Source organism: Macaca fascicularis, chromosome 9 (genome assembly GCF_037993035.2).
Source record: "Macaca fascicularis isolate 582-1 chromosome 9, T2T-MFA8v1.1".
NCBI lineage: Eukaryota > Metazoa > Chordata > Mammalia > Primates > Cercopithecidae > Macaca > Macaca fascicularis.
Window position 1 is genome coordinate 25,877,288 of NC_088383.1, and position 1,153,433 is coordinate 27,030,720.

Here is a 1,153,433-nt window from a genome sequence, read left to right on the forward strand (position 1 = left end):
TTTTTCAATGTGTCTTTTTTTTGGTTTTGATATCAGGCTAATACTGGCCTCATAGAATGAGTTTGGAGGTATTCTCTCCTCCTCTATTTTGCGGAATAGTTTGAATAGGATTGGTATGAGTTCTTTAAATGTTCTGTAGGATTCAGCAGTGAAACAGTCAGGCCCCAGGTGTTCTTTCCTGGGAGACTTTTTATTACAGATTTGCTCTCGTTATTTGTTATTGGTCTGTACAGATTTTGGATTTCTTCATGGTTCAATCTTGGTAGATTGTTTGTGTCTATGGAATTTTCCATTTCTTCTAGATTTTCCAGTTTATTGACATATAGTTGCTCATAGTAGCCACAAATGGTACTTTGAATTTCTGTAGTATCAGCTGTAATGTCTCCATTTTCATCTCTGATTTTATTTATTTGGATATTCTCTCTTTTTTTCTTAGTCTGTCTACCGTTTTGTCAATTTTGTTTAACTTTTCATAAAAGCAACTTTTTGTTTCATTGATCTTTTGTATTGTTTCTTTATTTCAATTTCATTATCTCTGCTCTGATCTTTATTATATATTTTCTTCTATTAATTTTAGTTTTGCTTTGCTCTTGCTTTTTTAGTTCTTTAAGATGCATCATCAGGTTGTTTATTTGAAGTTTTTCTACTTTTTGATGTAGGCACTTACAGCTATAAACTATCCTCTTAGTAGTGCATTTGCTGTATCCCATAGGTTTTATTATGTTGTGTTTCTATTATCATTTGTTTCAAGAAATTTTTCTATTTTCTTCTTAATTTTTTCATTAACCCACGAGTCATTCAGGAGCATATTGTTTAATTTCCATGTGTTTGTGTAGTTTCCAAATTTCTTTTTTATTGATTTCTAGTTTTATTCCATTATGATCAGAGAAGATGCTTGATATTATTTTAATTTTTTTGAATGTTTTCAGGCTTGTTTTGTGACCTAACATATGGTTTATCTTTGAAAATGGTCCATGTACTGAAGAAACAAATGTGTATTCTGCAGCCATTGGATGAAATGTTCTGTAAATATCTATTAGGTCCTTTTGACCTAGAATGCAAATGAAGTTTGATTTTTTTTGTTGATTTTATGCCTGGAAGTTATGTCCAATGCTGAAAATGGGGTGTTGAAGTCTCCAGCTGTTATTGTTTTGGGGCCTATTTCTCTATTTACCTCTAATAATATTTGCTTTATGTGTCTGGGTGCTACGGTGTTGGGTGCATATATGTTTAAAATTGTTATATCCTCTTGCCAAATTGACCCCTTTACCTTTATCATTTTATAGTGACCTTCTTTGTCTCTCTTTTTTTTTTTTTTTTTTTTGAACCAGGGTCTTTGTCCGTCACCAGGCTGGAGGGCAGTGGCACAATCTCGGCTCACTGCAACCTCAACCTCCTAGGCTCAAGGCATCCTTCCTCCTCAGCCTCCTGAGTAGCTGGGACTACAGACATGCACCACTGTGCTTGGCTAATGTTTGTATTTTGTGTAGAAATTAGGTTTTACCATGTTGCTTAGGCTAGTCTCAAACCCCTGGGCTCAAGAAATCCATCTGTCTCAGCCTCCTAAAGTGCTGAGATTACAGGCATAAGCTTCTGCACTCAGCCCTTTATATCTATTTATAGCTATTCCTGCTCTTCTTTTGGCTTCATTTGGCACAGAATATCTTTTCCTATCCCTTTATTTTCAATCTCTACATGTCCTTATAGGTGAAGTGTGTTTCTGGTAGGCAATAGATCAATGGCTCTTGTTTTATCCAATCGGCCACTCTACATCTTTTGATTAGAGAGTTTAGTCCATTTATATTCAGTGTTATTATTGGTAAGTAAGAACTTACTCCTGCCATTTTGTTATTTGTGTTTTGGTTGTTTTGTGGTCTTAATTCTTTCTTTTCTTCCTGTTTTCCTTTTAGTGAAGGTGATTTTCTATGGTGATATGATTTAGTTTCTTGCTTTTCATTTTTTGTGTGTCCATTGTATCCATGAGGCTTGCAAATACTATCTTATAGCCCATTATTTTAAGCTGATAAGAAGTTAAAATTTTTTGCATAAACAAACAAACAAGCAAAAAAAAAGAAAAATAGTAACGATTCTCTAACTTAACTTTGTCCCCTGCTTTTAAACTTTTTGTTGTTTCTATTTATATCTTATTGTACTGCTGTCTTAAAAAGTTGTTGTATTTTTTTATTGCTTTATTGTTTAGTCTTTCTACCTAAGATAAGAGTAGTTTACACACCACAATCACAGTGTTACAATATCCTGTGGTTTTCTGTGTACTTATATTACTAGTGAGTTTTGTATCTTCAGGTAATTTCTTATTGCTCATTAGTATCCTTGTCTTCTTTCAGATTGAATACTCAACTCCCTTTAGCATTTCTTGCAGGACAGATCTGGTGTTGATGAAATCCCTCAGCTTTTGTTTGTCTGGAAAGTCTTTATTTCTCCTTCATGTTTAAAGGATATTTTTTCCAGATATGCTATTCTAGGGTAAATTTTTTTTTTTCTCCAGCACTTTAAATATGTCTTGCTACTCTCTCTTGACCTGTAAGGTTTCCACTGAAAGGCCTGCTGTCAGATGTATTGAAGCTCCATTGTATGTTATTTGTTTATTTTCTCTTGCTGCTTTTGAATCCTTTCTTTATCCTTGACATTTGGAAGTTTAATTATTGAATGCCTTGAGGTAGTCTTCTTTGGTTTAAATCTGCTTGGTGTTCTATAACCTTCTTGTACTTAAATATTGATACCTTTCTCTAGGTTGGGGATGTTCATTGTTATTATCTCTGTGAATAAATTTTCTACCCCTATCTCTTTGTATACATTCTCTTTAAGGTCAATAACTTTTAGATTTTCCCTTTTGAGGCTATTTTCTAGATCCCATGGGTGTGCTTTGTCATTTTTTATTCTTTTTCTTTTGTCTCCTTTGACTGTGTATTTTCAAATGGCCTGTAATCAAGCTCCCTAATTCTTCTTCTTGATCGCTTCTGCTGTTAAAAGACTCTGATGCATTTTTTAATATGTCAATTGCATTTTTCAACTCCAGAATTTCTGCTTGATTCTTTTTTACTATTTAAATCTCTTTGTTAAGTTTATCTGATAGAATTCGGTATTCCTTCTCTGTCTTATCTTGAATTTCTTTGGGTTTCCTCAAAGCAACTATTTTGAATTCTCTGTCTGAAAGTTCACATATCTCAGTTTCTCCAACATTGGTCCCTGGCACCTTATTTAGTTCATTTGGTGAGGTCATGTTTTCCTGGATCATCTTGATACTTGTAAATGCTCATCTGTATCTGAGTATTGAAGAGTTAGCTTCTTATTATAGTATTTGAAGCCTGGGTTTTTTTGTAGCCATTCTTCTTGGGAAGACTTTCCATATATTTGAAAGGACTAGGGTGTTGTGATCTAAGCTGTGTCTGTTTTAGGGGGCACCCCAAGCCCAGTAATGCTGTGGTTCTTGCAGACTCATAGAGGTATCACCTTGATGGTCTTGGACAAGATCCAGGAGAATTCTCTGAATGACTGGGCAGAGACTCTTGCCTCTTTCCTTCCTTTCTCCCTGAAAATTGGAGTCTCTTTCTCTGTTCTGAGCCACGTGGAACTGGGGGTGGAGTGACGCAAGCACCTCTATGGCTGCCACCACTAGGACTGTGCTGGGTCAGACCTGAAGCTAGCACAGCATTGGGTTTGACTCCAGGCATGCTGTAACTACTCCCTGGATATGGCCTGTATTTGCTCAAGGCCCTGGGGCTCTACAATCAGCAGATGGAAAAGCCAGCCAGGCCCATGTTCCCCAGGACACAGGTGATGCATTCGCCCAGGCCCCCAGTGAGTCCAGAGGTGCTGTCGAGCAGCCAGGGACTAGAGTCAAAAACCTTAGAAATCCACCTGGTGTTCTATTATACTGTCGCTAGGCTGGTGCTCAAACCACAAGATGCGGTCCATTCCACTCTTCCCTCTCCTTTCCAAAGGAAGAGGAGCCTCACCTCATGGCCACCACCACCACAGGCCCATGGGTGTGCTGCCAGACTACTGCTGATGTTCTCTTAATACCCAAGGTCTCTTCAGTCAAACTGCGGTGAATGCTGCCTGGCCTGGGACTCACCCTTTGGGGCAGTGGGTTCCCCTCTGGCCCAGGGCAGGTCCAGGAATGCCATTTAGGAGTCAAGTCTTGGAACTAGGGATTCCAAGAGCCTGCTTGGTGCTCTACCCCTCTGTGGCCAAGCTGGTACCTAAGGTGCCAGGAAAGTAAAGACAAAATATCCTTTACTTTACCCTCTGCTTTTCTCAAGTTGAAAGAGTCTTGCCCTATAGCCACCATAGCTGGGAATGTGCTAGTGTCACCTAAAGCCAGCAAGTCTCAGAGGCTCATCCAAGGCCTTCGATATAGTATCTGAGTATTGCTACCAGTAATTCAGGGCCCAAGAGTGGGTCTTCAGTTAGCAAGTAATAAATCCTGCCAGGACCAGATCTTCCATTGAAGGCAGCAGGGTCTGTTTTGGCTCAGAGTGTGTCTAGACATGTCCTTCAGGAGCTAGGGTCTAGAAAGGGGGCCTCATGCCTTTAACCGGGGCCTTATACTACCAATTGGTATACAAGGTGGAAGACAAAGTCCTTCCCACTCTTCCCTGTCCTCTCCTCAAGTGGAAGGAAAGGGTCTCTTTTGGAGTCACAAGCTGTGCAGTCTGGGTTTAGGGGAGGGGTGATGCCACCACTCCCAAAACCATGCCAGCCTATGTCGCAGGTGGTCACATGCCCGCCACCCTCCCCCCAACCAACTCGCTGCCAGCCCCAGTCTACTGTATTTAGGCCTAGTTCAGCACTAGGACTAACCTGGGAGTTGTAGTCCTCGTAGCCTAGACTGTCTTTCAAGTTTATTTATGGCCCCAGAGCACTTTAGCCTATGGTGGCGAGGATTGTGGGAACTCACGTTTTGATCACAAGGATCCGCAACTCCCCCTGGCCAGGGCTGATTTCAATACTCCCTCCATGCGCTGGTGTCAGCTGAGTTCGGTCCTGTTTTGTTTTCTGTAACCACAGGGCAACACGGAGTTCAGTGCCTCACAATTGCTCTGCTCTCCCTCTCCCCGGGGCACAGAAAGGCTCTCTGTACCATGCTGTCCCTGCCAGGGGTTGGGGGAGGGGTGGTGTCAGCAATTCAAGACTGTTTTTCCTACCACTTCAGTTCCTTTTTAGGTTATATGAAGTTAAAACCAGGTACTGTGAGTGCTTACCTGATTTTTGGTTCTTTCAGTGTGTGGATAGCTGTTATATTGATGTCCTTGCCAGGGGACAATTCAGTGAAGCCTTCTATTCTGCCATGTTGCTCTGCCTCCTTCTCCACATTCTTGGAATTCTTTTTAATTTCTTCATGTCTTGAAGATTCTTCCTCTTTTTTCCCCCTCAAATCCTATGATAAAATGTAAAAGTTACTAAGAAGCAAATACCTTTAAAACCTGTGATGGTGTTAGCCGAAAGAATTTTTTAAATTGTTGAGCTAAGATGTTCGTGGTTTATGACTAGATTATGTTAGTGTATAGTTTGGGGGCATTTTTCTTCCTCTGGGGACTTTTATCACCTGAGCCTTAAAAAAAATATTTTTGTACTTTTTTTCTGAAGGGAGTAGAAGAAGTGGAAAAAGCAAAGGTATGTTGCCCTTAGCAACTTGACTTGAGCTATCATAGCGCCACTAAGCAAAAATAGCAACTTAATTAAAGGATATGGCTCTATGGAACTTTGCCAGCCTACAGGGGAAAGTCAACCCACCCTGGCTCCAAGTGCCATACAGAGGGCCAACATCTCCAGATTGGAATAGAAATTTATCTTTGGTATGAGTGGTTTAATTTATTCAATGAATGTTCTTTAAGCACCTTCTGTGGACAGCACAAAGACAAACACACTGTCCTCTGGAGAAGAGAGAGAGACAGAAGGAGGAAATGGAGGAGCAGGAAGAGACAGAATTTTAGACAGTTAAGATATGCTATGTAGAAAGTGAAACAGAGTAAAGAAGCAGAGAGTGATCAATGGGGCAGGTGTGGCCTGGAGTAGGGGCGTAGATCATACAGTAAGATATGAGTGCCCCAGATTTTCCATTGTCATTGCTGCCGTGTTTGACACCTGAAGTGAATGAATCATAATTTAACAACCACCTCCCGTACACAGCAAAAGTATTGCTCTCAATAGGAATTGTAATAGGAAAAGAAGAATGACCAGGAAAGGGCTGGGCGTGGTGGCTCATTCCTGTAATCCCAGCACTTTGGGAGGCTGAGGCAGGAGGACAGCTTGAGCCCAGGAGTTTGAGACCAGTCTGGGCAATATAGGGAGATTCTGCCTCTACAAAAATATATTTAAAAAATTAGCTGGGCATAGTAGTGCATGCCTGTAGTCCCAGCTACTTGGGAGGCCAAGGCAGGAGGATCAGTTAAGTCTGGGAGGTTGAGGCTGTAGTAAGTTATGATTGTGCCACTGCACTCCAGCCTGGGCAATAGAGTGAGACCTTGTCTAAAAAAAAAAAAAAAAAAAGACCAGAAAAGAAACAGTAAGATTTTTCTTTTCTTGAACTTTGTTTATATATTTAGGCCAATAAAAATAATTTTTTAAAAATAAAGCCTAAGATAAACATTATAACACATAAAAGAGAAAATGTACAGCACTTCAACAGATCTTGTATCTATACAGCAATTTGAACTAACATATAATTAGTCTGATATAATATCTCATGAATAATTTTTAGTAATTATTAGATAAATATTAATAAAATAGAAAGATCTGCAAAAAGTATAATTTAGGTAACTATGAAATCATACCATAAATATTTTTTTCTCAACTCATTCTCTACTTTTAAGGCAATTATCTGTAGTCCCAGCTACTTGGGAGGCTGAGGCAGGAGACTCGCTTGAACCTGGGAGGCGGAGGTTACAGTGAGCCGAGATCGCGCCACTTCACTCCAGCCTGGTGACAGAGCGAGACTCTGTCTTGAAAAAAATAAATAAAATAAAATAAAATAAAATAAAATGAATACACTTCAAGTTAAAAGATATTATGAAAATTCAGTAAAATATTTAATATATGAAATAAAGTTTGCACCTAACCCCCCACCCAAAAAAATAAATAAATTATAACTCACCTCACAGTTCTCATTACTTCACTGTTTTGAAATTTATTTTCATTTTGTTTTTTAAACTTTATTTCAATAGCTTTAGGGGTACAAATGGTTTCTGGTTACATAGATGAACTATACAGTGGTGAAGTCAGGGCTTTTAGTATACCCATCACCTGAATAGTGTATGTTGTGCCGAATAGGTAATTTTTCATCCCTCCCTCACCCTCCTCCTTTTCTCCTCTCTTCTGAGTCTCCAATGTCCATTACACTGCTCTGTATGCCCCTGCACACCCATAGCTTAGCTCTCTCATAAGTGAGAACATGTGGTATTTGGTTTTACGTTCCTGAGTTATTTCACATTGGATAATGGCCTCCTGTCCAAGTTGCTGCAAAAGACATGATTTTATTCTTTTTTATGGCTGAGTAATATTTCACGGTATATATAATACCACATTCTCTTTATTCTCTCATTGGTTGATGGGCAAGTAGGTCGATCCCATATCTTTGCAATTGTGAATTGTGCTATGATACACACACACATGCAGCTGTCTTTTTCGTAGGACTTCGTTTCCTTTGGGTGGATACCAAGTAGTGGGATTGCTGGATCAAATGGTAGATCTGCTTTTAGTTCTTTGATAAATCTCCATACTGTTTTCCATAGAAGTTGCACTAATTTATATTCCTAGCAACAGCATATAGGCGTTCCCTTTTCACTGCATTGGCACCATCATGTGTTGTTTTTTGACTTTTTAGTAATGGCCATTCCAGCTGGGGTAAGGTGGTATCTCATTGTGGTTTTAATATGGATTTCCCTGATGATTAGTGATGATGAACATTTTTTCATATGTTTGTTGGTCATTTGTATATCTTCTTTTGAGAAATACCTTTTCATGTCATTTGCCCACTTTTTAATGGGATTATTTGTTTGCTTTTTCCTGCTGATTTGTTTGAGTTCCTTGTAGATTCTCGATATTAGTCCTTTGTGTTTTAACATTTAAATATTAAATAACAAAAAACTGGTAGTCATACCCATAATCTCAGCACTTTTGGGAGCCTGAGGTGGGAGGATCACTTGAAGCAAAGAATTTGAGACCAGCCTGGGCACCAAAGCAAGATCCCTGTCTCCACAGAACATTTAAAAAATTACCCAGGTGTGGTGGCATACACCTGTAGTCCCAGCTACTCAGGAAGAAGAGGCAGAAGAATTGCTTGAGCCCCAGAATCAGAAGCTGCAGTGAGATATTTTGGCTCCACTGTACTCCAGCCTGGGAGACAGAGTGAGACCCTGTCCCTAAAAAAACCAAATATACAAAAACAAAAAAACTCTATTAGTGGTCACGCTGAATGCCAAAATTGAGACTCAAATCCACCTTTATAATCATTGAGCTATCGTTGTTTATTTAGAATCCACTGTTTAAACGCAAGGGCATATGGTACCATAGGGATTGCAGACATGAACTTCACCCAAAGCAAGCTCAAAAGATTCTGAATGGGGAAAAACTTACTCTTCAAAGGAACATGTATAGCTGTGTCTGTGTTGGAGGCCAATTGTGTAACTGGGATTTCTCCAAATTAAATTCTGTATAGAATACAATGTGTATTCTAGAATAAGTTATTAAAATGAGGTCATTTGACATTTACATATATTATTAATATTGAACAATAAACTGCAGCAATTGCTCAGAATTTAAACCAGCTAAAGATTTTTTAGTGGGGAGGGATACTTTATCATTGACATTGTTTCAAACTGCTTACAAAGATGATAATAAAATGCAAACTGGTTTTGGTCAGATGTTATTGCTTTGAAATTCTCTGCAGACAATGTTCCCTTTTATCACCTGGGTCTGAGGGCTTCAGTTGCTCTTCTGCCCTTGAAAGGCTATTGGATTTCCCCTAAACTCTCCTTCCCAACTACCTGTGCCTAAAATTCTCCTGTTTTCACCATTTAGGTGAAAAGCTTTTAGAATGCACATACCCTGGAGTCATATTGCTTGGCCCTAATGATAATGTTCACTTTAATCTGAAAGAGTTCATAATAGCTTATCCTGAGAGTTTAGCCATTCATTCTTCCATTGATATATCAAACATGTTTAACAATCCCGTAATATAGGCCAATGAATGTGGCAGGGTTGTGGTCCTAAGGGAATGTACAATCTTGTGGGGGAAACAGGCACATGGAGCAGCCATTGACAGCAATTGACCTCTGGCATGGTAAGGACGGGTGCCTGGTTGGATGTCCGGAGACCCCACTGCTCTGTATGAGGCTGGGGGAGGGGAGCTAATGGGAAGAAACACCCAGGGGGAAGCCGAGGCCACTGATTACCATCTTAGAGCCTGCATGTTTCCAGCCAAAGGCAGTACATCTGTTGGCTGTGCACCATCGCAGAGGTGGGTTCTGCTGGTGCCAAATACTCTGCAAAGACTCATTTCCACTGCTGTTGGAGACAATAAAGAGGAAAGTGTCTCACCAGCGGGGACAGGAGGAATGGGAAGATTGAGTGATTCCCTAGAGGAAAGGCAGGACCACTTCTTCCTTAACAAACACCCCGACCTGCCTGATGCAGTGACTCCCTTTAGAGTTCCACTTCCTGAGAGGGGCTTTGATATGAAATGCAGCATGAACCTCCTTTGCATGAATTTCCTATTAATTAATACACTGCTTCCTCTCTGCCTAGACATTGGTGTAAGAGTTTCCATGATACGAGGTAACTGAACTCCTGCCAAACTGTCTATCTTGTGCCTGCTTTGCATAACACAGCTTGTCTGAGGTTGAATTTGGAGTACAGCGACTGGTTCTGGGACACCCTCCCGCCAGGAGCTGAGTTTGTAAGCTGCGGTAGGTGAATGGTTGCTGTCAGGGAGCCAGAATGAACTCCAATAGGGGAAGGCTGGAAGCTGGATACAGCCAACTTGCCTTGTTTTAGGCATCCTGGAGCTGTTTTCTTTAGGGGTAGAGGAGAGGAAGGGAGATGCAGAGAAAAAGGGTTTAAATGAGAAAAGTCTTGGGAAGCCCTGTGTCCAGTCATTTCGGGTCAGGGCTGAGCTGGACTCTGCCCAGGAGCATGGCTAATTAGCATCTGAAGGCAGGAACAGGAGACGGACCTGAAGGCAGGCTCCCCGTAGCTCCAGGAGTTGCAAAAGTAGAGGAAGGGTAAAGAGCAGGCTTTGCTTCCACCTCCACCTCCTCCTCCTCCTTTAAAGCCCAGGGAACCATCTATTTGATACATGCAATAGAACTGGATAGTGCCACTCACTAGCTATATGATGTAGAGAAAGTTAACTTTTATGGGCCTTGGTTTTCTCTTCTGAAATATAGATTGGTCTTTTTGTTCTGTAAGCTCTATCTCCCTGTGCTGAGAATCTGGCCTTGAAGTTCAGTCCTGCCCTGGGGTGGAGGTTAGGAGGGGCTCACGGGCAAAAAATGGCCCAGCTGATGTGTGGAGATCCCTTTCATCTCCAGGGTGGTGTGCTGATGAGCTGGTGAGCCCGGAGGGCACTCAGATGTCATTGGTCATGAAGGGCGTATTTTCATATTCTTGCATTAAAGTGATCACATATTAAGTGTTTAAAAAAAACAATTTCATGGCCCTTGTTCTCAAGGAGTTTCTATAGAAACAAGACATAGACATACAGACAATAAATGAAAAACAACTCAAGATGAAAAAGCTGCTTTAGGGGCCTCTCCTGAAAGCATCATGGGAAGGGGTGTCAGCTGAGTGTTGGAAAGAACAGGTTCTTAGAATTCGCAGAGGGACTGATTAGAGCCTGCTGATTCATGGCTCAGGAAGCATCTCCCCGGTAACATTTTGCAGAGTTCTTTTGGGGAGAAAAGAAGTGGCAGTCATTTGAAAGCTGGAACGAATGAGGCCAAGGTCACAGGGGCTCTGTCTTATACCAAGGATTAAAAAAATTGTTCCGGGTGGGGTGGGAGAAGGGAGAGTATTAGGAAAAATAGCTAATGTATGTTGGGCTTAAGACCTGGGTGATGGGTTGATAGGAGCAGCAAACCACCATGCCACATATTTACCTATGTAACAAACCTGCACATCCTGCACACGTACCCCAGAACTTCAAAAATCAAAAATAAATGTTCCTTAGCCACACATTGTGCCTTCTGTGCCAGGCAGCAAAGAGGACCTCAGTGCCCAAGTCGGGGAATGCCAGCAGGTCCATGTAGCAGCCCCTCCAGGACTGTCTCAATGAAGGAAATTAAACTGCAGGGGCTGCCAGATCAGCACTCCCCAAACCCTGGTTCTGCAAATCCCCTTGCAAGATCGGCCCTGCCAGCTCTCTTCTCTCCCAAACTCCCCAGCAGTGTTGGCATTGGCTTAGTAAGGGGCCTCAGGTCAACATAGCTGGGTCCCACTAGGGCTGAACAGGTGCCAGCCAGTCAGAACCTGAAGTTGCTTCCCCATCCTTGCAGGGACACCGAGGTAATCTCATACCTCTGGGTAGCTGCTTCTTTCTGCCCTGTCTCCACAGCCAGCCCTTCTCTGCCTGCCTATCAAGATCCATTAGCTGTTGCAGCCCTGGCTGTCTTGGATCTCTCAGTTCCAGTGTAACCCAAAGACAATCTTCTTTGGGTTACAATTCTACTTCTTGAGACAAAGAATCTGTTAGCCCATGTTGAGTCAGGTATTGTCATGCCGATGCCTATCGACTTCAATAGGGATGGTACCGCGGCCAAGAGGCTGAAGAAGGGATCCAAAGCCAGTCAACAAGACCTAGGGCTTCTTCAGGAGACTTACATACAGGGATGGTCCACTGGCAATGAGCTGGATGGGAAGACTACTGCTATTTGTGAAAAGCATGCGGTTTGTATAGCATTTTCACTTAGCACCCTCCACCTAGCAACCTCCATTTAACCTGAAACAAAGGGTCTCAGTCCCCTCTACAGCCTGTGTTCAAGGAATAGGCCAGCCTTTTCTCCAAGAAGTCTCTATGCATTCCTACTGCCATCAGAGCATGTCTCATTTCTTTTTTTTTTTTTTTTTTTTTTGAGGCGGAGTCTCGCTCTGTCGCCCAGGCTGGAGTGCAGTGGCGCGATCTCGGCTCACTGCAAGCTCCGCCTCCCGGGTTCCCGCCATTCTCCTGCCTCAGCCTCCCGAGTAGCTGGGACTACAGGCGCCGCCACCACGCCCGGCTAATTTTTTCGTATTTTTAGTGGAGACGGGGTTTCATTGTGTTAGCCAGAATGGTCTCGATCTCCTGACCTCGTGATCCGCCCGTCTCGGCCTCCCAAAGTGCTGGGATTACAGGCTTGAGCCACCGCGCCCGGCCCATGTCTCATTTCTTTAATTACTCATATGCAGAGCAGTCCTCCTCCTGCTAAACTGCGATGGATGGTGACTTTCTGAGATAAGAACTGGGTTTTGCTTGGGCCCAGTGGTTCACTCTTATAATCCCAGCACTTTGGGAGGTCGCGGAGGGTGGATCAACCTGAGGTCAGGAGTTCAAGACCAGCCTGGGCAACACAGTGAAACACCGTCTCTACAAAAAATACAAAATTAGCTGGGCATGATGGTGGGTGCCTGTAATCCCAGCTGCTCAGGAGGTTGAGGTGGGAGAATTGTTTGAACCAGGGAGGTGGAGGTTGCAGTGAGCCAAGATCGTACCATTACACTCTAGCCTGGGTAACGGAGCGAGACTTAGTCTCAAAAAATAAATAAAATAAAATAAAATAAAATAACCGGATTCTAGAGTCATTTCCACATCCCCAGAGCCTAGGACCAGGCCTGAAACATGAACCATGGAAGATTCTAGATACTCAATAAACTCTGTAGACAGAGGCAGTGAGTGATTGGGTCACTTCAGGGTTATCTGGCCAACGAAGGGGTGGCAGAGGGCAAGGAAGTTGGCATTGCGAGGAATGCATAGGATAAAGACTTCATTCAAGATGTTCTCTGTCTGCAGCCCAACAGAAGACCCAAATCTGCTGGTGTGGGAGCAGACTGTTGCAATTGCCATGTGATATTCGTTTTCTTCACACTCATTTCCTATTAATTAACACAATTTTTCCTTAGCAGATGAATTGGCTGGGACCTGCAGAATCAGAGCCGATGGGATATCTGCCAGCCTGTCCATCTTGTGCCTGCTTTGCATAATGTTCCTTGTGTGAGTGCTGGCTGGATCTGGCCTTGCCACCTGAGAAATGACACTTGGCTTCTGCTTTGACAGGAAGATCTCCACCTTTGCTGTTCTTTCCACATCATGGATTTTACTTTCTTGACCCTTCCCGAATTTCAGTTTCAGGACCAGTTTGCGCTCATGAACCAGCTTGTCATATCTGGGAGGAGTTATCTTTTCAAAGGAGGGTCCTGTCACATTCAGAAGTGTTAAGCACTAACCATTCCACATCCATCTCTGCAAGTTTATTGGAGCTTCCATTTACAGAAAGCTGTCTTGTCCTCATAATGAAACAGACCTTGATGCTTGGCAACAGGCTAAGGTTAAGCACCTTGATTCCTGTCTCCCATCCTTTCTGGAGGTTGCTCTCTCCAGTTTCACAGAGTTCTTTTTGCTGTAAGTGAAAACTCATTTCTGTTCCCTGAAAGCTACTTTTTAGCTCATTGCCTGAAGCATAATGCTATGGTTCACATTACAGAGGTTTGGATAACAACTTCGCATCTTTTTTTTTTTTTTTTTTTTTTTTACAAAACATTATTTTAAAGGAGGGGAGTGACTGAGTAATTTACAATCCCCAAATTATTCTTCTTTTAAAAACCCAATGAATCAAAATTTATAGACATCGTTCTCATTGCCATTCATTTAAAAATGAAGCGAAGTGTTTATATGGCACAATGTCTATTCTCCTGAAGAATGTCCTGGTTTGGGCACTTAAGGATGATGAGATCATTGTCAGGTGCTGAAATTCACACTGGGTAACTTAGGGACTCATCCTGTGACTCTTTATTTGGCTCTGATTGCAAATGCATTTTAAAAGTCTCCTTAAAGAAAAACAAAGCTTTTCATATTTATGATGAGTCTCTGGAAATTATGAAACACAATAGTCTTCTTCTGAATGTGTTGTGAATGTCTTAAAATTGTCAAAGTTTTCCTAATTGTTGGCTATAAAAATCTGCATGGACATGTGTTTTTTATTAAGACATATCGTCACACATCATCCATTCATAACACATTACTGACTCTACTCCCTCTATTAGCAGCTGGAAGGAGAAATGGAAAGTTGAATTGAAAAAATGAATTTATATATTCATTTAGCTTGGTTAATTAGCTGCTGAAATAATGTCCCCATTTTTTAATGGGTGCTCCACTCGATGGATAAGACAGATGCCCATGAGGAGGTGACAGCTCAAAAAGGCACCTGGTTTATGATAATGTTTGTCAAATACATGACAGGAAAAAGCAGGTTGCGATGTTCTATCTGCCAACAAACTAGATGCTGGCAAGCCTGGAGGCAGTTGACTGACAGCTCGTTTGAAGTGAGGCTGCTTACATAATAATAGTACCATTTTGTATTCTTGGTAATGCTAATGTATGCAGATTCATGGGTAATACATTCCATTGGACTACTGTGTACTTGAGCTCTGATGCTGACCATCTGAATACAAGGAACCCCGGGATGCAATCTGATGCTTGACTGTACATGATGCTTACCCATGATTTGTTTTTTTTAAGAGGGGTAAATGATTCACGTTGTGCTTTCACTTCTATTAATTGGCATCACCACCATCAACCTTCTGAGGCCACCTCTAGATTGCAATGGCAATTTTTTTGAAAATTGAAGATCTCATTGGAAGGGGAGATAACCTTTCTGGTCTTCAAAAGCCTGACTGGAGTTGACTCAGAGCATCTCCATTTTTCTTTTCCTTGGATATTCTAAAGTTCCCAAAGTTCATTTTATCAGGTTGAAATCATTTACCTTCTCTACATTGCTGAAAGTATGTTGAAGGTAGATATTGTCATTTTTATTTTGTAGAGGGGAAATTGAGATGCAGAGAAGTTGTGGCCTCCACTCAGTTGGTTCCTCTGATTTCTAGTTAATGCATTTTTTATATCCTCCTAACTAGGTCACTAGTGAGGGATGCCTGATAATTGGACCAGAAAAATGCTAGGTGTACAGATCTACTGGAGCTGGAAGAGGGGTGTGCACTTCTATTTCAGATATGGTTAGGAGAGGGCTGAGTGTGGTTTATGAACCAAGCCTCCCAGAGTTGACTCCTACTCTGTCTCCTCAGTTCTTCCTGTCAGTCACAGACAACAGTATTCACTATGTATCTCCTAAGACTTTTATTTTCAGCTTGTTGCTACTTTTTAAATACAACAGGATGTTAAAAATAAAAGTTACTGCAGAGAACATCTATCTCAAACCTTTCTTTTCTTTTCTTTCTTTCCTTTTCATTTTTCTTTTCTTTCCTTTTTTTTTTTTTTTTTGAGACAGAGTCTTTCTTTGTTGCCCAGGCTGGAGTGCAGTGGCGCAGTCTTGGCTCACTGCAGCCTCTGCTTCCTGGATTCAAGCTATTCTCATGCCTCAGCCTCTCGAGTAGCTGGGATTATAGGTGTGCACCACCACACCCGGCTAATTTTTGTATTTTTAGTAGAAACGTAGTTTCACCAAGTTGGCCAGGCTGGTCTCGAACTCCTGACCTTAGGTGGTCTGCCCGCCTTGGCCTCCAAAAGTGTTAGGATTACGGGCTTGAGCCGCCGCACCTGGCCTATCTCAAGCTTTTCAATTTGTGGACATTTTATGAGGGAATAGACCCAGAGCGTTTAAACAATTTGCCTGGTGAAGTTGCAACTTTCATCTCTAGTTAGTAGCAGTGTCTGGTTCACTATACATGTCTTGACTTTTCATTATTCTTTATCTTTTAGTGATGGTTACTATTACAGCTAGTTTTAGTTGACCTTCTACTGTGTCAAGCACTACATCTTCCAAACGGGTTACATTATCCTCATTTTGCAAATGGAGAAGCCAGAAGTCTATATAGTTGAGTAACTCATCCACACAACTGCTAAGTGAAAGACAAGTGGCTTGAGTTTAAAGAGCTGGCTTAAAAGCCCTGGCCTTCCTGCTTGTTCTTCCCATTTCACCTCTTTCCTGAAGGGAATGATACTGTTGCTTATTATCAGGATGGCCTAGAAATGGTATCACATATTTGCCATTAATTTATAAAGGAATATTTTGTAATAATGATTTTTTATAAAAATACTGCAGCCCAGGCCTCTCCTGCAGACATTCTGGGTTGGTACCCAGGGAAAGTTTTTAAAGCTCGCCAGGTAATTCTAACCTTCAACTAGGATTTAGAGGTATCGTAGGATGTCAGAGACAGGAGAAATCTCATTACTAATGGCTATCCTAGAATCCCAGATGAACTTGGATTCCCAGAATGTGTTTTCATCATTACTGTAATCACCACTGCTGTCAATCATACTCACACAATGCATTAGAATCAGGTCAAGGAAAGGGTTAGCCCTATTCTGGTACTTCACACTGTAGCCATGATTTAGTTCCTATTTATATTTACCTTGATATGGATGTTCACTTTGTGGAGAAATGCAATGATGCCTGTACCTGTTAACCTCCCTGGCTAGTCATAAAGCCTTGCCATTTGATGTGGTGTGCAGGGCTCAGTCTGGATATCGTGCCTCTATCGTTTGTACCTCTATTATTTTGCTGGTAACCAGTGGGCTCAGTTGAGGAAAGTCTATCTGGTGCTCAGGTCTCTTTTGAAGATTACGTAAAACAAAAATAAACTCCTAAGCCCCCCAACCAAATGAATGGACCCCCTCTTGGCTAAGGGGATCACAGAGAAATCTGAAAAACTGAATTCCTGGCCATAACAGGAAGGGAAGTTGAACACACCTCATTATACCCTGTGGAGTTCAGGCACAACTGACAAGCATTAACATTAAAATACAGATCATAAGTCTAACCAGACAGACTCTTTGTGGCAATAAGATACCAAATCCCAACCTGACTTCAGTACAGCATCACATGATAGATAGCAGACCCGGAAGGAAATCAAATATAGTTTTTATCTGACCCAAAATATATTTCTTTGATGTAATTTGGAATGACCCTGCAATGCTATCTTTTGTGGTAGAAATTTGCATCTGCAGAGAATCTCCATTAATGCAGCCAGGCCTTCCCAGGATCTAAAAGAGAGCAACTAAGAGTCTCACACCTGTTTAAGATCCCAAAAAAGATATTTACCATCTGTTCTCTGGAGGCTTCATCTACATAACAAGAACCTTGGTTTCTGTAATCCCCCTTATATTAATTCAAGCATTTCTTTTTCACTGGTTTCAAGTCTTTAGATACAATGTAACTCTTTCAACTAATTGTCAATCAGAAAACCTTTGAATCCATTTTTGACCCACTTTGAGAAGTCTACCTTTTTAGGCTGAACCAATGTATATCTTACACGTATTGAGTTATGTCTTTGTAATTTCTGTCTCCCTAAAATATATAAAACCAAACCATAACCCAACCACCTTGGGCACACTTTCTCATGACCTGTTGTGACTGTTCCCTGGGCCATGGACACTCTTGTTGGCTCAGGATAAAACTCTGAATACTTTACAGAGTTTAGTTTTTCCATTAATAGTTTCTAGGGGAAGCGCTCTTCCTTAGGATGATAGCATGCTGAGTTTCAGTGGAGCGATAGATAGCCCAGTCTCTTCTATTCCCAATTTTGACTTTGACTGTTTAGCTTGTAAACTCCTTAAGGACAGATTCCTTGACCTAGATCTCCAATTGTAACAATGAATGGGTTAGGTTGCAATAGTGTTAAGCAGAAAACATAAGAGGCCACAGCCTGGTGAGGTAGCTCACAGCTGTAATCCCAGTACTTTGGGAGGCCGAGCTGGGAAGACCACTTGAGCCCTGGAGTTCAAGACCAGCCTGGGCAACATGGTAATGTTACTGGGAAAAAGTCCCAATCCACAAGAGGGTTCTTGGATCTCATGCATGAAAGAATTTGGGGTGAGTCCATAGAGTAAAGTGAAAGCAAGTTTATTAGGAAAATAAAGCAATAAAAGAATGGCGACTCTATAGGCAGAGCAGCGGCTTGAGCTGTTGGCCGAAAGATTCTTACTGTTACTTCTTGATTACATGTTAAACAAGGGGTGGATTATTCATGAGTTTTCTGGGAAAGGGGTGGGCAATTCCTGGAACTGAGGGTTCCTCCCCTTTTTCTGGTAAGTTCCTGACATTGCCATGCCATCTGTAAACTGTCTTGGCCCTGGTGGGAGTGTCTTGTGGCATGCTAATATATTATAATTAGCATATAATGTGCCGTGAGGATGAGCAGAGGTCACTTTCATCGCCATCTTGGTTTTGGTGGGTTTTAGTCAGCTTCTTTACTGCAAACTGTTTTATCAGCAAGGTCTTTATGACCTGTATCTTGTGCTGACCTCCTATCTCATCCTGTGATTTAGAATGCCTGATCTCCTGGGAATGCAGTCCAGCAGGTCTCAGCCTTATTTTCCCCAGCCCCTATTCAAGATGGAGTTGCTCTGGTTCAAACGCCTCTGACAGTGAGACCCTGTCCTTACCAAAAATTAAAAAAATTAGCCATCCACATGCTGGGTGTGGTGGCTTACGCCTGTAATCCCAGCATTTTGGGAGGCGGAGGTGGGTGGATCATGAGGTCAGAAGTTTGAGACCAGCCTGGCCAACATGGTGAAACACCATCTCTGCTAAAAGATACAAAAAATTAGCCAGGCATGGTGGTGGGCACCTGTAATCCCAGCTACTTGGGAGGCTGAGGCAGGAGAATCGCTTGAATCTGAGAGGCAGAGGTTGCAGTGAGCCAAGATCACGCCATTGCACTCCAGCCTGGAGACAGAGAGAGTGTGTCTCAAAAAAAAAAAAAAAAAAAAAAAAAATTAGCCATCTGTGGTGGAATGCACCTGTAGTGCCAGCTATGGGAAGCTGGGGGGCTGAGGTGGGAGGATTGCTTGAGCCCAAGAGGTCAAGGCTGCAGTGAGCTGAGATTGCGCCACTGCACTCCAGCCTGGGTGACAGAGCAAGAGCCTGTCTCAAAAAAAAAAAAAAAAAAAAGAGAAAAAGAAAAAAGAAATGCCAGAAGCCATTATTAGTGTGGAACCATTAGTAACTTTAATGGGATATTTGCATTATGCAGCTGTCATTCAGGCTGATGGGAGAAGGTGTAGAGAGGAGGCAATAATTTGGTGGGGTTTTTTTTTTTTTTGAAACAGAGTCCCTCTCTGTAGCCCAGGCTGGAGTGCAGTGATGTGATCTCAGCTCATTGCAACCTCCGCCTCCTGGGCTCCAGCGATTCTCCTGCCTCAGCCTCCCACGTAGCTGGGACTGTAGGCGTGTGCCACCACGCCTGGCTAATTTTTGTATTTTTAGTAGAGATGGGTTTTTGCTATGTTGGCCAGGCTGGTCTCAAACTCCTGACCTCAAGTGATCCTGCTTTGGCCTCTCAAAGTCCTGGGATTACTGGTGTGAGCCACTGTGCCCAGCCTGGTTGTTCTTTTTAAATTTTGTTTCCATTTTCATCTACAGTCAGGTTAGAACTGGTAAGAACCAACTAGAAAAATGGCCAGTGGAGCAGAGATGCTGACCACCAATACTTCTAAATCTCAGGGCCAGTGTGGTCTAAAAAAATTCAGGCAGGGTGTGGTGGCTCACGCCTGTAATCCAAGCAATTTGGAGGCCAAGGTGTTTGGATCATTTGAGGTCAGGAGTTCAAGACTAGCCTGACCAACATGGTGAAACCCTGTCTCTACTAAAACACAAATATTAGCCAGGCGTGGTGGTGGGCTTCTGTAATCCTGGCTTCTCGGGAGGCAGAGGCAGGAGAATGGCTTGAACCCAGGAGGTGGAAGTTGCAGAGAGCCAAGATCGCCCCACTGCTCTCCAGCCTAGGCAACAGAGCAAGACTCTGTCTCAAAAAAATTAAAAAAAATTTCAAAACTATTACTCCACATCAGGAATTTTATCAGTTATTGTAAAAGACAAGTGGATTTTCTGACTCTCTCATGTCACTTACCTATTTCAGAGTCTTTGCCCATGGCCTTCTAGTCCAACAGTGCAGCCCAGCCTGCAAGGGCTGATCCGACTCCTTCTCTCCTCTCAATCCCATCTCATCCTGCTTCTCTCTCTCTCTCTCTCTTTTTTTTTTTTTTTTGAGACACAGACTTGCTCTGTCCCTCAGGCTGGAGGACAGTAGCACAATCATAGCTCACTGTCCTCAAACTCCCAGACTCAAGCGATCCTCCCACCTTACCCTCCCAAGCAGCTGGGACTACAAATGCGAGCCAACATGACCAGCTAATTTTAAAAAAAATTTTGGAGACAGGGATCTTGCTACATTGCCCAGGCTAGTCTTGAACTCCTGGGCTCGAGTGATCCTCCTGCCTTGGCCTCCCAAAGTGCTGGGATTCCAGGCATGAGTCACTGTACCCAGCTCATCCTGTTTCTCACTGCAACCAACACTCGCCATGCTTATAGAGCATCCCTTGCTGCCTCCCACATCTTTGCCTTTGCTCACAATGTTTCTTCTGTTCACCCTTCTCTTCCCTTTTCTGTCCAAGGATTTCCTGACCCTTCCTTCCCCTCTTGGTCTCCCTATTTTATCTACCACACAATAACCTCTTCAGATTTCTGTCTGAGGACAGATAACACTTCCTCACGCATGTTTATTTAGATCATGAGCTTACCCTGTGACTCTCTGAACTCCTATGATGGACTGCATGAACTTCTCAGTGCTGGACCCGTTTGACACAGTCTTTCGGAAAGATACTTAACAACTTTCTGCCTTGGTTTCCTCATCTGTGAAATGGGGATAACAAAAGGATTGTGGAAGAGATAAAGGAAGTGATATGTATAATAATGCATAATAATACTAAACATAAGAGTTACTGATATCCATGACATATAACAACAACTTTCCTAATAACTAACACAGCATTCACAATGTGTCAGATTCTGCTCCAGGGGCTTTACACATTTAACTCATTTAGTCCTCTGGGTAACCCTATCAGGTAATTACTCTTATTACCCCTGTTTACAGATTAGAAATCGGAGGCACAGAGAAGTTAAGGAGTTTTCCCAAGGTCACACAACTTGTAAGTGATAAAGATGAGGGTTGATTCTGGGTAGTCTGGGCACCAGAGCCTATGCCCTTAGTCACCAAGCAACATTCCTTCAAATGATCGGTGTTTGTTAATTACCATTAAGTATGAATATGTCTAAAATCTATGATCAAGCTTAGCCTGGAAGTTAAAGACCAGTGAGCCAATCCACAGGGAATACTATTCAGGGGCTGCCTTAAAGACATGAGCCAGCCCTGAGAGTTTCCCTCCTGTCCCCTTACTGACAGGTGGACCAAGAAAAAGGGAAAGAAAACCGTATTCCATCTTCACAGAGGTTCCAGTTAGTTCCTAGGCAAAGAAGCAAGAAATCAAAAGCATCCACAGATGTTGTGTCTACCACTCTGAGGCAGAAAGAGCTTAAGGAGAAGGTCTGACAAGGGACAGACAGTTTACTTATGGAAACAAGCAGAAAATTAAATTTGGTCTCTGCCCAGCAAGCATCTCACCTCCCACCATAGTGTCTGGCAGAGAAATGAGCCAAGGTGGCCTCTGGTGCAGCAAATGTTTGGCACGTCCATTTGCACAGGGGAGGGAAGAAGGCGCCTTCCCAAACCCTTCCCATCACCTTTCAGGATCTTAGGTGCCTTCTCCACAGCCACGGCACAAACCTTTACCACTAGGGGGCGCCTAGACATTTCGGTTGGCTACCAGAAAAGCGGCCCGCTCAGGACAGCAGCAGTGCTCTGTGAAAGAATGGATTCCTGCTTTGTTCTAAGTACAAACAAGGAGGAAATGCTTCTGCAGAGTTAAATGAGGTTGACGCGCTCCCCGCGGCTGACGCGACAGTCCCTCCTAACTCTCACCCGCCCTGGGCAGCTCTCTCAGCTGGGTGTGGGGTGGGAGTGGGAGCTGATGGAGGGTGTTCTCTATTCAGACTCTACTTGTTCTAGACTGAGTCACTGGTGGGGGCAGCGGTGTTTGAAAGTGGGCATCACTCGGGCTTCCACATTGACTGTAGTTTTACAGAATGTTTGGTGAGTAACTAGTTTTCTAACTTTATTTCTCTCATGCATTTGTCCATGTTCTTTCCTATCTCATCAAAGAGGATGCCAGGTAAACCCAAAGAAAGGCCCTAGGAAGAAACGAGGACGAGTGCCAAGATGAGCCAGATCCAGGGTGGGGCTGAGAGGCGCCCAGGCAGCTGCTTTCACTGTGCGCCTTCCCCCGAGTCCCAGCCCCAAATCACCATGGTGACAGATACCCAGCGGCACTGAGAAACAGCTTTTTGTTTTCTGCTACTCTTTTAACTCCTCACTCCACTTCTCTCCACCTCCACCCTCTTAAACCTATGTATCTTCTTGCTCATTCCTGTGAAGGTATTGGCTGATAAGGAATAATAAGGACTTCCTAAACAAAGGCCTTTAAAATAAAAGTAGCTAACATTTATTCAGCGCTTACTATATGTCAGACACTCTTCTCAATGCTTTGCAAGTATTGGCTCACTTAATTTTCTCAACAATGTGGCAAAGAAGGTATTTACTTTACAGAATAGGTAACTGAGGCACAGAGAGGTTATGTAACTTGCCCAAGGTCACATGGTAGATGGGGTAGTCACGATTTGAATCTAGGGAGTTCTTACTTTTAAGCTCACACCTTGCTTGAGATACCAGAGAACCTTCAGAGATGTGAAACACTGGACTGTGGGCTACCAGGCCTTCAGAGATGTGAAACACTGGACTGTGGGCTACCAGGGGCCAAAAAGGGATTGTGATTTGGTGTTCTTAGTTGGCAACCCCCAAAATCACAAACGATGTCTACGTGGCAGGCTGGCCAGGGCTGAGAGCTACTGCCTTTGGCTTACATTTGAGCAGATTGCTGTTCTTCTCCTGAATACATGGTTTGGCATCCTTAGGGTTGGTTTATTATGATCCTAAAGACTGGATTTACTTTGTTTTCTTTTTGTTTTTTTGAGGTGGAGACTCACTTTGTCACTCAGGCTGGAGTGCAGCGGCACAATCTTGGCTCACGGCAACCTCCACCTCCCGGGTTCCGGTGATTCTCCTGCCTCAGTCTCCCAAGTAGCTGGGATTACAGGCGCCCACCACTATACCCAGTTAATTTTTGTATTTTTAGTAGAGATGAGGTTTCGCCATGTAGGCCAGGCTGGTCTCAAACTCCTGATCTCAGGTGATCTGCCCACCTCAGCCTCCCAAAGTGCTGGGAATACAGGCGTGAGCTACTATATCCAGCCTGGATTTCCTTCTTATTCTTATTCTGGCCTGGTTCCCTCTAGATGATTGCAAACCCGGGATCAAGGAGCCATACCCTACCCATCTTTGTATTTCCCACAGCCTCCAGATCTTGGGCTTAGTAGGTGCTCATTGCATGTTGACTTATTTAGTCTGTATCAGCCACCTTGAATTATGGGCTATGGCAAAGCTGCCCTTCTGGGACAGGCAAGTGTCATGTCCCATGGCTACTGATCCTTCCTTCCTTCCATCCCTCCCTCCCTCCCTCCTTCTTCCTCATCTCTGCAAAGGGGCAGCATTTTTTTTTTTTTCTCGATTCAGATCTAACATGAGGGGGCAGCTATCTCTGATAACTATGGGAAAGAACCTGTCCTGTGTTTCCCACCGCTCAACATGGTTTTTTTTTTTTTGCTTTTTTTTTTTTTTTTTGGTTTTATATGAGTAGAAAGGGCTAGAAAAATCTACCTGTTGTTTCTAATTACTTACCTTCCGTATAAAGAGTAAACTAAGCTGTATTATCTTATCTCAACCTGTCTTTTTTTTTTTTTTTTTGAGATGGAGTCTCGCTCTGTTGCCAAGGCTGGAGTGCAGGGGCAAGATCTCAGCTCACTGCAAGCTCTGCCTCTTGGGTTCATGCCATTCTCCTGCCTCAGCCTCCCAAGTAGCTGGGACTACAGGCACCTGCCACCATGCTTGGCTACTTTTTTGTATTTTTATTAAGGACGGGGTTTCACCGTGTTAGCCAGGATGGTCTTGATCTCCTGACCTCGTGATCCACCCGCCTCGGCCTCCCAAAGTGCTGGGATTACAGGCGTGAGCCACCGCGCCCAGCCGACCCATCTTGTATCTACCATTTCCTGTGCTTTTCTCTGCCACATGCTTCCTTTCCCCGTGTATTTTATGAGCATTGCAAATCATTTTGTTCTTCATCCTCCTTTTCTTTTTTAGAAACAGGTCTCTCGTTCTGTTGCCCAGGCTGTATTGTAGTGGCATGACTGTAGCTCACCGCAGTCTCGAACTCCTGGGCTTCAACTTCTGATCCCCAGCTTTTTGACTAACTGAACTCATCCAAATATGAATTTAGATACTGAAGCCCGTTGACCAGAGGCTTGGATCCCAGGAGTCTCCAGGATGCAATTATCTTTCCTGAGTAACAGGATCTCTGGGAGACCCTAGATTCCTAGAGTAGGGCAGACTTTGCTTTAGAAAGAAAATTGGGGAGTATGCAGAACATTCTGGAACCCCCTAATCTGACCCAGAGCAGACAAGGGTATCTTTACCAAGGCTGACTGTAAGCCAGAATTGCTCCTTTCGAGGTGCTAGGGTTAAGCAGCCTCACTTGGCATGTGTGGTTATTCCAGTCCATGCCTTACTGTAGACATTCCTGAGATCTTTCATCTTCCTCTGCCATTATGTTCCCAACACATTGGAAATAAAGTTCCCCAAATCGCTTCCTCCATATGGCCACACCTGATCAACCCTAAAGATCTCTGAGTCTTTCTTTATTCTACATCCTGTCATCATCTAAATTCCAAAATTTAATTATGGATTTTTTTCCAGACTTCTTCCATAGACCTGGAATATTTTTAGCATCTTTTCTGCAATAAATAGATTGGTGAGGATCTTGAGGTTATATGGAAGGTTTCCTACAGTTGTGTGTTTTAAATGAAACTTGGCTTTTATATTATTTTGGTAACCTGTGAATCTTTTGCTTAATAAAAATCCTCCAGGCTCTCTGCGTGATGTTTTTCTTACCAAAGACACAGACCTGGGCTTCCTGGGGTCCCCCTTCTGCAGCTGTGATAATCAGCAGTCTTCCTGGGGTGAGAGTCTCCTTAAAAGGGCCCTCGGTAATTTATCCAAATCTTAAAAAGTTCTGTCAGCATCCAGAAACAATATACACTACCACGTAAGGTACGAGTTCTGTTACTCAGCAAAGGCATATTTTCCGGGCCTGGGTTTGGGGGCATGGGTCCTGAAATTCTCTCTGTGCCATACTTATGTAACTTTTCTCGTTGTGCACCTGCACCACAGCCCAGCAACCTCCTTTCCCCTGCTCTGGGATTACAGGATCTAGGAATTTTCCACTAAGTCCTGCCTTTTCAGGAGCAGACCTGGGCTGGCCTAGCATACAAGTCTACCTTCTTCAGCTCATTCCCTCTCTGTATCTCACAGGCTTTGCTTGTGGTGCTCCACACATGCTACACCAGGCTACATTGAATCTGGCCAGTGGGAATCCCGGAGGGAGGATTGCCTGCATAGAAGCATTTAATCCACACTGCATTTGAAGCTGATAGATTGCTGATCTTCTCATGGCAATGATGAACCTCCTTGGCTATTTCTTTATGCCTATAAAGAGATTATCAAAACGAATTGAGCATACTTTAATTAATATTTTGGTTTTTTAGACGCAATCAGGCTCTGTCACCCAGGCTGGAGTGCAGTGGCGTGGTCTCGGCTCACTGCAACCTCTGCCTCCGAGGTTCAAACGATTCTCCTGCCTCAGCATCCTGAGTAGCTGGGAGTACAGGTGTGTACCACTATGCTTGGCTAATTGTTGTATTTTTAGTAGAGATGGGGTTTCACCATGTTGGTCGGGCTGGTCTGGAACTCCTGACCTAAAGTGATCTGCCTGCCTCAGCCTCCCGAAGTGCTGGGATAAGAGGCGTGAGCCACTGTGCCAACCCAGCTTTTTAAAAAAGGTTAAAAACAACAACAACAAAACCCAGGACCACTAATCAACACATAATCAATTGCAAAAGAATTTGAATAAATTTTCTTATTTTTCTCCTGAGAGAAATAGAGAGTAACGGGAAAGGGGAAATGGGGAGGGCCACTCATTAAAACATATTTTAATAAATTTGCTGTCTATTTCAGGAAGGTTTACTTTGAAACTTATAACATAGACAAATGAAAGAAACGAAAAGGTGCCTCATTAGTTGGTATTTTTCTGGAAGGCTGATTGATAATGTTTTCACGTATTTGAGATAATCGAGTTCAGAGAGCAAAGTCATGGATATGAGTGATGCCCCGTGACCATGGGGACCGCTGTTGATATTCGGATGTCTATTTTCTGTCTGTTGGGCAGTGTGTCTGCAATGCCCCTCCCACACACTTGTCTTGCTCTTTCTTCCCCTGACCCTTTCACATGACTGACTCCCTCTTGGTAGTGACTTTTCCTAAGATTCTTTTGTTGTAACCTAGTCATGCTATCTTTATACAAAGGAAAGTGCTAGAAATAGGTACTCAGAGTATGACACAGCTTTCCTTCTCCTCTGAAAAGGCCATGACCTTATTCAACACAGCTTCTACTAGGTATTTGAAACAATTATTATTTATATATATACAGATTTAATTGATATATGAGTTGTACATATTTTGGGGGTACCTGTGATAGTTTGATATCTGTATACAATGTTACTATATCTTAATGTAGTAAGTGACCTGTGTCTTGTGCTGACCTCCTATCTCATCCTGTGACTTAGAATGCCTAACCTAATGTTTCTATGCAAGTTACCAATGGTCTTCCTTTTACAGACACTAACGGCAAAAATCTATGTCACCAAGCCCACGTAGAAAAGTCATTGTATTTCACAGGATTAATGGTGGCAATCCCAGTTTGGATTGTTCTTCCATGCCCTAGTTAGCCCCTTTTGTGGGAATGAGGAGAGGCAGGAAATGCTGGCAATAAATGGTTGTGGCCAGGCTCATTTACTATTTTGCTTTTTTGTTACTGTTGTTGTTAAAATGGAGTCCCTACTATCAAACTAGTCTTTAAGAAGAAGAAGAAGAAAAGAGGTCTTGCTCTGTCGTCCAGGCTAGAGTGGAGTGGTGTGATGATAGCTCACTATAGCCTCAAACTGCTGAGTTCAAGGGATCCTCCTGCTTCAGCCTCCTGAGTAGCTGGGACTACAGGCATGTACCACTATGCCTGGATTGTTTTTTTTTAAAAGTAGCATCATTATTTTTTTCTGGCTATAGAAGTAGTCATTCTGACCATTTAAAAAGTACAGAAAAATATGAAGAATATAATTAATAGCCCACAAAATACAAGTGCTATTAAATTTCAGTGTCCTTTCTGTCCACGTTTTCTAAAAAGAAAAATGTATTTGATAATGTTTTAGTATAATGACACATCTATCTATCTATCATCTATCTATCTATCTAATTTCTATTACAAGATTGGAATCATATTCTACATAAGTTTTGTATCCTGTTTTCACTTAACTGTATAAGGTGGCCATTTCTTGAGGTCTTTAAATATTTCTCAAAAACATAATTTCAATAGCTTCACAATAGTCCACCTCATATGACTGTACCAGGATTTATTTAACTGGTCTCCCTCTTGCCAACATCTCAGTTGTTTTTATAGTTTTTACTACTATAAAGCAATGATAAATAGCGTTTAGGTAAATCTTGTATTCTCAGTTTCATTCCTTAGGGTAGATATCTACAAAGTGAATCACTGGGCCAAGTGGTAGAAACACTTCTGGAGCACATATATACGTGTGCGTGTGTGTGTGTGCGTGTGCGTGTGCGTGTGGGTGTGTATCTATCTATCTATCTATCTATCTATCTATCTATCTATCTATCTATCTATTCATCTTGCCCAGTGGCCCTTGAGAAAGACAGATGCAAACTAAAATCCTATCAGCAATAGATGAGAGGCCCACTCCCACTGCAATTTTATTAGCACTATTTGTTTGTGTGTGTGTTTGTATGCATTTAAACATACCTCTGCAAATAAATAGAATGAGATAGATAAGAAGAGATGGCGTCTGATTTTAACTTGCATATTTGACAATTAGTGAGACTGAGTAATTTTACATAGATACTTGGATATAACATGCTGATCAACTATTGGCTTGAAATATATTCATTTTTCCAGTGGATTTGTAAGGTTTTTAAGAGATTTGTATGTTTCTTTTTCTTTTTTTCATTCATCTTCCTTCTTCTTATAGCATCTGAAATAAAACTAGCTTTGCACATTTGGAAGTAGGGACTCTGTATGCATTGACATGAAATATAAATTGTAGAATTATTGTGGCATTTGAGAGCTAATCAGACCACACAAGCAAAGCTCATAGCGGCGGAAGGGAAGGCATAGGAGAGACAGCCTGAAGTTGATAGAGCAAACAGTGGTATTGTTGGAGGATTTGAGTTTAAATGAAAAATGTGAGGAGGAAATTGTTAATCATTCCCTCGATTTTATTTGTATTATCCTATTCCAATAAATCCAGATGCCACTGGCGAGGTAGGCAGCTTCTATGTACAGAACCACCCAGAAAGCTTAGGCTATAGGAGTCAAGGGCACCTGCTTTGCACCAGAACTGGGTTTGGGCATTGCCTGGGCATTTTATATTTACTTTCCAAGTGCCCTTAGGCAAAAACTGCTTAACCTCTCTTAGCCTCAGTTCCATCAATTGTGCTTTGGGAATAATAATACCTCCTCCCCTGTGTTGTTGTGAGGATGAAAAGAAAGAATTTACGTAAGCCTGGAGCACAGTGTGTGACACAGAATAGGAACCCGATATATGGTCGCTGTCATTGTGGTCACATGGGAGTGTGACACGTTACCTGCAGCCAGCATCTTGCGCCGAGGTCACTGTGCCATGCCTCTGTGTAGTCCTCGGATGGTAAAATGATGGTAACATAAATTCAGTTCGTTCTTCTTATTAATGCAAGTTTAGCCATGTGGCCTTAATTTACCTCCCACCCCCGTCACGTGTCAAGGGATGCTGATTTTCTGAACTCAAATGGAAATGAAAATGACCCAGTTAGAGGAAATGAAATAAAAAGACCAACCAAATATAAATCAGTGTGTTTTATTCATCCTCCACTCATGTGAGTCTCTGGATTTGACAAGCAGAATATGGTGGTGCACGGGAATGCAGACCCTGAGGTCTCCGTGCTTTAATTGAGTAACACGCTTCTTCATATCGACAGTCTTAGGACTATTGAAGTCATGCCTTTTGGCTCTTTGAATGGCTCTATTTCCATTTATTTTCCATTTCTTTTAAATTTTAATCACATTAATCATACACACATAATTTGGATATTAAAATTTGAACCTCATGCAAGCAGCCGATATACATAAAAAATGCTCAATATCACTAACCATCAGTGAAGTGCCGATTAAAGTCTCAGTGAGATACCACCTTATACCGTCAGAATGGCTATTACTAAGCAGTCAAAAAACAACAGATGTGGAGAAAAGGAAGCACTTATACACTGTTGGTGGGAATGTAAATTAGTGCAATTTCTATGGAAAACAGCATGGAGGTTCCTCAAAGAACTAAAAATGGAACTACCATTTGGCCTAGCTCTCCCACTCCCGGGTATCTACCTCCCCAGAAAAGAAATCATTACACAGAAAAGACACCTGCACTCATGTTTATCACAGCATTGTTCATAATAGCAAAGTCATAAAATCAACCTAAATATCCTTCAATGGATGATTGGATGAAGAAAATGACGATTGATACATATACACCATGGAATACTACTCAGCCACCAAAAAGAATGAAATCATGTCTTTTGCAGCAACATGGGTGGAGCGGGAGGCCATTATCTTAGGTGAAATAACTCAGAAACAGAAAATCAAATCCTGTGCGTTTTCATTTATAAGTGGGAGTTAAACAATGGCCACACATGGACATAGAGATGGAAACAATAGACACTGTGGATTCCAAAACGGGGAAAGGAAGTGTCAGAGGTGTGTGAACCAGAGCAACTCCATCTTGAATAGGGGCTGGGTAAAATGAGGCTGAGACCTACTGCGCTGCATTCTAAGATGCTTAAGGCTTTCTAGTCACAGGATGAGATAGGAGGTCGACACAAAATGCAGGTCATAAAGACTTTGCTGATAAAACAGGTTGCAGTAAAGAAGGTGACCAAAACCCATCAAAACCAAGATGGCGACGAGAGTGACCTCTGGTCGTCCTCACTGCTACACTCCCACCAGTGCCATGACAGTTTACAAATGCCATGGCAACGTCAGAAAGTTACCCCATATGGTCTAAAAAGGGGAGGCATGAATAATCCACCTCTCATTTATCATCAAGAAATAACCATAAAAATGAGCAACCAGCAGCCCTCGGAGCTGCTCTGCTTATGGAATAGCCATTCTTTTATATATCTACTTTCTTATTAAACTTGCTTTCACTTTACAGACTCACCCTGGATTCTTTCTTGCATGAGACCCAAGAACCCTCTCTTGGGGTCTGAATTGGGACCCCTTTCCTGTACCATCTTTCTGTTGACCAGAGAAGGGACTATAGTGCAGAAACCCCTGACCCAAAGGTTAACTTTGGGTAAGTTTGGGGTCCTGTAATATCTTTCTGGTGACCACAGATGGGACGATAGTGTGGAAACCCCCGGTAAGTGGTGGGGTCTGGTAACATCTTTCTGGTAAACCCCCCAAAAAGTTGATACTGAGGAGACCCCCCAATCCAAAGGAAATAGACTGCAGCACTGATTAGACAACTTTGGGTAAGTGGTGGGGTTCCCGGGTAGAGGATGGGAGTAGGTTAGAGGTCCAACTCAAGGGAGTTAGAGTCTCTCCTAAGACAGTGGCTTAGAGGCCCCTCTTAATAAAAGTCAAGGACACTTGACCAACCTTGGGTTAGAGGCCCAATTTAGGAGTGGTTAGAGCCCCTTCTAAGATTTAGGGGGTGAGTGCCCCTCTCAGTAAAGTCCTTCTCACAAAGTCCCTCTCAGTTAAGAACAGGTTTGGCACTATGGGATATTAACTGTTATTCTCTTTGGATTAATCTGCCTTGCACTCTTTGCTGACAGCTGTGGGTGACAGGATTAGGCATGTACAGGATCGTGGGACATGGGGAGCTTTCTTCTCCCTAAAAGGGGAAACTTGAGAGCTGATGGGACTGCTGGAAAAGATCCCTTCACTACCGAGAAGCGGCTGCCTGAATTTCTCAGGGTTGCTGTGCCTCGCCTTCCCCACCCTGCTTCAGGCAATGCTTTTGTCTCTCTCTCTTTCTCTGTCTGTGCAAACTGGTTGAATGGTAAAAATGATTGTTTATCTCCTGTAAAGTTTTGATTAATGGGAAAAAGGATTTGTGAGGCTCGCCTTTAACTGTAGTGAATTTGGGGTGCTTTGTATGTCTTTCTGTACTGTTCTGTCATAAGAGGGGTACCTTAGGATAGAACACAGGCTTAGGACACATGTAAGCCTGCTGTTCAAGAAGGCCCAAAAAACTGGTCACTCATTTCCTTGGGAGCTTGACCTCGTAACCATGTGGCCATACTTTCTCTTTTCGCAATGATGGCCCCAGTTTTGGGTCCAATTCCTGGCTTAGGGAACGAATGGGTCCTTTATCTTCTGTCGGTCTATGTATTTATATGTATTATGTGTGTGTAATATAAAAGAGCTTTGATTAATTGATTTAATAATAAGAAGAACCTAAATCAAATGTCAGAAAAGTAAAAAGTGTAATGCCTTTTATTTAGTTCATGTGACTTTAGCAATCTTTAGGAAATAAAAACAGCTTTAAAGATTATTGGTAAAATAAAAACATTTGGTCTAAGTTATGCAGGTCAGATATTAAATTTGCTAAATGCTTTAAGGTCATAAACTGCTTCTTTGACTTTTAAAAATTGTTCAATGTATCTCCTTTGGAGCATTAGATTCTAGATAAGGCCTGGGGACATGTGGAGTTAGCCATGCCTCTAGCTGTGCTGGAAAAAGTCAGCCCTTATCTGCACTTACTTTTGCCTGGTGTGTCCTGGGCTAGGCTCCACACCTAGCACATAATTAAAATCCTGAACTTACCAAGGTTTTCATCACAAATAAGCATCACTCAGAGCTAACATTGTAATATGTAATTGTGACCACTGAAGAAAAAGTTAGATACACTAGACATGTAAGGAAAGTAGAATGTACTTTTGGTAAAAGATTATAAGAAGGCATAGAAATGTGGATTTCTTGCCTAACTTTAGAGGGTAAAAGGATGGTTTTAAGTGAGATGGGAAAAATCTGAAGGTCTGAACAGTTGTGGAAGAGATTCTGTGTGCAAACATATTGGCTAAAGTCAAAGGGGTATTCAGTTTTTCTGTAAATTAAACATTGTAATAAATGCATACTTTTTTTCAAGCAAAAACCTGCTTATGATCTGGTCTTTGACAAAAATTATAAAGCGTTATAAAAGGTTTATGAGAATCTTACCTTATGGTCAAATTGATTAAGATTAAATACACTTGTCTGTAAGGTTTTATTAAGAATTGGGTTTGACATCAATAATGCACTAATGCAACAGTAACATTTGGCTTATTTGGTATAAAGGTCATACAGGGAGCATTATCAAATGTGAAATAGTGTTTGTTTTTTTTTTTGGCTGTATTTGTATAAATGTGTTATTGGTACATGATCCAAAATTATGGGAAACTCCTATAAATCTGGTATGACCTAGTGTATGTTATTAATCATTTTTATGTTAAAATCATTGTATGCCATAGAGGTAACCAAATTTCTTTGTCAATCGAGTTTTTGACTGTGGCTGTCTTAAGATGTTTTGTCATCCACAGATAATTGTTGTCATGTTTTAATCCTCTTTAGGAGATGGTTTATAATCAGCTATAGGACTTTTTTTTTTTTTGAGATGGAGTCTTACTCTGTTACCGAGGCTGAAGTGCAGTGTTGTGATCTCGGCTCATTGCAACATCTGCCTTCCAGGTTCAAGTGATTCTCCTGCCTCAGCCTTCCTAGTAGCTGGGATAATAAGCATGTGCCACCACGGCTGGCTAATTTTTGTATTTTTAGTAAAGATGGGGTTTCACCATGTTGGCCAGGCTGGTCTCGAACTCCTGGCCTCAGGTGATCCACTTGCCTTGGCCCCCAAAGTGCTGTGATTATAGGCGTAAGCCACCATGCCCGGCCAGGACTTTGACAGAAGTTCTTAAATGCAAGTTTCTGATAACTTTGGAGATTGTGACATTATAATAGAGGAAAAAAGTTTCAGGACACATGGAGAACTGGAATGTTCATACATATCAAGCAGAACAGGAGTTAAATGAATTGACTGCACCAACAACAGTCTAAAAAAATCTTTTTCACTTTTTGCTTAAAACATTGCTGATCCTTTGTTTTGCTTTCCAGAGTCCAGAAAACTTTTCTTTTCAGTTATTTACAGCTTTTAACAATTGAGCAAAGTGTACTCCTTTGAACAAAATCTGGAGCATATTTGTTTCTCTCTACCTGATTGCTCTAGAATTTGGAAACTATTTGTAAGATCTTAATTTATGGCAATATAGTTATTTTCATAAGTGCAATAAGAACCTGTTTTCTTTTGCCACAGGACAACATTGGAGAAATTGGTTATTCTACCAAGGCTTTGACTGGAATGGATGCTTTCCTTTAAGGAATCAAACTTGACTCATAAAGTCAATAAAAGCCGTTTGAGGAGCTGGCCTCATACCTTGCCTAAAGAGTCCCTGTACAGGGTTTCTGACCTGTGGTAAGTAAAGAATGTCACTTTCTAACAGGTCCAGGAACCCCAAGTTATCTTTGGATTCCAAGAAAAGAAGAATTTACTCAACTCATAGGTATTTGAGGGTACAAACCCATGGCAGGGTTGGGCTCTAAAAAAGTCTTATCTAAGATTCCTTCTATGCAATAGAGTTCCATCAAAGCCAATTTAAAAAGAGCTTATGTGAAAAACAATTATTCTTGCTGCACTTTATACACATAATTAGGCCAAGTATAATAAAGCAAATCAGTCTTACCGTGATTTGTCTTTAATAAAAATGGGAAACTGGAGAGAGAAGTTACGTTTCAGAAACTATGGTACGCTTGTATTAAATTTTTCTCATCAGTTGTTTTTAAGTTTGTTTCTACAATTTAGGCTAACCCTGCTTATTCCTGTGAACCAACTAGTGATCTCTGACTGCTGTTCAGAAAAAACAAGAAGGATACGTAATACAAAAATCTAAATCAATATTCTAATTCTGGGCAAATTGCAATCAGCTGGCAACCGCATCTCAGCTTGGTTCCAACAGTTGCCCAGTTCATGGAAAGCCTTCTAATTTAGTTTACTTGGAATAATTTTACTTATTTTGCTTTACTGTTGTGGAATATATTGCTGTTTTACTCTGTATAGGAATGCAGGATAAGCTTACTCAACATTGTCTTAAACTGAACTCTTACTATTTTTTCAGAGAGCACCTTTTGTCAGAACTTAAGAGTTATGAATGGCCCTTACCACACTGATGCTTTCTGATAGATCTCCCCTCTACCCCTAACACAAGAGACTCTAATAGGCAGGAATCATCACCCCTATTCAGCCTGAAGAAGTTACAGAAGATGAATCTTTGTCCCTCTACAACCCTTAGGATTAAGGGTTCTTTTATAAAAGGGAGAGCGGAAATGTAAGAGGTGTGTGAACCAGTGCAACTCTATCTTGAATAGGAGCTGGGTAAAATGAGGCTGAGACCTACTGGGCTGCATTCCCAGATGGTTAAGGCATTCTAAGTCACAGGATGAGATAGGAGGTTGGCACAAAATATAGGTCATAAAGACCTTGCTAATAAAACAGTTTGCAGTAAAGAAGCTGGCCAAGACTCACCAAAACCAAGATGATGACAAGAGTGACCTCTGGTCGTCCTCACTGCTATACACCATAACAGTTTACGAATGTCATGGCAATGTCAGGAAGTTACCCTATATGGTCTAAAAAGGGGAGGCATGAATAATCCGCCCTTTGTTTAGCACATCGTTAAGAAATAACCATAAAAATGGGCAACCAGCAACCCTTGGGGCTGCTCTGTCTATGGCATAGCCATTCTTTTATTTCTCTACTTTCTTAGTAAACTTGCTTTGACTTTACTCTAGCGACTCGCCCTGAATTCTTTCTTATGTGAGATCTAAGAACCCTCTTAAGGGGTCTGGATCAGGACCCCTTTCCCTCTTACGGGGTCTGGATCAGTAGGAAAAGGGTACGTGTTAAAAAGAGACCTATTGGGTACAATGTTTACTATTTGGGTGATGGGTACATGAGAAGCCCTAATTCACCATTATGCAATATATCCATATGACAAACTTGCACATGTACCTCCTGAATGTAAAATTTTTTTAAAAATTAACTTATTAGAAGTTTTCTCCCACAGAGATTCCCACCTCCCCTTTCTACTTCTTTTGCCCTCAAGAGACAAAACCCACCTATTTGAATATTAGCTACATTAGTATTAGTTAAAGGATTTGCCCAAGAGAACTCAAGAACAGAGACAGGGCCTGCTTGGTGGCTCATGCCTGTAATCCCAGCACTTTGGGAGGCCAAGGCGGGAGGATGGCTTGAACCCAGGAGTTTGAGATCAACCTGGGCAACATAGCAAGACCTCATCTGTATAAATAAAAAAATAAATAAACAAACAAATAATTAGCTAGGGGTTGTGGTGCGTGCCTGTAGTCCCAGCTACTTGGGAGGCTGAGGCAGGAGGATTGCTTGAGGCCAGGAGTTCAAGGCTGCAGTGATCTATGATCGCAGCACTGCCCTCTAGTCTGGGTGCCAGAGTGAGACCCTGTCTCAAAAAGACAGACAAAACAGACAAACAAAAAACAGAGACAAAAATAAAGCTTAGTATGACACATGCAATTCAAAGGCTTCCCAATGACAAAACCACTGTTGAGATTGACAGCAACCATCCATGCATCTTCCTTAGACATGCCTTTTGTTCTCCTGGACGGCATTGGCATGTCCTTCCATGGAAGGAGCTAAGAGTCAGTCCTTCCAGGCACCACAGGAAACGTCTGGACTCCCAGGGATGCCTCTCACCTAAGGTGCACCCTCGCTAGAGCTCGCCAGATTGGGGGCCCGGGAGTTGTGCTGGCACAGACGGGCTCCTGCAGCTGAAGCTGATCTCCCTCCTTCATGGTTTGGTGGGCAAGGAATCCGGTTGCCATGGCAACTCCAGCAGCCATTCAGGCTAGAGGGAACATTCCCTAAGGCTCATCTCCATCTGTGTGTCCTTGGCGATTTCCCTGCCTTGGTGAAGGAGGTGGGGATCCACTTCCTCCAGGGATCTCCCCCAGCTCACCGATGGTATAAATGGGCAGGGGAAATGCGTTGCCATGGCAGCAACTCCTCTAGTTCTTCCATTCTGAGAAAGTCTGGCTCAAGGGTTCTGCCTGGTGTTCCCAACGGCAAAGCTGGCAAGGAACTGCATTATCATAATGATTTCCACACTGTCTTTCCAAGAGAGGGTTGACTTTGTTGGGTGGCTGCTGGGGGCTGGGTCCTTATTCCCACTGCCATGGTAATATCCCCAGTGGCACGGACCAGGTAGGTTTCTCACCAGCCAAGCCCCAATGCCGCCTTTCAAGTCTGTTCTTGTTTCCCTATGCCCCTTTTCTTCTGTTTCCCAAACCCCAGACATTCTGCTGGCGTCACCTCTCTTAATCCTGGAGATCACTGTGATCAAGCCTTTCTTCTTGCTCAAGACTAGTTTTAGGGTAGGATGCTGTCTTTGACTGTGCTCACCTTCCCTGCTGTCCACCAGAGTTACCCCCAACCAAAACAAAATTCCATTTTGGAAAAAGGAGGGTTTTGTATGCAAGATAATGGGATACAGTGAAATCAAAAGAGTAATCATGGGAATGTCCACCAATCCTGTAAGTCATACTGTGTTCATCCATGTGAGGGCGTCTTTTCCCTTCAGCCCTCACACTGTCTTCCTATTCCTGGACTTGGAGCCGTTGGTGGGAGCAGAGGGGGCTTTGGTGTTGGAACATCTGGGTTTGAATCTTGTTTCAGTCATTTTTGTTTTTATCAGAGAGGAAACCTTGCTATATCACTTGGGCTGTTGCAGCTCACGGCAGGCTCACTGCAGCCTCGAACCCCTGGGCTCAAATGGTCCTCTCACCTCACCTTCCCAAGTAGCTAGGACTATAGGCCCTGCCAGTGTGCCCAGTCTCAATCTGCTCTTACGAGCTGAGAGATCATGGGAGAGTCACATTTTTCTGGGAAGGAGAATTAGAAGGAGGAAGTAAGTGTCTTCCTTGCCGAATTGTGGTAAGAGAGAGGCAATACGTAAGAAAGTTCTTTGTCAGTACTCTAGGCACTTAACAAACCTTGATAATTTTGGTAGTTTTTATTCCTATGGGACATTTGTAATTGATGTATTCATTCAGGTAGTCCTTCAGTGGATGAATTATGGGGTTCATTCCAATACTTCCCTTCAGGCAAGCTCTTTAACCTTCCAGGAGCATCACTTTTCTCATCTGTACAATGGGACAGTACCAGTCTCAGTGGAGGATTTTGAAGATTAAATGAGGTACTGAATAGAAATGCATACAGCAGGCCCAGGCAGACAGTTCCTGCCCGATTAATGGTTATTATTATTATCAGTTGCCTATTATGTGCTCTTACAGGATTCCCCTCTGAAGTCTTGAGTCAGTTTGCTGCTGCTGTGGCTCAGGCCTTTCCCACACGTACTCTAGTGCATTATTTATTTATTTAGAGATGGAGTCTCCCTCTGTTGCCCAGGCTGGAGTGCAGTGGCACAATCTCAGCTCACTGTAACCTCCACCTCCCGGGTACAAGCAATTCTCCCACCTTAGCCTCCCGAATAGCTGGGATTACAGGTGTGCACCACCACACCTGGCTAGTTTTTGTATTTTTAGTAGAGATGAGGTTTCATCATGTTGGCCAGGCTCGTCTTGAATTCCTGACCTCAAATGATTTGCCTGCCTTGGCCTCCCAAAGTGCTGGGATTACAGGAGTGAACCACCACGCTTGGCCCTATTTTTCAATTGACAAATAGTAATTGTATATTCATGGAGTACATAGTGTTGTTTCAATTACAGATAATGTACAGTGATCAGGATAATTAACATATCCATCTTCAGAAACATTTATTATTTCTTTGTATTGTGAACATTGTATATACTCTTTTTAGCTATTTGAAACTATGTAATATATAATAATAATTATTATTATTATTATTATTATTTTGTTTTGAGATGGAGTCTCCCTCTGTTGCCCAGGCTGGAGTGCAGTGGTGCAATCTCAGCTCACTGCAACCTCTATCTCCTGGGTTCAAGCAATTCTCCTGCTTCAGCCTTGCCAGTAGCTGGGATTACAGGCATGCGCTACCACACCCAGCTAATTTTTATACTTTTAGTAGAGACAGGCTTTCACCATGTTGGCCAGGCCGGTCTCAAACTCCTGACCTCAGGTGATCTGCCTGCCTCAGCCCCTCAAAGTGCTGGGATGACAGTCGTGAACCACTGTGCCTGGCCAGAAACTATGTAATATATTATTGTTAACTGTAGTCATCCTGCAGCGCTATAAAGTACTGGCATTTATTCCTTCTATCTAGCTATAATTTTGTATCCTTTAAATCTCTCCCTACCCCTCTCTTTGAAGGCTGAGAATAAGCAAAAAGGGATGGGACCATACAAGACCCCCTGCAGACAGTGACTGTGCCCCAGGACCAGGGGTTATTTGAAATGACCAGAGGGGCCAAAATACTTCCCCCTCTTTTAATACTCAATGGTGGGTGCTATAGTTTCAATGTTTGTCTCCTCCATACCTCATCTTGAAATTCAGTCCCCAGGGTTGGAGGTGGAACCTGGTGGGAGGTGTTTGGATGATGGAGCTGGTCATGGATAGGTTAATAACCTTCCTGTGGGGGCGAATGAGTTCTCACTCTATTACTTCTTGCCGGAGCTGACTGTTTAGAAGATCCTGGAACCTCCCCACTTGCTATCTGATCTCTGCACCATTTGCAGCTCCCCTCCACCTTCCACCATGAGTGGAAGCAGCCTGAGGCCCACCCTCACCAGATGCAGATGTCCAATCTTGAACTTTCCAACCATCAGAACTGTGAGCCACAGAAACCTTTTTTTCTTTAGAAATTATCCAGCTTCAGGTATTACTTTAGCAACACAAAACAGACTAATGCAGTGGGTCAGCAAGCGTGGTCCTGAATTTTAGAGCAGGGACAAATTGTTTTGGGGAAACTTCCTCTCCTGGTTGCCTCTTTTCTTCCTTGTGTCTCTTTATCCACCTTGACTGTCAATATCCTCTTGCAGACACTGGGACTCTTACCCAGGCCTACCCTCCCGCAAGTGGTGCCAACCAGCTCTCAGACCTTCCCCGAGTCCTCCTTCTCCACACTCACCTGACTATTGCTTTCAAGTACAGCTCAGCGTTCAGCAGTCTAATCAATAATTTATAGATAAGACATGAAAAAGTAATGAGCACTTAAAACACTGCCCCTCCCAGAAAATATTTCTGCAGTTCAACTGGGACTTTCAAAGGCTTTGCTCCTAACCCCTTGTGAAAGCTTTTCATATCTACATCAGCCTGCAGTGGTGGAGCCCTCCCCTCCCCGAACTACCACTAAACTTCCAGGACTTCAGATTTAATTGTGCTTTAATTATTTCATGTGCTAGTCTGTTCTCCCCAGTGAGACTGTAAATTTCAGAATTTTTTTTTTTATGCCAGCATTATTGGGCATAAAATGAACTTTCAGTAAATTTTTTTACAATTGATTTTAATAAGAGTGAGCATTTTTTTTTCAACCAGGAAAATGTCTTCTATCATGGAGTTATATTTTGAAAGTTGGGTTCTCCTAAACCCCTGATGGATTCTAGCAACAATTATTTTTGAGGTTCTGTGCTATTTGCTTCTTCCTGAATAACCACAATAGGATGATTCTATTTCAATGAGGATGTCATCTCAGGTGGGCTAGCTTTAAGAGAGTTCCTAGGATGGCTGTGTATAAATTTGCATCCAAAGAGGTAGCTGTGGACCTATAAATGTACTATATTCGAAATGTCTGATTGTTTCTGATAAACCACTGGATATCTTAGTTCCAGGAAGTCCAAGTTTAAAATAGATTCTATTAAAGGAAGTGATGCATAATGGGGTTGCATCTTCCTTATTGATTAGATATTTTTAAGATGTACCTTTTACTCAAAACCAAAGGACAGAAATATAAGAAAAGCATACTCTAAGATAATTAATTAAGTCAGAGGAAAACAGTAGGTAAAAGAAAATAAATGTTTAAGCCAGCTAGGTTATTTCCATTTGTAAAGAATGTTTCTTTCTCACTAGAGTTTTTCAAACATAGGACCCCTTCAGAAAAAGGTTTCTGGTCTTTAGCTCCCACGAGTATAAATTAAGGAAATGCTAATAATATCTCACTAGGTGTTACTAACTGTTATGAAGATATTTCAGGGTAGAGTTGTTCACAAAGATAACATTCAATGCATCAAATTCCTTTTTCAGGCAGATAAATTAAAATGCCCTTTAAAAGGGAGTGCATTAGCTCAGTGGGGTCAACGTAACATCCTCTGTAATGCCAAGGAGCCTGGCTTTCCTCTGAGGACTGTTTGCAGAATTGACTTATGCTCACTCACACCATCAGAGGAAAGCTAAGTGAGGAGGACTCCAGGGATAGTTTTTCCTTCAGTAAGTCCCCAGATGAAAAACGGGATACCTTGGGTCATGATATGGGGACAGAAACTGGAAAGGGAAGAGATGTGGCTCTGGTTGCCTCGGTCCCCCATCCAGAGGATTTAGGGGTAGGACACGCAGTGGGTGCTGTGCTCCAACACCCAGATCCCCAAATCTCCCATCAGGATAGAGACATTCATATGCCCTGATTTATGGGGGTGTTGGCTATTGAAAGTTTGCCACTGAATCCTTTCCAGGCAGTTGTCAATAGTTGAAGAAAAACTCTTTGCCCAGGGTTAGGTCCCTGTCACTGGAGGAAGCCGAGTCTGGGGACTTGATGGTGGAGAATGGGATAAAACACAGGCTCCTTGCCTCAAGTCGGACTCTGAACGGTCGTCCAAGCTCTCCTGCCGTCTGTGTGATGATGACTGAGGCCTTCATTAAGATTACACTGCAACGTAACCCCTCCCTTTCCCAATCCTGTTTCTTTCTCTTCTGCATGAGCGTTGATTCGAAGAGTGCTTCCCACAAACTTCCTCATATAAATCTCCATCTCAGGGTCTGTTTCTTGGAGGGCACCCGACTAAGACAGAATGTCTTAAATTTTGAACTAAGATTGAGACTTTTCTACTGGGGAAGTTTCACTTGGCTCAGGAAACCTAGAACCTTAAGACATGAGAGGGCAACATTAACCAATTTTGCAGAGAAGGAACTGACACTCAGAAAGATGAGGACTAAGATCACACAGTAGACACTGCAGAATGGCCCTGCGTAGAACTCAGTTGGGTTAATGTCCAAACCAGTGGTCTGATCCATATCAAGTGTCCTCCCTGACATCTTCGTGATGAGAAGCAGGCAGCTGATAGGCAGGTAGATATGAACTTGCTCCCTTCCAAGAAAGGAGTGATGAGAGATACTGAACCAGTGAAGGGTCTAGCCCATTCCTGCAAAGGTGTTTAGATTTGTGCTGAGAAGGGGCTGCAAGGAGGTGTCCAGGTTCCATGACTGCTCAGCTTCCTCCTATTTCCTTTCTTTTAATGTTGAGGGGACTATGAAATAGGTAATAAGCATCATAGAGAAGAACGAGGAGCTGAAGAACCCTGTAGGCTCAGCTGGTCCCATCATAACAATCTCGGTGAGAAGGACGGCTGCCAGAGTAACAGTAGCAGAGTCATCCTGAGCTCAGGCAGGCTGCAGAGTTAGTGCGGTTATGAAGCATTCCAGTGATCACAGTCTTACTGTTTAGTAGGTCATTCTTACAAAATGCTTTACAGGCACTGATTCATCTCTCCAGAAATCTCTCACCATATTATTGCCTTCCTTTAGTGAATGAGTCTGAAGCTTTCCAGTGTCAGAGGAAACTGAAAAGTCTGAAAAGAGGTCTATAAAATTGCCTGTTTCACAGCCCCCTTCAGACCTTTTCTGTGGTGTATGTTGTTACTTTCCTTTCTGGTAAAATCTTCCCCTTCCTGCTTCCTAACCCGGATATTTATGGGTAAGATTGACTCCTGACACCCCTACCCTCAGCCAAAAGTGGGGAGGGGTGGGTCCTCAATTCTTAAACCAATCAGCGCAATCCCATCCATGTTTCCTTGGTGACTGTCTTAGAGAGTCCCTTCCTAGTTCTAAACCAATGAAAGTCAGCCCCTTACAGTGTCCTGGTCTCACCGGTTAGTTCCAAGAGGATATGAGAGCTAACTTTGGCCAATTAAAGTGTAAGAATTGATGGTTAGAGAATTAAAGTTTCTTGTCCTCCTAGATGGAATGATGTGGAGCTTCTTTTCCTCCTAAATGGAACGAGGTGGAAATAGGAGGCCTGGGACTGATGCCTCCATGTATACCTGTCTTGTCTCAAAGATGTCTAGCTTGAGGATGAAGGTAACACACCCTTGAAGGTGACATAGGTAAGAAATGTCACAGAGAAATGGAGATAACTGCCAAGATTGTGCTGGAGTCCTGATCAAATACCATTTGATTTTTACTCTGTCTCTGGATTTTTTAATTATTGTTTTTCTTTTTACAGCCTTTAGAAAGCATGGCTTCTCAGGACTTTTTTTTTTTTTTTTTTTCCTTTTTCTTTTTTGTTTTTGAGTTGGAGTCTCGCTCTGTCACCCAGGCTGGAGTGCAGTGGCGTGATCTTATCTCACTGCAAGCTCCGCCTCCCGGGTTCACGCCATTCTCCTGCCTCAGCCTCCCGAGTAGCTGGGACTACAGGTGCTCGCCACCATGCCCGGCTAATTTTTTTTGTATTTTTAGTAGAGACTGGGTTTCACTGTGTTTGCCAGGATGGTCTTGATCTCCTGACCTCGTGATCCACCCGCCTCAGCCTCCTGAAGTGCTGGGAGCCACCACACCCGGCCATCTCTGGACTTTTTAATTGCACATGCAGTTTGTGTTGAGTTTTCTATTTCTTACAACGAAACACATGCCACTCAACGTGCTTCCTACAGAGGCCACATCCTCTGCACGCTCCTTTCCTGTGTAGTCCTAATCAGAGCCTGGGGAAGAGCAATTTCAAATAGAAAATAAAACTCTCGCCAAAAGGAAGTCAAAAGACTAGTTCTATGAATATCCACAGATGGATTTTACCCAATAGTCTTAGCTCAATTTACCCTGGTGTTCAAGGACTCAAGTTGGAGGTCATGCAGATTGGCTTATCTAAATATTTGGCTTCCCTAAGTAGTTTGTAGTATAATATCCACAAGGACAGTGGCGTGTATTACATGGTATAATTATACTAATCGTAGAGTGCTGAATACATGTTTTGCATCTTATAGGTAATTTGAAAATGAGAGTTGAACTCAAGTAAACTCAACTCCTGTTGCTGCTGTTGTCATATTTTCTAGGTGTCGGGGAGAAAGGACACTCCCCGTGACATGGTCAAGTTTGGTGATATAAAGTCAAGTCCTTTGGGTAGACTCCTCTCTTGTTAAATCACTAGCAGAGCACAGACCCGGAGCAGGCACTCAAATATTTGCTGAATAAATTCACTTTGAATTTGGAACCACAAAACTCAAGTGGTGACTTAATTTCACACAATCCTACTTTTCCATTCTTCACTTTCCTCCCTTGTAATGTACCTCTCTTAAAAACTAATTCTCTGCTGTAGAATGGTGATTTTGGAGGTTGTGGGGGTGGGGGGAACGGGAAGGTGATGGGTACAAAATCTCAGCTAGACAGGAGAAATACGGGTGTTTTTTAAGATCTATTGCAGAGAGTGGTAAATATAGTTAACAATAGTGCATTGTAAATTTCAAAATTGTCAAGACAGTAAATTTCAAATGTTCTCACCACAAAATGCGATAAGTATTTGAGGTGATGGATATGTTAATTAGCTTGATTTAATTCTTCCGTATGGTATTCATGAATTATAACATCATTTTGTTCTCCATAAATATGTACAGTTATAAATTGTTAATTTACAATTAGAAAAACCCCCAAACAAACAAATTCTCAGCCAATAACTTGGGGTGAAAAATGATCAAGGAAAGAGTGGGCCTCCTTTGTATTTCTACCAGCAAATTCTTAGATCTCCCTTCAACTGCATTTATGTATTCATTCACCAAACATGTTTATTGAGCATTTACTACAGCTAGGCCCTGTTGATGCATAGTGAAGAAGACAAAGTCCCTTCCTTTGTGTATTCTAGTGGGGTGAGTAAACACAAATAATCATGAAAAACAAACAACCAGAGTATCCTTTCAGGTAGTGATGATGTGCTATGGGGAGAATATATGGGGGCTGGGGACTAGAGAGGGATTGGGGGTGTAGTGGGGAGTGATTAGGGTAGTCAAGGAAGTCTGTTTTGAAGCAGCCATGTTTAAGCAAGGACTTAAATAATAGAGAAAAAGCCATATTAACATTTGTGAGAAAGACCTGGCACCGTGGCTCACACCTGTAATCCCAGCACTTTGGAAGGCCAAGGCGGGTGGATCACTTGAGCCCAGGAGTTCAAGACCACCCTGGTCAACATGGTGAAATTCCATCTGTACAAAAAATACAAAAATTAGCTGGTTGTGGTGGTGCATGCTTGTAGTCCCAGCTACTCGGGAGGCTGAGGCAGGAGAACCACTTGAAACAGAGAGACAGAGGTTGCAGTGAACTGAGATCATACCACTGCACTCCAGCCTTGGCAACAGAACAAGACTCTATCATTAAAAAGTCCAAGATTTGTGAGACAGACATCCAGGCAGAGGAAATAGCAAACATACCTGGCTAGAGTCTCCTATCTTTTTCTTTTTTCTTTCTCTCTCTCTTTTTTTTTTTTTTTTTTTTTTGAGACAGAGTCTTACTCTGTCACCCAGGCTGGAGTGCAGTGGCGTGATCTCACCTCACTGCAACCTCTGCATCCCAGGTTCAAGCGATTCTCCTGCATCAGCCCCCTGAGTAGCTGGGATTACAGGCACCTACCGCCATGCCTAGCTAATTTTTGTATTTTTAGTAGAGACAGGATTTCACTGTGTTAGCCAGGATGGTCTCGATCTCCTGACCTTGTGATCCACCCTCCTCGGTCTCCCAAAATGCTGGAGCTACAGATGTGAGCCACCAGGCCTGGTTCTCTCCTGTCTTTTTAATGGTGTCACTCAATTGCTCCAGCAAAGAACCTGAGTGTCATTCTTGTTTCATTCTTTTACTTACACCCCACTTCGGGTCCATCCTCTAGCTTTGTAGCTCTACCTCCAAAATCTCAAATCTGGCCGTTTGACTCCATGTGCACTCTGCACTGTCACTAACCCTTCATTTCTCACATGGAACAGCTTGTTCTTCTGTTTCTAACTTGTTTCTCCACCTGTGAAAAAAATCTATCCTTCATAAAACAAATTATCTTTAAAAAGGTAAGCCAGCTTATGAAAATTCCCTTTTTAAAACTTTTCAATATCTTCCAATAACTTTTTTATTGTACCAAAATACACATAAGATAAAATTTATCATCTTTAATAAAACTTTTTTTGGAGACAGGGTCTTGTTACATTGCCCAAGGCTGAATTTGAACTCATGCGCTCAAGCAATCCTCCTACTTCAACCTCCTAAATAGCTGGGACTACAGGCATGTGCCACCACGCCTCGCTTAAAATATCGAATTTTTAAGTGTGTGATTCAGTGGCATTAAAGTACATTTACGTTATTGTGCAACCATCAGCACCATCCATCTCCAGAACTTTCTTGTCACACCAAACTGAAACTCAATACCCAATAAACAACTTCTACTTTTCCCCTTTCTGTAGCCCCTGGCAGCCACCATTCTACTTTCTGTCTCTATAAATTTGCCTATTCTAGGTAACTAAAATAGGTAGATTATACTGTTGTCCTTTTGAATTTGCCTTGTTACACTTAGCATAATGTTTCTAGGTTCATCCATGCGGTAGCATGTGTCAAAATTTCATTCTTTTTAGCTTTGAGTAATTTTCCATTGTACATGTACACATTTTGTTTATCCATTTATCTGTTGACGCACATTTGGGTTGTTTCCACCTCTTGGCTCTGGTGGGTAACGCTGCCAGAATACTGGTGTACAAGTATCTGTTTGAGCCCTTGCTTTCAGTTCTTTTTGGTGCCTACCAGGAAGCGAAATGCTGGATCAACCCCATGTTTAATTTTTTGAGGAACCACCATACATTTGTCCACAGTGGCTGTACCACTTTTTTATTCCTGCCCAGCAGTGGCACAAGGGCTCCAATTTCTCCACATCCTCACCAACACTCGTTATTTTCTGTTTGTTTTGAAACAGTAGCCATGCTAATGGGTGAAGTGTTACCTCGTTGTGGTCTTCATTTGCATTTCCATAGTGATTAGTGATGTTGAGGACCTTTTGTTGTGCTTATTGCCCATTTGTATATCTTCTTTGGAGAAGTATTTATTCAAGTCCTTTGCCTATTTAGGAATTGGACTTTTTTTCTTGTTGAGTTTTAGGAGTTCTTTCTGTATTGTGGATATTAACTGCTTATCAGATATATGATTCACAAATATTTTCTCCCATTCCATGGGTTGCCTTTTTACTCTCTTGATAGTGTGCCTTGGATGCATAAAACCTTCAAATTTGATGAAGTTCAATTTATCTACTCTTTCTTTTGGTGCCAGTGCTTTGGGTTCATATCCAAGAAACCACTGCCAAATCTAATGTCATGAAGCTTTCCCCCAATGTTTTCTTCTAAGAGTTTTATAGTTTTGGTTGCTATGTTTAGGTCTTTGACCCATTTTGAGACAACTTTTATATGTGGTGTTTCAATAATTTAAAAAATAAAATCCAAACTCAATGTAGCATATCTTACGACTTTATCTCAGCACTCCAACTTCCTCACCCTACTACATGACATTGTTAGAGTCCCCTTTCTGTTTGATTAACACATTAAGCTTTTGTCCATATCTGAACTTTTGAATTTGTTCCCTCTGTGTAGGTCACTCTGCATGGTTCATGCTGAAACATCATGTTCTTACAGAGGCCTTAACTGGCTACTCTCTCTTTTCTAGCTTCCCCATCTATTTCCCTTACCTCCCTTTTCAGGTTATTCTTGTTATTCCATCCCACTTATTTCTTGATAACACTTAGAAAGTCTGCAAGTGCCATGTGTATTTGCTTGCTTGTTTCTGGCCCATCTGCCTTTCTATAAGTGAGGAAATGTGTCTGCCTGGATCTCTGCTGTATCCCCTGCCTCTAAACACTAACCAGCACAAGCAGGTCCTCAGTACAATTTTGATAAATGAATGACTGCCTACAAGAATGAGTCATTTAATGCATGGAAGTTAGTTCATGAAAGGCCTTAGGCAAGAATTCTCAATTTTATTTTTTTAAAAATACATGCATTCTATTTAACCTCAGAACTGTGGAAAAGCACCCCAAGTCTCCCATTAAAGTGGTTTAAGTCTATCAGTCAGGGAAGTTGTGGATCTCAAAGACTGCTTATTTTCCTTTATGCTTGTTTAAGATACTATGAATAAGTGTATTAAAGTCTAAATGGTGCTGTGTTTGGATTTGATCTACTTTCCTTTCTGTCCACCATTTGACACATGCTGCTTTGTTGTTCTACTCTGAGAACTGAAGTGTGGTAAACTTTTTGAGGGCCTGGATAAACAGGTCTTTCACAATGAGGGAAGAAAGTTGTTGGGGGGAGGTGGAGGTGAGGATGATGATGGTGGTAGTGGATATTTCAGAGAAAGCCCTGATGGGGCTAATCTGTCTATAAACAATGTTCTAGGACAACGGCCCTTTGATGGTTGTTGATAATTATTATGCTGAAAGACAAAATGTATACACAGACTTCTACTGGGGTGAAGGAAGTGATACTTCTCTAAGTGGTTCATAAAATTACTCAGTCATGATAAATGTTGCATTGCAAAAGATGTTTTATTAGGGAATAATCATGTTCTCTGGTGTGATCTTATTCTGCCAGATAATTGCTGCTTCCAAATGAGATAAAGAGTCATCCCTCATTTCTATCAGGCTGAATAGCAGAATACTACGGGTATAGGGAATAGGACTGTCCAGAGTCTGATGTTTATGTTCCTTGGCCAGCTTTTGGGAGAAGTTGCATGGAGATTGTCTCTACTTTGTGGGAATCCTTCCAAAATGTGAACAGAGCTGTGGCTTCCTCTTGCTGTGACTACAGCAAAAATGAGTTAGACTGGTTAACCAGGTTGGTGGGGAATTTGTCTAATTTGGTTAAAAGCATCTGTCTGAGGTGATTGAAATGTAAACAAGATATATCTTGCTGTTTAAATCATATTGGAGTTATTTATTTATTTATTTATTGAGACAAAATCTTACTCTGTTGCCCAGGCTAGAGTGCAGTGGCGTGATCATAGTTCACCGCAGCCTCGAGGGAGCTTGTCTTTTTGATCTGATGCCCACAGAAGATTCAACCCTGGGTGGACTTTAGTCCCTCCTCTAAATTCTCCTAGCACTCTTGTTTCATCTATACTGTATATATATATATATTTCATCTGTGTGTGTGTATATATGTATATATATACACACACACACGCACACACACATATATATAATATACATACACATATATATTTCTTATGAGGAACTGGTTTATGTAATTATGGAGGCCACGAAGTCCCACGATCTACCATCCACAAGCTGTAGACCCAGGAAAGCCAACTGTGCGATCAGTTCAAGTCAAAAGGCCTGCGAACCAGGAGAACCGATGGTGTGAATCTCAGTCTAAGGGCAATAGAAGATGAGATGAAACGTTTCACCTCCAACAGTGAGACAGAAAAAAAGCAGGCAAAAGGAGGCAAATTCCTCCTTCTTCCACCTTTTCTTCCGTTCAAGCCTTCAAAGACTGGATACTGCCCCACCCGTATTAGGGAGGGTGATGTACATTATTAAGCCCATGGATTTAAATGTTTTGTTTTGCTTTTTTTAGACAAGGTCTTGCTCTGTCGTCGAGGCGGCAGTGCAGTGACGTGACCATGGCTCACTGCAACCTCAACCTCTCAGGCTCCAGTGATCCTCCCTCTTCAGCCTCCCTTCAGCTGGGACTACAGTTGTGAGCCATCACATCCAGCTAATTTTTTAAATTCATTTTTTGTTGAGATGGAGATCTTAATATCTTGTCCAGGCTGGTCTTGAACTCTTGGGCTCAAGTTATCCTTTCACCTCGACCTCTCAAAGTGCTGGGATTAATGTGGCTCTTATCTGGAAAAACTTTCACAGACACATTCAGAAGGAATATTTAATTTGTGGCCCAGTCAAGTTGATACATAAAATTAACCATCACACTTACCCATTCACCTACTTAACAAGCTCTTGAAGGGCAATATCTTGCCTGATTTATCACTGCATCCTACATATCCTACAGTACCAAGGATTCTATACACAAAAATTAATAGTAATAATAACAATAATTAACATGTATTTATCCCACACACTGTGGCCATGTGCCAAGCTTTGTGATTTATTCGTATTAACTTAATTCTCCCAACAACCTCTTGAGACATGTACTATTAAAAGTCCTATTATCTGATGGGGAACCAGAGCTGCTCATTAACTTGCCAATGGTCACACAGTAAATATTTGACCAGGCCACTGACTCTAGAAACTGTGATCTTAACCTCTACACTATGTTCACAGATGGTGAATAAATGTATGCAGCATGTTGGGTATCTATACCCTTGGGTAACGAAGGTTATTTGACTCCAAACCACAACAAGCCTGGAGGATTCATATTGGTTTCTACCAGTTTTAAGCACTATTTTTTACAGAAGATTTCCGGATTATCAAATTAGGATGAACCTTGATGTTCATTCATTCATTCAAATATGAATATTCAAATATTAATGGATCCTTTCAACAAATATTTATTGAACAAAAAAAATATGTGCTAGGCACTGGCTAGGCATGAGGATACAATAGTGAACAAAACAACTATGGTCTGGGCTCTGGTATAGTTTACTTTCAAGTGGGAATGACAGACATTGAAAAAATAATTATGCTAATGAGCATGTGAATTACTGCTAACTGAGGGGTTCTGAAGAAACAGGAGGCTAGTCTAAGACAGCGCATAATGGAGGAATCAGGTCAGGGCCAGATATCAGGGAAGGCTTCCATGAAGAACATATCCTTCAGCTGTCTTCTGAAAAATGATTAGAGCTTTACCAGGTGATGTGATTTGGCTGTGTCGCCATTCAAATCTCTTCATGAATTGTAGCTCCCATAATGCTCATGTGTCATGGGAGGGATGGGGTGGGAGGTAATTGAATCATGAGGGCAGGTTTTCCTGTGCTATTCTCATGATAGTGAATAAGTCTTAAAAGATTTGATCGTTTTATAAAGGGGAGCTCCCCTGCACATTCTCTCTTGCCTGCCACCATGTAAGATGTGACTTTGCTCCTCTTTCTTCTTTTGCCATGATTGTGAGGCCTCCCCAGCCATGTGGAACTGTGAGTTCATTAAACCTCTTTCCTTTATAAATCACCCAGTCTCAGGAATATCTTTATTAGCAGCAAGAGAACAGATGAAGACACCAGGGGTGGAGGATGAGATGGTGGGAGAACAGTCTACGTAGCTAGGCAGAGGAACAGCATGTGCCAAGTCCTAGACCAACAGGGACCTTGGCACATCAAGATCTATATCAGAACTTTGGCCATAGTGGTGAGCTCAGTTTAAAGCAAAACAAAGATCTTTATCTATATATCTGTATATGTACCTATCTATCTACATATAGGTATGTGTAATCATATATTGTGTATATTATATATATATACATGTGTATCTATATACTGTATAAAAAACCATCTCACTGTTTTTTGTTGTTGGTTGTTGTTGTTGTTGCTTTTTGTTTATTTGTTTTTGAGACAGGGTCTGGCTTTGTCACACAGGCTGGAGTATAGTGGTGTGATCATAGCAGCCTTGAACTCTTGAGCTCAAGCAATCCTGCCACCTCAGCCTCCCAAGTAGCCAGGACTAAAGACACATGCCGCCATGGCTAATTTTTTATTTTATTTTATTTTTGTAGAGATGGAGGTCTTGCTTTGTTGCCCAGGCTGATCTCGAATTCCTGGCCTCAAGTGATCCTCCCATTTCAGCCTCCCAAAGTGTTGGGATTACAGGCATCAGCCACCTTGCCCAGCCGTTTCTCAGTTTTTATTATACATATATAATATGATAAAAATTGAAATTCATATGTAATACTTTTCTATAATTTTTATTTTTAAATATAATATGAATATTCTTCATGCTTATATTTCTTATGACCTTTAATAATACAGTATTTTATTATATGCCTCATAATTTATTTAATAAATCCTTTAATATTGCATATTTATTTTTTCTAATTTTTTCATGATTATAAGTAACATCTCAATAAATATCTTTATATAAAACTATTTTTGCGTTTTTTTTTTTGAGACAGAGTCTCATTCTGTTGCTCAGGCTGGAGTGCAGTGGTACAATCTTGGATCATTGCAGCCTCTGCCTCTTAGGTTCAAGTGATTCTCTTGCTTCAGCCTCCCAAGTAGCTGGAATTACAGACATGCACAACTATGCCTGGCTAATTTTTTTTTTTTTTTTTGTATATTTAGTAGAAACGAGGTTATGCCATGTTAGCCAGGCTGGTCTCAAACTCCTGACCTCAAGTGATCTGCCTGCATTGCCCCCCAAAATGCTGGGATTACAGGCATGAGCCATCACACCCTGCTGATTTTTGCATATTTTTGATTGCTTTCTTTATGTAAACTTTTGTAAGCTTTTGATACATATTGCCTAATCTTGTCCCTATTTGTAATCTTACATTTGTATATGATTACCTATTTTACTCCTTCCTCACAAACCTTGGTATTTTTTCTTTATGATTTTAAGTCTTCCCTAATACAAAATGCAAAAATGCTTTATTTTGCTCTCTTAATGACAAATGAGATTCTCCTGCCCCTTTGAAGGAAGTGATCCCATCCTTATGTAATTGCTTCCTGGATGTCGTTCCATTGCCACCGTAAGGTTCTCCTGTTCAACCCAGATTCTGAAACATCTCTCAGTCCCAAGCAGAGATGGGGAGCGTGGGAGCCCCAGATAGCCAGGTCCCTTGCTGTCCCATCCCATGCACCCTAACCTGTGCCTGCCTGGCTTGGCTTGGCTGGAATACTTCTGGTTCTTTGTAGTAGCCTGCATATTCTCTACCTCTCTTGACAATTTCCTTCACATGTTTGCTTTCCAAATACATACCCAGAGTTCCCCGCTGCAATTTTTCTGAATGTTTCTTTTCTTTAATTTTCACCTTGCTCATAGTCTCCAGGGTCATCCATTAAAAACATGCTTCCCCTAGCGCCCCCCACCTCCATGTCTCTCTCTCCCTTATTCTGCTCCTGTTGGTCAGAGTGTGAGCAATGGCTCACGTCATCCCTGGTCCCTCACGCCATCCCTGGCCTCTGATACATCACTTTAATGACACTGCTGACACCTACACAGCTCTCCTAAAATCCCTCCATTAGTCATTCCTTTGGTCAGGGCTCTTAAGGTCTTTTTAAAATTCATGCATGCTCTGTGGGAAGGTGGCATATCTAGCTAATTCTTAGCTATTAGTTTGTCTAATCAACTAGGTTCAGAGAACAGGGCCGTGAAGCATTTTTTAATAAAGGAGTTGAGAAAATATGAGGCAATACCTTAAAAGATGTTTCAGCAAGGACTAAGCAGGCTTGAAGAGGTTCCAAAGGGAAGTAGGAGGAGATGCTGACAGAAAAGGAGAGTGACTTCCAGAGCCAACTGGGTGGGAAGAATAGGAACGATCATTCTGGGACTGCCCTTCACGTCTTCAGATTGATTTATTTTGGCAAGGGGGAGTTCTAGGCAACCATGTAACGTACTGCCCAAAGCAGAGCACTTTTGAGAATGAAAAATGGGGTGTTCCACGAAAAGACTATATATACAAAGCAACCCCTAAATGCCAAAGGAGCTGAGAAACCAAAGAAGGAGGTAGATCAGTCCAGTGTGTTCTTAAAGGTGTTTTATCGGGGAACTGACAGACGGAGGTGTGGTCTTGGGTGGCCACAGGACAGGTGGCCCTCTGCACTGTTATTCCCCAGACTCAGGACTTATATCCCACAGGGAAAGGGTATCTGTGCTCCAGCAAGACAAGGCAAAGCAACTCTTCAGTACAGGCAAGAGTGCTATCCTGTGTGCCATAGCTTATAATTTGTGTGATAACATTAAGGTAGATTTGTTCTTACAGTAGGGACAGCAAATAAAGGAGGAGTCAGGAGGCGTTCATGTAGCCAGGGAATAATCGGAAGTCAACATGGCAGATTAGCCTCTAAGATGGAGTCACGGCTGGGTGCGGTGGCTCATGCCTGTAATTCCGGCACTTTGGGAGGCTGAGGTGGGTGGATCACCTGAGGTTGGGAGTTTGAGACCAGTCTGACCAACATGGTGAAACCCTGTTTCTACTACAAATACAAAAATTGGCCAGGTGTGGTGGTGTGTACCTGTAATCCCAGATACTCGGGAGGCTGAGGCAGGAGAATAGCTTGAACCTAGGAGGAGGAGGTTGCAATGAGCCGAGATTGCGCCACTGAACTCAACCTGGCAACAGAGTGAGACTCTGCCTCAAAAAAAAAACAAAAACAGCCAAAAAAAAAAATTACATCTGTCTTGGGATCCCCCTGCTTACAGGAAGTATTCAGGAGGAAACTGTCTGATTTTTTTTTTTTTTTTTGAGACAGAATCTTGTTCTGTCACCCAGGCTGGAGTGCAGTGGCATGATCTCGGCTCACTGCAACCTTCACCTCCTGGGTTAAAGAGATTCTCCTGCCTCAGCCTCCCAAGTAGCTGGGATTACAGGCGTGTGCCACCATGCCCAGCTAATTTTTGTATTTTTAGTAGAGACAGGGTTTTACCATGTTGGCCAGGCTGGTCTTGAACTCCTGACCTTAGGTGATCCACCCTCCTTGCTCTCCCAAAGTGCTGGGATTATAGGCATGAGTCACTGCACCCAGCCTCTCTATGAAAGGTTTAATAAAGAATTGTGCATTTTCCCCTATGGAGGCAAATAAAAAGTCTGCTTCCATCTATCAGGTCCATACGCAGTCATAAGAGAATTATTCATATGAAATTTTTAAGTGTCTTGATTCCTATTTAGGTATTATTGGTTCAAAGTAAAAGGTGAAATATAAAAACAGACTCCAAATGGAGATATAGGCTGGGGCCAGGTTGTGAAGGGCCTTGAATGCCATGTTGAGGGGTCTCCACTTAATCCTGTCTGTAAAAAGAAACTGCCAGAAGGGGACGGATGCAAAATGACCTGTGGCTTATGCATACCACCCTGGAGATGATGTTGAGAATGGGTGAGTGTAGCAAACACATTGGGAGTGGCGACGCTTTTGGCGGGAAGTACATCGTGACCATGGTCCAAGTGACCGTGCTGGGAAGCTGAGTGAGAGCAGCAGTGGAGGTCACAGGGAGAAGTGATTGTATCTGAAAGACAGTGTGGAGCTAGAATCAATAACACTCAGTGAATTACTGTGTACGGGGAATGAAGAAGAAGAAGGAATCAAAGATGGACTCAAGGTTCTCAAAAGATTGACTAGGTGAAGGGCAATGCTATTATTCCCCATCAGGGACACAGGTAGACAAATGAGATTAAGGACAAGGTAACTCCTGTATTTTAAATAAAGTTTAAAGAATGTAACTGGGTGTGGTGGCTCACGCCTGTAATCCCAGCACTTTGGGAGATTGAGACAGAAAGATCGCTTGAAGTCAGGAGTTCAAGACCAGCCTGGACAACATAAGGAGACCTCGTCTCTATTTTAACAACAATAGAAAACAAAAACAAAAAGAAAGAAAGAAAAAGAAACGAAAAGAAAAAATAAAGAATGTATATGATACACCAGGGTTTTGCTGGCATTTTATGTATTATCTCAATCTTAACAGTTTTCCAAAGTAGACCTTGTCATTATCTCCATTTAAAAAATCCTAACACATTTTAAATTGACAAATAATAATTGTCCGTATTGAGGGGTACATAGTGATTCTTTGTGTTGGGAGCATTCAACAGCCTCCTTCTAGCTATTTGAAACTGCATAATATTTTGCTGTTAACCATAGTCATCCTACAATGGAATAGAACACTAGAACTTATTCCTTCTTTCTAGTGGTAATTTTGTATCCTTTAATAAATCTTTCCCCATCTCTTTCTTTCCCCTACCCTTCCCAGCCTCTGGTATTCTTTTTTTGCTTCTATGAGATCAACATTTTTAGCTTCCACTATGAGGGAGTATGAGTGAGTACATGCAGTATTTACCTTTCTGCTGCTGCCTTATTTCACTTAACATGAGTCCTCCAGTTTTATCCATACTGTAGCAACTGACAGGACCTCATTCTTTTTTATGGCCGAGTAGTATTCCACTGTGTATACACCACATTTCCTTTATTCTATCATTTCTCGTTGGACACCTGGGTTGATTCCATGTCTTGGCTGTTGTGACTACTACTGCAATAGACACGGGGGTGTAGATGTCTTGTAGGCATAAGAAAATCACAGAGAGGTTGTGTGCTTCACTCTGGCCACTCAGCTAATAGATGGTAAACATGGAACGTGAAGCCAGCAAAGGCTCTCACTCTTTATCATTGTGCCTTTCACTCAGAGATGAATTTAAAAGTGTGAGGTGGTGGCAACTCTGGAGCTATCTGATTATTGGTATACATGTGGCAGAGGCAAAGTCTGTTCCTTTTCTGTTTTTTAAAAATAATTTTCTCTATTTTATTTATTTTATTCTATTTTTTTTAGATGGAGTCTTTCTCTGTTTCCCAGGCTGGAGTACAGGCATGATCACAGCTCCCTGCAACCTCTCTCTCCCGGGTTCAAGCAATTCTCCTGCCTCAGCTTTCTAAGTAGCTGGGATTACGGGCACTCACCACCATGCCCAGCTAATTTTTGTATTTTTAGTAGAGACGAGGTTTCACCATATTGATGAGGCTGGTCTTGAACTCCTGACCTCAAGCAATCCACCCACCTCGACCTCCCAAAGTGTTGGGATTACAGGCGTGAGCCACCGCGCCTGGTCTGATTTGCTTTTGTTTTCCTTCGATGTAGGTGTGAGTATCTTTTAAGACTTGATGCAGAGCCCCATGCTTTTCTCTTCCTAGGTTATACCTACTTTCGTGGCTACAACCATGACTCCATCCACAGGATGACTCCAGCGCATTTACCTCTGTCCTTGACAATTTCTCTAAATGCTTGTGGCACATCTTCAGCTGCCTGCAAAACAGTCCCAATCGCAAGGCCGCTGCCATGAATTGATGCAATCTTGGCTCACTGCAACTTCCACCTCCAGGTTCAAGCAATTCTCCTGCCCCAGCCTCCTGAGTAGCTGGAATTATAGGCATCTGCCACCATGCCCGGCTAATTTTTGTATTTTTAGTAGAGATGGGGTTTCATCATGTTGGCCAGGCTGATCTTGAACTCCTAACCTCCAGTGATCTGCCAGCCTTGGCCTCCCAAAGTACTGGTATTACAGGCATGAGCCACTGCACCTGATCCCCATTCACTCAATTCTATTCTCCCTGTATCTCATAGTAGCATGTAACATTATTGTTATGGACTGAAATGTGTCACCCTCAAATTCATATGTGGAAGCCTTAACTTCCAATGTAACTGTATTTGAAGATAGGGCCTTTAAGGAAGTTTTAACCTATAGATTAAAAGAGAATTGGTCCCTAATCCGATAGGTTGTTCCTCAGCAGGCTCCTGTGGCTGAGAATATCCCTATGCAGAGAAATGCTGGAACCCATTAGGGCATACTGGAACTCTCTGTCGTGACCTCTGTCAGGGCCAGGATTTGGGGGAGACAATTAAGTCACCCTAGGCACAATTTAAGGATTGTGGACTTACTGAGCTGCACTTGCACAAATCTGAGAGCAAGTTTTGACCTTGACATCTGGGACGGGCCTTGGGGATAATCTTGGGGCACCAACAGTGTTCCTCATTGTTCCATGGCCTTTTTAACACTTATTACAATATATTCTCCTTTATATTACAGTTATCTCTGTGCAGGCCTTTCCCCTTAATAAATCTTAAGTTTCTCGAGAGCAGAAACTTATTGTTCTTTCTAATCTTTCCTCTCCAAGTGCTTAGTCACTCAAAAGAAATGGTTGTGATGTTGAATTCCCTCTAACGTTGGCCTGTCTCTGTAGTGGAAAGCTTCCAGTCCATTTCCCCATTCTGAGTTTCATCCTAAACCAGCAGAAATAATATCTCTAAAAGATTTGGAAGGACTAGGTGTGGTGGTTCATGCCTCTACTCCCAGTGTTTTGGAGGCCAAGATGGGAGGATCACTTGAGGCCAGGAGTTTGAGACCAGCCAGCCTGGGCAACACAGAAGACCCTGCCCCTGCGAAAAAATACAAAAATTAGCCAGGCATGATGGCCTGCTTCTGTAGTCCCAGCTACTTGGGAGGCTGAGGTAGGAGGATTGCTTGAGCCCAGGAGATGGAGGCTGCAGTGAGTTATGATCACACCACTGCACTTCAGCCTGGGTAACAGAGTGAGATCTTGTCTCTTAAAAAAGTATTTGAAGATGAAAGAGAGTCAATGCAGGAACAGGGTCAGAGATAGTAATTCAGAAGAGCTAGAGCAGTGGTTCTCAAAGTGTGGCCTCTGGATCCACTGCATCATCTTCCCCTTGGATGGCCTCCCAGGCCTCACCTGAGACCTCCTGACTCAAACTCTGGGAGTGGGGCCTGGCAATTTGTGTTTTTATAAGCCCTTCAGGTAATTCTGAGCTAGAGAATCATAAGGTAGTGAATCAACCTTAGGGCTGGAAAGGATTTCTTGGAGTTAGCCAGAGGGAAGATTCTGTAACCTTAGGATATCAGTCTTTTTCAGTAGCAGAGCTGAGCAAGACTGACCTTGGGGAATGTGGTTCTATTAAAAAAAAAAAAAAAAAAAAAAAAAAAAAAAAAAAAACCAAAAAAAAAACAACGAAATCTGAAATGCTTTCACATTAAAGAGAAGGGTTTAGTTTGTGGATATTTCAATCTGTTGAATAAAGACTAATAGAATGAAATAGATCCTGAAAGAACTGAAGCATGTCAGAGGACGCTTGAGCTGGGACAGGCCTGCCCAGAGGAGATCCAAATGTCAGAGCAGACACAAAAGCACAGCAAAGGACCAGAACTTGACACAGGTACCCATTTCTTGCAAAAAATGTATATTTATTTATACAGGAAAAAAATACAGTCTATTCCCTGTAAAGACACAGAAAAAATCGTGGCATTTGAGAGACTGAGACAGTGGTCACATTTAAGACTATGAGCATCAGAGAGATTACAGAAATGTACATGGCAGTCTTCACATAGAACTAGGAATACAAGGAAGCCAGGAAAATTCATGCCAGGCTTATCCAGGTGGGGAAATGGACTTTTCCTAGGTATTAAGCTTTGTATTAGCCAGAGTTTTCCAGAAAAACAGAATTAAGAGGATGTGTATAGATGTGTGTGTGTGTGTGTGTGTGTGTGTGTGTGTGAGAGAGAGAGAGAGAGAGAGAGAGAGAGAGATGATAGAGAGAGACTGAAATTTATTTTAAGGAATTGGCTGATATAATTGTGGAAGCTTGGTGAGTCCAAAATCTGCAGGTAGGTTGGCAGGCTGGAGACTCAGGGAGGAGTTGCAATTTGAGCTCCAGGGCAGTCTAGAGAATTCCTTCTTGCTTGGGGAAAGTCAGTCTTCGTTCTATAGAGGCCGTCAACTGATTGGATGCGGCCCACCTACATTTAACAAAGCAATCTGCTTTACTCAAAGTCTACCAATTTTAATGTTAGTCTCATCCAAAAAACCACCTCCTCCCCAAGAATAATGCTTGACCAAATATCTGGGCACCATGGCCCAGCCAAGTTGACACATAAAATTAATCATCACAGGCTTGTACACAGGAAAGCTGCCTGCTACCAGACTGGGGGAAGTGGTGCCAGTGACGTGGTGTGCTGCTACTGCACTGAATAAGTAAGAGGAGTAGAGATCTGATGGGGAGCTGCCTCCTAAAGGATATACTACTTTATTTACTTTCAGCTTATTTTAACTCATAAACTAATATTCTTGTTAGAGGAAAGGGACGAATGATATGAATTTTGACTATAAACAAAGTAATAATTATCTCTCTCTCTTTTTCCTCTCTCTCTCTCTCTCTCTCTCTCTGTCTCCCCCTTTGTTTTTTTTTTTTTTTTTTTTTTTTTTTTTTTGAGACAGGGTCTCGCTCTGTTTCCCAGGTGGGAGTGCAGTGGTTCCAACATGGCTTACTTCAGTCTTGACCTCCTGGGCTCAAGCAATCCTCCTGCCTCATCCTCCTGGGTAACTGGGACCACAGGCACACATCACCATACCTGGTTAACTTTTTTTTTTTTGTAGAGATGGGGTCTTGCCATGTTGCCCAGGCTGGTCTCAAACTCCTGGCCTCAAGCAATCCTCCCACCTTGGCCTCCCAAAGCACTGGAATTACAGGCATGAGCTGCTATGCCTGGCCTAATTATTTCTTTTAAAAAACTTATTTATTATTTTTGTATTTCTAAAAGTTGATATTAGATCCTAAGGGAAAAGAATAAATATAAAAACAAAATAAAACAAAAAAGATATATCATACTCGTACATATTTTTGGGCTACATGTAATATTTTCATACATGTATACAATGTGGAATGATCAAATCAGGGTAATTGGGATATCTATTATTTTAAACATTTATCTTTTCTTTGTAGTGGGAACATTACACTTCTCTTCTAGTTATTTTGAAATATACAATAAATTATTGTTAACTATAATTTCCTTACTGTGCTGTTAAATACTAGAATTTATTCCTTCTATCTAATTATATTTTTGTACCCATTAACCAGTTTTTTGTTTGAGACACCATGTCTACAATTTTAATTTAATTTCTACCACCATTCTCTCACTTAGGGCTGTTCCAATTTCTAGGCCCTCTGCTTCAGCATAATCTGATTGCTTTTTAGGTGTTTCTTCATTCCTCTTTATATATTTTGACTCTATTTCTTTTTTTTTTTTTGAGACATAGTCTCGCTGTCACCCAGGCTGAAGTGCAGCGGCATGATCTTGGTTGACTCACTGCAAACCCTGCCTCCCAGGTTCAAGCAATTCTCCTGCCTCAGCCTCCTGAGTAGTTGGGATTGTAGGCACCCACCAACACACCTTGCTAATTTTTGTATTTTTAGTAGAGATGGGGTTTTGCCACGTTGGCCAACTGGTTTTGAACTCCTGACCTCAAGTGATCCAACTGCCTCAGCCTCCCAAACTGCTGGAATTACAGGCATGACCCACTGTGCCCGGTCATCTATTTGCTATAAAAATTAACAGGAATTTAGACTATTTCATTTTTTTGTTATTACGAATAATACTAGTACAATATTACAAAAACTAGGACATTGACAATATTTTACATCTCGCTTTATGGTACTTTTCTATCCCATCCTCATACCTTACCCCACCCAAGGAGCTCAGCCACCTCCCTGAATCCTGTGTTTATAATTTCCTTGCTTTTGTTTTTATAAGTGTGAGTATCCCTTATTTAACTGTTCTCTTGATGAGTCTTTAGGTTGTTTTTAGGTTTTTGCTATTTAAATAGTAATGTTATTAACATTCTTGCACATATCACAGGGTATACATGTGCAAGAATTTCTTTGGGGCATATATCAAGAATGAAAGTACTCAATCATAGAGCTCAGCTTTGCATGGGAGATGAACATTTTTATGCAAGTGTTTTGGTATATACATATACTCATTTCTGTTGAGAACATTCCTAAAACTGACATACATGCATGCCTTAGTTCATTTAGGCTGCTATACCAGAATACCATAGATGAGTTGGTTTATTGATGCAACAACAGAAATTTCTTTCTCACTGTTCTGAAGGCTGTGAAGTCCAAGCTCAAGGCATGAACAGATTTAGTGTCTGCTGAGAGCCTACTTCTTTGTTCATAGACAGGGTCTTTTGACAGTAACTTCGCTTGCTGGAAGGGGCAAGAGAACTCTCTGGGGTGTCTTTTACAAGGGCATTAATCCCATTCATGAGGGCTGTGCACTCATGACCAATAACCTCCCAAAGTCTTCATCTCCTAATACCATCATATTGGGGATTAGGATTTCAACATAAGGATTTTACAGGGACACAAACATTCCATGTATGGCAATGCACACACTCAATTTTAATAGATTATGTCAAACAAGTCTCCACAAACTGTGTCAGAGCATTCCAGTTGCTCTACATTCTCATCAACACTTGGTACTGTCAGTCTTGAGATTCTGGTGGGTTTGAGTATTTTACTGTGGTTTTAATTTGCTTTTTCCCTAAGTACTAATATGTTTGGATTCCCTTTCACATGGCCATTATGATATCCTTTTGGGAGAAGTGCCTGTTCCCTGTTCAAGTCTCTCGCTGTTTTCTCTATTGGGTTGTCAACCTTCTTCTTCTTCTTCTTTTTTTTTTTTTGTCTTTCTTTTTATATTTGGGATACAGGTCCATTGTAGATTATAGATATCGTGCATATCTTCCCCTATTCCATGGCTAGTCTTTTCACTCTTAGTGATATCCTTTGATAAAATTTGTTAAGTTTTAATGTAGTTGCATTTATCAGTCTCTTCTTTCATGGTTAGTGTTTCTGTGTCCTGTTTAAGAATATTTTTTTTCTACTCCAAAGTAATAAAGATTTTATGTCAGAAGCTCTCTTAGAAACTTTATGGTTTTATCATTTACTTTTAGATAACCTCTGGACTAGAAGTGGTTGTATGTTAGGTATGCGCTAGGGTCAAGGCTAATTTTTTCCAACGTGTTTCAGGTCAAGATCCCTGGGAAACAGAATCTGGGACACTGAGATTTGTGTGAAGTTTTACTTGGGTAAAACTCTCAGGCAGAACGTAAAAGGGAGTGAAGGAAGCAGAACTGACACTTCCCCCAGAACGATGGAGGGAGAACTTAAGCTGTAATGGTACTGTTGCAATAGTGACCTAAACTATTCCCAAGGGGAGATTTGAGCCAGAAGTATCCTTCAGAGACCAATCTAGGCAAGGGGCCAGGACTTTGAACCTATGCATCAAACAGTTCTTGAATATGGGCTACTCTCAGGGAGAGAATGTCATGCTGGATGAAGCAGTTTTCTTCAACTAAGAAAAGTTCCAGAGAAGGATGCGGCTCCAAGCCATCTGCAGCCCACTTTCCCAGCAACTGGGAGAATGAGTGCCTCAGTGCTGAAGGTGGATCTGTGTAATCCAGTGGACTAAGAATCACGTATTGAGAAGTGTCCTATTCCCACTGTTCTGCAGAGCCGCCGTTGTCACAGATCAAGTGACCACATACATGGGTCTGATTTTGAACTCTATTCTGTTTTATTTGTCTCTTTGACAACCCTTGAGCCAATACCACAATGTCTTAACTACTGAAGCTTTACCGAAAGTGTCAATATCTGGGAGTTTAAGGACATTTTGTTTTTCGAGATTGTCTTGGCTCTGTGCAGCTCTTTGCATTTCCATTTAAGTCCCAAAATCATCAGGCATAAAAACATCTGCTGGGTTTTTAGTTGGGCTTACATTAAATTTATAGATTCAACCAGAAGAAAATGGACACTTTTGCAGTATTAAGTCTTGTATTTAATCAACATCATCTATTCTTCCCTTATTTTGGTCTCCTTTAATTTCACTAAATAGTATTTTATAGTTTTCTGTGCAGAGTATTTGCAAATCTTCCCTTTTTTGAAGCCACTGTAAGCTTTTCTTTTCTTTTCTTTTTCTTTTTTTTTTGAGATGGAGTCTTGCTGTGTTACCCAGGCTGGAGTGCAGTGGTGCATTCTTGGCTCATTACAACCTCTGCCTCCCGGGTTCAAGTGATGCTTCTGTCTCAGCCTCCCAAGTAGCTGGGACTACAGGGATGCACCACCACGCCCAGCAAATTTTTTGTGTTTTTAGTAGAGATGGGGTCTCACCATGTTGGCTAGGCTGGTCTCAAACTCCTGGCCTCCAGTGATCCGCCCTCTTCAGCCTCCCAAAGTGCTGGGATTAGAGATGTGAGCCACTGCACCTAGCCTAACTTTTTAAAACAAATATTTCAACTTTAAACTACATTGGTGTAATATATATATATATAGATACATATGATCCAATATCCATATTGATGTAACTAATATTTGTATATTGCACATGCATCTAGCAACCTTGTTAAACTCACTTATTAATTCACATAATTAATATGCAGATTATTTTAGATTTTATGCAAACACAGTTATGTTGCCATTGGATAATTGCAATTTTATAACTTCTTTTCAACTCTTTATATCTTTTAATTTCATTTTCTTTAGAAACTCTGAAACAATGATAAATAAAATATCCAGCTTAATAGCTGTAGTCGGTAATTATAACAAAATTTATTTAGCCAATGTTAGATTGAAGGACATTTAAATTGGTCCACACTTTTGTCATAAACAATGCTGCAGTGAGCATCTTTTTCACATATATCTTGTGCAGCTGCGTCATTCATTCCTCAGAATGAATTCCTGAGTTTGTTGGAACAATCTAGTCAATGAAACATATATAAAATAAATAAAACACATTTTAAAAACAAGCATGTGTAGCTGTCAGACAACAATGTATTTTCTTAGTACTTCTCTTTTCAGTTATAATGGGATCACACTTATACAGAGAAAGTCTTCCATCTTGAAATATAAATCTAAAAAAAAATGATTTGGGGAGATGTGAATATATTTGCCCCTTCGTATTTCTGCTCTAAGGTGCCTATGGCTTCCTGGGATTCTAACATCTTATTGTATTTAAACAAATCTCTTTCATAATTTCAGAACTGGCCTAATCTCTTGATAAGAAGAAAAATGCTTTTTTCCAATATTTTCTTTTGATATTGTGAAAAGGAAGCAGAAAGAAGTGGGAGGAGCGGTGGGGGGGGGAAGAGAGAAGGAGACAGAGAGAGAGAAGGAGACAGAGAGAGAGAGAGAGAGAAGGAGACAGAGAGAGAGAGAACTAAAGGGAAAAAACAAAGTATAGGCAAACCTTTTGAGACTTTAATTTCTCCACTCTTTCAAGTTTGTAGACGGTAATTCATGGTCTCAGGGCAGGTATGTGGCAGGTAGAAAGCAGAACCATCTGCAAGATGTTCCTGGCTTTGTTTCAAAAAGTCTATTCCAAATGAGAATAAATTCCCCAGGAAATTCCCCTGGTAACTGGTATTAGAAGTGGTTCACAATCAGCCAGGTGCAGTGGCTCACACCTATAATCCTAGCACTTTGAAAGGCCCAGGTGGGAGGATCATTTGAGCTCAGGTGTTTAAGACCAGCCTGAGCAACACAGGGAGATCCCATCTCTACCAAAAATTTTAAAAAAATTAACTAGGCATGGTGGTGTGTACCTGTGGTCCCAGCTACTCGGGAGGTTGCGGTGGAAGGGTCCCCTGAACCCAGGAGGTTGAGGCTGCAGTGAGCTATAATCATACCATTGGATTCCAGCCTGAACAATAGAATGAGAACCTGTCTCAAAAGAAAAAAAAAAAAAGAGAAGAGTTTCATAATTTCAGAGCAACAGTGACCCAGGCCTTGATTACTGATGGTGTCTCAGGGAGGCAGCAAGATTTAGAGAAGAATATTGGTAGGTAGGGATCATAGTAGGGCTGTCAGATGAAGGGCAGGATGTCTAGTTAAAATTAAAATTTATATAAATACTGAATACTTTGTTTAATTTATAGTTTTTGAGACGGAGTTTCTCTCTGTCACTAGGCTGGAGCACAGTGTCATGATCTCGGCTCACATCTGACTCCCTGGTTCAAGCAATTCTCCTGCCTCAGCCTCCCAAGTAGCTGGGATTACAGGCACGTGCCACGATACCCAGTTAATTTTTGTATTTTTAGTAGCGATGGGGTTTCACCATGTTGGCCAGGATGATCTTGATCTCCTGACCTCGTGATCCACCCACCTTAGCCTCCCAAAGTACTGGGATTACAGGAGTGAGCCACCACGCCCGGCCATTTGTTTAATTTTTTAAATTCATATATTTATTTTTTCACTCTGTCAAGTTTCTGGAAAAGACTTTATTAAACATTTTTTTTCCAGTTTTTAAAATTATTTGTAGAGATGATGGGATCTCACTATGTTGTCCAGACCAGTCTCAAACTTCTGGCCTCAAGTGATACTCCTACCTCTCCGAAGTGTTGGGATTATAGGCATGAGCCACCACACCTGGCTAATAATGAATAATTGTGTAGTATGTCTAAAATATTTCATGCAACGTACTTATGCTAAAGTATTATTTGTCTGAATAATTTCAAATTTCCAAATTTTTCCAAATAATTTCAAATAATCCAAATTTAATTGGACATCCTGGGTGTTTGGTTGTTTGGTTTTTGCTAAATCTGGCAATCCTAGGTTACACGCACCTCAGAGTTCAGTATGGCATGAGACAGATATGCCCGTGGCCCATGCACAGTCTGGCATGCATCAAAAAACTACTGGGTCTGGGTCTATACAATCAAGGGCAGTTTATATCTTAGTGGTAAACAGCACGGCTAGATCCCGACGACTATGCCCCAATGCCTTGCCACCATGTGAGGCCCAAGAACTGGGTCCAGTCTGGTATAGGACAGGCAGATCTTTCCAGAATGGTTGAGGCTGAATTTCAGATTTGCTCCTTTAGATGAAGTATTAGAGTAAAAATTTAGCTTCTAGAATATTTAAAGCCACAATCCATATACATCTGAGTTTGTTAACCGAAATTTTTGCTTATGATGATTAGAAAGCAAAAAACTAAAACAAAAACAAATTTGGAGTTTCAAAATCTTGGTGACTTGCACTTGACTCTTGTTGTACAATGGTCAGACCTCAAGAAAAAGTATTGTTTGCATTAAAAAGGAACAGAACGGGCACAGAGGCTCATGCCTGTAATCCCAGCACTTTGGGAAGCTGAGGTGGGTGGATCACCTGAGGTCAGGAGTTCAAGACCAGCTTGGCCCACATGGTGAAACCCCATCTCTACTAAAAATACAAAAATTAGCCGGGCGTGGTGACAGGTGCCTGAAGTCCCAGCTACTTAGGAGGCTGAGGGAGGAGAATCACTTGAACCCGGTAAGTGGAGGTTGTGGTGAGCTTAGATTGGGCCACTGCACTCCAGCCTGGGCAACAGAGTGAGACTCCATCTCAAAAAAAAAAAAAAGATTCAGGATGGATGCATGCTCTTGGTCCCCTACTCCTGTGTCTGACTGTGTTCTCACATGGTTCTTCTGTGTTCCCTGTGGTCCTTCTGAGTTGCAGAGTACCTGGTATGAGAGATTTGCCCAGCCCAGGTCAGAGGGCATGTTCCTAGCCTACCCTTCCTGGTCACAGGCAGTACTCCTGTATGCCACCTCAGAGCCATCCAATGGCAGTGGGAGGTATGAATCAGGCTTGGTCATAAAGAATGTGCCCAGCCTGACTGAATGGGGTCTTCATTCAGCTTTATATGTAGGAGGTGAAAACCACCCCCCAAGTCACACATACTGTTAATTGTTAGAATTTCTACTCCAACCTGGACATGGCCCCTCTGTCTAGTGCATTCAGCTAGGAGCAGTTGCAAGAACTTTTTCTTTTTTTTTTTGTCCCTATGACATAGAAGCCTATCTGGAAGGCAACCAAGTGGTTTTCTTGGCTATTTTTCCCCCAGGCTCACACTCTAAACTTGGAATTTCATGCCTTATCACTTCTATGGCAAGGAAAAAACCACAAAAGCCAAGCCAAACCAGGAAGAGATAGTTTATGAATTAAAACTTAGCGCTCTTAGAAAGAAGATCTAAATGACCAGGCTGAACTGCCCACTTAATGGTACATTTTCCCTTAGCTCCCCCTGGTTTCTTTTGACCTTTGATTGGAGGCTGTTTTTATCGATTTGTTTTAGTGACGATGTTGTTGGGGTGAGGGTAGGAAGTGATTTTCTCACTAAGAAGGGGGTCCTGGGCCCATATTTTTACTTCAGCTGCTCAAATGGCAAGTTTAAATAAGGAAAACGATTCTGAAAAAGGAATTCAGGTGGGTATACTATACAGAGATAAGATGTTTTATTGATTAAAATGGATTGATTTTTAAATTTTATCTTCTGAACTCTTTTTTTTGAGATGGAGTCTCACTCTGTTGCTCAAGCTGGAGTGCAGTGGCAAGATCTCGGCTCGCTGCAAGCTCTGCCTCCCGGGTTCATGCCATTCTCCTGCCTCAGCCTCCCGAGTAGCTGGGACTAGAGGCGCCCGCCACCACGCCCGGCTAATTTTTTGTATTTTTAGTGGAGACAGGGTTTCACCGTGTTAGCCAGGATGGTCTCGATCTCCTGGCCTCGTGATCCACCTGCCTCGGCCTCCCAAAGTGATGGGATTACAGGTGTGAGCCACCGTGCCTGGCCTATCTTCTGCACTCTTAATTCCTAAAAGCCTACCCCTTAGTGCTATGGTCCGGTACTGTCCTGGTCCTTGTCCTACATCTGCCTTCTTCATAGGCGGGAGTAGATGTGAGTGTGGGGAAACCTAGCTTCCTTCCTAGACAGTGTAACACAAAGCCAATAAACTGGAGGAGAAAATAACTTTCTCTGTCCTGGCTTTTAGGAATTCACTAATTCACAAGTCATTTGGCTATGTTGACACCTATTCCTGGACACTTTTTGTCTGAGAACTACTCTTTTCCTCAGCTTTGGGTCAATATTAGAGACAAACTTATTAGTGATCAAGGAATTACTGTATAAAATATAAAATCCTTTGCCTATATTTAAGAGGCATTCTGTGATCTGGCCTTTCCGACTTCAATTCTTAATTTACTTGAAGTGAGTAGTAAAACGTATGAGTACTAAAAAGCAAAAGTCTTAGGCAAATATTTGAACTAAATTTTATTGATATGGATTATTGAAAGTACGGCTGTTTTTCTAGATTACTTACATATCTAGTTGTCCTTCCTACCAGCTCCCACTGAAGGGCTGCTCAGTTTCACAGTTTCTTGATGTCTAGATAAGTAAATAAGCACAAAAACAAAACCCACAGTAATAATTTCTCTTGCTGCTAATCTATTATGAGACCAAGGTCTGACCTGAAGCCTTTGACTTCTAAATGAACACTGAAATCAGCCTCTCTAGGGTATCTAACTATTTCTTCTTCCAAAAGAACTTCAAGAAAGTACTGTGGGAAGTCATCCTTCCCTGAACTCATACCTTTAATCCTTTTTAGGGGATGACGACCAGAAGAGTGGCCTGTGACCTCCTTCTGTCAAAGGAGAAGCTCATTAACTTTATCTTTTCTCTTTCCCATCATTGGTCCGAGGGAATGTCAGAAATAACTATTATTGCCAATGAATTGCAAAGGAATGAGTTTTTATGTCTAGCTTTCAGGTGCCATAATTATCATAATGTATTATTAAATGTGCCAGATTAAATTTGGTAAATGATACGTCTTCTCTAATTTCTGCATTACTGTTTATTTGTGTTTTAAAATCCAGGGACATTTCATGTAGGACCAGGCTGTGCTGCCGTTGATCACAACTGGGCTTTCTGGAGAATTCCGCTGTGCTTCTGTGATCTCGCTGTGGGCCCCATGCTGGAAGCTCTGCTCCTCTCCCAGTGGGGACTCCACTTCTCATTTCCTGGGCCTTCTGTTCATGATTTACGGATGAGACAGAGGATGATGTTGGCTCCATCTGGAAAGTGGGTCAGCCAGTCTTCGAGGAGACACCTTGGAGGCCTATGAATAGTGCTCTGGATACAGATGACATAAGCTTAGAGACAGATAGGAGAGGGAAGAAAGGACTTGACCCTCAGAAAGTGAAATTCAAGTTCAGCCTGAAGTGGAGCATTGTTCAAGATAAAGGCTCTGCAAAATGTACTGTAAATGATTCACAACTGTTATTAATGCAAAGATCCAGTTGAAGAAATTCCCTGAAGAAAAATCCATCCTGATCTCAAATGCTACCCCCACAGGCCTGCCAGAGCGCCGAACTTTCCACAGGCAAATTGCTGGACCACTGGGCTAAGGACAGTAAGAAGGGCTGGCCGTGTTATTCAGGAGGCAAAGTGTGTTGGCACCTATGGAGACATTTGTTCCGTTGGCTTATCAGATGTGTCAGCCCAGTGACTTGCAAAGGGTGAGGGTGGTCATGTAGCCCATGAAGCTCATTCATTTGGAGCGAAGACCATAGAAGAAATGGAATTTGATAATGATTTATTTCCTTCCTTTCCCTTCCCTTTCTGTTCCTTTCTTTCGTTTCTTTAATTGACCTCAGGACCCCTGATTAACCATAATTCTTGGTTCTATATACTTTAATCATTGGTCCACTTATGATCTCATTTATTTAATTATTTTAAATAGGCACCCATGAGTCCACCACTTAGTACAAAAACTAGGACATTGACAATATTTTGCATTTAAATCTATAGTCCTTCCCTTTCTCATCCTCATATCTCACTCCATCCAAGGGGCTCAGCTACCTCCTGGAATCCTGTGTTCACAATGTCCTTGCTTTTGTTTTTAAAAGTGTGAGTATCCCACAGTTTATGTAACTGTTTACCTGTTGATGAGCCCTTAGGTTGTTTTTAGGTTTTTTATATTTAAATAGTGATATAGTAATGTTATTGTACATATCACAGGGTATACATGTGTGAGAACTTCTTTTGGGTATATATTGAGATGGAAATTGCTCATAGAGTAGGTGAATACTTGGCATCACAAGATAGTGCAAATTATCTTTCAAAACATACTAATTTTACATTTCTACCAGCAGTGTCCTAGACAATTTGTAGATCCACATCCCCTGCATTTTCTCCATGTCTGATGCCAATAACTTGGGTTTTATTGGACTTTTAACTTTTTGTCAGGCATGTAAGTTTCACTTGTATCTCACTGTGTTTTGATTTGCATTTCCACACTTAGTAATGAGGTTGAACAACCCTTTCATGTTTACTGGTCATATATGTTTCTTTTGTTTTGAAATTTCTATTCATGTCTTCTGATCATTTTTCAATTGGGATAGAAGTACTTTTATACTGATATGCAGGAACAGTGATTTTTCTAAAGAATAAAAATCTTTCAAAATTTAAATTTAGGATTCTACTCCCAGAATGGATTTACAGAAATGATTTTCTATATTAATATTATTTCTACATGAGGAAAATCATATTTGCATGTAATATACAGGGAGTATTATTGGAAAACATTCATGACCTCCTGAAAATTATAATCTTTTTAAACATTAATTAAAAAATTTTAAAATTATGAGTACAAAATCGTTGCTTATATTTATCAAAATATGATGTTTTGAAACAGATGTACAATGTATAATGATACATCAGGGTAGTTGGGGTATCCATAATCATAAGTATTTATCATTTTTTGTGTTAGGAACATTCCAATTCTACTCTTTCAGTTATTTAAAAACATATAATAAATTATTATTAACTGTAGTCATTCTATTGTGCTATCAAATGTTAGTTCTTACTCATTCTATCTCATTGCACTTTTGCACCCATTAACCATCTCCACTTTATCCCTGACTCCCTGCTATCCTTCTCGGCCTCTGGTAACCATCATTCTACTCTATCTCTATGAGTTCAAATTTGAAATTTCAGCTCCCACATATGAGTGAGAACATGTAATATTTGTCTTTCTGTGCCTGGCTTATTTCACATAACAAAATGACCTCCAGTTCTATCCATGTTGTTGCAAATGACAAGATTTCCTTCTTTTTTATGGCTGAATAATATTCCACTACGTATGTTTACCATGCTTTCTTTACCCATCGAAAATTACAATCTTAAATTCAACAATTTTCAACCGCTATGACCATTATCATCCTGCCTTCCCCACTTGTCTTTAGTGCAAACCACCATCACCTCTTACTTTGGCTACTTCAACAGCTTCCTAACTGGTTCTTCTGTTTCTTCTCCTACCCTCCCTCTTAAGTCTAGATGGCAGCCCCTATGATTTTGTCACTCCTGGAAAAATCTCCCTATGACTTCCCATAAAGCCTTACATGATTTGATCTTTGCCTCCTCTTTCCATCCCTAATTCCCTGGCCTCCATCCATGCAGTTGTTGATGCTATTCCTGGGATAGACTGAGCTTGATCCTGTTGATACACCGAGCTTGATCAGGGCCTTTATGTTTGTTATTTTTTGCCAGGAAAGTTGTTCTCCTGGGTGTTCCTGTCCATTACTCTTCCACATCATTCACTTGTCTGCTCAGTGCTTCCTAATCAGAGGTGCCTTCCCTGACCTCCAATCCCTTATATATTCTTATTCTACTGTATTTTTTTCAAAGCATTTATTACATCTTAAAATTATGTCATATTGTGTTTTCATTTGTTTATTGTTGTTCTCCTCCGTGGACTGCAAGCACCATGATAGCAGAAACATGACTGTTCGCTGCTATATCATTTCCATCTAGAACAATTGGATATCTTTTACATAGAACATCAAATATATTGTCTAGACTAGGACTATGTCTGGCACATAGTTGATGCCCAACAGATATTTGCTAAATAAAATAAAATAATAGATTATATAGATGAGGAGGCAACCAGAAGTTTCTTGAATTGTTTACATAGATGTTCACAGATAACATCAAATCAGGAAATATAAAACACATTATACGAAATGAGTTTATAAGAACTGAGATGATTCTAGAAAATCAAGTGAATTTTTGATTGAATTGTGAATTGTTGTGGGACTACTTAGAGTGGTAGTTCTGATTTTAAAATAAAATTATTGGCCAGATGTGGTGGCTCATGCCTGTAATCCCAGAAATTTGGGAGGCCAAGGTGGGCATATCTCCTAAGGCCAGGAGCTCAAGACCAGCCTGACCAACATGGCAAAACCCTGTCTCTACTAAAAATACAAAATTAGCCAGGTGTGGTGGCGTGTGCCTGTAATCTCACCTACTCAGGAGGCTGAGGCAGAAGGACCGTCTGAGTCCAGAAGGCGGAGGTTGCAGTGTGACAAGATTACGCCACTGCACTCCAACATGGGTGACAGAGCATGACTCTGTCTCAAAAAAAAAAAAAAAAAAAAGTAAATAGAAGAAAATAAAATTATTGAGGTACATTTTACATATCACCACTTTCTTTTTTTTTTTTTTGAGACAGAGTCTCGCTATGTCGCCCAGGGTGGAGTGCAGTGGGCGGATCTCAGCTCACTGCAAGCTCCGCCTCCCGGGTTTTTACGCCATTCTCCTGCCTCAGCCTCCCGAGTAGCCGGGACTACAGGCGCCCACCACCTCGCCCGGCTAGTTTTTTGTATTTTTTTTTTAGTAGAGACGGGGATTCACCGTGTTAGCCAGGATGGTCTCGAACTCCTGACCTCGTGATCCGCCTGTCTCGGCCTCCCAAAGTGCTGGGATTACAGGCTTGAGCCACGGCGCCCGGCCGACCACTTTCAAGTGAAATGAATTTTAGTAATTTCACTGAGTGGTACAGCTATCACCATTACTTAGTATTAGAACATCTTTTATCCCACCAATAAGATCCTTTGTGCCTATTTACAGTTGATTCTTGTTCTCAGTTTTAGGCTTGGGTTGTTACTAATCCACCTTCTGTCTCTATAAATTTGCTTGTTCTGGATTTTTTTTTTTTTTTTTTTTTTTTTTTTTTTTTTTTTGAGACAGAGTCTAGCTCTGTCTCCCAGGCTGCAGTGCAGTGGTATGATCTGGGCTCACTGCAACCTCCACCTGCTGGGTTCAAGTGATTCTTCTGCTCAGCCTCCTGAGTAGCTGGTATTGCAGGCATGTGCCACCACGCTTGGCTAATTTTTGTATTTTTAGTAGAGACAGGTTTCATCATATTCACCAGGCTGGTCTCGAACTCCTGACCTCCTGACCTGCCTGCCTTGGCCTTCCAAAGTGCTGGGATTACAGGTGCGAGCCCCTGTGCCTGGCCTGTTCTGGGTATATTTTTATTTTTATTTTTTATTTTTTTTGAGATGGAGTCTCACTCTGTCGCCCAGGCTGGAGTGCAATGGCGCAATCTCGGCTCACTGAAAGTTCCGCCTCTCTGGTTCGTGCCATTCTCCTGCCTCAGCCTCCTGAGTAGCTGGGACTACAGGTGCCCGCCACCACGCCCGGCTAATTTGTTTTTTGTATTTTTAGTAGAGACGGGGTTTCACGTGTTAGCCAGGATGATCTCGGTCTCCTGACCTCGTGATCCAGCCCCCTCGTCCTCCCAAAGTGCTGGGATTACAGGCGTGAGCCACCATGCCTGACCTGTTCTGGATGTTTGTTATAAGTGCATGGTCTCTTGTGTCTAGCTTCTTTCACTTAGCATAATGTTTTTGGGCTGTGCCCGTGATGCTGCACGGGTTAGTGGTTTGTTCATTTTTACTGCCGAATAGCATTTTGTTACATGGCTGCACCACATTTTCTTTATCCATTCACCGGTTGACGGACCTTTAGGCTGTTTCCAGGTTTTGGCTGTTATGATCAATGCTGCTGTGAACATTCACATCCACACCTTTGTGTGGACATTTCTCTCGGGTAAGTGCCTAAGAGTGGAATTGCTTGGTCATTTGTCAGTTACTGTTTAACTTTTGAGAAACTGCCAAATTGTTTTCAAATTGTTTTCTTTTTTTTTGAGACGGAGTCTCACTCTGTCGCCCAGGCTGGAGTGCAGTGGCGCGATCTCGGCTCACTGCAAGCTCCGCCTCCCGGGTTCACGCCATTCTCCTGCCTCAGCCTCCCGAGTAGCTGGGAGAAACTGCCAAATTGTTTTCTAAAGTGGATATGCACTTTACATTCCCATCTGCTCTATGAAGGTTCCTGTTTCTCCACACCCCTACCAACATTTGTTATTGCCTATCTTATTTATTATAGTCCTTCTAGAAAATGTGTGATGGTATCTCATTATTGTTTTGACTTTCTTTTTTTGTTGTTTTTTTCAAATACCAACTTGAACCCGATGTTTTGATTTTCACTTTTCTAATCACTAATGAGGCTGAATATCTTTTCATACACTTATTAGCCATTTATATATTGTCTTTGGATATATGTCTATTCAGAGAGTTGGCAGTTGTTAAAGGTTTTAAGAAGAGGAAACACGTATTTGTGAAAGTTTTCTCAATAGGATTAGTTTCCACAAAGGCAGATATAGGCCTAGAGTGTGCAAATAACTTATAATGGGAGAGTGTAAACAGGTTAACTTCGTTGGAATGGAGAATCTCCAAAAGGTAGGGAAGAACTGGTGGGATAAGTAAAAAAAAAAAAAAAAAAAAATCAGTAAATGGTCTTAAATGTCAGGTTGAAAAATGTGGCATGAGAGAAGTGGTGACAAAGATAGATTGGATTCTGATGCTTAAAACAAGTATTAGGGTTGAATATATCTTTACTAGTTTTTCTGTTTGTGTGGACATAATAGGATGTATTCCTTAGTCTATCATAGAACAGTAGGAAAGGGATGGCTTCCCATGGTTATTTGGTTCACCCGTCAATCTAGTCAGAATTAAATAATGCTCATTTCTGATACGTGGATATTGTTTTACTGGAGACCACAATTGATTCTTTAAGAAATGAGATTCTCTTCATTTCTTGGTTAATCCATTTCAGTGAAAACAACCTTGACATTCAGAGAGCTTTCGTATCACTTTTTTTGTCTTCCTTAAATTTTATTTTATTTTTTAAGAAACAGAGTTTCACTATGTTGCAGAGACCAGCCTCAAACTCCTGGGCTCAAGTGATCCTCCCCTGTCAGCCTCTTGAGTCGCTGGGAATACAGGCACATATCATTGTGCCTGGCAAATTTTAATTCTTTACTTAAAAAAAATCTGATTTGGGATATAAAAACAACCAGTTGAAACAGTTACATTTTAATCACATTTGGTACTCATGACACTGTGGATTCTTGAAAATTGTTTCTCTTTTTTGCCTTCTCTCCTCTAGCTTATGTTTTTCGACACAATATATAAGAACTTGTTATTTCTATATAGTGCTCTAAAAGAACTCATTCCTTCCCAGATATTGTGATGAGTGATGGTCATGTATTCTTGAAGTCAGTCCTATTATTGAAGAACCTTCTTTGACACAGAGAACAAAGGGAGCCAAAAGCTTGTACCAAAACTCTAAAATTCTTGTGTGTCTGAATAGAGAGCTGTTGGTAAACAGCACGCAAAAATCTTGCCTGATACTCTTCATTCCAAAGTGTACATCAAAGTGACAAGTAGAAATGATTTATATAGGCCACAGCAGTTAGGCTTCTGCATCAGACCTACTTTAATGGTAATACCCAAAGCAATCAAAACAAGCCACTTTTTAGTACATTTTAATAAGTACCTCACAGGTATGAAGTTCCCTCTCTTCCCTTCCCTTGGGGACAATTCACACTTACAGCTAATTTCTCATTGAGCACCTGATGCTTGTCAGAGAAAAAGGAAGAAAAAGAATAGAGGGAGATGGAGGAGGAGAAGGAAGAGGAGAAGAAGGAGGAGAAGGAGAGGAAGGAGAAGGAGGAGAGACCAACTGACTAGAGGTTAGATTAAAAAAAAAAAACCTGAAAGTAAATTTGTCACTATTATTTTTTCTTTAGGGACAGCAGGGGTCTGGAGGAAACATTTTTAGGCATACATAATATTACAGTTAAAATACAACTATAGATCTACAAAACAGTTTTCTATTTTGACTCATACTTCAGTAATAGTCCATTTTCTTGGCATGAAGATATTTCCATCGGGACACATGCAATAATTTTCTTTTTTCACAACATTTTGTTAGAACATATTTCTGTGACATGTTTGTTTCTTTGTTTTGTTATTTCATACAGTCCTAACTTTAAGATGATACCTGCGCTAGGTGCAGTGGCTCATGCCTGTAGCTGCAGCATTTTGGGGGGCCGAAGTGGGAGATTTGCTTGAGGCCAGAAGTTCGAGATCAGCCTGGGCAACATAGTGAGACCTTGTCTCTATAAGAAAAAATAAGATAAAATAAAATCTATTAAAAAAAGATAAAATAAAATCAAGATAATATCTGAAATTTGAACAAAATCAACACTACTGGATTATTTTCCCTCAATTTTTTAAAAATAGTAAACATTTTACAAGTAGCTTCATATTATTTTAAACTGATCTTTGTAAGTTTGGATTTATAATTTCTGCTTTTTTTTTTTTAAATTGACAAAAATTGTATATATTTATAGTATATACAACGTGATGTGTTGAGATATGTATGTATTGTAGAATGGCTAAATTGAATTATTCAACTTTGTTTTTTTTGAGAGGGCGTCTCGGTCTGTTGCCCAGGCTGGAGTGCAGTGGCCTGATCGTGGCTCACTGTAACTTCCACCTCCTAGACTCAAATGATTCTCTTGCCTCAGCCTCCTGAGTAGTTTGCGATTACAGGCACCTGCCACAATGCCTGGTTAATTTTTGTAATTTTGGTAGAGACAAGATTTCATCATGTTAGCCAGGATGGCCTCAAACTCCTGGAATAAAGTGATCTGCCCGCCTCAGCCTCCCAAAGTGCTAGGATTACAGGTGTGAGCCACCACCTTAATTATTCAATATTTGCATTACCTTACATATTTAGCATTTATTTGTGGTAAGAACACTTAAAATCTACTCTCTTAGCAATTTTGAAGTGTGCGATACATTACTATTAGCTATGGTCACCATGTTGTGTAACAGATCTCTTGAACTTATTCCTCCCGTCTAACTGACATTTTGTATCTTTTCACTATCTCCCCAATTCCCTGCCCCTGCCCTAGGCCCTGGTAACAATCACTCTACTTTCTGCTTCTGTGAGACTTTTTTAGATTCCACATATAAGTGAGATCATGTGGTGTTTGTCTTTCTGTGCCTGGCATATGTCATGTGAGCATAATGTTCTCCGGGTTTATCCATGTCGTCACACACGTTTCTCTCTTTATCAATGAAGAATTGCCATGAATTAGTGTGTCCTGTGTGTGTGTGACATGTGCACACATCATATAGGTGTGGTCCTGAGGCAGGAGAATAGGGTCTGGAGGCAGGGAACTTAAGGCCAGTTGGTACTGACTTCCTAAAGCTGAACCAAGGGAAAACACCAAAGTCTGGGGGCAGGGAATCTAAGGCCAATTCATGATAATTTCCTAATGTTAACTCAAAGGGAAAACACCTAGGTCTGCAGGCGGGGAACCTAAGACCAATTAACACAAACTTCCTAAAGCTAAACCAAAAGGAAAAACTCCATCTCCCCACACCTGAGTAGCAAAGGATCAAAGGCTACTCTCCCTACAGCCCTCCCCCATCCACCAGGGCTCAGATGGAAAGGAAAGTGTCCTGGATTGGTGTGGGCCAAGTATGGACCATCCCGTCATCTGCATAGGGTGCCAATTCACCTCAGCCTTTAGCCACGGACCAAATCCGTCATCCAGATAAGGGGAAGCCAATAGGGACCTCAAAAGAAGTACTTAAAACCCAGAAAACTTTGTAACTGGGCCCTCGAACTGCTTGCTGGGGCCCACTCCCACCCTATGGAATGCTTCCTTGCTTTAATAAATCCCCGCTTTTGTTGTTTCATTCCTGTGGTTCATTCCTTTGTTATTAAGGCTTTGTGTGTTTTGTTCAATTGTTTGTTCCAAATGCCAAGGACCTCATGGCCATCCTTCCGGTAACAGTCCCAAATACTTGAAGTTCCCAACTTTCAAAAGCTCCTGTGTTCAGATGGAAAGCGAAGTCCTACATTGATTATGAAATAAACCCCCATGACACCCAAGGTAATATGCTGATGGAAACAATGTTATGAGCTCTGACAACATACATATACATAAGGTATGATGTGCTTCCCTCCGGTAAGGGGAGCAGGCAAAATTGAGCAAAGAAAAAGTAATCCATTTCTCATCTCTTCCTATCCACAAAATCAATTTTTTTCCAGTATATTTTGTTTCAAAGTTTTGGTTGCTTTTATTTCTTGATGAGAGAGGGAGTCAATCTTTGGATTCAATGGAGTTGGGCTGTCCATAATTTGCTATAATTTTTAGTAAACGGTATATTGGCCCTTAACTGTCCCGTCAATGACATGGAAAGTCATTTAGGTAAATGTTTTGCCTTAGCACATTCAGGATTTTCCTACATAAATACCATCTCTTAGTGTTTTCTTCCCTTGTGGTTGGAAAGTTCTTGAGATGTCTTTGGGTTTACCAATCAATTTTGTGTGATGGGGAGAAGATGGAGGAAACTAGCAATTTGGGTCAAAGCCCCAGTGACTATGGAGATGATACTGTGTTTAGTAGTACTTAAAAAAAACAACAAAACCAAAACATTTCATTGAGAATTCAGGGACAGCCCAAGTCATGTCTTCATAGTGAAAAGCAGAGGAGATAACTGTAGAAAGAGTTGGAGTGTTGTTAGAAGTGATGCTGACAGGGAGTAAGAGTTTAAGGGTAAACTGGAGGCAGATGAGAATAAATTGCTAAGTGAAAAACATAAATATCTTGGGTAAGCCTTCTAAGTTGGAAATAGACTGAGAGATTTTTTTTCTTAGCAGATTTTAGGCATCTTTGCACTCATTCATGTTGACTTACTCCTTTTTTCCATGTAAAATACATGGAAACGTGTAAGCATATATAGGCAACAGATTATAATGGTAAAAAGCATGGTACAGGGCAGTGGTTCTCAAAGTGTGATCCCTGGGCCAGCAGTATTAGCATCACTGGAAATGTGTTAAGAATGTGGATTCTTAGGCCCTATTCCAGACTACTGAATCAGCAATCTGGGGAGTAGGGGCACTAATCTGTGCGTTGACTAAACCTCTCCAGATGAATCCAATATATAAACATTTGAGAGTTACTGGTCTAATGATTGTGAGCATGACATCTGGAGACAGATGGGTGAATTAGGGCAATTTATGTTTTTGGTTGTTTGATTCCCATCTGTAAAATGGAAGCAGTACCAAACTCACAGTGTTATAATGAAGATTAAATGAGCTAAAGTATGTCAAATCCTTAGCATAATGCCTGGCCACTGTAAGTGCTATATAAATATAATAATAGTAATACTTTTTACTGGTTTTATTTTTTCACAGGCTACATTTCACAATTGATAGTAAGACTTTGTGTTTACCAAAAAAAAAAAAAAAAAAAAAACCCAAAAACAAAACAAAACAAAAAACAAAAACAAACAATGAAACAACTTTTCTCCTAATATCTTAGAGTTATTTTCCTTGGCTCAAGGCAGGGCGGTATTTCTTAGCATGTGTTCCACGGATCATTTGTATCAGAATCACCTGAGAATGCAGATTCTAAAGTCTCACCCAGATCACAAATTTGAATTCTTTGGTGATAGTTCTGCATCCTGAAATTTCAAAACCATTACTCTTGGATAGCAAAGACGATGATCTTCATTTTGCAAATGAGCACATGAGACACAGGGATAACATATGCTTGGGGAGAGCCAATCTCAGTCGACTCAAGAATAAGAACTGGATTTCTGATTTTGTGTTATATTAAAAAACTATATTGTCTGTAGTTTTATTTACCTTATCAGAAGTTTGACTGGAGTTGTGCTACCTTGTTTACTGAGATCCATTATTATTTAATCTAAAAATAACCTTTACTGGCTGGGCGCGCTGGCTCACGCCTGTAATCCCAGCACTCTGGAAGGTTGAGGGGCTCAGATCACAAGGTCAGAAGATCGAGACCATCCTGGCTAACACGGTGAAAACTGGTCCCTACTAAAAATACAAAAAATTAGCTGGGAGTGGTGGCGGGCACCTGTAGTCCCAGCTACTCGGGAGGCTGAGGCAGAAGAATGGTGTGAATCTGGGAGGTGGAGCTTGCAGTGAGCCGAGATCATGCCACTGCACTCCAGACTGGGTGACAGAGTGAGACTCCATCTCAAAAAAAAAAAAAAAAAAAAAAAGAAAAAGAAAGAAAGAAAGATAACTTTTACCTTATAAATCTGGGAGGACCAGGAACAATGAGTTCCTGGTAAATGTACATAGAGCATGATTCACACTTAGTTGTAATTATTCCAGTTGTGGATTGTGTATCTGAACAGAACTCCTATTTTATAGATGCAGAAAAAGGGCTCAGGGAGGTTGAAAGAATTGTCAAAAGTCACATGATTAGAAAATGGTAGAACCAATTAGAGCTGAGTCTCTCAATGGCCAATCCAGTGCCCTTTCACTACGTCCTATAGTCTTAATCTTTGCTTATTTAAGTGATTTAAAGCTGCATTTAAATATTTTTTAAAACTCAACCTATGCTGCTCACTTAAAATATGATCTCAGTAGTTTGTGACCTTTTTCTTTTATTTAAAGATATGTTAATGTCACATGTTCCTTTTTATAATAGTGATAAATCAATCATATAAAGACAACTAATAACCTATGTGTCTATTACATACTACTTTCTCATCAGTGCAAATTTGGTTGTTCTAAAGCAATTAGATTGACTTTTCAGGCTGTGTTGAAAAACTCCTTGGGCTTTTCCACCCAGGGTCACAGGTCATGTACCAATAGTTCCATTAAAATACAATAAAGCTCCTACGCAGTATACATGTTCATTTAGACGACTTAGCTCTTAATTTTGAAGCAGCATGCATAGGGATATTTATCTCTATCTACAAAGTATGCTTCTATAATTGGGGGAAGGAGATAATCATCCCCTCCCCACTTCCTGTTTTATCTTATGAAATGATTTTCCTTTGTGTCAATTGTTTGTTCTATTCTTATTACATATGACCTTTAGCATATTGCATTTATTTTTTTCCACTTGTCTTTCCTGCCAAGGATAGAGTATTTGTATTCTTAGTGCATCCATTCACTACTCCCTCAACTTAAGGTAAGTTTCTTACCATCTTACATTTATCTGGTTCACTATTACATACTACCTAGGCAGTTACTCCTCATTTTTAGGGTTTCAGCTCAATTGTTACCTCCTCGTAGTCTCTTTCCTTTATCTCTTTATATATGTTCTCTGCTCTCATACCATGCATGCTTTACCACTTTGCAGTGTTTATTTCTTCATGGTATTTATCACAACATGCTATTGTCTTATTTATTTGTTTGCCTTTTTATCTCTAGCTCTGTCTCTACCCACTTGGCTGTAAGAGCCACATAGCCAAAAGATGTGCCTATTTTGTCCCAGTACCAAGCACAATGCCTGATACATAGTAGAGGCTCAATGAACATTGGTTGAATGAATGAATATGTCTTATGCAAGATGGTGTAGAATTTTGTAGTCTGCTTTGGGGAGTGTGTGTGTGTGTGTGTATGTGCTAAACCTTGATCCCTTAAAAGAACCTCTTTTGGATTATTTTATTTATTGATAGACACTAACATAGACGTAGGATTGTCTACCTACTCAGTCACCTTGATTCCAGACCTATTAAATGGACCAGAACCCTTAGAGCATTTGGAACTTTGTGCCTTACCTTGCATGGACCTAGGTTTCTTAGCACTCTGGACTGTAATGGACTGTCTTCTAGAGCTTGCACTCTAGGGTAGCCTCTGGCCACGGGTGGCTAGTGAGCACTTGAAATGTGGCTAGTGTGAAGTGCCTTGTGCTGTGAGTGTAAAATAAACATCAGATTTTGAAGACTTAGTGTAAAAAGTGTAAAATATATCATTAACACTTTTACATTGTTTACTTATTGAAATGATAACAATTTGGATATATTGGGTTACATAAAATATATTATTAAAATTAATTTCACTCTTTATTTTTACTATCTTAATGTGCTATTTGAACATTTAAAATTATTTATAAGGATCCTACTTCTGGTTCACATTGTATTTCTATTGTGCAGTGCTCTTCTAGATACAACTAGCTCATCCCAGCTGTTTGGCAATGTAGGTTGAAGGGGATCCATTGAAGGGAATACTAGAATTGCAAAAGTCTCTCATAGTCTGCATCTTTCTCATTAGATGTGCACTTGTGAAAGGATTGGTACCCTGGGAGAGTAGCTCAGGTGCCTCTCCAGTACAAACTCAATGCGAAATCCCGAGGCCGACACACAGTTTGTGTCCCAAGACACAGAAATGTTAAATGTCTTGCCAGTGGTCACATATCTTCCTTTAAAATAAAGCTAGAACCAGAATCCAGGTCTTTTGATTGTGCTTAGTTCATTGGATTACTTATAGAAGGATATACTAATATAAGTATGTCTTCTTTTTTAAGTTAGATACTAGAGAATTTTAAAGAATTGTTAATAAGTTATGTAGGTTTTCTAAAAAGATCAATGAATGAGGAAATTATACTTTGGCCTTTAGATGGTTAAGTAAATGGAAAACCATAGTGTATACTTTGATACATTAGACAAGCAGAAACTCTTCCTGTTATTATTGCCACCCATACTGTGGCAGAGCACTAAAATGGGATGACCTTTACTTAGCATAGGAGCATACATTGCAAAGCAAAATTTAAACAAAAAGTCGGATATGAACATGAGATCTACTTGTAAGTAAATACAAATCTAATAACCACTCTTTGCATAACTATAAAAACTCATTTGGAGACCAACCACTGCAGTCTGAAAAACTGGTTGCTGTGTCTTCTTCCAAAAACCCTCATCACTGGCTGTCAGGCAGACTTCTCTTCTTGGGTGAGGAGATTGATTTTTAAGTGAGCTTCATCATCATGATCTTCCTGTTCATTCACTAACTTAGCCACTATTTAGTGAAAGCCTACTATGTGCCAGGTAGTGTTCTGGGTGCTCAAGGTACCTCACTGACCAATGCAGATAAAGATTTTTGCTCTTTTGGGGCTTACATTCCAGTCCCTAAGTATTTTCTCAATAGGAAGGATGACATAAAATAGTACAGTGAATCTAAGCAGTGCCTGCTTAGAATGCCACGAGGGACATTTTTATTAGTTGGGAATTAAAGTAAGTTGGAGATTTTCTATTTGTGTCTTTCTTGGGTAATTTGAAAATAGAGGTGCATATGGAAAGTGGAGCTAGCTGTGCAAAACACTACATATCTGCTATCAGTCTACTTTTGGAGTGTCAGAAGACACTTAAATTCTCTAATAAGCGTCAAAACATCAGTTAGATTGTGGTAAGAAATTTACCAATAATTTGGAGGGCTTGGCATACTTGCTCAGTTCTTCTTTCTTCTGCTGGGATATCCCAACCTTTAGCTAACTAGAAGTCTTAGTTCTTATCTCTCAGTTCCAGGAACTCCCAGTCAGGACGATTTCACTTCTCACTCTACACAGGTTCCTTCTCATTCTCCCACAGCTCATGAGTCCTGCCCCTTGCTCTCTCCCTTACACATCTTTACTTGCATACAGTTTTACAGGTTTCCCTCCATTCTGGCCCCCAGACAGAGATTCCTTAAATATGACTTTTTTTTTTTTTCTCTCCTTAAAACACAGCTGGTAGATTTCTCCATTACTCCCTCAGCTAAGATGAGCCTAGACAAGTATATTTAAATCATTTCTTTAACTGACAACAAGGAAGATGATTTGATAATTTGCCTAAAATGAGCAGATGCTCAGGAGGACAAGTCACCATCCTATGTCCCTTCTGTCCGATTTCACCTAGAAATGAAAACTACTCCCTTCTCCCTCTTTTCCAGGCAAAAGGCTGATATTAACTAAGCATGCAAGACGCCAACACCCTCCTCCTCAGTACGTCCAAGTTTCCTTCGCTCTGAGCCACGGAATCTCAGCTTCTCCCCCCTCTCCCGCCCACCCTACGCCACCCCCGCAGGTTTCCGAGTCATCCGGAACGCGAGTGGGTGCGAGGACTCGGCAGGCTGCCTCCCGCGCCCCCGCCGCCCGCGGGCCGCCTCGGGTTCAGCACTGGACAGCTCCCGCCCCGGCCCCACAAATGGCAGTCGGCTGATTGACAGAGGAGCCGACCAAACAGGGGACAAGACGACTTGCAGCCGCCCTACAAGGGTTTGGTTGCGGCCAAGCTGCCTCTTTAAACTGGCTTTCCTCCCCCGAGCCGGGAGCAAGGAGAGAGGCTGGAGTGTGGTTTGCGGCCAAACCTAGAGGCTGCAATTAACCAGCCGCCCGGCCTTCCCGACTCCGGAGAGACAAACGTCTTAAAGGACGTCTTTGCTCCTCGGAACTCGCGGCTGCGCTCGCGGTGCGGGTCTGGGCGCGCGCCCCGCGCCTCCGGGCAAAGCGGTCGAGGAGGAGCCAGAGCCGGGAGGCGGGAACGACCTGCGGCGGGTGAGACTATGGAGCAGCGTCTTCGGCGGCTGCGGCGGCAGCAGCAGCAGCAGCAACAGCAGCTTCTGAACGCGCCTCAATGAGAGCAGCGGTGGCGGCAGCCGGGCCGAGAGACGGACGCGGGCTGACTCCAGCCGCTGGGAGCGCGAGGCCATGTAACCCGCTCGGCTTCAGGCTGCGAGGTGCGTAATCCCCAGCCGGCCCCTCTCGCAGCGGGCACGGCCAGCGCTGCCACAGGTGACTTGATTTCTGCGACGGTAGCTTAGCCACCCGGGACCAATCTCGAAACATTCTTATTTTCAAGTCCTTTGGACTGGGTGCCATCTGGAGAAGGTGGGAAGACTCCTGGAAAAAGTCTGACTGTTGAAAATTGACTATCCAAATTTAAAAAGTGATTCCCCCCGTTCCCTCCTCTTCTCTCTGCGAGGGAGATGGGAGCCATGGCTTACCCCTTACTCCTCTGCCTCCTGCTCGCTCAGCTGGGATTGGGAGCTGTTGGCGCCAGCCGCGACCCCCAAGGACGGCCGGACTCCCCTCGAGAGAGGACCCCGAGGGGGAAGCCGCACGCCCAGCAGCCGGCTCGAGCCTCTGCCTCGGACTCCTCGGCTCCCTGGAGCCGCTCCACCGATGGCACCATCTTGGCGCAGAAACTCGCCGAGGAGGTGCCCATGGACGTGGCCTCTTACCTCTACACCGGGGACTCCCACCAGCTGAAGCGAGCCAACTGCTCCGGCCGCTACGAGTTGGCGGGCCTGCCGGGGAAGTGGCCAGCCCTGGCCAGTGCGCATCCCTCCTTGCACGGGGCGCTGGACACACTGACACACGCCACCAACTTCCTCAACATGATGCTGCAGAGCAATAAGTCGCGGGAGCAGAACTTGCAGGACGACCTGGAGTGGTACCAGGCGCTGGTGCGGAGCCTCCTGGAGGGCGAGCCCAGCATCTCCCGGGCGGCCATCACCTTCAGCACCGAGTCGCTGTCCGCGCCGGCCCCACAGGTCTTCCTCCAGGCCACGCGCGAGGAGAGCCGCATCCTGCTCCAAGACCTTTCCTCCTCTGCACCCCACCTGGCCAACGCCACCCTGGAGACGGAGTGGTTTCACGGCCTCCGGCGCAAGTGGAGGCCCCACTTACACCGCCGCGGCCCCAATCAGGGGCCCCGGAGCCTAGGCCACAGCTGGAGGCGCAAGGACGGGCTCGGCGGGGACAAGAGCCACGTCAAGTGGTCTCCGCCTTATCTGGAGTGCGAGAACGGGAGTTACAAGCCCGGGTGGCTGGTTACTCTTTCCTCTGCCTTCTACGGGTTGCAGCCTAACCTGGTCCCGGAATTCAGGTAGGGATGGCCGGGGGGCACGAGGGAAGGCAAAAGCTTTCCTTCCGGTCTTGCGGGGGGGGGATGCACGTGTGGGGAAGGAACCCTTGGCTGTGACACGAACGCTTCTCACCCTCAGAGCAGAGACCCGGGCTGAGAGACACCCCACGCGGGCGCGGGGTATTGGGGGCGAGAAGCGCCCCCCGCCCGTCAGCTTCCGGCGCTCGGCAAAAGCCATTCATTCTCTGGGACCAGTTTCCCCGCACGGGGCGAGGGACGGGCAGCCCTCGGCAGGACGGAGACACCCCCGCTGCTCTGTGCTTCCCTCAAACTGTCGGGAGAGCAGGGAGGGGCGTTCCTCACGGGGGCGATGCGACAACTTGGCGAGCGCCGGGTGTGTCCGCGGAGTGGCAAGCCTCAGATGAGAGGCGAAAAGGGAGCAGGAGGAACAGAGAGTTCCTTGTTTCTGCCACTTTGGGGTAGCCTCTGCCTGCTTCCTACGTGTGCAGTTGGGGGCACCGGTTTGTTGTTAGTCAGAGCTTATAATTAAAACTGTGCCATCTCTTCGCAGTTCCGGCACCTCAGCAGTGAGTCAGTCCCAGCAGCTAGCTGTCTCTGGGATCCAGAGTTTGCAATTTGGTCAGGGTGCTCCTTCTACTGGTCTCCCCTCTCCCCGCAATTGATCTTTCCTTCCTTGGTGGCCTTTTCCTCCTCTTCCCAGTGTTAGGCATACCTAAGGGTTCTCCAGCCCTTCACACACTCACATGATTTACAAATGGACCTAGTTATATTCGAGAGGGAGGCATCAGTTGTGACTGAATTCATTCAAGGAAACTGGAGGAAACTTAAGGGAGTCTGTATTTCCTGTCTCAAACTATAGCATTTGAGGGAAGCAGAGAATTTGCAAATTAACAGGTTTTAACTTCTGCCTGGGGAAGTGCCTGACCTTTGAGGCAGGTAATTTCTGGAAGCAACCTTTAAGAGTGGATGTGAGGAAGGAACTGAAAGAGTAGATACACCCAAGAGGGCTTAGGAGAGGGCCCAAGATGGACTGAGATCATCCCTTAGTCCCATGACGGAAGGCTCTGGAAAGAGGGCCTCAGGGGCTGAGATTGCTTTTGTACTTTTTGGGAACTTGGACAGGAGTGAGAAACCTTTGTGTGTGGATTATCTATTTATTTTTTAAATACCCTGGCACAGCGAGGACAGGATGCTGACCTGCTGAAAGATGCCAGATCAAGTACTGGGTGGGCAAGTGGGAAAGGTCAGAACGCTTGTTTGTCTTGGTACTGCCATTCACTGCTGAATGACCTCACGCAAGTTGCGTAACCTCTCTGGGTCTCAGCTACTTATCTGTCCAGTGAGGGAGTTGAACTAGACAGTCTGTAGGGAGCCATCCAGTTATCAAGTTCTGTAGCTTTTAATGTTGGCAATACTTGTGAAGGCATAAAGGATAATAACCCCCTTTGTCTGATTCCGTATGACCATATTAAATATATGTGTGTGTGTGTCTTTGTATGTGTTTCTATCTCTTTTAAAGGTCTTGTCTTAAACCAGACTAACTCTTTTCTACTTTCAAGATAATCTCATTTCCTCCTAATTCTTGCAGGATCCTATTAGTAAGAGCTGAGCCCAGCTTTGAATCTTTGCCATGCTGTTTGCTCAGAAGAGGAAAGACCAGCAGATGCCATTCACTGCCAGCAAACTGTTTGTAGCCTTTAAACGAGTCTTTTTAGGGAGCCTGAAGTTTCAGGATTTATCTATCTTTTTCATCTAACATTTACTTTATGTCAGGCTCTGTGCTAACTGCTTTGCATGCACTGTCTTGATTAGGCCTTACAGCAACCTTTTGAGTTAAGTTTTATTATTTTCTCTATTTTACAGAAAAGGAATCTGAAGCCCAGAGGGGTTAAGCTTCTTGCCCAAGATTGCACAGCAGTAAAATAGCAGATCCAGGATTTAAGCCCACTTCATACTTCATATCATATGTACCACCATTCCAAATTCTGTTCTATGAAGGTGTCCTAGGGGTTGCTATAAACAATGTAGTTACTGTGTAAAATATATGTATTTTCGAGGGCCACTGTGGAACTGAGGATGAAAACCATTCATTTTCAGAATTATCTCTCTTAATCATATGGATCAGAAAGCATAGTTTGCCTAAATGAACTCAGTGCCTTCTGGCAGCCAAGTTGAAAGGCTGAGGACACAAAGGGTCTCAGGTTGACAGGGCTCAGACATTCCCTGTTTTTTCACTCTGTTTAGAAAATAGTTTATTTCTTTAAGTGTCTTCCTACACAAAGGATATAAAGATGGTATTCTTCAGCCAAGGCACAAAGCCAGCCATTTAGTGTCTGGCTCTCTACTGCAGCTGGCTGGTCTCAGTAGAATCACAAGGTAAATGCTCTCCTGTGAGTGCTTTGGCCCCATATCCTGTGCCCTTCAAATGCTGTATTGAGGGTCCACACAGTAGAAACCAGAAGAAAATCTTACAGGCATCAGATAGTTCCACCTGTTGTCTCCTAGATGAAGAAACAGAGCTATAAAGTGACTTGTCCAAAAATCACGTATCAAGTTTGTAGCAACAACAGAAATGGGATCCAGGCCTTCTGCCTCTAGTTTATCCTATACTTGATAAATATATACCTAAAGCAGGTATCTGTGACTCTCTGGACCTCTGTATACAACCTGTGTTGGGGACATACTTTATTCTCTATCATCATTTATCACAACCAAAAAAATTAAGCCATAGAAAACAGCTATCACTTAAAAAAGAGATTATATTGTTAATTTCACATATTGAGATAATATTTAAATGGGTCATTTCTGTATATCTTTATACTCATAAAAGGAAAAGGTTTTTTGTTGATGATATTTTATTATATAAAATACGCATTCTAAAATTCTACAGTATAGGTGGATAGTATTTGACAGGTATGGTAACAAGGTAAACCTCAAATGAATTTTTGGGAAACCAGATAAGGAGCCCTGATCATGATTTTAAATAGTCTTTTAAACATGTGAAATGTTATTTGCAAAAAGCTTTATGTATAACAGAAAATCCACGGATAATGGTTTACTTATGAAAGGGAAAAGGAGAAATAACTTTTAGTTAAGGTTAGTTACTATTTTCCCAGGTCTTACTTACAAGATTCAGACGTTTAAATTAAAGTAAATTAAATTGTATTTTATTTTTAGGTAATATAAATCCAAAGCATGAACTTTAAAAGTAATATGTAGAATTTCTTATAAGAAGTTCAATATAAAAATATCTTCTCATATTACCGTTTATCACTGTAAAACAATCTCTCAGAATAAATTCTATTCCCCTGTGTTTCAGAATGACACAAGTATCTTAAAATTTAAGATGTAGCATAATGCACATATGGAAATAGAAGTTTGCTGCTCATTTTTTGTCTTTGAAAAAATGGCACTCATTTCTCTTAAGTATTTCTTGAGTCTTTTGTTACATATCTATAGTGTATGAACACTTGGTTCTCATTTTCCATCCTAGTAAAAAACAGAGAGTAATAATTTAAGATATACCCTGAAAATATTTTTACTTTTACCATTAGGTTTGTAATATCCTCGTAGCATTTTCCTTAAAGCTAGGGTTCTTTTGTTTGCATAATGATTTTTCTTCGTGGAACTTAAAGTACTATGGAGTTGGATCCCATTCTGTTGAATGCATAGATACCTCTCTGGCAGTGGTTGGAATCTTTCAGTGCCTAGGATGGTTAGCAGGTACTTAAGTGTCTGTTGAATTTAAAAGAAGATGAATTTCTTTAAAATTCCTTTAAAGAATTAATTCTTGATGAACTTGAGAGGGAATTTGGAATTCCTTTGGTTTCTTCTCATTTTATAGTTGAGGAAGCTGAGACCCAAATAGCTAAAGGAATTTGCTAGAAGTGGAATAGCTCTTTTGGGGCAAGTGAGAATTAAGGGAAACCAATACTTACTGAGTATCTACTATACATTAGATATTTTATATATTTCAGTGCATTTAATTCTTAGAAATCTCAGGTCGCAACCAGTTCAGAAAAGTTGAGCAACCTGCCCAAGCTAATGTAGCTAGTAAATGAAGGACCTAAAATCAAATTTAGATCTGTCTAGCTACGAAGCCTGCGTAGTCTTTCCACCATCCTGTGCTGATTTCTATCTCTTGATTCCCTAATTTTGTCATTAAAAATGTATAAGATGATATTGGTTTGAATTAAGTAATATACTTGGCCCAAACCAGTGATACACACTTATTCTTTTTGGGCCAACGATGCAACCAAGTATGTTGTACAGTGAGAAGAGTATTCAATTTGAAGCAGAACTTTGCCTCAAGTCCCAATTTTGTCTCTGACTGACTGTATTACCTGTCTGGAAATCAGTTTCTGCATAATAAAAATGTGGAAATAGACTTGATGATTTCCATATACCTCTTAATTGGCCTATCCACATAGTCAACAAATACTTTTTGGAAACAGGGCTGATACACATAAATCTAGTACCTTGTGGAAATGATATGGGAGAGTCACATGCAAAGGAAGAGGAAACCAAGTGAATATTAGACTTGGTATTTGGTTAAAAAAAAAAAGAAAGAAAAGTCAATAGGGAGATAAAGGAAAGATCACAATAGTGTGGAAATCTCTTTTTAGAAACTAATAAACATTAGTGTCACTGATTCACTGACTGCCTGAGTGCTCACTCCACTTTCTCTCCTTCACACAAGACACCCACACACCTCCTTCAGTGATTCTATTACAGATTTCTGCTTTCAACAAAAGAGGGCAATTCACATAGTGTAAGAGAAATGACCACATAGGATAGGCCAAACGTATCCTATGTCTTTCTTATAGGAGCTGAAAATGATGTGTAGGCTTACCTACAGAAATAGCCCAGAGGTGTTTGCCTGGGTTATAGATTAAAAGGTTTTCAGATGAATTTCTGCTGTGGAGGCTTTTAAGCCTCAGTTACATCATCTTTAAGCTATGAAGAGTAATGTGTATCTCCTTTGAAATTCTGTAAAGGCTAAATGAAGAACTGTCATCACATAGGAAGTTTAGTAAATATTTTTGTATTGTAGCTTCTGTCTTCCCGAATACTATCCTCAGCTGGCCATAACTGTCTTCATTTACTTGTATTAGAGTCATTTGACTTAGAGTAATTTGTAACTTATATAGCAGTTTAGTTTTGTTTCTAATCATTATGAAGGCTTGTAATGGCAATGGGTCATGGTAGAAATACTGGCCTTAGAGACAGATGTCGGTACCAGCCTAGACCATATCGTTGACTGAGGGTGTTACCAGAGGCAGGAGTTGCCTCTTTAATTTTCAGTTTCTTCAACTGTAAATTGAGGATGTTGGACGAGATAACTCCTTATAACCCTAAAAAATCAATGATTATGCACATCATTCAATATGTCACTTTATTTTATTTATTTCTTTTTTTGAGACAGGATCTCACACTGTTGCCCAGGCTGGAGTGCAGTGGCGTGATCTTGGCTCACTGCATCCTCAACCTCCCAGGCTCAAGTGATTCTCCCATGTCAGCTTTCTGTGCAGCTAAGACTACAGGCCCGAGCCACCATGCCCGGCTATTTTTTTCAGTTTTTGTAGAGATAGGGTTTTGCTACGTTGCCCAGGCCGGTCTTGAACTCCTGGGCTCAGGCGATCCACCTGCTTCAGCTTCCCAAAGCATTGGGATTACAGGCATGAGCCACACCTAGCCTGATGCATTGCTTCAACTTGTAAAGTTTTATTTGATTTGCTGCTGAAATCAGTTAATGAATGCTATATAAATGCAGAAAATGCTCATGTGTTCCATGTTTGACTTTATAATGATCATTTACTCACAGAATATTTACAGAAAGTCCTATCAATGTACAATGAGTTAAGTACATAAACTAATAATGGAAATGAGAACTCCATTTCAAAATAAGAATAAGCACGATCTAATTTACAGGACTTAAGACTTCCTGATTTACTTGGAGTCAACATGAAGTTGCTTCATAGATTTCTAGACCAAGGGTCTCAGAATACCTCTATAATTTCTCTCAAGAGAATAAATGTTCAGACATTTGGAAGCTCCCTACTTACTTTTTAAAAACAATCTGTTTTCAATTTGCCTCTGTAGTTGGCTTTGAAATTTCAAAGAAGGGCTATATGTTGTGGTGTAGCAATGGTACAGGATTATCTTCCCATTTTCTAGGATATGCATTTGGAAGTAGAAATGGGATTTCCAGAACTGCAAAATAAATTACAAGAATTATGCTTACTGTCTGGAGAGATAACTGAGGCTCTCACTAGACTGTTTTTCCAGCCTCAACTTCTGGATAAGCCAAATGTTGCTTTCAACTTCAGAAAAGCAGCAGTTTGTTGCAAATGGTTCAGATTTTACGGCTACCCTTTTTCAGTCTTAAGAGTGCTGTTGAATTCAACATACACTGCATTTTATGATTATATTGTAATATACTGTGATGCCAAGGCGTATGTTGTTGATGCTATTTTGCACTTGGTTGGTACAGAAGCATTAGGCCCTGGCTGTTTTCTCTGTTCAGTTCTGATTTGGTGTTCAAAGAGTTATTTATGCAGAATTACTAAGATAGCACATTGGGATTTTGATAACTTTGGCAGCTTGATGGCTGTTATGTGCAAATAGGCAGTTCACTAGTACTGGGGCTATGCTTGGGAGAGTCTGCAGCCAGCAGCGTTGTGAAGCTTTTCCCAGCACAGCAATGTCATGTGCATCAGTGGGGCTTGTTTTGCTTGCCTTATCTGCCTTTCCGCTTTTGGTAATAAACTGAAATTTGTTTAGTAACAAACTAAAATTACACATAGCGTAATTTCCACTTTGGCTGGCCAATTACTCTCCCAAGTCTTTCTTCCTACAGGAAGAAAAACTTGACCTACACAAATATTTGGGTAGATGACTGCTCCGTGAAATACTTCTTCAGTTTAGGAGAGGATTAATCCTCTTGGGTAAGTCTTTCACAGCTGCCCCCCTCCACACCCTCCTCTTTCCTGCAGTGCCAAATCTAGTATAGAAACCATGAGTGCATTTCTTTTTTATACCCAAGGATATTATCGAGTGCCTCAAAGCAATTATAGGATACATCTAGTTTTATTACTTTCATTATAGGTAGAGCTCATAGGACACACAAATTAGCTTAAATATAATCTGATCCCAAGGTAGTAAAGTTTATTTTTCCAAACAAAAATCCTGTTACCTATCTCTTTGTACAAGGAGGCAGTTTCTGTCTCTTTTCTCTTCCCTCATACAAAGTTGCTAATACTTCTGTTTAATTGAGATCCAATTAATTTTTATTCATTTTAATACCTGTTATAATCTTCCCCATTTAATAAATATGACTAAAACAAAACAATGTAGGATTTTAAAAAACCTGTCCAATTGGCAAAGTACCCACTGCACCTATAGCTTAAAAGGAATCTTTTAAGATTATGTAAGTTATGTAAGATTTTGGTTTGTTTAGCTTTCTCACCATTTATGTGTCTTGTCCAATGTGTATGCCTTGTTACATTATTATAGAAGAACTTGACACATGGCTTTTATCTGAGAAAGAAGGAATGGTGTGATAGTAAAGAATAATATTCTATCGATTCTAACATGCACCATTTTCACATTTTGATGTCTTTCAAATTGAGATGTGTCTTAATAATTGAGGGCATGTCATATTCAGTTGGCACTTCGTTTCTTTCTGTGGTACACAACATAACAAGGCATCTTACAATTAATGCCATCTTATATTTGATGAAATGTGATATCAGGAAATAGGAAAACAAACAAACTCCAGGGTCTCTTCAACTACAAAGTTCTTTTTTTATTGGTTGTATATATTTATGGGACACATGATGTTTTCAAACAGGCATACAATGTATAACAGTTGAATCGGGTAATTGTCAACTACAAAGTTCTATTATCATCTATAAGCTATCAACTTGTAGCAAAATATTCATATATGGAAGCAAAATGTAGACCTTACTGCTATATGTAAATTTTTAATTTAATTTTATTTTTTTAAAAAAGAGACAGGGTCCCACTCTGTTTCTCAGGCAGGAGTGTAGTGTTGAGATTATAGCTCACTGCATTCCTAGGCTCAGGTGATCCTCCCGCCTTAGCCTCCTAAGTAGCTGGGAGAACAGGAACATGCCACCATGCCTGGTTTTTTTAATTTTAATTTTTGTAGAGACAAGGTCTTGCCTTGCCTTCCCAAAGTGCTGGGATTGCAGGCCTGAGCCAGCATACTCAGCTCCTGCTGTATATAAATTAGATTGCTATTTGTCTTCATAATAGTTTTATTTAAAATAGACAAGCTATACTAAAACATGTAGCCACATTTTCTTTTTATATTGTGCTAGAAACTACAGCAACTTTTATTTTCCGAATAGGTAAAATCAGAATTATCATAATTTTTCTCATATCCTCTGGCAGTTTTTCCCTTACACTGTGGGAAAATGCCTAGGATCGTGAAAATGAAATACCACTGACAGACTAAGAATAGGAGGGAATAGATATGGTCTCTCCTTTCTGAACTGTGTAAAAGTTTCACAAGGGAAGTTACTTCTTATGTAGCAGTGTAACCAGATTTGACCTGTGAGATTTAAATGAAATTGTGAAGATAAGCATTTTTTTTTCTTTTTATCCCATCAATTGCTTGGAATAAAATGAAGAGTTTGATTTTCCTCGTATTTGATGCCTCAGACCACTATGCCGAACAAGGTTTCTCAACCTTGCAACTACAGACATTTGGGACCACATAGGCCTTTGCTGTGGGGGCTGTCTTATTAATTGTAAGATGTTCAGCAGCACCTCTGGCTTCTATCCATTAGATGCCAGTGGCAACACGCCCTGCCAGTGTGAAAACCAAATGTGTCTGCCAAAAATACCAAATATCCCCTGTGGGGCAAAACTGCCTCTGGTTGAAAGGCAGTGGTGTAGAGGAGCACATATGATACATAATGTATAAAATGCTGCTCTGGGATTATCCCTATTTCAAGGGTTCTGTATGTATGTGTACACATATGTGTGTACATATATCTGTGCGTGTGCATATAGATATGCTCATATATGCATTTGTCAGATTACATATCTATTTATTTATTTAAAATATAAGATCATTGTATATATAGAACCTGACACAAGTGAGAACTGAAACATTTTGACAGATCCATGAAATATGAATTCATTTACATTTGTATGTCGTCAGGGCTCAAAAAGAACATCTGACTAGATTTGTAGACTCTGTTGCTAAGCGTGGTTTTGCTACCTATATGGTTAAATGTTTAATATTTAAGGTTTCCCATAAAAGATGAATTTTGAAAGGAAAGCACTTGGCCGGGCGCGGTGGCTCACGCTTGTAATCCCAGCACTTTGGGAGACCGAGGCGGGCGGATCACGAGGTCAGGAAATCGAGACCATCCTCGCTAACACGGTGAAACCCCATCTCTACTAAAAATACAAAAAATTAGCCAGGAGTAGTGGCGGGCGCCTGTAGTCCCAGCTACTCGGGAGGCTGAGGCAGGAGAATGGCGTGAACCCAGGAGGCGGAGCTTGCAGTGAGCCGAGATTGCGCCACTGCACTCCAGTCTGGGCGGCAGAGAGAGACTCCGTCTCAAAAAAAAAAAAAGAGGAAAGCACTTGTGTGTGTGTACGTGGAAGAATAGAAAAAGGGAAGGGGGGTACAGCTGGGTGTAAAGGAGTGGGGAAAGGGAACAAAGGAAGATGAATGAACTGATAGAAAACAATTATCTATCTCTGATGCTGTGGAATATTGCCTTACTGTTACGTGAAGCTCCATTTACCATTGAGCAATTTTACAGTTCTGATGAAACTGAACTATTTTTCCCTAGTAAGTAGTTGAGGAGTTAAGTTCTTGATGATTTAATCATTATAAAGATAAGTTGACTGTGCTTGCATTTCAGAACTTTATTTCAGCTTTTCCCATTAAAGGAATATTAGTACCTTAAAATATATATTTTAAATATTCCATTTGCCATTTTAACTTATTGATTCAACTAGAAGTTGTTCAGAATTTGAACTTATTAGAAATGAATTTCCTAGAAGAAATGATTGAAATGCTATATTACATAGACATTATTATTATTATTATTGAGACAGGGTTTTACTCTGTCACCCAGGCTGGAGTGCAATGGCATAAATACGGCTCACTGCAGCCTCAACCTCCCAGGCTCAAGCGATCCTCCCACCTCAGTCCCCCAAGTAGCTGAGACTACAGGTGTGCACCACCACACCCAGCTAATTTTTCTATTTTTTGTAGAGGCAGGATTTTATCATGTTGCCCAGGCTGGTCTTGAACTCCTGGGCCCAAGCAATCCACCCATATCAGCCACCCAAGTGCTGGGATTACAGGCGTGAGCCACCGCTGCTGGCCCTACATATACATTATTTAAAGCTTTAATAAGCATATGTTTAAAGATGCAGTTTTAAATATTAATAATGCTTAGAATTCTGTTAAGTCAGAAGCAAGCCTAAGAAAACAAAAACAATGACCACATGATTAAAAAAAAATGTTTAGGCTTCATGGTGCCAATTACCTTAGCACAAACTGAACAGTGACCAATTCTTTACTCCCTATCCATAAACACAATCCATGCACGACCTACTGTGATAAGGGAGGAGCTTGCTGTTGTACATTATGTTAATTATAGAGAAATAAGAGACAATGTCGTGAATATTAGAGATGAATCCAAGGCTCCTGAAAAGAAAGATGAAGACTATGATTTTTCTGGATAAGGCAGACTTTTAGGATGATTGTTTTGGGTACTGACTTAATAATTAGTTCTTTGGAAAGCCTCTCACAATACATTCCCCTGAAAATTATTTAGCAACGCGTCTGTCTTTCCATGTTTAAGAAAAAGAGGCAAATAACAAATGATATTGAGGCATTCTTTAAAGAAGCAATGTTTTTAGTAAACATCTTGTGAAAAGCTCCTTTGTGAGTTGGAATTTTAGAAGTAAAGGGGATTTTAGAGATCACGTAATCCAATTTATTTTTATGGGTGAGGAGAATGAGAGCAAGGGAATTGGTGACCATCACTTGCATTAGCGATGGCTGCAGCGAACTTGCAGTTTAATAACAGACACAAAGAAAAAGATGCTGAGTCATCAAGTAAAGGTTAATTTATGTTCATTATTCACTGATCCCAAACATGACTGGGCATAAGGATCACCTGAAGAGCCTGATAATATGTTCCCAGGCCCTCCCCAGACCTTGTGAACAAGACAATCTGCAATAGGATCCGAAGTCTATATTAAACACAAAGTCTTAGTAATTCAGAAGTAGTTAGTCCTTAAACACAAACTTGGGAAAAAGTAAACAGTATTTGATAAAATTGAAACACATATAACTTATATAAACAACTTCATATAAACAGCTGATATAAACAACTGCAGCTTTAGTCACTGAAAAAATTTGGTTACGGACCATTCTGGGTACCTGAAATATTCCAATATTGTGAATGAGCCTATCAGTATTGCAAATTTACAATGTCCAGCAGGTTCTTTATGAAGGCAGGGAGCTCACAGGTTCTGAGCCTTGGAATGATAAATCACTTGATTGTATACTCCTATTTCTCCCTCACTTTAGTTTGGGTTTTTTGTTTTCTCAACTTTAAAATAGGGGCTATCATAGGAGCAACCTGCCTCCTGTTATTATCCGTCTCTTTATGTAAACGTCCTGTTTCCCAAAGAGTTCTACAGGTTTTTAAAGTACAAGGACCATATTTTATGACTTCCTGTATTCAGTGCTTGATATGGTTTGGCTGTGTTTGCACCCAAACTCTCATCTTGAATTGTAATCTCCATAATCCCCACGTGTCAAGGGAGAGACCAGGTGGAGGTAATTGGATGCTGGGGGCAGTTTCCCAGGTGCTGTTCTCATGATAGTGAGGGAGTTCTCACGAGATCTGATGGTTTTATAAGTATGTGGTAGTTCCTCCTGTGTTCATGCTCTCCACTGCCACCTTGTGAAGAAGGTACCTTGCTTCTCCTTCATCTTCCGCCACGATTGTAAGTTTCCTGAGGCCTCCCCAGTCAAATGGAACTGTGAGTCAATTAAATGTCTTTCCTTTATAAATTACCCAGTCTCGAGCAGTTCTTTGTAGCAGTGTAAGAATGGACTAATACAGTGCCTCTTGAAAGTACCTTCCCTATTTCAGAAAAACAGCATGGGAATGGTGTCTAGGAGGAGGGGTTTTGGGATCATAAACCTAGGTTTGAATCCAAAAATTTCCATTTTCACTTACAGTGTGACACTGGAAAGTTACGTAACTTTGTGGCTCAATTCCCTCATTGCAAAAGGTATAGAATACCTCTTACTGTTGTAAAGAGTAAACAATCTTATATATGCAAAGAGGCTAACATAATTTCTGAAACGTACTAACCTTTTTAAAAAGTTATAATGTATAGTCTCTAATTTATGATGGTTCTCCCTACAAATTTTCAAACTTTTGAGGTGCAAAAGTGATACACATTCAGTAAAATCTATACTTGGGTACAGCATTTATTCACATAAAGTATTCAACATTTTAGTAAAACATAGGCTTTACTTTAGATGATTTTGCCCAACTATGGGCTAATGTAAGTGTTCTGAGCATGTTTATGGTAGGCTAGGTTAAACAATTATGTTTAATAGGTTAGATGTATTAAACACATTTTCGACTTACACATTTTCAACTTAAGATAGGTTTACTGGGATGAGTTTATCAGAATGTAACCCCGTATAAGTTGAGGAGCACCTGTATATTACATGCACCTGGCTATGGCTACAGGTGCTAGGGATAGACTAGTGAAGACAACAGACAAAATCCTTGTCCTCATGGACTCTTTTGTGGGAATGGGGGAGATGCATAATAAACAGGCAAAATAAAAATAAGTAATTTTTGATAGTAACAAGTGCTATAAGGAAAAAAATAGGGGAATGATAGGGGAATGTGGCAGAGAATAGCTGAGAGGTAGGGTAGAATGCATTCAATAGGATGGTCAGGAAAGACCTATTTGGAGACGTGACTCCGAACTGAGAAAGGAAGGATGAGAAGACATTCATGGAGCAAGCTGAAGTCATCACATTCCAGACAGGAAGCCACAAGAACAAAGACCTCGAGATGGAATGAACTTAAAGTGAGCTAAGAACAGAAAGAAAGCCAATGTTTCTGGAATGTAGTGAGAGATGGGTAATGTGGTAGAAGATGAGAGGAAGGCATGCAGAAGGTGCTCAATAAATGGTTAAAATGCTGTGGTAACATAGAAACATGTGAAGTTCTTTACAGATTTCCACCCCTCTAGGAATATGTAAACTGAATGCATCTTCATCTTTTTCCCCTTTGGGTGTCTTTATTGTAGCATTCTGGTTTTACTTTGTCTTGCTTTTTCCTCTTCCTTTCAGTCTTGGCCTTCCTGTCCACTTCCTCCCTTAGCTCTAGGAGCTTGGGTTTTCCAGTTTCTGTGATGAGACTTCAGTCAAAGAATAAGCTATTCATAGTTGCTCCATTCTCAAATTTAAATGAACAAACTGAAATATGTGAAAGGTAAAGGGATACAAAAAAAGAAAATCCAGAATTCCTTGTAAAAATCAGTTTGGTGCTTTTCTTCCTCTTAGGCTTAAGCCTGTAAAATGAAATGTTTTCAAGACACACATAGCAGTAGCAGAATAAGGAAAGAGGCACATTGGGTTCGTTCATGGCTCAGCATTTCTTTTCCTCACCAGCCCACCTGGGATGACATCCAGCAGGTCCCTGACCTCTTTCAAGCTGGAGGCTGGCAAGTCTGGTTTTCTGGCATTTCTTGACCCACACGTTGCTGCTTTCTATGGTGGGGTCTAAAATGTTGAAGTCAGGGCTGCTGAAAGAACTACCAGTAAGAGACTCAAGGCACAGGAGTCAGATTGAAAGGGCCAGGCTGGGTCCAGTGGCTCATGCCTGTAATCGCAGCACTTTGTGAGGCCGAGGCAGGTGGATAACCTGAGGTCAGGAGTTCAAGATCAGCCTGGCCAACAAGGTGACACCCCATCTTTACTAAAAATACAAAAATTAGCCAAGTATGGTGGTGCATGCCTGTAGTCCCAGCTGCTCAGGAGGCTGAGGCTGGACGATTGCTTCAACCTAGGAGGCAGAGGTTGCAGTGAGCCAAGATCACACCACTGCACTCTAGCCTGGGTGACAGAGCGAGACTTCATCTCAAAAAATATATAAAGAATGGAAGAGCCAGAAGTGAGACGACTTGGAGGAGTTAGAGGAGGTCAATTCTGCATGACGGGAAAAGGAAGTATAGGCAGACTTATCCCTGGTGAAGAGTAGTCACAATCGAAAACTGGCATTATGAGTTTTAGGAAATAAAGTGATCATTAGCTTCTCCAATAAGAAAAATGTGGAATTTGGTCTTGTTATGGTCTTTTCTTTCTTTACCCTCTCCATTGTTTTATTATAACTTTTCTATCGGTTATTTTGATTTTTACATCTGTAAATTTTAGATATCTTTTATTCTCTACTTTTCTTCTTTTGCTCTCCTACCTCTGTTGACTATTCTAATATTTTTGGATAATTAAAGACAATAACATTTGTATTCTGTTACCAGAGTAAAAGAATTTTCTGCTTTGTCCATTAATTTCCTCTAAGAATTGACAAATAATTGAATCCTGCCATTTTAAGAATCTTCCAAATTTCAAGGTAGGTCCAGTGGATCTCTCTTTTTCTAGATCACTTGTTCAAAACCATGCTACGTTTTGTTTGTGTGTATCTCCATCAAGATTCTTTTCCCACCCCTTGGAGTTGCTAATTGCCTTTTCTTCATGTTAAAACAAAAACAAAACAAAACAAACAACAACAACAAAAAAAACAAGGAATCACATTTATTTCTAAGATCAACTTTTTTTTTTTTTTTTTTTTTTTTTTTTTTGAGACAGAATCTCACTCTGTCACCCAGGCTGGAGTGCAGTTGCATGATCTTGGTTCACTGCAACCTCCTCCTCTTGGGTTCAAGCAATTCTCATGCCTCAGTCTCCCAAGTAGATGGGACTACAGGCATGCACCACCACACTGGGCTACATTTTTGTATTTTTGTAGAGTCAGGGTTTCACCATATTGCCCAAAGTGCTGGGATTACAGCCATGAGCCACCACACCCCGCCAGCCCAACTTCTTAATCATTCCATCTGTTAAAGAAAATTCGTATTTTTCTTGAAGACTTTTCTGGAGTCCCATAATTTGTAGAAGTTTCTTTAGGTCTTTTTGAAGAACAACTATGGACATCTTTTCAAATTATGGACCTTTTGGATTAGTTCAACAATTGTGTGTTGGATGCAAGGCTTCCTATTTCTAGAATTCTTCCTCTTCTTTTTCTTTTTTTCACCCTATGGAACACTCAAACACATTTTTCAGACAAGATATGTGGAATATATAATTTCTAAGTCTTCCCATGTCAGAAAATGTCTTCTAATTGTTAGAATACAGAAGTATAGGTTCAAAGTCATTTTGCCCTCAGAATTTTAACCATGTTATATTGTTTTTAGCATTCATTGTTGCTTATGAAAACTTTGATGTAACCTGATTTTTTATACCTTTGTAGGTAATATTTTCTCCTTATGGAAACTTTTAAGATCTTTTCTTTTTCCTTGGCGTTCTGAATATTCATGATGATGTGCTTCGATGTGATTCATTTTATTGATTATACTTGCTACTTAGTGGACCCTGTCAGATTTTTTCACTCAGAAACTTTCTTTTATGATGACATAAATTATTTTCTACTATCCAGTTTCTCTTTCTGTAACTCCTACAGTTGAATATTTGACTTTCTGGATAGATTTCTATATTTCTTAAATTTTCTTTCATTTTCTCCTTTAAAAAAAAAAAAGCTTTACCTTCTGGGAGATTTTATTGTTTCTTTCTTTTTGTGTTATTTTGAAATAGTTTTCCTTTGGCAATTTCTCTTAAAGTTCATGAACCCTTTTTTTGCTCTCGGATTATTTTTCACAGTTGTCTGTTCATTTTCTTAAATTTCTTTGAGGATCTTAATTTAAATACCTATAAATTCTCGTTTGTTCTCTGAATTATTTTTGTGTCAATTTCAGTTGTTTTGCTTGTTTATATCTGTTCTCCTTTATGCCACCAGTTCTGCTAAATGTGATCCTTAGTTGGTCATTATTCTTATGATTGAAGGACTAGGTTAGATTGTAAAGTGAGATGGCATGTATCTTGTGACAGATGTGCAGGCCTCATTTCTCAACAGATTAGCCTTGACTATTGGTCTTCTTTCCCCTTAGGAAGCTAGAGAAAGAAGCGGGCAGTTTCTGCCCCACCCTGGACCTTTACTCTAGGAGAACTAATAACCATTCTAGAAACTTTTCACTCTTCCCAGAATTCTTTCAATCTCTGCAGAAGAGTTCTTGATTTTTTGCTTGGGAAAAAAATGCCATCACTGCGCTCTAGGGAGGGGATGTGCCAACTCATGTATCTGTTTAGAAGTAAGTCCTTCATTTAATCACCTTGATGCCTGCTTTAGTTTCCACTCACGCTCCTGATGCCTGCCAACTATGGTCTTAACACAAGCTGTCCTGGATGAGCATTTTCCACCTGTGCTCCAGGCTTCTGCTAAGCATGTCCTTAGCTGCCACCCCTCCCTGGCTTACCATCATGATCCTGGAGAATTCGTTCGAATCTCTGGTCAGCTACTTCTCCTCACTGTACTTATTCCCTCTTGTATGTGCTTCCTGTCATTACAGTTGGATATGGAGGGAGGAGGTAGAGAAACATGATCAGTTCACTATTTTAAACAAGAACATGAACCTAGGTCTTCTGACCAGTCTTCTGACCCTTATACCTAGGATATGAACATCACATTCCACCCTTTTACTTATTGCCTATGTCTTTAGGTACAAGCCATTTCACCTCTTTGTGTCCCAAATTTCTTACTATTATTTACGGAGAATAATACTGACCATATGTGATGGTAATATAAATTGAGGAGAATAGTATCAGTCACAAACAGTTTCAACGAGGATGTTTTAAGGGTGTCTAGCATAATGTCTATTAGGATCTAGAAAAAAAATCTAAAATTTAAAAGCCTGTGTAAATTGTCAGTTTTGTAATTTGACTTTCAGAGCCGTATGAATAAGATCCAACATAAAAAAAGAGTATTTAAATTTAAGAAGTTATTAAGTTTTAAAGAGTATTTACAATTAAGAAGTTATATATTAAAAAGATATATCTTTGTTTGAAAATTAAAGTAAAATCTTAACACAAATGGCGCGTTTAATGAAATCACTAGATCTCAAGGTATGAGACAGCTATTGTGTATTTTAAGGCAGATTACAGTGTTCACATACATTTTCTTTCTCTGACAGAACATGCTTTGTTCTTATTTCTTCTTCCCTGGCAATGCAAAATAATATAACTTTGGACATGTTATGAAACTTTTATGAATCTAATTTTCTTCATCTATAAAGTGAGAAAAGTATTTCCTCCTCTCTCTCTCTCCTAGGACTCTTTGAATTAAACAAGTCAATAATAGAAGTGACCTCCTTGCACTGGGTTCCCTTACAAGAAATTGTCTCATCCCGTTCAGAAATGGTCACATCCAAAGAGGTTCTTTAAAGAATACTGTGGATGTGTTTGATAAAATTGTAGCTAAACATGATTACAGTGAAGGAAAATCACAAAAATGAGATGTTAGTCCGCTACCTTTGCAAAAACAGCAGGCTCAAGATATATTTTTCAGGGGAACAGTCACCTATTATTGGATTTGAAACCTTAGCAATTTTAAAAGATGTGCTGTATTTAACCTGCAGAAGCCCCAAAACACAAGAATTGTATTTGTGGATAGAGGATAGATGTTCCATGCTGATTGACCTTACTTCATTATATATTTGTTGACTTTCTTTTTATCAAACTTATATTTTGCCGCATAAAACATACAGAACTTCCCAAAGAAGCCTTGACCTGATTGCCAAAAAGACTTCCAAGAACAAGAAGCCAGACAGATGGGAGACGTGAATACTATGTAAAGTTTTGGCAAGCTTCTCTGGATGTGTCTGCTGCAAAGCGGTGTGGGGGATGAGAACATTTCCTTGCTTTCAGACTTGCTGCAGAATTCTCTGACATGCTTTAGAGGGTATCAGGTCTTAAAATTTATATTATCACAGGAATATCAGGTCATGGTTGAAATTATGGATAGTTACATGGTTGGAAAATAGATTTCAATTTTTTTCTGGCAATATGTTGGGAAGATTATTATTATTTAATGGCACTAGAGAAAAAAGATGGCTACAAATGCCTCTTAAATTTGGCCTTCTAAATAAGCAGAAAGCTATTTGATAGTAGTATTCTTGTATAACTAATGCTAATTGTTTTGTAGAATTTAAGAGGCAAAAATAAGGGGAAAATGCTGTGACATTGTGTTCAGTCATCAATGGACCAAGTATATTTAGTTGTCGGATGGTCTACGATTGGTATTAATATAACTAACAACTTAGTGCTCTGGCTATAAGTGGGGATGAGGGTTTGGTTGAAGTCTGACATCATTATGACAAGGCAGCTTCGATTATGCCACTGACATTTTCATCCTTGTTATTTGCTATAAGAGAGCATGTTAAAATAGTTCTAATCAGGCTGCCAATATTTAGAGAATTTGCTTTAAGTTTTAGAAATAATCATTTGCTTTCCTCCCCTGACTGTATCAAACATGCTTGGTTGAATAGATGGAAGAGGTCCACTTTGGGCTCAAATATAGCTATTTTTTTAGCTTTTATTATAGGTTCAGGAGTATATGTACAGGTCTGTTATATAAGTAAATTGCATGCCACAGGAGTTTGGTGTATAGATTGTTACCCAAGTAATAAGCAGATTATTTTTGTTACCCAAGTAATAAGCATAGTACCTGATAGGTAGTTTTTCATTCCTCTTCCTTCTTCTACCCATCACTCTCAAGTAGCCCTGGTATCTGTTGTTCCCTTCTTTGCATCTATGTCTTCTCAATGTTTAGTTCCCATTTATAAGCGAGAACATGCATTATTTGGTTTTCCGTTCTTGCATTAGTTAATGGCCTCCAGCTTTATCCATGTTGCTGCCAAGAACATAGCCTCATTCTTTTTTTATGGCTGCTGATATGGTTGGGCTCTGTTTCCCAACCCAAATCTCATCTCAAATTGTAATCTCCAGCATCCAGGGAGGGACCTGGTAAGAGATGATTGGATCGTGGGGACAGTTCCTTCATGCTGTTCTCATGATAGTGAGTTCTCATGAGATCTGATGGTTTAACAGTGTTTGGCAGTTTCTTCACTTTCTCTTTTGCTGCCATGGAAGACCCGCCTTGTTTCCCTTTCTGCATGGCCTTCTGCCATGATTGTAAGTTTCCTGAGGCTTCCTCAGCCATGCAGAACAATGAGTCAATTAAGCCTCTTAAAATTACCCAGTCTCGGGTATTTCTTTGTAACAGTGTTAAAACAGACTAATATAGCTGCATAGTATTCCATGGCATATATGTATGACATTTTGTTTATCCAGTCTACTGTTGATGGTCACTTAGGTTGATTCTCTGTCTTTGCTATTGTGAATAGTGCTGCAATGAACATAAATAGGCATGTGTCTTTATGGTACAATGATTTATATTTCTTTGGGTATAGTCCCAATAATGGGACTGCTTGGTCAAGTGGCATTTTTGTTTTAAGTGTTTTTGAGAAATCACCATACTGCTTTCTACAATGACTGGACTAATTTACATTCCCACCAATAGTGTATAAGTGTTCTTTTCTCTCTGCAACCTTGCCAGTATCTGTTGTTTTTTGACTTTTTAATAACAGCCTTTCTGACTGGTGTGAGATGGTATCTCATTGTGGTTTTGATTTGTATTTCTCTAATGATTAGTGATATTGAGCATTTTTTCACATGCTTGTTAGCCATGTATATACTTTCTTTTGAAAAGTGTCTGTTCATGTCCTTTGGCCACTTTTTAATAAGGTTGTTTGTTTTTTGCTTGTAAATGTGCTTAAGTTCCTTATAAATTCTGGATATTAGACCTTTGTCAGATGCATAGTTTGCAAATATTTTCTCCCATTCTATAGGGTGTCTGTTTGCTCTGTGGATAGTTTCTTTTGCTGTGCAGAAGCTCTTTAATTAGGTTCCATTTGTCTAATTTTGTTTTTGTTGCAATTACTCTTGTCTTCATCATGAAATCCTTGCCTATATCCAGAATGGTATTTCCTAGGTCATCTTGCAGGGTTTTTATAGTCTTAGGTTTTACAAGTCTTTACTGATCTTGAATTGATTTTTGTATATGGTGTAAGAAAGGTGTCCAGTGTCAAAATCTTCTGCATGTGGCTAGCCAGTTACTCAGCAGTTTATTAAATAGGATGTCATTTCCCCATTGCTAATCTTTTATCAAAGATTAGATGGTTGTAGGTATGTGGCATTATTTCTGGGTTCCCTATTCTGTTCCATTGATCTATGTATCTGTTTTTTTTTTTCCCCCCAGTACGATGCTGTTTTGGTTACTGTAGCCTAGTATTGTTTGAAGTTAGGTAATGTGATATCTCCAGCTTTGTTCTTTTGCTTAGGATTGCCTTGGATATTTGGGTTCTTTTTTGGTTCCATATGAATTTTAAAACATTGTAATTCTATAAATAATGTCATTGGTAGTTTGATAGAACTAGCACTGAATCTGTAAATTGCTTTGGGCAGTATGACCATTTTAACAATATTGATTTTCATGAGTATGGAATATTTTTCCATTTTTTGTGTCATCTCATTTCTTTGAGCCATGATTTGTAATTCTCATTGTAGAGACCATTTACCTCCCTGGTCGGTGTATTCCTAGGTATTTTATTCTTTTTGTGGGAATTGTGAATGGGATAGTGTTTCTGATTTGGGCCTTTGCTTAGATGTTATTAGTGTATAGGAATGCTAGATTTTGTGCATTGATTTTGTATATTGAAACTTTGGTGAAGTTGTTTCTCAGATCTAGGAGCTTTTGGGCAGAGACTACAGAGTTTTCTAGCTATAAAATCATACCATCTATAAGCAGAGATAGTTTCACTTCCTCTCTTCCTATTTGATTGTCTTTTATTTCTTTCTCTTGCCTGATTGCTCTGGCTAGCACTTCTAGGAGTATTGTGAGTGGGCATCTCTGTCTTATTCTCAAGGGGAATTCTGCCAGTTTTTGCCCATTCAGTATGTTGGCTGTGTCATACATAGCACTTATTATTTTGAGGTATGTTCCTTCAATGCCTAGTTTGTTGAGGGTTTTTAACATAAAGGAATGTTGAATTTTAATGAAAGCTTTTTCTGCCTCTATTGAGATGATCATGTGTTTTTGTTTTTAATTCTGTTTATGTGGTGAATCACATTTATTGATTTGTGTGTGCTGAACTAACCTTGAATCCCATGGAGAAAGCCTCCTTGATCATGGTAGATTAGCTTTTTGATACGCTGCTGGATTTGGTTTGCTAGTATTTTGCTAGCATATATGTTCATCAAATATATTGGCCTGAAGAGTTTTTTATGTGTGCCTCTGCTAGGTTTTGGTATCAGGATGATGCTGGCCTTATAGAATCACTTATGGAGGAGTCCTTCCTTCTCAATTTTCTGGAATAGTTTTAGTAGGAAAGGTATTAGCTCTTCATTTTATACATTTGATAGAATATGACTGTGAATCTTTCTGGTCCTGGGCTTTTTCTGGTTGGTAGGCTTTTTATTACTGATTTAACTTCAGAATTTGTTATTGGTCTGTTTCAGAATTTGTTATTGGTCTGTTCAGGGATTCAATTTCTTCCTGGTTCAATACTGGGAGGCTGTATGTCTTCAGGAATTTATTCGTTTTTTTAAATAAGTTTCCTAGTTTGTGTGCACAGAGGTGTTCCACAGTAGTCTCTGAGGGTTTTTTTTTTGGCATTTCTGTAGGGTCGGTAGTAATGTCCCTGATATGGTTTGGGTGTGTCCCCAACCAAATCTCGTCTTGAATTGTAGCTCCTATAATTCCCACGTGTTGTGGGATGGACCCTGTGGGAAATAATTGAATCATGAGGATGACTTCCCCCATACTGTTCTTGTGGTAGTGAATACATCTCATGAGATCTGATGATTTTATATGGGGAAACCCCTTTCACTTAGTTCTCATTCTCTCTCTTGCCTGCCACCAATATAAGATTTGCCTTTCATCTTCCAGTAAGATTGTGAGACCTCCCAGCCATGTGGAACTGTGAGCCCATTAAACCTCTTATTCTTTATAAATTACCCAATTTCAGGTATGGATTTATCAGCAGCATGAAAATGGACTAATACAGTCCCTTTTGTCATTTCTAATTGTGTTTATTTGGTTTTTCTATTTTTCTTTATTAGTCTAACTAGTGGTCTATTTTGTTATTTTTTTTTTTTAAACCTACTCCTGGATTCATTGATCCTTTGAATAGTTTTTCATGTCTCAATTTCCTTCAGTTCAGCTCTGATTTTGGTTATTTCTTGTCTTTTAACTTTGGGGTTTGTTTGTTCTTGTTTCCCTAGTGCTTTTTTCTTTTTCCTTTTTTCTTGTTATGCCATCTCTAGTTCCTTTATGTGTGATGTTAGGTTGTAAATTTGAGATCTTTCTTTTTTTATGTGGGCAGTTAGCACTATAAACGTTCCTTTTAACACTGCTTTAGCTGTATCCCAGAGATCCTGGTATGTTGCATCTTTGTTCTCATTAGTTTTAAAGAATTTCTTGATTTCTGCGTTAATTTCATTTTTTACCCAAAAGTTATTCAGAAATTCAGAAGCAGGTTGTTGTTTGCTTTCCATATAATTCTATCAGCTTTAGTAATTTTCTTAGTATTAATTTCTATTTTTTTATTGCACTGTGGTCTGAGAGTGTGTTTGGTATCACTTTAGTTTTTTTTTTTTTTTTTAATTTGCTGAGGGTTGTTTTATGGCTGATTCTTTGGATGATTTTAGAGTATATGCCTTGTGCATATGAGAAGAATGTATATTCTGCTGTTTTTGGGTGGAGAGTTCTATAGATATTTGTTCAGTCCATTTGATCAAACGTTGAGTTCACATCCAAATATGGGTTCTTAAATATTCAGAGTTTTAAGAAATAGTTGATTAAATATAAGAACAAGCCATTTAATTGGTACAAGAGAAAAAGTCTGGAAGACTGTGAAATCTGTTACTTTAAAGGACTTTCAAGGAGTGAAATAATTATTTTCTAGTTTTAAAGTTTAACTATTTTTCCTATTATAAAATTACCTATTCACTTGGAAATTATAGAAAATAATGATCAACCAAAAGAAAAACATTCTAATCACCCACAATCTTAATGCTCAGAGTTAATAACTGATAACATTTTGGTATATATCTTTGCTGTAAAACATATATGTTAAAATAATTTTCCTGTTTTCCAAAAATGTATACCAAATATCCTACACTGTGTTTTGACTTATATTTCAAAATTCATTAAGTATCCTTTTGTAGAACTATTCTTACTGGCTGCCTATTATGTACATGTATTCAAGGTTTACTAGAAATGCAGCTTTGATTTCTGATGGTTAAATAATTTACTTGCTAGAAGGTAGGGTGATTGACAGGTGATTTGTAAAGGTGCTGTGTAGATCCTACCTAGATTTTACTTGTGAGCTAACAAGCTAATTCTTCACTATTTTATGGATGCTGCCAGAAGACATGAGGCTCCTAGATCAGGGAGAAAGGACTTAATTATTCTAGAGCTTCAAGTCTGTCTGTGTCAGTTCCCACTTTTGCCCAAGTCCCACTGGGGAAATGCAAAGAGCCCATAATGGATACTTGCACATGAATAGGTTGCATTATAGTAGGAGAATTATGAACTCAGAGATTCACTGCCTTTACATTAAGCAGAAAGAAACCTGCTCTTTGTCTGGGGGGAGACATTAACTCATCACTCAAGGTTGATCACTGCAAAACACAAGCCTAGAAATGATCCAAGTGGCTAAGTCAGGACTTGACATTCTTGGCATATTCAGCAAGACCATGATGGGAAGCTCAGGGCCCATGGTAGATTGCTTCTCCCAACAGGTCGCTTTTGCTATATGACTCATTCCTTGGTGCTTCTGGACAGATTTCTTGTCTTGCTGTGACTCTAGTAGTCTATTCACCCCCCCACCTTTTTAGACTGAATCATAAGATAGAATATTGGTCCCCAATGTTTTTGGCACCAGGGACTAAGTTTTGAGGAAGACAATTTTTCCATCAACGGTGGGGGAAGGGAGATGGTTTCAGGATGAAACTGTTCCACCTCAGATCATCAGGAATTAGGGTCTTTTAAGGAGCATGCAACATAGATCCCTTCCATATGCAGTTCACAATAGTGTTTGTGCTCCTATGAGGATCGAATGCCACTGCTGATCTGGCAGGAAGTGAAGCTCAGGTGGTAATGCTTACTCACCTGCTGCTCACCTCCTGCTGTGCTGCCTGTTCCTAAGAGGCCATGGACTGGTACCGGTCCATGACCCAGGGGTTGAGGGACTCCTGGGATAGAGCATAAGGTTATATTTACTACTAGGTTGAGTTTATGATTCTACTTAAAGAATCATAAAGGATAGCTTCAGAACAAGTAAGTTTTGGGGTCAATTAGTGGGCTTTGTGTTTTCATCTAAAAGATCTTTAAGGACTCAGATAACAATGTAAATGCTACCTTTCCTAATTGATATTCTTTGTATGTTGGTTAGCTGTTTTTATATTATTTTGCTCTTATGCTATCATTAAGACAACTATGTATTTTATGCCTAGTGGTTTGGTAAAGATAAAATGAGGTAATATATGTCAAAAGTTCCTTGAAAACTAGAAAGAGCTAAACACTTGTAGGAGTTTAAAATATAATGTTTACCATGTGGTATATTCAACTGTACAGAGCAGGGTTTATAGAATATGTTTGCTTTGTTCATTAGTCACGTAGCTTATTATTGGTTAGGGTTAGTAACCATTGTTATTTCACTTGGTTTTTCACATTTTAACAATTTTGCGTCTCTAGCAAACATACAAAGATTATTTTTTCCTGCTTTTACTTTAATTTTGCAGAGGTTGCATTTAGAAATGGAAAGTTTTGAAAAAAGAAAACTTTATCTCAATTACCTACAGCGCTATAATTGAAATAGGAGGAAAACACGTTTTAAAAGTTGATTGACAACTAAAGAAATGATGGTATTCAAGAGGCTTTTGTAAAAGAATAAACAAAATCTGCATTCTGTACATCTGATATTGGTATATATGTTATTCTTCTACCAGCCATCTCATCACCAGAACCACTGTTCTCAGTATGAGACTCTGGTCCTATGTGAATGTGTGTGTGTGTGTGTGTGTGTGTGTGTATGTGTGCGTGTGTGTGTATTAGAATTGAGAAGTAAAAGAACGGAGAGAAGCATTGGAACTGTGTCACATGGTGCTGGCAGCAAGAACATCTCAACATTTCCTGACCACATGGTGGCTTCTACAAACTGTCAAATTAGGTAGGTCCTGAACCTGCTTTCACATGAATTAACCTGCAAACCCACTAGAGTATGGGTTTGGGATTACTTGGAGACTGTATAGGAGAGCAGCTCACTTCCTGTTTTTCTTTTTTTTTGAGATGGAGTCTCACTCTGTCACCCAGGCCGGAGTGCAGTGGTACGATCTCGGCTCATTGCAACCTCCACCTCCTGGGTTCAAGCGGTTCTTCTGCCTCAGCCTCCCATGTAGCTGGGACTACAGGTGTGTGCCACCACACCCAGCTATTCTTTTTTTTTTGCATTTTTAGTAGAGATGGGGTTTCACCGTATTGGCCAGGCTAGTCTCGAACTCCTGACCTCGTGATCAGCCTGCCTTGGCCTCCCAAAGTGCTGGGATTACAGGTGAGAGCCACTGCGCCCAGCCACTTTGTGTTTTCTTTAGGCAGTTCTCTTTTATGTGTAATATGTAAATTGTATGGAGTATAGCTTTCTCCTTTATTCTTCTTGTTGACTACTATTAGATCTGTGTACCGCTCTCTCTTTGTCTTATAAGACAAACCTTTAAATGATCTGTGTCTGGTTACTGGATTGCCTGTTCTTGAAAACCCTCATCATGGCACAATGCCACATCAGAGGGCTGAAAAGAATGCAGAACAACACTAGTAATTCAGTGCTCAATGCATTTTGTGTAAATGAATGAATAGATTGTATCTTTACTTCTGTTTTTTTTTTTCTTCCCACTAAACCATTTTAAAGAATGACATCCTATGCTTTGCATCTGCACTACCACCTAGCAAAGAGCCTTACATGTAGTAGGGACACACACGCACAATCTACTTTATAATCTACTTTATAACCAAAAAGTGTTACAGATAAAGAAACATTAACTGTTGATATTATATTTCTATTTTAGTCTTTGGCTCCAAATCCTATCTAGTTTCTGGTGTCTTGACCCTTGGCTGTGTTTGCTCAATGGCTGGTGACTTAAGTTTTAGTTGTGTTAGAGGAAAAGTTAGCCTTATCCTCAAATAACCTAGATTATCTGCTTATATTTGCTAAGTAAGCAGCCACCAAGTACTTTGGTACTGAGGTCATGCCTAATTGCGGTAGATTTGCCAAATATTTTCTCTGTCATTAAAGCCCTGGGAGAACTGTGTTCTTGGTGCTCTTGTACTTTTTGTAGTTATGGGCATGAACTAAATGATAGACATGCAGGGTGTTTTGTGAGCAATGTTTTCTTAGTATGAGAGGCCCCAGATAAGGAAGACACCCAAAGATGACTTCAGCTAAACTTAAAAGTCATGAAATTATGAATCTAGAATCTTCAGTTACACAGTAACAGAAAAGAAATCACTCTTCTTCCATTTACAAAAAAGTATCTTGTTTCCGTTGAACCCATCCCATTTACAACTATCCTGTGCGGTGTATTCTCTTATTCACATGCTATTTTTTTTTTTGTAAATAATTTTGATTAAATAGTTGCTAGATACCTCATTATTTTGCATTTTATTCACACAAATCTGCTTTGACAATCTCTTAATGTTGCTGCATATACAACCAATGCATTTCTCTACTGTTGCATAGTGTGTGTTCCGTGCCCCTTTAGGAATGAGTGTGGATTTCTTTGAAAGAGAAACACAAAAGCAGGATTTCTGAGTCATAGGGAGGGGTAAACTCAATTTTACTAAATATTGTAAAATTACTTTCTAGACAGTGTGCTTCAGTTTCCAGACCCACCAGCAGGGTTCCTATAGCCTCACATTCCTGCCAACACTTGGCATTATACAGCTTTCTAAATTTTTTTTTTTTTTTGCCAGTCTAACAAATGTGAAGTGATATCTCATTATTGTTTCAATTTGCATTCCTGATTACCAATGTGCTCAAGCATCTCTTCATATGCTTGTGGGCCTGTTGGGTTTACTTTTTTTTGTAAACTGTTTATATCCTTTGCCCACTTCCTATTATAATTCCTGTATTTTTGTTGACTTGCAATAAATCTTGGTGTATTCATGACATTATATCCTTGTAAATTTTAGACATTGCAAATCATCCAATATGTCATCTTTCAGTTAACTTTGTCCATAATGTTCTTCCTTGAAAACCAGAATTTTGGCCAGGCACGGTGGCTCACGCCTGTAATCCCAGCACTTCGGGAGGCCGAGGCGGGCGGATCATAAGGTCAGGAGATTGAGACCATCCTGGTCAACATGGTGAAACCTTGTCTCTACTGAAAATACAAAAATTAGCGGGGCAGGGTGGCGGGTGCCTGTAATCCCAGCTACTCGGGAGGCTGACGCAGGAGAATCACTTGAACCAGGGAGTTGGAGGTTGTAGTGAACCAAGATCGTGCCACTGCACTCCAGCCTGGCAAAAGAGGGAGACTCCGTCTCAAAAAAACAAAAACAAAAAAAGCAACCAACCAAACAAACAAAAAACCCCAGAATTTTAAAAAATTTCTGATGTTTTTTACTTAATCAAAATTTTGCCTTGTGGTTTATGCTTTTGGGTTTTCTTTTTGGTCTCATTCTATTTTCTACCACTATAACAGTACTTGAGACTGGGTAATTTATAGTGATTAAAATCATTAGACATTTATTTGGCTCACAATAAATGATTAGGAATTTATTTGACTCCCAATTCTGGAGGCCAGGAAATCCATTGTTGGGCGGCCCCACCTGGTGAGGGTCTTGTTGTTGTGTCATCTTGTGGCAGGAGGGGAAAGGGCAAGACAGCTTACTCATGCACAAGAAAAAGGGAGCACGTGCACCAGAGGAGGCCAAGTTTGCTTTTATAGCAAACCCACTCCCTTAATAACCACATTAATCCATTCCTGAGGGTAGAGCCCTTATGACCAATCACCTCTTAATGTCCTATCTCTCAACACCGTTGCACTGGGGATGAAGTTTCTAACACATGAACTCTGGGGGACACATTCAAGCCATAGCATTTATGAAGTCTTTTAATATCTTGTCAAAAAATTATCTTATGTTGTCAGCTACTAACTTTATAGTTTTACCTTTTGCAGTCGAGTTGTTAACATTTGGAATATACTTGTGTACATGGTATTGGGTAGTGATCCAGTTATTATATTTATCCATTAGTGGCCCAAGTTCCTAATACTACCTTCCTTTATCATAAACATAAATGCCTCATATCCCTGTGTCTGTCTCTGAGCTCTCTATTTGGTTCCATGGCTTCCCAAGTCTGCCACAATTGGGTAGTATGTCCTAATATTTGGTTGAGCAAGTCCTCTTTTTCTTTTTCACAACTGGCTTTTATTATTCTACTTAAGCTTAAGCTATTTCTCAAAAATTCATACAGAATTTTGGTAGGTTGTGCTTAATTTTATACTTTCATTTGATGAGAATTCACATGTTTATTACAATGAATTATCCCCTGTCAGAGAAGGGCATGGGTGTCAGTCCATTTTGCACTACTATAAAGAAATACCTGAGACTGGGTAATTTATAAAGAAAAGAGGTTTAATTGGCTCGCAGTTCTGCAGGCTGTACAGGAAGCAAGGCAGCATCTGCTTCTGGGGAGGCTTCAGGGAGCTTTTACTCATGGCAGAAGGCAAAGTGTAAGCAGGCATCTTACATGGGAGGAGCAAGGGGGGGTGTGCTACATACTTTTGGACAATCAGAACTTACTAGAACATACTCACCATCACAAGAACAGCACTGAGAGGATGGTGCCAAGCCATTCATGAAGGATCCACCCCCATGATCCAATCACCTCCTACCAGGTCCCACCTCCAACAATGGGGATTACAATTTGACATGAGATTTGGGCGAGGACACAGATACAAACCATATCAGTATGTTTCTCCATTTATTCAGATCATTCATTATTCTTCATTAAGAGTTTTCAAAAATTTTCCGTAGAGGTTTTGTGTATTCTTACTTAACTACTAGAGAATTTATAGTTTTTTTTTTTTTTTTTTTATTGGAGATGGAGTCTTGCTCTGTCACCTGGGCTAGAGTGCAGTGGCGCCATCTCGGCTCACTGCAACTTCTGCCTCCTGGGTTCAAGTGATTCTCGTGCCTCAGTCTCCTGAGTAGCTGGGAGTACAGGCGCCTGCCACCATGTCCAGCTAATTTTTGTATTGTTAGTAGAGACAGAGTTTCACCATATTGGCCAGGCTGGTCTCGAACTCCTGACCTTGTGATCCACCTGCCTTGGCCTCCCAAAGTGCTGGGATTACAGGTGTGAGCCACCATGCCTGGCCTGTAGGTTTTGTTACTATTTTAAATGTTGTCTTTTTAGTTATAATTTTTTTACTGGAGATCGTTGGTGTAGAGAAATGCTAATGCTTTTTGTTCTTTGATCTGGTATCCAGCAATCTTGCTGAACTTTCTTATTGTTCTCATGTATCTACTGATTTTAAATGATCATATCATGTACAAATAATGACAATTTAATATCTTCACTTCTGATCTTTACATCTCATTTTTCTTTTTCGGTATTTTTGGTTCTTATAGTATTAGTCAAGATTTCAGTACTGTGTTACATAGCATCAGTGATACAGTAAGCATTCTTGCCTTAAAGGGAACATCTTAAAAAAATTTCTCCCTTAAGAGTAATGTTGCTAGAGGCAAGCCTTGCCAATTTAAGAAAGTTTCCTTCTATTTGTAGCTTGCCTTTAAAAATAACTAAGTTGTTGAACTTTGTAAAACGCCTTTTTAGTTTGATTAAAATAATTTTTTCTCATTTCTTCTATTTTGAATTTTTTGGGCATATTTTTCTAGTGCTAAAATAACCTTTCATTCTGATATATATTCCACTATATCATGACATATAATTATTTTAATATATTTAAACATTTGTTTAGCCCATATTTCCTTTGAGACTCTTAAATCTACATGCATAGATAAAATGTGGCTGCAATTTTTTTTTTATTGCCCTCATGTGGTTTGGAATAAAAATCATGTAAAGTGAACTGGGTGGGGTTTTCTTTTTCTTTTTTGTTTGTGAAAACATAAAACCAGAACTGTTCCTTAAAAGTTTGGTAGAATTTGTATATAAAGCCATCTAGGCCTGAAGTTTTCAGGGAAGTGAATGATTTAAATTTTTTATGCTTATTGCACTATTAAACTTTTTTCTTCCTTTTGGGGCAAACTGGCGTTTTATATGGTCTATCAACTTATCCTTTTAATCCTTCTCTTTTAGTTTTTCAGTTTGAGAACAATGTATCCTAATACTGCTTTTTAAACATTCCTTTTTATCTCTTCATTCTGCATATGATTTGCATATTTTCTGTTTATTTGCATATTTTCTCTTTAATTCTTGAGTATCCCTTACTATTATTTTTTTTCTTTTGAGACAGAGTCTCGCTCTGTTGCCCAGGCTGGAGTGTAGTGGCGCGATCTCGGCTCACTGCAAGCTCCGCCTCCCAGGTTCACGCCATTCTCCTGCCTCAGCCTCCCAAGTAGCTGGGACTATAGGTGCCCGCCACCATGTCCGGTTAATTTTTTGTATCCTTAGTAGAGATAGGGTTTCACCGTGTTAGCCAGGATGGTCTCCATCTCCTGACCTCATGATCCGCCTGCCTCGGCCTCACAAAGTGCTGGGATTACAGGTGTGAGCTACCGTGCCAGGCCGAGTCTCCCTTATTTATTTTATTTTATTTTTTTAAAACTAGTTTTCTATAACTAGGAAGTTTTTAAAAGTATTTTAAAATACTTTTAGACTTTCAGAAGATTAGTAAAGATAGAAAAGAAAGTTTCTATATACTCTTTATACAGCTTCCTGTAGTAATACATCTTACATAACCATGGTAAAATTATCAAAAGTAAGGAGCTAATATTAACTACAGGCTTCATTCAGGTTTCCTGTTTTTCCACTAATGCCCCTTTTCTGTTCCAGGATATAAATCAGGATACCATATATTGTGGTATGAATTGTGTTCTCCAAAAATTGATATGTTGCAGTCCTAACCTCTAATATCTCACATTGTGATTGTATTTGGTGACAGAATCTTTAAAGAAGTAAGTTAAAATGAGGTCATTTAGGGTGGGTCCTAATCCAGTATGACTGATGTCCTCCTAAGAAATGAGGAGACAGACATGCACAGAGGGAAGACCATGTGAAGACACAAGAAGATGGCCATTTACAAGTCAAGGAGAGAGCTCAGAAGAGAGCAACTCTGCCGACTCCTTTATGTTAAACTTCTAGCTTAAAGAATTGTGAGAAAATAAAATTCTGTTGTTCAAATCACCCAGTCTGAGATGCTTAGTTATGGCAGCCTTAACAAACTAATACACCATATTTTATTTGCTTGTTGTGTTTCTGGAGAAAGTTTTATTTCAAATTCAGCAGTCCTGGCTTTTTCTATTTCTTCTAAATTTTGTTAAAAATCTAAGCAGCTCCATACCAACATTATTTACAATAGCCAAAAGGGGAAGGAACTCAAGGGGCCCACCACAGATGAATGGCTAAACAAAATGTGGTGTATATTAAAAATGGAATCTTGTTAAGCCTTAAAAAGGAAGGAAATTCTGACACATGCTACAACATGGATGAACCTTGGGGACATTATACTAAGTGAAATGAGCCAGTCATGAAAAGACAAATAATGTATGATTCCACATATATGAGGAACCTAGAGTAGTTAAATTCATAGAGAGAGAAAGGTAGTTTTAATCCAAGAGCTTGGCAGAGTTGGGGAATAGGGATTTGTCATTTAAAGGGAACAGAGTTTCAGTTTTGCAAGATGAAAAGAGTTCCCAAGATTGGTTGCACAATAATATGTATGTACTCAATACTATAAAAGCATATGTTACAAATGGTTAAGATGGTAAATTCTGTTGTGTATATTTTACCACAATTAAAAAGCCAAAACATGGCTGGGCACAGTGGCTCAAGCCTGTAATCCTAGCACTTTGGGAGGCTGAGGCGGGTGGATCACCTGAGGTCAGGAGTTCAAGACCACCCTGGTCAACATAGTGAAACCCCATCTCTCCTAAATATAGAAAAATTAGCAGGGCATGGTGGTGCGTACCTGTAATCCCAGCTATTCCGGAGGCTTAGGCAGGAGAATCACTTCAACCGGGGAGGTGGAGGTTGCAGTGAGCTGAGATCGTGCCATTGTACTCCAGCCTGGGTGACAGAGACTCTGTCTCAAAAAGCCAAAACATAAAACCATGAACCAGCCCCTTCTTTAGTCCATGTCTTTTTATATTTATCAGAGGCAGCTAGAAAGAGCCAGGTGTAGCATTTCTGCATTTGTCTAGAAACTTCCTCAGCCGGATCTACAAATTTACTTGTTCACAGGGGATGGTGCTGTCAAACTTTCTACTTACTATATAACAAAAGTCCCTTTTGTTCCTGCCTCCAATAACATTGTCTTCATTGTCCTTCAAAACTCACCAACAGATTCCCACTTTCATTAACCATCACTGAGGCCCTTTCAGCGTTTGCTTGGTCCCAAAGTCACTGGCATAGGTTTAGAGTTTTCATTATGGCAATAATCCATTTCTAGGCACTGGATTCTGTTCTGGCTGTCTATTGTTAGAAGTGAGTGACTAATGGCAGCTGATCTACAGGCACCTGTTTTCATCAATCTATTTCAGCAGAACTTCTACCTTGATATCCCATCAATATTGACCACATAGGCTGTTACTGTCCATTTTTTTTGCAGTGACGGAGCAGAAAAATTATTGTCCAAGGTAACATGGGGAGGGAGAAAAGCAGAATTTCAAGTCTTTCCATCAGCCTATCCAGTCTTTCTCTCTATCCATTCCTCCATAGCAGTTTATGATATTTTCAATTTGCTGGGGTATTTTTTTTTCTGGAGGGGTGGGATGTTGATTTAGCTACTCCTTGCTTCTCTTGTGTCTGCAATTCCTCCAAAGTTAATTTTTGGCTGTGGGCTGATTTAGGAGCTGAGGAAAAATGTTAAAAAAAGATACAGACCATGTAAACTTCAGTGGGGAAAACATATCATTGAAAATCAAATATTATAATATAGCGTGCTAATTGATATGAGGAAGGTAAGCACAGTGTATTATGGGAGAATAAGGGACTGTCTTCCATATCAGACTTGGAGTTCATGGGAGGCTTTATAAAGTGGCCAGGTAGAAGGTATAATGTAAAGCATACTTTAGGCAAAAGGACTTCATGTATAAAGGCATCTATGAAAGAATGGTTTGAGATAGCACGAATTTTTTAGGACTCTAAATGTAGTTCTGAATTGTCTGGAACAAGGAATATATGCATGAGAGTGGTTGGAGAAGTTGGAAGTAGCAGGGCCCTGCTTATGTCATTCCAGGGAACTTGGATTTTAAGCTTTAGGAAAGTGAGCAATACTGATTTCAAATAGGGAATTGTCAGGATTGGGTTTATATGTTTCAAATATTACATAGAAAGTAGTATATGATTCTTCGGCTTCAGCAACCCTTACTTGCATGGGAACTTTCTAAAATCCTGGAATGGGTACTAGAAATGAGTTTTGTGGTCAACTGTTTTTGTAAAATTTGCAAAAATAAGATATTTTGAATGCAATGGTCTCTTTCTGGTATAATGTGCCTCCATTACACTTTTCCTAGGCTGTGGGCAGTTTTGCAAACTGGTTAAGAGGAAGTTTAGGATTTTTGTTTTAGTCTGGGTTTAGAAATATATATTAAAGTTGTTTGTGGTCACTTCTGTGTATAGTGAAGTTACTGGCCATTCTGGAATAGAAATGGCTTCCGGTAATACTCTTAATGCCCATGGTGCCTACCCATCCAACAGCTATCACCCAAAGACCTAGGGCCAAAGGTCGTCTTGTCACTTAAATGTGTATTCATGATTTTGTTTTTCTTAAAGAAGGTCCCTACACCATACAAACGTCAAGAGCTACAAACCAGGATCTTTACTTGGAGCAATGTCAAACAGGACCCAAGAGTATGCTATTATTAAACATTTTTAACCCGGGAAAGATGAGGGCCTAGAGCAAGGCAGTGGCCATGCATATGGAAGAGAAGGGTCAAGATACAAGAAGCACAAAGGGAATCCAACCTCTGGCACTTGGCCATTGCTTTGACTTGGAGGTCCATTCACAGAGAAAGACCAGTAGGGAAATGGTGTTTGATGGGCTGAATCCTGCTTTGGGCTTGTTGTTCTATTGATGGACAAATAGAGGAAAATGCTGGTCTGCAGTGTAGCTGAGCACCCAGGTGTTTGGGGGATCCTATTTGCTATATTTTCCATTCTCTGGAGGCCACTTACAGGCTATTTTTTGACCCTCACTTTCGTGTCCTGAGGCCATGAAACAGCAGCCAGCTTTCTCACCGTCAGAATTTCCCAGGAACACTTCCGCCCCTGAGATGCCCACTCAGGGGATGCAGGGCGCAGGCCCAATGGGGCTCTCGCCGGGCCTGGTCTGTGATGGGACACATGGGTCCTTGGGTGTTGGATCTTCGCGTCCCTTTCGGCAGGATGCTCTTCCCCACGAAGAGAGGGTTTTCTTTCTGTTATATTCCCCAAACCTCCGCTTCCCCCGGACAGGAAGTCTACAGCAGCTTCCCCCAGGGTTTTATAAGTCTCTAGGCGCCCAGGCTTAGGCTCTAATGAAGAAGCCTCAGTGTTGATTTCCCAGCTGGGAAACATAGCTCATTATCTTCCATGGTTTTGCACAATCTGGAATGCTTCACAAGCTGGGCTTGAGGTCTGCGGTGACTTTTTAGTTTCCATGTATGAACTTGGAATGAAGGGCAAAAGCTTTCAGTCAGTTGAGTTGCCTTTTTCTGAAGTCAGTTTTCCCCAGGGAAGGAAACCACCACAGTAATTGCAGCTTTTTATTTTCCAAGTTAGCCGATGTCTGAGTAAACTGGAATTCCACTGTCTGGGAACTGAACTGCCATGGCAAGATTGTTGAGAAAAACTTGACCTCATTATTACCAGCAATTGTGGAACCAGTAGAAATGCATATTGATTAGTTTGCCAATTGCAAGTATTTTCTAAATAAGATAGTCAAGAAAGAAAACCAAAATGTATTGGACAACAGTAGTCCGGTGAGAAGCTTTATGATACTGATGATTTAGAGTGTTTTTATAAACCTGTTCTAATTATACCTTGAACTGTGTTGAGTCAGAATAGAGACTTAAGTGTTAGACCTAATACCATAAAAACCCTAGAAGAAAACCTAGGTAATACCATTCAGGACATAGGCATGGGCAAGGACTTCATGTTTAAAACACCAAAAGCAACGGCAACAAAAGCCAAAATTGACAAATGGGATCTCATTAAACTAAAGAGCTTCTGCACAGCAAAAGAAACTACCATCAGAGTGAACAGGCAACTTACAGAATGGGAGACAATTTTTGCAATCTACTCATCTGACAAAGGGCTAATATCCAGAACCTACAAAGACCTCAAACAAATTTACAAGAAAAAAACAAACAACCCCATCAAAAAGTGGGCAAAGGATATGAACAGACATTTCTCAAAAGAAGACATGCATACAGCCAACAGACACATGAAAAAATGCTCATCATCACTGGCCATCAGAGAAATGCAAATCAAAACCACAATGAGATACCATCTCACACCAGTTAGAATGGCAATCATTAAAAAGTCAGGAAACAACAGGTGCTGGAGAGGATGTGGAGAAATAGGAACACTTTTACACTGTTGGTGGGATTGTAAACTAGTTCAACCATTATGGAAAACAGTATGGCGATTCCTCAAGGATCTAGATCTAGAAGTACCATATGACTCAGCCATCCCATTACTGGGTATATACCCAAAGGATTATAAATCATGCTGCTATAAAGACACATGCACACGTATGTTCATTGCAGCACTATTCACAATAGCAAAGACTTGGAATCAACCCAAATGTTCATCAGTGACAGACTGGATTAAGAAAATGTGGCACATATACACCATGGAATACTATGCAGCCATAAAAAAGGATGAGTATGTGTCCTTTGTAGGGACATGGATGCAGCTGGAAACCATCATTCTCAGCAAACTATTGCAAGAATAGAAAACCAAACACCGCATGTTCTCACTCATAGGTGGGAACTGAACAATAAGATCACTTGGACTCGGGAAGGGGAACATCACACACCAGGGCCTATTGGGGGGAGGGGGGAGGGATTGCATTGGAAGTTATACCTGATGTAAAGGACGAGTTGATGGGTGCTGACGAGTTGATGGGTGCAGCACACCAACATGGCACAAGTATACATATGTAACAAACCTGCACGTTATGCACATGTACCGTAGAACTTAAAGTATAATAATAATAAAAAAAAAAAGAAATTTCACCTCAGTGAGACTTATCCTGACCACCCTTTAAAATTTTTTTTAAAGTTTTCTATTTCATCCCCTTTATCTGCTTGAAATTGTTTTCCCCATGGAACTTATTTTTTTTTTTTTTGTAAAATATAGTATAATTTAGTCATTTATTTTACCTATTTCTCTATCCCACACTAGAATTAAGCTCTATGAAGGCAGGATTTTATGTTCCTACTTACTGATGCATTTCAAAAACCAAGAAAAATTCTGGCACATAGTAAGCACTCACTGAGTATCTACTGAATGAATGAAAGAATGTTATTTCCAAAGAGCATAAAGTAGAATGAGAAGCGGGCTTAGATGATTGGATTAACTTTTATGGAACATAGTTCGATGGAAGGTTCTAGTGGTGAAAGCAGTCAGTATGTCAATGAATGGTGATTGAAGCCCTACTTTACTCCAAATGATAGTTCCCAAATCCTCCAGAATTTAGTATCTACTGTCCATTAAATACTTTTGTCATTTTCAAAATGTCTTATGTCTTTTAGTGTTCCTTGGGGGTAGGTTTGCCTTTCTGTCGTACATAGTGTGTCTTACAGTGATATGCACATACCAAGCAAATATTTGTTGAAAGAGGAAAGGAGTGAACTGGGTTAAGGCATTAGGTTACTTGGAAATCCATTCATTTATCACATAAACATGTGTTTTATTGCCTTATGGCCCACAACAGTAATATTTTGCAAGATGGGGTCTATATTTCTGAATGATCAGCTTGTTTTCTGCAATCTTTGGGTTTTCATTTCTCCGATCATCTGGAAAATCAACTCAAACATATTCTGGATTATCTGGATAAACCAAATACTGGCAGGAAGTCTTAGCGTCCCTATTTGTTTCTGTGTATCTTTTGAGCATGTAGGCACTAGGTAATGTAGTACTTTACTCACAGGTTAAAGAAAAGAACACAGGCAGACTGAAAAAAGAAATGATTTATTCACCCCAAAGGAAGCCCAAATGGCATTAAGCCATTCTGTTAGAATGCTTCACAGTAGTTTAAAAGGAGAAAAGAGATGAGAGGAATGAGTCATAAGATGTGTGGCAAAATAAGATTGCTGAACTAGCAGTCAGTGCTACATTCCTGTTTTGAGAGGTGACTTTGTTTTGGCAAAGCATAAGGTTTGGTTTTCTTAAATGAATATTTTAAATTTGGTTTTTGTTGGTTTTATAGTTTTGTTTGCATTTATTTTGTAATTCTGTGGGATTCCTTGTTGCTACAGGAGCTATAAAATCAGGAATTTGAGCCTACTTTTTGTTTTATATATATGAGTGATCTCATAATGAAAAATTGTTTAAATTAGGGGTGTGGGACCTTGAAAATGTGTTTTCATTTGAGTAGTTTTTAGTGGGGTATATATACTTAAGTTTGTGAAAAACGACATTATAAAGCTTCAGGGCCCAGGATGCAGAATATTTATTTCAATAAAGTCCATGTGTGATAGTTCAGTGTTGGACAGCTATTTCTGCAGCAACTGCTGCTAGTGGTGCTGCTGGTGGTGAAAAATAGAAAGGAGGGAATCTTAGGAAAGTATAGAGAGAAAGTTGGTTGGAGGAAGTGGAGGAATTTTAGACCAACTTGGAGCTTTCTTTGCAATTTAGCTTTTGACTGGCTCTGAATTTGTGAGTTGTCTTTCTTAGTGACACTTCTCAAATGGCTAAGCGAAATGCAGTCTCTTCGTTTCCAGATTTAAAAGAAAAAAATTGTAGTCAGCATTTCTGTAGTGAGGCAAATCTCTATGTGTAATGCGGAACACTGGGAGACATAAAGAGCTGTTTCGAGTTATTAGGATGGGAGATCAGAGGAATGAGATGCTTATTTGCTGATACTGTCCTCCCTACTCCCCAATCTTCCTAGCCCTGCAATGGGAAATAGGAGTAGAAAGAAATAAACCGAAGGCTTTATTTCAATTTACTTTACTAGAAGAGGTTCTGAGAGCAAGTGTTATTTTACAGTCACATTTTCTGCCATGTCTAGAGCAATATCGTCCTGGAGTTCAGGCAATCAACACATATTTATTGAGCACCTATCATGTACTGGCCATTATATAAGGAAGTGAAGACAGCTCCCTGCCTTTGGACTTACATAAAGCCAATACTTAATGATTTTCTTCTACTGTGTGTCTTCTCTTGGTACACTTTGGTTGAATATGAGTGGGCAATTTGACAATTTTTGGCATATTCTTTATGATAATTTTATAATTTCAAGGATAAAGTACAGAGAAATCATAAATGCCCAGATTAATTTGTTCTTTTTATCCTTTTCTGTTTCTAGGGGTGTCATGAAAGTTGACATAAATCTTCAGAAAGTGGACATTGACCAATGCTCAAGTGATGGCTGGTTTTCAGGAACTCATAAATGCCACCTCAATAATTCAGAGGTAAGAAGACGAAAATAAAATCCTTTTTAAGCTCAGAAATATGTTATTTTGAATATGTTATATTTGTGGGGGTAAATGAACAAGAGGCATCTTACTGGGAACAAAATCTTTGTAGGTCTCAGTGCCGCCAAATGAACTGAACTAGGAGTAGAAAATAAAATTTGTGTAGAATAACTGTTCATTTGGGGACTGAAAGAAGGCCAAACTACAATTACATCTGAAGTTTGACTTCAGTCAAAGCCTGGCCCTATTCTTCAAAATGGGCTGGAAATTTAAAATAGTCCTGAGATGAGAAATCAGTCCCAGGAAGGGTCAAATTATGCCTGTTTTTATGGAATATGATGTTTATTGAAATATTGGTGGTATTCATTCAGACACACTGCTATCTGCTAGAAGAGCACTAGACAAGGTATGGTGGGGCAATTTTGAAAACAAGGAGAAAACACTGTACAGGGTCCTGGAAAGGAATTGTGTATATGTGTGTGTATTTGTTCAGTTTTTAGTCCCTATTCATGCTGAATTTGATGATAACTCTGGTTGATAGGAAACAGGCATAGAGATCATGCTTCTGGAAATAAGACTATCACGTGTCTTTTGTAGTTTCAGAGAAGAAATATGACGACATAATAGTGATTTCATTTTTAGTAGTCCATTTTCAAGGTCCTCAAACTGTGAAATAAACATACAATAAAGTTCTTGATCTTAAATACTTGGGCTATTTCAACATTGATTCCATGACTTTGTGAGGAAAGTCAGCTTGCTTTATTTAAAACAGAGGGGATATTTCCACAAATGTAGTAATTTACATCTTTAATTTGAATTTTTGCCATTTGTGAAAGGTGATTGTACATAGCGTAATTTTTAAGGAAGGAATTTTAAATCAGAAGGAAATTTAGGAATAAGCACTTATTTGTACCATTACACACAAAAAAATGCACAGACACGTGTACAGGTATATATGCATGCATATACACGTATATATGCCCATTGATTATTTACCATGTATACACCCACCATGCATACTCCTGCCACACACAACCCACATACCCCTGTACTCCCACACTCCTAAATATCTTTTCACTGTTTACCACATCCACCATGCATTCAATACATACTTCCACCCTGCCACCACACTCTCCACAGCATCCCTCAATCCTCTTGCCCCCAAACCGTAAGAAGCCCCCATAATGCCCCATATCCCTCTAAATCTATCACATGTCTCCACCATATCCTGATGATCCCCCACTTCGTCAATACATTCCCACAGCCCCCCCATTCCCTCATATCCACACCCCTCCTCCCACATCTCCATACACCTCCACAGAGATTGCCATCCACAGTTAATGTTTCCGCCTTGCTAACTCACAAAATTGAGCTCTTCTTTTGGTCTCCTTTAAATGTTCTTAGGGTTTTGAACATTTCTGAGCCTCCACTTAAGATGATTCGGGCATTTCTAAGATATGAATTTCAATTGCTTGGCTTGGTGAATATCTTCAGCCTGATTATTATCTCCATGCCAATGTCTACAGCAATATTCTTCTGTTAAGAGCAGATAGCCACTTAGTGTTGTCTTTTAGCCAGAGTGGACTTTTTTCTGCATGGGTGTCATATTGTGGATATTGATCTGTGTGTGTTCATTTCTATATAGCCTTGTGTTAGTGGTGCTCCTGGGTGGTTCAACAAGCAGTCTGCCTAGAAATAAGGAGATACTTACTTTTCAGTTTGTTACAGTGGCTGCTTGCCTCTAATAATCATGGTGTGGTTTTGTGTCCTTACAGTGCATCTGTTTATTTGACTAGATGGTCATACTACAAGAACCTCTTTTTCCTTTTGGAAGATTGATTTATTTTCATTGCATCAGGATGATTAATTTTCTGGGTTTTGTGTCTTTTTAAAGCTTTGAGATAAACTAGGTTATTTCAAGATAAAATATTATCCTCTCTTCTGATTAACAAAGATTAGGTTGAAATGTATAACTTTTGGGATTATATATGGGAGCATTATATTTATTAAATTCCTACTGAAAAAGGTGGAAAAATATTCTACAATTTCATTAGAAAATATTGTAGAAAGAGGCTAAGTGATCGAAAAGCAATATCAAAACAATGGATCTACAGAGTGTATGTTCAGCTTGCAGTCTGTGTCCCTCTTGCCACCTTTTGTTGCCCAGGTACTGGAGTTGGGAGTAAAGAATCTTTGTGTCTTGGCTATGCTCAGGAGGCCCTCATGGGGCAGCCTTCCCTGCACAGGTCTGTCCTGGAACTCTTCACACATTTTATTGGGCTTCTCTAAGGTTGTATAGTTTGTGCTGATCGCTCTAGGCACCTGCAACAGTTCTGGGCCACATCCTCAGTGTAGTTACTGGGAATAATTTTTCAGTCCCTTTCTCATACAAATGTGAGTTAGAGATTAGAAACTGGCTTCTCTGGAGGTTTTTACTGCTTGGGAAAACAGAAAGAAACATCTCTCGCTTGTGGCATTTTTCATGTGTTCTGGCTCTACTTTATTCTTTGTAACAACCCCCCCATTACCACCCCAAGGATTGCTGTGTAAGCTGGCTTATTTGGGGAAGCACTTACCATGATCCACATTTGTGGGATGTAGGGTCCTGTCTTTATGAATGTCCATTCGTTAGAAATAAAGACACTCGTCTTGGTTTACAGTGGGTTTTATCTTGCTGATGTTTGACATTCTTCTCTTGTAAACAATAGACAAAGTTACAAATTTCAAAGTTATAAATGAGGCAGACTTTTCACTGTAAAAATTTTTCTAGCGATGTTGGAAAACTTTTCAGCCTCTAGGGTATGTACAACCAGAATATCAGGTCTGATGTTGGAAACAGATAAGTGACATGGAAGCAATGACAAAAGCCTCAGGAGCATTTTAGAAAGGCATGGAATGGTTTGTGAAGAAAATAATCTCTCGGGTTTAGGTCTTCATAAGGTCTAAGAGGCCAGTAAGCATTTTTCGAAGGACATGTCTTCATAACTAATCTAGATTACTGCAAAATGGACTTGGTCAGTTTTCACATCCTCTCCTACAGAATAGTTTAAACATAAAATTAATTGATATTAATTTTTGTTTTAAATATTTTCTTTTGCTTTGTTTCCACTATAAGAAGTTTTAAAAAAAGTTGTTTGAAATAGAAAATATTAGGAGAGTATCCTGGAAACTCTTTGGTTATATTCCATTAGTAAATACCTTCTAAATATCAGTCCATGGTATATACATATTTTAAATTTAGAGCATATATACATTTTTTGTTATATTTTTGTGTTAAGTATATTCTAAATCAGAAAGTTTTACAAGGTTGAGATGAAGATGAAATAACATTTTAATGTAAATTACATTACTTTGTTAAAATACTTGTATTTTTATAGCAATAGAATTGATTCATAATTTTAATAAAATTTTTAGTGAGACTTAAGATTATGTCATAATTTTTGAAAATCTTTGTTTAATACTTAGTAATGCAGTGATTCAGAGGTCTCTAAGTTCACTTTATTTATTTATTTATTTATTTATTTTTTTGAGACGGAGTCTCGCTGTGTCGCCCAGGCTGGAGTGCAGTGGCCGGATCTCAGCTCACTGCAAGCTCTGCCTCCCGGGTTTTTACGCCATTCTCCTGCCTCAGCCTCCCGAGTAGCCAGGACTACAGGCGCCCGCCACCTCGCCCGGCTAGTTTTTTGTATTTTTTAGTAGAGACGGGGTTTCACCGTGTTAGCCAGGATGGTCTCGAACTCCTGACCTCGTGATCCGCCCGTCTCGGCCTCCCAAAGTGCTGGGATTACAGGCTTGAGCCACCGCGCCCGGCCCTCACTTTATTTTTATACTTAGTTTTAATACTGTCATGGTTGAAAAAGATTCCTCACAAGGATAAATCAGTCCAAATTGAAGTAATAAATTGTCAACTGTGTTTGCTACGAATTTTTGCAGAGGTTTTCTTTGCAGAGATACAGCTGGCAATTCTTCATCTTACTTGGTCCTTGCAAACTAATTCGAAAGCTGGTCATTTTAATATTTTAAAGGAATAGGTTAAAAACCCACTGAATCTCTTTGTGTTAAATATATTAAAGCCGACTAGGACATTTTATTTCCAAGTTTAAACTGTAGAGGTATGTGAATATTTATAGGTTTTGGCAACAAAAACCACTTAACACTGAAAATATTTTCAAATATCCATTTTCAAAATGCTCACTTGAAAAGACTTTCTCATGGATTGTTAAAACGGCTTTGAAGGAATTTTTTTTTTTTTTAAATACCTGTTTCACAGACGTTATTGACAACCAACCACTTGCCATCCCAGAACAGATCAGCAAATTTGGAACATTTGTCTTTTTTTGTAAAAAGCAATATATAACCCATCTTTAAGCTCGGAAGTGAGCAGTTCATTTTGAGATAATCAGAGAATCTTTATGGGGGAAGATTTTCTGGGTCACACACCATCTTAAGAAGAATCGTGAATATTTTACACTTTAAAATAATACACTCTGAAAATTCATCTAAATGGCCAAATGTAGAGGCAATAAATGGAAAATTGAAGCAAATGAAGGAACCTAGTGACCAGTGTCAGTGTTTTTCTGTCTTGAAACTCCCAGTTTTCCTTCAGGATGTCTCAAGTGCCTTCTCAGATTTGTGATCATGTGAAGGGTAGATTGAGTGAGGGCATTAATATTAATTCAAGTCCTAAATAAGACAAGGCTTAACAGCTTATGTTTCTTTTATTAAAACGTTAAATGTAAACAGATTCCAGTATTTTCCTTATGCATGCCAATTAAAGTTGTGTTTGCTCTGCTTCGGAGACCACTTTTTGAAGATAGCAGATTCGCTGGAGTGGTTGTGTTATCACCCCAGTCATTGGTCTTATATTGCTCTAAGACAGTTTCCCCTGTCTCCTCTTTTCTATGGAATGTATTGGGTGAAAATCTATTTGTAACTCTTTACTACTCTATCAAATGTAAGTTTAATGAATCTCTAAAGATAAATTTTAAAGAAGCCTGAAAAGGTAAGAAAGCACATCATTTGGTATATGAGAAGACGAACAGAATACAAAGATTCAAAGACAGCAGAAAAACCCTCTTACATACAAAATGTAACTTACTCATTTGGCTACAGCAGGTTTAGAGTACTTTTCTAGAGATCTTTCATTTGACTTTTCATTTAGTGACTCACTTAGAAATAGCTACGTGTCAGTTCCATCTCATGGTTGCTATCTCACCATTGTTCTTCTTTTCTCCAGAAAGTTTCTGTTTAACAAACACTATTGTTCACCTATCTCTAGAGCCATGCTGTCTAGTATGATAGCCACTAGCCACATGTTGCTTTTGAAGTTTAAACCAATTAAAATTAAACAAAATCAAAACAGGAAGTTTCTAGCCTCACTAACCTGATTTCAAGCATTTAAGAGCCCATAACTAGTGGCTACCATGCTGAAAAATACAGTGGACAGCTCTGCTCTAGGATGTAGTCTAGCTTATAGCGTAGTCAAGCCGCACAGGTTTTTTAAAACTTTCAAATCCCTGGCTTTCCTTGTACACTTGAGTCAGTAACATTGCCTTAAAATTCACTGAGGGACATTTAAGGACAAAGTTAAAATGAATTTTGGCTTATGCAATCTTCTTATGATCTGTGTTAGTGCAATTGAAACTAAGTAATGAGAATGTTGCAAGCTATTTTTAATGCCATTATTTCACACTGGAAACTGTAACAGTCTTACAGTAAGTGAGGAGTAAACACTGGTAATCATTGTGGATATTTACATTTTAATTGTATTTGTAGCACAACTTCTCTTTTCCCCTATTACTAGGGTGAAATGTGGTTATTTAATATAAAGTCACAGTCTTCTTTTGGAATGTAGGACAATGATCAGGTGTTCATTTGTGCCTAGAACATTACCTGACACTGTGGAATTAATGGAGATAATCTGCTGTTGTTAGATGGCCTCCCTCTAATATATGGCCATCATTTTTGATCAATTGCCCAAAATAAATTTAAACAAAATACTTTTTTTTTTGTAGCGGTTGCCTTTCAGGTATTTGAAGACTGCTGTTAGCTACCTTCTAAGTCTTCTTTCTTCTAGGCTAATCTTCTGTTTCAGTCACATATCACTGGTTTACCAGGCTTAGCCAAAGGAGGCCATATCACCACTGTATGGATCCTCATTTGTTTTTGGAGTGCTAAAGCCTATCTTGTTTGATTTTGTTACAGTCTTTCTTTTTAAAGTTATAAGAAACCGACGGTATTTTTCTGAGTTTTCCACTATGCTCTCGAGAGTTATTTGGAATAGAGATTCTCAGATCGTTTCAAAGCTAGGGTTAGAAATCACTGTGCTAAAACCACTGAGCCGGGAGCCTAATAAGTCAGTTAAGGGCAAACTGCTTGTTTCCGATGTTTCCAGCAACTGAGCCAAGAGTTCACCAGTGGCTATCGCCATCTTGTGGTTGGGGGAAAGAGAGAGAGAAAATCTGTAGTAGGAAATTAAATGACATTAAACTATTTGTTTGTTGTCTAGATGTCTCTTTTACTATTAAAATGCAATACATCTTTCCCTGTGTACAGTTGCAAGCTATTTGTGTGTTGTATTCTGGTTAAATACTAAACCACCGTTTCCATCACTGTCTCATGTAACCCAGTTCTGACTTTGGTCTCTTCACATACAATTAGGTGTACTAGGCTTCTCTCTTTGAGGACACTTTAAAAGTTTGCTGAACTATTATTCTTAGTAATTCTTCTTCTTATTATTATGGTTAATAACATATAAGCTATCTTTTCCATGCCATACCTTTTATAACATTATTTAAAATTCATTATTTTAGGTCCTAGTGGTGAATAAGACAGAGGAAATTTATAATTTAAAAGAAATTATTGCATTCTAGAGGGAACCAGAGAACTTAGAAATATACCAATTGACTTTAACTTTTTTATGTACTAAATTTTCTAGGTGATACATACTAAAATATATTAATTTCTGAGACATAAGACTTGTCATAAAAGAGAAGTCTTCACATGTATTTTAGAAGTGCAGGAATTTATTGAATTGGCAAGCAGTAAAAAAGAATTATACTCAATGTTGGTGAGGATATTCTCATGTGATATTGGTAGGATGCAAATTGTTATAAATTTTTCGACAATATGGTAAAAATGTATCATTAAAAATGCATACTTTTTTGTTCTACCTGTGTTTTCTCTACTTCTACATTAAATAATTTATCTAAGCCTGGGGAACATAGCGAGACCCTGTCTCTACGAAAAAATGGTAAAAATTAGCAAGGTTTAGTGGCACATGCCTGTAGTTCCAGTTACTCAGGAGGCTAAGGGGGGAAGATCTTTCGAGCCCAGAAGTTTGAGGCTGCGGTGACCTATGATTGTGCCCTTGCACTTCAGCCTGGACAACAGAGTGAGACCTCATTTCTAAAAAATAATAATTTATCTAAGAAAACATTAGAACATTCTAAAATATATAAATATAATTCTAAAATATAATTCATAAATATATATGTACTCGACTGCTTATCACAGTATTACATATTATCGTAAAAATTTAGAAACAAATGCATAATAAAGAATTGGGTAAGTAAATTATAGTGGACCCAAATAATATCATACCATTGTGCTACTTAAAATGAGTACTATTCATTCATTGATGTAGAATGATGTTCGTTACATATATTAAAGAAAATAAACAGGTTCTCCAGTATGGTTTAAGGATTAGTAAGCATTTGGAGATATAGAGAAAAGTGATGTTTGTAAGAAAGGCTTTCTGGCATGTATTGAGTGGAGTAGATAAGTAGAGGCTTGGTAAGAAGGAGCCAATGTTTCCGCCCCCCCCACCCCGAATGTGAACCCCTTTAGTTTTTGTTTGTTTTGTTTTTTGTTTCTATTTATTTATTTATTTATTTTATTATACTTTAAGTTCTAGGGTACATGTGCATAATGTGCAGGTTTGTTACATATGTATACTTGTGCCGTGTTGGTGTGCTGCACCCATCAACTTGTCAGCACCCATCAACTCATCCTTTACATCAGGTATAACTTCCAATGCAATCCCTCCCCCCTCCCCCAAATAGGCCCTGGTGTGTGATGTTCCCCTTCCCGAGTCCAAGTGATCTTATTGTTCAGTTCCCACCTATGAGTGAGAACATGCGGTGTTTGGTTTTCTATTCTTGCGATAGTTTGCTGAGAATGATGGTTTCCAGCTGCATCCATGTCCCTACAAAGGACACAAATTCATCCTTTTGTATGGCTGCATAGTATTCCATGGTGTATATGTGCCACATTTTCTTAATCCAATCTGTCACTGATGAACATTTGGGTTGATTCCAAGTCTTTGCTATTGTGAATAGTGCTGCAATGAACATACATGTGCATGTGTCTTTATAGCAGCATGATTTATAATCCTTTGGGTATATACCCAGTAATGGGATGGCTGGGTCATATGGTACTTCTAGTTCTAGATCCTTGAGGAATCGCCATACTGTTTTCCACAATGGTTGAACTAGTTTACAATCCCACCAACAGTGTAAAAGTGTTCCTATTTCTCCACATCCTCTCCAGCACCTGTTGTTTCCTGACTTTTTAATGATCGCCATTCTAACTGGTGTGAGATGGTATCTCATTGTGGTTTTGATTTGCATTTCTCTGATGGCCAGTGATGATGAGCATTTTTTCATGTGTCTGTTGGCTGTATGAATGTCCTCTTTTGAGAAATGTGTGTTCATATCCTTTGCCCACTTTTTGATGGGGTTGTTTGTTTTTTTCTTGTAAATTTGTTTGAGTTCTTTGTAGGTTCTGGATATTAGCCCTTTGTCCGATGAGTAGATTGCAAAAATTTTCTCCAATTCTGTAGGTTGCCTGTTCACTCTCATGGTAGTTTCTTTTGCTGTGCAGAAGCTCTTTAGTTTAATGAGATGCCATTTGTCAATTTTGGCTTTTGTTGCCATTGCTTTTGGTGTTTTAAACATGAAGTCCTTGCCCATGCCTATGTCCTGAATGGTATTACCTAGGTTTTCTTCTAGGGTTTTTATGGTATTAGGTCTAACATTTAAGTCTCTAATCCATCTTGAATTAATTTTCGTATAAGGAGTAAGGAAAGGATCCAGTTTCAGCTTTCTACTTATGGCTAGCCAATTTTCCCAGCACCATTTATTAAATAGGGAATCCTTTCCCCATTTCTTGTTTTTCTCAGGTTTGTCAAAGATCAGATGGCTGTAGATGTGTGGTATTATTTCTGAGGACTCTGTTCTGTTCCATTGGTCTGTATCTCTGTTTTGATACCAGTACCATGCTGTTTTGGTTACTGTAGCCTTGTAGCATAGTTTGAAGTCAGGTAGCGTGATGCCTCCAGCTTTGTTCTTTTGACTTAGGATTGTCTTGGAGATGTGGGGTCTTTTTTGGTTCCATATGAACTTTAAAGCAGTTTTTTCCAATTCTGTGAAGAAACTCATTGGTAACTTGATGGGGATGGCATTGAATCTATAAATTACCTTGGGCAGTATGGCCATTTTCACGATATTGATTCTTCCTATCCATGAGCATGGTATGTTCTTCCATTTGTTTGTGTCCTCTTTTATTTCCCTGAGCAGTGGTTTGTAGTTCTCCTTCAAGAGGTCCTTTACATCCCTTGTAAGTTGGATTCCTAGGTATTTTATTCTCTTTGAAGCAATTGTGAATGGAATTTCATTCATGATTTGGCTCTCTGTTTGTCTGTTACTGCTGTATAAGAATGCTTGTGATTTTTGCACATTAATTTTGTATCCTGAGATTTTGCTGAAGTTTCTTATCAGCCTAAGTAGATTTTGGGCTGAAACAATGGGGTTTTCTAAATATACAATCATGTCATCTGCAAGCAGGGACAATTTGACTTCTTCTTTTCCTAACTGGATACCCTTGATTTCTTTCTCTTGCCTGATTGCCCTAGCCAGAACTTCCAACACTATGTTGAATAGGAGTGGTGAGAGAGGGCATCCCTGTCTTGTGCCAGTTTTCAAAGGCAATTTTTCCAGTTTTCGACCATTCAGTATGATATTGGCTGTGGGTTTGTCGTAAATAGCTCTTATGATTTTGAGGTACGTTCCATCAATACTGAATTTATTGAGAGTTTTTAGCATGAAGAGCTGTTGAATTTTTCCAAAGGCCTTTTCTGCATCTATTGAGATAATCATGTGGTTTTTGTCTTTGGTTCTGTTTATATGCTGGATTACGTTTATTGATTTGCGTATGTTGAACCAGCCTTGCATCCCAGGGATGAAGCCCACTTGATCATGGTGGATAAGCTTTTTGATGTGCTGCTGGATCTGGTTTGCCAGTATTTTATTGAGGATTTTTGCATCGACGTTCATCAGGGATATTGGTCTAAAATCCTCTTTTTTTTGTTGTGTCTCTGCCAGGCTTTGGTATCAGGATGATGTTGGCCTCATAAAATGAGTTAGGGAGGATTCCCTCTTTTTCTATTGATTGGAATAGTTTCAGAAGGAATGGTACCAGCTCCTCCTTGTACCTCTGGTAGAATTCAGCTATGAATCCATCTCGTCCTGGACTTTTTTTGGTTGGTAGGCTATTAATTATTGCCTCAATTTCAGAGCCTGCTATTGGTCTATTCAGAGATTCAGCTTCTTCCTGGTTTAGTCTTGGGAGAGTGCAAGTGTCCAGGAAATTATCCGTTTCTTCTAGATTTTCTAGTTTATTTGCGTAGAGGTGTTTATAGTATTCTCTGATGGTAGTTTGTATTTCTGTGGGGTCGGTGGTGATATCCCCTTTATCATTTTTTATTACATCCATTTGATTCTTTTCTATTTTCTTCTTTAATAGTCTTGCTAGTGGTCTATCAATTTTGTTGATCTTTTCAAAAAACCAACTCCTGGATTCATTGATTTTTTGGAGGGTTTTTTGTGTTTCTATCTCCTTCAGTTCTGCTCTGATCTCAGTTATTTCTTGCCTTCTGCTAGCTTTTGAATGCGTTTGCTCTTGCTTCTCTAGTTCTTTTAATTGTGATGTTAGAGTGTCAATTTTAGATCTTTCCTGCTTTCTCTTGTGGGCATTTAGTGCTATAAATTTCCCTCTACACACTGTTTTAAATGTGTCACAAACATTCTGGTATGTTGTATCTTTGTTCTCATTGGTTTCAAAGAACATCTTTATTTCTGCCTTCATTTCGTTATGTACCCAGTAGTCATTCAGGAGCAGGTTATTCAGTTTTCATGTAGTTGAGCAGTTTTGATTGAGTTTCTGAGTCCTGAGTTCTTCTTTGATTGCACTGTGGTCTGAGAGACAGTTTGTTAGAATTTCTGTTCTTGTACATTTGCTGAGGAGTGCTTTACTTCCAATTTTGTGGTCAATTTTGGAATAAGTGCAACGTGGTGCTGAGAATAATGTATATTCTGTTGATTTGGGGTGGAGAGTTCTGTAGATGTCTATTAGGTCTGCTTGCTGCAGAGATGAGTTCAATTCCTGGATATCCTTGTTAACTTTCTGTCTCGTTGATCTGTCTAATGTTGACAGTGGGGTGTTGAAGTCTCCCATTATTATTGTATGGGAGTCTAAGTCTCTTTGTAAGTCTCTAAGGACTTGCTTTATGAATCTGGGTGCTGCTGTATTGCGTGCATATATATTTAGGATAGTTAGCTCTTCTTGTTGAATTGATCCCTTTACCATTATGTAATGGCCTTCTTTGTCTCTTTTGATCTTTGATGGTTTAAGGTCTCTTTTATCAGAGACTGGTATTGCAACCCCTGCTTTTTTTTGTTCTCCATTTGCTTGGTAAATCTTCCTCCATCCCTTTATTTTGAGCCTATGTATGTCTCTGCGTTTGAGATGGGTCTCCTGAATACAGCAGACTGATGGGTCTTGACTCTATCCAATTTGCCAGTCTGTGTCTTTTAATTGGACCATTTAGTCCATTTACATTTAAGGTTAATATTGTTATGTGTGAACTTGATCCCGTCATTATGATATTAACTGGTTATTTTGCTCATTAGTTGATGCAGTTTCTTCCTGGCCTCGATGGTCTTTACATTTTGGCATGTTTTTGCAATGGCTGGTACCGGTTGTTCCTTTCCATATTTAGTGCTTTCTTCAGGGTCTCTTGTAAGGCAGGCCTGGTGGTGACAAAATCTCTAAGCATTTGCTTATCTGTAAAGGATTTTATTTCTCCTTCACTTATGAAACTTAGTTTGGCTGGATATGAAATTCTGGGTTTAAAGTTCTTTTGTTTAAGAATGTTGAATATTGGCCCCCACTCTCTTCTGGCTTGTAGAGTTTCTGCCGAGAGATCTGCTGTTAGTCTGATGGGCTTCCCTTCGTGGGTAACCCGACCTTTCTCTCTGGCTGCCCTTAAGATTTTTTCCTTCATTTCAACTTTGGTGAATCTGGCAATTATGTGTCTCGGAGTTGCTCTTCTCGAGGAGTATCTTTGTGGCATTCTCTGTATTTCCTGGATTTGAATGTTGGCCTGCCCTACTAGGTTGGGGAAGTTCTCCTGTGTGATATCCTGAAGAGTGTTTTCCAACTTGGTTCCATCTTCCCCCTCACTTTCAGGCACCCCAATCAGACGTAGATTTGGTCTTTTTACATAATCCCATACTTCTTGCAGGCTTTGTTCATTTCTTTTTCTTCTTTTTTCTTTTGGTTTCTCTTCTCGCTTCATTTCATTCATTTGATCCTCAGTCACTGATACTCTTTCTTCCAGTTGATCGAGTCGGTTACTGAAGCTTGTGCATTTGTCACGTATTTCTCGTGTCATGGTTTTCATCTCTGTCTGTTCGTTTATGGCCTTCTCTGCATTAATTATTCTGGTTATCAATTCTTCCACTCTTTTTTCAAGATTTTTATTTTCTTTGCACTGGGTACGTAATTCCTCCTGTAGCTCTGAGAAGTTTGATGGACTGAAGCCTTCTTCTCTCATCTCGTCAAAGTCATTCTCCATCCAGCTTTGATCTGTTGCTGGCAGTGAGTTGCGTTCCTTTGGAGGGGGAGATGTGCTCTTATTTTTTGAATTTTCAGCTTTTCTGCCCTGCTTTTTCCCCATCTTTGTGGTTTTATCTGCCTCTGGTCTTTGATGATGGTGACGTACTGATGGGGTTTTGGTGTGGGTGTCCTTCCTGTTTGTTAGTTTTCCTTCTAACAGTTAGGACCCTCAGCTGTAGGTCTGTTGGAGATTGCTTGAGGTCCACTCCAGACCCTGTTTGCCTGGGTGTTAGCAGCAGAGGCTGCAAAAGATAGAATACTGCTGAACAGCGAGTGTACCTGTCTGATTCTTGATTTGGAAGCTTCCTCTCAGGGGTGTACTCCACCGTGTGAGGTGTGGGGTGTCGGTCTGGTCCTAGTGGAGGATGTCTCCCAGTTAGGCTACTCAGGGGTCAGGGACCCACTTGAGCAGGCAGTCTGTCCCTTCTCAGATCTCAACCTCCGTGTTGGGAGATCCACCGCTCTCTTCAAAGCTGTCAGACAGAGTCGCTTGCCTCTGCAGAGGTTTCTGCTGCTTTTGTTGTTGTTGTTGTTGTTGATGTTGTTGTTTAGCTGTGCCCTGTCCCCAGAGGTGGAGTCTACAGAGACTGGCAGGCCTCCTTGAGCTGCTGTGAGCTCCACCCAGTTGGATCTTCCCAGGGCTTTGTTTACCTACTTAAGCCTCAGCAATGGCGGGCGCCCCTCCCCCAGCCTCGCTGCTGCCTTGCCGTTAGATGGCAGACTGCTGTGCTAGCAATGAGGAAGGCTCCGTGGGCGTGGGACCTTCCTGGCCAGGTGTGGGATATAATCTCCTGGTGTGCCCGTTTGCTTAAAGCACAGTATTGGGGTGGGAGTTACCCAATTTTCCAGGTGTTGTGTGTCTCAGTTCCCCTGGCTAGGAAAAGGGATTCCCTTCCCCCTTGTGCTTCCCAGGTGAGGTGATGCCTCGCCCTGCTTCAGCTCTCGCTGGTTGGGCTACAACAGCTGACCAGCACCGATTGTCCAGCACTCCCCAGTGAGATGAACCGAGTACCTCAGTTGATAATGCAGAAATCACCTGTCATCTGTGTCACTCGCGCTGGGAGCTGGAGACTGGAGCTGCTCCTATTCGGCCATCTTGCTCCGCCCCCCTGTTTTTTGTTTTTAGACAGAGTCTCACTCTGTCGCCCAGGCTGGAGTTCAGTGGTGTGATCTCGGCTCACTGCAAGCTCCGCCTCCCGGGTTCATGCCATTCTCCTGCCTCAGCCTCCTGAGTAGCTGGGACTACCAGTGCCCACCACCATGCCCAGCTAATTTTTTGTATTTTTTAAATAGAGACAGGGTTTCACCGTGTTAGTCAGGATGGTCTCGATCTCCTGACTTCATGATCCGCCCGCCTCGGCCTCCCAAAGTACTGGGATTACAGAGCTCCTTTAGTTTTGAGAAGTGAAATTTATCACTTTGGAAATGTGTACAAGGTGATTTGTATAAGTTAGCTGGGGGGGTAGATTGAAGGCAAGAGGGCATATGCAACCTCAAAAGAAAAATCTGTCTATCTTGTAAATGTTGGTGGTGTCTCTATCTAGAACTTGTATGGAGTTGTGAAGATGATGGAGAAACACAGCTTGAAGAACCTTGAGCATATCTGTGAGGAGGTGGTAGATTCATCGCTATATTTAGAGACTTCCTTTTCCTTTGTGGATCATAGCGAGGACTGCTGATGCAAATAACCCCAAAATTGAAGGTTAAGTAGGAGGTGGATGAATTCACAGTAAAGACTCTGGATAAATTTTACTTTTTCTATTGTTTCAATTCAGTAGATTTTTATCAAAATCTAAAAATAAAGCTTCTTCTTAATTTTAACACTAATAATGGCTGCAATGACTTGGTGGTGCTTGGTTTGGGTCAAGAATTGGTGTTTGTGTTTTATACGCATTTCTTTAATCTTTAAAGCCTCTATTTTACTGATGAGAAAGCTAGATTAAATAACTTATTTATAATCATACAGATAGTAGTTGGTAAGACTGGGATTGGAATCCAGATTTATCTGATTCTAGACCTATTTTTGTTTTACTACAGTCATATACTTCTGGTTATTTTCTAGGAAACATGTAACCAGATGAATTTATTTAGGATTAGATATGAGGATATATGGGGTATTTTAGATTACAAACTACATTTAACCTTCAAAATTGGGTAGGAGAGATGATGGGATATTATCCTATACCAGGCATCACTTTAGACATGGTGCTTTAGCATTTCATAAAGTAATTGCTGTGAAAATCCAGCATCATTCTTAGTAGGAGAGGGATTAAAGTCCCATAGGCCCTGGATTTGTGTTTGTCTAAGGCTATATATTAGGAAGTGATTGAATGGACTATTAACTTTCAGTGAAGGTTATGGTCCTTTGTTACAGGGTTTTATGTAGGACTTTGTGTTTGCCAGAATGTTCATCTATTCTTTGAATAATGATATAGGAGACACATAGTTAAAAATAACAAATTCATTCAAAGTTAAAATCAGAGACTAAAAAGATATTGCTGGGTTAGAGAAATGGACAACTCCATCACAATGAAAGTTAATCAGAACAAAGATAAGATCTTGAATGTGAATCAAAATCCCTATCTTTCTGAGCACAGGAAGAATGATGTGGTTTGGTTTGATCACATGTGAATGATATTTGGGAGGATAATTGAAAGTTGAAAATAAGTCAACTCTATGGTGTGGCTGCAAAACCATAGCAAAAGCCAACATAGTCTGAGGTTGTTCTCGAGATCTGGAGAGGCTTGTATCTCAGCTGTATTCAGACCTTAGCAGAAAATACCTAAAATAGTATGACAGGTTTCAGTTCTTGTACATTAAAATGTGTGTAGATAAAGCAGAAGCACTCCAGAAGAGAAAATTTGTATTATCAAGGACTTTGAAACCTTACTTTTTGAAGATTCAAAGACATTGAGAATGTTTTTCCAGGAAATAGAAAACTTGTGTGTGATCTGGTAACTGTCTTCAAATATCAAAATAGCTATTATATGGCTATTTATACTTTTTCTTAAGGAATATAGGGGCTAGTCTGTGACTTACTGGTGAAACAACAGGAACTGCAGAAGGCTCTGTTTACCTCAGTGTAAGTGGAACTTTTTAATAATCAGAATTGTTAAAAAATGAAATATACACATTTTAAAATAGTGGATTATAAATTTGAATGTCACAGTTATTCAATCACACCTTGCAGGGATGACCACTTGGAGAGGATGCTGTAGACCTTGGTATTTTCAACAGTGAAAGGTAGCACATGACAATTTTGTGGGGCTCATTAAAACTGCATGCGATATTGGCTATATGTTTGGACTAGATACCTCTAAATTTTTCTGTAGCATTAAGATTTTATACCTAGTATACTCTAAATGGAACCACTAAAAGATGTTTCCATCCAAAAGAATACTCTCATTGTCCTTATACCGGTAATACTTTAAATTCTCACTTTAATGTGCTTGTACTTGCCAAACGTGAGATTTTCTGATTTTTCTCTGTGATAATGATAAAGCAAACCATTATTCAGCATTGCCACATTCATTCAAGCTAGCTTATAGGAATTAATGTCCAGTTACCCCTTAAGCACGGTTGGGATGTTAATGCAAGACTGATAAATTTTGATGAAAGTGAGATGAAAAAGCCAAAAAATGTTTAACTGACCTTCTATTGCAAATCTGGGATAATCTGAGCCAGAAAGGAGGCAATATTATAGGAAGCACCACTGATTTTTAAAAATAATCTAATTTGCCTCTTCTGCTTATCAAGGAATCAGATAACTTAGAGAAGGAGATAAATCAATTTTCCAGCTAGAATAGGGTCATGGTGTTTGGAGTCTGCTCCTGAATGACACCCCTTTTATACATTCTATGTCACTGGATTGTATCACCAACCTTCTTGAATCTGTTGCTCTAATGTTAGGACCTTTGAAGTATTTGAATTAGAATATACAAAGGAGACAGCTACCTGACTATTCAAGGTGAATAGACTGCCTCTCTGTCTGTGCATGTTGTCTGGGCATCAGTTAAAAGGCTGGTGTTAAGGGAAGGGACCTACTCCTAGTAGAGAATTAGAACACGAATCGGAATGCAGGAATAAAACAAAGGTGAACATGGAGGACGGCAGCTTACCATGTACAGGGATGACGAGGATTCACTACATTTATGATAATATATTATCATAAATTGTAATGTGACAATATATAAGTTATGAACTCTAACCATTGCTAAATAGAAATGTGTAAAATGCTTTGAAGCTTCTCTGTGGCCTCGGGATCAGGGTGAGGCTGAGTTCGCAGGTGGTGATCTACAGCATATGCAGGGCATGGCAAGAGTAGGCTGGGGCGAGAGAATTGACTTGCACACACCAAAGGATGTGAACTCGAAGTACCAGACTGTCTTGATCTTTTCAGTTCAGTGAGAGAACATCTGATGAAATATGAAGTTAGTGAACAGATTTGGAATATGTAGCTAAATTTATAATGGAGCCAATCGGGGGGGGGAAAAAACTACCTATTAAACCTTTGCTTTTGTCATATTCAGTAGCAGAAAAATTGCTACTTGTCCAATTCTAGATATGAGAGGCAATCAGAATATACAGTGACTGCCGGAGGGTGACTTTTTTGGGGTTAAATATAGCTTTGCATCATTAGCGTATGTGGGAAAAAATCCCATTATGACAGCAAATCAGATCTAATCTGGCACTCCCTCTGCTACAATTACATAAAATATGGTGGAAACTTGTCAAAGCTTTCAGTGAGAAATGAGGCTCCTGATGCTTGGCAGTCCCCTTTTTGAGCAAGTGAAGAATCATGTTGCTTAGCTACAGCCCTTGGCTGATTCAGAGAGCTTTAACTGACTGTATTATACAAGAGTTAAACTCTGTTCCTTGATATCTTCTTTTTCTAAGATGAAAGGCCTTATTTACCACCTTCTTATTTTGTTGTATCTTTACCAAGTCGTTTCTGTGTATTCTTCCAGGACAGGTTTCTATTTATCATTGTTTTTCCCTCCCCAAGGGCCTATAGATTGAGAGAGAACAAGTGGGTGTGGATGACACAAGCAGAGCATAAAGTATTGAGATCAGTTGAAAATGCTTTTGTCCTCAAAGTAATGTACAAGTGTTTATTTCAAATTATTTTTGTCATTTGAAGCCATTGTTTTTTGCCCTCATCTTCTTTTAGCTTATTCATAGTTTGGGTTACTATTGTCTCTAAAATGCACAAGATTTTTGTATTTAAAATATAAGGTCACACGTAGGTGTATGGAAAGGGGTAGGGAACAGTGAATGTAATTGATGAAACAAATAAGAGTAAGGCTGGAAATGGAACAAAGGACCATTGAAAACAGAAGGATTCAGGAGAAAAAACAAAAACAAAAACAAATTGCAAGTGGAGAATATTTAGAGCAGTTATTGTGCATGAAGTAGAAAAGTGTGTAAAGGGGGAATCGTTAGATTATTGGAGCCCATTTAGTGGGATAAACACGCTCAGAGGGACTTGTAAGTCTGGGGGAGGATTTTGGTCCATGCTCTGTCTCCAGAAAAGAATATCTTTATTGTAAATATGTGCGTATCCACTTTATTTTTATAGCTCTTCAGGAAAGAGAGCTATCCCTCAGCAGTGCTTTCTATTATCTTACCATAATGATTGTAATGAAGCGAAGCCATGACCTAATCTTGATTGTGTAATTATTTCCGTAGATTTTATTATTGACTTGTCAGTACAATCTTTGTTTTATGCATGCAAAAGCAGTTTCTTTTTTTTCCCTGCTGGTGGTTACAATTTCATGATCACCTGGAGGAGATTCTATTGAGTTGATTCTATATTTACACTTGGAAATAGGATAATGGATAATTGTCTCTGTAGGCTTGGCCCCATTGCAATTCTAGATCTGTTGAATATAAGAATTTATAGGTGTACAAACTGAGCAACCCTGCTTAGGAGCCATGTTTTTACGCTTGTCTGCAAATCATCTTTGTCTGCCACTTTTTAAAATATGTATGTGTAATGCAGTCATTTTCAAAGTGTGGTCCTGGGACCCCTGGGGTTCCTCAAGACCCTTTCAAGGGAGTCTGTGAAGTTAAAAGTATTTTCATAGTAATTCAGAGCCATTATTTGCCTTTGGAACTCTCCATTCTCTTATGAGTATCCAGAGATTATACAAGATGTGATATAGAAACAGATTAAATGCAGAAAGAGAGGAGAATCCAGTTGTCTTGTAATAAGTCTGATATTAAAGAGATTTGCAGAAATGTAAAACAATGACACTCTTCTTGCTAAATATTTTTCATTTTAGAAAATACAGTTTTTTCATAAATATGTTACTTATGTTAATATATTTTATTGTTTTTAAATGAATACATATTTTGGAATTTTATCAATTATAATATATAAGATGGTAAATATCAATGGACATAACCCCCATAAATCATAGCTCTTTGGGATACATAGTAATTTTCAAGAGTGTAAAGGGGTCCCGAGACTGAAATGTTTGAGAGGTGCACTCATCAGCTGCTGCATGATTTCTGACCTTAATTCCACTTCCTGGTTTCTGCACTTTCTCTCTCTTCCTTGCTTTTGTGATTCGACTGGCAGACCTTTATAACTCACTTTTTCCCCTCTGCCTTCCCTCCTGATCATTTCAGCCTTAGACCCCACTGAATTCTTGGCCCAGTGTCATCAGAATTGGTGATGACACAAGCACAGTAATCACATTAATTAAAAGAGCAATCTATCCAAATTAACATTTCACATATAAATTTGATACGTATTTCTAACTATAGTGAATGCATTGTAGGTAAGAACATTCCTTTATTATTTCACTTATATAGCTTGAGTGAAAACCACACTTTTAGGATTTTTATTTTGACTTCATTTTCTTAAACAATTTTGAACGAAACGCCAAAGGATGGAATATTCTGTATTTTACTCTTCAAATTTTTCATATTGGGATTTTAAATGTAAATTGAAAATCATTTACATGCCAAGGTATTAGAAGTACATAGAATTCTGCAGCCCTAAGTATATGTAAAGACCAATTTGTCTGTCTGAGTAGTGCTGATTGTTAATAATTTTAGTATTTTGTTACCAGTTAGATGGCTTATTCAAGTGATACCTCAAAAGTTTTTTTCTGAAGATTGGACTGAAATTTTACACTGATCATTTGGTAAGCCGGCCATCTGCTAATTAATTTAATTTTTAAGCAGCAGATTGTGAATTCAGTAAGCGTCATTTTTTTGTGTAAATCGTCAAGATACTCTTAGGACCAAATGAATACCATATATATGCAAAATAAAAAATCAATTTGACGTTTTGTTCCTTTGTTGGAATAGTTCAGAGATTCCAGAATCCTTTTTTATCCAAGTTTTTCACAGAGTTCTCTTTAAATAGGTAAAATACTTAATTGCCCCCTGTGTAATGATATTTTGTTACCCTTGGCACAAGAAGGTATGTGTTGAAGCTGAGCTTGGGTTAGGGAGTGGCGATGAGCAGCAATGAAATCCTCCATCTTTTCTCTGTGATCAGAGTTGAATAGATCTTAAATTACACAAGTGCTTGGTAGTCTGGTCTCTTTGATGGCAATATGTTAGGTGCTCCCTTTCATTCTACTTTAGCCACTTGGGATATAAATCTGACTTTACTATCTCATGAATCTATTTTGTTCTTTTATTCTTACTACGATTTAGTTCTATTCCTAATCACTACTTGCTTGGTTTTTTTTTCTTTTATAACTTTAATGTTATTTTTAAGTGTATATACTTAATGTATACAACATGATGTTTTGATATGCTTAGGAAAGTGATTACGAGAATCAAGTAAAGTAACATATCCATCTTCTCACATGGTTATTTGTCTTTTTTTTTTTTTTTAAATGGCAAGAGCACCTGAAATCTGCTCTTAGCTTGCTCTTAGCTTGCTTGTACTTTTGCAATACTATCTGTCTACAGTTTTCTTCCTCTCCAGTTCATCATTCATCAGGCAGTATATTTTTCTAGAGACAGTATTGCATAGTAGTTAAAAGTGCTTGTTTTTGATTCAGACCACCCATATTTCTTAACTATTTTATGCCTCAAATTTCTGTAAAATTAGGACAGTTGTTTTTAGCCTATGTAAAGTGCTTTGCACAGTACATTCTTTTATTTTTATTTATTTTTATTTATTTATTTATTATTATTATTATACTTTAAGTTCTAGGGTACATGTGCATAACGTGCAGGTTTGTTACATATGTATACTTGTGCCATGTTGCTGTGCTGCACCCATCAACTCGTCAGCACTCAGCAACTCGTCATTTACATCAGGTATAAGTCCCAATGCAATCCCTCCCCCCTCCTCCCTCCCCCCTCCCCATGATAGGCCCCGGTGTGTGATGTTCCCCTTCCCGAATCCAAGTGATCTTATTGTTCAGTTCCCACCTATGAGTGAGAACATGCGGTGTTTGGTTTTCTGTTCTTGTGATAGTTTGCTAAGAATGATGGTTTCCAGCTGCATCCATGTCCCTACAAAGGACACAAACTCATCCTTTTTTATGGCTGCATAGTATTCCATGGTGTATATGTGCCACATTTTCTTCATCCAGTCTGTCACTGATGAACATTTGGGTTGATTCCAAGTCTTTGCTATTGTGAATAGTGCCGTAATAAACATACGTGTGCATGTGTCTTTATAGCAGCATGATTTATAATCCTTTGGGTATATACCCAGTAATGGGATGGCTGGGTCATATGGTACTTCTAGTTCTAGATCCTTGAGGAATCGCCATACTGTTTTCCATAATAGTTGAACTAGTTTACAATCCCACCAGCAGTGTAAAAGTGTTCCTATTTCTCCACATCCTCTCCAGCACCTGTTGTTTCCTGACTTTTTAATGATCGCCATTCTAACTGGTGTGAGATGGTATCTCATTGTGGTTTTGATTTGCATTTCTCTGATGGCCAGTGATGCTGAGCATTTTTTCATGTGTCTGTTGGCTGTATGAATGTCTTCTTTTGAGAAATGTCTGTTCATATCCTTTGCCCACTTTTTGATGGGGTTGTTTGTTTTTTTCTTGTAAATTTGTTTGAGTTCTTTGTAGGTTCTGGATATTAGCCCTTTGTCAGATGAGTAGATTGCAAAAATTTTCTCCCATTCTGTAGGTTGCCTGTTCACTCTGATGGTAGTTTCTTTTGCTGTGCAGAAGCTCTTTAGTTTAATGAGATCCCACGAGCAAAATAACCAGTTAATATCATAATGGCAGGATCAAGTTCACACATAACAATATTAACCTTCAATGTAAATGGACTAAATGCTCCAATTAAAAGACACAGACTGGCAAACTGGATAAAGACTCAAGACCCATCAGTCTGCTGTATTCAGGAGACCCATCTCACACGCAGAGACATACATAGGCTCAAAATAAAGGGATGGAGGAAGATTTACCAAGCAAATGGAGAACAAAAAAAAGCAGGGTTTGCAATACTAGTCTCTGATAAAACAGACTTTAAACCATCAAAGATCAAAAGAGACAAAGAAGGCCATTACATAATGGTAAAGGATCAATTCAACAAGAAGAGCTAACTATCCTAAATATATATGCACCCAATACAGGAACACCCAGATTCATAAAGCAAGTCCTTAGAGACTTACAAAGAGACTTAGACTCCCATACCATAATAATGGGAGAATTCAACACTCCACTGTCAACATTAGACAGATCAACGAGACAGAAAGTTAACAAGGATATCCAGGAATTGAACTCATCTCTGCAGCAAGCAGACCTAATAGACATCTACAGAACTCTCCACCCCAAATCAACAGAATATACATTCTTCTCAGCACCACGTTGCACTTATTCCAAAATTGACCACATAATTGGAAGTAAAGCACTCCTCAGCAAATGTACAAGAACAGAAATTATAACAAACAGTCTCTCAGACCACAGTGCAATCAAAGAAGAACTCAGGACTAAGAAACTCAATCAAAACCGCTCAACTACATGGAAACTGAACAACCTGCTCCTGAATGACTACTGGGTACATAACAAAATGAGGGCAGAAATAAAGATGTTCTTTGAAACCAATGAGAACAAAGATACAACATACCAGAATCTCTGGGACACATTTAAAACAGTGTGTAGAGGGAAATTTATAGCACTAAATGCCCACAAGAGAAAGCTGGAAAGATCTAAAATTGACACTCTAACATCACAATTAAAAGAACTAGAGAAGCAAGAGCAAATGCATTCAAAAGCTAGCAGAAGGCAAGAAATAACTAAGATCAGAGCAGAACTGAAGGAGATAGAGACACAAAAAACCCTCCAAAAAATCAATGAATCCAGGAGTTGGTTTTTTGAAAAGATCAACAAAATTGATAGACCACTAGCAAGACTATTAAAGAAGAAAATAGAAAAGAATCAAATAGATGTAATAAAAAATGATAAAGGGGATATCACCACTGACCCCACAGAAATACAAACTACCATCAGAGAATACTATAAACACCTCTACGCAAATAAACTAGAAAATCTAGAAGAAATGGATAATTTCCTGGACACTTGCACTCTCCCAAGACTAAACCAGGAAGAAGCTGAATCCCTGAATAGACCAATAGCAGGCTCTGAAATTGAGGCAATAATTAATAGCCTACCAACCAAAAAAAGTCCAGGACCAGATGGATTCACAGCTGAATTCTACCAGAGGTACAAGGAGGAGCTGGTACCATTCCTTCTGAAACTATTCCAATCAATAGAAAAAGAGGGAATCCGGCCGGGCGCGGTGGCTCAAGCCTGTAATCCCAGCACTTTGGGAGGCCGAGGCGGGCGGATCACAAGGTCAGGAGATCGAGACCACTGTGAAACCCCGTCTCTACTAAAAATACAAAAAATTAGCCGGGCGCGGTGGCGGGCGCCTGTAGTCCCAGCTACTCAGGAGGCTGAGGCAGGAGAATGGCGGGAACCCGGGAGGCGGAGCTTGCAGTGAGCCGAGATCGCGCCACTGCACTCCAGCCTGGGCAACAGCGTGAGACTCCGTCTCAAAAAAAAAAAAAAAAAAAAAAAAAAAAAAAAAAAAAAAAAAAAAAAAAAAAAAAGAAAAAGAGGGAATCCTCCCTAACTCATTTTATGAGGCCAACATCATCCTGATACCAAAGCCTGGCAGAGACACAACAAAAAAAGAGGATTTTAGACCAATATCCCTGATGAACATCGATGCAAAAATCCTCAATAAAATACTGGCAAACCGGATCCAGCAGCACATCAAAAAGCTTATCCACCATGATCAAGTGGGCTTCATCCCTGGGATGCAAGGCTGGTTCAACATTCGCAAATCAATAAACATAATCCAGCATATAAACAGAACCAAAGACAAAAACCACATGATTATCTCAATAGATGCAGAAAAGGCCTTTGACAAAATTCAACAGCCCTTCATGCTAAAAATGCTCAACAAATTCGGTATTGATGGAACGTATCTCAAAATCATAAGAGCTATTTATGACAAACCCACAGCCAATATCATACTGAATGGGCAAAAACTGGAAAAATTCCCTTTGAAAACTGGCACAAGACAGGGATGCCCTCTCTCACCACTCCTATTTAACATAGTGTTGGAAGTTCTGGCTAGGGCAATCAGGCAAGAGAAAGAAATCACGGGTATTCAGTTAGGAAAAGAAGAAGTCAAATTGTCCCTCTTTGCAGATGACATGATTGTATATTTAGAAAACCCCATTGTCTCAGCCCAAAATCTCCTTAAGCTGATAAGCAACTTCAGCAAAGTCTCAGGATACAAAATTAATGTGCAAAAATCACAAGCATTCTTATACAGCAGTAACAGACAAACAGAGAGCCAAATCATGAATGAACTTCCATTCACAATTGCTTCAAAGAGAATAAAATCCAACTTACAAGGGATGTAAAGGACCTCTTCAAGGAGAACTACAAACCACTGCTCAGTGAAATAAAAGAGGACACAAACAAATGGAAGAATATACCATGCTCATGGATAGGAAGAATCAATATCGTGAAAATGGCCATACTGCCCAAGGTAATTTATAGATTCAATGCCATCCCCATCAAGTTACCAATGAGTTTCTTCACAGAATTGGAAAAAACTGGTTTAAAGTTCATATGGAACCACAAAAGAGCCCACATCTCCAAGACAATCCTAAGTCAAAAGAACAAAGCTGGAGGCATCACGCTACCTGACTTCAAACTATACTACAAGGCTACAGTAACCAAAACAGCATGGTACTGGTACCAAAACAGAGATATAGACCAATGGAACAGAACAGAGTCCTCAGAAATAATACCACACATCTACAGCCATCTGATCTTTGACAAACCTGAGAAAAACAAGAAATGGGGAAAGGATTCCCTATTTAATAAATGGTGCTGGGAAAATTGGCTAGCCATAAGTAGAAAGCTGAAACTGGATCCTTTCCTTACTCCTTATACGAAAATTAATTCAAGATGGATTAGAGACTTAAATGTTAGACCTAATACCATAAAAACCCTAGAAGAAAACCTAGGTAGTACCATTCAGGACATAGGCATGGGCAAAGACTTCATGTCTAAAACACCAAAAGCAACAGCTGCACAGTACATTCTTTATAAATGTTAGCCAACCTCCATAGCACTTTGTATGCTTGCAATTATTATTTATGATTGTTTGTTTGTATGGATCTTCTATGCTAGACTGTAAGTTCCATGAGGGCAGAAATCAAATTAGTGTCGTTCACCACTGTCTCAAGTGCCATAACAATGTTTATAATAAAGGCATTTAAAAAGTATTCGTAGTTTGCTTTCAAAATCTAAATTTCGGCTGGGCATGGTGGCTCATGCCTGTAATCCCAGCACTTTGGGAGGCCAAGGCGGGCGGATCACGAGGTCAGAAGATAGAGATCATCCTGGCTAACACGGTGAAACCTCGTATCTACTAAAAATACAAAAAGAAATTAGCCAGGCGTGGTGGCAGGCACCTGTAGTCCCAGCTACTCTGGAGGCTGAGACAGGAGAATGGTGTGAGCCCAGGAAGCCGGGCTTGCAGTGAGCGGAGATCGTGCCACCGCCCTCCAGCCTGGGAGATAGAGCGATATTCCGTCTCAAAAAAAAAAAAAAAAAGAAAAGAAAAAAAAAAAAAGAAAAAAAATCTAAATTTCTTCTCATTCTACAATACCCAAGCACTTGCCTTCCATGATTCTACCATGATTTTTCATGTTTCCATGGATTTCTTTGCACATGTTCTTCCTTTGGAATAACATAGTATTTCCCACTTTGGCCACCTGATGGATTCATGCTCATCCTTTGATTCCTAGGGTTGCTCTCGGTGAGCCTTTGGCAGCCTATTCTCCACTTCAGGCAGAAGATTGTTTTCTCCTATGTGCCACTGTAGTACATTGTACATGTTTTTACTGTAACACCTGGAATGCTGTACTAAAGTTATTTGGTTGCTATTAATTACAATAACTAAATTTATTGGATGTCTTTCCTTTCACTTTGTCAAATATGTATGTATGAGTACACATACAAATGTATATAAACGTATATGAAGTTGTATTTAATCTCCAAAGTCTTCCTAGAATATGTATTATTCTAATTTTACAGCTGAGGAAACTGAGACTCAGAAATTTTAAGAAATTAATATAGATTACCTATGAATTAATAATTTGGAGTGATCAATTACTAATGCGAGAGCACCCTGAGGCAAGGGCTGTGACCTACTTGTGCATCTCATTGGTAAGGCTGTTTTGGTGGTTCAAGTTCATGGTTGCTGGTTTCATCACTAACTTATCTTAACACCCTTAAGAAAGATTTAGATGAATTCTATAGTTTGCCAGGCAATCTCATCTTCCTTCAGGAATGGAAAATTCCAGATAGAACCTGGTTACTCATGAAACTCTTCATAGTATCTGAAAACGTTCTTGGATGTTTAGATTCTAAGTCTAACTTTAATTTGTTTTATGTTTTACTTCATTAACTCATTTCATTGCAAGCAGTCCTAATTAAAAAATGAATAGAGGTTGAATTAAAATGAATACTTTTAATTCTTATTAGGGAATGTCTATTATCATACATACTATAATCAACTTATTTTTAGAATCAAATAAAAACTGCATATGCCATAATGACTCAGTTATGTGCTTTAGTTTCTTTTGTTTTTCATTTGTGACAGATGAATTTTATAAAAAGGGGGTACAGAATTTAAAGTAGGTGGCACTACAAATTGACTAGTGATTATTCTCAATTCACCATTCTCATGTATTTTTGTCATTTATCTAGATTTGAAAGAATGAACAGACACATGATACTTTTTAAAGCTGCATCTTTCTCTCTCTTTGACAAATAGTGAGTTTTACAAATGCTCTCAGCTAAATCCATATAAATCCTTCTCCACACCAAACCACTAAATTAAAAATTAGATTATGTTCTCGACATGAAGTTTTACAGTATATCTACATGTAAATGTAATTGAAAAACTTATCGTAATCAATTTTCAGCTTTGCATTTCTTCCTTTCCTCTCTATCCCCTCCTTTTCCACCTCCCTCTTTCCCTCCCTTTCTCACTCCCTCCCTCCCTTTCCTTTCTTTGCCCTTCCTTCACTTACTTCACTCTCCTCTGTTTTCTTCTTTTCTCTCTTCTCTGCTCTCTTCCTTTAAAAAAAAATTATTGTCTTCTCTTTTCTTTTCTTTTTTTTTTTTTTTAATAATCTCTACTTCCCAGAAGGAAAGGTGAAAGCTAGATGCTCTGATTCCAAAAAGAAATGGCTCAATTTGGGTCAAGGCTGTGGGATTCCACTTCAGAGGCAGGCTTTCCCTTCCAGTTTCTTCACTCCATACACACTCCATATCCTCCCTCCACACTCACTCCCACCTCCCCAAGTAGATGAAACTGTGTTTTCTCAGAAGGTAATCTTTCCAGTTCTGATTATAATGTGTGATTGACAGGCATCATTAGACTGCATAATACCTGGGAGTCCTGAAGTATCGGTTGCATATCTTTTACAGTATGCTTGTAATGTTAATATCTGTTAATAAATAAAATAATAAATTCATAATTTAATGTATCCTGAATCACAATGTCTTTTATATACATCTGAAAAATGAGACATAAATGGTCAAGATATGTTTTTAATTTAAACTAGAATGATTGCTTGGTGTGGTTTCTTGAGCGTTTTTAACTGCTTATGATAACCCTGTGACTCCACAGAGATTGATGAGCTGCAGGTTATACACTGCTTCCAGAGAGTTTGGGGATTTACTGCCTAGCTCATCTAGTTCTGCTTTTTAAAAGGCATGTAGGACTTAAACCATCAAACAAAATCAAGAATGGATTAGAAAATGGGATTTGTTTGCATGCAAGCTGTATCAAATGCCAATCCAGCGGATCTTCCCTAAGCTTTGCAATATACCTGCAGAACATGATCACATTTAGGGTTCTTGTTCAGGACCCTATGATTAGAATATGTTCTGTTGAACTGCTGCACATACTTAGTTTCACACTTTATACAGGTATAGCTGTGAAGATTAAGGACGTGTGATCCTTCCTCAACTTGGTAACTGAAAAAGATCTCAAGGGTGGTATTGTATGATCTGTCAATCATACACTATAATTCAGAACTGGAAAGATTATCTTCTGAGAAAAGAGCTTCATCTACTTGGGGAGGTGGGAGTGAGTATGGAGGGAGGGTGTGGAGGGTACAGGGAGTGAAGAAACTGGAAGGGTAGGTCTGCCTCTGAAGTGGACTTACTTTTACTTTGTCTAACTCTTGCTAATGAAAAGCTAATTTTGACTTGTCTTTAAATTGGATGAGCTGCTGGGGAAGCTTCTTTTGTGAAATTCAGGAGGTATGGAGTGGGAGAAATGGGTGAGAGGACCCCCAGCTGCAACCAACCTCAAGATTGACCAGCTATGATTAAAACAATCGGGACCAGGTGTGGTGGCTCATGCCTGTAATCCCAGCACTTTGGGGGCCCGAGGCAGGCAGATTTCCTGAGTTCGAGACCAGCCTGGCCAACATGGTGAAACCCGGTCTCTACTAAAAATACAAAAAATGAGCCAGGCATGGTGGCGGGCACCTGTAATCCCAGATACATGGGAGGTTGAGGCAGGAGAATCATTTAAACGTGGGAGGCAGAAGTTGCAGTGAACCAAGACGACACCACAGAACTTCAGCCTGGGTGATTGACCAAGACTCTGTCTCAAAAAAAAAAAACAAATACATATATATACACACACACGCGCACGTGCGCGCACACACATATATGCACACATATATATATGTGTATCACATATATATACGTGTGTGTGTATATATATGTCACCAAGTTTTCCTGGTTGGTGCACACTACCCTGTATTTTCTCTACTAGATAAGATATGCCTGACAGTAAAATTTAAAATTTGACTATTTCCTTCATTGCAGAAAGTTCTGTTGGATTGGCTGGTCTATTGGTATCTACTATTTGGTTTGTCTGGTTTTAGGTATTGAAGATATTGTAGTAAGCAAAAGAAAGCCAATAACATACCAGGCACTGAAAATACTAATAATGAGTATTTAATAGATCTTAGTTTTAGTTACCATCATCGTCTACTGAATACCAACTCTAAGTAGTGTACTGTACCAGGAACTGTGGAGATTTTATAAAGTAGTTTAGTATGCAATTTGTGTCCTCTAAGGTTTACAATCTTTGTGGGAAGATAGAACATCTGTCTTAATATTATAAGACAAACAGCAAAACAAGTCAATTACTCTACTACATATTTCCAAAGACATTGATTAATCTAGTCATTTCAGGCGCGAACTCATGATAGGTCACCCTATATTGTAATGGGGACAAAATTATTCTGTTCAAATGAATTGGCACCATAAGTATCAAATAAGTGCTCTGAAAGTTCAGAAAGAGGTCACTTTTGGCCAGGCACAGTGGCTCATGCCTGTAATCACAGCACTTTGGGAGGCTGAGGCGGGAAGATCACCAGAGGTCAGGAGTTCGAGACCAGCCTGGCCAACATGGCAAAACCCTGTCTCTGCTAAAAATACAAAAATTAGCCAGGCATGGTGGCGCACGCCTGTAATCCCAGCTACTTGGGAGGCTGAGGCAGGAGAATCGCTTGAACCCAGGAGGCAGAGGTTGCAATGAGCCTAGATCACACTACTGTACTTCAGCCTGGGAGATAGACTCCATCTCAAAGAGGTCACTTTGATGAAATGGTCAGGACAGGCATCAGGATGTATGCCTTTAAGAATAGGAAGAATTTTGATTAGAAATAATAAGGAAAGGTCAGCTTCCTGCTGATAGAATGAATGGATGGTACTAAATGTAGGGAAATGGAATAAGCGAAGTTTGTATCATGTACTTTGTGTTGGATTCTTATGTAATAAGATATAAAAACTTTTATTTCAAATATGCATATCATAATTTACTATCAACAATTGATCAATCAGTAAAACTCTCTTAATTTGGAGTAGAGCTACATTTCAGAAGAAATTCCTTAAAATTCTTTACTCTTGAATCAATATGTACCTATGTACCTTCAGGAAGATGCCCAATTGATTTGGACCAACTTTCTCAATAGCGTATTTACCTGTCATTGGCTGCTAAGGTGTTGATTCAGAGAATACCTTCCTTAAGATGGATTCCTCTTGTTTTCATTAAGAGGGTGAGGAAAGTGGTGATTTCTGAACATAATTGAATTATGACTACTTTTGGTTCTAAGGAAATTTCCTAAAGAGCTTTTATTTTTCTATACAATTTTTAATTCAATTATGACCAAATGTTGAATTTTTACTTTGATTTTCTTTTCTTTTCTTTTGAGACAGAGTCTTGCTCCGTCTCCCAGGCTGGAGTGCAGTGGTGCAATCTCTGCTTTACTGCAACCTCTGCTTCCCAGGTTCAAATGATTCTCCTGCCTCAGTCTCCTGAGTAGATGGGATTACAGGCATAAGCCACTGTGCCCGGCTAATATTTTATATTTTTAGTAGAGATGGGGTTTCACCATGTTGGCCTGGCTGGTCTCGAACTCCTGACCTCAGGTGATCTGCCCGCCTCAACCTCCCAAAGTGCTGGGATTACAGGTGTGAGCCACCGTGCCTGGCCCTTTTACTTTGATACTGAATAAGAGAACTCTGTTCTACTTCTTTATATTGTTATGTGGTTTGCTGGACCTCAGTAAACTTAAGTTATACAACTAACTTCTGAATTTGGTACAACTGAATTCTCACAGCACTAGGATAGTTGCTGGACAATTTAAATACATTTTTCTATATCTAGACCCATTAGTTGAGACACTCCAATGAGGCATTTTAAAAAGTCTCTTGTAGTTTTAGTTGGGCACCTATTCCCCGTATCTACTTAACAAATATTGGCTGAGTGAGTAAATGAATGGCTTAAATGAGTAATATGTTTCTATAAACTAAATATGGCAATTTAATGAGAAAATTACCAATTCAAATGACCTCTCAGTAGCCATGTAGTTTTGTGAAATCTGCAGGAAAACCCAAAAGAGGAGGTAGCAGCTTTTAATAGCATAAAATGACCTAGGCCACGCTTCGGGTAATTAATTCACAGATGTAGACAAACATTGGCAGTAGACCTGGTGAATCGTCATTTCATTAAGCAGTATCAGAAGCTAGATGGAAGGCACCAGATGCTGAAATAAATTTTCAAAATCTAGGTGGTGTAAAAACTGGTTATTTATTTCATGGAAAATATGTGCCATGAATTAGAATAATAGGCTTAAAAAACTTTAGAAATTATACAGTAAAACAAATCTCATTATTTTCTGAGTGATTGAATTCCTTAGAGAAAACTGGATTGAAAGTAAGATTTGGCCATATAATTTTTTTTATATGGACAAATAAGAGACAAAAGGCATCTCCTTTGTCTATGCTAACAGGAAAGTGATGTGGAAAACATTAATGTTAGGAAATTTGTTTATTAGAACTGTTAACAGAAACTTTGAGGATGACTTTTGGATAATCCCTTGGCCATTGTCTCTCTTCAAAAAATGCTTTCCTTTACTTGATTTGAAACATTTTACATTTAGACTGGATTTTCCTTTATTTAAGATTAATATCAGAATAATGTGTGGAATAAAAATTATTTATTTTAGTTCAATAACTTAAGTGTGCTTTTTTTTCCCCCATTTTATCAGAATATGTAGAGTCCTCCAGTTATATTCAGGGAATCTCAGAGAACATATATCATGTGATCAGTTTTAAGGTTCATCCAAATAGAAATAAATGTTTTAGGTCTGCATATTTTCCTTATTGCCTCTTTCAGAAATGAGTTTATTACCTAACTTATTGCTAAAATACTCAGTTCCTGACCATATCCCTTTACATGCCAGATTTGGAATTCGCAGGCCTGGTAACATGGCAGGCTCTAGGCATAGTTCACAAAACTGAAATAAAGACAGAAGCATACAGCACCAGACAATGGTTCCTCCAGCTACTACATCAGGTGCAATCTTGTCACCGTGGCCCTTAATGCCATCTGCACGGATTCTAGCTAATTTAACCAACGAATCTCCCTGTCTTTACAAGGTATTCTGTCGTTCACTTACGTCATATCAATCCCTTTTTCCAGCTCTTTACTTGTGTTCACCTGGCCTAGAATGTTTCTTTACTCTTGTAAAATTTACCTGTTTTTCAAAGCCCAATTCAAGACCTGTCACCTCACTGGTCATCAACAGAACCAAGCTGTAATTGGCTATAAAATGGAAGGAGTTTTCTGTATTATGTTATTCAGCTTGGTCTTTAATCATGCATTCTGCTTGTAAATTACTGCGTATGTTTCAAAGCCCATCACAAGTGAATCTTGGCCGGGCGCGGTGGCTCAAGCCTGTAATCCCAGCACTTTGGGAGGCCGAGACGGGCGGATCACGAGGTCAGGAGATCGAGACCATCCTGGCTAACATGGTGAAACCCCGTCTCTACTAAAAAAATACAAAAAAACTAGCCGGGCGAGATGGCGGGCGCCTATAGTCCCAGCTACTCGGGAGGCTGAGGCAGGAGAATGGCGTAAACCCGGGAGGTGGAGCTTGCAGTGAGCTGAGATCCGGCCACTGTGCTCCAGCCTGGGCGGCAGAGCGAGACTCCGTCTCAAAAAAAAAAAAAAAAAGTGAATCTTTTTGGAAGGCCTTTCCCACAATGCTATCCCTCATATGAAGTTCTTTAGCAAAAGAGTCTATTAAAGTTAGTTGAATGCCTGTGATCTGTCATTCTGTACTTGACTTTCAAGCATTTTTCCAAACTCGATTAGATATTAACTGCCCTGGAAAGACATGTTTTTATCCCAAAGGAACATTCCCTTAATATAAGTTCTTATAGCATGCAGTATGTTTTCACAGCACATATACTTTTATTTAATTGTGTCTCCAATCTTTTATATTGTGCTCTTTTAGCTGCACTGTGTTACTTGTTCATTACTGTGTCCCTAATACCAGCCACAGATATGATGCCTGAACTAAAATGGGTAATCAATAAAATTGCAAGTTTGTTGGATGTTTCAAACTGCGAGTCCTCCATCTCCAGTAAGATTAGGCTACTAGAGAGTTTCCTTTATGTGTCCTTTGTGTTTAGCATAGAGGCTTATACACAGAAGACATAATAATTATGTATTTCCTTTTTCTAAGAGACTCTAGCTAAGTAGGAAAAGAGACAGGAAATGCTAATAATATTAGAGGAGATTTAATGGACAGTAGATATTTCCAGGCTTTTGGGGGTCTATTTTTTTTCTGGGTCCCAACAATTTTAGCCTTGCCTCATCCACTTAGAAAAAGAGTCATCCTTTCTATCCACATGTTTATAGGCATTTCATTATTTAATTGTCTAGGTTTGCAAAAGTAAATAAACCCCCTTGCTTGGTTAATAATCAGAAGACGAGTGGATGACCCCACTCTGCTGTTACCACTGCTCTCTCATCCTTCATGTATTCAGTAGCTATTTTATCTCATCATGTATTTCTCAGTCATTTCCTGAGACTGCTCCAATTCTCAAGTAATACCAGTGATAGCCTAGGGCAGGAGCCACCTTAGGAACCATTGCCTTTTCTTTTTCTTTTTTTTTTCTTTATTCTTTATAGGGTCCTTTTCTCTCCATCAGATTTTAAGGTAGGAGTATCACACTTAATGCTAGAAGTTAACAACTCTATAGTGCTACCTATGTGGATATACTTAATATCTTAGAATGCAGAAGGTGAAATCCAACAAGATCAGGGAAGGAGTATAGAAATCTAGAGGAATCTGGAAGTATCCACTGTCACTTGCTTTCTCATTTTCTGTCTTCAGCCCTTTATAGTGGCCAAAGTGCAGACCCCAAAGCAGGTCTGAGTCCTTACTCTGTACCTCAGGTTTAGCCTCAGGTATGCCAGACAGTCCAGTCCCCAGCTCTGAAATAGAGCTCGAGGACTTGGGGTACTCTTGACCCTAAACACTATCCTGATACATATTGGAGGGTTATGACAACAATGATCAGTGAAAAAGGTTTGATACTCCTTACAATGGAAACAGTAATTATCTTGGGGTTCTTATCTCTTTGTATCCTAGACATTTTTTTTAATTCTTGAAACCAGTGGCTTGGTACTTAACCTCCTTTCTCCTGGATTTCTGGTTTATTTAACCAGAGGTGCATGTTTCTTTTGGCAGGCACAGATGATGCTGGTCACTTGGTTGGATTAATGCTACAGTTCTCAGTAAAGCTTTCAATAACATGCTGTGCTGAACGGCTCCTTGGGCATTACTTATCCCAGTCATTGCTTCAGAATTCTTCTTATTCCCAAGTTGGACTTTCTCCCAACTACTAAATTTGTCCATTGCTCCTGGAGAACATTGAAAACGTCTTTGTCTATCACGATGCTCAAAGGAATGACAGTTCACCTGAAGGGGAAGTAAAGGAGGAGCCCAACAGGGGGATTAGTGTGCATTTGTTAACAAATAACCTGTTCTTCTATGGAGAAGAGGCCCATGATAGGTCAGGTCTTTAAGGGTGGGCCTGGCCCAGGCCACGTCTTCTGTCAGTGAATCCTATGGTGAGTCATAGGATCATGGGATTTGATTATTTCTTTGTATTAACATATGATAGCATGTTCAGAGAAGAGGAAGAGAGGATTAAAAAAAACCCAACTCCTAAATAGTAACCTAGAAACTGTTTATCTATTTTTGGAATATGACCTATTCTTCACATGAAACTGAATTCTAGTTCTGTTGTGTATGTGTGTGTGTGTGGTGGGGGGGTGGGTGTAAGACTGTGCTTCTCAACCTTGATTTGTGATGTCATTGACAATCTCCAGGGTTGTGGTAAAGTTCCTTTAAAAAATATCATAAAAGTTTAAACATTTTCCTTATTAAACTCCTGCCATGGAACTTTTTAAAGAGAAGATAAAGGTGCAGTTTAATTAATCTCAACATAGAGTAACTTCTCTCCTGAGACTTTGGAAATCACGTTTTCAACATAATCTAACTTCTATTAAAAATACTGAAAAGGATGGGAAATAATGCTATTTGTGCAATCAATACTTAATCTTGAAAACACTGAAGAACTATTTCAGATATAGGTAAAAATTATGAAATCTTTTATAATAGTTATTTTGTTATTAAATTAGGCATTATTTGTTATTATTGAAAGATACTCCAAAGCTAATTTGAATCTTTGCTATAAAATAGAATTTTGCTTCTGTTTCCTCCAGTTTTTCCCATTAGAAGCAGGAAGGGCTACTATTGGCACATAGCCATGTCACCCCTTATGACAAATCTATTCTAAGTTGATACAAGTTTTGAGGATCAGTCCTTTAATAAAGATGGTGAATGAGTTTCCTAAACCCATATAAAGTTTTTAACCTACTCTGTCCTTGGGAAAAGCTCATTTACAGTGATTTTAAAAATAGCTGTGAGGGCTTGTTCTTTCTGAGCAAGTAGTGATGCCAAATTTGATAGTCATTGTAGAATACAAATCATAGAAATATAAATATTATCCTTGAAAGCCGTGACACCTGTGCAAAGAGAGAGACTTAACTATATAAAGTGATTTCTGCATTTTTTTTGTGTGTATCAGCCAATAATAAATCATCACTGTTTCTTGGTTTGTGTTACATGCTTTTTCCCCCTAAAAACTGGACTCAGTTTTAATTTTGAAAATGATTTTTCAAATCTCCAATCAGAACTTTTGAGACCGAGGCACCACCAATTGGGAAATTAAGTGTTAAAGCTTTAATATTTACTGTTAGATCAATTAAGTATGTAAAAGCTGATGAGCTGAGCATGATCAGGGAATAGAATGATGAGAGACATGGCACCTGACTGCAAGGAGCTTGACGTTTCATTGGTGGTGGGGATAGGAAGCATATATGGAGCAAACGATGCTTAAGCAATGAGTGATCAGTAAAGAAACTCCTAAATACTAGATCTAGCTTTTAAAGCAATTAATAGTGACTCCTTCAGAAACAAGATTGTTCTTGCAAGTTAAACAGTCACTGCTTTATGCAGTTGATTGATAAGAAGGATTTTTGGGTGTGGCACTAGCAAGCATGAGATCCTTTTCATAGTGCTTTTATTATGGTCTAATATGTTCAGGATAGGCACTCCAGTCAATTAATGAGGGAATTGTGTATGCTTATTAACAGGTATTGAAGAGATTAATAGGTATTAATCTAAATTAACAGATTCTTCTGAAATCATTCCATTGGAAGCCTCAGATGCTTTGGTGAAAGTCAACGGTGCCTTTTTAGCTAACTTGGAGGTTTTGAGGAATGTGTAACAACAGTTGTACCAGAAAAGATCCAATTTGTTTTCCCACCATTCATTTCAGCACTGGCTGGAGCCATGCTTCTCTTCCTGAGAAGGTCATTTGTACTCTGACATCCCATTGAGATGACAGTCTATTTTTTATGATTTTAAAATTGATGTTGCATCAACTATCTTATCAAATATCTTGGAATCCTGAACTGAGTCTTGTGCACAATAATTTCTTCAACAACCTATCATGGTTTTAAAATTCAATTTATTCTTTAGAATAATGGGGCAGGGGTCTCTCTGAGGAATTACTTGTTGGAGCTAATACTAGGAGATACTATATTCGTGCTTAAAAGAGCTATGAAATGTCACTCTCAGATTCATGAAAAGCTTAAATAAGGGGAATCCTAACTGGGATTCCACCTTTGACTCCGAGATCGGGAGGAGATTGGAAGGAATAGTTAATTATTATTGGTAATGTCATTCAGAGTCTTCTTTGACATAGGCAGAATATAATTATCTAAAGTATGCTTTATTTTACAAGCCTGCTGTAAAAAAAAAAAAAAGCTATTGTTAAGATGTGACAATTTTTTCCAATGAATTATGCTCTATAAACATACGAGCCATGCTGAAACCATAATATATAGATATATATGTATATATAGAGAGCACTTTGACAGTTTCTGAGCTGTGTTGCAATTAATGATGTATAAAGTGGTTCTGACTTGTTGATGGGAAAATTCTTTGAAAGAGAAGTTTTCCCTTTGGAAGAAAATTGTAAAATTTGCTTTGGGACAAAACCAGCAAACCGAATATTGTCCACTGCTCTTTGCCAATTTTGTAATTTAAAAACTAGTACATCAGAGTAATAAAATTGTAGGAACCATAGAAAAGATTCCATTCCTGGTATTTCAAAACAGCTGTCTCAGTCTAACATAATTAGCATTGTTTATTCTGCTCCTTCAAATGGAAGGATATATGTGTATGAATTCAAGAGCTTTGGCTATTGTATAAAATTCACTTATGGATCATTAAAGATAACTTCTGTGGCTAAGACCTAAGAAACGTTGTGATTGGTTTTTAAGGTTTATTCTACCACTTGTACTTGGGGCTTTGGCTCTTTGTTTGTGGTTTATAAAATACCGTCCAAGAAAATCAACGCTGTCTTTACAAATTAGTTATTTCATTTCTCTTTCTTTTCTTATTTTAATTGAAACATCCATGGAGCTACCTTGATAAAAGTGTTTTTTCTCCATGGCAAAACAGGACAAATAGATTTGCAAAAGTACATGAGCTGATATACTCTAAAAAAGAGTTTATAAAAATACTGTACGATATAGCAGATCCTGAAGAACAAAGCTTATCACCTGAAAAAAACACAACTGCTTTAGTTTAAAATATTAATTTCTCTGAAGAATTCTGGTTTGTTTTTAAAAGGAGTAGACAATTTTCTTGAATAATTTCAGTGTAGTCACTGATCTAGAAAATTCTAAAAGGCTCATAAATAAATGAGATAGGGGATCGCTAAATTATGAAATTAGTAGTGAAAAAATAAATTCTATTTCTAATAATATAGCATTTATATGACTGCATTTAATTATATACAGTAAAATGAAGTTCAGGAAGAGAAATGGGAAGGGAATTTTTAAATATCTACATCCAGAATATCTTCTTGTTTTTGTTAGAAAACAGTTGAGTGTGGGATTGGAGACTGAAAATCCTTTTCGAAAGGATATTAGTGTAATGTTTTTGTTGATTACTGTTTATTTCTAAAAGTTTTAGCAAATTTCTCACCTTGGAAACATCTAATGACTAGACACATTCTAAAACTACTTTTTCAAGAGAGTTGATTTGGAGGCTCAGCTTAGTTAATTTCAATACTCAGACCTTGAAATCAACATAGAAAGTCTTCGAGTAGTCCTTCTGGGTCTATTACTTCCTGGAAATTCTTTCTGCAGGTTTTGTAATGACATCAAGTATTCCATGGGTCTGGACTCCCTGCTAGTCCTGGATGCTATTTTCATCAGTCTCTCCAGTTATGTAAATAACTTATATTGATTCTCTCTCAGTCTCTCTGTTTTTCTCTCTTTGCAAATAGCTCTTTTACTGAGAGCAACACAAACACAATACTGCCCCAAATAGAAAACCTTGACAATGATAGCTGAATTTTGCTTTTCTGTTAGGTTCCCTTACAGCTTTCAGTGTAGCTCAGTTCAGCTTTGTCCATCAAATCACTAGGTATTTTGATGAATGGCAGGGTTAGAATGGTTGCGTCTTATTTCTTGTATGCTGTATTAGTTTTGTATTGCTGCATAACAGACTACAACAAAGTTCATCATTCAAACAACAAACATTTATTATATCACAGTTTCTGTAGGTCAGAAGCCTAGGCATGGATGACCTAACTGTGTCCTCCGCTCAGGGTCTCTCTAGGTCTCTAGGCTTCAGCTGGGGCTGTGGTCTTATCAGAAGTTTGGAGTCCCCTTCCAAGTTCATTCTGGTCCTTGGCAGAATTAACTCCCTTGAGGCTGTAGGATAGAGATCCCTGTTTTGTTTTTTTTTTTTTTCTGGCCTCAGCTCCCAGAGGCTGTCCTCAGGAAATGGCCACGTATTTCTCTCCCAGCCTGGATGGCTTGCTTCTTCAGAACAACCAGGAGAGTGTCTTTCATTTCAAATTTCTTTCTCTTTTGAATAACTCACCTGATTAAGGTAGGTCATCCAGGATAATTTTCATTTTGACTCAAAATCAACTGATTTGAGATTACATCTGCAACATTCCTTCATCTTTGTCAGGTAATATCACTTAATCATGGCAGTAAAATCCATCATGTTTATATACCTGTCCGTACTCAATGGGAGGGGATGATAAATGGTGTGTGCGAAAGGGAGGAATCTCAGGGACCATCTTAGAATCCTACCTTCTGCATATGCCGTATCTTTTCAGAATGAGTTTCTATTTTTAGCATTGGTTCAGAATTGAAGTGTTGAGTTGCAGGTGTATCAGTGAGTGCTGTGACTAAAGACCTTTTGGGTCCATAGCTACCACAGCCTGTGACTGCCATCGGCCATCATTGTCTGGTAGCGCTTGCCATACTATTAATTAGTACTTTAGACTAAAAAAAAAAATCCCTTATGCTTAGCAGCAAAAACACCAAACAGCATTTAAAATTACTATAATAATCCAAAAATATAAAAATATTTATAAAATGCTGTGTGTTTAGAGATAATTTCCAGAAATCTGAAATTCAGTGTACCTTATCATGAATTCCACATGGTAGAAACTGATCTTTAAAAATAGTGTGCTTGGCTGGGTGCAGTGGCTGATGCCTATAAACTCGACACTTTGGGAGACTGAGGTTAGGAGGATCATGCGAGGCCAGGAGTTCAAGACCAGCCTAGGTAACATAGTGAGGCCCTGTCTCTACAATCTACAATTGTTTTTTAATTAGCTGAGTGTGGTGGCACATGTTTATGCACATGTCCTGTGGTCCTAGGAACTCAGGAGGCTGAGGCAGAAGGCTGAGGCAGTGGGATTGCTGGAGCCCAGGAGGTTGAGACTGCAGTGAGCCATAATGGCTCCACTGCACTACAGCTTAGGTGTCAGAGTGAGACTCTATCCCCCAAAATAAAAATAAATAAATAGAAACAATAGTGTGCTTTAGTTGTCCTCCTTGGTTGTCCTGTTCCGTCCCTAATTAAACATATAGATATGCTCAGCAAATCTGCAGATGAAACAAAGCTGACAGCATTAGTAAATGAATTACAGTTATAAAATGGAGTTCCAAAAAGTATTCTAGTGGAATAAAAATAATAGGCTGAGATTAACAGGATACCTTTTGATAGAGATAAACCTAAAGCCCTGTACTGTTGTTTTCCCTAAAAGAAAAACATTGTTTCAGGTACAGATTAGTGGATAGATTTCTTAGCATGTATGTCTTAGTTCATTTTCTGCTGCTGTAATAGAATACCACAGACTGAGTAATTTATAAGGAAACGAAGTTTATTTGGCTCATGGTTTTGAAGACTGGGAAGTCCAAGAGCATAGGACTGGTATCTGGTGAGGGTCATCCCACAGCAGAAGGGGAGAAGATGGAAGCAAGTACATGAGACAGAAATGGGTTGAACTCAACCTTTTCATCAAGAGCCCACCCTAGAAATAACTAACTCACTCCTGTAATAGGAGCATTAATCCATTCCTGCAGGCTGAGCCCTCACGATCTAATCTTATAAAGGCCCCCTCTTTACTATTACAATAGCAGTTACATTTCCAACACATGAACTTTGGGGGACATATTCAAACCATAGGAATACCTCTTAATACATTTGGAAAAGGCTTAAAATTCTGATTAGCATTGAGTTTCATGTGAACGAACAGTGGTATGGGCTGCCAGAAAAAGCTGATGGGCTATTTTGAAAAGGAAAGTAATAATTCTGCTCTATTTTCTGCACTTGATCTTAGCCAAAAGACTGAGAAGCAATCTGCTCTATTTTCTAATCATCAGAATAAGTAAAGTATATCTGCTGTCTTTTCCTTTTCTAATTTATTCAAAATAATTTCTCAAAGCTTGCAAACATTTTTCTTCCCTATTTATGTATTCTCATTTTGTCCATTCTGCTTATTAAATATAAATCACTTTGTATTCATATTATATCATAAATTTGTGTCAACATTTATTTTGAATGGCCCTTAAGTTTTGGCTATAGTTTGCAAGTTACATGGGTCCATTTTCATATGGATATATCACTTATGCAATTAGACTTGTTTTGCAAGTTTCTTGGCCTTGCAACAGTCCTCTCTCTTCTGTCCAGGAGGGTTAGGAAAAATGAAGAGATGAAAAATCCTCCACATTCTTGCTCATCCTTCCTTTCTTATGTGCCTCCTGACTCTTCGAGATGGGAATGCTTTTTTTCTACAAAAGAGAAGTGAAATGTGGCTTTACCAGTTGATTCCAAGGCTATACACTGAAGAAATAAAAATAATCCCCTAGTCTCTAGGGAACTAATTCTATGAGATACTTTTCACTATCAGAAAACTTCACTTTGTGCCCAGAGTCAAAAGGAAATGTGTAAGCCTTTTAAAATGAAATACCTCAAGCAAAATCTTAAACCAAGTGTAAGAAACTGCTTATTCAGGGTGCTTAATCACCCCTACATAAAGCATGCATGCATACCTTCTCTCATTCACTTATTCATTTGTTTGTGCATTTAATATACACTGAATATAGAACTTAACTGTGTTGTAGGCACTATCGTAATTTTTATAGCTGAATTATCCTAGCTTAAAAATAGGAATCAATATCCAATACGCCAGTGGCCTTTTTTAGCCTTTAAACTTGGCTGCTAGGCTGGCTTCTTTCTTCCTTCCGTTTTTATCATGAAATATAGCATGCATACAAATGAATGTGTGTGTATATATGTATATATGTTAATAGGGCAGACAACAATAACACGAAGGCCCATGTAAATACCATTAAGCTTCTAAAACAAATGTTTGAAACTTCCTGCGAGTTTATCTCAAAATACATCTTCCTGTCTCTACCTACCAACAAAACAACTCTGTCTCTCTCACTTTTAAAAATAAATTTAGGGCAGATAATCTTCATTTCATCTTAATTCATACTGTTAAATGTTTTTCTTCCTGGTTGCTCCCTGATCTTTCCTAGATATACTGGATTTCTTTTTTTAAAATTGTTATATATTTGGGGGGTCAAGTGTAGGTTTCTTACATACATCTATTTCGTAGAGGTGAAGTCTGGATTTTTGGCGTAGCCATCGCCCAAGCAGTGAGCACTGTACCCAATAGGTTATATTTCAACCCTCACCCTCCTACCACTCTCTTACCTTTTGGAGTCTCCAATATCTATTATTTTACTCTTTATGTCTGTGTGTACCCACTGTTTAGCTCCCACTTATAAGTGAGAACATGTGGTGGTTGACTTTCTGTTTCTGAGTTATTTCAGTTAGCATAATGGACTGCAGTTTCATCCATGTTGCTGCAAAAAACTAGATTTCATTCTTTTTTATGGCTGAGTAGTATTCCATGGTATATAAATACCACATTTTCCTTATTGACTCCTCTACAAATCTTTTTTAAGAGTTTTTAAAAAATCTTAAAAAATGACTTCTTTGTTGTTCATGGTTTTACTATATATGTATCTCTGAACAATAAAATTTTTAATTTTTGAAATGTTTTATAAATCAATTTATGCCTATTTAGCTTAATGTAAATTTTTTGATATTCTTCCTTATGGATGTGTGAACCTGTATTCATTCATTCTGTTTCAGTGTTGCATTCTATTCTATTGTATTAATATACTACAATGTATTTATCAGTTGTATGGTCATTGAACATTTATGGTTTTTTTTTTTGTTTGTTTTTTTTTTTTTTTTTTTTTTTTACAGTTTTCCTTTTCAGTTTTTTTGTTGGAAACAATTTCAATAAACATTCTTGGCCATATCTTCTGGTGCATGTACACAAGAATTCCTCTAGGGAATAGAATTTCTGGGTCATAGACTGTCTACCTGCTTCATGTTATCATGTACTACTGAATTGCTTCCTAAAGGGCTGTACCATTTGTACTCCCACCAGTGTTGTATGAGATTTCCAGTGCTTTGCTGTACTTGTAGCCCTTGGTGTTGTCTAACTCTTTGATTTTGGTTTACTTAGATATCTTAGTTTGGGCTACTGTAACAAATTACCATAAATTTGGTAACTTATAAACAAGAGAAATTTATTTCTTGCAGTTCTAGAGGCAGGGAAGTCCTAGATCAAGGTACTAACAGGTTCAGTGTCTGGTGAAGGCTCCCTCTTCTGGTTCATAAATGGCACTGTTTCTCTGTGTCCCCACATGGTAGAAGGACAAACAAGCTCCCTTGGGTCTTTTTTATAAGGGCACTAATCCCATTTGTGAGGGCTGTACTCTTGTGACCCAGTCATTTTCCAAAGGCCCTGCCTCTTGATACCAGTGCATTAATGATTAAGTTTCAACATAGGAATTTTAGGGAGACACTCTCAGGTCATAACATCAGAGGATGTGAAATGGGCATCTTATTGCAGTTTTAATTTCATTTGCTTGCCTACTAATGAGATCAATTTTTTCTTTGTATGTTTATTGATCCTTCATGTTTCTGTTACATGAAATAGATTTTTTTCCTTTTTGGTCTTTTAGGTTGCTCATCTAATTAATTTGTAGATTTAATTATATAGCATGTATATTAATACTTCGGTGATTTAATCTGACATAAATATCTTACCCCTGATTGTGGCTTATCTTGTTTTAATTCTTTTTGTAGTTTTTCTCGATGAACTAAAGTTCTTAATTTTAACTTACTCAATTTTTATAAACCTTTTCCTTTACAGTTGTGCTTTTTATCTTATTTAACAAATCCTTCCTTTCTTCCAAATCATAGACATATTTTCTATAATCTCTTCTATGAGTTTTAAAATTTTGGCTTTCACATTTAAATTATGCATCTATTTAGAATTGATTTTTGTTATGTAGGAGGTAGGAATTCATTCTAAATTTTTTTTTTCCGTATGAACCGAGGGTCAGCAAGCTTTCTGTGACAAACAGGATAATAAATATTTTAGGCTTTTAAAGTCATATGGTCTCTGTTGCAACTATAGTTGACTATTGAACAATGCAGGGATTAGGGGCCTCAACCGCCTGTACAGTGGAAAATTTACATATAACTGTCAATTCCCAAAAAGTTAACTACTAATAGCCTACTATTGACTGGAAGCCTTGCCTGTAACATAAACAGTCAATTAAGATATTTTGTATGTTCTATGTATTACATACTGTATGCACATAATAAAGTAAGCTAGAGAAAAGAAAATGTTACTAGGCAAATCATAGGAAAGAGAAAATATATTTTTTATTCATTAAGTGGGAGTGGATCATCATGAAGTTCTTTTTGATGATCCGTGACCTTTATGACAATCCACTTCCACCTGTCATCTTCGTGTTGAATAGGCTGAGGAGGAGGAGGAAGAGAAGGGGTAGGTCTTGTCTCAAAAGTTGCAGAGGCAGAGGAAAATCCACATATAAGCAGTTCAAACCTGTGTTGTTCAAGGGTCAACTGTACTTTACTCTGCCATTGTAGCATAAAAGCAGCCAAGGACAAAATATAAATGGATGGGCATTGCTAGTTCCAACAAGACTTTATTTACAAAATCAGGAGTCTCTTTGGAGTTAGCCTGTGGACTATAGTTTGCCAGTGCCTTGTGTAGATAACTAATTGTCTCAGACAATTTCTTTGGTCTTTCTTTTCCCACTGATGTCCAGTGCCTGCTCTTTTGTATAGTGTTTCCATATATGTGTTTCTGAGTTCTTTGTGTGTGTGTGTTTTAAATTGTTTTAGTTGTTGTCTATCACCGTTCCAATATCTCACTTTTCTAAGTACTATAGCTTTATTATAAGATTTGCTATTTGGCAGAGAAAAAAACTTCTTTGTGATTCTTCCTTAGATGTGTCTTGGCCTTTCTTGATCATCCCTCTTCTAAATATATCTTAAAAATCATATTGTCAAGTTCCATAAAAACTCCACTCCACTTTGAATTTGGTAGAATTGTGTTATATTCATATAGAGAGAACTAACATTAAAATATCATATTCCTGTTTTTGAACATATCGTATCTCTGCTTTTATTTGGGTCATCTTTAATGTCTTAACTAAAGTTTATAATATTCTTCAATGCCTTGCACATCACTTTTTAGACTTATTCCTATCTATTTTTGTGTTGCTATTATAAATAGTATGTTCTTTAAAATTGCTTTTTCTGACTCTCTTTGCTGATGTGTATAATTTTGATCAAATTGTATATGCTGCTTATGTGCATTACCTAGCTAAACTCTCTAAATAATTCTAATAACACTTTTCTTTGGAGTTTATTCTATTGTCTGTGTATAATGACACAGACACAAATTCTTTATTTCCATGGCTATTTTTAAAAAAATGTATCTTATTTTATTCCACTGAGTACAACCTCTAGTACAATGTTGAATACAAATAATAAGAGCAGGAATTTCTATATTTTCCCTGCTTTTTAAAGAACACAGTAACTGACTACTGCACATAACATTTGTGATAGATTTTTTGTTTGTTTGTCAGGCATACTTTACAAGGTCAAGGAATTTGCTTTGTTTTCTATTTTGAACCCGATAATTACAGTACTTGGTGTGACTCCTTGTCTTTTTCCCCTTATAACTCTCCTTCAAGGAGGCTTATTTTGAATATATTATGAGGCCACGTTTCTTAGAATTTCATCTCCGGAAATCTTTTAGGCCTGGATCAAAGTGAGCGTGTTCTTCCAGAGACAAATTGTGTTTGCTTTTGTTAGCATGATCACTATCAATTCAGGACCCCTTCAGTTAAATTTTTGTCCTGAGACTTTTTAGGACATAAAGTTAATATGAATTTTTACATATGTTAGACTTTTTTTTTTTTTAACTTTTCTTCCAAAGAATCCAGAGTTCAGGGCTAAGACTGATCAGTATTATTCTTTTGGTGGGACAGTTGCTTCTGTTTTGTTTTTATTCCTTCCTCATTTTATGTTCTTAGAATATCACCCTTCGAAGGCACTGGGTTTAAGGGAGCATCTCTAATCTGACCTTCTACCAAAAGTGCCTTAGGTTTTGTCTTGTTTTCCATATGTAGCTGATTAATACTCAGGCTCTAGGTTAGCAAGAATTGCTGTGGATATCAAAGCAACTGCCAGCTCCCATGCTACTTATTTCTCTGGATTTTTGCTTTCTTTTCATCTCTGGCCTCTGAGAAGGATTTCCGGCCTCTTAATTTCTTGTTAGATGAGGAAGGCATAAAAAAATGTTTTAAAAGCTTTAAATTGGCATTTTTAGTTGTGCTATACCAGAAGCAGATTGAACGTTTATTCTGCTATCTTGCTAAAACCAGTATTTCCCATTGGACTTTACCCAAGATCACAGACTCTTGTCCTGAGTTATCCTACCTGACCATGACTAAACTTTAAATCAATGGTTCTCAAACCTCCCTGCACATTAAAACCATCTGGGAAGCTTTTAAAAATCCTGATGCTCAGGCCACACTCCAGAATTTAATAAATTAGAATATCTGAGGGATCAGTAATTTTCAAAGTTTTTCACAGGATTCCATTTTCAGCTAAGGTTAAGAAAAACTGCTTGAAATCTAGCTGCCCATTTGATTCATGTCTGTTTGAGTTCACCTGCCTTTTCACTGTCCTCAGCCAAATAGTTTATTTCTGAGGCCAGATGTCCACATTCCCATAAAACACCAAGTTTATAGTACTCCTGACCTACTTCTTCAAACCAATATACTTTCTGTGAAACTAAGTCTACTATACTTGTGGTCAATTAATAGCAAAATGTTCAGCTTGTTTTTATTTTATTTTTTTACATCATTCTCTTTTTTTATGTCTTTTGCACTAGGCTGATACAATTTTGTTTTCCTCCGCTGAGAAATTTTTAGTGCAAAGTCTCTTAATTTGCTAATTAATTCTGATAGACTAGTTTCATAGTCTCAGCAAATCAGCGTGTGATACACTTGGATTATGAATAGCTTAGCACAGAAAATGATGTAATTTCAATGGAATAAATTAGAGCCAATTAACACGGCGGAGTCAGTTGTCTTTTTGAATAATGCATATTTGCTCAGAGAAGCACTCTGTTTTATTTGTAAAATGATCCACACTTCTAACCATTATGACTGCCATGGCCCTTTTCCCTTTGGAGCTAATAGAAACGGGGAAGATAAATGACAAGAGCAGCTAGGCCAGATGTCGCAAATGGTAAAGTTTTGCCATCATACTTTGTTCAAGGTCACAGTATGTTAATTGACCATAACATGTTACTAATCTGCTGTTTTATGACCGTCTTTAATGTAGTGCTCAGAGCATCTGAAAATATATGACACAATTATACATTAATAATTATTTATCCTTGGGAAGTAATAATGACTTGTCTCTTGCAAGTAAAACAAGTTGTTACATGTTCTGAAGCTTAGGGTTTGGGACCAAGTAGAGTAAGTAGAGATCTAGCTGCAATATTAGCAAATGATTTGTTTAACACATTAATTTCAGTGTCTATGAGATAAAATATATTTCCCAAAGTGAACAGATGGCTTAACTAGGCACGGTAGACTTCCCGTGACTTAGTGGGGAGAGTGGAGGTCTGGAATGCTTTAGAGAAAACTCACATTCTTTGGGTATACACTTGGGCAAGTTGGTCTTTAGAAGTCTGCTATTGCTTTCTATAATAATGGATAATTATCATTATTTTCCTCAGGGGAACATTGTGTGGAATAACTAATTAATGATTGCAATAGACTTTGGAACACATTCTGTAACTTCTTAGTATCTAAGAGAGAATGAATATGGATAAAGGAAACCTGGGAGAAAGCTTTTATTTCCAAATTTTGTAATATATTATTTTTCTTTAAAAATTATTTTAATAAACACCCACAAATTTCTAGGTTTTTTTGTTTTACAATTTTGCAAAATTAATAAACATTTTTCAATTCCAGGTTCACACCAAAATGAATGGAAAGCATAGAGTTCCTATATACCCTCTATCCCTCACATGTGGAACCTCCCCCACTGTCTACATTCTGCACCACAGCGGTTCACTTGCTACAGTCAAACCTATGTTGATACATCCTTATCATCCGGAGTTCATAGCTTATATATAGGTTCACACTTGGCATTGTACATTCTACTATAGATTTTGGCAAATGTACAATGATATGTATCTACCATTGTAGGATCATACAGAAAAGTTTCAATGTCCTTAAAATCCTCTGTGTATTCCTTGCCTATTTTTAAATTAGGTTGTTTGCTGTCCTGTTGTTGAATGTTAACAGTTCTTTGCATACTTTGCATGGCAGTCCTTTATCAGATGTGTATTGCAAATATCTTTTCCCAGTGTGTAGCTTCTCTTTTTATTTTCTTGATGTTGTCTTTTGCAGAGCAAAAGTTTTTAATTTTAATGAAGACCAGCTTACCAATTATTTCTTCCATGGATTGTGTCTTTGATACTGTATCTAAAAAGTACTTGCCATACCCAAGGTTGTTTAGGTTTTATCCTATGTTATCCTCAAGGAGTCTTATACTTTTTTTACATTGAGATCTCTGATCCATTTTCAGTTATTTTTTATGAAAGGTTTGTAAGGTCTGTGACTAAATAATTATTATTTTTGCATGTGGATGTCCAGTTGTTCCCAGCACCATTTTTAAAAAAGCCTGCTTCTCCTTGTTGTATTGATTTTGCTTCTTTGTCAAAGTTCAGTTGACTGTATTTAGGGGGTCTATTTAGGTGGGCTGTCTATTCCATGACATTTATATATGTCTGTTCTTTTCCTAATACCACACTGCCTTGATTAACATAGCTTTATAGTAAGTCTTGAAGTCGAGTAATGTCAGTCCTCCAACTTTGTTCTCCTTCTGATGTAATTTTTTGACATTTTATTTTGTTAATAGGTTTAGTTTCTTTTCAAAATGCTATTTTATTTCATGTTTAAAGATGCTGCTTCTCACTATTTAAAAAAAAATCTGCTGTGTGATCACATGCATGCCTAGAATTGGCTGTAGGGGCCATTATATGCTATAATAAATTTTAAGGGCTGGTGCTGTGGCTCATGCCTGTAATCCCAGCACTTTGGGAGGCTGAGGTGGGTGGATCACCTGAGGTCAGGAGTTCAAGACCAGCCTGGCCAACATGGTGAAACCCCGTCTCTACTGAAAATATAGAAACTAGCCGGGCGTGGTGGTGGGTGCCTGTAATCCCATCTACTCAGGAGACTGAGGCAGGAGAATTGCTTGAACCCAGGAGATGGAGATTGCAGTGAGCTGATATGGTGCCGCTGCACTCCAGCCTCAGTGACAGAGTGAGACTCTGTCTTTAAAAAAATGAAATACATTTCACTTTTTGGTTAATGCCATCTTTTGGTATTATCTTTTGGATACTTTTTTTTGTTGGATCTATAGGGGTTTGTCTTCAATAAAATCATTCCTAATTGATGAATATCAGGTGTTTTTGAGTATGGTTCTTATTACCCAAATCAGCATTGTGGTAACTAGTTTCCAAAGATTCCTTCCTTCTAATGAATCACACCTCCTGGTTTTTATGCCAGTATCCAGTCCTTTGTATGCTGAAACTGGACTGACTCTTTGCAACCAATAGAATATGACCAGATTGATGCTGCACATCTTCCAAGGCAAGGTGATAAGAAGCTCTGCAGTTTCCACTATGATTTCTTGGAATGCTTGCTCTTGGGGAAGCCAGTTGCCATGTAAGAAGTACAGCTAACATGACGTTTCCAAGCTGCAAGGATGCTCAAGGCATGTGGAGAGGTCAGGTGGAGAGAGGGAGACTTGATCAGTCCACAGCTGTTCCAGCTATCCCAGCTGAAATGCCAAATATTTGAGTGAAAAAACATTTTGGGTGTCTGGATCAGTCAAGCCATAATATGACTCCCAACCCAATTATCATCTAAATGCAACTGCATAAAAGAACCCAAGCAAGAGCTGCCCAGCTAAACCTAATCCACACACAGAACTATGAGAGATAATAAGAAATTGTCATTCAAAGTCACTAACCTTTGAGATGGTTTGTTACACAGCAGGGAGAACCAGAATAAGGGCCAATGAAGACTTGGACACTGATTGCTAAGCTATTACCGTGGTAATTCTTATACTTTGATTACTGTTGTCGATAGTATCTTGCAGATCCTTCATATGCCAATATGATGTTCTTGAAATTTGTCACAGTGATACCTAAAAGTACCTTTTCCAGTTTCCAGTGCTATCTGTGGGGTTCATGCTTGCTTGGAAGTAGAATTGATACTCTGTGAACTATTTTTAATATTTCTAGAAGCCTAACTTACATGGTCCATTTACCCAAGGTAAGGCTGTACAGTTAACACATTTCCTTGCTTTTGGCTACGTGTATATCACCCTCTCATTGTATCTCGTTAAAATGAATTATACTGAAATACAGAGATTTTGATTCTTTTTTGTAGACAGAATTTTTAAAAATATGGGATCCTCATGAGAAGAACAAAATGGCTTTCTTGGTGTCTTAGACTGTATTAATGTTTCCCAATGTTTAGTACTCCTTCCCTTCTAAGCCCACAGAAGTCTGCACATTTTAACTCATTTACTTTTGGGTTGGGCTCTGTGGTTGGTTCTGAACAATAGACAATTGGCTGTGAACAGAAATGCTGTGTGTCATTTCTGAACTGAAGCATTTATTACTGGCATAAAACATCACATTCTCTCTCTTCTCTTGCTGCAGTAAGCAAGAAAATCATATGTTCCAGACAGTGCAGTTTCAAGAAGGAGGAAAGTCTGACATCTTGAGTCCCTAAGTGGCCATGTAGAGCAGAGTTCCCTGTAGAGTTGAGTTGGGCATGTAATAGAAAGGAGACATTTTTTTCTTGTGAAATCCCATCATGGGATTTCATGATGAATTTTTATAATGCAGCCTAAGTCAACCTACCTTAATATGGTAAGATACTAGTAAAGGTACTTCTACTCTTAAAGTAAGAGCAAGAATGGGAGACATGGCATTCTTCATTGATCTATTAGCACCTAGTTCTGATTAGTGAAGGTAGGAAGCACAAAGCAGGTTATTGGGAGAATGAAAGACCTTTCAGTTGGCTTCAAGGCAGAGGGAACAGGTAGGAAACTGGGATTCTGCCGAAAGTGTGATCCTACATGGAGTATTTTGCCAGAAGAACCAGGCATGCCAGCCTCTGAAAACAACTTTCCTTCTTGGTTTTGTTCAGAACTGCTCCTGATCTTTTGTTTTTTTTTCTTGAACAATCCAGTCTCACATGGATGCTTGAGTGTTATTTTCAAAACAAAACCATGAAGTTACCACCCGCCTGCTTAAAACATTCTAATGGCTTTACATTGCCAACTGGGTTCAGATCCACATTCTTGGATTGGTGTGACTGCTGTCTCCCTCTTCAGTTTGTTCGCTTCAGTCTTACTGGATTTCTGAGGGCAGGTTCCTTCTTTATCTGAAACCTTTTCTTCCTTTACCATCCTTCCAACCTCCAGTCTTCTCCTAGTTAATTCCCGCAGCCTTCAGATCTCAGCTCAGTCTTCATGTTCAGGAATCTTGCTCTGACCTTAAGTTTCTTTGTTAGAGGTTTTCATAGAACTGGGTTTCTTTCTTTCAGAGAGGTTGTCTCCATCTGGAATTTACATGTTTAAGTGCAGTTGTTTGATTGCTTGTCATTCAGTTCATGAGGGAATTCCTTTGTGTTTCCTCATCACTTTATGCCTAGTGTTCAGGACATAATCAGTACATGGAAGGTAGAATGCCTTTGTGGCATCCCATTAGAAAGAAAATCCGGTGATCTGATTATGGGATGGCCAACAATACACTAGATTACTTCTTCCCTCCAGCTCTTCAGATCCATTTGGACTTCTCTGATCCTTGACAGTAAAGGGCCCACAAAATTACATATGCCAATTTTTGGAATACTCTCTCTATAAAATCAAATGAATACTCAATAAAGTGAGCTCAAAGAATACTCGTTATCCTATTGATAGGATGAGGGGTAAACTGTTTAACCTGAAAAGAATTTTTACTTGAATATGACTCCCTTAGGTGCTTTGCTATTTCTTGATCAAAGGTTCTTAGGATCTATCTGTGAGGGTGCCTGGAGAAACTCTAGTATATCTGTGAAGTCTTTGTGATTTTAAATAAAATATTGGCCATATGTGCATTTTTAAAAGGGAGAGTCTTCCTGGATTAGATCAAATTCATAAATGAGATCTTTGACCCTAAGACTCATTGAGTTATACATGTGAAATTTTGTTGTACATAAATTGTACCTCAGGGCAACTAGACCTCCCCCAAAAGCTCTGAATCAGTATTCTCAATGAACAGCTTAAAAAATACTAGCAGCAGACAGTGAGAGACTTGGGGAGGTATCTTCTCTGAGGAACTTTTTTCAGGTCTGCCTTTCATTCTAGAATACCACGAAAATAGTTTCTATTTTTGTGTGCACACTTCTATAGTCCACATGGAAGTGGAGTCAGAGAATGGGATAGAATATAGAAGAGTAGAATAGTCCTGCAGTAACCATGCTGCCAACCTTGGCCTTCACAATGAACGCCACATAAGGTCAACGAAATGTCATTGCTATCCAGCAAATTCTTTTCAAATAAACCAATACTATATAAAAGCTGTGTTAGGAACTTCCTAACTATTTCATAGTGTTGCTTACATCCTTTTGTTATTTAGTTTTTTATGTTCTTTAAGGTGTGAGTAAAACACCTAGGCTTTAGTCTTTTGTCAATAACCTGTTTAAGCAATTACTTGTACCTTTAAAGCAAATTACAAATTCTTCTCGTCTCATTTTTTTTACCTATGCAATGGAGATAATGTTACTTTATATACATTAATATCTCAATACTCTGACAAAGAAGTGGGCACATGGTTAACCCTTCATTCAGTTAAAAAAATAAACCAAAGAATTTCTGATAATCATATTAGTTAATTAATTGACTAATTTTAGCTTGAATAGAGCAGATGGTTTATGTAGGAAAATGGGAGAACGTGAAGTTGGATTCCGAATAGTTTAGATTTTAAACTTATTTTCAAAATCCCCAAGAGTAAGTTTGCATATGATAACACAGCAATATGCTAGTGAGCAGAGTGTGTGAAGAAGTTCTACTTTATATCCTTTGTCTACGTTTTTATCATAATGGAACCAGAATGGTAAAATGAATTTGAAAAGTATCAATCCTATGTTATTTGACTCCGTGGCTGAAGAGCCTGTGATTTTTCAGTTATATCCCTCCCCCAATCCCTGACCTCATTTTAGTTTTATATTTTAGCATGGAAGGAAAGAGCAGGGATTAAATTCTAGTTTTACTTTCACTAGCTGTGGGACCTTTAGCAAATCAATCATTTTGACTCATTTTCCTTAAAGCAATAGCAACTTCAGCTAACATTATTGAACACAGTATAGACCAGACATTCACGTAAACTTTACATGAGTTAAACTATTTAGTTCTCACTGCAGCCATGTGATGAAATTGCAGCTGTTTTCCCCATTTCATGAATGAGAAAACAGAGGAACTGAGCTGATGTTGCCAGGCTCTGTCACAAGTTGTTGCATATATTGTTACCAATGCAGTGAGATCCTGATATCCTCAAGTGTTCATCCTGTAACATTTGTATTATACCCATGGTACCACTCAGTTTGTTTCATTTTAGTATGCTTACTGAAGCTGTCAATTCTTATTGAATATCCTAAGCTAGAGTCTCAGATTCTATAATCTTAAAGCCTGGACTTTTGGCCTTTATATTAGGAATTCAAGCTCTTTTACCACCTATAATGCAGAAAGAAGTTCTACTGGTTCAAGGACAAAGATTTTGGGGGAGATCTAGGGGTTGATGGTTGCTGTAGACCTTGAGGACACACAGAATCTTCATCAAAGTATAAAGTAAAATACTTCAGGTGTACTCCATTGTAGCTTCAGAAAGGTTAATTCTTTTTTGCATTATTACATATTTAGTATAAAAGGGAAAAATTGCTATTTAAAACCATATGAGCCTTTCAAGAAAGATGATTCTGCTAGAATTGTATAGATTCTTTGGTTACTGAAGAATAGATGGTCTTCTGTTTCACCTAAACAGTTTGATTTTTTTTCCTTCTATGTGCAGGCGAACTGAATATGGAAGTAGAACTGGTACAGTTGAAATTGTAAAATAGAGTGAGATGAATTTGGAATTCCTAGAAGGCATGCTTAAAGTATAAGAGAAGAAGGACATATGAGAAAAGCCAGGCAACAAGGCAAATGGTTTGCACCTACAAACCATCTACTTTTGGCTGTCCCAAAGGCACCTCAGACCCAGCACACCCCAAACTGATCTCACTAATGCCACTCTGCTCCAACCTAGTCCTCCTCCATGCTCCCTATCCCAGTCAGTGACACCATCTGTCAACCAGAAATGTACCAACCAGAAATCTACAGGCCAGAAGTCTACAAGTCTTCTTTTAAATCTCCTTCTTCTTCATCACCTTATCAAAGTCCCATTGATTTTATCTCATACATATTTTTGTCTACTTGATATCTATCCAGCAACACCTCAGTTTCAGCTATCGAAAACTCAGTCTTTCTAATAGATCTCTTCACATCCATTATTGTCTCCTCTGCTGTCATTTTTATTGCAGTTAAGAGACTGAGATGCTTAGTTTTTGATGCTTATCACCGCTTTTAGGATAAAGTCTAAATCCTTATCAAGACCTATAAAGTCCCGCATACTCTGGCCTGACCACTTTTTAAAAATCTTCATCTCACACTTCATAGATATTCTTGCCCTAGTGACAATGGCTTGACATTCTTTTAGCTCCTCCAATGTTCTGAGCTGCTTCCCACCTCAGGCACCTATGTGCCCAGGTCACTGTGCTTGGATCTCTCTTTCTCCCATTTTAATCTAGTTAGTTCATTCTTTCCCTTAGTAATCTGCTCAAGTAGCATTTTTTTTATGTTTTTTTTTTTTAAATTTATTTATTATTATTGTACTTTAAGTTGTAGGGTACATGTGCATAACGTGCAGGTTTGTTACATATGTATACTTGTGCCATGCTGGTGTGCTGCACCCATCAACTCATCATTTACATCAGGTATAACTCCCAATGCAATCCCTCCCCCCTCCCCCCTCCCCATGATAGGCCCCTGTGTGTGATGTTCCAAATAGCATTTTCTTAGAGAAGCTTCTTCTAACTTCAGACTAGGTTTGTTTTCCCTGTTACTTGCTTTAATGGCATCCTGTCCTGTTTCTTCATAGTGTTTATAAAAATTTTTAATTATGCATTTATTTATGTAATGATTTTTACTTATGTCTGTCTCTCTCACTAAACTTCAAGCTACATGTGTCTGTTCTACCCCCAATTTTATCTTTAGTTTTTAGCATAATGCTAAACATTAACAGCAACTCAAATATTAAATGAGTCCAATAGTTGACATTACAGGAGGCTCTCTTATTGACATACCGTCTGATTTTCAGAGTTGTCTGTTTCCAGTTGTGCTCCTGGAAGAGGTAATGGACATACTCTCTTCCATTCACTCTGATCACACATGTCGTATGGCAGTTCGAAGTTAAGGGTTTAGAACGTGGCAACAGATACCAAGGACTTTTGAATGCTACCTATATACAGTTCTATGCCAATGCATATAATGTAGAAACATTTTTGAGATGGAGTTTCCCTCTTGTTGCCCAAGCTGGAGTTCTATGGCATGATCTCGGCTCACTGCAACCTCCACTTCATGGGTTCAAGTGATTCTCCTGCCTCAGCTTCCCGTGTACCACACCTGGCTAATTTTTTTAATTTTATTTTTATTTTTAGTAGAAATGGGGTTTCACCATGTTAGCCAGGCTGGTCTTGAACTCCTGACCTCAGGTGATCAGCCCACCTCGGCCTCCAAAATGCTGGGATTACAGGCATAAGCCACTGCCTCTGGCCACAATATCATATTATTACGATTTCTTTGAGGGCAAAAATGCCCAGAAGTACCTTTGATTGGTTCTTTGTTAATAATGAATTCTTCCTGAGTCATCTTAAACCATCTCATATCCTATTTGCCATCAGAGGACTCAGAGGGTTGCTGTCTGAAATCTAGATCAACAGTAGTGAGAGCCTCTGATCCTCAGAGGTTAAAGGAACGTTTCTGATTAATATTATAATGTAGCCACTTAGTCCAAAGGTACTAACGTAATTCAGTAATGTCCCCAAACAGTTAAAATAATTTGACTTGAGTTTTCCAAGTTCTTCCTAAGCTTTTTCAAAAAATATTATTTTTAGGAATGTATTGTTTTCTTATTTGCTTTTTGATTCTCTTGTCTCACATTTTCCTAATGAGAGAAAATTTTGATATGGTGCTTTTTCAGATAACAGAAATAGTGTAATGTGCTCACTTCTCTGGTAGATGATTTATTTTATACTTCCTTTATTTTCTATCTCCTCTGCTTCCCTCTCCTTCTTCACCTTCCTCTCTGTAGCTCTTTTTTCTTTACCTTTTCACAAGACCCCACCTCTTGTTTACACGCCTTTATGCTTAAGTCAATCCATAAATATAGACAGAAAGACAGAGAAATGTCAGCTTTCTATTTTGAGCAGGAAATTACCTTGTGAGAATGTTTATAAAAATGGATTGCTTCTCCCAGGAGATTCATTCATCAAGACAGAAGTTGGTCCTCCTGTACAAAATGGAATGGAAATAGAAACAGTCAAGATACACTAGGATAAACACGGCAATCAGAGATTGGGTGGGGAGGGGAAGCCTAATTTGGAGGAAAAACGTTGGCTGCTTGTGTGAGGCAAAGAAATAGAACAGCAAATGTTCCTTCAAATTGCAGCAAGAAAGGAAGGTTATCCAGGGATGTACTAGACTTCTAAAATTTTATTCATAACTCCTTTGAACCAAGGCTGAGCTCCTAGAATTATAAGTGATCCCCATGCATATGTCAACATCATAATTTCATGGGATTCTAGATCATAAAAGCTGGAGGACAACCTAAATAAATAAAGGCTGTATCTTACCAAAAGTCACACAATTAATTCACGGCATCTGGGACTATAATCCAGATATTCTGATACCCAAGTCAATTTTTATAAGTCACTGCTTACAAGGACTGTAATTGATTTCTGGTTCCTGAAAATGCACCTTCCATATCAGCTATGTCCTTCCATATCCTCTCTAGTTTGCTCTATGGGATGTGATCATCAGGTATAATTCTAGTCACGTCTCCCAAACTGGCAACCTCATTGTCAATATCACTACCTCTTAAAGAAGAGTGACATGTTAGATTATGCAGTCTAACAGGGTATCCTTACTTTTACCCAAGGAGAAGAAGTTTGACAAATGGTCTATAGTTGAACATCCATCCTAAGAATATTCAAGGATTTTCTTAACACATTGGCATCTTTACTTTTTTTTTTTTTTTTTTTTTTTGCACATATATCATGAAGTAAAGATTTTTGGTTGTTTTCCCATTATGTGTAGAAAATAGCTCTTGCCATACTTTAAACATATTTTTCAGATACAAAGACTTATGAGGTAATTTGCACCTACTACAACTAATGTACTACCAGAAGTCTGGGTAGGCAGTCTACTATGACATTAACTTCTTAGGGAGAACGCCTTTGTTTGCTTCCCAAATCTCTCTGCCTTTTCTATAACTTGTTTATTCATTGAAGAAAATGGTTTTTTTGTTTGTTTTATTTTTTTTGAGAGAGGGTCTCTATCTGTTGTCCAGGCTGGAGTGCAATGGTGTGATCTCTGCTCACTGAAGCCTCGACCTCCCAGGCTCAAGCAATCCTCCCATCTCAGCCTCCTGACTAGCTGGGACTACAGGTGCGCACCACCACACTGGGCTAATTTTTTGTATTTTCTTAGAGACAGGGTTTCGTCATGTTGCCCCGGCTGGTCTCAAACTCCTGGGCTAGTGATCTGCCTGCCTCAGCCTCCCAAAGTACTAGGATTACAGGCATGAGCCACTGTGCCTAGCCTCAAAGAAAATGTTTTTTTGCTAGACATAGTTTTTCTCTGCTCCGTGTGGTTCAGAAGGAGACAAGTGGGCAGTGCACAGCTTCCTTTGTGATTGTCCTTTCGCAGTGGGGATATTTTTCTTTCCCCCTGGAGTTATTTATTCTGCCTTTGAAGTCAATATTTTTATTACGTTTATTTACACAACACCAAAGATTGTTTTGATTTTGTTGCTCAACTCTTTCTAAACATTTTTCTTTAGGTGATATTCATTTTCTTCCTATCTACAGAAAACATGTACATGCACACAATTTATTGAAATAGTCTATTACTTTAGGTGATCTTATCACATCCTATATAACATGAATAATAGGTTTGATTCTAAAGTAAGCTAGTTATAATGTCTTCAAATAGAAATAATATAAAAAGAACATAAAAGTGTTCTATTGAAGAGATAGTTTTACGTGAAGATTAATTTATATGTACTCCCCTATCCCTCACTTGGTATTCATTAGTTTGCAATATAGGTGATTTAATGTGACTTGTAAAACAACTTAATCCTCAGTGCTAAACACATACAGACTCTCATGAGGAAATGGGTGACAGTTGAAAAACAAATGATCAACTTCCAAGGTATATTCTTTGGAGGTCAGAATGTGACCCGCACTCATATCTAAAAGCCCACTAGTGCAGATGGTTTAAAAATTAATTTTACTTGATGCCTTGTAACAACCAAAGCCATATAACTATTAGGTGGGCACAGAAGAGATATTATGAAGTATTAATTCTAACAAATGTTAAAAAAAAGTTAACTATTTTTGTTGTGTTCTTTGGTGTATTGTAGTGAATTAAGTCCCAGTTGTAAATATAACTTTGTCTTCATCATCTGTATTCTAAATTCTGACTTTTTTGTGTGCTAAGAAGCTCTATAAATGCTGAGTTATGGTGACAAAGACGAATTACTCTCCGGAAAACAATACTGCTGGAATTAATAGAAATGTTTCCTTATTTGAAAATGTAGTTGGGGAGAAATATGTTAAATTATGCTACTTTAATGATATTTTCAGTTCTAGAATTCTGATTATATAGCCTGTTGCTATTAAAAGATCATGTGCTGGGATTTTGGTTAAATCTCCTTAAAAAGTTTCCAGAAAGTTCAGTTCTGTAGGCACTGTTCCACAATTTCATAGGCAATTTTGTAATTTGAACTCTGTTTAGAGATGTGTTTTTAAAAGTGCGGTCCAGGACTACCTTTATCACAATAATCTGGGGAACCTGTCAGGAGCAAGATTTTTGAAGCCCACCCCAAATCTTCTGAATTTCGAACTTAATAAAAGCCCCAGGTGACTCTGATACACCCTAAACACTGGGAACCACTGGTTTATTAAGTAGTAACGCTTTTCCTTTTATAAATGTCTTCCCATGGAACTCTTTGAACTCTTGTTCTCTCCCTTAGCCCCTCGTTAACTACTACAATAGCAGAAGAGATAAATTACTTTCCTATCAGTAACAACCTTTTCCAACACCCTTTCTTCATGTGCTGCCAGCAAGAGAGATTTGGGGTGGTTTTCAAAGGAAAAACATTGAGAAGTGGATGCTTGATATTTATTTATTGCCACTCTTCCTTATTCATCTTTTCTTGCTCCAACTCTGACACAGTGTCAAGGAATGATCATGTTAAGGACTTTCATTTATACAGCCCTCTGCCATGATAAAGCACTTACATGTTGTTTTTAAAAATTCATATAACTTGCTCCTAGAAGGACATTTAGGTCATTTTGCCCAATTCTGTCATTTGACATATGGAGAAAGTGATGCTTAGATAGGTTTTGTGGTTTGTTCGAGATCACAGTCCTAATTATTGAAGGAACTAGAACAGGGACCCAGGTATCTCGACTCCCAGAGCACTGATGTCTTCTGGCATGTTATTTAAAAAATCTTGTATGTTGCAGTTATTTATGTCAAGAGAAAATTGTTTTGTAGTTTGTTCATCATCTTTGATTTGTTATCCTTAATGGTCTCGCTGCTTCCCAGGTCTGTTTCTATTTATTGTTATGTTGTGGGAAAACAGCTGAAAAACACATTTCTCATTGAGTGAGCTTTTGTGCAAATTGTAGCTTTCAGAGGAATTTGATCCCTGCGGCTTGAGGTTGAATTTGGTAACACTTTATTTTAGGTGTCAAGGCATGGTACATTTAATTAGCATTCGCTATAATAACACTGATCAATGTGAATTCTGCTGATTAAAATGTGGATGGTAGTATTACTGTACCGTGAGCAGAATCCACCCACATGCTGTTAGGTTCACTGGACTCGCTTTCTCTCTCTTGCCCAGTTTTAATTTAGAAAAACCAAAAAACAAAAACTACTTTCTCTTTCTTCCTTTGGAGTGTTTAATTAATGGTTGTTGGATATGCTCAAAGTATCCAGTGGAATGGGTATAAGAATAAAGTTCTTTGCCCTCCCAATTATGTGATTGCTCACTTGAGGAGTTAATTAAATTTCAAATGTAGGCCACCTTGTATAACATACTATGGTGATAAAGTCATAATGCTCTAAAACAGAATCTAGACAGAGAGCTAAGAAACGCAGAACATTCCATTAATAAAGAACCTTGTAATTGGACCTCATCTGGAAAGAGATAAGGCAAGAGGAGCATTGTAACTGGAATGAGAGGAGTGTCACATTCTGTGCATGAAAAATGGCGGTCCTGGAGAACAGAATCTGCTGAGCACAGGGACCATTTTTAATCAATAAAAATGCTTTTTCTGAAGGAAACCTAAGCAAAAAACTCACCTGAACCAATTCCAGAGATTTTAAGTCAAGAAAAGTGAAGGCAAGTAGAATGATTTGGGAATAGATTTGTCACAGAAGCAGTACGGACATTAAAAGAACAGTGAAAGATCCTAGAGACATTTTCCCCCACATCCAGAGTATTACAAAAGTATCCAACTATTTTTTTTTTTTTTAATAGACAGAGTCTCACTCTGTCACCCAGGCTGGAGTGCAGTGGCATGATCATAGCTCACTGCAGCCTTGAACTCCTGGGCTCAAGGAATCCTCCTGCCTCAGCCTCTTGAGTAGCTGGAACTACAGGCGCATGCTACCATGCCCATCCAATTTAAAAATTTTGAAAAGAAAATAGAGCCTTACCATGTTGCCCAGGCTGGTCTTAAACTCTTTTCTTAAAGGGATCCTCCCATCTTCACCTTTCCAAGTAGCTGGGACCACAGGCGTGTTCCACAATGCTCAGCTCACCTATTAATTTATTTTAATCTTTGTAAGGAAAACTAAAACAGTAATGTAAATTTTCGGGTAAAGTTATAATGAGTAGGATAGCACTATAAGCTCGTATAGGAAAAAAATGAATAAAAAACTACTTCTGGCAAAGTGATAAATATGATATTCTGAAAAGCTGAATAAAATAAACACAATTTTAATTGAGTAGCTGACTTTGGGGAAAAAAAGCAAGAGAGAGAGAGAGACAGAGCTGATCCCCAAACAAACAAACAAGAAAGAAAACCAAAACAAAATCCAAACTTGAAGTAAATAAGAAGTTGAAACCAAGGACATAACCAAGTGTGGGAACTGAGGCTGCTGTGGGAGCGAATGCTGGTATGAGAGCACTTGTCATGTGAATTAATGGCTTCCTGGTGGAGAATCCTGTGGAGACTATACCTAGGACTTCTCAGAATGGGGCTAAACCTGAACCCTCAAACAGGTAGCACTCTTCAGAGGAAAGTAGCCTAGAAAAAACTTCACTTGGCTGCAAACTGAACAAAGAAACCAGTCCGACGCCTTAGTAGCTCTGGTTTTAGGGAAGAGACAGGAACTTCCTTGAGAATTTGCAACTATAGATCTCAGGCCTCCCCTCATCCAGATGTGGAGTTTGAATTTAAGTGGCCAGTTTATCGAAATACGAGCCCAGACATTATTTTAAAGTAATCCTAGTTTGGAGACTTCCCTATAGTATCTAATTGAGGCAAGTATAAAACTTCCTTAAAAAAAACCACCTGTAACTCAAAACCTCAAAATTCCTAGGTACTGAGTTTAGCCAAATTATAATTGATGAAAAATAATGACCATGTTGGTAAATCACGAGCAAGTTAATGAAAATGGCAACAGGTTTAGATTTTCAAACACTTCAGATATTAAGATTATTAATAAAAATAGCATACACAAAAAATAAAGATGACAAGAAAAAAATGAGCAATAAGTGAGATATTGTCAAATATGCCATGCAGATTTAAAGACAAATGAACATGTAGAAATAAAAATAAAATTGATAAAATTAACTCATAAATTAAATATATTAGAGTCAGGTGAAGAAAGAATTAATAAACTGGAAGATTAATCCAAGGTAGCTATTCAGAATGCAAAATATAGAGGAATAGATGAAAAATATGAGAGATTAAGATATTTGGAGTATTAAATAATAAGTACTAACATATAGCTACCCAGATTAGTAGATTGAAAAAATAGAATGAGGAAGAATCAATATTTGAAGAAGTAATGCCTTAGTATTTTCCAGCATGGATGAAACATGGAAAATTCTTAGATGAAAAAGTGCTGAGTGTATTTCACTAACAATAAATAGAAACTCATACTGAGACATATTATGAAAAACTGTAAAATAATAAAAACAAAGAGAAAATATTAAAAGTAGACTGAGTAAAAAACATATACAAAGCAGTAACAGACTTAATATCTTCAAAAGGCTGACAAAATGATTGAAATTAATTTAATAATTAAATTATTTAAATAATTAGTAAAATTAAATTTATCTGAAGTCAGGTGCCTAGAAGAGTTTTATATCAAGAATGAGGAATAACTAAATAAAAAGGTGAGAGCACTTACTATTACCAGACCTTCATTAAAGGTGGTTCATAAAGATAATAGAATACATAAGAAATAGATAAAAGAAAATAATCCCGGAAAGATGTTCTGATAATGCTTTTAAAATATGTGCAAAGAAAATAGTATGTATGTGTGCAATTACAAATTTTAAATATAAAGTATTAATAATGCATAATATGTGATGGTAGAAGAAGTTCTAAGATCCTAAGACATAAATAAAATATTGTACAAAAACAACACATAAGACAGGAGGGAGTTGATTAGGCCTGAGCTCAGAAGGTACATGACAATACTGCTGCTGCTGCTGCTACTACTACTACTACTACTACTACTACTACTTTACATGAATTTCATGAGAGTGATATGCCAGCTATGTTCTGATTGCTGTATGTATATTAATGGAAATTAACGGCCATAATAACCTTATGAGGTCAGTGATATTATCTCCATTTTTCAGATGAGAAACCTGACAATGAGAAGCCACAGAAGTGGCAGTGCCGCGGGATAATTAAGGAATCAGAGAGACCAAGGGGCTGAGGAGGAATTATTTAATTATTTAGGTGCACCGACCCAGTTGGATTAACATCCAAAGAACTGAGCCCTGAACAAAGAGTCAAGCTACCTTTTAAGCATTTCGTCAGGTGGAGGGAGATTTGTACAGGGGGAAGCATATTACAGAAGTGAGAAACAAAGACAGTTATTTAATTAAGACATGCATTACATTATTTCTTACTTTTCAAGGAACAACATGTTTTATGACTCTTGCAGCTGCACAGCTAGAGAAACAGAGTCTTCACAATGCCTGCGAAAGGGAGAGAGAAGGCTCACTAGCCACGGAAAAACAGGCAGTTAATTTTTAAAGGACTGCAGCTCTTTGTTTTCCTCAGGGGAATTGGGTTTTCTTACATACAACTGAGTTTTTGCTCACACATTCTTTAATTTCTTTTAATTCCTGTTCCAACACAGGATTTGAGTCCAGATGATCTGGTTTGGATCTATGATCCTAACCACTGGGCTGTACCACTAGTGATTAATTTTAGACTTTTGTGCCTGGCAAGGTTTAAAAGGTAACCACTAAAACAAAAAAATAAAATATTATAACTACTTATGAATAAGAGGAGAAAAATGGAATAAGGGAGGGATCTTGTTAGCAATAAAAAAATTCCAAAAAAGCACAGAGAAATCGGGTCAAATAAAAAGCACAAGATAAGATGGTATAAATGGATCAAAAGAATTCACTAATAAACAACGGTAAAAATGAAGTTGCTTGTTAAAAGATAGGTTGACAGATTGCATTAAAAATACAAGATCTAGCTATATTCTGTTTAGAGAAAACACACTCAAAGCATAAGGACATAGATAGTTTGAAAGAATAAGGATGAAAAAAGATATGCCAGGAGAATATTAATTAAAAGAAGGCTGAGATAGCTATCTTATGTCATTAATAATAGACTTGAAGGCAAAAAGTAGTGTTGGTCATAGTCACTATATAATAGATTTTTTGCACTAAGGAATAGATAACAATTCTAAACTTGTATGCACCTAATAAGATAGCTTTAAGTTATGTAAAGCAAAAATTGATAGAACTTCTTGGAGAAAGTGACAAACTTACCACAAAAGCAGAAGCTATGAAAAATTGTTGGGTCAAGCAGACAATAAGGAAACAGAAGATTAACCACATAGTTAAGAACTTTGACTTAACGTACATACATTGAACTCTGCCGTCTCAAATTACAGAATGCATTTTTTTCTCAAAGAAAACATTCACAAAAGTTGACCATGAAGCCATAAATCACATATCAACACATTTTATGTATGTATATATACATGTATGTATGTATGTATGTACATGCATATTCTCTTACCAAGAAACTTGAATCTGAATCAACACATTTTAAAGAGCTAGTCTACTGACCACATGCTCTGCCTCAGCAGTTAAATTACTCATCAGGCCGGACGTGGTGGCTAGCACCTGTAAACCCAGCACTTTGGGAGGCTGAGGTGGGTGGATCACTTGAGGCCAGGAGTTGGAGATCAGCCTGGCCAACATGGCAAAACCCTGTCTCTACTAAAAATGCAAAAATTACCTGGGCATGGCAGCGTGTGCCTGTAATCTCAGATACTGGAGAGGCTGAGGTACAAGAATCGCTTGAACCTCGGAGGTGGAGGTTGCAGTGAGCCAAGATTATGCCACATTCCAACCTGGGCAACAAGAGTGAAACTCAATCTCAAAAAAATATATATATATATTACTCATCAGTTAAAACAAAAAAGAATCTCTTCTCCATCTTTTCATAGGTTAAATTAAATGACCTCTAAGTAACTCATTGGTTAAAAAAAAAATCAAAATTAAAATGAAAAAATACAGTTAGGCTGGATGGGGTAGCTCACACCTGTAATCCCAACACCTTGGGAGACCAAGGCAGGTAGATCACTTAAGCCCAAGAGTTTGAGACCAGCCTCGGCAACATGGTGAAACCACATCTCTACCAAAAATACACATATACACACACAAAAAATAGCTGGGCATGGTGGCACGGGACTGTAGTCCCAGCTACTTGGGAAGCTTAAGCGAGAGGACTGCTTGAACCTGGGAGGTCAAGGCTGTAGTAAGCCAAGATGGCACCACTCCACTCCAGCCTGTGCGACAGATTGAGACTCTGTCTCAAAACAAACAACAACAAAAACAACTAAAAATAATGAAAATAATAAATATTGAAAATTTGATGGCATTTGGAAACCACTCCATAACCACTTAAGGAGGAAAAAAAGGCTGGAAAATCAATGAAGTATGTAATTAACTTAAGAAGTTTAGGAAAGAGTAGAATAAACCAAAGAAAGTAAAAGGAAGGAAGTAGTAAAGAGAAGAATTAGTGAAACAGAAGACATGCCATATACAATATCAACAAAATCTCAAGTTAGATTTAAAAATCATAATTTCCAATGACATTTTTTTCACTGAGTATAAAATGTGAAGATCCATTACAAGGATACCAGTGTAGATACAGAAATATAATCTGAATAGAAAGAATGATTTGAATTTTTTTCTTTTACCAATTTTACATTTACTTTTTAAATTTGCATAAACTAAAATTAACTTTTTGGTATACATATCTATTAGGAGTTTTGATGAATTCAAAGATTTGAGTATTTATCCATCATCATAATCGAGCAACAAAACAGGTCAATCATTCCCCAAACTTCTTGGTGATGCCCCTTTAAAATCAACCACTAGCCTTCACCCTAGACCCCTGGTAACCACTAATTTTGTTCTCTTCCCCTAAAGTTTTGCCTTTTCCAGAAAATCATATAAATAAATTATACAGTATTTGACTCTTTTGGTCTGGCTTCTTTTATTCATCATAATTCATGAGATATTCATTCATATTTTTGTATGTTTTAATAGTTTGTTTCTTTTTATTGCTAAGTAGTATTCCATTGTAGGGATTGTAACATATCCATTCACCGGTTGAAGTACATTCCATGTATCAAATTTACAGTTTCTTAACAATTATGCTTACAGCTTATAAATATTCATGTGCAGGTTTTTGTGTCAACGTAAGTGTTTTCTTGATATATACCTAGGTGTGGGACTGGCATATAGTAAATGAGTGCTAAACCTTCTAAGAAGGAGACACACTGTTTTCCAAAGTAGCTCTATCATTCTGTATTCTCGCTAGCAGTTTCTGAGAGTTCCGTTTGTTTTGCATCCTTGCCATCACTTAAAATTTTCAGTTTTTTTTTTTATTTCTACTATTTAATTGTTATTTTGTACGTGTTGACAAACTTCTTCCCATTCTCTATCCCTCTCCCCTTTCCTCTCCCCAGTTTGTGGAAATTTTTTTTTTTTGCATTCTTTTTTTTTTTTAAATTTCTTTTTTTTTAATTATTATTATACTTTAAGTTCTAGGGTACATGTGCATAACGTGCAGGTTTGTTACATATGTATACTTGTGCCTTGTTGCTGTGCTGCACCGATCAACTCGTCAGCACCCAACTACTCGTCATTTACATCAGGTATAACTCCCAATGCAATCCCTCCCCCCTCCCCCCTCCCCATAATAGGCCCCGGTGTGTGATGTCCCCCTTCCCGAATCCAAGTGATCTCATTGTTCAGTTCCCACCTATGAGTGAGAACATGCGGTGTTTGGTTTTCTGTTCTTGTGATAGTTTGCTAAGAATGATGGTTTCCAGCTGCATCCATGTCCCTACAAAGGACACAAACTCATCCTTTTTTATGGCTGCATAGTATTCCATGGTGTATATGTGCCACATTTTCTTAATCCAGCCACCACAATGAGATACCATCTCACACCAGTTAGAATGGCAATCATTAAAAAGTCAGGAAACAACAGGTGCTGGAGAGGATGTGGAGAAATAGGAACACTTTTACACTGTTGGTGGGATTGTAAACTAGTTCAACCATTATGGAAAACAGTATGGCAATTCCTCAAGGATCTAGAACTAGATGTACCATATGACCCAGCCATGCCATTACTGGGGATATACCCAAAGGATTATAAATCATGCTGCTATAAAGACACATGCACACGTATGTTCATTGTGGCACTATTCACAATAGCAAAGACTTGGAATCAACCCAAGTGTCCATCAGTGACAGACTGAATTAAGAAAATTTTCAGTTTTAAAATAATGTTAGTCCATCTCATAGATACGTATGTACTTCTGGTTTTAATTTGTATTTCCCTTATGACTAATAATGTTGAGCATATTTTCTTATGCATGTTTGCCATTCATACATCTTCTTGGTGAAGTTTCTGCTTAATTTTTGAGTATGTGTGCTCATTTTCATTGTGTTGTTTGCTTTCTTATGAATTATCTGAGTTTTTTGTATATGCTAAATATTGTTACTTATGATGTCTTATTATATATTGCTCGATGTTGTTTGCTAATATTTTGTTATAGATTTTTGTGTCTATGGTAATGAGTGGTATCAGTCTCTAGTTTTCTTTTTTTGTAATGTCTATCTGGTTTTGGCATTAGAATAATGCTGGCCTCATAAAATCACTGGGGAAGGGTTTTATCCCTTTTATTCTGTGGAAGAGATTTTGTAGAGTTCAGAGTACACATTTCTTAAATATTTAGCAGAATTCCAGAGTGAAATCATTTAGATCTGAAGTTTACTTTGTGGAAGATTTTAAACTACAAATTCAATTCCCTTATCTATTTCTTCTGGAATAGTTTGTGGCTTTCAAGGAACTGGTAATTTTATTTAAGTTGTCACATTTATGGGTATAGAATTTTTCATAGTATTTTATTCTTTTAATGTTTGTAGGGTTTTTAATAACGTTCTCTCTTTAATTCATAATGTTGATAACTCATGTCTTCTCTCTTTTAGTCACACTAGAAATTTATTAACCCATTTATGCCAGAGATTGCAAATTCTTTTTTTGTGAAAAATCAGACATTGGTGATGTCTTGAGCAGTAGAACATAAATAACTCCCAGAAGTTTAGTGTTCAAATAATGGAACACTAGGCATAAATGGGTTAATGTTGTTAATCTTTTAAAATAACTCACTTTTGGTTTTATTGATTTTCTGTATTTTTTGTCTTTCGAATTTCATTGATTTTCGCTCATATTTTCACTCTTTCTCCTTACTTGGGACTTAATTTGTTCTTTTTCTATTTTATAGTCAGAAGCTTAGATTACTGAGTGGAGACCATTTTTCTTTTCTAATATAAATGATCTAAAACAATTAATTTTTCTCATAAGCATTGCTTTTGCTGAATTCAGTCAGTTTTGATATATTGTATTTTTATTTTAATTTAGTTCAAAATATATTTAAATTTCTCTTGAATCTTCCCATTTGGCCCACAGTTATTTTATAATTGTATTAATTTTAAATATTTTGGGATTTCCATGCTATTTTTCTGTTATTGATTGCTAGTTGAATTACTGTATGGTCACAAAACATACTTCGTATGATGTATATTCTTTGTAATTTGTTAAGGACATTTGTGGCACAGAGTATTGTCTGTCCTGGTAAGTATTCCATGTATACTTGAAAGTAAGATATATTCTGCTCTTCTTGGGTAGAGTGTTCTATGAATGACAAGTGGATCAAATTGGTTAATAGTTTTGTTCAGGGCTTTGATAGTCTTCCTGATTTTCAGTGTACTTATTCTGTCAGCTTCTGTGGGAGGAGTCTTGAAGTCTCCAGCTACGATTGTGGGTTTATCTATTTTTCTTTAAATTTGATTAGTTTTTGCTTCACATATTAATGTTTTGAAGTTCTGGTGTTAGTTGCATGTATATAGAGAATTTTTTATGTCTTTTTTGGGAATGTCATCTTTACCATTAATTATGTAATGTCTCCCTTTATGTATGATATTGTTCCTGTTCTGAAGTCTGCTTTTTCTGATGTTAATGTGCCTATTCTAGTTTTGTTTTAATTCATGTTGGAATAATATATCTTTTTCTGTGTCTTTATCTTTAACCCATCTTTATTTTTATGTTTAGGATAAATTTTCTTTTATATAGCATATATTTAGGTTTTGAGTTTTATTCAGTCTGATAATCTTTTAATTTGCATATTTTAATTATTTACATGTAAGGTAATTAATGATATGCTTGGATTAAAAGACAATGTCTTGCTATGTATTTTTTATTCTTTTTCTTTATTTTTGCTCTTTTTCTTTCTTCTTTTTGAAAAGTTGGGTATTATTCCATTTTACCTCCAATATTGTCATTTTATTTATACTCCATTCTTTAAAATATTTTAGTGGCTACTCTATGGTTTACAATACCTATCTTATTTACTCCCAAGTCTACCTTAAAATAATATTACACTGTTTCAGTGTAGTATAAATACTTTATAGCATTTTTTTCTAATTACTTTTTCCTATTCTATGTGCTATTTTATGCTATTTTACTTTCCTCTATACTATACACACAATGCATTGCTATCATTTTTTATTTAGGCTGTTAGTTATCTTTAAGATAATTTACAAATAAAAGTTAATTTTGTATTTTTTTGCTTTACTGCATTTCCAGTTCTATTCATTATGTGTGTGTGTGTGTGTATGCATGTGCATAGATCTAAATTTCTGTCTAGTATGATATTATTTCTACCTGAAGAACTCTTTTAATATTGTTTTTAGTGTAGGTATTGTATTAGCCAGGGTTCTCCAGAGAAATAGAATCAATGAGATATAGATACCGATCTCTTCCCCCCTTTCTTTCTCTCTCAACAAACGTATACACACACACACACACGTATTGATATGTATGTATGTATGTGTCTGTCTATCATCTAGCATCTGAGAAAAGATTTAGTAGGGGATTGGCTCATGTGATTATGGAGGCTGAGCAGTCTCATAACAGGCTGTTCTCTAAGCTGGACACCCTTGGATGTTGGCTGAATGGTTCAGTCTAAGTGCAAAGGCCTCAGAACCAGGGAAACCAGTGGCCTGAGACCCTCAGGAGGCACTAGTGTAAGTCCTGGCATCAAAAGGCTGGGGAACCTGAAGTTATCCAAGGACAGGATAAGAAAAGTATATTCCAGTTTCTGCAGATAGATCAACACATTTGCCCTTTGTTTCTGCCCACCTCCCCCCCACTCCCAGATCCCCAGTGGATTGGATGGTACTCACCCACATTGAGGGTGGATCTTCTCCAACCCCATCAGACTCACATGCCAATCTTCTTTGAATAAAACCTTCACAGACATCTCAAATATAATGCTTTATCAGGTTTCTAGGTATTCCTTAATCCAGTCAAGTTGACCCCTAAAATTAAACATTTACAGGTATGCTGGCAAAAGATTCGCCTTTGGTTTACCTGAGAAAAGTATTCATTTCTCCTTTATTCTTGAAAGGTAATTTCAGTGGCTATAAAATTCTGGGTTGACTTTTCCTTTTCTTTCAGCACTTTAAAGGTGGCATTCCATTGTCTTCTGACATGCAGTGCTTCTTATTAGAAGTCTACTGTAATTCTTACCATTGTTTCTATGTAGTATTTCCTTTTTCTCTGGTGACCTTCAAGACTTTTTCTTTATTTTTAATTCACAACTGTTTGAATATGATATGCCTAGGGGTGTGTGTGTGTGTGTTTGTGTGCAGTTTTTTCCTCTTGTGGTTTAGTATATATTTTACTTGGAGTTATCTGAGCCTCTTGGATTTGTGGTTTTGTCTTTTTTAATAAATGAAACATTCCTTCATATATCTTGGATGCTTTGTTTTGATCCTTCCCCCTGCCTCCCACTCTGTTTTTCTCTTGTATTAGTTTGGGCACTTTCTATTGACTTGTCTCTAAGTTCATGATTTCCTTATTTGGCTCTGTCAAGTCTACTGATTAGACTGTCAAAGGCATTCTTCATCTTTCTTACTGTGCTTTTCAGTATAACATTTGCATTAGATTTTTTTTTCTTATAGTTTTTATCACTTTACTGAAATTACTCATCTGTTCTTGCATGCGGTCTACCTTTTTCTTTAGCACCATATCATATCAATAATAGTATTTTAGGCACCTATCAATAGTAGTATTTTAGACTCTCTGTCTAATAGTTATTATGGGTGTGATATTTGTATCTGGCTCCTTAGATCACTTTGTGTCTTGACATTGTTTTTTTTTTTTAATGTTTTGATGGCTCATACTTTTTTGTAGAAGTTTATGCATTTGGTGTAGGACAGTAGGCACAGAAGTAGATAGCTTTTATTTTTTTATTTTTTGCCCGTAAATGGGTATGCCTTTCCTTATGTTAAGCTTTCAGTGTGGCATTTCATTTAATATGGACAGGAATTGATCTAGTTTTGGAATTGTTGCTATGATTACCCTCATTGTACCCCCAGCTTACCATTTCTGTAGTTGTTACCTTGTGTTTAGGGTAATGGTAGTTTGCCCCAATTTTTTTCTCAGTGTCTGCTCTGCACCAAGCTTCAGATCTTCCCTTTGTGCTGTGCCTTAGAGAGAATTTCTCTCCACTTTCTCGGTTCATCTCCCTGCAGTATACCATTGTTACTTGATGCCTACTATCCTTCTGGTGAGGGTTGGGGGATTTTTATTATAGTTCTAATTAAGCTTCTATTTTAGGCACATACTGTGCCCCCTAAGACTCATTTCTTAGGGTTATGAGTTTCTCAGTGCTCCTACTCCACTCCTAGTGGCATTCCTGTTCTTCCCCAAGATGTGGAGAGATTTTTCCCTTTTCTTTTTGCCTAGTTTCAGTTGATTTTCCACTGCTCTTCACCAAGATATAGGGAGTTTTCTTTCCTTTTCTTTTCTCCTAGCTTCAGATGATTTTCACTAGTACCCTAAGGGTGAGCATCTTTCTTGAACCCTACCAGTAGTTGAAGGCATTTGCTTTGTAGGGGAGAAAAAAAAAGGTGGATTTAGGTGGGTTTTCATGTCTTTTTTATTACCCTCCTTCATTTCATGCCCAAAGCCATGAAGGGTCCTATCTTAGGACCCTCGCCAATCTTTTTTTGTTTGTTTGTATTGGTGAGCAGCAAGTCAGGACTGTGAAGAAGTGAAGAAGAGCATGAAGGTGGTATGAATCTCCCTTTTATATGTGGCTCCTTATGTGTGGTTCTCTAACATTTTATCCTCTTGACTAGCCCACATTTAACTTTTACCAATTTACTTAAAATTTTAGCTGAATTGTTACTGATGTCTGACAGTGTCTGTAAGCAAATGCATACATCTTGTCTGTCCTTGCAAGTACCTGCCTTTCCTTAGATTTGGGGTTAGAGGTTGTTGCTCTTCCACCTCAGCTCTCTAATGATTTCAAGAAAAGTTAGAGGTTATCATATTGTTTGCCATTTTATTGGCTATTTTTATTGTATTGAGGTTGGAAGCAATGCCCTTTCCAACCTTCTGCATCCCAAGTAGGAGATGGCAGCACCAATCAATTATGTTTTAGTGGGAGAATATGAAAATGTAGAATATATATGCATGGAATACATCTTCAAATCACCAAGTCCTTGGGTTTGGATTAGCTCATGTGGAGGTCCCATTGTAACATAATTTTTACATTCTTATATTCACATTTCCATTACTGAAAGTTAGAGGGGTAAAACAATAATAACTAAAACATGCATAATGCATACTATGTGTGAAACACTGTTTTAACCTTGCTTCACATATTAACTTGTTTAATCCTCACAACTTTTATGTTACTGATAAACTCAGGCACTGTCAGGTCAAGTCACAAGGCATCCGTGATAAACTCAGGCACTGTCAGGTCAAGTCACAAGGCATCCTACCTCCTAACTAGTTGATTCTGTGTTTGAACACAAGTGTTTTTAATCAGCTTTATCACTTCTCAAATAAAAGTATAAAAGGACGATTAATCAGGGTAATTCAGAATTCTGAAGAGCATCTAGTCCTGCTCTTTTATTTTACAAATGAGAAATTTTAAACATGTGAGTTAAATGACTCATCAGGACCAACCACATAGTTTGAGGCTGATTCCATATAGAACCAAGGTTTCCATTTCCCATGCTATTTTTATTTAATCACAGCATTCGATTACAAATGGGAGTTCAGTTCCAGTGCTCCAAATCTAGAGATTCATTTTTAAACGATTTCTTATTTGGGCTAAGGTTTATTTATTTATAGGTTCAGCTCAGATGATGGAGAGGAATGTAACTTTCAGATTGCCATTTAATTTTATCACATTAACTTATAAATGTCCAAGAACAGAACACATCCAAAGTTAAAATATCCATCTTTATTCAGGCAAGGAACAAAGTGAGTATCTGTAGTTGGGAATTTTTCTATCAAAAGGCTTTTTCCTCCAGTGTTTATTAATGAGTACATTTGATTGTAGAAGCCATTTGTTCTGCTAAGCTTTAAATATAATAACTCTTGTTAGTCCTCTGAAAGACTGTATCTTAAATATACAGTTCATTCATTATCATAGCTCTGTTTTCTAACTCTTCTCTTTTATTTAATACAGTGCCTGTGGAAATTTATATGCTGCTTAAGGAAGACTTTCCATCTTCTTCCTTTCTCTTCATTCACCTTTCTATGATGGTTACATATACATAGTAGCATGTAGTGGGACAGAAGTCAGAAAACTTGAATTGTTTATCATGTTTTGTGACTTACAAGCAACTTGGCCTCTGGCAAATGTTTTGATATCTTTTAGCCTTTGTTTTCTCACCTGCACTGCATGGTGTATGAGGATCATTCGTTTACCTGCCAACATTTATTGAACTTCTGTTATAAGCCTGGCACAGTGGTGGGCACTGGGGACACAAAGTTGAATAGGACATAGCTACTACCTTCCAATGAACTTATGGTGGATCCAGTATAGGTATTGATGTGTAAATAATTATGACATGCAATAAAATGTATACAAGTTTAATATAGGAGAGGCAGATTGGACAGACTCAGAATATTCACAGAGGGTATATTTAAAAGTAAGAGTTCAGCAAGCAAGTGAGGAGAAAGCCTTTCAGGCAAAGGAAGAGCATTTAAATGTTTTCTAACTGCACATCAAAAACTGGTTGAAGTCCACAAACATGAGGGACTGTCATTGCTTTTAAGAAATAATGTATCAAGGGATTATGAAAACCATGATTTGAATTTTGAAAACCATCATGTTATAGTTACAGATAATAACCTTAGAGAAATCCTAGTTTAAATTCATTAATAAGATACAGAGATAGAATGACAAATCAAGACTGTAATTAATTGTAAGAAATTGGATCCTGCAAGTCTTCATTATCATGAGTCATGTTAATTAACATTTTCACTAATTAGCTTGACAATAAAATCATCACACAGTTAGTGACCCTGTGAGGTCACAAACACAAAGTAGTATTGCTTACAAGGTCAGGGTTAAATAATTGATAGTAGGATTGACTAGCGCTATAGTTAAAACCCATACAACACAGGCAGACCAAGAGATAGGAAAATTTACTCAGATTAAATATGGCTCTTTTTATCAGATATATCAAAGACATTTCATAACATTGGCATTTTAAAAAGAATTTCATATACTATCTCTGATTTTTTTCACATGATTAAATTACTGTTACTACTAGCCTCTTGTATAATGCCATTTGTAATAAACTAGGCAAAAGTTGCTTTCAGAGGTTAGTATTTAAGAAGAAAAATATCACAAAAATCTATTAATGACATGAAATATAATGCTTAAGGATGTACTGACAGTCCACAGAATCCACTGAAAAAGCTTAAGAGCAAAAGAGGACAATTCATATGATGGTTAAACCTTAAAATAGTTTATCAGTGAGGAAAAAATAAAATGTGATTTTGAAAGGAAAGGCAAGGACAGTAGAAAATGTCTGAGGAAGAAATATATCAATACTCAGATAAAGTAATGATCAGAAAATGTAGGCCTTTGTCATTAGCAATGGAAAAATGTTAGATAATCAGGTGATAAACGACTTTGTGGGATGGAGGTGTTCATATGTATCAGGCAAATGATTTCATGGAGTAGTTTCTTATATTTATCTGTATTACTATGTATCCTCCCTCTTTGAACCTAAATAGAATAATTTGTTTATTTCAGTTCTTTTAGATCACTAAATGTTATATTACTTTTTCAAATATTTAGTTAAAACCTAAGCTTAACCAAATCAAATGTACTCTTTTCCTTTGATCGCACAAGGGGCCCTAAAGTACTGTACATTAAAAACAAAATTCTATTGTAATAAAAATTTAACCAAATTATTTAAAAATTTAATGAAAGTAATGTCATAATTACACAAAAGTAAAAATAATACAATCTCATGCAATAATCTTAATATTTGCACATTGTCTTCTGCATGCAGCTATATTTTTAATATACTTACAGTCATAATATGCATTTCTATATTATAATTTTTGTATTGTGAATAGCCATTTCTCCCCATCTTGTTGAAAATTTAAATAGCTTACAAAGAAATGTACAATAAAACAAAGTAACGTTAAATAAAATCAATAGGAAAAGAAAGAATTCAGGAGAAAGAAAGGGAAGGGTGGGATAAAATAAGAAATATATGAGGTAATATAAAAAACATTTGTCATTAGCTATTAGACACAGGCCATGGATTTATCTTTGAGCAGGCACTTAAAGAGGGAAATGGGATCAATTTCTGATTTATCGTGTCTAGTAGATTAAAACAGATCAGTTGTTTAGGAGAAGTAACAAATATTTTTAATCCTGAAACCATAGATACATTTCTTTTGTTTTTCTTCATAAAGAGGATACAATGGCTTAAACATCACTCTAATGTCAAATATAGCCATGAGTTTCATAAGGCTGCTTCTTGTAACACACGTTTTAATAGTCTCAGTGTTGGCAAATACTATAGAAGTAAAGTTAGCATACCATAACGCATTTAAAGAAAACCCAATAGAACGAGATTATATTTCAATATAATCCTTTTGTATAACCAAAAAACAAAACACCACAGTAAAATGATGACAAAAAACATATTTGCGATTCTAGACAAAATGTTAAAATCTTTAATCATAAATGAACTCTTTAGAAATCAGTACAAAGAGACTAAAACTACAAGGGAAGTGAAAATAAAAGGAACAGGAAAATGGAATAGCACAAATGAGTTATAAGGCTATATGAAGATGATATAGTTAACATTAATAGTTGAGAAAGAAATTTCATTATAAATTCCATTATTGATCCTTACAGATATTGATATCTGATGTTTGTGCAGCTTTAGGAAATGAAGAATTCTCAAATTCTGGGGAAACTTACTGTAGTCATAGGGAGTTTACTCAAAAATTGTAGATTTTTGCATAAACTTGGCCCTGGCAGTTCCAAACCACAGGAATTACTCCAACAAAGTAATTAGATACACACCCGCACACATACACATACATGTTTACTACATAGAAAATGTGTAAGTAATATATCATCCCCCAAGAAACTACTTATGTATCAACTGGTTTATAAAATAATAGATTTTGTGGGGGTAGAAATAGAAAAAAGGCACTTAAGCAAAATTACTACATTTCTCAAAATTCTATGTCCTTTGAATTCTTATGAAACATTTTTAATGAATCAGTTTTATATGATGCATTTTTAAAAAACATTTAGATTAATATTTCTGTTTACTTTAGAACTTAGAAAGTCTCTTTGGAATGAGCTGGTTGCTCCTTTTCTCTTAAAAATAATCTTTCAGGTTTACTTTGAATGGATAAGTTTTTTTCTTTCCTTTTTGATGACTTTTCCATGATGAGTAGACAATTTAAAGCATTTCACTGATGTAGTTATGCTGTTCGATGCAACCTTCCAGCAATCTTTTTATCATTAGATTATTCGCTCTATATAGCAGAATCATTGAATGGGGGAGTACAGAGTTTGAGAATGGGAAGTAGATAGAGCTAAATTTAGTATAATGACCTATGAGAAGAGCAAAAAAAACACAACTGAGATCTTTTTAAAGATTAAAGATTTTAAAGATAGAAGCCTAAATTGTACAAAGTTGAGCCAAATTTCATGCACAGAAAGTTGCTTTTAACTTCCTCTCCCCACATACACACATTTAGAAAGATAGACATTTCTTAGAAAAATAATATTTTCCTGGTTAGACATTTATTTTCTACAAGAATTATTTATTATTTGCTACCAAAGACACTCATTTGTCTAGAACTATGTGGTTCAATAAGAAAGCAAACAATGCCTGACTATGATAAAAGCAACAAGAGTTGTAAGACAATGGAAGGAGAGATCAGTCACAGTGAGTTGGATGTGATTGTTCCCATCATGAAATGGATGAGAGATCTGATCAGTTGAAGACAGCACACAAAAATTATCTCTTGCTGTTAGTAGAAAATTGTCTTGTACTGTCACTGACCAAGTACATTGACCTCTAAATGAAGCTTTGAGATTTTGCAGCTTTTTCTTTGTGGATTAACTGCAAAAGATACATCCTTTATATGCTGCTGCCTTGAGTTGAGAATTGCTTTCCTAGTAGAGAATAGAGGAATTTGCATTGTTACTTATTCTCACTTTTATCTGTAGGTGGAAAAACCTTCGTTGTAACATGGTTACTTACTCTGTGGAGTCAAGGGAAGATAGCTGACCATGAAACTGAACCTGGTTTCTGACTCTCCCACTTACTTAGTAGGTATGGTCTGCCTTAGGCTAAGCATGTTTTAAATAAATGGGGATCATCTTCACAATAAGGTGAATCCTTGTTTAGAAGATTAAATGAGAATTATATACCTAACACATGGATATCAAATACTTGTCTCTCAAAAAGAGTTAGCCGTTATATTATTATTGCTGGTGGTGGTATTTTTGGAGGCAAATTGGCAAAAATAATGACCAAATTTTCTGCCAGGTTTTTGTAGACCCACTACTTTACTAGGTAAGTATTTAGGACTGGAGAGAGAAAATACCAGATAATTAGATGCAGAATTGTTTTCTCCATAGCAAATTATTTTCTTCCTCATATGGATCATCTTGTCTCCTTGATTCTGGATTGGGTATTTTAATAAAGTAGTTTTTTAAACTTATAATTTTTTGGGGTTTTTTTGTGTGTTTTTCGGAGATGGAGTTTCACACTGTTGCCTGAGCTGGAGTGCAGTGGCGTGATCTTGGTTCACTGAAACCTCCGCCTCCTGGGTTCAAGTGATTCTCATGCCTTGGCCTCCTGAGTAGTTGGGATTATAGGCGCCCGCCACCATGCCCAGCTAATTTTTTGTATTTTTAACAGAGGTGGGGTTTCACCATGTTGGCCAGGCTGGTCTTGGACTCCTGACCTCGTGATTCGCCCACCTCAGCCTCCGAAAGTGTGGGATTACAGGCCTGAACCACTGCGCCTCGCCTAAACCTGTAATCTTATATTTTAAATGATATAGGTTTACTTACAAATAAATTAATTTTCTTTCATCTTGCCATTGTTGCATCAACTACATTTATATTGCTATTGTATAATCAATCAACTAATAAAAGTTGAATGAGATTCCAGTTATCTGAACCAAGAAAGGGATTGCTGACCAAGAGTAAGCAAATAAAACATCTTTTTTTTTTTTTTCCAAATAAAACATCTTTAGTAGGAGGATAGTGGGAGAAACTTTGTGAGTCATAACCATGTAACAGAATTTCTAACGAATATTAAAATCGTGTCTTAATTTTAATACTTTATTATAATTAAAAATAAAAGGAGTAGAAATCCCTCTCTAAGTCAACTTAGTTTGCTCAGCCAGATAATTTCAGTTCATAAAGGCATCTTTTTGCTGAATTTTCTGAGTCGTGCTTGTGACTCACTGAGCTGGCTTTGCTGATCATGAGTCATTTCAGATTTTCTTGAAAAAGGCTACTATCACTACCTTGTCTTTGGTTTGCAATGAACAGGAAATACAGCATTACAGGTGATAGTACGGATAGCAAGAGGAATATGGAAAAAAATGGCAACCTCTATAATTTGGATATAATCATTTCTGTCTGGTAAAGGGCCAATGATTTGTGCAGTTAAAGAGACACTGCTCTAGCAAGTGTTCTAATATAGTCAAGAACCTCCTTCTTTCCCTCCTAAGAGCATGGAAGCAAAATTCTCCATAGGCATTGACATTCTCTTTGCCTTTTAAAACATAAGGTTAGACTGGGGCAAGACACTGGTCCTGTCTGTGATTTCATGTGATGTCAAATTGCTGGTCAGAATGTCTGCTTCTCAGGTAAACATCTAGGTGTATGGGATGCATAGAAACTAAAAATAAAAATGAGAAGAATCGTTAACACCTGATAATAACTGTAACCTCTACTAATTTAACACTTGGAAAGAAGAGGACATGGAAGTTGACTGCTTTGCCAGTGTTTCATTTGAAGATTTTCTTTACCTAGCCCTGTCCCAATCTGTCCCTTTCCCTAGTCTGGCCCATATGCAGACCTCCCTGTGTTACCCACTTCTATGAATCCCGGCAGTGATTCATAACTCTTGTTTCTGATTACTGACATCAATTCTATTATTTCTATATCTATCTCTTCAAAGTACATCCAACATCCATGCACTTCTCATCAATTTCACTGTGATATCCATAGTCCAAACCATCATGTTGTCTGATGTGGTCTCCTAGCTGGCAGCTCTACATGTATGCTTGCACGCTGTAAAGTCTGTTCACCCATCAGCCAGAGTAACTGACTTAAAAAACAAATGAGATCATGTCTCTCTCGCTCAAAACGGGGAAAAAATGACTTCCCTTTCTTTTATACTTCAAATAAAACCTAAACAAACTTTTTGTGGTCTACTGGGATCTTTTTCTTCCTTAAATGTGCCAAATTCTCTCCAGACTGAGAGCATTCTGTTTGCCTGAAATACTTGTCCCCATATCTTTACAAAGCTCTATTATTTAGATTCCTGTCAAATATCAATTCTTCAAGGAGGCCTTCCCCGAATCCCCCGTTAAAAAATAACGCCTTAGGTCAGAGATCTCAGAAGCCAAGACTGCTATAGGTATTCTTGTGAAAGTCATTTATTGAAGCAGTGCTCTTAGTGAAAGGGAAATGAGAAAAACATTGCAGAGGCAGGGAGGGGAAAAAAAAAAAAAACCCTAAGCAAGGACGTCAGCTGAGCTGGGGACGTGCTTCGGCCTGGTTGCAGGGGATGCCCTGGAACACAAATAACGTCAGAGACTTATTCCCACCTCGAGGCAAGGAAACTGGCTGTTGGTACACAATATCAGTCAATTGTTGGCTGCCCCTGGGATAGTGATAATGGGACACAGTCTCCTGGGTGAGGCAACTCTCCTTCAGTTGAGGTCAGTTTTCCAGAGAAGCGGGTAGCTGTGAGCCCGTAACAGCCAACAGTCACAGGTACTGCTAAGGCCAGGCACATCACCTAGTGAAGAGGAATCTGGTAGGGGTATTAACAACGTCTGCTACAGGTAGCCACCCCTATTAGATACCCTGTTTAACTTTTCATTGTAACATTATATCATTATATATTATCTACTTGTTGGCCTATCATCTGTCTATCTATCTATCTAATCTATCTACCGATTGATTGATTGACTTTCCTTGTCCAAGATTACAATGAAGAGGGTAGGGATTTTGCCTTGCTTATTGCTATATTCCTAGTACCCAAATGAGTACCCAATACATTAAAAGTATCAAAAATAATCATAACTAACATGTATTAAGTGTTTACAACATGCCAGATGTGATTCTAAGTGCTTTACAAGTATTAATTCATTTACTTCTCATAATGATATTATAAAATAGATACTATTATTATCTTCATTTTACAGTTGAGGAAAGTGACACAGAGGGGCCAAGTAACTTACCCACAGTTACACATTTAGGGAGTGGTGAGTCTAGGGTTTTATTCCAGGCCGAATTCACTGCCTCTCTATAAATATGCGTTGAGTGTTGAAGGAGTAAGTCAATGGAGTTAGATTCATGAAGCATTTTCTAGGTAGTTTAATCATCTTTTCATTTCAGCACAGTAATGAAATGGGAGTTCAGTAAAATTCTTCCTTTGGCATATTCTTGTGTCTGTGTCCTGCAACATGGACTTAGGTAGCAAAAGGCTGGTACTCTCCCACTCTACCCATCACTTGTGACCTTGGCCTGTATTTTAATTAGCTCTCCATCACTCAGGCATTTGTTTATTGTATGATATATTCCATATCAGAAGAACTTTACCAAGAGTTCAAAGATATAAATTCTGCTCGTCGGTTTGACATTGCTATCTTTACACACTGGGATATTCTGTCTCAGTTTCTCTGAGCCTCAGTGTCTTGATTTGTAAAGTGAGAGGTTTGGTCCAGATGAATAAACTTGTAGCCTGAGGCATTGTATGACATCAGTCATACAAGGTTTGACATTGGTCTTAAATGAGTATTTTATGAGTGAATCAATACATAAGCTAATGAAGGAATCAGATGTGTAAGTATCATTTGAGATTCCAAAGAATTGTTTTGTGTTGCTTTAACTGTTTGGACCAAGAAGCCAGAAGCATAAGAAGGTACGGATCTAACCAGAAGCATAAATGTTTATTTAACATTGTCCTCAGTACATGGCAGAAGGTCTATCATCTGAGGATCTTCATTTCAGAAGCTGGAAGTATGTTCTGTTTCATCTCTTAACCCCCATCTCCCATGTAGATTGAATTTATCAAAGTTCAGATGGAGGTTAAAGACTCAGGTGAATCAGTTTAGTTACCAGGCAACATACTTATCAGTGGCTTGTGAACCATAACCTATAGAAAGAAAACTAGATTTGGGGCCAACAGACGCAGAGTTGAATTTCTACTTGTGTCAGTAGCTGTGTAATTGTGTTTTAAAACCACTTTAGATAAGCAAGGACGCCTCCTACAAGAACAGTGACATCTCAGAATTGTGTATATAATGTTTGTTGTGCTGTGCTGTACATTGGAAAGAGCATGCATGGATTTGGGAGCCAGTCACATCTGGGTTCAAATCCCATCTTTGCCCCTTAATAGCTGAGTGCTTGGGCAAGGAATTTAGCATCTCTGAACCTCAGGTTCCATCTGTATAAAATGAGTAAATGTGGCATATTGTGGGGACTCTGTGTGTCTCAGAGTGCCTATTGAAACATTTAAACAATAAGTGCTAGCTAATAATAATAATTTAGATTATTCTGTATACTTATAGGTTACTTCCACTTTGAGATGTTCCTATAATTACTATGCTGTGTTGTAAGGCTTAATTCTAGGGTTCTAGATATTAGAATCTCTGCTTGAACTTTGCCACTTTAATTCTAGTCTTCATATTTTATTACTAAATACTGTTTGTTTTGTTAACTTAGCAAACTTTTGACTTTAAATAGTATTACCGAACAAAATAATTGTCAAAGCAATCTTTTAAAACAGGTCTTTTCTTAAAAAAAATGTAAAGTTGTTTTATTGTTTTATTACCAATGGGTTTTGCCTTTGAACTAACAAAGTACCTTTTAGAAAATTTGCCTTATTAAAAGAGAACTATTGCAAATTAAAATATTAATGCATATTTTAAATCTAAAAATGGTGCTTTTGATTCTCTTTAAGGGTGGAATACAAGTTTGTTCTCTTAAGCAGCTTAAGGCACATTTTTATCTTTCTCATTAATTTTTATTTTTTCCTTTATCAGCTCAGCCAGAATCCTGGCTTTGAATTAAAAGGTGGGTTGTTCAAATTTTTGTGTGAATCATAATCATAAACATCATGGCCTGTGTATTTCTCAGCAGTTTGACTCTTTTTTATGTTATCTAAAAATTATTTTTTATTCTCTCAGTTTCAAGTCTTCTGTATTTCCCTGCCTAGGTGTTTGAGCTTAAAAATAATGCTTTAGTGTGTTTTTATTTCTCATCTATTAGAGCCCTCAATAAAGTTGCTAAAAAGACAGAAATCTCCATGTTTATTTATTTACCACAATCAGAAGGAGCTTTTTCACTTTACCTTTAAGTTTCATTCTTGTACTTCATTTCTTTAGCTGAAGCTGAGTATAACAATATACACACAGTGCTTGTTAATTTTGTAGACTTTGGTGAGCAAAGATTGAACATTTAGCATAATTGAACATTTCTCTTAAATTTGTTTTAAATTTGAAAGAGCTATATTCTTCACTTAGAATAGTTTGAATAGGTTATCATTATATATTTTGTTTATTTTTGTATATGTTTAAGGTATATAACATGATGTTTTGACATAATATAGATAGTAAAATGATTACTGTAGTCAAGTCAGTTAACATATTTGCCATCTCACACTTAAGTGGGTGTGTGTGTGGTAAAGGCACCTAAAATGTGCTCACTTAGCAAATTTTTGATATACAGTACAATATTATTAGCTATAGTCATTGTAGTGTATCTTGGATCCCTAGACTCATTCATTGGAGAAAAACTGTATCTTTGTACACTTTGAACAATATTGTCCCATTTTCCCTATTCTCCCATCTCAATAACTACCTTTCCACTCTATACGTATTTGATCTTGTTTTAGATTCCACATATAAGTGAGATCGTACAATTCTTTTTTTTTCTCTGTCTGGCTTATTTCACTTAGCATGATATCCTCTAGTTTCCTCCATGTTGCAAATGACAGGCTCTCCTTTTTAAAGACTGAATAGTAATCCATGTTGCATATATACCACATTTTCTTCATTCATCTTCTGACACTTAGATAATTTTTGTATCGTAGCTATTGTGAATAATGCTCAATGAACATGGGAGTGCAGATATGTTTACACTCGTGTCTTTCTTCAAATCCTACTAATTTTTGACTTAGTAGTACAAATTTTGCATGCCAAGCTTAACTTACCTTTTTACATGTTAGAAGCATTCTGTATCAGCTTTCTTTTTTTTTTTTTTTTTTTTGAGTCAGAATCTCACTCTGGCGTCCAGGCTGGAGTGCAGTAGTGTGATCTTGGCTCACTGCAACCTCCATCTCCAGGGTTCAAGTGATTCTCTTGCTTCAGCCTCTGGAGTAGCTGGGATTACAAGTGCATGCCACCATGCCCGGCTAGGTGATCTGCCCACCTCGGCCTACCCAAGCGCTGGGATTATAGGTGTGAGCCACCATGCCCAGTCCTGTATCAGTTTTCTATTGCTGCTGCAACGAATTACCCACATTTTAGTGGCTTAAAACAATGCAAATGTACATCTTCTCTAGATTAGAAGTCTGACACAGCTCTCGTTGTGCTAGAATCAAGATGTCAGCAGGGCTACATTCGTTTCTGGAGGCTGTCGGAAGAATGTTTCCCCTGTCTTTCCCAGTTTTCTGTGGCCACTTACGTTCCATGGCTTGTGGCTCCCTTTTTCCAGTTTCAAAGGCAGAAATTTGCATCTCTGTGCATTCTTCCATAGTCATCTCCAGTTGACTCTCTTCTGCCTCCCTCTTTCACTTTCAAGAACACTTGTGATTATATTGTACCCACCTGGATAATCCGGTTACTCTCTCTATTTTAAGGTAAGTGACCTTAGCTGAATTCCATCTGCAGCCTAATTCTTTGCCAAGTAAAGTAACATTTACAGATTCTGGGTATTAGGGTGTGGGCATCTTTGGGGCTGGAAGGTTAGGGCATTATTCTGCCTACCACGTATTCTTAAATAAACTCTTTTTCTTCCAGTCGAGTATGAATAAACTGGGAAAATATTGCCTGGTAGACGTCCTCATGAAACTTGCTTTGCTAAAGAGATAAGAATAATTTTAACTAGTCCATTAATGTTTATATACAAATTTATCTTTTTATCATGAGTGAGGGTATAAGAAACCAGTTTATTGACCTCAATTGTTTAAATCACCAGGTAACCCCTTGTGATGCAAAGAAAGAGAAACATGGAAATAAAATAAAGGGAGGAGGGAGCAGGAGAGAGAGGGAAAGAGGAGGAGAGAGTAACCTTATTAGACAAGCGGAAGTAAAACTGATTGAATTCATTTGGCTTTGTCTAAATGAGGCAGTATCAGATAGGACACAGTGGAAACATCACTACTTCATTGATTGATGTTTTTTCATGTGGAGGCTGAGACTAATGTGATATCTTATTGCTCCTGAGTTTATCTCATTCAGCTATTCTTTCCTCAAGTTTTAACCATTTTGTGTAATATCAACATAAGCTTTATATGATAACTATATATGGTTATACTTGCCATTCTTAATCCCTTCAAAATATATTGAGAGAATTTGTCCAAATGTTTATATATCTATGAAATGGAGAGTTGGCAAGGGGAAGAATTGTTCAGAAATAATGTTCTTCTGTAAGGTTTTTCAATTAATAGACTGCCACAGCTTAGTTTCCCCTTCTCTAAAATAAGATGTTCTGACTAGAAGACCTTTTAAGATCGTAGCTTCTAGCTTTAAAAGTCTAGTCCCAAAGGATAGTCCAGTTCTCAACTCTGGCTATTAGTTAGAAATGAAATAGAGAATATCATTGCCCAGTCCCTACCCCCAGAGATACTGGCTTAATTCCTTATTACAATTCAATGTTCTCTTCCAAAATAAAGATTTTCAGGAGAAAAGGGATAGGGTAAGTTAAAGTGAATGTTATAAGCTAATAAGTGGATACTTATTAGCTTTGAATTACTTCGTGGCCTAGATAAATTATATTCTGTGTGTTGGGATTGTGAGGAATTTGTGAAAAAGTAGAAAGATATTGAAAAACTGGAGGAGGATAATATTCTGATTTTCAAAAGAAAGAAAATAGTTGAGTACCATGAACTGCAAATTGATACCTTTGACACAGATTTTTTTTGAGATTCTAGAATAAACTTTTAAAATCAACTTTGTTGAGGAATAGTTTATGTATAATGAAATACGTATTAAGGTCAACTACTTTGGACAAAGATATATGCCTGTGTTAGCACTTGCCAATTAAGATGTGTGGGGTTTTCCTCCCTTAAGAAAGTTTTCTGGTGTTTCTCTGCAATCAGTCTCCTCCTACCTCCTCTGCCAGGAAACTACTGGTCTGATTTCTATCACTATGGATTTGGCTGTTTTAGAATTTCATGTAAGTAGAATCATACAGTATGTATTCTTTTGTGTCTGGCTTGCTTTGTTCAGTGTAATGTTTGTGAGATCTGTTTATTGCATCTATCAGTAATTTGTTCCTTTTTATTGCTGAATGGTAATCTGTTGGAAAGTCCAAGATGTTTCCTAAGTCATTCTAGTTTGGCAGGACTCAGCCTTGAAACTATCTCCCCTGAAGATCTTTTTGGGGACTTGTTTTTAGGCTTTTCTAGGTAGGGTCTAGAATACATCCTCCCTTTGGACAGGGGACAACATACTTTTTCTATAAATATCCAGGTAGTAAATATTTTGGGATTTGTGAGCCACATATGGTCTCTGTCACATATTGTTCTTACTTTTTTTTAGATAACTTATAAAATATGTAAAAACAATTCTAGCTTGCGAGCCATACAAAAACAGACTGCAGATCAAAAACAGTTTGGCAGTCCCTGTTCTAAATCAATGCTGTCTAATAGAACTTTCTGTGATGAGTGTATATCTGAGCTGTCTCTTATGGTTAGCTGCTAGCCAAATGTGGTTATCGAGCAGGGAATCTAGAATGGATTTTTAAAAACAATTTATGAATGATGTGAAGAAGAAACAGCAATCAGATGATACCAATGTAGGTTCTGAACAAATCACATGATTTACTATGATTTATTTCTCTGACTCTATTATTAGTCTGGTAGGTGAATAGAATGCAGTAATCATAATACGTGACATTAGACAAAGACTCTCATGGTGCCCCATGTCAAGATGGAGAAATTAGATATGAAGACAGTTAAGGATTCTTACTTGGTAAATGGTGATAGTAATTTAGGTCAAAGCTGGCTGCTCTGAATACTAACTCTTGGTGTGTTAATTGCTCTGCTAGCTAATAAGTAACCAGTAGCCACGTGTAGCTATATAAATTTACATTTTAATTAATTAAAATTAAGTTTAAAATTCTGTTCTTTAGCTGCACTAGCCACATTTCAAACACTCAATAGCTACAGTGGCTTTTGGCTACTGTATCGGACAGCCCAGGTTTAGGACATTTCCATTAGGAAGCTCTATTGGACGTCACTGCCAGAGAGAAGTTTCTAGGGGCATGACAAAGAACTCTGTCCTTAACTTTGTATTATCCAGCATTTTTACTGTAATTTAGAGGAATATGATACAGATCAAGAGTGTGATTATCCAATTTGTAGGTAAAGCTGGGAAGGAAAATAAATACATTAAAATGACTCATCTTCTCGAAATACCTCGAGAGCATCTTAGGAATAATAGTAGCCCAAACCGTTAATAAGTTAATATATGTTATATGAACATTGTGTTTCTTGGCAATCAATCTCCGCCTTTATCAAAATAAATTCGATAGTAATCCCTTCTTTGTAAGTCAAAATGCATCTCAGCATATTGAAGTTTCTGAGAAATCCTGGAGTAAGCAATATGTTTTATTTTGTTTATTAACCTAGAGACATGGATTAGATCTAACACGGTAAGATGTAAGAAAAATAAAATGTAAACCCTGTCTTTTGGTCTCCATATTATTTGCACAGTCGCAAGAACGAGTGAGATCTGGCCTACACACAGCATGTGTATAAAAGGCTTGGAGGTTTTCTCCAGTTAGAGACTCAATGCAGTCAAGAATGTAAATTCCTACCTCCATCCCTGGTGAGATGTGATTGTGATTTAGGCTACATCTTTATGTGTGTGGTGCCTATCTATGAAGAGGTGATTCAGTTGTGAATGTTATCTTGGAATTTTGTAAGTAGATTTATGTTTATTCTTTAGAAACATAAAGTTTGTAAGTTTTCCTCAAAAGAAAGTGCATTCGTGTTTGTTTGTTTGTTTGTTTTGCTGTTTGTTTTGTTTTTCTCCAAAAGCTACTATATGGCAGACAGAGCTTGAATTTGGAAATATCTGGGTTTGAATCTAAAATTCACGGTTTGCTAAAATTACATCACCTTAGCAAGTGTCCTTATAATGACATTAGATACTATCTTATAGTATTATCTGCATGAATATCTAAACTCAAGATTGCTGACAGGGCTATATGAGATATAAGTGTTTCTTACACAAAACCGAGGTAGCTATGATGGGAAAGTTGAAGAGATGTAAGATATATCACCTCTTTTATAACGCAGTGTTTCACAATTCTGGTTCCAGAAGAAGACAGCCTAGGTTCAACTCGCCACTCTCCCACTTTCATCTTGAGGATGCCACCTAATCTATCAGTGCCTGTTTTCTTATTTGTAAAAGAAAGATGACAGTAGAACTTCATAGAGTTGCTGTGAGGTTTTTATATATGTATTATATATATATGGAACATATATAAGTATATATATAGAGAGAGATTTATGCTGGATTTTACCTCATGTATTTCTACAAATCTTCAGAACAATTCTGCAAACGAGTTTCCACATTTTACATATGAGGATCGACAAACTTAAGCAGTTTGTCCAAAGTCATACTGGCTAGTAGTCTAGTAAATAGTACAGCGAATTGTAGCGGCACCTCTCTTTGATGTTGCTTCTGAGAATATGAGTCACAGGACTATATATAGCCTCATAAGCCTCAAGCCTATAAAGGATGATACTGGTAATATAATCCAGTTATTCTCGGATTCTTGCATAGCCTTTGTAGCAATTCAACAAATAGTTATCTAACCTGTATTTGACGAGTACATTCTTTTGGAGGTGAGAAGTTCTGCCTTTCTATAGCCCCTGACTCTCAGCTCTTGAAAGATCTTCTAGGGCTCTACCTGTTCAGATATTCCCACACCCTTGGTGGTGGCTTCTGAAAACATTGAATGAAGCACAGTTTGAAAACAATCATCCTATACTTTGTTTGCCTCTATGACCCACTGTAGAACTTGGCAAGGTCACCTAAGATGGAGAGAACTGGTTATCAGAAATCAGATTGTTATATGTCAGAAGCAGTGTGATGGCAAATCCGTTCCAGTTTGGTGGGATGCGCTCTTTTCCCAAAGGATTCCTTCCCAGACACTTAGCATTACATGCTTTGTTTATGTACATTCAGTAGTTCATTCATCAGTCATATTTTAAGCCTTTACTATGTGCCAGGGTGTGTTAAGTGCTAGAGATACTGACAAGAGTAAGATTAAATCACGGTTTTCAGGAAAACTCGAAGTATGGATGGGGACCATACATAGGCCAACAGATAATGACAATAGTTGTAAGTTGCAATGATTCTATATTATATGTGAGTCCAGAATCCTATGTGGATGGATACAAAGATTTCATCCCAGTTTGGAAGTATCAGCAAATGTGTCTCAGTGAAGGAGATGCCTGTGTTGTGCTAAGGATGATTCGGAGGTAAAAAAGAAGGAGAAGAGGGGTCCTTTGGCAGTCGAGGACTGTGTGCCTCTGCAAGCTTCCCTTAACTGTGGTCTTTAACTTTCCCTTGGCTGGGTGCTTTTGCACAGAGATTAAGGGGCACACAGTAACAATTTACAAGGTGCCCTATGACATCATGGAATTAAATCATAAATATGGCTTAGAGTGGCTCAGATCTCCTCACGTGTTAATGTACTAGAGGTAGAAGTAGAGGCAAATTAACCATGAAGCAGAAGAGGTATTTTAGGAATTGTATCCTTAGTTTTAGTTTAAGTTTGTGGCTCAGTCGCCAAAAAGCGAATGTAACTTATTACAAGCAATTTAAAAAATGGCATTAATGATTCCTATGTTTTCATTTTTTTATTTGAAATCCCTCTTTGGATTTTTCCTCCCTCTCTACTCCCATTATTATCACACTAAATTAGGCTCTTATCACTTCACATTTAGTGTACAGTTGTTGGCTCCCAACTTACTTTGTTGTTCCCTGTTTTTCTCTTCTCTTGCTAATCTGTTATATACCTACCATTTCCCTAAAATTCCATTTTTACAAGATCATTTCCCTGATCAAGGATGTACAGTGGCTCCCTACTGTCCAATTTATTCATCACTTTTATTTACCTTTTGATTGACTTTTAGATCATCCATAATTTGGCTATACTGGGCTTCTCCAGCCTTAGTTTTTACTCAGTACTAAATATCTCTTACTAAGTTTCAGCTACAGTCAAACTAGTCTCCCTGGCTTCATTCGTTATTCCATAAATACTTGCTAAAGTATTGTGGATGAAACTGTGACCGAAAGAGACATGAAACCTCTCATCGTGGTACACAGAGTCAATTGGAGAATACACGTGTTAATAGAATAACTCATTAAGAAAAAGTACAGGGACATAAATTAGTCTTTTACTACCTTTTCACAATACATGTAGGCATGCATGTATGTGTATGCATGTGCAGACACACACACATACACACACACTTCTGTTGTTTTCGTATCTTTCCATATGCTAAATCTGTTACAACGGATTACTTCCTTCTTTTACTACCTTATAAGTAGAGCTTCTCCCGAACTCCCTTTATATATTAGTAATGTGTCATGCATGCCAGAATAGTGGGAGACATCATGTCCTTTTTCCTCTTTATCCCTCAGATATAATCAAACGTATAATCCTCCTCGTTTTAAAAATATTTATTTCTGTAGATAGTCATTATTTTTCACCTGGTCTAATGACTTCTAGTGTCTTCTTGCTTACACTCTTCACAGTTAGTCTTCCAAAATTTTTCCACAATACAGCAAAATCACATAACATACTTGTTAAATTTACAAATTCAGCAATTATTTTTTAGGGAAAGGGTCTGGGGAGACACACACACACACCCCCCCCCCCACACACACAGAGAGAGAGAGAGAGAGAGAGAGAGAGAAAGAACTATTTAAATATTTCTGATGATTTCACCTACCATTCGTTAAATGTGTGCCCTGAAGTAAGTTTAAGATGATGAAGGTTGATCTGCTCCTTTCAGGTAGTCTTATAGTTTGAGCATTAGCCAATATAAGCATAATTCTATTTAAAGATAGTTTTTTTTTTTTTTTGCATTACAAGACTCCAAATGCAATTAAGCTACTTCGTCACGTGGTTTTTCATGAAATGCTGACACACACAGATATATACTCAGACTGCCTTTTCCTTCAAGTCCCCCAAAGTGCCGTCCTCTCAGCACTCTCTTGTATTTTAATCCTTTTTTTTTTTTCTTTTAAGGCAAGGTCTTACTCTGTATTTCAGGTTGGAATGTGGTGGTACCATCATAGCTCACTGCAGCCTTGCCCTCCTAGGGTCAAGTGATCCTCCTGCCTCAGTCTCCCAAGTAGCTGGGACTATAGGCACATGCCACAATGCCTGGCTAATTAAAAAAATTTTTTTGTTTTCCTATGTTGCCCAGGCTTATCTCGAACTTTTGGGCTCAAACAATCTTCCTGTCTTGGCCTCCCAGAGTGCTGGGATTATAGGCATGAGCCACCATACCTGGCCTATTTTAATATTCTATTCAATAATATATTCTGAAAATAATTTTCTGTCAGTTCTTAGAGTTCTTTATACTTGTCTACAGCCGTAGTGCTGCATCGTGTAGATGTTCTGTAGTTTATTTAATTACTCTTCTGTTTCGGCTTTTATTTTTTTTTTTTAATATGGTGTAGTTTCTTGCATTGTTCTCCTAAATAACCTTGTGCTTATGTGTATTTATATTTTGAAGGTGTATCTTCAGGAAAAATTCCCCAAAGTGGGATTACTATATCAAAACATGTTTTTTTCTTACATATTATCAGATTCCTCGCTAGATTGTTATGTGATTTTACATTCATACCAGCAAGATATTAATTCCTGTCTTCCCATAGCCTCAACGACATGTGTTGTCAAACGTTTTAATTTAGCCATTATGATAACTACAAAATGTCTCACTCTAGTATTTACATGTATTTTTTAATATTGGTAAAGGCGACTATCTTTTATTTATTTATTTTATTTTATTTTAAGTTCCGGGGTACTTGTGTAGGTTTGTTATATAGGTAAACATGTGCCATGGTGGTTTGCTGCACCTATCAACCCATCACCTAGGTATTAAGCCCAGCATGCATTAGCTATTTTTCCTAATGCTCTCTCTCTAGCCTACCACCTGACAGGCCCCAGTGTGTCTTGTTCCCCTCCCTGTGTCCATGTGTTCTCATTGTTCTGCTCCCACTTGTGAGAACATGTGGTATTTGGTTTTCTGTTCCTGCATGAGTTTGCTAAGGTGACTGTCTTTTTACGTGGTTACGAGCCATTATTCTATTGCCTGTTCAGGATTTTTACCCATTTTAGTACCCGATTTTTTTCGTCATTTTCCCCTTTAAGTTTTTTTTTTTTTTTTTAACATTGTAAACTACACACAACATAAAATTTACCATCTTAATCATTTTCAAGTACACAGTTCAGTGATACTAAGCACATTCATCTTGTCATGCAACAATCACCACTATTCATTTCCAGAACTCTTTTCATCTTGCATAACTCAAACTCTGCACCTGTTAAACAATAACTCCTTTTTCTTCACCTCATCCATCTCCTAAAACCACCATTCTACTTTTTGTCTCTACGATTTTGACTGCTTTACATACCTCATATAAGTGAATTGTATAGTATTTTTTATGACTGGCTTATTTCAGTTAGTACAATGTCCTCGAGATTCATCTAGATTGTAGCATATGTCAGAGTTTCCTTCCTTTTAAAGGCTGCATAATATTTTGTTATATGTATATGCCACATTTTGCTCATTTGTTATCTGTTGATGGACACTTGGGTGATGTCCATGTTCTAGCTATTGTAAATAATGCTGGTATAAATACAGGTGTACAGATATCTCTTTATGAGACTGCTTTTAATTTTTGGGGGATATATACCCAGAAATGAAGTATCTGTGTCATATAGTAAGCCTATTTTTAGGCTTTTGAGGAGCTGATATCCTGTTTTCTGTACTGGCTCTACAATTTTACATTCTCACCAGTGGTGTGTAAGAGTTCCAACCTTGCCACTTCGTTGTTATTTTCTGTGTGTGTGTGTGTGTGTGTGTGTGTGTGTGTGTGTGTGTTTTCAATAGCCATCCTAATGGTGTAAGGTGGTATCTCCTTGTGGTTTTTATTTGCACTTTCCTAATGATTAGTGATGTTGAGCATCTTTTCATACACTTATTGGCCATTTGTATATCTTATTTAGCACAAAGTATCTATTCAAGTCCTTTGCCTATTTTTGAATTCATTTGTTTTTTTTTTTTTCATTGTTATTGAGTTTTAAGAGTTTTCTATATATTCTGGATATAATGCTTTATTAGATATATGATTTGCAAATCTTTCTATTATTCAGTGGGTTAACTTTTCATTCTGTTGATAGTGTCCTTTGCTGCAGAATTTTTATAAAGTTCAGTTTGTCTATTTTTTCTATTTTTACCTTTTGCAGGTTTTGATATGATTTGGCTGTGTCCCCACCCAAATCTAATCTTGAATTGTAGCTCCCATAATCCCCATGTGTCATGGGAGGGACATGGTGGGAGATAATTGAATCGTGGGGGTGAGTCTTTCCTGTGCTTTTCTCAGGGTAGTGAATAAGTCTTACGAGATCTGATGGTTTTATAAAGAGGAGTTCCTATGCACACACTCTTTCTTGCCTGCCACCATGTAAGACATGCCTTTGCTTCTCCTTTGCCTTCTGCCATGATTGTGAGGCCTCCCCAGCCATGTGGAGCTGTGACTCCATTAAATTTGTTTTCTTTATAAATTACCCCATCTTGAGTATGTCTTTATTAGCCATGTGAGAACAGACTAATATACCTTTGCTGTCATATTCATGAAATCATTACTGAATCAAATGTCATGAAGCTTTTGCCCTCTGTTTTATAGTTTTCACACTTATGTTTGAGTCTTTGATCCATTTTAAGTTATTTTAATATATTGTGTTAGGTAAGGGTCCAGTTTCATTCTTTTGCCTGTGGATATTCAGTTTTCCCAACAGTATTTGTTGAAAAGACTGTCCTTTCCCTTTTTTTTGAGTAGCATTGGCACCTTGTTGAACATCATTTGACTGTGTACTTGAGGGTTTGTATCTGGGCTCTCTGTTGAATTCCATCAATCTATGTATTTGTCTTTGTGCTATTACAAAACTGTTTTATTCCCATACATTTGCAGTAAGTTTTTGGATCAGGGAGCGTTAGTCCTCCAAGTTTGTTCTTCTTTTTCAGGATTGCTTTGGATATTTATGTTCCCTTGAGATTACCTATGAATTTTAGGGTGGATGTTTGTGCTTTTGAAAAAATATTGTGATTTTGATAGGGATTGTGTTGCATCTGTAGATCACTTTGGGAAATATTGACATTATAATGTTAAGTCTTCTGATTCATGAATATGGGATGTTTTTCCATTTCTTTATGTTTTCTTTAATGTCTTTCAGCAATGTTTTGTGGTTTTTATTACATCAGTTTTAATTTTTAAGAGCACTTTATTTATTAGGGATGTTAGTATTTTATCTGTGAGAAAGTTGCAAATCGTTTCTCCCAGTTAAATATATATTTCAACTTGGCTTATTGCATTTTTTTGGATATGTATAAGTTTAGTTTTTGAAGTGAAATTTATTTTTTCTTTCTTCTGGATTTTGAGTCATAGTTAGAAATCTTTTTCTACATCCAGTTTATGCTAGAATTTACCAATAATTTTTCTATAACTTGTAGTAGTTTTGTTTTTTGTGTCTGGATTTTTTATATGCTTAGAATTTTATATGTTTGAGGTATGGATCTGATTTTATCTTTCCTCAAATATCTATCCAGGAGTCCCAGCACCATTTATTATTATGTCTCTTCTTTTAGCCCCAGTAATGCGAGTGGTCACCTTTATCATTTACTTAAAATGTATATTGGGTTTACTTCTCTTTTGTTCCCCAGTCTCTTATTCATATGTCAGTATCACACTATTTGAAATACAGAGATTTTTTTAATTTAATATTTGTTTGGGCTAATTCCCTAATAGTTTCTTTTCTTTCTCAGTTTTTCTTAATTTAGTTTGCATGTTCATTTTTCCATATGAACTTTAATAAGCCCATACAAACTTTTTATTATATTTTTTGGAATAACATCAAATTTATAAACTGACTCAGAGAAAATGAGATCTTTATGATGTTGAGCTTTTCTATAGAAGATAAAAGAACATCTTCCTATTTATTCAAGATTATTCGGTATCTCTCAGATATGTTTTAAAGTTTTTCTCACCTAGGCTTTGCATTTTTGTCGTATTTATATGAAATGTTCTATTTTCTATTTTTCTATTGTAAATGCCTTTATTGTAACATTATATTCAGTCTACCATGTTGTTTATTGTGTATATGAAAGTTATTTCTGTATGTTGAGTCTGTGTTCTGATAGTTTATTGGCTACTTTTATTACTTTATTTCATCACTGACATTCTGTGATTTTTCAGAAATTGCAAATTGAGATAGTTTTACTTATTTTTCCATTCCAATGCTCGAATTCAGCATTTCTCATTTGTTTTGGTCTTAAGACTTCCTTTACATGCTTAAATATTTTTGAATGTCCCCAAGACTTTTTGATTATGTGAGGTATACCTATTAATGTTTAGCTTATTAGAAATTAAACTCAGAATATTCCAAAAGTTCATTAATTTTTTAAAAGGACAATGGTAATCCATTGCGTGTTTGCACAGATCTTTAGTTAAAAAACCCTATGTTTTGTGAAACATGCAAAGCTAGTGAGATGATTGATGTGGTTGTACATTTTTATAGATATCGTTGACATCTGGCCTAATAGAAGACAGATGGATACTTATATCCATTTATGAATTTAGTCTTTTGCGATATTTATTATGGTCAAACTATATGAAGATTATCTGGCCTTATCCAAATTTGTAGTTGGAAAAAGAAGATATTTTTGTAATATTTTTCAGAGAGTTGTGGATATTTTCCTTTACACTCCCAAACTTGACATGTGGGAATTTCTTTTTTTTTTTTTTTTTGAGACAGAGTCTTGCTCTGTCGCCCAGGCTGGGGTGCAGTGGCCGGAATTTCTTAAATGTTATTTGCAATCTGAAACCATTTCGGTGGACTTGTTGGACTACGTTACTTAAAATTCATTAGTATATATAGCAATTTGAATGGATCTTTTACCCATGCATGGCTTTGTTATATATGTCAGAGAAATGGTTTCGCCGAATTATGTAGATATTTCAAATGTTGATACATTTAATCCAAAATGTAAGACATCACATTTGTTAAAATTACCACTGATCTCATCAGAAGCTTTTAATATTGGGAAGCTGTCAAGCCATGGTGGTAGATACAAGTTTTCTTAAACTTGAATTTTGTTATTGTCAGAAAATTCTGCCAGTTGTTTTCCTTGAAGTAGAGTTCACTTTGTGCATTTTCTAGAAAATGTCTGCCAGATATCTTTAATCTGAATAACCATAATTTATCTGTCAATTTTTCTTGGAAGGAAAATGGTGTTCCATGAAATAAATGCTAATTCAGCACACAACTAAAACAATTGTACAAGTGATTTTCCTTGAGATAAACATTATAATTTGGTATGCAGCATAAGTGCGTTCTGCATATTCTCCTATTTATTGCACTGAATATTAAAAAGAAATGTATGCAAATCCTTAGATTTAGTAATATTCATAATTTTTACTTTTTGATCAAAAGATTTCTTAAGTGAAATTGAATTATTTTCTTCTAGTGGCTACAGTGAAGAACTCAATCATTATTAATCAAATTTGATGCCATTGCCTTGATTAGTGCTAAGACGCCAGCAAAATTTTAACCCCCATGTTTTTGCATTATCAGTACAAGTAGTACAGTAGAAAAAGCAATAATATTATTGCTCCAATAGTATTATTGGAGGAAAAGTTTTGACATTGAGGACCTCTTGAAAGAGTCTGGGGGATCCCTTGGGATTTGCAGACCATACTTTAAGAACCACAGATATAATAATAGATTTTTCGTTTCCATTTGCATTAACTGTTGCTTCCAGTACAGTCTTAAACAACAGTGCAGGACATGGGTGACCTTACCTTGTTTCTAATATTAAGTGAAATATATTATATATTTGCCCACTAGATAGGATGCTGTCTCTAAGACTAGGTATAAACTTTATTATGTTTAAAAAGTATATTTTAATTCTTGCTTTCATGAGGGCTTTTAAATCAGAAATTGATGTTACATTTTCCCAGAGATTTTTGGCTGTTTATGGCCATAATGATGTTATTTTTCCCCTTAGATGTTTTGCTGTAGTGTGTTATACTAATGGACTCCTTAACCCATTACTATAATTCTTGGAATAAATCTTACTTGGTCATGATGTATACATATCTTTATATAGAATTATATTCAGTTTGTTAATATTTTACTGTGTAGTTTTTGCTGATATTGATAAATTATATTGATTGGTAATTTTCTTGTGCTCTCATTACTGATTTGCACTTTATTGTTATGCTTGCTTTATAAAAACAGTTTGGAAGACTTCCTTCATTTTCTGTACTCTAGAATAATTTAGGTAGCATTGGGATGATCTGGTCTCTAAAGGTTTGGTGTAATTATCCAATGAAACCATCAGGGCCTGGCACTTTTTGGTTTGACAATTTCTTTAAAACTTTCTCTATTTAGTATATAAATCAGTATTTTAAAACATTTTATTATTGAGTAAATTTTATAAGCTGTATTTTTCTTGGAAATTATTTATTTTAGCTAGGTTTTCAAATTTATTTATTTATGTATTTATTTATTTATTTATTTATTTAGAGACGGAGTCTCGCTCTGTTACCAGGCTGGAGTGCAGTGGTACAATCTTGGCTCACCGCAACCTCCACTTCCTGGGTTCAAGCAATTCTCCTCCCTCAGCCTCCCAAGTAGCTGGGACTACAGGTGTGCACCACTGTGCCCAGCTAATTTTTGTATTTTTAGTAGAGACGGGGTTTCACCATGTTGGCCAGGATGGTCTCAATCTCTTGACCTCATAATCCGCCCACCTTGGCCTCCCAAAATTCTGGGATTACAGGCGTAAGCCACTGCGCCCAGTTGATTTTCAAATTTTTTGGCATAAAGATTTGCATCTATGCCTTTTTAATTTCAATCGTTTTTCTTCCTTATCATTTTATGTGTGATATTTGCTTTCTCTTTCCCTCCTCTTAAAAAAACAAGCATGTTTTTTATTTTTTCAAGAAATGAGGACTTTGATTTATTAATTAGATCAATGTTTTTCTTCACCTCATTGATTTTTGTGCTTACTTATATTATTTCCTTCACTTTGTTTCTTTTTTAGCTTTTGATTAGCTTTACCAGCACATTTATTCTTCTGTTTTTATCAACAAACATGTTTAAGACTATAAATTTTCCTCTGATTATGTATATACACACACACACAATGCACAGTAAAGGGGAAAGAAGTCTTTAGTCATGCACACACACGCACGTATATACATATCAGGCACACACACACGTATATACATATGTACACCGTCATATATATATATGACTAATGACTTTACACATACACACACACACATACACTGTTCAGGAGGAAGGATATTTTGTATAATTTATTTGATTAATTTTTAGTTTTTCTGAATTTTTGTCACTATTGTTTTTTATACCTCTATTTTATAAAACTTACTCATGCTTTTATTGTGACCTAAATATGATGAACTTTTGTGAATGTTTCGTATGCACTTGAGATGATAGTGTGTTATGTAACTCATGAGGATAAAAAGTTTGATATACATCCATAATTTGCAGCTTAATTGATTGTGTAGTTTTGGTCTGCTCTTTCTTTACTTTGTTTTACTCTCTTACTGAAAGTGATGCGTTAAACTACATTTTTATTATGTTTTTATTTCTTCTTGCATGTCTTGTCATTTCTGCTTAGTAAAGGTGGTTGCTGTGTTAATTGGTGCATGAGTATTCACGAATGTAATATTTTATTGCGAGTTGTGGCTTTTAGTCTTAAAAATATCTTTGTTATGTTTAATGCCTTTCTTTTTAGATTCTACTTTGATAGCAAGATCACAACCCCTGCTTTCTTATTAGTTTCATTCACTTTGGATGCTTCAGCCTTCCTTAATCACTTTGTTTTAAGTGTGTTTTTGATTATTTAGCATGTAGTGGAGTCTTATTCTTGAACTAAATTGAAAAATTCAGTCATATAATGAGTTTGTTAAGCCTATCCACATTTATTGATATGACTATTGTATTTGATCTCAACTCTGTAATATTATATTGTTATAATTTCTATGTGTTTTATAATATGTTTTATTTGCTGGGTTTTTTTCACTCTGTGATTTGTTTTCTTTGCTCTTTAATTTTTATAAAGTTTCTTTTGGGATTAGAAAGGCTTAATTTTTGTTCCAGCAGTTGCCTTTGTACTTAAAATACCTTTTGAAATGCCTTTAGACCCTGTTGTTAAAATTTCACCCTTTGCTATCTCATCAGTCAGATTTTAATTTTATCCTTTGATGTATTGTTTGTAGGTTGCTAAAGAAGGGCTCATGGTGGACTGTATTCCATGGTTCTTTCATGTTTCAAACTGTTTTCCTACATGCTTGATACTTGAAGAACAGTTTAACTGAATGTAAATCTTGTATTTTATATTTTCTTTGCTTGAGTTCTTGAAAACATTTTTCTATTGTAGTCTTGCTTTATATGTTGCTTTTCAGAATTGTGATGTCAGTCTAATTCTCTTGCGCTAGTAACTTAATTTGCTCTTTTTCCTTGAGGCCTGGAAGATTTTTCTTTATCTTTAAAGCCTAATAGTTCCCATAGGATATGTTTCAGAGTTGATCATTGAAGATCAATTTACCCAGGTATCTGGTAGGCTCTTCCTATACGTAGATTAAAGCAGATATTCTAAACTTTCTCAGTTCATAGTGCCTATAAAATCTCAGAAATATTTTCATGGAGTTCCTAGACCAATAAATAAGTATAAAAGTTCTATTTATTAAGTAGTTTGGTCCAAATAACTTAATAAATATTTATGTTCTAACAACTTGGTGGCCATTCGCAAATGGTTGCAAGAAAAAACGATAGTGTTTTTGTTTGTTTGTAACTATTGCATTGTGTGAGCTTATTGAGCACTGTACAATTTCTCACACCTTAGAATCAAATTGGACACTGTCCGTTCCACACTGATTTTCATGTTGTGTTTGCTTTTTCTAAAATCACAACTATTAACAATTTAACTTCAGAAATATTTGATGTCATGAGATATAGTGCTATCTAATGTTCTGTGAAATATTTTGAACTAGTGCAATTTTCAACAGATGTTATCTATTGGTGTGTTTTTCTCTAAAATTTAAAATGTATTAAAAAAATCACATACCATGCTTGTGAGTTCACTTAGCATACTGATATGTCTCAGCACACAGTTTGGGAATCATTGGATTAAGGTCATTTAATTCTAGAATGTTCTTTTGGTACATATTTATATATATGTGTATGTATTAGTGTGTGTGTATATATGTATATATACATATATAGTACATATATACACACATATGTATATATATGTACATATATACACACACAAATGTATATATACACATATATACACACACTAATACATGCATATTATATACACATATATATATTATATATATACTATATATACACACACACACACACAAAGCAAAAGAATATACCACAATAATCCAACTGAATTAAATATTCTCAAACAAGTATATGGGGGATATTAAAACATATATTGCATTGTATGTGTGTGTGTATATATATACATATATATGTGTGTATATATGTGTGTGTATATATATATACACACACACACACACACACTTTTCCACTGTTTCATTTTCTTTCCTTAAGGACTTCAATTATACCTATACATTATTTGCCTATTTTTTTTTTAATTTATTTATTATTATTATACTTTAAGTTGTAGGGTACATGTGCATAACGTGCAGGTTTGTTACATATGTATACTTGTGCCATGTTGGTGTGCTGCACCCATCAACTCGTCATTTACATCAGGTATAACTCCCAATGCAATCCCTCCCCCCTCCCCCCTCCCCATGATAGGCCCCGGTGTGTGATGTTCCCCTTCCTGAGCCCAAGTGATCTCATTGTTCAGTTCCCACCTATGAGTGAGAATATGCGGTGTTTGGTTTTCTGTTCTTGTGATAGTTTGCTAAGAATGATGGTTTCCAGCTGCATCCATGTCCCTACAAAGGACACAAACTCATCCTTTTTTATGGCTGCATAGTATTCCATGGTGTATATGTGCCACATTTTCTTAATCCAGTCTGTCACTGATGGACCTTTGGGTTGATTCCAAGTCTTTGCTATTGTGAATAGTGCTGCAATAAACATATGTGTGCATGTGTCTTTATAGCAGCATGATTTATAATCCTTTGGGTATATACCCAGTAATGGGATGGCTGGGTCATATGGTACATCTAGTTCTAGATCCTTGAGGAATCGCCATACTGTTTTCCATAATGGTTGAACTAGTTTACAATCCCACCAACAGTGTAAAAGTGTTCCTATTTCTCCACATCCTCTCCAGCACCTGTTGTTTCCTGACTTTTTAATGATCGCCATTCTAACTGGTGTGAGATGGTATCTCATTGTGGTTTTGATTTGCATTTCTCTGATGGCCAGTGATGCTGAGCATTTTTTCATGTGTCTGTTGGCTGTATGAATGTCTTCTTTTGAGAAATGTCTGTTCATATCCTTTGCCCACTTTTTGATGGGGTTGTTTGTTTTTTTCTTGTAAATTTGTTTGAGTTCTTTGTAGGTTCTGGATATTAGCCCTTGGTCCGATGAGTAGATTGCAAAAATTTTCTCCCATTCTGTAGGTTGCCTGTTCACTCTCATGGTAGTTTCTTTTGCTGTGCAGAAGCTCTTTAGTTTAATTAGATCCCATTTGTCAATTTTGGCTTTTGCTGCTGTTGCTTTTGGTGTTTTAGACATGAAGTCTTTGCCCATGCCTATGTCCTGAATGGTACTACCTAGGTTTTCCTCTAGGATTTTTATGGTATTAGGTCTAACATTTAAGTCTCTAATCCATCTTGAATTAATTTTCGTATAAGGAGTAAGGAAAGGATCCAGTTTCAGCTTTCTACTTATGGCTAGCCAATTTTCCCAGCACCATTTATTAAATAGGGAATCCTTTCCCCATTTCTTGTTTCTCTCAGGTTTGTCAAAGATCAGATGGCTGTAGATGTGTGGTATTATTTCTGAGGACTCTGTTCTGTTCCATTGGTCTATATCTCTGTTTTGGTACCAGTACCATGCTGTTTTGGTTACTGTAGCCTTGTAGTATAGTTTGAAGTCAGGTAGCGTGATGCCTCCAGCTTTGTTCTTTTGACGTAGGATTGTCTTGGAGATGTGGGCTCTTTTTTGGTTCCATATGAACTTTAAAGCAGTTTTTTCCAATTCTGTGAAGAAACTCATTGGTAGCTTGATGGGGATGGCATTGAATCTATAAATAACCTTGGGCAGTATGGCCATTTTCACGATATTGATTCTTCCTGTCCATGAGCATGGTATATTCTTCCATTTGTTTGTGTCCTCTTTTATTTCACTGAGCAGTGGTTTGTAGTTCTCCTTGAAGAGGTCCTTTACATCCCTTGTAAGTTGGATTTTATTCTCTTTGAAGCAATTGTGAATGGAAGTTCATTCCTGATTTGGCTCTCTGTTTGTCTGTTACTGGTGTATAAGAATGCTTGTGATTTTTGCACATTAATTTTGTATCCTGAGACTTTGCTGAAGTTGCTTATCAGCTTAAGGAGATTTTGGGCTGAGACAATGTGGTTTTCTAAATATACAATCATGTCATCTGCAAAGAGGGACAATTTGACTTCTTCTTTTCCTAACTGAATACCCTTGATTTCTTTCTCTTGCCTAATTGCCCTAGCCAGAACTTCCAACACTATGTTGAATAGGAGTGGTGAGAGAGGGCATCCCTGTCTTGTGCCAGTTTTCAAAGGGAATTTTTCCAGCTTTTGCCCATTCAGTATGATATTGGCTGTGGGTTTGTCATAAATAGCTCTTATGATTTTGAGGTACGTTCCATCAATACCGAATTTATTGAGCATTTTTAGCATGAAGGGCTGTTGAATTATGTCAAAAGCGTTTTCTGCATCAATTGAGATAATCATGTGGTTCTTGTCTTTGGTTCTGTTTATATGCTGGATTATGTTTATTGATTTGTGAATGTTGAACCAGCCTTGCATCCCAGGGATGAAGCCCACTTGATCATGGTGGATAAGCTTTTTGATGTGTTGCTGAATCCGGTTTGCCAGCATTTTATCGAGGATTTTTGCATCGATGTTCATCAGGGATATTGGTCTAAAATTCTCTTTTTTTGTTGTGTCTCTGCCAGGCTTTGGTATCAGGATGATGTTGGCCTCATAAAATGAGTTAGGGAGGATTCCCTCTTTTTCTATTGATTGGAATAGTTTCAGAAGGAATGGTACCAACTCCTCCTTATACCTCTGGTAGAATTCGGCTGTGAATCCATCTGGTCCTGGACTTTTTTTGGTTGGTAGGCTATTAATTATTGCCTCAATTTCAGAGCCTGCTATTGGTCTATTCAGGGATTCAACTTCTTCCTGGTTTAGTCTTGGAAGAGTGTAAGTGTCCAGGAAATTATCCATTTCTTCTAGATTTTCCAGTTTATTTGCGTAGAGGTGTTTATAGTATTCTCTGATGGTAGTTTGTATTTCTGTGGGGTCGGTGGTGATATCCCCTTTATCATTTTTAATTGCATCGATTTGATTCTTCTCTCTTTTCTTCTTTATTAGTCTTGCTAGTGGTCTATCAATTTTGTTGATCTTTTCAAAAAACCAACTCCTGGATTCATTGATTTTTTGGAGGGTTTTTTGTGTCTCTATCTCCTTCAGTTCTGCTCTGATCTTAGTTATTTCTTGCCTTCTGCTAGCTTTCGAATGTGTTTGTTCTTGCTTCTCTAGTTCTTTTAATTGCGATGTTAGAGTGTCAATTTTAGATCTTTCCAGCTTTCTCTTGTGGGCATTTAGTGCTATAAATTTCCCTCTACACACTGCTTTAAATGTGTCCCAGAGATTCTGGTATGTTGTATCTTTGTTCTCATTGGTTTCAAAGAACATCTTTATTTCTGCCTTCATTTCGTTATGTACCCATTAGTCATTCAGGAGCAGGTTATTCAGTTTCCATGTAGTCGAGCGGTTTTGATTGAGTTTCTTAGTCCTGAGTTCTAGTTTGATTGCACTGTGGTCTGAGAGACAGTTTGTTATAATTTCTGTTCTTGTACATTTGCTTTACTTCCAATTACGTGGTCAATTTTGGAGTAAGTACGATGTGGTGCTGAGAAGAATGTATATTCTGTTGATTTGGGGTGGAGAGTTCTATAGATGTCTATTAGGTCTGCTTGCTGCAGAGATGAGTTCAATTCCTGGATATCCTTGTTAACTTTCTGTCTCGTTGATCTGTCTAATGTTGACAGTGGAGTGTTGAAGTCTCCCATTATTATTGTATGGGAGTCTACGTCTCTTTGTAAGTCTCTAAGGACTTGCTTGATGAATCTGGGTGCTCCTGTATTGGGTGCATATATATTTAGGATAGTTAGCTCTTCCTGTTGAATTGATCCCTTTACCATTATGTAATGGCCTTCTTTGTCTCTTTTGATCTTTGATGGTTTAAAGTCTGTTTTATCAGAGACTAGTATTGCAACCCCCGCTTTTTTTTGTTCTCCATTTGCTTGGTAAATCTTCCTCCATCCCTTTATTTTGAGCCTATGTATGTCTCTGCGTGTGAGATGGGTCTCCTGAATACAGCAGACTGATGGGTCTTGACTCTTTATCCAGTTTGCCAGTCTGTGTCTTTTAATTGGAGCATTTAGTCCATTTACATTTAAGGTTAAGATTGTTATGTGTGAACTTGATCCTGCCATTATGATATTAACTGGTTATTTTGCTCGTTAGTTGATGCAGTTTCTTCCTAGCCTCGATGGTCTTTACATTTTGGCATGTTTTTGCAATGGCTGGTACCGGTTGTTCCTTTCCATGTTTAGTGCTTCCTTCAGGGTCTCTTGTAAGGCAGGCCTAGTGGTGACAAAATCTCTAAGCATTTGCTTATCTGTAAAGGATTTTACTTCTCCTTCACTTATGAAACTTAGTTTGGCTGGATATGAAATTCTGGGTTTAAAATTCTTTTCTTTAAGAATGTTGAATATTGGCCCCCACTCTCTTCTGGCTTGTAGAGTTTCTGCCGAGAGATCTGCTGTTAGTCTGATGGGCTTCCCTTTGTGGGTAACCCGACCTTTCTCTCTGACTGCCCTTAAGATTTTTTCCTTCATTTCAACTTTGGTGAATCTGGCAATTATGTGTCTTGGAGTTGCTCTTCTCGAGGAGTATCTTTGTGGCGTTCTCTGTATTTCCTGGATTTGAATGTTGGCCTGCCCTACTAGGTTGGGGAAGTTCTCCTGGATGATATCCTGAAGAGTGTTTTCCAACTTGGTTCCATTTTCCCCCTCACTTTCAGGCATCCCAATCAGACGTAGATTTGGTCTTTTTACATAATCCCATACTTCTTGCAGGCTTTGTTCATTTCTTTTTCTTCTTTTTTCTTTTGGTTTCTCTTCTCGCTTCATTTCATTCATTTGATCCTCAATCGCTGATACTCTTTCTTCCAGTTGATCGAGTCGGTTACTGAAGCTTGTGCATTTGTCACGTATTTCTCGTGTCATGGTTTTCATCTCTTTCATTTTGTTTAGGACCTTCTCTGCATTAATTACTCTAGCCATCAATTCTTCCACTTTTTTTTCAAGATTTTTAGTTTCTTTACGCTGGGTACATAATTCCTCCTTTAGCTCTGAGAAATTTGATGGACTGAAGCCTTCTTCTCTCATCTCGTCAAAGTCATTCTCCGTCCAGCTTTGATCCGTTGCTGGCGATGAGCTGCGCTCCTTTGCCGGGGGAGATGCACTCTTATTTTTGGAATTTCCAGCTTTTCTGCCCTGCTTTTTCCCCATCTTTGTGGTTTTATCTGCCTCTGGTCTTTGATGATGGTGACGTACTGATGGGGTTTTGGTATAGGTGTCCTTCCTGTTTGATAGTTTTCCTTCTAACAGTCAGGACCCTCAGCTGTAGGTCTGCTGGAGATTGCTTGAGGTCCACTCCAGACCCTGTTTGCCTGGGTATCAGCAGCAGAGGCTGCAGAAGATAGAATATTTCTGAACAGCGAGTGTACCTGTCTGATTCTTGCTTTGGAAGCTTCCTCTCAGGGGTATACTCCACCCTGTGAGGTGTGGGGTGTCAGATTGCCCCTAGTGGGGGATGTCTCCCAGTTAGGCTACTCAGGGGTCCCTCCACTTGAGCAGGGAGTCTGTCCCTTCTCAGATCTCAACCTCCGTGTTGGGAGATCCACTGCTCTCTTCAAAGCTGTCAGAGTCATTTGCGTCTGCAGAGGCTTCTGCTGCGTTTGTTATTGTTTACTGTACCCTGTCCCCTGAGGTGGAGTCTACAGAGACAGGCAGGTTTCCTTGAGCTGCTGTGAGCTCCACCCAGTTCGAGCTTCCCAGCAGCTTTGTTTACCTACTTAAGCCTCAGCAATGGCGGGCGCCCCTCCCCCAGCCTCACTGCTGCCTTGCCGGTAGATCACAGACTGCTGTGCTAGCAATGAGGGAGGCTTCATGGGTGTGGGACCCTCCCGGCCAGGTATGGGATGTGATCTCCTGGTGTGCCTGTTTGCTTAAAGCGCTGTATTGGGGTAGGAGTTACCCGCTTTTCCAGGTGTTGTGTGTCTCAGTTCCCCTGGCTAGGAAAAGGGATTCCCTTCCCCCTTGCGCTTCCCAGGTGAGGCAATGCCTCGCCCTGCTTCAGCTCTCGCTGGTCGGGCTGCAGCAGCTGACCAGCACCAATCGTCCGGCACTCCCCAGTGAGATGAACCCAGTACCTCAGTTGAAAATGCAGAAATCACCGGTCTTCTGTGTGGCTCGTGCTGGGAGTTGGAGACTGGAGCTGTTCCTATTCGGCCATCTTGCTCCGCCCCCTATTTGCCTATTTTAACTACTTTCTTTGTGATTGTAAAATTTTTAAAATGTAATTTTTTTTTTTTTTTTTGAGACAGGGTCTCACTTTGTCTCACCCAGGGTGGAGTGCACTTGGCGTGATCTTGGCTCACTGCAACCTTCACCTCCTGGGTTCAAGTGATTCTCCTGCCTCAGTCTCCTGAGTAGCTGGGATTACAGGCAGGCACCACCACACCCAGCTAATTTTTTTTGTATTTTTAGTAGAGATGGGGTTTCACCATGTTTGTCAGGCTGGTCTCAAACTCCTGACCTCAGATGATCCGCCCACCTCAGCCTCCTAAAGTGCTGGGAGTAAAGGCATGAGCCACTATACCTGGCCTGTTATTTTTTTAATGTCTTTTAAAGCTTACTTTCATTTTCTTCAGTACCTCTTGTTAAATTTTAATTCAAATCCATTCTTCCTTGGGCATTTGGTAATTTAATCTTTATTTCTGATATGATGTTTATTTTTTTCTTCTATTTTGTGAGTTCAAAAAAATTCTGAGTTCCATCATTTCTTACTCCTTCCTAATTAGTTTTCTTCTTAGTTTTGGGATTTCTTTTGCAATATTTGTTTTAATATCCCCCATATACTTGTTTGAGAATATTTAATTCAGTTGGATTATTGTGGTATAGTCTTCTTTTGCTTTGTTTAGGTTTAAATCAGTTGAATTGTTTCGATTCTTAAATTCTGTTTTCTTCATAACAGTTTTTTTTGTTTTGTTTTGTTTTGAGACAGAGTCTCGCTTCTTCACCCAGGCTGGAGTGCAATGGTGCAATCTGAGCTCACTGCAACCTCTGCCTCCTAGGTTCAAGTGATTCTCCTGCCTCAGCCTCCCCAGTAGCTGGGATTACAGGCAGGTGCCACCACACCCAGCTAATTTTTGTATTTGTAGTAGAGATGGGGTTTCACCATTTTGGTCAGGATGGTCTCAACTTCCTGACCTCAAGTGATCATCCTGCCTCCCAAAGTGCTGGGATTACAGGCATGAGCCACCTCACCTGGCCCATAAAGTACTTTTGATTGTTCTTGTACTTCCTTATATAGGGCTGGCAGTTTTGATGTGAGCTGTGAGATTTCTAGTTCAAGAGCTACCCACTCTTGTCAGTGAAGTGAAATATAGTTTATTTAATGGATGGCTCCTTTGGAGCATAGCGATAGGAGGGGAGGGAGTATGTGTCTTCCAGCTTTTTAAAAAATGATGTGTCTTGCAGCATCCTTAATGTACCCTTTTGGCTTATTTTTCCCCTTTACTGTGCAATTTCCAACAGTTGCCTCTCTCTCACTCATCTTTCTCTGTGAGCACTGCCTTTTCTAGAATGCTTTCTGGAGTCCCTGGTGTACTTTTAAGTCATTTCCATATAATTACACTTTGATCTATTAGGACTTCTTTCTGCAGTACTTTCACACCTAGGATAGATGCTCTCTTTCTGAGGGTGGCTGAGTTTAATCATAAACCCTTCATTCCGTTCTCCTTTCTTCTGCGAGGTTTTTGTGGATCCTGGCTTCTTGTCTGTCAAAGCTTAGGGCAGGGTGTTAAGAAATGATTCTACTGAAAAATGTCACTTATTTGCTCTCTATAGAGCTAATTTGATGTTTGTAGTGTTCTCTCTTCTAGTTATACTGCAAGTGTGTTTTGTATGGCTTCATTTATTCTTACTGTTTATATAGTTTTTGAAGGCTATTTTGCAATTTTTGTTCATATGATCACTATTATTTTAGCTATACTCACTGTATTTTATTAAAAATGAAAATCTGACATGTTATATCTCTGCTTTAAATCCATCAGTTGCTTGTAAGCCTCAATCAGGTGCAGTAACTGTAAAAATGGCTATATTTAATACAATGAAGAATGTTATTCTCTGTGGAACACAGGAGATTGCATATCCTGTCTTTAAAATGTTCTACAAAGTCTCAGCTGATGAAATGAGACAGTTCTTCTGAGTCTTTAGGTACATTAAGTTTGCTATACACTTTGCAATCCCTGAACTAAAGGGGTAGGCCTCAATTGTTTGATGTAATATGGAAGATTTTTCTCCTACTTGACTTGTCCAGACTTCTTGCTCCAAGGGAACGAAGCTGTACATAGTTCTCTTTGTTCACCAGGGTCTTTCAGTCTGTTTTTTTTTAATGGAATAGCCTTTGCTTTCCTTGTTCCTTTACTCATTTTTCAAGACTCTTCTGAGGTGTGATATCCACCAGAATTCTTTTCTGCCTGACCTCTAATCTAGAGCAGTTACCTCCCAGTGTCCATCCTTAGAAGCCTGTGGACACTTCTGTCATCACACTTGTCACTGTATATTGACATTTACTGTGTACAGAGACCTGACCCACTAGACTGACCGTTCTGAGAGCAGAGCCATGTCTTTTGTTTTTAATTCCCATTGTGTTAATCTAACACAATGCCTTGTACATGATGGGTATTCCATAGGATTTGTTGAACGGGGTACTAAAAGTAAAGTCGCAGAATTTCTAAGAGAATCTCTCATATTTGATACCCTGGGTTGCTAGAATGAAACCTAATGTGAACAGGTAAAATTCTGAGAATAAATTCAAAGCTATAATATATTTTTCTAGTTAATGAGGAGCCTTATATTTGCTGCCAACTGGGTCAATTTTGTCTAAAACATAAAAGAATATTATAATTAAGATAAATAGTTGCTGGCTGAGAAATGTTTTCTTCTAAGCTAATCACATCGGCGACATCATTCTTTATGTAAAACACTGAGAGTTTTTACTTACTGTTAGCTCAAGTCCTGAAGTTATTAGTCTGTTTACATTCATGGATGGTGACAGTTGATATTGCTAAACACCTCACCCTCCAAAAAAAGCCTGACCTGATTTTCTGTGTACTGTGGTAAATGAAAAATAACTTTTCAAAATCCAACCAGGGCCCCTTGCCTCATTGTGATGGGGGTAGGAAAAAGGTGGGCCTAACCTGAACTTTGTGATTGTTCATCCAAATACCTTATTCTTTTTACCTCTAGTATATCTCTCTTCGACGTCCAACCCCCTCAAGTCACACTGCTTTATGATCCACCCTAATCCAACCCAGTCAATTCACACTGTTTTATAAACATGTTTCTTCATTACAGTTAATCATGGTACAGCACAGCTGCCTTTAAGCATAGTTTCCTGAGATATCTTTATATGTCTCTGAGGCCTTCTTTTCTCGTAGCTGCTCCACATGGTGTATCTCACCCTTCACACGCTACACTTGTGACCGTCCTCCTTTTTCTACTTCTGTAGTCCTTAGTAGTGAACTTTTCGTGGTCTATTTATGTTTCGTGCTTCTTGTGACTCAGAGGACAAAATGGTGTTAAAATCTTTTAAATTGCATCTTCTTCATTAAAGAGCCAGGCACATGAAGTCTGTGGTCACGGAAGAGAGAGAAGCTGCCTGAACCATCTGTGGGTCTGCTCTTCACGCTACCATGGTGTTTTAGCCAACGGGGCTGTTTGCTTGTTAAAAATGGCACCAGAAATCACATTGAGATGGCCTTTCCAGTGGTATAATAGTTTTAGCAATTGCTGTGCCTAATATAGAGATACCTTTAATGGGTTTTCTGTGTTTAAGTTGATGGCCTACTATGGGATACCTGTATATGAGTATGGCCTTAATCTAAAATGTGAGTCACAAATTTCTTGCTGTTTCTCTCTACATATGAATATTCTATTTTCCTGCTGATTTGTATTATCGAACTGTCATTTTTGTATTATTCCTAGAATGGATCAGCATTTTGAGGGGAAATTAAAATATTCTGAAAAATAATACAGTCAGCCTAGCAGGAATTTTTATTCTAATCAACTAATCTGAACTGTAGGAAAGGTAACTACTGTTTTGTAGATCTCAGGTGGAGGTAAGTGAATTTTATCTAATTTTCCCCTTAATGTATCTAACTTAGGAGAAAATAATGAATTTGCATGTATAATTTATACAATGGCTTTCATATGTAACATACACATAGTGGATTCCATGAAAGTTTGCATAGCACAAAATAATATAAATGTTTCTGGATGGTCTAAGTGGACTTGTTTTTAATCCCTGCTTGGCACCAATGAACTGTTTGAATTCAGTCAGAATACTTAACCTTTCTAGGACTCAGTTTCCTCACCTGCAAAATTAGAAAGTCATAGCAGACAATCTCTGTATAATATATTCTCCTGTTCTGCAGGGAGATATACAACTTAATGCTAAATATGTATTTCTATTGTTGTGAAACTGGACAGTACTGAGTTGAATGTTGTTGTCATTCAACTGAACATTACAATAAGAAAGAATCTCTAGATACATTGGAATTTATATTTCCAGAGAATTGTAATAATGCTTAATAAAAATGCTTAAAAAATAAATTTATACCTGAGAATCTTAAGTAACAAATTAATGTCTCTTTGAGTAAACATGAAGACCTCTACTAGTTTTAGATCTAGCACATCTATATGAAAGTAATTAAAGAAGGGAAGCTGTTTGGAATGATATTTAGGGAATTGGTCTGCAAGCTGTGTTTATACAGAAAGCACACTGCTTTTACTTAGATGTTTTTGGTATAATTTTGGTGATTTAAAGGAGATAGGGATGATTGGAACCACCCTGGACCTGTCACAAAGAACTCTTTTAATAAAGAATGTTTATATAACCCTTCTTTAAAACAAACAAACAAACAAACAACAAAAACCAAATAGACCAGCAGGCAAAGAGATGCTTATGTACCCTTTGGTCATCCAGTTTTTTTGTTTTTTGTTTTTTTTTTTTCACTGAGCTTGCCTAGAATTGAGTTGTATATAGGTGTCCTCAAAGCCAGGCAGGGCTATAAACCTCTGAAACTTTACAATAAGGAAGATGTAACTTATGTGTATCAACTTGTTCATTATCTTACATATTTTGTAGTTCTAGCATTTCATATTTTTATTTTACTTGTAGTAAGGATATTTAGAGAATGTGGAGAAGAGAGTGAATATGTTTAAATCATATTTTTCTCTCTTTTATTCTGAAAAACAATGACTAAAAATAACTGAAATCTTTTTAATAGGTCTTCTAATAGATTGTTCAAATTTGACTATATTCAGACCACTGTGTAGTTATATATTACTGGAAATTTCTTAGAAAATCACAGACACTTGTGGACCCATCCTTAGATGAATTATTTTATATCCAAAGATTCCTCTTTAGCTAGAAAAGTCTTTGTATCTTTACAAAATTTTGCCTGTAACTCCTGTTACTGATGATATTTTGACTTTCTAGCATGAATCATGAATGTTCATAATGGCATTTAGAATGGTGAATCCTTTCCAGAAGGTTTATAATTTACTTTGCTCAGATTCATCAGAGGAATCATTATCTATGGCAGCTATAGCCATATGAAATGTATTCCTTAAATAATAAGACTTGAAAGTCAAAATCACTCCTTGATCCCTGGGCTGCAGAATGGATGTTGTGTTAGCATTTAGACCACTTAGACCACTAAATCCATTTAGACCACTAAAACTTTCTGCATATCAGTGATAAGATTGTTTTGCCTTATTATTTGTTTGTTTCCTGCTGTAACACTTTTAATTTCCTTCAGTAACTTTTGTTTTGCATTTACAACTTGGCTAACTGTTTCACACAAGGGGCCTGGCTTTCAGCCTATCTTGGCTTATGACCTGCTTTCCTCACTAAGTAATCATGAAACCAACATCAATCTTCTTGTATATCTCCATCAGAGCTCTTGGGTGACTATGTCCATTGTCAGTGAGCAGTAGTATTTTGAAAGGAATCTTTTTTTCTGATTGGCAAGTCTTAACAGTGGCCTTAAAATATTCAGTAAGACATGCTATATACAATGCTGTCATTTAGGCTTTGTTGTTACATTTATAGAACAGGCAGAGTCAATTTATTATAATTCTTAATGGCCTTAGGGTTTTCAGAATGGTAAATGAGCATTTGCTTCAACTCAAGGTCACCAGCTGCATTAGATCCTAGCAAGAGACTCAGCCTGCCCTTGGAAGTTTTGAAGCCAGGCATTGACTTCTCCTCTTTAGCTATGAAAGGCCCAGATGACATCTTCTTTCAAAGAAAGACTGCTTTGTTTACATGGAAGAGCTGTTGTTTAGTGTAGCTACTTTTATCAATTATCTTAGGTAGTTTTTTTTTTTTTGAGAGACATGGTCTTGCTCTATTACCCAGGCTGGAGTACAGTGGTGCAATCGTAGGTCACTGAAGTCTTGATCTCCTGGGCTCAAGTGGTTCACCCAAGCAGCTAGTACTGTAGGTGAGCACCACCACGCCCAGCTATTAATTTTTTTTTTTTTGGTAGAGACAGGGTCTTTCTATGTTGCCCATGCTGGTCTCAAACTCTTGGCCTCAAGTGATCCTCAAGTGAGCCTCCCGATGTGTTTGGATTGTAGGCTTGAGCCACTGTACCTGGCCTATCTTTGCTAGATGTTTTTGATAACTTGCTACAGCTTCTACATCAGCACTTGCTGCTTCACCTTGCACTTTTATGTTATAGACATAATTGCTTTTCTTCAACCTCATGAACCAACTTCTGCTATCCTCCAACTTTTCTTCTGCGGCTACCTCACTTCTCTCAGATTTCACAGAATTGAAGAGAGTTAGGGCTTTGCTTTGGATTAGGTTACAGATCAAGGGAATGTCTTGTCTGGCTTGATTTTCTATTTAGACCACTAAAACTTTCTGCATATCAGTGATAAGATTGTTTTGCCTTATTATTTGTTTGTTTCCTGCTGTAACACTTTTAATTTCCTTCAGTAACTTTTGTTTTGCATTTACAACTTGGCTAACTGTTTCACACAAGGGGCCTGGCTTTCAGCCTATCTTGGCTTATGACCTGCTTTCCTCACTAAGTAATCATTTCTTGATTTTGATTTAAAATGAGAGACATGCAACTCTTCCTTTCACTTGAACACTTAGAGTCCATTGTAGGTTTATTAATTGGCCTTATTTCAATATTGTTGTGTCTCAGGGAACAGAGAGGCCCCAGAAGTGAGGAGTGGAAGAGATATGGGAGAACAGCTGGTTTGTGGAGCAGTCAGAACAATATACAACATTTATTGATTAAGTTTGCTGTCTTATATGGGCATGGTTCATGGCACCCCAAACAATTATAATAATTTCAAAGATCACTGATCACAGATCACCATAACAGATATAATAATAATAAAAGCATTTGAAATGTTTCAAGAATTGTCAAAATGTAACACAGAGACACAAAGTGATCACCTGCTGTTGGAAAAATGGTGCCCATAGACTTGCTCAATGCATGGTTGCCACAAATCTTCAAATTTGTAAAACATGCAGTATCTGTGAAGCACAGTAAAGCAGTATCTGTGAAGCACAGTAAAGCAAAGTGTAATAAAATAAGGTATGCCTATGCCTGGGTGTCTTCTTCTAGAGGAAGATGACGAATAAACAATAAGTAAAATTTATATTAGGTAATTGTATTTTCTTTTTTTTTCTCTTCTTCTTTCTTCTTTCTTTCTTTCTTTCTTTTCTTTCTTTCTTTCTTTCTTTCTTTCTTTCTTTCTTCTTCTTCTTCTTCTTCGTTCTTCTTTCTTCTTCTTTCTTCTTTCTTCTTTCTTCTTCTTCTTTCTTCTTTCTTCTTTCTTCTTCCATTGAGACAAGGCATTGTTCTGTTTCTCAGGCTAGAGTGTAGTGGCATGATCATAGCTCACTCCAGAATTGAACTCTTGGGCTCAGGCAATCCTCCTGCCTCAACTTCCTGAGTAGCTGGGACTATAGGTACTCATTACAATATCTGACAACTTTAAAATTTTTATTTCTGTGGAGACAGGGTCTTGCTATATTACCCAGGCTGGTCTCAAACTCCTGGGCTCAAGTGATCCTCCCGCCTTGACCTCCCAAAGCGTTAGGATTACAGGCATGAGCCACTGTGCCTGGACCATTCTTCCCTATAATTTTCACAGATTAAATCTCCACATCAGAGGAAAACGTGAATATGGAAGAGATGGGGAGAAAGGGGAGAATTAGAGTGTAAAAACTGTGATTGACATTTAATATTTGTTTTATTCTTTCAGAAAGTATGGAATACAGTGTTTGTCTTTCTGGGCCTGACTTATTTCACTTAGCATAATGTCCTCCAGGTCCATTCATATTCGTGTAAATGACAAGGTTTCCTTTTTTTTTTTTTAAGACCAAGCTGAATAGTATTCATATATATGTGTGTGTCTAAATATACATATATATGTATGTCTAAGTATATATATAATTACACACACACACACACACACACTCACACTCACCACATTTGCTTTATCCATTAATCTATTCATGGATACTTAGGTTGATTCCATTTATTGGCTACTGTGAATAATGCTGAACATGGAAGTGCAGATATCTCTTTGACATACTGATTTAATTTTCTTTGGCTATGTCCCAGAAGTGAGATTACTGGATCATATGCTAGTTATGTTTTTAATTTTTTGAGGAGCTTTCATACCATTTTTTATAATGGCTATACTAATTTACATTCCCACCAACAGTGCATAAGGGTTCTCTTTTCTCCGCATCCTCACCAGCCCTTGTTTTCTTTTCTTTTTTTTTTTTTTTTTTTGAGACGGAGTCTCGCTCTGTCGCCCAGGCTGGAGTGCAGTGGCCGGGTCTCAGCTCACTGCAAGCTCCACCTCCCGGGTTCACGCCATTCTCCTGCCTCAGCCTCCGGAGTAGCTGGGACTACAGGCGCCCGCCACCTCGCCCGGCTAGTTTTTTGTATTTTTAGTAGACACGGGGTTTCACCATGTTAGCCAGGATGGTCTCAATCTCCTGACCTTGTGATCCGCCCGTCTCGGCCTCCCAAAGTGCTGGGGCCCTTGTTTTCTTTTGTCTTTTTGATAACAGCCATTCTAACAAGTGTAAGATGATATCTCATTGTGGTTTTGATTGCATTTCCCTGATGGTTAGTGATGTTGAACATTTTTTAATACATCTATTGGCCATTTGTATGTTTTCCTTTGAGAAATGTCTATTCAGGTTCTTTGCCCATTTTGTTTTCTTCAACTTTCATTTTAAGTTCCAGGATACACGTGCAGGATGTACAGGTTTGTTACATAGGTTAATGTGTACCATGATGGTTTGCTGCATAGATCATCCCATCACCTAGATATTTAAGGCCAGCATCCATTAGCTATTTTTCCTGATGTTCTCCCTACCCCCAACAGGCCTCAGTGTGAGTTGTTCCTGCCTGCATGTTCATGTGCTTTCATTGTTCAGCTACCATTTATAAGTGAATAAGTGAGAACATGTGGTGTGTGGTTTTCTGTTCCTGCATTAGTTTGCTGAGGATAATGGCTTCTAGCTCCATCCATGTCCCTGCAAAGGACATTATATTATTCTTTTTTATGGCTGCATAGGTATTCCATGGTGTATATGTACCACATTTTCTTTATCCAGTCTATCATTGTTGCTTTACCCATTTTTTAAAATTATTTGTTTTCTTGCTATCAGGTTTTTTTTTTTTTTTTTTGAGTTTTTAAGTATATTTTGGATATTTTTCCTTGTCAGATGTAGGGTTTGCAAATGTTTTCTCCCATTCTGTAGATATTCTCTTTACTCTGTTGGTAGTTTCCTTTGCTGTGCACGATCTCATTTACATGTAGAATCTTTAAATACTTGAATTCATAGAAGCAGAGACTAGAACAGAGGTTGCCAAGAAATAGGGGTTTGGGAGAAATGTTGGCCAAAAAGTAAAAAGTTTCCCTTAGACAGGATAAATAAATTCTGGAGATCTATCATACAGCATGGTGACTATAGTTAGTAATAACATATTGTATACTTGAATATTGTTAAGAGAGTAGATCTTCAGTGTTTTTACTATAAATAAGTATATAAGGTGATGGATATGTTAATTAGCTTGACTAATTTCACAACGTATACATATATCGGAACATCACATTGTAGACTGTAAATACAGATGGTCACTGATGATTATTTGACTTAGGACTTTTTCACTTTATGATGGTGCAAAAGTGATACACGCTCAGTAAACTCTTCATCTTATGATTGTGCTATGTCTTGATAAAGCCATTTTAAGTTAAAAATGCTGTGTAAGCCGAAAATGCATATGTGACTTACTGTATTTCTAATTTACAGTGGGTTTATCAGCATGTAACCCCATCTTAAGCCAAGGAATGTCTGTATCTACAATTCTTAATTGTCAATTATACCTTAATAAAGTTGGAGGGAATTTCTGCTAAGAAAAATAAACAAAGGAAATAAAGCACACACACATGCACACGCACATCCACAAGAAGTGTGAAATGAAGAAAAACCACCCTAAATACCTGCAATATCTTGCTGCCTTATGCACACGACACTTAGACACACACACACACACACACACACACACACACACACAGAGTAACCTGAAGCCTTGATTCAGTCACCTGACAACCTAGTTCCATTGACTTCTCCTGGTTTTCTGTGGCCTTAACAGTTTGCTACCACAATACCTCACAGATGGCAAATCTATTGCTATGCTAAGCTGCATTTCTGCTGTCCGCAGTACAGCAGCAAATGAAGCACCTCACAAGGGAACCATTGAATTAAATGGTGCACACTGGACTGGCTGTGTTCTCTCCCATTTGGAATGACTTCACCTTCTCAGTTACCAAGTGAAACAAAAGCTCCCTTCATCTGTGACTAGACTTTTGAAGAGGTTTTTGGGATTTATGATTCTTAGAGAGGGAAGACAGGAACAATGAAACACTACCAAATTTAAATTGCCACACTCGCTTGTATAACTGCTACTATTGATAGGATGGTTAATTGCCTGTGTGCTTCATTTTTAACTATTGGGCATAAGTGGAAACTGAAAAGTTGACAAAATTATAAAAAGGTTGAAAGAGAGCAAAAGGAAAGAATGAAGAAGAGACTGAAATTCAGCATGAATTGGTTTGAAATATCAAACTTTTTTGGTAAAACGATTGGAATATTTTTAAAATTTGTATTTTTTGAAAGTTTGTATACATTAAGTCGTTATAGAAAATCTATCTGTAGACATTCATTGTTGACCCTATTCCTCTAGCTTAGCTTAATGGTTTGGTAGCTAGGGAAGCCATTTTCCAGAACTGAAGAAAAAGATTTAAAGAGTGACAGTGTTAACAGTATATCTATAGATAACTCTAAAACATACACAGTTCATCTGTATAATTTGATTAGTGCATTGGGTTTGTGAGTTAATTTACTTGGAATGTACTTGAATAAGAAAGCACTAATTCCTGTCTTCCTAATGGAGAAAGAGAAATACATAGATATATATAAATATAGACAGAAATACATAGATGCCAAGGAATCCTCACGATTTTCTATCCTAGAACCCATCTGTGGCAACAATAGAACAACAGAACTGTGATTGAAGTGAAGGTCTCAGAGAGATCAGAAAGACTGAAGCCTATTGATAAACTTTATTTAGTATCCAAAAACACATTTCATATTTGTAGGAAATTGTTAAGTGTCAATAATAGTACATAAATATATGTACTAATATTTGTTAGTTCTAATATAACATATATGTACTAACATAAATATGTACTCTATTATGTAAATTTTTAATACCTAATGTTTATTTTGTTGGAATATTTCCTTAGTCACTAGAAATCCTAAAGAACATATTCATAGCATATTTTAATCTTTAATGACTTAAAAGTCAATGTGTCCAGTAAACAGATGAAAGCTATTATAAATACTTATTTTTATCTATAGAAATGAATCAATTGGCCAGGTGTGGTACCTCATGCCTGTAATCCCAGCACTTTGGGAGGCCGAGGCAGGTGGATCACCTGAGCTCAGGGGTTCAAGACCAGCCTGGTCAACATGATGAAACCCCGTCTCTACTAAAAATACAAAAATTAGCCAGGCATCATGGCAGGTACCTGTAATCCCAGATATTTGGGAGGCTGAGGCAGGAGATTTGCTTGAACCCAGGAGAGCTGCAGTGAGCAGAGATCGTGCTATTGTGTTCAGCCTGGGCAACAAGAGTGAAACTTCATCTCAGAAAACGATAAAATAAAATAACACATTAAAAAAAAAGAAATGAAAGAATTAAGGTAGCATACTAAAGAAAAATAATATGAATGACATTTTATACATCTCAGTTTAGTAATATTTCTGTATATGATTACTTTCCATATACTATTCCTAGCTAACTGGAAATGTTCTAGGATTGTTCTTCCTGGCAGTTTGGGAGTTGGATTGAAATGCTTATAAATTTGTTTTGCTCTATTGTAGACAATATGCATACTAAGATGCATTTTATTTTCATTGCTTGGCCTGCCATACAAATATTCAATGGTTTTAAACTTTTATGATTTGGATTTATTAAACCTGCCCTTGGATCTCACTGTGTCTTTCCTGAGACACAATCCCAAAGGGCAAACTCTTACCTCTCACGTATTATCTCACCCCCTCTTTCCTCACAGATGTAGGATTGTGTAACATCTGTGTTTATTTCCTTTAACTTTTTAGAACCTTCCTCTTCTAGCTAAGATATTCTTTCATTTCTCTTTTCTATTCCAAACACAGCCCCTCTTTTTATAATTGTCTCCAATGGTGATGACTCACATTTATTGAAACTAGAATTTTTTATGGTTGCTGAAAGAGTGCAGAAGCAAAGTCACATGTACTAAAATTTAGTACAAAAGAACTCAAGTTTGGCGAGGCATTGGAGTACCTGCAAGGAGCATTTCTGCTCTTTGGACAGTTTATTAAGTAGTGTTATAAAGAGCCCAAAATCAAAGAAAACCAGGCTACCCTCGGGATGCCATATAGGATTTGCAGCTTAGTGAGATTGATCCTGTTATCACTCTGATTTGATTATGTTTAGAAGGTAAAACCTGGGAATGTTTAGGAAACAGTTTATGGTCTGTGATATTGGGGTTGAATTATACTGTCCTCCACCCTTCATTAAGAAAAGCTTTTTTTTTTTTTTCCTTCATGGATGAAAACAAGTTAAAGCAATGTTAAATTGTTGAAATTTGACTCATTGACGTTTGAATGGTTAAAGCCTTGAGGATTTTAGAACAAAACACCATTCTTTTAACTACCTAACAGAATCCAGTAGAGAAGAATGGAATGTTTTTCCGTAGTAGAAGGACTTCACAACTGCAGAATACAATGTTTGTTCCTACATATTGAATGCCCGAATTATAATAAATAGTAATAGAATAGGAAATGCCTATTTTTCCTTTTTAAAATACTTTATTTTGGAGAAAGGGTGTTGCTCTCTCCCAGACTGGAGTGCCAGCGGTGCCATCAGAGCTCACAGCAGCCTACTCCTGGGCTCAAGCAATGCTCCTGGCTCAGCCTCCCAAGTAGCTGGGATTACAGGTGCATGCCACTGTGCCTAGCTAATTTTTTATATATTTTTTGTAGAGACAGTCTCACTATGTTGCCCAGGCAGGTGTCAAACTCCTGGCCTCAACTGATCCTCCAGCCTCAGCCTTCCAAAGTGCCGGGATTACAGGTGTGAACCACTGTGCTCAGTCTAATAAATGCCTCTTTTTATTTTTAAGACAATACTTTCTATCTACTGAGTAGAATACTGCTTTCATATCTGCCACTGGAAAGAGAAAGGGAGGACTATTCTTCTTTAGGGGACAGTATACCACATTTAGGAATATCTCCAGCATTTTTTTCTTTGCTGACATAATTTTAGTACTCAGATGAATATCTCTCTTTTCTATAATTTAATGTTGTTTGGATGTGATCAGCTGGTTTTGATCTGTCTAGCATTTATTGTGATTAGAAGTAAAGATGAACAAGGGAATTCTGTCTGTGAACCTGCAGCAGAAAAAGATTCTGACTTAAACATTACTCCAGGAGGTATGAAAGCACATTACAGTGTGTAGAGAATAACTTAACCTTAAGAAAGGCTAACATCAACGGCTCTGTAAAGATGTGGTTACCACTGCCTATGGCTTTCATCGGTATATCTGTCCTCTCTCACCCCAGTCTCTGCACTCCAAGGTTAGAGGCTTGGGTCCTCATGCCTTGTTCTCTACATCAGGGCATGACATATTTGAGAAGAACCCATTTTATAATGATTTAAGAAATATCCTTTGCTTTCTCTGGGATCTGATTCAAAATAATATATGAGAGTGACAATGGCAGTATAGATAAAGTAAGACTGGTAATGAATGGATAATTTTAAATGGGGAATGACTATTTGCCTTATTGGTGTATGTTTGAAAAAAATCTGCAATAAAAAGTTAAAACAAAAGAATATATAAACAAAAAATTGAGTCCAAAAAGTGAAAAAAAAAGTTAAAAGTCCTTTGTCTATATGTGGCATCCAATAAAGTATCTGTCATATGGCTCTGTGATGTTAAACCTGGAGATTCCTAGAATGCATTGATTAGAATCACCTGGGAGAGCAAATACATTTCTGGTTTCCCATACCTAGAGATTCTGATTCAGTAGATGGGAGGAGGGCAGCAGTTTCCCAGTGATTCTGACGTGCTGACAAGCTTGGGGGCCCCTGCCATTGTTAGTTGGCTGGATTATGTTATGAAACTAATTTTGGCAAAAGATTTTGATGAAGATAGAAAATGGTAAAATTGATGGAATTCACCAATTTGGTGATATTGACAATGTTTCTTAAGCTAGGACTTTCTTTTTCTTTTTGGTTTGTAGCCTATGATGTTGGTTTACTCGGAATGAGATTTAGTAAGAATTCACAGAATATTGAAGCTAAAATTTTACTTAGACATCCCTATCCTAGCTCTTTATTTTATGATAAAGAAGTTGAGACATAGAGAGAACATGGCACACAACTCAACATCTAAGTTTAGCAAATGTTTACTGGAAACCTGTAAGGAGCCAGGTACTGTATTTGGAGAGGCACTTGGGACACAGACAGAGCTGTAGCTCCTGACCTGGAAAAACTTAGCCATACTTTCTGATTTTCATTTCATTGTTTTTCCCATCATGCTGTGCTGCCTCCCTTCTCCTTTTCCCTCTAACTTTAAATAATAAGCTGATTTAACTTCAAAGAGAACATTTCAATTTTAATTCCTAGTATTTAGGATCTCTCTTCATAACTTAAAAAAATTGACACTAATCCTAGAAATAACTTCTGTTTACCACTAAGGAAAGATAGTTATTCTCCATTATATGAATGGCTTCAACATATTTTAGGGTTCTGGGGTTCCCCCAGCATCAGCATCTGAAAAAGAAAGATGTCTTAGAGTAGCAGGAGAAATATGGAATACATGAGCTATTCATTCCTGCCTGACATGAACTGGCCTCTAGAGGATGAGCTGGGCATTTGGTATCAAGTTTAGAGAAATCTGACAGCAAAATTTCACTTCCTTGGGATTCACAGGACCATAGAGTATTACCAACGAGAGAGGCACTCAAAGAAGGTGAAGGTTCAGTTGATTATTTTTTAACTTAGGCTTGGCTGTAGAACATAACTCTTTTTCATATGACGTTTTCATTTCCTGAAATTCTCCTAACAACAAAACCAGAGGCTTAGTATCCAAAGGGAATGGAGTAAACACTGCAGGCAAGCAGGAGCACGTTAGAAATTTCTACCTATTCTTTATTAGGTAGGGATTTAGTAGTCATCTTAAATGGCATTAATGGTTTGAATACCCACACTTCTGCATGTGGTCTTTCTCTTGGTTCATTTTTTAGGTATCCCAGTGGTTCTTAACATGTAAAGGAATTACTGTAATGCAAGGTTGTATATACATATCTGTATATGAACTTTAGAAGAGTTTAAAAGGATTTTCTTTTTTTTTTTTTTTTTTTTTTTTTTTAATTTATTTATTATTATTATACTTTAAGTTGTAGGGTACATGTGCATAACATGCAGGTTTGTTACATATGTATACTTGTGCCATGTTGCTGTGCTGCACCCATCAACTCGTCATTTACATCAGGTATAACTCCCAATGCAATCCCTCCCCCCTCCCCCCTCCCCATGATAGGCCCCGGTGTGTGATGTTCCCCTTCCTGAGTCCGAGTGAACAGGCAACCTACAGAATGGGAGAAAATTTTTGCAATCTACTCATCTGACAAAGGGCTAATATCCAGAACCTACAAAGAACTCAAACAAATTTACAAGAAAAAAACAAACAACCCCATCAAAAAGTGGGCAAAGGACATGAACAGACATTTCTCAAAAGAAGACATTCATACAGCCAACAGACACATGAAAAAATGCTCATCATCACTGGCCATCAGAGAAATGCAAATCAAAACCACAATGAGATATCATCTCACGCCAGTTAGAATGGCAATCATTAAAAAGTCAGGATTTTCTTAATGTTAATTCTGTAGCATTTGGCTACAGGTGATGTTACAACCCATTCTCAATGTAAGATGTGAGTACTGTAATAGTGCACTTGTCCCACTGTAACTAAGTAGCTGGATATGTTATATTGGAAAAGGGAGAATGAATGATTGAAAATAGATTTTTCTTCAAGAGGAAAATAATCATTGTTTACTAGTTTCTAAATATCCTTCAAAATGAGAAGACGCTAAAGACATATTAGCTAAGTGTATAAACAGAAGTTGTCTACCAATATTCTTTATTTTCAAAGGACATAGTGGTTCTTTTTTCTAAGAGTAGATAGTGCAAACTATTTAAATGTAGACAATTTCCTGGAACTTTGAAAAAAAGAAAATGACTGGGCAGAGCTTCTTATTTGACATCATTTGGGTTTAATTTCAAGTGTACTGGCCCAAGTATAGACAACCCACAGACACACTCCTCCATATACTCTTGACAGAGTTCCTCAGATATTGCTTTATTTTGTTAACCTATACATTATAGTTCAAATATACTGTGGTTCTTTTAGAGAAAATGCATTAGTTCTATTTATAAAAACAGTAAAAGGAGAGTGATATCCTACTGGAAATCAAAGAGAATATTTTATTTATGAAAAGCTAAAATGGAATTCTTAAAAAGACAATAGGCAACTTTTATAAAATGACAATTAGAAGTTAAGGTAGATGTATTTTAAGTTTTGGCATATGTAATAACAATAAAACCCCAAAAGTTAGACATTAAACTATTCACTTTGTAGCTAACAAAACATTTTTATGAATGTAAATAAAGAGTAAAATTTGGAACAATTATTAAAATAACTCCAAATGGAATGCACTGAGAGCTTATACTGTTATCGCTATTTTCTCAAAATCTATAATTATCAATTTTGTCCTGCTGGAAATATAGCCTACCCCCCTTTGCTTAATCTCCTGTCATTGTGAAGCTTCAATGCATATGACAACAGAATTGACATCAGGAGTCCCAAGAAGTCCAGAACTGCTGTGACAGGTCAGTTTCAGTTTTCAATAAGGAATGCAATTTCTTTCACACTGTGCAAGCAGAGCTAGAATGTACAATATCTGAAGGAACCAAGGTCTGAATGGGCAAAACTTGAGAACCGGATTCTAGTTATGATTGTTACAGAATAGCTGGGTCACTTCAGGCATTTAATGTCTATGTGACCCAGTTCTCCTTGTAAGACATTATCAATATTACCTCCTTTACTACCTCATAAAGTTCTTGTGAGAATAAAATGTGATACTAGATGTGAAAAGGGAAGTACAAGACAAATATAAATTGAGATTTTTTTTCTCAACTCACTGCTTTATTTGATATTTCCATCCTACTTGTTTCCATATTTTTCAAATCAAAGTCCTTTCAGTTGTATCTTCATTGCTAATACGCAGGTCAGGGAATGTATGGAAATCAATGTGATGCTAAAGAAAGGTCAGGACAGAAGGATCTCATGTGAACAGCTGGCTAGATAGAAAAGGTCAATGCAAATCTTTAATTTTTTTAAAAAATATTTTTCCTCTGCATTTATTTTTAGAGAGAATATTGCACAGATCTCTAGGCTACTGGGAGAACCCCAAGTGTTGCAGATACTTATTCAGGATATAAGTACAGTCAACAGATTCTTGTGATGTTACATTTCTAGAATAATCCAACAAACTTTTGAGTTAGTACTTAACAGAGAGAGAGCAAATGAGCGAATGAGTGCTATCCTTGGATTTTTTTTTTTGGCATAAATACAAATGGATTTACTAATGGCTTAAATTTTGTCAGATGCCAAAGATGCAACTACATTCTTGCTATTAATATTTCATTACTCACTAACAGCTTTTTGCATATGAATAGAAATATCTAGGCTTATGAAGTGATGCAAAAACAGTTCCTTTTGTTGATGTTAGGATGATGTTAGGATGGAATATTGTTTTTATTAATAACTTGTTGACTTTTATATGTTGAATCTGCACTAAAATACCTCAACATGCTAATTCCAATAGTCCATGGCTTCATGGTATGAAAAACGTTCTTCTGCTATTGCTTTATGGTTCCATGGAATTTTCCTAAATTCAGGAGTTCACTTTTGTGTTTTGTCCAGTAAGTAAGACCTTCTCTCTGGATCATTCCTTCCCCTCCCTACGGAGAGATTTGCATAGTCTGAAGGAATAGCTATTCTGATAAACTCTTCTTGAAGTTTGTTAAACAATTTTAGCATTTTGCTATAGTTTATGGTAAATAAGTACCTTAGTTGTATCATATTTGCTTCTCTGAGACTACACCATTTTATAGTAAAAAACAAATCCTTGATATGTACCATATTATATTAGGTGTGTTCTTAATAATCTTTCAAAATTGCCAATCAGAAAATGACTAAATGACTCCAGGGAGTACTAGTTGTGTGTCCTTGGGAAATAAAACAATCCTTTCTGTGATTCTGTTCCATTATGGGTAAAAGGGGGATAACAGTAGTACCTCAAAGATTTACTATGAAGATTCAAGAAGTTCTTTATATTGTACATGCTGAAAATAGTGGCTGCGTGTGTAAGCACCTGGTAACAATTAGCTGTCATTGTTATTATTATCAACTGTGAAGATAGAGCATTGTCATACTATTATTGTAAAAAAAAATATGGATGATGGAGCTGTATGTGTATTTACTTAAAAATACTTAAACTGGTGAGTATTTTGTAAAGTGAATCCTTGTATTTAACCTGTCTACCTATCATAAAAAAAGACACAAAATATGGATAGATCAATTCTTTACTTGAATGTTTACATTATTTGAAGTCTGTATAATTCTTGCAAGATACATAATGGAAACAAAAGACTATTTAATAATTAATAGCGTGACAAATATTATGAATAATACTAAAGAATCATTTATATTCTTCTTCCTTTATTGTGATTGAGTTGGCTGTCATAGCAGATGTTTTTGGTTGCCTCTCTGACAACCATCTTTCTGCTGCTGTTACTTGGTAACAGACTTCTAATTCTATTCAGGTAGCTGCTTTCCCACCATTGCCTCAGGGTTAGATTCTGATAGATCTTATCCTGTTTAGTGCAATCTCCTATTCTCTGGGTCCATAATTGGTTTAACCAAGGGCATGTTATACATCTCTAACTAATGAGACCTGAGGGAAAGTCTGCTGAAGGGATTCAGATAAATGGTTGATTGGTTCAAAATGGAAAAGGCCTCATTTTCTGCTCCTGGACACTTGCAAGGATAGGATGCTGGGAACTGTTGCAGACATCTTGTGATCACTAAGTCTCAAACTTCAAGGCAAAATTGATACATGAAGTTGGTAAAAGAGTGAGATGAAGGAAAGATTCTCCTGGAAGATGGTGCTTAGGCAATCAATTAACCAACCTTGGAACTGTCAACCTCTTGGACTATTTTATAAGACAATAAATTCCTACTGGTGTAATTCAGTTGTGTCAGGGTTTTCTGATACAGCTAAAATAGACATCTTCAATGATAATGTTATTGTATATTTTTGTTTTCTTATATCCTTCAGAGAATTATGCAAATGGAAAAATAAGTAATTTATAACTGCAGGATTCTGTAGATATGTAACATTTTATACAGAATATTTTTCAAAACATAGCAGCATTTGACATCTCTTTCTCAAAGAGAAATAGAACCACTTCACACAGTGTTAGTAATACTTTGAAAATATTTTTTAACTTTCGAAATTTAAGAAAGACATACATAGAGTAAACTGCATCAATCTTAGTTGACACTCAATGAGTTTTTATAAAGAGAACACATCAATGTAAATCACCATCCAGATCAACATAGAGAACATTACTAGCTTCCCAGATGTCTTCCTTGTGCTTCATGCAGTCAACACCATTCCCTCAAGGGTAACCACATTTCTAACACCATAGATAAATATTTCTGTTTTTGAATGTTATGTTTGGATCATGTAACATGCACCCTTTTGTGTCTGTTTTTTTTTTTTTGCTTAACAGTTTGAAATATGAGATTCATGTATATCTTGCATAGCAATAGTAGTTTATTTCATTTCTCTATAGTATTGTTTTATATGAATATTCCAGTTTATCCACTTTATTATGATGAACATTTAGATTTTTGGCTACTACAAATGATGCAGGTATGAACATTTTGATACATGTCTTCGATTGTATACATATTTATACATTTCTGTTGAGTAAATGCATAGGTGTGGGATCAATGAATCATAGGGTGGGCAAATACTACTTTTTAGTAGATATTGTCAGAATTTTCTAAACTGATTGTGTTGATATAAACTTCTACCAGTCGTATATGAGTGCGAAATTTGCTCCACACGCTTGCCAACCATGAAATTGTCAATTTTAATTTTAGCCTACCTGATGTGCAGTGCTATCTCATTTTAGTGTCTATTTTCATTTCTCTGATAACTAATGAGGGTGAACACCATTTTATATGTTTACTGGTCATTTGGGCATCCTTTTTTTGAAATTAATATTTAAGTCTTTTGACTGTTTTTTAAAATGACTTTTTTCTTATTGACTTATAGGAATTCATTATATATTGGGGATGTAAGTTATTTATCAAACGTAGGTATTGAAATATCTTTTCCTCTATGCAGCTTGCCTTTTCACTCTGTTAATGATATCTGTAGAAGAAAAGGTTTTGGTTTAGTGAAGTCCAATTTATTGGCCTTTTCCTTTATAATTATAGTTTTTGTGTTGTGACTAAGAAATCTTTGCCTACTCTAAGGTTATAAATAAAGTCTTCTCTATTACCTTTAGAAGATTTATTATTTCTTTCATTCATTTGGAATTGATTTTTAAATTAGGTGTGAGGTAGGGGTAAAAGCACATTTATTTCTGTATAAATTCTGTTGATTCCAGTGTTTTATGAAGCAGCTTTCCCATAAATCTGATGACTATATACATCTCTCTATATATAGATTTATTATTGTATATTATTGTATATAATAAAAATCATATAAATATATGAGCTGTGCTGTTTCATTTGTCTATTTTTCATCCTTGTATCAATACATCACAGTAGTAGTCATATGTTCTGTAAATTCTGCAACTTTGTTCTTTCTTCAAAATTGTTTTTATTATTCTTTGAACTTTGCATTTCTATACATAGTTTTAAAGGAGTTTGTTAATTTATTCCAGAAATAAGCCTGCTGGAATTTTGATTGGATTTAATTGCATTTAATCTGTAGAATAATATGGAGAGAATTGACATCTTTACAATATAAAATCTCCTAAGCCATCAACATTTATTTTGATTTCCTTTATTTTCTCTCAGTGATGTCCTCAGATTTTCTGTTAAAGGTCCTACACATATTTTATCATGTTAAATTTATTCCTAAGTTAGCTTGCCTGCCTGCCTGCCTGCCTGCCTGCCTTCCTTTCTTCCTTCCTTTCTTTCTTTCTTTCTTTCTTTCTTTCTTTCTTTCTTTCTTTCTTTCTTTCTTTCTTTCTTTCTTTCTTTCTTTCTTTCTCTCTTTCTTTCTCTCTTTCTTTCTTTCTCTCTTTCTCTCTCTCTCCCTTTCTCGCCTTCTCTCCTTCTCTCCTCTCTTTCTCTCTTTCTTTCTTTCTTTTCTTTCTTTCTTTTCTTTCTACAGGGTCTTGCTCTTTGCCCAGCCTGGAGTGCAGTGCTGCAGCTGTAGCTTACTATAACCTCAAACTCTTGGCCTCAAGTGATTCTCCTGCCTCAGGCTTCCAAGTACCTGAGACTACAGGCTTGCACCACCATGCCTGGCCAGTTTCAAAATTTATTTTATACAGATGGAGTCTTACTATGTTGCCCAGGCTGGTTTCAAACTTCTAGCCTCAAGCAATCCTCCCACCTTGGCCTCCCAAAGTGCTAGAATTATAGGTATCAGCCACCATGCCTAGCTATTTCTAATTTTTTAAATGTTTTAATGCTATAGTAATATCTTTAAAATTTTAATATTCTACCTGCCTGTGGTTAGTATACAAAAATAAAATTGATTAGTAGTTCTAATAGTTTCTTTGTGATTCTCTTAGGGTTTCTATTTGCAGATGTTTGTCATCACTGAATAATAACATGTTTATTTCTTCCTTTCCAATTCTCACACCTTCAATTTGTTTTTCTTTCTGATTGCATTGGTTACGAATTTCAGTACAATATGAATAGAAGTGTTGATACAAAGATAACAGGCATTTTTGTTCCTATTTCAGTGGGAAAGCTTTCAATATTTCAACATTAATTATGATGCTTGCTGAAGGTTTTTGTAGATAATCCTTATTATATTAAGAAATGTCCCTTTTCTTCCTCATTTGCTAAGCTTTTGTCATGAAGTGGTTGAATTTTATCAAATGCATTTTCTATATTTGGTGCACTGCTAGGATGATCATATACTTTTTCTAATATATTCTGTTAATGTGCTGAACTAGACCGAATGGTTTCTTAATGTTAAACTGACTTTGTATTTCTGGAATGAACCCAAGTTTATTATAATAGATTATCATTTTATATGCGGCTGGGTTCATTTTTCTTCACATACGTGCAGCTTAGAAATCAGAAATGCCTTTGGGAAAAGTTCTTGCATAATGTTAGCTTACTTCTTTTTAGTTTTTGTGCTTTTAGATATTAGTCTCTCAAGTTTTGCCTGCCTTAGTGTCACCAAACTCCAGATTTTGTCTTCCCAGGTCAGTCACACTGATGTAAGCTCTAGGCCAGCCCTATGTCCTCAAGGGAAAAAAAATCTGTGGTGAGTAGAGTGCTCACCTCAGTGAGGTTTTCTTCTTTCAGGATCTTGGATCCTCAAGTCCTGGTTGCTTTGGTTGCTCTCCAAAGCCTTCAAACAATTAGAGGTTTTGTTTGTTTGTTTTATTTTGTACAGATCTTTGAGTTAGTTTCAGCAAGACGGTTGATTTGAAACAAGTTATACCTGTTAAAGGCCATTAATGACCAGAAGTGGGGGTTCCAAAATATGTAAAAACGCTCATAAGCAGGTGCATACATTTTGGGAGGATACTCACGAAATAAATATTCCTGTACTCTATCAAATGTATATGTTAAACAGAAACATTCCAGTCAGAGGAAGACTTTAGATAACTATGTCTAGTATGTTCATGAAGTTAAATACAGCTTAAAATTTCAACGGAGAACTAGAAACCAGTAAAAGAATCAAATGGGTAGTGTAGAAGAGAAAAATACAATAACTCAATTATCGAGAACCCCATGTTTAGATGTAAGAGCAGATGAACTAGCTGGAGGAAGAAAGTTAGTGAATTGGAATTTAGGTCAGAAGAAACTATTGACTAGGAAGTTTAGAGAAACAAAAAGATAGACTATGTAGAAAAGAGCTTAGAAAACAGAACAGAGTGAGAAGTTACAACCTATGTGTTACCGAGGTCCTAGAGGAATAGAGGAGAATGAAACAAAAATATTTGAAGAAATGATGGCTGATAATACTGGTGAGAGAAATCAAGCCACAGATGTAGGAAGTACTATCAACTCCAAGGAGGATAAAAATGAAAACCAAAACTATACATATAATAGTATAATGGGTGAAAACCAAATACAAAGTTTTTAAAAACAGACAAATGTTATAGGGGCTACAATAAGACTGAAAGCTGACTTTCTATTAGATAGGATGGAAGAAGGCAGAAGACAGTGTAATGACATCTTCAAAATCCCAAAAGAAAATAAGTGCTAGCTTTTAATGTTATATCTTTCATAAATGAATTTGAAATAAACTCATTTTCAGACAGTTAAAGACAAATGTATCATCCTCAGAGCAGCACTAAAGAAAATATTAATGGGTATTCTTCAAGCAGAGGAAAATATTTCTAAATGACAGTCTGGAGATACAGGAAAGAATGAAGGGGAATACAAATATTGAATGTGGGTAAATGTAAATGAACATTGTACAAATCAGTAAGAATAGTACGTTAAAATATGCTAGAACGTAAATTGGAAGGGAAGTTGACTGTGTATTTTAATGCCTATGCATTATCTGGGAAGATAATTTATATTAGATTTTGGTAAGCCAAAGATGTATATTGTACTCTCTTGGGACACATCTAAAGTAATAGTAAAAGAATAAATAACTATGAATCTAATAGATAAGAAAAATGAAATAATAAATAATGGATCCAAAAAAGGGAATCCAGGAGAGAAAAAGAACAAATATATATGTTTTAAAAGATCTACTTTTATTGCAGTGGGAGTGCCCATCACAGTATCTGGGTCACTTTATTGCCAGCAGTGGAAAATCCTTTATTATCTTTTTTTGGTATAAGCAAATCATTCATCTCTCCTTCACCTTCATAAACTATTATTTTTTAAGGATTTTTACACTCTTATTTATTCTGCATTTTAGCCTGATGTCTGTCACTCTTAAAGGTCTGTGCCAATCTTTTTCAGCGTTTATTTAAAGTTAAGTCTATCCTTCATATGTATTCTGGAAAAAAAAAAAACAGGAGCAAATGAAAATCTAAGAATATGAAAGACTCACTTTCTGGTTCCACCTCACCACCCCCTTCCCCGCCCCAGCAAATGCCTCCATTTTTCTCTCTCTATAACTGGCTGGGATTAATTGAGAGAGTTCCTGGTAATCCTTGCTCTTATTTTCTGTTCTTGCATCTTTAGTGGTACAAATATACTATACCTATACCTTCATATCTTCTTAAAATCTAACATACACATTTGCCTGGTAATTATTTATTTTGTTCCTTGGTTATTTAACCCTCTAAAAGAGCACGCTGAATTAATCACCAAGTTCTTATTTCTTCCACTTCAATTTAATCATTAAGACCTGAAGTATGTGTGCTATCTCTGGCTCTTTAAATACTGAAAGGAACGGTTTTCTTTTTTTTTCAGTCCTAGATGCTAGCACTGACTCTCCATGTCTGTTGATAATTCCTGCTGCCTTACATCATCCCCCCTTCAAGCCTTGTTCCGCATTCTTGTTTCTGCAGCTCTGTAGGCTCTTGCCTTCTTACCTTGGATCCTAATACCTGTTATGCTTGTTCTTTAATAACCCACAGAGATGTGTGTTTCTGACTGAGCATCTTTTCAATTCTTATTTTTAACAACTCTATTATTGTTTTTATAAGAAAAGCAATTTAGCCTTATTGTACAATTTTGGAAGACACAGAAAATCACAACAAAGAAAATAAAAATCACATGAAGCTTACCATCCTGAGAGAATCACTTAAAATATTGGTATATATGCTTGGGAAAAAATGTAATCCTTCCTGTTATTTCAGACAATTATTTTCATTGTCTCTGGAATCTGTCCTTTTTTACTGATGGCATACAGGAACAGAGATTAGTACCTTTTTTCCTCAGGCTTTGATACATATAAATTATAATGCAAGAATGAGGACTAAGTTCTTTTTTTTTTTTTAAATAACTCATATTCTCTGTCCCAGGCTCATGATTTTGCGTACTTCTTGGTTTTAATTCTGTCACAGAAGCTTAACGTTTATGGTTAGGAGATGTTCCTATTGGCATTGTCAGCAGGTGGGGAGTGTGCTGGTGATAAGTGGGTCTCCAGCTTTTTTCACCTAAGGAAAGAGTTGCATCTTCTTAGGTTTTCTGAAAGATAAGACACTCATCAAGTAAAATATCAGTGAAAATCTCTGATTTGAGTAAAATGAGACTGATTAGATTACTAGCAAACTTCCTAGTGAGATTTAGATCTTGGTCATATGAAGATGTGCTTAAAATGTCTTTGTAGCCCCTTGTAGTCTGCTCAAGTATTAGAAATGAATGTCGTTTGCCTCTTTAAGCAATTGCTAAATATCCAGAATTTCCCAAATTAAATGTTCAGGGATTTTCAGAGCTAAAGGAAACTAGGACTCTCTTGCTTCTAAGTTTTGACTTAATAGGAGGAGGAAGAAAGTTAGCAGATAACTGAAATCTGATAAGTTTCCTGATTCATTTAATTTTGTTCAACCCATTTAAAACAGAATATAAAAGATCTTGGATCTCCTACACTAACTGGAAGCCACTGGTCACTTTTTGCTTTCATTAGTGTCTGAATTTCCATTATTGCTCTGTGCTTAGCATTCTTCTCAGAAGAGACGTTCCTCAGGACTCACTGCTTTAAAGGTTCAACCAGCTGAAAACATTTTTCATATTGTACAGCATTGAATTCAAAATGGATCTCACAATATTAAGATTGAAATAATTCACTGGCAGTATTTTGCTGGCGGTTTATTTTGCTATGGGGCTAAAGATTATAGTTAGAAATCATTATCTTGATTTTAAAATTTAATTTTTTAATTTATAAAATACGTATTTATGGTGTACAATATGATGTTTTGATATATTTATACATTGTGAAATGGCTAAATCTAGCTCATTAGCATATATATTACCTCACATAACCATTTTTTGTGGTGAGAACACTTAAAATCTACTCTCTTAGCAATGTTCAAGTATATGGTATGCTATTAACTACAGTCACCATGATATATAATAGATCTCTTGAATTTATTTATCTTGAGTTTTTTTTAAAAAGAGATTTTAGAATCTAAGGCCCTATCTGCATTAGAGCTAATTCATTCATGGATAAAACATTCTAAATGTTTGATATTAAAAACACGGAAGTCTAAACATGATGCATTTGCACCATCATGAAGCATAGAAATGTGAGCCTTATTCACAGTTATTATATTCAAGTAATGCAGCTGTATTTTCTGAAATGAATGCTATTTGCTGTACTTGGCCCTGACTTGAGATGGAAGCTAGTGTTCTATATGTTAGTTTGGGCTGCTGTGATAAAATACCATAGACTGGGTAGCTTAGAAACAACAGAAATTTATTTCTCACGGTTCTGGAGCCTGGAAGTCCAATATCAAGGTGCCAGCAGATTTTCTGGTGAGGGCCTGCTTTTCATAAAAAGTGACTTCTCACTCCATCTTCAAATGGTGGAGGAAGCAAGGCCACTCTCTGGGATCTCTTTTATAAGGGCACTAATACCATTAATGAGGGCTCTGCCTTTATGACTTAATCACCTCCCGAAGAGCTCACCTCCTAATACTATCACCATGGGGGCCAGAATCTTAATATATGAATTTGAAGGGCCACAGGCATTCAGACCATAGCAGTTTATTTGCCAAGTAACTAAAGTGAACAGATTCCATCTGTTCCATATTGCCCAGCAGAACATCTAATCTGTTCCCTCAGTGGTCCTGTCCGGCAACATTTGGCAACTAGAGACAAAGGGACCCTCCTGCTGGTTCACCAGTGGGAGATCTACTAAGCCTCTCTCGACAGAGGCTCTTCTGTTGCCCATCTTACCCCTTGGCAAGGCTCTTGGCAAGGCTCTTGACAAGATATCTGACTTCTATCATAGAACAAAAGTTAACAGTCTTTGCAGTACTTGGATCTCTTGTGAAATCAGTCAATAAGAGTACCCCATAGGGATTCTAAACCTAAGTCTGAAAGATACCCATATTTCTATCAATCTTATAAGGTACTCATTTATATTTTTATAAATTTAAACATAATCCAGATTAATATTAAAATATTGCAAGGAAAGAAGTAAAGGATTTGCCGATTAAGCATGGAGAGATACCAGCTCTATTCTCATATCCTAGTAGTTTGTGGTTATTAATGATGCAAATGTACTGTTGATGCTATAAATCAGCTTGTTTTCTGATGTTTTTTATTAGTTATAGTTCTCTGGCAAAAATTGTAATTTGCTGGCTAATATTGACTTTCACCATAGTTTTCACATCAGCTGTAGAAGATGTCTTAATAAGGGCTTTTCTGATTTTATAGGAAGGTAAACCGAGGAAGAAATTGCCCAAATAACTGATATAACTGATCCTATCCCGGAAAGCCTCCAGATGAGGTCCAGGATCATAATCCATTTTAGTGATGCTTCAGCATTAGGCAGAAGACGTTTGGATTGAAGGTAGGGAAGAGCAAGTGATAAGAGCTCTAGAAAAATGTTGGATTACAATCTCTGTGAGCAGTATATCCTGCTTCTTGAGCATAAGGAGCAGAAGGCACCAAAGATAATAGGAAACTATTTTAAATATATAATAGCATATCTAGACCTAAAGCCTGGAGCTGAACCACTGATCTAAGTCACTCCTCAATGGACTTAGCAAGGCTGCTCTTATGTATCTCATATATAATGAGAATTTCCTTTCTACTAAATTATCTGTAATAAAGGAGTACCAAATAGCCACATGTTAGGTTCTTATTGAAGTTCTCGTGTTTCTGGGTGCTCTCAATTATTTTGAACAAAGAAATATTTTGCTGGGAAGACAAAAACAACTGGACATTACTTCATTCGATTCTAGTTTTAATGTGCATTAAGTCATCTGACAATAAAACTCACCTCCTTTACCCTCGCAAAAGGGGAAACACTGTAACATACTTAGGAATTACTCCTAGTGCCTCAAAAGTACAAGTGTCTATTAACAAACATTTTTATCTTATACCTGAATGAATTCATAATTTAAAAAATATTTTTAAAAAGATGGAAGCAAGCAGACAGGACAACATATTGAGCATCCTTAGGTGCACATTAAACTTCACCAACTCTTCCCAGGCGCATATATTCCTTATAGATCTCCTGGGTGTTTTTCTAAGGTATTCTTCCCATAGGACATTTAGGTAAGAGATTAAATTGAAGTACCATTTATGATATAAGTTATTGTGTTTATGAAGGCAAGATTGAGTTCATTTTTGTTTTGTTTCCTACAAAGAGTTCTCATTGAGAAAACTTTTGCAAAAATGAAGAAAATATGTCAACATTTTGAGTTTAGAACCTGAACCTAGTTACTTCAACAATTGATGAAAGATCTAAATTTTGCTTTCTGCTATCCTCCAATATACCTGACACAGAAATGAAAAGCCCCGAAGCATTGGGTTAAGACAACAAAAGTGGAGTCAGATGTATCCAAGTTCATATCCTGGCTTGATTTTTTCTTTTTTTTTTAACCAGTTGTGTAACCTTGGAAAAGTTACCTTACCTCCATGAGTACCAGTGGCCTCATCTTTAAAATAGTAATTTTTATAATTTCCACTTCATGGGATTGCATTGAGGATTAATTGAGGTGTTTGCAAAGTACCAAGCATAGTGCCTGCATTAGTTCTCTTATGATGTTACAGTTCTGTAGGTTAGAAGTTGGATACAAGTCTCACTGAGCTGGGGTTCAGCCAGGCTGCATTCCTAGTTTGGAGACTCTAGGGGATAAGTGGTTTCCCTGTCTAATCTAACTTCTGGAGACCTCCCATATTCTCTGGCTCATGTCCCCTTTCTCTGTCTTCAAAGTCAGCAAGTGCCATCTCTCTGATCCATCTTTTGTACTCTCATCTCTTTCTGACCACAGCCACAAGAAGTTCTCTACTTCTAAGGACACATGTGATTAGCTCAGAATCCAGGATAATCTCTACATCTCGAGGCCCTTAATTTAGTTATATCTGTCAAGTCTTTTTTACCATGTAAGGCAGCATATTCACAGGTTCCAGAGATTAGGATGTGGCCATCTCTGGGGGGCCTACCACCATGCCTAATGCTTTATGGTAAGTCTAACATCATCATTATACAAGCTATTTTCATCATCACCATTCTATTTGACATATGTTTGGAGCTCAAAAATACTTGGTGTGTAGTTTTTAAATAAATGACTACCTAGAAAATTGGAAGATACTCTTTGTAGGGTATATAGATAATGGCATAGGCCATTTATTTTAATAATTAATTCATTCCTATGATATTTTCCCAATATTTTAATGTATCTTTACATAGAATTTTGAACTTTTCAGAAGAATTACAGCATTTTGAAACTTAAAGTAAGTTGATCCAGTTATGATTTTATAGTTGGAGAAGCTACAGAATAAGCAAGTTGAATTACCTGATCACAGCCATACAATCTGTTAAGAGATCATGTCAGTGTAAGAAGCTGATCATTATTCTACTCCATCATGTTGCCTCCACCATCACCAATATTAATACCCAGCGTTTCTGTGGGCCCTACTAGGCTAAAGTCTTTGGTGAAAATGTCTGTTGGAAGACCTTCGTTCCTCCTGTGTTATGTGCATGGCCTCTTCCTCCACATTTCTGGGCTATCATGTAGGGATCTGGGCCTGTGCTCACCTGAAACCTGCCAAAGAGTTAATGCAGCTCTCTGAATTATCCTATCTCTGACTGCTTTGTTCTTCAAAATTGTGATGTATGATCGGTAGGTTATATAGGTTTTCATGTTTCAGTGATTTCAGACAGAGGTTTTAAGCCAACTCCTCAAATTTTTGGGTAGGAGGCCTTTAGGGGTATATCTGTTGCTTTTCTGAATACTTTTTAATGTCTAAGACACAAATGCATACAGACAATAGAAAACTTTAAAGGCTATTCATACTGTTACTACAAGCATTACCCAGAAATGAAATTTTAGGAAGACCATTTTATACACACACACACACACACACACACACACACAACTGGGGAAAAACCCACAAATTTATATCTCCATCAATAAGTATTATAATTTTGCATAAACAAGTTACAATATTAATAGCACTAAGAAGCTACAAATAGTACACTGGTGTCAAAAGTTAACGGGATAAGGAGAAGTAATACTAACAGCCCTACCTGGCATTCTACAATGTCAGGAAATAGAAACTGAACACTTATCTCCCCCAGTGAAGCCAAAAGCAGATTGTTCGTGAAATACACAAATAATGAATTTGTAGTATCCTCCAAAAGATTCCTCTTTCTTAATCCACGATAAATTTTTCCCTATCAGTAGGATTATTCTACATTTCAAGTTATAGAATTGGGAAACTAGCATGTGGTATGTGAAAAAGAGGAAGCTTCAATAACAGCGCTCTTCAGGCCACCTGAAACTTGCTTTGAAGATTCACTGTAGTCAAGCAGCTGTTAATTCACAAAGTGTTCAGTTCTACTTTGGAGCCTAAAGAAAAGAAACCACCTGAACTCTGATGTTCATTGTTATTTCACCATTAATAACCAATTCTGATGGTCTGTGAAGAGGTGAGTTCATTTCCTATTGCTGTTTTACAGATTATGCAAACTTAGTGTCTTAAAACAGTATAAATGTATCTTACAGTTCTGAAGGCCAGATTTCTGAAATGAGTCTCACTGGACTAAAGTCAGGTCATCAGCAGGGCTGATTCCTTCTGGAAGGCTCTGGGGCATAATCTATTTCTTGGTTGTTTCCAGCTTTTAGAGGCTTTCTGTATTCCTTGGCTCATGGACTTTTCCTGGCATCACTGTGACCTTTGCTTCTGTTGTCTCATCTCCTTTCCTGACTCTGACCTTCCTGCCTTCCTCTCATAAGGACACCTGTAATCACATTGGGCCCAGGTAGACAATGTAGGCTCAACTCCTCATCTGAAGATCCTTAACTTAAGCACATCTGCAAAGTTTCTTTTCCCATATGATATGGTTTGGCTCTGCGTCCCCACCAAAATCTCATTTTGAGTTCCCAATGTTGGACGAGGGACCTGGTGGGAGGTGACTGGATCATGGGGCAGATTTCCCTCTTGCTGTTCTCATAATAGTGAGTTCTCACAAGATCTGATTGTTTAAAAGTGTGTAGTACTTCCCGTTAGCTCTCTCTTTCCTGCTTCGCCATGGTAAGATATGCTTGCTTCCCCTTCACCTTGTTCCATGATTGTAAGTTTCCTGAGGCCTCCCAGCCATGCTTTCTGTACAACCTGTGGAACTATGAGTCAATCCAACCTCCTTTCTTCATATATTACCCAATTTCAGGTAGGTTTTATAGCAGTGTGACAATGGATTAATTCACCATGTAAGGGAACATATTCACAAGTTTCAGGGATTAGGATGCAGATGTCTTTGGATAGGGGCATGATTCAGCCTACAGCAGGTAGAGCTACCATAGCATCCCATGAAATCACACTGGTGACCTTTTCTGGTGAGACTAATGGAAAGCTGTATTTGACAGCTTCATCTGGAAATTCTGCTGGTGGAATAACATTATGGAAATGTATCTTGTGTGCCTTCTGGAAGTAGTTTGATTCTTCTTGTAAAGATGACCTTGGTGGTAATAAATGTTGAATAAAGTTAAACTATGAGTGTTATGGGATCGATAGGGGCTGAATTTTCACCTTTAGCTAGTGAAGTGCATCCAGGCCTGGCTGATTTAAAAAAATATATGAATTAAAATAGATTATCTTAATTGGGTTGACCCTAACTTATTAATATCAGTAAGGCATGAGGGTGGGGGGCAATCCCATTCATTAGTGACTTTGTATTATGAATATTCAGAAATTTATACTTTTAAATAAAATTCAATATTTTTAAATAAAATAGACTAATGGTCATAAAATTTTTTTGGCAGGGTTACGGTCAGAAGAGGGCTATTGGAGAAATGGATTAAACTGACCCTTAGGCCTCTTTCTCTAACATACATTGTCAATATTCTTTATGTAAATCAAAATTCTTAATTGCTATCTTTCTTTCACTTCTTTCTCACCTGCCCCTTACATGTGAACGTAGTATTGAATGTCATATTTGTGGAGCAACAACACTACTTTCTTGACTTAGCCCTGTTGGTCAATTTTATCCTAATTTTAAAAGGACTGTCTGGACAAGAAGTCAAGATGGTAAGGAAGATAAGGGTATTGAAATTTTCTCCATAATCATTCTCCAGGTAGAGGTGTATTGGCAGGGAAGCCATACTTTCTTATTTTCTAAATGCTTTTCTGAGTTTTGGTTGCCTTGGAGACAGGACAGTTGTTTCAGGATTAGACCTGAAAGCTGGAGAGTATCAATTGGTGACCCCTCCTCCTTTTGCTAGGATTCATCTGCCTTTCTTTCCTCGACCTCCTGTATATCAAGAATATATGTTGTATATACATGTGCTCATCATAGCATTTTTATTTCGTGGACTTGAATTATTCATTCACTAATTCATTCAACAAATATTTGGTTACCAGTTATTTCCAGTCCACTTGACATAGATAAATCATTTTAAAACAAGTTTTATAAGGGGTTATAATAAAAATGCAACCAAAATGCTAGGAGAAAATGGTCCACTCTCTCTAGGTGAAATGGAGATTCCTTCGCAGAAGAGGTGACACCTATGCAGTCTGTGAGCCTGAACACATGATGTCATGGTTTCTTTGATTTCTTTGTTTCAAATATTAATTTCTTGAACACATGATTTCTTTGTTTCAAATAGGATATCTAACATTTGAAATAAAAATGTTACCCCTTTAAGAAGTCTCCAACTAAGACAGACTTAGGGAGTGAGGGTTAAGTGGGGCTGTGTGACAGCTTCAGCAGAAGGCAGTGGGTGGTGCTAATGGTAGCAAGTAAACAACTTTATTTTCATGTTAAACTATCCTGGGGAGCTGGAGTGGGGGGTGGGAGGGCTGGCAAGGCCTATCCTGGGATATATGGTGTAACACATCAAAATCAGACAACGTAGGATAAAATGTAGATATGAGAGGTTTTCAGGCTTCCTGGTTGGACCACATGATATCATATAAACCAAGGACAACAGATAAAGGAGTAAAGGTAGTTACTTTCTCCTGCAGTAGCTTTGAAATGGAAATTGAATTTTTCATTTTTCATTTGAATCAGTTACCTGCTTCTTTTAAGGGTGACACCCTGGTCTGGTGTACAAGTGCTATCATACCAATAGTGTTTTTCTTTATTTAAAAAATTTTTTTTCTTTTTTCCAACTTTTATTTTAAGTTCAGGGGTATGTGTGCATGATGTACAGGTTTGTTTCATAGGTAAATGTGTGCCATGGTGGTTTGCTGCACAGATCATCCCATCACCTAGGTATCAAGCCCATCATCCATTAGCTGTTCTTCCTGAGGCTCTCCCTCCTCCCACCCCAACCCTCAGACAGCCCCCAGTGTGTGGTGTTCCTTCCTGTGTGTCTATATGTTCTCACCATTCAGCTCCCACTTATAAGTGAGTACTGTTTTTCTTTAATAGTGCATAGCCACTACCCAGAACCACTCAAATACATACTTTATCCCCTGCCGGTCCTGACCCTTCCATCAGAAACCCCTGCAACCTCCGAAACTGAAAAAGGACCTCTGGATCTGCAGAGATTGTTTGATATTCATGCCATACTAGTCATTAAATACTGTGAATATCACTCTAGTGAAACTGGTAGTGATAAAGGTAAGCCCATTAGTTTAGTTAATTAAAAACTAACACCATGAGCTTCACAGCAAGCTCAGCAATTACTACTACTGTGTAGGGCACTCCTCAAATTCAGATAAAAATGGGAATCTTTGAGGGAGCAATGAAAAATAAGCAGAGAAATAAATATATGCAAAATTTTAAGATATTTCTTGGCATTCATCCTTGCATTAAAATAATATCTTAGTTTTTAGAACCTTCCACGTAAGTTTTTCACGTTTATATTAATATTAAATAATAAATTTATAATGTTAAGAATAAAGGCAGATATGACTTTGCTGATTGGTTACTTTTGCCTTTTTAACCATCAGAGCCTATATGAATATCAAGGCTCAAATTATAGATGTTTTATAAGCCTACCCTGGCATTAGTGATGCTTGTGCCAGATTAAAGGCACAGATTCTAGAGATACCTTCCTGTTCTAAGAGGATAAAGGTGGCTAATGATATAATTTCACAGTGTGTTTATAAGCCATTTAATTTTGTTTGTTGGAATCTACATCTGACTCATGTTTTAGATATTTATGGAATTAGGATAGGCATTGAACAGTTACTCTGTATGTTATTTTGCTAATTCTTCCTGAATTTCTCAGTATTGAGCATGGTCATTTTAACCATGTAACAGAATTAAATATATGCTCAGAAAAATACATAAAAATATAAAGTAAATGACATATGCAGTGCTAGAAAGGAGATAAAAGACAATCTGAAGTAGTTATTTCTAAGATTATATTCTACAGCTTTGCTTATATTCCTTGGCATCCTTAATATTACAGTATTGCTGTGATAATGGCATTACTACTATAGTTATAAACCTTATTAAAATTCTGCAAGGGCAGTAATGACTACAACTATCTACAAATTAGGGGAAATAGATTTCTGCTGTTGGGTACTTTGTTCTCTTTGAAAATCCAATTTTTAATTTAATAGTTAATTTTTGTAGCACTTAAGCTTCTTATTTAACATTTCTGTAGCACTTGGTATTTAAAAAGTCCTTTACAATGATTAATTATTTCCTACATCTCGGTTTCATAAGGTAAATTTAGCCTAATTAGAATTGTTGAATCTAGCATAAAATGGAGGCCAAGTTTTTTGCTTTAAATTGCAAAGATTTCCATAACTGTTTTTTTTAAATAATAAAAATTGGGATCAAAGCCTAAAAATGAAATGTAGAATTCAGAGCTCTGAACGTCTACCTCTTGTTCACATGTGTGTTTGTTATATTTTATGGTGGGATTAGAGGAGGATCTTCTCCCCTGCTACTAAATCACATAATTTTCCTCTGCAGAGAGGCTAAAAAATGTTACAACAGTGATTTACCAGTGTTCACTTTTTAGGTTTCAAATTTTATGGAATATCTTTTTCAACCTCTTTACTTTTCAGTCTATGTATCTTTATAGAATTGGGTTTTCTGAAGGCAGCATGTAATTGGCTCTTGTTTCTTTATCCATTCAGCCACTGTAAACCTTGTAATTGGAGAATTGAGACCATTCACATTTGTATTATTGAGTAAGAACTTAGCTCTGCCATTTTGTTGTTTGTTCTGTAAATTCTCTCTTGCTTTTTATTGTCTTCCTTTGTGGTTAAGTGATTTTCTCAGGTAGTATGTTTTCATTTATTTTTAGTGAATTGCATTTGGTGAATCTATTATAGGGTTTTGCATTGTGGTTACCGTGACACTTACAAAAATCATGTTAGACTTAAAAAGTTGTTAAAGCCTGGGCACAGTGGCTTATGCCTGTAATCCCAGCATATTGGGAGACCGAGGTGGGTGAATCACCTAAGGTCAGGAGTTCGAGACCAGCTTGACCAACATGGTGAAACCCTCTCTCTACTAAAAGTACAAAAAATTAGCTGGGCATGGTAGCTCATGCCTATAATCCCAGCTGCTTGGGAGGCTGAGGCAGGAGAATCACTTGAACCTGGGAGGCAGAGGTTGCAGTGAGCCGAAATTGCACCACTGCACTCCAGCCTGGGCAACAAGAGTGAAACTCAGTCTCAAAAAAAAAAAAGTTATTAAGGAAGAGACAACTTACCTTAGATCACAAAGAAAAGCAAACCAAGAAAAAAATGAAAAAAACTCTCTACACTTTAACTCCATTCCCCCCCACATTTAGACTATCTCAATTTACATATTTTTATTTTGCCTCTTAATAGGTTGCTGTAGGTATTATTGTTTTTAATAGATTTACCTTTTAGGCTTTATATATTTGGGTTATGAGTAGGTTGCATACCACAGTTCCAATATTAGAGTGTTCTTGGCTTATACATGTACTTAATTTTGCCAGTGGGTTTTATACTTCAATTGTTTTCTTTTTGCACATTAGCATCTTTTCTTTCAGATTGAAGAGCTCCCTTTAGCATTTTCTGAAAGACAGTTCTTGTGATGGTGAATTCTCTCAGCTTTTGTTTGTCTGGGAAATACTTTATTTGAAGGACATTTGAAGGACAGCTTTGCAAAATACAGTATTCTTGCATGGCAGTTGTTTTCTTTCATCACTTTGAAAATGTTGCCCCACTCCCTCCTGTCCTGTATGGTTTCGATTGAGAGGTCTGTTGCCAGACACATTGGAACTCCTTTATATGTTATTTGCTTCTTTTCTCTAGATGCTTTAGGATCCTCTCTTTGTCTTGACCTATGAGCTTGATTATTAGATGCCTTGGGGTAGTCTTATTTGGATTGAATCTGTTTGATGTTTTCTTACTGTCCTGTACCTGGATACTTATAACTTTCCCAAGTTTTGGAAAGTTTTCTATTATTATTTTTTTAAATAAGCTTCCTACTTCTAGATCTTGCTTAACTCCCTCTTGAACACCAGTAATTCTTAGAATTGATCTTTGAAGATAAATTTTTAATATCTTGTAGGTAATCTTTTTACTTTTAACTTTTTTCTTCTTTTTTCTCCTCTTTATTTTCAAATAGCCTGTCTTTGAGTTTGCTGAAGCTTTCATCTACATGAACTATTCTGCTGTTGAGAGCCTTTAATAAATTTTTCAGTTCAGCAAATGTATTTCTCAGTTTGAAGGTATCAGTTTGATTTTTTAAAATTATTTAAATCTCATTGTTAAATTTATCTGATAAATTTTGGAATTGCTTTTCTACATTATACTGGAGATCAGAGAGTTTCTTTAAAAGTGCTATTTTGAATTCTTAGTCAGAGAATTCATATATCACCATCTTGTTACTGGTTCCTTTATCTGTTTGAGGAAGTCATGGTTCCCTGTTGGCTATTTGTTTCTTGCGGATGTATGTCTATGACTTTGCATTGAAGGATTATTCATTCCAGTTTTCTGTGTCTGGCATATTTTTTTTTATTGGATCTGTTTGCTTAGAGATTCTTTATAATTTACCTCTTGATTTTCTTTCTTTTGTATTTTCATTTTCTGCCAGGTTACTGTATTCTTTTGGCATGTTTGCATTGCTTCTGGTAAACGATCAGAGTGCTGTTTATTTTAAATAGGGTAGGTTTCAAAGGCAATATCCTAGTCATGTGGGAAGGCTGGCTATGGGTTTGTGCCCAGGGAACCTAAAGAATATCCAGGGCTAAATATGGTGGTTTCACCTCCCCACTTTGTGTCCAGCTGTCTTCAGTGATGTTTCTTCCTCAGGAACTCCCAATGCTTCTCATGGGTTGAGGCAGAGACAGGTCTCCTGCTAGGGAACAGAAGATAGTGGGGCTGATTGTCTACCTCAATCTGTTTTTCTTTTCCAGTGTAGAAACTACGAGTCAGGGGAAAACTTTCTTCACATTTTGTGCCAGGCAGAGTGGGGAGAGGGGCATCATGGATATAGAAATGATTTTCTTACCATGTACTCAGAGTTTTTTCACTTGTGTGTGGCCCAGGAACCTGCCTATCCACATATTTGAGTTCTGGGGTATTGCTGATAATAACCTCAGTGCTGTATATTTGTTTTTGATTACAGAGGGAGAGCCTTGGGGAGTGAAGCTAGCCTGCTTCTACACTGCCATTTTGGAATCTGAAGTCCTCCTTTTGTGATTTTTTTTTGACTCATTGGTTGTTTAAGAGTATTGATTTGGTTTTGCTCTGTGTCCCCACCCAAATCTCATCTTGAAGCTCCCATAATTTCCACATGTTGTGGGAGGGACCTGGTGGGAGGTGATTGAATCATGGGGGAGAGCTTTTCCCATGCTGTTCATGTGATAGTAAATGGGTCTCACAAGATTTAATGGTTTTTAAAAATGGGAGTTTCTCTGCACAAGCTCTTTTTAACTGCTGCCATCCACATAAGATGTGACTTGCTCCTCCTTGCCTTCCACCGTGATTTTGAGGCCTACGCAGTCATGTGGAACTGCAAGTCCAATAAACTTCTTTCTTTTGTAAACTGTCCAGTCTCTGGTACATCTTAATCAGCAGCGTGAAAATGGAATTATACGGTAAATTGGTACAGGAGTAGGGTGCTACTATTAAGATACCTGAAAATATGGAAGTGACTTTGGAATTTGGTAACAGGCAGAGGTTGGATCAGTTTGGAGGGCTCAGAAGAAGACAGGAAAATGTGGGAGAGTTTGGAATTCCCTAGAGACTTGTTGAATGGCTTTGACCAAAATGCTAATAATGATATGAACAATAAGGTCCAGGCTGAGGTGGTCACAGATGGAGATGAGGAACTTGTTGGGAACTGGAGCAAAGATGGTGCTTGTTATATTTTAGCAAAGAAACTGGTGACATTTTGGCCCTGCCCTAGAGATTTGTGGAACTTTGAACCAGAGAGAGATGATTTAGGGTATCTGGCAGAAGAAATTTCTAAGCCAAGCATTCAAGAGGTGACTTAAATCTGGGGAAGAAGTGCATAAAAGTTCTGAAAATTTGCAGCCTGACAAAATGATATAAAAGAAAATCCATTTTCTGAGGAGAAATTCAAGCTGGCTGTAGAAATTTGCATAGTAAAGAGGAGCCAAATGTTAATCCCCAAGACAATGGGCACAGTGTCTCCAGGGCATGTCAGAGGTCTTCATGGCAGCCTTTCGCATCACAGGCCCAGAAGCCTAGGAGGAAAAAATGGTTCTGTGGGCCAAGCCCAAGGCCCCCATGCTTTGTACAGTCTAGGGACTTGGTGCCCTGTATCCCAGCTGCTCTAGTCATGACCAAAATGGGCCAAGGTACAGCTCAGGCTGTGGCTTCAGAGGGTGCAAGCCCCAAGCCTTGGCAGTTTCCACATGATGTTGAACCTGTGGGTGCACAGAATTCAAGAATTGAGGTATGGGAACTTCTGCCTAGATTTCAGAGGATGTATGGAAATGCCTGGATGTCCAGGCAAAATTTTGCTACAGGGGTGGGGCCCTCAAGGAGAACGTCTGCTAGGGCAGTGTGAAAGGCAAAGATGTGGTCGGAGCTCCCACACAGAGTCTCTACTGAGGCACTGCCTAGTGGAGCTGTGAGAAGAGGGCCACCGTAGTCCAGATATCAGAATGGTAGATCCACTGAGAGTTTGAAATGTGTGCCTGGAAAAGCTGCAGACACTCAACAGCAGCCTGTGAAAGCAACCAGGAGGGAGGCTATACCCTGCAAAGCCACAGGGGTGGAGCTTCTGAAGACCATGGGAACCCAGCTCTTGCATCAACGTGACCTGAATGTGAGACATGGAGTCAAAGGAGGTTATTATAGAGCTTTAAGATTTGACTGTCCTGCTGCATTTTGGACTTGCATGGGGCCTGTAACCCCTTTGTTTTGGCCAATGTCTCCCATTTACTATGGCTGTATTTACCCAATTCCTGTACCCCCATCGTTTCTAGCAAGTAACTAACTTGCTTGTGATTTCACAGGTTTATAGGTGGAAGGGACTTGACTTGTCTTGGATGAGACTTTGGACTGTGGACTTTTGAGTTAATGCTGAAAATGATTTGAGACTTTGGGGGACTGTTGGGAAGGAATGATTGGTTTAGAAATGTGAATATATGAGATTTGGGAGGGGCCAGGGGTGGAATGATATGGTTTGGCTCTGTGTCCCCACCTAAGTCTCATTTTGTAGCTCCCATAATTCCAATGTGTTGTGGGAGGGACCCAGTGGTAGATGATTGAATCATGGGGGCAGGTCTTTCCTGTGCTATTCATGTGCTAGTGAATATGTCTCATGAGACCTGATGCTTTTTAAAAATGGGAGTTTCTCTGCACAAGCTCTTTTTACCTGCTTTCATCCACGTAAGATGTGACTTGCTCCTCCTTGCCTTCCACCGTGATTGTGAGGCCTCCCTAGCCATGTGGAACTGTAAGTCCAATAAATATCTTTCTTTTGTAAATTGCTCAGTCTCGGGTATGTCTTTATCAGCAGCATGAAAACAGACTAATACAAGTACGTTGTTCATTTCCACATGTCTATGAACCCCCAGATTTTTCTGGAATTAGAAATTTATTTCTAATTTCATTCCATTTTAGTCAGAGAATATACTTATATCACTTTAATTCTTTTTAGTTGTTTGAGACTTGTTTTATGGCATAAATTAAGGCCTATACTGAAGAATGTTTCATGTGCACTTAAGAAGAATATGTGTTCTGCTATTGTCAAATGAAGATTTTTTCTGGGTATCTGCTAGATCTGGTTGGTTTGTAATGGTCAAGTATTCTATTATTTTTTTTTATTGATTTTCTGTCTACTTATTCTATCCATTATTGAGAGGGCAGTCTTGAAGCCTCTTATTATCATTGATAAATTTTGTATTTCTCTGCAATTTTGTCATTTTTGTTTTATGTCTTCTGGGGCTTTGCTTTTAAGTAGATACATGTTAATTTTGTTATATCTTCTTGAGGGATTGATTGTACCATTCTGTGACACATACACACACATATATCACTATAGTAAAAATACATTACATAAAAGTTACGTTCCTAACTTTTTTTTTATACTTTAAGTTCTGGGATACATGTGCAGGTTTGTTACATAGGTGTACATGTGCCATGGTGGTTTGCTATCCCCCTCCACCCATCATCTACATTAGGTATTTCTCCTAATACTATCCCTCCCCTAGCCCCCAACCCCTGACAAGCCTGAATATGTGATGTTCCACTCCCTGTGTCCATGTGTTCTCATTGTTCACCTCCCACTTATGAGTGAGAACATGTGGTGGTTGTTTTTCTGTTCCTGTGTTAGTTTGCTGAGAATGATGGTTTCCAGCTTCATTCATTTCTCTGCAAAGGGCATGAACTCATCCTTTTTTGTGGCTGTGCACTATTTTGTGGTGTATATGTGCCACATTTTCTTTATCCAGTCTATCACTGATGGGCATTTGGGTTGGTTCCAAGTCTTCGCTATTGTGAATAGTGCTGCAATAAATGTATGTGCACGTGTCTTTATAGTAGAATGATTATTATAATCCTTTGGTCATATACCCAGTAATGGGATTGCTGTGTCAAGTGGTATTTCTGGTTCTAGATCCTTGAGGAATCGCCAGACTGTCTTTCACAATGGTGTAACTAATTTACACTCCCACCAACAGTATAAAAGAATTCCTATTTCTCCACATCCACTCCAGCATCTGTTGTTTCCTGACTTTTTAATGATTGCTGTTCTAACTGGCATGAGATGGAATCTCATGGTGGTTTTGATTTGCATTTCTCTAATGACCAGCAATGAGGAGCTTTTTTTCATGTTTGTTGGCTATATGAATGTCTTCTTTTGAGAAGTCTCTTCATATCCTTCACCCACTTTTTGATGAGGTTGTGTGTGTGTGTTTTGTTTTTGTTTTTGTTTTTGTTTTTGTTTTGTATAAAAAAGTTCTTTGTAGATTGTGGATATTAGCCCTTTGTCAGATGGATAGATTGCAAAAATTTTCTTCCATTCTGTAGGTTGCCTGTTCACTCTGATGATAGTTTCTTTTGCTGTGTAGAAGTTCTTTAGTTTAATTAGATCCCATTTGTCAATTTTGGCTTTTGCTGCCATTGCTTTTGGTGTTTTAGTCCTGAAGCCTTTGCCCATGCCTATGTCCTGAATGGTATTGCCTAGGTTTTCTTCTAGGGATTTTATGGTTTTAAGTCTTATGTTTAAGTTTTTAATCCATCTTGAGTTAATTTTTGTATAAGGTGTAAGGAAGGTTGTCCAGTTTCAGTTTTCTACATATGGCTAGCCAGTTTTCCCAACACCATTTATTAAATAGGGAATCCTTTCCCCATTTCTTGTTTTTGTCATTGTCAAAGATCAGATGGTTGTAGATGTGTGGCATTATTTCTGAGGCCTCTGTTCTGTTCCATTGGTCTATATCTCTGTTTTGGTACTAGTACCATGCAGTTTTCATTACTGTAGCATTGCAGTATAGATTGAAGTCAGGTAGCATGATGCCTCCAGCTTTGTTCTTTTTGCTTAGGATTGTCTTGGCTATATGGGCTCTTTTTTGTTGCCATATGAAATTTAAAGTAGTTTTTCTAATTCTGCAAAGAAAGTTATTGGTAGCTTGATGAAGATAGCATTGAATCAATACATTACTTTGGGCAGTATGGCCATTTTCTTTTTTTTTTTTAATTTATTTATTATTATTATACTTTAAGTTGTAGGGTACATGTGCATAACGTGCAGGTTTGTTACATATGTATACTTGTGCCATGTTGGTGTGCTGCACCCATCAACTCGTCATTTACATCAGGTATAACTCCCAATGCAATCCCTCCCCCCTCCCCCCTCCCCATGATAGGCCCCTGTGTGTGATGTTCCCCTTCCTGAGTCCAAGTGATCTCATTGTTCAGTTCCCACCTATGAGTGAGAACATGCGGTGTTTGGTTTTCTGTTCTTGTGATAGTTTGCTAAGAATGATGGTTTCCAGCTGCATCCATGTCCCTACAAAGGACGCAAACTCATCCTTTTTGATGGCTGCATAGTATTCCATGGTGTATATGTGCCACATTTTCTTAATCCAATCTGTCACTGATGGACATTTAGGTTGATTCCAAGTCTTTGCTATTGTGAATAGTGCTGCAATAAACATACGTGTGCATGTGTCTTTATAGCAGCATAATTTATAATCCTTTGGGTATATACCCAGTAATGGGATGGCTGGGTCATATGGTACATCTAGTTCTAGATCCTTGAGGAATCGCCATACTGTTTTCCATAATGGTTGAACTAGTTTACAATCCCACCAACAGTGTAAAAGTGTTCCTATTTCTCCACATCCTCTCCAGCACCTGTTGTTTCCTGACTTTTTAATGATCGCCATTCTAACTGGTGTGAGATGGTATCTCATTGTGGTTTTGATTTGCATTTCTCTGATGGCCAGTGATGCTGAGCATTTTTTCATGTGTCTGTTGGCTGTATGAATGTCTTCTTTTGAGAAATGTCTGTTCATATCCTTTGCCCACTTTTTGATGGGGTTGTTTGTTTTTTTCTTGTAAATTTGTTTGAGTTCTTTGTAGGTTCTGGATATTAGCCCTTTGTCAGATGAGTAGATTGCAATGATATTGATTCTTCCTGTCCATGAGCATGGAAAGTTTTTTCATTTGTTTGTGTCCTCTCTTATTTCATTGAGCAGTGTTTTGTAGTTCTCCTTGAAGAGATCCTTCACATCCCTTGTAAGCAGTGTTAATTATATTCACATTGTTGTGAAACAGATCTTCAGAACATTTTCATCTTGCAGATTTGAAAATCTATACCCATTAAACAACAACTCTCTTTTTCCCCTTTCTCCTTACCCCTAGTAATAACCATTCTACTCTCTGTTTCCATGAATTTATCTACTTTAGGTACCACACATAAGTAAAATCATACAGTATTTGGCTTTTTGTGAGTGGCTTATTTCACATAGCATAATCTCCTCAATGTTCAACCATGTTGTAGCATATGATGGGATTTCTTCCTTTTTTATGTCTGAATAGTATTTTATTGTTTCTATATACCACATTTTGTTTATTGTTTCATTTGTTGATGGGTGTTTGGGTTACTTAACACCCCTTGGCTATTGTATATAGTGCCACTATGAACATGGGTTTGCAAATATCTCTTAGAGATCCTGCTTTCAATTATTTTGGATACATACTCAGAAGTAGAATTGCAGGACCATATGATAATTACATTTTTGAGTTTTTGAGGAACCTTCATACTGTTTTCCATAGTGCCCGCACTATTTAATATTCCTACCAACAATGCACAAGGGTACCAATTTTTGCACATTCTCACAAACATTTGTTATTTTCTGTTCTTTTGATAGTAGCTATACCAATGGATGTGAGGTTACATCTCATTGTGGTTTTGATTTGCATTTCCCTGATGATTAGTGCTGTTAAGCAAGCATCTCTTTGGGTACTTCTTAGCCGTTTGTATATCATCTTTGGAGAAATGTCTATTCAATTCCTTTGCCTATTTTTTAACTGGGATTATTTGATATTTTGTTGTTGAGTTGTAGGACTTCTTTATATATTTTGGATATTAACCCTTTTTCATAGATATGATTTGCAAATATTTTGTCTCATTACATAGGTTGCCTTGTCACTCTGTTGTGTTCTTCAGTACGCACAAGTTTTTAAGTTTGATTTAGTCTCATTTGTATATTTTTGGTTGTGTTGCCTGAGCTTTTGGTTTCATGTTAAATTATTCGCAAGTCTCATATCCTGAAACTTTTCCTGTATGTTTTCTTTTAGAAGTTTCATGGCTTTAGATCTTAAATTATTTTGAGTTAACATATTTGGCACAAGGATCCAGCTTCACTATTTTGCATTTGGATATCCAAATTTTTTTGGCATTGTTTGTTGTAGAAAGTGTCCTTCCTCCATGTTGTGGTCTTAGCATTCATGTGGAAGGTCATTACATCGTTACATGAGGATTTATTTCTGGGCTGTCATTCTATTCCATTGGCCTATATGTCTGTCTTTATGTCAGTACTACACTGTTTTTGTTATTGTGGTTTTATAATTTGTTTTGAAATCAGGAAGTATGAATTCTCTAAATTTTTTTTTCTTCAAAATTTTCTTAGCTATTTGGGCTGCCCTGATATTCCATATGAATTTTAAGATGAACTCTCCTATTTATGCAAAAATGTTGGGCTTTAAATAGGAATTGTGTTGAATACAAGATTGTTTTTTATAGTATGTACATCTTCACAATGTTAAGTTTTCAATCCATGAACATGGGATGGTTTTTCATTTATCTGTATCTTCTTTAACTTCTTTCAGCAAAGTTTTGTAGTTTTCAATGTACAAATCTTCAACTTCCTTGATTGGGTTTATTCCTAAATATCATAACTCTTTTTCATACTAGTATATAGAATTGTTTTCTTAACTTTTAAAATGTTAATGTTAGTGTATAGAAATGTAACTGATAGTTGTGTGTTGATTTATATTTTGTAACTTTACTGAATTCGTTTATTCTAACACATTTGCCTCATCCTTGTTAATTGACTTTCTTTGTCTCTAATAACTGCTTTTTATATATTGTTTAATATTAATATAACTGCACAAGTTCTCTTTCGTTTGCTGATTTTATGGTATATCTTTTTTTGTGCTTTTGCTTTCACCTAAGGTGTGTCTCTTGTTCACAATATATGGTTGAATCGTGGTTTTTTTAAATCATTTTTTTTCTGTCACCTCTTCTATTTGATTATAGTCTCTTTAAGCAGGTTCTGAAAATTGATACCAATAATCCATCTGTGATTATTTTTTCTAGATTACTTTATTATAATTAATGCCACCAAAAGTTGTTTTAGCATTTTTTTTTTTTTTTTTTTGGCAGCCATACCATAACTTTGCACTGATGTGGCTGGTTTTTATAGATCCAATCACAGCATTCCACATTTTTATGTTAAATCGTATTTTGTTATTACTAGCTGACTGATGTCTTTTCACATTCTGTTTTTGTCATCCAGTATATTCATTATCATTCCAATGATGATGATAATAATGAATGCTAATATTTAGTTCATATGACTGAACATTCTGTTGATTAAACCCCACTCTGCCACTTGTTAGATGTGTGACCTAAGATGAATTGTTACTGATCAATCCATGGGCTCGCTGCCCAGTGTGCACAGAGGCCAATACCATGGCACTGGCTTTTGAGAAAAGAAAAGCTTTATTGCAAGTCATTTGGCAAGGAGGCAGGAGGAAATGCTCAAATCTGTCTCCTTGAGCTGGTGGCTGGGAAAGGTTTTATAATCATAGAGTAATGAGATGTGATCTGATTAGATTTTACAAGGAGATGATGCCTGGGGACATGATCTGACTGGATCCTTTCATGGGGTGATGCCAGAGCTCAATCTGGTTGAATCCTGGATCCTGCTATGTTGTGCCTGCTCCATAATGCTGTCCCTGATCCTCAGTTCAAGCCCCTAGGTTCCCCCTGTGGTTGCATGCTTGATTCATCTAAGCATGCTCAGGTTACATGACCCTGAGGGTCCATGACAACTGAAAAATGACTGACAACTTTATTACATAAAAGTTGAACCAGATTGGTCTGGTGTGGTGACAAAGTGACTTAAGCCCTCTACCCTTGTCTTCTCATCTACAAAATGAAAATAATTATAATTAATCACATCTACTCCCTGAGTTGCTATGAGAATTACATGAATTAATGTTTGTAAAGTGCTTAAAATAATGCCTAGCATATAATAAGCACCATATATGTAGTTGTATAGTGAAATAATCAGTTCTATGGAATAAGAAGTATTATTCTTCACATTTTATCAGTAAGGAAAATAATATTTAAAGATACTAAGTAACTTGCCCAGAGTTCCATTGCTATTAAATGGTATTACTGGGACTTTAATTAAAGTATGTCTTACTCCGAAATCCGTGCTCTTAACCACAAATTCACCAGCATCATCTTCTCAATGGTTCATCCAAATCCTTGTTAAACACGTTAAAGAATGTCATGACCAGGGCCTTAGAATACACTGCCAGAAATCTCCCCCTATTAATCAGAGCTGTTTGTTAAATGATCGTTCAACAATATCCTCAAATCTTTTTTCCATTTCTCCATAAATTTGAAAAATTTTAAACAATCCATGAACAATGATTTGAAGTACACACATATGCCTTCTATGTATATCCCTAATTCGCCATTGCAACAGATCATCTCAAAAAGGAAACGAGGGTACTTACTAATCTTTGACTCTTTAGTGCTAATGCTGATTACTCCTTGTGTTCCTTCAAAGGATATTATTTCTGATTCTGTATTCAGAATGGTACTTTTAAGAGTTTCTCAGTGTTCCTGAATACCTTTCCTGTCTGAATTTTATGTATATTTTACTGAATAATTTTTCTTTTCTGCATTTAAAAATCTGTCTTTTTAAAGTCTAGGAGAGCTGTCAATTATAGTTGACCTTCCTACTGACAGATATTAGGAATGTTAAGAAGATATAGCTACTTTCTTTAGAATTTATATTTCCGGCCAAACATGTTTGTTTTGGTGGTTAGAATTAGATTTAGAGTAGCAGACAAGGCAAGGCATACTAAAGTTCTATTACTTGAAAGAGTGTGTGCAGGACTATGAATGTGTTATGCCATAGAGAGTATTTAGAAGGACTTGCTTTAATAATAAATAATAAATAGAGAAATAATCAACATTTCAACTATGTAAAACTATATTTTCCTAAAGTACTTGAAGACATTTTTGTACGTTAAATATTTATTTAAAATTTTTCCTATTTTGGAAAACATTATTTTAGTAGTTTAATAGTTAACTAAGGACATATAAGCATCCTGTAAATTTTTCTGGAATAACAAGATAAATTGTTAAAAAATTTTTCATGTTTGTAGATGAAAAGATAGCAATTACATCAATTAAAATAATTTTCCTTGTGAGTGATACACAATATTTAATTTTCTCCCCATAATAAAAGCTCAGTGTAATTTGGGAATATAGCATTTAGTTTTGATTTAGCATTTAGTAGGCAGTATAGTTCCTGCTTTTTGATTTGGCCCTGTGCCCTTTATTCTTTACTTGATTAGCTAATTAGTATTGAAAAACCCTGCAAAATTTCAGTGGGGAACTGCATATGTATATTCAGATTCTCAATACTTGAGAAGCAGCCAAGTATTTGATGCATGCAAACACATTCTGAGTTTTGCATAATTCTTATATAATTACTTTTAATATCCAGAGGCTTCTTCCTTCAATATCATTACATAGATCCTATGTCTATCAGCAAGAATGGAGTAGACAAAATATTCTGATTCTATCAAATAAGTCATAATAAAAAATACAATTTCTTTGACAGGTGAAGGAGAAAGGAACTAAAAGATTCTTTGAAGGGATAGTATGGCTTAGTGTAAATTTTATGTTTTTATTGACATACAAATATTTCATAAAAGCACATAAGTATACAGCACAATGAATCGTCACAAAGAGAACATACTTTGAGAGAAAACATTCCAAAACTCCAGAAGGTCTTCTTGTGTCCCCTACCCAATCACATCCTCCTCACTGTTTCCCCAAATTAGCAGAAATTCTGGTTTTTAACACTGTATACTACATTTTTCTTTTTAAAAACCTTACATAAATAGTATTATATAATCCAGCATATATGACTTATTCAACAGTGAGTGATTAACAGATACATCCATCTTGTATATAACACTAATATATTTACTTTTATTGTTGTAGTGTATGTTATTATTTGAATACAGCACAATTTATTTCTTCATTCTACTGTAGACAAACTTTATTTTATGTAATTTGGGACTGTTACAAATAGTCCATTTATTTTTGCATTTATGTTGGGGCATGTCCACCTATCTTTCAGTTGGGTATTTACCTAGGATTGAAATAGTTGGATATTAGGATATGTTATTTTCAAATTTAATAGATAATTCCAAACGTATATACAGATTATATCAATTTATACATTCACCAGCTCTTTGTGAGAGCTGAAAGTTTTATTCTCACTAAAACTTTGTCAGTTTGAGTTTTATCCATTTTGATGGGTGAGCACTGGCTATTTTATTTTAGTTTTTAAACTTTAACAAATAAAAGTTATATGTATTTATGGTTTACAACATGGTGTTTTGATCTGTGCACACATTGTGGAATGACTGAATCAAACTAACTAAAATATTAATTACCTCACATATATATGTGTGTATATATATATATATCATTTCTGTGATGAGAACATATAAAATCTACTCTCAGCAATTTTCAAGTATATAATGATTAATTAATGATGTGTGTTAACACCATGTACTACAATGGATCTCCTGAACTTATTCCTCCTGTCTAGATGAAATTTTGTATTCTTTGACCAGTGTCTCCCCAATTCACCCTGTCCTTGCCCCCAGCCATTGGTAACCACCATCCTACTCTCTGCTTCTATGAATTTGACACTTTTAGATTGTGTATTGGTTACATTTCTTTGATGATTAATGAGGTTGAAACCTTTCTATATGTTTATTAACCATTGTAATGTTCTGTTTAAGACTTGCTCCATTTCACATTGGCATGTCTGTCTTTTTCTTATTCAGATGCAAGAGTCCTTTTATAGTGTAGCTATAGACTTTCTTTATTTGAGATACTTTTTCCTATTCTGTAGCTTGACATTTTACTTTATAAATTGTGACCATTGGTCAAAAGTTTTTAATTTTAATGTATTTCTTTCTATTCACTAATACCCCAAATCATGAAGTTTTTCTTCTTTGTTATATGTTAGAAACTTAATTACTTTCTACTCCACATTTCATCTATAATCAAAACCAGAATTTATTTTTATATGTGCTGGGAAGTAGGGGAAAATTTTGTATTTCTACATATAGCTACCCAAGGGACCCAGCGTCGTATAGACTATGAAAAGACTATGTTTTTTCCCTACTACCTGTGTCATACATCGTCAGGCCTTGGGTACATGGATTTTTTTCCCCTAGACTGTCTATTCTGAATCATTGTGCAATTTTTCTTGACTTATGTCAATATTACATTATAATAATTACTGTTGTTTTACAAAAAGTTTCAATAACCTATACGATAAGCCCTCCAGTTTTCTTTTGTTCTTTTTCAAGATTTCATTTTGGCTCTTCTTGATCTTTTGCATTTATATACACATTTCTATATAAAAGTTGGACTTGGTTTGTCAATTTGAAAGTTTATTATAGCCATAGATGAATTCTGACAAATGCACGTCTTGATAATAGTCTTTCAGTCCATAAACATGAGGATTTAATTTATTTATTTATCTCAGTAGGTAGGGTTTTTGTTTGTCTCTTTGACCTCTTCATTTATCGCTTTATATATTTCAAAGGTACATGTATAGATACAGAACAATTTGTGTTGTGACACCTTCCTGCTAGATTGGCATTTTTATTTCCTTGGATGTCCCTTTTAAACTCTGGTAATGTTTTTTTGCCTTAAGATATACTTTGTTTGATATTAAGATAGTTGCACAAACTCTCTTCAGTATATGTTTGCAGGGAATTCTCTTTGGATATATGCCAGTGCCCCATCCATATACTGTCAGATTTTCCAGTGATTGTAAACAGGCTGGATTTCCAATTGCCTGAGTGCTGCCCCTGTTGCCTGGATCATAGAAACTTCAAGTACTGGAGAATTAATATTTTTGAGAATAGCTTTCAACCTTACTCAGATGTGGTGGCTCTGAAGTTCTTCATTTAAGCTGACTTCTAGAATTCCCTAGAGGAATTAGCCCCACTTGCCAGAATGGCAGCTCTCTTGATCTGCCGTTGTCTATTTGATCCTGCCCTCCTTTTCCTTTCTACCTTACTTCCCTTCTCCAGTTTTGTGGAGTTACCTCCTAAATAAACTACTGTTATTTTAATCCTTGTTTCAGGATCTACTTCTGATGGTCCCAAGTAAGACAATATGTTTTTTAGAGTAAACAGACAACCTACAGAATGGGAGAAAATACTTGCAAATTATGCATTTGACAAAGATCTTATATTTAGCATCTATAAGAAACTTAAATTTGTAAGAAAAAAGCAAATAACCTCATTAAACAGTGTGCCAAAGACATGAATAAACACTTTTCAAAAGAAGACATACATATGGCCAATGATCATATGGAAAAAATCTCAGTATCACTGATAATTACAGAAATGCCAGTCAAAACCACAATGAGATACCATCTGAACCAGTCAGAATGGCTATTATTAAAAGTCAAAAAATAACAGTTACTGGTGAGGTTGCAGAGAAAAAGGAATGCTTATACTCTGTTGGTGGGAGTGTACATTTGTTCGACCATTGTGGACAGCAGTGTGGTGATTCCTTAAAGACCTAAAAACGGAACTAACATTTGAGTCAGCAGTCTTATCACTGGCTATGTACCCAAAGGAATGTAAATCGTCTGTCATAAAGACACATGGATGCCTATGCTCATTGCAGCACTATTCACAATAGCAAAGGCATGGAATCAACCTAAATGCCCATCAACAGCAGATTGGATAAAGGAAATGTGGTGCATATGTACCATGGAATACTGTGCAGCCATAAAATACGAAATCATATCCTCTGTAGCAGCATGGATTGAACTGGAGGCCATTATCCTTAGCAAAATGACACAGGAACAAAATATTGCATATTCTTGTTTATAAGTGGGAGCTGAATGATAACACATGGACACAAATTGGGAAGCAACAGATACTGGGACCCATTGGAGGGTGGAGAGCGGGAAGATGGACAGGATCAGAGAAAAAAACTGTTGGGTACTAGGCTTAATACCTGGGTAGTGAAATAATTTGTACAACAAACCCCCATGACATGAATTTACCTATATAACAAACCTGCACATGTCCCCCTGAACCTAAAATAAAAGTTTTAAATCTCTGCATGATTAAAAAGAAGAGACAACATGTTTTTTTAGGGTTTTATTTAGAATATTGTTATGTCCTTGTATTTAAAACACGTCTCTTTAAACTGTATGCTATTTGCCAAAAAAAAAAAGTAAAATAAATCTCTTGTTAGCAGCTTTTTTACTTCGTTTAATCCAGTTTGACAATGTTAATATTTTATTTTATTTATTTATTTTTACTTCTATCTCCCTTTCCTGGCAGACAATAATAATACTTTAAGTATTTCAAATATGTGTCTGTAATAATTATTGCTATAGATGAGATTTAAATCTACCATCTGCTTTACATTTCTTTTTCTTATTTATGTATCTTCTTATGAGTTTATGCATGTTTTTTCAGTCTTCCTTTCTAATATATGAATTTAGGGTGATAAATTTCTTATGAGCATAGATTTAGGTGTACTCAACAGCTTTTTATATGTCATATTTACATTATCATTTGGTTCAAAATGTTTTTAATTTCCATTTTGATTTTTGAGTTTCTTGACCCAAGGAAATATAGAAGTAAATATGTTACTTAGTTTTCAAGTATACTAGAATTCTTTAGTTATATTTTTGTGACTTATTTCTATATGACTTCTAATGTGGCCAGGGAATATACCCTCTATTGTTTTAGTACTTTGAAATCTGTGGAGAGTCCCTTTTAGTCCACTGTATATTCAAATTTTATAAATCCAATTTATACACTTGAAAAGAATGACATTTATGCAGTGCTTTTTAATATAATGGATATATCATTTAGGTCAAATTTGTTGATTAGGTTGTTCAAATCCTCATACTTAATGAATTTTTGTTTATTTTTCTACCATTACTGCAAAAAATGTGTTAAAATTCCACACTGTAATTGTGGATTTGTTCACTCCTTTTTAGATTTCTGTTAGTATTTTCCTTTTTAAATTTAAATTTACATTATTGGTGTATATATATTTAGAATTTTTGTTACTCATAAATGTATCATTGTGAAATGCCACTCTATTTCTTAGATTTATTTGGCTTAAATCCTTCCTTGTAAATGAATATAGAGGCTTTCTTTTTGTTAATTTATATATAATATGTAGTTGTTCTTTCATAATAACTATCAATTCTCAGAAAGTTGCAGAAAATATAGAGGGAGGTCTTCTATATTCTTCATTCTGTATTCCCTGATGGTAACATCATATGTAACTGTGGTATAGTATCAAAACTAAGAAACTGACATTGGTAACAGTCCATAGAGCTTATTCAGATTTCATCAGTGTTACATGCATTTATGTATATGTATGTACTTCTATGCAATTTTATCACAAATGTAGTTTTGTATAACCATTACCACAATTACAATACAGAACTTCATTATGAAGCTTTCTATTCATAATTGCCATACCCACCTGCTTTCCTCCTAACAACCATTAATTTCTTCTCTGCTTCTAAAATTTTTAAATTTAAAGAGTGCTGTCTCAATGGAATCATGTAATATGCAACCTTTTGAGATTGACTTTTTTCTCAGCATAATTTTTGAGATCTGTCCAAGTTGTTGTGTATATCAGTCATGTGTTCCTTTTTTATTACTATGTAGTATTCCATAATATGGATGTACTATGTTAGTTTAACCTTTACTCAACTGAAGCGCACTTGATTTTTTTGCAGTTTTGGCTATTACAAATAAAGCCAAATACTCATGTACGGGTTTTTATGTGAACAAAATTAACCTTTTTTTCTGGTTTAAATGCCTAAGAATGCAATTGTTATATCACATGGAAAGTGCAAGTTTGATTTTTTAAACAATATCCAAAACATTTTCAGAGTGATTGTACCATTTTACATCCCTATGATCAGTATCTGAGAGATTTAGTTTCTCTGTGTTCTTGCCAGTAGTCGGTGTGATCACTTTTACTCCTTTTCATAGATGTGTGATAATATCTTTTTGTGGTTTTAATTTACATTTCCCTAATTGTGAAGGATGATGAACATTTTTTCTTTTTTTTTCTCTTTTTTAAAATTATACTTTAAGTTCTAGGGTACATGTGCACAACATGCAGATTTGTTACACATGTATACATGTACCATGTTCGTTTGCTGCAACCATTAACTTGTCATTTACATTAGGTATTTCTCCTAGTGCTATCCCTCCCCCAACCCTCCCACCCCATGACAGTCTCCGGTGTGTGATATTCCCCACCCTGTGTCCAAGTGTTCTCATTGATGAACATCTTTTAATGTACTTGTTTTGCATAAGTATATCCTCTTTGGTGAATATCTATTTATGTCCTCTGTGCTTTTTCTAATTGCAGTGCTTGTATTTTTACTCTTGAATTTTAAGAGTTTTGGAAATATTCTAGATTCTTGTTGGATAAGTTGCTTGCCATCATTTCTCCCAACCCATAGCTCTTGTTTTCATCATAGGGTTTTGAAGAACAAAAGATTTTAATTTTGATGAAGTCCAATTTTTAATTTTTTTCTTTCTGAATTGTGCTTCTGATGTCAAGTCTAAAAATGTTCCACCTCGGCCTGACTTGTAATGTTTTTCTCTTATTTTTTCTACAATTCTTATAGTTTTACATTTTAAATTTTAGCCCATGATCCATTTTGAGTTAGTATTTACATAGTATCACATAAGATGCGAATTTTAGGTCAGTTTTTTTGTTTTCTTTTGTTTTGTTGTTTGTTTTTGCCTATCAATATCAAATAGCTCCAGTACCGTTTGTTGAAAAGGTACTCCTTTTTGCATTTAATTGTATTTGTGCATCTGTCAAAAATTAGTTGGGCATATTTTCATGAGTCTAGGTTTTCTATTTTTAAAAATTGATTATTTTGCCTATTCCTTTGCTAATATCATAGTGTCTTAATTACTGTAACTTTATAATGAATTATAATATTGAGTAGATTGATTTCTCCCATTTAATTCTTCCTTGTCACAATTGTTTTAGTTATTCTAGGAGCTACAAGTTTTAATGTAAATTAATAAGGTTCCTTACGTATACAAAATCTATAGTGGGATTTGATAGGAATTGCACTAAATCTATACATTACTTTAGGAAGAATTGACATCTTTATTATAGTGAGTCTTCCAATCCATGAACATAGTATGCCTCTTCATTGATATAGGTCTTTATATGTTTCTTTCAGCAGCATTTTGTAATTTTCAGCATACAGATTCCATACACTCCTTGTTAGATTTATGCCTAAGTATTACATTTTCTTTTGGGTGATTATAAATGGTATTGTGCTTTTAATTTTAGTTTCCATTTGTTTATTGTTAGTGTTTATAGATACAGTTGATTTTCATAAGTCTCTTGTGTATTTTTTTCCAATTAAAGATACATACATATATATAGCTTTTAGGTATGTTTCTTTTTACTTAAACAATCTTAAAATATTTTCAATTATAGGGTTTTTTTGTTTGATATAGTTAATGATGTATTTGACTTTGTATATACAGTTTTACAAATTGACTTCTAATTATCTTTCCTCTTTTATTCTTTCTATGATTTCTTCTCACCACTATCAATTTCTGTGTTTCACATGAGTCTTCTCTGAGGGGTATCCTTACTATACATAATTGTCAGTGATTTAAACCATACATATTAATTTGGATTAATCCACATATTTATCCATTCCATTGCTTTAGATTCCCTTTTGCAATTTCAAACTTTTATCTGGGATCATTTTCTCTCTGCTTAATAGACACTTCTTAGTACTTCCTGTAGTATTGATCTGCTGCTAAAAAGTTATTTCAGATTCTAGATTTCTGAAAATATCTTTATTTAATTATTGTTATTGATGAGTATTTTTATAGTGTATAAATCCTGGGTTAGCAGTTATTTTCTTTCTGCACTTTCAGTCGCTAATTTATTGTCACCTTATTTTTATTATTTGTGTTAAGAAGTCAGCTGTATATTTTTATGCTGCTCCTTTGAATTATGTATGTAACATATATATACATATAATTATATATGTATAATAATTGTAAGTGTATATTTTTTAAACTACCAGTTTTAAATGTTTCTTTGTTTTTGATTTTAAGAGGTTTTATTATGATATGTGTAGGTGTTATTCTCTTTGTATCCAGTTTAGGGTTTGTAGTGCCTCTTGAATACAAGCTTAATGTATCTTTGAACATTTTTAGCCATTATCTTTTAAAATTGTTCTTTTTGCTTCATTATTTCTCTCACCTCTGCTCTGGCTCTCCAATTATAGGTATGTTAGATATTTTTACTGTTTTCTATTGTTCCCATGTTCTTTTCTATATTGTGTACTTTTTTGTTTTTCTGTGTTTAATTCCAGACTTTTAAAAATAATCAGTGTTCTAGTTTAATAATTTTTTCTTTGTCTGTGTCTGATGCATGTCTAGTCTCGATTTAATTCTTAAAGTTACTTTTTCAGTAACTGAAAATCCATTTGGTTCTTTCACTTCTTTGAGGATCTCTGCCAATACTATCAGTCTTGTCTTTTATTTTCTTAGATACGTTAAGCATTACCCCAAGAGCCTGAATTTTATAACTCTGTTACCTGTATGCCATCATGTATGTTTGTTTCTGCAGTCTGTATGTTTTTTTAGTGTTCAAGGAAATGCCTTCTTGTATTTACTTGATTTTTTTTAAAACAGTTCTATTAAAATGTAATTCACATACTATAAAATTAATCCTTCTAAAGTGTACAATTCAGTGATTTTAGTATATTCATAGAGTCATGTAACTATTATCACTATCTAATTTTAGAATATTTTTGTCACTCCAAACAGAAACCCTGTACCCATTAGGTTCATTCTCACCACCAGCCAACACTTGGCAACTACTATTGTACTTTCTGTCTTGATGGATTTGCCTATTCTGGACACTTTATATAAGTGAAATCATATAATATGTGGTCTTTTGTGACTGACTTCTTTCACCTAGCATACTTTTTTGAGATTTATTTATGTTTAGCATGTATTAGTACTACATTCCTTTTTATTGCTGAATAATATTCCATTATATGGATAAACAGCTTTTTATTTATCCATTCATCAACTGATGGACATATGGCTTACTTTCATTTTGGGCTATTATGAATAACGCTACTATGAAAATTTTTGTGCATATTTTTATGTAGACATATGTTTTCAATTGTCTTGGATATATATGTAGGAGGGGAATCTGGATCATATAGTAACTCTGTGTTTAACATTTACAGTGACTACTAAACTGTTCCAAAATAGCTGCCCCATTTTACAATCCCACCACAATGTATAAGCATTCCAGTTTCTCTGTATCCTTGCCAATACTTGTTTGCCTTTTATTGTTTAGCCATCCTTGTAGGTGTGAAGTAGTATCTCATAGTGGTTCCCGGTTATTGTTTAAAACTCTTATTGATATACAAAATAAATGCAGAATAGTGCACAAACTTAACTTGTCTAACCAGCATTCAGATGGGAACAGAGAATAATACGAGCAAAATTCATTTTTGTTCTTTCAATCACCAACTTATCCCTTTAGAAAGGTAACAACTATCCTGATTTCTAAGAGCATCTATTAATTGTGCTTGTTTTGTCCTTTGTATAAATGTAATCATACTTCATATAAACTGAACGGCTTCAAATGCAAATGAAGTTGCTTTCTAATCAACACTGGAAAAACTACATAACAATGATAGGCAATTTTTTTTTTAAATCATTGTTAGAAACCTGACAGCCTGCTTGCCCTCCTACTTTCCTTCTTTCTTGTTTATTTTATTCATATATACCATCTTAATTTATGTTTTTCCATTTGTCCCACTATGCTCCTTTTTTGTCTTTCCTTATGTTATTTGGTATTCATATAGTATCTCTTTTTTATTATTTAACTTTTCCTTCTCTTTGCCTGTTAGGCATATATATATATATATATATATATATATATATATACACACACACATATTGCTTATATTACTTTTTTAATACTTTTAATAGTTATTCTATGGATTTCAGCATGCATCCTTAGCTCACTAAAGACTGATGTAAGTTATTCCTTTTACCTTTCTTATACAAAGTTAGATATCAGCACCATTTAACTGGATTTACTTCCCACCTGCCTTTTTTTTTTTTCTTTTTTTTTTTTTTGAGACAGGGTTTCACTTTTGTCACCCAGGCTGGAGTACAGTGGCACAATCATAGCTTGCTGCAGCCTCAAACTTCCAGGGTCAAATGATCCTCCTACTTCAGCGCCCTGAGTAGCTGGAACTATAGACATGTACCACTACACCCTGCTAATTAAAAATAAATTCTTTTGAGATGGGGTCTCACTGTGTTGCCCAGGCTGGTCTCAAAGTCCAGAGCTCAAGTGATCCTCCAGCCTTGGACTACCAAAGTGATGGGGTTACAGGCGTGAGCCGCTGTGCCCAACCCCACCTGCCTTTTATATTGCATTTAATTTCAATATATGTCTTAAATCCATGAGATATTATTATTACTATTACCATCTTGTATAATCAATATTAATTTAGATTTACTCACATATTTATTTTCTATTGCTATTCATTCCCTCCTGTATCTTTGGGCTTCTGTGTGGTATAATTTGAGATTGAATATCAGGCATCGTGTTGTTACAGTGGTTCTGGATGCATTATCTTTTTCCAGAGAGGCTTTAACCTATCTCTGATAAGTAACTTGATATAGACATATCACCTTAATCCAAGCAAGACTTGAGCTGTCTCAGTGATGGATAGTAGTCCATGAAAGACTCAGACTGGTTTTTATTCACTCTTACTTATAGCGGGTCTCATTGAGAAAGCCAGGATTGTTTACTAGGGCCCTTTATCCATAGAGCACCCTAAATTCCAAGGTAGTCTCCTTAACATCGTGATATGGCAAAAGACTTCTTTTTCACTTCAGCTTCTGCTTAGCTTCTTAGAGTTTCACCCGAGGCAGATTAAGAATTCACCAACATTTTTTGAGGATTAGCTTATTTTTTATTTTTTTCTGTACTTCCTTTCTCTCTGAGATTTTGTCCTCCTGAATATTTTTGTAGCCCCAAACTTGATTTTTTCTTTTCTTCTCATGCCTGTGAGAGTGCCAAAATTTAGCTGGCATCTCTTCTTCTTATCAGCTTACATCTGTCTGGATTCTCAGTCTTCCCCCACTGCTTCATATCGTGAAATACTCAGTTTAATACAGAAATGCAGAACACAGGACTTTTATTTACCTCCTTTTTTTCCTTGGATCTTGGTCCCTCCATTTTGGCTTCGCATAAGCTTTCTTATGCTTCTACATAGGTTTTTATTTTTGTTTTTTCTTTTGTATTTTATCCAGATGTTCTAATTGTTTTGATAGACACTACAGCTTGCTAACAAACTATTGTTTCGTAGAAAAAAACTGAGTTCAGGTTTCTTCTTTTTTTCCCTCATTTCACTAATATTTATTGAGCACCTACTATGTGCCATGCTTCTGCTAGGATTTGGGAACATTGCAGTGAAGAAGACAACCAACTATCCAGCTTAAGAAATAGATTGTTACAAATCTCTTAGAAATCCCATGTGCTCTACCCTCATCCTATACCTGTCTCCCTCACCAAAAGGTAATCATTATCCTGAATTTTATGTTGATCACTGTTGTTCCTTATAGTTTCAAATGTGTACATATCCTAAAGTGTACTTTATAAAGTTCTACATGTTTCTGAGCTTTATAAAACTGAAATCATATTATATGTACTCTCACACAATTTGCATTCGCTTCTTGATGTTTTAATTAGATCTATCTGTATGCATATAATGCAGTTCATTCATTTTCCTTGTTTTTTTTTAATATTACAGTTATTAATATATTAAATTTTATGTGTTTTTTGAATAAACACACATTTTGAATGTTTTGGAGTACAATTACTTGGTTGTAAGGTACATTCGTCTTCAACAGCATAAACAATGCCAAATCATTTTCCAATGTGTGTATATTAGATACTTTAATTTTTATTATTTTAACTTTTATATTAAGAACTTATTCATGTAATCTATATGGAATTAAGAGTAATAATTAAAAATAATGGTAAGATCACTCTGTATAATACATAAGAAATGGATTCAAGGAATGCAAATTTGAGAAACCACATATGAAGCAGTTACACTAATTCTATTGAGTGATTATAGAGGCTTTGATTAGTATTGTGACAATAGGGATGAGAAAGGCATTGATTTTACATATAGCTAGAAGGTAGAAGTGATGGAACTTGGAGAGTAAGGAAAAGTAAGTTTCTTATCTGGGTTTCTGCAGTTTGCAAGTATGCAGATAACCTTAACATTTGCTTGGAAGTTATAAAATGACACAGAGATCAAATTTATAGTAAGAATAAGTATAGAACAGAGCCCTAGAAACCTCAGTTGGTAAGTTCAGTAAGAGGAAGAATATCAGTTCAGGGCTGAAAGGGAGTGGCAAAAGAAGTAGGAGGAGAATTGAATATTTGAGAATGGGAAGCCAAGGAAAGACGTGTTTCATGAAAGAGGGAATAGTCAGCAATGTCTCATTCTGCAGAAAAGTTAAAAAATTATGACCTGAAAATAGCTAATAGATTTAATGATGTGAACATCACTTGCGAATGTGACAAGATCAGATCAATGGAGCAAGGGTGGTGAGAGCCAAATTGCTCTGGTTTGAGGACGGAGGTAAGTAAATGGAGATAATGAGCATAGATAAATCCTTCAAGATGTTTGGGTAGTAACTGGAAGTGAATTTAGGGTTGAGAGAAGGTTTGATTTTGTTACTATGGTTTTAATATGGCTGAGATTTGTGTATAGTTAATAGTGAGGAAAGTTGCTAGTAAAGAGGAAAAGGTTGAACAAGAAAGGGAACATTCTTGCTAGAGGAAGTCACTGGGAACGTGTATGGCGAGAGTGGACAAGTATGGGAATTAATCAGCTTTAAACAGTGGGAGGGACGTGGTTTCCATTTTACTAGGAGAGTATGGGTGGAGATTTAGGTTGACTTGTTGGTTTGCTCAAAGGCAGTTGAGGGAGTTTCTGCTCATGGCTTTTATTCACATTTAAAAGTATTTTTAATTCATCTTGAATTCAAAGATATTCATATTAACTTATTTTGTTTAACATTTTTTATTTTAAACAATTTATTTTAGCAAAATATTTAAAGAAGGACTACTCAAAAACAAACAAATCAAGCACACATGAAGTTTTTTTTTAATAGTAAATAGGGTAAAGCACATTTATAACAGGTCCAATTTTTCTTTTTGCTTGCGGGTTGTAAGCTGCCTGAGAGCCAGACCATGACTTTGTTCTTTGTTGCCTCAGCAAATAATGCACAACAGGGTTTGGTAAGCAAGAGTTAAATTCTGCCAAGAGTGAAAAAAAAGAGTCCCCAGTGATGTGAACTGTGACCGCAGGGAGCATGGGGTGTCAAAGTTAGAGCATAGATGCATCATAGTGAGTTTGCGATTTAGTGGAGGGGAGTGTTTCATTATCTGAAAGTGTCGAACATATAAAGAATTTACGTTTGTCAAGCCTTCGGGCTGTTTCTGTAGGAGGGCCTAGAAAATTGGCCTTGCTCACTCAGCAAGATGAATTCTGACATTTTCCTGAGTCAGTCTCAGCCCCCACAAAGCATCTTGCTGTGTGTCAGTGTGAAGTCTACAGACTTGTAATGTGTCTGAACCAGATGCTGTATTGCCATCCCTTAGCCCTGTTTTGTGGAGCTGGCTCCATAGAACATAAGAACATTTCCAAAATTAACAATAGAAAAGTTTCTTTTTTAATTTTAACGATGTCATAAAACAAAACATCCTCTCTTCTGCCCCCCAACCCTGCCCCAGTTTATCATTCTTTTAAAACTGGGTTTTGACAGCTGCTGAATAATAGAGATAAGATGTAGTTCTTTTTCTCCCTGCTGAAACACTGCATTATTTGTTATTCATGGGTTCTTGTTTTCCTGGAAGATGGTTTGGTAAAATATGTGGGTGATGTGTACCCTATAATTGCCTGGAGGCCTTTTAGATTTCCTGTTTGAGTGTTTTCCTTTGGCTTTAATAAACTTGCAAATAGTTGTGGGAAAGAGGCTACTGAATGTTAATATAATTGACCTGTTTTAGTACAAGGTCTCCCCAAACCCACTCCCAGATGAGCAGATTCATTTATTTTATTTTATTTTATTTTATTTATTTTTTTGAGATGGAGTCTCACGCTGTCACCTGGGTTGGAGTGTAGTGGCACAATCTCAGCTCACTGCAACCTCCTTCTCCCAGATTCAGGTGATGCTCCTCCCTCAGCCCCCTGAGTAGCTGGGATTACAGGTGCCCACCACCACACCCAGCTTATTTTTGGTACTTTTAGTAGAGATGGGGTTTTACCATGTTGGCCAGGCTGGTCTTGAACACCTGACCTCATGATCCACCTGCCTCTGTCTCCCAAAGTGCTGGGATTACAGGTGTGAGCCACCGCACCCAGCCCAGATGAACAGATTCAGCATTTTAAAGTATTTCTTCGTAAGTTACAAAGAAGAAGTAAAAAAATATTAAAAGCTGCTGCCTTTTTAAAATCTAGAAGGCTCTATTTCTACTCCATCTTGCCAGTGTCAAGCTTTTAATCTTTCTTTATGCCTCTATGGTGTTGCCATCTGCTTTTTGAATAAGGCTCAGTAATCAATACAGCAGGAAACTTGCTGGGGTTAGATAAGTCTCCTGTCAAAACAAAGGAGAGCCATGCATTTGCCACTAAAGCAAAAAAGAAGTGACAGACCAGTCTGCCGTAGAAACACCTTTGTTTCCATTGCGGAGACTTACCTAAGGCACAAGGGGAGTTTCATTTTCAGGAAATTTAGGCAGAGAAGAGGCATTTCACCTGGATGCCCTGAAATGAAGATTTGTTTCCTAAGATTTGAGTTGAGGAATTCTGCATTGGGAAGAGAGAGATTCATTTTTAAAAATTGTAACAGGTGTGGGACTTAATTGCATTTCTTAAAATACGTTTCATATGTACATTTTAAAATTAATAATCTTCCCTTATTTGAAGCTTAATGATCCAGCAAACTGGTCCATCTGGAATACTGCCTGAAACCAATAAGAATAGGGAAAAAAAAAAGTTGAAACAATCAAAATAGACTCTAAAGTGACCATATCCCAGCATCTGCTCCTCATTTATGGAATCCTTCTGTGAGCCTGTATTTCCTAGGCAGTAGTTGATACTCTTTGGAGCCAGACCCTTGGGATTGAATCCTGGCTCTGCCAGTTGCTAGCTGTGTCGTTTTGGGCAAGTTACTTTAGCTGTTTGTTCCTCAATCTTCTCATCTCTAAAATGGAAATAATAATAGAGTTGCTATAGAATTGAGTTAATACCCATGCAGCAGTGCCTGGTATGTGGTAAACAGTAAATATTAACTATTTCTTATCTTATTTGCTGTTACTTTATTATCTCATATACCCTGCATGCTTGGTGATCTAGTTTCCAGATATACAGGCAATTATAACTATGATTTAAAAGGGAGAAAAGACATTTATAGAGTTAAGTCTATATTTTAGGATTAAAATAGCCTATATTTTAGGATTTGAGCTGATAGCTCAAAATAAAGAATAAGAAAACTTGAAAACTAAGCATAAGAACTTAAAAAGTACAGCATTCTGGGCTGTTTAAGAAAATGGTCATAAACTTTCAATGACTCCAGAGGGCATTAGTGAATTTCAACACAATTCAGTACCTATTGTTCAGAGTAATGATTCTGATTCATGAAGAAGATGTTAAATTCTGTTCATAGTGTTCAGTTTAGAGAAATCAGAAAGAATTTTATGTTTTAGGAAAATTCCAAAACAAACATTTAAAAAAGGCATTTAAAGGTCCATTTCTAGAAGATTTGGAATTACATAAACTTCATTTATTTGAATTTTTTTCTGCCTCTTCTTTTCAGTCCAAGTTAGTTTTTTTCAGAATTATTTATAAATGTGGTTTTCAGACACAAGTATTATTTCTGTTAAATGCCAAACACGTCTTCCCTGTACACACCTCATCTTAGCTTTCATTTTAGCCATTCCACTGCTCAGTAATATCTCCATACAAATCTCCTTGATTGTCAGGCTGACCAGGTTTTGCTCTGCAAATTATGTTTACCAGGAATTGGCAGTCTGAGGTATGTGAGATGAGATATACATCATGCCAGTTGCAATACAACCTTTAATGTTTACATACACATCTTTGAATTAGAAAGGTCATTTTGCTCGAAAACGATTTTTTTAAAAAAATTTAATTGTGGTAAAAATACATAACATAAAAATCTAACTATCATTCTATTTAAGTGTACAATTCGGTAATATTCACATTTTTGTGTGACAGAGCTCTAAAAATTTTTCATGTTGCAAAATGGAAACTCTACACCCATTGAACAACTCCTCATACTCCCTTGCCCCTAACCCTTGGAAAACACCATTCCACTTTCTATTTCTATGAGTTTATCTACTTTAGGTACCACATATATGTGGTATCATAGAGTATTTGGCCTTTTGTGAGTGGCTTATTTCACTTAGCATAATGTCCTCTATGTTCAACCATGTTGAAACAGATGATAGAGTTTCCTTCTCTTTTCAATCCTGGATAATATTCTATTATTTTTATATATCACATTTTGTTTATCCATTTATTTATTGATGGGTATTAGGTTTACTTACAACTCTTGGCTATTTTAAATAGTGCCACTCTGAATATGGGTATGCAAATATCTCTTCAAATTACTGCTTTCACTTATTTTGGATATATACCAAAAAGAGATTGCAAGATCACATAGTAATTCTATTTTTAATTCTTTCAAGAACCTTCATATTGTTTCCTGTAGTGGCTACACCATTTCATATTTTCACCAACAGTCCACAAGGGTTCCAATTTTTTCCACATCCTCAGAAATGTTTATTATAATTATAATTTTTTGATTGTGGCCATATTAATGGAGGTGGGATGATATCTCATTGTGGTTTTGATTTGCATTTCTCTAAGTATGTAGTGATGTTTAGCATCTTTTCATTTGCTTATTGGCCGTTTGTATATTTTCTTTGCAGAAATTTGCCCATTTAAAATCAGACTATTTGTTTTTCTGTGTCATTGAGTTGCAGAAGTTCTTTATGTGCTCTGGATATTAGCCCTTTATCAGAAACATGGTTTGCAAATATTTTCTCATATTCTGTAGGCTGACTTTTCATTCTGTTGATTGTATTGCATTCTTTGATGCAAATACATTTTTAAATTTGATGTAGTCCCATTTGTCTATTTTTGGTTTTGTTGGTTGTGGATTTGATGTCATATCCAAGAAACCATTCCCAAATCTAATGTCATAAGGCTTTTCCCATTTTTCTTCTTGAGTTTAATAGTTTCAAGTGTTTAGGTCTTAAATCATTTTGATTAAGTTTTATATTTGGTGTTAGATAAGAATCTGACTTTATTCTTTTGCATGTGCATATTCCATTTTCCAAATACCACCTGTTTGAAGAGAATGTCCTGTCCTCACTGAGTTGTTGAAGATAATTTGAACATTATATGTAAGGGTTTATTTCTGGGCTCTCTATTCCATTTGTCTGTATGTCTGTCTTTATGCCGGTACCACACTGTTTTGATTACGATAGCTTTGTAATGTGTTTTGAAATCAGAAAGTGTGATGCCTCCAACTATGTTCTTTTTCAAGATTGTTTTGATGATTTGGGGTCCTTTGGGATTCCATATAAGTTTAGGAAATTTTTTCTATTTCTGAAAAAAATGTCATTAGGATTTTGATATGGATTACATTGAATCTGTAGTTTTCCTTTGCTTTGAATAGTATGGATATTTTAACAATATTAAATTTTTCAATTCAGTGTTGCAATGAACACTGGATGTCACTTATTTATATCTTTTAACATTTCTTTTAGCAATATTTTACAGTTTTCAGTGTATACCTCTTTCACCTTCTTGGTTAATCCTAATCATTTTGTTCTTTTTGATATTGTCATTTAATTCTTTTTGATATTATTATAAATGAGATTGTTTCTAAATTTACTTTTGGATTATTCATTGTTAGTATATAGAAACAACCAATTTTGCCTTGTTGATTTTGTATCCTACATGTTTGCTGGATATGTTTATCAGGTCTAGTAGTTTTTTCGTGTGTGGAATTTCAGGGTTTTCTACCCTCAAATTATGTAAGATCTTGTCATCTGTGAACAAAGATAATTTTACTTTTTAATTTCCTTTTTGGATGCCCTTTAGTTTTTTTCTTGACTAATTTTCCTGGCTAGGACTTGCAGTACCATGTTGAGTGAAAGTGGAGGGAGAAGGCTTTCACACTTTGTACCTGAGCTTAGAGGAAAATTTTTCAGTTTTTTACCATTGAGTATGATGTTATCTGTGGTTTTTCATATACGATCTTTAATATGTTGAGGTATTTTCCTTCTATTTCTTGTCTGTTGGGGGTTTTTATCATAAAAGGGTGTTGCATTGCATCAGATGCTTCCTCTGCATCACTTGAGATAATCGTTTGGTTTTGTCCTTCATTCTGTTGATGTAAGTAACTACACTGATTGATTTTTGCATGTTGAACCATCCTTGCATTCTAGGAATGAATCCCACTTGTTCGTGGTGTATGTGATGTCCTGTTGAATTTGGTTTTTGAATATGTGGTTGAGATTTTTGAATCAATATTCATCAGAAATATTTGTCTATTGTTTTCTTTTCCAATGGTATACTTATCTGGCTTTGGTATAGTGTAATGCTGACATCATAAAATGAATTTGGAACGTTCCTTTCTCTTCAATTTTTTTTTTTTGTTTGTTTGTTTTTTGAGACAGGGTTTCACTCTGTCACCCAGGCTGGAGTGCAGTGGTGTGATCTCAGCTCACTGCAACCTCTGCCTCCCGGGTTCAAGTGATTCTTGTGCCTCAGCCTCCTGAGTAGCTGGGACTATAGGCATGTGCCACTACACCTGGCTAATTTTTCTATTTTTAGCAGCGATGGGGTTTCACCATGTTGGCCTGGATGGTCTCAATCTCCTGACCTCATGATCCACCTGCCTCAGCCTCCCAAAGTGCTGGGATTATAGGTGTGAGCCACCGTGCCCGGGCTTCTCTTCAATTTTTTGCAAGAGTTTGAGGAAGATTGTTGTTAATTGTTTTATACATCTTTAGTAGAATTCTCCAAGGAAGACATCTGGTTATGGGCACCTTTTTATTGGGAAGTTTTTTTGATTACTAAATTTAATCATCTTACCAGTTATATATCTGTTCTTTTTAATTATTATTTATGATTCAATCTTGATAGTGTGTATGTTTCTAGGAATTTATCCACTTTACTCTAAACTCTTGACCACCATATCTTATGCAATTGGATCTGTTCTACTCCTAGGAACCTGGATTTGATTGTGAGTTCTTAAGAGCTGTCTTTTGTAAATCTCAGCTGGTGGTTCATCAGAGTAGGCTTCCAATATTGTAAGCAGCTTCCTCATTCACAGGGGTACAATAATGATGGCAACGGTAGACCACCCAGAGCAACTGCTGTCATTATGCCAGCAGCATTAGGGAGGTGAGAGCAGTGGCAGCAGGAGTGGTTGCAGGAGCAGCAGTGGCAGCAGTGGGTTCTCTGTGCCCTGTATCCATGAGGCAATCAACTGCACCACCCCCACCCTTGCATGGCCAGGCAGAACCTCTTCCCAGGCCCAGAGCCTCTGCTGTGGCCTCAACCTTGCTCCCTGCCACATCCCATGGGCCCATAAGCACCGGGCCAAAGGTGCAGCCAGAACTCACAGGGCCAGCCCCAGAAACATCAGAGTCATTTGTGTGGGGTTGGCCGGGTCCACTGTACCACGTGCATCTCACCCATTGCCCTGAGAGCCATAGCAATGGGACCAGGCCGGGTCACCTGCTGGTGGGGGAGCAGCATGGTCAGGCACGAAGGGCGGGCAGAGGTGGAGCTGGGTTCCAGGGCAGTGCTGTGCTGCATGGAGCCAGTGGGAGCTGGGAGCAGGCAAGACCCCCCCCCCTCCCATGTGTGGCTGCAGCTGCCCAAGTTGTGGCTGTGGACTCAGGCATTTTGCACTCTTGGGGGGCCTGGGACGGCCTCCTCCTTTGCCCACACAGGCTTGAAGGTGTCTGCTCCCATTACCTGGCCTCTTCTTGCTTTCATTGCCCACTCCAATCACGGAACCCAGGTGCTGTTGCAACCTGACAGGGTGTGTGCATGCTTGGGGCAGTGCTGACAGACCAGCCCCCTGCCACATTGGCCCCCTCTAGACTTTGGGCACCAACAAGCATGGAAGGGAGGCCCAGCAGGTGCTGAGGGCAGCTTGGCACTAGCCTGCAGGCACCCCTGGGCACAAACAGCCTGGGTGCCATGAATGGTGGCAGGCATCAGACAAGATCCTGGGAAGAAGAGGGGAGGGTCCCCAGTGAAACCCCACCTTCAGACTGGGGAGGGCCTGAAGCCTGGGGGCTGGGCTACTGATCCCCTGGACTGAAGTGGGAACTTGTGGTGCCTTTTCCGGACCTGCCCATGGCCACCCATGGACCAATGGACGTGTACTTCCTCTCCCCTGAGACCCATAAAAGCCCTGGACTCAGCCAAACTCAAGGAGATGATGGGACAACCAACTGCAGAGAGAAGCTGCCCACCCCAGGATCTCCTCTTTGCTGAGGGCTGAGGAGATGATGAAACATCCAGTTGCAGAAAGAAATTAACCTCTCTGCTGAGAGCTGGACAATTATCAGGATGACCTGCCCCACAGAAAGGAGCTACTCTCTCTGCTGAGAGCTGAACACTCATTGGAACACTCTGGCTATAGAGAGGAGTTCCCCTCTGAGCTGTTCTATTGCTCAATAAAGCTCCTCTTTATCTTGTTGGCCCTCCACTTGTCTGTGTACCTCATTCTTCCTGGATGGAGTACAAGAACTCAGGACCCACTGAATGGTGGGGCTAAAAAAGCTGTAACACAAACAGGGCTGAAACACCTCCCTTGCATGCCATGTTGTGGGGGACAAGAAGGAAAAACTAGAGAAGGAAAGAAGAGCTGTGTCCCTTTGGGGAGCCCAGACCTAGAAGCTCCCTGAGCCAGAGCTGTGACACCCTTTTTAGGTCTCTGTGGTTCCTGGCATCTCCAAGCTTCTGAGCACCACACCATGTTTCTTGGTGTTAGCTGTTGATATGGTTTGGCTGTATTCCCACCCAAATCTCATCCTGAGTTTTAGCTCCCATAATCCCCATGTATTGTTGGAGGGACCTGGTGGGAGGTAATTGAATCATGGAGGCAGTTTTTTTCCATGCTGTTCTCATGATAGTGAATAAGTCTCATGAGATTTGATGGTTTTATAAAGGGCAGTTCCCCTTCACATGCTCTCTTGCCTGCCACCATGTAAGACATGCTTTTGCTCCTCTTTTGCCCTCCATCATGTTTATGAGACTTCCCCATCCATGTGGAACTGTGAGTCTTTTAAATCTCTTTCCTCTATAAGTCCTGGGTATATCTTTATAGCAACTTGAGAACAGACTAATACAGTAAATTGGTACTGATAGAGTGGGATACTGCTATTAAGATAACCTTAAATGTGGAATTTACTTTAGAACTGGGTAACAGGTAGAGGCTGGAACAGTTTGGAGGGCTCAGAAGAAGACAGGAGGCTGTGGGAAAGTATGGAGCTTTCTAGAGACTTGTTGAATGATTTTGACCAAAATGCTGATAGTAATATAGACAATGAAGTCCAGGCTGAGGTGTTCCAGATAGAGATGAGGAACTTGTTGGGAACTGGAGCAAAGGTGATTCTTACTGTGTTTTTAGCAAAGAGACTGGTGGCATTTTGCCCCTGACCTAGATATCTGTGGAACTTTGTACTTGAGAGAGATGATTCAGGGTATCTAGCAGAAGAAATTTCTAAGCAGCAAGGTAGCAAGAGGTGACTTGGGTTCTTTTAAAAGCATTTAGTTTTATTCATTCACAAAGATATGATTTGTAATTCGAACTTATGTTTAAAAGAGAAGCAGAGCATAAAATTTTGGAAAATTTGCAGCCTGGCAATGCAATAAAAAAGAAAAATCCATTTTCTGAGGAGAAATTCCAGCCAGCTGCAGAAATTTGCATAAGTAACAAGGAAATGCAGAAACTTGCACAATCACCAAGACAATGGTGAAAAATGTTTCTGGGGCATATCAGAGGTCTTCATGGCAGTCCCTCCCATCATAGGCCTGGAGGCCCAGGAGGAGAATTGGTTTCGTGGACTGGCTCCAGGGCTCCCTTGCTTTGTGCGGTCTTAGGACTTGGTGTCCCGTGTCTCAGCTGTGGCTAAACGGGGCCAAGGTACAGCTCAGACCATTGCTTCAGAGGGTGCAAGCCCCAAAACTTGGCAGCTTCTGTGTGTTTTTGGGCCTGCTGGTGCACAGAAGTCAAGAATTGAGGTTTGGGAACCTCTGCCTAAATTTCAGAGGATGCATAGAAACACCTGGATGTCCAGGCAGAGGTGTGTTGCAGGGGCGAGTCCTTCATGAACAACCTCTTCTAGGGCAGTGCAGAAGGAAAATGTGTGATGGGAGCCCTGACACAGAGTCCCCACTGGGGCACTGCCTAGTGGAGCTGTGAGAAGAGGACCACCATCCTCCAGATCCCGGAATGGTAGATCCACCAACAGCTAGCACTGTGTGCCTGGAAAAGCCACAGATACTCAACACTAGCCCATGAAAGCAGCCGGGAGGTGGACTGTACCCTGCAAAGCCACAGAGGCAGAGCTGCCCAAGACCATGGGAACCCACTTATTGCATCAGCATGACCTGGATGTGAGATGTGGAATTAAAGGAGATCATTTTGGAGTTTTAAGATTTGACTACCCTGCTGGATTTTAGACTTTAATGAGGCCTGTAGTCCCTTTGTGTTGGCCAATTTATCCCATTTGGAATGGGTGTATTTACCCAATGCCTGTACTCCCATTGTATCCAGGAAGTAACTGACCTGCTTTTGATCTTATATGTTCATAGGCGGAGGGGACTTGCCTTGACCCAGATTATACTTTGGACTGTGGACTTTTGAGTTAATGCTGAGATGAATTAAGACTTTGGGGAACAGTTGGGAAGGCATGATTTGTTTTGAAATGTGAGGACATGAGATTTGGGAGGGCCTGGGGTGGAATGATATGGTGTGGCTGTGTCCCCACCCAAATCTCATCTTGAATTGTAGCTATCATAATCCCCATATATCATGGGAGGGAACTGGTAGGAAGTAATTGAATCCTGGGAGTGAGTTTTTCCCATGCTGTTATCTTGAAAGTGAATAAGTCTCATGAGATCTGATGGTTTTATAAAGGACAGTTCCCCTGCACGTGCTCTCCTGCCTACTGCCATGTGAGATTTGCCTTTGCTTCTCTTTTGCCATCTGCCATGATTGTGAGGCCTCCCCAACCATGTGGAACTGTGAGTCAATTAAGACTCTTTCCTTTATAAATTACCCAGTCTCGGGTATGTTCTTATAACAGCATGAGAATGGACTAATACAGCCATCGAAGCTGCTTATGGTATACCTGGTTCAGCTGCAGCCTTGCAGGGAGCCAGTGCCCTTGCCAGTGCCTAGAGCTGTCCTCTCTTCTGCAGCTGGTGTGCCTTGCTGCACAGTGTGTGGACCCCACACTCACTCACACCCCCCTTACTGCTCCACACCTGGCTTGCCCTTGGCAGGTGTGGGATCCAGGTCAGTAGCAGGAGCCAAGGACAGCCTTCCAGGCTGAGTGGGCATAATGCGCCTAGCAGGCCAGAGCAAAACTCAGGCCTAGGCGCCACTGGCCACTGAGGTTTCTGGCTGGCAAAATGACACTCCAAGGATCCCATAACAATAACTCTTAATTTTTATATTTTTTATTAATTTTTATCACAGGCTACTCATAGAGCAGTGAGGGGAAAGAAGTGCTACTTAACAAGCAGCCCCTCAGTCCAAATGGGGTAAACATTAGTTGAGCATCACTATATTTACAGTTTTTTTTTATTATAATTTAAGTTCTAGGGTACATGTGCATAACGTGCAGGTTTGTTACATATGTATACTTGTGCCATGTTGCTGTGCTGCACCCATCAACTCGTCAGCACCCATCAACTCGTCATTTACATCAGGTATAACTCCCAATGCAATCCCTCTTCCCTCCCCCTTCCCCCCTCCCCATGATAGGCCCCGGTGTGTGATGTTCCCCTTCCCGAGTCCAAGTGATCTCATTGTTCAGTTCCCACCTATGAGTGAGAACATGCGGTGTTTGGTTTTCTGTTCTTGTGATAGTTTGCTAAACTAGGTTAACTAATTTTCTAATGTTAAAAATGTATAATTTTGTTTAGGAGGTAACAGGGATGAAGTAGCAAGGGAATCATGGTGGTGGATACAGCAAGAAAATATGCCTTCCAAGTTTATTGAAAACTGTAAATTTTCGATTTACAATTCTTCATTAAAAAATAAGCCGAGACCACTTGTATACTTCAAGGCAAAAGTATGAAAACAGTAGCACATTTGATTCCGTGCAGGTGCTGCTGTCTTGGAGGTGGAGTCAGTGTAGCAGGATAGTCTACTTTTATTGATTTTAATTGACTTAAGTTTTTTTCTTTCCTTTGAGATCATAAAATTATGTATTAATAGAACAACAAGTTTGAGGTGGCTAATAATTCATGTTTCTGTGTTTTATGTAATGAAATTAGGAGGCATTTCTTTCAAGTTCAAGGAATATTTTATTTGGCAATATGTACCAGATCTAATCAGTTCAATTTTTAAACATTCATTTTTTTAAGTTGGCTGTAGAGTTTGTTTATAGCAGAGAGATACTTTAATTCCAATAAACTTTCAAATCTTCCATAAGAATTTAAAATTCTCAGCTGAGTCACTGTTGCAGTGTTGAGTCATATCATCATGAAATCAGTGATGTTCTAGGTTCTAATGAATAGCATTAACCTCTGAATTTCAGCAAGTTAAAATATTTCAAGAATTCTAATGTAGTCTTAGTATCTAAGACTTAGTTTACCTGGTTTACCTTAGTTTACAAATCCTTGCTGGATGAATATTTAGTAATTGTAACTTACAACAAACTCCACATGCTACATTCATAGTATCGTGATGTCATAATAGAAATAATGATACCCCCACTGAATTGCTCTTCTCAGGATCCTTTGATTCTTTCTTTCTGCCTAACTTTTTAGCTCTGAAGTGTTCTGAATCTCACCACTTGGACCTATTTCCTTGATAGTATGTTTAGAGGTTCTGGCAGGGAAATACAGCTGCTTGTGTACCCTTGAGTGAAGAATGGTTCTCCTCCATTTGGGAAGGTCATCCTCTTTGACCTAGCAAGTAGCTTCAGGAAGGACACACATGGAGTAGTGAGGAAGAAAAAAGACACCTGCCAAGTCAGCCAGATTAGCTGAATCAATCCTGGCAATCAATGAGGTGGCAGATGTTGCAGCAGGGTTACTCTTATATTTTTGGATCTATTTCCTTCACTGACTGAAGGCATTGCTTAGTGATTTAATCTTATCTAATCTCATGGATTTATCTGTGATCTTTATGCAAATGATTCTCAAATTATACAGCCCAGACATCTCTTCTAAACTTTATAATAGTTTATCAAACTACCTATTTGAGATCTAGATCTAAATTTTTGAATAATCACTTCACTGTGATTTCTAAAACGTGGTTTCCAAAACTGATTTCCAAAACGTGATGTCCAAAACTGAACCTCTGATCTTTTCCCTAAATCTATAGCCTTTCTCAGATCAGTTGAATGACAACTCCATACTTAAGTTTGCTCAGGCCAAAAACCCCGGAGTCATCCTTTATTTTTCTCTTCCTCTTATACCCTGTATTTAACCCATTAGGCCATCATGGTGGCTCTACCCTTTTCAGACTATGTCTGTGTCTGGTGGAATAGTTATTCTCATTACTTAAAGACAATAAGGCTCAGAGACATTAAGAGAACAGCCCAAATCCACATGGTTGGGAAGTGATGAAGTCAGATTTCAAATTTATCTTTTCCGACCGACCACAACTAACATGCTCTTTCCATAATACTAATGCTTCTCCTAAATAAATGTTATAATTACTTTTTTATTTACATAGTTTAGAAATATGATTTGACCTATTGTATACCTGGAGATTTATAAAACAGTACATGGTTATTTTGATTAGTTTCTGTAGGAATTCTCTATGCATGCTGCGGTTATTTCGTAAATACTTGCTAACTCAGTTGAATTGACTGGTACTCTTGCTATTTTATGTTGCTCTGGGTTAGGAAATGTGTTTTCAATTGCAACATATAATTGGATATGTGTGTGTTAGATAGAAAAGAAGAGGTTATTAATGAAATTAAAATATTCGAGAAGGTCCTTTGGAAACCTCTTTTTCGGAGATTTCTTGCTATGTCTCTGACTTTAGAATATGTATTAGCTTTTTTTTTTAATCTTACATGAAAATACTTGTCTAATTGCTAGAGTTTTGTGACATGTAATATTGATCTTAATGCTAATCATTTAAGCTTAGATTATGGAATAATTTAAATTCTTTAAAATTTTATGTCAAGGGCCTCTGAAAAGAGGGACATTTTATAATTCTTAAATTCACTCGATTCTAAGTTCCTCTAATAGATTATAGTGTCAAAAAGGCAATGTGCTGGAATCATGGTAGAGCAATATCATAAAAGAAATTTCAGTGTTGGTTAGATTATTTAAATACTCCAGTTTTACTGATGTAGTTTTTGTAGTTTAGTAGAAGTTATCCCTTGCTATGTAATTAAATGTAGCAAAAATGAATTATGTTAAGCTAGATTTTGCTTGGTTAAAATTATATATATATAATATATATTAAAAATATCTATATATAAAATATATATATATATTTTGACACAGAGTGTCACTCTGTCGCCCAGTCTGGAGTGCAGTGATGCGATCTCGGCTCACTGCAAGCCCCACCTCCCGGGTCACACCATTCACCTGCCTCAGCCTCCCAAGTGGCTGGGACTACAGGCGCCCGCCACCATGCCTGGCTAATTTTTTGTATTTTTAGTAGAGACGGGGTTTGACCATGTTGGCCAGGATGGTCTCTATCTCCTGACCTCGTGAACCGCCCACCTCGGCCTCCCAAAGTGCTGGGATTACAGGCATGAGTCACTGCACCCAGCCTAAAATTGCACCTTTTGCTTGCTAGGTTATATCTTTGACCCTTGAAAGAAGTCAAGTTTAAATTTTTGGGAGATTTCCATTGTTTGTGATTGTGACATATTTTGAAAGCTATTTTTCTTCTTTATATGTATATGTAAAACATTTATCTGTTAAACAGATTTTAGGTAAACAGCCCTGGGATAATTGATTTTCATTTTTGTCTTCTAAATTTGCATTTTTAAATTTACTTGTTTTATTATTTTATCAATTTGTGTTATTTTGATTGATTCCAGGATAAAATTTGATGACTATTTAATTCATAAAAGCAATTTTCACATCTTAAATTTTATATATCTGTTTACCTACCTACCTGCCTATCTACCCACCTACCTACCTTTGCTTTGATAGAAACATTCAGTATGGAATCACTTTTGAAATATTCTTATAGGCTTTGGAACAATTTCTTAAAGCAATAAAATGATATGTGAGGCACTAAAAAGAAAAACTGTGTCTAGTAATTAACTCATTCCGTTGCCACAGGAAGTAAAGATGTGTGCAACTGCAGCTGTAATGGCATAAATTTAGAAAGCAAACTTAATTTACTGCTTCTAAAAAAATATCTGTTGGCACAACAAAACTAAAAAGTTCAAAAAAGAGCTATTTTATTTCTGGAAAATGTGTTAGTTTTCTGTTACCATTTGCAAGGATGGGTGTCTGTGAGCCTTTATACCATGAGATAAGCCATGATCAACTATGTTGCTGTCTTTTCTTCTTCATAGTGTATGCCAATTAAAGGCCTAGGATTCGTTCTTGGAGCCTATGAGTGCATTTGCAAAGCAGGATTCTATCATCCTGGAGTCTTACCAGTGAACAACTTTCGGAGTAAGTGTCCTTTGTTTCTATGCATATATATGTATATACATCATATATACTATTATTACGAAGATTTTCTTTTATCCTTGTTAGAGTTATATGGTTGAATAATCATTGGTTTGGCATTCTTTCATCACTTAAGGAGTTTTAGTTTTAGTTTGCCATCTACAATGCTCTGGAGAACCACTAAAATATACCAAAAATATCCTTAGGTATATATTAGTTTTTAATACATTTTAAAAGTCTGAAGATATTGTAGCTATCTGGTAAGACCAATGGAGGTTTAGTTATTGAAAGATGCTATTACAGAAAGTTCCTAAAACTAATTTTGTCAGTTTGTTTATTTTACTTACCAATGTGTTTATATGTTTTTAATGCTGCATAAAAGTTACCGTAAAGTGAGAGGCTTAAAGCAGCACAAATTGGTTATCATACAGTTTCCATTGGTTAGGTTCCTAGTCCTGGGTTAGCTAGATCCTAAGCTCAAGGTCTCATCACTCTAAAATCAAGTTGTTGGCTGGGTATAGTGGCTCACGCTTGTAGTCCCAGCAATTTGGGAGGCTGAGGTGGGAGGATTTCTTGAGCTCAGGAGTTCAAAACCAGCCTGGACAACATAGTGAGACCTTGTCTCAATAATAATAATGATAATAATAATACAATGCAGAGATCATCTTCAAAAAAATATAAGTCTACTTGCTGTTATTTGCATTATCTGACCTCTATAAACAATCATGACCAGAGCCATGTCTTCATAAATTTAATAAAATATTACATGCAGAAATTTATAGTTTCAAAAAATAAAAATAAAAGAAACTCAAGGTGTCACTTGGGTGTGATCTTCTCAGAGGCTCAGGGTCCCCTTCAAAGCTCTTTAGGATTGTTGGAAGAATTCAGTTCCTTGCAATTGTAGGCCTGAGGCCCTTATTTTCTGGCTGGATGTCAGCCCAGGGTCAGTCTTAGTTCCTAAAAGTTGCCTCAAGGCCTAGCTATGTCACCCTCTCACAATATGGCTGATTCCTTTTTCAAGGCTACCAGGAGAATCTCCCTAGCCTGCTAAGACAGAGTCTTAAATGACAGAGTGTAATAATGGGAGTGACTCTCCCATCACTTCAGCATATAACGTAGCCCAACCAAAAGAGAGAATGTCCCATCATTTTTATGGATCTACCCACATTCAAATGGAAATGATTATATAGGGCTTCTATTCCAGAATTGAAATTTGGTCATCTGGTTATTTTATTCCTACTCCGGAAAATGTCAGTGTTACAATTCAAGTATTGAGTATTATTGTATCTCTGGAGAATGAACTTTTGCCACATCACCTTATAGCGATTGGATATAGTACCTAAGAAGAAAGACTGTAGTGGTTAACGGGGTGGTTTCATGAAAGTTAGGGTTTGGGAGTTGCTAAAACTAGAGTACAGATCTTTTTTAAATAGTTACCCATAAATCTTTGCCAGCCCTATTATCTGTGTAGGAATTTGGATTTCTCTGAGGCATACTTCAAAGGGTTCATTGAGATTGAGACCTGAATGTCTTCCTCTGGGAATTTTGGTAGACATTTATAGATTTATATATAGTGCTTTTTCTCTCTCTTAGAAGGCACTATTCTTGGTCCTGAGACTGTTCACATTTAACTTGTAGGTTCTGGAGGTGAGAAACATTTTGCTGTCTCCTCCGCCACATATTTCAGAGTTTAGTCCTTGTTCTGAGTGAGTTGTTGTAGGCAGAATTCTAAGGTGGCCTCTCAGGTTCTGCTTCCACATCTTCTTAAGTGTGGGTGTGAGCTATGAATTTGCTGGGATGCTCACTCCCTTGCTTAGGTTCTGTTATTTAGCAACATAAGAGAGTAAGGATGTAGTCACTTTTGTGATTACATTGTTTTATCTAAGACTCCATCATAGCAGACTGGAAGGAGAGAGAGAATCTTCTACTGGCTTTGAGGAAGTAAACTACCTTGTTGGGGAGACAGCCATGTGGTTGGGGCTTGAGAGCAGCCTGTAAGAACTGAGAGCAAACCCCACTAATAGCCTACGAGAAAACAGGGACTTCTAGTACTACAGTTGCAGGGAAGTAAATTCTTCCAACAGCCTGAATACTCTCAGAAGAGGACCGTGAGCTCCAGATGAGAATGCAGCCTAGCCAAAACCTTGATTTCAGCCTGGTGAGGCCCTAAGCAGAGAACCCAGTTACACTGTGCCAAGACTTCTATTCAACAGAAACAGGGAAATAATAAACAGACATCTTAAGTCCCTAAACTTTTGATCATTTATAATGCGGCAATTGCAAATATACAATAGCAATCCTGGTAATATATTTTAAGGATGATTATGCTTTTTGGTGTGTGTGTGCCAGACCATGGCGACACCGGAGCTACTTCGGCATTTTTCACGTTTATGGTCCAGACATAACATATGATTCAACACTGAAGGATTAAGGGAAAAGGTTTTAGCTTATGTTCTGTGAAGGTATTTTGTATCTGGTTTACCCACATTTGTTCTCAGCTCCCACTATGTGACTGAAATAAAACATCTAAATATTGTAGAATCAGAGAGTGACTATGCCATTTGCTTATAACACTACCAGGAGAAACTGGTTAACCTTTAACAACTTATCTTTATTTAATTTGCACACTCCTACTTTCTTCCTTATTTTAAAAGCCAGTGTTTTCTTACTGGACCTACACTCTAAGAAAAGGCTGCCTCTCTGTGTGAGTCTAACTCCCATGTTATACACATTGCAGCCATGGAAGAGAGGCCACTCTTTCCAGGAAGATGATCTATGATTGAATTTAGATTTGATTCAGCTTTGACCTCAGCACATACTTAGCCAGGACCAACATTCCTCAGTGACAGAGCCGAACAGTCACTGCCTGTTGTAATTTGAAGCCAGTAAGGCAGGGGTCCCCAACCCTTGGGCTGCAGACTGGTGCCAGTTAATGGCCTGTTAGGAACCTGGCCGCACAGCAGGAGATGGGCAGTGGGTGAGTGAATTAGTCCATTCTCATGCTGCTATGAAGAAATATTCAAGACTGGGTAATTTATAAAGAAAAGAGATTTAATTGACTCACAGTTTCACATGGCTAGAGAAGCCTCAGGAAACTTACAATTGTGGAAGGCACCTCTTCACAGGGTGGCAGGAGAGAGAATGAGTGTTGAGCGAATGGGGAAGACCCTTATAAAACCATCAGATCTCATGAGAACTCACTATCACGAGAACAGCATAGTGAAAACTGCTCTCATGATTTAGTTATCTCCACCTGTTCCTGTCCTTGACACATGGGGGATTATTACAATTCAAGGTAAGATTTGGGTGGGGACACAGAGCCAAACCATATCAGTGAGATAGTATTAATGCCCAAACTCTGCCTCCTATCAAATCAGTGGTGGCATTAGATTCTCATAGAAGTGCAAACTCTAATGTGAACTGCACATGTGAGGGATCTAGGTTGCACGCTCCTCATGAGAATCTAATGCCTGATGATCTGAGGTGGAGCAGTTTCATCCCCAAACTGTCATCCTGCATGCCCTCCACCTCAGTCCATGGAAAAATTGCCTTTCATGAAACCAGTCTCTGGTGCCAAAAAAGGTTGGGGACCACTGCCGTAAAGTACTCTTTAACCAGAAATAGCTTAATCACTTCTTGTCCTAAAGAGAGAGTACAACAACCTGACTAGGAATATGAGCTGTGTAACTCACCAGTGTCATCATCCAAGAACTACTCAATATTTTTTATATTTTGGGCTTATATGAGAATATATTGCATGTCTCTGTGTTTTAATTTATTAGGTCTCTTCATTATAGTATCCAGGCAAGTTATAGGGAAAGTTATTTTTATACTTTCTTGATGAGGTATCTGTGAGATAAGGAATGACCACATGTAGCCCTTGAGCCAAAGGTAAGAAAGGCATTAAGGACCCAACATATAAGATAACATGGAAAACTGCTAGCACAGTACATGGCATATAATAAGTGGTCAATACACAGTTAAATAATTAAATACACATATACCCACATATAAAAACAAAATATTAATCATGCATGTAAAGAGATATCTCCTAAGCACCACTGGTCATTAGCACCTTATCTCAAATATTTTATTATATTAGGATAACTAGTGACTTTAGCTGGGACCTTTGGAGAATTAATTCTACAATAGGAGGAAGTTAGTTGAGAAACAAAGGATATACAGCAAAGACAAAATTCACTTGATTTATAATTGTAAATACAGAAAAAAGACCCCAAATTCCTAAATCTCTTGTAGTCTTGTGTCCCCTTTGGAGAGAGGAGCTAAGATGTGGTGCTGATCTCTTAGAGAAAATATATATATGACTTAAAAATTCTGTTAAAATGTGAAGTGATTTAAAAATCTTTATTTAGACCTAGGCCCACAGTAAACAAATGGCTCATGAAGACCAAGAGAATGTATTCAAATAACATGATATGAAATTGTGCTGACAGTCCAGAGACCTTGTTCCTGGCATCTCTCTTGAAATTAGTAATCATATGCGAGTTAATGGGATCTGACATCTGGATAGTAGCAGGATTTCAGAATAACCAAGTACTGATGTTTCGCTGTCTTTTCAAATCCAGGTTGTTCCCTTCCAGGTTGATGAAATACAAGCTTGTGACTAGCTCATCTTCCTCAAATTCATCTCTCCTAGTATGGATTCTGTCTTCAGTGAAACTGCTTTTATCTTTTGTATGGATATAGTGCCAGTCTTTCAGTCTTATTTCTTTCACCTTTTGGATTGACTTCAGCCTGTATACATTTCCAAATCTCAATTTACAAGTGACCCATATCCAAAAATGATAATCCCTACTTACGCAGCTCTAGTGGTATTGATATGAGAAGATACGATGGGAGGAAAAAGATAACAAAGTAATTAGAGACATAAAGAGTATGCAGTTCTGGAAGAAAAAGAAGGGAAGCTCTTTGAAAGTGGTACAGTTTAGGGATTCTGGCTGAGCTCTACAGCAAATGTTAAGCAAGGCTGACTTGTCTCTGGGATGAGTCTTGGTTTTCTTGCCTTGCTTGAGTCTCACATTCTCTTCCTATTCTCTTTCATGGCTGGGGAGTTGGGACATGTGCCTTTCCAAAAATCTCAAAGTTGAAAAGAACAAAGACATTCTGAGAAAATATTTCAGATCAGAGGCTAAGAAACATGGCAAGTAAATTCAATGCATGATCCTAGATTTCACCCTAGATGGAGAAAAGTAGCCACAAAGGACATTATTCTGGCAATTGATGAAATTTGAATGTGGGCTATGTATTAGATGATAATATTATATCAGAATTAAATTTCCAACTTTTATAATTGTAATGTGGTTTTGTGTGAGGATGCCCTTTTCATAGGATATGCTAGCTGAAGTGTCTATGGGTAAAGGGATATAGAATCTCCATCCTATACTTACATGGTTCAGGAAGAATAGTGTACGTTAAATTTATATAAACATCTATCAAGACAATAGACATTTGCTTTCTGAAGACTAAGCTCAGTATCAGTCTCTAGTATCTATTCCAAACTTAGACGGAATAGATTAAAAGAGCTTGAACACCACAATCTCATAAATAGCATCGTCACTTTCACCACTGGTCTGACTTCAACCTTGTAGTCTCGTTCTGAAGCTAGGCTTTTACTGTATTATAGGAACCTAGTCCTAATCAGTTTTACTCTAGTTATAGAAGAAAGCTTCTCCATCCAGTTGCCGATCTTATGGTTTTGCCTCAGTAATTTGCTCAATTTTCATATATTTTTCATTAGTCTTATTTGTAGGGACTAAGGAAAAATGCAAATCGAACATATTTCCAGATCTCAGATTCTTTCAGTTCACTTGTCCTAAAAATGGGCTGTGGACTGAGAAATAATACTTCAGTCCTCTGAAAATCTTCCTTTTCCTCCACTAGCTGAAGTACTACTTTATTAGACTTTTCCCCTCATTTAATATAATTGTATATTTTTGCATTATTTTACTTTACTAGACTGCTAATTAGAGACTTATTTATATTAACAATCATCTTTCCCCAAATATTAAAGAAAGACCTCTGGAAGGGAAATATGACTATTAATTAGCTCACTGTGGTAGGAAGAATGTCTGAAACTTCATTTACCAACATAATAGTGACAATTTTCTTTACATGGTAGAATTATTTGTAATTTTTGTCTTCTTTTTGCTTCTGTGTTTTCTTTTCTCCTAAGTAAAAATACATTTCTTACACAAAATCATAATGTTTTAAAAATAAAATATAACATTCAGAACATATTCCTACCTGACTTAGCAAATTTAGAAACTTTGAAAAGATACAAGGTATTTATTTACATTGCCTCTAAGTATCTCTCCACAAATTACTATTTACAAAGAAAAAAGTAACCTACAGTGAACAGACTTGTGGCATACCACCTTCCCAAGTAATCAAAGTAGCATACTCAATTATTGGGAGAAACTGACTCCTTGTGCCTCCTGGTATGTTACACTGAGGATACAGCATTATTTTTACGGTGTTCCTACCAAAAGTTAATAATCTGAATCTAATCATGAGGAAATATCAGGCACATCAAAACTGAGGGACATTCTATAAAATAACTGGTCTGTGCTTTCCCAAAATCTCAAAGTTGAAAAGAATAAAGAAATGCTGAGAAACTGTTTCAAATCAGAGGCTAAGATACATGGCAAGTAAATTCAATGCATGATCCTAGATTTCACCCTAGATGGAGAAAAGTAGCCGCAAAGGACATGATTCTGGCAACTGATGAAATTTGAATATGGGCTACGTATTAGGTGATAATATAGTATCAGTATTAAATCTCCAACTTTGATAATTGTAATGTGGTTTTGTGTGAGGATGCCCTTTTCATAGGACATGCTAGCTGAGGTGTCTATTGGTAAAGGGATATAGAATCTCCATCCTATACTTACATGGTTCAGGAAGAATAGCATACGTTTAAATTTATAAACATCTATCAAGACAATATGAACGGTAAAGTAAATACAGCAGAATGTAAATAATTGATGAATCTGGGTAAAGAATATATTGGATTTATTTCTACTATTCTTGTAGATTCTCTATAAAATTTAAGTGATATCACAGTTAAAAGTTACAAAATCTAACTTTCAGAATATCTGTTTTAATTCAAAGGACTTAAATATTTCAATAATTGTAGCTTTGGTGAGTTAATTAGACATTTGTGATTTGGAGCAAAAATTCACTTATCAAAGGGAATTTATTGCTATCAAAAGCGACATGACTTTAAATTATTTTTATTATAAAAATGTTATATACTCATTAAATAAACTTTGGAATGTATACAAAGGTAGAATTTTAAAGGCCATTCAAAGTCTATTTTTCATTTAATTCTTTTCAGTTTATAGTTTGTACACAAATGTCTGTATATATCATCTTTCTAAAAATTTGGAATTATATTTATTTAAAATATCATACATAGTTTCCTTGAATATAATTTTAATAGTTACATAGAATTCCATTGAATAAACACACTGTGGTTTGCTTAATCATTCTAAGGTTTATACTTTTACTAGTTTCTATAAATGTAAGACTATATTTATATAAAAATATCTAGAAGTTTTATGGGTTTTTTTCTTGTCAATGAAAATAAGGCAAGGAAATAAGTTAACATACTGTTCACAAATTGTCACAATTTATTTTGGCAGGCTTATGATATAGGTGAACATTTTAGATTCCTCAGATGGCCTGTAAATGCTACTGTAACCTTCTCCCAATGTCCTTCTCTGTATTTTTTCTCAAGGCAACACTCATATAGGAAACAGAAGAACTGCTACTGCCAAAGCTATATAGCTTTATACATTTGCCATTTGTCTTCAGGACGTATTTGTTTTGTCTGAAAGTTCTAAGTCTCATCTTCAAGGGTTTTTAGATTTCAGCAAGGCAGATCAGCATTCTGTGCACGGAGGATGCGTTTCCAGTTGCTCAGTCAAATTTTGATACAACATGGTTTCTAAACAGATTTGCCCATAGGTGCCAAAGTCAGCAGTGCTAACTCATATTCTTAATGTGTTTTTCTAGTTTGTTTCCAGCAACTTGAAAAATACTACTTTGATTAAATTTCTTAAGCATACAGGGTTTGAGAGCATAAACAATGAAGTAGTGAGTTGAATATTATTTTCAACTAAGCATCTGTATTATAGATCAGTTAATTTATTCTTTTGAGAGAGCACTTTCATCAGTAACAATTGTTTATTGAGTATCCAATATGTATAAACTACTAAGGTGCTAAGTGTATAAAGAGATACATCTATAAATCATGGCCCCATCTCAAATAATGTAAAATTTTAAAGAATCATAAGCTTAAGAAGAGAGCTTATTTATTTATTTATTTATTTATTTATTTTATTTATTTGAGATGGAGTCTCACTCTGTTGCCCAGGCTGGAGCGCAGTGGCTCGATCTCGGCTCACTGCAAGCTCCACTTCCTGGGTTCACGCCATTCTCCTGCCTCAGCCTCCCGAGTAGCTGGGACTACAGGCGCCCACCACCATGCCCAGGTAATTTTTTATGTTTTTAGTAGAGACAGGGTTTCACCGTGTTAGCCAGGATGGTCTCGATCTCCTGGCCTCGTGATCCGCCTGTCTTGGCCTCCCAAAGTGCTGGGATTACAGGCGTGAGCCACTACGCCCGGCCTAGAGCTTATTATTATTATTACGTAGTAGTATGATTTCTACTAGCGGCATATATTCTCTTTTCCTAGATAGGGAACTTTAGCATAAATCAGCAAAATGTTTTTAGAACTGGAAGATTATTAAATTGTGCTTTGAGTCCTAAAGGAAACACTGAATATCACAAGCTCTGTCTTTAATTTTAGTTGCTTTTTGAGCTTTAGAAATCAGATCTCTTGACTTTTGGTTTTGCTTTCTCTCTCTTACAACTTTGTGTTCCTTATAGAACTTCATGAATTTTGACAGTCAAATGAAGTTAAATACATTGTTAAAGAGGAAGTTTTTTATGATGGCATGTTACTGTTTGCCATTTGTGAATTGATCTCATGGTATTTGTGAGCACAAATAATAAAATGTCCTCATAATTTATTTTCCAACAAGTTGCCTTTTATACATGAATATTGAAATACTTATCTAACCAACAATTTATTTCCCATATCAGGAAATACAGAATTGTTTGGAGTTACATTCATTTTTCAACCTTATACCTAGTTGCTACTAATTCAGTAGATGGAATACCTGTTAACTATGATTTCTCTCCTACTTGAGGAAGATAATAAAGTGTATAGGCTTTTTCTATGTCCTGTACTCATGACTGTATTTCATGGCCCAGTATTTTAAGTCTTTTGTAATTTTAATATAGGTGGGAAAATAAAGATACAAAACCATTGTTCTATTCTTAGAGAGCTCACAGTTTCTTTTCACATACCGTTTAGATCTGTGGAACTCTACCAGTAAGCAGAGTAGAATAATACAGTCAAGTAAAGAAAATCACAATGGCATGTAGCCTCAGGAAAAGAACTGAGCAGAGACAGAGTATATCAGTCATGGAAAGCTCTCCATGTTGATGTGGATCTCTGGACAATGATGGGGCAAAGGAAGTACATTGAAGTGCACCTTTGGACAGCAAATGTGGACTATTCAGCATACTGTCTACAATTCACATGTTTCAAAATTCTACCCCCGATTCTCCATTTCAAAAGGTTGAACATAGACAAGTAATTCAGTCTTCCCAGTGAATCAAAATTGGAGAACATTGCAATCACTATGCAAGAACCTTAATTTATGTGAATAATGAATTACATCAATGTAGAGGAGATCATAATTAGGAAAGGTAGATGAACAATAACATTGAATTAGTGACAAGATATATATCTTTGTATTATAATGCAGAAATGAGATCAAAGTCCGATTTAGAAATAACATTTTCTAGTAAGAGAAGAAAAGGACACTAATTTTTCTTTAATTATATAAATTTAACCCACACAAATACATTTCTAAAAGAATGTACTGCATTTTTAATTGCAAAAGATACTTTTTTTAACTAGGGTATATCTTATGAAAAAGAAATAAATAGCTGATCCTAAGCCCAACTGTTTAGAATGTTTCATAATGGCTTAGTTTATTTGACAATACTCTATACTTATTAGTTGAATTTGGCAAAATCTGACAAGAGAAACTATTTTCTTTTTGCTAACCTGACATTAAGGTTGTTCCTTTGGTGATGATGTCAGCTTATTGGGCCTCCAGATGTTAAAAGCCCTGCTTGGGTAGTTTGATTAGCCCAGATATTAGAGTATCTCACCATACAGCAGTTGAGTTATAATCAGAGGGTTCTACTCTTTAAGTGCAGTGGTTTAACTGGAAGCAATTTATTTTGTTCTCTACTGTATTTAACAAATTGATTTAGATGTAGTATTATCAAGGAGCAAAAATGACCACAGGCAAGAATAAACTACTTCCAGGAAGTAAATTGTTTTGTGAATGTAAAGGAAAGCCTTTAACATCATGATTAGAGTTACCTTTGCGATCTACAAGATCCCAAGTTAGTTCACTTTTCCATGTACATCACATGATTACCATGTTGTTCAAATCTAGGGGCACCATTCAAATTCTATTCTGTATGAATGCTGCCAGAGACAGCTCACTTTGGAATGTGGAAGCTATGATACAAGCTTTTCTTGCCCTGCATCACATACTGTTGACTCACCTTAGATTTTAGCTACAGTAGACAGCTAATATTACTGAACATGCTGCCAGTATCCAACTTCAAGTGCCCATAGAATTTCTTTTCTTTTCTGCCTCAGGGCTGTCTCTGAAGCCCCCTAAGCTTGCTCAGCCCTTGCCCAGAAGTGTGGTGAAATGGAAGTTTCCTGGGATAACTGTCAAACAAAGGGATTGGTAGTTGCTGCATAAATATTCCAGCCTTCCATCCTCTGGAAAGTCAAATCTGAAGGGCATTGTATACAGTTTTAGAGGGATCCCAGCAGGATTGATCCCCCGTTTTCCCACAGTAATATCCAACTCAGTAATCTACTTTTATTATGTTTTCTTTCTTCCTTGTCTTACTATATCTGATTTCCTTCTATCACTCTATCTTTGGTCAACCTGAAATCGTTGAAAGGATCAGATTTCAGTTTAAAAGAGTTTATTCAAGCAAAAAGGTGGGAATAGCCAGCTGGGAAACACGGACACCGGAGAACTGTGGTCAGTGCTACTAAGTTAAAAGTTAAATGTCTTGCTTATTGGAAGAAAACAAATAAATTTAATAGGATTGCAGTATTTTCTATAAAAAGCTGGTTTATGAGTTACAACAATTTAATTAGTTATAATTTGCTTTCTTTTCCATCTGGCTTAATTTCTTTTCTTTATAGCTGGTTTTCATTTTCTTTCCAGTTTACAAAACTGTATTTAACATTCCATCTTATGACAATGTGATAGCCATGAAGTCTTTGTGTGAGAAACAGTAGGAGGGAAGTTAATCTATAATAAAGATCATTAAGATCAACAATGAAGAGGAAGGCGATCTTTTCTGGTGCCTTTTAGTTACTTGCAACATTTTACAAAACAATGTAGGTAAGGAATAAGGCTAATCTATAATCAAAGATACAAAGGTTATAGCTGCCGGTTATGTGACTTGAGCACCATAATCAAATTCCTTTTAGGCTCAAAATAATTTAGAGTTCCAACAGCTTAGATTTTGAATTAGTTATTTTTATATTTTACACCTTCTTTTAGGAGTCATCTCCTAAATCAGACATCTGTGTCCAAGTTCGTATCTCAGGTTCTGCTTTCTGGGGACCAAGACGAAAATAGCAGCTTTAGCTGTTTGGTAGTGGCAACTTGCACATAAATTCAGGAAAAAAATATTATTTTCTGTTAAAGCTTTCTGCATTTGCAGTTACAGAAAGAAATAATTCTTTGCCTCTTGTAAAATAGGAGGCAGAGTGAGAGATAGTTTGGGGATAATTAAGAATTTTGTTTGGCATTAATATTGGGGGAGCCTAGGCATCTTTGCTATTTTTATTCATTCTTTGGGCAATGTTATCTAGTCTCATGGCTCTAAATACTCCCTAAGTACCCATTGTTTTCAAATATTTATCTTCAGTGCAGGCCTTTTTCACATATATCAGGATGCCTTTTAGACATCATCACTTGGCTCTCAAGTAGACATCCTTAACCTGACATGTCAAGATTGGACTTAGGATTTCTTCCAAAGCCTTCTCCACATGTGTGCTTTCCCTTCTTGGTTAATGGTAACTTTTTTCTTCCACTCATTCATACTAAACACCTTGGAGACAGCTTTGACACTTTTCTTTCTGTCTCACGTGATAACCAAGCCATCTAAAATTATGTCAACTCCACCTTCAAACTCTGCATGCAACCATTTTTACTGCAATACTGTGACCCCAGCCTTTATCAAGTCTCACCTGGATTATTACAGTAGCTTCTCATCACTATTCTTGCTCTTTCCCTTGTCCTCTAGAGTATGTTTTCTATACAATCAAAGCAATCCTTTAATTACATAAACCATATCATGTTACTCCTTTACCCAAAACCCTAACCCTAACCCTGCAAAAACTAAGCTTAAATATACTGAGCACTTAACATACTGCAATATTTTTCAAGTTTAAGTGATTCGAGGTGCTAAATAGTCTCTACTTATCCCATCTCAGAGAATTAAACCTTAGCTGATGTGGGTGAAGTTTCAAGTTTCATTTGTATTGAAAGTAAATAATTTATACTGTTTGCTTTAAATGTAGCTAATATCTTCCTAAGCCAATGAAAAAAGATCAGCCTATTTAGTTGAAGCAAGAAAGCAAAGATTTGTGTAAGAAGGACTATTTTGTAAAACAAACAATACCTCCACAGATAATTTTTTGATTAATTTAACTTCTATTGTACTTCTTTTTATGGTATTTTGGTTTGTGTGGTGATTGCTTGCACCTGTTAGGATTCACTGTCCTTTGTTGCTAATGTCCAGTGCCTGGTAAAGCCATTAGGTTTCAATTTGTCCATTGTTTTTGGTTGTTTCTGATGGGAAGATAAATTTAATCCCTGTTCTTCCATCTCATCCAGAAGGGGGAAATCCTAACCTCTGTGTCTCAAATCTGAATCTTAGAGCTCATACTTTATCATCTCCTATTCTACAGTGCTCTATGATTCTTCACATTGTAGTCACCATCATTAGACCTTCTGAATCCTTGACACTTTTATCTTAGTGAAATGACTCTGGCTTCACTTACGTAACTATCCAGTTCATACTCGAGTTAATGCATTGTTTTCTCAGTATCCTGGCTTCTCATACTTCTCAGTTTTTGACTTGACTATGATTCTTCAAGTTTTTATATGCATTGGATACCTTTTTTTAATCATCTCAAATTGCTTTTCGCCTTATCTCTTTCTCTACCCATTGCGATCACCATTTCCTGAAGGTTTTGAATGGCTTTGTGTAAGTGCCATTGTGGTGTGCCTTTCCTCATATGCTTCTCACTTTCTGTTCTGCTATGAGGTACCTCTGTGGTCGTGACACAAGATGTGAGAACCTGCTTTGGATCAAGTGTGCATAATGCAGGCACGTGGGGGCAGTTGATGATTCTGGAAACCCTTTATCAATTAGTAAGGTTGATAATGGAGACATGTTTTCCCCTTTATCTCTACGATTGACTCAGATTCAAGAAGTCCCTGGAGGATTGAGCACAAACTGCTCCAAGGGAGTGAAGGCTGCAGATCCATTATACAGCCTTGTGTTGGCTTTCCTCCTTTGCCTTTTTACCCCTCCTCTCACACTCTTGCTGTCTGGGAGCACGTTTTGTAGTTACATGAAAAGAAGCCTAAAACTGTCATTAGCAAAATCCTTTCTTTATTCTCTGTGTGTGACTGCTCTATCCTCTGCGTTTGTTTCTATGCTACTGATAATCGTACAAAATCACACACTATCTTGACTATGTTTCTTAGTAATGCATACTGTCTTACTCTAACTGGATTATTTTTCTGCCAAGTGATCTGACAAATCATCTTGTATTATATTTCTGCCTCAACCTTCATGTCTTTAATCTCAAAAAAGGCCTTCTTCACTCTCAATAAGTATTCTTACCTGCTTTGTTGAGAAGGATAAGACTCTACAAGATTGGCTGCCACATTTTTTCTACTTCAAAATGTATTTTTTTCCAACTGATTCCTTCTTTCTGCTAAAAAACAGTACACCTTTTAAAAATCTTTGATTTATCTCTACTTTTTTCCAGTGTCAGAAGAGATATCAAATATTCTTAATTTCTCCAACTATGCTGTTGATTACATCCAATCATGACTTCTCAAATCCTTCCTTTACCAGTTTTCTCATATAGTTACTCAATTTCAAATGGCCCATTTTTACTGGATGCAGTTGTGTTATGATCGCACCTGTTTCAAAGAAAACAAACAAACAAAAACAAAATCACTTTTTAAAAATACCATCATTATTCCTCTCAACCATGAGTTTTTCTTGCTTTTTTCATTCAATAGTGCATTTATTTAAATAATATAATATCTTATTACTTATTTAGTACATAAGCCATGACAATTTAGGGACTAAATCTCCTACTCTTTGGAAACGATTATCTTATAGGTCAGTGAAGAATAAAATAATTATTAAATCTTGTAGACTTTTCTCAGTCATATTGATCACATTATAGCATTTTTTAGTAAATTTCATTTCTGTTATGACACTGTAAGTACTCTTCCCTGTCTAGCATTTCCCTCTGTACATTTCCCAATAATTATCTTATCCACTCCCAGAGATCTCTGCAGGTTCTGTCTCTAACATTCACTCTGTATCTCAGTTCTTTCTTCTAACTTCTCTGTTTTGGAGGAATATCTTTTTTTAAGGCACCATGAATTCCTAATTACTCTTTGCATCTCCTATATTTGGAGAAGAGGAGAAAGGGCCAGTCACTATGATTTCTATAAATATTAATAATCTCAACCAGGTGCGGTGGCTCACACCTGTAATCCCAGCACTTTGGGAGGCCGAGGCAGGTGGATCACGAGGTCAAATGTTCGAGACCAGCCTGACCAACATGGTGAAACCCTGTCTCTACTAAAAATACAAAAATTAGCCAGTCATGGTGGCCCGTGTCTGTAGTCCCAGCTACTCAGGAAGCTGAGGCAGGAGAATCACTTGAACCTAGGAGACGGAGGTCGCAGTGAGCCGAGATCATGCCACTGCACTCCAGCTTGGGTGACAGAGTGAGACTCCATCTCAAAAATAAATAAATAAATAAATAAGTAAATAATCTCATTTAATCCCACAGCAATTCATGTTTCATAAATAAGTAAACTAAGACCCCAAGTGGTCTAGTGAGTTGTCTCATGTCATAGAGTTTTCTGGAGTAGGGAACAAAGTCTGCTTGACAATAAAATCCATTTGCTTTTCATCATGTAACGGAATGATGACTCTTAAACAGCATTATATCCATAATCATCAGAGAAATATTCAATTGTGTTTTTGCTATTGTCTTTACTGAGGAAACAAAACAGACAAATACATTGTACAAAGATTGTGAACCTTTAATAGGGGTTGAAAGGAACCAAGACTTTCTGTTAAACTGTATATTATTAAAATGCTGTTACCTAGAGGAACCTCTTTCCCAAATTCCTCAGTTAATCAAAGCTGTGTTATATACTGAAGTGGGTTCATATTCATTGATGTCTTTTATATTGAATTCAGAGTTGGAAATCATTTCTGTTTCTTTTTTCTTCATATTTGGCATTAATTGGATAGATGTTGGTGTTAAACTCATCTTAACTATTAAAGAGAAGCTTTACCTATTGAGCTTCAGAAGTAACTTAAGGTTGATAATTGAGACAGAAGAACCTAAAATTAAAAGGAGGATCGATAGCAGTAAGTGAATAGTGTTGAAAATGTCCTAAGAGCATGCAAAGTGGGAAATTACATGATAGCTTATAAGTATGGACTGTACTCTTGGCAAAGGATGTACCATCATTAGGCAAATTGCACACTGAACAACTGTCAAATACCATTTCACCTAATTTAGACCTAATGAACTTGGTAGATGAGATCCCTGATGAATGAATTAAGGAGCAGTCAAAGTCTCATTTTGGATTCTGTGCTATCTAGGTCAAGAAGTTCCCAAAGGTATGCATGTATTTACTCGGTACATAAAAACATCAACTTTCTTATTCCTACTTCTGGTTAATTGTCTTACAAATATTTGTGGAATATGATTTGTGCTTTTCAGTTGGTGAGTGGTAGATAATGACATAAAAGACTTAGAAGGCCGGGCGCGGTGGCTCACACCTGTAATCGCAGCACTTTGGGAGGCAGAGGTGGGCGGATCACGAGGTCAGGAGATTGAGGTCATTCTGGCTAACATGGTGAAACCCCATCTCTACTAAAAATACAAAAATTTAGCCGGGCACAGTGGTGGGAGCTTGTAGTCCTAGCTACTTGGGAGGCTGAAGCAGGAGAATGGCGTGAACCCGGGAGGCAGAGCTGGCAGTGAGCCAAGATTGTGCCACTGCACTCTAGCCTGGGGGACAGAGCAAGACTCCATCTCAAAAAAAAAAAAAAAAAAAAAGACTTAGGAAAACTGTTCCCTGACCTCATGAAGCTTTTGAAATTTTGCTAATTTTCCTCAACCACTGTCACTGATGCTTTTTAAAATCAAAAGGATAAAAAGAATTTTGTAAGAGTCTAAAGTAACTCTTTCTCCTAGCAAGAGGGTTGATAAAAGGTCTATAATAAATGAGAAAAGGAATGAGGAGTCAAGGATGTCTTTTGACTCTATACTCAATCTTACCTACCTAAGAGGTGCAAATGACACTGTGGTTTTATTTGGAACTTTCAGGAAGGGGTCCGGATCAACATATTTCAGGAAGTACAAAAGATGTGTCAGAAGAAGCCTATGTCTGCCTACCTTGCAGGGAGGGCTGCCGCTTCTGTGCAGATGACAGCCCGTGCTTCGTCCAGGAGGATAAGTATTTGCGACTTGCCATCATCTCCTTCCAAGCCCTGTGTATGCTGCTCGACTTCGTTAGCATGCTGGTGGTCTACCACTTTCGCAAAGCAAAGGTAAACCCAGGTATCCTGGTTATGATCCTCTTGTTATAGAGCAACCTCTTATTTTTTTAAGCAAACAGAGTTTTCACATTCAAGTTCCTTCTCTACTAAGCAGCAGTCTTTCTATAATGTGATTGGACTAGAATATGAAAGTTATATTCTTTAGCTGACCAGAAAAATAGAGATTAAAACATGATACTTTAACATTTACAGAATGTTTCCCCTTGTTTAGTCTGGATCTCAAGTGCTTCATTGACTTAAATGACTCTCCTTTACATCATGTCTTTGGCCTCTAGAGAAACTTATTCTGCCACTATCCAATGTATTATTAATTTTTTTGTATCTAAGAAGCTTTGTTATGTTTATTATATTTTTCTTATGTTTAAAGATGGCAAATGACTCAACTATTTTTTAGCACATTATACTTTGAAGAATGAATTTATTTATGACCATATATTTTGTCTTACATTAGTGTCCCAGAATAATAACAATCCTGGGAAGAACTTATACAGCTTTGGAGAGAACATATCCTTTGGTTCTACTCTAAGTAATCAAGAGTAGTATAGACCAGGAGCAGTGGCTCATGCCTGTAATCTCAGTACATTGAGAGGCCAAGGCTGGAGAATTGCTTGAGGCCAGAGAGTTTGAGACCAGCCTGACCAACATAGCAAGACCCTGTCTCTACAAAAAATAAATAAATTAAAAAACCATTTCTCTCCAAAAAAAAAAATTAAAAATTTCTCTACAAAACAAACAAATAAAAACAAAAAAACAAAAACTAGCCAGTGTGGTGGTGCCTGCCTATAGTCCCAACTGTTTAGGAGGCTGAGACAGGAGTATCTCTTGAGCCTAGAGTTCAAGACTGCAGTGAGCTCTGATCACACCACTGTACTTCTGCCTGGGTGACAGAGTGAGACCCTGCCCTGTCTCAATAAAAAGGGGTGGGTAGAAGCATTTGTATGCCTTTCAGTCAGGGGTAAATGAAATGTTAAAATGTGCAGGACAAAGCTTTGGGGGAAGCTTTCTCAAGTTGGCCACCCAATTAGTTACATGTAGCCAGTGTTGTATTTGAATTTGTGGTTCTGATGCTTGCAGAAATGTATTTGTGCCATTGGAAAGAAAACAAAACCTAAAGTCTCCAATCTTTTCCAAATTCAAAGGACCTCTTTATCCTGGGAAAGTTGTACAGATTGGTTTAGATTACAGAGTTCATTGAAGGTATAAAGTGTTCCCATTAGAAACTGTTTTAAAAACCCTCTGTGAATGGCATCTATTATGAAGCCTCAAGTTACACATTTTATTTTATTTTATTTTATTTATTTTTTTATTATTATTATACTTTAAGTTCTAGGGTACATGTGCATAACGTGCAGGTTTGTTACATATGTATACTTGTGCCATGTTGCTGTGCTGCACCCATCAACTCGTCATTTACATCAGGTATAAATCCTATGCAATCCCTCCCCCCTCCCCCCTCCCCATAATAGGCCCCGGTGTGTGATGTCCCCCTTCCCGAGTCCAAGTGATCTCATTGTTCAGTTCCCACCTATGAGTGAGAACATGCGGTGTTTGGTTTTCTGTTCTTGTGATAGTTTGCTAAGAATGATGGTTTCCAGCTGCATCCATGTCCCTACAAAGGACACAAACTCATCCTTTTTTATGGCTGCATGGGTATTCCATGGTGTATATGTGCCACATTTTCTTAATCCAGTCTGTCACTGATGGACATTTGGGTTGATTCCAAGTCTTTGCTATTGTGAATAGTGCCGCAATGAACATACGTGTGCATGTGTCTTTATAGCAGCATGATTTATAATCCTTTGGGTATATCCCCAGTAATGGGATGGCTGGGTCATATGGTACATCTAGTTCTAGATCCTTGAGGAATCGCCATACTGTTTTCCATAATGGTTGAACTAGTTTACAATCCCACCAACAGTGTAAAAGTGTTCCTATTTCTCCACATCCTCTCCAGCACCTGTTGTTTCCTGACCTTTTAATGATCGCCATTCTAACTGGTGTGAGATGGTATCTCATTGTGGTTTTGATTTGCATTTCTCTGATGGCCAGTGATGCTGAGCATTTTTTCATGTGTCTGTTGGCTGTATGAATGTCTTCTTTTGAGAAATGTCTGTTCATATCCTTTGCCCACTTTTTGATGGGGTTGTTTTTTTCTTGTAAATTTGTTTGAGTTCTTTGTAGGTTCTGGATATTAGCCCTTTGTCCGATGAGTAGATTGCAAAAATTTTCTCCCATTCTGTAGGTTGCCTGTTCACTCTGCTGGTAGTTTCTTTTGCTGTGCAGAAGCTCTTTAGTTTAATTAGATCCCATTTGTCAATTTTGGCTTTTGCTGCTGTTGCTTTTGGTGTTTTAGACATGAAGTCTTTGCCCATGCCTATGTCCTGAATGGTACTACCTAGGTTTTCCTCTAGGGTTTTTATGGTATTAGGTCTAACATTTAAGTCTCTAATCCGTCTTGAATTAATTTTCGTATAAGGAGTAAGGAAAGGATCCAGTTTCAGCTCTCTACTTATGGCTAGCCAATTTTCCCAGCACCATTTATTAAATAGGCAATCCTTTCCCCATTTCTTGTTTCTCTCAGGTTTGTCAAAGATCAGATGGCTGTAGATGTGTGGTATTATTTCTGAGGACTCTGTTCTGTTCCATTGGTCTATATCTCTGTTTTGGTACCAGTACACACATTTTTATTATTAAAAAGCCTCTGTTGAGATTCTAGGAGATTGTGTTCATTTTGTTAATGTTATAGACTTTGATAGTCATTTAAAATGGACAATTTCATTAACAGAAGAATCCAGCACAAATTAAAATCAAGCTTAAAGTCAGCAAGAAAGTGCAAACAGGCAGATTGCTCCTCATTTAACCAATTAACCTTTCTTTTGCAACAAACTGTGTGTTATATAATAAAAATAGTAGGCAAGTAGAGTTGAGAAATATATAACCACTGTTACCTAGATAAAATTAATTGGTTTTGTAAAAAGCCTGTCAGTGGCATAGCAGGTAGAATTGAAAGGTCTGTTTATTAATTTCTCTGAAATCTCTCTGATATAATGTAATTCATTTATATGGTAGATAACACATGGTTCCCTATGAATTTTAATTGAGTTTGATAATTAATGATTGCTCTGCTAAATTAGTTAGTAATACATGGTAGGTAAAATATTACATTGGATATTTAAAAACCTGAGATAGTTCTGACAAGACCAATGTCTTAATAAATGTTAATGTTACTTAGCTTTGCCAGTTATTAAACCTTGCTAATTTCCCTGGACCTTCATGTGAAATATCATTTTAATGACCAAAATCCTACTTTACAGGACTATAATGAGAATACATAGTTTTACATGTCATTTTAGTGAAATTTCTATAGATTAAAAACTATTAATAGTAGGAATTGATAAATTAAACATTATCTAGTTTTCAGATGGTCACCTTTCGAAGAATCAGTTTTTGCAGAATGTAACATAATAAAAGAGGGATATAAGCTAATAAAGCGAATGAACATAGACCATGTATATTGATGAAAAGAAATGTTTGATGCAATTTTCTGCTGTGATTTCAATTGCTAAAAGCAATTGTAAAAATGATAGAACATTCCAGTATAGAGATTGGAGATTTATAGCATGTAGAATTTGGATTCGCTTTTTAAAGATTTCCTGTGTCTTTGCAACATTTCTTTGGATGAAGAAGAAACTTGATGATCTCTTTTGTAGCAATATTGACATTTCTTTAGGAGTTTCCTATTACATTCTCTACTCATTGATAATTAAAAGAACAAAGCCCACACAATTTATCAATTTACATCTATTTTGACAAAAAAATCCAATTGTAATACAGAAGTAGCATAACAATTGCGGGTAAGTGTGCAGACTCAGATTGTTTAGATTTGAATACTGTCTCAGCTCCTTGCATACTGTGAGACTTTGTGAGAATTGCTTAGCCCTTTTTTGTCTAGTTTTCTCCTTTGTAAAATGGTATTCACACGCCATGTACAAAAACTAAATTAAAATGGATCATAGATCAAAATGAGAGAGTAAAAACCCAAGGAAGTTTTATTAGGATAAAACATTGGCATAAATCTTCATGAACTTCAGTTAAGCAGTAGGTTCTTAAATATGACATCACAAGCATACATGACAAAAGTAGATAAATTTGACTTCATGAAAACTTTTTTGTATCAAAGACAGCATCAAGAAAGTAAAAAGAAAACACATAGAATGGCAGAAGATATTTGTAAATCCTACCTATGATAAGGAATAGCATCCAGAATATGTAAAGGACAGGTAACCAATCAATGAAAAGAGAAGTAAAACCAATTTAAAAAGTGAGACAAGGATCTAAATAAACATTTATCCAAAGAAAATATATGAATAAGCCAAAATGTGTATGAAAGGATTATCAACACATAGTCACTAGGAAAACGCAACTCAAACTAACAATAGCCACTAGCATAGCTAAAAATAGAAAAGATGGTAACAAGTGTTGCGGATGTGGAGAAATTGACACTCTCATTCATTCCTGTGGGAAATGTAAAATGGTACAGCCCTTTTGGAAAATAGTTTGGCAGTCCCTCAAAAAGTTAAAACTCGAAGTATGATATGACCCAGCAATTCCACTCCCGGTATATATCCAGAAGAACTGAATATATATGTCTACAAAGAAATATGCACACCAATGTTCATAGGACACAGATGAACCTTGAAAACTGCTAAGTAAAAGCGTTACAAAAGATCACATATTGTATCATTTCGTTTAAATGAAATGCTCAGAAGAGGCAAATTCATGGAGACAAGTAGATTAGTGGTTACCAGGGACTACCAGGAAGGAAGAATGGGGAGTTAGGGCTATTGAGTTCAGGGTTTCTTTTTGGAACAACAAAAATGTTACAAAATTAGATTAGGGTAATAGTTGCACCCCTCTGTCAATAGGCTAAAAACTACTGGATTATATACTTTAAAAATGTGAATTTTAAAGTATGTGTATTATATCTCAATAAATCTTTTACAAATTTTTAAAGGAGTTTACATCTTATTAATACTTACCTTCCGGGATTATTTAAAAGAGTTAATGAGATAATCCATGTAAAATACCTTCCACTTTTAGTCTTTACTAGTTGTTTGTCTTTTGTAATATAATTTTGGACCTCTTTATAAAATTCATAATTCATGTATGCTTCCCACATTGGGGGCCAAGTATGACATTTAAAGTAGTTCAAAAGAATGAGAAGTTGGGAAACATAGCTGTGCCTCTTTGAAGGAGGCACCCAAGCTCCATAAGTATTCATTCATAGGCACATATGCAATCGCATACATATTTCTGTGCTGATAATCTTCTTCAAAAACCATTTACTGTGCATTTATTTATATGTGGCTTTTTGTCCTTTTCAAGAGTGATTACTTAGCATGCAAATAAAACCCAGTTTATTTACCTACTTATTGATACTACTGGCTTTTCTAGGAAGTTTCAATTTCCATCCGCACCCTCAAAATGAGAAACTTATGGAAATCTTTCCTGGGTATTGATTATGAAGTCATTAGGGATATTGAGAATTAGGACACATACTCCTTCTTGTGTTGTTATAATAGTTAGGAAAAAAGTAACAAAATAAAAATTTGTAATATAGGAATAAGTTTGTTACTATAATACTTTCCTGGTTTTAATTTAGCAAGATGAAAAACAGTTCAGAGCTAGAATGGCGAAACCTCTCATTTTATAGATAAGAAAATCGGCCGGGCGCGGTGGCTCAAGCCTGTAATCCCAGCACTTTGGGAGGCCGAGGCGGGTGGATCACGAGGTCAGGAGATCGAGACCATCCTGGCTAACATGGTGAAACCCCGTCTCTACTAAAAATACAAAAAAAAAAAAAAAACTAGCCTGGCGTGGTGGCGGGCGCCTGTAGTCCCAGCTACTCGGAGGCTGAGGCGGGAGAATGGCGTGAACCCGGGAGGCGGAGCTTGCAGTGAGCCGAGATCGCGCCACTGCACTCCAGCCCGGGCGACAGAGCGAGACTCCGTCTCAAAAAAAAAAGAAAAAAGAAAAAAAGAAAATCCAGGCCGGGCGCGGTGGCTCAAGCCTGTAATCCCAGCACTTTGGGAGGCCGAGTCGGGCGGATCACGAGGTCAGGAGATCGAGACCATCCTGGCTAGCACGGTGAAACCCCGTCTCTACTAAAAAATACAAAAAACTAGCCGGGCGAGGTGGCGGGCGCCTGTAGTCCCAGCTACTCGGGAGGCTGAGGCAGGAGAATGGCGTAAACCCGGGAGGCGGAGCTTGCAGTAAGCTGAGATCCGGCCACGGCACTCCCGCCTGTGCGACAGAGCGAGACTCCGTCTCAAAAAAAAAAAAAAAAAAAAAAAGAAAATCCAGCCCCTGAGAGATTAAGTTTCCAAAGGTCACACAGCTAGGTTGAAAAGTTTATGCATGTATATTTAGCCTTATTTCAGCATATGAAATAAAAACACTTCTAGAAGATTAAAAGTGTAAGTTAATAAATTAAGGCTAAGTGAAAATAAGTTTAGAAAAAAATTAGTTGAAATCAAGGGTGAGGTTAAGATATCAAATGGATTCCATGAGGGCTGAGATACTGTTCTCACCCCGTGCCAGTGGGAAGAGCTTTCCTGGAGTTTTCTAGTAGCAGTGCAAATGGGAGGAAAAAAAATAAGTCATAGTAGCCATAAAATAAAAACCAACCAGTCACTGAGATGAAATTCAAATATTCCTGGCACCGAGTCTTGGAAGAAATTTCTCCTGTGGATCTTTATATAGACAATATTGTAAAATGTAGTGAATGATAAGCATTCTTACATGGAATACGATAATTATTTTCATGGCTCTGTTCCTGTTAATTTCCCCAAATGTGTGCTGATATTTGAATACTTAAATACAGCTCATGCAAATAAATTCTGTAGGGGTGTCATAATGTGGTCCTGATACACTGTTCTTGGCTGATGTTAATGCAGTTAGTTTTAGAGTGTCTAGATCACAGTTGGCCAGTGTGCAGCCCACAAGTTACTGCTACATGACTATGGTAGACACACATGGTTTTTTGTTTTTTTTTTTTCTCCATTTCATTCAGAATCAGCCTCAGAACCATTCTTAGGACTCTAAGCAGATTCTATGCATGAAATCTATTTGCTCTCCTAGATCTTGAAACACAGGAGGGCTGCAAATCCTTCATATAAACTTTTATAAGTACTGCTGGTCGTTACTGAGTTTTCAAAAGGTATTCACTGAGTGAAAACAAATTTGAGGTTCTATTTCCTATTAAGAGCAAGAAGGCAGTTGATTGTGAAGGTGTGTGCTATTATAATAGGTGAACCTGGGGATAGAATGCTGTGTGCTAATGATGGCTGAGGCATCTACCTAGACACACACCTGAAGAGAAGTACACGCTCTCAGATGCCAGAAGACACCCTGAGGAAGGGCCAGGAAACACCTGGTTAGGGATGGCACCTAAGCTAGAATCTGAGACTTTTTCTCTTACTTCTTCTTTTGCCAATATGTGAACCAGGTTCTTTAATCCAGTTTCACAAGAATTCATAAAATGTCACATCTTAGTTGCCTTTAGGATATGCACCGTATGCCACTGAGGTCCTGCTGGAAGTGGGCCATTTTGGAACTGAGGCCCCTTTTATTCATATTAGAGTAGTTCCGAGAATTGACAAATCAAAGATAGGAAAACCAATAGCAATGTCAAACCTAGCAGCTGAACCAGTCCTTTTGGGCGACAAGCAAATATATGTAGGGATAATGGAGAGTTCTCTGTTCTCAAATGAAATATTAGGTGATCATGTTGAAGAGACATAATATAGTATAGATACTTACGTCTTTTCAGTTGCATGGTTCTTCCAGGAAAGTCTAATTTTGAGTACATTTAATTGAAAGAGATTTGTCCAGGCCCAAAACATCAACGCTAGTAACTAACTACTAACCATCATTGACGAAATATTGGTTTAACATTTTATCATTTTAAATGACACAAATGAGATTCCGTTATATTCCAGGGTGAGACTTGTGGGATGATACCTCCAAGAGCAAATTAAAATTCACCCTGCAGAAACATTTAGGAAACTAATTACACACATTTGTCCCTATGCCTTTGGTTAAAGATGAAATCTGTCAGTAAACTGTGAGTAATTTTGAGCCCAGTGTGTTCTTCTAAAACAACAAGAATTTTAAAACAGTATTTTAAAGAGCCTGAATATTAAATATTTTTTAATTTATTCTACAGTTTTTTACCAAATATTATGACAAGGAACATATTTTTCCATTCGTGATTTCAAAGAGAGAGTATGGTTCCTTACAGCTATTAATAATGTCAAGTGTTAGTATAATTTATTTTCAGATGAAAATTTTGGAGAAACAAGGTACACTAGAAGGAACAGCAGCATATACCATTTCCGAACATAATCTTTTGTTTGACTTATTTTTAGTAAATTTTAGCATGTTTTGAGTTTAGTAATTTAGAAGAAAAAACTGATTTTTTAAAAACATGAACACACTGTAGTTGGTATTTTCTCCTCTATTTTTATAATCTTTCTTTTTTAAAAATTAGAAATTGACAAGAGATTTAATAACAATGCTAATTTTTTGTTTGAAAAAATGAGATGTTTTAGTGTATGTGAAATGACTTTCTAAGTGAAATTCTAATAGGTTAATTATAATGTTCTAATGACTATTTTGGTAAAATAAAGATAGGTATGTCATTTTTATTTTAGAAAAATTTTTATTGTTCATTTTCAGAACATTTTTTTATCATCACAAACCAAACTCTCTACCCATTATACAATAACATCCCATTTTTCTATCCCTTGGTAAACTCTCTTCTACTTTCTGTTGCTAAAAATTTGCCTATTTTATGCCTTCTGTAAGTGGAATCATATAATATTTATTCATTTGTATCTGACATTTAGCCTAATGTTTTCAAGATTCATTGACGTGGTACCATATGTTATAACCTGATTTCTTCTTGATGATGAATGACATTGTTTGTATATACCACATTTTGCTTTTCCATTCATCTATATTGATGGCCATTTGAGTTGTTTCTACTTTTTGGCTATTGTGAATGATGCTGCTGTGAACATTCATGTACAAATATCTGTTTGAATCCTTGTTTTAAATTCTTTTGCTATATACCTAGTAATGGAATTGCTGGATCATATGATAATTCTAGGTTTAGTGATTTGAGGAACCACCAAACAGTTTTTCACAGAGGCCCCACCATTTTCCACCGGTAGTTTGGAAGGTTTACAATTCCTCCACACCCTAACTTACATTTGTCATTTTCTGTTGTTTTGTTGTTGTTGTTTTAATATTAGCCATCTTAATGAGTGTGAAGTGGTATCTCATTGTGGGTTTGACTTCCATTTACTAATGATTAGTGACAGTTGAACATCTTTTCATGTGCCATGGACCATTTATATATCTTCTTTGAAGTAGTGTCTACTCAAGTCTTTTGCCCATTTTATTTTCACAAGTCTATACATTGTGGTTCACTCTTGATGTTGTACACTGTGAGTTTGGACAGATGTATAATGCATTTATCCGCAATTATATTATGATGCAGATTAATTTTATTACCCTAAAAATCCTCCGTGTTCTGCCTTTGCCCATTTCTTAATCAGGTTATTTGGTTTATCACTGTCGACTTGTAGGAGTTCCTTATATATTCTGTATATTAATCTCTTACTGGGTACATGGTTTGCAAATATTTTCTTCCATTCTGTGATTTTTCTTTTTACTTTATCAATAGGGTCTTTTGATGCCCCAAAGTTATTTATTTATTTATTTATTTAATTTGAGATTAGGTTTTGCTCAGTTACCCAGGCTGTAATGCAGTGGTATGATCACAGCTTACTGCAGCCTCAAACTCCTGGGCTCAAGCAACCCTTCCACTTCAGCTTTCTGAGTAGCTAGGGCTACAGATGCATGCCACCATCCCCAGCTATTTTTGAAATATTTTTGTAGAGATGGAGTCTTGCTATGTTGCCCAGACTGCTCTCAAACTCCTATCCTCAAGCAATCCTCCTGCCTTAGTCTCCCAAAATGCTGGGATTACCACCATGAGCCACATTGCTTGGCCCCCAACGTCTTTCATTTTGATAAGGTGTATCTATTTTTTCTTTTGTCACTTGTGCTTTTGGTGTCATATGCAAGAAATGATAGCCAAATCTAAAGTCATAATGCTTTTCCTCTATGTTTTCTTCTAGGAATTTTATAGTTTTAGGACTCACATTATGTCTTTAATCCATTTTGAGTTAATTTTTATATATGGTGTAAGATCAGAATCCAACTTCATTCTTTTTTGCATGAGAATTTCCAGTTTTCCCAATACCATTTGTTGAAGACATGGTCCTTTCCCTGTAGAGTTGTCCTGTCACCCTTGCCAAAGATAATTTTATCATATATGTTAAGGTGTATTTCTGGACTTTTTACTCTATTCCATTGGTCTGTATGCCTGTCTTTATGCCAATACCACATTGTTTTGATTACTGTAGCTTTAGAGTAAATTTTGAAATCAGAAAGAGTGAGGCCTCCACTTTGTTCTTTTAAAAATTGTTTTGGCTATTTGAGCTGCCTTGAAGTTCTATATAAATTTTAGGATGTGTTTTTCCGTTTCTACAAAACTATTGCTGGGATTTTGATCAAGTTTGCATTGAATCTGTGGATTACTTTGGGTAGTATTGCCATCTTAACAGTATTAAGTCTTCAGATCAATAAACACAAAGTATCTTTCTACTTATATGTGTCTTTCATTTCTTTTAGTAATGTTTTTAGTTTTCAGTATATGAGCCTTTTGGATTATCTCACATATTATCTTCCATAGTCTCAATGAATAACAAGTCTATGATTTTTCTTTTGTACTTAGCAATTGATGTTCCTCCTTCATGCTTTCTATTTCCTGTGGTTTATGGGAGGGAAGTATGGTATAATATGTGAAAATACATAATACATAAAAATTGGTCTAATGGTTAGAAGCCAAGACCTGTAGCATTTCTTGTACCTGTAGTCCACCTATAGGGGTATTGTAGAAGTTCCTTACTGATTTATAGAATTTTTTTCTTAAACCGAATTCTAGTAATGGCCAGCTGCTATATCCAATATAGATGATGTTATTTACTTCTATAGGTTTATAATGGATGATACTTCCTTCAACTTTTATTTTTCTAAGGCCTACAAAATTAATCTTAAATCTTATTCTATTGAACCAATAAATATAACATTATTTTAATTTTATTGAACTAAGAAAATATCACATTATTACAACAATATTATTTTGCTCCCTTTAATGGAATATGAATAAAAAATTTGGTGCATTTATTTTTTCCTTTTATCCCCCTTCCCAGTTTATTAAAATTTAATCTAGAGTTAGTTGCCATCAATGTTCAATAAGAGCAATCAGTCTTAAAAGGAAAACAATTCTCTAATGTTTTCTGGTTCTCACTACATTTAAGTAAATTGTTGGGACTTTCTATATGTTTATTGGGTATGATCACTCACTACTGGAACTTTCCAACTGTAATTTCTTGCTTTTGAGTTCTGACTTTTGGCTAATATTTTCTCATTATGAAATTTCTATATCACCAAGTAGTTTGTTCAGTAAATGGTAGTTTTAGATGCCTGTCATACCTGACCATCCACCCACCATTGAATGTTGCTTCTATACGGCAACAACGTGGCTCTGGGCAGAATTTGGGGTTACTGTCTTTTTCTCCAAAAGCCCTGTTATTACCACTTTATCATCTAGAATTGAACATGGCCCACATTTTGTCCTTTATAACAGGGATCCCAAACCCCCAGGGCTGCACAGCAGGAAGTGAGTGGCAGTGGGTAAGCCATCATTACCACCTGCGCTCCATGGCATTAGATTCTCATAGGGGCACAAACCCTGTTGTGAACTGCACATGTGCACTCCTTATGAGAATCTAATGCCTGATGATATGAGGTGGAACAGTTTCCTCCTGAAACCATCATCCCCCCCACACTCTCCACACCTCCTTCCGTGGAAAAATTGTCTTCCAAGAACCCAGTTCCTGATCCCAAAAAGGTTGGAAACTGCTGCTTTATATAAAAAAAATTCCTCATCTGAATCCTTATTGACTTCCTAACTCTTACCATCATTGATTGTTCTCTTTTTATTGTAGTTGCAAAAAAAATGTGACATATACTCTCCAATTTCAGCTTGAATTTTTTCCTGAGATTGGAGAATTTCTTGTGTTATTATTTTATATTTCAATAGGGTTTTGGGAAACACGTGGTGTTGGGTTACGTAAGTTCTTTAGTGATAATTTCTGAGATTTTGGTGCACCCATCACCTGAGCAGTGTACACTGTACCCATTGTATAGTCTTTTATTCCTTACCCCCTCCCACACTTTCCCCCGAGTCCCCAGAGTTCATCATATCATTCTTATGTCTTTGCGTCCTCATAGCTCGGCTCCCACTTATAAGTGAGAACATACAATGTTTGGTTTTCCATTCCTGAGTCACTTCACTTACAAAAATAGTTTCCAGTTCCATCCAGGTTGCTGTGAATGCCATTGTTTTACTTTTTATGGCTCAGTAGTATTCCATGGTGTGTGTGTGTGTGTGTATATATATATATATACACACACACACATATATATGCACACACACATACATGTATATATGTATTTTCTTTATCCACTAGTTGATTGATGGACATTTGGGTTGGTTCCATATTTTGCAATTGTGAATTGTGCTGCTATAAACATGCATATGTAGATATCTTTTTAGTATAATGACTTCTTTTCTTCTGGGTAGATACCTGATAGTGATAGATCTACTTTTTACCAAATGGTAGATCTACTTTTAGTTCTTTATTATTTTTATTTTTTATACTTTAAGTTCTAGGGTACATGTGCACAATGTGCAGGTTTGTCACATATGTATACATGTGCCATGTTGGTTTGCTGCACCCATTCATTCATCATTTACATTAGGTATTTACTTAATGCTATCTCTCCCCCATCCCCCCACCTCATGACAGGCCCCAGTGTATGATGTTCCCTCCCCTGTGTCCAAGTGTTTTCATATTCAATTCCCACCTGTAAGTAAGAACATAGTGTTTGTTTTTTTGTCCTTGAGATAGTTTGCCCAGAATGATGGTTTCCAGCTTCATCTGTATCCCTGCAAAAGACATGAACTCATCCATTTTTATGGCTGCATAGTATTCCATGGTGTATATGTGCCACATTTTCTTAATCCAGTCTGTCATTGATGGACATTTGGGTTGGTTCCAAGTCTTTGCTGTTGTGAATAGTGCCACAATAAACATACATGTGCATGTGTCTTTAAAGTAGCATGACTTATAATCCTTTGGGTATATACCCAGTAATGGGATGGCTGGGGGCTGGGTCAAATGGTATTTCTAGTTCTAGATCCTTGAGGAATCACCACATTGTCTTCCACAGTGGTTGAACTAATTTACACTCCCATCAACAGTGTAAAAATGTTCCTATTTCTCCAAATCCTCTCCAGCACCTGTTGTTTCCTGACTTTTGAATGATCGCCATTCTAACTGGTGTGAGATGATATCTCATTGTGGTTTGGATTTGCATTCCTCTGATGACCAGTGATGATGAGCATTTTATTCATGTGTCTGTCGGCTACATAAATATCTTCTTTTGAAAAGTGTTCATATCCTTTGCCCACTTTTTGATGGGGTTGATTTTTTCTTGTAAATTTGTTTAAGTTCTTTGTAGATTCTCGATATTAGCCCTTTGTCAGATGGGTAAATTGCAAAAATTTTCTCCCATTCTGTACGTTGCCTGTTCACACTGATGGCAGTTTCTTTTGCTGTGCAGAAGCTCTTTAGTTTAATTAGATCCCATTTGTCTGTTTTGGCTTTTGTTGCCATTGCTTTCGGTGTTTTAGTCATGAAGTCCTTGCCCATGCCTATGTCCTGAATGGTAGTGCGTAGGTTTTCTTCTAGGGTTTTTATGGTTTCAGGTCTAACATTTAAGTCTTTAATTCATCTTGAATTAATTTTTGTATAAGGTGTAAGGAAGGGATTCAGTTTCAGCTTTCTACATATGGCTAGCCAGTTTTCCCAGCACCATTTATTAAATAGGCAATCCTTTCCCCATTTCTTGTTTTTGTCAGTTTGTCAAAGATCAGATGGTTGTAGACGTGTGGTATTATTTCTGAGGCCTCTGTTCTGTTCCATTGGTCTATATTTCTGTTTTGGTACCAGTGCCATGCTGTTTTGGTTACCATAGCCTTGTAGTATAGTTTGAAGTCAGGTAGCGTGATGCCTCCAGCTTTGTTCTTTTTGCTTAGGATTGTCTTGGCAATGTGGGCTCTTTTTTGGTTCCACATGAACTTTAAAGTAGTTTTTTCCAATTCTGTGAAGAAAGTCATTGGTAGCTTGATGGGGATGGCATTGAATATATAAATCGATAAATTACCTTGGGCAGTATGGCTATTTTCACAATATTGATTCTTTCTATCCATGAGCATGGAATGTTCTTCCATTTGTTTGTGTCCTCTTTTATTTCATTGAGCAATGGTTTGTAGTTCTCCTTGAAGTGGTCCTTCACATCCCTTGTAAGCTAGATTCCTAGGTATTTTATTATCTATGTAGCAATTGTGAATGGGAGTTCACTCATGATTTGGCTCTCTGTTCGACTGTTATTGGTGTGTAAGAATGCTTGTGATTTTTGAATATTGATTTTGTGTCCTGAGTTCTTTAAGGATTCTCCACACTGTTTTCCATAGTAGTTTTACAAATTTACATTTCCACCAGTAGTGTAAAACTGTTCCCTTTTCAGCACATCCATGCCAATGTCTATTTTTTTTATTATGGTCATTCTTGCAGGAGTGAAAGGGGTATCACACTGTGGTTTTAATTTGCATTTCCCTGATACTTAGTGATGTTGAACATTTTTTATATGTTTGTCGGCCATTTGTATATCTTCTTTTGAGAGTTGTCTGTTCATGTCCTTAGCCCACCAAGAACCCAAAAGCAAATGCAACGAAAACAAAGATAAATAGATGGGACTTAATTAAACAAAAAAGCTCCTGCACAGCAAAAGAAATAATTAGCAGACTAAACAACCCACAGAATGGGAGAAAATCTTCACAACCTGTGCATCTGACAAAGGACTAATACCCAGAATCTACAAGGAACTTAAACAAATCAGCAAGAACAAAGCAAACAATCCCATTTTGTGTGTTATTTCTTATATTACCTCTCCTGCTTTAGCACTCCTGGGCTTCTCTCTTAGGATATCCTATTGCATATAGATTGGCTCTCAGCTTTCTTTTTCTATGTTTTCACTGTGTTATATTTGAATAGTTTCCTTTGTGCTTTGAGAAGCAGATCAAGATTGTCCTCTATTTCACTCCTTCAGCTTTCAGCAGTTTCCAAGCTGCTGTTTCCTATCTACATGTTATTTTAATATTGAGCAACTGTCTTTAATCTGTGTGCAATTGTTCCTTATGTTTTCTCTCTTTATCTGTGAAGGTTTGGGGGTTAAACAACCTGAGTTAAAATTCTGGTTCTTTAATTTTCTAGTTGTATGACACTAAGGTTGCATAGTTCAGCAAGTCATGGAATCTCTCTAGATGAGTTTTATCATATGTAAAATGTGGACCTCTCTCAGCCTTCATCAAATTGAAGAGAGTTATGGTCTTGCTCTGGATTAAGCTTTGCCGTAAAGGAATGTTGTGGTTGCTTTAATCTGCTATCTAGATACTCAAACTTTCTCCATGTTAGCAATAAGGCTATTTTGCTTTCTTATCATTTATGTGTTCACTGGAGTAGCACTTTTAATTTCCATCAAGAACTTTTCCTTTGCATTTACTACTTAGTTTACTATTTGGCACAAGAAGCCTGTTTTTTGTTTTTTTTGTTTTGTTTTGTTTTTTTTTTAGCTCATCTTAGCTTTCGATATGCCTCCCTAGGTGTAATCATTTCTAGTTTTTCATTTGAAGTGAGAAACATGTGACTTTTCCTTTTTTTTTTTTTTTTTTTGAATACTTAGACACCATTGTAGGGTTATTAATTGGCCTAATTTGAAGATTGTTATGTCTCAGGGAATAGGGAGGCCCAAGGAGGGGGAGAGGTACAGGAGAACTGCCAGTCAGTGGATCAGTCAGAATACACAACATTTATGAAGTTTGCAGTCTTACATGGGTGTGGTTCATGATGCCCCAGAACGATTACCAGATTCACATGAAAGATGCGTGATCACCAGTTACCATAGCAGATGTAATAATAATGAAAATGTGAGAATTACCAAAATGTGACACAGAGACATGAAGTGAGCACGTGCTGTTGGAAGAACGTCAGTGAGAGATTTGCTTGATGCAAGGTTTTCACAAACCTTTAATTTGTAAACAATGCAGTATGTTTGGAGTGCAATAAAGTGAAGCTCGATAAAATGATGTATGCTAGTATGAGTTTTACTTACCACAGTTTCAACGATGCAAAGTCCTCTAGATTATTGCCAATAATTCAAATTCGGTATTTTTAGTATTTTTTGCTATACATCTCGAGAAACAGTTCTTCAAAAATTATGGATTTATTTTTTTCAACTGCACTAGCTTTGCTTTTTTATCCTGATCTTTTCCTATATTAATCTGTAATCAAATGATGGATAAGCAGAATTCCGTCAGGAGCAATTCCAAAGCTCAGACAGAAGGTTAAAGAGAAGTAGATGATTATCAATTAACGATATAGCAGTGGGTGTGAAGGGTGTTGGGAGAAGGTCAAACCACTGTGTTAGTGACATGTGGGGCACTTACTCTTCGGGCTTCTGATAAGGAACAATCATTATGGAGGGAGACTCATATACTTCCTGCCACCTTTTTTTACTCCTACCTCTCACCACATCTCTGCTGCGTGTGCTTATTTATAGTATTGCTAACCTTAAGCCTACTCAGTGCTGATGGAAATGCAGAGAATTTGTTTTTTTCAGGAACTGGTCACTGGTTGAACTATAATAGTTTATTTCAGTCAGTATTGTATCTACCTATAACATTTCCCATTTACTGATATAGGAACACCACTGATGGCTGGCTGTTACTGCTAATCTAGGTTTTTAAAATTTGTATAATTTACATAATTTCAATTTTGGAATGAGAGAGGATTGGCACTTGCATGCCTTGCTTACACCACCATACCACCTAGAAATACCTGCATTCTTTAGTATTTTCTATCAGTCAGAAAATCTTAGACTTGATATGGATTCTTCTTTTCACATCAAGTTCTTACATATGAGCTTTGCGGACTTTGGATTGAATTTGCATATTTGCTCTACCCCACAACAGATTTAATCATTACTGTTTTTCTTAAGTTAATATTCACTTTTATGTATGTGTTTCCATTTAATATAATAACCAGTGTAGGGCTGATTAGGTAACCTTGTATTCATGATTTTAATGAATTTAAACCTGTCTGACTATGTCCCTACAATAATTACTCAATCTTCCTCTTTATATATAAAATAACAAAATTAATGTCATTCTTTTATAGTCATACCTCTTACTAAAAGATGAATGAGTTGGAATATATAAATTATGTTGGATTGCTTTATACATTTGTTTCACTGACAGGATGTATTTGATGAAGAAATGAATTTGTAGATAATATAGCAAAAACAATGTTAAGGTAATATTATAAAAGAAACTTAGTTTTTGTAAAATATTTACTTGTTTTTCTGTTGAACAGTACTACTATTGCTTATCTTGAAAATCATTTTATTTAATATTTTCTTGTCACTTGGAAGTTAAGAGACTAAAATTCTACTGGTATTTATTAATTTTCTTTAAAAATGATACATTTGGCTAGGTAACTTCTTAAAAAATTTAAGCATTAATATTCTTTGAGTCTTTGAATCTGGTAGATCCAAACTCTTCATGAATTATATAGAAAGATTAGGTAGCAGTGATAACTGTCATTTCACTGGCTAATGTATTTTGGACATAAGTGTAATTGGATCCAGACAACTCTTTTAAGGGGTCCAGGAGTTTGAGGTTAAAAAGTGTATGTACTCCAAAGTCAAGCTTGATTAATGTCGTAAGCAGTTCAGGGAAATATGGAATCCACAAATAGGAATCATATTATGCTAGCTAGTGTGAGATGAATTTTTAATATCCTATGTGTATTTGAAGATAGATTGAAGGGATTTCCGGACCATTTCGAGAGTTACCAAAGGAGAATGTATCACTACTTTCAATTCCATACCTTTGTCCTTATGGGGGTAAGAAGACAAGTAATAATTAAAATTTATGTCATTAGCAATGAAATAGTTGATTCTGTAACACGATGTTTGATTTTATTTGCTTAACATTTTATTTCCATGCAATAAATTCAGATGTACATATGAAGAAACCTGGAGTGCTAGGCTTAAAGGTTGGAGCAGTATAATCATGCTTTTTGAATTATCTTCCGAATTATCTTCTTCGGAGCCTACGAAATATGCGTAGGACCATCCTTAGCATATTATACAGTTGGGTATAGCATCCTTATACAGTTGGGTATAAGCAGAGCAATCAGCATGGCCAATGGAACTGTTCTGTTTAGGGATAGCCCGCCTGAAGAATTATATTAACATTCAGGGTTTCTACAGAGGATGAAATACTTTATCTATCCAAGATATATTGAATTTACTGGGAGTTATCTCATTGCATAGCCTACTAGCCAATTCTCAGGAATTTTGAACTTGAGATAGTTTGAAAAGTATTTTCACAGGTGCTTTTCCTAAATATTTAAACATAAGTGAATTTCAAATAAAATGTAGTACTTTCAATTCTTATTAATTTTTACTTTTCTTCTAACAAATATGCATGGTATATGTTATTAAAATGCTAGAAGAAGTTTTATCTGAAAAATATATGGCCTTCATGTCAGCACACAACACACACCTCCATGTATTTTGTCAAAAAGCAAATATTTTATGAGTTTCAAATGAAGCTTAGTCCCACGGCTCAAATTCAGAGTTTTAAATGTTTATTTTTTTCTTGTTATTGTGAAAATTATTTAGCTCATTTGTAGATTACCTTTCCTTAAAACTTCTTGTCAGGGATCAGGAATGTCTACATTCTCTGGTCACTGAGATTTTAAAATGCAAAGAGTGGGTTTTAGAACTACTATATCTTTATATAGTAGCAAGGAATTAGCATCCTTAACCTAAAAACCAATCAAACAAACCTCTTGGGAATCATGAGAAAAAAGAAAAACACTCAAAAGAAAAAAGGGCTAAGAATATTAATCAGAACTTTATAAAAATATATTCTCTATTTCCACGAGTATTAATAAATGCAAATTAAAGCAATGGCATGTACGTCCATAAAAATAATAATTCTCTCTGTTGGTGAAGGTGTTAGGAACTAACTACTCCCATCTATTGCTGATGGCCATGTAAAGTGATAGAATGTTTGGATGAAGTTTGATATACATGTAATAAACTTAAAAGTGCATGGTCATTTTAATTCTATAAGTCTGTGCTAAAAAAACATATATGTGCACCAAGATTTACAAATATATGCATATACGTACATATACTTAGATCACTATATATAGTGCAAACTGGGAAAAATTGTATGTTCAAAATTCGGTTAGGTCATCATGCATTTACGTATGTAACCCATAAAATACTCGTAAAATACTAAATGATGAGTGAAATGTTTTTAATGTAGTATTTAACCATCACGTTCCCTATTACATTTCCACCATTTGTTGACATTTTATTATGTCTTAAGCACCAGGCTTTAGCACTTTCCAGTTTTTTCTTTTTCCTTTCCTTATTCTTTTCCCTCACTCTCTGTTGCCTTCCTCCATTCATTCTTTTGATCCATCATTCATCTGCTGAACATCTGCTCAGTGCTTGGAGTTATTATCCATACTGGGTATATGATCATGAACAGGACAAACAAGAACTGTACCCTTAAGGAGTTTCTGTTCCAGTGTGGGGTTGGTAGTGATAGATAGTAAAGAAATGAATGTATCAGACTATGATCACAATGAAACAGTATAATGTGTTAGTGAATGACTTTGGGGCTATAGAATTCTTACAGTCACATTTTAGTTGGATATTATCTTCATTTTACATTTGAATAAACCCAAAGCCTAAAGAATTTAAGAAACCAGCCTAATGTTATTTGAGGAAACTAGGATTTATACTCAGGTCTATTTGACTTTACAGCCGATTATACCTGTTAACTACTGTGCTATCCTCTCTCTCCCTCCCTCCCTCCCTCCTTCCCTCCCTCCCTCCTTTCTTTCTTTCTTTCTTTCTTTCTTTCTTTCTTCCTTCCTTCCTTCCTTCCTTCCTTCCTTCCTTCCTTCCTTCCTTCCTTCCTTCCTTCCTTCCTTCCTTCCTTCCTTTCTTTCTTTCTTTCTTTCTTTCTTTCTTTCTTTCTTTCTTTCTTTCTTTCTTTCTTTCTTTCTTTCTTTCTTTCTTTCTTTCCTGTAGAGGGTGGGGTTCTTGCCATCTTGCCCAGTCTGGTCTCGAACTCCTGGCCCCAAGAGATCCTCTTGCCTTGGGCTCCCAAAATGCTGGTATTACAGGCATGAACCACTGAACCTGATTGGTATCTCTTTCTCTGTGTTCTCCTTAAGAATATCATTTAAAGTGGCCAGGCGCAGTGGCTCACACCTGTAATCCCAGCACTTTGGGAGGCCGAGGTGGGCAGATCACGAGGTCAGGAGATCGAGACCATCCTGGCTAACACGGTGAAACTCCATCTCTACTAAGAATACAAAAAATTAGCTGGGCGTGGTGGAGGGCACCTGTAGTCTCAGTTACTTGGGAGGCTGAGGCAGAAGAATGGCGGTGTGAACCCAGGAGGTGGAGCTTACAGTGAGCCAAGATTGTGTCACTGCGCTCCAGCCTGGGTGACAGAGCAAGACTCCATCTCAAAAAAAACAAAACAAAACAAAACAAAACAGAAAAAACACAAGAATATCATTTAAATAACCTGCTACTCCATCTGGTGGCAGCAATAATAATTATGAGTTATAGAGAATGAGTAAAGTGATTATAACATATTTGTATATGTCTTAAGACATATAAAATGCTTAATGGTTACCAAGCTCTATTACCACATTTTCTTGAGGTACTTATATTTACTTATGTCTATTTGAGTGATAAAGCCAGTTACTTATCAAATATGCTAAAAAAGAACTTTATAAATATACCAAATTGCTTGCTATTTTAAAAATATTATGAGAGATCAATCACTGGTGGTTTTTCCAAATTTCTAGAATTTTCATTATTAAATCCCAGCAAATGTTACATAAGCAAAGGACTTTACACAGTTATAAATTAATGCCTTCATTAATCATTTGTTCAGGAATGTTTAGGTTTATGAAAATGATGTCGATACTTGTTTGCCCACGAGAAGCTCACAGTCTAATGGAGAAAGGAATATAAGGAAATACATATAAAAATATGTAGCACGGTGTGTTGAGAATAGTGATTAAGTTCACAGACTTTAAAATCCATATATCTAGGACTTTTCTTTCCTGGCTTCTCATGTGATAGCTTGTAAACCTTCTTTTATGTCAGTGTTCTCCTCTGTATAAGGGAGCTAATAATAAACCTAATCTCCTAGGGTTGTGGTGAAGCTTAAATGTGTGGAATGTTTATAAACTTCTTATTACAATTAATTGCCTGTAAAAAGTGCTCAATAAACGCTAGCTGTTAATAAGGGCATGTACAGAATATGACAGCAGCATAAAAATCCATATGGTTAAGTCTACCTTGGGTGGTCTGGGAAAACTTCAAAAAAGTGATTAGAGTCTTGAAAAAGGAATTTCACTCGTCAGACTAGTAGAAGATAAGAGGGACGGTCTAGGCAGAAAGATATATATGCAAAGGTATTAGAGAGCACACATACATTTTGAGAAATTTCAGTATTTCAATATGAAACCTGGAAAACCTGGCTAAGCATTTTCACTTTATCCTACGGGCAGCTGAGATAAATTGTTGAGTTGTCTAAGGATGTTAGACATGTGGTCTGGCACTACACAGATAGGTTTGTAAGTCATTCCATTCATTGAGTGTGTTTTGAGGGTGCACTAAGTTCTCAGGCATTGTTTATAAATGATGAACAAAACAGGCATCCTCTGTGATCCTATGGGTAGAGTTCATAATCTTGTAGGGGTGTAAAGACAAGTGAGTATATAAATTAATATAAATAATGCTAAGTGACATGAAGGAAAGTAACAAAATAAAGTGAGAAAGGATAAGGTTAGAGAGATAATGGGGTTGGGGAGAATCTATTTAAATGAGGTTGTTTCTGAAGATTTCTCTGAGGTCCCAACATTTAACCTGTGCCCTCAAGGATAACTGGGAGGTGGAGGGGGAAGAATAGGGTTAGAAAATGGGTATCCCAGAAAAAGAAAGTTATGTCTATGAAGGCACCCAAGTGTGAAGCAGCTTGAAGTGTCCTAGAAACTGAAGGATGCCACACAGATGGACAACAGTGGCAGAGTGGAGAGTGGAGAGGGGAGTTTGGAGAGGTCATCAGGATTCAGTCATCCAGAGGCCTACAGGCCATGGTCAAGTTTTATTTTATTTGAAGTGCAGTCAGAAGCCACTCAAGGATTTGAAGCAAGGAAATAGAGGATCTGTTTATTGGAATCTCATTTACAGGTGGTCCTGTTGATTGATTGTTAAACCAATTTTTTCTAGCTGCACTGTGGAGAATAGATTAGTAAGGGACAAGTGCAAAAATGGGGGAAATGACAAGAAGTCTATTGAATTAGTCTAGGTAAGAAACAGTCATTGTAGTGCAGATGGAGAAGAGTGGCTAACTGTAAGATACATTTTTTGGAGATAGAATTGGCAGGACTTGCTAATGAATTTGATGTGAGGGACATGGGAAAAAATAAAAATCCAGATAGATTCCTGTAGCTTGGGGAACTGGATGAAGAGTAGGACTACTTACTAAATTTAAAAAATGGAAAACACTGAGAAGAGGATGGTTTGCAGGATGAGAGAAGGAAAAATCAAAAGTTCCATATTGAAACTAGATTTAAAAAGTTAGCAAATAAAAATACAGGATCGCTAGTAAAATTTGATTTTCAGATAAACAGTGAATAATGTTGTAGCATAAGTGTGTGCCCGGTGTTACATGAGACATGTATATACTAAAGCATTATTTATTGTTTATCTGAAATTCAAACTTACCTGAGCATCTTGTATTTTATCTGACAATCCTAATGGTTAACCTATTTATGAGAAATCCAAGTTGAAATGCCAAGTGGGCAGGTAGATATTTGAGCTGGAAACTTAGTGGAGAAGTTGGGGCAAGAGCTATAAATGAGGAGTCATGAGCATTAAAACATGAGAATTTAAGCTGCAAGAATGAATGAGACCATCCAGTTAGAAGTATAGAAAGAAGAAAACAAGGAAAATGCCCAGAGCTGAACTCTTTAACGTTTTGAATTAAAGTAGAATGCAAGTCCTTTGAATAATTCAAGAGTGACCAGAGACAATGGAAGGAAGCCAGATCATTGTCATGCTACAGATTCCAGGAGAGGACAGTATTTTTAAAAAGGAAAAACCAGCCAACTATCAGGGACACTACTGAGTGATGGAATAAAATGTGGAGTGAGAAGGATGCAGTGGATTTGGCAACATTAATTATTGGGAAACTTAGCAGTACACATTTATATGGTGGTTGAGGAAGTAGAGAAAGCACTTGTACCAAAACTTCCAAGAATCTTACTTGAGAAGGAGCAGAAAAATAGCATGTTGACTAGATAGTGATAGTCAAAAACATGAAAAATTCTAAGCTCTTTCAGGGAAGTGTTTAGGAAAGAAAACACTTGAAACAATTTTTGGAATAGATAGAAGAAAAGAAAGAGGCCAAAGCAATGGAGGGATGAGGTCTGAGCTACCCCTAAAGGAGGAGTTTCACAGAGTTTTCACAAAAACTCTTCACGAAAAGAGAGAGAGGAGCAAAAGAAGAGATAGCAAAAAGGAGAGAATAACAGGTTGAAAATACAGAGAAACATGGAATAATCGATGGAGCAAGGAACCACGGGTAACAGATGGGAATAGGGTCCTGAGTGCAAGCGGAGCTATTCGCTTTGGACGGCAAAAGATCTGAATTTTATCTGCGACTACAGCAACAATGATGCTGATGAGGCAGATGTCAATAGTTTGGGGTTAAAACAAAACTGAAAACTTCTAACTTGAATTATCTGGCTGCAATTTGGAATAACGTCACTTACTGAGTGTTCTTGGCTAGAGTTAGGTAGAGATTTGAGAATATTGCCACTGTGGGGAAGGGTGGATGAAGTTCAAGTGCACTTAGAAGGATTGCTGAAAGCCAGGATCAGGGTGGTTTCTCTGTAGTTTTGATCAAAGGAAGAAAAGGCAAAAAACTGAAAGGTAGAAAAGATTGACATAGGTAGTTTTGTTAACTGAATGGTTATCATCTGATAAACTGCAATTATTTTGCAAATGACATTTATGTCCATTTGTTTGTTCTTAAAGTGGATTTATGAATTCATTCTCCATTCTTCAGCACATTTACAGCATTGATATGTATGACCATTAATTAATTTTAGAGAAATCCCCAGGAGGGAGAGAAATAACAGTAATTAGCATCTTCAGTTACAAATGGAAAAATTGATGTCTAAAGATACTCCTGAGGTCATACTGCAAACCACTGTTTACCCGTAATTAAATGAACATCCTCCAAATTTAATGAAAGGAGCATATTTTATGACTTTAGTGGGAATAATATGGTTGCAAGGCATCTCGAGCCAGTCCTGTCATAGGAACTCAGGATATTGTTATAACTAGTCCAATCCTAGTGAAAACTGAAGTCAGGAGTTTATTTCTTGAGTCTCATTTCCTAATATAGCAGAGATTAGCAAACTATGGCTTGCTGCCATTTAGAAAAAAACATCAAATGAGAAAATTTTATGACCTATGAAAATTATATGAAATTCAGATTTCAGTGTCCACAAATAAAGTTTTATTGGAACACAGCCACATTTGTTTGTCTACATGTTGCCTCTGGCTGATTTCATGCTACAGTGGCAGAATTGAATAGTTAAAACAGAGAAAGTGTGACCTGGAAGGCCTGAAATATTTGCTATCTGGCACATTACAGAAAAAGTCGTGTATTAGTCCATTTTCCTGCTGCTGATAAAGACATACCTGAGACTAGGCAATTTACAAAAGAAAGAGGTTTAATGGACTCACAGTTCCACATGGCTGGGGAGGCCTCACAATCATGGTGGAAGGTGAAAGGCACGTCTCACATGGTGACAGACAAGAAAAAAGATTGAGAAAGAAGAGAAAATGGAAACACCTTATACAACCATCAGATCTCATGAGACTTGTTCACTACCACGAGAATAGTGTGGGGGAAGCCGCCTCCATGATTCAATTATCTCCCACTGGGTCCCTCCCACAATACATGGGAATTATGGGAGTACAATTCAAGATAAGATTTGGGTGGGAACACAGAGCCAAACCACATCAAGTTTCCTTTCTCTTAAAATATAGCACTTGTCTGGTCCAGTTTCTGCCCCTATCCCCCCATCTCTCACTACCTTACCCATTGGTTCTATCCATTGGCTAGTGTTACATAGTGTATGTCCTCCATGCATTTTGAAGCTTCCTACTAATTTTTTTGTAGCAGTGTTTCTCAAATGAGAGGTTAGGAGCCATCCTTGAGGTTGCAGAGTTAATTTATACCCTCCCTTCCATGGACATTTTTAGTCTTTGCCTTGAAACATGTAGAAAGCTTGTCAAACTTACTGCAAAATCCTATTGGAATTTTTATTGGTATTGCATTTAATAGTGCAAAGAACAATTGTCTACAATTGTGTCTACAAAATTTTTTCTTCTTTGGCATTCTGTCTTCATCCAGTTAAAATCACAGGGCTCTAAGGCTACAGGAAGGCAACCACAGCAAAGAGTTGCACGTTTTCTCTTTCCATTGAATATTTTTAGAGACGAGCTTTCATGAAGTCAGGGCTCCATCTTATCTTCCCCTTTCTTGTCTATAAAAAAAATCATGTTGTCCTCCACACATCTGTAATTATATAACCTGGTTTCCTGAAGGTAAAGGTGAAACTGTTGGTAGGTTTTATTGTTAGTAATGTTTCGAAGTGATCGATTTCCCCTGGGATTTCACTTTAATTTTGGATCTGAACTCTTCCTCCAGATTCCCTCTCTTGTCTGTCTGTACCGTACACAGATCTTAGAAAAGGAATGGAATGAATAGTGGCTGAGCACAGGAGCCTGGGCCACTGACTTCAGACTGAGCCGAGCTCTACTTAGCCTTGAGGGGTGGATAGGGCTGTTTTGGAAGGACACTGTGGATCATGCCTTGAGCTGGGATCCTTTAGGATAGCCAGTAAAAGAGAAAAAAGGCCACTCAAACAACACCCCCATTGATTGCTGCTTAATGTTTGTAGAAGCAAAACATTGGTTTCCATTTTCCCCTTCAATTTTCCGTAATAGCACTCTACTAATGGTGCCTAAGAAATGCATCTGACACGGAGATACTTGTTGCATTTGGAAAAAGGCCGAGTTGACATAAGAAAGTTTAAGTTCAACAGAAATAACATTCATACTAACTTTTAAAATGTTGCTTTGCAAAGTCTCTGAGATTAAGTAATCTCTTTAATGCTAATTATTAATAGCAAAGTGAAAACTCCTTATTTATAAAAATACTAGATAAGTGCAGGATTTTTGAGAAATTAACATGTCTTTAAAGTTTGTCTGCTGATTCATTTAACTTTCCAGTTTATTTTATTTCTCCAGAAAGCATTCCTAAATGTAAGTGTAATATTGTTTTATAATACCGCTGAGGGCTCTTAAGGGGTATATGTTATTTTCTCTTTCAGAATATAATATTCAGATAGGATCATCTTTGACATTTCAGTAATACAGTCAATTTTTAGCTCTAGGACCTGAGTTTAAAATAGATTAGAGGTAGGACTCATAGTCTCGTTTGTAAAATATTTGGCCTCATTTTCCTTATGAAAAATAAAAAGGATAGGGAAGCAAGGTGCATAATAATAACAGATAAGCTTAAAACAAATAAAAAAGACTATAACCCTTGTGGGCCTATGGCAGTAGAAATTTAATACATAATTACTATGGGGCTTATGAGCATCCGTATTTATTGTTTATTTACCTTCTCTTTTTGAGCTTCAGGACTCTTTTTATCCATAGAATTTTCTTGAAATTTCTAGAAATTTCCTATTAACTCTTCCTATTAACTCAGAATCACAGAAGTCATGATTCTGGTGCTCTGTCTGGCTACCTGCTTCTGTTTAAAGGCATCTCTATACCCAATTCAATTAGCAATTAGCAAAATGTTTACTGGCCATGCCAAGATAACCAGTTTTCCTTTTTCTGGCTCTTGTCATTTGGAGTTTGCCCTTTCTGCTTTGTAATTCATTCCATGTTCCTCACCCTTCTGACTGCTAGACTCGGGCTGTCCTATTTAGTCACTATTATTAGACACTCGCTGTTGGCAGGTGACTGCTCTTTCCAATGAAGTCTTATGTGCTTGGGTTGGGTGGCTGTCAGATAAATCTATTATGCAATCAATTTCAAAATCCGTTGGCAGCCTTTTGAAATTAGGCTGAGCAGACCCCTTCTCAGACCTTAAGAAGAAGAGTTCCTTGGAATTAGGTCTCCAAGAATGTAACTTTAAAAAATCATTTAGATGTTTGTGGTATACCTCCAACATTGGGAATCATTGACTTATAATGTTGAAAATTATTTTTTATATCCTTTTCTATGGCTGGAAGTGAAACCTAATATCAATTTTTCTTATCTGAGTACCAGAAATGAGACTTTTTTTGTTGTTGTTAATCTTGTGTTTTTCACAATCACATAGATGCTACAACTTTAAGATATCACGGTTCATCTCTTTTTTTGACTTTCCTTAGTCAGGGGGAAATGAAGCCAAGGGAAGCTGCGTTCCTTGAGGGCAGTGAATTTCAGAGACGATGGAACGTGAATGGAGAGCGAAGGGCCCTTTCAAACTATTCAGGATTCTCCCAGTGAAATTAAATTCCTGAGCTGTTTGTCTCAGACCATGAAAGAGCTAGAAGGACATTTTATTTTAAAATGTCTGTGAATGTAGAGAGGGCACAACTGTGAAAGCTGATTCTAAAAGAAATCAAATGTGAAGGAAAGCCCTTGATTAAACTACTCCGGGTGTTTAGCAGCCTGAAGTGACTGAGAGATAATAAAAGCTACATGAACAGAAAGGAATTTTAAGGTTTTTTATTTTTTCCATTGACACAAATAAGCAAACTGAGGAATGCTTGCCTGAAACTAAATGAGCAGTTAAACACAACAAATAAACCAACATTGCAGAAAGCAAACACGAGTGGCTCACCAGTGAGATAAATATGGGAAATAAGCTAAAAGACATGACTACATAAGAGATGTAACAAAAACAGACAGCAGATGAGAATCACATATAAGTAACAGGAGCAGCTGCAGTTCAGTTTAACCCAGAACCCTCTCTTCTTCCATAATCTCTGTCTGGGCAATCTCAGACATTTTCTCTCTCTCCAGACTCAGAGTTTCAACTGCCTAATTGACATCTCTGCTTGTATATTAATACGCCAGTATATTAATGTGTCAGTATGTTTAAAACTAACTTCCGGATCTTTCTCTACCAAACCTAATCTGCTTTCGCTCTTCCCTGTCTTAGGGAATGCCACCACCATATATCAGAGAGCCAGTGAGAACCACATCTTTCTCATCCTTGACATTGCTCTATTCCTTTCTCCATAGCTAGGTCCACTTGAAAGTTCTGTCAATTTTACAGCCTCGAATTGATTCTCTTTTCTCCATCCCCACTGCTACCATTCCAGTCCAAGATACTGTCATCTCTTCCATTGATTGTTTTAGTACCTTCCTGCATCCAACATCCTCCTTCAATATATTCTTCACCCCACAGCCAGAAACATGTTTTCTAAATTCAGATTTTATTATTTTAATACCAGTGCCTTCTCTTCAAAACCCTTTGATGACTTTTCACTGCTATAGGATAGAGACCAAAATCCTAAACCACACTTAAAACTTGCAGTATGGTCATGATTGACATGGACCCTTTCTATAACTTCCACACTGACTTCTCTCCCAACTCCACTGTCTTTTTTTAAGAGACAGGGTATTACTAGGTTACTGAGGCTGAAGATTAGTGATGTGATCATAGTTCACTGCAGCTTGAAATTCCTGGGTTCAAGTAATCCCCCATGCTTCAGCCTCCTGAGTAGCTGAGACTACAGGCATGTACTGCCAAGCTTGGCTATTAAAAAATTTTTTTTGTAAGGCTGGTTGCAGTGGCTCACATCTGTAATCCCAGCACTTTGGGAGGCTGAGGCGGGTGGATCACCTGAGGTCAGGATTTCGAGACCAACCTGGCCAATTTGGTGAAACCCCATCTCTACTAAAAATACAAAAATTAGCTAGGCATGGTGGCACCAGCCTGTAATCCCAGCTGCTTGGAGGCTGAGGCAGGAGAATAGCTTGAATCTGGGAGGTGGAGGTTGCAGTGAGCCAAGATCGCACCACTGCACTCCAGCCTGGGTGACAGAGCTGAAATAATTAAATAGAATGTTTCTGGTTTACTCAATTACAATGACTATAATGGCACTTCTAGCCGTTAACACAAATGGACCATATGCCAGATAAAATACAGATGGGAGCCACTGCAACCAGCCTTACAAACAAAGTTTTTTTAATAGCCAAAATAATTTTTTTTGAGATAGCATCTCCCTATGTTACTAAGGCTGATCTCAAACTCCTGACCGCAAGTGATCATTCCACTTGGTCCTCCCAAAGCTCTGGGATTACAGTTGTGAGCCACTGCTCCCAGCCCTTCTTTTTTCTTTGGTACTCTAGCAATGCCTTTCTTTCAGTTGGTGAGACATGCACCCCAGGGACTGAACACCTGCTGGTGTACTTTTCTCTCTCTGTCATCGCCCCATGCAGTCAGCTCCTGTTTCTTCTATAGATCTTTCAGACCTCAACTCCTCCATCGCTCTCAGAGAAGCCTCTCCTACACTGTCGGTCATGGCCATATTTATTTTCTATGTCCTATTGCAGTTTTGGGTATATGCCTGTAGCGTGGGTCTTCTCAGCCTGTGTGCTGTGAGCTTGCTGGACTACATGATTTGCTGGTGTGCTGGAGAGGGCTCCTGTGCTTTGTAAGTGGCATCCCTGGCCTCTGCCCACTAGATGCAAGTTGTGACAATCAAAAATGTCTCCAAACATTGCCAGGTATCCCCGGTGGGGGCGGGTGGGGGGGAATTACTCCTGGTGGTTGAAAACCTTAGGTAGTCAGCTTCTTCTACTGCAGTCTGTGATGTGTGTCTTTCTCAAAAACCTGAATAATCCAGAGAGCAGGAATAATGGGGGTGTGTGTGAGAGTTTGCGGGGGAGGGGCATTTGTATGTATGTGAGTGGGGGTGAGGGTATGTGCGTGACTGTGTGTTTTGGGTCGTGTGTGGAGGTGTATATGTGTGGTATGTGTGTGTGGTAGGTGCGTATGGGGGTGTCGTGTATGTAGGTATATGTGGTGTGTGTGAGTGTGAGTGTATATGTGCGTGTGTATGTGGTATTTGAGTGTGAGTGTATGTGGGTGTGTGTGGAGGTGCATGTATGTGTAGGGGAAATGTGGATGTATGTGTGTGGGTATGTGTGTGGGAGTGTGTGTGTGTGGTGTGTGTGGAGATATGTGCTTTTGGGTGGAGGAGTGTGTGTGGGGGTGTGTCTGGGTATGTGTGAGGTGTGTGGGTGTGGTATATGTGAAGATATGTGTATTTGTGTGGAGGGGTGTGTGTGCGTATGTTGAATGAAAGAATGGTGAAAAAACCCACCAGTGGGGTATAACATCGTTACTTGCTTCTAATCTTAAGTTCATTATTTTGTTTCCATCAAGAAGGAAATTTGATAATACCATTTATAGTATCATTGAGTTTTAAAGCATCATAATTTTGAGGTAAAGTTCCTTAGAGAACAGTAGTCATGTGATGTATGCTTCTGATCCATGACTGAAAAGCTTCAGATCATGACACTTCTTAAGGAGGGGACTCAACTTCTCTGATCTATACAGGTGGCCTAAAATCCATTAATATTCTTCATGTAGTTATATGAGAACTTAGTATTAATTAGTTGGGGGGAAACTAAACCTACACTATAATATTTAAACTTGAAATGGAGATGGAATATAAAGTCTTTCTTAGATGTAACAGGAATGTACTCTATGATTTGATAAGGTATTTTCTAGCAGCTCCAAGTAGCTAGTAAAAATGGTAGATATAAAGATAATAATAAATGAGAAAAAATGAACAGGTATACAGAGGAAGTAATGCTTGGTTCTAAAAGGAAAAATTAGGAACGTCTTCCTAGAAAAGATGGTATTTGAATGGCTTTAAAAGATGCATAAGACTTTTCTAGATAAGAAAAAGCAGCATCTGCAAAAGTCTTGGAATTAAAAGGGGTACAGTATATTCAAAGAAAGTCACTGGCTGGAAGGAGCACAGCATGTAGACTGTGGAATGTTTCAGATGAGGTGGAAAGATTGGTAGGGGCTAGAATATGAAGAGCTTCAAATGTTGAGCTTATAGAATTTGGACTTATGTATAGCAGACCATCATAAAGATTTACAAAGAAAATGACATGGTTACATTTGTATTTCATAGAAATCTCTCTGGTTGAATGTGGAAAGTAGCCTAGAATGTGCGAGACTAGAAATATGAAGATTAATTAGGGATCTGTTATAATAGTTTCCAGGAGAAATGATGAAAAGCATAATTCAAGGCAGCAACACTAGGGGTGGAAGAAAGGGGATAATTTCCAAAGACCATAAGAAGTAGAAATGACATGATATTGGTAGTGGCAGTGAGAGAGAGAGAGACAGAGAGAGAGAGAGAGAGGAGAGAGGGAGGGAGGGAGAGAGAGAGAGAGACAGACAGACAGGCAGAGACTAGGAGGACTCTCAGAGTTCTAATTTGATTTTCCACATGAATTGCAAAGCCATTAACAACGAGAGGATTTAGAAGGAACAGGTTTGAATGGGCAAAGATGAGTTAGATTTTGGACATCCTGAGGTAAGGGCATTCAAGAACCTCTAGTTGGAGAAGTCAGAACTGGCACTCAGAAGAGAGATCAGAACCAGAGTGAGATTTGAGTTACTATGAGGAAGTGGTAACTGATGCTATGGGAATGGAAGAGGTACCTCAGAGGAAGGGTATGAAGAAGAGAGGCAGACTCCTATCATGTATCACCAAGGAAAGGTTCAGCTAAGGGGAGCCTTGTTCTAAGTCTTTAATCCGAAACTTTAATCACCTGAAGGATTTGTATTTTAAGATTCAGAAAGAGAAAGTAATGGAATTACTTTCATGTCTACTTGCATTGATTTATTTATTCTATTGGTATCAGAGAACTAGTGCAGAGATGCCTTAAAATAAGTACTCAGTTCTATTTACAGCTCTCTGTGAGTCAGGAAGTCACAACATCTTTGTAAATTTTGCAAGTCTTTGAGAACAGCCTTCATGATATGTGCTTTCAGACCACAGGCATATGGTGAGAGTTCTTGCCTTCCAAAAGCAGTGATTGAAAAATAGGAGGGTTTGAAAATGGGTTAGATAGGTTTTGGCACTGATTTAACATTAATGAATCCATTCTATTTTAATGATTATTTTATTGTCTTGAGAGTATACTTTGTCCATGGCTTTCCGTGTGTATTTATTTCAGAACTTCTTATATTTTATCTGGCATATGGTCCATTTGTGTTAACGGCTGGAAGAGGCATTATAGTCATTGTAATTGAGTAAACCAGAAACATTCTATTTAATTATTTCATGATCAAATCAAGTTCTAGCCTATTTACTTGTTGTGTTGTGTTGGGTTACTATAAAAATGTGTCTTCCAAAACCAGTTGTAAGTAACTAGGTAATACGAATAGATTCTGATAGGAATTGATCAAATGTTTAACAGCAAATGGTACAACAGTGTCTCTACATCAGCCATAGGACAACTTTTTTGTATTTGTAGTGATATGTCAAATCGGCAGATAAGATAGGGAAGATCAATCCAACAAAATCTGTCAGTTTTAATACAGCAAATGGAATTTTGTTGCTTTATTTATTTTTATGGTTCCCTTTCATATAAAGGCATTATCTGAGGCCAGGAAAAAGTGACTTACAAGTTAAAAGATTATAAAAAAATGATATTTTGAATTTAAACACAATTAAAATATAGTGGCAATAATTCACTTATATCAGAATCGAATTTAAAAATTCACTGAATGGCAAAATTATTTATACCTAAGGAGGACAGAATTTAACAATAAATTTATAGATAGTATTTTCAAAATAATTTTTATGTGCAGTGAGAAATGAGTACGCATATATATTTTATTAGTTATGGTACATTTTACTGGATATAGCATGTTCTTGAAAGAATTGGATTTAAATTGAATTTCTGATAGCTTTTAAAATAAACTAAATGAATATTAATATATTTGCCCAAAGACACACAGAACCAGTGAGTGGCAGAGCCAGTATGGAAACTCAGGTCATAAAGACTGCAAAGCTTATACATTTAGTTACCACCTTATGTGTGGTGCTCTGTCTGAGCCTTTCATGGCATGTGGGTGGAGAACACTGAGCTGCTTTCTGTTAGTTGCTTGTTCTTTTTCTTGTAGGGCTTTCTTTCATCTTTGCAAAGTGATCAGATAGGTGTAAATGAATAGGAAGCGTGAAAATGTCATTGGCTTAAATGTGAGCTAATAAAATATGCAAACTGAAGGAACAAATGGTAGAAATAGCAGAAAGTTGTGTAATGTGGGATTACTTGCTAGTTTATCCCTCCTTCATGATAAGTCTTGTAAATTGGTGGCACTGACCTCATATATGTGAAGGTAATAAAGATCTATTGACTTGTCATCTTCAACCACTTTAATGTGGATTTTCAAATCCTTTATTTTTTATGGAAGTATAATTTACATAGAGTGAAATGCTTTGATCTTAAGTGTACAGTGCAGTCAGTTTAATAAATGCACACACCTACATAACCCACATCTATGAAGATGTGGAAGTCTCCATTAGCTTCAGAAGGTTCCTATATGCCCCCTTGCAGTCAGTGCCACACCTTCCTCCACCCCTAACCAGAGATGACTGCTATTCAGATTTCTAGCAACATAGATTAGCTTTGCCTGTTCTAGAACTTCAGATAAATGACATCATGCAGGGGATGTTCTCTTTTGTGTCTGACTTCTTTAGTAGATAGTTTTGAGATTAATCTCTGTTGTGTGCATCACTTTTCCCTTTCTATTGCTAAGGAGTGTTTACTTTATGAATGTTATATAATTTGTGCCTCTCTTTGCCTGTTGGATAGATATTTGTATTGTTTCCATTTTTGGCTATTATAAATAAAGTAGTTGTAAACAGTCTTGTGCTAGTCTGTGTTCAAATGTTTTTCTTTATTTTAGGTGAATACCTAGGAGTAGAGTTTCCTGGCCACAGGGCAGATGTGTGTTTAATTTGATAAAAAGCCACAAGACCATTTTCCAAAGTGGTTGTACCATTTTAAATTCCCATTATCAAAGTATGGAAATTCCATTTGCTGTAAATCCTCTCTTATTGTGGTTTTGTCACTCTTTTTAATTTTAACCATTCCAGAAGATTTTTCTTTGTGGCTTTATTCTGTCAAATGCTTTTGTGAAATTAAACTATTCTATATCGTAAAGCAATACAAAATGTATTTTATAGAGTTTGGAAAATATTGAAAATTTTAAGTAATAATGTAAAAAACACCTACAATTCCAAATTTTGGTGTTTAAAATATTTAATATGAAAATATTTTATAGTATGTAAGTTATAATTAGACACTGTTTAGTCATTAACTGTATCCCAAAACCTTGAATTTTATGACATCATATTATTACACCAGATTGTATGATAATTCATTTTACTATTTGTCTACTTTTTGGGATTCGGATTGTTTGTAATTTCCCTCCAACGTGAATAATGCTGTGCATGAAGCATTCCTATAATCAAATCTTATGTATGATTCTGATTATTTCCTTTCAACAACTTCCTGCCAGAACATGATAATGATGTCTCATTTTCAGTCTTGATAGCTCTTATTTCTTTTTTTCTTACATCATTGGATTTTATGGAAATTCCAGAATAATGTAAAATTGCAGTGTTAATATTGGGATTTATTATCCGTGTCTTGTTCCTGCCTTTAAGAATGCCTGCTTCACTACTAAGTAAGACGTGGGTGTTTGTTTATGGTAGATGTTCTTTCTGCTAAGGAAGTGATTCTTATCAATGTTGCTTTCAACATTAATTCCAGTTGTGATAAGTGTGACACTCATGGAAGTACCGTGTGCGGTGAGCACAAAACATGGGGAACGTCACCCAGTGTGGTTACTTCAGAAAAGTCTTTCCTAGCAGAGAGTAGAACAGTGGTTACCAGGGGTAAAGGTGGGTACTGGGAGATGTTGGTCAAAGGAAATAAAAAAGGAGGAACAAGTTCAGGAAAGCTGTTGTACCGAACAGTGACTATAGTTAATAACAATGTATTGTATACTTGAACATCCGTGAGAGGAGATTTTAAGTGTTCTCACCACCAAAAAATGTGTGTGAGGTAATGGATATGCTAATTAGCTTGATTTAGCCCTTCCTCAATGTATGCAGATATCAAAACTTGTACATCATAAATATAAATTTTCCAATTAAATTATTTTAAAAACTTATCCCAATACACCCAGTTATAGAATGTGGATTTCTTATGTATTGTATGTTTTTATAAAAAAATAGTAAAATGTGACATACTAAATGAAACAGAGCCAAGTAAACCAACAAGCAAAAAGCAAATTTAATAAAAATAATCAGAAAAAAAAAAACCTCTCCCCTGACACTCCCATGTCCATCACCTTGCCTGGTACATGAGAGACATTCAAAAAACAAAAAATTAAAACCACCTTCATTGTGTGAAAAGTCAATGAAACTTAGACCTGAGGACTAAGCTGAAGTTAGCCAGGCAAGAGTGAGCAGGGAGGTGGAAACAGGCCAGGGTGAGGAACAAGAGGAGCTCTGCAACCCTATGGTGGGGAGCAGCTGCATTCATAAAACATGACCAGGTTGACAAAAGCCTAGTGAGCCAAGGGGGACCCGAGGCTGGAAGAGCGGAGGGGCGAGCCAGGGCTGTGCTGTGCTGAAGATGCTCTCCATCTTCAGGGATTCATGCCTTCTTTTTCCCTTTTCTGCTTTTTTTTTTTTTTTTTTTAACCTTAAATTTCAACTTCGACAGATATTGACATTGTGAGTTTTTTTCTTTTCCATGATAAATCTTTGTTAATTCCCTTTACTGTATACTTTACTTTTTCCATCTTCCCTTTCATTTTACCTCCACTTATCTTGCTTCCTTTTTCCATAAGAATGTTTAAATGCTTACAGTATGCCAGACCCTGGAGACAGTTTGGAGATCTCTACTCTTGATTCTGGTAGTTCAATCACCTGTAAATAGAATCTACTTTGATTATATTTTGTTGGTTTTGACTTAAACCAAGAGTATCTGTCTCCTTGCACTCATTTCATTAATTCCTCTCTTCCCTCCTTCTTCCCTTCTTTGATTGGTAATAGGGACTTTTAGTTAATTGCTGCTGTACAAAATTAACACATAAAGAAAAATATGAAGCAGAAAGTAAAAGCTCCTCTGTTTCCCCCCATTTCTATTTATCTTTTCCAAATCTGCCATCAAGGGTTAGATACCTGCATGCATACTCATATCATGCCTTCATCTAATAAAGATTTTCAAGAATTATTTCTAAAATATCCTTGGAACTTTTTGCCTGTCTGTATATGTTTCTTTTTTCATTTTTCAAATAGCAAAATATCACATATGGATGAACCATATGTTATACTGTCTCCTATTAATGGATATTCCAACTCTTTCAACATTTTCAACAGGTACTGTACCAGTGGTGCTTTGGTAAACATTCTTGTGCATATATTTTTGTTAGACATGCACACAAATAGTGCTTAAATAGTGCTTTAAGATAAGCCCCCTAAAAGTGAAGTTGCTGGTACAATTAAGTATTCACTTAAAATTTTCATAGACCCTTCAAAGTTGCCTACCCAAAGGATTCATCAATGCGTATTTCCATTAGTATGAAATTGCCCACTTCCTAGCATTTTAATCAGTGATTGACAGTATCAGTCTTTTTAACTTTTTCAATCAAATATGTTTAAAACGAAATAGAATAATTTTCATTTGTATTTCCCAATTACTTGTGAGGAAGAGCACTTTTTCACATTTTTTACTTTTATTTGTATTTCTGCTTTGAATTCTCTGTTCACAGCAGGGCGTGATTTCCTATTTCACATACATTTTTATATTTGCAGTAGAAGGTTAATAAAAGCTACTTCAGGAGCCACTATCCAGATACTATTTTAAAATGACAGCTTTACAAAATGGGATGTTGAAAGTGCTAGGGGCAGAGTTGAGTAATACTAGTGCGTAATGTCAGTTCCACCCATTTCTTCGGCCATATGTTTTTTTTAACCTCTCTAATCCTCAGGCTCTTCATTTATAAAGCACATACCTACCATTTGTTGTGAGGGTTAAATGTGTTTTGTGAGGTTAATAAGTGTGAAGTGCTAGAATGATAGCTGGTACAAAAATGCAGCTGTTGTCATCATTATTGTTATCATTGTTATTACTCACTACCACATTTATTATTAACATTTTGTTAGAGTGAGGAGGTCTCTTCTATGGAGAAAAATTTCCTTGAATGGATGAACTAGCAATGCTAGATATACTTCTAGGTCCCTGTTTTACCCAGTACAGTGGTTCTAGATGTATCTCCCCACCTTCTCCCAGATTGGCTTTTTGTTTTGTTTTGTTTTGTTTTTGTTTTTTGAAACATGGCCTTGCTCTGTCACCCAGGATGAAATGCAGTAGTGTGGACATAGCTCACTGCAGCCTTAACCTCCTGGGCTCAGGCGATCCTCCTGCCTCAGCCTCCCTGGTAGCTGGGACAACAGATGTGTGCCACCATGCCCAGAAAAAAATCTTTTAAATATTTTTTGTAGAGATGAGGTCCCATTGCATTGCCCAGGCTGGTCTCAAACTCCTGGGCTTAAATAATCCTGTCACTCCTGCCTCCCAAACTGCTGGGATTATAGGCATGAGCCATGATGCCTGGCCAAAATTGGCTTTTGTGTTCCCGCAATTCATGCATTTATATGTCTTTTATAGTCTTAAAAATGTAGCCAAAAAAGAAACAGAAAAAAAAAAAAAACTACAGTAAATAGAGTATATTTGTGGCAGTGGAAGAGAGTTGCTGTTCTGAACCTTGAAGTGGCACCCATCCAGCATGTCATCGCACTTGTCACATCAGAAAAGCTGGACTTCCTTATTATACAAACTTCTGCTTCAACAAAAGAAATGGATAAAGGGAAGCAAATCTACTCACATATCTTGTCTTCAACAAGTCCTTAGGGGTCTTACTGAGGCACAGATGTGTGGTAATTGTGGTTAGATGGACTTACTCTTTTGAATTTTGAAATATGTAATTGACAAAGATATTCAAAGTATACAACATAAGTATATGATACACATTGTTTATTATCAAAACCAAATTAACACATCTATCACCTCCCATTCTGCATATTAGATCCTCAGAACTTATTCACCTTATAACTGAAAGTTTTTACTCTTTGATCAATATCTCCCCGTTTCCCCTGTCCCCCAGCCCCTGCAGCCACCATTCTCCTCTCTGGTGCCATGAGTTCAACTTTCCTAGATTTCACATCTGAGTGAGATCATGCAGTATTTGTCTTCGTCCGGCTTACTTTCACTTAGCATGTCCTCCAGATTTATCCATGTTGTCACAAATGACAGGATTTCCTGCTTTTTAAAGGCTGAATAGTATTCCATTGTGTACATACACCACTTTTCTATATTTTCTATATCCATGTATCCGTGGATGGACTCTAAGGCTGACTTCACGTCTTGGCTGTAGTGAATAATGCTGCAGTGAACATGGGAGTGCAGATACCTCTTTGACATACTGATTTCATTTCCTTTGAATATATATCTGTTATTGGGATTACTGGATCATATGGTATTCTATTTTCAATTTTTTGAGGAAACATCATACTGTTTTCCACAAGGGCTGTACTAATTTTCATTCATATCAACAGTATGCAAGGATTCCCCTTCCTCTATATCTTTTCTAATACTTGTTATTTCTTGTCTTTTTGATAATAGCCATTATAAGAGGTGTGAGGTGACATCTTATTGTAGTTTTATTTCTTGTATCTTTTTCTTCATTTCTCTGCTGATTAGTGATGTTGAGCACATTTTCATATATCAGTTGGCTATCTGTATGTTTTCTTTTAAGAAATTAATATTCTTACTAACTCCAATTAATTAGTGGATTTTTGTGTATGTGTATTATGTGATATGAGATAAGGATCTGATTTCATTGTTCTGCTTGTGCAAATCCCATTACCCCAATACAATTTACTGAAGAGACTGTTCATTTTCTATTGTGTGTTCTTGGCATCTTCATCAAAAATCAATTGACCACAAATGTATAGATTTATTTCTGGGCTCTCAATTCTGTTCCATAGGTTTACATGTCTGGTTTTTATGCCAGTACCATACTGTTTTGATTACTATAGCTTTGTAGTATATTTTGAAGCCAAGTATTGTGATGCCTCCAACTTTGTTCTTTTGACTTATAATTGCTTTAGCTGTTTTGGGGTCTTTTGTAGTTTACATGCATTTTAGGATTTTTTTTCTATTTCTGTGAACAATGTCATTGGAATTTTCATAGAGATTGCATTGAATCTGTAAATTACTTTGGGTAGTATGGATATTTTAACAGTATTAAATTTTTCAATTCATTAACATGGGATAGCACATTAATGTGTGTTTTAGTTTCTTTCATCAATATCTTATAGTTTTTAATGTACAGCTCTTTCACCTCCTTGGTTAAATTTATTTCCATATTTGCTTTGTAGGCTATTGAAAATGAGATTGTTTTATTAATTTCTTTTTTAGATAGTTTGTTGTTGATGTATAGAGGCACAACTGATTTTTGTGTGTTGATTTTGTATCCTACAACTTTACCGAATTCATTCATTTATTCGTGATAAAATGTAAATGTATAACTGGAAATAAAACCTTTTTGAAATGTGAGTTCCTTCTTTAAAAAATTATCTTCAACACAAGATTGGCAAGCTGAGGTTCCTTTTATTACTAAAAGGAAATTCTTTTTTTTTTTTTTTTTTTTTTTTTTTTTTTGAGACAGAGTCTTGCTCTGTCGCCTAGGCTGGAGTGCAGTGGCGCCATCTCAGCTCACTGCAAGCTCTGCCTCCTGGGTTCATGCCATTCTCCCGCCTCAGCCTCCCAAGTAGCTGAGACTACAAGCACCTGCCACTATGCCCGGCGAATTTTTTGTATTTTTAGTAGAGACGGGGTTTCACCATGTTAGCCAGGATGGTCTCGATCTCCTGACCTCATGATCCGCCTGCCTCGGCCTCCCAAAGTGCTGGGATTACAGGCATGAGCCACTGCTAAAAGGAAATTCTATATCTCAGTTTCTGATTGAATGTTGATACTTTGGTTAGTTTTATATGGGAAGAGTCTCAGTGACAGACAGTGATATTTGAGGAAACGAGAAGGCTCACTGTGCCAACATCTCATTCTCTAACTTTCAGAGGTAAAGATCTTTGCCTTTAGATTTTACATGTTGGCTATTTGGCTATTTTGTCTTCCAAGTCCTACCTGGAGGAAAAATGATTAAATTACTCTCAATTATGAATAGCCTAATTGAAATGTATTTATGCTTTTTCTTTATAACAGATAAGTAAGATTACGACATGGAAGAAATTGAAAGTTATGAATTAGGAGGGATAAGGGAATTACTTTGAAATGTGTGCCTTACTTGAAGAGGGCAAGCCTGGATGAGATGACAGAAAAGGTGACACGAAGCTATTAGTTGTCTGAGGTGGGAGGGCTGAGGGCAGGAGAGTAACAGTAAACACAGATGAAGGTGAGAGAGGTAAAAGGACAGTGATTTCATTTACGCCTGGGTCCTATTCTGCCTCCACGCACCCTGTCTGGCTTGCCCATTTTTATCCCTGTGAAACCAAGATTAGTAGTATGTTAAACCAAATATAAACAGTTTTTTCTACCTCCCCCATTTTCCTCCTCTTTCTTTTTTATCCTCCTCCTTCTCTTCATAAGATTTGGACTGTTTGACTTATTCTCTAAATCATAGAGACCATGTATTAAAAATGAAGAATTTCCTCTCCCCTTGAATATGCATCAACAGTATTGGATTTTGCCATTTAATCATTGATTTAGGCAGTCACTCATTCATTTATTTAGTAAGGCAGTTGGTCAACAAAATTTTGGGAGTTCTGAAAAAGACCGAAAGTTGAACATGAATATTTCATAAAACCCACTTCTTTATTTCTAGCCTGTATATGTATTTTTCAGATATAGTTTGACTATAACATAGGTAAATTATTTATTATATTTCACCACGATGGGAAATTTCAACAGAAAAGCAGGTTGGGAAAATTTAGTTTTTGACATCTTGAGTTTCAGGTGCCTCTGCATAGGTCATTCAGGTGGAAATGTCTCATAAGCAAATGAAATATGAGTGTAAAGGTTAGAAAGAGGTTTGGGCTGAAAATATCTGTTTGGAGTTATTAGTTTAGAAAGTTTCAAAAAGCTCATTACTTCCAGGAAACTGATTTAGTAATAGTTCAGCTTTTGATAAGGTTAAACAGAATTGCTTTTAAAAAAAAATCTGTTACATTATAAAACTTTTTCTAATGTTTGGTTTTATAATATTGCCTTAATTTTTCAGTAATTCTCTACTGTCAGATTTCTGTATGTATTTATTTCTCTTCTGTCTTTTGTGTCTTTCTGAGTAGATAGTTGATCCTAATGTGTAAAATAATCTATGTTAGAGCAAAGGATTCATCACAGATAAGAAAGAAAACTAATTAAAACATCCATCAGTTAATGTGACCTTTACGAATGCTGTACAAGTTAGCATTCATTATCTAGTTAAGGCTTGTGAATTCATTATTTGAAAATCATTACTCATGTTCATGATAGAATATATGAGACTCTAAAATATCAAGATATGTAATTGCAACATGTTAATAATTCACTGATAAGCATAAAGACCAATGAAACAGCAGAATTTGGTGAAGCAAATGCCTAAAACTGACAATAAAAGTGTAACAGGATGTTAGCTAATTAATACTTTCCCCGCTTTTTTTTTCTCACTTTGTCCTTTGGTAGACAACTTGAAGAATGATACATTCAATGTGGACTAAATTTTATAATACCCATTGGGCAGTTCTTAATGCTCCCAACTTGGAGGCAAATCAGAATCCAACTTGATATATAAATGTTCATACCATTTTAGAGATTGAGTTTTGAATTCCTGTCTTCATCACGCATCTAAATAAGAATCGCTACTCCAAAACCCTTTATAGTCTACCTTTGTTGCTTGCCTGTCAAAATACAATACTGCTAATTTCTGAACTGCTTTCTCTTCTTGCAAATAGGGGGCATCTGTTACACCTTATTAAATCAGTTTTTGTTTGTTTTCTTGCTGAAATGCTTATCACACTTTTTTGTATCCTTCTAAATGTCTTGTCAGAATCATAAATTGTTGTGTTACATTTAGAGTATAGCATAAGGAACATAACAAGCCCTGGAATGTTTAGGCTATCTCCAAATGTCAAACAAAACAGGAAATGTTTCTTTGTTTTACACTTTTTCTGGGCATTTCATACACTTCCAAACGTACTATAGAGGATAGACAGTGTGTTAAAGATAAACTTAACACTTCTGAGAAATTCTCTTCCTATTATGACATTTTTTCCCCTTTTTTAGAAGACTGAAGCATTACTGATGAGTTCTAGCAACCAGTTGATGGGCTCTTTTGCCTAGGTGTGAGCAGCAGAATTTTAAAGTACTTGCCTTGCAGAACACGGTTCTTGACATTTCAAATTTTTAAAAAACCAGAAACTTCTGAGATTAAAAAGGTTCAAATGTTAAAGAAAAATTATTTACATCTTTTTATTATTATTATTATTATTATACTTTAAGTTCTAGGATACATGTGCAAAACATGCAGGTTTGTTACATATGTATACATGTGCCATGTTGGTGTGCTGCACCTATTAACTTGTCATTTACATTAGGTATATCTCCTAATGCTATCCCTCCCCCCCACAACAATAGGACCCAGTGTGTGATGATCCCCTTCCTGTGTCCAAGTGATCTCATTGTTCAATTACCACCTATGAGTGAGAACATGAAGAATTTGGTTTTCTGTTCTTGTGATAGTTTGCTGAGAATGATGGTTTCCAGCTGCATCCATGTCCCTACAAAGGACACAAACTCATCCTTTTTTATGACTGCATAGTATTCCATGGTGTATATGTGCCACATTTTCTTAATCCAGTCTGTCAATGATGGACATTTGGGTTGATTCCAAGTCTTTGCTATTGTGAATAGTGCCACAATAAACATACATGTGCACGTGTCTTTATAGCAGCATGACTTACAATCCTTTGGGTATATCCCCAGTAATGGGATGGCTGGGTCAAATGGTATTTCTAGTTCTAGATCCTTGAGGAATCGCCACACTGTTTTCCACAATAGCTGAACTAGTTTATAGTCCCACCAATAGTGTAAAAGTGTTCCTATTTCTCCACATCCTCTCCAGCACCTGCTGTTTCCTGATATTTTAATGATTGCCATTCTAACTGGTGTGAGATGGTATCTCATTGTAGTTTTGATTTGCATTTCTCTGATGGCGAGTGATGATGAGCATTTTTTCATGTGTCTGTTGGCTGTATGAATGTCTTCTTTTGAGAAGTGTCTGTTCATATCCTTTGCCCACCTTTTGATGGCATTGTTTGTTTTTTTCTTGTAAATTTGATTGAGTTCTTTATAGGTTCTGGATATTAGCCCTATGTCAGGTGAGTAGATTGCAAAAATTTTCTCCCATTCTGTAGGTTGCCTGTTCACTCTGATGGTAGTTTCTTTTGCTGTGCAGAAGCTCTTTAGTTTAATTAGATCCCATTTGTCTATTTTGGCTTTTGTTGCCATTGCTTTTGGTGTTTTACTTAGCAGTCGGGTGAAACTGAGGAATGACTTGTGAAGTCTGTTGGATTTCTCTAAATATAAAGTACATTTTATGTTTTAAAAAATTACTGATGTCAAACTCACTAATATGTGAGTTTATCTGAGTGTAAGAAAGAGTGATGTTTTGAAAGGGTAATCAAGTGTTTTCTGTCAATAGTGTCACATTTTTAAATATCTAATAAAATTTTAGAGTTTAATTTTTATTCTCTTAGGATTTTTCATGGGGGGTATTTGTTCTTTTAATAGTCTAATTTTTGTTTGACAAACAATGTTAATAGATTTGTGTGTGTGTGTGTGTGTGTGTGTGTGTGTGTGTGTGTGTGATGGAGTCTCGCCCCATCACCTAGGCTGGAGTGCAGTGGCACGATCTCAGCTCACTGCAACCTCTGCCTCCCAGGTTCAAGCAATTCTCCTGCCTCAACCTCCCATGTAGCTGGGATTACAGGTGCCCACCACCATGCCTGGCGATTTTTGTTGTTGTTGTTGTATTTTTAGTAGAGACGGAAGTTTCACCATGTTGGCCAGGCTGGTCTTGAACTCCTGACCTCAGGCGATCCACCGGCCTTGGCCTTCCAAAGTGCTGGGATTACAAGTGTGAGCCACTGCGCCTGGCCTGTTAATAGCTTTTAATGAACAGTAGAAGTCTAAGAAAATGACATTGTGTGCTTCCGTAATTTTATACCACTGTATTTAAGAATGGTAACCCATCAAGGCAAGATCTCTTTATGTGGTATTTTTGACTGTATGACTTCTGTATGATTTAATTTCATTTAGATTATTTATTTAAGTGAAATATGAGTTATGCTCTGTAGTACTATTGGAAGAAAAAGGAATTTGAAGGTCACAAATAGATTACAGAGAAGTAACAGCTAATTTTGCATATTTTTACAATGAAGCCATTGGAAAAATGAGGCCAAGTAAGGGCATAATCATCCGTATCTTAGGAATGTATTTTAAAGGCTTCTTAGCCAGAAAAGGGGTCCGAAAGATAGGGAGAAGGCTGATAACAAGTGTTTGGGTGCTAAATTGCTTTTGGTCATGTATATGAGGGATAAGCTAAGTTAAGGGTATCAAAACATTCCCTCTCCTGCATCTAAGCTATTCTGCCTCTCTGCAACTGCAGTGAGTCAGCAATTTTGAGACATAAAATCAGATGAAACTGGAGGGGAATACATTTAAGTGTGCACATTATTTGAAACAAAGCAAAACGAATTGACAAGCATCTCATGTAAATTTTGAAAACAAAACAACAACAACAACAAATCACCATAACCATGGGAAGTTTCTGCCCAGCAATAGATGGTAAATCATAATAATTAATGACTTGTTATTTCTAATTTCACATGTATATAACATCATTAATTTTTTAATGTAGTGTGCCATACCATTGTAAAGAACAGAAAACTATGTATAAATCAATGTGAAGTTTATTTTTTGATAAATTTACTCTTCAAAAAGGTCGTATTAAACTGTTCATGTATAAATTACACTGTATGAAAAAATGCGCTTTCTTATGAAGTCTTACAAGTTAGAAAGAATACCTACTTAAGGCCATATGACAATTTCTTTTAGTGTTTTAGTTAAGACTGTGAGGAATTTAAAATTGACTAGGAATTTTTTTTTTTTTTTTTTTTTTTTGAAACGGAGCCTCGCTCTGTCGCCCAGGCTGGAGTGCAGTGGCCTGATCTCTGCTCACTGCAAGCTCCGCCTCCTGGGTTCACACCATTCTCCTGCCTCAGCCTCCTGAGTAGCTGGGACTACAGGCGCCCGCCACCAGGCCCGGCTAACTTTTTTGTATTTTTAGTAGGGACGGGATTTCACCGTGTTAGCCAGGATGGTCTCGATCCCCTGACCTTGTGATTTGCCCACCTCGACCTCCCAAAGTGCTGGGATTACAGGCGTGAACCACCACTCCCGGCCGTAAACTTTTTATAACACCTGAACCAAACCCTTACTTGTAATTTATTTTTAAGTAGTTTGGTAGTGTTACATGTTTTTGTTATTATATTATTACATGTTTTATTGTTGTTAGTTTGGGTGAGAAAATCACTGAGGAAATCTCACTGAATTGGGAACCAGCAGCTGTGGAAGTCAGGACTGGTCTGGCACTGATGATCTGAGTGAGCTTTGCTTCTCTGCTGACTTCATTTCCTCTGTCTGTACTTGACAGATTCATGAAGAACTATCGTTGACTGAGCCCCTGCTCTGTGCCAGGCAGCATTATTGCCAATCTTTGCAACAATATACACCTGGGCATTATTACACCCATCTTATAAATGAAGAAACTGAAGCTCAAAGGTTAAACAACTTACCCAAGATCTCATAGCTAATTAATGGTTAATACCAAAGTTCCAGACCATCTAGTGATCAAATCTGTGTGGTTTAATCCATCAATTTGTAATTCTCTGAATTACATACATTTTACTTTGGGAGTCTCTGCCATGACCCTATCTCTTCATTTTTATAAAAATAGCTTTTTTATTGCTGAGAATTCTCCTAAAAACCTAAAATTGATTTTAACTGACCACATTTTTTTTTTTTTTTTTTTTTTTTTTTTTGAGACAGAGTCTAGCTTAGTCGCCCAGGCTGGAGTGCAATGGCGCGATCTCGGCTCACTGCAAGCTCCGCCTCCCGGGTTCACGCCATTCTCCTGCCTCAGCCTCCCGAGTAGCTGGGACTACAGGCGCCCGCCGCCTCGCCCAGCTAATTTTTTGCATTTTTAGTAGAGACGGGGTTTCACCGTGTTAGCCAGGATGGTCTTGATCTCCTGACCTCGTGATCCGCCCGCCTCGGCCTCCCAAAGTGCTGGGATTACAGGCGTGAGCCACCGCGCCCGGCTAACTGACCACATTTTATACAATTGTGTCTTGACAAATTTTTCTAAATTTGATTGGTTTTTAAATATTTTATCATAGATCTTAACAAAAGCTAACTACATGCAGTCTTTCAAACTGGATGTAGTCCATTCTTTTCCATTTATGTAATTGTTAATAAAATTATTGAAAGATAGTGTCCTCATACCTCTCAATGTTAAGATTCTCTTTAGGATCACATTTTACATTTTTTTTTTCCAATCCATATTGTGTAATTATTTTATCGGGTGTTTGTCAGGTTTCATATGAAGTCCCTCTGTCCATGAATTTCTCCTTGAAAGAGCATAATTTTAAAAGAAAAAGTACAGATCCTAAGTTTTTCATCCTGCTTGCATTGGTATATCTTTTTTAAAAGGATATAGATTTATATAGTCTTGGTTTGTCTTTCAAACTTATGCTAGTTCATCTCTTTCAAAATATAATTCTGTTGTTCTCTTATATTTTCCTCATAGATGCTGGGTCCAACTATATAAAAATATATTCATGTTCAGGGTTTCTTTTGTAATAGAAACTCTAAATGTTGTAAGGCTGAAGAAATCAGCAGTGACCAAAAAATAGCTGCCCTGTTTTAGCAAGATATACATTAATTTCCCCAGAGGTTAAAAATGTTTTAAAAATATAAATGAAGTAGTTAGTCCCCATAAAATCAGGAAAATAATAATAAACCATTTTAATTACTTCTAAAAATGCAGCCTTGAGCATTCTTCTCTTGTTATATCCAATGACTAAGCTTCTTCTGGGTGCTTATATCCCAGGCAAATCTTTTATGGTAGTTACAACTGTGCTTCATCTTATGCTTCTATACTTGGCATCCAAACATGGAATTTAGAAATTGACTTTGATATAATTTGATAGAAATTGGTATAATTTGACTTTTTTTTTTTTTTTTTTTTTTTGGTCTATGGGTTTGATATCTGGCTGTTATAAACCTCCATAAGTCAGTTCTGAAAGTTTACAAAGTAGGGAAGTTGGGATGGAAATGGAGTAAGGTAGAATATACTCACCTCTATTGTAAACTTGGAAGGTATATTTATTAGGGTTTATGGGTTCCAAACCAGAGAGTTAGGCTCAATGATAATACCTCCAGCTTTATATTCACCTGCAAAAATTATAAGATACAGTCTTTGATGATTATATGAATCAGCTGGTGCCAAATAAAAATTCATTAAAGAATATTAAAGGAAGGGCTTTGTTTAGACTTATTGAGTAATATTTTGCATATTACAATACCAAATCAGAGATTTTCTCTTTTTTTGTTTTTTTTTCCTCCTCTTTTGAGATGGTGTCTTGCTCTGTTGCCAAGGCTAGAGTATAGTGGCTCGATCTGGGCTCACTGCAACCTCTGCCTCCCAAGTTTAAGTGATTCTCCTGCCTCAGCCTCCCGAGTAGCTGGGACTACAGGCACCTGCCACCACGCCCAGCAAATTTTTGTATTTTTAGTAGAGACGGGGTTTTGCCATATTGGCCAGGCTGGTCCTAAACTCCTGTCCTCAACTGATCCGTCCACCTCGACCTCCCAAAATGCTGGGATTACAGGCTTGAGCCACCATGCCCCGCCTAAAATCATAGATTTTCAAATAGTTGGGTTGACACAAAGGTTTTTAAAAATTTATGTATTAAAGTATATTACATAGCAATAAATGACTACCTCTCCTTCAAAGATATTAACATATTTCCAGGTAAGTTGATCTATCCCCAAATCTACCCTTTTGTCCGGAAAAAATAAACAAACATTGTTATCAACTTAGTATGTATCCTCCAGACATCTGTTTGGTGTGTATATGTATACAGACATATCTTATTTTATTGCACTTTGCTTTATTGTGCTTGACAGATACCGTGTCTTACAAATTAAAGGTTTGTGGCAACTGTACAATGAGAAAATCTATCATACCCATTTTTCCAACAACATGTGCTCACTTTGTATCTCTGTGTCACATTTTGGTAATTCTTGCAATATTTCAACAAATGCTTTTAGTATTATATCTGTTGTGGTAATCTGTGATTACTGATCTTCGATGTTACTATTGTAATTGTTTTGAAATGCCATGAACTGCACCCACGTAAGACGGTGAACTTAAGTGATCAGTGTTGAATGTGTTCTGACTGTTCCACAATTAGCAATTCCTCCATCTTCCTCCCTCTCCTCAGCCCTCTTTATTCCCTGAGACATAACAATGTTGAAATTAGGTCAATTAATAATCCTACAATGGCCTTTAGTGTTCAAGTGAAAGGAAGAGTCACATATCACTCACTTTAAATCAAAAGCTAGAAGTGATTGAGCTTAGTAAGAAAGACATAGTGGAGGCTGGCTTGCATTCAATAACCAATTTGTAAATGCAATGGAAAAATTATTGATGGGAATTAAAAATGCTACTCCAGTGAACGCATGTATGATGAGAAAGCAAAACAGCCTTATTGCTGATATGGAGAAAGTTTGAGTACTCTAGATAGAAGATTGAACCAGTCACAATGCTGCCTTAAGCCAAAACCTAATCCAAAGCAAGGGTCTAACTCTCTTCAATTCTGTGAAGGCTGACACAGTTGAGGAAACTACAGAAGAAAAGTTAGAAGCTAGCAGAGGTTGGTTCATGAGGTACAAGGAAAGCAGCCATCTCCATAACATAAAAGTGTAAAGTGAAGCAGCAAGTGCTGATGGAGAAGCTGCAGCAGGTCATCAAGAAGATCTAGCTAAGATCATCGATGAAGGTAGCTACAAGAAACAACAGATATTCAGTGTCGATGAAATCACCCTCTAGTGGAAGAAGATGCCATCTAGGACTTTCATAGCTAGAGAGGAGAAGTCAATGCCTGGCTTCAAAACTTCAAATGAAAGATTGACCCTTATGTTAGGGGCAAATGCAACTAGTGACTTTTAAGTTAAAGCCAATGCTCATTGACCATTCTGAAGGTCCTAGGGGCCTTAAGAATTATGCTAAAGCAACTCTGCCTGTGCTGTAAAAATGTAACAACAAAGCTTGGATGTGATAGCATATCTATTTATAGCATGATTTACTGGATATTTTAAGCCCACTGATGAGACTTACTGCTCAGAAAAAGATTCCTTTCAAAACATTACTGCTCATTGACAATGCACATAGTCACCCAAGAGCTCTGATGGAGATATGCAAGGAGATTAACGTTGTTTTCATGCCCACTAACACAGCATTCATTCTACTGCCCAAGGATTAAGGAGTTAGACTTTCACATCTTCTTATTTAAGAAACACATTTTGTAAGGCAATCGTTGCCATAGTGATTCATCTGATAGATCTGGGCAAAGTAAACTGAAAACTTCTGGAAAGGATTCACTATTCTAGATGCCATTGAGAACATTTATGATTCATGGAAGGAGATCAAAATATCAACATTAACAAGAGTTTGGAAAACGTTGGTTCTAACCCTCATGGATGACTTTGAGGCATTCAAGACTTCAGTGAAGGAACTAACTGCAGATATGGTGAAAATAGCAAAAGAATTAGAATTAGCAGTGAAGCCTGAACATGTGTCTGAGTTACCGTAAATCTCATGATAGAATTTAATGAATGAGGAGTTGCTTCTCATGGATGAGCAAACAAGTAGTTTTTTCAGATGTAATCCACTCCTGGTGAAGATGCTATGGACATTGTTGAAATGACAACAAAGGATTTAGAATATTGCATTATTATAGTTAAGAGGATTGACTCCAATTTTGAAAGAACTTCCTCTGTAGGTAACATGCTATCAAACAGCATCACATGCCACAAAGAAATCTCATGAAAGGAAGAGCCAACTGGTACAGCAAACTTCATTGTTTTCCTATTTTAAGAAATTGCCACAACCATCCGAAGCTTCCAGTAGCCACCAACCTTATCAGTCAGCAGCCATCAACATGGAGGCAAGACCCTCCCCCAGCAAAAGAGATTAGAACTTGATGAAGCCTCAGATGATTATTAGTATTTTTCAGCCATAAAGTATTTTTTCCTTAAGGCAAGTACATTATTTTTTAGACATAATGCCATTGCATACTTAATAGACGACACTATAGTGTAAATGTAACTTTTATATGCACTGGAAAACCACAAAATTTGTGTGATTCACTTTATTTTGGTACTTGATTTATTGCTGTGGTCTGAAACCAAACCCAAAATATTTCTGAGGTTTGCCTGGATGGATGGATGGATGGATGGATGGATGGATGGATGGATGGACAGACAGATATATAGATGAGGTATGCCTGGATAGAGAAATGTATAGTGTTGTTTTTTGTGTATGTGTTTTGTAGAAATAGTGTCATACTGCTTATTACTGATCATCTTTCAATTAAGATTTTTTTAAGTTTCCCAGTTAACAACTCTGCTTATAGTTTCACATCACTATTTCTATCTCAGGAATAACTGTGAGGGAGATGACTTTTTTTTCTTGGTCTCTGTTATTTTGCTCATTATCTCTCTCATCCATCTTCAGTTTTCAACCTCCGCCACCCCCCGTACACACTTAGTGTCTTTTCTGTCCTTCCTCACCCTACCAGTGAGACTCTAAACAAGATTCCTATATTTTGCTTTGAACTTGTCAATGTATTACTTACAAAATTGTATATTAATCCTTGGTACCAAGCATAAAATAAAAGGCTCTGTGCCAGTTAAAAGATTTTCTAGTACCAATAAGACAGTGGAGGAAATATTTTTGGGAGCATGGGTCTCTTCTCTGTCTTAAAATCTCACCCATTGGGTTCCTGCTCATTCGGCGAGGCCACAAAGCCAGCTCTTCCAAATAATATTTTGAAAGAAAAAACGGGGGGGGCGGAGCAAGATGGCCGAATAGGAGCAGCTCCAGTCTCCAACTCCCAGCGCGAGCGCCACAGAAGACCGGTGATTTCTGCATTTTCAACTGAGGTACTGGGTTCATCTCACTGGGGAGTGCCGGACGATCGGTGCTGGTCAGCTGCTGCAGCCCGACCAGCGAGAGCTGAAGCAGGGCGAGGCATTGCCTCACCTGGGAAGCGCAAGGGGGAAGGGAGTCCCTTTTCCTAGCCAGGGGAACTGAGACACACAACACCTGGAAAATCGGGTAACTCCCACCCCAATACTGCGCTTTAAGCAAACAGGCACACCAGGAGATCATATCCCACACCTGGCCGGAGGGTCCCACACCCACGGAGCCTCCCTCATTGCTAGCACAGCAGTCTGTGATCTACCGGCAAGGCAGCAGCGAGGCTGGGGGAGGGGCGCCCGCCATTGCTGAGGCTTAAGTAGGTAAACAAAGCTGCTGGGAAGCTCGAACTGGGTGGAGCTCACAGCAGCTCAAGGAAACCTGCCTGTCTCTGTAGACTCCACCTCTGGGGACAGGGCACAGTAAACTAAACAAACTTAGCAGACACCTCTGCAGACGCAAACGACTCTGTCTGACAGCTTTGAAGAGAGCAGTGGATCTCCCAACACGGAGGTTGAGATCTGAGAAGGGACAGACTCCCTGCTCAAGTGGGTCCCTGACCCCTGAGTAGCCTAACTGGGAGACATCCCCCACTAGGGGCAGTCTGACACCCCACACCTCACAGGGTGGAGTACACCCCTGAGAGGAAGCTTCTAAAGCAAGAATCAGACAGGTACACTCGCTGATCAGAAATATTCTATCTTCTGCAGCCTCTGCTGCTGATACCCAGGCAAACAGGGTCTGGAGTGGACCTCAAACAATCTCCAACAGACCTACAGCTGAGGGTCCTGACTGTTAGAAGGAAAACTATCAAACAGGAAGGACACATACACCAAAACCCCATCAGTACATCACCATCATCAAAGACCAGAGGCAGATAAAACCACAAAGATGGGGAAAAAGCAGGGCAGAAAAGCTGGAAATTCAAAAAATAAGAGCGCATCTCCCCCGGCAAAGGAGCGCAGCTCATCGCCAGCAACGGATCAAAGCTGGACGGAGAATGACTTTGACGAGATGAGAGAAGAAGGCTTCAGTCCATCAAATTTCTCAGAGCTAAAGGAGGAATTACGTACCCAGCGCAAAGAAACTAAAAATCTTGAAAAAAAAGTGGAAGAATTGATGGCCAGAGTAATTAATGCAGAGAAGGTCCTAAACGAAATGAAAGAGATGAAAACCATGACACGAGAAATACGTGACAAATGCACAAGCTTCAGTAACCGACTCGATCAACTGGAAGAAAGAGTATCAGCGATTGAGGATCAAATGAATGAAATGAAGCGAGAAGAGAAACCAAAAGAAAAACGAAGAAAAAGAAATGAACAAAGCCTGCAAGAAGTATGGGATTATGTAAAAAGACCAAATCTACGTCTGATTGGAGTGCCTGAAAGTGAGGGGGAAAATGGAACCAAGTTGGAAAACACTCTTCAGGATATCATCCAGGAGAACTTCCCCAACCTAGTAGGGCAGGCCAACATTCAAATCCAGGAAATACAGAGAACGCCACAAAGATACTCCTCGAGAAGGGCAACTCCAAGACACATAATTGCCAGATTCACCAAAGTAGAAATGAAGGAAAAAATCTTAAGGGCAGCCAGAGAGAAAGGTCAGGTTACCCACAAAGGGAAGCCCATCAGACTAACAGCAGATCTCTCAGCAGAAACTCTACAAGCCAGAAGAGAGTGGGGGCCAATATTCAACGTTCTTAAAGAAAAGAATTTTAAACCCAGAATTTCATATCCAGCCAAACTAAGTTTCATAAGTGAAGGAGAAATAAAATCCTTTACAGATAAGCAAATGCTTAGAGATTTTGTCACCACTAGGCCTGCCTTACAAGAGATCCTGAAGGAAGCACTAAACATGGAAAGGAACAACTGGTACCAGCCATTGCAAAAACATGCCAAAATGTAAAGACCATCGAGGCTAGGAAGAAACTGCATCAACTAACGAGCAAAATAACCAGTGAATATCATAATGGCAGGATCAAGTTCACACATAACAATCTTAACCTTAAATGTAAATGGACTAAATGCTCCAATTAAAAGACACAGACTGGCAAACTGGATAAAGAATCAAGACCCATCAGTCTGCTGTATTCAGGAGACCCATCTCACACGCAGAGACATACATAGGCTCAAAATAAAGGGATGGAGGAAGATTTACCAAGCAAATGGAGAACAAAAAAAAGCAGGGGTTGCAATACTAGTCTCTGATAAAACAGACTTTAAACCATCAAAGATCAAAAGAGACAAAGAAGGCCATTACATAATGGTAAAGAGATCAATTCAACAGGAAGAGCTAACTATCCTAAATATATATGCACCCAATACAGGAGCACCCAGATTCATAAAGCAAGTCCTTAGAGACTTACAAAGAGACTTAGACTCCCATACAATAATAATGGGAGACTTCAACACTCCACTGTCAACATTAGACAGATCAACAAGACAGAAAGTTAACAAGGATATCCAGGAATTGAACTCATCTCTGCAGCAAGCAGACCTAATAGACATCTACAGAACTCTCCACCCCAAATCAACAGAATATACATTCTTCTCAGCACCACATCATACTTACTCCAAAATTGACCACGTAATTGGAAGTAAAGCACTCCTCAGCAAATGTACAAGAACAGAAATTATAACAAACTGTCTCTCAGACCACAGTGCAATCAAACTAGAACTCAGGACTAAGAAACTCAATCAAAACCGCTCAACTACATGGAAACTGAACAACCTGCTCCTGAATGACTACTGGGTACATAACGAAATGAAGGCAGAAATAAAGATGTTCTTTGAAACCAATGAGAACAAAGATACAACATACCAGAATCTCTGGGACACATTTAAAGCAGTGTGTAGAGGGAAATTTATAGCACTAACTGCCCACAAGAGAAAGCAGGAAAGATCTAAAATTGACACTCTAACATCGCAATTAAAAGAACTAGAGAAGCAAGAGCAAACACATTCGAAAGCTAGCAGAAGGCAAGAAATAACTAAGATCAGAGCAGAACTGAAGGAGATAGAGACACAAAAAACCCTCCAAAAAATCAATGAATCCAGGAGTTGGTTTTTTGAAAAGATCAACAAAATTGACAGACCACTAGCCAGACTAATAAAGAAGAAAAGAGAGAAGAATCAAACCGACGCAATTAAAAATGATAAAGGGGATATCACCACCGACCCCACAGAAATACAAACTACCATCAGAGAATACTATAAACACCTCTACGCAAATAAACTGGAAAATCTAGAAGAAATGGATAATTTCCTGGACACTTACACTCTTCCAAGATTAAACCAGGAACAAGTTGAATCCCTGAATAGACCAATAGCAGGCTCTGAAATTGAGGCAACAATTAATAGCCTACCAACCAAAAAAAGTCCAGGACCAGATGGATTCACAGCTGAATTCTACCAGAGGTACAAGGAGGAGTTGGTACCATTCCTTCTGAAACTATTCCAATCAATAGAAAAAGAGGGAATCCTCCCTAACTCATTTTATGAGGCCAACATCATCTTTATACCAAAGCCTGGCAGAGACACAACAAAAAAAGAGAATTTTAGACCAATATCCCTGATGAACATCGATGCAAAAATCCTCAATAAAATACTGGCAAACCGGATTCAGCAACACATCAAAAAGCTTATCCACCATGATCAAGTGGGCTTCATCCCTGGGATGCAAGGCTGGTTCAACATTCGCAAATCAATAAACATAATCCAGCATATAAACAGAACCAAAGACAAGAACCACATGATTATCTCAATAGATGCAGAAAAGGCTTTTGACAAAATTCAACAGCCCTTCATGCTAAAAACGCTCAATAAATTCAGTATTGATGGAACGTACCTCAAAATCATAAGAGCTATTTATGACAAACCCACAGCCAATATCATACTGAATGGGCAAAAACTGGAAAAATTCCCTTTGAAAACTGGCACAAGACAGGGATGCCCTCTCTCACCACTCCTATTCAACATAGTGTTGGAAGTTCTGGCTAGGGCAATCAGGCAAGAGAAAGAAATCAAGGGTATTCAGTTAGGAAAAGAAGAAGTCAAATTGTCCCTGTTTGCAGATGACATGATTGTATATTTAGAAAACCCCATTGTCTCAGCCCAAAATCTCCTTAAGCTGATAAGCAACTTCAGCAAAGTCTCAGGATACAAAATTAATGTGCAAAAATCACAAGCATTCTTATACACCAGTAACAGACAAACAGAGAGCCAAATCAGGAATGAACTTCCATTCACAATTGCTTCAAAGAGAATCAAATACCTAGGAATCCAACTTACAAGGGATGTAAAGGACCTCTTCAAGGAGAACTACAAACCACTGCTCAGTGAAATAAAAGAGGACACAAACAAATGGAAGAACATACCATGCTCATGGATAGGAAGAATCAATATCGTGAAAATGGCCATACTGCCCAAGGTAATTTATAGATTCAATGCCATCCCCATCAAGCTACCAATGACTTTCTTCACAGAATTGGAAAAAACTACTTTAAAGTTCATATGGAACCAAAAAAGAGCCCGCATCTCCAAGACAATCCTAAGTCAAAAGAACAAAGCTGGAGGCATCACGCTACCTGACTTCAAACTATACTACAAGGCTACAGTAACCAAAACAGCATGGTACTGGTACCAAAACAGAGATATAGACCAATGGAACAGAACAGAGTCCTCAGAAATAATACCACACATCTACAGCCATCTGATCTTTGACAAACCTGAGAGAAACAAGAAATGGGGAAAGGATTCCCTATTTAATAAATGGTGCTGGGAAAATTGGCTAGCCATAAGTAGAAAGCTGAAACTGGATCCTTTCCTTACTCCTTATACGAAAATTAATTCAAGATGGATTAGAGACTTAAATGTTAGACCTAATACCATAAAAATCCTAGAGGAAAACCTAGGTAGTACCATTCAGGACATAGGCATGGGCAAAGACTTCATGTCTAAAACACCAAAAGCAATGGCAGCAAAAGCCAAAATTGACAAATGGGATCTAATTAAACTAAAGAGCTTCTGCACAGCAAAAGACACTACCATCAGAGTGAACAGGCAACCTACAGAATGGGAGAAAATTTTTGCAATCTACTCATCTGACAAAGGGCTAATATCCAGAACCTACAAAGAACTCCAACAAATTTACAAGAAAAAAACAAACAACCCCATCAAAAAGTGGGCAAAGGATATGAACAGACACCTCTCAAAAGAAGACATTCATACAGCCAACAGACACATGAAAAAATGCTCATCATCACTGGCCATCAGAGAAATGCAAATCAAAACCACAATGAGATACCATCTCACACCAGTTAGAATGGCAATCATTAAAAAGTCAGGAAACAACAGGTGCTGGAGAGGATGTGGAGAAATAGGAACACTTTTACACTGTTGGTGGGACTGTAAACTAGTTCAACCATTATGGAAAACAGTATGGCGATTCCTCAAGGATCTAGAACTAGATGTACCATATGACCCAGCCATCCCATTACTGGGTATATGCCCAAAGGATTATAAATTATGCTGCTATAAAGACACATGCACACGTATGTTTATTGCAGCACTATTCACAATAGCAAAGACTTGGAATCAACCCAAATGTCCATCAGTGACAGATTGGATTAAGAAAATGTGGCACATATACACCATGGAATACTATGCAGCCATAAAAAAGGATGAGTTTGAGTCCTTTGTAGGGACATGGATGCAGCTGGAATCCATCATTCTTAGCAAACTATCACAAGAACAGAAAACCAAACACCGCATGTTCTCACTCATAGGTGGGAACTGAACAATGAGATCACTCGGACTCAGGAAGGGGAACATCACACACCGGGGCCTATCATGGGGAGGGGGGAGGGGGGAGGGATTGCATTGGGAGTTATTCCTGATGTAAATGACGCGTTGATGGGTGCAGCACAGCAACATGGCACAAGTATACATATGTAACAAACCTGCATGTTATGCACATGTACCCTACAACTTAAAGTATAATAATAATAAATAAATTAAAAAAAAAAAAGAAAGAAAAAACGTGCACATTTGTAACAGGACTTACATTTTATTATGGAACCACCTGTCAGAGTTCCAATTTGTAAACTGAAATTATGGGCTCCTCTGCTTAGCCAGGAGCAAGGCAGTGAACTCTTAAGAAGACTGTTCAACAATTACAAATGAAAAGGAGACAGATTATTTGCTCTGAGAAAATATAAAAGCATGTACTCCTGCTGCTGTTATGTGGCAGTGATGGTTGTGACACTGCTACCAAGCCTACTGGACCTAAAATCTCAAGAGATATTGCAGGATGGAAGAGGCCATCAAACCATAGCATGATCACAGCCCTGGGAAGGAACTGTTGGTCCCCTGCTCGAGGCATTCATCTCTGTTTGGGTCATTTTGGATAACAAGCATTAAACAAAATTTGACTGTCAGCGATATATTCCTTCTAGTTTTCAAAGTCATCATCCTGTTGCTGTTCTCTACCTTGAAGAATACGTACCTACTTATTAAGTACCAGGTACAATGCCAGCCATTTTGCATGCTTCATATTTAATAAATCTGTCAGATTTGATAAGGTAAAGATTAAAACACCCATCTTATGGGTGAGACCATTGAAGTTCAAGGTTGCCTAACGCAAAGTGGTTATTTCATCATTCAAACTGAGAGGGAGTTAACTCCAAAGTCTGTCTGCTTCACTGTACCTTGCAGCAGCTTTTCATGTCCTCTTATTCACTCAACCAATAGTGTACAAATTATTTTACAGACAGTCATGTATAATATTTTGGATTTTCATTTTTTGTGTCTTTTTTGGGAAAGTTTAAAAAATAAGCTTCATAACTAGGCATACTATGCAAATGTACCTTGCCACTTTGGGAATTCTGCCAGCCAAAACCCATTTAAATGCTTGTTGATAGAAATTTTCTTTTCACCAAAAGCACCTGCTATCTAACATAATGACCAATAGCAAGAAGCCACTCAAATAATCAAGGCTGTTCACTGACTAAACTTGTTTCTCTATTCCCAAATTCTTTTTTTTTTTTTTTTTTTTTTTTTTTTTTTTTTTTTTTTTTTTAATTAATTTATTATTATTATACTTTAAGTTGTAGGGTACATGTGCATAACGTGCAGGTTTGTTACATATGTATACTTGTGCCATGTTGCTGTGCTGCACCCATCAACTCGTCATTTACATCAGGTATAACTCCCAATGCAATCCCTCCCCCCTCCCCCCTCCCCATGATAGGCCCCGGTGTGTGATGTTCCCCTTCCTGAGTCCGAGTGATCTCATTGTTCAGTTCCCACCTATGAGTGAGAACATGCGGTGTTTGGTTTTCTGTTCTTGTGATAGTTTGCTAAGAATGATGGATTCCAGCTGCATCCAAGTCCCTACAAAGGACTCAAACTCATCCTTTTTTATGGCTGCATAGTATTCCATGGTGTATATGTGCCACATTTTCTTAATCCAATCTGTCACTGATGGACATTTGGGTTGATTCCAAGTCTTTGCTATTGTGAATAGTGCTGCAATAAACATACGTGTGCATGTGTCTTTATAGCAGCATAATTTATAATCCTTTGGGTATATACCCAGTAATGGGATGGCTGGGTCATATGGTACATCTAGTTCTAGATCCTTGAGGAATCGCCATACTGTTTTCCATAATGGTTGAACTAGTTTACAATCCCACCAACAGTGTAAAAGTGTTCCTATTTCTCCACATCCTCTCCAGCACCTGTTGTTTCCTGACTTTTTAATGATTGCCATTCTAACTGGTGTGAGATGGTATCTCATTGTGGTTTTGATTTGCATTTCTCTGATGGCCAGTGATGATGAGCATTTTTTCATGTGTCTGTTGGCTGTATGAATGTCTTCTTTTGAGAAATGTCTGTTCATGTCCTTTGCCCACTTTTTGATGGGGTTGTTTGTTTTTTTCTTGTAAATTTGTTTGAGTTCTTTGTAGGTTCTGGATATTAGCCCTTTGTCAGATGAGTAGATTGCAAAAATTTTCTCCCATTCTGTAGGTTGCCTGTTCACTCTGATGGTAGTGTCTTTTGCTGTGCAGAAGCTCTTTAGTTTAATGAGATCCCATTTGTCAATTTTGGCTTTTGCTGCCGTTGCTTTTGGTGTTTTAGACATGAAATCTTTGCCCATGCCTATGTCCTGAATGGTACTACCTAGGTTTTCCTCTAGGATTTTTATGGTATTAGATCTAACATTTAAGTCTCTAATCCATCTTGAATTAATTTTCGTATAAGGAGTAAGGAAAGGATCCAGTTTCAGCTTTCTACTTATGGCTAGCCAATTTTCCCAGCACCATTTATTAAATAGGGAATCCTTTCCCCATTTCTTGTTTCTCTCAGGTTTGTCAAAGATCAAATGGCTGTAGATGTGTGGTATTATTTCTGAGGACTCTGTTCTGTTCCATTGGTCTATATCTCTGTTTTGGTACCAATACCATGCTGTTTTGGTTACTGTAGCCTTGTAGTAGAGTTTGAAGTCAGGTAGCGTGATGCCTCCAGCTTTGTTCTTTTGACTTAGGATTGTCTTGGAGATGCGGGCTCTTTTTTGGTTCCATATGAACTTTAAAGCAGTTTTTTCCAATTCTGTGAAGAAACTCATTGGTAGCTTGATGGGGATGGCATTGAATCTATAAATTACCTTGGGCAGTATGGCCATTTTCACAATATTGATTCTTCCTATCCATGAGCATGGTATGTTCTTCCATTTGTTTGTGTCCTCTTTGATTTCACTGAGCAGTGGTTTGTAGTTCTCCTTGAAGAGGTCCTTTACATCCCTTGTAAGTTGGATTCCTAGGTATTTGATTCTCTTTGAAGCAATTGTGAATGGAAGTTCATTCCTGATTTGGCTCTCTGTTTGTCTGTTACTGGTGTATAAGAATGCTTGTGATTTTTGCACATTAATTTTGTATCCTGAGACTTTGCTGAAGTTGCTTATCAGCTTAAGGAGATTTTGGGCTGAGACGATGGGGTTTTCTAAATATACAATCATGTCATCTGCAAAGAGGGACAATTTGACTTCTTCTTTTCCTATCTGAATACCCTTGATTTCTTTCTCTTGCCTGATTGCCCTAGCCAGAACTTCCAACACTATGTTGAATAGGAGTGGTGAGAGAGGGCATCCCTGTCTTGTGCCAGTTTTCAACGGGAATTTTTCCAGTTTTTGCCCATTCAGTATGATATTGGCTGTGGGTTTGTCATAAATAGCTCTTATTATTTTGAGGTACGTTCCATCAATACCGAATTTATTGAGCGTTTTTAGCATGAAGGGCTGTTGAATTTTGTCAAAAGCCTTTTCTGCATCAATTGAGATAATCATGTGGTTCTTGTCTTTGGTTCTGTTTATATGCTGGATTATGTTTATTGATTTGCGAATGTTGAACCAGCCTTGCATCCCAGGGATGAAGCCCACTTGATCATGGTGGATAAGCTTTTTGATGTGTTGCTGAATCCGGTTTGCCAGTATTTTATTGAGGATTTTTGCATCGATGTTCATCAGGGATATTGGTCTAAAATTCTCTTTTTTTGTTGTGTCTCTGCCAGGCTTTGGTATCAGGATGATGTTGGCCTCATAAAATGAGTTAGGGAGGATTCCCTCTTTTTCTATTGATTGGAATAGTTTCAGAAGGAATGGTACCAACTCCTCTTTGTACCTCTGGTAGAATTCAGCTGTGAATCCATCTGGTCCTGGACTTTTTTTGGTTGGTAGGCTATTAATTGTTGCCTCAATTTCAGAGCCTGCTATTGGTCTATTCAGGGATTCAACTTCTTCCTGGTTTAGTCTTGGAAGAGTGTAAGTGTCCAGGAAATTATCCATTTCTTCTAGATTTTCCAGTTTATTTGCGTAGAGGTGTTTATAGTATTCTCTGATGGTAGTTTGTATTTCTGTGGGGTCGGTGGTGATATCCCCTTTATCATTTTTAATTGCGTCGATTTGATTCTTCTCTCTTTTCTTCTTTATTAGTCTGGCTAGTGGTCTGTCAATTTTGTTGATCTTTTCAAAAAACCAACTCCTGGATTCATTGATTTTTTGGAGGGTTTTTTGTGCCTCTATCTCCTTCAGTTCTGCTCTGATCTTAGTTATTTCTAGCCTTCTGCTAGCTTTCGAATGTGTTTGCTCTTGCTTCTCTAGTTCTTTTAATTGCGATGTTAGAGTGTCAATTTTACATCTTTCCTGCTTTCTCTTGTGGGCATTTAGTGCTATAAATTTCCCTCTACACACTGCTTTAAATGTGTCCCAGAGATTCTGGTATGTTGTATCTTTGTTCTCATTGGTTTCAAAGAACATCTTTATTTCTGCCTTCATTTCGTTATGTACCCAGTAGTCATTCAGGAGCAGGTTGTTCAGTTTCCATGTAGTTGAGCGGTTTTGAGTGAGTTTCTTAGTCCTGAGTTCTAGTTTGATTGCACTGTGGTCTGAGAGACAGTTTGTTATAATTTCTGTTCTTGTACATTTGCTGAGGAGTGCTTTACTTCCAATTACGTGGTCAATTTTGGAGTAAGTATGATGTGGTGCTGAGAAGAATGTATATTCTGTTGATTTGGGGTGGAGAGTTCTATAGATGTCTATTAGGTCTGCTTGCTGCAGAGATGAGTTTAATTCCTGGATATCCTTGTTAACTTTCTGTCTCGTTGATCTGTCTAATGTTGACAGTGGAGTGTTGAAGTCTCCCATTATTATTGTATGGGAGTCTAAGTCTCTTTGTAAGTCTCTAAGGACTTGCTTTATGAATCTGGGTGCTCCTGTATTGGGTGCATATATATTTAGGATAGTTAGCTCTTCCTGTTGAATTGATCCCTTTACCATTATGTAATGGCCTTCTTTGTCTCTTTTGATCTTTGATGGTTTAAAGTCTGTTTTATCAGAGACTAGTATTGCAACCCCCGCTTTTTTTTGTTCTCCATTTGCTTGGTAAATCTTCCTCCATCCCTTTATTTTGAGCCTATGTATGTCTCTGCGTGTGAGATGGGTCTCCTGAATACAGCAGACTGATGGGTCTTGACTCTTTATCCAGTTTGCCAGTCTGTGTCTTTTAATTGGAGCATTTAGTCCATTTACATTTAAGGTTAATATTGTTATGTGTGAACTTGATCCTGCCATTATGATATTAACTGGTTATTTTGCTCATTAGTTGATGCAGTTTCTTCCTAGCCTCAATGGTCTTTACATTTTGGCATGTTTTTGCAATGGCTGGTACCGGTTGTTCCTTTCCATGTTTAGTGCTTCCTTCAGGATCTCTTGTAAGGCAGGCCTAGTGGTGACAAAATCTCTAAGCATTTGCTTATCTGTAAAGGATTTTATTTCTCCTTCACTTATGAAACTTAGTTTGGCTGGATATGAAATTCTGGGATTAAAATTCTTTTCTTTAAGAATGTTGAATATTGGCCCCCACTCTCTTCTGGCTTGTAGAGTTTCTGCTGAGAGATCTGCTGTTAGTCTGATGGGCTTCCCTTTGTGGGTAACCCGACCTTTCTCTCTGGCTGCCCTTAAGATTTTTTCCTTCATTTCAACTTTGGTGAATCTGGCAATTATGTGTCTTGGAGTTGCTCTTCTCGAGGAGTATCTTTGTGGCGTTCTCTGTATTTCCTGGATTTGAATGTTGGCCTGCCCTACTAGGTTGGGGAAGTTCTCCTGGATGATATCCTGAAGAGTGTTTTCCAACTTGGTTCCAATTTCCCCCTCACTTTCAGGCACCCCAATCAGACGTAGATTTGGTCTTTTTACATAATCCCATACTTCTTGCAGGCTTTGTTCATTTCTTTTTCTTCTTTTTTCTTTTGGTTTCTCTTCTCGCTTCATTTCATTCATTTGATCCTCAATCGCTGATACTCTTTCTTCCAGTTGATCAAGTCGGTTACTGAAGCTTGTGCATTTGTCACGTATTTCTCGTGTCATGGTTTTCATCTCTTTCATTTCGTTTAGGACCTTCTCTGCATTAATTACTCTAGCCATCAATTCTTCCACTTTTTTTTCAAGATTTTTAGTTTCTTTGCGCTGGGTACGTAATTCCTCCTTTAGCTCTGAGAAATTTGATGGACTGAAGCCTTCTTCTCTCATCTCATCAAAGTCATTCTCCGTCCAGCTTTGATCCGTTGCTGGCGATGAGCTGCGCTCCTTTGCCGGGGGAGATGCGCTCTTATTTTTGGAATTTCCAGCTTTTCTGCCCTGCTTTTTCCCCATCTTTGTGGTTTTATCTGCCTCTGGTCTTTGATGATGGTGATGTACTGATGGGGTTTTGGTGTAGGTGTCCTTCCTGTTTGATAGTTTTCCTTCTAACAGTCAGGACCCTCAGCTGTAGGTCTGTTGGAGATTGCTTGAGGTCCACTCCAGACCCTGTTTGCCTGGGTATCAGCAGCAGAGGCTCAGTTGAAAATGCAGAAATCACCGGTCTTCTGTGTCGCTCGCGCTGGGAGTTGGAGACTGGAGCTGCTCCTATTCGGCCATCTTGCTCCGCCTCCCAAATTCTTAAATTAATGCAAGTGCTGAGTTTTTTTGAGGGGTTACACAAAGTAGTAACTATATATTTAACAATGCCCCACAGGGATTTTTGGAAGGGCAATTAGAATTTTTTCTCTCTGGGTATCCAGTTGTCTGACAGTTCTTTTATATAATGCACTACTGTGGTTTGGCCTTTCAGAATTTTTTTATTGTTACAAAATTAGTTATTACTACTGCAAATTATTTCCTGTTAAGATATTTACACCACGTGTAATTTCTGTATACATTTTGTAGTATACTTATTGAAAACACAGCTCGTCTAAAATGACCTACTTTTGTGTTTGTAGTATTAATTAATATACTTGCTGTATATTGATGCTTGAATTCATGAAAGCAACATTTATTGTAGAAAATAAGATTGATTTTTCTGGTCTTTCATTTCTTGCCTCAATTCTAAGAATTTTGCTTTGAGAAGATAATGCTATTTTTAAGTCTAGCAAAATATCTTAAGGTTATTAGATATATTCATGCTTAGCAAACTATTCAGAAATTTATTTGAAAATCAAATCAACTAATTCTTTTGAATTTTGAGTAAAGAATAACATGTATGCATGTTCACAAGGTGAGATACCCCTGTTATTTAATGTGATTTATATTGTTCACATAGCGAAGCTGTTTGTGAGTTTTAGGGGTTATATTTTAGCATGGGGGGAGATATGAAGACTTCAAGACCTTGTGCATGTGCTTTTTTTAAATCCACCAACACTATCCCACAGGTATTTGTGAAATAGTTTAGGGATAGCATTCAGTATGCACTGGTGGCTCATATTTTAAAAATGCAGGCAAGATCTCATTTGTAAATTTCTTGGATTGAAAGTGAGGGACTAACGGCTAAGTTGGCTGGACTTCCTGGGTCAATAGGGACTTCCCTAAGGGAACTTTCCCCCAAGCCAAATTGAGTCATAGCTACAAGCTAAGGAATTGAAACCTCAACCAATCAAAGGCGAGTTTAAGCTCTAGCCACAGCGATGTTTTTGACCAATCAGGCCCGCCAACCCACAAGCGGATAGAAAATAAGCTAATTCTATAGGACAGAAAAAGGAAAAGGGGAGGGGTCATAAGGGGATATAAGCATAAGACACCCAAGCCTGAAACGGCAATCTTTCCGGGACCCCTTTCACCGTGTGGAAGCTTTACTTTCACTTTTGCATTAATAAATCTTGCCGCTGCACACTCTTTGGGTCTGCCCATTTCTCTAATCGAGCTGTAACACTCGCCTCTGTGGTTGGTCCACGGCTTCATTCCCTGAAGCCTGTGAGACCACGAACCCTTTGATGGAGAAAAGACCTTCAATCGGCAGAAGACTTCTCGGCTCAAAAGTATCTTCAGAGTAGTGTTCTTAGCTGCTCAGACTGTTTAATGATTCAAATTTTAGAGAACAAAACCTCATGAAGCCACTGGTGATATTATTAAGCCTATCATCACCTTTATAATCAGTCTTTTTGCATGTTTGTTTTATACCCACCTGAATACTAACCAATTTTCACTTATTTATTTAATTTCCCCCAAAGAATGCTGTCCTACTGTCTTGTGGCATTTTCACAATAGCATAATTCTCCAGGCTTAGAAATGTAAGTTAGTAATAACGTTTTTATTTTGTTTTACAGAGCATCCGGGCATCGGGCCTTATCCTGTTGGAAACGATCCTTTTTGGGTCTCTGCTCCTATACTTTCCAGTAAGTAACATAATTATGTTTTTAAAGTAGACATTTATGTTATGTTGCATACTGTAAAACTACTGTTTGCACGCACACACACGCAAACACACCCTGGTGTTACCAGGAAGTGCAGGAGTTCCTGGCTCTTGTCTTACTTGAGAGAAAGAATTTGGCCAAAAGACAATTAGTAAAGTAAGCAAATGTTTATTGAAGGAAGTTGTTGATGAAAAGAGTCAAACTCTAAAATATTTGAAGAGATTTAATCTGAGCCAAATATGAGAGACCATGGCCCCTGATACAGCCCTCGGGAGGTTCTGAGAGCATGTGCTCAAGGTGGTTGGGGTGCAGCTTGGTTTTATACATTTTAGGGAGGCATGAGACTTCAATCAGATTCATTTGAGAAATATGTTGGTTTGGTCCAGAAAGGCAGGACAATTTGAAGTTTGGGGGACTTCCAGACTATAGGTAAATTAAAACACTTTCTGGTTGACAATTGATTGAATTTGTCTAAAGACCTGGGATCAATAGAAAGGAAAAGTTCAGGTTAAGATAAAAGACTGTGGAGACCAAGGTTCTTTTGAAGTCTCATAGTGGCTGCCCTTAGAGACTATAGATGACAAATGTCTCCTATTCAGACTGTTAAAAGGTGCTAGACACTCAGTTAATATCTTCAGGATTGGGAGGGTCAGGAAGAAAAACATCTAGCTATGTTAATAGAGATTCTATACAGATGCAGATTTTCCCTCACAATGGACAGTTTTGCAGGGCCCTTTGAAAATATGGCACAGAAACATGTTTTGGGGTAAAAGTATTTTGATTTTCTTCTTTGTCACGTAATGTTACGCCAGAGTCAGATTGGAAAGTAAGACATGAGATATAGGGTTAAATAAAAGCTGATAAGAATTTATGGTTTGTAGGGCATGACTCCCAAGACTCCTTAGATAGGAATTTGCGCAAGATAAAAAAAAAAAAAAAAATCAGAGCTTGGTCTTCAACGTACACATCAAGAGAAGAGTGGGTTGATCTGGGTGGAAAGTAGTAGCAGAGAACAGTACATTCGGAAAGATGGGGCAAAGTGGGCTCCTTGAAAGAGGATGAGCCAGCAGCTCCAAGAGTTCTACATTGCTCTTTTTATTATGTCAGACCCTTTAAGTTCCTGTCTGTGTCTCAAGTCTCTGCCTTTGTCTCTGATTAGTTTCCCACTTCTGCCTCGAGTCCCCACCCAGTTGCCACCCCGGGTTTGTAGGATTCTCCCTTGCTGTCTGTTGATGTTCATGTGCGGCCTAGCATTAGATACGAATTCTACCTAATGGCAGCATTGCTCCTTACCACCATCCCAGGAAGGTCATGTCGTGGCTAAATCTGTACTTATTGCACCTGCGTATCTCTTAGGAATTTCTCCTTTGCCCTCTTTCCCTCTTCTCAGCATGTAGCTAGCTACATTCTGACAGGTTAACTACAGAATGAGTGATCATTGGGCATCTTAAGGGGTGTTTGGGGGCATTCCTTTCTACATAGGTATTTCCCCTCTCTCTGCTCATATCTAGCATGCAACCTCTGGGGTGTGAAATTTTTTGGACTTCCCTTTTTCAGGGGCTCCCCGCTCCTGCTCATGTCTGGCTATCTGCCTACTCTAATGCAAGTGCTTTACAGATATTTAAATCCCAGTTTTTACCATTTGAGTGACCTTAGACAAGTTACTTAACATTCCTAAACTCTGTTTTTTTTCTCTTATAAAATTGAGCTAATTATACTTTTCTTTGCAAATTTGTGAGGAAGGTTAAATGCTTAAATGTGACTACATATGAAAGGCAAATGTATGCATATGTATACAGTTGTATTGGTATGTATGCGTAATATGTACAAATAAGTATTGCTTTCCTTCTTCCTTCCCTTCTACCTGAATCAGAATCATGAGACATACCAATTAATGTCAGGAAAATTGAAATTGTTACATAGTAAAATAAGCGTGATGAAATAAATGTATGTATGGTGCTAGTGGCTTAGATAATCATAGTGGACTCTAGTGTACCAGTAACATGTCTGAAACCAGAAGATAAGTACTGACTTGACAAATTCAACTCAGCCAACTTATGTTCAGTGGTGATTGTGTGCCAAGCACTATGCTAATTTCTGGGAATACTCTATGAGCAAGACAACTTGATTTCTCCTTTCAAGAAGCTTACAGTGTAGAGGAAGAGATGAGTTAATGCAAACAATGGTAATACAATGTGACAAACACTAAGAAAGCAGTAAAGACAGGATGCTGTGGAGGCACTTAGGAGAGATATCTAATCACTTAGGAGAGATATTTTAGGGAATAAAATATCCCTTGGCAGAGACCTGAAAGGTGAGTAGGTGTAAGAGAAGGAAAGGTAGGACTGCCGGGACACTAGATTCTTTTTGGTTTTTGTCTTACCTCACTCCCTGCTCCATCTCAGCCTGCTTTGTTGATTCTTCATCTTAACTCCCACTTCTTCATACTTGAATGCCTCAGGACTGAGTTCTTGTAGCTTTTCTTAATGTACATTCTCACTTGGTGATCTCATCTAGCCGCAAAGTTGAAGTACTATTTATATGCCAAAGACTGCCGAATTTATATCTCCAGCCCAAACCTTTCTCCTGAGCTCCCAGCTCATATTCAGCTGCTTAGGCAACCACTCCATTTGCACATCCAACAGAATTCCCTATCATGTTCTCTACTGAAGCACTGATCTCTCCCTCAGATTCAGCCTTCCAGTGTCCACTGATGGCAGCTGTATCCTTCTAGTTACTCAGGCCAAAAGCCTAGGAGTCATTATTGATACCACTCTTTCTCTCACATTAGAAAACCTTTAAAGATACAGCAAGAATCGACCAGGTGCAGTGGCTCACGCCTGTAATTCCAGCACTTTGGGAGGCCGAGGTGGGTGGATCACAAGGTCAGGAGATTGAGACCATCCTGGCTAACATGGTGAAACTCCATCTCTACTAAAAATACAAAAAACTAGCCAGGCGCATTGGCGGGCGCCTATAGTCCCAGCTACTTGGGTGGCTGAGGCAGGAGAATGGCATGAACCTGGGAGGCGGAGGTTGTAGTGAGCTGAGATGGCACCACTGTATTCCAGCCTGGGCGACAGAGTGAGACTCTATCTCAAAAACAAAAACAAAAACAAAACAAAACAAAACACAAAAAAGATGCAGCAAGAATCTAATGAGCCCCTCCCACATTCACGGTTACCACCTGGTCTATAAACTGTGATCCACCCCTTCTGGATTGTCACCATGTGCTCTTACTAGCCTCTCTTCTTCCGTGCTGGCCCCTAGAATCTTACCTATTTTCAAAATGTCAGCCAGTTTTAACATGAAAATTAGACTGACCATGTCACTCCTGTTCTCAAAACTCCCCAAGGATTCCCCATTTTACTTAGAGTAAAAGCCAAAATCCTTCCTGTGACCTCTAAGGCTTAACGTAATTTGGACACTGCCCCCTCTATAACATTTTCTAATCCTTTTCCTGCACTCAATGTTTAGATCAAGTGTTTTTTATTCTGGTCTCGAATAAATTTTTCTATTTATTCTTAAAATGGAGATATATTTACATATAATCAGTGCTATGATCTGACTGTGTCCTCCAAAATTTATGTGTTAGAAATTTAATCTCCAATGCAATGCTGTTGGGAAGTGGGGTATTTTGGGAGGTATTTAGAGCCCTCATGAATGGGTTAATGCCCTTACATGTAAAAGGGCTTGGTGGAGGGAGTTTGGCCCTTTTTGTTCTTCTTCCTTCCACACAGCAAGAAGGCTCTCACCAGAAACCAGATGCTGACACTTTGATCTTGCATTTTTCAGCCTCCAACACTGTGAGAAATAAGTTTCTATTCTTTATAAATTACACAGTCTCAGGTATTTTGTTATAGCAGCACAAACAGACTGAGATAATCAGTATTAATTTTTTCATAAAGTCATCCCTATTAAGTTTTCTAATTTTCTAGCATAGAGTTATGCATAGTAATTAGTAACAGAAGCAATGCAGCAGTATAAAGACCGAATGTTTATTATTGGTACACTTCTTGTATAAATGGGGTGTGTCATGCATCTTAACATTTAATCTTTCCCACAGAACCCTGGGGCAGGTATTTAACCAAAGTCGTCAGATCACCTATTAAATAATGAAATATCTGAAATGACCTCAGTAACCTGATGAGAAACTTTAATTATCTGAATATCTGTGGCTACTATTATCTTTTTTTCTGAACCTCTGCTATTTTAAAATCAATTTTCCACCCAGTAGCCAGAGGGATTTAAAAATGTCAAATCCAGTCTGTCACCTCTTTGATGTCTTCTTTTGACATGTTAGGTATACTGTGGTTTTTACCCACCTCCCCAGCCTCATGTTATATTACCTTTCTTCTCACTTTCTGCTCTCTAACTACCCTGACCTTATTTCAGTTCTCAAATAAAACATGATCTCTTTCATGATAGACATAATAATGGTCTCCAACAATGTCCACAATCCTAATCCCTGGAACCTGTTTGAATATGTTAGCTTACATGGAAAAATGGACTTTACTGATATGATTATGTTAAAGACTGAGATGGGGAACTTATCCTGGATTGTCTGGTTGTGACCATGGATCGTAAGTGAAAAGAGAGAAGCAGAAGAGAGAGAACCAAATAGATGACATGGTGAAAAAGATTGGCTGGCATTGCGAACTTTGAAGATAGATGAGGGAGGTTGCAAGCCCAACAATGCAGGCTGCCTCTAGAGACTGGAAAAGGCAAGTAAATAAGTTCTTCCCTAGACCCTCTACAAGGAAGGCAGCTCTGCCAACACCTTGATTTTAGTTCCTAAGACTCATTTTGGGCATAGGACATCCAGAACCGTTAAATACTAAGTCCATGTTGTTTAAAGCCACTAAGTTTATGACACTATGTTATAGTGGCTATAGGAAACTAATATACCTCTTGCCATAGGACCTCTTCACCTACATTTTTTTGGTTTTGAAGAATTTTCCTCTTTTCCTTTTCCTCACCGCTACCCTACTGTCCTTTAGGCTAATTAGCATATAATCACCTTCTAGATTTGTACATAAGTATCACTTTTTCAGGAATGCTTTCCTTGACCCCTAATCTGAGTCAGATTCCTGGCAATAACTTCTCATGGAATCCTGCTCTTTTTGACAACACCTATTTCAGTTTGTAATTACACATTGAAAAGTCTGATTATTTGATAATATCATTCTTTTGCACAGATATTAAATTCTGTGAGAGTAGGGCACGTTTCTGTCTTGCTCAGCACTGCATCTGCAGCAATTAGGCCAGTGCCTGTCACTGTAGTAGAAGCACAGTAAATAGGCATGGAATGAGTGAATAAGTTATACTTAGGTGAACTTAGAAATGTATCCCAAGCTAGTGCCTACTGTCCTGTTGAAGCACCCTCCAAAGACTCTGCTTTTTTTGTGGAAGACTGAGAATGAGGGCCCTTATTTATGTTTATTTAGCACCTGCAGTTAGGCAATACAAACACTTTCTCGTGTTATTTTTGGGACTTAGCAGAAGTTCAGTTCATTTTGACTTCTAATATTCATACTTATTCAAAACAAGTGGTTGTATTAATGAGCACAGTCCTATAATCTGTAGAAGAATTGTAAAGCTTCTTAAATAGAAATACTCTAGAAAAGTATGACATTTGAAAGAATAGCAAGTGTCAGGTTACTAAATGTTAAAAGCAGTCACAAAGGAACCTTTCCTTGACTGAGATTCAATTTTGAAAGATATCTGATTGACCTGTACTTATGGTGATAACAGATACAGAGAACTGACACATTAAAAGAAAAAGATTGTACTTCATGATAATTCTAATATGCTTGTAAGGAAAAAAACAAAAAGGGAGGCTTACCAAACAAATTCTACCCAACAGAAACATTAGGATACCTCATACTATTGACTTCATGCTTAACTAGCTATTTTATCTTTCAGAACATAAATTCTTTTTGTAATGGCTCGAGATAATAACTCTGTACCTTGGTTTTCATTTAGGGCTTATGCTCTGAAGATAGAAAGGACCATGTTATTTAATAAAGATTTGGGTGTAGCATAAGATACCAGGGGAAAAGGAGATTAAAGGCAAAGAATAACCTGTTGTTGGACTGGACACATTGGCTTCATTTGGCTTTGTGGAAACAAATTTATAACTTTTGCCCAGAATTTTTCTATAAGGAAGACCCATATTAAGTGGTTAAGATGACTAAGTAAACCAAATATAGCCAAAAAATCTAATAAAGTTGGTGGTATAAATGTACCAATATCTTTTTGGTTAAATACCTTACATACATTCTGTGTTCCTGGTGTGGACTATACTAGAATTTTTCATGAAAGTTCTACTGGGAGGTTACAATTTTTTAAAAAGCATACTTGCATAAAATAGAATTGTTTTTAGGGCTAGCTAACTCTATGGAAGTAGGCTTTGTGGATATTCGCTGTTCTACTGAGTTATGCAATGAGCCTTTTCTTCTTTATATGCTGCATATTGTTGTTCAGATTTGCAAGAATTAAGGTTATTTTTGCCTTTTCTAAGCAATCTTAGACTACAGACGATTTCATAACAATGCTTATATTGGAAAGTCCAAATTAGAGATTATCATCATTGTGCAGATGAGGACAAACCAAAATCTGACTAAATTTAGCAGTGTTATATTGGGTAGCAGAGAGCCGAAGCATTCAAGCGTTTTCTTACAGATTCTCAAAAGAGACGCATGATTTGAAGTCCATACATTTGTGAACAGTGATCACTGTTCATAATCACCTAGCAACTTTTGTATAATTTATAAAAGAAAGAAAAGAGAATTTTAAGAAAAAACTAAAGTTTATTTTTTGTTAAATTACATTTAAAAAGACATTTATGGATTCATAAAGCACATTCTTTGTAATTTAAAATCTAGAAGTTTGTTCTGCCTTGACTAAACCATCGGTTTCATTTAATAAGGGTTTTTTTTTCTTTCCCCTCTAACCTTGGTTACTTTATTTGGTTGGTAGATATGTCTTCCTGTAAAGGACTCCAATGCATATGTAAATAATACTCATGTTTAGGTTTTTCCTCCCTACCCCAGTCTTATAAGAAGAATCGCCAAGTATTAGAACTAGAAGGGTCACCATTTACAACTCAGTCTTTCTCCAAAAGAGAGACAGAGAGAGATTACGATTCAGATTCATCCACCTTTTTTTTCAGCTAGGTAATAAGAAAGCCAAGAATTAAATCCATTCTCTTACCTTCTGGTCTGCTGTTCTTTTCACTGCATGGCAGTACTTCTCACAAAGGATATAAATGTGATATTCAAATGGCATCAAACGGGAGGCTGGGAAGGCCCATGTTGTACCCCTTCACCAGTCACCCTTCCTCATTAGGAAACAAAAGGCACAGAGGATGACTGAAACCAGGAATCAATTCATAATGGCTCAGAGTTTGCTTCTAAGACCCAATGTAAATTCCTGAGGAACTTGGATGGACAATGTTATTGAGCCATCTGAAGTTTCTGATATTCAGCCATCTTACCTATAAAAAAGGCAATTTTATGTTCCAGACTAACATCAGGTTGGTTTTAGTGGCATAGAACCTATGTCAGTTAAGAGATTGTTTTCTTCAATGATCAGCCCAAAACCTACAACTAAAACTTAAGACATTTTTTAACTACAATTTTTTCCAATGTAGAAAAAACCCATCCAGAGCATAGGTATTGCCCAGAAGCAGAAGGAAAACAAGAGAATGTGATCCCATGTTACAGCTTAAAGGAAGGGAGGTAAAGGAGGGAGTTGAAAGTAGAGAGGAAGAATGAAACAATGAGAATATAGCTAAAGCAGCCAAGTTTTAATCCATTACTATGATTGTTTATTTTCATTGCTAAAATTACTTTAGATTTGGCCAGTGAGAACCCCTTTAGGCTGGCTCCTGTATCCTTTTGATATGACCCCGTCGTTCTTTGAGCACTTTCCTATGTTCTAGTGCAACAGAACATTCCAAACTAGTTTTATACTTCACTCCCCCAACCCTGCAATCCGTCTTTTCTCCAGAGAGCCCTGGTTCTTTTTAGAGCAAAATGGTAGCATTTCATTTCTGTGACAGATTGACTTCCATGACTGACAACAGAAGGTTCCCCAAGCTTTACAAGTAGACTATGGTTTTTAAACTGATCCATAGAATCCATCTCATTTGGTGTCCTTTAGAACCATTTGGATTGATACAAGAGAAAAAGAAAACAATGAAATTGGAAAGAAAGTTAAATACTTATGAACATAACATTACTATCAGGGACACAATAGTATGGGGATAGCCATTTTATGCCAACATAGCTCAGAAACTATGGGAATAGTAGACTCTTAATCCCCAAACTATTGGAGGATTTCAGGAATACTGGCTCATATAGAGGGCAAAAGACATCAGAGATCTGGACTTTACAGGAAGCTTGAAGAATGGGATGCCAAGACACTTTGTTCTCTTCTATAGTGTAGGTTAGAGAACTAGAAGAAATAGCCATAGATGCCCAGAAGTTCTATGTAGTTCCATTTATCCACTTGGCTTGTCTCCTCTTCTGTACTCAACCCATCAGAGAGAAGTCTGATCATTGGTGGGAGTGGCTGTCAACATGTAAAGGCATGGAGGCTGCCCAGTGTGCATATTCTAGGATATATGGTTAAGAGCCTTACTCCAATCAGTGATGTATGAGGAATTAACCAATAATATTCCTTTTGTTGAAAGAATTTTAATAAACTTGGCCTTAAGAAATTAAGAGCTGAAATCTTGGTTTCAGTTTGTCAGTGAAAAGCAACAGGTTATCATCTTTGCTGCAGTAAACACCAATTAGAGAGTGTCTCTTGAAAATACCTTGTTGCATTAGTGAAATATAATAGTCTCTCATTATTTACAAAGTAGAACAAAATTGAAGAACACAATGAAAGAGGTAAAAGATCAACTAAAGTCATTATCATCCAGAAATATATATATACACACACACATATACACATACATATATACATACATACACATATATACATGTATATATAAACATACACACATATATACATGTTTATATACACATATATCATGATTGAAATAAAATGATAAAGTGATATATAAAATGATTGAAATAAAATATAAAATGATTGAAATAAAAATGATATATACATGTATATATGTGTATATATGTGTGTATGTGTGTATATATGTATATGTACATATGTGTGTACATATACATGTATATACACATGTATATATATGTGTATATATATACACAGAGAAGAAAGAAATGGATGGATGGTGGATTAATCTATGAGATTTTATGAAAGATACTAATTGTAATCTTTATTAGTTTAACAAAACCCAGATATTACTGATTTTTAGATTAATATGTTTTACAATAAGCATTATTGGTTCTGAAAGATCTTTCTAAAGTTAAAAAAATTGTAATTTAAAAGGTTGGGCTAATTATTTTTTATTTAGCTATATGTTTCAACTTTAGACAGTATCACTTGACTCCAGCTATGACAGTTAAGAAATTGAACTCAAATACAGTTCTTTTCGTCCTTTCTTTGTATCTAGTGGCTGAATATTATTGGGTCTTAAAGATAGCCTGATTTCTCTCTCCTGTAGATGACCTTATATTTCTTTCCAGATTCTAATAATAAAAGTCATTTTTTAGTCAGGCTGGAGTGCAGTGGTGCGATCTTGGCTCACTGCAACCTCCACGTCCCGAGTTCCAGTGATTCTCCTGCCTCACCCTCCCAAGAAGCTGGGATTACAGGCACTGGCCACCTCGCCCAGCAAGTTTTTGTATTTTTTAATAGAGATGACGTTTCACCATGTTGGCCAGGCTGGTCTCGAACACCTGACCCTCAATTGATCCACCCCCCCTTGGCCTCTCATAGTGCTGGGATTATAGGTATGAGCCACCACGCCCGGCCTGAATTTATTGTTCTTTATAATTTTATTTCAATCATGATATTCCCTTTAAATACATAGATTTAAGACCCCTTTTATTTCTAGATTTATCTTTAATTTTCTTCTGTTATTTTCTCCTCTTCTTAATGGTACATAAGTTATGGGTACATCACATTTATCTCTAATCTTTCTAGTCATTTGTATAGCTTTGTCCTTTTACATTTTATTTTGTGTGGTTTCCTTAAGTCTTTATTCTATGACCTTTACAGCAATTTCAGTTATGTTTATCCTGCATGAGTTGATTCTGATATATCTGTGACCTCTCCAATGTTTTTGTTTTATTTTCATTTTTCTCCTCTACATCCCTGCTTTCTTGGAGCCGTTTTATCTCTTTGTTTTTCTTATCTCTTCTTTACTCTCTAGTATCTTTTCCTTTGAGTTGATTTGTTAGAAGGAACATGTTTTTATAATTTCTTTGAGGCCATGAGAATTACGTACTTGAACCTTTATCTGTTTTGTTTGATAATGTCCCTTTTGTTAACATTCCTTATCTGCCCCCTTCCCACCAATATTTAAACAAAGAGTCTGCCCTGGTGGTTCTCTGATTTTTATTCATTTTTATTATAACCATTCTTTTTCATTATGGTAAAATATACATAACATAAAACTTACCACTGTGACTAGTTTAAATGTACAATTCAGTGGCTTTAAATACATTCACAGTGTTGTGCAGCCATCGCTATTATCTATTTCCAAAACTTTTTCATCATCCCAAACTACAACTCTGTATTCATTAAACGATAACTTCCCATTCCCTCTTCCCCCAGCCTTTGAACTTCTGTTATACTTTGTTTCTATGATATTTTGCCTTTTCCAGGCCCCTCACATGAGCGGAATCACACAACATTTATTCTTTTCTCCCTGGCTTGTTTCATTTGCCATAATGTTTTCAAGCTTTATCTATCTTGTAGCATGTATCCGAAGTTCATTCCTTTATGTGGCTTAATGATACTTTATTATAGATATATACCACATTTTGTTGCTTCATCCATCGCTAGACACTTAGGCTGTTTTCACCTTTGGGCTGTTGTGAATAACGCTTGTTGTATTTCTCTGTATAGATAGAGTGGCCATGAACTCTACCCCAGCCCTGATGGGGCTTTTGGGATTGTCATGGATGTTGACCATGTGCCTTTCAGGAGATACTCTTTTATCCTGGTGGACAGCCTGCTGCCTGAGTGTCCAGCCTGTGACCAGGTGTCCCTTTCATCAGTTATTAATACTGGAAGACACCTTCGTGGCTCTTCCCTGAGTTTATTTCTGCCAAGATAGCCACTCTCCAGAAGAACCTCCATTGGGAGAAAATTGGGCTGAAGTGTGTCAGTCAGTCAGACACATAGGAGACAACACAACAAAATAAATAACAGAAGCAGTTTATTACTTACAGGTTCATGAGTGATGAGGGGTACCAGGAAGAGCTGAGGGAAAGGTCACAGGGATAATGAGCTCAACCAGCAGGTGGGGAGCCAGACAGAGACAGACCTATGGACTGAGACCTTTACTGGGGTACAGAGTGTCATCCAAGCAGATTTCCTGCTGGGAGTTTCAGTTGGTGAGTTTAAAGCAAGCAGGCATGTATTCCGCAGTGTCACGGTGTGGCCACTGCACGCCAAGCTGCAGTTTCTGCATTTATGTGGATTGTGGGGGTCAGTGAGATGAGTAAAATAGAGTCGAGTATATGTTCCAAGAAGATGATCGTCAGGACGTGATGTATAAACCATATATCTGGATTGACTACCTTAAGGTACTAGGAGAGGGCAGGGAGCTAGAAATTGTGTCAAGGATAACCGGGCCCTGTTCCATGTATGAGAAAGTTAAACCTATATTCAAAATGCGTGCTGAGGCAACATCAAATTATAGGAATTTACTGCATGCTGCTATGAACATTAGTGTACAAGTATCTGTTTGAATCCCTGATTTCAATTTTTTGGGTCTATGCCTAGAAGTGGAATTGCTGCATCATATGGTAAATCTATGTTTAACTTTTTGAGAAATCGCCAAACTCTTTTCCAAAGTGGCTGCACCATTTTCCATCCCACCAGCAATGCAGAGTGTTTCAACTTCTCCATATCCACACCAAGACTTGTTATTTTCCATTTTATATTTTTATAGTAGCCATCCATATGAGTGTGAATTGGTAGCTCATTGTGGTTTTGATTTGCTATTTTTGATTTTTGAATGAGGCAGGTTTTTAGGGTGTCTGTTTTATACATAGTCATGTAGAGAACTGGGCAGAGGGGAACAGATTGAGGCTACTCCATCATTTTGAAATCACATGGAGCCTCAGATTTTCAGGCTGTGTTATAATCTGGTGCTTTGACTTCCTGCTCGACCATACCTTAGCTCTGGCTATCTTCTTTACCTAGTGTACCACACAGGTACTTAAACAAAGATGACATGTCTCTAAATCTCCCACCAATCTGGGATGATGCTTTTTCTACCAGAAAATTCTCTAGTTCTGCTTTGGCCTTCCATGCTCTAAAATTCTATTCTTTTTTTTTTTTTTTTTTAAAAGAGACAGGGTCTCTCTTGCCCAGGCTGGGGTGCAGTGGCATGATCATAGCTCCCTGCACCCTCAGACTTCTGGGCTTAAGTGATCCTCCCACCTCAGACTATTAAGTAGCTGGCTCTATAGGTGTATGCCACCACACCTGGCTACTTTCTAAATTTTTTTAGAGATGGGGTATTGCTATATTGGCCAGGCTGGTCTTGATCCCCTGGCCTTATGTAATCCTCTCACCTTGGCCTCCCAAAAAACTGAGATTACAGGTATGAACCACTGTGCCTGGCTTAAAATTCAGTTCTCTAATGAACAGATTGTGGTTTCAGGCCTGGAACAAGGCTTCCTGCTGAACTCTGAAGCAGGCATGTAAGAATTCTCTGTCTCCTTTCCTTTTGGTACAGCTATAACTCAGTTCTTGGGTCTTTTCTCTTTTCCCTTATGATCTCATCCATTCTCATAGCTTAATATACTCTGCATGCCAACACCACCCAAATTTATATATCCAGCTCAAATCTCTTTTTTGAATTCCAGACTTGTATGTACATATATCTATTCAAAATCTCTACATGGAGTCTGATAGACATTGCAGTTAATTCATCTGAAACTTAACTTCTAATCCCACCACCACCACCAAACCTGCTCTTCCAGCAAGTTCCCTAATTCCAGCTAACAATTCATTTTTTTCTGTTTCTCAGGACAAAATCTTGGAGTCATCTTGACTTCCTTCTGTCTCTCATGTCACATATCTAACTCATCAAGAAGTCCTCTTGGTTCAACTTTCAAAACATATCAATAACCTAACCATTTCATATTACTTTCACTGTTATCACTCCTGCCTGAGCCACCGCCATTGAGTATTAGGTTATTAACACAACCCTTTAACTAGTCTCCCCATTCTTCATTCTTGGCCTGTTATAGTCTATTTACAACACAGCAGCAATAAATCCTTTTTTAAACTTAGGTAGTGTTACCCCTACTCAAAACCCTGCAGTAGCTCCCTATTTCATTCAGAGTGAAACCTAGAGACCTAAAAGATCTGCATGATCTGCTCCTGTAACACTATCTCTTCACCCTGCTCACCTTTTCTAGTAACACTGGGCTCTTCATTGTTCTCAAACAGACCAGGCACACTCCCACCTCAAAGCGCTTGCACTGACTATTGCTTTCATCTGGAACTTGCTTCATCCCCTTCTTCATGTCTTTGCTAAAATACATTCTTCTTGATGAAGCTCACCCCGACTACCCTGCTTTAAATTGCAGCCTGCCCCACTCCTCACAGTACTTCTGATCTCTCATCCTGCTCTTTTTGCATAGAATTGACCACTTTTTACATGCTGTGTTACTTTATTATCTTTATTTCTTACACATACTTTTTTATTGTTTTTTTTTTTTTTTTTTTTTTTTTTTTTTTTTTTCTGTTCTCCTCACCTCACCCGAGAATTTAAATTCTCAAGGCAAAAATTTAAATCCACTGCTGTTTTTCAGCACCTGGAACAGTGCCTGATACATACTCGATGCTTAAAAAATATTTGTTAAATAGTGAACATTTTTCAGACATTTCTTCATCGATTAATTTATGGAGTATGGCTCTTCCCTTGTATTATTAATAACAAATTCTTGTACCTTTTAAAATTTCTTTTTGATGTTTTAAGTTATAATCAGATTTTTTTAATTGTAAATCTTTCAAGACCAGGACCACGTCTGCTGCATCTATTTCCATCACAGCACTTAAAAAGTTTGTTGAATTTCAATATAATTTTAACTAAAGCAATTATACACATGCACCACACAGAATATAAATGTATGGCTCGGCATCTCTGTTTTTATCTTTGTGTTTCTCTTGCGAAATCTTTATCTCTAATTTCCCTACGGGCTCATAGAAAAGACCGATAATAAAGAGACTGGAATTCTAACCTGTAATGTTCTATGTAATCTGGCTGCTGTTCTCCCACCTAAAGCCCTACCTCTGTGCTCCGTTCCCTCTGCCACAGCAATTCTGATCTGTTTGCTCACCCTTGAACATGCCTGGCACACACGCCCTGCAGCCTTGGCATTGTCTGCTTCCTCTTCCTAGAGCACTCTTAGCCCACGTATCTCCATGGCTCACATTCTCATCTTCTTTAAAGCTTTGCTCAAATGTCACTTCTCATTGAAAGGAAGTTAAGGAACTCATTATTTTGGAATAAGCAAGGAAAGGTTAACTCAAAACTTGTAACATTAGAAGGAGAATAAACCACCACCATTGCAGAGAATTTCCAGTCGGACCAAATGGAAACAGATTCAGTGGTGATGTGAAGGCAGAAATGACACAATTTGGCAGTTGACTAAGAACATCATCAATGATCCTGAGATTGCCTTCATGGGAATAAATGAAGAGATGCTGGCTCTAGCATGATAGAAAACTTGACAGTGAGACAGTTTGAGTCGAAAGATAAGAAATTTTGTCTCTGCAGTAATGTCATAGCTGGAATGTTTTAGCTGTGTAGAAAGAAAATTCTGAAATGGGTAAAGTATCAGTTCATTTCTAATTCTCTTTCTATAGTTAATGTTTTTGCTCATGGGCAGAACATGGCAGGGGCTCTTTCTGTCTCTTCCAGTAGTTACTGTTTCTTCCTTGAATACAAAAATGCTTCTCAGATTTTCCCATGTAGGTCCAGGACACATAAGTAATTATTCATTGCTAGAGTCTGATAAGCAATTTTTCAGTTAATTAAAAGACTGACAAACCTATACTTTAGATATTATGTATTATATGTAAATGCAATTTTAGAGAATTTTAACAGTCTCTGGGAAACGTTCTCAGAATTGTCAGACATCTATATTAGCAGACGACTAATACTGTGATGTCCATGTTTATCTCTGTGGTCTTATAGGTAAACAATCTGACATAAGAAGGTATGAAATACCCAGCGATGTTTGAAATATAATTAAGAAAACAGCTATAGACAGAAAAAAAAATAGTTGTTAGAGTTCAGCAATGTGTCCTGAGAGATAGTTTATCTTCAAAGATATTGGAAAAAATTGTAAAAGCTTAGAAGTACATTGAAAATGGTTTCAAGTATTTTTTTAAATGACAAGTAGATGACATTTTGACAAGGTGTAAATCATACTTTAAGTGTCGAGGGCTACATAATGTCTCTAAAGAGTCACAGTTCAATAAAGCAGATATGTTATTTAAGAAAATAGCAAAAGAAGAGAAATATAAAGACATCATACTTAAATAGAATCATATAAATAAAAACCCACCCTAAAAAGATCCAGAGGCATGTAAACGTGAGATTGAAGGGAGCATTTAGAACCATAGCTAAAATTAGAAAGGACAATGTGAACTTCTAGGAGAAAAAAATGCTTTTCCAGAATTTATCAGAAAAGTGTCTGAATTGATGTGTTTTTACATTTATCTAAAACTGTCATTGTTTTATATGAATAACTTCATGTTATAGTTGCTGAAATGTGAAGAAAATATTTTGTGAAAATATCACTATTGAAAATACTTCATATAATTTACCTAAAGTAAATGTTATTTGTGACTAGATGTATATCGTCTCTATGATTTGTCTATCCTTGAGTATTCCAAATTGAGATTTATTTTCAGTGCTATCACTAGGCTTTGGGGTTTGTTATGGTCTGAATATTTCTGTCCTCCCAAAATTCATGTTGAAAACCTAACCCCCAAAATCATGCTACTATGAGGTAAGCCTTTGGAGGTGATTAAGGCATGATGATGGGGCCCTTATGAATGGGATTAGTGCCCTTATAAAAGAGGCCTGAAAGAGACTTCACTTTTCCCACCATTGTTAGAGTGAGAAGAAAGCTATCTCTGAGGAAGCGAGCCCTTGACAGACACCAAATATATGGATGCCTTGATCTTCCCAGCCTCCAGGACTCGGAGAAATAAATTTCTGTCATTTTTAAGCTACCCAATTTGTGGCATTTTGTTAGAGCAGTCCAAATGGGCTAAGGCAGGGATCATATAAACATGATTAATTCAAAACTAGACTTATTCAGATGACATCCTAATTCAAACCCTACTTTCAACTTTGTCCTTCTTCATTATTTTATGTCTGTAACCAGTATCTACCTTAAATTTGCTTACTTATCTGAACAATCTTGAGCTTTACAGTATAGCAGTTAGGAGCATGGACTATGGAGCCAGATTGTAACTGCCCCTCACTAGCTGTGTGACTTTGGGTTAGTCAGTTAACCTCTTTGGACCTCCATTTCTTCATCTGTAAAATGAAAGTAATAAAAGCATCGTGGGAGACTAAATGATTACATGAATGCAGAATGCTTAAGGATATGCCCCTTTACCAGCTAACCCTTATCCAACCCCTAATATGTTAGTTGATGAAGTGCATATCCTCAGCAAGTGTAAGCATCAGCCAGGATTGCTAAAACGCAGCTTGTTGGACCTCACTCCCAAGTTTCTGATCCAGTTAATCTAAGACAAAGTTGGAGAATTTGCATTCTTACAAAGTTCTGGAGGGATGCTGATGCTGTTGGTCCATGGTCCTTGAACCACACTCTGTGAACCATTTGCCATAGCTTTTCAAACTATGTGTGGTAAAGGAATGGTTGCTTTCTTCTTGTTTGTTTTCTAACTATGATAGATCATTTTTGGGGGGATAAAATACAATAAATATGAATTACCAGGAAAGTGAAATAATAAAATAGATAAATGAGAATTTTCTATTCTTCGAGTTTTCCAGTTGGTTTATTTCTAGATAAATGGGAATTTTCTGTATACCTTGGAAAAGGGGGAGAGTTCATACAGCAAATAAAGTGAATGTCTGCACTTTCATGTTAAGGCTAGTCCGTCTTGGTATGTTAGCAACCCTTTCTTTTATCCCCATTTTAAATAGGAATCTTGATATAACAGATTCACAGGTTCCTGGGATTAAGAGGTGGATATCTGTGGGTGCTGTTATTCTGCTTGCCACACCAGTCATAACATTCCAATTCAACATGCTCATCAGGTGATCCTGATTTAATCAGAGCCGCCACAAGTCTCTGAGACATTCTGATATCCAAAGCCATATTCTCAATGTCAGCAGCCTACAAGACAAAAAAACCTTCTGTTTTATAGCTTATACCAGGAATCCATGCTTTGGAGAAAGTTGCACTTCTGTACGAGGACTAATTTATTTTTCTGTAAATTGTTGGCAACATCATTTAAAAATTAGAATTAGGAAAATTAACATAAAAAGGCCATTTTCCTCCTCAGCTGTAAATACCAGGCCCTCATTCCCACAATGACCAGCCACCTGTTGAAGTGGTGTAGTGGCTGCCCCAACTAGGAATGTGCCTTTGTATCCTAGTTTTCATAGTCACAGTGTAGAGGTTAAGCGTGTGGACAGTGGAGCCAGACTATAACTGCCTCTTAGGAGCTTTGTGACCTTGGGTTAGTCATTTCACCTCATTGGACCTCCACTTCCTTATCTGTGAGTTGAAAATAATAAAAGTATCCTGTGAGAGTCAGTGACTTTATGCATGCAGACCCATTTTATTAATATAGAATAAGTTAAGGCCTGGGCTTTCAGTATATTGTTTGATTTTGCTGCCCCTGAAATTGAAAGTTTTGACAAGAAAAAGGAAAAGCATTTTTCTTCTGACACCTATGTACTGCAGTTCAGGTGAATAAAATTGCCTTTAGATAAGGAAGCTGTATACTCCATGAGTTTTCAATGTAAATTAAATAAACTAACCAATTAACCTAAAAATACAAATTAAAGAGATAGCACATAATTGTAAGCCTTTAAGAGCTTGAAAGGTAGGTAATAAAAATAATTATTACATTGAAGTATAATACTTTAGCATTAGGATTGGCTGCAAGTACCAAGGAGCATAGGAAGAGAAGCTTTAAAAGGCTAAACTTTCTTTCTTTCTCCCATAAAAGTATGGAAGTGGATAGTCCAAAGCTAATGATATTTCAAAGTGCCAGGGATCCTGGGTGATTTCCATTCCCTCTACTGTGTCCAACCATTGCATCTTTATCCATTGAAGAGGCAGCAGAAAAGGGGACATGGGAAAGGAATATTATACTTCGCTGCCATTTAACCTCATTAGTCAGAATTTAATCACAAGGTCACGCTTAGCTTCAAGGGAGGCCAGGAAATAGTCATTTATGTAGGGGAGCCATGTGCCCAACTGAAAAACTGGGATTCTTTTCATAAGGGAAAAGGGAATTACGTATATTGTGAAAACTCTCTCTCTGCTATACATGTGACTTTTGTTTTCTTCAAGTTGCTTATTTGTATTTCTACATTTTCACAATGCATATATGTTATCTTTGTGAAACAAAAAAAGATAAGTCTCATCTCTGATTCTTCCTAGCCCTTACTTTTGAGAAGAAAACTGAGGTTGCTGAGGTACTGATTATGCAACTCACAATACAGGCTTCGTTTTGTGGAAAACTGCCTATCAATTATTAATTATAATCTTTATATAGCTGTTCCTTCTTGTTCTTTCTTTCACTTGCTTGGAAGGAAAGTAATTATGTAATAGATGTGATTCAGACATGAAAGAAAGTGCTTATTTAACCTATGAGGCTATTATAGGACTACTAAAGAGGGATTTACCTAAGATGGATTTTCATATATTGTTTTTTTTCTGATAACAGCTCTATTCTTTTTTAGGGTGCACTAATTTCAGTGGCTCAAAAACCTTTGAAAGTTATTTTAAGCTACAGTGTAGGCACACTAAGTATAGTGTGCTAAAGTTCATGAAAAAAGGGGGAAAAAAACTATGCTTTTATCTAAGCTTCATTTCCTTTGCCATGACTTTTTTGTAAAATGAAGATAATATTTATACAAATTGCTAATTTTAATGTATAACAAAATGTCTACAATTTCTTTGAAGTCAAGGGAGAAAAGTATACAAAAACTTTTGTTGGGTCTGAAATCCTAGTTAAAATGGAAAATAATGAAATAGAACATTTTCCTCCAAATGATTTTTCCAAAGTAGAACAAGATAAACATCTACTGAAATTTCTGCCTATCTATAAATTAGAGACATCTTAAACAGCGAGAGTTGCTAAAGAAGTTTAAGGAAACTTCACATTTAAAACTGTATAAATTTTATCTGGACTGGGCTAGGACTCTTGGCAAGTGGTATTTCATATATATATATATATATTCAGTTTTTACCTCTATTTTTATTTCCATTCCATACTTCTAAGTTTTCTTCAATCCACTAAGCAGTGATGAGGTTTCATATTGTATGAATGGCTGATGTGAATTTTAAAAGTATTAAGAAAACATGTATTCTGAGAAACCATTTGCAAATCGTGTTAATGGATATTGTAGAACAGTGAATGAGGCACGAAGTTTTCAAAGAATACAAGGGTTTCACACTAGAATGCTTCTTCAAATAATTATTCATTTTTGGTCCCCCCAACTCTCTGCCCCTAGCTGTACTCCCCCTTCACCTATTTAGCTTCTCATTGTCCTTCAGGTCTACCAGAGGAGACTTCCTTAGACTGCTGCCTTCTCTTCAGTCTCTCCTGCATGTGTTCCCACCACAAATCTGTATGGGATATTGATATATGCACAAAGTGGCGTCAAAACAGTGGGGAAAGGACAAACTCTTCAATGAGTGCTACTGAGACAAGGACTTCTGTATGGAAAAACTAAAATCAGATTTTTACCTCACACCACACAGAGAAGTCATGTACATCCAAAATATAAATATGAAAATTAAAAAGTTGAACTGGTAGAAAATATGGAACACTATCTTTGTGACCTTAAAAGATTTACTAACTAGTACACAGACAGCCAGAAAAAAAGCAGATTTATATTTTCAACATTCAAAACTTTTTGTATGATGACATACATATATACTAAAGTATATCAGAAGAAAATGTACAGAAGAGGAAACGGAGCTGGGCAAGATTCACATGAAGAACTGTGCAAGCTCAAGGGCAGTTAAGGAAATGCAAAGTTTTAAATAGAGATTCCATTTCACATCCATTGGTTGTGGAGATATTTGGAAACATAAACCTAAACTGGAACTCTCACTTGTGTTTGTATGCAGAGACACTTTGGAATGTAAATTATCAATATTTATACAAATTAAAGATACATACACATTTTTATATACAGTGTGTATAGCTAAAATCCTTATAACATGCAACCCGAAAATACTATTTCTAAACATATACTTTAGAGAAAAACTCACAGTTGTTTATAAGTAGATGTGTTTAGGGATGGTTATAGTGAAAACTTGTGTGGGGGGGATCCTAATATCCACTAATAAGGAGAATAAAATAAATATACTCATTTTAAAAACCTCAGAAACCAAAGAAAAGCATGAAGAATTGAGCTTTGTAATGTTCAAGGTAGATTTTTGATGTGGCCATATAAGGGGGGTGTGTGTGTGTGTGTGTATAAAAAATTATCACACTCAGTTTGTTTTTCTATAAACCTTTGTATAAGAGTCAATTATTGCTCACCCAATATTACTCTGTTTCTTTACATTTCCCAGCCTCCCAGCCTTCCCAGCAGTTAAAGAGCCATATGTCTAGGTCTGGTAATGAAATATGCACAATGATTTGTAAAAAGCAATTACAAGCTAGTGTGTCTCCTTTATATTTCTCCTCCTCTGCTATGGTAATTTTGGAGGACATATTTTCTACGTGAATGGCTGCAAGATAGAGAAGGACTGCCTGAGCCACAATGCACTTTAAAATAATGAAGTATAAGCCTTTAAGTCACTAGGATTTCAGAGTTCATTTGTTTCTGCAGCTTAGCTTAGTTGAATGTTGACTAATAACTATCTTCAAATAAATATACTTTTCTTAAAATTGTTGAAATATATTATCATTTATCACCCTAAAAGTCCTCAAATTTATTCTCTAATTTAAAATATGTAATTCTTGATGGGTTTTGTATTATAAAATAATATTTATTTTAGAAAAATTGGGAATTTAAGTATACGCATGGTCAAAATTACCCATAATTCTATTTCTTGTAAACAACTATTAACAATTTAGCAATTATCTTGCTTACTTAAATGTACATCTGTTCTTGATATCACTGAAGAACATTTTACCTAACTATTTAGCTTATCATTATATGGATAGGTCAAAAATGCATTTATCACATTCTCAATTGATAAACATGTAGTTTCCTCTATTTGTCATTATAGCTATTACTACGATAGTTATTACTCTAAGCTTCATTTCCTTGTCTTGGTCTGTTTGTGTTTGTGTTGCTATAAAGGAATACCTGAGGCCGGGTAATTTATAAAGAAAAGAGGTATATTTGGCTCATGGCTCTGCAGGCTGTACAAGGAGCACGGTGCCAGCATCTGTTTCTGGTGGAGGCTTCAGGCTGCTTTCACGCATGGTGGAAGGCAAAGGGGAGCCAGCTTGTGTAGATCACATGGTGAGAGAGGAAGAAAGAGAGCAAGAAGGTGCCAGATTCTTTTCAACAACCAGTTCTTGGGGAACTAAGAGTGAGAACTCACTCCTGTAAGAATAGGACCAAGCAATTCATTAGGGATCCACCCGCACAACCCAAACACCTCCCACCAGACCCTGCCTCTGCCAACCCTTGAGTCAAAAAACACTATTCAAATAGAAAGTGGGCCGGTGAATTTCTTCCGTGAGAAACAATCCCTTGCTCACAGACTTTTCCCCACCATCCCTAGCTTCTTCAGCGGCACTTATTTTTTCTTTTTTTGTCCCGTGCTGCTTAGGACTTTTCCATGTTAAGATGCGCTCATTGTTCACGCTATGTTCCAGTTGGTGAAAGAGCTGCTCTTCCTCCTCCATTTCTTTTCATCCCTTAGTCTTCAATACTACCTTGAAAAGAAAAATGTTTTCCCATTTGGACTCTAAGCTCTTTATGCTCTGGATCAAAACATTACAGAATTTTTTACTGTTATATCTGCATGTGGAGAAGGCTTATTGAACATTTAATGTGAAGATGGTCCATGCACAAAAAAAGACTAGAGCAATGAATAAACCAAGACAATTCATATGAAGGGATAAAAATGAAAACACTCATCATAATGAACTCATCTTACTGGTCTCATAACAAGTGATAAACAATTCAAGCTATCCAATCAATAGAAATTATCTTTTTCTATTTTGATACTGATATGTATTTTAATATTTTATTAATATATATTTGATATATAAACACATTAATATATTAATATATAATTTAATATCGAATTTTTGGATCAGAGACTTCCTAAATTTCCCTTTTTAATATTTGAAAATGATTTATCAAGTTTGAATTAAAAATTAGCATTTACAAAGAGTAAAACCAACAATGACTGCAAAAACCTTCACGTACAGAATTGCAGCTTAAGAGAAAACCACATGTTCTAGTAGGTTTTAAAAAAGTTATTGACATAGGGCCCTTTCAGAAGAAGAGAGTTTTGGGGGTGTGTTTATGGTTGAGTCATGAGTGCCTTTGTTCAGGCAGCGCTGAAGAGCTAGACTTTGAGAGGTTCCCTAGCATGGGACCTGCTTCAACACAATTGCAGCAAACGCCCTGTGTTCTGCCTTTGTCCTCTCTGGTCTGACTTCAGCATTACTCACTCAGTTCCTCTCCCTTTCACATAACCTAGTGTCATTCTATTCCAGCCAAGTTTATCTCTGCACCACTCAGATAAGCCCCATGCTGCTCTTTGCAAATGTCACTCTTAGAAGAAGATAGGGTGTTTTCTGAAAGAGTTCTTTTTTAAAGGGTTCGCTGACTGAATCCATTCTGAAGGATAGTTTGGGTAGAGGGCTTCCTTAAAAAAAGGTTTCATTTTTTAGCCTTGTAGGAGAACATCTGGAGACACGTACCCCATTACTTAGGAAACTCCCTAGACTTTGTAGATGGATAAACACAGAGCAAAAAAAATATGTCTAAGTCGATTTTTTTTTTTTTTTTTTTTTTTTTTTTGAGATGGAGTCTCGTTCTGTCACCCAGGCTGGAGTGCAGTGGCCGGATCTCAGCTCACTGCAAGCTCCGCCTCCCGGGTTCACGCCATTCTCCTGCCTCAGCCTCCCGAGTAGCTGGGACTACAGGCACCTGCCACATCGCCCGGCTAGTTTTTTGTATTTTTTAGTAGAGACGGGGTTTCACCGTGTTAGCCAGGATGGTCTCGATCTCCTGACCTTGTGATCCACCCGTCTCGGCCTCCCAAAGTGCTGGGATGACAGGATAAGTCGATGTTTTTACAGTATCTGATTCAGGCAGTCAAGTGTCTTAGTGATCTCATCTGTTACAAATTTTTAGTATCTGTATTGAGAAATTATGCAAACAATGTTAACCATATAGACTAGTAAATTAAATGTCTATAGTAAAATATCCTTTGAATCTCAAGGCTATGAAAGTGTGTATTTGGTGACAGCTCAGTCAGATACATATTGTATAATTGGACTCAACAACACAAATGACCTTTCTGCTTTATTTACAAAAAGTAAATGAGGTGATTTTGTAGTTATTTGCTTATTGTGCTAAAGCTTTTCCTTATGGCTGCTTATGGTGTTTAAATCAATAATAAATGACTCCCTCTAAGATTTAAATCATTTCAAAAATGTAACACAAAAGCAAGTACCGTCTGATTTCTACAATATATTAGAGTTAAAACAATTTCATCCATAATAAAGTCACAAAAGTGTTGCATACTAGAGAGGAGGGTTGACTTCTGCATTTCTTAATAGTCCTGATACTAATTTGAGGCAAAAAGGGAGGGAGAAGAAAGCCAATAATACAATCCAACACGACACCCTAGGTTAGGGGGAAATAATCTTTGGTATGTGTAATGGTGTTGCTAAATAATATTGTTTTGGATAGCATAAATCAATATGCAAAGAGAATTTACCAATCTATATTATGAGTTAATTTTAGACACTTGTTCACTAATATCTTAACGGATATTTTTCATATTTTTCTAATCATAAATTTTTATGTTTTGTTAAGGAAGTTTATCCAATGTAAAGCTATATGAAGAAAAAAGTAAAGACCACCCGTATTCTATCACTCAGAGATAACTGTCATTAGTATAATCATGTATTTTGTCTGGTACTACTTTTGTCTAAGTATAAAAATTGGATTCCTACTGTAGATAATATTATTCTTTTTTCATTTACCTGTACGAATAAGTATTCAGCAACATTATAACTTATAACAATTGCATGTTAGTCAACTATCTGGATGTACTATAGTACCAAAATTTATTTAAGTACACTTAGACTTTGTTTAACTATTCCTCGACTTTTTTTTTGTTTTGTTTTTTAATGTTTCAGACGATTTTAAACCACTGCACAGCAAAGTTCTTTGGATGTGACTATCTGAATTTCTAACTGTTTCTATAAAGTGCATTGCTACATTAGGGGGTTTAAATACATGGACTCTTTTAAGTTTAAACTCCAAATATTTTCAAACTAATTTGCTATTTTAAAATAAGTCTTATTTTTTCAGAGTAAGCTTTGTTATTTATTCATCATAGCCCCAAAGTGGAAACAGTCCAGATGTTCACCAGCAGAGGAGCATGTTACCTCTCCAGAGCACACATCCCATATTCCGTTTATATGAAACCCTGGGAAAGACAAGTTTAATATGTAGTAATGGAAAGCGGTGGTTTTCTGAAGCTGAAGGTCCATGGCGGGGATTGATTCACCGCAGAAAATTTAGAAAGCATAGATAAGCAGACAGGAGGAAGTTATCTCACCGTTTAGAGATAGGTATAATCCACTAACTTTTTTTTTTTTTTTTAGATACATAAGTACATGAGGAACAAATTCAGCTTAGTGAAGTTTATTTATTGACTTAACAGGTAAAATGTCATGGATAACGCTATACTTTTGCTATTTTAAGCTATCATTCTTTTCTGCTTTTCTGATTTTTTTTTTTTTTTTTTTTGAGACCGAGTCTCACTTTGTCACCCAGGCTGGAGTGCAGTAGCGCTATCTTGGCTCACTGCAAGCTCCACCTCCTGGGTTCACACCATTCTCCTGCCTCAGCCTCCCAAGTAGCTGGGACTACAGGTGCCCGCCACCATGCCCAGCTAGTGTTTTGTATTTTTAGTAGAGATGCGGTTTCACTGTGTTAGCCAGGATAGTCTCAGTCTCCTGACCTCATGATCTACCCGCCTCGGCCTCCCAAAGTGCTGGCATTACAGGCATGAGCCACTGCGTCCGGCCCTGATTTTTTTTAAATGTTGTATGTTACCATGTCATTCAATAGTAAAGAGAAATTACCAAATGATGATGAGTTGTATGTTGTCGGCGCATTTCCTCTTAAGTGTTTCTATGGCTTTTATCTCCATCTATTACAGAAATTAGTGGAGATTCTGTAAAATTATTAGCAACCTGCATCATAAAATTACTAGTACCCATTTAAATTAAACAGTAACGTCTTTTCTTCTTTCCTTCAGCTGCAAAATAAGGAATTTTGCCTCCGCCTCAGCTTATATTATTTCCTTTAGAGCAGGATTTTTCAACCCCAGCACTATAGACATTCTGGCTGAACAACTGCTTGTTGTGGGGGCTGTTCATGTTTAGGGGGTTCTCAACCCCCCTAAATGCAGGTAGCACCCCAGCCCCAGTTATGACAACCAAAAATAGATATTGCCAAATGTGTCCTGGGATTGGGGGGCAAAAATTACTCCTGGTTAAGCAGCAAGGATTTAAGGCTAATTCAGCACTTTATTACTTTATTAATGTCCTCTATTACACTTGTCCCCGACCCCCCGCCCTCCAACCATGTGAACATCCTTTTGATTACTGGGCTCTGATCTTTCGATCCTGCTGATTTTAGGTTAGTAAAGGTAGACATGAGAGGCCTTGGCTGTGACGTGTCCATTACGCCCCCATTACTTCTGCACATCAACTACACTACGGGATCCTTTGGAATGCTGCTGTCTGGTAACATGAGAAATGGAGAGACACTGTGCAGATATGACCATGGCTCACCTTACAGCGTTACGCCAGGCATTTAACTCCACATGCCTCTCTTTTGGATCTCATTCTAAACAAATGAAGCGGGCTTAATTTTACTTTTTCTGTAGATAAGCTGGTGTTTAACAAGGTGAAAAGTAAAAGACTCTAGGGAGTTTTCAAGTTAGTAGAAATCCTTCGTGCTTTTCCAATTAGCTGGTAAAGGATGCTTGGAAGAATTTGGAGGCATTTGAGAGGAAAGAAGGGACTTTAACTGCTGACATAGCTGTCTAATTCTCATTTTGCATTAGATAAGGATTATCCTGCAAGAGCAGCACGTGGGTATACCTTAGAACAACTGTTAACTCGTGTTCAGTAGTCACTGCTGAAAACACTGAGCCAGGCCACTGAGGGAGAAACAGCGAGAAAGGAGCAGAGCCCTGTGCATCATGGAGCTTACAGTCTATGGGAAATTATACACAAACCTTGTTGCAGTTGGGTAACATTACTAGTAGTGAGAAACAGTTGTTTGATCAATGAGGAAGTATCTCAGTTGCCAGATGGGTAGTACAGACAGTAGCAGTGGAAACTTAGGAGAACGAGAGAATCCTGTGGACTGCAGAGGTCAAAGAAGAGGGCCTGCAAGAGCTGGGATCTGAGCTTGGACTGGTGATGGGCAAAGGTGAGGAAGAGTATCCCAGTGAAGTAAAATGGTGTGCATTAAGAGGCTGAGATAAGAACTGAAAGCATATTTGGTGTGTAAAAACTGAGGGAGAAAGCCAGAAGGGGATCCAGATCTTGAGTTTCTTGAATAGCAGGCTGAGGAGTTTTGATTGTATAATGGAAGCTAATGTTTCCCAAATTGGGCTCCATGAAACAATAATCCCAGGAGATGCTCTTTGAATAAAGTGTCCTGCGGTTAAATAAACTTGAGAAGTGATGCATGCCCTCCTGTGGACTTAACATGCATATTGGTATCTAAAGGCTTAACTTTGTTTAATACAGCATTTCCCAAAGTATTTGCCCATAAGGTGGATGTGAGGGAGAGTTATGAGAAATAAGAACATAAAGCCCTTATTAACAGTCAGTGGATCAATTTAGAATTTGAATTTGGCAATAGGGAAGCATTAACCATTTTCATAAAGCAGGAGGTGATATAATTAAAGAGATATTTTAGTCTAGTACTAGCATGTAGACAGATTGGAATAAGTATGTGTAAAATGTTCAAAAGATAGGACTCTTCAGGAGAGAGTCTCTGTTCTCGGTATTCATTAGTTTGTTGGATTTTTTTTCATTCTTTTGTCCATCCGTGAAATATTAAGCAAATACTATATGCTGTGTGCTAAGCGAGGTGAATAAAATGGTGAAGAAGGGAGAAATAGTATCTGCCCTCATGGAGTTTAAGAGCTAAAGGGAGATGACAAATGTAGAATTAAATTTTTATGTGTACTATAAAAAGGGAACAAAGAAGAATACCCTTCTACTTTTTTGTTGAACAATATGATGGAGACCTTTTTATTTCCTCTTAAATACGTCATCAAGACACATCCATTTAATATTATCAGTATCACTAAACCTTGTAAAAATAATTTAACATTGCTGCGTTTTAATGTTTAAATGTGACTTCACTTGATCTTGGACCAGTTTAGCATTTTGGAAATAAATTTTAAAATATTAATTTGGCGAAAGGAAAGAAAGGAGGAGGAATAGAAAGAGAAAGAGGAAGGTTTTGTTTTGGCCTTTGCTTAATGTATATTGTATGCAGAAAAGTGCACATATGAGAAGTGTGCAGCTTGATTAATTTCCACAAATGAACACACTTGCGTAACCAAACTACAGTGTTACCAGCCTTCCAAACACATGCCTTACTCAATTCCCTTTCAGTCCAGTCCACCAGAGTAACCACTATCCCAGCTTCTTTCAGAATAGATGCAATTTGCCTGTGTGTGTATGTGTGTGTGTTGTGTAGTGTAGTGTATAAATGCAGTCATTCATTATGTTGAGAATTTTAAGGGAAGCCCAGAAGGCACACTTAGCTCTAAATACAGACTTCTTTGTAATGTAGTGGTTCTCAAACTTGGTCACACATTGGAAGCATCTAAGGCCTTTACAAATTACTGACATTTAAGTCCTACATCAAGGGATACTTACTGTGGTGTGAGGCAGGGCCCGGGAACCAGCATTCTCAAGGCTCTTCAGATGATTCTAATGCGCACCCAAGTTTGAGAATCACTTCTGTAATGTGTTGAAGGTAAAGCCATAGATGTTTGCACAATATTGGAGCTAGTTTTGTGCCCAGCTGTCTAATATTTGTAAACCTGGGCTTTCTGTGTCTAGATTTTGGGTTGTAGCTTGGCAAGAGAAGAAGATATTACGCATGACTAATAATCCTCCCACTGTCTGTCACCTGGGCAGCAAACCATTTCTCAATGCGGGGATGTGTGGGAGGTGAATAGGGTTGCCTCGCATTAGAACAGCCTTTGCTTAGAAGATGTTGGAATGCCATCAGTAGGTGCTGGATGGCAGAGCTGTCGGATTTGTGTCAAAAGGCAATACATCCCCTGCATTGAGACTGGAGAGCATTGAGTCATTTGCTTGAGGACTTTAGGAACCCTAGAAGCCTACAGGGCCTCTTCTCATGGCCTAAGGATGCCTTCAGGTGTGACTAAGATATTTCAGACTTGGAAGAATACAGAATTGAATCCTCAGGAATCTGGTGGAGTGGGAAAGGCAGAAACATCTCAGTTCTGTGAAATTATTTGTATTTTAGCCAGAAGATCGTCTCAGTGGCAAGCTGATAAAAATTGATATATTTATTTTTCTTTATATTTTTCCAAAAGTTTTCTGATTTCAGTAAAATTGTAACAGAATTATATTTCACAAAAAACAAATAACATCGCAATTTCCAGAGTCTGAAAGAATTTCATTATGATTCAGTGAGAGGACGATTTACCTTTCCTGAAATACAATGTGCTCACAAGCTCTATACCCAGGACTCCAAACCCTTTTGCAAATTCTCCTGATGAGTGGTTAACCCGCCATTCAGAAGAGCAGAGCGGGTGCTGGGAAGCCTTGGTACCGAGATGGAATGTGGAATCTCAGCCAAGAGCCTAGGATGCTTCTTCCTGCTCTGTGAAGATCACGTTTGTTCCTTGCCTTTGTGTATTTCCTTTGAACTAATCACCTGTTTGCTTTTGGAGGATATAGCAGTTAATAAGAGACAAGACACTTGCTCTCATAAAGCTGATATTCTAGCAGAGAAGACAGAAAATAACATTAATAAACATTTCAGATAATGATAGATGCTATAAAGAATACAGAACGGGAGAGGGGTGGTGGGTTGAGGCATTAGAAGGCCACTGCAGAAGTGACATGTGACACAAGACATAAATGAAGACAAGGGACCATTCTTGTGCACACACCCACAACAACAGCACTCCAGGCAACATGCATAGCAAGTGGAAAAGCCTCGAGGCAGGAATAGGCTTTGACATGTTGGAGGATGGAAAAGGGGCCCAGTGTGCCTGCATCACTGTGGGAAGGGAGAAGAACAGTAGGAGGTGAGCTCAGAGAGGCAGATGGGCTAATTTACCTAGGGCCTTGGTGACCATAAGGGAAGTGGATTTTATTCCAAGTTCAGTGAGAAGCCTTTGAGCCCAACAGGTTGATTGCTTTCACTTGATTTGATTTTAGCATATGATTAACTGGATTTTTAAAATACAGAATAAATCCATTTGTCTCATAAGATCAGACATTTGTGAATTTTCTTTTCACTTACACGTGAACTTTTCACTTACATATGAACTTTGATGGTATCAGAGGAAGATATGACAGACGTATGTTTGAATTCCCGTCCTTTACTCTGGTAATAACTGAGCTTGTAGTTTCTGGCAATCATTACTTTAATTGAATTTGGTTTGTTTAAAGCTGGAGACTTCTTTAAAAACCTGGATTTTATACAATAAGAATTTGTGTACTGCAGATAAATATGGAAAGAGGTACTTGTGTGAGACCTTCATTAGACTTTAGAATGGTATCTGCTTTTAAATTGATGGTCTACTTGGATTTTTTTCAAAATACCTGGGGATTACTACGTGCCTTTTGGCAGAACACAAAGGAAAAAATGAAAGCGCAGATTGAATTCCTATCACTTCTAAATCCTGAAAGAAGTCAGACAGGACCCTTATTAAGTTACTCTAGAATGTGACACATACAACCTTTACACAGTCATTTGTTCGAGATGATCAATCTTCACTAAATGATCAAGTTTTTATTTGTTTGGAATTAAACATAAATGCTGTTAGATTTTCTGTTTCCTTTGCTGACCTGCAGAACTCACTGGGCTTACATTTAGGCAGATGCGTGCATTTAAATCTTGGAGAGGTATAGACAGCGTGAAGTGACTGATAAATGAACAGCGTTTACAGTCACAAAGTTATTGCACATGGCAGCTTATTGGAGTATACATTAAACTGCTGCAAGGTAGAACAATGGAAGAAAAAAATAGGTTGCTGTGTTAGATCAAATTAATTTGAGAATCGTTTCAACATTTTATTTCTCTGAAAGGTTTGCTTGGAGGTCTCCAGCTGTGTGTGGCATCAAGTCGCATTCATACTGAAGGAAAATGTGCTTTAAGAGTCAAAGTTATACAACATGCATTGCTATCAGCCTATCATATGCATAAATGGAGGTTGCTTTATGGAGATAATTTCTGGTAGGAGATAGAAGCCAGGAAGACGCACAGGGAAGATCAGGGACTCCGACCTGTTGTACAAGCTGGGCAAGAGAAATCCCCCAGATCATGGCACAGAATGGAAAAGGTCAAAGGTGGCTTTGAGAAGAGAATTGCCAGGAGTGGGATAGGTTAGCACCAGATAGCATGGGAACCCCTCACAGAGATGCTGCACTGCACAGTCTCACTCGGGGCATGGTGTCCTTCTTCTACTCGCTCATCCTTCAAGTCTCAGCTTAAATGCCACTTTCTTCAGAGGAACCTTTCCTGACCGTCTTATCAAAGGTCTCTCCTTCCATGATTTTCTATGATTGAATCTACTTTTGTTTTCCTTCGTGATAATTTGAAATTACATCTTTATATGCTTACTCGTATATTGTCTTTCTCTTACTAATCTACTCACAATTTGCACTAGGGCGGGCTCATGTTTTCTTTGTGTGTCTCCAGCATTTAGCTCTGCCTGGCAGATAGTAGGCATGTATGAAATATTTGCTGAATGAACATAGAACCTGCAGGAAAACAATCTGAAAACTGCTGTGGACTGGGGCTGTACCCCACATGAAACAGACTTGGGAATGCGGCTCTGGCCAGTGTGCGCTCAGAGACACGTGTGTATATTCCCCACCCAAGTAGCCGGAGCGCAGACTTGAACCTGCAAACTGGGTTGATGAGGGTGCTGGACAATATCTCATAAATTCTCCTAATAACCTGTGAAATAGACTGGGAGAAATCATAGTTTCCATTCTAGTGTTTAGAAGATAGAACAAACACCGGAAAAGAAAACTACCCAACTTGCGTGGCTAATTTGAACTCCAACACCAGTCCCTCGTCTCCCTTTCTCTCATCTCCTCATGCTGCTCTCTGTGTGCTTGGTACCCCCAGCACTTGCAAACTGTTTGTCTCTCCCTACATACACCGAGTACCAGGGAACTGTTTCTGAGCTCTGTAACGCTTCTGCCTCCAAAGCGAATCTGCTACTCGCCTTCTGGGTGCCGCTATAAAACACGCCCAGTGCCCTGGAAGATTACAGGCTCTGATTCCTGCTTCTTGAGATAAAACAATTCAGCCCAGGGCTAGTTCCAAAGCAGGAATGCCTGAGTCTGAGACTATTTTAAGCTTCCCCTGAGACAGAGATGGGCTTATATAACCTCAGACCAGTCATGATTTCCATGGCTCACTGCAGAGCTGATTAAAGTAGATAGATACAGGCAGGGCATTTCCACTATCAACTACCCTCCCTAGGACCCATGACAGGGGAGAAAACTTTCAGGGACTGAGCACCTCCCACGTGTCAAGCATTTTACATATATCATCCTGTACACGGTGAACCGAGGTAACTGGGGGGTACAACCAAAACCCTGCATGAGGCTGTCATTTAGATCCACATTCACAGAGCTGCCCTGGAAACAGAAGTGTGACTAAGGGGCAAGGTGGGACCACTTTGCAGCCCAGTAGTCCTCTAAACACTGAAAATAATCTGGCTTAGTTTCCATGTTCCTGCTGGGTAATGAAGCACCAAACAGTCGGTAGGTATTTCAATATGGGGGACTAGCTTGCAAAAAGTACAACAAGCAAACTAAGAAGCCGTGAGTTGCTGATTCACAAGGACACCATCTATAGGCAGGACCATGTCTGCTGTCAAACAGACTGAATAAATTTCAAGCAAGGAAAGGCTCTGAGGTACATTTGCAGCTTCTCTTCCCTGCATGTAAAGGTGCCGTGGAATTTATCATTCCTTTCTATAAGCACTGGAATGGCAAAAATGATAAAGGTGGGTAGTAAATTGGCTGGTTCCTTTACAAAAAAGGGCACCAAACACAGGATTACTCAGCAATTCCAGAGAAAGTTCCCAAGCCACCTTTTTAAAATTGTTATATAGTGCTATCAAAAAGGCAAAGCCTCTCTTTTTTGATAACATGTTTTACGGAAGATCATTTTAAAATCCTTGCTCTGAAATCATGAGTGTAACTTTATAGTTGTAGGAAAATCTAGGAATATGTATGAAATGAAAATTGAGGTCCACATTGCAGTGGCTCATGTCCGTAATCCCAGCACTATGAGAGGATCTACTGGGGCCAGGAATTCAGAAACTAATGACCAGACAGGGCAACATAGCAAGACCTCATTGCAGAAAAAAAAAATTAAAAATTAGCCGGACATGGTTGCACATGCCTCTAGTCCTAGCACTTAGGAGGCTGAGCTGGGAGGATTGCTTGAGCCCAGGAATTTGAGGTTATAGTGAGCTATGATCGTGCCACTGCACTCCAATCTGGGATAAAAAAAATTAATTCAGTTCCAATTTAGTTTTAAAAAAATCCCAACCTTTGTCATAGATATCTAAGTATCTGTGGACATATTGCCCTTTGCCTTGTAATGGAGTCCACATTATTAAGAGTGGAGAAAAGTGCAGTCACCACAGGCAAAGGAATTTAACTCTCTTACTGAAGCAGAATTCAAAATCTCTACTGTGTTAGTATTACAGGGAGAATCACTCGGTATATTATTACTTACCAGTTCCTTGGAATGTATTAAACTGCACAGATAGGCATGCTGTGATCTCAGCTTGCAATTGTTGTTTACTGCATGTCACATGACTGAAACCAAATTCTTGTCCTGCCTTTGATGTCGCTTCCTCAGAAAGCCTTCTGATCTACCCACAGCTCCCACTCTCACTGTCGTGTTCTGTCTTTGCATGCTATTTCTTTCTTCAGTCACACAATATTTCATAATATCAGTTTACTTATTTATAGGGTCCCCCCTTCATTTGGTTTCAACTCTATTTTTACTTTTGTTTTTTGAGACAGAGTGTTGCTCTGTCACCCCAGATGGAGTGCAATGGCGCGATCTCAGCTCACTGCAACCTGTGCCTCCAAGGTTCAAGTGATTCGTGTGCCTCAGCCTCCCAAGTAGCCTGGATTAGAGGTACCTGCCACCACGCCCAGCTAATTTTTGTATTTTTAGTAGATGTAGGGTTTCGCCATATCCACCAGGCTAGTCTCAAACTGCTGACCTCAAGTGATCCACTTGCCTCAGCCTCCCAAAGTACTGGGTTTACAGGCATGAGCCACCATACCTGGCCCTATTTGACTGTATTTTTAATTTACTAACATTATCCTTTGCCTAGCACAGTGCCTTTTATATGAATTCAAATATGTATTGAATAAATGAATGGCAGAATAAGTGAATTAGTGGGGCTCCCCAAGTACCCCTGCCTTTTTCTAAATATGTTGAGCCCCCCATTCCTTAACTTGGTTTTATCTTTATTCACTCTAAGGAGTTGACTGCCTGAGCCCTGTCTCCCAAGAATCCACTCTAATCTCTTAGCCTTGTTTGGTTCTTTACTTCTTAGCCTTTGGCTACCTTCCAACATGGTGGATAGCATTTTCACATCCGTCATCTGAAGATGTGTTAAACAGTCACCTTCACAGTCAGGACCAACAAAGGCACGTCTCAACTCTGCTGCCCTCTGGAGCCTTCCCGCTGAGTCTACGTTCCCTGAGGGAAGTTTTCTCCCCAGAGTGTCTTGACTTCATTGAGAATCTTGTTCTTTAGGTGACATCTCACCTCCTACCTGCAGGAGTGTGGCTTTTTCCTACTGACCTAACCGTTTTATCACAGCTGAATACTCTTAAGTTTATATAAAAGTTTTTTTATCCTTTCACGGAAAAGTTTTCATTCTATCATGTTATCATGTGCACTGGAGTAGAAACGAGTATTCGTTCTGAGTCAGCTGTTAGCTGTGTGGCTTAGACGCAGTAAGTATAGAATTGAGAGCAGTTGCAGTTCAGTGCGGAGTTGACAACATGAGCTCTAAAGTAATACTGCCTGGAATTCAACTGCAGCACCTACTAGCTGTGCACTCTTAGGAAAATTGTGTAATCTTTATATGCTTCACTTTTCTCATCCGTAAAATGGGGGCAGTAATAGTGACTGCCTCATTGAATTGTTGTGAGGATTAAATTAGATGATATGTGTAAAACTTAGAACCGTGCCTAACACATAATAGACAGTTTATAAACATTAGCTCTTATTTTGATAATGATGTTGACAATGAAAGCCTTCTTGTGTATTTTCTGTTCTCTGTTGATTTTGAAAGTAAAGGAGATGTGTGAGGTATGTTCTAAGGTCCCTTCTGGATTCAAATAAATCCAAGACTCTATGCTGCTGTTTCTGAGCACAGAATTCTAAGACTGTAGAATAACTCCTTAACATAAAGGCAGACAAATTCAGAACAACCTCTTTCTGGTAGACAAATCCTTTTCCATTTGCCTCATGCTTTAAGATCATTCCTCTGAATTAGAGGTTCTCTACTCTCTTCTCTGCCTACTAAGGTTACAATTCAAAGTCCACCTCAGTGTCTGTATCTTCTAGCCTTCCAGGTCCCTGTGGTTTCTCTCATCTCTAGATTTCTTTTGCACCTTTTACTTCAGTTCCATCTATGTTCCACATAATTGACAGGATAAATTTTCAAAAACATAAGTTCAACTAGGTTACTCTACTGCTTACATCCCCTCAGTGGCATCTTATCAACTGTAGGATGAAATCTCAGCTCGTTAGTATGGTATGCAAGGCCCTCAGAGACAACGCTGTCCTCATATCCAGCCTCCCTGTTAGCACCCTCTACTCCACACTTTGTATTATCAGGAAGTCTGATAGTGCTTGTGCTTCTCCACAATCACAAAACTATCCCACACCTTCATGCTCTTGTATGGGCCTCATGCAAACACTCCTTCATTTTTTTTCAACTGAGTAATTCCTTCTTGTCCTGTAAGGCTCATCTCAGGCTTTTTTGTCATCAAGAAAGTTTTCTGACCCAAGCTTTCTTCCCTGTGCTGCATGTCCTTCTACCAGCACACATTTGTCATTGCATTGAAGTGATGTAGGCACAGCTTTATCTCCATCTGTAGACTCTGAATTCCTCCATAGCAAATGCAGGTCTTAGCTTTCTTTGTGGTCCAACACAGTATCTGACACATTTTAAGCAATCAATCAACGTTGAGCTATTTTGTTTCTCTTGAACAACTTGACACTAGGTTCTGGCTGTAGCACACAGTGGTGATTTGCCTTTAAATGCTAGAATCCCGCCATAGCGTTACAGATCATTTTTGTTACATGACTTATATACTTCTAAAAGTAACCATCAAAGAGGAATTTCAGGAAATGTTTATGGTGATAGTAGCATTAAGATAATGAGATATGCTGTCCAGTGTTACTCAAAGGATGTCATTCTGTTAAGTCTCATAAAGTTACAGTCATGAAGAGGTTATTGAAAAACTATCCTCCAGAAAGTAGACCCCAACTTAGGCAGATCTCTCAGGCTTAAAGGGATAATCATCCATTGTTATATTCCTAATCTAATCCAACAGGAGGATAGCTAAATAAGCATATGGAAATATAAGTAAGGAAGAAAGTCATTGTTGAAGCATTCTATTATATTTTGTTGAAACAATAGGCACTGTTAACCACAAACCCCTTTTATCACAGGCGTTCCTCATACCAAAGTTCAGAGACTCACATAAAGAGACGACTCTGCTGTGCTTTCATGTTCCTCTGACAAGTGCAGTAATGAGTTTCTTAGGGATATATCTTGAAATAATCATCAGTGAGGGCTGATAGCATGATACAGAAATGCAATTCAGGAAAATCTGTAAAGGCTCAGCCAATGTAGGATGAGCATGCGGTACTCTGATGATAGTATGCCTTAATTCAGATAATTAAGCATAGCTAGGAGAGTATATTATTCTTATTTCTTGCAACTTAGCTTTTGCTACATATTGCTTGACATAGAATTATGTATCTGATATGCAAAGCACAGACATTATGTATTATAATTTGAGGGTCAACCTCACAAAGGAGTTTTGGCGGTAATGTCCTATTCATCAAAGTCTATGACATACCACTAGGCTATGCTGTGATAATGAACAATCTCAAACTCTTAATAGTTTAGAACAAGAAGGTTTGCTTCCAGTTCATGACATAAATCTATCATGCATCAGCCAGGGCCTCTGGTCAACATACTGGTTGTCCTCATTCCAGGATCCAGACAGCTACATGGAGCATTGTTAGCCATAGGACAGATGGAAAGGAGAATGTGGCAAAGTACACACTGGCTCATATAACTCCCAAGAAAAATCATATGGCTGTTCCTAATTTTAAGAGGAAGAAGTGGAACAGCAGTCTAATCATTTATTGCCTGCATGGAAAGAGAAGAATATTTTTGAACAGCACTAAAGATTACTACACAGAGCTGAGGAGCCTGGTTAAAAAGTCATCACCCTTCAGAAAGAAGATAGAACCAGGAAGCACACACACTCAGAGATGATGTTTCTGTCTGTAAACAGTTTGGGGGTAGATAGAAAACACTATCTATAAAACATAGGTGATTGGGAGCCCAAATGTACATGCAGCAAAGCAGTAATTTTCATGTTGTGTTTGTACAATTCAAGAAATCTGTGCCATGCTGCACAGATTCTACCAGCAAAAGGAAACATAAATCTGACTGTAGAAATACGTTTATAGCATTCTTAAAAGGCAAGCTATATATCACAAAGGAAGAAAAGATAACACTGTATCAGGGAAAATCTTTTAAAAATTTAATGACATTGCAACAATGATCTGACATGTCAATCACTCTGGTATGTTATTTTAAAATAAAATTATCAGAGTCATCAGTTAATTTCTCTTTATGGCAAAGGGGAAAGGGAAATTCAAAACTCCTTTGACACACAAAAGAAGTCAAAGATTTATACTTCCAGAAATCTAGGATTTCAGCTTGACTATTGTTACCCAAAGCAATCAATTTGAATACTTTTTTTAAGGAAGAACCGACAATACCAAAGTTATATTCCATAAAATGTAGCCATAGTTTCTGATGTGCAGGTTTCTTTAGTCTTTTTTATGACAGAAATTTTATAAGGACAGTTTTTTAAGGTAACAAAAAGAGCAAGATGATTACGAATGTAAATTTCCACCTGAATTCCCATATCAGTCAAGGGAGGATAGTTGGTGTTTTTGTGTGTTTGGTTTCCAACTTCATCATAATTTTTAGAATTAGATGCTAGAATTTAATCTTTTTTTCTTTTTTGTAACTGCTGTTAACCAATGACCATGAGATCTGTGGAGGAAGGAAAAGGAGAACACTTTTATCTTCACAGAGACAATCTGCAGATCAGGGAAAGTCACCTCCAGGAAAACCGAAACCACGTGCTCAGAAGAGAGGCAGAGGGAGAGGGAAAGCTGGCATTCCTGTCTTTCAGGTCTGCCTTCCATCCTTTTTTAGCAGGTTTGGGGAAAATTATGGGTACTTATAAGGCAAGTCAAGCACATATGCAGTAAGCAAACCTATATGCAACATATATTCTATGTTCATTTTAGGGTTTACTTTTAACATTAAAATGAAGCGGAATTTGGTTTTTTACAACCAAAGGTGAACTAGAGGGTATAAACGCATTTTGTGCACAGTCTCTGTATGCTGGCTGATGCTAGCTGGAGGCCTGTGGCTCTTTATCGGGAAGGAATGTTTGCAAGGTCAGTCTCCTGTCCAGTCAGAGTTGCTGATGGGACCACAAGTCGGGGGTAGGGGAAGTCAGGTCAGCTGGTGTCTGGCAGGTCACCAGGGTCAACTGGGAAACTCCTAGTTATAGTTGTTTTGATAATGTTTTTTAAGCACTAGTTTCTGCTTAATTACAGGAAAGAAGACCTTATAGCAATTAGTAATATAAGGGTATTTGACCAGCCCCTCTCCCTGCTATGGCTGCTTGGTTTTGTTTCTGGTATGCCTTATTTTAGCCACAGGGAATCCATTTAGTCTGTCATCTGCAGGCATGTTTTAACATGCCTTAGCATCTTTTTTTTCCTCTCACTTACCTGTTAAGAATTTCCTTCACAAGTAGCTACTAATTGGTAAAGTCTATGTGCTCAAAGCTGTTGGCCTAGTTCAAGGATTCTCAGCTTTGGCACTATTGCCATTTTGGCCTAGATAATTCTTTGTTGACGGAGAGGGTAGGCTGTCCTGTGCATCGCAGGATGTTTAGCAGCATCTCTGGCAACCACCCACTAAACACCAGAAGCACTGCCTCTCTCACTGTGACAATCAAAAATGTCTCCGGACATTTTTTTCTATTTTTTTTTTTTTTTTAGGCAGAGTCTCACTCCGTTGCCCAGGCTGGAGTACAGTGGGGCGGTCCCGGCTCACTGCAACTCCACCTCCTGGGTTCAGGTGATTCTCCTGCTTCAGGCTCCCGAGTAGCTGGGATTACAGGACTGTGCCACCACGCCTAGCTAATTTTTGTATTTTTAGTAGAGACGGAGTTTCACCATGTTGGTCAGGCTGGTCTCGATCTCCTGACCTCGTGATCCACCAGCTTCGGCCTCCCAAAAGTGCTGGGATTACAGGTGTGAGCCACCACGCTGGGCCGTGTCTCTGGACATTTTCAGATGTCACCTGGGAGCACAATTGGATTCTGATTGATTGAGAACTACATGCTTAATTTAATCAGAATCCACCTCTGGGGCAATGTATAGAGTAAGTGTCTCCTGAATATCATGGACTTCATTGTGCAGGGTTGTTTCAGTTACTGTGGCTGCATAACAAATTACCTCAAAGCTTAGGCATAAAACAGCTACTTATTGTGCCGATGGAACCTGTGGGTCAGTCATTCTGACAAGGTACTGCAGGAATGGCTTCTCTCTGCTCCAGGATGTCTGAGCCTCTTCTGGATGACTTAAAGGCTTAGGATGACATTTTTCTGAAGGTTTCTCACTAACACATTTACTGTTGGTGCTTGTTCTTGACTGGGATGACTATGACAGCTAGAGCTGTGGCCGGAACATATACACCTAGCTTTTCTGTGTGGATATTTGACTTCCTTACAAAAACATGTCCATGTTCAAAGGGCAGGCAATCCAAGGAGAACAGAGCCAGGTGTAAGCTGTATTGCCTTTACTTTTACTTTTTTTATTTTCTTACTTTTTGACACAGAGTCTCGCTCTGTTGCCCAGACTGGAGTGCAGTGGTGCCATCTCCGTGCGCCACAACCTCCACCCGGGTTCAAGCTATTCTCCTGCCTCATCCTCCTGAGTAGCTGAGACTACAGGCATGCGCCATTGCATCTGGCTAATTTTTGTATTTTTAGTTGAGACGGGGTTTTGCCATGTTGGCCAGGCTGGTCTTGAACTCCTGACCTCAGGTGTTCCACCTGCCCTGGCCTCCCAAAGTGCTGGGATTACAGGCATGAACCACTGCACCCAGCCTATATCTCCTTTTATGACTTAACTTCCAAAGTCCCATAACATCACTTCCAGTGTACTCTACTGGATGAGGCAGTTACAAGGTGCAAGGTGATAAGTAAGCATCACATTGTAAGAAGAGCATGTGGGATGAGACACAGATCAGTGTGCTCATCTTTGGGAAATAGAGTCTTCCACAGAGTTGGACCCTTGAATAACATCTGAATTCTGTTGGTAATGAAGGAGAAGAATTTTGTTCAGATAGACAACCAAGAGTGTTTCCGAATGTACCTTTATTTGATAAAATAGTTCAAAGAAAAATAAAATATATACCATATAGCTAATAAATTAATTCCAAAGATGCTATTGTATAGGAACTTTACATTTTAATAGACTAGCCATGTTGTAAATCCCTTGGTTTTACTTATTTTAGCATGATATGTAAATGAGTACAAAGGTGATAATAATATTATTTGGCAACTTAGCCCAAAACAATCTAATTGTTTAGATGACTTTTCAAGAATTCTTCAAAGGACTTTGTTTTATTTATTTATGTTTTATTTAAATAGGTTTTTGGGGAACAGGTGGTGTTTGTTTATACGAATAAGTTTTTTAATGGTGATTTCTGAGATTTTGGTGCACCCATCACCTGAGCAGTGTATGCTGTAACCAATGTGTAGTCTTTTATCCCTCATCCTGCTACCACCCTTTCCGGGAGTCTCCAAAGTCCATTGTATCATTCTTATGCCTTTGCATCCTCCTAGCTCAGCTCCCACTTATGTGTGAGAACATGTAATGTTTGGTTTCCCATTCCTGAGTTACTTCACTTAGAATAATGGTCTCCACTTCCATCCAGGTTGCTGTGAATGCTATTATTTTGTTCCTTGTTATGACTGAGTAGTATTCATGGTATGTGTAAACCACAGTTTCTTTATCCACCCATTGCTTGATGGGCATATGGGCTGGTTCCATATTTTTGCAATTGCAGATTGTGCTGCTATAAACATGCATGTGCAAGTATCTTTCTCATATAATGACTTCTTTTTCTCTGGGTAGATACCTGGTAGTGGAATTGCCAGATTAAATGGCAGTTCTACTTTTAGTTCTTTAAGTACTTTCCACACTGTTTTCAGTAGTGGTTGTACTAGTTTATATTCCCAGCAGAACTGGAGAAGTGTTCCCTATTTTGCCACATCCCTGCCAACATCTATTATGTTTTGAATTTTTGGTTATGGCCATTCTTGCAGAAGTAAGGTGGTATCGCATTGTGGTTTTGATTTTTATTTCCCTGATCATTAGTGATGTTGAACATTTTTGATATGTTCGTTGGCCCTTTGTATATCTTCTTCTGAGAATTGTCTACTCAGTCCTTAGTCCACATTTTGATGGATTGTTTTACTCCTGCTGATTTGAGTTTGTTGTAGATTCTGGGTATTAGTCCTTTGTCAGATGTATAGACTGCAAAAATTCTCTTCCACTCTCTGGGTCGTCTGTTTACTCTGCTGATTGTTTCCTTTGCTGTGCAGAAGCACTTTAGTTTAAGTCCCATCTATTTATCTTTGTTTTTGTTGCATTTGCTTTCGGGTTCTTGGTCATGAAGTCTTTGTCTAAGCCAATGTCTAGAAGGGCTTTTCCAGTGTTATATTCTAGAATTTTTATGGTTTCAGGTCTTAGATTTAAGTCTTTGATCCATCTTGAGTTGAGTTTTGTATAAGGTGAGAGATGAGGATCCAGTTTCATTTTTCTACACATGGTTTGCCAATTATCCCAGCATCATTTGTTGAAAAGAGTGTCCTTTCCCCACTTCATGTTTTTGTTTGCTTTCTCGAAGATCACTTGGCTGTATTTGGCTTTATTTCTGGGTTCTCTATTCTGTTTCATTGGTCTGTGTGCCTGTTTTTATACTGGTACCATGTTGTTTTGGTGATTATGGCCTGACAGTATAGTTTGAAGTCAGGTAATGTAATGCCTCCATATTTGTTCTCTTTGCTTAGTCTTGCTTTGGTTATGTGGGCTCTTTTTTCAGTTCCGTATGAATTTTAGGATTGTTTTTTCTAGTTCTGTGAAGAATGATGGTGGTTTTTTGATGAGAATTGTATTGAATTTGTAGATTGCTTTTGGCAGGATGGTCATTTTTACAATATTGATTTCACCAATCCGTGAGCATGGATGTGTTTCCATTTGTTTGTGTTGTCTATAAATTTTTTCATCAGTGTTTTGTGGTTTTCCTTGTAGAGGTCTTTTACCTTCTTGGTTGGGTATATTCCTAGGTACTTTATTTTTTTGCAGCTATCATAAAGACAATTGAATTCTTGATTTAAATCTCTACTTGGTCACTGTAGGAATATAGCAGAGTCACTGATTTGTGAACATTAATTTTGTATCCTGAAACTTTGCTGAATTAATTTACCAGTTTGAGGAGCTTTTCGGATGAGTCTTTAGGGTTTTCTTTGCATACTATCATATCATCAGCAAACAGCAACAATTTGACTTCCTCTTTACCAATTTTGATGCCCTTTATTTCTTTCTCTTCTCTGATTTCTCTGGCTAGGACTTCCAGTACTATGTTGAATAGAAGTGGTAAAAGTGGTCAGCCTTGTCTTGTGTTCCAGTTCTCAGGGGGGATGCTTTCAACTTTTCCCTGTTCGGTATAATGTTGGCTATAGGTTTGTCATAGATATCTTTTATTACCTTAAGGTATGTCCCTTCTGTACTGATTTTGCTGAGAGTTTTAATCATAAAGGGATGCTGGATTTTGTCAAATGCTTTTTCTGTGTCTATTGAGATGATCATGTGATTTTTGCTTTTAATAATGTTTATGTGCTATATCACATTTATTGACTTGTGGATATTAAACCATTTCTGCATCGCTGGTGTGAAACCCACTTAATCATGGTGGATTATCTTTTTGATATGCTGTTGGATTCAGTTAGCTAGTATTTTATTAAGAATTTTTGCATCTGTGTTCATCAGGGATATTTGTCTGTAGTTTTCTATTTTTTGTTATGCTATTTCCTGGTTTTGGAATTAGGTTGATATTGGCTTCATAGAATGATTTAGGGAGGATTCCCTCTTTCCCTATCTTTTGAGATAGTGTCAATAGGATTAATTGGGACCAATTCTTCTTTGAATGTCTGATAGAATTCAGCTGTGAATTCATCTGGTCCTGGATTTTTTTTGTTGGCAATTTTTTTTTATTATAATTTCAGTCTCGCTGCTTGCTGTTGGTCTGTTCAGAGTTTCTATTTCTTTCTGGATTAATCTAGGAGAATTATGTATTTCCAGGAATTTATCCATCTCCTCTAGGTTTTCTAGATTTGTGTATAAAGGTATTCATAGTAGCCTTGAATGATCTTTTGTGTTTCTGTGTTATCAGTTGTAATATCTGTCATTCCCTTTTTTTTTTTTTTTTTTTTTTGAGATGGAGTCTCGCTCTGTTGCCCAGGCTGGAGTGCAGTGGCTGGATCTCAGCTCACTGCAAGCTCCGCCTCCTGGGTTTATGCCATTCTCCTGCCTCAGCCTCCCAAGTAGCTGGGACTACAGGCGCCCGCCACCTCGCCTGACTAGATTTTTGTATTTTTTAGTAGAGATGGGGTTTCACCAGGTTAGCCAGGATGGTCTCGATCTCCCGACCTCGTGATCTGCCCATCTTGGCCTCCCAAAGTGCTGGGATTACAGGCTTGAGCCACCGTGCCCGGCCATATCTTTCATTTCTAATTGAGCTTATTTGGATCTTCTCTCTTGTTTTCTTGGTTAATCTCGCTAATGGTCTACCAATTTTATTTATCTTTTCAAATAACCAGTTTTTTGTTTCATTTGTCTTTTGTATTTTTTTGGTTCAATTTTATTTAGCTCTGCTCTGATATTATTTTTTCTTCTGCTGGGTTTGAGTATGGATTGTTCCTTTTTCTTCAGTTCTGTGAGGTGTGACCTTAAATTGCCTGTTTGTGCTCCTTCAGACTTTTTGATGTAGGCATTTAATGCTATGAACTTTTATCTTAACATTACTCTTGCTGTATCCCAGAGGTTGTGTCACTATTATCTTTCAGTTCAAAGAATTTTAAAATTTTCATTTTGATTTCATTGTTGACCTAATGATCATTCAGTAGCAGGTTATTTAATTTCCATGGCTTTGGGGGTTCCTTTTGGAGTTGATTTCCAATATTATTCCACTGTGGTCTGAGAGAGAGTACTTGGTATAATTTCAATTTTTAAAATTTATTGAGACTTGTTTTGTGTCCTGTCATATGGTCTGTCTTGGAGAATGTTCCACGTGCTGATGAATAGAATGTACGTTCTGCAGTTGTCAGGTACGATGCTATGTAAATATCTGTTAAGTCCATTTGTTCTAAGGTATGGTTAAATTCAGTGTTTCTTTGTTGACTTTCTGTCTTGATGACCTGTCTAAGTGCTGTCAGTGGAGTATTAAAGTCTCCCACTATTATTGTGTTGCAGTCTATCTCATTTCTTTGGTCAAGTATTGTTTTATAAATTTGGGAGCTCCAGTATTAGGTGCATACATATTAGGATTGTGATATTTTCCCGTTGGACACTTTTTAAATCATTATATAATGTCCCTCTTTTTTTAACTGCTGTTTTAAAGTTTGTTTTGTCTGAAATAAGAGTAGCTACTCCTGCTCACTTTTGGTGTCCATTTGCAAGGAATATCTTTTTTCCATGCCCTTTACCTTAAGGTTATGTGAGTCCTTAAATGTTAGGTGAGTCTTGTGAGTCTCTCTCAGACAGCAGTTACTTGGTTGATGAATTCTTATCCATTCTGCCATTCTTTTTTAGTGGAGCATTTATGCCACTTACATTCAAGGTTAGTATTGAGATCCTGAGATGTGAAGTACTCTTCTATTCATCGTGCTGTTTGTTGCCTGAATACCTTCTTTTTCATTGTTATTGTTATGTAGGCCCTGTGAGATTTGTGCTTTAAGGAGGTTCTATTTTTGTGTATTTCAAGGATTTATTTCAAGATTTAGAGCTCCTTTTAGCAGTTCTTGTAGTGCTGGCTTGGTAGTGAATTCTCTTAGCATTTGTTTGTCTAAAAAAGACTGTTTCTTTCCTTCATTTATGAAGCTTTGTTTTGCTGTATACAAAATTCTTGGCTGAAAATTGTTTTGTTTAAGGAGGCTAAAAATGGGACCCCAATCCTTTCTAGCTTGTAGGGTTTCTGCTGAAAAATCTGCTGTTAATTTGATAGGTTTTTCTTTATAGGTTACCTGGTGCTTTTGCTTCATAGCTCTTAAGATTTTTTCCTTCATCTTCACTTTAAATAACCTAATGACTATGTGCCTAGGTGAGGATCTTTTTGTGACAAATTTCCCAGGTGTTCTTTGAGCTTCTTGTATTTGGATGTCTAGATCTCTAACAAGGCCTGGGAAGTTTTCCTCAATTATTCCCTCGAATATGTTTTCCAAACTTTTCTTCTTCAGGAACACCAGTTATTCTTAGCTTTGGTCATTTAACATAATCCCAAACTTCTTGGAGGCTTTGTTCATTTAAAAAAATTTTTTTTCTTTGTCTTTGCTGATAAATTCAAAAACCTTGTCTTTGAGCTCTTAAGTTCTTTCTTCTACTTGTTCGATTCTATAGCTGAGACTTTCCAGTGTATTTTACATTTCCCTAAGTGTGTCCTTCGTTTTTAGAAATTGTGATTGTTTTTAATTTATGTTATCTATTTGACTGAAGATTTTTTTCCTTCCTATCTTGTATCATATTTTTGATTTCATTAAGTTGGACTTCACCTTTGTCTGGTGCCTCCTTGATTAGCTTAATAGTTGACCTCCTGAATTCTTTTTCTGGCAAGTCAGAGATTTCTTCTTGCTTTGGATCCATTGCTGGTGAGCTAGTGTGATATTTTGGGGGCGTTAAAGAACCTTGTATTGTCATATTACCAGAATTGTTTTTCTGGTTTCTTCTTATTTGGTAGACTATGTCAGAGGGAAGATCTGGGGCTCGAGAGCTGCTGTTCAGATAAACATGGAACGCTTCATGAATTTGTGTCATCCTTGCACATGGGCCATGCTAATGCAACACACATCAGATGACTTTGGTAGAATGTTATCTTGCTGATGGTGTGAAAGCAGTGGCAGAAAAAAATCCTACAAATATTAGTTTATATGAAAACTGCTGCCAAAAGGTATTGGAGTAGTCATTGAATCCTACATAGACAATAAGATGATAATTATTCAGAGCTGAGGCACTCTGGTTGAAAGGAGATAAGGTCCCAGAAACTAACTTGTTTGATCTTCTCTTTTGACTGTCATAAATAACCTCTGAGATGTCTCCACAGAGGCCAGTTTAATAACCAGTAATTAGTGTAAAAAGCAGAGAACAAGGGATCAGAACTGAGTTATAGTTCTGGTGTAGCCAGTTGTGTGACCGAGCACAAGTCACTTAGTCTTTTGGGATCTCAGCTTCTTACTATGTAAGTTGAGAGTATTGACATAGGTGTTCTCAACAGCTCTTCTCACTTCTGTAATTTCTTGGCAGTTTTAGAGAAATGCCCCAAACTATTTAAATCAACATTTTTAACTAGTTCCTATTAACCCTGTTACCATCCCAGTGCTTGGCATGGTCAGGGAATGTAATAAATCCTCTGCTTTTAAAAAGCTCTGGACATCCATTTGAGTCCTGTTTTCAAGAAATTTGTAGGCTTTCTTTTTGATAAAGAGAGATATTCCAACAGAGTCATGGCCTCCCTATTACTTGTAACCCTGTTGATGGCAATGCCAACTTCCATCAAATTCTCTTTGGCTTTGGTAATGAGATATAGATGTTGGGGGGAAATGACTAATGAGAAAAGGGATCTGGCTTTAACTTTGCCTTGAAGGAAATTGCATTTGTTTAACTTAATTCACTATAAAGACAGACCTGTGAGTTGCAGAAGGCTGAAACACAATTTACTGCTTACATACAAGTTTGAAAACTCACAAAATAAGGTTATATATTATTTATGGATACATATAAATGGAACATAGAAAACATGTACTGGATGGATTTATGTCAGACTTTTTAGTGCTTGCTTCTAGAGAAAGTAGGAGAGATGGGACTGTGAAGGGGAATTAGGAAGTTTCTCCTTAATATGGGTAAAGTTTTCAGTTTTTTTAAAGACGCATAGCAATTATAACAAAATATATACGTGTATTAATTTGTGTGGTGGGCAGATGGCAAAGTTATATTAATCTCAGTCAATTTCTATATTTTTTAAAACTTAAAAAAAGTAAAATTGTGTTTAAAAGTAGTTTCAAGAGCTGACCTGAACTGGAGCAGGCTGAGCTGCTAGATGTCAGAATAACTGGTTAACACAACAAGCCGAATGAAAGAAACAGTCAAGCCCTTAATCACTTAGTGTAAGCAAGAGACTAAACCGAAGAAAGTGCTGTCTTCCCTGCTGTTCCATTTTTCCCCATGGGATGGCACCATGCACAAGGGTCAGATGGGTCAACACAGGCATGGGGAATGTCTCACTGCAGTGGGAGCCCTGAACAGAAGGCTCCTGAAGTCCTATGGATCCAGGGGTTGGGAGAAGAGCTAAAAATGGAAAAGCACTGAGCAGAGTGGAGAAAACATCTTTATGGCCCTCTGTGTGGAAGAACTCTTGGATGACTTGGATGGAGACAGCTCTGCTAGGAATGCAGATATGAGTAAGAGCATGGCTAGCCAGGGAGCCTGAGTCCTTGACTGCAGCTCCCTCTAGCAATTGCAGTGCATCAAGACTGTGTACCAGGTATGGAGGACAGAGTTCCCCTAAAAGGATTGCCAGGTAAAGTTTTGTATTGCTTTTTTTTTTTTTTTTTTTTTTTTTGAGATGGAGTCTTGCTCTGTTGCCCAAGCTGGAGTGCAGTGGCACGATCTCGGCTCACTGCAAGCTCTGCCTCCCGGGTTCATGCCATTCTCCCGCCTCAGCCTCCCAAGTAGCTGGGACTACAGGTGCCCACCACCACGCCCGGCTAATTTTTTTGTATTTTTAGTAGAGACGGGGTTTCACCGTGTTAGCCAGGATGGTCTCGATCTCCTGACCTCGTGATCCGCCCATCTCGGCCTCCCAAAGTGCTGGGATTACAGGCGTGAGCCACCGCACCCAGCCAGGTAAAGTTTTTATAATTGCCTGTGGTTGGGCCTGAAAAATCAGACATAGGTTTTGGTCAGTAGCTGTACTCCTCAAATTCTAATAAGTTTTTCTGCTACAGAAAGCTGTGTAGCTGAGAAATAAACAATTTAATAAAAATATTTGGAGACTTCAGTACCCTACTTTTTGTAATGAATAGAACACCTAAACAGGAGATCAACAAGGAAACAGTGTAATCCAACTAGACCTAGCAGACATCTGTAGAATAATCCTCTAAGATCAGTAATAACACAATGATTCCTACTGTTACAACTTCTATTCAACATTGTACTGGAGATTCTAGCCACAGCAATTAGGCAAGAACATGAAGAAGAAGTAAAAAAGGCTTTTAGTTTAGAAAGGAAAAAGTAAAACTATCTCTATTTGCAGATGAAATGATCTTATAGAGAGCAAATTCTTAAGGAATGCACAAAAACGATCTTTAGAACTAATAAGTTCAGCAAAGTTGCAGAATACAAGATCAGAATATAAAAAGCAGTCTTATTTTCATATACTAGCAATGAACAATCCTAAAATGAAATTAATAAAACAATTCCATTAGAAAGAGAATAAAATATTTACAAATAAATCTAATAAAATAAGTGCAAGACTATACAATGATAACTACAAAACATCATTAAAAGGCATCCAAGAACTAGATAAATGGAACTCATGGATTAGAAAACTGAGTAGGTTAGCAATACTCCCCAGATTGATCCACAGATCCAATGCAAGCCTATGAAAACCCAGCTGTCTTTTTGTTAAAATTTCCAAGCTCATTCTAAAATTTATGTGGACATGCGAGGGGCCCAGAATATCTAAAATAATTTCAAAAAGCCGAACAAAATTGGAAGACTCATACTCCTTTACTTCCACCAAACTTACTACAAAGCTGTACTGATCAAGATAATGTGGTACTGAGATAAGATAGACATGAAGATCAGTGGAATAAAATTTAGAGAGTTTCAAAATAAACCTTTCCATTTATGGTCAGTTGATAAGCATGTGAAGAATGTTCAAGGCCGGGCGCGGTGGCTCAAGCCTGTAATCCCAGCACTTTGGGAGGCCGAGACGGGCGGATCACGAGGTCAGGAGATCGAGACCATCCTGGCTAACACGGTGAAACCCCGTCTCTACTAAAAAATACAAAAAACTAGCCGGGCGAGGTGTCGGGCGCCTGTAGTCCCAGCTACTTGGGAGGCTGAGGCAGGAGAATGGCGTGAACCCGGGAGGCGGAGCTTGCAGTGAGCTGAGATCCGGCCACTGCACTCCAGCCTGGGTGGCAGAGCGAGACTCTGTCTCACAAAAAAAAAAAAAAAAAAAAAAAAAAAAAAAAAAGAATGTTCAATGGGGAAAGAATAGTCTTTTGAATAAATGGTGCTAGAAGAACTGGATATCCATAAGCAGAATAATAAGTTGGATCCCTAGTTCGTACCATATACAAAAATTAACTCAAAACAGCTCAGAGTCCTAAATGGAAGAGCCAAAACTGTAGAACTCTTAGAAGGAAACATAGATATAAATTTTTATGACCTTGGGATAAGCAGTGGTTTCTTAGATATGACACCAAAATCACAAGTGACAAAAGATGAAATATGTAATCGAACTTTATCAAAGTACAAAACTATGTTGCAAGTTATACTACCAAGAAAGTTCAAAGAAAGCACACAGAATAAGAGACAATATTTGTATATCATATGTCTGATAAGGGACTTATAACCAGAATATCATAACTCAATAATAAAAAGACAGATAACCCAACTAAAAAGTAGGCAAAGGATCTGAATAGACTGTTCTCCGGAGAATATATACAGATAGCCAATAAGCATATGAAAAGATGATCAACATCATTTCTCATTAGGGAAATGCAAATCAAAACCACAATGTGATAACACTTCACACCCACAAGGATGGCTATAATAAAAAAGATAGGCAATGAGTGTTGGCAGGGAGGTAGAGAAATTGGAAACATCATCCATTGCTGGTAGGAATGTAAAATGGTGCAATCAGTCTCCAAAACAGTTGAAAATTTTCTCAAAATGTTAAGCAGAGTTACCATATGACTCAGCAGTTCCATTCCTAAGTATATAACCAAGGGAAATGAAAGCATATGTCCACAAAAACACTTGTACCTAAATCTTCATAGCTACGTAATTCCTAATAGCTCAAAAGTGTAAGCAATTCACATGTTCATTAACTGATGAACACAATCTATTATATCTATACAGTGGAATATTAATAAAAAGGAAAGAAGTAGTGATACATGCTACAGTGTATCAGTAGTATACATTGTATGGAACTGTAGTATACATTGTATGAATGAACTTCATACAATGAATGAAAACATTCATACAACTGAATGAAAACATTACACTAAATCAAAAAAAGCAATTAAAAAAGACCATGGATTGCCTGATTCCATTACTTGAATTGTCCAGAATTGGCACATTTATAGAGACAGAAAGTAGATGAGTGGCTGCCTGTGGCAGGGGAGGAATGGGGAGTGACTGCTAATCATTATTGGGTTCATTTTTGAGGTGGAGAAATGTTCAAAAATTAATTGTGGTAATTGTTGTACAACTCTGTGACTATGCTTCAAATGAATGAATGATATATGAATTACACTGCAATAAAACTGTTTATAAAAGTCATAGTAGGGCCGGGCACAGTGCCTCTCTCCTGTAATCCCAGCACTTTGGGAGGCTGAAGTGGGCAGATCACCTGAGGTCAGGAGTTCAAGACCAGCCTGGCCAACATGGTGAAACCCCATCTCTACTAAAATACAAAAATTAGCCAAGTGTGGTGGCGTGTGCCTGTAAACCTAGCTACTCGGGAGGCTGAGGCAGGAGAATTGCTTGAACCCAGGAGGCAGAGGTTGTAGTGAGCCAAGATCGTCACCACTGCACTCCAGCCTGGGTGACAGCCGAACTTTGTCTCCAAAAAAAACAAAAGTCATAGCAATTCTGGTTCTAGTAACTGAATAGTTATGTTGAATTGACCTTCTAGCAGATGCAGCTCTGGAAAAAAATATATAAAAACACAATTATTTGAGAGAACTGAAAAACTGTTAAGCAGGCAAAAACCAGAAGGTATTTAATCCTTTAATAAGGGAAATGCACTAGGTGGGGGGCGGGGGGGCTACATTACCTATTTGTTTGCAGAGGGCACTCCTGGTTTATGTAGTTGTGAATACTAGCACTTAAGCAAAAAGCTGCAATCTGTTTGTCTTGAGACGTCAGAGGATAGAGTTTAATCCTGCTAGAGAAGCTGGAAATTGAGGGGGTAAATTATGAAAAGGAGGGGGCCACAGGAGGCAGATGTACCCATCTGGATCCAATCAGGAGACAGAAACTATGCAGTAATTTGGATAGTGGCAGTTTATGTAAAGAGTTGTTAAACTATGATAGGGCAATAACTGTAAAGATATAAAGAGAACTCAGTAATATCATAGGGCTGAAGGAGCATGCTCAAGAAAGAATAAACTTGGAAAGAGGCTTCCTTGGTAAAGCTGGGGTTCAGACCTTGTTGCAGAAGATATGTTTGCAGCCCACTGGATGGCAGAGAAATTTACTGAGTGACATAGGCAGAGCTGGTCCACACATGCCAGACAAGCAAGAAACAACCCCAGTGAAGTAAGATTAATGGACTGGCTTGCAGAGAGACTCAGGGCTTTGGAAGCCCACTCACAGACTGGGAAGCAATTGGGCAAAGATTACCAGACTGGCAAAAAAGCAAGCCCCAGCTATCGGCTGTACAATATATAGATAAAAGTAACATGATTGCAAAAGACACAGTCATAAGAAAATTGGAATGGTTATATTAATATCAGACAAAATAGACTTTAAGAAGGGAGATATTAACATTAAAAAAAGGGACTTTTTATCATAATGATAAAACTCCATTAGGAAGCCATAATTCTAAACATATATGCACATAATAATAGAACTTCAAAATGCATAAAGGAAAAGATCAGTCAGAGCTAAAAGGATAGATGAATTCACAGTCAAGTCAGAGATTTTTATACCTTTGTGCAAAATAATAATGATAAATAACAAAACTGTACAAGTGGTATAGAAGACTTAAAAACATGACCTAAGGGATATACACAAAACTACACATTTTTTAAAGTATATATGAAATGTTCACCAAGATAACCATATGATGTAACATAAAATGAATCCCTATAAACTTTGTAAAATGGAGATTAAAAAATATCCTATGACTTCAATTTGAATTAAATTAGTAATCAATAGTACGTTAACTTAAAAGCCCCAAATATTTGGAAATTAAACAATTTTTTTTTTTTTTTTTTTTTTTTGAGACGGAGTCTCACGCTGTCGCCCAGGCTGGAGTGCAGTGGCCGGATCTCAGCTCACTGCAAGCTCCGCCTCCCGGGTTTACGCCGTTCTCCTGCCTCAGCCTCCCGAGTAGCTGGGAGTACAGGCGCCCGCCACCTCGCCCGGCTAGTTTTTTTTTTTTGTATTTTTTAGTAGAGACGGGGTTTCACCGTGTTAGCCGGGATTGTCTCTCGATCTCCTGACCTCGTGATCCGCCCGTCTCGGCCTCCCAAAGTGCTGGGATTACAGGCTTGAGCCACCGCGCCCGGCCGGAAATTAAACAATTTTTAAACAATCAGCATGTAAAACAAGAAAATCTCAATGGAAATTAGAAATATTGCAAATGGAATGATAGTGAAAATACGAGATATCAAAATTAGTAGGATGCAGCCAAAGCAGTGTTTATAGGGAACTTTACAGAATTAAATGCTAACATTAGAAAAAATATGAATTATGATTCTATCCTATGCATCTAGAGAAAGTACAAATCAAACCCCAAACAAGTAGAATAAAGGGAAAAATAAAGTAAGAATCTGCTTGAAATCAGACATATAATAGAGAAAATTAAACCCAAAAGCTGTTATTTTTTAAGTAATAAAGTTGATAAACCTGTGGCAAGACTGATCAAGAAAAAAATGGAATACACAAATTACCAGTATCAGGAATGAAAAAATATTGCTAAAGATCCTGCAGAGATTAAAAGGATAATAAGCTAGTATTACAATAAAACTTGATGCCAACAAAGTCCACAACTTGGAGGAAATGGACTATTTTTTTTTTTGAAAAATACAACTTACTAAAATTGACAGAAGAAGATTATCATAAAAAGATTTCTCAGAAATAGAACTATAGCTAAAGATATCTTTGTCTATAGTTCTATTTTCTATTTTCTGTTACACATTTAAGAATGGAATAGTGTCAATCTTAACTCTTTCATGCAATTCAAGGTTACTATATTTTTAAAATATATTAAATTTATCACAGAATAAAGGATAAAAGTTGTATCATCTCAATAGATGCAGAAAAAAAGCATTTGATAAAATTCAACATCCATCTATGATTAAACATTCCCAGTAAAAAGGAAAAAAACGGCTCGCTCTTAGTATAATACAGGGCACCTATCTAAAATCATAGTTAATGTGAAAGAATGTACACTTTTCTTTAAACAAGGCATGGATATCTTTTTAAACTATTTTCATTAAACATCATACTGGAGGTCTTGGCTAGTGCAATAGGCAAGAGAAAGAAATAAAAAGCTACAAATTAGATGGGAAACATTGAAATATTTTTAAAATATACATACAACATAATTGGGTACATTAAAAAACCTGAAGAAATCTACAGTGTTAGAACTAATAAGTGAATTTGTCAGGGTTCTAGGATATTCCTATATACAGTAGCAAACTACTGGAGCATGAATATTTTAAAATTACATTTACAATAGTACCTAAAGGCACTAAACACTTACAAATAGATTTAAAATTGTGCAAGAAATCTACACTGACAACTAGAAAATATTGTTAAGAGAAGATAAAGGAAACCTAAATAGAGAAACACTTGATGTTCATGAATTAAATGGTGTCAGTTCTCTTCAAATTGGTCTATAGAACCATTGCAATTGTAATCAAAACCCCAGCAGGCTTTTCTTTTAGTAATTTACAAGTTTACTCTAAATTTTATATGGAAAATAAAAGATGCAAACTAGCTAAGTCAGTGTTTTAAAAGAACAAAGCTAGAGGATTTATACTATGAAATTTCAAAAATTACTCTAAAGTTACAGGACTTAATACAGTGTTAATTGGCCTAAGGGTAGAGAAATAGATCAATGTGACAAAATAAAGCAGCCAGAAATATATTTACACATATACTGTCAATTGATTTGTTTGGAAGCTTCAAGGTAATTCAACAGGGAAAGTAAAGTCTTTTCAATGAATGGTGCTGAAACAACTGGATAAATATGTGGGAGGAAGTAACTACCACCTTAGGCAACAATTTGGGAGGATAGGGCCAGGCGCAGCGGCTCACGCCTGTAATCCCAGCACTTTGGGAGGCCAAGGCAGGTAGATCACGAGGTCAGGAAATCGAGACCATCCTGCTAACACGGTGAAACCCCATCTGCACTAAAAATACACAAAATTAGCCGGGCGTGATGGCATGCGCCTGTAATCCCAGCTACTGTAATCCCAGCTACTCGGGAGGCTGAGACAGGCAAATCACTTAAACCCGGAAGGCGGAGCTTGCAGTGAGCCGAGATTGCGCCACTGCACTCCAGCCTGGGGGACAGAGCGAGACTCCGTCTCAAAACACAAATAATTTGAGAGGATACACAAATCACTGGACATAAAAGATAAAGTGAATAGTTTGGAATTCATAGAAAGTAAGATTTCTTATCGAAAAGCATCTTTTGGAAGCCTCTCGTTGCGGAAATAGGGGAGTGGCAAGTTGGACCGGAGGTTGCCCCGGTTACTCAGGTATTGCCTTTACTTGTGCTTTATTATTTTACTCGCAGATACAAGTACAAGATAAAAGAACAATATAAAGGTTACTAATAGAAAACAATACCAAGAAATTGTGGTGAAACACGTGAACACCAAAATAACTTTGATGTGAAGATTGAGATGGGGTTAAAGGAAACAGGAATTTTATGCCTTGGCCTGAGAAAAGTCACTCTCACGACAGCCTTTTTCATTCCTGGCCATTGGGACCATGGGACCGATCTTTCACTTTCAAGTTTCCCTCTGTTTTGAGTAACAGGCCTTGGTTCCCGCGCCTAGATCCGCCCGGTTCTGCCCATATTTTTCTTTTGCTCCTCTAACAACTGCCAAGCAACCAGCAATTGTTTTCATATATTTTTGTCTCACTTTTCCATCCGTTTGAGTTAGGAAAATTAAAACCTACTGGCCTTTTGTATCTTACTGCTTTAGTTTGTCACCACCAAAAATGTCTGGTCTCATCCTCTCCCCCTTTTGCCTCCTCAGCCCTTCTGCTCCTTGTAGGCTGTGGGTGGGGAGGCGGGAGATGGAGAGGCAGCTGAAGATCTTTGTCCTCCTTATACTTCGGAGATGGTCTCCTCATGAGCTGAAGTGGAACTGTAACTGTGTGGCTTCTTCAATGAGATAATATATGAGAAAAGTGAAAAGTGTTATTAAAAAACAAACACAGAACTCCAAGGGCTTTCCCAATAGGTGGGCATATTGTAAAGCCAGCGTGAATCTGGTTACGGCTCCAAGAAGGCAGTAGTCACTCAGTCTCACAAAGGAACACACGCTCTTTGATTGTGTTTCTGTGAAGCATAAGAGCAGCTGAAAATGACCTGTAGTGGTAAAATATTATTACAGATGTAGAATCCACAGGACCTCCCACCTGACTGGACACGGGAAAGGCAGGAGGCCCATCTGACAACCTTTTGAAATGTCTGCAGCTAAACGTCCTTGCCCCACCTCCCCGCAGAGGGTGTGCTGCAGTAAGAGTGCTCTGTTGCTAGTGAGTCCACAACAGGCAGGAGAGTTTAAAGACATATGAAACAAACAAAGCTTATCTATTATCCAAAGAAATAAGCACATATGCAGAAACAAATTCTGCTTCAGATCTTGCTTACATTAAGCAATCTTGATGCGGTAACACTTCAACCCACCAATTTTGATGCAATAAGACATCTTTAGAGGAAGTGACAGGAAACAGGTCAAGGATCGTTTAACTCCTTCTCAGTCGCTCTCTGCCTCTCCTTGAACAACTCTTTCTGCATCCGTACCAAGCCCTTTTCCAGCCTTGTGTCAGCTCTCTGGTCTGCTGGAGATGGCCTCACTGGGATCTCTCCATCTGAGCAGTAGACCATGCCCTGCATATTTTCTTCCCTTCTACTTTGCATCAAAACTTACCCATTCTGTGCCTATTCCATCAGGAGCTGCTTCTGTCCTAACTGGCTTTCAGTTACTTGTCTTTCTAATCCTTTCACATACATATCTATAGGGATCTTTTGAAGATTAAAAAAATGATGCTAATGGTAGGTATTTTAGATATTCCAATGATTAGTAAGAAAAATATTCTTGAACAATTATTTTTTTGGAACCTTTAAGATACTAACATTTTTATGTTAAAACAAATTTTTCATAGAGAATGGCATCTTGTGTGGAGACTGAAAATGTTGACAATTCAGGGTAATTCTACCTTGGAATTATGTTGTCCTGGGCAAGTTACTTAATGTCGTAAGTATCTCAAGTCAGGAAAAGAGAAACATCAACTATGTAACAAAGTAAAAACCCTGTGTCCATGCTGGTTTTATTGATAATGACCATGTGTTAAGCAGAGCCTTCTAGAAAAGTAATAGGAGGAAGACTAAAAATATATGGAGAACATCCACTTGTTATTGTTTACTGACAAATCTGAAAAGGTTCTATGGCAACCTATAGTTACACCTAGATACTTATTTTCAGCCCTTTTTATTTGGATCCGAGTAATAAAGTGTCCTGTCAAAAGGGATGAGGCAGTGAGTCAGACTGAAACGGGCTGGCAAAGCGGCTCCCTCATGATGAGATTTGGTATTATTTATGTTAATTTGCCATTGAGGGAATTTATAAGGATCTGGTAGGATCACCTAATGCTCACTTTAGACAGGAATAAAAAGGGTTTTGCATCAATCTTTAAGGAACAAATATTGGAGAAATAATTATACCACTTTAGTTGTTAGTACTTTCACATAATTCTTCCTGTCTTGCGAGGGAGGGAGGGTTATTACTCAGCTTTCCACATGAGGGAGGAGACGGTCAGAGTGGGCTGCTCAAGGTCATGCCGTTAGGAAGTGGTAGAGCAGTCCCTTGGACCTCCAGAGCCTATCATCTTGCCACTGTACCACCCTGCTCCTCTAGAAATAGATGCATATTTCTGCCTGGAGCATTGGGAGATCATACTGACAATGGTAATGGTGACTTCTTCACAGAGGGAGACATAGGACTATCAGGACAATTCTGCTTCTAGGTTGTGACTGCAATTTGCATAATTGACTTTAGACTTCTAGTGTAATTTGTGGCTTTTGGAACCTGTTGTACTATATGTTTTACACATTTTCTTTAACCAAGTTGAGAAGGAGGACTACTGCCATGAATCTTTGGATCCTAAAGAGAAAGAGGTGGGTTTGTTGTTGTTTTTCCCCAGAGAATGGTCTATGCAAGACTATCTGTGAAACTAGTGAGGCAACATACTGAGCTAAACAGGTGGGCCACTGCCCAGAGACAGGGTACGCCTAAGACTGATGCATTTTTTTGTGTGTGTTCTGTTCTTGGCTGTAAAAAAGCTTTTGCCTGTATCACTTAATTCTATATTGTGTCTCATCATCATTTTTTCATCTTTCTTCTCAAAATACCATACCTCAACTATTTTCCTGTGAATTTTTCTGCAGTTTTGTTTCTTTGTTGAGGTCTGGAGTTCTTAAGATTCTCTTGTCTCTCCTTGGGTCGTTGTCTGTATCTTTCTACCTCCACATAAGGTCACCATATAGATATTACATATGATACGAAAGTATCACTTTGCTCTCTGATCCCCAGTGTGTAGAGCCAGGCATTTATGCAATGATATAATGAGAAATCCTTTCATGCATTTTTTCACTCCTTTATTACAAAAATAATACATTTGTTGTAAAAGAAAAACATACCAAGGAATATAAGAATAAAATCCCCTTTGGCCCCTTGTCTTCTCATTCCCAGCCAACCTACTCAGAGATAGTCTTCATAGTCTATTGAATGTGCATCTAGATATTCCTTTTGATGTAGATACAAACAGAAGCATATGCTAATACTGTTCTGCAGCTTTTTATTTAACAATTTATCTTAAAGGTGTTTTCATAGCAACAGAATCAGATCCACTTAATTCCCTTAAATTTCATAGTTTTCCATTGAATGGCTGTAACTTTAATTACCATAGTGAACCTGTCCCCTACAGGTGGAGAATGTTTTCAGTGTTTTTGGTCTTCCAAAAGATGCTTTAGTGAATATCCTTGCATATATATTTCTGCTATTTCGTATGGATGTTTATGTAGGACAGTCTTCTATAAATATAATTCTCACTGCACTTTAGTAGTTCTTAGACATTTTCCATCCCTAGTCTTCATCTGAGCTTTGGCTATACCAGTTCCACACGTGACTTGCTTCTGGGTTGTGGGCCAGTATTAGCAGCCCTTAGTCCTTGTCAGATTAAAACCACCTGTTAACCTTAAGAAAAAAATCATTCAGTTTGTGCTCTCAATTTACTGAATCAGTTTCTACAAGAAAAACCTGGACTTATATATATATTTTAAACCATTATAGTTGGTTCTGGTGTTCAATCAGGGTGGAAGACCAATACACTGGTCCCTGGCTTCCACTCTTTCTCATGACTATGGCTATATCTTCTCTCTAACTCAGTAGTTTAATCTCTGGGATATCACTCTGCTTTCACAATTCTTCTACATGAATTATTTGGTTTAAAACATTCATTTTACTATTTGTTAACTTCATTCTTTGTATATTTCATTTATTTTCCTTGAAAGTTATTTTTACCTTGTCAGCAGTGTTTTCAGTTCAGCCCTGCCTTGTTCACTTCATTGAATAAACTGGTCAACATTTTATAGCACCAGGCATTCTAAAACATCCAGCCTCCATCAAAGATCACTAATTTTAATCTTTCTACTCTGTCCTTCCTTTGTAAAGGTAAGGCAAGCATAGCAATAATGAGTTCAGACTCCAGACCCCAGCTGAGTTTAAACCCAGCTCTGCCACTTACCAGCTATGTGACCTGGGGCAAATTCCTTAACTTTGCCTCAGCTTCCCCATATATAAGGTGAGAGTAATAATAATGCCTACATCACAGTATTGTTGTAAGAAATACATAAGTTATTTTATGTAGGGCGCTTAAAAAGTAACTGGAATATAGCATGCACTCATTAGATGTTGTTATTATCCCTTGCCAAAAAGATAATGAGATAGACTCTGAGTTGCTTCCTTCTCTCCTGGGCCAGGTTTCAGCTTTCTTTGACATCTTCATCTGGTTATGCTTTGGCACTTGCTTTTCCTCTCTATAATTGTGTTGATATCTATCATCTGTTGTCATTCTTACTAAGATTCTTTTTTGGCCTTGAGTGTTTTTACAGTCATTTAGGGTTTCCAAAAGTAGCAGACATAAACATGTTCAATCTGCCAGGTTTTACCTGACATCTTCATTCTTCCTTCGTTACAATTTAAACATAGACATACGTACTTTTACAGATATGAATTAGGCCAGGCGTGGTATCTCATGCCTGTAATCCCAGCACTTTGGGAGGCAGAGGCAGGCAGATTACTTGAGGTCAGGAGTTCAAGACCATCCTGGCTAACATGGTAAAACCCCGTCTCTACTAAAAATGAAAAAAAAAAATTAGCTGGATGTGGTGGCACGTATCTGTAATCTCAGTTATTTGGGAAGCTAAGGCAAGAGAATCACTTGAACCCAAGAGGTGGAGTTTGCAGCGAGCCGACATTGTGCCACAGCACTTCAGCCTGCGTGACAGAGCAAGACTCCATCTTAGATAGATAGATAGATAGACAGACAGACAGACATCTGAATCATATCTCCCAGCCCAACATGACCATACCATTTTTCTTATTTTTTAAAACAGTACAATGAAACAGTCACTTCCCAGCAGTTCTTAGTCATGAGCTATGTGTAGTCATTTCTCAGAAGTTCTTAGTCAAGAGTCATGATCTTGATGATGGGTTAGACTCTGTTGGAGAAGGCAGCCTTACTGGATTTCTTTTACTTGCTTTCAAAATTTCTCCTTTAAAATAGTTTTTCACATTATTTTTTCTCTCAGTGCATGCTTTGGGGATCTAATGGCTTTGTAGTCTATATTCCTCTTACATCATTTGCTTTGAACCCAGGTAGATAACAGCATTTCTGATGATTTAAAAGTAGAGTCTCCTTTTGTGGTAAATAACTAATAGCTCCAGTGTTCCCTGCCTCCTGGTAATCATGGCCTATGTAATTCTCACCCCTTGACTAATTAGTTTCTAATCAATCAAACAAATTAACGTTGAAAGAATGGACTTCCACAATGAGGTTAAAAAAATTACAACTTTTATCTTGCTAGAAGACTCTCTTTTGCTGGCTTTGATGAAGCATGTTGCCATATTGGAGTGGTCCACATGGCAAGGTACTGAGAATGGCCTCCAACCAACAGCCAGCAAGGACAAAGGGCGTGTTCCTCTAGTCCTCAGGGAGGCAAATCCTGACAACAGCAGCATGGGCTTGGAAGTGTATCCTTCTCCAGTTGAGCCTTCATATGGAAACCCAGACCTGAGTAATGGCTTGATTAGACTTGTGAGTAACCCTAAGGATGGCAGTGCCTGGATTAATGAGACACTGAAACTGTGAGATAAGAAATAAGTATTGTTTTCAGTCATTAAGTTTGTGGTGATTTGTTATATACAAGTAGATAATGAATGCACCTTGATTCTCCTGGTTTTATCCATCATATTAATAATTCTGATTGCTTCGACAAAGCTCAGTTTGCCTAGCCTGCTTCTTTCCTCTTCCCTCTATACCCCATTCTCAACTCCACACTATTCAGAAGCTTCTTTTCTGTCTTTATTTGAAGATACATTTGGAATAAGACAAAATAGATTGTTGATTCAAATGTGACAAATATCAAACGTAATTCTCATATGTTAGTAATAAAATTGGCATTTCTCCATTGTTTTGTACTGTTCTAAGTGCATCCACACTGTGTCCCCACTAAACTGTTGAGGAAAGTGAGGCCCAGAGATATTAAGGAATTTGTCCCAGGTTATATGTCTCATTGGTGGTAAAGCCTAGCCTGGCATTTAGGGCAATTAACACCAAATTCCTTGTTTTACCCACTGCATTAGGCTGCAGTTCCTTTCCACCTGGCTAGTAGGTAGCTCATGTATTTGTATTATTTTACAAATAAAATTTCTTTAATTTTTATTGAAGAATATTTAATTCTTTAACATTAAAGATTAATATTCTTTATTTAAAAATTCATTTGTAAAATAATGCAAATATATTTTACATTATTTGTCACATTAAATCTCTAGCCTCCTTTACATATAGTGGTTTGACTAAAACTAATTAAGTATTTCCAAGTGTGTGTATTTTATTTTGCTCTAAACCAGGCATATTATTCGGCCAGTAATGAAAACAAATCTTTCTGAGATGTGTGCTACAAATATTTTGTATTCTGAATGATGAAGTGTAAAGTCTCCAATTTCTAATGGCTTTTGTTAACATCCCATTTACCAACTCTTGTACTGTTTTTGTCCTTTATAAAAAAAAATCCTGAATCAGTAAATAATTGATCGTATTCAGAGCTCATTTGTTTCTGAATTTGTCCATTTCTTGAGAAATATAGTTTCACCTCTCTGCCAATTATTTTAGCTCATGAACTGCATCTTTCTTTTAGTCACATTTTAGGAGATGATTCAAAAGATTTAACTTTATCTTTCCATTATCTGCACAGATTAAACTGAAATATTCAGTTATCCTGGGCTAGCAGGCTTCACTTTCTGGGTTTTGCCCAGTTCAGCCAACCCATGGTACTCTAACTGTGATCCGAGGACCAGCAGGATTAGCGTCCCGAGGGGCTTGTCAGAACTGCATAATCTTGGGCCTCATCCCAAACCTACTGAAGCACGCTTTGCATTTTAACAAGCTCTCCAGATGATAGTATGCATGTGAAGGTTTGAGAAACACTGTTCTTAGCCCCTTTTATGGCGAAGTCCTAAGTGGTCTGGCTCACACAGTGGCAACACTTCCGGTCTAAACTCCACCTGTGTCTCAAGTCACTTGTCATCTGCCAGAGAATGATTGTAATCAATCTAAAGTAGACAATGTATTCAAGATATTCTTGCTAGTTGTGTAATGCACAGACTGCACACTCATGCAGAGGCCATGCCTTACTGTATATTCTTTCCAACCAAAACAAAGTAATTCCCAGGAATTATTCTATTGTGCTATCCATATTTCCATTATTTCTGAGGACTCTTAATTTATTTAGCTCTTTCAGCTTTAATATAGTAATATGATACCAAATAAAATTATCTTATTTCTAAAGCATAAGACTATATACTTCTTTGACTGTATCATGACATGAATATGTTATTTACCATTTACTAAGCATCTGTAACAGATATTGGAGTAGTTTCTTATTTTAAATTTTTTCTGATTATACAAAATGTGTAAGATACTGGGACTTGGAAGCATATCTAATACTAAAACTAGAGAATCTCTGTCAACACAGTTTACTTTGTGTGTTGTGTATATACACACATATAAAATGGTATATATATTTATATTATTCAAAATTAATCTTTTCTCACTACACATTTACTGTAAGGATTTGAACTGGAGCTTAACTACTTGATATGGTATGGATTTGTGTCTCCACCCAAATCTCATGTGAAATTGTAATCCCCAGTGTTGGAGAAGGGAGGTGACTGGATCATGGGGGTGGATTTCCCCCTTGCCATTCTCGTGATAGTGAGTTCTCATAAGATCTGGTTGTTTAAAAGTGTGTAGCACCTCCTCTTTCACTCCCTTCCTCCTCCACCATGTAAGATGTGCCTGCTTCCCCTTCCCCTTCTGCCGTGATTGTAAGTTTCCTGAGGCCTCCCCAGCCATGCTTCCTGTAGAGCCTGTGGAACTGTGAGCCAATTAACCCTCTTTTATTTTTAAATTACCCAATTTCAGGTATTTTTTTATAGTAGTGCAAGAACAGACTAATACACTGACCATTTTAGAAAAGATCAATCTTTTCAAAACAATACAAAATGAAAAAAATTTTACCATAATGCTTTGATCACAGTACTCAACATTCCGCTCACTAGTGTGTGTTTTTCTCTCAGAGGCACATGCAGTTTGCTCATAAGGATATCAGGAGAGAAAACAGGAAGCCAAACCAAGCCAAAGCTTCAGATTTGTTGTTGTTGTTGTTTTGCTTTTTTGGCAATTATAGAGAACACATATTTTAGATGAATATCTTAAGAGGAACAGACATTCCAGGATATTTTCCCCATTAGCTTTTATGCATAGCTCCTTTATGCCTTGTTCTATAGAATAAGTTAAGGATGTTAAATTCAGGGTAATAAGCAGGGAACAAGTGTGCTTTCATTTCTCTGTGTATGTTTTTATGTATGTACATATGCTCATATATACACACAAATGTTTTGTTGTTGTTGTTGAAGAGATGGATTTTCACTGTATTGCCCAGGCTGGAGTGCAGTGATTATTCATAGGTGTGATTATCACACATTATAGCCTCGAACTCCAGGCCTTAAGTGGTCCTTCTGCCTCATGTGATCCTCCTGCCCAGCTTCCCAAGCAGCTGGGACTGCAAGCATGTGCCACGGTGCCTGGCTACACATAAATGTTGAATATAACTGCTATCATACTGTATATTTTATATACATTTTAGGTGCTGCTGATTTTTTCACTAAACATTTGTCCTGAGAGCCTTCCCATATTTATTTTTGAGGACATGATTGTTAAGGATGGTATAAACATCTATATTAAGTCATGCATCATAATTTATTCTTGGCCAAAATAGTATTTATTTTGAACCCATAAACTGAAAAGTTGTGAAAGTTTAGAGCAAAAATAGTCATATGTTTCTGTGTTTATTACGTGTATTAGAATGGGCTGTTTCCATGAAGTGCCTCCTTGTGGAGAGATGGGTAAACCGAGACCAGGGAAGGCACCTGGACTTTCCATCGTGTGCCCTCCCAGCACACTGGTTTTCTGTATTTTGCAGTGCTTTTCCTTGAGCAGCTAAATGTCACATTTATGAATGCAGTGCTGCATCCTGGGCGTTCTAACCTATGAATGGATGGAGATGAGAGGTGCTTCTAGGGGAAGAGCAGTATTGGACTAGGAGGCTCCAGGACTGGCTTATGTGTAATAGAAAGAGTTGCTGCCTAGTTGGAGCATGACCAAGGATTTTTAAATGTGATCTTCTGTTTAGTAAAAAGCTATGGGTCTCAGAGTTAGAAGACCCCAGTGAGGAGGAGTATGAATGAAAATCTTTCCTTGTTATGTGTGGGAGGTTTAGCATCTTATTCTGGTTCAGAGAATGAGGCCTATGGTGTTTTATTTAAAAGGTACTTCCTTATTGGATAAGATCTACCAAGCTGTGAGTAGAATCACCACTAAGACTTTGGCAACTTATCCTCTTTGCCCTTAATTTTTAGAGCTGTAACCCCTTTTAATTTTTTTTTTTTTTTTTGACATTTTCGGGTGTATTCCATGGGAATTTTGGAGAGGATGTTTTGGGGCACAACATATCATCTGCTGCCACATTAACCCCCACATCTTGTATATTTTATAATTTTTAAAATGTTACTTCTATATTACTATGGAAGCTATCCACTTTTTGTTTTGAGGTGATAGGAGCCAAATACTAAGTTCTAGGTCATGGTTGTATAAAGACACATAATCACAATTATAGCCATTCTCATGTATGTGGTGATTGTATAAATGTAAAACTGCATTAGGTAATTTTGTTATTTTGAATCCACAATTACTATGGAATCAAAAATGAACCGGTAAGATTTGAAGGACATGCATTTTTATCCTAAAGAAGTCCCACGTTTGGAAGCATATCTCTTGCCAAATATAGAAAAATATAAGAATTTTCGAACACGCCACAGGACATTGCATAAAGGTCCATAAAAGATGATCCTGAATAAAAGTGCTTCAATGCATATGGCTCTGGCTGATGACTCATTTCCAGCCACCTACTTCAAACAGAGCAAACCTGAAGAGGTTACACACAAGGTTTAGTACTAGGTATTTCCAAGTATGACCTTTGTGGTGTGTCCTCCATCAAGGAAAGTTATCGGCTTAATTCTTCACATGTTGTTAGGATTGTTGGCAGAATAGCAAACCTGGGGATGAGCAGCTCTGGAAAATATTTGACTAGTAAGCCTTTTCCTTGTAGGAAGCACTGGGAAATTATAAATATAGTAGAGAGTCCTTAAAGCCTCAGATGTTCTTCAAATCCTTATCAAAGGACAACTTCATCAACAAAAATCTTGCCACTTGAGTCTGTTACCATGCCTCCTGGTACACAGTAATCTTTTCTTTTTCTTCTGTTTCTTTTTTAAGTAAAACTGTTCTCACGCTCTCTTACTAACAGAAACCCCAAAGCACATAACACCTCACTTACCTGTAAAAGTGGTTCAATTCACAACCAGTTTCACTGAACTGAAGCAAATAACACTTGGAGAGTCAATTAGGAAAGGGGAACTGCTGTGTTGAACACTATTGCTGAGATTCTAAAGAGATTAGGCCTAAACCAAGAGCTTCACACCTTTGACTCTCAGAGCTTTGGAACAGCATTGGACCATGCTGACTTCTCGTCACTGTACCTTGTCAGCATCCCTCTTTTAAAAGCACTGGGCGTTGTGTCTACTGAGCAGAAATTGTGGAGATTAATTTTCTGTCTCTAGCAACGTGTCTATACTTGCAAATAAGTTATTCTGTTAAAAAAAAAATTCTTCTGTGGGCCAGGCACGGTGGCTCACGCCTGTAATCCCAACACTTTGGGAGGTAGAGGCAGGTGGATCACCTGAGGTCAGGAGTTCAAGATCAGCGTGGCCAACATGGTGAAACCGTGTCTCTACTAAAAATACAAAAAAAATTAGCTGGGCGTGGTGGCGGGTGCCTATAATCCCGGCTACTTGGGAGGCTGAGGCAGGAGAATCACTTGAACCCTGGAGGTGGAAGTTACAGTGAGCTGAGATCGCACCACTGCACTCCAGCCTGGGCAACAAGAATGAAATTCCATCTCAAAAAAAAAAAAAGTTCTACTTCTATGTTGAGCATATTTGAGAAGTCTAATAGTCTCCTTTATAGTTCTCTATTTCTCCCCTCTTAGCTGTGTTCAATAGCCAAAGAGTCCAGGCAATAAAGCAGACTTCAAAACATGCTAACAAAATCACATTCAATGAAATGGGAGAATAATTTGTTATTGAAATTGAAATCTTTGAAATGGGAGAATAATTTCAAGATTTCTTTGTACTTGAGAGGAAAGCCTGAAAGGCTGTTTCCACCACAGCAATACTTTTTATTTTTATTTTTTAATTTTATTTATTTTTTTGAGATGGAGTCTCACCCTGTCACCCAGGCTGGAGTGCAGTGGTGCAATCTTGGCTCACTGCAACCTCCGCCTCCCAGGTTCAAGAAATTCTCATGCCTCAGCCCCCCCGAGTAGCTGGGATTACAAGTGCTCACCACCCTGCCCAACTAATTTTTGTATTTTTAGTAGAGATAGGGTTTCATCACATTGGCCAGGCTAGTCTCAAACTTCTGACCTCAAGTGATCCACCCACTTCAGTCTCCCAAAGTGCTGGGATTACAGGCATGACCCCCTGCGCCCAGCCAGCAATACTTTCTATTATATTTTTTGGAGACGGAGTCTGACTCTGTCGCCCAGGCTGGAGTGCAGTGGTGCTATCTCGACTCACTGCAAGCCCTGCCTCCCGGGTTCACGCCCTTCTCCTGCCTCAGCATCCCGAGTAGCTGGGACTACAGGCACCCACCACCACAGCTGGCTAAATTTTTTTGTATTTTTATTAGAGATGAGGTTTGTTTCATTGTGTTAGCCCACGATAGTCTTGACCTTGTGATCCACCTGCCTCGGCCTCCCAAAGTGCTGGGATTACAGGCGTGAGCGAGCCATCACACCCAGCCCCAGCCAGCAATACTTTTTAAAAACTCAATGCCTTGAGTATCCTACCTCTAAGATCATTTGATTGAATTTAATGTAAATTTAAGGGGTACAAGTGCAATTTTGTTAAATGGCTATATTGTGTAATGATGACTGGGCTTTTAGTGTATCCATCACTTAACGTTTTTTATATGCACTGAGCAATTTCACATCAGCCACCCCCTTTCACTTCTCCACTTTTCTAAGTCCCCTTTGTCTATAATTCCATACTCTATGTCCCTGGGTACAGATTATTTAGCTTCTACTTATTAGCGAGAACATGCAGTAATTTTCTTTCTGCTTCTGAGTTGTTTCACTTAAGATAATGGCCGCAGCGCCATCCAAGTTGCTATAAAAGATATGATTCTATTTTTTATGGCTCAGTAGTATTCCATTGTATATGAATTTTGAGAGCATTCGAAAAAACTTCCCATGGTTATGAACCAAGACCTTCAAACACACACCGATGTACATCTACCTTAGGTCATCACACTGAAACCTTGCTCTCAAAGACTGTGGGAGAAGCAAACCTCTAGGCAAATTATAGTGAGTTCCCAAGAGGCATTCTTAAAGGTAAAAGGAAGTTGGTGGTTTGGTTGTGACATCTGCTGCTGCTGATCCTGGATGTCTTTTCCACTCAGCCCATCCTCTTTATCCTAGGACATCTCGCTTTACAACACCTATAATTTATATGCTGTGATCATTCATCCAGCAATTATGCATACTCTTCAGTCCCTAGGTTACTTAATAGAGTGGTACGCTTTACTCCTGCAGCCCACAAATTAAATGCAGCATCTTTATAACTATCATTGACCCCAGTATCGGAAAGAGAATCAGCATAGTGTTTTATTATTTTTTGTGTGTGATACGTACTTTGGAATTATGCCTTAGGCAGTTCTTCCAGTAAAGGAACTTTTTATGGGTTCTTGTTTAAAAACTATTTTGATAACCATGGGCAAATTAATTAATCCCATTACAATTCAGTCTGTTCTTCTTTAAAATAGAGATAATGAAGTATATTTTGGACCCTAAATATGGGTAATATGTCTAGCATAGTAATCAGTGAGTATGTGTTGGGAGGCATGGGTAGCTATTATTGTTGTTGGTACATAAAAATGATAGCTATCAGTGTAATATCAGTATTATTGTAACTTATAAATTCTTCAGCTTAGTGGCTTGATTTTCTCAATTTCTTCACTGTTACAGTCTGTTAGGAAATTTGTCATTGAGATTTCAAAAGGAATGTTTTATAATTTGTTAAAATATATGTTTATTGTTTATACGTAATTTTTGTTATACTTTAAGTTCTGGGATACATGTGCAGAACATGTGGGTTTGTTATATAGGTATACACGTGCCATGGTGGTTTGCTGCACCTGTCAACTCATCATCTACATTAGGTATTTCTCCTAATGCTATCCCTTCCCTAGCTCCCAACCCCTGACAGGCCCTGGTGTGTGATATTCCCCTCCCTGTTTCCATGTGTTCTCATTGTTCAACTCTCACTTATAAGTGAGAACATGCAGTGTTTGGTTTTCTGTTCCTGTGTTAGTTTGCCAAAAGAGATGGCTTCCAGCTTCATCCATCTCCCTGCAAAGGACATGAACTCATCCTTTTTTTTTATGGCTGCATAGTATTCCATGGTGTATATGTGCCACATTTTCTTTATCCCTTCGATCATTGATGGGCATTTGGGTTGGTTCCAAGTCTCTGCTGATGTGAACAGTGCTGCAGTAAACACGTGTGCATATGTCTTTATGTAGAATGATTTATAATCCTTTGAGTATATACCCAGTAATGGGATTGCTGGGCCAAATGTTATTTCTGGTTCTAGATCCTTGAGGAATCACCACATTGTCTTCCACAATGGTTGAACTAATTTACACTCCCAACAGTGTAAAGGCATCCCTCTTTCTCCATATCTTCTCCAGGATCTGTTGTTTTCTGACTTTTTAATGATCACCATCCTAACTGGCATGAGATTGTATCTCATTGTGGTTTTGATTTGCATTTCTCTAATGACCAGTGATAATGAGCTTTGTTTCATATGGTTTTTGGCCACATAAATGTCTTCTTTGGAGAAATGTCTGTTCATATCCTTTGCTCACCTTCTGATTTGCTTGTTTATAGATAATATTTTTAATGGTAAAAGGTTAAATTTGGGGGATTTGAAAATATTAAACTTTCTAATCTCATTTTTGGTTTTGGTTTTTGGCTTCTTACAGATTATATTAACTGTTACAAACCTAGACCCAAATTTGATGTCCCATAGGCATTTTTTACTCAGTATTTCCAAAAATGAAGATATTATTCTCCTTCCTTGCTTACTTCCTCTCTTCTTCCCATCCTTCCTTCCTTTTTTAATCTCATTCCTTCCCCATCATGTACTGATTATCTCTTATTGTCAGGTTACTATCTTAGGGAATGTATGTGCAATCAAGAATTAGTTACAATCATTGCCCTCATACAACTTATAAACTAGGAAGATACATTAAACAAATGAATTACAGAAAGAATTATTTCCAAGTAGAGCTGATGAATGCAACAATGGAAAGCTCAGCATTCAATGAGAGTAAATAACATGCAAATAAGATGGAAACCTAACTCAGTCTGAGGGATGCTGGAGAGAGTCATGGATGCCCGCCCTGAGCTGAGACCTGCAGGATGAGGCAGGGAATGACCACTTTCTCTTGTTAGCATCTCTCTTTTAAAAGCACTAGGCATTGTGTCTACTGAGCAGATACTGTGGAGATTTATGAGTCCCTAGTGGTGTGTCTATACTTGCAAAAAAATTATACTATTGTAAAGCATTCTTTTATTCTGTGCATATTTGAGAAGCCTAATAGTCTTCTCCTTTGTGGTTCTGTTGTTCATCCCCATTAGCTGTGTTCAGTATCCAAAGAATCAAGGCAATCAATCAGACTTCGAAATGTCTTCTGCAGACTTATGCATCCTTTTCTTTTTGCTGTTTCATTTCAAGTACAAGCATCCTCCAGGTCACTCAAGCTTAAAATCTTACATTACGTTTGACACTTTATTCCCTTTTGCCTCAACAAGTAACAGGTTGCCCACTTTTCTTGATTTGGCATCTTCTTTCCTGTGTCCCCATGAATGAATGAATTCTCCCTCTCACCATATTAGTTACATCCTTCTTTGCCTTTGCCCCAAAGCTTTATTTTTCCTTTCATCCAAGAAATATTTACTGAGCACTTCCTGTGTGCCAGGACGCTGCTAGTGCCAGTGTCACAGAAGTGAATGAGAAAACCCGTGGTCGTCACAGAGCCTGCAACCTACCTGAAGGAAGACACAATTAACAAATAGGGACAGTGTGCTAAGCCACAGGGGAGGCATGTTCTTCCTAGAGGAAGGGATATTTGGGCTGAGACTTGAAGGGGTGAACAGGAGAAAGCCAGGTTCAAGTGAGATGGGGGTTGTGTAAGGAACATCCAGCCAGAAGAGACAGCAAATCCAAGGACCTCAGGGATCAGGTGAGTGGAAGTAATGATGTTGTAGAGATCAGCTAGCTCCAAGTGTGAAGGCTCTTGCTAACCATCTTAAATAATTTTGACTATTTCCTAAGAGTATTGAGAGCCACGGAAAGGTTTAAGCAGGGCAGTGAGGTGATGAGAAAAATCCCATCAGTTGCCATTATGGGAATTGAAATGACGGACACTGGAATAAGAAATAGGAAAATGCTCGGTGGGGAAGATAAACTTGGTTTTTCTTTTTTTCTTCCAGCTGGTCCTCTCACCTTCAGTCTCTCCCCTTTCCATAGCCCAGCCTATGCTGTTCCGTGCTGTAGCCAGATTGGCTCCCTGGTGCACACACTGCTGACCTCAACTCAGAGAGCTTTAATGCCATGTATACTGCTCCTGGAATACAATCTGCATTTTCCACCCTGTTATTCAAAGCTTACAATGATCTGGCTCCATCTCTGTTTTAAAGCTTTCTTTATATGATTCCTCTTGTCTTCCTGGTTGTAACTATACACTCCACACACTCCGGAACTTTCCCACAATATCCTTTTGTCCTGGGCTCCCTCCCCCTCTTTCCTCCCTGCCTGAATGAACACTGAAACCTGTTCCTCCTTCCGTTCTTGCTCACTTGTCAGCCCTTCCAGGATAATTTCACTTGTTTCCACTGCCAGTAATTTCCCTTTCCTCTGAAATCCTCATTATAATGCAATTCACAGGGTGATGGCGTTCATCACCTCCCCCACACAGTAGAGCCGGTTCAGAGGCAGGGTGACATCATTGTTCTTATGGTTCTTAAGAGCACGAACTCTGGAACCAAACTGCCTGGATTCAGATCCTGGCTCTGACAGTTCCTAGCTGTGTAACCCTGAGCACATCACTTAAATTATCTTTGCCCTATTTCCCTCCAGTAAAATCAAAGTCTCGTCTTTCTAAGGTATTGTGAGGATTAAATGAGTAAATGCATGCAAAAATGCTTAATTTAGTGTCTAGCATATAGTGTTGCCTAAATATTTAGAAATCATATTTATCACTTACATGTAATATTCACTCTATGAAGTTATAATTTTTTGAAGGACCTAATCCACATCTGACATTTTTTATGACTTCCAGATCCCTTACTGCCTCACGCAGAGTAAATAAATATTGAATATGTGAATTAGGATACCAATGATTAGGAAGCCCTAATCAGTTTTCAAATAGTTTATTTTGAAGGTAACATTTTCCCTTTAAAATTGGCTAAAATAAATCATTGAGCAAATATTTAATATGCATAAACTTTTGGTTGTAAAGAACACAGAATACACTGAGGAACAGGCCCTTCTTCAATTTTACAATAATACAGAGAGGCAACCATACAGATAACTACAATATAAGATGCAGTAGAAGAAGCATAAAGTCTATAAAAGTCATGATAGGAATTCAAAAGAAGGGGTGGCTGGGGTGATCAGAAAAGAATTTGTTGAGATGATGAGATATAGTTGTGCTGCAATGAGAATAACTTTCAGAACAAAGCATAAATAAATCAACTCTCCTATTAGCCAATACTTATTGAATACTCATCGTACTGGGCACTGTGACTGCTTACCATACACTATCACACTTAAGCTTCAATATATTTCCAAGATGAAGTATTTTTGTTGCTGTGCCCATTTTGCAAATGGGACAACTGAAGTATAGCAACACAATGTTAAATAAATTGTGGAAGCCCACAGCTAAGAAAGAGTAGAGCCAGAACTGGAACCCGGGGATTCTGGATTCAAATCTTGTTCTCTCTCACACCACCAGCATTGCCTGTGGCACATGCACACTAACAGTTACAGTCCACTATCTGCTGAACTATTTTTAATGACAAATGTTAGTTTACTAGAATTTCATTGTTTATTATTTTTAAACTTACACCTCCACCATGGATGCTAAAAAATATTGTTATTTCATGTATTTCTGACCAACCCAATCTTTCACTTATACTAACAAGTCCTAAACTTCTTTATCTGTGAAATAAAAAGTTTGAAGGTACATCAGTAGTTCCCAGACAGCTCAAAAGTAAGTATTTTTAAGTAAAAATTATGTAGACTTCTATATTACAGTTGTTCACCTTTGCTCATTCATTACCTAGAGAAAGCTTCGTGGATAATGAAAAGCTTTACTGATAGGATTTCGCAGCCCCCAAGAATCCACTGTTCCAGAAGAATTTCTATGGCCATTTCTAGCGGAAATATTTGAGATTTTACATATTCCAGACTTCAGAACCCTGTGTGTGTAGTCTCTGATCTATCATTCTCTCTACCATGAGAAGGAGCAGATATGCTCCCCACATGCTTTAATCTTCTGTTGAGGATTCTCCAACTTGTCTTTCTCCCCTAAGTTTTTCCTCCTCCTTTTAGCTTCAAGTCCTTAGTAAAACATAAAGCTTGCTTTGCAGAACTTGTTATTCCTATCGAACTACTATGCAAAGGAAATATGTCTAAAATACACAAGCTCAAACTTGGAATACAAATTTATAGAATTTTAACTTGTTCTGTGAAAATAGTAAAAGAACAGGTTTTTATTTCCTTCTTTTTTTTTTTTCTGAATCTAGACCTTTTTCTGGTAGATTAAATCCTGAAGGAAAATATTTGTATCTTCATATAGACCTAGCAAATTGGAAAACTAAGGACAAATTCTGTGTATGTGAAATAATAAAGTTGAATATTTTTTCCTGACTTCAGGAGCATGCAAAACCACATTATCTCCTGTTTACACCTATTTTTATACCTTTCTTTAATTTCTCCTTAACACTTTTGTCCATATTTTCTCCATTCCTTGAGAACGTTTTATTTTTGTGTAATAGAAATACTTGAGAAATGCCAGGAGAGTTTAGGTAATTCATTCTAGGCACTGCTAGAGAGAGGGGCTATATTTGTAAAATATCAGCAAGAAAATGTCAGTACCTACCCCGTGGCCCCCAGCAACATGCACATCTCTGGCAGGAAAAAACAAAAGTCATACTCAGGGTTTTGGCAGTGGGCATATTTTCTGTTATGACCTCGTTTTCAGCAGAAACAGTTCAGCAGCTGCTTCAGCGAAGATTGAGTCTGTGCTCTTCAATAGTATTAATCCTTTAACACTACAAGGTTTCTTAGGCAGCGTCAAACCAATTCTTATTCTACAAGGACTCACTCAAAACTGCCCAGTAGCATATGAAAAGTAGTAGAGTGTCTTGCACGTACCTGTTCACTCTCCGCTGGAATTGGCCGCTCATTTCTTTGTGGTCCCACTGAAATTGCAGAAATATTTATCACAGTACTTACGTTACTTGAATGCAATTTCCTATTTCCATGTCTCTTTTCGCCCTCTTCCTGGCCTTTGTATCTTGTATCGGCAGCACCCAGCACAGTGCCTGGCTCATGGTAAATGCTTAATTAATATTTGTTGAAGGAAAACTCTGGAGTGAGAAAGTATGGAATTAGTGAGGTAATTGAGCCAAGTAGTAAATATGAAGTGGTAGATTGTTTGCAAGATACAGTACAACACAGCAGTCTCAGGGCTGTTTCAGACGGGGGAAAGGGATTGCCAGAAGTGTGGAGGTGGGAACAAGGGGCTCTGGGGGAGAATGGCAACGGGACTATCCTTGCTTGCTCATTTTGGACAATAAAGAGAGGTAAGTTTGGACATACACCAAAGACTTAGAGACAGTTGATGGAAACTTCTAGAAGTTAGATTTTAAGAATTTAGATGTTATTTAATAAGCAGTAGGGAGACTCTGTATTTCTTTGGTCCGGACAATAAATGGTCAAAATAGTATTTTAAATAATTATTCTGATGGGTATATGCTTATATCAAAATTCATATGTATGAAACATCAGGTTATGAGATATTGACTTGGGTCTGTGGGTCATCAGTTGATCCTGAAGGTCTCTTTCTGTTTTCATCCCACAGGTTGTTATTTTGTACTTTGAGCCAAGCACATTTCGCTGTATTCTGCTAAGATGGGTCCGTCTTCTCGGTTTTGCTACTGTTTACGGAACTGTCACTCTCAAACTTCACAGGTATATATATTTTATTCATCGTCATTCTCATGGAAGGATCAAAGTGATTAGCTTAGCACATAATTGTTAGCTGCACTGACCACTTAAATGACTCAATTTCAAGATACTGTATATTTTTCACTTTCAAGGTGACGTCTTTGGATTCTTCAGGGAAATATTTAATACAACTGAATTACTTGAACAAGATGCTTCAATAAAATGTGTCATTGGTTATGGAAAGGGTTAGTTCCTAATAAGTTTAAAATATGAAACAGTATAGTTCAGAACAGGAAGGAATACAAAGGTAATACTGCTGAAATAATGATACACAACCAGAGTGACCATAGAGAAACACACTTATTTGACAAAAACTACTGTCCTCCATTCCCAAGTTCCATGCCCCAAGGTAATCCTGCTGATATTCGATGGGTGAAGTTCAGAAAATAGTGCTTTTGGCTTTTCTCCTTAACCAGTGTGCTTCAGTGATTATCAACCTCGGAAAATGGAGAATGCCATAAGTTCCCTAATACTTAGTTCTAAAACCACCTAAATATTGGGTGAGGGGAATAGCAATAAAATAAACTACCTATCTACAAAGGCTGGGAATGGCTGGAAATTATTCCAGGGCTTTCCCTTGCCTCCTTTCTCCAAGTTTAAAGAAAGTCTCAATGAAGTGGTGCCAAAGAGCGTAGGAGATAAACAATAAACTTTCCCTGCAGGGTAAAACTGTATCCCTGTGAAGAAAACCCTTTGTACTGATCAGCTTTAAAGCTGTTTCGATAACCATAGTAAGCCATTCATGTGTTCATGCTAGTCTGGCCATACATGTTTCTGAATTAAAATCTCCTAATATGGGTCATACTGTGGTTTAATTACACTGTCTACCACATAATAAATTGTATTTTCATTTTTTTTTCTTTTTTGGTACTTAATTATTGAGAATGCTCTAGATTACCCTTTTACCTTTTTGGAAAAAAAAAAAAGTCAATGTGTTTGACTCTCAAGATTCCCTTCTTACATATGTGGTAAAGTACAAAGGATATTAGATTAGGTTTCAGAAGATCCTATTTAAATCCCAATTTAGCCTCTAACTCTAATAAATCATACGCTTCTGTTTCCTACAAAAGGAGAGATTAGACCAGTCTCTAATGTTCTCCCTGACTCTCACTGTATTCTATCCACATCACAGCACACTTCCCTCCGGCATCCTTCTTTCTTCAACTACCTTCTAGGTTTCCATTGCTTATGTGATAGCTGTTTTCCAACTGGTGCTCACCAAAGGAAATGAGAAATCAATGACAGCCCATGTGGACACTAAGCCTTCTAGAAATCCTGAAAGAATAGATGCCCTATTGAGACTTGAAGATGAACTCTGTCCCTGTTACTCTAGCATTTAGTATCTAGTGGGTCCTCTATTATAATACTTATGGTACCTTATAGTTTTCTTATTTAATTGCCTTCACTTTCTTTTACTTTCTCCTTGTAGTGAGAATGATACCATTATTGAATCCCCAGCACTCAGCACAAATAACTGACCCATGGGACATGTTTAATACATATGAGTAGATGAATGAATGAAAAATGTCAGATGCAGCCCTGAAAGCTGCTTCCCGTCATTCTCCCCACACATAACCCATTCATATTCCCCTGACTTACTGTGCTCTCTACCTCAGCATGTTTCCAAGTGTCTGGAACACATAACACTATGGTCTGCGAGAGGATGTTTAGGGGGATGTGAACCCAGTGTTCAGTGGCACTGAATCATTTAATGAGAAAATTACTTCCACGCAGGTTCTCCTTCAATCCTTCTGATTATTTTCAGAAGAAAGATTAGTTGGAAACTACTAGGACTTTAACACTTGCCGAATAGTTGCCAATGTTCCTTTGCAATGAGGAGCAGATCAGGCTTCAGTTTCAGAGCTTTTCCCTGCAATGCTGTCTCCCTAAGATTATCTTTTGTTCATTGCATTTATTTTTATAGTTATTTTCTATTTATTTAAAGTTTGACTATCACTAGATAGTGATAAGGTAGTGATATAAAGCTTCCTTTAAATATTTTTTAACAATAAATATAAATTTAACTAAAGAAATTAATAGCTGATGCACAGATACAGCAGAAATCTCGACACTAGTATGCAAATGATTGGAATTTGGGAAACTGTGTTATAACATTATCTCTTTTATTTTAAAAAATGAAATTAAAACTATTCGAAATTAAAACTATTTTCCCTCTGACTTTGTATCTCTAGAAGTCATTGCAGTGAAGAGAGTTTCTCCACCAAAGGCTTAAATTGAAACTATTGCTAATGTAATGAGCTGAATCATTCTTATCCTCTGTGAACCAGATGGCTTTACTATTATATTATTCTATATTGCTTAAATTTAACTGATCCCTACATTGTTTACATCTATAAACTGAACAATCAGCATCCCATAGAAATGTGAACAACCTGAAGGAAGGACGAGCTGAACCAGCTTTACACTCCCCAGATTTAGTGCTGTATTTTTCTCATATTATGTATTGAGATATTTGTTGAATTAATGAATGAACGGGTGGATGGTTCTAGTGAATGAAGCTGCAAAGGCTGGTTTTGACTCCAGGTGGTCTTCTAGAGTCAAGAAACATGTGGCCCTGAAGGAGAGACATGATAGAGAGGAAAGACATAAATCCTGACAAATCCAAATTGGAACTTCAGTTCTGCCATTACTTATTTATACAACAAAGAATAAATTAACATCTTATAATTAGTTTTCTCATCTGTAAGATGGTTTAATCTCTCATCTGTAAGATGGTTTAAAGTTTAGTAACTTTAAGATGGTAAAGTTGTAGGAACTAAGTATAATTTGAATGTAGGCAAATATGTCAAGTAGGGTTTTTTGGTTGCAAACAAAATGGGTTATGGCTGCACAGAACCAAATGGATTTGGCTGAACAGAACTGGATTATGGCTAAATTAAGCAAAAAGGGGATTCATTGGAAGGATAGGGGGAATGTCACCTATTGACGGGAAAGCTAAAGAATCTGGATTTGGAAGGAGCTGACCCAGGGATCAAAGTAGCCCGAGCTAAGGGATAATGCCTTTTGAATACCATAGCTTCATTTTTATAGGAATTCCACTTTTCATTTCAAGGTTTTAAAAAATTAAAAGTAAACCATACCTCCAAAGGGAGAAAATTCTCAGGAAATTATGAGTACTGATTTGTGAAATGACTGTTATAGTCCCTTGAGGATAGGATAGGTAATAAAGATCTGAGTTTTGGTTTTATTTCAGCCATTTCCCTTCTGGCTTAGTGGAATTATTAGATACTTCTTCCTCTTATGACCTGGGTCTCTCGTTAATTGATCGTAGTATTTATAGAATTCCTGTAGCACTGAAGACTTGAAACATGAAAGAGGAACAGGGTCACACTCTGTCACCAGAAATGAAAATAAATACTATTTTCATTTAATAAATACTGTTAGTCTGAGATGAGAACATAATGGTTTTGTTCACTTTTACCAAGTCTCCCACTTTTTTCTACGGTAGTCTCTCCCCACATTTGAGAGTCATATGGCCAAAGACTACTATAATAATCCAAAGGAAAATTATAAAAGGGTCCCTTGTTTATTAACAAAGAAACACAGTTGCACCAAGTTGGGGTTCGGGGTGAAGAGGCCTGTCCCTTTAGAATGGTGTATTTTGTTTTTTATCACTGACATTGTTTAGAATCACCAGTACATGGTGATTATAAAAAGACCAGCTTTTAGTTGTCTTTATTATTGCCTTAAATTCTCACAGACATTTGGAAGAATGTCCTCTTGTTGCCTACACCCAAGGCAGACCACTCACATAGCCCCACCTCACTGGCAAGCCATTCATGCAATGTAATTTATTCGAAGCTGAAACTATTTGAGAGAGAGGAAAGAAAGAAAAAGAAAAAAAAAGGAAGGAAAGGAAGGAAGGAAGGAAACGGAAAGGAAGGGAGGGGAAGAGGGAGAGAGGAAGGAAGGGAAGAAGGAAAGAGAAAAAGGAAGGAGAGGGAGAGAAAGAGAAAGGGAAGGGAAAGGAAGGAAGGAAAGAGAAAGGAAAGAGTACAGCTTTTAGTTAAGTCAATGTGGATCATAAAGGAAAAAGAGCTGAAGTAGGCACAAACGATGAAGGTTTATTTACAAGAAGGAACTTCCTTCAGGAACCCTGGATGTGTTTGACTTAGTATATGGTGATGGGGGGCAGATCTAAAAGAACATCTAGCATTCCCACGATATGTGGGTTCACAGAACCCCTGCTAAGCAATTTTCTTTTACAAAAACTTGAGAAGGCAGTATCTCTGCGCTCAGAAAAGCCAGGTATATTTTCAGGAGGCAGAGTGAGCAAGTGTTTGAAATGAAAAGGGGGTGAAAAAAGATTGAAAAACTTAATGCTAAAAGAACATTTTCCTATTTCCTATGATATGGTTTCTGAAGACTCTTTGGCTTTTCCTTCTTCTAAGGCTAATCAAGAAAAAAAGACTTTTTTTTTGGTACTATGTTTCAAGTGAATTTTTAAGCAAGCTGTGAAAAGCTATCTTCTGGCTCTGACCTGGGATTTATCATTTCATGCATTATTCAGTACTCCTTGCTCTGGATACAGCCCTTAACTCTTTTCTTCACTGTCCTCATTAGCACCAAATATTTACAGTTTTGGGGAAGGTTTTCTATTTTAAATGTTTTAGTTTGTTTCCTAGTAAAGTTTGAAAAGTGACTGGAAGATATTTACATTTCTTTATTTTATGTATTCTTATAAGGATATATAAAAGCAGCTTAGCTTGTGACAACCACTAGGTGACAACAGAGAGTTTAAGATGGTGTTTTAGGCAAATGCCTGAAGTGCAGTTTTTGGACTTGATTGGGTGTAGACTCATCTGCCTCAACAGACCACAGAACAGTGTTGCTTAGCCCTCATTTATGAAGGCCAAAATATAAATGCCTCTGACATCCAGAAGATTCCTCTAATAAAAGTTTTCTTCCATTGACCACACCCAGCACACAGGTGGATGGTGTTTAAGATCCTAAGTCATGATCCCAAGGGTTTTAACATGAAGCAATTTCAAAACGGTTTTAGCCAGTTTCCCACCTCAGCCAAAATAATACATCAAGAAAGCATCCTTTGAACACGTAGCTGTGAACATTGCATTCTGACTAGAAAATATAAAGAGCTTGCCATGTGAATCCTGGTAATGATATGGATTTCAGGCCCTCCTTTCTGCTGAACTCATGGGGGTTTCTGTCTTTACTGGCTGCCTACTCGGGGATGTAGAGTATCTTCAAGTGGAGAATTACTCATAGCGACATTTCTTAAGAACCACGGGATTCACCAGAAAAAGGGGACTCATTCTTAAGCTTCTGAGGACGGTCTCTTTCCCATTCAGTGAGTGTACTATTTGGACAGGAAGCTGAGCAAGTTCGAAAGCCAAGGAAAGTCCACGAGCCGCAGGGGTGAGTTGGAAAATATCCAAGCCTTACCTCATACACTCACACTTCGCATATACCAGTAGAACAGCCAAACATCTTACAGAGAATTAACATGCTCCAGATGAATGCTTACAGGATTAAGGATTGAAATGATCTTTCGGAACTAACTGTCATACTAGCATTTAAAAATATTGAAAAAAAAAGTTTTGTAAGTGACCTGACTTTCTCCTTTCCTGTTTATTAAAGTGCCACCTTAGGCTTTTTGCGATGAAGATTTAGTTTCCCTAAAGACATTTTTACCATTTTAAATGGTACTTAACAGGAAAGATCAAAAGTCCTTTGGCTCTTAATAGAAATTTTCTTCATAATTTTATTAATCGAGAAAGCGTTAGTGTGGAATCCACCATCAACACCCGTGCTGGTGCCCAGACCCATTTGTGTGCTATCTCTATTCTAGCTAAATCTCGGAAACTGTGTGTAGTTACAGGCCTTAGTTTTGCAAACCCTACATATTTGTCATTCTCATCATTCATATGCTTGGAAGCACAGACGGAGGCCCTTGAAGCCTGAGGAATAAGTAGGCAGTGACCTCTCACTTCTTCCTGCATTTATCTTCTCTTGCTTGGCGTACTTGCAGTCTGTCTGGAGCTACCCGGAGCTCCCTTGGAATCTTGCACACAGCTTATCATTAGGAATGGCTCCTCCAGAAACCACGAAGACAAGAACGAAACTTTCTAAGCTCCAAAGAGTCACTCTTTAATTGTAAAATCTCTAACTGGCTAGAAGATGAGATAGTTCCCTCTGCTCATTCCTCCCCACCCTGCCGCCTCCAGTAACTTCTGATCCTACTGTCCTGTCCGGCATGCAGAAGCCCCCAGCTAAATGGCCTAATGCTGTTAACTGGATTGGCGTATACATTTAACTGTCAGGAACCAATCAGGGATTTCTGCCGTGAGTAGCTCCATTTCTAGATGAATATGTTTAGTCTACTCATAGAAGTAAGAGATTTGGGAAATAACAGGCATATTGACAAGACATGTTTTATTAACTAGAGGTCTGTATTCATGTAAATCTTTAACATCAATGAGTACCATTTGAATAAAAATAGAAACAAAAGCCAAATCACTTTAATTGTCCTTCCTTTCAGAACACATTAACTATTGGATATGAATAAAATAAGAATGTAGTTCACTCAGAACTAAGGAGACTTAAAGCTTTACTTATTTTGTCCATCTGCAGATGTCCTCCTTGCTTTGTTGTATGACACATGACTTTGAAATACACTTTATTTAACATCTACGTTCAAAGCTTTTCAATCTGGAGCTTCTCTTTTTAAAAAATATTTATATACATGTTCTAATTTCTAATTACAGCATTACTATTTTATGTCTAGATTTCTGAAAAAAGGCTTGGTTAAAATATGTAGTTTAAGAGCTGTGTGCCACATCTGAAACACAAGATTTTTTGTTGCCCGAGTTGTTATGGTTTCAACTTGTTACGTGTGTGTGCGCATGTGAGTGTGTTTTCTAACCAACTTTAAAATTATAAATAAAAACCCATCTGGTAATTCAGAATTAGTACTTAGCAGACTATATCTGATAAACACTTTATTATTCTAATATTCTTTGTTAGCAATTCTACGTTCAAATCTTGTATAGCCTCAAGTGGAAATATTTCTCTGTGTGAAGTTGGTAAGAGAATGAGTGGGAAGTGAGATTACTTTAGGCAGCAAAAAGGGGAGGGGCAGGTTTTTTAAAGGTCAAGGTGAGATTCTCTGCTCATGCAAGCTGTCCACTGGGAGCACCTGCCTGCCGTCGAACCTGCCTGCTGTTGTCTGGGCCCAGAGTCGGGGTCTTGGCTTGTTTTTGGACGGCTAGAACCATGATTTCTGTCATGTGCCAGAGGCCCACCTGCCTTCTGCTTACTCTGCTGCCCCTCACCCAGCATTTTTGCACATGTTCAGTCCAAAACAACTGATTTGTGTTTTTATTTCCACTCAGTTCAAAATAATTTCAAACTTGATTTCTCTTTAACCCACAGGGTAGTTAGAAGTGTGATTTCTTATTTTCCAAATATTAGGGGGATTTTCCATGAACCTTTTGTTATTGATTTACAATTTCATTCCATTGTCGTGAGAGCACATACCTTGTGTGACTTAAGTCTGCTTGAATTTATTGAGACTTGTTTGAAGCCCAGAATATGATCTATCTTGGTAAATGTTCCATGGACACCTGAGAAGAACGTGTTTTCTTCTGTTTGGGAGTTGTTTGGTAATGCTGTTCAAATATTCGATATCCCTACTCATTAGCTCTCTATTTGTTCCATCAGTTATTGAGAAAGGGGTTGGAAATTTCTGATATGTCGTCTATTTTCTTCACTGTTCTTTCAGTTTTTGCCTCAGGTATTTTGAAGTTTCACTCTGAGATGCATAAACATTTAGAATTGTTATGTCTTTTTCATGAATTGAACCTTTTATTATTATGAAATGACCTTCATTATCCCTTGCCATATTCTCTGCTCTGAAATCTATTCTGTCTGGTGCTAATATAGCCACTCCAGTTTCCTTTTGGTGTTAGCATGGTATTTTTTTTCACTATTTTACTTTTGACCTATTTTTGTCTTTAAAGTACATTTCTTGTAGGAAGCATATCGTTGGACCTTTATCTAATTTGATATCTCTACATTTTAATTGCTGTATTTAGACTATTTCCTTTTAAATATGATTACTGATAAGCTTGTATTAGTATCACCTCTGTTTCTTCTAATGTGTCATTGGTTCATCTGGCCTCTGGTCACTCAAAGGTTTCTCACCCAGCATTTGTATGTGTCCAGTCCAAAAGACCTGAGTTTTACTTACAAGAAATATGATACTAGAAACACAACTATTCTAGGTATTCCTAGAAAGACACAAACCACTGAAAATAACTCTTGAAGAAATGGAAAATCTGAACAGATCCCAAACAAGTAAAGACATTTAATTAGTAATCAAAAAACTTAGACATACGCACACACAGAGTGAGCGAGTAAGAGTGCCCAGGACTAGATAGCCTCACTGATGAAGTATATTAAAGATTTAACACCAGTTCATCACAAATCATTTTGAAAAACAGAAGATGAGGCAGCACTTCCCAACTCATTAGAAGAGGCCAGTATTAGTATGATAACGAAACCAGACAAATATATCACAAGAAAATGAAACTACAAACCAATGGCTCTTATGATTATAGGCACACAAATCTCAAAAACTACTGGCAAACAGAATTCAGCAACCTCTAATAAAGGGATTATACATCCTGATTGAGATTTAGCTCAGAAATGCAAAAGTGATTCAACATACAAAAAATCAGTATGCTAGAGCACATTAACATAATAAAGAAAAAAACCACATAATCATCTCAACAGATGCAGAAAAAAGCATTTGACAAAAATATGCACTCCCATGATGAAAACACTCAACAAACCAGGAATGTAAGGGAGATTTCCCAACTTGATAAAAGCCATTTACAAAACAATCCTACAGCCGACATCATGCTTAATGATGAAAGACTTAAGGCTTCCTCTCTAAGATCAGGAACAAGATAAAGATGGCAGCTCTTGCTACTTGTAGTCAACATTGTCCTGGAAGTTCTCACCTGAGCAATTAGGCCACAAAAAGAAATATCAGGTATATACATGGAAAAGAGAAATAAAGCTATCCTGTTGGCAGATGACATGTTCTTCTGTGGAGAAAATCCTAAGGAATTCACCAATACAGTATTATAACTAATATATGAGGTTAGCAATGTCATAGAAGACAAGATCAATATACAAAAATCCATTTTGTTTCTGCACGCTAGCAATAAACTGAAACTGAAATTAAGAAAATATCCATTTACAATAGTATAAATAATCAAATTTGTAGGAATAAATTCAACAACAGAACCACAAAACAGATTCACTGAAAACTACACAATGCTTCTGAAAGAAATTAGAGATGGATAAATTGAAAGACATCCCTGTTAATAGCTTTGAAGATTTAGTATTGTTAAGATTGCAATACTCCCCAAATTAATCTAATCCGTATCAAAATCTCAGCTGCCTTTTTTGCAGAAATTGACAAGCTGATCTTAAAATTCATATAAAAATGTAAAAGGTCCAGAGTAGCCAAAACAATCTTGAAAAGGGAGAACAAAGTTGGAGGACTCAACACAGTCATCAAGAGAATGTTGTACTGTTCTAAGAAGAGACGTATAGATCAATAGAACAGGATTAAAACTCAAAAGCTAAACCCATACATTTCCAGTCAATTGATTTTTGATAATGATGCCATGACAATTCGATAGAGAAACAGTAGTCTTTTCAGTGATGATGTTGGAAGAATTGGATATCCACAAGAAGGTACAGCCAGATATCCCTAGATAAAAGAATGAAACTAGATCTGTCTGCCTTATACTATCTACTACAAATATTAATTCCAAATGGATCAAAGACCTAAACGTAGGAGCTAAAACCATAAAGCTGTTAGTAGGAAGGAATCATAGATATAAATATTCATAACCTTGGAGAGATACCAAAAGCACAAGTAACAAGGGAAAAAATAGATAAATTGGACTTCATCAAAATTGAAAATTTTGTGCATTAAAAGACAATATCAAGAGAGTTGGGACAGAGAAAACCCACTAAGTGGAAGAAAATATTTGTAAATCATATATCTAATAAGGGTCTAGTATCTATAATATATAAAGAATTTTTACAACACAGTAATAACCCAATTTTGCTGGGAAAATTAGTGCTAGATATGTATTTGTTGAATGGATAAGCCAAATGATAGAAATTAAAATAATTCCAACGTTCATCTTTAAGAATAAAGAAGCACTAAAAACAGTTGCAGAAATATAACAGGATGAGATTATAGATATTCCAAGGTATTATCAAAAAATGATATTCAAAAGACAAAAATGATAGATCAAAAGGACAAGGTAAACAGTCCCCAACAGACCTTTATTCCGGAAGATCTAACTGTATGGTAAAGAGAGCGTCCCCAGATAATGGGGTAACAGCAATGGCCAATTCAACAAATTAGGATTAGCAAATTAGCTGTATTTCTAGAAAAATGCTACCTCTGATTCTCATCTTAATGTACTAGAATTTCAATAAATCATAAAACTAAATGCAAAAAAAGAGTGAAAAGATGAATTACAGATTGATATTTAATTTATTTCAGGTTGGGAAACAGAAGAAATAATAAAATGTCAGTTGATTGGATTATATAAATATTTTAAACTCCTGCCTGGCAAAAAAATAAAATTAAAAGGCAAACAATAAATTGGGAAATAGCTGTAGTATATTTTTAGACTGGTGCTGTTCAATAGAAATATAGCTCAAGGCATAAATGTGAGTCACATATATAATTTTAAATTTTCACTAGCCATATTAAAAAGAAACAGGTGAAAATTAAATTTAATGATATATTTTACTTAACCCAGCATATTCCAAATATTGCCGTTCCAACATGTAATAAGAGCACTAATTAATAAAATATTTTATATTCTTGATTTGGATAAGTCTTCAAGACCTTGTGCGCATTTGGCCCTTACGACACATGTAAATCCAGACAGGTGTTCAATGGCCAGGCAGGCACAGCTTCCCGGGTCAGTGAATTAACACCAGCCCACTCCATGTGGATTTAATGGCTAGCATCTGAGAAAGTGCAGTTACAGAACAACAGGGGAAAAAATGGCTAAAGATGTGAACAGACAACCCAAAGAATAAGAACCATTGACCAAAAAGCACATTTTTAAAAGTGTTCAATGAAACTAATCATGTAAGCAGGGCGAAAACATTTAGTGCAATTTTTCACAAATTTGAATAAGAATACTTTCTTTAAAAAATAAAATTATAATTGTCAATAATAGTAAGTATTCAGTGGGGTGAGACACTCTCGTATGCTGGACAGAGTGTAAATTGATACAGCTCATCTGAAATATGCAGCAATGTGTATCAAGAGCTTTTTAAAAGCTAGGTTATTTTACTTTTTGAAATCTAAAGAGAAAAAATCAAAGGTGTGAACAGAGATTTACCTGCAAGAATATTCGTTAGAGTGTGGATTATAATAAATAATGATTTAAGTAAATGGTATATGCTGTCAAAGATCATGTTGTTTACAAAGATAGACTGTTAGAGAATGCTCAGAAAACCATATTATATGAGAAAAGCATAACAAATGATATACTCCTAATGTTATAAAATATTTTATGTATGTATAGAAAAAATACTAGAGAGTAAAATCCACCCAAGAGCTAACAGTTTATATATAACTAGTGCTGTTTAGATGGTATTAATTTCTTTCTATTTGGTTATAGTTTTATACTTTGACCATGTATCACAGTTTTAATGGAGGAATCAATCTGCACTAAAAAGTAGATGAGCCTTTGTCACAATATGTAACTCTTCTGATCTATGATAGGCAAGGTGGTGTGGGAGGCACCTTGGGACCTGCAAGGAAATTTAAGTCAAGAGTTTTTAATATAGTGATGTGCAAAGGGAAAACAATTAAATTGTACAACAACCAAAGAGTCATCACAATAGCACGTTATAATTAGTTTCCAAAAGTTTCAATGACAGCGACTGAAAGTTATTCTACTTCAATATTAATAATACTATCTAACCATCTATAAATATGAGCAGTCAAACTCAGCAGTTGTTATGTACTCACGCAGTGTACCTCCTGAATTACTTTTGTGGTTGCAGCCCCTATTTGTGTATTTTACTGTGGGTTAAGGTTAAGGTGAATGCAATGGTAAGCAGGATTTTTAAAAATATTATTTTTAGCACTTCTTTTATATTGGACTAACACCTAAAGTACATAAAGATATTAATGTGCAACTAGGCTTTGAGAATTAAGTAGATATTTTGTCTTTTTGTAAATGTGATCACACCAGTTAAATGGGAAGTTCATATTTACAAAGCATTTTGTCATCTTCTTGTGGTTCCCTGTAGTCTGGTACCATTCTTTATCTAAATAGTATGCCAAAAAGCCTGCAAAAGTAGAGCAATTAGGTCTTATAAAAATAGATGGAAACTTCCCTTGGAAAGAGAAACATTTTTGCTGTTAGTCATTTCTACCGCATTTCAGTCGGGACAATCTTGATTACAGAGAAAACAGATTCAAAAAGCTTTCCCTTGTGATATCTCTAGGAAATAGTTATGTGCTTAACTTTTGTTTAGAGAAAAGGCTTTTTTAGACCAGAAAAACTAAATCTTGAATTAAGAGTAAGAGCAGATCAAGATTTAAATATTAACATTAAGATGGTGTCATTTTAGATATTTTCTATCTACAAAACCGTGCAATTTTGTGATGCAATTAGCGATGTTTCCCTATTGAGACTGTAGTAAAATTGCTCATTTAAGTAATGATGCTATTAGGCAACCATCTGTAATAATTTTGTTTTTATAGTCTATCTGAAATTATGTTCTTGAATACCAAAATGTTAAATAGTAAAACATTACATTTTTAAAAAATAATCCTGGAATGAAAATTACTTCTGCTGATTAATCAGTGCTAGATAATTGAGATATAAGGACAGAATTTCTTCTAACAGGTACCTGGAAGACCATGGTCCTAGAATTCATATTTACTCTGGATATAAGGAGATAAACAAGCATGTAATTCCCAAACTCAATAATCTGGTTTCTTCTTGATCTTCAGAATAATTGACCATCTGCTTATTGTTTGAAATATCTTTCTGTAGTTAAGCTGGGAGTAGGGAAAGCAGTGGGGGAGGAAGCAATAGTATCCATATTTAAAACTTTCTCTGTAAGCTTTTATACCAGACTTTTCAAAACTAAACATTTTTGGAGCACAAGCACCCAATGGCCATCAAATGTCCTTTATTTGCAATATTATTACAGCTGAAAAGGCTTCAAAGGAGTGGTTTAGGGAACAGGTGTTTATGCTTAGTTAACATTTAGGCCTGATTTGAGTTCATTCAGCATTGTTGGCCTGTATTTAAGGGAATCAACCATGATATATTATCACATTTCTTCAGTCTTTTCTTACAGATCTAAGATTGCACAATGAACTCTGATGAATAAGGAAGGGTGCACATAAGTTTAAAATAGTCATACTGCAGGTAACAAATTAGTGCACAGCCCAGGTTTCAAGCCTGCTGAATCTCATATATGGGAGGAGAACAACAACCAGATGGCTGCAGATACCCTGGGGCTACAAGAGCCTGGGTCTGCAGTGTTCAGGAGGATACAGAAGAAATTTTTTGTGTGTGTGCAAGAAAGAGAACCATTGTATGTTTTGTATTGAGGTAAAATTCACATAACAAAATTCTCCATTCATAGTATTGTCTTATAATTCTTTTTATTTACATAAAGTCAGTAGAAATATCTCGACTTTCATTCCCGACTCTAATGAGTCTTTTTTTCTTGCTCAGTCTAACTAAAGGTTTGTTAATTTTGTTTATCTTCTGGAAGAACCAACTTAGATTTTTTTTTTTTTATTGTCTCTGCTGTATTTCTACTCTATATTTCAATTATTTTCACTCTAATATTATCTTCTCCCTTCAGCTTGTTCTGGATTAAATTTGCTGTTCAATTTTTAGTTCCTTAAAGTAAAAGATAAGGTTATTGACTTAATGTATTTCTTTCTTCATATAAGCATCTGAAGTTACTGCATTTGCTGCAATCCTTAAATTCGGATATGTTTTTATTTTTTCATTTATCTCAGCTTATCTTCTATTTTCTCTTTGGTTCTTCTGTAACCCATTCATTAAGAGTATTTTGTTCAATGTTTACTTATTTGCGAATTTTCTAGTGTTCCTTCTGTTATGATTTCTAATTCAGTTCACTGTGGTCAGAGAAGATACTTTGTATGATTTAATTTTCTGAAATTTATTGAGACTGGTTTTGCAGTCTAATATATGGTCTGTCCTGGGGAATGTTCCATGTGCACTTGACAAGAATGTGTACTCTGCTGCTGTTGAGATGAGTACCCCATATTTGTCTGTAAGGTCTAGTTGGCTTATCATGCTGTTCAAGTCCTTTGTTTCCTTATTGTTGGTATGTGTAGATAATTCAATCCATTATTGAGAGCAGGACCTTGAAGTCTCCAACTTAGATTATTATTGAACTATCTTTTTCTCTCATCAATTATGTTACTGTTTGTTTCATATATTATGGGGATCTGATGTTCAGTACAGATATGTTCATAATTGTTCATCTTGTTGAGGGATTAACCCTTTTATAAGTATATGTCATTTTTTGTCTCCAACAAATTTTATCTTATATCTAATCTGATATTAATATAGCTACCATAGTTCTACTTTGGTTATTATTTATATAGAATATCATTTGCTACCTTTTAATTTATAACCTACTTATTTCATTAGATCTAAGGTAACTAACTCTCTTACAGAAAACATAGTTGGATTGTCTTTTAAAAATTTTTTTCTACCATTTCTACCTTTTAGTTTACATTTAAGGTAATTACTCATAAGGAAGGACTTGTTCCTTTTTGTGATTTGTTTTTATATATTTTATATCCATTTTGTTTCTCAGTTCCACCATTACTGCCTGCTTGGTAAATCAATAGTTTTTAGTGTATCATTTTGATTCCCTTCTTCTTTCTTTTACTACATATGTTTTGGTTATTTTCTTAGTTGTTGCCCTGGAGATTACAATTAATACCCTAAATTTATAACAGTTTAGTTCAAATTAATACCAACTTTGTTTCAGACGTATACAAAAACTTTGCTCCTATGAATCTTTATGCTCTTTTACATTTTTATTGTTGCAAATTATATCTTTAAGCATTGTGAACTCATTAACAGATTTGTACTTATTGTTTTATGCATCTGTATTTTAAATCATTTAGGAAAAAGAGTATTAATACTGACTTTTATATTTATCAGTGTAGTTACTTTTACCAGTGTCTCTCATTTCTTTACATGCATTTGAGTTATGGTCTATAGTCCTTTTATTTTAACCTAAAGAATTCCCATTATTTCATATAGGGCAATTCTGCTAGTGACAGATTCCCTCCATTTCTGCTTATCTTGGAATATTTTAGTTTCTTTTTCAATTTTGGTGAGTTTTTTCAGATATAGAATTCTTGGTTGGCAGGGTTCCCTCCCCTCCCCTCCTTCTCAAATACATCATTCAACTTTCTCCAGCCCCTATGGTCTCTGATAAGAAATTAGCTTTTAATCTTACTGAGGATCCCTTGTATGTGATAGGTTGCTTTTCTCTTAATGCTTTCAATATTTTAAATTTTAATAGTTTGATTATACTGTATCTTAGTGTGAGTCTCCTTAAGTTTATCCTACTTTATCCTTGAGCTTCTTGGATGTTTAGATTCATGTCTGCCATCACATTTGGAAAGTTTTAGCTATTATTTCTTCAAATATTGTTTCTCTTTTTCTTTCTTCTGTCTTTCGGGGACTCCCATTATGCATATATTGGTATGTTTGATGGTATGCAACAGGTCTCTTAGGCTCTGTTCATTTATCTTTCTGCTTTTCAGACTGGATAATCTCAATTGGCCTTATCTTGAAGTTCACTGATTTGTTCTTCTGCCTGGCCAAGCCCCTCCAGTTGTTGAACCACTTTAGTGAATTTTTCTGAAATGAGAAATTTTATTTTGCTTTATCAGACTTTCTATTTGATCTTTTTTTATTATTTCTCTATGTTTATTGATATTCTATATTTCATGAGACATCATTATCTTGGTTGACTTTAGTTTTTTGTCCATAGTGTCTTTTACCTCTTTGAGCATAAGACAGTTCATTTAAAGACTTTGTCCCTGATGTTCCATAGCACTGTAGGATGACTCTGGTTAACAATAATATATTACACAGTTTTAAGTAGCTAGGAGGAGAATACTGAATGTTGCTAACACAAAGACATTATACATGTTTGAGGTGATGGATATGCTAATCACCCTGATCTGATCACTACATATTATATGCATCATAACATCATTCTGTATCCCATAAATGTGTCAATTTAAAAAAATTTAAAATTATATGTACATAACTTCTGTGATATGGACAAAAGATTAAAGTATCAGAATTTGCAAAAAAAATTTTAATAAACTTTATCTCATAAGGTTAATGCCTGGATGTCTTCAGGTATCGTTTCTATTAGTGTCTTTTTTTTTTTCATGCTTATGGACTGTATAATCTTGTTTCTTTGCGTGCCTCATTTTTTATTAGAAGCTGAACATTTTGAATATTATATTCTGGTAAATCTAAAAATCAGATTCTCCATCCTTTTCAGGCTTGTTTGTTAAGTGACTTTTATAGTCTATATTCTTTGTTTTGTGTGGCCATTGAAGTCTCTTTTCTGTTAGGTTAGTAGTCAGCTGGTAATTCAACAGAGATTTTCATAAAACTTGGACCAAAAAATACTTTTTAAAATCTGAATTATTTGCAGATGAACTGCAAGTTTGTGTGTTGGGTATGTCTTCAACACACATAAGCCTGTATTTCCTGCATGAGCAGAGCCTGAGGTCAGCAGGAGATGAGAGCTTTGGGCCCTTCTCATGCCTTTTGTGAGAATGTTCCAGGCTTCTAGATTCCTAGAAATATATTGGTACTTTTCAGTGCTCTTATTCCCCAGATCATCTCATTCCCATTCCTTCTTCACAATCTTTTTGTTTAGTCTATTGTTTGTCTTAACCATTATTCAGTGTCCTGGGTAGCACTGACTAATCCATTTGCCTTTAAATGTTTTAGATAAATGACCCCCGCTAACTTTGTCAGCCCTAGGAAAATTAGCAGTTGGGTAAAACAAAAGCAAGCCCTTTGAGCCACTCTTTCAGGGATCCACCAGCCAGGTCAAAATAAACAGCAGTTCTTTGAAAATAAGGTCCATTGTGCTCCTCTAGTACTTGGTACCTGTCCTGAGCACGCAGATGTCTTGAAAGCCGTCATTGAGCTGAGGAGCATGAGATAGAATCAAAGTAAGTTAAAATGCTGCATAGCTCTTTTACTCAGATTCAGCTGTGTTTTTGTTTTTTCTTAAGTATCCCTCTCATTTCTATAAGCTCCTAAGTAGTTTCTAGAATTCCAAAAAAGTTGACTAACAGTTCTTGCTAGTTTGTTGATTGTTTTTATGAACTGATAGACTTTTGAGTTCCCTACTCCATCATTTTTGAGATTGTGTTTAAATTGCCTGTTCATTTATATTTACTGAGTTAGAATGAACATGAAAACAGGTAAATAACTGCCATTTTCAGCATTGAACCTCTTTGATTTAGCAAAATACTGACACATAACAGGAGCTAATGTTTATTCTCACATCCTATATTGTTATCAAAATTCTTCCAAATTCCATTTTACCCTGCTTCTTCCAGTTTCTGGGATCCTGTATCAACCATAAAACTTTTTCTTGCTGGTCATACTGTCAGAAGGACATGTTTAACTAATTGGTCAATTAAATCTTCTTGCCTTCATGTGCTAGATTATGTGGGGGCTTAGAAAATAAACATCTCCCAACTTCAGGAAGATTTACAAGGGCATAGGAGATATCAACTGAATAATAGTGGTAATTGGAGAAAATTTTGTGGCCTGGAACTGTCAGACAAAAATGTACATTGGATGAGGTTCCTGAGATGAATCTACAAGGATAAGTGAGATTTGAATCAGTTTAGATAGACGGAATGGCATTCAAAGGTATGAGCATCTAGATTAGAGAGAAAAGAGCATATAGGAGAGTAGAGGAAATGTGGCATGTTTGGAAAGGCAGATTCCTGTTGTGCTTTTAAAAGATATGGCCCTGAACCAGGTGCTAGATAGTTCTATTTTGGTAAAATACTGTAACTGAAAAAAGTACTCACATGAGAGTAAGAAGATAGGAGTTTTGAGGTGATTTTGCTACTGACTGTTTTGCTTTAGATAAATGACTCCCCCTCACTGGGCCTCAGAATTGTCTTTCATCACTGGCCATCAGAGAAATGCAAATCAAAACCACAATGAGATACCATCTCACACCAGTTAGAATGGCGATCATTAAAAAGTCAGGAAACAACAGGTGCTGGAGAGGATGTGGAGAAATAGGAACACTTTTACACTGTTGGTGGGATTGTAAACTAGTTCAACCATTATGGAAAACAGTATGGCGATTCCTCAAGGATCTAGAACTAGATGTACCATATGACCCAGCCATCCCATTACTGGGGATATACCCAAAGGATTATAAATCATGCTGCTATAAAGACACATGCACACGTATGTTCATTGCAGCACTATTCACAATAGCAAAGACTTGGAATCAACCCAAATGTCCATCAGTGACAGACTGGATTAAGAAAATGTGGCACATATACACCATGGAATACTATGCAGCCATAAAAAAGGATGAGTTTGTGTCCTTTGTAGGGACATGGATGCAGCTGGAAACCATCATTCTTAGCAAACTATCACAAGAATAGAAAACCAAACACCGCATGTTCTCACTCATAGCTGGGAACTGAACAATGAGATCACTTGGACTCGGGAAGGGGGACATCACACGCCGGGGCCTATCATGGGGAGGGGGGAGGGGGGAGGGATCGCATTGGGAGTTATACCTGATGTAAATGACGAGTTGATGGGTGCTGACGAATTGATGGGTGCAGCACACCAACATGGCACAAGTATACATATGTAACAAACCTGCACATTATGCACATGTACCCTAGAACTTAAAGTATAATAATAATAAATAAATAAATAAAAAGAATTGTCTCTTATACATTAGTGGGATCAGAATAGATAATACGGAGAGGTCCTTTCAGCTCTAACTGTAACGCTTAAGGTTCTTGCCTAGCCACGCCAAAGAACTGGTGTGGCGGCTGACCATGCGAGTGATAAGAGACATGGACCGAGGGTGAGAAAAAGCCATAGGCTTTATAGAGCCAAGTGAAAGTACAAAGCTTCCACAGTGTGGAAGGGGTCTTGAATGGGTAGCCAGAGTCAGATTATACAATTGTCTTTGAAATTCTTTAATGTTGGAAATATGTGTGGCGGGAAGATGTTACTAGAGCGAGAAACAAAGCCAGTAAATTATTTTGTGACATGTCTTAGATTTTGAGGAAAACCGGAATTGCAACTTAGGTTTTGTCTACTTTATGACCTTGCAGCAGCATGGCAAAGGAGACAGGATCTTACAGGACTTTATAAAGTATGTTTACAAGTAATTGGAATTGGGAGCATAGATAAGGTCTGCTGGTCACAGAAAAATGGGCAGTTAACATTCCTTTTAGTTTTGGGGGAGGGCAAAGGGAGAGAGGACACAGGGAAGCTTACAGCAAAATTTTCACTGTTTATAGCTTTCTTGGGGAAGAAAACACATGCACAAATTCTGATGTTAGGGATATTTTAAGCATATATCTTCAATATTATTCATCCAGGACCAAAGTTAAGTCCTGATACAGGAAATGAGTGAGTTTCACAGCTTTCTGAGCCCCTCCTCAACCCAGGAAGCCCAGATGGCCCCACCTCTCATAACCATCTAAGATATGACTTGTAACAGTCTTGCAGCCCCTTCTTTCCTTCCTTCCTTTTTTAATTATTCTTCCTTATTCCATCTACCTTCAATTAAAGAAAAAAGGTAAGAAACAAGGAAAAACACTATGAGATATGAGAACTCATGCAGCTCACAAAAACTGACAAAAAATATGTCAATATATTTAGAACCCAGTTGTGAATTTTCTTTCTTGTAATAGCAATTACTTAATATACTCATAATAATCTTGTAGAACTTCATGTCTGATAAGCATCTAAAACCTATTTCTGTGCCGGTGATGCCAGTCTTTTTAAGTATTTAACTAAAATTCATCCACTGACCAAGAAGTAACTTTAATTTACTTCTGAAAATGAAATTTTGAGAAATTGATGAAAAGCTTAATGAACATGGGGATTTGTCACCATTAAAAGCAGAATGACAGGCAGAAGCCTCCAGCACTTTTTGAATTGTTAGCTCTCGGGACTCTTTGTCAATAATTGATTGGCTTTAAAGTTACAAGAAGTGTCACCTCATACCTTTTATCTCAAGCATTTCTTCTCTGGAATTTCTATGAACACAGTAAGATTAATAGAAATTAGACTCTAATGAAGAAATTCAGGACATTAGGATTATTCCAGTTAAGGTAATCGGACAGAAGACTGGATGGCTTGAGGATATATATTTTTTCATTCCTTTTTTATAAATAGAAGAGATGCTGCAAAATCACATACAAATGCCAATGTTCTGAAAATGGAGAACTATTATTAGAAGCCTTGCATTCTGTCATCGGCATAATAAAGACTGAAAACTCTACCTGGCAGGCTAGAGCGGTCAGCCTATTGGAAAGGCACCTACACCAATCTTAGATCTGATAGGAAGAATTGCTTAGAGCAGCAGCTCTCAAACTTTACCCTTCATCAAAATTACCTGAAAAGTTTGTTAAAATAGATTGTTGGACCATCCCTCCAGAGTTTCAGAGTCAGCGGGTCTGGGTGGGATCCAAGAGTTCTCATTTGTACCAAGTTTTTAGGTAAAATTGATGCTACTTGTTTGGTAAGTGCTGGTGTCAATGGCAAGTAACATCTAAACTGAGACATGAAGGAGATATAGGATTTAGCAAAACACTGTGTTTGTATAGGTAGGAGGAGGGATGGTGAGGAAAGCTGAGGGCAAAGGCTCAGATAGAGGATAACTGCATGTCATCCAGAGGGACCTGCCGAACTATAGGATGTAGAGAGTGTGGAGAGATGTGGCTACAGAGGTGAGGAGGAACCAGTTTTTAGAAGTGTTTTACCATACTAAATTTTGGTGGAGAGCCAGTGACTATAAGCAGGGAAGCAACATGATCAGATGTACAATAGCAAAAGACCATGTTATCCATCATAGAATGTGGATTGAAGGTGGGCCAGACGAGTAAGGAGACTAGTTAGGAAGCTACTATAGGAATGAATTGGTGGCTAGGAGCTGTATAGTGGCAGTGAGGATGGAGAAAAATAGAAGAATTTGAAAGATACTTAAGAGGTAGACATTAAATTCTTCATGATTCATTTGATTGCTGGAACGTGGATAAGGGAGAAAAATCCAAGTTTATTCCTAAGCTTCTGCTTGGTACAGTTAGACAGGGCTGTAACACAACAGCAAATGTAGGTTGGAGAACAGCAAAGTGGGTTGGAGAAGGAAGGAGTGGAGAGAGGGGTGATTTTGTGTCAGGCCCTGCTGATGTCCGGTGGGCCCCTGAGTATACAGGGATTGAGCCCAAGAGAGTGATCTGAACTGGAGGTATAGAGGTGGGTCTTGCTGGCAGACCCATAGATGATAACTGAGATAGGGGAGCCAATGGAGTTGCTTGGGTGCAATATGGAGTAATAATATAACGTGGCCACATTTAGGAGATCCTTGGAAACACTGCCATTTAAGGGGAAGACTGAGGTAGAGAAGTCTGCAATAGAGATTGAAAAGCAGCTAGCCAAGAAGTGGGAAGAAAGTAGGAAGAGAGAACTAGGAAGAAAACCAAGAGAGTGTGACATCAGGGAAACTGAGGGTTCCAGCCACATCAAAAGCTGGGGAGAGACCATGTAAAATAAGAAGTGAACAACATCAGTTCGCTCTTGGAGGAAGGTCATGGGTAACCCAAGTACAAGTTCTTATGGTGAGCTGTATAGCTTGAACCAGAAATATCTAGAAAATGAGAAAGCAGAGGCAGATGAATATGATGACAATTTCTGGGTTACCCATTTTATCATTTCACAATGATTTCCATGAATTTGTCTGCTATTAATAATGAAAATTGAATGTGCCCTTTAAATATGCCTTTTCATATTAAATTTTGGATGTTTCTTGCAGTCTTCCCGTATATGTTGGGCTTTCCTTCAGAAATAGTGAAACCTTCTGAACTCATGGTCTCCTGAAGATTTAGCTATGAAAAAATAGTGGAAAAGTCATCCATATAGGAAGTCCAATGATTTGAAATTTTTTCTACAGTTGTATTTCATACAAATGCATGTCTGCATATTCTTTTTTATAGTCTGACCTGTAGGCTTTTCAGACAATCCTAGAAAAATGCATCTTATTCCATTTTACAAAAACCAATATCCTGAAATGCTTAGATTGAAGTGTAGAGTTGTGTTTATTATGTTTTCTATTATTTGAAAGCCAACAAAATCAATAATGGAAGACTCGAGGGATTTTGCTTTGGTTATGCTCTCTTGAAATGAGATTATAGGGATTTTACAATCTTGAATTCTCAAGCTATACAATAAATACCCAAAGGGCCAGCTAGAAAACATAAACATTTCTGATAATTTAGAAATGAGATTTGAGTAAAAGTTACTATAACTGGAATCATAGATTTCCTTTGCAAAAGACAAAACTTAACTGATTAAGAAGTATTTTAAAGGAGACAGTTACTTAACAAATCCATTATTAGCTCTCTGAGATTTAAAGTTTCGATGGGAATTGTGAAACAAGCATAAAAAATATATTTATCACATTTTGACCATGGGAAGAATATATAGTTCATAACTATTTTTTTCTCTGAAGCACTCTCAACCTGATGAAAACTCCTTGCCTTAACTTGAAAACTCCCTAGGAGTTGCTGGGTATTGAGAACCAAACTTTGCTTCCTGCCAACCTGTTCCCCCTACTGTCCCTAAAGACAGTTTGCATTTCCCTGCTTTTGATTCCCATCAATTAGAATATCCCCTTATATATTTTCCACTTTCCTTCATTTCTACCTATTGATATCCCCCAAAGCCCAGATCAAACACTACCTGTTCTATTGGGTTAGATTTGCTACCACATAGAATATATAATGTTAGCTATTGCACATGGTAGCTATTTGCAAACTTACTTCTAGTTAAATTGTAAGTTTCTAGAGACAAAAATTGTATCTTATACCTTCCACATTGCCTAGCATGATGCCTAACATATGGTTGTCACTATATAAATGTTTGTTCATTATATTTAAAATGTTTACATTAAGAGTAAAGCTAGAATTTGGAACCATTTTCTCTTTTTCTGCCCTTGCCAAACTATGGAAGAAAAGTGGGTCAGGTTCTCTCTGGAGAATGTAGTCATTCAAAATTTAGAATTCATCCAGGTTCAACTAGAAACAAATATGTGTACATTATGATTACAAGTTTCTCCTACAGAAAATAACATTGGAACTGGCAAAAATACTAATTTTCCAAGAAATTGCTATTTCTTTTTTTTTTTTTAATTTATTTATTATTATTATACTTTAAGTTGTAGGGTACATGTGCATAACGTGCAGGTTTGTTACATATGTATACTTGTGCCTTGTTGGTGTGCTGCACCCATCAACTCGTCATTTACATCAGGTATAACTCCCAATGCAATCCCTCCCCCCTCCCCATGATAGGCCCCGGTGTGTGATGTTCCCCTTTCTGAGTCCGAGTGATCTCATTGTTCAGTTCCCACCTATGAGTGAGAACATGCGGTGTTTGGTTTTCTGTTCTTGTGATAGTTTGCTAAGAATGATGGTTTCCAGCTGCATCCATGTCCCTACAAAGGACACAAACTCATCCTTTTTGATGGCTGCCTAGTATTCCATGGTGTATATGGGCAAAGACTTCATGTCTAAAACACCAAAAGCAACAGCAGCAAAAGCCAAAATTGACAAATGGGATCTAATTAAACTAAAGAAATTTCTATTTCTAAGGTAGAATTCTTGAATCTTTTAATCTGCTAATTACAATAGAAACCTTCTTATCCAATATAACTGGACTTAGTATTATATTTGGTCAATTTGTTGAAGTTTTTTAAAGTAGAAAAGCGTTAAAAAAATATATAGATACTGTAATTTAAAACACATAAATCACTCACCAGTCTTTTTGAAATAAGGCTTCTTTTTGACTATGGGTTTGATATTTAGAGTTCATTGTTCTCCCTATAGCATAAATCACCAAAATGTATTATCTACTGCATTGTGTTAAATTTTTTTGAAGAAATCTGAGTGTAGAAATTTTTTAGCTTTTTGTTTATTGACCACTCTCTATTTTAAAATTTCTTCACTTCCACTAAGTTAACATTTTATTTTAATGTTTTATCTTTCCAAAACATTCAGGAGAGATTTCATAGAAAAAGTTTCCTTGCCTGGGCATGGTGGCTCTCGCCTGTAATAATCCCCAGCACTTTGGGAGGCCAAGGCGGGCAGATCACCTGAGGTCAGGAGTTCAAGACCAGCCTGGCCAACATGGTGAAACCCCGTCTCTGCTAAAAAATACAAAAATCAGCCAGGCATGGTGGCACATGCCTGTACTCCCACCTACTTGGGAGGCTGAGGCAGTAGAATCACTTGAACCCAGGAGGTGGAGGTTGCAGTGAGCCGAGATCACGCCACTGCACTCCAGCCTGGGTGACAAAACGAGACTCCATCTTAAAAAAAAATAGTCTCCTTTTGTTTTGTAATAATGTATAATTATTTTATTTAATATTTAATTTTAACAGTGGGCATAATTTGGGAACAAATACACCTGATTCATAACAAATAGTAATTAAACTGGTTGGAGCAGAAGTGCTTAGGCATAGTGCCAGTGTTAGCATTCACTATGACATGGATAGCACTTAATACATTGCATATACAGAATGGAGAGTAACTGTTAATCTGGGGAACTGATGAGATGGAGCATGGTTAAGAGATCTTCTGTTTTACTCGTATTTGTTACTGTATTTCTGACAGTGTTCCACAGAAAAATTGAGAAGTATTTTGTTAATAATTAAATAACTTTTCCCTCTGTCCTGAAGGACAGTGGGGTTAATTTAATGGATGTGTTGTGTTAATTCAGGGAGAATTACCAAAGGTCTCTATATGGAGGAACAATATAGCATAGTACATCAAGGCTATTTCAGGTGTATTGGCTTCATTTCTGGATTTAGAATAATCTTTATAAAAAATTCATTTGACTTAAAATTATTCGAAGAATGAAGTGAAGGAGAAAATAGAACATTGAGAAAATGTGGGGTTTTTTTATGCTTTATGGAAATTGGTTACAGATACTCTCACAGTATCATAAACCACTCATGGTGGTCTATGTCAAATCATAATTTTGTGACATCAAATATCAGAATAGGGTAGGGAGTTAAAATCAGCTGAGAATATTCTAGAAATGAAATTGAAGAATGGGTAGAGAATTCCTATAGTAAGGGTGCACTTTTTCTTCACACATTAGAGATAGAACAGTGCTTAGATATCATCTAATCTAGTAGTTCTCAACTCTGGCTCTTCATCTGAGATATATACAGAAAAATCTCTTAGTTTTTAAAAATCACATTTCCTATAGGCCATCCCAATTTTCTTCCTTAATGCAATGACCTTATTTAGTCTACCTAGTGTTTAAATATTTCTCTCATTTTTATTATTCGTATTATTTTTGGTAATATGATAAAATGACCATGAAAGTAGGTAATATGAAATGATTTTCAGAAAATACCTTTAATAACATTCTACTATAAAAACAACTGGTTGAAGGAAGTTTTTTGAGTTAGTATAATATTGTAAAATACAACCACTTACTTTCAGGACTATTTTTTGATCCCCCAGAAACCTTGTTTGAGCAATGTTTGCCTACGGATCTTTCTCAAGTCCTGAGAATTTTCCTTGAAATATTAAGACACGCTCAAAGACCTCCCATTATGTATGAACCTATTGACCTAATGGACTCTAATGAAAGATATTTGTTTTACTACTGGAAGATAAACTAAGATAAAATTAAATAAAAATAAGAGCAATACTGTTTCTGGATTTTGTCATGTTAAAACTCTGCATAAGCCAGGCACAGTGGCACGTGCCTGGAGTCTCAGCTACTTGGAAGGCTGAGGCAAGAGGAATGCTTGAGCCAGGAGTTCAAGGATGCAGTACACTATGATTGTGCCTGTGAATAGCCACTGCACTCCAGCATGGGCAACATAGCGAGACCCCGTCTCTAAAACAAAAACAAATACAAAACAAAGCAAACTCTGATTAGCTAGATTTTGGTGGGTTTACATTTTACCTAGAAAAATAAGTTATTTTAGAGTTATACTTCCTGAATATTAGGTTTGCTTTCACATTTGAACTTTTGCTTTTCTAGGGTTTTGAAGGTGTTTCTTTCACGAACGGCTCAACGAATTCCGTATATGACTGGTGGACGGGTAATGAGGATGCTGGCAGTAATACTCTTGATAGTGTTTTGGTTTCTCATTGGCTGGACTTCATCTGTGTGCCAGAATTTGGAGAAAGAGATTTCACTTATTGGCCAGGGGCAAACATCTGATCACCTCATCTTCAATATGTGCCTCATTGACCGCTGGGACTACATGACAGCAGTTGGTATGTGGTCACTTGTTTTGTGTGATGGTCTTACCATTTTTCAGTAGCATTAAAACTGGCTTCTTTAAAAGTCTTGCCAGACTCTTTTGTAAAGCCTAAACTAATCTCACCTAATGTAATTCTGGTAAAGTAACATGAAAATGGTAGTAATGGCATGTGAAATGCAAACTTTTTTCTGGACGTTTCTATTGTTTTTCAAAGGCATATAGCTTTGTTGAGAAAATGTAATCAAATAAATCAGAAAGGAGAAATGAAGTGAATAATGGCAACTTCTGTGTATAAAGAGCTTACTTTTTTCGATCTTATCAGTTGGTCCCCATTTGATTAATATTAACTATTCTCTTGATCTATTTCCTTACTTGGGAGAAAAAAGGAAGCACGCTGTTTAAGATAAAATGTTGGCCCTATAATATATCAGACTTGGTGTCTAGGGCACTCTTTGGAAAAAGGTTGTCTCTGCAAAATTTCTGATTAATCTATCTTTCCTATGCTGACCTCAAAAGATAACTTTATAATTTTTATCTCTGGAGGTATACAATTACACAAAGACTAAGCCATGCTCCATGAATGTAGTAAGTGCTATGTGGCTGAGAACCTGGAGAACTTTCAAGAGCTGCATCATGGCTTGGACCCAAAACACAGATTATTTTTCTGGCAGTCCAGTGTTTTGAAAAGATGAGGAAAATACACAGGAATTTTTCTGTTGCTAATATTAGTCTATTTTAAGCTAAGTCTCTAAACATACAAAAAAAGGGATATTTTATTATTGTTCCCCTCAGTAAGCCACAGGACAAACCTTAATTGTCTTTGGCAGATATAAAAAACAGAAACATGAGTTTGACCCATTTTTTGTCCCCCTCATATTTTGCAATTGTTGGCTAAATATTCACATCTAGTCTTTTGCTGGAAGCTAATAAAATGTATATTGAGTTTACAGTTCAAATGGAGGAATATTTTTCTGGGCAAGATATTTTAGGAATCTTATAAACCTAGTATCTGCAATAGTGAAGCAATATGGGTATGTAAAGAGAATGATTATGATATATAAAGCTTATTATATTTTGGGTAATATAACTATCAGAAGATAAATCATGACACTAGGGTAGGAAGCGATTCTGATCTTGGCTTTAGTCTGGATATGAAAATAAAATTGTATAGATAAAAAATTTCTACTCACCCTAACATTATTTTATGCTTTCAATACAAGTTAACCAAATAGGAAAAATCATTTCCTTGTATTATTATGAAGCAAAGGCCACTAGTTTTTATTTTTCTGTTTTACAAAAAGAAAAAAAAAAAAGCAAACCTCTCCCCCTAAAAAAAAACCAACAAACCCTCAAAATACATGATGACAAACAAGCAGAGAGCATGGCCTGTTCACCAAGAATTTTTTATGCGTTGGAATTGAGATGCATTTGAGACCTTTAAAAATTTATTTTGCCCTCCAAAGAGGATCATATTCATGATTTCTATGTAGAAATATACAGAAATATATAATTGATAGTAACCTGTATAGTCATTATTCCTTTCATTAGGTAGCTTATTGATTCACATAGATGCATAAGAATTATTAAAAAGCAAAATTAAGTGGTGAATATTCTTGGTGCAATAGTTTAGTAAAAGGAGATAGCAGTTTGGACTAGAACTCAGGAACCTTTTATAAAGGACAAGTTCTATTAACCATGGGTAATATTTACATTACCGTAAAGAGGCGTAAAGAACATTCATTTTATAAGAATAGTGAAGGTCCAGGCGCGGTGACTCATGCCTGTAATCCCAGCACTTTGGGAGGTGCGGTGGGTGGATCATGAGGTCAGGAGTTCAAGACCAGCTTGACCAACATGGTGAAACACCATCTCTACTAAAAAAACAAAGATTAGCCAGACGTGGTGGTATACTCCTGTAATCCCAGCTACTTGGGAGGCTGAGGCAGAAGAATCGCTTGAACCCAAGAGGTGGAGGTTGGAGTAAGCCGAGATCATGCCACTGCACTCCAGCCTGGGAGACAGAGTAAGACTTTGTCTCAAAAAAAAGAAAAAAAAATAGTGAAGGAGTGGGGCAGTGGCTCACACCTGTAATCCCAGCTACTCAGGAGGCCAAGGCATGAGAACTGCTTGAACCTGGGAGGTGGAGATGGGAAGTAGAGATTGCAGTGAACCGAGATCACGCCGCTGCACTCCAGTCAGAATACATTGGATGGTTGAGTTTCTTGTGAGTTTATTAAATATACTGTTAATAATACTGTATGGTTACATTTATTGAAAATGTCTTAGAGAAATGCAGAGAAACAGAAAAGTGATATAATGAATCAGTAAATTCAATCAAGATGACTATAAGGATGTATTTTTTTTTAAAGTGAAATGTACCAAACTCACCAAATTCAGGGGTTGGGGAGTTGGAATCATCAGAAAGGAGAAATAGCAGCTCTCAAAGTGTGGTCCTAGAACCCACAGCAGCTGCATCACCTGGGGACTTGTTAGAAATGCAGATTCTTAGCACCCACTCTGACTTCCTCAATCAGACACTCCCGGATAGTGGAGCACAGCAATCTGTGTTTCATAAGCATTCAGGTGATTCTCATATTACTCTAAAGTACAGAACTGCTGACTCTTTGGAGGGAATCAGATGAACTTATGAGAACATAAAGATAACTAATCTCAATAGTGCCCTGGCCATTCCATTCACTCTTACTGTTCCCCTGATCAAACACTAGAACATTCTTCGCAATTATTATTTCAAATCCTCTTTTCATACCTCCAAACTCTCCATGTTTCTCTTTTCTCTTAGTAGATGACTTCTATTTGAAAAAACAATAAACAGGACCCATACAATAGAAATGTCTTCAAATTCCTGCCTTCTTATCTATAAATCTTCCCATATCCACATTTATTCTTATCTTTTCTCCTTCATATTATCTAAGGTAACACCACAACCTGTGCCAGACTCATCTAACATTTTGGCACCCTCATCTCCAGTGGCCACTCTCACTTTATGTGAACTTTCTGTTATATAAAACTCCCCTACCTCCAAGTCACTCGTTGAAGACACTGAAGAACTGTTTTGTTTTTTTGTTTGTTTGTTTGTTTGTTTTTTTCAGTAGCTTTGGGGGTACAGGTGGTTTTGGTTACATGGATGAATTGTATACTGATGAAGTCTGAAATTTTATTGCACCTGTCACCCAAGGTAGTGTACATTGTACCCAGTCTGTAGTATTTTATCCCTTACCCCCTAACTCCTTCTGAGTCTCCAGTGTCCATTATACCACTCTGTATGCCTTTGTGCGCCCATGGCTCACCTCCCACTTATAAATGAGGACATACACGATTTGGTTTTCCATTCCTGAGTTATGAAGAACGCCATTCTGATCACAACCCATTTCTAGCTCATTTACCCCCTCTACAATAGCTCTTTTCAGATTGTTTTCATTGTACTTTACTGCTCCTAAATTCTGCTCTTCTCCAGAGAGGAAACTTACCAGGCAGCAGATTTTTCCACTTGCAGTATTGGAACTATGAAAAGAAAATGGACATTTTTAAAAGACATTAATTTTGAATAATTCTGGGAAAGAGGACATAGAGAGTAATGACGACCCTGAGATAGAGAGTGCAAGAGAAAATGAAGATTCATAGCTTGAGAGGGCTGCAGGGCATGCAGTTCCTTAGGCAATAACCAGGTCTCAGTTAAAGAGGTACCAAGAAACTAAGAGAAGAGACTGATTGTAGTGGTAGGATCTAGGTCATGGCTTCAGGAATGAGATAGAAGTATCAAAACTTAAGAGGCAGAAATTAAACTAATACGCCTAAAGATGTTAGGCGATAACATTAGGGTCTCTTAGAAAATCAAGACTCATGATGAGTGCAGGGACCAAGAAGTAAGAGGAAATTAAATTTTTGGTGGTGTTTTTGTCATCTCACAGTCATTGTTTGTGTCCTATAAACTACTGTAACACATTAGTCCCCATAGTGTGCTCATCCTATAGTGACACTGTTCTCTAAAAAAAAAAAAAAAAAAAAAAGTCAGGGCACATAATTTTAAAAAAGAATATTTGGAATTAGGACTGTCTTGAGAAATCTGAGACATGTGGTTGTTGTAATTATTTTTCGCACTATCCTAATAAAAGTTTTCATTTATTTCTCTTTCAGCATGCAGCATCAATATTTAACCTCTCAATTTAATGGCTTCTAATGTGTAGTATGTACCTTTTTACAGTCTCTTTATAGAGTTCTATAAGTAACATGGTTTTGATACTCAGACTGTTAATCAAAAATAAATCCATATATCTTCAGTCAGCTAGAAAACCTGTACTGCTGAACACTAAATTATTTCCTGGATCCTAAGCGGAAATGTTCCCATGTAGGAAGGGGCTGTAGAGAGGGAGGAAATAGGCTTAACCATGAGCGTGATGGGAAATCTTTCTCAAGAAGCTATATGCACTTACATTAGTGTCAAGAGCTCATTCAGAAAAAAAGAAAAAGTGATGATAAATATATTGGTACCTTTGCGTTGTGGATCAGCTTTACCCATCAAAACCAATCCCTTTTTCAAAATAAGAAATCATTTGAGTGAGTGACCTACTAGTTTTTCCAGTGAAGTAGAGCTCCAGTTAGAAATATGGGTCATACATTCAAAGACCAGGTTCATTCTATTTTTGCTCATTGCACGGGGCTGCTCCAAAACTGCTCAGATAGATGACTTTCCTACCACAGTGTTTCAAAAGGGAAAACACGTGTAGAAAATAGGTTGGAAAAATCTCAGAAGCTACAAGAGCCACAGTGTCTTCTTGAGGAAATTATTTTAAAACATAGAAGGGGGAAAATGGCTTTCAGAATCACATTGTCATTTATATCCATTGATAATTTTCAATTATTTTGTTTGTCCTGTATTAAAAAAATGAGATAAGCTTTAATGGAAAAAAAATAAGGATAAGGACATTGCTACATGGACATTGGACAATGTGAGAAGTGCTTTTCAGGCAGAGTAGTCAGTTTTTCTTAACAAATGACTTTATTCATCTGGTGGAAAGAGAATTTTACAATTTGGATGTTCCAAGACATATCTACATTATAATTCCTGTAAATATTTAAACTGCCATACCTTTTTGAGAATCATGTACATCTATAATAACAATACATACTATAGTACTTACACTACTCATCATTATATGACTCAGTACCCTGCATTTTTCTGAGTACATTTAAATGTATTTTCTGTAGCTCACTGAAGACAAAAGAATCTTTCCATCTGCTCCTCCCTCTTGTAACTACATGCTGCTCAGCAACATGGCCTACATTGTTCACACTTATCCCTGACACAGAGAACCTGACAGGTGTAGGATCTTGAAAAATATTTGTTGAAAGAACAAAGCAGTCAGCTGTCTTCATCTTGTGATATTTTCTATTGTCAGACTTAGACCAGTATGAGGAAACATGTTAAAGCTAAAGACTGTGGAAGTCATACACTTGTCCCAGCTTCATTTTCATGGTAAATGTATATGTTCAAATTTGGGGGGAGGTATTTTGGAGCAAGTTATAGAAACTAATGGATAATTGCTGGCCATTTTATGAAACTCTACCTTTGACTTCTCCAACGGTCATAATAGATTGGTACAAACTTGCATGGCAAAGGAAAACTATAAAACATATTACATAGTGTAATTACAAATATTGAAGCAGAATAAAGTAGATTTAAGGAATATTTTGATTATTTCACTATCGTCCTAGAGCTATCTAAAAAATAAAGGGGTTGGCGGGACACGGTGGCTCACGCCTGTAATCCCAGCACTTTGGGAGGCCAAGGTGGGCGGATCACAAAGTCAGGAGATCAAGAACATCCTGGCTAAAACGGTGAAACCCCATCTCTACTAAATACAAAAAAAAAGTAGCTGGGCATGGTGGCGGACGCCTGTAGTCACAGCTACCCGGGAGGCTGAGACAGGAGAATGGCATGAACCCGGGAGGCAGGGCTTGCAGTGAACCAAGATGGCACCACTGCACTCCAGCCTGGGTGACAGAGCGAGACTCTGTCTCAAAAAAAATAAATTAAAATGAAATAAGAAAAGAATAAAGGGATTGAGACTAGGAAACATTCTCCTAAATTAATGAAGAAAATAAACCAATGTATCATGTCATACTCATTTTGGAAACTGTTGGTAGTACGACTGTCATAATTTTTTTTTTTCCTAAATCTTCCTACCCTGGTTGGTAAATTGGCAGTCAGTTGTCCATGTTCAGGATATTTTGCAATAGCATTAAACTTATCATATTAAAAAGTCAAAACTTTATTCCCCTATGAGTTTTCTAATTGGATAATACAAACTGACAAGTAAGAATTGACTTCTCATGCCTGAATTAACTGTTATAATTTCACCCCTAGAGTCAAGTAGACCACATCTTGACACCTAAGTTTAGATATCCCAGGCAGGCAGGTCCTCCAGTATGAGGCACCCAAATTGAAAATATATTTATTTAATAACAGAGGTTGTGATGTAATGGAGTTCATCCATTGACATATATAGTTGAATAGCACTCAATTTGTGATTACACATTTAGAACATACATTGAAGATACTGAAGCAGAACCAGTGACCAAGATAAGCTAGAACAAGCAGGCAGATTCGTACCTTACCTGCAAGAAACAACAAGACCGCAAAAAAGTAGCTAATAAATGGTAGCATTGAGGACATTTAGAACTTTCCTTCTGTGACTAAATCTGTGCATCAAACTTTAATATTGACCCAGGCAAGCGCTGAGCTGTTTCTACACTTTCTTCCAGAAGTTAAGTGATGACAGAATGTTATAAAAAGTTATGTGATTGAGAATAAATCTATTTTACTGCCCTCCTGGCATAAGAATACATCCAAAAGCCCTATCTAGGCTTCTATTTGTCCTCTGTTATCTCCTGTAATTCTGTCTGTCTGTATCACTGATATAGCCTAACTCTTCTCAACAGCATTTATATGATCTAATAACTGTTCCCTGATAGGAACCCTGTTATAAATTCAGTTCTCTCCCCCTACCTTCCACCTCCTTCATAGTTGTGAAAGTCCGATGATACATGAGGAGTCTCATGGTTCTGGAAACTCAGAGCTTGACATCGCTTACTACGTATTTTATTCACCACATTGAAAAGAAAGACATAAATGAAAATACAAGCAATAATTAAACAGGTGTGATAGGCTTGAGTCTAATTCCATTTGGAAATTTTTTAATATTTGTCTTTTAGTGAATTCCAGCATTGATTAGTTCACTGTTCAAAAGTATTAGTTTCCATGGATTTCACATAAAATATTGCCATTATAGAAAATACAGTCTTTATTCTTCTTTATTGACATGCTTTTCTCCTTTGTTCTTCCCTTTCCTGGTACAATATTTTTAACACACACCAAAAAAAAAAAAAAAAAAAAACCAGGCAGTGTGTTCAGTAATTTAATTAGTCATATGCCAATGTTTAGAAAGAACTGAGAAAAATACAGCAACTCTCTTGCTGAGTTATATAAGGAATTTCTAAAATAGCAATTGTTTTTAAGGTTTTAAATACTTAATTACCCTAGAAGATTAGGCTTTATTATGGCAGGTGAAATGTGATATAAGCACCATTTAATGAATGTTACAGAAAATAGATTAGACTTCCTCTTCATCTGACAGATTAATGTTCTTTATTTAGGTTCATTATGTATATTTTCTTTTATTCTAGTATATCACATATGCCTTAATGCACACTGCACTACTTGTTACTATTTTAAACATACATTTTTATTTAGAAACATTTTTTTTTTTGAGTCAGAGTCTCCCTCTGTCACCCCGGCTGGAGTGCAGTGATGTGATCAGAGCTCACTGCAGCCTCAAACTCCTGGACTCAAGCCATTCTTCTGCTTCACCCTCCCAAGTAGCTGGGACTACAGGTGCACCACCATATGCCCAGCTAATTTTTAAAACATTATTTTTATTAGAGACAGACTTGCTGTGTTGACCAGGCTGGTGTCAAACTCCTGGCCTCAAACAATCCTCCCTCCCAAGCCTCCCAAGCTACTGGGATTACAGGCATGAGACACCATGTGTGACCTTAACAAGTATTTTTAATTTTCAATCAAAGGATAAAAGCGTGACCACATTGTCTTGGCTTAGGGCTATATCACTAGAAACTACACATGCCTCTCAAAGCACTTGCTTGAGTGTCTTCAGAATAAATGGAACTGGGAGTTCTTATTTATATACCACCTCTTCTGAAAAGTGCTTTACTTTCTCTTTGCCCTTTAGCATAGTTCAAATAACTGTGCCTCAAAGAAGTGTAACAGTTTTCCACAAAGGCAGAATGTGAATAATAAATAAATAACCCCCCACAGCAGTCTTCATGGTAGCCCGCCAGCTAGCACTTCAAATAGTATGTGTGAATTTCTAGTGATGCAGCCCCAGGGAAGGCAGATCACTAGTCAAAGCTACTAGGCTTTCATAAAAGATCAAAAGGCAGAAAGACACTTTGATAATAGCAGCAAGTGATCCCATATCCAGCTCCCTCCCCTAACAACAATACCCATGCAAATGACAATGTATTCGTTCATTTTCACACTGCTGATAAAGACATACCTGAGACTGGGTATTAAAAAAAAAATTTAATGGACTCACAATTCCACATGGCTGGGGAGGCCTCACAATCATGGTGGAAGGTGAAAGACATGTCTTACATGGTGGCAGGCAAAGAGAATGAGAACCAAGTGAAGGGGTTTCCCTTTATAAAACCATCAGATCTCATGAGACTTATTCACCACGAGAATAGTATGGGGGAAACCACCCTCATGATTCAGTTATCTCCCATGGTGGGGTGAGGAGTCTCTCCCACAACACATGGAATTATGGGAGCTACAATTCAAGATGAGATTTGGGTGGGAACACAGCCAAGCCGTATCAGAGAGAGAGAGAGGAAATGGAAGACACAACCTGCTCGTCTGACCTGGACCCTGTGCTCTGAGAGGACTTCCATCCGAGTCTGCCTTTGTGAGCTCATCATGTCCCCACTCCTTAATGTGTATCCATAAGCTCTGAGGCAGCTGAGTTTTGCCAGAGTTCTGTCACCCCATGTGAAACTAAAAAATGGATATGCCAGAGAGAGAGAACCCTCTACACCCTTTTTACTTAAGATGCAATGGAGAATAAGGAAAAAATCTTGGTCCCCATTCTAGCAATGTGTGAACAGAAGCAATGAAGAAAAGCCAGCCTGTGTGGCCACTCCCAATCATTCTGGCCTCAGAGAGCCCTCAGCTCCGAGGGAGTGGTAGGAGAATAGAAATCAAGTAATCAAGTCACTATGTGACTTCATACCATTGGTATAACTAACTGTGTTACTCCTCAGTGTTCCCAACAGTATCTCTGACCCAAGCTTGACATTTCAGAATTCAAAATTGTTACCCCTGCCTTTTTAAAGGAGTCACAAGTTCTACAATAAAACCTTCACAAAGGTAGATAATGTACAAAATACATTTAGCACAGTGCTCGGTCCATTCAACAGATGTCAGGTATGAAATCAGATTGAGGGGACAAAAAGTACTTCTGAGGAGAGCTCCTTTAATTACTACAGGCTATTCAATTCTAATTAATGTATCAGCTGTTCTAAATACAAACAATTGCTACCTGGAAAAAATATTTGTTTTCTTCAGTAGGATAACAATATTTCCAAGGGTTAAGAAACTCTCAGTCAAGAATGTCATTTAGGGAGCACTGGTCAGGAACTAAGAGACTCAGATTCTGGCCTCCAATCTGCTGCTCACAGGGTGAGTGAAGCTGGAGAATGGAGGTTCTCTGCAGACGTATCGTATAGCCCATCCCGCCCATCCCGGAGCTTCGTGCTTCCAGAGAGCTGGGAAGGGAACATACACCCAGCCTCCATTGTCCTAGTTGTGAAATGCACTGTACTTGCGACGTCTTCTGCGTGCTTCTCTATCTCGGAGCTGAATAAACTGACTTTAAGGCCCGCAGAATAACAGCAGCTCACCAACTACCTGCATCCCAGCAGCAGAAACACTCAGAAAAGTACCTGTTCACTACATGGTCTAATAAAGTCACTTGTAACTTAATTAGTGACATTCTCATTGAATAGAAGAGACATTCTCATTGTTTTAATCAGTGTAATCATAATTGGCTTTTAACCAAAGAAAAGGCAGATAACCACCCAGAATATCTAGGGCTTATAATATAATATAAATGCTTATTATTTATATTCAAGCTTCTTTATACCAGCTGAACCCTAGAATTCTGAAATTGAAGGTATTCAAGAATTATTGAAGTTGTTTGATTTAACACGTAGTGAAACCTCTGCGCCACCCACTCTGTTGTTAGAAAGAAAACAAAATGAGTTAACCTGGGTAGACTTGTAAATTTTTTTTTTTCACCTTAACCATGAAGTTTTTAAATCGATAGGATATAGAGAAAAATAGAAGAGGACATTAAAAGAGATACTTGGGAAATAAAACCTAAACGTTTTATCATTTATATACTTATTTATGTCGTGTAAAGATAATTTTTAATGGGGCCAAGCAGGGTAAAATGTTATTAATGCAAAATGCCTTTGCAGCATGGTAAATCAGAGTACCACAGCTTGAGTGGCATTTGCACTTTGAAGTTGTTTTTCTCTCGGCTTTTGTGGGTAGCCTAGGATCATGGAACTGGAGCATCTTCAGTGTCAAAGAATTTATACTAGTTTTCATTTCCTTGCTTTGCCCAGCCGTTTGAAAAAAAATAACTTGAAAATACTTTCCTTATAGTATATTAACTCTTCAAAGGCTATGGTAGTTAACTTTTAAACTGAGTGTTATTCCATGCAGATTAAAAAGAAAAGACTTCAGTTTCTGAAAGCCCTATTTGGATCTCGAAATATAAATGCAATCCTTTTTGTAACTATACTCATGCCTTTCATCAAAATTATTTAACATCAGAAATTATTTTCTAAAGAAGCACAAAACATATTTCAACTCCCACGTAATAACACCGCAAATTTGGTAACATCTGCATACTTTCTTTACTAATTGCAGTGCTAGTCTGAAGTTAATTATATGAAACTGATTTTTTTTCCCCATGCACAACTTTTATATATCACATTTAGTTTAATTGGTACTTTGAATAATAAATTATTTTTCAGCTACAGCACATTGTTTGATATTGCTAATGAAATGATTTTAATGTTCAACTGAGCTATTATGAGAAATCTTATTTTGTCTTATATTTTTAAATATAATTCTCCATTGTAGCACACTAATTAACCTGATAACTACTTTTCTTTTTCTGAGTCTTCAGTATAACATTATGTAAAAACTGTGTAAGTAGCAGGAGATACTGTTTTCATAATGCAGCTACATGTGAATCCTTCCACTACAGCATATTTTTGTCCTAGTGGTACTTAATAATACTTTTGCAGTCACCATTCTTTTGTGCCAAGCACAGTACCACAAACTCAGTAGTGTATCAGTTTCAGATTAACACAATTAATGATGCCAGTATGATCTTTAGATCACTTATAGGCCTGTTTAAAGAAAAACTTGAGACAAAATAAAATCTAACAGTTTATCTGAGCAAAGATCAATTCATGAATCAGGAAGCACCAACACCAAAGGGAGGTTGTGGGTTTTGCTGTGGCAGCCTGAGCATTGAACTTGTATAGGCTGGAGATGGAAGCAAAATTTAAAAAACAAAACCAAACAATACAAACTACTTGATTAGCCAGAGCTAGGTGTTTGCCTTATTTGGATATTGTCCAGTGGGAGGTCCCAGGTTACAAAACCAATCAGCTATTTGGCTGTCTATGATTGGCTAAAGCTTCCTTCACAATTAATCAGTTACAAAGAATGCTTCTACCTTTAGTTTCTGTTTGTATGCCTGCAACCCTTATGCAAGTAAATAGAAACTGTAGGCTAATGGCTTCTTCCTTATTTTCCTTTCACAGGCCCTGCAATGTTAGATGGAGGGGCAAGGTAACAGAAAGTCTCCATCTCTAATGACTTAAACATGAAACTGATATCATTTAGACTTACTCAACAATTATTTACTAAATCTTATCTACATTGTCCCAGTACTGTTGCTACCATCTATGTGGCAAAGGGAGAAAACAAACTGAAAAACTTAGTTCCTGCCCCGTAGTTCATAACTAGTTGGGATGGGTGTCAACTAACAAGACCCCATGAACAATTTTCTTCCAATTATATGTTGGGTGGCATTATTCTCTGCAAACTTTATAGTTTTATGTATACATAAAAACTATAAAGACACTAGAGGGAAGAAAATTCAGTGTAGGTTAGAATAATTTCAAGAGGCTTTGTGATAGAAATAGGACTTGAATTGGACATTGAAAAATTGATTACGATTTTTCTACCTGAAATTCTAGCTCCCACTAGAAATGAGAGCAATAGTGTGAGCAAGACCAATAGCTCAGAAGCAAGAGCAAGATTTGGAACGGGCGAGGAGCAGTGGCTCACGCCTGTAACCCCAGCACTTTGGTAGGCCAAGGTGAGTGGACTGCTTGAGGCCAGAAGTTTGAGATGAGCCTGGCCAACGTGCCAAAACCCCGTCTCTACTAAAATTACAAAAATTAGCCGGGCATGGTGGCTCATGCCCATCATCTCAGCTGCTCAGACGGCTGAGGCACAAGAATCACTTGAACCCTGGAGGCAGAGGTTACAGTGTGCCAAGATCACGCCACTACACTCCAGCCTGGGTAACAGAGCAAGACCCTGTCTCAACAACAACAACAACAACTCTATATATATATATATAATTAATATATATAATTATATATTTTATATATATATAGAGAGAGAGAGATTTGGAGTGTTCAGAGGACAAAGAGACCTTCTAGGTCTGCTCAAAGAGTTTATGCTGGGGAGTACTGAGATGTCATGTTAGATATATATTATGAAGTCAAATTGTAGAGGGCTAGGAATGCCAGGATAACAGGATTTGTGAAATAGTGAGCCACTGAAAATTTCTGAATGAAGATGCATTGACGCCTCACAGGAGGCTAACCCGAAGGCCAGAGACCACAGTAGAAGTCAAGGTCAACCACAAGCAAAAATAAAGTCAAGCAATGTGGGCAGCTAACATGAAGGCTGTGCAGTAAGACAGCCTTGAAAGTAAAGCCATAAGATCTTCCTTTGGGACAGGAATTATTTCCAGGGTTGTAAGTAGGTATGCAAGAATCTTTTCTTTTTTTCTTTTTTTTCTTTTTTCTGAGGCAGAATCTCAATCTGTCATCCAGGCTGGAGTGCAGTGGCATGACCTCAGCTCACTGAAGCCTCCACCTCCTGGTTTCAAGCAATTCTCCTGCCTCAGCCTCCTGAGTAACTGGGACCACAGGCACGTGCCACCATGCCAGGCTAATTTTTGAATTTTTAGTAGAGACAGGGTTTCACCAATGTTGGCCAGGCTTGTCTTGAACTACTAACTAGCCTGATCCACCTGCCTCAGCCTCTCAAAGTGCTGGGATTACGGGTGTGAGCCACCATACCCAGCCCAGTATGCATGAACCTTCTAATGGAGATGTGACTGGGTTAACCCAAATGCAGTGGCACAGATGTGAACAAGTCCTGATACGATCAAAATGGAGTTTCAGAAAAACAAACCTGTTACTGTTACGAAGAATGTATTAACACAGGTGAAACTGTCACTGAAATGCCAGGGTTTCAGTCTAGGTCCTACTGATCACTGTACAGAAAGCCAATCCCTGAGACAACAATATTGCCAGGGAAGAAGGCTTTAATCAAGTACTATAGCCAAGGAGATGGGAGATCAGTCTCAATTCCGTCTTCCTGACTAAAATTAGAGGTTTATATAGCAGGGAAGAAATGTAACTATATGTGGAAAACAGGAATCAGGGAGGGGTAACAAAGAGAAGTTGATCAAGAAAAAGCAGGTGGTTGGTTAGGCAATCACAATGGGTGAGGGATATGGTGTCTCATTGTCCAGATGCAGTGATCTGGTAAGTTTCAGCTCCTTGATACTATCTGGAGGACTGATGGTTGGTTTCCTGAAAAAGGAACTCAGATACGACAAATGTAACCTTTTCAAATTTTAAGACTGAGAGGATCAATTTCTATTTTTATTCAAAGAAACCACAAATATCAGTTCTATGGGACAATTAGACCAATTACAAAGTCAAGTTTACATGAGCCCTTGAAAAAAAAAAATTTCAACAAATAAAACATAAACTGATAAGGGCTTAGGCAAAGATTGTTATTGTGGGCATTGAGAAGAATTAATACATCTGAGAAATGACTCAAAGAAAAATGTAGAAATGAAACGTAGAAATTTCAAACCTAGGTAAAGAAGGCAACAGTAATTCCATGGACAGAAATACAAGAGTTGGGAAAGGAAATTATACATGAAAATCTCAGAGTTAAGATGGCCGAATAGGAACAGCTCCAGTCTACAGCTCCCAGTGTGAGCAATGCAGAAGACGGGTGATTTCTGCATTTCCAACTGAGGTACCGGGTTCATCTCACCGGGGCGTGTCAGACATTGGGTGCAGGACAGTGGGTGCAGCCCACCGAGTGAGAACCGAAGAAGGGCAAGGCATCGTCTCACCCAGGAAGCGCAAGGGGTAAGGGAATTCCCTTTCTTAGCCAATGGAAACCATGACACACAGTACCTGGAAAATCAGGTCACTCCCACCCTAATCCTGTGCTTTTCCAAGGATCTTAGCAAAGGGCACACCAGGAGATTATATCCCGTGCCTGGCTCAGAGGGTCCCACAACCACGGAGACTCACTCACTGCTAGCACAGGAGTCTGAGATCTAACTGCAAGGCAGCAGCAAGGCTGGGGGAGGGGCGCCCGCCATTGCTGAGGCTTGAGTAGGTAAACAAAGTAGCCACAAAGCTCCAACTGGGTGGAGCCCACTCCAGCTCAAGGAGGCCTGCCTTCCTCTGTAGACTCCACCTCTGGGGGCAGGGCATAGCCAAACACAAGGCAGCAGAAACCTCTGCAGATTTAAATGTCCCTGTCTGACAGCTTTGAAGACAGTAGTGGTTCTCCCAGCATGGAGCATGAAATCTGAGAACGGACAGACTGCCTCCTCAAGTGGGTCCCTGACCCCCCCCCAATAGCCTAACTGGGAGGGACCCCCCCAGTAGGGGCAGACTGACACCTCACACGGCTGGGTACCCCTCTGAGACAAAGCTTCCAGAGGAACAATCAGGCAGCACCATTTGCTGTTCAGCAATATTCTCTCTTCTGCAGCCTCCACTGCTGATACCCAGGCAAACAGGGTCTGGAGTGGACCTCCAGCAAACCCCAACAGACCTGCAGCTGAGGTTCCTGACTGTTAGAAGGAAAACTAACAAACAGAAAAGACATCAACACCAAAACCCCATCTGTATGTCACCATCATCAAAGACCAAGGGTAGATAAAACCACACAGATGGGGAAGAAAACAGAGCAGAAGAGCTGAAAATTCTAAAAATCAGAGTGCCTCTCCCCCTCCAAAGGAACGCAGCTCCTCGCCAGCAACGGAACAAAGCTGGATGGAGAATGACTTTCACAAGTTGAGAGAAGACTTCAGACAATCAAACTTCTCTGAGCTAGAGGAGGAAGATGGAACCCATCACAAAGAGGCTAAAAACCTTGAAAAAAGATTAGACGAATGACTAACTAGAATAAATAATGCAGAGAAGTCCTTAAATGACCTGTTGGAGCGAAAACCGTGGCACGAGAACTACGTGACAAATGCACAAGCTTCAGTAACTAATTCAATCAACTGGAAGAAAGGGTGTCAGTGATTGAAGATCAAATGAATGAAATGAAGCAAGAAGAGAAGTTTAGAGAAAAAAAGAGTAAAAGAAATGAACAAAGCCTCCAAGAAATATGGGACTATGTGAAAAGACCAAATCTACGTCTGATTGGTGTAACTGAAAGTGACTGGGAGAATGGAACCAAGTTGGAAAACACTCTGCAGGATATTATCCAGGAGAACTTCCCCAACCTGGCAAGGCAGGCCAACATTCAAATTCAGGAAATACAGAGAACACCATAAAGATACTCCTCGAGAAGGGCAACTCCAAGAAACATAACTGTCAGATTCACCAAAGTTGAAACAAAGGAAAAAATGTCAAGGAAAGCCAAAGAGAATGATGGGCTTCCCTTTGTGGGTAACCCAACCTGACTAACAGCACATCTCTTGGCAGAAACTCTACAAGCCAGAAGAGAGTGGAGGCCAATATTAAACATTCTTAAAGAAAAGAATTTTCAACCCAGAATTTCATATCCAGCCAAACTAAGTTTCATAAGTGAAGGAGAAAGAAAATCCTTTACAGACAAGCAAATGCTGAGAGATTTTGTCACCACCAGGCCTGCCCTACAAGAGCTCCTGAAGGAAGCACTAAACATGGAAAGGAACAACCAGTATCAGCCACTGCAAAAACATGCCAAATTGTAAAGACCGTCAATGCTAGGAAGAAACTGCATCAACTAGCAAGCAAAATAACTAGCTAACATCATAATGACAGGATCAAATTCACACATAACAATATTAACCTTAAATGTAAATGGGCTAAATGTTCCAATTAAAAGACACAGACTGGCAAATTGGATAAAGAGTCAAGCCCCATCAGTGTGCTGTATTCAGGAGACCCAATCTCACACGCAGAGACACACATAGGCTCAAAATAAAGGGATGGAGGAAGATCTACCAAGCAAATGGAAAACAAAAAAATGGCAGGGGTTGCAATCCTAGTCTCTGATAAAGCAGACTTTAAACCATCAAAGATCAAAAGAGACAAAGAAGGCCATTACATAATGGTAAAGGGATCAATTCAACAAGAAGAGCTAACTTTCCTAAATATATATGCACCCAATACAGGAGCACCCAGATTCATAAAGCAAGTCCTTAGAGACTTACAAAGAGACTTAGACTCCCATACAATAATAATGGGAGACTTCAACACCCCACTGTCAACATTAGACAGATCAACGAGACAGAAAGTTAACAAGGATATCCAGGAATTGAACTCATCTCTGCAGCAAGCAGACCTAATAGACATCTACAGAACTCTCCACCCCAAATCAACAGAATATACATTCTTCTCAGCACCACATCACACTTATTCCAAAATTGACCACATAGTTGGAAGTAAAGCACTCCTCAGCAAATGTACAAGAACAGAAATTATAACAAACTGTCTCTCAGACCACAGTGCAATCAAACTAGAACTCTGGATTAAGAAACCCACTCAAAACTGCTCAACTACCTGGAAACTGAACAACCTGCTCCTGAATGACTACTGGGTACATAACGAAATGAAGGCAGAAATAAAGATGTTCTTTGAAACCAATGAGAACAAAGATACAACATACCAGAATCTCTGGGACACATTTTAAAAAGTGTGTAGAGGGAAATTTATAGCACTAAATGCCCACAAGAGAAAGCAGGAAAGATCTAAAACTGACACCCTAACATCACAATTAAAAGAACTAGAGAAGCAAGAGCAAAAAAACATACTCAAAAGCTAGCAGAAGGCAAGACATAACTAAGATCAGAGCAGAACTGAAGGAGATAGAGACACAAAAAACTCTTCAAAAAAATCAATGAATCCAGGAGCTGTTGTTTTGAAAAGATCAACAAAATTGATAGACCACTAGCAAGACTAATAAAGAAGAAAATAGAAAAGAATCAAATAGATGTAATAAAAAATGATAAAGGGGATATCACCACTCACCCCACAGATATACAAACTACCATCAGAGAATATTATAAACACCTCTAAACAAATAAACTAGAAAATCTAGAAGAAATGGATAAATTCCTGGACACATATACCTTCCCAAGACTAAACCAGGAAGAAGTTGAATCCCTGAACAGACCAGTAACAGGCTCTGAAATTGAGGCAAAAATTAATAGCCTACCAACCAAAAAAGTCCAGGGCCAGACGGATTCACAGTCCAATTCCACCAGAGGTACAAGGAGGAGCTGGCACCATTCCTTCTGAAACTTTTCTAATCAATAGAAAAAGAGGGAATCCTCCCTAACTCATTTTATGAGGCCAACATCATCCTGATACCAAAGCCTGGCAGAGACACAAGAAAAAAACGAAATTTTAGACCAATATCCCTGATGAACATCGATGCAAAATCCTCAATAAAATACTGGCAAACCGAATCCAGCAGCCCATCAAAAAGCTTATCCACCATGATCAAGTGGGCTTCATTCCTGGGATGCAAGGCTGGTTCAATATATGCAAATCAATAAACATAATCCAGCATATAAACAGAACCAAAGACAAAAACCATATGATTATCTCAATAGATGCAGAAAAGGCTTTGACAAAATTCAACAGTCGTTCATGGTAAAAACTTCAATAAATTCGGTATTGTTGGAACGTATCTCAAAATAATAAGAGCTATTTATGACAAACCCACAGCCAATATCATACTGAATGGACAAAACCTGGAAGCATTCCCCTTGAAAACTGGCACAAGACAGGGATGCCCTCTCTCACCACTCCTATTCAACATAGTGTTGGAAGTTCTGGCCAGGGCAATCAGGCAAGAGAAAGAAATAAAGGGTACTCAATTAGGAAAAGAAGAAGTCAAATTGTCTCTGTTTGCAGATGACATGATTGTATATTTAGACAACCCCATCATCTCAGCCCCACATCTCCTTGAGCTGATAAGCAACTTCAACAAAATCTCAGGATACAAAATCAATGTGCAAAAACTGCAAGCATTCTTATACACCAGCAACACACAAACAGAGAGCCAAATCATGAGTGAACTCCCATTCACAATTTCTTCAAAGAAAATAAAATATCTAGGAATCCAACAAGGGATGTGAAGAACCTCTTCAAGGAGAACTACAAACCACTGCTCAACGAAATAAAAGAGGACACAAACAAATGGAAGAACATTCCATGCTCATGGATAGGAAGAATCAATATCGTGAAAATGGCTATACTGCCCAAGGTAATTTATAGATTCAATGCCATCCCCATCAAGCTACCAATGACTTTCTTCACAGAATTGGAAAAAGCTACTTTAAAGTTCATATGGAACCATAAAAGAGCCCACATTGCCAGGACAATCCTAAGCAAAAAGAACAAAGCTGGAGGCATCATGCTATCTGACTTCAAAGTATACTACAAGGCTACTGTAACCAAAAAAGCATGGTACTGTTACCAAGACAGAGATATAGACCAATGGAACAGAACAGAGCCCTCGTTAATAATACCACACATCTGCAACCATCTGATGTTTGATGAACCTGACAAAATCAAGAAATGGGGAAAGGATTCCCTATTTAATAAATGGTGCTGGCAAAACTGGCTAGTCACCTGTGGAAAGCTGAAGTTGGATCCCTTCCTTACTCCTTATACAAAAATTAATTCAAGATGGACTAGAGACTTAAATTTTAGACCTAAAACCATAAAAACCCTAGAAGAAAACCTAGGCAATACCATTCAGGACATAGGCATGGGCAAGGCATTCATGTCTAAAACACCAAAAGCAATGGCAACAAAAGCCAAAATTGACAAATGGGATCTAATTAAACTAAAGAGCTTCTGCACAGTGAAAGAAACTACCATCAGAGTGAACAGGAAACCTACAGAATGGGAGAAAATTTATGCAATCTACTCATCTGACAAAGGGCTAATATCCAGAATCTACAAAGAACTCAAATTTACAAGAAAAAAACAACTCCATCAAAAAGTGGGCAAAGGATATGAACAGACACTTCTTTTTATGCAACCAACAGACATGTGAAAAACTGCACATCGTCACTGGCCATCAGAGAAATGCAAAACAAAACCACAATGAGATTACCATCTCACACCAGTTAGAATGGAAATCATTAAAAAGTTAGGAAACAATAGGTGCCGGAGAGGATGTGGAGAAATAGGAACACTTTTACACTGTTGGTAGGACTGTAAACTAGTTCAACCATTGTGGTGGAAGACAGTGTGGCGAATCCTCAAGGATCTAGAACTAGAAATACCATTTGACCCAGCCATCCCATTACTGGGTATATATCCAAAGGATTATAAGTTATGCTGCTATAAAGACACATGCACACGTGTGTTTATTGTGGCACTATTCACAATAGCAAAGACTTGGAACCATCCCAAGTGTCCATCAGTGATAGACTGGATTAAGAAAATGTGGCACATATACACCATGGAATACTATGCAACCATAGAAAAGGATGAGTTCATGTCCTTTTAAGGGACATGGATGAAGCTGGAAACCATCATTCTCAGCAAACTATCACAAGAACAGAAAACCAAACACCACATGTTCTCACTCATAGGTGGGAATTGAACAATGAGAACACTTGGACACAGGAAGGGGCACATCACACACTGGGGCCTGTTGTGGGGTGGGGGTAGTGGGGAGGGATAGCATTAGGAGATATACCTAATGTAAATGACAAGTTAATGGGTGCAGCACACCAACAGGGCACATGTATACATATGTAACAAACCTGCACGTTGTGCACATGTACCCTAGAACTTAAAGTATAATTTTTTAAAAAAAAGTCTTTACCTTAAAGAAATAAAAATAAAAAAATAAAAGGAGCATTCAAAAAGTTAAAAAAAAAAAAAAAAAACGGAAAAAAAGAGAAAATCTCAGAGTTACCCGAATTTCTTTTCTCGATCCAATAAAACTTGGCTGGAAACATTCATATTATGGCCAAAGTCCACCATGCTGAATAAGACAGACCTACACTAGATCTCATGGAGAGTTTGGAGTGACATTTTTTTCTTTGTCTTCTGGCTACATCAGGGTTTTAGAGTAGCTCCTGAGACATTTGTTTATTTAAGGGATTTTGAATAATTAAGGCCCTACCTACTGTTTAAATGCTGATTGAAATATACTGAAACTTTGGCAAGGAAAACACCTTGGTTTTTGGATGGATGATCCATGATTTGAGTGGATATCAATGTTTCTGTTGACAAGAAAGTTCCATCTAGATAATGCATTTGATGAAATGTTTTCTCCAAATTAGAACTTTCTTATTAATTAGACATTATCTTCCAGAAAGTTCATATCACTAAGACAGATAAAATGGGTTGTATAGATTATCACTCAAAATGAGATGAAATAGCAATAGTTAGTTTGGGAAAAGTGTCAAATGAAACGTTTAATAATAAAAAACATTTATTTAACAATTACTACATGTCAGAAACTATGTTAAGTGCTTTATAAGGCCGGGTGCGGTGGCTCAAGCCTGTAATCCCAGCACTTTGGGAGGCCGAGGCGGGCGGATCACAAGGTCAGGAGATCGAGACCACAGTGAAACCCCGTCTCTACTAAAAATACAAAAAATTAGCCGGGCGCGGTGGCGGGCGCCTGTAGTCCTAGCTACTCAAGAGGCTGAGGCAGGAGAATGGCGTGAACCCAGGAGGCGGAGCTTGCAGTGAGCCGAGATCGCGCCACTGCACTCCAGCCTGGGCAACAGCGTGAGACTCCGTCTCAAAAAAAAAAAAAAAAAAAAAAAAAAAGTGCTTTATATGCATTATTTAATTAGCACATAATCACATGAAATACATACTTTTATTATCCTCATTTTCCAGATGAAGAAATTGACCAGAGAGGTTAAGTAAATTGTCTAAGATTGTGCAAAGTTATTTAAGGATAGAGCCAGAGTTAGGATTATGTGTAACATGGCGCTGAAGTCCTCATTCTTAGCTGCTACACTGTGCTCGTCTCTTCTGACTTCAGTGATCAAACAAGGCGATTGTGAATTTTACTAAACCTTTCCACACTCAACCCACAGAAGACGTGATTTCTGTCATGTGTGACAAAACAAGGTTTTCTTTATAAAATATGCCACTGAATGTTTAGCAACGTGTGTTCTCACATAGCTGGCAATGGTATCTTTACTTGTACTGGGCTTAGTGCAGTTAGAACTTAAATTTCTAGAAGCTGCGTATAAACATGTTCTAAAATTTTGTTGTTGTTGCCTTAGTAACTTTATTGTGACCTAAGTGTTCCACGAGCATCCTAAACTTAGGCTGGGGATATGAAAATCTATTTTATAATGGTTTTAGGAAAAAGCAAGGTATTAGCAAAAAATTAGAAGATTCTGAATGCTATTACAACAAAGTATACATTTAAATGAAATGCAATAACAAAGTGTACCTTTGAAAAATATTCAATAAACTGAATGAAATTTAAAAATATATGGCATTTGTATTTATATGTGAATAAGACTTTCTAACCCATCTATTTCTAAAAAACTTACGTTTAATAATGGACAAAATGCATGCTAAAGAATTATAATTTTATTTTTTCTTCACCTGTAAAACTGATGAAAATTGTTTGTTATTTTCACAGCTGAATTTTTATTCCTCTTGTGGGGTGTTTATCTCTGCTATGCAGTGCGGACAGTCCCATCGGCATTCCATGAGCCCCGCTATATGGCTGTTGCAGTTCACAATGAGCTCATCATCTCTGCTATATTCCATACAATTAGGCAAGTGATCTGTAGAGCTAGTAAATACCTTTTATTTTTCTGATATGTTGCATTTTAAATAGCAAAATTAGATAAGATGCATAATAGAAAGACTTAGGAAAGATAGCATTTTATAAGTTGACTAATTTCTTTTATAGATATGGAAAATGAATAGTTTGTTTTTAAAGCTGTTGTTCCTTCTGCTGTGTTGTTTATTGCCTTCTATTTTGAAGGTTAACTCAATGTTATTGTACTATCTTAAGCCACTTATGGAAGTATAATGGAGTATTGTTTATAATATGTAGCACTTTTCGTTATGAAGATATAATGCAGTATGTGCATACATTGTAAAGCAGATACAGTTAACTCATCTATGTTTTCATTCGTGTTTAATGGGCTGGTTTATATTTTCAAAATCTCAGTATTCATATAGACAACTTATATGTATGAATTCTGTGGAATTCAAAACACAAAAACTACTTCAATCTGATGACTAGATTATCACGTGCAATGGGCTTTGCCACTGTCACACATTCTAGTAATGAATTTCTGGGATAAGAATGTATAGCTTGGTCCTCTATTTTGTGATCATCCCAGGTTTCTCTTTAGCAGACGAGAACAGAGGAGGAAGATAGTGGCTTATCATGAAGTGAACAAAATGAAACATATATGACTTATATTCTGAAAATGTGTCCCTGATTCATATTTGAAAATGAAATGAAACTCTCAGGGCAGAACTGTAAGAAGGAATTCTGTCATTTAAAAAGCAACAAAAAGATGTCATTCAATTGCTTGACAGATATGGAAAGTCAGGACACACTTAAGAAAATTAGAAATGTTGAATATTTGTCTCTGGACTAGGAGGCTGTGGGCCTGGGGGAGTTCTGTAGGATGCCTGTCCTCTCTGACTTTAGTCAACAATCAGAAGATGCGGTCTTGCATCATTAGAAAGAGACATTGCCAGACAGCAGTGGACCACAGTTACTGCCTACACTTTTAAAACTCTTAAATAAGAAAAGGAGGTATCTATGGTCTGACAACACTGGAAACTCCATCAAGAGGCCAGGAATCTAGAGAACTGGCCTCTTTGCTTTGTCTTGCCCTCTCTCTCAAGAGAGAGGAGAAAGAAAGACGTTAGAAAAGGAAGGAAAGATAACAATGGAAATATAAGATTTTAAATAAGCAAAGTAAGAAATGGTTTTTCAGCTACTCAGACTGGAGTTTCAGGACCTAAGAGAGGATGCCCTCAGTCGACAGTATCTTGAGTGCCATAGAACGTCTCCTCCTGATGCCAGAGCTCAATCAGCCTTGCCATTTTCCCCAGACTTTCTTCCAAGAAAAGCTACTTTTTTGCTTATTTGCAGAGTATTTCATGATACAACAAACATGCTTTTCTGCAACCAGTTACAAGTTAAATGTTAACAAATCAACTAAAGAGTTATAAACCAGTAAGGCGTCCTCTCAGAGATGAGTTTAAATGTCTTCTATGGTCAAAGTGTGCTTATGTAGTGCAGAAGATTGTCCACCAGCCTTTTAATAAACTGCTGGATTTTTTAGAAAGAAATTGTCCAAGTACTTAAATCTGTTTACAGGTTTAATATCTAAATATCCTTTTATTCCTTAAAGCTGACTCTGTTCAGTTATTAATCATTAAATTTCTTTTCTCAATAGATGTCAAACTCTAAACTGACCCAGGTTCTTTCAGGAGTAGGCATGGTAAACTATCCTTAAATGAATCTTTTAAAAGTTTAGGCTGAGCACAGTGGCTCACGCCTGTAATCCCAGCACTTTGGGAGGCTGAGGTGGGTGGATCACGAGGTCAGGAAATCAAGACCATCCTGGCTAACATGGTGAAACCCTGTCTCTACTAAAAATACAAAAAATTAGCAGGGCGTGGTGGCGGGCGCTGGTAGTCTCAGCTACTTGGGAGGCTGAGGCAGGAGAATGGTGTGAACCCAGGAGGTGGAGGTTGTGGTGAGTGGAGATTGTGCCACTGCACTCCAGCATGGGTGACAGAGCAAGACTCCATCTCAGAAAAAAAACAGATGTTAAAGAAAAATCGTAAAACGATAAAGAAAAAAGTAAACTCCCCAATCACACTACCCAAAGATAATCACTGTTGACATCTTAGTATATCACTTTTAGATGTTTATGTGTGTTTGCATATTTATGATACATTGATAGTCTCCTTTTCAGTGTCCCTATGCAAGTTAGCATGCTGAGAAGTCCTGCTGCAAGAAATCCTATTTAACTAGCATTTTGCAAACTTAATTGACCATGGAATCCCCCTAAACCTCACTTGACATTTGATAACAGCATCCCCACTTCAGAAAATACTGTTTTACTACTGATTCAAGGTGACAGGAAGTACACGTTAAATACTGATTGAAAACAGCTTTACTACTTTGCTTTAAATCTTTCCTACAGAGCCCTAAGCAACCCACTAGCCCAGCCGGAATCACATGAACATGAGCTTGGTTCTTACAGACACATGCTCTGATTGAATGCTCCATGTTGAACCTAGTAAATTTGGTGTTGAGTAGACATGACGTACTTGCAAGATCAATTTTCTTACAGACAACTGTGTGGACCCTTGTTATTTTTGAAAAGTGAGAACTTCCATTGGTAGCAGTAACTAGCTTGATAGGCTTTGATTTTTTAGCAAGCTTAAATAAACCTGAAGAAGCCCTATGTTTTAAGTTCCAAATTTGACCTACTATATCTTTCTGCCTAGACTAGATTGGATCAGACTGTGGTACATTGACTATAAAGAATCATAGCATATATTAGCTACTCTCAGAAATTTAATTTATATGTCTCTAAAGGATGAAGGAATGGAATTATAGTTTAACACAGTAAATCTGCATAACCCTGATTTTGAGGGAATTGATAGGGAAAAAGTAACAGGCAATAATAAATCAAGGATGTACAATGTCTTATTTACATATGGACTGAATTTATATATGTGATGGTTCAAATATTTTTAAAGTCCAAGAATAAGCAGCAATAACATAATAATTTAAATCAGCTATATCCATCTTGGTAATTTTTTTCTTGAATGGAATAATATAAGACTTCCAACATTGAAAAATATATTCTCTATCAATATAGCATGTGTTCTTTCTTATATGCTTAAAATATAAAATTGTTTGTATGTATATATGCATATACACATATATAAGTTAAAAACTATGACCACACATTATATATAGATTTATCTTCATTCATACCAAATTGTCAAATTGCACAAAAATAGACTAATAACAAAGAATTAAGTCTAAAAGGATAAATAATGCAGAGGCGCTTTACCTAGCCTATTATAATCCCTTATTATTTTTAGTGCTATGCATAAAGCAAACCTGTGAGAAAGTACAAGACTTTTTAAAGTGTGTTTATTTTTAACCTCAATTTTCAAATATTTTATGCTCCTGGCTTTTAGACCTATTTTTTAAAAGATGAAATACTCTTGAAAAAATAAAGCTTTAAAATTACCTCAAAACCCAGTTTTTCTCAAAATATTTCTAGTCGGAATTACAACCTTAAAAACATGGCAGTAATTTAAAACTGATTAATTTGGGAGTGATGTCTGTATATTTAACAGTTGGTGGTTTTTTGAAGGTTCAGTATTTTAAATTATGTGCAAGCATTTGTCCTTCTAGATATTGTCGTGCTAGCTTAAAGTGTATTTGGTTTGCATTTAAGATGGAATTCTCAGTACATGAGGATCCTTTTATGAATTTGTCTCCTTTAATGTAACTTTCTGCTCCAATACTGGAATGACCCCCAACAGACTGTATTTGCATTATTTTTCCAGAGTGTTATATCCCTTATATGCCTCAGCGACTGTTACTTATTACTGAGTATAATGATCGTATTTCAATGCTTAAAACAAAAAACAAACAAAAAAAACCTGACCCAGGAAAACAGACTGTGTCAAAAGTCTTTTCAGAAACTTTTGTCAAAACTGGTTCAGTTTTGTAGTCATATTCAAGGTATGTGTAAGGTCACACTTTTCTCACAAAGAAGTTAGAGAAGATGGTTAGCCAGAAAGCCCTATCCCTATTTAATGAAATGTGAGCTATTGTGATGAGTGCCCTATACTTTATGTATGTTACGAGCCTATTGGTTTGCATCTCTAGACACAAGGGAAAACAATTCTCCATTTTGGGTAACTCCTGAGCTTCCATTTTAGCTTGATATCCTTAAGGGAGCAGCATGGAGGTGAAAATGAGAAAGAAATCCTCTTGATGACAATTTTAAACATTAATGATAATTTACTTAGTAAATTTGTCATTAATATGGTAGAATGAAGATATAAAAGTTAGTTTCTTCCCATTTTAGCCATTAATATATGTTTGTTTTGTGATTATAATATGGGCATTTTCTTAGGATGTTAACTTTGCAAATTTGATGATGTAAAACAAAATTGTAATTCTCTGATTTCAAGTGGCAAAATGTCATATTTTGCCTTCATGGATAAAGAATGGATAAGACCTTTATAAAAGCAACCCCTGGTTTCTGCGTAAGGGTGAATACTTAAAACATGAACTGTGTACATACACCTATTAATCTATGAAAATATTCCCAAATTACTAGAGTAAACCTTAGTACTGAATTTCTCACCATTTTTCCTGCAGAGGCATACTGGAACACAACTTTATAAATTTCTCAGTAAGATAAGATTTTTAAATACTGCATTTTAAACTTTAGACAGTTTGATAATTTGGAACAATTTATTTTAAAGGGTACATTTTACAAACCATTAGTATGTTTCATTAAGTGGTTTTATTCATTGTTTTATCATTTGAATCGTTGGATTAGTCACAAAGATAATTGTCCACCTTTTTTCTTAATTATAATTCTTTTTAAACATTGATGTTTTGTAGGCAAATTATGAGTTCTAAGAAGATTAGAACTCATAACTCTGCAAATTTGTATTATAAATTTGTAGTCTACTCCTCTTTTGAATTTACATATATTTCCACTTTGATTTTCGGAGGCCACTTTACATACAAAATAATAATCTTGGGAATTATGCTGCCTTTCTTACTGTTGTTAATCTAAAATCATAAATAATAAAAGGTTCATATCTTATGCATCAAATTAAGCTTCGACTTTATTCTTCTGAGATGAAAATATATGCCATAGAAACAGTAATACAATTTCCTTTTTGTTTTTTTAATACAATGAGGAAAAAAGAGTTTCCAAGTAATCCTAGTGTTTTAAGTAGAATCTTAATCTTGGATTGTTAAACTCAATGAATTCTCATTTCAGATTTGTTCTTGCCTCGAGACTTCAGTCTGATTGGATGTTGATGCTGTATTTTGCACATACTCATTTGACTGTGACAGTCACCATCGGGTTGCTTTTGATTCCAAAGGTATTCTTCTGATATTACTTTTTTTTTTTTTTTTGCAAAACTTATTTTAAATGAACATGGATTTGTTTATCCTGTGGGCAAAGGGAGGTATGGAAATTTGCTTAACATTTAAAACAGTTTTAAAGCTCCCTCCCTCAGGAAACTGGCTGGCTGTTTTCTTTTCGAATTTTGGAAACTTCTTACATTTTTAAATGACTTTGTTTGTACAAAAACCCATCATCTGTTTCAGTCTTTTTCCAAATATATTGATGTCTAATATGTTTTAATTATTATGGGCTCATTCTAGCTGTAACATCAAGATCATTCTTTAAAAGAACCCTCCTATTCTAAGAATCCTCTTGTTTGGATTCATATCCAGAGAAATCTTGTGTTTGAAACATTCAAATAATTTTTTATGTATATGGAAATAAATTTTTATATATAGAGGAATCTCCTTAATGATAGACACTGACAGACTTATCCAGGCAGCACCATGAAATGAGGAAAAATGAGCCAGGACTCAGAATGCAGGATTCTAGACTCATGGCTCTCCCAGAAACTGGCTGTGTGTTATGACAGTAGCCAGGACTGTTGATTTTTTTTTATGATGTAATAGTAAGGCTTCCTGGAATAAAATAAAATGATATTGGAGTTTTTTTCTGTGAGGGGAATGTATTATACAAATTATAGCATTATTATTATTTTCCTCTTTTATACGTAAACACAATAGTAGAACACTGTGTATCTTTTCAGTGCCACAAAATACAGTGTTAGCACAACTGAAACCAGAGTTGTGATTTCTTGTCTTTCACTCCAGGCTTTTCCTCAACTCTCGCAGTTAACCAAAACATTGAGATTCAGCCTGATTGAAAAGGCTAAACCATTGTAAACAGAACAAGATACCTATACTTGAATTACATCAACTAGACACAAGTATTTGTATAGATTATCTTAACTATTTTAATACTTTGCATAATACGATTACAGTTTTTTTTAGATGGATGGAGGTATACTGAGATTATTTAATAAATTGTTGCTGAGTTCCAAAGAGGAATGAAAACATCTGTTCATACAAAACACTTGTATATGAATATTCATAGCAGTGTTATTCATAATACACAAAAAGTAGGAACAACCCAAATGTTTACCGACTGATAAATGTATAAACAACATGTGGTATATCCATGTGATGGAATATTATTTGTCAGTGAAAAGGAATGAAGTTCTGGCACATGTTACAACAATAAGAAGTGCAAAAGCCAGACACAAAATGCCACACATTGCATGATTCCATTTATGTGAAATGTCCAGAATGGGCAGATCTATAGAAACAGAAAGTAGATTAGTGTTTGTCACAGGCTGGGGGAAGGATGACTAGAAGTGATTGCTTAATGGATTCAAGGTTTCTTTTTGAGATTAATATTCCAAAACTATTCTGGAATTAAATAATAGTGATGGTTGCACAACCTCATGAATGTAACAACAAGAACTGACATGTACACTTTAAATTTATAATTTTTGTAGTATGTATGTGAATTCTATCTCAATAAAAAGAATGTTAAAATATTATACAGGGGCATTGCTAGGCATTGTTATATATCCTTAGAATAAGAGAAATGAACAGATAAAAACCTGTATTCTCACGGTACTTATATTCTGGAGAAGGGGAGAGGGGGAGGGGGAGACAGACAAATAAGGTATTTAAAACAGTATTTTAGATAGAGATAAGTGCCAAGGAAAAATAATAAAGCAGGAAATGGACAATATATGACAAATGACATTATTTCTTAAACCCATAATTGTCTCCAAGACTTTGAAAACAAGAAAAAACAAGTTCATTTTTATAAATGACCTCCAGGTGGTGTAACCAGTGGCATATGATATTTTGGAGGGCAGGAACTCTATGAGGGCAGGAACTCATGATTTGTGGCCTTTAGTTCATGGCATCTGTGGGTCTCACAAACAAATGTAGAAGAGTAAAGATTCAGTTTACCAGGGAGGTTGGAGCAGGAGGATGGCTTCAGCCCAGGAGTTTGAAACTGCTGCACATATATATATACATATATGCAATGTCTTACAGTGAGCTAGGTTCTACAGCTCATACTGAATTTCTGTTTCAGTTTTCACATTCAAGCAATAACCCACGAGATGATATTGCTACAGAAGCATATGAGGATGAGCTAGACATGGGCCGATCTGGATCCTACCTGAACAGCAGTATCAATTCAGCCTGGAGTGAGCACAGCTTGGATCCAGAGGATATTCGGGTAATGCCAGTACTCTATCTTTCTTCCTATTTCAGATTAGCCTTATTTATACAGGCAGGCATCTGTGGGTTGGTGGGGAGTGTGTGCATGCATGTGCATTCATGTTTGTGCGTGTATGTCTCAGAAAGAGGGAATGTGTTTGGGTATGAACTGAAGATGTCAAATGCAGAGTTAATCCAGTTCTGAAATATATGAACCATAGTATAAATTAGAATGCACAGGCCATTTCAGCTTTTATAAGTAGCCTGGTCAACCTCAGGAGTCTTAACTGACTTATTGGTATTCATAGTGATGAACTGATTAGACATGTTCCATAATACATGTTTATGACATCTTGCTTAGGGAAAGGTAGGATAGATCTGTGGAGCAGAGAGGAGAGCCTGGATTATTTAAAATAATCTACGACAACATATCAGCGTCTGAAGGAAGCAGATGTTTTTAGCAGTCAAAGGACTGTTACCCTCTAAGCCTAATCTAACATCACATGTAACTTTATCAATGGCTACATGATGCTTCCAATACTACTCAGGGATATGGTTCACCTATAAACAACATGCTGTGTTTTGTGCTGGTCCAGGCTCAGTCTGGTCCACACAACTTGAATGTGCAAAGTGCTTGCTCCTTAATGCAAGGTTAGAATACATGAGTTCATGTCTTAAGGTCCACGCTTTATGTGAAACAAAACACAAAAGAATCAGAAAGTATAAATGGGGAGAAAATCGACAAGTACATATGCCAGAGAAAGCTGTAGAGCAGTTGCCCTAAAGAGCCCAAGTTTACTGAATTCTAGTACCATGTAGTGATCTTCTATGGCGAAACACTAAATTCTACACTTCTTTGAATTTGCTTTTGTTCTGGCAGGATGAGCTGAAAAAACTCTATGCCCAACTGGAAATATATAAAAGAAAGAAGATGATTACAAACAACCCTCACCTCCAGAAAAAGCGGTGCTCAAAGAAGGGCCTAGGTCGTTCCATCATGAGACGCATTACCGAGATCCCAGAGACAGTCAGCAGGCAGTGCTCTAAAGAGGACAAGGAGGGCACCGACCATGGCACAGCCAAAGGCACTGCCCTCATCAGGAAGAACCCCCCAGAGTCTTCAGGGAACACAGGGAAATCCAAGGAGGAGAACCTGAAAAACCGAGTCTTCTCACTCAAGAAATCCCACAGCACTTATGACCACGTGAGAGACCAAACGGAAGAGTCCAGTAGCCTACCCACAGAAAGCCAAGAGGAGGAGGTGACAGAAAATTCCACACTGGAATCCCTGTCGAGTAAGAAACTGACACAAAAACTAAAAGAAGACAGCGAGGCTGAGTCCACGGAGTCGGTGCCGTTGGTGTGCAAGTCAGCAAGTGCTCACAACCTCAGCTCAGAGAAGAAGCCTGGACACCCACGAACGTCAATGTTACAGAAGTCTCTCAGTGTCATAGCAAGTGCCAAGGAGAAGACTCTTGGATTAGCTGGGAAAACCCAAACAGCAGGCGTGGAAGAAAGTGCTAAATCCCAGAAACCTCTGCCAAAAGATAAAGAGACAAACAGAAATCACTCAAATTCTGATAACACAGAGACTAAAGATCCTACCCCCCAAAACTCAAATCCTGCGGAGGAGCCAAGAAAGCCTCAGAAATCTGGGATTATGAAACAACAAAGGGTCAACCCCACCACTGCCAATTCTGACCTGAACCCAGGCGCCACCCAGATGAAGGACAACTTTGACATTGGGGAGGTGTGTCCTTGGGAGGTTTATGACCTGACCCCTGGTCCTGTGCCTTCAGAATCAAAAGTTCAAAAGCATGTATCTATTGTGGCTTCTGAAATGGAGAAAAACCCCACTTTTTCCTTAAAGGAGAAATCTCACCACAAGCCTAAGGCAGCTGAAGTTTGTCAGCAATCCAATCAGAAGTGCACAGATAAGGCTGAAGTATGCCTTTGGGGGATCCAAGGCCAGTCCATTTTGGAAGATGAGAAGCATTTCATTTCCAAGACTCCAGTTCTCCAAGAGAGGGCAAAAGAGGAGAACGGAGGTCAGCCTCATGCAGCCAAAGTGTGTGCTGGGCAGAGTGAAGAACTGCCCCCCAAAGCTGTAGCATCAAAAACAGAGAATGAAAATCTCAACCAAATAGGACACCAGGAAAAAAAGACATCCTCTGAGGAGAATGTGCGTGGCTCCTATAACTCAAGTAATAACTTCCAGCAACCTTTAATGTCACGAGCAGAGGTGTGCCCTTGGGAGTTTGAGACCCCAGCTCAACCAAATGCTGGAAGAAGTGTAGCTTTACCTGCTTCTTCTGCTCTAAGTGCAAGTAAGATAGCAGGGCCTCGGAAAGAAGAAGTCTGGGATACTTTTAAAGTGTAGCATCCCCAGGAAGAAGAGGAAAAGGAGGGAACCCCGGATTGGATAAAGACAGAAGATATAAGAATCAAAAATTCCCAAGAAGGATTTGTCAATCGAGGAAAACATGACGGATGGTGAGGTGAAGTCAGAAGTATGGGTAGAAGAGGACCTGGGGGACAAGAGCAACAATGTCATAAAGAAGTCAGACTTTGGTCAAGAAAGTCCTTCCCCTGGTAACACTAGGAAAATCTTTCCATTTCAGCATGTTTAAGGAAAATAGTCCACAATGTCTGCCCTGATCAATATGTACCCATGGGACTTTGAAGATCCTAGGCCAGGTAAACCAGGAGGCACAGAAGACGTACCAGATTTGCAAAGAAGGAAAAGGTATAAACGTATATAACTGAAATTCTAAGTAGCTGTCCGAGAAGAACTTACTTTACCTATTTAACCTTGATAGCACTGCTAATTTAATGCATCCCAAAAATCTCTTTTATATTAATGATTGCTTTCATTTTCTTATCAATGTATGTTTCAGTACATCGTTGTGTCTCATATTCAAGCATTCCAGATTGTATAATTTTTGCAAATAACTTTGGTATTATGTGACACAACACATTTATGCAATCTGCAGCTACTCAATTGTTATTGCACCTTACAGAATACCTGCTATCTATCAACTTTAGTTGATTCTTGAAGTACAGTAACCTTTCTCTGGCTTCGGAAGCCATCACTGTTACTATAAAAACTTTCAGTTTTGGCTGTGGTTTATATATTGTGACTTTGAATTTGACTCTATTATTTCACATCATGGTTTGTTATACTGTCTTAATCAGGGTTTTTTATACAAGTTGAGTTACTTGTTTTGCATTTCTTGTTAGGACTCAGAAGCTTTATTAATATTGGAGATCAAGTGGTCCTACTTAGTCATATGTCTCAATAAGTTAAGGACAACTTATCCATTGTTTATTCAAAGTCAGAGATAGATAACACCTTCATTCCAATTAATTGTCCCTTTTAACTCTTTCAGTATTTCATACTTAGCATTTCCTAAGGAAGAAGCTAAGAGTGAGAAAAATATACTGTGCATTATTATTACCTTTGGAAAGGGAAGACTCTAGGGATGACATGAGAAGTATAGCAGTACTACAGACCCGGGAAGTTTGCCTTTCAAAAAAACACAGGTAGCTCCTGATAGCACTTTCAAGGGATTATTTTTTTAAAGCAAAAAATTATGGTAGCATCAAGATCGTTGTATGGATATATTTTTATTATGTGCACTGGAAATACAGTATTTTAAAATACCTTAAACTATTTATTCTCGTAAACTCTTATTCATTGCTTCAGCTAGAGGTAGAATTTGCTGGGCTCAAATCCCAAAGAGGTTTTATAACCTTATTTATTCAAAGCCTATAAGGTGGTATGGAATCTTAATTCTCCCAAGCACTGGAAAATGTCTAAGTCCTGCAAATTGCCATTGTGAGCCACTTGCTCAAAATGTAACATGTAAGGTCTATTTGCAAGGCAAAGCAGCCCCCAAAGCATATTTTATAAAGCTTATTGCATTCCACACTGATCTCTTGGCATGGGAATCCTAAGCTGCCGACTTAGCCCTACCGATATGATCATGCAATGAGATTCCAAAGCTCGGTCTCAAAGAATCACTCAGAAATAGAACTGAGACTTCCCTTTTTCTCCCTGTAAACACCGAAGTATCAACTGCTTATTTGGCCAGGACACTCCCAGCACAAATAACTATTTGTTTATGTCACAAGCAGCAAGGAGGACATGCTAGGGTGATAAAAGATGGAGAAACAGAATCAGAGAGTGGATATAGGGCTGTTCTTAGTATTATTTTCAGTGGAAGGTAAAAACAGAATTCTCCATATTCATCGTCAAATTTTTCTCAGTGATTTTTTTATTCAGGAGTAAGCAAGCACTTCACTGTTTTGCAAAGCTGTGCACAAATCTTCCTCACCCATTTGCTGGCTTTATGCATTACTCAGGTTGGTGGGGTCAGTTTGAAAAGATATAGAAATTCTATTTTTGTGTCTTTACACCATTTATTTCTTTGATCTCTTCCTTTTCAATGAAGGGCCTATATGCTTGGTGACCTCCTTTAAGGAATCTTTGTGAATTGGGTTGGAAGTTCCTAGACCCACATACTTGTTTCATTTATGTCCGAAATTTGTTAGCACTTGATTCATTTCTTGAGAAATATGCGGTCAAGCATCAGTGACTTTCTATTGCACTTCAGGATTGATCCTGCTAGAGATGTGACTTAAAAAGACTTGCCAAATTATACCTTAGCGACATTCTATAGTTCATAGATTATTCTCCACCAGCATAAATCAGTGAGAGTGCCTAGAGTCTTTCTGAGAGTTTCATTGCCATTATCAACAAGAGAAGTTGAAATTTACAAGTCAGGAGGTTATTGTTCCAGATTGATAACCACAGAAAGTGAATAAACACTTTTAAGGTCGCAAACATTTGCTAGGTTGTCCTTCTCAATGCATGTGCAGGCTGCATCCTGTCCTTGTTTTTAAGCCAGGGTTTATAAATACGTAGATTTATACCAATCTTAATAGAATTGTATATTTTATGCAAGAATTAAATGCTTTACGACGTGAAGTATAACTCAACCCATTGTAAACTTTGGTGGCAATATGGATTTGAAACTCGACAGTTCTCTTGTATTTGCTTCCTAGGTTTCTGCATGCAAGTTATGACAGGTAGGACTGAAAAAACACTGCCTTTTGACGTCTAGCATTTAGCAACTGAGAGTCGTAGAGTCAATAAAGCTGTAAGTCTCTTCACTTAATCTGTGGTTCTCCTAAAACTATTATCTGAAACCTACAGCATCCCACCATGAAATATTTGGTAAATTTATGTTGTGACGTGTTGCAGCATGTAAATAATTATAACTTCTCTGCAATAAAACATATTTATATGAAAGTGATTTGTGGGGATTTGTGTGTTCATCTATAGAAAACTGAATTTATTTAGTCTAACTTTAAAGGAAATTCCATATATTTGTTTGGCTCGGTATCCTTGTGCACATACATCCTCATGTTGCCAGTCTGTAGGAATATGTGATTAGTCAAATGTGGCCTCAAACACACAGGTAATCATTTGGGAAGCAAGCAAACCTATTCGTGGTTTTGATTTAAGACGGCTCTTCCTGAATGGGAACTAACTCAGCTACCTTTTTTGTTTGCTTGTTTACTCCACACACAGTACCAGGAAATCTGCTAAGAAGTGATGATACAAAGATAACCCCCCTTCAGGAACACTCAGGCCCATGAGAGTATCCAGTCACTGGTATAATAATAGGCAGATGAGCATAACTAAGGTCAGAGAAGTCTCCCTAGGGAGTTCAGGTTCACCAGGCTGAAATTCTGCAAAGGCAACAAACAGGTATCAAAGGGAAACTGTTGTAAGGCTGGAGACGGAACTGAGCACAGACTTACACACCACGCTTCAAGTTAACAGCAGCTTCATCCTGGAGCACTGGAAGCTATACGGAAGCTTTTTAAAGTGGCATAATGAAGTCCAATATTAGATCATCTTGGAAGCAGCCCTGAAATGGACTGAAACGTGAAGAGACTAGAGGAAGCTAAAAAGATTAGTGTGAGAGTCATGATGAGAGAAGATGAGAGCCTAAAAAGGAGATGGAAAGATTCGTGTTTATTTCATCAAAATCACATCTCCAATTGGGTTTACTATTTTATTATACTCATGTGAAATGGGAAAAATCAGGTTACTTAGATAACTGTCAAATATAATTTTTTTTCTAAGTTTGTTGACATTTTGGCTAATTTCAAAAGCCTTGAAAGCCCTTTCTGAAGACTGGTAGACCTCATATCATCTGTTCATGAGAAAAGCTGAAGAACAGGATCCCAGGTTCCTGCCATGGGAAAACTTGGTACTAACCTGGCCTGGGAAAGAAGGCGTCTGGGGCATGTTGCAGTGTGTACTGAAGTTTCTACCAGCTCAGAAGCACTCTAGAAAGACAACCAAGCCTAACAAGAGGGAAGGGGAGGGAGGCTGGTCCCCACCTCATCCCTGCACCCTTCTTTGGATGAAGCATAGCAACTACCTTTTCCCATCTGCTCACACCATTGCCACTTACAAAATTTTCAGTTATTGCTGGACTTGCCTAGTTGACCTGCCTGACTATATTATTTTTCATATACATTGTTTGTTGTTTCTTTGTTCTAAATTTAGACTCTTTCTGCTAAAAAAAAAAAAATCCTAAGGGAAATCAGAAATAGACTTTATCACATAAAAATTAATAATGTAAATCTGGTGTCCTAAAACAGTGCAAGTTAGTTAAGATTTTCTTGTATCAGCATATCCCATCTTTTCTTCCTGAATAGTTGTAAAGACAGCAATCAAATCTTTCTAATTTGAATTGTTTTCTCTTTAAACATTTTGATTATTAGAAAGTACAAGGGCAAAGTTCAAGCATCTTGTGTATTCTAATTCAGCGTTAACTGGCTAGAAGGCAGATAATGAAATGTATGAATTGATTTTTAATTTCCCTCTCTTTGCCTGTGATGTGAAAACTGCCAGAAATAAAACTGTCTGATCAAATGAACATGGAAAATAAGGGATAAATATAGGAAGAGGCCTGTGCTGCACAACAGTCACATTCCTAGAAAGAAAAATAACTTAAATATGCAAATAGAAGATTCATGCCAGTTCTTGTAGAACATACTCCCATTTCAGTTCAATCAGCAATAGAAAAGAAAAAAATTCCCTCTGTTGTGCACACAAGATTCATGCAGTTTTTACTCCAGCTACACCAAGAGGTTTGATTCTTCCATGCCTTTTGTGTTTGCTCATTGGTCCAATTCAAATTCTCTCCCCTTCTCCCTGCCAACATGTTATGTACACCTTAATGCTGGAGTGATCATAGATTTTATTGGCCAAAGAAAACCTTTGAGAGTAAAAGGGCAGTATTAAACGATACACCTGGCCGGGCACTGTAGCTCACATCTGTAATCCCAACAGTTTGGGAGGCCAAGGTAAGAGGATTGCTTGAGACCAGGAGTTCAAGACCAGATTGAGCAACATAGCAAGACCCATCTCTACAAACACACGCACCCACACACACACACACACACCATTAGCTGGGCATGGTGGCATGTGCCTGTAATCCCAGCTACTCAGAAGGCTGAGGCAGGAGGATCCCTTGAGCCTAGGAGGTTGAAGGTACAGTGAGCCATGTTCATGGCTCTGCACTCCAGCCTGGGTGACAGAGCAAGACCCTGTCTTAAAAAAAAAATTAATTATACCTGGATAACAGTGTAAACTGGGACTATCCCTGGTCACCCAGGATGTTTGTTTTCCCTATTCCAAGGAGGAGCACAAAGGCCCCTGTTACCTCCATGAAACTTTTCCTAATGCCTCAAGCCAGAATGAATTCCTTCTTCTCAGCTTGCCTTCGGAATTTGCTTAAGTCTCTTACTGCACTGACTTGTAATTTCGTTACATACTCCACTGAGTCATCTGCTAAATTAAGAGCTCTGTTCGTCTATAGATCCCTAATCTCCAGCAGTGTGCTTTGCCCTGAGTCCAATAAACATTTGCCCAACTGGAATTTTTGATTACTAATCACTGCTTAAAATACACCTGAAGAGAAAGAGAAATTCAGAAGTTGGGTGAGAACTTGCTGTAGCATTTCAAAAATGTTGATTAACTGGACTTCCATATAAATTCTGGCAGTTCCTGGAAAACCCACAGTATGACTGAATCATGTTAATTCTAACTCTCCAGCTTTGTAACATTTAGTATTGATTTGCCACCATAAGGAAAGAGAAGCCTAAAGTTCTGGCCATGGCCCAGTTTGTTAGAGCTATAAAAGATATTTCCATAGGTCACAAAAAGTAAGAAATACTGCATTAGGCTGTAGGAACTTGAACTTGCTTTTAGTTATTTGAACTCTTTCTGTAAAATAAAGCATGGCTAAGTCTATATTAAAACATCCACATAAAAATAGATTCTGATGCTTGGCTTTCAGATGCTTCTGAGAAGTGAGATACTGAGTTTGAACAAACTATTTGGACATTTGGTTGACTTGAGAATTTCTTATCCATATGTTTCATGTTATATAGAAGTAGTCATAATATGCTTGCATATAACCATAAATGTTTCACGTGTGAACAGAAATATATATGTTATATGTAAATACATAACACATATCACTTGTTGGAAATTGGAAAAATATATAAAAAGCATCTAAATTTGCCACATAGTACAGATGTTAAAAGATCATGAAAAATATTTTTTCTTTTTACATCTCAAAGACTAATAGCAATATGCACATATGGTGAATAATCTACAGATTCGTCCCGCTGCCTTTTACATTACATGCTGCTTGTAAGTTGAGGAACTGAGATTTATTATTGTAGTCCTTAGACGAAATTTGATGTTGGAACCATGTAAATAGAGATTAAACCACAGTCAAGGGGCAGCCAATAGGGGGTCTACTTTCTGACACGTGAGAAAACTGGAAATAAAGTTGTTTAAGAGCACCCAGGCACAAACTCAGTTTCAGGACCACTTGAATGAAAGGGTCAGCAGGTTGACTGCCCTGTAACCATTTGCTGGACCATGGGAAAGCTAGAAAGGCTATCATTCAAATATATAATAGACACTCGTCCTCTTTACAGCCCCCTGTAAAGAAGGAGAGGAGTCATCTATTTTCTCAACTCTGATGGTATCCTACCTGTGCAGTCACCTGCCTCTGTACACCTCCGCCAGTGGTGAGGGACCTAGAAGGCATGGAAAAGCCAAGGCAAAGCATACCTTTCCTCTTGCTTTGTGTACCCACTTACCTTCATTAAATTTATATGTCTTCGACTAAGTTTAGAAACATGGGCAAGGAGCAATGGCTCACACCTGTAATCTCAGCACTTTGGGAGGCTGAGGCGGGCAGATCACCTGAGGTCAGGAGTTCAAGAGCACCCTGGCCAACATGGTGAAACCCCGTCTCTACTAAAAACACAAAAAATTAGCCGGGTGTGGTGGCGGGCGCCTGTAATCCCAGCTACTCCGGGGGCTGAGGCAGGAGAATCGCTTGAACCCGGGAGGCAGAGGTTGCAGTTATCTGAGATCGCAGCATTGCACTTCGGCTTGGGCAACAAGAGCAAAACTCCATCTCAAAAAAAAAAAAAAAGTATAATAAACATGAATTAAAAACACATAGAAACAAAAATCCTAAAATACATTTTAAAAAACCACATGTGTAAGTTGGGAAATATTTGATAGGTATCTTATAACAAGTGCAAATAGTGGTAAATACCACTGATAAACAAGAGTAGGGGTCAGGCACAGTGGCTCACGCCTGTAATCCCAGCACTTTGGGAGTCTGAGGCGGGAGGATTGCTTGAACTCAGGAGTTCAAGACCAGCCTGGACAATATGGTGAAACTTTGTCTCTACAAAAAAAAAAAAAAAAAAAAAATCATAAATTAGCCAGGGATGAGGGCTTGCCCCTGAAGCCCCAGCTACTCAGGAGGCTGAGGGTGGAGGATTACTTGAGCCTGGAAGTTTGAGGCTGCAGTGAGCTACAATTGCACCACTGCCCTCCAGCCTGGGTGACAGAGTGAGACCCTGTCTCAAGAAGAAAAGGAAAAAGAAAAATAACAGAGGATGAAAAAAAAATCAGGAGTACAAGACCTTGTTTTGAAACTTGGTTCCACCACCAGATATGTCTGGTTTGGAAAAGTCTCTTCAATTTTCTGTGTTTACATTTCTTCGCCTGAACAAGGGAAGTTTTGAAAGAGATGACATCTCAGGACCTTTCTCATCCAATGACTAAGATTGTGTGTGTGTGTGTGTGTGTGCGCGCGCGCATGCTTGCACACGTGTGTCTGACTGAAAATTTTCATTTTGCATTAAATTGCTTTGCTAGAATGGATATAGCCCCTCAACATCTAGTCAAACATTTGGCAATTTTAAAATCAGCTAGAGAAGACACACACATGAAAGGGAGCAGAAGTGTGATAAATAACCTCCAATCCCCCTTGATTTTTGATAAATATATTATACTAAGATACTCATATGAAGTTCTGGGGAAAAAAATGTCATAGGAAATTTGCTTCAAAAAGCAAAATGAAGCCAGAATGAAGACCTGAATGAAAAGAGGCTGGAAAGCAGCGTGCTTTCTGAGTCCTGTTTTCTTGCTCTGTCTCACTATAACTCAGTCTTTGCTGGGAATGGATCTGCTTCTTCACGCAGAAGTGGCTCTTAGTGTCCTTCATGTAGCATAAGAAGCTGGGCCAAAATATTTTTGTAAGACCAAGTTTTAAATGAAGTTCTTTACTATCCTAAAGGTTAATAGAATCAAAAATAACTACGTAGTAAAGTTTCTGGATGATTAATCCAGGAAGAGTCAATTTTGTACGACAAATGTCTATCCTTCCAAAATGACCCTAGGGATACAAACCATATTCTCCCTTAGGGATCCATTTAATGCCAGTTTGGAAAAGAGACTAGTATCGCTCACCAGAAAGAGCATAAGTAATACAAATAATGCTCTACATGTTGCTTTCTTCACATAATTGTTAGAAACTTTATTACTTGATTTAAACATGAAATTGATGCAGTTTTTCTGAGATTTGGCTCATTTTACATACATTTATTCCATTTCATTTCTTATCTATACGTTAAAGAAGAACTCTTTCCCTAAGTCCAAAAATCACACCTATACAACATGATCCCCTTGCATTCTGCTTCTACAGCGGTTATTCCCTGCTATTTCATACAGCTGTATTTAACTTAAGAAATTATCGTTTTTCTTTGATCACAAAGAATAGGTAAAATACTAGGAACAGAGCAAACATGCCTCCCCCAAAATCCTGCAAGATGTAAGCAATGAGTTTAGTCCTGCATAAAGAATAAGAAAATACCATTTCAGGCAGTAAATTTAACAAAGAGGTTAAATTTAGAATGAAATTTTTATTATTTTGAAATTCCTTTTTAGTTTCCAACAGAAATTCATGAAACTCAAGCTGCTGGACTATTTGGCCTCGGACCAGAACACACTGAACAGCAGCCATAGCATGGGCCTGAATTTTATTTATTTATATATTTATTTTTATTATACTTTAAGTTCTGGGATACATGAGCAGAACGTGCAGGTTTGTTACATAGGTACACATGTGCCATGGTGGTTAGCTGCACCCATCAACGCGTCATCTACATTAGGTATTTCTTCTAATGCTATCCCCTTCCCTTGCCCCCCACCCCACAATGGGCCCCAGTGTGTGATGTCCCCCTCCCTGTAAGACCTAAAACCATAAAACCCTAGAAGAAAACCTAGGCAATACCATTCAGCACATAGGCATGGGCAAAGACTTCACGACTAAAACACCAAAAGCAATTGCAACAAAAGCCAAAATTGACAAATGGGGTCTAATTAAACTAAAGAACTTCTGCACAGCGAAAGAAACTACCATCAGAGTGAACAGGCAACCTACAGAATGGGAGAAAATGTTTGCAATCTATCCATCTGACAAAGGGCTAACATCCAGAATCCACAAGGAACTTAAACAAATTTACAAGGAAAAACAACCCCGTCAAAAAGTGGGTGAAGCATATGAACAGACACTTTTCAAAAGAAGACATTTATGCAGCCAACACACATGAAAAAAAGATCACTACTAGTCATTAGAGAAATGCAAATCAAAACCACAGTAAGAAACCATCTCATGCTAGTTAGAATGGTGATCATTAAAGAGTCAGGAAACAACAGGTGCTGGAGAGGATGTGGAGAAATAGGAACACTTTACACTGTTAGTGGGAATGTAAATTATTTCAACCATTGTGGAAGACGGTGTGGTGATTCCTCAAGGATCTAAAACCTTTTTTTTTTTAACATTTTAGTTTTTATTTTTATGGGTATATAGTAGGTGTATATATTTATGGTTTAAATGTGATATTCTGATACAGGCATGCAATGAATAACAAAAACATCAAAGTATATGGAGTATCCATCACCTCAAGCATTTATTCTTTGTGTTACAAAGAATGCAATCATGCTCTTTTAGTTATTTTAAAATGTACAATTTTTTTTCTTTACTATAATCACCCTTTTGTGCTAGGAAATAGGTCTTAATAATTCTAATTATTTCTTGTACCCATTAACCATCTGCACTCTCCCACCCCCTTCCCCCCTACCATCCACTACCCTTCCTAGCCTCTGGTAACCGTTCATTTACCCTCTATCTTCGTGAGTTCAATGGGTTTAACTTTTAGCTCCCACAAATAAGTGAGAAAATGCAAAGTTTCTCTTTCTGTGCCTGGCTTATTCCACTTAACATAATGACCTCCAACTCCGCCTATGTTGTTGCAAATGACAGGATTTTATTATTTTTAATGGCTGAATAATACTTCATTGTTGATATGTATCACAGTTTATCCATTCATCTGTTGATGGATGCATAGGTTGTTTCAAAGTTTTGGCTATTGTGAACAGCAATAAACATGCGAGTGCATATATCTCTTCAATATAGAGATTTCCTTTCTTTTAGGTTTATATTTGGCAGTGTGATTGCTGGATCATATAGTAGTTGTATTTTTAGTTTTTTGAGGAACCTCCAAACTGTCCTCTGTAGTGTTTGTACTGATTGACATTTCCACCAATAGTTTATAAGGGTTTCTTTTTCTCTGCATTCTCACCAGCATTTGTTACTGCCTGTCTTTTGGATAAAAGCCATTTTAACTGGAGTGAGATGATATCTCATTGTAGTTTTGACTTGCATTTCTCTGATGATCAATGATGTTGAACACGATTTCATATACCTGTTTGCCTTTGTATGCCTTCTTTTGAGAAATGTCTATTCAAATCTTTTGTCTATTTTTTAATAGTAATATTAGATTTTTTTTCCTATAGAGTTGAGTTTCTTATATGTTCTGGTGATTAATGCCTTGTCAAATGGGTAGTTTGCAAATATTTTCTCCCATTCTGTGAGTTGTGTCTTCACTATGTTGTTTCCTTTGCTGTCCAGAAGTTTTTTTAAAACTTGATGTGATCTCATTTATCCATTTTTGCTTTGGTTGCCTGTCACTGTGGGATATTACTCAAGGAATATTTGCCCACTCCAATATCCTGAATTTACCCAATGTTTTCTTGTAGTTTTATAGTTTTAGGTGTCAGATTAAAGTCTTTAATCAAATTTTGACTTTTATATATGGTGAGAGATAGGGGTCTAATTTCATTTTTCTGCATATGGATATCCAGTTTTCCCAGTGCTATTTCTTGAAAAGATTACATTGTCCTTTCCCCAGTGTAACGTTCTTGGCACCTTTGTCAAAAATCAGATCACTGTATATGTACGGATTTATTTCCAGGTTCTCTATTCTATTCCACTGGTCTAGGTGTCTCTATTTATGCCGGTATCATGCCATTTTGGTTACTACAGCTCTGTAGTATAATTTGAGGTCAGATAATGTGATTCCGACAGTTTCATTCTTTTTTCTTAAGACAACTTTGGCTCTCCTGAGTCTTTTGTGGTTGACACATAAATAAAAGAAATAGTCTTAAAGCTATGTGAAGATTATCATTGGTATTTTGATAGAGATTGCATTGACTCTGTAGATTGCTTTGGATATTATGGATATTTTAACAATATTGATTCTTCTAATCCATGCACATGGAACATCTTTCCTTTTTATGGTCTCTTCTTCAATTTCTTTCATGAGTGTTTTATAGTTTTCCTTGTAGAGGTCTTTCACTTCTTTGGTTAATTTAATTCCTATGTATTTTATTTGTAGCTATTCTAAATGGGACCACTTCATTTCTTTTTCAGATTATTCACTGTTGGCATATAGAAAAACTACTGATTTTTGTATGTTGATTTTGTATCTTGAAACTTTATGGAATTTATCAGTTCTAATACTTTTTTGGTAGAGTCTAAGTTTTTCCAAATAGAAGATGGTATTATCCATAAACAATAATTTATTTATTTACAATTTAAGTGCCCTTTTTTTTCTCTTGTCTGATTGCTCTAGCTAGGATTTTCAGTATTATGTTGAATAACAGTGGTGAATGTGGGCGTCCTTGTCTTGTTCCAGATATTAGGGGAAAGGATTTCGGTTTTTCTCCATTCAGTATGATACTAGCCAAAGCTCTGTCATATATGGCTTTATCTTGGGGTATGTTCCTTCTATATCCAGGTTTGTTAAGGTTTTTATCATGAAAGAATGTTGAATTTTATCAAATGCTTTTTCAGTGTCAATTGAAATGATCATATATGGTTTTTGTCCCTCATTCTGTTGATATGATGTATCACATTAATTGATTTGCATATGTTGAATCATCCTTGCATCCCTGAGATAAATCCCATTTAGTCATGATGAATGATCTTTTTAATGTGTTGAATTCTGTTTGCTAGTATTTAGTTAAGGATTTTTCTATCAATATTCATCAGTGATATTAGCCTGTAGTTTTTATTTTTTATGTGTCTTTGGTTTTGGTATCACAGTAATACTGGCCTCGTAGAATGAGTTTGGAAGTATTCCTTCCTCCTCTATTTCTCAGAATAGTATGAGTAGAATTGGTATGAGTTCTTCCTTAAATGTTTGGTAGAATTCAGCAGTGAAGCCATTTGGTTCTGGGCTTTTCTTTGCTGGAAGACTTTTTGTTATGGCTTTGATCTCATTACTTGTTATTGGTCTGTTCAGGTTTTCAATTTCTTCATAGTTCAATCTTGGCAGGTTGTATGTGTTTAGAAACTCATTCATTTCTTCTGAATGTTACAATTTATTGGCATATAGTTGTTCATAGTAGCCATTAATGATTCTTTGAATTTCTGCAGTATCAGTTGTAATGTCTCCTTTATCATCTCCAATTCCATTTGTTTGCATCTCTTTTTTTCTTAGCTTGGCTAAAAGTGTGTCAATTATGTCTATCTTTTCAAAAAAACCAACTTGTTTTGTTGATCTTTTGTATTTTTTATTCATTTTAATTTCATTTATCTCTGCTCTGATCTTTCTTTCTTTTCTTCTACTAGTTTTGGGTTTGGTTTGCTCTTGATTTTCTATTTCTTTAAGATGTACCATTAGGTTACTTATTTAAAGTTTTTCTTCTTTTTGGATGTAGGTGCTATAGCTTGTAAACTTTCCTATTAGTACAACTTTTGCTGTATCCCACAAGTTTTGGTATGTTGTGTTTCCATTATTATTTCAAGAATTTTTCAATTTCCTTCTTAATTTCTCATTGACCCACTGGTCATTCAGAGGAACATATTGCTTAATTTCCATGTGTTTGTATAGTCTCCAAAATTCCTCTTATTAATTTCCAGTTTTTATGCCATCGTGGTCAGAGAAGATGCTTGATACTACTTCAGGTTCTCTTTTTTATGAATGCTTTAAGACTTGTTATGTGACCTAACATATGGTCTATCCTCGAGATTGATCCATGTGCTGAGGAAAAGAATATGTATTCCACAGTTGTTGGATAAAATATTTTGTAAACATTCTGTAAATTTTAAGTATTCTGTACATGTAGATCCATTTGGTCTATAGTGTACATTAAGTCCAATGTTTAATTTTCTGCCTCAAAGAGCTGTTAAATGCTAAAGGTAGGGTGTTGAAGTCTCCACCTATTATTGTATTGTGGTCTGTTTCTTTAGCTCTAACAATATTTGGTTTATGTATCTGGTGCTCCAGTGTTGGGTATATATATATATTTACAACTGATATATTCTCTTGTTGAATTGACTCCTTTACCATCATGTAATGACCTCTTTTGTCTCTTCTTACAGTTTTGGTCTTGAAATCTATTTTTTCTGATATAAGTATGGCTACTCCTGGCTTTTTGGTTTTGACATGAAATATCTTTGTTCATTCCTCTATTTTTAGTCCATGTGTGCCTTTATAGGTAGTGTGTTTCTTGTAGGCAAGAGATCATTGGATCTTGTATTTTAATCTATTCACCCATTTCATGTCTTTTGATTAGAGACTTTAGTCTATTTACATTCAATGTTATTATTGATAAGGAATTACTCCTGCCATTTTGTTATCTGTTTTCTGGTTGTTTTGTGGTCTTCTCTTCTTTCTTTCCTTCCTTGTCTTCCTTTTAGTGAAAGCGACTTTCTTTGGTGATATAATTTAGCTTCTTGCTTTTTAATTTTTGTGTATCTGTTGTATGGTTTTTTTGGTTGAGGTTACCATGAGGCTTGCAAATACTATCTTATAACCCATTATTTTAAGCTGATGACAATTTAACGCTACTCTCATAAACAAACTAATAAGCAAAAAGAAAAACTAATAAAAACTCTACAGTTTAACTTTGTTTTCCTACCCTTTAACTTCTTGTTTCTGTTGTATTGTGTGTGTCTTGAAAGTTATTATTTTTGATTGGTTAATCTTTTAGCCTTTCTACTTAATTATTACTAATTATTTATAATATTCTATGTTTTTGTGTTTTGCTAGTGAGTTTTGTATCTTTAAATAATGTCTTATAGCTCATTAACATCCTTTGTGATTGAAGTACATCCTTTAGCATTTCTTGTAGGACACGTCTGGTGTTAACAATATCCCTCAGATTTTGTCTGAAAGTCTTCATTTGTCCTTCATGTTTGAAGAATATTTTTATCAGATGTACAATTCTAGAGTAGGTTCTTCCTTCAGCACTTTATGTTATGCCACTCCCCTCCTGTCCTGTAAGGTTTCCATTGAAAAGTCTGCTGCCAGACATACTGGATCACCATTGTATGTTATTTGTTTCTTTTCCCGTACTGCTTTTGGGATCATTTCTTTATCCTCAACCTTTGGGACCTTGATTATTAAATGCCTTGAAGTAGTCTTCTTTGAGTTAAATCTGCCTGGTGTTCTATAACCTTTTTGTACTTGGCTATTAATATCTTTATCTAAGTTTGAGAAGTTCTCTGATATTATCCCTTTGAATAAACTTGCTACTCCATCTTTTTCTTTACCTCCTCTTCAAGGCCAATAATAACTCTTAGATTTGCCCTTTGGAGGCTATTTTGTAGATCTTATAGGTATGCTTCATTGTTTATTTTGTCTCCTCTGTGTATTTTCAACAACCTGTCTTCAAGATCACTAATTCTGTCTTCTACTTGATCAGTTATGCTATTAAGAGCCTCTAGTGAATTCAGTATGCCACTTGCATTTTACAACTGTAGAATTTCTTCCTGATTCTTTTTAATTATTTCAATTCATTTGTTACATTTATTTGCCTGAATTCTTTTTCTGTGTTATTTTGAATTTCTTTGAGCATCCTCAAAACAAATATTTTGAATTCTCTGTCTGAAAGGTCACATATTTCTGTTTCTCTAGGATTTGTCTCTGGTGCCTTATTTAATTCATTTGGTGATATCATATTTTCCTGAATGGTGTTGATGCTTGTTGATGTTCTTCAGTGTCTAGACATTGAAGAGTTAGGAATTTATGGTAGTCATCCCAGTCTGGGCTTGTTTGTACCCATCTCTCTTGGAAAGGCTTTCCAGGTATTTGAATGGACTTGAGTGTTGTGATCTAAGTCGTATCTGTATCAGGGGCCACCCCAAGCCTAGTAATGCTGTGCTTCTTGCAAACTCATAGTGGTACCACCCTCACAGTCTGGGATAAGATTCAAAAAAATTATCTGGATTACCAGGGTTCAGGAAGTTCTCTGATGTTATTCCTTTGAACAAACTTTCTGCCCCTATTTCTTTCTCTACCTCTTCTTTAAGGCCAGTAACTCTTAGATCTACCTTATGAGACTTGTTCTCTTCCCTTACTTCCTCTCAAACAAATGAAGTCTCAGTCTCTTTCTCTGAGCTTGCCCTCAAACCACAAAGACATGATTCTTCTCACTCTCCCCTTTCCTTTCCATAGGCAGAGGAGGCTCACCTCATGGTTACCACCATGGCTGGCCCAATGGGAATACTATCGGGCTCCTGCCAATGTTCCCTTCAGGTCTTAGGGCTCTTCAGTCAGCTTCTGCTGAATGCTGCTAGGTCTGGGATTCACCTTTCAAGGCAGTGGGCTCTCCCTCTGTCCTAAAACAGGTCCAGAAATGCTGTCCATGAGCCAAGGTCTGGAATCAGGGACCTCAAGAGCCTGTTTAGTGCTCAACCCCACTGTGGCCAAAGTGGTACCTAAGGTGCAAAACAAAGTCTTCACTTCTCCCTCTGCTTTTCTCAAGCAGATGTAGTCTCTCATTGTAGCCACCCCAACTGAGAATGTGCTGGGTCTCACTTGAAGCCAACACATCTCAGAGTCTCACCCAAGGCCCACGTTATACTACCTAACAATTGCTGCTTGTTATTCAGGGCTCAAGGGCTCTTCGCTTGGCAGGTGATGGATCCTGCCAGTACTGGGCCCTTCTCTTAAAGGCAGTGGGCTCCCTTCTGGCCCAGAGTGTGTCTAGAAATATTGTCTGGGAGCTAGAGGTTGGAATGGGGGACTCATGACTTTGTCCTGTGCCCTATCCTGCTTTGGTAGTGATGATATTCAAGATGCAAGACCACATTCCTCTTTACTCTTCCCTCTCCTCAGGAGGAAGGAAAGGGTCTCTTTTGGAGACACAAGATGTATTGTCTGGGATTGGGGGAGGAGTGGTGTAAGCATGCCCCACCAGGTGTCTCAGTAGGCCATGTACACCCAAAGTCCACTAGCTCCAAGCCCAGCTCGGTATTTGGACTTATAGTCATTATGGCCTAGGCTGCCTTTCAAGTTGATTTAGAGCTCCAGAGCACTGCAGCCTGTGATGGCAAGGCTTGCCAGAACTCAAGTTCTGACCAATGGGATAGGCAACTTCTTTCTGGCTAGGGCTGGTCTTAATGCTTCCTTTATGGGCGGTGTCGGCTGATTTCAGCCTGGTTTTGCTTTCTGCTGTGCTGAGGCGGCACTGAGACTGAGGTCAATGCAAAGCGTCACAATTGTTGCACTCTCTCTCCCAAACTCAGATTTCTAGTCACCACATGGCTACTGTGAGGGGATGGGGGAGGAATGGCATTGGCAATTCAATTCAAGACAAATCTGTCATTCCTGCACTCTTCAGTGCTTTTTTCAGTGATGTGAATTTAAAACCAGGTACTGTAACTGCTCACCAATTTTTGATTTTTATGAAGGTGCTTTTTGTATCTAGATAGTTGTTGAATTTGATGTTCCTGTGGGAGGAATGATTGGTAGTGCATTCTATTCTACCACCTTTCTCCACCCCTCTGCTGGTATGAATTTTATTTTATTTATTTACTTATAATTTTGGAGATGGAGTTTAATTCTGTTACCCAGGCTGGAGTACAGTGGCAAGATCTTGGCTCACTACAACTTCCACCTCCCAAATTCAAGTCATTCTCCTTCCTCTGCCTCTAGAGTAAGCTGGGATTCCAGGTGCCCACCACAACACCTGGCTAATTTTGTATTTTTAGTAGAGATGGGATTTCATCATGTTGGTCAGGCTGGTCTTGAACTCCTGACCCCAAGTGATCTGCCTGCCTTGGCCTCCCAAAGTGCTGGTATTATAGGCATGAGTCATCATGCCTGGCCTTCTGTCATGAATTTTAGAGACTCTGAGCTATCTGAGGCTGGTCCCAATGGAGCTTCCAATATGCAGTTGTAAAGGGGCAGGGTTTATGTCTAGGTAGCTTGCCCTCTTTCTTAAAGGAAATGGTCTCTAAAGATAGCAGAGCACACAGTAGAAGTATAGCTAATGGCAGGAATGGAAGGAGGGCAGGCCAAATACTAGACAAAAAGTTAATGTTAACAAAAACATGAATGGACCAAACTTGAGCCTATGTGCTGTCCACCATAGTCCAGGAGGCCAGTAAGCAGTCAGTCTGTCTCAGTGGTTTGATGTTACCAAATGTGAAGTGAGCTCTGCTGCCTTCTGCCAGAGGGAACAGTCCTGCATTCCTAGTTGCAAGCAGCTGAGGCAATTTTAGTAACACAAAGTTCTAATTTCAGCCTCGAATACAGCTTCCATCAACATGGAGAAGCCATATTATAAAATGAAAAATTAACAAAGGCCTCTTAATTTTGAATGATTTGAGGTTTTAAATTATATTTCCTATTTGGCCATCTGACTACATTGTCAAGGACTGGTGGTCATGCTCATTATTATTTTTTAACTTCTTGGTAATTTAATCCCGGGTTTTTAGCTGGACACAGAGTGCCCTGGAATAAACTCTAAATTTCACAGCCTCTATTGCTGATAGGTATAGCCAATGACTAAGTCAATGGATATATTTTGGCTAGTAAATGAGTGGTCAATAAGATGTAAGTAGAAGTGAGACATGTGACTTCCAAGAGGTGTCACAAAATGTGAGGAAACATGCCTCTTATTCTGCTTTTGTTCCTCACTATTGGATGTCTAATAGCCATCTCGGACCCTGAGGCAAAATCTCCATATTGAACATGACAGGAAACAAAATAGAAGAATCCTGGACCTTTTATTATTGTGCCACCCCTGAACTATCCTGGAGATTTTGAATCCATGAAAGAAAAATGAAATTTTTTTAAGCCATTCCCTTTGTCACCTGAAATACAATTTAATCTTAACTACTGCATGTACATATATACAGTATTTACTGGGCTTTCAGCCACAAATCCTTTCTTTTGGAACTTGGCTCTCAATACCTTGCTTCAGTGGGTGTCAAGAAAAATATAACTAGAGGTTGGCATATTTAGTGGCAAAATATTTAGTAAAACAGTTGCTTGCAATAAACTTCCTAATGAACTTGTGACTTTAGACAAAAACTGTATAAACAGAATGTTGCAATTATGAGTTAGTAAGTCATTGGCTGAATTTGACTAGGTTAAATACTGCTATAATTTCCCAGTGTTTTTCTTGCCCACTGCACAGATAAAGCTAATGCACTGAGACAGCAGGTTTGTTGCAGCAGAGATTCTAATTATCACAAGGTAGCTAAGGAGGACAGGGGACACTTCTCACATACACCTCTCTGAGAATTTGGAGGCTACGGCTTCTAAGGATTGTTTTGCAGACAGAGGGACTAAGAAATGAGAAATACTGATTGGCTGCATTGGGGATGAAATCACAGGGGTGTTTAAAACCATCTTTGTGGGCTAAGTTTCTGGGTTGGGGTCACCAGTCCAAATGGCATCAGTTGTTCCACCAGAATGCAAAATCTGAAAAATATTTCAAACGCCCGTCTTAGATTTTACAATAGTGATGTTGGGGAAGGTTCAAATCTTGTGACCATCAGCTGTACGACTTCCGAGCAGGAAGAAAGTTAGTAGATAATGACTAGTTATCATTTAACTATGCATAGGTCTTAGCATAATGCAGGTTTCTCTCATAATTCTATCATTAACTATGCATAGGTCTTAGCACAATGCAGGCTTCTCTCATAATTCTAATCTTGTGGCCTTACACTAGTTTTTACAAAGGTAGTTTCAGTCACCAAACAAAGAGGAGTAGTTTGAGGAAGGGGCTATTAGTATTTTTGCTTAAAAGTTAAACTAGAAACTAAATTCTTCCCACAGGTGGCTTGACCTATGCCCAGGAATGGGCAAGGGCTGTTGGCTTGCGAGGTTAGAGACAAGATGAAGCCAGTTATGTTAGATTTCTCTTACTGTCACAATTTTTGCAAAGGCGGTTATTACCAAAAAAGAGATAAGCTCAGAAAAGAATTGGCTGCTTTGTAAACACAGTTAAAAGGGATATAGGCTATCCAGAAATTCTGAGAATTGCAGGGCTGAGATGTGTAATGATTTCTCAACTGAAACTGGTGAAAGTTAAAACCTAAAAACTTTTCAGCCAAAAACCAATTCAGCCTCAGCTTTGGGTAAAGATCTAAGACTAAACTGAGTTGGAGTTGGCCCCAATAAATCCCTTCAAAGTGATTTATGAGAAACTAAATAAGGGCATGTCTCCCACAGAAGCCTGATAAGATCAATGTACCAGTCAATTACTCTAGAGAAAAAACCCTATCTCATTTTGTTGGCAAGATGGCCAAATAGGAACAGCTCTGGTCTGCAGCTCGCAGTGAGAGCAACACAGAAGGTGGGTGGTTTCTGCATTTCCAACTAAGGTACCCAATTCATCTCACTGGGACTGATTGGACAGTGGGTGCAGCCCATGGAGGGCGAGCTGAAGCAGGGTGGGGCATCTCCTCACCCGGGAAGCAAAAGGGGTCAGGGAATTTCCCTTCCCTAGCCAAGAGCTGTGAGGGACTGTGCTGTGAGGAATGGTGCACTCTGGCCCATATACTGCACTTTTCCCATGGTCTTCACAACCCACAGAGCAGGAGATTCCCTCCAGCGCCTATGCCACCAGGGCCCTGGGTTTGAAGCACAAAACTGGGCAGCTGTTTGGGCAGACGCTGAGCTAGCTGCAGGCGTTTTTTCTGCCCCTCTGCCCCCGCCATACCCCAGTGATACCTGGAAATGTCAGTGAGACAGAACCATTCTCTCCCCTGGAAAGGAGGATGAAGCCAGGGAGCAAGTGGTCTGGCTTGGGAAGTCACACCTCCACAGAGCCCAGCAAGCTAAGATCCACTGGCTTGAAATTCTCACTGCCAGCACAGCAGTCTGAGGTCAACCTGGGACACTGGAGCTTGGTGGGGGGAGAGACATCCTCCATTGCTGAGGTTTGAGTAGGTGGTTTTACCCTCACAGGGTAAACAAAGCCTCCAGGAAGTTCAAACTGGGTGGAGCCCACCACAGCTCAGCAAGGCCACTGCTGCCAGACTGCCTGTCCAGATTCCTCCACTCTGTGCAGGGCATCTCTGAAAAAAATGCAGCAGCCCTAGTCAGGGACTTATAGATAAAACCCCCATCTCCCTGGGACAGCACACCTGGGGAAAGGGGTGGCTGTGGGCACAGCTTCAGCAGACTTAAACATCCCTGCCTGACGGCTTTGAAGAGAGCAGTGGATCTCCCAGCACAGTGTTTGAGCTCTGATAAGGGTCAGACCGCCTCCTCAAGTGGGTCCCTGACCCCTGTATATCCTGACTGGGAGTCACCTCCCAGTAGGGGCAGACAGACACCTCATATAGGAGAGATCTGGCTGGCATCTGACAGGTGCCCTTCTGGGAGGGAGCTTCCAGAGAAAGGAACAGGCAGCAATCTTTGCTGTTCTGCATCCTCCACTGCTGATACCCAGGCAAACAGGGTCTGGAGTGGACCTGCAGCAGAGAGGCATGTTAGAAGGAAAACTAAGAAACAGAAAGGAATAGCATCAACATCAACAAAAAGGGCGTCCACTCAGAGACCCCATCCAAAGGCTGGCAGCATCAAAGACCAAAGGTAGATAAACCCACAAAGATGGGGAGAAACCATCACAAAAAGGCTGAAAATTCCAAAAACCAGAATGACTCTTCTCCAAAATATCACAGCTCCTCACCAGCAAGGGAACAAAACTGGATGGAGAATAAGTTTGATGAACTGACGGAAGTAGGCTTCAGAAGGTGCGTAATAACAAACTCCTCTGAGCTAAAGGAGGATGTTCTAACCCAATGCAAGGAAGCTAAGAACCTTGAAAAAAGGTTAGATGAATTGCTAACTAGAATAATCAGTTTAGAGAAGAACATAAATAACCTGATGGAGCTGAAAAACACAGAATGAGAACTTGACAAAGCATACACAAGTATCAATAGCCTAATCAATCAAGCAGAAGAAAGGATTCAATCAGAGATTGAAGACGAACTTAATGAAATAAAGTGACAAGACAAGATTAGAGAAAAAAGAATGAAAAGAAAGGAACAAAGCCTCCAAGAAATATGGGGCTACGTGAAAAGACCAAATCTATGACTTGTGTATGTGAAAGTGTTGGGGAGAATGGAACCAAGCTGGAAAACGCTCTTCAGGATATTACCCAGGAGAACTTCCCCAACCTAGCAAGAAAGGCCAACATTCAAATTCAGGAAATACAGAGAACACCACAAAGATACTCCTCGAGAAGAGCAACCCCAAGACACATAATCATCAGATTCACCAAGGTTGAGATGAAGGAAAATATAATAAGGGCAGCCAGAGAGAAAGGTTGGGTTACCCACAAAGGGAAGCCCATCAGACTAACAGCAGATCTCTTGGCAGAAACCCTACAAGCCAGAAGAGAGTGGGGGCCAATATTCAACATTTTTAAAGAATTTTCAACCAAGAATTTCATATCCAACCAAACTAAGTTTCGTAAGTGAAAGAGAAATAAAATCCTTTAAAGATAAGCAAATGCTGAGAGATTTTGTCACTACCAGGCCTGCCTTACAAGAGCTCCTGAAGGAAGTACTAAACATGGAAAAGAAAAACCAGTACCAGCCACTGCAAAAAAATACCAAATTGTAAAGACCATCAACACTATGAAGAAACTGCATCAACTAACGGGCAAAATAACCTGCTAGCATCATAATGACAGGATCAAATTCACACATAAAAATATTAACCTTAAGTGTAAACGGGATAAATGCCCCAATTAAAAGACACAAACTGGCAAAATGGATAGAGTCAAGACCCATCGGTGTGCTGTATTCAGGAGACCCATGTCACATGCAAAAACACATATAGGCTCAAAATAAAAAGGTGGAAGAATATTTACCGAGTAAATGGAAAGCAAAAAAAAAGGAAAGGTTGCAAAAAAGTCTCTGACAAAACAGACTTTAAACCAACAAAGATCAAAAAAGACAAAGAAGGCTATTACATAATGGTAAAGGGAACACCCATAAAGCAAGTTATGGGAGACCTTCAAAGAGACTTAGAATCCCACACAATAATAGTGGGAGACTTTAACACCCCACTGTCAATATTAGAGAGATCAATGAGACAGAAAATAAACAATTATATTCAGGACTTGAACTCAGCTCTGGACCAAGCAGACCTAATAGACATCTACAGAACTCGCCACCCCAAATAAATGGGATATACATTCTTCTCAGCACATCACGCTTATTCTAAAATTGATCACATAATTGGAAGTAAAACACTCCTCATCAAATGCAAAAGAACAGAAATAATACCAAAGAGTCAGATCACAGTGCAATCAAATCAGAACTCAGGATTAAGAAACTCACTCAAAACCACACAACTAAATGGAAACTGAACAACCTGCTCCTGAATGACAATTGGGTAAATAACAAAATTAAGGCAGAAATAAAGATGTTCTTTGAAACCAATGAGAACAAAGACCACGTACCAGAATCTCTTGGACACATTTAAAGCAGTGTGTAGTGGGAAATTTGTAGCACTAAATGCCCACAAGAGAATGCAGGAAAGATCTAAAGTTGACAGCCTAACATCACAATTCTTTAAGTACAGAAGCAAGAGCAAACACATTCAAAAGCTAGCAGAAGACAAGAAATAACAAGATCAGAGCAGAACTGAAGGAGATAGAGACATGAAAACCCCTTCAAAATATATATATATCAATCCAGTAGTTTTTTTTTTTAAAGATCAACAAAATAGAGTGCTAGCCAGACTAATAAAAGAGAGAAGAATCAAATAGATGCAATAAAAAATGATAATGGGGATAGCACCACCCATCCCACAGCCATACAAACTACCAGATAATACTATAAACAACTCTATGCAAATAAAAGAGAAAATCTAGAAGAAACAGATAAATTCCTGGACACATACACCCTCCCAAGACTAAACCAGGAAGAAGTTGAATCCCTGAATAGACCAATAACAAGTTCTGAAATTGAGACAGTAATTAATAGCACACCAACCAAAAAAAGTTCAGGACCAGATGGATTCACACCTGAATTCTACCAGAGGTACAAAGAGGAGCTGGTATCATTCCTTCTGAAACTCTTCCAAACAATAGAGAGGGAATTCTCCCTAGCTCATTTTATGAGGCCAACATCATCCTGATACCAAAGCCTGGCAGAGACACAACAAAAAAAACAAAATTTCGGACAAATATCCCTGATGAACATCAACATGAAAATCCTCAATAAAATACTGGCAAACCAATCCAACAGCACATCAAAAAGTTTATCCACCACGATCAAGTGGGCTCATCCCTGGGATGCAAGGCTGGTTCAACATACGCAAATCAATAAATGTAATCCATCACATAAATAGAACCAATGTCAAAAACCACATAATTATCTCAGATGCAGAAAAAGCCTTCAAAAAAAATTCAACACCCCTTCATGCTAAAAACTCTCAATAAATTCGGTATTGATGGAACATATCTCAAAAATAATAAGAGCTATTTATGACAAAACCACAGCCAATATCATACCGAATGGGCAAAAACTGGAAGCATTCCATTTGAAAATTGGCACAAGACAGGGATGCCCTCTCTCACCACTCCTATTCAACATAGTGTTGGGAGTTCTGGCCAGGGCAATCAGGCAAGAGAAGGAAATAAAGGGTATTCAAATAGGAAGAGAGGAAGTCAAATTGTCTCTGTTTGCCGATGACATGATTGTATATTTAGAAAACCCCATCATCTCAGCCCAAAATCTCCTTAAGCTGATAAGCAACTTCAGCAAAGTCTCAGGATACAAAATCAATGTGCAAAAATCACAAGCATTCTTATACAGCAATAACAGACGAACAGAAAGCCAAATCATGAGTGAACTCCCATTCACAACTGCTACAAAGAGAATAAAATACCTAGGAATTTAACTTACAAGGGATGTGAAGGACCTCTTCAAGGAGAACTACAAACCACTGCTCAAGAAAATTAGAGAGGACATAAACAAATGGAAAAACAGTCCATGCTCATGGAGAGAAAGAATCAATATTGTGAAAATGGCCATACTGCCCAAAGTAATTTATAGATTCAATGCTATTGCCATCAAACTACCATTGACTTTCTTCACAGAATTGGAAAAAACTACTCTACATTTCATATGAAACCAAAAAGGAGCCTGCATAACCAAAACAATCCTAAGCAAAAAGAACAAAGCTGGAGGCATCACACTACCTGACTTCAAACTATACTACAAGGCCACAGAGCATGGTACTAGAACCAAAACAGATATATGGACCAATAGAACAGAACAGAGGCCTCAGAAATAACACCACACATCTACAACCATCTGATCTTTGACAAGCCTGACAAAAACAAGAAATGGGGAAAGGACTCCCTATTTAATAAATGGTGTTGAGAAAACTGGCTAGCCATACACAGAAAACTTAAACTGGATCCCTTTCTTACATCTTACACAAAAGTTAACTAAAAATGGATTAAAGACTTAAACATAAGACCATAAAACCTAAAACCATAAAAACCCTAGAAGAAAACCTAGACAATACCAAGGACACAGGCCTGGGCAAAGACTTCATGACTAAAACACCAAAACCAATGGCAACAAAACCCAAAAATGATAAATGGGATCTAATTAAAAAGCTCCTGCATGGCAAAGGAAACTATCATCACAGTGATCAGGTAACCTACAGAATGGGAGACATTTTTTGTAATTTATTCATCTAACGAAGGGCTAATATCCAGAATCTACAAAGAACTTAAACTTACAAGAAAACAACCTCATCAAAAAGTGGGTGAAGGGTATGAGCAGACACTTCTCAAAAGAAGACATTTGTGCAGCCAACAAACATGAAAAAAAGCTAATTATCACTGGTCATTAAATGCAAATAAAAACCACAATGAGATACCATCTCATACCAGTTAGAATAGTGATCATTGAAAAGTCAGAAAACAACATATGCTGGAGAGGATGTGGAGAAATAGGAATACTTTTTACACTGTTGGTGGGAGTGTAAATTAGTTCAACCCTTTTGGAAGACAGTGTGGTGATTCCTCAAGGATCTAGTACTAGAAATACCATTTGACCCCGCCATCCCATTACTGGGTATATACCCAAAGGATTATAAGTTATGCTGCTATAAAAACACGTGCACACGTGTGTTTACTGTGGCACTATTCACAATAGCAAAGACTTGGAACCATCCCAAATGTCCATCAGTGATAGACTGGATGAAGAAAATGTGGCACATATACACCATGGAATACTATGCAGCCACAGAAAAAGATGACTTCTTGTCCTTTGCAGGGACATAGATAAAGCTGGAAACCATCATTCTCAGCAAATTAACACAAGAACAGAAAACCAAACACTGCATGTTCTCACTCAACAGATGCTGGAGAGGATGTGGGGAAATAGGAATGCTTTTATGCTGTTGGTGGGAGTGTAAATTAGTTCAACCATTGTGGAAGACAATATGGCAATTCCTCAAGGATCTAGAACTAGAAATACCATTTGACCCAGCAATCCCATCCCTGGGTATATACCCAAAGGATTATAAATCATTCTACTAAAAAGACACATGCACACATATGTTTATTGTGGCATTGTTCAAAATAACAGACTTGGAACCAACCCAAATGCCCATCAATGATAGACTGGATAAAGAAAATGTGGCACATATGCACCATGGAATGCTATGGAACCATAAAAAAGGATGACTTCATGTCCTTTGCAGAGACATGGATGAAGCTGGAAACCATCATTCTCAGCAAACACAAGAACAGAAAACCAAACACTGCATGTTCTCACTCATAAATGAGAGCTGAACAATAAGAACACATGGACACAGGGAGGGGAACATCACACACCCAGGCCTGTCGGAGGGGTGGGGGGGGGGCTAGGGGAAGGATAGCATTAGGAGAAATACCTAATGTAGATGGGTTGATGGGTTCAGCAAAGCACTGTGGCACGTGTATACCTATGTAACAAACCTGCACGTCTGCACATGTACCCCAGACCTTAAAGTATAATAAGAAAAGAAAAAAGCCAGGCGCCAAGATGGCTAAATAGAACAGCTCTAGTTTCCAGCGTGAGCAACAAAGAAGACTGGTGATTTCTGCATTTCCACCTGAGGTACCGGGATCATCTCACTGGGGCGTGTCGGACAGTCAATGAAGGACAATGGGTGCAGCCCAACGAATGAGAGCCAAAGCAGGGTGAGGCATCACCTCACCCCAGAGGCACAAGAGGGAAGGGAATTCCTTTTCCTAGCCAAGGAAAACTGTGACACACAACGGCTGGAAAATTGGGTCACTCCCACCCTAATACCGTGCTTTACCAAGGGTCTTAGCAAACTGCACACCAGGAGATTATATCCCACGCCTGGCTTGGAGGGTCCCATGCCCACAGAGCCTCCCTCATTGCTAGCACAGCAGTCTGAGAGCTAACTGCAAGGTGGCAGCAAGGCTGGGGGAGGGGCGCCCACCCATTGCTGAGGCTTAAGTAGGTAAACAAAGTGTCCAGGAAGCTCAAAATGAGTGGAGCTCACCCCAGCTCAAGAAGGCCTGCCTGCCTGTGAAGACTCCACCTCTGGGAACAGGACATAGCTAAACAAAAAGCAGCAGAAACCTCTGCAAATTTAAATGTCCCTGTCTGACAGCTTTGAAGACAGCAGTGATTCTCCCAGCATGGAGGCTGAGATCTGAGAAGGGACAGACTGCCTGCTCAAGTGGGTCCGTGGCCCCGGAGTAGCCTAACTGGGAGATATCCCCCACTAGGGGCAGACTGACACCTCACATGGCCAGGTACACCTCTGAGACAAAGCTTCCAGAGGAATAATCAGACAGCAACACTTGCTGTTCAGCAAAATTCCCTCTTTTGCAGCCTCTGCTGCTGATACCCAAGCAAACAGGGTCTGTAGTGGACCTCAAGCAAACTCCAACAGACCTGCAGCTGAGGTTCCTGACTGTTAGAAGGAAAACTAACAAACAGAAAGGACATCCACACCAAAACCCCATCAGTACATCACCATCATCAAAGACCAAAGGTAGATAAAACCACAAAGAAGGGGAAAAAGCAGTGCAGAAAAGCTGAAAATTCAAAAAATCAGAGCACCTCTCCCCCTCCAAAGGAATGCAGCTCCTTGCCAGCAACGGAACAAAGCTAGATAGAAAATGACTTTGACGAGTTGAGAGAAGGCTTCAGTCGATCAAACTTCTCAGAGCTAAAGGAGAAACTACAAACCCAGCCCAAAGAAACTAAAAACCTTGAAAAAAGATGTGACGAATGGATAGCTAGAATAACCAATGCAGAGAAGTCCATAAACGACCTGATAGAGATGAAAACCATGACACAAGAACTACATGACAAATGCACAAGTTTCAGTAACTGACTCGATCAACTGGAAGAAACAGTATCAGTGATTGAAGATCAAATGAATGAAATGAAGCAAGAAGAGAAGTTTAGAGAAAAAAAGAGTAAAAAGAAATGAACAAAGCCTCCAAGAAATGTGGGATTATGTGAAAAGACCAAATCTACATCTGATTGGTACACCTGAAAGTGACAGGGAGAATGGAACCAAGTTGGAAAACACTCTGCAGGATATTATCCAGAAGAACTTCCCCAACCTAGCAAGGCAGGCCAACATTCAAATTCAGGAAATACAGAGAACACCACAAAGATACTCCTCAAGAAGGGCAACTCCAAGACACATAACTGTCAGATTCACCAAAGTTGAAATGAAGGAAAAACTGTTAAGGGCAGCCAGAGAGAAAGGTCGGGTTACACACAAAGGGAAGCCCATCAGACTAACAGCAGATCTCTTGGCAGAAAATCTCCAAGCCAGAAGAGAGTGGGGGCCAATATTCAACATTCTTAAAGAAAAGAATTTTCAACCCAGAATTTCATATCCAACCAAACTAAGTTTCATAAGTGAAGGAGAAAGAAAATCCTTTACAGACAAGCAAATGCTGAGAGATTTTGTCACCACTAGGCTTGCCCTACAAGAGCTCCTGAAGGAAGCACTAAACATGGAAAGAAAAAACTGGCACCAGCCATTGCAAAAACATGCCAAAATGTAAAGACCATCGATGCTAGGAAGAAACTGCATCAACTAATGAGCAAAATAACCAGCTAACATCATAATGACAGGATCAAGTTGACACATAATGATATTAAACTTAAATGTAAATTGGCTAAATCCTCCAATTAAAAGACACAGACTGCCAAATCGGATAAACAGTCAAGACTCATCAGTTTGCTGTATTCAGGAGACCCATCTCACGTGCAGAGACACACATAGGCTCAAAATAAAGGGATGGAGGAAGATCTACCAAGCAAATGGAAAACAAAGGCAGGGGTTGCAATCCTAGCCTCTGATAATACAGACTTTAAACCAAAAAGATCAAAAGAGATAAAGAAGGCCACTACATGATGGTAAAAAGATCAATTCAACAAGAAGAGCTAACTTTCCTAAATATATATGCACCCAATACAGGAGCACCCAGATTCATAAAGCAAGTCCTTAGAGACTTACAAAGAGACTTAGACTCCCATACAATAATAATGGGAGACTTCAACACCCCACTGACAACATTAGACAGATCAACGAGAAAGTTAACAAGGATATCCAGGAATTGAACTCAACTCTGCACCAAGCGGACCTAATAGACATCTAAAGAACTCTCCACCCCAAATCAACAGAATATACATTCTTCTCAGCATCACACTGCACTTATTCCAAAACTGACCACATAGTTGGAAGTAAAGCACACCTCAGCAAATGTACAAGAACAGAAATTATAACAAACTGTCTCTCAGACCACAGTGCAATCAAACTAGAACTCAGGACTAAGAAACTCACTCAAAACCACTCAACTACATGGAAACTGAACAACCTGCTCCTGAATGACTACTGGTTACACAGCAAAATGAAGGCAGAAATAAAGATGTTCTTTGAAACCAATGAGAACAAAGATACAACATACCAGAATCTCTGGGACACATTTTAAAAAGTGTGTAGAGGGAAATTTATAGCACTAAATGCCCACAAGAGAAAGCAGGGAAGATCTAAAATTGACACGCTAACATCACAATTAAAAGAACTAGAGAAGCAAGAGCAAACATATTCAAAAGCTAGCAGCAGGCAAGAAATAACTAAGATCAGAGCAGAGCTGAAGGAGATAGAGACACAAAAATCCCTTCAAAAAATCAGTGAGTCCAGGAGCTGGCTTTTTGAAAAGATCAACAAAATTGATAGACTGCTATCAAGACTAATAAAGAAGAAAAGAGAGAAAAATCAAAAGATGCAATAAAAAAATGATAAAGGGGATATCACCACTGACCCCACAGAAATACAAACTACCATCAGAGAATACTATAAACACCTCTACGCAAATAAACTAGAAAACCTAGAAGAAATGGATAATTTCCTGGACACTTACAGTCTCCCAAGACTAAACCAGGAAGAAGTTGAATCCCTGAATACACCAATAGCAGGCTCTGAAATTAAGGCAAAAATTAATAGCCTACCAACCAAAAAAAGTCCAGAACCAGATGGATTCACAGCCGAATTCTACCAGAGGTACAAGGAGGAGCTGGTACTATTCCTTCTGAAACTATTCCAGTCAATAGAAAAAGAGGGAATCCTCCCTAACTCATTTTATGAGGCCAACATCATCCTGATACCAAAGCCTGGCAGAGACACAACAAAAAAACAAAATTTTAGACCAATATTCCTGATGAACATCAATATAAAAATCCTCAATAAAATACTGGCAAACCGAATCCAGCAGCACGTCAAAAGGCTTATCCACCATGATCAAGTGGGCTTCATCCCTGGGATGCAAGGCTGGTTCAACATATGCAAATCAATAAATGTAATCCAGCATATAAACAGAACCAAAGACAAAAACCACATGATTATCTCAATAAATGCAGAAAAGGCCTTTGACAAAATTCAACAGCCCTTCATGCTAAAAACTCTCTGTAAATTCGGTATTGATGGAACATCTCTCAAAATAATAAGAGTTATGTATGACAGACCCACAGCCAATATCATACTGAATGGGCAAAAACTGGAAGCATTCCCTTTGAAAACTGGCACAAGACAGGGATGCCCTCTCTCACCACTCCTATTCAACACAGTGTTGGAAGTTCTGGCCAGGGCAATCAGGCAAGAGAAAGAAATAAAGAGTATTCAATTAGGAAAAGAAGAAGTCAAATTGTCCCTGTTTGCAGATGACATGATTGTATATTTAGAAAACCCCATTGTCTCAGCCCAAAATCTGCTTAAGCTGATAAGCAACTTCAGCAAAATCTCAGGATACAAAAATCAATGTGCAAAAATCACAAGCATTCTTATACACCAATAACAAACAAACAGGGAGCCAAATCATGAGTGAACTTCCATTCACAATTGCTTCAAAGAGAATACAATACCTAGGAATCCAACTTACAAGACATGTGAAGGACCTCTTCAAGGAGAACTACAAACCACTGCTCAATGAAATAAAAGAGGACACAAACAAATGGAAGAACATTCCATGCTCATGGATAGGAAGAATCAATATCGTGAAAATGACCACACTGCCCAAGGTAATTTATAGATTCAATGCCATCCCCATTAAGCTACCAGTGACTTTCTTCACAGAATTGGAAAAAACTACTTTAAAGTTCATATGGAACCAAAAAAGAGCCCACATTGCCAAAACAATCCTACGTTAAAAGAACAAACCTGGAGGCATCATACTACCTGACTTCAAACTATACTACAAGGCTACAGTAACCAAAACAGTATGGTACTTGTACCAAAACAGAGATATAGGCCAATGGAACAGAACAGAGCCCTCAGAAATAATACCACACATGTACAACCATCTGATCTTTGACAAACCTGAGAGAAACAAGAAATGGGGAAAGGATTCCCTATTTAATAAATGGTGCTGGGAAAACTGGCTAACCATAAGTAGAAAGCTGAATCTGGATCCCTTCCTTATACCTTATACGAAAATTAATTCAAGATGGATTAGAGACTTAAATGTTAGACCTAAAACCATAAACACCCTAGAAGAAAACATAGGCAATACCATTCAGGACATAGGCATAGGCATGCCATTGCTTTTGGTGTTTTCATGTCTAAAACACCAAAAGCAATGGCAACAAAAGCCAAAATTGACAAATGGGATCTAAATAAACTAAAGAGCTTCTGCTCAGCAAAAGAAACTACCATCAGAGAACAGGAAACCTAGAGAATGGGAGAACATTTTTGCAATCTACTCATCTGACAAAGGGCTCATATCCGGAACCTACAAAGAACTCAAACAAATTTACAAGAAAAAAACAAATAACCCCATCAAAAAGTTGGCAAAGGATATGAACAGACACTTCTCAAAAGAAGACATTTATGCAGCCAACAGACACATGAAAAAATGCTCATCATCACTAGCCATCAGAGAAATGCAAATCAAAACCACAATGAGATTCCAGCTCACACTAGTTAGAATGGCAATCATTAAAAAGTCAGGAAACAACAGGTGCTGGAGAGGATGTGGAGAAATAGGAACACTTTTACACTGTTGGTGGGACTATAAACTAGTTCAACCATTGTGAAAAACAGTGTGGGGATTCCTCAAGTATCTAGAGCTAGAAATACTATTTGTCCCAGCCATCCCATTACTGGGTATATACCTAAAGGATTATAAATCATGCTGCTATAATGACACATGCACACGTATGTTTACTGCAGCACTATTCACAATAGCAAAGACTTGGAACCAACCCAAATATCCATCAATGACAGACTGGATTAAGAAAATGTGACACATATACACCATGGAATACTATGCAGCCATAAAAAAGGATGAGTTCATGGCCTTTGTATGGACATGGATGCAACTGGAAACCATAATTCTCAGCAAACTATCACAAGAACAGAAAACAAAGCACCACATGTTCTCACTCATAGGTGGGAATTGAACAATGAGATCACTTGGACACAGGAAGGGGAACATCACACACCGGGGCCTGTTGTGGGGACGGGGAGGGGGAGGCATAGCATTAGGAGATATACCTAATGTAAATGACGAGTTAATGGGTGCAGCGCACCAACATGGCACATGTATACATATATAACAAACCTGCACGTTGTGCACATGTACCCTAGAGCTTAAAGTATAATTTTAAAAAATTTTGCTAAACTCCTGCCCTAAGATAATTATTCAGCAAGTTTGAGTCAGTGATTAGGATTACATTTAAACTAGCATGGTAGGTGATTCTATGCATGTGTTTCTGGATATATCACTGCTCTAGATTTATTCATATATACTTTTTGAGCAAATAAATCTCATATTGAATACAAAAAAGAAAAAAGCCTATCTCAAAAAGAATTGCATGTATGCTTATCGGCACATGGTGATAGACATAAAATGAATAAAGAGCTAATTTTTCAAAAAAATTGCAGGATAAAAGCAGAATTGTATAATTCATCAACCAAACCGAAGCATTTTTAGAGATAAAGGGGCATTATTCATTATACTGAGACAGTAGCCATAAACTAGAGCCTCTGGGCAAATTAGAATATATAATTATTCTAACAAGAAGAGAGTAAGTTGCCTTGAGATGTAAAATTGCCTTTTGGCACCTAGCTTTTGATAGGCAGTAGGAAGCCTGCCCCACCTCCAAGGAGTCATATATTCTCCAAAGTCATATTCAGATGTGGCCAAGAAAATTATGGAAATGGAAGTACTGCCCAGACAATGGAGACAAAGACAAGAAAATACATTTTACTGGGGAGCTAGTTGTGGGAAATAAACTAGTTTCTATTCAAGAGACATCTCCTCCCAGGATAGGAAGGTGCTCTTAATATCTGCCCAATGGGAATGCTTATACTCTTAGGAGGAATGTAAATTAGTACAACCTCTCTGGAAAACTGTATGGAGATTTCTCGAAGAACTAGAAATAAACTTCCCTTTGATCTAGCAATCCCCCGACTGTGCATCTACCTAAAGGAAATCATTTTATCAAAAGGGGATCTGCACTCATGTTTGTTGCAGCACTATTCATAATAGCAAAGTCATAGAATCAACCTAAGTGTCCATCAAGGAATGGCTGGAGTAAAAATGTGGTTCATATATGTACACCATAGACTACCACTCGGCCATAAAAAATAAAAGAATGGAGTCATGTCTTTATCAGCAACATGGATAGAACCGGAGGTCATTATCCTAAGTGAAATGATTCAGAAACAAAAAGTAAAAAGCTACATGTTCTCACTTATAAGTGAGAGCTAAGCAGTGGGTACACTTGGACATAAAGATGGAATCATAGACACTGGAGACTCCAAAAGGTGGGAAGGTAAGGTGTGGTGGGGTGGGTGAGGAATGAGATATGACCTATTGGGTACAATGTATACTATTTGGGTGATGGGGCACACTGAAAGTCCAGAACACTACTACTATGTAATATATCCATGTAACATGCTTGTACCCCTAAATCCATAAAAAAAAAATCTGCCCAATGAGATTTTATGACTCCTCCAACCCACCTGACATTCTTTCCTCTTCAGGAGAGCCATACTAACTGTGACCATCCTTTTTCTACCCCACTCGTTTCTTGGGTACATAGGGAACAGAAGGAACAATAATTTGCCTTTTAGTTCAGAGAACCCCAGATCAAGAAAAGCTTTATCTGGACCTGATAAGATGACTGTCATGAGATGGGCTTTGGGCTTAATTCAATACCTGAATAAAACTCTTACAACATCTTCTTTGGAGGAGAGATGAGTATATTTTGCTTAATGAAGGCAGAAAGCAAGAGGCTGGATGGCTGTGGACTGCATTCTTGTTCCTGCTCATATGCAGCTTTCCCTGTGAAAGGGAGATGCATCTGTTCTTACCCAGGGGCACATGAATTGTGGGCCCTCCTGGGGAGGAGAATATTCCCGTCCCCAAGGGTTTCAGGCTTGGCCACATTCAAGCAGAGCATTCAGAATCTTCATGTGGTTCTGACTTAGCTGTTCTCTCTCTGCCACAAGAACAGCATGTTCTAAATTGAGACTTCTCCTTTGGCCTAGATTTCAGAATAAAAAAGGCACGTGGAGCACAGCCAAGCAGAGCCCAGCAAAAGCACAGCAGTTCCACAGCCAACATGTAACAGGAGCAAAATACAAGACTTGACTTTGTGAGCCAGTAAGAGTATAGAGTTATTTGTTACCACAGCACAACCCGGGAAAAGCTGACTGGTACTGAAAGTCTAGTCAATTGATTGGCCAAAGTATAGCCTAAACTCCATCATTTTAGCCCTTACTTTGGGTCTGTCAACCATGTAGGTGTGTGAGGGGGAGACAGTACCACTGTCAATAATAACGGGATAATTATTGAGGAGATCAATGGCTTTTGATAGAATTGGAAACCATCCTTTTCATGGGGAATCTTTCTTTCAGGGTCTGTATGATAATTTCATTCTGTCTACTGCTTGAGGGTGATCAATGACTGAACGGTTTCTTTTTTTCATAGTATGTACATATTTATTTTGAGACAGGGTCTTGCTCTGTCACCCAGCCTGGAATGCAGTGGTGTGATCACAGCTCACTGCGGCCACAACCTCCTGGACTCAAGAGATCCTTCTACCTCAGCCTCCCAAGTAGCTGGGACTACAGGCACCCTCCACCATGCCTGGCTAATAGTTGTATTTTTTGTAGAGATTAGGTTTTGCCATGTTGCTCAGGCTGGTCTCAAATTCCTGGGCTCCGAACAATCCATCTGTGTCAGCCTCCTAAAGTGCTGGGATTATAGGCATGAGCCACCTCGTCCGGCCCATTTTATTTTGTTATATAGGTAAATTAAGTGTCATGGAGGTTTGGTATATAGATTACTTTGCCATCCAGGTAATAAGCATAGTACTCTATAGGCAGTATTTCAATCCTTACCCCCACACTCCCTCCACCCTTCAATAGCCTGGTGTCCCTTGTTCCCTTCTTTGTGTCCATGTGTTCTCAATATTTAGCTCCCACTTATAAGTGAGAACATGCACTATTTGATTTTCTGTTCCTGTGGTTAGTTCACTTGGGATAATGGCCTCCACCTCCATCCATGTTGCTGCAAAAGACATGATCTCATTTTGTTTTATGGTTGCATAATATGGTCCATCTTAAATTTAAATTTTGCACCTACTCTTGGAATGTACCAGCTGTTTCAGGCTCTGAGGATCAGTGATACCATAGATCTTTCTGTGTAAACCTAATTGTGGGTTGTGGGTACAGAAAACATTCTAATGTTATAAGGGCACTTCAGAAAGAGCAGAATTACAAACTGAAGAAATCTGCCGCTCATGATGAAATTTACGTTACTATGAAACCCAGATTGTTGCACTTTGAGGGACAGAATTAAATTTTCTGACTCCCTTTAACCAATGTACGCTAGTGGCCACCCTCTCTTGAAACAGTGCAGAAGATGGTACACTGGAAAGTGACAGTAAGTAATTCTGGAGCCTAGGTTTCTGTGCTTCTATATGCTTTATCCCCTAGGTCAAAGATGCTTACTGCATTTTTAAAGTGTTTTTAGGATATTAAATAGAAGTACATTATTCAGTGTCTAGTACCATTTATTCAGTGTCTAGTACTGTTTAGCAGCTCATTGATTTTTTTAAGTTCTCCTTTAAGCTTCATCTGACAGATGTTTTTATTTCATCTTATTTTTAGCATTATAATATCTGCATTTTTCTCATGTGGGAGCGCTAACAGTGAGTTCAGAAACAGCCCCAGATCTGGAAATGGATTAGGACTTGACAATGACCAGCAGTCAAAACAGCTGGGAAACACTAAAAACACAGAAGGCTCAGTGAAAAAGAAAAGGCCCGAGGTGACCAGATGTTGTTGATAAAGTCTAGTTCCAGTAGCAACAAACTGAGAAGTATCATTAAAGAAGCAATGAAAGGAAAAAATAAGAGGCAGTGAGGAAGAAAAAACAGTTAATAGGAACAACTGGAACTATGGCTTGCACAAATCATAGCTGTGATTAGTAGAAATAGGGTCAGCAAAGTACATTCCGCTGACTGCAGCACCAAGTGGCCTCAATACACGGGGTACTCTGGGGTCCTAAAGTATAGAGACAAAAAGGAAATCAGAAACCTCAACAAATTCGTGAAAGTCATGATGCACTGGCACAATAAGTGCACATATAATCAGATACCCAGCACATTTTGCTGTGCTTTAAGACGTACACCCGTTGTCTCCCTGGTGAAGAAAATGGGATTCTAACCACCAAATTTACATTATGATCACTATAAAAAGTGTCATGCTCGCTAAAAGAAAACGTATTCACTTCCCTTGAGGAGTTTGCAACCCAGCAAGCATGAAACAAATCCAGCAGAGATGTAGTTCATAAAAAGACAGATGCAAGGTGCTTTAGTATTTTCCTAAGTCAAATCCCACAACCAGTGGTTCTAAGGCAGGAAAATAGGGTCTGGAGGCAGGGAACCCAAGGCTAATTCGCACTTCAGCTATGACAGGAAATGTCCTGTCCATGACTTTGTAACTTTACTTCATCCTCCTCATTTACATAGGGCATACCCCAAGTAACCAATGGGATCCTCTAGAGGGTATTTAAACTCCCCAAAATTTTGGAATGGGGCCTTTCCGCCCCTATGCTCAGCCCACTTCCACACTGTGGAGAGTACTTCCATTTTCAATAAATCCCTTCATTCCTTCCTTGCTTGGTGCATTTTGTCCAATTCTTTGTTCAAGATGCCAAGAACCTGGACACCCTCCACTGTTAACAGTTCCAAAGGAATAATTAAAGCAGTTGTCTAGAAAATGTCCTTTATAAGATTTTTAAAAACCAGCTCCAATCCCTAATAACTTTACATTTTTCATTTAGAATGTTTGGTTTGTTTAATGGGCTTGAAGGCCAAGTTATAATTAAGAATTACCTTTACAAACTGAAGCAGAGTTACCCTATACTTAGACGCACAGAAAAAAATCTAGTTTCCAATTATCTGACATCATCCTGATCTTCTTTCCAGACTTCTACCCCTCTGGGGGGGGGGAAAACTTTGATATGCCAGTTACTAGTTTTTGTTTTTGTTTTGAGGCAGGGTCTCCCTCTGTCACCCAGGCAGGAGTACAGTGGTGCAATCACAGCTCACTGCAGCCTCAGCCTCCTGGGTTCAAGCAATCTTCCTGCCTCATTTTAAAAAATTTTATGTAGAGATGAGCCCAGGAATTTGAGACCATTCTGGGAAACATGGTGAAGCCTCAAGCAATCATTCTGCCTTGGCCATCCAAAGTGTGAGGATTACAGGGGTGAGCCACTGTATTTGGCCTATTTTTGTTTCTTCTAATTTAAGCCATTTCCCTTCTGTTTATAAACATTCACTCCTTTCACTCTCTTTGGGATCACCTTTGGTATGAGGAGATTTGTGTAAATGTCATATTCTACCCTTTGCTTTCCCTTCTACACTTCTGCCTCGGGGTGTAGGAGGAGTTTAGGGCTCTCATAGGGGTGGAAAGAAACAGAGTCCTTGGGTCTATCTGGTGTACCCTGGGACTTTGGATTCACTGCTCCAAATGATGGGATTGGTTTGCTCACTGGTCTGGTGCCTGCTGCTGAGCAATCTCCATCTCCTCTCTTGGGATCTGTGTTGCTGCCATCCCTGCAGTTTGCACTCCCAGGAACTTGCCCCCTATTTAGAAATTCCTAGCTCTGTAGCTTTTCGGTCCTGACCCCAGAGCTCTGCAGTCCAGGGGTGCTCTTAGCACCTCCACATCTCATAGCCAGGGCATGTAGAGTCATCTGGTTCTCTTGCATACCAAATATAGGCCATAGGGATCAACCATCTGTGGTTTGCTCCCACCTTCATGCCATCACCCTGGGCTTGCTGGAACTGTCTCTATGTAGAGTTTCTCCCAATGGCTGGCAGCCTCCTCTGTTCCCCGTGCCAGGAGAATTACGCCATGAACCTAAATATGCTTGGTCTCTCTCATGCCTCTCTGGGTTTTCTAAAGCCACTCCTCCACACCAGATGGTCAAGCACAGAAGCTGGAATGGATAGCGGGATGAAAGCCCCTGTATCTGACCTCCTTGTTCTCCATCTCTTTCCTTTGTCTTTCCCACAATTCCATCAGGCTAGAAAGGGCAGTTTCCCCTCTTCTACATGAGAAGAATATCTTCTCCACCTCCAAAAAAAACTGATCCAAGTCTGCAAGGCCTAAAGCAATTTAGAAACTCCTCTTCCTTTGTATAAAGCCATGCATGCAACTTTTATCTAAAAGATATATAGTTTTGTTTTGTTTTTTTTAAGATAGAATCTCATTCTATCACCCAGGCTGGAGTGTAGTGGTACAATCTTGGCTCACTACAACGTCTGCCTCCCGGGTTCAGACGAGTCTCATGCCTCAGCCTCCCAAGGAGCTGGTATTACAGGTGCACATGACCACACCTGGCTAATTTTTGTATTTTTAGTAGAGACTAGGTTTTGCCGTATTGGCCAGGCTGGTCTCAAACTTCTGGCCTCAAGTAATCTGCCCATCTCAGCCTCCCAAAGTGCTGGGATTACAGGTGTGAGCCACTGCTCCCGGCCGTAACTTACTTTTTTTGTTGTTGTTGCACAATCTTATTTGGGATGACAGAAATTCAGTGTTAGCTTTTTCTCTTTAGATCCCAGCTGCACAGTCCTTATCCAGACCCCCCATTTTATGCAGATAGCTGTATCAGACTTGCTGGGAGGATGGTAATTTTCAAAGTACAAAAAAGAAATATTCATTTGGAAAAAACAAAACTCCATGATCTAAATATTAAAAGTATGTTACAGAAATAAAAAGTATAAAGAACTGAGTTTTTTATTCACTATTTAGAGCTAGGAATTAGCAATGCTTGTTTGTGTATCACTGAAAAGGAAATAATTCTTGAGTCAAAGTGCTTGAGAATCCTCCGGAGACCCCGTCTGTTCCCTTGATTTCCAGTCTTCCCAGTGCTGTGTTGTCTCAGGGCCTCTGTCCTCTTTCCCTTTCTCTGACACAATCCCCATAACCTTTATCTGGAGATGACTCTTTCTGACACATTCAGGCCTTTGCTAATTTTTCCCTACATATATTATTTTTCTGGAGATGACATTGCTGACTCCTCACTGCTGCTCCATTGCCTGGCTTTTCTCTAAATGTTAGTAATTTCTCCTTGTATCTTGGCATAAGTGAATTGTGTCCAAAGAAGCGAATTCTTGTATGGCTTGCCATATTTCAGTATCTTAGCATGTGCATACACACACACACACACACACACACACGATTGCCAAGAATGTTTCAATTCCTTATAGGTCAACCATGATTTGTACATAAAATAATACTTCTTAAAAGAATTTCTCTTTTCTCTTATGCATTAGGTTGGGTATTTAGCCATTTTGTCCTAGTTCCCCTGAGATTATAGCCATTTTTATTAATAAAGTACAAAAAAATGCATCATAAACCTTTGGGCCAAGAGTTTTGTTCACAACAGATGTCAGTGGTTTAGTCAAGGTCAGATTTAACCCCCCTAGGGATCCTTTTTCCTCCCCACCTTCTTTTTGAGACAGGGTATCTCTCTGTCGCCCAGGCTGGAGTGCAGTCGTACAGTCACGGCTCACTGCAGCCTTGACCTCCCCAGCTCAAGGGATTCTCCCTCCTCAGCCTCCCAAGTAGTTGGGACTACAGGCACGTACCAGCACGTCTGGTTAATTTTTGTATTATGTGTAGAGATGGAGTTTTGCCGCGTTGCCCAGACTGGTCTCCAACTCCTTGGCTCAAGCAATCCACCCCTCTCAGCCTCCCTAAGTGCTGGAGTTATAGGCATAAGCGACTGTGCCTGAACTCCTCCCCATCTGCTTAATAGCTTCTAGAAATCTGCTGAGTACAATGGAGAGCGTACAAGCTTTGATATGAGAGTCTGGACCCAAGATAAAAATCACAGAACTACAAAATTGACATGTTGCATCTCATCTCTTCATTAACCTCATCATAATAAAACTAACATTTATAGGTACTGACTAGTGTGTCAGGCACTGTGCTAAGCACCTCATGCATTAAACACTTAAATTCTCAATAACCCTTGAGATTGGGAAATGTATCTCTCTATTTCCCAGAGGAGGAACCAGAAGCCCACAGATGTTAAGTCAGTTGTCCTCAGCCTTTAGCCAAGTTCCATCTCTGTTCCTCTTCTCACTCTTCCGGAGAGTAGCAATAACACACCCCATCCCAACCTCCAAACCCCCAAACCCACAACTGAATGGTATGAAGACAGTGTCCTGACCTCTCTAAGCATCGGTGCTCCCCTCTGAGATTTGCAGAAATCTCAGTCTGCAAATCCCCCGCCCCATCACAGTTTTCTTAGCTCTCTGAGCTTTCATTTATCTGAAAAAGTGAGTGCTTAAACCCCTGTGTTCCTTACCGCTTCAGAAAGCAGTTGGGTGGAGTAGACAGAGTAAAGAGCCCCTTCCCCAAAGATGTCCATGTACTCATCCTCCAAGTCTGTGAATAAGTTAGATTCCAGGGCAAAAGAGAATTAGTTTCCAATCAGCTGACTGTAATATAGTGAGAGAGTAGCCTAGATTATCCAGGTGGAGCCAATATAATCCCAAATACACTTAAAAGTGTAGAGGAAGGCTAAAGAGGAGGTTGGAGTGCCTCAAAGTAAGGACTCCACCTGCCGTTGCTGGCTTTGAAGAGGACCAGGAGCTAAGGAATGCAGGGTTCCTCTAGAAGCTGGAGAAGGCAAGAAAACAATTCCATGCTAGAGCCCCAGAGAGGAGCACAGCCCTGCCAACACTTTGGTTCCAGGCTAGTGAGACCCATGTTGGACTAGGGAACTGCAGGGTAATATGTTTGTATTGTTTGAAGCCATTCAGTGTGTGATCATCTGTTACAGCAGGCATAGAAGACAAATATGCTGGGTGACACAGGAAACATTCCTTAATCTCTCTGCAATTCCATTTTCTCATTAGAAAGTAGAGTTTGTTCTGACCCCGGTCCCTGGCCTTAAACTGAATCCTAACCATAACCTTAACTCTATTTAGATTCAAACTCTATAGCTAAGTGAGTAACAAACCAGTTAGTACAAGAAAAAACACACTCAGATTTCTTTGCTCATAAATCTTCTTTACATTATGGAGCCAGTGTGAGATCCAATGGGCTAATGGAGATAAGGAGTGTAGCACATGACTCACCCTCAAAAAACTTCAGCTCCCTTCTTCCACTGGACCCTGCCATGCTGATTTCAAATCCTACCTTATTCACCTGATACAAGAACAAAAGGAGTAACAATGTTCACACCTGATGTATATCAAATTTTTTGAAGTAGAAATGCAAGCTAACTTGAAGTCATGAACAGGTAAAAGAAATGAATCTCATTTATCCGGAGTTTATTTGCTATTACAAGCTTCACCTTGCACAGGTCAGTACATGGACTTGCCCACAAGGCCTTTCGCTATTTATTCCAGAAACAAACAAAAAAGCAAGGAAAAAGCAAAATAGTTACTGGGATAATTTGAAGTTACCGAGAGAGTGGTGACAGGTAAAATTAAACTTGAAAGCTGTTAATGTTGTCCAGAGAAGTCATGCTGTTAAAAATAAGTGGGTCATAATTAAATGCGTATCCTGTGATTTCTTAGTATATTTCATTTCTCTTTTGCTTTTAACCCCAACTCAGTTTCCAGTCCCTGCAGGAATTAACCTGTATATGAAAGACAGTTTGGAAAAAAAAATGCAACTTTCTCCCATCTGAAATAGCAGTTTGACATTTTATATGAATGCCAGCCAAATCATAAGTCAAAAAAATTCTAGATCATCTATATTATCAAGAAGTCATAGGGGTTTCTGATAGGTTGGAGGGAGGAGTTTGGCCTTAGGATCCAGATAGGACAAATGTAATGCTATAGCAGATCATGCTTTAGGCAAACTTGATACATGAAAGTCTAGATTTCCTTAATACAATTCAGGTATTATTCACTTTGCAGAAGAATTCAGGCAGTGATTCTTGAAAATGGGCCACTCTCCTCATACATATTTAAAAATATATATATTCTTGAAAACTGCGATTAATAACTTGATTCTCTAAGTCCAGAAATAAAGCTGCACACCTGCAATCATCTGATATTCAACAAAATCAACAAAAGCAAGCAATGTGGAAAAGACTCCCCATCCAATTAATGGGATAACTGACTAACCATATGCAGAAGCTTGAAACTGGACCCGTTCCTCATACCATATACAAAAAGTCAACTTAAGATGGATTAAAGACTTAAATGTAAAACCTAAAACTATAGAAGCATATCTGTTACATAGGACAATTTGCACTTATTCTTCCCTGGAGAGACTCTTATTTTTATTATTTATTCCTAACACACATAGTTTTTATATATTTTCTATTACCTTGATCCTTTTCTATGTTGTCTTAATGTGTAACTCATGAAAGCAAAGTATAAAACTAAATTTGGCTATGTGGCTCTAAAGATACCCAACACCTGAAATTCAATGACCTTTAATAAATCAATCAAAGCAAATGCTCAAAGGAGCAAGGAAAATGTTCAGACCAAAGGTTTTTGGCCAGATTCTGGCCATGGCTCTCAACCAGATTCAATGGCTAGTTGATAATGATGAGGCAGACGCTCATAGCTTGTGGTCTAAGGTTTATTATGCTATGGATTCTCGCTTATTTAAAAAGAACAGGTGGGACTCAACTCAGTTCTAATGGTGGCTCCTAAAGCAAACCTCTCCTACAGCTAAGGTCTGTTCCTAGGGGAGTAGCACTGTTGTCTGTCAGGCAGGGAAGAGATTCGAGTGAAGATCTTAAAATCTAGGGCTCTATGCCAGGCATGGTGGGCATGCCTATAATCCCAACACTTTGGGAGTCTGTGGCACACTCCAGGCTGGGTAATAGAAGACCTGTCTTTAAAAAAAAAAAAAAAAAAAAAAAGGCAGGGGTGCTCTGGAAACAAACCTAAGAAAAAATGGTGTCTCCACCTCTTACTGATTGGATGCATTTGAGCATATTGCTTGATATCTGAGTTTCACTTGCTTCACAGTAAGCCTTCAATAAATGCTGATAACAATGGTAATTACCATTCTGTAATCTCACACACATGTTCTAAGGGTCTTTTAGCTACACAGCCTCTATTCACCAAAGCAGCAACAGGATGCTCCCAAGAACCATTTCAATTGTATCCCTTCAAACAGCAGTGATGAGTCAACAAGTACTTTACACGTCTGCAGTTCGTGCAGCTTTGTAGACAGATCATCTTATTTGCACTTTTTGAACTTGACGCATCACTCTTCCTGGACAAGTAGGGGTGAGGGATAGAGATGGGGAAGGTTGATGCTGCTACCAAGACGATAGTCTTACAGGTAGCTGTGAAACCTGCTTAAACCAATTCATGGCACCTGGGGGAATTTTAAGGCATAGCATAACTCTATCAGTGCCAAGGAGCAAAGTCCAAAGACAAATTAAAACAAGGTCCAAACAGAAGACAGAATCAATAGTCAAACCCAGCCTGGACCAAAGGGCAAGGATGATCTACTTATGAAGCAGCATCTACAAGAGCCGGGGTTCTGCCACAGAACAGACACCACACGAGTAATTTTTACTGGGACAATTTAACATCAAAGTTATTAACCACTAACAAGGGATTACCTTCTGAGAGAGATAAAGATAACTCTTAATATACAGAAATATGCCAGGCACGGTGGCTCACGCCTGTAATCCCAGCACTTTGGGAGACCGAGGTGGGCGGATCATCTGAGGTCAGGGGTTCGAGAGCAGCCTGGCCAACATAGTGAAACCCCGTCTCTACTAAAAATACAAACATTAGCTGGGCATGGTGGTGCACGCCTGTAATCCCAGCTACTCAGGAGGCTGAAGCAGGAGAATCGTTTGAACTGGGGAGGTGGAGGTTGCAGTGAGCTGAGATCACACCACTGCACTCCAGCCTAGGCGATAGAGTGAATGAGACTCCATCTAAAGACAAAAAAACGAAAAACAAAAACAGAAATAGCAGCTCTAGAGTACAACCACTCCATTAAGTCACTGAAAGAGTGCCCAAGGAAGTAACAAACTTGGAAAAGGCTCCGTTCCATGGCTGAGACTTACCTTGTTGGAGACAATGGATCCATGGCCCACCAGATGGAGAAGTTTGCTGAGATGCCACAGGCCAGGACGGGCTGGCAGGAAACTGCCCATGGGGGGGTGCTGTTGGGGCTTACCACCTTGGTTTGCAGTATCCCTAGCCCCACTGGCAGGAAAGCTGCCTGCTTTGTTCCCTAAATAGGGACTTGTATGAATGGCCCCACGAGGTTTCAGCTGTCTCTTACTTCTAATCAGTAAAATTCCTAAACAAGGAAGCCACCTGCTGGCAGCCATGGCTATGCCGAAAGAACAAGAAAAATAAAGTACCAGCAAGGGAAAGACAAGTCCTGTCCTCTTTTAATATCTCTCCCACACTCTTATGTCTGTCAAGGACTAATTGCACTGGCCGAGGAGACATATTCCAGGGTCTATCTCCAGAAGCACAAAGCAGGACAAAGAAGAGTGGATTTGGAGATGAGGCACTGATAACTGGCATAGATTCAAAGTAGGTAAAATGAAGGTACAGGTTTGGAGAAATGGCCGGCGTCCACCAAGACAATTTTCAACGTCATGCTCAGGACCTCCGACAAGGGAATATTAGGACTAACCAGTGGCATATTGTGGGCATAATGGCTCTCACAATTAATCTGCTTCTATGCACAAAACTGCAAATTCTCTATGCTCCCCCTAACCAGTCCACTTTTTTTTTTTTTTTTTTTTTGAGACAGAGTCTCATACTATCGCCCATGCTGGGGTGCAGTTACATGATCTCCACTCACTGCAAGCTCCGCCTCCTGGGTCCAAGCGATTCTCCTGCCTCAGTCTCCCGAGTAGCTGAGATTACAGGCGCCCAACACCATGCCCAGCTAATGTTTGTATTTTTAGTAGAGAAAGGGTTTCACCATGTTGGTCAGGCTGGTCTCCAACTCCTAACCTCAAGTGATCCACCTGCTTCGGCCTCCCAAAATGTTGGGATTATAGGCGTGAGCCACCACACCTGGCTCTAGTTCTTAAAAGAAGTGTAATAACCTGTGTTCCTATTTGGCTCAGCAGGTTCATCTAAGACCTAATGAGATGTCTGCAGCATTCTCTGTTACAGCTCTGTGCCTGTTGCTAGAAACTTCCCAGAGCGGAAGCTGGAACTGAACAAAGGGAGACTTAAAGTAAACATTGGCCACAGGAGCATATAAACCCAATTTGAATATTTTAAAATTTAATTAACCATTATTATGGATTGCATGACTGAATTCACCAACTGATTCAGTTAAAATCATCAAACTGGTTGCTATTGCAATTTGATTTTACTTCCTAATCATGCAATCATGTAATGAATTAGTTGAGAGACGCTGGGAAATATTTTCCAGCATAATATTTAAGAATTTTATCAACCAGGGTCTCAAAGGACTTAATTTAGGTATCGTAACTTTTTTTCTCTTTCTACTGCTGAAGTATGGTGAGTCTCTGTGTGACTAATTGAAGTAGCACACGGTGATTTATCCACACGACCAGAAGAGGCCTCTGAAGTAGGCTAAGTGCTAGAGGTGTCCCATTTAACTCCAGGAATGGGGCTATACCTCCTCTCTATCCTGAAAGCTTATTTTCCTGAACTAAATTCGTGAATCTACTATGGACCTAGCTCTATGCATAGTGTGGAGAAAGGATTTTTTTTTTTTTTTTTTTGAGTCTCTGTCACCAGGCTGGAGGGCAGTGGCATGATCCTGGCTCACTGCAACTTCCACCTCCCGGGTTCAAGCTATTCTCCTGCCTCAGGCACCTGAGCAGCTTGGACTACAGGTGCACACCATCACGCCCAGCTAATTTTTGTATTTTTAGTAGAGACAGGGTTTCACCATGTTGGCCAGGCTGGTCTCGATCTCTTGACCTCATGACCCACCCACCTTGGCTTCCCAGAGTGCTGGGATTATAGGTGTGAGCCACAGCACCAAGAAGAGAAAGGTTTTTATAAAATAAATAGTCTGGCTAGGACATATGATTATGAGAACACTACAAAGAGCTAAGGAAGGAGGCCTCAATTATGTGGCACAAACATTAGCTACAAGAGCTACTCAGAGACAGGGACCATCCATGGGTCTATGTGCACTTGAACACCTGGGCAGGGCTCATGGAGAAGGTAGCACTGACTTTGCCTAATATTTTGTGGGGTTTGTCTGTGTTTGTGTTGAGGGGAATGGTGCATTGTGTACTTGTGGCAGGCCAGGTCTCACTAACCCAGGCCTCCATAATAGCTGTTTCAGCATTGACTGACTGGTTAAGTTAAATATTAAAAACAGATAGAGCCAGTGCCCTCATACAAAGGCTAGAATGTAATAAAAACCCACCAAGAGTTTTGCCTAGGCTTTTCCAGGGCCTTGAAGTATGAAAAGATAATGAGGGAATTCTTAACAGGACTCGTTTAGAATTAAACAAATTTTATTGGGGGTCTAAAGAAACTCCTCAGACCTCCACAAACAAGTTTGTTGGGGGTCTGAAGAAACTCCCCAAACCTCCGTGACTTAGCAGAAGACAAGATAAGGGTAATCACCCCAGCACCTGGACCCATTTAGATTAAGTAAATGTACTGAGGCTTCAGAGGCAGGTCTTCAGAACTCAGATATTAGTTATAGATTAGAACAAATTAATCACTTATGTCATTAGATGAATGCACACTTACACATAGACATATAGCTTAGAAGGTATATAAGCTCTGGAAAACTTTATAATTTTGACTTGGTCTGGTGATATTTTCCAGGCCTTCTCCTTGCACACGGTTATGGAATAAACTCCCTTCTTTCCCGGCTCATCTGCATCTTGTTATTGGGTTATGAGAATAAGCAGCCCCACCCTCAGTTTGGTCCGGGAACGTACTGGCAGTGGAAAGAAATGAAGTATAATATAAATCCTGGATTCCAGTTCTAGCTCATCTACTCCATACTTTAAGCAAAGCACTCACTAAACCCCAACTGGGTTATTCCTGAAGTGAGAATGATAACGGATGATTCGCCCACACAAAATGAGACTAGGTAAACCGTAAAGTTCCATCAGCCTTTATTATTATTAGGAAGGTACACCTAACAAGACTACGTCATTAGACAGAATATCTCTTTTCCTGGCCAAACCTGATTATGGTCACCTTGAAACTCAAGGTGTTTGAGTTTGTACATTTGAAATTGTACTCAAATGAATTTGAAAGGCAAACTGCCTTCAGCTGCATAATTCCCCAGCATAAAGGCAATAGCAAATGAAACAACATTCCAGGTTCATACACTTATATGTGTTTGTTCTTTATTTTAAAGTACAGAACGTGGTGATTCTTTTAAAGCTACAAGCAATCATGCCAAGTGTCCAGGTTTTTTCGGCATATGACAGCTGAGAGTCCAGGATGAGTTGAAGGCTCTCTTTTTAGATTTTAGTCAAAGGATAAAAATCAGACCTTCCTGTGGGAATCATCCATTCTGAGTCATGCAACACCATCAGGCCAGGATAAAATAGCTCCACAACCCAAAGCATTCATCACCTGTGATATAAGAAACAGAAGCAGTTTGCAAGATTCCTCTTCCTGCAACCTTGGAGCTTTGGTGGCATATTCTGTGAGATGAGCATAGTGCCCTTCCTCGATGCAAATGGACCAACCAGCAGACTTCACTGTTCAATGGGAAAAGAGGGAGGAGCCTTTACAAATTCAGCATGAATCAGAAATAAAAGGTTATTTAGGTCGGGTGCAGTGGCTCATGCCTGTAATCCCAGGATTATGGGAGGCTGAGTCTTGAGGATCATTTGAGGCTGGGAATTAGAGACCAGCCTGGACAACATAGTGAGACCTCATCTCTACAAAAAATAAAATAAAGTAAAGAAAAAATGTAAGAAGAGCATTTAAACTTAAGTCAAGGAGGAAAGTAACTGGCCATTCTAAATATTATTCAATAAATTGTTTGATAATGTCTAAGCTTTCTGCCCAACTTGGACTAATAAGTCTATGTTTCTATGCTCAAGAATCAAACACATTACAGTTGGTTATTCCAATAATGTACAGAATGTGATCACAGAAACAATATCCAATATAACTAGACATTAGAGACTCATATTCAGAAATTTAGATATCATCTGATTTAAACTCCTTCATTTTTAAAGTGAAGTAACTGAGACCCATGGAATTTAAACAACCTGCTCCAGAGTTAATTAACAAGCTAGTGGCAGAGCAGGATCTAGAAGACACAGAGCAGAAACATTCAAAGACTATAAATGGTTAAGGTCCTGATTTTCTAATCAGGGGAAACAGTAGACTCCAAAAACTACAGATGAATAAAATGAAGGAATCGTAGATTCACACCTGTAAGGAGCGATGAAGATCATCTCTTCTGACCCACTCATTTTTGAGGTGAAACAGGATGAGCTAGACTAAGGTGTTTGCCTAGCAGCTGGTTAATGACAGAACACAGCTAGAACCCAGGTCCCCTGGTCTTTGCCTGGGGATCTTTTCACTTCACTGGCGTTGAGATTCTTCTCAGGCAAAATTCTAGAATAGGTTATTAAACAGATGGCTTGGGAGCATTTAAAAAGAAAGCAATCATTAGCAGCCAGCATGGGTTCAGTTAGAACGAGTAAGTCATGCCAGGCTAATCTCATTTCCTTTTTGATGCAGTTACAAACAAATGTACACATCATTATAGTATGTTAAAATGAGGGATAGTCCAACAGAATTGAGGTAAGCTATATTTACCCAGCTTAAGGTCATCACCAGTCTTTCTTGGTCCATATTTTTCTTCTCTTTGTTTCCCTGGCCTGTGTTCTTTTCAGAACTCTATAATCCTCTACTTCCCTACCTAGGTCTGGGGCCATGCAGTGAGAATCCACATTCCTTCTTTTATAACATGTGTACAGTTGGGATCCTTTAGCTTTTTCCAAACTGAAGATATAGAATTTACGTAACTGTAGCATTTGTTTTGATTGTGAATACTAGATTTTGAGAAGACATATAGACATAGTATCCTTAGTGGGAAGACATTGAGAGCTTTAGATTCAACTGGTGGTTTTTCTAGTGCTATTGGAGGGTACTGTGCATCCATAAATACCAAGATTCCAAGGGAAAAAGGAAGATACTATTATCATGTGGTGTGTGCAGAGATGAACAGCTCTCGATTGGCAATAAAATCAAATTATCAGGCTCTTCCACTGTTTTTCATGGTATGTATTATCATGGAAGTGAGAGGTGAGTGAGCTTTAAGGAGATTTTTTAAATTATGCAATGGGAGAAGGAGTTTTAATCTATTGATACATAAATCTTTGTCAAATCTTTACCTGGAGTTGAGCTTACTTAATAACATTGCCTACTATCAGGATACCAGAGGGCAACATGAGGTCACCAAAGCTATCTAGACTAAAGAAGGTAACCCAGGGATGTTCATGGAATACATAGCATATCTTGACCTCTGTAACACATTGCCAAAGGCTTCCATGGTCTCCTCATTGAGCATTGTGGCCAGATTTTTAGGATACAGTGTGTCTTGTTTAATGGCTCTACAGTTCTCTAGAAGTTGACCATAGTGCACTGTTTTTGGCTTTTTCATGTTCAATTGACGGCCTAAATGAAAACATATGCTATTCGCTGATCAAACTAATACCCCCAAATTTAGGCTTGACTTAAATTTGTAACAGTTAATGCTCTGCAAAGATGGTGCAGTCCCAGGAGAGACTCAGTTCCCATTGCTGGACGTCTTAAAAGAGAGGCTGAATGAGGCTTGGCAGAGACACAGCCAAGGAGACTTAATGTATCTATGAGACTATGGGGCGAAACAACCTTTTACATTTTTTTCTATTGTGTGATTCAATTATTCGAAAATATAAGACCATGAAAATCTGAACTGCAAATGTATATCACTTATTAATGGTTAAGAAAAGCAATGTTCATTTCTTTGTTTCTTATCCTTCCTTGGTTTTGCCTGTCCAAGGTGACACATGCCATATGTGTTCAATATACTCAAAACCTGGACGAATAACTCATAGGAGACAAGCTGACATTGGGGCGAGCCTCTAGGTTAAAAAGGTGAGAATGAGTCACAAATAGACGCCAAAATTGTATTTGCATGACAATGGTTGGATTAAACAAAATAGTCCAGAGGAAAAATGACCTGTTTATTCTGACAGTTTAGAGAAAATATGACTTACAGGGGCAGAAACTGGGCCTAACATATACTTCCATTTTATTTCAAAGAACTCATAATGAGATGTTTCCTGGTATTTTTTAAATGCAAATCTCCAGGGTCCTTTCAGACAAATATAGAGCAAGGAGAGCTGTCTCTCTATAGATTTTTAAAAGGGACCCATGTGTGCGTGTCTCTGTGAAAGATGGTAAGCACACATCTGTGTGGGTTCTCAAATGGTCAGAATCTTTCCTGCCAGAATCAGTCTCAATCACTCAGAAATTATTTAACATCTGCAATACTCTCCCCATTTTCCAGTCTGCAAAATAATGCAAGCAAACAAACATAAAAGACATTGTCCCTATAATTTAGCATCTCCTTAGTTCATGACAGAAGAAATGCATCTAAATCACAGGTTGGCATACATCATGGCAGGCATCATGGATGAGGAGTTGGAAGAACTAGGTTCTGTCCAGCTCCATGCTTTTAAAGTTGTGCATCCTTATCTGAGTCCCACATTCTTCATGAAGTCCCATTTGTAGAGGAAGGATTCTTGAAGGCTGAGATATTTGAGCTAAAGCCTGAAGGATGAGAAGGATTCAGCCATACAAAGAGGTTTTCAGGCAGACACATCAGCAGGTGCAAGGTTCCTCACAGAAGACAGTTTTGGATTATTCTCAAGGAACTTAGAAAAGGCCTATGTGGCCATGGGTGAGACAAAGAGAAGGATGGGCTGGGCAAGTCAGAAGGAACCAGATCAGGCAGGGCCTTCATGCTACAGTAAGGAGGTCAGATTTTCCCCAAGCTCTTTAGAAAGCAACAAAGGATTTAAGGAAGCAGAAATATGTCATGAGATATAATTTTTAAAGCTTTCTCAAGCTGTTTTATGGAGAAGAGGTTGTCATAGCATCAGGCAGTATAATAAGTAGGACAACCAGCTCAGTGGCAATTGAAGTTGTCCAAGCAAGAATAAAGATTTCAACTAGAAGGACAGAAGGGAGAAGACGAAGATTGAGGTACATAGAGGTGGAACTGAGAAGACTTGCAGCTAATGGCTGAGATGTTATTGTATGGATAATCCAAGGAAATATAAATGGGTTTGAGAAACTCAGAAAATCTATACCAATGTGAGGCATTGCTATTAATATAGCAAAATGCATAGTTCAGGATATAAAAGGCTACTCTTTGTAGACGCGTGTGCTAAACTTACTCCTGAACATAAGGTAGGAAGCGTCACATACATGTATTTACCTGCCAGGCAACTGAGGGGCTCTGATGGGTCCTGTCTGAGGGCAAGCCAGGAAATCATCAGCAATACTGACTACTCCAATTACTTCTCACTGTAGCTAGTCCACCACAGCCAGGCTAGAGTTGCTCCTTTTGAGACAGAGCTTTCCTTGTATTCCTGGGCAGCATCTTGAACTCACTAGTGCCATGCTGATTCCATGACTAGTTGCCAGGAAAAGCATTCTCATCCCCTACCCGGTAGGCTGCCTAGGACATTCTTTTTTGTTTTTTTGTTTTTTGAGATAAGAACTTGCTCTGTCACCAAGGCTGGATAGGTCACTGCAGCTTTGAAGTCCTTGGCTCCAGTGATGCTCCCACCTCAGTCTCCTGAGTAGTTGGGACTGTAGGTGTGCACCACCACCACACATGGTAAATTTTGTTTTTATTTTTAGAGGTGAGGTCTCGCAATGTTGCCCGGGCTGGTCTCAAACTCCTGGACTCCAGTGATCCTCCCACCTTGCCCTCTCAAAGTGCTGGGATTACAAGCGTGAGCCACCACACCCGGCCTACTTAAAGATATTTCTGACAGCCTTCCCACTTTTACAGGGCATTGAGACTTGCAAAAGATGCATCCATAAAGCCAAAATAGCCATGCAGTTTTGGAAGCCCCAAATCAAACCATTTATGTGACATTATACAGAAAAAATTAAATGGTTCATTATCTGAATTTTTTTTATCTTTCAGCTGTAAGGATGGGTCTTATTTAGACACAGCCAAAATTACTGCTCTATAAAGAGCTTAGGGCTACCCTGACTCTGAAAGATCTATATAAAACTCAGTTCTATTTCCAAGGCTGCTATAGATCCAAAATAAATCATCAGCAGTCTGTACATTCATTTATATATACATACTGTACCTTCTCTAACTGAAAATATTTCACACAACAGATTGAATTCAATATGCTTTCTCTTAAGATGCTATTCTGAAGAGCAAAAGTGCTATTGCCTAAAATTTTAAAAGATAAGATATTAATTGCAGTGTTTTTATAGCCTCAACGTTGTCTCCACTGATGATTCTCTTAACCTTTCCAATTACAAAAATGATCCAAATAAGTATCCTAGTTTAATTAGAAAATATGTGGTCAAATCCTCAGATTTTTGGCAGATTGCATTCACAACTCAGAAATTAATGTCTAGGGAAAGTGTCTTTCACATATTTCAGGTGTACTCTGGATCAGTAAAGATATTGATACTTTCTAGATATTGTAAAGCAGAATATAGATACTAGCATAAAACAGGCAATATAGAATGCCTTTCAAATTGAATAGGTACTTTTTTCTGTTAAATCAGGAAAGACTTTAAAATGATATTCCCTTTTAAATTTTTTAATTATACAAATAATACATTTCCAATGTAGGGAAATGGTAAGGTACAGATGGGCAGTAGTCTTATCTATATCCTTCCAGACATTTCCCTCTGGAAAGACATGTATATTTTGTTACAACAATTCCTGCACCTCAAAAACAATACAAACAGTAAAAATAAGGTTGTACTAGCCTTATTAACTGTTGCACAGCTAATTTATATACAAATCTATGTGCATTCATTTCAATTTTGACTTTTAAATTTAAACTGATGCTCTCAAAATAACACTACAAGTTTCCACATTAAGCAGCAACAGTTTCAGAATAATTCAAAACTTGATTCAAGCATGCTGCTGATAAAAAAAATGTACTTTTTATTTCATTAAAATATGTAGCTTTCTACTACTGCATCCTTCGAAGAGAAGAATATTCTACCGGTTTGGCCACAGGCTCTTCACGTATGGACAGTTACTCCCTAGTAAACTCTTCATTCATCCTGGTGTCCTTGAAAATATTCATCAAACATACAAGACTTATTTTCATGTTCCTTTAGTTATTTAAATTTTGAATCTTCTCCACATTGAATGGCAAAATCAATATGCTATAATACAATGTTCATACTTTCTTCATCTGACTGATCATGAGGTAAGAAGAGAACTATGCTGCAGTCATCAGTCCACATACAGCTTTAGTTACTTTTTTGAATGTTTTGCTTCTTAAGTCATTTGTAGAATAATCGAATAAGGAATCCATGTCTGGATCTAGAAACTCTCAGTTTCCTTTTTAGCTTTTTTACTCTGCAGCTACATTTTGATCACGATGTTAACTTGTAGAATTTCTAGAGAGAGCATGGCACTTAGGACTGCCAAGATGCCAGAAATACACTTGAATGACTCCACCATGAACTGAGAATCAACAAGAAAAAACTCCATAGACTCAGAAACCCCACTGCTCAAGCTGCAGGACCAGTTGCTTCATCACAGTCAGGTGAATGTACAACTCAGTCCAAGCTGGACAATCAAAGTTAGCAAGGATATTACCAATTACTAACGGGATTGTAATTGTCCTAGTCCTTCTGAAAGCAATTAAACAATATGAATCAAAAGCAATACGAAGGTTCATACCTTTTACATATCTTTACTCTCAATTTATGAAATTATAGACTAACCAAATATTCCAAAAATATGGAAAAATTATATGCATGAAGGAGTACCTCAGATCATTATTCATAACAGTAAAATATTGGAAAATACCTACAGTGCCAACAATAGGAAAGTGAATAATGAAATTATAGAGCATCCACTCAAATATTGTCAAGCCTTTTAAAAATTATGGTTATAAAGACTGTGCAAGGGCATGAATAATGCTTATGACATGATATTAAATAGTGACTCAAGCTTTATAATTATTTGTACTAATGACTTCAATAAAACATAAAAAGAGAATGCTCGCTATTACTAAGACCAACTGTCTAAACTAGATTGCAATTTTTCATCAAGAGAGTGGCAGACAGAATATATGTGTGATATGGTTTATATCTGTGTCCCCACCAAATCTCCAACATTGGGGATTACAATCCCCAGTGCTGGAGGTGGGGCCTGCTGGAAGGTGATTGGATCATGGGGGTGGATCCTTCATGAATGGTTTAGCACCATCCCTTGGGTGCTGTTCTCATGATAGAGTTCTCACCAGATCTGGTTGTTTAAAAGTCTGTGGCACCTGCCTAGCCTGCCCCTCCACCTCTTCTTGCTCCTGCTCTGGCCATGTAAGACATGCCTGCTTCCCCTTCGCCTTCTGCCATGATTGTAAGTTTCCTGAGGCCTCCCAAGAAGCAGATGCTGCCATACTTCCTGTATAATCTGCAGCGCTGTGAGCCAATTAAACATCTTTTCTTTATAAATTACTCACTCTCAGGTATTTATTTATAGCAGTGCAAGAACAGATTAATACAATGCGCATAGACTGTTTCAAGACCTTGGAATGTCTTATGTAAAGGCATATTATTAGTCAGCGAAGTAGAACCACGAGAAGTAATATAGATTAAAAGGTTTGTTATAGGGATTAGATTTTTATGAAACTATGTTGCTGGTGGAGAAGTCTGTGCAAGGCTGTTGTATCTGTGTCTGATGTTGAACCTTAAGTCACTATAGAATAGCCAGCCAGCAATTGGTAGGAAAGCCTGAGTAGATGAGGGCAAGGACATACTAGAAGCCAAAAGAACAAGCGAGTGCTTGAGGACAAACTTAACCCAAGTCCCTTGGCTTGGGCTTTCTGTCACTTGCAATCTAAGGAGTTCTAACTGATAAAAGTAGATCAGTCTTGGCCTTGAAATAATAAGTCTGATTATGTTATAGAAACTTCACTATGGCTCCACCTAGCAATAAAACCCATAGAGCCGAGTGACTGCCAACCCCTTCAAGAGACCAAATGGGCAGAATCTGGAAAAAACTGGGAAGACAAAAGGAGTTAAAGACTGAGGCATGGAGGAGAAAGCAAGAATAGGAACCTTGAAAAGTGGCAGTTTAGTAACCTTGAGGCTCTAGAGCGAAGACTCTTCATGGACATTGAGAAACTTGGAATCTGCTGAATGGAGTGTAGAAGTCACTCTCTAATCTCCACTTTCTATGCATTCTGTGTGGGTTAGCAAGTAGAATGGAAACTTAGCCCTTGGTGAAAAGCTGCTTTGTGCATTCTTCTAGACTCTATCTGTGTTTTTGGTCCATAGGTGATGACAGGTGGTCCATAGGTGAAGATAGGTGATGGACCATATCTTTGGTCCATAGGTGAAGATAGGTGATGACAACCAAGGCTAAGTGTTGACTGATACAGCCATTACCTACTGCAGTGTACATGCCTCCACTTTACATTTGTTTGAAAATTCCCATATAAAGAAACTAAACAAACAGAGCACAAGTCTTGATAAATTCACAGTTGTGTGTCTATACTGCCTTCATATCCAGTTGAAAAATGGTCAACACATCATAAATGATTTCATGCTGGGCACAGTAGCTCATGTCCATAATCCCAGCACTTTGGGAGGCTGAGGTGGGAGGATTACTTGAAGCCAGGTGTTTAAGATCAGCATGGGCAATAGAGGCTGATCCCCGTCTCTACAAAAAATAAAAAATTAGCTGGGCATGGTGGTGCACACCTGCAGACCCAGCTCTCAGGAGGCTGAAGCAGGAGGCTCTCTAGAGCCCAGGAGTCGGAGGCTGCAATGAGCTATGATTGTGCTACTACACTGCAGCCTGGACAACAGAGCTAGACTGTCTCTAAAAATAAAAATAAAAATTTAAAAGAAAGGAAGAAGAAGAAAGATTTAAAAAATGATGTAGCAGAATTTTCCCTGCCAAATCCACCAGTTAATAACCTATTGTTATATCCTGAAAGTTATGTTGGGATTATTTCCTTCTGAAATGGACTTCCTTCCATTCCACCTTCTATCCCTGTATATTTTTGTTCACCAAGACTCTTATGAGAATATTCTACTACAAATATGCCATTGTTGGGGAGAGAAAAGCTTTCACCCCTCAGACTCTCTCTGAAACACTGGCTTATGTCTTCCCAGCCCTCTAAGAAGTAAGCATGATTTAATAAAGGCCATCCTGGGGCTCACGTGAGATCACAATTTATCTCCACAGTTTTCATGTTATGTTATTATCCTAATGTTGCCTTAAGACTCTTGAAAATAACACTTTAAAAGATCCACATTTCTCACATCTAAAGGAAGTTTGTTATTCCTTTGTTTGCACTCTACCTTGTTAGAAAAATGATTGGAGGAAACTTTCTGTGATATAAAAGATGAAAGAAAGGAAGAAAGAAAAAAAGAAAGAAAAGGAAGAGAGAGAGAAAGGGAAGGAAGGAAGGAAGGAAGGAAGGAAGGAAGGAAGGAAGGAAGGAAGGAAGGAAGGAAGGAAGGAAGGAAGGAAGGAAAGAAGGAAGGAAGGAAGGGGGAGGATCAGGTCAGAGAAAAAACAATAGTTAAAAAAAGTAAGTTGTCACTAGGGTGAGAATAACATGCATAATGCATTTTTTAATGTCCTGAGAAACTGAGCTGTATATTTGTTTCATAGCTCCCCAGCTTCCACAGCAAAAATGGAGAACTGATAATTATCACTATTTTTATTCTTTATGGTTGCTCAGGGGGAAAATTTTTAAAGGGGACATTAGTGGAATAACGTTACCCTTCTGTCACTCACATTTGATTACTCATAGACTTTTCTATTTGAAGACACATTAAGGAAAATTTTCCTTGCAAGAAAATGTGGTCAAATGAATTGATCAACGTGTATACCTGCCAGGTGCCCGGCATCCCCACATGCCTATAGGACATTAACTCCAGTAGCCTGTGTGACCATGTAGAATAAAAATAAAGTTACTGGGAGTTCAGGGTTGATAATATCTCTGATTTGTATACTTCTGCAGAAGTCAGTCTCTTTCAAAATATGGGAACAGCGAGTTAAAATAAACTGTCTTATTGGCAGAACAGAGTGTGATCATGAGCTACCATTCAGCTTTTATGCTGATTCATCAGCTCGCAGTGAAACGAGCTTGCATGAGAGCATCCCAGGATCACTGAACATTCAGAGGTATGTCCTCGCATCCTAATTTTTTAAGGTAAAATGAGATTTTCATAGAATAAGGATACAGCTGGTAAATAGCAAGACTAAAATTACATATACACTAGCCTACATTTAAGAATAGCTTGGCTAATTACTCCTAAGTCATCGGTTTTTTGTTTGTCTTTGTTTTTCACTATTTATTTCCTTTGCTTTACAGCTTTATTGAGGCATAATTAATGTAAATAAACCATCCATATTTAAAGTGTATTATTGATGAGTTTTGACATAATATACTTCCATGAAACCATCTTCAGTCAAGGTAATGAAACTTTATATCACTCTCAGAACTTTCTCTGACCTCTTTCACACTCAATTATTGTTTTTAACCTGCCTGTTTCTATTATATAGCAAATAATTTGCTTTTTAGAATCAAATTCATTGTGATGCAGTGAATATCATTTGCTCTTTTGAACTGTGGTTGATGATTCTGTGGCTTTTGTAGGTATCACAAAAGGGATTTACTTTTATGCAGAAAACTTAGGCTCAGCAAATGAATCTATATTTACAAATTTATGATGGTCTGAAATGGTGGGAAGAACTGGCCAGTCTCTCTAAGGACAAGAGTAGAACATTTAAAATGAAGTTGAGTTGATGGTGATGGGGGCAGGGTGGTACCACTTCAGTGTAAGAAAACTGCAGAGAAAAATAAATCACCTGATTACTATGGCAGGTGTCGGTTCATGATTCCATCATGAAAGGGGTAAATAGTTTAGAATATGCTAGGGGCTGGTGAAAAATTAAAGAAAAAAAGACGGAAGAATGAAAGGGGGTAAGGGAAGAAGGGGAAAAGGGAAGGAACGAATAAAGAAGATATTAAGAGTAAAGGGAAAAAGACAGAGAACACTGCAGTAGGGCTGTGGGCTAAAAGACATAGAGTGACTTTTGTGGTAAAGAAACCAAAGAAGGTCGTGAAATGGGTATCCAAAAAAAAAAAAAAAAAAACGGGCAGCCTGTGGCGCTGCGGCTGGATAAAGAGCTCAGGGACAGGGAGGCTGTAATAAGATTCCACCACCATCTCTGCCCATCACTAGGGCTGGAGGCAGAGAAAAACTTCCCCTACTCAAGAAAAAAGAAGCTATTTTTGTCAAGTTAAATGAGCCTGAACCTGCAGAGCTGAATTGGCAGATGAATATTGTTAATTGGTGCAGTTTCTTCGGTGCAGGAAAGAGTTTCCAATCAGACCAGCAATTCATCGGCCACATGAAGGCAATTTATTAATAAAAATGAACTGAAGTTTCAGAATCCTTGATCATGATGAGCTCATGGTCCTTTGCCTCCTTTCCCTTCCCTAGAAAGGATGCCCTACAGCAATGATGCCTCAGTGATATCTTCTCCAGCCCATTCCATATGTGGCAACATTTCAAGTGGTTTTTTTTTTTCATTAGGAATTTCTACATCTAGTTGTCAAATCAAGCTGTTCTAATTGCCTAATTGTGGTTCTCCCTTCAACAACAGACTTTTTGAGGAGTTCCTGATTCAAAGTAACCAGGAAAGTCTGCTAAGTGCAGCTTAATTCTGAAAAGTGAAGGGGAAAACAAAATGAAACAGACAGGAGAAACAGTCTCCCTTTTAAAAAACTAACTTTATTTTACATTTTAAGAAATTGGACAAATGTATCCTCCTATGTAACCATAACCACATTAAGACATGGAGAATTGACATCACCCCCAAAGAATTCTGGTTTCCTTTGGAGTAACCACTCTCCCCAGCCCTGGTCACAGACAGCCACTGGTCTCCTTTCTGTCATTGTAGATTAGTATTGCCTTTTCTAGAATTCCATACAAATGAAGTTATATGATGGTTTTTTAAAAAGTCAGCTGAACGTTTTTTGAGATTCAATCTGTGTTGCTGTATGTTCATCATTAGTCCATGCTTTTCATGGCTGAGTAGTATTCTATTATATAAACGTACTCCAATATGTGCATCCATGGGCATTTGGAGTGTATCTGAAATGGGTATAAAGTAGTATCTCATTGTTTTAATTACATTTTCCTAATGACTAGTAATGTTAAGTGTTTTTTCATGTGTTTATTGGCCATTCGTGAAGTTCTTTTGTGAAATGTTTGCTAAAATCTTATGCCCATTTTATAAAACAGGGCCGTTTTGTAATGCCCAATGGGTTCTCCTTGCCTGCTGCCCAAGTAAAGGTGATTTATCAAGGAGTTTGTCCTTTGTGTGCCCAGGTAAAGGAATTGCAATAGAGAGGGCTTAACTCACTCAGAGCCACCTGAATGGGAGACTGGAGTTTTATTGCTCAAATCAGTCTCCCTGAAAATTTTTAGACTGGGGTTTTTAAAGGATAATTTGGCAGACAGGAGGCCAGGGAGTAGAGAGTGCTGATTGGTTAGGTCAGAGATTAAATCATAGGGGACTGAAGTAGGTTTTTCTTTTTTGTCTTCCGTTCCTGGATGGGATCGCAGAACTGGTAGAGACAGATTGCTGGTCTGGGTGCTAGCTGGTGGATCAGAATGTAGGGTCTAGAAAGTATCTTGAGCACCAGTCTTAGGTTTTACAATACTGATGTTATCTCTAAGAGCAATTGGGGAGATTCAGCATCTTGTGGTTTCTGGCTGTATGGCTCCAGAACATAATTTCTAATCTTGTGGCTAATATATTACTCCTATAAAGGTAGTCTGGTCCCCAGGCAAGATAGGAGTTGGTTTTGAGAAAGGCTGTTATCTTTGTTTCAAAGTGAAACTATAAACTAAGTTCCTTCCAAAGTTAGTTCAGCCTATGATCAGGAATGAACAAGGGCAGCTTGGAGTTTAGAAGCTAGATGGAATTAGGTTAGATTTCTTTCAGTGTCATAATTTTCTCACTATTATAATTTCTGAAAAAGTAGTTTCAATTTTTCTTATTATTGAGCTGTGAGAGTTCTTTATATATTATATATTATTTCTTTTTTTCTTTCTTTCTTTTTTTTTTTTTTTGAGTCAGGGTCTTGCTCTCTCACCCAGGCTAGAGTACAGTGGTACAATCATGGCTCATTGCAGCCTCAAACTCTGGAGCTCAAGGGATCCTCCCGCCTCAGCCTCCTGAAGTGTTAGAGATACAGGCATGAGACATGGTGCTTGGACAATATATTCTTTGGTGTCTTTCATATAACTGAATTTTAAAATTTGATGAAGTTCAGTTTCTCCATTTTTTGTAGTTTGTCCTTTGTGTGGCCTGAAAAGTTTGCCTACTCCATAATTGTGAAGATTATTGCCTATATTTTCTTTTAGGGTTTCAGCTTTTACGCTTAGACCTATACTCCATTCTGAGAAAATTTTGCATGTGACATGAGGAACTCATTGAGGTTCTTTTTATTTAATCCGTGTCTATTCAGTGATTTGGGCACTGTTTATTGGAAAGACCATCCTAACTGAATTACCTTCCTGCCTTTATAAACAATGAGTTGACCACATATGTGGTCTACAGGTCTATCTGTATGCAAATACTGTATTATCTTGATGACTGTTTGCATTAGTCAGTTCTAATTAGTCAGTTGGCTGCTATAAAGAAATACTTGAGACTGGCAATTTATAAAGAAAAGGGGTTTAATTGGCTCATGACTCTTCAGGCTGTACAGGAAGCATAGCGGCTTCTGCTACTGGAGAGGCCTCAAGAAACTGAAAATCATGATGGAAGGCCGAGGGGAAGCAGGCTTATCTTACATGGCCAGAGCAGGAGCAAGAAGGGAGGAGGGGAGGTGCCACACACTTTTAAACAACCAGATCTTGTGAGAACTCACTCACTATACCGTACCAAGTGGCGATGCTTTTAAACCATTCATGAGAACTTCTCCCCAAGATCCAATCACCTCCCAGTAGGCCCCACCTCAAACACTGGGGATTACAATTCTTAGATTTGGCAAGGACACAGGTCCAAACCATATCACTGTTACCATACAGGAAGTCTTGAAATCAGATGGTTAGATCTTGAATTTTTATTCTCTTTTTACCTCGAAATTACTTTGACTATTCTATGTTCTATGTTCTTTGCATTTCTGTTTAAATTTTAGAGTCAATTTGCCAATTTCTACATTAGAAGACTGTTAGGATTTTGATTAGCATATCATTCAAGCTATAGACCAATTTGAGTAGAATTGACGTCTTAACATATTGAGTTTCTTGTTCCATGAACACGGTATGTATATATACACTTGTTTATGTTATCTTTAATTTCTTTCAACATGTTTTGAAGTTTTTAAAGTACAGATCTTGCAAATATTTTATTCTTAAATAGTTCATATTTTTAGATACCATGCTAAATAGTGTAGTTGATCAGATTTTATTTTCCAGTTTTTATTACCAGTATATAGAAGCACAATGCAGTTCTTATATTAAATTGAGCCCTATGACTTTGCCAAAGTCATCTAGTAGATTTTTGAAGTTTTCTTATGATTTTCTATATAAATTATCATGATGTATACAAAGATATACAGTTTTATTTCTTTGTACAACTGTATGCATTTTATTTATTTTTTTAATTTTAAACATTTAATTTTTGTGGATACATAGTACGTCTTGTGGACTATATGGGATATGTTGATACAGGCAAACAGTGTATAATAATCACATCAAGGTAAATGGAGTAATCATCACCTCAAGCATTTATCCTTTGTGTTACAAACAATCCAATTATATACTCTTTTAGATATTTAAAATGTACAATTAAATTATTAAATTATTTTGACTATAGTCACCCATTGTTTCTAACTATTTCTTTGTATCCATTATTCATTCCCACTTCCCCTCCCAATTTCCCAACTACTCTTCCCAGACTCAGGTAACCATCCTTTTACTCTATCTCCAAGAGTTAGATTGCTTTAATTTTTAGCACCTACAAATAACTGAGAGCATGCAAAGTTTGTCTTTCTGTGCCTGGCTTATTTTACTTAACATAATGATCTCCAGTTTTGTCTATGTTGATGAAAATGACTGGCTCTCATTTTTTCTATGGTTGAATAGTACTCTATTGTATATGTGTACATTTTCTTTATCCATCCTTCTGTTGATGAACACTTAGGTTGCATCCAAATCTTGGCTATTGTGGATAGTGCTGCAATAACCATGAGAGTGCAGATATCTCTTTGATATACTGATTTTCTTTCTTTTGGATATATATCTAGCAGTGAGATTGCTGGATCATATGCTGATAGCTCCATTTATAGTTTTGTGAGGAACCTCCAAACGGTTCTCCATAGTGGTTGTACTAATTTACATTACCACCAACACTGTACTGGGGTTCCCTTTTCTCCACAATTTTGTCAGCATTTGTTATTGTCCATCATTTGGATAAAAGCCATTTTAACTGGAGTGGGATGATATCTCATTGTAGTTTTGATTTGCATTTATCTGATTCTTAATGATATACAGTACCTATTCATATACTTGTTTGCTATTTGTATATCTTCTTTTGAGAAATGTCCATTCAAATATTTTGCCCATTTTTTAATTGGATTATTAGATTTTTTTCTCCTATAGAGTCATTTGAGCTCCTTATATGTTCTGCTTATTAGTCCCTTGTCAGGTGGGTAGTTTGCAAATATTTTCTCCCATCCTGTGTGTTATCTCTTCATTTTGTCTATTGTTTCCCTGCTGTGAGGAAGCTTTTTAAATTGATATGATCCCATTTGTCCATTTTTGCTTTGGTTGTCTGTGCTTGTGGAGTATTACTCAAGAACTCTTTGCCCACTCCAATGTTGTGTAGAATTTTCGCAATGTTGTCTTGTGGTTGTTTCATAGTTTTAGATCTTAGATTTAAGTCTTTAATCCATTTTGATTTCATGTTTGTATATGGTGAAAGATAGAGATCTAGTTTCATTCTTCTGCATATGGATATTCAATGTTTCCAGCTCCATTTATTGAAGAGACTGTTTTTCTCCCCATGTATATTTTTGGCACTTTTATTGTCAATAAGTTCACTGTAGAAGTCTGGATTTGTTTCTGAGTCCTCCATTCTGTTCCATTGGCCTCTACATCTGTTTTTTTGTGAGTGCCATGCTGTTTTGGATACTATAGCTCCACAGAATCATTTGAATCAGGTAATGCGATTCCTCCAGCTTTGTTCTTTTTGCTCAGGACAGCTTTGGTTATTCTGGGTCTTTTGTGGTTTTATATAGATTTTAAGATTGATTTTTCCATTTCTGTTAAGAACGTCATTGATTTTGATAGGGATTGCAATAAATCTGTAGATTGCTGTAGGTAGTATGGATATTTTAACAATGCTGATTCTTACAATCCATGAACATGGAATATCTTTCCATTGTGTGTGTGTCCTCTTCAACTTTTTGCATCAATGTTTTATAGTTTTCATTGTAGAGATCTTTCACTTCTTTTGTTAGTTAATTCCAGGGTATTTTATTTGTAGCTGCTGTAAATGGGACTACTTTCTTGATTTTTTTTTTTCAGATTATTTTCTGTTGGTATATAGAAATGCTACTGTTTTTTGTATGTTGACTTTATATCCTACAATACTGAATTTGTTTATCAGTTCTAATACTTTTTTGGTGGAGTCTTTAGGTTTTTCCAAATGTAAGATCATATCCTCTGCAAACAAGGAAAGAAAGATCCCTTGAATTTCTGTGCTATTGGTTTAATGTCTCTGGTTGCAATGTCTTCTTTTTCATCCCTGATTTTATTTATTCGGGTCTTCACTCTTTTTTTCTTAGTTTGGCTAAAGCTTTTTCAATTTTGTTTATCTTTTCAAAAAAATACACTTTTTGTTTCATTGATCTTTATTATATTTTTAATATCAATTTCATTTGTTTCTGTTGTAATCTTTATTATTTCTGTTCTACTAATTTTGAGTTTGCTTTGCTCTTGCTTTTCAAGTTCTTTAAGATGCATCATTAGGTTGTTTATTTGAATTTTTTCTTATTTTTTGGCATAAGCAGTCATAGCTACAAACTTCCCTCTTAGTACTGCTTTCACTCATACCATAGGTTTTAGTATGTTGTTTTTCCATTATCCTTTGTTTCAAGAAATTTTTCCATTTATTTCTTAATCTCTTCATTGACCCAATAATCATTCAGGAACATACTGTTTAATTCCCATGTGCTTGTATAGATTCCAATTATTAATTCCTCTCATTAATTTATAGTTTTATTCCATTGTGATCAGAGAAGATGCTTGATATCACTTCAATTTTTTTGGAATGCTTTAAGACTTGTTTTGTGATCTAACATATGGTCTATCCTTGAGTATGATCCATATGCTGAAGAGTATTTACTCTGCAGTTGTTGGATTAAGAGTTCTGTAAATAATCTTCTAGGTCCATTTGGTTTATAGTGCGGATTCAGTCTGATGTTTCATTTTTGATTTTCTGCCTGGATGATCTGTCTAATGCTGAAAGTGGGGTGCTGACTTTACTAGCTATTATTGTACTGGAGTCTATCTCTTTCTTTACCTCTAATAATAATTGCTTTATATATCTGAGTGCTACAGTGTTGGGTGAATATATATTTAAAATTGTTATATTCCCTTGCTGAATTGACATTTTTATCATTATATAATGACCTTCTTTGTCTCTTCTTATCATATTAGTCTTTAAATGTATTTTGTCTATTTTATCTGATACATGTATAGCTATTCCTGCTCTTTTTTGGTTTCAATTGGCATAAAATATATTTTTCCTGTAAGCAACAGAACATTGTCTTATATTTTAAATCTATTTAGCCACTTTATGTCTTTTGATTGGAGAGATTTGTCTATTTACATTCAGTTTTATTATTGACAAGTAAGGATTTACTGCTGCCATTTTATTATTTGTTTTCTATTGTTTTGTGGCCTTTTTTTCCTTCTTTTCTTTCTTCCTGTATTCCTTTAAATATAGCTGTTTTTCTCTGCTGATACGTATTAATTTCCTTTTTAAGGCCAATAATTCTTAGGTTTGCCCCTTTTAGGCTATTCTAGATCTTGTAGGCATGCTTCATTCTTTCATATTTTTTGTCTCCTCTGACTATGTATTTTCAAATAGCCTGTCTTCAAGTTTACTAATTATTTCTTCCACCTGATCAGTTCTGCTGTTAAGATTGATGCATCCTTCAGTATGTGAATTGCATTTTCAATTCCAGAACTTCTGCTTCATTCTTTTTAATTATTTCAATGTCTATGTTAACTTTATCTAATAGAATGCTGAATTCCTTCTCTGTTATCTTGAATTTCTTTGAGTTTCTTAATTCTCTGTCTGAAAGGTCACATATCTGTCTCTCTGGCATTGGTCCCTGGTGCCTTATTTAGTTCATTTGGTGAGGTCACGTTTCCCTGCATAATCTTAATGTTTGTGGATATTCCTCTATGTCTGGGCATTGAAGAGTTATGTATTTATTGTAGTCTTCACAGTCTGGGCTTGTTTGTGCCTGTCCTTCTTGGGAAGGCTTTCCAGGTATTTGAAGGGACTTGGGTGTTGTGATCCAAGTTTTTGGTCACTGAAGCTGTATGTGCATTAGGGAGCACTCCAAACTCAGTAATGCTGTGATTCTTACAGACTCCTAGAGGTATGATCTTGGTAATTTTGGATAAGATCCAGAAAATTTCTCTGGATTGCCAGGCAAAGTCTCTTGTATTTTTCCCTTACTTTCTCCCAAACAAACTAACTCTCTCTGTCTCTCTCTCTCTGTGTGTGTGTGTGTGTCTCTCTCTCTCTCTCTCTCTGTGAGCTGCTCTCTGGTGAGCTGGGGGTGGGGTAACACAAGCACCACTGTGGCTACCACCACTGGGACTGTGCTGGGTCAGACCTGAAACTAGCACAGCACTGGGTCTTTCCCAAAGCCTGCTGTAACCACTACTTGGTGGTGAAGCCAGGCAGTCTTGTGTCCTTCCCTTCAGGGTGCCAAGTTCCAACCCAACCCCCCACCACCAGGCCTCAGGCAAGTCCAGAGATGCCAGCCAGGAGCCACTGAAACTTCAGAAATCTACCTGGCGCTCTATTTTCCTGTGGCTAGGCTGGCACCAAAATCATAGGATAAAGTCCTTCCCACTCTTCCCTCCCCTTTCCCCAGACAGAGTCATCTCTCCCCATGTCTGCCACCACAAGTTCATGGGGATTTCTGCCAGAAATGTTCACTTAATGTTCTACCACGAATGTTCACTTAAGGTCTGAGGGCTCTTCAGTCAGCTTGTGGTGAATGCTGCCAGGCCTGAGACTCACCTTTCAGGGAAGTGGGCTCCCCTCTGGCCCAGAGTAGGTCCGGAAATGCCATCCAAGAGCCAAGGCCTGGAGTTGAGAACCCCAAGAGTCTAGTTGGTATTCTTTTTCACTGTGTCCAAGCTGGTCCCTAAACTGCAAGGCAAAGTCCCCTTTATTCTTCCCTCTGCTTTTTCTTAAGCAGAAGGAGTCTCTCCTCATAGCCACCATAACTGTGAATATGCTGAGTCACACCTGAAACCAGCACATCTCAGGATCTCACTCAAGGCCCATGGCATGTACTACCTGGTTACCACTACTGATTTTTCAGGGCCCAATGGCTCTTTAGTCGGCAGATGATGAATCCTTCCAGAGCCAGGTCCTTCCCTTCAAGGCAGCAATTTACCTTCTGGCTGAGTGTGTGTCTAGAAATATTGTCCAGGAGGTAGGACCTGGGTGGGAGGCTTTACGACTCTGCCCAGTGACCTATCCTACTGTGGCTGAGCTGTCATCTAAGATGCAAGACAAAGTCTTCTTTACTCTTCCTTGTCCTGGAAGTGGAAGGACGGGATCTCTTTTGCAGCTGTGAGCTGTGCTGCCTGGGGTTGGGGGATGGGTGGTGTAAGCGCTCCCTGGCCACCCTGGCTGGTGTCTTGCTAAATCACCTGCCCCCAACATCCACTGGCTACAAACCCAGCTTAGCCTTAAGACTTGCCTAGGAGTTGCAGTCCTTGTGGACTAGCCTGCCTTTCAAGTTTATGTAGAACCCCAGAGTGCTTAAACCCAGAGTGGCAAGGCTTGTGATATCTCAAATTACAACTGCTGGAATGGGCAATTCCCCTCTGGCTAGGGCTGGTCTAAATGTTCCCTCCATGTTCATTGGCTGAGTTCTGCCTGGTGTTGGCAGCACTGAGTTCCAATGCCAATTCCCACAGTCACTACACTCTCCTCCCCAAAGCACACAGTTTTGTCTCTATGCCATGTGGCTGCTGCCAGGAGATGAGGGAGGGTTGGTGTTGGCAATACAAGACTGTCTCTCCTACCCTCTTTAGTGCCTCTTTCAGTAATAGGAAGTTAAAATCAGCTACTGTTTGCTTGCCTGATTTTTGTTCTTATGAGGATGTTCTTCTGTGTAGATTGTTGTTAAATTTGGTGTTTCTCCAGGGAGGACAATCAGCGAAGGTTTCTATTTAGCCATCTTGCTCTGCTTCCTCTCACATTTTATTTAGTTTGATCCTATTGCATTGACTATGATTTTTGTAAAGTGTTGAAGTAGTGACAATGATATCTTTGTTTTCTTCCTCATCTTGGTTTTTCACCATTAAGTATGATAATGACTATGGGATTTTATCATTATCCTTTACCATATTATGAAAGTTACCTTCTCTTCTTAGTTTTCTGAAAGTTCTTAGAGAATTAGTGTTAAATTTTGTCAGATAATTTTCTGCATATATTAAGATAATCTTGTGTAATTTTTTTCTCCTTTATTTTGTTAATATGGTAATTACATTGGTTTCCAAACACCAAATTGACCTCTCATTCCTGGAATAAAACCCACTTGGTTATAACATGTTATTTTTTTATATACTACTGGATTCAATTTGCTAAATATTTTGTTAAGAAATTTTACATGCATGTTAATGAGGGATATTGGTCTGTAATTTAGTTTTCTTGCACAATGTTTGCATATTTTTGGAAATGTCGACCTTGTGAATCAAGCTGGGACAATTCTTTTCTTCTACTTTACAAAACATCTTATAAAATATTGGTATTATACTTTCTTAAATATTTGATAGAATTTACCAACGATCCCATCCAGGTCTGACATTTTCTTTGTGGGAACATTTTCAATTCAAATTTAGTTTATTTAATGCGTAAGGGCTATTAAGTTTTTCTATTTCTTTTTATGTAAATTTTGATAATTTTTAAAGGAATTTTTATTTAATTGAAGATGTCAACCTTATTGGCATAAAATAATAATTCATGTAACATAAAGAAGATCTATCTGTAGTGATGTCTTTGTCATTTATTATATTGCTAATTCATATAATTTCATTTTTAATTTTCTGTCTAGAAATGTATTTATTAATATTTTACAGATTTTTCTTTTTCTTTTGTTTATTTCTCTGTTCGTGTTTAATTTCATTGATTTTTCTGTTCTTATTTTTGCTTTTCCTTTCCTTGTATATACTTTGGGTTTAGTTTGCTCTTTTATTCTATATTCCTGAAGTATGGGGTTAAATCATGAGACTGCTCTTTTTTTCTAACATAGTATTTAAAAGTTACAAATTTCCTCTACATTCTCTTTACCTGCATCCTACAAATTTTGATGCATTAAGTTTTCTATTATTTTTCAATTTAAAATTTATTTTCTGATTTTCCCTTGTTATTTCTTGTTTGACCCATGAACTATTTAAATGTGTGTTGTTTAATTTCAAAATTTAAGAGATCTGAAAGGTATGTTTCTGCTTCCAATTTCTAGTTAATTACATTGTGATCAAAGAATATTTTCTATAAGACTTCAATCCTTTTATATATGCTAAGATTTATTTTACAGCTCAACAGTTTATCCTGGTCAATATTCTATATTGACTTTGAGAAATATACATTCTACCTTTGTTAGGCTAAGTTGACTGACAATTTTGCTCTAGACTTTTAAGTATTTATTGATTTTCTTTGTCTACCTGCTCAATGAATAACATAGAGATTTGTTGAAATTTACAATTATCTATGTATATTTATTTCTCCTTTTAGTTCTGTTTAATTCTTTCCATGTATTTTGAAGCTCTATTTTTAGGCAAGGTGCATACACATCTAGAAATATGATATTTTATTCAAGCATGAACTCCTTTATCAGTATAAAATATCTCTTTTATGTCTGGCAGTATTTCTTGACCCAAAGTCTACTTTGGCTAATATTAATATAGCCACCCCTACTTTCTTATCACTCATATGTGCATGGTAAATATTTTCCATCCTTTTACTTTTAGCCTGTCTGTGTCTTTTTAAGTTAAAGTATGTTTCTTGTAGATAGTTTATAGTTGGGTCTTGCCTTTTTATCCAGACTGACAATCTGTGCTTTTAACAGGAATATTTAGACCATGTATATTTAGTGAGGATCTCAATATGGTGAATATATCGTCTTACCATTTGTTTTCTATTTGTAGCATCTGTATTTCCTTCCTTCTTTTCTCATGTGCTGCCTTCTTTTGGATTAATTATATTTCTTTAGTATTCCATTTTATCCGTGTATTAGTTTATTAGGTTTACTCTTTTGATATTTTTTAAATGGCTGCCTTAGGGTTTCTCATATGCATCTTTAACTTACTAGAGTCTACTTTCAATGATAATTCAATTCTCCCTGGCCATTGTGTTGTTATACATATTATTTCTACATATGTTATACACCTAATAATAAATACAGTGTTAATATTTTTGCCTTAAATATTTGATATTTTTAAAAATATAAAAAGAAATAAAAATGTACTACATATTTATTATTTCTTACACTCTTCACTTTTCAATATTTTCATCTGGTATCATTTTCCTCTGCCTGAAGAAACTCTTAGAGGGTGAATATTCTGCTAATAAATTATCTGAGCATCTTATTTATCTGAAAAAAATCCTTTATTTTGTCTTCATTTTTGAAAAATATTTTTGCACATACAAAATTCTTGGTTGACGGTTTTTATTTGTTTTAACATTTAAAGAAATGTTCCACTGTCTTCTAGCCTGATTGTAAATAGCCACGGTCTTTTTTTTTATCTTTGTTCCCCTGTACACTATGCCTGTACCCCAGCAATTGGCTGCTCTTCAGGTTTCTCTTACTCAGTGTTTTTAAACGATTTGTGGCATGCCGTGGTTTTGTTTTCTATGGGTGTTTATTCTGCTGGGAATTTGTTGAGCTTCTTAGATCTGTGGCTTTGTGGTTGTAATCAAATTTATACTTTTTTGGCTGTAACTTAAAAAGATGTTTTCTGTACAGCTCGATTTTATGGGGCTGAAGTTGCACATGTTTCACTGCTTGATACTATCCCATGAGTAACTGAGATAGTTGTTTTGCTTCTTTTTATCCTCTCTTATTTCTATTTGAATAGTTTCTAAAGCTATGTATTCAACTTCACTGCTTTTTTATTATTTTGTTGTTGTTATTATTATTATTGTTATTATTTTGAGATGGAGTCTCACTCTGTTGCCAGGCTGGAATGCAATGGTGCGATCTCAGCTCACTACAACTTCCGCCTCCTGGGTTCAAGTGATTCCCCTGCCTCAGTCTCTCGAGTAGCTGGGACTACAGGTGCATGCCACCACACCCGGTTAATATTTTTTTTTTTTTTTTTTAGTAGATATGGGGTTTCACCATATTGGCCGGGATGGTCTCCATCACCTGACCTTGTGATCCACCTGCCTTGGCCTCTCAAAGTGCTGGGATTACAGGCGTTAGCCACAGCGCCTCACCTGCTTTTTTTTTAGTGTTCAATCTGCTGTTTATTGCATCCAGTAAAAATTTCATTTGAAATACTGTGTTTTTCAGCTCTATAAATTTTATTAGTTTCTTTAAAACTATATTTCCCATATATTACCTCATGATATTTATATTTTCCTTTAAGTCTTTTAATGTATTTACAATAAATATTTTAAGGTCCTCATCTGTTAATATCATCATTGTCTTTTCTGGATCAGTGACATATTTTCTGCAAATTATGAATACATTTTATTGCTCCTTCATGTGCCTAGTAAACTTTTATTGGAAGCTAAGCTTAGTGACTGGTATGATGTTGAGTGCTAGATTTTGTTGTCTTTAAAGAGTGTTGGACTTTTTCTCAAATGCACTAAAATTACTTGAGGATATGCTGAATTATTTTGAGGCTTGTTTCAAAACTATATTGGGGCAGATATAATGTTGCCTTTACCCTAGGTATCATTTCACTCTACTGCTAAACCATTTCTTCTCAAGGGACTCTACTGAATGTTCCAGTTGTTCACTTCACTCTGACTGGTTGAAAGATGAACATCTCCTCCCACCCTGTGTGAGCTGTGGGAATTATTTAGCATACACATCCCATCCCATTCTTTTCTCAGTCTCATGGAACGTTACCCTTTGCATGTGCCACTGAGTACTCCACAATACTAAGGTGACCTCCCTACCTATATATGGAACCCTTTCTCTGCATACCCTTTTCCTGTCTGGTTCTTCACACTGCGCATTCCAGTCACCTCAACCCCTGCAGACTCTGATCGCTATTTTCTCAACTCGAAAAGACCATGTTCTCCTTAAGTTTCTCCTGCCTGGATGACTGCCCAGAAAAAGCCTCCAGGCAGAAAGCCAGGGTAATGGTCAGGTTCATTTTCTCGTTTCTCTTCTTTCAAGGATATCCATCTTATACTGCTTTTGGTCCAATGTCTGAAAACAGCTTTTAGTTGTTTATGGTAGGATATTAAATCTGGTACCAGTTACTCCATCGTGGCTCTAGCAAAACATTTGTTTTCAAAAAGATAAAATGTAAAGCGTAACATAATTAAGGATGTGGAAAATATAGTCAAATAGTAATTGCTTGTGCTTTTTTTCAACTGTACAATAGAACTAAAGTAGGTTTTATCCTACAATTTTATATAATCCCAAATAGAACTCCATTACTTCCACTAAAAATTCCCCATAATGTACAGGGAACCAGGTCTAGACACTTTAATAAGAGTTAAAAATACATACTTCTATTGTATATTTGCATTTAGAGTATCTTTTTTTACTTTGTTAAGCAATTTTATTTTGTCATAAAGTGAGTCTCCCGCCAAGGACAGATTTTATTGTTCTACTTTATAATGGACAGGGGAATGTCTAATTCCTACTCCACATATAAAGAAGAGTTTTTCTTCTCTGTCTTTGCCTTTTTGCTTTCCATTGGATTAATCTTCAATAAATATTTCAAGGTCCAACTCAAGTCTCTTTCTCCAGGGAGTCTTACCCAACTGTTTTATCCCTGTTTTAGTTATGATAAAGCTAAACAGTTGCAAAAAAAAAAAAAAAAAAAAAAAGAAAGAAAGAAAGAAAGAAAAAGAGAGAGAGACCATAAAACACAGCACCTTGAATTATATGGAAATTTCTCTGTCAGCTATCAGTTTGAAGGTTAGCAGTGCATGGTAAGCAGAGCAGCTCTTTCCAACCCTCCTCTCAAGCTATCATGTCATAACCCCTTACATACAACCCCTACATGGTCAAAGTTGGATTGCTGCCACTTTTCTTAGTAGTAGTTATGTAGTTTCTTTTTCTCTTTTTTTATTATTTTAAGTTCCAGGGTACAAATGCAGGATGTGCAGGTTTGTTACATAGGTAAACGTGTACCATGGTGGTTTGCTGCTCCTATCAACCTATCACCTAGGTATTAAGCCCAGCATGCATTTGCTATTTTTCCTAATGCTCTCCTTCCCCCCTCATCCCTGACAGGCCCCACTGTGTGTTGTTCCCCTCCCTGTGTCCATGTGTTCTCATTGTTCACTTCCCACATAGAAGTGAGAACATGCAGTGTTTGGCTTTCTGTTCTTGTGTTAGTTTGCTGAGGAAAATGGCTTCCAGCTCCATCCATGTCCCTGCAAAGCACATGATTTCATTCTTTTTTTATGACTGCATAGAATTCCATGGTATACATGTACCACATTTGCTTTATCCAGACTATCATTGATGGGCATTTGGGTTGATTCCATGTCTTTGCTATTGTGAATAGTGCTGCAATGAACATACCTGTGCATGTATCTTTATAATAGAATGATTTCTTTTGTGTATATACCCAGTAATGGGATTGCCGGGTCAAATGGTATTTCTGGTCCTAAATCTTTGGGGAATGGCCACACTGTCTTCCACAATGATTGAACTAATTTATGCTCCCACCAGCAGTATAAAAACATTCCTATTTCTCTGCAACCTTGTCAGCAGCTGTTGTTTCTTGACTTTTTAATAATTGCCATTCTGACTGGTATGAGATGGTATCTCATTGTGATTTTGATTTGCATTTCTCTAATCACTGAAGTTGAGCCTTTTTTCATATATTTGTTGTTCTGCCACTTTTTCTTTCTCTTCCAGAACAGCCAGTTGTAAGGGGTAAAATAAACTGGAGAAGAGAACATCCACATGGATTAAGTCCCAAGCTCACCCTTTGTTAGTGAAAATGTAGTCACGTGGTCATCCCTACTACAAGGTAGACTAGAACATAAAATCAAACTGGATAGCCATGATATTGCTGCGTTAACACATAAGAAGGGGAGATGAATTTTGGAGGATAGCTAGCGTTCTCCTCATTTAACTCTCCCTTCTCAGAACTCAGCTTTGTGTTCAGATCTAGCACAGCAGTCAGCTCTGCTAATCAGACAAGTAAGAGGGGATGTTTAAAGGGGAAGGATCCATTTAATAAACTTTTTGTCCAAATAGACACGTTATTTAAATAAAAATAAATAAGTTATTGGCTGGGCATGGTGGCTCACGCCTGTAATCCCAACACTTTGGGAGGCCGAGGTGGGTGGATCACGAGGTCAGGAGATCGAGACCATCCTGGCTAACATGTGAAACCCGGTCTCTACTAACAATACAAAAAAAATTATCTGGGCGTGGTGGCAGGTGCCTGTAGTCCCAGCTACTTGGGAGGCTGAGGCAGAAGAATGGCATGAACCCAGGAGGTAGAGCTTGCAGTGAGCTGAGATCGTGTCACTGCACTGCAGCCTGGGCAACTGAGCAAGACTCTGTCTCAAAAAATAAAAAGTTATTGTTATTTGTCTTTGTTTAAATAAGTTATTATGTGTACAAGTAAAGAGTCAGTAAATCTGATTCTTGCTTGGTGGTTTTCATTATTCCTTTATGTAAAGTTGCATGTTCAATAGGTCTATTAATGAGACTTTCTCAAGTACAATTTCCATTTAGTACTCATATCAGGTAGGCAATAGAGGCGTGCAATGTAATTCATTCATTATTACTGTAAGTTTGGGGCATAGACAGACCAGATTTAAATCTTGGTTTTGTCATTTTCAAGCTTTGTGGCTTTGGTGAATTACTTAACTTCTCTGAGCCTCAGGTTTTTGTAACCATACAGTATCTATCTTTCAGAGTATGGCAAAGATTAAATGAGATAACATTTGTAAATACCTAGTACAGTGTCTGAGCACAGAGTTGGAGCCCAAAAAATTGGGGAAATACACACACACACACACACACACACTCATCTTGCTCTCTCGTTCTCTCACTGTTCTCCTTTCTTTGGAATATTGAGTAGTTCACAATGTACACCTACAAGGTACAAGTACACCTTTTATTCTGTTCTGCCACAAAAGTGTAGCTTTTCTTCTGAAGTAGATTTTCTCGAAGTACACGTCCAAGAATAATCATCATTAACTGAGCTTAGAAAAAAAAATTCAGATAGCATGAAAGTCAGAAGAGAGATTTCTTTTTCCCTTTTTCTTTTTTGAGAAATGAAAGAATCTTTTTGGGGATCCAAAGACTAATATTACGTAGTGGTAATAGCTCCTGTCTGAGAATCTTGATATGACTCTGAATTCCACAACTAGCTATGTGGGCTTGAAAAAAATCACTTAGTCTGCCTGGGTCCTAAAGAGAATAGAGTCCTAAAGAGAATAGTAATAATGTCCATTTATGAGAATGACTGCGCTAGTAATGTTTTTATTTAGTTTATTTTTTATTTAGTTGGGCAGTCAAGGCTAAAAGAACTTAATTAACTTGTCTAAGGTTTCTGAGCAATGAACCAGTGGTTTTCATCCAAATCTACTTTATCCGAAAGTTTTGCTGTTAACCAAATGGGGATATCAGACAAGCTTACCTTCAGGTTGAATTCAGTGACTCTAAAATTCAATGACTATAAATGTGGGTCAAGGAAAGATCAAAACAGAACACAGTTGCCCAGAAGACACCACAGTGAAAGCTGTATTTTTTGACTAAGACAAATACATTTGGAGCCTAGCTGTGCCAGGTAGCATGTTAAGATATACAAGGTCTAAATCAACATACTCAGAAGGCTAGTCTCTTTTTCTTATACTCATGGGTCAAAACAGTTGAAAGCAAGAAGGAATTCCATGAAAGGTCCATGATTTTGAAATTCCCCTAACCAAACTTACCCATTAATTACCTCCCCACCTTCCAGTGTGGAACCGCTTACATTTATTCTTTATTGCATCCAAGTTTTTGTTTGTCCATCATCTTTCTTCTCTTATTAGACTTCTTCCTCCTTGGAGAAAGGTCCATGCTTTAAAAAATTTTCTCCAAGCTCAGAGCTGCTGATTTCCCTCACAGGCTTGTGTTTTTAAGCATTCTTCTACACTATGGTCCACTTCAGACATCCTTGCTGTCCATTGACTATCTGGCATTGTCACTGATTTCCAAGTGGTAGCCTTTAGCTTTACTTTAATGTGCAATTAATGTAGTAGATATTTCACCATAGACATTTCCAGTAGAACTCAAAAATGGTACCTACGCTCAAAATCCACTTGTTTCACAAATAACAAACTGAATATCAGTTTGTGCTCAGCTAAGACAGCCTACTATGCTATAATTTATTTCACCTTCATATTATGTACCAGAAAGTATTCTATGTGCTTTGTACTATTTATCTTATTTAATCCTCATAAAAACTATACGTAGTGAACATTATCTGATCTTTGGGGTATTTTGCCTCCTTCATCTCTGTTATGGATCTACTTGCTGTTTTTGAATACCTATTTCTAAGCTACCAAGTTTTAAAACTTCATTTGGCTTGTAAACATTTGATTTATTAGAGTGTTGTAAACTGTGTTGGTATAAACCTCAATTAGTTTAAATCTCCTAGTAGCAGCAAAAAGGAAAACAGCATAAAAAAGGCAACAAACTGAAGCTGTCATCCAGTCAAAATCCAAAACAGAATAAAGTAAAATAAAGAGGGTTTAACATGGAACTCCGACTCTAAAGCAATTCATTTGTTTATTTAATCATGCGATATATCTAATCCAGCCCTAGAGACATGACAACAGATGGGGCGTGTGTTGGGATGAATACCCAAGCGAATATGTTCTGTTTGAGAGCTGTCATGCAGGAGTTAGTGGAGAGGATTTAAAAAATCTTAAAATTAATATGTCTCTCTCTTGACACCCCCCAAACTTAGTATGTATCCTTTGTGACATTACCAACAGATAAACTCTAAGGAAAGGGGGCAGTTAGTGCACTATGAAAGCCACCATTTGGAGGGCATCCTCCCCAGAGAAACTTCAGTTCAAAGTTGAGTCTCAGGAAGATGTACACCAAGGTCATGAAACATTACGCACAGACAGGGAACAGCTCTGCTATTGCTCGTATCACCAGGCTTGAAATTTGAGTTCAATCATGGTGAGCACTGCTGCAAATGCCCCTGGTGAAAAAAAAAAAAAATGTGCACAGTGCCTTCTCATTTGTGAAATATTTTCACATTTTTTACCTAAGAATGGGAGCTCTTGCTCATGGTCATCGCTAAACCCAAGATTAAAACAATGCAGCAGTCGTTTATTTCACTCAACAGTGAAATAAATGCATGTAAATAAAGTCAACAGGCAGAGAAATACTGCAATGAAGAACAGTGTAGCATTATACGTGTCTAAATATGTACAGCTTGCAGGAAAAAATAAAAGGAACAAATGCTAAGGGGAAGTAATCCATTTTCCCTAATTAAAAAAAAAGTACTATCTCCATCTATCTACCTATCTACCTACCTAATTTGACAAAAGATTTGAGGCAATATTACACAATATTCATAGCTATATATGTAAAAAGAAAAAACAAGTCAGAGTTAGAGAAACTATCAACAAAGAGAAAGATAGGGTCAGGTTGATGATTGAGACAAGGAACAGCTCATGCCAATAATTTCCACACCTTGGGAGGCTGAAGTGGGAGGATAGCTTTAGCCCAGAGGTTCAAGACATCCTGGGTAACAAAGCAAGACTCTGTCTCTACAAAAAAATAAATAAAAAATTAGCCGAGTGTGGTGGCTCATGCCTGTAGTCCCAGCTACTAGGGAGGTTGAGGTAGGAGGATAGCTTGAGCCCAGGAGCTGAAGGCTGCAGTGAGCTATGCTCACAACACTGTACTCCAGTCTGGGTGACAGAGCAAGACCCTGTCTCCAAAAAAATAACTAAATAAATAATCAATAATCAATATATAAATAAAAAGAAACAAAGATTGGAACAGATCTCCAGATGTCTTAGCGCATCTGTAGAAAAGTTATGCCAGTTTATCAACAAAAGGAACAGCTTTTCCTTACACTTAAGCTTGAAACAAATTTCTTACATGAAACTTAAAATAGAGAGAGCACTGAGTGACACGGTAGATGGCATTCTTAACCACTTATTTCCATAAGCGCAGCAACAAAGTGTGTAGAGCTTTTTATTCTAGTGTCCCTGACATGTGTTGCCAAACTACAAATGTGTAGGATGTTAAAACAATGTCGTTTCACTCTGCAAGTCTCTTAGCTCCAGTTTTATCCAGGGGTAAATTCTAGTATTTCTGGCTGAAACATATTTTTCAATTTTACATAAATGTCAGATCTTTCTTTGGAGACTTTTGATGAAAATCTGAGCTGCTGACAGGCCAAGATTACTTTCCTTGGGAACGTAGGTGTGGGTGAGAAATATGTGAAAGTATAGCCTTTAAAGGTGATGACACCTGATGACAGGACTTTTCGTAAAAATGGAGGCACCTAACTAGGACTTTCAACAGAAAGGACCAGCATCCTATCTCTCTCCCAAGCCTTGCTCTTAGAACATAAACAAATAGGCAGCTGGTCTCTGGTGAAAGGCCTGAAACAAATTTGATGTGTTCCCCTGACATCTGAAAGTGAGAAGGCCTCTAATGGCCTAACTGTAAGTTCCTCTTCCTACTCTGAACCCATAAATAAGGTCCTCCATCCAAACAACACTCCTTATAGAGAGTACCAGGATCAGGGATACGTTCTTTCTTATCCCTCAGTAGCAGGTTCCCCTTTTCTGCCAGTTAATGGAATTATTCACAGGCAGATCACATCCTCATGCAAGAACCAAGGGCACCCCACCCTCTTAGTACTACAAAGTCAGCCTCCCAAGATCCCTGGTTGTTCCCACTGTTTCCAAGTGCAACCTCCATGTGACCCTGCATGGTGATCAAGACATGGCCCTAAAGTGGTACCCTCGAGGACACTGAAACAGCCTGGCCACTTGCTTTAGCCATCAAAAGGCATCACACTACCAGGGGTAGTATCGAATGTCTGTCCTCATTCACTCCTGTGATTCCAACTGAAGAAAAGAGGCAGAAAATAAGAACCTTATTCCTCTCCCTGAAGTTACTGTTTTCCTCAGTCTTTGTTTTATTCTCTTTTCTTCAATTTTTTTTTTTCCAGAGACAGAGTCTTGCTCTGTTGCCCAGGCTGGAGTGCAGTGGTACAGTCAGAGCTCACTGTAGCCTCAACTTCCTGATCTCAAGGGATCCTCCCACCTCAACCTCCCAAGTACCTAGGACTATACTGCCACCACGCCCAGTTATTTATTACCTCCAATTTTTGTACTCCATCTCTGTGCTGTTCTAGGTAACTAATATTTTCCATGATTAAAAACTGTATCTGGCCAGGCACAGTGGCTCACGTCTGTAACCGCAGCACTTTGGGAGGCTGAGGCGGGCAGATCACTTGAGGTCAGGAGTTCAAGACCAGCCTGGCCAACATGGTGAAACCACATCTCTACTAAAAATACAAAAATTAGCCGGGCGTAGTGGTGTGCACCTGTAATCCCAGCACTTTGGAAGGCCGAAGCAGGAGGATCACTTGAGGTCAGGAGTTCGAGACCAGCCTGGCCAACATGGTGAAACCCCACCCCAACTCTACTAAAAATACAAAACTTAGCTGGGCGTGGTGGTAAGTACCTGTAATCCCAGCTACTTGGAAGGCTGAGACAGGAGAATCGCTTGAACCCAGAAGGCGGAGGTTGCAGTGAGCTGAGATCATGCCCCTGCACTCCAGCCTGGGTGACAGAGTGAGATTCTGTCTCAAAAATAAAAGTAAAAAAAGTAAAATAAAAATTATATCTTCTGTTCAAATTGTATCCATTCTAGTGATAAACGACCCTTTTCTCTACCAGTGTTTCGCAATGTTTAGTGATCAGTCCACCTGCGTTGGGATCCCCTGGAATCCTTGCTAACATGCTGATTCCACTGATCAGAATTTCTGAAAGTGAGTCCTAAGGGTTTGTATTCTTAACATGCTTTTGTGGTGATGCTGTGGCACTTTAGAGCTACCGACCGAGATATTTGGTTACATGGCAGCAGCTACATCAGTGAATGTATCTCACCCATGCACCCAGCCCTGACATACCTTCAGGTGAGACCCAAACAGAGAGCCTGGCTGAGTTGGGAGCCTTGGGACAACAATTTTGTGCTTTAATTGCTGCCCCGGTTTTAATGGGGCACTTTGCCTTTATGCACTGCTAAGCGATTCTGCTGCCGTGTACACTCCCACCTGACACATATAGCGGGAGAGACTAAAAATAGACCCCACCTGCACAGAACATCCCAAAACAGGGCTGCTTCCTTCCTTCTGTTTCTGTGATCCAGGGACATTGCTCGAGAAGCATTTGTTCTCAATTACTCTTGCTAAGAAATGACACGTGCGTTCAGACAGCAGCGTGACCTCTTTTATGTTAAAAGAACTTGAATGGGGAAAAAAACCAAAACTGCAATTATGGTCATACCTATTGACTATATATATATATATATATATATAAACTAAATGAATATATCAAACACTGCATATACTTTTGGCATATTTGGTTTTCTCTTTCATGGAACATAGGGATTAATCTGTATTCAGTTTAATAATTATACATTATTGTGGTCTTACATATAATTTGACCCAGAAACAAGAAATCAAGAATGTTCTTTATATATGTTCAATTTTATTTTATTGTATTTTCAATTTTTGTTTATTTTTATTTTATTTTATTTTATTTATTTTTGAGAGAGAATCTCGCTCTGTCACCCAGGCTGCAGCAGTGTCACGACCTTGTCTCACTACAACCTCCACTTCCTGGGTTCAAGCTATTCTCCCACCTTAGCCTCCTGAGTAGCTGGGATTACAGGTGCACACTACCTTGCCGGGCGAATTTTTATATTTTTGTAGTGATGGGGTCTCTCCATGTTGCCTAGGCTGGTCTCAAACTCTTTTTTTTTTTTTTTTTTTTTTTTTTTGAGACGGAGTCTCACTCTGTCGCCCATGCTGGAGTGCAGTGGCCGGATCTCAGCTCACTGCATGCTCTGTTTCCCGGGTTTAAGCCATTCTCCTGCCTCAGCCTCCCAAGTAGCTGGGACTACAGGCGCCGCCACCTCACCCGGCTAGTTTTTTGTACTTTTTAGTAGAGACGGGGTTTCACCGTGTTAGCCAGGATGGTCTCGATCTCCTGACCTCGTGATCCGCCCGTCTCGGCCTCCCAAAGTGCTGGGATTACAGGCTTGAGCCACCGCGCCCGGCCTGGTCTCAAACTCTTGAACTCAAGCGATCCACCTGCCTTGGCCTCCCAAAGTTCTAGGATTACAGGTGTGAGCCACCGCACCTGGTCTATATATCAGTTTTAAGGTGTTCAGAATACAGTGTAAATCAGTGGTTTTAAACCTAATGTGCACATAAGAATAATCTAAAGAACTCATTTATCTAAGGGTGTTTTGAACCCGTTCTGCTAGTGTATTAGTCGGGGTTTTCCAAAATAACAGAACCAATAGGCCTTACCCACACATCTATTTATCTCTGTGTGCATGCATGTGTGTATATTAGGTTGGTGCAAAAGTAATTGCGATTTTTGCCTTTACTTTCAATGGCAAAAACTGCAATTAGGTTTAATAGAGAAAGAGATTTATGAGGAGGAATCAGCTTGCATGATTATGGAGTCCGAGAAGCCCATGATCTGCCGTCTGCAAGCTGTAGATCCAGGAGAGTCAGTGGTGTAATTAAGTCCCAGTTCAAAGCGCCAGGGGGCCACTGGTGCTAAGCCCAGACTAAGGGCAGGAAAGGTGGAATGAGATGTCTCAGCTCAAATACTGGGGCAGACAAAAAGGGGTGCAAGTTCTTCCTTCCTCTGCCTTTTGTGCTCTTCGGGCCCTCAGTGGACTGGATGGTGCCACCTGCATTGGGCAGGGCCATCTGCTTTACTGAGTCCGCTGATGCTGATGTTAATCTCATCTGGAGCACCTCCACAGACACACCCAGAAATAAGGCTTAATCGGGGCACTGCATGACCTGGTTAAGTTGATACTAAAATCAACTTCACAGCCAGTTCTCAGCATGTAGCCTTGGACAAGTTACTTAACCTCTCTGCCTCGATTTCTCCATTTGTGAAACTGGCATAATAATAGTATATGTCTCATAGTGTTGATCTAAACATTAAATTAGTTAATACAAGGTTGGGCATGGTGGCTTACGCCTGTAATCCCAGCACTTTGGGAGGCCAAGGCAGGCAAATCACTTGAGCCCAGGACTTCAAGATCAGCCTGGGCAACATGGTGAAACCCCATCTCTACAATAACAACAACAAAAATACAAAAATTAGCCAGGTATGGTGGTATGCGCCTGTAGTTCCAGCTACTCAGAAGGGTGGGCCCGGAGAATTACTTGAGCCCTGGAGTCTAAGGCTACAGTAAGCCCTGATGGCACCACTGCACTCCAGCCTGGGCAACCCTGTCTCCACAAAAGAAAAAAAGATAGTTAATATACATAATGCTTTAGAAAAGTGTTTGTCAAACAACATATGATTGATATGTATTATCATTAAATGACGATTACTCATTGGATTGCTCATTAAAAGACTTGAAAAAATGCATCCAGAGTAGATCCTGGAAATCTACATTTAAAATAATTATTGCTAATAATTCTGATGCCAGTGGTTCATGGACCATCGTTTGAGAGCTGGTAATCTAATAGGATCGTTCATTTGAGTTTAGGAAAAAAATGTTGGTATTCTACTTCTATTAGCTCTCTTTATCAGAAAATAGAAAATTTATTTTAATAGTACTTAAAATAGTAGCTGATGCTGGGGCCTTCATTAGACTATGATTTAGATATCTTATAGGGGTCTCCAGGAATTTCCTATAAAGTAGGAAAGGGAATCTCACAAGATAGGAGCTGATGGTCATCCCTGCACCAGTGATCTTTCAATGCACAGTGATGCATTGCAATTTGCATTCATGCCGAATGAAATGAATTTATAGATTATATTTATCTAATTATAGATCATTACAAAAGAAACAATTGACTTGAAAAGATTTTTGCTAAAAGTGTATACATCCATGACAATACTAACTATTTCAACAAAAGTTAAGAAGAAAATGACATTACCATTTGTCTTGGTTTTTGTACGATCCCTCTGCCAACCACATCTTCAATAAAAGCAATCTTCATATAATCAATCTGACAAAAAGGAGGCCCCCAAAAGTGCATTTATCAAGAATACTGTTTGAAATGTTAATGATTTCATTGATAATTATTTCATCCCAAGTATACATTATGCTGTGATCTGTTAAAGAATTTCTCTAGTGCATTAAGACAGTTTGGAGAGTGGCTGGCACAGTGGTTCACGCCTATAATCCAGCACTTTGGGAGGCTGAGACAGGAGAATTGCTTGAGTCCAGGAGTTCAAGACCAGCCTGGGCAACATAGAGAGACCCCACCTGTATTAAAAATAAAAATAAAAACCTGGCCAGGAATGGTGGTGCATGCCTTTGGTCTTAGCTACTTGGGAGGCTTACGTGGGAGAATAGCTTGAGCCAGGAGTTCAAGCCTGCAGACAGCTATGATCATGTCACTGCACAAGACCCTGTCTCAAATAAATAAATAAAAGTTTGGAAAGCATTAGAGTAAATTTTGAGATTCAAAATTCTCTTTGTTAACTAGTCAATTCGTGTGTACGGAGATCAATAACAAAAGTAAAACATTGTCTTTTTAATTTGAGAAAAAATGATCATCTCACTAGAAGTAAATTAAAGTGTACTACACAATCTAAAAGATCTCATGTTTTTTAAATGAAGTTTTTTCCTTGGAGCATAAAATAAAATTAAAACCAATTACTCAATCTGAGCCCAGTTGCAACTGACTTCTCCTTTCTGTTTGTCCTTAAGATGCTTGCATAATAAAGCAAATTCATGAGATAGCTGAGCATAATTTCCCTGGGCGGTAGTTGATTTCCACTCAGCCTTGGGAGATGACTCAACAAAAGAAAATTTGTGGGGTAAAGAAGACTTAAATAGACAACAGATAAAAATTGATGGGATTGATGTCTCACTGTAAGCCAAATAGAATTTCTGCAGACCAAATGGTTTTGAAAGGCATTTACCGTATTGTGTGTAACTCTCTGTGATTATATCTGGGAGTCATCATTTCACTTTCACACTCATTGTCAAATGAACATCAGCCTCCAGTTTAACACTGTGTGGGGGAGGGGTCAGAGCAAATAACTCTTCGGTTTTTTATGGTAGGGAAATTATCATGTATCCACATTGCTCAGACCTTTACAGAACATGTAGGTTACTTTGGACCTGAGCTTTGATATTTGTACTTTATGACATTTACTAATGACTCAAAAACATGCAGTGTACTCCTGAACTTTTAAATCACGGATATGTCTTCTGTTCTGTAGTACTACACTAACTACAGTAACCACCTGCCTACGAAAATTAAATATTGGTTCATGGTTATAATTACAGGCACAAGCTTAAGGCAGTGAAGCTTAAAATTAAGTTGAATCATATGAAATGCCATTTTTGGAAGCTGGAAATGGTAAAAATCGTCAACTCTGGAGCCAAGCAATCCTAAACTCCAGTTGGTCCTGCCAGTGCTGGTGAATGGCTCTACTCCAATCTAGGGGTGCCCGGCTCCAAAGACAGCTCCTAAACTCTGAATGTTGTACCTGCATTTAACAGTCTCATAAAAGTATTATCTCTAACACTCCAGTTTTAGCTACTGTAGTTAGTGTGGAGGGCTAAAATCCTCATGTACTGCATTTAATTACGTGAGAGACTTTCTTCAAAGAGAAGTTGAACTCTAACTTATAAAGTCTTTCAAATCCTATACGTAGTGTTCATTTCCCCAAAGATATCTATGCTCATCAAGGTCCGGAAATTTGTAAATTTAGAGAAATAAAATTGACATATGAGTATACAGACCACAACTTAACCAAACAAATGAATTTTTCCTTCAAGATAGACTCTGTGGGAGCCTGTACATTTATTCTCAAGATGAGGCTATTATTTGAAATATAGTTGGTGCCCCCATTGGCATTACTCTAAGAGAGAGTTTATAAAAAGCCTCCTCATTATCTTATAGTCACAGCTCATAAATCTGTTCACCTTGGGGTGATCAAATGAGAGGCTGGCAGGATATCAATCTGTGTTTTCAATACTGGATATCTGAATAGCGATGAAAACACCAAGAGGAATGACCACTTTGTCAGAATTGAAACGAAGCCTTCCTAGAGCTAAAAACCCTGGGCTGAATGTCAAGAAGGCTTATGGATTGGTTTAGTAGGATAATTACGTGGCTATTCACTGGTAAGTGAAAAGAGGAGAGAAATAAGCATGAAAAAGTCATACTAAATGTGATCGTATTTTGGTGTTTGGTGTCTGTCCCATCTGTTTTCTAAGAAATTCTTAAATTCTGCTATATGATTTTATAAAAATTCTCTAATGTTTGAACATGAAACAGCGTAAGTGCCTTTGACTCTGTCGGATCAGTCCCCTCCAAGCCTTCTGTGCTTGAGGGATTTTTCCTGCCTGCGATCCCCAGGAGGTACCCTTCCACAGGGACTCACACAGCAGCATATCTGTGTACTCCATCCAGCTGTTCCTGTTAATAAGAGATAAAATTGAGACATAGAAGGTGAACACTTTTTATTTCCTTTCCCTTCTGGAAATTGTAGCACCCAGTGTGTCCTGAGTGTCAGTGTTCGATGCTTAGCGAGTCACTAAAAGCACAATTCACAGCCTCCCGTCAACAGCAGCTCTTGTCCCGGCTTCTCGGATGATTCCCATGAACTTGGCATTCAACCTAAGGGTACAGAGTCATAAACTGGAGTTGGCTCCTTTTTTTTTTTGGAGTGTTTCTTTTGTTTGATTTTTGTTTGAGAGAGAGAGTCTCACCCTGTCACCCAGGCTGGAGTGCAGTGAGCAGGGCTCACTGCAGCCTCAACCTCTTGGGCTCAAGTTCCCACGTGGCTGGGATTCCCAAGTACCACGCTACCATGCCCAGCTAATTTTTTTTTTTTTTTAATTTTCAGTAGAGTTGAGGTCTCCTTATGTTGTCCAAGCTGGTCTTGAACTCCTGGGCCCAAACCATCTGCCTGCCTCGGCCTTCCAAAGTGCTGGGATTACAGGCACGAACCACCGCGCCTGGCCTGGGGTGTTTCTTTTGTACCATCATCTATTTGAGCGAATCTCCATGCAAACGACAAGACCCATGATTCTGTCTCACAGAGACTTTCAGATTAAGCCCAACCCAATTAGATTTTAATGTCAGTTTTTATTGACCTGTGGTAGAGAGGCTGATAAATTTTCCCAGTAAAACCTTGCTCCTAAAGACTGTTTCATATTCCTGATCTTCTACACCAGCTGTTCTTAAATGCTTTCTCTCTCCACACCACAGAGTAATCTGACAAGAAAGATGGAATTGGAGCAACTCAGGACAAGAAAGATGGAATTAGAGCAACTCAGGACATCTCACCTCTTTTAGTTGTGTAACTGCCAACACTGTGGCCACATTACTGATGAAGGTGTCTTGCATGGAAGTGTCATCTGTTAGGTGTGTTAAAGAGAAAAGAGGCTAAGAATAATTGACACCAAAACCCACTGAGTTTAAAGGATGTGAGATGACACCCAGATGCCTGAGAGGGGTGATAAACACAGGCACTATATTCTAAGAGTTCCAGAGCTGGCAGTCCTGGATTGCAGGACAGCCACTCACCACTACTGCCAGGTCCAACTTATCTTCAGGATTGCTTGACTCCAGAGCTGGTTTTTGACCAGTTCTGGCCAACCAAACTGAGAATTCCACAAGGTTCAGCTTCATGAAGCTCTGTTGCCTGAAGTTTGTCTTTTGTGTCCACTTGGTGCTCCAGGTATTTTCTGGTCTTACGCCAACCTTCTCCAAATACTGCCAGTTGTTGAGTGGCCTCTTGCTGGATCCTATAGTTTGCATTGTCCTTTAACTCTCTTCCTTTTACTGCATTCAATTCCACAGCTCTCCAGTTAGGGATCATGCTTAGGTGTTGCTGCAGCTTCATGCGTTACTTAGCTTCCCCTCTTGGAGCAAAATGGAACCCAAAAGAATCCACAGTAAGAGAGTTTTTTAGAGTAAGGAAAGCAGAGAGGATAGCTTTGCATAGATCTGGAGTGATAGGACACCTTTCTTGGCCCTCAGTTCTAATCTAGCCAAGTGGCTGCCTACCTCATCTAGACATATGACTGTCTTCTCCTAAGGCCTTCTTGTGGTGACTTGGAAACCGGAAAACATTGTTCTCCAGGCCACACTCAAGATGTGTCTATTTTTGTGACTCATTTTGCAATGGCTTTAAATAGCATACCTTGGGAGGCATTTTGAGATCAAGGAGTTTACCTTTGAGATAACGTCTCTTCTTTGTCAGCACTGGGGCCACAAGATACGTGCTGTTATGATACTGCAATCCACTGGGATAAAAATAACTCATGATGTCAGACCTTCATCCCAGGAGTCCTGCCCTCTTGAGATCATCTTCCAGGAGGGGAGGTAGGGTGGGCCAGGCCCGGAGCCTCCGCAGAGACAGAAATAAAGTGCTAATGGCCTTCCGCGACACGGACAAGAGTGGGAAGTGGACAGATATATTTATCAAGAGAAACGGCTCCAAGCATCTGCTACCTCCCCATTCTCCTATTTTTCCCAGGTCTATTTCTGGCATCTCTTTCCACAGCACAGGCAGCTCCGCAGAATAAAAAGCATTTCTCCCACCTGCCCTGGCCTCTGACCTGGCTCTGAAAGAGGCAGGTTGTAGATGATGGTTGTCAGTGTCTGGAGTTTTCGCTGAAAAACAGTCACCTGAAATGGAAAGACACACAGAGGGGAGTGATCTCATCACCGTTGATTTCTCCCAGCTTTCAGTTTTGTATCTCCAGGGTGGAACTCAGTACAGCAGCATCCCTCAGTGGTTCCAGCCCAGAAGTGCAGGGGGAAGCCGGCTGTCTGTTCATGAATTGTGTAGCTCAAAAAGCAGAGGCCAAGAAAGCAAAACTTCAAACCTTTGTCGGAAAGATTGAGACCTTGCTCAGCACGATAGCTGAGGACAGCTTCCTCCTTCAGTGCTGGTCTCTCTAGACTGACAGTTGACAGCTGATGAGCCCACATTCTCAGTCATGGGAACGACCTCACCTGGGCACCAGTTTGTAACGGATGGTTAAGAGGAAAGTAAGGGACTTAAATGCTGCACAGGAATTTGGCACCTCTGTACAGAAATAGAAAAACTGAATGAAACTTATAGTACCTTCCACTCAACGAAGATCTTGTGAAGCAAAGTATATTTGGGAAAATATAGTAATATGATTTATAAACATACATGTATGTTTATATATATATAAACATATGAGATAATATGACTTATAAACACTTTTTAATCATTATAATCAATCTCTTTAAAGATCTTAGAGGGAACTTATTAATCAAAATTTAAGCCTTCTTAAAAGAAAGCATTTCCTATATACTAATTTTGCACAGAAGCAAAAGATTAGACTGGGATTCTGCCTGTTGTGGAGAGACAAAGTCAAGCATGTTCCAGATTTCTGTATTTGTGTGTTTACTTCGTACTTTCAATGCATCCGCAAGAACAGACTTGTGTTTCTCTTCTTAATCCACAACTGTTAGAGCTCACAGAATGTAAGTAAGGAATTTTATGAATGACGCAATAAACCAAGGAACTTTCCCAGCTACTAGGAGGCTGAGGTGGGAGGATTGCTTGACCCCAGTGGGTGGAGATTGCAGTGAGCAGAGAACATACCACTGTCACTCCAGCCTGGGTGACTGAGCGGGACCTTGTCTCAAAAAGCAAACAAAGAGCCGGGTGCAGCAGCTCATGCCTGTAATCCCCGCACTTTGGGAGGCTGATGCGGGAGGATCACTTGAGGCCAGAAGTTCGAGACCAGCCTGGCCAACATGGTAAAACCCTGTCTCTACTGAAAATAGAAAAAATTAGCCAGATGTTGTGGCGCATGCCTGTAATCCCAGCTACTCGGGAGGCTGAGGCACCAGGATCACTTGAACTGAGAAGGCAAAGGTTACAAAGAAACAAACAAACAAAAACACACAAGCCAAGAAACTTGACCCCAGTGTTTGGTCTATCTCTAAAAATTCTGACTGAATAAGTTGCCCACTTCTCAGAATAGGTGCCCAAGCTCATTTTATGCTGCTCTAACAGAATATTGAGACTGGGTAATTTATTACAAAGAGAAATTTATTGTCTCACAGTTTTGGAGGCTGGGAAGTTCAAGACCAAGGTGCTAGTATCTGGTGCAAGCGTCTGTGCTGCATCCTCACATGGTGGAAGGCAAGAAGGCAAGATGGGGTGGAACTTGCCCTTTTATAAGGCACCACTTCCACCCATGAGAGTAGAGCCCTGTGGCCTAACCACCTCTTAAGGGTCCTACCTCTTTATACTCCTACAACAAGAATTAAATTTCAACATGAGTTGTGGAAGGGACAAACGTCAAAATGATAGCAATTAGGGAGAGGACCCCTCTCATGGAGAAGAGGGAAACATTTACTACTCATGTTTTCAACTCTGCCTGGCCAGGAGATTCAAGCACTGCAGCTTCTAGTGACTACGGAGCAATCCAATAGAGAAACTACCAAGGAAAGCCAAGTGGTTTCCAAACAAGTTCTCTCAAGGTGACACCTGATGTGGTTCTAAAACGTCTCAGCTTTTGCAGATTTTAAAATATGGCTTGTCAATTTCCCAGACGTGGTCTGACACTTGGGGCCAGAGTTGCATTGATGGCACTTGAGAGACTAATCTATAATCCAGAGCTCCAAACGTACACTGTGAAATAAAACTGCCAAAGTGAGCTAGAAATGTTCTTCCTGCCTTCTCTCTTTGTAGAAAAACTACCTGAGAAGAGGATTTATAGTTGGAAGCTGTTGTGATCATGGAATCAAAGTGTGGGTGTGGAGGAGATGAAATGACCTGAAAAGCTAGTATCACTGAGCTATAGTAATCTGGCTCACCTGTCTTGACTGGGACATGCCTGCCAGGCATTCTGGTTGGGTTCCCTAGAAGCACATGGACTCTGAGACAAGGATTCACGTGAAAGTGATTTTTCAGAATGTGCTACCAGGAAAAACTGGTAGGTGAGTGGGGATGTGGAACAGGAATGGGAAGTGAGGTAAGCAAGGCTGAGTTACCAGGCAAAGTCCCCAGGAAGGTGAGTTTGCTTCAACCTCACAGGAGAGCTCTGGAGGTAGAGAAGTTCCCACATCAAACTGTCCCAATTAGGGGGAAGAGAACTGGAGTACTTATACTCCAGCACCCAGAGTCATTGGATAAGGTCACCTATGTGTGCAGAAAGCAGACTCTGCAAGCTTCACAGAAGTCAGCACTGGCCCAGGGGCAGGACTCAAAGAGGTCCAGGTGCTGGCTGTTGGAAGTGAAAGCATACTAGAAAACCAAGTGCACACAATGGCATGAATCTACAGGATGTGCACTGCCCTGTGGGGATGCACCTTGATGTGGTTGGCTGCCTCCCTGCTGGAAGGCCCATGTATCCTCCCCAGACTGTTATAGGATGCCCTGTCACAAGCCTTCTCTCAACCAACCTCCCATCTTGAGCACCCCCTAAAGGTTATTCCCTTCCTTAGCTTTATCCTGGTCTCTGAACTTGGGCATTCATAGTCTATATCCACCCTTTTATCAAATATAACTTAGGATGACTTTGTTTACATATGGTTGAGCTTGGTTTTTGCATGCCACATACCCTTATTTTGTACTCCCAGTAAAACCTTAATATTACCCCAGGTACATATAGCTTACATTGAATAAAGAAAGAAGAAAGTAGGAAGAAAGGAAGTCGGGAATTACATAGTTAACAAAGGCTGGGAAAAAACCCACAATTTCCATAGAAGAAAATCATTTCAAGTTATTCTGGGACCAAGGACAAAAAGGGTTCAGACAGGGGAATTATGGAGAGACGAACAAGAGACAAGGCTTGTGACAGGGCATCCTACAACAAAGGCCCATGTGGAGCCTGAATTAGGTAATTGAGGGTGATCAGTCATTTAAATTAAGAAGCTACAATGTTTCATGTAGCTTTCTTGTAGAACAGCTACGGACTCTAAATATTTCATTTTTGACATTGATAGACTAGGAGAGGAAATTATCCCCAGGAAAAATGCCGTGCATGACCGGGGTTAATGATATGGAACACACCCCACAAAGATGCTTTGCCTTTGGGTACCAGGACTTAAAATCCTGCACAATGAAGGTGGGCAAATTTCTTCTTCCATCAGTCCCAGATGGAGAGCCCAACTTTATGGATAATATTTTATCCCCCACCTTTCTCTCTCCTAACATAATATTTCCACCCTGTAGCCCACCCCACCCTACTCTATCCCACTCTTTAATCCCTTTTCTATGTAGGATTCTGTTATTTGCATTCCAGAGAATGTTTTTTTCCCTAACAAGTATAAAGTGAAGAAACTGTTCTTTATGATGAAGGATACAAATCCTTCTCAACCTAGATGTTTCTAATACTCTTCAGTGAGGGTCTAAAGTGGGAAATTATTTAAATTAGTCCTTAGTGAATTTCTCCCCAGCTTTCTCAACCCAAGGACAAAGCAGCAACTTAGCTGGTTCTCACAAGATCCAATGTTTGTTTTTTCAGATCGAAAATGAAACCAAGAGAGAAAAGAAATAGTGCAGTTAGAAAAAAAGAGCGGGGGAGGGGGGGAGGATTCTTAATCTTGAGGGTGCATGAAAATACTGTCAGAAGAGGAGGCATTTCGATCTGCAGCCCTGCCGAGCTGGGTTTCTGAGCTCTGCTGCTGTCTTTCTCCAGGTAACAGGAGACTTGAAGGCATCGCCCAGAAGGTACAGCTTCAAATCCTGTTCTAGGGCCCAGGAGCGGAGGTATGGACCCCACTCCTGAGTTAATTTGCTGTATAACATATGGCATTTAAGAACTTTCACTAAAATCTTGTTCCTATGCTTTGTGGTCAATGTCTGGGCTAATTTGGGAATTGGGACCAGCCCAATGGATCCCATTGGTGAAGAGAGAAACTCAAGAGTTCAAGGCAAGGCCTCAATCCAGCGAAGTGTTAACACCCTTGAAACCCCAAATCCTGGTGGGCACTAATGCTTCCCACTCAAGGGTCCAGATGCCAACTTTTGCATGGATACACTGTTGAGGATCGTTCTGCCTGGAATGCTCCTCACAGCCCATTTTGTTCTCCACACATCATTTCTGAGTCTACAATTCCTATAAAATTTTAATATCCAGCTTAAATGTTCATCTCTCCATAATTCCCCTGTCTGAACCCTTTTTGTCCTTGGTCCCAAAATAACTTGAAATGATTTTCTTCTATGGAAATTGTGGGTTTTTTCCCATTATGTAAGTGCCTTGACTCAATGTGATTTATTACTTCAGGATCTATGTAGTAGCTTTCTATGCTGTGTGTTCTTCTGTAAATGGGGGATGATAACAACAGTACCTGCCTCAGTGAGTTGCTGTGATGTTTAAATGAGTTAACACCATAAATGGCAACAGAACTAGATACATAGTAAATGTCCAAAAAATCCCACCTAGGGCTAAACAGAAGACCCAAAGAAAGGGAACTCTTCTCAGAAGGAGAGAAAATTGTCGTTAGTTTTATCGCTGTGGTTTCTGCTGCTGTGGATGTTTTTAAAATTATCTAATTTTCAGAGCCTGGGAAATGACAAAGAGCACTGCTGCCCAATTATAACACTGGTTGTGTAAACCCAGGAGACTTGGAGCCTCTTAAAATTTGTGTAAAGAAGGGCTGATCATAATCACAATACACCACAACTGATGTATTTTGTTTGTGTGATATCGTTTGGTTCTGGTGATTTTTTCCTGCGTTATTCTAGGTGACATGCTATCTCTCCATCAAAACAAGGAAGTAAAGTCTTGGAGGGAATACAGTAATCTGCATTTCTCTTGTATCCATTCTTTCATAGGACTTCACGGGCCACTGGATCTCATGCTTTGGTGAGAGCATCACATGAGGACTTTGCTATCAAAGCAGATTTTAGAACCCATCCGCAGGCATTCAGACTCAGTGTCTCTGCCCCAAAATAGGCATTTTAAACAAGATCCTTAGGTTTTTCTAAGGCAGGCATCTTCTGGCCCTCGTATTTCAAAACATTGCTTTTTATGGACACATAGGAATACACAGATGCATACATGCTGTTTAACTGGAAAAATACTAAGTTTTACTGTTATTTATACATTCATTACAACATATTTCATTCACCAAATATTTACTGAACACTTAGGATGTGCAATAAAGATTCAGAGTGAAAAAAAAAGTCCCTGCCATCATGGAGCTTAACTTCTTACTGGGTAGAAACAATTCATCAACAAATAAATGCAAATCCACTTATACATGTGCGTCTGTTTATTATATATGTAATATGACATCATATACACTATAGGTTATATATGTATAGTATAGCATTCTATATAGTATATACTATATATACAATATATACATATGCATATACTATATGGTATATATTATATAGACAATATATACATATATTATATAGTATATGCTATATGTACTCTGTATTACATATAGTGTATATACTATATTAATACTATAACATAAATATAATACTGTTATATAGTATTATATTTATATATTATATATAGTATATTATAGGTACTAGTATAGTATATTACATTAGTATGATATATAGTATATTATGTTAATATTGTATATTATATATAATATAGTATAGAATACTATACTATATAGAATACTATATATACTATATAGAATACTATAATACTATATATTATAATGTAGTATACTCTATATACTATACTATATGTAATATTATATATACTACTATATATACTATATACAGTATATATGTTGTATGCATACTATATATAGCATATATAACATAGTATATATTATAGAGTGTATATATACAGCATATATAATATGTATATATGTATAGTATATATGTTATTTATACTATATTTTTCTTGTATATAATACATTATATTATACTTTACATAATGTCTATATTTGTGTCTATATACATGTATAAGTCCATATATAGGCATTATATAAATATAGTATGACATTATATATTCCATATATGAAGTATGACAGGTGATGATAAATTCTTTAAAGAAAAAAAGTAAATCATAGAAGATAGAGTGACCATTTATGTAGAGTGACAAGGAGACCTTTCTGAAAAGAGGCGTTTGAGCAGAGATCTAAAAGAATCAGTGAACAGACACCAGAGCTGTTGAGAACAGAGCCCTGCAGGCAGTGGTAAAGCAGGTATTATGCCCTGAGGGGGCACTTTCTTCAAGTGATGATGGAAATCAAGGAGGCCAGCCTGGTTGTGGTGGCAGAAGCAGGTGAGAAAGGAATGGAGGTGAGTCAGAGAGGGTACAGGGACCAGCTCATGACGGGCCTTGCGGATGACAGAAAGGACTTGGCATTACTCAGAGCAAGACGGGAAGCCACAGGCAGCTCTGAGCAAGGAAAACTGTGACAAGACGTGTTGGAAAGGATCACTCAGGCTGCTGTGAGAACAGCACAGATGAATGCCAAGAAGCTGATGGCAAGGCCCCAGTGCTCAGGAAAAGCCAAGCAAAAGCTACAAGGCATCCTGGTCTCATCAGAAACAAGTCAAGGAGAGAAAATGCAATCCCCAGGAAATGAGCTTCAGAAACACACATCAGAGGCTACTGAGTGAGAATTCATGACATCAAGAGCAATTTTTAAAATTCAGTGTAGTTTTTTTTAATCCAAAAATATATATCTCAACACTCCCCCATGCCAACCCTCCCTTTAGTGAGGCAGATTCCTCAGGATTCATGTGACAGTCACACATGAGCACATGAATGGGCAGAGAGAAGCTACCAGCTGGCTCTGCCTGACATTCAGCTTCTTCTGCATGAGGCTGGCTTTGTTTTCGCCAACAAGTGTCCAACGGGACATAAAATCTGAGCAGAAATGTGTCCCAGTATCTTCTGTATTTCCTTCTCCTCTGCCTTTGTCTTGCTTTCTTCTTTTCCCCTCTCCTTATGCCTCTCTTTCTTCTCCTTCTCCTCAGAAACTCATTGTTTTTTTTTGCGGGGGGGAGGAAGAGTGCACACTTTTTTGAAGAATCTAAGTAATGCAAAAGTACAAAAAAAGAAAGTTTTTTTTTAAGAAAGCTGTCTCATAGAATTAATCATCAATAGCATTGAGCAAACTGATAGAAGATTGCAAAAAGTTTGTGGCTGAAAACAAAACAAATGCATTACCTTGTGGTTCTGTAGGCCACAAGTCTGATGTGGGTCTCTTTGGGTTAAAATCTAGGTGTCTTCAGGGCTATCTTCCTTTCTGGAGATTCTAGGGGCAAATGGATTTCTTTGCATTTTCCAGCTTCTAGAAGCCTCCTTTATTTCTTGGGTTGTAGCCTCTTCTCAAAGCCAGGAATCGGAGCATCTCTCTGACCTACTTCCAAAGGTCTATTTCTCTGAGCGTACCTAAGGAAAGGTTCCCCCACTTAAGAGGACTCCTTTGATTACATTGAGCACACATAGGTAATCCAGGATCATCGTCCCTTCCCAAGGTCCTTAACTTTAATCACCTCCACAAGCCCCATTTGCCACATAAAATAACATATGCACAGGTTCTGGGGATTAGGATATGGACATCTTTGGGGAGGTCATTATTCTGCCTACCAGATATGTAGAACAAATGCTTTTACAAAAATGCAATATACTATTCTTGTTATTTTAAAAAAAGTATTCAGTTTTACCTAAATCAACAGATTTCAGAAATAATTATTGCAGACACATCCTTCAGGCCTGCTGTGTGTGTTAAACGGCAGATGTAATTACAGAAAGTTAAGAAGCTTAGACCAAGGGTGAAAAATCTGCATAACAACGAAACAAGATATTATGCAAAACCTATGTAGTGTTAAAATAAGCATAATGGGATGTCCTTTTGTGAAATGTCACTAACTAATTTCTTTAAACGGATACTTCCTTTTTCTCTGGGCCCCCTCATCTCCCCAACCACCACCACCAAAAAGAAAAAGGTGTAAGCTAACCTAGTTTTAGCTTTTACCTTTTGAGTTTCCAAAGTTTAGGCCCAATGGGAATGGAAAGGAGTCAAGACATATACAACATTGAGCAACAGTCAACTCCTCCTGCCCTTTAAGCTTCTCACTCCTTGCTGCCATGATGAGAGGAAGCCCTATCAGTCACGTGGCAAGATCCACTAGAAGAGAATCAAAGGCCTTATCAGTCAAGCCCCAGTTGAGCTCCCAACCAGCATTTATCCAGGCTAGTGAGGACACTTGGAAACTTCCAGACATCCCAATGCTCCAGCTAAAATCACATGAAACAGAAGAGCTATGTGGTGGACCTACAAAATCATAAGAAGAGATGTATCACTAATGATTCATGCCATTGGGTTTGGGTGTAGTTTTTTAAGGCAGCAAATAAATAAATAAAACCGTGTGAAGATGCTGGTGAAAACCAAGCCTTTAATGAATGCAGAGGAACAACTTAGGAGCTCAGGTCCAGCTTGATAGATGATGAAGAGTGCCTCATATCTGCTCACACCATGATAACTGTGCAGGTCATCCAGGGGGGTTACTACAAAACCAACATGGATTTTGTGGGGCCACAAAAGACAGTAACTGTCAAATTCAGCCTACAGACCTTCAAAAGGAAGCAGTAGATTGGGGGCACCATTGCCTCCAAGGTTGTGTGCATTGGCACCAAAGACAGTTCCCTCTCTGACTGGCTCACCTTTTAAAACGACCTCTGATTGTTATGCATAAGCTTTTTGGTAATGCCATCATGGGTAGTACCTGGAACCTGATGGATGTGACATTTTGGCCTTCTCTCCTGATGGTTCTGTAACCTTTCTCAGACTTCTCCAGGGATGAGATTGAAGATCCCCCAGAGTGATGAGAAAGTCACATTTTTAAGTTCATTTATATTAACAGTTCAGTCACAGTTAGCTACTGAAGTTCACATTTCTGTGACCACTTTGGAGAAAAACAAGATCCTAAGAGGATGGCAGAGAGAAGAACTGATGCCTCTATCAAAGTAGCAAGGATGGCCAACCGGGCAAGTACAGAGGACATCACAAAGAATCTTGGAACAACAGGTTGTCTCGCAAATGGCAGAAGGTCAAGGAAGAATTAAGCCCATCTGCACTGCCCAGATGGTCTCTGAGTTCTCCACACATCTGTACCAGCCCCTCCCACCGCGTGGAGTCCGCGCAGGCTGTGAGTTCTCCTCTCATTGGCTCTAACATCCTGTAAGTGAAGTGGCATCAACTCCCTCAGGCCCCCAACCTCTCACAGGACCTCCAGCACTGCCTGTCCCTGTGAGTCCCTTCATCTCTTGGTGCAGAATGTGGCCTTTCAGCCCATGATACAAATCCTTGACAAGAGCAATACTTGAGGTAGCTTTTAATTTTCCTCACTCAGGAATTTAACTCTTTTTTGAATGTAATCTTAGACAAAGTCATTTACTGCTGAGAGCCACAGGACACAATGGGCCCAGGTGTAGGAATCGTGACTTTCCACAGGGCTCCTTGAGGAAGCACCTGCCAGCTCAGATGATCAGAGGCAGCTTCTGCTTTATCTCTGAAGGATGATGGGGTTAATGCTCTCAGCATTAACCTTCAACAGAGCCACATTGTGCCTGACAGGTGTGGATCTCTCTTCTAAGGAGAGAGCTCAAAGGGGCCACTGTAGTTTTCAGGGAGGAAAGCTACAAGATTTGTGGCTTGCGTGCTAACACGCAGAACCTGACTTCCCAGAGCATCCTTGTCTGATCTTAGCCTTAACCTCCTTCGACTCTTTCCACTGCAATCCTGGACTAGATCCTGGGAATACTCCCAGGACGATGTGGCTCCGTACTGGATCTCAGCCTACTTTCAGAGAGTTCTGGGGGTTGAAGGGGTTGTGGAGTGAGTAAGGTCAGATCCCCTCAGAATTTGCTCACCAGCACAGCTCAGCTTTTGGGAAGAGATATGGTCCTGTCCCTGAACAAGGCATAGCTGTAACCATTGGGTGAATGACCACATGTAGATGGAAACTATTAAGGTTCTATGCAGTTAAAAATCTGACCCAGGACCTGTGTAAAAAGGAAAAACTGTTTCAACGCTGGCTTTTTTTTTTCTGCTAGAGTTTACTGCCTTGTAAAATGGCATTTCCCATGGCTAACAGTTGAATTGGAGTCACTTGTAGGAAATTTAAATTCTAATTATGATAATTAGGTTGTAAAATAAGCATAGCGACATTAACTTATCCATTATATTTTGTTTTCAATTTTTAAATGGTTACAAAATTAGCCTTAAAAACTGTTATTTTCGATTCTGGGAGTACATGTGCCGGTTTGTTATCTGGGTATACTGCATGTTGCTGAGGTTTAGGGTGTAGGTGATCCTGTCACATAGGAAGTGAGCATAATACTCAATACCTTTTTTTTTTTTCCTAACGACGTCTTGCTCTGGTCGCCCAGGCTGGAGTGCAGCGGCACGATCTCGGCTCATTGCAACCTCCACCTCCTGGATTCAAGCTAGTCTCCTGCCAAAGCCTCCCAAGTAGCTTGGATTACAGGCGCCCGCCACCATGCCCAGCTAATTTTCATATTTTTAGTAGAGACAGCGTTTCACCGTGTTGGCCAGGCTGGTCTCGAAGTCCTGACCTCAGGTGATCCACTCACCTTGGCCTCCCAAAGTTCTGGGATTACAGGCGTGAGCCACCACGCCTGGCCAATAGTTTTACAATGCTTGCCTCCCTCCTTCCTTACCCCATTTTGGAGTCCCCAGTGTCTATTGTTGCCACCTTTATGTTCATGTGTATCCAATGTCTAGCTCCCACTTAAAAGTGAGAACATGCAGTATTTGGGTTTCTGTTCCTGCATTAATTCGCTTAGGATAATGGCCGCCACCGCATCCACATTGTGGCAAAGGACATGATTTCGTTCTTTTTATGGCTGTGTAGTAGTCCATGGTGTATTTGAACCACACTTTCTTTATCCAGTCTGCTGCTGATGGGCACCTGGGTTCATTCCATGTCTTTGTAAAAATAGACTTTTTTTTTTTTTTTCTAAAAAGAGGCGAAGTTCGTGGGCAATTCTCAGTGAAATTGTGAAATAAATGGACACTGTACTGACGCTGACCAAAAGTAAAATCTAGTGATAGGATGGGCTAAATGAGGGAGTACTGGGGGAAGACACAAGGGCCCGAGGACATGAGGAGAGTGGAGTGGTGTGCAGTGAATTCTCTTGTGCTGGAGGACAGGGAGCAACCCTCTTGCCGACCTGACCTGGAAGCCTCGGGAATTTTCCATCCCCAGATCCCCAGGCAATACCAGGAGGCCTGTGAAAGCTTCCAGGTTGGAGCAGAGGGCAGGGCCAGTCACACCTGGGGTGGATTACGAGAAGAGAGAGAAAGGGGGAAAGGTGAGCACAGCCATCGTAATGATGCAGGTGCCTCCAGCCAGATCCCGGTTCTCACGGGCCACCAGTCTCAGCCTAGCTGACATCGACCCAGGGAGTCCAGACTCCCACACTCTTGGCTTCCTCCCAGCCACTGTTAGGCATGAACGGGACACCTCAAAGTTCTGCACATCTCCGAAAAGAACCCCGTTCCCTGACCCCAGCCCTGAAGCTTCGTAAGCACTGACTGTCTTGAGGCCATCGGAGGCATCTCCTTGTGCCCTTTCTCCCGTGTGACTCCATATCCACAGGAAGACCTAGACTCCATGTCTCCCCAACATGTGAGGCCCCTCTGCCACCCTGACCCCACCTTCCATCACCCTCAACTTTTGAAACGCTGCCAACACACCCTTTGGGATCACAGCCAGTTTTAGGTAAAATCCCTGTATCCTCAGCCACCCCTCTGATGGGTCCCTTTAGTGTTTTGCTGCTCTGAGGCCACTGCTTCTTATGGCCCCTCGAAGGGGCAGCTGCTTCCTCTCCACATCCCACATTGGTTTTGGGTGTGCTCCTCATAGTGACTAAAGACCATGTTTCCTCTCCCCTCTACAGTCCTCACATTCTCGGACTACCACCCACCACCCCTCCTTGCCACGTCCCTTTATGCATCACTGAGTTGAGCTCCTCTCATGTCTCAATAAGGTTAGCACCTCTTCCTTGACACACACTGTTCAGTGCTATCCTCATGGGGCTCCTTGGTGAGTCAGTGACCACAAATGCCCTCTTCAATCCCCTGGCCTCCCTTCCCTACCTTCTTCTCCTCCACTAATCAGTTCTTCACCTGCTGCAGCCTCTCCTTCTGTCATGCCCTGCCCTGTGTCTATGGCACCACCCCCTCCATGATCCCGACTGCAAACTCTCTACCGTTTCACCATCTCTTCCTTTGTTCCAGCACTCTTAGTTGACTATCCCAGATTCAAGACTTCTTTGACGCTCTTTTGGGTTTTTGTTTCCCACTTGGCTTCAAGGGCCCTGCACCCTTGGGTAGAATTTGGACAGATCTAGAAACCTGGGGAAAATTTTAAAATTGTGTATGTATAAAGGTCTGTGGGGAAGTGGGAGTGATTGGAGAGAGTGAAGATGGAGCAAAGAGCTCACAGAAAGGGTCAGAGAAACATGTGCTCAGTTTGCCATGAGATTGAGGTCAGCCTGCCTGAAATTAAGGGAAAACAGTCTGATAAGCTTGAAAAAGTTCAGTGTAATCTGATTAAACGTAGGGACTTGTGCAAGATCCAATTCAACAATAAAGCGTTCCCTGACTATTCTAGTATCTGGGGCATTTTTTATCCACTCGACCTCTTTTATTTATTCATCATCTAATGTGTTTCAGATGCTGTGCTGGGGCCTGAGCAAAGCCAGGCAAGATGTGGTTCCTGCTATCAAGCTGACTGACATCTATCAGAAAGAACAGATCACGGTGATTTACATGATCTTAGAGTTGTATGTGGGGTCATGAAATAAAAGTGATCATGAAATAAAAGGGAGGTCAGGAATGTGTCCTGAAGAGATGCTGTGGCTAAGTTCTGGGGGAAAATAGGAGTGTAGTGGACAGACCAGACTCAGAATTCTGGCCATTGTCACCCCTCCCTCTAAGGCAAGCTTCCTCTCACCCACGGCCCTGCTGGCCTGAAGATTGCATGGCAGCACCCAAGCCGCCAGCCCATCTCCAATTCGTAGTAGCCACAGGAGGACAGCACCCATCACTAAAGCCTTGTTCTGAAAAGAGACAAGCCGACTGCATGGTGGTTCCAAAGAGTTTAAATAAATCAACAGAGAGAGATTGAGTCAATGGAGGGGTCAGAAGCTCGGAAGTGCTATGAGATAGAGGCTGGGCAGTAGTGAGCCATGACTCTGAAGAGCTACCGTGGTGATGAAACAGAAGTGCAACAGCGAACGGAGCCAGGAGGAAGACAGAAGGGAATGGAGAGGCCATACAGAGAGAATCAGGGATGCCACCAGGGAGGTCCCGGGCCTAGGGCAGACATGGAAGGGAGGAGGACCTGGTGTGGTCCCTACACCTTTTCACGCCAGCTTCAGTCCCCAAGTGTCATCTCTCTCTCTCTCTCTCTCTCTCTGTGTGTCTCTCTCACACACATACACTCACATACATTTTTCTAGGTCATAAAATGACCCAGAAAATATACTTCCAAGTATACAACCAAAGAAAAATTTCTCATATGTGTACAAGGAAACAAGTACAATGATGTTCATTGGAAAAAAATGTAAATATTCAGCAGAGAAATCAATAATTAATTGTGATATTTGTATGTGTCAGACTACATTTAGAAGTAGAGTGAACCAGTATTCTAGATAGATGGATAGACAGACATATAAATATGTGACACACATACACACAGACACATCATATATATACTTTGTATACACATATACATGGATAAGGATAAATCTTAAAATGATAAAATTTAAAACGACATTGAATATATACATAATACCATTTATATACATTGAAAACAATAGTATGTGTTGCTTGTTCTGGATACAAAAAATACAGACATGTAACTGTTACAAAAATTAATTTAAAGTTTACAATATAGTAGTTGCTTCAAAAGATAATGGAACAACTTTGGCGAGACAAATTAGTTGTTCACTTCAAAAAGTTTAATTTATGTTTTATTTAATAAGAATTAAATCAAATGTGACCAACAAAATTGTGAATTCTTGTATATTTAATGTTTTTCTTTTTTGTTTTTATTTTTTTATAGACATGGTATCCTGCTATGTTGACGAGGCTGGTCTCAAACTCCTGGACCCACGAGACTCTCCTGCCTTGGCCTCCCAACGTGCTGGGATTACAGAGATGAGCCACTGTGCCTGGCCACTGTTTTTTAAATATTAAGAAAAAAATGAATAGAGAGAAGGTGAGCAGAAAGGAGGCACGAAGAAAGTGCAGTTGTCTGGACAACAAAATCAGAAACAAAAGCACGGATGTGGAGAGGGAGGGATGAAACGTAAATGATAATAAAAAGAGAATCAATATGTGTTGGTGAATGTCTAAGGGTGGGACTCAGTGAAAAGGAGACGCACACTTTGGCTCTGGGCTTTCTGGCTGGTACTGATGTTGATAACATAGGATAGAGAACAGGGAGCGGGTTAGGGGAGGCAGGTGATGAATCTGACTTTGGAAGTGCTGAGTGTGAAGGTCCCATGTTTCATCCAAGTGGGTGATGTGTCATGGGTACATCAATGCTAAGGACAGAGCTAGGAACCATTTGCATCAAAGTTGCAGTTGAAGCCATATAACATTGGGAGACTCAGGGAAAGTACCTAGAATGACAAGGACAGATAGTAAAGGATGGAGCCTTGTGCTGTGAATGGACTGAAGATGGCCAGAAAATGAACTTGTGAGGTGGGTGGTAAGAAATAGTGCTGGTGCCATAAGAGAATGGTATTACAGAGGCTCAGGAAAGCAAGTACCTTAAGGCATAAAACTTATAACAAAAGTCAGAAAGAAATATGAATACATATTTATTGGATTTGGAGGTGCTGAGGATGAGCCACAGGATACCCCTTTCTGGTCACTCTTAGCCATTGGCCTCTGTGCCCCCCTTCTTTGTGTGTCTCCATGAAAGTATGCAGTTCAAAGCCCCAGGAATGAAAGGGTTAAGTGTATGACTTCTTTTTATGTGTCCAGTCTTTCCTTTCTTCATTCCGGGGCATTTTTCATGAGCATTCCTTCCCTTACTTGTTGATGTTATTTTAAACATCTTCTTGAAGTAGTGATCTAGACTGGATCTGTGTCCCCACCAAATCTCGGGTCGAATTATAATCCCTACTGTTGGAGGTGGGGCCTGGTGGGAGGTGACTGGATCACGGGGGTGCTTTCTCCTGAATAGTTTAACACCGTCCCCCTTGGTACTGTCGTGGCAATAGTGAAGGTGTTCTCGTGAGATCTGGTTGTTTAACAGTGTGTAGCGTCTCCCCCGGCCCCTTTGTCTTTCTCCTGCTCCCGCCGTTTTTGACATTTCTCTCCTTGTTTACCTTCCGCCATGATTGTAAGTTCCCTGAGACCTCTCCAGAGGCTGATGCTGCTTCCTGTACAGCCTGCAGAACCACGAGACCATTAAAACTCTTTTCTTTATAGATTACCCAGCCTCAGGTATGTCTTTATAGCAATATGAGAATGGCCTAACACAAGTAGGAAAGTATTATGGGATGGATTCTTCTCCCTTTCAAATGCTTATCTGGAAGTCCTAATCTCCAGAACGTCAGAATGTGACTGTATTTGGAGAGAGGGTGTTTAAAGAGGTCATTATGCTCAAATGAAGCCTTTAGAGTGGGCCCTAATCCAGTACGACCGGTGTCCTTTTAAAAGGGAGAGACACCAGGCCTGTGCGTGTGCAGAGGAAAGGCCATGTGAGGACACAGTGAGAAGGCAGTCATCTGCAAGCCAAGGAGAGAGGCCTCAGGAGAAATCAAAGCTGCCAAGAGCTTGATCTTGAACTTCTAGCCTCCAAAACTGCGAGAAAAGACATTTCTGTTGTTTAAACCACCCAGGCTGTGGTGTCTTGTAATGGGAGCCCCAGCAAACCAATGTAGGAAGGATGTGGAAGTTCTGCTAGTGACCAGGTCTGCCTGGCTGTGTCTGTTATGAATGTGCTTGGGCGTCCTGGAGGGAGCGATGTGTGCACAAGTTAAGGTTGCAGATCCAGTCACACTCTCAAAACCAAAGGGGACGGAAGTGGGAGATGAAGTCAGGAAGATTAAACTCAGGGGTCAGATCACGTAGATCATTTTAAGGATATCTCTGTTGAAACATTTTTAAAAATTACAGTGTCTTGGCTTGATAAGGCCACCGGAAAAACAGGAACCTGAACAAAAAAACTAATTGAGTTCATTTTAAACAGCATCCATCCCCTTGCCCCTTCAGAAAGGTGAACAAAAGGCAAATGACACAAACCTGAAATGCTAGGCAGAGGAGTTTTGATGATGCGATACAGGAGACAGTCCAGGTGTCTGAGCACGAATAATTGAAGAGTGGGTGTTATTTGAGGAGGATCAAGAAAGGTTGGGAAGGAGGTGGGGGAAGAGAACATTCCCAATCTCAGCTTACTGTCATGCCTTCCTGCCTCCTACCTCCTGTCACATCAATCCTTCCTGTAAATGCTGGCAGAGGAGACCCTGGCCCCAGTGCCATTTTCTAGAAGATGCTCTCTGCCCTTCCCCAGCCAGACTGGTCACCACTAGGTGATGGTTCCAAGGGACCAAGGGGCCATGTCCCCCAGAACCCATGCACCTCCTTCTACACCACACCCTCCAGTACCTGGGACTCTGGAATGATATACTCCTACAGTCCCAAGCCCACTTCCAGCACCCCTGCCTGCCTCTTTCCAGGGTCCACCTTCTGAAGGGTCAAGCGGGCTTCTGAGGGGCTGCAGGGCTGCAGTGGAACTTAAATGTGAAGCCAGGATGTCCACCCATCATTAATCACCTCTCCAAGCAGGAGGCAGCCAAGAGTGAGAAGAGAAAGGGCAGGGTCACAGGCTGGGGGAGTGGAGGCTGGTTCTCCTTGAGAGGTGACATTCTGGTACGTCACACAGAGGAACCCGAGTTCTGAAGTCAAACCTTGTATTCCATGTCCTTATGAAGCACTGTTTGCCAAGGTAGGAGGACAAAACATGTTCTGTGTAACAGTATGGAGCTCAGTGTATAACTTTACGTGTTGGACATATGGTCGTCTCGCTCTCATTGCCCAGGCTGCAGCGCAGTGGCATGATCTCGGCTCACCGCAATCTCCGCCTCGCAGATTCAAGCGATTCTCCTGCCTCAGCCTCCTGAGTAGCTGGGATTACAGGTGTGTGCCACCATGCCTAGCTAATTTTTGCATTTTTAGTCGAGACAGGATTTCACCATGCTGGCCAGGCTGGTCTCGAACTCCTGATCTCAGGTGATCGGCTAGCCTCGGCCTCTCAAAGTGCTGGGGTTACAGGCCTAAGCCACCGTGCCCGGCCCATTTGTGCAACGTTGAAGGCAACATGCTCTCCATCCGGGCTTGTTGAAGGCAACATGCTCTCCTCAGCCACTGACTCCAAAACCAAGACCTAATGATTCATTTTCCCTTGATTTTATTTCACGGTGTCATTTCCTCCTTAAAGCATTAAATGGCAATATTTTCATTTAAATGTTTCAGAATGAACATTGATATTTGTGACATTTGCCTTTGGTTCACATGTCTGAGAAGGAAAAATGATGGATGTCTTTTTGGTATTAATTCAATGATTTGTCATTTGTGTTCTGCTTTTCTATTTTTCCAATATTCTATGAAGCTATACTGTAACATCTTCTTCTGCTATTAATAACACAATGATCGTATTTAAATAGAGACATCTATCTAAGTTTCAATTCATTCAGAGGAATGAGGACAGGCAATACACACCTTCTCCCTCTCAGGTTTGCAGTTGTATGTGCAGTAACTGAGTCTGGTCAGCAGATGGCAGTGAACATCTTGTCAGAAAGAAAAATAATTATTTAGGTTGCGTTAAAAATAAAGAGCCAGAGACAGAAAACACAGGACCTGTGGAGAAGCAGACGTTCTACAAAACACTGCCTTTGTTGCAGGAGAGGGCAATGCACACTTTTTTTTTTTTTTTTTTTTTTTTTTTTTTTTGCCACGTCTCACTCTATCACCCAGGCTGGAGTGCAGTAGAGCATCCTGACTCACTGCAGCCTCCGACTCCAGGGTTCAAGCGATTCTCATGCCTCAGCCACCCAAGTGGCTCCACGCCACCACGCCAGGCTAATTTTTTGTATTTTTAGTAGAGACGGGGTTTCACCAATGTTGGCCAGGCTGGTCTCGAACTCCTAACCTCAGGTGATCCACCCGCCCTGGCCTCCCAAAGTGCTTGGACTGCAGGCGTGAACCACCGTACCGGGCCCAATGCACATTTTGTATGGAATCTATACAGCGCAACACCTTGCTTCATGCACCCCTTTCTACCCAACCCTGCTTACTTATTCAGGAGAAATTGTGCACATGAGATGTTAAATTAATGGCACACTCAGATTGGGGAATTCTGAGACAGGGAGGGTAAAACTGGGGTGACCTGGAGTGCAGAAGGCTGGCCCTGCCTCGCAGTCCCCAGGGAGGGCCGGGCTGCTGAGTGGCACGATCTGCCTCTCCAGATGCCCGGCTCTGACCTGCTTCCTGCCGCAGCTCCTTGGCAGCTCCTTGGCTGGGCCTCCCTGCTTCTCTGTATGCTTGCAGCATCCCAGGCTGGCTCTAGGCTCCAGAACCCAACCTGGGCCCCCCGCCCTAGCAGCCCCGCGCGGCCTGCGAGGAAGACAGCTTGTTTAACCCGTGCAGCCTCATCTCCCGGCTGATCCGGCGGTTACCATGGCAACCCCCAAGGCTCCTCCGGCATTCTCATTGACTGACCAGGCTTGGAAAAACCATTCTGGAATTGGCGGAGGTATATCTGGGGGGAAATTTTAATGAAAGAACAGCTTGACCTAGTTTTAATTCCGCACCATGAAATGGTAGGGACTTGAGGTGTGACTGTGACTGAATAGAAAGGGATAGCTGCTGCCAGGAAATGGGAAGGTCTCCCAGGCTGAAGAGAGATAGAGCAAGACAGGGCCTCGACCTTTGCTATTTCCTCATCTTCCAGCAAGAAGAGATCAACCCCCAGCCTGGCCAACATGATGAAACCCCTTCTCTACTAAAAATACAAAAGTTAGCCAGGTTTGGTGGTAGGTGCCTGTAATCCCAGCTACTCGGGGAGGCTGAGGCATGAGAATTGCTTGAACCCAGGAGGTGGAGGCTGCAGAGAGCCAAGACTGCGCCAGACAGAGTGAGACTCTGTCTAAAAAAAAAAAAAAAAGAAAAAAGAAGAAGAGCTCAACCCTAAAATTAGTGGGCAGTTCTCCAACATGGGAAACCATGGGATCCATAGCGTGCAAGACCTTGCTTTATGCACCCCTTTCTACTCAACACAGCTTACTTGGGGAAATACCAAAAACAATGCAGAAATAGAGAATAATTCTGTTTTTGTTTGTTTGTTTGTTTGTTTTTAAGAGACAAGGTCTCACTATGTTGTCCAGGCTGGTCTCGAATTCCTGACCTCAACCATCCTCCTGTCTCATATTCTTGAGTTTATGTTTTAATAAAGATATAAATGTAAGATTATTTTAATTCTGTAAAACAGGAAAACAAAACCAAAAAAAAACGCATTTCTTTTTGGAAAATGTGGGGGAAACATTCCTGACAATTTACAGCTAACATTATCTGTACTGTTCATATTAGTTTTTCCAATTTCCAAAGGCTACTACAGCAGGCAGTCTCTAAAAGGCCACCATAATTGTAAGCTTCCTGAGCCCTCTTCAGAAACAGCTGTTGGTGCTATGCTTCCTGTACACACAGCCGAACTGTGAGCCAATTAAAAATTAAACCCCCTTTCTTATAAATTACTCAGTCTCAGGTATTTCTTTTCTTTTCTTTCTCTTTTCTTTCTTTTTTGAGATGGAGTTGCGCTCTGTTGCCAGGCTGGAGCACAGTGGTGCAATCTCAGCTAACTGCAATATCTGCCTCCTGGGTTCAAGCGATTCTCCTGCCTCAGCCTCCTGAATAGCTGGGACTACAGGCGTGTGCCAACACACCCAGCTAATTTTTGTATTTTTAGTAAAGACAGGGTTTCACCATGTTGGCCAGGATGGTCTCGATCTCTTGACCTTGTGATATGCCCACCTGGGCCTCCCAAAATGATGGGATTACAGGCGTGAACCACTGCGCCCGGCCTCAGGTATTTCTTTATAGCAATACAAGAATGGCCTAACACACCTCCCAAGCTAATAAATTCTAACATATTACTTGTCAATTGCAGGTCTCAAATTCAGGTGTTTGCTGCTGTTGGCAAAGGTTTGTTGCAAATATTTATTGCAGGCTTGAAAGTGTATTAACTGAAAACCCTTATAAGGTAGGTACTATTAGACTCACTTTCTGGATTAAAACAATGAAGGCACAAGGATGTCAAGTCACTTGCTCAACTACACACAGGTGAAGAGGCACAGCTGGGATACTAAATTTGGCAGTCTGTGAATGGAATCTGCATTCTTATTCACTAGAGGAGACAGGTTATCTGGGATGTTTTTCTAAAATGCAATCTCATTTGAATTGCAAGCCCATACTCCACTAGATTGCAGAAACTTAATCTCAGTCAAAGGTCACAGTGTCCAGCGTGACCTATGTTTCCTAGGGTCATGTCTGAGTTAGTTGGGAATGTAAACAGAGATTTGAGATCTGGGTGAGGAATCTGGTTCTCAGCCATCAAACCACAGAAGTTGTCGCCACATTGTTCCTACAGATAGCAATCCTGCCTGACTTCCCCCATGATCTTTTGGGTGCTTGGGAGACACTAGTCTACTCCAAGCGCTGGTGTTTGGGAGACTCTGCAAGACCATCTCCTCCTAACTGCACTTACACGAATATCTACTCAAGTTTAGTCTAGCTCTGCATCTTTGGCACTCCATGGGAAGAGGGCCGTGGGGAGCAGGACTTCCAAGACCTTATCTCACCATCCTCACTTGACCTGATGGAAGAGGTTGGATGGGATCAAGGGGGCACTCATGTAGCAGCCAGGATCACAGCCCTGCATGTTTTTATTGCTGCTGACCACACCCCTCCAACCCAGATATGCTGAGGGAGGCTCTGTCTTTTCCCGGACTCTCATTTACACACCTATAACAAATAGAGCTGCACCAAGAAGCCCCTCCCTAAGGTTTTATGTGAGACAAATACCGACTTGTGAGTGGTTCAAAGATGTTTTTGCTGTAAGATTAGTCAGTTTGGATTTTATCCTGAAGTTAGTGGGTACTCTGGAGATAGTTAAACCTGAAAGACTTGGGAAGGCAATAGTTTGCTTGAAAAGAGGCAAGAAAATGAAGAAAGAATGAGTAAAAGAAGAGGGAGCAGAGGTTAGGTGTGGTGGCTCATGCCTGAATTCCAGCACTTTGGGAGGCCAAAGAAGGACTGTCTCTTGAGCCTAGGAATTTGAGACCAGCCTCGACAACACAGCAAGACCCCATCTCTAACCAAAATTTAAAAATTAGACCCCATCTCTAACAAAAAAAAATTAAAATATTAACCAGGCATGGTGACAGTCTCCTGTAGTCCTAGCTACTTGGGAGACTGAGGCTGGAAAATCCTTTGAGTCTAAGAGTTTGAAGTTACACTGAGCTAGGGTGGTGCCACTGCACTCTAGCCTGGGTGACAGAGCAAGATCCTGTCTCTAAATTAAAAATAAAAAAAAGAGGAGGCAGAAAAGAATTTAAAAATAGTGGGGGAACCACTTAACATCTGTTCAGGGATGTGATTCACTAGAACCAATGAGATTAATATCATCACCATCACCTTCATCACTACCATTTTGCATGCATCATCTCTAATTACATGCCCAGAGGTCAAACACTGGTAGCCCAAGGGTGGAGTAAGCATCCCAGGGCAGGCAGTGACTACCTCACAGTAGTTCCCACCGACCTCACATCCCTCATGTAGGTACCAGCCAGGCCCCATTGGCACCGAAATGTGTAGACCCAGATGTGTTGGGTGGGCCTAGGTAGAAATCTCACTTGATGGCCACAGTATATTTATCATATACATGGAGTTATGATGCATCTCTGCCCAGGAATAGAATCCCAACAAGAGTCTTAGAAATGCACTGAAGTGAATGAAATCCAGGACCGTAGGGCTGGTCACCCAGAGTCTTCTTCCATTATGTCTTCTTCCACCACCTGTTTCTTCTATTGTACTCTTACAAGTGAGTCGGAGCCAGCGGTCGCTTAATCCTCCCCTCTCCTCTTGATGCTGCCTCCACATCCGCACCCCTCCTCAACAGTAAAAACGAAGCAACCACAAAGCTCGTCCGCTGGTTGTGTGCCTAACATTTTATCCTAAAGTTTTGAAAAGAACAAAAAATAACCTGATAATTTCTAAATGAGGTAATTCATTTAGGCACTGACAGCCATTCATGCATCACTATGAATTCATTTACCAAATTAATCAATCAATATAGGCCAATAATCAGATCAAGCAGGCAGCAGACCAGTTTGCTCTGGTTTGATTTATTAGATGACTAGAAAGATCAGACGATTAGATCAGATTAATCAAATGCTTTTTACAAGCATCCACAGAACAGAAAAGGTCTTCCCAGGGCATCATGAGCTAAACCGAGTGCACTGGGTGACTGGGCTCTGAAGAGGAGCTGCTTATGGTTTTGCTCTGCATCCCCACCCGAATCTCACCTTGAATTGTAGTAATCCCCATGTGTTGTGAAAGAGACCCGGTGGGAGGTAATTGAATCACGGGGACAGGTTTTTCCCATGCTGTTCTTGTGATAGTGAATAAGTCTCACAAGATCTAGGCTCCCACCTTGCTCAGGTTTTAGAAGTCCCGCATTGCAGAGGCACGGCCGAACATCCCAGTGACTGGACATCTGTGTCAGTTTCCTGTGGCTTCCATAACAAACTACCATAACCTTAGTGGTTTAAAACAACACAAATTTATTATCTCATGGTTCCAGAGGTCAGAAGTCAAAAATGGGTTTTATATGGGCTTAAAGCAAGGTGTGGACAGAACTGCATTCCTCCTAGAGATTCCAGGGGAAAACCCATTCCTTCCCTTTTCCAACTTCCAGAGGCCACCTTCATTCTTCGGCTTATCACTCTGATCTTTGCTCTGCCATCAGTCACATCTCCTGCCTCCCTCCTTCACTTATAGGGATGCTTGGGTTCACATTGGGTCCATCTAGATAATTCAAAATCGTCTCCCATCTCAAGAACCTTAGCTTAACCCCCCTGCAAAGTTCCTTTTGCCATGTAAAGTAACATATCCACAGGTTCCAGATCGGGATGTGGACATCTTTGGAAGACCGTCTTTCCACTTCTTCCAACAATCCAAGGCCATCACCAGGTTTTCAGAAGCCAACATGGCCTGCCTGGTCCTTTCAAAACCCACCCCTGTGCTTGGAGACACTGAAAGGCCTCACAGGATAAAATCACACACTGCTGGTTCTGCCACAGCTCTTAAAATTAAAGTAGTCTGTCTGCATCAAAAGCTGGCTTCCAGAAGAGTTCTGCTATCATGGAAATACATAACCTGGGAGGATAAATAGCATGCTTCCAACAATGCTTATCACCTATCATTAGGGAATGATAGGCAGGTTTATCACATTTCCTGTGATTAAGAGGTGCCATAATTAATTAGCTGTTGGGAAGGGACCTGTGATGATGCTTAGAACTTGGGACTCCCGGCCCAGCTCCAGACTCCAGAAAAGATGAAAAGCATTGAACTTACAGTGGTTACTTCTGCCATGAAACATGTTAGCTGGAGACAGAATCCAATAAGAAACTCAGCTACATTGAAGTGTGTGTGTGTGTGTGTGTGTGTGTTTATAAAATCTTGTGTTTTCTTTTTATGATTTACCTCTACCAACAACAGTTCACTTCGAAGGTCCAAGGTTTGGAACTGGGGATAAAGTCTTTAAAAGTAAAAATAAAAATCGTCTAATATATGCTATGTCCTGAGTGAGTGTGAAATAATGTGGCTGTTAAAAACTGACTGGGTCTTCAAGGAAGTTGTATTAGTGCATTTTGGGGATCATAACAAAGTGCCAGAAATTGAGTGGCATAAAACAACAGAAATTAATTTACTCGCAATCCTGCAGAGTAGAAGCCTAAGATCAAGGTGTGGCAGGGGAAATTCCCGCTGAGGTGTCTTGCGGGGGCTTGCGGACAGCCGTCTTCTCCCTGTGTCACCACATGGGCCTCCCTCTGAGTGTGTCTGTGTCCCAACCTCTTATTATAAAGACACCAGTCATATGGGATCAGGGCCCACCCTAGTGGTCTCCTTTGACCTTAAATAACTTTTCCAAATACAGTCACATTCTAAGGGACTGGGGTTAGGACTTCAACATATGAATTTCGGAGGGCACAATTCAATTGGTAACAGAAATGTAGGACTGAGCAAAGCAAAGAGGAGGAGGCAACAGAGGTGGAGGGGAGTGGAATGCACATATATATGGCTTGAGAGGGGCTGGAACTTGGGCAAAGAGAGTTGGGTTTTTTTTGTTTTGTTTTGTTTTGTTTTGTTTTGAGACGGAATCTTGTTCTGTCACCCAGGCTGAAGTCCTATGGCATGATCTTGGGTCACTGCAACGTCTGCCTCCTGGGTTCAAGCGATTCTCCTGCCTCAGCCCCCTGGGGTAGCTGGGACCACAGGCACTCACCACCACACCTAGCTAATCTTTCTATTTTTAGTAGAGACGGGGTTTCACCGCGTTGGCCAGGATGGTCTCCATGTCTTGACCTTGTGATCCGCCCACCTCGGCCTCCCGAAGTACTGAGATTACAGGCATGAGCCACCGCGCCCGGCCCAAAGATAGTTTAATCTACTCTTAGGCAAGAGAAAGACACCAAACACAGACAGACTGATGACAGTAAGGAGGCTCTGTGCTGCCTCTAGATAAGTCACTGATAAACGCTTGGTTTCAGGGTTTCTAGGTCTTCTTTCACCTACACTCTGCTTGTCATAGTACTCATAGTGCACTCACTGTATTAGTCTGTTCTCACACTGCTAATAAAGACATACCCAAGACTGGGTGATTTACAAAGAAAAGAAGTTTAATTGACTCACAGTTTCACATGACTGGGGAGGCCTCACAATCATGGCGGAAGAGCAAGGGACGTCTTACGTGGCAGCAGGAAAGAGAGAGCTTGTGCAGGGGAACTCTCCTTTAAAAAATCATCAGATCTCGTGAGACTTATTCACTATCACAAGAACAGCATGGGAAAAACCTGTCCCCGTGATTCAATTACCTCTCACCAGGTCTCTCCCACAACACATGGGGATGACTACAATTTAAGGTGAGATTTGGGTGGGGATGCAGAGCAAAATCATATCACTCACATTTCTATAGTACCCAGACTATGTCTGCTTCCCTCCATGACTAAAAACTCTAACCTTCTGTTGTGAGGCAAACAGTCAAAATGAAGGAGATATGCAAAGTTTCCCCACTTTACTTCCTTGGGGACAGAAAACTGTGACTTAGATAAGCATTGTCCTAAAACCTCTCCACCTTAATTTCCTCATTTATAAAAAGAGTGGATATCCTGGATGATTCTAAAATTATATTAGTAGGATTGGAAACACAAATCTACTTATGACTCTAGGGAAAATTATTTAACATATGCTTCCCAGGGAAATATTAAATTAAAATCATGGCTTCATAAAGACTAAATACCAAATGAGGATATCTATCAATAAAAAGAAAGGCAATTAGCAACATAATCAATCGATATACTGTTTATGTTTTATTATGAACATGAACCAGCTCCTTAAGTCAATTACTGCCTGCATTACCTTGCTAGGGCTGCCATAACAAGGCATTGCAAACTATGTGCTTAACAGCAGAAATGCATTGTCTCATAGTCCTGGAGATCAAGGCATTGGCAGGGTTGGTTCCTTCTGAAGATGTTAGGAAATAATCTGTTTTCGACCTCTCTCCTAGCTCCTAGCCCTGGCTTGCAGCTGAATAACATGTCTTCTCATGGCATTCTCCCTGGGTGCATTTCTATGTCCAAATTTCCCCTTTTTAAAAGAATACCAGTCATATTGGATTAAGAGTGCACCCTAGTCCAGTATGACCTCATCTAACTAATTACATCTGCAATGACCCTATTTCCAAATAAGGTCATCATTTGAGGTACTGGAAGTTAGGACCTCAACATATGAATTTAGCAGGGAACACATATAAACCCATAACTCTGCCTGTCAGTGGATTAAAAAAAAAAATGAGAACATTTAACTCTCTCACCGTATCAGTCTATTCTCACATTGTTCTAAAGAAATACCTGAAACTGGGTAATTTATAAAGAAAAGAGGTTTCATTGACTCCCAGTTCCATAGGCTGTCCAGGAAGCATGGTGCTGGCATCTGCTAGGCTTCTGAGAAGGCCTCAGGAAACTTACGATTGTGGCAGAAGGCAAAAGGGAAGCAGGCACATCTTACATGGCAGGAGCAGGGGCAAGAGAGAGTGCAGGGGGAGGTGCTGCACACGTTTAAACAACAAGGTATCATGAGAACCCACCATCATGAGAATAGCACCAAGGGGACCGTACTAAACCATTCATGAGAAATTCACACCCATGATCCAATCACCTCCGACCAGGCCTCACCTCCACCACTGGGGATTACAATTTGACATGAGATTTGGTGGGGATGCAGATCCAAACTATGTCACTCATCCTGTCCATTTAAAAAGAGAGACTCAGTCAACATGTACCTACACTGTAACCTCCTCCCCTGTCCATAGTTTCACTGTTCATGGTTTCTGATACCCACAGTCAACTGCGGTTCAAAAATAGATAGTACAGTACAATAAGATATTTTGACAGAGAGAGACAACACATCCATATACATGTTATTACAGTATATTGTTACAATTGTTCTATTTTATTATTAGCTATGGTTGTCAATTTCTTATTGTGCCTAATTCATAAATTAAACGTTATCGTAAGTATGCATGTATAAGAGAAAAACATATAGTAGTATATATAGTATATTATAGTCATGTGTATGATGTTCAGCACTATCCATGGTTTCAGGCACCCACTAGTGGGCTTGGCACATATCCCTGTCAGATAAGAGGGGATTACTATATTTTCTGTAATGTTACTCTTAATCAGTAATTAAGTCAAAAGCATTTTTTTAAAAAGAAAACTTTCTAAGTCAACTAAAGAAAAACTCTTGTTCTCCTGTATGTCTTCTTCTATATGTCATCATAAAATGTTTGCCTCTAGAACCTTTCCTGTCCTTCTAGCCTGTTTTTGCTCCCCCAACTCAAGTATGCATGATGTTTAGAGGTTATTTCCAGAAAGTTTTCCACTGAAGGGATCCTTGAAGCAGCAAGTTAGACTGCTTGTAATGATTTGGATGTCTGCAAGGTACCTGCAGGGGAGACATCCAGTCCTTGCTGGTAGCTCAGAGTAACCCCAATTTCAATGTGTTTGGAAAATGTGATGGAAGTCTCCATAATTATAGTCTAGACTCGCTCAGCAGTCTCCAGAGCACATGTTTATAACAAAACAAATACAATATTTTTATTCCTCTTATCTTGCAGTAAACATTGCCAGGACATACATTTCTTTCACCCTTCTTCACTTTTAATTAGCTTTTACAGACCGTAATAGAGCTGTAAACACCACGTGACAGCAGTAGCATTTTCTGCTCACTTAAGAATTCAAGGCCAGGCGCGGAGGCTCACGCCTATAATCCTAGCACTTTGGAAGACCGAGGAGGATAGATCACCTGAGGTCAGGAGTTCGAGATCAGCCTGGACAACATGGTGAAACCCCATCTCTACTAAAAATGCAAAAATTAGCTGGGCATGGTGGCGGGTGCCTGAAATCCCAGCTACTGGGGAGGCTGAGGCAGGAGAATCACTTGAACCCAGGAGGCAGAGGTTGCAGTGATCCAAGATCGCGCCACTGCACTCCAACTGGTGTGACAAGAGCGAGATTCTGTCCAAAAAAAAAAAAAAAGAATTCAAGGTGGCCTCAAAGAATCCCCACAATTTACAAAAACCATAGTTTAATATGAACCTTTAAAAGATAAATGTGCATTTAGCATTTGGGACTATTACTTGAACTCTGGTTTGAAGATGTCTACTACTCTGAACGTTTAATAACTGATTTCCTATGGGCATATAATCAATTGAAATATGAAAAGGCCTGTCTAGATGGAAAAAGTATCTTTTAAAGCAGTGGGGACATCTTGTGGCCAATTTTATTAAAGTTTTTTTTAATTATTTTATTTTATTTTATTTATTTATTTTTTTTGAGACGGAGTCTCACTCTTGTTGCCCAGGCTGGAGCGCAGTGGCGTGATCTTGGCTCACTGCAAACTCTGCCTCCCAGATTCAAGTGATTCTCCTGCCTCAGCCTCCTGAGTAGCTGGGATTACAGGTGCATGCCATCATGTCTAGCTAATTTTGTGTTTTTGGTGGAGATGGGGTTTCGCCATGTTGGCCAGGCTGGTCTTGAACCCCTGACCTCCAGTAATCCACCTGCCTCGGCCTCCCAAAGTGCTGTGATTACAGGCATGAGTCACCAAGATTTTTTTAAATGAGATAACAGTTGATCCTCCTCCGTGTGGGTGCATCCTGCCTCTGTAGATTTAACCAACCATGGGTCAAAAACATTTGAAAAAAAAAAATTGTCTGTACTATTTACATATAGACTTTTTCTTCTGATCATTATTCCCTAAACAATACAGCATAACCATTATTTCATAGCATTTACATTGTGTTAGGTATTATAAGTAATCTAGAGATGACTTAGAGGGTACGGGAGGATATGCGTAGGTTATGTGCAACACTACATATTTGCATACACTACTATTTTCCCTTTTGTCTACACGCCCACAAATAAACACATAAAAAGACATCATTTTACAATGGCGTAGAATTTGCATTTAAGGGACTTGAGCATCTGTGGATTTGGGTATTCGTGGGAGGTCCTAGAACACCCCACAGACACCAAAGGATGACTGTATTTTGACTGAATAAATATAAGGAATGCTGACAGTAGGTTAGTAATTGTGCTATATGCAAGGAGAATAAAGATAAAACACAAGCTGTTTTTTGAGGAAGCTATCAGAATAGAAAGACACTGAGCTATTTAATATGGCCAAACCTCATTTTATGTACTTATACAGAAGAAATCCAGGTGTCTTGTTTCAAAAAACAAAAGCAAACAAACAAAAAAAGTTAAAAGTACAGATGTCACGAACACCTGTTTTCCATACATCCTGCATTCCTTAGTACCTGCCCCTCAGTTTTACTTTAGAGATCAACCAGCACACGCTGTCCATGTCTTAAGGTGAGACTGCTGGTCAACTCCTTTGGCTACAGGTCCACCTAATCTGTGTATTCTTTTTCTGGCTTTTTTTTTTTTTTTTTTTTTTTGGATGGAGTCTCGCTCTGTTGCCTAGGCTGGAGTTCAATGCTGCCATCTTGGCTCACTGCAACCTTCACTTCCCAGGTTCAAGTGATTCTCCTGCCTCAGCCTCCTGAGCAGCTGGGATTACAGGCATGCGCCACTACACCTGGCTAAATTTTGTATTTTAGTAGAGATGGGGTTTCACCATGTTGTCCAGGCTGGTCTCAAACCCCCGACTTCAGGTGATCCACCCGCCTTGGCCTCTGAAAGTGCTGAGATCACAGGCGTGAGCCACCACACCCGGCCAATTTCTTTTATTTAAGCCACCTAGTCTACTGTATTTTGATGGCAGCCTGAGCTAATACACAAGTACAGAATATAAATATTTTTAGCTGTACGTGGAACCACTATTGACGATATATCAGACTTTAAAAGTCTCAATAAATTTTAAAAGATTACAATTTTACAGACTATATTCTTCAATAATGGCCTTAAATCAGAAACCAATAAGAAAAGAACATCTAGAAAATGTCCACGTTTCATTTTTTAAAAAGCTAATTGGTGTTAATAAAATTACAGGTGAAATTAGAAAATATTCTAAACTGAACGAGAACAGAAAACACAACATAGCAAAATCTATGAGGCGCAATGCCTAGAGGAAAGTTTATCACTTTAAATATTTAGAAAAGAAAAAAATTATATCAGTTATGTTTCGTCTTAGGACGCTGAAAAAATAAAATTGAACCAAATTAAGTAGTAGGAAGAAAATAATAAAGATAAAAGCAGAAAGCAATGAAATAAGAAACAAAGAAAAAAATAATAAAGCCAAAAATTTTTCCTTTGAAAAGAGTAATTGAATTAATATACTCCTAAAAAACCAATCACACACAGACAAAATATCTAGAATTAGGAATGAAAGAGGAAATATAACTGCTTATCCTATAAACATTAAAAGGATAATAAAAATATTATGGATAATTATACGCTAATAAATATGTCAATTTAAATTAAATGACAAATTTCAAAATTGACCCAGGAAGTAATGTTGAATCAGAATACCCTGTATCTACTAAAGAAATTTAATTTACAATAACTAACATTTCCATAAAGAATACAGTCCTAGACAGTTTCAGATGGTGAATTCTATCAACCACTGAAATGAGAAAGACAGCATCTTACCAAAACTCTCACAAAACAGAAAAGGGAACACTTCCCAACTCATTTTATGAGGCCAGCATCACTCGGATACCAAAATCTAACAAACCAGAAAAGAAAATTTCAGAAAATGTCTCTCAGGAACATAGATGCAAAAGTTCTTAACAATATTGGAAAATCAAATCCAGCAGTACATAAAAATAATATTACATCATGACCAAAGACAGTTTATCTACGAATGCAAAGCTGATTTAACAACAGAAAACCACTCAGATAATTCACTACACTGACAGATGAGGGAGGAAAAACAACACGATTACCTTAATATAGGAACAAAAACATTTGACTAAATTAGTCATTCATGACAAAAACTCATAGCAAACTAGGAATAGAGGTGAACTTCCTCAACCTCATAATGGTCACTACAAAAACCACTACTGTTAACACACATGATGAAAGAGTGAACTATTTCTTCCTTAATTTGGGGGAAAAAAATCATGAATATCTGCTCTCACCACTTCAATTCAACATTATACAAGATGTTAGAGCTACTAAAATAAGGTAAACTTAAACAAATAAACAATTTTAAAAGAGAGAGAAGCAAGAAGGGGAGGGAGGAAGAAAGTTTGGAAAGAAAGAAGTAAAACTGTGTGTGTTTGCAGGTGATGTGATATTTATGTAGCGAATCCTAACGAATCTACAAATAACTTACCAAAATTCAGTGAATTTAGCAAGATCACAAAGTACGTGGTCAAAATACAATAATTAATTGTTTTTCTATATGCTAGCATCAGAGAACTCAAAAATAAAATCTAAAATTGTGCTATTTACCATAGAGAGACGTGTATAAAATACTTAGAAAAACGTTTAAAGTCTTGAAAGATCTTTATGCTAGACAATTACGAAGATTCGCCAGAGAAATCAAAGAAGACATCAATAAATGGAGAGCCATGTGCATGAATTAGAAAACTGAATATTCCTAAAATGTGAAATTCCTCCCTAATTGATGTATATCTTCAATGCAGTCTCAACACATTCCTAGAAGACTTTTCCTTACATAGAAATTAACAAGCTGTTTCTAAAATCTATACAGCAATGCAAAGGACCTAAAATCATTAAAGCAACCTTTAAAAATGAGAACAAATTGAAAAGACTCGGTACCAAATTTCAAGACTTAAAGCCAAAGTAATGAAGATGAGGTGGTATTTTCACAGAAAAAGAGAGACAGATCAGTGACTCAGAGTCCAGAAACAGACCCACATATGCATTCTATTAATTTCTGATGAATAAATGCACTGACTATTCTTGGTTTGGTGATGTGTATATGAAAAATACAACTACAAACAGATTTGAATTTTTCTAACATATTAAAATAAAGTACCTGACAATATTCTTCAGGCAAAGGAAGAGATAAAGGGCAAAAGAAGATTGTGGTCTAGCTCAGAGGTCTAGCACAAGCAAATGGAAAAGTAGATGATATATATTATACTACATCTTAGAAGCAACACTACTATAGGCAAAGTGTACAAAAACTCATTTTAAATATAATTCAGGAGGGAGACAAGAATAGCTGGGACTCTTGTAATGCATCCCACAGTCTAACTCCATAAGGATGATCTTAAGATGTTTGGTTATTCATTCATCTTCAAGAGTGAGGTCCTTAAGCCTATTTGAGAAAGAGAGGAGAGGGCATGAGGAATGGGGATAAAAGGAAACAAAGGAGCAAGGAATTTTATGTGGGTGTGATCAAGCAGGAGCTCAGGAAAGGATACTCCAGAATCAAGGCCTCAGAAGCAAAAGTTTTTCTCTGACTTTCTGCAGTCTCCTGACTCTGACCTCTCATTCTCCCTGAGGCTAGTTACAGTGACTAGACTATCTCTGGCCAGGCGCGGTGGCTCATGCCTGTAATCCCAACACTTTGGGAGGACAGGGTGGGTAGATCACCTGAGGTCAGGTGTTTGAGACCAGCTTGGCTAACATAGCGAAACTCCCTCTCTACTAAGAATACAAAAGTTAGCCCAGCGTGGTGGCACACTCCTGTAGTCTCAGCTACTCAGGAGGCTGAGGCAGGAGAATTGCTTGAACCCAGGAGGCGGAGGTTGCAGTGACCCGAGATTGTATCACTGCATGAGTAACAGAGCAAGACTTAGTCTCAAAACAAACAAGAAAGAAGAAAGAAAAGAAAAGAAAAAGGAAGAAAGGAAGAAGAAAGAAAGAAAGAAAGAAAGAAAGAAAGAAAGAAAGAAAGAAAGAAAGAAAGAAAGAAAGAAAGAAAGAAAGGAAAGAAAGAAAGAAAGAAAGAAAGAAAGAAAGAAAGAAAGAAAGAAAGAAAGAAAGAAAGAAAGAAAGAAAGAAAGAAAGAAAGAAAGAAAGAAGGAAGGAAGGAAGAAAGAAAGAAAAGATTATCTCTTTCCCAGGGTGGGTCATAGAAACCAGAACCTCTTTTCCCTGACACCAACAATAAAACCTAAAATTATTACTCTGCCTCCCCCTACGTCTTTCTTTCTTTAAAAAAAAAAAAAAAAAAATTTCTTTAAAAAAAACAAAGAGAGAGAGAAACAGGGTCTCACTATGTTGCCCAGGCTGGCCTTGAATTCCTGAGATCAAGGGATTCTCCTGCCTCAGCTCCCAAAGTGGTAGGGTTACAGTCGTGAGTCACCACTCCCCAGGCTCAATGACTTTCTGTGTAAAAACTGGCCATAAGAAATTGTCTGACCTACCTCGTTTGATTCTAGTTCATAATAGCCCCATTCCAGAGAGGGTCCTGCCCCACACCCAGAAAGAAGGAACATGGCACAGAGAGGCCAAGAGGAATGTAGGCAGACAGGCCTTGCTAGATTTCCCCACTCAGTCTGTCAGCAGTAGACCACACCCTATGGTCCAATCCTATTTCTGCAGAGCTGTCCATATTGTGTTGGACCTAAGCAGGAAAGTGAACAATTTCCTCTATCTCTTTGGATCTTCTTTCTGAAGGCTCCATGTCACATAAAACTACAATCTAGTAAATTTGTATGACTTTTCTCCCATTTATCTGCCTTTTGTCAGTTGACTTTCAGTGAACCATCAGAGAGTGAAGGGGAAGTTTCCCGTGGCCCTGCAATAATAATAATATGCCATAGAATGAGGAGCATGATGGCATCAATGCTCTGTATCATTCTGAATGTCCATCTGTCCATTTGTGCTCCACCTTACAGAAATTTGTTGGAATCTCTGCCCCACTGAAGTCAGGGACAAAGAAGTCCCTAACTTCATTGATGATACTCTGTGTGTGTGTGTGTGTATATATATATATATTTTTTTTTTTAACTTATTTATTTATTTATTTTGAGACGGAGTCTCGCTCTGTCGCCCAGGCTGGAGTGCCGTGGCACGATCTTGGCTCACTATAACCTCCACCTCCCGGTTCAAGCGATTCTCATGCCTCAGCCTCCCAAGTACCTGGGACTACAGGCGCGCACCACCATGCCCAGTTAATTTTTGTATTTTTAGTAGAGGCAGGTTTCACCATGTTGGCCAGGCTGGTCTCGAACTCCTGACCTCAAGTGATCTGCCTGCCTTGGGCTCCCAAAGTGCTGGGATTACAGGAGTGAGCCACTGTGCCCAACCGCTATATATATATTTAAATTGTTACTTTCCTTCTAACATATATGTGATCTGTGATAGAAAATAATATATCATTAAATTAATCATAATTTCTAAACGTGGCATTTATGAAAACAACATTTTGCATTTTGAATGATAAATTTACAACTACAGTTACAAAAACATATTCGAGAAAATGAACCAAGAGTGACTGAGATGGAAATTACCACGGCCTCTCTGTTGGATACTTCCTGTCCGACTGCTTTTTATCTTTCACTCCTGCCTGGTAGCTTTTGACATGTAAATATATCCATTCGTGGCCACTAGATGGCAGTCTACTCAAAAACACGACTTGGCTCCTTTTTCTTTCCACAAGGCTAAGGAATTATGTTAGCATTTGACCTGTTCTCTCCCTCCAAAACCTAGCAAACCCAAGTTTTCATGAGTTTGCTAAGAACCAACGTAGTTATCCTGAGTACATAATACCTGAACAAAAAATGTTCGCTGTTTTCAACAAAGGGAACATTTGTCACAACAGGAATTCACTGGAGTTAGACAGAGAAAGGGTCCCAGTCATGAGTTCAGTAAAAGGTACAACATCCCTCCCTCTGTCTCTCTCCCTGTAACTCTCCTCCTTTCTCTCTTTCTTCTCCTCTTCCTTCCTCCCTCTTTCTTTTTTCTTTCTTCCCTCCCTCCCTTTGTTTTCTCACTTCTTTCTCTTTCTTTCTTTCTTTCTTTCTTTCTTTCTCTCTTTCTTTCTTTCCTTTCTTTCTTCTTTCTCTTTTCCTTCCTTCCTTCCTCCTTCCCTCTCTCCCCTCTCTCCCCACTTCCTTAATATGGTTTGGCTGTATTCCCACCGAAATCTCATCCTGAATCATGGCTCCCCTAATTCTCACATGTTGTGGGAGGGACCCAGTGGGAGGTAATTGAATGATGGAGGTGGGTTCTTCCCATGCTGTTCCCATGATAGTGAATAAGTTTCATGAAATCTGATAGTTTTGTAAAGGGCAGTTTCTCTCTACATGTCCTCTTGCCTGCTGCCATGTAAGATGTGCCTTTGCTCCTCCTTCACCTTCTGCCATGATTGTGAGGCCTCCTCGGCCATGTGGATCTGTGAGTCCATTAAATCTCTTTCAGTTAGAAATTACACAGTCTCAGGTATGTCTTTATTAGCGCCATGAAAATGGACTAATATACACCTCCTCCCTTTCTCTTTCTTTCTTCTCTCCCTCCCTCCCTTTCTGTCTTCCTCCTTCTCCCTGTCTCTCTTTCTTCCCTCTCATCCCTCCTCCCTTCCTTCCTTCACTTTGTTTATTTTTTTGTTTCCTCACTTCTTTGGCATCTTTGATGCTGGTTTCAGCCTCTGGAGTGTTATAGAGGTGAAGAGGGAAAGCTTCCCCCTTCTGCCTCTAAAGATCCACCGAAATGAACTGACAAGAGGCCGATTAATAATCCTAGGAGAATGAATTCCCAATAACCCAATGAGGTCCAGATTCTTATATACTCTTCTTCAGAGGGGAAGAGGAGGTGAGAGTCTGTAGGAGAAAATGACTTTTAGGGAGGTCTGAAGGGACCCAGGAGGTGGATATTTATCTTGTAAATGATGCTGTTTGGAATTGAGAAGTAACAGAGAACAGATAATAGTTTGAGACAAAGTTCATTTACATTCCAGGTATGGTGTTTAACTTCCAGTCTCTTCCTCTGTGATGAGTTTTAATCTTTTCTGGTTAATGAAATTTCAGGGGACAGATGCAAGGGATCCAGTTGTGTTCCTCTTTTGAAGCCTGGTTTCTAGGTTAACAAGGGAACTTCCGAGAACAGCCTCATCTTGTGTTTGGGAGAAAGAGAAGATTGAATGGATTGGAGGGGAGGTTAGAGAGACCTTGACACTGCTTCTTTGGTTCCACTTCTGGTATATTGTTGTTTTCTGAGCCCCAACAGTGTACACAAATACATGAAACCAGAGGCTGGCACTCTGGGAGAAATGACGCTGCCATGCAGTTTCTGGCCTGGCACCTCTAGTGATCTTCTTCTGCTGACTAAGATCTTTTTTTTTTTTTTTTTTTTTTTTTGAGATGGAGTCTCCTTCTGTCACCCAGGCTGGAGCGCAGTGGTGTGATCTCGACTCACTGCAACCTCCGCCTCCCGAATTCAAGCGATTCTCACGCCTTAGCCTCCCAAGTGGCTGGGATTACAGGCGCGTGCCACCGTGTCTGGCTAATTTTTGTATTTTTAGTAGAGATGGGGTTTCACCATGTTGGCCAGGCTGGTCTTGAACTCCTGTCCTCAGGTGATCAGCCCACCTTGGCCTCCCAAAGTGCTGGGATTACAGGCGTGAGCCACTGCACCCAGCCTTCACCTGGCGTAGTTTTGCATAGCCTACAGAACAGGAGGCTGCTTCTTCCTCGGTCCCTGACCTCTTGCTCCTTGATGTTGTCCAGCAGTGAAAGGATCATTCCCCAGTCACTTGCACATGGGAAGAGAGCAAAATCAGGGGCTGGCTATAGTTAAGACAAAGGTAATCTGGGACTGAGCGCCCCCACTCTCTGGGTGGTACTGTATCACCCAACAAGTACATTACCTAACAAACTCTGCAATATAGAGACGGACAACATGGCGCCGGTCAGGCAGAGAACCCATCTGCGTAGTAAAAGATTAGGGTGGGGGCAGAGAGCTTTTCATGCCCTCTACTAATACACACCTAGCCCTTACCAGTTTCAAATAGCATACCGGGTCCAACCAATCTTTTGTGCCCTATGTAAATCAGACATCGTCTCTACAAGCTCATCTATAAAACCCTTTTCACCTTGGAACTGGCAACCCACTTTCTCGGGACCCCTCTTTGCAACAGAGAGCTCTTTTTTCACCTATTACATTTCTACTCTGAAGCTCATTCTTTGTGTGTTCACATGCCAGGCTCTAAACTGAAGATGGAGCCTCCATGTTGGATATGCCTGGGGCCCAGGTAGCCCTTTGCTATTGGCACAGCTGCCGGCATTCCCCCGTGCAAGCTTCCAGCTTGCTTATCTATGTTTGCAGCTGGATTTTTCAGGGTGCTCTTTGTTAGAAAAAAATAATTTCTCGGGGCTGCTTTTTGTTAGCAGGGAAGCCTTGCCGAGGACTCTTTTATCCTCACTATCTGCCTGAATAATTTTTTTCCATCTCCTGCATCACTGTTTCGCAGTTTGCTATATGAACCATTGTTTCCAGTCAGGTTGCAGAATTTGGGGTAAGGGAGATTCTGTTATCAGCTCTTTATTTACACCATGCAATCGCCAGTCCAGCCCTGCCCCTACTGTCCGGGCAATCACTGTTCTGATATTTTCATACCATAGATTGGTTTGGGCTATTGTAGAATGTCATGGAAATAGAAAATTGTAGTATGTACTTTTTCAGGAATAACCTGCAGGTAACAAATGCTCTATTTCTATCATTGTATCTGAGCAAAATGACATGAATGACTAAAAAAGCATATGGAGCACAAGACTGAAGAAAAACGAAGTGAAAGTACTCACACTTCCTGATTTCAGGTTAAAGCTACAATAATCAAGACATGTGGTATTGATGTAAGAATAGATACACCAATGAATGAAACAATACATCTTCCAGAAACAGATTCACACAAATATAGTCAAGAGGTTTGTTTATGTGCTAAAATGTACATAAAATTTACCATTTTAATCGTTTTAAAGTCCTCAGTTCAGAAGCATTAAGAATCAACAACGTTGTGTAACCATCACCACCATCCAGTTCCAGAATTTGTCATCATCCCAAACAGAAACTCTGTACCTATTATCAACAATAAATTTTCATTACCCCCTTGCCCCCAGTCTCTGGCAATCACTATCAAACTTTCTGCTTCTATGAATTTGCCCTTTCTCCGTGCCTAATATGAGTGGAATAATACAATATGGGCCACTCCAGTGAACATACAAATGATAAGAAAACAAAACAGCCTTATTACTGACATGGAGAAAGCTTGAGTGGTCTGGATAGAAGGTCAACCAGCCACGACACTCACTTAAGCCAAAGTCTAACCCAGAGCAAGACCCTAACTGTCTTCAATTCTACAAAGCCTGAGAGAGGTGAGGAAACCGCAGAAGAAGAGTTGGAAGCTAGCGGAAGTTGGCTCATGAAGTTTAAAAAAAAGAAGCCATGTCTATAACATAAAAGCGCAAGGTGAAGCAGCAAGTGCTGATGTAGAAGCTGCAGCAGATTATCCATAAGATCTAGCTAAGGGTAATTAATGAAAGTGGCCACATTAAATAAAAGACTTTCAGTGTTGATGAAACAGCCTTCCATTGGAAGAAGATGCCATCCAGGATTTTCATAGCTAGAGAGGAAAAGCCAATGCCTGACTTCAAAGCTTCAAAGAACAGGCTGACTCACATGTTAGGGGCTAATGCAGCTAGTAACTTTAAGTTGAAGCCGATGCTCATTTACCATTCTGAAAACCCCAGGGCCCTTAAGAATTATGCTAAATCCACTGCCTGTGCTTTATAAATGAAAGAACAAAGCCCGGATAACAGCACATCTCTTTACAGCATGGTTTACTGAATATATTAAGCTCACTGTTGAGTCCTACTTCTCAGATGGAAAGATTTCCTTCAAAATATTACTGCTTATTGACCATGCACCTGGTCATGCAACAGCTCTGATGGAGATGTACAAGGAGATTAATGTTGTTTTCATGCCTGCTAATACAGCATCCATTCTGCAGCCCATGGACCAAGGTAATTTCAACTTTCAGTCTTATTTAAGAAATACATTTCCTAATGCTATAGCTGCCATGGAAAATGATTCCTCTGATGGATTTGGGCAAAATAAATTGAAAACCTTCTGAAAAGGATTCACCATTCTAGATGCCATTAAGAACATTCGTGATTCATTGTAGAAAGTAAAAATATCAACATTCACAAGAGTTTGGAAGAAGCTGATTACAACTTTATGGATGACTTCGAAGGGCTTAGGACCACAGTGTAGAAACTGTGGATGTGGTAGAAATCGGAAGAGAACTAGAATTAGAAATGCAGCCTGAAGATGTTACTGAATTGCTGTAATCTCAGGATAAAGCCTGAATGAGTAAGGAGTTGCTTCTTATGGATGAGAAAAGACTATGTTTTTTTCATATGGAATCTACTTCTGATAAAGATGCTGTGAACATTGTTAAAATGACAACAAAAGATTTAGAATATTACACAAACTAGTTGGCAAAGCAGCAGCAGGGTTTGAGATGATTGACTCCAATTTGGAAAGATGTTCTGCTGTCAGTAAACAGCCTCATATGCTACAGAGAAATTTTTAGTGAAAGGAAAAGTCAATTGATGTGGCAAACTTCACTGCTGTCTTATTTTAAGAAAGTGCCACAGCCACCCCAAGTTTCAGCAACCACCACCTCCATCAGCCATTAACATCAAGGCAACACCTTTCTCCAGCAAAAAGATTACAACCCACCATAGGTTCAGATGATTGTTAGCATTTTTCAGCAATAAAGTATTTTTATCATGGTATGCAGATTGCCTTTTTAGACTTAATGATACTGCACATTTGATAGACTACAATGTATTAGAAACATAACTTTTATTTTTATTTTTTGAAATAGGGTCTCACTCTGTCACCCAGGCTGGAGTGAAGTGGCGTGATTACAGCTCACTGTAGCCTCCAATTCCTGGGCTGAAGTGATCCTCCCACCTCAACACCCTGATTAGGTAGGACCACAGGCGTGTGCCACCACACCTGGCTAACTATTTTATTTTTCTGTAGAGATGAGGTCTCACGATATTGCTCAGGCTGGTCTTGAACCCCTGGGCTCAAGTGATCCTTCTGCCTCAGCCTGAACCTCTGTGGCCTCCCAAATGCTGGAATTATAGGCATGATTGTTATGTTACACTCAGCCTGTAAACATAACTTTTATATGCCCTGGGAAACAAAAATGTTTATGTGACTCACTTTACTGTAATATTCACTTCATTACAATGATCTGAAACCAAACCCACAATATCTCTGAGGCATGCTTATAGTTAGACTGTCTGGAAGCTCAATGAAAAAGTCAATTGTCAGAGTTTTTCTCTATTTGATATGACTTAGGACTTGCTCTGTCTGAGCAGCCTTATCTCCAGGACATTCATCAAAAACAACCAGTGGTGGCTGGGTGCAGTGGCTCATGCCTGTAATCCCAGCACTTTGGGAGGCCAAGGCAGGTGAATCACGAGGTCAGGATATCAAGACCATCCTGGTCAACATGGTAAAACCCTGTCTCTACTACAAATACAAAAAATTAGCTGGGCGTGGTGGCACACGCCTGTAATCCCAGCTACTCTGGAGACTCAGGCAGGAGAATAGCTTGACCCCAGGAGGCGGAGATTGCAATGAGCTGAGATGGGACCACTGCACTTCACCCTGGGCGACAGAGTGAGACTCTGTCTCAAAAAAAAAAAAAAAAAAAAAAAAAAACCACACTCAGTGGTAACTGTTTAACGTGGCAGCTCCCTGAATCAGTGTTGCCACTTGAGACTAACAAAAAGCTGACCAAACAAAAAAATAATACAAATAAAAGGAACTGAGATGTCCTTTCTGCATTTGCAGGGCTGTACAGATGCCCAAGAAAGGTTCAGTTTTCACCTCAGATTGACTTTGAGACCTTGAGCAAATAGAAATGAGGTTTTCTGCAAGAAGAAAGTGAAAGCATAACAGGGAATTGAAGATATGCCCCAACTCACACCCAAAGTACCCTGGCAAAAGCTGGAGGACATATTGATTCAAGGCATTTTAAGAAATGTCTGCCTGATTATTAGCTGACCCTTCATCGAACCTAGCAGTTACTTCAGTGGCCACACAGGATAAAGGATACAAACTTTCCAGAACTGTTTCAAGAAACAGCAGCAACAACTACTACAACAAAAGCAATAAACCCTGAGTTAGGGGAGGGGGATCTAATTTCCAGATTTTCCACATTGTATTATTTTAAATACCCAATTTTTACAAGAGATTAACACACATTAAAAAAAAAAACATGAAAAAATGGTTCATGCACAAGAAAATATACAATGAAAAAGATAAAAAGAAAAAGGAAAAAGTTGAAGAAATTATAGTGCAAAATGTCCCAAATCTAGTAAAAAAATAATAATAATAATAATCTACACATGCAAGTAGGATAAACTCAAAGAGATCCACACCTAGACACATTGTAGTCAAAATGTCAAAAGCCAAAAACAATGACAGTATCTTGAAAGTTGCAAGAGAAAAGCAGTTTATTACATACAAGGAGTCCTAAATAATATGAACAGCTTACTTGTCATCAGAAACCATGGAGGCCAGAAGACTGTGGGATAACATATTCAATCAGAAGAAATACTAAAAGAAGTACTTAGGGTTGAAATGAAAGGACATTAGGCAGTAACTTGAATCCACAAAACTAAATAAAAAGCTCTGGTAAAAGTAACTACATAGGTGAATATAAAAGACAATATCAATATATTTTTGTTTGTAACTCTTTTATTCTTCTACCTGATATAAAAGACAACTGCATAAAATGATGTTGATCAGCTAATAAAGCACAAAGATATAGTTTGTACAACAATAGTACAAAGGAGAGTAGAGGAAACTTGGTTGTACTGAAGCAAAGTTTTTACTATTGAAATTAAATTGGTATTAATCTGAATTAGGTTGTTGTATTTTAAATTAAGATGTAAATTGTAATCACCAAAGGAATCATTAAGGAAATCTCAAAAATTAGCAAAAGGAGGTAAAAAGTAATTAAAATGGTATGCTACAAAACATGTATTTAACCCAGAAAAGGCAGCTAAGACAGAGTAGAGAAAAAAAGTACGAGCGTATTAGGGTTCTCTAGAGGGACAGAACTGAGATATATATACGGTGTGTATATATATATATAATTACTAAATATTAACTTACACGATTACAAGGTCCCACAACAGGCTGTCTGCAAGTTGAGAAGCAAGGAGAGCCAGTCCAAGTACCAAAACTAAAGAACTTGGAGTTCGATGTTCCAGGACAGGAAGCACCCAGCACGGGAGGAAGACGTAGGCTGGGATGCTAGGTCAGTCTCTTTGTCACGTTTTTCTGCCTGCTTTATATTTGCTGGCAGCTAATTCAATTGTGCCCACTAGATTAAGGGTGGATCTGCCTTCCCCAGCCCACTGACTCAAATGTTAATCTCCCTTGCAACACCCTCACAGACACACCCAGCATTAATACTTTGTATCTTTCAATCCAATCAAGTTGACACTCAGTATTAACCGTCACAATGAGATATACAGTAAACAAATAGAAAAATAGATGGAAATAGTATCTTATCAGTAAATTCATCAAATGCAAATGAACTAAGCACTTGAATCAAAAGGAGAGACTGGCAGAATAGATTTTTTTAAAAATGATCCAACTCTATGTTCTCTCTCTCTCTAAAAAAAAAAAAAAAGTTTCAAAGTAAGACACAATTGAGTTGAAAATAAAACAATGAAAAAAAGGTATACCATGCAAATAGCAACCAAATGACACCTTAAGTGGCTACACTAATCTCAGAAAATGTAGACATTAAGACAAAAATTATTACTAAAGACACTGAGGACATTTTATAATAAGAGGGGAAGCCCGTCAGGAAGACATACAATTATAAACAGATATACGTACCATGCAACAGAACCCGAGAACACATGAAGCTGAAACTAACAGAATTAAGGAGAAACATAATTTAACAACAACAGAGACTTCAATACCCTAATTTCAAAAATGTACAGAACTACACCAAAGATGAACAAAGAAATAGAAAACTTGAACAACTAATTACAGATACCTGTAGACCATTTGAGAAAACAGCAAAATATACATTCTTCCTAATGTACATAGGAACATTCTCTAGGAAAGACTACATGTCAGACCACTAAAACAAACTTCAATATATTTAAATGAAATAAAATTATACAGAGTATGTTCTCAGAACAAAACGGAATATAAACAGAAATCAATGACAAGAGGAATATTGGAAAATTCACAAATATGTGGAAATTAGACACAACGCTTACCAATGGGCCAAAGATGAAATCCCAAGGGAAATTAGCAAATAATTTGAGATGAAGGGAAACAAAAATACTGCATACCAAAACATATGGGAAGCAGCTAACTCAGTGCTTAAATGGATACTTAGAGCTATAAACACCTACCTAAAACGAAAGATTTCAAATTAAAAACTTGACCTTCTACCTTAAGAAACTAGAAAAGAAGAGCAAATTTAAGGCAAAACATCAGGAAAAAAAAAGAAATTATTAAGATCAGAGTGTAAATAAATGAGATTGAGAATAGAAAAACAATAGAGAAAATCAACAAAGCCAAAATTTTTTTATTTGAAAGCATTGATAACATTGTCAAAAGTTTCACCAGACTGAAGAAGAAAAAAAGAGAGAAAACTCAAATTGCTAAATCAGGAATGAAAAGAGGACATTACTTCTGACATTACTGAAATAAAAAGAATTATAAGAGATTGCTATGAACGATTGTACTTCAACATATTAATATAGGTGAAACAGATTTCTACAAAGATAAAAACTACCAAAACTGACTCAGGAAGAATTACAATCTCTGAAGAGATGTATAAGAAGCAAAGTGATTAGACTGTTAATAACAAAACTTCTTACCAAGAAAGCCCAGTCCCAAATAGCATCACTGATGAATTCCACCAAATATTTAAAGATGAATTAACATGAATCCTTTACAAACTCATCGAAAAAATGTATACATATAGGAGCACAGGGAACACTTTCCCAACTCATTCTATAAGACCCGTATTATCCAAAGATATCACCTGTTTAATTATGGAGTAACATCAGATATACTCAAATAGAAGAACACTAAGCAAAATATCGGGCCATTAAGTGCTCCTCAAAATTGTCCATGGCCTTGGAAAAGAAGGAAAGTCCAGGAAACGGTCACAGCCCAGAGGAGTTGAAGGAAACATGATGACTAAATGTAACATGGTATTCTGGATGAGACCTTGGGACAGAAAAAGGACATTAGATAAAAACTGGAAATCTGAGGCCAGCTGTGGTGGCTTATGCCTGTAATCCCAGCACTTTAGGAGGCCAAGGCCGGTGGATCACGAGGTCAGGAGATGGAGACCATCCTGGCTAACACAGTGAAACCCCATCTCCACTAAAAATACAAAAAATTATTTGTATTTTTACGGGCTTGGTGGTCGGTGCCTGTAGTCCCAGCTACCCGGGAGACTGAGGCAGGAGAATGGCATGAACCCGGGAGGTGGAGCTTGCAGTGAGCCGAGATGGCGCCACTGTACTCCAGCCTGGGCAACAGAGCGAGACTCCGTCTCAAAATAAATAAATAAATAAATAAATAAATAAATAAATAATCTGAGTAAGGTACAGACTTGAGATAGTAATAATGTAGCAACATTGGTTCTTTAATTGTGGCAAATGTTCCATAGTAATATAAGATGTTAATTATAAGGTATGGGGTACTTGGAAACTGTGTACTATCCTCATAATTTTTTCTGTAAATCGCAAACCTTTCTAAAATGAAAAGTTTATTTTTTCTTTTTAAAAGCATATGGAACATGGCAACCATATCCTTTAGTAATGTTGCCAGATTGACTGATTTTCTACATAACTGACTTGATTGTAATGTGAAATTGTGGGGAAGCTCTACTCAAGAATCCACGGCTCAGCTGGAGATCATAAAAGATGAATTTGTAACATGGAGCTAACTCTTCACAGTTGAGACACACTTGTTACCAAGAGATGAAAATGACTATAACATCATGTATGGAGTTGGTAAGTTGGAGAGTTTTTAGAGAGCATCATCTCAAACCTTTCACTCTTGGTAAAATACTTGGACGAGACTGGACATGGCAGCTCATGCCTGTAATTCCAGCACTATAGGAAGCAGAGGTGGGAGGAACACTTTAAGCCCAGGAGTTTAAGAGAAGCCTGGGAGCCTGGGCAACATAGGAAGACCCTGTCTCTACGAAGTAATAATAATAATTATTATTATAGCCAGTCTTCGTGGTGTGCACCTGTAGTCCTGGCTACTCAAAGAGGCTGAGGTAAGAGGATTGTTTGAGCCCAGGAGGTGGAGACTGCAGTGAACCATGATTGTGCCATTGCACTCTAGCCTGGATGAGAGAGCAAAACCTTGAGAGGAAGAAAGAGAGAGAGAGAGAGAGAGAGAAGGAGGAAGGGAGGAAGGGAGGAAGGGAGGAAGGGAGGAAGGGAGGAAGGGAGGAAGGAAGGAAGGAAGGGAGGAAGGGAGGAAGGGAGGAAGGGAGGAAGGGAGGGAGGGAGGGAGGGAGGGAGGGAGGGAAAAAGAAAAATACAAAAATATATGGACAATTTTCACAAATCATGAACCTCATTTTGAGGGATAAGAAATCTGTAAAAATGCAGTCATATGTGATGCTGCCTTTACCTCCCTGACAGTAATGTACATCCGTTTCTAGAGTTGAAACTTCGCTATTCAGTACAGTTGTAAGCACATGCAACATTGCTCTGCCAGGAGAAAAGGTCAAAGGCAGGAGAAAATTTTTCAAAGAGGAGAGATTTTCAATATGTATGTATAAAAAGCATAAAAAGCCACTGGTTTGCATGGTTTGTGTCTCTGTGAATTTCACTATTTTCACAGGTTATTTTCCAGCGTTTAATCCTCAAGCTAAATCCAGATGACAATATCTTTCAATATATTTCTCCTTAGGAATAACTTAAATTCTTCCTCTTTTCTATTTAAATGCTAATAACTTTGGCACTGTTAAAACATGGAGTGATAACTGATTTAATTATTTTTTCACCATCGTGATTAATGGTTATTCAAAGTTTGTCCATTATGCAAGGCACCATATTAAGCATGAATGTCTAATTTCTTCACTCCCCTCCACCCATGCATACACAATGGGTTGATATTTTCTTATTTTATAGATAGCCTTCAGCATAGAGTTTTTCTGAGTCTCAATTCTGCTGCAGAACTGAGACAATGGTGTTAAAGTCAGGTTGACAAAGAAGCAATGAAAATTCAAACATGTTGTTATTGATATGGATGAGCGTGTTACTGAATTATAAGAAGTGATATAATTTCAAATCACTCCTGGCACTTCAGATCTTATTGGATCTATATTCCATGAACATTCGCATTAGGATTTTCAAAAAGATATGGTGATACTATAACCCTATTTCAGAACTATGAGTACATTCTTTCCGTCTAAATTTCATCAGTCTGAATACCTAAATGCTACTTAGGTGTCTGTAAGAAATCTATCAATATGAGAAATTTGGTGACTTGCCTTCCTATTAATGTTTAAGCAAATACAACTTCTTTTTAACTAAGGGACCTTTACTCAGAGCCTAGAAATTTAAGACAGATCTTCAAAATAAAACTTACAAATTATAACTGAATTTTAATATAAAATTGCCATTCCAACTCTGCTGAAGATCATGGATAAATACATGTTCTCTAACGAACAGGTGGTAGCAGAGTCACCAAAGATATGTGATTTGGGGGAGACTACCTGAATTATTATCTTTTTAGTTACATATTTTTTCCACAAAGAGTATAAAATGTCTATCATATCCTTCTATCGTAATACGCAAAGTGATTTGCGTACTTTTAGGCTCTAGAGATATTTATGGAAATTAGTTTGTCACAGGTACTAGGGAATTATCCCAAAGAAATTAGAATTTTCTGAGTTATTGTTATCAGTGACTGAGGTCCAGGGAAACCAATTTGCTTCCTGACACATTGTCTGATTCAGGGATTGAATGACTCACACCAAATTGGAGAGCTGAAAGTAATGTGCATGCTTAATTCCAAAGATAAGCTAGGCTCTTAGTTCAAAGACAGCCAGTAGAAGTGGCTGGCAAATGAAGAAGACTATTAGTGAAGTTTAAATTGTGAAGTCTGAGTTGAGAACTATGATTAAGTATGGACCAGCCGGTCCCAATTACTCACTTAGTAAGCTAGTTTTCCCCTGTGTTTCCTTCATGCGTTCTGACAGTAGCTATCTAATGAAGCTGTGGGAAGGATGTGAAGAGAAACCTAAACAATCAGCATTTCAGGTTGGAATCCTAGGTCAGTACATGAAGGCTACTCCCACCTCCTGTCCCACCTTCACCCCCTGCTGCTGAGTTGGAAAGATGACCGAAAATTTTACAGACTTCAGAAGTGAAGGGAATAACGAAACTACAACAGGCAGAAATAGCATAGGCAAAACAGACCCTCTAAAATTTCCCTTTTCATTTTACTTTAAGAAACTCTGATATTCCACTAATTTAGAAATGCATTCAGAAAAAAAAAAAATCATCCGTTTAAAAAAAATTGAGCTATTTCTGGGATGTTGAAGAGCTATTACTGTGAAAGTAATTAGTTGAGAATTAATGTGCATGGCTTCTAATGCCTAATGGAGATCAAAATGTGCCAAAGGAATGAGCATTTTGATAAGGGGCAGTGTGGGAAATGATTTTGGAGTCTGGGTGCCTTTGGAAAAAGGATCAAGGACAGCATGGAGAAGGGTTCAGAAAACAAGGTGAGAAAGACCAATACCAAATACCAAATATTTTAATTTAGGCTTGTCCTGTATTCAATAAAAAATGATGAAATAGTCTTTGCAATATTCTTTGATATCAACTCAACCAATACTCTTATAGAGGAACTAAATGGTTCTTCCCGAACCTGAGACCGTAAACAACAAAGCTGGGGGAAAAACTATGTTTGAGTTCCAAGCAACCAATTTGTATGTAAACTTAAGCCCACATTTCACGAGTAATGTGAGGGCTGGGTTGCCCACCCATCTTTCACAGGAAACTCCTTAACCAAATAATTGTTTCTCCTGTGTTTATGTTTATTTTGTTCTCAGTGACTAATGGTGCCAAAGAAGGTTAGTTATTCTGCATGATTGCTGCTGTCCGAGTTGGCATTTTGTGATTAGAGATGACCAGCTGACTCAAATAACAAAAGCCCATTTCTGTCATTCATGAACTTGTTTCTGGGAAAGGAGAAAGAGGAGGCCAAGGGAAGAAGATGCCCTGATCAGGCTTCAGAGGCAAAAGCTGAGGGAAATATTAGCAAACCCGGGGGGAGATTGCTTCTTTCCCAGCCCCAGACCTGGATGTTTCTGTAACTGAGAACGGCTCACAAATGGTCTATTCTTACGAAATTTTTGCTTCAGTTGTCAGTTTCAGAATCACATTAGAGATCTTGATATTTGATTGTTTTCTCTCAAATGTACTGAGACTTCATTTAAATTTTGTTATTTAAAATTATTTTTAGTTAATTAAATAAAGTCAAAGTTAATGGTAATAAGGAGAATAATCCATAAAACAGTTGATAATTTCTTAAGGTTAAAAATAAAGACAAATATTTTAGAATAGTAGATTCTCTAGAATGAGTCCCACATTTGTCTCCTAAAATAAGAAAACGTGAGTTTGTCTCCTCAAACAAGATGATCACTTGCATAATATAAGACCATTAATTCTGTTAGAAAATAGTGCTTATTGACTAGAATACTCTTTTTTTTTTTTTTTTTTTTTTTTTTTTTGAGACAGAGCCTTGCTCTGTCAGCCAGGCTGGAATGCAGTAGAGTGATCTCAGCTCACTGAACCTCCACCCTCCAGGTTCAAGCAACTCTCCAGCCTCAGTCTCCTGAGTAGCTGGGATTACAGGCATGTGTTACCATGCCCAGATACTTTTTGTATTTTTAGTAGAGACAGGGTTTGACCATGTTTACCAGGCTGGTCTCAAACTCTTGACCTCAAGTGATCCACTCACCTCAGCCTCCCAAAACACTGGGATTACAGGAGTGAACCACCACACCTGGCCTAGAATACTCTTAAACCCAATTCCTCAACCTATAAGTTTAAGGTGAACTTGAAATAGACAGGCAAGCAGCTGAATATGTGAGTCAATTGATGAAAAGTATCTTCGAAACCATCAAAGGATGTCATAGATGAAATAATTACTACTAATTAAGTGTGTATTGAATACATATGAGTAGAAGACTCTTTGCATTGATAGGGTGACAGAATATGCCCTCAACAGTAGCCAGTTCATTTATCAGTATAGATTTGTTGCGTCCCTACGTTTGCACATTGTGCTCACATTAATAGTCATCAGAATATTTATTTATTAATTTTAAGGAATTGGCTCATGAAATTACGGAGACTGAGAAGTCTCGAGATCTGAAGTCAGTAATGCAGCAATGTGAAGACCCTAGAGAGATGATGGTCTAGTTCCAATTCAAGCTCAAAGTCCTGAGAACCAGGAGAGCTGGTGATGTAAGTTCCAGCCTGAGTTCAAGTCCAAAGGCAGAAGAGGAGTGATTTCCTAGCTCAGTGACAGTAAGAGAGAGCAAATTCTTCCTTACTCAGCTTACTTCATTCAAATTGCCCTCCCCAGTGTAGATAGGACTGGATGGTCAGTCCCATCCAGAAACACACTCACAACACACCTAGAATAATGTTTCACCAAATAGCTGGCCCAGTCTGTTTGGCACAAAAAAAATTAACCACCACCGTCACTATACATTGGCGATGTTCTACTTGGCAGAATAGAATCACTTCAATATCTGTGGTAAGTCTACCTCTGAGTTCTGATTCTCAATACTTCAAAGCCTACTTGATCCTACTCCTGGTCACCAAAGCTCACCAGACCACTTCCTGTGATTTAACATTTTTGGTTAGCTACATTGAAAGGAATCTTTCTGTTACTGTCTAAATAAAAAACATTTGTACATGCAGAGTTAAGAAAAGTTTGAATTAGTTGAAAATGGACCAATAAGAGAAACTTTTTGATTTTAACAAGAATGGTGTCTAGAAGTCATGAGCCCATGATTTGTTAATTTAGGTCCTTAAGGAAGGTACATTAACTCCAGGTGTCAAGAGGACGCCACTGAGCACACTGCACCTGCAGTATTCCAGGTGGCTGACCTCTGGGCTATGATCATGCATCTGAAAAACTGCTTGTAGGTACAAATACAGTAATTGTAGCATGTCTTCTATATCATCTACTGTCCTCTCCAGCAACAGAGACCCTTTGAGCTGAATTCAAAAGACGATCAGGTAAAACGTCATTCCCACCATAGTAACTCTCATTCAACATCATTCAACAAAGAGCTCTTGGAACTTTTTTTTTTTTTTTTTTTGAGATGGAGTTTCGCTCTTGTTGACCAGGCTGGAGTGCAATGGCATGATCTCGGCTCATGCAACCTCTGCCTCCCGGGTTCAGCAGATTCAAAAGAGATTCTCCTGCCTCAGCCTCCCAAGTAGCTGGGACTACAGGTGCGTGCCACCACACCTGGCTAATTTTTTGTATTTTTAGTAGAGATGGGGTTTCACTATGTTGGCCAGGCTTGTCTCAAACTCCTGACATTAGGTGATCCACCTGCCTTGGCCTCCCAAAGTGCTGGGATTACAGGCATGAGCCACCAATGCCCAGCCAAGGAACTTTCTTGAGATACATCAGTGAACAAACTGAGCAACGATGGGATTCATATTTGAGAGGAGTAGAAAGAGGGGAACACACTGACAATAAACAACAACCTATTTTAAAAATAAGGACATGATATAATATGTTACAAGGGGGACAGGCTATATAAAAAAGAAACAGTAGGTAAAGAGAGGTCAGGAGTGTTAGCAGAAAGGATGAAGTTTTGAATAAGGGTGAGGCAGGCTTACTTGAGAAGGTAATGGGGTTAAGAAAGATATGAAGGAGGTGTGGGAAGATCCCTTGAAAATATCTTGGGAAGAACTTTCCAAGGATAGAGAAAGCCAGTGCAAAGACTATAACCTGGAGCTTGCTTTTCATTTATACCCGTCAAGATTTCCATTCATTTATTCACTTGACAACCATTAAATACTTACTGAACAGTTACCATGTGGTTAGCACATTTTAGGCACCTAGGACAAAGTTCCTGCCCTCACAAAGCCTATAATATGGAAAACAATTGATATGGTTTGGCTATGTCCCCACCCAAATCTCATCTTGAATTGTAGCTCCCATAATTCCCACAGGTTGTGGGAGGGACTTACTGGGAGAGAATTGAATCATGGGGGCAGTTTCCCCCATACTGTTTTCGTGGGGGAATAAGTCAGTAAGTCTCACAAGATCTGATGGTTTTATAAGAGGCTTCCCCCTTCACTTGGTTCTCATTCTGTCTTGTTGGCCGCCATGTGAGCCATGCCTTTCACCTTCTGCCATGACTGTGAGGCCTCCCCAGCCACGTGGAACTGTGAGTCCATTAAACCTCTTTTTCTTTATAAATTACCCAATCTCAGGTGTGTCTTTATCAGCAGTGTGAAAATGGACTAATACAACAATAAATGAGTTAAAAAGTATATAACTCATTTATATACTTATAAAGGAGGTTGCAGTGAGCGGTGATGTCAGATGGTGAGAAGTATAATAAAGAAAATTAAGTGAGGTAAGGAGACAGAGAGTGACAGAGGTGCTACCTCAGGTAGGGTGGTCAGGGCAGACTTCCTAAAGGAGGAGTCATTTGGACTGACATCTGAATAAAGTGACGGTGCAAGCCATGTGAATGTTTAAGGGGGAGTGTGTGCCTGGAAGAAGGAATAGCAGGTGCACATGCCCCAAGAACAATGACTGGGGTACAATTAAAGAAGACAACCAAGAGAACTGATGTGGCACAGCCAGAGTGAGAAAAAACAGCCACTGATATGAAGATGTAGCACCTCTAGACAATGGTAAGGACTTGAGCTTTCACTCTGAAGGAGACAGACAACATAGAAGCCCTGGGAATTTGAGAGCCAAGGTGTGACATGATCTGACTGGTGTTTGAAGAATCACTGTATGGGCAATATTGAGACTTGCCACTATAGGGTGGCAAGTTCGGAAGAAGAGAGGCCAATTTGGAGGCTGTTGGGAATAGTCCACATGAGAGATGTTAATGACACAGACTAGGATAGTAGCAGGAGAGAGGTTGAGAAGTGCTACTTTTTCCATCTGTCTTGAAGGTGGTGTCAGCAGCATTTATTGATAGGGTGAATGTGGGAGTTGGAGGAAATAAAGAGAATTCAAAAGCTGACTGCAAAATGAATCTGATTCACTGGGTGGTTGGTGGTGAAATAGAAAGTGGCACTCAAGAGAATGGAGCAGACCGGGGTGGGGAAGGAACATGATTCTGGTTTTGAACAGGTTTGGTTGGAGATGCCTATTAGATGCCTCAGAGAAGAGAGTGATCAGATGGGAGATCCGTGACACTGGGGTTAGGAGAGGGTTGGAGCCGGGATTTAAATTTGGGAATCACCAACATATAGATGTGATTTACAGTAACGGGAAGACAATGTCTGTGGAATGAATGTAGATAGAGATGAGAAGAAATGTGAGGCCTGAGCCCTGGAGCACTCTAATGTTTCGTAATTTGGGAAAAGAAGGAGAATCTAGCAAAAAAAAAAAAGACGGAGAAGAAACAACCATGGAGGTAGCAGTAAACAAGACAGTGCTCTGCTTCAGAAGGAAAGGCAGATCCTTCTGCCAAATAGACCTGAGACACCAAAGTAGAGGGCAGATAATTAAGTATTGGCTTTATACTGCAGAAGTCCCTGTATCCTGGATAAGAGTGATTACTTGGCGAGATGTGGATGAAGACCATAGACATGTATTCAAGAGAGCACTGGAAGTGAGAAAGTGTTACGGGCAGGCAAAGACAAATCTTTTAGAAGATTTCACTATATCAGGAAAGAAAGAAATGAAACAGTCGCTTTAAAAGGAGATGAGAAGAAGGAAGCCTTTGTTTAACTTCTTGGCAGGAATGTCATCGTTGAGGAGGTGAGAAGACCTGGGATTCAGTGCCTGGTAGAGAGATTGACCTTAGGTAAAGCTATTGACAATTTGTCCTTGTCATAGGAAGGAAGGCAGGGTTATGGGCCGAGTTGCAGATGTAGTTGCCAATTTAAAGGTAGCAAGAATTGAAAGTTCTTTTCTAAGCACTTCCATCATCTTAGAAAAATGATAAATAGGAACTAGCTGGGAGTAAGGAGGGGTGATACGGTTTAGCTGTGTCCCCAGTCAAATCTCATCTTGAATAATAGCTCCCATAATTCTCATGTGTTGTAGGAGGGACCCGGTGGGAGATAATTGAATCATGGGGGCGGTTCCCCCCATACTGTTCTCATGGTAGTGAATAAGTCTCAAGAGATATATGTTTTTATAAGGGGTTTCCTCTTTTGTTTGGTTATTCTCTCTTGTCTGCCGTCGTGTAAGACATCCCGTTGCTGTTCCTCCATCTTCTGCCATGATTGTGAGGCCTCCCTAGCCATGTGGAACTCTGAGTCAATTAAACCTCCTTCTTTTATAAATTACCCAGCCCTGGATATGTTCTATAATTTGAGAAAAGAAGTGAAAATGGACTAATACAAGGGGGAAGGAAGAGTCCTGGGAGAGAGGAGAGAATAGTCTTCTGGGAGTGACGTGATCAAGGTCAGCGGGCAATGCTGGGGTCCCCTTGCAGTTTGAGTTCATACATTCACAACCATACAGCAAGAAGGATCATGTTTTTCTCCAACTGTTTTCAGTTCTTTGGATACAAAAGTGGACTAGGCAGAGAAGTGGGTTGAATCCACAGAGGTTTTGTCACATGTGCTAGGGCAGAGGGAGAGAAGGACAAGAGATTTTGTCATAATGCAAGGGAATTATAATGATGGGCCATGGACTCTAATCTGAGGAAGAAGCGAAATGAACCCTGAAGGGAGATTAAAAACATTGGAAGGGTACCATGAGTGGGTTGGAAATCTATTGGGGTTGGGTGCGGTGGCTCAAGACTGTAATCCCAGCACCCTAGGAGGCCAAGGTGGCAGATCACTTGAGGTCAGGACTTTGAGACCAGCCTGGCTGACATGGTGAAACCACGTCTCTACTAAAAATTCAAGAATTGCCTGGTCAAGGTGTCGCGTGCCTGTAGTCCTAGCTACTCAGCAGGCTGACGCGCAAGAATCGTTTGAATCTGGGAGGTAGAGGTGGCGGTGAGCCGAGATCATGCCACTGCACTCCAGCCGGGGCAACAGAGTGAGGCTCCAGCTCAAAAAAAAAAAAAAAAAAAAAAAGAAAGACAGAAAGAAAAAAAAAAGTAAAAAGAAAAAAGAAAAAGAAATCTTCTATTGGAATTTCACAAATTACTCAAGGAATTCTTAATGCAATTGAAAGCATCAAAATTGCTTATTTTTGGGAGATGAGAGCATAACATCAGAAAAATTTCTTTTTCTCCTACTTTTCTTCCTCTTTTTCTACCTCCTTCTTTTCTTTTAGCAATTTCACATATGCCAAAAAGTGAAATCGACTATTCACTGATGAAAAGGCGTAAATCCTGTGAATTGACTGTCTCTAGTAAAGGCACCTAAACACCCGCTATTTCATCCAGAATGTGAAAATCTGTTAATTGGGTTATCTTTCCAAAAAATTATACTAAAAAAGGAAGTTACAAATCATGTAAATTCAATAAAATTGCACGGGAACGATGCAATGATGCAATCCTATTGGTTGCTGCAATTCTCAGTACAGGGAAAGTTTCGCTCAGGCAGAAAGAGCCCCATGAAGTCAAGAGCAGATGACCACATTGCTCAAGTTCATTTCCATCTCCCCGTGTGGGCACAGACTGAGTCGCAGCTCAGTCCTGAGTTAGCTACTTACAAAGGCAAATTAACCATTTCAGGTCAGCAGGGTATCATTGCACACATAGCAACAATGATTTTAAAAGTGCTAAAATCGGCTTGCATTGACAATAGGCTTTCCAAGCCAGAAGGAATCTGCTATGATGCAGAAGAGGGCTCAGTGGCTCACAGCACCCCATGAAGTCAACAGTATCTTAGAAAATATTTGAACCAAGCACAACAAAGTGATCATTTGAGTTCCCCCAAGATGACCTAATTTTATACATGGTAAGGAGGGGCTTAGAGATCATAACTATAAGCTACAAATCTGATCTAGAGAGACCTTGGTAATTTTTTAAAATCTCTTTTATTTATGCTTCGCTGAGCTATATTCCCTGGAATATAAGGATTAGATCAGAGACATGTATGGAAGGAAACTTATATATTCTAGGCTGGTATTTGAAAGTTTAAATTGCAATTCTCTTGCCTCAGCCTCCCAAGTAGCTGGGATTACAAGCATGCGCCAGCTCACCTGGCTTTTTTTTTTTTTTTTTTTTTTTTGAGGTGGAGTCTCACTCTGTCGCCCAGGCTGGAGTGCAGTGGCGCAATCTCAGCTCACTGCAACCTCTGCCTCCCAGGTTCAAGTGATTCTCCTGCCTCAGCCTCCCGAGTAGCTGGGACTACAAGCATATGCTACCACGTCAAACTGATTTTTGTATTTCTTTTAGTAGAGACGGGGTTTCACCATATTGGCCAGGCTGGTCTCGAACTCCTGACCTCATGATCCGCACGCCTCGGCCTCCCAAAGTGCTGGGATTACAGGTGTGAGCCACTGCACCCGGCCTAATTTTGTATTTTTAGTAGAGACTGGGTTTCACCATGTTGGTCAGGCTGGTCTTGAACTCCTGACTTCAGGTGATCCACTCCCCTCGGCCTCCCAAAATGCTGGGATTACAGGCATGAGCCACCTGGGAGGCAGAGGTTGCAGTGAGCTGAGATTGCACCATTGCACTCCAGCTTGGACAACAACAGCAAAACTCCGTCTCAAAAAAAAAAAAAAAAAAGTATAAATTGCATAAGCTATAAAATTGTGCCATCCCCAGTAGCCTGTATGAGTCTTAAAACCTCTTTCCTTAGAAAGGTTCTGTGTTCTGAAATCACATTTTCGTCTGTCCCTCGAGGCTATGAACATTGGGTCCAAAACTCCCAAACTTTCTGCTCCTCACTTCCATGAAGAAGGGAGCTGTGACATGAGTCACCCCACCACGGACAAGATACTTCTCATATATGTCTGATACACAGCAGAGGTAGGTGTTATTCTATCTTCATTTGGCAGGACAGGAAACTGGGTGTAAGATGTTTGCCCAAGTCACTGATCAACCAAGTACCTGAGTTGGGATTCAAACTCAAGCTTATAAATCTGACTGACTGAAAAAATATCTCGCGACCAGGCGCCGTGGCTCGTGCCTGTAGTCCCAGCACTTTGGGAGGCTGAGGCGGGCTAATCACTTCAGGTCCGAAGTTCGAGACTAGCCTGGCCAACATGGTAAAACCCTGTCTCTACTAAAAATACGAAATTAGCTAGGTGTGGTGGCACCTGTAATCTCAGTTACTCAGGAGGCTGAGGCAGGAGAATCGCTTGAATCTGGGAGGCAGAGGTTGCAGTGAGCCAAGACTGAGCCACTGCACTCCAGCCTGGGCGACACAGCAAGACTCTTTCTCCGAAACAAAGCAAAACAAAAAAAACTTTATGTTTTGTAAGTGTGAACATCCTCAAACCCCACATCCTTGGAAAACCCCATGGGACCACCTCTACTCTCCTGATGACTGCCGTCTCTAGCATCTTGTGGTTACAAAGCATTTCAGGTAAGAGCACAGGCTTTCTGGTCAGGAAGACTTGAGGTAAGTCCCAGCTCTGTCATGTCTTAGCTAGGTGACCTAGCTCTTAGCTATTAGGTTGGTGCCATTATTTTTAATGGCAAGAACTGCAATTACTTTTGCACCGAACTGAAAGCCTCTGTTTCATTCAAGAAAAAAGAAGTTACACTGATTCTTTCTTTATAGGGTTATTGTACAGATTGAATGAGATAATGAATACAAAGGATTTAGCACACGTCTTAAAAATGTATTTTAGATTGTATTTCTAAAATGACAGCTACACAAATGAGATTACTTTACCATTATTTTAACAGTTCGTCTTATTCATTCTTGTGACATCTATTAGTTGTTTTTTATTTAGCCTTTCAACCACTGTTGTCTCTCTGACTTGTTTAAAAGCCTTTTAAGCTTGGATCGTGTCTTTTTTCCTTTGTATCCTCTTACACATAGCACAGGTTTTCCGAAAATATTTGTTGAGTTGATTTCATTTCATAATGTGTTCCCTTTAAATAGCAACCAGCAGCACAATTCAAAATAAACTGTGGATTTTGATAATGAGTTTATTTTCTTGTGATTAGTGGTTCTTTGTCTTGCTTTTGTCCTCCCGGGCCTATGTTTTGAGATAACACTTGGGGGCAGCATTGAGTCAGTCTGCACTTCCCCTGTTGTGAACTAGAAGGAAATATGAAATCCAAAGGTAGGGGCTGACAGATAGGAAATGAATAAGTCTCCAAATACGTCAGTGGCTTTAAAATGACTGTGCACTTTGCTACAGAAATCTATTTAAAAGCAGCACACCCTTCTGCAGGTCTCAGGGGAGCTCTTGAGGATAAATGACTTGTTTTCTCTCTAACCCTTGGGGGCAATGCAAACTGTAAGACGTTTAACCATTTACTCACACAGCAAAATGGAGCAAACCTACAAGCTACATTATAAAGGAAGATAAATTTAGCATGCATTTATGATGTGAAAAAGCACAGCTACTGCTCTGGTTGTTTAAATACTACCTCAGTAATTGCAATCAATTAAGTCAGTTCAATGAAACAGTGAATTAAAATTTTCCATTAGCCCGATTTTTGCCCTACAATACTAAAGAGAAGAAAGGTAAATGTAGTAGCACAGCAAGTTGATAGCAGAGGTTTATTTGGTTAAGCAACTTTTTAAAACGTCCTCTGCCCTGCACAGATGTTATCCAGTCTCCTATAGCTACAATTACCTCACTACAAATATATGCTTAGATAATCTGTCAATGTTCAGAATCTTTGCCTCTAGGTACTGCAGGATTCTTACCAGTTATAGTAAAACTAGTGTGCCAATTATCTGATAAAATAAAGTAGACTTAGGTATTTCAAAAAAAATTTTTTTCTAATGGTACAAAAAAACTCATAGAAGACACCTTTTTTTTTTTTTTTAGCAACTTGGCCCTGTCTCTACCTCTCACCAGAATCTGAAGAAATTGCATATATTTTTGTACCAATAGGGTTCCTATGAAAATCAAATGGAAAAGTGCAATAGGATATACCAGTTTCTTCACAAGTCCACAACCTAATTTCTGTTATACCTATTCTTTGATTAATTATAGAGGTATTTATTCTTTATTTGTTCATTCAACATTCACTGAACATCCAATATGTGTCCAGTACTGGGAATATAAGGATGGACAACACATTATCTATGTTTTTAAAATGTTCAGTCTAGGGAGAAATGAACATACAGACATACACACACCTGCAAATAATTGCAATCACACTGATTTCTTTTGGGCCTGGAATCTCTTACTCTTTTCATAGCTAAACAAAATAACATCTCAGAGTGTAATCTCAAAGAACATAAATCTCTACTTTACAGATGAGGAAAGTGAAGTCCACAGACAGTAAAGGACATGACCAACCAGCCAGTTAGTGCAAAGCCAATAAAGGAACCCGTTAACTCCCAACTGATGTGTTTCCACCACATAATATTATTACCCTTTTATATGGTATGGCTGTGTCTCTACCCAAATCTCATCTTTAATTTTAGATCCCATTATTCCCATGTTGAGGGAGGGACCCAGTAGGAGGTCATTGAATAATGGGGGCGAGTCTTGTGATAGTGAATAAGTCTCATAAGATCTGATGTTTGTATAAAGGGGAGTTCCTCTACACACGTTCTCTTGCCCGCTGCCATGTGAAGATGTGCCTTTGCTCCTCCTTTGCTTTCCACCATGATTGTGAGGCCTCCCCAGCCATGCGGAACTCCGAGTCAATTAAAACTCATTCCTTCGTAAATTACCCAGTCTCAGGTATGTCTTTGTTAGCAGCATGAGAACCGACTAATATACCCCTGCATGTGAGATTGTTGAGATAAGGCATTATAGCTTGTATGTCCTTGTATTTTCAAAGTCTGTAGTAGAAATCTTTAATAAACATTTATTTATTGACTTTAATATCTCTTCTGCTGTCATCTGTCCAGATATAAATCTCACCATTATGAAAGCTTTCATAAGGCTGCTAACTTTTAAATTGTTTAGTCTTTGAGATTATTCTCAGTTGACCAAAGCAGACATTTTCCTTTCACTAATGCTCAATTTCCCAAGGCTTAGCCTTGGGAATTGATTGAGGACAGGCTAATAACGGGCATTCACATGAGTGCATCTTAATTTGACCTTGCATTACCTTTCATACTTTTCCAACTACTTCCAACCAACATGATCTCCCTATTTATATTCTGGGTATTTAACACTTAAGGCCAAATCACAAAAAGCCTACTGGGTAGTTTGTGCTTCTGCACATCTAGTAGTATGCTGGAAAATATTTAATAATAGATCTAGGAGAGGAAAAAAACACCTGATAAATAGCATTTGCCAATTTCCATGGTGTAAATACTTTCACCATGGTAAATTTCATCCTACCAAGGTATCAGTGCATACTGAACTCAGCATAAGGAAGAAATGTACACCATCTGCTCTCACTAATCAGGGCAAGCCAGCTCCAGCTAACCACTGCCCCATAGCTCTCAACAGAAGACTCAGCAGTGATCTGTCGTCACTTCCGCTGCCTGACACTCTTGTCATTGCTTAGCTATATGAGAGACTGCTGGGTTCGGCTTGTAGGGTTGGCAAGTGCAATCAGCAATAGGCGTGATTGTAAGACAGATTTTGAACTCAGTAGGAATATAAGGGGGAAATCAGTTATTAAACTAAATTAACCCTTTTCCTGTTTGCTCTGGAAATACTTGCCGGCAGGGCTTTCAGCTGCAGTGTTTACCCTGAGATAACTTTGCCACAAAATATCACACTTTTGTTATTATTTTTGCATCACTCTGGTATATCGACTTGAGAAACAAAAGACATCATTCTATTTATAGCATTCTGGTTTTAGTAGTGGTATTTCCATTTACAAAACATAGTAATTCTCAATCACTGAAAATGTCAAATCCTAGAAAATGTAACATTCCTACACGTGATGTTAACATCATTCTCTAATAGTTGGTTGAAGATTGATTTGATGAATCCGATTTTTCCAAAATAGATGATTCTAATGATTCAGATGATTCCGATGTTAGTTCTGTTTAGAAATAACTCCAAGAACAGTTTTTATATTTTATTTTCACATTGAAAATCAGTCAGATTTGCTTCAGCCTCAAAGAGTGCATTTATGTAAAATTAAATGAATGCTAACAGCAAGCTGTATTTTTTTAAGTGGGAAAAGATTTAACTTATGAAGTTAATGAAGATATAAGAGAAAGGAGGCAACTAACTAAACTCACCTGGTAATTATTATTGTTTTGACATACATGTATCGCTGATACCCTTTGTGTGAAAGCAATTGAGAAACTGCTGGCTGAAATTACAGATGGAGGCTTGTCTGTAAAAACCAACAGATGCCTCAAGGGTTTGAATCTGCAGCTTTAGCTAATCAGACTGGGCTACAGTGTTGAAATTCAAGAGGCAAAGGGAAGAACAGCAGAAAGGATAGTGAGAAAGACTTGAGGGTAAAGATGCAAAGTTTGAGCAGCAAATGTATTTACCTGTTTATTCAGCCCTTCAGACAATGGGTATTTATGCACCCTCCAAATTCCTATGCTGAAGTCCCAACTCCCAATGTGATTGTTACAGGAAAGTGGTCCTGATACATAGCCCAAGAGAGGGTTCTTGGATCTTGTGCAAGAAAGAATTCTGGGCAAGTCCACAGAGTAAAGTGAAAGCAAGTTTATTAGGAAATTCAAGGAGAAAAGAATGACTACTCCATAGACAGAGCAGCCCCAAGGGCTGCTGGTTGCCCATTTTTATGGTTATTAGTTGAGTATATGCTAAACAAGGGGTGGATTATTCATGCCTCCCCTTTTTAGACCACATAGGGTAACTTCCTGATGTTGCCATGGCATTTGTAAACTGTCATGGCGCTGGTGGGAGTGTAGCAGTGAGGATGACCAGAGGTCACTCTCATCACCATCTTGGTTTTGGTGGATTTTGACTGGCCTCTTTACTGCAACCTGTTTTTATCAGCAAGGTCTTTATGACCTGTATCTTATGCAGACTTAGGCGGACTTCCTGTCTCATCTTGTGACTTAGAATGCCTTAACTGTCTGGAATGCAGCCCAGTAGGTCTCAGCCTCATTTTACCCAGTCCCTATGCAAGATGGAGTTGCTGTGGTTCATACACTTCTGACATGATGAAAATAGGTGGGACCTTTGGGAAATGACTAAGCCAGGGGACTGAAGACCTCGTGATGGGATTAGTGCCCTTATAAAAAGAACCCAGAAAGTTTGTTTCTGTCTCTTCCATGTAAAGACAACAGCAATCCAGGAAGCAGGCCCTCCCCAGAGCCGGATCCGCCTGCACCTTGATCTTGACTTCCAGCCTCCAGCACTGTACGAAATAAATGTCTGTTGTTTAAGCCTCCCACTCCTTGATAATTTGTTATATCAGCCAGAGTTGACTAGGACAATGGGTATTTATTGAGAATCCTTTTTTGTGTTCCTACAAATTTAGAATTTTAGAAAAGGATCTCAAGGAACTTCTAAAGGGAAATAATTGACACTAAGATTATTTGTTCTATAGAACATCATGCAACTATCAATCCCCTGTTCTCCTTCCCTGTTCCAACTCTGGGGCTGTGAAAATGATACTCTTGGACTGAGGGAGGTCCCTAAATGCTGGTGGGACCTCGACCCCAGCTAGGGACCAGAAGGAATTCAAGGATGAATTCCTTTGTGGAAAATAGTGCACACTCAAGAAGAGTGAGTGTGGGTGGACTCAAGAGAGAGTCACGCAGTGGTGTTTGGGGCTGCTACCTTTATGGGTTTTTTAAACTAAGGGGTACAATATTCATGAAAATTCCCAGACAAAAAAGTGGCAATTTCTCAGAATTGTGGTGCCACCCATTTGTACTCTGAATATGGGTGGTCTCAAAACTGTCCTAGTGCTGGTGGATGTGTGATTAGTATGTTAATGAGCATATAATGAGGTCCTAGGTGAAACCGAGGTCAAATCCAGCACCATGTTGGGTCCAGTCAGTCTTAGCCAGCTTGGTCCACACTCTGGTTTTTCAGAGTCTTATCAGCCCATAGCCTCTAGTCACGTAAAACTGCTGCCTGGAATTTTTTATTCTCCTGTGACCACCCTGTATTATTCCTGTGTCAGAAAGAGCAAGGAGAATGATCTACACCTCAGTATGATCTAATGAATCCGATCCCAGCTGGGTTATCAACGCCCAGGGGAAGGAGCCTCTGCCTTTTTCCAGGGGAGATTCTTTAGCAACAGGCTTTATTGCCATCACCAGCCCAACCCGAGTTAGCCCGGAAGTGACAATCCCTGAAGTTCTCAAACATCAAGCTTGGACTTAGATGTTTATTCAAGACCAGAGAAACCTTCATTTATATCCTTACCTGGCCCTTTCCAGGGTCCCCTCTGCTGCAGTGTATTTGTCTAACAGTGCGCTCTACCCAAGACTGCATCAGGCCTGCACTTTCTGTACGTCTCCTTTCCTGTGGCTCTCACGTGGTGGGTTTTTGCATGTACCGTGTCTGATAGTAATCCTCAACAGGCTGACTGCTCTCCAAAAACCATACATGCACTCTGTTCAAAGAGATGCCCTGACTCCTGTGATTCCTTCACCGTATAACTCTACACAAATTTAAATATTTATATTACCTTTAAATTGCATCTCTAAACAGAGCTGCCTGATTTTTCATTGTCCTTATATTTTTAATTCTGTATTTTGAATTTAGATTATGAAGTATATCTATTACCTAGAATACATATTAATGGATTTTATGGTAATGTGTGTCCTCATGCTTTTGAAATAGAAGTTAAGAAGAAATTATTTAGGCAGATAGTGAGGGTAAAGAAGTCCTCAGTAAGGTTTTCCTTTTAAAGAAAAGCAGTCCCAAATCATGTTCTTTTCTAACAAAGAGCAGCTAATAAAATTGAGCTGAAGACAGAAAGGCAGACTAGAAGCCTGCATAGGTGAGTGCAGGCAGCTATGCCAATAGGAAAACACTACCTGGGACTAGGCATGTTCAAAATGGTGGCTCCGTCTTCTCTTCTCTTTGCCAGTCACGTGTACAGTAAGGGGTAGGCAACAGGGACCCCACCAGGCAAAGAGCCCATTTGCATAATAAGATTAGGGTGGGGTAGCTGGCTTATGTAAACATTGCACCTGGCGCAACCAATCTTTGGGCTCTGTGTAAATCAGACACCACCTCCTCAAGCTTGTCTATAAAATACGGTGCTCTCCACCGCAAGCCAGAAGTCCCATTCGGGCACCCCCATCTCTTGCAAGACAGAGCTACTCTCCTTTCTCTTTCTTTTGCCTATTACACCTCTGCTCCTAAACCCACTTCTTGTGTTTGCTTACTCAATTTCCTTGTGAGATGACAAACCTCCAGTATTACTCCAGACAATGACGCCGCTTCACTTTTAATCCCTAACAGCATATATTAACAACCACACATATTCTGATGTTCATGTGCTCTTTCCTGCCTGCCTGGTATATGACATCTTCCCACTGGCAGCTAAACCAAGGAACACCGGTGATTGTAACGACTGGTCCATAGTCTTTGGTTGTAAGGAGATATCTTGGGCATGAGTCAATAAAACCTGAAACAAGGGAGGGAGATATTCTGGAAGAAAAAAATGTATTTCCTCAACCCATCTTTCTCAAATTGTGGTGGAAACAGGAGACGGGAGGGAAATTGCTCAACAAGTTAAGGAAACTAGTGAGGATTAGTGCTTGTTTGATATGTTTTCTGGTAGTTGGCATTTCACAGAAATGTTGGTGAGGGGTCATAAGGCAGTGTGTGTGTGTTTGTGTGTTTGTGTGTGTGTGTGTGTGTGTCTGCTATGAGACTGAGAGCCTTGGATTTCCCAAAGTCTCAGAGCTAAAGTTAGAGGAGAGTCCTAGCCAAAGAAATTACCACCTCTTATGAAAGTCATGTGACTGTGGATAGTTCCTGTACACTAACAGATAAATTCCCCCTGAACCCTAGGGGATGCTTTCCAAAAAGTGGAGAAGGGACAGTCTTCACTTGACTGAATTTGAGAATTAATGGAATTAGACCTTGATTGGAATGTAAAATTGAAAACAAAATATGATGTAGAGACAGATTGACTGATAAATTGTTGGACTAGATAGAAGAAAAATCTCAGAAGTGACTAAGTTACATTTTATGCCAAGAGTAGAGTTAGACACGAGAATCAAAAGTCAACTTGAGTTACAGAGATAAAGAAAGCAGTATCTCCAGAAACCTGAGTCTTGTCAATTATCATGACCATGAGAATGTGTATCTGTCACTCACATATATAATCCATTGTAAACTAAATTATTTAGTGTCATGTTCCCCAAAATATTACATAATCCTTCGTAAACTATTTAGTGTCATATTCTCCAAAATATTATATAATCCATTATAAACTAAATTGTAGTTTACTATTTAGTCATATTAGTCAAAATAATGCCTCCATTAATAAACTAAATATTTAGTCATATTTAGTTAACTAATATTTAGTCATATTAGCCAAAATAATGCCTCCACCTTCCTGCCCCCCTAGTATGAATGAGGTTGATGGAATATTGACTCTATTTTCAACCACTTAAAGAGCACTGGGGTTAGTGCTGTTTAGAAACAGTCTTCATTGTCTACTGCATTTATATCACCTCTGATTCTTCCTGGTAGATGATAATTCTGGGTGTAAGTGTGGAGGAAAGAAGTGCTTATTGACATAGATTCATCTTCTAAACATCAGCTGTGAAAGGAGATAACAAGTCATTTTATATGCTTATTAGCAAATATGCATTTAATTTCCTTACTCATTAGGGATTCTCAAATCACCATATAGATTGTCTTTCGGAGTAAAGACACCCAGAGACAAGGAGGCTAGATGTGTTTTAGTGAGTCTGAGTGATGCTAGGGCACCTGAAGTGTCCATAAAGACCGACTACTATGGCAAGCATGGTTTTAAAATGGACCTGGATATGCTGGTCTTGTGTAAAAGGACTTTTATTTACTGACTTCCAAAAGAGAAAGGAGTGTGGGGTGAGAGTGAGAGAGAACATGAGAGAGAGAAAATAGAAGGGAGGGAAAAAAATCCAACTTGATACATCAAAGCAGAACTGACCTTAGGAATCATTGCGTCCTTTGGCAAGGGACGATGAGGCTAAATTGTCTCCAAGTGGTGTCTGATGAGGGAACAAGATAATCAGACAAGAAAAGCAAAAACTTCTTCCTTTTTAAGGCTTTAGATTAAAAGCCTTAAATATTCTCTTCAAATATTGCCACGTCAATTGTTTACCTAAATCTGAAATATTTGCTAATTATAAATAATTTCGGATAATGTTTACAAATCTTTCTGATTTTGAAAATCTTTGTCCTGCTTGTCCATAGCTTTTGAAATATCTGTTTCACAGGTAAAGCAATTTTAATTTTACCCCCACCCTACATGAATACCTAATCATCTTTCTGTTAAAGTGTAGTCCCCTGCACATGGGTGCTCTTAAAGCTGTTATTTACATTCCAAGAAGAGCCCAGGAATTTAACCAAGCCTTCGTGGAGGCTCTGAAGCCAGCCCTACCATTTCCGTATTCGTTTATTTGTTTACATCACAACTGAATTCTAATTATTATATTTATTTATTTCCCTTTTCCTCATCTTTCTTTGATAACGTGTGAAGCCAAGGATAGGCAGGAACCCCAAGTTCTCTCCTTCCTGGGATTGTCACAAAATTCCCCCTCTCCCCGTCGCATCTGCCTTTGTTTGTTTGTTTGTTTGTTTGTTTTCCTTTGCTTCCCAAACAGGGAAAAATACCATGGGCTTTAGAGGAATCGTCACTCACTGTGGGAACCTTGCCCCCTCCCCAAGCCACCCCACTGTGCCCATAAACGTGCTGCCTGTAACCAATTGTTCCTGTTGAATAACAATGCGAGCTGAGGGGCTTTTTCTGCCTGCGCTTCAAATAGATTAGGCAGCTCCCTTTTATGTGTGCAAAGACATTACCCAGAAGCCCCCAGGATGCCATTATCAGCCGCCAACAGATGGAGCCTATCTGCGCGCTGTCAATCATCCCCCACCTGTGGATCGCGCAGCCCAGCCAAAAAATTAATTGCTTAGAAATATAAAATCGGTGGACTCAGATCGGAAAGGATTAGGAGAAAAAAGGTTAAGCGAGGGGAAGAAGAAGCTGTGCTGTGCCAGACAACCTTATCAATGTCGGCCTATCTAAGAGTGTGACTTACTCAGCGTTTGATTTGGTTTTCAAATACAGGAAGGACAGCAGGATTAGAACTAGAAATGTTTGGGAAGAAAAAGAAAAGGCAATTTGGAGAAGAAATAATGCCCATTGCTTCAGATTGTGTCGTTTACATTTGTTATGAAGAAAACATAGAAAATTTGTTTTTTCTCTTTTTTGTTTTATGCTAGTGCAATTTCACATTTAATTTATATGGCTTTATTCATTCTTTATTTCATTTGCCATATTTTTTGGTGCCAGCAGGGAGAGTTTGTTCTGTTTTCCACAATTGTTGTATGGGACTATTTTTAGAGATCATAATTTCTTGTTTCCCTTACAGGGTTTTTTTTAAAAACACACACACACAGACACAGAGAAAATAATAGTTCTGATTCCAATCTTGTCTAAGTCAAACAGTTTAACGAGGGATGATTTTTCCTCATAGTGTGACCTTTAGTCCTTTATTTTTTAAATTTCCAGTTACCTGCAAAATGAAGCTAAGAATGATTGCTAAGATCTTTTTCAGATCTTAAAATGCATGACTCTAAAAATCAGTTTCCTACAGTATTTAGAAATGACTTAGACAAGATATCTGGAATTTGGAAATAAGGGAGATGTGGAAAGCAGAATTCCTAAAATGATTGTATGTTACATTACCCAACACAGCACTCTGGAAATTTCTCCGATGGAATAACAAAAATCATTATTACCAAGGTCATAGTGAGAGGCATCGATAGCTTTAGTAATTTTGATGTACTTGGTGCTATCATTACTTACTTGTTAAAATTAAATACGGTTTTTGTTAATGTTTTCCTTTATTTTAGTTTTAAAACAAATGTATCCTCAACACCAGCACAGCAAAGCAGTGTATATTCTAGATCTGAATTGAAATAACCAGTTTTTCTTTGCAAACAGACACTTACAGGCAATTTAACTCAATTAACAATGAATTAATTCAACAAACTTATCATATGTCAACTTCTAGCATATGCTGGAAATAAAACATTCTGTCTTTCCTTAAGATACTTAAAATCTAGTAGGAGTTAGAATAAAAACAATTGCATGACTAAAAATGATTTAAAAATGCATTTAGTTAAGTGTTATACATCTGGTATACCTAATGTTCAAAATAACCCTGCAAAGGATCACGATTATCCTGTTTTACACAAGAAAACATTGAGTTCAGTGAGGTTAGGTGACTTGTCCAAAGCCAAACAGTCTGGCAATGTCAGGGCTGCACTTTGACTTCAGATCTCTGTACACTGCACCCTGCCTATAACACTAGGTAATATATTATTATTTTTACAGGAGAGATATAAAATGGAATTCAGAGATGTGGTAAAGATCAGTGCTGGCCAGGTATGGTGGCTCACGCCTGTAATGCCAGCACTTGGGAGCTGAGGCAGGTGGATCACTTGAGGTCAGGAGTTCAAGACTAGCCTGACTAACATGATGAAGTCCCGTCTCCACAAAAAATTAATGGGGTGTGGTGGCTTATGCCTGTAGTCCCAGCTACTCGGGAGGCTAACACACAAGAATCACTTGAACCTGGAAGGCCAGAGGTTGCAGTGAGCCAAGATCACCTGGGCAATCGAGTGAGACTCCATCTCAAAAATAAAAATAAGTAAAAATAAATCGGTGCTGAAAACATTTTAAGAGGAATATAGTGGACTTTAAGAAGGGATGTAAGTTGGCCGGGTGCAGTGGCTCACGCCTGTAATCCCAGCACTTTGGGAGGCCGAGGCAGGTGGATCACGAGGTCAGGAGATTGATACCATCCTGGCTAACATGGTGAAACCCCACCTCTACTAAAAAAATACAAAAAAAAAAAAAAAAAAAATTAGCCGGGCGTGGTGGCAGGTACCTGTAGTCCCAGCTACTGTAGTCCCAGCTACTCAGGAGGCTGAGACAGGAGAATGGCATGTACCCAGGAGGCATAGCTTGCAGTGAGCCCAGATCGCACCACTGCACTCCAGCCTGGGAGACAGAGTGAGACTCTGTCTCAAAAAAAAAAAAAGAAGGGATGTAAGTCAATTTTTACTTCTGAGTACCCTCAGACAAAGCCCTCCATGACACCCTGGACATCCACTTGATACTACTCATCACACTTATAATTATGTTTTAAATTCCTTCCCCACTAGATTGTAAGTCCTAGGAGGGCAGGAAGCAGTAATGTGCTAGTAAATGTTTAACAAACCGTTGTCCAGGTTTGCTGTTTCTTCAGTTTGCTATCTCCCAAAAGTACAAACATGCCAGCTACTGGCTGATAAAATTCCTGCAAATATAACAATAGACTCTTGCAAGCCGAGTAGGCATCCTGAGGCAGCAAAGGGCTGGCAAGGACCATGTTAGTTATCACTGTAAAATCCCCAGCACTGGCACTTGGTGTGTGCCCAACATTTCTGTTGAATGAATGGCTATTCTTTTCAAGTTCAAGTTTCTAGAAAGGCATGTTTCTTTTTTTTGAGACGAAGCAGGGACCCCCCTTAGGGGACTGTGGGCCTTCCATCCCAATCATGGAAATAAAGGGAAATCTTGAATTCTTTCAAGGGAAATTCCAGACACCTAGCTAGCCCTGAGAAGTAGATGAGCAACTTCCTAAACGAGAACATAATGAAGCTGTCTCATTGTCTGGGGTGACACCCAAGGTTTGTTGTGTCATGGCTACAGAGATCAAGGATGCAGACACACAAAGAGTGAGGTTAACAACAGAAGTTTAATGGGTGAAAGAAAGCAAATAGCTCTCTGCTGGAGAAGGGGATCCCAGAAAAGTGGATTGCCAATCTACAGTGAAATGCAGAGGATTTTATAGATGAGCTGGCAGGAGGTGGTGTCTGATCTACATAGGGCATGAAAAACTGTTTAGGACCAGGTGTGCCATTTGCATAGGGCATGAATCTCTGGCAGCCCCTACCCCAGTCTTTTATTATGCAGGCAGGTTTTCAGCCTGAGCTGCGCCATGTTGCCTGTTTCTTTCTTACTGTACACATGCTAACAAAAAAGGGAAGATGGAGCTCCCAGGGTGGACATGCCTGGCCCCCAGGTACCCCTTTTCTATTGACACAGCTGCTGGCATTCCCCCATGAAGCTTCCAGCTTTTTTATCTATGTTTGCGGCTCAATCTTTGAGGCTGCTGTTTGTTAGAAAAGAAATGTTTTTGGGAGCTACCCTTTGTTAGAAGGGTAGTTCTGCCAAGGACTCTTTTGCCCTATCTGACTAAATAATTTCTATCTCCTGGTATCAGTAATAGTATACTAAAACAACAGTTAAGGAAATTAGAGTCACTGGATGTCTGGTTCCCTATAGGAACTAAAAATAACATATTAATATATGTCCCTGAGTTGTTCTTCAGAAACCCGGACCCCCAGCAAATAGACCTCAGATAAGGGGGAAATGAGGACTGAACTCCAACTGTCATTCTTTGTTCTAAATTTCTTCCTGAGGGGCCTGGAGGAAGTCATATCCATAAGCCACAGCTAACATTCTTTTCTGATGCTTCCAATTTTTTAGACAAAGCTTCTTTTCCTTAACCAGTAGCAAATTGGAAAATCTTTTCCTTAACCAATTGCAAATTGAAAACCACCTATGACCTGTAAGCCCCCTGCTTCAAGATATCTCACCCTTTCAGGCCAAATCAATGTGTAACCTTAATGTATTGACTTTTTCCTGGCACTGATTTCCTGCTTTCCTGAAAATTTTCGCTTCCTTTAAACATCCTTGTTTGCAAGCCATTGAGGAGATTGGGTCTGAAGTGTAAGCTGCCCTATTCTTGATTCTCCTTGCTTAGTGCTTTGCAAAGAAATGTCCTCCTTTTCCAACTGCAAGATCTCAATGTGGATGTTTGGTCTTATTGCGCCAGGTAAGCGGACCTCAGTTCGGTTCTGCAACATTGTGATCTTGTACTTGGTCAGGAAATTGTACTCCGTATCTTCTTGATGCTAACAGTCTGGGGCTGGGGAAAGCTGCAAAGGAACACAGGGAGTTCCACGTCCTCTCCGGGAGCTTATTGTCATGAGCTCATCTACGCAGTTGTTGCCCAAACACTCACCATTGTGTATGATCTTCTCAGGAAATATGGCTGAGAGGGGATGAATAAAATACAGCTATGCTTTATGTCCTTCAGGAAAAAGCAAGCTAACATGCTGTATTTATTAGGACTTAGTCCTTGCAAATGATGTTTGATTTACTACTCTTAAATTTCATAGACTCAGTCAGCATAGTTCCCAAGAACTTAGCTAGGATCTTGGTTGGAGACTCTACCACCCTCTCTTCCTATTTAGTATGTAGAGGATTAGAAAAAATGATATAAGCCGCCCAAGACAGCACCCAGGGCACTGCCTACTATTGATTACTTACGATCATTATTATTGTCCTCATTATTGTCATAAGCATATGCGCCCATCTCCTCCATTGGATTATGAGGCCCTAGGGGAAGAAAACTGATGATTTTTCTGTGTGTTCTCCTATGCCTTTTCCATGTGGTTCCCTCAATAAGCCCCCACATTAAACATATCTTCTCATGAAATGTGTCTCCTCGTAGTGAATTGACTGTACTGTCTCATCAAGGCAAATGGCCTCACACTGTTTAGGAAATAGCCAACAAAATCAACATTTAGGAATCTGATTGTTACAAGTACATTTAACTGTGCCTTATGTGTCCTCCAGATTTACAGGTAAAATGGGAGATCCTACAAACAGCCATACTCTGGGCTTTAGTCTAAAAATTCTCAGCTACTCTTTCTCACTTCACAAGTCATATTACTCCTCCTTGTTAAGAGTAGGGACTACAAAGCCAGACTATCTCAGTGAAAATCCTGGTTCTGCTTTGGTCAACTTATTTAACCTCTCTGTGTCTCTGTTTTCTTATTGGTAAAATGAGAGAAATAATTATATAGCTCCTTGGGCTATTGTGAAGATTAAATGTTGTGATGTGTAGAAAGTGCTAAGACAGGCCAGGCTCAATGGCTCATGCCTGTAATCTCAGAACTTTAGGAGGCTGAGGCAGGAAGATTGCTTGACCCCAGGGGTTTGAGACCAGCCCGGGCAACATAGTAAAATCCCATCTGTATTTAAAAAAAAACACAAGAATTAGTTGGGCATGGTGGCATATGCCTGTAGTCCCAGCTACTTGGGGGACTGAGGTGGGAGAATTGCTTGAGCCCAGGAGGTCGAGGCTGCAGAGAGCCTAGACTGCACCACTGCACTCCAGCCTGGGTTACAAAGTGAGACCTTGTCTCAAAAAAACAAACAAACAAAAACCACTTTTCTCCCATCTTAAAATTATTTTGAGATATGATTGATTTATTACCTGGATGTGTCTTAGCTTTTGTGTATATTTATCATCTTTCATGTTAGGCTCTACAAATCCTATTTAACCAACATTTGATGTCTGTTAAAGGCTTGTGGGTTTTAGCTGGAAAAAGTCACTGCCCTTCTGTAAAATGTTATTTGAAATGTATCTGGACTTTGGTAGCACAGGTCATGCTTGAAAATGAAGATCTCAACTTCCTTTAGAATTAACTCTAAAAGGTGTTTTATAATGCTTGAAGTGCAAATGATCTATCAGAATGGATAAAAATGCATTGCACAGATAGATGGCATCTTTTGAAAATGTGTTACTTACTATAACTGTCACCCAGCCTCATTTGCTATGGTCAATGGGGACATTCTCTGAGTAGATACATAAATGAAACAGATCAAAGGAGACATTTCACACTGAAAAAGTGTGTTGTAGTGAAATGAGAGTGGCCTGGAAGTCAGACTGGAATCCTCATCTTGACTGCTATTAAATGTTGTGTGATCTTGTGCAAGGCTTTTCACCTCTGTGGGGGGTTGTTTTCTTCATCCGTAAAAGATGGTGATTTGATGAGACAGTTTGTGAAGTCTTTCTAGTTCTATGATGCGATCCTATTTGGCACCATCATCAGCCTCAGAAATACCTGGATTTAATGAAACCAGGAAGGCAGGACAAACTGATGTGTGTGTATGTGTGTGTGTGTGTGTGAGTGTGAGTGTGTGACAGGTTTTTGTTGTGTTGCCCAGGCTGAAGCACAGTGGTTCAATCATAGTGCACTGAAACCTTGGACTCCTGGTCTCATGAAAACCTCCCACCTCAGCCTCCTGAGTAGCTGGGACTACAAGCACATCCCACTATGCCCAGCTAATTTAATTTTTTTTTTTTTTTTTTTTTTGTATAGATGAGTTCTCGCTATTTTGCTCAGGCTGGTCTCAAACTCCTGGCCTCAAGTGATCCTCCCACGACCTCAGCCTCCCAAAGCATTGGAATTACAGGCATGCGCCACTGTGCCCAGCCTGAATTTTTATTAGTTGATGATGTGCTCGGGGTTTATTTTTCTCTTTCTGTCTCTAATTGACTTATCTAATGTACTAAAAAACACCTTCTGTGGTGCCTTCTATTGGTCTCATGAATTCAAGATCAGATGTATTAGAAGATATATTTATAAGTCAAATGAACATTTTTTTTCATTACTTAATCATAATAGATTATTTTAAAGCCCATCTTCTGGCTCTGCACGTTAATAGATCATAACAACTAAGCGGACCTTGTTTAGTTTCCTAGTGCTGTACATTTCTGTTTTTGAGATAAAATGGAGCATTCTCATTCTGAGATGAACATTCATTCATGCTTTACTTATTTACATCTGTAAATGGTACTGACATCTGATAAAGTTTCAAGGACTAAAATGCACAGTTCTCAACAAATTCAATGCAAGTAGCAAAGTATTGGTTTTTATTGCTTAATGCTCTGCCCCCATCTAAAGTCGTTAACAGTACTTTCTGCAAGAGCCCTGGAGAAGGACACTGTATTAGTCTGTTCCCACATTGTCAGAAAGAAATACCCGAGACTCCATGATTTATAAAGAAAAGCGGTTTAATTGGCTCATGGTTCTCCAGGTTATACAGGAAGCATGGCTAGGGAGGCCTCAGGAAACTTACAATCATGGCTGAAGGCAAATTGGGAGCAGGCATGTCTTGCGTGGCAGAAGCAGGAGCGAGGGGTTGGGGGAAGGTGGTACACACTTTTAAACAACCAACCAGATCTCCCAAGAACTCACTCCCTATCACAAGAACAGCACCAAGGGGATGGTGCTAAACCGTTCATGGGAAATCCACCCCCATGATCCAATCACCTCCCACCAGGCCCCACCTCCAACACTGGAGATTACAGTTTCCATGGGATTTGGGCTGGGCCACAGATGCAAACCAGATTCAGCAACTTCAACATTTCTCTGTGATCCTCTGTGTATCCTCCACATATGTAGACACTGTGAAGGGATAGCTTCTTATTTCAGCTCTTTTAAAATGGTACGTACTTTCTTTCTGGTTAGAAAAATATTTTAAATAATATTTGTTTCTCATTATAAAATAATACCTGGTTACTACAGAAACTTGAAAAAGTATTTGTAAGTAATAAGAAGTACCAAAATTACTTGGAACCCCACCAATTAGAGATGATTACCTTTAATATTGTGGTACATTTTGTCCCAGTTTGCTGTGTTTTTCTATATTCATTTGTACATGCATGTGTGCACATGTGTGGTTTTCTTTTGTTTTGTTTGAGACAGGATCTCACCCTATCACCCAGGCTGGGCTGTAGTGGCCCAATCATGGCTCACTGCAGCCCCAACCTTAACCTCCTGGGCTCAAGTGATCCTCCCACCTCAGCGTCCCAAGTAGCTGGGACTACAGGTGTGCATCACTATACCCGGCTACTTTTTTATTATTTGCAGAGACAGGGTCTCACTATGTTGCCCAGGCTGTTCTCAAACCCCTGGGCTCAAGCAATCCTCCTATCTAGGCTTCCCAAAGTATTGTGATTACAGGCATAAGGCACTACACCCAAATTCATGGAGATTTTTTAGTTTGTTTTGTTTTTGAGATGGAGTCTTGCTCTGTCACCCAGGCTGGAGTGCAGTGGCATGACCTTGGCTCACTGCAACCTCTGCCTCCTGGGTTCAAGCGATTCTCCTGCCTCAGCCTCCCAAGTAACTGGAATTACAGTTTCATGCCACCATGTCCAGCTAATTTTTATAGTTTTAGTAGAGATGGGATTTCACCATGTTGACCAGGCTGGTCCCGAACTCCTGACCTCAGATGATCCACCTGCCTTGGCCTCCCAAAGGGCTGGGATTACAGGCATGAACCACCATGTCTGGTCTCTGGTGTCTTTAAAACAAAGTGAGGATCATGACAGACAGCTGGATATACCGTTTTGTGACCTGACTTTTTATCTAAAAATATACAGATTGTATTTTCCAACAGCTATAAGTATTAATAAAGTTTTTTTTTTTTTTTTTTTTTTTTGGAGACAGAGTCTTGCTCTGTCTCCCAGGCTGGAGTGCAGTGGCCCGATCTTGGCTCACTGCAAGCTCCGCCTCTCAGGTTCACTCCATTCTCCTGCCTCAGCCTCCCCAGTAGCTAGGACTATAGGCACCTGCCACCACACCCGGCTATTTTTCTTTCTTTTGTATTTTTAGTAGAGACGGAGTTTCACCATGTCAGTCAGGATGGTCTCGATCTCCTGACCTCGTGATCCGCCCACCTCGGCCTCCCAAAGTGTTGGGATTACAGGCATGAGCCACTGCGCCTGGGGGATAAAGGCACTTTTTGATGTCTTTATCAATGGCGTAGGGTCCAAACAGACATGATACCTTTTCTCACCACATCATAAGAGTCATGGCTGACACTTCTGTAACAAAAGACATGTTAACAAGAGAAAAGCATAACAAGCTTATGTAATCAAAGTTTTACATGGCATGGGAGACTTCAGAAATGAAGACCGAAAGACCCGATAGAAACTGCCCACGTGTATGCTTAGATTCAATGAAGAGTGAACAGCCGTGTAGAAATTATAATTGGATACAAAGAGAATGATCTAATAGTAATAGACTCAGTAGGAAAACCCAACAAGGCCTGTATATTTACACTCTTCCTGGGCTCTCTGTGTAGCACTCCTTCTTCCGGGATATAGAGCAGGACGGCTCTGTCATGAGGGTCTTATGATCTACTTTCAGACAAGATAAGTCAGAGACCTTCTTTATGGCCAGTTCATACATAGTAAGGTGGGGAAAAGTTAGAGAAATATTTTTAGGTTTTATGGCTCACCTTGGGGAAAAGGGGTTATGGTTTCCATGACTTGCCTTGAGGAAGAAGGATTCCAGTTTCTCTGGCCTACCCTGGAGAAGGAAAAGAAGCAGGAGAAAGAAGGGAAAAGATCAGAAAGAGACTTTGCTTCTGAGTCTGTTCCAATGTCCTTCAGGTCAAAGTATGCAGCATGCCAAAGTGTCATATTTTGGGGTACTGTCTTCTGAGCACTAACAGTGGCATAGTGTTCCATTATAAGAATGTATTATAGTTCATTTAATTAGCCTTCCATTGTTAAATATTTAGGTTATTTCTATTTTTGTGTTTATAAAGAAAACCATGGTGTATATCATTGCGCATAAATTATTGTACACATCTGTGATGATATCCTTAGAGTAATTTCATATCAGTGGAGCTGCCAGGACAAAGGATGTTTTTCCTACCCTCCAGAAGCTACTTGGGATGGACCTATTTTATTGCATACTTACCAATACTTCAAGTTATCATTTAAAAAATATCTGTCAATTTGATGAGAGAAAAATGATCATTTGCTTTTCTGTGATTACCAGCATAGTAATTTTTATCATGTGTGCATGGGCCTTTTTGTTCCTTTAATATATGAATCATCTATGTGAGTTCATTTTGTGTTCACAGCAAAACTAATAAAAGAACCTCAAAGTACCCATGGGTTGCCACATGTAGTAGTCACTGTGTAAGTGCTAGGTTCCGGCTCCATGAAAAAGTTCCAGTCTTGAGAAATTCCCACAGCAAACTCACATCACCAGCCTCGCAAAGGACAATATATGTAACCAGGCAGTGGATATTTTTCCTTGCTGCTGAGACATGTTGGTTGTTGTTCTTGATATCAGAAAATTTCAGTGTTGTAATTAAATGCAAAACTAGAAAGTCAACTTTAAAAAAACGTTAAGAGCCCTTTGACCCTGGTCATAGCTTTGGTAACACAATTTCTTAAAAAAACTTTTTGAGTGTCAAAGCCTGCATAGTATTTAGGACCTTTCCCAATGTGGCATGAAATTGTGGGAGACATTCTGACATTTCAATGATAGGCACTACACGACAGGCACTAAGTAAGAGACAGGTGTTCAAGAAAATCCAAGAAAATACCACAGGGATAAGCTGCCTCCAGACTTTGGTATTTCAGACAATATCAAACACAGGACTTTCAACTTCCCAATTTCAAAATAATAGGGTTGTTTGATTTCAAAAAGCAATTCAGTTTGCCTTTTCAGCTCAAGCAGCTGACTCAACCATTTGCCTTAGTGAGCAAACTTTTGTTTGATTCGTTCACAAAGTTATCCTACAGGGTCATCTCTCTTTCCTTTCAACTAGATAACACCTCTACTTTTTTTAAAATCAAATTCTTTAGAAATGCACCTGTGTTGCTTTTCGGATTCAGGTTCTTTTTTTTTTTTTTTTTAAATATGTATAGAACAGGCCTCAGTTTAAGGTTCTGAATCACTTAGGAACATTGCATTTTGAGGTAAGAAGATTTCTTATTTTACTTAATTATTAAACCAAAACACTCAAAGAGAAGATTACATTGCTGGATAAAGTTCATTTTGCAGCTACATTATGTGGTCAATGAAGACATGTTCCATAGCACCCCAAGGCTTTGCTTGGGTCTTGATCTGCTCTATTTAGTTCTTGATGGGTTCCCTACCAGGGGAAGAGGCAGTCCCTGAATGTGAGTAAATATAATATAGAGATATGGTAGAAGGAGAAAGAGATTCAGGATAAAAGCAACTGCAAGGAATAGCAGAAAGACAGGCATGGTGCTGTTCACTGGGAATGCCTGGGTTCACATTCTGCCTTCCGTGAAACATCAGTGGCATCCAGAGATGTGTGAGTCCCAGGGAATGGAACATGCTTTCCATATGGCAGTGGATCTACTAACTGGAAAGGTATCAGACTTTCAGTGCTTGTCAACTGCTTGCATATTTCACCCCACATCTACAAACTAAAGAAATGCTTCTTGGTACAGCAGCCCTAACTGACTTTCCTGAGGAAAAATATACATGGGTATCAATAAAAAATCTTTCAAAACACCTGTTTGGTTGTTTCCTATACTTTATTGCCAAAGCCAACATTTTGACTTATTAAGTTTCATTTTAAGTATATGACTAAATTCTGCAATTTTGTGATCTTAATGAACTAACTTCTTAAAAGAGCATAACTGTTCAACAAAGAAAGGAAGCAGGCAAGAATGATTTTCTTGGTTTATTTTTCATTTTAAACTGTCAAGACATGGTCAGTATCATTTTTGTTCTTGGTTTATTTCTTTAATTTAAACCATGTCTAGATGTTTTCTTCCAGTTTTTTCCTAGTTTATCTATCACAGGTTTGCCATTGGCATTTTTTCCTTTGCTTGAATAACTTTTGATGTTAATCTGTCTAGACGTAATCCACATTTATATGAAGTAAATTGACACTTCCTTTAAATCACATTCTAGTTTCTTTCTACTCTTTTTATTACGCTTTTGAAGATATTTTATTTCTTTTTTTTTAAGATCGAGTCTCACTTTGTCGCCCAGGCTGGAGTGCCATGGCATGATCTGGGCTCACTTGCAACCTCTGTCTCCTGGGTTCAAGTGATTCTCCTGCCTCAGCCTCCCCAGCAGCTGGGATTACAGACATGTACCACCACACTAGCTAATTTTTGAATTTTTAGTAGAGACAAGGTTTCACCATGTTGGCCAGGCTGGTCTTGAACTCTTGACAGGTGATCCACCCACCTCGGCCTCTCAAAGTGCTGGGATTACAGGCATGAGCCACCACACCTGGCCTTTCTACTTTTATGCATTACTTATTTTGCCTATGCTATAATCAGATGCTACAACTGATCATAAAACATCATTATTCACTAGTCTTTGTCCTTAAGAGAGTGTACTGCTTTATAAGTCTGAGTCTCATTTAATCTTTCCTAACCTTCCTTTAAAGTGTAACTCGTATTTGCATGTTTGGAAAATTAATTTTATAAGAAAATATCTTCTTACTCTAGTCTATATATTTTGCCATGCTATGTGTCATTATTTCCAAGTTCCTTGATTCCTCTTGTTACTATGATTAGAAGTCTCTGCCTTTTTTGTTTTGGACACCTCCATTCTCTGCTTAGATCACAAATTCACCTTGCTCCCCCAGGGCGCCTCTTTCTTTCTCCTGTTACCAAGGTCAGCTCTCTGCTCCTTTCACTTGGCAACATAGGAAAGAATGGACCGGAGACCAGGTAATTGGCCTGATGAAAGAGAAGCCAGAGTGGATCAGAGCTTATTTTGCTTTTAGTTAGCTGTTCATATAAATACTTTGACTCATGCTGAAATTGCTGTTCTTCAATTTGCAATTTGAGTTTATGTGTGTGTATTCCTAATATTGTATTCTGAATAAAGCTATTGCTGATGATGTGGGTCTTGATACTTGATATCTGCATAATAAAGCATAATTACATTCACCTGTAAGAAAATATGGGTTTACAATAAACATCAATGCCATAACGGGCCAGCAGCAGTGTGTGTGAATTGGATGTTTTCAGAATCAGCTCTGAATCAGTTATCACTGTCATGTATTATATAAGGCATAAAAACAACAGGATGAATTAAACAAGCAGGCATTCTGCTCATGTGGCTAACAGTAAAGAGTAGTATGCCAGTTTATTGACGTGACAGCCATCTGTTTACCCTTTAGTGCATTTCACCTTAAAGGAAGAGTTATACAAATTAAACAATTTCAATAAACTACCAATAAAAGTTACACTAGTCTCTCCCCACATGACTTTCTGTGTGTAATTTTTTTTTTTTTTTTTTTGGGACAGAGTCTTGCTCTGTCACCCAGGCTGGAGTGCAGTGGTGCGATCTCAGCTCACTGCAAGTTCCACCTCCCGGGTTCACACCATTCTCCTGCCTCAGCCTCCTGAGTAGCTGGGACTACAGGTACCCATCTAATTTTTTGTATTTTTAGTAAAGACGGGGTTTCACCCTGTTAGCCAGGATGGTCTCGATCTCCTGACGTCATGATCCGCCCGCCTCGGCCTCCCAAAGTGCTGGGATTACTGGCGTGAGCCATGGTGCCCAGCCTCTGTGTGTAATTTTTAAAAGTCTATTTAAACTCCTCAAATTGGATTAATTTTTGCAGACTGCTCCTGCTTTCTGGTCCAGCATCTGACCTTTATATCAACAACTTACTGTTTGATCTCAAGTTTCCTTCGTCCTGATGATAACAAGCGTGATATCAATGTAACTCCAGAAACACCTGGATGTTTACCACCTGTTTGGTTCTTTTCCATTTGTTTTCAAATCAAGTCTTGGCTCCAGATATTGTGAGGCTGTGTCTATCACAGAACAGATCCCGACAAACAGTCTGTGAAAAATAGACAGCAGCTGGCTGACTGAGAAGGGAGACCTGTCTCACTGCCAATTGCTACACCAGTCAGATAAGCAAGTATTCAGTAAGTGCTTACTCAAGACTTGCAATCTGAAACATTTAAAATGTGACACCTGTGTTTCCAATTTTCCTGGGATTCTGTGTGATTTTCATGGCTGGTGGAGTTACTTGTCCTGCCAGCCTCTGGAGGTAGCCTAAGGTGATCCGTGACAGCTCTAGGGTTGTGTTCCAACGTCCCAGTCCTCTCCACTCAAAGTAAACCATTGTTATCTAATAACCCCTACTCACCAATCTGAAGTCTTACAAACCCAGACTAAGTGAATTCATGTGTGGTTTCTATGACAAGAAATGCCTCTTATTCATGTTCTTAAAGAAATGTCTGGTTCTTGGCTCACACCTGTAATCCCAGCACTTTGGGAGGCCAAGGTGGGTGGATCACCTGAGATCAGGAGTTCGAGACCAGCCTGGCCTACATGGTGAAACCTTGTCTCTACTAAAAATATGAAAATTAGCAAGCATGGTGGTGGGCACCTGTAATGCTAGCTACATGGAATGCTGAGATGAGAGTTGCTTGAACCTGGGAGGCAGAGGTTGCAGTGAGCCAGTAAGCCGAGATCACGCCATTGCTCTCCAGCCTGAGTGAACAGAGTGAAGCTTGGGGAAGGAAGGAAGGAAGGAAGGAAGGAAGGAAGGAAGGAAGGAAGGAAGGAAGGAAGGAAAGAAGGAAGGAAGGAAGGAACGAACGAACGGAGGGAGGGAGGGAGGGAGGGAGGGAGGTTGGGAAGGAAGGAAGGAAGGAAGGAAGGAAGGAAGGAAGGAAGGAAGGGAGGGAGGGAGGTTGGGAAGGAAGGAAGGAAGGAAGGAAGGAAGGAAGGAAGGAAGGAAGGAAGGAAGGAAGGAAGGAAGGAAGGAAAAATGTCCTTGCTGCTTGGTGAAAGAGTGGTCAGCGGTGACCCCTAAACCCTCTCACCACTTCTGCTGCTTCTCCTGGCTTCTTCAGAGCAGGGCGAGTTCATGGGACCATCAGACATTTTCTAGGTAAAAGGAAGATCTTGACAGTGTGATTTCTGACTTACTCCTGGCTAACAGAAAATGGCATTGCAGCCTCGAATCACTTTGCTAGGCTGTTGTCTACCTATCTCTCTATCAAGTTGGCCTTTTAAACGTGACTTTATATACTTCTCTTTTTGGCTGTATTGATTTCTGAAGCCTTCCCCAAGAACACCTGCAGGTCTCCCCGAGTCACACGCAAATTACTCCATATTAAAGTGAGACTAAGCCATGCAGCACACATTCTCTGTTCTTTCTGAAACAGTAGCACTCTGTGGAACAAAAGGTTGGTGGCTATTAAATAGCAAATTCTAGGAGCAGGAGGAGCCTCCTTTCCTACGTGAATCGTGTTGAGTCTCTGCACTGCTGCCTGCACCAGGCCACCACATTGCTCGCGCACCAGGAGTTCTACAGCAAATAGCATGCACTTTCGTTGGTACTTTAAGGAAGACAGACCATCTCCTGATGCCTCCCACCTATACCATTAAAAATAAAGACACCATCCTGGCTAACACGATGAAACCCCGTCTCCACTAAAAATACAAAAAAATAGCCGGGCGTAGTGGCGGGCGCCTGTAGTCCGGGCTACTCGGGAGGCTGAGGCAGGAGAATGGCGGCGTGAACCCGGGAGGTGGAGCCTGCAGTGAGCCGAGATCGCACCACTGCACTCCAGCCTGGGCGACAGAGTGAGATTCTTGTCTCAAAAAAGAAAAAAAAAAAAAAAAAAAAAAAAATTGAGACAACTTACTGAGGGGAGGGCAGCTTTTTGAAAAACACGCTCAGGCTGCATGAATAAGTTATAGCTAATAAAATTGCAGATTCTCAGACTCCACCCCCAGAGACTGATTCATTCATGTAGAGTGGGATGCAGGGTGAGGTACCAGGTGGTGCTTATGATGGTAGAATTCAAGCCTTGCTTTGGGAAACACAAATAAAGCTTAAAGTTCTATGTGCGGCATGCTAAAGACATACTTTACATTTTAAGGAGAAATAGCTGCTTAAATAATGCCCAGGTAGAGACCTCATGGGTTCAAGGTAACAGAAGTAGGGAGAAATATATTCAACTGCCTCAATTTCATTGCTTCACAAAAATATTTTTATTTCTAATCAAATACCACCTTATCTCTAGGAGCTTTGAAGCAATGGGCTTGGCCCTCTCGCTAATGAATGAATATTTGGGAAACCATAAATAGTTTGGTGTGAGTAAGGCAGGGAGTTGGAGGAGGGTCGAAATATGCTGGGATGAACCCAGGAAATAGCTCTGGAAGGGCCATTTTTGCCTTCCAGAGGAACTTACATTTTTATTGAAAAAGAAAAGAAACTATCAAATCTGTGTTTTAGCAAGATCTCTTTGATCAAAGTGTGGAAGATGGGTTCAATAATTTCCCCATTTTATAGATGAAGACCTGAGACTCGGAGGTTAAGGAATTTATTTGCCCAGGTTCACAAAGTACATGAATTAGTAAGATTCAAACTTGGGAAGTTTGCCTCTAGAGTCAGCCTTCATCAGCAGGCTCTAGTCCTACAGGATTAAAACATTTTTCTGGCCAATTTTCTTTGATTCATTGTATATTTTAAACTGAAACACAACATCTAAGTTTAAATACAGTAGGTATGCATTTAATTCCCTTTTTCTTTTTTTCTTTTCTTTTTTTTTTTTTTTTTTTGAGGAGTCCCATTCTTGTCCCCCAGGCTGGAATGCAACGGTGCGATCTTGGCTCACTGCAACCTCCGCCTCCCGGGTTCAAGCAATTCTCCTGTCTCAGCCTCCCAACTAGCTGGGATTACAAGAGCCCATCACCATGCCCAGCTAATTTTTATTTTTAGTAGAGACAGGGTTTCACCATGTTGGCAGAGCTGGTCTTGAATTCCTGACCTCAAGTGATCTGCCCGCATCAGCCTCCCAAAGTGCTAGGATTACAGGCATGAGCCACCACTCCCGGGCTAATTCTTTTTTTTCCAAAGGGAAAAGATTCACAAAAAATATTTTGTACAAAATTCCCCACACTCAGGCTGGCATTTCCTTCTCCTCCTAAGAAGTTGAAATTAGGTCCTGAGTGTTTCCATACAAGTGCTGCACCAGGTATGTGTGGGGCATTGCAACAGACTCTGGGGGTGCGGCCGGGCAGCTGAGATCTTCATGAGGGGCCGGTTCCATGAAAAGATTGTCTGTTAGCAAAGAATGATGGCAGTATTGATAAATGATGCTATAAAAAGGCACAAGAAGAGACTGACTCTGACTGAGTGGGGTACCTGTCCTGAGGCAATGAACAGTAAAGGGGAAAGAGGCACAGAGGTTGGGGGAGAACATTCGAGACAGAACAGGAACAAAAAGATAGAAAGATAGAAGATACTGATTTGTCTGATTAAAACCAAGAGTTAGAGTAATTCTTGGAACCCATTCTCCGTTTCTCGGTATCTGATTTCCAAATAATGCTACCATTGGAGATAAATAAGTACCTGAGGTCTTATTTGTATGTCTTTGGCCTCAATTGAAATTCATTTTCTTTTTTCTGGCCTTGAAAATGATGAAGTTTCCACGTGCAATGAGCTACATGCTTCTGTGGTTTTGAAAGTGTCCCAGTGTAGCTATGCAGAAGTGCTGGACAGATCCTGGAAGTTTCTAGAAGGTTTTATCCAATTCAGCTTATATGAATCTAGGCAAAAAAAGAAAAAAGGCACTTTAAGAAAAAAGGCAAAATTGAGCTAATTTTACATCTATTTAAGACACCCTTTTATTTTTTTCTTCTTCAAGGATTTTAAAATATCAAGTAATATGCATATTTATGAATTCAATGTTAGGCATCAGAAACCTTAAAGTTAGATGCCTGAAAAAAATTAAACCGAAAAAACCATGATTTCTAACTATGTTTTACAAGCAATATCATGAAGTTGGATTGTCTAAGTTTTCCTCAAATCCAAAAGTGCTTTCCTTGGATCCTTTTTGAGAAGTAATTCTGCCCTAGAAATAAATCTCATATCATTGCCCATACAGAACATCTAAGTTTTTACCCTTTTACAAGAACTCTCTGTGATGCATGTACAGTAGGCACCGTTTCTCCCAATTTAGAGGCGATAAAACTGAGGACGTGTGTTTAACTGACTTGCCTAAATTTTTGTTTAGTTCACTGAAGGGCCAGTCTGGGGTGGGGGTGGCGGCCTGATTTCCTGAGATGTCAAGACTCTCTCTTCCACAATATAGTCATATCTAATGGCAAATATACATAGATTGAAAGAAGACATTCTTAATGTGATTATCTCCTTTGGTTTCTTTTATTTGACCTTTACAGATGACTTAATATGTCAGAATCAAAACACGATCTCCTACTGAGCAATAAAGAAAATAAAAATATCTTTTTCCCCACAGTTGTGTCTGGCTGGTAGTTGATCCTCAAAAGTATTTACTAAAAATGAACACATAAATGATGGGACAAAAGATAAGAGCAAGGCTGAATTCCATACATAGTTTCCATTTTCTGAAACACATGGACTGTGTATTAGAAGGGAGTTTAATTCTAAGAGTTCTGGTTTTCTGTTTGTTTGTTTGTTTGTTTTGAGACAGGGTCTTGCTCTGTTGCCCAGGCCGGAGTACAGTGGTGTGATCATAACTCACTGCAGCCTAAACTCCGGGCTCAAGCAATCCTCCTGCCACAGCCTTCCAAGTAACTGGGATTACAGGTGCACACCTGTAATTTATTTATTATTATTATTATTATTATTATTATTATTATTATTATTTGTAGAGGCAGTCTACTATGTTGCCCAGGCTGGTCTTGAATTCCTGGGCTCAAGTGATCCTTCTGGCTTGGCCTTCCAAAGTGCTGAGATTACAGGTATGAGCAACCATGCCTGGCACTGTTCATTGCTGTATATGGTAGAAAGAGCTGAATGTGTAGCCACCTCATGTTGCCTTCTCTGTTAACCACACCTCACCCCACTCCACCCCATGCAAAAGGACCCATATTTTATACTATTTATAGTTTTAACCAGTTGGATCAGGGATGGGTACCTGACCCCCCAAAAGCCAATTTATTTGAATGGCCAGAGACCATCAGATTATCCCTGTCAACAGTTTGAACTAAGAGGCCAGAAGTCGTAATCGAAAATTAAAAGTTACCAAAGCAAGCCACAACGACTTACAGTGCAAGGGAGTCAAAGTAAGAGAAAACAGCAGAAGTCAAGTTGCAGAGATGAAATTGTAGTAGCGGTACAGGGAAAAAGAAAGTTGAGAGACGGTGTGGCCAGAGAAACCTACACACAGAGAAGCAGAGGGAGAGAAGCAGAGGGAAGGAAGAGAGAAGGGAGGAAAAGAGAGAGGAAGAGAGAGTAGAAAGAAAAGAGAGCAGAAAGGGAAAGAAAGAGAAAGAGAAAAAACCACTGAACTTGTTTTTAAAATTTTTTTCATTCATTGTTTCCTTCATTTATTATTGATATTAATATATAATAGATATGCATATTTTCTGGGTACACATGATATTTTGATACATTAATGTAATGTCTAAAGGTCAAATCAGGGCTCACTCCTGTAATCCCAGTGCTTTGGGAGGCTGAAGTGGAAGGATTGCTTGAGGTCAGGAGTTTGACACCAGCCTGAGCAACATGGCAAAATCTGCCTCTACAAAAAAATTTACAAATTAGCTGGGCGTGGTGGCACACACCGGTAGTCCCAGCTACTTGGGAAGCTCAGGTGGGAGGGGATCACTTGAGCCCAAGAGTTCCAGATTACAGTCAGCTATGACCACACCACTGTACTCCAGCCTGGGTACCAGAGATAGACCCTGCCTCTTTAAACAAACGAAAAATGATCAAATTCGAGTAATGGTCTATCCATCATCTTAAACATTTATCATTTCTTTATGCCAATAACATTTGAATTATTCTCTTCAGGTTATTTTGAAATGTACAATAGATTATTATTACCTATAGTCAGCCTACTGATCTGTTGAACACTAGGTCTTATTTCTTCTTCTATATAACTGTATATTTGTATTCATTAATCAATCTCTCTTCATCCCCCTCTGCCCCCACCCTTCCTGGCCTCTGGCAGCCACCAATCTACTGTCCATCTTCATGAGATCCACTTTTTAAGTTCCCATATATGAGTGTCTTTCTGTGCTTGGTTTATTTGACTTAACATAATGATCTTCAGTTCTATCCATGTTGCTGCAAGTAACTAGCATTTTTATGAAGCCTAACTTTATTTCATTTCCTTGAGACTTCCTTATATTGATCCAATAGCCCTTCCTGTCCTTATTGTATTTTATTGCATCCTTTTCTGTTTTTTTTGCAACCAAGAACTTTCACTAGAACATCATGTTTCAATGTTTAAAAGGGGAAAAAATTGAATAAAGCTAATAAGAAAAGAATTATAATCATCAATTTTCTTTTAGGTGGACTCTCAATTAGGAATTTTGTGCGACTCGCTTTAGCAGTACCATTGCTAGCTGACATTGTTATCTAGGGCATTTGAGCAAGTAAATGTGTTTTATCACCTTGCCGACAGGCTATTTGAATTGGTTTCCAGAGAATCTGGCACTTTGAACTAATGAGTATTTTAACAGATTCGAAGAAAGTTTATTGCACAATCTCTGGGAGAATGAGAAAATATTTGGTTTCTTTGAATATGATAAATTGCTAATTTGCTAACAAATGGATACTGTTACTCTGAAACCTATATGGTGAATGATTACCTTGCTTAGCCTTTCAGATATACAATTTTCTTTATTGCCAATACAACTACGATTTTTCATAGCAATGTTCCCTACATGGTAATTTCTTATTCAAATAACTATAGTTAATATGCAGCATGATAAACCGTTGTTTAGCTATGACATACATATACACAGACATATAGACATATATACACATGTACATTTTTTTCTTTTAACAAATATTTGCTAAGTGTCCACTGTGAACATAATGGCATTAGGTGTTTCTCGGGGAAAAGTATACACAGGACATCATCCCTGTTCTTAATGTTACTTTTAATGACAGACTGATGATTAATTGTATAAAGTGTTCTTCTAAAACATAGGCATATTGTGATTTTTCCAAAGGACACTGGTTTGGAGAATTAAGATTCCTTTCAAGTCTGGAGGACTTAATCCATAATCTGTTAGAGGAAATTGACTTGGATGAAAATTCTCCTCTGGTCTGTTGATCTTTGTAGCTACCACACGTTGCACAAAAACAAATGAATAAATTAATGAATGAGTGAATAGATGAAGTAATGAACTGGTAAGATTATAAACTGAAAAGTTTCACACATGAAATCTGGTACACTCAGGGCAACACCTAGCTTTGGTATGACTAAATAATATATATATATTTTGATCTGTTTGTTTTTATCTGATGCTTACTTGGAGCATCAAAATCTTGAGTATAGGCCAGGCACGGTGGCTCACGCCTGTAATCCCAGCACTTTGGGAGGCCGAGGTAGGTGGATCACCTGAGGTCAGGAGTTTGAGAACAGCATGGCCAACTTAGCAAAACCCTGTCTCTACTAAAAATACAAAAATTAGCTGGGCATGATGGTGCATGCCTGTAATCCCAGCTACTCGGGAGGCTGAGGCATGAGACTTGCTTGAACCTGGGAGGTGGAGGTTTCAGTGAGCTGAGATCGTACCACTGTACTCCAGCCTGGATGACAGAGCAAGATCCGGTCTCAAAAAAAAATCTTGACTATAATTTTTCTTCTCACTTTTGATTGTTGTCTAAGTGCTCAAAATTCCCTTTATAGTAACATATACTAAATTGGAACTACTGCTTTCATCCCCTTGTTGACCTAAAAGGAAGAAGATGAAACATAAAATACAAGTTAGAGCTTACTTGAGCCAAAGTGAGGCCTGCTGCCTGGACACACATCCAAGTTGCCTCGGGGAGTACTCCCTCAGCATTTGTTACAAGCAGGGTTTTAAAGGCAAAGGGAACAAGGAGGGGGTGCATACAAAGTTGTTTGACAGCAATTCTCCTTGGTTTACCGAGATAACATTGATTAGTGATTGGCTATTCATTTTTGGATTTTAGGGTATGAGTTATGATGTTCAGCCTATGGCATTTTATGACTCCTTGATTAGTTTAGACCCCTCATAGCAAGTGGCTTCAGGAGGTAATTATTTAGCTCAAGGGGAGAGTGATGTGACTGTGTGACTGCTGTCACATTCCCGTGACTCTCATTTAAAGGAGCTAGCATTCTTCAGGTAAAAAGCTTCTTTTCTTCTTTATTTTCCCTCCATACCCTTGAACAATCCTAGAGAATTAATTAAAAGGAAACCTCACTTCCCTCCAGTACGTTTCAAAAACTTCTGTCCCTGCCCCAACCCCCAGATTAAACTCACTAATGATACAGAGCCAATATCAACTCTAAATACTCAATAACCTTAGATTTAGGAAAATTAAATTATTGGCCAGTCACAGCTCCAGTAGTTCCTGCCCCAACCCCCACCTCAGTTGTTAACACCAGGGAGAGATGCATGGACTTGTTGGCTGCTTTTTCTCTAGTTTCTTCCATTTTTCTGTCATGCATCATCTTAAATCCTTTACAGTGGCAAAGTAACGTCTTGCAAGTAGCCCACGCTGGGAAAGATTCTCCCACTGCAAACTTTTTTGGTATCTTCTATTGAACAAATTGAAAACATTGTAGATACTATGTGTGGTACCACCTGATCTGCCTAGGGTCACTGAGGCACATAACTTAGTCCTATTGAATGCTTAAGAGATTAGCCATTACTGGCCAACATTTTAATTTCCCTATATCCAAGGTTATTGAGTATTTAGAGTTGATATTGACTCTGTGTCATTAGTGAGTTTAATCTTAAAAATAAATCCTAAATTTCATTTTTAAAATGGCAGACTAAAAATGTTACCACCTTCTCTCCTCTTCTAAATCATGTTTAAAATCACAGGGGATTGACTATAAGCATAAATTTCATCTATGACAAAATTAGGAGATAGCTGTAACTTCAAACCATGATGTGTAAGGATGACCTTCTTTATGAGGTGAAGTCAAATTCAGATATGGGGAAACCAAGGAAAACATGCCCACAGGGGTATCTCTCAGGCAAAGGGGATAGAGCTCCAGAGAACTGGCATATCTGGTGAGACAAGACCACAGCCCACTGTCTGAAACCAGGATACAAGACACAGAAACAGAGTACAAGGGATGGTGGCTTCTCTGGGTTGGGTCTGGCACCAAGGAGAAGCAAAGGAATTGACATCGAATGAAGAACGACTGACCACTGTCCAAGATACACAAAGCCGGACACTAGTTGAAGTGGTAAGGGCAGATTTAATTAGTAATAACTATTTCAATAGGGAAAAGAGTCCAAAGTGAACTGTACAGAGGTGACAGATATCTCAGCATTTTAAAGGGATAATGAGGAAGTAGGAAAGGGGGCTAGCAGGAGCTCAGTAGAGTCAGGGAAATTAAAAATTACAAAAAGAAGAAAGGGGATTGGTCAGTGTGAAACCCATCTGGGTTTGCTATCTGGCACTTAGGGAGGTTAAGCTCCTACCCTCCCACAGAGGCTGGGAGACAGGGGCCCTATCTTCAAGCGTGGCCAGAACAAACAGTAAATTCATTTGGCAGCCTTGATTTTTTTTCAAGCAGACACCTTGGGGAGTGGGGGATGCTAGAGTCAGCCTAGGGATGTGGCTTTGAGCAGTTAGAAAGTATGTCAGTGCTATCGTTAATAGTGCTGCAATGGAATCAACCCAAATGCCCATCAATGATAGACTGAATTTTAAAAATGTGGTACATATATACCATGGAATACTATGCAGCCATAAAAAGGAATGAGATCACATCCTTTGCAGGGACATGGTTGAAGTTGGAAGCCATTATCCTCAGTAAACTAATGCAGGAACAGAAAACCAAACACTCCATTTATAACCAAACATTGCACCATCCTCACTTATAAGTGGGAGCTGAACAATGAGGACACGTGGACACAGGGAGGGAAACAACACATACTGTGGCCTGTTGAGGGAAGGTGGGGAGTTGGGGAGAGCATCAGGAAAAGTAACTAATGCATGCCAGGCTTAATACCTAGGTGATGGGTTGATAGGTTCAGCAAACAACCACAACACACATTTACCTACGTAACAAACCTGCACATCCTGCACGTGTACCCTGTAACTTAAAATAAATAAATAATTTAAATTTAAATAATTTTTTAAAAAAGAAAGTATGTCTGTGTTCGTTCAAGTCTTTATAGGCCAAGGTTGAGGCCTCTTCAAGAGGAGGGCTCAGAGGACCGTGGCTAGAGCTTGGTCCAGGAGAGACTCTTTGTCACCATGAAATCGGAGAGGTGGAATGTGCTATGGTAAAAACAATGCGGACCCCAAGGGCTGCTTGTATGGGTTTGAGGCCTGACTCAGCTATTTACCAGATGTATGAACGTTGGTGAATCAATCCATTTCATTAGCGATAAAATGGAAATTGATGTAACACTTATGCCACATAGAATTTGCAATGATTACATGAATTAATGTTTGTGAAGCACTGAGAACATTGCCTACCACAATGTAAAGACTGTGTAAGTGTTTTCTATAATTACATTTTACGAAGCTGTCTTCACATACTATCGGGGGAAGAAGAGACTGAGTAGGATGAATAACCCCGCAGTTGCTGATCTTGGTTCACTTGGGAGAAGAAAAGACTGAAAGATTCAATTACTCACAGAACCCTATATTACAAAAGACTACAGTGTGAATCAGAAACAATCTTTGTACAACTAGAAAATGGTTCTGACCCCTCTCCCAGAAAGACCTTCTCTAGAAAAAGCTCACCTTGTTGAGAGTTGAATACTAATCCAGAAAAATCAGCTCAGAATCCATACAGAGATCCTACTTACAAAAAATGAGAATTGAAGAATTAAAGAGAAATAGAAGACGAAAGACAGTGATCAGAAAAATGTTGTCAGAAAAGAAAGCAAACCTAAGTCAAAGAAACAACAGAGCAAAACAAAGCGAAGCAAAACAAAACTGTTGATCAGAATGGACTGAGTTATTCTGCAGCGACACAAAACCTCTAAATCTCAGTGGCTAAAAACAGCAAATTTTTCACTCAGCCTATGTGTCTTTCTTGGGTTGACTGAGCCATGCTTCACGACATTCCTACTTAGGGATCTAGGCTAAAACAGTCACCCTTATCTGCAATGTCCTAAAGTCTCTGTGACCCAGAGAAATGAAGATGTCATATCATACGGTGGCTCTTAAAGTTTCCAGTGGAAGTAACATGTGACTTCCACAAACATTTCGCTGGCCACTCATGGAGCCACAATTAATTTCAAACAGGGAGGGAAGTTCAATGCCTCCATATGCCCAGAAAAAGTACTACAATATGTGGTTTCTTTTTTTGTATTTTTGTTTTCCTTCCACTTTTATTTTAGGTTCTGGGGGTACGTGTGCAGTTTGGTTACATGGGTAAATTGTGCGCCATGGGAGTTTTGTGTACAAATTATTTCATCACTCTGGACTCTGGTAATAAGCATAGTACCCAATAGGTAGTTTTTTGATACTCTCCTCCCACCTTCCACCCTTAAGTAGGCCCCTGTGTCTATCTATTGTTCCCTTCTTGATGTCCATGTGTACTCAGTGTTTAGCTTCTACTTATAAGTAAGAACCTGTGGTATTTGGTTTTTTTTTTTTTTTTTTTTTTTTTGAGACGAAGTCTTGCCCTGTCGCCCAGGCTGGAGTGCAGTGGTGTGATCTCGGCTCACTGCAACCTCTGCCTCCCAGGTTCAAGCAATTCTCCTGCCCCAGCCTCCCGAGTGGCTGGGATTACAGGCACGTGCCTCCATGCCCAGCTAATTTTTGCGTTTTTAGTAGAGACGGAGTTTCACCATGTTAGTCAGGCTGGTCTCGAACTTCTGACCTTGTGATCCACCCGCCTCGGCCTCCCAAAATGCTGGGATTACAGGCGTGAGCCACTATGCGTGGCCTTTCTTTTACTTTTCTTTCTTTTTTTTTTGAGGGATTTCTGTTCCTGCATTAATTCAGCTAGGATAATGGTCTCCAATTGCATCCATGTTGCTGCAAAGGACGTGATCTAATTTCTTTTTTATTCTACAGTGTGTACATACCATATTTCTTTTATCTAGTCCAGCACTGATGAGCATCTAGATTGATTCCATGTCTTTGCTATTGTGAATAGTGCTGCAATGAACATATACGTGCATGTTTTTTATGGTAGAAAAATTCATATTCCTTTGAGTATATACCCAGTAATGGGATTGCTGGGCCAAGTGGTAGTTCTGTTCTAAGTTCTTTGAGAAATCTCCAAACCGCTTTCCACATGGCTGATCTAATTTACATTCCGACCAGCACTGTGCAAGCAGTATAAGCATTCCCTTTTCTCGGCAACCTCTCCAGCATCTGTTTTTGTTTTTTATTTTCTTCTTCCTCTTAATAATAAACATTCTGACTGGTGTGAGATGGTATCTCATTGTGGTTTTGACTTGCATTTCTTTAATGATTAGTAATATTGAGCATTCTTTTAACACGCTTGTTGGCCACATGTATGTCTTCTTTTGAGAAGTGTCTGTTCATGTCTTTTGCCCATTTTTTTAATGGAGTTGTGCAGGTTTTGTTTGATAAGAATGGCAATATTTGTGAACATCTCTGAAGACTACTACAAAAAACTTCAAAATCTAATTTAAGAAAACTTCTCATAAGTAAAATTATATTTGAATCTAGTATTAAAGGGCCTACTATATCTGGGGGAAAACTGATCCACAAAAGTCAACAATGAGATTAATCCAGTAAAATTGTTGGGATGAATCCTTAGAATCCAGGTAGGCCACACACACACAAACACACACACACACACACACGGCTTATCTTTTTCCTTAGCAATATCCAGTGCTATAAAAATAATTACAGAATAGATCATTTCTTTTCTAAAGGAAACATAATATGATAGTATTTATACCCACCCAACTTATTATTTAAGCATAAAGGCAACAAAAAGTGGTTTTAAACATTTGAGAACTCACAAAACATATTGTCTTCAGCCTTTCTTAGTTACCTGAGGACAAATGTCAACCAATCAAAGGATGAATGTTGAAACTATGACAGAAAGAGTGGCAGTGAGCATGAAAATATTTAACTCAAAGGCAAGAGAGAAGTGCTTAATCCAGGTATTACAATCACTGAACATATTGGAAATTTTTAAATCCTAACAGTTTAAAGTGATATAACTTAAAAAGCTGAATAGAAAATAATATTAGCAATAATGATAATGGGGGAAATATTGAACTTTTAGTATGAGCTCTGCATTGTTTTAAGCACTTTAAACATATCAGCCAATTATTACCAACAGTCATACCTCTTTATGATTGGTAGCTAAATAGACCCCAAACACACAAAATTGCTAGTAGTTGTATTTTTATAATATTTCTTAATGAAAGTAGTGAAATTTAAAATTCCACTTTATTTTTAAAACTTTATTGAGAATTTTATGTGCTTTCTAATTTTTATTTTATTTTTAGGTTTTTATTTTGTTGCTGTTAAGACAGGGTCTCACTCTGTCATCCAGGCTGAAGTGCAAGTGACATGATCACAGCTCACTACAGCCTTGACCTCTGGGGCTCAAGAGATTCTCCCACCTCAGCCTTCCAAGTAGCAGGATCCACAGGCACACATCAACACACTTGGCTACTTTTTAAAAACTTTTTTGTAGAGACAGGGTCGCCTTATGTTTATCAACCCAGGGCGATCCCAAACTCCTAGGCTCAAGCAATCCTTTTGCTGCACCCTCCCAAAGTGCTGGGATTACAGGGGTGAGACACCATGCCCAGCCTTTATGCTATTTTAATGTGCAAAATTTGTAGTTTTGGTTTTTAATATTAAAAAGTAATTTGAGTATTTTTGAAAAAAAGAACTTTTTTGGGAAACATGTACACAAATAATTTTTACTTTTTCTATTTCTTTTACTTTCATTTATGAGTTTACGACAAAAAATTTCAAACTGCATACACTTTGAAGATAACTGCATTTTATTTTTTTAAATTTAGAACATGTACAAGGAGCAATCTTGATAACAACATGTAACTGTTCTGATCATAATAGAGAAGAGCTGAAAGAAGAAAATCAAAATTTTGAGAAAAATAATGTGTTTACATTTTTGAAAACTCTCAACAGTAAAAGTGAATAGATGTCTTTAAAGTATAATTCACAAATAACTCTAAAATAGGACCTTACAAATTCTTTATTTAGGAAGATTTAATTACTGATTAAAATAATGAAATTAGGTATGAGCTGAGAGGAGAAATAAAAAACAATGAGAAAGAGCAAGACAATCTTATTGAATCCAGAATTCAAAGAAGTCAAATCCTTGAAATTTCATCTTCTTTATTAAATGAATATTTAATTTCTGATAAAAACAATGAGAACAAGAAAGAATTATTCCTATAAAAATCATGATTCAAAAACAACAAAGAGTGACTCTGGCCTCCCCATTAGAAGATGAAAAAAAGTACATTCATGACCTATTGTATGTAGACCTGCATTTGTCCTCCTGCCCAAGAACTCTCAAATGTCAGGATGGTTCTCTAGAGGTATCTATTATATTAAGAAATACAAACAAATTTTCAATAAGAAAACAAAGAATTCTAAGTTTGGATCCCAAAGCAACATTTAACAAAATGATGGAAACAACAAACATATCTTTTAAAAATCAGAATTCAGAATGTTTGAAAATAAAGTTCACCAAAGGCGTATTAGGAAAATTCAAACGAAAGGAAAGCAAGAGTTACAATCTTAAGAAACATGGCTGAATCAGGTCAAATAGGCATTACATGAATCAAAGAAGTGCTCTTTAAAATGACAAATGTGACAAATGTTACTATCAATAGCAAATATTCAATATTTATGACTAAGCATCACTTACAATGGCATCCGTATTGAGTAAGCCAAAATACAAGAAATCTATGGGAAAAAATATAAAAATAATAGACGTATGAGACTTCACTCTTCTTGGCTGTAAAAAATAACATGGAGAAAAGTAAGAACAAATTAAATTTAAGATAGTCATTGGAAAATTGACATAAATAATAGAATTAACATACTAACATGAAAAATATGTCCAGTAAAGCAGATTTAATTGGTGTAAATCAAACATTATACTCTCAAAAGACAAAATATACTTTTATTTTTCCATTGAATGATGACAAAAAATGACTACATGTTGTCCACAAACCATAACTAACTTACAAAACATAGAAATTACATAGACAACATTCTTTGACTGTAATGCAATGAAAATAGCATAGAAATTGGCAAAAAACTCTGAAACAAAACAAAATCAAAACAAACAAACAACAACAAGAAAAAAAAACCCAGCAACAGCCATACTGAATTCACTTCTACTTGGAGTAATAATTTTCTTCACTCTTGTATAACCAAGGAAATAAGTATTGAAGATTGAGCATTCCTGGAAAAATAAAAATAAATATATCACTATATATCAGAGGAAAATACATCACTCTTCAATACTTGGAAAATACGTGGTATTAAATAGTTATATTTTTAAAAAGAAAAAATAAACATGAACAATTGTTTCCAATCCAAAAATGCTTGAAAAAAATGTTTAATACATGTTTAAGAAAGGCAGAAAGTAAAAATTAACGGTGATGGCAACAAAAATTAATAACAAGAAAAAGTGGACAAGGTTTAATTATGCAAAAATAGGAAGACATCTACAGATACAGGAGAAATTAAGAATATTATGAGACTACTCTGTCAATACTGTGTAAATAAATTTGAAAAACTGGATGTAATGCATGATTTTTTATGGAAGCCATAAATTATTAATACTGAGAACTAAAGAGATACAAAATCTTAAAGGAATAAATGTAAAATGTCGTAAAAAATCTACCTAATCATGACATCCTCAAAACAAGCATATCATTCTCTGGGAGGGTCTCAGGAAATTCTATAGCATTAAGAAACAGATAAATTTGATGCTATTTATAATTTTCTGGAACACAGAAAAAAAGTTTCCAAATTGTTTTCTTGTGGAGGCATGCACATATATATGTATATTTTATATATTTATCATAGTAAATATATATAATACATACATATATAATTTTATATGTATTATGTATAAACAGATAACTAATGATAAAAATATTTACTAATCATCCTCACATATGAATATTTATGTAAATCTCCTAAAAAATTTGTAAACAGAATTCAGCAGTCTATAAAAAAAACACACAATATGAACGAGTAAAGTTTATTCCAGAAATCCAAGAATCAGTCAACATTAGAAAATCTTCAGTATTAAATCTAACACATTAATGGATCAATACAATCATTCCTATATACTTCAAAAAGGCATTCAATATGATTCAACATCCAGTCATAATAGTAACTCTTAATACAATGATGGATATTGATTTCCTTAATATGAATTTGTGTACACACATACATGCACAAACACACACATACAAAGGCCAGGATCATATTTAATGATGAAAATATCTCCATCAGAATCAGCAACAGTACAGAGTATCTAGTATCCCTGTTATTTATCATTATTCTGGTGGTACGGGCTAATATAAACATAAAGAGAAAATAAAGAGGAGTAAAATTTAGAAAGAGGGTTAAAAGTATCTGTAGGTTACAATTATATTATTATATATCTAAAAATTCCAGAATCATCAACTTTAAAATGTTATAAACATTAAGAGAAATAAGCAAGATGACTAGGTATTAATATATGGCAATCGAGAGCCTTCAATGTGTGAAAAAACACCAATCAGAATAAATAATTGATAAAAATTCACAATTACCAAAGTGACTGTAAACGCACCTTCTCCCAAGTAAACAACAATAAAAAATGTCTCTAGACATGGACAAATATTCCCTGGAGAGGCCAAATTTCTGATTGAGAGCTACTGACCTAAACCTTCTTTAGTAAGAATGTTGAAGAAATTGTGGTATAACTGTAGAATGAAATAATACAATGTAGAATGGAGCAGCTCTATAAGCACTAATGTGGAAAGCACTCTAAAGTGTATTATTAAGCAAGCAAAGCAAGGCTGAGAACAGTGTGGAGATTTTTGTTGTTAATTTCATTTTTCTGTTTTGTATGAAAAAAGATTAGGTATATCCGTACACACGAGCTACTTGGGTATGCATATAATATTTCTGGAAAGATAGAGAAAAAACTCCTGGGGAGAGGAGCTTGGTTGCTGGAGGCCATGAACTGGAGGATGTTAAACTCCTCTCATGATTATAACAAAATCTCTGACATACCTGGAGAGAGTAAATAATGAAACGGGAAAGCCAGAGTCCTGGTGAATACATGGAAATCTGCTTAGCTTGTTGTGTAAGTGGAGTAAAACACAAATTGTCTCATGGATTTGCTATCGGTCACAAAATTGACGTGTCTCATCATGGCGGCTAATGAACCCACCGTAATCAATCCCGCCGAGTAACTGTTTTGACTTGGAAATAAATATAATTTCCTAAGCAACAGTGTATGGTTATGGGAAATTTCATGTGAATTCTTTTGGAGATTCTGAAAGCCTGTTGTGTATTTTTCTTTTCGTTTCATTTTGTTTTGTTTTTGTACAAAGCCTGAGAAACAGGAGAGCCGAAGGCTTTCCTTCCTCGGAGAAAATAACTGAAGAAACTCAAATATAGTAGCAAAGTGGGGGAAATAAACAGATTTCCCGGGAAAGCACTAAAGGGTTAGAAAACTGAAGCTTCTAGTTTTGAAAACACTGTTGGATTTCTAGACACCGACTATGGAAAATAATTTTTATTCTATTGGTTATTATTACAATTGAATTCTGAGTGGTCTGAAAATATTTAAGGGTGTCAATTTTGTTGTCTAATATTTATAATTCATAGTTTGAAACTACAGGCATATATTGTCAATACCAATACCTAATACCTATTACCTACTATGAATGAGTTCACTTTTGGACTCTTAAATGCAAAATCCTCATTTAATGCATAACTGTATTTAATTAATATTGGTTTTCTCAAGCTGTAATTATATGCTATAGTTAGTAACCTTTTAGAGTTAGTCTTAATAGTTGCTTAATAAAATATTCAAATTCAGCTTTTCAAAAGCCAGATTATTCTTTATGATAGTTACTACAAAAGATGAAGTTCATCATGGTATATTTGTCGTAGCAAATATTAATAAAAATGTTATTTTAAAACAAAATAGGTATCATATTTATTCAAGAGAACATGCATTGTATGCTTTATTATAATATGTCATTTATTTAGATTGAGCCAAAGATAGAATGGTCATGTAATGCTATGCACTTGAACGATAATCTTGAAAGACGGAACAAATCCTGGTCTTAAAAAAGAAATCCCTAATTGCATTTGATTTGTTTCTCCTGCAGGGAACTCAACGTGTCAGGTAGCCACTAACTGCTACTGCCAATTTTCTTCAGATTTTCAGCAGAAAAATAATTTTCCCAAACATCTGCCAAATGAGAAAAGGGTTTCAGTTCACTGAGATTTTGCTTAGAGCTGTAAATATTTGCAGGGGAAAGGGCAAGCCATGCAGACACATCGGCGAGCTCCTAGCCGACAGGCACTGCTGACCCCAATCTGCCAGCAGGGGCTGCACCCTCTCCTTTTTGCCTATTCTGGAAAATTGAGGTTGTTGCCAATGCACCTGGGCCACCTCACAGCTGGCAGAGACACAACAGGGACACACCCCAGAAGCACAAACAATGAGTTAGGATGATACTGCTGTGCTCAGCTGAGAAGGGGGTCCGACCCATGAAAGGCCAAATACAGAGGGATTTACAGAGGCCCACGTCTGATCTGCATTTTATCTTTCTGTTAGAGAGATTAGCGAGCACATTCTCATAAGTGATAAAGGTCATTTGCCATTTGAAAGCTCTTTTTAAAAGCCGATTGCCTGTTCACCACTACAGTTGACCCTTGAGCAACATGTGTTTGAACCACACAGTTCCTTTTATATATAGATTTTCTTCTGTCTCTGCCACCCCTGAGACAGCAAGGCCATCCCGCCATCCCTCCTCTTCTCCTCCTCCTCCTCCTCAGCCTACTCCACGTGAAGACGATGAGAATGAGGATGAAGACCTTTATGATGATCCATTTCCACTTAATGAATACTAAACATATGTTCTCTTCCTTATGATTTTCTTAATAACATTTTCTTTTCTCTAGCTTATTGTAAGAATGTAGTATATAATACATATAACATACAAAATATGTGTTAATGGACTGTTTATCTTATTGGCAATGTTACGGGAAAGGGGTCCAGATCCAGATCCCAAGAGAGTCTTGGATCTTGTAAGAAAAAATTCAGGGCAAGTCCGCAGTACAAAGCAAAAGCAAGTTTATTAAGAAGATAAAGTGGTGAAGGTAGAGTGACATGGTTTGGCTGTGTCCCCACCCAAATCTGGATCTTGAATTCCCACATGTTGTAGGAGGGACCCAGTGGGAGGTGACTGAATCATAGAGGCAAGTCTTTCCCGTGCTGTTCTCCTGATAGTGAAGAAGACTCTCAAGATCTGATGGTTTTAAAAAGAGGAGTTTCCTTGAACAATGTCATCCTCTCTTTGCCTGCCGCCAACCACATAAGATGTGATTTGCTCCTTCTTGCCTTCTACCATGATTGTGAGGCTTCTCTAGCCACGTGGAACTGTAAGTCCAATTAACGTTAGGAATTAACGAATTAAACGTCTTTCTTTTGTAAACTGCCCAGTCTTGGGTATGTCTTTATCAGCAGCGTGAAATCAGACTAATACATACAGCTACTTCATAGACAGAGTAGGGGGTTCCCGAAAGTTAGAGGCGGAAGGCATCCACCTTAAGTACAATGCTCCTATATATAGGATAAAAAAAGATTATGGGGAGATGTGCTCTGCTAAGAGTTTGTGATAAAGGATTAATTTTCTTAATTTATTTTGCAAGAATTGGTATTATTGTCTTTAAAGCAAAATTAGGACTGCTTTTACTCTCAAGATACCAGGATATTAGGACATTCCCAAGTCTAGGTCTGTTTAGTAAACATTACCAATCTGTTCCCTTAACTGTAAACATCTCGAGGTTAGGAATACCTAACTTTCTGGGAATGCAGGCAAGCAAGTCTCAGTGTCATTTTCTTATCCCTCACTCAAGATGGAGTTGCTCTGGTTTGAATGCCTCTGACAGCAAGGCTTCCAGTCACTGTTAGACCATTAGTAGTTAAGTTTTGAGATGGAGTCCAGGCTGGAGTGCAATGGCGGATCTCAGCTCATTGCAACCTCCACCTCCCAGGTTCAAGTAGTTCTCCTGCCTCAGCCTCCTGAGTAGCTGGGATTATAGGCATCCGCCACCACGCCATGCTAATTTTTGTATTTTTAGTAGAGATGGGGTTTCACCATGTTGGCTAGGCTGGTCTCGCACTCTTGACCTCAAGTGATCTGCCCACCTCAGGCTCCCAAAGCGCTGGGATTACAGGCATGAGCCACCAAGCCGTGCCAACATCGTTGTTTCTCTACCTCTATCCACCTCACTTCCACTGACCACATTTAAGTACGCTAGCCAAGTAAATTGGAGAAATAAAGTCTCTTCACAAGGAAGCTCAGGTTTAACTTAGAACAAATGGTGGCAGGATAAAGTTAATTTTATTGTTTCTGTTTTTGTTTTATTTTTTAATTGATAGATTTCTGCTTCTTTATTGCTCTTTTCCTTCAAATCTATTCAGATTTACTATGATCTTATCCTAGTTTATAAGTTTACTGTTTAGTTAATTTATTCAGACTTTTTTTAAACAAATGCATTTAAGATTATACATCTACCTTTACATACTACTTTAGGTGTATCTCACATTTTTGAAAAACGTAATGCTTTGTGGTAGTTCTCCTAAATGTTTTGTTTTTTTAATTAAACATGAACTACTTAGGAGTGGGTTTTTGGGTTTCTAAACCTGTATTTTTTTAAAGTATCTAATATTGTAGTCAGAGAATGTGTTTATGTAATAGCTATTCTCTGAAATTTACTGAAAGTGTGACATATACATGATCTGTTTTGTAAACATTCTTTGTGTACTCAAAACCTGTAAATATTCTTTATTTAAAGGACGTAGACCGATAGATCTATCTTCTTTTGAGAGAGAATGAGTCAGTCTGGCTAATTTTGTTTCTTAAAACTTCAAAAAGGCTTTTTAAAGTTATTGTGCTTTGTCTGTTGGCATCTAATGGAAATATATTAACATTTCACACTGTAATTATAGTTTTGTTAATTTTTTTCCTAATAATATTGTCAGGATTTATTTTATATATTTTAAAGCTAAGTGGTTAGGGTAATCATGTTCATGATTATTACATCTTCTTGGTAGATTTTCCTTTTATTTTTATGTAGTATCCCTATTTATCCTTATTAACACATTTTGGGTTAAATTGTACTTTGCTTGATGTAACTATTTCCAGGCAAGTTTCTTTAGGCTAGCGTTTTCATACTTACCTTTTTCCATCCATTCACTTTAAGCCATTATCACTTGTCAGGAGGATTTGGCTAGCATCTGTTTTTTGTTTTTGTTTATTTCCTAAGCTCATAATATTTTTCCAAAGACTACTTTTTTCAATTTACTTGTATTATAATTATGATATTTTAAAATTTATAACTACTATTTTATTTTGTGGTTTTTTTTGGCATATCATACTATCAATATTTTTAACACAGTCTATAATTATTCAGTATTCCTGTACTCCTTTTAAACATACTACAGACCTTAGAATTTTTAAAGTATGTTTACTTAAATTCTTGTAATACGATTGCTTCTAATGTTATTAATAATAGCCAACACTTAACGTGGCCTTTATTACGTTCCAGGGACTTTTGAAGTACTTCACATACATTGACTCAGTTACTTACAATGACCCTGTGAGGTCGCTACTATTACTATCCCCTTTTACAAATAAGGAAACTGAGGTAAGGAGGTCAAAGTGACTTACCCAAGGCCATAGAATTAGTAGCAAGTGGTGGACCAAAATATGGAATAAAAAAACTTTAAAGCTTTATGGGGGAAATGTAGAATAACAATTTTAACATTGGAGTGAAAAACGAGAAACCACAAAGTAAAAGCTTGGTAAATCAGGCTTTATTACAATTTAAAATGTCTATTAGACAAATGGCACCTAAAGAAAGTTTCAAGGTCAAGCAGTGAACTGGGAAAGTTATAAGCCGCACCCTCGAAAGATAAAGGAGAGTTTTCTGGTCTACATAAAGAATTACCCGGCCGGGCGCGGTGGCTCACGCCTGTAATCCCAGCACTTGGGAGGCCGAGCCGGGTGGATCACGAGGTCAGGAGTTCGAGACCATCCTGGCTAACACGGTGAAAGCTCCGTCTCTACTAAAAATACAAAAATTAGCTGGGCGTGGTGGCGGGCGCCTGTAGTCCCAGCTACTCGGGAGGCTGAGGCAGGAGAATGGCAAGAACCCGGGAGGCGGAGCTTGCAGTGAGCTGAGATCCCACCACTGCACTCCATCCTGGGCGACAGAGCGAGACTCCATCTCAAATAAATAAATAAATAAATAAATAAATAAATAAGTATTAAAAAAAAAAAAAGTATTACCCATCAATAAGAAAAGGACAGGCAACCCCACCCTACCCAACTCTGCCCACCCCAACTAAAGAGCAAAAAGTTTGAAAATGCAATTGACTGAGAAGGAAATCAGAATGACCAACACACTCAATCCCCCAGGCAATTACAGAAAGGCTTGTGAAAACTAGGAGATGTAAGATTGCGGAAAGAGGTGATATGTTTCCCTGCAGCTGACAGCGCCACCCACAGACACACTCCAGTAGCTCTTACGCACGGTGGAGTCTGGCAGCCTGTGGATAAGCCAGCTTGTTCATGCCTAGAGGATTGGAACATTTAACTGGGACATTGAATAGCAAGGAATATGAATGACATGGAGCCACAGGTACCTAAAATAATTTAACAGTAAATCTGAAAATGAATGAAGTGGCAAGTAGGAGAAACATATTAGAATGCAATACCGTTTATTCACAGGTTAAAAGCAGAAAGTTTATATTTTTTCCTTTTATTTTTACAAGATATATGCATATGCAAAAAGGCATACAATGATATTCATATGAAAATGATATTTGCTTCTAGAGAATAAGGATATCCTCTGGAAAAGAAGAGACCTATGAGGCCATTGGGATTTGAGTATAAACATTGCTGCTTTAAATGAAGGATGTGAAAAAAAATACTGTAAAATATTTACATTCATTTAATCTTGATGGAGGGGGTCTAAAGTGTCTGTTCTATGTATTAGCTGTATGTGTTTAATATTTTGCAATTTAAAATAGAAAATAAAATATACATTGATTTGAAATTTCAGTGTTTTTAATAATTTAATTGAATCGAAATAGGCAATGCTTTAAATAATTCTGCAAGGTTCTCCATAAGCTGAAATACAGCAAGGAATTGATTAAACCCAATTCAATCAATGGTATTTCACCATTTGGGATTCTGGAGAATTTGCTCCTGCAGGAGATACTTTAAAAATTTTGAAAGGCTTATTTGAAAAAATTTGAAAGGCTCTGTCTTATTGAAGTGTGTATTTTTTCAATGGCTGTCCCCTAACTCCAATTAATAAAAGAAAACCTCTCATACAAGTAGTAGAGAGGTATTAGAATGCAATTTCATTTACTCACAGGTTAAAAGCAGAAAGTTTACATATTGTATGAGATATTTATAGATCTGAAACAATTCTACAATCACTTCCTCTATAATTTGTTTGCTTGTTTGTTTTGAGATGGAGTTTTGCTCTTGTTGCCCAAGTTGGAGTGCAGTGGCACGATCTCGGCTCATTGCAACCTCTGCCTCCCGGGTTCAAGCCATTCTCCTGCACCTCCCAAATAGCTGGGATTATAGGCATGCACCACCATGCCTGCCTAATTTTTTGTATTTTTAGTAGAAACGGGGTTTCACCATGTTAGCCAGGCTGGTCTTGAACTCCTGACCTCAGGTGATCCGCCCACCTCCTCCTTCCAAAGTGCTGGGATTACAGGTGTGAGCCACCACACCCGGCCCGCCCCTATGATTGAACTCCTTAAAATTTCTAATGTCTAGGAGTTATAATGGTCTATCATTTTCTGTGACATACAAGCATCTAACTTTTTACATAGTTTTTTTCAACATTTTCATTCCCTAGTCCACAAGCTCTGTATTAACCAAAAGGGTCACTGCAACATAATTCCTCTACTTTTTTTCTATTCCATGAAGAAGGAGAAAATACTGCTGTTTGACATCAACAACACAGTCATACCATGCCATAAAACCATCCAATACTTGTTACCTATTCTATTCCTATATGATATGTGTCTTTTACCCATTCAGGACAATCTACTGAGCCTTCCTTTGAGGAGGGAGTCTTGCCTTTCCCATTAGAACATAAACCACTAGAGAAAAATGACCTTAGGAAGACTATCTAATGTGGCTGATGAATTAGTAAAGTATTGACGCAGGACACAGGCCTGTTTTAGAAAGACTGAGACTTGGTTATTTGGATAATGACAGGCAGGTCTTCTGGCTCTGATAGATACGGGAGTGTAGTGTTGATGTTATTGACTCTATATCCCCTCTCAGTCATAGACAATTCTATTATAGTGGAATTGCAGTCTTCTTACAAACTGCCTGTTCTGCTCAGAATAAATAGATTTATAAGATCTGGATGTTTACATATATGGGGTCTCTTTTACCATAGAATGGTTTCTGACCTCCTAATCTTTAAAACAAAGAGAAGAATAATGTCAGTGTTACATAGAAATGATGGTACTAGGAGCAAGAAGTTTGTAGGCAGATTCCAGGCATGCCACACTGCCCCGTGTTCTACCCAGTGCCTCCTGATGGAGATGCGGTACTGTTGCCTGTAGGGGCTGGATATCACTGGAATGGTAGGATTATCTCCCAAGGGAGACTTGTAGCTCATACTAAACTAAATAGATTCCTAATCTCCAAGCCATGATTTATATTCCGGGAGTAACCCATCATTCGTACTGTCATTCTCCTAGCTGGTGAAATCACTGTCAGCTCAAATCCTAGGAAATGTTTCTCTGTGCACAGGCAGACATTTAAACCAAGCTGTTTGTTCAATAACAGATGCAGGCAACAGTGCAATGGAATCTGAAAGCACAGACACGCAGCACAGAAGGTAATGTGAATCTGTCCTGTTTGCAAGATCCAGATTGTGTCTCTGGTGTTTGAATGAATTTGTGCGTATGTAGCAGGCGGCCAACATACTCTCCGAAGTGACGTCTGCAGGGAAATACAAGACTTGTGTCTGTGGGGTAGCGTAGGCTACTGCTGCTGTTTGATTGAAGGACATTCAAGGAGACTTACTGTCTGTGTGTTTCCACTGAATTATTTTTTTTAAGGAGCTGGAGATTGAAAAGCTATGACAACAACAACAACAAAAAACTTGCTAATAAGATTCCATTTGAAGCTGAGTCATTATTTCTGCCAATCATTCACTCCCTTCTAAGTAAAATAAACTTCCAGACATGGAATCATGGAATCTGGAGTTGGAAAGGACCTTCGACGTCGTCAAGAATTATCTCTCACTAATTGGAAGAATCACAGAAAGTCTGAAAATATGACTATTTTTCTCAATCTCTCCTGTCTCTTTTTATTTTCCTGCTTAGTTTCTCTGTCTCTCTCTGTCTCGCACACACACACACATACACACACACACACGCATTTCTCTACCCCTCTGTAATGTGGTTCACTTACTGATTTTACTTTAACCAGCTTAAATAACAAAAAGAAACATTTTGCTCTTTCTTTTGCATTTGATATTTCTTTAAATATCATGGCATTTGGATTTATTTTCTTCTGGCTAAAATACTTCCCTTTATACCTTGGTTTCATGACTTTGCCCTCTCAGTGAGTTTTCTCTAGATACACCCGAGTGAGAGAGGGACAACTTTATTTAATGGATATTATTTTAAGATATTTAGAGATTTAACACAAAAATTGTATTGATACTGAAAGTGACTATGCGTTACAACTACCGTATTAAATGCAAACTGAGATTCTGTAGGTCTTCAGTCATGTCTGAACTCAGACTCGTTTCCTCCTCTTGTATCTCATGAAGCATGAAGGACTCATCTATTTGTGACACCTGGTAATCCAGATAGAGAGATACCTTCTTGGTCTTCAACTTAGAATCTGTCTGTGATGACCAGGCCAGAGTTTCATGCTGGTGGTCCCTTATCAATGCGAATGTTGACAATGTTAATAGCGTTAGTCATTTCCTTTAGGTACTGCATAAGATGGAAGATGAGCTAGACGCAATCGTGCTTCAAATAACTTACCATTTATTTTAGACAGAAGGCAAAGAAATAAACAGAGTACATAGTTGTAATGAGGCAAAATCAAAAGCTGCAAACCGTGGAGTTGTCTTAAATGTTGTACTGTTTTTTCAGAGTTTGTTTTTGAGTATATATTATGGTCCATACTACTGTTTATCTCTCACAAGGGTAAAAAATGCTCTTTAAAACCGTTTACACCTAAAAGTATATTTCAGATGTGTCACTGTTGTGGAGTTAGTCTATTGGTATGATAAATACTTCAGTTGGCTTTGCATGGGTAGGAAAAGAGCTAATTGTCAAAAAGCAAATCACCAGGCAATGGAATTTTACTCCCTGAAACACAAGATTCTTAAAATTATGCTGTTTGAGAGGAATTCCTCCTAAAACATATTCTATATTCATTTGACTTCATAAATAGATGAACTGAGCATAATTTAACCTTTCGTTGATGACTCATTGTCAACATTCTCAATTTTTTTTTTCTTTTTTTAGAGATGGAGTCTCATTTTGTCACCCAGGCTGGAGTGCAGCGGCATAATCATGGCTCCCTGCAGCCTTGAACTCTGGGCTCAAGCAATCCTCCCGCCTCAGCTTCCTGAGTTGCTGGGACTATAGGGGTAGGCCACCATGTCTGGCTAATTTTTGTATTTTTTTTTTTTTGTAGAGACAGAGTTTTGCCACATTGCCCAGGCTGATCTCTACTCTTGGGCTCAAGTGATCCACCAGCCTTAGCCTCCCAATGTGCTGGGATTATAGGCATGAGCCACCATGCCCGGCCCATTGTCAACATTCTGAACATCAGCCTTTGTAGTGAGTAATAATACAGCAATGCTGTCAAGCACCACTGGGGTAAGTATAACTGTTTGTGTTACGCTGGGGCTTATGCTTTTCAGGGGTTCAGCTTTTGGCTTTATATTGTGACCTCAAGTTTACTGATTCAGTACAGTTTAATGTTCAATATTCTCAGACCCCTCTTCTGAAATGAGATACCTCTGCCTCTTCTCAAAACAAAGTTTATAGATGCTGACATGGCCAAGAACTCTCCTTCGTCAGGAGAGGAGTTATATGATAGTTCTTAGCAAATGATCTCCAAATTTTACATCACATTCAAACTAACATCAAGGGACTCTAGATTCTGGGAAAAATATCTGGTAGGGAAAGAATATTTTAAAAGGACAGCATGAAGTCTGAGAAGTGCCTATGGACTGGAATATTGTTCCTATGTTTCTATATCCCCCAACCCCCACCTCACACTAGTTTCAGTCCCCAGACTTGCTGTGAACAGCCCAGCAAACCACAGTGTTATTTTTCTTTCCTTACCCATGATTCTGCTATTCAAAGACTTTTACCCTTAACGTGGGATTTCTGCTGTTTGAGTGATTAAACTAGACAATGTTTGGCTGCTAGACACAAGGTGGGGTTTTGTTTTCTTTTAAAGATGACAGCACCTTGTTCTCTTTTAAAGACGACAGCACCTAATAGTTGGTCTCCCATCCAAGTACTAAGCAGGCTGGACCCTGCTTAGCTTCCAAGATCAGACAAGGTTAGGCATGTTCATATGGCCATAGACAAAAAAGATAGGTTATTATCATTAACACAGAAGGTGTCTTAGGATTTGAAGTACTATTGCATGAGAAAAGTAGTATTTTTTAAAATTTATGCCTTGTTTTTTAATAATATAGATGTTAGGATGTCAAATATGATGATCTATAGTCACTCAATTCAGCATGTATGCATTAAGAGTTTGTTATATGCCAGGGACTTGGACACAGGTGAATAGATAACAGCATCTGCCCTCAAGGGGCTGATAGATTGGAAAGGAGAGCGAACACATAAAGCAGCAACTACCATTCAGTGTGTTCAGTCCTACATTAGACGTCGAAATTGAGCTAGGAAAGCATAGAGGAAAGAAAAATCAAATAGTGAAAGTATGAAGCAGGGTTAATTTACTTAAGGGATGGAATGAAATTTAAAGAATGAAGATGGGATTTACGGTTGGTTTCAAAAGATGTGTGAACACAGAGGGAAGGACGATGTTGATGAAAGTTACCACATAAAGCCTAGTTTTGATGGGAGCATAACATTTTCAGAGTGGGGTTTAGAGACTGAGTGACAGAGACTGAGTTAGAGTTTAATCGAATGCCATGATTTGAAGAATTTGGGTACCATTTTGTATTTTAAATTAGGAGAATAGACAAGTTTTTTTTAATTAAGAAAGAAAAGTGAAAGCAGTATGGAAAATGGCCTGGAAATGAAGAAAACTAGAAATGGAGAAACCAATTAAGAGTTAGTTGGGGCCAGGCTCAGTGGCTCACGCCACAAAAAAAAACCTTTTAACAAAATTAACTGGGTATGGTGGTGCATACCTGTATTCCCAGCTACTCAGGAGGCTGAGGCAGGAGGATCTCCTGAGTCTAAGAGTTCAAGGCTACAGTTAGTTGTAATTATACCACTACACTCCAGCCTAGGCAACAAAGCAAGACTCTGTATCAAAAAAAAAAAAAAAAAAAAGAAAAGAAGAAGTTTGCTGCACTAGTTCAAGCAATGGATGGGGAGGGCCTGATATGCAGTAGTGTCAGACCTACAGAGGTGCACATGTATTCCAGGGACCAAACAAAAGCAGAACTGGATTTGGCTTGGAAGTGAAGGAGAAGATAAATTTTAGGATAACCACAGTGTTCTCTGGTTTGTGAAATTTACTAGATGAAACCACAAGTTGGAAAGGGAAAATGTCAAGCTTAGTATTCTGATAAGACACCTTTGAAATGCCTGTAGGGCATGTAGGCTGACAGTTCTAATTGGCACTTGGACATATGGGTACTCTGGGGAGTAAGGTGTGACTGATCACATGCACCAGGTCAAATAGAGAAAGATTACAGTGGATGACATGGAGTACATCTGTATTGAAACTCAGCTTAGGTCTGATGTATGTTTGTTTAGTGGTCATATTTTCCCAACCCCATAATCAGTATACTTATTCCAATAAGCATGTATGTACTTCCAAGTAGAAATGGAACAAATCCCTTCAAGTTAGGACTGTCCCAGAAAATATGAGTCATGTGGTTGGTTTTTAAGTGAATAAACAAAAAGGTCAAAATTGCTAGAGAAACAATGCAGTTGAGATTGCACTGGGATGCAAAGGAGACTACTGAATTGTTCACGACTCCTTTTGCACATGAATGGACAGTGATATTCTCATACATTTATTTCCATAGTGTCTGCATTTACTTCATTTCATCTTTTGTAAGGTGGAAGTTGTGCATAGGATAGGAGCACAGCTGACCCAGCTTTTCCTACCTGTAATGGCCACTGTAGCTGCCATTCTGAATCCCCAGCTGGTTGTTTTGGCTCCTGTATTTGGACTGCCCAGCCAAGGGACCACTCTGACCTACTTTCCCGGTACAGCTCTTTCTTCAACATTCTTTAAACTTCACTTTTTTTTACAACTTCCCCAGCTCATTTATTGGAAGAAGAAGTTCTGCTTTCTTACCATTTCCTTCTGGCCTTGGGCTTTTTAGTTTTAATAAAGTCCAATCTAGCTTTTATTGGGCAGAAAATCATGTACAACAAACAGTTGGCCACCTCTTCCTTCCTTCTCAGAAAAGACCAAGGGTTTGGAGACTCATGCTGTTGCAGCAAAATATTCACAGAATCTGCTGTCAAGGGCACTTGGTTCGACTGTATCATCGGTATCTTCAAAGGAGGATGGTTTGAGAAATGAAAACGTGAGGCATAGTTTGATAAAGCCACAAAAACAGAGCCCACACCTGCAAATAACCTCCTCTGGCTTTTTCTGAGCTTGCAGTCACTCACTACAAGCTTTGTCAGATGGAAGAATTCACATGGGAGGAAATGCTAACAGTAGTTATTTATTTATTTATTTATTTGCATGTAAAGTATCTCTGTGTTTATCAGATTTGCTAAGGCACAGTGTTCTTTTTCACAAAATGAAAATGTCAGAAATATGATAGCCATGTTCATATGTTTAGAGAAATAGCCACAAATGTAAGGAGGAAATTAGCATTCTAGTCACGGACTGCAAGCAGTTTATTCTGGAGTTCATTCCGAGGAGGTAATGACTAGGAAAATGACAAAGAAAACTGTTACTGACCATTAGTGAGCAATCACTCTGTCATATTACTGAGATAATTTAGATAAATGCGGGGTTTCGCTGTCTCCTAGGGAGACGGGCTGCTGACGTCTTTGATAATGGCAGCCTACTTGAAGGTTGATTTTGACAAATTTATTTTTTCATCCTGCAGATGTAAAAGAGGCATGTCTGTGCCTGGCTGTTGGATGTAGTAATAACTCTTTTTAGAAGTTTTAAAAAAATCTGTCAATTCCCTGTGTTTGGTGCCCAGGGACACATGCTGAAATGCCCCCAAGAAGACTTTTCAGCCACTGTGAAAAGCAGTGTTTGGAAACATAAGGTATTTAATAAATGAATGTGGATCATACCATATTTTTGTTCAATTGACTTCTATTCTTTTAGCAGCTGCTAATTATACACTGTTGTTATTTGGAGGCCCGTAACAGATTTCTCTGTTCCATCTGGGTAATCCGGCTTTTTGAGAATGGACTTTTCCCCACCCTAACATTAGTAGAATTTTGGCTGCCACATTTTGAAGGCAGTGATGAAATCAAGTCAAAATGAGTAGGCAGACAGCAGTTTTCAAGGAAGATGAGATTTACTTAGTGATGTTCACAAAATATTTTATTTTTTCTTTGATGTCATAGCACAATAAATGCCATCTAAGTCATTTAATGCCAAGAGAAATATAGGAGTGCCTATACTCATTTGCAGAATGAATAATAGATATGTACATGCTAAGAATATTTTATTTGGAGAAAATATTGAGCAAATCGGCTACAACCTCCACCCTATTTATTCAGCAGTTGCAGGAGCTGCATTGGGGCATAGGATCCAGCATTTCTATTCCAATGGAGTAGGGGGAGCAGGGTAGCTGTGTGTCACAGCCTTGAAGCCAGACTGCAGGGGCTCAAAGCCAGCTATTGCAATGCACCAGTTGTTAGTATCGGAAAGTTTCCTCAGATTTCTAAAACTGGATTTCTCTCTATGTAAAAGGGGGTTAATATAACATCTAAATGTCAGGATTGTGAGAATGGCATAAGATCATGAATGTAAAGCTGTGATGACAATAATGATTTAAAAGATGCATACCCCACTTTCAAGCGATCAAAGGTGGTTTCATTTACTACAGTGCAACATCTTTGAGGGTAACAGGCAGGCTTCCTCTTACTTGTCATCCAAAAAGACAGGAAAGCAGAGAGCTACATAGACATTCCAGTTATTAGCCCTCCTTCTCTTTATCAACTATTTTGCTTTTTCCTTTACCCTTGCACATGCAACATTGTTCCTTGGGCGTCAGGAGTGTTTTCTTCTCATTTTAATGTGGCTAATTTAAACGCTTGTTCAGGTGAGTGGCTGTCTCACTTCTACAGACCGGGCAAGGAGGCCCGTGCCCCAAAGTGGAGTTTGTTGCTGAGCAGAGAGGACACTGCAGAGCCAGTCGTGCATTTCGGGACATCCAGTTCACTGTGCATGTGGGCTCAGTCACCATGAAAGAGAAGTACAGTTTCATAGACTACCACATCCCCACTCTTAAAAACTACTCTTCAAAACTCTAAGCAAAATAAAGTACAGGAAATTCCTACAGGCTGACATGTTGTAAGTAGAGGTTTCATTTACATTGAAAATATTCTAAAATCTCTGACTACATCATTCCTTTTAGGCATGCTATCTCATGATAGCATTTGAGGATTTCATGCATATTTTTGAAATTTTATTGTTTTTCATCAAAATAGAGGATCTGTTAGTTTTAGTTCAATGAGCTGAAGATTTTTACCTTCAAAGCATCTAATGCAGAATTGACCAATCTCGGTGGCACATTAAAATCACCTAGAAAGTCTTTTTCTTTGCTCTGTTTGTTTTGGTTTTATTTTAAATGAAGATTCCCAGGCTCTTTCCTGGGCCATTTAAATCAGAATCACTGGGCATGGGTGCTGGCATTCATAGGCTGTAAAAGCTCCCCATAGGATTCTAATTTATGACCCAGGTTAAGAATCACAGATATAATGATTTCCAGCTTTGTCTCAATTGCATTAGGGCCAGCACTTAATTTTTATGAAGAAAAATGATATCACAATAAAAAACCCAATTCATTGCAAAGCATTCCTTACAGATAGCAGCACTGCTGAAAGGGAGCTGTTAACCTGAACAGTAATCACCTAAAGTTCTCCTCTTTCAACTGATGTATGAAAGTCTTAATTCAATATACAAAGCCCTCAAAACCCCAATGGCTCCCATCTTGCTCAGAGTAAAAGCTAAGGCTCCTACAATGGTCCACAGTTAACTACAACCTCCTCCCTTTATGGCGCTGACATCAGCTCCTCTCTTCTCTACCTTACTTGCCTCTGCTACAGCCAACCCACTTCCCTCTTCTCGCCAGCCTGCCAGATGCGCTCCTGCCTCTGACCTTCGTATTACAACCATCCCCTCCTCCTGGAATGCGCTGCCTTAGACACCTAACTGACTAAGGCCCTCGTGCCCTTCCAGTCTTTTCTTCAAGTGGCACCGTTGAAATAAAACCTGACTGCCTATTTAAAACTTGAGACCCACATTCCACTTGCCTCCGTGGCATTCTTGATCCCTATCTTTCTATTTCATTTTTTTTCCCCCTATAGCATTTCTCAGCTTTGAACACACTGTAGAATTTACCCCATTATCATGTTTATGATTAATTGCTTCAGAATGAATATTCCACAAAGACAAGGATCTTTGTCTGTTCCACCAATATAGCCCAACTGTCTGGAAAAGCACCTGGTACATGCACCCAATTAGTGCATCATTATTGGTTTATTTTTTACTTTTTAGGGGTCATGCTAATCTTCTCCATATTGTTCCCATTTTAGTGTATGTGCTGCCAAGGCGAGCACTGCATCATTGTTACATGAATGAATGAAATGCCTGCCTGGACTTCCAATACACAAGTCCTGCTCGATTGCCTGGATAAAGCCCACGGCCTGCCCTGTAATTATTTTAGCATTCCAGCCTTCGGCTTTCTAGCCTAGTACCTACCTATTGTCTAGGCCTGGTAGGGAAAAATTAAGGATGAATCCTAGCCCGCAGCCACTGTAATTGTTTTTATTTTGAATGGGAAATTATGTATTTATTTATTAAATTTTTTACTTCCACAGCCTTTTAGGAAACAGGTGGTGTTTGGTTATATGAGTCAGTTCTTTAGTGATGATTTGTGAGATTTTGGTGCACCATCTCTCAAGCAGTATACATTGAACCCAATTTGTGGTCTTTTATTCCTCACCCCCTTCCCATGCTTTGTCCCAGCGTCCCCACAGTCCACTGTGTCATTCTTACACCTTTGCATTCTCATAGCTTAGCTCCTGCTTATGAAAGAAAACACATGATATTTGGTTTTCCATTCCTGAGTTACTTCACTGAGAATAATAGTCTCCAATCCCATCCACGTTGCTGTGAACACAGCCACTCTAATTCTGCTTTTGCTGTTTTATTGCTGATGTACAGATTGAAGAAAAACTAAATTGCACTACTCCCTACAGAAGCAAAGTTTTAGCTCTGTGACTTTGGAAAGTACTCCATGATATCCCCGTTGCTTAATTATAGTCTATTTTGTCTTAGATCTTGTTCTTTGAGGGAGAGAGAAGCTTTCCTTAAACAGAAATCTTTTAACTCTTAGTAGGGAGAGTAGAACTAATGACTGATGAGTGGAACCATTAGTAGGGAAGTAGACTCAATTCAACATTATTTACTGGGCAAAATTCCTATCAGAAGATTTATTTCTTAGCCTGATTTTAATCCAAATGAAAAATGTTACGGAGATAGAGAAATCTAAGTACTCATCCTAATTTCCTGTAATTGAATTAATGGCTTTTGCCTCACCTCCTGCATCTGACTCACATTCGCCTCAAGAAAGTTGCTCCCCAGAAACCCCTGGTTCAAAGCAGCAAAATCTGTCCTCTCAGGAAAACAAAGACTTGAGCTTTTTGTTTTGTTTATTTTTTTTCATTTCTCCATCATCAGCATGAGAGCTCATCTTCAGGAAATACAATGATGCCAGAAATTTGAATTGGTTCTTAGCAGGGTTTTCCAATTTCAATATGTGGTTTTAGGAGGAAAAAGCCGTCTTAGCAATCTGAGTAATAGAGGGGAAAATTGCAGGGAAAGGTATGTGGCTTTGAGTACACACTTTCTTTTTGCTCCCCAGCTTTGACACATTATGGAATAACCTTTTAGAGAAATTACAAAGCTTTCATGTTGCCCTCTCCTACTTACATGTGGATAGCTGCGGAGAGAAGAAAATTATGTGCAGCTACAAAGCATTGACTTTTTAGTTTGCAGGGTTTTTTTCCCCCTTTCATATAGCTGTATTTGCCCATTTCTTTCATCCTTCACGTAATTTGATGGAAGTGGCCATTCAGGGCATGGCAGGGAAGGATGAAGAGAAAGAAAACACTCTTTTTATTAAGGCGATGAAAATTGAAACTGAAACAGGAAGATGAGCTAACATTATCCGAACAATGGCCCCTGGAAGGTTCTGGTTCCTGATTAACTTAGAACAGCCGAGTGGGCAGGAATAATAAGGAGGCAGAGGTCATATGGCGTTTCTCTCAAACTCTGGCACACAAGAGAGCAAGGAGGGCCTTCAGCTGTTGCCTCAGCGTGAGGGGAGGCGAGAATCGACTATTCAGATTGCCAAGTGAACCTGATATTTGTAAATTAATACATGCAAATGGGAGGAAGTAATTGGGACCAGCTCTTCCTGTGCATCAAGGGGCATCTGGAAGTCTTTCTAATTCTGGGAGAGTTATGCAATGGGGGTGAGGCTGAGTTTGGGTGTTATCTTGTTTCCCCTTTCGGAGCCCCCAGCCTCTTCATTAGGGCTGCTCATTTTATGCCAGGTTGTGACCTTTATTGCATTGAGACTGGACCCTACTTAAAAATGAAGTTGTAAAGGTTTTGCCTGTCTACCTCTGTTCCTCTTCAGGGTATGTGTGTGTGTGTGTGTGTGTGTGTGTGTGTGTGTGTATGTATACATATATATATTAGACAGAGTCTCTGTTGCCCAGGCTGGAGTGCAGTGGCACAATCTCGGCTCACTGCAACCTCAGCCTCCCGGGTTCAAACGATTCTCCTACCTCAGCCTCCCAAGTAGCTGGGATTACAGGGGCCCACCAACACACCCGGCTAATTTTTGTATTTTTAGTAGACAGGGTTTCACCATGTTGGCCAGGCTGCTCTCGAACTCCTGACCTCAGGTGATCCACCCACCTTGGCCTCCCAAAGTGCTGGGATTACAGACATGAGCCACTGTGCCTGACCTTCTTCAGGATATTCTTAATGACCGAAATCGGTTTTCAAAGCCCAATCTCTCCTTGAACCACTGCAGGGCAGAGTGAGGATGTTGTGGGTGAAGAAGGCCTGTGTGATGCCCCTCTGATCACTACAGTAGGCTGTGGCCTGTTTGAGCTACCCCTGGAGCCATAAACAAAGCTCCAGGCCAGTCTGTCACTACACAAAATTTCCCATCACATTTCATTTTAAATTGTATTTCTATTTTTTAGAGACAGAGATTTTGCTCTGTCACCCAGGCTGGTGATCACTGCAGCCTCAAGTTCCTAGGCTCCAGTGATCCTCCCACCTCCACCTCCTGAGTAGCTGGCACTACAGGTGCACGCCACCAGATCAGGCTAATTTTTTAAACATTTTTTGTAGAGACGAAGTCTCGCTGTGTTGCCCAGGTTGTCCCATCATACTTCAAATCTGTATTGGTGCTTTATATTTCCATTTACTACCCCAGTATCTAATCAAATCACCTTAACCCCAGGCACTGACACCCCACAATGATGGATTCTGGGACAACCACAGACAAAACTATTGCAAAAGTTATTAACTCAAAGTGATAGGAAAATTAGGTCCCTAGATGATCTCACAACTTCAGGTGTGGAAGGTTTCTAGAGCTGCTTTGTCTCTGGAGAATGAGATACAACAATAAAAAGATACTTACATCATATAGCACTTATTGTAAGAAGGAAATAATAAAGGGCTAATCCAATGCTATAGATTGTGAGTTGAGAAAATGAGGCTTGGAAAAACGAAATAACTTTCCCAGCCACTCAGCCCTTGTGTATTAGAGTCAGGTGGGAGCCCAGATCCCTGAACCCTCTGTTCTGTTTTCTTTTCAATGAATCATGAGAACCCTTAACAGGTACTATCTTTTTAGAGAACCAACTTTTTTTTTCTTTTTAGATGGAGTCTCACTCTGTTGCCCGGGCTGGAGTGCAGTGGCGAGACCTCAGCTCGCTGCAACCTCCAACTTCTGAGTTCAAGTGATTCTCATGCCTCAGCCTCCTGAGAAGCTGGGACTACAGACGTGCACCACCATGCCTGGCTAATTTTTGTACTTTCAGTAGAGAAGGGGTTGCTCCATATTGGCCAGGCTGGTCTCAAACTCCTGATCTCAAGTGATCTACCCACCTCGGTCTCCCAAAGTGCGGGATTACAGGCATGAGCCACTGTGCCCAGTCAAGAACCAACTTTATTATCATGCATTGAGGGCTCTCAGCTTGAGTCTGAGCTGTGCTCACTGCTGAGAGATGCACAGACCTGGTCATGTCCCTAGGGCTGGTAACATGAGCCAGCCAAGTTACTTTTGCAAAATAACTCATCCTAAGTAGGAGTGAATTAAGGCTCTGCAATAGGGCTAATAAGAATGTCTTACGTTCAAAGGAGAAAGGCGATTTTTCTGTCAGTCAATGTTCATCTTTCAATTCAATCTTTACTGATTCATTCTTGAGTTGAGGGAGGCAGCTGTGTTCTCATAAGAATTTACTTAGGAGCAAAAATCAGGGAGTAGATGTCTCCCCACCTTAACCCAGGATGTCACTGGAGTGATAGAAGCCAAAGGTTTTGGGTAGGAGGCAGCACGACCCCATTCTCTGTTTCTTACTCAGTCTATATGAACACCACCACCTGGAGTTGTGCAGTGTACAACCTGTGCAGCCAGGTGCAGAGGTCTTTGTCTGGAGTATATTTTTAAAAATGATTTTTGGAGACAGGGTTTTGTTATGTTGCCCAGGCTGTTCTCGAATCCTGGCCTAAAGCTGTCCTCCTGCCTCAGCCTCCCAAATTGTTGGGATTACAGGTATGACCCACTGTGCCTGGCTAGGATATAAAATTATTCTCACTGGTGGACTAGGAGACAGTAAGGGATGGGGAAAGGATAAAACCTGACTCAGTCCTTAATAGCTGAGAAACCTTAAGTACGTTATATCAACTTTCTGGGGCTCAGTTTTCTCACCTACAAAATGGATGTCATAAATGGAGTCATACATTCTCCGTGGTTAAAATTATATGACTGGTTGCACCAATCTACACCTTTTGCTATTGTAGAGGGAGTGTATTAGTCCATTCTCGCATTGCTATAAAGAAATACCTGAGCCTGGGTCATTTATAAAGAAAAGAGGTTTAATTGGGTCACGGTTTTGCAGGCTGTACAGGCATGGCACCGGCATCTGCTCAGCTTCCGGGGAGGCTCAGGAAACTTTTACTCATGGTGGAAGGCAAACCCAGAGCTTGCATGTCACATGATGAAAGCAAGAGAGACAGAGAGTGGAGAGGAGGGGTCACCCACTTTTAAATGACCAGATCTTGCAAGAACTCCCTCTACTGTGAAGACAGAACCAAGTAATGAGGGATCTGCCCCCAGGACCCAAACACCTCCAGCACTGGGAATTACAATTCAGCATGAGATTTGGGCAGTGGACAAATATCTAATCTATATCAGGGAGAGATTGCTGTGTCTGTGAAAATTATCTTTTGGGGAAGCACATTGGTCCATTTGAGAACTTTTCTGCCTACCCTATGGATCATTTCTCAGGAAGAAACTTCCCGAAACAGGCATCATTTTGCAGACAAGTCAGAGTTGCTAGAGTGATGGCTCAGCCTCAGCACCTCACAATAGACTTTTGATTAGCACCCTGGGTGTCACGAGCAGGGGTTGAGTCAGCTGTGCCTCCTGCTAAATAAAGGTCTGGTCGTGCCTGCACCCTGACAGGACCCCTCCCCTTGACTTGAGAGATGTGACTTAGGCAGGAGACAGCACAGGGAGCTGCAGGGTTGATCATCGGCTGCATCTGGTGACAGGAAACAGTGCAGTGAACGGACTTCTCTGATTTTAAGTTCTCTATACTGTTGTCAGATGCTATGCTCAATCAGGTGTCCCAACAGTATGGCCACTGCAAAGAGAATTCTGTATAGCCACTCCACGCATGTGCCCATTTCCTTTGGAAAATGAACTATGTTCATAGAAATGTCTCTTAGGATATTAAGATGAAGAAAGAAGACTGAGTCCTTTGATATATGCAACAAAAAGATTCTTTGGCTGCCATTTAACGTGTTCTAGAATATAAGGATGATGGAAAGCTCCCAAATTATTTGTGGTAAAGCCAGAATAACAGTAATATAAAAATCAGATGAAGGTATGCAAAAAGAAAACCTGAAAGCACTCTCACTTTTGAATAAATATCAAAGGGAAAAGTTTAAATAAAATAACACTAAACAGAATTGATCAGTAGTAAACTAACAGAATCATATCCTAGGACAAATAGGGTTTAGTATAGAGATTGAGCCCTGTGTAAATGCTGTCTCTGCCATTTAAGAGCTGGATGATCTTGGGCAAATTACTAAACCTTTCTTGCCTCTATTTTCTTATCTGTAAAATGAGGATAATTATAGTACCTGCCTGATCAAATGGTTGTGTGGATTAAATTAGTTAATGTGTATGAAAGGCCTGGTACATGGCAACTTGACTTTTATTTTGCTTATTGTTTATAATTTTGTTTATTTTATTTACAAACCAAAGCTAAGTTGCCACGCGCCAGGACCTTCATACACATTAACTAATTTAATCCACAAACAATCTGATCAACTAGGTACCATAAATAATGGGTACTATAATTATCCCCATTATTAACTAGTTCCAGAAATATAAGGTGTGAGTCAGGGGTCTAACTTTTTTTCTTGAATAAAATGACCAGTTGTTTCAGCACACTTCTTTAAACAATGGTTTATTTTCTGACTTATTTGAAATAATGAGCTTTACCACATTCTAAATATCAGACTCCTTCCTTTCTATTCTGTCACCTGTATTAGAAAGTCTATTCGTGAACCAGCAACATACTGTTTAAATCATATTTTTAAAATGTTTTAATAACTTGTACAATATCTCCCTTATGAGTAACTTACTTACTGTAAATTGTTTGGGTAATTTGCCCTTTTTTTCCGATAATATGAAAAGGCAACTACAAACTAATTCTAATTACATACAGCAAAGTAAAAAGCTTAAATAATAGTAAATACCTATCAGCTATTATTATTTTTCTAACTTAAAATTATTTAAATGATATTTTATATCTTTACTATATTCCAGGAAAATGATATGTTGATGGTCCAAGTGTTCTTCTAATTATCTCGGTAGGTTTTAAATGTTCTTATAATGACTCTTTTATCTTTATTGTTAAATTGATTATTTGTTTTATCATTAGTGTAAATTGGTACTTTCTCCCTGGTATTTACATGTTCTAACTGGTCATTATTCATATATATCTATTGTCCATTAATGTTATACATTTAGTTTTTTAAATACATGACTTTGTCTTTTTTTAGTTTTAGCATGTTTTTCTCCTTGAATTTACTTTCTTGAGCTTTTAAGATAATCATATCATCTGTAAATAATGAAAATTCACTGTCTGAATTCCAGCTTAAATACTACTCTTATTCTTGACTAGTGAATGCCAGAATTTATAGGACAATGTTAAAGAATAGTAATGACTCCCCAGCAGCCTTTTTTCCAGACTTGAACAATTACGTGCCTGCATTATTTTACTGTTAATGGTATTAGGTTTGCATTGAGATGCATTTAGTAAGCTATTTGATAAAAATATTTCTCAAAGCTTAATAAAACAATTTTTAAATCAAATACAGAGGTTACATTTTCAAATGCCTTTTCACTTTCTGATAATTTTCTCCTTTTACTGATTTATGAAATGTAATGTTTTCTCTTACATTAAATGATCCTGGCATTCTGAGAACATCTGAGAGTGAACAACATTAATTAATGTTTAACTTGGAAATTTTTGCATTTATAATAACATGTATGATTGAACTTTATTTTTATTTATTTATTTTTTTGAGACGAAGTCTTGCTCTGTCACCCAGGCTAGGGTGCAATGGTACAATTTCAGCTCACTGCAACCTCCACCTCCCAGGTTCAAGCAATTCTCTGGCCTCAGCTTCCCAAGTAGCTGGGATTACAGGCACCCATCATCACTCCCAGCTAATTTTTGTATTTTTATGGAGACAGGGTTTTACCATGTTGGCCAGGCTGGTCTTGAACTCCCAAAGTCCTGGGATTACAGGTGTGAGCCACCGCGCCTGGCCTGATTGAACTTTAAATATGTTTGCCCTGGCTGTACCAGATTTGTAATTCACTGTTCTGGCAGAATCATAACTGAGTTTTTTTTTAATTCCCTTCTCTTTCTTTTCATGTTCTGGATAATTTTGTATAGTAAATAGTTATTGTTCTGGAAAACATCTTAAGAATGGACTGGTAAAATTATGTGCAGCCAGAGCCTTTTGGGAGATAATTATTTTTACAATATTTTTAATTTCCTCCCTTACTGTTGGTCTATTAAGATTACCTATTTTTTCGAGTTAATGATGGCAGTTTATATATTTTAAGGAAAATTTTAACACTCATATTTTCAATGTATTATAAAGCGTAATATTCTATAAAATGTGTTATTGTCATAATTGCCATTCTATCTTATATGACATTATTTTGTTTTCACATTTGCTATGTTTATGTTCTTTCTTTAATGAAACTGACATGTCCCACAACTGAAAACAAAACAAAACAAAACAAAAATCCTTATATATAGGGCTTTATTGACTGTTTTCCTATTGAATAATCTCTGCTTTTATCTCAGTTTTCAAAGCTTCCTTCTTTATATAGTTTTGGTTGTTGATTTTGTTAGCTTTTTCATTTAAATGCTTCATTTTTAAAAATTACCCTTTAATAGTGTATAATATGTGATACTAAGCACTTGTCCCGAGTACAGCTTTAGTCTCACGCTATGGGCTTGATTTGTAGAGTTCTTGTCACTTTCTTAATACTCCACCATTATGCTCAGATGTGTTTTGACCTTGAGTGATGTAGGTGAGCATTTTGTTTTGATTTATCCCAAGTGGTCAAAGTACATTGAAAACTATTACTGAAACACCATGTGGAGTTGACACTGGGCAGTCATTTTCTCCATTTGTAAGCTAGTGAGTAAGTGGAGAAAATAATTTTCCAGAGAAACTTAAGGAATGGAATTAGAAATCTACATTTTTAAAAAATCTCCAAGAGTCTTTAACATAATGGAACCACAGATAGATATTTAACAACCATTGTACTAAACTAATAGCTCTTAGCTGAAGCAAACCAACAAATTAAACTCTTTCCCTTTCTCCTCTCCACTGCCCTATCTGTCTATCCTCCAGAACATACTAAAAATTAAACATTTGACCATGTTAATAAAACCATACACACAATGACTGCCATTTACAAAGTACATGTTCTTGACTTTATAGAGGTTAAATATACAATAACACAAAGCAAGCAGATGGCAGAGCCCAGATTAAAAACCAGATTAAGCTGACTCTCACCAGCGCTTTAAACTAGGATGATTGGAAGCCTCACTTATGAGTGGGGGTCTTGCTTTGAGATAGGGTCTTGCTCTGTCGCCCAGGCTGGAGTGCAGTGACATGATCAGGGCTCACCAAAGCCTCGACTTCCGGGCCCAAGCAATCTTCCCACCTTAGCGCCCCAAGTAGCTGGGACTACAGGGATGTGCCACAGCACCTGGCTATTTTTTTTTTTTAATTTTAGTAGAAACAAAGTCTCACTATGTTTTTTTTAATTTTAGTGGAAACAAGGTCTCACTCAGTGTTAGTAGAACTCCTGAGCTCAAGTGATCCTAGTTTTTGTAGAGATGAGATTTCATTATGTTTCCTAGGCTGGTCTCAAGCAATCCTCCCACCTCAATCTCCCAAAGTGCTGGGATTACAGGCATGAACTACTGTGCCCGGCCCTCCCTTAAACTTGGAATCAGACTCTAGCACCTGCCCTCTAGAGCACAATGTCTAGTGAATGACATATCTAGTCATGTAAACATATGTGCTATGTAAATTGAACTAAATATTTTGTACTTGCTATTCGAACTTCTGCAGCAACAACAAGGTCTAGGGAATACCAACTACTAAACCAACTATTTGCACATTACTGACAGGAGAGGGAAAAACGATGTATTTTTACTATCATGAAAATGGATGCACACCAAAGCCTTCTTGAATATTTTCTGACTCATCATCTCCTTCAAAATCCTCGCTCTCTGACTAGCTGCATTTCAGTATAAATTGACAGTAACTTTTACATTTTTCATGACATTTTGCCAGTAATACGCACTTTACTTACATAAGCAAAATTATCTCTATTGTAATTTCAACTATGATCATTGGCCAGCCAAGTGAATATTAACTAAACACTTTCTCCCTCAGCCCCCACAAATAACTGCCTGCCCCGAAGGAAGCAATTAGCCATAGGACTTGCCACATGAATTCTTGCCTCATGATGTATTTGTTTTTTAGGAAAAAAAAAAAAAAAAAAAACCCTTCACATAACAACCTATAAATTCACTCCCTGGTGAACATCCTGAAAGTTTTACTAATTGTGTTAAAGGCAATAATTACTGATGATAAAGAATGAGACATTAACTATTCAACGTTAGAGGTCAAGTTCTTGAAATGGGGCATGGATTCTGCTGAGTCCACCATTTGTTTGTATTTTCCCTGATCAGTACACAGCTTATATATGCACCAAGCCTCTCGTAGGTTTTCATTCAGAAAAGTCAATATCCAAGGGCATATTTTAAATTAATCAAACCTGTTTTTGAGAGATAAGCTGAATGAGTTCTTTAAAAGGAGAATGTGAAATGCAAACTTATGTATTCATCATTATATTTAGCTTCAAGAAATAACCTTACATAACCCCACAGTGGATTTAAATGATGACTAAAACTCAGTTTCAAACTTTTAAGAGATTTTCTATAGTCATAGGTAGCATTCAATATGTTTCAGTTTGCTTTCTGCACTTATAATTTAAATTATGAGAGAGAAATTCAGTCAAGTCAATAAATATTTATTAAGCACCCTATATACTATAGGCATAGGAAAGCAGCGTGAGACACAGTCTGTCTACTCAGAAAGGAAAGTCTTGCTGAGCAAAAAAAGACTTAGATACATGGAAACAGTCATAGATAAATAAGAATTGTATGGAAATGATGTAAGATTCTTGGTTTACAAAGGCTGTGCTATGCCCTACAGTTTCTCAGTTACTTGCTGGCCGCTGCTCTCCAGTTTATTGTAGCCTGAAGCATACTTCTTTCCACTCTAACTGCAGCCCATAGAAGCCTTAGATGGAGTACTTTCTCTTTACCAAATGGGAGATTACCATTATCCTGTGATTGGAGAGTAGTTTTCATAAAAGTTTATCACATAAACCTGAAGCAGCCGGTGCTAAATAAGAGCTTCAGTCACAACAAGGAAAGTGTCTTGGAGCCATTTCCGTTGGTAGCAAATTACCCTCTGGAAAAACTCTAAAATCTTTAAATATCCATTGATTTCTTAACAAGTAGGAACTTGAGAATTTCTAGACTGTAGCTCCCTTGAAGAAAGATAATTTTTATCTTGATTGGCCCAGTGCTTACTTAGGTAGTACACACTAGACTTTCAGTATTCACTGTTTGCTTGATTTTGTTTTAAAAAAAAAGAACGAATGAATGTGTCTTCTTAACAGTGTTAAAATACAAGATGAATTAGCACAGTACAAGTTTGGATAAAGTATTTTCTGATTCGTCTGAATAAGCAAAAGCCTGCATTTAAAACGATCTATTAGTTATTTCCAGTATTTGCCTTTGATAGCTGGCTACACTGTATGTCAGCAAATGGCTAAATACCAAAGCAACAATGACGGCAGGCTGCTGTGTTCTTTTGGGTTTTTGTGTATAAATGTGGGTATTAAAAATGTTTGAAAATGTAGTAAGGAAAATTATTCCAAATGGTGAAAACAAAATCTAGCGAAAAAAGGTTATTACTTCCAACCTCCCCACTGATTTCCAGGTGGTAACACTGCCCTTTCATGTCTGGAGTTCCACTCTCTCATCTATTGAACTTACAGTTGGCAATCAAATAGATGTCCTCAGAACATAAATTATCAAAATACCACTGATAAATTTCAATATTCTCACTGTCGAATAATAATAGAAGTCCCTGATGTCAGAGCTGTGTCCCCCAAAATGGAAATGACCCTTTACAGTCTGAAATGAGACTAACTTCTTGTTTATCAGGTGAAATAAAAAGGTTAATGGGAGCAGATACATATAGATTCCCAATGCAGTGAGGTGAGTATAGGTAATCCCTCCTTGATGGTGCAATGTAGCAAAAGCTAATGCTTCTGTTGCTCCTTCTCAGCAGCAAGTATGAGCTCTCCTTGCATAATTAGAATGGCCCTTACAAGTAAACCCCAGTCAGCTCCACTGTGGATGATCCAGTACTACAGGTAAAAATGACAAGCAGTCGCCCACCTGGAAACCTGGACATTCTGAAAGAGTGTCATTACAGGAATCATTTTTGCAGAGGTTGCTATGGTTTCTGGCTTGCACTTTCTCCTCTCTCTATAGTTGGATGATTTTAGTTAATCAATGGCAAGTCACAGTGTAATCATTTTCTCTTCAGAGAACACAAGGAAAAAGAACAAGCCTGGAGTCTCTTGCACAATGTCACGGCTGACAGTTATTTTTTGGCTACAAAAGAAAGACATATTCTTATTCTAAATAGGAGCAGAAAAGGAAAGTTGAGAGAAAACTGAAGTTACTTTCCAATCCAGACTAGTCTTTTGAGAACTATTAGAAAGACTCTTTACGCAAGTGATCTCCCTAGAATTTTTTTTTTATTAGGATGCTCATCCAAGAAGGATGTGAGGGAAACATGGTTCCTGCCCACAAAGAGTCTTGGAATTTTCTTATTATCTCTGCAAGGTGTCTGGGCATTGAGAAATCATAATGAGGGATTAACATTGCTCTACCTAAAGTTAATCACTGCTTCATATATTGAAGAGAAAAAGCCACTACTCCATATATTGTCCAGCACAAATGAAATATGGGAAATAATGCTATTAAGGAAAGCAAAGAGATAGAGAATCCTTACAAGTAGGACCACAAAAGAAGCTCAAGAGACCACTCAGAGAGCTCAATATGCAAGAATTGACACCAAGAGGAAAGGCAAGTCTTGTGTCTTGAGGAACTTTGCCTTTGTATGTAGAAATTATGAGCCTATGAGTGATTCAGCAAATCTCAGGTAAGATAGAAACATAAAATTCAGTCAATTTCCTTTTGAAATTTTGTGAGCAGCAGTCAAGGCCAGAGTTTAAGGGCCCTTAGACAAGTCACATCATTTCCAACTGTTTTGATGTAAAAGCAGGTGTTTAATTCATTCTATGTGATTTTAGTTTATATTTGAAAACAGGATCAGTTTTGTACAGCTCTCTATTAAAGGGCTGTGTTTTCTACCCACAGAAGAGAAATTCAGAGCCTCAGATATATTCACACCATCAGATATAGCAGAACAATCATGATTATATAATGAACATATGAGAGAATAAGTTTCAAAAGAATGTGGGTTTAAGGTAAATGTTACTTTTTCCTTAACTTCTTTTAATTTAATATAAATTATCAATAACTGAGAAACTGAGATTTTTCACTAATGTCCAAAATGTTTTATTGATAATATTGTCTTGTTTATTTCTGATATTATCAGACCCCAGTTATACTATTTACTTCTTGATGCATTTTATGTACAATGAATGCACACAATAATTTTGATATTCAAATTTTCCAGATATTACTCTACCAGAATATCATATTGGAGATGATGGAGAAAAGTTCAACATGAATTACATGTCTGTGCTGATTGAGTGGTAATTTTCATCATTGACTCTGAGAATTAAATTTCATTGGATTTTACAATTCTGCATTTTAATTGTGCTACTTTTGGTTTGTAATGTTTCCTGTAACTACATGTTATGGAGAGTGATTATATACCTGATTAGTCAGTCATGCTAGTTTGGGAATGGTTCATAAACTGTCTCCCAACTTACCTATATTAGCATTCAAATGGTTATTTTTTTAAACGATAAATTATAAAGTTTCTATTGGCAAATGAAAGTTCTTCTGAAATGAATTATATACATTAAATTTAAAAGAGTTTATTGATATCTACATGTTAGAATGAATACCCAGTCCTAACCTTGCCATATGGCATGTGTGTACACATGTTAGTCTCCTTCCTATGAATTTTATTACAAAAAATGGGGCTCCATTGCACTTTAAATTGGATTTTTTTTTAAAGATCTAGAGCCATGTCTCCATTACATCATCCTCAGATGACCTTGCATCATAGAGTCTTACGAGAGATTAAGCGGGATAACACGTATAAAAGACCCTGCAGTCCTGGTATCTATTCCAGACCTAATACAAGACAGATATTGTTACTTCAGGAAAGTACATTAATCTGTTAGGAATAGAGGCTGCCCTTGGCTTTAGTTGTTACTATTACATTCATAAGGCTACCACGCTGTTATTTTTAGATTTGGCAATATGGTGTGTATCCCTGACTTATTCGAGAAAATAGGATTTCCTCTCCCTTGGCCCATCAAGCCAGCCGAGAACTCCTCAGGCTTTGCAGAATATGTGCTTCTGATCACAATGGCTGATGCCCTGTGAGTTCTAAGATCACACAACTCTTGCAATCAAGATTTCCCTTGAGAGCGTGTAGAGTCTTTTAACAGATCACACAACCTATTCATTTTGAGATCTGCAGTCTTTCTAGCACTTTTGATGAATCGCATAGAATGCACCATAAGTTCAGGTTGATTTGTGAAATATAAACTGAAGGATTTTCTGCTGTGATAAAGGCCAGTTGGTACATGTTCCTGTCAAGTGCGTACACCTGAAATTGACCTTTCCCAATGAAATATAGGATGGTGAAAATGGTTTGCTCTTCTGCTTGGGACAGTTTTTCTCATGTCTTTGAGACTATTTTCATTAATTTTTAAAAATTTTTATTGACATATAATTTTTGTGCATCTTTATGAGGCACATGTGATATTTGGATACATGCATGGAATGTGTAATGATCAAATCAAGATATTTAGGTGGTATTATGATATCCATCACCCAGAACATTTATTATTTCTTTTTGTTGAGGATATTTCAAATCTTCTTTTCTGGCTTTTTTGAAATTCACAATATGCCATTGTTAGCTATAGTCATCCTACTGTGCAATCAAATACTCCTTCTATCTAACTGTATGTTTGTACCCATCACACAACCTAACCAACCTCTCTTCATGCTCATCACCACATTTCCGGCATCTGGTGACTATCCTTCTATTCTCTACCTCCGTGAGATCAACTTTCTTAGCTCCCACATATAAGTGAGGACATGTGACATTTTCACTACTTTTACTGTTTTTGTCTGTTTAAGTACCTTTGATAGAATATTTGGAAAATGGTTAAAAAGTCAAAAATAAGCATTAAAAATTACCTACGAACTGGGCACAGTGATGCACACTGTAGTCCCAAGTGCTCAGGATGTTCCTGGACTTACTTGAGCTCAGGAGTTCAAGTCCAGCCTGGAGAGCAGAGCAAGACATCACCTCTAAAAATAATTGTCTACTATCACATCACTCAGAAATCACTACTGCTAACACATGGCATATTTTCTTTAAAATTTTATCCACAGATACACAAACACAATGAACAATTACTATATACATGATTGCTATCCACTTTTTTCCTTAATAGTGTAAGCATTTACTCAAGTTATTAATCTTTTTCTAAGATGTATTTTTAATGGCTGTATAATATTCCAATGTGGTGTTGTGCCATAATTTAATGATTATCCATTTTTTAAAATGTTTAATTCTCAGGTTTTTACTTACTGTTAACAAATGCTTTAGTGAACATCCTTGTTAATAAATATCTGATCACATCCCTAATTCATTTCTTAATAAAATTATAAGAAATGGTATTAAAGGATCAAAACAAAGAATATTGTGGAGACTCTTGTTACATTCATGTGTATGATTTCTGACTGGCACCTAAATGTTCATTTCATGTATTTTTGACAGAGTTGAATAGTCCTTGTAACATTATTTATTATTTGCACATCTTTCCCCTTTGTGAATCGTCTGGTCATAACTGATCATTTTTTGCCGTCTGATTGTGTTGTTCTTACCCTAAGGCACTTTATAGTAAGAATATTATTCTTTGGCTGGTCATAGTTATTGTAATTATTTTACTCTTATTTGACATTTGCCTTTTACTTTTTAAGAATGTCTATATACATGATTTTATACTTCATGTTATTGGTTTTAATACGTTTGTCCTTTGTGAATTCTCTAATTGTTTTATGCTTAGAAAGTTTCTCCATATTCCACTATCTAAAAGAGTTTGAGCCTTACGTTATTTTATTCTATATTCATCTTTTAAATTCATCTGGATCTTTTTAGTATAAGATGAGAAAAGAATATCTAATGTAAAGTATGACTAAACAGTTTACTCAACAGCATTTATTGACTATCCCTTTTGTTATTCATTGATTTATGATAACACATTTATCACATACTTTTTTATATTCTGAGATTTATTTCTGGGCTGATGTTGATCTGTCTACTTATTTATTCATTCACTTTTTCATTTAACAAATGTTTCTGAAGATCTGTTATGTGCCAGGCATGATTTTAGAAAATGAGGATAAAGAAATTAAAACCACATAAAAATCCCACCACTTGTGAAGCTTACACTCTGGTGCAAGGTGGAAAAGAGATTAACAAATGTGAGATGAATCAATAAGAGATATATTATGTTAGATAGTAATAAGTGCTATGAAGAGAAAAATCAAATAAGAGAGATGGGGAGTTTGTGGACGTAGGGTAGCAATTACTAGCTTGATGTAAGACATTAGTTGAAACAGCTCCTCTGACTGAAAAACACAAAATAATCTTGAATCCTGAAATACTCATGTCTTGGATGATGTCAGATAATACTTTAATGGTGAGATCAGAGTCCAGAACAGTTCTCTCATGATTTGTGCAGGGATATTACAGTGAGAAAGGACAGAGTTAGCCAGCATATTTATGGACAAGTAGAATCTTTTCCCTTAGGACAAACTATGGAACGACCTCAAGAGCTGCTACATTCTTTTTTTTTTTTGAGACGGAGTCTCGCTCTGTCTCCCAGGCTGGAGTGCAGTGGCACGATCTCAGCTCACTGGAACCTCCATCTCCCGGGTTCACACCATTCTCCTGCCTCAGCCCCCCGAGTAGCTAGGACTACCCTCAGCCTCCCAAGTAGCTGGGACTATAGGCACCCACCACCATGCCCGGCATATATATATATATATACACACACACACACACACATATATATACACACACACACATATATATATATATATTTTATTGTATATTTAGTAGAGATGGGGTTTCACCATGTTAGCCAGGATGGTCTTGATCTCCTGACCTCATGATCTGCCTGCCTCGGCCTCCCAAAGTGCTGGGATTACAGGCATGAGCCACCGCACCCGGCCAAGAGCTGCTACATTCTTTTGTCACTTGGACAGTGCCCTATAAACAGCTTTTGATTGACCAGAAAAGAGTTGCTTGGTTTATGGATGGCAGTTCCAAGGTGATCAAAGAGCATCCTGTTTAGAAGGCTGACATTCTGATCAATGAAGGTAAACTTAAATCAGCTCAGTAGGCTGAATTGCATGATGTTTGCCTCTATGTTGGGGTTTTGACCAATTCATGGGCAGCGGCCAATGGCCTAACCACATGGCTAGAGAGAAGGGCAATACAAAACTGGTCTATTAAGGGATGCCTGTATAGGAAACAGCCCTATGGAATCACCATGGGAGTTTGAAGGGTGCATTTAAGTAGGATATGCCAACGCCCATCAGAAGAACCCTCTTCCAAAATCAGAAGTAATTTGAGCTTGCAAGTAGATTTCCTGATACACTCACTTGAGGTAGCCACCTCGTTCCATGAAATGGATGGGCATTGAGGGGCTGCAGCGATGCAGAGATGGGTTGAATCTAGACACATTCCTCTTGCACTACCTGAGGCACAAATTAAGAACTGTTCTGTCTGCCAGTAAGAGAGACAGAGCCTGCAAATGGCTTTGGGCAGATTTTCTGGGGGAAGGTCCTGCACAGAGCAGCCGAATTGGAGTGATGTCAGTAGCCCAAGGACACTACTAGTGGGTCCTGATGGGAATACACACTTACTCTAACCCAGGCTTTGCATACATGGTAGTAGAAGGGAATGCCCGGAGTGCTATGAAAGAACTCGAGCAAAAAATACTGCGTCAATCTTGACTACAGAGTAACACTTCCTCAGGCATCTTCAGAATAAGGGTTTGGTAGAGAATTGAAATGAGCAATTACAACACTAGTTGTCTAAAAGAAGAGAGAGAGATAGGCATGAAGCTTACACTCCTTCATGAGTGTGTGCTTACACTCAACCCGGGGAGGTCCAAGGGAAAGTCCGTATTAGACAGATTCCTGGTTTTCTGGTGGATCTGGGAAAAAGAGGGCAGGAGAGGTTGCTGGTGTGACTAGGCAATTACTCATTCCCATGGGAAGAAGATGCTGGTGTGACTATACTTTTTTCTTTCTTTTCCATATCACCTCAACTTTATTTATTTATTTATTTATTTATTTATTTATTTATTTATTTATTTGTTTATTTATGTATTGAGACGGAGTCTCGCTCCGTCACCCAGGCTGGAGTGCAGTGACCCGATCTCGGCTCACTGCAAGCTCCGCCTCCCAGATTCACGCCATTCTCCTGCCTCAGCCTCCTGAGTAGCTGGGACTACAGGCGCCCGCCACCGCATCCGGCTAATTTTTTGTATTTTTAGTAGAGATGGGATTTCACCGTGTTAGCCAGGATCCTCTCGATCTCCTGACCTTGTGATCTGCCTGCCTCAGCCTCCCAAAGTGCTGGGATTACAGGCGTGAGTCACCGCGCCTGGCCCTCAGCTTTCTTTTTCTTTCCTAATGCAGTGGTCCCAGGACCGGTGCTGCAATTACAAGTGAAGAAAGCAAGGATGATTCCTAAGCAAGAAACCGTAACTATGCTTTGAAATCTTTATGCCAGATTTCCTAAGAGCCTGATAGGGTAGGTTATGCCTTCACCCCCATCTGGAACAAATGTGATTAATAATGAATGCTACTATATTGCTCAGTAGTAGAAATAGCTCACTAGTTATGTGCCTAAGTAACCCTATACTATATGAATAAGATGGAGTGAGGGGGAGACACTTGCTAGACCGTTATTCCTGCCTGCAATCTAAACCAGCACAGTGGTTGAACCTAACATCCCATTCAATGGTAGAAAAGTCTGGGTGTAAGTGGAGAAAAAGAAGAGACACTGACAAAGTGTAAAGAAATAAATAAATGAATTATGCAGTAAGATAATCCAATAGGCTTAGAGCAAGAGATGACGTTGTCTCTTAGCTCAGTTATACCAGATACCTGAATGGGTGAAGTCGTATATTTCTGAAGCCACACCTGCTTCTGGAACTGGCAAAAACTGAATGGGAGTCTGCACACTTTAGTGGGCTCATCCCGTGAGACATTTTGATATACAATATAACAATGGACCAGGTTAATTATAATGACTGAATGGGATTCTAGTGATGTTCAAGTATCTTGGAACTTTTAATTTTTCAGGTTACATCTCCTACACTCTAATATGATCTGACACTGACATTGTTGGTAAGATTATAATACTGATATTAGTGGTTAAATGTGTTGGGAAATTGAATTAAAATCTCCAGTCCTTACCTTAAACTGGCTTCTCCAAATGTTAGGTGTATTTATGTGATACTATTGCCGTATCTGCTCTATAAATGCTATACCAAATGGGAATGTTCAGATAACACTTTGCTATAAGAGAACTATCACCAAATATCAGAAGATAGCCTGTTATATAATAAAGAATGTGGTCTTTGTCCCTGGGTCCTGGGAAGTTAATTAGAATTTCCCGTGTTATAGGACTGTCTTTTCTATTCATGAGCCCTTTGAACCACACCTGAGTTTATGCTAATAAGATGATTCTGGTGGAGGTTGGCCATGCTAGAAAGGCCAACCATGTGATTAGAGGATTGAGGCTTTGAGCCACATAAAATCAGCCCAACTTCTCAACTTCCAGGGAGGAGAGGGGGCTGCAGGTGGAATCAATCATGTTTCAAGTGATTCAATCAATTGTGCTTACATAATGCCAATAAAAACTCTGTGTTTGCCCATTACAAACACTGGGCATGGTGGCTCATGCCTGTAATTCCAGCACTTTGGGAGGCCAAGAAGAGAGGATCACTTGAGACCAGGAGGTTGAGACCAGCCTAGACAACACAGCGAGACCCCATCTTAAAAAATAATAATTAGCTGGGCATGGTGGTGCACAGCTGTAGTCCTAGCTACTCAAGAGGCAGAAGCAGGAGGATCACTTGAGCCCAGGAGTTTGAGGCTACAGTGAGCTGTGACTGCACCACTGCACCTCAGCCTGGGCAACAGAGTGAGACCTCATCTCTTAAAAAAAAAAAAAAATTAAAAACAGGAGTAAACTCGACATCATTTGGAAACTCATCACAGTGCTACAATAATCAAAACAGTGTCATATTGGCATAAAAACAGACATATAGACCAATGGAACAGAATAGAAAGCCCAGAAATAAACCCGTGTGCACACAGTCAACTAATCTTCAATAATGGTGCCAAAAATATACAATCGGAAAAGGCTAGTCACTTCAGTAAATGGTATTGGGGAAACTGAATATATACAAACGAATGAAATTGGAGCCTTATTTTATAACATATACAAAAATCAAATAAAAAATACATTAAAGACTAAAATGTAAGGGCTGAAACTATAAAACACCTGGAAGAAAACATAGGGAAAAACTTCTTGACATTGACCTTGGGAATGATTTCTTGGCCATGACACCAAAATACAGGCCACAAAAACAAAAGTAGACAAGTGGGATTACATCAAACTAAAAAGTTTCTGCACAACGAAAGAAACAGTCAACAAAACACAAAAGAAACCTATGGAACAAGAGGAAATATTTACAAGTCATATACCTGATAAAGGGTTAATATCTAAAAATATAAGGAACTCCTACAACTCAATAACAAGAAAACAAATAATCCAATTTACGAGTGGGTGAAGGACCTGAATAGACATTACTCCAAATAAGGCATACAAATGGCCAACAGGTGTATGAAAAGGTGCTCAGAATCACTGATAATCAGGAAAATGCAAGTCAAGACCGCAACGAGATATCAACTCACAGGTTTTAAGATGGTTATTACCAAAAGGATAAAAGATAAATGTTGGCAAAGATGTAAAGAAAAGGGAACACTGTATACTATTGGCAGGAATATAAATTGGTGCAGGCACTATGGGGAAAAGTACAGAAGTTCTTCAAAAAATAAAAATAGAGCTAACCTTTGATCTAGTGATTCTGTTTCTAGGTGTACAGTCTCTCCTCAGTACATGTGAGGGATTACTTTTAGGGCTCCCCACCATACCAAGATCCATGCATATTCAATTCTTGCAGTCACCCTATATGAAAAGTTAGCCCTACATATACACGAGTTTTGCATCCCACAAATACTGTATTTTCCCTTTGTGTTTGTTTTTTTTAAAAAAAAACATGAATAAGTAAGGCCGTGCAGTTCAAAACCATGTTGTTCAAGAATCAACCGTATTTCCCAAAGAATTGAAAATAGGACCTGGAAGAGGTATTGGCACTCCCATGTTTAGTAGCATTATTCATGATAGTCAAGGCCAGGAAACAGCCTACATGTTCATCTTTGGATGAATGGATAAAGAAAATGTGATATGTAAAAATGACGGAAGCCAGGCACGGTGGCTCACGCCTGTAATCCTAGCACTTGGGGAGGCCAAGGCGGGTGGATCACTTGAGGTCAGGAATTTGAGACCAGCCTGGACAACATACTGAAACCCTGTCTCTACTAAAAATACAAAAATTAGCCAGGCATGGTGGCATGTGCCTGTAATCTCAGCTACTCAGGAGGCTGAGGCACGAGAATCGCTTGAAACCAGCAGACAGAGGTTGCAGTGAGCTGAGATCGCACCACTGCACTCCAGCCTGAGTGACAGATTGAGACTCCATCTCAAAACAATAACAATAAAAATGATGGAAAATTATTTAGCCTTAAAAAAAGAAAATTATGCCATTTGTGACAACATGAGTGAATTTGGAAGATATTATGCTAAGTGAAATAAGTCAGAAAGAAAAAAATATACTACATGCTACCACTCATACGTTGAATCTAAAATTGTCAAACTGGTAGAAGTAAAGAGTAGAATAGTGGTTGCCAGGCAGGAGAGCAAGGAGGACACAGGGAGATATTAGTCAAAGGGAATAACCTTTGGTTACACAAGATGAAAAAGTCCTAGAGATTTAATGTACAACATAGTACTGATAGTTGACAATATTGTATACCTAAAAATTTCCTAAGAAGGTAGATTTTGGCCAGGTGCAGTGGCTCACGCCCGTAATCCCAACACTTTGGGAGTCCAAGGGGTGGATCACGAGGTGAAGAGTTCAAGACCAGCCTGGCCAACATGGTGAAACCCTGTCTTTACAAGAAATATAAAAATTAGCCAGGCATGGTGGCAGGCGCATGTAATGCCAGCTACTCGGGAGGCTGAGGCAGCAGAATCACTTGAACCCGGGAGGCGGAGTTTGCAGTGAGCCAAGATCATGGACATGGCACTCCAAACTGTGCAACAGGGTGAGACTCCATCTCAAAAAAAAAAAAAAAAAAAAGATAAGTGTTCTTATTAACTAACAAATAATAATAATAATAATAATTTTAGATTAGTGAGAAGCACAGTTTTTGAAAGTGATATATAGCTTTAGGCATAAATTCTTTTATTTATTTATTTATTTAAGTTGGAGTCTTGCTCTGTCATCCAGGCTGGAGGTCAATGGCGTGATCTCAGCTCACGGCAACCTCTGCCTCCCAGGTTCAAGCAATTCTCCTGCCTCAGCCTCCCAAGTAGCTGGGATCACAGGCGCGCATGACCACACCCAGATAACTTTTGTATTTCTAGTAGAGTTGGGGTTTCACCATTTTGGTCAGGCTGGTCTGAAACTCCTGACCTCAGGTGATCTGCGCACCTTGGCCTCCCACAGTGCTGGGATTACGAGCGTGAACCACAGGAGTGTTTTACTTCCAATTATGTGGTTGATTTTAGACTAAGTGCTACGTGGTGCTGAGAAGAATGTATATTCTGTTGATTGGGGTGGAGAGCTCTGTAGATGTCTATTAGATTCTCTTTCTTTAGTTGGGTGGAGGCTCTATGACTTGTCATTTATTTTTCATTTTCACCCTAAGATTTCACTGAAATCCATGTCATTAAAGCTCACCAAATTAAAGCTGTCTCATTTTTCATCACAAAGAATCATGGGATTAAAAATGAAATATTAAATCATATCAAGCAGCTTACCTTGGCTGTTTTGTACCACTGAGGCATTAAACTTCAGACTAATATTCTCCAGTTTTGAATAACCACCAACATCACATCTCACTGCTTACATAGTGCCCTTAGCACCATCTCCAGTCTTATCAGGACCATTTTTAATAACGCAGTGGATCCCAAGAGTGTTAAAATCTCATTTCTTGGGTATAATTATCCTAACTAATGCACTTAACTTTCACGAATGCCCTAGAAGTTTCTATGTGTCCACTCAAGACAAGTGGTAGTCTAACAAGTAGGGAGAATAAACAGTCCAAAAAGAGGACTATTAAATTGCAGGCTCTCGGATCAAACCAGACTAACCCAGAGAGGGAAGAATCCCCATCTTTAAAGATAGAGGTATAGGAATGAAAAAAATAATAGTTCAGCATACTTACATACAGCATGAAAGCAGTGACTAAATGGAAATATATACCAATTTTCACGAATGTAGTGACTAACATGAATACAATTTTAATTTTATCAGGAAATCTTTCATGAGACTTGGTAAACTCAATCACTCCTATTTGAAGAGAGACAAGAAACAAAATAGGAAGGAGATTTTCTTCTTCTGATTTATCATACACCAAGTAGTTAAAATCAGCCAGTACCTTAGAAAACGTTTAGATATTATTATAACACCATGTTTGTGAACATCCCCTCCCCTTTACATAATACCATTCACCATGCAGCAGAAATCATTATATGGCTATTTAACTTTGGACTCCTTTCAATGGAATCTGGTTATCTCATTAAAAGCTAGGCCTGAAGGCTTGCAGAACGTGTGTGTGTGTGTTCATAATGTCTTTCATACATGAAAATTGTAAACATATATGAAAATAATGTCACTAGTGTTCTTAAACTTATGCCAAGATTCATAGAAGAGAGATGATTAAAGATCACCTTGCTTTATTTCCTTTAATTTTCTATGTTACCTGTTTCTATTATGTGAAATCTGTTTTCCTTTTTCCATCAAAGCTCTTCTGGCTAACAAACATCCAGTGTGTCAGTATCAGTGAGAACTATTATTTGACTTATGTGAGCAGTGTGAATGAGTAATAGATTAAAACTGGTTCTGTCAATAAGCAGCTTGAAATTTTTAAAGATCAATATGAAACCAAAGGGAATGCCCTCAAAGAAAAAGTAGCCCTTCATGGTAGCTCATCAGCTATGACTTACCCATGAATGCACAAAGGGAACCTGTTCACACATGAATCTGGGACTCTGATTTCCCCACAGATATGCCATGTCAACTAGCCAAAGGGCTTGCACAAATTGTTTACGCCCTCATTTCAGAAGGAAAAGTACATACATCTGGCACTATTATGCTTGACTGGTGCTAGCTTTTGGCATATAAACAGCTGAGGGACAAATCTGGGGACATTATTAACCAAGACCAAAATGTGCCACTCTCTTTCATTCGTTTAAACTAACAGCTCCCATTTTTCTAAAATGTAATTGTTCTAGTTTTGTAGTATGCACATTTCAGTGTCAGTTACCAGTAAGTGTCTAACCAAACAACTCATAAATCAGGGATTTGTAACATGTATGCATCTATTTTTTAGCAAACTGAAAATATTAACTCAGGAATTTTAATGGATACTTTAAAAGACATAGAAGGACATTTGGATTTGAGTCAAGCCATTTCTGCACAGTCGTTTGTGACGATGCAGAATAAAAACCCTCTAAGAAACATTTTGAAGGTCTTCCATGAGCAGATACCATCCTACATGCTGGGAGATACAAACAGGTACAAAGTATAACCCGAGCCTCCAAAGATCCTACCATCCAGAAAAGGAAATTGTCTATGCAATGAAGACTTGCACTAGGGTTAAACCAGCAGGAATGAAGAGAACACAATCAATGTGAGAAATATTTCTATAGGAAGAGTCTGAAGGACTTGGAGACATTGGGATAATAAGAAGGTAAGTATAATATAATGAATATATAATGGGTGACTGGGGATTTAACATCATTAACAGAACAAGAACCAAATAGAATCAAGTTTAAGTTTGGGTGGAAAGTACGATATGTGTGCTTTGACCTTTGAATAGTTTAGCTCCACTGTCCCTCAAGTGAAATATCTGATATTGTTGGAGGGAAAAGAGGACTTTTTAATAATGGTTTATTATAGTAAAGACTGATAAAAAGAGGGACAGATTCTTAACTCTTCAGTTACCCAGCTAATGAGAAAAAGAAAGATGCTGCGTCCCTCATCCCTCAGCCCAGGGCAGAAGGTGCAGGAGTCAGAGGAGGCATTAGCTACTATACTTACAAGGAGAAAGTAATTTTGGACTGAATTTTGAACATAAATTTATACAGTCTCTGATTATGGTGATGCATATTACACTGAATATTTGATCAACAAAGTTGGGATTAAAAGTGTAACTGAGTATAGAACATAGCAAGTAAGGGAATGATTGATGCTAAGATTTCAAATCAATGAGGAAGGAAGTGTGGTTCAAATGCCCAAATCCTACGTGATTCATGATACACCTATGCATGAAATCATATGATTATAAAGGCAAACTTTATTCCCCCTTTGCATGAAAAACTATACGTTGATATATCTGATTAAATTTATTTGCAGAGCTCATCCCAGAACTTGTAAACTTATACTGATAAATGAGAAATCATGTGGTGAATCACTTAATATCATAAAATCCTTCCATTTAAAAATGATACTTAAACAAATGTGGTACCAATAATATCACAGTCATTGGGACAACAGTTTCTAACTAATTCAGAACTTTGTCTACTTATAAATAATCATTGATAGTACAAAATACAGTGGCATAAACTGGGGAGAGAAGAAAGCTAGGGTACTTAACCACTATTCACAATTCATGATTTTGCCTTTGGACTCACCTGATCCATCCTTTTATATATGTACTGAATTTTGAAGTGTAGAGAATAGGTAAGGTATTCCAAAACCTTCACAAATGGATTTATCCCTCATTCTTAAATTGATCTAGTACTAGGGAATGATCAATATCAATTTTGATCAAAGTTCATGATGAGATTTCTCTTGTTCCCCTTGCCACAACCAGGCAACAGAAGAATGGCCAAAATGTGGGGCCCTTCAAGCTGCAGGCTATAGGCAAATGGCTCTGTGGGGATGGACGTAGCCCTATGTTTCCCCAATAGTATGTATAAGAAGAGACATTTTTAAAAATTAGGTGGTATATTTCTATCATCACGAGGAATACTAAATTAACTTTTTATTTTGAGGATTTTGGTGTGTGTATATGTTCTAAAGTCAAAGAGGAAGATACTATTTTAGACTACCTTTGGCTTAATCTGTGCAAATTATGATCAAAACAAGTAAATTTATTTTATTATAAATTTATCCATGATTATACTTTTCTCATTAATTCTGTCAAAGAGCCATGAAATGCTGTGTACATTAGAATTTTTTTAATTGTCTGTAGTCTTCCTCACGGGCCTGTCTCTCATCCAAAAATATAAAAGTGGTAAAAGAAATTCACCTTTTAAATAATGGGCAGTAGCAACTCTCTAGTCACTCTAAATGAAACTGATAAGCTACCCAAATTAAATAACCAGCCCTGCTTATGCACTTAGCTCAGCAAATATGCTCAAATGTTGGCCACACATATGTTATCACTTTTGAGCTAATTATGTTTCTAGCAGCTTTAAGTCTCTTAAATCCAAGAGATGATGAAGGAAGCTGCAGAAAGTGAATCACCCCAATAGTGGTAACAAGATATTGGTTATATCTTTGGTTAGAAAAGCATTTCCCTGGCCGGGCACGGTGGCTGATACCTATAATCCCAGCACTTTGGGAGGCTGAGGCGGGCAGATCAAGAAGTAAAGAGACCGAGACCATCCTGGCCAACGTGGTGAAACCCCATCTCTACTAAAACTACAAAAATTAGCTGGGCTTGGTGGCGGGCGCCTTTAGTCCCAGCTACTCGAGAGGCTGAGGCAGGAGAATCACTTGAACCCAGCAGGAGGAGGTTGCAGTAAGCCGAGATCAAACCACTGCACTCTAGCCTGACAACAGAGTAAAACTCTGTCTCAAAAAGATAAAAGAAAGGAAAGAAAGGAAGAAAGGAAGAAAGGAAGAAAGGAAGAAAGGAAGAAAGAAAGAAAGAAAGAAAGAAAGAAAGAAAGAAAGAAAGAAAGAAAGAAAGAAAGAAAGAAAGAAAGAAAGAAAGAAAGAAAGAAAGGAAGGAAGGAAGGAAGGAAGGAAGGAAGGAAGGAAGGAAGGAAGGAAGGAAGGAAGGGGAAGAAAGGAAGGAAGGAAGAAAGGAAGGAAGGAAGGAAGGAAAGAAAGAAAGGAAGGAAGGAAAGAAAGAAAGAGAAAGAAAGAAAGAAAGAGGAAGAAAGGAAGAAAGGAAGGAAGGAAGAAAGGAAGGAAGGAAGGAAGGAAAGAAAGAAAGGAAGGAAGGAAGGAAATAAAGAAAGAAAGAGAGAAAGAAAGAAAGAAAGAAAGAAAGAAAAAGAAAGAAAGAAAGAAAGAAAGAAAGAAAGAAAGAAAGAAAGAAAGAAAGAAAGAAAGAAAGAAAGAAAGAAAAAGAAAAAGAACGAACGAACAGCACTTCCCTCGAAAATAGGCTGGTGAAACATTCACAGTCCATTCAACAATCATTTGGGCATTGACCAGCATTTCTTCATCATTGTCCCTTCTTTCCACTCTCTCACTCCAAATGGGGCTAGAATTTTGCTCCCCTAAATTTTAAATGCTTCTTCAAAAGCTACTGAACAGGAGGAATACTTCTAAAAACTTTAAAAAGTGTCTCTGACATTTTCTAAATTTTACAATTTTTGTAACAGTGCAGAACTAAATCCATGGTCCAATTACTGGAAATTCTGTCTTCAGAGAGTCTCAGTAATATTCCTCCGGATGAAGATGTACGAGTTTGGAACATATGTGCATTTTTCTCTGGAAAAAGTCTATGAAAACTAATAAAGAAAGCATTAGTAATAGCAGCAGTAGTCACAGTAAACCTCCACTGAAAGCTCACTGTGAACAATCACTATTGAAAACACTGTATATATGACCTCATTGGATGCTCATAGCAACCCTGTGAAATGTTGTGTTTTTTTCCTTTTTTTCTTTTTTCTTTTTCGTAATCTGTCTGTGCTTCATGTTACTCATCTCATCTTTTTTTAATACATTAGCTCATTTTATAGTAAAACATTTTATTTTATGTACAACTGTAGAGAAACCACTACACAGATAGCTCCAATTTAAATTAGAAAATATTTTCTCTGTACAAAATAGTAAAAATGATAACATTTCCCAGGCTAGCCCAACAAGTTCATTTAAACCAAATAGTAGCTGAATACATGACACATTTATAAATACAATTTGAATTCTGGGATCCAGGAGAAATTTTGGTTTCATTTATTGAAACAGCCATGTTTTTCTCTAAGTTATGTGAAGTGAAATTCCTATTAATCGGCTCATGTTTAATTATAACATCCTTTATCTCTTCCGTACTTTATATTGAACTGCTATACTTTGTTTAACATTTAGTGTGACATACGTAAAAGTCTTCCGATGTAAAATTTCTGAAATTCTCTGTCATAAACATACATTCCAGCTAAACATTGATCAAGTCTTTTACATAACAGTAAAAGTGAAGAAACGAGGGAAATACTGAATTTTAAAACACCTGTGAGTGATGGGAGAAAATTTTTGCAAGCTATCCATCTGACAAAGGGCTAATATCCAGAATCTACAAAGAACTTAAACAAATTTACAAGAAAAAAACAACCCCATCAAAAAATGGGCAATGGATATGAACAGACACTTCTCCGAAGAAGACATTTATGCAGCCAACAAACATATGAAAGAAAGCTCATCATCACTGGTCATTAGAGAAATGCAAATCAAAACCACAATGAGATACCATCTCATGCCAGTTAGAATGGCAGTCAGGAAACAACAGATGCTGGAGAGGATGTGGAGAAATAGGAACACTTTTACACTCTTGGTTGGAGTGTAAATTAGTTCAACCATAGTGGAAGACAGTGTGGTGATTCCTCAAGGATCTAGAACCAGAAATACCATTTGACCCAGCAATCCCATTGCTGAGTATATACCCAAAGGATTATAAATCATTCTACTACAAAGACCATGCACACATATGTTTATTGCAGCACTGTTCACAATAACAAAGACTTAGAACCAACTTAAATGCCCATCAGTGATAGATTGGATAAAGAAAATGTGGCACATATACACCATGGAATACTATGCAGCCATAAAAAAGGATGGGTCCATGTCCTTTGTGGGGACATAGATGAAGCTGGAAACCATCATTCTCAGCAAACTGACACAGGATTAGAAAACCAAATACTGCATGTTCTTACTCATAAGTGGGAGTTGAACAATGAGAACACATGGACACAGGGAGGGGAACATCACACACCCACACACCAGGCCCTGTCAGGGGGTGGCGGGCTAGGGGAGGGATAGCATTAGGAGAAATACCTAATGTAGATGATGGGTTGACGGGTGCAGCAAACCACCATGGCACAAGTATACCTATGTAACAAACCTGCACATTCTGCACATGTACCCCAGAACTTGAAGTATAATAAAAAAGTATACAAATAAGAAATAAACAAACAAAAAACTGTTAGGGAGATTACATCCGCTTTTACAAGTTTTAGATGGATAAGTAGCTATCTATGCCTTTTATGATCATAGGCACCTCGCAATGAATGTTTTAAAAACTCATTTATGAAATGCATTTTGTTTTTATTTCTTTGGGGCACTTTAAGGACCCTTCACACCCCTCGTCGAGTCCATCAAGCTGTATGCTTCAAGACAGGAATATTTAAAAGCTGCATCCTTTCAGCATTATATCTTCAGAGTTGAGAGATTAAGCTCAATTGACGTCTTTAGGTCTGCTAACCTCTTACAGTAATAATGTAGAGATTAAGTAGCAAAGTTTAGAATTTGTCCTTTTCACCAAAAACTGCTTGGAATTCAGACACTCACATTTTATTCCCCTTACCTCCCTTTAAATATTGAAAAGTAAGGAATGGTACCAGCTCCTCTTTGTACCATTGTACAATGTAAATGACGAGTTAATGGGTGCAGCAAACCAACATGGCACATGTATACCTATGTAACAAACCTGCACGTTGTGCACATGTACCCTAGAACTTAAAGTATAATAAAAAAAATTGAAATGCAATATGAATTCATTTAAATCAGATAAAATGTGTCTTTGGGAAATGAAAAATGCTCCCTGGAGGCTGTTCCCTCCTTCTAGAATGTGTACAATAGTATTCTGGGAGATCCTTATTCCTAAAATGCACTGGGAACCATTATAGGATTTCCCAAGTAATACATAAATTGTGCTAATTTGTATGCCATTAGCTGAGAGATGAAGACAAAGGAACAAATGCTAATAGAAATAGGGCCAAACAATTAAAGCATTTCGAGGTGAACAGCTGCTCCTATGTAGCTGACTAGCTGTGGACATTTACATACAGGGGGGTTTTGGGAAAATGAGACTGGCTTCTGGCCAGCAGACTGGGCTTAGGGGCATGGACTCTGAAGGGTTGAGCTTATTCTTATAGCTCCCCTGAATGTCAGCCTACAGTTGCAAAGAACAAACGGGAGTTCTGGACCCCACAGTCAGATGATAGCCCCCTTTCCCCTCCTGACCCATCAGAAGCTCTGTATACACCCAAAGCAGTAGAGTCACCTTGGGGTTCCGTCAGTTTTCTGCCCTAAGCCACAAGGAATTGATTTGAAAACACCACACAATAAGTGATAGAGATATAACGAATGTCCAGATTCGTTGTTTGATTCTAGCTGGCTTCCATTAAGAAATATTTGGTGTTGAGGAAGAGGAAAAAATAATAAAATAGCAACCGCAAAAACAACAATAAAAACAGAAATATACCATATTTTAGTTTTTAGTTCTTCAACATTACACTATGAGAAAGAAAAATCTATCCAATAAGTCATTGGCATGAACTTAATACAGCCTACATAGTTACCTAAAAATATCTGGAATAGGTTAAATATAGAAATAAATACATATCTTAATTTGTTTACATACTATGAATGAAGCTCCTTCCTCTCTAGAATCAAGACCAAGCCAAGCTAAGCTATTTTTAAGTGTATAATTGTGTTTCCCGGATTTTATACATCTCAGTCATTTTCCTTTTTTTCACTCAGTAGCCTGGTCAATCAATCAAATCCTGAAGATTTTTTTTTTTTTTTTTTTCCTGACAGAGTCCTGCTTTGTCGCCCAGGTTGGAATCCTGTGGCACGATCTCAGCTCCCTGCAACCTCCGCCTCTGGGGCTCAAGCGATTCTCATGCCGCAGCCTCCCGAGTAGCTGGGACCACAGGCGCACACCACCACGCCTGGCTAATTTTTCATATTTTTTGTAGAAACGGGGTTTTGCCATGTTGCCCAGGCTGGTCTTAAACTCATGGGCTCAAGTGATTCTCCCACCTTGGCCTCCCAAAGTGCTTGGATTATAGGCCTGAGCCATGGTGCCTGGCCCCTGCAGAAATATTTATTTCCATATCTCAGACAATGAGTTTGAGATAAGAAGAGGTTTGGAGACCTGCTCGAGGTCAGGTGGCAGTTACTGAAGGACTTGAGTCTGCAACCAGTTCTCCTAAAGTCAAGGTCAGATCCCTTTCCCACTCACCAAGCTGTTTCCATATTTTTAAACTGCAGGTTATGCAACTTTAAGGTTATAGTTCCACAAAATGAAAAAGTCACTGTAAAAACCTGAGCATCCATAATTATGGCTTGTCGAACCCTCAGCATTCTCATCTCCTAAATCAATCCAACTCATTCTCGACTTGAAGTAGGAACAAATGAGGCTGCTTTTGGATTTCTCTTCCCACGGCCCGATCGGTATTCACTGAAAAGAGGATTGCATGTACATTGCTCAGATTTTCTCAGACAGATTTCAGTGATTTTCATGTTCTTACTCTGTCTCATATTTACAGTCTACCCAGGCTTTTGTGATAAAGAATCCTCAAGGCCATTTCTCTGAGCCTTCGCATGGGTCTTGTCTCTCTTCTTTATCAATGATTAATGATCTGCATGAGTTTGCCTTTGACTCCTCTTCTTTTTCAGTTTCTCATATTTTATAATGCACACTGCCTTGAGTAATAAAGGCTCATCCAAGGAAAAATTATTGGCTATTCATCTCCTGGCCTTTTATAAATCTTCTTTATCTTTACAGCTGCCTTTCTGTTTACCCCCAAATGTGCGTTGTGCTCTGTTTCTAACAAATACCTCTCACTCCCACCTCGTCCCCACCCTGGCTTTTGATTTCACCAACCAAATCCCAGTTTGGCAATGATTGCTCATCTTGGATTTCTTGCAGATATTTCAGGATTGAACGCAGCACATGATAGAAAAGTTGTTTTGGCCAGGGAATCATCTACTATTTGTAGCATACAACTAAAATATAAGCGTAGACGTGTTATTTCTTTGAAATGCTTTGTGTCAGAGATGCAAGTGGTTCAGTAGTTTAGGTGATATTCTAAGAGTGATATAATTTTGCAGTTCTGGCTCCTAAGCAGAAATCTGGGGAGTCTGTCCAGTGGACCAAACTGGTGGTCTGATTTCAAGTCTACCTCATTGTGCTAAAATAAAATATAAGTACGTAGAAAAATAAGGATATAAATACACAGAGCAACAGCTAAATGATAAAATTACAGGTCCTTATGCCATCCCATGGGAAACTTTCTTGGCCATTACTTAGAGTGAAAGGAAAATAAAACTTGGGACCCCAATTCACTGTGCCAAAAGGAAAAACTTAAGTCAAAAGCTGAATCATGCAAGACACTGCCTTTCCTTTTGCTAATCGGGCAGCTGCAGATGAAAGGTAAAAGGCTGGATGCAGCGGCCCACACCTGTAATCCCAGCACTTTGGGAGACCGAGAAGGGGGGATCACTTGAGCTCAGGAGTTCAAGACCAGCCTGGGCAACATGGCAAAACCCTGTCTCTACAAAAAATACAAAAACTAGCTGGGCATAGTGGCACATGCCTGTGGTTCCAGCTACTCAGGAAGACCTCTTGAGTCCAGGAGGTTGAGGCTGCAGTGAGCCATGATCATGCCACTGCAATACAGCCTGGGCAACAGAGCAAGACCTTGTTTCAAAAAAAAAAAAAAAAATAGGTTAAGTATCTCCACAGGTATCTACCCTATGCTGGCCTTGTATTATGTAAAGTGTCCATTCTGAGCCACAGATGAATGTGTAATTGATTCTTCCCCTCCCTGCTTCTTTTCTCTTGTTACATGTGAATGACCATACCCATCCTCTTTCCCCTCCAGCCCACTTTTCCCCTTTAAATATAGATGCCCTCAAATTCATCTTTGGAGAAAGACACAGACCACAGACTGTTTCTGTGATTCCCTATTATTTTCTTCCAGAGATACCCTTAACTTTGCTTGACAAAATAAACTTCAAAGTTGATTGAGACCCGTCTCAGGTACATTGTGGTTTACATTACCCTAGTACAGATGCCATGAAGGCTGTTCCATTAGTAGTATTTCTGTTGACTGAATAGAGCTGAGCCCTCAAGATTTGCTACATCTACCTCTCGTTAATTTGTTTCAGTGTGACCTGCTTACCTCTAGCCAGGTACTTGCTAAGGCAGTGTTACTCCATGTGTGGCTCCCTACAAGGTAAGATTAGAAACTGAAAGTAAGCATTTAGAAACTTTAAAGCAGTTGATGGCATGCAGGAAACACTACCCTAAAATGTGGCATCTTTGCATGCTGAGTATTTTAAGCTGAAAGAAAGTGAAAAAATCATGGAAGCAGAAAGTTCTCTCTGACCTTCTCTCTTGAAGACACTCATGTGACACGTGTCCTGCCCTATACCCTGACAAAAGGAATGTTACATAGAAAAGCCCAGAAAAGTCTGAAAAAAACAGACTTTGCTAAGTTACCACCAGTTTACTGCCATTAGTTCATATCTCCTTTACGTCTAATCATACTTCTCTGCATGACTGATCCCTGTTCATCAAACTTAACTATAAAATTACAATTTTCCCTGGGTCCTTGGGTCTTCATCTTGAAGGCTCTCATATTACGTAAAACTTGTGGTAAATAAATTTGGTTATGCTTTTCTCCTGTTAGTCTGCCTTTTGTTACAGGGATTTGGGCCATGAAACTTGCAATGGATGAGGAACAGGTATTACTTTTTCTCTCTCCTACACAACTTTATGTCTATTGAATCATATTTATATTATTGCTCTGTCTCTCAGCCGGGAGTGCACTGGCACAATCATGGCTCACTGCAGCCTTAATCTTCTGGGCTCAAGAGATCCTCCTTCCCCAACCTCCCAAGTAGCTGAGATGACAAGCACACATCACCATGCCCAGCTAGAATCTAGTAATTTTTTTAAATGGTATTTTATTGTGTATGCCTTTGATTTTTAAAAATGCTTTTTCTAGTAATTCATGATTTATTCTAATTTGTAAAGTATTAGCCAATGATGGAATAGAATTTTGTTGTTAATTATTCTTCAAGTGGTCTGAGAAGCACAGTTCTGACTGACCATTAGCTGTGTACCAGTGCGCCCAGCAAATTGGCAAATTTGACACAGAATGATACTGCCTCTTGTTGGAAACTTTACCCAAAATCCTGGCCTTTTCTATATTTTGGATACGTGGTAACATGTATTCACAAAGCATTTGTGGAAGTGTGGAGCCAACAGAGAAAGTGGCTGGTGGCGACTGTAGCATTAAACACTACTTTGAAACAACAGATGTGAACAGTGACTTCGCTTGGTCCACTGGAGTAAGTTTCTCTTGATGTAGTGACCATAGAAATGCTCTTCTGGGACATACAACAAAAATGAACATACACAAACAGAAACTAAATAGAGTTCCCAGAAAGGAAATAAGGACAATAGCCTGGAAAAACATTAAGAAAATATGATGAGTCACATGAGTGTGTTTAGTGCCTTGATTTATAATATTGGTTCCTCACCCATGCTTGATAAAATTGGTTTAAATAGGGCACAAAAACCAATTCCTTTCACCAGAGTTTTATCATATAACATCGTTATAAAGGACATGCTGTCGCCAAGAAGACACAATATGTCCAATTGAGATATATTTCTCAATAGTTAAAAAAAATACCCCTTATTTGGGAGAATTTGTTTCTCAAACAGAAAATCAAATGTGTCTTTGCAGAAACTCATTCTCTTTCTTTCTAATGACATATAATCATTTTACCTATATCTTGTCGTGTTTCTCTTCCCTGGGTTTGCAAGAAGCCAGTTTTTAAATGTCTGTTGCTTTTTCTACTCACAAAATAGAAATAATTTTGCTCTTAGTAGAAAGTCCCAACATAAGACATTACACATGCAGCAAGCAATTTACATTTCTATTGATAGACTAGAAATTCATATGAGGAAATACCTTTTTTAAAAAAAAAAAAATCCCTCCATGTCAGGGTTCTACAAGCCCTTATTTCTATGTTGGGTATAAAGAGTTTTCCTGGGCATCCTTTCTTAAAGCAACAGCTTTTCATAGTATCAGTAAAGGGATATTTCAGATAGCAAATCAGCAAGTACTATATTGGTGCAAAAATAATTGTGTTTTGTTTGTTTGTTTGTTTTGTTTGTTTACCCAATCTTACTCTGTCACCAGGCTGGAGTGCAGTGGTGTGATCTCAGCTCACTGCAACCTCCACTTCCTGGGTTCAAGCAATTCTCCTGCCTCAGCCTACCGAGTAGCTGGGATTACAGGTGTGTGCCACCACACCCAGCTAATTTTTGTATTTTTAGTAGAGACGGGATTTCACCATGTTGGCCAGGCTGGTCTCGAACCTGACCTCAGGTGATCCGCCTGCCTCAGCCTCCCAAAATGCTGCAAGTACAGCCATGAGCCACCACACCCAGCGCATTTCTTTTTTAAAGTAATAGCAAAAACCGCAATTACTTTTGCACCAAACTAATACCTTGTGATTTCCTTATGGCCTGAAAAATGCTGCATTTTGATCATTTATCAAATTGAAGGGGACTTTTTCCAAATAAGGATGGCAATTTGATGCATCGTTCGTATGGTTATTGGAATAATGAAAAGGAAGAAATGCGAGAAATCACTTTGTAAACAAAGTAAGCTATTCTAGAAGGCTTCATCGTTCTGTGAGAGGCTGTTTCCTTGTCTCCAGTTCCGTGAGGTGATGAGGAATGAGGGGTACAGGCCTGAGCAGAAACCAGGAGTGCAATGCTCATGGATCCCTCGTGGAAGGGACCCAAGACACCCCATGCCGTTATGATGGCTGGCTCTGCTCTCTACTTGTCAGGCCTCCAACAACCTCCAACCTTCCGGGTGGAGGAAGGTGGCCAAATCACTTTCGGACCTTCAGGATAAGTGTGAAATTTACACTAAGATGTAAGTTCAATGAGGATAAGGACTTGATCTCATTCACCAATGAATCCCAGTGCCTGGAAGAAAAACTGCCACAGAGTAGATGCTAAAATATTTAGTGATGGAAGGAAGGAAGGAAGGAAGGAAGGAAGGAAGGAAGGAAGGAAGGAAGGAAGGAAGGAAGGAGGGAGGGAGGGAGGGAAGGATGGAAGGAAGGAAGGAAGGAAGGAAGGAAGGAAGGAAGGAAGGAAGGAAGGAAGGAAGGAAGGAAGAAAGGAAGGAAGGAAGGTGATTAGTCTGTTCTCAGGCTGCTAATAAATACATACCTTAGACTGGGTAATTTATAAAGGAAAGAGGTTTAATGGACTCACAGTTCCACATGGCTGGGGAGGCCTCACAATCATGACAGAAAGCAAAGGAAAAGCAAAGGCATGTCTTACATGGCAGCAGGCAAGAGCGCTTATGTAAGGGAACTCCCATTTATAAAACCATAGGATCTCATGAGATGTAGTCACTATCATGAGAACAGCACAGGAAGCACCCGCCCCATGATTCAATATCTCCACCTGTCCTCACCCCTGACACATGGGGATTATTGCAATTCAAGGTGAGATTTGGGTGGGAACACAGCCAAACCATGTCAGAAGGGCAAGGGGGAAGAAAGAGAAGGAGAGGAAGAGAGAAATCTATTGGTGGTTTCAGATTTCCTGCACTGATGAGTGTAATTATAACTATTGCTTGAATAACATTTGCTGATGCAAACACTGTATATAAAGAGAAGCAAAGAAGCGAGAATATTTATCACTACTGTGCAGAGTGTTTTTGTTTAGGATTGGGGGTGTGAGGATTTAAATTTTAGGGATGCTCTGAAGTGAAGGTCACGCTGAGTGGATGTCAGGCACAGGTTTCTTCTCCTCTTTTTATTCAGAGAAGACACATGCGTAGCTCAGAGCTGGATGCCTGCAGACAAACAACCGCATAGTCCTGCTCTGAAGGACTGCACCATCTAAAAGGAGATCAAAGGCTCGTACCTAAGTAAATGCAACACTGGTATAAAGGGATAAGAGACTTTAGAGGGGCTCCTTTGGAAAAGACTGGACTGTGATTGATTAAGTGATGGAACAGGGACAGTTGTCTGAAAAGGGGCCAGTTGAGCCAGACCTGGAGAGATAACACTGTGTGGAGTTCAGATACCACATCTTGGCCCTTTCAGAGACGAATAGATTGTCAGACAGACTGACATCATTCTTCTCCCATCTAGGCGACGGACTGGAGCCATGGGGTAGTCAGGGAGGAACAGAAACTGCTTCCAAACTGCTCCCTGCTAGAGTTTCTCTATGTTCCCCAGCACAGCCAGAAATGATCATCAGATTCTTGTATCTGAAGACAGCCTTTATTGACATTTTACCTCTTCTGAACAAATAAACCCCAAACCTCACCATCTCTCTCAGTCTTTCGTGGAGAGTAGACATCAAAGGCTGGGATGGGAAGAGGCAGAGGGGGGAGTTTGATCCATTCATCCCAGCCACTATCTTGTGAGATCAAATCTATTGTTTCCTTATGCCCTGAAAAATTCTGTGTTTTAGTCACTTATCAGACTGACAGGGGCTTTATTCAAATAGGAGTGGCAGTTTGATGCATGGTTCTAAGGGTTACTGGGATAATAAAAAGAGAAAATGCAAGAAATTGCTTTGTAAAACAAAGCAAATTTTCACCAGGAAAGATCGGTTGCAAGTTCTGGTATCTTCATGACCCCTTGTATTTCATACTATTCTAGTTTAAAGATATGTTGAGTTTGTGTCTTAGCAGACTCTTAAGATTTTAAACCTCAAGCACAGGATGTAGGGAGGCCATAAATGGGGGAATGGAAAGTGGGTTTTGCTTCTGAGAAGGATAATGTGGTGAGTCACTATTTAAATGAATCCACAGAGCTTTGTAAAGTCTTAAAAAGGACCATTTAATTGCATAATACTGATTCCTTAACTTTATAGTGTCTGGGAGAAATAGTCTCTGTGAAGTGGTGGGAGGTAAATGTTATCACGTGATACTGGAGGAAGAACAATAGCTCAAGATGTGAGGAGGAAATTGGCATATTGGATGCTGAAATAAATTACAGCCATCAGGAGCTCTTTGCTTTGCCTGGGAATGATCTGTCAAGCAGGAAGGAGCTGAAAGTGCATTTGTGAGAACAGTAGGTGGATTCTTTTCTCTTTTAGGAAAATATCTTGACCAAAAAAAAAAAAAAAAAAAAAATGTCCTGAATGCAAAATCAATAGGAATGGATTATCTGAAGCCTCTTTCTTCTTTCTGTCTTTTTTTCCTACTGGAAATTGTTTTCTCAATTCTTTGAAGACCTGCTCAGGAAAATTAAATATAGTGTGAGCTGAAGGCTAAAATTTTTCAACTAGAGTGATTTTGCACCATCATCACTCCCAGGAGACATCTGGCAATGTCTAGAAACATTTTTGGTTGTCACCATTGAGAGGATGCTATAAGCATCTGAGGGAGATATCAGGATGCCGTTAAGCAACCTACAATGTGCAGGACTGTCCTTGTCCCCACAACAAAGAATTATACAACCCCAAATGTCAGTAGTGGTGAGGTTGAAAACTCCTGGTTTAAGGTAAATCCTGGCTTTTGTTCTCTAAATTGTCCAGGTGAGTCATATTTGTAATGACTTTCAAGACCAAAATGGAAGCCTCAACATGTGGGTAATCAAAACCTGCCATGTCTATTTCTTGAAAATTGATGAAAAATATAGTCACTCCTATAAAGCAAGTCATATGTTACTGCTATTTGTCTCATGTAATTTTCTGAGAAACTATGCAATTACATTTAAGCAAAATTATAATAATGTATCCTGCAGTAAGTTACCACTCCCCCTGCAAAGCCACATAATAAAGCAACACAGCAAAACACACCAAAAGCATCATATCCATATACCGGAATTATTTATGACAATCTTGGATGTATATTAGGTCTCAGTGAAATAAACATTTATCAGGATCCTGTGAATACTAATAACTACACAGAAACACTGTCAGAGTCTCAGAAAAAATCGCTTCAATTCACATAAATAAGATAAATAAGAATAGCTACCACTGTTTAAGTGTTTGCCTTTTTTTCTTACTAGTTTATCTCCTCCGTGTTTCATGTGATTAATTTTATCAAATACAGTAGTCCCCCCTACATTTAGTACTGTTAATCGAGAAAAATGACAAGACAAGCCTCAATCATTTTAGGAGGCTTTTTTTTTTTTTTTTTTTGCCAAGGGTAAGGCCATGCACACAGCCTCAGGAGGTCCTGATGACATGTGCCCAAGGTGGTCGGGGCACAGCTTGGTTTTACACATTTTAGGGAGACGTGAGATATCAATCAATCTATGTAAGAAGTACATTGTTTCCATCCAGAAAGGCAGGGACAACTCAAAGTAGGGAGGGGGCTTCCAGGTCACAGATAGGTGAGAGACAGATGGTGACAAAAAAACTTTTGAGTTTTGGATAAGCCTTTTCAAAGGAGGAAATCAGAATATGTATCTCTCTGAGTGAGCAGAGGGATGACTTTGAATAAAATGGGAAGCAGATTTGCCCTGAGCAGGTCCCAGCTTGAATTTTCCCTTTAGCTCAGTGATTTTGAGGGCCCAAGATATTTCCCATTCACAGTACCTAACCCTAAATACACTGTTTTTTCAGCCTGATAACCAAGATGGTTCCTAAGTGACTAAAGAGTGAGTAGCACATACAGGATTCTCTGGACAAAGGGATGATTCGCAGTTCAGGCAGGATGGAGCAGGACAGCAGGAGATTTCATCACGCTACTCAGAACGGCACCCAACTTAAAGCTTATGAATTGTTTATTTTCTGAAATATTTTTGTACCTCGGTTCACTACAGGTAACAAAAACCCCAGAAAGCAACACTGCAGATTAGTGGGCACCTCTGTACTTACAAGAGAAGGCAAGGTTGGCATTAGTATCCTTATTTTAGGTGGGTGTTGTCTCAGGCCTAGAGCAGTAAAGGAGCTTAGCTAATTGAGTAACTTCTGCTATAGTGTTTTCTATCCCACCTTCATCCCCTTTTGGGGTTTGACAGGTAATGAGTCAAAGACAACTGAGAAGGGGCCTTTTGGAAATGAATCCAGGGCAGAGGAACAGGTTCATCTCAGCAGAGTAGATGCACATCCCTGCACAGCAAAGGACTATTTCTGTCACCATCTGCAACCTGAGTAATGAGAAGCCTCCTTCCCCTATCCCCAAATAGAAGCTGGACTGAACGCAGCTAAGTGGCCACAGCCCATAACCACAATGACTCCACCTACTTCCCTGCAGAGGACAAAAAGAGGTGGATCCCAGGAGGCAGCCAGGGGATGCAAGGAGCGGAAAGGCCATCAGAGAGGGGTGAAGAGATGAGGTCCCAAGGAAAGTTATTGGAAAGCTTTCTACCCAAAGGGAGATCAAGGACCACTGTGCGCATCCTGAAAGACAAGACAGGAATCACGAGCTCAAATGCTCTCAGGTATTTGCCTTGGGGAGGCAGGAGAGTGACTTGGGTCAGGGACTCCAGCTGCAACTGCTTGCGTTCGCTTCCCAGATTCACCACTTAGCAGCTGTGTAAACTTGGGCAAGATCACGGACTTCTCCATGGTCACTTCTCCACAGTGTTCGCTTTCTGAGGTTGCTTTTATTTCACTGGCTCCCTTTTTATGCTGAGATTAACCTTAAAAGTCATCCAACATTTGATAGAAATAATAACTAATTTTAGTTGATTTAACTAAATGTTTGGATGTTTATTCCATACCACAAAGCTTTTTTTTTTTTTTTTTTGAGATGTAGTCTTGCTCTGTCGCCAGGCTGGAGTGCAGTGGCACAATCTCGGCTCACTGCAACCTCCACCTCCCGGGTTCAAGAGAGTCCCCTGCCTCAGCCTCCTGAGTAGCTGGGTCTACAGGCGCCCACCACTGCACCTGGCTAATTTTTTGTTATTTTAGTGGAGACGGGGTTTCGCTCTGTTGGCCAGGATGGTCTCAATCTCCCGACCTCGTGATCCACCTGCTTCAGCCTCACAAAATGCTGGGATTACAGGTGTAAGCCACCATGCCCTGAACACAAAATGCCTTTAACAAGGATAAATTACTTATTCCTGCTATGGAAAATGGTATTGCAGGAGAGGGGGATAAGGAACCGAGAATATGGGGAGGGAAAGTAACAGATACTAAAAATGATGAGGAGAAAAGAAATATAATTAGAGGGGAAATGATGAGAAGAAATAGTAAAATGAGTGTCAAGTATGGACAGAAGGATGGAATGGCTAGTGATGAAAGACATTATATTTATGCATCTTAGTGACAGGTAAAATGAGCCTTATGATTACAGTCTTTATAATTTAAACAACAATTTGTAAGCTATAAATGTTTATCGTGAGTATAATTTGTTCAATTTATATTAATAGAATAAAGACATGATGTTAGCCATTAAGAGATCCTTTGCAGATTAACAAATGGATAATTAATTTTTTATGGGAACATAACCAATTCAAAAATAAATCGTTTTATTAATCTTCCAAGTCAGATACATTTAAGTTTTATATAAACCTAAAACATAATTCTGTCTACAGCTGCACTGCTGTCTGGATTTGAAGTATAACAGCAGAGCGACTATTCAAGATTAAGAGAGACTAAAGAAAAATAACAACTGGCCAAGCCCAGTGGCTCACACCTGTAGTCCCAGAATTTTGGGAAACCGAGATGGGCAGATCGTCTGAGCCCAGGAGTTGCAGACTAGCCTAGCCAACATGGCAAAACTCTGTCTCTACTAAAAATAAAAAAAGTAGTCAGGCACGTGGCTGTAGTCCTAGCCACTCAGGAGGGTGAGGCATGAGAATTGTTCGAACCTGAGAGGAAGAGGTTGCAGTGAGCCGAGATAGTGCCACTGCATTCCACCCTGGGTGACAGAGTGAGGCCCTGTCTCAAAAAATAAAAAAGAAAGAAAAGAAAGAAAAGAAAGAAAGAAAGAAAGAAAGAGGGGGAGGGGAGGGGAGGGGAGGGGAGGGGAGGGGAGGGGAGGGGAGGGAAGGGAAGGGAAGGGAAGGGAAGGGAAGGGAAGGGAAATAACAACTAACCGCAATAGCTGATCTTGATTAGATCCTGATTGGAAAAAAAAAACAAACTATGAAGTATATTATTGGGACAATTGTACAAATTTCACTTGGGACTGTATATCAAAAAAAAATTATCAGATATTATTGTATCAATGTGAATAAATGTTTTATTGTAATAATGTTATTGTGGTTCTATTTGAGAATAAGCTTACTTTGGGTAGACACATTCTGAAACTTTTAAAAGTAAAGTGTCATGAAGTGTACAACTCATATGCTTCTTTGAAATGGTTCAGCAAAAACAAAACAACAGTGACACACAAACCCGCAGAGGGTATGTTAATAATTGGTGAATCTAGGTTAGGGATAGATGGATTAGATGGATGTTTGTTGTGATAGTCTTTCAACTTTTCTAGAGTTTTTTGTTTTTTTACATTTTCATGATAAAATGTTGCAAAATATTCTATTTTAATATGTTTATGAAGTCAGAAAACCAGATGGAAGGTGTCTGAGATTACCAAGGAAGTCACAGTCTGAGTAATGTAGCTGCTGTAGATTCAGAACGTCTAACTCTCCAATCCCACAAAAGAGAGATGTAGGCAATTGATCCATCATCTTACCGGTCAGCCAGTTAGACGACTCTCTTAGAGTCTAGCTCATATAGTTTCATAAAATAACCAGACTCCTCTAAGGGAAAATAGAAGTAGAAATTTTGGGAACTTTTTTTCTTTTTTGAATAGATCAATTTTATGAAATGAAGAAAATCAGCAATATTAAAAAGAGGTGGTCTGTGTTACATAAATGTTACAGAAGTCCTTAAAATCAAGAAGGAAGCTAATATAGGGAAATGTGCAAATATAGGACTACTGGCTTTCAGTTCAGAACACCAGCAGACACTTCTTCCAATTTCCCATGAAAAGCACTACGTCAACAGCCAAATAATCACAAAACCCAATTATACCATTTAAAACTAAAAATAATAACACACTTGGAGATATTCCCATTAAATGCAAATTATGGAGGATAAAAGAGAAATGTGTTCCCTAACATCATGGATTCTGCCTTCGAAGCAGAATATAACCTACAGCATTAAAGAAGGCAAATCTTAAATTAACTCCCTATTAGCTCCAACATAGGGATAGAAGGATGTACAGTTGGCATAGCAATCCTCAACGATACAGGCATTGGTTTTAACTAGGTGTTTTTTAAGCTGCACCTTTCTCCTTCACTATTACCCATTCAATTCCTTTTATTCGCTTCTTAGTGGAAAGCATAGTATGCTATGAAATGCATGGAAACCAACAAAGGAACATTGCTGATGAGCGCAGAGACAGCAGGGGCCCTGGCGGTGGGGTCACTTATGGGGAAAGGCTTTCAGAGCCCATACCTAAGCCAAGAAAAGAATATAGGCTATATCTTACTCTAGTCGTCTTAGAGTATAATGGGCAAAGAAGAATCTCCTTGGAGAAGTTTAGCAAGTGTTGAAGGAATGTTTGCTAATCACATAAGCTTGTGTATCAGATGTCCAGTAAAAATAGGAATCAGTCAACACTCATATATACAAAAAGAGATGTTTAGAACACTCTCCTCCTTTCTGTTGTCCCCCTTTGGCAAATCCTCAGCTAATATACATCATGAATTATGATTATGAAGAAGACTCAGAGAAAAAGCATTTCTCTATAATAGTTCTACAGAAAACTTTAAAAATCAGATCTTGCTCTCCTCAAAAAGTTTTCAGAAGAGGAAATGTGAACAAGAAACTGGAAGACAGAGTGGCTAAGACCAAAGTGGAGATAAAAAGAGAGCAATCTGAAGTTTAAAAAAACAAATGAGGCCAGGCACGGTGGCTCACGCCTGTAATCCCAGCACTTTGGGAGGCCGAGGTGGGAGGATCACCTGAGGTCAGGAGTTCAAGACCAGCTATGGCCAACATGACAAAACCCCATCTCTACTAAAAATACAAAAAAATTAGCCAGGCATGGTGGCTCGAGCCTGTAATCCCAGCAACTCGAGAGGCTGAGGCACCAGAATCTCTTGAACCTAGGAGGCAGAGGTTGCAGTGCGCCAAGATTCCACCACTGCACTCCAGCCTGAGCAACAGGCAGGATTCCATCTCAAAAATAAGTAAATAAATAAACATTAAAATAAAAATAAATGAAAAAGAAAAATCGGTTAGGGAACAGAATTTTACATTTGAATTTTATTACTATTATTGTTGTTGTTGTTGTTATGAGGCAGGGTCTTGCTCTGTCGTCCAGGCTGGAGAGCAGTGGCGCAATCTCGGCTCACTGCAGCCTCAACCTCTTGGGCCCAGGAGACCTCCCTGCCTCCATCTCCTAAAGGGCTGGGATTACAGGCATGAGCCACTGCACCTGGCCACATTTAAATTTTTAAAAAGAACATTTTTTTTTAGGTATATTGCCATTTTTATCTTTTAAGTGTTTTAGGTTACATTTTCTTCTTTTTTAAATTATACTTTAAGTACTAGGGCACATGTGCACAATGTGCAGGTTTCTTACATATGTATACATGTGCCATGTTGGTGTGCTGCACCTGTTAACGCATCATTTACCTTAGGTATATCTCCTAATGCTATCCCTACCCCCTCCCCATCCCCACAACAGGCCCCAATGTGTGATGTTCCCCACCCTGTGTTCATGTGTTCTCATTGTTCAATTCCCACCTATGAGTGAGAACATGTGGTGTTTGATTTTCTGTCCTTGTGATAGTTTGCTCAGAATGATGGTTTCCAGCTTCATCCACGTCCCTACAAAGGATATGAACTCATCCTTTTTTATGGATGCATAGTATTCTATGATGTATATGTGCCACATTTTCTTAGTCCAGTCTATCATTGATGGACATTTGGGTTGGTTCCAAGTCTGCTATTGTGAATAGTGCTGCAATAAACGTATGTGTGCATGTGTCTTTACAGCAGTATGATTTATAATCCTTTTGGTATATACCCAGCAATGGGATTGCTGGGTCAAATGGTATTTCTAGTTCTAGATCCTTGAGGAATCGCCACACTGTCTTCCACAATGTTTGAACTAGTTTACAGTCCCACCAAGAGTGTAAAGGTGAAAACAGAACATTTAAACAGGAATTTTCAACAGTAATACAGTACAAACTTTGACAGTTTATTAAAAAGGGATAGGAAAAAGACCAGAGTGAAAATGAAGAGAAAGACTATAATAGCTATGTAGTGCAAAGATACAGATTCAAACTAATAATATTCTTGTCTGCATAAATGCTTCAGAACTGGGGGAGAATATCAATATACAGATTCAGGAAGAATCATCATAATGGAACTGCTAAACACCAAAGAGAGACAAAGATCACAAAAGGATCACGGAGTAAAACATCAACTTCAAGGTAATACAAAAATTAGATTGGTAGTTGACTTGTCCAAAGCAATACTGGATGGCAGAATTCAGCAAATAAAAATTGTCCTCAAATTATTTACCACACCAAACCAAACCAAACAGAAAACAATTAATCAAGAATTGTATTCTACATAAAAATATCTTTTTAACAACAAAGTTAAAATAAAAATATTTTTAAGATAAATAGAAGCAGGCCGGCTGCAGTGGATCATGCCTGTAATCCTAGCATTTCGGGAGGCCGAGGTGGGCGGATCATGAGGTCAGGAGTTCGAGACCAGCCTGACCAACATGATGAAACCCCGTCTCTACTAAAAATGCAAAAAAATTAGCCAGGCATGCTGGTGTGTGCCTGTAATCCCAGCTACTTGGGAGACTGAGGCAAAGGAATTGCTTGAACCAGGGAGGTGGAGGTTGCAGTGAGTCGAGATCGTGCCACTGCACTTCAGCCTGGGCGACAGAGTGTGACTCTGTCTCAGAAAAAAAAAAAAAAAAAAAGATAAATGGAAACAATTTCCAAACTACATATACCCCAAATAATTTAAATAGGATATATTTCGAGGTATCTATATAAACAAATCTAAACAAACACTGGAATGATAAAACAGCAATAATAATCTAATCTGTGGGATTACAGATAATTAAAACATGATAGATATAAGATACAGAACAACCACGAATATTAACTGGGAGGAATATGGTTGAAGTTATAGCACTCCAAGATCACTTATGTTATATGAGAAGAGATACTGAATACATCAGTCTTTGGTAAATACGAAGGCTAAAATTCCAAGGGTAGTCACTCAAAGAATATGGTTCTTTCAAACCCGTATGAAGAAAAGAAAATGAAATAAGGGAAACAAGAAGCAAATAAAAAAAAGAAATGATAAAATTGTATTGCAAGACCTTAAGGAAGACTTAAATAAGCGAAGAGATAAATGATATCTAGGGCTTCCTTTCATGCACTATTCTCTATCTAGTATACACAGTACTTGGCCTCTAGAAGATGCTCAATAAAGGTTTGTGGAAGGGAATATGAAGAAATGAATTGATGAACTAATAAATACAAGGAAGAAATATTATAAAGATATCAATTGGAGGCGATTTTGTATACCAAATAGAAGCTATAAATTCAAAATGTCCTATTATAATTCAATGAAAAATGAACAAGAACTGTAACATAAGCATTTTTAAAGCAATGCAGAATTGCAACTTTTTTCTTGACAATGGCATTTTAGATGTTTTCTAATTTTTACCTTTTATGTACCATGCTGCAATTTCTTTCTTGTACATGTAACGATGCACACTTAGTATATTTTATAGAGTATGTGCTAGTTCTAGCGGGTGATTCTGTGATTGTCAGCACTTCATATTCCATAGACAAAATACTCTCAGTTATTTTACTAACACCCTAGCAATTGTGCAAAATATTTCCTATTTTCTTAGTTTCTTGCCAGAACAGATGTTACCAAACATCTTAACTTTACCCTTCTATTTAAAAAAATTGCTATTCCATTGTAAATGTATTTTGTGTTTTAATATTGTAAGGTTGAAAATTGTTGCACAGGGATAACCTAAATGAAATGGCTATTCCTAGAAACACACAACCAACCAAGACTGAATCATAAACAAACAGAAAATCTGAGCAGACATATAATTAGCTAGGAGATTGAATCAGCAATCAAAAACCTCCCAACAAAGAAAAGCTCAGGACCAGATGGCTTCATTGGTGAAGTCTATGGAAAATATAAAGAATTAACAACAATCCTCTTTAATCTCTTCCAAAAAAATGAAAAAGGAGGAAACATTTCCAATTGTAGTCTATGAAACCAGCATTACCCTGATACCAAAGCTAGAGAAAGGCACTGCAAGAAAAGAAAACTACAGACCAATATTCTTTATAAATATTGACACAGAAATCCTCAACAAAATACTACCAAACCAAAATCAACAGCATATTAAAAGGATTATACACCATGACCAAGTGGGATTTATTATTGAAATACAAGTTCAATATATGAAAAACAGTCAGTATAATACAGCACATTAAAAAGAGGAAGGATAAAAATCACGATTATTTCAATAGATACAGAAAAGCATTTAATGAAATTCAACACTTTTTTTATGACAAAAACGCTAAACAAATTAGGTATAGAAGGCCAGATATGAAAAGCCCACATCTAACATCATATACAACAGCGAAAGACAAGGCTTTTCCTTTAAGATCAGGTGTAAAACAAGGATGTCTACTTTCACTTCTGTTTAATACGATACTGGAAGCCCTAGCCAGAGCAATTAGACAAGAAAAAGAGGTAAAAGTCATAAAAATTGAAAATAAAGAAGTAAAATTATCTCTCTTCACAACTGACATGATCTCACATGTAGGAAACCCTAAAAATTCCACCAAAAAAGAAACTGTTTGAACGAATAAACGTCAGTAGAGTATACAAACTCTACTTGCAAAACTTGGTTACATTTCTCTACATTAACAGTGAACAAATTTGAAAAGGAAATTAAGAAAACAATTCAATTGACAATAGCGTTAGAAATAATGAAATACTAGGAATAAACTTAACCAAGGAGAAAAAAAGACTTGTACACTGAAAACTACTAAACATTGCTGAGGCCGAGCATGGTGGTTTATACCTGTAATCCGAGCACTTGGGGAGGCCACAGCAAAAGAATTGCTTGAGTTCAGGAGTTTGAGACCAAACATTACTGAAAGAAATTAAAGAAGACACAAATAAATGGGAAGATAGTCTGTGTTTATGGGCAGTAGGCATAATATTAAGCTGTCAATACTACCCAAAGTAATCTACCAATTTAATATAATCACTATCACAATACAAATCACATTTTTTGCAGAAATTAAAAAATCCATTCTAAAGTTTATATGGAATCTGGGGAGACCCTAAATAGACAAAATATCCTTGAAAAAATGTTGTGTGAGATCTCAGTCTCCTGGTTTCAAAACGTATTACAATGCTACAGTAATCAAAGCAGTGTTATACTAGTGTAAAGGAAGACATGTAGACCAAAATAATAGAATAAAGAGCTCAGAAGTCAACCTTCACATACATGGTCAAATAATTTTTGACAAGGGTACCAATACTATCAAATAGGGGAAAGGGCAGTGTTTTAAAATAGTTCTCGGAAAACCAGATATTCACATGCAAGAGAATGAAATTGGATCCTTACCTTACACCATATACAAAAATTAACTCAAAATAAGTCAAAAACATATACAAGAGCTAAAACTATAAACTCTTAGAAGAAAACATAGGATAAAAGTTTATGAAGTTGGGTTTGCAATGACTTTTTTTTTTTTAAGAGAAAGCAAGTTTATTAAGTAAAGGAATAAATAATGGCCACTCTATAGACAGAGCAGCCTGCAAAGACTTTTTGGATACGATGCAAAAGCACAGACAACAAAAGTAAAAATAGATAAGTTGAACTATATCACAGGTATATGTCAGTCTATTTTTTGACTCATGATTCTATTCTATGGAACTTTTTATATATTTTTACTATACTAGAGCTTAATAAAGAATTTTTAACTGTTATATCAAGATAACCTCTGTTATATCAAGATAACCTCTGGCAATCATTTTGTAAATACAGTTTCAGATGACTGATAATATGCAAAAGAAGAAAAAACTTAAGGATTGTATTAAATTTATTGATTAAGTTAGTGTAAATATCTTTACAATAATGAGTCTTCCCATTTAAGGACATAGTTGAGTGGTGTTTAAAATATTCTTCCTAAAATCATATTTTTCTTCATGTAATTCTGCTCATTTCTTGTTAGGTTTGTTTCTAAGCATTTTGTAGGTTATTGCCATTGGAAATTTTTTTCCCAAATTAATTTTCCAATTTGTTATTTCTTTCATCTAGATTCTACTGATTTTTAAAATTTTTTAATGTATTTTAGTAGATTTAATACATTTTAGAGAAAACATTAAAAACTGGATGAAAGAAAATAAATATATAGAAAAAAGTTTAGATTTGAAGAAAGACACACATTTTCAGGTTAAAAAGTCTCACCAAATGCTAACTACAGTTTTTTGTTTGTTTGTTTGTTTGTTTGTTTTTTAAATACCTATACCCAGAATCATCCTGGATAAGAAATTGCTAAAAGTTTCAGAATAAAATAAAGAAATCTCAGCCAGAAACAAGCGTCATCTGACCTTATAATTCTCATTACCAAGAATGGGGCTGGAGGATGATGGAGAATGGCTCCAGTCTTCTGAGTGTAAGTGACTACAAGTCACTTGCAACCAAGTGAGAGGGTCAAATACAGACATTTTCTGACAGGTCAACTTTGAAGAAGTTCACCTCCACTGTACCCAGGAATACAATAAAAATAAATCATAGGACTTTTGGCTAAAGATGCCTATTGTATACCTCTTCCTCCTGCCAGGATCGATTAAAATGTAAGTGCAGATATTTTAAATGTACAAACTCACAATGATGATAATAGGAAAGAGATTATCAATAGGCCATAGATTTAAAATATTACTGGCAGAAGAAAATTGATGAAGAAAGTAAAACTGATGTAGCAGGGCAGAAGAAATTACAGGATAAGGGATGCCTTCTAGGGGACATGGAAAATAATAAAACCAAACAGTGAGGCCAAGGCACATGCCCCTCCCTGAAAAGGTTATGGAATTAGACTGGGAGTCTGATCCCAGGAGACTAACGGAGAAGAGTCAAACGTGGGGCTGGAAACAGGGGAACAGCAAACGTGTGGGTAGAAGACTTTATTCCCTGACTGTCCCTATGAGGAGGACACAGGTGACTAAGTGTCTACCTCCATGCAGGAGGTCAGAGGTCACTGGGGTCCCTAACTCAGGTGAGCAGTCATTAGAAATGATACGTGTCAGTCCACAGAAGGCTTCACCATCACCAACACACAGAATTCTCATTCGGCTTTTCAATGCCTTGTTCTTTAATATTACCAGATACTTGGTGAGACTTTTCAACATAAAGGAAAAAGACCAATCTTAAAGAAACTGCAGAACGAGAGAAAAAATGATCAGTGAGGAAAGAGATAGAAACATTTGAACCTTTAAAATCTCGATTTGATAGTCCTCAGAAGTTTTTGAGAAGATCAGATTATATATTTTCAAATAAAAAGGAGAAAAGTTAAGAAAATATCCTAAAAAGACAAAAGATGGATAATATAAGAGGGGAAAAAAGAGGCAAAGATAATCCAGAAAGTTCAACATCTTTCTAATAGGTATTTCAAAAAGAGAGAAAGGAACAAAAATTTTAAAAAATAATCAAAGAGGCCAGGCGTGGTGGCTCACGCCTGTAATCCCAGCACTTTGGGAGGCCAAGATGGGCAAATCACCTGAGGTCAGGAGTTCGAGACCAGCCTGGCCAACATGGTGAAACCTCATCTCTATGAAAAATACAAAACTTAGCCGGGCGTGGTGGCAGGTGCCTGTAATCCCAGCTACTCAGAGGCTGAGGCAGGAGAATTGCTTGAACCCGGGAGGCAGAGGTTGCAGTGAGCCAAGATCCCACCGTTGCACTCTAGCCTGGGTGACAAGAGTAAGACTCCATCTCAACAAAAGAAAAATAATCAAAGAAGTAATTGAAGGAAATTTACCCAAATGAAGGACATAAACTTTCAGACTGAAAGAATAGAGGGAGTATTCATTATAGGTAATGAAAGGATGTCCAGCCCTAGATGTGTCATTACAAAATTTCCTTCATGAAAGGATATAATGCCTCAAATGAACAAATTAAGAAAGTATTTAGGATATTGAGGTTAACTATCAAAAGGGATGGGTAAAATAATAAAAGAATTGCTTCTGAGGAGTATAATAATGAGGTTGGGGAAAGATGGTGCAGGACACTATTTTTTTAAATTATCATTATAAATGTTTATGCTATTTTTCTTAAGCCTCATATAAAATATTACTTTAACAAAATGATTTCAGTGATTTTTAAAACTTAAAACCACACTTATAAAGTGAGGGCTGCTGGCCACAGTGGCTCACTTCAGTAATCTCAGCACTTTGGGAGGCTGAGGCAGGCAGATGACTTGAGGTCAGGAGTTTGAGATCAGCCTGGGCAACATGGTGAAACCCTGTCTCTACTAAAAATGCAAAAATTAGCCAGGCATGGTGGCATATGCCTGTAATCCCAGCTACTCAGGAGGTTGAGGCATGAGAATAGCTTGAACCTAGGAGGCAGAAGTTGCAGTGAGCTGAGACCACACCACTGCATTCCAGCCTGGGCAACAGAGCAAGACTTCGTCTCAATTAAAAAAAAAAAAAAAAAAGATGGCTGTCAGAGTTCTAGAGAGCAACTCATTCCATGGAAACAGAGAGTTTGAGGGCTACAGAAGGAATGTTTCCAAGGAGGAAGTAAACTTACTGCAGTAGACATGATTAAGTGAACAGATCATGTTGATATGGTATAGGCATATAAGAAGAAGATTTGAAAAATGGAAAAGAAAATAGGATGCAAGAAAAACAGCAGCTACACAAGAAAGACATGATCCAAACCAGAGGAAAGGAAAACATGTGCTGAGCAACTGAGGTACAGTCAGAAATTAAAATTGATGTGAACACGACACAGGGAACATTCTTGCTTAACACACTTCTTTTATTTTATTTTATTTTATTTTATTTTATTTTTTTGAAGCGGAGTCTCGCTCCATCGCTCAGGCTGGAGTGCACTGGCGCGATCTCGGCTCACTGCAAGCTCTGCCTCTCGGGTTCACACCATTCTCCTGCCTCAGCCTCCCAAGTAGCTGGGACTACAGGCACCCGCCACCAAGCCTGGCTAATTTTTTTGTATTTTTAGTAGAGAACGGGGTTTCACCGTGTTAGCCAGGATGGCCTTGATCTCCTGACCTCGTGATCCACCGGTCTCAGCCTCCCAAAGTGCTGGGATTACAGGCATGAGCCACCACGCCCGGCCCACACTTCTTTTCTTTAAGGGTGAAATCATATTACTTGTTTCAGCAGTGGAATAATATAACAATGGGAGCATGGTGTGGGGAGAGTAGAGTGTTAGCTCACTGACTAAAGCACACCTTCAGCTGAAAGTGTAGAGGACAGGTCAAGTTCAGATGGCATTTCACAGCACTTTAGGGACTGTATTAGTCTGTTCTCATGTTTCTAATAAAGATATACCTGAGACTGCATAATTTATAAGGGAAAGAGGTTTAATGGACTCACAGTTAGTTCTACAGGGCTGGGGAGGCCTCACAATCATGGCAGAAGGTGAAGGAGGAGCCAAGGCACCTCTTACATGGTGGCAGGCAAGAGAGAATGTGTAGGGGAACTCCCCTTTATAAAACCATCAGATCTCAGGAGGCGTATTCACTATCATGAGAACAGCATGGGAAAGACTCGAACCCTGTGACTCAATTACCTCCCACCAGGTCCCTCCCACAACACATGGGAATTGTGGGAGCTATAATTCAAGACAAGATTTGGGTAGGGACACAGCCAAACCATATGAGGGAATGAAAGAGTAACTTCAACGAATTACCTGTTCTGGGCCCCAGATTAAGCATTGTGGTGAATATGTAACATTTCTGTAATCCCCTCCTCATCCAATAGAAGCTTACGTTCTTCTTGCAAACCACTATCAATGATGGATAATAGCAGATCATCACAATGTTCAGTAATTAATTCAGTATAATTACTATGATTGTTGTTTGTTCAAACCATGAGGCTGCATAGATGGTAAACTGTAATTCTTACATTTCGATGAAATGGGAGAGAGAAAGAGGTAAACATAAAAGGTGAGATGGGGACAAAGTCACTCTGGGAGGGTTTGACAACCAGGCAGAGAAGTTTAGATTTGTTTTGCTGATGTGGGATTGAGCAAAGGAGTTAGAGTTTGAAAATAAAGTTTAACAGAGAGTTACAACCTGGTGCAGTAAGGTTATCTAAAAGGCCAATTCAGTAATCCGTGAACTGTACAAGAGTTACTAATGCATATGAATTTTCCCAGCCTTCACAAGCCCTTTTCTGAGAAGGATGCCAAGTCAGAACAATTGGGCTTTGTGTCTCGTGTCATGCAGACAAGGGATACTGAAAGCAAGCTACTATGAGGATATTTGATACTCAGAGACAAATCATTTTTAACAGCCCCTGATGTGTATGAAATAATTATTTTCAGTAATAATCATGCAGTTATCAGTGTTAATCAATATTTTCTTGATGCATTTATTAGATTTGAAACAACAACTTAAAAAGAAGAAGTTTTCAGGCTATTTGAATTCAGTAAATTATACATTTCAATTTTACACACTTTGTTTTGCTATTTTAAACTTTAAAGTCAAAGTAAAACTCTGATTGGTCATATAAAATGCCAAAACTGAAGAAATTTAAGTTCCGTTTCTTTGTCTTTACAGTCACTGTGATACCACCGTTTATTTTAAAACTACTGTCTAAGTGCAAGAATATGCAATACCACAGGAGTTGGACAGAGATTGTGCTTGAATCTGCTGGAATGGCTCTAAACACTCATAAACTTATTGTCAAAACAATACAGGAATTTTAGTTCACACATGTCAGGGCCAACTGTGTTAACTGGGAGCTCTCAGAATTAATTTACAAGTAGAATCTAATGTTGACTAGAGGATAAGTAATAAAAATGAAATAATATAAAGCTTATACATATATTCATGTAAATATGTATATATGTGTACATTTTTTATATATGTATATGCTGTTAAAACTCAACGGCAACTACAGAAATTAGATTAATAAAATATTTGGAAGGAAGAAGGAAAGAGCAGTTTATCACTTAGTGCTTTTTCTTTCTTTCTTTTTTTTTTTTTTTAGAGATATCAGGTCTTACTATGTGGCCCAGAATGGATTCGAACTCCTGTGTGCACTCCTCTTGCTGCCTCAGCTTCCTAAGCAACTGAGCCTATACACACGTGCCACTGTGCCTTGACTTTTACAGATATTTTCACTAATTGCCAGCATATGGTAAAGATTAGAATCAGACTTTTTATCAATTCCATTGATGTCTTTGAAATTCTCTGTAATGTATGCATCTTTTATCACCTGTCTGGTGGACTGGTTTCGCCATCTTCCTTTTGGTAGAAAGTTTGAAAAATCTGAAAGAATAAGCGATGGGCTAGGGAATTTTGCCTTGGAAAAAGACAAGAAAAGGATCCACCAAGTTGAAAAAATTGCCAGAGACATTGGGAGCAGTGTAGCCTGGCTTCTAGAAGAGAATTTGGGTGGGCAGTAGAGAGTGGAGATGAGAAATAAATTAGGGAAAACAAACTGCTATCCCCTTTGATAGTGACAAAGACTAATAAGGGTTTTTAACAATAAGAAAACTAATAATAATAATAGCTTTTCATATACCAGGCATTGTTATAAAAGTTTTACATGTGTTAAGTCATTTTGTTGTCATTATAAACCTATGATGTTTAGAGTGCCATTATTATTCCCATTTTACAGATAAAATAACTGAGGCACTGCTAGGAATCGTCAGAGTCCATTTTTAACTCAGGCAATATGGCTTCAGACCTTGGCTCTTAGCTACTTAGACTGCAAAGTTCTTGAGAGACTGAGTCAAAGTCTTGTGTTGTAATCAATTTTATTTTTTGTTTCTCAGAACTGACATAGCACAGAGATTCAGGTACCCAAGGAGCGTTTAGGCCACATGAGGATAAGGCAGTGAGGTTATGCAATTATAAGCAAATGGATGCAATCCAGAGATATCTTGCAAAACAATTATATAGGATTTCATGGTGACTAAAATCAAAAGATAAGAAGAATGAGTCAACGATGACTCAAAAAATCAAGCTTTTGTAATGCAGAAAATGATGGTGCCATTGACAGGGAGTGGGAAATAAACAAATGAGTAAATCAGTGGGCAGGAGGTGAGGATGAATTCAGCTTTGAAAATCTAAAGACAAAGTTTTGGTAAACATTTAAAAATACTACAGCAGTCCTGAGAAAATTAAAGAATGGAAAAAAAGATTTTAGAAATAGAAGCATGCATGACACAGTTGAAATTTTACCTTTTGTTTTATCTTGAGTGGGTGATGGATTGACTGAATGCTACATATCGGTTTTATTCCACAGAGGATTTGAGGCAACTTACACTAAAATGAATAAGAAATTATTCTTGATATTTTAATCTTACATATAACTAAATTCACTTATGTTGAAATTCATTTTTGTCTTTTCCAAATAAAAAGATTTCCATTTTTGGTTGGGCCCTTATTCTAGGTTGAACTCTGTGTTGACCAAATGATATATATTTTTAGGCCAGTTGCAGTGGCTCACACCTGTAATCCCAGCAATTTGGAAGGCCAAGGCAGGCCGATCACTTGAGCCCAGGAGTTCAAGACCGGCCTGGCAAATCGCTTAAGCCCAGAAATTCAAGGCCAGCCTCAGCAACTTGGTGAAACCGTATCTCTACAAAACAAAACAAAAAATTAGCTGGGTGTGCTGATGCACACCTGCAGTCCCAGCTACCTGGGAGGCTGCGGTGGGAGGATTACCTAAGCCCATGAGATCAAGGTTGCAGGGAGCTGAGATCGTGTGCACTCCAGTCTGGGTGACAAGTGAGACCCCGAAATATATATATTTTAACGAAGTGTTTTGTAATCCTCTGAGTTGAAGTCATTACACTATTAACTTTGATTTTACTTTACATGTATTGTTTTGTGTTGTTTTACTTGTTATATACCATATAAAATGCTGGAAACATAAATCGTAAAAATCATGGTAGCAGCGTTTGAAATTCATGACTAAAATGATCTGGGTATATATATATATATATATATTTCCTCCAAAAAGTATTTTATACTTTTGCTCTTCATTTGCTCCCCTATTCTATTATCTAATGTGATGGTTAATATTAGGTGTCGACTTGAATGGATTGAAGGATTTGGAGCCCTCCCTGATAATGCAGGGCAATTTCCTATCAAGATCCTTAATTTAGTTGCATCTACAGAGACCCTTTTTCCATATGTGGTCACGTTCACAGGCTCTGGAGTTAGGACATGGACATATCTCTCCACTAGAAATCCCTGACATCTTGAACAATAAAGAGACTTGTCCTGTCATCAGTGCATCTCTATGAAATTCGGTGCTGATCTTTTTAAGCAAATGGTACATACAGTAACAAATTGTGTTTATGGATGACTAAATGCTGAGGCAAAACACAGGTGTCTGATAACCTCAAAGATAGGATATTTCTTGGCATGTTCTAACATCAGAGTATAGAATACAGGTGAATAGGAATATAAAGTCACTCTTCTTTATACGCTAGAAAATCTTTCGTGTATGTGATTATAATTCCCAGTGCACCTTGGTTCTGGCAGATCTATGGATGGGATTATATGCTCAGGATTTATAAGAACAAACATCAGCTAAAGGTAGATAACCATTTACAAGAGTGATCATTTGGGGAAAATCGGGTTCTCTGTTTATTCACCTATATATTCAGAATTCCCTTGATACATTGTCATTGATCATAAGTGAACAACACGAATGTGGATCACGTTTATTTGATTTTGTGAGCACGTGGTTAGTTGAGAGAGAGGGGAGGCAGAAAAATTAAGTCCACACGCAAGTCCTTGCCTAAGACACAGGACAGAAACTCATCCCTATTAAACTGTCTCAGGATAATATATTTGGCATAAGTGTCCTTATTGACAGTACCCCTCCCTTTTGCAGAAAGTCTATAAAATTCTCAGGTCCTGATCTTGCACAGCACTACATCAAAGTGGAGTTTAAGATAATAAACTTTTAGCATCCTCTTCCCAACCTCAGGCCTCAATGGAAATTCGGCACTCCAAAAAGTCCATTAAATATTTAAGAAAGTGTTTAAAGAAAAGCCTAATTCCTTTTATAATAAAAAGTGGAACAAACTCCAAAAGGTTGTTCTCAGAGACACTAATGAACTAAGGAGGCCCTATCTCTAAGGTGGCTCCCTTAACTCCCTTGGGTGCCCAGAACCCGTGTCAGCAGAGGCCCTTGGGTGGCCGCTGAAGTGGTTCCTGCCTGGGATGCCAGGATACTCTCTGTTTCATCCTGCTCAGCTCCAGGTACCAAGAGCCTTCAACCGAGGGGTTCAGCCCTTCCCAGTCTTTAAGCCAATGAAAGCAAGTTTAATAGGGCATTGAAGGTTCCAATCTCCCTAATTCTTAAGATCTGGACTTGCTCTTGATGCCTTATTAAGCCCAGAACTTTGTGGAATGCCAGCAGCAGCCCACATCAGACCTAGATGTCATTCTGCCTTTAAAACTGTAATTTGGGGCCGGGCGCGGTGGCTCACGCCTGTAATCCCAGCACTCTGGGAGGCCGAGGCGGATGGATTGCAAGGTCAGGAAATTGAGACCATCCTGGCTAACACGGTGAAACCTGTCTCTACTAAAAATACAAAAAAAACATAGCTGGGCGTGGTGGCGGGCGCCTGTAGTCCCAGCTACTCAGGAGGCTGAGGCAGGAGAATGGCGTGAACCCGGGAGGCGGAGCTTGCAGTGAGCTGAGATCCGGCCACTGCCCTCCAGCCTGGGCGACAGAGCGAGACTCTGTCTCAAAAACAAAAATAAAAATAAAAATAAAAACACATGTAATTTGGATTTGGATTTCTGGCTACCTCTTTTGGGGCCAGCCCTACGGCACAGCTCTGCCCAGAGACCAGCTCAGAGACAACTCTTCTCCTCCCTCCCATTCTTGAGGTCCTAGCCTATGGCAGATGTTCTGCAGGTTTTTCCAACTAGGGATCAGCGTCAGGAGAGGGAAAGAGGCCAAGAGACATGAGAAGAGTATTTCCCTAGTCTGAAAGGAGCTGATTTTAATACTAAAAATTAACTAGGCCAGATGCGATGGCTCATGCCTGTAATCCCAACACTTAGGGAGGCCGAGGCAGGTGGATCACCTGAGGTCAGGAATTCGAGACCGGCCTGGCCAACATGGTGAAACCCTGCCTCTACTAAAAATACAAAAATTAGCCTGGTGTGGTGGCTTGTGCCTGTAATCCCAGTTACTCAGAGGCTGAGGCAGTAGAATCACTTGAACCTGGGAGGCGGAGGTTGCAGTGAGCCGAGATTGCACCATTGCCCTCTAGCCTGGGAGACAGAACAAGACTCTGTTTCAAAAAAAAAAAAAAATTACCTAGAATTTTATCTTGTAAATTTGTATGATACTTGTATCAAATATTATACATATAGTCTCCATATATGAAATAATTATAAGAATCATGCATGCATTTCTCTCAACTTTTTTTATGTGACTGTTCAAATGTATATATAAATTGAAAGAATTTTACAGTAAGCACACTGATATGGTTTGGCTGTGTCCCCACCCAAATCTCACCTTGAATTGTAATAATCCCCATGTGTCAAGGATGAGGCCAGGTGGAGATAATTGAATCATGGGGGCGGTTTCCCCCATACAGTTCTCATGGTAGTCTATAAGTCTCACAAGATGTGATGGCTTCATAAATGGGAGTTTCCCTGCACAAGCTCTCTCTTGCCTGCCAACATGTAAGATGTGGTTTTGCTCCTCCTTGCTTTCCACCATGATTGTGAGGCCTCCTCAGCCACATGGAACTGTGAGTCCATTAAACCTCTTTCCTTTATAAATTACCCAGTTTGGGGTATGTCTTCATTAGCAGCATGAGAACAGACTAATACACACACATATATCCAACCAACCTAGATTCTATAATTGTTAACATTTTGCCAGATTGCTTTATTATGTTTTCATCTATCCACTTTTCTATCCATTTCATTTTCTGAAGTAGACATCAGTACATTTCACCCCTAAGCATTTCAGCCACATACATGTAGTATGTTGTTGTTGTTGTTGTTGTTGTTGTTTAGAGATGGGATTTCACTATGTTGCCGCCAGGCTAGAGTGCAGTGCTATGACCATAGTTTATTGCAGCCTCAAACTCCTGGCCTCAAGTGATCCTCCTGCCTCAGCCTCCCAAATAGCTGGGATTACAGGCATGCACCACAGTGTCCAGCTTGCATGTAAGTTTTAAGGTAGGCTCTATATACTTCAGATTTTGTTTTGGCTTCAAAGTTATAAAATTCTCATGGAGTTCCAGTGGGGTGGGGATGGAGGGGTGGGGTGTGAAGAGAACGGTTAATAGCTTTAGAGAGTTTACAAAAGTAGAAAATAGACATATTCAACTTATTTGTAATAAGTCCTGGATGTCTTGGAGCTACTATAAGGTGTCTGTGAATTAATATATGGGCCAAACTCTGTTTATAGACTGAATAAATGCTGTATATGTATGTACCAATATACATAAAATATATATATAGGTAGGGATGTGATTACTAGTAGAGTTATATAAATGCACTCAAAGATGAGGCTGAATTTACAGGAGTATTTGTCATCACATTTTTCTCAATCAATGAGTATCAAAACACAATGACTAGCATGGAATATCATCCTTCAAAAGTACTTCACACATTAGGAATGACCTCTTTCAAGAAAGCCAGAACATTTCACACAAAGGGACTTTGGGCTGCCTGTGTGGATGATGGAAACGAGAACTCAGCAGCACTGCCATTTGATGTTGTGCTCTTTACCCAGGATGAGTTTGTTGCTAATAAGCTACTTTAAGCTAGTTTCCTGAACAGAGTGCAGTGTGGACAGCTGTTTCAGCCATCAGGTGTAGGTCAAAGTCTGCAACACTAAATATGATTTTTTTTTTTTTTTTGCCTTTAATTCCAGAACAAAAGTCAGTTTGGGACTAAGTTGTAGAGCACGTTATAGATCCTTGGGTTGTGGTGCTCATGGAGAACTAAACCATATTAATATGAACAAGAGATGGTGGGAGTGGCTTTCTGACAGTAGTTACAATTTCCTGCAGGCTGGGCATAGTGGCTTATGCCTGTAATACCAGCACTTTGGGAGGCTGAAACGGGAGGATTGCTTGAGGCCTGGAGTTCAAGACCAACCTGGGCAACATGGCAAGATACCCATATATACAAAAATTAAAATTAAAAAAAAAATAGCTGGGCATGGTAGCACTTGCCTATAGTCCAGTAACTTGGGAGGCTGAGGCAGGAGGATCACCTAAGCCCAGGGAGGTCGAGGCTACACTGAACCATAAGCACACTACTGCACTCCAGCCTGGGCAACAGAGCAAGACATTGTACCTAAAAAAATGCAAATCACCATGGCACACGTTTACCTATGTAACAGACCTGCACCTCCTGTACATGTGCCCCGGAACATAAAATAAAAGTTGAAAAAAATTGAAAGAAATAAATCTTCCTACAAAGGAAAACAGTTTTGCTGAGTTCCTTTAAAACAAATAAACATAAAAATAAACTTGTTTTCTAGTAGTCAGTCAACTACCAATTTTGGGTGCAGTTGGTGTACCAAAAGTAGGAAAACCAGTTTTCCTCCATATGCAGTTGATGCTTTTACTATCTAAAGTGGACAAGTACTGACCCTGCTAGTAAATGATCTCTCTGCATAAGAACCATGGCTATATTTTCCTAAAATTAAAGATATTATTCATGAAAGGTGCAAGTGTAGTTGCTAAGCACATGTGTTCTAGATTGAGATGTCTTGTCAAAACCCTTAGCTCTATCATTTGTTAGCCTGTTTAACCTTAGACAAATTATATGACCTCACTCTACCTCATCTGTAGATTAAGAGTAATAACAGATTTTGCCTGTAAAATTAAATCAGATAATACATTTGAAGTGCTTACTTACCACACTGCTTGGCCACAGCAAACAGTCAGTTAAAGTTTATTATTATTTATTGTTTTAGAAGACAAGTCTCCAGCTTTTAAATTAGTAGTACATAGAATTCCTAGGCAAAATTATTATTAATAAAATAATATTTTATTATACAATTTGTGACATTATTTTATTATAAAATTTCAGGATGGAAAGGCATCTTGAACATTTGTTTTATTGTGGATTCTTCTAGAAGTAGAATTGTTCAAAGCTGGGCATTTGGATGGTAGTATAAAGTGGCTGAAATGCAGGTCTAGTTACGCTTTGTCTTACAAATTTCAGGCTAAAACTATTTTGCCCCTGGCAACGAAATAGAGCCATGGAAACTCTATTAATTGACCATTTATCTGCACAATTAGGAAAATTCAGAACTGTCTGGAAAGGATCTTGGCCCAAATTTTGGTTCCTCTCTCAGCTGACCTCAGAACACTTTCAAGGATTCTGGTTACGAAAGAGCCCCTCTTGGCTCCTCAGTTTCCATATTTGGACCTTAACCAACCCTGAGTTGATAATGATTAAGAAAGATAATTTGGAACCAGATGCAGTGGGTCATGCCTGTAATCCCAGTACTTTGGAAGGCCAAGGAGGGAGGGTTGCTTGAGAACAGCCTGGGCAACGTGTGAGACCCAGTCTCTACAAACAAAATAAATAAATAAATAAATAAAAAATTAGCCAGGCATGAGCCTATAGTCCTAACTACTTGGGAGGACTAACTACTCCTAGGTGGGAGAATCACTTGAGCCCAGGAGTTTGAGGTTGCTTGCAGTAAGCTATGATGGCACACTTCAGCCTGGAAGATAGAACGAGACCCTGTCAAGAAAAAGAAAAAAGAAAAAAGGGAAGGGAAGGGAAGAAGAGAGGAGAGAAAGGAAAGGAAAGGAAATAGGGAAAGGAAAGGAAAGGAAAGCAAAGGAAAGGAAAGGAAATAGGGAAGGGAAAGGAAAGGAAAGGAAAAAGGGAAGTGGAGAGGAGGGGAGGGGAGGGGAGGGAAGGGAAGGGAAGGGAAGGGAAGGGAAGGGAAGGGAAAGGAAAGAGAGAAGGAAGGTGAGTTGGTTCTCGCTTATCAGCAAAGAATAGCTCTTGTCCAGAAGCTTCCTCGAGAACCTAATGTAGTGTTCACTGCCCTTCAAATAATTAAACACAGTGCTTACATATGTCCCTGATGCAGAAGTTTAGCAAAGAGGAAGATACCTATAATTCAGCTCTTCCAGAGTTTGTTTAGACAAATTGTAGATTATTGTAATGGCATAAACCTAAAAGAGGGCCTTATAAGAAAAGGCCACAAATGCATTATGATGACATGATTTATGTTATACCTTGTCCCTTTTATGAGGAATCCTGGAGAAATTCTTGTCTGACCCTAGAATCAAAAAGACTTGTAATTTTCCTGCGCTGTTGTATTTGCTTTTAATTTCATGAACACTCTGAGTCAGATCTCTTCTGGTTTCCTTTTTGACCCTGCCTGGGAGTGCTGTAGTGGGCTTTCAGCTGTCCACAAATTTCTGCCTCTTCTCCTTACACATGGAAGACCTAACTTCTACCCTCTCTCGTGGGTAGAGACGTGAGGCGAGTTCTGGCCAATGAGAGTAAGTAGAATCGATGTGATCAGAGCATTTAATTGCTAGTGCAAGATTTTTCAAAGCTCTTCCCCTCTGCCATGGTGGCAGGCAGTGTGAGTGACAATGGCTGCTCCACTCGCTTAGAAACCAAAAAGAAACCTGAGATCTGTAAGGAAAGAGAAATTAAAGCACTGTTGTCGAAAACTCCTGAGATTTGGGAGCTGTCTTTACCATAGCAGAACCTAGTGCACACTGATTAATATACAGCTAAATATATCATCGATGGGAGGATGGTTAGTTGTTACTTTACTTGTATTTTGATTTAATTTCTTGATCACTTTGCCTCACCCTTGTTATCTTGTTTTCAATTTTTTCAATTTTGTCATATTCTATGAGTTCTTGTAAGTCACCGTTGAGAATAGATGGGAAATAAATAAGTTAAGTTAACGAATTTATACGAACCCTGTAGAAACACCTCAGTGTGAGTTAGCTACGCAGGATAAACAGATTTTAAGGACAGCTGCTCTGGAAATTGTTTACAGAGAAAATACCTAAGCTTAGGACTGGTAGCTGCATTTCCAGATGGCTGCACTAGAGGGCGCGTGGAGCTTAGTCGTCATGGTACCCTTTGGCCCGCTTGGGTATACCGGGAAGAGATACTGTCAAGGGATTATGGTGGGAGTTTTTGTTTGCATGCTTTCCTATATTCGAAATTTCAGAAACTGGTATTGATTGACTTTCTTTTTATGCAAAGTTGACCCTAAGAAAAATGAGGTTATAAAAATGAGCTTCACCTGTCTGTAACATTATTTTATTATAAAATGTTAGAATTGAAGAGCATTTTAATGGGGGTTTATGGGATCTTTCTTCACATCAGGAATTATTTTTTCAGTGCAGAATTCCACCCAAACTTGTTCAATGTTCTTCTATTTTTCTGACCTCTTCCCTCAAAATTAATACGTCCTAGCTTCTACTTCCTAGGAGGGGCCTATTAAGTGGCCAGTTTGTTAATCTGGTTGTCTAATTGGAAACAAAATGTTAATGGCTAACAATACCTTAGTTATTAACCATACCCACCTGTCCAGATAGAATTCTGTTTTTAACTGGGTGTAACATCAGCATAAAAGGGAACAGCATGGGTAAGTGTGGGAGTGGATTCCAGGTGTCAGTTTCATAAGCAACCTCCTGTATGATATTCATCCAAGACAACAGCTTTATTCTCAGGAGAATTACTACTTGTATGATAAGTTAAATGCCATTAAATATTTTATAGAGGAATTTTGTTGTTCAGATTCCCTGTCTGAGGTTAATGCTACTGCTTCTGGAGTTTTGATGCGTTATAAGCTGGTTTTGTGGTTGTTCAGATCTTTGGTAATAGTAACAGGAATTGAAGACAGGGTTGAAATGCATTTGTTAATCTCCAAACATTCTTTTAGTCAATAGCTTTAACCATTTTTCTTTTGAGGAAAAGTAAGGATAAATGAAATAACACAGACTTTGGAGTCAAATAAGTCTGGAGTTAGATACAAACTATCGTCATATCCTGAGTTTTAAATTCCTCAACTGTAAAATGTGGATAAAATACACATCCCGAAGATTTGGGGGAGGCCTTATATCTTATGAAAAGTCCTTGAAATGTCTCAAAAAATCTGTTTGCCATCAAATCTTTTGTCAAATATGAAAATCATTAATAAAATCAATTTATTTTAACTGCATTTCTGATATACAGAATTGAAATGACATTTCTAGTTAATGTTGGCAAAGTGAGGCCAACATTGGATAGATTGTTCTAATAATGAGATCCCCAAGGTGGGCAGAGTGGACTTGGGTTTGGTGTTACAACCTAGTGAACAATCAAATTGTGTAATCACTCCGCTCTGTAAGGTCCTGGTATCCCAGTCCCCCAGTGGGAGTGAGTCAATGGTGAGTCCTCTGACTGGCAGCCTCAGCTTCCCACATGAGCCTTTATTTCTATCTCAGTTCCATCTGAGAAACTCTGGTGATTCCACATGAAGAGCAAGTGAAAATTTACACTAAGACAGTCAATAGCGTTTAAATCCTTGTGTTGCTTAGCCACAAGGTTCATTTTTAAAAATTAGTCTTTTCAATAGAATTGTTAACTGCTCTGAAGGAATGTTTAGTTTTAGGGACATTTCCCAGGTCATATATTATCTCAGTGTCTGCTAAAATAACTGTATGCCGAATTAAATTTCATTATCGTAAACTGTCTTTTCAAAGTAACTAGTTAAGTGTAACTTTTTTTTTTTTTAGCCAATTAGAATATGTAGACCAGGCTTGGAGGCTCATGCCTATAGTCTTTGCAACTCCGGAGGCTGAGGCAAAGGGTCCCTTGAGTCCAGGAGCTCAAGGGTGCAGTGAGCCATGATCACACCACTGCACTCCAGCCTAGACAACAGTGAGACCCTGTCTCTAAAATAAACAAATAAGAATATGAGCCAGAGCCAATAAAAAAAAATATATAGATATACGTGAAGAAAAGTTTCTATTTTAAGTGTCTGCTATAGCAGGGCTCCCCAACCCCTAGGCCACAGATCTGTCCTGATCTGTGGCCTATTAGGAACCAGGCCACACAGCAGGAGGATAGGGTGGGCAAGCGAGCAAAGCTTCATCTATATTTACAGATGCTTCCCACCACTCACATTACCACCTGAGCTCTACCTCCTGTCAGATCAGCAGCAGCATTAGAGTCTCATAGGAGCGTGAACCCTGTTGAGAACCATGTGTGTGCAAGGGATTTAGTTTGCACAATCTTTAAGAGAATCTAATGCCTGATGATCTGTCACTGACCCTATCACCCCTAGATGGGATAGTCTAGTTGCAGGAGAACAAGTTCAGGATTCCCACTGATTCTACATTATGGTGAATTACATAATTATTTTATTATATGCTACAATGTAATAATAATAGAAATAAAGTGCACAATAAATGTAATGCACTTGAATCATCCCCAAACCATCCCCCATCACCCACCCTGGTCTGCAAAAATTGTCTTCCATGAACCCAGTCCTTGGTTCCAAAAAGATTGAGGACTGCTGTGCTATAGAATGTGCCTTTCAGAAAAAGTTATTTTTCTAGAAAATGCTCATTGAAATGTCAACAATTCTAATAACAATTGAAACCACTCTTATCTCCAGAGTGAACACAAAGGGAAATACACAATTCCATGAAACCCTTGATTCTTTACACCTAATTTTTGTGGAGTCTTAGCTTGATCCTTGATGCTCTTTGCTGTAAATCTTTTATGTTTTCACTCATTTCTTGGAGCGTGTGCTCATTGGATTGGGGAAGTGGGGAACACATTCTCTCTTTAGTTTCTGCCCTGGGTCTCAAAACATTCTGAGAGGGGAAGAGTCTTTTTTATCACTCTCTCTTCAGAGGAACAAGCAGCTCTACTCAAAGGATTAAATTCCACAACTGTCTTATTATGATGCCTTGTTTGAACAAAGGACGGTGGTCAAAACTGATCAAAATGCAATAATCAATGTATAATCTCTTGGGTTCCATGGTAACATGTAATTTCATGCATTTCAAATTTCGTTGTTTTTACAGCTAAATTTTGAGCTTTTTTATGTTAACTTGTATCATTTTGAATCACATATATATTATTAAGTAAGGTTAAAGGAAGCTATGTCATATGGTAATTTACTGTTTGCTGTGTTGTTGTTGTTTTGTTTGTTTGTTTTTGAGATGGAGTCTCACTCTGTTGCCCAGGCTGGAGTGCAGTGGCACGATCTTGCCTCACAGCAACCTCTGCCTCCCGGTTTCAAGAGATTCTCCTGCCTCAGCCTCCCGAGGAGCTAGGATTACAGGCATGCTTCTCCACAGCCAGCTAATTTTTTGTATTTTTAGTAGAGACAGGTTTTACCATGTTGGCCAGGCTGGTCTCAAACTCCTGACCACAGGTGATCTGCCTGTCTCAGCCTCCCAAAGTGCTGGGATTATAGGTGTGAGCTACTGTGCCCGGCCAATTCATCCGGTTTTGATAGTTTACTATCCTTCTTCATTTCACTGAGGAACTAGAAAACTGAATTGCTCCTTATTCTAATGACAGACTTCTCGGACCTCACTTTCAGTCCTCTCTGCATTTCCTCTCCTCCACACCTCTTCTGGATATCTCATTCCTTTGTCCTTCTAACTCTGACAATGAGGAGAAATTGCACGAAAACCCTAGTTACTTTTTGTTTATTTATTTATTGTTTTGGAGACAAGGTCTGGCTCCGTCGCCCAGGCTGGAGTGCAGTGGCCTGATCTACGCTCGCTGCAACCTCTGCCTCCTGGAAAACCCTAGTTATTTTTAACAAAGGGTAAACCATATAGTACTAGGAATGAGAGGCAGATCCCTGAAGAACGGGGGATGCAGTTCTGGGAGAGGGAGAGGTATTGGCAGTTAAGTCTTGACCAGGCCAGAGAACAGCGTCAGCTGGAGGGAGGGTGAGTCCAGCAGCCAAATGGAAATGAGTGCACTGAGGAATTGGAAGAGGAAGAGCGAAGTTCAGGGAGAACCAGAAGGCAGGAGAGCCCAGCAGCCTGCTCACATCTGAAGACATGGAGCTGAGAACAGGAAATCCGTGTGACATTTAGGATTTGGGGTGAACCAAAGGAAGGAGCTGCTGCCTGTGTCAGTATTCTCAGGGTGACGGTTGGTTTTGTTGTGGAAGACAAGAATGAAAACAGGAATGCCAATGAGACTGATTCTGAGATACTTGGAAGCCTTCAGGATTTGGAGGGCTATATCTCACCCCATGAAGGTCTTATCTGAAAACGTGTTGGGTATATTAGAGTAGGTGGGAGCAGGGCTCACTAAACAATGAATTTGCTCCCCTGGCTTTGAGGCATCTCCGCAAAAGGGGAGAGATCAGAGGAAACAGAGTATCATGTGTGACGTGATATTAGCCAAGGAATGGCTGAAGTGATGAGCTTTGGTTCAAATGAACATCGAGTAAATAGAGTCAAGAGTGAAAGTGCTAAGGTGAGAGGCAGGAGGGATTTGTAGAGAGGCCAGTGGAGGGAGAAAGTCCCCACTCATGACATCTTCATTTTTTCAGGAAAGAGGGTGACAAGGTCATTTGCTGAGAATTACAGGAAAAGGATATAGAAGCTTCAGAGAACTAATGATAGTTCATAATTATTAATAGTACATGTCAATTAAATTCTAAGTGTATTTTAACTAAGAACTAAATATCAACCCTTCAATTTATACTGGCCCCTATGGAATGCACAGAAACAGAAGAAAAACATTTTCTCTATATCCAACAATTTAACTAGGCTGAGAGACCCTGGAGACAATATAGGGCTAGAAGAGAAGAGAAGCAAAAAAAAAGGCACTGACACATTTTCAGGAAAGACAAATGGGGTTAAAATTAATACTGGATGAAAGGGTTGGGGGATTTTTGGTTTCTGCTTATTTCATTCCTGCGTAATACAAACCCAGAACATATAATCTGGTTGATAGAGAAACAAGTAAAGCACTATGTATTTACCAAAATCACACCAAAAAGAAATGAAATATGATATTGAAATAATGATTTATGCTTCTAAAAATGTATTTTTGCTACTTTTCATTTTCATGTTCCACAAGCAATGGCAGTATTAAATGAGGTAGTTTATGAATTCATATTCCATTCTTGTTTGGTATTCCTGGATTACAGAAAGGTTATTATGTGTATCTCGTGCATATTGATTTAAGAAAACAAAACAAATGAAAAATACTCATCACCATCACCCTACCCCAAACCCTTAAAACCTCTTTTTCCTTTTTTGTTATCTATTTACCTTATTTTATTATGACAGGAAGCACCCTGGGCTTGGGATTTTATAACTCAATACACAAAATCTAGGCATGTGATCCTGAGCAAGCAGCCAACTTGCTAGAACCTCAATCTTCCCATTAACAAGAATGGGGAAAGGGGCCCCTAGCTCTTTCTGGGATATTGGGAAAATATCCCTAAGCTTCTGTCTTGCCCAGAGACTTTCTTCAAACTCAACAGAGAGGTGAAAGTCACAAAGCTGACACTTATGGTTAAGAAAGTACCTGGAATTCCTGGCCATTCCAGAGTAAAGAGCCTGGGGATTCGGTCCTGAGATATGGGACTTGCTGTTTTGGGGGGATTTTTGGAGATACAGGGTCATGTGATGGGAATATGAAAGTGAATGTGACCTTATTCTGTAGTCATAGGCCAGGGACATTTGGGTCACATCTGCAGTATCTCATTGAGTCTTCTTCATGACAAGCTGATGAGAGAGGAATTCTCATCTTCAAATTACAGATGTGGAAGTGAGATGTGACCAGTTAAGTGTCTTTATTTCAGATCATTTAGTGGGAAATACAGAGCTGAAACTCTAACTGGCAGTTTCTAAGAACATTCTTTGTTTACAGGACTGCTCTGCTTTATAAAGGCCGTCTCTGTCCAGGAATATTAAGGCAACATATTGTTAAAATAGAAATTTCACACTTGCTACTACTTTAGCTCGTGATTAACACTTGGGGCACAACTCTGTATCGCTTTAGATTACAGTTATTTAGACCAGGCATGGTGGTTCACCCCCTGTAATCCCAGCACTTTGAGAGGCCAAGGCTGGAGATCACTTAAGCCCAGGAGTTTGAGACCAGCCTGAGCAACATAGGGAGAACCTATACAAATAATTTAAAAATTAGCCAGGTGTGGTGGCACACGCCAGTGGTCCCAGCTCCTTGGGAGGCTGAGGCAGGAGGATTACCTGAGCCTAGGAGACTGAGGCTGCAGTGAGCCATGATTGTGCCACTGTACTCCAGCCTGGGCGACAAAGTGGAACCGTCTCTCAACATAATAATAATAAATTAATTAGTTAAATAAATAGATGACAGTTTTTTACATTTGCTTCCTGTCCTAAGCTGTAAACTCCTCAAGGACAGGAACTACGTCATATTCATCATTGGCTCTCCAACCAAGGAGAATTTTTCCAATTAAGTGTTTGCTGAGTAACTCGATACACGTGTGAATGAAAAAATGACTGAACTCAGAAATGTGCAAATGTGCATCTTGTAGCCCTTGCTTACATGTACAATTCTGAAGAGTGTCAGGAGCAACTATTTTTGACTCCTCATAGCATCCAGGGCAGAGCTCAGTAAGTAATGAATGAAATAGTTAAAATTCCTGGACTGAATTTTCAGTATAATCTTAAGTATCTAAACTCACTGACTTTTGAATTGTTTTCTTACAAGGTGCACATTAAACCATACTAGTTGATGGCAACACACTGCCAATCAAGAATATTAAGAAGACTCCAGAAAAGAGGCCAGGCATGGTGGCTCACACCTATAATCCCAGCACTTTGGCAGGCCAAGGTAGGAGGATTGCTTGAAGTCAGGAGTTCACGACTAGCCTGGGCAATATGGTGAAACCCTGTCTCTACTAAAAGTACAAAAATTAGTCATGCATGGTGGCATGTGTCTGTAGTCCCAGCTACTCAGGAGGCTGAAGCAGGAGAATCACTTGATCCTGGGAGGCAGAGGTTGCAGGGAGCCAAACTGAGATAGTGCCACTTCACTGCAGCCTGGGCAACAGAGTGAGACTCTGAAAAAAAAAAAAAGGAAGAAAGAAATAAAGCAAGAAATTGAGAAAGGAAAGAAAGAAAGAGAGAAAGAGGAAAGAAAAAAGAAAGAAAGAAAGAAAGAAAGAAAGAAAGAAAGAAAGAAAGAAAGAAAGAAAGAAAGAAAGAAAGAAAGAAAGAAAGAGAAAGAGAGAGAGAGAAAGAAAGAGAAAGAGGAAGGAAGGAAGGAAGGAAGGAAGGAAGGAAGGAAAGAAGGAAAAAGAAGATGCCAGAATGCCAGAAGAGAAACCAAAAATTGTAAGGACAGGACAAGTAACATCAAATAAAATACAGTTGCCTATAAGATCTCTTCTCCATAGGAGTTTCTACTTCTTTTTACTACAAACAGCAAAACCTCTGGTCATTCACTGGGAATAGGAGATTCTGTTCTAGTTAATTAGATAAAACTTATTGTTTTAAAGATCTGTATTTAACATGGTATGTATTCTTTTGTTTAATTTTTTGAAAGAAGATCATTTTATTCTCATTAATTTGCAAACCATTCACACCACAACAACCCCTCTGAGGGTGCCATGCAAAGAGTCGTCCCGTCCCAAACTCCACACCATCTCAGCTGACTCCTCCCAGCAAGAACATCTTTCTGCTGCTGTGATTCTGAAGCACAGAAAGCACAGAAGCTACTAATGGTGGAAGGGGGGTTTCCCTGGAGGCTTTACACTTTATCATTTCACTATCAGTTTTAGTTGTTTGCTAAATTAATTTGATCATGAGAGAAAATTTTCCATTTCTTTTATTTATTTATTTATTTATTTATTTATTTATTTTGAGACGGAGTCTGGCTCCGTCGCCCGGGTTGGACTGCAGTGACACGATCTTGGCTCACTGCAACCTCCACCTTCCAGGTTCAAGTGATTTTCCTGCCTCAGCTTCCTGAGTAGCTGCGATTATAGGTGCCCACCACCACGCCCGGCTAATTTTTGTGTTTTTAGTAGAGACAGGGTTTCCCCATGTGGTCCAGGCTGGTCTCAAACTCCTGATCTCAAGTGATCCACCCGCCTCGACTCCCAAAGTGCTGGGATTACAGGTATAAGCCACCGCGCCTGGCCCATCTCTTCAATTTAAACTGTTTGCTTAGGCTGCTCCATTTGCAAACCTGCCCTTCTTCTGCACCTCACTGAAACCCTCACAAAGTTCAAGGTCACTCTGGGTCACTCCAAAAGCCTTCATCTCATAGTGGCAAAGACTAAGCTGCTGCTGGTACGTAGGCAGGGATCCCTGGGGCTCCCGAAGGCTCAGGTCAAGGATGTCAGGCCTTGGGGGCTCAGTATTTACATCCTCCATCAAAGCCCCCAGAAATGGCATGACCCAGTGGGTGTGCAGCACAGAGCCCATGGCCATGCCAGCTGCAGGGATGCCATCAATCTATCAGACCTGGCTACCAGGGCATAACACAGGGGATCCCACTGCAGATGGTGGGGCCATGGCTGGCCGCTGAGCTGTTAGTGCTGGCCTGGGGCAGCTCTCATCCAAGGCACTCAGCTGGCCAGACGCTCTGGCTTCCACAGGCATTGCAATATCTCAGCATCTCAGCATTTACAAGTGCAAAACTGTGAGCATTCATTTACTTTTCAAGCTTCGTCTGTTGGATACTTTTTCATATAAAGTCTGCTGATAGTTTGTACTGATACAATCTGTATCAGAAAGGCAATAGTGCAGGCCTTTCTCATATAGCTAGTTATAATAGAAGTCACTCCATGTTTCCTTCCCAGTTTTTATATAAAATATGAGTTTGTCATTTTAAACATGTTTCAAAACAGGTTTTTATTTAAAATGGCATATGATCATTAAGGAGCACTCACCATAACTTAAACAATCTCATCTAGACTTTTAGTTTCATCAAAGAATGTGCTTTCCTCCAATAATAAGGTAGAAACAGCTCTACCAACACTGTTAGCCTCCTACTTGTGAGATAGAGCAGGAACCTCTCTTAGGGGACTGCTGCACCCCCAACCCCCTGTCCAAGAATGGAAATAAAGGAAAATCTTAAGTTCCTTCAAGGGAAAATATCAAGCACCTAGCTAGCCGTGAGAAGCAAATGAGCAAGTTGATAATCAAGAAAGTAATAGCAGCTTAAAACAACCGCCAAGGAAGTGAGACTCATGAGATGTTTTGGTTCTCTATAGAAACTCAAAATGACATCTTAACATATGTCCCTGAGTTGTTTTTCAGAAACCCGGACCCCCACCAAATGGATTGGCTGGTTCGTAGACCTCATAAGGGGAAACTGAGGACTGAACTCTGACCATTCTTTGTTCTAAATTTCTTCCTGGGAGTCCTGGAGGAAGTCACATCCATGGGTAACCCTAACCTCTGTTTTATAAAGCCTTATCTGTCAGGCATCAGGAGTTTGGGTCTTAACCATGAGCTACTCCATTCCCCTTCCATGGTGCCCTGCAACAAATGCCTCACTTTCTCCTGCTGCAAATCCAGATGCAGTGTTTGGCTTTGCTGCACTGAGCAGGCAGACCCAAGTTTGGTCCACTAACCCACAGAGCAGATGGAGGCTTTTTCATATAAAATCTCCATTTCAAATTTTTCCAAACCCTCAACTTTTTTAATTCCTTTGCTCGTCTTTTCCAAGGATAATTCCTCTGTGTTCCTGATTCCTTTTTTTCTAGCTGGCTCCAGACAGCCTCAAACTTTCTCTTTCCCTTTTGTCTACAAATTGGCTCCAGTCTTTTCTATTCTGAAACAGTTTCCTTCTTTCATTTCAGTGCTTCTGTTTACCGATCTTTTTCTCCTTTCTGTAGCTGCTACATGACTTGAAGCATTAATATGAATGAACCTACTGCCTTATTCCATTTGGGCTACTATAACAAAATACCATGGACCGGGTGGCTTAAACAGCAGACATTTATATCTTCCGGTTCTGGAGGCTGGGAAATCCAAAATAAATATGCTGGCAGATTCCGTTTCTGTTGGGGGCCTGCTTCCTGATTCAAAGACAGCTGTCTTCTCACTGTGTCCTCACATGGCAGAAGGGGTCAGGAAGTCTTTTTTAATAAGGGCACTAATCCTATTTACGAAAGCTCTGCCCACATGGCTTAATCACCAAAGGCCCTGACTCCAAAGACCATCACATTACGGGTCATGTTTTCACACATGAATTTTTGGAGGGACACAAATATTCAGTCTATAGCAGCTAACTACCTTCACTTCCTCAATACCCACTCACTTTTTTAAAGCAACTTGTAGAGCATATGTTACGGTTTGCATGTCCCCTTCAAAATTCATGTTGAACTTAATCCCTAATGTGGTGGTTTTGAGAGGTGGGGCCTTTAAGAATCGATTGGATCTGCCCTCATTAATGGATTAATTCATTCACAGATTAATGCATCAATGGGTTATCGTGGGAGTGGAATCCATAGCTTTATAAGAAAGACCCGAGCTAGCCCGTAAGCATGCTCAGCCCTCTCTCCATGTGACACCCTGTGCAGCCTCAGGACTGTACACACAGTTTCCGCTCTCCCTAGATGTGGCTCTGCCACCTGGGAATTCCCAGCTTCCAAAATGTAAGAAATAAATTTCTTTATAACTTACCCAGTATCATGTATTTTGTTGTAGGCAACAGAAAATGGACTAATACAGCATATATACATACAAATGCACAAACCGTTAACATACAGCTCAATAATAATTATTATTATTATTTGAGATGGAGTCTAACTCTGTCACTCAGGCTGAGGTACAGTGTCGCAATCTTGGCTCACTGCAACCTCTGCCTCCCAGGTTCAAGTGATTCTCCTGCCTCAGTCTCTAGAGTAGCTGAGATTACAGGTGCCCGCCACCACACCTGGCTATTTTTTCTTTTGTGTGTGTGTGTGTGTGTGTGTGTGTGTGTGTGTGTGTGTGTGTGTGTGTGAGGCGGAGTTTCACTCTTGTTGCCCCGGCTGGAGAACAATGGTGCAATCTTGGCTCACCGCAACCTCTGTCTCCTGGGTTCAAGTGACTCTCCTGCCTCAGCCTCACAAGTGGCTGGGATTACAGGCATGTACCACCACGCCCACCTAATTTTGTATTTTTAGTAGAGATGGGGTTTCTCCATGTTGGTCAGGCTGGTCTCAAACTCCTGACCTCAGGTGATCCATCCTCCTCGGCCTCCTAAAGTGCTGGGATTACAGGTGTGAGCCACCATGGCTGGTCTTTTTCTTTTCTTTTTTTTTTTTTTTTTGTATTTGTAGTAGAGATGGGGTTTCACCATATTGGCCTGGCTGGTCTGGAATTCCTGACCTCAAATGATCCACCTGCCTCGGCCTCCCAAAGTGGTGGGATTATAGGCATGTTCCACCACGCCAGGCCAATAAATGTTTACAAAGTGAACATGACCATATGGCTGCCATCAAGATCAAGAAACAGAAGACCAGCACTCCAGAAGGCTCCTTCACCACCCTTCCCCCGGAACTTCCCCACCCCAAAGGGAAGCACTTTCTTGAATTCTGTTACTATGCATTAGTTTTGCCTATTTTAAACTTTACAAAAAGGAATCATAAAAGCATATACTCTTTTGTATCTCACCTTTTTGCTTAATATTATGCCTGGGCAATTCATCCATGCTCATGCATGTAGCAATGGCTTATCCATTCTCATTGCTGTATACATTCTATTGACTATGGTAGGATGTATTTGTCCTTTCTACAATCATTATTTGTTTGTTTCATTGTGTGTTTTGAAACTACAATCGCCTCCCTAGAGGCAATCTTTCAAGACCCTGCTGGTTCTTCTCAGGGCTCAGTCTGATATGGTTTGGCTCTGTGTTCCCACCCAAATCTCACCTCGAATTGTAATCCGCATGTGTCGAGGGAGGGACCTGGTGGGAGGTGATTGGCTCATGGGGGCGGTTTCCCCCATACTATTCTCGTGACAGTGAGGGAGTTCTCATGAGATCTGATGGTTTTAAAGTGGCAGTTTCCCTGTACTCTCCCTCTCCTGTGGCCTTGTGAGGACGGACCTTGCTTCCCTTTCACCTTCTGCCATGATTGTAAGTTTCCTGAGGCCCCTCCAGCCATGCAGAACTATGAGTCAATTAAATCTCTTTCCTTCTATAAATTACCCTGTCTCAGGTAGTATCTTTATAGCAGTGTGAGAACAAACTAATACACAATCCCACCATTCCTCTTTGCTTCTGGACTTATACTAGACTCATGTCCTAGCAGGCCCCTAAAGGCAAGGCACAAGATGTGACCCATGAAGAGGTATACTATACTCCAAAAGGACTACTTGATTTTTCCAATTTATATAGGCAAATCTGGGAAATATGTGTGGAAATGGTCATTAAGGATGCTGGATAATGGTGGAAGAATATAAGATTGGATCAGGTCAAATTTATTGATATGGGACCACTAAGCAGAGAGTCTTCATTTAATGTTGCAGCTTGCGGAGTCAGAAGAAGTTCATTTGCTTGCTTGGATGGCTGGAACATGGACCAAAAAGATTACCCACAGTAAATGAACTCGAAATGCCAGAACTATCCTGGTTACTCTAGAGGAAGGGATTGACAAGCTTATGGAGAAAGAAAAGTTGGAGTGAATTTATCATTTCAGATCTGCTCATCCACCCTGGAACACTTTTTTCCATCTCTGTGAGAAATAAATGTGTGAGGAGAGCCCTACCAACCTTGAAGAGTTCTGGGGTCACTCTCTCACTAGGCAAGAACTTATAGTGGGAGCTGCTGTCACCGAATTGGGAAACCTAAATTTGTGTCCCATATAATATATTTGACATTGAATTTTATGTTTTCTGGTGTTATTGCTACAATTGCCGCTCTTTTTGTCAGACTCAACTGATATATTTTATCCATCCTTTATCTTTTGGGGGTCCTATTTTCAAGTGTGTCTCTTACATTCTCTAAGGTTGTGCATGCACAGCCACATTCTATAATCGAATGGGAGTGGTGTTATATTCAATATTGGGCTTCATCAGGACCTGAAGGCATGTGCATGAATGACATGAAAAAGTGGCACGAACGTCCACAGTCTTCACTCTCACTACCCACTTTCTCTCTCGCAGCCAGCGCCTATGGCCTCATGAAGAGTTCCCTACAATCGGTTGACAAAACATGAAAGATGTCAGGCCTAATTTTAAAATGGATTTTCATGATATACACATACTTCCAGGAAGTGGACAGCTGCAGCACTGCAGCCCCTCTCTAGGACATTCCTGAAGGAAAGGGTGAAGGAAAATCCACCCAGTGGGGACAATTTTGAGCAGTGTACCTGTTGATCAATTTGCTTAGAAGGAGAAATTACCAAATGTGAGATTATATACCAATTCATAGACTGTGACCAATAGTCAAGCAGGATAATTAGGGAATTGAAGGCTTATTATTAGAAAATTGGTAACAAGGAAGTCATAGGAAGAGGTCAGAGGATAAACCTCTCAGAACAGACAGTTACACAAGATATTTCTGTCCCATGTGAATGCTCAAAAACGCTGACCTCAGCAGAGGAGGAGCTGAATAATCAATTGGATAGGATGACCTATTCTGTAGATACCAGCCAGTCTCTTTCCCCAGTCACCCTTATCATCACCCAATAGGCTCATGGACAAGGTGGCCATGGTGTCAGGGATGGAGGTGCCAGGGATGGGATCAGAGATGGAGGAGGCATGGACTCAGCAGCATGGACTTCCATTCACCAAGGTTGAGCTGGCTACAGTTGCTGAGTACCCAATCTGCCTGTGGCAGAGATCAGCACTTAAGTCCCCAATATGGCAGCATTCCCAGGGTGATCAGTCGGATAGGTGGAAAGTTGATTATAATGGACCATTTTCATCATGGAAGGGACAGCATTTTGTTATCAATGGAATAGACACTTGCTCTGGATACAAATTTACATTTCCCATATGTTGTGCTTCTGCCAAACTACCAGCTACGAGTTCACAGAATGTCTATCCAGCATCATGATATTCTGCACAGCATTGCTTCGGAACAAGGAACTCACTTCAGAGTGAAAGAAGTGCAGCAATGGGCCCTTGGTCATGGATTTTACTGGTCTTACTATATTACCCCATCATCCTGAAGCCGCTGGCTTGGTAGAACAGCGCAGTGGCATTTTGAAGACTCCATCACAGTTCCAGATGTGTAGCAATACCTTGCAGGGCTAGGGCAAGTCTCTCTGGAAGGCTGTGCATTCTCTTCATCGAAGGCCAATAGGTGATGCTTTTCCTCCCATAAGCAACATTCACAGGTCCAGGAATCTAGGGATGGAAATGAAAGGGTCATCACTTGCAATTACCTCTAGCAACTCACCAGCAAAATGTTTCCTTTCTTTTCCCAAAGCCTTATGCTCTGTTGTCCTAAATGTCTTTGTTCCAAAGGAAGGAATGGTTCCACCAGGAGACACAACAATGATTATACTGAACTGCAAGTTAAGACTGCCACCTGAAGCCTCTGAATCTGCAGGCAAGCAGGGAAGTTACTGTGCTGGCTGGGTTGATTGATCCACACTACAAATGGGGAAACTGGACAGCTACTCCATAATAGAGGTAAGGAAGAATATATCTGGAATACAGAAGACTGCTTAAGATATCTCTTAATATTACCAAGCTCTGTTATTAAAGTTAATGGAAAGCCACTACCCCAACCACGCAGGACTACTAATGGCCCAGATCCTTCAGGAATGAAGATGTGGGTTATCCCACCAGGTGAAAACACATACACAGCTAAGGGCAAAGGGAATACAGAATGGGTAGAAGGTAGTTATAAATGCGAGCTACATAAACATGACCAGTTACAGAAATGAGCATTATAATTGTCAAGAGTATTTCTTCCTTATTTTGTTATGAATGTGTTTGTGACTCTGTGTGTGCGCTTGTGTGTGTGTGTTTGCGAATATCTGTTTTCTTCCTTTTCTTTTTTCTTTCTTTCTTTCTTTTTTTTTTTTTTTTTTTTTTTTGAGATGGAGTCTTGCTCTATCACCCAGGCTGGAGTGCAGTGGCATGACCTTGGCTCACTGCAAGTTCTGCCTCCTGGGTTCACGCCATTCTCCTGCCTCAGCCTCCTGAGTAGCTGGGACTACAGGAGTCCACTACCACGCCCAGCTAACTTTTTTGTATTTTCAGTAGAGACAGGGTTTCACCATGTTAGATAGGATGGTCTTGATCTCCTGACCTCATGATCTGCCTGCCTCGGCCTCCCAAAGTGCTGGGATTACAGGCATGAGCCACCACGCCTGGCCTGTTTTCTTCCTTTACTTATTCTCTTCTTATGCAACGTAAAATTCGTTGACTTGATGTCATAGTATTAAAATGCTAACTTTACATCATAGTATTTGTTGTCAAGGAGATAACAAAGGATATCAAGGAGAAGAGTAAACATCACCCAAGGATTTTACATCCTCTTCTGGGGAAAGGGTCAGTGCGTTTTCAGTTGTGCACAGTTGTATCATTTTAGGTGGAAGCATGACCTTGTTATTGTCGCTATTTGGAAAGTAAGTATGGTTTAAGGAGCTGGGTATGGGTGTCAAGTTGACATAGGGTAAATTTGTGATGGGTTATTTTATGCGTCAATTTAGGTAGGTCAAGATAACCAGATATTGATCAAACATTATTCTAGATGTTTTGTGCAGGTATTTTTAAGAGGAAACTAACATTTAAATCAGTTCACTGAGTAAATCTGACTATCATCCCTAATGTGGGTGGATCTCATCCAATCAGTTGGAAGCTTTAATAGTAAATTTCATGGTAAAAGACTGACCTCCCCAAGAAGAAGAAAGGCTGTCAGCAGACATCTTTTGGACTCATACCAAAGAAACTCTTCCCTGCCAGCCTGCACTGTATACTTTGGTTTTGCCAAGCCTCCACAGTCTCATGAATCAATTCCATCTGAGTACTATATACATCCTGTTAGCTTTATTTCTCTGGGGAATCCTTACCATTATAGAGATGTTTTCCACATTTTATGGTAAGAATTCTTGGGCACATTCTACCAAAACTGCAACAAACTACGTTGTTTATTACCCTTTTTTTTTCTTGATCAGGTATATCAGTTATGACTATTTTATTAGGCTTTTATTAGGCTTTACGAAATGTCGTATTTTTTAATTGAATAAATATACTGATTTGTGTTTGTTCTGCGTTCACTAAATTTTCTTTTATTCTTATTATCTCAAGGGTTGATATGTGCTTTCTCATCCTTATTTATTCTTCAGCCATTAAAAATTCTCATCTTTTCCTCTTGTGCAAATCCTCTTGCCTAATTATCTTTTTGTTATTAATAGCATTGCATTTTAGTCATTTATGAGTCTGTAGGAAACATATTTTTAGGAACTTTTCATGTGTGGCCTATTTCAGTTTGTTTTTTAATGTTCTATGCGTCTGACAAAAAATTTATTATATATTGGTTTAAAATTCTATTTAGACCTAAAAGATAAATCTTGTTAATTATGTTACTCAAGTTCTCTATAGTCTTACTTAGTTTTTCCTTTCTTTATTTTGTCATTTCTTGAAACATGTCATAAGTTTCCCAACATAATTGTGGATGTGTCTATTTTTCATGTTAATTTTTGCCTTATTTATGTGTTACTAGTTATGTATTTATAGTGGATATATTCTTGACTGGCTTTTCACCATTAAATAAATCAATGTTTGTCCCATATATTTTTCATTGAATTATGTGTGGTACAGTGTTATTATTATTACTTTTGCCTTTCTTTTTGCTATTGTTTACCTGACATATTTCATCCACCCCTTTACATTGTATATTTCTGGTCACATTTTCAGGTGTGTCCCTTGAACACAACCTATAGCTAGACTCTACTTACATACCAGAATACCTCTGTATTTTATTAGCAATGCTTAACAATCAATTAATGCTGCTGTTATTACTGATATGTTTAGACTTATTAATGTCATTTTATTGTATGTTTTCTTTTTCTATACTTTCTGGTTTTCTTTTTGTTTCCATTTCTGCCTTTTGCTACATTGACAGATCATTGTTTGTTCCATTTATTTTTCTTTTGTTGGGAAGTTGTTCATTCTAAATCCTTATCTTTGTGACCAAAAAAGATGTATGCTAAGATGAATCTTTAGCTTTCTAGCCTACATACATTTCTAACATACATTTTATCTTCTAAATTTACAGTATTGTTGTGATCTCAACATACAGGGCAAGAGCGTTTGCACACTTTTGCCTCCCTCCAGGTGTAGCCTGTTTTCTGAGCATGCAGGCTGCTTGCCACAGCCCTATATTGGTATCTTTCTAAGGTGCTACCCGTACTTGGAGCTCAGCCCCCACCTCACGCATTAGGTTGTGAGCAAATGACTCTCTTGTCTGTGTTGAGTAGTAGAGACTCATTCATCTTGCAGTTCAAGATGCAACTGTGCAATAATTATCCTGAAGACGGCCATAATGCTCTCTCCTGTTCCTTGGGCTTTTTGTCTCTGGGGTTGGAGCTCCCTGGAACCTATCTTGCCTGGACAGCATGTTTAATGAGCTAAGATTTTCCCTAGTTACTTTTCTCCATAGAGCTGATCCTGACTGATTTCATATCAAAGATTCTTCAAAATTTCTGGTGCATTGATTAGACTTTTGTTTTCCCATATGATATGGATTTTTTTTGCTTTGTTCTAACATAATGTTTTCATGGGATAATTATGACAATGGAAGGAGGGCATGTGTGCTTCGACTGCCATTTTGACCCATTCTCATTCCCCTCTATGTTCTCTTTTAATCTGTACCAGCCACATTCATCTAATAATGACCCTATGGGCACATATGGTTTGCTTTTCTTCCTGCAAGCCTTGCTTATTCTAGACAGACTCTTGCTACATATTTCTTATATTATTCTTTGTTTATCTTAAGGGCTTTCTGTTCCTTGAAGATGTACCTTTTCCTCACATTTAAATGTTAATATTTTCCTCCACTCAATTCTTATGGTCCTAAATGTGAATCTCTGTTATGAGTAAGTTGTAGCATAAATAAAAATTTAATATTTGTGGGCCAAGCACAATGACTCACACCTGTAATCCCAACACTTTGGGAGGCCAAGGCAGGAGAATCACTTGAGCCCAGGAGTTCAAGACAAGCCCGGGAAACATGGCAAAACCCCATCTCTACCTAAAATACAAAAAAATTAGCCAGTTGTGGTGGTGTGCACCTGTAGTCTCAGTTACTTAGGAGGTTGAGGTTGGAGGATTGCTTGAGCCTGGGAGGTTGAGATTGCAGTGAGCCGTGATCACAGCACTGCACTTCAGCCTGAGTGACAAAGTGAGACCCCATTAAAAAAAAAAAAAAGCATTAAATATTTGTGAACTTATTACCTCCTGAGAACAGAGTATGTTATCTTTCCTCTCTTTGGATTCCCATTGCATATAACAATGCCATCCTTATAGTGGGAAAAACATTTGTGACTAAAATTGAATTAATTTGAATTCTCCTATCAATAAAAGAAAATTCTTCTGTATAGTGTGCTTGGACTGAACAGTTCTATGATCATTGTTTATTTATTGTATTATGTACTATTTTTTATAACATCGAATATTTGTTGAGAAGTATAATAAAATAAATTACACTGGTGATTAACTTTTGTCCTTAAATTGAATTGACATCTTTGTAACCCCCCTCAACATTTTCATATGAAGAACCCCAAGAAGAATATTAAAATATTAGAATATTTCTTCTTTGTTCATTACTTATAGACATTAGCTGCTATCAAGTATTTTCTTAAATAATGCTATCTACGCAGCACACACACCCTTAATCTCGTGCAGGGAGTGCTACGCTGAGGCGAATCATTATTTTTCACAACACTGTCCCCTAATCATTCACGCTGCTCAACCTCATCACAGGCCTTTCCATCAGAGTGTGTCTCCATGGTAACACAAGCCAGATTTGGCCATTTGGTTACAGCTTGGAACACAAAGGTCACTTGAAGGTTTATGACATTTGGATTTTGGAGCACATTTACAAAACTACAAATTCTACATGGTTTTGACATTTGGATGCAATCTTTATTAATAGTATCTTTCCCTTGGCATACATATATGTTTCCTTTTGGATTATGTTTGTTTATTGGACAAAAGCAGCCAATGTAACCAAGTTTAATACAATTCAACGTTTTTCTTCATTACATTTTTTTCCAGAAAATAATACTTTGTGCTTAAAAAGTGCTATGCAAGAAAATCATTGGAAAATATAAATCACTGAGATTGCTAAAAATATCTCGAACTGCCAAAACTAAAAGGTTGATTATGGATTTTTTCATCATGGTCTCTTTTACCTCAATATACAATTATGTTTTAAATGTGTATTGAAGTGGGATAACATAATTATTTAATTTGTCAACATTCTTTGCTATATTTTTATGTCCAGAAAGTATTTGATTTGTAGATAGAAAGAATAAATGTATTTTTATTGAAATATAATAATTTGCATTTAAATGGGAGAGTGTCTAAAAAAAGGAAAGTTTTAAGTCTTTAAGAAAGAAAATATTTAAAATCTTCAGTCATGTAAAAGAAAATTTAAATATTAGAAAAAGCATATTTGTTTGTGTATAATAAGGCTCAATACGAGAGTCAATATTTTTCAAATATATCTATTTAAAATAATAATAGCGTGAACTCTGGATGAGGAGCTTGCAGTGAGCCGAGATCACGCCACTGCACTCCAGTCTGGGCAACAGAGTGAGACTCCATCTCAAAAAAAAGTAAAAATTAATAATAATAATAATAATAATAATAATAATAATAGCTAGCACTTCCTCATCACTTTCTATGTGCCTGGTTCTGTTTTAAATACTTTATAGATATCAAATCATTTAATCCTCACGGTGACTCTATCTTACCAATGATCTCCATTTTACCAATGAGAAACTAATGCACAGAGACAGTCATACTTGCTCAAAGTTATACAACTACTACTGGCATAATCAGGATTCAAATCCAGGTAGTCTGGTTCCAAAGCCTAAATTAGCCTCTAGCCCTCTAAATTAAGGGGATTACAATCAAAATTTGCATAAGATTATTTCTTCAGAATTAGAAAACACCTTGAGGCCAAGTGCAGTGTCTCACACCTGAAATCCCAGCACTTTGGGAAGCTGAGGCTGAAGGATCACTTGAAGCCAGGAGTGTGAGACCAGCTTGGGCAACATAGAGAGACCCCATCTCTACAAAAAAATACAAAAATTAGCTAGGTACCTGTAGTCGCAGCTACTCAGGAGGCTGAGATGGGAGGATCACTTGAGCCTGGGAGGTAGACGTTGCAGTAAGCCGAGATCATACCACGGCACTCCAGCCTGAGCAAGACAGAGTGAAACTCTGTCGAGAAAGAGAGAGAGAAGGAAGGAAGGAAGGAAGGAAGGAAGGAAGGAAGGAAGGAAGGAAGGAGGGAGGGAGGGAGGGAGGGAGGGAGGGAGGGAGGGAGGGAGGAAAGAAGGAAGGAGAGAAAAAGGAAAAATTATATTCATCTACACAAATAAGCACCTGAAAATAGCTATAAAAACAGAATGAATTTAAACAGGCATTTTTTTAAATTATGGGTTTTATTTTTCTCAACAAGAAACTTAAAAGTAGGCAGTTAAGGACCAGTACGGTGGTTCTACAATACCTTCAAGAGAATGATTTCCTCTTGAATTTCTTCTTAGCCATCCTCAGTGAGTGCCTTAATGCTCAAGCTTATTAATTCATGGTGACAAGAGGGCTGCACTTGATCCAACATCACTTTTGGATTCCAGTGAGCAAGAAGAAGATGAGTAAATGAGAAAAAGATATAAGCTAGGTGAGTTTCTCCCCCTTAAACAACTTTTTTAGAAACCCCTCACAGTGATTTTAGACATTGCAGCTACCTAAAACTTTTATATGAACAAACTGAGTAGCAAGGAAAGCTGATTAAAAAAAAAAAAAAAAAGAAGGACCAGGTGCAATGGCTGACGCCTGTAATCCCAGCACTTTGGGAAGCTGAGGCAGGTGGATCACAAGGTCAGGTGTTTGAGGCCAGCCTGGCCAACGTGGTGAAACACCATCTCTACTAAAGATACAAAAAAAATTGCCAGGCACGATGGCATGCACCTGTAATCCCAGCTACTCAGAAGGCTGGGGCAGGAGAATCGCTTGAACCCAGGAGACGGAGGTTGCAGTAAGCCGAGATTGTGCCACTGTACTCCAGTCTGGATAACAGGGTGAGACTCCATTTCAAAAAAAAAAAAAAAAAAAGAGAGAGAGAAGAAAAAGATAGGTCTGTGACTGAGTATATTGCCACTCTGATCAAAATCAGAATCTAAGAGTAAAGAAAGGTTATTGAGGCAGGTCTAGAATAGCTTTCGCTCTAGAGCTAGTTTGTCCTATTACTAAGGTATGGCCCTTAGTGTACTCTGTGTGTTCAACAATGAGCATTCTCACCTTGGCTAGTCAGGACTCAGCTGCTTGGAAGTGTTCAGTTTACAACTCCCTGGAAATTTCATCCTAAAGGGCTTTTTTCTTTCTTTCTTTCTTTTCCTTTTTTTCTGGGTAGCTCCCTCCTCTCTAGGACCTTTTCTGGAAAATTCTAGACTTTTCAACCTCCATGTACTCCAATCTCTCACAACTCTACTCAGGGACACTGTGACATTCTGCTCAGGTTTCCCCTTCTTATGGTACAGTTCTGGAATCCTTCCTGTCAATGATCTGAGGCAACTGAGGCCTCATACAACTCATTTCCCTTGTCCCAGGTGTCATACTGAGTCAGTAGAAAAATTCCTGAAGAATTCCAGATTCCTCCTAAATGTGGCAGATGATCTGTAAGTCATTAATACTCTGCTATAAAAGAGACCAGGCTTCCATAAACACACTCCAATAGTTCACAGTCTTTGGAAAATGATTATTTATCCCTTTAAAGTTACAATTATGTAAATCTGCCATATCTCATAATAAATGTGCTATTAAATATTTGGTTTTTAACATTAAGGAATAGGTTACGATTTTTGAGAGTTTTACAGATAATTTTATAATAGGCCTGAAGAGGAATGCCATGTGACTTGGGTTCACAAATCCTACTGTAAGTAAAACTACTTCATGCCAGATAGACTTTGAAATGGGAGAGTTCCTTGACCTCCCTCACAGAACACGCAACAGGGTGTGGCTCATCTGTTTGGCCACCACATGCTCAAACCCCTTACAAGAGCGGGAGCAGGCAGACGGGCAGATGCAGGAGCCGGGGCGCATACTTTTGGGCTCCAGCCCCATGGTAGCATCTAGGGATGTGTGTCTGTGACTCCTGAAGCCCCAGAGGATGTGTTACAGTTCTCCTTTAGCTCTGCCATTTGCAAACGTTAAGTGTTAACCAGTTCGGTGCCCTCTTGGTACTAGGGTCCTTGTCTGGCATCCAGGAAGAATCAGTCACAAATAGACTTGAAGGATGGTGAATGAAGGGATTTTACTGAGTGGTGGAGGTGGCTCTGGGTGGGATGGATGGGGAGCTGGAAAGGGGACGGAGTGGGAAGATGCTCTTCCCCTAGAGTTTGGCCATCCCACAGCCGAACTCCTCTCCAACCATCCCCAGCTAAACTCCTCTCAACGTTCAGATGCTCCTTCTCTTCTCTCCTTCTCTACCATGCCACTTTCCTGTTCCTCTGCTCTTTTGCTCATCTGCTTGTCTCCTCATCTGCTGGTGGAGCCTCTTGTTTGGGGTTTATATGGGTACAGGATACAGGGGTATGGCGGGCCAAAAAGGCAAAATTTAGTTTCAAAAACAGGAATGCCTGTTTCCATTTAGAGCTTCAGGTTTCCAGGCTTCAGGATGGGTTCTTTGCCAGGCAACCACCCTCTTCTGCCCAGTATTTCCTTGCTTCCTGTCTGTATCAACTGCAGTAACTTTTATAATCATACTAAAGATATTTTAATAATAAATACAATTATGGGAATTTCAGGTAAATTATAATGTTTAATACAGAATTCTTTTGTGGTTGTGCTTTTGTTTTTGTTTGTGTTTGTTGACTATTCAAAGTGCTTTAAACTACCTCTCTAGTTATGCCTAGCTCAAGGAATTGAAGACGTTAGCTCTCATGTAGAAGAAATACCTATGCATAGAATGATTCAATCAGTAGCAAAAAAAAACTGGCTTGCACAGCATCTCTTCTCCATCTCTCTTATCTTGCAATCACAGCTAAAAGAGATCAGTTAATTCCACTGGGTGAAGAAGGCAGGCTGGAAGGTGCTGTTTTCTAGACATAATTTCCTGGATTGGCCAAACACTATAGATACAGGTTCTAGGAGGGATGTCAGTCAAGCACAGAGAGCTGGGCATCCAGAACCTAGGAAAACAGACATGAGGCACCCTGTGGCAGGGAAGGGGGATTCTACACAGGCTAATAGAAAAGAAGCACAGGTAATTCCAAAGTGGATGCTATTTAGGATCAGGTAAGCAGAGAGAGCTTGCATGGAGGAAAATCTCTCACAGCAAGTAACTGGCAGGGACTCTAGGATTCAGAGCAAGAGAGCCAGTCTCTTGAAATAAGACTGGAAAGAGGAATGCATTCCATAATCTAGAAGGACAATGGTACTACAATAGGGACAAGGCAGAAAACCTCAGATTTGAGTTGAACCAGCCACAGAAGGATCCATTCAGGGTCTCAGAGTGTCAAGCAAGAACTCCTCCTTCCATCCCCTGTATAGGATGATTTGACCTTTTAGGCTTTTATGAAGCTGAGTCCAGTGGAAGGAGTCCAGAGGCAGAGCTATGGGAAGAAAAAGACGATACTGCATGAGAACCCTGGCAGGAGATGCAACCACCAGCCTTCCTGCCATGTGCTCAAATGCCTTATCTTTAGAATAACTTTTGGGGATTCTTTTAGAGGATCTGTTAGTGTGAAATGTGCTACCAGAGAGGTGACGTACTAAGCCCCTAAAAGATCAGCCATTAACATATATTAGTTTACCAGATTAGCCATTTGTTTCAAACAGAGAGAGTAAGGTCCTGAGGGAATAAAATTCAGCCATTTAGATTTAAAGGAAATTTAAAGGGAATAGAGTTCCAGAGCAGGTAATCTAATACATATTACAAATCAGGGAGAAAGTTGTCTTTTATGTTCCTCGTTGTGCACTTCCTTCTAGCCAACATGCCTTGAGAATTTACTATGTGCTAGACACTTCCAAAGCACTTTAAACAGATTAATTCATGTAACCCTCCGATCCTATTGGTATGTTTTATCATTTTTACTTTAGAAATGGAAATATTGAGGCTCAAAAAATTTCCCAAGATTACATAGCTGGTAAGTGGCAGAACCAGGATTCAATCTGTGTCTGATGGCCCAAATATTCTTACAGTAAGGTCTTTCAAAGTCCAAGTGACAGGCATTGATGTTTTCACTAGGGAAGGGGTCATTGGCAACTGTGAGATAGAAGTGGAGCAAAAAAAAAGTATCGCACAGAACAGATCAATAGTTAGCCAGTATTTGTTGGGTGCCAATCATTATCAGAGATTGTGCTAGGTACTAGGGATACTGTCATTGGGAAACCAGATCAACCCAGACCTCATGGGGCTCATAGCCTTACGGGGAAAGAACATTCCTATGCTACAACAGTAGTGATTTAACAAACAAACAAACCTACAAATAAGTATAAACTTTACAGAGGGTTGAAAATAGAGGTACCAGATGGGGCTACCATCCACACAGCTAACACTTCTGTTTTGGTAACTGTCATATTTAAGCAAAAGGAGGGAATTGAAATAATTCTGAAGAACACCCATCTGTAATCCCAGCTATTCAGAGGGCTGAGGCAGGAAGTCCGCTTGAGGCCAGGAGTTCAAAACCAGCCTAGGCAACATAGACCCCATCTCTCTAAAAAAAACAATAAAAGGTATTCTAAAGGTTAGAGAGAATGCGGATAGGAAAATCAGGAAGTAGGGCAATTTGCAGGAAGGGGGAAAATGTGCTGAGATGGATTTATGATGGTAAATTCAAGGTGCATTTGAAACATCCAAGAATTGTCCACTAAACAACCAAAGATAAGGCCAGGTGCCAAAAGCAAGGGAAAGAGATGCTGTTGTGAGCCCTGGAGAATCACTCTGTACACAGCCAAGCTGCATGCAAGAAGGGTCTCAGAGCTCTCCTGGGAATGATCTTCAGTCTGTATCCATGTCTAGGGCTGCCCATGTGGTAGTAATGGGGAAGGAGAGATCATGGAGGGTAAAAACCAAGTTGATAGCAGCATCTGGTATCTGAAACTAAGAATCACTTAGAAATTTCACAATCCTTCTCTTTTAATAACAACAATAGCTAAAATTACATGTGTCTATTCTGTGCCTGGATACAATCTAGTCTAGTTCTCGTTACAACACCATAAAGAAATCACTGTTATTAGATCCCCAATGTAATACCAAGAAAATTTAAGTTCAGGAAGGGTAAGTAACTTCCCTAAGTCCCATCTCTATAAAGGCTGTATCCAGGATTCAAGATTCAAATTCAACTACAGATCAAGAGGAGGAAAAATAAAAGGACTTTTCCTTTCTTTAATTCCTGGTGTGAATGAGGTAGAATGAAATTCCTGGCCAGGCACGGTGTCTCACACCTGTAATCACAGCACTTTGGGAGGCCGAGGTGGGTGGATCACCTGAGGCCAGGAGTTCAAGACCACCCTGGCCAACATGGTAAAAATCCTGTTTCTAATAAAAATTTTAAAATTAGCCAGGCATGGTGGTGCACACCTGTAATCCCAGAAACTTGGGAGGCTAAGGCACGAGAATCTCAAATGAATTTTCTTATTTTACCTGGCAAAAGCAAGATGTATGACTTTACACCCCAATGATATTAGAGGGGAACTTCATTAGTCTGCATTCCTCAGAGTCTAAGGTATTTTAGATACTTTGTCAGACCCCGACAGTCTGAATTTTGTCTCATCTTCTCAACCTTTCAATTGATTGAGATAATGGGTACTCCCTCTGTGTGTTCAAACTAACCTTTGTGGTTGCTTCCATAAGAGATTGGAAGATGGGGAGGAAAAATACAGAAGGAGACATAAGAGGATACCTAATACTGGAAAAACCAGCTTATCAAGAAACGCTCCCAAAGTATCCTTGGAAATACACAGAAGTTGTGCCAGGATAACCAAATGCAGAAGGAAGAGCTGTCTCTTTTCTTAGCACTCACAAGAAGCGGAGAGTAACCATGGGGAAATTACCTGAGCTCTTTAACCTCTGTTCTTCCATCTATGTAAAAAGGCTAACCTGAAAGTCACCCTGTGGAGCTCTTGTAAGGATTTGATGAGCTAGTGCTTATGTGTTCTCTGCACGGTGTGTGGTGCTGAACAAGGCCTCAATAAATGTGTGCCATTTAAAAAAATAGGTAATATATATGAAAGCTTCTATAAGCCCTAAGTGCTATATAAATGTGACTATTTTTTAAACAAAGAGAGAAAATAGACTTAGTTGCATAATGTGAATATGCAGACATCCAGGAGGATCTCTTTCTATCTGAAATATTGATGCTACTGTTTCTCTTTAAGGCCTTTTCTATTTGGTCATGCTTAATGTAATAGTATCTAAAAGCCACTTAGTATTTTCTGTGCAAATGTGCCATTGCAGAATTGAGTAATAAAAGTTGCACCTTTGAAAACAATATGAAACATTTAAGCACCAATGACCTAGTAGCCTCATCTAGCTTTGTGACTCCTTATCATGCAACATCAATGTTTCCATTGTCACTCTGCTGTTTCAGATAACAATGCGGTCTGGACACTTGCCTGTTGGCCATTTAAGAGATTAGAGGCTTTTTTTTCCCTCCTTAGTCTACCACTGTGTTCATTCCCAGCTATACAGTTACCATTTGTAAATCAGTGAAGCAAAAAATTAAGGACACACTAGCAGCCCTGCCTGTGGAATACCAATAACAACAAAGGTGTAGAGTTGCTTTGCTGCCTTGTTGCCGCCTACCATACACCCAACTAAAACATCACTCCTCCAAGTGAGCACAATTATCTCAGTCACCAGGAGGAATAAATGAGGCACAGTGATAACCAGATTAGGATAAAATGAAATAAATTTTCTGGATTTTATAGTACAAAAATGAAGACCTATTTATTTTCTAATGCTTTGTTTTCATGTTTTTGTAGTTTGATTCTCAGGTTAGATTTTAACTTCTATGCTGTCTGGGGTGGTTCCCTAGCTTTGCTCTGAAGTGCAAATTGTTCTGCACAAATGACATCTGATAATTAGGAAACAAAAGAAGGGGGTAAGAAAGTTGTTGAAATACAACTGAGCGAGCTTAGGTTTTTTTCTCTTTGTATGGAGGGAACAAAATCTACCTTCATGGTTACACTATCCCTGCAGAGGCTCTGATGAACTGTCCCATTAGTAAGAAGCCACCACTATGTCTGTATCCTGCCAGTATATTGTATACAACACATATTCTTCCCTCTCAAAAATGCAGGGCAAGCGAAAGAAACAGATTCATATGCAACAACATTTGGGAAATGGCACAAAATCCTCAAACTCCAAATAGTTTCCTGGGTCATTGGACCATGCTTCCAAGTGTTCTCGGAGCAGAAAATACTAGTCCATTGACATGTAAGATTTTTTGTGTTGGGAAATTACCCTAACAGACATTATGATGTAATAGAATGCTACAATAATGAAAACTGGATGACTGTGGCAAAGTAATCAGCAGACAGAATGAACAGCCCTGAAATTTTTTTGAAAATAGAATATACGTAGGGAAGGGACGTATTCATTTCATAAATTATATGGGAAATTGGCTAATTACTTGAAACAAGAGTTTCAGCTTATAACATGACCCAATTAAATTCCAAATGAGGAACTAAACATAATAAAGGAAGCTGGTAGAAAACTAGAAGAAAATGTAAAATAAATAATTAGTTTAGTGGGGCAAGGACTTTTGATATAAACATAATGGAAGACACTATAAATGTTTAAATGATGACAGGTTTACATAAACCAGCCTCCACTAAAAGAAACTAGGACTCTTTGGAGAAGTGACAGATTCCAGGGCTTGGGTAAAAAAAGTACAAGATGGGTCTAGAACATCTTACTGTGCCAGAAAATAAGAGCTTAAAGAATATGAAGATACATCCAAACGATATAGGAACTTCCACTGGCCAAGTCTGGGATTATTTGAACATAATTATAAATGATAATAATAGATTATACCCCATTGAATAAGTTAGGTATCCATGAGTCTATATTGATATAAATTAACAATGAATAACTGAAATTTTGAGTCAAAGTAGGATAATGTAGTGATATAGGAGTTAAAAAGAAATTATTTAGGCAGATAGTGAGGGTAAGAGAGTCCTCAGTAAGGCTTTCCTTTTAATAAAAAGCAGCCCCCAAATCATTTCTTTTCTAACAAAAAAAGCAGCTGCAAAATCGAGCTGCAAGCATAGACAAGCAAGCTGGAAGCTTGCACAGGTGAATCCTGGCAGCTCTGCCAAGAGGGAAAGGCAACCTGGGGGCCAGGCATGTGTGACATGGCAGCTCCGTCTTCCCTTTCTTTGGTCAGTCAACCACGTGTACAGTAAGGAACAGACAACATGGCCAGGTAAAGAACTGATCTGCATAATAAAAGATTAGGGTGGGGTGGCCAGCTTCTTCACCTGCTATGTAAATGGCACATCTGGTCCATCCAATCTTTGGACCCTATGTAAATCAGACACGGCCTCCTCAAGCTAGTCTATAAAACCTCCGCCCCTACCCCTCCCCTTGCTCTTCCTCCTCCCCTCCCCTCCCCCTCCCCTCTCCCACCTCACCCCTCCCCTTCCCAGCCCACCCATCCGCTGCCCCTTCCCCATCCCCCACTTCCCTACTGACCGGAAGTCACACTTGGGAGCCCCTCTCTCTCTCTGCAAGAGGGAGCTATTCTGTTTTTCTTTCAGCTATTAAACCTTGACTCTTTTGTTTTGTTTTGTTTTGTTTTGTTTTGTTTTGTTTGAGAGGGAATCTTGCTCTGTTGCCCAGGCTGGAATGCAATGGCTCCACTCTTAAACTCACTTCTTGCGTGTCCGAGTCCTGGATTTCCCTGGCCTGAGATGACAAACCTGGGGTATTTACCCCAGATAAGGACAAATGATGCTGCTTCAGTAGGATAACACAGCTTCAAAATCTTTCCCTTTAAAACACTGTTACTGAACCACACTTAGGTCTGCCCATCCAATGAAGCAAAGCCAAATACTGATATCAGGATCTGCAGCAAGAGAAAAGTGAGGCATTTATTGCAGGGCGCTCATGCTTAAGACCTGAACTCCCCAGTGAATTACATGTAAGGGTTTTTAAAGGCAGGGAGGCAGAGGTTCCAGGCAAAGTCATAAATCTATACATGGAGGTTATATATTTATTTGACTTAAAAAAAAAAAAAAAAACCAGACATTTTGAAGCAGGGGCCTACAGGTCTTGGGTGGATTCAAAGATACTCTGATTTGTGATTGGTTAAGGACACAAAGATTTGTCTAAAAATTTGAAGTCAGCAGAAAAGAATGTTAGCTGTGGTTTTACCCCCTCCAGGCCCCTCAGGAAGAAATTTAGAAGAAAGAATGGTGGTCACAGTTCAATCCTCAGTTCCTTCTTACCTGAGGCCTATGTGCCAGTGGATGGCATTTTCCATCTCATGGGAGTTGGGGTTTCTGAAAAACAACTCAGGGACATATGTTAAGCTGTTATCTTTAGTTTTTATGGGGAAAACATCTTGTGACTCTAACTTCCTTGGCTGTTGTTTTAAGCTACTATTACCTTCTTGCTTATCAGGTTACTCATTTCCTTCTTCAGGCTAGCTAGGTGCCTGGAATTTCCTTTGAAATAACTCAAGATTTCCATTTCTTTCCATGCTTGTGGGGGATGGGGCATTGGGCTGGCACACCCCTAAGAGGGATCCCTACTCCATCTCAATACTATACTCACTAAAGACAAAAGGGAAAAGATAAACTTTACAGTGAAGGATCCTGACAGATGCCACCTTAATCAAATGTTTAATGTGCCAATCACTGATAATAGGATGAATCTAGGTAGTGTTCTGCCTGGTAAGAAGTGATAGGAAGACTAGAGCTTCCCCTCTGTGATATCACTGACAAAGGTGCATAACCTGAATTTAATCATGAAGAAACCTCAGAGAGACTCATGAGGGACATCCCAAAAAATAATTGATGTGTAATCTTCAAAACTACCAAGGCTGTGAAAATCAAGGAAATACTGAGGAACTGTTCTAGGTTTATGGAAGCCAAAGAGACATGACAATAATATGCAATGTGATTCTCAATTAATCTTTTTACTAAAAGATACTGTTGGGACTATTGGTGAAACTGGAATGGAGTCTGAAGATTAGATGTCGATGATGTACCGATGTTAATTTCCACCAATTGGATGGTGGTATTGTAATTATGTAGAAGAATATCTTTGTTTATAGGAAATGCACTAAAGCATTCAGAGGTGGTGAAGCCTCCCGTAGGCAACTTAGTCTCAAATATTTCATCAATAAAAACATTCTTGCAACTCTTTATAAGTTTGAGATTGTTTCAAAATAATAACAACATTAACCAAAGAACAAGTGTATCTATTCCAAATTCTCTTTTCCCTTCTGCTAGTTAGGTACATCTAAATATTGTGTTTGTATCATAATATGTTTTTGGTATATCTGTTACCACAGTTTAATCTTCCCTTGCACAAATTTAAATGTCAAGCAATAGGGAAATTATTATGCCATAGCCATATCCTAGAACATTATAAATATTTTTAAGTGGTTTTTTTTGACAAATAGGTAACAACATGGGAAGATTCTCATGGTGTTCTATTGTTTTAAAATGAGAGTAAAGTAAAATAGTATTTACGAAACTAACGTGATTCTGAAAATACGTTCACAACCTGAAAGGAAATATGCACTTCAACCAAGGTTATATCTGGGTAGTGTGAATATAGGTGATTTATTTTCATTTTTATTTTGGTGCTATGTCTCAATTTCCTGTAATGACCATTCATTTGTAAACCAAAAAAAATTGAAATTCCAGTAGCAATTAATATAAAGTGATGTGAAGATGAATATGAAAAAACTGTTGATTAAAGAATGAAGGAGCACGGGGAACTTCACCTGAAAATATGGTATATGGTATACTGAGTGTTTTGAATTAAAGATCAGACAGACCCTCAAGAGCAATGGAGAACAATCCATCTCAACCCCCACACCCCAAAATCTTCTGCCTATCCCAAAGCACAGATAAAGTTGTCTTATCTGCCTAAAATCTAGACCTAACAGAGAAGAAAATAATAACCTCTGGTCCTTTCTCTTAAGTTTTCATTAGCTGAACCCATATCACAGGAAGGAAGACTAAAGTCTGACAACAAACCTGGATAAATTTTTGTCATAACCTTTATCCACTCTGAGGGCCCAACAGACTTTGCTCTAAACCATTGTATGTTCTTCGAGCCCACTAAATTCCCCTAAAAATTATTTACTATCTCCCTAAAATGATCCACACTTTTCCCTAAGAAGTAAGGTATGTAAGAGGCTGTATGCCGTTGAAACATTAGGCAGTCACTCTGTGATTCTCCCGGTGCACATGGTAGTAATAAATCTGCGTGCTTTTTCTCTTATTAATCTTCTTATTAGTTGAATTTTCAGCAAACCTTCCAAGAGCAAAGGGGACCTTTTCCCTTCACCCACGCAGAGGACGTCTCTGAGGAAGTGAAACATTGCTGGATATACTATAGAAACCATCATGGTAAAGAAAGTATTAGAATAAGACTGGAAGCCAACTATTTTGCCCAAAGGACAGCCCCTCAGCTGTGACTATGCACCTGATTTCTGTGGCTTTGCTGAAATGTAGCTTTAACCCTGAAGTACCCTAAAGGTGAGCACAGCATGATGGAGAGGTGAGAGCACAGACTCTGACTGCTGGCCTCAGTTTCTTTCTCTGCAGTTTGGTGTGAAGCTCAGAGACGGTGTATAGAGCCCCCAGAGATAGTAGCTAGCACCTGGTGACCCAAGTTCTGCTTGGGCCACAGCTCTGCTGGTGCAGGGAAACCTGGGCAGCCGGAGGTGCACAGACCAGTTCTACTGGAAGCTGGTCCCCATCACCTGTACTTTTCCCACAAGACTCCCTTCCTTATCCCCTTCCTCACCCACAAAAGAACTCTTTCCTTACCCACTACCTGTACTTTACCCCCAAGAAACCCCCTTCGTTACCCACCGCCTTCCTTACTCAATCTGGCCAAGGGCAGATTGCAGGGCTCAGAGTGCAATAAAGAAGGGTCAGTAATCCACAAATCCAAATATTCAGTTTTCTGGCAGATGTAGAATCATTCATATTCTTGAATCAAAAGGATCTGTTCATGATTAGAAGAAAAAAAATCCATCTAATTGCTTTTTTCATTAATAGAAACTGCATATAGAAATCCTCTAGAACAGGCCGGGCGCGGTGGCTCAAGCCTGTAATCCCAGCACTTTGGGAGGCCGAGACGGGCGGATCACGAGGTCAGGAGATCGAGAGACGATCCCGGCTAACACGGTGAAACCCCGTCTCTACTAAAAAATACAAAAAAATAGCCGGGCGAGGTGGCGGGCGCCTGTAGTCCCAGCTACTCGGGAGGCTGAGGCAGGAGAATGGCGCAAACCCGGGAGGCGGAGCTTGCAGTGAGCTGAGATCAGGCCACTGCACTCCAGCCTGGGCGACAGAGCGAGACTCCGTCTCAAAAAAAAAAAAAAAAAAAGAAATCCTCTAGAACAACGTCATACACCATGGAGTTGACAATTCATCACACTCTATTCTAGGCTCAGCTTCAGCATATCTGAAATCAGCTAGGAGGCTTCTGTTGATACAAAATACAGTGTTTGTAGTCTGATCTAGTCCTGCGACAGGTGGTAAAGAAGTATGAACTGAAACTGCCATATGGCGATGTGAAGGAAATGTTTCTCTCCAGAGAAATACTTGAAAGTGTCATAAAAACAGTAAAAACATTTAACATCTCAAAAGGCTTAAATTCAGTATGTACATAAACTGTGTCAACTTTGGAGTCAGGCTGCTTTCGTTCAAATCTCAGCAGATAGATGATACCCAGGCAGATAAGTAATGTGACTTTGTGCAAGTGACTTTGTTATGCCCAGACCCTCTATTCCCCAAAGAAGACCACCAGAGTCCAGAGTCAAAGCCAAGCAGCAAGGATCTTTACGACAAGTTCGAACTTGGTCCCTCCATTACACAGCATACAAGAGGGCCCCGAACAATGCGAGTGTTTGCTTTTTATAGCCCGAAAGTTACAGGGGAACAAAGGAATTCTTTTTGGTTCCCGCGCTTTCAGTAAAACTTTGAACAGCTGCCTCCTTATCGGAGACTTTTCCAGGTGGTGTTTGTACTGGGCTCAGGAAGTTTGAGAGATATATGGCGATATGTGGTGGGATGGGAGGATGGGATGTGTTTGTACTGGGCTCAGGAAGTTTGAGAGATATATGGCGATATGTGATGGGATGGGAGGATGGGATGTGTTTGTATTGGGCTTGTTTGTTTTGAGCCCGGGGCTGAGGAATGTGCCCGGCTCCTCTCAACTTAAACTCCGGAAGCTTTGGTTTCCTCATAGAAAACAGGGAATAAGCCCTGGGGGTTATAGTGAAAATGAAAAGAAATAATGTATATACAGCAACTAGCCTGGTCTCTGGTCTATGTGGAAAACACTTATAAGATTATCATTGTCGTTATTGTTTTTATATTATGAATACATTTGTTGTGTTACATATAATTCATGTCTGCCTCCTGTGAAAGTATGTATAGGCATACAGATGGAGATGGTAAGAGAAAAGAGGAAGAGAAAAAATCAGAAAAATATATGCCTGATTCACCCTCCCAATCCTGCTACTCAAACCTTTTATTCTACGCCCAGTCTTCCCCATCTCCGTAAATGGAATACCATCCACCCAGTTGCTCAAGACAAATATTTCAGAGTCAGTGTTATTATCTCCCTTTCCCTTACTGGCTGGCCACTCTCTATCTAATTTCAGTTATTATAATCCCATCATCATCTCTCCCTGGATTTTATATTTTTATTTAGCTTTGTCTTCCTAAATCTTCTCCCTGCTTTCATTCAGAGCCCCTCTAACTACATAAAACCAGAACTTTCTTCTTAAAATAGAAATTAGATCACATTTCTCTTCCCAACTGGAAACACTTTAGTGACTTCTCATTGTACTTCAAGTAAGACGCAAACACCTTTCTAGGGCCTCCAAATCTCTGCAAAATTGGGTTCTCGATATTCCTGAACACCACCTCCTACACCCTCCCTGACTATATTTCAGTCCCTTGAGCAAGCCAAGCTCCTTTCCACCTCACAACCTGTGCACAAATTGTTCTCTCTGCCTGGAATACTCCCCCATTTTTGCATAAATGTCTGATTCCTTTCTGACCTTCAAGCCAGAATTTCAAGGTCAATTGCTCAGAGAGGCCTTCGCAGTACACCAGCTGAAGCAGACGACCTCCTCACCTCAGTTATTCCGTAGATCCACATTGTGTCTTAACAGCACATAAAATAACTTTTATTTTATTAGTTTTTTATTTTTTCTTGTGTCTGTCTCTCCCAAAGACTGTAAATAACTTGAAGGCTAGGGCCATATCTGTCTTTTCCATTTTTTCACTTGCAGTGCTCAATATGATGCACTGTGCTGGGCATAGAGAAGATGTTCAGTGAATATTTGATGTAAGAAATTGGGGAATTGAATAAAACAATCTTGTAAATTTCCTTCGTTAAAATGCCCTAGATGCATAATAATTTATTTTAACTCATTACTGAAAAGTCAGTGAGGAAAAAAGACAACACATTTTTATATGTTTATATGTATGCTTAAAGGGTTAGAAGTGTTTGATCTTTTATGGATCAATTGTTCAAGAATTATCTGTTGCCTAGAAAGAGATCATGTGAAAGAGGCAAATGTAAATTCAGGAATTTTGCTCATCGCAGTTAATTGACAGTTTCAGGGCCAATGGATCACATGAGTCACTTTTTAGAAATCTTTCTCCTATTTTAGAGGATACAGTGGTTTGAAACCAACATCACAACAGCATGTTTCATAGGACTTGTTCCTTATTGATCATGGGCAAAGTCCAATTTCAAGCAGGTAATTGTCATCTGAGGGCCTGACTTCTCATGGGCCCCAGCTGCTTTTTTTCTGGATAATTTAGGCAATATTAGAAGTTGACTGCAGTGAATGTCATGTTGTGTCTCTCAGATCCCCCTCTTTGGAACTTGGGCCCTCACCCCCCAGCAGCTTGTGTGCTATTGAAGAGAGCTAAAGTCCAAGGTCATGTCCCATCTCAGGGGATGGTCTTTATTCAAAAGCTGCCCTGGGTGCATTGAGAGTGGAGGAAATCCAGCCTCTTGCATAACGTGATGGCACAAATCCGAGGAGCCATTCCAGCTCCAGAGATCTGTTGGACTATTAAGGCCTATGTTGCATTTACATTGACTGCACTGAGTTTAGCTCCCACCTCTGTCCAATCCTACTTTCTTTACTTCCCTACAGATGTTGATCCCAAGATCACTCCCAGTAATATTCCTGCAGCCAGATCTCCATCTCAAGGTAGAAAAGATAATGTCTTTGATATGGTCTGGCTGTGTCCCCACCCCAATCTCATCTTGAGTTATAGTTCCCATAATTCCCATGTGTTATGGGAGGGACCCACTGGGAGATAATTGAATCATGGGGGTGCTTTTCCCCATGCTGTTCTCGTGGTAGTGAATAAGTCTCACAAGGTCTGATGGTTTTACAAGGGGTTTCCCCTTTCTCTTGGCTCTCATTTCTCTCTTGCCTGTTGCCATGTGAGATGTCCCTTGCTCTCGATTGTGAGGCCTCCCCAGCCATGGGGAACTGTGAGCCCATTAAACCTCTTTTTCTTTATAAATTTTACAGTCTCAGGTATGTCTTTATCAGTAGCATGAAAACGGACTAATACAGTCTCCTTCTTAAGACACTGATTAAAGTGATTTGGTGCCACATTTTTTTATACCATTCCCCTTTTCCTTGGCTTGAAAGGAGTCCTTTGGGAAAAGGGTGAATAAGAGAGTCTGCTGTCCAGCTCTCTCCTAACCATAGGTGGTATTTAATGACAGTTTTGAAAATGTTGATGGCACAGTCTCCTGCTGACCCATCTTGAAACCGAAACTATCATCCATTTCCTTTCTACACTCCATGGCTTCTTCCCAGTACAGATAAAAATGCAAGATGGACCACTTCATTCTAATTAATTAGGAAGAGACTAATCATAGATACATACTTTGATATAATTACAGTTGTCCTCCCAACTGTGGTTTTGTACTCCAAAGTTTCCCCATGGTCAACTTTAGTGCAAGAATATTACATATAGCAAGATATGTTGGGAGCGACAGCGAGATCATATTCATTTGACTTTTGTTACAGTATGTTGTTATAATTATTCTATTTTATTAGTAGTTATTGTTGTTTGTCTCTTACTGTGCCTAACCGATACATTAAACTGTATCATAGGTATGCGTATATAGGAAAAATCACAGTATAAGTAGGGTTCAGTACTATCTGTGGTTTCAGGCATTCGCTGGGGGTCTTGGAATATGTCCTCCATGGATAAGGTGAGACAACTGTATTTTAAAGACATGTGTTATGAGCTGAATTGGGCCCCATCCCCCAAAATCAAATGTTGCCATCCTAACTTGAGAATGGGATTGTATTTGGAAATAGGATTTTTAAAGAGGTAAAGTTAAAAGGCGGTCATAGGTGTGGGCCCTAATCCAACACAAATTGTGTGCTTATAAAAAGAGGAGATTGGGACAGAGCCACAAACAGAAGGAAGACCATGTGAAGACACACAGGGAAAAGACAGCCATCTAGAAGCAAAGGAGGGAGGCCTCAGAAGAAACCAACCCTGCCAAACACCTTGATCTCAGGCTTCAAGCCTCCAGCACTGTGAGAAAATAAATTTATGTTATTTAAGCCACACGGTCTGTGATACTTTGTTATGGCAGCCCCCAGGAAGTAATGCAACATGGAATCATAAGACTTGTGGATTTTGTTTCATGTCCTTTAAATGCCCTGAGCACATCTAAAAGGTCAGGCAGAGGCACCAATAGAGGGGCTCCAAAAAGTCTCTAGGCTGTCTGACTTCTTTGACCCTTGCCCTGGTTTCTCTGACCCATCCTGTTTTCCATATATTTATTTCTGCTTGGTGAGGGTACTATGAATTGATCATTTGGTTTTAGAGTGTTTCCTCCAGTCACATCTTGAATTCCTGTACACATTTTCCTCTGCTTTTATGCTGTTGCTGTTATATCCTGCACCCCATGCCCCAGGAAGTGATCCTGGCCAGGTTTCTACTAATTTAGCTCTTCCTGAAAGAGGAAATCAGCTGGAAATTTCAGGAGCTGCACACAGGTTAGAGGGCCGGAGTTACTAACAGCGGAATCATCATATTGATTTTATTCTGATCCCTTACCTAAAGATTTAGCAAATACATCTTATTGGACAGCCTAGGGCTTCCTAGATTTAAGGCATCTGACTGTAATGTATCGACCAAATTTAATTAAGGGAAAGAAAAAAAATTAGTAAATATATAGATTTGAAAGGTTTGAAATGATAATGGCACAGTCTCCTGCTGACCCCTGACCCATCTTGAAATGGAAACTACCATCTGCTTCCTTTCTCTACTCCTTAGTGTCTTTCAATTTTGCACAAATGTCTTGTCCCTTTCTGACGCTCTGGAATAGATAGATAGATAGATAGATAGATAGATAGATAGATAGATATTATAAATAATATGTAAACATATATATATGTATTTTTTTTTATTTATTTTTTTTCCAGAAAAGAACTTCACTGTAAGTGACAATTCCCATTGTCCCCCAGGAATCCTTTATGTGACAGTTTGGGGCCTACATTCAGTCTTCCCAGGCTCTCTGCTGATCAAATCATCTCTGATGATTGTCTCATGGCACCATCATGCTTCTGCCATCTTGTACCTGCACCACTGCAGCCACTCAGGAGCCCTCAAGGGGCCTGGACTGTATAGTGTTCTATGGCAGAACAGGCACCTCAGTCCCATGCAAGTACAGTTAAAGAGCATCAAATCTGTGCTGCCCACATGGAAATGCTCAGCTTCTGGTACAATAGCTGTTTAATTGCTTCACGTACAGCCCCCTCTCCTGTCCTTGGACTCAGTTAAGATGCAGGGACCCAACTGAGTGACAGGTTCTGCTCTGTGCTCCATAGTGATGACTAAGGCTTTGTTTCTGGGTCAAGCTTGTCACGACTCCTTTTTCTCTTAGGGGAAGCTCTCTCCTAGCATATTCCTCAGTGTCTCATGCAAAGAGGTTTCTGGTAAGCTGTGAATATGCCCGGGAGGGCTGAATAGTCATTTCTAGGACAAGCCAGGGACTTCCTGCCTCCAGTAACTCTCTCCACGGCTTCCCTCAAATATGTTTATAGGGTGGGAGTTATAGACAAAAAGTAGAGAAGATACCATTGCTTCTTGAGGGAGAAGCTCAAATGCTGGCTTTATTTTCCCTGGATATTCTACTTGGCTCTTGTGCCTATTGTCTGGTTTGAGTTAGGATGTTCAACTTTTGACTTATTATTATCACAGATGGTTCTAGTGCCCTTACTCGTGCAAACCAAAAAGTATGTGAGACAGGTCTCAATCAATTTAGAGGTCTATATTGCCAAGGTTAAGGGCCATGGCCCACGGCACAGCCTCAGGAAGTCCTGAAAGCATGTGTCTAAGGTGGTTGAGTTACAGCATGGTTTCTTACATTTTAGGGAGACAGAAGTTACAGGCAAAGACATAAATCAATACATGGAATGTACACATTGGTTCAGCCCAGAAGGGCAGGACATCTTGAAGGGAGGTAGGGGGCATCTTTCAGGTCATAGGTATATTCAAAGATTTCCTGATTGGCGATTGGTCAAAAGAGTTAAGCTCTGTCTGAAGAGTTGAATTTGGAAAATAAAATAAAATAAAGGCTTGAGTAATTTAGATAAGGGGGACTGTGGAAGCCTCTAGGTAGCAGGCTTCAGGGAAAATAGATGGGAAATATCTCTTATCAGACTCTAAAATATGTCAGACTCCCCTGAAAAGACCTAGTAAGGGAAATATATTCTCTACAGAACAGAAATTTCCCCCATAAGAGATGATTTTGCAGGGCTTTTTCAAAACATGTCAAAGAAATACATTTTGAGGGTAAATATTTTGCCTGCTATCTGTCATATGATGCTATACTAGAGTCACATTGGAATTTGGTACCCTATTGTTACAAAGAGTTTGTTTTGTTAGTCTTAAGATCTCTGTTTTGATTCTAATGCTGGTCAGTTGTTCCTGAACTCCAAAGGGCAGAGGCCAGAATGAGGCATGAATAGCTCTTCCTTCCTGTCATGGCCTGAACCAGTTTTTCAGGTTTCTTTGGGGTCCTCTTGGTCAAGAGGGGGCCCATTTAGACTATTGAGGGGGCTTAGAATTTTATTTGAGATTTACACTTGTTTACCAGAGAGTGATGACAATACATCCAAAATCTGTCACCTAAGATCTTGTACATGTCCTGTCAGCCTAGTCTTTGTTGGAAGATCAGTATTCTGTTCTGGCTGGTTCCTGATTTTACTCAGTGTACCTCCTCCCTTGATCACGAGAGGAGTTTGAGATCTTTTTTAGTAACAATACTGAAAAGTTTCTTTCTGTGTGGAGTCCAGATGAAAGGTAAACACTGCTGGATGTTTTAGTTTGAAAAATCTCATGTCTAATTTGATGTGGAAATGGATTTTTTTAAATGACATATATGATGACATTATATTTTGGACTGGAGAGAAAGTGATATGGTTTGGCTGTGTCCCCACCCAAATCTCATCTTTAACTGTAGCTCCCATAATCCCCATGTGTCATGGGAGGGACCCAGAGGGAGGTAATTAAATCACGAGGGTGAGTTTTTCCCATGCTGTTCTCATGATAGTGAGTAAGTCTCATGAGATCTGATAGTTTTATAAAAGGCAGTTCCCCTACACATACTCTCTTGTCTGCTGCCATGTAAGATGTACCTTTGCTCCTCCTTGGCCTTCTGCCATGATTGTGAGCAACCCCCCCAAGCCATGTGGAACTGTGAGTCCATTAAACCTCTTTTTCTTTGTAAATTACCTAATCTCAGGTATGTCTTTATTAGCAGCATGAGAATGAACTAATGCAGTAAATTGGTACCAGTAGAATGGTGTGCTGCTATAAGGATACCCAAAAACATGGAAGCAGCTTTGGAACTGTGTAAGGGCAAATGTTGGAACAGTTTGGAGGGCTCAGAAGAAGACAGGAAGATGTAGGAAAGTTTTCAACTTTCTAGAGACTTGGAGAGCTCAGAAGACAGGAAGATGTGGGAAAGTTTTGAATTCCTGGAGACTTGTTGAATGGCTTTGACCAAAATGCTGATAGTGATATGGACAATAAAGTCCAGGCTGAGAAAGTCTGAGATGGAGATGAGGAACCTGTTGGGACCTGCAGTAAAGATTACTCTTGCTATGCAAAGAGACTGGCATCATTTTGCTCCTGCCCCAGAGATCTGTGGAACTTTGAACTTGAGAGAGATGATTTAGGGTATCCAGCAGAAGAGATTTCTAAGCAGCAAAGCATTCAAGAGGAAGCAGAGCACAAAAGTTTGGAAAATTGGCAGCCTGATGATGTGATAGAAAAGAAAACCCCATTTTCTGGGAAAAAATCAAGCAGGCTGCAGAAATTTGCATAAGTAATAAGCTGCAGAATGTTAATCACCAAGACAATGAGAGAAATGTCTTCAGGGCATGTCACAGACCTTCTCAGCCTCTCCTTTCCCATCATAGGTTCACAAGCCTAGGAGGAAAAAATGGTTACTTGGGCCAGGGCTTCCCTGCTGTATGCAGCCTTAGGACTTGGTGCCCTGTGCCCCAGCCATTGCAACCATGGCTAAAAGGGGCCAACATAGAGCTCAGGCCATTGCTTCACATGGTGTAAGCCCTATACCTTTGTGGCTTACACATGGTGCTGGGCCTGTGAGTACACAGAAGTCAAGAATTGAGGTTTGGGAACCTCTGCCTGGATTTCAGATGGTGTATGGAAATGCCTGGACGTTCAGGCTGTGGTGTGCTGCAGGGGCAAAGCCCTCACAGAGAACCTCTGCTAGGGAAGTGCAGAAGGGAAATGTGGGGTGGGAGCCCCCACACAGAGTCCTCACTGGGGCACTGCCTAGTGGAGCTGTGAGAAAAGGGTCACCATCCTCCAGACCCCAGAATGGTACAGCCACTGACAGCTTGTACCACGCACATGGAAAAGTAACAGACACTCAACGCCAGCCCATGAAAGCAGCCAGGAGTGGGGGCTGTACCCTGGAAGGCCACAGGGGTAGGGCTGCCCAAGACCATGGGAACCCACCTCTTACATTAGCATGACCTGGATGTGAGACATTAAGTCAAAGGATATCATTTTGGGGCTTCATGATTTGACTGCCCTGCAGGATATGGGACTTGCATGGGGCCTGTAGCTCCCTCATTTTGGTCAAATTCTCCCATTTGGAACAGGTATATTCCTGCATCCTCATTGTATCTAGGAAGTAACTAACTTGGTTCTGATTTTACAGGCCCATAAGTTGAAAGGTCTTGCCTTGTCTCAGATGAGACTTAGGACTGTGGACTTTTGAGTTAATGCTGAAATGAGTTAAGACTTTGGGGGACTGTTGGGAAGGCATGATTGGTTTTGAAATGTGAGGATATGAGGTTTGGGAGGGGCCAGGGTTGGAATGATATGGTTTGACTGTGTCCCCTCCCAAATATCATCTTGAAATTTTAGCTCCTATAATCCTCACATATTGTGGAAAGGACCTGATGGGAGGTAATTGAATCATGGGTTTTTTCCATGCTATTTTTGTGATAGTGAATAAGTCTCATGAGATCTGATGGTTTTATAAATGGGAGTTATCCTGCATACACTTTTTTGCCTGCTGCCATGTAAGATGTACCTTTGCTCCTCCTTGTCTTCTGCCATGATTGTGAAGCCTCCCCAGTCATGTGGAACTGTGAATCAATTAAACCTCTCTTTCCTTATAAATTACCCAGTCTTGGGTATGTCTTTATTAGCATTGTGAGAACAGACTCATACAGACGGTAATGTTGTATAGGATTGTTCAAGCATTTGTCATCACTGAATCCTTCAAATATGTAACTTGGGATCGTCTGCTGACCAGAAATGACTTTGTTCAATAAAATACTCCTTGAGATAATGACATTTTCTATTTTTTACTGGTATGTAAATGTGAAATGCTGCTGTTATTAAAACAAGAGTTTAGAGCTAAGGTGTAATGAAGGTTTTGTTTGTTTGTTGGCTAATTTTTCCATATGGAAAATGATATGTAAATATAGCTTTCATAAAGATTTAGCAAAAGTGGAAAGCAAGAGAGGTAGAAAAGAGTTGATTCCATGAATGTAAAACAATGGCTTTTGATTTTTCACTGTGCCATCATCCCATTCAAATGTGCATGTGACCTGGTGTTGGAGAATGCTCAGGGGACAGGCCCAGGAGCTGCTTCCAACTACCATGTTTTTCCATCACAGGCTGCTGTGCTATGGCTGATGCTGCAGTTCCAGAGCAGGCTCCCTGCTGTGATTCCACTCATGAGATGTTTCCCAGCAGAGGAACTAGCCACAGTGAAAGAGGTGACCCCCATTTCCTGTTTCTGGGAAGGCTGCAGAACCAAGCTTTGAAGTGGATTGCCAGCCCAGTTCCAAGCTAGATGCCCAATCTACAAGCTAGATGTCAAAGGTCATACTGAATCTTTGATGCATGACAGAGGCTGATACTGGAAGCTTTGTAAAAGCAAATCTTCCTGGGTATCAAAGGAATTTAAGTCTGGTAATGTAGCAAAGTTTCCCAATCTTTCAAACACTGGCAGCATGTTTCCAAAAACAGGTAGCACAATCTTCTTTTCACAACAAAAACTAAAGTTATAGTAGGATGTCAATGTATTTAAATAGCAGAGGCTGTAGAAGACAGCATATAAGGGGGCATTAGTCTATTACCCATAACATTGAGAGGAGGCCTGGTACAATGGTTAAACAAGTCCTGGGTTTGAATCTGTGCTCAACTCTCTGCAAATTGCATAATCTCTCTGAGCTTTAAATATTATTTCGAGATGTCTATTCATGTAAAATACCTAGGATGCTGCTTGGCACATGGTAATGAAAGACCCTAATGGAGGATAACTGGTATATAACAAAGACTGTCAGGTTTATTTCGCTTAAAATTAGGAGCAAAACTTTATGGTGAATGACAAAAACAAGCTGCTAGCTGATAAACAAAACTGTAATTGGTAAAACTGCTTTATGTAAAAAGAAAATTCAGTCACAGTGACTCATACATGTAATCCCAGCACTTTGGGAAGTTGAGGTGGAAAGATTGCTTTAGCCTAGGAGTTTGAGACCAGCCTGGACAATATATATATATGTGTATATATACACACATATATAATATATATATTATACACACACACACACGCACACATGCACACATACATATATGTATAAATACATGTACACACATTTATTTATATATATTTACATATTTGCATATGTATATTACTTTACTGTATATACATATATGTATATGTATAATGTATGTGTAAATATGTAATATATGTATATCATTTTACTTTATATGTACATATATGTAAATATATAAATAATATGTGTAAATATGTAATATAAGTATATATAAAGTAAAATGATATACTTATATAAATAAAATAAAATAAAACAATACAAATACATTTATTTTATAGCTAATTGGGCTTAAATTATAATTGCTTACAAATTCCTGCTCCAGTCCTCTCTGTAGGTGGTTCAACCCTGGGCACAGGGAGCAGACATAAGCAGCAAACTGCCAGTGGTTTGTCTCAGAAAATAAGGAAACCCAATGAGAAGGAGAAAGATGGGGGAACAGCTGGTTGGTGGAGCAGTCAGAACACACACAACATTTATTGATTAAGTTTGCTGTCTTATATGGGCAAACCCCAAAACAACTACGATAGTAACATCAAAGGAAACTGATTATAGATTACCGTAAGAGGCATAATAATAATGAAAAAGCTGAAATACCGTGAGAATTACCAAAATGTGACACAGAGACAAGATGTGAGCACATGCTGTTGAAAATATGGTGCCAAAAGACTTGCTTGACACTGGGTTGCCACAAACCTTCAATTTGTAATAAATGCAACCTCTGCAAAGTACAGAAAAGCAAGGCACAATAAACTGATGCATTCCTGTACTTATGGGTAATTGTATTTTCAGAAAATCTGTTTTTGAAAAGAAAATGTTTTAAGTGAAATATTTTGCAAGAATTACAGAGCCCATCAGTGGCCTCAGAATATCTTACTGCTGTAGTTCAAAAATAACTCCCCCTTCCTTTCAATTTGGTAAGTGTGTGACTTAAAAACTTGTCACTCGAAAAAATTAAGAATTGAGCTAAAAGTCTATTCTTCACTCAATAATGAGAATGGAGCACTTAAATATACTTTTCTTCCTAATTATCCCTTGACCCTGTATGTCAGGGATGTGCACGTATGTGTTATGCAATGTGTTTTGTGCTAGTGGCACATTAGCAGGAAGCAACCATACCTGCCACCAAGCAAGTCTCCTATTTCTGGTAGAAGTATGAGGTCTTGGAGAAGAAAATGTTGTGCCCTTCTATTCCAGAAACAAAAAACAAGGAAATGATGCAGAAGTCTCTCGGGGAGAGTATCTGCCAAGTTTCCATTTTATTTCTTGGTATGTAAAGAAATATTCAGTGTCCCCTCTATATAAAATAAGAAAACCATGGTATATAATGATGTTTTCTATTTATATTGTGATTTTCAGAATGGTTTTGTAAATGCTCTTTTATTGGGTCTTCACAAATCTCCTGCAAAAATAAAATGTTAGGATTGGACTTATTCTTTTCATTTTTCAAACAAAGAAACTGAATTTGTGTACCCATGATCAACAATAAGTGCTAAATCCAGAGTGAAACCTGAGTCTGGAAATTGCATGAGTTTTTTCCCAATTTATCTGTGGTGTACTAAAATGATTAAAGGATTTAGAATCCAAACAACTGCATTTGAACCTTGGTTCTATCAAGAGCTCCCCATAAGACTGTTAGAAGGAAAACAATGCACAAGAAAGCACTTAACTATAAATCACTGCAAATGGCAGTTATTAAGTTTTTCTATCACGCTCTTCAAAATATAACAGACAAATATTAACTACTTGAAGGCAAGAGCCATTTTATCTACTACTTTTCTGTTCATCACAGAACCTAACACAGTGCTGAAGACATATGAGTGCTATTAATAAGAGATATATAAATATATGCTGACTGAGAACAATTATGGGGTTACTAAGGTGCCAAAACATTTTAAAGAAAAATATGAATAAAACCTAAAGAAAGGGGAAAAGAAAATGAGACATTGAGAGTCATGCAAGGTGAATTGCTAATGGAAAATGTCTCTGATCAGATGCATTTTGCTTTGCTCAGTTGCTCATGCATTGCTAGCAGTGGTTTCAAGTACCTTGGAGTCAGGCAACTGCCATCACAAAAATGGTTTTGCATGCCTCTGTAGTCCCAGTTACTAGGGAGGCTGAGGTGGGAGAATCACTTGAGCTGAGTCAAGTCTGCAGTGAGGTCAAGTCTGCAGTGGTTGAGTCTGCAGTGAGCTATGATCCTGCTACTGCCCTCCAGTCTAGGCAGCAGAGCAAGACCCTGTCTTGAAAAAAAAAAAAAAAGAAAAGAAAAATAGTTTTGAAAAAAATAGACTATAGTATCCTGGAACAAAGTGTCAAGTGCAGTAGTTTCTTATATTTACTTCCAGAAAGACTCAGATGTCAGATATTAAATGTACAAAGTGTTTAAGAACCTGGAAGACAGTTCTTAATCACAGAAGTGTAAGAAATAATATGTCACCTCAGACATGACAGAGCAGGATCTTCGCCATCTTGGACAAGCACCACCATTTTAAAGTTCCCCTTGATCAAAAAACCACCTAAATCCAAAGGGCATCAACCTAATGGTTAAGGTCAACATGACCATAAACCAAAAATGACATCTCCAACCAGAAACATTCCAACCGTAAGATAAACCCCTCCCAGACCAGAGACATACCAGCCCCGAGATAACCTCCCTTCTGGCCAGAGAGATGTCAGCCCCAAGATAACCTCCCCTCCTACCAGACATTCCAACCCTACAATAAATTTCTCCTCCACACAGAAACATTCCAAGCCTGTGATGAGCTCTCTCACCCTAAAACCCTTAACTACTCTTAGTCTGTGAGAGACAGTGTACCTAACTGAAACTGGCCAGAAGCCCCTCTCAGGTTTATTCTCCAAAATAAACTCGTCTTTGACTGTTGAGCTGTTTTCTGTGTTTCTCTCTTTTTCTTTAACTTTTATAAGACAAGTATATATTGCATATTAATGTCAATATATGTGAGCCATTCATGGTGGCTGGTCATGATCTGCAGTACCTTCTCCGTGGATGTATTGGTATTGCAAGCAGGCAGTTCACAGTCTCTAGTGGGAACTATAATAGTTTTCAGTGAATGGATTTAGTTGAACTTCATATTTGCTATGTTTTTCTGTGTACTTCACTCCAGAGGGGAGATCAGAAATTTCCTCGCTGTTGTTTTTTCCTGTTCCTAAGGAAACCTGAGGACCACAGATCAATCTTGAGAGCCAGATGGCAGTGATTTGAAGAAGGGATAGTGCTTGGCCACACACATACCCTGGGAGTCAGCATCCCTCCTACTTTTAGATTTGTTCTGCCTCTGCGTAGCCTGTGGTTTGGGTTAAGGACAGCAGTTTCTGCAATGAATTCTGACTCCCTAGGATAAAACACCATCTGGAAATTAATCAGCTAGGATATGAAAGAGGATCTGGCTGCTTTTAGGAAAGAGCACACACCTCAGAGTTTCTAGCGTTGGCCAATCACACACACACACGAAAGAACCAAATTAGAAAGGATGGAGGGAAATCTGGGTTTGCATTGGTTGATTTTTGGGCCCCCCATCTCCACAGACTGGACTCCACAGCCTGCCATTCCCCAGTACACTCATCTCCAACCTCCACTTGTTCCCTTCCTTGGCATCTGCACTTTTCACTTTGCTAATTTCTAACCATGTGTAATACCCTCATTATGGCATTCCTATTCCCATTCTTGAACTGCCAATTACAGTAGGAGAAAAAATTTGAGCCCCAGTGATCGAGCTTACTCCAGTTACCGCCCATCACACTTTCTTCATGGGCACCCACATTGTTTTTACTCTTCCCTTGTTACAAACTCCTCTTTGCCAGGAGACCCTGGTCCTGGCCACATCTGTGCACATATACACACACTCTCAATGTGTACCTACTTACCATACTGAATGGCACTATGCTGCACTGGCCTGCCTTCACTTTATGTTCATCTCCCCAATTCAAAGTTTTCCCATATATTTACTCTCTAGATCTTATGTATGTTTCACTGAAGATGAACACTACCTTTCCAGCGCCCATGTGTTCATGAGTTTGCCCCATTTGCCTTCCCCTGGATTCGCTCCATTGCTTCTTCCTCTTCTGCCTTTCTCTTTATCCAGTCACTCATTCATTCACCAATCAGAACTTCTATCCTGTATTAAAGCACCAAGGACACAAAAATGAATAAATGATGGGCTCTACCTTTGAGGAGACACACAAACAAAAGTAAAATTCTAATTTAATGGGATTAGAGCTGTTTGAAAGGTACCAGAGAAGAAAGTAAGAAAGTTCACGTGCCTCATGTGTTGTTCTAAAAAACATGAAAAAGTAGTAGCACAGGGTATAATATGTGTGCTTAATGTACACTATGTTTTTCAAGGATAGATCAGTGCTTGATCTGTAGTTGCTTCTCTTCTAGACTCCTTTCTCTTGCTGATATCTACAAACCCCATAAAAAAGCCTTTGCCATGTTGCTACCTCTCACTTTGTTGCTACCTCTCACCTTTTTTTTTCTTTCTTTTCTGAGACAGAGTCTCCCTCTGTTGCCCGGGCTGGAGTGCAGTGGCGCAATCTTGGCTCACCTCCGCATCCTGGGTTCAAACCATTCTTCCTGCCTCAGTCTCCCAAGAGCTGGGATTACAGGTGCATGCCACCACACCCAGCTAATTTTTGTATTTTTTAGTAGAGACGGGGTTTCCCCATGTTGGGCAGGCTGGTATTGAACTCCTTGCCTCAGGTAATCCACCCACCTAGGCCTTCCAAAGTGCTGGGATTACAAGCGTGAGCCACCACACCTGGCCTCACTTCTTTCCTTTATCTTCAGACTGTTTGAAAGTCTTCCTTGGCTAATCTTTCTCCTTGATCACTCATTTATTATAAAAATATGTGTGACCTTGAGTGAAATAGGAATCATCTCAGTATATGTATATAGATACACCTATATATACCTCTCTCTCTATATATATATATACATATATATATACACACACACAAAATGAAATTCATTTTATAAATAAAATCTTCTGGATTGCCTATATTTCTGTGTATGTATGTATGTATAATTTTAGAACTATTTAGTGAGAACAGCGAGGAAACATTCCTGTTCTTGTATTCTGAGGCTTTTCGGGACCTGCATTTCAGAAGCAGTTTAATCAAATTTGGTCCTTTTAGGATCTGTGTGATCAAGGAAGGATCATTTTTAGAGTTGTCAGACTCTCCAGAGTCACCATTTACCAAAGCCAATCCCTTGGTGGGGGTGATAAGAGTTTGCATCTGAATTTCCAGGACTGTCTTGGAATTGGATTTCCCTCTATGAGCCAGAGTCAGGTAACATTTGCTTAGGCACTTCTCCAGGTGAGTATAATGAACCATGGAAATAATCTTCCATATCACACTCATCAAAAGCAATACTATCTCTTTTTAATTTGAAGACATTTATTTATTTACTTATTCATTCATTCATTCATTTATTTATTTATTTTGAGACAGAGTCTCTCTGTTGCCCAGGCTGCAGTGCAGTGGTGTGATCTTGGCTCACTGCAACCTTTGCTTCCTAGGTTCAAGTGATTCTCCTGCCTCAGCCTCCTGAGTAGCTGGGATACACTCACGTACCACCATGCCTGGCTAATTTTTTTTTTGTATTTTTAGTAGAGATGGAGTTTCACCATGTTGGCCAGGTTGGTCTCAAACTCCTGACCTCAGATGATCCGCATGCCTTGGCCGCCCAAAGTGCTAGGATTACAGGCGTGAGCTACTGGACCTGACCTAATTCAAAGACTTTTAAATTAGGCTCCATTCTTGATATTGTGTAATACCTAATTCACAATATTTTTTATAACAAACTATAATGGCTAATGTGCTTTCCCTACCCTACAGATAAAGTATGATCTTGCTAGTTTATTTGGTTTTAAACATTTATTTAGAAGTCATGTTGAATGTATGAATCACAGTCACCACTTGACCTTCTACCACATCAACTACGAAATGTTTTGAAATGGGTAAGGTACATGAAGAAAATTTTATTAGAGATGTCTGGTTGTATTAGATCATTCTAAAGCTTATTTCCATACTTTCTTATATTTTTGTATTTATTCATGTTTCTAATTTAGTCTCATTTCTGAATTCTTTAACATATGACTATTCCATTCTTCCAAATTATTTTATTAACAGAATTGTTGGATTACTAAATGGTTGTCAATATTTAAGTTCTGTTACTATTAATTGATCAGATAATAAACAAATGATTGGGGTGATAATTTCTGGTCATTTCATTTCTTCCTGGCTAGCAAATCTCAAAATACCGGCTTTGAAGGTATTTTTTAAAATCACACTATTAGAATGCCAAATATTACTAAAGTCTTCACTTTTTTCTTTGTCGTTTTCTCATTCAGTCTTTACAGAGACTGACAAAAATTACCAATGTGATTGTATTGCAAGTCATCAGGGCGAGGTGTTTGGAAAAGTTTTCAATTAGCAATAATCATGCCTCCCATTCCCCCAGGGTCCGCTGTCTGCTGTCAATACAATAATTTTATGTTTTATTTTTAGAGACAGGGTCTCACTCTTTCACCCAGGCTACAGCACAGTGGCACTACCATAGCTATCACAGCTCACTGTAACCTCAAACTCCAACTACCCACAATCCAATAACTTTTACCAGTGATAATAGCTTCTTCTTTTAACACCCTTCCCAACTGCCTTCATCCCCTAGGTGTGGAACAATCCAGAATTTAGAGCCAGGGGATCTAGGTTTGAATTTTCTAGTTCATGAATAAGACAGACATCAGTTTCCTTATGTCTAACATGGGGATAATAATATTGACCTCAAAGAGACGTTGTAAGGATTAAACATACATGAAAAGAATAATACAAATGCTATGAATAATTAATAATTAATCTGCATTCTCTGGAGGGCCTTTAATGACTCACACATTGCAGAGAATTTCGGATTCAGTGATAAGTAAATGGGAAGATATTTTTGGATATCTACAAAGTTTCCTACCTTTTCATGCAGAAGCAACCCTGTGCATTGAAAGACAACTGGCCGGGTGTGGTGGCTCATGCCTGTAAATCCCAGCACTTTGGGAGGCCGAGATGGCGGATCACGAGGTCAGGAGATCAAGGCCATCCTGAATAACACAGTGAAACCCCTTCTCTACTAAAAACACAAAAAATTAGCCAGGCATGGTGGCACATACCCATAGTCCCCGCTACTCAGGAGGCTGAGGTAGGAGAGTCGCTTGAACCTGGGAGGCAGAGATTGCAGTGAGCCAAGATCACGCCACTACACTCCAGCCTGGGCAACAGAGTGAGACTCTGTTAAAAAAAAAAAAAAAAAAAGACAACCAACGCCACAACCTTAGGATGGCTATTATAAAAACAAGCAAACAAAATGTAAATCAAAAAATAACACGTGTTGGTGAGAATGTAGAGCAATTGGAACACTTGTGCACTATTGGTGGGAATGTAAAGTGATGCAGCCACTATGGAAAATATTATGGTGGTTCCTCAGAATATTAAAATAGAATTACCATTTGCTCCAGCAATTCCACTCCTGGGAATATATCAAAAACGACTGAAAACAGGGACTCGAAGAGATATTGGTACACCCAGGCTCACAGCAGCATTGATCACAATAGCCAAACGGTGAAAGAAGGAAACCCGTGTGTCCACTGACAAATGAATACACACACAAAATGTGAGTTTGTATTTGAATGCACACCTAAAGTGGAATATTATTCAGCCTTAAAAAGGAAGGAAACTCTGACAAATGCAACAACACTGATGAACCTTGAGGACATTATGTTAAATGAAATAAGCCAGTCCAAAAAAATATATATATATACAGTGTGATTCCACTAATATAAGGTTAGAGCAGTCAAATTCATAGAGACAGAAAGTAGAATGGTGGTTGCCAGGGGCTTGAGGGTAGAATGGAATGGGAGTTAGTGTTTAATGAGTACAGAGTTTCAGTTTTGCAAAAGAGTTCTGTGGATGGATGGCAGTGATGGTAGCACAATATGAACGCACTTAATAACACTAAACTGTAAACTTACAAATAGTTGAGATGGTAAATTTTATGTTATACATATTTCACCACATCTTTAAAAGACAATCAACCAATCTGGCACATCAATTTACTCCATTTCTTATCTGTCTGTAAACAAAGTATCTAAACACCAAAGTCATGTGAATAGAATGTATTATTTTAGGCAACTTTTATAATAAGGCAAGTCTTCAATACATCCCATGCTCTATAAAGTATAACTGCATAAAAATTGCTTCTCACTGCTTGGGTCCACCTCTTATAAACAGTGCTACCTTGAGTTAGTTACTTAATCCCTCTTAGCCTTACTCTAGTCATCTGTAAAATGGAAATGCGAATTTTTTTCTAGTAGGCTTTTTTGTTTTTGTTTAAGACCAGGTCTTGCTGTGTTGTCCAGGTTGGAGTGCAGTGGCACAATCCTTAGCTCACTGCAGCCTCAAATTCCTGGGCTCAATTGATCCTCCTGCCTCAGCCTCCTGACGAGCTGGGACTACAGGTGTGTGCCACCACACCCTACTACATTTTGTTTGTTTGTTTTTGTAAAGATAGGATCTATGTTCTCTATGTTGCCGAGGCTGGTCTCAAACTCCTGACCTCAAATGATTTTCTTACCTCAGCCTCCCAAAGTGCTGGCATTACAGGTATGAACCACTGCACCTAGCCTCCAGTAGGGTTCTTGTGAGGATTAAGTTAAATGATGTATGCAAAGGGCCTAGTAGACATATGGTACAGGGTTAGTGTTCAATATGCTTGTTTCTTTTTTCAGATAAACTCATCGAAATGACAATTAATTGTATCTTGACTGTCACAATAAAAACATCTCAGAAGGGCAAATGCATATGGAAGGGACGAGGGTAGTTCCACTCTTTTTCTTGAAGATGATGAGGACATGGCAACCTTGCAGCATACAGATGTACATTTCAGCCTCAGCTTCTCTTTGGCACCACAGGAGGCAATCATCTTCAATATTTATCCTCCCACCTGTCACCCATCCAATCTGGACTCTGCCTAGTACCAACAATGGCAAAAGCCCGTATAACAAGAAGCTAAAATTATTTGCTATGATTTGCTTTGCTGAAAGATGTCCCTGCATTTGTTTATAAGCATCATAGACCAAATGCTCAAAGGTGTAAATTTCTGTTGGGTTTGGCTGAAAAAGAAATGAGATGGTGACTCTGAAAACATGTTCTAACTTCTTTACAAAGGTGTATTTTTTTTTACATTTACTTAACTGGTTTTCCTGCTTTTCAAAGCTATCTTGTACAGAATCTAGTGCCCCCATTACACTAATTGGCAATGTAAATATTTTAACAAACTCTGTGGGATTACTTTACCTCAGCTTTAGGTGAATGTATAATTTAATGCCACCAAGATAACTTGCATCATCCCATCACTGGATGCTTCAGCATCAAATGAATTCATTATATGGCAAAGACTTTCGCAAAATTTTGAAATCAGAAGTTAGTTTGCAATGGGGAAGACAAAGCTATGCCTTCGTTTCAGCCCCATGAACCCTCAAAAAGAAGGCAAATTGGAAGTTTTATTGCTATTTGCTTAAATCAAAGGGAACAAAATTCTTCCACGAATGCACATGTTCAGAACTCTTGGCCTATTAATTAACTATTGCAATCATAGGGAAGGCTAATTGTATTGCTAATCACAAGTTCACCCTGAACCATGCTGCTCTAAAAATTCTATTTCATCATCATTAAATGACCTTTATGTAATTCCTTGATATCCTTCTTTGGTGTTGAAGGAAGTTTGCTTTGGAGTGAGATATGCAATAATTATTTTCTCCGTTGATTTCTCCCTCCTTTTTTCCTCTTCCTCCTCCTCCTGCCCCCAATGTGCAGTATTATGGAAGTTTTTGTCAAAGAAGGACTTTTTAGCAGTAATGAATTGACAAGGGAAAATGCAATTATTTTGTCAAATAGATTTTTTTCAGTAATTATATGATCCACCTTTAGTTGCTCCTATGATTCCTCATTGGAAGCGATGGATCAGGTTTGAAATCTGGGGCTGTTCTTCAGGGGTACCAGCCTGCCTTTCAGTGTTGATGAGATCAGTCATAGGAAATGTGATAGAGCTGGCTCAACCCAAGTTCCTCAGTGACAACGCTCTGTCCTGGTCTGGTAGAACTTGAGTCTGTGGCACTCCCCAGTGACAGAACCAGACCCCTTGGTGTGTTCCTGTTGAAAAGGAGCCAGGCAGTTGCTGTGTGTAGCTATTTTGCTACATTTAATCATCTACGTCAGGAAGACAAGGATTCATTTATATAATTCAGAATCTTCATTCAAGGAAAGAATATGGTTAGCAAAAAACAGTAGGTTCTCAGAAGCCATACTTGCAATTTTATTTGTATTCCCCCAGAAAACTTAATACCAGGTAATTAAAGTTAAAAATATATATTTTTAAGTGATATTGCTGGGGGAAATTTCTCCATCAGTCTTAATTTTGGCTGTCTCTGTCGGAAGAAGCACATAGTTTTAGTACGAGGATTTTCATGAAAGGGAATAATAGCTCAGAGTAGTAACTACTATTTATAGAGTCAATGAAGTGCCAAGCCCTTAAATGTAATATTGTTTACCGTCCTTAACCTTTCTGAACTTTGTTCTTCACATCTCGTTGAAGGGATTAATAATATCTACCTTGTTGAACAAATGAGAAACATCAAGGTTCCAAGAAATTAAAAGAATTATGCAAAATTCATGCACCTAGTGATTTTATGCTGGTGCAAAAGTAATTGTGGTTTTTGCCATTACTTTTAATACATTTAATAGAATGAATTGTAGTGATGACAAAGGCCACTCTCTTTCCATAGGCTATTAATTTTCTTGATTGAAATAGTTGGTATATTGGAAACACAAGGGAAAGAGTTTTGTAATAACAGCCCTGAAATTCTTCTGTGAGAAAATGATGGTAATTATAATAATGATGACACAACAGTAATAATTATAGCTAATATATAATAATTATGTATTATATGCCATGTAATGTCCTGAGCCCTTATAATGTTAATTTTATTTACTCCTCAAAATAATTCTGTGATGTAGACAGTATTAGTACTCGCCATTTTCTAGAGAACTAAATCAAGGTGCAGAAACACTAAATGTTGTACTCATTGTAACATAGCTAGTAAGTAGTACAACTGAGAGGTAAAATGAGAATAAATTTAATTAAATGTGTGTAGTAAATTTTTTTAAAACGCTATCTTAAAATAAGAGTTGAGTTTTGTGATGGTTAGTTTCATGTGCCAATTTGACTGGGCTAAACGGATACCCAGGTAGCTGGTAAAACATTATTCCTGGGTGTGTTTGTGAGAATGTCTCTGGAAGAAATGAACATTGGAATCAGTAGACTGAATAAAGAGACTGCCCTCACCAATGTGGGTGGGCACTATCCAGTCTATTGAAGGTCTGCAAAGAACAAAGAGACAGAGGAAAGGTGAATTATCTCTCTTGTGTTGATCTGGGACACGCATGTTCTCTTGCCCCGGGACATCGGACATCACAGCTCCTGGTTCTTGGGTCTCAGAAGTCAGGACTTATACCACGGGCTCTCCTGGTTCTCAGGTCTTTGGGCTTAGACTGAAACTATACCACCAGTTCTCCACAGCAGATGGGGAGACTTCTCAGCCTCCAAAATTGCATGATCTAATTCCTTATAACAAATCCCTTTTTATATATCTACATATATTCTATTGGTTCGGTTTCTCTGGGGAATCCTGACTAATACACATTTCATAGATGAAAAAGAAACAAAACTAAATAAACTCTATTGAAGTGTAACGACACAAAAGGAACTGCGTAACTACACTCGTTGGCTTTTGTAGTGTAGAGAGTAGTTCTGAAGTACTCTCACACATTTGCAGCACTTTTATAACCAAAGTAGTTTCATTCGATTTACCCACTTTTTCAAACTGATTCCCTGCCATACTTACCTCCTAGGGGTTTTCCACACTGGTAACATCCTGAATGTTTGTTTGCCTGGTTTTGCCTGAATATGTTCAGGATCTCCTAGAGGTTATCTGTAATATCACACTGTCAATAGGAGACAATAACCCAGTGCATTTTGGCCTGAAAATTCCTCACACCCTAGCGTCTGATCATTCAAAGTTAATGGATGGTTCTGTACATACAAAAGTCATGTATAAGGTTTATAAAATAGCTGTTAACTAATGGAAAACAAGAATTTTGCTCTGTATTTTCAGGTCACTTCCCTCCAAAATAGTTTTTACCTCCATCCTTTTACCAACTCTACCATACTGTGACTATATCTACCTAGGAACACCCAAATCACTACTTAATTAAATTCGCAATTCAATCACTGAATGGTGACATTCTGCATGATGCTGATAAATTAAGAATATCCTCAAGGTTACTCTTGTATCAGAGCAGAAACCAGGGGTTGAGTGATGTTCTCTCTTCCTTCTCAAGCAACTACAGGAAAAAGGGCTCTGCTACAGAGCGAATTCCCAAATGACTTCTGGAACCCTTCAGACTGGGAGGGAGTCATTCTAGTCAGCCACCAGAGGAAATAAAACTGGCTTCTCTTCTCCACCAACATCTTGTCTATGTGTATATGAATGAAAATTGGTTAAAATGAACATCAAAGAGAGACTTTGATTTGTGGAACTCAAGAAATAAACACTAGGAATCACAGTTTAGGAACAGAGGTAGTCTTCAGAGCAAATGTCATCAACAGGCTGAGGGTGTCACAAAGGGATGAGGTGGAGAGGGAGCCATCAAGGGGAACAATGTTAATTGTGTTATACAAGCTCAGAATCCCCATGAGGGAGCTTCCAGCTCTTAATTCCTTCCTTCTACTCCTCTTCTACTTATTACAAGCGCTTGCAACACTTTAAATTCCTAAATTCTTGAGACAGCTCTGCTCAGAAGGTAAACTTTCACACCAGCCATACTTCCACTGGCTGGAGCAAAGAGGGAGTAAGGAGGGAATCCCTGGAGATCAGGGTGCTTCAGAGGAGACATTCCTCCTCCATGACACTCTGCCCCTCCCTCCGTGGTTTCAAAGGAGCCTCTGTGCTCCACAGGCTCTGTTCCCCAGCCCCACCCCACACTCTCATTCCTCTAGGGCCTAACTGTCACCTTCCCGGTGGACCCTGCCCTCCCATCCTGCTGAAAATTGCAGTCTCCACCCTTTCACCCACTATTTATCCCCTTTCCCCGTTCTATTTATTTTCACATTTATCAACATCTAAAATACACTATATTTGCCGGGTGCGATGGCTCATGCCTGTAATCCCAGCACTTTGAAAGGCCAAGGCAGGAGGATCACTTGAGGTCAGGAGTTAGAGACCAGCCTGGCCAACATGGTGAAACCCCGTCTCTACTAAAAATACAAAAAAAAAAAAAAATTAGCTGAGAGTGGTGGCGTGCACCTGTAGTCCCAGCTACTCGGGAGGCTGAGGCAGGAGAATCGCTTAAACCCAGGAGGTGGAGGTTGTAGTGAGCCGAGACTGTGCCACTGCACTCCAACCTGGGTGATAGAGCAAGACTCTGTCACAAAAAATAAATAAATTAATTAAATTAAAATAAAATGCAGTATATTTTACTTATTTGCTGATTTATTTTGTCTGCATGACTAGAACACAATTTGCCTAAAGGCAGAGATTTTTGACAATTTCTTGGGTTGTCATATTCCCTACACTTAGAATACCTGGCATACAAGAAGCTCTTGAGCCATATTTTTGAATGAACGAAATAAGAAATAACTTATTTTCTTAATTTTTTTTCTAGGTGCTGATCCTTTCCAAGCAGGATTCTACACCATTGGTATAAGGATGTCTTTGTTCCCTGCAGAAACTGAGTTGTGGTCCATGAGTATAAGCTTAACAATAGAGACTGTAGTGAATTGTATCTCTTTGTAGGACCATCACAGGTACCTTCCCAACTGAGTTTCCAGTAGCCCAAGCCCAACTACCCTGATATTGATCAGAATATGAGTGGAATGTCTGGGCAAGAGCATGTGCACAAAGAAAAACCAGGGCTCTCTTTGAGATCTTAGCTGTGCCACTACCTTGACATATGACATCAGGCAGGTGAATTAACCCCAAACGTCCTACTCCATAAAACAGGGAGTTGGAGTAAATGATGTTCAAATAACCTTTCATTCCCATGATTCCCCTAGCCTCCAATCCAATATACTCCACAAAGGAAAATGCAGGAGTATAAACATAGACTACTAGTACTGCTGTGATACAGAGGGCTTAAAAACAAATGAAAATAAGAAAAACTTACAGTAATATCAAATTTTTAAAAAACCATGCTAGCTGTAAATATTTTGAAGAAAATATGTCAAATACCTTCCTTTACTTCTTTTTATCTTTATTTTTAAAGTTTTTTTATTGTAGAGATGAGGTCTTGCTATGTTGCCCAGGCTGGTCTCAAACTCCTGGCCTCAAGGGACCTTCCTGCTCTGGCCTTCCAAAGGTGGCCCTACAGCCTGCTGGCCTGAGCCACGGCACACTTCCACTTTACTTTTTAAAGAGGTTTTTTTTTTTTTTTTTTTTAATTCAGATAGGAGTCTCACTCTGTCACCAAGACTGGAGTGCAGTTGCGTGATCTTGGCTCACTGCAACCTTCATCTCCCAGGCTCAAGCCATCCTCCCACCTCAGCCTCCTGAGTAGCTGGGACTACAGGCATGCACCACCGTGCCTGGATAAATTTTTGTATTTTTTGCTAGAGATGGGGTTTTGCCATGTTGCCCAGGCTGGTCTCGAACTTCTGAGCTCAAGTAATTTGCCTGTCTCAGCCTCCCAAATTGCTGGGATTATCGGCTTGAGACACGACTCCTGGCCTTAAAGAGGTTTTACACCCTACTTTGTTTTCTCAATACTTGTCCCTTCTCTCTATCCCCAAAATGTGTGGATTATAAACTCGTCTTATTTATGGTCTTCATTAAGTTTTCTTGGAAAACACACCTTTCAGAATGAAACTACTTTGAATCTGCAGCTTTATTTCCAGTGAAGAATCCAAACCAAATATTTACATTCTAATAACAATTATTTGAAATGTTATTGTGTCAGTCATGAGATTCAATGGAAATATCTGATAATAAACGAATTTAGGTCCAGGTAAGAAATAAATAACAACAACAACAAAAAATTAACTATACAGCAAATGAGACCTATTCTTCCATTCTATTCATTTTAGCACTGCCTGAAATGTACAGATCAGTAGGAAAATAGTCTATGAAGTAGGTGCTGTATGAAACAGTTGGCATGCACTTTACAAAAGTGCACATTTCAGTTAAATTATATGTGAAATTATACACTTCCTCCCTCCCACACAGTAACATAATGGCAAAACAATGACGAAAGTTCAAAATTAATAGAGAAACATCAAGCAGAGGCCACCGATAAGATCTTAAAATGTGGAATATTTTACTAACAACTATGTGAGTCAAATCTTGAACTCCTGCCTGAATAGATATAAGATGATCATTTTGATGTACTCGAATGAGTAGTATGGATATGTGGATATTTTGAGGTCCTCATAGCTGCAAAACTGACAATGAAGGCACAACCAGCCAAAAGTGCCCAAAATAATAATCAAGAAAACATCAGAACCATGTGTTCTAAAAAGTTAATAATGTAGACGGTCAGATGATTTAGATAAGTTTAGTAGTGAAAGAATGTGTAGGTTTTAACTGAATATCACTTATACTGGTAATCTCCCATCTTAGAGTATCAGCACATACAGAAAGCAATTTTCCAAACATTTTATAGTTATATATGTCAAAGACGGGATTCAAATTCAATGCCTAGAACAGTTGCAGCACCTAGAAGCACCCAGTAAATATTAATTGAGTAATGAATAAGAAATGGAGGGATGGATTCCTTAAAAGTGGTCTACTACATCCATCATGCTAACTCTGGCAAATGCATTTTCCTATGAAAAGAACAGTCAAGTATATCACAACTAAGATGATAGTGGTTCAGTAAGCATAAAAGGGAGTGGGAATTCAGTGTGGATACAGAGAAGAAAGAAAGGTCCTAAGAAAGTCCCTAGGACACAGGAAGGCTGAAGCCCATTCTTGGCCCATCACTGGGAAGCGAGTTCCAGCGTGTTTAGAACATTTGAAGCATCATGTTTTCATCCTTGATAGCTCTGTGAGAATCAAACTCTAATTTGAGCATTTACAGAGGTGGTAACTTTTGGAATTTATTGTGATAAAGAGGTGATTACTAAGATAGTGGCCTTTGAGAAATCATTGATTCCTCACTTCAGCTTCCTTATTAGTAAATAGAGACACCCACCTTACAGGTATTTCCATTAAAGAGGGACATTGTGCATACACAATTAAATAATGCACTAAAAGAAAGTTTGCACTTTTAAAAGAGAGAACTTTTAGACCTACAGGCGATTTACTTTGTTTTCTTGCCTGAGAGGGTCACCACCCAGGCGTAATTATAAATGCATGGAGTCTTCCTACAAGGGGTGTGAGTAATACATGCAATGATTTGACTTATTATAAAGTGGAGAGGGCAAAGCAGTAGAAAAATCAGGAAACATCTGGAATACTCTAGGATGGTGAAGGGCTAAATTAAGGCAATATCAGCAGAATAGACAGATAAGGCTAAATTTGAGAACTAATTTGATTGGGCTGCAATTCATGCACAAATATCACAAGGTAGGGTTTCTGAAGCTCAGAAAGCAGGAATGAGCAATCTTTCTTCCAGATTACTGGGTCACTTGTGCTGGGCTCACTGATGAGATGCCATTAGCCTACAAGGTGGAGGTTTGCTCCTGGCAAGTGCATTCACTTCTCTCTCTCTCTCTCTCTCTCTGTCTCTCTCTCTCTTTTTTTTTTTTTTTTTTTTGAAATGGAGTCTCGCTTTGTCATCCAGTGCAGAAGCGCGATCTCCGCTCACTGAGATTGCTCCACCTCCCCAGCCTCCTGAGTAGCTGGGATTACAGGCATGAGCCACCTTGCTCGGCCCAGTTCCGCTTTCTCTGAGCCTTTTTGCCAAGAACTAGATGGCTGGGTTAAAACTGGAATGAGGCTGGACTGTGGCATGCACCTGTAGTCCCAGCTACTCAGGAGATTGAGATGGGAGGATCTCTTGCACCCAGGAGTTTGAGATCAGCCTGAGCAGCATAAGGGAAAAAAAGTTGATATTGCCAGGTGTAAGATGAACAGGACACCATGCTTCTTCTGAGGGCAGGCTATGCTGTGAAATGTCAACAACAGTCCCCTTTTTTGAGTGACTACTTCTTTCTAACTCATTGGAAAATCTTGCTTCCTATGCTCATAGACTACCAGAAAATTTGATTTTTGAAATTATGTCACTAAGAATGAAATCTCCCAAAATTGCTTGTAGGATCTAACTCACTTTGACAACAGAGACATGGCCCCGATTTACAACTCAAGTACAGAGCTTCAGATAAGGAGTTTCCTAAGACAGCATTCCACATTTATCCAAGGAAACAGAACCCTTGGTCACAGCCCAAACCTCATGTTGATCCCTTACTCCCAGCTCTGCTTTGCTTTGAGCCTATCAAAACTCCACTTCATGGTTCCTCTAGTGTGTAGTTATCTCCACTGTAACATTGGGTCAGTGAACTTGACTTTGTGGGACTGTAGGTTTTGTCCTTGATGGTCTTAGGTTGGTTGGATTGGACACACTATTCTATTCCGTGTTAATGTCATTCTTTTCATTATTATAGCATAATCACATGTTTCTTTTTCCATTGTCTTATGTATCAAAAGGTTCTTGGGGCGGGAGGCAGTGGCTCACGCCAGTAATCCCAGCACTTTGGGAGGCCAAGGTGGGTGGATCCCAAGATCAGGAGATCGAGACCATCTTGCCCAACATGGTAAAACCCTGTCTCTACTAAAAATACAAAAATTAGCAGGGCATGGTGTTGGGCGCCTGTAGTCCCAGCTACTCGGGAGGCTGAGGCAGGAGAATTAATTGAACCTGGGCCAATGCTACTGCACTCCAGACTGGCAACACAGTGAGACTCCATCTCAAAGAAAAAAAAAAAAAAGGTTTTCAATGTTTTGGTCTTAAAACCCTCCTTTATTTACACTCTCAAAAAGTTTTGAGGACTCCAAAGAACTTTTATGTTATAGCAATTAAAACTGAGAAATTTTAAAAATATATTTCACTAGTAAGCTCATTACATGTTAACATGAATAGCATATTTTTAAATGAAAAATACCTGTATTTTCCAAAACCAAAAAAGTTTAATGGTAAGAGTGGCATTATTTTATATTCTTGCACATTTCTTTAATGTCTGGCATAATAGAAGACGTTATCAGTTTCTGCATTCAATCTGTGTGATATCACATATTATAGAGCCACTGGAAAACTTCATCATAAATTCATTTTAAAAGTGGTAGATAAAAAGGAGTGGAAAAAAGTCTTATTGCTATTATTAAAGCAATTTTGATCCTGTGAACCTCCTGAAATGGTTTCAGAGACCGCCCTCGACCCCCAACAAATTTCCCCTAGACCACACTCTGAGAGCCACTGGACTTAGCTCTTCTAGCTTCTGTAGTTTTCATATGAATTCTAGAATATATTTGTCTCTTAATTTGGGAGGTAGTAATTATGTGTTTAACATCTTGTCTTCTCACTTAGGATTCCTGTGTCTTTCCAGTTATAAGCAGTCTCTCAGGAATCCTGCATTTTTAAAATTTTCCCACTTTTCTCCTATATTTCTCATTTTTTATCATTCTTAGTTATTTCGTGTTCTTTCACGTTTCTGTTGTGAAAGGGATCTATTTTTCTATTGTATTTTAATTGGGTATTGTTTATCTCTGTTGTGATGGTGACTTTATTTTGTATGTGAGCACTCAGTTGCTTTGTTTAATTCTTAAAATCTCCCAGGTATGTCCAAATGGCCATAATTATGTTGAATAATATATGTGCTGTGATCCGTTTTCTGATGAAATAACTTCTTGAAAATTTGAAGCTGTTCATATATGTTAGGCTATTGATTCAATATCATCCCTATTAAAAATCCACTGTTCAATTTCTAAATTTCCTTTTTGAGACGGAGTCTCGCTCTGTCTCCCAGACTGGAGTGCAGTGGTGTAATCTCGGCTCACTGCAAGCTCCACCTCCCGGGTTCACCCCATTCTCCTGCCTCAGCCTCCCAAGTAGCTGGGACTACAGGGGCCTGCCACCATGCCCAGCGAATTTTTTGTATTTTTTAGTACAGACGGGGTTTTACTGTTAGCCAGGATGGTCTCGATCTCTTGACCTCGTGATCCGCCCGCCTCCGCCTCCCAAAGTGCTGGGATTACAGGCGTGAGCCACCGCGCCCGGCCCAATTTCTAAATTTTAAAGCTACTTTAAGAGGAAGGGTCTTGAATATACTGAATGACCTTTTGAAATAGATTTTTTAAATCACATTTTTTTCCTAAGATACACATTGATTAGGATTAGATGATCTCTCTTTGGTCTCTTCTGTAATTCTCATTTAGATAACATGAAAGATAGACCCATTGAGATAATTAACAGAATCAAAGGATGTTTTGGTTGTAGTTCTCACCTGTTGAATGGATGAAGGTATAGCAATACTCAAAATGTCCCTAGAGACTGTTCAAGAGAATCTGGCCATCAGGGTCCCCCCAAGTGAGCCCTGTGTGACAGGAGATCACAGATGGTCTGGAAAGGATTGCAAAGGACCAGGTAGAGTGTTGGTGACTAACGGGCTGCCTCCTGAGGGCAGAAGTTCCTGCCTTTGACTTCAGCCCCAGCCCTAACCTCCTTATCAGTCTGCAAAACGGAACTGGACCCTGGGAGCGATCTCATTAGCCACCATCCCTCTTGGACCTGAAACCCATTACCTTCTCCGGGTCCGGGCCCCTCGCAGTGTGGGGAAGTTCCTGGGAGGAAGATACCACAAGGGGCCGGGAGCAGAATTTGCTCCAGGCACTGGGCCAGTCCGTGAGGGCTCCTGGATCCGGGGTCCCCACTCCCTTCTCGCCGGGCTCTGGGCCAAGAAGGCGCGGCCGGAGTCCCGGGAAGCCCCTTGGCAGCCAGCCAAGGGCCCTCTGAGGATCTGGATGGCGCGGATGGCGCCGCCCCACCTGCGGGCGGTGGAGAGCGCCGCGAGAGGAAAAGTATTCCCCGCGAGCCGGGATAAAGGGCGCCCTCGGTCCGGCAGGCCCGGGTCAGATCCTCCCGCCGACCTTCGGCCCGCCCCCTGCAGGCGGCCCAGTTACTCCCCGGCTCGGCTGCCCCTGCCCGGCCCTAGAGGGAGCGCCCGTAGCCAGCGCCCGGAGAAAGAAGTAAGGAGGCGCGCGGCTTTCCGCCCAGATACGGGTCGGAGCGCCGGGGACTGGCGTGGGGCGGCGGCGGGTTGCTGGGTTAGCGCGGCGCTGGAGGCGGCCCCGCTTCCTTGGACCCCGGGGCTTGAGGGGCCGGCCCGGGGCTCCCTGAGCGCGAGGCCGCCGCCACCGCCCGCTCACCCAGGTCAGACCCGGAGGACCTGTGTGTATGTCGGGGTCTGGGGTGAGAGAAGGGACTCGAGGGGAAAAGTGGAGCGGGAAACAGAGAAGGGGAACGTGAGGCTTGAACTGGATGGGAGAGCTCGAGGGGAGAAGCAGAGGGATGAATTTGAGGGGGAAACGGGGGCGGGGGGTGAACTCGAGGGGGAGCCAGGAGGAGGGAACGCGAAGGGTGAACGTGAGGGGTGGACTTGAGGGAAGATCTCGTGGGTGAACCCGAGGAGGGAACGCAAGGGGATAGTGAGGGGGGATCTCGAGGAGGGAACGTGAGGAATGAACTTGAGGAGGGAACGGGAGGGGTGAACGTGATGGGGAAACAGGAGGAGGGAACGGGAAGGGTGGCGTGAGGGGTGAAGGAAGATCTTGAGTTGTGAACTTGGGAAAGAAACGTAAGGGGAGAACCTCGAAGAGTAACGAGGGGCGAGAACTGAGGGGGACTTCAGGGGGACTGGAGGGAGGAGGCGCCGGGTCTGGCGGGGTCGCCTCGGAGACCTGTGGCGCTCGCGGGCTTGGCAGCGCCGCCCACAGGTGGCGCTGGGTGGCCCGTCCCTGAGGGAACTGCGTTCTGGGTGATTTCTCGGAACAAGCAGGTGGGTGGAGCTGGGGTCCCTGCAACCCCAAATGCGTCTGTAAAGGAGTTTTCCTTTTAAGGAGAAAGAGCAGACAAGAAAAGTATGATCATTATTGAGAAATAGAGAAACCTACCAGAAGAAGGATGTCCTTTCAACTCTGCTCACCAACAGCTCTGTTCTGTTCTCCAAGTAGTTGCTAATTCGCACCTTGCTCCTATCCCCCTTCCAGAAAAAATTTTTCATTATTATCGTTAGAATGGAAATTGGCCATAAGCCTTGAAATAACTGTTGTAATGCCACTGAACCCTATACACTAAGCGTTTTTGAAAACTCAAAGAATCTTCATGGATTTTCTGGTTGTTTCTGGTTTTCTTGGTGAATTAACTAATTGTACAGGTGCACTTAATGCCTCTTAAGCATTTTTATAATTCACACGGATCTGGTAGCCGGAGAGTTGTTTAATACCAGCACATGAAATGAGGGGCTCTGAATTCCTTGTTCATTGTGTAGAAGTGCGAAAAGTTAGTTACTGAGGAATAAACTATTTGTCTTGCCCTTCTACCTAGAAGTTTCTAAGTTCAACTTCTGGTTATTTCCCCCAGATCCTGAATGTTTACTCCCATAAAGCCATGATCCTTTTGTTTTAGGTTACAGGCCCAGGGCCCCAGTGCAGCCTGGACACAGTATTCGAGGTCTTGGCGTCTGAGCATTGTTATGCCTTATTTTCAAGCTTTGTTAACGGTAGGTGATAAAATTGAGAAGTGTTCTGGATTTGCCAGAACCTAAGTGCCAAGTTTTGATAGATAAATGGGGGTGCATGTTATTCTTGACATATTGATTTTTATTACATTATAAAAGATAATTATTTCAAAATGGGAAAATTGACAGATGCATAAGCTTTCAAAGATAACATGGGCTTCGTGAATATATTGATGGGATGTCTAGCATGTTTGAAAAATTACATTCATTTGTCTTAGTCCTTTAAAATTATTATCTGGGGACGAAAATGCAAACTAAAAGATTGAATTTGGTAATCTTTAATATCAACTTAGTATATGTGTGTATATATACATATATTACAATTTGGTCATGTCACATAATTTGGTAGCATCATCTTGTCCTTTTTCGACTGCATCTTTACATGCTAAATTTTTGCATTTATTCTTTGAAAAATAATTTTCTCTGTCAAATCCAAAACATTTGAAGGTCCATTATTTGCTACAAGTGGTTTTGATAAATATTTGGAGGCTGAAATACCCTTTAGAACGTATAGTTCTTTTTTATAAATCATATAAAGTTTGTAAAATGTTTATTATGTAAATAATTTCTGCAGTGTTATTTCCAACTGCGTTTTCTTTTTCTTTTTACAGACAAGGATCCTTTCATTAGTTTTGTCTGGGAATTGATAATTTGAATGATTGTACCTAACAAACAAACTCCCTTCCCCTAGTAATAGGAAACAAACTCAGTTATTCATCAGAGGGTAAATAGAAGATTTCTGATAAGCTTTCAAATTGATTCACAGATGATCGCTTACTACTTTGGTGACACATAGGGAGTTAGGAACCTCAAGTTGGGAAGCATTACTCTTTTGAACTAAAATAATCTGTCATTGGACACTTAATTTCTACCATGAACTTAAACATTATGACCTTAAAAGCTTTCTAATCTTTAGTTTTCTTTTCTGAAAATATGGGTTACAGTAATGCTTTTCTAAAGGGCTTCTCCTGAGAATTAAATGACATACTGCATGTAAAACTTTAAGCACAGTAGGTACCTGGAATATGGTACGCAGTTAAAAAAAAGAAATCTAGTCACTGTTAATATCCATTTTTCCTAATATCTGAGGGTGATTAGACACTGTGGATATGTTTATATTTATAGGTCATTTCTTGATAAAAAATGCAGAACCTCACATAAAAAGTAGTATGCTGATGGTTTCAAGCCTGAATTTGGCCTTCAAAAGTGTTTCTTTGGGTCAGCTCAGTACTTTAAAATAATTGATTTACTTACCAATATTTTCAAATTAGTTAATTTTGTGTAAGTTCCTGGAGTCCTGGCTTCTCCTGAAAAAATGGAGGACCAGGCAAAACAACTCTTGCAACTGTTCATAGCAGAAGCCAGGAGGAGTTGCCCACTTTGGATGGAGTATACATTCTCCACTTTGCCACATTGCTGTCATCCTCTGCCTTTATTTCATCAAGACCTGCTTCACTCATGTATTTCACCTCCCTCACCCCTGCAGACATTTGACTTTGTGACTTCTGACTCTGGAAATATCCGTTACTAACTTGAACAGTTCGTTGTGTGGCTCACACAATAACTTAACCGTCATCCTTTGAAAAGGAGAATAATCCTATATTGCAACTTACAAAGCAGTTTCTCATAAAACTCAGGTGATACTTATATCAACTCTGAGAATTTGTTCAGACATGCATTATTATCCCATTTTACAGCTGTGGACATTGACTTACACGTTTATATTAAAACTTAATGATCTGGTGACTTAAAGTTTTTGGGGGGCTCACCTTTTAAAGATAGAGATTTTTTTAAAGGAAATTATAGCCTTTCTTTTGGTTCTAGCATTTATTTTAAGCAAGTACTTTAATCCCCATAACTATCAAGGGAGAAAATGAATGGTGGAGAACTGAATACATGTACAAAAGTATATAAGTAGATTTTGTATTTTCCTCTCTGCAAAACATTTTAAAGCAAATTGAAGGGAACAAAACATTGGTTATGACTCATTCAAAACAGAGCATACATATAACTGGACAAGGTCTGTTTTAAACTATACTTTACTGTTGTTGGAAAGCTGGAAAGAATGTGTGTCCGGTTCATCTGGTCTGTAATTAAGCTAGACCAGATTTCTGTGACCAGTTAAGCTAGACCAATTCCTGTGTTTTAGTGTTCTGTAAGAAAAGAGACACCTAAAATTTGTTTGGTGATTCAGACTGGTGTTTTACATGGCAAATTTAGTTTTTTGTAGGTTTCTTTGAACCAGGAGGGCTTTGTTTTATTATTTTCATGATCATCCCAGGAGAATAATCTATAGAATAAATTAAAATCAGGGATATTGCATTTACAGGTGTAGTAACTGTGTATGGTCCTGCTGATGTGTGACTATGTATGAGAGAAGTTCAAACCAGTCTGATAGAGGCTGAGGGAAAGCATCTAGGCAAAGACAACAGCAGTTCCTGGGACAGAAAAGGGTTTAACAATGTTCTAAGTCCCATCAGAAGGCAATTGAGGCAGAAGTCACTGAGAGTGGTGAGAACACGGGAAAGTCAGAAATGGCCAGATCATTCAGGGTCTGGAGAACTTGGTAAAGAATGTGGATTTTGAGGGATTTTTAGCAGGAAAATCAGATGATCTGATTTCTATGTTGACATCATCCTGGCTACTCTGTGGAAAGAGACAAAATTCTATAGCTGGCCAGCTGAAACTCCAGTGTGTTTCTTCCATCATAGGCAGGAACTTCTTTTGAATCTGATGTAATCCTTATGTGATGCAGTGTAAGCAGCTTGATAGAAGTGGGTCCATAAAGGGAAGGATCTGTGAATAATATTCTACAGAATATACATGATGAATGTTTATAAAAGTGAAACTCGTGATATTCAAATATTGCTTGGTTTTGAGTAAAGCCATATGCTGCCTTCTTATCATGTTCTATATCAATGAGGCAACTTGTATTTTCATTGAAAAATGATGCCTCTATGTATTTTGGAAAGTTAATGATTAAATTTATTGATATTTGCATTATATTAGAAAAGAAAATGTGCCTATGGTCACTTATGAAGCAGTTATTACTAAGGTGGGTTTCTAACCTCTTCTACCAATGGATTTGGTCATTACACGTGAAGTATTATGAGATACAGAGCTTGGAGAGAATGGTTTTTGTTTAACTTATGTACTCTCCTTAGAGGTTATATGAGTAAATAATTAAGTGTTTGGAGTTCAAATATGAAGGCCCATGAATGCAATCATTTCAAGAAAAATAGCTTTTATTTTTCTATTTTTTTCCTTCTGTAATATTTCTAGGAAATTGTCCATCCAATCTGTTTTTAGATTTATTAATATAAAATTATCTTTTTAGTCTCTGCTCTAATTTGTTAGTCTTTTCGTACTTAATGTTACACATCTGTACCTTCTTTCTTGCTTGTTTTTTCTTGATCAATCTTGACAAGGATCTCCCTATTTTAAAAAATCACCTTTAAAGAACTATTATATTTATGAATCCCCTAGTCTGTCTTTCTCTTTTCCTGTAATGTTTTTCTTTAATTTATACCCTTCTTCTCTCCCCTTTTTCTACTTTCATTGGTTTTATATAATTTTAGCTTTTCTTCCTTTCTAATGTGAAATTTGAGGCTATATATTTTCCTCTGTGCACTGCTTTAGTTGCTGGTCGTACATTTTGATGAGTAGAATTTTCATTTTTATTCAGTTCTAAGTCTATTTTAAAATGTTCATTATGTTTCCTTTTTGACTTTTAAACTGTTTAGTGCCTTTTTAAGGTATGCAATTGTATAGTGTTTTTTAACAACGTAGTTTGTAGTAGTTAATTTCTTAATTGCATTGCAATCATATGTGCTTAGAGAGTGTATCTATTCTTTTTTGTATGTAGGATTTCATATGTATTCTGGCATATCCATTAAATATTCCTTGTTAATTATGTTGTTTAAATTTTATTTATCCTTACAAACACTTTTTTTGTTCAGTTAATCAAAAAATTACAGAGAACGCGTGTTAAAATCTCCCATTAAAACTGTGAATTTATTTCTTTATTTCTTTCAGCTTTTATTTGACATGTTTTGGGGTTCTGTTTTGAGTTTTTGTATTTTCTTGATGAATTCAGTCTTTGATGACTATGTAGTGGCCATCCTGCCTCTAATAAATATTTTTACTTTAAAATATATTTTGTCTGTTATTGAGCTAGCCACATCACTTTCTTTTATCGAGGATTACATGGTACCATATCGTACTTCCATTCTTTTCTCTCTATTTAGGTTTTAGGTGGATGTCTTTCAAACAGCCCATAGCTACCAATTTCTTTCTTTTCATTGGTGAGTATAGTCCAGTTACAATTATTGTGGTTACTGGTGTATTATAATGATTTCCACATGTTATTTTGTGCTTTCTATTTCTACTGCTTTTTCTTTATTTTATGTTTCCTTTATTCTCCTTTCCTGAATTTTTTAATTGAATGGCTTTTGTAAAGTCAGGTTTTTTTCCCTTTCATATTTTGGAGACTATACACGGTAATTTGAGATTCTACTATTACAAGTATTTGACATATATATTTTTCTTTTAAAGTCTAAAGTTATTTCTAACTGCTTCCTGAACTATAGAGGAACTTAGAACATTTTAAATCCTATCACGTTTCCACTTTTCATTATTACTGTTCAGCCTTGTCCAACATAGCCCATTATTGTATCCTACAATTAGTGTTGGTTTAGATACAACATAAAGTTTCTTTGCTGTTTTCGGTAATTTAGACCTTTCTTGCAGGATCATTGTCATTTTTGAAGCATATCCTTTAGAAGTGCTCTTTCTCAGGAGTCAGTGGTGTTAAACTTTTTTTTTTTTTCTGAAAAATACCTTTATTTTGCCTTTCATCTTGAAAGATAATTTTATGGGTACTTTTGTTAATTTCAGATTAGCAATTATTTTCTTTCAGTGTTTTGAATATATTATGCTACTGTCTTCTTTTGAAAAATCAGCAATCATTCCAATTATTTTCCTCTGTATGTAATAACTCTTTTCTATCCGGTTGACTTTAAGAGCTTCTTATTGTCTTTGTTGCTGTATAGTTTCATTGTGGTGTATATAAGTGTGAATTTCTTTTTATTTATCTTATTCGAATTTTCCTGAATTGGAGTGTTCATAACTTTCATCTATTTTGGAACCCTCTCAGTCATTATTGGTTGCCTTTTCTCCATTCTCTTATTTTCTCCTCAAATTCTGATTAGATTTGTATTAGGCTGAATCAGTCAAGAAAACAGAGTTAATGCCATATAGTTCAACAGAAGGAATTTAATATGGAGAATTAGTGACAAATGTTTGTCACATCTGAAAGCCAAATAGGGGATAGTGAGGCAATTTAAAAGTTAACAGTGGAAGGCTGGGCGCGGTGGCTCAAGCCTGTAATCCCAGCACTTTGGGAGGCCGAGACGAGCGGATCACGAGGTCAGGAGATCGAGACCATCCTGGCTAACACGGTGAAACCCCGTCTCTACTAAAAAATACAAAAAAACTAGCCGGGCGAGGTGGCGGGCGCCTGTAGTCCCAGCTACTCAGGAGGCTGAGGCAGGAGAATGGCATGAACCCAGGAGGCGGAGCTTGCAGTGAGCTGAGATCCGGCCACTGCATTCCAGCCTGGGTGACAGAGCAAGACTCCGTCTCAAAAAAAAAAAAAAGTTAACAGTGGCAAAAAACTGTTGTCACTTCCCAGGCTGCAGGAGGTAGTCTTAGCAGAACCCAGAATCCGAGGCTATCTAGAACCCCGGCGGTTTCTGTCCTACAGGAACAGCGACCATAGAGAGCCACAGCAACTGATGGAGACATCACCATAGAAAGCAAAGAAGGCAGAGGAAAAATATTTTGATTTCTCCCTTCTCGCTACTTGGGACTCACTGGCAGAATTTCTCAGGGCAGGAAGCCAGTTGGACAAGGAGTGTAGGAAATATGGTTTTGAGATGTCACTCCCCAAGATTCAAGAGATGGATGATTATGCATGGATGTGAGAGCAGCCTGACCATCCCATTCTCCTCTCCATATCTTTTAACCTGGTTTTCACATTTTTTCTATGATTTTGACCCCCTGCATTACATTCTCGGTAATTATATTGCTGTGGTAAAAGATACATTACATAAAATTTTCCTTTCAAACTATTTTTAAATGTGCAGTTCCGTGGCATTAAGTACAGTCACATTGTTGCCCAACCATTAACACCATCCATCTCCAGAAATTTTTTATTTTCCCAAACTGAAACTCTGCATTCAACAATAGTTCCTGTTCTCTCTTCCCTCAGCTGCTAGCAACCACAATTCTACTTTTTGTCTTTGAATTTGACTATTCTAGATACCTCATATGAGTGGAATCGTATATTTCCCTTTGCGACTGGCTTACGTTGCTCAACATAAGGTCTTCTAGGCTCATCCATCTCATCCATGTTGTATTATGTGTCAAGTTTCCTTCCTTTTTAAGGCTGAATAATATTTCTTTTCTTTTTTCTTTCTTTCTTTCTTTTTTATTTTTTTTAGACAGAGTCTCGCTCCGTCGTACAGGCTGTAATGCAGTGGCACGATCTCAGCTCACTGCCACCTCTGCCTCCTGGGTTCAAGTGATGCCTCTGCCTCACCTCCCGAGTACCTGGGACTACAGGCATGTGCCATCACACCTGGCTGATTTTTATATTTTTATTAGAGATGGGGTTTCACCATGTTGGCCAGGTTGGTCTTGAACTCCTGACCTCAAGTGATCCGCCTGCCTTGGCCTCCCAAAGTGCTGGGATTACAGGCGTGAGCCACCGCGTCCAGCCAAATAATATTTCATTTGTAGGTGTATACAGCATTTTGTTATCCATCTGTCAGTGGACATGTAGGTTGTTTCTGTCTTTGGCTATTGTGAATAATACTAACATTAACATGGGTGTACAAATATCTCTTTAAGCCTTTGATTGAGTTCTTTGGCTTATATTCAAGACATGAAATTTTTATCCTATGGTAAGTCTATATTTATTTTTGTGAAGAATTGCCATACTATTTTCCACAGCAGCTGCAATATATTCCTGCTAGCAATGCACAAGAGTTCCAATTTCTCTACAACATTAACAACACTGAAATCTCTTTCTGGGTTTCTTTTTTCTAAATAATAACTTATAATGAGCATGAAGTGGTATCTCATTGTGACTTTTTGATTTGCGTTTTCCTAATTATTAGGATGTTGTACATCATTTCATATGCTCATTGACCATTTGTATATATTATTTGGAGAAACTTCTAATCAAATCCTTTGCTCATTTTTTAATTGGGTAGGTTTTTTTTTGAGTGGTGGGAGTTATTTATATATTCTGTATGTTAACCCTTTATCAAATATATGATTTGCAAATGTTTTTTCTCATTGTGAAGATTGTCTTTTCACTCTGTTGTTGATGTTTTGTACATCCCTTGATATCCAAAAGTTGTGGTTCTTACCAAGTCCAATTTATGTATTTTTTCTCTTCTACTTGTGCTTTTGGTGTCATAGCCAAGAAATCATTGCCAAATTCATTTTCATGAAGCTTTTCCCATATGTTTTCTTCTAAGTGTTTTATTATTTTAGCTCTTATGTTTGAGTCTTTGATCTATTTTGAGTTAATTTTTGTATGTGATCTAACAGTAATGTTCTTTTGCATGTGGATATCCAGTTTTCCCACCACCACTTGTTAACAAGACTGTTTTTTCCCTATTGGAAATCATTTGACTATATTTCTGGGCTCTCTATTTCACTCTATTTGTCTATATGTACCAGTACCACAACAATTTGATTACTGTAGCATCGTAGTAAGTTTTGAAATCAGGAAGTATAAAACCTCCAACTTTGTTCTTCTTTACAAGATTACTGGAGATCCTTTGAGATTCCACGTGAGTTTTAGGATGTTTTTATTTCTATTTCTGCAAAAAAAATCATTGAGATTTTGATAACAATTGCATTGAATTTATAGATCACTTTGGGAAATATTGACATTTAACCAATATAAAATCTTCCAATCCATGAACACAGGTATCTTTCCATTTATTTGTGTGTTCTTTAATTTCTTTCAGCAATGTTTGTAGTTTTCAATACACAAGTCTTTCATCTCCTTGGTTAAGTTTATTCCTAAGTATTTTATTCTTTTTGATTCTATTGTAGATGAAATTATTTTCCTAATTTCTTCTGGTTGTTCATTGTTAGTATACAGAAAAACAACAGATTTTTGCATGTTGATTTTGTATCCTGCAGCTTCGCTGAATTCATTAATTAGTTCTAACGTGTGTGTGTGTGTGTATGTGTGTATGTGTGTGTGTGATTCTTTAGGATTTGGTACATATAAGATCAAATAGTCTGTGAACAGAGATAATTTTAATTCTTTCTTTCCAGTCTGAATGCTTTTATTTATGTTTCTTGCCTGATTGCTCTGACTGGGATTTCCAGTAATATGTTGAATAGAAATGGTAAAAGTGGGCACTTTTGTTTTGTTCCTGATCTTAGGGAAGAAGCTTTTAGTCTTGCACCATTGAATATAATGTTAGCTATGGGCTTTTTACAAATGGTTATTATGTCAAGGTAGTCTTTTTCTGTTCTTAGTTTGTTGAGTGTTTTTATTTTGAAAGCGTGAATTTTGTCAAATGCTTTTGCTGCATCAACTTAAATGATCATGTGTTTTTTCCCCTTTCTTCTGTTAATATGGCATATGACACTGGTTGATTTTCATATGTTGAATAATTTTTGTAGTCCAGAATAATTCTCCATTGGTCATGGTGTATGATCCTTTTAACATGCTGTTGAAGTTAGTTTGCCTGTATTTTGAGGATTTTTGCATCAATCTTCACAGATATATTCATCTCCAGTTTTCTTCTCTTGTAGCGCCACTGTCTGGTTTTGGTGTCAGGATAATGCTGGCCTCATAGAATGAGTTAGGAAGTGTTCCCTCTTTTTAATATTTTTGGAAGAGTTTGAGAAGGGTTGTTGTTAATTATTCTTTAAATGTTTGGTAGAATTCACCAGTGAAGTGATCTGGTCCTGAGATTTTGTTGTTGTGGTGGTAGAGAAGTTTTTGATTACTATTCAATCTCTTTTATAAGTGATACCTCTATTCAGATTTTCTACCTCATCATGATTCAGTCTTGGTGAGTTGTGTGTTTCTAGGAATTTGTCTGTTTCATCTAGTTTATCCAATTTGTTAGCATACAAATGTTAACAGTACTCTCTTCTAATCATTTTTGTTTCTCTGAAATTGGTAATAATTTTCCCTCTTTGATTTCTTGTTTTAGTTATTTATGTCCTCTCTTCTAGTAAATCTGCTTAAAGGTTTGTCAATTTTGTTGATCCTTTTGAAGAATCAACTCATGGTTTTGTTGATTTTCTCTACATTTTTGTTCTCTATTTTATATATCTCTGCTGCATCTTCATTATTTTCTAGTGTTTTTTGTTTGTTTGTTTGTTTTTGTTTTACCACCTTTAGGTTCAATTTGCTACTCTTATTCTTGTTCCTTAAAGTGTAAAGTTACGGGGGGTGGAGCAAGATGGCCGAATAGGAACAGCTCCAGTCTCCAACTCCCAGCGCGAGCGACACAGAAGACCGGTGATTTCTGCATTTTCAACTGAGGTACCGGGTTCATCTCACTGAGGAGTGCCGGACGATCCGTGCTGGTCAGCTGCTGCAGCCCGACCAGCGAGAGCTGAAGCAGGGCGAGGCATTGCCTCACCTGGGAAGCGCAAGGGGGAAGGGAATCCCTTTTCCTAGCCAGGGGAACTGAGACACACAACACCTGGAAAATCGGGTAACTCCCACCCCAATACTGCGCTTTAAGCAAACAGGCACACCAGGAGATCATATCCCACACCTGGCCGGGAGGGTCCCACGCCCACGGAGCCTCCCTCATTGCTAGCACAGCAGTTTGTGATCTACCGGCAAGGCAGCAGCGAGGCTGGGGGAGGGGCGCCCGCCATTGCTGAGGCTTAAGTAGGTAAACAAAGCTGCTGGGAAGCTCGAACTGGGTGGAGCTACAGCAGCTCAAGGAAACCTGCCTGTCTCTGTAGACTCCACCTCTGGGGACAGGGCACAGTAAACAATAACAAACACAGCAGAAGCCTCTGCAGACGCAAACGACTCTGTCTGACAGCTTTGAAGAGAGCAGTGGATCTCCCAACACGGAGGTTGAGATCTGAGAAGGGACAGACTCCCTGCTCAAGTGGGTCCCTGACCCCTGAGTAGCCTAACTGGGAGACATCCCCCACTAGGGGCAATCTGACACCCCACACCTCACAGGGTGGAGTACACCCCTGAGAGGAAGCTTCCAAAGCAAGAATCAGACAGGTACACTCGCTGTTCAGAAATATTCTATCTTCTGCAGCCTCTGCTGCTGATACCCAGGCAAACAGGGTCTGGAGTGGACCTCAGGCAATCTCCAACACACCTACAGCTGAGGGTCCTGACTGTTAGAAGGAAAACTATCAAACAGGAAGGACACCTACACCAAAACCCCATCAGTACATCACCATCATCAAAGACCAGAGGCAGATAAAACCACAAAGATGGGGAAAAAGCAGGGCAGAAAAGCTGGAAATTCAAAAAATAAGAGCGCATCTCCCCCGGCAAAGGAGCGCAGCTCATCGCCAGCAACGGATCAAAGCTGGACGGAGAATGACTTTGACGAGATGAGAGAAGAAGGCTTCAGTCCATCAAATTTCTCAGAGCTAAAGGAGGAATTACGTACCCAGCATAAAGAAACTAAAAATCTTGAAAAAAAAGTGGAAGAATTGATGGCTAGAGTAATTAATGCAGAGAAGGTCATAAACGAAATGAAAGAGATGAAAACCATGACACGAGAAATACGTGACAAATGCACAAGCTTCAGTAACCGACTCGATCAACTGGAAGAAAGAGTATCAGCGATTGAGGATCAAATGAATGAAATGAAGCGAGAAGAGAAACCAAAAGAAAAAAGAAGAAAAAGAAATGAACAAAGCCTGCAAGAAGTATGGGATTATGTAAAAAGACCAAATCTACGTCTGATTGGGGTGCCTGAAAGTGAGGGGGAAAATGGAACCAAGTTGGAAAACACTCTTCAGGATATCATCCAGGAGAACTTCCCCAACCTAGTAGGGCAGGCCAACATTTAAATCCAGGAAATACAGAGAACACCACAAAGATACTCCTCGAGAAGAGCAACTCCAAGACACATAATTGCCAGATTCACCAAAGTTGAAATGAGGGAAAAAATCTTAAGGGCAGCCAGAGAGAAAGGTCGGGTTACCCACAAAGGGAAGCCCATCAGACTAACAGCAGATCTCTCGGCAGAAACTCTACAAGCCAGAAGAGAGTGGGGGCCAATATTCAACATTCTTAAAGAAAAGAATTTTAAACCCAGAATTTCATATCCAGCCAAACTAAGTTTCATAAGTGAAGGAGAAATAAAATCCTTTACAGATAAGCAAATGCTTAGAGATTTTGTCACCACTAGGCCTGCCTTACAAGAGACCCTGAAGGAAGCACTAAACATGGAAAGGAACAACCGGTACCAGCCATTGCAAAAACATGCCAAAATGTAAAGACCATCGAGGCTAGGAAGAAACTGCATCAACTAACGAGCAAAATAACCAGTTAATATCATAATGGCAGGATCAAGTTCACACATAACAATCTTAACCTTAAATGTAAATGGACTAAATGCTCCAATTAAAAGACACAGACTGGCAAACTGGATAAAGAGTCAAGACCCATCAGTCTGCTGTATTCAGGAGACCCATCTCACACACAGAGACATACATAGGCTCAAAATAAAGGGATGGAGGAAGATTTACCAAGCAAATGGAGAACAGAAAAAAGCGGGGGTTGCAATACTAGTCTCTGATAAAACAGACTTTAAACCATCAAAGATCAAAAGAGACAAAGAAGGCCATTACATAATGGTAAAGGGATCAATTCAACAGGAAGAGTTAACTATCCTAAATATATATGCACCCAATACAGGAGCACCCAGATTCATCAAGCAAGTCCTTAGAGACTTACAAAGAGACTTAGACTCCCATACAATAATAATGGGAGACTTCAACACTCCACTGTCAACATTAGACAGATCAACGAGACAGAAAGTTAACAAGGATATCCAGGAATTGAACTCATCTCTGCAGCAAGCAGACCTAATAGACATCTATAGAACTCTCCACCCCAAATCAACAGAATATACATTCTTCTCAGCACCACATCGTACTTACTCCAAAATTGACCACGTAATTGGAAGTAAAGCACTTCTCAGCAAATGTACAAGAACAGAAATTATAACAAACTGTCTCTCAGACCACAGTGCAATCAAACTAGAACTCAGGACTAAGAAACTCAATCAAAACTGCTCAACTACATGGAAACTGAACAACCTGCTCCTGAATGACTACTGGGTACATAACGAAATGAAGGCAGAAATAAAGATGTTCTTTGAAACCAATGAGAACAAAGATACAACATACCAGAATCTCTGGGACACATTTAAAGCAGTGTGTAGAGGGAAATTTATAGCACTAAATGCCCACAAGAGAAAGCAGGAAAGATCTAAAATTGACACTCTAACATCGCAATTAAAAGAACTAGAGAAGCAAGAGCAAACACATTCGAAAGCTAGCAGAAGGCAAGAAATAACTAAGATCAGAGCAGAACTGAAAGAGATAGAGACACAAAAAACCCTCCAAAAAATCAATGAATCCAGGAGTTGGTTTTTTGAAAAGATCAACAAAATTGACAGACCACTAGCAAGACTAATAAAGAAGAAAAGAGAGAAGAATCAAATCGACGCAATTAAAAATGATAAAGGGGATATCACCACCGACCCCACAGAAATACAAACTACCATCAGAGAATACTATAAACACCTCTACGCAAATAAACTGGAAAATCTAGAAGAAATGGATAATTTCCTGGACACTTCCACTCTTCCAAGACTAAACCAGGAAGAAGTTGAATCCCTGAATAGACCAATAGCAGGCTCTGAAATTGAGGCAATAATTAATAGCCTACCAACCAAAAAAAGTCCAGGTCCAGATGGATTCACAGCTGAATTCTACCAGAGGTACAAGGAGGAGTTGGTACCATTCCTTCTGAAACTATTCCAATCAATAGAAAAAGAGGGAATCCTCCCTAACTCATTTTATGAGGCCAACATCATCCTGATACCAAAGCCTGGCAGAGACACAACAAAAAAAGAGAATTTTAGACCAATATCCCTGATGAACATCGATGCAAAAATCCTCAATAAAATACTGGCAAACCGGAGTCAGCAACACATCAAAAAGCTTAACCACCATGATCAAGTGGGCTTCATCCCTGGGATGCAAGGCTGGTTCAACATTCGCAAATCAATCAACATAATCCAGCATATAAACAGAACCAAAGACAAGAACCACATGATTATCTCAATAGATGCAGAAAAGGCTTTTGACAAAATTCAACAGCCCTTCATGCTAAAAACGCTCAATAAATTCGGTATTGATGGAATGTACCTCAAAATAATAAGAGCTATTTATGACAAACCCACAGCCAATATCATACTGAATGGGCAAAAACTGGAAAAATTCCCTTTGAAAACTGGCACAAGACAGGGATGCCCTCTCTCACCACTCCTATTCAACATAGTGTTGGAAGTTCTGGCTAGGGCAATTAGGCAAGAGAAAGAAATCAAGGGTATTCAGTTAGGAAAAGAAGAAATCAAATTGTCCCTGTTTGCAGATGACATGATTGTATATTTAGAAAACCCCATTGTCTCAGCCCAAAATCTCCTTAAGCTGATAAGCAACTTCAGCAAAGTCTCAGGATACAAAATTAATGTGCAAAAATCACAAGCATTCTTATACACCAGTAACAGACAAACAGAGAGCCAAATCAGGAATGAACTTCTATTCACAATTGCTTCAAAGAGAATAAAATACCTAGGAATCCAACTTACAAGGGATGTAAAGGACCTCTTCAAGGAGAACTACAAACCACTGCTCAGTGAAATAAAAGAGGACACAAACAAATGGAAGAACATACCATGCTCATGGATAGGAAGAATCAATATCGTGAAAATGGCCATACTGCCCAAGGTAATTTATAGATTCAATGCCATCCCCATCAAGCTACCAATGAGTTTCTTCACAGAATTGGAAAAAACTGCTTTAAAGTTCATATGGAACCAAAAAAGAGCCCGCATCTCCAAGGCAATCCTAAGTCAAAAGAACAAAGCTGGAGGCATCACGCTACCTGACTTCAAACTATGCTACAAGGCTACAGTAACCAAAACAGCATGGTACTGGTACCAAAACAGAGACATAGACCAATGGAACAGAACAGAGTCCTCAGAAATAATACCACACATCTACAGCCATCTGATCTTTGACAAACCTGAGAGAAACAAGAAATGGGGAAAGGATTCCCTATTTAATAAATGGTGCTGGGAAAATTGGCTAGCCATAAGTAGAAAGCTGAAACTGGATCCTTTCCTTACTCCTTATACGAAAATTAATTCAAGATGGATTAGAGACTTAAATGTTAGACCTAATACCATAAAAATCCTAGAGGAAAACCTAGGTAGTACCATTCAGGACATAGGCATGGGCAAAGACTTCATGTCTAAAACACCAAAAGCAACGGCAGCAAAAGCCAAAATTGACAAATGGGATCTCATTAAACTAAAGAGCTTCTGCACAGCAAAAGAAACTACCCTCAGAGTGAACAGGCAACCTACAGAATGGGAGAAAATTTTTGCAGTCTACTCATCTGACAAAGGGCTAATATCCAGAACCTACAAAGAACTCAAACAAATTTACAAGAAAAAAACAAACAACCCCATCAAAAAGTGGGCAAAGGATATGAACAGACATTTCTCAAAAGAAGACATTCATACAGCCAACAGACACATGAAAAAATGCTCATCATCACTGGCCATCAGAGAAATGCAAATCAAAACCACAATGAGATACCATCTCACACCAGTTAGAATGGCGATCATTAAAAAGTCAGGAAACAACAGGTGCTGGAGAGGCTGTGGAGAAATAGGAACACTTTTACACTGTTGGTGGGATTGTAAACTAGTTCAACCATTATGGAAAACAGTATGGCGATTCCTCAAGGATCTAGAACTAGATGTACCATATGACCCAGCCATCCCATTACTGGGTATATACCCAAAGGATTATAAATTATGCTGCTATAAAGACACATGCACACGTATGTTTATTGCAGCACTATTCACAATAGCAAAGACTTGGAATCAACCCAAATGTCCATCAGTGACAGATTGGATTAAGAAAATGTGGCACATATACACCATGGAATACTATGCAGCCATCAAAAAGGATGAGTTTGTGTCCTTTGTAGGGACATGGATGCAGCTGGAAACCATCATTCTTAGCAAACTATCACAAGAACAGAAAACCAAACACCGCATGTTCTCACTCATAGGTGGGAACTGAACAATGAGATCACTTGGACTCAGGAAGGGGAACATCACACACCGGGGCCTATCATGGGAAGGGGGAGAGGGGAGGGAGGAGGGATTGCATTGGGAGTTATACCTGATGTAAATGACGAGTTGATGGGTGCAGCACACCAACATGGCACAAGTATACATATGTAACAAACCTGCACGTTATGCACATGTACCCTACAACTTAAAGTATAATAATAATAAATAAATTTAAAATAAAATAAAATACCAAAAAAAAAAGTAAAAAAAAAAATAAATAAAGTGTAAAGTTACATCATTGATTTCATATTTTTCTTCCTTTTTTAAATTTAAGCTTTTAGAGCAACAAATTTATCTCTTAGCAGTACTTTCACTGGATTCTGTAAGTTTTGCTATGTTGTATTTTTATTTTCATTTGATTCAAGATATTTTTGGTTTTCTCTTGTAATTTCTTCTATAACTTATTGGTTGTTTAATAGTGTACTGCTTAATTTCTACGTATTTGTGTATTTTCCAGTCTTCTAGTTTCATTGCATTTTGATCAGAAAGGATGTTTAGCATGTTTTCAGTCCCTTTAAAATCATTAAGGCTTGTAATGCACAAACACATAGGCTATAATGAAGAATGTTCCTGTGCACTTGAGAAAAATGTGCATTCTGTCATTGTTGGGTGCAGCGTTTTGTATATGTCTGTTAAATCCAGTTGGTCTATAGTGTTGATCGTGTCCTTTATTTCTGATTTTCTGTCTCATTGTTCTGTCCATTATTGTGGATATTGAAATCTTCTACTATTATTGTAGAGCTGTCTCTTTTCCCCTTTAGTTCTGTCAATGTTTGTTCATATATTTTAGAGCTCTAAATTTTGGTACATGTATGTGTATAATTGTTATGTATACTTGGCAAATTGACCATTTTATCATTATCCCATTTTCTTTGTCTCTTGTAAGAGTTTATGACTTGAAGTCTTTTATAGGTAGCATATAGTTGCATCAGGTGTGTTTCTTTCTAAAATTCATTCTGCCAGTCTCTTTTTTGATTGGAGAATTTAATCTATTTACATTTAAGACACCAATAGAGAAGAACTTACCATTATCATTTTTTGGTTGTTTTTTGATGTTATAACATTTTTGTTACTCATTTCCTCTAGTATTATCTCCCTTGTATTTAGTGTATATTTTGTAATGACATGTTTTGATTCTTTTCTTATTTTCTTTGTGGCTACCATGGGTATATACTGAAATTATAGCAACTTATTTTAAACTGATAACCAACTTAACTCAATTACTTATAAAAATTCTACTGCTTTACAGCTCTGCCCCCACACTTTGTTATTGATGTCACAAATTACATTTTACAAATTGTAGATATATAAAATAGATTAACATAGATTTATAACTATTTTTATGCATTTGTGTTTGAAATTAAAGATAAAAAAGTGGCATTAACTACAATTACAGTACTACTGGGTTTTATAATTTTCCATGTAATTACTTTTACTGGAGAACTTTACATTTTCATAAGACTTCAAGATATTGTCTAGCATCCATTCATTTCAACCTGAAGGGCTCCATTTGGCATCTCTTGTAGGGCAGATGGAGTGGTAATGAACTCCATCCATTTTTGTTTATCTGGGAACAAAAATTAATTTTGTTCTCTTTTTTGAAGGATAGTTTTCCAGATATAGAATTCTCAGTTGACAGGTTTTTTATCTTTCAGCACTTTAAGCTGCCTTCTAGCTTGCAAGAGTTCTGCTGAGAAATTCACTGATAATCTTGAGAGTCCCTTGTATGTAATAAATTGCTTTTCTCTTGCTGCTTTTAAGTTTCTTTTTTTTTTTTTTTTTTTTGTCTTTGTCTTTTCACAGCTTGATTATAATGTCTGGGTTTGGGTTTCTTTGGATTTGCCTTCCAGTTCAGGGAGCCTCTTGGATTTCCAGATGCATGACTTTCCTTAAATTTGTGAAGTTTTTGGCCATTATTTCTTCAAATAAGCTCACTTCCCCTTTCTCTTTCTCTTCTCCTTCTTGAACTCTCATAATGTATATATTGGTCTTGTTGGTGGCGTTCTGTATGTCCCTTAGGCTCTGTTTATTTTCCTTCATTCTTTTTTCTCTCTGCCCTTCAGATGATAATTACAAGTAATTTGTCTTCAAGTTCACTGATATTTTCTTCTGTTTATTCGAGTCTGCTCTTGAACTCCTTTAGTAAAATTTTTCAATTCAGTTATTTTATTTTTTATATCCAGAATTTCCATTTGGTTGTGTTTAATAAATTTATCTGATTTTGTACAGTCTGTCTTATTATAGATACTTTCACATGTTCCCTCTATCTCTATTCTCTGAAAACAAAATTGCATAAAATGGTATTATTTCTTTTTTTCTTCTTTTTTTTTTTTGAGACTGAGTTTTGCTCTTGTTGCCCAGGCTGGAGTGCAATGCCACGATCTTGGCTCACTGCAACCTCCACCTCCCAGTTTCAAGCGATTCTCCTGCCTCAGCCTCCCGAGTAGCTGGGATTACAGGCATATACCACCACGCCCGGCTAATTTGGTATGTTTAGTAGAGATGGGGTTTCTCCATGTTGGTCAGGCGGGTCTCAAACTCCTGACCTCAGGTGATCCACCTTGGCCTCCCAAAGTGCTGAGATTGCAGGCGTGAGCTGCCGTACCTGGCAAAGATGGTATTATTTCTTTAAAAAATATTTGATAAAAGTGATTGTTGAAATCATTTGAAAATTTTCTATGTATTCTTTTCTATTCATTTCTACTTAATATTCACCAAATATTTATGGACTGTCTACTATGTGTCAGGCATGTATTTAAAGTCTTTGAAGTATATCAGTGAAAAAACAGGATAAACATTTCAGGCCTCAAGGGGCTTACATTCTGGTAGTGGAGAAAACAAATAAAACATAATTATAGGAAATTATAGAGAGTGTTAGGAGGTGATAAGTGTTATCAAAATGCAACAGGGTAAGTGAGACAAGGAGTTGGGAGGCAGGATGGGATGTAGGAAGTCAGATTGGAATTTTAATTAAGATGATCAGGGTGGGACTTACTGGGGACGTGAAGGCTGATGTAAGACTTGAAGGAAGTGGCGGCGTGAACCATGTCAATATCTGGAGAAAGAGCATTCTAGGCAGAGGGAACACAGATAACCCAGTGGGAGATCAGCCCTGCTGTGTTTTAGAATGAGAATGAAGCCAATTTGGTTATTTTATTAAAGAAGAATTAAGTGCATGTTTACAAAAACAAGCAGAATAATTGTTGAGATGAATCTGAAGATCCTGAAGTAAGATACATTTTTCATTGTATTATGACCAATTTTTCTATCTTAAAAAAACCCAGAAGCTCAATATATAATAAATCTATTCAAAAAGATGAGTATTCATTTTAAAAATGTAGCTTTGCGAGTACCTTTTCAGAATTATGGTAAATGCACGTATCAAAATATGTTAAATATATATGTTGAAAATAATTGTTTGGCTTACATGATCATATAACTAAGAACTTAATTATATGTTTTAATTTTATAGGCTCGAGAATTACTTTTAATTTTGTGCATGCTAAAGGATTAGGGAAAATATACAAACATTTTTATGTCAAGTGCAATTTACTGTAGTTATTAAGTAATTAGTTGTTTACTAGCTGTGACATTCTGTTTCATTCTTAAAGAATAAACAACTTTGTATGGTAAAAGTATAGTTTAGCAGTCAGGAGACTTGATTCTAGCCTAATTCTAGCCTCATTATTTTGAAGCAGTCATTTTAAATGGCTTCATTTTACCTATGTGTTGGGAGTTTTGTTCATTTGCTTTATATGGAACATGGCTAGGTATATTCTGTTTCCAAAATGCCTCGTTTTTGTCATTTTGTGATTATTGCTTTATAATGTTTTATACTGTATTGATACACTGCTTTAAATATTTGATTGAGAATTGTTAAAGAAAAAATTGCATTTTAAACAAATTCCTGCTTATTTTTAGTGTCCAGCTCAAATCTTTTCCTGACCACTTCAGAATTTTCTCTGATTCTTTTCCTGATCACTTCAGAATTAATTGCTTTTCACCTGGGCTATTATAGTACTTTATTCATATTATTATTTATCACTTTTCATAATGTTATAGTTATATGTTTATTAATCTATCCATGAGTTTTCTATCTTTGTATTTCCAAAACTCATAAAAGTACTTTGCATATATTTGTTGTTCATTCATTTTTTCATTTAATTCTTACATCTGTGTATTGAAAAATCAACAGTTAACTCCTAAGAGTTAATATATCAGAAATGAAGACTGTGTTCAATAACATTCCTGCTTGAAAGGCAGTATTCCATGTAATGAATGTTTCTCTTGCTTGACAACTCCTATTTCAGACCTTTAACAAGGTTTAATTTGGTCTTTTGGTCTAACGTTTATGTTATAGAGATGGCATAAATGCTTATTTGCATGACTCAAGTAGATGTAAGAAGTAGTGATTTTGTCACTGATTATGAAATTGTTAAAGAGGATGATTATTACTGATTACCTCTTTGCATTTTGGATCAAAGGCATGAATTTCATAAAGATTAAGTGTTCTAAGAACTATTCAGAAGTGTGTTTTTATATAGTAATACAATTTTTAGCATGCATTCATAACCATTTACTAGATAATGTGCCCTTAAGTATAATGAATCAGAATGTGCTCTTATTGTGTTTTGGATTTTCATATTTTCAGTTCTCCCTAAACCTTATTTCTCTTCCTAACTTAAAAAAATGTAGTTTTTGAAGAACCCTATTTATTCATTTATTCAACAGCTATATATTTAACATTTACTGTATGTTCCAGGAACAGAGTTAGGCCAAATTGATTATTAGATTTGGAAGTGAACAAGATAGATTAGGTCTCCGCTGTCAGAATTAACAATGAACAAATAAACATTTGCCCATTTAGTCAACATTTATTGATTGCCTATCATGTGCTAGGCATTGTTTTGGGAATTGTGGATACAGTCACAAAGTAACAGAGCCCATACCTCATGTAGCTTACATTCTAATGAAAGAATAACAGCATAAGTGGAGAAGGCTAACTTTATAATGGTTCGTCAAGGAGGGCCTAAGAAATTGACATTTGAACTGAGATCTACGGGACAAGAAGGAACCAAAGGAAAAGACTATTTGAGTACAAATAGCAATTACCCTGGATAGCAATGAACTTACTACATTTGATGCACATTGTTTTGTAGCTTTTGAGGTCAGAATATTAAGGATTTAGTATTCCTTCCATTTTTTCAATTTATTATGAAGTACAGGCATCATTTGTAAAGTTTGGTAGGAAAGAGTAAACAGCAAAGAGGGAAAAATTTGTGGAGAAACAAATTTGAGGAAAGATATCACTGTGAAATAGTAACTCCAGAGAACAGGGAGTATACAAACAATAGAAGTGCTGTAGGGCTGCTGGGCAGAGTTGACAGTGTAATTGTCAGTTTGTTATCCTCAATTTTAGGTGAAACTAGTCAACATGGTTGTATTGTTTTCTCAGTTATGGGCACAGATGTGAAGAAGATGTAGTATTTAACCAGACTTGTTTTCACCCTCCAGGAGAATATGATGGAAAAAGGGAGGAACAAGAGTGTTTAGAGCCTTTGTAAAGATGTCACAATAATACAAGGCTTTAGAGTCTATCCTGGGGAAGGAAAAATGAGTAGGGAGTGAAAAATTAAGAGGGTTGATGGGCTTAAAGGAAGTTGAGGATCGGTGGATTGGTGATGTGAATAAAGCTGAAAGTTGTGAGTGTGGCCAGACAAGTGAATTTCATGGGCTAATATGGAATATTGATATATATTGAAAAGAGTGTAGTTTGTATAGATAATTGAAATAATGTGATGGCTACCAGAAGTGCTAAGAGCACTTTCCTTTCTTTTATTATTCTCACCCTTTTTTGCAGTTTTATAGAAATGGTGTAATATAATATAGGGAGAATATAGAAAAGAGCATCACTTGGAAGTCAAGAAAATGTAAAATGTCCTTTATAAAGTCACTTGATCTCATTGACCTATTCTTTTAATTAACTGACAAATCAATTAATTATTTCAGCAGTGTGCCAGCTGTTGGACATACAGTGATGATATCAGATACATAAATGCTATCTAATTTACAATCACAATAATGGTACCAGTGATGATATTGGATACTGATATTATTGATAATATTGATAATGATATCAATAAATGACCTCATTGGCCATATTCTTTAATTAATCGGTCTATCATTTCAGCCCTTGCAGTTGCTGGGCATACAGTAATGATGTCAGATAACAGCAGTGCAGAGTGCTGCTGGAGTACTGAGGTGGGGCATGCAACCCAGATGGGGTGGAGAGCAGTCACACTTGTATGAAGTGGTACCTAAGCTGAGATCTGAAAAATAAGTAGGTTTTGCAATTTAGCAAAGAAGCCACAGGCAGATGGGGTCAGGAATAGTGTATATTAAGGTCTTCAAGAAAGAAATACCTTGAGGTATCCAGAGTAGCTGAATCATAGTGTATGAGAGAAGAGGCTGGAACATTAAGCAGAGGCCATATTTTAAAGAATATGGTAGGTTATGTTAAGGAAATTTCATCCTAAAAGCCATGTAGAGGACCCATTATTGAGTTTTGCATAGAGAAGTGACATAAAACATGATCACTTATAAAGTGCAAGATCTGCTTAAATGAGGAAGTTGAATTTTATCTTCTCTAAGGTTCATTCAAAAATTATTTGATTTGTTGTGATACCGGAGTATAAAGAAGAAAATCAAAATTACATAAATGTCTCTTATTTTAATTTAAAAAGAATTAACAGCAATTAATAAGAGACTAGATTGGACATAGAAATAAAGCCCTGTTTACAAAGCATTATTAAATTCATATTAATGTTTGCAAATGAGAATTGAAATTCAAATTTCCTATGACTCTGAAATATGTTTGGATACTGTTGAATATTTTCTATCATATCAGTGAAAATATTTGCTAATTTCCCATGGGTTTGTGTGTGCCATTTGATATCCTCAATCAAATGTAGATGAAACTGTACTTCTTATCTCCAGGTATTTAAACCTTTGAGATGTTTCCATTAATTGGAAAAACAATCATCTTTGATAACTTTCCTGATCCTTCTGATACGTGGGAAATCACTGAGACAATTGGCAAAGGAACTTATGGGAAAGTTTTTAAAGTATTGAATAAGAAAAATGGCCAAAAAGCAGCAGTCAAAATTCTTGATCCAGTTCACGTAAGTCGTATTTTTTCCTTCTAATTAGCTTTACTTTTATCTGTATGAAACACTTAAAAAGACTGTAAGTATTTTATCTTGATTTATTCATCACAATAGCAGTCTAAAACAGGTTACAATTTGAAGATAAAGGTGAAGGAAAAGTCTGCTTATTTGCTTTTCCAAGTTTCTGTGCTTAATATATGTAATAAGGCACAATAAGTACTTGATGAATAATTGCATAAGCACACAAAAAATGCAGCTGTCAATCGACAATGTTATTGAAGTTGACTCAATGTTATTTTAGACATGAAAAATTGTAAAGATACAAACTCAGGGGTCTACAAGTAATCCTAAAATGGCATCTTCACCATATCTTCTTTTCGTCCTGTGTTTATTTAGGCTTCAGGAAATATTTCTCTTAGGCCAAACTAAAGAAGACTTTTTAAAATTAAATTTATTTCAGAGAAGGAAAATTAAGTTTCAGGTTTACTTAAATGTTTCCAAAGCAAACGTGGTGTAGATTTATAATCAGGGCAAAGTTCCTTATTGTGAAGAATTAAATTTCATGTTCAACTCTGCTGGTCTCTGCTTACAGGAGGCCACAATAGGGGCCCCCATTTGCTTTTTTTTTTTAAGTAGCAGTTGTAATAGGCAAAACTGCCAAACCTTTTTTCTGTTTTAAGACCATGAGTCTACTGAGATTCTATTTTCTGGTAATGAGAGCTGGCAGTTTCAGAATATCTTCAGGTTGCTGGTAGACACCTTTCTCTCCCATAGCACATGGGAGAGCCAGAATGAGCTTAGTCATCAGATGCTCCTCAAACATCTATTGAAAGCAACTTCTCCAATTAAGAGACTTTTGCACACATGATGGGAGCATAGCATGATGAAAATGATGAAATGTGTATAGAGAGGGCATCAGAGTCCTAGGTCCTTGTTACAGCTCATCTACTACTTGTGAGATGCTGCAAAAGGTCTTGTTCGTCTTAGGGTTGCTGTTCCTTTTTTTTTTTTTTTTTTTTTTTTTTTTTTTTTTTTTTGATAGTTTATTTCTGCTAAACCCATTATAACTACACTCCTCCATATTATTTTGAGCAGAGGAAAAAGGTAGGGGAGGTGTATTTTAAAGTAATAAATTAAATACACTGGAGGAAAAAAAAATCAGACTCAGTATGCCCAGGCTTAACTGTTGCTGAATGTTTCACATTCTCTTGGAAACTTCTAAGCATTTAAACTGAAGGAACAGAGGTACAAATTAAGTTCTACCAAAGTGACTATACCTCTCTTTCCTCTAGCCTTTGCATTAGGAATTCAGGTGTATGGCAGCAAGAGAAAGAAATTCAGTCCAATACCATTGTCTGGTCCATGGTGTATCTCTTTCCCTTCCTTCTTAATGGAGAACAAATGGCTTATAATCCATGTAACCACTATTCTTTAATAATTTACTCATGTATGGTATACCTACAAACCTTATAAGTCATATTCAGTACTATTTAATGAAATACTGATTTTATAACTATTATACTTAATTTATCCTTTTGCTTTCATTCTTGTCACAGTACATATACATTTTTCTAATAATTATTTATTTACTCTTCTTTCATCTTGTCACAAGTCAAATAAAAAAGATTTATAGCCAAGAGATTATAATCTTAAATAAATTTAAATGTATCCAAACATCTTGCAAAGATTTGCTTATTTTAAATTAAAGGAGTCTTACTATTACATATTTTTAATCAGTCATTTTATTTTCAAGAGAGGAGCTGAATGAGTAAGATGAGAATGTAGCAGGCTTGGAGTCTATATCTGGATTTTACACTAACCAGCTCTGACTCCAACTTCTCAGGGCTTAACTTTATGCCTCTAAAATTAGAGTTCAGATTTAAATTTCTACCTCTGTGATTCTATGATTCTATAATAAAATAACATAAGCATTAAATGTCACTGTAAAAGCAATGTTAATAAAGCTTTCTCTTATTTATTACTCTGTGAATTGTTTCATATATATGTGATTTTCTAGAAATATGACTAAGTGGCTGTCTTCCATTCTTATTGATAACATAGCAACCTGTTCTTCTTTTGCTGAATGGACCTTTAGATCATTAAAGGTTTTGTGCAATCTTTTATAACTTAACTCTATTTGAGTTTTTTGGAAAAGTGGGAATTTATTGTTTGTATGACTGAGTTTTGGATAGCTTCTAAATGTCCTGTTTTCCAAAGAAACAAAATGAACCAGATTTCCAGTCCTAAAATTTACTATTTCAGATCAATGGCTTTGCCGTTGTAACAAAGTTAATAATACAAAAAAGCAAAATCATCTGGAGTAGCTCTCCAAAGATATTTACTTATAATTGCATATAAAAATAACATTTTATTTATCCATTTTAAAATTTGATGAAATTGATATAACTTGAGATTCACTTGATTATCATGAAAATCACAATCTCTCCCCTTAAATAATGTAATGAGAAATTACAGTACATAATACTAAGCACAGTAAAAACTATTATGACCTTGACATAATCAAATTCTATATTTGGTATTCTATAATCTGTTTCTTTGACATTACTCATGTTTTTCTCACAGTTCTATTCTTATGACTTTTTGAAACTAGGATATTGATGAAGAGATTGAAGCAGAGTATAACATCTTAAAAGCACTTTCTGATCACCGTAATGTGGTCAGATTCTATGGGATATACTTTAAGAAGGATAAAGTAAATGGAGACAAGCTGTGGTTGGTTCTTGAGGTACGTGTTTCAGCATTATTTGTATGGGTGGAAACTTAGAGTATGGTTCTGAAATGACTTATTATACTATTTATGTAACATTGATATCATAAAAACAATTCTGGTAAGTTCCTGACCAGCCATGAATGTTGTGCCTAGTTTTGGCCTTGCCGTCTTGGAAACATCAAAAAATTGAAGGAAAGCCACCAAGACTAGTAAATGTTAAAAGGAAATTACTCCGCAATAAAAGACTAAAGAAACTGAGATTATTTTTCCCATGGGGAAAAAAAAATTAAAAAGGATTTCATTATAATATTTATTTATTCATCTATATTTTGTTTCATTAACATGTGATGAACCTCTGTGCCAGGTGCTAAGATACAAGAAAATTAATGTTAAGTGAGGCTTCATTAGGCAAAAATAGTGAGCTATGATTTTCTTTTTCTGTCTTTATTGAATGCTAATGACTTGAGCTACAGAACCAGGTATTTATATTTACAGGGAAGAAAACTTACTTAAAATGGTGTTGATACTGAATAAGTTGCTAAAGGGAATCTGTAGAGTCTGCCCTTTCCAGTCCTGAGAGTAGTTTTTCTGACACTGGAGCAATCCTCTCTAAGGCAGGAGTACTAGCAGGTCCCACACTAAGGTGATTGCCAGTCCCAGAAAAATTCCGTTTTTCTGATTTTCATTGAACATTATTCAAGTGCAGTAATCATTATTTCTAATAAAATCTATTAGAATTTTTTAAAATCGCTTTTATCAAATTCAGGGACAGTAGATACCTTTATTTGACAACTATAACAGCATATATTTATTGTGTTCATCATTGTTTTATTAGCATTTGAGTATTTTATTTGTTTTTGAATGTTCCATTGCTTTTCCTGAAGTGGCATTGTCTTAGTCTATTTGTGCTGCTATAACAAAAATCCACACACTGGGTAACTCATAAAGAACAGAAATTTATTCCTCACAGTTTTAGAGGCTGGAAGTCCAAGATCCAGGAACCAGCAGGTTCACTTCTCTGGTGAGGCCTGTTCACTTCCAAGATGGCACCTTGTTGCTACATGCCCTGGAAAGAAGAAATGCTGTGTTCTCACATGGCAGAGGGCAGAAGGCAAGAGAGCCCAACACTGTGTGGAGCCTCTTTTTAATAAGGATCTTAAAACCCCATTCATGAGGAAGAAGCCCTCATGGCCTGATTACCTCTTAAAGGTCCCACCTCTTAATAATATCACATTCACCATTAAGTTTCAACATATGAATTTTGGAGGGGACACAGCCAAAGTGTAATAGGCACAATAATCATAAATAAATTATATTAAGATTTTATATTCATATTTTTCTACTATGGTTTTTTTTTTTTTTTTTTTTTGAAATGGAGTCTTGCTGTGTTGCCCAGGCTGGAGTGCAGTGGCACAATCTCAATTCATTGCAACCTTCGCCTCCTGAGTTCAAGCGATTCTTGAGCCTCAGTCTCCCAAGTAGCTGGGATTACAGTCACATGCCACCATGCCCAGCTAATTTTTTTAGTTTTGTATTTTTGGTAGAGACAGTGTTTCACCGTATTGGCCAGGCTGGTCTGAAACTCCTGATCTCAAGTGATCCACCTGCCTCGACCTCCCAAAGTGCTGGGATTACAGGTGTGAGACACTGCGCCTGGCCTCCATTATGGTTTTTAAATGATTCTACAAATAATAGATGATCGTTGTGGAAAATATTTGAACCTATAAAAAATTCTTAAATTTAACATATTTGCTTCATTTTTTGTATGTTTTTTTCTTTTAAAATATTTTAAGTTCAGGAGTACATTTGCAGGTTTGTTATATAGGTAAACTTGTGTCACAGGGATTTGTTTTACAGATTATTTCATCACCAAGGTGTTAAGCCTAGTTCCCATTAGTTATTTTTCCTGATCCGCACCATCTTCCCACCCTCTACCATCAGGTATCTGTTGTTCCTCTCTTCGTGTCCATGTGTTCTCATGATTTAGCTCCACTTATAGGTGAGAACATGTGACATTTGGTTTTCTGTTCCTGAGATAGTTTGCTAAGGATAATGGCCTCTGGCTCCAATCATGTTCCTGCAAAGGACATGATCTCAGTCTTTTATATGGCTGCATAGTATTCCATGGTGTATGTGTACCACATTTTCTTTATTCAGTCTGCCATTGATGGGTATTGATGTGGTTTTGCTGTGTCCCTACCCAAACCTCATCTTAAATTCCCATGTGTTGCAGAAGGGACCCAGTGGGAGGTAATTGAATCATGGGGGCAGGTCTTTCCTATGATGTTCTCGTGATGGTGAATAAGTCTCATGAGATCTGATGATTTTATAAGGGGGTGTTTCCCTGTGCAAGCTCTCTCCTTGCCTTCTGCCATCCATGTAAGATGTGACTTGCTCCCCCTTGCCTTCCACCACGATTGTGAGACCTCCCCAGCCATGTGGAACTGTAAGTCCATTAAACCTCTTTCTTTTGTAAATTGTCCAGTCTCGGGTATGTCTTTATCAGCAGTGTGAAAATGGACTAATACGGGCATGTAGGTTGATTTCATGTTTTTGCTGTTGTGAATAGTGCTGCAATGAACATACATGTGCCTGTGTCTTTGTGGTAGAACAATTTCTATTTCTTTGGGTATATACCCAGTAATGCAATAGATAGCTGGGTTGAATGGTAGTTCTGTTTTTAGTTCTTTGAGGAATTATCACACTGTTTTCCACAATGGCTAAACTAATTTACACTCCCACCAGCAGCATATAAGCATTCTCTTTTCTCTGAAACCTCACCAATACCTGTTATTTTTTGATTTTTTAAAAATAGCCATTCTGACTGGTGTGAGATGGTGTCTCATTGCGGTTTTGATTTTCATTTCTCTAGTGATCAGTGATGTTGAGCTTTTTTCACATACTGTTGGCTACATGTATGTCTTCTTTTGAAAAGAATCTGTTCATGTTCTTTGCCCACTTTTTAATAAGGTTGTTTGTTTTTGCCTTCTAAACGTAAGTTCGTTACAGATGCTGGATATTAGACCTTTGTCAGATGCATAGTTTGCAAACATCTTTTCCTGTTCTGTAGGCTGACTGTTTACTCTGTTGATGGTTTCTTTTGCTGTACAGAAGCTCTTTAGTTTAATAAGATTTCATTGGTCAAGTTTTGCTTTTGTTGATATTGCTTTTGGAGTCTTCATCATGAAATCTGTGCTGGTTCCTGTGTCCAGAATGGATGATATTGCCTAGGTTGTCTTCCAAGGTTTTTATAGTTTTGGGTTTTACAGTTAAATCTTTAATCCATCTTGAATTGATTTTTGTATATAGTGTAAGGAAGGGGTTCTGTTTCAGTCTTCTGCATATGGCTAGCCAGTTGTCCCAGCACCATTTATTGAGTAGAAAATCCTTTCCCCATTGGTTGTTTTTGTCAGCTTTGTCAAAGATCAGATAGTTGCAAGTGTGTGGACTTATTTCTGGGCTTTCTATTCTGTTCCATTGGTCTGTGTATCTGTTTTTGTACCAGTACCATGCTGTTTTGTTTACTGTAGCCCTGTAGTATAGTTTGAAGTCGGGTAGTGTAATGCTTCCAGCTTTGTTTTTCTGCTTAGGATTACCTTGGCTATTTAGATTCCTTTTTGGTTCCACGTGAATTTTAAAATAGTTTTTTTCTAGATCTGTGAAGAATGTCATTGGTAGTTTGATAAGAATAGCATTGAATCTATAAATTGCTTTGGGGAAGCATGGCCATTTAAATGATATTGATTCTTCCTATCCATGAGCATGGAATGTTTTTCCATTTGTTTGTGTCATATGATTTCTTTGAGCAGTATTTTGCAGCTTTCGTTGTGGAGAACTTTCACCTCCCTGGTTAGCTGTATTTCTAGGTATTTTATTCATTTTGTGGCAATTTTGACTGGGATTGTTTTTTATTTGCTTCTCAGTTTAACTGTTTTTGGTGTATAGGAATGCTAGTAATTTTTGTACATTGATTTTGTATCTTGAGATCTTGCTGAAGTTGTTTATCAGCTTAAGAAGTTTTGGGGCCAAGACAATGGAGTTTTCTAGATATAGAATCATGTCGTCTGCAAACAGGGATTGTTTGCCTTCCTCTCTTCCTATTTGGATGCCCTTTATTTCTTTCTGTGGCTTGATTGCTCTGGCTAGGACTTCCAATACTGTGTTGAATAGGAGTGTATGTTTTTTGTATGTTTCAATATTTTGACAATATTACTTACGAAATTATCCTATATTTTTACTTAATGTAACTTCAGATAGTTTTAATCATTGTTATGTTTTTCAAAGTAAATACATTCACTTGAGTAATTAAAAAAAAGATCATTTCGAAGGGTTGATAAGATAAAGCAATGAAAACATAGATCCAGTTTAGTGGTGCCACCTTCTCCTGAGCAGGTCCACACTTTTGATGTGTTGTGATTGCTGTATCTAGAAAACTATGGCTGAGCTTCTATACTGCCTTATTTAGAAATCCATGCTCTTAATTTTGGCAATATTGTTCATTACACTTTTGGAGCTCTTCATCTTCCCACTCTTGTTTGGAGAACTGCCATGTGTTTGACCTCTTTGATGTCTCTCTGATGCCCACCTTGATGGAACCACTGGTTCCTAAATCCCTTGGCCTCCTCTTTCCAAGTTTCTTTCTCTGTTTGGCACATCATGTAGTAATTTGTGCCTCTCCCAGATTACCCATTTTGCTGATGCCACCAAATCTTGAATCCCTCCAGTTCAGTGTCAGCAGGGAACAAAATTTCGAGTCTCTTAACCTGTGTGTGTGTGTGTGTGTACTGCTCGGGCAGGCTTCTGAATGTTGATATTTTGTATATGTGATAAGAGGGTTTCAAGTCCTTTGATTACAGACTTCCAAATGACCGCTTGCTTTCTGCCCTGCTCCTCTAAACTGCTTCTCCACCTCTACTATTCCCTAGCACTGTCTGGGTTAATCTGTTCAGGTGACTGCAAAAGAACCACACAAAGTATCTTAGTTTGTGGCTTCCTCTTCATTGCTAAATCAGTTACCACTTGCTTATCTGCTTTCCATATTGCAAAATTTATTGAATTTTTTTGCTCAGTGCTTTCCTTTTTTCTTTGTGATTATAATATTTTATTCCTTTTGTAGCATTTTAATGGAGATTCATGAGTAAGAGGAAATAAATTTATATATTTCATCTGCCACCTTTATGGTCCGGAGCCTTTCAAAATGTAAAAAAGTATTTTCAAAAATCTTTCGTCATCTGATGCTATATATTATTTTACAAAATTAAATAGCCATGTGTGTCCTTTAAAAATAGACAATTTATCTATGATTTCAATATTACAGTTGACCCTAACTTTTAATTATTAGGGATGACAATCTCCCATGCACTGAGAAATCGAGGTATAAATTTTGACACCCCCTAAAACTTAACTACTAATAGCTTACTGTTGACCTGAAGCCTTACTGATGACATAAACAGTCAATTAATGCATAGTTTTATGTCATAGGTGTTATATACTATATTCTTACAATAAAATAAGCTATAGAAAAGAAAATGTTATTAAGAAAATCATGAGGAAGAGCAAATATTTTTACTGTTCATTAAGTGGAAGTGGATCATCATCTTCATCCTCATCATCTTCACATGGAATAGTCTCAGGCAGAGGAAGAATAGGAGTGGTTGGTCTTGCTGTCTCAGGGGTGGTGCAGGTGGAAGAAAATTAACATATAAGTGAACCCACACAGTTCAAACCCTTGTTGTTTAAGGGTCAACTGCATTTTTTATTTCTCTAGTTTAAGATAGCTTTGTATTTTTAGTGAAATCACATATAAAAGCAAAGCTAAACTTTTACTCATCTAAAGGTAGTTACCAAGTAATAGAATGTAAACTATCAACCTAAACCATTTTGCCTTACATTAATGGATAATTTTAGAGTTTAATTCTTGTTTGTGTTTGCATATTTGAGAAGTACTGCTGTACAAAATCCTTGATGTAACCTTGAATATAATTTGTTTATATCCTTCAAAACATTTTCAATAATGCATTTTTAATTTTTCTTCCATATGTAGAATCATTGGCAGATGTGCATGTAAGTGGAGATTCAGGTATTCTGTCTAATATAGGCCTAAATGGACAACAAAATAAAGTATAAATCTTTTCCCAGAGCTTAAAAATATTGAATGAGATCATTCATTGTCATAATGCCTATTAAATCCCTATTCTAATATCTTGGCATTTCTCAGTATTATCACCTGGAATTAGGGGGCATTTGGAAACTCCCAATGTTAGTTAAATGTTTCATGTGAGAGCAGATTGATTAAAATGAGTTGGATTGATTAAAATGTTTTGGGAATATTGTATAAGTAAAGCAGCATCCAGATATAATGAATCAGTAGAGTCGTTACAATTTCTTTGAATTTTGTCCTTATAATTTATTATCAGATAGAGACATTGGAAATAGCTCTAAATGGCTTAGAAAAAAAATGAATTTAGTTTAATAAAATGGTATATACAAAATCTGATCTACTTGAACTTACAAAGTGGGGGAAAAAAAGTCTAAGGAAAGCAAGAAGTTGGCAAACTGTATATAAGATAATTGATTTGCATATGTAAATTAGACTAATCACATATACACATAAGTGGCTAGATGTACAATTACCTGATTTATAAACATGAATGGTACAGGTGCTGCTTTAGAGGCACTTTCAGAAAACTGGCTTGTGGCATCAATACTTTGTACTATAACATGACTGCTAATTATACCTCTTTTTGTAATAAAGTCCATTTAAATTATTTTGCATGAGGATACCAAAAGAGGGGCAGTGGCTGTGATGTTACCCAGAGAGTCATGTTAACGGTGCTAGGCTTTTAATGTGAATCTACATAAAGAAGGTGTGTACTGGAGGGGATGTATTAGAGCAATAAGTGACTGTCCTCATTCTAACCCTGGTGTGTGTGAATGGCCATACTAGCCTAGAGAAACCCCTGCAAGATGCTTTTCACAATGAAAAACCATTTTACTTATATTTCAATCCAGAATTGAAATCCTAAGAATAATGATGTGCCAAATCTTGCTCGGCAGTCTGTTTTCTCTAGTTACAATTTTAAAATTGTTTCTTTTGCTTTTTGATATGATTTTTCTCTTTTATTTATTTTACTTTCATTTTGTTATTTTAGAAGTTTTTGAGCATGAATGATATACAAGGCTCTATTTAGGAGTTATTTTCATCTTAATTCTCTGCATGTTTATTTTTAGAATCTAAATGGTACCCAGGCTTAGTAAAAGGACACTAGTTGCTGGCCCTCTGAAATTCCAGTTATACACTTGAATGAAGTTTTATGCTGTGGAAACTGATTTAGTTTTTTATAGAACATCTATGGGGACTTTTGTTGTCATTCAATATTTGAGGTTTTCCTAATGATGTAGACATAAAGAGAGAACCAATGTTTTCTGTTTGTTTCTATCTATGCCTCATTTTGAAATACCTTATGTATATTCCTTTCTGCCTATAGCTATCACATCTCTTGACTGACTTGTTTAGTGAAATGTAAATACCTCTTCTGACTTTGTACTGCCTTTTACCCCGATATCTACTGTTGGGGATCAGTATCAAGGGGGGAGGGGAGCTGGGAAGATGACGGCTGGGCTATGATTCTTCAAATGCTTCCTGCGTGAACCGGGAGACCGTAAAACAGAATCAGAATTGAGTTAAATCAGTCTCATATAAGGCATTTGCTATTGATGGACACAAAGGGGAGAACTGAGATTTAATTGTAATTTGTCCCTTCTTGGTTGGATGAACAACCAGGTTTTAAGTAGGTAAGGAAATCTGGGCTTCTGTCTCAGGAGCTGTTGGCTTAGTGTGCCTTCAGCCATAATGAATCCAAAATTCAGAGTTAGGACATCTTTCTGTTAAAAGACTCTTTCCCTCATAATCCAATCTTAGCTATAATTGCTCCTTTCACAGTGGTGCTACAGACTGCATTCTATTATTCATTTGAATTGGTCCTGATTTGTTCATTCTTAATAGTGACATTACTTTTTCTTATTGCTCCCCAATTATAGCAATTTTTCTCTTTGAAATTATATCCTTTTCAGGAGACTAAAGACTGCCAATTACAGGTGGTATTTCAAAGCATGAAAATTCAGTAAATAGTCATAAAGCTTTTCAAATGCACATTTTCGGTCATCAGAGTGGTTTTTATAGACATAAATACTACTTTCATGTGTCGTGCATTATTGGTTATTCTGGTTTTATACTTACATCTAGTTAGTAATATCAGGCCTGCCTTGAGGAAAGGAAATTGATAGAAAGAAGATAAGTAATAATGAATGTGAGCTTTCTATTTGTTCAGCTATTAACTCTTTAATGCTACTGCTCTGGAGATAACATGTATACAGAGAGAATATAAAGCCTTTGCAGGATATATTTGTGAGCGGTCGGAAGAAACAGGGCAAGAGTGAGAAGCTGGGCTGCTGAGTTCCTTAGATAGCACAGAATTGTTCCTTCTTTCATTTGGCAGTTCACAATTGCAGTGGAGTAGCACAGTCACAGTGTGATTCCTTTTATGTTCTTAAGGCTGGAACCACCATTCCCAGCTCTCATATAAAAGGCTGTTATTTGGTGTACTTGCAATAGAACAGACAGCCAATTACCTAGAGTTGTTTCATTTTTTGTTTGTTTGTTTAAAGGGCAGGATAGAAAAATGGCCTAAATGTACTTCTTTGTACTCTTCTAACTTAGGAAATATGTAAATAATATATATAACTCTTATGTGTCTTTCCTAATTGTACTTCAGTGCTGGAAAAAGCATCTTCTTTGAATAGGCATGCACGTTTATAGTGTTACTTCAGAGGTAAGAAAATATGAGGTGACCAGTGATGTCTTGCTATTTAATAAATTAATAGATTTTTATTGTACACATTAAGATATTTCTTCTCGTAAGTTATTTTTTCTGTGATCATAGATTTCTTGTTGATTGCATTACTAGTGTGTTATGGTGTTCTCCCTAGATTTTTAAAGCATTTTAGGGTAAAGTAAGTGTTCTATATTTTGATTTACTGGTTACATGATTATATATAATTACTAAAATACATCAAACTGCATACCTAAAAGAGCCAATTATATTACACGCCAATAATACCTTTAAAATACTTCTAGTTTACGCGTTAGAAAAGGAATGTGAACATTTTACACACTACAAAAGTACACATTAGAAAATGTCTATTAGGTGGTAGTCCCAGTTTTTATTAATATTTTATTAGTATTTTATTGGAATCCAGAATTTGGTACATTAATGTGTTTCACTGAAATTAAGATGAACATATCACACTTTGTATATACAAACAAGCGAAAAGAAAACTAATAAAAACTCGCCTTAGCTTTGTCTCGTGCTTTTTAACTTTTTGTTGTTTCTATTTATGTCTTATTGTACTGACTGTGTCTTGAAAAGTCGTTGCAGTCATTATTTTTTATTGGTTCATCATTTGGTCTTTCTACATAGGATAAGAGTAGTTTATACACCACAGTCACAGTGTTATAATATTCTGTGTTTCTCTGTGTACTACTATTACCAGTAAGTTTTGTACCATAAGATGATTATTTATTGCTTATTAATGTTGTTTTCTTTCTGACTGAAGAACTCCCTTTAGCATTTCATGTAGGACAGGTTTGGTATTGATGAAATCCTTCAACTTTTGTTTGTCTGGCAAAGTCTTTATTTCTCCTTCATGTTTGAAGGATATTTTCACTGGATATACTATTCCGGGGTAAAAGATTTTTTTTTCCTTCAGCATTTTAAATATATCATGCCGCTGGCCCGTAAGGTTTCCACTGAAAAGTTGCCGCCAGAGGTATTGAACCTCATTGTTTGCTATTTATTTCTTTTCTCTTGCTGCTTTTAGGACCCTTTCTTTGTCCCTGATTTGGAAGTCTGATTATTAAATGCCTTGAGGTAGTCTTCTTTGGTTTAAATCTGCTTGGTGTTCTATAATCTTCTTGCAGTTGGATATTGATATCTTTCTCTAGGTCTAGGAAGTTCTCTATTATTATTCCTTTGAATAAACATTCTACACCTGTTTCTCTTCCTCCTCTTTAAGGCCAGTAGCTCTTAGATTTGCCCTTTTGAGGCTATTTTCTTTTGAGTGTGCTTCATTGCTTTTTATTCTTTTTTCTTTTGTCTCCTCTGACTGTATGTTTTCAAATCGCCTGTCTTCAAGCTCACTTACTCTTTCTTCTGCTTGGTCCGTGTGTTATAAAAGGACTCTGATGCTTTCTTCAGTATGCCAATTGCATTTTTCAGCTCCATAATTTCTGCTTGATTCTTTTAAATTATTTCATTCTCTTTATTACATTTATCTAATAGAATTCTGAATTCCTTCTCTGTGTTATCTTGAATTTATTTGGGTTTCCTCAACACAGCTATTTTGAATTCTCTGTCTGAAAGGTTACATATCTCTGTTTCTCCAGGACTGGCCCCTGGTGCCTAATTTAGTTCATTTGGTAAGGTCATGTTTTCCTGGATGGTGCTGATGCTAGTAGATGTTCTTCGGTATCTGGGCATTGAAGGGTTAGGTATTTTATTGTAGTCTTCACTGTCTGGGCTTATTTGTAGCCATCCTTCTTGGGAAGGCTTTCCAGATATTTGAAAGGACTTTTTTGGGTATTGTGATCTAATCCGTGTCTATTTTAGGGGGCACCCCAGTCTCAGTAATGCTGTGGTCGTTGCAGGCTCATAGAGTTGCCGCCTTGATGGTCTTGGACAAAATCGAGGAGAGTTCTCTGGATTACCAGCCAGAGATTCTTGTTCTCTTCCTTTTCTCCCAAACATACAGAGTCTCTGTCTCTCTTTGGAGCCACCTAAAGCTGGAAGTGGAGTGATACAACACCCCTATGGCCACCATCACTATGACTGTGCTGGGTCAGACCTGAAGCCAGCACAGTGCTGGGTCTCACCCAAGGCTTGCTGTAACCACTCCCTGGCTACTGCGTATGTTTACTCAAGGCCCTGGGACTCTACAATCAGCAGGTGGCAAAGCCAGCCAGGCCTGTGTCCTCTTCAGGAATATGAGATCTCCCCAGCCCCAGGTGGGCCCAGAAGTGCCATCTGGGAGTCAGGGACTAGAGTCAAAAATCTTGGAAGTCTACCTGGTGTTGTACTGTATTGCTGCTGAGCTGACACTCATACCACAAAAGGCAGTCCTTTTGACTCTTCTCTCACCTTTCCAAAGGCAGAGGAGCCTCACCCTGTAGCCACCACCACCCCAGGCCATGAGGAGTACTTCCAGACTACCTCTGATGTTCTCTTAAGGCACGAGTGCTCCTCATTTAGCTTGTGGTGAATGCTGCCTGGCCTATGACTCACCGTTCAGGGCAATTGGCTCCCTCTGGCCCGGGGCAGGTCCAGAAATGCTGTCCAAGAATCAAGTCCTCAAATTCTAGATCCTAAGAGCCCGCCTGGTCCTCTGCCCTCCTGTAGTGGTGTTGGTACCTAAGGTGCAAGACAAAGTCCCCTTTGCTTTTCTCTCTGCTTTTCTCAAGCAGAAGGAGTTTGCCCCATAGCCACCACAGCTGGCAGTGTGCTGAGGCTCACCTGAAGCCAGCAAGTCTCAGAGGCTTACCCAAAGCCCTCGATGTAGTACCTGGGTATTGCTGCCAGTTATTCAGGGTCTGAGGGCTCTTTAGTTAGCAGGTGATGAATGCTGCCAGCCCTGGGTCTTTTCCTTCATGGCAACAGGTTCCCTTCTGGCCCAGAGTGATTTTAGAAATGTCATCTGGGAACTGGGGCCTGGAACGGGGGCCTCATGATTCTGACTGGTGTCTTATCCTGCTGTGGCTGACCTGGTACCCAAGATGCAAGACAAAGTCCTTTCCACTCTGCCTTCTTCTCTCCTCAAGGGGAAGGGAGGGGTTTCTTTTGGAGCCTTGAGCTGTGCAGCCTGCGGCTAAGGGACAGGTGATGCCAGCACTCCCTTGGCTGCCCCAGCTGATGTCTCGGTTTCACGACCCCCGAGTCCACTGTCTCTGGGCCCTAGTTCAGCACTAGGACTCGCTTATGATTTGTAGTCCTCATGGCCTAGGTTGCTTTTCAAGTTTACTTGAATACATAGAGTACAAACCTGCAAACCTCTGTAGCGAGGTTTGCAGGCACTCAAGTTCAGACTGCTGGAATTGGCAGTTCCCCTCTGGCTAGGCTGAGTTTAAATGCTCCCTCTGTGGGTGGGCGTCAGTTGAGTTTACTCTACTTTTCCTTTCTGCTCTAACAGGACAGTACTGAGTTCAGTGCCTCACAATTGCTATGTTCTCCCTCCTGCAGCACCCAGAGAAGCTCTGGGCACCACCCATTGGCTGCCGGGGTTGGGAAGGGGTGGTGTAGGTGATTCAGAAGGGTTGTTTTTTTTTTTTTTCCCCTCTCTCTCTCTCTTCAGTGCCTCTTTCAGCAATATGAAGTTGAAACCAGATACTATGGGTGGTCATCTGTTTTTTGGTTCTTAAGAAGGTGGTTTTTTTCTGTGTACATAGTTATTAACTTGATGTCCTTGTGGGGGGCGGGCGGGACTGGGACAATGGGTGGAACTTTCTATTCTGCCATCTTGCCCATACTCCCTGATTTCTAAACCCTGAAGGCACAATACACTTTGAAGAGGTACCTTCCATAGCATGTGAAAAGATGAGCTCTGTCATTTTACTATGTGTGTGGGTATATGTGTGTGTGTAAGTTTACAGAACTAAAGTTTATCCATCTAGTCATTTATTTATTCTATAAATAGTAATCTCTTACTCTGCACCAGCCATTTTGTTAGGTCTCAATATTCAATAGAGAACAAGACACCCTGCCCTCATGGAGCTTGCTGTCTAGTGGTGGAAAAAGACAATTTAAAGCTAAATTTAAAAGTAGTTATTTGTGTTTATTAGTGCTATGAAGAATATAAAAGGGGACATTAATAGGATAGGAAAGAGAAAACCTTTTATAAAAAAAGTAGTCAAAGAAGTACTATGTGAGGAGGTAGCATTTTAATCTGCTACCTGAAAACAAACAAACGAAAAAAACAGAAGAGTTTTAGTACCTTTATTCTTTGAAATAGCCTCCAAACTACTCTCATGATAGGAATCACACTATCTTGAACCCTGTGCAGCAAAAACTCCAAGAATGGGATCTTGGAAACTGTAGTTTTCTAAACAAGCCCAAAGGTGATTCTTTTTTGTTATTATTATTATTTTTGAGACGGAGTCTCACTCTGTGGCCCAGACTGAAGTGCAGTGGCGCAATCTCGGCTCACTGCAAGCTCCGCCTCCCGGGTTCACGCCATTCTTCTGCCTCAGCCTACCGAGTAGCTGGGACTACAGACGCCTGCCACCACGCCTGGCTAGTTTTTTTTTTTTTTTTCTTCTTTTTTTTTTTTTTTTTTTTTTTTTGTATTTTTTTGTATTTTTTTTTTTTTGTATTTTTTTTTTGTGTGTATTTTTTTTTTTTTTTTTTTGTATTTTTTTTTGTATTGGGAGGCAGGGTTTCACCATGTTAGCCAGGATGGTCTCGATATCCTGACCTCGTGATCTGCCCACGTTGGCCTCCCAAAGTGCTGGGATTACAGGTGTGAGCCACCGTGCCCGGCCAAAGGTGATTCTTATGAAAGGAAAGCCCAGGAAACTCTATCAGAGGTTCTCAAATCATAGTATACATAAGAAAACATTCTGGGACTTCTGCTTCTGGCCATGACAGACCAGGTATTGACATGCTGTTGTACCACAAACAATTAGAAAGCTGTCCAAAATGTGTTTTTAAAAACACAACACTTTCTAAATATTGGAAAAGAGACTTAGGCTTGTGACACTGATAAAAGGAAATAAATGAGGCGAACACTACAATTACTTCATCTTTATTCTTAGAGGCAGTTTCCAGAGCACAGGCAGAAGGAAGCAGTTCCCAAGGAGATCAGAGCAGCTCTTGCTGAACTGAAGAAATTGGAAAGGCAGAGTGATTGGACTGTGCAGAGAAGAGGAATTTAGGCAGAAAAAAAGCTCTGAAAATCTGTATAAAGATTATCTATACAATATAAATAAATACATAAAAATATTTAACTGAAAACCTAGGTAGATATATGTAGAGTAGGACTTCAGGCGGTTGGGCAAAGAACAGTTACCAGAGAAAGAATCAATGTAGGGCTGTAATCCACACAACTACTGAAGTTAGTACAGGATTGAGAGATGCTTGAGTTTTTACCAACCAAAATGGGGAAACTTCACTGAACACCTGAGACATTTAATAGAGGCCCTCCAGAAAGGTTATACATTAGAGGAAGGGCTAAACTAGCCCTGGAATAAGAGCTACCTGAGAAGTTCAAGTTGATCCACAAGTAATTAACTGCTTGCCAGAGCAAAATTCAACGTTTATTAATAGAAGACAGCAAAATCTACAATTCAATAATGTAACACTAAGGATATCCAGCTCCAATATGAGATCACTAGATATGTGAAGATTCAGGAACATGCAGCCCATTATCAGAAGAAAAATCAGTCAATAGAGTCAGACCCAGAAGTAACAGAGATGTTGAAATTAGCTGGTTTGTACTGTAAAACAGTTATAAATATGTTCAATGATTTAAAGAAAAACATGAACATAATGTTGAAAGAAATGGAATATAGAAAAAAGAACCGAATAGAACTTCTAAAACTTAAAAATACAGTATATATGATGACAGATTCGTAAGAATCAGGTTTAACACATTAGATATATGGGAGAAAAGATCAGTAAACTCGAAGGCAGGAAAATGTAACCTGTTCAGACTGAAGCATAGTTATCAAAATAAGGCTGGAGAGAAAAGTCTCTGTGACCTATGAGACATTACCTAGTAGTCTAACCTATGTGTCATTGCATCCTGAGAATGGGAGGTGTAGGAGGTGGAGGATATTATATTTAAGTAACGGCTGAAATTTTTCTAAATTTGCTGAGCACTAAGAAGCTGAAGAAGGTCAAAAATCACCCAAGTATGAGAAAGAAAACCACACGAAGGTATGTCATCATCTAAATGCTGATAACTAATAAGAAGGATTATAAAAGCAGCAACAGAAAAAAGACACATTACATTTAGGGGTCATAGATAAGAATGGCCGCTGGTTTGTCATCAAATGCAATGGAATGACATATTTGAAGGATTAAAAGAAAAGTCCTCTCAATTTTGAATTCTGTACCCAGTGAAAATGTTATTCATAAATAAAGACAAAATAAAAACAGACATTTTTGTCAAATGAAAAAATGAAGAATTTACCGCCAGAGACCTGCACAATAAAAAAAATGTCAAAGAACATTTTTCAGGCTGAAGGAAAATGATTCCAGGTGAAAAGTCATACCTACCAAAAGGAATAAAAGTCACCATCAGTGGTAAATATAGGGCAAATATGAAACTTTTGATTTTATACTTTTTATGTCTTCAAAAGAAAAACCACTCTTTAGAACTACAATTATAACTCTATATTATGAGGTTATAACCTGTGTATATAGCAAAGGGACAGTGGAGGAAAATTGGAAGTATAACAGTTTACCCTTACCTGAGGTTTTGCTTTTCACAATTTCAGTCATCTGTGGTCAACCACTGTTTGAAAATATTAAATGGGAAATTCCAGAAATAAACAACTCACGTTTTCAGTTTTGTGCCTTTCTGAGTAGCATGATGAAATCTCATGTGGTCCTGCTCCATCCCACTCAGGATGTGAATTATCTTCTTGTACAGCATATCTATGTTATATATGCTACCTGCCCATTAGTCACTTAGTAGCCGTCTGGGTTATCAGATAGATCGTCATAGTACTGCATGGCATAGTCATATGTATGTTGTATATGCTACCTGCCCATTAGTCACTTAGTAGCTATCTGGGTTATCAGATTGTCATAGTATTGCAGTGCTCATGTTCAGGTAACCCTTATTTTACTTAATAATGGCCCCAGAATGCAGGAGTAGTGTTGCTGGAATGTTGTTATAATTGTTCTGTTTTACTAGTAGTTATCATCTCTTACTGTACCTAGTTTATAAGTTAAACTTTATATGTATAGCAAAAAGCATAGTATATATAGGGAGCAGTACTATCTGTGGTTTTAGGTATCCACTGAAGGTCTTGGAACATATATAATCCATTGATAATGGGGGACTAGTGTTTACAATTAAAGTGTCTTATATATGAAGTGGTATATTATTTTAATGTAGATAGTGATAACTTAAAGATGCATATTGTAAACCCTAAAGCAATCAGTAAAAAAATAAAATGAGGAAGTATAGCTAATAAGCTAGTGGAGGACAAAATAGAATACTAAAAATATTCAACCCAAAAAAAGTAGGAAAATAGGAAAAGAGGACAAAAAAAGAGAAATAGAAACAAATAGAGCAATATGGTAAACTTAAACCCACTTACATTTATAATTACATTAAGCATATATGATTTAGGCTACACAGTTTAAAGGCAGAAATTATCAGACTGGATTGTAATACCCAACTACAAACACACTTTAAATAGAAACATACAGATAGATAGATTGAGAGTAAGGAGATGGAAAAGCTGTACATTGAAAACATTCATTTTATATAAGTTGGAATGGCTGTTTTACTATAAGACAAGGTAACTTCCAGACAAGCAGTATAATCAGAGACAGATGACATTTCATAATGATAAAAAGTTCAATTCATCAAGAGGAGAAAACACTTTTTAGTTTGTGTGTGCTTAATAACAAAGCTTTAAAATTATATGACTTAAAAACTAAGAGAAATGAAAAAAAATAGTAATATCCTGAATATTAAATGGAAATTTCAAAATCATTTCCTGAGTAATTTAGAAAACAAGAAGAAAATTACTTGAGAATACATAAAACTTAAATATTCTGGGCCATAAGACAAATATCAACGAGTTTAAAAGAGTCAAAATCATCGAAGAGTATTATCTGACCATAATGGAATTAAATTAAAATCCACAAAATAAAAATGTAAGAAAAACTATCAGATACCTGGGTATTAGATTACACACCTCAAAAACAAACTTTAGGTCAGAGAGGAAATCAAAAGAAAAATGTGAAAATATTTTGAATGGAATAATGGAAATGCAACATATCAAATTTGTAGAATGCATTTAAGCAGTGCCTAGAAGGGCATTTGCACCTCCCTGTAATGTATATTAGAAAAAAAAAAAGATTTAATATCAGTTATATAGATTTTTGCCTTAAGAAGTTAATAAAATTGAAGCAGATTAAACCCAATGTAACCTAAATGAAAGAAGTAATAAAGATAATAGTATAAATCACTTTAATAAAAAATAAGCAAAAATCATAGAATGAAAGGAAGAGTCGTCTCTTAGTAAAGGTCAGTAATAATCTCTTTAGACAGAAACAGAGAAAAGTATGAAAATACATATTATTTATATTAAGTATCAAATAGGGAAAATTATTGAATTTATAGACATTCAAATGATATTAATGAAATATGAACAACTTTATATTGATAAGTTTGGTTATTTAGTATCTTGGGTCTTTCTGGAAAGACATGAGTTGTATAACTGATATGAAAAGAAATAGTAAATACAAATAGTTTATATTAATAAAAGAAACTTAGTAATTAAAACCCTTTCCACAAAGAAATTACCAAGCCCAATGACTTTACTGGTGAATTCTGTCAAATATTTATACTAACTTAATTCTGGAGAGATACAGAAATATTATTACTCTAGCTCTATTCCCTTTTCCTCATTTTCATGCTGTATTGTTACACATATTGTATCAGTAAATAGTACAACAGTGCATTTTTTAAATATATATTTTAAAGAAAGGGAGAAGAAAGAAGAGCAAGTATTTAATTGTAGTTTGTTATTTTTCTTATTTAATGTTTCCAGTTCTTTTAGTTTGTTCCTGTGAATTTGAGTTCCTGTCCAGTGTGATTATTTCAGTACGGCTTTGCTCCAACCCACCTCTCTTATGCAATTGTTAAATATGTCACATTTCTATATATTGTAGGCCTAACAATACAATCGTATGCCTAATGTTTTATACAATTGCTTTTTAAATAAGTTAAGAGAAAAAGGAAGAAATATGCATTTACAGTGGATCTTCATTTTTCTTTAATAAAATAATTACCATTACTAGTGCTCTTTGTTTTCTTGTGTAGATCCAGATCACTATGTGAGATCACTTACTTTCATTCTAAAAAATTTCCTTTAGTATTTCTAATAAGTTGGTTCTGCTAACAATGAGTTCTGTCAATTTTGTTTACCTGGCAATGTCTTCATTTCCCCTTTATTTTTGAGAGAGTTTTGCTGAGTACGATAATCTTACTGAGGTATTTTTTCCTTTAGCACCTTGAATATGTCATCTCTCTGCCTGCTGGCCTACATAGTTTCTGATGAAAAGTCAGTTGTTAACATTATTCGTTTCCTAATATATGACAATTCATTTTTCTTCTGTTAATTTCAAGATTTTCCTTTTATTATAGGCTTTCAACCTTTCTACTATTATGTGACTGGCTTGGACCTCTTTGCATTTATCTTTTTTTGTTTGTGTGTTTGTTTGGAGACAGAGTCCCACTCTGTCACCCAGGCTGGAGTGCAGTGGTGCAGTTTTGGCTTACTGCAAATTCCACCTCCCAGGTTCAAGCAATTCTCCTGCCTCAGCCTCCCAAGTAGCTGGGACTACATGCATTTATCTTATTTGAATTCATTGAGCTACCTGAATGTATAAATGAATGCTTCTCATTAAATTGGAAAATTATCAGCCATTACTTCTTCAAAGATTTTTCTTCTGCTGCTTTTTCTCTCTCCTGTCTACTCATACTGTCATTACATGTATGCTTATATTTCTCTGAGACTGTTCATTTACCTTCATTCCTTCTTGTTTTTTTCATATTTTGTAATCCCAATTCAAATCTGTTGAGTCCCTCTAGTGAAATTTTCATTTCTATTATTGCACTTTTTAAATCTGTAATTTTCACTTGGTTCTTTTTTTAGGAGTGATGGTGTTCTCTTTATTTATATTCCATATTTGATGAGACATTACCATCAAACCTTTCTTTGCTACTTTTAAGCATGATTTCCTCTAGTTCTTTAAATATATTTTTATCTTTGCTTTGGAATATTTGTCCACTAAGTCCAATGACTGGGCCCGCTCACAAGCCCTTCTTTTTCTCATGTGTATGGATGATATTTTCCTGTTTTTTTGCATGTCTTATTTTTTGTTGTTGTTGAAAATTGGAAATTTCAGAAAATTTGCTTAAATTGTTATAAGAAGTCTTCATACTAAGTCCCCTGGATGGGGAACTTGTTGTTTGCCTGTTTGTTTAGTGACTTGGCTGGACTATTTTTGTAAAATCTATTTTCCCCATCTATGAAGCCTTTGATGTCACTCTTCAGCAAGCACAGCTTAGGGCATATGCACAATCACCCTGCAATGACAGTGGTTTTAACGGGGCTTTTCCATGACTGTTTCATTCCCTGATCTTTCTATTAAGCTGTCTGTTGGTGCCATCGCAGTTATTAGGCTCCATGAGTTGTCAGCTGATTGCTCCATTGTTTCCAGCAGTGTCTTGGGGCATGGATTGTTTCACAATCTGATTCAATTAAGTTGCAGCCTCCTTACAGGAGTACTTTTTGTGGCTAGTTTTGAGGTTCATTTTGATTCCAGGAGAGTTCTTCTTAGCTGTTTCTTTTTAAAAATTTTATTTGCTAATTCTATGAAGAATGTCAATGTAGTTTAATGGCAATAGCATTGAATATATAAATTATTTTGGGCAGTATGGCCATTTTCATGATATTGGTTCTTTCTATCCATGAGGATGGAATAGTTTTCCATTTGTTTAGGTCCTCTCTTATTTCCTTGAGCAGTGGTTTATAATTCTCCTTGAAGAGGTCCTTCACATCCTTGTCAGCTGTATTGCTAGGTATTTTATTCTCTTTGTAGCAATCGTGAGTGGGAATTCATTCATGATTTGCCACTCTGCTTGTTTATTGTTGGCGTATAGGAATGCTTGTGATTTTTGCACATTGATTTTGTATACTAAAACTTTGCTGAAGTTGTTTATCAGCTTAAGGAGTTTTGGGGCTCAGACAGTGGGGTTTTCTAAATATAGAATCATGTCATCAGCAAACAGAGACAATTTGACTTCCTCTCTTCCTATTCAAATACGCTTTATTTCTTTCTCTTGCCTGATTGCCCTGGCCAGAACTTCCAATACTATGTTGAAAAGGAGTGGTGAGAGAGGGCATCCTCATCAAGTGCTGGTTTTCAAAGGGAATACTTCCAGTTTTTGCTCATTTAGTATGATATTGGGTATGGGTTTGTCATAAATGGCCCTTATTATTTTGATATGTGTTCCATCAATACCTAGTTTATAGAGAGTTTTTAATATGAGGGGATGTTGAATTTGCAGTAACCAAACCAGCATGGTACGGGTACCAAAACAGACATATAGATCAATGGAACATAACAGACACCTAAGAAATAACACCACACATGTATAACCATCTGATATTTGACCAACCTGACAAAAACAAGCAACTGGGAAAGGATTCCCTATTTAATAAATGGTATTGGGACAACTGGCTAGCCATATGCAGAAAACTGAAACTGGACCCCTTCCTTATACCTTATAAAAAAATTAATGCAAGATGGATTAAAGACTTAAATGTAAAACCAAAAACCATAAAAACCCTAGAAGACAACTTAGGCAGTACCATTCAGGACGTAGGCATGGGCAAAGATTTCATAACGAAAACACCAAAAGCAATTGCAACAAAAGCCCAAATCGACAAATGGGATCTAATTAAACTAAAGAGCTTCTGCACAGCAAAAGAAACTATCGTCAGAGTCAACAGGCAGCCTACAGAATGAGAAAAAATTTTTGCAATCTACCCATCCAACAAAGGACTAATATCCAGAATCTACAAGAAACTGAAAAAAATTTACAGGGAAAAAAAACAAAAACCATCAAAAAGTGGGCAAACGATATGAACAGACACTTCTGAAAAGAAGACATTTATGTGGCCAATAAACATATGAAAAAAGCTCAACATCTTTGATCATTAGAGAAATACAAGTCAAAACCATAATGAGATACCAAATCACACCAGTCAGAATGATATTTATTAAAAAGTCAAGAAACAATAGATGCTGGGGAGTCTGTGGAGAAATAGGAATGCTTTTATACTGTTAGTGGGAATGTAAATTAGTTCAACCATTGTGGAAGACAGTGTGGCAATTCCTCAAGGATCTAGAACCAGAAATACCACTTGACCCAGCAATCCCATTACTGGGTATATACCCCAAGGAATATAAATCATTCTACTATAAAGACACATACACACATATGTTTATTCCTGCACTATTTACAATAGCAAAGACATGGAACCAACCCAAATGCCCATCAGTGATAGACTGGATAAAGAAAATGTGATATGTATACACCATGGAATACTATGCAGCCATACAAAAGGAATGAGATCATTTCCCTTGCAGAGACATGGATGACACTGAAAGCTATCATCCTTAGCAAATTAACACAGGAACAGAAAACCAAACACCATATGTTCTCACTCATAAGTAGGAGTTAAGCAATGAGAACACATGGACATAGGGAGGGGAACAAGAAACACCAGGGCCTGTCGGGGGGTGGGGTTGGGTGTTGAGGGGAGGGAGAGCATTAGGGTAAATACCTAATGCATGCAGGGCTTAACACCTACATGACAGGTTGATAGGTGAGGCAAACCACCATGGTACATATATACCTATGTAACAAACCTGCACGTTCTGCACATGTATCCTGGAACTTAAAGTGAAATATTTTTTAAAAATGTATAAATTCCAAAAAAAATTATATTTGCTAAGCTATCCAGCCTATGGTTAGCTTGTTGCTGTCATGGAGTTATCAGCCTCAGTGTAATTATCAAAATCTCACTCTTGTTAAGAGTACTCTTAGGCTTTAATTTTCCCACACTGTCTCCCAAATACAGTCAGGACCACTGAGGAGAGCTTTGGAATTCTTTGTTCTTATGACCTGCCTCTCCTTCTGGGCAAACTCTCTGAGCCACTGCTCAGGAGCTGGCAGCTGAGACAGGGGTCAACATCTCTTAAAGTGACACCTTGCTTCACACTGAACTGGCTGGGGATGTTTGAGGGAGAAGATGGCTCAAGTGCCACAGACTCCTACAGTTCCAACTGAGATTGTGTTATGATCTTGAATGTTTCTTCATTTACTCTGTGCCCTTATGACCTTATTGACACGTGTCCAACTTATCCCATCATGGCTGGGGACTTAGTTTTTAAAGTTTCTCTAGGGTCTACTTGGCCAAGAGAGGGTCTGTTCAGTTGTCTGGGATGCTTAGGATTTTACTTCTATTTCTCAACAATGTTGAAAGAAGACAAAGGCATCACAAAAAAATTGAGTCTGACATTCCACATGAACTCATATGTAAAGTACTTCACAGAGTATTAACAAATAAAATCTAGCACTATATAAAAATATTAATACATCATGACTGAATGGAGTTTATTTCAAGAGTGAGTGCAAGTTTGTTAAAACATTAAAATGCATTTGTTAAAACATTAAAAATTCTCTGCACCACAATTGCATTAACAGAATCAAAGTGGATAAAAATCATGAAAGACATGCTGAAATTCACTACCCATATGTGATAAACGCTGTCAGCACACTAGGAATAGTGGGAATTTTATCTAATAAAGCATACCCATCCAGTTTAAAAGTAGTAAGCAAGAACTTTGGACATTGTACAATGCCATATACATAAAATATGTTCAACATCTTTAGTCTTTGGGGAAATTTAAAACCACAATGAAATGCAGTTAGACATTTGCTAAAATGGCTAAAATTAAAACACTGATAGTACTGAGTATTGGTGAGGTGGCAGAGCCAACTGGACTCTTATACACTGCTTATGGCAGTGTAAAACAGTTCAGTTACTTTGGAAACATACAGCAGTGTCTTATAACGTGACACATACACCTACCACATGATGCAGAAGTTTCACGTGTAGGTATTTGCTAAAGATTAGTGTTTCCAAAAGACTCAAGCATGAATATTGATAGCACTTTTATAATGAGCAAAGTGAAAACAGGAATGAATATTAGAAAAACAGAGTTTCTGCTTTTGTAGCCTCACACAGAATATAGTCAGACTAAGCTAATGGCCTTAAAACATTCTTAGAATAAACAAAAAACAATTGAAAAACAACAAAGCCAAAAATGCCAACTATAGAAATTAGCAATCCTTTTTCAGAAATTTGAGTAAAAATCTCGTGTCCTCTCCTAAAGACAGAATACATTCAAAGAACTTACAAAGGCTGTCTTTGGAAGTTAGCTGCAATGATCTGTTTATATAACATACTTTTTGATTTAGTTTCATTTTGAAATGTTTGGCTACAGCCAGGGTAGAAAATTCATTTTCAGTGCTGCTCTGTTATTTAATTAGTGTAGCTCTGGTGTAGGAAAATTATACTTCAATTTTGTTTGATTAAAGAACACTAAGGTCTATTTTAGCATTGTGTTGCAAAGCTATACATAATTATTTTTCATTCTACTATTATAAAATCCCCTTTTTAGTCTATCTTGGTGATTTAAAAATTGCATAGGCTAAATACGACATAATTCATTCACCTGGATGCAATTGTTTTTAAAGGGAAACAAGGTCATTTTTATTTTTTATTATCTGTTGCCTAATTACACAGTATTTGCTTTTCATTTAAGATATTTTAATTCTTCATATTTATTTTTTAAAACTCACATTTCAGTTTGAATATTATCTTATTACTTTTCTTTATATAAGAAGGATATTTTATGCTAGTTGAAGAAAAGTATATTTCACAAAAGACCATATTTGAAATTTCACTAATTCTAAATGAAGAATTAGAGAGTTCATGGTATGTTCATATTTGGAGGTTCTTTAGGAAGATTTTCAGACACAAAGTAATTTGTGGTATATTGATATTTAGTTATCAACAGTCTGTTTAATAATTTCCATCTTTGTCTATTAACTTCCTCCTCCAATTTCTTTTCCATTTTAATCAAACTTCTTGAAGTTTCATTCAGAAAACTTTTTCTGTTCTGAAAACTAAACCACTGATCCTACTTTGGTAACAGAGAAATAAATTCCCTGTATGAAACAGGTACAGGAGGGGATGGGCAGGGTTCAAGGGAAGAGGATTATTAAGAACTTCAGTTTCTCCTGGCCAGGTTCATGTGAGCCTCACCTAGTGGTTTCCCTAACAGCAGATAAAGCCATAGTCAAGCAGATAAACCGATATATATTCAAAGCAAAACGATTGAGAAAATATTTGATTTAAAAAATTTTGTCATTTGTGATTTTCTGTCCCTAATCTCTTAAAAATTAAAATAAGTCAGGTGTATTTTTTCTTAGTGTAACTTAAATGAATGAATGAATAAAACTCGTGTGTTTCATATTTTGTAAAATGAGAATTTTGTGACTTTGAAAAGAGTCTAGATTTACATTGATTAACTTACTGAGCCATAAATACTAGACGTTAACAAACCTTAGTATGTGTTCTTTACAAAATAGATGCACAAAAGAGAAAAGCATTTCTCCTTTCTCTTTGTCCACCATCTCACTTCCACTTCCAGATAGAAATATCCAAAAGTATCACATAGAAGAGTCTCAGTATTTCGGGGAGACAGGAGTGGTGAGGTTCTGTTTCTGATATCAGTGTTGCTATCTCTTTGCAATTGTATATAGTTTTTTTGTTATTTACTACCAAATCTCTGGCTTCTAATGTGAATTATTTTTTATAACATGTATAGCAAAACGATATAGCAGAAGACATAAAGGAAATAAGGCTTTTAATATTTTCAAATATACTGTGTGATTTATAAGTAAAATTTGAATATCTTGTTTTAATAATGTATTCTATTCCTTTCATATGTTAAATTTAGAGAATGATTTTGAGTTTGTTTTTATTTAAGTGACTTTTATCTTGAAAAATTAAGTGGCTATGTTTATTGGAATAGGAATGATGTATTAGTCCATTTTCACACTGCTGATAAAGACATACCTGAGACTGGGCAATTTATAAAAGAAAGGGGTTTAATTGTACTTACACTTGGCTGGGGAAGCCTCACAATCATGGCAGAAGTCAAGGAGGAGCAAGTCACATCTTACATGGATGGCAGCAGGCAAAGAGAGGAGTGCTTATGCAGGGAAACTCCTCTTTTTATAACCATCAAATCTCGTGAGACTTATTCACTATCAGGAGAAAAGCACAGGAAAGACCTGCCCTCATGATTCAGTTACCTCCCACCAGGTCTCTCCCACAACACATGAGAATTGAAGATGAGATTTGGGTGGGGAAACAGCCAAATGATATCAAATTAAGTCATATACCACCTAAAATTGTACATTATTATTTCTATAAAATACTTAGCTAATATAAATGAGACTATAAGAATATTACAGAATATACAGAATTATAGATCCTATGTAGGAAATTACTGTCTTAGTTGAATTGCTCAGATAACTAATAACATCTTAAGGGAATTCATCAGGTGAAATTCAAGCCAGAAAACAAATTTCATGGGGAGAATTTGTTTATATGCTTTAGATTTCTATATTTATATTTTCAGAAAGATTTGTGTATTTTATCCCTTTGATGTGGTACTATTGTTGCTAGTGGTAATGGTGGGTCATATTTTTGGTATGTGCAGACTATTATTATGGCCTCTTGTCTACTACTTCATTGTCTGGAAATGTTTGATTATAATTTTTTTCCATATTGTTTGCTTAGATCTGTAAAATAGAGGATTATGAAATCATTTTTTTTGTCACCACTAATTTTTCCTGGAGTTCTTAGAGAATTGGTATTCATGTCTTTCACCTCACATTCTAGTGTGACTTTAACTGGTCTTTCTTTCTGAAGAGAGCCACTCGTTCCATTTTAGTGTACAATCAATTGTGAGGGTGTATCTCCTGCACTACAAGCCAAATCAATGGCTTCTACAGAATTAGAGTACAGTATTTGCAGTTATTAGAGTGAATAGCATTGTTTCTTTTTTAACTATTAAAAATGTCTTGCTTTTGTTTTAATATATATGCTTGTTTTTAAAAATCTAGTAAGTTTAAGTAGTTGTAGTAAGAAAATGATTTAATCACCATCTTACCAGGGTCACAAAATATTGTCTTAGTTTGGAGAAAAGCTTTTCTTGTGAGTATTACAAAAAAACAAAAAACAAAAAAAACCCAAAAAACAAAAAAACAGAAAACAGTGAACATACAGAAAAAGTTGATAAATTTGAATCACCCAACCTACCCTCCCAAGTGTACTTCTGTGTTCCAGAAGACATCATAACCAAAGAAAACATACCAAAACAATCTGTAGAAAAGTGTTGTCAACATATATGACAGCAGATTTAATATTCTCTTTAAAACCTTTTATTTTTTCCCTTTTGACTCAATGTTGTCAGTCTCTCTGTGAAATTCTATAGTACTTTGCACATAATTCTTTTACCACATAACTATGATTCAAGACCTGACATATAATCTAGGTCATTGTGTTTTTCCCTCTAATGAGGGGCTTTTCAGCGTTGGCACTGTTGACATTTTGGCTTAGATAAATGTTTGTTATGGAGCCTTTTCCTGTGCACTGTTGTATGTTTAGCAGCATTCCTGGCCTCTAGATGCCAATAGTAGTTTCACAGCCTTGACAATAAAACATATTTTCAAACATTGTGAAGTGTCTGCTGGTTATAAAATCTCCCCCAGGCAAAACAAACAAAAAACAAGGAAAGGCCAGGCGTGGTGGCTCACACCTGTAATCCCAGCACTATGGGAGGCCAAGGTGGGCAGATCACGAGGTTAGGAGATCGAGACCACCCTGGCTAACACAGTGAAACCCTGTCTCTACTAAAAAATACAAAAAATTAGCCGGGCGTGGTGGCGTGCGCCTGTAGTCCCAGCTACTCCGTAGGCTGAGGCAGGAGAATGGGGTGAACCTGGAAGGCGGAGCTTGCAGTGAGCCAAGTTTGAGCCACTGCACTCCAGCCTGGGTGAAAAACCCACATAATGGTTATAAAATCTCCTCCAGGCAAAACAAACAGCAATAAGAACAACAAAAATCCCTCACTATTCTGATTGTATTTTAAGCCTCTTGAGAAAAGAAGCCGTCCTAGTCATCTTTGATGCACTTGAGCACCTACTCAATGTTTTGCATATAGTAACAATTCAATAAATACTTGTTGATTTTAAAGGAATAAATTATGATTCTTCTAAAGTCCATTTTCTTAATCAAAAGTATTACATTATGAAAACATTTATATATAAATGTGTCAATACCTCACTTGTGTAAAAATGTATTGGTTATAAAATTCAGTCATGAGTAGAATGATTTCATTCTGGAGAATACATTCTAGGGGGACTTCATTTGTATTGAACTTGGATTAATTTTGTGTGCTTCATATTATTTCAGGTCTTTTTTGTATATTCTTGGTGTTGGCAACTATATTTTTAAAACAAATTGATAGACTTTATATTTTGAGCAGTTTTAGTTTTGCAGAAAAATTGAGCAGAAAGTAAAGAGCTACATAAACTTGATCTTGCACTAGTGTGGTACATTTGTTACAACTGAGCCAAGGATGATATATTATTGTTAACCAAAATCCATAGTTTACATTAGGGTTTCCTAGTGTTATACATTTTATGGATTTTGACAACTGTATGATGATCTGTATCAATCATTACAGTATCACATAGAGTAGATTCACTGCCCTAAAAATTGTCTGTGCTGTACCTATTCATCCCTCCCTCTCCCCTGAACCCCTAGCAATTACTAATCTTTTTATTATCTCCACTTTTGCTTTTTCCAGAGTGTTATATAATTGGAATCACGCAGTATGTAGCCTTTTCAGATTGCCTTCTTTCACTCAGCAATATGTATTTAACGTTTCCCCATTCTTGGTGTTTGCAACTAGATTTTAAACACAATTCAGAGTTGTATCTCCTGTTTCTTGGACACTTATCACTAATAGAAAAGTGTACTGTAATAATTTGACATCCATATACCAACCATATCATACATCACACTATATACAAAAATTAAGTCAAAAAGGATCACAGACCTACCTGTATGTAAAACTGAAAACTATAAAGTTCCTAAGGAAATTATAGGAGAAAAACTTTGTGACTTTGAATTAGGAAAAAAAAATTTAGACATAAAAAAGCACATTTTATAAATTTGTTTTAAATGATCAGTTTGGAGCTTCTGCTCTTCAAAAGACACTTAAAATAAAAGGGCAAGCCACAGGGTGGGAGAAAATACTTCCAAAACATCTATTATGATAAAGGACTTATATCCATAATATATAAAAAGCTCTCAAAACTCAACAATGAGAAAGTAAATAAGCAGTGAAAAAATGAACAAAAAATTGGATGTTTCGCCAGAGAAAATATATGGATGGCAAATAAGTACATGAAAAGATGGTCAATGTTATTAGTCATTAGGAAAAATCTACTCTAAAATCACAATGAGATACTGCTATCATTTAGAATGACTTTAACAGGATTAAGATGGTGGATAGGAGGCAAGACTAACTTGCAGCTCCTACTCAAGACAGACAGAGCAGTGTGTAAAGACTCACATCATGAACTTTTGCTCCAAGAACTACCTACCACAGGAACATACTGGGAAATCTGAGATATTTTGAAGGAACTGGATCACCTCCTCAGGTTTCCTGAGATGCCAGAAAACTGAGTCTGCTTGCTTTCTCAATGGGGAGGCTCGTAGTCTGGGGCAAGCTCTCAGCCCTGGTTACCAGCTGGCTGGAAATAGACTGGGTGCTGTTGGTGGGGCACGGTGGGAGTGAGACTGGCCTTTAGGCTGTGTGGGAGCTGGGTGAGGCCTGTGCATGCCAGCTTACCCCCACTTTACTGGTGACCTGTGTGACTCAGCAGAGGCAGACATAATCTCCCTGGGAATATAACTCCACTGGACTGGGAACTACATCGTCATCCCCCACAGCAGCCACAGCGAGCCCCAGCCAAGGAGAGGGTGAGCTCAGACACACCTATCCCTGCCCCTACCTGGTGGTCTTTCTCTACCCACTCTGGTAGCCAAAGACAAAGGTCTTGGAAGACAAAAACTCTTGGAAGCTCTATGGCCCTGCTCACCACCTAAGAAAACTGAATACCTACCCAGGTGTCCCTAGAGCAAGTTTGCATGCTCTCTATAGGATTGCAGCTGATGTGCTATTGAAAGCACCACCTCCTGGCTGGAGGCCAACCAAGACAAAACCAGTGCACTGAACAAAAACACAACCAAAGACCTTCACTAAGCCCACTTCACTCCCCTGCTACCTCCACCAGTGCAGGTATTGGTATCCACAGCTGCAAGACCTGAAGACGGATCACATTACAGGACTCTTTGCAGACACTCCCCAGTACTAACCCAGAGCCTGGTGGCTCCACTGGGTGGCTGGAAACAGAAGAGCAAAACCAATAACTACAGTTGGGATCTTAAAAAGCCCCATTCCTAGTGAAATGGAGAGAACACAGTATCAAGGGAGCACCCTGTGGGACAAAAAAATCTGAACAGCAGCCCCTAAATTCCAGATCTTCCCTCTGACATAGACTACTCAAATGAGAAGGAACCAGAAAAACAATTCTAGTAATATGACAAAACAAGATTCTTTGTCACCTCCAAAAGATCATACCAGTACACCAGCAATGAACCCAAACCAAGATGAAATCTCTGAATTGCCAGAAAAAGAATTCGGAAGGTCAAATTTTAAGCTCATCAAGGAGGCACCAGAGATAGGTGAAGTCTAACTTAAAGAAATTAAAAACATGATACAGGATATGAAAGGAAAATTCTTCAGTGAAATGTTAAATAGATAACATAAATAAAAAACAATCACAGCTTCTGGAAATCAAGGACACAATTAGAGAAATGCAAAATTCACTTGAAAGTCTCAGCAATAGAATTGAACAAGCAGAAGAAAGAACGTCAGAGCTTGAAAACAAGGCTTTTTAATTAATCCAATCAATCAAAGACAAAGAAAAATGAATTTTTTTTTTTTTTTTTTTGAGACGGAGTCTCAATCTGTCGCCCAGGCTGGAGCGCAGTGGCACCATCTTGGCTCACTGCAAGCTCCAACTCCTGGGTTCACACCATTCTCCTGTCTCAGCCTCCCGAGTAGCTGGGACTACAGGTGCCCACCACCACACCTGGCTAATTTTTTGTTTGTATTTTTAGTAGAGATGGGGTTTCACCATGTTAGCCAGGATGGTCTTGATCTCCTGACCTTGTGATCTGCCTGCCTTGGCCTCCGAAAGTGCTGGATTACAGGTATGAACCACCATGCCCGGCCAGAAAAATGAATTTTGAAAAGTGAATAAAGCCTCCAAGAAATTTGGGACTATGTTAAATATCCAGACCTAAGAATAATTGGTGCTCCTGAGGAAGAAGAGAAATCTAAAAGTTTGGAAAACATATTTGAGGGAATAATTGAGGAAAACTTCCCAGCCTTGCTAAAGATCTAGCAAATATATCCAAATACAAGAAGCTCAAACAACACCTGGGAAATTCATCGCAAAACATCATTGCCTAGGCATATAGTCATCAGGTTATCTAAAGTCAAGACAAAGGAAAGAATCTTAAGAGCTGTGAGGCAAAAGCATCTGGTAACCTATAAAAGAAAACATATCAGATTAACAGCAGATTTCTCAGCAGAAACCCTACAAGCTCAAAGGGATTGAGGTCCAATTTTTAACTTCCTTAAACAAAACAATTATCGGCCTAGAATTTTGTATCCAGAGAAACTAAGCTTCATAAATTAAGGAAAGAAGGTCTTTTCCAGACAAACAAATGCTGAGAGAATTCACCACTACCAAGCCAGCACTACAAGAACTGGTAAAAGGAGCTCTAAATCTTGAAAGAGATCCTCCAAATACAACGAAATAGAATCTCCTTAAAGCATAAATCTCACAGAACCTATATAAAAATAACACAATGAAAAAGAATCAAGGTATTCAGGCAACAAATATCATGATGAATAGAATAGTACCTCACATCTCAGTACTAGCATTGAATGTAAATGGCCTACATACTCCACTTAAATGATACAGAGTAACAGAATGGATAAGAATTTACCAACCAAGTTTCTACTGTCTTCAGAAGACTCACCTAACACATGAGAACTCACATAAACTTAAGGTAAAGGGGCCAGGTTTTTCGCAGGCTACATAAATAACACACCTAGTCAAACCAATCCCCTGGGCCCTATGCAAACCAGACACCACCTCCTCCAGCCTCCTGATATAATAAACTACCTTTCTACCTCACACAGGGTTTCTTTTTGTTCCAAGCCCCCTTCCCTTGTCTCTGTACAGGGAAGCTGTTCTCTTCCTCTTTCTTGCACATTAAACTTTTCGCTCCTTAAAACCACTCCACATGTGTCTGTGTCCTATCAGCACAAAACCAAAAACCCTGGTGTTCCTCCAGTCATCAAAGCCATATCAAGACCACAGTGGAATAAAATTGGAAATCAACTCCAAAAGGAACCCTCAAAATCTTGCAAATACATGGAAATTAAATAACCTGCTCCTAAATGATCACTGGTCAACAATGAAATCAAGATGGAGATTAAAAAATTCTTTGAACTGAACAATAATAGTGACACAACCTATCAAAAACTCTGGGATACAGCAAAAGCGGTGCTAAGAGGAAAGTTCATAGCATTAAATCCCTACATCAGAAAGTCTGAGGCTGGGCTTGGTGGCTCATCCCAGCACTTTGTGAAGCGGAGGCAGGCAGATTGCCTGAGCTCAGGAGTTTGCAGCCAGCCTGGGCAACACGGTGAAACCACGTTTCTACTAAAATTCAAAAAATTAGCTGGGCATGACGGTGTGTGACTGTAGTCCCAGCTACTTGGGAGACTGAGGCAGGAGAATTGCTTGAACCCCAGAGGCAGAGGTTGCAGTGAGCTGAGATCACGCCACTGCACTCCAGCCTGAGTGACAAAGCAGGACTCCGTCTCAAAAAAAAAAAAAACTTCTGAAAGAGCACAAATATATACAATCTAAAGTCACACCTCACAGAACTGGAGAAGCAAAAACAATCCAAACCCAAACCCAGCAGAAGAAAAGAAATAATGAAGATTAGAATAGAACTAAATGGAACTGAAACAAACAAAAAATACAACAGACAAATGAAATAAAAAGCTGGTTAGACAAAGATTAACCAAGAAAAGAAGACAGAAGATACAAATAAGCTCAATTGAAAACAAAATGGGAGATATTACAACTGATACCAGAGAAATACAAAAGATTTTTCAAGGATACTGTGAACACCTTTGAGCACATAAACCAGAAAATCTAGAGAAGATGGATAAATTCCTGGAAATATAACCCTCCTAGATTAAACCAGGAAGATATAGAATCTCTGACAGACTAATAACAAGCAGTGAGATTAAAATGGTAATAAAAAAAATTGCCAACCAAAAAAAGTCCAGGATCAGACAGATTCACAGCTGAATTCTATCAGACATTCAAAGAAGAATTGGTATCAATCCTATTGATACTATTCCAAAAGATAGAGAAAGAGGGAATTCCCCTAAATCATTCTATGAAGCCAGTATCATCCTAATACCAAAACCAGGGTAGGACATAACAAAAAAAGAAAACTGCAGACCCGAAGAAAACTACATATCCCTGATGCACATAGATGCAAAAATCCTCAACAAAATACAAGCAAACTGAATCCAACAGCATATCGAAACAATAATTCACCATGATCAAGTGGGTTTTATACCAGGGATCCAGGGATAGTTTAACATATGTAAGTCAACAAATGTGACACACTACATAAACAGAATTAAAAATAATAATTACATGATCATCTCAATAGATGCAGAAAAAGCATTTGACAAAATCCAGCATCGCTTTATGATTAAACCCCTCAGGAAAATTGGCATAGAAAGGAAATACCTTAAGGTAATAAAAACCATCAATGACAAACCCACAGCCAACATTATACTGAACAGGGTAAAGTTGAAAGCATTCCCCCTGAGAACTGGAACAAGACAAGGATGCCCACTTTCACCACTTCTATTCAACATAGTACTAGAATTCCTTGCCAGAGCAATCAGTCAAGAGAAAGAAATAAAGAACATTCAAATCAGTAAAGAGGAAGTCAAACTGTCACTCTTTGCTGATGATATGATCTTATACTTAGAAAAATCCTAAAGACTCATCCAAAAATCTCCTACAACTGGTAAATGAATTCAGCAAAATTTCAGGAAACAAAATTCGTGTACACAAATCAGTGGCTCTGCTATATGCCAACAGCACCTAAGCTGAGAATCAAATCAATAACTCAACGTCTTTCACAATAGCTGCAAAAATAAATAAATAAGCTATTTAGGAATATATCCAACCAAGGATGTGAAAGACCTCTTACAAGGAAAACTACAAAGCAGTACTGAAAGAAATCACAGATGACACAAAAAAGTGGAAACACAACCGATGCTCATGGATATGTAGAATCAATATTGTGAAAATGACCATACTGCCAAAAGCAATCCACAAATTCAATGCAATTTCCATCAAAATACCACTATCATTCTTCACAGAACTAGAAAAAACAATCGTGAAATTCATATGGAACCAAAAAAGAGCCCAAATAGCCAAAGCAACGCTAAGCAAAAAGAATAAATCTGGAGGCATCACATTACCCACCTTCAAACTACACTATCGGCCATAGTCACCAAAACAGCATGGTACTGATATAAAAACAGGCACATAGACCAATGGAACAGAATAGAGAACCTAGAAATAAAGCCAAATACCACAGCCAATTGATCTTCAACAAAGCAAACAAAAACATGAAGTGGGGAAAGGATACTCTATTCAACAAATGGTGCTGGAATAATTGGCAAGCCACATATGGAAGAATGAAACTGGATTCTCATCTCTTACCTTCCACAAAAAGCAACTCAAGATGGATCAAAGACTTAAATCTAAGACTTGAATCCATAAAGATTCTAGAAAATAATATGGGAAAAACCCTTTTAGACATTGGCTTAGGCAAAGACTTCATGACCAAGAACCCGAAAACAAATGCAACAAAAACAAAGATAGATGGAACTTAATTAAACTAAAAAGCTTCTGCACAGCAAAATAAATAATCAGTAGAGTTAAAAGACAACCCACATAGTGAGAGAAAATCTTCAAAATCTGTATATCTGATGAAGAACTAATATCCAGGATCTACAAAGAACTCAAACAAATCAGCAAGAAAAAAAAAAAAATCCCATCAAAAAGTGGGCTAAAGACGTGAATAGACAGTTCTCAAAAGAAGATACACAAGTGGTCAAAAAGCATATGAAAAAATGCTCAACATCACTAATTATCAGAGAAATGCAAATCAAAACCACAATGTGAAACCACCTCACTCCTTCAAGAATGGCCATAATCAAAAACTCAAAAAATAATAGATGTTTGTGTGGAAGCAGTGAAAAGGGAACACTTTTACACTCCCATCAACACCACTATGGAACCACTATGGAAAACAGTGTAGAGATTCCTTAAAGAACTAAAAGTCAATCTACCATTTGATCCAGCAATCCCACTACTAGGTATCTACCCAGAGGAAAAGAAATCATTATATGAAGAAGATACTTGTACACACATGTTCATAGCAGCACAATTTGCAATTGCAAAAACATGGAACCAGCCCAAATGCCCATCAATGAAGAGGTGGATAAAGAAAATGTGATATATTATATATACACATATATATACACATATATATGTGTATATATATGTGATTGAATAGTACTCAGCCATAAAAAGGAATGAAATAATAGCATTCACAGCAACCTGGATGGAATTGGAGATGATTATTCTACATTATTCTAAGTGAAGTAACTCAGGAATGGAAAACCAGACATCATGTGTTCTCACTCATATGTGGAGCTAAGCTATGAGGACACAAAGGCGTAAGAATAATACACTGGACATTGGGGACTCGGGGGAAAGTGTGGGTGGGTGGTGAGGGATAAAAGACAGCACATTGTGTACAGTGTACACAGCTCGGATGATAGGCACACCAAAATCTCAGAAATCACCACTAAAGAACTTATTCATGTAACCAAACACTACCTGTTCCCTAAAAACCTATTGAAATTTTAAAAAATTTAAATAAAAATAAAATAAGTAAAATAAATAAATAAATAGAATGGCTTTAACAAAACACCTCACAATGTCAAGTGCTGATGAAGATATGGAACAACTAGAACTCTGATACATTGCTAGAGGGGCTGCAGATGGTGTAACCATAGCCGCCATGGGAAACAGTCTGACTGATGCAGAGACAGTTAAATATGTAACCCATAGGATTCAGCAGTTTCCTCTCTTTGTATTTACCCAAGAGAAATGAAAACTTATATTCACATCAAAATCTGCAGGTGAATGTTCATAGCAGTTTCACTTATAATTGCCAAAAACAATTCAAATGCCTTTCAGTTTTATAAATGAATAAACAGTGGTTCATCCATTCAGTGGAATACTCAGCATTAAAAAAAAGGAATTAAAAAACATTAAAACAGCATTTAGAAAAAGAATGTGCAACATAGATGAATCTGAAATGCATTATGCTAAGTCAAAGAAGCCAAATATTTACTCTTGTATTAACATGATAGTCAATTGCAGAAAGTACAGCCAAATAGAGACCAGACTTTGGAGAAATAGGAAGATAAATTTAGTCTCCCTACAGTGCTTTCTAGAAGTTTAAAAAGCAGCCCTAAAATTTGTGGGTTTTTTTGTTTTTTTTTTTAACTTTTTTTTTTTAGAGACAGTGTCTCACTCTGTCACCTAGATGGATGCAGTAGCTCATTGCAGCCTTGAACTCATAGACTCGTGCAGTCCTGCCTCAGCCTACCAAATAGCTGAACCTCAGCTATGTGCCACTATGCCTGGCTAATTTTTATAAAAAATTATTTTAGAGACAGGGGTCTTCCTGTGTTGCCCAGGCTGGTCTCTAACTCCTAGCCTCAAGTGATCCTTTCACCTTGGCCTGCTAAAGGGCTGGATTACAGATGTGAGCCACTGCACCCAGCCAAACTTAGTTTTTTGACTTTTTTTTTTTTAATAAGCAGCTTGCAGTTTAAAAGATACAATTTCTTTTCAATCAATTGTGAGTACTTTTGTGAGCCAGTAGCACTAGGCCACAGTGGAGCCAGTCTGACCTTTTATTCTGCTTCTGGGGCAGCAACACTCTTTTGTTTATGCAGCTAAAAGGGTATTACCCTTCCTGATACATAAGAAAAATGCAAATCTTGAGTGCTAGGCTGCACATACTCCTGTATAACCTGAAAGAAGTTTTCTTTGAATGAAGAAAAACACCAATTATAAATGTGCCTCAGTTTTTTCATCTTTAACATGAAGATGATATTACCTACTTCAGACTGTGGTGAGGTTTAGAGATAATCATATAAACAGATTAGAAATGTGCCTGGCACAAAGTAAGTATGCAATTCATCTTAACTATTATTATCTAATCCACAGTGTACCAAAAGCATTCAGGCCTCCAATAAAACCTAATCACCACATTAGAAAAATTGCATGAGAAAATTTATTCAGTTTTTCAATTTTCTTTCACCTTCTGCCTGGGGTTAGAAGAGAGTCAGCGAAATGATGGTTTCTTTAGTTCCCAAGCAGGTGGGAAAGGAGGAGGCCCAGTACGTCAGGGTGATGGGCAAGGAAACCACAGACAGAAAGGAGCCCTGGGACGTTTGGCAAGGCTGAAGGCAAAGGCTAAAGTATTAGGGATTGGAGGATCAAGGATTTGTGGGGTCAGTGCTTCACTGGGACGTTCTCTTGTTCCAGGGCCATTCATCTAGTTATCTTCCCTTTTCTGTTAATATTTGCTGCTAATATCAGTGTTTCTCTGTTCTGCAAACATACAGCTCTTTAGAAAGTTTTCTGTGGGATTTAATGTTACCTAACTTTGGAGAACTGAGATGTGGAAAACTCCCCTACCATATTCCTTCCTCTTGTTTTTCTATGGGCGTTCTCCCTGTTTTGGGGGTGAGGAGGGGAAGGAGGATACTAAGTACGTATGGGTACATGATATTCTAGATAATTTTCTAAGATATTATTTGTAATACTTACTGTAATAATAATGTATCCTGAAATTTTTTCAAATTTTTAAATTAATGTACATACAAAATAGTATGTAACTGTGTTTTGAGATGACAATCTATTGCACTATTGATTAAACTATCAGAAATCAATAATGTTTTTAAGCCCTAGATCCTAAAATTTGAGAATGATTTGTAGAATCATAATTCTTATCCTTGAATTTGAAAATCAAGCTCAGTGCGTCTCCAAATTATCTTCTAAAAATTAATTCATGTGAAAATTGTGTTCTAGGAATTAATTTTACACAAGTATAAGTTTATATATTCATTTTATTTATGAAACCAAAAAGATAATGGCATTAATCATTTGAAACAGAACATTGGAACACTTTTAAAAATGTTTTGGAAAACCTTTTCTAGAAGGAACATAAAATGTCACATGTATTTTAATAGCCATCTTAAAATATTCTTGTTTAGCTGTGCAATGGAGGATCAGTGACTGACCTTGTGAAAGGATTTCTGAAGAGGGGTGAAAGAATGAGTGAGCCTCTAATTGCCTATATTTTACATGAAGCACTAATGGTAAGGCAATTTAAATTGTTTGTGCATTAATTATGAAGCAGTTCCAGTTAAAAAAAAAGTAGATCCTATTTTTAGAAAAATGTCACTAGTTATACTACATTAATATTTATTGATGCAAGAATATGTGCAAAATGTTACATGTTCAGGATAGCTAATTCTTTTTTTCCACTACAAATCTACTCTCATTGTACCAACAGGATCCTGAATTCTGACCTCTTAAGTGTATTTCTGAGACTGTGATAGTGATGAAGATAGAAAACTAATAATAGGGTTTTTTGGCCATTACCTTAAACAAGTATATGAAATAGTTTCTTCCATTGAAACTCACACATTTGTGATATGATATTTGCTAAGAACTAAGGAACATGCTTTGATTTTGTGAATTTTTATATGATTCAAACTGGAAATTATGTTCTTTGATGTGACTAACTCAGTGTGAAACATTTGAGTGTCTGAATGTTAATTTTATTATGTGTTTCCTATTGATTTTATACAAGTACATCATCTGAAAATTTTTGTTGTTTGATGCTTTTGTTAAGAGTCATTATATATCTCTCATCGTCTAGGGACTTCAACATTTGCATAACCACAAAACTATCCACAGAGATGTGAAAGGAAATAACATTCTATTGACTACTGAAGGTGGAGTGAAACTAGTAGATTTTGGTAAGTTTTGTTTAAACTGCATGAGTTTTAACTGCATGATGAACTAGTATGGAATGATTTGATCTTTTTCAAATGACCATCCTTTCTAGGTATTGAAAATAGAGGAAAAATCAGTAATATCTTATTGAGGTAAGAAGTGCAGAGATAATTTGGCAAATGAGAGATTCCCAGAATAAAGGGTGACTTCTTTCAAGTCAGCTAGTTTGTGCTCATATAACACCAGTGTAGTAACATGCGTAGTTGATCCTCTAAAACAGACAGCATCTCACATGATTACTGTAAGCCTATAATGACAATCTCATGGCTCCTACTAGTGATTGCTTTGCAAATGGCCATATATCCAAATCCAGGATTTTGAGATGTGAGGGGAAATTTTCATTATCATCTGGGAGTATTTCCTCCCTCCTAAGGAGAAAGAGGAAAAGATGGTCTCTTTCTTCCTCAGGACCCTTGCGTATCACATAGTGATGCCGGAAACTGCTACAGTTACCTGTGACTAAGATGCTCTGTCCTGAGCAGAAAGCCAACTCTGAGAAAGGCAGAGCTGAGACAGGGGAAGAATGGGGGTGTTTGATAACATAATTGAGCCACTAAGTCAATCAACTTTGGGGGCTGCCTTATCTCTGGACCTTTTGTTATGTGAGATAATAAATAAATAAATTTCCATATTTACTAAACTTTCTTGTGAGAGTGGATGACAGTAATCCTGAAGATGTCTCAGTATCCTTCAGTCATTCTCCTTCCCTTTTGCACTGTAGTTGGGTAAGGTATCCCTCCTTGTGCTTCTGTAACCTGTGTATACTTCCATGTTTGCATGTATCATATAGAATTATAATTATACATTTGGTGTTTATAGATAAAGATACTTAGAAATATAGGTGGACAGACAGGGTCTTTGAGAAGTGGGACTCTGTCTTAGTCTATTTCGTAGACCTAATGCTTTGAGTATAGAAGTCCACTGAGTGTTAGTTGAATGAGTGAATCTTCTTTCATTTTGCATTTTGGAAACTAAAGCTCAGCAAGTTAATGGGTTAATTTTTAAAATTTCTTTAATATCCAAGTAATTTGGCTTAGCCCAGGAATGAATTTCAGAGCATCTAGATAGGAATGGATGAATAGTATATCCTCAAACATGCATGTGCATGTGCTTTGATTTTCTCACCTGTGCTTTTGAAAACTACTGAGCAGCAGTAAATTTGTGAATTCCTGATTAATAACTGGGGTGCAGCTAGTCTTTGTTTCTGGTTGAATTCAGAGCCTTGAACAATCTGTCTGGGTTAGTGTGTACTAATAAGGGCTTCTGCTTGAAATTACAACAACTCATTCTTCACTGCTCCACAGGAGGGGCCATTATTCTCTCCAGAAAATCATTTTGGCTATACTGTAAGACAGACTCAAATGGAGAACTTGCTATTTAACTTGGGATCTCACAATTCCCCTCCTCTAAAAAATCGATACAGTAAGCATAGCATAGATTGAAAATGGTTAAAACAAGTATCAATAAACAACTTTTTAGCTATTAAAGAAAAATTTGGTAAACCAGAAGCTTTGAGAAATGTAAATTCCCATGATTTCCTCCAAAATAAACTAGATTAAAAACATACACTTAGATAACAAATAAGGCAACCTTTTATATGATTGTGTTGTTGTTGTTATTTTTTTTTTTTTTGAGGTGGAGTCTTGCCTCTGTCACCCAGGCTGGAGTGCAGTGGCGCGATCTCAGCTCACTGAAAGCTCCACCTCCCGGGTTCACACCATTCTCCTGCCTCAGCCTACCAAGTAGCTGGGACTACAGGTGCCTGCCACTACGCTCGGCTAAGTGGAGACGGGGTTTCACTGTGCTAGTCAGGATGGTCTCGATCTCCTGTCCTCGTGGTCCACCCGCCTTGGACTCCCAAAGTGCTGGGATTACAGGCGTGAGCCACTGCACCCGGCCTTCATATATCTTTTTAAAACATCATAAATTGGAGTAGTTAACAAAATGAGAGCTTTGGTCTTACATTATTTGATTTATAGATTTTTGGCAATAATTAGAAAAGAGGGCCAGTTGCTTATGAAATGCATTCCTGGTGTCTGACACCAAAATATTATTAATTACATATAAGGTAGTGCTTATAATATTTCTATTCTCCACAGTAAGAGGACATGGATTCAGTTTGCCTATGGCGATTAGTAGGTTGTTGTATGAATTAAAACCTGAGGATGGTAGGGGTGTAAGTTTATATTGAAACTTCTTGAGGGCAGAAAGAACACGATGTGGTAAACCACAACCTGCAGACTCAAACTGAAAATCAATGTCCTCATTTTATTTTTAAATCGAATTTTCAGAGAAAGCTACAGCTGGGAGTAAAGGATTTTAGAATCAATTTTATTTGAATCTATCACTTCATAATTATACTATAAGCTCATTATTGGGTACTGAAGATCTTAGATGACTGTCAGGCACCTCATACTCAGAATGTCCAAAATGGAGCTGTACCACCTCATCTGTCCCTAGAAATCTGCTACATATAAAGAGTTTCTTGTCTTAGAAAGTCGCCTGCATCTACTCGTTGCACAAGACGAAAATCTTAAGCTCATTCTTGAGTCTTCCCTTATTTTCACCTCCCACTTACACAACTTAGTCACAAAACTTGTCTCTCTGTTAGATATCCCCAGATTCCATCTTTACTGTTCCTGCCCTAGTTCTAGCCCTCATCTCTTGCCTGGGCTCCTGCAGTTATACTTTACTGAACTCGGTACATCTTAATCTCCTTCCCTTCCTTCCACTCCTTTCTCCACATGGGGGATCCTTTCAAAAAACACATCTGATCCTGCCACTACCTTGTTCAGTATCCCAATCCCTTGGGGAAAGGTTTTCCTTCTGATCCTCCATGCTGGCACACAGTAAGCAAGTAATGAGTAATAACTTCTTTATATCTCTTGGTGCTAATTAGGTACCCTCTCTTCCTGTTACCTATTAGTCAGGTTGGCGTCTTTCACTACCTTAAATGCGCCATAATCTTTCCCAGTCAGAGCTCTTACACTTGTAACTTGGAAAGTACTTTGAAATTTATTGATGTGCTTTTTCTTTTTTTCCTGCCTGATAACATGATCTTCACCCCAGTGTGCCTGAAGCATCACTCTGTTTGGCAGCGGGAAAATATTAACATTTATTCTAGAAGAAATGCAAATTGCAAAAAAAAAAAATGACTGAGGTAACAGTTTTTAGCATTCAAAAATAGGAATTTATAGCAAGGCTATCTCTTGAGGAAAGCCTATCTCCTGAGGAAAGTCTGTCTAAATTGCTTTACCTTCTCTTTAGCATATGGAGAGTGAGTTTTCAGGGATACACCATAGGGTTTTTCATAAGTGATAGAAAGAAGGGAGAAACCTTTTCCAATTCTAGGGTCGTTGTGGAAAGAGGAAACAAGGTGAGGCAGGGCAGTGAGATGAGTTTTTTCTTTTTTCTTTTTTTTTGAAACAGAGTTTCACTCTGTCACCCAGGCTGGAGTGTAGGAGATGAGCTTTTAAAAAGATGATGAGGGCAGGAAGGAGCTCTTACCTTCTGTATTAGTCCGTTCTCACACTGCTATAACGAACTACCTGAGACTGGGTAACTTACAAAGAAAAGAGATTTAATTGACTCACAGTTCCACAAGCTGTGCACAAGGCATGGCTAGGGAGGCTTCGGGAAACTTACAATCATGGCAGGAGGGCAAAGACGAAGCCGGCACATCTTACCATGGTGGCAGGAGAGAGAGAGTGAAGGGGGAAGGGCTACACACTTTTAAACAAGCACATCTCATGAGAACTCATTATCACGACAACAGCAAGGGGAAGTCTGCCCCATGAACCAATCATCTCCCACCAGGTCCCTCCCCCAACATTGGAAATTACAATTTGATATGACATTTGGGTGGGGACACAGAACCAAACCACCACATCACCCTCACACTTTCTACTGCTCTCACTTGGCATTCCTGAGGAAGCCACTCAGAATCTGCCGCATTCCTGTCTGGGGTGAGCCACATCATTGCTAACCTGTAGGGGCAGAGTGATCAGTAGGGGAAAGACTCAAGTTAGCTTCCCCCAAACCCTTAGCTTTAGTTTCCAGAAACCTGAAAGTAGTTGATAATCTAGCTGGAGAGTTTCTAGAGGGGGTTTTTCAGAAGTTAAGGGGGATGTATAGTGAGGCACTGAGCAGATCCCCTGGGCCGGCTCTGCTGTGTCTAAATGGGAGTCACAGGCAGACCTAGAGTATTCTCAGCTCCAACTGGAGCAAACTGAGCGAATCTGCAGGAGGAGCCACAGGAAGCCCTGTCTGCATGAGGAACAGACCACAAGCTCCCTGGAGGCAGAGGATAGCCTGGGAGCCCAGTAGGGCACCTAGAGGCTAGGCAGACAAAAGCATATGGCCCTGGAAACTAGAGAGCCACCATGCCCAAGGACCCTCTCTTTTCTCCCTGACACAAGGTCTTATAAGAAGGAGGAGGGGCAGGCATGGTGGTTCATGCCTATAATCCCAGCACTTTGAAAGGATGAGGCAGGAGGATTACTTGAGCCTAGGAGTTGGAGGCCACGCTGGGCAATATAGCAAGACCCTGTTTCTACAGAAGCTTATTTTAAAAAGTTAGTCAAGCATGGTCACATACATCTGTAACCCCAGCTATTCAGGAGGTTGAGGTGGGAGGATTGCTTGGGCCTGGGAGTTCGAGGCTGCAGTGAGCTGTGATTGCACCACTGCGTTCTAGCCTGGGTGACAGAGTGAGATCCTTTCTGAGGAGGGATCCCATCTGAGAAATGGAGCAAACACTTTTATACAAGACAGACTGAACCCTATCTGAAAGGACTTAGAGATTTATTGAATTTAACTGAGCTTTATTTTTGTTCCAGTCAGTGGGCATGGGCTTGGGGAAAAGCCATAATAGTTATAGGCAAAATGAAGAAATTACAATTTCTCTGTGTATCTAAGAGTAGCTTTTGAACTTTTTGACCAGTTACAAACATGATGCTTTCCCTGCATAGAAACCTTCCCTCCCCTCTGCCCTGTTATATATAAAGTTTTGGTGCCACAAAAGAAATAGCACTCAAATATAAAATTCTCTTTTTAATTCTCAGCAAGGCAAGGTTCTTCTATAGAAGGGTGCACTCTTACAGATGGAGCAGTGGTGAGCGCACACTTGGACAAGGGAGGGAAAGGGGTTCTTATCCCTGATGCATGTGGCCCCTGCTTCTGTGTCGTTCCCCTATTGGCTAGGGTTAGACCACACAGGCGAAACCAATTCTGATTGGCTAACTTAAAGAGAGTGACAGGCTGAGTGGTTTGGCGGGAAAAATGGTTATGACAGAGCAGGTAATGGGAATGAGTCAGGGTGGAGTAGGTAATCCGAATGAGTCAGGGTGGAGCAGGTAATCGGAATGAGTCAGGGTGGAACAGGTAATGGGAGTAAGTCAGGGTGGAGTGGGTAATCGGAATGAGTCAGGATGGAGCAGGCAATCGGAATGAGTCAGGGTGGAGCAGGTAATGGGAATGAGTCAGGGTGGAGTAGATAATCTGAATGAGTCAGGGTGGAGCAGGTAATCGAAAAAGATTGCTTTATGAAGAAGTTAAGTGTAAAAGTAGAAGGCAAGGAATTGAACATACTGACATATTGACTCTTTGAAAAGAAATTTAGAACTCATATCTAACAGCACCTAACTAACTTCTGCTTGCCCGAGTTTTCTCCAACACCCTGCACTTCATTTAGCTAACCAGTTGTCAGACTTTATTGTAATCATATTTCATTTGAGTGCTTTCTCTGCTAAGCTATAGATTTCTCTGTCTGGTCTATGACTTTGTCACTTTGTCCCTAGAACCAAGTACAGTGCTAACATTTTGAAAGTACTTAATAAATGAATGAATGAAGGAGAGGGAAGACTTGCCATATAATTGTGTGACAATGAGAAAGTCACACAGAATCTGCAAGGGCATCAACCTGCGCATCTACAAGTGTGAAAAAGTCTCTACCTCCTAGGACTGGTTGCTGTGAAGAGTAAATGGGATGCCAGAGACAAACTACTTAGTATAATTACTGATACTTTGTCATTCCGAAAATCTGAACTGTTACCGTTATTATGAGATAATATTCCTACTTAGCCTATAGCTCAGTGCTGTACACATAGTAGGTGTTTAATAAATAGTTGCTAAATAATGAAAATCTGAGTTTCCAAAAGAGGTGCCTCTATGTTTCCCGAAAAGAAAACAATAACCCCCTGCTAGAATAAATTCAGTATTACCTTAAATATGAAGCTACCTCATTACACTAAAAGTAAGATTCAGTTTGCTAATGCTCGTTATGAATACGGCCTTTAAGAAAACCTTTTAGTTTTTGTTAAGTGGGGTATTCTTTTACAAAACATCACCAGACACCTCAGAGAGCAAAATGACAAGTGAGGTTATAAATATTATTAATGAAATGTATTAGCCATCACTGGTATATGATCAATCAATAAATAATATGACTTCCCAGGAGATGCATCCCTTCAGGCAAGTGAACTAATGTCTGAAAAAAACAATCTTTATCTTGAATAGAAAATGAAAGAGACTAAATTTAAAGGACAGCCCTCAGTTCTCATTTCTGCGGATTTCTCTCTGGGGAACTTCATTTCTAATAGGATACTTAACATTTCAATACAAAAGTACAGAATGTACTTTTTGTGATTTATTTAGACCTCATTCTTATGACAGAATAGTTTATGGTTTTAAATCTCTTATTACCCACATGCCCAATTTTAGACCAAATCCCCAATGCATAATGTAGGTCAAAGAGAAGTTGTGATTTGTTTATTAATAACCCACTTTTTAGCACCAAGTGAGTCAGTACACCCGAACTTAAAAACTATGAAGTGCCCTTCAATCCTTCCTTTCTTTCTGAATAATTTGGAACAAAAGCCATTAGGTGGGAGAAGCAAGCGTGGGAGTCCAGGTGCAGCTCAGGAGGCAGTTTGGAGCCTGAGAGGGATGAGGAAGGTGTCTGCTGGCAGGGAGTGTTGGGTCCTCAAGTGGGATGAGAAGTGCATCCATGTAGGGTGATGGGGATGACCCTGTATGAGGAAGAACTTCCTGTAGATGAAAAAAGCATCTGCATAGGGGTCAGGGTGAAAAGACTGGTTGCCTAAAGGAGGCCTGATACCATCGGGAGATATACTGAGGACAACGGGAGGCAGGTTTCTTACTGTTAGAGAAAAGAATTATGGTGGTGTTGGATTGGAATTGGAGGTATCAATGTGAACTTACTGTTTTAATATATATAAACAGATACAAAAATAATCGTAATGTGAATGCGTGTGTGTATGTGTGTGTGTGTGTGTACATATTACCTAGCTAATTCTGCTAAGAGGGTGCATTAAGAGAGCACATCTAGCACCTAGCTTTTGGTTTTTAAATGTAATTCTCAACTAAAAGGAATCAAGGATTCTTGGAGAAAGGCTGATTTTAGGGCTCTGTGAGATGACCCTGGAACTTACTGTGCCCTCCAAATAAGGAAATACTCAAATAATGATGGAGACGTATCAGAGGCACACAGAAGCCAACTTGAATCTATTCTTACTCTCTAGATCTGGGACAATTTGAGCACCAAAATACTAATATTGCTGGTAATGATGGTAATTCACTGAATGCAATAAAAATTCCATTAATCCATACTGCCATAAATACATACATAATTAAATGAATGGGGAGAAGCAAAAGCTTTTCCTTGCAGAAGAATGCTGATGAGTAAAGATAGAAGAAATTGTGTAATTTTAAAATTAATCATTTGGTAACTGTCTATGTAATAATTAATTCATCCAAAAATTTCAATGGCTGCTAAAACTAGTGGGTTAAGTTTTGATTTGAAATAGGGTAGCTTAATTGTTTCAAAATATCTCTCCACAAAATACTAATTAATTACAAAAGAAAGAGGGAAAGATTACAGGGGGAAGACTGGCAGACACAACCATTAATCAAGTGCTCAAAGCAAACATAACTAGTAATGAGATGAATGCAAACCACACAGCACCTGAGAGGATGCAATGAGAAGACCTCAGCATCACTTCTGTGATGTGCCTGTCAAAAATAAAATCATGAGGGAAGATACAACAAACCCAAATTCAGGAACAGTCTGTAGAACAACTGGCCTGAAATCTTTAAAAAAAAAAAAAAAAAAGATGTTAAGTTCATGAAATTCAAGAAAAGATTGAAGAACTCCTTCAGATTGAAGGAGATTAGAAACTTGACAACTAAAAGTAACACATAATCCTGGATTAGATCATTTTGTTATAAAGGACATGTTTAGGACAGTTGATAAAATCTGAATGGGCTCTGTAGAATAGATGATAGAAGTGTATCAGCGTTAAAATTCCTGATTTTGAAGGTTGTGTACGGGAATATCCTTGTTTGTGGCAATTACAAACAAATATATAGGAGTGAAGGGGCATTATGTAGCCCACCTTACTCTCAGGTGTTTCAGGAAAGAAAGTACTTCATAGTTTTCTTGCCAACTTTTCTCTAAGGTTGAAATTATGTGTATGTGTGTATATATATAACATATATATGTAATACATATTAGTTGAATGTTATGAATCTTGAAAATTTAAGAGCTAGTGCTTTATAGAGTGAAATGATACACTGAAAAAAAAAACTAGAAGGAAAACCATTTTAAAAGTTGGCAGAGTTTTGTTTTTTTTTTTTTTTTTTTTTTTTTTTTTTAATAAGTGAACACATTATTTCCATTATGGTTTATTGGCAGAGTTTTTGAATGCTCATACCTATATAACACATTAATATATTACTCATCCAGAATATGTTTTTGTACTTCGAGGAGGTGACTTTTACCTTATTTGAAAGGCAAGGTCTTTATAATTATTATATAAAGTTGAATCATGAATAAGTGGACTCTATTTTAGAGCTTTATGATTCAAGCAGAACCTGTGGGCTCAAGAGTTCTAAAACTGACCATTTTTCAAAGTTGAATTAAACTGTTTAACATTGTAGATACTGGTGTATGTTTTAGTCAACTATCTTTTAGTTGTAAGGACTAGACGCCCCAACTAGCTCCCCAAAAAAAAGGCCAAATACAAAAGGCAGTCTCACAAATGAGAGAGCAGGCCCAAGGGACTGGAACTGGGACAGGTAAGTGAAAGGCAAGAGCGGAGACTGCTTGCTTCCTCCTACTCTTTCACTGGAGAAACAGTCTCTTCTCCCTACTCCTCAAGTGCGGGTATGTAGAGCAACCTCTGGAGGTTTTATGTTGCTACCAAGTTCACTCAAAAACAGAAGCCTCAGCCTCCCTTGTTTGACCTCAACACAGCTGTGGACATTTTAGTAAGAGCTACCAAGTGTGCTTCTCTATGATGTGATAACTTAAGGTGAACCAAGAGGACCTTACTTATATTTTAAGAATGACTTCTTTGCTTCTCAGTTCTTCTCATTGTAAAACAAGTGTTTGGAACTAGACCTAAAATATCTTAGTCTGCAGCTCTAAAATTTTAATCTCTGAAGAACTTTAAGTTAATAGAAATTTTGGTGGGCAGGAGAGAGGACAATGGAGGAGGTAAATGGGGCAAAAAGGAAACAGAAAAATAAGACAAGGTATCAGTGATGATAGTGTACCATGAATGAGAAGTATTCTGTATACTCTCTACAGCTAAGATCCAGTACTGGACATATGTACATATGTACATAGTCATCCAGGATTGAATCATGCAGACAGAGCTGGGTGCATAGTTCATATGTCCAAAGCCAAGAAGAATGCAGCAAACAGTGTGATGTTGAGATCTTTAAAGAAAGCCATTTAATTATCTTTATTATAAGATACAAACTAAGTCTTAAAGAAAGGAAAAGATCTAGAGCCAGGAAGACTGGAGAGAGGATGGACTTCGAAGAGAAATCACATGACTGTTGTTTGGAAAGGTGATTGGAGTGAGCCAGTTACCTTGAGTTGCTGTAGAGACTCATTGAATGTTAAAGCTGGAAAGATGCTTAAATATCATTTGGTATATTAAGTACAGGAACATCAAAAGATTTTTTTATCCTTGTTATATGCAAAATGTCTGAATATGAATTTCTTGATGTGAAAGTATATAGCATCCATGAGATGACTAAGTAGGTTTTTTGTTTGTTTGTTTGTTTGTTTTGATGGAGTGTTGCTCTGTTGCCCAGGCTGGAGTGCAGTGGTGTGATTTTGGCTCACTGCAACCTCTGCCTCCCAGGTTCAAGTGATTCTTCTGCCTCGGCCTCCCAAATAGCTGCGACTACAGGCACGTGCCACCAAGCCCAGCTAATTTTTGTATTTTTAGTAGAGACAGAGTTTCACCATATTGGCCAGGCTGGTCTTGAACTCCTGACCTCGCAATCCGCCTGCCTTGGCGTCCCAAAGTACTGGGATTACAGACATGAGCCACCGCACCCCGCCAAGATTCCCTAAGTAGTTTTTAATCTAAAAGTAATAAAGAATCGTTTATTTATTCCAGTCCCCTAAATTAAACAATGAGAAAACAAGAGCCTACAGAAGGAAAATGACTTGCTGAAGGGCACACTTTAATATTCCATTTGCTAGAGATTTACAACGGTTTTGAAATATACTAACTGAAGAGTTTTGCATATATTTGTTAAATACTATTTAATTAAATAAGATTGTCAACTATAGCATTCTGTTTACTTTGTGGATTATTTTTGTTTTTGTTCTTGAGATAGCATCTCACTCTGTCACCCAGGTCAGAGTACAGTGATGCAGTCTTTTGGCTCACTGTAACCTCTGCCTCCCTGGCCCAAGGGTCTATTTTCATATTAAAGATGATTATTTCTGGCCCAGGGTAGTGGCTCACACTTGTAATGCCAGCACTTTGGGAGGCAGAGGTGTGTGAATCGCTTGAGCCAAGGAGTTCAAGAACAGCCTGGGCAACATGATGAAACCCTGTCTCTACTAAAAATACAAAATAAAAGTCAGCTGGGTGTGGTAGTTTGCGCCTGTAGCACCAATTACTCGGGAGCCTGAGATGGAAGAATAACCTGAACTCAGGAAATCGAGGATACAGTGAGCTGTGATTGCACCACTGCAGTCTAGCCTGGGCGATGGAAGTGAGACCACGTCTAAAAAAATTTTTTTAAAAAGAAAAGATGATGATTTATATACTTAGTTTACATTATTTAAATAAAAACCATTTTGACAAACTAGAAAACGTAGAGGAAATGGACACATTCCTATAAGCATACAACCCACCTAGATTAAATCAGGAAGAAATGGAAACCTTAAACAAACCAGTAACAAACAGCAAGATTGAACTAGTAATTTTAAAACCGTCAACAAAAAAAGTCCAGGACCAGACGTATTCACTGAATTCTATCAGACATTCAAAGAAGAATTGATACAAATCCCACTGAAACTATTCCAAAAGACTGAGAAAGAAGGAATCCTCCCTAAATCATTCTATGAAGCTAGTATCACCCTGATACCAAAAGCTGGAAAGGACACAACTACAGACCAATTTCCCTAATGAACATTGATGCAAAAATCCTCAACCAAATACTAGCTAACTGAATCCAACAGCACATCAAGAAGGTAATTCATCATAAGCAAGTGGTTTTCATCCCAGGGATGCAGGGATAGTTTAACATATACAAGTCAATAACTGTAATGAATCACATAAACAGAATTAAAACCCAGAACCATATGATCATCTCAATAGATGCAGAAAAAGTATTTAACAAAATCCATCATCCCTTTATGATAAAAACTCTCAACAAACTAGGCGTGTAAGGCACCTATCTCAAAATAATAAAAGCCATCTATGACAAACACACAGCCACCATCATACTGAATGGGGAAAAGTTGAAACCTTTCCCCCTGAACAGGAACAAGACAAGTATGCCCACTTTCACTATCCCTATTCAACATAGTTCTGGAAGTGTAGAGCAATTAAGCAAGAGAAAGAAATAAAGGGCATCCAAATGGGAAAAGAGGAAGTCCAACTTGGCTGTTTGTGGATAATATGATTGTATACCTAGAAAATCCTAAAGACTCCTCCAAAAAACTTAGATTTGATAAATTAATTCAGTCGTCTTATCAGTAGCCCTACTACACCAAAATGACCAAGCTGAGAATCAAATTGAGGACTCAGTCCGTTTACAATAGCTGCAAACAAAATAAAAATACTCAGGAATATACTTAACTAAACAGGTGAAAGATCTCTACAAGGAGAACTACAAAACACTGCCAAAAGAAATCATAGGTGACACAAACAAATGGAAATGCATCTCACGCTCATGGATTGGAAGAATCAATATTGTCAGAAGGACCATACTGCCTGAAACAATCTACAGATTCAGTGCTATTCCCATCAAAATACCAATATTATTTTTCACAGAATTAGAAAAAATGATTCTAAAATTAATATGGAACCCAAAAGAGCCCAAATAGCCAAAGCAATCCTAAGCAAAAAACAAAACAATACCAAAAAAACTGAACAAAAACAAAAAAACAAATCAGGATGCATCACATTACTGGGCTTCAAATTATACTACAAGGCTGTAATTACCAAAACAGCATGGTACAGATATGAAAGTATGCACATAGACCAATGGAACAGAATAGAGAACTCAGAAACAAAGCCAAATACATACAGCCAACTGATCTTTGACAAAGCATACAAAAATATAAATTGGGAAACAGATACCCTATTTAATAAATGGTGCTGGCAAAACTGGCGAGCCACACGTAGAAGAATAAAACCAGAACTCTATCTCTCACCTTATACAAAAAGCAACTCATGATGGATCAAAGACTTAAATATAATACCTGAACCTATTAAAAATTCTAGGAGACAACATTGGAAAAACTTTTCTAGACATCGGCCTAGGCAAAGAATTCATGACTAAGACCCCAAAAGCAAATGCAACAACAACAAAAATAAATAAATGGGATCTAATTAACTAAAATTCTTCTGCACAGCAGAATAAATAATCAGCAGAATAAACAGACAAACCAAAGAATGGGAGATAATATTTGCAATCTATGCATCCAACAAAGGACTAATATCCTGAATCTACGAGGAGCTCAAATCACCAAGAAAAATAAAATAAGTCCATTAAAAAGTTGGCAAAGGACATGAATAGACATTTCTCAAAAGAAAATATATGAAGACCAACAAACATATGAAAAACTGTTCAACATCATTAATCATCAGGGAAATGCAAATTAAAACCACAATGAGATATACCACCATAATCCTGCAAGAATGGCCATTACTAAAAAGTCTGAATACAATAGATGTTGGCAGGGATATGGGGAAAAGGGAATACTTATACACTGCTGGTGAAAGTGTAAATTAGTACAACTTCTATTAAAAATAGTATGGAGATTCCTTAAAGAGCTATTAATAAAAGTAGATCTACCATTTGATCCAGCAATCCCACTACTGGATATCTACCCAAAGGAGAAGAAGTCATTAGATGAAAAAGACACTTGTACTTGTTTGTTTATAGCATCATAATTCACAATTTCAAAGATGTGGTACCAACCTAAATGCCCATCAGCTAATGAATGTATAAAGAAAATGTTCCATGTATGCACCATGGAATACTACTCAGCCATTAAAAGGAATAAAATAACGTCTTTTGCAACAACTTGGATGGAGCTGGAGGCCATTATGCTAAGTGAAGTACCACAGGAGTGGAGAACCAAAAACCAAATATTCTCACTTATAAGTGGGAGCTAAGCTATGAGTATGCAAAAGCATACAGAGTGATATAATAGACTTTAGAGACTCAGAAGAGAGTGAGCAGGAGCGGGGCTAGGGATAAGAAAACTGCACCTTAGGTACAACGTACACTACTCGGGTAGTGGGTGCACTAAAATCTCAGAATTTACCACTATATAATTCATTCATGTATCAAATAAACACTTGTACATCAAAAGTTATTGAAATAAAAAGAAAATAAAAAATAAAACCTATTTTAAACCGAGAGTTGTCTAACCAATGTGGAAGTCTTAGGCCTTTTAAAAATGTCAACTGTAGAACTGGGTTTTAAACTTCATATAACTTTCAGAAATGGGAGCGCAAAACTTTTGCTTGTTACTACACATCAATATAAAAGCCTTATTTAACTTTAAAAAATCCACCAATTTAAATATTAATCTGATTTCAAAATATTAATCTGATTTCAAAAACACCTTCACAGAAATATCCAGAATATAGTCTTACCAAATACCGTTTGACTTATGCAATAGGAAATGGGGTTGCCGTACAGCCATGGAACAGTCTAGGAAGCATTGTTGGATGACCTAAAATAGCCATGGCCCTCCCAAGTTGACACATAAAATTAACTATCACAGTGTCTTAACCTCATCAACAAAAGAATAATATTAGATGGTATAATACAATTTATGACCCCTTTATGTTAACAAAATTCTGTATTTTTATAGTTTCAGTTCTCATTCCTACAGTATTTTGTTATTAACAATGACAAAAACATATGCTTTTCTCCCTGCTCTATCGAGATGTCAAAGGTTATAGCAAATTGAATTCCCAGAAGTTGTCTGGTCTATTTGAGCCACGATGGAAAACACATATTTGATGTTTCTGCTGTCTTTCTAAGACCCTAAGAGTTTTCTTAACTACAAGAATAAAGCCTGCATGTTTCTCTCCCTAGAAATAGCATTTATGCAATAGGGAATGGAGTTGCTGTATAGCCATGGAATAGCCCAGGAAGCCTTGTTGGACAGAACTAAAATAGCCTGAAAATTCCCTAGCAAAGCAAAAGACTGAAGAAGCATTAACATAAACCCTAACCTCTATAATGTTCCTGTGGCTTTGACTTTTAATAGATTATTGCTCTTTCTATTAGCCTGTTTTCTGTTCAGCCTTTGTCCTTTTTGACCTCTTTTTCCTTTCCGTATCTTCTCATTATCCCAGCACTCTGCCTGGAATTTTCCACACATCAGCAGCTTCTCTCTTGAGTTGATTATGTAACTGTTTATCTTGGTGACTTATTCCTTTAGTTACTCTCTAGACAAGATGATTTTCCTAATCTTCTTTACTTCCTTGGGCTCCTTAACCTATACTTTGGATCCCTGTTGCCTTTAAATGCAATTTATGTCAATCATTTTAATAGAATTTTGCATTTTTCTGTCTTAGCTATTTTTCTTGTGGGAATTTACACTAAGTAAAAATGTCATTTGTCCTCAGGAGAGTGACTTTTCTTTCCAGCTTAAGTTTACTAACCTGAAAATGAGCAAGTTAGAATTTATGACCATTAAGTTATCTTCTAGCTATGAAGCTAGTTGATTGTGTTAGTTAAGTGATCTTGAAGTTTAACAGGCATTGCATAGCAGTTAAAAAACATGAAATTTAGTAAATTTCTTCCTCTGTCACTTGTTCATAGTTGGGCATGTGTCCTGTTTCTGATGTTACACTCCTCACTCTTCTGCCCAAGTATATTTCCAACACTGAAACACCCATTTGCTTGCATATGGCCTTTGAATTTCATGGTAAAAGTCAAATGCCATCTTGGAGAAATAAAATATATCTCCATTTTAAATCTTCATTAGTACGTCTCCTCTATTTGGCTTATAAGATAAGCAACCAAAGCCTAAAATGAATATGACTTTGGGGAGGCACTTTCCAAAGCAGGGAAATCAGGTAGAGAAAGCCCATGATTTGGGTTTAACCCATCAAGTCCACAGCAAGGTGAAGGGTAGGAGCTCTGTACAGTCAGATAACCAGAGGAGCAGGAGTGTGAAAATCAAGAAAAGAAACTGTACTCCTAATTCTCTTGAAGGTCAGTGAGGAGGGTATCTAACAAGGTGGAATTAATGGAATGACATGAATGAAATATTTGATTATACCTCTTTATTGTAGCCCTTCAGTCTGTAATCTCTCTAAAGGAAGAGAACTCGTTCTGTTAATAATGTTAGTTTAAATAGATATAGTTAATTTGAAACTTCCAGTCAGATAAGGTGTGATTTGTCTAGGGTTAGTAGATGGAAAATAATTTTATGAAGATTCACAAGTGACCTACTATGTGCATAACACCATATAGGACATTCTCAAACTTGCTGGAATTTGTCAGTGGGCAGGGACAGGAAGAGGGCAGGGAGGAAGCATGCCGTTCAAATAACAATTACATGCCAAAATATGTAAAATTGTTTACAATGTAGAAGATAGAAAGAAATAGGGATCAGTATAATTGGAGCAGATTAAAAGCCAGCATGGGGGAATTAAGACTTGAAATGGGGCTTTAGGAAGGAGCAGGATTTGGAGTTGAGAAAGAGAAAATAGGAGGACCATTCTGCTTTTTGGCTCTGCAGAAATCCTGATTTAGGATCCTTTAACGTGACGTTAAGGCCAGTGGCAGCTTTGAGGAAATAGAATTTTAATATTAGTTTGCAAAAAAGACTGTAGCAATTGAAATCTCTTTATATGAGTAATTAATGGAAAAAGTACATCTTGTCTCTTCCTCTAGGTGTATCTGCACAGCTTACCAGTACCCGGCACCGTCGGAACACATCCGTAGGAACACCGTTTTGGATGGCTCCTGAGGTCAGATAGAGTTTTGAGGCAGACAAACGTAATAGCTGATCCTGTCTGACTTTCCTTTTTATGTGTACTCTATCTCCGTAAGCATTTTGGAATATAACAGAAGAAACTCTCAGTTGTGTTATTTTCACCTGAGATTTTTACATGTGTGAGGAGGTACCTGGGAGGTGGTCAGTAAATGGGCTGTGAATGAACACATGAATCAGTGAAAGAGGGAATGAGTAAATCAGATGATGTAAAGAGAAACTACTTCCAGGTTTGTTTTTTCATTAAATTTAGGTGTTTACCGTGTCTCTGTACTAATGATATTTACATTATATTTTAAAATTATAATAGAAATATAATATTATGAGAACCCCTATCCTTTGTGGGAGCAGATTCAGGTCCATTAACCTATATGGCAGGTTCCTGTGTTGAGACACTCTGCCTAGGGGCTATGCTTAGCTTTAGTAAACTCTTTACATCATTACCTTTGGGACGTTGCAGATAAACTGCTAAAATAGTTGAGGTAAAAGGTTTTCAAGAGTCATCTTCTCCCCCCATCACTATTAATGATTTTAATCTTTTTATGTTTATCACTTATAATGGACCCTTATTTTTGAAGACTGTCTCTACAACTGTTGGGGAAAGTGCTGCTATTTATCTCCAGTTTTCTAGGGAGTGAAGGGAGGAGAAGTAATTAATATACTATATTAATATTTTCAGATCTTATAAATAAATTTGAAGATTAAATGCTGGTATGCTGTTTTTATTTGAATACTTGTTTAATTATTACTTGCAAAACAAGTTAAAATGTAAACTTAGTACAAAATATGGACAGAGGATGAAGTATTTTAAGAAACTTAAAAAAATCCACAATGGATTAAAAAAATTTTTTTAACAGGGAGCATATCTTAGAATAAAAATAGAAAGTATAGTCATATAAGCAAAACCAAAAATTGAATAAGAGAATCTCAAGAAAGTTTCTTTAGAGTTTGTTTTGATATATTACTAGTGTTTTTTAAACTTACAAAAAAATTACAAAAATGAGAAGTTAATAAAAACCTAGTTACAATACCAAATATTGCATTTTGTTTGCATATATTATTAATAGAATAAATAATATTACATATAATATTGTATAATATCCTAGCTTTATGGGTTTTGTATGTTTATTATAACAAGCCATTATTCAATATTTAAATTTCCATTTAGTAAAAACACTTATTAATATGCAATTATTAGACAGTCATTTTTCTGATGTCAGTTTTATTATTAATAAACCTATAGTAGCACAGTAGGGCTTGAAAGTTCTTTCTGGCTTAGCAAACTAATGGATATAATAGATATGAAAAAAGGTTGACTACATTTTTTTTCAAGCTGTCATGGAAATACGTGTTTGAGATTTTGTTCTTATTATATTCATCTCTCTGTAATAAGTATTTTCTAACCTTGAAGAATATATTTTAAATAATCAGCTTTCTAGTTAATCAAGATATTCCATATCTACCACTCTATGGTATTAATAGCAAATGTCTAAGAATTAGAAAGCAATAAGGTAAACAAATATATGTATATATTCACCATAATGGCATAGAAGTATTTCAGTGTTTTTAGACCCCAGGAGGCAAGGTTGTTCAAATCAATTATCACTTGAAAAGTGAAATTCTTGATTTGGCATGTTTAAATTAAATTCTATATCAAAAGTAGTATTTGCTGGTTACATAAAGACATCCTCTGCCAGGATGAAGGGAACAAGGGAATTAGCGACTGTAGTAGGTGACCATACAACTTATCATACAAACCAGGACACCTTGGAGAGTGAAAGGGGATGATATTTATTATGATTCTAGGACTACAAGCATTAAACAAGAATGTCCCAGGCAAACTGGGACATAAATTCACCTGAGCCTATGGGGAGATATCCTCTGACCACACATGTAAATTCATAAAATAATGTATTATCCTGAAAAATAATTTTCCTTAGGAAAAAAATGACGGGGCAAAAGACATTATTTTTAAGCTCTAGCAAACAAAGTTATATTAGACAACAGAATAAGAAATTCACATGAATGCATTTTTTAATGTTTAACAGCTTTAAAGAGGTATAACTATAGAATTAGGTCATTTAACATATACAACATTCTGATTTTTAATGTATATTCACAGGGTTGTGCAGTCATCATCACGATCATCAAAAACGTTTTTGCTCCCCCTCAAAGAAACCTAGTAGTCATTAGCATTCACTCCTCATCTTTGCCTAAGCCCCCTTACTCTAGGCAACCATTAATCTATTTTCTGTCTCTGTGGACTGGCCTTTTCTGGATATTTTAAATAAATTGAATCATACAATATATGGCCCTGTGTCTGGCTTCTTTTACCTAGTGTAATGTTTTCAGGGTCATCCATGTAGAAGTATGTATTAATGCATCACTCATTTTTAGAGTTGAATAATATTCCATTGTATGTATAGACCACATTATGTTTACCCATTTGTCAGTTGATGAATATTTGGGTGTTTATCACTTTTTGTTATTATGAGCAATATTGCTATGAATATTTGCCACATGGATTTTTAATGTAAAACTTAGGACTTTACTGTTTCCCTCAGTACTTCAGGCTATGATCTCTGATTTCAGCAGTTCACTCTCATGTGATATTGAAAAGACTTTCATAGAAAAGGTTAAGAAGCACTGTGTATGATGATGTCCCATCATACTAACTCTAAGTTGAGAAACTATTCTCTCTCTTTCTTTATATATAGACATACACATGCACATGCATAATTTATTTATATATGCATTTATTATTGTCCTTCAGGTACTTAGAAATGAATTGGTTAATGGTCTTCTTATTTTCCCATAAACTCGCCACCCACGCCAGAACCAGAATATTACCCATAGCATGCTCTGGCCTCTATCTCTTCATCTATTCCAACTCCTCACCTCCTCTCAAGACTGTCCTTTGCCCCATATGTTGTGTTTATCATTGCCTTCTTTTTATTTTTTTAATCACACTGATATGCTTATAACTAAACTGTTTCCTGTCATTGCCATTAGTGTCAGGTATTAATAAGGATTTATTTATGAAGGAGTCACCTTTCCTGGATGACATGTGTGTAAATGTTACCAACTGAATTCTAGTGTGCCCAGAGATGGATTTTTTAAATGTGTTAAGCCTGATGTTACGTGAAGTCAGAAGGTGAGATATCGTTTCCAAAAGGGCCTTAGATTTTTCACTTTGTATATCATTTTACAGTACTGTATTTAAATGACACAATTCTAATCTGCCATCATTCCAAAATTATTTTTTATTTTTCTTGTGGGTTGGCATGCACAAAACATAAAATTTTAAAAATGCAAAAAGATGATTCTTAGAATGTAAAGTTGGATTTCCTTTTTGTGTTTATTGATGTTAATAATTACCATTCACAATCAATCTGCATTTGTACTTAAACATTTACAACTAAATTGGGAAGTAATCAATGCAATAATTTCTCTATATAATACAATCTTATAATATTACAAAAACAAATTCCTCTTTTTTTCTTGTCTCTCAATTACATCTTTTGATTACTGACATGTTTTTAAACCTGGTTGCAGTTTTACAATTTAGGGTGGCCTCAGATAGGCTGTTGGTAAAACTACATCAAGGTTTATTTTTATTCGGTTTTCTTTTATTAGTGTCTTAAAGCTTTTGCATTCCTCCAAACTTGTCTTATTCCTCCCTTAGGTAGCCTTGCCTTCTAGTTGCCAGTAGAGATCAAGGCCATCTAACTAGACAGCCCTCAAGCATGTTTACCTTTATTTCCTCCACTTTTAATTCTTCAAAAACATAGCCCTCATCTTTTCATTCCCTCAATAGATATTTATTGAGTGACTACCGCTGCCCAAACTTTAGTTGTGCATTTGATCCCATCCCTTTCCATTTGGGACACGATTTCTTTCCTCTTTTTGTTCTATATTTTCAAAAATATTTTTCATAGACTTCTTCCCTTATATTTGTAAACCTCCTAAGGTATTATCTGTTCCCAGAACAAAAATACTATTACTAATAATAATTTAATCTTTTATTCTCCTCCTAAGTTACTGCCTTCGTCTTTTCTTATAGCTGTCAAACTTCACCAGTTTAAATACTTAATGCTTTGTTCTAAGTATTTTATTACATGCTTGTTAAGGTCACAAAGTTCACCTTTTGGTGGTGTGGTTTTCTACTAGGTGATTGCGTGTGAACAGCAATTGGATACCACTTATGATGCCAGATGTGACACTTGGTCCCTGGGTATAACGGCCATTGAGTTGGGTGATGGAGATCCTCCACTAGCTGACCTGCATCCCATGAGAGCACTCTTCAAAATACCAAGGTCAGATGACTAACATTGGGTCCAGTATCTGCAGCCTGTTGTTCTTCCTCCAGCCACTGAGTGTTCATCATGCTCTTCATGGAGATGTTCAGATACAGTCCAACAAGTTGGGAGCAGAAGAGCCTGGAATATTATTCTGCTTCTTCTGAGACATTGTATTTGTTCAGTAGTTGCATTTCCCTGGTCTAAGTAAAAGAGCTTTCTCTTGATACGGTGTGTCTTTCTCTCTTTTGCTAAGATTTGATCTCAGAAAATAGCGGTTCCTCTCACTCTTTTTCAATTCCTCAATGAGTCAGTGAGGCATCAGAGTCCATAGCCTGTGCAAGTGTTTTGCTTTGCTTTACCTACCAATCTAGTAATATTTTACTACTTGCTAAGATTTCCCTTCGTTCAGAACTTTAAAATAATATTATTAAGAAAATTATATATAAAATTTATCCAGAAAATAATGATTTTAAACATGTTAATATTTTGAATATGTTAATATAAAACAATAAATTTAGAAGAATAACTTCTTTTGGTGCCATGAAAGCACTTGACTATTTATGTACCCCCCACCCCTTCATGTGTGTATCAACAGATTTTCCCCTACTATCCTATTAACTAATTTCTTTAAATACTATTTTCTATGAGTGGTAGTTAGTCCCTAGATGTTTCAGATAACTAATGTGAAAAGACTGCCTATAATTATTAAAGGTGTTATTTTTAAATATATTTTTAAGGATTTTGCCTTAATTATAATGCAGTGCACACCCAGAGCCTGTGATGACAGGGATCCGAAACATTAGAATATTTGGCATCTAACTAAATTATTATAAGACCAAAACGTTTGAATTCATTTTTGCCTTTGAATTTCTTGTCCTATCTATATGTTCCAAATTATAATACCTTGGCTATATATCATCCTTTACATACTGCTTATTTTGTAAGTGGAGAAACAACATTACAGAAAATAATGAAAAACCTTCTGTATACTAAATCCAAGACATTTCATTAATTTTGAAGAAAGCAGGAAAAAAATCTGTAGTTTCTAACTCCTATTGTCATTCAGTATGTAAGGTGAAGTTGTGTACTGCCTTAGCTGCTTTAATTGTGGATTAAGCCATCATATTTAGTCTGATGTTATTACTCTTGGTGATAATGCCACATGAAGGAAGGATGACACTGTTGATAGATATTGTACTTAGGTAACAGGCAATGTGCAAAGTAATTCTAGGAACTGCATCATCTTGGTTATTTCTTAATTATGTCTACCACCAGTGGACTTCCAAGAATACTGACTATGGTAATATGGAGAAAAAGAGGATCTGAAAAGCTACCCAGTTCTGAGTGTTCCGAAATAATCCACACTTTGTTATTCAAAGCAAGCCAATAAATCTCATAAAAGGACATTTTTAGGAGGACAAGAAACAAAACAACATTTCTGCAGAAAAGAATTACTTCTTTTAATGTGCAAATCAGCAATCTTCAAATTGTCCTCAGGATTGTGAAATGAGCTTAGTCGTGATCTGGAGTAGATGAGTAGCTGCACTTTTCTTTAATGAGCCTGTACAAACTGTACATTAATTTCATTATAAGCTATTTAAGGAGTAATGCAGAACTGAAGACAAAGTATTTCCATTTCGCTAATGAAAACAAAGAGCTGTTAGAATTAACATAAAGCAGCACTTCAGCAAATTCGACTATCATGGTTGATCAATGTTGCTTGATTGCAGAGTTAGATCAGCCTCATTTTCAAGTGATGTTCCTTTGTATTCAACGAATGTGCCAAAAAATATATTTGTTCAGTTTAAACTGAAAGGAATTAATAAAATTGTTAAAGCTGTATTCACAGCTTTATCGCTAATAATATTTTTCAGTTCCTTAACACTTTGTAACATGTTTCCTGCTGTGTGTCCAGTAACAACAGAACAACTCATAAGGGCATTCTGCTGTGCCACTCCCTGGCACGCTTTCCTTCATATTCCAAACAGGCCACTTCTGTGTTCCCTGGATGTTCCTCAGAGACTTCATTGGGACTCATAGGAAAAAGAAACCTTTTCCCCTGCATCTATTGTTTCTGTTCTGTTAAGTATTGATGTTTCCCCCTAGAGCTAGGTAAAAGCAAGAAGACTCTTTAAAAGAAAAAAATCAGTAGTTGGAAAAATCAGGTCATATGTTAAGTGCTTTCAGAGAAACAAAGATTGTGTCATTTTTGTATAAAGAAAGGTAATGATTTATCTGTCTTAGAATTGGAAAAAGATGGAATCCTTGATTACAACTGGCAGAACCTGTGATTGCATTAGTCTATCTCATTTTGCACTGACTGACCAATACGCAGAATCCAACACTGATCCTTATTTTTCTAGGAATCCACCCCCAAAACTAAGGCAGCCTGAGCTATGGTCAGCAGAATTCAATGACTTCATAAGCAAGTGAGTAAAAAGAGTGTTTTAAAAAACCAAAGAAATTCCCTCCTGCTATAACTAAATCTCCTCCTATTTCTTCTTATCTGTTAAATGGCCCCAGATATTTCTATTATTTTCTTCAAAGGAAGCACCTATAGTGTCTTTTAAATGTTGGGCGAATTTATCATTGCTCAGATAATGGCCTTAGTGTCATGTTTATTCACTTATCAATAGCTATGCTTCTGTGGACCCTTTATAATCAATGGACATGTTCTTCTGTTCACCTGTGTTTTGCCTATGAGTGTCATTTCATATGAGATGGGTCTCAACATACTATTAGGTTTCGCTTCTTTATCCAACTTTATCGTCTGTGCCTTTTAATTGGGGCATTTAGCCTGTTTACATTCAATGTTAGTATTGGCATGTGTGGATTTGATCCTGTCATCATGTTGTTAGCTGGTTGTTATGCAGACTTGTTTGTGTGGCTGCTTATGGTGCCACTGGTCTATGTACCTAACTGTGTTTTTGTAGTGGCCAGTCATGGCCTTTGCTTTCCATATTTAGCACTCCCTTCAGGACCTGTTCTAAGGCAGGCCTGGTTGTAATGAATTCCCTTCACATTTGCTTGTCTGAAAAGGATCATATTTCTCCTTTGCTTATGGAACTGTAGATGCTTCCACACAAATCCTCAATGGAACTTAGTGTCTAATGTATTTCTTGCAGTTTCCCCTCTGAGAAACATTTCCTGGTTTCTGCCAAGCAGTTAGTATTCTGTCCTGGTTGCTATTGGTTTGGTTTCTCTTCCTCTATTAACATTGCCAATTGTATTTAGCTTACCTGTTTTGACATCTTTCTCTTTAACTAGACAGTAAGCAACTCTAGGGCACTGAACGTGCCTTACTTGTCACTGTAACTCCAGAGTCTAGCAGAGTGCCTAGTACACATTAACGAGTTGATAAAGTTTTACATGAATAAAATAATTTCATATGTGACTCTTCTGAATACATACATACAATTACTACAGATGTCAGAAATTAATGCATTCTGTTAAACTAGAGGAAAACTAAGAGCACTTGTTCTTATTTTTTAGACATTGGCATTCTTATTCCTTAGCATATTTTAGCATTCCTGGGAAATATATTTTTGGTTAAGCTCAATGAAATAAATTGCCTAATTACTATAATACCTATTAGAAATGGCGCTGCTTAAGCCAAGGCATGAGTTTCATCTTTTTATGCTTTTTTCTTGTTTTTTAATATCCCCAAATGACAGCCCAATTTTCTCATAATTGTAGACTCTGTGAATTGCAGGGTTAAAGGGGTCTTGGAAAGTTGTACAGCCCAAGTTTATATCCAGAGGTTAAATCCTTCTCAAACATGTGCACTCAGTGGCTGCCCAATCAATACTTAAATATCTCCAGTCAAAATAATATTTCCCAGTTCAGCTCATTCTACTTTGATAAGCCTCACTCTTGAAAAGTTCTTCCTTAGACTGACCTGAAAGCTGTTTCTCTCTTGATTCCACCAACCAGTTCTGGGTCTTTTACCCCTTGTGACCACTGAAAACTACTTGAGTCCTTCTTTTAAATATTCAAAGTCAGCTGTCACAGCTGGTTAAACATTCTACGTTTGTTCAAATGCTCCTCCTGTGCTGTTGTTTCAGGTGCTCTCACTAGCCCTGTCCTTTCTCAAGAATATGCTCTGGTTGAACCTATCAAGAGGTACAACATGCATTAGTACATCTGCTGTATGACCTCAAAAAATACCTATTGACATGGAATTTCAACATCCTTAGCTGAGTGGCCTTCTCAATTGGGTTACCAGTTTTATCACATAGAAAGAAACAGATCAATTGAGAAGCCTTTAAAAGCATTTATGAAAGGAAACTGCATTGTTTGTTTTATTTTTTAGATAAGCATTAAACTATAATGACTTCATTGTCGTTTATCTGCAGCTACTGACTTGTAAAGGAGACTTTGCAGTGGAGACATTTTAATTATCACTATGCAATAATCCTTGCTGGGAGAGGACAGAAGTGGTATTTAGTTGAAAGTTGGTATCACTGCAGCTTAATCACTCACAGATGTGTGCACTTTCACAAACATTTCATCACATTGCAGTTTGCTATTTTTGAGAGATTAAAAATTGCAATTAATATATTTTAAGCTTGGGCTGAGCATTTGTGAGGAGCATCACTCTTGTGTGTTAGATTAATTTTTAGGAATATGAAAAATAGTTTCAAAACTCTAACTTATCTAACAATTGCATGTTCTTTTTTGCCAGTGCAGGTGCTTGACTAAAGATTATGAAAAGCGTCCAACAGTGTCAGATCTTTTACAACATAAATTCATTACTCAAATTGAGGGCAAAGATGTGATGTTACAAAAACAATTAATGGAATTCATTGGCATCCATCAATGCATGGGAGGCACAGAAAAGGCCAGGTAATCAAATAATATCTTGATTCCAAAATCCAGAGATTATTGAAAGATTTTGAATAGTTTAATAATACATTAGTTTTTAAGCTGAATAAAAGTTGGAGGTAATGGGGACTTACATGAAAAGTGAATGTCACCTGTTGAATTGCATCTCAATATTAGTAAAATTACCGGCAACACTTTTATTTTTTTTGAAACGGAGTCTCACTCTGTCGCTCAGGCTGGAGTACAGAGGCACGATCTCAGCTCACCGCAACCTCCACCTTCTGGGTTCAAGCGATTCTCCTGCCTCAGCCTCCCAAGTAGCTGGGACTACAGGCCCCTGCCACCACACCTGGCTAATTTTTTGTATTTTTAGTAGAAACGGGGTTTCACTGTGTTAGCCAGTATGGTCTCGATCTCCTGACCTTGTGATCCGCCCGCCTTGGCCTCCCAAAGTGCTGGCATTACAGACGTGACAGGCAGCACTTTTTAAACAGGTTTTAAGAACAAAGAATGTAAACTTCAAAAGATCATTTTTGTGTTGGTATATGTTTTCTTGTATTTTCTGCTTTTCTATAAAGTAAGATATCTTAGATTTGGGATTAAAAAAACATAAAACTTGAAAGACCTTTTGGCACTATTATTTGTTCATTTTCCCTGGTTAAATTATATTTAAGATCATTTTAAATATCTTTGTACATCCTATTGGGATTTTAAACAGTATATAAGTTTATTTCAGGAAATTTAAAAGTCACAGAAAAATATACAATGGAAAATTAATCAAGTATAGCATTTTAATCTGTAACCTTTTAATATCTTCTTTTTGGGTATACTTTTTTTTTTTTTTTGAGACAGGGTCTCACTTTGTCACCCAGGCTGGAGTGCAGTGGCACCATCTCTGATCACTGTAGCCTCAACCTCCAGGGTTCAAGTGATCCTCTTTCTTCAGACCCCCCAAGTAGCTGGGACTATAGGTATGCACCACCATGCCTGGCTAATTTTTGTATTTTTAGTATAGACGGGGTTCTGCCATGTTGCCCAGGCTGGTCTTGAATTCCTGAGCTCAAGTGATCCACCTGTCTCAGCTTCCCAAAAGGCTAAAATTACAGGCATGAGCCACTGTGCCCAGCCAGACATTTTTAAACATTTTTAAAACAAAATTATAATAGTATTATATGTGTCCCAGAGACTGTCTACTTTCACTGAATAGTGAATATCCATATAATTAAACATTCTTCTAACACAAAATTTTAATGGCTAGATAACATTCCCTTGCCTGACAATTTAATGATTAATTTAAATAATTCCATACTTTTTGGCCGTTACTGTTTTTACTCTATCAAGTAACTGTGTAATGAACAGAGTTGTACATTAATCTCTTACTGTTTTCTTAAGATAAATTCCTATAGATGGTACTATTAAATCAAAAAATTATTAAAGTTAAATTTATAATTTCACTTTATTCTTGAGAATCATATTTGTTTCATCCCAGGAGCATATCACTATTTAAGGAGTTGGAAGAAGAGAATAGGACATTACTTATTTGAATTCCTGTTGTGAATGTACACATTTAGTTCCCATTTGTTTAATGCCTGCTATGTGCCAGATTTTATGTTAGGACTTTTATTATGTTATCTCATGTGATTTTACAACAAATCTGAGGAAAATATTTTATGATAACCCATTTTCACAGCTGAAAAAAATTGAAGTTGGCAGAGGTTAATTAACTTGCACAAGGCTGCACAGGAAATAAATGACTTAGCAAGGATTCAGATTCTGATCTTAAAGCCCAAGCTTTAATTCACAGGAGTAAATGAACTAATGATTGTGGATGATCTTGGGAGATAATAATCCATGCCTGTTTGAGTTTACAGCTTTGCTGCAGAGACAGACCTGATATACCTTTAATGAGGAAGAATTAGGTGACAAAAAGAAAGAAGCAGATGTGTAGTTTGTAATGAGGAGATAATCATGCCCATCTTTTTATCTTTGTGTAAATGTAGTTTCATAATCTGCTGCAACCTCATTCTTCCCAAAATAGACAACAAATAATCAAAATAAACAGAAATTGAGGTGTATTCACATTGTGTAGGAGGTTCAATGTCAAGAACTGTGAAGGATCTGAGATATTGCCCTACTTGCAAGCTAACAATTTGACCTGCCACAGTTTCATGAATGCTAATAGAAGACACAAGATTCATGGATGAGAGACAAAGGACTTTACTACTCATTGCCAAGCTGACAGCATGAGTTTATGTTCACATTGGTTCTCCTTGCCCGCTACAGTCCTAGGGGAAATGTGGAATAGATGGATGTTGTGTCCACACTTGGCTTGCCTCATAACTGGGAAACCCTGAACTTGGGAAACTACAATCTTTTAAAGGGGCTGCTTGCATGCTTGCCCAAATTTTGCCTTGGAGGAAGCATTACTTTACCATCCTGGACACCAAATAAAACTTCCATCTGTCCTAGAGGGAGACAGTATTTTTAATTTCTAAGGCTGTTTGCTATACAAACATTATTGAAAATACAGTCTGGAACAAAAGCTAATATAAGACAGGCAGAAATTTGAGAGACCCATGAGTAATTGTCTCCCAGTGTTCAAGCATCATAAGAATGGCTGCACTACACAGCATTTAGATTGTCATTAGATGGTCATGCTTGTGCTGTAAGTTTCAATGATTATTGGGCACAGTGTTATGCCCAACACTTTCTGATTCTGAGACACAAGATGTAGTCTTGTTTATCCTGTTAAAAATTGAGACTATGCTTTCAGTATGAGAATTCATGATATACTCAGTTATGGAAATTTTTCAGTTGTTATTTTAAGTATTGATCCTCTCTCATTCTTTTCACTTTTTATTCCTGAGACATAAATGTTGGAACTTCCTATTTTACCTCACCTGTCTTGCAATTTCTCTGTCATGTTTGTCACTCATTTATCAATCTCTGCTACAGTCTGAATGAATTCTTCAAAATTGTTTTCCAGTTCACTAATTTTCTCATAGAACTGGGCCTAGTCTAGATATCTTGTATACCAATATTTTTTTCATGCTGATATCTATTATACATCAACATCTATATTTTTCATTTCTATAATTTCTTACTTGGTGAGTGGTTTTTTTGTTAACCACTCTTTTCATATCTGGCTATTCATTTTTTCTTTTGGGGGAAAGTAATTCCATTTTTCTTCTCTTAGATCTTAAACATACTTTTTAACAGTAACTCTCAGATTTGCATTTCAGCACAGGTGAATTGTCCTGATTATTGAGTTCATTTGTTTATTTAATATTTGGTTTCCTTAGTCTAGGGTTCAGAACTTTCGTTTGCTTTCTCATCTTGAGTGGGAGGTTTTCTATTTTGATTTTTCTTTCCTTCTGCATTCTGTCTATCTGGAGGGTTTTGCCTTTGCCATTACTGGTTTCAAGATTCCCCAGGGCCCATCATGATTTGAAGGAAACTGCAGATCTAGTTACTGAGCCAGTGAGAAGTAGATCTTCTGTCTCTCCATCCTGCCATCTCAAGCACCTGGCTCTGTAGAAAAAGAAGAAGCGGCAGAGATTTTTCAGTCTTTTTCCCAGGCAAAGAACCCCACCCTCAGCCCCATTCTTCCCACCACATCTCGGTTAAGACCTTCATTGTGAATGTGTGTTTTAGTTCCTTTACTCTCCAGGCCTCTTTTTCCCGTTTTTGGTGCCTGACTTCGAATCAGCCTATAGTTTCTGCCCTCTTACCTGGTGTTCTTGTTTGCTCTGTTAGGTCCACTCTAATGCTCATCTTGTTTTAGAAAATATCTTTGTCTTTTTAATTTTATTTTTTAAAATGTAAGAAGTATTTTATTTTTTACAAACATATGTTTGGAAGAGGTGGGAGTTGAACTTGAATTTTTACCCACAACACTCTTTTGACCATGGATCTTAGTTCAAAGGAGGAGGAAAGATTTTCCTGCCCTCAGCATGCATATTCACACTAGTCCCAAAGTGTCAGACTTACTCAGGCAAAAGAAAAGAGGCTTTGTTATGCCGCTGGTAACACATTAAACAAAAGCTGTCTTCTTGAAGATCATGAAAAATAACTTGATTTGTCACAATTTCTGATGTGGTAAAATGGATCAAAAAATCTGATTGTATTAAATCTACATAGCTAACTCAAAGCTGACATTTTTCTTTTTGTACATGATATTATCCTTTAGAATTGAATTGAGGTATGTGCTTGGCAGGATAATTTTTTTAAAATTAAAGATTCAGCTTTAAAGAAAACTGTCCTAATATAAATTGAATACAAACTGAATACTTTATAAACTTCCTTGTTGGGAGGAAGTGGAGTATTGGGAGATACTGTGGAATGGATATGAGAACTTTCTATTTTCAGTCAAGACCTGAATATAAAACACATCACTTTTCTAACTTATTCAACTATTCTGAAGAATTAAGACCATGTCGTAATACACTCCTCGAAAAACAGGAAAGCATTTTTCACATGAGTTAAAATTGACAATGTTAGAAGGCAGACTAAATTGGTAGAAACTCTAGTTATAAAATTATTTAAAATAAAATTTTTCTTATGAATCCAGTATTTTTAAACTGTTGACTATCTGATTTAATAGGAATAGATAAAAGTCATTTGTAACTGAAATGTGCTATTCAGAATTCTTGACGAAAACAATAAAAGCCCACTTAAAAAGTAAAGCAGTTTAGTGGACAGTGTTGGATGGGTCAGAGAATGGAGAGGATGGGAGAGAGCCAGGTTTAGTCATGAAAGCAGGGGGCTTCAACTGTCCTTCCTCCAGAATCATCAGCTAAACAGCTGCCACTGAAAACCACCCACCTGCCTCTAACATTGCCTGCCGTGACACTAGTTTCTTGAATGCCACATCCCACTCAAAATATTTGTAAACTGACTTTGAGCTTTATGTTGCTTCCTTGAGGTTCTAAGTTCCATACTGGACCGTCTGATCGCCCACACGTAGGTTACAGGTCTACACAGGTGGTGAGAGACACTTGGTCTCAGCTCACTTCCAGTTTCTATGTGAGAGGCAGAGTCCTGCCTGCTAACCATTTTGAAATTTCTTCCCCACAGCAGACGGGTATTTTTGAGCTGCTGAAGCAACAGATGGATAGCCATTATATGGAATATTTTTTATTCTATTTCATTCTATTTTAGAGACAGGGTCTCACTGTTGCTCAGGCTGGCCTCAAAATTCTGGGCTCAAGTGATCCTCCTGCATCAGCCTCCTGAGTAGCTGAGCTTACAGGCACAAACCACCACATCTACCTCCTGTATGGAATATTTAACACTTCCTACAATTCCTTCTTTTATATGTCTTGAATGTTTGCCTAAAAATACTATTTAAACTATAATTGTCATTCCTCGTAAAGAAAATATCTAACCCAGCATCTACTTAAATGATAACAAATTCCAAATTAAAACTTCCTTTTTTTGAAAGTCATATTATTAACATGTTATCATCTTAAATTTTCTTTGTGTTGTATATACAATGCAAAATAACTTTAATATTTTACTTGATACTCTCAACATGCTAGTGGCAATTACCTTTGACATTTATAGATTGTTATATTTTGCATATGATTTTGTTGAAATAAAAAGGATTTAGTAACTCCTTTTTCTTACTAATGTTGGTTTCTTAGACCAAAAATACTGGCTGTGTTTGTGGTGCTGTTGTAACTAGTCCACTTGTCCTGGCATCTATGGTTTTCAGGCCAGAATATAAGGTGTATTTGAGACATATGTGGAAGGATTAACAAAGGAAATCAAACTAAAAATTGACTATCAAATCAATGTTAAAAGTACCTGCTGGGTGTGGTGCCTCACACCTGTAATCCCAGCACTTTGGGAGGCCAAGGCGGGTGGATCACGAGGTCAGGAGTTCGAGACCAGCATGGCCAACATAGTGAAACCCCCTCTCTACTAAAAATACAAAAAATTACTCAGGCGTGGTGGTGGGCGCCTGTAATCCCAGCTACTTGGGAGGCTGAGGCAAGAGAATCACTTGAACCAGGGAGGCGGAGGTTGCAGTGAGCCCAGATCATGCTATTGCACTCCAGCCCAGGCGACAGTGGGAGACTCTGTCTCAAAAACAAACAAACAAACAAACAAACAAAACCCAGCCCAAGCTGTCAATTCCTTATTAGGTGTGGGACTTTATGTAATGTAAATTTGCTCAAATAGGATTTTGATTTTACAAAACAGAACAATGAAAAGAGAAAACAAATCAATAGGAAGTAATAATAGGGTCCTTCCATGTGGCACAATGCGTGACTCCATTTTATGTTCTATTTTCTGGGCAAGATAATTTTTCTTTAATGGCTGTGACTATGTCATGGTGAGAATTATTCACCCTTTGGAACATGTATGCTTTTCCTTAACACATGAGACTTTAAGAATGCTATCCCCATTGCTTTACTAACAATTATATTTTCAATTCCCATCTCCATGTGACTGAAAGATACTTCAAACTCAACGTGTCCAAAATTAAACTTGTGATATTCCATCTAAAATGTGTTTTTTGTTCCCTTTCTTATTTTATTTTATTTGTTTTTTTTGAGACAGGGTCTTACTCTATCACCCAGGCTAGAGTGCAGTGGCATGATCTCAGCTCACTGCAACCTCCACCTCCCAGGTTCAAGCGATTCTCCTGCCTCAGCTTCCCAAATAGCTGAGATTACAGGTGCCAACCACTGTGACGGGCTAATTTTTGTATTTTTTTTTGTTTCAGTAGAGATGGGGTTTCACCATCTTTGCCAGGCTGGTCTCAAACTCCTGACCTTGTGGTCCACCCGCCTCGGCCTCCCAAAGTGCTGGGATTACAGGCGTGAGCCACTGCAACCGGCTGTTCCCTTTTTTATTAATGACACCACCACTTATCTCATTATGCCAACCAGAAATCTAGGGATTATCTTAGCCTATTCCTCTCTCCTACTTTTCATTTTTAGTCCAAACCAGGACTAAATTTATTACGATCTCACTCAACATCAATTGTGCTATAATCTTTGCTACCCTAGAAATCATGGATTGAGATGACTTCCATGTTGTCTCAACATTTGTTGAGGCCATTGTATAAAGGTCTGGATAAAGGTTCTCCACAGGGGTCTGACAGCTGAATCCTTTATAGAGCCTGTGCTCTGGGGCTAACTTTTTAGTAAACAAGATAAGACAAGCACATAAATAACCATTATACAAAATTTCAATCCCATTTTCACTAGCAGGGGCAGGACGGCTTATCCAGGAGGTGGCCTTTGAATCAGCACCACGAGGGATAAACTGGACTAAATCATGTGAAGATAGAGTTACCACAAGATGAACATTATAGCTGGAAAAACAGCCTGAGCAAAATCATGAAATCAAGGATAAGCTGACAGAAAGGCAAGCATTTAATCAAGCTGTAAGGGGAAAACCCAGAGATAGGATTGGAGAGGTATACTGAGACCAGATCCCTGAGAGCACTGAAAGTCAGACTGAGAGGTTTGACCTGTGTCCATGACAGCCCAAAGTGGGGAGTACCCCATTGCTAGCTCTTAAGCCACCTGTGCCCTACTGTGCACCAGCCTTTTGTTGGTTCTAAAAGGTAAATTATGGATATACTAAGACAGACTACAGCAATAATTTTGGATTCATTTTGCTTATTCCCAGTATGACCATATTCTCATACGTTTCTTCCTAACTTTAAAATTTTTATGTTTTTGAAGGTAGGGGGAGTTGGTCCCAACTGTGTTTAATTATCGTCTATCTCTAAATGTGCTTAGTTGGGTCTTATCCTTCTGCCATCTTCTATTGCACTAGAGTAGGTGCCCAGCCATTATTACAGACACTTGAATCCCAACCCCTGCCTTGGACTGCCAGGATGGCAACTCCACTGTCTACAGCAGCCCACTCAAGCTAGGGACCCAGACAGGAGTATTTCTCTTCACTTAGTTCAGTGTAAGTTGATTCTAATGGCTCTGTAGATGAAGGACTGTAAGTGTCTCAAATTAAAATTAGAAACAGGAGAGCACCATTCTGGAAAACAAGATAACCTAGAGTTTGCTTTTATTCAGATAGGAATCGATCATGAATCAAGAAACTGGATAATGATAGCTCCATCATTAAAATACATGGCCATTTGCTATGACCAGATCTAGTTGCTAGTCTAGAAAAAAATAGAAAAGGAGCTACAGATCACATAAAGATAATTCCATTAATAATATTAACAAAGGCTGATGTTGACTCTTGAGTGTTGAAAGGATGATGAATTTGCTTCAAAATTATAGTATATATTTAATAAGCTGTAATAGGCAAGACAGGGGCTAGTGTCTGGATATTTATATATTTAACATATTGATATATATTTAATATTGGTATATATTTAATATATGTGGACATTTGTTTCTATGTTTTTGTGTTTATTTTTAAATGGATTGTGTGTGTGTGCACACACATCATTTGTACTTATATTCTAAGTAAGATTTTATTTTAGAAGATTCCCATCTTATCTTGGCTAAAATAAAAGGTAAAGGAATTGTCCCTGTCAGTGCTAGAAGGAAAAGTCTCATAAAGGAATATACTGGTAGCTGTGTCCATCCAAGATGGACAACTCAGGAAGAAACAGATAATGCTGGGGAATATAGCAAGGATCCCTCTAGGACTAGGAAATTTGGAAAATATACAATAACCTACCCTTTTCTGTCTTAAATATTTCCTTATGTCAGTCTTCAGTACCTCCTCTTCCAGAAAAGCTCCCAGAATAGAAACTAAGTGGCTTTTTAATGTGGTCTCCAGGAATTTTAAAAGGAATAGGAAATTGAATAATTATTGCCTGGAGAATTAAGATACTTAATTATTGTAAGTATCTCTGTTCCTGAGTAGCATTAAATAAAGGAATTCAAGTAAATAAGAAGAAGCAGTTGCTGATACTACAAAAGAACTGTAAATAATTCTAACAATAAGTTACATTGTTGCTTCAAAATGAAACAGCGTAAAGAACCATGGCGCAATCTGCCCACTTGTGCTAAACACTTTGTTCAGTTCCTGTCTTTATCATGCCACTTCCCCCCTGCCAAATAATTACACAATCATAGATTATTATTGCTGGAAAGGAGCTTTGAATGTGGATCCTTATTTTAGAGATCAGGAAATTAAATCTCAGAGAAATTGAATCCTGCCTTCTGAAACAATAGCCAGTTAATGACCAGCACAAAGTTGTAACTCAAGTATAATGATTTTCAGACTAGCTCTTTTACTAGTTTCTCTTTTCCTCAGTAGTGTTAGAAGTTGGAGGTCACAAAACTGATGGACAGATTTTGTTTGAGCTACTTTGTATGGTTTACTCACAATGGGCATTTACACTTAAATTTTATTTCATTTCTTTGGTATACTGCAATTAGAGTTTGCATTACAAAGTAGAATATTCAATGGTCAAGGAATCTTTGTTCATGTTTTCCCTGAGACTTTTTTTTTTTTTTTTTTTTTTTTTTGAGATGGCGTCTCACTCTGTCACCCAGGCTGGAGTGCAGTGGCGCCATCTTGGCTCACTGCAAGTTCTGCCTCTCGGGTTCACACCATTCTCCTGCCTCAGCCTCCCGAGTAGCTGGGACTACAGGCGCCCGCCACCATGCCCGGCTAATTTTTTTGTATTTTTTTTAGTAGGAATAGGGTTTCACCGTGTTAGCCAGAATGGTCTCGATCTCCTGACCTCATGATCTGCCCACCTCAGCCTCCCAAACTGCTAGGATTACAGGCGTGAGCCACTGCTCCTGGCCCCCTGAGACTATTTTTTAATTAAATTAAGGATACAGAGTGTGGAAACAACTAAGTTTAAAATGGGTATCTAACTTATCCTTGAAATGTTTGGGAAATAATAATTTAGGAACTAGGTTTAATGGCACATCGATATGGGTGTTGACAATCATCAACATAGTGATATTTTCATTTCTTTTGGAAAGAGTCCCTCATACCTATGATGAGTTTAGGGGTTTGCCTATGTTATTAGTAGTCAAGCTCTCAGCAGGGGCCAACAAAACTCTGCATTCAGTGAAAAAAAGGCCTGGACCATTTTCTCTAGTAATTAATAGTATGAGTTGTACTGCACTCTGAAACTTTTTAGCCTATTTTGTGTGCTCTACGTGATCTACTTTTCAGTTTTTAGTTTCATTTAGGCTTAAAATGGCAAGTCGTCAGTGGCTCCCATCATGAGTCACTGATGACAGTAAGTGTTCCTATAAGGACCAACTTGCTCATCTCTCCCTGTGGATCCACCGACATTGTAGTCCCTGGGGCCACTTGCTGGTTGCTGAACCTGCTATGTATCTTCATTCCTCTCCATTTTGGCTCATGGAGTGTTCTCTCCTTGACATCTCACCCACCTTCATTCTCTTCTTGGGAATATACTTAAAACCAGTCTCCAACTGTTCGCACCTTTGAGAAACCTTTCCCAGAAGTTCCGAGTACGTGTTTACACTTTCTTTCCTCTGTGGTCCTATGTCACTTTGTTCTTACTTCAGTTAGACACACCTGGGATAGAGTCCCAATCCTGCCGTCTATTAGTCTTGCCATGAACTAATTTTGTGACTCTGTACAAGTTACTGAACCTCTTAGACACAGTTATACCCTATTTATAAAATGAGGACACCAATAACACCTACCTGGTAAAAGTGAGAGAATAAATGAAATAAAATAAACACCATGAAGCACCTGTACAACATTAGCAGTCACCAGCATTTTTGGATAGTTACATGCATCTGTATTTTACAAATCTTAATCATCTATGTCTCCAGTGCTGAGTCTAGTAATTTGCATGTAGCAAGTGCTCAATAAATATATATTGTTTGGAATTGAAGAGTTTGGGTTGAGATCTGAAACAGAATGCCTTGATTTGGCTTTATATGTTCAATAGACACAATTAATAGTGCGTTTAGCTATTTATTACTTACTGTGAGAAAAAAATTGGAGAACCAATTAACATGGAAGATTTTTTGAGATAAAGGTTTTGAAATTTTGTTCTAAATTTTTTAAATAGATACTTCCAAATCTATTTTTATATATGGTGAGAGATAGAGATCTAGTATCATTCCTTTGCATATGTATACCCAGTTTTCCCAACACCATTTATTGAAGAGATTGTCTTTTCCCTGCTGTATGGTCTTGGCACCTGTATTAGTCCATTCTCACACTGTTCTAAAGAATACCTGAGCCTGGTAATTTATGAAGTGAAGAGGTTTAATTGATTCACTGTTCCTCAGGCTGTACAGGAAGCATGATTGGGGAGACCTCAGGAAACTTACAATCATGGTGGAAGGGTGAAAGAGAAGCAAGCACATCTTCACATGGTGTCAGGAGTGAGAGAGTCAAGGGGGAAATTCTATACACTTTGAAGCAACCAGATCTCATGAGAACAGCAAGGAGGAAGTCCGCCCTCATGATTCAGTCACCTCCCACAGGGTCCTCCCCCCAACATTAGGAATTATAATTCAACATGAGATTTGGGTGGGGACACAGAGCCTTATCAGCACCTTTGTGAAAAAAGAGCCCACTGTGGGTGTATGGACTTATTTTGGGGTTCTCTATTCTGTCCCATTGGTCCATGTGTCCGTTTTTATGCTAGTGCCCTGCTATTTGGGTTACTAGCCTCTGTATAATTTGAAGTCAAGTAATGTGATTCCTCCAGTTTTGTTCTTTTTTGCTTATGATGGCTTTGGCTATTCTGGGTCTTTTGTGGCTCCATATAAATTTTAGCATTTTTTTTTCTGTTTCTGAAGAATGTCATTGGTATTTTGGTAGGGATTGCAATTAAATCTGTAGATTGCTTTGGGTAGTATGGGCATTTTAACAATAGTGATTCTTCCAATCCATAAACATGGAATAGCCTTCCATTTTTTGGTGTCCCCTTCAATTTCTTGCATCAATTATATAGTTTTCATTGTAGAGATTTATCACTTCTTTGGTTAATTCCTAGGCATTTTATTTTATTTGTAGCTATTGTAAATGGTGTTACTTTCTTGATTTCTTTTTCAGATTGTTTGCTGTTGGCATATAGAAATGCTACTGATTTTTGTACGTTGATTTTGCACTCTTTACTGATTTGTTTATCAGTTCTAATAGTTTTCTTATGGAGTTGTTTAGGTTTTTTCAAGTATACCATCATATCCTCTGCAAACAAGGATAATATGACTTCTTCCTTGTCAATGTGGATTCCCTTTATTTCTTTCTCTGGTCTGATGGCCCTACCTAGGACTTTCAGTACTATGTTGAATAACAGTAGGCATCTTTTTCATATTCCTGATCTTAGGGAAAAGGCTTTACATTTTTCCCCATTCCGTATGATACTAGTCATGGATCTGTCATATGTTCCCTTTTATTTTGTTAAGGTATGTTTCTTCAAAACCCAGTTTTTGTCATTTCAATTGATGCTTAATTTTTCACATGGGTTTTGTCCTTCATTCTGTTAATATAATGTATCACATTGATTGATTTGCATATGTTGAACCATCCTTACATCCTTGGGATAAATCCCACTTGCTCATAATGAATGAGTTTTTGTTTGTTTGTTTATTTGTTTTGAGATGGATTTTCACTCTTGTTGCCCAGGCTAGAGTACAATGGCATGATCTCAGCTCACCGCAACCTCCGCCTCCTGGGTTCAAGTGATTCTCCTGCCTCAGCCTCCCGAGTAGCTGGGATTACAGGCAGACGCCACCATGCCTGGCTAATTTTTGTTGTTGTTGTTGTTGTATTTTTAGTAGAGACGGGATTTCTCCATGTTGGTCAGGCTGGTGTCGAATTCCCAACCTCAGGTCATCCGCCTGCCTCAGCCTCCCAAAGTGCTGGGATTACAAAATGTGTAGTTGAATTTGGTTTGGTAGTATTTTGTTGAGAATTTTTGCATCAAGATTCATTTGTGATATTGCCCTATAGGGCTTTCTTTCTCCTCTACTTTTCAGAATAGTTTGAGGATTGGCATTAGTTCTTTAAATGTTTGGTAGGTGTCAGCAGTGAAGCCATTGTGTCCCAGGCTTTTTTTGCTGAGAGACTTTTTATTATGGCTTTGATCTCATTACTTCATATTGGTCTGTTCAGGTTTTGGATTTCTTTATGGTTCAATCTTGGTAGATTGTATGTGTCTAGGAATTTATTTATTTATTCTAGATTTTTTAATTTATTGACATACACTTGCTCCTATCAGCTACCAAAGATCCTTTGAATTTCTGTGGTATCAGTTGTAATGTATCCTTTTTCAATTCTGATTTTACTTAATTGGGTCTTCTCTCATTTTTCTTAGTCTGGCTAAAGGTTTGTCAATTTTCTTTATCTTTAAAAAATCAATCTTTTGTTTAATTGATCTTTTGCATTGCTTTCTTCATTTCAAATTCGTTTATTTCTGCTCTGATCTTTATTATTTCTTTTCTTTTACTAATCTTGAGTTTAGATTGTTCTTGCTTTTTTAGCTCTTGCCTGCATCATTAGGTTGTTTATTTGAAGTTTTTTTTTTTTTGATGTAAGCACTGATAGCTATACATTTCCCTCCTATTACTGCTGTCACTGTATTCCATAGGTTTTAGTATGTTGTGCTTTCATTATAATTTTTATTTCAAGAAATTTTTCAGTTTCCTTCTTAATGTCTTCATTGACCCATTAGTTGTTTAGTAACATGTTGTTTAACCCTGTTCCTGTTTTTTTTAAGTGCACCTTGCTGCCATTGCTCATTTAATTTTACATAAACATACTTTTTGAGACTGCAGCAAATCTGACTGATTTTCAATGTGAAAATAAAATATAAGAACTCTTCTTGGAGTTATTTCAAAACAGAACTAATGTTAGAGTAGTCTGAATCATCAGAATTGTCTATTTTGGAAAAATCAGATTCATCAAATGAATCTTCAGCCAACAATTGTTCAAGAACGATGTTAACATCACTTGGAGGGATGCTACGCTTTCTAGGATTTGATATTTTCAGCAATTGAGAATTGTTATATTTTGTAAATGAAAATACCACTACCAAAACCAGAATGCTATAAATAGAATGTTATCTTTTGTTTCCAAAGTCAATATACAAGAGAGATGCAAAAATAATAATAAAGGCAAAATACTTCACAGCAAAGTTATCTTAGGGTAAACACTGCAGCTACAAGCACCACCAGCAAGTATTGATGGGGTAAATGGAAAAAGAGTTAATTTCTATGTGTTTGTATAGTTTCCAAAAATGCTCTTGTTATTGATTTCTAGTTTTGTTTCATTGTGGTCAGAGAAGATGCTTGATATTATTTCCATTTAAAAAATTGTAAGATGTGTTTTGTCACCTAACATATCATGTATCTTTGAGAATTACCCGTGTGCTGAGAACAAAAATGTTTATTCTGTAGCCACTGGATGAATGTTCTATAAATATTTATTAGGTCTATCTCATCTATAATGCAGATTAAGCCTGATGTTTCTTTGATGATTTTCTTTCTGGAAGATCTATTCAATGCTGAAGGTGAAGTATTTAAGTCTCCAGCTGTTATTTTATTGGGGTCTATGTCTCTCTATTTAGCTCTAATATTTGCTTTATATATCTGGGTGCTCCAGTGTCGGGTGCATATATTTACAATTGTTACATCCTCTTGCTGAATTGACCTCTTTATATTACATAGTGACCTTTTTTTGTTTCTTCTTATAGTTTTTGTCTTGAAATCTATTTTGTCTGGTGTAAGTATAGTGACTCCTGCTTTTTTTGGTTCCCATTGGCACAGAACACCTCTTTCCATTCCTTTATTTTCAGTCTATGTGTGTCTTTTTTTTCGTTTGGGTGGTGGTGGTGGTGGTTTTTATCCATTCAGCCACTCTATGTCTTTTGATTGGAGAGTTTAGTCCACTTAATTTCAATATTATTATTGATAAGTAAGGAATTACTCCTGCCATTTTGTTATTTGTTTTCTAGTTGTTTTGTGGTATTCTCCTCCTTCTTTTCTTCCTTGTTCTCTTCCTTTTAGTGAAGGTAATTTTCTCTGGTGGTATGATTTAATTTCTTGCTTATTTTTTGTATAACTGCTATATGTTTTCTGATTTGAGGTCACCACGAGGCTTGCACATACTATCTTATAACCCATTGTTGTAAGCTGGTAACAACTTAACAATGTTTGCATAAACAAACAAGCAAAATGAAAACTAATAAAACTCTACACCTTAACTTCATTCTTCTGCTTTTTAACTTTTTGTTGTTTCTATCTGTGTCTTATTGTACGGTCTATGTCTTGACACGTGATTGTAGTCATTGTTTTTGATTGGTTCATCTTTTAGTCTTCCTGCTTAGCAGTAATTTACCATAGTTACAGTATTATAATATTCTGTGTTTTTCCTTGTACTTACTGTTACTAGTAAATTTTGCACCTTAAAATGATTTCTTATTGCTCATTAAAATGCTTTTCTTCCTAATGGAAGTATTCCCATTAGCATTTCTTGTAGGACAGGTTTATTATTGATAAAATCCCTAACTTTTGCTTGTGTGGGAAATTCTTTATTTCTCCTTCATGTTTGAAGGATATTTTTGCTATATATACTATTCTAGTGTAGTACTTTAAGTATGTCATGTCACTCTCTCCTGGTCTGTAAGGTTTCCAATAAATTTCAGCTGCCCAATGTACTGGAGCTCCCTTGTATATAATTTACTTCTTTTGTCTCACTACTTTTAGGATCCTTTCTTTATCGTTAACCTTTGGGAGTTTGATTATTAAATACCTTGAGGTGGTGTTCTTTGGATTAAATCTGCTTGGTGTTCTATAACCTTCTTCTTCTTGGACATTGATATCTTTTTCTAGGTTGAAAAATTATTATCCCTTTCAATAAACTCTCTACCCCTCTTTCTCTACTTCCTCTTTTAGCCAGTAAGTTTTACATTTTTCCTTTTTGAGGGCATTTTCTAGATCCTGTAGTTGTGCTTTATTGTTTTTTATTCTTTTTTCTTTTGTCTCTTCTGATTGCATTTTCAAATAGCCTGTCCTAAAACTCACTAATTCTTTCTTCTGCTTAGTCAAATCTGCTGTTAAATCTGATGCATTCTGTAATGTCAATTGCATTTTTCAACCCCAGAATTTCTGTTTGATTATGTTTAATTATTTCAATCTCTTAGTTAAATTTATCTGATAGAATTCTGAATTTCTTCTCTGTGTTATCTTGAATTTCTTTGAGTTTCCTCGAAACAACTATTTTGAATTCTTTGTCTAAAAAGTCACGTACCTTTCTTTCTCCAGTATTGGTCCCTGGTGACTTATTTCATTAATTTGGTGAGGTCATGTTTCCCTGGATAGTTTTGATGCTTGTGGACATTCATCTATGTCTGGACAATGAAGAATTAGCTATTTCTGATAGTGTTTGCAGCCTGGACTTGTTTGTGCCTGTCTTTCTTGGGAAGGCTTTCCAGGTATTTGAAAGGACTTGGTTTTTGTGATCTAAGCCATATGTGTATTAGGGGACACCCTCAGCCCAGTGATTCTGTGCTTCTTGCAGACTCATAGAAGTACTTGGATAAGATCTTGAAGAATTTCCTGAATTGCCAAGCAGAGACTTTTGTTCTCTTCCTGTACTTTCTGCCAAACAAAGAGCCTCTCTCTCTCTCTCTCTCTGTTCTGAGCTGGATCTGGGGATGGGATGACACAAGCACCCTGGTGGCTGCTGGGACTGCACTGAGTCAGACCTGAAGGCAGCATAGCTCTGTGTCTTGCCCCATGCCCACTGTAACCACTACCTGGCTACTGCCTATGTTTGCTCAAGGCTCTGAAGTTCTACAATCAGCAGGTGGCAAAGCCAGCAAGGATTATGTCCTTACTTCAGGACAGTGAGTTCCCTTGGGCCCTGGGTAGGTCCAGAGATGTCATCAAGGATCTAGGGACTGGAGTCAAGAACCTTAGAAACTTACCTGATGTTCTATTGTACTGTGGGTGAGCTGGCCCTCAAGCCATGAGACACAGTCTTTCCCACTCTTACCTGCCCTTTCCACAGGCAGAGGAGCCTCACCCCATGGTCATCACCACCACAGGCCCTTAGGGAGTACTGCCACGCTACCAGCAGTGTTCACTTGCAGCATAAGTGCTCTTCATTCAGCCCATGGTGAATGTTGCCTGGCCTGTGACTCACCTGTCAGGGCAGGGGGCTCCTTTCTAGCCCAGGGCAGGTTCATAAATACTGTCCCAGATCCAAGACCTGGAATGGGGACCCCACTTAATGCTGTACGCCCTTGTGGCGAAGCTGGTAGCTAAGATGCAAGACACAGTCCCCTTTACTTTTCCCTCTGCTTTTCTCAAGAAGAAGGAGTCTTCTGTCCACAGCCATCACAGCTGGGAATATGCTGATTCTCACTTGAAGCCAGCACGTCTGAGTCTCACCCAAGGCCCATGGTGTACCATCTGGGTATCACTGCTGGTCATTCAGGTGATGGGTCCTGCCAGGACTTGGTTCTTCCCTTTAAGTCAGCAGCATCTCTTCTGGCCGAGGTTGAGTCTAGACATGTCATATGGGAACTAGGGCCTTGAAAGGGGGCCTCATGACTCTGATTGCTGCCCTATCCTATTATGGCTGAGCTGGTATTCAAGATGCAAAACAAAGTCCTCTTTACTCTTTCCTCTCCTCTTCTCAGGTTGAAAAAAAGGTTCTGTTTTGGAGCTGTGAACTGTGCAGCCTGTCATTGGAGAAGGGGTGGAGCAAACACTCCCTTAGCCCACTGACTCTGAGCCCAGTTCAGCAGTAGGACTTACCTATGAGTTGCAGTCTTTGTGGCCTAGGCTGCCTTTCAAGTTTATTTAGCACCCCAGAGCACTTTAGCCCATGCTGGCAAGGCTTGCCAAATCTCAGATTCTGACCACTGGGATGGGCGATTTCCCCTGGCTAGGGCTGGTTTAAATACTCCTTCTTTGGGTAAGTGTCAGCTGAGTTCAGCCTGGTTTTGCTTTCTGCGGTGATAAGATGGGTTGGCCTGGCAGGACTCGTTTTGCCAAGGATAACATGCTCTTTATATGTAACTAATACTAGGGAGAAGACCACTAATTTGACCCAGTAGCAAAGCCTTAGTGATTGGAGGGAGTCAGAGCTCTGAATATACACATTGGCTCTTAACAAAAGCCATCTCAAGCCTAGCCCAACCAATGGGGTACATATCTGTGTCCTAAGGAAGGGTGGGGCTACAAGTAAAAACTGAAAGAAGTGAAAGAGCTGTTTCACTCAACCTGTAAAAGAGGGGTACAAGCAGCTGTGCTTTTCCATGTCAATTAGCACATAACACATAACATATAACACATAACAAATAGATCCATCTATTTGACATCTGAAAGGACTCCTGCATGAATGGAGCTGCAGAAGGGCATGGCATGCCTGGTGTGCAGGCTGTCCAGCACAGCAGCAGTGTATCCATCCAGAGTATCAGCAGCAGAGGAGCAAAATCCCTGGCAGAGCAACTGGAGACACTGCTTTTCTGGCTGAGCAATGCTGAGCCTGGCCAGCAAGGACTCCATATGCTCAGGAGCAGCAAGAACGCCCAGAGCGACTAACAGGGTGCCAGCCACCATCTGCCCAGCAGAGTGGGAAAGAGACCAGTGTCCATCTAAGTGAGGGCTGAGTACCAGTGGTGTCTGGCTAAAGCAGACTTGTCCCTAAGCACTTGTGAGACATACTTATGGGGATTTTGTAAAGTGACAGAAGTCCCACATTAGCATGTGATAACTATCAGCCTGCATTTTTATATAGATGTTGTTGCCTGTCCATGAATGTAAAATTTGATTATTAGTGTTATGACACTTATTGTACCCCTAAGTTGGCATTAGATAGACAGATAGATAGAAAGATAGATAGATAGATAATGTTCATTATGTATATATGAAAATATGCACACATAACACAGTTCCTAGTCCATAACTTCCATAGTCCTTGTATTTCCTGAGTGACTAAAACAATAAGCATATCTTTTGTTGAAGTATGTGGATTTTTATCCTTGGTTCCTGCAGCAGCTTTGGAACAGCTTCAGACAGACTTTTGTTATAGTGTTGGGGTGCTTTAGGTCTCAGAAGTAGTCCTCAGGAAACAGAATCTCACTGTCTGACCTTCCCTGGTCCTCCTTTCATCTGCTCCTTTTGCTCCCCAAGCAGGCCACAGAGACCAAAAATAAAATATTTACCCACCTTTCTGTCTTGGGGCTGCCCATAAAGAAATTATCTGACCTACCTTGTCTGATTGCAGATCATAAGACCCACTCTTTATCCAATCTCATTTTTACAAGGTTGTCCATGCTTCATTGGTGCCTATCCAGTGAAGTCTCTGTAAAAGGCCCAAGAGAATAGGGTACAGAGAACTTCCGACCAGCTGAGCTCTTGCAGGAGGGTGAATAAGAACTCATTCATGTGGAGGGTGGCGCATGATCATGGAAGCTCTTTCCCACATGCCTTGCCCTACACATCTCTTTATCTATATCCTTTGTAATATCCTTTATAATAAACCAGTAAGTGTTAGGAAGTGAGGCACTCTAACAACTTAATCAAACCCAAGGAGAGGGTCATGGAAACCCTGATTTATAGTGCTGGTCAGAAGCACAGGTAAAACAACCTGCGGCTTGCTATTAATGTTGGAAGTGGGGAACAGTTTAGTAGAACTGAGCTCTCAACCTGTGTAATCTGATACTATCTCCAGGTGGATAGTGACAGAATTGAACTGGGGTGGAGGACACCTATTGGTCTATTGGTGTCTGCTGCAAAACTGATTGCTTGCTGGATACATTGAGAAAAAAACTATACACATCTGGCCACAGAAGTCTTCTGTGTTAATTGTGGTGTGAGAGCAGAGGAAAAACTGTATTTTCAACACAGGTGGCCCATGTCGTACAACTCCAGGAGGCTCTATTCATATCATATTCCACGTCAGTGTCCTCACCCTGGAGCACATAAATAGAACATTAATGGTGCCCCCTGGAGTTGTGCAATGTGGACATGTGGATCGGGAGCCTGAGAAAATTCTGAATACATTTGCTTTACAACCCAAAATAGATTACCATCTGTGATATTAGCTATGTACACAAATAGAGAACCCAGTAGAGTTAAAAAGCTATCCCTGGTTCATTGTTTGTAATCTGGATACTGATTTAGCCTGAAAAATTTTGTCACCCAAAGTACTTTCATATAAGATTGCATTCACATATAAATACATTCAGCAAATACATACAAAGATGAGATCGTAACATGTTTCTCTAAAGTTCACGTGGATTCATTTATTAGTTGTTTCTTTGGTATCTTCAGCATCATGCGATGAAATACTATTTTTCATTAGTAGTTAGTATTAAAATATGCTAAATACAGATAGGAACACTTAAATTTTATCAGCTATTCGGATCACTTTACAAATTCTGTAAGTTTAGGTAAGATTCCCAAATTCCTGTAAGGTAAATGTTTCCAATGATGTTCTAGAAATAATTATTTTACTGATAGCATTACCTATTTTTAGCTTCATTAAATGGACTCAATTGTTTACTTGTTTCAAAAATATTTGTACATTCTTGTAATTTTATAATTATTTTGTTTAAAGAGGTTTCTGAAAACTATTATGTTTGATTTCATGGGACAAAATAAGATGAATCCAACAAATATGTGTACTTAAATACAAAGAAATAAAACACATTTTACTAAAAATAAAATTTCCTGAAAAATTCTGAGTATACATCTTTTGGCCTTAAAAAAAATATTGTAGAGAGAGAAAAAAAAGACACATATAACCTAAAGGATTATCAATAGCTTTAACCTATATTATGAATTTCAATAAATATTGCAATACTAAGTTTTTGCTTTTTTTCCTTCAAATTAGCAATGCCTAGGATTTGACTGAGTCCATTTTTACTATTGGTGTCATAAGAAAAGACACATTTGTGGCCGAGTGCGGTGGCTCACACCTGTAATCCCAGCACTTTGGGAGGCCAAGGCAGATGGATCACAAGGTCAGGAGATAGAGACTGTCCTGGCTAACATGGTGAAACCCCATCTCTACTAAAAATACAAAAAAAATTAGCCGAGCATGGTGGCAGGTGCCTGTAGTCCCAGCTACTTGGGAGGCTGAGGCAGAATGGTGTGACCTGGGAGGTGGAGCTTGCAGTGAGCCAAGATTGCACAATTGTGCTCCAGCCTGGGTGACAGAGCCAGAATCCATCTCAATAAAAAAAAGAAAGAAAGAAAAAGGAAAAAGAGAAAAAAGAAAAGACACATTTGCATAGACTTACATTTACTGTTGAGTTCTGCCCCATAGGAGGCAGGGCACTGAGTATGGATGATAAAATTTTTATTATTTTTTTGCAGTGAAACAAGATGCATGGGTTGAATAGAGTGCAGAGCAACTGTTTTCCCTGGGTGCCTTCACATTTTTAATCCTCTAAAAACATTTTTGTCTTTGTGTCAAAGGCCTTAGTAATAAATCTATTGACAGTACCTTACTGGAAAATTGTGCTTTAGAGTAGATATAACTTTAGCAATGACAGGGAAGGGGGAGAAATATTTTTTTAAGGATAGTAGTATAGTTTTAGGTCAGAATAATTTAGTCTTTCAGTAGAATTCAAACTGACATGCCCCTCATTCCTTACTGCCAGGAACATAGAGCTTTATCTCTGACTGTTCAGCTGCACTAATCTTGTTTGCTTTCCCATTTATGTTTCTAATCTCTGAAAAAAAAAGTATTATATTTAACAGAATTTGTAGTTTTGGAAGATTCTTATTTACTTTGCAGTTAGGTAGTATACATTTATATAAATACAACTTATTTTTTTTTTAAGTGAAAAATCTGAAGTCAAAATTCCCAATGTTTTAGCAAAAAGAAAGAAAGATAGGGAAATAAGCAAATACCTAACCGTGACAATGCCAGTCTTGGGACTAGAAATTGAAATGGAATATTATTATTTCATGGTCTATTCCCACAAGGGGAACTTGTGATATAGATTATATACATACATATATACGTGTGTGTGTGTGGTCTGTGTATATAAAGCCTAACATCACCTGGGCAGCCCAGACTAAAGTACAGATTTTGTTCCCTGTCCATGAATGATAGTGTAATTCTCCTGTATTTATTCATATAGGTTTGAGAGTGGTCATGCATTCTATTGTGGTAATGCTACATTTGATATGCCATTTAAATATCAAAGTGGAGTTACCAAGAAGGCAGTTGGATGTAGTAGTGTGGACTTCAGGGGAGAAATCCATGTTGGAGATAATGCTTTGAGTTGTTTGCTTATAGAAGTATTCTATGCCACGGCATTGGATGAGGTCACTGAATGTGAATGTTAAGAAAGAAAAGTGAAGGAGGCCCAGGACAGAACTCTGGGGAACAGCAACATTTAGTCACTAGCAGAGGAGCCACAATAGGAGATTAAGGGAGTATAGCCCTTAAGGGAGGAAGAGCAGAGAATGTGGTCTACTGCAAGCCACGTAACCTGAGTGTTTTGGAGAGAATAGTCAACTCTGCCAAGTAGTGCTGAACATTCAAGAAAATAGTGTAACATTGAATTTGGCCCCACAGAGTTATTTAATGACCTTGAGAAGAGCCACCTCCGTAGAGTGGGGTGAAGGGCAGTTCTAGCCAGGAGAGATGGAGGAGAGAGACAAAGTGAGGAAGGAGAAATAAGGAATAAGAACTCCTCTTTTAAGAAGCTCAGCTATGAGGGATGAGAATTAAGGTAATAGCTGGAAAGGACAGAGGATCAAAGGAGATAATTTTAAAGATGGGAGATACTAGAGCACAGGTTGTATGTTGATGGAAGGAGGAGGTTGATGATGCATATGAAAGGGGATCATTACAGCAGTGGATCCTGTAAACAGCAAGTGAACAAGCAGAAAAGTTAGCCTTTGCTCAAGCAGAGACAGTTTCTTCTCCATTGGAACCAGAAAGGAGGCAGAGTGATGCAAAGATGAAATTCTTTCCTTTTTTTTGAGACCAAGTCTCGCTCTGTCACCCAGGCTGGAGTGCAGTGGCGCAATCTCGGCTCACTGCCTTCACCTCCCAGGTTCAAGCAATTCTCCTGCCTCAGCCTGCCAAGGAGCTGGGACTACAAGCACCGCTGCCACGCCTGGCTAATTTTTGTATTTTTAGTAGAGACGGGGTTTCACTATGTTGGCCAGGATGGTCTCAATCTCCTGACCTCGTAATCCGCCCACCTCGGCCTCCCAAAGTGCTGGGATTACAGGCGTGAGCCACCGCATCCGGCTGAAATTCTTTCTACTTGTTTATAATGGCTCAGTGAAGTGTGAGTTATGGTCATCAGTTGAGAGTTCTGGTACAGAGAACTGTAAGAGAAATGTCTTTTTAGTCTGTTTTTCTAGGTTCTCCATAATAAACATGCATTTCTTTTATAATTAGATAAAAGATTATAAAAATTTATATCCTTTGACCCAACAAATTTTGTTCTTTTCCCAAGGAAGAGGAAAAACATTTTTGTGCAAATATATTTATATGGGCATACTAATAATAGCGAATAAAGGAGAGTATACAACAGTAGAAGGATGCTTAAGTAATGGACTCTCCTAAAAATAGAAGGTAGGTAGACTTTAAAATGAAAGCTTTCAAGAATATTTAATGACATGGATAGGTCTCGGCATGTTAAATAAATCTGTCATCTTAAGTAAAAACACTATCTACAAAGCAATTATCTGCAAAATGTTATCTTCAAGTCAGTATGAAAGCACATTTCTAAAGAATGAAAATTTTTTTTAAATCTGCATAAATAAAATGATATAAGGAAACATATAAAATGTTAATAGTGATTGTCTCTTGGTGATGGAGTTATAAGTGATCTTTTTCTTCTTAGACCTTTGACATTTAATTTTTTTTGCAAAGAAAGTACATATATATATATATGCACACACACACACACACACACACACACACACATATATATGTAATTCTTTTTCTTTTCTTTTTTTTGAGATGGAGTCTTGCTCTGTCGCCCAGGCTGGAGTGCAGTGGCACGATCTCAGCTCACTGCAAACTCCTCCTCCCAGGTTCACGCCATTCTCCTGCCTCAGCCTCCCGAGTAGCCGGGACTACAGGTGCCTGCCACCATGCCCAGCTAATTATTTTTAATTATTTTTTCTATTTTTAGTAGAGACAGGGTTTCACCGTGTTAGCCAGGATGGTCTTGATCTCCTGACCTTGTGATCCACCCACCTTGGCCTCCCAAAGTGCCAGCATTATAGGTGTGAGCCACCGCGCCTGGCCGTTATTTTTATACTTGGAAAAAATCAATGTATTAAAAACAATCCTACACTTACCAGTGACCCATCATGCCATTTAATGATTCTTCGAAACGGTAAACACCATCAACCTTCCTAGCCATCAACCAGATTATTTTCCTGTAATGGTGTTTGTCCCACAGAAACTTGTAGCGGCTCTGGTAACACAGCTCTATATGTTGAAGGGACTATGCCACTCCATCTTGCAACAAAATTCTACTTACAGAAACTGTGTTTCTTTGCTGGTTTTTTTTTTTTACTTGTGTCTATGCTTTTACTTGTCTCTAAGATAAGCGTGGAGTGAAGACAGATGTTAGGAATTTTGCAGTTGGAGAAGAACCATAAAATATTCTTGCCAACACAGATACCAGATTTATTTCAACATCTAAAACTCAGGTTGCTCTATCTGAAATAATACAGAGCAGAGAGAAGTCACATTTACAATGTAAACACACAAAATTTCCCAGTATGACATTTTTTTCTTTAGCCTCCAGACATCTGATTCCTTTTCAAAAGCACACAAATCCTCTCAGCTAGCCCAGAGCCACCCAAGAGGGATTTCCATATGGTAGATGTTGCTTAAAATTTGCTAATAGACTTAATGAAGGTACTCCTCTTAACAGGTAGGATTGTGCCTATTGTTCAACTCATAAATAAATGATTATACATCACTTCTTTAGGTTGTTCCTCAGTTATAAATCAAAATTTATACTAGAGTGTAACATATCTTTTCTTCTGTTGTTTGAATATGTAATCCTTGCATATTAAAATAGTGCACAACTGTAGTCAGTGAAAAAGTCTTCCCACTAATATCCCTCAATAGAGGCAGCCAGTGTACCCAATTTCTTGCATATATTTCTAGAGATATTCTATTTTTATATAAGAAACTAACTGGAGCATTCATGAAAAACTTAAGACCCTTAAACATCACGTAATATTCTTTATCACTGTATCAAAGACATGAAGGATGGTGGTCAGAAAAGCTTATAATGCCAGAAGCCACTAAAAATTGGAGATTAGAAAGAATTTAATATTTTTCTGAAAGAAAAGTCTAAATGATTGGGGAAAAGACAATGCTTTAAAAGTTGATTTCTATACACATCAGTTACATCAAAGGAGACATCTAATTGGGTGAGCATATAGAAAAATGCTAATCTTTGCTACTGGCTTGTAAATTTTTAATGTACTAGACATTTTGTGGTTTAGTTTTTAAAAATAGTTTCACTCTCCCAGTCATAAAGTATGCATTGATCTTTAATACATACATATGTATTATATACTATATATAAAATATTATATATTATGTATAAATATATATTTAAAATTATCTTGTGAACCACAGATGATTGATAGTGGCTTGCCATCCCCCACTTCAGGCTCCTCTTTTCTCCAGATTTTTTGCCTATTACAAGGTCAGCAGTTATGGCTCATAGGTCAAATCAGGCTTGCCACCTATTTTTGTGAATGAAGTGTTATTAGAACAGAGCTATGCTTATCCATTTATGTATTGACTATAGCTGTTTTCATGCCACAATGACAGGGTTGAGTAGTTGTAACACAGGTTGTGTAGGCTGCAAAGCTGAAAAGCTGAAAATATTTATCTGATCCTTTACATAAAATGTGCCCCGGAGTAATAAATCCTCATTATGGTAATGAATAAGCAAGAAGCAGTAGAGAAAAGAAAAAGCAAGAACTGATTTTAAATGTGCAATAACATTATAAGGTATAGAGTATCACATAGGAACATGCAAACTATGTATAAAATCTCTTGGATTTCATTTATTTCATATGCTTTAGTGTCCACCTAGAAAAAAGTAGGGACAATCCTCTTACAGAGATTTAGAATAAATTAAAGGTGTGGATACACAAGTACCTAGCTAAACATGTACAGATTTTCATCTACTTTCATGTATCACTTTTCCAATCCCATCCTTCTTTCCAACGTTGCTACAAATTTTATGAGTACATATTTATCTGTGCAGTCCAGATTAAAGTACATCTTTAAAGAAGTAAATGCGAAAGAAGAAAGTTTCCAGGAATGAAGAGGGCAATTAAGACTTACTGGGGGCTTGGCTACTATGATACCTGTCACTCCAGGTATTGAGAGTCAGTGCTATGGCTCACCAGGCTGGTGTGTACTTCCTTCTCCACCATCATTTCAAAACTACACACCTGGTCAAAGGGGTCAAACTGCAGATAAATAAAATCTAGTCTTCTAGGGCACACCAGGGAGAGCCTGTACTCCTGTTGATACTACCAGTGCTGGTAGACAATGTTGGTTGTTCTTGTTACTGGAATTTAAAGATGGATAAGGAAATGAATACAAAACAATTGATTAGATTTATGTTTAACAAAGGATTGCTATTCTACCCCAGTGGTTCCTTAATCGCCTTAGGTGATAGAGCTTGATATTTACAAGAGTATTTTTAAGCAAAGTAAAAGCAAATAAAGCTGTTTCATTACCACAGTACACAGTACAACTAAATAGTAAGGATAAAAATTTAACATCAGGCAGCATAGTGGTTTTTTGTTTTCATTGTGTAGAGCAGAAATACAAATAAAGCTATATTAACCACCCCTAAGGGTATTTGTGACCTTTGACAACAATGAAAGAAAATGTTTATAGTCTGAAACTATGTCTCTCCAGTATTACAGAGTAAATGAAAAATATAATCTGGTTAACAAGTTGTACTTTTACAAGAGGACAACATTCTTATAGAAGGATTCCGACTTTGCTTTTTCCAAGTCTTACAGAAAGAAAACATTGAAAAAAGTAACAAGAATGGAAAGAGTGGAAAAGTAACAAGAATGGAAATCAATTATATAAAATAAAGGCAAAAGGCAACTATTAAAAGTATAAAATTATCTTGAAACATTTATATTTAATACATATGTATGTGTGTATATACATGTATACCTTGAAAAGTACATATACACTTTGTCTTAGAACATTTAAGTTGTTTATAACCAGAGTGTAAAAATAAAAATACGTTTTCTTTGGTTTCACAGTAGATGAACATTTAGTAAAAGCAAACTATTCACTCAAATATATTTTGAGCATCCACCATTTGTGAGAATCTGATCTAGGAGTATGGGATATGTCAGTCGGTGACAAAACAAAGCAAAACAAAACCTGTTTTCACGGAGCTTATATACTTATTGGAGGACCCAGACAACACATACAAAAAATTTAGTGAGCAATGTAGTATATCACATGGTGATGCATGCTAAAGAAAAACAGAGCAGCCAGGCGCGGTGGCTCACCCCTGTAATCCCAGCACTTTGGGAGGCGATGGAGGGTGGATCATGAGGTCAGGAGTTCGAGACCAGTCTGGCCAACATAGTGAAATGCTATCTCTACTAAAAATACAAAAAATTAGCCGAGTGTGGTGATGTGCACCTGTAATCCCAGCTACTCAGGAGGCTGAAGCAGGAGAATCGTGTGAACCTGGGAGGTGGAGGTTGCAGTCAGCTGAGATCATGCCATTGAACTCCAGCCAGGGCAACAGTGTGAGACTCAGTCTCAAAAAAAAAAAAAAAAAAAAAAAAAAAGAATAAGAAAAATAGAGCAATATAAGAGGGACTGGAAGTCCTCAGGGTTGGAGGGTGGGATTACAGTGTTGAAAACAGTGGTCATTCCAGACCTCACAACCAAGAGAAGTACTTTAGGCTTGTGACTCTTTGGGCATAGAGAAGAGTCAGCCTCTGAGGCAGGAGTGAGCCAGGTGTTAGAGGCTCTGCCAAGAGGGATTGAGAAAGCTAGAGAGGAGTAAGTGGGGACACAGTGTTAGGAGATATGGTGGGAGAAGCAATGGGGTGGGTGTGGGATCAGATTACAAGCGACCTTATTTTGAGTGACATGCGGAGGGTACTGACCGGATGGGTGACATTTCTGAGTTATGTTTAAAAAAGATCATTCTCACTATTGGCAGTAATCAAGGTCAGAAACAATGGTGGCTTAAAGATCAAGGTAGTAGCAATGAAAGTTTTACTTTAGAAATAGACATTTATGGTTTTATTAAATAGTCTAGGATTTAGGTGGAGAGCACAATATTGTTTAATGAAGAAATCCCACCTTTTCACCCATGTATCCAATCAGCAGTTCATGGAAAACTCTCTAAACTGTTTTTACGTGTGATCCAGGTTTTCTTACCTTCCTGCCAATATTTCTGTATTCTGTGCATTTTCCATTTGCTTTTCTAGATTTTGGTAGGCTCAGTAATGACCCTCTAAGATACCCATGTCTAATCCCTGGAATCTGTGAATATTACTTTGCCTGGCAAAAGGAGCCATACAGATGTGATTAAGTCAAGGATCTAGAGAAGGGGAAATTATCCTGGATTAGTGGCTGGGCCCTAAATGTAATCATAAGAGTCATAAGACAGAGGCAAGAAGGTTAGTGAGGGAGAAAACAATATGAGGGTGGAAGCAGCTGTTAAATTGATGCAGCCATGACCAAAGAATGCCTGCAGCCTCCAGAAACTGGAAAAGGCCAAACAATGATTCTCCCCTAAAGTCTCCAGAAGGAACCAGCCCTGCTGATGACACCGTGAATTTCCAGATGAAACTGATTTTGGATTTCTGGCCTGCAGAACTGTGAGAGAATAAATACTTATTGTTTTATGCCACAAGATTTGTGATAAACTTGTTACAGCAGCAATGGGAAACTAATACATAGGTCTACTTCCTGCTTCTTCACTCTGCCATGTGCCCTGGAAAGCTGACCCTGGTGCACTGTACCAATCAAGCACCTGCAGATTGGAAGTGACAATGGCCAGGATCTACCTAAGGCAGCAGCTTCTATCCAGTGGTGCTAACCCTAGAGCTACAGCTCTCTCTTGGCTTTTGGAAACCACTTCGTCCACTTGCAGCTTCTGGCCGAGGGTAGTAAAAGTTGCTGCAGAGGGAGCTTCACTAGCTCTCGTTTGTTTCCTTTATCAGTACCCATACCTTCATAAAGACAGGCTCTTTATCCAGTTTCTGCTCCAGCATGTAAGGAGGTTAGAAGTTGTCACTCCATCCTAACAACCAGTGAAAAGCTGAACAAACTGAAAAATCAACAGCTCTTATTGGATCCATCACAGAAGTAACGGTACAGGGTAAACCACTCCCCACAGGTATGAAAATACAGACAATATCAGCTTATTGGAGCAGAAACATGCAATTGGAGACATCCAAGGGAGCAATTACTGGGGTGGGAAAATTTAAACTGTAATTGATGAATTGCTGGAGGCTCAGTCTGACAGTTAAAAACTATAGGAGATTCCAGTCACAGGTGGCCTCCATACTTGTGTAGGTTTTACCTGCAGATCAGTCCGGTTCTCACAGTAAATTTCAGAGAAAAATCCCTTTGTGTTTACATCAGGGAGAGAGGAAAAAGTGCCATTTAAAAATATGCCAGAGCATTCTGTTCCTTTTAACATGGTTTACCCTCCTCTTATCCTTCCTAAGGAATAGGAGGGGAGTAGAGAAGGAGGAGACTGAGGCACTTGTGAAGATCACAGTTGAAAGTCACTGGCATTAAAAGGTTGAAACCTAATCATATAACTATAGAATGCTTCCCCTCCCTTATGCCTGTAGCATGTTAGCAACACATTAATAAACGTCTGTTTATTGGAGTTACTTTTACCCAGTCTTGGCTTTCAAAAAAAATTACAAGGCATACTAACAGGCAGCAATCACAGTTTGAAGAAACAGAGCAAGCATCAGAACCAGGCTTAGATATGGCAGGTATGTTGAATTATCACACCAGGAATTTTTTGTAAGTCCATAATGAATATGATAAAGGCTCTAGTGGATGAAGTAGACTACATGCAAGGACAGATGGGCAATGTAAGTAGAGAGATGGGAATTCTGAGGAATATGAAATGTTAGAAATCAAAAGCACTGTAACATAAATGAAGAACAACCTTAATGGTCTCATTAGTAGACTGGACTCAGTGGAGGAAAGAATCTCTGAGATATATCAATAGAAATGTCTGAAATGGAAAGGCAATGAGAGAAAAGATTGGAAAAACTGGAATAGAAGATCTAAGAACTGTGGAATAACTAAAAAAGTATAATATATACATAATGGGAATACCAAGAGAAGAGAGGAAGAAACAAATATTTTAAGCAACAATGACTGAGAATTTTCCAAAGTTAATGTCAAATATAAACCACAGAACCAAGATTCTCAGAGAATGCCAAGGAGCATAAATATTTTTTAAAAACACCAAACATATCTATAGCACATGTAAATGGATAATGGCAGGACATGTGTCCCAGAGACAGTGGTGATCTGCTATAAACAGAATGTAGAGAGCTTTAGTGTATGATGTTGGAGGCTGAGGAAACTAGGTCAGGGAAGGGCATTATTACTGAGAAATACAGATGTCCTAAATGTGTTCAAGTTCCAAATGCCCAGAAGCAAAGCACTATCTTCCCTCACAAAATCTGAAACTCCTCTAGTATTTATCTCGTTGACAGATACCATCATCTATTTAATTGTACACACCAGAAATCTCCATCTTTTTCAACTCTTATATCCACTACATCACCAAATTTTATCATTTTAATCTCTTTAAAATTTCTCAAAACTCCATTTTCTCCATATCCATGAAGGAGATGATGGTGTCATTGACTGAGTTGGAGATAATTGAGGTGAGGCACAGTGAGAAGGACAGGAGGAAAAAAAAAAAACAAAAACAGATGCCATGAAAGCTACAGAGGAGAGAATTTCAAGACAGTAGATCAATAAAGTTAAAGGACACAGAAGAACTGAATAGAATGAAATCTAAAGAGGGCAATTGAATAGGACGGTAAGAAGGTAGTTTTACTTTCAAGAGGCTGATAACAGTGCTGATGCCAGAGTTTAGTGAGTTGAGCGAATGTAAATAAGGAAGGATTCTGTGAATTCAGATTGTCCTTTGAAAAGTTGACAAGGAAGAGTAGAGATTGTAAAAGTTTGAGAAAAATGCAGCAAATTGAGGAAAGGACAACTTAGGATGGTAGAAGACTTGATCAGCTGAGACTATGGACCCAGTGGAAAGGACGCTTCTGATAGGATGATAGAGCAAGTTACACAGGAAAAAGAATCAATAGACAAATTAGTAGGGTTAACCCTGGAAAAGAAAGGCGATGTTTCCACCTTGGAAGTCACAGAGAAGTTGGGAGGGATGTGAAGGGAAGATACATGAAAATATACTATCATTTTGAGATAGAAGGGAAGTACCCTGAGTGAGTTTGTGTTAGTTTCCATTGAAGAAAAAGGAAAATAGATATTGGAAGCTTGAAAGGTAGACATTTTTGGACAACTGCTATGTAAAATGAGCTAGGAAGTCATCCCCTGGATGGGTTAAATAATTAATAAGTAGACTTCAGGGTCCAGTGGAGAGAAAAACTAAAATCTTTCAGGTGTGAGTTTTGTGACCACAAATAAGCAACATTGGAGCTGAAAAGAAGTCAATAGCTAGTTGGATCTATTAGTCAGTGCCCTGGAAGCAAAAATAGCACAGTCCAAAGAAATGTGATTGAAGAGAGTTTTTGTTTTTGCTTTTTATTAAAATCAGCTTTATTTTTAAGAGCAGTTTAAAGTTTATAACAAAATTGAGAGGAAGGCATAGGGACTTCCCATGTGTCCCTTTCCCCCATGTAGGCACAGCCTTCTCCACTATCAACATCCCACACCACAGTGTTACTTTTGTTACAATTAGTGAACCTACGTTGACACATCACTATCATCCAGAGTCCACAGTTTACATTAAGATTCACTATTGGTGTTGTACATTCAACAGCTTTTGACAAATGTATAATGATAAGTATTACAATTGTAGCATTGTACTGAATAGTTTCATTGACCTAAAAATGCTCTGTTCTCTGCCTATCCATCTCTCTGTGTCCTCTAATTCCTGGCAATTACTGGTCTTTTTACCATCTCCATAGTTTTGCCTTTTCCAGAATGTAGTAAAGTTGGACTCATATAATATGTAGTTTTTTCAGATTAAGTTCTTTCACTTAGCAATATGCATTTGTGTTTCTTCCATGTTTTTTCATGGCTTGATAACTCATTGCCTTTTAGCACTGAAAATACACTATTGTCTGAATGTACCAGAATTTATTTACCTATTTCTTCTTGAAGGACATCTTGGTTGTTTCCAGTTGTGGCAATTATGAAAAAAGCTGCTATAAATATCCATGTACAGGTTTTTGTGTGGTTTTCTACTCATTTGGGTAGAAGGGAGCACAGTAGCTGAATTGTATGGCAAGAGCATGCTTCATTTTATAAGAAACTGTCAAACTGTCTTCCAAACTGGCTGTACCATTTTTCATTCCCACCAGCAATGAATGATTACTGTAGCTTTATAGGAAGTCTTGAAATTGCACAGTGTCAGTCCTCCAGCTTTTTCTCCTTCAATATTGAATTGGCTATTCTGGATCTTTTGATTTTCCATATAAACTTTAGAATTGGTTTGCCAGTATCCAGAAAATAATTTGTTTGGATTTTGCTTGGGATTGCATTGAATCTGTAAAGCATGTTGAAAAGACCTGACACCTTGATAATATTGAGTCTTCCTACCCATGAACATAGAATATATCTCCATTTACTTAGTTCTTGTTTTATTACTTTTATCAGAGTTTTGTAATTTTCTTGTATGTATTTTGTTAGATTTATACTTAAGTATTTCAGTGGGGGTTGCTAACATAAGTGGTATTGTGTTTTTAATTTCCATTTTCACTTATTCATTTCTGGTATATAGGAAAAAATGACTTTTTTATATTAATCTTGTATCCTAAAACCTTGCTGTAATTGCTTATTCATTTCAGGAGGTTTTTATGCTGACTTTTTTAGATTTTCAACATAAACAATCATGTCATCTGCGAACAAAGACATTTTTATTTCTTTCTTCTCTATCAGTATACCTTTTAAGTCATTTTTTGGTTTTATTGCATTAGCTATGACTTCCACTATGATAATGAAAAGGAGTATAGAGAGAGAACATCCTTGCTTTGTTTCTGATCTTAGCAGGAAGGCTTCTAATTTCTCATCGTTATGTATTATAACTGTAGGCTATTTTACATGTTGTTTATGAAGTTAAGGAAGCTCCCTTCTGTGGCTCATTTATTGAGAGTTGTTATCATGAAAAGAGGTTGAATTTTGTCAGATGTTTTCTCTGCATCTATTGATATGATCATGTCATTTTTCTCTTTTAGCCTATTGATGTGATGAATTATATTAATTTATTTCACCCATCAGTCACCACTCCTACATACAAATACTCTTCCTCAGGTTACTGGAATCCTACTTCTACTTAAAGACCAAGATTAAATGCTAAATCTACTAAGAACTGTACCCACTTTTCCAAAATGGAATTAATTTTCCCTCCTTGCTATTTCTACTTTATGTATTACTTTAATTTTGGCATTTGCCATATATTTTGTGTTTTTAAAAATATTTGTGTTTACATCTCCCACTAGTTTGAAACTCATTGATTGTACACCCTGGATTTTTTTCCACCTATAATAATCCTACAACACTTGGGGTTACTGGGAAAATGCTTGCATATAGCAGGGTCTCAATAAATATGAGTTGGATTGAATTCCATACTTAGATTTTTATTAAAACAACAATGACACTTTGGGAGGCCACAGCAGATGGATCAGTTGAGGTCAGGAGTTCGAGACCAGCCTGGCCAAAATGGTGAAACCTCAGCTCTACAAAAAATACAAAACTTAGGCCGGGCGTGGTGGCTCACGCCTGTAATCCCAGCACTTTGGGAGGCCGAGGCGGGAAGATGACCTGAAGTCGGGAGCTCCAGACCAACCTAACCAACATGGAGAAACCCCATCTCTACTAAAAATACAAAAAATCAGCCAGCTGTGGTGGCACATGCCTGTAATCCTGGCTACTTGGGAGGCTGAGGCAGGAGAATAGCTTGAACCTGGGAGGCAGAGGTTGTGGTGAGCCAAGATCATGCCATTGCACTCCAGCCTGGGCAACAGGAGCGAAACTCCATTTCAAAAAAATAAATAAATAAGTAAACAAATAAATAATACAAAAATTAGCCTGGCATGGTGGCGGGTGCCTGTAATCCCAGCTACTTGGGAGGCTGAGGCAGGAGAATTGCTTGAACCCGGAAGGTGGAGGTTCAGTGAACTGAGATCTTGCCACTGCACTGCAACCTGGGTGACAGAGTGAGACTCCATCTCAAACAAACAAACAAACAAACAAAAGCAAGTGATAACGAGAAGATTCTAAAGCCAATGCCCTTCAAAATTCACAGCTATCACTTTCCATAAATTTGTTATTTTAACTATCAAAATGTGTTTTCCTTACAATTCTAATATATGGCACTTGGTATGTAGCTAAATCTGACAAATCAATGTATGCATATTTTAAAACTTATTTAATACTGGAAACATGAAAGTTAACCAGAAAAATAAGCAGTCATCATTGATTAGCTATTCACTGATGTATAAAAATTATGGAAACATTTACATGTTCTTGTGAAAAGGTAGATGTACTTACTCTTTTTAAGAAATGCCCAATATTATACTAAGAAAAATCATATAAAGCTATTTTCTATGCAAACCTCAAACATTCAGTTGGTTTCAGGCAAACATGGATATTGAATTAAGGTAATGAAGATTCAAGACACCTTGTTTTTTGCATCTTTGTATCAAGGCATAAAATGATGAATAACACTTGATTTCTACACACAACTTTCCCAAGGTCTAGCAGGAACGATGAACCTGTATTGACTTCATTAAATGTGAGAACTTCTCCACTAGTGGTGTATTCTCTCTGGAAAGACCTGCAGTGTCTTCACAGAGAGGGTAATTTAAGCCTAACTTTGAAGGATACGTAGAATTTTGCCAAGCATGGAAGGAAAATAATTCCAGGTAGAGAAATGGAATGAACAAAGTACAGAGTCTTGAAAATGCTTGGTATGTTGAGAGCTATTCCGTACAGAGCTGATGGAGAATGATGCTGGAAAGGTTGTTTAAGGCAAGATTGTGAAGGTCCATGAAATCCATGCCAAGACATTTTTAAGTTGTACCATAGAAGATAGGGATCTATCTGAGGTTGTTTTAATCATCACAATGACCAAATCTTTTCTAAGTTTTTGACAACTAATACCAAAAACATCATGGAGGATGAATTCACAGGAGCAGAAGAGTGAGGGTACCAACCAGCCAAGTATTGATCCTTCTGCTCCTCACCATCCATTCCCCGTCGTTCTCCAGGAACAGTCTGTAGCAGCCAAAACAGACAAAAAATTCAGGGCCCTTCAATTAAATGGATAATTGGATTTCTTCCTCTTTTGTCTTAAAAAGAATATATAAAAAATGGTTATATTTGTAAGAATCTCTTTGAAAATAGAGGAGTAAATAAGATGATACTTGTTCAATTCAGCAAATGTGGAGACCAACTATATGCAAATTCCATGCCAGAAGTTGTGGGGGGATATACAGTCACTTAGTCATTCAACTAAAGTTTATCGAGAAACTACACTATTCTAAACAATATCCTTATTCTTGGGATACAGCAAGAAACTAAAGGCATAGTTTTGCAGATCTTGATGCTTACATCTAGTAAGGACTTCAAATATTAACTAAATTATCCACACAAGTGCATAATTTTTTAAGTGGTATAAAAATTATGGAGGAATCTTGTAATCCTAGCACTTTGGGAAGCCAAGATGGGCGGATCACGAGGTCAGGAGATCGAGACCATCCTGGCTAACATGGTGAAACCCCGTCTCTACTAAAAGTACAAAAATTAGCTGGGTGTGGAAGCGTGCCTGTAGTCTCAGCTACTCAGGAGGCTGAGGCAGGAGAATCGCTTGAACCTGGGAGGCAGAGGTTGCAGTGAGTCGAGATTGCGCCATTGCACTCTGGCCTGAAGACAGAGCGAGACACCGTCTCAAAAAAAAAAAAAAAAAAAAAAAAAAATGGAGGAATCTAATTAAGAGTTGCAAATAGCTATAAGACACTATTTCTGTCATTAGATACATTTTTTTAAATATCAGAAACATGATTTGCAAATAGTTTCTCCCAATCTGTGGCTTGGTTTTTATTTTCTTAACAAGAAAGCAGCAAATTGAGGATTGTACACCTTGGGATGATGGAAGACGTGATCAACTAAGAATGTGGATCTGTGGAAAGGAAGCTTCTGATGGCATGATACAGCAAGCTACACAGGAAATAAAATCGAGAGACAGGTGGAAAGTGTTAACCCTGGAAAAGAAAGGTGGCACTTCTACCCTGGAAAGTGAAAAAGAAGTGTGTATGGGGGTAAGGGACTATGAGAAGATAGGTGAAAATATACTATCATTTTGAGATAAAAGGGAAGGAACCAGAGTGAGTTTGTATTAGCTTCCATTTGAAGAAGAGGGAAAATAGATATTGGAAGCTTGAAAGATAGACATTTTTGGACCACTGCTATCTAAAATGAGCTAGGAAGTCTCCTGTGGAGGGGTAAATAATTAATGAGTAACTTCAGGGTCCAGTGGAGGGAAAACTCTAATCTTTCATGTGTGAGATCTGCGACCAGAAATCTGCAACATTCGAGTTGAAGAGAAGTCAATGAGTGACTGGATCTATTAGTCAGTGTCCTGGCAGGAAAATAGCACAGTCCAAAGAAGTGTGATTGGAGAGAATTTTTTGTTTTCATTTTTTATTAAAATAAACTTGCACAGTGTAGATGTTTATAATTTTAGTGAAGCCCAATTTATCAATTTTTTATTTCATGGATGGCATTGTTGGTGTTGCATATAAAAACTTATTTCCAAACCCAAGGGTATCTAGATTTTTTCCTATGTTATCTTCTGGAGTTTTATAGTTTTACATTTTACATTTAGATCTGTGATTTATTTTGAGTTAATATTTGTAAAAGCTTAAAGGTCAGTGTCTTGAGTCACTTTTTTTGCACGTGAATGTCCAATTGTTCCAGCACCGTATGTTGAAAAGATATTCCTATCCTAAGAAATTTACAATCTAGTAAAGCGTATAAGGCCAGCACACAAATGAATGACTGAAATGACATTTAACTAAGATATCTGTCCTAAAGGATGTATAGAATTGTGCTGAGGAGTGTAAATGAGGTGACATTTAAGGTGGATTGTGAAAAGTGAATAAGGTTTTATCATACAGATGGGGCTGAGGAGGAAATAACAGAAACAAAATGACAGGTGAAAAAAGCACAGGGATGTATAGTTTAAGAAACAGAAACAAGTCCAGTTAAGCTAAAGTGTAAAAGTGTACTTTCTGGCAAACACACTGGAAAGACAGATTGTGTAATGTTATGGAAGGCCTTGAATGAGTTTCATGTGATGAGTCATTGAACAAATATTTATTGAGGGCCTACTGCATGCCAGGCACTGTTACAGCTGCTGGGGATACAGCAGTGAACAATACAGGTACTCTGTCTTACTATTACAATAAAATCTAGATTGGTATTATATTAATTACAATCTAATAGGAGATGAAAGAGGACAAGGTAGAATGTGAGAGGTGATGATGAGAACTGGCGGAGAAGCCAGTGGCTAAAAATAGAGCAGGAAAAGGGTGATGAGAAGTTCTGGAGAGAAGCCACTAATTCACAAGGGCTCACCAGGAAAAGACTCTGATTAATGTAATATTGAAAGAAGCCCATAGGAAGCAAGAAAGAGCTTTACAGGTATCAAAGAAAATGGCATTCCACTCAGAGGGAACAGCAAGTACCAAGGCTGTGAGGTAGAAGCATGCTTAACGCATTCAGGAAACAGTAAGGAAGCCAATGAGGTTGGAAAGAATTGAGTAGGAGGGATATTAGAAACAGATAATGTTAGAGAAATAATAGGGGTGTTGAGGGAGGCACAGATGCACAAATCATATAGGCCTCGTAGGCCATGGTATGGCGTTGGATATTCCTTTGAGTAATAATGGGAAGATGAGGAACTTTGAGCAGAGTAGTGACATGACGTGACTTATTTTCTTGAAGATCACTCTGGCTGCAGTGTTGGGAAGAGTGTCAGAAGGTAAAGGTGGCAGCAGGGAAATCTCTTGGGTGGCTGTTACAGCAGTGAGAAGAAATACAGTGGGGGGTGGTGGGGAGAAATGTCTAGCCCTAGTTAGAATTTGATGATAGAGGCGATGGAATTTGTATACAGATTGCATGAGGGGTGTGAGAAACAGAAGAGCCAACGATGTCTCTAACATCCTGAACAATCAGAAGAAAGGAGTCACCATTGACTGAGATAAAGAATCACAGAGAAGGAGTAGGTTTGGAGGCAGAGTATTTAGGAGCGTGGTTTTGGATGTGTCTGTCTCTCCAAGTGAATTATCACATAAGCATTTATATGCAGAAGTCTGGAGCTAGTAGTTGTCAGTGAATGAGTGGTATGTGAGGCTATGAAATAAGGAAGTGAATGTAGAGAAGATAACTTCAAGAACTGAAACTTGGGAGACCCCCAAAGTGTAACAGAAAGATAAGGAAAAAAACAGAAAAAGATACTCAGACAGAGATACCAGTGAGATAAGGAAGAGAATCAAGAGAGACTTACAGGAGACCAAGGCAAAGGTATTCAAGAAAGCCTTTGTTAAATGCTGCTGGTAGATTAGGTAAAATGAGGACTTAAAATTGACCATTGGATTTAGCAATGTAAAGGTCAGTAGAGTCTTTAACAAAAGCTGCTTCCATAGAGTGTCAAGATGAAAGCCTGAAGAAACTAAGTATAAGCCAGGCGCGGTGGCTCATGCCTATAATCCAAGCACACTGGGAGGCCAAGGTGGGCAGATCACTTGAAGTCAGGAGTTCAAGACCAGCCTGGCCCACATGGTGAAACCCCGTCTCTACTAAAAATACAAAAAAATTAGCTGAGCTTGGTGGCCACACCTGTAATCCCAGCCGCTCAGGAAGCTGAGGCAGGAGAATCCCATGAACCTGGGAGGCAGAGGTTGCAGTGAGCTGAGATCGCGCCACTGCGTTCCAGCCTGGGTGACAGAGCAAGACTCATCTCCAAAAAAAAAAAAAAAAAAAAAAAGTATACATAATTCTTTTGAGGATTTTTACTATAAAGCAAAGAAATAGAACAGCAGATGGAGGAAACTGGAAGTCAGGGGAGGGCAGTTTGTTGTTGTTTGTGGGATGGGTGATATAACAGAAAATTCAATGATGTAGGAATGAGAGAAAAAGCAGTGGGAATGATGTCCTTCCCTAAATGAGAGAGGACAGAAGCTATTATAGTAAACAAAAGGAGTAGTCGGCTTAGATAGGGGAAGGGGCAGTTTATTAATAGGCTTAAATTTCTAAGCAATAAGAAACCATTAAAGTTTTCTGAGTGAGTGTTAAGATTCTTAATAACCCTCATAATCTATATATTCCTTCCCCTTCTACCAAGGGGCAAATCCAGATACTTAAGAGTATATCCAAAAATAGATACCAGAAATACAATTATCCTCAAAATAAAATGGATGTCCAGAAAAGTTTAAATAAACCATTGTGTTTCTCTCAGCAATTTCTTCAGCCTTTGTGTTAAATCAAGATCTTTATGCTGTTTTTGAAACTTGTTGAAATGTTTTACTTTGAAAATAAACCTTTTAGTACATGAAATCTATTTTTACACACATCTAACTTTCTGAAAATTTGTAATGTGATTTATTTTGTATTCCTGTTAAATTTTGCTGAATAATAATTAAAAATGACCATACCTTGACCACCAGTGGCCTAACACTACCTCCAGCAAAATTAGGAATGTAATGAATTCAAACCCTTCAGACTCATCACCTTGTAACAGATTTGATCACACAGAAATTTAGAGGAAGCTTTAAAACAAATCATATAAAGATAGTTCTTAAAGGAAATTATGTACTATTGATCATCCATGAAGTAAATTCTGTAATTTGCATTTTTTCCAATGGAAAGGAGTAAACAAACAGTAAAGATCAAATATATTAGGATATTTTCTGGTATGTTATTGAATTTAATAAACAGATTCACAGAGGATTTTCAGTGTCATATGTATCTAAAACTTACTTCTACTATGATCAGTAATCAGTTCTTAAATCAGAAAGCATTTTTCTCCACAGACATGAACGTATTCACACCAAGAAAGGGAACTTCAACTGGTCTCTAATATCCAATCCGAAGGATGTAGATGATTTAGCAACCCTAGAAGTTTTGGATGAGGTAAGAACTAATATCCAATCTGAAGGATGTAGATGATTTAGCAACCCTAGAAGTTTTGGATGAGGTAAGAATTTCAGTTGAATTAAACTTAGACATTGCAGATGTTTTGTTAATTTATAGAAAACATGAGTATTGGTAGAAGGGGAAGGAATATAGAGATTATGATGGTTATTAAGAGTCTTAACACTCACTCTGCCCATGTCTTCCATCTGTAAGTCTCATGCTTTCTTTGTCTCTTAGCTTCCTATTATTTCTCTTATCTTCAGTTTTAATCTATATAACTCAAATTTACAGATCTTTCCAGCCTAGTGTTCATTTTTTTCTGATGCTCAACTGTCAGAGGTGAAGTCCTCGCAGTATAAGTTGTTAGGCCACAGATCTTCCTTCTTTTTCATTATTTGTGGGAGTCTCAAAGATATGATTTATTGTATTCAAAGAGCAGTCAGCCCACTGTAACCACCATGTGGTGGCCTCCCCCTTTTTCCTCTCTTGTTTCAGCTCTCAGTGGCTGTACCAGAAACTCTGAATACCTCAACAGCCTGTCTGTTACCATGGTCGGTGTTCTTCCTCATGGGATCACAAAACCCTTGTTTCACACAGCTTATCTTTCAGGGGTATTGAATTCTGCTTGAAACTCCTTATTCTAATTATCTCAGAGGTATTTCAAACATTTTTTGTGAAGGTACAGATCCAAGCTATTAAATTCTAGTCTCAGCCTCCTTTCCCCTCACCCTTCTTTATTCCACACTTCTTTATTCCACGTAGTCAGATCATTAGAGAAATAAATGCCCTCTTTTTAGGACTTCTGTCCTGCCTGATGAACACCTTTTTTATTTTTTTTACACTGCTGATACATGCCTGAGCATTTGACTCAGAAATGTACCAATCAAGAGCTAAGTTCTGAATAGAGGTAGTCATTTGGTAAATTTAGGGTTGCATAAACAACTCAAGTACTTCCTCAGAATAATCTCAAGATCATCAAACATCTTGAAATCAAATCATGTTGGCAAGTCAGAGACTGCAGACACCTTTCTGAATTCTTACATATAAAATTTTTTAATAATGTGAATTCCTAGGCTTATGGATTGCAAAGAAGTTTTCACTAGATCAATATATTAATATATTAAATGGTAGATTTGTTTCTGTTGTCTGTTTTATTTTTAGTTTCTTTTTGGACCTAAGATATTTTGCTCCTCTCTTGTGTCATGTACTATAAATGGTGGTTTTCAACATTATCAACCCCAATTCATTTACTCAAATGACTTATCAACTATGAAAATTACATTTAAAAATTTTTCACAGTACTTCATAAAGCCAAAAGTCTGGAAAAAAAAAAAAAAAAAAGGACTAGGACATTCCATAAAGCCACTGGATCACCTTGATTTGAAATTAAATCATGTTCACTCCATCTTCCCTTCCCTTTTCTCTTTACTTCGTTGTTAATCTTTACGTCACTTACTGCTATTACTTCTTTTCTTGAAAGCATTATATATTTAAAATTCCTGTGACATATAATATGTCCTCTGGAAAATGCAGGTAACAATGACATCCACTGTCTCAAAACCAAAAGAAATGCCTGTCAAGTGAATGAGTAGTTGCAAACCTGATGTTATATATTTTTTACTATCAATGTGTCTATTTTTCTAATCCTTGGTCCAGATTCCAGATGTTCTGTTTATTATTGTTTACTTTTTAAGTTGTAGTTGACCACAAATAATTTTTAAGGAGGAGAAATTATTTTATTTTATTGCAGAATACAGTCTCAGAGCAACTTGAGAAGTGTTATTCCAGAGATCAGATCTATATCTATGTGGGAGACATACTCATTGCTCTTAACCCTTTTCAGAGTCTGGATCTTTACTCCACAAAGGTATGTCATATGGGGTGCATTCTCTTACTTCATACACATAATTATACATTCAGATACTTAATTTAAATGAATGCCAGAAAAATTTTATCCACTATTTTGAATAAACAGTTACATAATTGTTATTAAAACATAGAACTAGGAAAAGTAGAAGATGGAGTCAATCTGGGTGCGGTTTGTGGTCTTCCTTTCTCCAAATGTGTGTGCCATTCAGTTACTGGTAACGGATCTACATTAAATATTGTGTCACTAAACAGATGCCTTTAAAAGCATATACTTAAGTCTGCTTTAAAAGGTATGTACTTAATGTATGTCTGCCACTGAACCGAGTATGGGAGCGTCAAAAGTATAATTACATTGTTTATGTAGATAATACATACTTAATGGCTATAAAAATTATCACTATGAGTTAAAAATTCCTTTTGATGTATTATTGGCTTCATTAATATCACACACATGTTTTATGAATATGAATATATAATTATCAACTATTCAACCCCTAATGGCTTAGATATAGAATACTATTCTGGAATTAAACAAGGTTGTTTTTCATTTTTAATTGGACTCATTCTCTTCTGGCTATTTGTGTACTCCAGGAAATTATTTAATACTGTTCCTAATAGTTGTTTTTGTGTGTGAAAAGTACATATCTCTGTCATCTTTTAGCATCCTAAAATTTATAGGAATAACAGTAAATTTATGAGCCCTCACCTATGTTTCAGAAGATTCGGGCTTTAGTGCAATCCTACTATCAATTCACTGTGTGATCGTGGACAAATCAAATGAGAGAATGTATGTTAAATGATGTGAAAGGAAAAAAATGGTGATCATATATGAGACATTATTATATCCAAGGAGCAGTTAACAAACTGAAACCTGATCGTCTTATTTTTAATGAATGCTTTCACTTAAGTAAATAATGGAATTTTGAAACCTTACGTTCTGCTTTGGAAGTACAATGCAGAATCTTTTAAATTACTTTGTGTCATATCATATTTCTGGGCTGTTTTGTGTCAGGCTTTTATTTTACATAGTTATACATTTAGATATATGTGCAATATGTGTGTAACATGTATGTAACAATGTTTTGGTGGTATAAAATGGCATTTTTATTTATACTTTGCTTTAAAAATTGGAGCTATATTTGTAAATAATTCAGGACTTAAAAACAAAAAAACAAAAAGCCCTACAAATGTATTCTTTTTAACCCTTAGCATTCCAAACTATATATTGGATCAAAGAGAACTGCCAGTCCTCCTCACATTTTTGCAATGGCTGACTTAGGATATCAATCTATGATAACATATAATTCAGATCAGGTAAGAAGAGTCTCCCATTCTTAGAAATTTACCTCATAGTTACTTAAATGTCACCTGAATTTTGAGGATAAGGTCTTCTCACAGTTTTCTTTTCTATGTGTAGTGCATTGTTATTTCTGGAGAAAGTGGTGCTGGAAAGACAGAAAGTGCTCATCTTTTAGTTCAGCAGCTGACAGTGCTTGGAAAGGTATAATTCATTTTTTTCTCTGTCCCATCAGAAATATTTGTTGAATTTCAGAACTTAATATAACTCATTAATATTCTCTAGTATCTCACATTTAATAATGTACAGAAATTTTAAAATACAGTTGTTATCCTTTGAGAGTTTAAAATAATGAGCAATATGAAAAGCATGTACTCTGTTTTGAGGATTTTCTAACTTTTAGCACACTTATTAGCAAGGCTTATAAATGTGATTTTCATTCTTTTTAGTCCCAGTGCATTTATTGAATGCTTTCTTTACTTTTTCTCCTTTTGTTGCTAGCAGGTTAAAAGACAGTCAACATACAAAAATCAGTTGTATTTACATACTATATGTGTATACTAGCAATGGTCAATTACAAATTGAATCTTAAAAGTGCCATTAACAATAAAATAAAAAAACCATGACCTATGTAGATCTAAATATTATTATATATGTGCAAGATTTGTATGCTGAAAACTGAAAGAGTTAAAAGAAATAAAAGACCTAAATAAACGAAGAGGTATATCATGATCATGGATTAAATGACTCAATATTATTAAGATGTCAGTCTTCCACAAATTGATCTGTAGATATAATGCAGTTATGATAAAAATCCAATCAGGATTTTTTTTTTTTTTTTTTGGTGGGAATTGACAAGGTGACTCCAAAATATATAATGAAAGGCAAGGGAACTAGAATAACCAAACAATCTTGAGAAAGAGCAAAGTTGGAGGATTCATACTACCTTATTTCCAGACTCGCTGTAAAGCTGCAATAGTCAAGACAGTGTGTCACTAAACAGAATAGAGAGGCTACTTGCATATGGTTTATTGATTTTTGACAAAGGTGTAAAATTTATTAATTAAGAAAGGTGGTCTTTTCAACAAATGGTGTTGAAATAATTGGATAGTCCCATACAAAAAAATTAACATCAGTCTATACTCACATGTTATACAAATTTTTAACTCAAAATGCATCATAGATCTAAACATAAAACCAAAAGCCATAAAATTACTACAGGAAAACATAGGAAAAGTTTTTCTGATGTTGAGTTAGGTGAAAGAGTTCTTAGATTCAACCCAAAGTGCATAATTTATAAATGGAAAAATTTGATTTTGTCAAAATTAAGAATGTCTGTTCTCTGATGATACTGTTACAAAAACGAAAACACAGCCCACAGACTCAGAGAAAATATTTGCAAGGCACACAACTAATAAAGGACTTGAATCTAGACTATATGAAAAAAAAAACTAATAAAACTCAATAAGAAATGAAATGACAATTTAAAAACAAACATAATGTTTGAACAGTCACTTCACCAAAGATGATTATGTATGGTACATAAACAAATGAAAAGTTGCTCAACATCAGTATCATTTGGGAATGCAAGTTAAAACCACAAGAAAACACTATTACAAAACTATTAAAATGACTGAAATGGCTAGCGTTTTTTAATCTAACAGTACCAAATACTGACAGAGATATGTGCATTACTCCATTCTCACACTGCTATAAAGAACTTTCCGAGACTGGGCAATTTATAAAGGAAAGAGGTTTAATTGACTCACCGTTTTGCATGACTGGGAGGCCTCAGGAAACTTACAATCATGGCAGAAGGTGAAGGGGAAACAAGGACCCTCTTCACATGGCAGCAGGAGAGAGAAGAGTGAGAGAAGGAGGAACTTGCCCAACACTTATGAAACCATCAGATCTTGTGAGAATTCACTCACTATCACGAGAACAGCATGGGGGAAACTGCCCCATAATCCAATCACCTCCCTCCCTTGACATGTGGGGATTACAGGTCCTTCCCTAGACATGTGGGGATTACAAATCAAGATGAGATTTTGGTGGAGACATAGAGCCAAATGATATCAACATGTGTTACCGAAACACCAGGGGTTTGGTCTAGGTCCTGCTACTTGCTACGCAGAAAGCCAATGACTGAGATGATGAGTATTGCCAAAGAAGTAGGCTTTAATCAGGTGTTGCACCCGGGAAATGGGAGCTGTCTCAAATCTATCTCTTTGATCAATTAAAACTAGGGGTTTACATAACAGAGAAGACATGTAAGAATGTATAAGAACACAGAAACTAGGGAGAGACAAGGAAGCAATAATGATGAATAAGGGGTCTGCATCTTATTGTCTGGATGTGGTGATCTATGGAGTTTCAGTTCTTTGATACTTTTTTTTGAGAGGCCTGAAGGTGGTTTCCTCAGGAGGGAAATCAGATAAAACAAATTGTAAAGTTCAAGCTCCAAGACCAGCAGGGTCAATTTTCCATGTTTATTTAAAGAAAAGAATCTATGGGACTATTGGGTTTCATATGGAGCAACTGTATTTCTGGTGAGAATGCAAAGTGGTACAGCCACTTTGGAAAACAGTTTGGATGTTTCTTATAAGCTACACTTACCATACAACCCAGCAGTTCTACTGCTATGTGTTTATCTGTGCTATGTGCCTTTCTGTATAAACTATGAAAACCTTTACAGAAACCTATAGACAAAGATTTATAGAGACTTTATTTACAAACTCCAGAAAGTGGAATAAACAAACTATAGTATATTAATACAGTGAAATATTACTTAGCAATAAAAAGAAATAAACGTTGAGTCCAGGAGTTCAAGAACAGCCTGGGCAACATAGCAAGACCTCTATGAAAAAATTTAGAACTTAGCCAGGCATGATGGCACATGCCTACAGTCCCAGCTACTTGGGAAGCTGAAGTGGAAGGATTGTTTGAACTATGGAGGTTGAGGCTGCAGTGAGCTATGGTGGCACCACCGCACTCCAGCCTGGATGACAGAGCAAGACCCTGTCTCAAAAAAAGAAAAAGAACAAACATTGATACAAGCAATAATGAATTCCATTAAATTATCGTTGGATGAGGCCAGGTACTGTGGCTCACGCCTGTAGTCCCAGCACTTTGGGAGGCCGAGGCAGGCAGATCAAGAGGTCAGGAGATCAAGACCATCCTGCTAACATGGTGAAACCCCGTCTCTACTAAAAATACAAAAAATTAGCCGGGCGTGGTGGCAGGTGCCTGTAATCCCAGCTACTTGGGAGACTGAGGCAGAGAATGGCATGAACCTGGGAGATGTGAATGGTGTGAATCTGGGAGGCGGAGCTTGCAGTGAGCCAAAATCATGCCACTGCACTCCAGCCTGGGCAACAGTGCGAGACTCCGTCTCAAAAAAAAAAAAAAAATTGTTTTTGGATGAAGCTCAAATGTATTATGCAAGTGGAAGAAGCATTATGCAAGTCAGGCACGGTGGCTCATGCCTGTAATCCCAGCACTTTGGGAGGCTGAGGTAGGTGGATCACCTGAGTCAGGAGTTCAAGACCAGCCTGGACAATATGGTAAAACCCCATCTCTACTAAAAATACAAAAATTAGCTGGGCATGGTGGCAGGTGCCTGTAATCCCAGCTACTTGGGAGGCTGAGGCAGGCAGAATTACTTGAACCTGGGAGGTGGAAGTTGCAGTGAGCTGAGATCGCACCACTGCACTCCAGCCTGGGCGACAGTGCGAGACTCCATCTCAAAAAAAAAAAAAAAAATTGTTTTGGATGAAGCTCAAATGCATTATGCAAGTGAAGAAGCCAGAATCAAAAGACTGCATAATGTGTGATTCAGTTTACATGCCATTCTTGCAAATTTAAAACAGTACAGACAGAAACAGATCAGTGATTATCAGGAAATGGGGGTGGAGAGAGGGATTGACTGCAAAGAGTCACAAGACAATTTGGGGTGGTGAAGGAATTATGCTATATGTAGACTGTGATGGGGGTAACATGATGGCACATGTAAAAACTCTCAGCACTGTACAGTATAAAGGATGACTCTTACTGTATGTAAATTATACCTTAATTTTTTTTAAAAAAGGAAGTTGAGGATAGACATTTTCCAGGTAAAGATCTTACAATAAGATAAAATTGTACTTTAATGACGCTAATGGCCAAAAAAGAAAAAAAACATTGTTTACAATTTATGCCTGTAAAAATTTTTATTACGATCTACATAGTTATAACTTGCCATGTTAAAATGTTTGCCAATTCTGTGAGGAATCTTGCGTTACAAAACACCAATAGGTTCAAGGTTAAACCTAATCTGTCTATAAAAGATTGAGGCTGCATAGTTCAAAACAACTGCTAAATTGAATTTAATTCACTTTTTTTCTTATGCATTTGGAATTTATTCTGATTTATACTGCCATGAATGGATGAAATTGTATCTTTTTGTCATACAGCTATTCATTTATCCCAACACCACTTATTAAAAACCCATTCTTTCCATAAATTTGAGATGCCACACTTATACTATACTAAATATCCTCGTGCAGTTTGATCTACTTCTGATTTTCTATTTTGCTCCTTTGGCCTTATTGTGTATTCATGCACCAGTGTCACACTTTTTAGTGTTGAAGTTTCTATATACTTCCTATTTTTTATATATATAATATATATTATGTATAATTATATATGTAATAATGTTATATATAATATAACATATAATATGTGGTTTGCAAGTACTTTTTCCTAATCCACAGGCTGCCATTTCATTTTGGTGATTGTTTCCTTTGCCATGCAGAAGCTTTTGACTTTGACATAGTCTTATGTTTTTTTCTTTGCTTTTTTTGCATGGGCATTTGATGTGATATTCAAAAAATCATTGCCAATGCCAATGTTCAGGAGCTTTTCCTCTATATTCTCTTCTAGGAATTTTATAGTTTCTAGTCTGATAGTTAGATCTTTCATCCATTTTGAGATGATTTTTTGTGTATGGTATAAGATAAGGATCAAATTTCATTATTTTGCATGTGTAAATCCAGTTTTCTCAGCACCATTTATTGAAAAACTATCCTTTCTTTATGATATCATCTTAGTGCCCCTGTCAAAAATGGGTTGACCATAAATGTTTGGGTTTATTTTGGGGCTCTCTTTTCTATTCCACTAGTCTATGTGCCTGTTTTTATGCTGGTACCATACAGCTTTTATTACTATAACTTTGTCATATAGTTTTAAATCAGGAAGTAATGATGTCTCCAAATTTTTCTTCCTCAGAATTATTTTGGCTAGTTGAGGTTTTTTATGATTTCATACAAATTTTTTGGATTTTGTTTTCTTTTTAAATTTTTATTTATGTATTTATTTTTAAAAATTTTCCATAGTTATTGGGGTACAGGTGGTATTTGGTTACATGACTAAGCTCTTTAGTAGTGATTTGTGAGATTTTGGTGCATCCATCACCCAAGCAGTATATGCTGCACCATATTTGAAATCTTTCATCTCCTGAGTTACTTCACTTAGAATAATAGTCTCCAATCTCATCCAACTCACTGCAAATGCTGTTAATTCATTCCTTTTTATGGCTGCGTAGTATTCCATCATATATATTATTATATATTAAATCGTGGAACCAACCCAAATGCCCATAAATCATTGAGTGGATAGAGAAATTGTGAGATTGATATATATATAATATATATAATATATTATATATTGTATATAATATATATTTTTATATAATATATATTATATTATATATATTTTATATAATATATATTTTTATATATATAATATATTATATATATTATATATATATCAATCTCACAATTTCTTTATCCACTCATTGATTTATGGGCATTTGGGTTGGTTCCACGATTTTGCAATTGTAAATTGTGCTGCTGTAAACAGGCATGTGCAAGTATCTTTTATGAATAATGACTTTTTTTTCCCCTGGGTAGATACCTAGTAGTGGAATTTCTGGATCAAATGGGAGTTCTACTTTCAGTTCTTTAAGAAATCTCCATACTGTTTTCCATAGTGGCTGTACTAGTTTACATTCCCACCAGCAGTGTAGAAGTGTTCTCTGTTCACCACATCCACACCAACATCTGCTGTTTTTTTATTTTTTGATGATGGCCATTCTTGCAGGAGTAAGGTGGTATCACATTGTGGTTTTGATTTGCATTTGCCTGATCATTAGTGATGTTGATCATTTTTTCATATATTTGTTGGCCATTTTTATATCTTCTTTTGAGAACTGTCTATTCATGTCCTTAGCCCACTTTTTGATGGGATTATTTGGTTTTTTCTTACTAATTTGTTTGAGTTCATGGTAGATTTTTGTTATTAGTCCTTTGTCAGATGTATAGATTGTGAAGATTTTTTTCCCACTCTGTGGGTTGTCTCTTTACTGTGCTGACCTTTCCTTTTGCCATGCAAAAGTTCTTTAGTTTAATTAGGTCCAAGTTATTTGTCTTTGTTTTTGTTGCATTTTCTTTTGGGTTCTTGGTCATGAAATCCTTGCCTATGCCAGTGTCTAAAAGGGTTTTTCCAATGTTACCTTCTAGAATTTTTAGAGTTTCAGGTATTAAGTCCTGAATCCATCTTGAGTTGATTTTTTTGTAAGGTGAGAGATGAGGATTCAGTTTCATTCTCCTACATGTGGCTAGCCAATTATCCCAGCACCATTTGTTGAAAAGGGTGTCTTTTCCCAACATTATGTTTTTATTTGCTTTGTTGAAGATCAGTTGGCTCTAAGTATTTGGATTTATTTCCGGGTTCTCTGTTTTGTTCCATTGGTCTGTGTGCCTATTTTCATACCAATACCACGCTGTTTTGGTGACTATGGCCTTGTACTATAGTTTGAAATCAGGTAGTGTGATGCCTCAAGATTTGTTCCTTTTGCTTAATCTTGCTTTGGCTATGTGGGCTCTGTTTTGGTTCCATATGAATTTTAGAATTGTTTTTTTCCAATTCTGTGAAGAATGATGGTGGTATTTTGATGGGAATTGCATTGAATTTGTAGATTGCTTTTGGCAGTATTGTCATTTTCACAATACTGTTTCTACCCATCCAGGAGCATGGGATGTGTTTCCATTTGTGTCATCTGTGATTTATTTCAGCAGTGTTTTGTAGTTTTCCTTGTAGAGGTCTTTTGGGTCCTTGGTTAGGCATATTCCTAAGTTTTGTTTTGTTTTTGTTTTTTGCAGCTATTGTAAAAGGGGTTGAGTTTTTCATTTGATTCTCCACTTGGTCACTGTTGGTGTAGAGAAGAGCTACTGATTTGTATACATTTATCTCATATCTGGAAACTTTGCTGAATTCTTTTGTCAGTTCTAGGAATTTTCTGGAGGAGTACTTAGGGTTTTCAAGGTAAATGATCATATCATCAGCAAACAGTGACAGTCTGACTTTCTTTTTACTAATTTGGATGCCCTTTATTTCTTCCTTTTCACTGATTGCTCTGGCTAGGACTTCCAGTGCTATGTTGAAGACAAGTGGTGAGAATGGGGATCCTTTTCGTGTTCCCATTCTCAGAGGGAATGCTTTCAGCATTTCCCCATTCAGTATTATGTTGGCTGTGGGTTTGTCATAGATGGCTTTTATTACATTAAGATGTGTCCCTTGTATGCCAATTTTGCTGAGAATTTTAATCATAAAGGGATGCTGGGTTTTGTCAAATGCTTTTCCTGCATCTGTTGAGATGATCATGTGATTTTTGTTTTTAATTCTGTTTATGTGGTGTATCACATTTATTGACCTGGCGTATGTTAAACCATCCCTGTATCCCTGGTATGAAATCCATTTGATCATGGTGGATTATCTTTTTGATATGTTGTTGGATTCAGTTAGCTAGTGTTTTGTTAAGGATTTTAGCATCTTTGTTTATCAAGGATATAGGTCTGTAGTTTTCTTTTTTGGTTATATCCTTTCCTGGTTTTGGTATTAGGGTAATGCTGGCTTCATATAATGAATTAGGGACAGTTCCTTCTTTCTCTATCTTGTGGAATAGTGTCAAAAAGGTTGGTACCAATTCTTTAATGTCTGGTAGAATTCGAGAATTCGGCTGTGAATCCATCTCGTCCTGGACTTTTTTTTTTTTTTTTTTTTGGTAATTTTAAAATTACAATTTCAATCTTGCTGCTTGTTATTTGTCTGTTCAGAGTATTTAATTCTTCCTGATTTAAGCTACAAGGGTTGTATTTTTCCAGAAATTTATTCATCTCTTCTAGGTTTTCTAGTTTATGTGTGTAAAGGTGTTTATAGTAGCCTTGAGTGGTCTTTTGTATTTCAGTGGTGTCAGTTGTAATATCTCCTGTTTCATTTCTGAATGAGGTTATTTGAATTTTTTCTGTTCTTTTCCTGGTTAATCTTGCTAATGGTCTATCAATTTCATTTATCTTTTCAAAGAACCAGGTTTTTGTTTCATTTATCTTTTGTGGGGTTTTTTTGTTTGTTTGTTTCAATTTCATATAGTTCTGCTCTGATCTTGGTTATTTCCTTTCTTCTGCTAGGTTTGGGTTTGGTTTGTTTTGTTTCTCTAGTTCCTTGAGGTGTGACCTTAGAATGTCAGTTTGTGTTCTTTCAGTTTGTTTTTTTTTTTTTTTTTTTTTTTTTTTTTTTTTTTTTTTTGACATAGTCATTTAGGGCTATGAACTTTCCTTTTAGCACCGCCTTTGCTGTATCCTAGAGGTTTTGATAGGTTGTGTCATTATTTTTGTTCAGTTCGAAGAATTTTTTAATTTCCATCTTGATTTTGTTTTTGACCCAATGCTCATTTGGGAGCAGGTTGTTTGATTTCCATGTATTTGCATGGTTTTGAAGGTTTCCTTTGGAGCTGATTTCCAGTTTTATTCCTTCTGGTCTGAGAGAGTGCTTAATATAACTTCAATTTTCTTAAATTTATTGAGGCTTGTTTTATAGCTTATCATATGGTCTGTCTTGGAGAAAGTTCCATGCATTGTTGAATAGAATGTGTACTTTGTGGTTGTTGGATGAAATGTTCTATATGTATCTGTTAAGACTATTTGTTCCAAGGTGTAGTTTAAATCCATTGTTTCTTTGTTGACTTTCTGCCTTGATGACCTGTCTAGTGCTGTCAGTGGAGTACTGAAGTCTCCCACTATAATTGTGTTGCTGTCTATCTCATTTCTTAGGTCTATAGTAATTGCTTTATAGATCTGCGATCTCCAGTGTTAGGTGCATATATGTTTAGGATTGCGGTATTTTCCTCTTGGACAAGGCCTTTTATCTTTATATAATGTTCCTCTTTGTCTCTTTTAAAGTTTGTTTTGTCTGATATAATAATAGCTACTTTGCTGGCTTTTGGTGTCCATTTGCATGAAATGCCTTTTTCCACCCCTTTACTTTATGTGAGTCTTTATGTGTTAGGTGAGTCCCCCGAAGGCAGCAGATAGTTGGTTGTTGAGTTCTTATCCATTCTGCAATTCTGTATCTTTTAAGTGGAGCATTTAGGATATTTACATTCAATGTTAGTATTGAGATATGAGGTACCGTTGCATTCATCATGCTATTTGTTTCCTGGTACTTTAGTTTTTGGTTTTGTTTCTGCTTTTAATTTGTATTTTTGTTTCATAGGTCCTGTGCGATTTATGCTTTAAAGAGGTTCTGTTTTGATGTGCTTCCAGGATTCATTTTAAGATTTAGAGCTCCTTTTAGCAGTTATTATAGTGGTGGCTTGGTAATGGCGAATTCTCTCAGCATTTGTTCATCTGAAAAAGATTGTCTCTTTCCTTCATATATGATGCTTAGTTTTGCTGGATACAAAATTCTTGGCTGATAATTATTTTGTTTCATTAGGCTGAAAATAGGGCCCCAATTCCTTCTAGCTTGTAAGGTTTCTGCTGAGAAATCTGCCATTAATCTGTAGGTTTTCCTTTATAGGTTACCTGGTGTTTCTGTCTCACAGCTCTTAAGATTCCTTCCTTCATCTTAACTTTGGATAACCTGATGAGATGACAGTGTGCCTAGATGAAGACCTTATTGTGATGAATTTCCTGGGTGTTCTTTGTGCTTCTTGTATTTGGATGTCTAGGTCTCTAGCAAGGCCAGGGAAATTTTCCTTGATTATCCCCACAAATATATTTTCCAAGCCTTTAGAATTCTCTTCTTACTCAGGAACAGCGATTATTCTTAGGTTTTGTTGTTTAACCAAAATAATCCCAGACTTCTTGGAGGCTTTGTTCATATTTTCTTATTCTTGTTCTTTTTTCTTTGTCTTTGTTGGATTGGGTTAATTTGAAGACCTTGTCTTTGAGCTCTGAATTTCTTTCTTCTACTTGTTCAGTTATATTGCTGAGACTTTTCACAGCATTTTGCATATCTAAAAGTGTATCCAAAGTTTCCCAAATTTTTGATTGCTTTTTCTTTAAGTTATTTATTTCCTTGAATATTTCTCCCTTCACTTCTTTTATCATTTTTCAGATTTCCTTGTATTGAGCTTCACCTTTCTCTGGTCCCTCCCTGATTAGCTTAATAACTAACCTCTTGAATTCTTTCTCAGGTAAATCTTTTTTGTTTGTTTGTTTGTTTTCAGTTCAGATCCATTGCTGGTGAACTAGTGTGATTTTTTGTTGTTGTTGTTGGGGGGGGTGTTGCAGAGCCTTGTTTTGTCATATTACCAGGGGTGGTTTTCTGGTTCCTTTTTATTTGAGTAGGCTCTGTCAGAGGGAAAGTCTAGGGCTGAAGGCTGTTATTCAGATTCTTTTGTCCCACAGGGTGTTCCCTCGATGTAGTTCTCTTCCTCTTTTCTATGGATGTGGCTTCCTGTGAGCTGAACTGCAGTGATTGTTGTCTCTCTTCTGGGTCAAGCCACCCAGCAAGTCTGCCCAGCTCCGGGCTACTACTGGGGGTTGTCCACACAGAGTCCTATGATGTCAACTCTCTATGGGTCTCTCAGCCATGGATACCAGCACCTGTTCTGGTGGAGGTGATGGGGGGAGTGCAGTGGACTCGATGAGGGTTCTTAGCTTTGGTGGTTTAATGCTCTATTTTTGTGCTGGTTGACCTCCTGCCAGGAGGTGGCACTTTCAGAAAGTATCAGCTGTGGTAGTATGGGGTGGAACCGGCCGTGAGTGGGGCCCTAGAACTCCCAAGATTATATGCCCTTTTTTTTCTGCTACCAGGGTGGGTAGGGAAGGACCATCAGGTGGGGGCAGGGCCAGGTGTGTCAGAGTTCAGACTCTCCTTGGGTGGGTCTTACTGTGGCTGCTGTGTGGGATGGGGGTGAGATTCCCAGGTTCCTGGAGTTGGGTACCTAGGGGGATTATGACTGCTTCTGCTGAGTCATGCAGGTTGTCAGGGAAATGGAGGAAAGCTGGCAGTCAAAGGCCTCACCCAGCTCCCACGCAAACTGAAGAGTAGATCTCACTCCCACCATGCCCCTGGCAACAGCTGAGTCTGTTTCCAGGCAGAGAGTGAAATGGGCTTGAAAACCTGCCCCAGGCTATCCTCCTCCCAGCTGCAAAAGAAAAGTGCTTGGCTCTTCCCCTGCTTGTGGAGTCTACACACCAGATTTGCATGCTCCCCCGAGTTCTGGCCAGGCTTCTTGCCAGGTCAAACTGTTACAAAGTTCAGCTAAAGATTTCCTTATCCCTCTGCAGTTTTACCCTCTGCTCCTCTGGCCACCCTCCCTTTGGATCCCTGTGGTGCCAGGCAGGAGTGGCCTGCTAGGGGACCCAGGAAGCTCCCAGGGTTTTTCTGCTGCTTCCTCTACCCCTATATTTCGCTTGGCTCTCCAAATGGATTCGGTTCCATGTAAAGTCAGAAACTTCTCCCACCTTCAGCTTCTCAGCTTCTCCAGTGGGGATGTGTGTTCAGGAGAAGAGGGTCTTCTTCTCCCACTTCTGCAGTTGGGGCACTCACAGTATTTGGAGGGTCTCTCAGGTCCTGCAGGAGCGGTCCACTTCCTTCAGAGGGTCTGTGGGTCCTCTTGAGATTGCTGGTTTGTTCTTGCATTAATCCGGAGCTAAAATTCACAGTGCAAGCCTCTGTACGCTGCCCTGTCTGGAGCTGCAATCCAGTCCTGTCTCCCATCTGCTATGATGATTGACCCTTCCTGGGATTGTTTTTTTCTATTTCTGTGAAGAATGCCTTGGGATCTTGATAAGGATTGCACTGATTCTGTATATTTGGGTAGTATGGATATTTTAACAACATTAATTCTTCTGATCCCTGAGATATATTTTCATTTATTTGTGTCTTCCTCAACTTCTTTCATCACTGTTTTATAGTTTTCAGTGTATAGATCTTTCACCTCCTTGGTTAAATTTATTCCTAATGTTTTATTTTTATGCTTTTGTTAATGGGATTGCTTTCTTGATTTCTTTTTCAGTTAGGTTATTATTTATGTATAAAAATGTTATTTACTTTTATATGTTGATTTTGTATCCTAAAATTCTATTGAGTTATTACTTCTAACAGTTATTTTGTGGGATATTTGGGGCTTTTTACAGGTAGGATCATGTTATCTGCAAATGCAGTAGTCTCCACTTATCCCCACAGGGGATATGATCCAAGATACACTTGTGGTTGCCAGAAACTGCCGATAATATCAAGCCCTATATATACTGTTTTTTCCTAAACATCCCTATGATAAAGTTTAAATTATAAATTAGGAACAATACAAGATTAACAACAATAACTAAAAATAAAATATAACACTATACTGTAATAAACATCATATGAATATGATCTCTCTCTCTCTCTCTCTCTTTCAAAATACCTTAGTGTCACTTGTTTTAGGGGATCCCTTGCTGACTTCTTTGTGTAGGCTCAATGCTTTCTGGTTCAACCACTGACACCAATCAGAAAACATTTTCTGTTCATGTCTTCCACCCACAAATTTAATGCCTTCTTATCTTAACTAAGTACTGATCATGCACTATGACTATGACTTTTGCAATATGATATGTGACAGTAAAACTAGCACAAGTTTCTTTTTCCTTCTTCACAATTTAACAGATAGTAGACCTCAACATACAATATTTTTTCTTCCCTTATGAAGTCAAGAACTTTCACCTTTTCACTTCAAGCAGGCAAATATGGTTTCTCTTTGACATATTCAAATTGTCAGCATCACTACTCTTGTGCTTTGGGGCCATTAAGTAAAATAAAGATTATTTGATGGCCAGAACTGTGATACTGTGACAGCTGATCTGATAACTGAGAGGGCTACTAAGTTGGCTGACAGGTGGGTAGCATATACAACGTGGATACGTTGGGCAAAGGAAGGATTCACTTTCCAGGTGGGACAGAATGCGGTGGCACAGATTTAATCACACTACTCAGAATGGCATGCGATTTAAAACTTAGAAATTATTTATTTCTGGAATTTTTCATTTTAGACCATGGTTGACTACAGGTCAACTTCTTCCTTTCTGATTTGGGTGCCTTTTATTTCTTTACCTTGTCTGATTGTTCTTATTAGTACTTCCAGTACTATGTTGAATAGAAGTGATGAGAGTGGGTATTTTTTTGCGTTGTAATAGATACTATTGGAAAAGCTTTTAGTTTCTCCTCATTGATTATAATGTTAGCTGTGGATTTTTCATACATTCCCTGTATTATGTTGAGGAACTTTCTATACCTAAACTGTTGAGAGTCCACATCAAGAAAAGATGTTGTGGTATCTTAAATGGTCTTCTATAACTCATACATATGATGTAGATTATTCTGTGGTTGAAAAATGTTAAAAATTGTGTCTTTTCAAGGTAAAGAAACCTATTACCGCTTTGCTTAATATTGCTTTTCTATTGCCTAAGAAAATGTTATATAATTGTAGGTAGCTCCTGTATTCTTTGGGAATGAAAATGGTTATGCCAAAGAATACTTCATTCCTTCCAAAATGTCCTTTTTCTTCCTGCGGAATACCGCTACTTAGTGGAAATCACAGCAAGACCAGCAATTTCTAGATAGTTCATAAAAATCTGGGACATTCTGTCAATAGAAAGATAAATAGCTATAGAAAGGCCTCTTATGAGTTATACCTTAGTAAATGCTTTTCTTTGTGTAATCTCATAGGAAAATGGAATACAGCTTCCACTTTTAAAATTAAAAAAAGAAGGGGTGTTGGACTTTGTCAGATACTTTTTCTGCATCAATTGAGATGATTATGTGGTTTTTATCTTTGACTCTGTTAATATGTTGAATCACATTGTTTGATTTGCATATGTTAAGCTAGATTTGCATGCCAGGGATAGATTTTGCTTGGACATGATGTATAATCTTTTTAATGTGTTACTGGATTTGATTTGCTAATATTTTATTGAGAATTTTTGCATCAGTGTTCATCAGAGAAACTGGCCTGTAGTTTTCTTTTCTTGTGATACCTTTATCTGGCTTAGGTAGTAAAGTAATGCTGGCCTCATAAACTGTAGTTGAAAGTATTCCCTCTGGCTCTATTTTTTATTATTTATTAATTTGCTTTTCTTAGAAACAGAGTCTCACTCTGTCACCCAGGCTGGAGTACAGTAGCATAATCTTAGCTCACTGCAGTGTCTGAACTCCTGGGCTCAAGTGACCCTCCTGCTCCAGCCTTCCCAGTAGCTGGGACTACAGGCATGTGCCAGTGCACTGGGCTAATTTTATAATTCTTTGTTCAGATGAGGTCTTATTTTGTTGCCCAGGCTGGTCTCAAACTCCTGGCTTCAAGCTGTCTTCCCACCTTGGCCTCCCAAAATGCTGGAATTACAGACATGAGCCACACTGTGCCTGGCCTAGCTCTACTTTTTAGAAGAGTTTAAGAAGTATTGGTATTGATTTTCTTCCAATGTTTGGTGGAATTCAGCTGTGAAGCCACCTTATCCTAGGCTTTTCTTTGTTAGGAGGTTTTGATTACTTCTTCAATTTCTTTATTTGTTTTTGGTCTGTTCAGGCTTTCTAATTCTTTCTGACTCAATTTTGGTAGGTTGTATTTTTCTAAGAATTTATCTACTTCCTCCAGGCTACCCAAATTGTTTGTAGATAATTGTTCATAATAGTCCCTATGATCCTTTTTATTTCTGATACGTCTGTTGTAATTTCTCTACTTGCATTTTTTATTTTACTTATCTTAGTCATCACTCTTATTTTCTTAGACTAGCTGAGGGTTTGTCAGTCCTATTTTTTTCAAAAGCAAAACTCATAGTTTTATTGATTCTTTTTATAGTTTTTCCTTTCTCTATTTGATTTATTTCTGCTCAGGTTTTGATTTTTTTCCTTTCTTCTGCTAATTTTGGCTTTAGCTTTTTCTTCATTTTTTAGTTCCTCGAGGCATAATGTTAGACTATTTATTTTGGAGCTTGCTTCTTTTTTAACATAGGAATGTATTGCTACAAACTTCTCTCTCAGAATTGCTTTTGCTACATGCCATAGGCTTGTTATGTTGTGTTTTCCTTGTGGTTTGTCTCAAGGTATTTTTTACTTTCCCTTTTACTTTCTTCTTTGACCAATTGGCTGTTCAGCAGTACATTGTTTAATTTCCACATAGTTGATCATGTGTGGTGCTAGGAGGTGCTCCTGCTTAGGTGTGCCAGAGGCTTGGAGCCCCAGGGTGCAAGGTACCACCTCACCTGTGATGTGTGGTGGCAGCAACTACTTCAGTGTTCAGGAGGCCTGAGGCCCTCTGAGGGTGGGGTGCTGCCTCAGCTCTGGTGCAAGGGAGCTCCTTCAGCCAAGCTCAGAGCCTGTGAGGACTGCAGGAGTCTCCAGTAGCAATGACTGCAAGTGTGAACAGTAGTGAGAGAGGTTGCTGGGGGTATCTTGCTTACCTTTTCCTTGCAGGGAGCTGTCCTTCCTTCCTGGTTGTGAGCTGATCCCCACTTGGGGCATGATGTGGTAAAGGTAAGGTGTTTCCTTTCCTTCTCTATGTGGCCATCCTGGGTTTCTGTGCTCTACAGGATTTCTACTGGCTGCTTTTTTGCTGTTCTCCAGCATGCTCCTTTAGTTATTTTGGTTTAAATGTACTTGTTTACTCATTTGCAGGTAGTGGGGGGCTTGAAGGTGTATTATCCATTCTCACACTGCTATAAAGAGCTACTTGAGACTGGGTAATTTATAAAGAAAAGAGGTGTAATTGACTCACAGTTCCACATGGCTGGGAAGGCCTCAAAAAAACTTACAATCATGGGCAGAAGGTGAAGGGGAAGCAAGCCCAGCAAAGCAGGAGAGAAAGAAAGAGGGAGCAAAGGGAGAAATGCCACTTTCAAGCCATCAGATCTCATGAGAACTCAGTCCTTATCACAAGAACAGTGAGGGGGAAAATCCGCCCCCATGATCTAATCATCTCTCACCAGGCCCTCTCCCCTGACACATGAGATTACAATTTGACATGAGATTTGGGTGGGGACACAGAGCCAAACCATATCAGAGGGAGAGCACTAGGAGCTTCTGGCCAACCATCTTGATGTCACTTCTAATTCATTTTCAAAATGATGAGTAGGAAGAATTCCATGTTCCTGTTAAAAACTAATTGAGTGGTTTTAATATGTTCTATCAGAAGTCTTGACCCAGTGGCTTAATATAACCTCTACTTAGCAGACTTGTGACCCTCTCGGGAGTGGAAGAGCCAGGAGAGACCTAAAAAAAAGGTGGCGCTACCCCAGGTATCTCATCTCAGCCTTTTCTTTCCCCTTGCCCATCAACCACTCTCTCCTTCTAGAAGTATCATTTTAAAAGGTTTTGACAATGGTGAGATAAGATTTAATGTGGGGCGCGGGGGCAGTGAGGCATAGCATATTATCCTGGTGTAGAGGAGCTGAACACCTGAATGAATTTACTCACAGGTCTTTGCTATTCTGTCCTGATCTGCGGGCTGATAGAGGTTCTCATCAGTGATAAATTAATTGTATGTGAATGTGGTTCTGTAGATGTCAGCAAACTCCTTAATCTAATCTCTTTGTCTTGTTTTAGATTAATGTTAATTGGGGATAGGTATATATGTATTTTCAGATTCCTACCCTTATCACATCTTATCTTGTTTTAACTTATGTCCTTGATAAGGATTTACCAGATGGAAAAATGAGGTGTTTGGTAGATAGAACTTACCTTTGAAATATGCAGTCTTCCAAATCTTACTTAGCAGGTCACTGCTATTCAATATATGCCAATGAAAATGTTATCTCACCTTTTTCATGGGTGCAAGGCCAGCCCAAAACATTTTAAAAGAGCCAAGTTCATCCCCCAAATTACTATGCTCTTCTCTCACCCCTTATTGCCTCTTTTATAAGATACTCAAAGTTCTTACACAGCCTGAAAACTTCATTGTGAATGCCCCCTCCAACCCACTCAAATTCTAATGTAGCCTGCGTTCCAGAAATAGCTTCCACTGTTCTCCCTTGACATAGAAAATTTGCAATAAGTCTAACATAGATGATCTTGGTAAAGTATTAAGGTAGATATTATACTGAAAATAATCTACTTAAGCTAACTTCTGCCAAGTTGTGAATAACTAATACCTCCCTACACCTCGGGGGGCAGAGGTTGGAATGCCTTTGTAATAGTGATTGGCTATTAACCCAAATAAATTTCTACTCAGTAGAATTTCAACTAAAGTGGTAAAAAAGAAACATGGAACATACTTCTTTGAGAAGAGGAGCATAAGAGATGGGGAAGAAATAGAGGTAGAGCCATGTAAGCCTGCTAACCTTGACCTGGTTTCCACTCCTCCCATTCATACTTCCGAGCTGTTCTCACTTTTCATAATTATTCCCTTCTCTCTGCTTCTGAATTAATGAGTTATCTTTCCTCTCTTAGTTTCAGGGTTAGCAGCTTCTGTGGAAGCAAGTAAAGTGGTTCTGGCTTTGGGGACTATTTGGATGGGGACCCAGGCAGGTAGAGGAGGAATAACAGAATGACAAGTGTACTTCAATGTGCATAGGCTGCTTATAAATTATCTTTGTAAATCAGGCAGAACTGCATTTGAATAGAAAAGTATAGAATATCTCCTTGTCCTTTTTTAAGAAAACAAGTGAGTGAATCCACGTATGGGAGGGCGAAAATAGACCAGGATGTAACATCTGCCAATATATCAGGAACATGCTTTTGTATGTTTATGTCTACATAAAGTGCTCACCAAAGAAGAGACATTTCATTATATACCAAGTTAATTTTTTATGTTTTTAAAAATATCTTAATATTTTCTCTTTAGGCTAATAACAGAACCTTGCAAGAGAAGATTTTACAAGTAAACAATTTGGTAGAAGCCTTTGGCAATGCCTGCACTATTATAAATGACAATTCTAGCCGATTTGGAAAATACTTAGAAATGAAATTCACCTCTTCTGGAGCTGTAGTGGGAGCACAGATTTCTGAATATCTCCTGGAAAAATCCCGAGTTATCCACCAAGCTATGTAAGTTTATTTCAAACCTCTCCTATTTTGGAGGAAGCAGAAGCAAACATAATGCTTTAATAGTAAAATGTCTTTCTCATTCAATAAAATTTTGTTTATCACCTACTGTATGCAAAGCACTTACCACTGAGAATGAAGAGATCCATCAGCACTGTCTTACTCTCAAATATATGTAACATTCAATAGAGGAATTAATAAATAACCTAAAATTTGTGCTGCCAGATAGAAAGCCTAAGCCCATCATAGAGGTACTAACAGCATAAATTAGAGACCGTTCTGACATAGCAGAGAATATATTTATCTATACAAAATTAATGTGAAATTTAATTAGAAATAACTGAATGCTTTTCTCTTTTAAATGCTAGCATATATAAATAGACATTTGTATTAATTCTATTCTTCCTGTGTTTATACACAAGGGGCCAAATAAAAGATTCAAGAAGGAGCTTTATCGTATTGACCTTTTATTGCTGACTGATTTTAGCCATCAATACTCTTCATAATGCTTTGATATTAAGTGGAATGAATTCCTTTTGCGGGTTTGTAGCTTAATGACAAAGTTTCTCTTCTGTCTCACAAAACATCTTTGTTATTCTAATGAGGAAACTATCGTTACACATTGGATTTGTACCCTGGTAGTTACATTATTTTGTTTAAAAGCTTGGCAAATTAGAATCTTTCATTTTTCTTACGTTGGTTTTATGCTAAACATATGCTACATTATTGTAGTAATATGTCAAGTTAATTCACAGTAACATAATAAGCCTTGTTGTGTATTAGTACATTATTATTTAATGTAAGTGCCTTCAAGCTTGGTGTCATTCAATTCATGAGTAAGTCATGAATAGAAGTTGCCTGGAGTCCAGCTCCTGAGCACTAGCCCCAGTATGGAAAATTACCCTTTGGCCTTCAATTGAAAATATGGAAGGAGGCTGGGCGCGGTGGCTCACGACTGTAATCCCAGCACTTTGGGAGGCCAAGGTGGGCAGATCACAAGGCCAGGAGATCGAGACCATCCTGGCTAACAAAGTGAAACCCCGTCTCTACTAAAGATACACAAAATTAGCTGGGTGTGGTGGTGGGCGACTGGTGGTGGGTGACTGTAGTCCCAGCTACTCGGGAGGCTGAGGCAGGAGAATGGCGTGAACCCAGGAGGCGGAGCTGGCAGTGAACCAAGATCGCGCCACTGCACTCCACTGGGGTGACAGAGCAAGACTCCATCTCAAAAAAAAAAAAAAAAAAATAGGAAGGAATGATTATTAGACACATGTGGTTTTCAATTGTGGTACCAGACCATTTTAATCCACCTTGGGTAAGATATTTAAACCTTAAAGATCCTTACAGGATCTTGGCTCTGTAATTCATTGTATGTAGGATTTGAAACAGTTTACTTAACCTCTCTGCACCTCTGTTTTTCATCTTTAAAATGAAATAGCATTAGTACCTATCAATTAAGACAAGGTATGTATAGTATGTACCACAATGAATGGCATATAGTAAGAAATCTGTAAGTTTAAGCCATTAGTAGTAATAGTAGTATTAATAGTTGATTAGAAATAACATATAGCACAGTACCTGGGATATTGAAGATGTTCAATAAATGGTAGATACTATTTATTGATGCGTGTCCAGTGCCCAAAACTCAGTGGACATGTGTGTCAGTGCTATTGCGGCCCATAAGTAGAAGGACCTCAGGATCTTAGCAGATGTGGAAACTTAGCTAGTTCTCAAAACTGTTTGTTCTGCTCTCATAATTGTGTAAGCCTCTCCTTCAGGCCCTTTGGGGAGAACTACTTAAGAGTAACTAATTGGTAGATGGCACCACCATGTTGCACAATATCAAGGGATACCATTCACGGTGTATTCTATGGAGCTGAGTGCAGGAACACAGTTCATATAGAATAACACATGAACGTAACCCTCTGGAGTTACACAGCGAGGCCCTGAGCTTATAACCATAGAAATAATCCCGTTAATGCTTACTGAAATATTGCAGGATGGATTCTAAGAAATAGCATAGTCAGGATTATATTTAAGGCATGCTATGAATTAAGTAATTTTTCCCCCTAAGGAACTATTCTAATTTTACAACTTTGCTTATTGGGGAAAAGCATTCCAAATTCCAAATTCACAATCAAGTGGAAATATAACTCAGTTATAATTTGAGCACAGCTGTCTTTAATTTATAACACTTTTTCCATTTTTATGTTTTTTCTTTCACCTAATTTAATTGCATTTTTAAGTTCCAGAGGAGCTTTGAGTGACCTATGAATATGAAAATATTAGACCTGTGATTGATGGAAGAATTCTTAATAGGTACCTTTACAAATTATAAATTTAATTGCACTGTTATCAATCAGGGTACTGAACAGAAAGAACAAGCTCTAGGGTTTTAACTGAGAAAACTGTTTACAGAAGTCACATGAGCATTGAAGAGCCAAGAAGAAATGGTGAGATGCCCATGGACTAACAGGGGTGAGGAGCCATGGCTGCCTTCCTGTCTGCAGGCAGAGGGAGGGGCAGCACTAGTGCCTGGTGCCAGCTGCAGCTGTGGATCAGGGGCTGCCTGTCGAGAGCTATGGCCCTAATGGGATGCAGCCGTTCAGGGAGAGAGCAAGGGGATAACGTCCCAGCCTCTCTCTCCTCCTTCCGCCTGTTTCCTGCCTGTGCTTCCTATTGGCTGAACCCATATGGAAGCCAGACAGCAAGGGAGTCCAGGGATTGCAGGCTGTAAGGATTGGCCTTTGGGGTCCCAGAGCAAGACAAATAAGAGTTTAGAATGATCTGAGGAGTAGGGAAGAATCAGAGCAGACGAGTATCTTTTTTTGATGAACTCACCCTTTAAGACATTTTGTTCTTTTCTTCACTTTTTGCCTCTGACAATGTCATCCCAGCTCAATCTCTGACCACATTTATTTTTAGATTACCTTTCTAATGATGATGGTACTGTCTTATAACCTGTGATTTAAATCCTTTTTTAAACATTGATGGTTTTCAAGGAGAAAATTTTAAAAGAGGCTACTTAATTTCAAGAATAAAATGAACCTATTGAAGGCAATGCTAGATAATTCTCATAAATACAAATTATAGCCATTTCCACTGCAGTTTCCTCCTGTTATTACAGTTCAGTTCAGCAGGCATTGATTGCATTTCTCTTATGTCCCCAGCACTTAACAGGACTCTATAGGAGACATAAATAAGTGGCAGACATGGTGCTCTCCATTGTGGAGAAAGGGAAATGTATTTATGGAGCAGTTACTCTATGTCAGTCACTGCGCTAAGCACCTTACAGTCATTATCTCTTTTAATTCTTGTAGTCATGTGACAGGGTGTCATCTTCTCTTTTAAAAGTGAGAAACTAAGAGAATTTTAATAAGTCGCTTAATGTCAAAAACTTAGCAATGAATGAGTTGGAGTTTGAAGCCTCGTCCTTCTGTCTGACTCCAAAGCCCACCATTCAACCATCCATCCATCCATCCATCCATCCATCCATCCATCCATCCATCCATCATCTATCCATCCATCTATTTGACACATATTTATTGAGTGCCTACTGTGTGCTAGGCACAGGAGACATAAAGCCAAGTAAGGCAGGATTCTTGTGGTAACACAGCTCACAGTATGATAAAACTTGCTGATCACTCATGGTTTCTAGCCTCTCATGAAAGTAAGAAATGAGTTCATCTGCTAAGATTCAGCAGGTAGATAGCAAGAGAAGGGGACTGAGGAGACTGCATATCTAGGAGGAGAGAATTTATAAGGTGGGAGCTGTGATTAAAAAGGAAAAACTAAAAGTGTTGCTTTATGGATACCCTGTAGTCCCTTAAGAATGCAAAGCTTCATTATTAGCTTTCTAAGTCTGATTGTTGGCCACTTCATTGAATATTCAAAGGTTTCACAGGAATTAAGCTACATCCTTGTGAGTACTTTGCCACCGTTTGAGGCTGTCAGAGGCATTGGCTGCACAGGTAATCCCCAGGATGCAAAGCAGGTGAACACACACATGAGACAGCCCTGAAGGCCTTCCTGCAAGCAGCTGAGTGGAACTCACTCTGAAGAAGTGTTAGAAGCTCCACAAGTAGGAGTGAGGCCACAATCAGAGAAATGACATTTGGTAACTTGTAAGACCCTGTGTCTGTCCTCAGGCAGTCCTGACCTGGGAACCCCTGGAAACATTAGCAAGTGTGGGATACTGTAATGCTCTGTGTTCTTAAGCACAGCTTGATATGGTTAGGGACCCTGGGTAAGCTTTGGAGGTGTGTTCTTTTCCTGTTTCTTTAACTTTCTGATTGTCCGTTGAAGGTCAGTATATTCCCCAAAGTTTCTTCCAGGTCTTTTCAAATTATAATTCCCAATAAATGAAAACTGATGAAAAGAAATCCATTAATATTGTGTGTCTAAGTTTTAACACTTAACTGATACGATGTACAATTAGTGTACATTGTTAACAATCACAAATGTTAACTGATACAAATGTGATTGTGATTGTTAACACTTAACTGGTACAATGTACAATTAGTGTATATTGTGAACAATGTAGTACAGTGTTAACATCACAATTGCACTATATTAGTTGATGTTAGCAATCACGTTGTTAGCACTTAACTGATACAATGTACAATTAATGAAGTGCACAATCAGTGTGCTTCATTAGAAGAAAGCAAACTGAATTATATGCTGTGCCAGTCGTAGAGAAGTTTTTATTATTCTGTGGTGAGAAAAGACAAGAACTAAAGGAAACTTTCAGTTTCGTTCTAACTTCAGTCATAGGCCATGTTGGTGTTTCTTGCATTATCACTGGTGACTGCAAAAAGTAACAGAATAGGATGAGTTCTGAAGGGTGTGCCAGTCCTCACTTCAGCACCCAGTCTCTGGACCACCCCTTTTCTTTAAACCTTCACTTTTCTTTGCCCCATGACTAAATTCTCCTGATTCCTCTCCTACCTCCCTGAATTTTTCTTCTGTTTTAGATTTATCCATCCAGTCTCACACTGTGTATTTACCAAATATTTGTCCCTGCAGCTTTTCTCTTTTGTTCTCTACACTCTCTCACTTCACAAATTCTTCTGACGTTATGGCCTCAACAGAGAGCCCTACGTGATTGACACCCAAAGACATACTTCTCCCCCTCTTAAAACTGAAAAAAGTTTACATTTTTAAAAAATTTCCAACTACCTACATATCCTGCTACCATCTCAAATTCAACTGAATACACATCTCAAATATATTTATTTTCCCATAGCCCCTTTCTTTTGGAATGGGACTATCCTTCTCTAATTATATAAGACCCCCTGACTCTCCCTTCACTCAGGGGAGAGTTTCAGTGCAGAATGCATACTAACCAATAGCATTGTTACTTTTCTCTTTAGAAAATGTCTTCCTTCCTTTTGAAATACTAAGGAAGAACAGAGATCTGCATTATTCACCTTATCAAGCTCTACCCTTTCATATTAAGTATTTCAATTTGTTAACTTTCAAGAAAGACCAAAGAGAGTACCTTCAATAGTTATTAGTGTGTCACAAGTATCAAATCTTCAATGTTATTTTAAACCTACATGACTGATGTATTGGAGTCCTTATTGAGCTTCTGTAAAAATTATTCTTGTAATGGCTTTTGGCAGAATGTCGGATCAAAACTAGAGATTATAAAATAAAGCCACAGTTGTTCTGAAACTCCAAATTTTACTGCATTATTGGAAGAGTAAATACAGATGGATATATTTGAGTTACTGTTGATTCTGAGGAAAACTTCTACATACTGAATGAATAATTTCTAAAGAGAGCAACAGTAAATTTCCATCTCTACTGAGATGATACTGCATCGTGTACAGGGGGAGAAGACCCTGGAATGTTTTTAAGTCCTTTCTTACCTTTTAAGTAAAATAATTTATGTATAATTATGCATATCATGAAGTGGGCTTTTTTCTGTTTCATGTACTTCATATGGAAAAGAATTCAAAGACCCCTCTGTTCTACTAAAAATAAGTTTAATAATAATAATTCCTTTTCTGAAAATATTTCATTGGCCCCCTAAGTTTGCTGATAAAGGCTGTGGAGGGGGTGAAGGAAAGGAGCAGGGCGAGAGGGGACACAAGCTGCCCCTGAAGTTTCCATCTTGGGTGTGATGAGTTTAGGACCCAGAGCACAGTTCAGGTCACTGCCAAGAGTGGCAGAAAGGGGAGTATCCACAACAATTTAGTGTCTCCTGCCCAATCCCTATGGTGACATGCAAAGCTTTGTGGTAGGATGAGAGTTTTATACCAACGGAAAGAGAAGTAACAATAGAAAGAAGTGAAGACGGCAAGGCCTTCTGGTTGAGACATTAGAATTAATTTAACCACTGTAAGAAGAATCCTACCCTGCCCCAACCTGTGAGCCTGGTGAGCCTGGTGATAATGGAATGAACAGTCAAGTGAAGTTTGAGGACCACCCTCAAACAGGAGGAGGATCTAGGAGGAGGACGGGAAGGGGAATGCCACAGGGAGATGCAAACCCCAGGGTGTCCCAATTGACCACTAGGTTCATCAAGAGTGGAAGTAAAACAGGGCAGTAGAGACGGGGAAACTATAGAACAGGAGGTTCATCCTCTGCTGTTTCAGCAGAGAGCCTGAAAGTGTGGTCTTTCGCTAGAGCCCACTAGAGCAGAAGGAAGACATGAGGGAAGGAGGAGAGGGGACCCCAAGGTCCAAGAAATTATGTTGTGAAACATCCTGAAGTGGAAACTTACCTTGTTGTAATCCATATTCCCTTAATGACATTATTGCAGCATCTGGAAAATGCAATTTATACTACTTAGAACCACAGAATCATGGGATTTGAGGCTTATAAGAAAGAGATTCCTCATACAAGTGAGAAAACTACGCCTCAGAAAGACAATATTCAAAGGTGGTTAAAGGCATGGGCTTTGGAGTCAAATAGACCTGATTCAAATCCATATTAATTATCAACTCTGTGGCTTTGGGGGAGATTGGTAGCTCTAATCCTCAGTTTCCTTCTACATAAAATAGGAAACACATGCCCATCTCAGGGGCCTATGGTGGGTTAATGAGATAATGTAGCACTTATAACCATTGGCATGGCTGTGTACATTATTCTTTTTTCTGTCTGCTCCACTGGCAGGTAAACTCCAACGAGTTAGGGATTTTTGACAGTTTTGCTTCTGCTATATCCCCAGTGCCTGGAACAGTGCCTGGAAGTCACTCACAAATGTATATTGAATGATTCCTATGAAGTGATTAAGATAATGTCTGGAATTTAATGACAGTGGTTGTTGAAAATAATGACAACAATAACGACCACAGAAAGCCAAAATGCAGTATTCAGAAAAGCCCATATTAGCACTCACAGTCATTGTTCAAATAATTATATTGTCAAGTAACTTAAACAATAAATATTCTTACTAACTCCCTTACTGAAAATATCTTTTTTTCCAGTGGAGAAAAAAATTTTCATATTTTTTACTACATTTATGCTGGTTTGGCTGAAAAGAAGAAACTAGCCCATTACAAACTGCCTGAAAATAAGCCTCCCAGGTAATCTACCAGGTTGTACTTTCATCAATAATACTTTCACTTTTCACTTAATTTTAGACTTTTATCCTTCCTTTTATATATTTTTTAGGTACCTACAAAATGACCACCTCAGAACAGTACAAGACATCATGAATAATAGTTTCTATAAATCCCAGTATGAATTAATTGAGCAATGTTTCAAAGTCATAGGTTTTACAATGGAGGTAAGTATGAAAGACACTTGAACCTCTTTAGAAAGTATCTTTTTATCATCATTAATGTTAAGAGCATTTATTGAGTGCTTAATATATACCAGCATAAGTGCTTTACATATATTAGAAGAGCCTTATGAAATAACTGGAAATATAAAATTTACTTTATGAGTGAAGAAATAGTGGCCTTGAGATATAATTGAATTTAGTTTTGTTCTTAATCTTTTATTTTACTTATACTTACATTTCCCATATACATATATGGGAAATATACATAAACATATATATATATATAATTTTACATAAATGCAGAAGTGTGCATGTTCTTTTTAGTGCAATCTTTTTAATAACTTTATTAAGATATAATTTACATACAATATAATTCACCTATTTAAAGTGTGTATTTCAGTGACTTTTAGTATATTCATAGAGATGTGTATTCATGACCATAATCATTTATAGAATATTTTCATATTATAAATTTTTCACCCCAAAAAGAAATATGGTAGCAATTAGCATATTTCTGACTCAATTCTGACTTCATCCCTACTTTCTATCACTATAAAATCTGCTTTTTCTGGACATTTTACGTACATGTCCACATATAATATGTGATCCGTTGTGACTGGTTTCTCTCAGTTAGCATAATGTTTGCAAGGTTCATCCATTTTTGTAGCGTGTATCAGTACTTTTTTTGTTGTTAAATAATATTTCATTTTACGGATATACTTCATGTTATTTGTCCATTCATTAGTTGATGGGCAACATTTGGGTTGTTTTCAGTTGTCTATTATGAATAATGCTGCTATGAACATTCATGTACAACTTTTTGTGTGGACATAAGTGTTCATTTATCTTTGATATATACCTAGCAGTGCAAATGCTGAATAGGGTAACTCTGTGTTTAACTTTTTCACTAAATTGTTCAACTGTTTTCCAAAATCGCTGCACCATTTTACATTCCCACCAGCACTGTATGAAGGTTCCAATTTCTCCACATCTTCACCAACACTTATTGTTATCTGTCATTTTGATTATAGTAATTCCAGTGGATGTGAAGTGGTATCACTTGAGGGTTTGGTTGAATTTACCTAATAACTTATATCTGTGGATCTTTTTTGGAGAAATGTTTGTTCAGATCCTTTGCATGTTTTCTAATTGGGTTATTGTCTTTTTATTCTTGAGTTGTAGAAATTTTTTATATTCTAGGTACTAGCTCCTTATCAGATATCTGATTTGAAAAAAAAAATCTATTTGTTATATTTTCCCTTTCTTGATGGTGTCCTTTGAAGCACAAAAGTTTTTAAATTTTATGAAGTTCAGTTTATCTATTTTTTCTTTTATTGCTTATGATTTTAGTGTTATATAGAAAACCAAGCTCACAAAGATTTATGCCTAAGCTTTCTTCTTATAGTTATATAGTTTTAGCTCTTACATTTAGGTCATTGTTCCATTTTGAGTTAGTTTTTGTGCATATTGTGAGGTAGGGATCCAACTTCATTCTTTTGCTTCTGGACAATCAGTGTACCAGCACCATTGTTGGCAAGATTATTCTTTCCCCATTGTTCTTGGTCAAATATCAATTAACCACAAATATACAGGTTTATTTCTGGACTCTCAATTCTATCTCATTGATTTATATATTTATCCTTATACCAGTATCACACATGAGTATTGTAGCTATGTAATAAGTATTGAGATTAGGAAGCATAAATCCTTCTACAACTTTGTTCTTTTTTTAAAATATGTTTTGGCTTTTCAAGGTTGGTTCCTTAAACTTTAATATAAATTTGAAGGATCAGCTTGTGAATTTCTAGCACCTTTAAAGAAATTTTTTTTGTCCAGCTCTCTCGTCCCCATCTTACCTCCTTAAATCTACATCTGCTCTCTTTCTCCTCCCCTAGCTAATGGACATATACAGGATCCAACATTCCATATTTACTTACCTAGTCCTAGAGTCTTGTTTATAGATACACACACACACCCCCATGCAAATGTGTACACATGCATATATTTGGTGAGATGATCATTCTTTTATTAATATGGGATTATATTACACACACTTTTCTATATCTGATTTTACTTACTCAGCAATACCTGTGAAAATCCCTTCAAATTACCTAATATATCACTGAATCACCTCTTTTAAAGGCAGTAAAATGTTCTACAGTGTGTACTACCATAGTTTATTCAGCCATTCACCATGACGGGGTATATAACTATAAATGTTTCCGGATCTTTGCAACCATGAGCAAAGCTGAAGTATGTCCTTAATGACTTGTTCATTTCTTTCTATGAAATAGGTTCCTAGTAGCGGAATTTCTGGGTTAAAAGGTACATATATTTTACATTTCAATAGAACTTGCAAAATTGCCTTCCAATAATTCTGTAGCACTTCACATTTCCACCACCGATACATATTAATACCCTTCCCTCACTCATTCCTGCCAGCAATGTGTTGTGGCTTTTTAAATATTTCCTAGTCTGGTGGGTGAAAGTAACATCTCATTTTAAATTTGCATATCCTTGACAAATAATATATTTGAACATCTTTCCATTTGTTTGCTAGCTGCTTAGATTTACTCTTATGAATTGTATATTTATATATGTTGCCCCTTTTATTAAATTATTTAGATGCTTTATGTCAATTTGTAAGGGCTCATTGATTATAGACATATGTTTCTATCATTTGTGTTATAAATGTTTCTTTATAGTTGTATATTTGTGACTTTTTGTCATATTGTTTACCATAATGAAGTTTTAAATGTTTGTTTATTCAAACAAATTTACCTTTTTGTTCATAACATCTAGGTCTCTAGTTTCGGTTAAAAAGTTTTCCCCTAACTCTAGGTTGTACGTGTAGTCTCCTAGATTTTCTTGAAAGTGAAAAAAAAAAATTTATCTTTAATCCATTTGAAATTTATTTTATGGTACCAGATGGAGCACCACTTTTCTTTTATTCCAGATGGAGAGCCAGAATTGACTTATCCTATATTAAGGCCTTATAAGACATGTAATCTATTTTTGATGCCTCTTTTAGCCATCAATCTATGTTTTCTATTTCTATAGCAGTATTCTGTTGACTTGATAACAGTGGTTTGATTCTGTGTTTTTCTAGTAAGGCTATTCCTGCTCTCACTTTCTTCTTTTCCATACTTTCCTTAGCTATTGTTTAGCATTGCTTGTCCATACAAACTGTAAGATCAATGTGTTCAATTCCAACAACCCCATTGGGACTTTTAATTAGAATCGTATTGAATCTATATATTAGTTTTTGGAGCAATGTCATTTTCATGATATGTATGTCTTCTCATCCCAAATTATTAAATGACTTATGTACTTTTTGTCATATGATTTTATGTTTGTTTAGATGCTGTTTTGGGTTTTTAATAATAATCTATAGTTATATTCATCTAGAACTTGCATCTTATTTTTAAATTTATTAACAACTATGTTAAGGTTTTTATTATAAGTAAAATGAATTTTCCATTGGTAGAAATTTTGAGATATATAATCATGCCATTAGCAAAAAAAAGAGTTTTACCCCTTTCATGTTATATCAGTCATTTATTTTTCTTTTTTATACTTAGATCATCTAAGACTAGTCTAAATCAATATTAAGTAATAATGATTATAGTTGGCCTCTCACTCTAGTTTCTGATTTTAAATGGCTTTAGTGTTTTGCTATTTTTTGAAAAAGAATATTTATCGTAACTAATTTCCTTTTATTGCTGTTTTACTTAGGGTTGTTATTAGGAATTCTGCCGAATTTTACCAAATTTTTTTTCAGCAGCTATTGATATAATCATATTTTTTCCTATGGCAATTTGTTGATGTCTCCTTATTATGTTGATAGATTTCTTAATATTTAACTATCCTTACATTTCTGGAATAAGCCAAATAGAGTCCACCTATATTATCTTTTTGATAAATTTCTGTATCTATGAGCTAGTGTTTTATTTAGAATTTTTGCATCTATATATTTAGCAATGAAATTTATCTACTGTTTTTGTTTTCTTTTATATCAAATTTGATTATTAAAGTTATGCCAGTGAGCTTTTTTCATTTTTTCTTTGGCCTATGTGAGTTAAAATCAGTTCCTAATGTTCTCTGAAGATAAGAAGCACCTCGACACACATACGTGTTACCCAGACCTACCATATAGAAATTTCTGAGAGAGATCTAGTATTACAGCATCCCATTAATTCTTATCATTAGAGAAGATTGAGGACAATGTCTTTTAAAACTTTAAATAAAGATTAGGGGCCAGGCGCTGTGGCTCACGCCTGTAATCCCAGCACTTTGAGAGGCCAAGGCGGGTGGATCATGAGGTCAAGAGATCGAGACCATCCTGGCCAACATGGTGAAACCCCGTCTCTACTAAAAATACAAAAAATTAGCTGGGCATGGTGGCAGGCGCCTGTAATCCCAGCTACTTGGGAGGCTGAGGCAGGAGAATCGCTTGAACCTGGGAAGCGGAGGTTGCAGTAAGCCAAGATCACGCCATTGCACTCCAGCCTGGGCAAAAAGAGTGAAATTCCATCTCAAAAAAAAAAAAGAAAGATAGATAGATAGATTAGGGTAAAACTCAACTGTGTCTGACCCTTGGGCCTTTTTGATACTGAGTCTTTAATTACCTTTCTGATTCTTCTATGGTAATTATATTTTTGAATTAGTTTTTCTCTTTTGGGTTATTTGTATTTTGCTAAGAAATTATCATGAAATCTTATGCCATAGATTTTCTTGCTGAATTTTCTTATGATACTTTAAATTAATCCCATTCTGGCTTTGTTTCCTTTCTCATTCCAATGAGAAATTCTCATTTTTGCCCTTACTCTCTTTTATCTTTAATTGGGTTTACAGGGGGTTTTGAATCTTAAAAAAAAGAAAAAGGCAAAACCACAACAGCTATTGGATGCATTTTACCCACCTGATAAATGTTTTCACGTCTGTATTATTGGTTTTAATTTGATTTTTATATTTTTATTATTCATTTGTTTCTTCTGTTTTTTTTTTTTTAAGAGAATACTTGGTTCCTGGATTTCTTTACATTTGTTATTGAGTAATGAAAGCATTTAAGGCTAGAAATTTATCCCCAAGTAATAAACACTTCCTTATGTCCCATAAGTTGTATTTTTAAATTTTTGTAACAAAGCATCGTGTTTAATAGGGACTCCTAAGGCTTTTAGAGAAACTTTCAGACTTCGCCGGTAATAGTTTATTGTTTGCTACATTGATTCAGCGTGTGTGATGAAAGAAGATTTTACTCTGAATGTGAATCAGGCTTTTAGATGAACGCTTTCTGGAATTTTAGATGAACTCTTTCTGCAATTCGTTGAATTTTGATTTCATTTTCATAAATGACACTCCTGCAGCTTTAAACAGTCAGTGTGTCTGCTTAAGAAGTTTACCAGGATCCTTTGGGTTATCAGATCTCTACTAAGAGCTTAAGCTAAAACAAACAAACAAAAAACTAATTCTTCAATTCTTCTCAAAAAAAATTAGAAAATTGAATCAGCAATATATAAAATGTAGACATGCTAATAGAAGTGAAACTTTATAAAAAATATTCAAATTGTATGCTATGAAATTATTGAATCTAATGATTTTGTAGTCTGTTTTTAAGGCACTGTTGACTCCCTTCCAAAATGGAAGACTGTCAGCAGTAACTTTAGTTCCATGATCCATCTGCTTGCCAAAAGTAGTATTTGTAAAGATGTAAGTGCTTTTGGCATATTCTCCAGATAGGGAACTTCTGCTGTCGGCGACTCTGAAGACAGGAGTCTCTCAGTCTTACCTTGAAAGCTTTTGGCTCCATCTTGAGTATCCTTGGTGCAGGCTTACAGGAGGTAGGGACTGGGGGATGTTTTCAAGACCTTGCCTCTAGAAGATAAGTGTGATCTTACCAACTGGGTGAGGGTGGAGAAGAAGCAGAGTAAATGCATTTTATTTTTATTGGAATTAGGGCCCTGCCTTACAAGGGAGGTTTAGGTAAATCCAGTGCCGTCTTTGTCCATCAAGATCTTAGAAATCTTCACTGATCCATCTCCCCAAAGCTAACTTTATCACCCAGAGATGTTCCAGACAATTATTTGGTAGAACAAGAATACATAGATTGAAATGGAATTCCAATTATTTAGTTCAGCACTATCTTATTTAATAAGGACTTCTTGAAAGAGAGATTTTGTTTTGTACAATCCATCTAAGAATGAAAAATGTAGAATAATGATATGACAAGTTGTCCACTGTAAGAAATGAGAAATAAAAATTACTATGAAAGGAACTTTGTTAGACTTAACTGACAAACCAGACAGTATCTGTAACAATGAATATTTAGATTACAGTACTACCCTCTAATCTGCAGTTTCACTTTCTGCAGTCTCAGTTACCTGTAGTCAACTGCAGTTTGAAAATATTAAACAGAAAATTCTAGAAATAAACAATTTTAAATAGCATGCCGTGCTGAGTAGCATGATGAAATCCCACTCCTTCCATCCTGGTAAACGAATCTTCTCTTTGTCTAGCATGTCCATGCTGTATAGGCTACTTGCCCCTTAGCCACTTAGTAACCCTGTTAGTTATCAGTTCAAAAATACATAGTACATATAGAGAGAGTTCAGTACTATCTGTGATTTCGGGAATCCACTGGAGGTCTTGGGAGGTATCTCCCATGGATTAGAGGGGACTACTATAATCTAGTGTGTTGTAGTCAAACAATAGTGGTTGTGAAACATTCCAACTTTTAAAGTAAACTTTTCTAGTATGGGCTTTCTCCTTAACCAAGAGGAATTCAGATTTGATGAAGAGACTCTTTCCTGGCTACTTTTACAGGTCCAGAATTTAGAATCTCTCATTGAGTAATCTGAATAGACATTGCTACTCTGTTTCTAGAGGAATTAATTGGTGGTAGGGAAACATAGGTGAGAGAGAGTTTGAGGAGCCAGAGGGAATCTGGAAGGCTACTTCCAGCACCAGTCAAGAATTATTAACAAGTCCTCTTGGGACCAGAGGGGGAGTTATTGCAATGAGTTCCCCCAAAGAGTTCTGATTTTACTACAACATTATGAATTATAAGGACAACAAGAAAGTTGTACTCTAGACTCAATGGCAAGCCAAGATTGAATGCATCCTTAGGAAGACACTTTACTCACAAAAAGTTGCGAGCTGAAGTTAAGTGACTTTTTGGCTTAAACGTAGAGACTCCAACTTGACCATCTTCATTTCTGAATGATGCTTTCTCTCCATTGATTCTTGGAACCCACCTGGATCTTGGGGTTGAGAAGTCAGGCTGTCCACTCTGTATCTACTACACTGCAGCTGTAATTTGGGAACTCAATGGTTCTGTGGTCTCTAGGTCAGAAAGGAGATGAATGGGCCCCTTCTCTCTCAATGCACTAGATAGTTTTTAGGCTATAAAATGGAACAAAAATCCATTGTTTAATGCATTTTCTCTGAGGACTTTTGGAGACACTTTCAGACTTTGCTCTTAGCTGTAATTTGTTACAGTGAGACAGTACCTGGTTCTTAAGTGGCCAGTATGTGAATCTCATTCCCCCATCTCCCTCCCTCCAAAAAAAGTGAAGCAGCAAAGGTTGGCAGGATGTCTGGATTGATATATAAGGACAGGAACATTGACTTGACCATAGCACCGTTTGTCTGAGAGTTGAAAGAAAATGATGAGAAGTGAGTAGGAGCTGAACAATTGAGAGACCACTAAGCATTTAGAACTTACCATGGATACCTCATGTAAAGGATAGAGTGTGCATACCCTTGTACATGCCATGAGGTCTGCGTGGTAGACACCCTATCATGCCGAAATTTGTGCCACTGACCTTTTACCTGATTGTCTTTTGGAAACAAGATCTGAACTGTAGGACCTGGAGTCAGAGATGACCCTGATATATTTCTGGAAAATTGTTTTTTAGGCTTTCTTTGTTTCTTTTTTCTTTCTTTCTTCTTCCTGATATCTTTCTGGAAAATCATTTTTTTGGGTGGGTGGCGCCTTCCTTCCTTCCTTTCTTCTTTCCTTCCTTCCTTCTTTCCCTTTCTTTCTTGATGGGATCTCTCTGTGTTACTTAGGCTGGAGTGCAGTAGTGAAATCAGCTCACTGTAATTTCAAACTCCTGAACTCAATCTGTCCTTCCACCTCAGCCTCCTGATTAGCTGGGACTATAGGCGATTACCACCGTGCCCAGCTAACTTTTTAAAACATTTTTTTGTAGAGGTGCATCTCACTGTGTTGCCCAGGCTGGTCTCAAACTCCTAGCCTTAAGTGATCCTCCTGCCTCAGCCTCCCAAGTAGCTGGAATTACAGGCATGAGTCGCTGTGCCTGGTGATATTTTTAATACTAGAGAAATAAATGTGTTCGTAATGGCTTCAACTCTGGGAGAGGAACTCCCTGACTCAGAAAGCATGAGTTTCAGCCATATTTCAGGTGATATGTGGCCCCCACCCAAAGACTACAGATGAGCTAGGGGCACACTCCCAGGAGACTGACTCCATATGCCACCCTGTTCTAAATATAGTCTCATTCTTATGCTCTAATTCTGATGTCCCAGGCATCATAAATGACCACTTGAATGTTTTGCTCTTGTTAACCTAACCCTAATTCTACCCCTACCCCTACCCTTTCCTGGGCATGACCACTGCCAGGCGCATCTTTCCCTGCTGCCAACATTCAGTTTCAAATCTGGCCCCTCCCCTTCCGCTGCATCATTTCCTCTCAGCCCTCCCTAATCTGGTCCTCACCCTTCCCACAGTTTGTACCTATGGAGACAAGCTGATTCAAGCACTCAGTGTCCTGGCTCTTAAAGCAGAGCCAATTTATTTGGGATTCAGTCAATAAAGAAAAAAACAGCAGTCATTCTTTTCATCAATCCTTGGTCATAAGATCAGTGTTGCTAATGGTAGATGCTCCTTGTGAACTATGGCCTGGCTCTGTTGGATGCCTGGTTAGGGGAAAACAGGAGCAGCTAATAGGAGCTCAGGGCATCCTTCTAACTGGAAGATGTATAACAAGCAAGGCAGTGCCTGCTTGTGACCAGGGGCTGGGCCTCTTCCTAGTTCTTTTCTCTGCCTTTTGTCTTCAGAGTTGATCTGCTTCTTAACACATTCACTTTTGCTATCTTAGAAGCAAGGATTCATGTTTAATTGGTTTGTTTACTTAGAAGTCCCACTCATTAGAGGCAGCGTTTCGCTTATATTTGGCTCAACTACTTTCTCTTGCTTGGTTTAGTAACACTAATGTTTACTAACATTAAAATGAAACGAGTTTTGCAGCTAGCATCTATTGACAAATATAATTTATTTATTTCAAACTGTATATTTCAAATTTAAACATATTCAATGCTTATTGAACATCTAAACGTATAGCGTAGGATAAAGGAAAACATAACATCTGTTTTTTAGATCTGAAGCACAACCGCTGCTAGATATTTTGGGAAGACTTTTAGTCCAGTTCAAGGCGATTCTCCTAGGGCGTGGTGGCCTCCCATCTAAAAGCAGAAACTGTCCCAGTTGGGATTTGGTAGAATTAAACTGCGTATTTACTTCCTTTTTATCCCCAGTATTGATTTTTTACGCTATTTTATTGGTTTTCTTGGATATGTTCTTTGCCAGTAGCTGCTTCTAATCTATTTTGATAGTAAAAGGCAACTTTTATTATCAAGATAAGTGGCATGATTCTGACATCCTCTAAGCACAGCATGCGGCCTTCACAGTTTACTGCAGCACAATTTGAGTGACTCTCCAATACAGTCTCTCTTTCTCTCACTTTCTCTCCTGATCTCTCTCACTGGTGTTGACAGCACCCCCAGTGTATGTGTCCCTTTAAATACTCTCAGAGTTTACAGTTCACGTGTGCATTTGTGATTCAGCACAATCCAAAGGAATGACAGGAAAATCAAAATCAGATATTCTCTAAAAATAACACCATTGGAAATCTCTGAAACCGTTAAACCATATGATTTCCTAAGCCATTTCCCTGCCATAGTTTTAAAATAAATGATTGGTAGTTTGATGATTCATAGTAGTTTGATGATTCAGTGAGTAGTTTGTCTCATTCAGAAACAATTTTTACCATGTAATGGGAGTTTTGTGGGGGTTTTTTACACAAATTTATGTGTCTGATGTCTAAGATGAGAATGCCTTTTTTCTGTTTTAATTGCGCTTTCATTTCTCGTGATAGTCTAAAAATCACATGCTAGCATGTTTTCTTTGGATTATTAGTTATGTCTTTAGGGAAGATCAAATAATATTTGTGAAAGAAATTAAATATTTTAAAGCATCACAAAAAGTAATGAATTTCCATGAAATACTCACTTCATTTTTAAAAATTGGTTTTAGGCCAGGCGTGGTGGCTCACGCCTGTAATCCTAGCACTTTGGGAAACCAAGGCGGACAGATTGCCTGAACTCAGGAGTTCGAGACCAGCCTGGGCAATACGGTGAAACCCCGTCTATTTTAAAATACAAAAAATTAGCCAGGTGTGGCAGTGTGCACCTGTAATCCCAGCTACTCAGGAGGCTGAGGCAGGAAAATTGCTTGAACGCGGGAGGCGGAGGTTGCAGTGAGCCGAGATTGTGCCACTGCACTCCAGTCTGGGAACAGAGCAAGACTCTGTCTCAAAAAAAAAAAAAAAAAAAGGTTTTGATCAGAATGGAAGGGTGTGTATATTCCATTTGGTTTGTCATTTGTAATAATTTAAAAATAATGATACCTTTTTCATTCAAAAAACATGAAACAAGTTACAATTCCAGAATGCCATGATTTAGCCAACGTTGATGACTTGAACTAAACGACAGGGCCAAGGAGGTAGCTGGTAAAATAAAAATAATTCTGTGCTAGGGAGTCAAGATCCCTGGGCTAAAGTCCTTGACACTGCTTATTTCTGGCTGTGTGTCCAACAACTAAACTTTCTGGTCTAAGCTTATTTACCAGTAAAAGGAGGGGAAAGGGATAATTAATTTCTGAGTCACTTCCAACTCTATGATTTCATGACTAAAATTGAGGGGCACTTAATTTCCTTCTAGTCTTTGCAGATTGCTCATGCCATTTTATTGCTTTAAGTGTCTGCAGAATTGAACCTAAGAATAGAGAACATATTAATATCTCACGTACCAGCAGCTGCAAATGCTAATTGCAAAGCATCTCCTTCTGTCCCATCAGTTCTTATCTGCCTGGTATGTGAATTGCAGTAACATCCTATCATGGGTCCACTCCTCCCCACACTCCCTCCACCCCCACCTGCCTCCCTGTCCTTTCTCAACAGGAGCATCTGCACCGTGGCTCCAAGGAGTAGACTGGATAGTGCCACATCTGCCAGGGTTGGGCCACTTTGTCCTGGTCCATGATGACCCCCACCTACTTTGCGGTCTGGTCATTGTTCTCTCAGCCCTCTCTCACATAGGTATCAGTTAGGCATCAGGTATAGGTTGAGGCCCTAAGAAACGACTTAGCACATTTTGCCAAAACAACTCTGGACACCAAACTCAGTCTACCCTGCATTGACTGTTGCTTCCATTCCCAAAACAAAATCACTGAAAAGGAAATCATATATTTCCCAACCACAGGGCTCTGCCACTTAGAGAAGTTAATTGGCTTTTGGGGAAAAAAAAAAAAAAAAACTGGCTTAATGAGAATTTTTTGTTCTCATAAAAATCTAACCACTCACTCAGGATGCAAAGTTTTGTGTCCGGAATTGGTGGGTTCTTGGTCCCACTGACTTCAAGAATGAAGCCGCGGATCCTCACGGTGAGTGTTACAGTTCTTAAAGATGGTGTGTCCAGAGTTTCTTCCTTCAGATGTTCAGATGTGTCCGCAGTTTCTTCCTTCTGGTGGGTTGGTGGTCTCGCTGGTGAGCGTTATAGCTCTTAAAAGCAGCGTGTCTGGAGTTGTTAGTTCTTCCCAGTCGGTTGGTGGTCTGGCTGACTTCAGGAGTGAAGCTGCAAACCTTCACGGTGAGTGTTACAGCTCATAAAAGCAACATGGACCCAAAGAGTGAGCAGCAGCAAAATTTATTGAAAACAAAAGAACAAAGCTTCCACACTGAGAAAGGGGACCCCAGAGAGTTGCCAGTGACTGGTTCCAGCAGTGTGCTTTTATTCCCTTATCTGGCCCCACACACATCCTGCTGATTGGTCCATTTTACAGCGAGCTGATTGGTCCGTTTTACAGCGAGCTGATTGATCCATTTTTACAGAGTACTGACTGGTGTATTTACAAACCGTGAGCTAGACACAGAGTGCTGATTGGTGTGTTTACAATCCTTTAGCTAGACACAGAGTGCCAGACAGAAAAGTTCTCCAAGTCCCCACTAGGTTAGTTAGATGCAGAGTACTGACTGGTGTATTTACAAACATTGAGCTAGACACAGAGTACTGATTGGTGCATCCACAATCCCTTAGCCAGACATAAAGGTTCTCCAAGTCCCCACTAGATCCAGGAGCCCAGCTGGCTTCACTTAGTGGATCCTGCACCAGGGCCGCAGGCAGCCCTGCTGGCCAGTCCCGTGCCGGGCACCCGTACTCCTCAGCCCTTAGGCTGTCAGTGGGACCCGGCCCTGCGGTGCAGGGGGCAGCACTCATCGCTTGGGCCCTCGTCGCTTGGGCCCGGCAGGAGCCTTGGGCATGGGGGACTGCAGGTCCCCAGCTTTGCCTCACGGAGAGGCAGCTGAGGCCCGGTGAGAAATCAAGTACCCGGCAGGCTGGCACTGCTGGGGGACCCGGTGCACCCTCTGCAGCTGCTGGCCCAGGTGCTAAGCCACTCACTGCCTGGGGCCAGCGGGGCTGGCCGGAGTGCTGACCCGTCGAGCCCACGCCCACCCAGAACTTGCACTGGCCCGTGAGCGCCTCGCGCAGCCCATTTCTCACCGGCTCTTCTCCCTCCACACCTCCCCGCAAGCAGAGGGAGCAGGCTCCGGCTTCGGCCAGCCCAGAGAGGGGCTCCAACAGTGCTGTGGAGGGCTGAAGGGCTCCTCAAGCACTGTCAGAGGCCGAGGAGGCGCCAAGAGTGAGGGCTGCTAGCATGTTGTCACCTTTCAGTTTGACACCAAAAGAAGGGGACATTTAGATTTATTTAAAAATTCTGAGAAAAGTAAATAGAAACAATGAGGCACAGATTAAGAGTCTTATAGACGTAAAACAAGAGAGATTCTGTTTTGAAAGTGAAGGAAATTGTACTGTCACTTGACTGAAACAAAAGAAAACAGTTTGACAAGCATTTATTGAGTACTACCTGTGTACCAGGCCCTGTGCTAAAAACTAGAGATATGAATTAGTCACAGTTTCTGTCCTCAGTAAGTTTGTAATCTGATAGAAGAAATATACACTAGGCATCATGTCAATAAACTCTATGACAGCAGAGAATTTCATGGAAACATGAAGTCTGAGGTGGAAAAAAGAACACCCAGAATGGGAAAAAAGAACAGCGTAAGCCAGAACTGAGACATGAAATTAACAAAATAACATGGAATGCTTGGGAACCTATGAGGAGTTTGGCTGAAATATGTCAAAGAAAACTAGCTGGAAATGATAATGGACAGGCAGTCAGGCACAGGAAGATGTGGCACCTTCCTTCTAATGCCTTGGTAGGAAGCTGGAGCTTTATTGCTAGGGGAATAGGGGCCACTGAAGGATTTTAACTGGAGACATAGGATGATGTGATTTGCCTGCTAGAAAAGTCACTCTGACAGCCATATGGAAAACGGATTGGCAAGTGGCAAGACCAGAGGCAAGGAGACTGGTCAAGAAGAGGATCATGCCAGAGGCAAGCTGTGCCCTAATCATGCTTTTGAGTCTAGGTATGACCCTCACCTTGATGGATAAATATGCAACTAAATGCAGGCAGTTCACCTGGTAGTTGTTTTTAATATCCAAAGAAGGCATGCTTGTGCTCAGAAAGGACAATTTACAGTTGCTTATATTTAATTCAGTATATGTATTAATGATTTTGAAACCATATATCTATATCTAGATTTTTTCTTAAAATTTTAAGTTCTGCTCACTCATCATTTTATTCAATTTGTGAATCCAACAGTTTTTTGTATAAGAATAGAAAAAAAATCTCAGTTCTTTATTCATTTAACTCATAAACATAACTTTTCATTTCTCTAAACAAACATAACTAAATTCTCTTAAACACTTGAACTTATATAAAAATTTAGTACATCTCAGTCTTTTGAATGCTCCAAATGATGGACAGAGCAGGCTTACAAGGACTGATAAGTGCTTTCTAAACTTTCTAATAATTTACCAAATCTTCTTATCCACTTAAACTTATTAGTGCCTAAGAAGATATAATAATTCAAAATTATTAATGTAGTAAATCAAGTTATCTTTTACATTTGAATGCAGTTTGCAATCAAAATATGTTCTGCTTTTCAAATTAAAGTCATAAGTGTTATATCAAATAAGTATTTAAATTTAAGTCGCAAGACTAATTGTCAGAGGATTTACTATGTCGCTAATGTGATCTTTACTGTGTCTCACATATTAAGTTTTAGATATTTAAGAATAAACACACTGATTATTCCGAGATTACATATCTTATTCATAAATTTAACCAAAAAAAAAGCATTAGTTTGGTAGGGCTACCATAACAAACTAACACATACTTTGTAGCTTAAACCACAGAAAGGTATTGTTGACAGCACAGGAGGCTCAAAGTCTGAGATTAGGATGTGGACAGGGTTTGTTTCCCCTGAGGGTTGTGAGGGAGAATCTGTTCTATGCTCTGCTCCTAGTTTCTGGTGGTTCCCCAGTCATCATTGGTATTTTTGTACTGCAGGTCCATCACCCCATCTCCACCTAAATTTGTCTTCACTTGGTGCTCTCCTTGTGTGTGTCTGTCTTTTCACATGGTGTTCTTTTTTTTTTTTTTTTTTTTTTTTTTTTTTGAGGCGGAGTCTTCACTCTGACGCCCAGGCTGGAGTGCAGTGGCACCACCTCGGCTCACTGCAAGCTCTGCCTCCCCGGGTTCGCGCCATTCTCCTGCCTCAGCCTCCCGAGTAGCTGGGACTACAGGCGCCCGCCACCGCGCCCGGCTAATTTTTTGTATTTTAGTAGAGACGGGGTTTCACCGTGTTAGCCAGGATGGTCAGACACCAGGGTAGCAGATTAGGAATCCACCCTACTCCAGAATGACCTTATCTTAACTATTTACATTTGCAATGACCCTATTTCCAAATAAGATCACATTCTGAGTACTGGGACTTAGGACTTCAACATATGTATCTGAGGAGTACACAATTCAACCCACAACAGATACTACAGATTTCATTTACTTCAATACCTCTATTCTTATTTTTATATTTTCCTGGGGTTCTGAGCTGAGACTAAAAGTTCAGGACTATTCTTTGGGGAGAAAGAATTTTGAAACTTTCTCCAAAATCTAGATCCTGCTTTTTTCTGGGACAAGGTTTCTCAACCTCAGCACTATTTACATTTGGGACCAGGTAATTCTTGCGTGGTTTCTCCTATGCAATGTAGGATGTTTAAGCAGCACCCTTGATCTCTACTCCGTAGATGCCAGTAGCGTTCCAACCCCATTTGTAACAACCAAAAATGTCTCCAGACGTTGCCAAATGTCCTGTGAGGGCAGAGTTGTTACCCCTTTCCCCACAATTGAGAATGACTATTTTAAGGTCATTTAATCCAAGCCACAGATCTGGGTCTATTCTCATCAGATCCAGATGGGGAACCCCAAGATGTACCTTTCAGCTGATGTTTACTTGTGTTACCTGGTGTATCATACATTCCACTTGGCATATTTCAGGTGTTACTCCTACTCAATTTTCATTATAACCCCTCTGAAGAATTTTTCTGCAGGTTTGGGTAGGCAGGATTTGGAGATGCAACTCTATATACAGCCAAGCCTCTTCACTGTTTTACTGGATTCAACCAATCCCTTAAACTTTATGATGGAATTCTGCATCATTTTATACACTTCCAAGTTCATAGACCAGTTTTATACTAATTACATTGGTAACATCCTTATCAAGGGTAAAAAAACACATTTTAAAACACTTTTATTTAAGTTCAGGGTACCTGTGCAGGTTTGTTTACATAGGGAAACGTGTATCATAGGGTATTATTGTACAGATTATTTCATCATCCAGGTATTAAGCCTGGTACCCATTAGTTATCTTTCCTGATCCTCTCCCTCCTCCTACCCTGTGCCATGCCTCCTACCCTCCAACCTCCAATAGGCCCCAGTGTGTGTTGTTCTTCTCTATGTGTCTATGTGTTCTCATCGTTTAGCTACCACTTACAAGTGAGAACCTGTGGTATTTGGTTTTCTGTGTCTGTGCTATTTTGCTAAGGATAATGGACTCCAGTCCATCCATGTCCCTGCAAAGGACATGATCTCATTCTTTTCTATGGCTACATAGTATTCCATGGTGTATATGTACCAATGTATTTTCTTTACCCAATGTATCATTGATGGGCATTTAGGTTGATTCCATGTCTTTGCTATTGTGAATAGTGTTGCAGTGAACATATGCATGCATGTATCTTTATAATAGAACAATTTATACTCCTTTCGGTATATACTCAGTAATGAAATTGCTGGATCAAATAGTATTTGTGTCTTTAGGTCTTTGAGGAATTGCCACAGTGTCTTCTACAATGATTGAACTAATTCAGACTCCCATCAATAGTGTAGAAGCATTCCTTTTTCTCCACAACCTCACCAGCATCTGTTATTTTTTGACTTTTTAATAATAACCATTCTTACTGGTGTAAGATGGTATCTGATTGTGGTTTTGATTTGCATTTCTCTAATGATCAGTGACCTTGAGCTTTTTTCATGTGATTGTTGCCTGTATGTATGTCTTCTTTTGAGAAGTGTCTGTTTATATCCTTTGCCCACTTTTTAATAAGATTGTTTGTTTTTTTCTAAGGCCTATAGTTTCCTCCAGAAAAATACAGCACAATGTCAGATGCTGTATAAATTTTTCCACCTGAAAGCCATGAAAGCCCATGCTGGTTGCTTCATTGCAAGTTACGCATATTACAAATGCTAATTCCTTACCAGAATTTCCTTAGAAAAATTATCTACATCTAATCTGTCAGCATAGGTATTGTTCCACTTCTGAAATGCACCCTACATGCATTTACTTCTTTCCATCTCTACCATTTACTGTTATATCCAAGTCACTGTTACCTCTCATCTAGACCACTGCAGTAGCCTCCTGAGTTTTCCGTCTTGCCCCAATCCACTCTGTTTCACAGTATAACTAGATTCATCCATTTAAAACACAAAAGATAATGTTGCTTCCCACTCTGAAATCTCTGGTAGCTTTCTCTGGCAATTAGCACAAAATCAAACCTTTTTTTTTTTTTTTTTTTTTGGCAGCCCAATCTCACTCTGTCCCCCAGGATGGAGTGCAGTGGCACGATCTCGGCTTACTGAAGCCTCCGCCTCCTGGGTTCAAGTGATTCTCCTGCTTCAGCCTCCCGAGTAGCTGGGATTACAGGTGCATGCCACCACGCCCAGCTAATTTTTGTATTTTAAGTAGAGACAGAGTTTCGCTATGTTGTCCAGGCTGGTCTCAAACTCCTGACCTCAAGTTATCCAACTGCCTCGGCCTCCCAAAGTGCTGGGATTACAGGTGTGAGCCACAGTGCCCAGCTCAAGCTCTTTCTGTTGGCCCAGAGAGCCTGGGTGGTGTTGCCCAGGCTCACCTCTCTGATTTCTTACTGTACCGTTCCTCATCCTCACCCTCTTCCTGCCCTCATGGGTCTTCCTTCTTTCTTCTAGGAAGATTTTTGCCTTTGCTGTCCTCTGCCTAGAATAGTTCATGTCTGGTGACTTCCTGTCATTCAGGCCTCAACTTCCACATCACCTCCTCTGAGGACAACCTTCCCCGACCTCCTAACTGAAAAAGTCTGCCTGTCCTTTCCCAGGAACTCTCCTCTTTATTAAGTTAGCACCTCTTAGCTCTATTTTCTTCGTAGCCCTTGTAATTTTTTTTCTGAACATATCATGTTTGTTTATTTGCTTATTTTCCTACTGTTTGCCCCCCAATCCCCGCACGGCCTGAACACCCCAAGGAAGCCAGGATCCTTAGCCTATCTGCTACTGAATTACCTGAGACTAGAACAGTGCCCAGCATAAAATATGTTTTTATTAGATCAATGAATAGATATCCCACATATATATTCATTCAACAAATATATTTGTTGTTTATATATTTACTACGTATATATTTATTATGTATGAGTAAATGCATGTCCTTGAAGATGTTTTTTCATATCCAGCTTTTATCTGGACTTGGAATATGGGAGTGAATGGAATAATCACCTTTGTTAAGTGTAGGAGCTGGGCTGGAATAGATGCAGCAACCTGTAAAAACAGTAAAGAATTTTGCCTCTTTCCTGTATTTCACTGTACCATGAACATAGTTGAAGAGCTAGAATTACCACAGACTCCTTGACAAATGCCTCCAGTGTCTCCAAAAAGAATCATATATGTGTGTATATGTGTTTCTGAATGTAATTTGATGTACCTTAATTAGGAATGTATGTTAAAGAAATAATAACTGCTATAAACTCTACGCTGTCATCTAAAATTCTTATGTGGCCTGGCACAGTGGTTTACACCAATAATCCCAGCACTTTCAGAGGCCAAGATGGACAGATCGCTTGAGCCCAGGAGTTCGAGACCAGCCTGGGCAACATGGCGAGACCCTGTCTCTACAAAATACCAAAAATAAAATTAGCTGGGCATAGTGGCATGCAACTGTAGTCCCATCTACACAGGAGGCTTGGGAGGGTGGATCACTTGAGCCCAGGAGGCAGAGGTGGCAGTGAGCTGAAGATAGTGCCACTGCACTCCAGCCTGAACAACAGTAAGACCTTGTCTCAAAAAAGAAAAAATAATAATAATCTTATGCTTACATTTAAACCACACATATCCTTTTATTTTGGTCCTGGGATCTTCTGATTTTTCTTTCTTAGCTCTCCTTTATTCACACATACAGCCTCACTTTTAAGATGGCCTCAAGGAAAATCCATATGGTAACAACCACACTAAGTTCTGAAATTCAATTCTGCATGGATAGATTTATCTATGGCCTAATGAATGAGGCATTTCTACTTCCTCTGAGAACAGCTTCTCATTTTTATTTTTTATTCATATTTGCATTTATAAAATATTTTTAAGCACTTACTGGGTAACAGGCACTATGCTAACCTCTGAGGTTAAAATAATGAAAGAGGATGAGCCTACTTGGATCTCAGTGTGGCATTATCATAGTCTACAGATAGATATGATAGGGCCTGAGGGTTCTCTCCCTATCTGTCCCCAGTCATAGTCACTGGTTGGCTGTACTCAAGGGAAGAATGACGCTAATGTTTCTATGGTATGTTTCAGCAACTTGGAAGCATATACAGTATACTGGCTGCAATCTTGAATGTTGGCAACATTGAATTTTCTTCTGTGGCATCTGAACACCAGATTGACAAGAGCCACATTTCTAATCATACAGCCCTGGAGAACTGTAAGTTTTATTATCTTCTATTCAAAACTGAAATCTTTCAAAGTCTTATGGCATACCATAAGTATCACATAAGGATCATTTCAAGCAATTGTGCTAACCTAGAATCCTTAAAAGAATACTCAGATTTAATGTGTGTAAAATTAAAATTTCAAAGTCCACTACTTAAAACATCTTCACGCTTCTAAATTAACTGATTACTGTAGAAAATGTTTCTAAAGACTAGGCTTTTATGAGTATTTTGGGAGCTATTTACATTTCGATATAAAAGCACAGATAGTATAGTTAAAATTCAGTAAACTGATCTGAAAAAGAATTATGTTAGGCCGGGCGCGGTGGCTCAAGCCTGTAATCCCAGCACTTTGGGAGGCCGAGACGGGCGGATCACGAGGTCAGGAGATCGAGACCATCCTGGCTAACACAGTGAAACCCCGTCTCTACCAAAAAAAAATACAAAAAACTAGCTGGGCGAGATGGCGGGCGCCTGTAGTCCCAGCTACTCGGGAGGCTGGGGCAGGAGAATGGCGTAAATCCGGGAGGCGGAGCTTGCAGTGAGCAGAGATCTGGCCACTGCACTCCAGCCTGGGTGACAGAGCGAGACTCCACCTCAAAAAAAAAAAAAAAGAATTATGTTATTGTCTTATAGATTTAACATCTATATCATTTTACAAGTAATAAAGACCTGTATGTTTTCATACTAGATGGATTTTACACTCATTCATCCTGGGTTGATTAATTTTGCAATCATTTTTACACAAGAGAAGCATGTCATAGTATTTGCTTCAAATCAAGTTTTCCTTAATAGTAGAGTTTGATAAATTATTTCCAGTAATTTAAGGTTTTCCATTAATATCTGCAACAGCACAGCTTTTTTCTATTTAGTATTACCTAGTATGCCCTGTTATTTTATTTTTAATATTGGCACACACTTTCATAATTCCATATTTGCTGTTTCATTAATAATAATAAATGGAGAATCAGTCCTGGTCCAGAGGCTCACATCTCTTTTTTATTTTATTATTATTTTTTTTTTTTTGGAGACAGAGTCTCACTCTGTCATCCAGGCTGGAGTGCAGTGGCATGATCTTGGCTCACTACAAGCTCCACCTCCCGGGTTCATGCCATTCTCCTGCCTCAGCTTCCCAAGTAGCTGGGACTACAGGCACCTGCCACCATGCCTGGCTAATTTTTGTATTTTTAGTAGAGACAGGGTTTCACCATGTTAGCCAGGATGGTCTCGATCTCCTGACATCGTGATCCGCCCACCTCGGCCTCCCAAATCCCTCATGCTGGGATTACAGGCATGAGCCACCATGCCCAGCCCAAAGGCTCACACCTCTAATCCCAGTACTTTGGGACGCCGAAGCTGGTGGATCACCTGAGGTCAGGAGTTTGAGACCAGCTTGGCCAACATGGTGAAACCCTGTCTCTACTAAAAATACAAAAATTAACCTAGTGTGGTGGCACATATCTGTAGTCTCAGCTACTTGAGGAGGCTGAGGCAGGAGAATCGCTTGAACCCAGGAGGCAGAGGTTGCAGTGAGCTGAGATTGTGCCACTGCACTCCAGCCTCGGTGACGGAGCAAGACTCTGTCTCAAAACACAAACACACACACGCACGCACACACACACAGACACACACACCCAAAATAGAGAATCATGATACAAATTTTAATTTATATACTTTTTCCTGATTTATGCTCAGGAACAGAATGAGATGGGATAGTTTTAGGGGGCTAAGTGCCAAATTATCCTGGTCTGGACCTGTCCCCAGCATCCCTATAAATGCTATCCCACTGTGTCTCTGGAGCCAGTGTGGGAATACAGTAGCACAAGTGTATGGAGTTGGCTTGTAGTGACTGGCATGTGCCTGGAAACCTCAAGGAAACATGTTCTAATTTTCCATATATAAAAAATTTAATTGGCATGTATGATATTAACTTATCAGAAGTAGAAGGAATAACCCTACAACTCCATTGATAAGTTGTAAATCTTACATCTGATCATATTCATAAGAACTAGCAGCAGCCAGTGGAATGAGTTGCAATAGAGATGGGTTGTAGGTAAGAGTATACCTAGAAACAACCATACTAAAAAATGATTTTGATGATTGAGAACCTATTTCTGCATAAGAGAAGACAGTCATATAGGTTACAAAACGTTGATATTAATATGAATATCATTGAAATTAATTAACTTCCTGCTTAAATTTCTTGATTGGCTTCCCATTCTTGCTGGATAAAGATCATCAAGAGTAGTGCTTTGTTTAGAAAGTATTGTACTTAGCAATATATCCCCAGGTAAAATGCCTAGCATGTAGTAGACAATAAATCTATGTCAAATAAATAAACAATGTAGGAACAGAAATAGACACACAGATCAGTGGGAGACACTGTTCAGAAACAGATCCAAAGTATATTACCAAAAATGGCATTACAAATCACTAGGGACTCAGTATTGTAGAGAACTGGCTAACCATTTTGGGGAGGAGGAATTTGAATCATTCTCATATACTGTATACCAGAATGAATTCCAAACATACACACATTTAAATGCAAAAAAACCGTAAAAGAGACTGGAATTGATTTATATAATTTTGAGGGGAGAAAGGACTTGAAGAAGTTTATGTGTAGAAAATCAAAAGCACAAATGATTTTCTTTAAAAAAATGGATATTTGACTACATAAAAATTAAAACTTTTATACTGAAAAAAAGAAAACAAATAAAATTGCAGTACAAATGAAACTGAGGGAAAATATTTACAACATATATATCAAAGCATTTCTTTAAGCTATGAAGAGTCTCATAAATTGATCAGGAAAAGATGAACATATCAATGAAAATATTGCAATTTTCAAACTAAGAAACACAAATTACCAATAAAAATATGAAAGAAGAAAGTATTCAGCTTCACTAGGAATCAATTACAAATAAATAGAAAACATTTTCTCCTATCAAATTGGCTATTTTAGAAAAATGATAGTCCCTGATGTCCATGAAATTGAATTGAAATTATTGGTGTTTTATTTGGCTGAGAGGAGTGTAATTTGTTCAGACTTTTTGAAGAGCAGTTAAATAGTATATATCAAAGAACTTTCTTGATCCCAGGAGTTCGAGGCCAGCCTGGGCAACATGGTGAAACACTACATCTACCAGATAATAATAATAATTAGCCAGGTAGGTTGTCATGCGCCTGTGGTCCCAGCTGCATGGGAGGCTGAGGTAGGAGGATCTCTTGAGTCCAGGAGGTGATGCTGCAGTGAGCCGTAATTGTGCTGTAGCACACCAGCTTGGATGACAGAGCGAGACTATGTCTCAAAAAAAAAAAAACTTTTACATATTTACATATTTTGAAAAATTGCTGCCCTATGCTAAGAAAATAGTACAAAATATGAACACAGATTTGTGCTTAAAATATTTATGCAGGCTTTTTTTTTTTTTTTTTTTTTTTGAGATGGAGTCTCACTCTGTCTCCCAGGTAGGAGTGCAGTGGCACAATCTCTCCTCACTGCAATCTCTGCCTTCTGGCTTGAAGTGATTCTCCCGCTTCAGCCTCCCGAGTAGCTGGGACTACAGGTCTGTGCCACCATGCCTGGCTAATATTTGTTTTTTGGTTTTTTTTTTTTTTTTTTTTTGAGACGGAGTCTTGCTCTGTCGCCCAGGCTGGGGTGCAGTGGCCGGATCTCAGCTCACTGCAAGCTCCACCTCCCGGGTTTACGCCATTCTCCTTAGTAGAGATGGGATTTCACCATATTAGCCTGGCTGGTCTCAAACTCCTGACCTCAGGTAATTCACCCACTTTGGCCTCCCAAAGTGCTGGGATTACAGGCGTGAGCTACTGCGGCTGGCCTATACTGGCATTTTTTACAATTTTGAACATAGGGAAACAATTTAAACATCCGCCAATTTAAAAATTATTGCTATATTATCGTATTTGTCAGAATATTATGCACGATTTAAAGCATATTTACAAACAATATTGAACAAAATGGGAAATGCATAAGATGTTATATGAGATAAAATGTTTGTACAGACTAATGGTAGTAAATATGCCTAGAAGGAAAGAAATGCAGAATGTTAACTTAGAAGGTAAAATTTCTGCAATGAGCCTATAGTACTTCCACGATATGAAAAAATATAGGATTTAACAATCTTAGCACATAACCAAGAAACATCTTGTCACAAGTGCTAAAAGTTAAATTTAAAATGTTCAAAATATTTTAAAAGAAGAACAACAGATTTGAAAAATTAGCCAATCTGTCATGTAATAATTTTGGTTAAAGATGTTTATTATATTCAAAAATGAGTTTTGTTCACTGAGTTAAAGTGTTATTAATTTTAAATTCCCCATGAAATGTAATCAACATTAAATGCCAAATAAATGTTTGTTCAGGCATCCAGTTTTAACATAATTTAGTAATTGAAATATGAAACTAAAAAGTAGGATGATATGTACATGAATGTCAAGTATAAGTACATGAATGTCAAGGTAAGTTTATGCTCTTTCTGTTGTGTATTGCAGAAGGTACTTGAAATACATTTATTGAGGTATACCCCTGAAGTCTATGTAACCTTCCAATTAATTTCTACATTTTGAAAATGTGTATGTAATAATGATATCCAAATTATGCCAAAGCTATTCATTATATTTTAAAATTATTTAGCATAATTTAGTGAAAGTATGTTTGACATCACATAAACAACCACTTGCTTGTGCAGCTGTATTCCTCTGCCAGCCAGTGTGATTTGGGTTGTGTTGTAACATGCAGTAGCCTAAGTTTAACCAGCTGAGAAAAGTTGAGAAAAGTGATCAAGAAGAGACATAGGACTCATGTTGAATAGTATCATATTTTTACATTACATAATCTCCACACATTTAATTCACGTCATTTGAAGAAGGCAGATTAAGACATTTTCATTTTGGGGGAGTGACCTCATTGCCATAATTTCTTCTAACAATGCATCTGTTTGTTTTTCAGGTGCTTCTTTGCTTTGTATTCAGGCAGATGAGCTACAAGAAGCTCTCACCTCCCACTGTGTGGTCACTAGAGGAGAAACAATTATACGACCCAATACTGTAGAAAAAGCTACCGATGTCAGGGATGCCATGGCTAAAACCTTATATGGACGTCTCTTTAGTTGGATAGTCAACTGCATTAACAGTTTGTTGAAGCATGACTCATCACCAAGGTAAAAATTTTTACAGAAACATTTTTTCCCAAATGTCAGGTGATGTAAATCTATTTTCTAATTGATTGTTTTGTATAGATCTCTTTCAAGATGTTTCTAAAATTGATATAATTAAATTATCAAAATTATAATTTAGTAGATAAGCTTCACTTCCTAGTAGTTCCACCTCATAATGCCACTTAACTATAACACTTTTAAACTGCTGCAACATAAAACCTGTAGCAACATAAATAACACAATAAAAAGTGAATTTTTAAAATGTGATATCTTACTATCAACTAATAGGTTTTTTAAATTAGAAGTTGTACCATGAAGCATATACCATTTTATGCTTGTATAAAATGTCAGCTCAGCAATTCTTTGTTTTTATTTTGGGGGTTTAAATTAAACCTTAAAGATAAAGGAAAACTTTATTTTCACATTTTAACTCTCACTGTAATGCCATTACAGCCTCACTGTAACTCCAATGAAATTTGGTTCAGAAATGCACTAGATAAACGTAGGTAATAGTAAATGGCAGAGCCATGATGTAAGCATTGTTATCTGACTGTAAGTCTAGATCATTCCTTCTTCAAGATAATTACAGCCACCATTGATTGAGTGCTCTCTATAGGCAGGGCTTATACATGGACACAAGTCCTTACATCTAAAGCTTTGTTCTGTGATAAATGCCATTTTGCATGTGGAAAAGCAAGATGGATGCCTACCATAAGATCACCTCATTCACACTTGCTTACTAAGCATAAAACACCATTTATACACATTTCAAGGATGCAATTCATTATTTTTTTCACTAAAATACATGCCACACCATAATACTATGTATAGTCAAACTGTCTAAGAGCTTATCCATTATTTCTCCATGTTCTTAACTTTGTGTCTCTCAAAATTGCTTCTGTACCTCCTGGGTACTATCTATACCATTTTCCCATTATGATGTAATGGTCAAAATGGTTGTATGTTCTGGTACGGTCATCTATATTATGTCAAGCATTCATATGAAAATGGAACAAATTCAGGGATTTTTATTATCTGTATATTCCAGAAAATGTAGGTAAGATATTTAGAGATTTGGCCTCATTTTGTTAATTATCATCTGCATGTTTGGCACTAAATGGTACCTACCCGGAAAGGGGATCTACTATATCCACTGTAGCCTGTGTACTAAATGTACATATACTAAATATACTAAATGGCAACTTTACTTTCCATTCACTAATGAAAACCATCCAACTCTTAGATTTTAAAAATTTTTACAGAAAGTTTAAAAACTAAAGGGAGACCATTTGAAATAATGTAGTTCAACTTTGTTAAGTTGTACACTAAGTTTTTAAACAGCATATGTTGTATGCTGGGCTTTGCCACTAACTCGTTATGGGACACTGGGCAACTTACTGCATTTGTCTGGGTCTTTCCCTCCTCAACTGTTAAATAAGGGCATTGAGCCTGGCGCGGTGGCTTACGCCTCTAATCCCAGCACTTTGGGAGGCCGAGGCGGGCAGATCACAAGGTCAGGAGATCGAGACCATCCTGGCTAACATGGTGAAATCCCATCTCTACTAAAAATACAAAAAAAAAAATTAGCGGGGCATTGTGGCGGGTGCCGGTAATCCCAACTACACCAGAGGCTGAGGCAGGAGAATCGCTTGAACCCGGGAGGCAGAGCTTACAGTGAGCCAAGATCGCGCCATTGCACTCCAGCCTGGGCGACAGAGTGAGACTCTGTCTCAAAAAAAAAAAAAAACAAGGCCTTGAATGACAAGTCAGTGGTCTTAGTTGTTGGGTGTATCTTGGAGCCTTTTAAGAATGTCTTGAAAACTGCCTATTTCCTTCACTTAAAAATAAAAACTGGATATATTTCTATATCCCCACGAAAATATTGCACACTTATGATTCCAGTCCTCTTGAAAGCCATTAACAGATCCTACTTTAAGAATCTCTAAACTGGATTATTTGTAAGGTCCCTCCTGGCTCTAACACTTTTTTATGCAGTGAGTTAAATATTTATCTCTGTGGGATCCTGTGGGGCAAAGAGATTGTAAAAGGATAATAATCTTTACTAAACCAGTGTAAGTTTTAACTAGACATCTTGCCTCATAAAATAATACAGAATTATTATTCAAAATAAGAACTTTCAGATATACTCAGATAGCTTTCCTTTTGTCCATCCCAGCACATATTTAAAGTATTCTGCAGCCTGGATTTTGAATTCTGTTGCTTCCTCCAAATGTAGGGCGGATCCTTCAGCTCACAGTGTGCAGTTGCTGACTGTCATTTCCAAGTCACTCCTTTACATAATACTAAGTGTAACCCTGGAATACCTAAATGATGAACACAACGAGAAACTTTTGTACTTTCTTTTAAAAATTCACATCAACATAACTCTGTAATGTATATATTTCTTTGGGGAGGAGTAAACCTTTTAACCAATAGTAAAAAAAAAAAAAAAATGTATTTGAAATACTTAATTGTAAAATAGAATCTAATTGTATTTTAAAGTATTTAAATGTAAAAATAATCCCTATGTATTTGTATCTTTCTCCAGGTTGCCATTTGTTCTATATTAAAAAATTATGAGCAAATGATCCAAAAACAATAACAATTCTTTAAAATAATTAAGATCTTTTTAGTAAGATTTTCAAAATTGTTCTCCTAAAATGAAAAACTATACTTTTTAACAGAATTTTTGCTTTTCTGGGACAGTTTTTATTGAATATGTTTTTGCCGTGTTCTAATTGCTACTCAGGTTGTTCTTGTAATTCCTGACTCACTCAAGCCTGTGACTTTGTTCTTAGGAGAAGAAAAAGTTTCTTTTGTTTCAGTATATAACAGTATCAGAGTAGTTTCTATAGTTCAAGGAAAATACTGTTCCATTTTCATATAAAAATCAATATCTGCCATTATCTTTATGTGCTATGGAGAGAAACTATTTCAGTTAAGAAAGTTTCACTCTAAGTGTATGTTCTTATAGTAGTTTCTTAGCTCAATCACAAATGGTAACTCTAAGATTCCCTGTTTTACATTACCTCTTCAGGAAATAACTCAAAATAATGCCTCTTCAATTCTTCTAGTGGGAATGGTGATGAGCTGAGCATTGGCATTCTTGATATATTTGGCTTTGAAAATTTCAAAAAAAATTCCTTCGAGCAGCTGTGCATTAACATTGCAAATGAACAAATTCAGTATTATTATAATCAACATGTGTTTGCATGGGAACAGGTAAGTCTAAGTACTTACTATAAAGATGCATGCATGTGTGTATTATAAGCAGACTTGTACAAATGAAGCAGGACCTTAACCATAGACTTAAAGCCTTAAACATTTTAGAAAGACAAAGAAAAGATTTTGTTATCTCCACGTCCATAGTAAAAACAAATAAAAACAAAAAAACTGGCGTGAATTTAGTGTGACTTCATATGTGATGTTAAATGTCCTCCATTGATAATCGGTACACTCTTCTCCAAAACTTACAATTCTGAGCCTTTGTAAACAAAGAAATTTCCTTTGAAAATTTAAGTAAACAGATATGTCCAACAGTTTTTCTTTCTGTAGACTACATAAGCTGAAATTCTGTTTAAAATTTCAATATCCATCTAAAAGCCATTAAACTTCAGAATTCCAGTAGCTAGGCAACAGAACATAAGAAAATAGGTTTGATGCAAATGCCATGAAATGATAATTTTGTACAGGGTACAATGTGTAATTTATGAATCAGCTTCAAAAAAATATTCCTCCGTAGAGAAAAATCAGACTTACTTAAATCACATTTGATGAACTGTAATACTAAGAATATTTTAATTATTTTATTAAGTCTAAAAGAGTCGTATTTAATATCATCCAGTATGTCATTTGTCTCCTTCAAATAATATTATATTGTTTTGCATTTAAATTAGAGGTACATGAACTTCATTTTATTCAAAATATTTAGGCTTCTTAAGAATTTATTTTGGAATTACATTTTGAAAACTGTGGTCACAAAATAAAACATTGCGATTTTGACATTTCTTAAGCCAAAAGAAGACATAAATTTAAGACCGTATCTAGTTGTTCAGCTCTCTTTCATCTATCCCAGAATGTTCCATCAGATATTAATTCCCTCTCCCTGTCTCCCTCTTCTTGTCTCCTTCTCTACTCCTCTCCACCGGTGCCCTCCCATAGCCTAGATATGTGAAGAAATCTCTTTAAAATCTTAAAAACAAACAGAATAAAAAACAAAACCCTTTTACACTCTGCTTATTTATCTCTGTAGCATGGTCCTCTCTCTTCCCCTCACAGCTAAGCTCCTTGAAAGCATGTTCAGCACTCACTGCATTGCGTTTCTTCCTTCCCCATCTGGAACACTGAGGCGTATCTGGCTCTGACCTCCCGACTCCCCTGGAATAGCCCTTCCTCATCTCATCAGTCATTAGTTCATTTTTGTCTTTCTCACTAGGCTGTAAACTCCTTTAGGTCATATATTGTGTCTTAATTCTTTTTGTCTTTTTAGAGGCTGACGTGTAGCAAGTGCTCAATGAGTATTAATTAAACTAATGTTGCCCTGCTTTAATGCTTCACAATACTAACAGCATCCATTTGAGCCAGAGACCAAAACAAGTACAAAATTTTTGGTTTGAACTTTTTGATATGATCTATCAGAACTGCCAGCTTTATGGGACCAGGTGCATCCCCATGCATTGCTCATCTGATGAGTTACTGACTTGCATTGGAAGACCTCTGTTGTTCTTTTGGTGGTTGGGTAGACTCTGGTTTTAGCCTTAACCAAGGTACAGATATTTCAATAATTATTGCTTTTCACTTTTTATAAAATGTTACAGTTTACAAATTGCTTTTTTTTTTTTTTTTTTTTAATACTGAGTCTCATTCTGTCACCCAGGCTGGAGTGCAGTGGGGCAATATTGGCTGACTGCAGCCTCCGCCTCCTGGGCTCAAGCAATCCTCCTGCCTCAGTCTCCCAAGTAGCTGGGACCACAGTCATGCACCACCACACCTGGCTAATTTTTGCATTTTTTTTCATGGAGACGGGATTTCACTGTTTTGGCCAGAGTGGTCTTGAACTCCTGAGCTCAAACAATCTGCCTGTCTCAGCCTCCCAAAGTTTTGGGATTACAGGTGTGAGCCACCAAGCCTGGCCTACAAGTTGCTTTGATTGCTAGCCTTGAATTTCATTCATGATCCCAATGCTCTTAATTCTTTTGTCTATGGGCTTGTTAAACAATTATTCTATAAAGCCCTTTAAGATATTCTTGAGAGGATTTCAAAATAAAACAAACTCAAACTTTCCCCCAACAAAATAAAAAAATTCAACTAGAATCCAGGATTATACAAACCACTTTGAGGAATTAAAACAATTTCCAGTATTTTCAGGTGACTTCCTAGAGTAACTACCTAGGAATTTCTGCTTCATAATTTTATGAAGTAGACATTGGCAGTTGAGTATGATCAGATTGATGAATGTGTTATCCAGAAGATACAGAATTAGTCAATGACTCTCTTGATTTTAACACGTGAGTGTACTTGTTTTTTCTTTCTAACACCCAGGTGAAGGCTGAAAATGTAACTGAGAAAAGCTAACTAACTGTATGTATTAACTATCACAGACACAGAGCACACTTACACTAATTTCTGTAAATGAGAAACTGCTATTAAATCTTGAATTAAAGTCATGGTCTACATTTTTTGGTAGAATATAATCACAGATTTGACCTAACTGAGAACTCCTTGGTTTAATAGAGCCATTATTGCCTATCAGAAAGAAATAGTGTTCTCACTTTCATGAGATGTACAAATGATCCGGCCAGATCTCAGCACAAGCCTTGGGCAGCACCTTTACAGGTGAAGCACTTCTGTTCTTACTTAAACCAATAAACATTATTTTTATTGACAGTTCTACAACACTAGAACATAAATAACAGTCTGCTGAAAGTGTTTTCCTATTTAGTCCAATTTCAGTGTATTCGTAATAGAGAGTGGGACGCTCCAGCAAAGCTATTTACAAAGGTATTTTGAATATCATTTTCACGTTGCCTTCCATTAGAAAAAGATCAGTAAACTACAATTAAATATTTTTAGTGAAAGAATTTATAATGGTGACCTAATCTATAGCATGCAGAGTAGATAGTTTTATGTTTCTTGGAGTTGTTTCCAACTGTTTGTATTACTTTTGAAACATTTTCCTAATTCCAGGAATTTCTATTATCCACTCACTGGCAGCTATACCTCCTTTCTCTTCATAACCTACTTTCCTATGGACAGTTACTATATGCCTCAGAATCTCTTAATAACGACCTGGAGCATCCAATTTGCATCCCTTTATTTTCCTTATTATCTAGATATTTAGAATGTTAAGAGAGCTTGTGTATAGAAGCATTATTTTTCTATGTGTAAAATATGTAGCTCCTAAACTTTTTCTGGAGTTTGATATTTCATAGTATTTGAAGCTTTTACAGTTTCCCAGTACTAGAAGAATAATTTTATGTATATTTATTTTAATAAAATCTAAAGATACTATTTGTATCTGAAAACAATAGTTTGAAAATTAGATGGTAATCTATGTTCCCATCCTGCAAATAGAAGATGATCAGCCAAGAAGTAGAGCTGTAATTATTTTAAAATTTAAGACTCAAACTCTTCTAAATGAGTTGCAGCTGAAAAGTATGTAATTTACTCTCGATTGTGTCAATTCCATGAATATAGTATTCATATTTCAGCCTTTGCTATTACATTCGTACACCATTATTGTGTCATACATTGTCAACTTCCATTTTCTGAGAGGCTTTTAGTTTGCATCTCAAATGGCAGTTATCCCATTTCCAAGAAGGAAAGCATGTTTCTCACAATAGCCTTCACACTGAATTTCCACGATAAATATAAAGCCAAGGTTTCGGTTTTGTTTGTTTTCTGGTTTTCTTCATGGGAAAGGGAGCTCAACAGTAATCAAACTGTGATGTAAGGACTGAAGTTCTCTGGAATCATCTACCTCATATTAGAATCCCGCATGAGAAATGTACATACCTTATCAAAAGTATTCTCATGCTGCTGCTATCGTGGTGGTTTTCGCCCTTTGTCTTCATTTTGCACTGTGGTATCATCATTGTGGTATAGAACATACAAAAGAAATGATCCCTGCTCCCTAGAAGTTTACACTTCAAATCAAGGAGAGCACACACAAAGGACTGGTCAATCCTGGGCATGACTTTGAATTGGAACAAATGCCATTGTTCTTAAGGGCCAGTGAGCACCTAAAACATGTGTATGACGCTACAGAGTATTGTTCTAGAATCCTGAAGATTCACTCCGCTTATTTATATGTGCCTATTTGTATTTTGGATAAGCTTTCTTCACCCATTAGAGCAGCACATCTGACTATTAACTGAACTAAAGTTTGTTTTTAAAATGAGCTATTACTATTTATTTCTGTAGAAGGATGAGCTTTTACAGGCGTCATTTAGAAATGCACCCATGGGTTTAGAACTGAATGTCAGAAGTCATTTTAGAAGCAGGAAACTATTTACAGCGCATAGTGGAAACAGTAACTGTGCAGTTATGGCTCTGGCTTCTCTTGCAGAAAGTAATGTGTATGACTGTCATCTCCAGCTGTTCACATCCTAAAGTTTACAGTGTTTGAGATTTTAAATGTGGGCTCCAACCCATAATTTGTGGCAATTACAAAGAATAAAAATTCACTTAATATAAAATACCTACATTTTCAAAACTTTTTACATTATAAAGTAAAAATAACCAGTCATCTGATTTTTTAAAATGTGTGGACAATTAAAAACAAACCCTTATCAGGGTCTTCCCATTGTTTTGCTCAAAAGTGTGAAGTCTAAGTCCAACTTTCTTGCCTATTAAGTCATATGTGTGTAAATGGTAACATTTGTCCCATTTTAGCTCTCCAAGTAATAAGCATTTCCTTTAAACGTCAAAGCAGCCAAATACATTTGAGAAGCCTTTAATACAACAAATCTTCCTTTGTAAGTGCTTGACCAAGTGTTAGGTTATTGTCTGAGACCACATTTAAATATTCCTTAAAAGTTTCACACACTGAAGATGGCAGCTGATGTCCACGTGGTTGGGTGTTTGGAGGTGTGTCGGGGCCCTGGCAGCAACTCTGGCCTGTGGACCTGTTGCTCTTCTTTCCCTCTGGCTTCACAGATGGCCTCTCCGGCTCTGTGTTCCTCATCCCTGCTAAGCAGCTGCGTAGCACACTTAGTCTGTTTCTCTTTCATTGGTGAAGCTTGGTCGACACCCTTAATGTGATGTGGGGATTTGTGGTACTTATTTTGATAATTTAATGATATTCTTAAAAGTTTTTTTTTTTTTTTCCTTTTCTGAGTTGGGGTCTTGCCCTGCCGCCCAAACTGGAGTGCAGTGGCACAATCAAGACTCACTGTAGTATCGAACTCCTGAGTTCAAGTCATCCTCCTACCTTGGCCTCCTGAGTAGTTGGGGCTACTGGCGTGTACCACCATGCCTGGCTAAATTTTTAGAATTTTTGATAAAAAGTAATTCTCAGTGAAATACATAGTTCAAAGCCTAGATCCATATGATAGTATTGTCATTTTCTACATGTGAGATTAGAGCATACTGTTGACAAACCAAAATACAATTTTTTGGTAAAGATTTAAACATGACAGTAATGGAAAAATAGTTTAAGGTGAAAGAGATCCTAATATATAGAACACTGTATTTCTGAATTTCTAATCCGAATGCCTCCTTATTCTAAGCTGATACCTATTAATACAATATAAATCTGTAAAATCCTTTACATCTCTTAAATGGTTTTGAGAAACAGGTATATACAAAAAGTGACTAAATTGGAATTTTCATCTTAGCATGCATTAGTATATATTTTTCTGAATAAGGAAGCTGCTAAGGGAGAAATATTCTAAAACTCATCTCTTTAAATTTTAATAAAATATATGTAAAATAAAGCATGAATATTTTATTAGGAATTTCCAAAATACTTTCTCATTAGGTTATTTGTCAAATTCTGAATTAATGACTTGTGTCATCTCAAGTTAATGATGGCCAGCATTCTCTACAACTTGCTATTAACATTAACATAAAAACTAACAGGATCATCAATATCAGCTTTGAATAGAAAATGCAGGAAGAAATAGATTTCAAATCATAGATCTTATTTTATAATGAGTTCACATTTTTACAGGACATATCACCATTTTTTAGAATTTAAAAAAATAGTTATTTCATTGAAGTGTTATTAAAAATATGTGTATATAGAAAAAGAGAATGAAAAATCAAACATGATGATGTGTTAACAATTATGGAATAACCACCATGTAAAGGGTACACAGGAGTTCTTTGTACTATTCTTGAAATTTGCTGTAAGTTTTAAATTATTTCAAAATGAAAAGTGGCAAAAGTTTTTTTTCCACTGTAATAAACATAAAACATACTCAGTTCATCCTGAGTTCTGGTAGCACCCTTATAGAAATCTTAGATTTTCAACCTTTAAAATCTTTCTGTTTGATAAAGGAGGATTTTTGTCAATGGTTAGAATAAGCAACTTCTTCTCAATGGTTTCTCTCTACCATGGGCAATGTTTTCATGAATAGGCACACTCATTTGAGCAGTGGTGAGTAGGAGTTCTTTTACTAAAATACAGACTTCAGGGACTACATATGTCTATGTAGCTTCTTTCCTGTTGCAAACATTCTGTCCACAGTCTTAACCACATTTATTCATTAAGTTTCATAACATATCCAAGCAGTTGTGCATTCTGAAATATTAGAACTAGAAGAAACCTAAATAGATTATCTATATTTCATGGATTAAAATGACTCCTTCTCTTCAACTGTGATTTGCCCAAGGTTATAGGACAGTGAAATGAAACCAGGACCAAAGTAAGGGGCTTCTGACAGCTATCCATGGTTTTTCTCATGAACAAATAAGTAAGCAAGGACCAGGGATCTAGTAATCTCCTGTGCAGAAGAAAAAGGTGCTCTTTCCTTCTTTTCTTTCTTTCTAAATAGATAAGAGCACCCTTTTCTTCTGCATAGAAGATTACTTTACTGGAATAATCTATTAGATTACTAATTATTAGGTTATTATTAAATCACAAATTATTAATTATTTAATTATTAGATTATTCATATTGGATCAGAAAGAAGGAAAGAAAAGAAGCATAGGTCAGTCTTAACATGAAAAGCCAAGGAGAATCAACATAAGGCAGGATAGAAGAAGGTAGGAAATCCCAGGGAGCACTGAGGCTGGCAGCAGAGGCCAGCAAGGGTTATGACAGCTGGAGACCCCTCACAGGAAGGAACTAGAACTAGAAGGTGGAATAACTGGAAAGGAGAATACAGCCACAAGCAAAGAAATCTCAGACATGATTTTAGGGTTGGAATGGAAAGGCAGAGAGCATCTTTGCCACACCCTAAAGAACAGAAACTCAACCGGGCACACTGGCTCACACTTGTAATCCCAGCACTTCGGGAGGCTGAGGAGGGTGGATCACCTGAGGTCAGGAGTTCGAGACCAGCCTGGCCAACATGGCGACACCTCATCTCTACTAGAAATACAAAAATTGGCCAGGTATGGTGGTGGGTGTCTAGAATCCCAGCTACTCGGGAGGCTGAGGCAGCAGAATCACTTGAATCTGGGGGCCGGAGGTTGCAGTGAGCTGAGATCGGGTCCACTTCACTCCAGCCTGGGTGAAAGAGCAAAACTTCATCTCAAAAGAAAAGAAAAGAAAAGAAACTCTATCTTTCTGATCTTTAAATTCTACCTTCTGCAGCCCCACCTACCCCTAACCACACACAGAGTAGGCACTCCTCGAACATTTCTGGAATTTGAGTATATCACATCCTCTGCAGTGAATCTGTACAAAGACAGCATCACAAACCCCAGGTGAATTACCAGTGCCATCTCATGATATGAATCTCATTCTTCCTCCCGTGACCTAAAATGGGTAGGACCATAAAAAAGTGGACTAAACTTATAAAAATAAAAGAGATACTGATTTATGACTTGAAAACAAGAAATACAGGAGAATATTGAGGGTCATATATACCAGCTATTAACATTTCCCCATTCTGGAATATCTACAACTGCGGAGCAGTGTCAAATGATGAACTTGTCTATTGGAGAAGGCTATGACATTGTTCCCCAGGTGTAAGTTCTGTGAAATAACTAAGTGTTCCCTGTCACTGCATGTGCTAGCCTTTTATAAAAGAAAGATGTCACGAGCCAAAGTACTCAAATCACTTCAATTGGTGACTTTGGAAGAATCTTTTTAAAACTTTGGGCTTACATAAAACTATCAGAAGGTAGTAGAAAGTGTTCTCCTATAGTAAAATGATGAGGTGGTGTGTCAGGGGGAGTGGGGAGAAGACTATTCCAGAACCATCTATTGTTTACATGAGGATGTAGTCAGCCTACTTAGGCAGTGTTCATCTACTGCTATCTGGATTGGTGCTAAGAAATAAAAACACATTAAGTACAGATTGGCTGGGCATGGTGGCTCGTGCCTGTAATGCCAGCACTTTGGGAGGCCAAGGTCCGCAGAATCACTTGAGGCCGGGAGTTTGAGACCAGCCTGGCCAATGTGGTGAAACTCCATCTCTACTAAAAATACAAAAATTAATGGGGCATGGCAGCATGTGCCTGTACCCAGCTACTCAGGAGGCTGAGGCATGAGAATTGCTTGAACCCAGGAGGCAAAGTTTGCAGTAAGTGGAATTCGTGCCACTGCACTCCAGCCTGGGCCATGGAGCAAGACTCCATCTCAAAAAAAAAAAGACCCACACAGTAAGTACAGGTTGATTGGTCTGGTGTGTACTAATGTAGGTGATCAGACTACATAAAAAAATAAAATTATTGTTGATTCTTAAAGATTTAGGTAGTACATGGAAGGGCAATAAATATTCATTTCTGAGTGCTAAAGTTATTTGTGAACTAGAAATATAGGTTATTCTATATTTTAAATTATCCCAGACCTGGGTAATTTTGGAACTTCAACTAAGGAAACAGAAAGATTTGAAATAGTTCACTGTTGCAGGAAGTCAGGGACCTCGAATGGAGGGACTGGCTGGAGCCACGGCAGAGGAACATAAACTGTGAAGATTTCATGGACATTTACCAGTTCCCAAATAATACTTTCATAATTTCTTATGCCTGTCTTACTTTAATCTCTTAATCCTGTTATCTTCATAAGCTAAGGATGCATGTCACCTCAGGACTACTGTGATAGTTGTGTTAACTATACAAATTGATTGTAAAATATGTGTTTGAACAATATTAAATCAGTGCACCTTGAAAAAGAACAGAGTAACAGCGATTTTAGGGAACAAAGGAAGACAACCATAAGGTCTGACTGCCTGCAGGGTCAGACAAAAAGAGCCATATTTTTTTTCTTGTAGAGAGCCTATAAATGGATGTGCGAGTAGGGAAGATATCGCTAAAAAGATATCTTTTCCTAGCAAGGATTAATACTCTGGGAAAGGAATTCATTCCTGGGGGGAGGTCTATAAATGGCTGCTCTGGGAATGTCTGTCCTATGCGGTTTAGATAAGGACTGAGATATGCCCTGGTCTCTTAGAGTACCCTCAGGCTTACTAGGGTGGGGAAAAACCCCGCCCTGATAAATTTGAGGTCAGACTGGTTCTCTGCTCTCGAACCCTGTTTTCCGCTGTTTAAGATGTTTATCAAGACAATATGTGCCCCACTGAACATAGACCCTTATCACTAATTCTGCTTTTGCCCTTTGCCTTGTGATCTTTGTTGGATGCCTATCAGGAGTTTCTGATTTTGCCCTTGTCCTGTTTCCTCAGAAGCATGTTATCTTTGTTCTCCTTTTTGCCCTTTGAAGCGTGTGATCTTTGTGACCTAATCCCTGTTCTTGCACCCCCTCCCCTTTTGAAATCCGTAATAAAACTTGCTGGCTTTAAGGCTCAGGTGGGCATCCTGATATGTTCACGGTCCTACTGATATGTGATGTCACCCCTGACAGCCCAGCTGTAAAATTCCTCTCTTTGTACTCTTTCTCTTTATTTCTCAGCCAGCCAACACTTATGGAAAATAGAAAGAACCTACGTTGAAATACTGGGGGCAGGTTCCCCCGATAGTTCACCATTATTCAAGTCCATCTTCCCAACGAATGGTACCTCATTTGGGTCTTCCAACTGCATTTTTTATTATTAGAGATCTGACTTCTAACAATGTTCTAGAATTCTGTTTAAAGTCAAATTCTAAGGAATACTTGAAGACTGTAGCTTGTCATATCTCAAGAACCTGCTGATAAGATTATGTTATGATAATAATATCATCGTCATGGTGACAGAAGGAAAAATTTTCAAGCTTGGGGCTTACATTTTTCTTCAGAGTTACTCATATTATTGAAAGGCGAGAGCTGTCTTACTTTGTGTGCCACAGAGAGGCAATGCAAGAGCAATAGAAGCAGTGTGAGCAAGCTGACAAGGAAGGGGTCTAGACCTCCAGGCAAGGGCTGCAGAAACCACAGCTGATGTTGTGACTGCCCTTGTCAAGTCAGTCCACTGAGATCAACACTAAAGAGGATGATTTCCCCAGGAAAGTCACTCAAATGCCAGCTTCATGAATGGATTCCTGTAGAATGTAGTCACAGGACCACGAGGACACACAGAAGCAAATGGGAAAGAGACCAGGGAGCAAACATCAACCTGACACCAAGGATGTTTTCAAGAAAGTCCAGGAGACTTTCCCTTCATTTAACTCTGTCTGATTGCTAGCTTCACAAATCTTCAGCAGCATCACAACAACTGATGCTGTAAGGAAGCCTCTGAGTCCAAAACATGTCATGTTTCTTATTATCTAGTTTCAAAACAATAATACTCCTAATAATGGTTGACAGACATTAAGTATGTAGTATGTGCTAAGCATGTATCTACTTTATTTCTCCCAAAATCTATCCTCTTAAGTAAATACATAATCAAAGAAATGCAAATACAACAATAGGCTACCATTCCCCCCATCAAAAATAGATGTAAAAATATATATATTTTGAGACACAGTTTCACTCTTGTTGCCCAGGCTGGAGTGCGATGAATGGCATGATCTCGCCTCACTGCAACCTCCAACTCCTGGGTTCAAGTGATTCTCTTACCTCAGCCTCCCAAGTAGCTGGGATTACAGGTATGAACCACTACATCCAGCTAATTTTGTATTTTTAGTAGAGATGGAGTTTCTCCATGTTGGTCAGGCTGGTCTTGAACTCCTGAGCTCAGGTGATCTGCCCGCCTCAGCCTCCCAAAGGATTAAAAATATTTCAATGAAAATATTCATTGCTTGTGAGGATGCAGCAAGTTAGAAGTGTTTATGATTACAGTGCAGTTTCTGCAAGCTTTCAAAAAATCAATCTACAGCCGGGAGCAGTGGCTCATGCCTGTCATCCCAGCACTTTGGGAGGCCAAGGTTGGGGTGCAGTGGGGGATTCATTTGAGGTCAGGAGTTTGAGACCAGCCTGGCCAACATGGCAAAACCCGACTTTACTAAAAATACAAAAATTAGCCAGGCATGGTAGTGCATGCTTATAATCCCAGCTACTCTAGAGGCCGAGGCAGGAGAATCACTTGAACCTAGGAGGCAGAGGTTGCAGTGAGCTGAGATCATGCTGCCACACACCAGCCTGGGCAACAGACTGTCTTTAAAAAAAAAAAAAAAAAATCAATCTACAAACACGTTTCAGAAGCCTGTAAAATGTTCATAGCATGTGATCATCTACTCAGTTTTAAGATGTAATAGAAAATACAGAAAAGCCTGATGCACAAAAGAGGTACCCCAGAGCATGGTAGAGTGCATGGAGAGTGACCAGTTAAGGAAGGGAAATTGCTGAATTAGGAAAATGAAGGAAGGTCTCTCTGAGGAGGTGAGACCTAAATGATGAAAGTGAACCTTCATTGTATTACTCATCTGTGCTGAGTAATCTGTACTTAAATTTGCACCTGATTTATAAGCCATGTGGACGCTTGCAGCCTCTCTCAGCCCATGGTGACCACCCTTCCATACTGCTGTGCAAGTCTGAGGGCTCAATGTAGTCATCTTGAATCTCTCCTGGAATGGCCCTTTGGCCCTAAATATTTAAGTTTGTTGTTTAGGCCGTAGCTGGAGAGGTGCACCTTTTATGGGCTTTCCTGCCATTGTGCCGCTTCATGACTCAGACTCAAAATTCAATGAAAAACAAGGGAGAGGCTGGGCACAGTGTCTTATGCCTGTAATCCCAGCACTTTGGGAGCCTGAGGCAGATGGATCACTTGAGGTCAGGAGTTCAAGACCAGCCTGGCCAATATGGTGAAACCCCGTCTCTACTAAAAATAAAAGAATTAGCTGGACATGGTGGCAGATGCCTGTAATCCCAGCTACTCGGGAGGCTGAGGCAGGTAGAATTACTTGAACCCAGGAGGTGGAAGTTGCAGTGAGCTAAGATAGTGCCACTGCATTCCAGCCTGCGTGACAGAGCAAGACTGTCTCAAAAAAAAAATAGAAGAAGAAGAAGAGGAAGAGGAAGAAGAAGAAGAAGAAGAAAAGAAGAAGAAGAAGAAGAAGAAGAAGAAGAAGAAGAAGAAGAAGAAGAAGAAGAAGAAGAAGAAGAAGAAGAAGAAGGAGGAAGAAGAAGAAGAAGGAGGAGGAAGAAGAAGAAGAAGAAAAGAAGAAAGAAGAAAAACAAGGGACAACTTTACCCAGGTGTGGGATTTCCTAAGATTTCCTAACATCTAAATCTTCTGATTTTCCTGAAGAAAATAGATATATAATCACCTATTTTCAAAAGGGAACTCAGAAAGTCTGAAGAGAGTAGGAATTGTATTGACTAAACACTTCAGCTTTAACACAGTTAATAACTCTGCTCACCTTCTGCTTTAAATGTATATTTGTTTGTTTGTTTGTTTTTTGGTTTTTGTTTTCTGAGACGAAGTCTCACTCTGTAGCCCAGGCTGGAGTGCAGTGGCGCGATCTCAGCTCACTGCAACCTCCGCCTCCCGGGTTCACGCCATTCTCCTGCCTCAGCCTCCTGAGTAGCTGGGGCTCCAGGCACCCGCCACCACACCTGGCTAATGTTTTGTATTTTTAGTAGAGACAAGGTTTCCATGTGTTAGCCAGGATGGTCTCGATCTCCTGACTTCATGATCCGCCCACCTAAGCCTCCCAAAGTGCTGGGATTACAGGCATGAGCCACCGTGCTGGTCCCTAAATATATTTTTAATGTACAGGGCAGAGCAGAGGACTTTCTGAAGAAATAGGAGCTTTGTTTCTCCACATATGCTTGAAAACAACTAAGCATTTTGGGATCATAACTGCTATATAATACATAATTATTTTAGGCATTATAATTTTGCTAAAAGTATTTTATAAATTCTGAGTAATAGCGTTTTTTTCTGCATTGGTTTGCCTGAAGTTCCTAATACTAACAAGTGTCTTGAAGGGGAGCCCATTGTTTTCCACGCCACTCATCTCTGCTCTGTGTGACCCGCCACAGAAACAATCAGTGGATTTTGACACAGGCAAATAGAAATGACAAATGCATTAGTTTAGACCTTAACCTCGTGTACTTTCTATATAAAACAGACAAAAGTTGTTTTGAACTTTGCAGTTGCCATTTAAACTATAATATGCTGTGAGCATGATGTGTCTAACAGTAAAATAATTCTAGGTCTACTCACTTCTCCCAAGGTTACCTTCAAACACAAAAGCTGTGAAACTTCAAGTCATCATTTTCATTTTCATATACTGGATAAGCTAAATGCCTTTTAGGTTCTCCACCTTTTAGACCATCTATTCTTCTCATTTTTGTGAATTAGATTTCACTTTATTTAAAAATATACATTTATTTTTCCTGGTGACACCTTTGAAATGAAATTTCAGCTTCATAAGGCCCCTACCGTAGTGATTAAAAGCTCTAGCTTATCAAAATGTCCCACCTGCCACTGGCTACATTGCAGATGTTCCCAGAAATTTTTCTTTCTCTTTACTATTGTAGTACATTATACATCGTAATTATCCATCATATGTTACCTTGCATTATTACTCGAATTATATTTGAACTCTGTGGAGGGCCAGGAGCTCGTTTTAAACTTCTCTGTCACCCACTATAGTGCCTTCGGTATTCAATGAATTAAAGCATATATTAAAATAACAATGAAGATGGTCTGTAATTTAAACATGGGAATGTCACAGAGTGTTCCACCCGCGTCAGTGATTGATTCATACACTTACCAGGAATGGTTGCTTATCGTCTGAGAAGCGGTGACTCCCCCACATGCAAGCATGGCTGCATGTCATAGTTCAGAGGTCACGCATGTACTCTGTCTGACAGACTTCAGCACTGGGCTGGGGACAGTGTGAAGACAGAGTCATAGAAGCCGACTGGGCACAAGCCTTCATGTCCCTTTTGTAAAGTAGATCATGGGTACCTATGCTGTGCTGGTACCTTACCCCTACAGTAATTATCTGTGGTTCATTGTTTCTATTATACACATCTTATATTACACTATACTCAACAGCAAATTATTATTAATATGCCATATGTTATTACTTTGTAAAATGGGGTTTGTTACCCCCATTTAATAGATTAGAAAATAGATGTTTATAGAGTAAGGAAATTCCAAAGGATTTTGTGGCTTGTCAAGTGGCAGAGCCCAGAGATGAAACTATGTGTCTTTGGTACTCAATCCACTGGTTGTTTCTGTAACCCTCTGCTGTCTGCTGGAATTATGATTGAAAAGTTATATACATGTGCTTGAGAGATTCAGTGGGGAAAATATACCTCTAAGATGTATCTAGTTAAATATTCTGTAAAGTCTGGAACATAATTTTGTTACTTCTCATTAACAACATATTTTCCTACATCTTGAAAACTTAGGATGTCCATAATTCTAGTATGGAGACTAGAGCTTCTGTTATTACTACCCTGAGTATAATCAGTTCTGACTTTAAGGAACAAGCAGCTCTGAGGAGAGAAAAATAAAATGATACTCTCAGTTTAAGAGCAAGTTCAGGCTGGGCACGGTGGCTCATGCCTGTAATCCCAGCACTTTGGGAGGTCGAGGCGGGTGGATCACTTGTGGTCAGGAGTTTGAGACCAGCCTGGCCATCATGGTGAAACCCCATCTCTACTAAAAACACAAAAATTAGCTGGGCGTAGTGGTGCGCACCTGTAATCCCAGCTACTCAGGAAGCTGAGGCAGGAGAATTGCTTGAACATGGGAGGCAGAGGTTGCAGTGAGCCTAGATCATGACACTCTAGCCTGGACGACAGAGCGAGACTCCATAAAAAAAAAAAAAAAAAAAAAAGTCGAAGGGAGCAATTTATTTTAATATGTGTAAAGTAAAATTTTAGGTAATTACTATCAAGCTATATATTATTCACAGTTTTAAGTAGTTTTGTCTTTGTTATAGAATGAATACCTAAATGAAGATGTGGATGCTAGAGTTATTGAATATGAGGATAACCGGCCCCTCTTAGATATGTTTCTGCAAAAGCCAATGGGTTTACTTTCCCTACTTGATGAAGAAAGTAGATTTCCCAAGGCCACTGACCAGACTCTTGTAGGTGAGTTTTCAGTCCAGTGTGTCTGCATGGTTTTATGAATAGAGTCATGTCATTCTGAATGATATTTTTAAATGGCTTTAAATTATCTGGGAGAAAATAGCTATCATAAAGCCTGCATATTTTAATTTAAAGAAGAGCCTTTGGATTTAATACCTGGACCAGTGCATGTTTATGATAGGGTAAAATATTTAGTGATAAATTAAGCAAGTTTAAATATTGGACTTCTGCTTATTTTATGGTGAAGTTCAACCATAGAATCACAGGTTATAAATGACCTTAGAAATTTTCCAGCCCAAAATTAGAAATTAGTGAGCAGGGCAGAAGGATAGCTCTGTAATTGAAAAGAGATAGTTAACAGGTAGGAAATAAATTAATCTGTGATGTTCTGTTCTATTCATTTATTTAATAGAGGCAAATCGCTTCAAATACTTAATAACCTCTAAGTTACCGTACATTAATAAATGTTCATGATAATCCTAAGTCATCACAGTAAGATTAAATCTATTTTTTGTGTCTGAGAAGGCAGAGATGTGTATAATACATTTTAAAAGATCACCATTCAAGCTGGTTAAAATGAAAGTGTCTTACTCCTTAAATTAAAAAAAAAAACAAAAAACTAGATTCTTCAGATATCTGAAAAAAAATGTTTTAAACACAGAACATTGTATTCCCTGATTATAAGAGGTATTTATTCTGTATGAGAAATACTTGCAGAAAATGTGGATTCACATCTTTCTGTCATTTACTTTGGGTGACATGCAGAGCCTCTTTCTTACCATTAGGTCTGTGATGTCTCTTCTTTCCGACTCACTGATTGGCTTAAATCTCTCCTTGAATTGGACAATACTAGATGGAAAATAAATTGACCCCAAAGTGGTGGGAAAAATCATTTCACAGCAGTCACTTGATTTTTAGATCAAATGATCCTTCTAGGACAAGTTCTCTGAAGGTGGTAAAATTGTTATAGAAATTTAGCTGCCTTTAAGATCATGTTTTATTTCTCATGTAATCAATAATAATTTACAGCTCTATAAGTAGAAAAGAGAGCAAAAACACTAGATTTTTAGGCTCATGGCTTGACATGACACTGTGTTTTACAAACCTCTTTGGTCAGTCTCAAGTAGTTCACTTGCTCTGTACCAGTGGTTCTCAAAATGTGGTCTCCCGCCCAGGAGCATCAGCATCACCTGAGAACTTGTTAGAAATGTGAATTATTGGATCCCACCCCAAACCTACTGAGTCAGAAACTCTGTGGTTGGGGCCCAGCAACCTGTGTTATAACAAACCCTCAGCCGGGCGCAGTGGCCCACACTTGTAATCCCAGCACTTTGGGAGGCTGACGCAGGTGGATCACCTGAGGTCAGGAGTTTGAGACCAGCCTGGCCAACATGGCAAAAGCCTGTCTCTACTTTAAAAATACAAAAAATTAGCCAGGCCTGGTGGTGGGCGCCTGCAATCCCAGCTACTCGGGAGGCTGAGGCAGGAGAATCGCTTGAACCCAGGTGGCAGAGGTTGCAGTGAGCCGAGATCACACCATTGCACTCCAGCCTGGGCAACAAGAGCGAAACTGCCTCTCAAAAAATAAAAACCCTCGAGGTGACTCTGATGCATGACATGGCTTGAGGACTGATGCCCTAAATCATAATGTAATGGTAGAAATTAATGATCTTGAGTTTACTTTACCATATATAATTCTATTCCAAATCTGCATATATTAGCTATGTAAAATTTTCTTTGTTCGCTGCACATTGTCCTTTTTATGGTAAATGATTCTCACAGTATCTTTTGAGAATCTCATACATGCTTGATATATGAGTTCAGTATTTTTCTACAGAAAAATTTGAAGGTAACCTGAAATCACAGTACTTCTGGAGACCCAAAAGATTGGAACTTAGTTTTGGAATTCACCATTATGCAGGAAAGGTAAGAACTCTTAAGAATTATGACTGGGTTTCTCTTTAGCCTTTTAATGAATAATAGGATGGACATAAAAATTATGGCCCAAAATGTTTATAGGTAATAATAATGTCATAGCTGTCTGTTTCCACTCCCACTGGCCCTAATTATGCCCTCTGATGTCCTGTGATTGATCCTGTCCTTTGCCAGCCACTCACTATGGAGGCCACACCCACTCCAGGGCGCGCGCTGCTGGCATCTATGCTGAAGAGGTTAAAAGAAAAGTCTTTCTCTTAGTTTAAGAATCATAACGTTATAGTTTTTCTAGAGGAATTGTTTTTCAGTAACTAAGAAAAAACAAGAAAGAAAAGACACAAAACTGAAAGAATCCTTGGGTGAGATTAGCTAGCAATAGTTACCTATTTGTTTCCTTCTTTTAACAATGCCTGAGGACCTTTGGTATAAACTGCCCTTTTCAGACTTTAGATGATTCTCTCTCTACTGTACTCTTTGTCCCTCCTCCCTTTCAAGAAGAGAAGGTGCCAGGCTAGAGATACAGTCAGATAACTGAGCTAAGCCAGATGGATGGATTACAATGCAGTTAGAGGAGGAAATGTCTCTACATTGACAGAAACACATTTCCACACCAGAACGAACCTCAGATATGTTGTCCTAGACCCAGAGGACGCTCTCTTTCCTTCCTTCTGCAGAGAATGACAGGTCATTCCTTCACAATGATGTCATAAATATGGGAGGACAAAGAGGACATTCAGATCAAGAAAGAATGTATCAAATGAGAAATACATAAAAATAAAATTACACAGAACTTAAAGCATTCTAGTCTGCTTGGCAACCTCCGTATGTCTGTCAACATCCCACAGACTTTCATCATTTTTAAAGTATACCTTAAATCATTAGTTTATAGCCTAATGATTCTTAGCATATCATTTTCCAAATAAAGCCTGTTTTAAACATCCATTAAGAATTGTGTGAACCTGTAGTCCCAGCTACTTGGGAGGCTGAGACCAGAGAATTGCTTGAGCCCAGGAGGTGAAGGTTGCAGTGAGCCAAGATCGCGCCACTGCACTCCAGTCTGGGCAACAGAGTGAGACTATGTCTCAAATAAAAAAAAAAAAAATTGCCTATGATCATTTTATCTAGTTGTTTTTAACAATTAGATTTTAACAATCTATTAGTCTGCTCGGGCTGCCATAACAAAAATATCACAGGCTGCATGACTTAAACAACAGACATTTTTTTTTTTTTTTTTGACAGTTTTGGAGGCTGACAGATCAAGGTGCTCCGAGAAGGGTTAGCATCTGGGAGGCCTCTCTTCCTGGCTTGAAGATGGCTCCCTTCTCAAGGTGTCCCCGCATGGCCTTTGCTATGTGAGCGTAGGGAGTGGGGAGAGATATCCCTGGTTCCTCTTCCCGCTCTTATAAGAACACAAGTCTTATTGGTGTAGGGTCTTACTCTTATACCCTATTTATCATTAATTACCTCCATAAAGGCCCTGTCTCCAAATATAGTCACAGTGAAAGTTTACATCTTCAGCATCTGAATTTTGGAAAAACACAATTTGACCCGTAACAAATACTATATTGGATCATTCCACAAAAATCTTTGGATTACATTGATCTTGAAAAAGTCATAAAATTGGCCAGGCATGGTGGCTCATGTCTGTAATCCTAGCACTTTGGGAGGCCAAGGTGGGAGGATCACTGGAGCTCAGGAGTTCAAGACCACCCTTGGTAACATAGCAAAACCTCATCTCTAAACCTTTTTTTTAAGTAATAGCATTATTTAGAAGTGCCAGAAACACAAAAAGCCACAGTGTATTTAAATCACACTACTACTGAGATAAAAATCTATCATGGCCAATTCAATACAGGTGGATCAGTATCATAGAAATAGGAATGCTTTTGTGGCTCAATATGCTTCCTTTATGCTGCTCCATCCCTCCAAATAGAGAAAAGAAACATACCAAATCCCAACATAATAAATGAGAGGAATCCAACCTCTTTGGTCATTTCAACCCAAATAAAATCAGTGAGACACAGATTATAAGGGGCTACCTTAGTAAATGTTTGTATCCCTGTTGATGAACATAGAGTAAGCTCATAATGAGTATCTGTTGATAATGATGATGATGATGGTGAGGAGGAGGAGGAGGATGACAATGACATTGATTGTGATAATTATAGCATACTGTATCAACAGGTCCTCTATAATGCAAGTGGATTCTTAGCCAAAAACAGAGACACTCTTCCAACTGATATTGTGCTACTTTTGAGGTCATCCGACAACAGTGTAATTAGGCAACTAGTCAACCACCCTCTGACCAAAACAGGTAAGGCAATTTTCCTTACCTGTAAGTTTTCTCAAGCCCAATCAAATAGTTTCTATCTCTGTGCTTTTCACGAATTTCATCCTTAATTTTTCATGTGAGTTTGTTTTTGGCTCACTAAATATTCATATGTTAATATCCTCTGCCCCAGATCATCTGAAGAAAATATAAAAATGAATATAAATAAGCTAGTTTTTCGTTAAAGGTAAGTGTTTGCAGCACTCACCATAGTAGTGCTATTCTAGCTACTCACTACAAGAGTATACTGACCTCCAGAGTTCAGAATTACCTGCGCAAATCGGGAGTGGGCAGCTTTTGGATGATTCTTTGAGGTTCCAAAAGTTTGGTGGGCTCTCTTCTTGATTAAAACTGGGCATGTCTTTGTTCCACCCAACCATAATACATCCTTGCATTTGCTGTAAGTAGAAAAAATACAGTTTGGGTTGTTTTTCTTTACTGGAGTTTAAAGTTGTTCTCTGCATTTCTTGTTTCATAATTTTATTGAAGTATAACTGAAATACAAGAAACAGCACATATTTAAACAGTAAAATTTGATGAGTTTTTGACATATATAAGCACCTGTAAAACTATCACCATGATTAATAGTGAACATACTCATCACTCACAAATGAGGTTTCTTCATGACCCTTTATAAAATCCTTTCCTCCACTCCTTCCTGTTCTATCACCATTTGTTGAAGAGATTGTTCTTTCCCCATTGAATTGCTTTGACACTCCTTGAAAACTCAGTTGACTAATGAATAGGTCTATTTCTGGACTCTTTATTGTGTGTCATTGATATGTATCTATCTTTAGGCTAATGCACACTTCTGACTAGTGTAACTTTCTATAAAGTCCTGAAATCAGGCAGTACAAGTTAGCCTGACTTTGTTCTTATTCAGGCTTGTTTAGGTAATTATAATTTGTTTGCTTTTCCATATACGTTTTAGAATGAGCTTCTCAATTTCTACCAAAAATCCTGGTTGGATTTTGATTGGAATGCACTGAAATTATAGATCAATAATGGGAGATTTGGTATCTTCCCAATATTAAATCTTCCAATCGGCACAGTCTAGCTCTCCATTTATTTAAGTCTCCCTTAATTTCTTTCAGCAATATTTTGTAGTTTTCAGTGTACAAGTCTTGCACATCCTTTGTCAAATTATCTGCTAGTGTATCACATTTTTATGTGATTATAAATGGTAATTTTTAACTGAAATTCTGAATTTTGCCAGTATATGAAATCTAATTGATTTTTGTATATTGATTTTTTGCCCTGCAACCTTCCTAAGCTCATTTATCAGAGTAGCTTTTTTTGTTAATTCCAAAGGATTTTCTTCACAGATGATCATGTCATATTGGAAAAGAAAGGGTTTTGCCTGTTCTTTTCCAATATATTTCCTTTTGACTTCTTTTTTCTTGGTTGTACTGGCTAGAATCACCAATGCAGTCTCCAGTGTTGAACACAGGATAGGTTGCAAGAGTGAACATTCTTGCCTTTTTCCTGATCTTGGCGAAAGAGTAGTTAGTCTTTTAGTCTTTCACCATGGAGTATAATGTTAACTGTAGATTTTTTCATAGATGCCCTTTATCAGGGGAGAAGTTACTTTACTTTTTTTTTTAATTCCTAATTTCCTGAGTGATTTTTGTTGTTGGTGGTTGTTGTTTTGTTGTTGTTTTTGTTGTTGTTTGTTTTTAGTTTTTTGTTTTTTGTTTGGAGACAGAGTCTCACACTGTTGCCCAGGCTAGAGTGCAGTGGCACAATCTCGGCTCACTGCAACATCCACCTCCCAAGTTCAAGCGATTCCCCTACTCCAGCCTCCCAAGTAGCTAAGATTACAGGCATACACCACCATGCCCAGCTAATTTTTGTATTTTTAGTAGAGATGGGATTTCACCATGTTGGCCAAACTGGTATTGAGCCCCTGACCTCAGGTGATCCACCTGCCTCGGCCTCCCAAAGTGCTTGGATTACAGGTGTGAGCCACTGCACCTGGCCAATTTCCTGATTTTTTTTTTAGCAGGCATGCATACTGTATTTTGTTAAATGCTTTTTCCACATCTATTGAATAGATTACCCTTATATTTTTTTTTAATTGACAGCTAAAATTGTGTTTACTGTACACAAATGACATTTGGAAGTATATGTACATTATAGAATAATGAAATCCAGATAATTAACATATATATTACTGTATATAATTATTTGTGGTGAGAACACTTAAAATCTACTATCTTAGCAATTTTCAAGTATGTAATACATTGCTATGAACTTATTTATCCTATCTAGCCGACACTTTCTATCCTTTGACCAACATCTCCCCAACCCACCTCCTCCCACTGCAACCACCCCAACTGCTAGTAACCACTATTCCACTCTCTAGCTCTATGAAATCAACTTTTTTAGATTCCACAAATTCCATCCAGTATTTGTCTTTTTGTGACTGACTAATTTCACTTATAGTGTCCTTCAGGTTCAACCATGTTGAATAGTATTCGTGTGTGTGTGTGTGTGTGTGTGTGTGTGTATGTGTGTGTAGACACCACATTTTCTTTATCCAATCATCCATTGATGGACAACTAGGTTGATCATATCTTGGCTATTATGAACAATGCTGCATCTGTTAGATGGTGAGTGACTGATTTTTTTAATCATTCCTGGGAAAAACCTCAAATGGTCATGATGCATGGTACTTTTTATATATTGCTGAAATCAGTTTGCAAACATGTTTTAAGAATGTTTGCATCTATGTTTTTGAGGAATATTGCACTATAGTTTTCTTATGCTTTATTTTGTGATTTTGGAATCACAGTAATGCTGGCCTCATAGAATAAATTGAGTAGTATTGCCTTTCCTTCGATTTTCAGGAATAGTAGAATGAGTATTATTTCTTCCTAAGTTGCCTTGTAGAATTCACCAGTGAAGCCAACGGGGCCTGAAGGATGTTTTGTGAGATTTTCAACTACAAATTCAATTTGTTTAATAAACATAAAGCTGTTTGAGTTATCTAATTTTTGAGTGAGTTTTAGTAGATTGTGTCTTTTAAGAAATTTATTTCATCTACATAGTCAAATTTATTGACACAGTTGATTATAACATTTTCTTACTATCCTTTTAATATCTGTAGATCCTGAAGTTATGTCAGCTCTCTCATAAGCGACACTGGTAATTTGTGTCTTCTCTCATTTTATTCTTGATATATTTCCTAGACATGTATTAATTTTATTAATCTTCTCAAATGGTTTCATTGATTTTTTTTATTGGTTTTGTTTCTATTTCATTCTCTTTTTCTTTCTCATTTATCTTTGTTGTTTTCTTTTTCTGCTCACTTTGTGTCTTATTTTGTTTCCTTTTTTTAATTTCTAAGGTAAAACTTAGATCATTGATTTAAGAAGACATTCTTCTAGTATCAGCACTTATATGGGTTATTTATTAGAGTTTATAAGGTTTCCAAATATGGTGAGATTTTCCAAATATTATTTATGGGCTTCTAATTTAACTTTATAGTGTTCAGAGAGCATACGTTGTATTATTTAATCCATTTAACTCCACCCGACCATAATACATCCTTGCATTTGCTGTAAGTTTTAAGAGATATGTTTTAAGACCCATAATATTATATCTTATTTTATTTTCATTTGCACTTGAAAATACTGTTTATTCTGCTGGTTGTTGGATGAAATGTTCTGTAAATGTCAATTAGGTCTGCTTTATTGAGAGTATTGGTTACGTCTTCTGTATTCTTACTGTTTTTCTCTCTCCTGGTTCTATCAATTACTGAGAGAGGGATTTTTAAATATTTGACTATAGCTGTCGATTTGCCTCTCTTTTTTTTCAGTTTTTGCTCATGTATTCTTAAGCTATATTATTAGGTACATAAACATTTAAAATTGTTATGTCTTCTTGATGGATAGACTCCTTTGTTATTATGTAATGACCCTTTTCATCCTTGGCAGCATTGTTTGTTCTGAAATCTACTTTGCCTGATATTAATATAGAGGCTCCAGCTTTCTTATGATTAGTGAGTGAATGGCATATCTTTTTCCGTACTCTTAATTTCAACTTATTTTTTTTCTTTATATTCAAAGTAGGGTTTTTCTAAACAGCACATAGTTGGGTCTTGTTTTTTTTAATCCAGTCTGACAATCTCTGCCTTTCAATTGAGATGATTAGACGATTTACATTTAATGTGATTAATGATATGGTTGGATTTGACTCTTATCATCTTGCCACTTGTTTTCTATTGGTTATATCGGCTCTTTTCCCAGGCTTTACCTGAGTTCCCTCACTCCCTGCATTTCAGGCTGACACCTCTCCGGGCAGAAAGCTGGCACAATCAAAGGGCTCACCCCATTTGTCTTCCCTCTCTTAGGGATCAGCATCCTTACACTGCTTGATGCACAATGTTTGAAACCTGTTTTCCATTTTGTATGTCTTTTTAGTTGTTTGGGGAAGGTTAATTTAGCCTGTTACTTTATCTGACCCAGAAGCAAAAGTCATTACTTTTGACTTTAACAATTGCCATCCCTTTCCATATACACCAACAGCATCTATGCATCTAACTCCATGTTTTTCACCTTATAAAATATGTAGCCAGGTTCTAAATACTATGTTGTGTTGCTTGGCTATCAGCAGAACAGTGTCTGGGTGGCCAGGGAGAAGAGAAAACTTAATAGTCAAGTATGTTTCAATAAACTCAGAACCTCAGAGATAGCAAAGACATATGGATTTTATATTCACCCAGATGTGCAAACATGTAATAATAATCATAGACAACTTTGTTATCTGTTATGTGCTAGGCACCGTGCTAAGCACCTTCGATTACTCCTAATGACAACACAATAAGGAGGTACTACTTTTTACAAATAAGACATTAAGGCTTGAAAGTGTTGAGCAGCTTTCCCAAGGTTTCCCAATGGAAAATGTTAGAATTAGAGTTATTCAGTTCTATATTATGCTGTCTTCAAGATTCTAAAATAACCATGGCCTTTAGTATATATGACTTCACATATGACCTATAGTTCAGCCATTTCTAGGGGAAAGTGCACCACAGTTCCTTGCAGCTCGCGTTTTTAGTTGGGTTTATCACAAGCTTGTTCGTTAGGTGAACCATAAAAACCAAAATGGACACATTTTCTGAAATTAAAGTCTATGCTAAATTTTAGTTGCCATTGATCTACATAAATAAATTTAAGCAAAATTCCTGAAACTGCCATTCTAAAGATCATCTGTTGCTGTCTCTGTCCACTCTGCTGTAGTCAGTAAGTTTCACATTTGAAAAGTGAACAGGGCAGTGTGCAGGGCAAGCCTAGCATGGAAACTGTTGCACACACCCGTCTCAGCCCCTCCCCTGGAGAGGAGGCAGAGCAGATGCACTGCCAGGCACATCCCCAACATGATTCCTTCCTGCACCATCTTAGGCCAGCCTTTTGCAACCATAAAGAATGGGAAAGATTTGCCAAAAACATTCAGCCTCTGTTTATCACCTAAAAGAAGAAGAGAGACAAGAAATGATCATTCTGAATTGGTACTGCATTTTGAAGATATTTTGCCCATTACTATTAGGATAATAAACTCTTGGATTGTGGGTTGGTTGGTTCCTTGTGCCTGGTGGGGGTGAGAAAGCTGTGAAAGTGAATTGCATTTCAGGGGCCTTCCATGTGCCAGACATATTATCATCAAAACTCTGTGAGGTAATCACCATTATTCCCATTTTATGGATTCTGGGTGCAGATCAGAGACTAAGTAAATGACCCAAAGGCAACACAGTTTAAGTACTATACCTGAGATTCAAAGCCAAGTCTTTCTGGCTTCTCGGGCCATAATTTTTTCACTGCTTTGGATTGTGTGCATTCATGTGGTCCTTAGAATGAAGCACATATTTCTGAAAGTTAGACTGAAAAAGGCCATTGCCTCCAACTATAGTTGATTTGCTTATAACCACCTCATGCAAATTACTGATCCATATGATCTTTCAAGCCTATTGTAAAGCTTAGCCTATGTTAAAGAAAATCTCAGATGCCATTTATCACACAAAAAAATAAGAAGCAAACTGCTCCCTCAATCATAGTCATCTCAAGTCTTCTAGCAATTCAACGGAAACCCAACACTTACCTCTGCCTTTTCTGTTTTCCAAGCTCAAAGGTTTTTTTCTGAATTTAAAATTTGTTGTACATTTTTACATAATTTTTTATTCCTGAGTTCCTCCATAAATAGTTAACCAAGCATGTGATTATGAATATTGCAGGATTAACAATGCTTATTTTAACATTTAAGTAAATGGGAAAACTCATCTAGACATTAAGGATTCTAAAAGGTATATTACATTTTTCTACATTCTCATAGGTAATCTACCACATTCTAAAACTCAAAACGTTATAAACTATCAAATGAGGACTTCAGAAAAATTAATCAACCTGGCAAAGGTAAGAAAATGCTTTTTTCCTTGGTAGTGAGTCTAAGAATCTAACTGGTACGATGGCGATATTTGTATGCTTCTCAAAGTCAACAGTTTTTTCTTAGCTTTTCTCCCTTTGATCTTGCTTTTCTGTTTGAACAGATGTGTATGTTTTGTTCTTGTTACTGCTAGGGGCTAAAATAATCATGCATTTCTGATATATTAATATTTCCAACTCTTTTTTAGCTAGTTTTTGGGGGGAGTTTTTGTGTTTCTTTGTTTGTTTGTTTGTTTTTGAGACTGGGGTTTCACTCTGTTACCCAGACTGGAGTGCAGTGGCATGATCTCAGCTTACTGCAACCTCTGCCTCCTGGGCTCAAGTGATTCTCCTGCCTCAGCCTCCCGAGTAGCTGGGATTACAGGCACCCACCACACCCGGCTAATTTTTGTATTTTTAATAGAGACGGGATTTCACCATGTTGGCCAGGCTGGTCTTGAACTCCTGACCTCAAATGATCCGCCTGCCTTGGACTCCCAAAGTGCTGGGATTACAGGCGTGAGTTACCGTGCCCAGCCCTTTTTTAGCTAGTTTTAAGTGTTACACTAAGACCAACTAAAAATGTACTAGTGAAGGTGAGAGATATTCACAGTCTACATAAGACCAATTAAAATTCCAATGAGACTGACAAACAATTACGTAAGGGAAGAACATCAACATTTTGCTGTTTTACATATTTGAATGCATAAATTAAGATAGCCCGAAGGAAAATGCCACATGGTCTCTGTAGATAATAAAGTACAATAGATACCAAAGCATCACTGTTTTCCTCGGTCTCTTTAGGGCGACACTGGAGAAGCCACGCGTCATGCCAGAGAGACAACCAACATGAAAACACAAACAGTTGCATCATATTTTAGAGTAAGATATTAAACTGTGATGTATTGTGCTTAGGGGTGCTATTTAGTCTAAATGGGTTATAGATCAAAAGCCAGTAACACTAGCAGAAGAGAATATTGTATTCCATTTACTGTTGTTAGATACAGGATATGTTAGCATCTACCTTCAAAATCTGTGGATTGGTTTGTTTCTACATTCTACCTGGGAAATTATTGTATCCCAGGTCAATCTTTTTTTTTTTTTTTTTTTTTTTTTTTTTGAGACGGGATCTCACTCTTTTGCCCAGGCTGGTGTGCAATGGTGCAATCTCGGCTCACTGCAAGCTCCACCTCCTGGGTTCACGCCATTCTCCTGCCTCAGCCTCCCAAGTAGCTGGAACTACAGGCGCCTGCCACCACACCCGGCTAATTTTTTGTATTTTTAGTAGAGACAAGGTTTCACCGTGTTAGCCAGGATGGTCTCGATCTCCTAACCTCGTGATCTGCCCGCCTTGGCCTCCCAAAGTGCTGGGATTACAGACGTAAGCCACCGTGCCTGGCCGTATCCCAGGTCAATCTTAATGAAAGTCTATACCTTGATTAAAATTTGTCCGTAGAACAGAATGCATTTCCACTAGAATTAAACCTAAACGGATTTTTACCTCAATGCTATGGTAACTACCAATTCTCCTTCCCCCTCCTGAATGATTTTAGAATAGACAGATAGGGCAAGGCTGAGCATCCATCTCCATTTCATATAACCCTTCTTGTATAGAGCTAAAAACCTCAAAAGGAAAATAGAGCCCGTGTAGGAATGGGGCGAGGAGAAGAGTCATCAGGAAGATGTGGTAACATGCTTAAGGGAGTGTGCTTAGCATAGGATCAAGGCGACCTTCCTTCCTTGGGCAATATAAGAGAAAAGAAAAAAGCAAGTCCTTTTTTTTCCTCTGTGCTCTACATAACCCTTCCCTTATTATTGGTTCCAGTTCTTGTTTACCTATTCTGATAAAAACCTATTAACCATCCAATGAAAATGAAGAAAATACCACTAAAACTTGGAGTTATTACTTATATAATTTAATGTGGAGGAGGTGGAGGAAATTAGATTAAATTTAAGTGTTCAGTGAATATATCCAGCTCTCTAGCAGAAACGTAAAATTCTTTAAAAAATATATGAATATCTTTACTAAATATTTTTAAGTCCTAAGCTCATAGAAGATAGTGTATACTTAATCATCTTTGAGTAGTGCCTAGTACATTTATATGCTTAATACCTGATGTTTGCTGCGGATACATTTCACTTTACATCAGAAATGCAGCTCAGGTGAATCACTGAATGTATTTACAGCCAGGTTTCCTATTTTTAAGTGAGTTACCCAAGGCCATTATCATACCACTGTTGTTGGCATCAAACGCTGTATGTATGTTTAAACCAGGTTAGTTCGTGAAATCTTTTTAATCTTCAGGCTGAAGTGAGAAATGATAGAAGATAATTCTACACAACGTGAAGTGTGTTTTTAAAGCTATTTTTCATTCTGCAGAGAAGACTGGACACAGTGTAACACTATGCTTTTTCCCTCAGAAAAACCAGCACCTAAATTGCAGGAAGCTCCTGCTCAGAGTATCACCCCTGTACCACCAGTACCTGGCAGATGTTTGCATGAGTAAAGGAATGATGACTTACAGATAAATGTAATGAAAAAGGCTCCAAAGTGACAGGCCCAGCTGTTTGAAAAGATCACATCTGAGCCTCAGTGCCCAAAAGGAAGCCATGCAACTTCAGAGCTTTGTCGGTTGCCAGTTTCAGCATTTGTTTTGCACTGGCTTTGTGACTGTAGGCTCTTACATTTCCAGCACTAATTGAGATCCAGCCATCAATTGCTATTTGTGTCCATACTTACCTCGCCAATAAATGTGATCCTGGTCTTTGAGATTCTCGTTTTCTGGGATTCCACTTTTAGTTGATTATCCTAATATGTTATACTTACTTGTCTAGTAATTGGCTACTGTTTTAATAAGGTATTGGTATAGAAAATAGTTTCATATCTATGTGAATTTTTAAAATTCTCCAAAAATAAATAAGAAAATTATCAAATTAGAACTGATGAAAATATTTAATTGGATTTAACTTTGCTTATATCTACTTCCTACATATTAAAGGCTATTAACTTTTCTGTCCTTATTTTAAACTAAGAGATGATCCTAACAGGGATTAAGGTGTTCCCTTTTTTTTTTTATTGTGTTTTAAGTTCAGGGGTATGTGCAGTTTGGTTACATAGGTGAAGTTGTGTCATGGAGGTTTGTTAAACAGATTATTTCATCACGCAGGTATTAAGCCCAGTACCCATTAGTTGTTTTTCCTGATCCTCTCCCTCCTCCCACCCTTTATCCTCCAATAAGCTCCAATGTGTGTTGTAAAGTATTCCCTTTTTTACCTTCCATAAAGAGAGAGTTGGACAAGGAAATTAATATATAAGCAAGATTAACCAGATTGTGTAATATTATAATTTGGCAAGTTAGCCTAAGAGTATATAATTGCTTACAAACTACATCAAAAATAATTTTATCTGTTAATTATAGTTGCCTTAATGGTTTATAAGCAAACTTTTAATAGCTAAATTTCTAGTTATTGCCTCTACATTTTTGTAAGTAAATCTGTATTTTTAGAACTATACTATAAATAAAATGTTCATTAAAACAGATTTTCCTCCATTTGCTGTGACTAGTGGGAGCATTTATAACATTCATTTTTTTGAATGTTATTCTTGTAGTAAAAAGAAAGGCCTACAAGCTCATACGTTTTTGTATGCTACATTGGGAAATTTATTTTTGTTGTGTATCATAGTATTCCCTGATGGATTTGTTGTCTAAAATGGTGGTGGGCCAACCTCATTTCGTCCGTTGCATCAAACCAAATAATGAGCGTCAGGCAAGAAAATATGACAAAGAGAAAGTTCTGCTGCAGCTTCGGTACACAGGAATTCTGGAAACAGCAAGAATTCGAAGGCTAGGATTCTCCCATCGGATACTTTTTGCTAATTTTATAAAGCGGTATGTGGATTTATTTTTCAGTTTCTATTGTGCAGTTTATATAAAAATTATTTAGAAGAATTATAAGAAACATAATATGAAAAAATATCTAGAGGTCTAGGAGGGAGGCATTTTGTTCATGCAAATGATTATGTGTTGAAAAAAGAAGATAGCTATTAACTGAGGCTGAAAGACTCTGGACAGATGGTTGGTACTATGTGGTATAGGCAGCATGATCCAGAGGCCTGAGCTTCTTTCTGTACTGAGGAGTTGGAGAATCTGGGTTTTCACCCTAGCTCAGCCACTTGCTATGTGACTGTGGGCCCATAGCACTGATTCTCAGCTGGGAGAGATTTTGCCCCTCAAAAGACACTTGACAATGTCTGGAGACATTTCTGGTTGTCACATCCTGTGTGGTGGAGGGGCGTGGGGGGATGCTACTGACCTCTAGTGGGTAGAGGCCTGGGAATGCTGTTAACAGGCATTCTACAATTTACAGGATAGCCTCCCCACAACAAAGAATTATCCAGCCCCAAATCTCAACAGTGCTGAGGCTGAGAAACCCTGGCTTATAACCCTAACCTCACTTTACTCACCTACCAAATCTGCTATAACTACCTGATAGGATCCTTATAATGATCAAATGAGATACTGTCTCTAACGGTGATTTGGAAGATGAAACAATTAGGCTTATTTGTCAATTTAAAAAGCTAATATGAATTTTTTAAAAAAGAATCCATTGGTATAAGGAATTTTTTTTTTTTTTTTTTTTTTTTGAGACGGAGTCTAGCTCTGTGGCCCAGGCTGGAGTGCAGTGGTACAATCTCAGCTCATTGCAAGCTCTGCTTCCATGGTTCACACCATTCTCCTGCCTCAGCCTCCCGAGTTGCTGGGACTACAGGCACCCGCCACCACACTCAGCTAAGTTTTTTTGTATTTTTAGTAGAGACGGGGTTTCACCGTGTTAGCCAGGATGGTCTCGAACTCCAGACCTCGTGATCCGCCCGTCTTGGCCTCCCAAAGTGCTAGGATTACAGGTGTGAACCACCGTGCCCAGCCAAGGAGTTCCTTTTAATATTTGAGATTAACATGAAATAAATTGAGCTATATAATAAATATATTTTATTGAGTAATACATAGGTAGTAATATAAAGTTTCAATATCTTATATATTTAATATTTTAAAGCCCGTATTTTTTATTTTTTTGGTTCTATAATTTCTATTGGTCATTAAACATAATGAAATTTCAATTTTTAAAGATGAAGTCTATTAAAATTTTCAGGTGAAACCCAGAGGAAGTCCCATTTATAACATTCTTCACCCTTTTTCAAAGCATATAAATTACTATTAAGAAAAAAACGCAACCTTGTTTTGTGATTGTACACCAAACTTGATTTCTAAGTTTCCTCCCCTCCTCCCAAAAATTGTATGCATTTTATCAGCCATTCTTTTATTTGGAATAATCAAGACTCTTTCTAAATGTGATGAGAATTCTGATTATTTCTGCTAACTTTTATACATTCAGCAAATTTGTGGTAGTTCTTGATTTTGTTTTTCTTTAGAGACTTGGGATTATTTATTTGGAATGCTTTGAAATCAAGAAAACTCTACTACCTTTCTCATGATGGAGATCAACATTACATAAACATAGTGACTTTCTTATTGGCCAATCCTCATAGTAGTTTAAGACAAACTAAAACCTCAAGTTTAGAGTCCCGAAATCTAGTTAGCAGCTAATCATTGACTTTACTTCCTACAGATCAGACCCAATTTTATAACCAAAACTAAGAAATAAAAAAATGGAATTCTTTATTGGCTAATAGGTAAATTCTCTATCCTGCTCATCAAAGCAGATAAACTGAAAATACTAGATACAAAGGAGTTTCAAATTTCAAATTAAAATTAAAATTTGACCTTATTATCATGCACTTCATGTTTTAGAAAAAAAGATCTTTAACTTGTTTAAATAGTAATATAGATATTATGAGTGTAATATTAATATAAGTACTCTTAAATTTCAGTGATTTTTTTAATGTATAAGACACCATGCTAAGCACTGTGGGAGGTACTAAATTTTAGAACTGACTTGATCTTCAAGAATGGACAGTCCAGTTAGAATTACCACAGCCATAGACATGGAAAGTTAACAAGCAATGTGAAGTAGTAACTGCCAAGTCCAAGAGAATGATATACCCAGTGTAAAAGTTCAAGGGAAGGAAGAGCATCTCCAGGAAGGCTGATGAGAGAGGATATCAAGAAGAGGTGTTCAGCTAATGCAGAAGGATCATTTGAGGCCAGGAGTTTGAGACCAGCCTGGGCAATGTAGCAAGACCCCATCTCTAAGAAAAAAAAAACAAAAAACAAAAAACCTTTTTTAGTCACCTGGGTATGGTGGCTCATGCCTGTAGTCTTAGCTACTCAGGAGTCTGAGGCAGGAGGATCACTTGAGCCCAGGAGTTCAAGGTTATAGGAGGCTTGATCATACCACTGCACTCCAGCCTGGGTGACAGAGCAAGACCCTATCTCAAAAAAAAATGAAAAATAAAAAATAAGAAGGACTCAGACTAGTACTTGAAGGTGGGTATGGCTTGTGGAGAAAACAGGAGTTTTCTTGGTGTACAGGTTGGTGTGCCAAAAGCTAGCAGGACTTGGGTTGGATTGGATTGGTAGAGTGGGGATTGCACTGGTAAAGTGACAGAAGATAATATGAAAAAACAGTTGGGTTAAAATTATGAAGAGAAAGTCTTGAATACCAGCCTAATCTTATAGCTTGAAAAATAACCATAGTTTTACAATATAGAACATAATCAGAATAAAACCTATTTTCTTAATGATATTGTAGTTCAAATGTCAGAAATGAGAATAAATTCTTAAATATATTTATAATTATTGTGCTGTTACAGAATAGCAAATTACTACACAATAAATAGAAGGGGATAAAACTAAGTGTATAGAGAACATGTGAATAGCTATTCTGAATATAGGAAGTTCCAGAAATAAAAGGCTAAACCTTTTCTGCGTCACTAATTTGGAAGTTGTCATCCAAATTGGCATAGACTCTCAGGAAGGCAGAACAATTTTCAGAGATTCTGTGGGGGTGTAAATAGAACTGCTAACCCTCTGCATAGGATGCAAAATTCCCCAGACCCTTTGTTCTGTTGTAGATAAATTCTTCTGTTCTATAAGAAAGAAAGAGTCTTAAGGAAAAATATACAACATGAATTTTGCCCAAGACAGAGTTTTTACTGCAGCTATTTCAAAGGAACCCTTACACTAACAAGCCAGCCACTTAACTTGGCTCCATTTTCCCACTAAGCACCTGTACATAATGGTTTGGCTACCAGAGCTCTAATACAACCAGAACTTACTGAAGGCAGTAGTATGGTGGAGTAGATAAGTACCATGCTTTGAAGTCAGCAAAACCGGGTTTGAATCCCAACTCTGACACTTACTCAGTCTGTGACCTTATTCAAAGTTACTTGAGTTCTATAAGCTTCAAGCTTCAATGTCCCTTAGCTGCAAATAGGGATGATAATAACAATATCTACTTTATATATGTGTTTATAAGTATTAGGAGAAATAATATATATGGATTTTATTGATAGAACCAGGTGTCATCAATACATATTAGCTGTAATTATTTTTATTATTATTTTTGTTTCAGTCTCAAGCTCCCAAAATTACCTGTGACCAATAGTGGCCTAGGGGATGCCCTCCATAAGCACATGTGGCTTACCTAAGTATTTATTTCCACACGTCCCAGCAACAGTACGTCATACATTCAGCAAACATTTAGTTGAGGGACCCACTGTGTTCCAGTCCTTGAACTAAAAATCTTAATTGAAAGATTAAAAGTCCAAAGATTAATGGATGAGCCCCTGACATTAAGAAACTCACAGACCCATTATGTAAACAGGACTTTAAAAATCTGCATTATCATACAATGTAAAGTCAGCTGCAGGCAGCAAGGGTGGGGGTATCCTGTGCTTCTGAAGCACCTAGAAGGGTTCCTGGCAAATAAATAGTAGGTGCTCAAATATTTTTCAAATTAATGAAAGAGGACTGGGTATTTTTAATGAAAGTATAAACAAGATACTCTGAGAGCATAAAGGTTTAGATTGTGTTAGAAATTCTGATAAAGCAGAGAATAATAAAAGTAATACATAAAACACACCAAAAATATTTTTACTTACAACATCAATGTAAGTTTGCTTTTTAACCTTTTGATAAAGGCTTAATTTTTTTCTTTGAGTGCACATCTATTAATCATAGTTTATTGCCTCTTTCTTGCATAAACTATCTGTAATCTCTCATTTATGATTTCCAGTTAACATTTCTTGGAGTGAAGCAAGTTATTAAAGATACTTGTGAAACAGTCACAGGACTGAATATTTCTTGATTCTTATGATTTTCCTCAATGCTTTGTAATTGCTTCATCCATGTTTAATTTCATGGTTTTTTTACAAGACTTCTTTATAAAGTCTTACCAAAGCATTTGATTCAGTTTTGTAGAAACAATCCTCTGGCTTTCCTCACTTAGATTTCAATCTGATATTTATTTGAATAACATCACACCAAATACAACTGGCATAAACAGGTTTGGGAGCAAACACAGCTCATCCAGTGAGAGCAAACACACACGGGCACACTAGTGAGAACTGCCAGTCTTGAGCCTTAAGTGTGCAGCGGACCTCAGTTGGTGTGTTTCACACAAGAAAAGACAATTTCAGTTACTCCAGTTAATCTGTTAATTGAAGACACATCGAAGAGAGTTTTTAGAATATTGAAAAAGTAGGTCTTCCTTAAGGAAACTAGGAGTGAGATGAAAGGACGCGCAAGCATAATGAGTAACACATACAAAGGCATAGAAGCATGAGCAAACATGGCCCTCCGGCACAATTTTAAGTAACTTTCATGACTAGAGCTCGGAATGCCATGGAAAATAGCAAAGAGGAGACTGGAAAGGCAGACAGGGATATAGGGCAGAAGGGAGCTTGCATGCTAGTCATCATATGTGGCAAACAACTTAAAGCCAATGCTTTTTAGCAGGTGTAACCTTTCCCTCTCCTACATTCCCACTGCTCCCAGGCTCGTATATTTATGGTATCTGCCTAGACTTTGAAAGCACCTGATTTTGCCATCCCAGCTTAGAACTTGGGACATCCGTAGAGACTTTTCGAGTCAGGAAAGGACATGATCAGATTTTCATTTAAAAAAAGATAATTCATACAGAGCTGTGGACAGTGGCTGGGGCAGGGCAGGGGAGGGACAGTGGAGGTAACTGGTTGGGAGGCAATTGCAAAAGTCTAGGTGAGAAGGGACGAGGTATTTAATTAAGGTAATGGCAGTAGGCATAGCGAGAAACAAATGGATTCCAGAGAGACTTTAAGCTTGTTAGATCTATAGAGTGAAGAATAGGGAAGAGTAGGCTGGCACACAGATTTCTAGCTCAAGTACCTTTTAAAAAGTGGTGATATCATTCACAGAGACAGGAAATGGCAGAGGAAGGAAAAACTGATGAATATTGCTGAGTTTAAAGTGTCTGTGCAATAACCAGGTGGGCATGTAGAGTAGGAAGTCATAGTAATGTGTTTAGAGTTGATATCAACAGTTAGGGTTGATGGTGTAGATTTAGGAATCACCACATACAGGAATAATTGGAGCCAAGCATATAGATGAGATGCCTGTGGACAGCTCAGAAAAAAAATGGAACACTGTAGAACACTAGCGTTTAAGGAACAAGTCATTAAATCATTAAATATGGGGCACGCAGAGAGACCGAGAGGGAAGAGGAGAAGCAGGGCACATTAGGTGTAAGCCTTGGAGAGAGCAAGACAGAGAGAACAGCCAATAACAGCAAGTGCTGCAGAAAAAAACGCTTACAATTAGGATGTAAAAGGACCTGTTAGATTTCACCACTCCTGGATCCTATACGAGTAAATAAGAGTCCTTGTTGCTATGTGATTAAATGAGATTCTCAGAGCTGGAGAGTGATGGGAAGTGAAGACAATTATTTTAAATAATCTTTCAACTTATCAGCAAAGCTAGTGGGAGAAACAGAATCATTACAGATGAGTGAGGCTTAAGGTGTTTGCTTTATAATAACAAATAAATATCCATTTTGTAAATGGAGGGAGCCAGAAGAGGGAAATGAGATTGAAAATATACAGAAGAGGAGGAGGAGATGGCCTCTAGAACACAGGCAGAGGATGAAAATCTCCTTTGAAGGAGGAGGGAAAAATGATAGTGGACAAATGAATTTGTATTTGGAGAAGAAGCCTATGAATTGTGTGTCTGGTGGCTTCCAGTGATATAGTAGAGAAGCTCATCTGCTGAGAGAGGTACGGAGGGCAGGGGCAGCTGGGAGACTTGGAGAAAGCAGGACGGAATTAAGTCACTTTTGTGAGGAAGAAGAGAGGAAAATGGCCCTGGACACTGGTCAGGATCCAGAGCTTTCTTGGGAGCCTGGCTGAGTCAGGAATCCACACATCCACAGGGAGCCGACTGTGCAGATTTTCTCTGGCTGTGCTCTGAAGCCTGGCGTGAGGACAGAGACGTAGATGATTGGCAGGTCCAGGCATGCATGTTTGCAGAGAGTGCACGACAAACGAATGAGAGTGGGAAAGGTGCCAGGGCTGCCTAAGGGTGGCTCCTGCGATGAACTGTGAGATCCTGGCTGGTTCTGGAAGGAAGTAAAACCAGGACTTGGTGGACAGGCTGTGAATGCAGAGTCGCTGCTACTGGGTCACCATGCGTACATGTGCGAGTTAGTCCTGAAGTGAGCAGGTTTAGTGGCTAATAGGCACTCCCTGGGGATTTTTGCGCAAACAGCAAAAGTTATGGTCGCTTCATTCTATACCATTCTAGGCCAGGATTCTTCTCCATGGAGCCTAACAGAAGCTGCTTCATTGCAGATTTAATGAGGTGAAACTTAGCGAAGTTGAAATATGTTCTTTTCAGATATTTTTATCTCTGGACTCATTTTTAGATGAGGAAATTGATACTTAATTGTGATGTGTCCAAGTTTATACAGATAATGAGTCAAGGGTGAAACTCTGCTCTTCATGTCACCGCGCCACCTCAGCCGTCTACATATCAGGGCCTCTCTTTTGAAATTCAAAACCTACCAAATTTGCTGCTTTGCTGCACTGGACTTTCAGGCTAATCTTGCACCAATAAATTAAAAATAGGAGAGTATTAAAAATTCTGGAAATCTGTCTTTTTGCACAAGATTATTGACCAGTGTAAAGCGGATTTTCTTTCCTTAATTCATCCCCTTCCCCAATAAGCGTTGTGGTTTAACCTGAGGACCTGCTATCAGTTCTTTCCTGCCCTAGCCCTTCCTCTTTCCTCCCCTTGATTATGGATAGATTAAACCAATAGAGAAAAACTCTAGCAGGAGACATAGTGTCCCTCAAGGAAAAACAATGATGGAAGGCATGTATACAGTGATGGGAAGTTTCACTGGAACTAAGCTCCATCACCCAATTTGAAGATCAGCTTCCAGAGTTTTATTAACACTGGAATGTGAAAAATAATTCCTTCTGCTTCCTGCCACTGCAGCCCTGCACTTTTTAGTGTCCAGAGAAATGTAACAAAAAACAAAAACAAAACCGCTAAATTTTTTTGAGTGGTGGAGTTCTTGTCGGGGGAGTACAGTGTTAAGTTTTGAAAGGGGATCACAAAGGTGAAAACACAATGCTCAGATTTCTACGGACTGGACTGGGTTTGCATCAGTTTGGAATTTGGTCTACTCCAAAGTCATTCTGAGGATGCCTAAGGGATTTCTCTGCATCAAGTCGGGGCATCTGTTCCTCAGCCCCTGCACTAAGTTGTTGGGGAACCACCAGGCTACAGAGATGTTGGCACTTTATGCAATACTAACCAGCCCTTTTTTCCATCCCAAGGTACCACGTTCTCTGCTACAAGTCGAGCGAGCAGCCCCCCATGAGCCCTGACACCTGTGCCACCATTTTGGAAAAAGCTGGTCTCGATAACTGGGCTCTTGGAAAAACAAAAGTAATGTTTTCATGTAATTTTCAGGAAAATAAATAATTATGCTGGATTCACTGAGAATTATAACATTTTACAATGTTTGAAAGTGTGGTTTTTTTATGTTATAGGATCTGTAGCTTACAATAGAGGAAGTAAATTTATAAACTCATAAAGATTTTCTTTTTCATCAACATTAAAGGCATTTGCTCTTCATAAAGATTTATTTTAAGAAATACAAAAGGCTGGGCAAGGTAGCGCACACCTGTAATCCCAACACTTTGGAAGGCCGAGGTGGGAAAATGGCTTGAGCCCAGGAGTTCCAGGCTGCAGTGAGCTATGATGGCACCACTGCGCTCCAGCCTACGCAACTTAAGACCCTGACTCTAAGGAAAAGTTTACGTTGAAATTTTAAGAAAGAAATGCAAGAAAAATTTATCTTGAAGATGTATCAGAAAAGGATAAACCATAATGACTGTACTTTATTTCAGATGGTATTGAAAACAGACATATATATTCTCTAGTTTATCACTACTAAATATAGTTAAAAAGCTGTAGAGAATCATAATGATCCAAATAAGATTCGTGTTTTCCTTTTTTTCCTAATTCTCAGAACTGCTTCTATCATAAACTTGAAATTTTTCTGTAGTAAAATATTCACCACTATTACTAGACTCGCTATATGTATTGGACATTGATGTGTTTATATATTAGCTTTTAGAAACTGTGAGAGCTAAGCTTATTTAATCCCTTAGAAAATAAAGTAAAAAACATAACCAATCTTGAATATGGAAGAAAGACAGTCGCTGTTTGGAGAAAGGATGTATTGGTCTTCTCAGGTATTCTCATAGCATTACGAGACAGGGATCAGGAAATAAACAAGTTTCCATTGTGCACTGAATGTATCTTAAGGGGATATGAAATGTATCATGAAAAGGGCCAAGCTAAAGCCAAGAGATACTCAGAGATCGACCACTCAAGAATACCTACTACCAGCCACACCACAGAAGTAAACCAAAACAAACTTCCACATTTGCAAAGAAATATATAATACTTGTGTCTTGGGTGTAGGAGATGTGGGAGATAATTTTAATAATGTTCGGATGAGAAATTAGGCCTGTAACAATTTAAGAGATTTTAAAAAAAAAAAAAAAACTACTTTAAACTGAGTGTCCTGTGTATTCAGTAATTCATATTTACTTTAGTGTTTAGTAGGGGGATATTTTGGGCATTAAAAATGAGTATTTTATTCACACCATTTTCTCTTAGATGATAAATTTCAAAAAGATGAATTTTATCAAGCTAAAATCTCATGATTTATGGTCTGAAGTACATGCCTAACTTCAAATGGAGTTTTAACTTGTAAAAAGGCCTTTTGCAGTTATAGTTCCGCATGATATTTATGTAGCATTTTAAAGCTATTTGTATTTTTCCACTTCACCTTTTCCAACTCATTAACATGGATAGAAAGTATTAATATAGGAATATTTCTAATGTCATGCAAAAAGAAATGATGACCTTTTTAAACAGATTGAATTTTAAATGAATTGTCAACAGCAGAATGGACTAAATGTATTAACATCTAGAGTCCTGTAGAAATTAAAACTGAATTAAATCAAACGTGTAACACAAATGTGTTTGCCCATGGTGCCAAGCTTTTGAGTAATGGAACGCTGGAGAATTCTACAGTCAGGGTTATCAGGTCTCATGACTCAGCCATATAATTTGAATTTAAGTGACTTTCTTGATGGATTCAATAAACTCTTTGAGATGACTTTTATTAGGAAATTTAACCATTAAAAGGAAAACAAAACAAAACAAACACAAGCTTTTCAGTATCTTGGAGGAGGGGAGAACGAAACTGAGAAATGTTAGATGAGAACACGCCAAGCCTTCAGGCTCCTCCCTTGCTCCAATTGATGTTGATTTTAGAATAATCAAAAGTCAGCCCTCCTTTCTCCATGGCAGCCTTTGGGTCCAGTGAGAACATTGTTAATTAAATCTGCCTGGGGCGCTCTCTCTGCCGTATTCTCTTCACTGACAACACTACCAGCCCCAAAGGACAGCGACCCTGCCTTGTTCATCTCTGTATCCCCAACAGATACGTACCTGTAACAGGTCTCAATAAACATTAGATGAATGAACTAATGGAACTATAATTCTGTCCTCTACTTTATAATTAGATTTATTAAGATTTTTTAATTTGGGAAATATAGTTGCCTTTGAAAAATAAAAAGCATACAAATTAGCTCAGCCCAGAATACACGATGCTAGAAACTTTGCTAAAAGAGCTCAACATCCTCCACTCTTACTGTCTCATCCAACAAAACCTAGTTACCTGTTGTAAATAAACAGTATGGTTGTCACCTTCTGCATTTCTTCTCAAAGAAATGTTTTCTTCAAGCATAAAAATCTGTACTGTCATAATGACAGCTAGGGCAAAGAAGCAAAAGACAGTGATTTCCAAAATCTCAAGCAATTTAGAATGTGTTCTGTTCTTCAAAGCATAGCACACAACTGCTTCACATCTGTGTGCCATGGTTCTTTGTATTCTATTTTAATTTTTCAGGTGTTCCTTAAATATTATCACGTGGAACAGTTAAATCTAATGCGAAAGGAAGCTATTGACAAGCTTATTTTGATTCAAGCTTGTGTCAGAGCATTCTTGTGTTCAAGAAGATACCAAAAAATACAGGAGAAAAGGAAGGAAAGCGCTATAATAATACAGTCAGGTAATCTCTTTGACATGTTTAGATATGGTCATAAAATCAAATCTTATAATACTTCTTACAGGCAAATCTCCAGTTCTTATGTAGCTTTTGTGTTTAATTCCAGACTCTGTTGCCTTGATACTTTTGCTATATTAAATCTAAGTCAGATTGTTTTAGTGATTGACACTTTTAATATTTGGATAAATGCTTTGTCTTAAATAATTTAATTTTTAACTTTTCTGTCAAGAATTAATGAAATACAACTGACCTATTGTGGAAGATATAGCAAATGATTAATTATAGATCTCAAGAATCATATTATTATAGCTCATTGGACAATAAGATTCTTTTCTACTTTATTCCAAAGGTTACACATGCCATAATTTTTGACAACTTAAATCTTGTTTTGTTAAAGGGCATCCATTTATTTCTATTAACTGTAGGGAAATAATATTTATAACCATACTTTATTTCACAAACTTTTATTAAGCTGTATTAATAGACTTCGGATTTTGCTTTCTACTTTTCCATAAGAAACGAAATTTAGATAGAGCTTGTCACAGGTTAGTATGCTCTCTTTCAAAATGTTTTGACTGGACACTTAGAGAAAAAAATGTATTTTGCTTTTTAACCTGATATACAGACACACTACAAGCACTGCGTTCTGATATTTTTAATTCTAGTCTATTCCATTTCATTTTTAGATGCTAGATTTGGCCTACTACATCAATTTTATGATCCACTAATGGTTTGCAGCCTGTGTTCTGAAGAACACTAATATCGTGGGCAGAGGAGTTGACTGACATTCAAGAGATTAACATTCCAGTCCCCATTCTGTCAATCAGCAATGAGTCATCATCATCTCTTTTTGTATTTTAAGCCCTTAACTTCTCACTGAGAAATCAAAATGCAAACCCAGTAATTTGGGCCTTAATCCTTTATCCGCAATTTCAAAATTTATAAAGCTCTGATAAAAAGGTTCTTCATAGTGCGTTTGGCAGTGAAACATAGCAATGTGATAATGAGGTTATTTACACTGCTTTACTCACCCAGCTTAGTAAGAATACTGTTTTTCTGAAGAAATAGTCATTGATTATTGGGTGCTGCCCTGATATAGGGAATGTTACAGAATGTATATTTGCTCTGTATTAACTTTCTAAAACTTAAAAAAAAAAGTAATCTGAATTCTCAAATATATCATCTGATAATCTGAAATATATCTGGCCAAAATATATGAAACACATAACAAAAAAGGAAAATGATTATTACCAAATTTTAAACAAATGAACACACTTTGTCATCAACTTTACTTGTCTCTATTATTTTGGTTTCATTTTAGTACTCTTCTTAGTATGAAAGTTACTTTAGTTATTATTGCTGTAGCTTGCTATGTAGAAGAATCTTGCTAATGAATCACATTAAGTGAACCTGTTCTATTTGGCATTTTAATTTTATTTTTCTCTTTGACATCAATGGTCAAAACCACTGTTTCTACTCACTAAAGTAATTTTCTTTTATTTCCTTATGATTAACACTACTATGGGCTTTATATGTTTCAGCTGCAAGAGGACACCTTGTCAGGAAACAAAGAAAAGAAATTGTTAACGTGAAAAACACGGCAGTAACAACCATTCAGACTTCTGATCAGGAATTCGACTACCAGAAAAACTTTGAAAATACAAGGTATAATGATGTTTATTCTTAAACCATTGTAACATACAGATTTTTCAGATCTGTAAGGTCATAGAATAATGTTCACAGCCTTTCTCATACTAGCCAGCTTCCTGATACTGACACATCAAATGTCAGTGAACACCCAGAGGCTACTTTTGTGTTCTCTATCCTATTTTGGAGTTATTTCTCAAAATTTTTCTTCATTGGCTTCTACCAGATTGCTTTCTATAATTCTACTCCTAATTTGGAGGGTTCTTTGCTAATATGTCCTCCAAACCCCACATTTCAATCCCCATCCATATCTAAATGTGTCCCTGGGCTCTCTCATTCATTCCAGTGGCTTTAAGAGCCAATATGCCATCGGACCCTACATCATAATCACCAGCTCCCTTTCTTCTTCTGAGCCCTCATGTCTATACTTCCAAGTGCATGTTAGCAAACCACTTACTCACTTATTCAGCAGGCTTTATACTGGGCAGTGGGAACACATAGATACGTGAAGCAAAATCCTTATCCTCAAATGTCTCACAGTATTATGGGAAAAAAAAGACAGACAAACACATCCCTCTTGTAAAATGTGTTAACTCAGCTATAAAAACAGGCAAAGGGTACACTGGGGGCAAGGAGGAGGGAACCCTTCCTTGGTTGGTAGTGGTTAGGGAAAGGGAAAAATATCTACATTTTGCCCAAGAGGTGAAACTTGAATTGATCAAACTGAGTACATGGTCATCCAGGGAGATAAAGATCATTCCAGCCCCAACGCTAGTCCCCTTGTTTTTAACATCAAAACTGGCCATAGAAAGGGTGAAGGAATGAAACAGAAGAAGAGGTGGCTTCCTGGCTTTCTTATTTCCCCACACACCCACATCTAATGTTCTCTTCACCCACCGCTATTCTTCTCTCCTGCCAATAGTGGTCTCATAAGTGATCTCATAGAAGACTTCTCTGCCACCTCTTCCCCTCACCTTCACCCACACACTCCCTGAATCCCTCAGGCCAACCTCATTTCCTTATTTGAAACACAGAAATGTTTATCTGAAGTTTAGAGACATTGGATGTTTTAAGTTTTCGTGTATTCTGAGACCTACATATATGCTCTTTGTCTTTACTTGTGAGGATCCAAATGATTTGTTTCTCTTTGTTACTGGCTATAAAACAGTTCAGCAAACTTCCAAACATCACAGGCCTGCCTCAGGAGCAGAAGGCTGGATGATACCTGTGACTCTTGTACTTCAGTCTGGAGGTTGAGAGAAATGTAAACTGGCTGCAAATGGAAGAAAGATGGACTAATTGTACTACTTCTAGAAATTACTGCTTGTAGATATCACATCTAATAAGGAAGTGTGATGTTCAGTTACATACCCATTTGCTACCACCTTTCTTCTGAGGATACCAGGGATTCACTTTCAATGTAGCAGATACTTATTAAGCACCTACTGCACACAAGATCTACTTCAGGGTACATGAGTGTGAGTAAGAAGCTATGGTCTCTGTGGTCTGGGATGGAGAATTTGACATGTATTGGGCTCTCATAGGAGGCGGATCACAAAGTCAGACATAAAAGCAGTACAGGCAGAAAGTCAAGGGAAGCTTGTAGAGAGGAAGGTTAGGGAAGGGAGAGGCAGGCGGGCCTGACCACTGCCAGAGATCTGCGGGCCAGGACTCCCTCCCTCTGCCACTTCTGACTTTCCTATTCCCTCAGCTACCAGAAGCCCTTGTTTTCACTTAACCCTTCCCTGTCAGAGCCCCTGACCTGTACCTAGAATACCACAGCAGGGAGCTGGAGAAAGGCCCAGGCCGGCAGGGCACTCTGGCAGATGTCAGAAGAGATCGACAGTCCTCCTCATGCTGGAGCTCTGAAGGGCTGATCCTCAGAAGTACCCATCATTGCACATGGTCCTCAGCCAGGCGCAGCACAGGGTGGAGTTGCCTGAGCCTAGACGTGTAACTGATGTGGGAATTTCAGCAGTGTGTACAAGTCTTCACCGGTGAAATGCATTTAAATGATCAAAACTAACTTATAAATTGATTTTTTGGAATGCAGTGAGTTAGGGACTGCACGCATATCTTCTCTCATTAGTTGTATTTTGAATAAATGTAAGCATTCTCAGAGAGGTCAGTATTATGGAGGAATTCAAAATACTAGCGTAGCGATTCATCAAAATCATGGGCATCTCTGGTGCCCTACCTAGTTTTTTGACTGATCCTAGCAGGATTCTGTTATGCCTCCTATATTAGCCTAGGGATACCATAGTAATTCTAGTCCTAGGAAGTGGCCAATAGAATTAGAAAAATGGAATCCTGGTAGCTTTTTCCAGATTTGACTCAAAGAACAGTCTGACTTCACAAACAGATCACAAAAGACCCAAACTCTCACATGGGTTTCTGGGTTGAGATGAAAAGTTTGGTGCAAAAGCCCTCCAAGTAGCAATGAGAAGTGTTAGCATATCAAGGTGTCATTGTACAACATTTTTATTCCATCTTAACCTTTTTCTTGGTGGTATTGCTCTTGGCTAGAAAAAAAAAGATACAGAGAAGACCTTATCTTCAAGTGAAGGGAAATCATTTTGGAAGGATATTAGCAAAGTAGCAACTGTGAAATTTTGGCCACCGTATTACATGATCATGAACTGTAGCGAGGACTTGCTTTTCCTTTAATTTTATAAGATATTTCCTCTGATCAGTAAACTTAGTGCTTATTAAAGTACAGTATGTCAGTCAAGTGAACATACCCTGCTTACTGGTATCAAACAGGTATATTTTTCACAGCATCTCACTACTAAAGTACTTTGTTTTGAAAAGAATATATTTTGAAAGGATTAAGTTCCTAGAATTTTGATATCTCATTAAATGAAAAGATGGTTATTCATATGCTAGGATATTTCTCACTCTGAGTTGAATCTGGTTTTCTCATTATTTGAGTAGTTATCACAGTTGTCACCAGAGAGAACATTCTGGAAAGCACTTGATTAATGTGACTTGAGACATTTTAATTTTGAGCTTTCTTTGTTCCTTTTTCCTTTCTCCCACCAGTATCTAGCATATAGCTATTGCCAAAAGAAGTAATAAGCCCCAGTTTAGTACTGTATATTCAAAGATAATATATTTTACACAGGGAATCTTTCGTGAAGAAACAAGCAGAAAATGCAATCTCTGCTAATGAAAGATTCATTTCAGCTCCAAATAATAAAGGAAGTGTATCTGTAGTGAAGACTTCCACTTTCAAACCTGAAGAGGAAACCACCAATGCTGTGGAGAGTAACAACAGAGAGTATCAGACTCCAAAAAAAATGAATAATGTGTATGAAGAAGAGGTTAAGCAAGAATTCTACCTTGTAGGGCCAGAAGTAAGCCCCAAACAGAAGTCTATCAAAGACCTGGAAGAGAACAGCAAGCTAACGAAAGTAGAGAAAGAGGAAGCTATGATCCAGAGTTACTGTCAGAGGTACACAGAGGAGAGGAATTGTGAAGAGTCAAAAGCAGCATATCTAGAAAGGAAGGCCATATCGGAAAGGCCAAGCTACCCAGTGCCTTGGTTAGCTGAAAATGAGACTTCCTTTAAAACAATTTTGGAACCTACACTTAGCCAAAGGTCAGTTTATCAAAATGCAAATAGCACCAAAAAAGAAAAGAAGACATCTGTAGTTACCCAGAGTGCACCAATATGCAGCCAGGAGGGAGGTGGAAGCCATCTGAGGCATGAGACAGTCAAAGAGAGGCAAGCTGAACCGGTGACACAGGCCCAGGAGGAAGAAGATAAAGCAGCGGTATTCATTCAGAGCAAATACCGGGGTTACAAGAGAAGGCAGCAGGTGAGGAAGGACAAGATGTCTTCTTTTAAGCATCAGAGGATTGTCACAACACCAACAGAAGTAGCAAGAAACACTCAGAATTTGTATTCCTATCCCACAAAACATGAGGAAACCAATAATATCAAGATGAAGGATAACAAAGACTCGAAAGCAACCTCAGAAAGAGAAGCATGGGATTTGGCAATTTTTTCAAAACAGGTATGTGAATAAATGAATTTATTTACTAATAAAAGTCCCTGGGAACTATAAAATAACTGAATTAAACACATAATTAATAACTGGTAGATTGTTTCATCTGTGTTGATGGGCCCCCAAACATTTTTAATAAAATGTCTCAAGGATTGTGCTATTCAAATAGCCAGGAGCTTTTAACCCAATTTACTATGGTAACATTAGTATAAAATATGATAGAAACCTCATGTAGTCATGATACTAGAGATTGGTTTATACAGCTTACTAAAATGCTGAGGCTCGACACTGAAAAGTTTGATGTATCTGTGAGATCTTTAATTAAAGCTAAAAAAAAATTAAAGTCGTTTTAAGTTTTCTAAATCCTCCAAAGTTTATGCCTTCTCCCTTTCACAAATTTGAGAAGACATAATTAGGTATCAGATTTTGATAGGTAGCCACACCGAAGCATATACAGTGAAGATGAAAGTCTGCATGTCACATCGTGACAGTGAACGAACAGTCATGGAAAATAAAGAATCGCAAAGAAAAACCGCAGAGAAAAGTTCCCTCCTGGAGAATATCTCGCGCCAGTCGTAGGTGTGTTTCAGCTATTTCTAGAGAGGAGCATAGGAAGCAACAGGTTTTAGGGCTTCTCATGGGTATACATGCAATTTATCTCTGATACATACAATTTATCTCTGATATATAACAATTTGTCTCTGATAAATTGGTGCTATGGAAAGATTGCAAGAACCAGCTTTTGTAAATACCAATTCCAGTTCCTCCTTTCTCTTTCTAGGCATTTGACCTTCATAAAAATCACTTTATGTGTTAGCACTGTTATTTTCTCCTGTGTAAAATGAAGAGTTTTAACTAGATGATCTCTAAAATACATGAATTTCCAGGATAATCAATGGTGTAGGAAGTAATAAAAGAAATATCATAATGGGTTAGTTCCAAGAAGGACTGTCTAATATTCCTGAGTCCCTCAACTCCCCTTTTTGTATCTGACAGTGGCTGAGCCTATGAGAAACACGATAATTGCACTTGGACCCTTCCTTAGTACGAGAGGTGTGACCCAGACAACTTCTAGTTGTCAGCAGAGATCTGCCATTTTTTAATTTACCCATACCCTTCCTACTCTTGTTAAGCATATGGAAATAGTGAGTTTAACGAACATACAGTTCTTCTCACTCCAAACACCAAATCAGGGATTAGAGCTCAGACCTGCTATGCCGTGGAGATATGAGATGTAGAATTACCAAGGCATCTACTCGGAGCTGGCCAGTAACGCCATGGGAGTAAATTCACTGGTCCATGGAACAAATCTAGAGGCTGTCCCAGCGGGAGCCTCACACTCAACCCAGCAGGACAGCCGTGTTATCAGAGCCAGGATGCAGACAGAACAGAGGCCGGGGGCAGAATGGAAAGAGAGACCAGAATAGAGCAGCCCTGAAATCAGGCTAAAAAGACTGGAAAGAAAAGGAAGGAGGTTTACACAATCAAAGGCAGCAGAGGGGTCCTCAGGACAGAAGCAGAAAGGCAAACACAGCAGAGTGGCAACGCTGGAAACCATTCTGCACGTAGCGTGACGTGCTTGGCAGTTTTTAAAGAAAAATGTGAGCGGGGTGCGGTGGCTCACGTCTGTAATCCCAGAACTTTCGGAGGCAGAGGCGGGCGGATCACGAGGTCAGGAGATCAAGACCATCCTAGCTAACACAGTGAAACCCCTCTCTACTAAAAATACAAAAAATTAGCAGGGAATGGTGGCGGGCGCCTGTAGTCCCAGCTACTCAGGAGGCTGAGGCAGGAGAATGGAGTGAACCCGGGAGGCGGATCTTGCAGTAAGCCGAGATCGCGCCACTGCACTCCAGCCTGGGCGGCAGAGTTAGACTCAGTCTAAAAAACAAAAAAAGGAAAAATGTGAGAGGGCAGGTATTCAGAGCACAAGGTGGGAAGGTTGTCAGGTGAGGACTTTATCAGACCTGGTGCAAGGGACAGGGTGGGCGCTGGAGAGGAACACGAGAGTCCCCAAAAGTGCTGGTAAGGCATTTCCCAGCCCCCAGTGCCTGTAGAACTCTCTGTATTCTTTTCCTTGATTTAACCTGACACATGACCTTCTTTTTAGATATCAAAGTTATCTGAAGAATATTTCATTCTGCAGAAAAAATTGAATGAAATGATTTTGTCACAGCAACTGAAGCCACTTTATCTGGGTGTCTTGCACCATAAGCCAATTAATAGAGGAGTTTCTTCTCAGCAGTGCCTCTCAGGTAAAAATCAGTAGAGTTAGAACTTCCTGAAGGGGAAGGAAATGCCAGATACTTTGTTTATTAGTTTCCCACCATTATTCTACGGCAGATTTGAGGAGCCTGTGTTCTGTCTTGGGAGAACCTTTATTTCATTTCTTACATGGAAATTCACTTTTATTTAGGATGTTCTACCCACTTTCTACCTTCTCTGACTTCATTCCCCTCCATTTTTTATGTTTTTCTTTTTTCATTTTAACTAGAACTTGGCATATGACACCAGAAGGGAATAAAAAAGGGTGGTATAGAAAGGGGGCCTGGCAGGAGGCAAATTTGATAGGAGAGAGCAAAAATAGAAATAGGAAGATTTCTATTTCCTTTGTCAACAACTGCAATCTTGAGTATAGCGTGTAGAAGTTGCAAAATCCCATTATACAAGAAATATTGTTATTGAACTTTTTTCTAGTCAACCTATTATACTAAACTGGTGAGGAATTCAATCTCAATAATTTTCAGATCTCCCTCTCCCCAGAGCTGTGCAAAGGTTTTATGGCCTTGCACACCACCAAAAGATCAGGTACAGCCTGTAGTCTCTGAACATTTGTCCATGAAGTTACTGTTGGGACACTCATGGCTCCAGCTGGCCTCCACGAGCCGTTGAAGTTGGGAGGTCTGGCTGCTCCCACACCCTGCAGGTGGCACCTCGACCGTGGGAGTCTGGAGCCTCATATTGTCCATGCCCACTCCAGGTAGCCATTCTCTGCAGTCTTAGCACCTTCCCCAGGAGCTGTCACTATAAAGTTCAGGAGTCCCACAACTTTGAACCCTGCTGACCTCTGCCCAGAAGAATCTGCATTTATTTTCCCTTGCTTTCTTGGAGGCCCTCCGCAATCTCGCTGCCCTGCTCAGGGATCCCTGACATCATCTCTGCAATGAGTTTGGCTCTTACCAAAGACAGGAAGAGCCACTGACCTCATGCAACTTCTAATTTCTTCCCTGAAAAAATCTCTAAGGCAGAAATATACTAAGATGCACTTGGCTATTTGCCTGATATAAGAGGAAGGAGAAATACCTTAATGTTTTCATCAATTATTCTGCCACATCGTTTTCAAGTCAAGAATTGCGGTGAAGCTGACCACAAATGGCTCTTTGGTGCCCTTCATTCCTGCTGCTCTCCTGCTCTCTGGCCCTGGCTGAGAGCCTTCTGCTGTGAAGAAGAGAGACTAGCAAGTCAGTGCCCAGAGGCCCATTCATTTGGCTGCCGCAATGGCCTGTGCCCAGGGGGCATGCTGGCAGGGTAGGAGCTGAGGGAAGGCCTGGGCTTCTGGTTCCCTCATGGTCACAGAAGTGGCAGCACTGGTGAGTGTGGAGCAGAGAGGAATGGGTGGTGTGGGGAAGCAAGGAAGCCAGGCAGCTCACCCCAGGCCGCTGCTGGAAAGGAGAGGTACAAATGGGAGGCAGTGTCCTGGGAGGAAGTAGAGGTCGCAACCAAGATTTTCACTTTTGAACATCTCAGGGACTTTAAACAAGCGTGAAAAGCAGCAGAATCTTATGAGAAAGTCAAATTAGTTCACCGTATTCTTTTTTGTTTGATTGTTTTCGTTGAGACAGAGTCTCCCTCTGTCATCCAGGCTGGAGTGCAGTGGCGCAATCTCAGCTCACTGCAACTTCCGCCTCCTGGAGTCAAGCGATTCTCCTGCCCCAACATCCTGAGTAGCTGGGAATACAGGCACAGGCCACCACGCCTGGCTAATTTTTCTGTATTTTTAGTGGAGATGAGGTTTCGCCATGTTGGGCAGGCTGGTCTCAAACCCTGACCTCAGGTGATCCGCCCACCTCTGCCTCCCAAAGTACTGGAATTACAGGCGTGAGTCACCGTGCCTGGCCGAGTTCACCTTATTCTTGAATCTTTCATTTTTTTTGTGGACTTAAGAAGAATATTAGAAATCAATTCTTAGCTTACGTGGAGAGGATTGTAGCTCAGAAATTTTTCTTTAGCCCTTCGGGTTTAGAGGGAGAATCTCTTTTTGTTCTCTGCACATATGGAGAAGTTTCGTATTATACTACACTTGTTTAAGGCTAAATTGGCAAACATCTGAATTGTCCCATGTTCTAGAGAGTAGCAGAGAAAGTGCCTGAGAGAGGGCCTGATGTGGCCTAATGACCCAGGGGTATCTGTGTGGATCTGACAACCCAGAACCCAAGAGGAAGGGGGACAGTGGGAGATGCCGTTCAGCGACCAGAGACCAGACAGGGCAAGTTATTCAGCAGATGCCAGTGACCAGCCAAGAGTGGCTGCAGAACAGATGGCCCCTCCCCACTAATGCCATGAAGCTGCCAAAGTGCCCTACGCCAATCCCCGACTTACATGTGGCAGGACAGAGAGGAAAAGGGAAGGCTGAATGTAAGCCGTCAGTGTTCTTAGTGTCTATTTAGTCATTTTAGGTTTCTGACCCTAAGCTAAAGTGACTAAATCTACTCAGAAGACATTAAGAATTTAGAATTTAGCTTGAATTTGTTAAAAATAATTTAATGCTAGAAAGTAGAAATGAGCACCATGATAAATTAAAGTTTTAAGTGTGTTAATTTTTTTGTATATCTGAATTGTACATTGTAAAAAATGTGTTAAAAATCTGATTGCACTGTAGGAATTGAACTTGAGAGCCATGAAGAGAAAAGGGGAAGGCCAGCGAGAGATGATGGTAGCTAGGATGAGGTAGTGGCCAAGAAGGCAGTTTAAAGCACTGGTTAGTTTGTAGATTACAAGGGTAATTGGTTGCACAGGAAAAGGGGCATGCCGGGGTCTCTAACATGATCAGCCAGTATCATGGTGGATGGTGGTATGTCATTACCTGAGATGGGAAAGATTAATAAAGAGCAGGGGTTTGCATTCAATTGGGGCTGTGTTAAGTATGAGAAGCCTTTGATGAATTGGGACCACCTCTCAGTAGGCAGTTGGACACATACAGGGTAACTGAAGCCATGGAGGAGAAGGGAAACTCCAGGAAATTTACCTACACTGAGAAGAGAAGACAGCCTAGTGTAAGAGTCTGGACATGTGCAGGTCAGGTGGAGAGGAACCAGGAAAGAGGAGCAACCAGAGATGGGGAGGGCAGCCAGGGAGCCTAGACCCTCCGAAACTAAGGGAAGAGGGTCTTAAGAGGATCGTGTGCAGAAGGATTCAGGCAGAACAAGTCAGAAGGGAACCATAAAACATTCATTAAATTTCCTATTCATTAACAATTACTTACTGAATTCTTCAAATCCTATTTAAATATTAGAATAGAGACAGACGGAAAGGGTGAATGCAGTACTGGAGTACTTTGGGGGCAGATTCATCCCAGTGTCTGTGGATATAATCTGTGTTCACATACTTTAACAATTTTTGTTTTCTTAAAAAAAAAAAATCCTTGAATAGCTTATAAAAGTTCATTGTAAAATATAGTTCAAAGAACTAAAACAGACAATTGAGCCAGGTATTGCTTAGCTCATATTTAATCCCTGCGACAGAACCAGTTTCTTTCTACATCCCAAAGATGTGCACGTTAGGTGAACTGGCGTGTCTACATGGTCCCAGTGACAGAGAGAGTGTGTGTGTGTCTGAGTGTGCCCTGCAATGGAATGGCATCTTGTCCAGCCTTGCACCCTGAATTTCCAGTAGAGGCTCCAGCCATCCATGACTCTGAACTGGAACAATTGGGTAAAAATTTTTCTTACTTGTTTTTCTTAATCTTCCTTTCTTTCTTTTTTTTTTTTTTTTTTCCTGAGACAGAGTCTTGCTCTGTCTCCCAGGCTGGAATGCAATGGCGCAATCTCGGCTCACCACAGCCTCCACAACCTCCGCCTCCCGGGTTCAAGCAATTCTCCTGCCTCAGCCTCTTGAGTAGCTGGGATTACAGGCATGCGCCACCATGCCCAGCTAATTTTTGTATTTTTAGTAGAAACGGGGTTTCATCATGTTGGTGAGGCTGGTCTCAAACTTCCGACCTCTGGTGGCTCATACCTGGAATCCCAGCACATTGAGAGGTTGAGGCAGGTGGATCACCTGAGGTCAGGAATTCAAGACCAGCCTGGCCAATATGGTGAAACCCCGTCTCTACTAAAAGTACAAAAATTAGCTGGGCATGGTGGCAGGTGCCTGTAATCCCAGCTACTTGGGAGGCTGAGGCAAGTAGAATTACTTGAACCTGGGAGGTGGAAGTTGCAGTGAGCCAAAATCATGCCACTGCACTCCAGCCTGGGTGACAGAGCGAGACTGTCTCAAAAAAATAAATAAATAAAAGAACAACAACAACAATAACAAGGGACAACTTTACCCAGGTGTGGGATTTCCTAACATCTAAATCTGATTTTCCTGAAGAAAATATACATAAAATGATTATTCATCTGTTTTCAAAAGGGAGCCCAGACAGTCTGAAGAGAGTAGGAATTATATTGACTGAACACTTCAGCTTTAATACAGTTAATAACTCTGCTCACCTTCTGCTTTAAATGATTTTTCTTTTTTTTTTTTTTTTTGAGACAGTCTCGCTCTGTCACCCAGGCTGTAGTGCAGTGGCGCGATCTTGGCTCACTGCGAGCTCTGCCTCCCAGGTTCTCACCATTCTCCTGCCTCAGCCTCCTGAGTAGCTGGGGCTCCAGGCGCCCGCCACCACGCCCAGCTGATTTTTTGTAATTTTAGTAAAGACGGGGTTTCACCATGTTAGCCAGGATGATCTCGATCTCCTGACCTTGTGATCCACCTGCTTTGGCCTCCCAAAGTGCTGGGATTACCGGCATGAGCCACCGTGCCCAGCCTAATATATATATATTTTTTAAGACAGAATTTCACTCTTGTTGCCCAGGCTGGAGTGCAGTGGCATGATCTCAGCTTGCTGCAACCTCCGCCTCCGGGGTTCAAATGATTCTCCTGCCTCAGCCTTCCCAGCAGCTGGGATTACAGGTGCCCACTACTATGCCCAGCTAATTTTTGTATTTTTTTTTAGTAGAGACTGGGTTTTACCATATTGGCCAGGCTGATCTCAAACTCCTGACCTCAAGTGATCTGCCCACCTTTGCCTCCCAAAGTGCTGGGATTACAGGTGTGAGCCACTGCACCTGACCTAATTTTTCTTAAATGTATGCATAGTTCACATTTATTTCAGTGTTGGTCTCCGTTGAGAAGTTTGGTAATGTTTTTGTGACCAGAAATATACCGTAAGAAGTTAACTCTTGTTTATATCAGTCTATGGTAAAATTGGTCATTTCGCTTAAAGTTGCAGTTTCTAAGAATCCATCGACATTGTCAAGTGAGGACTTACTGTATGATGATGTGACTGTTCAAAGAATTACTGCCAACAAAGGTTCCAAGAACTCATAGTATTTTATGCAAACACATTCAAACATTCATGGAACAGATAAATCTCACTGTATGTGATTTGTTTGAGAAAAAAATAAAAATATACAAAGTTACCTATTTTACGATGTTCATCTATCCTAGAACAAAAGTCTAACAACATTTTTAAAAGCTATTGTTCAATCTCAATAATTAATTAATTAATTTTTGAGACAGAGTCTCACTCTGTCACTCAGGTTGGAGTGCAGTGGCACGACCTTGGCTCACTGCCACCTCTGCCTCCTGGGTTCAAGCAATTCTCATGCCTCAGCCTCCTGAGTAGCTGGGACTACAAACATGTGGCACCACACCCAGCTACTTTTTTGTAGTTTTAGTAGAGATGGGGTTTCAACATGTTGGCCAGGCTGGTCTCAAACTCCTGACCTCAGGTGATCTGCCTGCCTCAGCCTCCCAAAGTGCTGGGATTACAAGTGTGAGCCACCACACCTGGCCTCAATTATTAATTTAGAGGTAAAACTCTTAAGTATAGTATTTAATACTAGCTAATGGAATGTAACAGCACATTAAAAGACTGTCCACATAATATACATTAATATAACATATCAATAGATTTAAAAAAAACTATCTTGATAAATGTTGAAACAGTTTTCAGTAAAATCCAACACTCAGTACTGATGAAATGTAAAACTCTTACTAAACTAAAAGCAGAAGGATATCTTTAACAATATGAAGAATACATTTCTTAATTCAATCATCTACCTCATAATTAACTATAAAACACTGGAAGCAGTTTCATTAAAAAGGAGGATGAAGATAAAGATACTAGTAACACCACATTTTTATGTTATTGGGAAATTTCCAGTTAATGCAATAAGACAACAAAGAGAAGCTTTTTCAAAAAGCGTAACTATCAAAAGGGAAAAGATGGGATTGTAGGAATATTACCAGACAACATTAAAAATGCAATAATTGATGCTAGCAATATAATTCAGTAAGGATGTATAGTTATATAGATAGATATTCTTTCCTATAAAAATTTCTAATAGAAAAAGAGCCCATTGGAAATAATAGCAAAAAGAAAATCAATACCTTGAAATAAAGCTAGCAACCAAACCACAAAGAGACAAAAAAGAAAAGATGCATAATGGAATGATACATGGTGTTTCTGAATTGAAAGATAAGATACTGTAAACATGACTGTTCTAAAATTACTTTCTAGGTTTAAAAATATTGCATTCAAAATCTCTATCAGATTTTCTTTGGAACTTAAGAAAATATCCCTAGGGATCATTTGTAAATTTCAGAGAAAAAAAGAATAACTATAAATGAGGACTTACTTATTAGATAGTAAAATGAATAATGCTATAATAATTAAAATCATATGTCTGCTTTATAAAAATCAATCACAGATTAATGAAACAGAATAGCCCTAAAATTGGCCTGAGTATTTATAAAAACCTGTCATTTACAAAAAGATACATATGAACAAAAAAGAAATGGATGGATAATGCTTAAAATGTCTCTGATTTGGGATGAGGAAATAAAATATTCTTATCTTCTGCTGAATGCCCAGATATTTTCCAGATGCATTGATCATTTAAATGAAAGAAATAAACAAACCAAATGAAGCTGGATGCTATGAATTGAGCATTTCACAATCTCTGCTTAGAAAAGGACAAAGCATAAGAAGTAATAAAAGGAATTACAAAGAAAAACTGTGATGGATTTGGATTACATGAATGTTAAAACCTTCTAGAGATTCCAAAGCATCATTAAAAGTTAAAGAGCTGAAGACAGAATATTTGGAACAAATGTAAAAAGAGTTAAACTGTTTAATGTAGAAAGAGCTCTTTATAAATCATTCAGAAAAAATAGCACTCTGAATGGAAAAATGGCACAAGCCATCAATTTATTTGCAAAAGAAGAAATGCAGATGGAAAATAAGCATATATATGACCGCTCTAGGAGTAAAAAAAATAAAAAGTAAAACAAGTTACTATTCTTTACTCATCAAAATTACAAGTATGAAAAAATATTTTAACAGTAATGACAAAGTGCTAATGCAATTATTCCCAAGCATATGGTAAGTTGGCAGCATCAACATTTTGAAAAGTGACTTGGCAATATGTCAAAAAAAAAAAAAAAACCCACTGAATTAGTTTATATCACTGACCCAGTAAACTCACTTATGAGAACATAGCCTAAGTAAATAATCAGAGCTGAAAAAAAATTGTGTATATGGTAAGAAAAAAATTGAACAATAGGAGAATGATTAATAAGTAATGACGCTATTCACATATGGAGTATTAACAGCCCTTTAAATTCATTTTTCAAAGAATAGCCTTGGCAAACTGCTAGCTAATCTAACCACTGAATAAAATATTGCAGAATTGGAATTATAATGCTGTAAATAAGTCAGCTTAATCTTCACATATGTGAGGTGGTTCATTAACAACAAGAGCCCCTAAGTCGAGGGTTCTAGAAGAGTTGAGTGTCTAGTTAGTGAGAACAAGATGGTCATCTCCAGTAGAGCGGATACTCTCCATCCCTCGCTAACTTCACTTCTATATAAAATTAAGAATCTGAATAATATTACTGCAACCTGATAGAGAACTTCCACAGCCACGTGTGGTAAGACTAGAGTGTCATCTCCAGATCTGTCACCTTTGTTGCCATGCTGTCTCAAGCCACTGAAAGCTTGTTTGATACTCCTCCAGCCAGCTTGTAATTAGATGTGCTCTAATAAAGAATGAGTGCTTTTCTAAAATACTGGTATGTTTCAGCTCATCTTGATAGGAACCACAAACCCTTTTATCTATGTGTTATAAAGTATGAGCAGAGGGAAGGAAAAAAGCCAATGTTGTGTGTTTAAAGTCAGAGAATGTTCTTCAATTCTGTGTTTTTAAAAGGCCAATCTAAGAAAATAACTATGAACAGTCAATAAATAATTTTTTAAAGTTTGGCTCTCTGGGAAAAATTATTCTGTTTTCACCTCAGGCTATATATCTAAACATTTTAAATAAATGAATACCCACATCATTTTGAAAAATAGCCAAAATGTAATTAGATGCCACCTCTGAGTTTTCCTTATTCTCCAAGCAAATAAACATGTATTTTGGTTGTCTGTCTGTATCCATAGTTGGTGGGCAGTCAGACACGCTCACAGTGTTCCACATAACAGCTCACTCTCCCCAACAAAGTCCTCACTCTCAAGGCACCGCTGGTATCACCATGTGCATTTGCATGTGCTTCTGTTGTGGCGCCCCGTTTTGATGACTGCTCATATATAAGCGAGATGACCGGGCATGTGTGTGTAATCTAACTCTTTGGACTAGAACAAAACAAAATGGCTTCTGAGGACTGTAATCCATGCGACATGACAGCCCGAGGAAAATGATAGAAGTAGACCGCCGAGATGTAGCGATAATGTGCAAGAGACAAGAGACAGTCCAGAGGGTGTATCTGTGGGTCTCACCCCCCACACAGGCTGCTCTATCCTCCTGCTTCTCCTGCCACAACTAGGAGAGACATATGGGGCAGGCTGGGGCAGCACCTTACCTGAACCTACCACTATTGTTAGCAAACTAAGTTTCGCTTTCAAGGATCTGGGTATTAGTTCAAAGTACCCAAATCAGAGAGGGGCCAGTAGCTATAAGCCCATGACCTATAGGATAGGTAGAGGTGGAAGCTGGCCCTAAGGCACCGGCATTCAGTTGGCAGGAAAAGAAGAGCCACAGGAGTAGTTGTGCAGTTCAAAATGGGGCTGGGAGCTGGCAGTTGCCTCTTGAGAAGGTCAGAGAAGACTGCGAGTCAGATCCCCTAAACAGTAACGTATCCCCTAAGTTCTAAGGGCACTCAGAGCAGGACAAGCATCTACCCTTAACTTTTCACCTCGAGTAAACTCAAGAGAACAGAGCTATCCCAGAGTAGATGCAAGAGGTCAAATCCAGGGCAAGCATGAGAATTAAGGGTACGATGACTCAGGCCTGTAATCCCAGCTACTCAGGAGGCTGAGGTGAGAGGGTTAGAGCCCAGGATTTCGAGACCAGCCTGGGCAACATAACAATACCCCATCTCTTAATAAAAAGAGAGAGAGAGAGAGAATTGAACATGTCCGTAGGTGCTAAAGGAGGGAGGCAGTGCAAGGCAGAGAGGACTCCTTTGGAACAGTCCTGTCCACAGGCTCAGAACTGTGTGCAGCTCTCTTTCAGTCTAGAACCATTGCCAAAACAGCCAGCCTGGCCAAGGGCAGGTAAGGTGACTGGTGGAAACAGCAGCTTCCAGAAGGTAGGTTGCAACCATGACTAGAGTGAGTCTGCCTTTAACATGCAGCAACGAAAATTCCTCTCCTAAGATTTCCCATAGGTCACTCTATTGCTTGAAGGTCATAGACTCTTAGGAGGAAATGGAAATTTACAAAAACTGAAAAATTGATTTATTAAAGAAAAAATTACAGTAACAAGTGCATTTCTGTTCTGCTAATATTTGATTTAAATATGTGATACTTCTGCAAATTATACTCTGCATGTATACTTAAGTAAAACAGTGTAATTATCATTAAAATGAGAATAATGCTGAAATTTAATTTTCTAAATCAGTTTTCCCTGGCAATGAGTTTTAAATCTATCTTCTTTCTTCTGAATGCAAAAAAGTGGAGATGTTAGGTGATTCATTATCCAAAATAAGTGCATTTCTGATAAACCAAAACACTTAATGACATTATTACCACAACTGCAATATAAATAAATATCTTACCATCTGGCTATTTAATACAGCAATAACATTTACAAGCTGATATTTACCACGCACAACCCACAAAATAGCCACAAACCTTATTATGCTAGTGCCCACATTGATATGCTGCTGATAATTTGTGATTATAAATGTTTATGTCACTTTTGTAATTAAGGGGTTAGGATGACGTTAGTAGAGAGTGTTTATATTATCCCAAAGGAACAAAAATTCACAAATCCATTAGAGGCCAAATAAATGTATGCCTCTCTGAAATATTTGTATGCTGATAAGCTCATGGAAGTTTGCTCTTTAAAAAAATAGTCTGAAGGAATTTAAGCGGAGCAATCATAGTCTGTTGAATACAATACATTCATCATAATTTTCATTTACTGGCTGGCCACCTTGCATTGCAATATCTTAAGTGAGACACCCCTTAAGACTAGTCAGCCCTCTGGCTTTAGATTATCCTGGTGAAGAAAAAAATGTCAAGAAGCTAACACTAACGCAGATTAGATTTTCAGAAATTCTGAAAATTCGATGCATTTTGATTTTTAAATCTCCATAATATACACACACCAACATGCATATTTATAATTTTACATCAATGCTACCATACCATACACTCCAGGATTCTTTTCTGTTGTTGTTTGTTTGTTTTTGAGATGGAGTCTTGCTCTGGTGCCCAGACTGGAGTGCAGTGGCACAGTCTCAGCTCACTGCAACCTCTGCCCCCTGGGTTCAAGTGATCCTCCTGCCTCAGCCTCCCTAGTAGCTGGGATTACAGGCGTGTGCCACCATGCCCTGTAATTTTTGTATTTTTAGTAGAGATGGGGTTTCACCATGTTGGCCAGGCTTGTCTCGAACTCCTGACCTCAGGTAATCCACCCGCCTTGGCCTCTCAGAGTGCTGGGATTACAGGTGTGAGCCACTGCACACAGCCCATTCCAGGATTATTATTTAATGTAGTGTTTTGTTTTCTTTTTCTCTTTTTTTTTTCCTGTTTCCTCCCCTGTGTTCCCCTTCTCAACCCACATTACTCACTCCCAACCAAGGGAACTCTTATTATAGAACATGCATTTTTTTCATATTTTTTGCAGATGTGCATACATGTAGGTATATATACATAACAGAGATTTTCATCATTGTTTTATATAAATAGGATCATAGTATGATCATAATATAAACACTTAAGCAACTTGCTTTTCTCAATACCTTTGCAGGAATCCCTGCACATCAACTAGTATAGCTGTAATTTATTCTTTTTAATGGCTGCATAATCCTGTATTTGTGAATCACAATAATTATATAACCTTTTCCCTATTGTTAGATATTCTCTTTGTTTCCATTTTTTGCTACGATGAAAAATGTTACAGTAAATATCTTTGAAAATGTACCTGTACACTGGGATAAATCCCCAGTGATGAAGTTATTGAGTTGCAAGATGTTTTTGGTTTTAATAGATTGCTTTCATAAAAGGCTCTAGAAATTGACATGTCCTTCAACAATTTGGGAGCATACACTTGTCCTGACCTCCTGTCCATCAGTGATATCCTTCTTTTTAATCTTTGCTAATGTGTCTGGAGTAAAATCATATCTAATTTTAATTTATATTCTCTTATCTGCTAGTAAATTCAGGTGCCTTCCCATGCTTATTTGCTTTTTGGATTTGCGCATCTTGAATTTTCTACTTAAATCTTTTGCTCACTTTTCTGTTGGTCTATATTTTTGGTAGTCATTTGTTAGCACTCTTTGCATATTAAAAATATGAACCCTTTATATCTGTGTTGCAAATATAGCCTTCCAAGTCTATCATGTGTCTTTTGACTTTGTTGCCAAATAAAAGTTTTTGCCTATATTTAATAGGCAAATATGTCTATATTTTTATGATTTCTGAATTTTGATTAAAACATTCATGCCCCTAGATTGCTCATGAATTATCCCTGATTTTCTTCCAAGAGCTTTATTATTTCTTTTATTTATATTAATCTTTAAAGCATCAGAAATTTATTTTTATATGTGATGAGAATGGTGATCCAGTTCACAGAAGTATATTAATATTTACTATTCACTTAGCACTACATCTCTAAGCTGAAATGAAATCACAATCTTTGCATCTCCAAACACTACCACATGTAGATCACCAATGAAATGACACAAGGACATCAAAACCTAAGTCATGATCCCCACCATCTAGAGACTTCTGGTTCCACTATTTAAAAAAAAAAAAAATCACAGCAAAAAATAGTAAGCAGCAAGACATATGGGATTAGGTTCTATGTTAGTTTTCCAGGGCTGCCATAACAAAGTACCATAGACTGAGTGACTTAAACAGCAGAAACTTACTTTCCCACAGTTCTGGAGGCTAGAAGTTCAAAATCAAGGTGTCAACAAGGTCGTTTTCCTCTGAGGCCTTTTTCCTTGCCTTTAGATGGTCATCTTCTCATGGTCTTCTATTTGTGTGTGTCTGTCTTCATCTCCTGTTCTTTTAAGGACAGCAGTCACATTAGATTGGGACCCACTTTAATGACATCATTTTAACTTATTTACCTTGCTAAAGACCCTATCTCCAAACACAGTCACATTCTGAGGTATTGGAGGTTAAGATTTCAACATGTGAATTTTGAGATGACACAATTCAGCCTGTACCAGGTTTAAAATGGCTTGTGCATCTAGCAAGTACCATTTATGCTCAATGAGAGAGAGATCACTGGGGAGTCAGTGAAAACTTCATTAAAGAGATAGGATTGAAGGTGGACATTGAACAAGCTTAAGATTTCAGTAAGTCTATGAAAAGCTTTTCTATGAGAAGGTGAGAAAAAGCAAAGTTACAGCTATAAACATTGTCTATCAGGGTTTCAGTGAGACAACTGGACTGACAAGAGGAGAAAGTTCATTTGGGGGGAAATGGGAGATAAAATTGAAATTGCTAAGATTGTAAATAACCTGGAGTCAGAAGTTTAAACTTGATGAAGAAGGGAAAAAGAGGCATCATCATAAATTTTTGAAACTTGAAATTTCACAATTAAAGTGGTATTTAAGAAAGGAAAATCTGGGCCAGGTGTGGTGGCTCACGCCTGTAATCCCAACACTTTGGGAGGCTGAGGCGAGCAGATGATCTGAGGTCAGGAGTTCGAGACCAGGCTTGCCAACATGCCGAAACCCCATCCCTATTAAAAATACAAAAATTAGCTGGGCGCGGTGGCAAGCACCTGTAGTCCCAGCTCCGCGGGAGGCTGAGGCAGGAGAATCACTTGAACCAGGGAGGCAGAGGTTGCAGTGAGCCAAGATTGTGCCATTGCACTCCAGCCTGGGAGACAGAGCAAGACTCCATCTCAAAAAAAAAAGAAAAAAGAAAAAGAAAGGAAAATATGGTTTCCATTTGTGAGATAAAGCATAGAAACCATATTAAGACTCTACCACAGTTATTAAATGAGTCGTTTCATCCAGAGTGATTGCAATGGCAAATGAAACTAAGTGGTGGATGAATATTAGATATTTCAAAGGATGTGTCAAAACAATGGACAGAAATTAATGATTGCTTGTCTGTAGGAAATGAAGAAGAGACACACGGCAAAGGTGATATCCATGTTTTCAACCTGGGAAGCAGGAATAATGCTGCCATTGAGGTTGTAGTGTATAGAATCTTAGATGGAGAAGAATGATGACTGCAGGTTCATTTGAGTCTGAGAGAGAAGTATTCAGTAAGGAGTAAGAAATTAGGGCAGGAGCTCCTGTGGGATGGGAGGGTCAGACCTGAGGTGTGCATTAGGAACACCGGAAATTGCCAGGACCTGAGGAAAGGATGATTCAATCCATGAGGCAAGGGGAAGATCACTTAGTCATCTAGCAAACTTATATTAAGCACTTACTGTGTGTCAAGTATTTTTTATAAGTACTGGGAATACAAAGAAAAATAAGATAAGGCACCTGCCTTCAGAAACTTTATCCTGAGTCATGAAGACGAGGGGTGTTTAATAATGCTTAATGAAGAAGGGTCAGAGACAACAGGGACAGATAAAGGACCTTTGGATTTGTTGGTGAAAAGGACCCTTCACCATCTATTAAGTTGTTGCAAAGGGAATTGCGGTTTTTGCCATTACTTTTAATTTGTCATTACTTTTAATGGCAAAAAACGCAATTCCCTTTGCAACAACCTAATAGAAAGCATTTTCAATAGAGAAATCAGATTGAATGGGGGAACATTTGATGATAAAATGAACACAAGATCAATAATGCCTTTATTCCCAGAACCTTTTTTTTGTTTTCACTCTCTTGGCAATTATTCAGCTTCTTGGCCATCTTCATTTTAATTAATTTGTATTATGATAATAATGTTCTGATATTTCAATTCAGATTTTAAATAATATTAAAGCCAAGTAAAAATTTAGTCACACACCACATTCATGTTTCTAAAAATATTAAGAATATCTAATAACTTATACCATATTTGTATGTATCTTGCCATTCAGATTCAAATGAGTAATATAAATGGATATGACAAATGCATTTTGAAATGATAAACCTTTGCAAGAGCCAATAGAATCTATTTAATAATCAGCACTGGGAGAGAGGATAATGAGAAGGAAAAAATAAAAGACCACTATTTATGGTGGTGGCAAGAATTCAGGCCTTACCATCTTTCCTCGTGCCTGTGACAGTCTAAGATGGATCCAGAAATGACTCAGATATTTGGACTCTTTCCACCTCCTCCATCTATTCCTTGAGGAAGGGAGAGATTGGGAGATGAACCTCTAGGGATGGGTCAGACAAATGCTTTGTCTATTACTAATCTGTAATAACATGGTTGCATTGACAAATATCTCTTTTTGTTTTATTCATAAAAGGACAGCAATGTATGATTGCTGAGGTTTCTCTGAGGAGCATTGTTCCATGCACTACACCTCTATGAAGTACCCCCGATTAGCTGATCCCCTTTGTCACCCAGAAATTTCTCATACCTTTTGGAATGAATGAGCTGGATAATGTCAGAATATGAATGCTGCTGTGATCAGTATCTTCACCTAGTGGGCTGGTCAGGGAACTAGAAAGTTAGACATCTATGAGTCTTTCACCATTGGTTGAAGACACTTGCCAGTCACAGTTGTTTACATATAATAAATATAAATATTCTTCTATTTGATTAGTGTAGTTTGGGACAGCTCTGTTTCTCTGTGTATTTCAACATCTGGGGATTAGGAATCATCACTGCTCCTTTACTGTATGCAAGAATGAGCTATTACTGCTTTTAAAGTCCTACCTAGAAATATGTGTTCAGGTGTATTGAATGAAGCTTTCCAATAAGTACCACACCCAACTCACACTTCTATCCTGATCTATCTGTCGAGCAGACATTCTTGCACAAACAGAGTCTGTGGATGGAGTTGTCAAGAATCATGAAAAAAACAGAAATATTTAGTGAGGTCTATTAGCTCTGTAAATATAAAGCCACTTGTAATGAACATGAACATCAAAGTGTACAGATCACCAGAAGCTCTGACAGTGTTGTTCCAGGTTTGAGATCTTGGCTGTATTAACAGAAAGAGTAGGAAAAGATGACAAAATTTATTCTTCCTTTGTCACTCTTTTAATGTCAAATCTAAAAATGCTACTGGTTTGAGGTCCTAAATTTTGGAGAAAGAACAGATTAGGCTTTTGAGAAAGAGTCAGCTCTGCAAATGAGCAGTCTCTTCATTTGGAGCCATAACATATGAGGCGGTCCTTAAAAATGCAGATCATGCAGTGCTTGGGTAGATGGGTCACCACGCGAGGCTGACACACGGGGGAGGGAAGGGGCAGAAGAGGTTCTGTAAGCATAACATTGCTTTCTAAATTGTTTTTCTGGTAGCTTTGACCCCTGACGTCATCCATCCTCTGAACTGCTCTACTCAATTCCACATGACCCAACTATTCTTTTTCTTTCTTCCTTCCTTCCTTCCTTTCTTTTTTTTCTTTTCTTTCTTTCTTCTTTCTCTTTCTTTCTTTCGTCTTTCTCTCTCTCTCTCTTTTCTTTTTTTTTGACAGAGTTTTGTTCTTGTCACCCAGGCTGGAGTGCAGTGGTGCAGTCTCGGCTCATTGCAACCTCTGCCTCCCAGGTTCAAGCGATTCTCCTGCCTCAGCCTCACAAGTAGCTGGGATTACAGGTGCCTGCCACCACGCCTAATTTTTTTGTATTTTTAGTAGAGATGGGTTTTCATCATGTTGGCCAGGTTGGTCTTGAACTCCTGACCTCAAGTGATCTGCCCGCCTCGGCCTCCCAAAATGCTGGGATACAGGCGTGAGCCACTGCACCCAGCTGCATTGTTTTTCTTTTCCTTCCTCTTGTTTTCTTCCCCTTGGCTCTCAAAGTCCTAGACCACCAGACAACTAGAGGAAAGCACATGGTAAGGAGTAGGATAGGGCTGGTTGTGCAGCAAAAGTATTTCCTTTTTCTCCAGCCTTAGCCTCAGTCATAGGTATATAATTTCTTATTTATCCCAAAAGGAAAACATCACTTGATAATAGTCTTTGTAATTGAATACTTGTTTATGATCACCTTTCTTATAGGTATCTCTAAAGGAGAGGAGCCAAAAATATTGAGACCCCCAAGACGACCCCGGAAACCCAAAACATTAAATAACCCTGAAGACTCCACATACTATTATCTACTACATGTAAGTGGCTCAGTCTTACTATCAGATGGGAGCCATCACATCTACTAATGGCCAGTGTGAAAACTGTGGCTAGATTAGGCCAGGCACAAAGGAAGGCCTGGCAGGAAAGAGAGGCCTTAGTCTCCTCTTCAGTCCCCTCGCTGGCTGGGGATCTGGGCACTTTGATCTCTTCCAGCCCTTCTTCCTCACATTCCAGCCTCTCCCATAGTAGTACCCACCACATCCTCCTTGAAACTTTCTCTGCTAGTCCATTAATATGAACTGATATGAAAATATCAACTCAGAAAGAGAAACCCATCATAGCAGGAGCTCTCTAGAGAGGGGCCCTGGTGTAAATGGGTGGGTTTTGGTGAAACTAGAAGAAAACGAAAGAAGGGGAGAAACAGGCATTTATTAAGCATCTTTCAAATTCCAGGCCTAGAATAAGGCTCGTTCACATCCACTGTGATAGCTAATCCTGGAAATATCCCTGAACGTATTATCCATATCTCTCAGATCAGGATTCCAAGACACAGATAAGCATGCCTTAGCTGCCAGGCCATTCATTTTATTGAGGTCTTCTGACCCCACAGCTCCTGCTCACTAACAGCATGAGGACTCTTTGGCATCGCCCCTGATAGCCTGACCTTCTTCTCATGTTCCTGTTCTCCATGAATGCCACTGTCATCCATATGGTCTCCTAAACCAAGAACCTGGGAGTCATTCTGGCTTTTGTCCTCTCTCTCATACCTGTGATCCATCAGTGGCTCTAAAGTGTGACTTCTACCTGCAAAAGCTTATTCCAACTCATTTCCCCCACTAACCTCACAGCAACTTCCATATTTCAGACCATCATCATTTCCCACTCTGGAGTATTTCAGGTACCACATAACTGTCTTAACTGCATCCTCTCCAGCCTGCCCCTGAAAATGTCTTTAAACCGTACCTCTGAGCATGCTCCTCCCTTAATTGTTCCTTTAATGGCTCAGCAACTCCTTCAGGATGAGGTCCTAATTCCTTCCAAGGCCTTCTTCCTGCGACCCACGACTGCTCTTCAGCCTCTTTTCTTGCCCTCTTCTTGTCCTTGAGCCATAGTGAACTGCTTGAAACTGCTGGTGAGCTGCATTCTCTCATGCTCCTGAGGCCTTTCGCACCCACTGGCCGGTCCCTCCATTTGCAATATTTATTCACTCTTCCGCTCCGCACTGCCACAGTGAGAAAGCAGCACTCCCCTATGCCCTGGAGAACCCAGAGGATGTGTCGAAACCCAGAGAATCAGTTGGAAATAAGTCTCCCACCTCGCAGGCAGAAAATGAAGCTCACATTTGACCTCCAAGTTAGCCAGTCTTCTCTAGTTCTTTCCCTTCTCTCTAGTGATTTATTTTCAGTTTCCACAGAGGGTTGCCTGTGGAAACCCATTCTCTTCCCCACTCATTTCCTTTAGACAATCCCATTAGCTACTACGACCTCAGTGACTGCTGATTTCTGAATCTTTATCGCTGGCTTAGCTCTCTCTGTAGCTCCAGCCTCAAATATCAAACTACCTAATGTTCGTTTTGCATATTCTACATGGATATGTACAAGCATCCATGTATACATATATAGAGACACATACACACACATACACATCCATACATGGGCGCACACACTCACAGCTTTGTTGAGATATAAATCTCATGCCATACAATTCACCCACCTTAATATACATTAAATGGTTTTTAGTACAATAATTTAATCACAATCAATTTACAACATTTTCATCACCTTAAAAAGAGCCCCATTAGAAGTCACTTTCCACTCCCACCCCCCTGCCCCAAGCCCTAGGCAATCACCAATCTAGTTTTCTGTTTCTGTAGATTTGCCTATTCTGGACATTTCCTATAAATAGAATCACACAATATGTGGTCTTTTATGAATACTCAACTAATTTTACAAGCCAGTAATCTGACTATTACCTTGACTTCTCCCTTGTTCTCATCTTCCGTATTCAAAAATCTAAATCCAAATATCTCAAGTTTCTATTTCTCTCCATGCTCTGTGCTAATACCCTCTTCCAGGCCAGAGTGTCTTGTCAGTATTTCTGAGTCACTCCTCTTACTGGTCCCTTGGTCTTGTTTTTCCTCTTCTAATTCATATATTTTCCACACTGTAGCCACAGCTGTATTTCTAAAATTAATATCCAATTATACTATCCTCCCATTGATGGAACTTTTCTGTTACTTCCCACTGTCCTAAGATATGAAGGCCTGTCAAAATCTGGGCCCTGCTCACCCTGTCCAGCCTCCGTGCTTGATATTCATTCATTCACCCCTCCAAACTCTCCACTCCAGCCCTTCCTCCCCAGTAACCTGCACTCTCCACTTCAAATTGTCCACAAACATTTGTCCTTGGACATGCCCTTTTCTCAGCCTAAAACCACATCCTCTTTCTCTTCTCATCTTTCACGATCAAAACACCCTCAGCCTAGATGTCTTTTTCTTCAGGAAACCTTCTTGTCACTCCCAAATCCCAAGAGAGCTCTTCCTATATCCTCCCTAAGAAGCCCATACTTCCCTTTTATGACACTTTATCATGCCAAAGAGGGATTGGTGTGGCTTCCACGAGGTCAAGGAGTTTGTCTATTGCATTCAACCTGACACATAGCAGGCATGCAATAAACATGTGTTGTACAAATAAGAGCAATGAAATAAAAGAATGAAAAGCAAATAGGAGTAAATTGAGAAAAATCTAAAATTCCAGATACCTGCCTTTGACAGTCACTTTATAGGAAGCCGATTAAGAAATGAAATTGATTTTTTTCTGTGCTGCTCAAATAATTTAAAAAGCAGCAAATAGTCTGACATTTGTTTATGCAGTTAAATAGAACAGCAGAAACAAGATCAGAAATTACCAAACATTCCCCATTAACCCTGAGTTTATGTAGTAAATGATACTCAATGGTCTTTATTAAGTGCAACTGAAATGACAAGTGACTGTGATGGCTTCAACAGCAGATACTGTTCCCAGTATGAGAAATTGTAAAAGACCTTAACAGAAGTGAAACATGTATTACTAACAACCAGTGAGAACTGTGGAGCAAATTCTGAGCCTCATAAATGAGTTCCATCCCCAAGAAGCTTACTTTGTCATCACACTGTTATTTTTAAGTGACTATATTTCCATACATCCTAAGTTATTAGGGAATAGGATCCTTTTTTATAACTCTGACTTTGAAATCTATGGCTTCAATGAAAAATAAAACAGAAAAGGAGTATGTTATTATAAGTGAAAAGATACCATGTGTTCCTATTTCTCTGGCCCTTCCCAGGATTTGAGGCATCACACATAGTGAAAAGTGTGGCTGTAATGAGGTCCCACTCCCTTTAACCACCAAACACTTTCTGTAACTTTAAATGGTTTTCATGAAAGTCTTTCTAAAATATACTGTCTATTTTAAACCCTTTCTTGATGACCCAGGGTCACTTCAGTGAATGAAAATATTTTTTTATTTTTTTAATGTTTTATTTTTCATTTTTATGGATACATACTAGTTGTACATATTTATGGAATACATGTGGTATTTCAATACAAGCATACAATGTGTAACGATCAAACAGGGTAACTGGAGTATCCATCATCTCAAGCATTTATTTCTTTGTGTTAGGGACATCCCAATCCCACCGTTTTAGTTATTTTGAAATATACAATACATTATTGTGAACTTTCATTGTAGCACTATTCAAAATGTTTGTACTTGATTCATGTTACTGAAACACCAGGGGTTTGGCTGAGGTCCGGCTGCACGCCGCACAGAAAGCCAATCACTGAACGGAATATTGCCAAAGAAGAAGGCCTTAATCAGGTGCTGCAGCCCAAGAGCTGCGAGCTCGGTCTCAAATCCATCTCCCTTACTGACTAACGCCAGGGATTTATATAGCAGAGAGGAAATGTAACAACGTTTAAGAAAACAAGAACTGGGGAGGGGCAAGGAAGCAATCATGGTGAATGAGTGCAGTGTTGTGGTGAGTTTCAGTTCTTTTTTTGAGGAGCCTAAAGGTTACTTCCTGAGGAAGGAACTCAGATAAAACAAATAAAAGTTTCAAGCTTTAAGACCAGAAGGGTTAGTTTCTATGTTTATCAAAAAGAACAGTCTATGGGGCTATTGGTTTGGTTTCATTTGGATCTATACTTCCCAGAGAGGATCCCTGACTCCCGTGGCTAAGGCAGCACCCAATCTCTCTATCACTGGCCTGCTTCATTTTTCTCCAGTGAATTTTGCATTTTTTTGTTGTTATTGTCTCACTTTGTTGCCCAGGCTGGAATGCAGTGGCCTGATCTCAGCTCACTGCAACCTCTGCCTCCCGGGTTCAAGCGATTCTCCTGCCTTAGCCTCCCAAGTAGCTGGGATTACAGGCACCCGCTGTCTTGCCCCCCTAAATTTTTGTATTTTTAGTAAAGCCGGGATTTCACCATGTTGGCCAGGCTGGTCTCGACCTCCTGACCTCAGGTGATCTGCCCGCCTCGGCCTCCCAAAGTGCTGGAATTACAAGCGTGAGCCACCACACCCAGCCCTCTTAATTGCATTTATAAATATTTATTTATCTACTTATCTCCTATGTAACTTCCCCCTCTAAACTAGAAGCTCTATGGAGGCCTTTGCTCACTGTTAACAGCCATTGTCCTGAGAACACTGTGCAGCTAACATCGTAACTGGAAGACTCTTAAATAATAGACCCCTGTAGTACAGTACTCTCAGGGGCTGTTGAGTTGTAGAAAATTATTTCCTTTACATTTGCCCAACACAAACATCTCTGCTTTCAGTTGTTTGGCTATTTTTATAGTTTTTTGGTTTTTTTTTTTCTCCTTGGATGTCACTTCTTACAATGGTGATTCTGGCGGCCTTAACATCAGTATTGCCTCTTTCCTATGACTTGATGCTCTTTATCTCTTAGGTCCAGGAAATGCTGCTGCTGTGTCCAAAATAAGAGTAAGCCAAGCCGCAGAAGCGTGCCTGTGGTGAAGAGCATTAGTGGAGTGCGCATGGGCTGTTGTACTGCCTGAGCTAACACTCAAAGCCGTGCAGCATCAGCAAAAATGACTCAGGGCCAAGGTTCCTCAAAAAAACGAGTAATCGAACACAATCTTATCAGAGATCCCTTCCAATTTTATTATTCTTTCCAGTACTTTCCCTGAACTACAGCAGTAGCTAGTTTGGCCACTCCAAAGTCTTTTTCTTCCTGACTTCAACGTTTTAGCTCCTTTTTCATCCATCTTAATAAAGAAATTGGTAGTGTATTACCAAAAGGAAAGTAAGATTGTGCTCACTATGGTGTAATGGATATGAATTTTAACGTTTTTGTCATAAAACATATTTCTTTATGACGGGTGGGGCTGGAGGGGGAGTGCAATGTTCCTGATTAAGGAACAGGTTCTTCAAAGTCTTCAGAGCTAAGACACTACTCTTTTAAAGGCCTCCTCAAGAAACACCCAAGCCAGAAAATCTATGTGAGTCATGTTTGTCTCCTCTTTCTTTCTTTTCTCTACACTGGTTCTATAAGAAACTGCCATGGGACATTTGCTTCTTTATTTTCATTTCAAATTTCAAGTTTTTAATTTGTAATTTCAAAACTATAATTGAAAACATTGTACATCTTAGCAAAAAACGTCCCCGCTATAAAGTCCGTGTAATAAATTTCTTATAAAGTCCTCACCTTTGAGGAGTGGTATGCTTCCCTTTTCATGACAAAGGGTAGGGGTTATTGCATCATGCTCCCCTTTTAGCCCCAGCTGTTAGGAAAGTAAGAGACAAATGTAAGCCCCCATCTTAATGCACCTACTTCCTTTGCCTCCTTTGTTTCTCATTTACAATTTCTACTTTATTACTTTGATTGTATAACGATTCTATTATGAGCCATCTTAAATAATTTTTGGAAAAATATATTATTGACTCACATTTCATGAGAATATTCTAACACAAGTCCACATGTAGTGGCTCACACCTGTAATCCCAGCACTTGCAGAGGCCGAGGTGGGTGGATCACTTGAGCTTAGGAGTTTGAGACCAGCCTGGGGAACATAGCGAAACCTTGTCACCACAAAAAATACAAAAATTACCCGGGCGTGATGGGTCATGACTATAGTCCCAGCTACAAGGATGGCTAAGGTGGGAGGATCACTTAAGCCCAGGAGGCAGAAGTTGCAGTGAGCCGAGATTGCACTGCTGCACTCCAGCCTGGGTCACAGAGCGAGATCCTGTCTCAAAAAAAAAAAAAAAAGAATATTCTAACACAGGCAAGAGTGAAAGAAGTCTGGACAATATGTCCTCTTCTAGGAATTCCTGTAACTGAAAACCAACTTATATACACGATATCTCAGAGGGAAGTGCTGATCTAGTATAAATAGGATCCTCACCAGCCTGAGAATTCAAGGGCAGAACATTATTTGAATCTTGGTTGTATAAAGGGGCATCCCTGTCATTCAACGTACTGCCATCACTTAAACATAACTATGAACTATAGACAATTGTTACTTAGAACAAAGGGGCTTTTTTTCAGGGAATGGATGAAGGAGGCAGGACCTCTGTAGGAAATCACTACCGAAGTGATGTTAGAACAGCAACAACCACCACAACAAACACCACCCAAATCCCAGAGATCATTAACTGAACTGCTAGTGGCCTCTGTTCCTATGCGGGCAATGTAATTTATTTGTAAGCACCTCTTAGCCTAGGGCATTGGATCAAGAATGTGAAGTGATAGGAAATGGGAGAACAGGAATGTAATTGATATCCTGCCCTTACATTATTTCCTGAATGGTCTCCTCCCAGACTTGATGCAAGGAAGCACTCACTTCTACCTCATCCACCTGTTAAAATGCCAACCAATAAGAATAGAAGAAACCATGAACTGTTCCACTCATCTACTATTTTAGAGTACAACAAATGATAAATCCTGAAAAAAAAAATGACTTACTATGTCTCTAAAAATACTGGGGGAAACCCTCAGTATTTATAAATCGTTATTAATTGCCATTTTTGTTATACAACACTTTTGTGGTGCCAGCCAACTTGATACCTGCTATAGGGTTTCCACAATTATAATATCTTCAGTTTGTTCAAGGTGAGTATGGTGTCTACTTTCTCAGCCTAAAAGACAAATATGCTGTGGCAGCATGTAAATATATGAGCTCAAATATATTGAAGTAGCACACACATAAAAATGCATTACTAATGCTACAGTGCGAAAGATAGTACTGGTTTGTATATAACGTGAAACTTATATACAAAGGACCATTTTGTTAATGTTCAAATTGAAGTATCAGTTAAAATATATCTAATTATTTCCATACTTGCATATCTTAATTTGTTCTGACCTTGATACATAAAGTCCTCAACTATGAAAACATTGTACAAATGAAAACATATATCATCTGTGCTGCTACGTTTATGTCATAAATGGGCTCCTATAGGTTTATGAAGTCACAATTCCATTCTTTTTGCGGACTGTTGCACCTGCCCTCCATAATCACCCATCTGTTTTACCTGCAGACAAAGAAGCAAGACATTCAAAGCAGCTTAATTAACCTGCTTCCATCGCAACTGCATTTGTAGTAGAGAAATGGGCTTCCCAGAAATTTTACAGTTGCTCCCGTTTGTAGTAAATAGATCTTATGTAACCTTGTCTATATTGATCACTGTGTGGGAAATACATTTTTCATATGGAATGCAAAGATTCATTTCAGTTTAGGTGTGGTAAAAAATAACCAGAAATTTATAATTAATAAAACTTGAGTGATTATATTTCTTTAAATTTTTAAAATATTGTATCTACTTGCTTATTTCTAACTTAATCTTTTAAAAGTAAATGTATTTACATATTAAGATTATAGTAATATATCAATTATATTAAGATCATAATAGTATATAGGTCTTTTGAATTCTTCTTTCCTTTAGAAGTCAATCCAAGAAGACAAACGAAGACCAAGGAAAGACAGGTAATTATTACTTCTCGATTCCAATCAGTCATCTTATTCAAACAAAAATCCATGTGTCCAAATTATGATTTAAAGTCACCTATTTTAGGCCGGGTGAGGTGGCTCACGCCTGTAATTCCAGCACTTTGGGAGGTCGAGACAGGTGGATCACGAGGTCAGGAGATCGAGACCATCCTGGCCAACACAGTGAAACCCGTCTCTACTAAAAATACAAAAAAAAAAAAAAAATTGCCAGGCGTAGTGGCGGGCACCCCTAGTCCCAGCTACTCCAGAGGCTGAGGCAGGAGAATGGCGTGAACCCGGGAGGCGGAGCTTGCAGTGAGCCGAGATCGCGCCACTGCACTCCAGCCGGGGCGACTGAGGGAGACTCTGTCTTTAAAAAAAAAAAAAAAAAAATATATATATATATATATATATATATATATATATATATATATCACCTATTTTATATGGATAAATTTGGAAAGTAATGTGCACTCAATACATTTACGTTACAAATATGTGATTTCTATATAATTTATAAGATCCTGCCTATTGGAAATCTGTTGAGCCAGCATAGCACTAAGAACTTAAATATGTTTTAAATGAATTGTACCCTCCCAATAATTTACTTTTCTTGTTCCATGGAATGGTTTTGCTTGGGCAATTTGAACATGCCTGTATTCATGAATTTTCTTTCCCCAAACTCCTTTTTGCTTTTTCTCCTTCTACACATGCTAAATCTTGCTGCTTGTAATTTTTATGGATTTGTTAAGAAGATAAGGTTCATGTTACCTGCAAGTATAGCACACTTAAATTCACATTATTCTCCTTTTCTTATATTTCCCACTGATATTTTACTCTTTTAATACTATATCACTGTTTTAATCAATGTTCACGTCAACCAATTTCCAGACAGTGAGTGCCAGGAACAAACAAGAGCGTTTCTATTCAGCGTGAGTGAACACAGTTCTTCATTTCTGAATCAGTGACATCCTGAAAGTCCTTTTTAAATTAGTATCTGTAATTTGAAAAGTGTGTTTTCCTGGAAACACTGTAGCACCTGGAGGTTTTCCAGTTCTACTTATTTACCTCTTAGGAAGTCCTGTCAGACTACAGATACTGAGCACCATAGGAACCAGACTGTGCCCTGAGTAGAACCAAGAATTAACATGGGCAAGGATGCACCCTTATGTGTATGTCACGTGTGGGTGTTAAAATCTAGCACAGAAATTAATCCACTAAAGAACAAAGAATAGAGAGAGGACAGAATGTTACTCATGAAGGAGGTAAATTAAGATCATATGTGTATCAATGTACTGAGGGCTGATAAAATTTGAAAATGCTGAGTGTTAGTACACAAAGGTGAGCTTTTCTGATAATGGCCTAAAGGACAGTAGTGACCGCTGATCTAGACTGGCCAAACCGAAACACTGCAATTACTGGCTGTCGTAGTAACCACTAGTTTGGTGCCAAGTTCAGTGCAATAGAACCAGGAAAATGTGCTCCCACAGCTAATGTTCTATTCAAGGTAAGATATGAAAGTTTTTCTTTTTACTTATGGGATATACTGTTTTTCCCACATTTCAAGACCTTCCATTTCTACTGACATGTGTATGTTACTCCTAAATTATAGTAAATAAAAGAAAAAGCAAGTATCCTATAAGTTTAAGTGAATAGAAAATTAGATTGATGCAATGGTGTGTTTATGTGTTCATTTACAGTCAGGGAAAATTATTAGATTTGGAAGATTTCTATTATAAGGAATTTTTGCCCAGTCGTTCTGGACCAAAGGAACATAGCCCTAGTTTAAGAGAACGAAGACCACAGCAAGAACTCCAGAATCAATGTATTAAGGCTAATGAAAGGTAAACAGCTAAACTTTAAAGTACAGCATTTACAGTTTTATACTTACAATTTCATTTCTTAAGATATTTCACTTTATATATAGATGAATGACAAAGCACTCTTACTGAATATTGCATCTTTTGAGTGATATAGTGTTTAAAAGTAACATCATGTACAGTGTTATGGTAGGGTAATCAGACACCTCCATTTTCCTAGCAAAAACTGAGTTTATACCTGTTTTCTTGATGTAATTATTAACAAAATCTCCTGTTATTTAATAAAAGTACTTCAGTTTGGATGATAAATTATTATATGGTCATCTAATTGTAAGTAATATATCATATCCAAAATCTATATTCGAGCTCAACCAATGTAATTTTAATTACTCATTGGTTTCTTAATTATGCTTGTTAATTTCTCAGAATCAATGATGTCAGACCCAAAAACATTTGAGAGAAAGATTCATAGAAAAATGCATATTTTGGCTTGAATTCTCACCTTGCCACCAACTTTCTGACATTAAGTAAATTATTTTGTAGCTTATTTCATACTTTGGGAATTTTTTTCTCCTTCCTCCCAAAATATGTGTGGAGTTTTGAGATCAGGGTACATAATAAAACAAACATGGCATATGAAAAATGGGAGTAATGACGGAAAACAAAAAGCTGTTCATCCAGAATTCTAAATGAATATCCTGTGAGCCTAGGGTCCTCAGAACCCTCACCCATTTTACAGCGTGACATGGTCGTTAAGAAAAGAAGTTTTAGAGTCACATGGTCTTAGGTTTGGTTCCTGATCCTGCTGCTTAGTTGTTGAATGACCTTGCTCATGTTGGCTGACCTCTTTAAGCTTCATTTCCATATCTGCAAAAGAATTTCCACCTGAACTATGATATTTGCCCTTTGCCTCCAAAAGATGTGCTCTTCCATCTTGGGATCCAGAACTGTAACATGTCGGAGCTTAGAGATGTTCTAGTTTAACCGCAGAGCTCTGTACAGAAGAACACCAAATGCCAGAAAGATTAAGTGATTTGCCCAAGGTCACACATTGAGTTAGTGAACTAAAATCCCAGATGTTCACTCCATGCCCATTTGCTTTTCACTGACTTACCTGCTTCCCATTTTAAAAGCTCACTCTGCCCCTTCTCCAATGTATCCTTCCCCTTCCCCGCACCGGCAGACACACGTCTGCTATGAAAGCATTCTATCCCTGCAATACTCCTGATGTAGACTAAGTGATGTCTATGGCTGTGTGTTTAGTATCCACTGGAATAAATGCTAGCAGCTAGCATTGTTGACTGCCTCTTTGTGCTAGGCACTATGCTATTGTCTCATTTAATCCTCACAGCAACCACATAAGGCAGTTACTGCCCCATTTTATAGATGAGGAGGCTAAGTCTACAAAGTTCAGTGACTGCAAAGAGTCACCTAGATGATAAGTTCATGGAGCCAGAATTTGAACACGGGGCTTTCTAAGTTTAGAGTTGACGGCCTTAACCATTACTCAGTATTTCCATCCTATGCAAAAGATCATGCTGGGCATTTGAAGAAGGGGTGGATAGAATAGTGCATAAGATGTGATCTTTACATCCAAGAGCTTAATGCTAGAGGAAAAGTATACTGATATAACAAAACTGAACAAGGTAACTCAGATAAGGTTTTTTTTCTAAACTAAGGAAGATTACAGAGACAAAACAGCCTTGACAGTATTCTGAATTTAAAATAGAAAACAAAAACCAAACAGCAGAATACTGCTATTGAAACAACTGGAGAAATTTGAGACTAAACTACATGTCAGAAGATGTCAGAACACAAAGAATATCGTTTTGTATATATACACGCACCAAGTATTGGCATTGCCCAAGAAAGACGGGGTAAGTCTGGGAGTAAGAGACAACAGCAATGGTGAATTGAGTGCCTTGTGATTTTTTTAATTGACAAATAAAACGTGTATAAACTTATGGTATAGAACACGTTTTAAGATATGTGTACATTGTGGAATGGCTCGATCATGCTAATTAAGATATGAATTACCTCACTTAGCTATCTTTTTTATGGTGAAAACACTTAAAATCTACCCTCAGCAGTTTTCAAGTATACATTATTATTAACTATAGTCACCATGTTGTACAATAGATCTCTTGAATTCATTCCTCCTGTCTAACTGACATTTTGTATCCTTTGACTGATCTATCCCCAGTCACCCGACCAGTCCTCTGGTAAACACTATTCTACTCACTGATCTGTGTGCTTGTCTTTTTTTCTTGGTTTCCACATATAAGTGAGATCACGCTATATTTGTCTTTCTGCACCTGACTTCTTTCACCTAGCACTCTGTCCTCCAGGTTCATTCATGTCGTTACAAATGGCAGGATTTCCTTCTTTTCTAAGGTGGAAGTGTGTTCCATTGTGTACATATACCACATGTTCCATTGTGTACATATACCACATGTTCATTATCCATTCATCCATTGATGGACTCTTAAGTTGATTCCATATCTTGACTCTTGTGAATAATGTTGCAATGAACAGCTGAGTGCAGATCTTTTTTTTTTTTTTTTTTTTTTTTTTGAGTGAGTCTCGCTCTGTCATCCAGGCTGGAGTACAGTGGCGCAATCTTGGTTCACTGCAACCTCTGCCTCCCAGGTTCAAGCAATTCTTCTGCCTCAGCCTCCTGAGTAGCTGGGATTACAGGCACGTGCCACCATGCCCGGCTAATTTTTATATTTTTGGTAGAGACACGGTTTCACCAGGTTGGCCAGGCTGGTCTCGAACTCCTGACCTCAATTGATCCACCCGCCGCGGCCTCCCACAGTGCTAGGATTACAGGCGTGAGCCACAGCGCCCAGCCCAGATCTCTTTTTAACATACGGATTTCATTTCCTTTGGATATATGCCCAGAAGTAGGATCATATTTTTTTTTATTTTCTTATTTATTTATGTATTTATTTTGAGACACAGTCTCGCTCTGTCACCCAGGCTGAAGTTCAATGGCATGATCTCAGCTCACTGCAACCTCCACCTCCCAGATTCAAGTGATTCTCCTGCCTCAGCTTCCCAAGTACCTGGGATTACAGGTGCCTGCCACCACAGCCATCTAATTTTTGTATTTTTAGTAGAGATGGGGTTTCGCCATGTTGGCCAGGCTGGTCTCAAATTCCTGACCTCGGGTGATCTGCCCACCTTGGCCTCCCAAAGTGCTGAGATTACAGGTATGAGCCACCGCGCCCAGCCTGTTTTTAATTTTTTGAGGAACTGCCATACTCTTTTCCATAGTGGCTGTACTAATTGACATTCCCACCAATGATGTGCAAGAGTTTCCCTTTTCTCCCCACCTTTGCCGACATTTGTAACCTTTCATCTTTTTTATAGTAACCATCCTAACAGGTGTGAGATGATATCTCATTGTATTTGTAATTTGCATTTCCCCTATGATTAGTGATATTGAGCATTTTTTCATATACGTGTTGACCATTTCTCAGTCTGCTTTTCAGAAATGTTTATTTGGGTCTTTTGCCCATTATTTAATTGGGTTATTTGAGGGTTGTTTTCTGTTTGGGTTTTTTTTTTTCTAAGTTGTATCAGTTGCTTCTATATTTTGGATATTAACCACTTTTTAGATATATAGTTTGCAAATATTTTCTCACATTTAAATGATTGTTTCTTCATTCTGTTGAATGTTTCCTCTGCTGTGCAGAAGCTTTTTTGTTTGATATAATCCCATTTGTCTATTTTTTGCTTTTGTGGCTAGTGCTTTTGAGATCATAGTCATTGCCCAGACGAATGCCATGGAGCTTTTCCCTTATAATTTGTTTCTTTTCTTTTCTCTTTTTAGGCAGCATCACATGAGCTAGCCCCTATATTTTCTTCTAGTAGTTTTGCAGTTTCATGTCTTATGTTTGAGTCTTTAATCCATTTGGGATTGATTTTTGTGTGTGAGATTGCTTTTTGTAAGTGAGATAACAATCTAATTTCATTCGTCTGCATGTGGACATGCAGTTTTTCCAACACCATTTATTGAAGAGACTGTCCTTTCCTCATTGTGTGTTTCTGGCATCTTTGTTGAAAATCAAATGATTGTAAATGTTGGATTTATTTCTGGGCTCTCTATTCTGTTCCATTGGTCTATGCATCTGTTCTTATGCCAGTACCATGCTGTTTTACTTACTATAGCTTTTTAATACAGTTTGAAATCAGGTAGTGTGATGTCTCCCAGATTTCTTCTTTTTGCTCAAGATAGCTTTGACTATTTGGGGTCTTCTGTGGTTCTATATAAATTATAGGATTGATTTTCCTATATTTGTGAAGACTGTCATTGGAATTTTGATAGAGATTCCATTGAATCTGTAGATTGCTTTGAGTAGTATGAGCATTTTACCAATATTAATTATTCTGATCTATGAACAGGGAATATCTTTCCACTTATTTGTGTCATCTGCAGTTTCATTCATCAGTGTTTTATACTTTTCAGTGTATAGGTATTTTACCTCCTTGGTTAAATTTATTCCTAAGTATTTTTTGTAGCTACTGTGAGATTGTTTTCTTGATTTTTTTGTTGTTGTTGTTGTTGATAGTTCATTGTTCTCATGGACTAAATGAATAAAAGCTGATGGCAGGCAATCGGTGATGAGAGAATGGCACTAGAGAAAAAGAGGACAACAAGAGGCTGACATCTGCTTGTCTCCTCTGAAGATGGGACCTAGTGGGGTCTCTGTTGGGCAGTGGTGAGAGATGTGGGGTGTTTAGGGCATAAGCAGGTTTTAATTATGGCAAAAAGATCAATGGAGGATGAAAAGGGGAAAATAAGATGGAACACAAGTGCCTCATTTAAGAGACAGGAGAATTGTGAAAGAAGCATGAACAAAAAAAGAGGCAAAAGGATACAAGGAGGAAAGCATAAGATTTGAGACCTATAGACCTGGGTTTGAATCTGCACTCCATTTCTTACTAGCCATAGCAACTAGGATCAGTCTGTTTTCTCATCTGCAAATTGAGAATAACAAGAATCTAAGGCCTTGCAGAGTTTTCCTTAGAATTAGAAATAATGTGTGTGATATACCTGGAAGATAGTTGACATTTAATATTCTTACAACAGAAATAAGCTGAATAGGTATGAAAATTCAAGTCAGTCACTCAAAAGAGGATGATCTGCTCCTTCAATACCCATCATGATGCTACTTGACCTTCCCTGTCAAGTATCCACTGGGCTCAGGGTGTCCTGAAAGACCTTGCCAAAGGTCTTTTTCTTTTTCTTTGCCTTTTAATTCCCTATTCAGAATGGACCAGGATAAAAGCATATTCCATCTGCAGGCCACATCCTAGACCTCTCCTTTCATCATTATTTTCATTCATTTGCATATATTTCCAATGGCCTTGCCCTCTCTCCTTCAATTATATTCAACTGGTAAACTCCAATGCTGAGTAAAATCAGAACAATTTAATCCCACTTAAAATTATGACCACACCTTAGGCAGGCCCTTAGTTACTTTGCAATATTACATTTCCCTAAAAATCCTTTATGCCACTTTCCCAGTCCATTCTTTCAAACTTCCTCTTCTCTCCTCAAACCCTCCAAAATTCCTGGCTCTCAGCTGACAACCTTCTTTTATAACAGTAGCAGATAACAGACACATGCTGAATCTATCCTACCACTTACCCATCTACTTCCCTCAGGATATTATGGATGACCTTTCCACCCTCCTAGCTAAAGTGAAACCTTCCCTTTGTGCACTAAATTCAAGTCCTATCACTGACTCAAGGGCATTGTCCTGCAATTGTCCCCTCTGTCTTCTGCACCTTGAATGTTTGTTCTCTTTACCAAATCATTTCTGGCAATTAGTGAACATGATGCATTCAGATCCATCATAAAATACACCCTTGACCCAATCCCCCCTTTACAACCACCCACTTTTTCTGCTCTTCAGTATAGTAAATAAATAAAACCTGAAAGAGTAATGATACTACCTCCTGCACATTCTTTCTTCCTATTATTTTGAGCCGCTCCACTCAGGTTTCCTCTCCCAGCATGACACTGAAATTGCCTCTGCCAAGGTCAACAGTGACCTCCGTTTTGCCATGCTCGGTGATTTTACACCTATGTTACTCATTTTTTCTTTAAGTACTTCATTCATTGGCCTTCAGGACAGCACTTCTCTTGGTTTGCCTCTTGCCTTACTGGCTGCTATTTCTCATTCTCCCTGCTGACTTTTCTCATTTCACTGATCTCTCAATAATGGAGTGTCCCAGTCCTTTGCTTTATCAACATGCACTCTCATGACCTTAAATATTGTCTGTGTACTTAAAATTCCTGGCCTGGCACTGTGGGTCATGCTTGTCATCCCAGCACTTTGGAAGGCTAAGACAGGAGGATCACTTGAGCCCAGAAGTTCAAGACCAGCCTGGATAGCATTAGTGGGATCCTGTCTCTACAAAAACATAAAAACAAAAAAAGTATCCAGGCGTAGTGGCTCACGCCTGTAGTCCCAGCTACTCAGGAAGCTGATGCTGGAGGATCAGTTGAGCTTTGGAGTTTGAGACTGCAAGTGAGGCTGTTATTGTACCACTTCACTTTAGCCTGGGTGACAGAGTGAGAGAGAGAGAGAGAAGGGAGGAAGGGAAGGAAGGAAGGAAGGAAAGAAGGAAGGAAGGAAAGAAGGAAGGAAGGAAGGAAGGAAGGAAGGAAGGAAGGATATTGTCTTTGTACTTAAAATTTGTGAACGGAAATATCTAGCCTTGCCGTGACTCATATATTTGATATCCTTTTGAATATCTAATAAATATCTCTAACTTAGCATAACCAAAACTAAAATCTTTATCCCACTGCAAAAATTATGCTTCTCTGCAGTATTCGCCATCTTATTAAATGACAGTATCCTTCCAGTTGTTTAAGCCAAAAGCCTTGGGGACATTCTTGGTTCTTCTCTTTCACACCCCAATTTAATCCATCAGTGAGCCAACCCTTTCCGTTCTACTTCCAAGTATGACCAGAATCTGGCCAGTTCTCACCTCCTCCTCCACAAGCCTAGTGTAAGCCACTATCAGTCTTGCTTGGATTACTACAGAATCTCTTAACAGGCCTTCCTGCTTTCATCCTGGCAGACAGATCCTGTTATGCGTGATTCCTCTGCACAGAACCCTTCAGTGTTTATCTCACTGTAAGTAGAAGTCAAGTCCTTGAGGTGGTCCCAAATTATCTGAACACTAAATTATCTGAACACTCTATCCTCATTCCTCCTTCTCCAATCTCTTGCTATTTCCCCCTCTTGCTTACTCTTTTCAAGCCACAGTGGTCTCCTTGCTGTTCCTTGAACACAATGTGTATACCCTAGTCTTGCGGCCTTTACGTTGCTTGAGCTATCCTCCTGGAAGTACTGCCCTTCCCCACGAGATCTGCATGGCTTACTCACTCTCTTCCTTCAGGTCTCTCTTCATATATCACCTTATCAGAGAGGCCTTTCCAACCACCCTGTATGAAATTGCCTGTACACATACACATGCACACACACACACCACTTTTTCCCCATTACCCAGCTTTACTTTTCTGTGCAGCACCTCTTACCACCTGGTGTTTTCAAGTTGTCCGTGGGTCTCTCCTGCACTAGACTATAAACTCCATGACAGCAAGGACTCCTGCTCACCCATCACTTACACTGGTGGCTGGTGCTTAGCAGGTGCTCAGTGAATGAATGAATGAGTGAGGAGTGAATGAATCTATGCAGTTGCATTTTTAGGGTATACCCCACTTCCCAGACAAACTGCAGAATCTAAAGGTAAACACTGGCAGGGGTTGCTTGCTGGTTCAGAAACTTAGCCCAGCAACCTCATTCAAAACACTGAAACACTGAAAAAGCCGACAGGGTCCGTAGCTCTTGGTGCCACTACCAGAGCTGTTGGTCAGATTTTGAGCGAGCATTTTTTAAAGAAACATCTGAGCAGTTTTAAAATGGAAAATATTGAGTGTCTATTTAGGCAATTTGAGTTTTTCTGTTTGACCAAAGTGTGTTAAAATTAAGGTATTAAAATAAATATTTGTTTTTTGGTTGTGAATTATTGCAATCCAAACTCACCTTTCCAAACTGCACCTTCTGAAGCTTTACTTAGCACGTATCTAAACACCATCACCAGGCTCCACCAGCCCCTCTGCTCCTCAGCTTAGAGGAGTTTTGAAAACTTGCTGAGAATTATCGCAGATACGTTTGGCCATTATCCAGTCATTTCAATTGTGCCTTTCCTAAACGTCCGCGGTTGGCGGAACGTGAGAGGAAGGGGACCCGCCTAACTCGTGGTAGGTGGGGACGCGCTGCTCAATGTGGTGCGGTTGACACTCGGGCCCTGGGTTTCGCTTGCAGGTGCTGGGCGGCGGAGAGCCCCGAGGAGGAGGAGGAAGAGGAGAAGAAGGAGGAGGAGAGAGGGGCAGCAGCCAACCCCTACGACTTCAGGAGGCTCCTGCGCAAAACCTCCCAGCGCCGGCGCCTAGTCCAGCAGTCCTAACCGCGCAAGGAGGCAGACACCGCCGTCGGAAGGCGCTTGAGCCTGCAGGGCAGCAGAGGCCGAGCAGGCACTCGGGCTGGCACCAGCAGGCACTGAAGCTGTGGCCCTGATCTCCGCAGAGGCTGCCTGCTGCGCTCGGCCCTCAAGTGCCCGGGCTGGCCTTCCGTGCCCGGAAAGAAGAGACCTGGGAGCCCTCGGAAAACCTCCCCCGACGCCTTCTGGCCGAACTCCCGCACCCTCCTTTCTCACCAGCCCGCCAGTTGCGGCATCCCTGAATCGATCTCTTTGTTCTTTTTTTTTTTTTTTTTTTAACTCCTGTGGCCTCCACTGCGTCTGGGATCTCGCCAACCTCTCTCTCATTTGGGGTGACTTCACAGATGTTTTTCTTGGAAACGGCTTTTCTTAGCCAACAGAACACATGCTAGCGGTTGAATCTTAAGAGAAAAAAGCCCGGGAGGGGTGGGGAGAATTTCGAAGATGTACTTCATCTCAAACTTGCTCTTTCTCTTCCTTTGGTTACTAAGGTTGCTAAATAAAGGAAGTGCCTTGGAAAACCCGTGGTTTGCGTGACTGATCCCTCATTTTCCCCTCTGGGGCTTCTGCTATAAGGCTGTGCTGGTGACGGTGCCCAAGGAGGGGAGTTGAGGTGCCTTCATCAGCGAACTCCCAGCACCACCCAGCCACTTCAGACAAACACAATCTAAGCTAAAACCCCTTGCCACACAAACGCAGAGGCCTCCAATCTCTAAATCCCCAACACACCACACGTGCTTGCCTGCACGATGCCTTCCCAATTTGTATGGCTGTCTTTGGCCCCATCTATAAAGATGCTGGTGCCGCCACTGGGTGGAACTGTCAGATTTCAGGTTCTCCCAGTCTGCAGATTTGGGGCCATCTTTGCTACTCCCACTCTGTGTGTATTTAAAATGGGGGAGGCTAGTGGGTGGACAGAAGTTTGCATTACTGGGTTGACTGCACCTTATTCTAAAACCTGGTTTAAGCTGTTTTATGAAACTGACATTCCCATCTAAGCAACCTGGAGAGGGTGAGGACAGGTGATGAGGTTGTTGCATGGAATCAGAAGAAGGGTTCTGACCAGGATGGGGCTTTTGTGTGTAGGTGCCCTTGGCTCCTGCACCCACAGGCCGGAGTCAAGACTCTGGGGAAATATTCAAGGAGTGAGTGAGGGCACGTGCAGGGGGCTCAGAAGGTTTGTTGTACCGCTGGTCCACAGGGCATCTCTCCAACTCAAAGAGTTGGCACCAAAAGGTCCCCAGAGACAACTCTTCATTTTACAGTTGCAATGTGGCCAAGGGGAAACCTGCAGCTATGGCAGGGCAGAGTCCAAGTGCACTCCAGGCCTTCTTGTTCCCTGGATTAGCAGCACAGCCTCACTGGGTTTGCGACTGAAAAGTAAGGAGTGACCCTCAGCTGTGTGAATGCACTGAGCAGCCTTATGGCCAGTACCCAGGAAACCAGCACAGCAGGTCACCAGAGAAGGGCTGGGAGGGGCAGGGCTGTCTAAAACCCAAAGTGGCCTAGCCCCCTTCCACCTCTAGCCACCTGTCCACTTGCCTCCAGAAGGCCTGGGTTTGTGGTGAGGGCGGAGCAGGGGCCAGGGGTAAGGAGCAGTAAGCTGAGCTCAGCTTTTCTGTCTGGCTTCCTTCTAGGCTTCCTTCTGGGGTGGCCCCTGCAGACAAGAGCCCTGGCACTCAGCCCCTTCTATTACTTCTATTGGTGTAGGGAGAATTTAGGGAGGGAGGCAACAGACTCCCTCCCTGAATTTTCCCTGCACCAATGTTTTAAGTGAGAATAGAGAAGAGAATGGCAAAGGCTTGGTGAATGCTTGGTTGCAGTGTTTTTGTGTTCTTCTGTGGTTCTTTGTTTCCTCTCCTTTTCTTTCCATCTTCCCTTCTTTCTCTGTCCTTTGACACTTAAGCATGGGAAGGACAGAGGAAAATGTGTGCCAGACACTCTTCTTTGGGTGAGCCTGAGATGCATCCTAGTAAACCACAGACACCTAAGGAAACTGTCCCTACAAGCCGGAGGATTGGGTCTGTCTCCCTCATCTGAGGAAGGGCTTTCCAAATCTTTCCCCCAGCACTGGCCGCCTTCCCTTCCCGTTCACTGGCTGCCTCCTTTGTGAACTAATGACTGTAATTATTACCTCCCAGAGCTCTTTTGTTATCTCCAAGCCCAAGTCCCGGAGAGGGGGAATGGGCTCTTTAGTGAAATGAAAGTCATTACAAAGCAAATTACCGTCTAGGGAGGGACAGCCTTCAGCAAAGACAAATCAGATCCCCGTCTGCATCTGAAGTAGGGTGCGTTTAAATAAAAAATGTAAATACCACCATTAGATCGAAAGTACTCCAGAGCTGTGAGATTTAATGGAGTTTAAACGGTAGCACTTGAAGCCATTGCTTTACCAAAAAGAAAAAAAAAAATCAGTTAAATTCGGGTGTTTTCATCTGTTTCTTCTTTGGGGGTTTTGTGTGTTTTAAACGCTTATTTTTAAGAACCTTTATGTTTTCAATCACTCATCCATAGTAGAAAGTTCTGCAACCCTAGACTGCTGGCTTGAAGCAAAACCTTTGCAGGACTTGATATGGATTTCAACAAAGAACCAGCCTCTGCGAGGCTGGAGAGAGCTGCAGAGCTGCCATGCCTGAAGTGCAGATGGCTGAACCGCAAGTCTTTAGGTTTCCGGAGTTGTTATCGTGGTGACCTGGAGTGTCAGAGCCAAGAGAGCGAAAAGGAGGAGCCAAATTGAGCCCTGAGTTTTCGATCACCCAGGTTCCCACAGCCTGGTCCGGACTTCTCCACCTAGCGCGCTCAGCGCCAGCCTTCGGCAGGACCCTATCAGGGCCCCACTGGTTCCCTGCTCTCATCCTGGTGACTGGACCCAGCTGCCATAGTGTGGATCCCATGACTCCTCAGGGAACCCCTGGACTCAGGCGCGCCAGAAGACAGCGCTTTGTGGAGAGAATTGACCAGGGACAGTTGTGCTCCAGGATAGAGGACTTGGGCCTGTATGCGTCCAACATGTGCCCCAGGATGTCCCTTCTAAGCGAGGGTCGAGAGGTGCTCGCCCAGACGGGATCCCCCGGTCTCTGTTTTGGTAGCAGCTTTGGTAGCTGGTTCAGGAGGTCAGAGAAAGAAAACGGCTTGTGAACACAATGGAAATGACAGGCGCTCTGGCCAGGCGCGGGGAAAGCAGCCGCCTCGGGAAGCCGACCTCAGTCAGCCCTTTCCCTTCTCTCACTCCCTCCCTCTCCCCCAGAGCCCCGGAGATGCGAGGTGCACTTGAAGTTCATCTCCACTGCCAGGAGAATGCAGCGTAAACCGTCAAAGGGCTCCCAATCCTCAGGGCGTCCTCCCTGTCTGTAACAGCTTTTTGTAGAAAGGAAATCATCGAAAAAGATTCTGACTTTCTCGTCCTTTCTTATTAGAAAAAGAGAAAACTCTTACTAATACGCCTCAGAGAGAGCCAATCTCGCGCTCCCGGGCGCTGCCGCGAAGATTCTCTCGGGGCGAGTGGGGACAATGGTTTGAAGTCCCTTGAAATGAGGGCCCTTCAGGCGATGCCTTCTTTCCTACTCAGATTTGGAAAGCCGAGATTGCTTAGTTGGAAACCTTGTTCTCTCCTCCCAGGCACACACAGATTCCCCTTCCACGCCAGCCGCGGGCCCTTCCACGCCTCCGCGGGCCAAGGTCACCAAATACCCTGATTCCATCCCCCACCCGCCATCAATCCTGCCCACTCTGGCCGCTCTGTCTCGTTCCCTTTCAAGAAGTTTCCATTCGTTTTATTTTTTCCCCCAGCCCGAGGTCCTCTAGACTCCAGCGTGGATTTTAATTGCCTCAATCAGCAGTCATTCTTCCCAGCCGTCACTCAGAGGCTGGACGGTGGGTCCCGCGATCTAGCCCTTGGCTGCGCAGGAACAGTGCGCCCCCGGGGACGGCGCGCTTCAGCAGGCAGGCGTCAGGCTCTACTAAGGCGCTGAAATGAGCCCATCAGCGGGTAGGAGCCCTTCCCCCGCCGTCCCCTCCCCAGGCTGGTGAACGGCGCCTGATGCCGGCCCGGGGCGCAAGCTCCCGAGGTCGCAGCGACCTCAGCACCCGCTTGGAGGAGGGCGGCGGGGGAACCCCGCTTCCTTCCCCTCAGCAGGAGCTAGACCTCAAACAACACCCCAATCGATGCACACAGAAAACCCCTCTGGGCCACGCTTCCCCGCCTCGCCGAGGTCTCCCCAGTCTGCCCCTCGCTGACGCTGGCGCGCAGCGGCCGTGGCAGCACCCGGGACAGCGGCCGCCCGCACTTCCCGCCTCTGGCTCGCCAGAGGACGCGCTGGCACACCTCCCACCCCCTCACTCTGACTCCAGCTGGCGTGCACGGTCTGCCTCGCATCCTCACGACTCAGCTCCCTCCCTCTCCCGTGTTTTTTTCCTCCGCCGCCCCCTCATTCATCCCCACTGGACTCCCTTTCCCTCAAATGCTCTGGGGCTCTCCGCGCTTTCCCGAGTCCGGGCTCCGAGGACCCTTAGGTAGTACCCGTCCCTTTTAAGGCTTCCCGGCTTCCAAAGCATTGCCACGTCCCTAAACCCTGTCTCCAGCTCTCATACACACACGCACACTCAGACACGCGCGTTTTCTGTTCCTGAGTGACACCCGCCCTCGCCGCTCGGCCCCGCCGGTGTTCGGGCTGTGCCCTCCTCCCGCCACACGGGCACGCACGCGCGCACAGGGCCAAGCCCAAGGCAGCTCGCCCGCAGCTCGCACTCGCAGGCGACCTGCTCCAGTCTCCAAAGCCGATGGCATCTCCGGGCTCTGGCTTTTGGTCCTTCGGGTCGGAAAATGGCTCCGGGGATTCCGACAATCCCGGCACAGGTAGGAAAGAGAACCGGGACCTGCGGCGGGAGAGTTTTGCGGTGGTCTGGGGTTTGCGGGGCTACGGAGAAGACGAAGGAGGTTTTTCCACCCGCAACAGGAAACTTCTTCGGGCGCGTCTCCCTGCTTTTGGGCTAAGTCCTTGACGGCCTAAGAGCTCAAGACCTCTACAGCCTCTTGTCCCCTGGGAAGACGCCCAGATAGTCTCGGGCCCCTTCCACAGAAGGTTCGAAGAGCCCCGCAAAGACCGCGGTGTCTCGGGGACATGGAAATCCATGGGCCTGGGGCGCTGCTAAGATCCAGGTGTCTGGACCCTGGGGAGGGACAGAGTGACCGTGAAGATAGAAAAAAAAATATGGGAAAGGTGAGAGATTTCTTGGTCTAGAAAGACAGCCTGCGAAAAAATGGATAGCTTCAGTATTTAGGAAAACTCCAAGCTTGGCAGGGAGAGGAGTTTGCCTGAGCCGACTGGCACCTGGAAGGGCAGCGGTGTGGGCTTCTCCTTGGGAAACAGATCAGGTAAATGAGGGCTGGCCCGGGCTGCCAGGCTCCCGCTTGCCTCCCGCACCTGCCGGCCTCACCGAGTCCTGAGTGGCCCCCAGGAGGAATGCAGCCCCTTCCCGGACCCGGGACTGATTGATGTTCACACAGAACGAAATTTCACACGTCCGTCTGCTGTTCTCTTTCCGCCTCGCTGTCCGCCTGCCTGTCCTTCCTTGCAGCGCGAGCCTGGTGCCAAGTGGCTCAGAAGTTCACGGGCGGCATCGGAAACAAACTGTGCGGTGAGTGCCCAGGGACAGGGGCGGGCAAGGTCGCGCGCTGGCGGCCCACGGGGTCCAAGCCGTCTTCTCACCTCCGCATCCGGGTCAGCGGAGTCGGGGTTTCCTGGCTGCGGGTGGGCGGGAGCGAGGGAGCCGGGCCCGGCGGAGGATAGACGAGGCCCGCGCTCGGTGTCCTTACCCAGCCCTGCTCTACGGAGACGCCGAGAAGCCGGCGGAGAGCGGCGGGAGCCAACCCCCGCGGGTCGCCGCCCGGAAGGCCGCCTGCGCCTGCGACCAGAAGCCCTGCAGCTGCCCCAAAGCGGATGTCAACTACGGGTTTCTCCATGCAACAGGTAAAGGCTCTCGCGGAGCCCGGGGGCGCCCCTGCCCCTCTCTCTGCCCCGCCCACCTCGGCCGGTGGGGACCCGGCGCTGAGAACCCGACAGGGGCGTCGAGGTGGCGGCGGAGGCTGGACCTGCCAGAATCTTTAGATGAAAGCGAGAAATGCGGGACCTGCCCGCTGGGTCCAAGCCCCCGAACCTGGCCTCTGAGCTCCAAGAGGGCTCTGACGCCGTGGCGCTCTTCCCCCAGCGCGGCCCTTGGGGTGGCGGGTGGCCGATGGCCCAGGCGCTCGTGCGTGCACTGAATCGATGACGGCTGGCTTCCCTAGGCCGCTGGGGCCTCTGGTGGGACTCGGTTTCCAAATGTGCCCGAGAATGCAGAATTGCATAATTTTTTTAGGTCTTTAGATCACGAGAGTGATTTGTAGCTGCAATCGCACAAGATAACGATTCCATTCACATGAAACCCGCGCGCCAAGTTTTACCCCCGTGCGCTTACACACCGTCTCCCAAATGTATGCCCGCGCACACACATGCAGACACACATACGCACATGCTCTCTCTTTCACACACACACACACACACACACACACACACACACACACACACACACTGACTTTAGAAACAGCGGGCCTTCCTAGCCGACCAGAGATACTAGGGCTCCTGTTCCACTTTGGTTTGCCTGAAGGCATTCAGACAAACACTTCTGACGTGAAATATTTCCGTAAACACGTAAGATGGCTTACTGAGAAACAACCTTTAGGACGAACTCCTGTGAAGCAGATAAACGCAGACACACGCTCTTCAAAAAAAGAAAGTAAACAATATAAGTTATGAATTGAAATGCAGTCATTTGGGGAAGAGGAGAAGTCGTAATTTCTCTCATTCATTCCCTTCACCTTTGAAAAATGTCTCCCTTTTAAAGAAAAATGTTCTGCGTTTCCAAAAGCTTTATTTAACATGAAATCTCTCAATTCAAAGAAATGTTATTGCCTCATCAAGATCTTGCCTTGAATATTTTCACAGTAAAATTAAAATGTGGCATTTTAATTCTATTCTTTAGACCTGCTGCCGGCGTGTGATGGAGAAAGGCCCACTTTGGCGTTTCTGCAAGATGTTATGAACATTTTACTTCAGTATGTGGTGAAAAGTTTCGATAGATCAACCAAAGTGATTGATTTCCATTATCCTAATGAGCTTCTCCAAGAATATAATTGGGAATTGGCAGACCAACCACAAAATTTGGAGGAAATTTTGATGCATTGCCAAACAACTCTAAAATATGCAATTAAAACAGGTATTGTCTCATCGAAAATAATAAAGCTCTTTTTTCTTTTACAATTTTTATTTTATTTTTTTCTATAAAATGTTTTGTTTGATGGAGTTACTGATATTTTCAAAATTGCAAAGTTATTTTCATCACGTAAAAAATAGTCATTATTAGAATGATTCTAATCCAAAACACCTTCCACTGTTATTGCTCATGCTTCTGAAGTTGATAATGTCAGAAACATGATTTAAGTGTAAATCATCAGATTTTACATTGCATGTATTTGGACACGGAGATTAACCGCTGGTGTAGAAGCAAACATTCATCAGCAGAAACCAGCAGAAAGAACTCAAATGGAGAAAGAGAATATGGAAATAAAAGCTCCAAAAATGTATGATCCAAACAAAAGCCCGAATACCAGTGCTGTGCTGGTATTTTCTTTGGCATAAAACTGGTCAGAAACAGGACTCACCACCCTATTAATCATTGAGCAGGAAGGATGTTTTCACATTGTGTCAAAAGGCCAGCCTTTCAGATTTGAATTCAGATTTTCACTTATTTTTAAGGAGATGTGCACAACACACAAGCAGACATGATACAGGCTAGCTTAGCAATTCAGCCATGTTATATATGGATGTGTGTTCCTCCCAGCCACTGTGTATGTGAGATAAAGGAAAAAGGGGGGAGGGGCAAATCAGATATCCTTAGGGGGAAATTTTTTTAAATGTGCTTTTGTGGTCTCTTGGCTTTTCACAGGATTCTTTATATTTCATCCATGTTACAGCTTCGTTTATAACATTTATTTGGGTGCATTCCGAGCTTTCATGTTATCTACACAAAGTCAGCTATTCATCTGCCCAGGTCTTGATTAACCTCGCTTTTTACATTGTCTCTAATCATCCTGATACACGATGGCATGGCATTTCATTAAGGCAATAAAAATAAGTATGAATGAATTTCCAGGGGCGGGGAGAACTTTATGGATCTAAATTGATGTGTAGCCTTTAAGAGATTTGCTAGCAAATAAAAAATGTGAAATATGACATGAACATCACCATAGAAACGTCATCTTTTTAGATTGCAAATTTTTTGCTGATGAATTAGCAGTATTACGCTAATCAATAAGAAACATTCTTAAAATGTTTGCTGTGAGAAGTTTAGTTCTTTTTTTCTTTTTGTTCACATTATTTATACCAACAGAGAAGAAAGGTAGGCATACAAAAAGCCTTGGGACATAGATTTCTATCAAAGTCAGGCTATGGAATAGGAGTTTTGAAGGTGTATTAGACATCATCCTCAGCGTTCATAAGGAACCCACGTGATGTTTATACCAGGCATTAAAAATTTTCCTACCCCTCCTCAGCTTTTCCTGCATTCATAGTGCAATCCTGAGTGATGCTTTTAATTCATTTTTTTGACCCATTCCCCATACCTTATATTTAGATATGTTAATAGTAAATTGCTACCTATTGTTTGTATTGCTACCAAACCAAAAGAACCTTTGGGAATGTTTTGTGTCTTCATCCTTGAAAGCTAGTGGTGCCTGAAATGCAGTCTAAAGAGTTAAGATAATGGGAGCTGCAAGTCAGTGAAAGTAATAGTTCTGTCTATCAGTGTTGCATTTAGGGCCAGGAAAAGATGGGCTAATTCAATACTCAGATTTTGCCATAATGCTTGTGAAACTGTTAGGTATCACTGTAATGTATTTTATTTAAAGTTCAGATAAAAATGTGATGGATTAAGTTGGATTTCTAAGCAAGGCATATCAATTCAATCTCTCAGTAGTTTTCATAACATATTTAGTCTGCTGGCCTTTTCCTTCAAATAGCATTTCAAAACATTAACGGCAGTCATTTTCTCTATTCAGCTGGCAACTTTATAGATCTCTGTGCTATAACTGTCATACTTGTCATCTAGTACTATTTAGGATATTTCAAATTAGTTGCCATCCCTGCTACTACCAGACACTTTAATGCTCCTCCAGAGATGATTTTATAAAATGCATATTATCATCTTGTTTCTACTGAGAGACCTTAACCTGATTTCCACTAGGGCTCCAAGCTTAGAGAGGAGTGAAGGGCAGTGGGAAAATGAAGTCTTCATCGATTGTTAAAATTACCTCTGTAAAAAGAAATGTTGGAACACAGAAAACTGAGCAGAGAATGATAGAATTCCAGAATAATTTTCATTTGCAGAGATCATTAGATTTGATGCTGGTGGTGGTGGTGCTGGCTGGGGAAGAGTAGGACTTAAATGTGGTCCTGAATCTTTTACCAAACCATCAGACAAAGGGAATTAAGCGACAGTAGATGAGGCCGCCCTTGTGTGAATGTTGCCAGGACACAAAGAGCAGTTTGGACCGACTTTTGGCCTCTTCCCAACTGATCTTGAGCAGCAGGGTCAGAGTTGCCTGAGGCTGGTTGTTCCCAGAGTCTGCGTATCCTTCCGGGCTCATTTGCTAGTCTGCAGGGAGCATCCCTGAGTCTAAGCAGCCGTTCTCACATCTCAAGCTCACCATCTTCCTGGCCGCACAGGCTGTGTGTGGCCACCCGATGCCTGACGCAGTGTGCTCTGCTCCCATCACAGGGCCTGGCAGGGTGGCGACAGCAGCAGGAAGCCAAAGGCTGCAGGGACAGCTGACCGATGGGGGCAGGTCTCACAATTCCTTGGAGAGAGCCCTGCCTGGATTTGCTGGGCAGCCCTAGGAAGCAGCCTGTAGGGGCCACAGGACGAGAGCAAATGTCATTAGGGGAATATTTCTGCCAGACATCAAGAGGGCCTGTTGATCTGACCTGTCAAACCATCTCCCTCCCTATTTTCACATCATGATCAGGGAATGAAATTTTTGAGGCAGGAGAGATTCAGGTGAAATGGCAGAGCAAGGTCAAAAAATATAGAGGGAGGAAGGGAAACCTAGCAATGAAAGCATCAAACTTGTTTTCACCATTTACAGAAAGTTATCATCAGGGTGGACTGGCCTTCTGATATCCAGAGGCACAACACACCCATCACAATCTCTCTCCATCTTATGCAGAGGTTTCATTCCCAAGTTTCCCTAGAGTTAAATACTGTCTAATCATAGACACCACATTCATCCAGAAAATGCATATGAATTGGGAGAATAGATTAATGGATACAGTTGATAATTCTTATTAATTTCCTCACTTGAAAAAAAAAGGCTTAGGGAAAGAGAAATGGAGGAATGAAGGAGCATCGGGAGGGAGGAAGCGGCTGTGATTTCAGCTGCGAGCATAATGAAATGGGGAGTCAGTGAGGCAGAGAGGAGTGAAGGGTTGCTCCAGACGTCAGCAGCCACAGCAGCAAAAAGGCCTTCTCACCCTTCGTGGATGGGTAAACTGAGGGGGTCAGCGTCAGAGGTAGAAGGTACCCCATGAGGCCACAAGGACATAAAATAATGCTGGAGAATGCACAGTAGATGCACAAGTCCTGATCCTGCTAAAATGTGCTCCTTCCCAGCTTCTATCTTTTCCCTGTGTCTAACTCTCCGGCCACATGCCTGAGGCTGATAAGAGAGCACTCCAGTGCAGGATAAGCTAGCCATTGGCTTTTGTCCCTGCTCTTCCCCATTGCCTTCCTTTATCTTGTTTCGCCTGTGCAGGAGATGAGAGACGATCACATCCCAGGCTTTAGACAGATGTCCAGGATGTGAAAGATACCTTTTTATCAGATGTTATTTCCATAATGGCCCATCTTCTAAAATTTTTGCTGCTGTGCAAATCACGGACCTATCAATGACAGGCTTTTGTGGAGCAAGAGGAAAAAACCAAATGCTAATGACATATTTGTAATCACATTTTAAATAATAGCCTCAGGAGAATGTGGATGTCAGTCCATTTAGAGAGTTTTAGAGGGATCTAGAAGTCAATTAGATAAGCCTTGCAATGGACTAATCAGTCCATTGAATATATCTTTATGTATCTTGTTGATAAAACAGTGATGTTGACTGTATGTGACCTTATTTTAAAGCACAACTATGAAGGAGCTCTGTTGTTTATAATTAACAAAGAAGAATTGACAAGAATTAGCTCTGTCTGTCCATGCCATCTTTAGACAATCATCACCTTTTGAATTCAGGGCAAATCACTCAGCGAAGTGTCCTATTTTCTCATTTTTGCCCTGTCTTTTGTAATCATTAGCCATTTGTCACTGATATTATTATGAATGTTGGCATGCCTGGTGGATGTCATGGTATGACTGATTCTCAGAACGACTGCAACAGAAAAAGAACTTCTGGCAGCATAAGTGTAAACGAGAAGTAACCTGTCTGAATAGCTGTGGGTTGCAGTAGCATTTTAGCTTGCAGAAATATTGAAAATAGAAAAGAAACTCGTGTGCAAATTGCAAACCACATTTGTTATTTTTTATAGGGTATGATTAAAGGAAGATTTATAGGGTATGTTTTAAGAAATATCAAAATCTAAAGTAGTCTTCGTGGTTAGAGGAAATGCTTTTATGGTGTGTGTGTGTATGTGCATGTGTGTGTGTGTGTGTGTGTGTTCTTGCGCATACACACGTGTGTACATGTTGGATTTCTACTTACAGATTTCCTGTTACTGACAGATCTTTCAAGGTCCTTTAGCTAGAGGAATCATGTGTTTGAGAGGAATTTATTTTCATTGGAGGCAATCCTGATTCTGGTATTCCATTTTATTCAGGGCATCCTAGATACTTCAATCAACTTTCCACTGGATTGGATATGGTTGGATTAGCAGCAGACTGGCTGACATCGACAGCAAATACTAACATGTAAGTAGCCAAATGTGCTTTTATGTAATTTAGGATAATTATTAGTGATATTCCATAGTCTTTACATCTTATGTGAAAATCTGTTTTTATTAAATAGCCGCTAAAATAGTGATACAAACTTCTGAAGTGTGAGTGTTCACTTTAATGTAACAGAAAGTAGTTCTGATATATCTTTCATGTAATCAAACTCAACAAAATTTTTAAAACACCAAAGAGACTTTTTTCTGACATGTTTCATTTATTTTTGTGCATAATGTCAAAGACAAATGGGACCAGATACTATATTTTAAATCATGTTACTCTGCAATATTTTTTTTTATTCAATACAATAAATATCTCTTGTGCGTTATGTTAGTAATTGGAGCTCTTGACTGTAGAGAAAAAAATAAACCTTTTGGAAGGCCTTTTTGAAATAATTTTCTCTCTGGTTAATGTTATAATCATGACACTTGTAAATGTATGTTTGAAAAAGGAAATAGTTATGTAGCTATTGTAATGGTTGTAAATTATGTATTTGAGTTACAGAGGTAAAATGTGGCCATTACTACATTTCAGGTTCACCTATGAAATTGCTCCAGTATTTGTGCTTTTGGAATATGTCACACTAAAGAAAATGAGAGAAATCATTGGCTGGCCAGGGGGCTCCGGCGATGGGATATTTTCTCCCGGTACGTGATATTTCAACTTTCTTTGTGTCTTTTCTTCTAATATGCAATGCCTTGTTGTAAACCTAGGGAAGATTAAGTATCTAGCCTGTGTCTCTGCTTAGGTTAAATAGACTGTGTGTTGATCAAAAGAATGAATGTGATTAAGTGCACATGACCATTGAACATGCCTCCAAGCTAAGTAACCCATGCTTGAACAGCAGTTATTTGTGTGCAAAGCGAGCATAATCAGAGATGGTACTTACCCAGTGCTTCTACTGTGATCCTACAAGCAGGATGTACGGATAATGTGGAACAAAGGAATCAAGATTCCTAATAAGGAAATTCACTCTCTGACGCTCTTCCCAGAATTAGTGAAAGGAAATGGGTAGCCTCATTTAATAAAGCATTTGCTGTTCAAGGGTGCATAGCAAGGTAGATCTACTCCATAGAGCATATGGACCACTCTGTCTTTGAAATAACAAGCAGCAAAGTGGATTTACACTAATTTCAAGGAGGACAGAGCAGGCCTTGGGAGAGAATATCTTAGAGCAAAAAAAGAGGGTGATGATTTCTTCAAGAGCTTTCTCATCCCTTCTCTTCTTTATCATGCCATTCAGTCTTTTCCATCCTGCCTTTTATCACCAGCCATTGCATTCTAAGCTCCATTATTTACACCTCTTCCAGCCAAGAGAATCAACCTGAAACAAAAAGCTGTGTCCTTGGTTTACGGTTCTGTGTGAGACCTTGGTTTGATGAAGAAAAGAAATAGAAGTTAGGAAGGCAATGGAAAGAAAGTCACTGACCCGTGGAAAAGAAACCCGATGTGCAGACCATCAGCCAATCAGTGGCAGGAGCGGGATTGATTAGTCCGCTGAGAAAGGACCCACCTGAGAGAGAGGCCAGAGCAACACCTGTCGTTGTGTCAGACAGAGCAAAGGCCAAGTGGTTGTGATCTCTCTTCAGCAAATCTACAGAGACACGCAGATGATGAGGCGGGGGTGGGGGAGAAAAGAAAAAGTGGAAAGAAAAAATAAGTAAGCAAGAGTGACCCCAAGACCAGGGCTTAAGTATGTTTGCCTGCAAGCTCTGATCAGCTATTTTATTTCATGTGTTTAAATATATAGCACAATTTTTCAGGTGCTGAAGGAAAAGGTGTTAGTTAAATGGGAGAGAAAATTCGCCTTTTAAAAAGTCATTGAACACCAGCTGTGATGAATTTTAAGCTAGCCTTTATTTTGTAGGGCACTTAGTACTTAGTTTTCCTCTGGAAAACTATGCCTCTTGAGGGAAGAGCTTTGTCATCATTGCCTGATGCTTTGAAAACATTTTTCATGAGGAATGAGGTGGGGTACAGAGATCCACGTCATTTCCACCTTTCTTCTTCCTACCCTTGTGTGGTGGGTATAGGATTGATCTGTCCCTGAGATGAACCAAGAACGTGCTGGGCTCTATTTTTTTCTTTTATTTGCATTTATTTTATGCTGAATTTATTCCTGTGCCATAAGTTTTAATGGTCCCCAGGAGGAGGGAGAGAACAACTGTACCTGTTGACCCTGAAAATTTGACTAATTTGACTAAGAGCTGGGCCTAATTTACCTGGCTGGTCTGAAAAACCTACATGCCCCAGAAAACATACACCCAGAGAAAGAATTCTCTTCGGCAGTTCTGCTAGGCTCAGAGCTTACCCTCCACCCTCACTGATGATGGGGGATTTTCACGTGGAGACGACTTCAGCTTGAGCATGGGAATTATAGGCTTCCTTGGAGCCTAAAGACCCATTTACTCTTACCCCAAGACGCAAGCCATAGATGTCACACTACAGGGCAATGCAGACATTGCAAAGTTGGGAAGAGACAGCAGAAAAGGTCATTGCAACCTGTTTCTGCTCTGCTTTCTACAAGACATCACAGAGGAGAAATGGCTCATCACCACCTTACTGGCCATGGATGCTATTCCCGGGAGCATCCAGCCTCGCTCCTGCAGTAAACGGTCTTACAATTTAAGGGGTGGGGATAGAGAAAGCCACACATCTTATGTGTCTGGGATCTAAAAGTCTCATTCCCTGGGACTCAATGTGAAGAGTTAGGTCTGTGACTTAAAACATACTGCCTCATACCTCCATCGATAATGCCCAAAGGCTTCATGCTTCGTGGAAAGTCCTTTAGGACTCCTAGAAGAAATCTCGTTTGCGATATCACCTACACTGGGAACCAGAGAAACATGCAGCACTCCTTACTGCTCAGCAGGTCACAAAGCACAAACACTAAGGAGTGGCTAGGAAAGAAAGCTTGGCTTAGTCACAGACCTTTTCCTAGCTAACAGGGTTTTCATAATGTTTCACCTCTTGCTTTTATTCATGTGTTTTATTTTTTATTTTTTTGACACAGAGAATCACTCTGTTGCCCAGGCTGGAGGGCAGTGGCACGATCTCAGCTCACTGCAACCTCCACCTCCCGGGTTCAAGCAATTCTTGTGCCTTAGCCTCTAGAGTAGTTGGGATTACAGGTATGCACCACCACGCCCAGCCAATTTTTGTATGTTTAGTAGAGATGGGGTTTCACCATGTTGGCCAGGCTGGTCTTGAATTCCTGACCTCAGGTGATCTGCCCACCTCAGTCACCCAAAGTAGCACTTGCTTTTACATCCTTTCCTAGAGGATTCATAGGAAATAAGAGCAGGTAGGGCTCACGCATTTGTCCTCATGCCTCTAAAACGGTCTTCTCTGCCCAGAGGCCCAGAAGCCACTTTCTCTCACTCAGGGCTGCTGAGCCTTTAGCCAGAGGACAGCTGAGCTGCAGAGTGACATGTGGGAGGGCAGGGCTGGAAGCCTCAGAAGAAATGCATGTGAAGAGCACTTTCTTTGGATACGTCTTCCCCTTTCTCTTCTCCCCTCCTTCCTTCTCCAGCCTCTTTAAGAACAACTAAATTCTCAAACAAGGTCATTTTGCTCTCCCCAAGGGACATTTGGCAATATCTATAGATACTTTTGATTGTCTGGGGGAGGGGGTGCTACAGGCATCTGGTGGGTAGAAACCAGGAATGCTGCTCAACGCTTTATAATGCCCACGTCAGCCCTCACCACAATTACGTTGCCCAAAATGTCAGTAAGTGCCAAAACCATGAGCTAGGATGGAATTTCCTTTCGAAGCAGACCCCACTTCCAGCATCCTACAGTCTGCCTTTTAGGCCGGGTGTCTGCTCAGAGCAGGCGTGACCTGGATTCTGCTTCTCCTGCGTCTCTGGAGTCCAGAAAGGAAGGAATCGCCCTTATTTTGGCTGAGGACAGAGGCATGGATCTGGGTGATGAGTGCTATGTGCCAGGCGGCCTGCTTGAGTCAGAGCTCAGGGCTCAAGAGGCAAAGGTCATACCCCTGCCTGGGCCATTCAGCTTGACATGGAGCCCTCCTGCTCCTCAGCCACCAGGAAGGAGAGTAACTCACAACACTCTCGTGACAGCAGGGCTTGGGGTGTTCCCCTTGGGCAGGAAGGAGAGGCAGTACCTTCACTCTGCCCCATGGCCTCACGTCTTCCATGCCAGCATATTAATTTGCATTCATAACAATCTGTCTTTCCTGAATTGCAAACATCCTAAACTTCCCAACAGCCCTGGGTTTTCTTTGCTTGTCAAGTGAGACTCTACTTTATAAGACACAAATCTTATGGCGTGGAATCCCTGACAACCTTTGGATGACACAGAAAAAGTAACACAATATGGACTGAAAATTCTCTTAGTTGTAAGTTTTTCTATAATTATGAAATGAGTTTTGTTAGTTAATACAATTCTATTTCAATGATGTCTTTGAGAGGAAAGAACTAGTTTAGAGGGAATGAACAGATGAGTATGATAAGATAGAATTGGAGATATATCCTTTATGACAGGGGTCCCCAACCCCTTGATGGTGGATCGGTACAGGTCTGTGGACTATTAGGAACCGGGCCACAGAGCAGGAGGTAAGCAAGGGGCGAGCCAGCATTACCACCTGAGCTCCGCCTTCTGTCACATTAGCGGCCGCATGAGATTCTCATAGGAGTATGAACCCTATTGTGAACTGCGCATGCGAGGGATCTAGGTTGCATGCTCCTTACGAGAACCTAATTAATGCCCAATGCTCTGAGGTGGAACAGTTTCATCCCAAAACGATTCTCCACCCCACCCCCACCCGCCCCCGACCCTCCATAGGTGGAAAAATTGTCTTCCACGAAAGGCGTCACTGCTGCCAAAAAGGTTGGGGACTACTGCTCACTAAAAATTGTTGATGAGGCCAGGCGTGGTAGCTGTCACTTGTAATCCCAGCACTTTGGGAGGCCGAGGCGAGTGGATCATTTGAGGTCAGGAGTTTGAGACCAGCCTGGCCAACGTGGTGAAAACCCGTCTCTACTAAAAATACACAAAAAATTAGCCGGGCGTGATGGCGCATGCCTGTGGTCCCAGCCTCTTGGGAGCCTGAGGCAGGAGAATCTCTTGAACCCAGGAGATGGAGGTGGCAGTAAGTGGAGATCGTGCCACTGCACTCCAGCCTGGGCGACAGAGTGAGACCCTGTCTCAAGAAGAAAAAAAAAATTTTAACAGTTTACACCAGTAACAACTGATTTATCTTAATCCAAGTGCAAGGCACTGAATGAGTTGAAATGAAAAAAAAAGGTTTCTCCATTCGGATATAAGCAGGATTTTACAGAACTCATGCAGAATGACCACATTCACAAGCTGGGATGGAGGCAAACCTTTTGCTTTTGAATTAAAAACCCTCTTCAAAGGGCTTACAACAAGAGTAGAATCCACCGCAGTTCCAGTTAGTGACTGAGAGGGGGTGTGGCGGTGGCACCTGTCCTGTCCCAATGTACCCTCTGGGGTAGTGCCTTTGAGTCTGAGGATTCAGTTTAAAGATAGTCAATAGGGTTTTCTTCTGAGTCCAAGGAGGACTCAGGTCAATGGATATAAGGAATGTTGCTTGCATGTGAAACGAGGTTGATAATAAATAAAGTAACTGTGTGTTGCTGTGCCCTTTAGGTGGCGCCATATCTAACATGTATGCCATGATGATCGCGCGCTTTAAGATGTTCCCGGAAGTCAAGGAGAAAGGAATGGCTGCTGTTCCCAGGCTCATTGCCTTCACGTCTGAGCATGTATGTGTTTCTGTTCCTTCCAAGTTTAAGGTCATGTTCCATAAAGCCCTAGTTGAAGGAATGGTGGCTGGAAATGCATTATCCCCAGAAGTCCTCTTTTTGGAAGACACCTTGGGAGAGAATCGGGGAGAAAACTGAGTGGTACTATGGGGTGTCCTCCTTGACTCTTTGAAATTCAGGAAAACCTTCAAAGATAAAGGAACAGCCTGGGCAATACAGTGAGATCCCGTCTTCACAGACAATTTAAAAAAAAAAAATTAGCCAGGTGTGGTAGCACAAACCTATGATCCCCGGATGCTGAGGTAGGAGAGTTACTTGAGTTTGGGGGGTTGAGACTGCAGTGAGCCGTGATTGCACCACTGCACTCCAGCCTGGATGAAAGAGCAAGACCCTGTCTAAAAAAAAAAAAAAAGAAAAGAAAAGAAAGAAAAAGAAAAAAAGATAAAGGAAAATGTTTTTAGCTCTAGTTCCTATCCTTCTCTTCTGTGGAATCAAGTTGCATGTTAAGGGAAGGGGAGGAGGAGGGAAGGCAGAGTGACTGTGAGCTCATTTGGACCATTGACGCTAGGGCCATGTAAGCAAAACTCCAGAGTAGCCTTTGACATAGTTTTCTGTTTAAAAACTCAGCCCACTGATCTGATAGATATTCTGCCCTCATGGTGCCTTGAGCCTTTTTTTTTTTTTTTTTTTTTTGAGACATTCTCGCTATGTCACCCAGACTCTAGTGCAGTGGTACAATCACAGCTCACTGCAGCCTCAACTTCCCAGGTTCAAGCAATCCTCCCACATCAGTCTCCTGGATAGCTGGGACTCCAGATGTGTATCACCATGGCTGACTAATTTTTCTGTCTTTTACAGAGACACGGTCTTGCAGTGTTGGCTAGGGTGGTCTCAAACTCCTGGCCTCAAGTGATCCTCCCACCCCAGCCTCCCAAAATGCTGAGATTACAGGCGTGAGCCACCATCATACCCAGCCTGAACGATTTAACATCCATCTTTAGCTGACTTGACCAGAGGTTTTGTTACCATAAAGAAATAGCACCGGGCCAGGCATGGTGACTCATGCCTGTAATCCCAGCACTTTGGGAGGCCGAGGCAGGTGGATCATTTGAGGTCAAGAATTAGAGACCAGCCTGACCAACATGGTGAAACCTCATCTCCACTAAAAATACAAAAAAATAGCCAGGCAAGGTGGTGGGCGCCTGTAATCCCAGCTACTCAAGAGGCTGAGGCAGGAGAATCGCTTGGACCTGGGAGGCGGAGGTTGCAGTGAGAGGAGATCGCGTCACTGCACTCCAGCCTGGGCAACAGAGCGACACTCCGTTCTCAAAAAAACAAAAACAAAAACATCAGACTGTTCCTTCATGATCTCTGCCTCACAGTAGCCTGGGTTCTGGAATACGGCTGCCTCAGAGACGATCAGGAAGCCCTCTGATGGCCAGGGAACAGGGAGGGAGGAAGGGGCTAGAGGAAGACTCCTGAAAGGAAATGTCACTCAGGAGGCGTAGGGAACCGTGGTGGGTCTCAGATGCAGATCCACCATGAAATTTTTCTGTCTTATTTTAAGTGAGGTGTGTGTGTCCGTCTCTGTGTGTGCCTGTATGTGTCCATGACAAGGAAACAGATTGGAAACCTGTGGATACAGTTCATTACCACAACAGTGGCCATGAAATTAAAGGAAACTAGCAATTCCATGTTAACAAATTATCAAAGCATCTTGTTTTCAGTCATGTTTTGGGGTTTTATTATTTTGTTATATGTCCTTCTTCAACGTATAGGGGTCACATTGAGCAAAGACCACAGCCTAAAGTTACTTAGCATCTTACCTTTCTATTGCTGCTGGAACAAATGATTACAAACTTTGTGGCTTACAACAATATGAATTTATTACCTTATAGTTCTGGGTGTCAGAAATCTAAAACGGGAAAAGCAGGGCCGCATACTTCCCGGAGGCTGTCTGGGAGAATCCATGTCCTTGCCGTTTACAGTTTCTAGAGGCACCTACATTTTTTGGTTCATCTTCAGAACCAGCAGCATAACATCTTTAGATGTCTCTCTCTCTCTCTCTCTCTCTCTCTCTCTCTCTCTCTCTCTCTGACCTCTTCTTCCACCACCACATCTCTTTCCATCTGTGGCTCTCCTGCCTCCCTCTTTTGGATCTACTCAGATAATCCAGGATAATCCCCCATCTCAAGATCCTTAATCTAATCACATTTGCCAAGTCCCTTTTACCATGTAAAGTAACATATTCACAGTGTTGAAGATGAGGATATGATTTTGTGGCAGAGAGTATCTGTTATTCAGCCCACCCTACCTAGTGCCTCACCAGGAGATAACTTTCATTTCTCAGCTTCTGCAAGGGTAGAAAAACATGATCTACTTTTCTACTCAATTACTATTTTCCTGAAATGGGTTTGGACCCCTAAATAGTTACATGTTACTGCATTCTCAGCCTCAAAAAGTCCAGATGATCTTTTATTGGGCATCTTTTTCTTTCGGCTTCCAAGCTGTGTCCACAAGTTAAAATGAGTTTGGTCTAGCAGCAAGTCACTCTGTACTCGCTGCCAGGCGTCTCTGGTTTGGGCATGAGCTTCTCAGCCTCATGCTTTACATAAATTGACTGAGACTTGCCCAGAAAGATCTGGCCATGTGGTCTGAGCATCTAAAAATAAAAATTGCTTTCTTTTTTTCCTTTTTTTTTTTTTTTTTGCTTGTCAGAGTTCAGCCCTGTCGTCCAGGCTGGAGTGCTGTGGCATGATCTCTGGAGTGCACTGGTGCAATCTCGCCTCACTGCAACCTCCATCTCTGAGGTTCAAGCGATTCCTCCTGCCTCAGCCTCTGGAGTAGAGTAGCTGGGACTACAGGCATGTGCCGCCACCCCTGGCTAATTTTTGTGTTTTTAGTAGAGGCAGGGTTTCACCATGTTGGCCACACAGGTCTTAAACTTCTGACCTCGGGTGATCAATCCACCTCCACCTCCCAAAGTGCTGGGATTATAGGCAGGAGCCACCACGCCCAGGCTACTTCTTCATTTCTGAGAAAGAAACACAATTCGACCATATAACAACCATTTGACTCTCCCATCTCCTTCTTGTGTCTCTATCTATGCATACAATTATGAAGGATCATTTGAATTATGAAGCTCTCCTAAAATGCCAATAGGTTCTAACTTTGGCCTATCATTTGAGTTATCATTGCCTCATCATTTTTGACAAATGAATTGTTTTTCTAAAATATAGTACCTTATATTATCTGACTACTATTTGACAGTTTCCAAAACACTTTCAATATATGGAACTTTGATTCTCACAGCAACGTTATAGGACAAGAGATTGTTATTAGCATTTTACAAATGAAGAGGCTGAAATTAGCTACATAGGTAGAGCTGGGTTTACTGGGTCCAAGACCAGTGAGCTCCATGCACCGACTACCACTGTAGAAACCAGATTAAAAGATTCAGCAACAGAGCTTTATATACAGCAACTCATCAGTTGACTTAACATCTTATACCTTCCCTGATCAAATTTCCACCAGGAGCTATTTGCTTAATGTGAAACTGATGCTAATTTGTGACTCTCTTTCTACCGAAAAACATTCTCATCATCTCATAGGGCTGGGCTGGAGGGGGTTTTCAGAGCTCATTTAAAGCCATCCTGCATCTTCTTGAACACTTGACCCTAACCATCCTGCATGGGTAAGCTCTTAAAAGTGAGTCCTGCCTTTGAAGCTGCAGGTGAAGAGGTAACACGATTCCCATCGCTAGTTCCTTCTGGGCTCTAGACCTCAGACATTATTTTCAATTCATCATTTAGTGTAGCTTCCTTCTGGCTTCAGGCCAGGCCACATACTTTCTTGGTCTTTTCAGATTTTACAATCACACTGTCTCCACCAGGTCCAGAAATAGATCTCCAGAGGCAGAAGAAAGAAAACTACCAAGTAATTTCTCAAATGCCTTTTCTCCGGCTAGACAGCATCAATCTTAGCATGGAGGCTTCTTTCCTCAATTGCTTGGCTGGCAGGGAGAAAGGATAATGGAGGGGCTGCTGTGTTGACTCAGTGAGGAGAGGGAGGCCATGGGTCAAGACAGACGCTGCTTCGGGTGTTCTCTCTTCACGCATTTTGAGAGGTTTCCAAGGCCCAAGACTCCTGGAAAATCAAATGAGAGCCTTATAGAACTTGTGCCTCAGTGCCTGGGACACAGAGAGCTCTGCATAAATATCAACCAACTTTAAGAAATGACAACCTTGGCCGGGTGGAGTGGCTCACGCCTGTAATCCCAGCAGTTTGGGAAACTGAGACAGGAGGATTACTTGAGGTCAGGAGTTTGAGACCAGCCTGGCCAACATGGTGAAAGCCCATCTCTACTGAAAATACAAAAATTAGCCAGGTGTGGTGGTGGGTGCCTGTAATCCCAGCTACTTGGGAGGCTGAGGCAGGAGAATCACTGGAACCCAGAAGGCGGAGGTTGCAGTAAACCGAGATCACGCCACTGCCCTCCAGCCTGGGCGACAGAGTGAGTGAGGCTCCATCAGAAAAAATAAAAAGACAAAAAAGCCCCACCTTGTTTTACAGATGAAAACACCAAGCCCCAGAGGTGGGGGATACTTTGCCCAGGGTGTCACAGCCAGTCAATGGCAGAGCCAGATTCGAAGCCTCGATAATTTCTCAATAATACCAGCACTACTCTTTATAAACTCTTTTTTGCACTCAGTGTATTTTATTGAATTGAAAATTAATTCCTTTGATGTGTAATCTAAGCATAGGCTCTGGATTCAGACAAACATGGGCTGAAATATTTGGTTTTATCATGTACTACCTGTGTGACACTGGACAAGTTACTTAATCTTGCTATGCCTCAGTTTTCTGATCTGGGAAAGGAAAGTCATATTAATGCTCCTCTCATAGGACTGTTGGGATACTATCACTGAAGAGATTAGCATAGTGGCCAGCCCAACACTGCTCTTTCAACTATTGGGTTGGATGTCCTGCACGCCTCTCTCTGGCTAGCTGCTCTAAATTCATTTGTAGCATCCTTTCTTAAATCCCATTTTCCTCATTTCCCCATGTTGGTTATTCTTTTTTTTTTTTTTTTTTTTTTTTTTTTTTTTTTTTTTTGAGATGGAGTCTCTCTCTGTTACCCAGGCTGGAGTGCAGTGTTGCCATCTTGGCTCACTGCAATCTCCGCCTCCCTGGTTCAAGCGATTCTCCTGTCTCAGCCTCCTGAGTAGCTGGGACTACAGGAGCCTGCCACCACGCCTGGCTAATTTTTTGTATTTTTAGTAGAGACAGGGTTTCACTATGTTGGCCAGGCTGATCTCGAACTCCTGACCTCAGGTGATCCACCCACCTTGGCCTTCCAAAGTTCTGGGATTACAGGCGTGAGCCACCACAAGTGGCCCCGCATTGGTTATTCTCGTGCTAATTTCCTGCTACTGAACCAGGTCACGTTACTATCCCTTCTTCGAATCGGAGCACTGAGTTTGTAACTTGGCATGTTTAGAGCCATAGGGATGGAAACGACATAGCAAGACTCTGTGGCCTTCTGCATCCAACCAGAAACGTTCACATATTCATGAAGGGAAGAGTCATTTTGTTTTCTAAATGACCCTTCACTCTCTCTCTGTTGCACCCCACCAAAGCTACCCATCTCTTTTCTAACCACCAACACAGACTAGAGCTTTACTTAGCTGATGAGGAGGGCAACTTATTACATTTTTCTGGTTGTTTGAATCAACTGTTTTCTTGTAAAACTTGAATAAGACTAAATTAAACAACTAGTCTTTCTGTGGCAAGTGTTTAAGAGTTCCAAGATTACTTTTCTCTAAAACATAGAATCACAAAATCTCAGAATTGAAAGTGATCTTAAAGATCCTTTGGTTCAATACATCCTTTGCTGGAATCTCACCCCCTTCCCCAAATCTTCAGTCATACAAAGGCTTGGCAAAAATTAACTTGATGAGTTTTAGGTTCTCTCTTGAAAGTAGGTTTAGAAGTAAACAAAGATCCCAGCTCAATAATTCACATCTCCAGCTCTGAATCCTTTGAAAGCCTAAACTATGAGCTCAATTCCAAATTCCTCTTACTTCTTGTGTGGCACAAGCTCTTCCAGAAATAGCTTCCACGAAACAGCATAACCTCATCTAGGAAAAATATTCTTCATAATCACAACAGACAGTGGATCTTTAGGCACATCACCATAACTAATTCACTCCACTCTTCACACGCCAAGCCTGGCCCACGCCCACATCCCCCGGAACCAATTGCCAATGTTCTGCCGAGGCCCCTTGTGACTTTGATCCACTTCTGTGGGGAGGTAATTCTCAAAATTGCTTTATTTTAGTTTATTATTTTATTTTAGAGACAGGATTTCACCCTGTTACCCAGGCTGGAGTACAGTGGCATAATCGTGGCTCACTGAAGCTTCAAACTCCTGGGCTCAAACAATCCTCCTGCCTCAGCCTCCCGAGTAGCTGGGCCTACAGGGGCCTACAGGCCACCACGTCTTTAGAAAGATGGCTTTCTTTTATCTTTTTTTGAGATGGAGTCTCGCTCTTGTCATCCAGGCTGGAGTGCAATGGCGCAATCCCAACTTACTGCAACCTCCGCCTCCCGGGATCAAGTGATGCTCCTGCCTCAGTCTCCCAAGTAGCTGGGATTACAGGCGCCCACCACCACATCCAGCTAAGTTTTGTATCTTTAGTAGAGACAGGGTTTCACCATGTTGGCCAGCCTGGGTTAGAACTTTTGACCACAGGTGATCCCCCTGCCTCGGCCTCTCAAAGTGCTGGAATTACAGGCGTGAGCCACTGCGCCAGGCCAGAAATATGACTTTCACATATCATTATTGGAGAGGCTTTTAGTTTCAAAAATAGATCTCCTTTAAAAATTTCTTTTAAACAGTGACCTGTTCGGAAACAGGGCTGTTTGGGCAATTTGGAAACAGATGACTTCCACAAAATGTATTGCTCCCCCTTAGTCAGAATTGACAGTGAGTGAAATTGTGGAATACATCCATTTACCTTCAGCTCCCCTGCTCCACTGCTGCATTCCTGCCTCCTTCTCACCGTAGGGTCCTCATCACTCCCGTGTTATTTTCTTCTCTATTCAGTCTATCCAAACCTCTTCTCAGGAAAGAACCCGAAAGCCATGCTGAGATGTAAGCGCTAGGTAAGACCTCTCTATTGCCTCTCCTGGGGATACTCCTATTGCACTCGGAGAGGCAAAGGCGTGAGATGGTGAGACACAACTCAGCCACTGTGCAGAGAGATGCTTCCTTTATTCCTTCCTTCCTTTAGTGCTGCAGGTGCCAGGCATTGCTTCTGGTGGGGGGAGAGAGCAGTGGACAGAACATACCCAGTGCCTGCTCTCAGCAAGTGTCCTTTGTACTGGGGAAGAAAGGGATGGGAAAGGGCTTCTGAAATCCCATTCACGCCAGATGACGGATGCTCCCTTGTTCCCAGTGCCAGGTCAAAAGTGACTGAACAGACTTACTGTTCTCCAGGTTAGTGATAAAGCTCATGAGCTTTGGAATTGATGAAATGGTGACAGGCCCTGCTCTGCTACCTCCCAGGGTGTGACCCTTCATCTCCTCTTCATCTGCAAAATGGGGTGATGATACCCAGCTCCTGTAGTTGTGGGGAGGATGAAGCAAGATGATACGTGGGAAGGGTAGTGTGCACCGCGCATGGCTCCAGTGAGCCCCTCACAGATGACACTGTCGTTAGAAGGATCTGAGCCCAGCCAGCAGGTGAGACGGAGGCAGCAGGGAGAGTGGAGTCGGGGCCAGTGATTTCCTTAAGAGGGATGTGCCCTTCCTCCCAAAGTGCCAGAGCAACACTCAAGGATCCACAGCCTTGGGAGAGTCTACATCCTAGACTGCTACTTGTAAAATTTTGAGATTTCCCTACATACATATATTTATTTTAAGAAATAAAGTGAATTAGCCAGGCGCGGTGGTTCATGCCTGTAATCCCAGCACTTTGGGAGGCCGAAGCGGGCAGATCACCTGAGGTCAGGAGTGCGAGATCAGCCTGGCCAACATGGTGAGACCCCATCTCTACTAAAAATACAAAAATTAGCAGGGTGTGATGGTGGTGCCTGTAATCCCAGTTACTCGGGAGGCTGAGGCAGGAGAATCTCTTGAACCTGGGAAGCAAAGGTTGCAGTGAGCTGAGATCACACCACCGCACTTCAGGGTGAAAGGACGAGACTCCATCTCAAACACACACACACACATACACACACAAACACACACACAGAAGAAAGAAAGGGATTGACTTGCATTTTGTTTGAAGATTTCAAAATGCCACTCGAGGTAAGGAGGGAGATCTGAGGACAGTATCACATTAGGTAGGAGGATGGGAGGATAGGAAGGGCTAGCCTTTTTGGGGATAGCCCAAAAAATTATATGTAAGCCACCTCACATGCCACAGCTACACTTCTGACATCAATTCTGCCAAGAGAGGATTTCATCATTGCACCTAAGCAAATCATGGCTCAGGATGAGAAAGTAATTTGCCTAAATAGAAGCAGGTGTCAAACCCTCATCATTGTGCCTCAGATCACCTCTTTCCATTACACACTTTCATTCACTCTTTGTGATCCACAAATCATAGAAATCACTGTTGTCCACAGAGTGATGAAAATGACTGAAGACATACTCAGTACCGATGTTCACATTTGTCACTGAAGATCATTCTTGGATCTCTTGTCATGTTAAACTTAACCTGGTACACATCATTCCTTTTATTTGACACTTACTTAGGGTACAAGCTCACAATGGGGCCACCTTGATCTACTAGTCAGAACTGAGTGTGACTAATAAGATAGCAGCTTCTCAGATGTGCCTGTGTACAGATCCACATCACCTGCGAATCACACAGAGTCTCTCAAAATGTGTCTGGGTGGTCACCTCCCCTCCAGATCATCATAACTAGAAGCCAATGAGGTGGTCTCCCAGAGCACAAGTTTCTTTGTAAATCTGATGCTTTAGCAAGAGAATGTTCTTTTGGGCCAGTTGGCAAGCAGAAGTAAGGACAGAGGTGACCAGTCTTTCTAAGGAAGCTATAGCTATCATTTCCCTCAAATCTTAGGGTGTAAGGAGCCAGCAAATGGAGGTGTCAGAAGGGTGTGAAGGAGGAGGAGAAGATCAGAACTGCAATTGCTGAGGGATTGGGCGTGGGGGTCATGAAGCATGAGGAAGGGTCAAATAGGCAGATTCCAGCTCATTGATAGGCTGGGCTTCAAGATCTACTTGTTGGGGACAATATGTAATGATCCCCATTCACTTAAGTTCATTGTTCTGAGGCGGGTGCCAAGAAGACCCCTGGTCTTGCTTTTAGAATGGGCCTTAGATTCGAGGCATTGGGGTCCACAGAGTCCACCAGAGCCACACTTCAACATTGGTCTTCGTGGCCAGATAGTTATGGCAATAAATAGTGACATTTCTCTGGACTTGTTCT

The 1,153,433-nt window shown here is 38.5% G+C and overlaps 3 protein-coding genes, 5 long non-coding RNA genes, 1 other non-coding gene and 1 pseudogene across 16 annotated transcripts in view; 6 read left to right on the forward strand and 4 right to left on the reverse strand.

The window, feature by feature from the left end:
- Positions 1 to 21,823: 21,823 nt before the first annotated feature.
- Positions 21,824 to 70,673, forward strand: LOC135965034 (uncharacterized). The gene is made up of 8 exons (XR_010577873.2): positions 21,824 to 22,155; positions 25,101 to 25,193; positions 25,779 to 25,900; positions 35,216 to 35,319; positions 36,753 to 36,832; positions 37,153 to 37,402; positions 67,136 to 67,266; positions 68,710 to 70,673. It is a non-coding gene; the product is annotated as an uncharacterized lncRNA (long non-coding RNA).
- A 4,757-nt stretch (positions 70,674 to 75,430) lies between these two features.
- Positions 75,431 to 85,983, reverse strand: LOC141407593 (uncharacterized). The gene is made up of 2 exons (XR_012417225.1): positions 85,025 to 85,983; positions 75,431 to 76,139 (listed from the first exon to the last, which is right to left on the reverse strand). It is a non-coding gene; the product is annotated as an uncharacterized lncRNA (long non-coding RNA).
- On the forward strand, positions 84,087 to 528,366 carry GPR158 (G protein-coupled receptor 158). The gene is made up of 11 exons (XM_005564806.5): positions 84,087 to 85,671; positions 124,640 to 124,745; positions 308,010 to 308,112; positions 324,926 to 325,149; positions 391,255 to 391,323; positions 466,199 to 466,308; positions 492,783 to 493,021; positions 515,324 to 515,462; positions 520,716 to 520,821; positions 522,921 to 523,067; positions 523,929 to 528,366. The coding sequence occupies exons 1-11, from the start codon at positions 84,770 to 84,772 to the stop codon at positions 525,426 to 525,428; spliced, it is 3,645 nt and encodes a 1,214-aa protein (XP_005564863.3). The 5' UTR covers positions 84,087 to 84,769; the 3' UTR covers positions 525,429 to 528,366.
- A 50,976-nt stretch (positions 528,367 to 579,342) lies between these two features.
- LOC102125564 (GPN-loop GTPase 3 pseudogene) lies at positions 579,343 to 579,977 on the reverse strand (annotated as a pseudogene).
- Positions 579,978 to 583,379: 3,402 nt separating this feature from the next.
- On the forward strand, positions 583,380 to 628,316 carry LOC123575534 (uncharacterized). The gene is made up of 3 exons (XR_006700808.3): positions 583,380 to 583,444; positions 626,650 to 626,736; positions 628,043 to 628,316. It is a non-coding gene; the product is annotated as an uncharacterized lncRNA (long non-coding RNA).
- A 92,248-nt stretch (positions 628,317 to 720,564) lies between these two features.
- Positions 720,565 to 742,330, forward strand: LOC102126063 (uncharacterized). Of its 2 annotated transcripts, XR_010577875.2 has the most exons (4): positions 720,565 to 720,916; positions 733,555 to 733,598; positions 739,799 to 739,908; positions 740,121 to 742,330. It is a non-coding gene; the product is annotated as an uncharacterized lncRNA (long non-coding RNA). The 2 variants fall into 2 exon arrangements; XR_012417226.1 differs by lacking the exon at positions 739,799 to 739,908.
- LOC123566975 (U6 spliceosomal RNA) lies at positions 726,923 to 727,024 on the reverse strand. The gene has a single exon (XR_006689688.2). It is a non-coding gene; the product is annotated as a U6 spliceosomal RNA (small nuclear RNA).
- A 61,526-nt stretch (positions 742,331 to 803,856) lies between the features above and the next one.
- Positions 803,857 to 854,170, reverse strand: LOC135965035 (uncharacterized). 2 transcript variants are annotated; one of them, XR_010577876.2, is made up of 4 exons: positions 853,822 to 854,170; positions 837,974 to 838,101; positions 810,687 to 810,806; positions 803,857 to 804,749 (listed from the first exon to the last, which is right to left on the reverse strand). It is a non-coding gene; the product is annotated as an uncharacterized lncRNA (long non-coding RNA). The 2 variants fall into 2 exon arrangements; XR_012417540.1 differs by lacking the exon at positions 837,974 to 838,101.
- A 53-nt stretch (positions 854,171 to 854,223) lies between these two features.
- On the forward strand, positions 854,224 to 1,126,728 carry MYO3A (myosin IIIA). 5 transcript variants are annotated; one of them, XM_065520424.1, is made up of 35 exons: positions 854,224 to 854,265; positions 855,704 to 855,797; positions 878,291 to 878,475; positions 881,072 to 881,206; positions 918,757 to 918,861; positions 919,428 to 919,527; positions 935,990 to 936,066; positions 940,260 to 940,405; positions 942,754 to 942,819; positions 945,080 to 945,235; positions 985,471 to 985,570; positions 987,324 to 987,440; positions 988,652 to 988,756; positions 988,860 to 988,943; positions 1,006,876 to 1,007,078; positions 1,014,512 to 1,014,610; positions 1,014,699 to 1,014,813; positions 1,034,177 to 1,034,303; positions 1,039,280 to 1,039,490; positions 1,042,562 to 1,042,709; positions 1,057,881 to 1,058,034; positions 1,059,869 to 1,059,957; positions 1,062,151 to 1,062,280; positions 1,068,623 to 1,068,702; positions 1,069,516 to 1,069,593; positions 1,072,396 to 1,072,601; positions 1,080,488 to 1,080,599; positions 1,083,142 to 1,083,304; positions 1,084,843 to 1,084,966; positions 1,088,073 to 1,088,967; positions 1,091,069 to 1,091,213; positions 1,107,802 to 1,107,908; positions 1,115,818 to 1,115,858; positions 1,117,562 to 1,117,705; positions 1,126,033 to 1,126,728. In XM_065520424.1, the coding sequence occupies exons 3-35, from the start codon at positions 878,308 to 878,310 to the stop codon at positions 1,126,172 to 1,126,174; spliced, it is 4,872 nt and encodes a 1,623-aa protein (XP_065376496.1). In that variant the 5' UTR covers positions 854,224 to 854,265; positions 855,704 to 855,797; positions 878,291 to 878,307; the 3' UTR covers positions 1,126,175 to 1,126,728. The 5 variants fall into 5 exon arrangements, with proteins under 5 accessions (XP_065376496.1, XP_045255644.2, XP_065376498.1 ...); XM_065520425.1 differs by lacking the exon at positions 854,224 to 854,265 and adding an exon at positions 860,063 to 860,119 and having other exon boundaries at positions 855,730 to 855,797; XM_045399709.2 differs by lacking the exon at positions 1,117,562 to 1,117,705.
- A 4,222-nt stretch (positions 1,126,729 to 1,130,950) lies between these two features.
- Positions 1,130,951 to 1,153,433, forward strand: part of GAD2 (glutamate decarboxylase 2) — an 88,668-nt gene continuing 66,185 nt past the window's right edge. Inside the window, exons 1-8 of one of the 2 annotated variants that reach the window (XM_074001255.1) lie at positions 1,130,951 to 1,131,062; positions 1,131,785 to 1,131,844; positions 1,132,027 to 1,132,176; positions 1,133,228 to 1,133,461; positions 1,138,111 to 1,138,201; positions 1,138,757 to 1,138,869; positions 1,143,857 to 1,143,972; positions 1,144,831 to 1,145,676. In XM_074001255.1, the coding sequence (XP_073857356.1) occupies positions 1,130,987 to 1,131,062; positions 1,131,785 to 1,131,844; positions 1,132,027 to 1,132,176; positions 1,133,228 to 1,133,461; positions 1,138,111 to 1,138,201; positions 1,138,757 to 1,138,869; positions 1,143,857 to 1,143,972; positions 1,144,831 to 1,144,929 (939 nt within the window). In that variant the 5' untranslated portion in view covers positions 1,130,951 to 1,130,986 and the 3' untranslated portion in view covers positions 1,144,930 to 1,145,676. Of the gene's footprint in view, positions 1,131,063 to 1,131,784; positions 1,131,845 to 1,132,026; positions 1,132,177 to 1,133,227; positions 1,133,462 to 1,138,110; positions 1,138,202 to 1,138,756; positions 1,138,870 to 1,143,856; positions 1,143,973 to 1,144,830; positions 1,145,677 to 1,153,433 lie in introns of those variants that run through there. The other variant, XM_005564810.4, reaches the window with a different exon arrangement.

Coding starts and splice junctions, on each gene's coding strand:
- GPR158 (XM_005564806.5), top strand. CDS start 84,770: ATGGGAGCCATGGCTTACCCCTTACTCCTCTGCCTCCTGCTCGCTCAG. Junction 520,822..522,920: donor GGTTGCTTTTGATTCCAAAG/GTATTCTTCTGA, acceptor TTTCTGTTTCAG/TTTTCACATTCAAGCAATAA. Junction 523,068..523,928: donor TGGATCCAGAGGATATTCGG/GTAATGCCAGTA, acceptor TTGTTCTGGCAG/GATGAGCTGAAAAAACTCTA.
- MYO3A (XM_065520424.1), top strand. CDS start 878,308: ATGTTTCCATTAATTGGAAAAACAATCATCTTTGATAACTTTCCTGAT. Junction 1,039,491..1,042,561: donor AAGCATGACTCATCACCAAG/GTAAAAATTTTT, acceptor CAATTCTTCTAG/TGGGAATGGTGATGAGCTGA. Junction 1,083,305..1,084,842: donor CGCTATAATAATACAGTCAG/GTAATCTCTTTG, acceptor TATATGTTTCAG/CTGCAAGAGGACACCTTGTC.